This window comes from Macaca nemestrina, chromosome 13 (assembly GCF_043159975.1).
Source record: "Macaca nemestrina isolate mMacNem1 chromosome 13, mMacNem.hap1, whole genome shotgun sequence".
In the NCBI taxonomy this organism is placed as follows: Eukaryota; Metazoa; Chordata; class Mammalia; order Primates; family Cercopithecidae; genus Macaca; species Macaca nemestrina.
Window position 1 is genome coordinate 1940135 of NC_092137.1, and position 1098029 is coordinate 3038163.

Genomic DNA, 1098029 nt, shown 5'->3' on the forward strand with positions numbered 1-1098029 from the left:
TTGCACTCCAGCCTGGGCAATAGTGTGAGACTCCATCTCAAAAAATAAATAAATAAAATACAATCTGAACAGGAAACATTAGTCATCTATCGTCTCTAAGAGAAGTCACTAAAGACTTCAAAAAAACTTTGGTTTCCACAATCTTTATCTTAACTTGAACATTCCCTTTCTATCAATCCCAGGTCTTTAGACAAACTCAACCAATTGTCAACCAGAAAATATTTAAATTCACCGATAGCCTGGAAGCCCCCACTTTGAGTTGTCCCACCTTTCTGGACCAAACCAATGTATTTCTTAAATGTATTTGATTGATGTCTCGTGCCTCCCTAAAACGTATAAAATCAATCTGTGTCCCGACTGCCTTGGGCACATGTTCTTAGCACCTCCTGAGGGCCGTGTCATGGACCATGGTCACTCATATTTGGCTCAGAATAAATCTCTTCAAATATGTTACAGAGTCCAACTCTTTTTGTTGATAATGTGCCCCTTCATGCATTTGTAATTTTTTTCTGTACTCTTCACCTACTTTATCATAATCCCCTTATTAAAAGGTTTTTATAGCCATTATTTTAAGAGCTCTCTAGTACTCCATAAAGTTCATGGATCATGAATTGCTTAATCATTCCTCCGTAATAGGACTTTAGGGTTGTTTTTATTGATTTTGGTACATTTGTAATTGTTTTGGTATTTCTAGTATAGACTGAGATTGAGGCAAAATATAAATTTTCTAAGATTTTTGAAAATATTATTAAGTTGCTTTCTAAAATATTTACGCCAATTCTCAGGCATACTGATCCTACGGAAAAATAGCTTTTAATAATCCTAACAGACAGACCTGAGTCACCACATCATTAACTTGGCTTCCTCCTACAGACAGCCTTTGACAGAGCTTCTTCCACCCTGCGGGTCTAGAGAGGCAGAGATGCAGGGTCGCAGGAGTGAGTCGCCCCTCTCTTCTGTCAGCTCTGAGGACTCTACCAAGGACTGGAAGGGGATTCACTGCAATCACCAGCACTTCCAGGAGGCAGTGCTGTCACCAACGAGCCATCAGAACACACTAGCTTGTAAGAAGTGCTCAGGGGACCTTGAATCGTGAAGCAGCTGAAGGCACCACTGGGAATAAATTATGAAATTTAACCAAGGTTATCAGAGTCCCTTTCTCAAATTTTGTATTTTGGGCGATTGTGTCTATGAGAGGAGGGTAGTTTTGGAATTTTAAACCATGACAGTTACTAATACAGTTGATGTGAAAGTGGGTAATTCATTGTTAAATTATATTTGAAGGGCAATTAAGTTTTATGGGTGACTTGCTGCTGGGATCCTTGCCAACAGCACAGAAGTAACAAGACATCATCTTTCAACAACCAGGTAACCAACGATGGGCTGCCTGTCCTTCTGCTCCCCTGACCTGAAACTGGAGAAGGACACGTCTCCCAGTTAACCTGAATCAGTCAGGAGGTGGCAGCCAGTTGGGGACATTTTGTAAAACAACGGTCCTGGGCAGTTGAAAACTGTCTGTGATCTGGGAGACAGGCAGGCTGAGAAACTGCTCAGTAATAAGGTGACAGGGACAGAGACAGGGGCAGGGACGGACAGCTGGGAGCAGTGCACCTCCTCGACTGGATTCCAGAAGAAGAAAGCCTCTACGAAGGACGTGACTGCCCGGCCTGGGCGCGCTGAGATGTTGACCAAAGCACAATGGCAACGCCCCCAAGTGTGGTGGCTGCTGGGCTGCTGGCGGAGAATTCCCTGTCCAGGGGAGCCCTGTGCCAGGAGGCACCGTGTCCTCCATCCAGGCTGGCTCTCAGATGGCCTGGCCCAGTGAGGGGCAGGAGCAACAGCAAATGGGAAAAGGACGGCCCAGTGGGGATGCCGAGACACATAGTTTTCTAAAAGTCATTGACTCCTATATGCCTCAGAGTTGAGAACCAAACTGGTAAAAATGTTAAAAGCAACTAAGCTGGAGTGAAAGGCTTCGAGTGGATCCCACCGGGCCCCAGACAGCATTTCCCAGACTCAAGTGAAGACGCAGACCCGGGTTAGAGATCCTTCGTGCTACAAATGTGGCAACACCTTTTTTATTTAGAGTAAGATGTGTTAACATCCAGCATGACAAAATTTGTACAAAGTTCACAATTTAAAAATGAAGTATCACAGCAACTTGTGATTCCACACATTTATAGCAAAATTAAAGTGTCAACAAACCCATGCCGTGTAGTACAAAAATAAATCAAACTTCAGTTCCACAGAGAGCACAATAAATAGTTTATACAAAATTCTGTCTTAATAAATGATTACTTAAATTAACTTAGAAATGAATATGAACAATAAGTTATAATAAACTCTGATGACTCACAATAATTCCATATGAAAGGTCAGCATTCTAATATGTGACACTTTTGTGATCCCTATATAATAGTCACAGATAACTTTTGATTTGATATTATGTACCAACGTTAGATGAGCAGCAGGTTTGTGCTTAAAATCCCTTTCCATTGTACATAGGTGATAACAATAAGAATCCAAAACTGATACTATCTAGTACTCTACTAAAAGCATTACTATATTGGCAAAGAAGCTGCAGACACAACGCGGTGGGGAAATGCATATGCTGTTATGGACAATGGGGGCCCTAAAGGCGGCTGGGGCCCTGGGCCACACGGACGGCCTCAGGTGACTGCAAGCACCTTGCTTCAGCTCTCAAACGCATTCTGAGCATGGCAGCTGCAACCAATAGCACAACAGAAAGGGGGCGCTGTACAGAGAAGGTTCCGCAGAGCCCCGAAGTAATTACATCATCTTTTTCCCAGCTAGTTAGTAAAGTCCTTGTGGAAAACTGTAAGCTTTTGTACAGTGAACAGTATAAAGTGCCGCTGGGATATACATATATTTATACATATATATATATACCGAGGTTGAGTATTGTATCAGAATATTTGTCGTGAGATCCCTGTAGTCTCCCTTCGCAACATTATTGATCGGCCGTGAGGGCTCCTCTATCATCCATCCAGGTTCAGTGTCACAAGGCTACTGACACGAGGAATTGCACACCTCCGTACGGATATATAGGACAAGGTAAGTGCAAATAGTCGACTGGCACATTGTGGGGACAATGACCCTGTAAGTCCTGTTCTGCTAAAAATATTTTTTTTTTTATTTTTACAAAACCCATCTTTTTTTTTTATTTCATAACAAAAATTTAAAGTACGTCTGTACTTCCTGCATAACATCAAGACATGGAAGGAAGAGATGCTATTAAATGGAAATCAAGTCAACATCAGAAAACACAACACATCGTCAAAGGACTACTCAGAAGGGGGAACGCAGCGCTCAAAAGTGGTCTTATGCATACATATAGTGCAGTCATTGGGAGTAAAACAATCAAATCTGGAAGATATAAACAAGTCTAAGATGATCTAGTTTAAAGCAAAAAAGTGCTGAAGTATATTTAGTTACTTTTAAAATCTGATTGCATTCATTCTTAGAATAGTCACAAGAAATCAAACAACAAGGCTCTGCAAATGCTCTATGGTCAACTGGTCTCCAGCCAAGTGTAGAACAGAAACGTCGTGGTAAGAGTCCTCTGAATAGGACCAAATGCTTATTCAGAGTCAAAGTCGGGCAGGGGGAGCAGGAGAGAAACTTGACCGAGCTGCCTTCCCACCAGATCCAGCAGAAAACTCGGTCCAGTAACTAGAAGACTCACAAATCATTTGCCTTTATCCCTCAAATGTAAAATAAGAAGGTTCATAACAATAATAGGAATAATCATAATTTTTTAAAGTGAAAAGGGGAAATAAATGTTCTTAAATTATCTTTTAGCTTAAATCGAAAACACACAAATTCTGTTGATAAACTACATTGCAACAACAGACAGTTCAGAGGGGCACGAAACTCTAGGGGAGATACGAGAAGGTTGTTCCAAAGTTTATTGAAAATGGAAAAGGAAATCTTCACGTTGTCCACCTCTGATAAGATCCTGTCTTAACTGGAGTTTCCATAGTCACACCATGTAATGCTTAGGAGTTAATTTAAAAGTGCTGTTTAAGCTGCTTTGAATCTTCTGCCAAGTTTCCATGGCTTGATGTTGTCTTACAATAAATTACTTATTTCATTTCTTACAGTTAATCCATATGCCATTTCCTTGGAATGCAAAAAACCTCATTTATTGCCCCCACCATACACCATCCTCCTAAAACAAACAAACAAAAAAGTCACATAATATTTCCAAGCATTGTTCAAAAATAAAGCATTTTTGCAACCAATTCTTGCTATGAAACAATATGCACACAAAATGTATTTCTTAAATTCCATAAAGTCCTCCAACATGAGGCAAAATGATAACGTCTAAAAAGCGGCTGCTTGGCCACAACATGGTCATTCAAAGCTGTGTGTGTGTGTGTGTGTGTGTGTGTGTGTCCATTTCAGTTCAAAATACTAAAACATTTAATCACTAAAGCATTAAAAAGAATTTACACTCTATTTATTTTGATCAGCTTACCTCTTCAGAAATAGATATACCCCCAAATGTGCATACATCAGCAGCTATAAACATTACATGGCAGAACACTATGTCAGCTTACATGGAAACGTACAAAATGTGGGTGTATTCAAAAACTATTCTGCAGGTACTATCTTTAAAGCAAGACATAAAATCATTATGAAGTCTTGTAAGCATAACACTGTTTCAAACAGAAATCAATATAGAACACTTTCTGGAAAGTTACAGCAGCAAAAAACAAGAGGCATCCTTTTTAAGCAAGAGTTTCATCACTACAGCAGCTGTTCAGACCTGAATTCCTCTCACAGCCTGCTTTATATTTTCCAGTAGGGCTTTATTTTCTGGACTCTGATAACGATCTTGATTTGTATACATTTCCGTCAAAGTAGTCACGTAAGCATCAAAATTTTGTTCATTGATTGGATCCTACGAGATATTAAATAGTAGTTCATATACAACTTTTATTTTCTTAATAGTATATTTACAAAAGCATAAAATAGTATCATAGCATAGTGCCCTTGGTTTTATACTATTTCAAAGGCCGGCTCAGAGCACACTTAAGTTTATGGGGTCAGCCCCGCCCATGTTTCTAGCAGTTAACGGTATGGTTTCGGGGTGGTAACCACAAACATTTGCCAAAGGCTGAAGAACCATGAAAATAACAACAAAAACGGCATCTACTTTAGGCTGTGCGCTGTGAGGACTCCACATTCCTGCCTTGCGCGCTCAGTCACTTACCATGTGTGGCAGCTGGATGTTGGCCAGACTGTGGATCAGAGACTGGCTCAGGTTCGCCAGCTCGTGGAGGAGGGACTCGTTCTGCTGCTCAATCACTTTGTTCTCCTCTTCGATGGTCTTCAGGTTGCTCTCCATCGTGGTAATCTGAAACGCACAAGTGCATGTGACATGTAACACCAGGAGGACCTAGAAGCCCGTGGCCGTTGCCGGGGGCCACAGCCTACTGGGTGCCAAGAAGGGGCCTCTCGCTGAAGGAGAAAGCCTTCGGGCTGGGTGCTGTGGCTCACGCCTGGAATCCCAGCACTTTGGGAGGCCAAGACAGGCAGATCACTTGAGGTCAGGAATTTGAGATCAGCCTGGCCAACATGGTGAAACCCTGTCTCTACTAAAAATACAAAAATTAGCCGGGCGTGGTGGCGGGTGTCTGTAATCCCAGTTACTTGGGAGACTAAGACATGAGAACAGCTTGAACCAGAGAGGCGGAGGTTGCAGTGAGCTGAGATCACACCATTGCACTCCGGCCTGGGTGACAGAGCAAGATTCCGTCTCACAAAAAAAAAAAAAAAAAAAGAAAGAAAGAAAGAAAGAAAGAAAAAGGCTTCAGTGGTGAGCGCTTGCCGTTTAAGGACCTGCTGTCTATGCTTTGGATTCACTGCACTTGACAACTGGGGAAGTGGGACTGTTTCCTTGCGCCATCCTGTTCTCTCAGCTGGCCTGATGGGACTGCAGTGTGTGGGGGCTTAGTGTTTTACTGACTTGATGCGAATACTTCTCCTTTCTAGCCTGAATCAAATTCTGCCACAGCTAAGTCCTCCAATGCTCATTTCTGTGTGGGGGTGTCACTATCTCTTCAGATGGCACCGGGCTGGCACTGTGCCCACAGGGTGGTCTTCCTGCATTTCTCTAAGGAAAAAGGCCCACCGCGGACCCTTCCTTGCATATTCCAGAGATAATTTAAGTATCATCAAGGTCAAGGTCAGGGCCTCTAACGGCACAGGACTAACTTCACACGCAGCAGGCAGGGAGCTGCCCTGTCCGTGGGGGTGTCTGCCTCGGCCACCCAGGGGTGCCTCTGCCGTGCGTGATCTGGGGCTTCTCTCTGGAAGACCGAGCTGACCCGCAGAGTCCAGGGCTGGCCTGGCCTACCCGCTCCTCTCCGCTCCTTCCCCGACGTGTCATTCCCAAGTCCTCTCATGAGAGTCTCTCCTCCTCTCCCTCTTGGTCCTGTCTTCTCCTATGTTCTGGCCCTCCCTTGGCTGTACTGGGTCAAATCCCGGGTTCTCCCACCAGCCCCAGGCACAGACCCTCTGTTAGAAAACTGGTGCCCCTTGGAGATACCCTCCAGGATGAAGTGGGGAGGGTGGGCCTTCTCCTTGGAAGGAATCGCAGCCCCCACCATTCTTGCAGGGATGGTGCCCTGTGGAGAACCCACCGAAATCACACAGCTTTGTTTCCATGCACGTCCTTGGTGACCTTCTCATTTGTGTTCCTTGGGATTATTTATCAAATTACTGTTCCCCTCCCAGCTGCCCCCTTGCAGGCTCAGGAGTGGATGCCTGCCCTCCCACGACTCCTGGGTGGGCCCCGAAGGGCTGCGTGCCTCGTGCTCGTCTTCCAGAGCGTTCTGTAACCCTTCCTGGGCGGCCACGTGCCTGCACTCACAGCTGGTGGCAGCTGTGGCTGGGACCTCACTAGAGATGATGTCAGTGTAAAGAGACATAGGTTTTCTATGATGGAATCTAATCTCGGGTGAGGCGCCACTGCCCAGGTCCCAAGGTTGTTAAAGGGCCCACGCAGGGGGAAGGCCAGCAGCAGGATGGGCACCTCCCTGAGCAGATGGTGGCTCCTGCCCTGTGCACCCGGTGGCTTTCCTAGATGGCCGCTGCTCCAGGCCCCTCAGCCCCTTGTCTGTGCTCAGGGAACCCTGCAGAGGCCTCCCCATTGCCGGCCCTCAGCGGGCCCTCCTGGATGAGCCCAGCCCAGCTCACCTCTGGTTGAGTGTCTCAGAGGTGCTTCTGGCTATTCTTTCCTATCCTAGCCGGGCAAACTGTGGGCTCTTTTTCTGGAAAATGGGCATAATGCTCCTTGCATTACGAACTCACACTGGCAGGTGCGGTGTGTTTGCAGTGAGAAGACATTTGTTATTCCTGGGGCCTCTGACCTGGTCTTTGGGGCTCAGAGTAAAGGGAAGTCCAGCTGCTCCCCCGGCTTAGCAGAGAAGCAGCCTGTGGGGTGCCCAAGGCAGGGGTAGCACCCTGTCTCGTCGTCCCCAGCAAAATTCATGGGGACACATTTTAGATCCATTCCTTCTTCAACCTATGTTCCCTGCTGGAAAGTCTAGCCCCTTCTGCAGAGGCTGAGACATGTTCCTGTGCTCAGGACTCTCTGTGAGACTCAGGAGTTAGGCTGTTCCTTCCCATGTTACCCGGGTCTGTGGCTGGGGTGGGGGTGGGGGGGCTCCCGTGCTTATAAATGCTTTGATTTTCTCAAAATGGAACAAATCTCATTGTGTTGAATCCACTTAGCAGTGGAACAAAATATGCAGTTTGAACAAACATCCCATCAAAGCCCTGGCCAAAATGATCATCTGCTGAACCAGGCTGTGTGGTGAGCCCAGTCCAAGGTCAGAGGGGATGCCTGGAGACCCAAAACCAGAACTGATGGGTATCTGCCAGGTCTCACAGCCTTACCTCCCTCAAGCACACCCCCCGGCCCCTGAATCTCCTGCATCTCCAGCCCACACACACAGGGCCCCGGGCTTCTCGCACGGGACACGTTTGCTTGCCTGAGGCCTTCCTCCAGGGTGGCAAGAAGCTGTGTCTCAGGGTCACTGTTACCCGTTCCTTACTATCCTAGCCAGGCAAATTGTGGACTCTTTTTCTGGAAAATGGGAGTAATGCTCCTTGCCCACAACATACACTCACACTGAGATGTGAGGCATGTTTGCAGTGAGAAAACATTTGTTATTCCTGGGGCCTCTGACCCAGTCTTAGGGGCCCAGAGTAAAGGAGAGCCCTCTCAGAACATCTTGGAGCTGGCCAGCACGCTGTGGTGTCATGGGAGACAGCGCTGCCGAGCAAGGTGATGCAGGGGCTCCGCCCAGCCCCTCATACGCCAGGCCTCCTCTGAGGATGGGGCTGAGCAGGCTGGGGAGGGCCACAGAGGCCGGTGTCTCTCTTCCAAACCCAACCCACAGCAGCCACGGTACGTGGTTCCTGGCACTCGGAAGGCGTCCCTGATCACAGGTGCTTACACGGGGAGGGGCCTGTGTCACGAGTGGGTCTGGGGGCCTGGCTGGGAGCTGGGCCGGCCACCTCTGCCATCGTCAGCGATGTGCACTGGCGAATCTGAGTCTGCATTTCTAGAACCATCGAGTTGCCTGTGGTAAAGTGGGGAGCCCTCTGACGACCGTGGGTCCTGTTTTTGATTGTTTTAAGAAACACCAAAAGTTTTTCAGGCTGCTAGGAAGCAGTGCATTCCCGGATCTTCCCAAGAAAGTTCCCGCGTCAGCAGCAGCCTGATGGCCAGTCTAGGTCCAAACCCACATTTTTACAGACTTGGCCACACCCTCTGTCCTTCTGGACCTCAGCATTTCTTAGACTGCGCAGCCTCTGACCACACCTGGAGCAGAGAAAGGTCAAATCTAGCCCAGGGCCTGACATCGAAAGCTAAGACTGAGCTAAGAATGGCATTTGCGGTTTTTAGTGGTAAGAAAAAAACAAAAGAATAACAGCATTTTGTAACATAGAAGAGCTATTAAGTTCCAACTGCAGAACCATGTGACGCTGTGTTGAAACAGGGTCACACTCACACACGTGTTGTGAGGCTGTCACACTGCAACACAACTGCGTGGCCCAGAAGCCTAAAATATTTGCCATCTGGTCCTTTGTAGAAAATGTTTGCCAATACCTGGTCTAGACTAAGTACCTGGATGGCGTGATGTGTTTAGAAAACATTTCCGGAAGAAGAGTAAAATGGGTGGGAATCGCAAGGCGTTAGCAGTGGGGCGGTGGAAGGGCGTAACCCCAAGGAAAGTGTCCTCGTGCAGGGAGGACGGGCTCCTGCCCATGCCGGTGCTGACCAGGGAGGCTGGACCACAGAGAGGCTTAGCTCCAGGGAGAACAGCCATCATCTGAAAGTGGTGCAGGCTGTGGGATTAACTGAGCTGCCAACCTTAGAAGAAGTCAAGCTTCACAGGGCTGTTCATGCTGGTCCATCTGGGCCCTCGCACCAGGAGCTGGGGGGTTTCTTGTGAGAATAGCCTGGCCTGAAAACACGAGCTCCCTTTTATACTCAAATACCCCCGCCCCCACCTCCCTGACAAATGCCTGCACTGTTTGAGCCACGGGGGACAACATCCCAGCCTCCCAGCCAGCTCTGAGCCATTCTCCTCCTGCTCCTGCTGTTTCCTGTGCCGGGAGTGCTCTTTTCCCTTCTCCACCTCCCGTGTCTGCAGGACTCCCATCATCTCTCCTCGGTCTCCTTGCTCCAGTCCCCCACGGTGGGGTCTCGAACTCAGGCCCTCAGCAGTCATGTAGTTCACACAAACGCCGCTTGCCCGGGCCGCGCCCAGCACTTGAGTCCCCTGCTCTCTGTTCCTCAGTGGCAGTCTTCTTTTCTTCCGGATTCTGATAACAAGCAACTTCTGGGCGTCCCCTGGGGCCAAGGGCAAGCTTTTCTGGTCTCTGATCTGGGGTCTGGTGGGAACTGAGTTGAATCGGATGAGATGTATCTGGGGAATCTTGGAGTCCAGAACCAAGGCGTGGGTGTGCCCGGCGTGGGTGCCCCAGCCCCTGAAGCTGAGGCCACACTGAATCCAGTTGAATGGAGTTGGGGAAACAGCAGATCCCACAGACACCTCGGCCGTTCTGCTGGTGCTGGGCCACCCCGGGAGGAAGCCTGACCGGGTTCACGCCATTCTCCTGCCTCAGCCTTCCGAGCAGCTGGGACCACAGGCGCCGCCACCGCGCCCAGCTAATTTTTTTTTTGTATTTTTAGTAGAGACAGGGTTTCCCCCTGTTAGCCAGGATGGTCTCGGTCTCCTGACCTCGTGATCCGCCCGCCTCGGCCTCCCAAAGGGCTGGGATTACAGGCGGGAGCCACCGCGCCCGGCCGGTGTCGGGACTTCTGATTGCGTTTAACTCTTCAAGCTGCCAAGCATAGGAACGGATTTTTCAGCCACATAGGAATTGTGTTTGGTCGCACTAATTGGACCCCAAATAGTGTTTAAACACATTCCAAATTGGAAAACTAATCTTCTCAATGAAATAAAATTGCGTTTGTCCTAATTTGAATTCTCACAACTGAACAGTGAAAAAAACCTTTCCAAGTTTTAGTAAGAGCACTCCTGGGCTTGAGACGTAACACAAAACCCCTTCCGCAGAGAGTGGCAGGGGCGGCCTCCCCCTTATCCGGCCCAGGCGCGGGGGTCTCCCCCTTATCCGGCCCAGGCGCGAGGGTCTCCCCCTTATCCGGCCCAGGCGCGAGGGTCTCCTTCCATCCGGCACAGGCGCGGGGGTCTCCTTCCATCCGGCCCAGGCGCGGGGGTCTCCCCCTTATCCGGCCCAGGCGCGGGGGTCTCCCCCTTATCCGGCCCAGGCGCGAGGGTCTCCCCCTTATCCGGCCCAGGCGCGAGGGTCTCCTTCCATCCGGCCCAGGCGCGGGGGTCTCCCCCTTATCCGGCCCAGGCGCGGGGGTCTCCCCCTTATCCGGCCCAGGCGCCGGGGTCTCCCCCTTATCCGGCACAGGCGTGGGGGTCTCCCCTTATCCGGCACAGGCGCGGGGGTCTCCCCTTATCCGGCACAGGCGCGAGGGTCTCCTTCCATCCGGCACAGGCGCGAGGGTCTCCTTCCATCCGGCCCAGGCGCGGGGGTCTCCCCCTTATCCGGCCCAGGCGCGGGGGTCTCCCCCTTATCCGGCCCAGGCGCCGGGGTCTCCCCCTTATCCGACACAGGCGCGGGGGTCTCCCCTTATCCGGCACAGGCGCGGGGGTCTCCCCCTTATCCGGCACAGGCGCGGGGGTCTCCCCTTATCCGGCACAGGCGCGGGGGTCTCCCCCTTATCCGGCACAGGCGCGGGGGTCTCCCCCTTATCCGGCACAGGCGCGGGGGTCTCCCCTTATCCGGCACAGGCGCGGGGGTCTCCCCCTTATCCGGCACAGGCGCGGGGGTCTCCCCCTTATCCGGCCCAGGCGCGGGGGTCTCCCCCTTATCCGGCCCAGGCGCGGGGGTCTCCCCCTTATCCGGCCCAGGCGCCGGGGTCTCCCCTTATCCGGCACAGGCGCGGGGGTCTCCCCTTATCCGGCACAGGCGCGGGGGTCTCCCCTTATCCGGCACAGGCGCGGGGGTCTCCCCTTATCCGGCACAGGCGCGGGGGTCTCCCCCTTATCCGGCACAGGCGCGGGGGTCTCCCCTTATCCGGCACAGGCGCGGGGGTCTCCCCTTATCCGGCACAGGCGCGAGGGTCTCCCCCTTATCCGGCACAGGCGCGGGGGTCTCCCCTTATCCGGCACAGGCGCGGGGGTCTCCCCTTATCCGGCACAGGCGCGGGGGTCTCCCCTTTATCCGGCACAGCCGCGGGCATCTCCCCTTATCCGGCACAGCCGCGGGCATCTCCCCTTATCCGGCCCAGGCGCGGGGGTCTCCCCCTTATCCGGCACAGGCGCGGGGGTCTCCCCCTTATCCGGCACAGGCGCAGGGGTCTCCTTCCATCCGGCACAGCCGCGGGCATCTCCCCTTATCCGGCCCAGGCGCGGCGGTCTCCCCCTTATCCTGCACAGGCGCGGCGGTCTCCTTCCGTCCCGCACAGGCGCTGCGGTCTCCCCTTATCCGGCACAGGCGCTGCAGTCTCCCCCTTATCCGGCACAGGCGCTGCAGTCTCCCCACCATGGGGCACAGGACAGGTGTGGCGGTTTCTGCAGCATCCGGCACAGGCGCGGGGGTCTCCCCCGTCCGGCACAGGCGTGAAATTTAAAGGTTTGGACGGAGTCTCCTTTCTCCTTCTCTTGGATCTGTTCTTTACCAGATTAAAATCTAGACCCCTCCCTGTGCAGGACCCTCATCACCGGGCTGCAGGCCTGAGCACTGACTCTACCGTTTTTCCGTCTGTCCCCATTGCAGAGAGAACATCGGGCCGTGGCATCCACTTCTCATCTGTCTCATGGCTTGGGCTTGGGACAGGCCTACAGCCCTGTGTCATCTCTGGCATGGGCTCTGTGCACAGGCCTGCATCCCCGTGTCAGTGTGTCTTGAACATGTCATGGGGCAGTGGGAGAAGTCTGCCTTTCTCTTGGGTCAGAGTGGACAAGAAAACACGGGATCTGGGCCTGTTCCCCTTCCCGGCCATGCTCCCTGAGGGTGTGAGGGCCTGAGAGGCATGGGAAAGTCCGGACCTTCTAAAGGAAAATGCAAAGGGCGTGAAGGCTGCTGCAGGGAGGCCAAGGCCGTCAGGCAGGGCCGCGTTATGCCCTGGAGAGCTGGCCTGCCCCATGTTCCTCCTCCATACTCCCCGGGCAGTGGCCGTGGCACAGACAGCAAGGAGGGCTCCTGGCTGTGGGTGCACATTATTTTCTGGTTAAGTTTTGCCCCAGGTCTAACCCGTTTAAGGAGTATCAGGCTCTAAGCTGCCTGAGTCAGCAGCTGCCTGTCTCCGAGCTCAGGCCTGGTGCTCACAAAACAACTTGTGGACTGGAGCTCATCATCCGACGCTGAGAGCTGCAGAGCTGGGGGACTCTGGCTCAGCACATTCCTGTCTCTTCTAGAATAGAGGAAGGTCCATCCCTGGGCACATCTGGGAAGTCACCTCTCTCATCAGCCGAGTCAGTGAGAATACATGTGAACTCTACACATTCATTTTTGACATTAGGTCCAAATACATGCTGTTAGGAGCAACTACGCATCTCAGAGATAAAGAAAGGCACAAAGGAACCAGTGAGAAGGGACACAAACCTGAGTGCTTCCTGAGGGGGAGGCCACGCCCGTGCAGGTGCAGAGAGTGCTCTAAGCAGCCTGCGTAGGCACATGCGTTGTTTCCTAGGGCTCAGACCCAGGCGACATGACCTCTAAGCCTACTCAGCCCTCGGCTGAGCCCCAGCCCCAGTGCTTCATCCACAGCTGGCATCAGAGCTGCCGTCCGTCCCTCATGGACGGCCACGGAGCAGCAGGCCTTCACTGCGGAGGGAGGGGTTTTGGAAAGTGGGAAGAACCCGCTTCCTGAAGGGCATCCTGTTGGAATTGGGTTGCCCCAGTAGACCACGGACTCAACACCCTGGACAGGCAAGGACATTCTGCCTCATCAGAGAGTGCCCCGAGAGGTGCCATTCAAAGGAGGAAATAAATTAAGATTTTCGGCTTGTCGCCCTCATAAACAGAATACAACTGTGAGTCCATTAAACCCACTTCCTTTGTAAACTACCCAGTCTCAGGTTGTTTATTAGCAGTGTGAGAACGGAGTAATACTCAAGGGTGAATTGATCTGTCCCAGTTAAACAATCTTTGCTGACTAGGTCACCTCCTACTCTCTCCCAGAACCAGCAGCTCGTGGGTGCTCCGGTAGCCATGGAGTCTCCTATACAGTCCAAGATGCCGCTTCCATGGCCTCGGCTGGTCCCGGGGCTGAGAAATGCCACAGGCTGTTACTCTATTCCCCAAGCCCAACATTCGGGTAAGTCTTAAGGGAAATTCCAACCTGTGTTGGGTGAGCCCCAGCCAGGCCAATGTAAGATTCTAGGAAGGCCTGAACACAGCCCCTGGGGCTACCAGGTTGGTCAGATCAAGGCAGTGATGCCCTCTGGGGAAATAGGTTGGCATCAAAATGCCCAGGCAGCAGCCACATGGCCTTGTGGGGAGTTCCTGCCCTTGGCCTCATCCTTGGTACCCACAGGGGGGCCTGTAAATCCCTTTCGGTTGCTTGGTGGGGCCCCAGCCCCAGAGGATGTCTCCATCCTTGGGAAAGCTGTGTCCAGTGGGTGGAAACCACCTGTTGAGCAGAACAGAGCCATTGACCACACCTCGCTGACCACGGGAAAGGCCCTCAACCTTCCCCAGCCTCAGCCTCTTCATTTACGGAGGGGGGATAATAAGGGAGCCCCTCAGAGTTTGTTAGGAGGACAGCATCATCACGTAGGTGGCCGGTGGTGTCACCATCCTCATTTCCATCCAGTCCTCGGGCTCATTCCCAGCAAACTGAGCAACCTTCCTGGAGGCTGGTCAGCATCCTCTGAGAACCTCATCACACCACGGCCTGCTGGGGAGGGGCCGGAATGGAGACCTCATTTCTAAGAAGACAGGACACCTTGGCTCACCCTGTGGGCAATGTGAGGGTCGGGTGGTCAGCAAATAAATTCCACTCCCAGAGTGTACTTAGGCGACTGGGACCCTAACGCAGCAAGGTGGGGGATGCCAGGCACAAGGCTCACGGTCAGACAGGGTCCAGCCTGGCCTCTGTGGCCTCGGCTTGGCTGAGGAAGCTGCCTCTGTCTTAGAAGCTGTATGTTTAAGATGAGGCTGAGGATGTTTATCCTGTGGGCTGCTTGTGGGCACGGAGGGGGTTAGGTGACCACAGCTGCTCTGCCAGCTGCCACTTCTCTCTCTTCCCAACCCCAGGCTCTGCAGCCGCAAGTCACTGGGGCTGCTTCCCCAAACCCCAGACACCCAGGAGTCCTATGTGGCAGGCACTCCTTGTTTTAAATTCTGGGAACCTCGGCTGTCGCTATCCATTTAATATAGTGATTAAATAACACAAGGACCTGAAGTATCTTGGAAGGAAAACCCTCATTGTTTGCAGGAACAGGTGATCCTCTGGAAATGCCTATTCACAAATGCACTTTATTAAAAACACAGACACAGGTGCAGACTGAAAACGAGAGAACCATGGCCCCTGCTACAGCGAACACGGCCATGGAATGGTGTCCATGGAAGATCAACATCATAAGGTGGAAAAATAAAGGAAGTAAAAGAGCAAAGAAAGCGGAAATGACAGCTCTCCTAAAAGCCGATTTCATGCCATGTATCTCTGGTATAATAGCATGTGTTAGAGCTAAAATTGAGGGCTTCAAAAACTGTTACCTGAGTTCTGAGTTTAATCATATCGGCTTCCATCTGGGAATTGGATTCATTTAGCTCCTTGATTTCTTCATCTAACTGTTTGATTTCTTCATCATTTTCTATACCTGTAATAATGAATATTAGTATGTTAAAACTATTATATACAAAAATATTAGAGTTAAAATTTTGGGAGTTTTCTTTGTTCCTTTTACATTTGTAATTGAATTTGCTTGGAAAATAGACTCTTGAATTAGAAAGGAAAAAATCATCACAATCTTGAGTCTTTCTATTTCCTACCACTGCCCCTTCCCCAGCTAAGTCCCCCCACAAAAACAATCGAGACACACAGGAGACTCCCGGGCACTCTAAGGGTCGAGCTCCCTGGGACAGTTAACCTGGGTCTTACATATATCCCTGGGACACGAGGCAGAAACCACCTGGTCCTGGGTGCTGATCTGCTGAGCCTGGCCTATTTTCTCCTGCCTTTGTTCTCTCTCCCAACTCGCTCTCTGCATCAGACATTCTGCAAACACCCGAGGCTTGGGGCCAGGCTCTGCAGGCACATTCACCAACAAGGCCAGGCCCTCCCTGCCTTCACTCAGCTTAGGTTCTGGGTCGGAAAATGGGCAACAGACATGTAACCACAAATGCAGTCCAGCAAATGCTGAGGATGACCTCACCTCATCCACCAACAGGAAGCTGTGGGAAGTGGGAGAGGGACATGGGGACTGGCTGGAGGGAGATGGCCACAAAAGGGCTCTCTGAATATTCGACATTTAGCGAATAAAAAAATCTCATTCTGAATTATTAAAAAAATATGTATTAACTAACAGAATTCCCAATTTGTAAACTCTGCCAGAATGACGACCTCAGCCAGGTGTGTACCTGACCATCTGAGTGTCCCTGGTGGGTGACAGCTGCCCTGCTGAGGTCCACGGGGCACATGGATCAGTCCTGGCATAGCTGGGCACAGGGCCCAGATGCCCGTATTTACAAAGGACATTCTGGACACCTGCTTCCCTGACCGGCTGTGTCTGGTTACTGGCAACATTACACTGCCAACGCCAAAGAGATGGAGATTCCTCTCTGTTTGTGACCACCTGACCTCACACAATTGGGTGTACACAGAAGGAGAGCAGGAGTTTGGCAAACGCAATCACCCTAGAAAACTCAGGATTTGAGATTGCTGTTCTCACTGGTTCTACAGCACCACAATGGATCTTTACTCAAAACTAATGGAAAATGTATCCAGGCCTAGGAGGCTCCCAGTAGGTAGATGCTGTTTTCAAGCTTTGCAGACAGAAGGGAAGAAGGGGTGCAATCAACCAGAGTCTGAGGCCTGAAAGCACCCCGAACCCCTGCTGACATCAGCAGGACAGAGGTGGAGGCTCCTCTCTACCGAGACGTCAGAAAGATGAGAGCAAGAGAAAGTGACGCATCAGTGGGATTGGGCCTTAGATGCTGCTTTTAGTGAAATGAGAAAAAAAAAAAAAATTATACCCCCAAGATAAAAATACCCAATGCAAAAACATCCCAATTCATAAAGCAACTAAATTATGAATGAATGTATCATTTAAAAAGCATTCCCCATAAGCTTCTGTTAAACTGCAAGCATCCAAATGCCTTTAGAACCCCTCCGTGTGAAGGAGGCCCTCAGAACACTGGACCCGGTGACGCTTCCACTGACAGCCGTCACGGGCAAATTTCTCAAGCACGTTCCTAGGGATCCCATCTTGCAGAGGCCTTTCAATATGTTTCTATCAAAAACCTTGGACGGGGATGTTTAGTTTGAATAATTTATGAGAAATGTCAAACTAACTGGCCTATCAGGCTTGGTTATCTAACTGATCTGCCAGATCAGGTCAACTGTTCTGACAGAAGTCAGTGTCATTTTAAATCCAAACAAAAGTCTTGACACGGGTCCCATGACAACCTTTCATCTCTAGTTTTGTTCTGGGACTGATGGATGGGTGGATATTACTTCCATAGCTCTGCTCTGTCCTGGGGGACCACCCTCAGGCCCAAGTGGTCACCACCAGCCCTTTGTGGGAGCCTGGGAACATCTCAGTCCTGTGGCTGCCCACTGCGGCTCCACACAGCATGCCATTCCTTTGTGAGGGGGAGGAGGGAGACGGGGAAACGGTGCCAGGAAGAACCGGCAGGTCACAGAGGCATACCCGGCCCATAAGATTCTGGAGGATGAGGGAATGTGGAAGAGGAGGGCCTGCAAACTAATTCTGCAGAGCTGTCCACAGCCACATCCCTGGGACAGCCTACGAGCCCCCAGGCACGTGTGAAGTCCCCTCAGGGAGAGGAGAGCTCTGGGTTGGGTGGGAATTTCCCTTCCCCCTGCAGCGGGGCAGTGAGTGGCCCAGGAAGCAGTCCCTGGGGTTGATGGGGCCTCTGAGCTGAGCCTCACTTTGTGGATGGTTAGGCTGAAACTAGAATTTTGTTGTTGTTGTTGTTGTTGTTTGTTTGTTTTGAGATGGAGTTTGCTCTTGTTACCCAGGCTGGAGTGCAATGGCGTGACCTCGGCCTCCACCTCTTGGATTCAAGCGATTCTCCTGTCTCAGCCTCCTGAGTAGCTGGGATTACAGGCGCCTGCCACTACACCTGGCTAATTTTTGGTATTTTTAGTAGAGATGGGGTTTCACCATGTTGGCCAGGCTGGTCTCGAACTCCTGACCTCAGGTGATCTGCCTGCCTCAGCCTCCCAAAGTGCTGGGATTACAGGCGTAAGCCACTGTGCCCAGCCACAAACAGGGTTTTATAATACATTCCACCAGTTGGCCTGTAAGCCCTCAGGAAGAAACTGCTTTTGTAAAAAACTGGCCCGAGCAGGGAGGGCCCCAGCTGAAAAGCAGCATCTCAGAGCCAGAAAATCCACCCACTGGACACCACACCAAACAAGCAAAAAAATCCTACTCAAATTAGCACAACGTGGTCCTGGAAGATTCTGATTTATTTCAGGATCCTGGTAATGCTTGAGAGACCAGCGTCCCATGGTGAACCCGGCCAGCACTGGTCACTCTCACTAATGGCCTGGTGGAATTTCCAAGCCTCCTGGAATTTCGTTCTCCTTCCTTACAGCTGAAGTAGAAATGTGAGTTCCCACACTTTGGAGCTCTCAGGAATATTAAGCGAAATAAGTGGATGAAGTTCCTGACAAAGTGCTTCATGTTTTTGGGGCTCGATGGAGGTCAGAGCTCCTTTCCCTAGCTTGCTTTCTGCTGTGATAGTAAAAGGAAAGAAAAAGCATTATCTTATTTCCTTCTCTCCTAAACACTGCCCCTGCCCCCACTACCCCCCAAAAAGCCACTGATTGTACAACTTCAGCCAAGGTGCCAAGGCGCTAAGAGGCGTACGGCGAACTGCAAAAGGGTTCTGAAGGGAGATTCACTAACAGGGTCACCCCGGCTTCTCAGGCAGAGCTGAGTGCTAATGCGTGATGAGATCACTCCACGGATAAAGAAAATAAGGTGATCCTTGTCGGGGAGAGACACGAGAGTAGGCTCGTCCCTAAACTTAAAAAAGAAAGAAAGAAAAATACTTTAGAGCCAGAAGGGAACCTCAAGGACATCTGGAACAGCTACTTCCCTGTCAGACAAATGCTCAAGAGAAAGAACTAAAATCCGGTGCCAGGGGCCTCCCTGGCCGAGTCAGTGCCTCACGGTGGGTCCCAGTGGCTTCTCTGTCCCTGGGCCTCACACGCAGGGAAGCTGCTGAGCATCTCGTGAGAAAATGACCCCAGGAAAGGCTTTACACTCAGGATATGAAAGAAAAGAAGGCTGGGCATGGTGGCTCATGCCTGTAATCCCAGCACTTTGGGAGGCTGAGGTGGGCAGATTGCTTGAGCTCAGGAGGTCAAGAGCAACCTAGTGGGCAACATAGTGAGATCTCGTCTCTATTAAAATATTTAAGGCCAGGCACGGTGGCTCACGCCTGTAATCCTAGCACTTTGAGAGGCGGAGGCAGGTAGATTGCTTGAACTCAGGAGTTTGAGAGCAGCCTGGGCAACATGGCGAAGCCCCATCTCTACCAAAAATACAAAAATTAGCTGGGTGTGGTGGTGCACAGCTGCAGTCCCAGCTACTCAGGAGGCTGAGGTGGGAGGATCGCTTGACCCTGGGAGGCGGAGACTGCAGTAAGCCAAGATCGTGCTGCTGCTCTCCAGCCTGGGTGACAGAGTGAGATCCAGTCCAAAAAAAGAAAGAGAGGGATTGTCTTTTCCACATCTGTGGCAAAGGCAACAGGAACATAGAGCTTTGGACGCGAAGAATGGTACCACGGCAGCAGAAATTGGATGCTGTGCCTCTGTCCTCTGAAGAGCAGCAGGAAAGATCCCCTTTCCTGGATTAGCTACACATACACGGAAATGATGCCTGGGCACACAACTGTGCTCTGGGGGTCGGTAAGAACTCTCTCGGTTTGGTGCCAACAGTGTCAGGAATCAACAGCCCCAGGCGTCAGCACCCACCTGGACTTAGGAAGACCTGGGTGGGACCCACTTCCACCACCTGTTCTCCCAGTGACCTGCAGCTCCTCTTTTTCACCCGTGGACGTGCGTGCGTTAGGATCTGCAGAAGGGGAACTGTTTCTGTCCTGAAACTTAGCACTACACGAACTGTGTGTCCAGCAGCTCGGGTGAAATGCAGCGACCTGGCTGAAGGCTGGCCAGCAGCAGGAGCTGGGCCCAGCGGGTGGCCGGTGACCCTGGAGTGCCTGTGCCCTGGCTGCTTTCTGGTGGGATGAAGCCCAGTTGTTGGTTCCTCTAGTTTAGAGTCACAGACCAACTGCTTATCTTCATCCCTCCGAGTTAGCACCTGTTTTTGTGAATTAACTCCTTGTGTGCGGCAGTAATGGGAATGTCTAGTGCCCTAAATGTCGACTCAGGCCCGACAACGAAGAGATGGCCACCTCAGGGATCTGCCCACCGCTGCCCAGGTGGACTAGCCCAGGTGTGAATGGCTCCTCCTCTAGGGTCGGCAGATTTGTTCTCTCCATGCTTTCTTTCCTTTTCTGTTTTGAACTGGACTACCTAACCTAACCGCCACGTCCTTCATTAATGGGGAACAAAGGCACATGGACTCAGAACAATTGTCTAAGGATTTCCGCTTTAATCCAGGGTTATTCAGGGGTGAAATGCCCTCTAAGTATTTTGAAAAGCGCCTGGCATGTGGATGGAGCTCAGGGAATGTTTTCTTTCTGGCAAGGAACACTGCTCCATACTAACTGGGAAGCGAACGTTGGCTATCCTGGTATCTCAAAAGCAGGGTCCTTACACTGGCTGCTTGGGACTGCACCCGCAGGGAGAGGTTGTGCGGGTGGGTCAGGGTATTTGGAAGGTAGAAACTGACAGGAGCAGCCTGGGAGGCAGGATGCCTCCAGGAGCCCCAGACTCTGAGGACCAATATCAGGAAGCTGATGACCTTTCTGGTGAACAATGGGCCACGTGTTGAGGAATAGTTTGTGCTGGCTGCTGGCACAGGGAATCCTGCAGGCACACACGTGGGACATGCAGGCATCTCTCATGCTGTCCTCAGGACCACCAATAACAGATGAGAGGAGACCCCCATGGCTGTGGCCAGGGGCTTCGTGCCTGCATGCTTGGGAGCTGCTCAGGTGTGGCTCACTCGGTGGATTTGGGGAGGAGGTGCCCTTTGGTAAACGTACAGCAGGAGGTCCCAGGTTCTGCCCAGGGTCAGCTTTACAGGACGGATCTGTGCATCATAGGTCTGGGAGCCTTCAGCCCAGGGCATCCCGTGCTTTGTGGTGCTTGAAGAGCTTTGCAGGCTCCTTTTAGAAATACAAAATTAGGGGTGCATCTTGCAAGTGAGAGCTGAGAAGGGGAGGCTGGGCTTCTGCTGTGAAGGGGACCAGTCTGCTCAGTGGCTACAGGTTACAGCCGATCTCATTATTCCCAGGGGCCATGCGCTGTAAAGTTACCTGCACACAGGCTGAGAGCAGGATCACTGCTTCTGGAAACAAGGGGCCAAGCTCCTGCCAGCCTCTGGTCCCATTTTTGTCAGTTGAAAAATAAAAAAACCTGTTAATATTGTTTGGCTGTGTCCCCACCCAAATCTCATCTTGAATTATAGTTCCCATAACCTCCACATGTCTTGGGAGGGACCTGGTGGGAGGTAATTGAATCATGGGGGTGGTTACCTCCATGCTGTTCCTGATACTGAGTTTTCATGAGATCTGGAGGTTTTATTAGGGGCTTTTCCCACTTCTCTCTGAACTTCTTTCTCCTGCCGCCTTGTGAAGAAGGACATGTTTGCTTCCCTTTGTGCCATGATCGTAGGTTTCCTGAGACCTCCCCAGCCATGTGGAGCTCTGAGTCGATTAATCCTCTTTCCTTTATAAATTACCCAGTCTCGGGTATTTCTTCATAGCAGTATGAGAATGGACTAATACACCTGTTTTATGTGTGCTCCAATTTAAAGACAACTTATTTAATAGACACTGTGGATTCCTTAACATTGAACTCAGAGCCAACAGTCAAAACCATGACTCCTGTCCGAAGGGAGCCTGGCTAACGTGTGTGTTTTCTCTGTGAGGCACATCACAGCCCCCTGCACTTAGGAACACCAGACACTTCAGCTGCTCTGTGAATGCACAGGAGTAACTACAAAAGCACTGAGATCACTGCCTGTGTCTACAAATTAATTTTAGCAGGGAGGTGAACTCGCAAATAGAGTCCTCAGGTCGTGAGAGTGGACTGTGCATGTTTCTAAGGGTTTAAGTGGCTGTCCTCTCTCCTGCTCCTCCAGAGGCCCCCAATTTTCCTCTGCAGAACTCTCTACACACAAGAGACACCCTCAGAACAAAACAGATTTGCAGGTGGAATCAAGAAAATCAGGCACTAGACATGCGGAGAGTGAGGGCAACAGGGGAGGGGGTACCATCCTTGTTATCTGTGGCCTGGGGGGCCGCAAAGCTGCTCCTGGATGGAGAAACTGCAGATGAGGGCCTGAGGGACAGAGGCAGAAATGTGGGCACACTGGGGTTCCAGGGAGCAAATTGACCAGTGCTGGAGAGACCCTCAGGACTTGGGCTTGTGATTCCAGCGAGTAGTGAAGTTGGTGAAGGGGGGAGACGGTTTTGAGAAAGACTGCTTTTTTTCTCAAGATGCTTAGCTTTATAGATGAGAGGGCCAGAATTATCCCTGCCCCTGCTTTCTAAGAAAAGTGAGTCTGTTAAAGGACACAGAGCTGGCGTGGCCGTGCCCGCTGGGCCTTCCTGACCACGTGTGCCACGAGGGCCGGGGGTGCTCACCGTTGCTGGCCCGCTGTTTGATGGTCAGCATCTGCTCTCCAGAAAGCTTTGCCTTCTTCATTGCTGACGTGGCTCTCGGGCATCCTGACAGGCTGTGGACAAGACACAGGACGGCCATTAGTCAACTGTCTAGTGTCCCAGCCCCGCAGGGAAGCAGTGGTAAGCAAGCGGTAGACTAGCATTATTTTACTAGCTTGGTTGCCAGCGAAAGGCTGTCTGACAATGAGAAAAAGCAAAAAGACCAACGCGTACAGTATGACAGTTATGCACACGGGGTGCATGTGCGTGTGCATGCGTGTGTCCGTGTACTCATGCATGTGGTGAGCGCTGGTCATGGGCGCTCGGCTGGAGCTGCCTCTCAGGGGGGATCTTGGGAGCTGGGGCTCTGAGAGCAGAGGAAGTTTGCCCTTCATTGTATAACTTTCAGAGCTTTTTGAAACTTTTATAGAGCGATAATGTTGCTTAAAAATCTTCTTTATTATGGGAAGCATCAAGCTTATAGAAAGGTTGGGTTTAAAAGTTAATTTCAAATGTACAAAAGTAGAGAGAGCAGAATAATGAACTCACCCCAAACTTAGCTGTCTCTCCAGGCTAGTCACCTGTGCCCCTCCCGCTTCCCCAGTCTCAAGGGTGAAAACATAACCGCAATCTCCTTATCTCACCCACAGTTTTTAGACAGTTTTCTAATATCACCAGCTATTCAATCTGTTTTCAAACTTCCCGGTGTCTCTTCACTTTTCTCAGCCACTGGTTTGTCGACGTCAGGATGAGTCTCAGCTCTTCAGAGCACATGTGGCAGACGTGGCCGGTGGCCTCCGGGGCAGGAAGGCGCCTCTGCCTCCTTTTCTGTCCTGTTGGTTGTTTGCTGAAGATGGCACGTCCTGTGTGCGGAGCGCCTCTTCCATGCAGTCCCGTGCCTCGGCTTCCTCACAACTCCTCAGCCTCTGAGGGGCCTTCCCTCCCTCCCAGGGGCTCCTGGACATGCGGGTCAACCGGAGTCCTCACTGTGCTACAGGCCAGGGGCCGTCTGGCACTTAACTATGGGTGAGGTGAAAAACTTCTGTATATAATGTGTGTGTGTGTGTGTGTGTTTTTTTTTTTTGAGACAGAGTCTTGCTCTGTCACCCAGGCTGGAGTGCAGTGGTACGACGTTGGCTCACTGTAGCCTCCGCCTCCTGGGTTCCAGTGATTCTCCTGCCTCACCCTCCTGATTACAGTATTATGGCCTCTGGGATTACAGGTGTGTGCCACCATGCCTGGCTAATTTTTGTATTTTTAGTAGAGACAGGGTTTCACCATATTGGCCAGGCTGGTCTTCAACTCCTGACCTCAGGTGATCCACCCACCTCGGCCTCCCAAAGTGCTAGGATTACAGGCATGAGCCACTGCACCTGGCCTATAATGTTTTATATATGTATATAACATACATGTTTATTCTCTCTATATATAATATTGTATTCCACCTGTATATTAAGTGTTAGACAGACCCTGTCCTTAAGTGGTGTGATGGCCAGCAAAATAAGGTGGAGTTTGGCTGGGGTAGTCAGAGGAGCGCGCGCCCGACTCCAGGGGAAACCATCTCCCTTCTGGCTCCCCCATCTGCTGAGAGCAGATATGTGTTAGGGATATATCTAGAAACACTCTACTAGTGCAGGCAGATTACATAATTATTAGAAATATCTCTTTAATATCTGCACTAATATAATTAAGCTTTCTAGATATTGTTTTTGTAATACATGTTTTAAAATTTGTTTTGAAGAAAACGGGATAATTCATAGCAGAACTTGATCGTAATACGTTTTCAACTGGGGATATTAGTGGTTGTTTTTGGGGAAATCCTATCTCAGTATAAAAATATTTTCAGTATTCTTCATCAACACCACTGGTCTAAGTTATTATTTTTTTTGATGTGATGTTTGCATCTCATAATTATAACAGAATATTCATAAAATTCTAAATAATCATTGCTGTTGCCTGACCGTGTCCCCTGAAAACTCGTGCACTGAAATCCTGACCCTCACCGGGATGGTGTGAGGGGGAGGGGCATGTGGGAAGTGAGGAGGCCTCGTGATGGGATCCGTGCCCCTATAACAGGGACCCAGAGAGCTCCTTCACCCCTTCTCCCGTGTGAGGACAGAGTGAGAGGGCGCTGTCTACCAACCACAGTGCAGCCCTGGCCTGACGCCAAATCTGCTGGCGCCTTGGTCTCGGACTTCCAGTCTCCAGAACTTGAAGAAATAAGTTTCTGGTTTCTACGCTGCCCGAGGTATGGTATTTGTTTTTGTAGCCCTAGAACATCTAAGACAATCACCAGTAATTGTTGCTCATCCCAGAACTCTGTGGTTGTGAACTGCTGTGTTTGCTGATGATGTTCCTAGGTTCAGTGGGAGAAGGAGCAGCGGGGACTTTAACCCCGGCGTCATCAGCTCCAGCATCATCAGCTCCCGCGTCCTCTCCCATCCCAGGGCAAGCCGCACGGGAAGCCCCAGGAGCAGAGAGGCCTCTGGGAGCCAGGTGGCGTGACGGGGTGGGCACGGTGGGCACCCTGGCTTCTCCTGCTCGCCGTGACTGCATCCCCAGGAATCTGGATAGTCCCTGAGGGGGTCCTAGCTCATGGTTCCCTTTGCTGTTTTTTTGTTCATTTATTCGTTACTAGACGTTGGCACTGCTGCTTCTGATGGAGCCTCTCACCCTGCCTGCTGCTGTTTACACCAGAAATCCCCGTGCTCCTCAAGCTCTCTTTAGTGTGGGGCGTGAACGAACCCCTTGCGTTCCAGAGGGAACAGGCTCCTCTTCAGGCCTCCCTGATGGGGCCTGGGCAACAACCTGGCAGCCGCTCCCACTCCGGGGCACCCTCCTGGGTCTTCTCCTACCTCCCCATCAGATCCCAGCAGGACGCCCTGCAAATCCGGCTGGGGTGGGGGCTGACACTTCTGCTTCCCTAGCTCATCCGTTAATCTGCTTCCGACGACGAGCTGGATGTTTTCATTTGTAAAAATAAGAAGTTCTCAAAAGATCTGTTAAGGCTCTCCTAAAATAGGATGCTTGGATTTTAACGCCACTTTTCCCTTTCCCGCCACTGGACACACTGCCGCTGTTGCACACGTCTTCCTGCAGGTGTGCCTCCTCTTTGGCCCCCTCCATCCAGGTAGACTCTGCAGTCAGGTGACCACATCTGGCAAGTCCTTCGTGAGACCAGGAGGCCCATTGGACCTCACACCGCACCCCCCGATGCTCTAACGCACATAAGACGTGGAGCTGGCTAGGAAAGACTCATGCATTCCTGTTTGCTCACTTGTGAAATGAGAATAAAATATTGAATTGACTGTGTTTGTGAAGTTTAATGAAAAGAATGTGTATTCTTGAGGGCAAGGATTAAAATGCAATTTTTGTTAAAATCCCCAAGATGGGAGAGTGCTGGAGACAGAGCAGGTGCCTAGTGACGATTTCTGAAAGCATAAAATGTCTGGATGCATTTTGTGATGGCTCAGTGAGTGGAGGCCCAGGGTGAGTGTGAGTGCACCCAGGCCTTGGAAGGTGCAGGCGGAGTCCCGGAAGAGGCCTGTGGCAGGATTTTGCAGGACTTCCAAGTTGAAAGAAGACTCTTGGCCGGGCGCAGTGGCTCATGCTTGTAATCCCAGCACTTTGGGAGGCCGAGGTGGGGGGATCACGAGGTCAGGAGTTTGAGACCAGCCTGACGAACATGGTGAAACCCTGTCTCTACTAAAAATACAAAAATTAGCTGGGCATGGTGGCGGGCGCCTGTAATCCCAGCTACTTGGGAGTCTGAGGCAGGAGAATCTCTTGAACCCGGGAGGTAGAGGTTGCAGTGAGCCGAGATTGCACCACTGCACTCCAGCCTGGGCGACAGAGCAAGGCTCTGTCTCAGGAAAAAAAAAAGAAAAAAAGACGACTCTTGAGTGCGGCTGCCGCCCTGGGCTAAGATGAGAGGAAGGCTGGGGGGAAGGCCTCCTGCAGAGGTCCTGAGACTATGACTGTAGGACGAGGATGACGCCTGGTCGGTCCACGGTGCCTGTGGCCCAGCCCCGCTCAGTGTGACCCTCAGAAATGCAGGGAGCAGCTCCCATCTTCCGTCCTCTGAACCTCCCCAGCCCTTTCGACTTGCCCTGTGTCTGTGAATGGCATTTAGGGGCCAGGAGCTGCAGGTCGGGAGAGAGGGAGGGCCAGAGGCCTGCATCCTCCCCCTTGCCATCCTCTCAGGGAGCAGCCTCTGCTGTTTGCCCTGAAACCCCTCCCTTCTCTTCATCACTTCAGTCCAGGTCTGTGCTTCTCCCTCTGCGGGGTCCCTGGGCCTCAGCCTAGGTCCCAACCGTTCCATCCCAGAGCTGAGAAATGGCTCCAGGGGCTCAGCCGTGATTGCCCCCCGCCGCCAGGAGAGCTTCCAGCAGCCTCTCTGAGAGCAGCCGCAATGCTGGAACATCTCCTAGGGCAGGGGTCCCCAAACCCTGGGCCGCGGCCTGTTAGAACCTGGCCGCACAACCGGAGGTGAGCAGTGCCCGAGCTCTGCCTCCCGTCATGTCAGCGGCGGGATTCGATTCTCACGAGGACGCAAACGCTATTGAGAACTGCGCCTGCCAGGGGTCTAGGCTGCGGGCTCCTCAGGAGAAGCGAACCCTGGTGATCCCAGGTGGAACAGTTTCATCCGGAAACCATCCCACCCTTTTTCTGTGGAAAAATTACCTTCCATGAAACCGCTCCCTTGTGCCAAAAGGTTGGGGGCCGCTGTCCTAGAGTCCTTGGCGACGGGCTCGTCTCCCATGTGCTGCCTCCCACTGTCCACGCACAAATTCCCCAGGCCAGGGAGCTCCCCTGCCTCGGTGCACGCCCCTGGCCTCCCACGTGGGTTTCTGTCCCGCCCTGTCCCCGTCCAACTGGCCTCCCAACTCATTACTGCTTTGTCCACAAAGCGGGGCCCGGCCTGCAGCAGGAGGCCCTCCCGGCCCGGGCTGGGGCCCACCACAGCGTCGCCTTCCTCGAATCCCCGCGCCCCGGGGACGTGGACACGGGCGGTTCACATCCTTGGTTACTTTTCCTTTTCTGCTGGTCTAAGGGCGGGTCCCCGCAATGCCGAGCACATGGCCGTGCGTATCCCGGTGTCCAGGGGCCTTTGCAGATGGGACGCGTTTAGTAAAAATGCACAGCGTAGAAAATGGGAACAGACTGACATGTCAGTGATTTTTTCCTTTCGGATTCGGCTTCTGCAGACACTGCCCCGGTCTCCACCTCACTGGGGGTGCGGAGCTCCCCAGACTTTCTCTTTTATGGGTCTTGCTGCAGAATTTTTAAAGATCTGCTCAGGTAAGTCCTTCAGCGCAGATCTCACTTTCTTTGTCCCACAGTGGACCAAATGCTTGCAGAATCGTCGGTGCAGGCCTGGCGGAGAGCATTCACCCACGAACCAGCAGCTCCGCAGTGGCGGGCGGAGAGTGGGACCTCGTTTCCCTGGCTCTGCTCCAGCCTTGCTTCTGGGGGATTCTTGTTACCCACAACCTAGGAGCTCCAGGGAGAAGCCAAGGACGGGTTCGGAAGTCAGACTTTCTCGGCTAAGTCCTGCTTCCGCTGCTGACTCATTCTAGTGACCTCTCTAAGCCCAGGTGTTTTATTTGTAAAATGGGAATTTAAAAGCAAACAAAATTCTCTACCTCATAGGGATATTCTGAAGGTTGAATATAGAGAAAGGATATTAAGTGAGAACCACGAAAGGCAGATGTGAGGATAACCAGGCCTGGGAGAACAGGTGAGGTTCCGTCCTGTGGAAACAGCTCAGTGAGCTCCGGCCGCTGTAGGCCTGGCTCTCTGGGGGACACGGTTGACAGCCCGAGGCGAGGCCCCTCTGCGGCTGGGCTTGGTGACCCAGCTCCCAGAGCCTGGCGGTCTTGGTGCGGATGTCACTGCCGCCTTCGCTCGGCAGCACCAACAGGCCCCTTCCCTGTCCTCTCTGTCGCTGGCGTCCTTCCCTGCTCCCATCGTCATGATGGGGTGCATTTGCTTCTTCAGTGGCTCTTGTCTCATGACATTGTCAGCTCCACCCCAGCAGGGCCACCCCTGCGTCCTTTCCATCCCCTCCACTCAGAATCGTGGTTCGTGCCAGGGGCACCATGGGCCCTGGAGGAATGTCTGTTGTGTGAATAAAATAGGAAGGACAGTGTCCTGCCTACCAGTGGTCAGGAAGCAGGAGGGGCTGAGAGGCCGAGCTGCTTTCTGGCTCTGATTCGGAGGAGGGAGAATGTGGGGGTGCATTCCCCTGGGTGCACCTCCATGGAACCCTGACAGCCACCCCTTCCCCACGCCCTGCCTGGAACTCCCGGCCTCCAGGCACCAGACAGTCGGCCAGGCCAGTGTCCCAGGGCTGCCTGGCCCACCTCTCCTTTGTCCTGTATTTTATGTTTTCTAGTTTAGAATTTGTTTTTGTCTCTTCTTAACCATAGGTGGCTTTTCCTGCATTGAAACCCTTAGACTTGGCCGGGCGCGGTGGCTCAAGCCTGTAATCCCAGCACGTTGGGAGGCCGAGATGGGCGGATCACGAGGTCAGGAGATCGAGACCACCCTGGCTAACACGGTGAAACCCCGTCTCTACTAAGAAATACAAAAACTAGCTGGGCGAGGTGGCGGGCGCCTGTAGTCCCAGCTACTCGGGAGGCTGAGGCCGGAGAATGGCGTGAACCCGGGAGGCGGAGCTTGCAGTGAGCTGAGATCCGGCCACTGCACTCCAGCCTGGGCTACAGAGCGAGACTCCGTCTCAAAAAAAAAAAAAAAAAAAAAAAGAAACCCTTAGACTGGGGAGTGGCTCCAGGCACACAGGTGCCAGGTGTACAGGTGCCAGGCATACAGGTGCCAGGCATACAGGTGCCAGGCATACAGCACCACCCGAGAAACTGCGTGGCTCCCTGTGCATCAGAACGCTTCATCGCCAACAGAATGCCCCGTGGCACAGTTATCTCTTTTTTTTCTTTTAAAAATATTTTAATAGAAACTAGGTCTCACTATGTTGCCCAGGCTAGTCTTGAACTCTTGATCTCAAGCGACCCTCCTGCCTCAGCCTCCCAAAGTGCTAGGATTACAGGTATGAACCACCACATTCAGCCTTTTTGTTGTTGTTGTTAAGAAATAAAACAGAAATTTTCATGGCTTAAAGTCCCATGTTAAAAATTTTGTATGATCCATTGCTAACACATCACACAAGTACTTTCCAGCTCAGGTAGTGTTTGGGGACCCAAGGCAAGCGATCATTCTGAGCTACGCTGTACGGATTAGCAAATGAAGCAGAAGCACTTGGGAAAAGCGGACAGGCCCCGCGGACAGCAATTCTGTGGTGTCTGGCAATTCCTGGCTCAGGAGCAGAGCTCCCTGCCGGGTTCCCAGAAGCTCTGGGCCCTGGTGGGCACCCCCAGAGGAGAAAGGAAGGAGCGCTCAAGCCCCAGTGCCACTCATGATGCTTCCTCCCTCCTGTTTTAGATCCAGCAGAGAAACCAGCCTAACAGGGGGGAGGTGCCGCATGAGGAGCCAAGGACATTCCCAGCAAATACTTTCACAGCTTAAAAGCCGCAGCCAAAAGCAGCTGCTGAGGCTACGCCAAGACGAAGGCGCATAAAATGAGGACGGACATGGTGCACGGCTGGCTGCTTTGACTTGCTTCAGGGAAACCGCGTCACCCACATTCTCTCGCTGCAGGTGCTTCCTTCAAGGTCACTGAGTGAGCGTGGAGTGAGGAGTGACAGCTATGGGCCACCCTGGGGGTGGACCTGTCCCGTTCCCATGCCCCAGCGTATGGGGCCTCACTCTCTGGCTGGGGGGCTGGGGCCTGCATTGTAGGGTGAGAAGTAGACCAGAGGACGCTGGGGTCCTGCCAGTTGGTTCCATCCCAGGGTGGACCCCTGTTGTCAGCGGCACCCGGGACCCCGCAGATGCCGTACTCCAGAGGGGCTTCACATGGCCACCTTGTCCTCAGCTCCCCACGGGGGCCGGAGCTCCTGAAATCACCCAGTGTGGTCAGAAGGTGGCTCCTGCTGGGAGGTGAGCACTGGGATACTTGTCCACTCTCATGTCAAAAAGGCCCATTTTCTCATGACTTGATTAAAAACTTCCTTATTAAAGGTATTTAAATAGTCATATCTATTAGGGATCTCCCCATCCCGGCTTCTCCTACCTTGAAAATAAAGGAACAGAACTAAGTGGTGTGTGGCTAGTTAAGTGCATGGGCGAGAACCGCGCAGAGGACCCACCGCTCCGGGAAGCAGAGGCCGCCGGAGACAAGCCCCCCATGGACGGGGGGATGGGGGCACCACACTGCCGGAAACTGCAGAGTCCACATTCCTGGACCCACACTGAGGTTCAGCACCGGCTGTGCCCACAGTCTCATGCTGCTTCTCTTCACTCTCAGTTAATAAAACTGCCTGCTGGGAATGACACATAATGGTGTTATTTAAGGAGCAGGAGCCTTCAGCAAGAGTTTGGGAAACTAAATTAGGAAACAAAGACGGGCCTGAAGAATGAGGCATTCTGTCCAAACGCGGCTGTGTCGGTGCCGCCAATTCCAATCCAGTGACTGCACCGCCAGCTCAGGTCCAATTTGGAAGCGAACGCTGTGAGCCGGCCCAGCACAGCCCTGGGGGTGGTGGCCCCGGTGTGGGGACAGTGCCATCTAGCGGTGGCCTGGGGGCCTGGGGGTGGCGCTGGCCCAGGGCTCTTAGGGGAAAGTCCACACACCTGGTTCAGCCAGGGAGGTCAGCCCACGGCTGGTCTCGGGTGGTGAGAGGGTGCTTACCATTTCATTCACACATTGGTTCTGAACGTGAGACCCAGCAGCCTGTTACAGAAACGCTTCTCCAATTAAAGTCAAGTGCTGCTGAGGGTAGGTTTGAAAGTCACCAAGTTTCAGTGTGGGAAGTTCTGGGCAGCAAGTAGTTAAGTGGCTGCTCCACCCGCTTGCCCCAGGCCCCAGACGTCTGGCACCAGGCGTCAGCACCAGGAATTCCAGATGAAGGTTCCAGGGGAGGCCCCGACATTTTTATCAGGACATCAGCCTAGAAGGGCCTTTTTTTGGAGAACATTACAGTTGGAAATAACTAAAGAAGTGAAACTTTCAAAGGGGGATATGGTTAATAAGACACAGATTGGGAAGAAAAATAAGTAATTTGAGAGGAGGTGGGAGTGTGTGCAGCTTTGTTGCACCTGGAAAAATGCTGGGATGAGGAGAACTCGGGACAAAGAGCTCTGGGTGGGAAGAGCCCAGCCAGGTGCTGTCTGTGATTCAGTATCCTCTGAAAATCAGCTCCACCCAGCCATGGGCAAACAGTTTCCTTCACACTGAGTTTCACTCTAACAACATTTTATTTATTTTACTATTCACGATTCCACCACTACTATTATCATATTCTAACTGTATATAATTTATAGGAGACACCATCCACTCCGGGTGCATACATACACTATCACTGTAGATTTTAATCCTATTCTTGTCATTGATTGACTCATGATGACCGAGCGCATCTCCTCAGTAAGCAAACACGGATGTGGTGCGGCAGCCACAGCCTCTCCTGCGTTTGCCCCGGCCCCACGGGAGCAGCTTGTCTGTGCTTTGCTTCCAGGACTCTGGCCCCAGCACGTGTGAGGAAGGGCAGGAGGGTGCTTTTGGAGCCAGGTGACATTCCTGCCTCTGACTGTGTATCAGATCTGCTTCCATCTCAGTGGGAAGCAATGGCATGGTGGTCCCTTCTCAAGCCAAGATCCAGAATTTGGAGGTTTTCCCCTAAAAATATTCTGTGTCAAACAGGCTGCTCTCAAACCACGGAGCGAGGGGAGCGTTTCCAGAACCGTGGTCTCTGTGCCGGGTGGATGACTCGGCCACAGCCACACAGGCAGGTGGTACAGGAAGTGCAGCCCTGGGTGGCAGCGTGACCACCCAGAGGGCCCCCAGCTCCCAGCCCAGGTCCCTCCCACTGGGGTGCACGTCCACCTGCCTCAGGAAACAAAGCTCCCTCTCAAAGCCTGAGGATGGCAGCTACCCACACAGCTCATTCCTGCAGCCCAGGGAGTCCACCTACCTCCTGCCAAGGGATGGATTCTGGAGCCACTGCTATTCAGCAGTGACAATCAAAACACTGTTAGGAGAAGGAGGCCTGAAAAGAGACGTTTTGAAGAGCCACTTCCGTACAGTCCTAGCAGAAGGGTCATGACAGTGCTAACAGCAGTGGTGAGCTGCTGTAAATGCTTTACTTATCATGTGCCGGTAGGCTCTTCAGACTTGATCCACCACTCAAACAACCTATGACCATCCCATTTTACAGAGGAGAGAACTGAGCAGAATAGCTAACTTGCCCCAGACCATACAGTCAGAAAAGGCAGGGCTGAGTTTACACCCAGGTCATCCAGCACCGGCCTCACTCTCCACTCTTCCTCCTGCGGCCTCTCTCTATGCACCCGTGAGTGACAGATGCTACACCCGGGCCCTGCCAGTGCAGTACGGGCAGAGGTCCCTGTGAATACACATGCCATAGAGGAAGGCGCATGATCTGACGATATGATGCTCTGCACCATTACAGAGGGAGGTGGAGTCTGCATGGGTGTTTAAAGATAGACATTTGTTTGATGAGGACGAGGAACAGTGGAAGGGCCGAAGAAGCCTGAGCAGCATGTCTCCAGCTTTGGATTTAGGTCTGGGTGCAACCAAGGGGCAGAGAGACAGAGGGAGCTGGAGGAATGGGTAAGAGCTTATTAGGGAAGATCTCAAGTGCCTTATGGAGGAGAATGGATTTAGCTTCTAGGCAATGACAAAGGATTGGAAGCATGTAATCCTGGCAACCACACAGTAGAATTTGCTTGGTGGAGAGCTCACTGGCAGTAGCATGGAGGATGCTTGCGGAGAGCAGAGGGCAGTGGGGGGCCAGTGAGGAAGCTGGCAGAGGGGACTAGGGGAGGAATGAGGGAGTACAGCCTGAGGCAGCAATGGCAAGGGTACAGAAGAGAGCACCCACTCAAGAGGAGTAAGAAGGGCTGGGGCTTGGTCACCCACTGGATGCGGCTTGCTGCTTTTGCATTCCAAATTGATAGTTTGGTTGAGTACAGAATACTGAGTGTGCAAACATTTTCCTAAGAGTTTTGAAGGCATTGTTCTATTTGATTATTGTTTCCAACATTGCTGCTCAGTACATCTTTTATTAGCTTCCTTTTCTTTTGTCTCTCACTTTGTCTCTGTTTGTCTCTCTCGCTCTCTGCATCCCCATTCCAGGTTCTCAAAATTTCATGATGATGAACTTCCGTGTGGTTGGCTATGATAGTTTTATATGTCAACTTGGAGAGGATACAGCACCTGGTTGTTTAATCAAATACTCATCTAAGTGTTGCTGCGAAGGCATTTTGTAGAGTGACTAACATCTACCATCAGTTGGCTTATTTTTATTTTTATTTTTTTTGAGACAGGGTCTTGCTGTTACCTAGGCTGGAGTTCAGAGGGATGATCATACTCACTGCAGCCTCCAACTCTTGGGCTCAAGCAGTTCTCACTCCTCAGCCTCCCGAATAGCTATGACCACAGGGATGCATCACCATGCCTGGTTAATTTTGAAATTTTTTGTGGAGATGGTGTCTTGCCATGTTGCCCAGGTTGGTCTTAAACTCTTGGGCTCAAGTGATCCTCCTGCCTTCTCCTCCCCAAATACTGGGATTGCAGGTGTGAGCCACCACACTTGGCCTCGTTGACTTTAAGTAAGGAGATTATTCTCAATACTCTCAGTGGGCCTGACTCAAGCAGTAAAAAGACCTTAAGAACATAACTAAGGTTTCCCTGAAGAAGAAGAAATCCTCCCTGTGGAAGGGAACCTGTCCTGACCAAGAGTTTCTAGGCTGCCTGTCTGCCCTACAGATTTTGGACTTGCTGAGCCAGCCCCATATGGTGTCGGACAGTTCCTTGTGATGAACCCATCCGTATATAAATCCTATTGGTCCTGCTTCTTGGGTAGAGCCCTGGATGACACAGAACCATTTCATGATTGCATAGCTACTCAACGAGGCCTTTATATCTGAAAACTCAAGAGCTCTGTTATGGGGATTTTCTTTGTTTTCTTTCTTTGGGAATTTTCTTTCTTCCATTTTCTCTATTCTCTCTACTTCTTCAGAAACTCCTATTAGTTGATTATTAACTCTCCTGAATTCTTTCTCTATTTTTTTAAACAAAATCTTTTATCTTCTTTTCTCATCTCTTTATAATTTATGGGACATTACCTCAATTTTACATTTTAACTTTCTAAGTAAACTTTTTATTTATTTTTTAAAATAGGTATTCGTGTTCTCTGAATGTTTCTTGGGTTATGAATACAATATATTTTAATGTTCTTTCTGTTCTTTTCTGTCTGATGACAAATTATAGGTTTTTAAAAAGATTGCTCCTCTCTCCAGAAATGTTTCTGCTTCCTCTGAGCTTTTTTTGCCCCCTGGTAAGGCTGGTTTGTTTACCTGGTTTCTGGCATGTTGTTCACTGCTTGCCTTCAGTGGCCAGAGTCCTTGGCTGTTCACTCATACTTCCCAGACACTGGTGCCTGGAGGCCAGTTGGTTCTAGAGAAGAGGCCCCTGCTGTCTGGAGTGGCAGGGAGTGGGGAAGGCAGAGGAGCAGGAGCCACTGGATTCCCGGAGTCACACAGGACCAAGGCCTTGGGGCCTCTCCATGTCACTTGATGTTCCCATCTTCAGTACAACGGCTCATCCTGTTTCCAGCTCTTCTTACCACCAGCTCCAGAGCTTCTGTTCTAGCTTCTCCTTCCAGGGAGAAGGAGGCCTGTGGCAGGGCAGCCAGGAGTCGAACCCCTCTTAGAGAGCTCAACTGGTCCTCTGTTTTCCGACCGACTCTGAATCCCCACCCTCAAGGTCCCAGCCTCTTTTCTACGGAGGTTCTGCAAGCTCCTCACTCCTCTTTTTCTGGGTTCTTTCTTCCCTCTTTTTCTCCACCCCCACCCTCTCCCTCCCCTACCAGCTCCTCTGCAGGGAGCTGAGGCCTGAGCCCTGTGTGCTTGGGCTGGACAGCTCCCAGTGCTTTGTGGATGGGATGCTCTGCACTTCTCTTCCTTATTTAGTTATTTAGTTGCATTATATTTGTGGGTTTGTAAGAGGATAGTGGGTCAGTTTAGTGGTGTTTTAAGATTTAGTGGAGATAACTGATTTCAGTCTGTAGAGCTTGGCCAGGAGTCCCAACAGAGATGCCTAATAAACCCAGTATTGAGGAACACACATGCACCTTTCTACAAAGTGTCTGCCATCTTTGTGTGGGTTGGGTCTGTTTCCCGGAGAGCACAGGGTGTGTCCCCTGCCAGTCCCTCTTCCCTAGGGACGCTCCTGCGTGCTCAGCAGGCACCTGGCTGCCACACGATGGCGAGGGCTGGCCCTGGGACCACATGGGTCTGAGGATAGAGGCAGAAGTGTGGCCTGCAGCCTGAGTGTCCTTTGAGAGGGGCCCCTTCCTTCCTCCAGGGACAGGATGGCTGTTGTGGCAGCAAACTCACCCTGAGGTGGTCTCCAAGTGTCAGGGGCTGAGGTGCAGGACCCAGGCATCTGGGCCCCCGGCAGTCAGGAGCCAATGCCTCGCTGCGGCTGCCGTGTCCACGGTGAAGCCCTCCTCTGCTGTGAAGGCCCCTTTCGAGCTGCCTGCTGCTGAGGACTGAGTCTAATCCCAGCAGAAGAAGGGAAATGCTTGGTTTTGTTTCTCCTTTTGCTTGCCTCTCAGGAGGCTCGGTTGTTAACATGATCACTGCTGTGGTTTGGCTATGTCTCCCGAAGGGGTATGTTGATGACCTGGCCCCCACACCTGTGAAAGGGACCTTATTGCACCTCATTTTCTTTTTAACATGTGAACCATAACTCTTCTGCAAATGTGAGCTTTTGCCCTAAGCTCCTCAAATAGCCTCGACACGTGGGAGGAAAAGATCATCAATGTGGAGACACCTGTTCTGCTGCACAGCCCTGTGGCCTCCCCGGGCAGACCCAGCAGGGGTGCCCAGCTGGTGGTGCTGGCTGTTACAGTCGTGGTGGTTGTGGTGGTGAGGGCTGTTTGTGTAGCTTGTTGCTGTGGTTATGGTTGCAGCCGTCATTGTCATAGCTGTAGCTGTTGTAGCTGTAGTTGTCAGAGCTGCAGCTGTGCAGCTGTTGTGGCTGTGGTTGTGGTTGCAGCAGTCGTTGTCAGAGCTGTAGCTGTGGCAGCTGTAGTTGTAGCCTTTTCTCCACTCTGGGCACTCAGGTTCACCCTATCTGGCTCAGGGCTTCGGCTCCAGGGTCCTGGAGGAAGGAGCAGGCAGCGGCTGGAGTGGGTGTGGCTGGCGCTGGAGGGCAGCCTCTGAGCAGCCCCCCAGGAGGGAAGCGAAGGCTGCAGGGGGTGCTCAGGTCAGGCTTCTGGGAGGAGCAGCGACGAGGCTGGGTGCCTGCAGGAAGACCCTCAGCTGGCCGCACGTTCAGCCCTGCAGGTGGGTCCGGCTCCTGGCAGGAGGAGTGACGAGGCTGGGTGCCTGCAGAAAGACCCATGGCTGGCCGCATGTTCAGCCCTGCAGGTGGGTCCGGCTCCTGGCAGGAGGAGTGACGAGGCTGGGTGCCTGTAGGAAGACCCATGGCTGGCCGCATGTTCAGCCCTGCAGGTGGGTCCGGCTCCTGGCAGGAGGAGTGACGAGGCTGGGTGCCTGCAGAAAGACCCATGGCTGGCCGCATGTTCAGCCCTGCAGGTGGGTCTGGCTCCCGGCAGGAGGAGTGACGAGGCTGGGTGCCTGTAGGAAGACCCGTGGCTGGCCGCATGTTCAGCCCTGCAGGTGGGACTCGGGTCAGGCTCCTGGGAGGAGCAGCGATGAGGCCGGGTGCCTGTAGGAAGACCCGTGGTTGGCAGTGTGTTCAGTCCTGCACTGCCAGTGGTGGTGGCCCTCATCTCCTGTGGTCAAATTTACATTTATATTTACTGAAATCAAACAATTTTAAAAAGTCAGTTCTCTGTCACAGGGGCCAAACTTCAAGAGCTGAGTAGCCTCAGGTGTCCAGTGACCATCACGTAGCACAGTGTTGGCCTGGGCCTCGCTGTCCCTGGCACAACCCACAGGATGAGGCCACGCCTCCCCGCAGCGGGGCCACCGGACAGAGGTGATGTGGGAGGCTCAGAGGCTTTTCAGGGAAAGTGCCAAGCCCTCTCCATGGGGGTTGGGGAATGTCTTTAGTTTGGATTCTAAACAGACAGCAATTCTTGCTATAGAACAAATTTAAACAACAGCTAATAAAGCAGACTAGACTTACTAGACATACTCCTATGCTTAGAACCCTGCACTGAGCATTTTATATACATGACCCCAACTCGTTCTTCCAACAATCTGTGAAGTAGATTCAGTTTGTTATTTTCTCCATGTCTCTCCAGGGTTAGGTAATTTTGGGCCCAGCAGAGCAGGGCGGCGCTCCGTCCTCTGGGAAATACTGCCTTCCTGGAATGTTCCTTCCGACCCAGAGTGCTGCGAAGGCTGGCAGGATAGGGGTCACAATGTGTCGGACATCAACGCCAGCCTGGATGGAGAGCTCGGATCCCAGAGAAGGTTGAGCGCAGGGAGGAGAGGGGCATGGGCCTCTGCATCTGAGCTGCTCTCTCATCCTGAAGTTTGCGCTTTGGGCCCTGCGAGCCCTCGGAGGCCAGCCTGTGACACCCTGGCCAGGCTATGCAAGGGTGGCGCTGGAACACTGCCCTCTGCAGTTCCTCTGGGGAGCACTGACCAGCACTCAGGGGATGGATCCGTGCAGCGAGCTGTCGAGAGGAGAGAGTAGGGGAGGACTCCGCAGTATCCCAGTCAATGCATATTGAGTCGTCCAGAGGAGAGAGAGGGGGAGGACTCCGCAGTGTCCCGGCCGATGCATAATTTGTTCTTCTTATGCATTTTACCACCATTTTGGCTAGCATTTGGTACTTCAAGGAACAGTTGTTAGAGGCAAAAATCACAGAAAAGGCATTTGCGTTTCAAACGCTTCGCTTTGTGGATGCCAAATCCCAGAGACAGAAGGAACTCCTTGCAGCGGCCATAGATTTGGAAGGATGCATCCCCTTATTAGGATAAGATGCATCCTGCTACTTATCCTCAGGTAGCGGCTAAGGAATCTCCAGGGAGGAGACAGACAAGGGAGAGGAGAGGAGCAAAGGGGTTTAGATGCCTGGGGGTCCTCAGAGAGTGGCCTGAGAGCCAGACGTTCTCCCCCTCCCCTGAGAGCAGCATGGAGCGGTGGAAAGAGGCCTCAGACACACCACTCCCCTGCCTTCCTGATGGCGACAGACATAGGAGCTCTCAGGGCTGGAAGCTGGGAAGGTGGAGGAGCCGCCCATGAGGCTGGTGCTCGGGCAGGGACAGGGGCCCCCCGGGAGCTGCCACCTGCCCCAGAGGTACACCTGGGGTGAAGAGCGGGGGGAGGCACCACAGCCACCAGGTTATGGAGAGCAAGCTAAGCTCTCACCATACGGCGGAGGAGAAGACGGCAATTAGTTAAGTTACAGGAAACAGACACACTGGTAGAATTTACATGTTATAACATAATTCCATTAAACAGTTGGCATACTCCTGAAAACCTACCTACTCTTCCCTTAAGAATCAAGTAATATTATGTTTATTAGAAATTATTTGGAGAAATCAAAAGATCGGAATTACAGTCTTAGCTTCACACTAATTATGAGGACGTCAAAGTTTTTTGTTTGTTTGTTTAATTGAGACTAATTCACATATGGGAACTTGCTTTTATTTATTTATTTATTTATTTATTTATTTTTAATTTTTTTTGAGACGGAGTCTCGCTCTGTCGCCCAGGCTGGAGTGCAGTGGCCGGATCTCAGCTCACTGCAAGCTCCGCCTCCCGGGTTCACGCCATTCTCCTGCCTCAGCCTCCTGAGTAGCTGGGACTACAGGCGCCCGCCACCTCGCCCGGCTAGTTTTTTGTATTTTTTAGTAGAGACGGGGTTTCACCATGTTAGCCAGGATGGTCTCGATCTCCTGACCTTGTGATCCGCCCGTCTTGGCCTCCCAAAGTGCTGGGATTACAGGTTTGAGCCACCGCGCCCGGCCGGAACTTGCTTTTAAAATATCAGATTCTCCATCTCTTTATTGGATATAAGAATGATCCTGTTTGTTTGTTTTGTCAAGTTTTTGTTTGTATATTGGTTTTCCCTATAAAATTTTAACAGGCTAAGTTTCTTGCGACAGAGACTGTCTTGAAATCTTTATTTCTCTGAAGATCCTAGCACAGTAGCTGGATAGCCCCCTTCCAGTGGGTAGAATCCTAAGGTGGCCCCAAGGTCTCCCCGTGTGCACCTACCGTGCATGGGCCTCTGACCTTGAGTGTGGGTGGCCCTGTGAACACAGTATAGTCATTGCTCCCATGATGGGGGGACATCCTATGAGACCCCAGCCCGGCTGCCAAGTGGTGAGGCCACCAGCTGTGTGGCCAGGACCTGGGGACCTCATCCACGGAGGACGACTCTGCCCAACGTCCAGCAGGACAGTCGGGCCTGACGGCTACAAGCTCAGGAGCTGAGTTCTGCCAGGAACCCGAATGAGCTGTGAGTTGGACCATGAGCTCTGGGGGTGCCACCTGCAGAGGACCCCCTTAGGCCAGTCTGGGCTTCCACTGTGGGAAAATTGAGCTAATGACGGGGCCTGGGTATAAGCTGCTTTGTTTGTGCCACTTTGGAGAAGAAATTAGAAGACCAGCACGGTGCTCGGGCATGGAACACAGTTCAGCTTCCTGGACTAGTGCGGAGGGCCCTGCTGAAGCTCAGTGCTTTCATTCAGCGTCTGCTGAATGCTTCTCAGGCCCTGGGGAGGGCTGGGGGACGGGCGAATGTGGGAGTGCCTCAGGAGGAAATGTTCCTGCAAAAACAAAGCAGGGTCACGCTCCACCCCGGTCAGCGCTGGGCCAGAACACTGGCTTGTTTCAGGCAGAGGAGGACCAGATGTCACCTCTCACTCCTGCATTCACAGGGCTCTTTGGGATTCACAGTTTGAGACAGATGTTGAATCTGACTCTTCCCCTCCCAATTGCTTCCCGTCAAACACTAAAAGATGGAGATTAAAGTAAAAGAAGCAAAGGGTCTGAGGGGTTTTTGGGAGGCAGCACCGGGCACCGGGTCAATGCAGGGTAGGTGTCGGGGAAAGCGGAGGGCCCCTGATGCAAGGTCTCCCCTTGGAGGGCATCTGGGCCTGGGGCAGAGCAGGGAGCTGACTCCAAAGGTCAGAGAGGTCAAGTCCCTGAAGGCTTCATTGTAAAGTGATTCAGTAAAGGCCAGTTTTCCACAGGAGTGGCGTGGAGCAGGGGGAGCAGGCGTGGGGGCGGGGGGAGCAGGCGTGGGGGCGGGGGGAGCAGGCGTGGGGGCGGGGGGAGCACGCGTGGGGCAGGGGGAGCACGCGTGGGGGCAGGGGGAGCACGCGTGGGGCAGGGGGAGCACGCGTGGGGGCAGGGGGAGCACGCGTGGGGGCAGGGGGAGCACGCGTGGGGCAGGGGGAGCACGCGTGGGGCAGGGGAGCATGGGTGGGGGTCGGGAATGTAGTTCTCAGAAGCGAGGTTCCTCATGAGAGCAGGCGGTGGGGTGGGGGTGGTGCTCACTGAGTCCTGCTTTCTTCCCAGAGCAGATGCAGGAGGAGGCGCATCGTGGCGAGGATCTCACTTTAGCAATCCCCACCCCTGCTGGCGCCCCAGGCCCCTCCCCATCCTGCAGGGCTCTGGGTGGGTCAACCTGCCTGGCCTCCAGGACTAGAGATCACGGCCTGGACACAGCGCAGCGACATTTCCTCTCTTTTCCCTGAGGTGGTGACCTGGCCAGATGACTGAAGGGTTGATAGTAAGGGGCTGCCTGCCCGGAATGGGGGCATGGGGCTTCGCAGGAGCTGGGGCACAGCAGGGTTCAGCCCTGGATGGAAATGCTCTGTTTCCCTCCCTTGTGCTGCATTTACTCCTGGGCTGGGGCCACCCTCCCTTCCACCTCCTGCCGATCACAGAGGGACCCAGCGCTCAGGAGAACTTTCGTCCTGTGTTACAAAACAAGGTGCATCATTGAAACATGCCGCAGTCAAACAGAAAGCTCCCACTGGGCCTGGAGGAGCCCCTGGCACTGTGGTCCTCACTCCCACCACTCTGCCTAGAGGGGGGTCTCAGAGAGTTGAGGGGACCTCCCTGGTTGGGAAAAGGGGAGCATCCAGGGAGTGCCAGGAGAGTCCTGGAGGAGCATTTGGAGGTGACACAGTCCCAGGGCTCTGTCTATGGCAGGGATCAGCATTGCTGACACACCAAATCTTTATTCCCTGATGATGTGGAATTTGGAGTCAACATCAGAGACTTGAGCACAGAGTAACCAGAACCTCCTGAGTGTGCCCTGTCCATATATCTGGTCTCTGGACAGGGTGGCCGGTCCTCGTCCACGACAGGGAGAGCAAGCACCCCTCCCCTCCACACAACTGGCAGACAAGGAACCACCCTCCTGAGGATCCAGGGGCAGGGCACCCCCCAGAGAGGACAGCCGGGGAGGGTCCCCTCGCCGTACTTCCCCCAGAGGACAGCCGGGGAGGGTCCCCTCACTGTACTTCCCCCCCAGAGGACAGCTGGGGAGGGTCCGCTCGCCGTACTTCCCCCAGAGGACAGCCGGGGAGGGTCCCCTCACTGTACTTCCCCCCGAGAGGACAGCTGGGGAGGGTCCCCTCACTGTACTTCCCCCCCAGAGGACAGCTGGGGAGGGTCCCCTCACTGTACTTCCCCCATACCTCCAGACACCAGCGAGTGATCTGTCTTGAGATCAAAACCAGAATCCTAGTAGACGAGCTGCGTGCTCGCTGTGGACGCCCTGCGCCCTGAGAGTCTTGTCCTGGATCACACGGGTGTGTCCACAAACGAGGCCCAGCAGCCCCGGAGGAGCCCCACGTCTCTCCCTACCGGCCATGCATCCAGAAGAGCGGCTTGCCTCCCAGTCAGTTCCCTCATCTCTAAAATAGGACCACACAGATCTCAGGGCACATTGGTTGAACGTCAACCTGTGTGTCTGTAAAAACTATGGCTACTCAGCACCACAGAGAGGCAAGAGAGCATGAAGGTGTCCCTGTCTGGGCTCCCAGCTTCCCGGTACCAGGTGACACTGGGGGGCCTGTTTTACTTATGGAATTCCCAGCTTCCCTAATGTCAGATGACACCTTGGGGCAGGATTTACTTATGGAATTCCCAGCTTCACAGCGTTAGGTGACACTGTGGGGTGGGTTTTACAGATGGAATGAGAAAGAGGTAAGGTGTGTTCCTCCAGATCCAGACCCTAAACACCTCCCTCTTAGGGTCCTCCATGTTCTTTTCCTCTCTCTGGTTATGGAATAAAAACAGCCCTTGGAAAGTGTGTTGAAGGTGCCAGAGCCCTTCTCCCTGTTGCCTTGTGTGTAGACCTCAGCTCTGCTTAAGTAGTTTGAAGTGTGTTTGTCACGGCCGTCAGCCTATCCTCGCTAATCTTCCATTAAATGAGATGACTGATTTAAAAAATAGCTCACATAGTAAGTACTCAATATGGTGACTTATTTTTGCAACAATTCCCTTGAGATATATCAAGCAAGACAAACATTCTATAAAAGGTTATGTTCTCAATTATAATGGACTAGAGAGGAACCCAAAAATAAATAGAACACTTCACATATTCCAGACAGAAAAGGTTTAAAAAATGTATGTTGGTCAAGACTCTTAAGATATGAGCTACTTCTAAAAATATTTGTTTTTCAAAGTTAGAACTTTAAGTTTGGAGAATCTTCCTAAATTTAACTGAAGGGGAGTGAGAACTGAAGTGGTGGCAAAGAAGGATGCTCAGGGCACCGCACACGAGAGAGAAGGCTCAACAGCTGCAGAGGTCTCCCCTCCACTTCCCTCCCTCTTCCACCCCATCCTCCCTGCATCTGTGGGCTGCCCAGCGCTTGGTGAGGGTCTCCCATGAAGATGGCGTTGGGCCCCTCACCTCTGGGGTGCTCAGGCCTCGGCAGAGCACTCCCTGGTTCCCTCTCCCCCACCTTTACCTCCTGACTCCTTTTGCTTGACTAGAATCTCTCACCTTCCCACCTTCCCATACACCTGTGAACTGCACCTGTCTCCTGGCAGGCCCTCGGTTCCTCACATCCGCACCCAGTGAACACACGGCTGCTTCCTGTTTAAACACAGACTTAAATCTCCTCTCATAAAATGTATTGAGTCAATGGTGCATGAAAGCTTTTCTTAGGAGCTGTTGTGTGCAGCGCAGAATGAGGTGCCACGGATGTGCAGGAAGGAAACCAAAGGTCCCCACACATAGACATTGCAGTGGAGCGTGGCGGATGTTGCAGCTACTCAGTATCAGGCAGAAACGGAAGGGACAGTGTCTGCAGAGAGGAGGCTGGGGCAGTTTCACCAAGATCATCACAGGGATCAGAGTCAGGGAGATAGTGCAAAGCAGTCGCTCATTGGGGGTCAGGCAGCCTGGACCTGAGCCCTGGCTCAGTCACTCACAGGACCCCAGGGGAAGTTCTCTTCTCTTTGCCTCAATGTCCTGATCTTTAAAACACAGATAATTACAGAGCCCATTTCTTCAGGCTGCTGTGAGGATTAAGAAGGCTGGTATGCGGAGGTGCTTAGAGCTCTGTCGGCCCATAAGCCCTGAACAGCCTCCACTGACATTGTTTGGAAGATGAGGAGCCATCACATGACAGAAGGAGAAATAGAGGAAAGGGTGCCCTTGGCAGCCTGAAGGGCTCACCGGGAGATGGGGTAAAGGGTGTTCTCGGCACCCCGAATTGTTCACAGGTGTGAAACACCATGAGGATGAGGCAGCTCAGGATGGCTAGGAGGAGATGCTCCCAGAGCCAGGAGCAGGGCCAGGCCTGGGGGAACTGTGGAGCATGGCAGGAGTCCCTCCCTCAGGAGCCTCTTCGCTGGGCCTAGGGGAACTGCGGAGTGTGCCTCCTCGCTCTGTCCTCCCTGCCGGCCGGCCGCGGTCTCCCTCACGGAATCCTCCATAATCCATGGCCCCTTGGCGGCTGGTGACCTGGAGCTGCTCCCTCTGCACCTCCCGCATGCACCCGCATGTCACCGGGGCTGGAGTAAGGCTCCCACGCTGCTGTCTTCCCCGCAGCCTGACAGCTGAGCGTTGGGGACAAAAGTGTGCCCTCCCCTCCAGTGGCTGACACGTGGTCTCCAGTTCCCTGTGTGTCCTTGGCATGGCTGTGATTCCCTTGGAATCCCCTCTCCTGAAGGCATCCCAGACACCACCACGCCCTGCAGCCCCGCTCAGGTGTCCGACTCATGTGTGGACGACTCCATGAAGTCCCTGTCCAGATGGACCAGATGGAGCTCTGCTCCGAGGACCCCCGGCTCCCCAGTGCATTTACGTCCACATTTGTCCAGCTTGTCTGTGGCTTCCTGACCTCTGCCAAGATCTGTCTCCATCTGGTCCTCCTGCCGCCTTCTGTATCTTTAACCCATTTCTTCCTCCTGGCTTTTTCCTCTTCAGACAAAGGCCAGATCCACATTTCTCTGTGCCGGTGAGGTCCTGCCCACTCCCGCGCCTTTCCAGCTACTGCCAGCATTGTTCCTCTCCTCTCGTCCGGTCTGCGTTTCTAGAACCATTAGTCGTGTCCTCTATGACCCCCTGAACTTTCCATCCGACTCTTGTCCTATCTCATTCTGGTTTTGGTGCCTGATCTTTTCCCTAAACTCTCCACAAAGCGCCTCAGTTGCATTCCCACGACCAATACCCCAAATGAGTCCAGCATCATTTTGAACTCTGCACCACGCCGGCCTCTCGCCACTTTCCCTGTATTGTGCATGTTCTTTTCTTTGGAAGCTTCTGCACATCATGGCGCCCCTAACACCACCGTGAAGCTCCGTCTTCGTCACGGCCTCTCCGCCTCCACCTGTCACAAATGTGTGCATCTCCCGGGGTGTCTCTGCTGCTGCTCTTCTCCGTGGACCCCTGGTCCCAGGGCAAACCCACAGGGTCAAGTGTGACCTGAGTGCTGCCGATTCCCGATTCCTCCGCGGCTGTCCCTCAGACAGTTCCCGAGGCCCGTTCCCAGCTGCCGGGTGCGTATTCCCACCTAGTACTGCCGATTCCTGATTCCTACACGGCTCTCCCTCAGACACCTCCCGAGGCCCGTTCCCAGCTGTTGGGTGGATATTCCCACCTCAAAGTCCTACAGAATCTCAGAATCTCAAGCTCACGTATTTAAAATGAAATCACCATCTTTCCCCACTTTCATGGTGTGAGTATTTGTGTTCCTCGAGGTTCCTGTGTTGAAGTCCTAACCGCTGGGTGTGTTTGGAGCTGGGGCCTCTAAGGGAATAATTCACGTAAATGGTCTTGTAAGGGTGGGGACCTGATCTGACGGGATCAGAGTCCTGACGAGAGGAGACACCAGCGAGCCTGCTCTCTCCCTGCCTTGTGAGGACGCAGTGAGAAGGCCCCTGTCTGCTGACCGGGAAGAGAGGCCTCCCCAGAAACCAGATCAGCTGGAGCCTGATCTCCGACTTCCAGCCCAGGGACAGGGGATAGAGGTCAGTTGTTCAAGCCACCTGGCCCAGGGTATTCTTTTCGTGACAGCTGAGCAGACTAAGATCCCCATGGCAGTCAAGGCTTCATTCTTTCCATCTTCCCAACTGCCAGCATTGCCACCCGTGCAGCTGCTGAGGTTGGGGCCACCTCTCCCGCCAGGATTCACCCACCAGGCCCTGCTGGTTCAACTTCCTCGGCAGTCCTGTAATCTGTCCTTCCTTTCATGTCGGAGGTCCAGCCCTCATCATGCCTCACTTGGGTCCACGGGAATGGCTTGACGTGTCTGCCTGCCCATCCGCTCCAGGTCTCCTCCACAGCCACCAAGGTGGCACATTCGAAGCCCAGACTCCAAGAGTCACTTAAAGTCCTTGATGTAACTTCCTCCCTGTGGTGAGCTGCGCCTTTCCTCAAAATTCAGCTCCTATCTTGGCTCCTGAAGGGCCCTGGCCTGTTCGCCCCATCTGAACTAGACATTTCTCCTCTGTGCTGCTGATGGCTGGCCTGGCACTATGTTGCAGCATCTGTAATCTCCTTCACCCAAGTCCACAGCATTCTCTAAAACATGGTCTCTTCTCTCCTCTAAAGAGCAGGCCGTGGTACTCAACTTTGTAAACCAGACCTGGCCAGAGATCATCAATGCTGGTGGAGGCGTGTCTGTCTGTGTCGGCGGAATGAGATGAATGAATGACACATCCGTTGGGGGCTTAGGGGAGGGTGAGCTGCAGGTTGAGCTCTCCTCGGGCACAGACCCCAAGGGTCTCAAGTCCTAGGAGGCCTCCTCAGATTCCTCTGAGTCTAAAGCCAGTGTCCCCCACAGCGTGCACCGGTGGCACTGCATCCGTGGTTGGCCTCGCCCAGGTGCCCACATCCGAGGCTTTATGTGAGTCTGTTCCCTCACTGTGAGGTTCTGGGCTCAGGGAGTGAGTGTTAGGTCTCACTCACCATCACCACCCTAGGCTCTGCCGCTTCTGCTATGTGGCTCGGCCTTAGCACCTGTCCAGAATGCTTGCTGGGGGTCTGCATGGGCCGAATGGTCCCTGGTCATGGCCTGGTACTGTCCTCAGTCTGTGTTCACTGGGACTGAGGACACCCTCCCGTCCTGAGCCGTCCGCTCTGCCGCTTCCTCGTGTATAAAATCAGCATTTTCTACCCGACTTCTGTTGTGGTGGAATTGTCCCTGCCTCCTCCGTCCTGGGCTTCTCCATGTGCCTCCGGTTCTCCCCCTCATTTATGGGAGGGATTGGCCTTTACGCCTGACCTGAGGGTCTCGTCATAGCTGCTTTTACAACCACAACATGGCATCTGCCCCAAAGGTCATGGCACCACGTATGCACGCGCCCAGGAGCCAGGATGGGGCCTTGACTTTTAATCTTAGACATTGCTTTTCTAGAAAGACCTGGCCAACCCTAAAGATAAAACGTTTTCTATTTCTCTTACATCAGTTCTGCTTTTCTCAGACATGACTCAGCTCAGGGAACAGGCTCAGGCAAAGGAGCCTTCCTGCCTAACCCTCAACACAGAAAGAACAGCGGCCGTGCCAGGACCCACCGTGAAGTGAAGTGGAAACGATTTCACAGCAAATGGGGTGGGTGACCAGGGTCTCCTGTCAGGTCTGAGACCCAGGAGTGGGCTGGGCGTGTGAGCAGGGCCCCAAACCATGCACATTGGTTCCTGCTTCCTCTGCTGTTTATATTTTGGCACCTGCTTGAAAGCAGTTCTTCATCATCTGGCTAGACTGTCACAGTTTGGGGGAAAAGAGAAATAAAACAGGCAGCTTCTGTTTCAATCTTTTTTTGCTGCTGCTTCTAACCGCTGCTTCGTTTGCATAGCGGGTGGGACGTACAAGGGCCCTCCAAACTCCAATCTTGACGTGTCCGCGGGGGCTTTGTGGGACGCTTCTGCTAGCCCAAGCCCTGGAAGGTTTGGGAAAACCGCCAGGCAGTCCCGGCAGTCTGGGCAAGGCCAGGGCTTCCGAGGAAACAGAAATGTCTGAGGCTTTCTAATGCGTGTATTTCTGTGCGCTTAGCTGTGTTCTTGCTGGGTATTAATATTTTTACACTTTCAGAAAATAATATTCTGCCTGTCTAATAAAATTGATGAAGATTTGATCAACAGAGAAAAACCATGGTCAACACATGATGGAATATTATTCAGTCTTAAAAGGGAAGGAAGCTCGGACACGTGCTACAAGCCCTCAAGCCCATGTGCTTGAGGACATGGACTCCGTGAAATAAGACGGTCACAAAAAAGCAAACCCCGTGGGATTCTACTTATAGGAGGTCCCCAGAAGTGTCAGATTCATAGAGGCAGAAAGCGCAGTGTGGGTGCAGGGGCCAGGCAGCTGAGGAAGGGGGAGTCAGTGTTGAATGGAGACAGGGTTTCGATGGAGACGGAAGAGTTGGAGAGATCAGCTTCACAACAGTGTGAATACAGGTACTCCTCGACATACCACGGCGATGCATACAGGTACTCCTCGACATACCACGGGGATGGATACAGGTACTCCTCCACATACCACGGGGATGGACACAGGTACTCCTCCACATACCACGGGGATGGATACAGGTACTCCTCCACATACCACGGGGATGGATACAGGTACTCCTCCACATACCATGCGGATGGATACACGTACTCCTCGACATACCATGGGGATGGATACAGGTACTCCTCGAATACCATGGGGATGGACACAGGTACTCCTCCACATACCACGCGGATGGACACAGGTACTCCTCCACATACCACGGGGATGGACACAGGTACTCCTCCACATACCACGGGGATGGACACAGGTACTCCTCCACATACCACGGGGATGGACACAGGTACTCCTCCACATACCACGGGGATGGACACAGGTACTCCTCCACATACCACGGGGATGGACACAGGTACTCCTCCACATACCACGGGGATGGACACAGGTACTCCTCCACATACCACGGGGATGGACACAGGTACTCCTCCACATACCACGGGGATGGACACAGGTACTCCTCCACATACCACGGGGATGGACACAGGTACTCCTCCACATACCACGGGGATGGACACAGGTACTCCTCCACATACCACGGGGATGGACACAGGTACTCCTCCACATACCACGGGGATGGACACAGGTACTCCTCCACATACCACGGGGATGGACACAGGTACTCCTCCACATACCACGGGGATGGACACAGGTACTCCTCCACATACCACGGGGATGGACACAGGTACTCCTCCACATACCACGGGGATGGACACAGGTACTCCTCCACATACCACGGGGATGGACACAGGTACTCCTCCACATACCACGGGGATGGACACAGGTACTCCTCCACATACCACGGGGATGGACACAGGTACTCCTCCACATACCACGGGGATGGACACAGGTACTCCTCCACATACCACGGGGATGGACACAGGTACTCCTCCACATACCATGGGGATGATTACAGGTACTCCTCCACATACCACGGGGATAGATACAGGTACTCCTCCACATACCATGGGGATGGACACAGGTACTCCTCCACATACCATGGGGTCAGCATCCCCATATAGCCATCTTAAGTTGAAAATACTGTATCTTGAAAATATTTTAAGTCAAAAATGCATTTACTAATTGTACTGACTCAACATCATAGCTTAGCCTAGCCCACCTTAAACACACTCAGAACACTTACATCAGTCCACAGCTGAGCAGAGTCAACTTACACAAGCCCTAGTTATACAAAAGTTTTGAATATCTCATGTAATTTATTGAATACCGTATGCAAGTGAAAAAGAATGGTTGCGTGGATACTCAAAGTGCCATTTCTACCAAGTGTATATTGCTCTTGCACCATTGTAAGATCGAAAAATTGTAAGTCGAGGACCATCTGTATACCTAACACTACTGAACCATACACCTAAAGATGAGTGTGTTAATATTTTACCACAACTATAAAAACAGAACAGAACAGAACCCAGGTCCGCCGTGCTCAGGCCTGGACTGCCCCTTTTCCCCTTGTGCTGCTGCCCCGGGTTTTCCTTTGCTGCACAAACAGAGGTGCTGGTCCCCGGGCAGACACGCCCAGAGCCCTGTGACACCCAGGGAGGTCCCCTTTCCTCCTCGGAGGTGGCCGAAGCCAGCAGTTCAGAGAGTTCTGATGGTGCCTTTTAGTAAAATGGAGGAGTGTCAACATTTCCGTGCAGCTCAGCCAGCCCACGGCAGGGCTGTAGCAAGAGCTGCCTAGCACACTGGCATTTCCACCTCCACACCCTGCACGTGAATGCTGATACCTGGGCCTGGAGCCTGTGGCCTCTCCCATCAAGCTGTGGCCCTGCAGGGTAGGTGGGGCATGGGCAGCTGGAGTCATTTCTATCATGCCTGGACTTCTGTGGGCCCTCCAGGGACCTGGGATCCTGAAAGAGGAGGCTCTGAGCCCTGGGCAAGGGTGGGTGGCAACCAGGTGGGAGTGAAGTGAGAGGCATACAGCTTTCTAGAGATGGGAGCTTCCAGCATTGCAAATTCTCTGAGTAACATGAGCCTGTAAGCTGTGATTTTACTCACTAATGTGGCCTGGGCCCCAAGATTCCATCAGCCTGTACCCCAAGATTCCATCAGCTTGTACCCCCAAATTCTACCAGCCTGCACCCCAAGATTCCATCAACCTGCCACCAAGATTCCATCAGCCTGTGCCTCAAGATTCCATCAGCCTGAACCCCAAGATTCCATCAACCTGCCCCCAAGATTCCATCAGCCTGCACCCCAACATTCCATCAGCCTGTGCCCCCAAATTCCGCTCGCCTGCATCCCAACATTCCATCAGCCTGTGCCCCAACATTCCATCAGCCTGTACCCCAACGTTCCATCAGCCTGCACTCAATATTCCATCAGCTTGTACCCCAAGGTTCCATCAGGCTGCTCCCCAAGATTCCACCAGCCTGTTCCCCAAGATTCCATCAGCCTGCTCCCCAAGATTCCATCAGCTTGTCGAGGCCAGTGCATGCATCTCAACATGCTCTCACTCTGTGCCCGGGATCCTGGGGAAGAGGCTCCCTTTGGAGAAAAGAAACAGGGAAGGGTGGAAATTGAGGTGAGGCTGGCAACAGAGTAGACAGAGATGTGCGGGTGAGGTTCTAGCTGCAGAAATTCACGCCTGGCATTTGGGAAGGGGTGACCTGGGGCGGGGTCCTGCTTCCCACTTCAGTGGCTCCTGAGCTCTAAGCCTCCCCCATGGAACAAGCGGCAGCACAGAGTTCTTGGTGGAGGGCCGTCCTCTGGCCCTAACATGCAATGCAACCAGAGGCTGGGGAGTGGGAGGGAACAGCACTTATCTGGCACCTGGTATTTGCTGCTTAAATCAAATGGGCAAAGTCTCAGCAGGAGGAAAGCTAAAGCACCAGGCTCCGTAGAGGCAGCTCTGAACCAGTGCCATCCCCGGAGTGCAGAAATGCTCACGTGAGAGGATGGAACTGTTTTCGTCTGTGTCAGGCCAGCAAAACAGACAAGCCCTTACTCATAGGTCAAATGGGCAGGGTTTTTACAAAATTTTTAAACATTTTATTAATGGTGAAAGGTTTGGGAAAGTAGATACTTTTTTGGAGGGCATTTTGGCACAATCTGTCAAAATTTTAAAGCTAGCATTCTTGTTTCCAGGAATATATCCTGAAGATCTGCTTGCACAAGGACATGGAGTTGTGTGTGGAAGGACGTTCACGTGGAGTTCTTTGTAACAATCAAACCTGGACAGGACACCGGGCGGCACGCACGGCAGCAGGCTCACTGGGGGAGGGTGACGTGGCTCTGTGATACCCTGGGGTTCCGTGCACCTAACGAAGAATGCCCCGTCTTCTGGGCCCTGGGTGGTCCTGGTGAGCAGCCAAGGCCCCTGTCCTCATGCAGGGTTCTGGGAGACACTGAGATCCATGTGTATAAATAGGGGTGCTTTTCAGTTCCAGAGAAGACAGGAACTGCCTGCCTTTGAGAAGGGAGTTGAGAGGTCAGGTCCGGGAAAGAACATTCAATTTCTTTCTCTCTCTCAATTTTTTTTTGTATGAGACAGAGTCTTGCTCTGTTGCCCAGGCTGGAGTGCAGGGGTGCAATCTTGGCTCACTGCAACCTCCGTCTCCCGGGTTCAAGTGATTCTCCTGCCTCAGTCTCCCGAGTAGCTGGGATTACAGGTGCCAGCCACCAGGCCCAGTTAATTTTTGTATTTTTAGTAGAGACATGGTTTCACTATGCCAGCCAGGCTGTCTCAAACTCCTGACCTCAAGTGATCTGCCCGCCTCAGCCTCTCAAAGTGCTGGGATTACAGGCATGAGCCACTGTGCCCGGCCAATTTTTCTCTTTAAACCAATTTATATTGTTTGAATTTTCTACTTGAGCAGGCATTTCTTTAATAATTAAAAAAAATCTTCCTTAACATTTCTTTAAGGATCAGAGTCACCTATTACTGAACGTGCCATTATTCCTGTAATCTGCATACCCAGCTTTGTTCACGCTGTGTTTGAGATGGATTTGAGGCGCAGGTGTGATCTTCGTAAAAGTGGCACATAGGGCAGCAGAAAGGAAACCACTGCAAATCTCCCCAAAGGGCACGACCTTCACATCGTACGTGTGATGTTTGTATCTTCCCCTCCACCTCCTCAAGGAAGCTGAGGGACGCCGAGCGTAATGGGAGCCGTCAGCCGTGGAGACAGGTCCCACCCCGGTCTTCACTCCCCACAGAGGGACCGACTGCACCATCTGACTGCACAGAACGGGCCTCTCCTAAGATAATCTAACTGCTTGTATTTCTTTTTAAATGAAGCAAATAAAAATGAATGAGGTTGATTGGCTCTTTTGGGAATTTTCTCATGCATCTTTGGCGCAGGCATTCACCAGGAGCCACCGTGCCAAACGCCATCCTCTTTCCCCCAGTGAGGCCTGCCTGTGAATCTCAGGTGAAATAAGTAACTAAATCTTAAGATATTCATGTGCATGTCTAAAATGAAAATCTATATCTTACTGTGGATTCTAATTTTAAACATGGAAAACTGCTGTGGTCATCTATAGATGGGGCTGAAGGAGGCTGTGCTCCCTAATGTAAGTTTAAGGTGTTTCAACGCTGTCCCCAAACCTTTGAATTTCGTTAGGTTGGTACGATAGTTTTCAGCCTTTTTTTTCTAAACACAGGTGACGGGAGAAGCTGGTACCTGCTGCCATCGTAACCAGCCATGCCAGTTGGCTCTCGGCGGCACCATCCCAGCTAGGGTCCCACAGACGCAGCCACTCACCTGCGGTGTGTGAGGAAGCTGCCGCTAACGTGGCCTGAGCCGTCGCACCCTGGTGTGGGGCAGGACATGCCTTCTGTCTTGACCGACTTCCAGGAGAACTGGGAGCCATTCAAGTACCCGTCTTTCTGCCTCTTGGCCGCCAAGGGGCACCCGGAGGCGCTGCGATGGGACGCGTACTTCCCAGTGATGTGACCCTGGCCATCGCACCCGGGGACCGGACACCTGCAGGCAGGCAGAGGGGACACACTTTATTGCCTGGCCACCATCGGCTGGTGGTCTCTGTAACAAAGTCAGGATAACCCGGCATGAGGAGGAAAAGAACCATGCCCTCCTGGCTGAGCAAAAGGAAAAGAAAAATAGAAAGAAAAGTCACTAAAAGACACCACCTAGTGGAAGACTGAACTAGTTCACCTGCGCAGAAGGCCTGACCCACTGTGGAGGGAAGGATTTTCTGGAACAAAGTGTATGTGCCTTGTGGGGACTGATGGGCTCAGCACACAAAAGACCATGCAGCCGCTTGCAGCTATACAAGCGTGTATTTAAAAGGCACCACTTTGGGACAGAACCATGGCTTTTCGGGTGGAAAAAATGCAAAGTCAATAAGATGTCGTGGCATTATTTTTAAAGAGGCTGCTTCGTGCTTTTCTCAAGGGCTAGAAGACGTTTGTCTGGCTGTGTCTTCCGGAGGCCTTAAAATGCCCTTCCAGCTAGAGAAGATACTCAGCTGTAGAGACGTCTCAGGAAGTCTCCTGGAGTCAGGCTGGCACATGGACACGGGGCAGGTGTGTTCCTGGGAACTTGGGAATGGCAGGACCAAGACACACGCCAGGGCAGCAGAGGCGCCTGAAGGAGGCAGGGCCTGGCCTAAGCGCTCCTCATGTGTCCTGAGTGGTGAGTTTGCCTGCATTGTTTTTATTAACAGAAAAGTTCGCGTTCCCCAGAATTTGCATTACCTATTTATTTTGACAAATCTTAATTTATTTGAATAATGTACGCTTTTATTTTGATTCTGTTTTAATTAAAAATTTTTTTCTGAAGATGTGGAGTGAGGTTTACTGTGTGGGTGTTTGGGGCCCAGGCGTGGCTGACGTGGGATGGGGACAAACACCCCCTTGGGCAGCCCGTCGGTCGTCACAGGCCCCGAGCCCAGTGTCTGCTGTGGCCCCAAGCCCTGCTTTAGAGCAAGGCAGGTATAACTAAACTATTTTTACAAGCCAGAATACCAGTGAAGCATTCGCTTGTGGTGGTGTATTTAGTACTTTCAGGAGCGTTCACCAATCTGCTGTTCCCAATAATTCAGCTGCTTTCCCCACCAAGCAGAGAGGGAAGGTGTTTTTGAGGGTGATTTGGGTTACCTGGAACCTCAGATTGATGGATATCAGCTTACTGCTGGACAGCCCCTGTAACTTTTCAGCCAATCAGCAGATGTGCTTTGCTTGAATGACTCATCCCCACACGGCACCCCTGCTACGGTTCTCAGCCCCACTGGTGCTCGTACCTGATGGGCTCTTGATCTTCCTTATCTTCTTTGCTCTGTGCTATCCTGATACCGCTTTTCTTTGCTCTCGGGCAACCTGAAAGGCTAAATAAGAAACACGTTTCAGAAACCACCCCGCACCGTTGATTCCAGCAAGCTTTCTTAACGGATGAGGCTGTGACTCGATTCTTTCCGGAAACCTGTGCTTCTGGGTACACAGTCAAGATTCAAGAGCAGAGTTCTTTCCCTGTGTCCTCTCCAAGGCTTTAGGCACCGTCGGTCCCCTTTCAAGAAAGCCGGGAGACGGGTGGGCTAGGATGCTGTGAACGGGAGGGAAACTGGTTCACTGGGAGAGGGCAGAAGCAGTCAGGAGTCACCAGGAAAGATGCTGGAGGAGGTTTTGTTGACAGTGAGTGAGTGCACATGGACGTGTGCATGTCGGGGGTGAACATGACTGAGGAAAGCAGCCTCCCAGCCTCATTCTTGGGGGCTCTGTCTCTCACAGCAGCTTCCCAAGCACTTCCATCTCAGGTTCGTGTCTTGGGAGACAGTGACGGGCTAGTGACTTATTCCAGGCTTCGGGTTGTGCCTGCAGATGGGAGAGGAGGAGCTGGACACGCTTATTTTATTTAATTTTCAGCCTCGGGTACAGAAGCTTTGGACATGCTTGTAAAGGGAATTTTTTCAGCTGGAACAGAAAAATATACACACATACACACCACATACAATAATATATAAAGTAAGTCGGAATTTTGGAAAAAAATTGAAGAACCAGAAATTGGGTAATCTCCTGCCATGCCATTGGGTCCTGTGGAAATGGCAGCCCTGGTGCTGGCATATGGGTGGGTCCAGGTGGGAGGCCACTCTTCTCCCTGGCTTTCCTGAGCTCGGGGATAGTTTTCCTGGTCAGTTCTGATTCTTGGAAACATGCAGATTCCCAGGAGGAAGTGCTCACTCCCCTAAAGACAGGCTCCATCCCGCCTCCCAGGCCTTGGCCGTCCTCCTCCCTCTTCAGGTGGGGGCAGCCCCTCAGCACAGGCGGGTGGCGGAGGGTTTGGGGTTTGGGTCTGGGCAGGAAAGAGGTTGTCAGGCCCCACAGCGCCTTCACTCCAGGCCCCTGCTGCCCCAGCTCCTGGAGCCAGCGGGGAATCCCTCTGCTCCTTCCCCTGTCTCGCTCTTCACAGGAAGAGGAAGGAAGAGGCGAGGGCAGTTGAGCTCGCTGCCTGCTGGGGCCCTTCTTCTCCCCGCCTTCCTACAGGCAGAATCTGGAGAGAGGGGCCCGTCTGTGCTTCCCCGACCTTTCCCTGTTCCTACCGCGGCCTCCTCCGCCCCTGCCCCAGCCTCTGGCTCCTGACTTGCCTGCAGGTTGCTGGGGCTCTGAGGCCAGCGTAGGTTGACTTCAGGTCCACCCCTGCACCCCCCTGACACTGCAAAGCTGCTTGAATGCCCCAAAATTAGACTCATCGTCCACGTCACCAATCCAAAGCCCCAGGCCAGCAGACGGAGTGTGTCCTTGCTGGGTTTTGCTTCCCTCAGGTTCTGTTGATGTCACACCCAAGGCCTCTCCCCATCTGTCCAGCTTCCGCTTCCAGCAGTGCTAGTGCAGGCCCCCTGGCTGGGATCACCTCCAGGCCAGCCTTTAGCATCATCCGAGGCTCTTCACTTCCTCAGGGGGACCCGAGTTCCTCCACAAGGCTCGTTGGCTCCTCGAGGCCTGGCCCTGCAGCCATGTAGGCCCCTCTCCTGCCCACAGGCCCCGCTGTCCTTGCTGGGCTCTCCCTGCAACCCTTGCCTCCATCCTTCGGACTGACCGATGTCCCTGCCTTATCTGTGGCATGTTCCCAGCTGTGTGACTCTGCATCCTGCAAGAGGCCTGGGCCTGGCTGTCTTCACAATGCGACCGCTGCAGGCTCACACGGTTCTGTCCTCTACAGGCTCCTCTGAGAGGCGATTCCTGGGAGTATAAACCATGCAAGTGTTTGTCCGCGGTTCCCCAATTCCTAGCCCAAAGCCTTGCACGGAGTGGGTGAATCAATGCATGAATGAAGAAAAGAGGAAAGAAGGGGAGAATTACGGTATCCTATCCAGGGACAATTAAAGTGTCTTACCCAGGGAGAATTATGGAGTCCTACCCAGGATCCCATCTCCCCAGATGTAGGATTCCTGTGGGGCAAGCCCAGTCCCTGACCCCACCACAGAGGCTGGGCTCCCTTAGGCCCTACCTGCTGCCCTGTCCCTGAGTCACTCCCTGCAGACTTGAGGGCCAGGGACAGCTCTTGGCCACCATGGAGGCCTGGGCTGGGGGCAAAGCTAAACCAAACAGAACAAATCCTCAAAAACAACAAGATTTGGCTCCGACAATGCGGTGGCCTCCAGGAAGCCTTGGCCTTGGCACAGGGGCTGCTCTAGACTCCTAGAATGCCAGCTCTGGGGCTCAGGAGCCCGTATCGGAAAGCCATGTCTGTGGGTGAGAAGGGGCCCTGTGGTCTCTTTCTGGGGCGCTGGCCGAGGGCACCTGTGAGAAGCCTGCACATGGACAGGCGTGGTCTTTACCTGCCCCCGCTCACTTGATGGGTAGCTCAGTGCCTGTGCCCCACAAGGTCCTCTTCCACACACCATAGCCCAGGGCCTCTGTCCATCCCTAGGACAGCAGGACCTAGCCTCCCCTTCAGCACTGAACTCCCACAGGAGTCCAGGGCCCCCAGCGGCCCCCTGTTCTCACTGTAGCATCTTAATGCATGGCTGGAACCTTTATGCTGCTTACTTCTTGGTACTTTTCATGCGTGATGAAAACAAGGGAACGTTTCCCTACCCACCCACTAAGCACTAGAACTCTAGGAGCAATGGAATTAGAACTTGTTCAGTATTTAAAACTCCCCTTATCAGCTTACAACATAGGATGGAAAGTCAGTACTTGCTACGGACCCCAGAGTGGAGATTCTCTACAGAATGACTATTTGTGAGAAGGATCTCAGCGGCCACTTCTTCCAGGCGTTGCGCTGAGGGAGAGAAGGAAGACGCGATGCTATGTATGGGCTGTGCAGACGTAGCCCGAGTGTCTGTGCTTCAGCTTCCTTGTCTGTATTTTGGGGCAGAAATACCTGCGTCATCGGCTGTGAAAACTGAAAGTGATAACATGATACATACAATGCTTGGCACAGAGAAGGAGCTCTGTGATTTTACATCCTGACTTTCACCTTTGTCTGCACTTGTGATCCCTTCTTTAGGGCCCAGATTTGAACCTAACAAAACATCACTCCCCTCATCTTCTCCTTCCAAATTTTAGAAACATAGGGATTCACTTGCGGGCCCTTCGCAAGCCCTGGAGGGAGGGGTGCAGTCACTCCTTTCCTGGGCGTCAGAGCTACGGCTCCATGTTCTGCTCAGGGCTCACATCCACAGCTCTTTTCTTAGGATTTGGATCCATCTTCTTTTTTTTTTTTTTTTGAGACAGAGTCTCTTGCTCTGTTGCCCAGGCTGGAGTGGTGCAGGGGCATGATCTCAGCTCACTGAAGCTTCCGCCTCCCAGGTTCAAATGATTCTCCTGCCTCGGACTCCTGAGTAGCTGGGATTACGGACGTGCACTACTACACCTGGATACTTTTTGTATTTTTAGTAGAGACGAGGTTTTGTCATGTTGGCTGATCTTGAACTCCTGGCCTCAAGCGATCTGCCTGCCTCAGACTTCCGCAGTGCTGGGATTACAGGCGTGAGCTACCACTGCGCCCGGCCACCATCTTCCGTTTCTGAAAGTGTCGTTTTCTTTTCGTGCATGAGTTGGAACAGCTCATCTGCTGATGACCCTGAAAGCTGTTTTTCTCCTCTCATCCTTCCTCCTTTGCTTACCTGAATATATCATAAGAATCCCAAAGTTAATGTGTTTAGACAGAATCTAAGGCCCACTCCTCCTGGTGGACTTCTATATGTCAGATGATGATGTCCCCCGGGTGCTTGCTGCATCCCAGGCCCTCCCTCTTTAGTGCCTGCCTTCTTCCCCAGGGGCCCCTCCCACTCCTGACCCTGCTGGTCACAGCCCCATTGCTGCTCTCCTCACCTGCACCAGCTCTTCTCCCGGCTGTCACCATCACCACCCAAGTGTGCTCTTGGTACCTCCCATCTCTCAGCAGCCTGCTCTCTAGGCTAAAAGCTAAGCCTGCACTTGGGTGGATATCCATTTTCCAGCAAATAAAGTTTAACCCCCTCATACTGAATTCAACTGGACTCCTAAAGCAAGTTCCATTTGTAGCTGCTCCCATAGGCTTAGACCTGAAACTGTTGCCAAACTGAATTATTCACTGTCAAATGTGCATTAATGTTGGTGTCATAAGACGTTCTCTAATGCTGTTCCCTTGCTTGGAATATCCTTTTCTGCTCAACCTCCTAGAGACCCTCCCCATCCATCACGCCGTGGCTCAGCATCGCCTCCTCTGTCCTGGGCTCCGATTCACCCTGCCTCGTCAGAATTAAGACATGACTTACTCATTATCTTTAGGCTTTGATAAGTACAGACATGTTTGAAAAGTATCTTTCAGGTCGGATTCCCACCCTAGTGCCATCCTGGCCCGGAGGCCCCAAGGCCACTGCCCTGAGTGTGCGTCCTCTTGGAGCCCATCTTGGTTTCCCTTAAATGTGCAGGAATGTGCTGGAGTGCACCAGGCTGGTTAGCTTTTATGTCCTTCCTCGTAACTACCTGTACCTCGAGGCTAGGAACGCCTTAGTTATTGCTGTTCCTTTGCCTCGGGGACAGATTACATACTCAAACAGGTATTTACTAATTTACTAGGTTTCTGGAATTCCACACTGACATTTGGGATTATGTTTAAATGATTAACAATTTCCTAGACAGAAACTGTTTTCCACAATTCACAGGGGCTCATGCTATGTCCACATCTTTATCTGGAACTTTGTAAATGTTGGAAATGCTATAAACACTTCAGAGCCCTGTGTTCTCTGGGGGAGGGAAAGGCTGGGGGTACGCACACGGACAGCTCCAGCGTAAGCACACGGACAGCTCCAGCGTAAGCACACGGACAGAGCACACGGACAGCTCCAGCGAGCAAGGGCCAACAACAGGTGAGTGCAGGATTATGAGAAACTGGAGGATTTGGGATCCCGGGAGACATGTGGTCAAGGGCAGTGAACCTCGTGGCCTCCAGGCCAAAGTGGTGCTAGAGTGGCTGTCTGGCCCGGAGCCCGGGGCAGAACACAGACTTCACCGACCCTCTGGTGAAACGGCTCTGTGCCAGGCATGAGAGTGGATCCTGTGACCCTCCTGACCCTCTGACTAAACAGCTTTGCACCTGTGTGAGAGCAGATCCTGACAGGGTTGCACCAGCACCGCCTTCCAAGGTTCCCGAGGCTCCCTGGTGAGGAGCCGCCTCTCCGGATTTGGGCAGCAGGACTTGAGACCCTCCAAGGCAGACTTGCTCCTGGCTCTTCTGCATGACATCGAGCCTGTTTCTTCACTATCTTCTTCAGGACCTGGTGATGTCTTCATTTCACAGCAGGTAAGGCCTTTGGGGTCCCTGTTTAAAGTCCCCACAGCACACTGGGGTGGCATGGGCAGACACTGTCCGGCCATTTGACTGCCATGCTGGAGGCTTCCATTTTGCGCATTATGGTAAAAGAGCAGAGTGGAAGTGCTCCGGGTGAGTGCAGGCGCTGACAAGACGGGCAGCCGAGCATCTCCGTGCCCACGCACCTTCATTTGCAGTCAGGATACCAATGATCTCATAGGATGCTGAGATGATACATGTAAAATGCTCACTGTAATTTCTGGTATGTAGCAGGTGCCCAGTAAATGTTCTTTCGTGATTAGATGCCATTCAGGAACTGTAGAGGCCACAGGGTGCTCTAGTGGGAGTTGGATTCCTGGAGCATCATCATTTGTGGAAAATGTGGACTTGACTTCTGCGTTGGAACAACTTCAGGGCCTTTGGAGCTCTTGCTGCTTGCCTGATCCTATGAAAAAGGCATGTGGGATGGCTGGACAGAGAGAATGAGGAGCACCCCTGGGCAGGCCTGTCTGGCAGGACCCGGAGACTACCGGTGAAGGAGAGGGCCTGTGGGCGGTGGTCGGAGAAAAGAGCAAAGGTGTCTGGGAAACAGGATTTTGAGGACACACTTAAGAAACAGTCTGTTAGTTTGAAAACGAGAGTATAAAGAGGAGCCCCGTGGATGACTGTGAATGACGTGGAAGACTTTGTAGGCATATGGTCAACAGGGCCTCTGTTCACTGAGGACAGAGAGTCAGCAAAGCAGCGGATAGAGGATTGTTTGATAGAACATCATAGTCAATGAACATTTGTTGAAATGGACTTAGGGACATTTCGGATGCTATGTGGAGGCTGGAAAACACCACCGCTAAGAGGCAGGTACAACCCCGCCTTCTCCAGGTGGTTTAGGCACACACACTTTCTCCAGGGCCATCCTAGGCCCGTGGGGCTGCCTGGAGGTGGGACTTGGAGTCAGATGACATGGGCTCGAGTGCAGCTCTGCTACTGTATCTCCTGGCCCCTCAGTTTCCGCAAATTCAAAAGTTAATGAAATTGCTAATTCTCAGCGCATCCCTGGAGATGGTGGAGGACAGCTCCTTGCCTAAGTTCCCAGAACGGGCCCAGCAGAAGGCCAGGGCTTGGCCTCACTTTTCCCTCAGAAGGGAGCTGGGAATACTCTGCAACTGCAGACAGAATTGGAGTGTGTGCTTTTGTCCTGGGTGCCGGAGGGAGAATTCCAGACACCACAGATGCGCGAGGCAGATCTGTGCTCTGAACACGTTCAGGATCATTGTTTGGTGACTTTCCCTCTCACAACAGCCCACAGTGCGGGAAGAGGATGCCTTGAACTCACACAACTACCTTGAATTATGGCACGATTGAGGGAAAAAGGTGGCCAGGGAATCATCATCTAAGCGAAGTTTGCCTATACGTAACATTATCTTCCTGTTCCTGGGAAACAGACAATAGAAGATTAACATGAAAAGAAGTTCCTTCTACTTGCGTTTCTGGCCACCAAGAGCCAACAGACCTGGGAGAGTTTCCTTGTTGGCTTCTGTCTGTCTTCAGCAGCCAAATACACAGAACTGCACTTGTTTCGCTGGGGCCTCCATCTTCCTTGAGCGGGGACTTTTCTTCTGAGCAACGTGCTCAGCCCTGTTTAGATGTCTATGCCAGGGAAGCTGTTACTAGAACAAGTAATGTCACAAGGTGTTCCACCTTCAATACGCTAAAACCCCGAGAGGCCTCTGCCTAGGTCTCAGATTTTCCAAACACAAATCACACTTACTTTCCAACTCTATCGACTTACCCTGGGATTATTTATTCCAGGCATAGATGGTAGCTTAAATTTGAGCTTAGATTAGATTTTAATCATGGGTTTGTGCTATATTAATACTTAGCAGTCTAAGATATATGTAAAATGAATAAAATGTTTAAACAACATGATGACTAAATTTACATGATGACAACCCCCACCAAAAAAAATGAGAAGAAAAACAGACATTTGGACACGAAGTGACCAGGAAGTGTTCACCTTACGGGGCGCTGACATTATGCCACGCCAGAAGCTCTGGCCATGGGATAGGAACGAGTGCTGACACTATGCCACGCCGGAAGCTCTGGCCATGTGATAGGACCGAGACATCGCTTTTCTAAGATGAAATAAAGACCAGCATGGAATGTTCTTGTCTTTGTATATTTAATTGGAGTTTTACAAATTTTTATTTAATCTAAACCAGTGATTTAATTCTGGCAGTCTTGCTGGATGGCGTGACTCACTCTTGTTCTACCAAACGTGGTGGCTGTTTCTGTGCTGCCTGGTGAAGCTGCATCAGTGTAATAAGCCTCTGCTGCCCCTGGTCTGTGGCAGTCGTCCCCTCAGGGGACACTCAGCAATGACTGCAGGCATCTTTGGTTGTCATGAATGGGTGGATGCTCCTGGCATTTGGTGGGTGAGGACCAGGGATGCCGCACAGGTCCCGTGGTGTGGAGGACGGCCCCCATGGCAAACAGCCATCTGCCCCCACATGCCAGCACTGCAGAGGCTGAGGAATCTGGGTCAAGAGCGTGAGACATTGGCACTGAGTCTGAAGAATCCTCCCCCAAGTTGTAGACTTCATTTTTCCTTGGTGGCATTCACAATTTGTGCTTTTCGTAGACACGTGCTGTTTAAACATAGCTCTCAAATGACTGGGATGTGAGCACAGGAACAAATTACTTTCAGTGAGATTTTAATGACAAAAACAATCATTCTGTGAGTGCTGTTTCTAATCCAAAATGCCAGCCAAGTCAGGCGAGGGTCCCTTCCTCGGACCACCGGGATCTGGTCACTCAGGACAGACAGTGGGTTTCACTCAGCGACTCTGTGCAGACAACCTTGCCCTGGGGGGCGGGGGGGTCATTGTCCATGGCTGACACTCTCTTTAACTCTCCTAGCTTCCTTTCTCTCCCTGTCTCCCTCCCTTCCTTTCCATTCCCTTCCCTTCCCTTCCCTACCCTTCCCTTCCCTTCTCTCCCCCTCCCCTTCCCCCTCCCCCTGCCTTCCTGCCTTTCCTGCCTTTCCTGCCTTTTCTCTCTTTCTTTCTTTTTTCTTGCAAGCAGTATGTTAAAAGCAGGCCTCACCTGCTTCTAGACTGCCTACTTTATAATCTAAAATTTAGAGAGATGAAGGGGAGCAGATATCGTACAACTTAGTTTATTTATTTGATAGATGCAGCATTGTTTCCCATATGGGGAGACTTCACTTTAAATTGGTCTTATTTCAGAAACATTCTTGTCCTTACCTTGGCATTGGCTGTTGGTACATCTAAACGTGACTTAAACATTCATGGCATGTAGTGGATTTGCCTTCGTGTGGACAATATTTTCACAAAGGTTTTCTTCTTGACCAAAACTTTAGTTGAGCTCCTCTGGGTCCTTTACTAGAATGCACCCGACCTTGACTTCCCTCTCTGTCCTTGTAGGGTCCAGTTTGAGCAAGAATCCTTCTAAATCAGTTTAAGAACAATTCCCCACCACCTGTCTGAGCACTTGGAGGTCCTACCACCCTGGCCAGCCATCAGCAATGATCCCATCAAGTCCATTGGCCAGAAATCCCTTCTCCTTGATGCTTCCTGTGGGGAATTTTGCATCCACTGACCCCAACCTGCTCCCCACTTGTCCTCAATGGGGTTCCAGTTGAGTCCAGTCTCTCTGACTGCAGCAGCTCATTGCATGGCCCCTGGACCTCTTGCCCTGCCCACCCCTCCTTGAATGGTCTGATGTACCGTCTTTAACAAGTGGTGAACTTTTTCTCGAATAGTACCACATTTCTTTCCATTCTCGGCTAAATAGTGCCTGTCCTCAATTCCATGTTCATCCAGTGGTTACTGAATGTCCAGTAGCATAGAATTTTTGTTATCTCACATGACCAAATCTCTATATTATATTTTGGACACTATCCTCTCTTTGGGAGAGACAGTGCCTAGACTTTGTAACATTAAGTGCTTCTGTAGCACTTAGCTCTACTGAAGCCTGCTTAGAATAACTGTACAGCTTTGTGGTCCAATCTTAATATTTAAGAGACCAACTCTCAGTGGTATTAGAATGTGTGTCTCTTGATGGCTTTTCTCGGGAATCTTACAGTAGATACTGTTCTTTTTCCTTTACTCTTCCAATTTAGAAAGAAGTGCTGCTGGATGACTAGGAATGTTTCTCAGTGGGGCTACTTGGCACTGCACGTGAAATGTCCTGAGAGGAGACAGTGGCCCCGGAAAAGGAAGGTTTGCTTTCTAAGAGAAGCTCCAATGAGGACGTCACTGCTTTATGGTGCTAAGAGTCTCTAGATCCCTAATTTTGCCGATGGTGTCAAACTTTGCAAGGCTTGGAGCCTGAAGTGAGTGATATTCCCACCATTTCAGTGAGAAGGAGCATTTTGGAGAGAAGAGTAGCATCTCTACATACCTCCGATGAGAAGCATAATTGCCAGTGATATGTCCAGAACCGTCACAGCCAGGTGTGGGGCACCTACAATCAAAAACGCAAATTGTGTTACAATTGAAAGGAATAAAATTCCCTGAAAAATTAACTATTTTTTATCCAAAAAGCAAAGTAACTCTACTGCTTCACCTCCTACTTGAAAGAGGCTGAGTGGAGCTGGAAGTCACCGTGGCCACACGCACACCTTCCAGAGCACCGGGAGCTTCGTGGCCGCTCCGCTCCCCACAGTCTCTGGAGCAGATGCCGCACTTTTGGTCCCCAGGCTGCTCATTCTAGAATCTGTCTTCCCTCCTAACAGCCCACCTTTTCTCCCCTCATTCTTAAAGCTCAGGAGAGCCAGCAACCACGGGGCTTGTTATTGCACCAGCCAACGCGTGAAGCGAGGCTCACACATGAACAGACGTGCCCCGAGGTCTGAGAGAATGGTCTTAGTCTGAACTCAGACCCCAGCACTACAAAGTCTCCCCTTCCCTGGACTGACCAGGGCTGCGGCCAGCCTGGGTGGCCCCAGGGAGCAGTGAGGGTAGTAACCTGTATCTGGACCATGGGAATGCAGGCCGACCGTCTTTCCGACAACCACTGCACTCAGGCAGGTTTGATAGCCCTTAAAATAGTTGTTACTCTTGAGCAATATGAGTAGAACATAAATCAGTTCAGATCCACCAGGTCAGTCAGTGGAGAGCTCTGAACAGTTCACGGGGACACATGCTCATCTACTGAATTCTACCGAGGCGACCCCATCCTGTTTCTTAATTAAGGTCTTGCCATTTCTCTAATCAGAGACTTTTTAAAAAAGAGTTTTATAATTATATTGCCCTCCGTATAACTTCTTAACTGTGCTGTCTCAAGAATAATAAGATAGCACTGCAAACACACTTGCACTTTGGGCTATTTCAGTTGCATTTGCACCCACCATGAATGTAAAAATTAAGAAAAAATTCCCCTTTATTTCTATTACATTTGTAACTCTCCAAAAATGACAAGGATAAAGCAACTTAGTGAGCAATATTACCCCAGTAGGAAGCATCAAAGCGTACTCCATGCCCCTTCCTGCCTCAGTGAGTACCTGAATTCTTGTCAAGATCAAGAATCACAATTTAAAAACAGTTAATACATGTCTGCTGCTCCTAGAGATTTCAATTTGCTTTCCACTCAGAAAGTCACTGTGGATAGGATATTGGGGCTGAGACCAGGACAGCAAGGTGCTTACTTAAGGTGGGCTTTCTCAAGATCAGAGGAGAACGGCAGGGATTAGAGTGGAAATACATGAAATTGGCCGAATTTTAAGTGTATGAATGTCATATTTTGACACTTGGATGTGTAAATGGTTTTCAGTACTCTCCTTTAGTCCTAAGAAAGGGAACAGAACTCTAGATCTCAGGGTATAGAAATGGATGTTTTCCATATCATATTAGAGGAAAAGTCTAATTGAGGACCTGCTCCCGGGAGAATGAGGGTCACTGAGTGAAGCAGCAGTGGAGGGTTCTTCTGTGTGCTCCCATCACCGCCCTTCAGACTAAGGGTAATTGGGGTCTTTAAAAGAGGAATTTGAGGCAGAACAGTGATGAAGTATTTCAAACAGTCTCTGCATATCATGAACAACACTCCAAATCCAATTGTTAGACCTGATTTTTGTTCAAGTAACAGCTGTTTACATACACTTAAAGTTTGATCATAAGACTATTCAGTCAGTTGCTAAGTAATTATTGTCTAAAAATTAAATTAAATGACTGAACTTAACTAGCTGGTTTTTCAAATGACACCTTATGTAGGTAAACTCCAAACCCATAAGCTTACACAGGAAGGCATATTTGAAAGCAACAAAAATCATTCTATCCAAGAGAAGCTAATCTTGGTGCATGTATCTGTATTAAAAATGTACCAAGAAACAGTAATATATACTTGGCATTACTTTTTGCTTAAGAAAAGAAAAAGATTCTTAAACTTTCTAATTCAAGTACGTAGTGCACGTTTATTTAAAATTTATTCATTTTAACATGGCTAAACATTTTTGAGATGTTCTTTTTTGTTGGGGCAGAAGGAAGTTGACTCTTCTCAAATTTAAAGTGAGACATTATAGCCAAATAATTCAGTGAAAATCATATTTTTACTACCTATAAACGTTTTTGTGGTAGTTTTTATGTGTTTAAATGTCATTTATGAATGTATAATCCATTGTTTGATAAGAAAATAGGTGTTTTAACCAGTGATTGTGGTAACTTAATGTCCTGTCCAATACTTTTATTGCTTGGTTTATATGTCCTTCTTGTTATTGATAACGTGCCTTTTAAAAAAGTTTATTAATAACTCCCAATTTATATCTTAAAAAGCTAAAGAACACTGGATGTATACAATTTTGGGAGGGTAGAATAAAACGACTGATGGCTCTTGCTGCATTTCTGGGGTGGGATGGGTTGTGGGAGAACCTGAACTACTTTGAAAACAGTAGATTTCAGTATAAATACAACTCACAACCGCTAGCATTGAGGGTGGTGGGGGGACACTGTGTGGGTTTCGTTTTATTTAATTTATTAATTAGTCTTTAAATTAGGGCTTTTTTGAGATTACTGGACCATCATTAAATGTGATTATGTAAAGAGATTAATGATACATAGGGAGGGCTCCACCAAAGTCCACTAAATAAGCATTACTCAAGTGCAGACTGCAAGCTCAAATGTATCTGTGTTATGAGATTAATTGCAAAGAGCAAGTGTGGTGCTGAAGTCTACACCAGTGGGATTATGAGTGTTACGCCCTTAATTTTAAAATCAAACTAGGTTTCAGTAAAAAAGTTTTTAAAATGTCCTCTTTCATCATGAGAACAAACAAAACGAGATTGACTTAGCTTATTTTTAGAGCTTTCACCGTGTTGAGGAAGAAAAAAAATCACTGGAAAGAGGCCTTTCTCTCTGAAAAGGATTGTTCTCATTTCCAGGGTTTGGAGGTGGGTGTGTGGGGCGAGCATCCCAGGCATGCCACTTGCTAGTCGCCTGAATGAATGTGGGGAAACTCTTTGGCCTGACAAGGCTCACAGGCCTCCGGGGCCGGACGTCATCTCCTCCTGAGACGCCTCCACCCACCTGCACAGGCTCCTGTGAACGCCACAGTTCAGGCTGCCCTCAACGTCAATTCCCATCCCCAGCGCCCAGGGCAGAGACATGCTGGAAACACTGGCTGTGTCTCCCTGAGATAACCAGCCCCGGTTTTCGGGGTAGTAATTCAGCTTTTCCATCTTTAGGTGGTGCTTCTAGACCACAGAAGGCAGCCCTGACTGGCTTTTCAACGGTTCCTCCTTCTAACCGCTCTTGGTATCCATTTTTATGTTACTGTGCAAGAATTTAAGGCTCTTTAAAAACTCATAGATTTACATACAAATTTCCTAGCTTTAAGAAATCTCAACATTAAAAAAAAACCAATGTTCTGAAGTCGATGGATGGGGAAGTGACTGTTCATCTAACAAAAGGGATCTTCGCCTCTCAAACCCAGTCAGCTCCAGCATCCTCGACAATGGGCGTGGCGTGAAATTGATTTGCAAACATGCGATTTGCATCTGCCCATCTAGGAGCACGCCTTTTCCACGAAGGAAGCCCGGGTGGGACAATCGGCATCCCCCGTGGATAGAATCAGACGGCAGCCTGTGCTGCACAGCTTGGGTTTGGAAATGGCAGAAGAGATTGACTGGGTTTCCATGGAAACGGCCTCAGCTCCCTTGCAGGGAGGCTCCGGCTCTCAGCGCCGCAGCACTCAGGCTGCTGGGAGCCGAGCGGGGATGGAAAGAGCACCACTCACCCAGCGCCCCGCCTGCTCTCCTGACAGTTACACCAACAACAGCAGCAAGGCTGTTTTAAGTTCCTGTAGATGGTTAAGGTGTAAACTTGCATTAAATAAAACGCTGGGTTATATATACATATGTATATATTTTCTTTTCTCTTCCAAAGATACTATTGTAAAAACAACTGGAGAAAGAAAATGATGAACAAATAATCTCGAAACCCACACGAGCCGCCCCACGGATATTTTCAAGACACAAATATTCCTGATCTTGCTTCATCTCTGGTCATGGGTTTGCCTGAGATTAAGAATTTAAGAGAAAAGAAAAAAGAAAAAGAATTTAAGAGAAAATAACTTTTGGTTGTACATATTAAGAGAAAATAACTTTTAGTTGTACATATTACTATTATTTGTCTTGTATAGACATTTAAGAATGGTGATGGAAAAAATCATAATAAAATAAATAAAGTATTTTAAGCAGTATTTACATTAAAGCCGACATGCAAAATTCAGGCAAATTCTAAACAAAACAAAACAAAAGAAAAACACCCAAGCAACAACAAAAAAACAAAAAGTAAAAGACAGGGACACTCATAAGCATTTGGAACTCTGACTTTAGGGCAGGAGCCCTTCTCAGATAGAAACAGCTGCTCCTGTTGCTTTTGCAGATCTGAGGCATCAGAGAAACCCTTGGACTTGACCCCTTGCCCCTTTGTGCTCCTGGCCTTGTCTTTACTATCCACCACCAAAGAGAAAAGCTCTGTGAGCCTACGTAAAAAGCAGCATTGGCCACACGTCCATGGAGGTCATAGATGTGTCCCCTAACGTAAAAGAAGAACTCAATATCTAGGCATTAAAATACATCATCATAAAAAATCATATAGTTTTCCACTGGTGCACGCCACGCAGCTGGGACACCCACCAACTGGCTTTTCAGATGCCCTCTGATGCGTCCTTCCCAGGACATAAACCCACTGCTGTGCTAATTTCCTCCCATTTACAAAACCACAACCTGAAGCAGGGCGGTGTACACGAAACAGCTGTGTCCACCGACTGAAGCTGTTCTGTAGCCCAGTCATTCATACAAATGTCTTGAAAGTGCTCCCTCTGGAGTCTGTCATCCCATCCTCTCTCTTTCAAAAGGAAATAGAATGGAAATTAAATAAAAGCTTGCAGTTCTATTCAGCAAGGCACTGAAAGCAGGACATGCTCTTCAGGATGCGGCTACGTCGAGTTAAATGAATGCTCACAGCACAGCACATTCTACTGCCTAAACCCACTTTACATCAGTGCTATTAGAAAACAAGGCAGAGACTCCCGGAGACAGAGGCCAGAACAGAGCCCACAGCAGACATTCATCGGCCAGGGGTCGGGACAAGCTGCCACGTGCTTTTGTTGAATGCCCAGAGTCAGTGAGGACAACATCCGACCATCGCCTGCAGAGCAAGTGCATGTGGAGGCTCAGAGACCACAGGCCTGGGAGTCCTCCCAGCGTGACTCAGCATTTCACAGCAGCATGACCGCGGGGCGAGACCCAGCCGGTCAGCAGGGCCCGGGAGTCCTCCCAGCGTGACTCAGCGTTTCACAGCAGCATGACCACGGGGCGAGACCCAGCCGGTCAGCAGGGCCCGGGAGTCCTCCCAGCGTGACTCAGTGTCTTACAGGAGCATGACCGTGGGCCGAGACCCAGCCGGTCCACCACGATCTATCTCCAAATCGGTCTAAAGGGAGAACTATCTGGAAGAGACACAGAATCTCTCATCATGATAGAGTTAACTACTTATTATTATTATTTTTTAAAGTCTTCTGAATGAAGGCTAAAAGGATTCCCAGAATGTTTCAGCTCTGTCTGGATTAATGATTTGTGAGGCTGCCCTCATCTAATTGAGTCATTCCTCAAAGGCTCCCCTGATTTTGAGCTCAGCAGCTAAAATGTATGGAACAACATATCTGGAGTAATAATGTAAATGTCCGATGGAGAGACTTTGAGTTCTTCTAAGAATTTCTCAGAGAGCCAATTCATGTGTCTTTTTTCATTCCTTTGTTTTGCGGTAGCTCTATCATGGAGACTTAATTAGTAAAACGCAAAATACGAAAAAATGTATTTTTTTCTTTATCCTCTGAATTAAAAGAAAATAACAAAAATAAATAATTAGGCCTTACCTATTGGAGAAAAACATATTTGTAAATCAGAATGATTCTGGCCACATGAATAAGGCTTTGCCCCGCTTACACGAAAATTTCAATTTTAAAACTTGTTTTTTGCCTAAATAGATCTGGTCCTAAAAATATGTATTGCTCTGAAGCACCGGAGACATGGTAAAAAATTTTTTTTAAATATGTATTTTTTAAAAATTTGAGACAGAGTCTCACTCTGTTGCCCAGGCTGGAGTACAGTGGTACAATCTCGGCTCACTGCAACCTCCTCCTCCCGGGTTCAAGTGATTCTCCTGCCTCAGCCTTCCCAGCAGCTGGGAATACAGGCACGCGCCACCACACCCACCTAATCTTTTGTATTTTTGTAGAGACAGGGTTTTTGCCATGTGGGCCAGGCTGGTCTCGAACTTCTGACCTCAAGTAATCTGCCCGCCTTGGCCTCCCAAAGTGCTGGGATTATGGGTGTGAGCCACCACACTCAGTGTAAATATACATTTTAATTTTGATTCTTGTCATATAAATGGGAAACAATAAAGAAATGTAGAGAAAGGCAAAATGAAGACATTTCAAATGGGAGAAAAAGGCTCGATACTCATTTTTAGTCTGCACTGCTGCGGCTTTCTTTCCAAACGGAAAGAGACCAGGCTAGTTAGGAGCAAGCAGTTCGGAGCTGATCCTCCGTGTCCGACGGCTCCACATCCTTGTATTCAACCAACAAAAGATCAAAACTATTCAGAGAAAAATGATAAAAAGCAATAATAAAAATAATACAAATTTTAAAAATACACTATAACAACTCTGTCAATAGCGTTTACTTTGTATTAAGAATTGTATGTAATCCAGAGAAAGTTAAAATGCATGAGAGGATGTGCGCAGCTCGTAGCAGGGACTGGAGCCCCCTTGAATTTGGTATCCTCAGGGGTCCTGGAACCAATTCCCGGGGGACACTGGGAAACAACTACCCTGCATCACTTCTGGCCAGTTTCTTAAAGAGATTACCTGAAACTCAAGGAAAGGCAAATCCTGTAAGTCACTTTTCAATTTGTAAGATACTCAGCGGTTTCGTTTTCTTTTGGAATTCCATGCGAGGTATGCATATTTTGCACTTCTTCCCACGCTAATACAGCAGTGCAGGATCCCGCCGCACAGGGCTTTGATATTTTCCAAGCCACCTTTTGCTACCTTCTCCCGGGTGGAGTCTCCGCTGCCTCCCCCATAGGCACCTCAGCCTCCCTGCCCTGTGCCCTCTCCGAATTCCCTCTCCCAAAGCTTCTCATTAGGAAAGGGTGCGGCGGCACGCCTGCTACTTAGAAGTACCAGATACCGCAAGAGTGCTGCACACACACCCTGACAGCCTGGGGTAGGGTGCTCTTCTCACTAAGCTTCAGCCACTCTCGGTCTCCCCAGAGCCTTTGTCCCTGAGATTCTTAGAGGGTCTCCCATTCCGCTTGGTTTCCTTAAAGTCAGGTGAGGGTTTTTCACAACGTGATGTCTACGATATTCCAGTAGCAGGAAAACCTACACATTTCAAAGCGTGAAGTAGACTTGTCTCCATTAGGGGCATTTACGTGGAAGGTTTGCTTTCTGATGTATGTAAACTGTAAACACAAAACTCCTTTCTTTCTTTTGGTTCCCAGTACTTTTCTTTTTAAATTACACTCGAAAATAACAACAACAAATACATGGGGAAGAATTTTAAAAGCACCCTTATCATAATTTTTTAAAAATTTCTTTTTCATGATGCAGGAAAGATTTTGGAATGGGCTAGGCCCCAGGTTGCTGAGAACGTGCAAGGGTCATCATGCAAATGAAACTCCCAACGTTCTGGTCACAGGGCCTTGTGGCTGAGAGGGTACAAGAACTGTGAGGTTACGGCAGGCAAACTAGCAATGGGGCGGATGAGGAAGCATTATTAGTTCTATCATGCCCAATAACTGTAGTAACCAGAACACAGCCCTGGTCCATCTGGACGACATGCAGGTAGTATCACCCGTTGATCAGCAGGAATATTGGCCAGGGGATCTACACTGTGACGTACGGCTCCAGTGCCTACATTAGCACTGGGTCAGCCTCTCACCTGCACCACGTCCCATCCAGCCGCCCTGCCCCCTGGCCCTGGTGCCCCGATGCCCTGGAGGATGCACGCATGCTGCCCCAGCTTTGGGGACAGCGCGCTGGATGAGAGGGGCTCTGGGAAAGTGGACCGGGCAGCGCTGGTGACGGGTCTGGTCCCACTCCCGGGCTTGTTTTCGGGGGACTCTCGCGCTGCGGCTTGGCTGTCTGAGGAGCACCCAGGGGCCGCCGCGGCAGCGTCACTGTCCATGCTGCATGCAGTTTGTCTGTTTCCCGACCATGCTGCCTAGGAATCTTCACTCATCCCTCTGTGTTGATCATGCTGCCCTTGTTGCCAACACTGCGAACCGCTGCAGGGCCGAAAGGCGCCCCAAGTACATCCAGCAATAGGCTCCTGTCCAGTGCGGCAGAACGTACCTAGCACATCCTGACGTCCCATTCACTTAACGGGATGTGTCCATGGGAACTGCTGCCAGAGCACATGCACGTCCAGCAGCAGTGGAGCGGCTAAGCAAGAGGCTGGGGCAGCCGGAGCCAGTATTGGGGTTGGACTCGGAGGACCCATGCAAAAAAGAAATACAAAAGGTGACTGGTGCAGCTGACGCAAGGCAACAGAAACACCACCCCAGCCTCTCGCCCTCGCGTGGAAGAGTGAGTTTCATCCAGGGCCTGATGCATTCAACCACACGCTCGGGATGCAGGGGCCCCAATTCCACATGCAAAGGGACCTCACTCAGGGTTGGGACACTGGGGCCTGGGGTCACAAGAGAGGTACTCACCTTGAGTTGATTACATTCAGCTCTAAAGCAGATAATACCATTTATATGTAGTAAAAACACATTTCAAAATACACTTTATGCGGGTTGTTGCAGGGAATTCCTTTCTGGCAGTGGGATCCGGGATGAGATGTGTAAGACTGAGCATCTCTCCCTTACTCTCAACACAGCCATTATTAGATAGTCTGGAGATGCTTTCACAAACGGTCCTTTGTCCTTATCACTCTCAGAGGCAAGGACTGTTTGTCCCTTAAGGTAAGGAACCCCCTGTGGAATGAGTCACTCATCCTGGAGGGTTAATGGTGGGGGCTGGGAGGGGTTCTTTGCAAGGGCTACTGCCTTGACAACACCAATTTTCCAACACCAAGAACCCACTGGATTTCCTGTGAGACCGAGACGGATGATCCACCACCACTGTGGCGACCACGCTCACGGCCAGCACCACCACTGCTCACCACATGCACACACACTTGCGCACACACACTCACTCCCTAGCCCCAGAGGGCACAAAGCAAAGCGGCAACAACGGCCAAAAACCCAACACAGCTCAGACATTATTTGTTTAAATCTGAGGACCCCGAGGCCCTGAGAAACTGAAAGACCCATTCTGTGTGGGGTCAGACACTGACTCCGGTGTGGGCCTGGAGGGGTCCTGAGGGCAGCCACTTCTCCCACTGCTGACCCAGGCATGGGGATGGCCACTGCCTACCTCCCTCCTATCTCCCTCTGGGCATGGGGATGGCCACTGCCTATCTCCCTCCGGGGGGGTTTACACTCCTTTTCAGTTACATAAGGGAGGTTCAGAGAATTTAAAAGCAGATCAGTTTCCAAAAGCTGGTAGACTTCAGCTCGCCTTAGGAAAGGCAGGTCTTCCAGGACAGAAGGAAGGAAGGATTTCTAGAGCCACCTAGACAGGAGGGGATGTACATGTTTTTCCTCTTTAGCGGAAATGTTTATCCTCATCTTTAACATTCGTGTTATTTTTTGCTTTCTACTTTTTCTTGTTTGCCTGGTTTGTGGATCTTTTATTATTATTATTATTTTTGTAGCCCTTAACTTGTCTCATAGGGAAAAGTTTTTGTATTCTAATCGGGGTTTTGGGGGGTGTTAAAGACTCTGCTCTGCCTGCAGCCTGTGTAATCCTGGAATTCGCTGAGGTTTTTCACAATTGGGGGTCACTTGATGTTTTCTATTTCTTCCTCCCAAATTCTGCCTCGTGCCCCATCCTCATTTTTGTAAGTATGATTTTAAAACTTTTTTGGGGTTTATTTACTCCTCTTTCAGTCTCTTATTTTTTAAAAAATGGAACATATTCTTCCTTTCTACCACGGAATCTGTCTTTTCCCTCATTTCAAATCTTGTTTTATATGTCAAATTTACAAATTATTTCACAGACTTAATTTTTCAAGAGGTTTAAAAAAAAGATAATAAAAAAATCTTTATTTTGCAGGCAGGGAAACAGATGTAAAGAGTTAAGTACCTTTAAGATCAACAAGGAGCAACAAAGCTGAGATTACAGGAACCATCTCTTAAATTCTGGTGCATTTTTACTGCACTAAACTCTTCTTACATGTTCCCTTGTTATCAATAATGCCCACCCCCCAAATCTAGAATCTATCATGTGATCTATGGGGCGGGTTCATTTGTTTTTAAAGCTCAAAGGCTCATTCGTTCCTCTCTTTGTGCTTTTTATTGATGAGTTCACATGGACTTTCCAGGTCATATAAAATTGAGAAGATTGAAGCAGATTCTAGGAAAGAAAATGAAATTTATCTAGAGTTCTGAGTCAGGAAGTAGCCATCCATAGCAGTTGCTAAAAATTACACTGTCCTCTGCTTCTCATGTCTTCCCTCTGGTTACGAAGAGGGCCAAGGAGGGCAGAGAGGTCAGAGCACCTGCTGCAAATGCTGCAGGTATGTGGCCGTCTCATGTTCTGGCTCTGGAATCAGTGAGGTGTGATCCCCGGGGAAAGACGAGAATTGGCTGAGTGGACAGGGGAGAGGGAAAATCAAGAAGGAGAGAGGTGAGTGGAGAAGATGGGAGGAGAAGGAGAAAGGAGGAGGAAAGGAGAGGAGGAGCTGCTGCAGGTGTATTACGAATACACCACAGATCCTGGAGACTCCGGTGTCCAACAGGAGGCTCACAACAGTGGAGTGATCCAGGAGGCCAGGGATGCGGGGCTGGCCCCGATGGACGCTGGGAATGGTAGCGTGTCCAGATGTGAGGTGCTGGGCACCCCTGGAGATGGTGCTATCTTTGGGGCTCAATCCCTGCTCTGACCTCGGGGAGAGAAAAACAGGGCCTGATTCCTTGAGGCTCTTGACTTTCTATTGGGTGCCTTAACCAAAGATCCCTAACTCAGAACTGAGTGTGGAATGTGCTGTTTTCACGGATCCTGTGGTCTTTGGGAATCTGTTTCAAGAGCAAGTTAGGCAAAATGGGCTGGATGAAAAAAATGAAGATGTGCTTCCAAGAGCAAAATAACAAGAAAACTATGATCCACCCAGGGGTGAGAAGACTGAGCTCAGATGTGTTGAGATTCTGACATTCATCCCCATGGACTTCCTTTCACATGATGCCACAGCAACGTGAGAGCCACACTCGCAGAGTACTGTCCCGCTCCAGCACGACCCCCAGGAAGATAGAAACGGTATGTCCCACTCCGGCCCGACTCCAGGAGGATAGAAACGGTACGTCCCGCTCCGGCCCAACTCCAGGAGGATAGAAACCAAATGTCCCCCTCCAAGCCGACCCCTGGGAGGATAGAAACGGTATGTCCTGCTCTGGCCAACTCCAGGAGGATAGAAACCACATGTTCCCCTCCAGACTGACCCCCGGGAGGATAGAAACGGTATGTCCCGCCTCGGGCCAACTCCTGGAAGGACAGAAACAGTTATGTCCCACCTCGGGCCGACGCCCGCGAGGATGGAAATGGTATGTCCCGCTCTGGGCCGACCCCTGGAAGGATAGAAACATTATGTGCCAATTATATTCCAACACTGGTGGCGACGGTGGAAGGACTTGAAACATGTCACTTAAGAGACCAAAAAAAGGGGGACATTTGGGGGGATAGTTAGCTCAGAGAAGAGAAGACTCGAGGGAAACAGATGACTGCTTTAAAATGGATGGAAGGTAAATGTTATGAGGCAGAAAGAAATCTTGCTCTGAACATTCATAAGCGACTTGGCACTCCCTCTTGGGAGGCGCCTCTGACCATGGTTGACAGAGGAAAGAACGGCTGCCCTGGGCGGTGGAGCTAACCCTCCTGGGAGGAGCTCAAGGACAGCTGGGGTTCGATGAGAAGTGCGGGGAGCGTCACAAGGTGGCTGGATGGGCACCTGCCACGGCCTTCACAGCCCCCAGCACTGCAGCTACAGGTTTTCTTCACAGCCTGACATGGCCCAGGGGGACGGTGAGGGGTGGGGGCCATGCCTTCCCTCTGGGAAACAAAGATGCCTCTTCAGGGAATTCCAGGAGGCTGCCACGGCTCTCAGGGGACAGGATGCTCAGGAGAGGGCAACCCTAGTGTGAGGACCATGTGGTGTGATGTCCTCCCCAGTATGCGGAGAGAAAGCTCCCAGAAGACGGGGCAGGTCCGGGGCCTTCTGGAAACCCCCGCCTCGGGGCTGCGCCCTCCACGGAGTCTCCGCAGCCCTCTCTGCCATGGTGCGTCCAGTCTCCAGCAGGCCCTCCACAGTCTTGCTGCTCCCTCCCCGCCAGCTCCTGCCTTCCCAGCTTCAGCCGGGCATGTGCTGGCTTCGTGTCTCTGGCCCTGTCTGTCCTATTGCCTCCCATTTAACACGGGGCCCCACATAAGGTTTGCTGGACACTCCCCAGGGCAGAGCTGGCCCTGTCCCCCAGTCGCTGTCCCCAGGCTGAACTTCCGCTTTGCCCCCTGCACGGAGCTGTCTCTGTGTTCAAGCATCTCATTTATTCAGGGTCTGGGAGGGCAGGGCTGAGCTCTGATGGGCGGCACGGGTGCCCCTCCACACGTGAAACTCCCCTCCGCAACAGCTCTGCCCGCAACGTCTCCGGAACAAAAGGAGGCATGGGAGGTTCGTGGCCCCTGCTTGAAGCCCCCTCAGCAGCCACTTCGGGGCAGCCTTCATGCTCTACAGGTTCTGAGGAGCCAGCCATATGCCAGGCTCACAGAGCTGGTGAAGAATGGTGGCTGCTGCCAGAGGTGTCGGCCTGTTCCGACTGTCCTGGCTCTCAGCGGGGAGGCGGGGCTCAGCCTGGCGTAGCTGTGCCCGACTGCTGTGCTTCCACTCTATCCAGGCTCTGGCTTTTCCTGTCACCAGGCTGCTGCCAGAGGCTGCTGCTCCATGGGCCCCAGGGTACTGTCCCCACCAGGTGCTCTTGTGGGGAGGCAGAGGGGAAGGGCACCTGGTGGGTGTCAGCGTGCTAACCCGCCAGGCTAGTGCATCTGCCCTGGGCTATGGACTCCCTGGGCGTCTGTGTGGAGAACTGGGCTGGGGGCTGGAGGACTCAGCGCCTGCTTTGGGGAGGGTGCAGACAAAGGTGGGACCTGCACGGGGGGTGAGAGGGGGCAGGCGGGGGTGAGAGGGGGCAGGCGGGGCTGAGGGACACCCCCTCCAGCCCAGCGGCTTGCACACCTGGCCAGCAGCCCTGCTCCTGTGGCCCTGCAGGGTTCCTGCGGGCTTTGAGGCTGAGGCACTCAGGGGTGTGGCCAAAGGGCTCAGTGAGCCAGACATGGTGTGGCCCGAGGCTCTGCCATTCCCTTGGTGTGGCACATTTAGAACAAGTCCCTGCACCTTTCTGAGCCTGTTTCTGCATCTGTGAAATAGGAAAAATAATCCCCACCTGCATCATTAGGATCCTTGTTAGGACTAAAGAACTAAATTAAGTGCAGAAAATTTTAGCTCCCTGTCCTTTTTTCTCTTAGCAGCTAAGCCAGGCTACAGAGGTCTCGGATCTCCTGGAGGCTGGCAGCCTTCTTTTGCTGTGGTGGTGCAGGTGATCACATAAGGACTAGCGAACGTTCACAGGGTTAGCAAGAAGGCCTGTGAGCTCTGCAGGGGTGGGTAAGAAGAGCCAGCACTTAGTACATGCTCAGTACACAAGGCACGTGGTGGGTGAGACGACCCCATGAGAAGAGCCAACAGCACTGTGTTTACATCTTCCTCCCATCAGTCCCCGGAGCAAGAGACTACTGCCACTATCCCTGTTTCAGATGAAACAGGCACGGGCATTCAGGAATTTGTCCACTGCAAGGAGTGGGCTTTGAACCCAAGCTGTCCCACCTCACAGGCACTGGGTTTAGCCTCCGGGCTACAGTGTCTGAGGGCCGTCCGTCCATGACAATGCTGCAGCAGGTGCAGACTGAAAGGTGCGAAAGGAAGTTGTCTGCGATGGAGCAGCTTGGAGTGTGCATCCAGGAGATGGCCTGGAGGTGCCTCGTGGGGAGAAGGATGGGCCAGGTGGAAGCAGGTGGGTCAAGCCGAGGTGGGGACCATGGCCAAAGGGATCTTTTTATAAATAGGGAAGATCACCTACAACAGAGGTGAGAGCTAGGGAGAGTCAGGACCCGGGGTATTGTGACTACAGGGTATTGTGAGTGGACAAAGGATGAAGGCTCCACAGACACCTCTGGCCCCGTCACCTGCTGCCCACAGCTCCCATAGGTGCAGATCATGATGGCCTTATGAAGATGAGAGAGAGAGAGGCAGATGGAGGGGGGGGGAGGAGAGAGAGGCAGGCAGAGAGAGTGGGGGGAGAGAGAGAGAGGCACAGAGAGAGAGAGAGAGGGAGGGGAGAGCGGGGAGGAGAGAGGCAGGCAGAGAGAGAGGGGGAGAGAGAGAGAGTCGGGAGGACAGACAGAGGCAGGAGAGGCAGAGAGGGAAGTGGGAGAGAGGCCGACAGAGAGGGAAGGCAGAGAGAGAGAAGGGCAGAGAAAGAGGGAGGGAGAGAGAGAGAGGGAGAGGGTGAGAGAGAGAGAGGCAGGCAGAGAGTGAGAGGGTGGGGAAACGGAGGGAGAGAAAGAAAGAGAGGAAGAAGGAGAGAAAGAGGGAGGGGGAGAGAGAGGCAGAGAGAGGGAGAGGCAGAGAGAGAGAAGGAGAGGCAGAGAGAGGGGTGGGGGAGAGAGAGGCAGACAGAGAGGGAGGGCTGAGAGAGAGGGGCAGAGAAAGAGGGAGGGAGAGAGAGAGAGGGTGAGAGAGAGAGGCAGACAGAAAGTGAGAGGGTGGGGAAAGGGAGGGAGAGAGAGAGAGAAAGAGAGAGGGAGAGAGAGTGAAGCAGGCAGATAGAGAAGGAGAGGGGCAGCCAGGGAGAGAGAGGGTTGGGGGAGAGAGGGAGGGAGGAAGGGAGGGAGAGAGAGAGAAAGAGAGAGAGAGGGAGAGAGAGACAGTCTTGTTCACAGGACAGAGCGGAGAAACACTAGGGAAGCAGCTTCAGCCCCAGGAAGTCACTGAGTGGAGAGAAGGGTGTGGGTGAGAGGAGACCTTAGGCGAAGGTGTGGATGAAGGTGGGCCTTGCTGGGAAGTGAACCGAGGGTCACCCTTGCTGGGAAGTGAACCGAGGGTCGCCCTTGCTGGGAAGTGAACCGAGGGTCGCCCTTGCTGGGAGGTGAACCGAGGGTCGCACACAGCACTCAGGCTATGAGCATGTCCCAGAGGCCCCATTATCTTGGCTCTTACCCCCAGGCCCCACAGCCCCGTTTCCTCCTGCCTATCCCATTTCTAGTCCCTGGAGGTTGGGTTCAAATGTCTGGCAGGTTTTCCTGCACTACTAATCACCGAAGTCCAAAGTCCTCATCTTCAGTCTCAAGGGTATTTCTTGCCTCTGGCTGGGGAGAGGAAGCTCGTCTGTCAGAGGGAGGATTAGGAAGAAGTCAAGTCAGTGAATGGCAGATGCCAAGAGTGGCCCTGGCAGCCACATCCACAGGTTTTGGTGGGGCGGGGGACCTTGGGACACTCCCTGGCTCTCCTCCAGACAGGACATAGGCTGCGTATGGCTCCGTCTGCAATTCCCCGTCGTGGCAGTCTGGATGCAATGGAAGTTTGGTGATTAAATGTAGATATGCTCGTTAATGTGAATATGTAGATGAAGGCCATTGTTCACACATTACCTTCATTATATTAGCTATTCTCCATTAATTTGTATCCCCAAAACTGTGGCCAGAAGGCGGGGGAAGCTGCTGACTGTGGCAAATTTAATATTAGAAATAGCCTTCTTTATTTAGTAAACCTTCAGTGGGAAGCAACTTTGGCTCTGTGCTTTTTTTTTTTTTTTGACGGAGACTAGCTGTCGCCCAGGCTGGAGTGCAGTGGCGTGATCTCAGCTCACTGCAACCTCCGCCTCCCAGGTTCAAGTGATTCCCCTGCCTCAGTCTCCCAAGTAGCTGGGATTACAGGCATGTGCCACCATGCCTAGCTAATTTTTGTATTTTTGGTAGAGACGGGGTTTCACCAGGTTGGCCAGGCTGGTCTCGAACTCCTGACCTCAGGTGATCCAGCCTCCTTGACCTCCCAAAGTGCTAGGATTACAGGCGTGAGTCACCGTGCCCGGTCTTGCTTCTGATTTTTAAGAAAATCATTTAAAAATGTATCTGTCTCAGAGTGTATTTTAATAGAAACTGCACTTGCATAATATCAAAAATGTGTTTCTTAGGCAAAGAATCTCCTTTTAAAAAATGATCTGTTGTTATGTAAGCTATAAAGAAAGAATAGGAATGATTTTTCTAGAAGAGGAAGGAAGGAAGGAAGAAACCCTTGATAACTGGGAAGGATCTTAGAGGATGAGAGGCTTGTAGTCGTTTTTAATCTTCCTGTCTTATCAGCACTGGCAAGGAGCAGGTCTCCAGAGCCCCATCCCCCCGGCCCCGAAGGCAGGGCAGGCGTCACCAGCCAGGGAGGAAGGCTCTTTGAAGGCTTAGGAAGGGAAGGGGGTCCATTCCTCAGGCTGCCTTCTCTATGCCCCCACTCTCTGGCACTTGGGGGCCTGCCCTGGGGCTGAGAGGCAGGGGGGATGCAGGCCAGCGTTGCTATGGAGATATGGTTGCTAGACTCCCTCCTCCCCCTTTCTCTCTGCGGTGCAGGCTGGTTCTATTGTGTGCAGGAAACCTGAGAGCCTGGATCAGTCCCTTGGCTGCAGCGCTGCCAGGCACCTAGGAGCAAGGAGCAGGGGAGATGCCCTCAGGTGTGGCGGCCATGGGAGTGGGCTCCCGGGAGAGGGGAAGGCCTCCCAGTGACTCCGGGTTCAGCTTAACCAGCCCTCAGCCGGGATGAGGATGTGCAGCCCAGGAACCTTTGGAACACACACCAGCCGTCACTGAGCTTCCGCAGGCTATGGGTGCTGGAGCCTCAGCCAGGACTGCCTCCTGGCACAGCCACCAGGGCACGGTCTGTGCCTCACTGGTCCACACACAGTCAAAACAGAAACCAGAATCACGTGTTAGCTGCGCTCCTCTTTTCCACGTGCCGTCGTACCTCCACCAGCGACAAAGCACACAGTCCTGGACTGGGTTGTGTTGTCCGACTGCCCTGGACATTTCATCTAAGAAACTGGTTCAGGGACGATGACGCAGCCGGTTGGGAAGGGCACGGAGTTGGGGGGTCTCATGAGACCTGGCACTCCAAGCCCTCCCCTGTAGCCAGCCGCACTCCCTGGAGGCTCATTCTCCTGTGCACGGTGCCGGTGCTTGCATGTGTGTGAGCCTAAGTGTGTGCCTGCATGTGGCTGGTACAACAGAAACGGGACTCCGTGCCCTACACACTTCACAGGCTCTAAGACGATGGGAACACCCTGGCTTCAGGGAGAAGCATTTTGTTCTAAGGTGGAAGGAATGGTGATGAGGCAGGCAGGACCTCACGCTGCCTTTTCTCTCTGTTCTGGCCTGTGGTAAATAGTGATTACCTACGGTTTGCCAGACACGGTATCAGGCACTCACAGGCTAACTCATCTAAGTTAGTCCTCATCTTAGACTTGGAAGATGATTATTATTGTTATACCAGTTTCAGAGAGAAAAAGGCTGAGGTTCAAAGAAAACCAAGTACTAAGTTCAGGTTTCCCAGCAAGTGGCAAGCCAGGAGCTCCCCAGGCTGTTTGTATCTGGGGCTGGTGTCTGCTCACTACACCACACAGATCTCCCATTTCCATACCAGGAAACAAGCTAGTCACCTAATAAGTGCTTTAAATTCAAATGACATTAAAAACAATCAGCCTTCATCCGTTGCATCGAAAAATTGACCATTTGTAAGGCTGATGAGCTATTAAGGTTGTCAGATGGGTTTTCAGAGCTGAGAAGTTGGCATTATTCTCAGAGGGCATTATTCTTCTTCTCTGCCTGTTGCATGTCAGTTCTGATGGTGACTCATGAAGATGCTGACTCTAGTAATGAGAATTTCTTCGTTGAAACTATTCGTTGAAATCATTTCACAGTGCAGAGAAAGCTTGTTGCTTTGGCAGAAATCCAAAGTGCACCCAAGCTGCATGGGTTCGGGGAGTCATCAGGTTCTCTGTCCCATTACGCTGACACGAAGACTCAGTCCAGGACTTCTAGCCTGCTTGGTGCTGGGGGACAGGTCTCTCACTGGTGTTCTCCTTCCTCAGCTCCCTCCCTGTTCTGCGTGGCTATGGAAAGGTCATGAATGACTCTGCCCCAGAGAGCAGCAGTCCGGAAACTTCTCAAACACACAGCAGGACAGGACAGGGTGGAGGTGGCCGTGGAGGGTCGGTCTGCTGGCACCAGGAGCTTGTGGACACGACCCAGTCTTGCCTCGGTGGCCAGGGGTCTCTTTTCAGTTGGTGTTTTTGGGCCAGGGACCTCATTTGGAAGAATTTTCCTTTTCTCCTGTAGACAAGGCCTGGCCAGGCAAGTCCATCGTGAACTCTGAATCATGCTGCTCTAGGTAGAACTCCAAAAGGCACATTTTATGTGATCTGTGTTTTCTCTCTATGGGATTTGTCAGGCCCAATGGCACACTGAAAATGTTAATCAACATCGTTTGCTACTCCAGTTATGGAAGATTGGGTTGAAATCTCGTCTCTGTGAAAAGCAGCTTTGCAATTTTAACGGAAATACAATATTCATTTCTGCAAGTGACTGCCACAGAGCGTCCTATGTGTGGAAGCGGGCTGCAGTGCGTGGAGACCCAGCTCCGCGAGCCGGCCACTGGGCATTCGGACCGTCTGTTTGTCACTGGCCTTCTGCTTTCCTCGCCCTGCCCTAGGCTGGGGCTATGTGTTGGTGCACAGGATACACGAACAATTTTAAACGCCTCACAATTCCCCGCAGAGGGAGAGGAAAGGGACAGGAAAGGCAGGTGAGACAGAAGGAGCCGAGGAGGAGCAGCTGGGTCTGAGAGGTGGTCTGATCCATAGCCCTTCCTGGTTTCTAGAGTCTGCTAACACAGACAAGTCATTATTCTGATGGATTGAAAATCAAGTGACTTCAAAGTGTAAATTAAAATCTCCACTCTAAGGCAACTAATTTAACCCTTAAAGTGCTACGGACATCTCGGTGTGCCAAGATCACGTGCCTCCGTGCACTGATGGAGGGAACTCTGTGAGCAGATTTGCCTCCAGACGTGGCTGGAAGCCCCTGCTGCTGGAGAATTCAGGGAGGGCCCCTCCTATCTCAGCTCCTCAGTTCCCTGGCCTGGAGTACCGGGATACCCACCCATGCCCTGCAGCCACAGGCTTCTGCGGAGAGCTGGACAAAGCATGCCCCTGTGGGACCCCACGTGAGGCCAGTGAAGCCGGAGGGCAGAGGGCATGGTTGCTTTTTCTGGATAAGAAAACTGAAGCTCGGAAAGTGTAACTGACTTGCAGAGAAGCCCAGGGGGCTAGAGGGGTGAAGGGTCTGGATCGAGGGTTTCTGTGCCCTTCCCCTCATCTCACAGGGCCGATGCCTGGCCCAGCTACTCCCCAGGCTCTCAGGCCACCTCAGTCCTCAGCCTCTTCAGGGCCTGGCACAATGAGGATGGCTTAAATAAGTATGTATTGAAAAAAATCCTTGTGAAAGAAGTGAGGAGTCTGCAAGTATAAGATGCCACTAGCATGGACAAGAGAGCTCAGGATTTAAACCAAAGTAGTTATCACTGATAGTAAGAGGTGACCATCCAAGCCAGAGCCACAGTGGAGGTCATCACTGAGACATGAAATTCGGAAACACCACACAGAGTCTGGAGGAGGCGCCCTGTATGAACTGCATTATTTGTAGAGACAATGGAGCAGCAAGCATCGTACTTGACGGGGAACTGATCAAGGTGATGCTGGTGCAGCTGCATGAAGGTGGAGCTAGCGTAACTGGGGAAGTGGAGGTCTAATCTTTTGTAAAAGAGGCTGCCCGGGAAGCCTGGGACTGGTCTGGCTTGGAATCTACATGAACGGGAAACAGAAGGGAGGAGATTTCTGGATGTCTCCATCACTGTCTCGGAGAGTGATGTTCTGAACCCCAATCATGCACCAGGGCATGAAAAGTGCCTCCGTTTCCATCATGTTCTCACCCTCACACACATGTCATCCAAAGAAAAGGTAGAACTGAAGCCCAGAATTTAAGGCAGTTTGAAAAATAAAGAAATGACAGAGAATAAGACGACCAAAATATGCCTGCTAGGAAAATGGTTTAGAATTTGGAAAGTGGTGAGGACAGAGAGAAGGCAGTGGTGTGGACTAGATCAGCCACGGGCTTGGGGGCCGACTGATATTTTTATTTGATGATTTTCAACCTGATCTATAAGTCTGAGTATTTTTAAATTGTACCGTATTAGAATAAGGCAAAGACATATTAGAAAAATGGAATTCTTTTATCTTTTATGAAATATTTTGATCTTGGTGTTGGAATTTCAAGTATAACAAGTTTTATTTCATTCCTTGCTGGAAGTGGGATAAATTTTAGTTCGTTAACTATCTTTGTCCTTTTTCTGACATGCCCTCCCTCCTCCACAGAGTCTCAGAACTCCAGGCCATTCACGAGCTGGTTCTTACCTGTCTTTTCTGGGAGTTAATTCTTTTCTGTAATAAATGCCTATACAGCTTATTCTGGGCACCAGGTGTTATTCTGAACACCTTACAAACATGAGCCCATTTAATTTTATAATCATGGCCTCTCAGGTAGGGGCCAGCATGATCCTCACAGTGTAGATGGGGAAACCAGAGAGGTTAAGCAACTTGCTGAAGATCACACAGCCTGTGGGTGGCCAAGCCAGGGAGTGAAGCCAGCAGTCTGGCTTTGAAGGCTGTGCTCATAATCACTGCCCCAGCTCCTGCCTCCTGCCTTGGCCTTTGCAGAGGGGTCATAGAAGTCACAGGCGCTGCTGACGGGTGGAGAGAGGGTCTGCTCTCCAGGGTCATGGCCTCACAGCATGTTTTGAGACACTCCCAGGTTTTCAAGTGTTCCCAGGCCTTTGAGGAATCTTTATCAATGCAATTTAAATATTTGGACTATATTTTAAAATATATACATTTTTAAAGAAAATAGTGGATCTCAAATGTAATAAAACTAAAAACAAATGTTAAACTATTTTTATTTTACTTAAAGACTTACTCCATTTCATATCCCTGGGAATTAAAAGCTAAACGCAGACATTTTTCAATGACAAAATCTCTTGTCATGATATGAGAAAAAACATGTGAAATACTTAGAGAGATGCCAGTGCCTCTGAGGCTGTGTGTGGAGATGCCACAAGTCACTACCATGTTATCTGATAGGAAGAGCGGACTGAACCCGAACTCAGTCAGGCACATGGCATCCTAATTGGTGCAGCTGTCTCCCTGAAATGCCAGCATTAATAAGAATGACTGAGATTTCTGCTTCAATTAAATTCACTGATGATTATTTCCGTGTCTGGCAGGCATCAGGCACCATTCTGGGTGCCCCAATCCCAGATTCAGGGTGCTGGCTCTCAGAGAACTCTGACCCTCACCTGTGAGATTCTGCTGAAAACATGACATATTTAACGCAAAACAAACAAAGGATTAAGAATAGAAAATTCAACAAATAGATTTTGACTTCCTGAGAGTAGAAAAGATCTAAAGAATAGAATATACTCAAAGCTATTTGCCTGAAAATTCGGCGCCTGATGAGTTCTGAGGCTCAGTGTCTTCCACCTAATAAACACCACCCAGATGGAGAGGGGTGGAGAGGGATGGTCAAAGATACCAGACTATGAGGGATGGTCAAAGAGACCGAACTCTATGAGGGATGGTCAAAGATACCAGACTATGAGGGATGGTCAAAGAGACCGGACTCTATGAGGGATGGTCAAAGATATGGGACTCTATGGGACAGGGCACAAAGGAAGTGACAGGAAATCTACAGTCGGGGGAAGGACGGTGAGAGGGTGAGGAGAGAGCGGCCGGAACACGGACCCAGGGGTGCGCGCTGGCCTGAGGTGAATGCCCGTGTTTTTCAGCCACCCAATGTTCTTCTCCTTTCCCTCCACAAACGACCCAGGTGTGGAAAACAGGAAATCCTCTTTTTTTTTTCCAAGATGAGTTTTAAATGTGGGAGGTGAATATGAGTTTAAAAGGAAAGATCCAAGTAATTTCTCCACAAGAAGCCTCAGGCTCCCTGTCTGTGAAGTGGGCGCAGAAGGTCACCTGCTTTGTGAAGACAAGCTAACGTAACGGGGAATAGTGCTGTGTTTTCCTTATTTTATTAAGTGTTTTCACATTGGTTAAGATTGTCAAACTCTGCTGACTTCCTTTAGCACTGGCCAGACTTATTTCTCCGCTGCACCCTGGGCTCCTCTCCTCTGCGTGGGGAGGGCTGTGGACGGGCCACGTGGGCTCAGGGAATGGGGGGGGGGGGCAGCCAGGCGTACCTGATGGGCAACGACATGGCTTCCACCGACCTCTGGTTCAGTGGCTGGTCCAGATGTCCTTCATCACCTGCTCCCCCGTCCGAGGCCCTGCTGCAGGTGATGACGTGGTCTGCCCCGTGCTGTGCCGTTTATCACCTCCATGTGACGCTGCAACCTGATCCAACCTGCAGGCAACTCCAGCAGCTAGTCCCACGGCTGTCCTCATCGAAAGGTGACCTGCTGGCCTCAGCCGTACTCCTGCCCCATTTCCACCGAGGGCAACGGGATTTTCAGGCTCACGTGAACTTCCGACAATCTTGCTAGCTCCTCTCCTCACTAGGGAAGAGGCCAGAGCTCGGACAGGCAGCCTCCTTTCCAGGTCACCTGGCGGCCCGTCTGCTGGCCCATCTGTGGTCCTCCCTCCAGAATCCTTGCGTCCCTCACAGGGCTGTTTGGTGCAGATAAGTATATGCTCATTTATTCATTAGCTTTTTTACTTAAAGGCCTGGATTTTAAACAATGGGCAGCACATGCTGAGGGGCGACATCAAGGAGAGGCTCAGATCTGGAAGCCTGGCGTCCTACCCCAAGGCTTCTACGTTCTGGCGCAGGCGGAAGATACTGACTGAGCACAGAGCCACCCGTTCCGGCGCAGGCGGAAGATACTGATGAGCACAGAGCCACCGGAGTCAGTGCGATCGCTGCAGGGAGAGGTCGCAGTGGCTGGGCTGACACGTTCAAGGTCACACCCCGAGGTGGGAAACTGGACCCTCCATGAGTCGCACGTTGTGCTGGTGTTGGGCCTGGGTGAACAGGCTGGATTTCAGAAAACGGGGAGGCCAAGGAAGGCCATTTCAAGGGAGTGTGCCTGCCTCGCCAAGGGCCAAGAGGGAAGGGCGTGATGTGGTCCTTGTACCGAGAAATATGCACACATTTTAAATGGTTGTTTTAAGAAAATAGAACTACACATTTTCAGATTTCTTACGCTGTCTTTAAGCCTTGCAGTGAAATACTTTGCATAGCTCTGAATGTGTCCCATCCTTCCTGTTCAAGGTAGAATCAAAGCAGTTCTCTCAGGAGAAGGTGAGTGCCTCAGTTTCCCTCCTGGCCTCACTACTGTTCTGTCTCTGTCCCCAAGCACCAGGCCAGGTGGCAACCAGATTTTACTCAGGATGGATGTCTGGGGAGCGGCGAGCAGAAGCAGATCTGTTTGATAATCAGATTATTGCCAGGAAAGAAATCTCCTCTAGAAGACCTTCATTCTGGTTCTTTCTTGACCTAGTGGGGCCACGCCTAAGCCTCTGCCTTCTTTGTTCAAGGGTCCAGCGAGGAAGAATGAACTTGCTGCTCCCTCCCCTACCTCAGGGCTCTTCAGTCTTAGGGCAGCCGTGCAGGTGAACTTCTCTGCCCTTCAAAGTGGGGCCCTATCTCTCTGTTCATGTGTTACAGGAAAAACACATTATTTAATCTTATTTATATCAATATAATATAATATATAGTTATATCTTAACAAAGATGTGCACTTTGGATTTCTGAAGTACAGTTCTGTCCATGTGCACATCTGCGGTGAGGTTTGAGGGCTGGAGCGATAGTGAATGTCTCTTCGGCCACCTGATTCCCAGGGTATTTTCAGTAATGTGCGGGGGAACGCTGCACTCTCAGGTCAGCAGGACATTTGAAGAAGAAATCTTTGTGAAGGAATTTCCAAATTTTGTAGTTATTTTAATTCCCAGAAAATAATTGGATTCTGTGGGCCCCTCTCGCTGGGTGTGGAAACAGACTCAGGGTTTGGGCCTGAGCCCCAGAGTCTGGGAGAGTGAGAAGGGGTGGGTCTTGGCATCCTCATCAACACGCGCTGCCTGGTGATGCATCCATGCATGGCCTTCGTGCCATCCGTGCCCAGCACTCCACGTCCAGCCTGGGACAGGCCCCCAGAGCACCTACACACACGCGTGACATTCCTCTCCTCATCTCCACACAGCTCCTGCTGACCCTGACCCACCCGTCCATCTGGGGCTCCTGAGCCCACACCCACTGCTCACCCCAGCAACCTTTCCCCATGGCCGGTGGCCAGAGCGGGCCTCTGGGTGACTCTCCTGGATGCTCTCTGCCCCACACCGAGTTCCCCCAGCTGACCCTACATGTGCCGCCATCGAAACCTCAGCACCTGCTGCCTCCCACCCCAGCCCTGCACCCCACTGCCAGAGCTCCGGACTGGCCTCTAACTGCAAAAGGCATCCGGGGAGACTGGAGAAGTAACGTCTCACTCAGGACAGAACTAAGGTCCTGCCAAGACCAGTGGCCTCAGGTGATCTGACTCCTGTGCTGCTCTGCTCTTCTAGAACTTTCTCCCTGCCCCTCCTCTGCTGGCATCCTGGTGTCTTCTAAGCATGCTGGGACTGTGTGTCCGCCATCTCCCCAAATATCAGACCAAGGGAGGACAGAGACCCGGCTTGTTCTCCCAGCTGGAGACTCAAGCTGAGTCTCCTTAGGACCAGGGTCCCGCGGGAGGATCACAGCTCAGAGAGCGCCAAACAATCGGTCCCTGGTTCTATAGGATAAATTATACCCTGCAGCAGAAAAACACACTCCGCAAAGCCCTTCAGCATCTAAGCTCTGCCTATCGTCCTCGTAGCTCTGGGGAGACCCCCGTGGTTCCAGCTGCACAGGTGAGGAAGGAGCCCTCATGGAGAACACAGGCTTCAGAACGCCCAGATTCCTGGTGCTGGAGACTTTTATCACTTGACTATGATGGAAGCTGCAAAAACACATTTTCCCTGAAATATGATGCAGTGATTAAAAATAAGATTATATGACTTACATGCTAAGCAGAAAAGCAGGTTTCAATCACACGGTGATTGCACAAAAATGCAAACATATCTGTGAGAGAGGTGAGATTACACATAGTTTTTCTTTTTTCCAGTTCTTTTCTTTCTCAATTTTTTGAGCTTATATTAGGTTTACATCCAAAAAATCATTTAAAAACTTCCTTGCTCGACTGATGTTTTCTCCCCTTCGCTAGAGGATGCATTTGTGCCAGAAGCAGGTGCTTTTATATATCAGGTGGATTTTGTATCCTTGTTCAGTGAGCTTGCATGATGAACACCGTCAGCACTTGGCCAAAGGAGAGGGACATGAACGGTGAGAGCTGAGGAACGGGACCTGGCCGCTCGCACGCCTGTGCTGGGACAGGCAGGGGCTCCAGGCACGGCCATGGCTGTGGGCAGTTCTGCTGAGCTCTGCTTGCTCTCATTGACTCTGAGACCAAAAATTGCCTAAAATAGGTCACCTGTTTGTATCCTAAATCGTAAAAAAAATCCATGATAATGACACCTTCCTAATTCGACACGAAAACTAATTGGGACCAGGGAAGTGCTGGGGTCCCCCTCCGTGGAGTAAGCTCTTCTCTGCAGGCAGTGCTAATTAATGCATCAGCAAGCTTGGGAGATAAATATCGAAGATACAGGTGGAAACAGGCTTCCGACAACTTGAAGGCCCCAATTATTAGCGATTTATGTGTTAATTATATTGGGTTTATTTAGTCACTGAAGGAGGTGGCCTACAGACCTCTTTGATAACACCTGATTAACTAAATTTGAATTTCTGCCCATGCTTGAAAGTAATCCAGTTGCATGGTTTTTCACAATAGCGGAACTGAGTCTTTCCACTAACTTCTATTGAGTGCTGCCCCAACGCTCGTCCCAAAGAGTGAGGTTTGCACTCATTTCACTGTGCAACGTGCAGGTATTCCATTCTGAAAATGGTAACACTGACATTTACGTCACATTTAGTTTTAATCTGTCTACAAACTGCATTAAACAAAAAAAGATACCAGTATATTAATAAAAAATTATTAACCTATTTGTCAATGGCTAAATAGTATAAGCCAGATGCTTAAAAAATATGAACTGTTCAGCTTCAGAAATGAAATATTCCCACAGGTTTGTTAGAATGTAATTCTAATTAGAATTAGGACAATTTCTATTGTTCTTTGTGTAGTAAAAACCACACAAAGAACAATGTAAAATAAGTGTAAGGTTCTCTTGGGCACTGCCCAGTGTGTATACCTGCTTGGTGTATGTGGACATTTAGGTTTGAATTAATGAAGATGAAATACCATCAAGAATGCACTTCCTCAGCCACGGCAGCCTCATTCCAGCAGCTTGTGACTTCCGTGTGGGACACCACAGAACAGGCAACTTCATCCCAGAAGGCTCCATCAGGCATTTCAGGCTCTCATTTCCATAACCAAGTCACATTTTATTCTGATTATTAGAAAGCTTTTTCTTAAAAAACATCAGGTAAGTGTGGGATGTCCAACTTCTTTAAATTCTTATACTATTCTTTGGAGGCAGATGAGATGTCTCCATCTCTCATTCATGAATAGAAACATGTAATCACCTGTAGAACCTAGCGACTTTAAGAATGTCATTAAATGGAATTCACTAGTGCCAGAAACCTCTTTCTGTAAAAATGCAACAATAGAATATAACAGAAGAGAAGAGAAGAGAAGAGAAGAGAAGAGAAGAGAAGAGAAGAGAAGAGAAGTAATTTCCCTGAGTCATCACCCCTGGAAGGCCACAGATCACATGTAAGAGAGAGCACAGCGACAGGTTGAAATTGCAGACGTGACTGTGAGCTTTCCTGCTTCCCAGGCCCCTGTGCACTCAATGGCCCTTGAGTTCCTTCAAAGCCTTTCACTCAAGAAAGGGCCTGGGAGAGAATGAGTCTCGCTCCTGGACAGCCCAAATCCTTGTCAGTCATTTCCCAAAGGGAGCATCGACTTTATTTCCAATTTCATTCATTTTGCTCCAGGGAATTACAAATTAGCGAAGTGTTTACTACATTAAAACCTCAGAGGCACAATTAAAGGACATAACCTCCTCATTCTGACTCTACTCTCCCATCACAGAGTACTGGCTTCTCATCCTGCTGGCTGCCCGAAGTCAGATGTGGGGGCCCATGAAGTCTAAGAAAGCTCACTTCTCAGAGCCACTCCAGAGGAGCCCAGAATCCCCTCAAGTTAGAAGAGGCCAAATTTAATTAGACGTGAAATATGAAGAGACCTCAGACAATGTAACACGTCTCATGAAAGGAAATGTGTCCATCTTTGAAACCTAGACCAAAAAATAACAAAAAATGTGTGTGTAAAATAATAATATATGTTTATAGTTTAGTAATATATGTGTATATATATTTTAAAGAACTTTAAAACTTCAGTACTTAAAATTATAAGGACAATAAATTCTTCCTTCTGTTCATGTGTGACAGAAATACTGTACATGTTAAAAAGTCATCCAGAAGTTAAAAAATCAATGTATTTAAAAATTTTTGAAATAGATTGTATAAGATGCATTATTTTACATTTGATTTGATGACAAATGATTTTTGTTTGAAAGTATGCAATACAATTCAATAGTTTCTGATGTTTGTATTAAATGTTTCATATTCTTAAAATGAAAGAATGGAATGCTAAGAAATATTTCATTAAAAATCTTCCTCATGATTTTCTTCTGAATTTAAAATGCTCCAAAATTTGACACAAAAAAACCAAAAACCTCACAAAGCCAGCTTTGGTGAGCAGTTAGAAATTTACCTTAATTGCCTGAGAGATTCGAGCTCCCTATCTCTGAGTTCAACCAAGCCACCATCCTTGAAAACGGCCTTTTAAATGGCTTAAGGCAAACAGATCAATTTGGTCAAGAAGCCGGTAAATATGGCAAATTAAAGATAAAATAAAATGTCCATAGAAGCCACCCTCTCTTTAGCAAACAGTATGCTGATTCTGCCAAAGTGTGAGGCTGCAAAGGTAAAACCATTCTCGAACTGAGCAATGAATGAAGTAAGGTAAGATGGAGAAAGCTTTTTTTGTTTTTATTTTTTGAGACAGAGTCTCACTCTGTCACCCAGGCTGGAGTGCAGTGGCACGATCTTGGCTCACTGCAACCTCTGTCTCCTGGGTTCCCGTGATTCTTGTGCCTCAGCCTCTTGAGTAGCTAGAAAACTTTTAAATGAGACTTGAATTATTTTCTTAACTGACTGTAGATTGGGCAGTCAGGTCTACACGTAGCATGTTTCATTCAGTTTTCAGAAGAATGAATGATGAAATATAAATGAAAAATGGAAAAGTTTCATTTTGTGGGGATTTTTGTACATGGTTGTTGTCAATTGTAACAGGTATTGAATGTCAGGTGTGTGCTACCAGCACTGTCCCACTTCACAGGGAAGGAAACTGAGGCACAGGGAGATTGACAGTGCTCCCCAGTGACTGGAAAACCCATGCTCTGTGTTTTCTTTTGCACAGAGAACCTCTTCATGAAAAGCAGAGCACCTTGGCCACTGGCCTCAGATCCTGCCACCCCTTGCCTCCTTATATTACCTAAGTCTGAGATTTTACTCAGTGAATTTCAATATTTTCTTCATCAAAACCATGACAATGGCGAGGCATAAACAGACCTACACTACATTTCAAATATAGCTGGAGAACTTTAGGAACGTTTCATCAAGCCGTTTAAAAAGCTAAACACTAAAGATTCTCGACGTGGTTGTTGTTTTCTTTTTGGCTGGCCTGTGCGTCAGTATAGTTAGTTAAAATAAGTAAGATTCAGCCCAAACCCCAATGCGGGTCCCTCCCTTAATAATCCAGGTCTCAGGCTTACTGTGAGAAGAGGAGGAGGCAGGAAGAAAGATTTGCAGCAGGGACCCTCCCCACTTACAGCCCTATCCACTGGGCCAGGGAGGCTCCTGCTGCTGGGCTCGCCCTGACAGTGGACTTGAGAAATGGAAGGAAAGACCGAGGCACTTCTGGCTCATCCTCCCTCAACAAGAAACTCCGTGAACCAAGACCTGAGTGGTTTATTGTTGGTTTGCCGGTTCATTTGTGTGTGTGTGTGTGCGCGCGTGCCTGGAGTCATTGTGAAACATTCTGATTTTAGAAGTTTTACTTATTATGCTTAATTGTATTTCCTATATTTTAATTTCTCCTACTCATTATGATAAAATACAACTCCAATAGGCTGTATTTTGTAGGATATTTTCTGTAAATGCCATAGTGCAAACTTTATAAACCATTTACAGATGTGAAAATATAAATGGTAGAACTGGGTCCCTGGAGGAGCAAGTTCAAAATGCATTTAGCTGATTGTGAGGAGTGGGCGTGCCAGCGTTCCACCAGGGATGTGGCACAGTGCCGGGGAGGTGGCCACCGCCGGTGGGTCCCAGCTCAGCTCCCTGTGCGGGTCACAGGGAAACTGCACGAGGCCAAGTGTGGAAACAAAAATAAATTCTGTGTGTGTGTGTGCATGTGGAGGGCTGTAGTCATCACTAAATGTAAACCCTTAATTCTCAATCACAAAGCAGCACACTGAAGGTGATGTTATTAATGACCGAGGAGCAGGCATGAAGCGTGGGAAAGCTTCTGAGTCAGGCTTTGTCCTGATTTTGAGGAGCAAGCGTGAAGCGTGGGAAAGCTTCTGAGTCGGGCTCTGTCCTTGCAGTTGATAGTCTGTGCATCTCCACTGAGCAGTCCAACCACCCGTTCCTCAGTTCTCACATCCGTGAAATGGGTCTAAGCACCTCTTCCCCCTTTTCCTCACGAAGACGACAGTCTGTGCAGAAGCATTTTGTCCACTGTCGGGCACCCCACAAGCCTGCAGCGTTTCAGCACAAGCAGGGACCACCACAGATCTGGGGAAGGCTCTCGGGCAGGCACGCAATCCCTGTGGCCTGGGCGGCGCTTGCTGGAGTCCCAGCGGACCCTGTGCGCCGGAGGGACCCGCACCTGAGAAACCCCAGGCCATCGCTTCTTCTCCCCGAGATATTCCCACTCACGCACATCGCTGGTCACGTGCACCCAGGTGCTCTCGGGAGAGCCAAGTCAGCTGCTGAATGGTTCGATCTTTTATAACAGAAAGAAGGGTGCTACAAGAGCAATCTTGGAAGTGGGAGATCACACAGATCCCCTCCCAATGTGGAGGCTGAAATCACACAACTTTCTGTCCTAAAAGAGCTGAATTTACACAGAGGTCAGCTCGTTCCCCTGATAAGGAAATACGGCCTCCTGTTAAAGAAACTAGACCCCAGCCGAGGCCAGTTGTAATTCACAGAGTTCTGTGGATTGACTATTGTAAACTGTGAAAGCAAAAGATTACTGAAATGAGGATTATTCCTAAGAACGTGGTGAGCAGTCAAAGCGGGCGACCCTCCTGCACCCTAACAATGGAAGCTGTGGGGTGAGCAAAGCTCACATCTGTCTCCAGGAGAGCCTGGCGAATAATCTCCCTGTGCCTGTTATGTTTACAGCAGAGAATCCAAGCCCCAGGATGGGCTAGAAATAAGTAGCCTTAGCAAAAAGCAACATCTTGACCCACGTTCAAAATGCTAATTCTTTGACTTATGACGTATTTTAAAATGCATGTAACCAGGTTAAAAAGATGTGTTAGATGTGGCTAAAATTCCTGCATGCTCAAGCTGAAAAATGCCTAGGATACGAGCTTAGAGGTTACAGAGCGTACGAGACCGTCGCGAAGGCCGAGGGACCAAGAGTACAACCCGCTCACTTCCGGGATGACTCAGGCCAAGCTCAGACTCCAGGAAAACCAACAAGTAGCCCGAGGTTCTTTTTCCTACAAGGAGTTACATAATGTCGGGACTCCTGGTATTATAAGATAAAGGCAAGGATAGTAAGGAGGAATCTTAATTTGGCCAACCAAAGCATAAATGGAAGCCGATTTGTGGGCTCCTCTTCAGAGCCACTTCCCTGTGATCGAAATCAGTTTGTATTTGGCTTACTTTGGTTATACCTACACCATGCCCATGTCTACAATGGCACACACATCTGGAAGCAGAAAAAAATAATTCCTGGCTGGGAGAATACAGTTCCTAAAGACAATGAAAAAGAAAAAGAAAAGGCTGACCAGCTGCGATAGGTTTTGCAAGCGCTCTTTCCTGCTGTTTGTTTCAGGGAATCCTAGCAAATGAAATGTCACGAGAAGAAATCTTACAGGGAATCAGAGCTCATGGTGGGCAGAGTTCTCATCCCCCAAAAACTCTAATCTGCATTCTTTTTTGTTTTTTGGCCTGTGATCTCAGTGAATATCACAGCCAGGCAGGGCTCACGGCGACTCTGGGAGGTCGGCTCCTAGAAAGGGCATACAAGGTGACGGTGAATTCCACCTTGAAGCATCGATGCGCAAAAGTCTGCCAGGCACAGAGGCTTTCGGAACTGGGCGTCCCTCCTCCGTCTGCCTCCCCGAAGTGTCCCTTTTACCCTGGGGGCTTCCTTCCTGACTTCTGAGCCTCTGAGCTATGTCTTCAACACCAGATGGGCTACAGAGCAAAGAAAGCAACAGTCCCAGAGTTGGAGTAAGATTCAGGTGCACATTAAATTTTAATCCAGTTTCAGTTTACATGTTACACGTAATTGGACATGAGGTTATGAATTTTCTTTTCGAAACGTCCCACGTTTGCTGCTCTGGGTAAGAACCAGGCAAAGTGTTATCTCAGGAAGTTTAAGAGCTTAGAGGATCCAAGAGCGAGAGTTTATCTGGAAAATTTGCTTTGTCCATGATCAAGAATGTCCTGTTAAAGGCCAAATATCACAATTCAGCGTTGGAAGTGACAAGAAGAAAATTTCCAGAAAGTTCCATTTGTTAGCTGACACGTAGAGAAGAGTTTCAGAGGTAATTGGGGCCCACTTTCTACCATGTGTTTATGAATGATTAGAGGTTGTGGCAGGATACAGTGAATGGTTTAACGTCATGCTGTTAATCAGGGATGCTGCTGCTGCAGGACAAAATGACCAAACCCTTGAAAATATACACAAAGAATATTAAAAAGGACTCATGCGTGAATTATTCTAAAGAAAGTTGTTGCAAGTCATGAGGGGCTCAGTCCATGTTCCCGGGCTTGAGAAACCCACCCAACAGATCTTGCTGACCCAGATCCAACAGGTAACAGACAAAGGGTGTCACCAATTACAAGGTTAAAGAAAAGAAATTATAACCTATGGTTATACCATCAAGTAAAATTTGGTCATTGAAACATTAGTGTTTTTACAGAAGATGCTTGACTGAAATTCTTAGTTTTGAAGATCCATTCATAGAAAAGGACCATTTAAGAAAATCAGTCAAGTTCAGATTTCCCAGAAAGGCTCTATCAGAATAGGATTTACTTTTTGCAAAGATAAGTTTAGACACGAGTGTGGCTTTTTGAGCAACCACAATTAGGAAAAGGCCATCCACCTCCTGGAAGATACAGTCTCCCCTCCAAGACAAGGCAGGAAGGAGGGGCTGCCCATGCCCACCCTGCCCTGGAAGGCACGAAGAGCTAACCGGCTCCCTCGGAAAATGCTAAAGGTGGGGACCATCACACCGTCTTGCAAGATGAAGTTAAGAGAAGAAGAAAGTGCTGATGCTGGAGAAACAGCAAGCTGGCCCGGAATTTCAAACCAACATAAGCCACCAAGCCCAACGTGAAGGGATGCAAGCCAAAGAGAACGAATCCCTGCAGTCTCTGACCAGTTAGAGGCAACACTAGAAGCAACTTTTACAGCGGTTGTTTTCCTGTCTACAGCTGGCCTGTTGGAACTGGAGATGTGCCAATCTTTTGCAAAGTGTCCCTCATCAAGAAATTCAAAGGAATGTTGCCATGTTCTGATGTATTGGCCAAGTTCCCAGGGGAGTTAGTCATGTTTTGACCATGAGGGAAATGTGGTTTCCAGCCATACAAAAGATGCCTGAACAAAGCGGGTTGAATTGCTCTTGCTAATGCTGTCGTTTTGAGATCCTAAAGCTACTTTGTCCATGAGGAACTGTTTTGGATGAGGCTACAGACTTTACAGCCGTTAGGTAAGAGGAAGCCCTCCAGGCATTTACATTCCATGAAGAAAGTTCCAAGGGTCTTGTGGCGAAAGAGCTAGTTCAGGAAGTCACTGAACATAAGCAGGTGATCTATGGCCCTAGGGCCTTGGACAGGGATCCTGTAAAAGATGACATGGGTGTGAAACAGAAGCCTACACTTTGCAGTAGTCCTGGTCTATCGTCAGGGGTCTGGGATGCCAGTCCTGGTCTATCGTCAGGGGTCTGGGATGCCAGTCCTGGTCTATCGTCAGGGGTCTGGGATGCCAGTCCTGGTCTATCGTCAGGGGTCTGGGAGGTGGGGAGGGATGATTGGGAAAGAGATCAAATGTGGGTTGAAAAGCAGCATTCTCTTTGCGTGGATAACAATGCTTTTTCCAAACAAAAGGAAAACCAAGCAATTTGACATAATGATATGGCATGTCCAATAATTTAAAGGGATTATCTGGGGACTCTTGGCTCTTATCGCACTGTGAGCATCTCCCAGGTCTCGCCCTCTTTCCCTGTGTGCACCTGCACCTATGCTCTCCCTGGAGTGCGGAGGCTTTGGGACTCCCTCCGTGACTTCTACCCGCTTCTTCCAAACCTGTCTGGCCCTGCATCTAGAGATGTCTAGGCGAAGGAGGGAAACCTCAGGGTGGCAGTATAAATGTAGGTGTTTCACCCTTTTGCCAGATTTATGCTTAAAAATGGCAGGCATAGAGAAGAGGGAGGTAAAACTCTAGAATGAGGTGTGTCTGGTTGAATTCCACGACTCTCCGGATCCCTGAACCGCGAGCTGACACTGTCCTAAAGAGTATTCATGACTAAGACCACGGTGTATTTAAGAAAATAGCTATTATGATGGTAGATTTTGTCATGAGTGCTACTTAAGTATCCATATTGTAAATACTCCTATGAATTTATTTTAAAAATTAAATGTTGATTATTTAGTCATTTTCTAAAAATTTGAGTAACTGTAAAATTTCCCTTCCATATGCATGCATATCTGGAGAAAACACTCATGCTTTAGGAAATTCCAGATAGGAAGGATATGACATGAACAAGCTGGAGGTATGTCAGGGGAAAAGGCAGAATGGGTTGTGTGGAAAAGTGGCTGAAATTCCGAGGACTCAATCACGTTTCTATATCAAGGCACTGGGGTGCACAGGCCATGTTTTTTAACAGACATTTTTCTTTGCAAATGACACATCATTTTTTTTTCGTGAACTACTGAGTGCATGGATTTTTAAAAGAGAATTATTGTCATTAAATCTTACTTGAGTTCTTGGGAGCTGGTGGCCAGCATACTTCGAATGCTTTTGTCCGCCAGGGGGCAGCCAGATAGACTGTAAGACAGGCCGGGACAGGCAGGTCAGTCAACCGCGAAGCGCATAACTCCCGAACAAACACAACATAAAAACCAAAATTAAAGAGTTTAATGCAGAAAAGCAATGGGCAAGTGCTGTATATTGAATTTTTTTTTGCATAATTAATTCTGAATTGGTTCGAATATAAATTTAAGAAAATGTTTCTGTTAATAAGAAATTGTTTAAAAAATAAGATAAAACATTTGTGCTCTTTGGCTTCAATGCTTAAGAAGAATTTTGCAAATTTAGGTTGTTTATTTGAAGATAAAAGACATTATACAACACATAAATTAGCATGCTTTTGAAGGTCAACATATAGCACTTAAAGGGTTGACACAGAATTCAACATTTTTACTTTGACAGCATTGTTGAGGTAAGCTGAAAACAATAAATTGAAAAGACAGAATCCACCATGAGAAAAATGAAGTCACACCTTCTGTGTGAGGCGTAATTACCAGTCACATGACCACTCCCATCACACCCTGGAGTTGGACATCTGCCACCAAACAAAAACAAAAACAGCCAAAATAGTAAGTATGTTTTAAAAAAAAAACTTTTAAAAAAGTTTCATTGTTTCCAGTTTAGCTGCAATGTCTGCAAGGGGATTTAAGCACCCTGAAGAAAAGCGGCAAAATGCACGGGTTAAATGAAAATGACGCCCCCGTCCAACAGAGCGTCATTGGGAACAGGCAAGTGCACGGTGAGCTGCTCACTCTACTGACCCGGCAATCGGAAACATTTATATGCTGCGAATGTCGCATGCTCAAACGGCAAGGCATATACAGATCCGGTTTTTAAAAATCAGCCAAAGAATGGGAAGATTAAGAAGATTCATAATTTCACCTCACAGCATGCTTACGTTATTAAATCCTTTTTGCTCTCCTTGCACTGAGGGTACTTGGGTTTGGGACTTGGGATGGTCACCTCCCCGGGATACCGTCTTTCTTCTAGAGCCTCCTGGAATGGGTCCAAGTCTTCTGGCTGTGGGCAAAACACAGCTTCAGAGCCACACGGATGATCACATGGCGCACAGACTGAGGGAGGCGGTTCGTGGCTCTGGGGTGGCCTCTGATCTTACACCTCTTTCTGCTGTATCTTTAAGATCCTCTTTGTCCTGATAATGCCCCTTCTGAAAATGCATATTGAGCTTTTCTTCCACTGCTCTAAACTAAAATGATGGTCACCTGTCAGTGGTCAGGGCCCTTATTCAATATTCACCTGGCCGTGCTCACCACATGGACACACACACGGTCCGGCAGCCAGAGACTACGTTTAACTTGGTCTTCCTCATTCAGCATTCAGCACACACCTGCGGGTGGGCTGCTTTATCCAACACTTGCCTGCAAGATTCAACACTGGAACTACAGTGTGTGAGGGCTAAGCTTTCCCCCACCATTGGTCAGGATTTTGCAAGCACGTGCTTTAAGATTCGGGGTAATGGAGACCAATTTAGAGGAAAGTAACTGTGAATTTCCTTTTCGGTTGTGTGTTCACCTGCAGTAACGTGGATGTTTCTACAGGTGGCGATGCTCGGCAGACACATTTCCTAAGTCTAGCTACATGGGAAGGTTTGTTTTCCATGACGATCCAGGATGAAGACACGTCTGTCATTTTGTGGGCTTTTACTTTCAACTAAAATAAATTTGGAGATTCAACCACCATGTGCCTTATTTGGTAGTAACGATTCAACACTGCAGGAGAAAAAAATACTTAGACATTTAGCTTGCCACTCTGATTTGGTTCTTTTTCACGATGCCTGGATACTGAAATCAATTTGAACAATGCAGATAACAGGCTTATAAGCAGGTGCCCTCTCTGCCAATTTCTACATGGGGCTAATGTTTCTTTCTTTTTTTTTTTTTCTATTTCCTTGCTTCTGTAAGACACTAGTGCTTTGATGGTGGTCTCTCCATTGTACTAAAAATAAATTTCATTTTTCAGTGAATAAAGAGGATGTCATAGTTCTCAGAATCAAAGACTTTTAAGTCAGTACATAAAGAAAACATTTTTCTTTATTTCTTTTCAAAGCCTAAAGGGCATTATATCTATTTTAATAACCTGAATTTGAACACTGTAGCTACTTCAAAAATGTGTTCTTGACATAGATGTTTTAGTAATACAGTCATAAACAAAGATTTAGGTGATGGTACTAGAATAATTTATTCAAGGCTAGAGTAAACTCTTTTGAATACTTTAGGTTTCTTAGAGAAGGGACACTGTCCTTAGTTTTGAAGAGCTAGTTAATTAACAGCACACAGTTAACCATTTAAGTATCTAAGACTCCTATTAAAATTCTCTACCAGCAAGGAAAATCCAGTATTGTTCCAACAGGACACCCAGAAAAATGAAATCACATGCTATTTATATGTTTTCTTAAAGTAATCATTTGTAACAAAACATATTTGTTAGAAAATAAACTTTATCACTTACAAGAGTCAATAGTTAGTTTCACTCTAATCAGTGTTAGTCACAAATCTCTTCTGGGTCAACAAAAACTGTTTTCTAAGTCTCCTCAGTTAAAGGTCATATTTAAAGAGAAAATATATTTTCTCATAAGGTATGTGCAAATGGCACTTCTTTCAGCTGGGGCCCCATTTTAAAGTCTGGCAGTTAACACAGGCTCAATGAAAAGGACATACAGTAATGTCTTTGGACTCGTCCTCGTCTATCCTCCGGGGTTTCATTTTGGTGTAGTCTACGGGCAAGTCCCAGCAGTCACCCTCGCCCAGCTGGAAACACCGGTTGTTCATCACTGCCTGCTGCTGGGGGGACATGGGCTCCAGGGGGGTCAGGATGGGGCAGCAGCTGTCCCGCGGCCTCTGCTTGTTCATGCTGAGGTCCAGGGTCCCGTTCTCATCCACCTCCATGTCAGGGTTCTGTTGGTAGAAAGACATGGTGACTGTGCTTGGCCTGGCACCTTGTAACACCACGGGTCCTTCCTCCCAGACTGCAGTCTTGCCATCAGCCAGGGGAGCGTTCACACACGGAATTCCTCACTGCTGTTTCCTTGGCCTGAACTCCCAAGGTGAACAGTCCTGGTCTTTTGGTACATTCCTGCTATCCCATGCTTAGCTGCAAAATTGGTTGGAGAATCCAGGCATCGCTCCCACCCTCCCTCCCTCCCTCCATTTCCCTATTTATCTACTGTCTATCCTCTCTCTCTCCTTCCTTGTTGTCCTATTATATCTCTGATTTAGAGTTTGTTCAGAATAAAATTACAAAGTGTTTAGTTTTAATTTTATTACAGTTACAAATACCTAAGAGATAAAAATTTTGCGTGTATGCATGTGTGTATATACATGTATGTGCATGTATGTATGTATGTGTGTGTATAAACACATATATATATCAGCTTAAAAATTCTCTTTTAGTTTTATTGATGCTAATAGTTCAAGAATTAGGGAGTAGGATAACAAAAGAATTAGAAGGGTGAAGGAAAGAAAGAGAAGAAACTAAAATTTACCTTGTAACATAATTTTTTTTTTTGAGGGACAGAGTCTTGCTCTGTTACCCAGGCTGGAGTGCAGTGGCACGGCCTGGGCTCACTGCAACCTTCATCTCCCAGGTTCAAGCAATTCTCCTGTCTCAGTTTCCCAAGTAGCTGGGACTACAGGTTTGCGCCACCATGCCCAGTTAATTTTTGTATTTTTTAGTAGAGGTGGGGTTTCACTATATGTGGGCCAGGCTGGTCTCAAACTCCTGACCTCAAGTGATCCGGCCACCTCAGCCTACCAAAGTGCTGGGATTACAGGTGTGAGCCACTGGGCCTGGCTGTAATAAGAACTTTTATGATGAAAATAATTTTTCATTTTAAGAAAGGACATCTGCAGTTGCAGCTAAAAATACCTTTACTACAGTGATTACCATCTGATCTCCTCTAAATTTCAGCAAACCTGCAATTTAGTCTACTGGCTTAAACAACAACAACAACAACAACAACAACAACAACAACAACGAGGTCCAGGGTGAGGCTTTTTGGATTTTTTAAAGGATGCTTTGAAATGCATCAAGAATTCTGCAGCACTTGCCTCTCAGGGAGAAAGTGAGAAGAAGGGACACGTGGACAGAAAGTTAAAAAAAAAAAAAAATCAAAATACCCCTAACAATCCTGCATGTTTTTCCCCAAAGAGTAACACTCTTTTGAGCAAAATTTGATTTCAGAGCTGGTCTGAAAGCTGCTGCCTCCTCAAAGGTCTAGCAGCTCTCTCCTCTCAACGCAACAGTAGAAGGAAGATGCCTGGAATGAGACCACCATCCCTGGAGCTGTTACCTTGATAAATTATACAGTATCATTCTGCCTGAACTCTCTTTGTCAAAGTGCACTCTGATTTGAAGTTCTGATATTAATTTAAGCTTCATAATGTTGGATTTATTCTCTCAGTCTTAGTTTAATTTTAAGAAAGTGCAACCAAATTTGGAAAGGGTCTCTGCTTTTTTTTTTTTTTTTTTGTGGTTGCCACAGAATCTCTTCCATGCTAACCTTGCATTTTTGCAACCTTGGTCACCATGAAAACTGCAGGCCCCTGACGCTTCTCCAATATCTAGGACTAAATATACTGGTAGAAGAAAAAACCTCTGCAGAACGTAAGATTACTGACCTTTCTTCATTCATACCAACTACAAGTATTTACAAGAACCACTGTCAGTGCTGTGCACTCAGGTGCATGGTCAGGCAGCGGTAACAGTGGAGAGCCCTTTGTTTATCGGGAGAGGAGGTGAACGTGTCCGCTGCGCAGCGTCTCTGAGAACACAGACCGCTCCCTGCACCGCCCGGCCCGGTTCTCCCCGGCCAGTGGCCTCGGCGGGGCGGCTCTCCCAGGTCTGTGCTGCATCCTAAAGGCTCTCTCTCCCGCCCAGCAGAAGCATTGGTTCAATTGATAAGAAATTAAAAATAGACACTCTTCCTATGCCTTTCATAGCACTACAGCACCCATGCAAATGTGGAACTAACGAGTGCTGGCTGTAAATACACGGCTGATCCCTTGGTGTGAAGCCTGATTTTTACTTCCTTTGTTTCCCCGCTACCCAGGAATCCACGGGCAGATGCCTGCATTTCACTTGGCAACGGTGCTAGCAGAGCTTCCTGTCAAAGTTCAAGGGAGGTCCACGCTGCGTTGTGCATCCTCTGTGTGGTCACTGGAGACCACAGGAGGACCACGTGGCGTTCTTTGTTTACAGAAATGCTTCTGGATCCTGGAGAGAAGGATCCATTGACGCACATTAATTTACAAGATCTGACCCTTGCCTCTGATGGAGAAAATGGATGCGCTTCGGACAATGGTGCTGTTCAGGCTGCTTTAAGGGAAGCTGCACTGATTGTTCACAGTGGCAGGAATGGTTTAGGAGATCAGGGCGTTCGCACCATAAAGTAAGTTGCCTGAAAGCGCCGCGTGTCTCGGCGGCTGGGCCCGCGGCCCGCCTCCCCCACCCGCCAGGGGCCCCACCTGCCCAGGCGCGTGTACCCGCGTGGCGCACAGGTCCTGCGGCTTGGTGCTCAGGTTCTGCGGCATCTCGCGGCAGCGCGTGGACAGGTTGAGGATGGCGGTGGCCGCCATGTGGGCCGCCTCCATGTCGTGCGTGTAGTCGAAGCTGCTCTTGCTGCAGGTGCTGCTGGCGCTGCTGCCCCCGCCGCAGCTCAGGTTGCTGCTGCTGCTGGGCGCGTAGCTGCTGGTGCTGCTGCTGCTGGGGCTGGGGTCCTTGCAGTACCGCTTCGCTGGGGAGACAGGGACAGGGATGACTCAGGCCCCGGCCGCAGGGCACACGGCAGACAGCACATGGCAGGGCCTGCCCGCCCCGGCCTTAGCCACACACAGCCGCGTGGGACGGCCCTCAGGGTGCCGGGGCTTTGGTGTAAAGAAAACAAACAACAGGCAAACGAAAACAAAACAAAACCCTCTGGCTCCTTTCCTTTTTTTCTACTTTTTCCCCTTTTTCTTATTTTTTTTTGCCCTGGAGGAGCATTCATCACCTGTTGGAAAGGCTGCACCTCGCACCCAGCACAGACAGTTACCTGGTCCCTGGAAAGACAGACACAGGGCTGGCTAGCTTTCAGGAACCACAGGGTGTAGGCAAGTGACCAGGAATTCCAGCCCAGTCAAACCCCTGTGGAGGCCCTAAGAGTGGGTGGGGCTCCTCCCCCACACATGAGGGCTCGCGAGCACTTTTGGTGACCCGACCTGGATCCAGTCTCTCATCTGTCAAGAAGTGGGCTGTTCCTTTGAGCCAGAGGGGCTGTGGCAGCCTCCTGGGGCCCGGGTCCTCTGTGCAGGTGACCAGGATTCAAGGGGACCTGGGGGCCACCTGCTGGGCCTGTGGGGACCACGTGCTTTGGGAAGTGGATTTCTGGCTGGGCCTGCAGACCAGACAGGGTGAGTCCAACATTCTTCTTTTCTAGAATGCTGATGCCGGCCATGGGAGTGAAAGGGGGAAATGCACGTAGAGAATACGCTCAGGATAAATGTCGGAACACCTGAGTGGCCACTCGGTGGCGGGCAGACATGTGGGGCACGTGTGCAGCTGCCCCTTTCATAGCCACGGCCTCTCTGTTCCCTGCACTGACCCTCACTGACACGATTCCCCCTGCCCGGTAATCCTTTCTGAGCCACCACACTCACTAACAGCCAAACCGGCACTGAGGGGCAAGGGTTATTTGTTAGAGCTGTTAAAAATCTCCTTTAGTACATGAAAATGTTTCAGTCCAGGATTTATCTGATGGGTCCTTCTTTATTAATTGTTATCCCTGACAGTTAATGTCACAGGACATCATTTGTGCATGGCCAGACATTTCACTTGGAATCCAGCAGAGTGAAGAGTTACTCAGGGGTGGACCTGGTCTCTCTCATGTCCTAAATCCCTCTGTCAGTGAGTCCCTCCCTTTAGGAGGCAACTTCTTCCCCAAGACATTCCTGCCTGCTTCCCTGGGAGCAGCGTGAGTGCAGCTGGGAGGACTTGGTGATAGGCTAGAGACATTCCAGCCCGGGTTCTCCTGGTGCTTAGGGCTGCCCTACTCCTAATCAGCAAAGCTCCAGGCTGCCTAATTCCAACGGAAACTGTGGTTTTATCTGCTGCTACAAGGAAAGGGAGACCTCGCAGGCAGTCATGGCTCCCGCGGTGTCTTCCGTGCCATCAGCAGCAGCTCTGAACCTGGAACCAGGCTTCCCCAGGGACTCCTCCCCACAGAGGAGGAAGAGAACAAAGCTAAGTGAAGCAAAAAGCTTTCTCACATTGCTGATACGGTCATTATGAACTAATGCTAAGAAATTGCCCTGGATTCGGATACAGAGGAAAAAAAGAAGCGGTCATCATTGATAAGGTTTGGTTTGGGACTGAAAGCTCTCAGGACATGGGGAAGAGGTGTGTTATTGGTGATTCTGTAACGCACAGGCCCCTGCAGAGGAAGCACTGAGGACAGTACCCAGGGCGGGAGTTGGCCACACTGTCTTCGTCTCAGCCTCTGCCAAAAGCTACAGAGAATTCCCCAAGCAAGTGACCGCTTTACACCCAGATTCCCGTACATGAACCAGAGGCTCAAATCCACACCCACAAAACCCATGAAATACAACAGTCATCTGTTGATATTATGACTGTGCTTTGCTAATCTGAATGAGCAAAGCCACCCAGAGTGGTCCCACGGCTGGTGGGGCACAGCTGCCCCTGAGAAGCATGTCTGAGTGTCCATCAGTGTGCCCCTCCCTTCTCTCTCCTTTGGGAACGCCCCTCCTCTAAGGAGCCCAGCAGCACAGGGCGGGGTGGGTAGTGGCTGCTGGTCTGAGCAAGGCCCACGCCAGGGCTTTTGAGAGAGACCACCGTGGGGCTGCAAGGGAGTCAACCAGAGGCAGACAGCAGAGGTTGTGAGGACACCCCCCACTGGCCCTGTGCAGTGAGCACCCTGAGCCACCCTGAGCAACCATCAGTTTGCAGTTTGTGATACTCTGGATATGAACTAAAGGTTGTGATTTTACATCATTTACAATTTTGTTAAGAAATAGTAGAACAATTGTAGGAGAAATGAAATAATAATATGGGGTTTCGTTTTTACTGGTGAGGGCTAGCCACTGGTTTAGGGAAAAAAAATCATTGCCCACATAAATTTAAAAAAAATAATAATACTTTTGTTTTGAAATGAGGGAATTTCAATTCCTAAAAAAATTAAAGGAATAACACAAGTCAATGCAACAAACAACTGCAGCTGGCCTAGGCTGGCTGGCAACCTTGCCCTCAGCTTTGGTGAGGGCGATGCTCAGGAGTGTGGGCGCAGAGATGAGGCAGGAGCTTCCGTTCACGCCCAGAGACTTCTCGTCACAAGCTCCTCTCACCATGACTCTCGCTACACTGTGTTCACAGCATCCTCCAACAGAATTGCATCTAGACTTCCGCCACCCTGTAAGATGCTACCACATGCCCACCTCACAGATGTGGAGACTGAGGCTGCCCAATGTCCACAAAGAGCCTCGACTGCCATCAACGATGTGTTTGTCTGGGAGAGCTCAGCATCTTATCAATTAGAAAATGCTACCCCAGCATCTCTATATACCACTAACATCCAGGCTGACCGTCAATCAAGCAGATAATCCCATTCACAGGAGCCACAAACAAAAGGAAATACCTAGGAACACAGCTCACCAAGGAGATGAACGATCTCCACAAGGAGAACGATAAAACACTACTGAAAGGAATCAGAGATGACACAAATAAACGGAGAAATGTCCCATGTTCATGGATTGGAAGAATCAATATTGTTAAAATGGCCATACTGCCCAAAGCAATCTACAGATTCAATTCTATTCCTATCAAACTACCAATGTAATTCTTTACAGAGTTAGAAAAAAAATGACTCTAAAATTTCTATGGAATCAAAAAGGAGTCCAAATTGCCAAAGCAATCCTAAGCAAAATGAACAAAGCCAGAGGTTACACTCTACCTGACTTCAAAGTACACTATAAGGCTACAGTAACCAAAATAGCTTGGTACTGGTGTAAAAACAGACACACAGACCAGTGGAACACAATAGAAAACTCAGAAATACAGCCACACACCTACAACCATCTAATCTTTGACAAGGCCAATGCGAGCAAGCAATGGGGAAATGGTACTGGGATAACGGCTGAGCTATTCACAGAAGAATGAAACTAGACCCATACCTTTTGCCATATACAAAAATTAATGTAAGATGGATTAAAGATGTAAATGTAAGATGGCAAACTATAAAAATTTAAGAAGAAAACCTAGGAAATACCCTTTTCAACACTGACCTTGGCAAATATTTTTTTGGCTAGGTCTCCAAAAGCAATTGCAACAAAAACAAAAATAGACAAGCGGGACCTAATTGAAGTAAAGAGCTTCTGCACAGCAAAAGAAACCATCAATGGAGCAGACAGACAACCTACAGAATAGGAGAAGATATTCACAAACTATGTCAGATGACAAAGGCCTAATATCTGACATCTATAAGGAACAACTACATCCACAAGCACACCATAAAAACCCCATTAAAAATGGGTAAAGAACATGAACAGACACTTCTCAAAAGAAGACATACAAGTGGCCAACAATCATGTGACAAAATGCTCAACGTCACTAATCACCAGAGAACTGCAAATCAAAACCACAGTGAGACAGTTTCTCACACCCGTCTGAATGGCTACTATTAAAAAGCCAAAAACAGCAGATGCTGGAGAGGCTGTGGAGAAAAGGGAACACTTATATATTCTTGGTGGAAACGCAAATTAGTTCAGCCACTGGATAGTAGCTTGAAAGTTTCTCAAGGCACATTAAATAGAGCTACCATTAGACCCAACAGTCCCGTTACTGAGTATTTACCCAAATGAAAATAGATCGTTGTACCAGAAAGACACATGCACTCGTATGCTCATCACCATGCTCTTCACAGTAGCAGAGACACAGAATCAACTAGGCGCCCATCAGTGGTGGATTAGATAAAGAAAATGTGGTACACAGACACTGTGTAATACTATGCAGCCATAAAAAGAATAAAATCATGTCATTTGCAGTAACATGGATGGTGCTGGAGGCCACAAACCTGAATGAATTAATGCAGGGACAGAAAACTTTGTACCACATGTTCTCACTTGTGAGTGGGAGCTAAACATTGAGCACACAGGGACATAAACATGGGAACAATCGACACTGTGGACACTAGAGAGGGACGTGGGTTAGAGAACTACCTCTTGGGTACTGTGTTCACCACCTGGGTGCAGTATGCCGTGTAACGAACATGCACAGGTACCCGCTGTGTCTAAAATAAAAGTTGAAACAAGAAAGAAAGATGCTACCTCTATGTGGCAACATTTTACTTCAAAGAATTTTGAACTAAAACGACTCTCTGCATTTCTTCCTCTCATCTTATTTGAGTCACCTTAAATTATCCTGAAGTTATAAAATGTAGATGTGACGATGCGTTGACTTTTCCAGATATTTATTTCATAAGATGCTACAGCTAGATGATGCCAAGTGGACAGTACCAAATTTTAGTCGGTGACTGATTTATTCTTTTGATGCGCCTGTCGACTCACTACACTCAAATGGGCAGCGAAGACAGCATCTACTTTCACATGCATCCTTTATTGAATATTAAAAAATCATTTGAAAGTTTTAATTGAAACAAAAATAAAAATGAGTGCCTACAGTTGAAACTGCTCAGGAAAGGAAGGTCTTTGGTCCTAATAATTATCCCTATTTGTAAAATGTCAGCATAGCCCTTCATGCCAGTATCTTTTGGACCACAATCAGCATTGCTCTGCTCAGTGCCCTGACAGCAGGGGGCGCTGCAGAGCAGGGGCTTCCGATTGGGGGTGCTCTGTTCCCCCTCTTCCAGCACGGAGGATGCTTGGTCTGATGAGAGCAGTTTCACAACGACAGAATACACTTTCTTTCAGCAAACAAAGCTTTTTTTTTTTTTTTTTTTTGAGACAGAGTCTCACTCTGTCACCTAGGCTGGAGTGCAGTGGCGTGATCTCGACTCATTGCAATCTCCGCCTCTTGGGCTCAAGTGATTCTCTTGCCTCAGCCTCCCAAGTAGCTGGGATTGCAGGTGCCCACCACCACGCCTGGCTAATTTTTGTATTTTTAGTAGAGACAGGGTTTCACAATGTTAGCTAGGCTGATCTTGAACTCCGGACCTTGTGATCCACCCGCCTTAGACTCCCAAAGTGCTGGGATTACAGGCATGAGCCACCACGCCTGGCCCAAGGCTATTTTTGATCAAATTGCTTTTCAATTCATCAGCAGACAAGAATGTGTTAATGTTCTTCCAGGCGCCAAGAACATCACTGTATGTTACGAGCAATGCAGTAGCTTTAACTCTAGATGCCAGAGCTGCCTTGAAACAGGAGCAGCCGCTGGATCTTAAACCATCCTAAAAACACCTCTTCAACATTCCGTCTCCTCTACTGCAGGAAAAAAGGTAAAGCACACAGGATTTGTGTGATTAAATACAGCTGTTGACATAATAATAATAATAAACCAAAACAACAAGATATAAAACCTTCCAGGTAGGACTTTTTCATTTGCCTACTCTGCTCATGAAATTCTTACTAAATGTACATGCCTCATTCTCCTAGGAATGTCTATTGCCTTATGGATTCACCTTTTCTTGCAGAGAACAGATAAACATGTATCCACAGTATGAATTTCCATGAAAACCTAGACAAATGCAATCACAAGATGTCCATCATGAAGATGTCTCCACTAGCTGGGACCCAGTAATCTTTAGACCTAACTTGATTCAGGCCCTCGTCTGTGGCACTGAGTCTCATGGTCTTTACACACTTCCACCTAGAGTTTCAAGTAAGTTGAAATACAGACATCTAATCTTACATGGGAAAGAACAGAGCTTTCCAGCCTGTGGGATGACATCTCAAAGGCACACGATCTACTTGCTGGAGTTGAGCTGATGTCCAAGGGGCGTCGGGGTCTCGGTGTCAGGCTTTCTTTTCCTCAGTGTCCTTGGCACAGCTACTGCCTGCCTGGCCTGCCCAGGCCCTAGAGGGTGGAGCGAATCTGCAGACCCAACTGTGGCCCAGCAGGAGCTTGGGGCCCATGGGAAGACAGGCCGTCCCGGCAGGCAGTGCCCGAGAGGTGAGACGCAGCCATGCGGGGCAGAGTGTGGCATCGAGCTCCATGGATGCAGGCAGATGGAGAGTGGTAGGAAGGGCCTCGCACTGCCCACAGGAGGAGAGAACTTCACCAGGGAGTGGCCTCTGCTCAGGTAGAGAGGCCGTGGGGATGTCAGCCAGGTGGAGGGAAGAAGGGAGCCCTGCAGGTGGGCGTGATGGGACTGGAGACCGAGGGCCAGGGAGGTGCACTCCAGAGGGCTCGTGCAGGAGAGACGAGAGGAGCCTACAGGTGCCCAGGTAGTCAGGAGAGTCGTCCGTGCAGCCAGGAGGGCAGGGGGCAAACAAGAGGAAGTGCCAAGATGATGGGAAGGTCTGAGTGCTGGCGAATTTGGAAGCTGGGAATAATCAAAAGGAGAACACGGGCAGAGCCCACTCGGGGGCTGGGAGCCTGACAGGACTAGGCCCCCAAGGGTGGGGTGTGTTGCCTGGAGACAGAGCAAAGTGGAGACATATGAGGCCAGGGGGTGGCAACTTATTCTGGAGAGGATTTCGTAGCAAATGTTTAGGCTTTGGGAACTCTGCAATCGTTTTTGTGGCCACTTGGCTCTGCCCTGTACTATAGGAGCAACCGCAGCCTGCCCACCAAGCCCTGAGGGCAGCCAGGTGCCAATGACACTCTATCCATGACATGGCAACGGAATTTCACATAGCTTTTATATATCAGAAAATATTATTTGTCATTTGTGTTTTTCTCCAATTCTTTAAAAATGTCAAAGCCATTCTTAGCTCACCATACAAAACAGGGGGGGTGGGACTGTGGCTTGGAGCTCCTGGGAGAGGGCAGGGCCCAGATGCCCCAGTGGATGCTCCGTCCTCCTCCCTGCAGCCCCTCCGTCACCCTGCATGGATTTCTATTTCCTACAGACAACGTGAAGCCCCTTCCTCAGAAGCCCCCGCAGCTTTCCCTGTTCTTCCTTCTCATGGGTCTCCGTCCTGGCCTCCAGACCACTGGCTGTGCTCACCATCCTGTGTGTTTCTCTACCTTTGTATGATTTCTGCTCAAACTCTATGATCTCATCTAAAGTTTGCCACTTTGGTAAAGTACATGCTAATCCTGCAGGCAGAGGGACTCCTCACTTCACTGGGCACCAGTGTGTATTTCACTGTCTTGTGTATCCTGAGGGAAGGAATGATGGACTGACAGATGGGTAGGCATACACATGGACACACAGACAAACACATAAACACAGATGGTCAGGTGGACAGCAAGCACTGGTGTGCTATGTCTGGAAGGATGCAGCTGGTGAAGTGAAGATTTTGTGAGTGGTCTGATCACAGCTGGTATGATTTAAGGGATGATTCTCCAAGGCTGCAGAGAAGGTCCTATGCTGTATTTCATTCTGTATCTGCATGGCCTTGACCTTTGGTTGCTAAGAGCTGTACTTTTCTCCCTTACAACAGAACCATTTCTTTGTCTCTTTTTAGAAGCAACAAGTCAATTCTTTGTGCACCTGAAGCAAGTATTGGCCAAGATTCACTGGAGGGCACCTGCAGGCAGCAGTCACTCTGCGGTCAGAATCTGCCACCCGGTGCCCAGGAGTGGGGCTGGACCCCCTCGGATCACACCCCAACAACAACCCTACCAGCCAGTCTTGTCCTAGTGGGCACTTTCCAGGATGCTTTTAAAATCTGTCAGATGAGTCTAGTGAAATGGAAACAGAGTGTCACTAAAAGCCCAGACTTCACATCCACACGATACATCTGCGTAACACTTGTGCCTCTAAAATCTATACAAATAAGCAGAGGGTCGGCTCATTTTCTCACTACATTGTGGTAAGAGGCTGCATTTCCTCTGCTCTGTTTTCCCGAAGCCCTAACACTGAGCTTTCAGCCTGTCTGCTCAATAGACAGCTTGTTTCCAGGGGGTCGGCTGCAAAGCATGGCTCAGCCTTAGTGTCCACAGCAGGGCCTCTGCCGGGCATGTGATGGTCAATGCCAGTAACTAACATGTGACGGTGCCACCGAGCGCATCCTCGCACCCGTCCCATCTCGGCTGATCTTCACTGCAGCCTGGCGAGGTCAGCAGAGGACACTCCTGCTTCCTCTCTGCTCCCGAGGAAACCCATGCCGTGCTGGGCTAATTTGTCCAGTAGCATCTGGCTCCCAAGAACAGCACCGAGAATATGCTCAGTGGATTTGACTTCGGGTCCCCTCAAGGCACCGTGGCCCTGAGACTGCTCTGCTGCTCACAGCTTCACCCAGAAGCCCCCTTTCCTTCTCAGGCTGGAGTCTAACCTTAACAATGAAGCTCAAGAAAGAAATCAGCCCACACGGAACAAGAACAGCAAAAAACAGGTGCGTAAAAATGAACCTCTAATGAAAGAATGGATCAAATCCCGGCAAAATGTCAATGAACTGGAAATCATATAAACAGCCTTCAATTATGAGAACTTAATTTCTTTTGATTCTTCACTTGTAGATGAACAAATGAGATGATAAGAAACCTGAAATTATCACAAACCCAACAACAAACCAACAGAACTATTTCTGTTATACCCTACAGTCACTCCTTCTATCCATTTATGTCCGTGTTTCTGACCAATATATGATAGCTCCAAGAAATACTACATTTCATTCATTATACAAATAAATTGTTATTAAGGCAAGAAATACCATAGCTTAGAAAGATGTGCGGTCATTCCTGTAGAATGATAAAAATGGTTTCTGAACTCCCCAAGCATTCAGTTTAAATACTGTGTGTGCGTACTGTGATTTTAACTAAGTATCTTTTTCTTTGTTTTTGATCCAGTGTCTTGCTCTGTCCCCCAGGCTGGAGAGCAGCAGCACACTAGCTCAGCTCACTTCAACCTCTGCTTCCCAGGTTGAAGCGATTCTTGTGCCTCAACCTACTGAGCAGCTGGGGTTACAGGCATGAGCCACCATGCCTGGCTAATTTTTGTATTTTTAGTAGAAACGAGGTTTTGCCATGTTGGCCAGGCTGGTCTTGAACTCTTGACACCAAGTGATCCACCTGGCTCAGCCTCCCAAAGTGCTGGGATTACAGGCGTGAACCACTGCACCCTGCCCTAAATATCTTTTTCAAAGAAAAGCTTGATGACCTTTTTAAAAAAACTATTTCCTTCCCCTGTGCTAGAGAATATCATGACAAGATTTCTAAATCATCAGAACATTTACACCCCAAGTCCCAATTGGTAAAACTTGGCAATTACGTCTATACAGCCTAGAATTTAAAGCAGACACACAGTTAGATAAATAAAAAAAATTAAATAAATACAGTCTTCCCCTCTAATGAAAAACTACTTACCAACTAGCTTTGTAGTGAAATGGTAACTAGTTCACACTCTTGGTAGTGGTTCAAATAAGCATTAGTCAAAATAAACCACCCTTTTCCCGTGAAGCCCGTGGCCCTGCGTTTGCTGCATGAGCTCTATTTTGTTGGTGCCACGGCAGCCACCAGCCAGCAAGGAACAAAGCTCTGGCTCCGCCGGCAGCACCCCAGGCTGGGCCTTGTTTTGCTCCATCGTCCCCAGTTACAGGGGGACCCAGGTCCTGGTCTTGCTGCGAAGAGGCTGGGTGACAAGGAGGCCACTAGCTCTGGCTGCACGGGAATCACTGGTGAGCTTCTCAAAAATGTCATCGTGTCGTGCAGGGAGCCCTCCAGAGATTCTGATTTCACTGGTCATGAGGGCAGGTTGGGCATAAGAATTAAAAAAAAAAATCTCCCCGGATGGTTCTCATGTGCATGCGAGGCTGAGAACACCAAGGAGATGGGTGCAGAGCTCCTCAAAGCTCCCGGGAGCCGAGGGCTGCCTGCTGGCTCCCCCTGCACTGTCTGCCTCAGGCATTTATTTAAAGGAAGCGTATTAAGATAAGGGTACTGTCTTCCCAGTACCACAAAAGACAACGAGCCAGTCCATCGCTTCTCCCTCTCCACATTCCACAAGCAGCCGAGTGCGCTGCCTCAGAATGACTGCGGGGAAACCATCACCTTCCTTCCCCTGAAGGTTTGCTCTCCTACAGCTGTGTGGACCTGGGGGGCTTTCAGCTCCGGGGTGTGCTACGAACATCCTGTTCTTTTGGTACCCATCGAGTGACCACCACCGCTCAACTAACTTGTAGGACATTGATATACACAACAACATCATCATCAATGGCAACGTGTCTCTCATGTAGAAGAGTGTGCACCTCCTACCATCATCATATCCTTTGGGGGATATATCCCTGGTTTGCACCTTGGGAGCTATGGCTCGCTTGCCATAAGTATGGCTGTCGTAACTGTTGTATTCAAACGAGGTCTTGGAATATTTCTCGAGCTCCTTGGCCAGGTTGGAACGCGGCGTTGTTGTGGGGACATTGTTTCTGTAGCCATACTGAGGAATCTCCAGCTGCTTCACAAAGCACATTGGCCTGGAAGTGAACAAGACAACAAACAACAGCTTGCTTTCCTGTGGCTTTGCACACGACGAGCTTCACAGTAAAACTAGAATATCCTACCTTTTAAGATGGATTACCTTTCACTAAAACTACAACTTTTTTATTTTCTGAAGAAAAGACAAAGTGTGTTTTAATTACATAGCACCAGATAAAGTGCCTAAAAGTCAACTTTGGCAATAAAAAAGGACAAGAAATAAAATCTTTAAATATGTTCCCTTTTCCTTCTTTCCTGTAAGAGCTCTGGAGGCATGGTGATGACATGAAATATGAGGATGGGGACAATCTCAGTCCTGAATTTTCTTTGCAGTGGTTACAAAGAGTTGCTGAATTATACACAAAGACGTTGCGTCAATAAGAAATTCCGCTTAAAAAGTAAGAGGAAGTAAAGAAATACTCTTAGGGACAGACTGAGACAGAATCAGATCAAAGTGTACCTAACTGGACAATGAGGTAGGCTAGGTGGTAATGCACCTTGTCAAGTACTAGACTATGCATTCAGTATTTTTACCTAGTAGTCATTTCTTATTGTCTTTGGAATAAAATGTTTAAAAGGAAGGACAGGCTGGGTGCAGTGGCTCACGCTTGTAATCCCAGCACTTTGGGAGGACGAGGTGCACGGATCACGAGGTCAAGAGATCAAGACCATCCTGGCTAACACAGTGAAACCCCGCCTCTACTAAAACTACAAAAAATTAGCCAGGCGTGGTGGCAGGTGCCTGTAGACCCAGCTACTGGGGAGGCTGAGGCAGGAGAATGGCGGGAACCCGGGAGGCGGAGCTTGCAGTGAGCCAAGATCCAGTCACTGCCCTCCAGCCTGGGTGACAGAGCGAGACTCCGTCTCAAAATAAATAAATAAATAAATGAATAAATAAAAAAGGAAGGACACCAGGGCATTGCTCACTCATAGACACTGTGTCGCGCGCGCGCGTGTGTGTGTGTGTGTGTGTGTGTGTAGGTCCACCTCTTCATCTGTCTAGCTCATAAGTGAAGTTTTTAGACTTTATACTTAAAACAATTTTAGACTTGCAGAGAACTTGTGCAGAGGTTTTCTTTACACGCTGCCACCAACTTCCGCCAACGTGACCATCTTCATAACCATAAGACAAGAGCAAAGCCCGGCGATTAACATTAGCATGGAGTTCTTTCCTGAACTAGAGGCTGTATTTGGATCTGACCAGTTTTTCCACTAATGTCCTTTTTCTGACACAACCATGCAGGGTCCCACAGTGCACTAAGGGTCCTGCGTTCTGTCCTTCATACTGACAGCTCCTCAGTCTCACTGGGCTCAAGGCTTCATGGTATGGACACTGAAGAACTGCTCAGATATAGACATGTCCTTTTTTTTAATTCAGATAGTCTCGGTCTTGTGGCCTGGGCTGGAGTGCAGTGGTGTGATCTCGGCTCACTGCAACCTCCGCCTCCTGGGTTCAAGCGATTCTCCTGCCTCAGCCTCCCGAGTAGCTGGGACTACATGTGTGCACCACCACCACGCCCAGCTAATATTTTTGTATTTTCAGTGGAGATGGGGTTTCACCGTGTTGACCAGGCTGGTCTCAAACTCCTGACCTCAAGTTATTCACCCTCGTAGGCCTCCCAAAGTCCTGGGATTATAGGCATGAGCCACTGCGCCCGGCCATAGATGCATTCTTAATCATAACATCCTACAGTCTCATCGGCCATCTTTGTGTTTTTCTCAAGTGATTATCCTGCCTCAGCCTCCCAGGCAGCTGGGATTATATCATGAGCCACCACGCCTGGCTAATTTTTGTATTTTTAGTAGACACAGGGTTTTGCCAAGTTGGTCAGGCTGGTCTTGAACCCTTGGCATCAAGTGATCCATTTTCAAAAAAATAGAGACCTTTTCACATCAGCATCATTTTACACACTATAAAGCTAACAAAACAGTGAATTTTAAAGGCAGAGAGTTTACTGTTGAATTTTTGGCATTCTAAACTATGTAAAATGTATTCCAACTAAAGACCCAACCAAGCAGGAAGAAACAAAAGGTGGTGAATTCATGTATTAGTGTGAGGTTCACAGTCAGCTTAGGAAGGACAGTCATTTTTTTTAGATGTAGTTTCACTCTGTTGCCAGGTTGGAGTGCAATGGCACGGTCTCGGTTCAATGCAACCTCCACCTCCCGGGTTCAAGTGATTCTCCTGCCTCAGACTCCCAAGTAGTTGGGATTACAGGCTCCTGCCACCATGCCTAGCTAATTTTTCTATTTTTAGTAGAGACAGGGTTTCACCATGTTGGCCAGGCTGGTCTCCAATTCCTGACCTCAGGTGATCCACCCGCCTCGGCCTCTTGAAGTGCTGGGATTAGAGGCGTGAGCCACCACGCCTGGAGGAAGACAGTAATGTTTGAGTAAGATCCTATTTCTTGATTACTAGCATCAGTAAGATCTGCAAATATTGCCTGTACCTCTAGCGTGAATGTGAAATTTTAGCAGATGTATGAAAGCATGATATCAGCAAGTACAAATGTGTGCTGTTTAGGAAGGAAACTCTTTGGCAACAGACGTGCAGACGGTATATTCTGCTTGTTCTCCCTGGGGATGGAAACCTGAGGGGTTTTGATCTGTTCCTTTCCTAACTCATTTTCCACAAGTATTCTTGTGTGTCTGAATAAATATATTTTCTCTCGAGTCCTTACTCTCTTCCTAAAGGTGACGCACACAAGCACACCACGATCAGCTATACTTGCCTTACAGATAACAGGTTTAAAACTACTGTCTTGCTTTTTAATGATTATTTTCATGATTATGTTTTGGTTTTTTATGATTCACTGAAAAAAATATTTAGAAGACACAAAGGCTATTTTTTAAAAAATTGCCTGTAGATCTTCAAGAGACAAAAACTTTTAAGGTTTTCGTGTATTTTTTATGATTGACTTCATGCATTTTATATTTACTTAAATCGTTAGAATCTTACGCTTTTACATATTTTATGTTTCCATTTTACATGATATTTAATTTTCCTTTTTGTTTCTCAGGCTTTAAAACAGTTCTTAATAGCAGAGTGATATTGAAATCAATGAATATTGTACTATTTAACTATTTTCCAACTTTTTGATTTTGTTGCTGTTATAAATTCTGACTTAATAGGCATCCATGTAGATACTCTCTCTTTACTCATTATTTCATAAATTTATATTGGTTTTGGTGCAGTTACAAAGTTTTGATTACTGGATTTTTTAAGAAAAGAAAGTCAGAATTTAGACTGTTTGATAGCCATATCTATACTTTTATAACAGTATTGGATATATATCCAATTATATATATATATAAATTGGATATTGGTTAAAAATCCAATTTATTTACCAAATCACCAATACATTTATTGTGATTTCATTAATTTAGCCGATTTACTTCTTGTCAAATCAATAAAATCATGTAATAATTGATTGTCTATTGTTCTTGAGACATTTTCCCAGATAATATGACGGTGCATAAATGAATAAATCTTTAGGCCTTGCTTTAAAAGATGCTGGGGCAGGCCGGGCATGGTGGCTTATGCCTGTAATCCCAACACTTTGAGAGGCGGAGCCAGGAGGATCACTTAAGCCCAGGGGTTTGAGACTCACCAGAGCAATATAGGGAGACCCTATCTCTCCAAAAAACAAAAAAGTAAAAATAAAATTAAAAAAAAATTAGCCAGGCATGGTGGTGTGTGCCTATTATCCCAGCTACTCAGGAGGTTGAATGGGGAGGATCACTAGAGCCCAGGACATCAAGGCTGCAGTGAGCCATAATTGTGCCACTGTATTCCCGCCTGGGCAACAGAGTGAGACCCTATCTCTAAATTTTTTTTTTAATTAAAAAAACACAAAAGACCATGGGTGATGTGATCATATTTCAAGGGTTCAAATGCTATGAGAATTCCGGAGAAGAGAGAACACTCCAGGCTATGGAATTCAGTTACGTTTGAATGGAGAAAGGGATGTTTGAAGTCAGTTTTACAGAATGGGTTGATTTTTAAGGTTAAGATCCGCGGGGCGGGGCTTGGGGGGTGGTAAGAAAGCATTTCAGGAAGAGAAACTCAGCGTCCAAAGGTGAGGAGGCAAAACATCAGAGTGGAGGCTGTTTGGACAAGGTGGTGTTCACAATTACATGCATGCCTCGTCGGTCTCCAGCTGCTGTGAGCTTCTCCCTGAAATCCTCACTCCGTGCTGGCCCCCGGGAGCAGAGCAGCCCGTAGGTGGGCAGTGCAGTCACCTGGTGACTCAAGAACGGCCAGGTACTAGAGTTCTTCCAGATTCTTGGAGGTCTGGCCAAAGTAGGCTGAAGAAAATTATTGAAAGCCCTCAGCAAGAAATGTCTCCCTACCAACTTTCAAATTCTCCTTTGACTAATAACGATCCCTTCTTGGATTACACAGCCCCGCGGGTTGGTCTGTTTTATTGGGTGGGTGGGGGCGGTTTTCACGCTGCCAATGATTAGCTGTGGGCTGGTGGGGAGACGGAGGGTGGCCTATGGCTTGTTCAGCGTTTGGTCTTGCCATAGGGAAGATGGGTGCATTTCCCTGAAGGGGCGGTTCCCTGAGATGGGTGCTCTGGGGGCACTTCGGGCCGGGACCCCCAAACGCAGAAAACTCTGCACCACAATTTATTGGGGTGTTAACTCTTGATGGTCGTAGATGGTTTTGTTTTCTTATTTTTGCTTAAATATTTATAATTTTCTATAAAGATTTTAACTTTTCTATTTAAGGAGGAAGGGAGTTTAATGACTATGTTAGAAGCTTCTTGGGATGTTATGAAATAATACTCAAGAACAAAAAGTGTATTCATATTGTTTGCCCAGTGATTTGTTCCAAGATATTTATCCTAAAGAAATAATTTACTTTTTTATTTTTTTGAGACAGGGTCTTGCTCTGTCATCTAGGCTAGAGTTCAGTGGTGAAATCACAGCTCACTGCAGCCTTAACCTCCTGGGCTCAAAGCAATCCTCCCACCTCTCAGCCTTCTGAGTAGCCAAAGGAGTAACGGAGGCAAAGTGCTGTATATATGAAAGAAATTTTTATTATTGCGCTCTCTTTAATAGTAAAAGCGGGAAACAGCCTGAATGCCTCAAAGTTAGAACCTAGTTTTGGCACTGGGGGGTACGTCTGAACAGTAGAATATACGTACCTGTGAAGACGATAATTAGGATGATTACATGGAGACAAGGACGCGTGTTTCTGCAGTGATGTTGTGTGAAAAGGCAGGATAAGTGGCAATTGTCATAGTTTTCACGTGGATGAGAATGTGAAGCAACACGTAAGAATGAAGGATGTATAGAAGGGCTGTGTGCATGGGGAGCTTGTCCTCCCAAAACTTAAATAAAACAGTGGTTTCAGGCGGACGATCTGTAACACTGTAACACTGATTGACCCACGGTAACATTCGGGTCTTTTAACATCTCTGCACTCTGGGTTTTCTCACTTGCCAAACGGAGGTGACAATACCTACCCCCACCTACATCTCAGGGTGTTGGGCGTAACAGGAGGGAGCTCTGCCGGCTTTGCATGCGAGAGCTTCCACACGCATGCGCGGGGTGCTCATACCCCTAGCATTGTCAGAAACATCAGCACCCGCCTGCAGGTTGGTGCGAGGCCCTCTCCTCCAAATTATGAGAAAATTACCTTGGGCATCTCATTAATTTTCAAAGCTTCCCTTTCATCTAGCACTCAGACTCATGAAACACCAGGTCCAGAAACAAAATCAGAAACGATTTCCTCCAACTCTCTCATGTAAGTCATCACAATGAGTCCACAGACACCAGGGGGAGAATGACACCCTTGCCCTCATATAGCCTGGCCTGGAGTGAGGCGTCCCAGCCCCGGCTTTCAGCACGGCCCCACCCTCCCGTCCCAGTCCCTGCTGCTGTAAGGACATGCCCTGAGCAGGTGTCCCCAGCGCTCCGAGGTGTGGAGCGGACTGTGGATAGAGCTCACGGACGGACGGCGCACTCCTGCTGGGTACCTGAGCACGCGGTCCGAGGCCTGGCTGGACTTGGACACGTCACAGCTCTGGTGCTTTTCCTGTGCCTTGGCCAGTTTCTCTGCTGCAGCGATCGGGCATCCGGAGAGGCTGCAATCACAGAAAGCGGGTTGAATGGTCCCGCCTCAGACGCCTTCACAGGACACCAATCCTCCCTTAATACCAGGACCCTGATGCAGGTGGAGCTGTGGGGGAGGGGTGGTTTCCCAAGCCTGGCATGGGCAATCCTGATGGGTGGACTGGGAGAGGGGGAGGCAGTCATGTTTCTAGGTGCATGCTTTCTGCTTGTCTCCAGCAGAGAATGCTGGCGGCAGTGCTGTGTGAGGTGTACTCAGTCCTTCCCAGTGAGAGCGTCCCAGCTCCATGCATTCGGGAGGACATAGCTGGTGAAAACGGTAGACAGATTTCGTTCTGGAGAGCTCGCCATTTCTGGAGATGAAGAATTAATAGCTTGGGTAGGAGGAGTTTTTAAGCCCATGAATGGCAATGAACTGACTGTTACCAGAAGATGGAGCTCCAAGCTGATTTCCTAAATGCTACTGACTGTGGCCTCTGGGGGGCCTGTCTGACTTTAGCCCTTTGGTGTTCTCCACAAGCAGGGAAATGAAAGTGGAGAGGAAAGCAGAATGATTTCTAGGACTGCAATAAAATGTTTTGTGGAGCCAAATAGTTCAGGCTTCGTCTAGATGGAGGAGACAGCAGCTGGGCTCTTTTGTGTGCAGGCTCACTTTATGTGAAATCACTGTGCCTGCTCTGTGGGTGTCTCCACGCATATCTGCTCATATGCACAGACGCTCCCCCCATATATATGTCACACCCCAAAGACACGCCCGTGCTGAGGTTTGACGGAGGCCCTGACACTGTGGATGCTGCATCGAACAGCACACAGCCCACACCTCTCCAACCTGTCGATCATTTCCTGCTTCTGCAGATTAAACACCTGAATGTCTCTGGAGGGCACAGTGGTCATTTGTTTCATTATAAATTTAACACAAAGAACCAGGTTTGCCAGTCAGACAAACAAAAATTAGAGTGAAGCTTATAGTAGTTTCCTTCTTTTAGATATAATTTTATGTGAACTCATAAAACCATAGACTGTCAGACAAACTTCAAAAGAATCACTTTTCGGCCTCTGGAAATAAAAAGTTATCAGATAAGAACAGAATATTATGGGCAGCTGAGTAGTTCTTATCAAGTCTGAACAGAACAGGAAAAGAGAACTGAAATCGTTCACAAACAAAAGAGTGATTTCGAGTACATTTGTTAGCGGGAGTCCAGAGTCTATTTCTCCAGCACCCCAGCCTCCCACAGACCCCCACCCAGCCTGCTAAACATCTGTAGGTTTTCTGAAGATGTCGGTACTTGTGATCTGGGGTTTCCGCAGAATTCCAAGGGCAGTCAAGCCAAGCTACATGCTGTATAGGCTTGCTGCATTCCAGGCCATGTCCTGTCCAATGAGCACTAGGACAGCCCTGTCTTCACCCTGGAGGAGAGCAAAGGCTTGGCCTCCTTCCTTCCAGCCATTGTAAATGGTCACGGTTTCCACTCCTGATACTATACCCTGCTACCAGAAGGTGGGGGGGGGGCAACTAAAACCATCCAGTTTGCACCACAAGGGCGTGGAGTGCTTGCCACTCCTGCGCGTTATGTGGAGGTGCCTGTACTTGGGGAGCACCATGGGGAGCACCGTGTGGAGCACAGTCCGCCTCCCCGGGAAGGAGGAGGCATGGAGGGCAGCCGGCGCTCCGTCCCACACCAGTGCTGCATGTGGGTGCCTGCACTTGGGGAGCACTATGGGGAGCACCAAGTGGAGCAGGTGCCTGTATATGGGGAGCATCATGGGGAGCACCATGGGGAGCACCGTGTGGAGCACAGTCCGCCTCCCCGGGAAGAAGGAGGCATGGAGGGCAGCCGGCGCTCCGTCCCACACCAGTGCTGCACGTGGGTGCCTGCACTTGGGGAGCACTATGGGGAGCACCAAGTGGAGCAGGTGCCTGTATATGGGGAGCATCATGGGGAGCACCGTGTGGGGCACAGTCCGCCTCCCCGGGAAGAAGGAGGCATGGAGGGCAGCCGGCGCTCCCTCCCACACCAGTGCCGCACGCGTGGCTTACCTTCGGTGGGAGTTCCTGTTGCTGTTGACATGCCCGCGCCCCGTGCAGCCCGGAGTGGGGCACTTGAGGACACTTTCATGCATGGCAAGGACTTGACAGGGAGAGGCAAAGAGAAAATACAGTCAGGACACATGAAAATGCAGTCATTTAACAAAGGCCAGGTCGCTCATGACAGACAGTCCTACAAACGTTTGTGATGGGCATGGTCAGGAAAACACACGTGGGAGGAGAAAGAAGGTTGACTGGACCCTACAGACCCTACACGAAAGGCCAGAGAAAGAAGGTTGACTGGACCCTACGCTAAGGGCCTCACACGGCAGGGGCACTGGACCCGGGAGCCTGGGAGTTCAGAGAACACAGAACCGACTCTTTCCTGATGGGTTAGGGGAGCCAGGGCCTCGCAGACGTTACCCATGCATAAGCACAGAGTGTTGATTAGCCATAGAACAACACAGAGGCTGCGGATTTTAAAAACACCCCTGTGCTTTGGAAACACACAGCATTATGAATGTGTGGTGGGTAGATGAATACAGAACCACAAACCTCAATTTTAAATAAAATGAATTAAATAATCACGCTTCCTTTAGGAACCTAGTGCTTTATTATTCTTTAAATAGAATGAGCTAGAATGGTACGCGTTCTGCGTTTTTACGCTGTGAAATTAACAAGCGGGAGAGGCCGCACGGACTCCTCTTGTGGTGCAAGGGTGCTACTGGCCGGCTGGCTGAGGGGAGCTGCTTGAATTTTCCCCGCAGTGGTGTTAGACCTGACTTATTTGTGTCTTCCTTCTTTTCTGGTCCTTCGTGAACACTTCACTACTCTGGGTTCTGGGGGAAGGTTAGCAGGGACGAAGGGACCCCCACACGGACCCCGTCTGCATGATGCTCTGCTCCTCTGAGCCTGCTGTCTCCAAACTCCAGGGCAATGGGGTGGCGGCTTTCCCTGACAGCAAGGTTTACCTGAGGCCAGGTGAACATGGAAGGTCTATTCAAAACAGATCTGCCTACCCTAGTTACGTAATTGTATTTTCTACACTTTTCCTCCTTCTCTAGAACAACGTTTCTCTTTCCCCTGCAGCCTGCTGGGCACTGAATCCCACGTCCACATGGTGTTGCTGTTTTCTGAGTCCACACCCCGTCTTCTTCCTGCTGGGCAGTCCCTTCCAAAGATTCTGCTTTGGTGTTAGCTTTATCACTCCCACAGCTCCTGGCTTGCCCTGGATGTGGTAGGTGCCTAGTAAGTGCTGTCAGAAAAATGAATGATCAAAGTGAGTCCACCTTTGGCTCATCTTGTGCTGGGACCTGGCTGGAGGGGGTCACAGGGGGCTCCTTTCTGAGAGAATCCCAGCACAGTTCCCTGCCCGCTTCCTCACCTGTCCCAGAGGAAGAAGTGCTGCTCCTCCCTTTCAGGGAGGCCTCTCCAGGAAGCATGTGTGCAGTCTTCCTTCCTGCAGGACATCCATCTGCCTACTTCATTCATTCCTTCTTCTTTACCATTTGTCCACCACCATGCGACAACAGCACACAAATGCTTTCCTTCACACAGCTTTTCTCTGACATGCACCTGCACTTTCCTTTCCTTTTATGGTAAACTTTTCACACACAGTTTTCCCTGGGGATGGCGCACATGGGTCACTCTGACCTGAGGTCCCGGTGGCAAATGGACCTTACCCCTGTCTCCTGCTGCGTGGGGATGCACACTCCCAGCCTCGTCCCTGAATCGTCCTGAGGTGGACTGTGCTTGCCATCCTTGGTCCACACTCTGCTGCTACTTCATCCATCTCAATCACATTTCTCAAACTTCTGCAGCATGTGTAGCTCCTATCCCTCTCTCCTCTTCTCACATCCGTCTCTTGGGGTCAACAAGAGGCTTTTACTCAAGAAACCCTGCTGGGTGCAGTGGCTTACACCTGTAATCCCAGCACTGAGGGAGGCTGAGGCGGGTGGATCACGAGGTCAGGAGTTCGAGACCAGCCTGACCAATGTGGTGGAACCCCGTCTCTACTAAAAATGCAAAAATTAGCCAGCCATGTTGGCATGCGCCTGTAATCCCTGCTACTCAGGAGGCTGAGGCAGGAGAATCACTTAAACCCTGGAGGCAGAGGGTGCAGTAAGCTGAGATTGCGCCATTGTACTCTAGCCTGGGTGACACAGTGAGACTCCGTCTAAAACACACACACGCAAAAACAAAAAACAAAAACAAAAACAAAAAACCCTACGACCCCCCTAGTTCTTCCTCTTGGACCTTGGTGGCACCCTGGGTGTTGCCTTCCTACACGGGGCTTTATCAGAAACACCTTCCTCTCCTGGTTTTCTGTTTCTGATTTTCCTCTACCTGCCCTGTTTCTGTGCTTCATCTTACCATACATTCATGGCCAAACTTCCCATTTATGGGCCCTCCTTCATTCCCGCCTTATGCCTCCTCCCTAAGCAATTCCATTCTCAGTTTCCACGAATGCTGCTCCAAGGACAGTATCCAGGTAGCCACCTCTGCACCTGACCTCCCCAGGCCTCCAGAGCCACCTCCCCAAACCCTATGGAATATCATGCAGCTCCTCCAACTCAAGTGGGAAGAATACAAGTCCCAGTTTCTCCACCAAATGTGGCCCTGCTGCTCAGCTCTCTGTACGGATTATCGGCCCTGGCGTCCTTAAGTTCACCAATCCTTGGCTTCCTCTCGGTCTCCCCGCTTCTCTTAGTCCTCACGTGTGCTGTCCTCCACAGCCTGCCCGCCTATCTCCAGATGTTTTGTGAATCTGCCCCAGCATTTTTATTCCTACTACCACTGTCTTTTCCATGCCCTGATCTCTTGTGTGGACTTTTACAACAGCCTTTAGAAAATGCTGTGGGTTCCTCACCTCTCACACAGGACAGCTGGAGCATCACCTCAGGGCAGCCTTGGGGACTCTGGGAGTGCTTCTCCCTCCTGCCTAGACCATGCTGTGGAGTCCCCACTGTGCAGAGCCCCGGCATCATGCAGAGCCCCAGCCTCGTGCCCATGCCCTTCTCTCAGCTGGGCGGGGAGCTCTCTGCGGGCCAGTACGGTATCTCGGGCAATGGCGTGTCCTCGGTGGTCCTGACACAGTGTGCTGCTGGTTTCTTTATGGAATTTAGTTGGACAGAAATGATGATTAGGGGAAACTAGCCCAGAAAAAAAAAAAATTAAATTAAAAGCCTTCTATGGATGGAATTCTCTAATCATTTTAGTAAATGCTTGCAGTGTTATAAAGAATTGCACAGGAGCAAAGGCTGAGAAGCCTCCTCTGTATTGTCTGGCGTGCACCTGTGCGGCCCGTGGCAGAGCTGAGGCTCCCTGCCTCCGAGAGCGATCCGGCCCTGGGAGGCACCTGCAGCCGGCGTGATGGGCACCTTGCCAGTCCACACTCCACACTCCCGCTTCATTTAGGCCTGTACTGTGAAAACAGGGAGTCAGAAGAATTTTCCATCCATAAAAACGAGCTGATAATCTACCTTGAAGGTGAATATGTAGGTCTCAAAAACACATAAAGAAACTCTTTCTTCTTAAAACACTAGAGCTTGGTCCTCCTGCCTCACTTTACAGATGAGGAAGATGAGGTATAGAGAGCTGCAAAGTGCTGGGTGTCACATCACGTGTTCAAATGGAAACCGGAACACCAAACCCAGGTTTCAGAGGAGACAGAGAGGTTTGGAGGTCAGACAGATACGGATTTACATCTTAGCCTGGAGCTTACTTGAGCAAGTTAGTACCTGCTCAGATTGGTTTAACAACATGTCGCACATCCTCAATTTGCCAGGTGTTGGCTAACCTCTGGAAAGAGAGGGTGCCAGAGTCTCTGACTCTCATCTTCCTCATCCGAATGAAAGGGTGGGTGTTGCCCTACAGTGTTGATTGGGGACTAGGTGAACTTGTGTTTGCTGTGTGCGAGCTGCGCCCTGGCACCAAGTGTGTGCTGGGTACATGGAAGCTGTTGTCAAACCATGCTATCTTCCTGCTCATGTAACACACGGGATTGGAGCCACTTGCTCTGATTTGTTTATTTTTACGGCTCTTCAGGCTTGTTCACAAGATGGTTACAAAAAACACAGGTTTGCTATTTTGAGGAGCCATTTGAAAACCTGGAGCCATAATCACATCTAAAGATCTTTCACTGGAAAACGTTCAGCAAAAACTTCCTAAGTCCCAAATGCTCCTGAGAACGTTTCTTTGTGCTGACAGGTTTTGCTCTCAAGTATCTCAAAGTTACCCGTTTTAATGGGACAGTCCTCAAGAGGGCCTTGAAGTAATTAACTGGTCATCTTGTCGTCTCTCAAGCCATGTTATGACATGTTCCCCACTAGAAACTTGTCTTAGACAGTAAGGGAAACTCTTCCCATGCCACAGACTCAAAACCAGAACCTTAAACTCATATGCTAATTCCTGAGAATGTGCCTTTCCCTGAACCATCAATTCCAGCTGCAGTATTTAATTTATTGGCATACTTTACGTGCTGAAAGGATAAACAAAAAAAGATGTATGTCATTTCAATTCTAAAAAAATTTAGCTATATTCATGGATTTATCCCACATGATCAGAACCTAATTAAAAAGAATGCTTAAGATCAAAACCCATCTGATTTCAACCTCCTTCCTTATTGAAGAACCTAGAGTGTTGAAATGTCGAGACAACTATGACATGAGACAGACTTTACAGGTGAAATGCAATAAAACTTCAGATCTAAATATGCATTTGGATGATGTACAGAAATCCAGATATTTGGGCAAGAAATGTCTGTCTCAAGGCCTCTCTCCTCTGGGATTCCTGGCAGTTTCATACTGGAAGGGACGTCTTAGAGACCATCAGATTCAATTCTGTAATTATGAGAAAAGATGCCTGGAAGCCACCTGCCAGGGTCCCGGAGCAGGTCAGAGCTGAACTCGGGACTAGAACCCAGGCCTGTGCAGGAGCTCTGTTAGGGGAGGTGGGCTTCATGGTGCACCAGTCTCCTGGGGCTGTGCCATTGGCACACCCACGAATCCTGGATCAGTTGCCCATCAAGTTAACTAGGGGCCTAGTTAAGTCAGGTCGCACCGAGCTGTACGATGGAGATGACGTCAGGTAAGAGGGATGACAGAGACAGAGTCATGGGTGTTCGCACCCCCAAGGGTAGCAGTGAGATGTGGACTTACTTTCTGGAGGGACCCTATCTTTGTGCGGGCATCCGGACAGGCTGCGGTGATGTGGGTACAGCCCAGTTACGTGGCCGGTTCCATCACACCCGGGGGTTGGACACTTGCTCTCTTTCTTTTCTGTTCTTGAGGGATCTAAAAGCGACAACAGGTGCCAAGAGAATAAATGTTTACCAATCAAAGACAAATGTGATTATTTCACAATCTGAAGGAACCTTGCTAAAGAAAGAAATAAAGCAGGTGTCATGGGGACAGGCTGTGACATCAGACTTTTGCTTAGATAGTTCTTTGGTTTTGGGTGACTTTTTTCAACCTCACACAGTATAACCATGAATCATAAAGTATTTTAATTTTTATTCTAAAGAAAAGAAAAGCCTACCCCTCACCTTAACCCTGATTCATTATTTTCCCGTGTGTTACATGATAAGCTGTGTTGCTCAAAGGAATCAACGTAAATCGTGATGAGACAGTGACCTTCTTAGAGAACGAAATTCTGTGCCATCAGCATTCAGCAATTTTCCGTGAAATTCAACCAGAGAGTGTCATTCCGTTCAAAACCTCTGTAGCTGAATTTCTTTCTTATTGAGTGCTCTGATCGCATACACTAGAAGCTGCAGGATTTTACTGGCATTGAAATTTGCTCTCCGGAGGTCAGGTGACACCGTTTCGTAGCACACCAATTCGGCGCTTTTCTGACAATAAACTGAACTCTCAGAAGGCACTGCAAGCAAATGACCAAAACGGTGGAAAGCCCACCTGACAGAGGTGACGGGTAACCAACATGTTTCAGAAGCCACGGGAGCAGCCTTTTGTTTTGATTTCTTCATCTGTACTTGGAACCAGAGGAAGGCTCGTAGAATGCCGTGCATGCATACACAAAATTAAGAAGTAATGGGTTTCTACAGCCCTGTCGGCTTCTCTGCAAGTACCAGTCAAGGGCAAATTAGGGCAGAGCTTTGGTTAAAAGATAAATTCAATACTAGAGGCCAAAAATGTAATGATATTGCTCACAAAATTATTTCTATATCCGGAATTGACTACAGTTCATAAATATGCAATATAATAACTTCAGAAAATATTTCTAAAGTAAAGCTCAGACCAAACAGTAAATCTAAGTGTGTGAAACACTGTATTTTTAGCCAGTTTTTGAAAACCAGTTGCTCAGATCACCAACAGATAGTGATCATTATTAGTCCAGAAATGCAATAGTTAAATTTTCTTTAGGGATTAGTTCTTTTTGATATTCCATGAATCAGGCCAATCATGATTGCTAGAAAGTACATGTTTTACTTTTGGTTAAGAATTCACTTTATATCAATAAAAAGCTGGATTTAGAATTTTTTGAACTTTTATGGACTTTTCATTCATTCGGGTGAACTTGAAATAGACAAAGGACTAGCAGGAGTAGACAAATGCCATCATGTTCATATAAAAACACTCCCCTTTTCTTTTTTAGCTAACATTGTATTCTGCACAATGTGCCTCTCCTGTGCTGGAAACTCTCAAGTCAGTTCTGGTGTTGAGGGAAATACCGTTTGTACAATCATCAGCTACTTTCCTACCATTATTTCAAGAAGAACTTTGAGAACAAATCTAAAATTACGTGGTTGTGGCTTCAGTTTCTAATTACATTACTGGAACTTCTCTTACACCTGCAAACAAAAGGCTGGCACCTTACTGCCTTTTCAGTAATTTCATCATAACATTGGTATAAATTACTGTAAATACAAATCACTACAAATATAAAGTAGTAAGTGCACAGTAACAGTTTCAAAAGAAATACTGACAATCATAAACTAGAGATAAGAGATTTTGAACTAGATGTAAATGGCTAGTGGCCGGTGCAAAAAAGTGTAAGGTGTGTTATCTATTATTCATCCTTAAGTGATCCTATTTTATCACGACACTTACGACTACCTAACAAAATATATGACTTCCCAGATTTCAAAAGTGCTGTGAAATTAAGTAGGGATTTGCATGAAAACATTGTGGCTCCAAAGCATTTCAGGTTTTGGAAGACGACAAGGGTATAGTCTCCTCTCGATGCATGAGGTCCTGGTTGAGGTGGGGTCATGCTATTGGCCTTCACCGTTACCTCCCCTTGGTTTCTTTTCTCTTGCAATCTCAAAAGCAAACATACAAGCAAACACAAAATAACCAAGCAAGCAAAGGAACCAACACTTTAACCCAACACCTTGCAACAACTTATAGGAAAAAAAAAAAAGGGTGCTGTTTAGCCTGCTCCCTTCACTCTGCTGGAGCAGGCGATTGGGTAGAAGACAGAGGAGGTCCATGATCCAGGCCTTTTGCATTAGCTCAAGATTTTGGAAATGTTGCTCGTTGATACTTTAAATCAGTTTGAGAAGATTGTGTAGAAATGAGAATACAAGTGTTCTCTTCGTATTTAATAAAATAACAGAGTGTCTGAAAATAGAGCCTGTTGACACGCTAGTGGTTGCAGGAATTCTCTGTTGGCTGGGTTGGTGAGATAGTACCACAATTTTTATTTTTATTTTATTTATTTATTTTGAGATGGAGTCTCACTCTGTACCCCAGGCTGGAGTTCAGTGGCATAATTTTGGCTCACTGCAAGCTCCGCCTCCCAGGTTCATGCCATTCTCCTGCCGCAGCCTCCCGAGTAGCTGGGACTACAGGCGCCCGCCACCACGCCCGGCTGATTTTTTGTATTTTTAGTAGAGACGGGGTTTCACCATATTAGCCAGGATGGTCTCCATCTCCTGACCTCGTGATCCACCCACACTATTTTTTAAGGGAGCCTCTTTGCTCCACTTTGTTGGCCTTGCTTGGCTGTATGTATTTTGTTCTGAATATAACTACAGACATCTTTGAAGGACATTTGGAATAGTGTGGAAGACACTGACAGATACGGAAATGAGCTTTGGTCAAAGAGGAAGGCCTGGAGCAGCTGGGAGAGATGGGAGTCAAGGCCTTCTGCTTGCAGGAAAGTCCAAATCTGCAACCTTTCCTCACTTCAGGAAAAAAGCATGTCTCAGTTTTTACTGTTCATTCCCACCTGACCCCCATTTACACAGAGGAAGCAAGCAGTTTGAATTCCATTTTCTTGCAAACAAAACAAAACAAAACAAAACAACAACAAAACAAAGCGAGTCAAAATTTGCATAAAGCCGCTGAATTTAAAGAGACCAAGAAACCAAAGAAGCCACCGCAACATAGAATTTGCAAATCTCAATCAGCCTTCTCCTTTACACAGCATACCCTACATGACTTCATGCCAACACGCCATCCTCAGCTCTAGGATCCGGGATTCTAAAATGTAAGCCTAAAATATATTTGTCCAACTGAGCAATCACATGAAAAGAAGACACTGTTTCTTCCCCCAAAATTAAAATGTTTCCTTCCTGTATGATTCTCAAAAATTCAACTAAAAATTTCTAATAATTTTAGCCCATCTTGTTAACAATGATAGCACTGTAATTTTAAACATAGATGCTGTGTTCCATAGTCTTTAAAATGCCCAAATCAGGCCTGAAGCCCTACTGAACTAGAGAATCTACTGATTCTCTTTCCTCTAAAAAACAACCCCTTCGCTACATAACAACACTGCAACGGGCAAAGCTTCACCTTGCGACTGAAATGCTGTCTGTGCCCAGGCACCTGCTGAGAGCCCCTGAGCCTCTGGCTAAGGTACCTCTACAGTTTGCATTTGGCTGTAGTGATGTCCAGCTTGCCGCTTAAGGTAGGTGCACACATTGAGAGGAGAATACACGTCCGTGCCACAGTGGGAAAAAGTGCAGTTTTTCTGATTGTTTGAAGTTTATACAGCAACTGATTTTCAAGTAAATTCCTGAGCCTCACTACTGGGTTCACAGTGAGGAAACTCAGGATTTGTCATGAATAGAATGTAGTAAAAAACAGAAAAGGATCTTTGGGGTACTAACATAGAAGGATTTAATGAACTGCCAAATTTATGTTTTAAATTGCTTCTTACTGAGTTCTAAAAGAATATTGTGATGGAGATATCCACAAAGTCGAGGTTATGCATGAAGCTGAATTAGAACCTGCCTCATATTGAAAGTGGACACCGTCTTCTTTATAAACATGAAGACGATCATTCAGGTTGGAGATACATATATATACGATCTACTTACATACATATAGTATACATATATATATGTAAAGATAGCCAAATACATTGACATATGCAAACATGTGCCCACATATTTCATAAAAGAAAACTCAGCTCAAACTATCATATTGGATAGTTTTTGAGTGTTTTATAATAAACTAATATTTGAGAAAAGCGCCGTTTAACTGTTTCCACAACGGAATGGAATCAGTGAGGGGGGAATGAATATCCTAAAGAAATTGCTATTGATCTTAGCTGAGGCCACACCATGCCTTGCATAGCAAATGGTTTCCATTACCTTACTATCTTAAGATAATTAATGTGTAGTCACTGCCCTTATCTTACGTTATTGGTCATTCGGTTACTGTTCAATTTCTATCAGGGGTGTTTTCTATGAGGGCAGTTTCATCAATAACTGTCACCTGATGATAATTTTATAAATCATGATGCCGCCTACCCAATCCAATTTATAAAATATGTGCTTTATCTCGGATTGACTAATTGTTACATAAACCCTTGCCACTCAACATAGATTGTGGTTCATTTATAACAGCACAGGCTTACCCTAATATTTTCTATCACGTGATGTGTCTGTGCTTTAACCCTGTCTTCCCAGGAATGCATTTCCCACTGAAATATCCTACTCTTCATCTGCTCTAATAATATGACGTTGAGCTGCTTTATGTATTTCTCAGACAAATATTTTATTTGCTTGTCAGAAACGTAATCACAAAATATCCTTCTGGAATCAACTCTAAGAATGTGCAGTAGAGACATAATTCAGTGTGAGTCATACTTTAACTGGAGAGTACCACCAACATCCTTTACCCTAGCTCATGTTTTCATGAGGCAACTTACGTTAGGTAGAAATATTACCTTTACCATAGTATGGCTTTTTGACATGGCTGTCACTGGATTTAGGCTTTCTGTCCTCCCCGGGAAGTTGTCTCGGAGACTGGTCCTCATATGACCTCATATTGTCCCTCCTCCCGGCTTCCATGGCCATCTTCTCCCTCATGGCCTTTGCTCTTTCCGTTTCTAAAGCAATGGCTTTCTCCAGCAGGGTCAGGTTCCCCTTGGTCATGTCGAACACCTCTTCAGACCTGTCCGAATTCACGGAGGTGGTATCGTCGTCCCGCTCGTGACACCCGTCCTCCTTCGCACAGCTGGCAAACACTCTCGACCGAGGGCTCAACTGCTCCTCCAGCCGCATGAGGTTCAGCATGTCCGAGTAGTTTCTGTCCGGCGTCCTTCCTGGGAAGTCCTCTTCTTGCCGGACGTGCTGACGGATGTTCATGTTCTGCTGCGGGTTCCTCTCCTGCGGGTTGGTCTCGCTGAGCTTCCTGGCCAGGTCGAAGCACTGATTCCTCAGACACTCCAGACTGCTCAGACACACCTCCTCATCGCTCTCCTCCACCATCTTTTCCATGAGTCCATTGTTCATGGGCTTCCCCAACATGACGTAATTCATATTTCTGCTATCTTGCTGCGACATGCTGTCTGCGTAACTTCTGTCATTCATGTTATCTGAGAGCACAACACCGTGTCCTTGGGCTAATAATTTAAGGGAGTCCACTGTTTCTCTAACAACGTCACTGTCTAAGTCTAAACTCAACTCACTTTTCCGACCCAGGTTTTCGTTTTTGTCACTATCGTCTTCCAGACTATTGGAGGTATTGCTGTTCATTTCGGATTCAGTCCTGGCCCGGTAGGCTGCGTCCTCAGCGATTTTGCCGAGGTTTAACAACGACTTGGCCACCAGTTCATCGTAATTGTCATATTCGTCATTATTGTTATCATCCTTTTCTGTGTCTTGCATTATTCGAGTATTGTGACAATTCATTTGATGGTCTTCTGCAAAGAAAATAAAAAAGACAAAAAAGAAAAGAAAAGGAAAAAGTGGCTAGAACTGGAAGCTTAGTTGCAACAGCATGGATAGCACGTTACCTGCAAGTCAAACCGTCTATCATCTCATAGAACCGTAAGTCCCATTTGCGGCTGGGTTGAAAAAGTTGACATAAAGGAAACGGATGTTGCTAAAAAGCAGAAGGCCATTTAAAATACTTGTTGTGAATTATTAATTTCTTTAATGGATCTTAAGATAAACCAGTCAGTGTGGCAAATACGATTTTAAAATATTAATTCTGTATTTTTCATACATTTTAAGAATGACTTATTTTCTCCATTGGCTTGCTTTATCTACAGCCTCGCCAGATGTGTATTAACTGTGCTCCTCACATTACTAGGCTTTCTAAGAGTTCATGAACTTTACTTGTTGCCAATTCTGAAGCAGATGTTTGCAGCAATTGCTTTTAAATGGTCTATTTTCACAGTGGTGTGTAGGCAACACAGAGGACAGCCTCAGGTTCCTGAGAAGTCAGGCAGGGGTGCCGGCTGCATTGGGAGCTCAGAATCATAAGCACACGTTGGGGCTGAATTAAGAGTTCTTTTGAATCCAATACCTTCCAGACAATTTATCATGATACACAGTGAAGCAATAGAAATTCCACAGTAAAAGTTTAGAAAGTAAACCTGATTCCTCTGACTGTGTCTCCACAGGTTTGAAAGTGAGAGAGAGAGAAAGCGTGCAGCAGCCAAAGGCCTGTAAAAGGCGGGGTTGAGGTGAGTTGGTACAACCACTGCACAGTGTTTGACCGCACAGGCAGAGCTGGCACATTCCTCCATCTCACAGCCTCAGGAAAAGCTTGGTGAGCGGGTATAATGTGTGAGTAAGTGTCAGGCTTCATCTCAAAAAAGTATTTGGAAAAACTCTTTAAAAAAGACCATGTTAAAAATTACATAAAACCCTTATGTTTTATCTCAAACGTATTCTGTTTCACACTCAAAGAGTATCTGGGATTTGCACCTCTAATCACCATGCTAGGTCACTGCTCCTATGTACATTGCAAAATATGAGTAATAATCAAAGGGTTCCTAAACGCATCTGTACCCTTAGATTAGATGTCGTTAACCGCATGCCATTTTCCCATCTGTTCTTCGGTTTTGTGATAAAAAATCCAGAGTAAGAAGAATGCCTAAAGTTTATTAATGATTTAAAGAAATGAAGTATATTGACCTCTACAAAATACCAGTTCACTAAAAGCTGAGATGGGGGGCTCTGGTGCTTTCTCTACGGGTTTTATGCAGAAAAGGCTTTTGTTAGTGAAAAAAGACTTGGAGTTCAATGTCAATAACAGAAAACAGCATCTTTGTTATCCCTGCTGAAGGAACAAATATTTAAGATCTGACACACCTTTCTAAACTTCAGCAAATCACATTCACCTTTTATTAGACATAGAGAATCACTACACTAATTGTGTGAAACAAATATTGCCCTTCTTCTGGATAATTCCTATAAATCATCTTCTTTATTATAAGGATAAAAGTATTCCCCAAGAACAGCAAAAAGAGAGAAAATCGAACTAGTGAAAGTAATCAGAAACACTGTGGGAGTATTAATCTCCAACGTACCCCTTGCTATAGCCTAGTGTTTAAGCTTTTAGGACTTGAAGTCAATCCTGTTTTAATGAATATTTGGAAATATAAAAGTCATATTCTCCTCTCAATTTATGCACTTTGTTATATTCATGGGCTGTGATTAGAGACGTTTCCCCAGAATAACAAGCTGAGTTACCCTGCACAATAGCTACGTTTTAACAGCCAGAATCACTGTGTCTATGAAGGCCCAGCCATGAGATGAAAGATAAGCTATGATTTGAAAACAAAAAAGCACAGGCCACATGTTGGAGCATTTTGAAAGTTGAGTCAAAGAAGATACCACAGTCAAGCAAGACACTATTTTCATGATGATCTCCTACGTTTCCTTTATGGAACTCATTGTGTGGTCCTGAAGAATTTGGAAAAGAAGCAAGACCTTGAAAGTGGTGAACAAGAAAAGAAACAGCCTGTCTAATCCTCTTTGCTGCTTCTAAAGCCACAGAAAGCCTACAGGTGGAACGGGTCCCGGTTCGCATCTTATGAACTTCCTCACCTTCCTACAAATGTGTTATGTACAAGACTGGTCATTCTCCACATTCCAAATCTCAGGATTAGCGTCAATTTGTTTCCCTCTGCATTCTCCCTTCAGCAGCACATAGTTAAGAAGCACATCTCACCTTTTTGATAATCAGACACTTATCTGTTTCTCCACTCAATTCATAAGTTACCTTCCCCCAACAAAATTAAAACAAAAATGGACAAGCCTCTTCACGCAGGGTCTTAGCCGTGCTGATGTGTGAAGCTGAGAGCAGCCAAGGAGAAAGTCCCTGAACTGTCTGGAGGCCGGCAGAACGCAGACCACCTCCGATGCATCTCCAGCTTTATACTCTAATCACAAAGCACACTGAGGGCACGGTTCGTCCTCATACCAGACTGATATGGAGTTAGAAGTTCTACAGCCTGGCGCTCATCATGACTTGTGTGATGCTGAGGACCCAAGTCTCCAGGCCTTAATCTGCTCAGTGGGGATCGCAAAACTTCCTGGCCCTTTGTCGGATCTCCTACAAGAACCATGCCACAGGATATGCCTCCTAAAGACTGCAGTTTGCTCTCTTACCATTGGCCCCAGAGCCGACTCCTGGGGAGAGCAGCCCGTTGGTAGAAGAAATCTGGAAAAGGCAGTGGAAAGCGTATTGGCATCTGAGCACAGAGCCTGTCGTGTGCTTCCCCTCTTCTTCACCCCTTCTTCATCCTCCTGCTCAGTGTCATCTGAGCCTCTCCCAACAGCAGCAAATGTGGGGATGGCGGGTGAAGATGGCATGGGCAGCCTCAAAGCCTGGCAGGTGAATGGAACTTCTCAAGCTACCGGTCTTTAACTCTTTTAAAACATATGTGAAATGAAGTCAACTCCTAATTATGTGGGCTCGTGGAGGGGAACAGCCAGTCAATCATCAACAGGCAGGCTCTGAATCCCTGCTGGGCATCAGCCTCATCTGGAATTCAAAGTCGTTCACAATGAGCTTTTGGGATTCCCTCCCTGGGTGTGCACACTCCCTTTCAGGTATGCTTTTCTGAGGCTAATAATGAAATTAGTCACATGATGGGATGGGCTATGGGAACTAGATCAGAATTTTCTGCGCCAGTCTGGGGTTGAAAACGTGATGCAAATAATCCACAAAATGAACATTCCAACCTCAAAAATCAGGAGGCCATTTTACTAGGTTTTTTTTTTTTTGAGATGGAGTCTCGCTCTGTCATGCAGGCTAGAGTGCAGTGGTGTGATCTGAACTCACTGCCACCTTTGCCTCCCGGGTTCAAGCAATTCTCATGCTTCAGCCTGCTGAGTAGCTGAGATTACAGGTGCACACCACCATGTAGAGAGAAGGTTTCGCCATGTTGGCCAGGCTGGTCTTGAACTTCTGACCTCAAGTGATCCTCCCGCCTCGGCCTTCCAAAGTGTTGTGATTATAGGCATGAGCCACTGCTACCGGCCTCCATTTTACTAGTTTCTATGTAGTGACTATCGCTCTATCAAATAGGGAGAATGTATGTGTGATAAAAGAGCCCTTTATCAGGAAATTATTTTAAAGGACAAGTTTATGTTCTAAGTAAAAGCACGTATTTAGATGGAGATTTAAAGAGAAGAGCAAAGCATTCTCAGCTCCCTTTTTTGTGGTTTTCTATTTTAAATCTGTCATTCAGCAAAGCCGCACAGCAACGGACTCTGAGCAGGAGCCTCCCGTCAGCGAGGGCCAGCCCGGGGCTGCCCACACAGAGTTACTGCACTGGTTTGGAAATCAGAGAAGAGCTGGCCCAACTATTCCAGGTGAAAAAACTGAGCCCAGAAAACAGAACCCATTCAGTGGCTGATCTCATGGGCCCTTCTACCTTCCTATCAGCCAATTATTCTACAAACCTAACTTGTGTTGTGTTACACATGAGACCTCAACTCCCCTGTGAGTGAGCTTTATGAAACGTTTTAGGGCTGAATTTTCTCTCTTTTGAGTCAGGTTGTTATAAACAATTTATGCTCCATAGTTACAATTAGAAAATGAAAACATCTTCGTAAACAAAAGAAATGTGGTTGCTGTGGGCCATTTATCCTCCACCGTCCTCACTAAGGTCTGGTAGAGTTAGAACTCTGGATTATAACTTTATATACAAGCCTTGGCTTCTTAGTGGTCTGTCCCTAAGATACACAACTTTTGATTCCTTCAGCATCTAGTCCTGATTGAACTACTGTTCTTTCTGGTCACTGACACAGGCCCCAGGCAAGCAAACGTACAACGGAATAGAAAACACAGAAGAAGCTGCAGGTGGGGACTGTACTCCAAAGCGAAAATCACCCTAGACTTCCCCGGGTCGGAGGAGACCTGGTCTGCAGTGAGTTTCAAATAATGAAGGACCATTACTTTCCATGGCATTACAGAGGTGGTGTTTTGTTACATAAATAAATCAATATCAAAATATTATCTTGACTTGTAAATACTGAAATATGACAATGTATTCATTCTAATGAAAAGATGATGGTGTTTTAATAGAAATTGCAATGATAAGGGAAAAAAGCCACATAAACCATCTATATATTTCTGTTTGTTTGAGACAGGGTCTGGGTCTGTTGCCCAGGCTGGAGTGCAGTGGCACAATCACAACTCACTGCAGCCTCATTCCCCCTGGCTCAAGTGGCCTTCCTGCCTCAGCTTTTGAGTAGCTGGGACTACAGTCATGCCTCACCATGCCTGGCTAAATTTTGTATTTTTTGTAGAGACAGAGTTTCACTGTGTTGCCCAGGCTGGTCTCAAAGCGATCTGTCTGCCTGGGCCTCCCAAAGTGCTAGAATTACAGGTGTGAGCCACTGCACCTGGCCATAAATGTTTCATATACCACATCCTTCTGTGCAGAGGACATGAAGTTAGTGAGTACAGAATAGTCTGACTCACCTGAGTCTGGTTCCCCTGACGACCCCATGAGAGAGGCACTGGGGCACCCACTTCTCCCTCTGAAGGTGACAATACAGAACCACAGAGGCTGACAGTTTACGCCATCGCTCACTGTGAAACGGCAGAGCTGGAGCCACTGAGTTCTGGGTGCGGCACAGCCCTGAACGTTCTACAACGCTGCCTCCACTTCCAGAGCAAGCACCCTGCACAGTTCTCGCCCCACGGCCTCCCAGGAGGCACGTTCTACACCAGCCAGACATGCAGCGCTTCAACAGCAGCGAGGAACGCGGCTCCCTTCTGTCTCGCCATTCAGAATGTTTTTGTTCCTATTTTTGCATTTATCTCCTGACTTTTTTTCTCCTTGCAATACTCCACATTGATTTATGGACTGAAGACTTGGCTGTGTCACCAGCCACTCAGAGCTGTGCTGGAACTGCCAGCTTAGTGAACCTGCCAGTCACCAGGATCCTGATTAGTGGAGTTTGGGTCCATTCTGATGTGGAAAAGAGATTAGAAAATTAGGACAATCCGGGACTCCGTCCGGACTGATATTCAAGAAGGCGCTGGGTTTGCCACTCCAGGTGCCTGGGAAGCCTGAGGGATCTGCTTGGGTAGGAGGGCGGGAGACAGTTGAGAGCCAGGATAAGGATGTGGAGGGAGGGAACCGGGGGCGCAGGACAGGCCCAGACCCCCTGACTCTTGTGTGGGCAGGGGCCCGTGCTTACTGGAGCCCACTTACTGCCCTGGCCAGGACCAGGCGGAGCAGCATGAGTTCATTTTCTTCTCGCTTCAGATGCCCCAGGCACACGCTGAGACACTGCAGCTGAGACACTGTGGTCTCTTTCCTTTCATGAGATGGGAGAAGTCACCTTCCAAGCCCGGGTGGCCTTCAGGCAGGTACCTCTCCTAGGTGCGGTGCCAACCTCAGAGTCCCTCAGCTGCCCGCCACGCAGGACATGGCCTGGCTCCGGGAACAGCTATTCTCACTGCCAGCACGAGATCCCTGCACCCTCCTCTGTCTCCCTCACCCTCTACTGCCAGTGACAGAGCCCTGCAGTTCCACTCAGGTGAAAGGGGGACCTGGAGGGTGACGTGGCACTGACAGTGGGATGCACGTGTCTTCCCCGCCAGGCCACACCATCCCTGGCTCTGCTCTAGATGTCACCATCATGCTTTCCTACTACATCTAACTCAGGAGTGCTGCTGTGTGTCTTATTTCCAGTAGCGTGGGACATTTTCAGAATGGTCTGTCTGTATGCACAGTTCAAACAGTGATTTCTGAGTTAACAGAGGTTAAAATTCTCCCAGCAGAGGCTTGCTCTCACTACTCTTATTCATCTTGAGTACAGATTAACACAGACATTTTTTTCCAGTGCCGGCCATTGCTGTTTTCCTTGAATTTTAGTACTAGACAGAATTATAGAGATCGTGCATTCAAAATTTAATATGTGAAGAAACTTAGGTCCAGGGAGTCGAAATCACCTGCTTGCCATTCACACGCCCTCCACAGAATTGCCACCTTGGTTTTCCTGCATGTCAAGCCTTTCCTCTACCTTTCAAATCTGGTACATATTCAGAGGGTCACAAAGCAGTGTCATCTCAAAGATAATTTTCTGAGACATAGGAAGATCCGTGTTCAGCAGGCATTCATCTGCTTCAGGTTGGAAAGACAGATCTCAGCCTCAGGTCCTGCACGCTCCCTCAGCTGGAGAGACAAGGAGGCCCGCCCGAAGGCGGCTCCACTCAAGAAGAACCCTTCCTCAGACCCCTAATTTGAGTAAGCGCTCAGGAGGGACACAGAGCAGCGGCTGGGGATGGAACGGAGGGACTGAGTTTTGCACTAAGTGCTACATGACATGTTCCAGATCTCTTCCTAAATACCTGTCACCTGATTGGAGAGCCTACTTCTGGACGCCCCGATTCTTTCACTGAACTACTGGAGTGGCATGTCCTCTCGGAGCAGAGCAGCACACCTGCCTCTCAAGGCACCCCGTGGTCCCTGTGGGGCCCTCTCTTCTCTGATAACTCATTTGCCTCTTTTGCTCAATAGATGCAGACACAATCTGATTCTACCTTGATCTCCTTTTTTCTTTCTCTTCTAAACCACAGGGTGTTTTCCTACCATAACCATCTCCCTGCAATCACAAAGCTTCAAGTGCTGGTGACGTACCCACATCAGATCCTCCGTGATGGCAACACGCCTCACCCACGTCCTGCGGGCAGAAGCGTCGGGGCTGCTGGGCACAGGGAGGGCTCAGCGCCGGGCCGCTGGGAGCTGTGAGTATAGGTGAGGAGGTATCTGAATTTTGCTTTCAGATACTGATAAAATACTCAAAGTTGCTCTTAAGAGTTGTTTAAAATGAATGCTGTCTGGAATATGATTTCCCTATTGCTTATAAAAATATGTAGGATTGATCGGCATGTTTTTAAACTTTTAGGCTCGAGGGTCCATGTGCAGGTTTGTTTTATAGGTAAACTCGTGTTGCAGGGGTTTGCTGTACACATTAGTTTTTACCCAGGTCACAAGTACAATTCCCCAGGATTTTTTTTTTTAAACAAGGAAAAGTAGAAATACTACATCTTAGTCACCATCTTCCTGCACTGCATACACTCACTAGAGTGGCCGGAGGACCTGTGGTTTATGTGCTGCAGTTCGCCACTGTTTTTTCTCACTTTTGGCGATTGTGCAGGTCCATGGTCCTGTCTGCACATACCCTGCATGTGGGAAATGGCATGTCATGGCCTCGGGTCCTGCTGAGACAGCGTCTCACCACTCACCCCTTAGAGAGGAGAAGGGCGGGGCCGGCCTGGGGGGAATCTTGCCTCCCAGCTTGGGCCTTCCCTCTGCTCCTCATCTGCCGTGGCAGACGAAGAAGCAGACACACCTGGAGAGGTTGGTACCAGTGCCCAGTGCCGGGCGGGATGCCTCGCACGTATTCGAATACCTCACAGAGCCGCACGGGCACTTCCTCCACCCTCAGCGACGCCCACGTCTGCTGGGCCTTGCAGGGTCTGTGTGGTCGCTTCTTTGTTCTCTTCGGCTAATTACTGGGGAGCTGGTTTTGGTGCATTATATGCAAATTACCCAAAATACACTCCCAGCCATTTTGCATGTGTTGTTCTCTCTATGGTTATTTCTGGGCCTCCGTCTCGTTACCATAAATGTCTGCGCGTCGAGCAGCTCGACCTACTTATCCACCAATGGAAAGGATTCTCTGGACTGAGGTTTGTTTCCCTGTGCCTTTGCATCGGCTGCTGTCTTTTGCTTTCTGTCTCCGTACATCAATCTACTCTCTGCAGCAGGCGCAATGCCTTCCTCAACTCCAGGAAAGGAGCATGTATCACCTCACTCCTGTCCATGCCCTCATTGCAGGGCTCAGGGACCCTAGGAAGGCGCCTGTCTGCCCTTCACGCATATGTGAGGATGCCCCACTAAGTCACGTATTTCTAAAGTCATCTTGGTTCCTGTCACTGCCCGAAAGCCTTCTTGACGACTGAAAGGAAGCATGCAGGCCAGACACTGCCCACACTCCCACAGCCATTGACGGGGTAAGGTGATAGCAGCCCTAGAGAGGCACTGACTCAGATTTTGGAAGATCCCACATAGCTGATTAAGCTGCAACAACACATCTCTTAGAAGAATGATCCTACGCAGGAAATTGAGGCATGGAGGAAAGTGTCTATTTAAGATAGGAGGCATTTATGAAATTTCATGAGCCATGTGTTTACCTGGGTGAGATATTGAGGTGCTTAGATACTCTCATCAAACTGAAAACGGCAAAATCTTTGGAGAGGACGATGTAGCACAACCCTTTTATCAGATCCAAGAGAAGTGTAATTATCACAATTTTGCACAAGCAAGTTCTGCTGGGCATGGCAGTGGGGGGAGAAGGAGGGAACTAACAGAATAATAGCTATTCATTTAGCAGCTGTTTATTGTCACACTTAGAGATGAACAATGAACCAAAGGGACAGCATCCTTGTAGTCATGGCTGTTCCACTGCAGTTGGTGAAAGAGATTAAAATAGAGAGTAAATAAATACTATGATGTCAGATAGTGACGTATGTTCCACGAAAAATGCAGCAAAATCAAAAGACAATGGACAGTACGTGGGATGGGGGTCGGGCAAGTCCTCACTGAGAAGGTGCCACTTGAGAGAGATCTGAAGAGGCGGGAAAGTGAGCTGTGCCAGGGAGGGTGTTCCGGGGGAGGGGAGAGAGGGCGCCAAGGCCCAGGGTTGTGTGCCTGAAGCTCCAGGAGCAGTGGAGCCACGTGCTGGTGGAGTGTGCTGGAGGGGCAGGTGGAGGGAGGGCTGTGAGGTCGGGGCTGGGATACACCAATATGGCATCAAGACACCACCCTGAATGCCTTCTGCTGAAGCCAGGGAAGCCCGGGCCAACCACAAGCACAGTCTAAAGGAGAACAAAAGCGTCAGCAGGCGGAAGCCACGCCGGCCGTGTCAGTGTGCCGGGGACACTCCCTGGAGGCCCACAGAGGACCTCTGAGCGACACGCTCTTCACGCCTCACACCGCTCTCATCATCTTGTGGATGAAGGGATGGATCTGAGGAGGAGTTCAAGGTCAGGTGGCTACGACATACACCTAGGAATCCAAATCATGTTGGTCCAATGGACAAGGCAGCTTCCACAAGCCCCCGCTGGGCTGACAGGGCCCTTTCGCAGAGAACCCAGGTGAGAGTTCAGAGAGCCGCGGAAAGTACCCCCGGGTTCCCAGGTGATAGAGAAGACCTGGTCCCTGGGCATCCCTGTTTCCACTTGGAGGAAGTTCAGCCAGCACAGATTCCAGCCCCAAAGTGGAAGAAAGACCACGTAGGCTGAAGAAAACATAACTTGGGCCAGAAAAAAATGCTGAGGGGTGAGGATGCCTTGGCTTTAAGTTGTTAATGTTGCTTCACTTTGAACAGTGAACAAAACTTATTTTCTGAATTCTTCCGAAGAATGACATGTATTTTCTATAAACTGCCCACCAGCAGGGCAGCACGCATGTGGGACCATGCTTTCGTGTTCTTGCGTGCTACAGTGATTTCAATGTTGTCCTTTCTATGAGCTAAAAGGTGAATGCATGAAGTATCATTTATTTATAAAACTTTGAGGGTCTTTTTATTTGATGACATTTTAGGTATCTGGCTTACATAAAGTAAGAGATTAAATAATAAGATAGTCTATTCTTCTACCCAGAGAATGAGCTGTTTGGAGTCAACAGCTACTCAGATAGGGATAGACTGAAACATTCAAACCAATTACACCACTGCCTCTGTCTCTGTCTGTCTGTCTCATTCTCTCTCTCTCACTGTCTCTCTCCCTCCCTCCCTCCCTCCCTCTCTCATGCGCGCACACACACGCACACACAGGCACACGCGCACACACACGCACGCACACACGCGCGCACACGCACACACGCACCCACAGGCACACACACCCACAGGCGCATGCACACACACGCACACACACGCACACGCACACACACACACGCACACACACGCACACACATGCACACAAGCGTGCGTGCACACACATGCACGAACACACACGCACGCACCCACAGGCACACACACACCCACAGGCGCACGCACACACACACGCACACACACAGGCACAGACTTTCTGGATCAGCTGGACGACAGTGACGACTCCTTGTCCCCACAGTGATTGCTTTTATTGTCAGCGCTGGGAACCCAGGGAGTAGAGATAAGGCTGTGAAAATTCTGGTTCTTCTGTTTTCCAGAATGGGTTTGAGACACAGGTGGCTGCTCACATAAATGTACTCGATTGGAAGGAACTTGAGAGGCCCTCAGGGCCCCTTTTCTTTGTCTCTGGTATTCCATATTTCATCTGTGTCAGAGAGAAGACTGATCTGTTTCTGCAGAGCTTGCAGAGACAGCACGACCACTTTTCTTAACAATCTGAAGTTTAGTGAGCCTCAATATTCAGAAATGTATGTTCTTATTTTCAAATCAAATCCTTAAAGCCTCCACCTCAGTTTATTTAATTCTGCCCCCTGTAAAGAACCATGCTTTGTATTTTTTACATACATGCCTCTTCCATACTGTATTATGTATTTCTTCTGGAAAATGATGACTCTGTTTAGTTTTGTGTCCGCAAGCAACCCAGTGCCCTTCTGGGTACAGAGGAAAAAATACACACCGTGTTTTGAAACGAGCTGTCGTGATATTCAGAATCTTTTAAACTCTTGCAGCCTTAATATACATGATATATTTGCTGCGTGTGGGGAAGGGGTCATGGACGTTAGGTTCAGGGTTACAGAAGAGGGTGAATAAATGCGTGGGAGCGTAATATCATGCTGAAGTTGTCCTTAATCACAATTGTGATGTTACGGTTCTGAACTGCTTCACATCTCTCCAGTGTTTTCATATTCTGCAACCTCTTTAAGCTTCAAAACAAGACAGCAAAGTGAATGAAGGGCACATACTATTATCCTAATCTTAAGTGAAACTGAGGTCCAGTGAGGCTAGGTGACTTGCTTAGGACATGCGGTACAGCCAGAGCTGATTCCTCAACTCCATCTACCCGTGGATAAACTAGAACTTGCAGTGAAACCTAAATTCACAAGGCATAGCAGATAAACTCTTATTTTCTTAGTGTGGACCTTATAAGCACATTGAACAGAAACATATTCGACCTCACTGTCTTACATTTTCTGTTTTAAAAGGAATTTCCCCAGGACTTTATGCATCCACCTGCATCTTTTTGTTTTGTTTTGTTTTTTGAGATGGAGTTTCGCTCTTGTCGCCCAGGCTGGAGTGCAATGCTGCGATCTCAGCTCACTGCAACCTCTGCCTCCCGGGTTCAAGCAATTCTTCCGCCTCAGCCTCCCGAGTAGCTGGGACTACAGGCATGTGCCACCACAACTGGCTAATTTTTGTATTTTCAGTAGAGCCGGGGTTTTGCCCCATTAGCCAAGCTGGTCTCAAACTCCTGACCTCAGGTGATCTGTCCCCCTTGGCCTCCCAAAGTTCTGGGATTACAGGCGTGAGCCACCATGCCTAGCCTCTACCTGCATCGGAAATGTACATGGCATGATATTCGCAGCCAGATTTCTGCTTTGTATCAAAGTACCTGAAGGTTTTTGAAATGTAGGATAAAACTATATTTCTATAATTTTGCACAGTTTGCATGAAGAGAGTTTAGGTTTTTTAAAATCATATATTGACAGCTAAAAATGTCTAATTCTATGATTACTCATTCCCAAGACGTGGTGCCATGTACTTCAACGTAGCTGCTTATACCATGTCCTAAAAAAACGCCTCTGTGGATGCAGGGAAAGGTTTTTAAGATGATAACAAATCATCACATTCTTTCTCCCAACTGTGTTCACAGTCTTCCTCTGGTTGAAGCCTCACACACTAAACATATGATCTTTGTTTCTATGTTGGTCTCAGAGCTCACTGCCTTTTCTGCTGACTGCAGTGAAAACCGGTTGGCTAATTCTGCTTTTCACAGTCTGTCTGCATTTCAACTTGCTTTCCTCATCAGGGATATTTCCCTGAGAAAGACAGGAGAGGATAATTGGCTAATCAGTATGGAGAACGGCATCCTGCAGGGAAGCTGGGGAGTTCAGAGGCCACACACCCTCACTCCCTCACCCCTCTACGCTGTCCTCCTATGAAAACTCAAGCCTACGGAAATTGTCTTCCGCTTATTATCAGGATGCTCTAGCAACTTGGGGCCTAGCACCTCATCCTGTTTGAAAGAAAACACGCCCTGGGAACTTTACCATGAAAAAAGAAACGTTTCTGTGAGAATGAATTTATACAGCATGAACTCTGTCTTGAATTCCCTTTAAAAAAGGAGGTGGGGAGTGGAAACGCCCCGTCAGAAAATTGTCCCATGCACAGGACCGATTTACGATGAGGACAGAGCCTGATATTAGAACGGAACAGGCACGGATTACTGGCCATGCTGATTCCATGGCTGGCCAAAGAGTCACGGCACACTCCTCCAACAAAAGCAGCCCCTGCCTCCTTCCTGTTTGACTCCCCCGACCCCTACACCGACCCTGCCTCAGGGCGGCCTCCATGCCCTGCCCAGAGCAGCCGCGGCCATCAGATCGCACGTCGAGAAGGCCCTAACGTCTGTGGCCATCAGATCACACATTGAAAAGGCCTTAACATAACCAAACAGATTTCCTCTCAAGCAGCCCCTCCTCCTCAGACACCAGCAGCCCAGGACGCCATGGCACACCTTTGGGTCACTGATCTAGAGAACGTGATACAGGAAGCCAGGAAGAGTGCAGACAAGGAAGACATCTGCATCTCACCCGATTTAACCTGCATGTCACCTGATTTAACCTCGTGATCAAGTGGCAAGGCAGCCCTGAGGCTCAGTAAAGAGTCGTGAAGAAAGAACCTCATATATTCTCCGAGGTATTCCAGAAACAGAGCATTGAAAGCGACATCTAAGTGCTACAGGCAGCTGCACACACTGAAGCTTTCTTTAGTCTAGAAAGCACATTTCTAGGCTCTTCCTCATGAAATGTGATTCCTGTCTATGGGCAGATGCAATGTCTGCTATGAAGAATATACGTGTGTGTGTGTATACATTGATTTAGAGATATTTTAGTGGACTGGATGATGAATATAAACCATACCTTGCTAGGTATTATATATCTATTTACGATATATTTCTCAAATCACAGGAATCCAAAAAATATCATAACATAAAAAGATCTGATAATAGAAAAATCTATGACCATTGAACAATAACTTTCTTAACTTTAGCATAACAAGGGGATTTTTAATTAGTGTGAACTTAGTCTGTAATGATGTATTCTGAAAACAAAATTCTTCACGCAAAAGACCAGCCTATGTTAGGTCTACTGTATAATAAATATAAGTTTGCTTAATTAAATATGAACTTAATCTGAAATGAGTTTCTCAGGTATTATCCCCTGTTGTTCAAATAAGCAGAAGGTGATCAGGAGAACATGAGTTCCATTACAAGGAAAACCATGCAAAGTGTTTGATTATCTATCCACCACCTATAGAAAATAATATCATCTTAATTAGCCTCAGTTTCTAATTTGCATGATGAGAGAAAAAGAGCTTCTGCCCTATACGTCTTCTGCAATCAATGTGAAGACCAAACTCAGTAACGTGATTAAATATGCCTGTTGGAAACTGACGTTATTGGTACTATTTTGATTCACGTAAACAACAATGCTGGAGGATCCTTGAAATTAAAATAAATACTTAACCTTAAATTATAAATAATAGTCCTTCTATAACCTGTGGGTTCTTATTGTAATAATCTGGGAGTTTGTATACGTTTGTTTTATCTAAAACAAAACCTCTTAGTAAAGTCCACATTTCAGTTTATTATAGAAGTGAAAATGCTCGACTGGATGAACAAATAATGGCATCCAGCCGGGATAAGTCACCTGAGACTTTCTCTCTACTCGCGAGGCTGAGGCCAGCGTGAACTTGTCCCAGCAGCTCCATCACGATGCCCTGGTTTCTGCAGTCAGATGGGCACCTGTGTCACTCACACTAGGCTCCGTGCTCTGACCACGTGGCTTCCTTTTAACCTCAGGTCATTGTCTCTGCTGCTATGTGTTAGAAAAGGGGTACAATCAACTTTAGGGGAATCTGTTGCTGGCCCAGGGACATAGCAGTCACTGTGAGTGTCACCCAAGGAACACGAAAGGCCAGCCTCAGGATGCTGACTCAGAGCTCCAGCACTCAGACACAGAACGGGACCCCCAGCTTTTAGGGAATGCATGGTTTCTGCCAAGCCTCTGGAAGGGACAAAAGGACATCTCTGGTAGGCACCGTATAGAATCTCCTGTGCTTACACTGCACATCTCACATTAAAAATGCTGCTGTCATGGCAGACATTTACATTCGTTGATAGAGATTTTGGCACTACATTTAACAGTAAGGTAAAATATAACATGCTCAACAGCGAGAATATTCAAACAGGAGATGGGCTGATGTACGCCTTTCAAAGCCCTCAATACATTAAACTAGGAGTTTGATCACGTAAAATGACTGCTCTGACAACAGAGTTATCCTGTTCCTTTGATATAGAAGCTGCTTGGAGATTTCTGACCCTGACGGGGTATAAGAGACCAGAAGATATTCCATCCAGCTGGAGAACCTGCAGGTGACGTTGGCTAAATGTGGTGTTGAAACACCCAGGTGGGGCTCCCCCAGTGGAGGCATCTTTCTCCGAGAGAAAGGCTTCGTGAGTGTGTCTCCAGGAATCAGGCCTCTCAGGTGATTAATTCTTGGGAGAAATGCATTTGTTTGCCTTAGAAATCAAACAAGCCTTCGGTGTCCCTCCAGAGAAGCTGTGGCAATGGAAACCTGGTGGAAGGTCCCCACAGGGCATGCAAATGCTGTTGGTCCTAAGTGGCTGCCTGGGACCTGGGATTCTCATGAGAGGCTCTCTGAAAGGGAGTGGAGTATCACGCTCTACTGCCAGGATGCTCAGTAAACTGGGTGCACCTGTCTCACACCGCTAGCAGGTAGGTTATCTCACAACATCTCACTGTGGCTGCAGCCTTCCTGAGTAGTTCATTTGATTCCTTTAAAGGTCACGTCATAGGTGATAATAGAAGTTATTTCCTTGGGAGCCAACCGCTGAACATGAATTCTGAAACCAGACACCCCACAATTGACTACGAATTATTTCACGGTCCTGCTACCTCTCACAACTGTTTGCTTTCGGCACCTCCTGTCTTCCGTGCTCTGGACTCAGCACTTGCTGACCACCTGAGAGGTGACCACCTGAGACTGACCACCTGAAACTGACCACCTGAGAGGTGGTCACCACGCCAGGTCTGGCCACAGAGCTAGAAATCCTAGGTCCTGAGGCACAATCAGCCATTGTTCCTTTGCGGCGCTGTCACACATCCACTGGGTGCCCATTTACTCACATTATTCTGGCAAAAATGTCTTTAATTCTAGTTTGCTTTCTGGCTTTTAAAAACAATTACGTCCTAAGTGTTCAAGTCAGAATAAACAAAGCCTACGCAGTCACATTCTCAAACTGTTTCAATAAGGGCTTCTGACTACCTTTCAAAGTACATCACTTCGTACTTTTAAAGAAATATTTAAATTTGACCATACACTAAAACTGAATTTTAAATTCTAGAAAATGGAGAGCAAAACCTGGTTAAGGTCCCTGGTGTAAACGATACCTATTTACAGATTTCCTATCTTAATCGTCACACCAAACACGAATGCCTCCTGCTTTCCAAACGGCATGAGAACGTGAAACGGCCACACTGTAACCATCTTTCTGGTAAGCCCTGGTCAGGTTACAGATCATCAATCAGCCTCCACGATTAATGAGGTCCCTCAAAACCACACTCACTTAATACAGTGTTCAGAAATAATTTGCCAGGTTGATCTACTTTCCAAATATTTTACTATACAAATCTATCATTTTAATTCTTACCATCTCATTAATGACACTGGTGCCTCGTGTCCCCGGTAGATTTAATAGCAATGACGGAAAGTCTGTTGATATGTTCTGATAGGCTTCTCCGAGACCCAGCATTCTACCATAGACAGACAAAAAATCTTGGGAGACTAATTTTAATTTACATAATGCATGTGTGTGTGCATATGCATCTATGTGTATATATACATATCTAATATGTGTGTGTGCATATGCATCTATGTGTATATATACATATCTAATGTGTGTGTGTGCATATGCATCTATGTGTATATATATCTATGTGTGTGTACATATGCATCTATGTGTACATACACATATCTATCTTCTATATGTCTATCTGTGCCTGTGTATTTATGTACATGTAAGTGATGGATTCTTTGCATTAGAATCTTAAGCCACTGTCACAATCTAGGATTATTTCCTAAAATTCAGGTTTCCTAGTACAAACTCCTCTGACTTCTGAAGGAGGAGTGGTAATTTAAGCCTGCCCATGAGATTAGCAACAAGCAACTCACATCTCCCTGATGTATGGAGGGACCTGATGTACGGAGGGACCTGATGTATGGAGGGGACCTGATGTACGGAGGGACCTGATGTACGGAGGGACCTGATGTACGGAGGGACCTGATGTATGGAGGGACCTGATGTACGGAGGGACCTGATGTATGGAGGGGACCTGATGTATGGAGGGGACCTGATGTACGGACCCACTGGCTCAAACAACCACCCTTTGTGTCCAGAAATTAGTCCTCCTGGAAATCAGACTCTTGAAGAACTTTTGAGCCCAAGGGAGAAGGGCAAGAAAGAAAATTCCCTTCCCTTTCAACATGTTTGGGCATTTCTATGAGGAAAACCCTAAGCCAATAAAGATGATAGCTAGGCTTTGCAAAAAAACGAACAAGCAAGCAAACAAACAAACCACAAAACTCCCACCTCTTTCCTCAGAAGCAATGACTTCTATGAAAGCGTTAGTTTTGAAGTTGTATTGTGTGTCAGATAGTGACAGAACACTGGATATGAAAACCACGTCACCGTAAATGCACTGCCGGGAACATCCCCAACACCTAGCACGGCGGCCTTCTCCCCCACGTCTCAGGGCACCGGAAACCCCAGACCAGAAACACAGCTCTCACATATGGAAGCAGATGACGGGCTGATTGATTATCATATAGCAATAGTACTTCCTTTGATCCCAACTACGTGACCATCACTAAAGCAAAGCTTTGGCAATCTACAGACAAAACTCACTTTGCTGGTTGATGTACCAGTAGTTAGGCAGGAGTTCCAACTCCCCTAAGGAGGTACCTGGGCTAAGCCATTCCAACAACACTGTTTTGCCCAATCATTGTATCTCATGGATAGAGCATTCAAGAAAAAGTAAAATTAAAGACCAGGTCTGCTAACTTAACTTCCTTGATACATTTTGTTAAGATAATCAGAAAGGTACACCATAAATATCTCAGCAAATTACTGACAACCAACCTGAATAAAAATTAGACTGACATAAAATCTGAAGTGTAACAGAGAATCTGAAGAATTCTTCAATAGAAGTGTTCAGTTCACCTAAGAGGTTAATTTTCTCAGTATTGACCAAGCAGAATGATTTCTTTATATGCCAATCATTCATAGTAACAGCCGGCAATTCACCTTGAACAGTGGACCCAAATCACGACTTGTTATTTCGCTAATATTTTAAAGATTACCGTTTTCTTCTTCCTCCTCTTCCTCCTCCTCCTCCTCCTCCTCTTCCTCTTCTTCATCCTCCACATCTTCTCCATCCTCGTCATCGTCCTCATCCTCCTCCTCGATCTCCTCCTCCTCCTCCCGGTCCCCCTCCTCATCCTCCTCGTCCTCATCCCCTGGCTCCTCATTGTCCTCGGAGTACTCCTCCCCCTCATCCTCCTCCTTCTCGTCCATGTCCTCAGTCCCATCACTGTCATCACACTCGTCCACTGAGGAGCTGTCTGCTTTCACGGCAAATGGCTTTCGTTTAGGAGCAGGTTCCTGGGGCTGTTTATCTTGTGTTTTTCTTTTTTTCGCCAAGGGACAACCATATACACTAATAAAAAAAAAAAAGAGAGAAGGCAGGAGAGAGAGAGAAAAAAAAAAAAGATCTGTGTTACTGTCTTTTAAAATCAGACCAATGGGAGCCTTGATCAAGGTACTTAAAGGCTTATCATGAATGTCATCCATACAAACACCAGAGAGACATAAACACACACGTCCCCCGAAGTGTGCTGGAATCTGTTAATGAAGTGATGGTGTGAATAAATACAGCTCATATTTGTCTCGTTACCATTCACATTTAGTCCGAGTCTCCTAGTTCCTCATTCCTACAATTCCAGAGATTCTACGAAAATTCATGAGGTTGGTTTGCATAACGTACATAACATGCAATTGACAATACAAATTTAATTTATGAAACATTTTACCAAATATATACTATGTATAATATACATCTGAAGCAAGATTTATTTTAATCCCATTATATTTACATACATATTTATGTAAAATATAAAAATGTCTATGTCGTGAAAGAGCTTTGGATATATTTGGATTTGTATATTTTATGGATTAAATTAGATCTTTAGACTTGATAACCTCCTGAAACAAGATGAGCCATAGGGCTTGTCAACGTTATTATGAAAGCAACTGCATCATTCAAAGTTGTGCAGAACTTCCTCAGTCTTAGATGTTGTTAGTCCCACGCCAGCATTCCAGAAAACAACTTCAGTGTTAGCGGTAATCACCACTAAATCATGCTGAAATCAGGCTTGGACAAGACCCTTCCTTACAGCAGAAGCTTACAGTCTTTCCTTGAGAAAGAATGATTTTTTTTATTATTATTATACTTTAAGTTTGAGGGTACATGTGCACAACATGAGGTTTGTTACATATGTATACATGTGCTATGTTGGTGTGCTGCACCCATTAACTCATCATTTACAGTAGGTGTATCTCCTAATGCTGTCCCTCCCCCCTTCCCCCACCCCACGACAGGCCCTGGTGTGTGATGTTCGCCACCCTGTGTCCAAGTGTTCTCACTGAGAAAGAACGATTTTCAAAGCCACATTACAAATTCACTTTTGTTCTAGAAATAATATATATATTACAAAAAAAAATAGGTGTGATAGGGAAGACATAGAGGCAAACTACCACAAGCAAACACTCCTTTTATGCAGAACGAGATGTGTGGCCTCTCTCACTGGCCCGTGGTTCTGCAGGGTGAGACGTGTGGCCTCTCTCACTGGCCCATGGCTCTGCAGGGTGAGACGTGTGGCCTCTCTCACTGGCCCATGGCTCTGCAGGGTGAGACGTGTGGCCTCTCTCACTGGCCTGTGGTTCTGCAGGGTGAGATGTGTGGCCTCTCTCACTGGCCCATGGCTCTGCAGGGTGAGACGTGTGGCCTCTCTCACTGGCCTGTGGTTCTGCAGGGTGAGATGTGTGGCCTCTCTCACTGGCCCACGGTTCTGCAGGGTGAGATGTGTGGCCTCTCTCACTGGCCCGTGGTTCTGCAGGGTGGGATGTGTGGCCTCTCTCACTGGCCCGTGGTTCTGCAGGGCGAGATGTGTGGCCTCTCTCACTGGCCCACGGTTCTGCAGGGTGGGATGTGTGGCCTCTCTCACTGGCCCACGGTTCTGCAGGGTGAGATGTGTGGCCTCTCTCACTGGCCCGTGGTTCTGCAGGGTGGGATGTGTGGCCTCTCTCACTGGCCCGTGGTTTTGCACGGTGAGATGTGTGGCCTCTCTCACTGGCCCGTGGTTCTGCAGGGTGGGATGTGTGGCCTCTCTCACTGGCCCGTGGTTCTGCAGGGTGAGATGTGTGGCCTCTCTCACTGGTCCACTGTTCTGCAGGGTGAGATGTGTGGCCTCTCTCACTGGCCCGTGGTTCTGCAGGGGGGTCCTGCACACCCTGACTAGCTTGGCTTTGAATCTGGGATCGTGAATCATCATTCAGTCATGACCCCAACCAGTGTTTACTATTTGGGCGACTCCTCTATGGTGGGTCCTGGGCTATGCTGGAGTTTAGAGATGAGTGGCACAGATCCTCACACGAAGGCTTTATGCTCTAACGAGGGACTTAGACAAGTCAGAAATACCATTTTAGAACCACTCCCTTCTGTGTACACTGTGCGCCAAACACCCGGCATGTCAGAGACACTCCACAGGCATTTGCGGAATGAAGGGATGAACCGTGAGAAATCCCATGATGAAAATGTGCAGAGGGTTCTATGTCCTGTACACAGAGGGCAGGCATGCATGGGTGCTAGCAAGGCTGTCAGGAAGAGGTGAGGCTGCTGATGAGCTTTCACAGACACATAAAGGATGTCTGGGAGGGAAAGAAAGCATTTCAATACATCCCAATTAAAACAATCTGCAAAAGACATGAACATACGTAAGAACACCACAGGCTCACAAAACTGAAACACACACAAACCCCGAAGGCTGGGGCACAGAGTGTGTGCAGCGGGGCTGGGCCGGGGGTAGAGGTTAGAGTGGAGAGTCAGGTGGGGTCAGATCAACCTCATGGATGAATGATGGGACTCTGGATTCTGACCCACGAAACAGGGAGTGATTCGAGTTCTTTTAAGCATTCAATAATGCAATGAAAATGCATGTTGGATAGGTAATGGCAGGGTGCAAAGCGGACGACAGAGGAGAGGAGGTGCAGGCTAGAGATGCAGGGAGCAGAAGACAGCCAGTGCCATGTTCAGACGGGGACTGAGATGAGAAGGTGAGCTGAGGAGGGTGCCTAGATCATCAGACAGACGAGAGAGGCCAGGAGGACCAAGGGCCACGAGGGAGCTTCTTGGTGCAGTCAGACCCTGGGTAAGAAGGTGCTGGGAGAGAGTGTGGGAGGAGGACACGGTGCGTACGGGCCAGGAGGAGCTTGCGTTGCCCACGGCAGGTCTTGTTGACTGACTGACTTTGGACAGATGTTCAACCTTACACATGAATATCATCTGCTGTAAAGTCACACAAATGCTAATCTCACATGGCTGCATTAAGGATGAGATGAAGAAAAAAAAATTTATATATATGTAAAGAAGTTAGTAGTGTACCTGGCACCTACTAGGTACTCAATGAATGATAGGAACTGCTGTGTAATAGTGGTAATAATAAGAAACTTTTGCTATTTTTAAATTTTTATTCAGGTATCCGATTATCCAACAAATATGTCACCCCTGAAAGTTTTGGAAACTAATGATTGTCCTGTTTGTTTCTTCTATCAATACTTCTAAAACAGTTTAGACCAATTACACTAGTGAAAGTGAAGATAAACAGTTTTGTGTTTCTTAGGAAACCAGTTTTTCTTGATGCGTAGTGGTTCGTGGCCTGTTAGGAACTGGGCCACATAGCAGGAGGGGGCGGCAGGCAAGTGAGCAAAGCTTCTTCTGTATTTACAGCCACTCCCTATTGCTCACAAGAACACCTGAGCTCTGCCTCCTGTCAGATCAGTAGCCACATCAGATTCTCACAGGAGCTTGAACCCTGTTGAGAATGGTGCATGGGAGGGATCTAGGTTGCGGCTCCTTATGAGAATCTAATGCCTGATGATCTGTCACTGTCTCCCGTCACCCCAGATGGGACATCTAGTTGCAGAAAAACAAGCTCCCACTGGTTCTACATGATGGTGAGTTGTAAAATTATTTCATCATATATTACAATGTAGTAATAAAAATAAAGTGCACAAAAAATGTAATGCACTTGAATTACATCCTCTCCACCCCCAAACCGTGGAAAAGCTGTCTTCCATGAAACCGGTCCCTGGGGCCAGAAAGGATGGGGACCGCTGCCCTGGAAGACACAAGCATGGGGTACGGACTTCATTTCCACCTTGCTGCGTCACTCAGGGAGTCCCTTCATCAATTTGGATGTCACTTTTTAAATTTGTAAGATGAGGGCAGTTAGATGACTTCTAAGTCTCTGTCAGCCCTGAAACACTAGGGTGAAATGTTATCATCCCTTAAAAACATAATAAGCAAAACGAGAATAACAATTTTAATAACCAGATAATTCAAGAAAAAAATTCGATAGTCTACATAACATTTCAAACATGAAATACACAGATTTCTGAGATTCCTTTTATGCAAACATTTTCATTTGTGAAAGGATAATCTGAGATAATCATCTCAGAGCCAGCCATACCTTCATGCTGAATTACCACCGGACAACCTGTGAAGTCTAAGCCCAACACCAACCGACCTCCTCAGAGGGCCGCCTGTATCTGAGTGGACTGGTTCCGGTGGACACCTTCTGTGTTTGTCCAGATAGCAGATAGTAGATGCAGCTGTGCATGGATGGTTCCTCCAGAGCCTGCCCTCAGTGTCTCGGGTCATGACGACTGGGGCTCTTCCCAGTTTCCTTCTCCTTTGTCAGTGAGTCAATGCGTTTGTTTGACACTGTCTGTTCTGCATTGAGGCCACCTGCACAGCACCGTTCACTAAACAGGTAACTAGGCCTACCGGTGACCATCTATGAGTCCCGAGTGCTGGGAAATGACGTCACCCCACCTGGCTTGGAGGTGAGGTGACTGGAAGCTTCCTCCAAGGGTGTAAGCTGGGGCTCCTGTTTCATTTTCTCCTTGCTCATTCACACGCACAGCCGCCCTCCTTTTCAAGACGGCTCACTTGTGCTCAGACTGTGCGATGTTGGCGCTGTGAGGTTTCGAGCAGGGGAGTGGAGATTTTCCTTAAAACGGACGCTGCAGTTAGAAGTGAGCACACCTGGGCTTCACTCATGATCACCTGGGACCGCTGAGACTTTGGAGGACAGCGTGTCTGGCTAGGAGGACGTCTGGGAGGATGGGGTCCGGGCCGTAGCGCATTGCTGTGGTGGGTTTCTGAGTCCCAACCTTGGAGAGCGTGTCTGGGCCATCCAGGCGTGGGAGGCGGGCTGCCTCCTGCTCACGCGTCCTCTGAACTCCCCTGTACCCGCAGCGACTGGCTCCCTTGCAGGGGGCCCTGCCCACTTTCATTGCCTTTCCATCTCCTGGTAGCTGCCATGGCTCCTGCTCCATTTGAACTTGCTGGGCATGGGAAGGTGGTGGACGAAGAGGGACAATAAATAAGCAAGAGTAGAAAAAAAAAAAACGAGTTGCTCAAGACAGTTGGAGAAGGTGAGTGTGCATGGAAAGGCAAGCACACGTGGAAAAGAAAGTGAAGCATTCATCTGGTCTCCGCCAGGACAATATTGGTATAATCCTACCAAGCAGCGTTTGGTTTAATACACAAAACATTTCACAAACAGCCTGAGCGTAACCAGGGTGGTGATGTGGAGACCACACCACACGACCAGGGGCCTGAGCTCCAGGCTTGGTGAGCACCTCTTTGAGCACGTGGACTCTGGCTGGGCCTTGGTTTACCTATCAATGTAACAGAAGCAGCAGCAGTTCCTTTACTGCTCTAAAGCTTTACATGTTTTAAATTTCCTAAATGATTCCCTTCTCGTGGTGGGAACTTTCTGATGAAGTGTAGGTTTCAGTCCCTTCTAGTCTTCCATTTTTACTTGGATTGGTTTTACTTCCCTAGCCCTACATTTTGCAAACCCTTGGATTCAGCACTGCAACCTTTGGAATCATCTGGCCTCAAACTTCCAGTGCTTCCTGCCATTCGACATGGTTCATTGCTCAAGATTTGCTCTCTGTTAACGTAAAGTGTGAATACAATCATACCTCCAACTACAAACAAGTACCCTCCATCCCTTCTCTATCTGACCCATTCTCCTATGCAGTTCCTGGTATCTACTTCCACGGTGACAACACATTCAACTGCCAGGCACATTCCATGCCATCTGTGTTCAACTCCACGTGGCTCGAGGCCCTGCTCAAATCAACAGAGCCCTCTTGGTCTCCAAAGGCTTAGAATATTTCAAATGTCGATGGTCCAGACGTGCTCTCCAAGGTTGGGACTCAGAAACCCACCACAGCAATGCCCGGCGGCCTGGACCCCATCCTGGAACATGAGTTTGGGGAGCGTGGATCCCCCTACCCACGTATTCTGCAAACAGAGTGTCTGCTGACGGGGCGGTGATTTGGAAGGAGAGAGGATGTGGAGGCACTGGTGGTGCTGCCCAGCCACACCCATGAAGGGCTCAGCCCAGCACTGCGGCCTCGTCCAAGACCTCAGCTGACCGTGTCAGTGCCTCAGAGATGCTGTGCGGCTCCGGCCACCTCTGTGGCTACTGCAACCCCCAAGGCACAAAGGCGACCCTTCGTATTTGAACATCATTCTGAAAGACTGAGTTCAACATCTGCAATGCACGGACAGAATGATGTTTACTCACATATCCTCTCCTGGATTTATATCTCTTTTTAGGATAGATGATATTTTAAGATTCCAAAAATAATGAACTTTTTTCACACAGTTGATTGTAAATATGATCACTTATAAGATCACGGTAGCTCAATAGTTCTCGGTTGACAAAAAGTCCCTCCCGTCATTTTTCCGGAGTGTGTCCATAACATGATTCTCAATGCAGAAACAGGACAGGGAAGCCAGCAGTGGCCTCATCTCACAGAAAGCCACGCTGTCTTATCCTTGGACTTCTCACAATTCAGCAGCAGCCAGCGACAGGAGGGGAAGTCCAAAACGCTTTGGGTACAGTGAAAAGGCAAACGCATGCTGGATTAGAAACGAGAAAACCTGGGCTTTCGGTGTTTTCACCCTGTTCAGGTTACATCGGGTTACACATGGAGGCCTGGCATCCCGTTGCCCCCACCAGCTCCGAGCCGGCCTGGGCCGCGCCTCCTGGGCCCATGCTGATGCCTCACGCTGTCTTTTTGCTGTTGCAGCTTTCACGGTCCTTTTGTGGTTAACTCGGTGTCAACAACTTCTAGTCTTTCGCTTCTGGTTATTCTAGAAAACCAGTTGCTGGCCATGGCTTTCCCTCATAAACTCATACACACAAAACATTATGTAGTGAGTTCTCACGCTTCCATGTCATGTACAACTGTCTTTTATTGAATGTTTTGTTTATCCAATTTTAATATAAACAGGGATAAGTTCTCAAGTAACTGAAAACCAAACTTGGCAGCGTGTCCTCTGCTCCCAGCTGCTGTTATCACCGCCGTGGAGAGAGGAATGCAGTGAGGGTGGGAAGCATCCTGTGTGCGGGCCTTTCCCACCGGAGAGTGGGGCTCGGAACATCAGGGTGACCGACCAGTCGGCTCAGAGGCCCGACAGTGATTCCCCCACCACCGCCTCTTTTAGAGGTGGTATGTTTCTTGTCTTGCTTCAATGTTAAAACACTTATTTTGGAGTAATTTTTAACGTATTTAAAGTGCATTTGAATATAATTCCGGAGCGCTGGTTTTAAACCCGCTCAGTTAGTATCAGCACAGCTTAGAAAGCACTTCCTGTGTGTCTGGCATCTTCTAAAATCTCTCCATAAACAAATCCATTCAACCCTCTCGGTGACCTGCGAGGTAGATTCCGCTGTAATTCCTGACTTGGAGGGACAGAGATTTTTTGAGTCACTTGCTTGAAATCACAGAGCTGAGTAACGGTGGAGGCGGCAGGTGCAAACCCCTTCTCCATGTCCTGATTTTCTGATCTCTAAAGGGAGACATTAATCCGACCCTATTTCTTACTGGACCATGGTAAGGATCTCTCTAAATGAGAACATCTATTTTTCCCTAATGCCTGTTACATAGTAAGCAGGTGCCACATAAATATGTGCTGAGTGAACACATTGCATGATTGATTTATTCCTTTATTTGGAAAGCACGTCACTGAGCAATACAGACCTACTCCCAACCTCATGGGACACAGAGACACACACAGTTACCCTGCCAGAGAGGACAGAGGAGGCTTCACAGGGGACCAAGATGGGGGTGGGGTAGGGAGGAGACTGAGACAGAGACACAGCACAGAGAGATGCAGAGAGACCGAGGGACCCAGAGGGCGAGTTTCAGGGTGGCTGCATGGGCAGGAGGTGGTCAGAGGCCGGAGATGTGAGGGGGCAGGCAGTCAGGGCCTCCCAGGTGCTGTTCCTCCCAGGAGCCGTGGGAGCTCTGGACAGTGTAGACAGTGGGATTACCTCCACACAGTTGACTCAGGGCTGTGAAACCATCAGAGGAGGATAGGACAGCTCGATGGTGGAAGGCCATTTGAGGAGCAGTGTCAGGTCACAGGTTGGCCTGGGAAGGTACAGGCAGCATGTGCAGGAGTGAGGTGAGGGGAGAGGTGTGGGACGCAGCCTGGTTTCCAGCTCAGATCACTGGCAGGTGGAGGTGTGTGCACTGGTGCGGAAGACACAGGAGACTCAGGTCTTTGCTGGCTCGGGTTTGGTTGGGAAGAGAGGCTTACAGGTGCTTCTCTATAATCTCTTCTTTTACAGATGCACAAATACCATGTTTCTCTAGGGTTGCTAAATTGGAGGCGTCTCAGCTTAGGTGACCTCTAGAAGGGCTGAAGTGTTGGTTTGGGGCAGTCAGGGGGTGGCCGTTACAGACAAGATGGGGAAAGAGGCAGTTTCCTGGGAAGAGCGAGGGCTCCACCCTGAACCCTTAAGGACACAGGGGTTTGGGGACTGGGGACGGAAGAAGGGACCAGCAGAGGGGCAGAGATGAAGAGGTCGGGGGTGGGTCCAGGGAGCATGATGCTGGCCCAGGAGACACAACCCACAGACCCTCATTCACACCCACAGGAAACAGAGAACTTGGGGTAACCCAGGAGACACAACCTCAGACCCTTGGTCACATCCACAGGAAACAGAGAACTTGGGGTAACCCAGGAGACACAACCTCAGACCCTTGGTCACATCCACAGGAAACAGAGAAGGCTGGGGTCGCCACCCGGATCTGAGTGGTCCACGAACAGCAGCCAGAGCCACGTAAATGTCAGTAATATCTGCACAAGGTCTGTGTGCCTCGCCAAGTCGCTTGAGGGTCTGCACCTGTTTAACCCTGGGAGCTGTATTTGTCTCAGCCTCAGCCTATCCATCTGTGAGATGAAGGGTGGTGCCCATGTTACACACTTAGGGCAGCAAATGAAAAACAGTCCACGTGAAACACCCAACGACTAGCAAGCAGGGCTGCTTTCCAAATCTGAGTTCTCCTTTTCTTATTTCCTTTCTCCTCATGTCTTAAGAACAGCTGATATCCCTTCTTACCACTAGCCCTTTAGAGGGTTATTCTTATATGTTTCTAGAATATATAAAAGCACTTAAAAAGATATCAGAAATAGTTGAAATCATTGAACTATGCAATTAAATAGCTAGCATTTCCAACTTCTTCTAAAACGTATACACTAATAAAACCAATTCAGTTTTAACTACATATTCTTTCATTTTTAAATATTACTTTAAATATATTTTAGCATCTTTTAAAGTTATTTTTTTCTCTGTATTGTTACAAAGGTGTAGCTGATTTGAAAGCTATGTATTTTCTTAAACTTGATAGACATGTTCTATACATGAAAAACATTCACCAAATAATTGTTTAAAATGTTTACTTGACCCTCTTAGGGAATTTTTTAAAAAAATCTGTTTCTGGAATGCAGGGAGTTGTTTTTTTATCTTTTAAAAGTCACTTTAAATGATATAGCTGGTTATTAAATATTTATTATCTTGAATAGTAATTCAAGATTCAAATAAAGTTACAATAATCACTAAATTTAATCTCTTTCAACTCCAGAAAACGAGTTATTTTCAACTCAATAATGGGGGTAAAGGTACCTCTCGGGCTTTGACCATTTGTCAATGCATGCAGACGCACATCTCGGAGGTGGATAAAGGGCAAATGGGAGGCTCGCATGCACGTTTTCCAAACCAGCTTTCCAGGAGACATGGTTCTCTGACTGCTGGGATTGTTTCTTCTATGTTTATTTTTTTCTTCTTGAAATTCCAGTTCACACTTCCCAAAGTGTGTCTCTGTTCCTTTAAAGCTGAAAGACTTGAACTAATGTGAACCCTTGTATGCCGGGTCAACCCTCCCCCCCACTCCGCCCCAGTCATCCGCACCAACAATGCTCCTTCTTCCTCCTTCCTTCCTTTCTTTCCCTTCCCTCCTTCCTTCCCTTCCCTCCTTCTTTCCCTTACCTCCTTCCTTCCCTCCTTCCCTCCCTCTCTTCCCTTCCTTCCTTCCTCCCCTCCCTTCCCTTCCCTTACCTCTTTCCTTCCCTTCCCTCCTTCCTTCCCTTCCCTCCTTCTTTCCCTTTCCTCCTTTCCTCCCTCCCTCCCTCTCTCTCCCTTCCTTTCTCCCTCCCACCCTCTTTTCCTTCCTTCCTTCCTCCCTTCCCTTCTTCCCTCCCTTCCCTCCTTCCTTCCCTCCCTCCCTCTCCCTTTCTTCCTCCCTTCCTTCCTTATGTCCTTCCTTCCTTCCTCCCTTCCTTACATCCTTCCTTCTTTCCTCCCTCCTTCCCTTCCTTTCCATTCCCTTCCCTTTCCTCCCTCCCTCACTCCCTCCCTCCCTCTCTTCCCTCCCTTCTTCCCTTCCTCCCTTCCTTCCTTCTTTCCTCTTTCTTCTTTCCTTCCACCCACCTCCACAGGCTCAGGTGATCCTCTCACCTCAGCCTACCAAGTAGCTAGGACCACAGGGATATACTACCAAGCTCAGCTAATGTTTGTATTTTTGTAGAGATGGAGTTTTGCCATGTTGCCGGGGCTGGTCTTGAACTCCTGGGCTCAAGTGATCCACCTGCCTTGGCCTCCCAAAGTGCTGGGATTACAGGCATGAGCCACCACGCCCAGTCTCTACTTAATTGTTAAGAAGTTAAACTATTTGGTCACCCCTTTGCTGTACCATTTGAGATTCCACTGAGTGTCCACCTTCGCCCTTCCCGATTGCTGCCCATTTTCCATCATTCTCACCCCAGAGCTCTATGCTCATTATGATTCTTCTTGCTGGAATGTTCTCTCCTACTGATCCTTTAAGACTCATCTCAAGTCCCCTTCACCACGGTGTCATTCCTGCTCATCCTGGAATTCAGGGTCCTGTGGCATTAGCAACTCTGTGTCGCTGGACATTTACCATCTAAGTGTCAACCGCCTCCCGGTGCTCTTGATTTTCCATGTGTGCTTATCCTATTGCCTCAGTTTAGCTGTTTTCTTTTTGGTTTAGAGCCTTTGCCATCTAATTAATTCGTCCAAGTCCCATGGTGCGAAGCAAAGGTGTGGGTGTTCAGTACCTTGTTTCCACTGACTGAGTGGATTGACTGGTCTGCCAGTGCTTAGGTGTGTTTCTATCAGCACCTGCTTTTCAGGAAATCATACTGCCTCTTTCCTGTCAAAACAAAACTCACTGCCCTTGCCACCCGCAAGACTAGAATGTTGATAATGTTACCACAGAAGTATTCTAACCATCTACCTCGTGGCAGTGAGACTGGCGAACTCAGCTGCTGTATGAATATACTCGGGTTACCAGGGTGCTCCAAGTGATGTTCCATTTTAGTGAAAGACCTCAGAAGGTTGACGGGGCTCCCTGGAGTGTCCCGCTTGCTACAAGCTAGTGACTGGGACTCTACTTACTAGTGCAACACCCTCAGGACAGGAGAAATCTGGTGGAGGGATAAAGCTTGAAAATCACCTAATCCATCTTTTCACCTAGAAAATAAAGTGGCATGCACAAAGTCAAAGCCTCAGGTCGTGCCGAGCTGGACATTCCACCCTCTAAGCAAGCACCTCTCCTGCCAGGCCAACACAAACGCTGAAGTCACTGTGAGTCAGAAAACACACTGCAAATGGGAGCCTGAGCAGCCACTGCTGCTGGCACTCACTGCCCGTTAGACGCCACGGCCACGGCCACTGTCTGTTAGACATCCCAGCCACGGCCGCTGCCTGTTAGATGTCCTGGCCACGGCCACTGCCTGTTAGACGCCCCAGCCACGGTCACGTAGAGGAACGTGTCCAGAGAGGAAACTGCGGAAAACAAACACCACACCTGCAGTCAGTCTGTCCCAGTGACATTTTCAGTGTGGTCTTTGTGACCACGCATACGTCCACACCAGTGCTCTACGTCAGGAAGGCGCTAGGACACATCGAACGTTAGCATAGCAGTACAGATGATGAGACTGCACTTAGTGCACCCATGAAGAGATTCTCTGCTTCGTGTGCTGTGTTCACAGCAATCACTGTGACAACATCAGCAGCAAGTGGCTGCTCTACCTTCCACTGTCAGGAGTCCTCAAAGACGGCACAGGTGCCGTTCTCTTTTCCAGGGACCCCTGAAGTTACAGCAGTACCACCACCTTGAATGACAGTAATTACAATTGATTTGAAAAAGTGAGAAACAAGCTTTATAAACATGTATGATTCTGGCCGAGTGCAGTGGCTCATGCCTGTAATCCCAGCACTTTGGGAGTGGATCACCGGAGATCAGAAGTTTGAGGCCAGCCAGGCCAAACTTGGTCTCTACTTAATAAAAAAAGAAGGAAAGAAAGAGAGAGAGAGAGAAAAGAAATAAAGAAAGAAAGAAAAGGAAAGAAGGAAGGAAGGAAGGAAGGAAGGAAGAAAGGAAGGGAAGGAAGAAGGAAGGAAGGAAGGAAGGAAGGGAAGGAAGGAAATTAGCCGGGCACGGTGGTGTGCACCTGTAATCCCAGCTACTCAGGAGGCTGAGGCAGGAGAATCTCTTAAACCTAGGAGGCAGAGCCAAGATCAGGCCACTGCACTCCAGCTTGGGGTACAGACAGAGACTCCACCTCAAAAAAAAAAAAAAAGTATGATTCTACCTGCTATGTGTTTGCACCAGGGAAAAGTTATAAGAAAATACAGAAAAAAAAAAAAAAGGCTAAAGATGCCCCTTCTTTAGATGTTCAGGACAGAGGACTTTGTCTTGGTGTGGTTGGTAAGAAATTATTCAGTTGTGAAATATGTAAAATTCTGGTACTTGAATGATTAGATGTTTCTTTTTTTAGTTTGGTGATGGAGATATACATCTGAACACTCTTAGCTCAAAGAATTATGATCATGCCTACAATCATATATAAATATATTATATGTAAAATATTATATATACACACCACACTACACTCTATGCAGGCAAAATATGCCTCTCTAGAGAGATCATTAAGCTTATTAAATATGCATTTTCTAGCAAGTTATTGCAAGCAAAATACCAGCTGTTGCTCCACATAGATTTCCAAAGTTGCTCAACAGTTTAATGGGCATCAGGCTACAAATAATAAACCTTAAAACCTGGTTATTATAAAGAGGATTAAGAATGTTTGCTGCATGGTATCTCCCCAATTTTAATTTCTGTGGTAATGGACAGTTACAAGTTGTCGTGTCTGCACATTTTGTTGAAGCATAACCTTGTAACTGAACCCATCTGTCCTGGGGTGCCTATGTGGTGTTTGATAATATCTTGGCTGGACACAGCTATTCGTATCCTATTTATGCACTTTCCAAATGACCATTAGAAATACTTGTCCAAGGAAAGCTCATGAGATTTCTTAATTGTGCATGCTGCCCCACTGTAAAGTCACCATGTGTGGAAATATAGCTTGGGTTGTGTATTTAATAGAGCTTAATATGACCGCTTTTGTTATATTTGTCATGGAATACGATGTTCCAAGCTGTAGATCTTCATCATCCCTAGTACTTACTATCTATCTATCTATCTATCTATCTATCTATCTATCTATCTATCTATCTATCTATCTATCTATCATCTATCCATTTATCTTCGTATCTACCTATGATTTATCTACCTTTCTATCTACCTATCTATATATCTGATCTTTCTATCTATCTACCTATCTTACCATCTATCTATCTGCCTATCTACCTAGCTGTCTATCTACCTAACTATCTGACTATCTATCCTATTCTATCTATCTGTCCTATTCTATTCTATCTATCTTCTATCACCAATCATCTATCATCAATCATCCATCTATCTATCTATCTATCTATCTATCTATCTATCTATCTATCATCATCATCATCATTATCCATCTTCTTTCTAAACTCAGTTGACAAGAGATATAAGATTTTCTTGTGACAGGCAATACTGGTTTTGGACAGGCAATTCTTCTCACACAGTAATCTAGTGAAAAGAAAAAAAAACCCACGTTTCAAATGGAAATGGGGTAGAATCTTACAGGAAATGTGTCTTGAGGACAAGTTCAAAATATCCATTGTGCCTCCTCTTTCTAGAGTCTGTGTTCTCTAATTCAGTGTCTCCATCCCATCTGTCTGCAGCCCATGACTCTGTGGAAGCAGGAAGGGGTCTTCAGGGCCATGAGGACGCCTCATGTGACTGGGACACTGGTCATGCCCAGTCCAGCTTCTAACCAGAGGTGTATGGCAGAGCACGGGTCTCAGGGAGGGGTGCTGCATGTCACAGCAAGCACCTGCTCCATTGAGATAGGGTTCACTGGGCATGTGGCTTGAGTGTGAGGCCAAGAGATGTGGGTGCACATCTATTCATCTATCATCTATGCACCTATCATCTCATCTATCATCCATATACTCTGTCATCTTTTTTTGAAAGTTTTAAAAAAATTCAATAGTTCTTGGGGTACGAGTGGTTTTGGTTACAGGGATAAGTTCTTTCATGCTGATTTCTGGGATTTTAGTGGACCATTATCTAAGCAGTATATGCTGTACCCAATATGTAGCCTTTTATCCCTCCCCTCTCCCCCACTCTCCCAACCTCCTGCTCGGGGTTCCCAAAGGTCATTAGATCATCCTTATGCCTTTGCATCTTCATAGTTTAGCTCCCACTCACCTACCTCTGTCATCTTTCTATAAATCTTCCCCACTCTATCATCTCTCCCTCTCCCCATCTATCAATCACCTATCATCTATCTATCATCTATCTATCTATCTATCTATCTGATCATCTATCAGCTATCATCTGTCTATCGCTATCATCTATAATCTATCAATCTACCTGCCATCTATGAACTACAGAGGTGCAGCAGTGGGCAGCTCTTCCTACCTCCCTGGCACCAGCTTCTGAGATGAAGGTTGCTGAACATTTATTTCTCTCTGCTGATTCCTCAGAAGCCGCCCAGTCTCCAGGGAGCACAAGAGAAAACCATCCTGCAGTGCACACAATAGGTCCTCAGTGCGTCATTTATTGTTTGTTTTGTTTTAATGACCACATCACTCATTTAAGGTGAACGATGAGCTGTTTTGCTGAAAAGGCTCCAACCCATTTCCAGCCAGGCCCCAAGCAGGGAGTGTCTGATAAGGCAGAGGGAAGCTCACGCATGCCCCCAACGCTTCCCCTCCTCAACCACTGGAAAATGCATGCGTTTCTGCTGGAGTATCTTCAAATGCAGCTATGCCTGGTCACCGCACTTGTGTCTAAGATCTGAGTTGCAGAATACTTTATTTCTGTTTTAGAGAAACACAATATTGCTTCCTTCATGTCTGTGTAGAAAACTTGCTGAGGGAGCCAGAGGAAGAGGAGGTGGCCGCTGCAGACGGAACCTAGGTAGAGTCGCTTTGTCACTTCAGGTGTCAGGTGACTCATCTGTCATAGGAAGGGGCTCATCAGATCCTCAAGGGGCCTCAGCTATGTTTTCTGGAATTGTGGGGCCTTCAAGAGGTGTCTCACGGGACTCTGGGCAAGCCGGCCGGGGCTCCAGGAGCTGCCGCCCTCATCAGAGCCACTCTGTGCTGCCTGCTTTCCACACTCGTGATCCTCTTTCCACGGGGGCTGTTCACTGGGAGAGGTGGGGGCTCTGTCGGCCACCCGACTGCAGAGGCCCCTCATTCTAGAATTCTCTGTAGGATTCTCCGGGGTTTCCTTCAACAGCTCTTACTGTAAGAGGGTTCCTCATGGATTTCATTTGGAAATAGGTCAGTCTCATAAATTATAAAACATCAGACACAAAAAAGAGATGAGTAAGAAATGGTGGGGAGCTTGAGTCCCTCTGGGGATGCCAGCGTCTCAGTGTTTGATAGATGCGAATAGAAGGCATGATGACATCAACAATCAACAGGTGTCAGATCATCTCATAGCTGTGAAAAACACACAACGAAACCCGACACGAGAAGGCCGGACACTACGTTAAGGTGGAGAGTTGGAGAAGCTGTGCAGAGCTGCTCTCTCCAGATCGTGCTCCTGGGTTTCCTGGTCCACAGGCCGTAATATACAGCCAGGGATGAACATCTGCTCCTTCGGAGAAGACCAAACGCAGACCGTCTGGATCCGAAAGTCCCTCCTGGAGAGCGGAGACAGGCCTGTGACCTCTCAGACCGTCTGGATCTGAACGTCACTCTTGGAGACCAGAGACAGGCCTGTGACCTCTTAGACTGTCTGGATCCGAAAGTCCCTCCTGGAGAGCGGAGACAAGCCTATCACCTCCGGGGTCGCAGTCCAGCATCTGGTACATCTGAGTACTCAGGGAAGCTTCTGATGGACTGGCATGGATTTGTGGACATGGGGTGTTTTCTCACGCCTCCGTGTCTTCATGTAAGGTCCTCCCTCAGCCTGGAATCGCACAACCTCCTCCCAGTCAATTCTGCAGCTCCTTCAAATGTCAGTGGGAGGGTCTCCTCCCTTGGGAAGCCCCTGGTTACCTGCAGAGAATGGAACCACGCCTCCTCTCCATCCCTCTGATCCTCACACACCTCCTTTAGGGCTCTCAGAGCACCAAGACACATTTGTGCTCACATAAAGAGGCTGCACATTCTTTGAATCAGCTCCCTTCCCGCATGGGACATGGTCCTCTGTCTACAGTGCAGCCACGCGTGGTGTGGAGGCTGTGAATATGAGGATACAATCGAGAGGGCTTCCATGAAGGCAAAGCTGTCATATCTAATTATGAATTATACATTTAGATAGAACAAGACTGGGTGCCATCCATTGGCGTGTAGCAAGTGATCTTATTTACATCTTTTCAGTCATTTGCCCTATTACTTATTGCCTTTTTATTTCATAGGTAGTAACATTTTCCAGCAAGCATTTAAAGACTGGCCCCCGTGAGCTGTATTGTAAGATGGAGCATATGGGAGATGAAACCTCAGAGGATTTATCTGTCTTCTGAGGAGCTGGTGCAATCTACCTGGGAAGAAACTGTCTACACAGGCAGAAACTGTACAGCAGTGGAAAGACGACATACAGGGCGGTGCCTCACCAGCAACAGTAAAGATTAACCCAGCCCTGGGCTTTACATGCAGAAAAATAATCTGGCCTCTGAGGAAAAGTGATGATCCCTTGTGTAAAGTAAAACATCACATGGCAACTGAAGAATGCAGAATGTGGACTAGACCTGGAAGAATCCTGGTGCTCATCTGTACTTTACACATATGAAAATACCCAGGATAGGATGGGGGACGGTGAAGTGCCTTGTCCCAGGCCCTACTTCTAGCTAGGGCCAAAGCTGGGACTAAATAAATGTATTCTAACCTCCATTTTTTCAAAATATTGTCAAATTTGAAATTTTTATGTCCAAGCCATTTATTAAAGTCAACATGCTTAGTGTAATGCATTTATAAGTGGCATGAAGGAAAAGAAGACTGATATTGCCAACATTCTGTTTGCCATCCCAGACTCAAGTCTCTGTCTCCTGCTGAGTAACATTAGCAGAGGTTGCACGGGAAAACCTCACCTGCAGCTCAGGAGGCTTCTCCAGGATGCCCATGTACCTGGGACTTCTCCTGCAGTGCACCACCTCCCTGGACCCTTCCTTGCATGTCACCTACAGCTCAGGAGGCTTCTCTCGGGAGCTCATGTCCCTGGGGCTTCTCTCACAATGCACCTGCCTCCCTGGACCCTTCCTTGCATGTCACCTGCAGCTCAGGAGGCTTTTCTCGGGTGCTCATGTCCCTGGGGCTTCTCTCACAATGCACCGGCCTCCCTGGACCTTCCCTTCCATGTCACCTGCAGCTCAGGAGGCTTCTTTGGGTGCTCATGTCCCTGGGGCTTCTCCCGCAGTGCACCTGCCTCCCTGGACCCTCCGGTACATGTCACCTGCAGCTCAGGAGGCTTCTTTGAGTGCTCATGTCCCTGGGGCTTCTCTCACAATGCACCTGCCTCCCTGGACTCTTCCTTGCATGTCACCTGCAGCTCAGGAGGCTTTTCTCGGGTGCTCATGTCCCTGGGGCTTCTCTCACAATGCACCTGCCTCCCTGGACCCTTCCTTGCATGTCACCTGCAGCTCAGGAGGCTTTTCTTGGGTGCTCATGTCCCTGGGGCTTCTCTCACAATGCACCGGCCTCCCTGGACCTTCCCTTCCATGTCACCTGCAGCTCAGGAGGCTTCTTTGGGTGCTCATGTCCCTGGGGCTTCTCTCACAATGCACCTGCCTCCCTGGACTCTTCCTTGCATGTCACCTGCAGCTCAGGAGGCTTCTCCAGGTGCCCATGTCCCTGGGGCTTCTCCCGCAGTGCACCCGCCTCCCTGGACCCTCCTGTGCATGTCCCTGAACTTCCAGCGCATGTGTGCATCTGTGTCTGTCTATGTTGCACAGGTGACATCATACATGTTTCCAAGGCAGGGAACCATCTCCTTGTCCCTAAACATTGTGTCTGAAAGAGAGCTGTGCATGCAGTTAGCACTCAACAATTAGTATCACAGAATACACTTTTAGCAATCTGTAGCATCATATCATCTTCTACCTGAACACAGTAGCCTGTGATCATTTCAAACTCACTGTCTGTGATTCCCTAGCAAATACTGTAATTTCTGAGATGAAACAGCTGGATGAGTTACCTGACAGGTACAATGTACAATACGCGGGTGACGGTCACACTAAAAGCCCAGACTTCACCACCATGCAATATATTCATGTCACAAAACCACGCTTGTACCCCTCTATCTATAAAAATAAACAAAAATAAAAGTTTAAAAAAGGTATTGACTTTGAAGTCCAGCCCGACTATTTACTCACTCCTTCTTGGTCTCACTGAACATTCCCAGGCATGCAAGACCACCTGTGTCACAGTGAGCTGTGTCTGTCCCTGGTTAGCCCATGTGTCTCTAGAAAGCAGGGATGGTGTCTAAAGCAGTTCTCACTCAGAACTGGCAGCACCTTTGCCTGGCCGTGCACAAGACGTGTGTGCTGGGCCTCCGCCATCGGGCTTGGTGCACCCACACTGGCAGGTCAGAGGTAGGCAGAAGAGAATGAAAAGACTCCCAGGCTCTTGCCGCACAAACTCTAACAGCCCCTTCAGGCCTAAATTTCTATGATTTTAAAATTGAAAGGCACTTTTATACAATGATCCAGACCTAGAACTTGAGTACAGGCAGGCCTTGGAGACGTGGTTCCAGACAACTGCAATCAAGTGAACACGGCAATCAAGCAACTCACACAGATGTTTTGGTTTTTTCCCAGTGCAATATAAAAGCTGAGTAATGGGTACAAGTATACGGTTTGACAGAAGAAATACAAACTAAGGTTAGATAGGTCAGTAGGGTGACTGTAGTTTACAATAATGCATTGTGTATTTCAAAATAGCTAGAAGAGAATAATTTGGATGTTTCTAGCATAAAGACAAATATTTAAGGTGATGTATGTCCCAAGCACACTGATTCGATCTCCACAAATTACAAGAATATACTAAATTATCACATGTACCATGAAACTATATATATCTATTACACATCAATAAGAAATGAATTGCATTGTCCATTATATCCTGTTAATTTTTAGGACACAATGTTATAATGTACTAACACCTTGCATGCATTTTTCTATTGCTAGAATGTTAATCTAGAGTAGACTGTGTCTGTCACTAGCGTCTGCACAGCTCCTAACCCCAGGGAGGCACAAAAATCAATTGTTGAGTAGGTGTTTAAATAAACAAATAAATATTTGACAGAAAGTTATGGAATATTAAATGTGCAATAGTGTTATGTCTAAAAGTCAACGTATATACCTTAATTGAAAAGTATGTTATTGCTAAAAAATGAGAATGATCACCCTAGCCTTCAGGGCGTCATAATCTTTCTGCTGGCGGAGGGTCTCGCCTTGACGCCAATGGCTGCTGACTGATCTGCGTAGTGGTTGCTGAAGCCTTGGGTGGCTGTGGAAATTTCTTAAAATAAGACAAGGAAGTTTCTCACATCGATTGAGACTTCCTTTCAAGAAAGATTTCTCTGTAGCACATGGTGCGATTTGATAGCATTTTACCCACAGTAGAACTTCTTTCAAAATTGGAGTCAGTGCTCTCAAATCCTGCCACTGCTTTATCACCTAGGTTTATGGAATATTCTACATCCTATGTTGTCATTTCAACGACGTTCACAGCATCTTCCCCAGGAGTAGAATTCATCTCAAGAAACCACCTGCTTTGCTCAGTGCTAAGAAGCAACTCCTCATCCATTTGGGTTTCATCCCGAGATTGCAGCAATTCCGTTCCATATTCTGGCTCCACTTCTAATTCCAGGTTTCTTGCTATTTCCACCACATCTGCAGTGACTTCCTCCTCTGAAGTCTTGAACCGCTCAAAGTCGTCCACGAGGGTTGGAATCAATGTATTCCAGATTCTTGTTAATGTTGACATTCTGACCCCCTCCCATGAGTCACGAATGCACTTACTGGCACCTGGAACGGTGAATCTGTCCCAGAAGATTTTCAATTTATGATGCCCAGGTCCATCAGAGGAATCACTCTCTATGCCAGATGTAGCCTCATGAAATGTATTTCTTAAATAACAAGCCTTGAAAGTCAAAATTACTCCTGACCCATGGGCTGCAGAATGGACGCTGTGTCTGCAGGCATGAAGCCCACACTCACCTGCTTGTGCGTCTCCAGCAGTGCTCTTGGGTGAACAGGTGCATTGCCCATGAGCAGTAAGAAACGAAAGAGAAAAATGTTTCCCCCTCGGGAAGTAGGTCTCAACAGTGGGCTTAAAATATTTACTAAACCAGGCTGTAAACAAACGTGCTGTCAACCAGGCTTTGTTCTTTTATTTATAAAGTACAGGCAGAGTAGATTTAGCATAATTCTTGAGGGCCTTAGAATTTTCAGAATGTAAATGAGCATCAGCTTAAATTTAAAGTCACCAACTCAATTAGCTCAGAACAAGAGCGACAGCCCGTCCTTTGAAGCTTTGAACCCAGATATTGACTTCTCCTCTCCAGCTATGGAATTCCTAGATGCCATCTTCTTCCAATAGAAGGCTGTTTTGTCCACATTGAAGATCTGTGGTTTAGTGTAGCTACCTTCATTAACGATCTTAGCTAGAGGTTCTGGGTAACTTGCCACAGTCTCTCTATCAGCACTTGCTACTTTACCTTGTCCTTTTAAGTTATGGAGAGATTCTTCCCTGAAACCTCATAAACCCACCTCTGTTAGTTTTACACTTTTCTTCTGCATCTTCCTCGCCTCACCTTCACAGAACTGCAGAGTTACAGCCTTGTTCTGGAGAGCCTCTAGCTTTAGAGAAGGCTGTAGCTGGTTTGATCTTCCATCCAGACTGCTCAAACTTTCTCAGCAATAGGCTGTCTCACTTTCTTATCATTTGTGTGTTCCCTAGAGTAGCAATTTTATTTCCTCTAAGAACCTTCCCTTTGCATTCACAAGTCGGCTGTTTGGCACAAATGGCCTAACTTTTGGCCGGCGTTGGGTTTTGGCACGCCTTCCTCTCTAAGCTTAAACATTTCCAACTTTTGATTTAAAGTGAAAGATGTGTGACTCTTCTTTTCACTTGAACACTTAGAGGCCATTGTAGAGTTGTTATTCAATATTATTGTGTCTCAGGGAATAGGAAGGCCTGAGGAGCAGGGAGAGGTGGTGGGCTGGCCGGTTGGCAGAGCGGTCAGAACACACAGCAATTACAGATTAAGTTTACTGTCTTACACAGGCACGGTTCCTGGTGCCCCCAAACAATCACAGTAGTAACATCAAAGATTACTGATCACAGGCCGCCATAACAGACATAAAAATAATGAAAAGGTTTGAAATATTGCGAGCATTATTGAAACGTGGTACAGAGATGCTGAGTGAGTATGTGCTGTTAAAAAAATGGCACTGATGGACTTGCTTGGTCAGAGTTGCCACAAACCTTCAGTTTGTACACATCAGACCTTCACTGCAAACTGCGATAAGGCAACGTGCAACAAACAGGGTGTGCCTGTAATGGCGAAGGGTGCTCTAAGAAACCGCCTCCAAAATACTTTGAATTGTTTATTTTTATTCTCTGATCCAAAGAAAAACAAGGGTAAAATTTTCTACTTAAAAAAAAATCTTAACTAGATTTATTTCGTGTTATTATACATTTTTAGATAATATTTAAAAAACAACAGACTGCATTAAGGACCTAAGAATAAAATAAATTTCAGGGGTTTGGGTACGAAGACTGATCCTCAGAGCCCTCCTCATCTCCTTATCTCCAGCCCGCAGTTTCCCTGTCATGTCACTAAACAGGTGTCTGTGCTTCTGGAAAGGCTTCCGGAGGCGGGTCTGAGGTGTCTGGGACAAGGCTCCCGCTGGCAAGGAGCTCGGGTCACGGGCAAGGAAGACTGGCAGCCGTGGGTGCAGGAAATCGCCACAGGCAGCACTCACCAAGCAACCCTCACTGTTCTAGGAGAGCCATTCTCCATTTGCCTGGGGTGAAAATGGCTGTGAGAGCTCTCAAACCATCAGTGCCCAGAAAATTAAAATCACCAGAACATTCCGGTCGCCAGCAACACCACTATGCACAGAGCTGGGGACTGTTCCCAAGACCCAAGGATCAGGCAGGGAAGAGGAGGATGCAGACTCTGTGACCTACAGAAGATGAGCTCTTTGTTTGGAAGGACCTGGAGTTTATCGGGGACGGGGGAGGCTGGGCACAGAGGGGTCCCATCGCCCCCGCCCTGGAGTGTCCCTTTTTCACATGTGGGAAGCCAGAGAAGAGAGCAGACCATCCCTCTGCCTTTCGGCATCATAGCTGGTGACTGGGCAGATGAAGGCTCCCCCATCATCCCGACCTTAAATTCAAGGCCTCACGAATGCATGTGGGCACCACAGGCTGATTCAGGATTCAGGAGAGCTGGCTGGGGGGACGCACAAATGCCCAGAGCTTGCTGCTGCTTTTCAGTGGCCCTGTCTGGGCAGCAGACAAGGCACTCAAGGAAAGGCTTTGCCCGGCATGCAGGGCAACTGCTCACAGACCCGAGGCTGCCAAGCCCCCGTGTGAGACAGCTACGTGCCGGGTGGCCCCGCCAGGGCACCAGGACTGCCTGCTTCATGACGCCCTGGGGCCTGCACTGCGGCTCTGCCTGCTGGCTCTGGGGTCTGGCCACTCAGCTCCCCTTGCAGGCTCCTGTGCTGGGAACAAGAGGCCCTGACACCCCTCGAGGGGCACGAGATTAGTACTTTCTGCTTTCTGCCTGGTAGGAAGCATCACCTCTGCCTGGTGGCCCATTCCTTTATTCAGCTACAGCACACACCACTCCCGGGATGAGCCTGGGCGCTCCTCTAACGCTGAGTGAACGAGATCACTCGCAGGAAGAAACGGGCATCGCTCACCACTCTTTCTTCCAGAATTTTCTAGCAAAGGCATTGTCACATACAATGGTCACTCCTTTAAAAATGATCCTTTTAAAAACAAGACAATTCTGTGAGAGGCAGCAACTTGAAAATCATTATATTCCCTATGTTCTGTAGCAGGACACCAGGGACACCCCCTGGTTCTGCTGGTGGGGTGTAAACTGGTCTGATCTTCCCGGAGAGGCTCTGCTGGAAAGGGAACCCTCCGTGCCCTCCCCCCCTCACCCCAGCAATTCTCCTCCTGGTCATTCATCCCGGGGAAGAAGCACAAAGACTCAGACATTGCCTGCAAAGACGCTTTTCCCACTTTATGCGGAATATGGAGACGTTTTATGAAAACTAAATACATTTGAACAATAAGAGAAATGCATAAATAACATTACAGCCACAGGATGAAAGCCAGCCATGAAAATTAAAACTAAAACATTTAATGGCTATTTGGAAATAAGCTCATGTTATAATGTTAAGTGAAAAAAAAAGAATACAAAATACAAAAAAATTTACATCGATTATATGAGACTAATTCAGAAAAGAAGAGAAAAACTGTCTTAAAAAATCAGAGGAAGTTTCCAATGCCCTGGATGAATGGCACACTGTGACTCTGAAACAATAGATATATATTTTTTTCTCACTTTTTAGCTAGATGTGTTGATATTGGGAAGCAATGACCACCAGTAACTTTTTTTTCTTTCCCCCTTTTTTTTTTCCGAGACTAAGTCTTGCTCTGCAACCCAGGCTGGGTGCAGTGGGGGGATCTCAGCTCACTGCAACCTCCACCTCCCAGGTTCAAGCAATTCTCGTGCCTCAGCCTCCTGAGTAGCTGGGATTACAGGCACTCACCACTACGCCTGGCTAATTTTTGTATTTTTAGTAGAGATGGGGTTTCACCATGTTGGCCAGGCTGGTCTCGAACTCCTGATCTCAGACAATCCGCCCGCCTTGGCCTCCCAAAATGCTGGGATTACAGGCATGAGCCACCACGCCTGGACTTTCTTTTTAAAATTAATTTTATTTCTATGGTTTTGGGGATACGAGTGGCTTTTGGTTACCTGGATGAATTGTGACAGAACAGACACTAATAACAGGCTGTCATTTGTGTCACTTGCATTATGAGTTCTTTCATCATTTCCTTTTTAGTCCTCACTTTAATCCTCAGCAGTCCTTGAGACAATGTATTTCTTTTGGTTTCTATTGCCAGTAATACCCTCGGGGAGAATCAGTGAAGAACATTTAAGAAGCAAACTCTTTTTAGCTTTTCAGGTTCTAACATGTTTCAAATACTGGAAAGCCCCATGGTTGGTGCCCTCTTCCCTGTGAGGCCTGTGCTGTGAGTGGGGTTGCGTCCCCAGGGCAGTGCCCACCTGGCCTGTCTGGCCTTCAGGGTTCCCTGCGTTTGGGGATGCACCCAGATGCACCCTCTGGGAGGTGGCCCGGGGTGAACGTGTGCTAAAGGGCCCTGACTCACTGGTTGAGCCCCAGAATCTCCTTTGCCAGGCTTTCACATCCTCCCCCTTTCCTCCTTTATTAGAAATCAATTTGGGTTAATTTAAGAAGCTTCTCTGCCAAAACCATACTAGCCTCAGGGAAAGTTTAGTTCATTAGTCACTCAAAGCAGGTGCACCTTATTCTAATAATGCGATGAGTGCTTTCTGCGCAGCTGCAGCAGGGACCCTGGGCCTGATTGGAGCTGGAGGAAGAAAAGGTCACTCCAAGGTGGAAGAGGACAGGGTGGGGGGTCTGTGGTCAAAGGGGGGTAATAAAGGTCATTCCTGGGTGGAAGAGGACGGGGTGGGGGGTCTGTGGTCAAAGTGGGGTAATAAAGGTCATTCCTGGGTGGAAGAGGACAGGGTGGGGGGTCCGTGGTCAAAGAGGGGTAATAAAGGTCATTCCTGGGTGGAAGAGGACAGGGTGGGGGGTCCGTGGTCAAAGGGGGGTAATAAAGGTCATTCCTGGGTGGAAGAGGACAGGGTGGGGGGGTCCGTGGTCAAAGGGGGGTAATAAAGGTCATTCCTGGGTGGAAGAGGACAGGGTGGGGGGGTCCGTGGTCAAAGGGGGGTAATAAAGGTCATTCCTGGGTGGAAGAAAACAGGGTGGGGGGTCTGTGGTCAAAGGGGGGTTGTTTCGCTGCAGCAGGAGAGACGGGTGCAGCGAGGCAGAAGGCCCCGGGCCCTGCCTGGGAACAGCGAGCCCTTCTGGAATGTCGTTGTTGTTATTACCAGGATTAGGAGGCAGCAGCAGGGCTTCCTGTGGGGGAGGGCAGGAGCCTATACTCCACTTCTACAAAGCGTCCTGCTGGCTGTGTGTCCCCAGGGAGCCTGGGAGGAGAGGAGTTTTCTCAGGCCTCTGCACTGCTCCCTGCTCACTGCGCCCCAGGAGGGGAAGAGGGGGCAGAAAAGAGAGGAGAAGCCAACAATCTGCATTCCTGGACACAGTCAACTCCACCCACCTGACAAGGAGTGGCAAGGAGGCTGTGTCCAGGGTGCTCAGGGAAGCCCAGCCCCGGGGCCCGCAGCTGGGCCCCTCCAGCGGTGCCACACTCTCTGCTCCTCAGACCTCATCCCCGTTGAGGTTGGACTAAAGCTCTGGACTCCCCAGCCTTCCTGACGATAAATGCAGCCATTAGGATTCACTACCCTCTGCCCTCTCTGCGTGCCCGCTTCCCTGGCTCCCCAGAGAACACCCGCACTTTATTCAGAAGCATGAGAAGCTGCAGGATTGGTCGAGGGAATAACAAGGTGATCCAGGCATCGCCGAATCGCTATGCATTATTTATGAATAAAATTTCTTCCAAGACGTTCATTTTCCCCCTCCTCTCCTCCCTAGAGTTTCAGGAAATGCATCCACTTGTATAGGAAGCGTGTGTCTGGTGATGTCAAGTAGCGCATTAGATAATATTCACGGCCCTGTAGAGTGGCTACCGAATTACAAGGAACGGATCTTTTAAAATCTGTTGTATTATGTAGGGGGAGCTCAGCTTCCCTCAGCAGGAGACAGAGGGTGCGTTTATCTTAAGAATGCATCCAGAGGCTTGCGAAGGCTCATGGAGAGCCTGCCGGGCCCCCAGGCAGTCCTTTTTGAATAAGGGCCAAAGGGGGCCCTAGGATCCTACAGAGACTCTGGGTTGCATCCAGATTCCCTTCCAGCTGAGATGCCTTTGTGGTTGGCTCCTCACTGGGCTCTCTGTAGGCAGAGGCTGCAGGGCACACACAGCCAGGCAGCCACAGTGCCTTGCTCTCTCAGACCCCATCCTGTCCACTGAAGACATGTGGATGGCAGGTGGGCGGGGGGCAGCTCTGGGCCACCCAGAGCCTCTGGGCCCCTCCTGCGTGTGCAACAGAGGCCTGGCTCCCGAGGTGCTTCTGGGGCACCCCAGAGCAGGCCAGGCTGAGTCCAGAGAAGCTGCTGCCCCATGGTCCTGACCCCACTCCAAAGCGGCTGTCCCTTCCTTTCTCAGAAAACAGTCTGCTGCACTGTTCTTAAATACCGCCTTGCTTGCCAGCTACATCAATCCACGGTATAAGCCGAAGTGAAACGGAAGTCCCTGATTAGAAATCACCCTCCAGCACCACTGGTTTTGTTTTTCCCACCCTGTGAAGGCACTGGAAGCAGGACTACAGCGATGCTGGGCCCCCGCGGGGCATGCGGGTGAGCAGGAGGAGCTGTGGGAATGCCCCGCCACTGTTATGTGGACCCCAGGTCTGTGAGCTGCAGGCATAATGCATGCTGGTCTTCAGATTTGTCTGTGCCATCGGCTCTGTGTGTGAGTTGCTCACCCAGAATGAATTCCTCCTGTTCCCATTATCTAAACATGCTGTTTCATTAGGAGTCTGGGCCTGTTTGTTGGCTGTGATTCTCAAACTCAGGGAGCATCAGAATCATCCCTCTGGAGGGACAGCTAAAACCCAGATTGCCAGTCCCAGCCTTAGCTTCTCACTTCACTGGTCACAGGTGATGGTGATGTTCTGGATCAGGGAACTCCCCTTGGGGAACCCTGGCTCTGGGAAGGCGACCCCACCTCGCACTCCGGAGGAGGCTTAAGGGTTCTGAGGATGTCTGACTTGCTTGTCAGTGGCATTCGGGAATGGCTGTGGGATGCTGGTTGTTGGTATCTCTGCGAATCCTCTTTTCTTCAGGGAGCTTCTAGAAAGCCTTCCCGAAGCTCTCTCTGGACACTGGGGGCAGCTGTCCGGCCAGGAGTGGCCACAGCCTTGTCCCATGACAGAGGTGAACATGGTAGGAGATGTAGGAGGATGCAGCGGAAGGCCTGGGTTAAGTCATCCTCAGCACTTCCTCTCAACGCCCAGTTCAGGTAAGATAATGATTCGGTGTTTAGACCAGTTTGAGGTGGGTTTCCAGGTACTGCAGCCTGCAGCATCCTGAGTCACACAGAGTCTTTCAGATGAAACACCAGTACTTTATTGAAGCAACCTTATGACCAAGGGATTGTTCGTTTCCTCTAAATCTTTACTAATTTTGGCAGGAAGAGGATATGGAAATTGGCATTTCAGTCCTATTTTGGGGTCTAACCCTGAAAACACTGTTCTCACTGGGGCAGGTCGGAGCGGACAGAAGAGACACCCACTTCCCAGAGCTGGCCCTCAGGAGCGTCTTCATGATGACTGCCCGCTCTCCTCAAGCTGTGCCTGTGAGTGACACCGGCAATAAGAGCAGGTGGACAGCCCCAGACAGGGACTCGAAGAGCCGGGTCCCAGCGATGCTCATTACCTGGCTACTCCAGAAGTATTCCCCGTGAGTGCAGATTCCGGCCCTCACTGTACCCGGGATAGTCTTCCGAGCCAGCTTAGACGGGTGTGGTGAGAGGACTCCCACACTTTCAGCCCCGGCTCCCAGCCATCCTTGCTTCTCTAACGAGTGGGGCGCACACCCCTGAGTAGATGTACTGGACAGAGATCTCCAGCGAGGAACTCATGGTATCCATGAGAGGGACATCCTGTGGTCGGCAGAGGCTCCAGGCACACAGGGCGAAGGGCTGGCTCAGGGTTCCCGGGGGCTCTGTGGTTGTGCTCTTGTGGCTGCTGGGAGTTGCACGGCTGGACCACTGTCACATCAGGACTCCTCTCCACACTTCAAGATCTCCATAGTGTCTGCCCTGCCTTTTCTAGAACCCCCACATGGATGAGGATGGTGAGAACTGAACTGTGGTGTTTCGGTGGGTAAACCTCAGATAACAGCTGTACTGCACGTGAATTTCTGCTGTGTATTCTGTTGATGTTTGTAAGTGCCCAAATTGTATATATTTTTAATTATTAGTTCAAGAAATCAGAACAAGATTATCATTGTGAAATCTAGGCTTGACCAATACAGGTCATACACATTACAGATTGCCCATCAGCATACTTATTGCTTTCAGTGCGTTATCTGAAAATAACTCATGCCTTCTCCTTGAATTGGAATTATTTAAAAAATATATCTCCTTTTACCAAACATCAAAAATATGCTGTAAGCCCAGCACTCTGAGAGGCTGAGGTGGGAGGGTCACTTGAACCCAGGAGTTCTAGGCTGCAGTGAGCTCTGATCAGGCCACTGCACTCCAGCCTGGGGGACAGGGTGAGACTGTCCCTTTAAAAAAATTAAAATAAATAAAATCATGCTCTAAGATGCATTACATGCTTTGCATGTATTAAATCCACCGAATTAATCATGTTGCATTCACAATACAACACAGGCCATGCCCCAGAGGTGTGTCTCGGGGCTGACGCACTGTAGGCAGGCACCAGGCAAACTACTTTCTTTAGGATGATGACCAGGTGTTCATTCTGTACACAGAGGACTTACTGCAACAATAAAGCTGGACTGCAACCACCATCGAAAAGAGAAGGCTTTGGGCCGGGGGCGGTGGCTCAGGCCTGTAATCCCAGCACTTTGGGAGGCTGAGGCAGGTGGATCACCTGAGGTCAGGAGTTTGAGACCAACCTGGCCAACGTGGTGAAACCCTGTCTCTACTAGAAACACAAAAATTAGCCAGGTGTGGTGGCGGGCACCTGTAGTCCCAGCTACTTGGGAGGCTGAGGCAGGAGAATCGTTTGAATCTGGGAGGCGGAGGTTGCAGTGAGCTGAGATCACGCCACTGCACTCCAGCCTGGGCGACAGAGCGAGACTCCGTCTCAAAAAACAAAACAAAATGAAACAAAAACTAGAAGAGGAGGCCTGAATTTTGTGCCTGCAAATCTTGTGGGTACTCAGGTCTCTGAGCAACGGCAAGCCTGAACGTCACCTGTTTGATTCTCTTCTTTACCCAAGTAAGCCCTTAGATCTTAAAATCTTTGCTCCATGTGCAACTGTGCCATGTTATCAAACTAATGTTAAGATATGCATGCCCTACCTTCTGATTTATGATATCAGTGACGAACAGTAAAAGGACGGGCGTGCATAAAGCTTAAGTCGGGGTGGGGGGCGGTGTGAGGCGTACACAATGATGTCTCATAAAGAACGAAGGAGAGCTATTCATTCTCACGGATTCATGGAGTAAAGCAGATAGCCTGGTTTGGAGGCTGCGTGCACAGAATTTTTCATAAACATCCCACAGTGCACCCCGTTGTACAGCAGCCGCACGTTAATTAGAGCATTCAGCAGACACTGCAATGTATTCCACGCACCCAAGTGGATCTTCATTTTTCACATGCAGGGCCTCACTAATTAAAATCAGCTTTGCAATTAAATGTGGAAAATTGTGTTAAACTTTCAAGCGTGGTTAGAAAAAAAATGCAATTATTTTTAGGATATTTTATTTTAATGCAAATGAAATTTCTATCTATGTGAAACCGGTAAAGGGGAGACATAGGAATTCCTATTTTTCTCGCGTCTCCCTCTCTGTTTCTTCTTTTTTTATTTATTTTTGGATTATAGATGCTCCTCTCAGTTGCAAGTTGCAGTGCTCCACATCTCTCAGCCAGCACCTGGCTCTGTTCCAGGGCTTTCAGTGAGTGCTCTCTGTCAAGGCATGAATAATACAGCCCCTAGGCTGTTGGCAGACTCCAAATGAGGCGTGCATACATCAGGAAGCAAGCCCTCGACTTTAGCTCCAGAACAGCCTCCTGTGAAGACAGGCAATTATTCACCACGCTGTGCCACGGCACTCACACCGGCAGGCAAGAGGCGTGAGGAATGGAGAGGGGAGTCTGAGTGAGGGTGTGCGCCACAAGCCAGAGGGACCCCAGTCACGTTCTAATGAAAAGGAAAAGCCATCACTTGAAGATTTTAATTTTTAAGTTTCAAATGAAATGATCTGACTCAGTGTACCCGACATTGGGAAGGATTGGAACGTACTACCAATACCCGTCACCTAACTTTTGGGTGTTTCTTGAGTGTACAAAGACTCTGACGCTAAATTGCAGGGTCGGAACCCTAAGTTCAACAAACAAATAATTAAAACAGTCCAGTGAAGGCTAAATGGGAATAAAATCCATTAAATTTCAGAAATAAATCCAGAGGGATCACAAAACAGACGTGTGAAGAATGAGGCCTTCCTAGGAATTTCCTCTCTCTCTCTCTCTGGTGCGTTGGCACTTATACAAAAATCACCATTTGGAAATAAGTGTGTCCAATTCATTCTAAATGTCTTAGCATGTGTATCACTGTCGCAAGGAAGGCTAAAATTCAAATTTCTGTAATCAGTTAATATTAATCTGTAATAAATATTAACAAATTTTGATTATTCCTATTTTTAATTTTTATTGGGAAATTTTAGGAAAAGGGATTTCAGAACAGCAAGTTGACCAGTATTTTGATGATTAAATTTTGTTTCTATAGATAGATTCCATTCTAACCACCAAGTTGCACTTTGTTTTTAACACAAACAGCATTTTATATCAATATGGAAAGCCAAAAAAAAAAAGATGAATATAAGGCACTAGAATTTTTCATCTTAGTCAAATGTTCAAAAATAGATTATTGCAGACACGTTGACATGTGATATTTTAGCTGGAATACCAGCATCAGTTCATGAAATAATCTGGATGAATAACAACGTCTCTTTAGCAGGTACTTGAGCCCCACTAAACAATCACCTACACAGACAGAGAGGAAGGTGTGGTTTCTTTCAACATGTCCCTGCACTTCAAGAGATAGCAGGCTTTGGTGTGAGGATGCCGCCAGGAAATGCTGAGCCTCCAGGCCTAGCCCTGCGATGCTTCCCCTGCTCAGGTGTCCGCATTAAGCGATGAGCTCAGTAGCAGCAGGTGCAGCTCCCCAGGCCTCCCACACCGATGCAGTGTTGCTCAAACCATACACTTTGGGCAGATTCACCCTACCTATCTCCACAGGGCCTTCCCAGCCAGCAAACTGCTGCCAGGGTGAGGATAAGAATATGCAGCAGCTTCCCCAGGGTCAAGGTTGGTGAGTTCTTAGTAGGGCCATTGTTTTCCTACCATCTATCCACAAAACAATAGTGGATGGTACATTGGGACAGCTTCTGTCTTCCATGTTTCAAATGCCTGGAGGCCACACAGGCTGGCTTGCACAATTTGAAGACTGTAACACAGGGAATTACTCTCCCTTGATCTTGGGGACGGAAACGAAATCTTGGGAAACTCACTTAGGATGACTGAGGTTTGCTTTGTGAGCTTGCGGGTCGGACACCAGGTTTGAGGCACCTGTGCCCCCAGCCACCTCTGAGTGTGGTGTGGGGAACATGGAGGTGCTCGGAGCAGCTGAATGGACTGAGCCATGTGCGTAGCCACCTAACAGTGGGCACAGAAACAGGGGACCGTGCGCAGAAAAGACCACGCGAGCACGTTCACTCGCGATGTAAGAATTACTTCTAGCCCTGCTTATAAAATTCACCGTGTTTTTGTCATATTTATATGCTAATATCGTAACACAAAAACCTCAGTTGGGAAAAGCAAAAGGCAAATTCAGGTGTCTGGCCAATAATGACGTTTCTGAAGATAAGTATGTGTCATATTTGTTAGCTTCCTAGGAGGCCTGTCCCTGATGACTCAGGGTCCAAAAATGTTGACTAAGCTTGGATCCCTGCTGGGCAACGTGTGGACACTGAAACATTTTTCCTTCGGTGCCAAGAGTGTCTGAGTCTCTAAGGAGCTGACTGCTTTTATCAGATCCTGGAACTCTGTCCTTCGCCTTTCTCAGTTGGTGCCTTGGTAGCCAAGAGACCCAGAACAAAATGTAACACCACATTAAGACCCCCGATGTATCCTGGGTTTTCAGTAAAATTAGGTGATCATTTCCTTATGTTTCAAATTTATATTTTGATTTAAGGTTTACCTGTGTAGTTTGTACATAGGCTCATCAGTTATTTCAAATTCTTTATAAACTATTAACACCAGTAAATAACTATAGAGATTATCTTTTGTTCAAAGACATGATTTGGAAATTAATGTAGAACATCCAATAAAATAAATATTATAACCTTACTGCTACCAAAAAATTTTAACCAGAGTTTTAAATCATGCACTCCTTTTTAAAATTATTTTCTTTCCCAGGTATTAAGCACTGGTTGATTCTCCTCTATTCTCAATATCGTACAAGCCAACAACTATACAACCATCACACACACACACAAAATCCACTCCAGCCGCTTTCAAAGAGACCCAGCACACCACTGAGGAGGGGCTAACCAAGCAGAGACCGCCAGATCCCACCACCAGATCCCACCACCAGATCCCACCACCAGATTCCACGGCTTTCTGAGACCCACATCAGATCCTGCAGCTGTGGCAGAGAGGGTGATGCATGGCCCCCAGAAACTGCCACAGCATCTGTCCTACAAAGCAGTAATTGTAAACTACAATTGTGAGAAACATTTAATTTCCTTAAAAATCTTCTACATTGAAACTTAAAGACTAAATGGCAGGCTGGGCGTGGTGGCTCACACCTGTAATCCCAGCAATTTTCGAGGCCGAGGTGGGCAGATCACTTCAAGTCAGGAGTTCGAGACCATCCTAGCCAACATGGTGAAACTCCATCTCTACTAAAAATATAAAAATGAGCCAGCCATAGTGGCATGTGCCTGTGATCCCACCACTTTGGGAGGCTGAGGGAGGTGGATCACTTGAGGCCAGGAGTTCGAGAGCACCCTGGCCAACATGGTAAAACCTCACCTCTGCTAAAAATACAAAAATTAGCTGGGCATGGGGGTGCACACCTGTGATCCCAGCTACTTGGGAGGCTGAGGCAGGAGAATCACTTGAACCTGGGAGGCAGAGGTTTCAGTGAGCTTAGATTGTGTCACTGCACTCCAGCCTGAATGACAGAGTGAGTCTCTGTCTCAAAACAAAACAAAAACTAAACTAAAAAACCCTGAATGGCTGGCACCATTTTATTACTTGGTATTTCTTTCCTAAAAAGGAAAAACTGATTTTTTACGTTGCTGATGCCCCACATCTACCTCAAGTTGTTTTTGGCAAGTTCCAATACTTCAACACCTCGAAGTACTGAAATACAAGCTTTTTACTTGGCTATTGCTGATGCCCCGTATGAGCAAAATGAACTTGTAGCCTTAACATAAACACATTCATTGGAAACATTCATTGTTAAAAGACCAAAAAAAGACATGTGATTTCATCAGAACCAAAACGGAGGCTTCTACTCTTTTGTCCTATTTGGAAAAAGCCTGATGTCCTATTCCCACCAGGAACCTGACAGCAAATGTGAGCATCACGGCTGTGTTCACGGAGGGTATGCCGGCAGGAACGGGCAAGAAGAGCTGTCGGGAAGGGGTAGCTTTTGTAGTCAGTAAATCTTTCAAAACTAGTAAAAAAGCAATGCCAGGGTCAGGTGTGGCTCACGCCTGTAATCCCAGCACTTTCGAAGGCCAAGGTGGGCGGATCACCGGAGATCAGGAGTTCAAGACCAGCCTGGCCAATGTGGTGAAACCTTGTCTGTACTAAAAATGAAAAAATTAGCTGGGTGTGGTGGCAGGAGCCTGTAATCCCAGCTATTCAGGAGGCTGAGGCATGAAAATTGCTGGAACCCAGCAGACAGAGGTTGCAGTAAGCCAAGATGGCGCCGCCACACTCCAGCCTGGGCAACAGAGCGAGACTCCGTCTCAAAAAAAAAAAAAAAAAAAAAAAAAAAGGCAGATATAACAGAAAACTTCCAAATTTAAAATAGCAATAGTCATAGATGTTAACATATCCATGAGTCTTACCTAATTTATCAAGGGACATTTTTTAAGTTTAAGAAATTAAAATTTTATCCTTTAATTAAAAGTGACTGATAATAGACATCAAACAATAAGGCTTAGAAAATGCTCAGTGAGATTCCTCTCAAGAGAAGGCTCACACAGTGACAACATTTCTTTTCTTTTTTTTTTTTTTTTGAGATGGAGTCTCACTGTGTCGCCCAGGCTGGAGTGCAGTGGTGCGATCTCGGCTCACTGCAAGCACCGCCTCCCGGGTTCACGGCATTCTCCTGCCTCAGCCTCCCCAGCAGCTGGGACTACAGGCGCCCACCACCACGCCCAGCTACTTTTTTCTAGTTTTAGTAGAGACGGGGTTTCACAGTGTTAGGTAGGACGGTCTCAATCTCCTGACCTCGTGATCCACCCGCCTCAGCCTCCCAAAGTGCTGGGATTAGAGGCAACATTTTTGCACTGGTTTTACATAATAAAGTCTGCCAGTCTCTTACTTTAGAATGGAGGAAACTGAAGGCCGTAGACCTTATGTAAGTTGTCCAGAGCTCTTGGTCCATTAGTGATGCAGTGAAAGCCAGCATCGGGCCAAGGAACTGGGAAATAGTTCTTTTTCAACTCTACCACATTAGATCTCCTAGATAACTGCGTGTATTAAAATACTTAGTGTTCTAATAATTACATACCACATGAGTCATGGCAAAAATGATGACTTTTAAAAAATTAAACAAAAATTTACTGGAAAGAGCTCCTGGCCGGAGCATTTCCATGACTCCTCCCTATCATCCCAACTAATGGTTCCTCTACGGCTCAGGTGCTTCTGCACTAATGAGTCAGCGGCAAGTCTCCGAAAGAAGACAAAGCCCAACTTGTTTTCAAATCAAACTCTAGGGAGCACTTCTTAAGCAGGGAAAGAGGTCTCAGGAACAGATCCATACACATATTACATGGGACACATCCATTCATTTTGCAGTGGAATGCACCTTGGTTAAGGATAGGAATGTTTCAAATTATTTGGAAACATCATGATTTTTCCTGCAAAACGATGGCTATAAAATTAAATGTAGCTCACATCTCTTTACAACTTTTTATAATTGTACATTTAAAAATAAGTAACAGAGGATATTTGAATTGTTTGTAACACAAAGGATAAATGCTGGAGGGGATGAAGATTCCATCTTTCATGATGTGATTATTTCACATTGTTTGCCTGTATCAAAATATCTCATATACCCCCTAAGTATATACACCTATTATGTACACATAAAAATTAGAGTAAAAAATTTTAAAAAACTTTTTAGCCAAATTCAATTTTTTTTTTTTTTTTTTTTTTGAGACGGAGTCTCGCTCTGTCACCCAGGCTGGAGTGCAGTGGCCGGATCTTGGCTCACTGCAAGCTCCACTTCCCAGGTTCTCCTGCCTCAGCCTGCCGAGTAGCTGGGACTATAGGTGCCCGCCACCTTGCCTGGCTAGTTTTATTTTTGCCAAATTTAATTTTTATATAACAGTGTGATAAAGTTTAACTACTGACTAATGAACAGATGATTAGGGGAAAACGAATTTTTCTCATGGGTGACTAACTTCTTTTGAAAACATAAACAATGCAGTGTTTTAGACTTTTAGATTAAGTGCTGACATATATATTTCTTCATAAAATAATACTTTACTTATTTCAATTATGTAATTCAATAATTTACTATTTTATACAATAACAATCATAATATAATTGACTAAATTTAATCATTGAAATTGCAAAATTATCTGAAAAATAGCCCACAATTCCTTTGGTTTGTAACAGAGGAAGTCAGACAATCCTTTAATGAGGGGCGCTCATCAGACATTCCTGCCTCCACAAATGCTAGCATGGGGATTTGGGAGTAGTTTGTAATTTTTCTTTTGATTTTACTAAAGAACAATCAAAATAATTGCTTGATGTCACTCATAATGTTTCACTAAAAAGGAAACGAAATGCAAGGCCGTGAGGAGAGGCCTCCCAGATATGCTGCAGATGCACCTGCTTTAGAATCAGTTTTGTGACCTGGGTCTGCTCACTGAGGGTTTGTTAGGCTGGAATGACCTTGGTCTTTGCAACCCAATTTGTAAAAGTAAAGCTAAAAACATATTTTAGCCTGTGAACTCTTTTACCTCATCATAATTGAAACCTTTCTATTGAAAGACACGTCTTCATGAATAGCATGGGGAAAAAAACGCTTACCAGAAAAACATCTAAAGGACTGATGTGTACCTGAAAGTCAGCCACGGGCATGTAACATATAATTCTGTCATGATACATTTTGAGCAAAATCATCACCTTCCCCCTTAGTTTCTAAAGGTTTTCCACACCCATCCCTGTCGCAGACCTGAAATGCCAGTATTTACAAGATAAATGTAATCACTGCAGTCCCCAAGTCTTGCAAGCTTGATCTGCCCTGACCTTCACTTGACCTGACCTCACCCTGCAGCCGTCCAGATGTAAGAATGGGCTTAGTTTCCCAGGAGGAACCTCGTTAAATGGTGGAAATGGAGTCTACAGAGAGGTCAGAAGGTCACATTTTAATTGACCGTTCATTGTTTACCATCCTTCCCCTCCCAGATTGAGGAAGTGAGGAAGGAGAAACAGGGCTCCTCGGTAAGCAGTGGGAGGCTCTCAGGGGACCACGTGCTGAGCACCACAGATGCAGATGGGAAATGAGTTTAAGGCTGGCCTGAATTTGTGTCATCCTGAGGAAGGTCACCTATTCTGCCCACGAGATAGAACGGCTTATGTTTAACCGAGAACCCCTTCAAGAGACAAAGACTGAGTTCCAGTGAGAGAAGAGAAAGCAAGCATAACGTGTATTGCTTTCCAGCAACACCTGCCCACACATTTCATCATTAGGACGAGGTCCCCAAATAAGTCACTTTAGGCAGCACATTGTGGAAAAAAAATGCAGGCATTACCTTCTGTGTCTTGCATATTTGCCACTGACATGACCACTGCCGTCACAGCCAGGGGTGGGACAGCTGCAACAGGAAAGAATGGATTACACGGTGCCGCAGGCAGGCGGGTGAGACGGAAAGCTTCCGTGGCAGCAGAGAGGAGGGCAGCCCGGACAGAGGAGAGAAATCACACAATCCAAAGGAGGGGGCAATTCGGGGAGGCTTTTTACGAGCAAGTCTTGGGGGAATTAATTTCATCAGTGCAGCGGGGTGTGAGCAGGCCACCCATGAGCTCGAAAGTGCAGTGTGCCCATTAGAAGGCGTGAATTTTCCAAACTGCGAATGGGGATGCATTTTACCCACACGGCACTAACCTGAACAGCTCTTGTATGGCTGGTTCCACGGGAACTGCAGAGAGATGGAAATAGATAACAATTTACCATCCATCACAAGCAACCCTCTTCCACAGAAAATTACCAAAAGGGTGGCGTGAAAGTGGGGTCAGAGTGAATCGACCTCGGTTCCGCAGGACGAAGGTGACCCTGAGCTGGCCTCAGGAGGCAGGGAAGCGCGGACGTACCTCGAACCCCTTTGGACCGCGTGCGATGCCGCTTCTCCTCGGTGTCCACCTCCATCTGGGGATAGATTAGCAGCAGTCAATGTGCTTATCCGGCCTGTGCTGGCCAGCCCTGTAGGGGTGGCTCGCTCTCCCTGGCATTCTATTGATGGGGCTTTAATCCTGTTTCATTCCGTGAAGTGAAGCCCTCCACAAGGGCAGGGGGTGGGTAAGACCGGGGTCAGGCAATCTAAATATATTATTCAAACAATTATAAACAGAGGGATTCAATGTAGGGAACATTGAGTCAGGAGGCCCTTGCCCTCTATAATGGGGTAGATTTTGATGAATCTTGAAGTACCATCTATTTACTCTCTTTTCAAGAATTTGATGGAGGCATATCTGTGTGCTTCTGAGTTGTAATTTGTACCAAGAATATAACAGCCATTAGGTTTACAAGAAGGTAAATATATATATTATACATATGTATTTTTATGTATCTTATGTATATATAAAACATATATTTATATATAACATATATATTTTGTGTGTATATATATAAACCTTTCAGTTATAAGAATCTAAATATTATATAAACATTATATATAAGATATACATTACATTTATATATACACATGCATATTTTATATGTATATAATATTTAGATTCTCCTTGTAACTGAAAGGTTTAATCTGATTAAGCGGTTAAGACAAGAGGCTGTAGGTATAGTGGAAGAACATGTTTTACCATCAGGGATGCACTCTCAATATTGTTTAGTTCCTGGAATGCAACTATCCTCCACATTTATCTAAATTGCTAGGTTTCCTTTGAGGCATCTAGACCTTCCACTCATAGGAACTAACACATCTTATACTTGAGACATTACAGCTGCTTTTATATTACTTTGTGGGATCTTCACAACATTTTTTTAAGGAAAGTATTTTTATTATACCTATTTAATACACAAGAAAACTAAAATTCAGACCACCTGAGTTAAAACCAAGATCATGTGAGTAGAAGGTTTTGGAGTAGGAACCAAAAAATCACATGTCTGCCTATGCTCCCTCTAAGCCTCAGGAGCATGCTGTTGCATGGCAAATACATGTGAGTACATTAGTTCAGCAAATATTCCCACAGTACGCCAAGTGTCTGCACATGGCAAACTGGAGAGCAGAAGAACTCTACTCAAGCCGACGGGGAGTTAAGAAGAGACGAGCAGTAGAAGCTGGCCAGAGCCCCACTGAACGAACGGCCTCTACACCGGCTCACAGGGTACACCACAGCCACTTCCTCCATGGTTTAGAGGAAGAACATTGGAACTGAGTGAAGAAGACCCATTAGATGCCTGTGGCGCTATTCAATGCACACTCCAGAAAAGAACAGGGTAGACCTGCCGCTAAAATAAACTACAGCACTAGCAAGACACGACTCAACAGATACAATACGAACGGCATCAGAAATCCACATGGACAGTGCCTGATTTAATGTTTATATCAACTAACCAGCAGCTATTTATTGATGAATACTTTGGCTAAGTATTATGGTATCACGGGATAAAAACATACATATAATACAAACATAAGCTCATTTAATTAGCTTAAAAATCTCTTAATGGGCTGTATCTATGAACAGATATAACGATGTGCCAGATTTAACATCAAAACAAAAACTTCAGCAAAGGAGGAGCCAATGGGAAGTGGAAGCCGAGGAAAGATGCTCGGGGAAAGCTGTGATCCATGAGAATTGTTTGTGTAGGTGTGAAAGGAAGGAAAAGAGACTGTCTCTATGACTTGTATCTAGAGGCTTGACATCCAGTTATTGAGTGAATGAATGAATGAATGAATGAATGAGTCCATTTGCTGGGAATGCTGCAGGTCAAGGAGGTGCCTGAGGTGGAATGTTGGAAAGACAACACTGGATGGCGCACACGACAGGCCTGAGCCAGGGCCGTGTGCAGAGGTGACTGGATAGCGCACACGACAGGCCCGAGCCAGGGCCGTGTGCAGAGGTGACTGGATAGCGCACACGACAGGCCTGAGCCAGGGCCGTGTGCAGAGGTGACTGGAGAGTGCGCACGACAGGCCTGAGCCAGGGCCGTGTGCAGAGGTGGAAGGGATGTCCGGGGAGGCCCCGCTGGTCCAGCTGAATAGACAGCTGCTGGCCTTTCCTGAGCATGGGGAGGACAAGTTGCAAATATGTTTTAGGAAAAAACAAGTTAGTGGCAGCTTGAGAGAGGGCATGGAGGGGGCAGGCAGTGCAGTTGGGAGCAAGCTGGGAGGAGACCAGCAGTCGCCTAAGAAGAAAGGGCTTGGGCAGTGGCCTCAACAGCATCTGTGGCTTAGTCCCATTGTCAGTCAATTCGGGAACATAGTTGTCTGGGAAAGAAAGAAATGGGTTTAAAAAGCTTTCTGATGGAAGAATTCACACAACACAATGGCTCATCAGGCAGCTTTTGGGTTTTCTGTCCTTTCCTATGACTTGAAGATATGCCTGGGATATGAAACTCTGACTGTGGCCACATTACGTGGATTTGACATTTAAATAAATAGCACCCCGAGTAACACATCGATGCTCTGAAATTGCTATTCAACATGAAAATACTTCAAAACACCAGAAAATTCTAGCAAAGGGATGTAGGGCCAAAGTGACATGAGGCAGAGATGAACTAAGAGTCAAGAAGCCTAAAGTGATGGCGAAAACGCCATTCACATCCACGAGAAACGGTGTTTCCCGGGGTCCCCTGCCCTTGTCACAGGCCATTCACATCCACGAGAAAAGGCGTTTCCCAGGGTCCCCCGCCCTTGTCACAGGACTGGGGATGCAGAGATAATGGGGTAAAATCGTATTCTTTAAAGAATTCAAAATTGAATTAAAACCTTTAATGAAGGCCTACACGTTGAGAAACATTCTCCAGGGGCTGTGGTGGAAGCTTGGATGAGGCTTCCATTGGATTCCATGGATTCCATTCCATCATTCCATCAGACGAGGATTAGGAAGAAGAAAGAGAAATTTCCTGGAGAAACTGATATTTGGGCTGAATTTTAAAGGTTAATTGGATGTTTCATTCTGGTTTAGTCTTGGGAGGGTGTATGTGTCCAGGAATTTATCCATTTCTTCTAGATTTTCTAGTTTATTTGCATAGAAGTATTTATAGTATTATCTGATGGTAGTTTGTATTTCTATGGAATCGGTGGTGATATCCCCTTTATCATTTTTTATTGCATCTATTTGATTCTTCTCTCTTTTCTTCTTTATTAGTCTTGCTAGCAGTCTATCTATTGATCTTTTCAAAAAACCAGCTCCTGGATGAAGGTGAATCCCTGAATAGACCAATAACAGGCTCTAAAATTGAGGCAATAATTAATAGCCTACCAACCAAAAAAAGGCCAGGACCAGACAGATTCATAGCTGAATCAGAGGTACAAATGTCAGAGGTACAAAGAGGAGCTGGTACCATTCCTTCTGAAACTATTCCAAATAATAAAAAAGATGGAATCCTTTTCCCTAACTCATTTTATGAGGCCAGCATCATCCTGATACCACAGCCTGGCAGAGACACAACAAAAAAAGAGAATTTTAGACCAATATCCCTGATGAACATCGATGTGAAATCCTCAATAAAATACTGGCAAACCGAATCCAGCAGCACGTCACAAAGCTTATCCACCACGATCAAGTCGGCTTCATACCTGGGATGCAAGGCTGGTGCAACATACTCAAATCAATAAACATGATCCACCACATAAACAGAACCAAAGACAAAAACCACATGATTATCTCAATAGATGCAGAAAAGGCCTTTGACAAAATTCAACAGCACTTCATGCTAAAAGTTCTCAATAAACTAGGCATTGATGTGACGTATCTCAAAACAATGAGAGCTATTGATGACAAACCCACAGCCAATATCACACTGAATGGGCAAAAACTGGAAGCATTCCCTTTGAAAACTGGCATAAGACAGGGATGCCCTCACTCACCACTCCTATTAAACATAGTGTTGGAAGTTCTGGCTAGGGCAATCAGGCAAGAGAAAGAAATAAAGGGTATTCAATTAGGAAAAGAGGAAGTCAAATTGTCCCTGTTTGCAGATGACATGATTGTATATTTAGAAAACCCCATCGTCTCAGCCCAAACTCTCCTTAAGCTTATAAGCAACTTCAGTGAAGTCTCAGAATACAAAATCAATGTGCAAAAATCACAAGCATTCTTACACACCAATAACAGACAAACAGAGAGCCAAACCATGAGTGAACTCCCATTCACAACTGCTTCAAAGAGAATAAAATACCTAGGAATCCAGATTACAAGCGATGTGAAGGACCTCTTCAAGGAGAACTACAAACCACTGCTAATGAAATAAAAGAGGACACAAACAAATGGAAGAACATTCCATGCTCATGGATAGGAAGAATCAGTATCATGAAAATGGCCATACTGCCCAAGGTAATTTAAGATTCTATGCCATCCCCATCAAGCTACCAATGATTTTCTTAACAGAATTGGAAAAAACTACTTTAAAGTTCATATGGAACAAAAAAGAGCCCGCATTGCCAAGACAATCCTAAGCAAAAAGAACAAAGCTGGAGGCATCACGCTACCTGACTTCAAACTGTACTACAAGGCTACAGTAACCAACACAGCATGGTACTGGTACCAAAACAGAGATATAGACCAATGGAACAGAACAGAGTCCTCAGAAACAATACCACACATCTACAGCCATCTGATCTTTGACAAACCTGACAAAAAGAAGAAATGGGGAAAGGAATCCCTATTTAATAAATGGTGCTGGGGAAACTGGCTAACTATATGTACAAAGCTGAAACTGCATCCCTTCCTTACATTTTATACAAAAATTAATTCAAGATGGATTAAAGACTTAAATGTTAGGCCTAACCTAGGCGATACCATTCAGGACATAAGCATGGGCAAGGACTTCATGACTAAAACACCAAAAGAAATGGCAACAAAAGCCAAAATAGAAAAATGGGATCTAATTAAACTAAAGAGCTTCTGCACAGCAAAAGAAACTACCATCAGAGTGAACAGGCAACCTACAGAATGGAAGAAAATTTTTGCAATCTACCCATCTGGCAAAGGGCTAATATCCAGAACCTACAAAGAACTTAAACAAATTTACAAGAAAAAATCAAACAACCCCATCAAAAAGTGTACGAAGGATATGAAGAGACACTTCTCAAAGAAGACATTTATGCAACCAACAGACACATGAAAAAATGCTCATCATCACTGTCCATCAGAGAAATGCAAATCAAAACCACAATGAGATACCATCTCACACCAGTTAAAATGGCGATCATTAAAAAGTCAGGAAAAAACAGATGCTGGAGAGGATGTGAAGAAATAGGAACACTTTTACACTGTTAGTGGGAGTGTAAACTAGTTCAACCATTGTGGAAGACAGTGTGTTGATTCCTCAAGGATTTAGAGCTAGAAATACCATTTGACCCAGCCATCCCATTACTGGGTATATACCCAAGGGATTATAAATCTTGCTACTATAAAGACACATGCACACGTATATTTAATGTGGCACTATTCACAATAGCAAAGACTTGGAACCAACCCAAATATCCATCAATGATAGACTGGATTAAGAAAATGTGGCACATATACACCATGGAATATTATGCAGCCATAAAGAAGGATGAGTTCACATCCTTTGTAGGGACATGGATGAAGCTGGAAACCATCATTTTGAGCAAACTATTGCAAGGACAGAAAACCAAACATCACATGTTCTCACTCATAGGTGGGAAGTGAACAATGAGAACAGTTGGATACAGGGTGGGGAACATCACACACCAGGGCCTGTCATGGGGTGTGGGGAGCGGGGAGGGACAGCATTAAGAGAAATATCTAATGTAAATGACAAGTTAATGGGTGCGGCACACCAACATGGCACATGTATACATATGTAACAAACCTGCATGTTGTGCACATGTACCCGAGAACTTAAAGTTTGTATGTGTGTGTGTATATATATTGTGTGTATATATGTGTATATATATACACATATACACATACACACACACACACACACACAAAAATTGAATGTTTCAGGTTAAAAAGAAAAACTGTGGTGAGCGTGTTCCTCACAGTGGGAACAGGATGTGCAAAGACCCGAAGGCTTGGAGAGACTGGTGTGTTCCAGGAGAGACAAAGCTGGGGCTGAGGTGGGAGAGACACACTCTGAGCTTGGCTATGAGCTCCCTTCAGGAGGGCACAGACTTCTTAAAGCTTCTAGCAGAACAGGGGCCAGCCACACTCAGAGATCACCCGGCTTGCTTACCCTTATCCAGCATCTCGTGAATAAACCCGCATTTATGATTTCTCTGGCTGTAGTTTAGGGAAGAACCTGTGAGCAAAACTGCAGTAAAGCTAGTTTTCCTTTGTGGGCATTAAATCGAAAAACTTGGCCTTATTAGTTAACTGCTCACATGGTTGGATAAGGATAAGAATTGTTTTATTTTTATAATTAAATTCTTCATCCTTTCAGTATTTTTTATGCATATAGAGGCAACCTTATTTTTTTTCCAGTCAGATAGCAGTTTTTCCACTAATCAGTTATTAAATAAATCATATTCCCTCCCTACACTAAAATATTTCTCTTGCCGAATGTGAAATTCCTACCACAGTTGGGTCTGTGATCAGACTCTCTGTTCCCTCCTCTGTTGGTTTCTTCCAGCGTGAATGCTGTTTGGATTACGGTGGCTCTGCAGTGTGTTTTCCTCTGCTGAACAAGGCCCCTTGCTATGAGCATTACAGGAGATAATTTATGAAAGATGCCGAGCACAGCACCCCACATGGAGCAGACGCTAAACAGATGGGGGCTCCCCTTTCTTTCCCTTTCAGCCAATGAAACCCAAATCTGAAGAGTTTCAAAAACTGTTTTAAATTTTACGTTTACATAGCTGTTTAGTAAGTGCCAACTGCCAGCAAGGTTCAGATTAAGCAGAAAGCATAAAACACATAGTCTGAAATGCCAGGAGGTTTTCATTTTCTAATGCGTGCACCTGATGGTGTGTGGTCCTAAGGCAGCTGGCCCTTGCCAGTGCTCTCGCAATGTGTTGCTTCAGGACTCCCCAGCCCCGCCATCCTGCCCTTCCCGTCTCTCCTACCCTCCTGAAAAGAACGCTTGGGCTTGCTTCCACCCAGGGCCTGCCCACCCCTGGCGACTGTCATTGGCAGCCTCAGGTGTTTAAACTGTTCATTTGAATTCATTCTTCTGGTGGTCCCAGAGCCGGAAGTGCGAGCTTCACTTAGTGAACCTGTGAACAACTCAGTAGGGTTTTCTAAGACATCAGCTCTGATTTTCCTTGGAACTGGAGAAAGTTCACCTCAGTTATCACTGCTTGGGTTTCTGATTACCTCTCCAGTAATTTACATTTAGAAAATCACCCATAAAACTCCACCTAAGCAGTAGTTCTTTTATTTTGAAGTCTAATATTTATTTTTAAAATAAGGATGTTTTCTAAGCAGATTTAAAATGTTTTATATGTAAAGAAAAGTCTTGAATTTAAGGAATCTATTTTCAGGCAATAAAGCTTTCAGGAGGGATTCACGAAGCGAGAGCAGGTGAATTACTTCCTAATATGAAAACTTTACATTTGGACTCAGGATTTATTTTATTACTATGATCTTCCTTCTCTTCCTTCCAATAAAAGGGATGCTTTCTTCAAGTTGAGCCTCAGTGAAGAGATTATAATGTATATATATTTGATACCTATATTTAGGGACAGAGTATCACTTTGTCACCCAGGCTGGAGTACAGTGGCACAATCGTAGCTCGCTGCAGCCTTGGATTCCACTTCCACAGTGGCTGGACTGCAGGCGTGTGCCACCGTGCCTGGCTAATCTTTTCAATTATTTGTAGAGCCAGGGTTTCACTATGTTTCCCAGGCTGGTCTTGAACTCCTGGACTCAAGTGATCCTATTGCCTCTGACTTCCAAAGTTCTGGGATCCCTGGTGTGAGCCATGGTACCTGGCTAAGAACTAATATTTTAAGTGCATGAAAATTTCACAAATTCAGTAAAATTCCTTGGAGTCCTCATCTGCTGCTTTCTGATGTCAAGTACCACATCAGGCCACAACTGTGAATCCATGACGGGTTCACTTTGGGTCCCAGGCCTGCCAGAGACCAGCAAGGTCCCCCCCAGCCTGAGTCTCTAGCCGCAGGGACCTGATCTCCCCACCCCACAGAGTCCTCTTGCAGGAACGGGCATGGGCGCTTGGATTGCAGGCGGCTTCCACTTCGACACCAAACCTGAGCTCCAGGCCTCCCTCCCTGCCACAGTCACTCCTCCACTATCCAGGAAGCAATTTCCATTTTGCCAGCCAGCTGGACCCTGCTTTTCAGCTCCTGCTGCTCAATTCACTTGGTCAATTCTTTGCTTGTCAGCACCATCAAGAAGAGGAGATGGGAGGGAGGGCAGGAGCCAGAGGTCAGTCCTAGCCTCTGTGAGGGGTAAGGAAGGCTTGGGGAAGGAATGTTGAAGAGAAACTGGAAGTCCTGGCAGAAGGCAGTGCAGTTGTGCACGTCTAGCCATATCCAGGTGTTTTCCCAAGAGCACTTCTTCCCAGGAATTACTCTCTCCAAGGCAGCTGGGAGCTGGCCAGCCTTTTACAACCCTACGTCATAGAAAATACCTCCACGTCTCAATTTGGACTCCAGCAAATTTGGGCTCCTAAAAATACATCTATGAAGATTAGCAAGAATCAGAACATATTTTCTAGTCATCCTTGAAAAATGTTTGAATGGAGAATGACAACAATTAAAAATTGTTTTCCAAACTATGACGATATTTCCTGCTTTTCAGTGAAATTAATGTAGTGTAAATACATTAATATTTGGAATTCATATCTGATATTCATATTTTGAAAGGATAGCATTTTATCAAGTCACAAAAGAGTTAGAAAACATAAGTAGGTTTATAGTTCATTATATCATGGTTTATAATTTTTAAATTTCCATTGTTCAACTTCATAGGATACAAAGGAGAAAATTAGGCATATAAAACAGGAAAAAGAGGCTTGGTTTGTCTGCTCCTAATTTTTCCTTTTCCTTCTTTCCATTTTTTTATTGATGCAGATGGCAATTAGTGAAGCCATCGTCTTGAGGAAAGAGATCCGCATTCCTGGATCTGTCCCTTTCACCCCATCACTGTGTACAATGTGTGTGCCTGTTTTGTCCGGCAAGGTTGATGCCAACAAAGCCAAGAGAAATTAAAATGAGAAAATAAAAATTATCTTGGCGAAACAAGTGAAGATACAGCTAATACTTACATGGTACCTGCCACTCTGTGTGCTGACCCTCACAGTCTCCAGGGTGAGACAACGTAAAACTATTCCTCTGTACTCAGAAATCAAGATGATTTTGTAGGTTAGCACTTTTTAGAAAATGAAAGAAAACATTGGAAATAGCATATTTGAAGTTCACTTGAATGAGATTTGAAAGCTAATTGTTTTATGAACTGGTCAATGAGTATTTAGTAAGCTTTAAATAGGTGGCATACAAGAACGTTTTAGGAAGATATTCTAAAACATGACCTTGAGCTAAACTGAAACAGAAAAAGCATCCCTCCCCCATTCTTTGGTTACGAATTCCCTTAAAGTACTAAAGAGGTTTACAAATGTGTATAAAATCAAAATGAGTTTTGACTCTAACATGTCTTAGTCTTTCTCCTGATTCCAGTCACTAACGATCAGCCTCTGCTAATCGCTTCTCAGGTAGAAGTTCTGGAGGGCACCAGTTGGGAACTGATATTCAGCTACAAGTGAAGGAAACGTACAGCAGGTGTTAGAAACCTATGCGTGGCTGTGCTCTTGCTTTGGCCTGGAGGAACCTCTGGAAGACTCCTTCCCACCACTGGGAGGTTCTGGGCATGCCTCTCCACGGACAGGGAGTGGCTTGAGCCTGGTGGCCATGCCTTCAAAAGAATAGTTACAGATACGGAGCCTGCCAAATAATGTTTACACTGTTTCTTAGGGCAAGAAGCAGTCTGTGAGATACAGCTTTAAGGCCAAATTACTGGGACTTCTAGGACATTTGGGAAATGTCCTGGCATACATAGGATAGTTGAAATCAACACAGTCTTGGGAAATGTAGGCTGCAGGCTTCCTCTAATGGCTGGAGACGATAAAACTCAAGTGATACAGCAGCACACGTACTATCATGAAACCCTAAAAATAAATCCTTCTAAATGGCATCGTTTGAATGCTTAATAGACTTCTATGCCTAGTTTGAGACAAACACTTTAAAAATCATGCTACAAATCCTAAGAAAAGAGCAATCAAAATGATGACAGGTTGCAATAAAGATGTCCTGTAATAGGCTCCCTAGAGGGGAGCTCCATCATCTTGACAGAACCAACTTGTGAGAGTGCCACCACCTGGGTCAGCACTAATTCGAGCATGGCACCGAGGACACCACGCCAGCCTGCACCTCAGTGGGTGCCCCCAGCCTCTCCCCCAGATCTGTGTGTGCTGTGGGAGCGCACAGCTGGGAGCTGGACCCAACAGAGGTGGGAAGACAGCCATACGAAGTGCACTCAGCCACTAGCCTTTTGAATACAGGAAAAGCAAGTTGTCAAAATATAGGATCCTATCTGTCAGGCAGGTGGACATCCTGATAGAAAAGTGCCTGGCCCCTGGTAGACGCCTGTAAATTTCAGTTAAATAAGTGAATGGATAAACTAATTACAATGGACTAATGCATCTCTTGGTCAGCTACATTGTTAATAATTTTATTATAGTTTTTTAAAAATTCTCACAATACAAACAAAAAGTTTCAAAGAAATATCCACTCCACAGGCAGCCAGAGGATACCTATGCCTCTATTTCTACATAGATGGTGGGGATGCCGCGTTAATGGAATGCTGGTCAGGCTGCACGGGATCATTCAACGTTAAGCCGGAAGTCAGAAAGGGAACTTAAACACGGCAAGGAGCCTTTCACAGCTTCAAAGACAGCCACAGGGAATTTGCTCTGGGAAAGTCCTGGGATTGCCTGGCCCAAGAAGGGTTTCCTCAAAACCACGTTTGAGCCAGGCACCTAATGGACCATTTGAAACGTAACCAATCCTGAACCAAGCCTCAAAGGCTTCGAAGATGTTGACAGGTGAATCGAGGCAGTGGTGATGCTTTCACAACATAATTTACATTTGATTTTATTCAAAAATGGATGACCGAGCAGTTCTAAATCCATGAAAAACGAGTCACCCAAGTTATGTCACATACGATACCAGCAGAGAAGCCCAAAAACACCCACGAGAAGAACTTTCGGGGAAGTGCTACGGGCCAGGGACAGAGTGGCCTCACTTCACTTTGGAGGCCTCATCTCCGGCCAAGGGGGTGGTCAGCTGCTGTGCAGGTGGTGGTGACCACGAAACACGGGGCTACCGTGAAGCTTGGTTGTTCACGCTAAGAGCTGACATCTGATGAGCTGAAGTCTCTTTTGGGTGTAATGGTTGCATTTCCAGTCACAGCATGATATCTTCTTTTACATCAAGGAATGTCTGGGCAGGAAGGCACCCCTTCCAGAACTCCAGAGGAAACGTGAAGTCAGGTGCCCTTCGAGAATTTAACTATTTTTATTGTTGGTGGTAAATAGATGTTGTTTCAGTCCTGAGTGTAAAAACAAGATAATAAATCCTTATTTTCATTTTAAAATATGATCTTCTAAACTTGAATGTGTTTATGACTTCACCATTATTTTATCTTGCCAGGAAGCTCTGGGAGAAAATTCAAAGAATCAGAATTTTAGGACTGGGGGCACCTGAACGGTCTCACAGCCAGAGGCTCATACCCAGCCACAGAACTGTTCTATCGGGTTCTCAGTGTTGAACAAATTGGGCTAACATCTAAAAATCTCAAGGCTTTATCTCAAAACCTGGATTTCTGTGTTTTTTTTGTTTTCTGGAAAAATATGATGATCTGGAAGCGTTGCTCTAAATTTCTCTTGGCCTCAGATGGCCGGAGTGGAGGTGCAGTGTTCCCATGGGAGGGGCAGCCAGTGTCCCCGTGGGAGTGGCAGCGTTCCCGTGGGAGGGGCATGTGCTACCCCACACCACAGGGCCCTGGAAAGCACATGCCCATTATTTCCTGGGCTTGTGCCTCCTGCCCACCTGCTTCAGGGGTTCACTTCTGCTGCTCTCCATCTGTTCCAAGCTGATTCTGAAGCTGGACCTAGCAACAGTGAGCTGAGGCTGCGTGGGGAATGCGGGTGCACCCTGGGTCCCCTGCTCTCTGCCCATGAGATGACTGAGTCCAGGGAAAGAGCAGACATTGAAGTCCCAGGGCCTCTGGAGCATCCTGGGGAAGCCAGACCTTGGTGGATGCTTTTGGGTTACGTAACTGTTACAGGAATGACATTCCCATGCTGGGCCTCAAGACTCAGAAAATGGCTCATTGGGACGTTCGTGGGTCCTGGGTAGATACTGGAACTGCGTGTGGCAAAGGTTCGGGATGTACCAGCTCCCCCTGAAGCTGTCCTCTAGCACCTGAGCTTTTGCTCAATGTTTAATAATTTATTTGCATTTCATTTCTGCTCTTGGAGCAATTTGTTCTTTAATCTCCCTGAAAGTTGCTCCAAACAAATTTCCATAGACTTTGTACATGCCTTTAAAATAACTCTGGTCTTATCTTCATGTGCCCGTGAGGCCTCCACCCTCCCGCCAGCCCAGCTGCACCTCCGGGGTGTAGATATGCCACACTCCCACCTGTACCTCCCATTCCCGTGGAGTGCTGGGCACACAGCACGGCTGCCTGACCATGGTGGGCAGGTGGAAAGTGGGCCCTTGATGCTGTGTGGCTCCGAACATCTCTGCATGTGCTTTCTAGGGCCGTGTGGTGGGCAGCATCCTCCGCCTACTCTGCTGGTTCTCCAGATTTCAGTGCCTTCATATTCTCGAACTTCTCCTTGTCAGTGGCAGCCCCTTCACTGGATTGCTTCGGAGGACACTGTGGCCTGTGCACCGTGCGGGGCAGCAGCAGCATACATGGGCATGACAGGGGCGACGGCTTGCAGTGCCAGTGCTGGCTCCACACACAAACCTGCTTATGCCGACATAGTCACCTCTATGAATCTGAGTATTTTCCTGTGTAAAATCTCTACTTATCTCATTGGGCGGTGGAGAGGATTGAAAAAAAGAATCTTAGGCAAGAACCTTTTACAGAGCTTGGTGCATAGCAGATGCTGTCCAACTCTTGAGCTCAAGTGATCCACCCACACCAGCCTCCCAAAATGCAGTGATTACAGGCGTGAGCCACCATGCCTGGCTGGGTACACAGCAGATGCTGAGGAGACGCTTGGGGCTTTCTTCTCATTTCCATTTCTGGGTGTTGTAAGTTTTCCCAAAGGGATAAGAAACAAATGCTTGCAGAATCCATGTTACAGATAACTGCATAGTCCTTCTTAAGTAGGGTAAGATGAAGTCCTCTGGGTACTGCTGATTACCTTCTCACAATACCAAATATCATATCAGCCTTTCATGTCCCTGAACTAGCATGCTGGTACTTTGGCCCCAGAGTACAGTCTCCAGGACTCCTACAGCCAAACAGTTAGTTGCATTTTCAAAATCTAAAATGTGTGTGGGGCGGGGGGGTGTGGGATGAGGTGGGAATATAACTTTCTTTTCTAGATGAGAATATTTTTCTTGGACTCTTCACAGTCTCCTTAATTCAACTAACTCTTTATTTCTAACAGGATCTGGACTCCTAAATTCCCTGTGCCAGGCAAGGGAGCAGCTGAGAGTGTCTTCTCAGGAGCCGCAGTCCTGAAGCCTGGGGAACTGGATCACTCCTGAAGAGGCGGCTCTCTGCATGCCAGGAAAAACCCAGCCCAGGATCTGAGCCCGGCAATCTTGGGACAGAAGCAAGAGTGCATCGTGCATCTTCTCATTCTGCAGCCCCCAGCATGGCGCTGGGCACAGGGCAGTGGCTGGATAAATATTTGCTGAGTTGTACTAAATAAAAATACCAAGGTTTGATTAAGGATTGCATGAAGGTTGGACACACCTTCTTGACAATAAAGAAAGAATTTAGTTAAGAGTCACGGATGCTCTACGCAGGAAAGAAAAGGAGTAAAATAAAGGGAAGCATTTCCTACCTATAGGGGGAAACGTCATAAATATTAGGTAAGTAATGAAAATTCAAAAACCTTAGACTAGGGGCAGGGCGCGGTGGCTCAACCTGTAATCCCAACACTTTGGGAGGCCAAGGTAGGTGGATCACCTGAGGTCAGGAGTTTGAGACCAGCCAGGCTAACATGGTGAAACCCCATCTCTACTAAAAACACACAAAAATAAGCTGGGCATGGTGGCGGGTGCCTGTAATCCCAGCTACTCTGGAGGCTGAGACAGGAGAATCGCGCGAACCTGGGAGGCAGGGGTTGCAGTGATCTGACATCGTGCCTCCAGCCTGGGCAGCAGGAGTGAAACTCTGTCTCAAAAAACCCAACAACAACAACAACAACAAAAAACCACTTAGACTAAGGATAATTTTAAAGGCTGGTAGTTTGTGCTTTTTTCAGACAACTATAGTGTGAAATAAAAATCATTTCGGGTCTTTTAGCACCTGTAAAATCAGTGTCTTGCAGGATAAACGGTATGGTCAAGGGACACAGTCCTGATCTAGGAGGTGTGGCTGATGCTCCCCATTCCTGGGCAGACGCCGTCTCCTGTGGGAACTCACAGCTCTCCCTTGCAACCTGCATTTCCCATCTTGTCCCCTCTCAGGTAGCAACCTTGCCATTCTCTTTATAAGGAAGAGCAGAGGAGCCATTGAAGCCAGCCCCTCCGCTGGTCTCATCTACGTCTCTCATTCAATATCCCTTTCCAGCCTGCCTCCGAGTAAGAAGTTTCCATTCGAATCTCTGCTCGCTGCCAGGAATCATGGGACCAAATCACAGGGTGGATCCAGGGCTCCTGTTGGACCCCACCCATGCTTCCACATCAGCCCCTGCTGCTGCCGCCCCCTCTTGTGAGGGTCTTGCTATGTATTTTTCTTTTCCTTTTCTTTTTGGAGATGGGTTCTTGCTCTGCTACTCTGGCTGGAGTGCAGTGACATGATCATGGCTCACGGCAGCCTCGGACCTCCTAGACTCAAGTGACCTTTCCACCTCAGCCCCCGAGCACCTGGGATTACAGATGCTCACCATGTCTGGCTAATTTGTGTACTTTTTGTAGAGATGGGGTTTCACCATGTTGTCCATGCTGGTCTCAAACTCCTGGCCTCAAGAGATCCTCTGCCTCAGCCTCCAAAAGTTCTGGGATTACGGGTGTGAGCCACTGCGCCTGGCCTAGATCCTTTTCTTAAAGTGGACCTCTGAGGACCCACTCTCTCCCATCCTTCTTTCCTGCGTGTCTGTCCATCCCTCTCGCCTGGTCCTCCTCCTGCTTTCCTTCAGCTGGGTCCCTTCCAACCTCCAACCCCGTGGTTAAGGGAAAGCCCCTAAATGAACTCTCCTTGCGGCCTCTGTCACATCAAATTCATTTTATGGCTTTCCCTTAACCACGCCCCTAATTCCTATCTCACCGTTAGGCACTGCTCTCTCCCGTCTCCTTCCTCTGCGTTTTGCAAATTTATTGATTAGATATCAGTTTCTCTGCACAGTTCACTGGCTGTAAGAGCTCGTGAGGCGGGGCTCATGACACCCCAGCGTCTGTCCACCTTCTCCATAGTTAGTTCCTGAATGTATGAGGTGGTTGTTCTTCCCTTCCAAAGTTTTAAAATAATACTTGGCTAGTTTTTCCCCCTTTCCCCTGTCAAATAATTTATCACATTCTGGTTTTGGCTGTTGTCATTTTATCCCGTTTCCTCGCATCTGCCTGGACGCCACACTGGCCCATGCCGGATCCTACCAACAGGGAGCATTGCTGGAGTCCCCAGGGGTCCCCTCCTCCGCCTTCCTGTCCATCCCCGACTGCCCCCGCTGTGATGCCATCCGTCCAGGAATTCTCGGGCTTAAGAACCCAGAGTGGTTCTCTGCTGATTACCTCAAGTCTAGCAATAATGCCTCCTTTTCCTTACCTGCCTTTGCAAAATTTTGACTAAGACAGTGAAAGAGATCTGACTTAACCCACTCCACCTTGCTTCTAACATCCAAGCTGTCCTTGTTCATTCCTGGGCACAGGCTGAATTAACTTTGGGAGAAACTTAGTTTAAATAAAGAAGGTAACAGCCCTTTCCCAAAGCTGACCTCCTTCTTGCCTGGGGACTACACTGCCCTTGTAGAACTAACAGCAGCCATAGATTAAAAATTATGGTTTAGGAGTCATGCAGCTGGAGGCTACAAGATTCTGACCCTCCCTAAACTGCTCCTAAGATCAGTGCTTGGGATGTCTTGCAGACCCCGCACTGGGTGGATCAGCTGGCTCCACCCAGATCAATAAACTAGCCCATCTGTTCTTATGGCCCCACCCAGGAACTGACTGAGCTCAAGAAGACAGCTCCGCCTCCCTCTGATCTCATCGCTGACCAATCAGCACTCCTGGGTCACTGGCTTCCCCTACCAACCAAGTTATCCTTAAAAACTCTGCTCCTCCAATGCTCAGGGAGACTGATGGGAGTAATAATAAAACTCCAGCCTCCCGCAGAGACGCCCTGAGTGAATTACTCTTTCTCTATTGCAATTCCCCTGTCTTGGTGAATCAGCTCTGTCTGGGCAGCAGGCAAAGTGAACCCCTTGGGCAGTTATATCATCGGTTGAAGTACAAACAGGCACACAGAGGTCCACCAGGTGGGGACTGGGCAGCCGCTGCTGTCTCTCTTCCCACAGCCAATTTCCTTACTGGAGGAAACCAACCTTCACTCCACTCCACAATGGAATGAATAAACAGAGCAGACTCTCTGTGTATTTATTATTTACAAAATCAGGCTCTGTTCACAAAACTTTTTTGTAACTTGCTATCTTTCACTTACAAAAAAATCACAGCCATCTCTCTAGGCTAATGTCTATCCTTTGAACTCATCTTTTTGAATGGCTGCATAGTATTCCTCAAAATACACTTACTATAATTTATCCAGCCAGTCCCCTAAGTTCCTTTACTAACAAGGCTTATGTTGTTTTATTTCACTACAAAAATAATTTACAAACATGATTACAGGTATTTTGTACATATTTATAGAGTTTTCTAAAAAGATATTGTCACTTTACCATTAAAAAAGAAAACATTCTGGCCGGGTGAGGTGGCTTACGCCTGTAATCCCAGCACTTTGGGAGGCTGAGGCGGGCAGATCACAAGGTCAGGAAATCGAGACCATCCTGGTTAACACGGTGAAACCCTGACTCTACTAAAAACACAAAAAATTAGCCGGGCATGGTGGTGGGCACCTGTAGTCCCAGCTACTCAGGAGGCTGAGGCAGGAGAATGGAGTCAACTTAGGAGGCAAAGCTTGCAGTGAGCCGAGATCACGCCACTGCACTCCAGCCTGGGCAACAGTGCGAGACTCTGTCTCAAAAAAAAAAAAAAAAAAAAAAAAAAGAATCCATACCCTTTTTAGTAATGTGTGATCACGGGGCTTCTGGAAGCACTGGTCACCTTAAATTTTATTCCATCCTTGGCTTTGGTTGAGTAAAGCCATGTGTCTTGTCATTTCCCTGGCCCCCAGGGAGGCTAAGCATTCTCTCACGCCTTCCCCGTCTGCATCTCCTCTTCTGTGAAATTGTGATTCATATCCTTTCCCTGTTTTTCTTCCTTCTTTTCACGTTTTTCACATCGATTCGTAATAGCTCTCTGTACATTGCGGTGCTAATGCCTTCGCCCACCTTATCTGTTGCCAGTATTTTCTTCCAGCTTATTGTTGATACTGTTTTGTTATTTTTCCGTTTTGCTGATGGTATTTTTTCCCACGTATACATAAACGTTTTCGGTAATTCAGTCATTTGAAAAGAATCCCAGTCTCCATGGCCTGTCTGTGACTTTCTCACTGAGGCTTGCATTTTGGGGGGAGTGGCCGCATCCCCCCATGGGCCCGTTCCTTCCCATGCCCTCACCAGGCTCAGCCCTGGTCTCATGCCCTGCTCCCTCCTCCCAGCGAGTCCTCCTAGGGGCATCTGGCTTCCTCCCCATCCCGGCAGGCCGTGCTGCCTCCTGGTGATGTTCAGAGGTGTCCGGTCCCTCCCTAATGAATGCCTGTCCCAGAGGATGTGTGGTTACAGTGCAAGTGAAGAAACAAGCTATCTCTTTTCGATAGCTACAAAACACAAATGTAACGAAAGAGCTGCTTTTAATAAGTAACAGACAGTTTTCTGTACTGCTGACCTATAGGCCTGCTTCCCAGACTCCATCTGGTTTATATCCAGCATTTTCTGTCTCTACTTCTCCCAAATTCAGGTTTTAGAGATGTGGTAAAAAAATTTAAAATCAAAAATTCAAATATGTTTTGCCATAGAAAAATATAACTAGAACTTCCCATTTTTGCAGGTATTTGAAATTATCTTAAAGATTTTTCCAGTTTCCAAATTCTTTTTAATCCATTTTTTAAAATTACTCTACTTATTTTTTAGGGGGAGGAAAATACTAAAAGAATAAAGAACAGAAAACTTAGAGAATCCTGTGTCTACGAGTGATAGAATGTGGACTCTGTGACATACGTTAAATATTCACGGGGGTGGAAATATGTTGTTCCACAGAAAAGTGATAGAAATGAAAATGCTCTGAAGATTATTAAATGGGAAACATGAAGTTTAGAGACAGGGCATGGGCTTGGAATAGTTTTGTTTTTGTTTTTTCCTACTTACTGTGCCTCTTTAACTTTCAGGCCTCAATTTTATCATCTGCACGAACTATGTCACAGGAATGTCTTTCCCGTGTGTTCATGTGACAGTCGGTGGATGTGAACATTCTAGCACGTGTGGAAGAACCCGGAAAATGCACAGGGCTCCACACGCATAAGGGGGTGCTGCCATGTGCCTGGTGCGGTAGCTGTGAGTTCACCAGACTGTCGTCCTCACTGAGCTCTCTTTCCGGGAGTGCCCTTCTCCATGAGAGAAACGCACCACTAATATCACACTGCCCTCCAATCAAGGAGCAGGAATAGAAAAAAAAAAAAGCATCAACAAGAGCATTCTAAATAATAGGAGAAAACCCTTAAAAAACCCTGCCTGTTGCAGAAGGAAAGAGGAAGTTCTAGAAAGGGTGGAAGAGAAGAGGAAGGAGTATTATGTTGTCAGCACAGCCGCTGTAGGGGGAGGACCGAAGGAAGCGAGCGGGTGGTCTCTCGCTGACCACTGCTGGGTAGTGGCTGAGCGTGAGCGAGGCCATCCCGTGTGGGGTCGGACCACAGAGGCTTTGTCCCCGGGTGATGGGCGTGGGACCAGCTGAGGCCGAAATCCCCGTCCCAGCCAACACTGCCTGGGCTTGGTGCTCCTTTCTCAAGGGGAGTCCCAGGAGAATGCGGTAGGATTCTCAGAGCCGCTGCACTGGGCAGGTGCCAGGGAGGTGGGCAGTGCTTTGCCCAGGACCGCCCCAGGGGACAGAGGCAAGTGACAGCTACAAGAGGGAGGACGGAAGCTGCTCTCTTTGTTTCTTAGAATCCAAGATGGGGTCAATCCAGCCATCAGAAAAGAAGAAGTGACGGACATAAAAGAGGAGAGGGGGAAATCTGAAGGAATGGTTTAGAAGAAAAAGCCAAGATACCTTCTGAGGATGGAAAGTGGAAGAGGGAAGGGCCGGAGAGGCCGAGGTGGAGGAAGCGGTGTGCAGGCTGATTGTTTTGACCACATAAGGAAGTGGTTTGTGGACAATGTGGTCTGGAACAGGCTAGCAAACCCAGGCTAGATGTGAGTGCTGCTGTTTATTTAACTTTTTTCACACACGCAGAGAGCACACAACCTAACCGTCTACAGTGGGGGCCATCCTGCCTCAGTGTGGGCTGCACAGAACCGAGTGTAGACCGGCCGCCTTTACCTAGTGAGTGAGGGCCGCCCTGCCTCAGTGTGGGCTGCACAGAACCCAGTGTAGACGGGCCGCCTTTACCTAGTGAGTGAGGGCCGCCCTGCCTCAGTGTGGGCTGCACAGAACCCAGTGTAGACAGGCCGCCTTTACCTAGTGAGTGGGGGCCGCCCTGCCTCAGTGTGGGCTGCACAGAACCCAGTGTAGACGGGCCGCCTTTACCTAGTGAGTGAGGGCCGCCCTGCCTCAGTGTGGGCTGCACAGAACCCAGTGTAGACGGCCGCCTTCACCTAGTGAGTGGGGGCCATCCTGCCTCAGTGTGGGCTGCACAGAACCCAGTGTAGACGGGCCGCCTTTACCTAGTGAGTGAGGGCCGCCCTGCCTCAGTGCAGGCTGCACAGAACCGAGTGTAGACGGCCGCCTTCACCTAGTGAGTGGGGGCCATCCTGCCTCAGTGTGGGCTGCACAGAACCCAGTGTAGACGGGCCGCCTTTACCTAGTGAGTGAGGGCCGCCCTCCCTCAGTGCAGGCTGCACAGAACCCAGTGTAGACGGGCCGCCTTCACCTAGTGAGTGAGGGCCGCCCTGCCTCGGTGTGGGCTGCATAGAACCGAGTGTAGATGGGCCGCCCTGCCTCAGTGTGGGCTGCACAGAACCCAGTGTAGACGGGCCGCCTTTACCTAGTGAGTGAGGGCCGCCCTGCCTCAGTGCAGGCTGCACAGAACCCAGTGTAGACGGCCGCCTTCACCTAGTGAGTGAGGGCCGCCCTGCCTCAGTGTGGGCTGCACAGAACCGAGTGTAGACGGGCCGCCCTGCCTCAGTGTGGGCTGCACAGAACCCAGTGTAGACGGCCGCCTTTACCTAGTGAGTGAGGGCCGTCCTGCCTCAGTGCGGGCTGCACAGAACCCAGTGTAGACGGGCCGCCCTGCCTCAGTGTGGGCTACACAGAACCGAGTGTAGACGGGCCGCCCTGCCTCAGTGCGGGCTGCACAGAACCGAGTGTAGACGGGCCGCCCTGCCTCAGTGCGGGCTGCACAGAACCCAGTGTAGACGGCCGCCTTTACCTTACAGGAAGTCTTCTCTCCTAGGAATGGAGGCAGCGTGACTCCTGGCAGGACGCAGGCCCAGAGTCAGGGGCTCGCTCTAAGCTCTACTCCTGGTCCTCTCCAGCTTGTGACTATGGCAAAGTCACTTAATCTCTCTGTGCCTTGATTTCTCCATCTGCAAAATATGAAAAGCAACATGCAGCACCTCATGAATTCATCACCACCTTAGGAAGAGACATACACAGGGCGTCGTCCTCTTTGCAACTGTCAACACGCACACGTCAGCTTCCTCCAGGAAACAAAAGTTCTCTTTCATGTCCGTGAACAACGCATTCCCCTTTACAATTTATTCTCCTAGATTTGACGCCTGCTGTTTGGACTGTGACCCTTGCCCAGGCTCCTGTGGGAGCAAGCCCCGGCTGGGAAGGTTTGTTCTCTGCCAGCTACGTCAGCTCTGCGCTCTGTGCTCTGTGCTCTGCCTGAGACGGTTCCATGAGCTCCCAGTTCCTGTGGACCAGAAGCCCTGCGCGCAGCCATGTCCTCCCTCCTGCCCAGACTCGGGGTAGGCTCAGCCCGTGCGGCAGCATCGGAGGAGCTCCACACCAGGATTCCCACTGTCACCCTTATTCATTCTGTGATGTCTCCAGGGACTTCTGGGGTGAGAGGATCAGCCTAGTCTCCTTAAAATTGGTAGAACTTAAAACCTTACAAAACACTTTCTTACCCGTTATGTCATTTGGCCATCAATTGAACTTTATGTGAATTTTACGAATAAAGAAACTGATACTCAGAGAGGATGAAATACGTGCTCAGAACTCCCCAGTTAGTCAGAAGGAGAGAATAATTGAAACTGAATTATCTGTGTTAAGATCTAGTACAGTTCTTCCCACCGTGAATGAAGGCTGTCCCTACACATGCTCAGGAAGGACCCGCAGCGCTGAGATACGGGTCAGGGAATCTGAGTCTCGCCACTAGGTCCTAGGGGAGCCTTGGGTGGTGGCACTGGATAGCTGGCCCCTTATGATTTCCATTCCAAAGGATTCAGTGCTTCCTGCTCTCCAGGGTTGACAGGACTAAAACTCTCTGGGCTGTTTTGAACCTCAACAGGTCAAGTGAGCCGACAGCCCTGAGCCCCTGCAATGATGCAGCTTAATGCAGATAACCATCATGGAAGTGCCGTCCCACTTTCTATGCAATTCCTCATTTGAGCAACAGGAAACCAGAGAGTGGAGTTAAATAAGAAACACAGGGAGTCATAATAGGGCCATTTTCCCCAGAATTCGCCAATCTTTTCCTTCGACCTGGAAACTAGCCCACCTCATCCACTTCTGCTGACCATTAGGGACTGAGCCCCAAACCCTTCCCTGTGTACTTAATTTTCCCCAAAGAACAACTTCATCCACACAAACAGTTAATAAGGGATGGAGCATGTATATCTTGTCAAGAACATAATGGTGGATATGAACCTCAGAAGGTTAAAAGTCCTGATTAGTCCCTTGAAAGAGAAAGGAATTAGACCAAATTGATCTTTTTTGTCTACTACATTGTAGTTTAAAACAAAAGAACTTCTCTTACCCCTTTGGATATAATAACTCCCCTACACATTACCATGAACTCTGAACTATCTTACAGAATCCTCTGTTATGCGAGACCCCAGGGCCCACACAATTCCTACCCACCTTTGAATCTTATGTGCCTGCTCCTAGTGGTTAATATGGATTCACTGGAAAAACAAAAAAGAAAACGAAAGAAAAAGAGAAAGAAAATGTTTGCATTGCCCTGTGAAGATGGATTCTAACTGCTCAGACAACGCTGTACATGTGACTCAACCAACAAGCAAAATCTTTTTTTTTTTTGAGATGGAGTCTCACGCTGTTGCCCAGGCTGGAGTGCAGTGGCGCGATCTCGGCTCACTGCAAGCTCCGCCTCCCGGGTTCCCGCCATTCTCCTGCCTCAGCCTCCTGAGTAGCTGGGACTACAGGCGCCCGCCACCGCGCCCGGCTAATTTTTTGTATTTTTAGTAGAGACGGGGTTTCACTGTGGTCTCGATCTCCTGACCTTGTGATCCGCCCACCTCGGCCTCCCAAAGTGCTGGGATTACAGGCTTGAGCCACCGCGCCCGGCCGCAAAATCTTTAATGGTTCAACAATTTTCAATTAGACAGAATGGGGTTATAAAAGCACTACCACTTACTACTTCATGATTTGAGCATGTTGTTGTATAAGCATTAATTTCCTAGACTTTCAATGTCTGAATTAAATAATATATCAAAAATGTCTGGCTTATCATTAAATGCTCAATAAATGATAATGGGCAGTGATATTAATATCACTAGATACCGATTTATTAGTATGCATTTTCAGTTTCTAATTTCTAACTGTGATGATCTAGACAAGCAGCAAAGGTTACATACAGAAAACTCTGGCTCCCAACATGGGAGTGTGACCAGTGAGTCTGCCCACCCCTGACTGAGGGCTGAGTCTCTGGGACTCTGCTAGACACGGCTAACGCAGTAGAAAACAGATGGGTAAGACATCGCTACATAAACTCAATGGAAGGTGGAAAGAAAGAATAGACAGAAGCTGGAATGGACATCGTTGCAATCTTAAATATGTAGAAAAATAATTTACTTTGGGTGTAAAGACAAATGGAAAGTATGAAAGAACAGAAAATTTAAAAATATAAAAATGTATTTTTGGGTAAAAAAGAAATTCCATGGCCATCTTTAAATTTACCACCTTTGGGGTCAATAAATGAGAAAAATCTATTAAAAGAAAAAAATTAAAATGAGTTAATACATTGGCAACATGCTCAGTTTTCATGCTGTGTCATATGTGGAGTGTTTGTTTTTTTTAGTAAATTATTTTATAAAGCTATAGTTATTTTAAAAAGCATTTTGCAATCAGCTAATGTCAATGGAATATTGGTAATAATATCAAGAAACATACATATGACTAGCTCATATCTAAAAATTAAAGTTATTAATGAATGACAAGCAAACTATGCTACAATTCATATTCATAGTATAAATTGAAATGGGTGTGAGGTTTTATTAAAGTTGTCATACAAAGCACGCTCATTTGTGGGATTTTATGAACAATAACCTTATGCTAGACAATGCTCCTTGAAGAGCCAACAGAACAAGGAATAATGATGAGATGGAAGAAGTTCCCTGCCTGAAATCCGTCCACGTTATTCTCATCAGAAGGTGGCTGCACATGACTCCAGAACAAAGGACTGCACAAAACCCAAGCTCCCGTCCCTGGGCAGGAGCAGGGCAGCGAGTCTGTCCCCCCAGCCTCTGCGGCCACCACTGGTGCACAGAGTCCTGTCCCAGGGCGGGGGTTCGAGTCCATTCTCCAAGCCTCTGCGGCCACCACTGGTGCACAGAGTCCTGTCCCGGGGGGGTTCGAGTCCACACTCCAAGCCTCTGCGGCTACCACTGGTGCACGGAGTCCTGTCCCAGGGCAGGGGTTCGAGTCCATTCTCCAAGCCTCTGCAGCCACCACTGGTGCACAGAGTTCTGTCCCAGGGCAGGGGGGTTGAGAACCTACCAAAATCCCCCTTTTGTGGCTCCTAGTTCATTTTTAAAAAAATATTTAAAGTCAGAGGCAGAAATTTCCTCTGGACATCTATTTTAGGCAAGCAAGTTATCCGACCTATTTTGTTTCTGTGTATTTGATTTTGAAAACCAAGCATTCGTAAGTGGCCATCTCCAGAACTGGCCTGAGTGCCGGGCGCCCCGCCCTGGGCTGGGCAGGTCCCATCTCAGCGGGACCACAGGGTGGGCGTGGTGTGTAGGGGCTGTGCCGGCACCCCTCCCCACTGCCCCACCCTCCGGCTACAGCACTCCATGTGACCTGAGGGCAGGGGGTTGTTTATTTTGGGTTCCTTATGAATCCCATGGTTTGAGTGTCCTACACCATTCATTCTTGGATTTCTTCTCCAGTTTGTGGACACAGAGCCCCAGGCATTTTTCAGAATGGGGACCTCGAGGCAAGGGTTCCGAGGCCCTGCATGTTGGAAATGTCTATTTCACTAAGGGGATAATCATCTCTCAAGACTGCAAAGGCCTTGAGGCTATTTTATCCTACGCTATGCATGTATAGTGTTCAGGTTTATGAACGGCTCCACTCCATCGCCAGGCCAGTCTGCAGTCTGATCCTGGTTCCCCCGGGAAGCTCAGAAGCACGGGTTTTCTCTCTAAACAGCGCTACGGTCTTCTCTTTCTGTTGGTTTTCTGGAGTTTGATGAGTTTAGGTTTTTTTCATTCTTACTGCTTGACATGAGTGCCCCCACACAACCTGAAAACTGTTCACCTCTCAGAACTTTCTTCTTTCTTTATTAATTTTCCCCTCTTTATTTCCTTTATTATTATTAGTTTGTTTGAATTTCTACTACTAAATGGATTTGGATTGTTGGATTGTCTAAATTTATCTTCCATTGGTTTCAGCTGGTTTTTTTTTTTTTAATCTCTTTTTCTTCTCTACGTTCCGGGAGGGTTTCTAACATCTACCTTTGACTTCCTCAATTGCACTTTAAATTTTCAGTACTCCAATTTTAATTTTCAAAATTAGCTTTTGTCACAGTCATACATTTGCATTTATTTTGGTGAATTCTTGTCTTTACAAGAGGATAGAGATCAAGTTGCACTACTGTGTGATTAATATCTCACACAAGGTACCTTACATGTAAACAGCTGATCAATAATAGAGTGAGGAAATAAAGGGAGAAAGAAGTGAGTGAGGGCGTCTCTGCTCAGGGCCGGTGCTGCTGTGTCTCCGCTCCTCACAACTGTAGAAAGTGGGTGTTACCAGGCCCCATTGTGCAGATGGTGGACAGAAGCTGGAAAGGGTACACAATTTGGTCATTTTTGCACAGTTTATGGGTAAGTCATGAGAGTTTTTGAGTTTTCACAGGGTGTCCTGAAGCAATTCAGGCAAAAGTAAAATAGTGAACAATGTCAGGACCTCCTGGGTTCCCCTTGTTGGGCATGACCTCTTAGCACCTCAGAGTTCAGCTGAAAAAAAGGCCTGGTTCCAACCTGGTGCCCCGGGGATTCTTGGTTTACTTTCTCATTCCTTGAATGGGTCTTGTTACCTCCAGTTCCTCTTGCTCAGAGATGGGGGGTCACCTTCTTTCTACATGGAAACAGGATCGTGGCTGTCATGTTTTAACCCTGCTCCATGGTGAGAAGTAGATTTTACATCTTGATCCTGTGTGCACATCCTATGTATATTGTAGAGAGATTCGAAACCATGATAAAATCAAACATTTCATAGAACAACACATTCTTAGTATGTATGACATCTTCAAATACTTTCCATTTTACTTCTTTTTGTTGATATTAGTATTGCCTCCTCAGATTGATATCGCAACTCACAAATGAATTGTGGCCACAGTTGGAGAAACACCGGTGTAAGTTAGCTGGGGTGTATTTTCTCCATGGTCTCTCGACCATGAGACTTGGTGTGTGACCGCGTGGTTGGTTCTCTGCTGCTGCCGGAACAGTGGCGCCTGCCTTGACTTCTTCCAGCCCAATACCTCATCACCACTTATGATAATAAGATACTGAAAACATTATCTATGATACCGGTTGTCAAGTACAGTTGTGTATCTCTCAGTTTCATATAGAACTCAATTTCAAAAGCTTTCTGTGTCTGCCATATGCTTCAGTTGGTCTATCATTGGATGCCACTGGTAAGTGTCGGGCCACTGTTGTGCTCGAGGCTGCCTAAGAGACAATGAGGATGGAATGTATGAATTGACTCCAGAAGCATCCCAAGACCCTCAGGCCTTCAGTGGACCAAGCATTACACTAACTGCAAAAGGGTGTAATCATTTGTCCCTATTCACAGGGTAGGGTCAACGTTTTTCAGGGTAAATATTCAGCATGATAGTTTAGGCTTGTGATATGTGTCCCCACCCAAATCTCACCTTGAATTGTAATCCCCATAGTCCCCACATGTCAAGGGCAGGACCAGGAGGAGGTAACTGGATCAAGGGGGCAGGGTGGTTTCCCCCATGCTGTTCTCATGATAGGGAGTGAGTTTCAAGGGATCTGATGGTTTTAAAAGCATCTGGCATTTCCCCTGCTTGCGCTTCTCCTTCCTGCCGCCTTGTGAAGAAAGTGCCTTGCTTCCTGAGTTGATTAAACCTCTTTTCTTTATAAATTACTTAGTCTTCGACGTGTCCTTATAGTGGTGTGAGAATGGACTAATACATCTTGGGAATTACTAAGAACCAATCTGTGCCTCCACATCAACCCCAGGGTAAGCTTACAACTGCTATAAATATGCACCTGTTCTTCTTGAGTCCTCACCCCATTTCCCAGTTAGCCTTGCTCCATTCCCATGGCCTGCTCTGCACGGGGGGCATCTGTGCTTCTGGTGTGTGTGTCTCAACACAGCCTCACACTTCCTGCCAAAGGCCTTTTGGGCTTTTCCACGTGACGTTTCACACAAAGTACTGAAAAAGTCAGCAGGTAGGAGGGTCACTTATTAAAAACTCCTCCATGTTCCCTGTGACAGTGAACAGTAACTACCCAGGCCTGCAGCCCAGGCTCATCCACCATCATCCAGGTCCATGGCCTTGGCCTCTGGGTAGCTCCTCTCAGCCTCCCGGTGCCTCTCAGCAGAGCTCTTCTCTCCCTCCTGCTGTGTGGCTGGATTCCCGCTGACGGACCATGGCCTGGGGGCCTGCTGCTTCTTCCTCGGGCAGCCACAGGGGTTTCTCTCCTGCCCCTTCTCTATGTCTTTTGAGATGACCCCTTCCTGCAGCTGAGTCTTCAGTGCCACCCCATCACCTTCGAGGTAAGCCAGCACCCTGGTGTGGGGCCTGTGGGTGTTCAGGGCCACCGAGCCTCCTCCATGCCTGCACACCTCCCTGTGCGGACCCCCGCATTCCCTAAGTCTCCCCTCAGCCTCTGGGAGCAGCATCTGCTCTCATGGCCCCAGGCCTGGCTGCTTCAGACACCCCCACTCCACTCCCTCAGTGCACCATGCTTCCTTTTCCATCAAGAAGCATAATATATTGATTCATGCCTTTTGTGCATGTGTTCTTTCCTGCATGCGTTCTCTCCTGCATGTGTTCCCTCCTGCATGTGTTCTCTCCTGCATGCCTTCTTTCCTGCATGCATTCTATCCTGGATGCCTTCTCTCCTGCATGCATTGTTTCTTGCATGCCTTCTTTCCTGCATGCCTTCTTTCCTGCATGCATTCTCTCCTGCATGCCTTCTTTCCTGCATGCGTTCTATCCTGGATGCCTTCTTTCCTGCATGCATTCTCTCCTGCACGCCTTCCTTCCTGCATGTGTTCTCTCCTGCATGCCTTCTTTCCTGCATGCATTCTATCCTGGATGCCTTCTCTCCTGCATGCATTGTCTCTTGCATGCCTTCTTTCCTGCATGCCTTCTTTCCTGCATGCATTCTCTCCTGCATGCCTTCTTTCCTGCATGCGTTCTATCCTGGATGCCTTCTTTCCTGCATGCATTCTCTCCTGCACGCCTTCCTTCCTGCATGTGTTCTCTCCTGCATCCCTTCTTTCCTGCATGCATTCTCTCCTGCACGCCTTCTTTCCTGCATGGGTTCTCTCCTGCATGCGTTCTTTCCTGCATGGGTTCTCTCCTGCATGCGTTCTTTCCTGCATGCCTTCTTTCTTTCGCACCCTTTCCTACTTCAGACACAAAGCACATCATTATGTGGTACCCTAACAGTCTGCTTACAAGCCTAGTTTCTCCATTGAATTTAAAAAAATAAATTTTATCATGTATATTTAATGTTTACAACATGTTGATATGGGATACGCATACATCATAGAACGCTTACTATAGTGAAACAAATTAACTTATTTATCATTCCGGTTACTTTTTTGTGACAAGAGCAGCTAAAATCTACTTACTTAGCAAAGCCTCTAACACAGTATAATTCTATTAACTTTAGTTTTCATATTGGGCATTAGATCTCTAGACTTGATCATCCCACATATCTGCTATTTTGCATCATTTGACTTATATCTCCCCATCCCCCCACCTATAACCACCATTTCACTCTCACCTATGTGTATTTGAGCTTTTATTTTAATTTTCACTTTTTTGAGACAGGGTCTTACTCTGTCACCCAGGCTGGAGTACAGTGGCGTGATCTTGGCTCACTACAACCTCTGCCTCCCAGGCTGAAGTGATCCTCCCACCTCAGCCTCCGAAGTAGCTGAGACTACAAATGTACATCACCATAACTGCCTAATTTTTGTATTTTTAGTAGAGACGGGGTTTCACCATGTTGGCCAGACTGGTCTCCAACTCCTGGGCTCAAATGATCCACCCCCTTAAGCCTCCCAAAGTGCTGGGATTACAGGCCTGAGCCACCGTGCTCAGCCTGAGCTCTTTAGAAAAAAAAAAAAGAAAAAATATTGTATTATCTCACATTTAAGTGAGATAACTTATTTATCATCTCTCATTTAAGTGAGATAACACAATATTTTTCTTTCTGAATCTGACTTATTTTAGCATAATATTTTCTGCGTATATCTATATTGTGGCAAATAGCAGGACTGCATTCTTCTTAAGGCTGAATAATATTCCATTGAAGATATATATATCCCCCACATTTTTTCTATCCATTTGTCCATCAGGTTGCCTCTGTATCTTGGCTACTGTGAATCATGCTGCAATGAACATGGGCGTTGCAGGCATCCTTGCGAGGCATTGATTTTGTCTCCTTTGGGAATTTCCTCAGGAGGACTGGTGGGTCACATGGCTGTTCTATTTTTAATGTGCTCTTTTTCATAATGGCTGTACCAACCCACATTCCCATTACAGTGTGCAAGGCTTCCCTTTTGTCCACAACCTCACCAGCCCTTGTTATCTCTTGATTTTTGGATAATAGTTGTAAACCAAAAAGTATCTGAGATGGGTCTCAATCAGTTTAGAAGGTTATTTTGCCAAGGTTAAGGAAAAAAAAAAAAAAAAAGAACAGAATTACAGAAACAGTCTGTGCCTTTCTCCAAAGATGAATTTGAGAGCTTCAATACTCAACAGGGAAAATTGGCACTTTACATAAGATAAGGTGAATGAGGAGTTGCTGCCTGTGGAGATATTTAACCTTTTATCTGTAGCTATCTGCTTTGGAACAAAAGGAAAGGCAACTTCTTGCATGACTCAGCTTTCAGCTTAATTTTTTTTTTCTTTTGGCAGAAGGAATTGGGGTCCCAAGTTGTTATTTTCCACTCACACAGCTGTCCTTCCAGGTGTGAAGTGGTAACTTTTGATGAAATCAGCTTTGATAAATGGTTAACAGTGAGAAAATTCTGGGAGTGGAAGATCTGATCCAGCCAATGCCATTTTGCCTTCAGCCTCAAGCTGCCAAGTCAGCTTCGGGAGACATTTAGTTGACAGTTTAAATGATAATTAATAGGCCTTTCCCCCAGACCCAACTGCCTTTGTAAAGCTAATGAGAGACCACCCCGTGAGGGGAGAAGTGGAGCCTGAATTCTGTTAAGGTGTAGATATTCATGATGGCCAGCCATTATTTCAGAGGTCCTGCAGAGAGCATCACTATGGTAGTACCTAAGATCGGCTTTTTGAGGCATCTTTTCAGGGTTTTTTGCATGCCTGATACCCATGGCTCCACGTGGACCCCCCAGTAGATGACTCTTTCGCTCCTGTGGCCCCACCCAGAAACCACTCAGTGCACAGCGGGAACTTTCCCACACCGTGACTGTATCCCAGTCAGTTGGCAGCAAGCAGCCACTGCCTGGGCGCCCCACCCTTTCCTAAAACTGTCCTTGAAAATCCCTTAACCTACAAGCCTTCCATGAGATGGATTTGAGTAATAACTCCATCTGCCACGGCCGCGGCCAGCCTGGCATTAATTAGACCCTTGGTTTACTGCAATGCCCTGGTCTTCATTTGTGCAGTGGGCAGGGAGAACAGCCCAGGAGGTGACGATGATGGCTTCATTTTGCATTTCCCGTTTGAGGAGTGATGTTGAACACCTTCTCATTTGCCTGTTGGACATTTTTATTTACTGTTTTAAAAAATGTCTGTGTAGGACCTTCGCTCATTTGAGGATTATTTGCCTTATTTTTACTCTTGATTTGTAAGAGTTATTTATACATTTTGGATATTAACCCCTTATCAGCTGTGATTTGCAAACATTTTTTTCCCACTCTATAGGTTGCTTTTTCATTTTGATATTGTTTCTTTGTGCAGAAGCTTTTTAGTTTTGTGTAGTCCATTTATTCATTTTTGTTTTGTCATTTAAGCTTTTGGGTAACATTTTTAAAAGTATTGCTGTGACAAAGGTCAAGGAGATTTTTCCCAACATTTTCTTCTATGAGTTTTATGGTTTCAGGTTTTACATTTAGGGCTTGCATCCATTTTGAGTTTTTTTTTTTTTTAATGTATAAGAGAAGGATCCAGTTCTATTATCTTCCACGTGAAAATTCAGTTTTCCCAGCACTGTTTATTGAAGGGACTGTCCTTTCCCCATTGCGTCCTCTTGGTGACTTTGTCAAAAATTAGTTGCACATACGTGTTTGAATTTATTTTGGGGCTCTATGTTCTGTTCCATGGGTCTATGGTTGTGTTTTTATGCCAGTATCATACTGCTTCAATATCTATAGCTTTGTAATATAATTTAAAATCAAGAAGTATGATTCCTCCAACTTTGTTTTTCCTTCTCAGTGTTTTTTTTTTTTTTCTGGCTTCTTGGAGTTTTTTCTGGTTCTACAAACATTTTAGGATATTTTCCCAATGTTTGTGAAAATAGCTATTGTTGCTATTGAAGATTTTAATAGGGATTGTGTTAAATCTGTATATCACTTTGGGTAGTATGGACATTTTAACAATATTAATTCTTCCTAATGAACATGAAATAGCTTTTCATTTATTTGTACCTTTTTCCATTTCTTTCTTTAATGTTTTATAGTTTTCAGTGTACAAATCTTTTACCTCCTTTGTTAAATTTATTCCAAAATATCTTTTTTGATGCTATCATAAATGGGATTGTTTTATTGATTTATTTTCCAGCTAGGTTATTATTTGTCTATACAAATGCTACTGATTTTTATATGCTGATTTTGTATTCTGCAACTTCACTGAATTCATTCATAATTCTAACAGTATTTTTGTGTGTAATCTTTGGGATTTTCCACATATAGGATCATGTCATCTGCAAATAGAGAAACGTTACTTCTTCCTTCTGAAATGGATCCCTTTTGTTTCTTTTCTTTCATCTCTCATCTGACTGCTCGTTAGTACTTCTAATCCCATGCTGAACAGAAGTGGCAAGGGGGGCATCTCTGCTTTCTACTGGATCTTAGTGGGAAAGTTTCAGTTGCTCCCTGTTAGTTATGTTAGCTGCAGGTTTTACATAATAGCCTTCATAATGTTGAGGAACTTTTCTTCTATACTTAAACTGTTAAGAGGTGATTTTTGTTTTGTTTTGTTTTTGTTTTTGTTTTTTATCATGAAAGGGTGTTAAATTTTGTGAAAAGCTTTTTCTGTGTCAGTTGAGATGATCATGGGGTTTGAAAATCTTTCATTCTGTTAATGGGATGCATCACATTGATTTGCATATTTGAAACCAGCCTCCCATTGCATTTGAAAGATCATTCTCAAGCTGTGCAAAAGCTCTGCCTTTACATTTTGGGCATCTATGGGCTAAAATGGAGAGTACACCAAGGCAGTGCCCATCTGGCAGAACTTCAGAGTAGATTCTCCTGTTTCTCCTCCTGCTCAGCTGCTTTTCTGTGTAAAGAGTGAGGAAGGTGAGAAGCATAGGCAGCAGGGGATTAAGAAACAACTTGTTCCTAAATGACCCTTCAGGTCTGGGGAAGAACACTTTGAAGAATGGGAAGCCAAATATTTTTCCCCTAGACCTAGATGTTTGAAGCTGCAAGTCTGGAGGCTGACTATACGTTGTTAAGTTCTGCTTGGCTATGAACAAGCTGTGTAATGTGGGGACGGTTAGGTGCTGTCTGGGTGTAGACAGGGCCTGCTGCCAGTGACAGCAGTGTGTTAGGAAAAAAGGCACACAGGAGGTGCCGCTCTGCTGCTGTCTCTCCATCATACCCACAGATTCATTACACCGGGTCAAGTCTCAATATCTTCTGGATACACTCCCCATGGCTGCAACTACCCAATGATCGATCCGACACCCTTCTAGGAATGTTCTACCATTAAAAGACCAAAGATTAAATCCATGATCTTCTATACAATGGCTTTGTGAACTTTAAGATTGAGAAGCCACACCCACAGCTAACATCATACAGAACAAAGTAGGAGGGCAAACACTTCCCGACTTCAAAACTCACTACAAAGCAACAGCAATCAAGACAGAGTGGTGCCACTCTGTTCAGTGGAACAGAATCCATGCCAAGACGCATCTACTGTCAACAGACTCTTCACAGGGGTGCCGGGGCTAGTCGAAGGGGAGAGAATCATCTTTTTAACCAACCAGACATCCCCATGCAAACAGGAGTACTCATTTCTGAGAACTTCAGCCCAGCAAGATGGAGTTGGTGGCAGCCTGCCTCCAGCATGTCCCTATCTCACACTGTATACAATAATAAACCCAAAATGGATCCAAGACCCAAACTTGGATCCATATACGAACTAAAACTAGGCTTGGCATGGTGGCTCATGCCTGTAATCCCAGCACTTCGGGATGCCAAGGCGGGTGGATCACCTGAGGTCAGGAGTTCGAGACCAGCCTGCCAACATGGCGAAACCCTGTCTCTAGTAAAAATACAAAAAAATTAGCCAGGCATGATGGCGTGTGCCTGTAATCCTAACTACTAGGGAGGCTGAGGCAGGAGAATCACTTGAACCTGGGAGGCAGAGGTTGCAGTGAGCCGAGATTGCACCACTGTACACCAGCCAGGTTGACAGAGCAAGACTCCATCTCAGAAAAAAAAAAAAGAACTGTAACTATACAACTCTCAGATTTGGCAACATATTCTTAAATATGAGAACAAAAGCATGCGCAATAAAAAAGTAGATAAATTGAACGCTATAAAAATTTTGAAAACCAGACTTTTGTGTTGCAAATACACCACCATAAAAGTGGAAAAAAACAATCTACAGAAGGGGAGAAGATATTTAAAAATCATATACTGATAAGTGATTTCTACCCAGAATATATAAATAATTATTATAAATCAATAATAGAACGACAAATAACCGAATTAACAACTGGCAAAGGATCTGAACAGATATTTCTCCAAAGAAAATCTGCAAAAAACCCTAAACACGCAAAAAGATCGTCGATATCATTAGTCATCAGAAATGTATAAATCAAAACTACAGTGAGACCATGCTATGCCCACTGTGATGTCCAGAAGCAAACGTCAGATGCTGACAAGTGCTGGTCACTTGTCACTTGTATGTAGGGAGCCCTCATTGCACTTGAGGATGGCCCCAGGTGCTACAGCATGAGGAAATCAGAAGCTGCACGTTGATGGTAAGAATGTCAACAGTACAGTCACTTTAGAAAACAGTGAGGCAGCTCCTGAATGGATTGACCAGAGTCGAGTCACTATGTGACCCAGAAATTCCACTCCTAGAGAAGCAATAAGAATGTGTTCACACATTCATATAAAGACTGTATATGTTTACTGTCGCTTTATTTGTGACAGCCAAAATGTAATCTCAAATTTCCATCTACGGATGAATGGATAAACAGAATGGGGCTTATTATATAATAAAATTCACTAATGTGGGATATATATGAATTCATAGATAACGAAATATGTATCTACCATAAAAAGTTATGAAGCACTGATAGATGCTACCACATAAATGAAGGTTTAACACATTATGCTAAGTGAGAGAAGTCAGTCTCAAATGGCCACGTCTAATGATTCTGTTTACATAAAAAGTACAGAATAGAGAAAGTTGCAGAGGCAGAAGGTACATTAGTGGCCATTCGGGGCCAGACTCGGGGAATGTGGGAGTGATGTGGTTTCTTTCTGAGGTGATGAAAATGTTCTAAAGTTGACTGGGTGACACTTGTTCCATATCTGTGACTATCGTAGGCCCCGCTTACTTGTGGTTTTCCTTTTCATGGTTTCAGATACCCAAGGTCAACCATAGTCCAAAAATATTCAATGGAAAATTCCAGAAATAAACCATGATGAATTTTCCATTGTGTGCTCGTGATGAAATCTCCTGCCCTCCAGCTCCATCTGGCTGGGATGTGAATCATTTCTTTGTCCAGTGCGTCCGTCCACACCGCACATCCTACCCACCTGTCAGTCACTTGGGAGCCATCTCAGTCATGAGAGCCACTGCCATGGTACCTACCACAGTGTTGTATGCAGGGAGCCCTCACTGCACTTGAGGATGGCCCCAGGTGCTAGTGCACTGAGGCTGGCTTGTTGTCATCGCTTCACGTCATTAGTTATTATTGTTAACCTTTTCCTGGGCCGAAGTTTTAAACTAAACTTTACCGCAAATGTGTGTGCATGTGAAAAAACATAGTATATGGAGTTTTGGCACTATCCATGGTTTCAGGCACCCACTGGGGGTCTTGGAGTGTATCCCACAGATATGGGAGAAAATGCAATACTAGAATGCACTGAAGTGTACGCTTCCAATGGGTGAATTTTATGGCCTGTGAATTATAACTCAGAGTTGTTGATATATTCATGTGATGTCTCAAGGAACACTCAGGAAACACAAATGAAGCAACTAAGCCTCCTGAGCTACTCACTCCTGCCTCCACTTCCCACAGGCCCAGGGGTCACTTCCTCCCTGGACGCAGGTGCAAGGCTTCCCTCGAATGGCACATGGGAACCCCCTTTGTGCCCTTCTGCTCCAGACTAAGATCCTCAAGATCCTCACCCATCAGCAATGGGTCTGTGGGGCCTCTGACACCCTCCCATCCAGCCACTGGGCTCTGCCTCTTCACAGCCTCGCCTGGTGAGCCTGGACCTGAGGGCTAGAACCTGGAACATTAACACAAACTCATTGCCTGTGTGGCCCACTGGGGCCTGGAACCAGAGGCTCATGGAACCTGGAACCACAAGGGCACAAGGGCTCAGATACATGTTGCCATGCCCAGAATTCTGCTTCTGGCTGTAACTTTGGCTGCTGATCAGGGAATGTCTGGGGAGCCAGGCTTCAGATCACGTACTGCTCTGCAGGTCGGGAACCTGCTGGAGGCAGGCTGCCACCAACTCCATCTTGCTGGGCTGAAGTTCTCAGAAATGAGGGGCAATTCTCACCAGAAAGGCAAGAGCCCTGCTGCCCCAGGTGGGCTCCAAGAAGGGTGACTGAATTCTGCTAACACAAAGCACCCCTGCGGGTTCTGCAGTGCCATTCACGCATCCACGTGCTGCTGCGTGGAGGACTGTGCCCGCACCCGGGCGGTTTGGTTTAAGGTCACAAGTGTAGTCCTTCCCACATAAACCTTTTAAGGCACAGGTATGGCGAAGAAGTATTTGCTCCATGGATCACAGGATTTGATCTTGCTGGAACTCCATTCTTATGACCAGAAATGTGGATGCCCATGACTTTTCCTATGTAGCCAATTTGCCTAGTAAATAACAACTAACTGCTAAGGAAGAACCAGATCAAGAGTAGATCACCTCTTTGCACCTTTTAAATGAAAGAAACTTTTGAGAGTGAGTCCAGTGCATCTCGTTATCATTTCACTTTTTTCCCAAGGGTAGGATAGGCAGGAATCCTGTCTTTTCTGTTATCATTCCACTTTTTTCCCGGGGTAGGACAGGCAGGAATCCTGTTTTTTTCCTGAGCAGTCAGAGAGAGTTCAGCTGCCTCTATCTAGTGGCAACGTGGGGATTTAATGCCTTAATAACTAGCCCTTGTCCTTGTGAACCGCCTTTTGTGGGCGGTCTCCAAGTTCCTTCCAAACAGTGACTTAATTAATGCTCACAGCAGGCCTGTGCTCCGGCAAACGTGAGAATCCGCCCTTCACTACGGATGGTCCCGGGAAGGCCGGTCGTCCTGGGAGAGAACCATGCAGGGCAGAGCTCATCAGCAGCAGACCAGAGTCAAAGGAGTGGGTGGAAGGTCGTGTCTGCATGGAAGGTGAGGAGGTGTTTCTCCTCCTTCCTTTGCAGCAGGGAGCGCAGGCGTCTGCTGCTGGCAGCTTCTCAGGAGCTCCGGCATCTGTGTCTGGGCATCCCGGATGGGCACCCTGCCTGACTCTGATTCATAATCTGAGTGCTTAGCCCAGAGCCCAGAGCTCACAGAAGCAAAGAAATGAATGCAGATAAGATGTATTTAGGCCAAGAACAGCCAGCAAGGCAGGCAGCGAGTGCCAGCGCTGGGGCAAGCAAGAGGACTAGGTCCCAGGAGCTGAGGCGCAGCCGGCAGGTTTCCGGGGAAGAAGATTCACGGGAGTTCCCCTTAAGAGGGGTTAATTAAGCGGGCATCAGCCTAGCCCTGTGAGAAGCAGAAGCTAGAGAGTGTGCCGGAAAGAAAGGCTTTGGTGAGTCAGAGCGCAAGGCTTTTGAACTCTGAATTGAGATACTTTGATTTTTTTTCTCTTCTTACCTACAAAGGGCTATTGGATTTCTTGGAGTGACACAGTGTTAAAATCAAAATTGTGTTTTAGGTTGATCTTCTTGGCCCTAATTCAAAATGCAAATTTGCTAGCTTGGCCTGCACTTGTATCTGAGAACACCAGGTGTCCCGGTGTGGGATGAATCATCCAGTCGGCCACGTGGGTTTTACAAAGGGAGGCAGGGCCGCAAGGGCGCTGCAGTGCTGAAGAGAACGGTGCGAGGGCGGGGCCTTCAAGCACGCGGCCGCCAGGGGTCTCCGTTTCTGGGGACTTAATTTGGGCTCCATGATAATGACGGAAAGGAGACAGTGCAGGTGCAGCACGCAGGATGTTCGCCAGCAGCATCCTTATCACACTTGATCCTCACAAAAAGGCCACGTTCTTGCATGGTTGTTGCCACCGTGCTCTAAAGATAAGGAAGCCATGGCTATGGGAGGCCAGGAAGCTCCTCCCGCAGCTGGGCCACCTGGAAACTACCTCACCTCCAAGCCTGCACCTTCTGGGCTGTGAAAGGGATCCTAAAAGGGCTATCTTTGGGCTTTCCAAGCAAAACACACATCAGGACACCTCATTAAGTAGCAAGTGTGCAAAACATTATATGAGTTACAAAGTTCTCTGCAAACTCAAGAGACTCCTGGCTGCTCTGGCTTTGCAGCTGCTTTAAAGAAATGGAAAGCCACATGGGGAAACAAAGGTGGAAGGAGAAGCCTGGGAGGCAAGGGAAGGAGGGGGGCGGGAGGAACTTCCTGCCAGCATACCGGCTGTCCACTCTGTCCCGGGTTCCAGGACAGGTTCTGTCTTATATTTCACTTGTTCATTTCCTTCAACAATCCCGTGAAGGGGCAGCCCTTTGTCTACTGTGCAGGTGTTGTGTAACTCATACAAAGTGAGATTCTGGCAAGCAGTCCAACTGGGGTCCCTCCAGGAATATGGGTGGAATTCCCAAGTCAGGAGGCTCGCTGCGATCACGGTACAGCAGAACAAAGGAAACCTTCACAAAAAGTTCATGAGGGAGGGGCTGGAACCTAAAAGGATACACACCATCCACTGTTTCCTTTAATAAAATGTCAACTTAGGAAGGAAGATTTGCTTTCATCTTGGGTCAGCTAAAGCCTCGTAAGGATTCTCTCATCAATTAGGTGCTGGGAGCTTCGTCCATGTCCACTGTTTGGGTGCAGGGGACAACACTGCGGTGAAACCATACAAAGCCACTGCTCTCTGGGGCTTAGATGTCCAGGCAGGGAAGGCAAACAAATGCACAGACACATGATATGCCAGGAGAGAGAGGCACTCAGACACCAGAACACAGAGCAAGGAGATGGAGAGGGTCAGGAAGCGGCTGTTTCAGGAAGATTGGCCAGGAAGCTGTCTGAAAACTTGGACACCTGAGCAGAGAAATTCCTCCTCCCGCCTATGAAGCTGCCAAAGCAAAGCCCTTTGGAATTCAGGACGGGGAAGCACACCCTTAGCTCAAGAGTTCTCACAGACACCACAGCACTGTTTGCTTTTCTAAATGCTGCCGAGCCAGACAGTTCCTCAGAGGTCCAGGATGCTGTAGAAATAAGCAGGAATCCAACACCCTTCTCTATCACAGCACTCTGTGGCTGCTGATGCATGAGGTAGCTTCGGTGCGAACTGGGGAAACATATGTGAAAGAAGAGCTCCAAAGACAATAAAAGACAAAAATAATATTTAGAATCAAGAGGGAGAAAGAAGCTGGCATGCCGGATAAGAAAAGCAAAAAATATATAAATACATATGTGTGCACATGCATCTGTGATTATCCAGATCACACGAAGACACGAAACCACATAGAACCCACCAGTACATGCATTTAAGTCTGTGAATTTCCTGCCAACCTGGGCGATGGCATTCTGAAATCCATCAGCCAGCGCACAGCTAATGAAAGCAGACCCACATTTTCTTAGTATGGATTTCACTACACAGATGGCAATTTACAATCATCTACCTGCTTAAATTACAGTGTAAAGGAGGAGATATTAAAATCTTGCTAATAATTGAGTCCAAAGGCCCATCGATAGCTGTGCTGTCTCCGAAACACAGTCAGGTGGGGAGGCAGGCTGGGTCACCTAGGGCTTCACACATCGTTACAGGCTGGGGAGTGGCTTGGGCTATTGCCATATTCATGGACTCCTAGACTCTGCACTGAGAGTTGCCCTAGAGACCCACACTCCCTGCTCATCGCACTGGTGAGGCCAGAAGGCACCTGCGCTCACCTGACATCAACTAACCTCCTTCCTTTGCAGCACTCTGCATCTTCTCAGGTTTGCAAAAGTTATTCAGGAGAACAGACAATGGAACACAATCTAATTATCCGATGGCATGGGAAGAGCTCTGTGACTGACAACAAGTCCATGTCCCAGTATAGACGAGAGGACCTCTGATTTGAAAAAGGAAGCTGGCTTGAGAGATCGGCTTCCAGCCAGAGACTTCAACTACGGGTCTACCTGCTGTAAGTTGCAGGTTCCCTTCATACTGCGAGGGTCACAATACCTTGCTGTGTGGTGGCTGGATGAATTACACGACAAAATACTCAACATACAGCCAGGATCCAACAGACACAAAACCCTTTCGTCCCCAAGCAAGACAAGTATTATGAAGACTTTGTAGCAACGTTTAAGCACTTAAGATGTAATTTTGAAAAAGTACACATTAGGTTGCAAAATTATAAGTATAATCCTAGCTATCATCTGTCGATCTATCTATCCATCCATCCATCCATCCATCCATCCATCCCATAATCCAACAGACCACAGAAGGGATGTTATATGTTGACTTTCTTCCTGTATTTGAATGCTAGGTTTCTGGGGCAGAGACTGCATTTCAATTTCTTTCATATTTTTCAAAGTTTGCACCTTTAAAGATTTAATTTGTTGTTTTTATTTAAGTACCTATTTCACCTAAAAGTATTAATAACATGTTAATCTAGTGAAAGCAGGTATCTGTTTTGTACACAAGCACTACACTCTTAGAGTTTATTTCTCACTATTTGTGCCTTTATCCTACACACACACACAAATACTCACACACGTACATAATTGATTTTCCACATGGATTCCAAAGAGTAATGCCCGCATAAAGAAGGCAGTATAGACCCAAAGCATGTGGACTCTACTTTTAAAATCTCAGGTGACACTGAGCAGGTTTTATTTTTCTCTTTTCCTCACCTAAAAATATTCTAGGGCAGAGAGAATAAGACCTTCTTGCTTAGTGTCTGCTTCTCTGTCTGTTGTCTGCCCTCAGACACTAACTAGGGTCATGGCAGAAGATGCAGCTGGTCATCTCCTTGGATTGCAGGTCGAATGTGATGCATTCTAGAACCCTCCCACTGTCCCACTGGATGGTGGCCATGGAGAGACAGAGAAGCTGAGGGAAGGACAAAGGAACAGGGATGGAAGGACCTGCACTGGTCACTAGTAACTTAGCGACCCATGGGCCAATATGAGGAGCAAGAGTCTCACTGGGCCATGTGCTCCAGTGCTCCTTTTGTGGAGGAGGGAATCTTGAAAATACTGGGTCAGATCGAGGCCTGGACAGGCCGCTCATCAGATTCAGCCTTTCCTGCTCTCCACCGTTTATGGCATGGCGCAAAGCAATGCAAAGTTGAGGAGTGATTAGACCCTCAAATCTTCAGGAAGTAGCAGTGGATCCAGGGCCTGAACACTTAGACTGTGTCCTGCCCACCTGTCCTTGGTCAATGGATTCTCCTGTTTCACGCAGAGTTCAACTCCCCGAAAAAGGTGAGCCCAGTGTTTGTGTAGGAGGTCGGGAAAGAGGCCCTGCAGTTCCTCAACACCACCTACATTTTGAGTTCCAGAGAGAGAAGACCTCCTAGGGAGGGCTGCCTTCCACCTGTCTACACTCACAAGGGCATATTACATAGGGGAGTTGCTATGTAACTGGGGGGGTTGCTGATTTGTGAGTTGACAGATGGAGAGGATGGTTTTGACTTGGGTAAGAAATATCTTCCCACCTTAATATAATACTAGATGCTGGCTTCTGTCTAAGTTTAGCTTTATCTCCATTTCTCATAAAAAGAAGTTAATTTGGGGGACTTATGTAAGGTCAAGTAACATGCCTGATATGGTTTGGCTGTGTCCCCACCCAAATCTCATCTTGAATTGTAGCTCCCATAATTCTCACACGTTATGGGAGGGATCTGGTGGGAGGTAACTTAATCATGGTGGGCGGGTCTTTCCCATGCTGTTCTTGTGACAGTAAGTCTCATAAGATCTGATGGTTTTATAAAGGGGAGTTCCCCTGCACACACTCTCTTGCCTGCCACCATGTGAGATGTGACTTATTCCTCCTTGCCTTCTGCCATGATTGTGAGGCCTCCTCAGCCTTGTGGAACTGTGAGTCAATTAAATCTCTTTCTCTCATAATTACTCAGTCTTTGGTATGTCTTTATTAGCAGCATGAGGACAGACTAATACAATGTCCAAGGCCACTCAGACAAGAGAACAGATTTGGTATGCAAGCCTAGAGGCCCTAACCCCAAGTCCATTGATCTCAAGTGACACATAAATATATTCTCAGTGTGGGGGTTCAGACTTCGTGGATAACACTCAAGTTCCTTTAGATCCACGTCATTCTCTGCCATGCAGGCAAACACCTTTGTGAGTTTTTTCTGTATTTGCTGTACATACGTCTACATGCACGCATGCACACATGCAAACTCACACAAAGGCTGCCACACCCTTAGTCCTACTACATATGGAAATGCTAGAATTACTTCATTTTTTTACCATATTATACTGTAAATATTCTTCTGCTATTTTTTTTCAGTTTGAGTTGATAACATTTGCATGCCAGTGTAATTATTTTCTTTATTTTTTGATACAGTATGATCTGTCACCCAGGCTAGAGTGCAATGGTGGATTTCAACTTGCTACAGCCTCTGCCTCCTGGGCACAAGGGATCCTCCCAACTCAGCCTCCCAAGTAGGTGAAACTACAGGTGTGTGCCACCGCCCCCGGCTAATTTTTGTATTTTTTTGTAGAGACGAGGTTTCACCATGTCGTCTAGGCTGCTCTTGAACTCGTGAGCTCTAGCAATCTACCCAGCTCAGCCTCCCAAAGTGCTGGGATTACAGGCGTGAGCCACCGTGCCCAGCCGCCAGCCAGTGTAATTAGTGATACCTTGATTGTCAGGATTGGTGGGGGCTGTTATTCCATAGTATGGCTACAGTCAGTTTATAAAACTATCACGTGTTGTTATAAATTCAGGGTTTCTTTTCCTATTTTTCACCAAACGCTCAATACTGTAAAAAATTTTTGTATGTGTCTCTTTCTCATGCACACATACCTATATTTCTCAAGGGTAGAGATTTATTTAAAATTTCCACAGATGTCGACAAGTTGCCCTTCAAAGTGTTCTCATCAATTTTTCATCAGCACAGGAAAGTGCATGTTCGCTAACACATTTGCCATTGTGTGGTTTTATCTAACTTGATTGCTGATTTGATGGTGTATTTGTGTATTACAGATACTGGAGTCTGAATATGTAGTTCCTAGACACGTCTACCTCCTCTTCTGTGATGCAGCTATTTACTTCACCTTCTTTATTACATTGTGTATATGTACTCTGCATACTTAATCTTTTCGTATCATAGTTCCCCCGTTTACTGCTGGTCTTTTGGCTTTGTTTACAAACTTTTCTTGCTCCAAAGTTTTAAACTTTGATCTGTGTACATTCATCAGTCTTTTATAACATCTACATGGTGGCACCTAGAAAGCTTTTCCTATTCTAAGGGAAAAGCAGGCTCCAGGATTTACTCCTAATCCTCGCATATATTTGATTTTCAAAATGTAGATCTTTAATTAGCCAAAGTTTATTTGGGATTGATGTAAAACAGGAACCTGACCCAGTTAGCAGAGCTCCAGGGACCCCAGCTGCCTCTGAACGGCTCCTTCCAGAAGACCGAGGACCTTCCCTCCTGCGGCAGAAGGCTGTGACCTGCACAGGTGAGTCTGCGTCCTCATGGCGCCTCTCCGCATAGTAAGTGACGATGGGCAGATATCCGAGAAGAAAACCACTGGCGATGCTGGCTGGATGGTCTCCCGGGGGGACCACTTGAGAAGGGTGGGGAGCTTAGGAGGGTGAAAGGCTTTTCTAAGGAAGTGATAGTTGGGTTCCTACTGCCTGAGAAACCAGCTAACAAAGGCCCAGACTGAGGACACAGCAGGTGCACAGGCACAGGAGAAAGAGATTCAGATTCAAGGAGTAAACAGGAGGTCTGGGATTTGCAGAGAGCAGGGGTGGGGTAAGGTGGGAGGTGGGCAGGGGAAGGCTGACATAGGAGGCTGATGCCACAGACTGGTGTCAGCAGTGGCAGGAGGCTTTTACAGGGTTTATGTGGGGAGCAAATGACACAGCTTATGTTTAAACAGCCCTCTGGGGACTAGTCCTCTATGTTCTACCTGGAAACCAGGTGGCGAGGAGTGAGGGTCGATTGGAGCACATTTATGAGGACATGGGCGGTATTTTCACTTATCTGGGGCCCTTCTGATTTTAAGACACTTAGAGGCGGACAAGAAACATGACTTTTTACTTGCATTCATTAAATGTGTAAGTTTACCGAAATGCCTCTGTGACTGAGACATCATGCTCGCACAGCAGACGTCACTGACACGAGTGGCAGTTCCAAAATGTCCTGAGTGCAAGCCAGCACAAAAGGGGCTGAAAAATCTCAGGGTCGGGAGTCTGCGAGGATGACACCTCGCGTATGTCTGCACTTCCCTCGGGCGAGTGGGCGCAGCACTTTGTTTGTAAAAGGAATAACCTCAGAATGTTGGTTAAATATGGCCTCACTTTGCCATGGCAACCTCACAGGCGCACATCTACCGAGGCTATGCAGGATTCCTTCCAAATTGGGAGGGATTTCTGCCAGGGTACAAGTGGGATTCTTTTTCTCTCTGCACAGTTAGGAGCACATGTCCCAGAGAGCTCCAGTACCCACCTCCAAGTGGTCTGACAAGCTACAGTCTATGCTCTGTGCTGGTTAACATCTTCTCATGCAAATTTAAATGCCCTTATTTTGTGGAACAGTGTTTTCCTTGGCACGCTCAGAGTTCCACAGCATTAATTTTAGGTATTTTTTTTTAAAACAAAAGGATATACACATTCTACCTTTAAATAATGATACAACAAGTATTGAGAGAGATTTCAGCCTCTGCTGTTCCACCTGTTACCCTACCAGACCTTCTCTGGAGTTAGAAAGTTACACAATATGTGGATGTACAATGTCAGTCCTTTGTCTGTATTTATCTTTCCCAAAACAGTGATTTATCAGCCTGCAAATTGATATGGTCAATTCGGGCAAATGTGATGGAAGGCGGGTCACCTGCCTACCTGTGACCAAATATTGGCAGAGGCATTTCATCTTAAATAACTACTTTTCAGAACTGGCCACAGATACTCAGAGGCCAGCGTGTCAAATGTCAGTCACATTCAGGACTCACCTACATGGCCCAGGAGAAGGTAAATTTTCTTCACCATCTAGGAAAGAAAGCATCTTTCATGATACTTGTTGGGTTAGCCTGTGATACTGACAAAGGTGTGCTGCCCACGTCTTTGTCAATGAAACAGAGTAGACGTGAGTCTGACAATTTTAAACTGCGCCCCAGGGAAAGACACTGTGAGGTCATCTTGATGGGAAAGAAAAAAGGGGAGAGGTGGAAGGGACATCAGGGTGGGGGCCTGAGTCATCTTTATGGCCAGTGTGGGCACTTTACTGAATCCTGGACACCAGCTGCCTCCCTCAGAGGAATGCTGGGCTGGACTGCATAGACTCGTGCGTGTACTGTTCATCTCGGCTGTGCACAGAATATCCATTACAGAAGGGGTCAGCCTGTTTCCCAGCAGCTGCCTGGACGTTGCCTGTGGATGGTCCTCTGGCTGGCCTGTGTGTGTGCAGAGCTCAGCTGAGCTCCACCCAAAACTGTGTGGGCAATCTCTCTCTCTCTCTCTCCACTTCAGGGGGCTGGCATAAGCCTGCACCAACAAAGTGGGTGGCGCCTAATACCCAGCGGATGTGGATGGGAAGCTCCCAGCACGGGCTCCTGAAGGACCCCGCAGAGGTAGAACTCGGAGCAGTGCCTCTGCCCTGGTGGCACAATGCTTTTGCTTTGTATTGATTTTTTGTTTTTTTCTTCAGACAACACGGAGGACTGAATAGTTGGATGGGGAGGAACCTGAAAAGGCTGTCTAGTGAGTCTTCCTCTTGGACTAAGTGAATTCTTCTTTCTGAGAAACGTAGCCTGGGACCATGTGGCCCTCTGATACAGAAGAATGTTTGTCTGTGGGCACGAACTCTTTCAAGCATTAACGTGAAAATCAATGCAAAATCTGTTTTCTGGGGCGAGCTTTTCCTTTTGAGAGAACTATAATACAGTCATAAGATTGCATGGTGTTCACTGGAATAGGCACCTTTGAAATTACCCAATTTTAAAGTCCCTTAATTCAAACAAAAATTCAGGGCAGAATTACTTTGCCAGCTTGCTTTCTTTATATCTGGAAAACTTGGACTCTCTTCCGAGAAGATATTTTACGTTGATTTTTAAAATACTTCTCTCAAAACAAATGCCAATTTCAAATAATTCTGAAATTTTTTATCTTGACTATAATCTAAAAATTAACATATTTTATCTACCTTCTGCCACTACTCTTACTAAAATTAATTCTCAAAAGGCACCCATTCAAGATCCCTTTTCTAGGCGTCTTGGAATATATATACTACATTATTATTAGCTGGCGTCAGCCTGCAAGGTAATAGAACACCAGAACTTATTCTTACAATTACTATGTGTTGATTAGAAACAAAATTAATTAAAGAAACAAACAAAAAAAGTAACACGGCACCCAAACCTGCCTGGTGCAGGTACACACTCCCGTTCTGCCTTTTGCTCTTCCTGGCATTTGGCTGGCTTGGTCATTGCATTATTCTTGAAATTCCCTCCCCTTGTGGCTGATGGATTCACTTGATAATTTCCAAGCTGCTCTTTCTATTCCTTCCTCTGCCAAATTAAAATGTTCCCTAGATTCTGTGCTTGAGCCTCTACTTTCATCCTTGGCAACTTCATTCACTGCATGAATTTAACTTCTACCTCTAATTAAACAACTCATAAAGCTTCATCTCCAGGCCTGCTTTGTTGTTGCTGTTGGTTTTTTTTTTTTTTCCCACCAAAGCTTCTACTCCCAAATTTCCAGTGTCCGCCTACTTTCCCCATGCAGGCACCCAGTGACGGCTCATCCTAAGGTCCTTCCACAGCCAGCCTCAGTCCACCAATTCTGACTTCCCGCTGTTATCAATATCATCAAGGTGTTCCCAATCAGCTTCCTACAACCGGAAAATCACCTTTGAGCCTTCCCTCGATCCTTTTCATTTTCAACCCACTGCGGGCTTCTGCATCTTCTCAGCCTTAGCTCTGACTTAGCTCCCACCCATGGACGTGTTCTGCCTGTCCCACCACAGCTGCCCGTGCCCAGGCCTGACTGTGCCAGCCTGGACTATCTCACTGGTTCCTGTGGGTCTGTTTTTAGTGCCCCCACTGCATGTTGTACAGTGATTTTTTTTTTCACTGTGGGCATTTTCTGTGTTTTTAATTTTATAGGCACACCCAATACAGACAGAAGTTCAGAAACCCTGGGTGGAGGGTGGAGGCATGGGGCCCTGGCTGCCTGTTGTTCCTTCTTCCCTAGGTTGGCCACAGAGCAGCTGGAACTCACAACAGCGTGCCCCTGACTCAGTGTGCTCTCCTCAAGCTCCCGGCGTGAGCCCCTGAACAAACAGTTACACACAGCCTCATGGTCTGGGGATACCAGCTCCCTCTCAACTGTGATTCCCATTTATCAGTCTACAGGGTTCTCGAATGTGAGAGCTGTGCTGTGTTTATCTTGTCTAGTATTTCACACCAAACAGCAGCAAATGATACTTATTGAATCAAAGTCAATTTTAAAATTAGCATCTGTAAGAAACACAGAGTGATTTTTCCATAAAAAGGCAGATACGTTGGTAGACAAGTGGTGTGTGATACCCACCCCCCCCCACTGGAATAGTGTGGGGGAACTTCTGAGATCCTTTGAGAAAAGTAATCAGATTGTTTTAAGCTGGTACATCAATTCCCCCAAGTCTTCTTGAGCACGTATGGTGCACCCAGCTCCCTGGTGGACTCACCTGTGACAGTGTGAAAAGGGAACCGCTCACCGAAACACAATACCAGAACACAGGGACATTAGCATACTCATTTACATAAATTTACATATAACCATTCCTGTCACCCCAGCTCCCAAACCTGCACACTGGATAAATTTTTTAAAAAGGTAGTGTGACCTACTGCAGTTATACTCAAACTCAATATTCAGAACAAGATACATGAAGCAAAACAAAAATCTGAACTAATCAGTCACGCGCCTGATTGGGACAAAGACAGGCAGAGCTTCAGCAAGAAATAGAAAACCAAACATCCAGTGCCAAGTTCTCCTAATCCGTGCTTCAAAGTAGCAGGGCCAGCCCTGGTTTCCTGGTCCTGTTACTGTTCGTTTCACAGACTTTCCGTCAGTACCACCCTGTGCCATGCTCCAGTTAGGGGTATAGGGCTTGACTCTTTATTTAACAACTATAATAAAACTGTGGCCTAGGTGTTACTGTCTCCACTAAACACACTTCTTAAAACTTAAAAACACATTTTTACGGCTTCACCCTATGCCATACAGTCAGGTGAGGTGGCCCTAGTCTGTCCCCTCCACTGTGTGACAAGGGTGTACGAGGGACGTGGGTGAGAGATTTGGTGGGGCCGGCCCATCTCTGCCTGCACCAGAGGAGACTGAGGAGCAGGGTTCAGAGAGCCGGGTATCCCCAGGCCGTGCCCAGGAGGGAGACTGGAGGGCCTGGGTTGAGAGCTGTGGATCCTGGCAGCCCGGCGGGGATTCTAGCAGGGGTGGCCCGGGCCGAGGGAGGCCCAACTGTTCCACAGACAGAAAGCGGTCTCTCAGCTAAACACACAGCAACAATAGCAGCCAACCAGCTAATCGCTCACTTACCCACTCAGTGTGTTAGTAAGAGAGCGGCTTCTCAGGCCTCGCTGGCTTCCTGGGACAGGAAATGCCCATGGTAGAGGCTGTCCTGCAGGTCAAGGTTCGCTGCAGGAGAGCGGGGTGCCCAGTCCGGCCTCTGCCTGCCTCCCCGAGGCCCGGGAGGCACAGGGAACCTCTCCGTCCAGGGCGGGGCCCTGGTGGCGCCCACTCCTCAGAGACTCCAGTCAGCCACCCCACCCTGCTCTGGTGGAATGTTCTTGAACACCGGCATGGCCCTGTGCGGGGTCCCTCAACACCAGGAGGGCAGGTCCTGAGAAAACCTGCCCCTCTCCTCGGGAGTGCAAGGCTCGCCTCTGTGGGGTTATCTGGGGGCCACGGGGTGCTTTTCTCTGAGTGTGGGGCCGCGTCACGACCAGCGGAGCCCACAGGACAAAGCTCGGGAGCCCCAGGTGAGGGCGAGAGAAGGGCACTGTCCGGGGGGTGGGGGGCACATCGGATCACTCTACCTGGACCCGTCGCCACCTCCAGCAAAGGGGAGAGAAAGAGAGATGGGCCGTGCACGCCTGCCTCAGTGTGAACCCGCCACCGCCGCTGCCGCCACGGACTGCGCCGCCTCTGAGAAAGGCGAGCGCAGCCGCCTCATCCGGGGATCCGGATCCGGAGCTGGCCGGAAGTCGGGAGGGCTCATCCGGAGATCCGGATCCGGAGCTCGCCGGAAGTCGGGAGGTCTCCACCCTGGGAGACAGAGCACCCTCCTGGTGGGCGGGTGCTTCCAGACCCCGCTCTGCCCAGCTCAGCAGCAGCTGCATGCGGGCCACCCTACTCTGTGCTGTAGCCCACAACAGGCTTAAACTCAGGCATCAGCTGGGTCCGTCCATGTTCTGGACAAGGTACCAGAGGTCTCCGAAAGGGAGATTCGGTTGGAGAAAGGCACAGACGCTGCCTGATGACCCCCGGCCACTCTTGGATTAATAGAGAGGATGTACTGACCGGATTCTGGGAAATAAGCCAACGTGTAGAATAGCGTTGTCAAGATTACACAAGAAAATTAGCTGTCAAATATGAATTGATTATTCTAATATATCACAGAAATGCAAATTAAGAAATGATGTCGTGTACAGAAAGATGCACTATAATGACCAAAGAATACCCACTAAGAGGCTGGTTAGAGGGTATTTGGCAAAGCTAACAAAGGGTTTACATTCATTAACCTAGTGCTTCCATTAGTGGGCGATACTGGGCCACCTGGGTGACATCTCTGGGTCTTATCTGCCTGAGTGATCAAGGGAGGAAGGTCAGACCAGCCTGGCTTGATGGAGCCCAATTTAGAAAGGGTGTCAGTGGCCAAGGGCTGCTGCAGAGAAGGCTCATTATACATGGCAGCTAAGATGATTTTACTGTAGAGCTCAGGAGCCATAAGCAAATGTAAAACCGAAGAATGTCATTGTGTTATTATTGTTTCTGCTTGGATGCTTCCTCATATACAATGTTGCCATCTTGTAGAGGTAAGTTCTATCATACGTGGGGTCATAATGCTGAGTTACCTAGAACAATGCTTACTTGAATACTTTGCAATGCTTAGCCAATAAGCTTTTGACTCATGCTTTGCCCTGCTCCTTCAGGCAAGCACAGAGCAGATGCTGGAGGAATGAAGGGCGTGGGCCCCTCGGTCTAGTGTCTGGGTCTGGCACAGTGCTTGGTGCCAGCACCAATCGCCTAGGTCGGGGAGTGAGCACGTGCTCATGGCCCAAACCAGGCTCAGGTTCTGCAGGAGGGGCCTGGTGTGGAAGGAGCAGGAGGCTGTGGGAGTGTGGGGTTCATGCCCAGGGACCTCTGGCACTTATGCCTGAAGCAGTGACAGGATTGAAACTTTGGGGGCAGGATTGAAGGGACTGAATATTAGATCCACAGTCCCATCATTTTGAAGGTCAGATAGTGACAAGAGGGATGCTAGGAATCCATGTAATGACAGAGTAGGAAAAGAGAATGAAGGTTCTGCAGGACACTGAAATGAGGCTTTGTCCAAGTTCTGCACTTGAAGGGAGAGTTTTAGAGGGAATTTAAAACAAATAAAGGAATATTTTGTTTAGGGCGACAAAGATTAGCATCATAGTTCTGAAATAGGCCCTTGTCAGGAGTATACTATAAGACAAAGATCAGACTTGGTATTGGAGACATGACCACGAACCTTGATTTGTCAATAAAACCATCTTTCATTGATTCAACAGACTTTTCCTGGGAACCACCCTGTGTGCCAGGAACTAGGGACATCAGGACAAAGCACTTTATGTCTTCAAGGATCTTACCATCCAATGGGAGACACGAAGGGAAAAACATTCATTAACTCGTTTTTAAGAGGCCCAGAAGGGGAACATCATAACCAGGAAAATGAGGGGGACACATCAGGGGGTCTTCTGAGAGGAGGGGATGGTTAAAGGACGCCTTTTTTGAGACAATCACTTGGTCTCTCTAAGCCTCGGTATCCTTACTATAAACTAGGTCCTAGGATGAATGCTTTTTAAAATTCTTTTCAACTCAAGTATTACAGAACTTTTAAAAAAGCTTTAGTTTAGCATCTTGGTATTAATAACTCAGAATAAAGAATCTGACTAAATGTACCAAAAACAGAAAGGTAGTATTTTATGGAACTATAATTACACAAGGCAAATATCTGGGCTAAAATGACCAGTGAATGACACTTGTGACCGTCTGACATATTCATGTCCATACACATATGCGTATACCTATGTGTATTCATCCATTCTCATGCTGCTAATAAAGACATACCCAAGACTGAGTAATTTATAAAGGAAAGAGGTTTAATGGACTCACAGTTCCACATGTCTGGGGAGGCCTCATAATCATGGCAGAAAGGGAAGAAAGAGCAAAGTCACGTCTTACATGAAGGCAGGCAATAGAGCTTGTGCAGGGGAATTCCCATCTATAAAACCATCAGATCTCATGAGAGTTATTCGCTACCACGAGAACAGTATGGGAGAAACCACTCCCATGATTCACTTATCGCCACCTGGTCCCGCCCTTGACACGTAGGGGTTATTACAATTTAAGGTGAGACTTGGGTGGGGACACAGCCAAACCATATCGATGTGCATATGACAGCTCCATACAGACATCTGCAAGCACGTGCGCACACACACACACACACACACACACACACACACTATGGCTTTCCACACATGAAATGGCTTGGATTTAATATTATGTTTATGTACATACAATAATCCAGGTTGTATTTCATTCAAAATATATTTAATAAATCAACTTCAAAATTACTAACTGAAAAGTCTGTATATAATTTAGAAAGTTATTGGCATTTTATCATTGCTTGCGTATCATTCTATATGGATCAAAACCATATTTGTCAAAGTCAAAAAATCATAGCTAATATTTAACCATTTTTATTTGCATATCTTATAATTTGTATAACTTCTTTACCTGTAATGTAAGGGCTCCCAAGAATAATTTACCTTCTTGTAGAGTTCCAGTTACAGCCACAACTGGCTAATGTACAATTTAGTGTATTTTAAAGTATGAGACCAGAGACCAAGGAAGGAGGGATGTCCTGTAGAGCCTGGTGATGGGCACTAGGAATTGTGTTTTTTTTTTTTTTTTTTTTTTTTTGGAGATGGAGTCTCACTCTGTCACCCAGGCTGGAGTGCAATGGTGCAATCTTAGCTCACTGCAACCTCTTCCGCCTCCTGGGTTCAAGTGATTCTCCTGACTCAGCCTTCCAAGTAGCTGGGACTACAGGCGCCCGCCACCACGCCTGGCTAATTTTTTGTATTTTTAGTAGAGACGGGTTTTCACCGTGTTAGCCAGGATGGTCTCGATCTCCTGAACTCGTGATCCGCCCACCTCAGCCTCCCAAAGTGCTGGGATTACAGGCAGGAGTTTTAAATTTAAGTGCAGTTTCAAATTTAGATTCCTGTTTTGTCTCTAAAGCATTTGATTCTTAACTATCATTCATTCGTTTGTTATGTGTGTATTCTTTTATTCTCTAAATAAAATTGAATGCCTATTATTTGCCAGCTGTTGTAATGAGTGATGAAGATTTTTTAAAAATAAGTAAGAGAAAGCAGTTGACTTCATTATAATTTAAACATGTCAATTTTAGATACTTTATTTTTGGTTTTACTAGAAATGTATTTGTAAGCTGAATGTGTATCCTTAGAAATTATGAAAGAGTGACAAATGCAGTTTTCTTCAATAGTTTACTGAGACTAAATTTGTTAATTTGATAAAACTTCCCTGTAAGTACAATACAGGTGACAAGGAATTACGTCTCAGCCCACACTGATATGATATGTAATCATTTTAGTTGTGCAGTCACTGGCCCTTAAAATATGCATTTGACTTCTAACTAGAATGACTGTAAAATTTGGTGCTCATATATACTCAGTCTAATTGTTTTTCACTTCTTAAAATTGATCTAGGTTTTAATAAAGCCCATATTAAACTTTGTTGAAAGCATTAGTTTCTGGTTTCTCACATTGTGAGGACATCCTTACTTTGTGTTTGTATTAAGCGTGTGCATGACAGCTTTCTGAAATTACGCACCCTTCATCACCAGCTCCAAGAAAGAGCATGTCTACTCTAATTTCAACAAAACAACTCTTCTTTAACTTCAGAAGTTAAAATTTATTTCTCTGTACACTTTAGAGATGTGGCATGTCAACATCACTGGGATTCAGGGCACCTTGGATGCTCAGAGCTGTCCAAAATCTTCCTGACTTCACAGTGGCTGTGATATGGAAATGAAGCCACAGGCAAGCTTGCACGAATGAGGGCTGGGAGAGGTGCTCAGGATGGAGTGTCAAATAAGGTCTAGTCAACTCCAGAGATTAAGTGGGTTTTCCCACGGTCAAACAGCAAAGCATCCAGAGCAGATTCTAGAAGGAGGGCCTTCTACACACCCCCTCGCCAGTGCCTCTCATCATGTGGCAATGAGGCAGGACTCAGGATGTGACCTGGGGGCACGCCAGGTCAGTCTACTTACAATGCTACTCCCTGAAAAGAACTTTGACTTTAAGGGGAAAATCATCTCATTCTTCAATATTTGAAGGTGAAATTAGGAACCAACATTAAAAAAAAATCTAGGTTTCACCTTGCTAAAGAAATTTGAAGTCATTACATTCTAATAGAGGTGGATGTAGTAAGAGAATCTATTAAATCAACTCTCCGGGGAAGATGATTGGCAACCCCCAGCTGTTTTGTCCCCATTCAGATATGTCTGAAGGACACAGTGCCTGGAGGAGCCCCAGCGGCCCCTGGGGACAGGATGGCACCGTGCCTTGGCTGTGCCCTTGTCAGGAGCTTCTGCTGTGGAGCAGAGATGCCACATACTGTCCCAGTTGCATTTCAGTCTAGAGTCAAGTCATGGTAACGAGAAGGGGTGCATTACAGAGAGTATCGGCTCAATTCCAACAAGTAAATGCACTTGAATTTCCAGAACCTAAGTAGTGAAAACATGCCAGAGTGGGAGTCAGGAGCCTGGGTTCTGTCCCGACTCCAGCCTAAGTAGCTTCATCACTGCAGACGAGTCACTTCATTTTTCTCATTAAATCCCTATTGATTAAGAAGTTGGTTAGTAAGTTGTAGGGACACCAAAGGGAAAGGAGCTAAGAAGAAAACATCGGTATCAACACAATTCAGGCATATCCCCAAAGTTATGTCCAGCCCACTCGGCATCTCCATGAACACCCACAACTTCATGCGGGTGCAGAAGAGAGCTCCTAACTTCTCCCCACAATCTCCACCCTCCAATGCAGGTGGAGAAGAGAGCTCCTAACTTCTCCCCACAATCTTCACCCTCCAATGCAGGTGGAGAAGAGAGCTCCTAACTTCTCCCCCATAATCTCCACCCTCCAATGTCTTCTTTTCTAGGCAATAGAATCCCATCCACACGGCTGTTCGTGGCAGAAACTCGGCAGCCACACATAAGTCTTCCTTCCTCTCAGTCTCCCATATCACTGAGTCTTTATGATTTTATCTTCAAAACACACCTTGAATTATTTTTTGTTGATCAATGCAATGACCACAGTCCAAGCTACATCATTGCCCACACCTGACTAATGCAGCTGCTTTCTAATTGGTTTCTCCATTGTCATTCCAGTCCCTTATTCAAATCTCCAACTGTTTAAGCACCAAACTTAAGACATAAACACGTCCCTGGCAGTCTTTTGTGTTGCAGTCACCAGTGGCTTCCACTGCACTTCAATTTAAGACTCATTGTGACTGTCACCAGGCCCTACAGGACATGGCTCCTTCCTTGGTCTCGGGTCTCATTTTGTTCCCTGATGCCAGCCAGTGAGTGATGCAACAACAGAGGCATCCCTGGGTTCTCCCAATACGCCTGGCTCAGCAGTGTCCAAGGTCCTTCCTGTTCCCTCTGCCTGAAATAGTCCCCCTCAACTTAGGGCCAACTCCTTTACTTTAAGCCTCAGCCTAGCTGTGGTTTTCCTTGGAAAAGCTTCCAAATCACTCTACTTAGACTAAATTTGCCATCTTGTTTGTTCCTCACCACACTATTTGCTGCCTGCACAATATTCTTATTGCAACACGCAATTGTTTTACGTGTCTGTCTGTTTCTGCCGACCTTTCTAAGTTCTGTGGTAACTGGGATAGTGCCCACGTTATTTCCCACTGAATCTCTATCACCCAACACAGAGCCCAGCTGAGATGCCCTGTGGGGTATTACTGTTGCTACTGACGCTTGAAAGCATTTCTTTCTCCAGTTACGATGGCTCTTGTCCAGGAAAATAAGTAATTAGATTCAGTTGATTTTTTTTTTTTTTTAACTGTAGTTTTAGGCCGGCCAGAGTGGCTCATGCCTGTAATTCCAGCACTATAGGAAGCCGAGGTGGGCAGATCATATGAGGTCAGGAGTTCGAGACCAGCCTGACAACATGGCGAAACCCCGTCTCTACTAAAAATACAAAAACTAGCTGGGTGTGCTGGCACATGAGTATAATCTCAGCTACTCGGGAGGCTGAGGCAGGAGAATCGCTTGGACCCAGGAGGTGGAGGCTGCAGTGAGCCAAGACTGCACCACTTGTACTCCAGCTGGGCAACAGAGTGAGACTCCGTATCAAAGCAAAACAAAAAACAAAACCAACCAACCAACAAACAAACAAAAACACTCCCCCCTCCACACACAAACTGTAGATTCAAAACTAAAGTTTTTCAAAATATACAGTTTTCAAAACTATACATTCAAAACTATAGTTTTGAATCCTCAAATCACTTTGTAACCTCCCCTAACTGCCAGCACCGATTCTGCACAGCCTTGATGAACACTTATTTTGTGTCCATGTCTTGCTTTTCTTACTAGGTTAAAAACTCTTTGAGAGGCGGAGCTATGTCTTGGTGAACTTTGTGTTCCATGCAGGCACAGCATGGGTTCATTCAGACAGAAACCTGAGCAACAGGAACCGGACTACGGCATGTGCTTGCTGAATCAAACGGCATTATTTCATGACGTGTCCCTCTCCCGGGAATATTAGAACGGCCTGCACTGTTTAAGATTGACTTTGTTAGAAACCATGCCCCTTTGTATCACTATCATTCTATTATAGCTGGATTCCATAGCTAGAGTTTGGGGATGTCTTTTAAATCCAAGATCACATAATTTTAAGTGTGTCTTTGGTTGAGTATAATCTCACCCTGTTTGCAGGTGACCCCATTATCTTATCCTTCTCCCCACGTCGGTGAATGACACCATCAGACCTAACATCAAGTCAGGTGCTTGGATTCCCCTGACTTCTCCTTCCCGGCCATCACCACCCTCCTTCAAACATTACTCGATGGTTGGCCAACACTGCCTCCCTGGCGTCTCTTCACCGGCCCAGTTAGGCTCATCTTGTCTGGACGCCATACTTATCTGTCTATATTTCTGTAGCATATCCCAGTTGCTGCTCCTGCCACCAAACACCTCCCCTTCAAATCGATTTTTCATGTGTAGTCATCAGTCAGAAGTAATGTGACATTGCTTGTTTGCTTAGAATGTTTTTTAGTGGGTTCCAGTAGGCTCTGGAACCCAATCCGAACTCCCTGGCATGTGGAAAGGTCACAGGTGGTGAGGCCCCTGTTGATGTGTCCAGCATCCCCTCACACAACCTCTTCCCCGCTGGACATTAGCCATCCTGAACCCATACCCCAGCTCCCCATATGTGCAGCTCCCTCACCCTTCTCTGAACTCACTCCTTCTTATGTTCAGGCATCACTCTTTCCAGGGCCTCCCCTGGTGTCTGGTCCCTCCTCCTCGGTGTTCATGGCTCCTTTCGCCACAGCTCTGGCACACTGGGTTGTGACTGTTTAGCCACCGACCACCCCCTCTGCCAATGAGGCACTGTCACCTCCAGCTCCTTGTGTTATGTGGCAGATTTCCTGGTACGTGGAACAGCACTGGCACATGGAACGCAGTCAGCAAGCACTGCAGGAATGAACAGAATCTCTCCCAGAGCGTTTTCCCGAATACTTATAAGGAATAATTACAGTGGCATTATGGTTCACACCACTCTCTCACATGTATTGTGGTATTTGACCCTCACAATCTCACCATGACTATTTTATAAACATTCTACATATGTCTAGGCATGGTGACTGGCACCTGTAGTCTCAGCTACTCAGGAGGCTCTGGTGGGAGGATCGCTTGAGCCCGGGAGTTTGAGGCTACAGTGTGCTATGATTGCACCACTGTATTCCAGCCAGGGCAACCGAATGAGACCCACTTTCAAAAACAAAACAAAACAAAACAAAACAAATCTACAAATGACCTTGATGTGTCCTATGGACAAATCTTCAGTTCAATAAATTAGTCAATTAGTCAGAACCTCTGTTTCCTGACTGTCAGGGAAGTTTCCCATTTGCAGGAATGTTAAAAGGTGAATTTATGAAGGTGAAAAGGTGTGAATTGTTCAGGAAAAACATGATAGATGATACAGAATGGATATGATTTTGGGTGTCACAGGTTCTCCACCCATCAACAAAAGCAAAGACAGACAACTTTAACAGATGGGTTTTGATGAGGAATAGGATGAGTTCATTTGGGCATAGAAGTTGAGCTCACACGGCATGCCTGGGTCAGCCTGCTCATGCTTCCTCCATTTAAGAGTTACTCAGCAGAGTGTGACTAGGGACGTGACACTCGGGAAGGAGGCAGGAAGGCTGTTCCAGGTGGAATGGCTGCAGGTGTAACTGTGGGAGATGGATCAAACCAGGAGACCCTTGTTTATGCGTGGCTGCAAGAAGGGAGGTGGCTAAGGGACACAGGCATGACAAACAGGCAGAGACAACGCGTGATAGAGTCATAGAAAGGGCGTGCCCACAGGTGTGTGCGTGAGTGCCTGCAGAAGGGAAACGAAGCCAGGAATGGACTTTTGCACCACATCCCCTCCGCATTTAGGACTCCATCTTAATACGTGCTGATCACAGCTGGCGATGTGTGTCAGGGCTACTATTTCAGTCTCATTTCATTTGTCCTGGTGTTCTGGTTTAATCATCCTCCTAGGGCTGTATATTTGGAAACTAGTGATGTGTCCTCAGCACTTGACACTGTGCTGACCACACATGTAGTCTGGATTCCTGATAAGTTACTGAACTTCTAGGTGTGCCCAACACATTCTTGTACATGCAATGTGCACGTCCAACCTGTCCTTGTCACAAGTTTCCTTGGCTACAGGACGGAAAATTTGGAACGAAGGAGGGACAGAAATCATCCAAGCAGATGAATCTTTAACACTCGATTCTGACAATGTCTGTGCTTGTGGAGTCGGTGTGAGGCTCTGTCTGGTGCAGGCGACCCCCTGACCAAACCCTGGGTGTCCCCCGTTCCAGAAGCTCCCTCCTAGAGCAATGTGTATTTATCATATGCAGCTGGAAATTAATTTTCAGGCAGGAAAATTAATTATAAGTAAATTTGTTATCCACATTTTTAAGTTCTGGATGGAAATTGAAATATGCCCTTATAATTAGACACTTGGCCTCTCTTCAGGGAAAATTAGGAACATGTGATATTTTGGAAAAAGCATCAATATTTAATTTTTTGTCAATTCCTGAAGAATGGATCATTGTTGGGGGCTGGTTATTTTGGGGATATATATTTAAAAGTTTGAAGTAAAAGTAGTTTTATTAAGTGTGAATTTAAAAAAAAATTTCATTTAGTATTATATCAATTTGAGGTTTAAAAGCTATAAATAATTAACTGGTTTCTACTTTTCTACTTGCATTTGTTGAAATTGCTAATTCCGACACCATCTCCATAGTAACAAATGTGCTTAGAAAGCAGAAAAATAGGAACACTCAAATAAGGCAAAAAGAGAAGCAGGACGACTCATGGTGAAAAATAATTTTTTTTATTACACTGCCTTTTCTGGAAAGATACGTTTGTTTATAAAAATGTGTTTATGTAAAATTGCAAACTACCTGAGGTTTTTTCCAGAAAAATGTTATTTAGCAGATAAATATAAAAATATATTACTGATGCATTAATAATTTTGCTTCAGGTAACTTGAACTTTTGAGTTAAGTTACAGCTTTGGGGAAAGGCAGAAGTTAAATTATATGACATAAATGTACTATTAATGAAAGTTGATGAAGACTGTGAAATCGCCACATTTGAGTCCTGTCAAGGTCAACTGAGAATCCAACATAAAGTGTTTTACTTGAAGGAAGTTGCCTTCTTTCCCTTGAAAATGTTCACCTTCTTGATGGGAAGCTACCGGGGGAGGGAGAAGTTGGAATCCTGCTGGGTCTCGGTCTACTCAGAGGTGCCCCGCAAGAGCTGCTCAGGACTTTGGAAGGTGAATTGGAATTAATTGCAGTTTGGGTCATGCTATAATTACGTTTTGTTTTACAAAGATATTCGTTGTCTCTTATCAAATGACCAAACATCAGAAAAATGTTCTGTTCCAGCTCCTCATGCTTCTGGAGCAGAGAGTTTGGAGGTGTCTCCTTCCCTGCAGGAGGAGGCCGTCCCCCATGGCCGGCCCCAGGAGGACCTTTGCCTCTGCTCACTCACTGGAGGTGAATTTCTCTGGTTTCATTATGGATTTTCTGGACAGAAGGGAAGGGCCTGGTACCTCTATCTTGCAGCCTAAGTAGATGGTTTTAAAGTCAGACATCTGCAGCTGTATCTAGCCAAATCTTTAATAACAACCATCTTCCTACTTTAACCATCATACACAGAACCTTTGAACTCAAAGATTCTCTGTAGAAAAGTTTCTTTCTTCCAGTGAGATTGGACCATACATCTGTCTAAGTCCCATAAAGAAAAAGTTCTGGGGAGAATCTCTCCACACCCCTAGCTTTCTTACCAAAAAAATCACCTTTAAGTTAATCTTACAAGTAGAGTTTTGTTTTCAAGATGGTAGATAGCACAGAGTGTCTCCTGCTTCTAAGTCTGTTTAAAGCAAGAGATATTCAGTAGCAAGGGAAGGGCACCCTCTTGAGGGGCTGGGCAGCTGACAGGCAGCCCCACAACCCTGAGGGTGAACCCTGGATGCCCTATGATGACTTTGTCTCCAGATGATTCTGCCCATCTGTAGGCTGATATGAATCTTTTGGGCATGTTTAAGTCAGGTGAGACTAAGCTATCATGTTTGGCAGGTTATGTGGATTAAATGCATTTTCAACTATGAGGTTTTTGACTTCTGCTGGGTTTGTTAGGAAGTTGTACCACCATAAATTGAAGAGCATCTGTCTTGCATCTTTGGGTGGATCTCTGAAGAACCCTGACAATTGCAAACAATTTCAAATAAGCCTTGTGATATGGAGCATATTTATTAATCCTAAGCAATTATATTATTTCCACGCTCAAAGTCGCAATGCTATGTGTATTAAATTCAGTCACACTAATTTACTTATTTTCTAGAAACCTTGTTCTAATATATTACCTTCAATTAATAGTAAATTACAATGGGAATGCCATGACATTTCTTGTCATGTTGTTATCAGTTCTCACCATTGGCAGAAATTAAAAGGGGCCTCAGAACCACATAAAGGCCCTGTCCCTGTACCAACAGTCCCGGGCTCCCTGTCACCCCCCCGAGGTTGGAGCCGCTGCATGGTTTTTTCTCTGCTCTACCTGTTCCCACGGCAAGGCATCTGCCCTCTGTCTCTAAGCGTCAAATGCTCAGTATGCATCCAGCTATCACCACACCTGTCCCCATTCTTGATGTCATGACAGTGGGCGACAGCCTCCCAGGCCCATGTCCTCTCCCCTCTCCCCTTCCCCGCTGCTCTTCCCTGCGAGCAGGGTCTTCCCAACACTGGCTCCGGCAGCCCTCACCTGGTGCCCACGGCGCTGACCCAGGGGCGGCATGTGTGCTCTTGGACTCTGGACAGGTCTTCCTCTGTTTCCCTAAAACTCATTCGTTGTGAAACTCAGTTCATCTAAGACTCAAGCGACACCCTGATGTGGCCCCAAGCCCGGGGACCTCATTCACCTTCCTTGAGGTTTTCAGCCCCCGGTTGACAGCTATCATGTCCAAAATCACTCTGCAAAGATTCCTAATGGCTTCTATGCCCTGTGGATGATTCCTCCAAAAATGCGGAATTCAATCCCTGACCCCTGCCTCAGCCACCTAGTCCCTTGTATTAAATTTAGTCACACAAATTCATTTATTTTCCAGAAACCTTGTTCTAATATATTACTTCGATTAACAGCAAATTACAATGGGAATGCCGTGAAATTTCTTGTTATGTTGTTATCAGTTCTTACCACTGGCAGAAATTAAAAGGGGCCTCAGCACCGGACAAAGTCATTTACATTGTAGCCACACCCTACAACGTGTTTGTTAACTTAATTATATTATTCCAAGTTCATAAACGCAGTGACTTCTCCCCTGGGACAGTCCCAGCCCCAACTGCCTCCAGCTCCCCTTCCATTCTTTCCTGGACACTCCTGCGAGTCATCTTGAAACAGTTGTGCCCGCTGTCTGTGTGGCCCCTCCCCTGATGGGTCCATGCCTTACTCATGGGTGACTGGCTCCCTTCACCTGCTTCCTTGCCCTGAGCTCAGGGGAGGCATTTTGTTCTACTTCCCTCAGTGCTGCCCACATCAGGAGCAGTGCCTGCTACCCCAGAGGAAGCCAGGAATATCTGTTGAATGAGTGAATGAATGCATGAATATGGTACACAAAAACTTCTCAAATTGTTCATACCATGACTAAAAGAAATATTAATTTAAAAATAATCTCCACTAAACATAAGGCTAAATTTTGACTGACGGAGAATTTGATGGATTAGAGAGCAGACACGATTTTTATCATTTTGTCTGACAGAGATGAACTCAATCAAACAGATATTTGTTTTTTGGAAAAAATGAATACGGAAAGAGTTCAAAAGTACTTTTCTTTCATTTTTAATTTAACTGATTAAAGGATTAGCTTTCCGGGTGAATGTTTTACAGTGCTTGTGTTCTTATATCTCTTTTCCTATTAATGTATACACATGTTCTGTTAACCTACCTTGTTAACCTTACTCAGATACGGGTCCCTGTGCACTCCCATGTTGGCCATACACAAATGGATATACACAATGGCAAGACAGTACCCACTGTTAATACTTGTCTATAAATCATTGCACAATTTTAGTTACAATTAAAGTCTTTCTGTCACGATACACCATACTCATCACTTCAGTCAGAGCTATCTATACCTGAAGTTATCAAGGTAAACTTTTATCAGCCGTTACATAAGCATAAAGTTGCAAATGCAGATATGGTGTGCCCACAGAGTATCAAACTCCCTTACCAACACCTCCTGCGTCCCAGCAACAGACACCCAGAAGTTGTGATTGTGATATAATGGGATGAGAAAATGCCATGCATTCAAACCACAGCACAAAACTCTGCAACGGACTTTTGGAAATGCTAGACTCTCATCTTAGATGCAGCATGAGACGAAGCCTTTTTAGAATCTTAGACGTCTTCTTTGAAATGACTCTAGGTCTTTCTAAATATTTGCGTTGATAGTATAAATGGACCCATGATTAACCGTTTTGGGGAGAGATGGTGATTGGGTGATGGGGGCCATGGCTAGCCTTCTTCCCCCCAAAACCCAACCCTGGCTTCGTATACAGGACGGCACTTTAAAGGCGATTGGTATCTGTAGTCACTTTAAAAATAATTCAGCTCACAACAAGGACTCTGTGTTCCCGATGCCTCAACCCCTACCTCTATTTTGGGATGCAAGCCCTGTTATCACTGAACAGAATGACATTCACAGCAGGTACAACTGACACATGGAAATTTGTTGGATCAGTTGCACTAATTGGATATCTGTGCTTGCAAGGATGATGGCGCAAGTAGGAGGTGTTTAAACATGTGAGTTCAGAACCCTGTTTAGGGTCCATTTCCATGGAAATGAGGAGCAATGGCAGTTTAAGTGCAAGGCGCCTGATAATACACCGAAAGGCAGCCCCAGACTGAAGGAATGAAGCCTCGAACAGAAAATCTATGAGGAATAAAAGAAAACTCTGTTTTTCTCACCTTCTTGCATGTAAGATTTATGCAAGCAACTCCCATTAGCACTAATGAGAGTTATGTCTGTAAATCTCCCATGAAATGACAAGGATATGAGCCTCATCCATCACTGTGCAGATATCACAGTTTCTGGGGCAGGCTTTTCGCAGGCAGGCTGCAGCACTATGATTGCTTTTACCTGCCCTTCCTTAAGGTGCTGAAACAGCAAGCCTCCTGCAGTGGGCCTGGTAGGAGAGGCTCTGGTAGGGGTGTCCCTGCAGAGCCATGCAGGGGGCCAAAACTCCTGTCTGCAAGTGCTTTGAATAATTCAGAGAGCATCATCAAAACCACCCACCTGCTCACGAAACTTCATTAGAAAAATAAAATGAATAACCTCATAGTCTGTGGATGGGATCCTCTTTTGCTCACCCCTCACTCTCATATTTTATTTTTTCTTAAGAGAGCATGCAAAGCATTTTAAATAAGTTCCCGGCAATGAAATGTCCCAATTTCCCTATCCTCTGCTCATGTAGTTGTACTGTGAATGCATCAGAAATTAGACAAATTGCCTTTTTCTCAAACAGGACCTATATTTTTCGCCTCAATGCCTTTGCTCAGCTGGTGGAAGATTCTCTCCCCACTATTCTCTCAAATTCAACAGAACTATTTGGATCTCCAGGCCAACTTTCTTCTTTCCAAGGACCCGGTGTCCCTATGTTTGGCACCAATGATATGGCTCTATCTCTCCCTCCCCGTGGTCCTCCGTGGGTCTGTCTTACCGACATCCCCAGGGTGCACATCCTGACCTGCTGCAGGGTCCTCAGCTCCTCCAGGGCCACTGTCGCCTTCTGTATCTTTGGGACCCTTTTCAGATTCAACACATTGACTTGCACATGGTTTCTCCATGAAATGTGGTGAATATAAACATGAATAATTTATTTTAAAAGAAATGCACATATGCATGGTACAGCATTCTTAAGGATTCAAGAGATATACTATGAAAAGTAATTTTTCTCCCCCAGGCACCCAATTCCTTCCCTCTGGGACAACCTGTCCTGTGGTCTTTCTCTGAAGTTCAATGCATTGACAAGCATCTATGCTTGTCATGCTTTTTAACACACACAAATCATAACATTACACGCGTGGTTTTTTCACCCTGCAAATTTTGTTTAATATTATAACTTGGGCTAGGTTTATATAATCTCCTTCATTAAAAAATAAATGTATCATGCTCCATTACATGAATGAAGCATGATTTATTTCACCCATCTCCTATGGATGAATATTTAAGTCGTTTCAGAATCTTATTCTCATAAACAAGACTTATAATGAATGCAACAAAAATAGCCAACATTTCTAATACAAAAATGCTTGCTATGCAACAAGTGCCATTTTGACTCATTCCATCAATGTTTACCATGACTCTCTCAGGTATAAATACTGTGATTATTCCTGGCATACACAAAAAGAAACCACAGCAGGTAGAGACCAGTAGCTTGTCCAGGGTGAAGCCACACTTGGTTCCTGTAGGTGTGGTCAGAGGTCTTGCTCTTGGCTTCTGCACTGGCTGTCTATTTATAAATGCAACTTTGCTCTCCTGTGTGTGAATATTTGTACACTAAATATCTAGAAGTGGAATTACCAGTACAGAGGATACACCCTTTCTGAGCTTCACTGATATTACTAATTATCATCTATAACCCATACTCTCCAATACTTTGCTATCAGCATGCCTGACTACTGTCCACTGAGAGGGAAAGAGAGCCATGACTTAGTGACTCCACTTGGAAGTCATAGTGTCATGAGTTTGAGCAGCTTTTCTAATGTCAAATTCATTTTTATCTCCTCTGAATTGTCTTCCATATCCTTTGCTCATTTTTAGTTAATATTTTTATTTGTTAAATTTAATATGCTAATAAGTCACTAATTTTACCCATTTATGCTATATTTTAGTGAAGTAATTTCTTATTTATTTATTGGTCTGATATTAAAATAATACCTGCACTAAAATTTCCACCTTTCTACATTGTCTTGAAAGTTCTTTTGACTCAACAAGATTTATTCATTTCATTTCTGCAGTATCTACGTTTAAGTTTAATGTCTTATGTGGGACCTAAATATGATCTTCATTTCACTTGGTCAGATGCTATTAATTCCCACCCACAGATTTTACACTGGATTTTTTTATTTATGAAAGATACCTATGATATTAACGCTAACATGATTTTTATCCTGGTCAAATTAGAATATATCCACAAGACTAACGAAAATGATATATCTGAGAAGAATTGCTTCCCCTAACAAAGTCTACCCCCAATGGCCATTCTAGAACCTTCTATGGAATGTGGGTACATGAAAATTCTCCTTCACAAGTGAAAAGAAAGATTATGTGTTACTAAACATTAATATTCTCTGGGAGATACATTGTTCGAGGCTTAGCATATTGAATAAAGTCACACATTTCTATTTTTGGAAGAAAATTTAAAAGCTCAACACTGATTTTTCATGATAAAAATTTGGCTAACTACATTTAAGAAGGATTATTGACTTAAGCAGACAACGAAGTCTACATACAAGCTTAAATGGAAGATGCTGCTAGTTATTTAAATACGATATGCTTCTCCAAACATACTAACAATAGTAAATTTTTATGAATACTATGGTATATAATCGTTTTAAAATTAGAACTCAAGGAAATAATGTAAACTACTACTAAGAAGAAAATATGAAAACAGTGAACAAAGTATCCAGCTTAAACCACCACAGTACCATTTCCCAGCAAAGGCTGCAGAACACAAATTTCTTTCCAGGTTTCTAGAAGAAAGATTGTCTCCAGGGAATTTGTAGAGGTACCTCCTTCAAGACATGGGGCTGTCCCCAGTAAACTGTGGAGTGTGTCAGACCTTGGACTGTGAGCCTGTTGGAGGCACAGACCTGGCCTTAATGCAGATACCGTGCACCAAGCACCTGCTCTATCCGTGTGTCTGCTTCTCATTTTGTGAAGGGGGGATAGAGCCTGATTAGTCTGATGTTCAAAACCATTAGTGCCAGTAATCTGAGGAACCACTTTAGCCCACTCCACAGTCTTCCAATCCCTTCTGCCCTGACCAGAAAAGAAAAAAAATAACACTTATAAAAGAATTCTGATGAGGTCAGAAACTGATACCTCTTCCTGAGATTTATGTGACTTTGTGTAGCTCCAGCAAAATGTTGTGCTTGCTTGGCAACTTCAGGCTTAGAAAGTTTCCTACTTCTGTTCCAAGGGGAAACAGGAACAAGGGCATTCAAGCTTAGAAACTCTCGTGTGGAAAATCCCTTTGTGTGAAGCTTCCATGAACTTGTGGGGCACCGGACACTGCTGGGACATCTCAGCTCACACAGCCCCAGAAGGAGCGATAAGGTTGTGCCACACACCAGAGGTAGGTGGTTCATGTGCTGACTCCACCAACTACAGCCCGACTCTCAGAAAAGCAAAGAGAAACTCATCTCTGGCAATCCCCTGCCTCCCATCCTCCTAGATGGACCTGTGGTGTCTAAATCCCTTGACGATACCTGACTGCCCCTTAGATCTGAATCCCCCTAAGTGGTCCATGGTCCTGAACCACATATCCTCCTTTCCAACTTTGCTTCCATCAAAGTGTCCCCTGATTTCAGGCAATTGTCCTCAGTTCGGAGGAAGGAGGTGCCATGATTTGCAGTTTCCACCACACTCCGGAATAGGAGGACAGGGATCAGTAGTTTGGCATCCTACTCTCCTACAGGGTGGTGGTCCGTGACTTTGATAATACCAGTCATGAGAAATGCAAATTTCTACTATTTCCTAAACTATGTTCCAGAAAAATAAAAGCTCATACAATTTTATTTTTAACGATCCATAATATTTTATAACATCGCATTGCAATAAACATTGTTTTAATGAAATCATAACAATTATGATAGAAGCAACACAAATGAATCACTTGGAAAACAATTGAAAAGAATTCTTCCATGACTTAGGGAGGATTTTCTTTTCTTTTCTTTTCTTTTGAGACAGAGTCTTGCTCTGTCACCCAGGCTGGAGTACAGTGGTGTGATCTCAGCTCACTGCAAGCTCCACCTCCCGGGTTCACACCATTCTCCTGCCTCAGCTTCCCGAGTAGCTGGGACTACAGGCGCCTGCCACCTCGCCCGGCTAGTTTTTTGTATTTTTAGTAGAGACGGGGTTATACTGTGTTAGCCAGGATGGTCTCGATCTCCTGACGTTGTTATCCGCCCGCCTCGGCCTCCCAAAGTGCTGGGATTATAGGCTTGAGTCACTGCGCCCGGCCGAGTTAGGGAGGATCTTGACAAAGCATGACTCAAAATTATTTGATTGCTTTCTGGGGAAACATGTATGAGGATGATGACTATAAAGTTATATTAATGGCACTGCACCACTAAAGCAAAACAATTTGATTTGGCAGCAACCTAGCAGTTCCACAAGTTCTTTGTGTAAATATACACACAGTACATTATCTACACACACAAGTGCATAGATATATTATATATATATGTATAATATATATGTTACATATAGTTGTGAAATAGACACAAGAATAATAATGTGTAATATCTGCATATGGCTTTGTAGAGATAGTAGAAAGTTAGTTCACAGTAGTTAACAACACGGGCTTGGAAGTTAAAATGCCTACATAAATTTGAATCCCATCTGTGTCATTTATTAACTGTGTAACGTTAGACAAATTATTTAACTTCTCTCTACATTTTTTCCTAATATAAATTATGAATATAGACAGATCGATAGGTAAATAGACAGACAGACAGACATGGTTTGGGTCTGTGTCCCCATCCAAATCTCATCTTGAACTGTAGCTCCCACAAGTCCCACATGTTGTGGGAGGGACCCAGTAGGAGACAACTGAATCATGGGGGTGGATTTCCCCACACTGTTCTCATGGTAGTCAATAAGTCTCACGAGATCTGATGGTTTTATAAGAGGTTTCCCCTTTCACTTGGCCCTCATTTCTCTCTTGCCTTGCACCAGTTAAGACATGGCTTTCGCCTTCTGCCATGATTGTGAGGCCTCCCCAGCCATGTGGAACTGAGTCCATTAAACCTCTTCTTCTTCATAAGTTGCTCTGTCCCAGGCATGTCTTTATTAGTATTGTGAAAATAAACTTATATATATGTAAATAAACATATATATATATATATATATAGAGAGAGAGAGAGAGAGAGAGTACTAGCTTCATAGGGTTTTTTTTTTGTTTTTTTTTTTTTGAGGATGAAATGAGACATGGTGAATGGTACTTTTAGAACCAAGCTTGGTACAGAGTGATGCGTAATAAATGGTTAGCAACTATTGTCATCTTTTGTAGTTTACATTAGGTTCATGATATCCATCTCATTTGACCATTTACTTCTGTTTTACAAAAAAAGGAACAATTTTTTTTGTAGAGATTTGCCCAAAAACAAGTGATCGTTGGCAGTTACAGGACTACCTTGTGACATTTGTTCACTGTTTTAAATATATTTCTCTCAAAGGGTCAAAGAATATAGATTTACAGAGTTGGAGCTATTTCAGCAGATTTCTCCTTCTGGACACATGATACGCTTTTCTTTAAAATAGTCACCATTCAGAACACAATTCATGTAGTTTTTTGGGAAACAGATACTGATTTTATTTTAAGGAAAGTCTTTAGCATGGAAATTGGATGCAGAGTGTGATTTTCTCTTTGGGCTCTGGTTCAGGGGAAATTGGATTTCCTAGAGCACCAGCTGCGGAGGCGCCACAGGTGTTCACGGCTCAGCAATCACAGTGGCTAATTGGGACACACGAGGACAGAAAAATGCCCTAAATCTGAATCTTGTTCTATGGCATTTTTATTTCTCCCATAAGATCAAGCCCCAAAGTCCTTCTTAAGTGGAGATGCTAAAGGAAGCTAGCTGCTGCAGACAGAAAAGATGACACATGGTAGGGGGAGCACTGCAGGGGAGGGAAGAGCTGAGAGCCGCGAAAGGTAGCAGGACTTGGGGTTGTGTGCAACAGCTGCTGCATTGCAGTGGCGGTGGTGCTAAGGCCCCTTCCATCTGAGTGTTTCTGATTCTGAGTTGTAATCCAAGGGTAGGACTAGCAGAACAATTCCTGGAGTCTACAGTTGGACAAACTACACAACAGCTACTAAAATTGAATTCAGAAAGTTGAATACAGTAACACCAGACTTTGGGGGTAGAAAGGATGGCAGGCAGATGAGTGAAAGAAAGTAGTCATCAATTTCAAGGACTGAGAGGAGGTTTGCAGCTTCTTACAGAGGACCATTCTGTTCTACGTTCCATCCGATATGGGAGAAATAGAACCACATCCCATTCTGTCTCCGGTGGACCACAGAATGCAGACAGTACCCATACTCATTTTATAAACACCAAACCTAAGCCATGGGGAGCTAAGCCCTTTGTCCTAACATGCAGCTGTACATGAAAACTGAATAGTATTCCATGTCCATTACTTGATGCTTCCCATCTCTGAGTTTTGTATTTTCTTCTGTCAAGCCAGCCACTTCCAGATTTATTCATCTAATAAACTAATCTTTAAAAATCCACTTTTGGGGGTGATCTCCTCTCCAAAGTCCTCTTTGATTCCTCTGCTCCTAGTTAAGATCTCTTCTGTGTCCTCCTCAACAGCTTGCACAGACCTCTGTGGATTCATTGAGATGTGACTAAGTACCTAATATGGCCCAGGAAACATGCCCAGCTCAGGAACGCAGAAAGGAATAAGACACATTTTGCACCAAAGGAAAGACTAGTCCTTTTCATGCCTTATGTTTGTTCAATGTGTGAAGTCTTTGAGGGCAAGGACTGCATCTCATTTATTTGTATACATCCAGACACAAGAGTTCCTGGCACAAAATAGGTACTCAGCACTGTTGAAAGAATGAGAGAATGATGAAAGAATGAGAAATACCCACTCAGTACTGGTGACAGAAAAGGGTAGTGGTAAACAAAGTCTGTTCTTGAGTGAAACTTTCATCAGGTCATTTCTAATGCTAATTTTAAAATATTTTTCTTAGACTTGAATATAGACTTGAATTAAGGAGTGAAATTAAAGGCTCTTGGAGTTCGTGATTTGTGCTAAGTCTAGATCCTCAAACATCATTCCTTCCCACCACATTGTACACTAGCCTTCTTTCCAGGACACATGGGCATGGTTCAGGTGCTGTCTTGGCTACTTATTAATTATGTTATCTTAGGTTAGTCACCTAAGCTCTCTGATCTTCCCTTTACTGACCTCTGAAGAGGGAATAACAGTCACACCTTCTTGCAGGAGAAATTCGTGGTTGCCAGTGCTGGTACTTATGGGGTAGGGCTCTAAGAGTGATAAGTTTTATAATCTATTAATGGACATAGTTGGGGTATTAAGCATGTGCTCCGAGCCTCTATACATTGTTAGTATTCATGGTAGTCTTGGATGATGCCCACCACATCTAAGTATCTAAGCTTGGTTATCTTCTAGTCTCTTGTCATGAGCAATGAACCTCTGGACGCCAGGGTATCTTCAATCACTGAGATTAAGTGGAACATCCCATGCCATTGTTGACTTTCTACCTAAGAAATTCCTGCTAGAGAACAAAGCCTTCAAAATTACTGCTAGATAATTAAGCCTTAAAAACAAAGCTGAGTTTTTAAGAAACTAAACAGACACAACATCTTCATCTTTGGGGAAGATTTTAGAAAACTTTTTATTTGATATTCTTATGTAATTGCTCATTACTAATCAAACCAGGCTCAGAAAAACTAGGTAAAAATCTGAACTTTTTTTTCCAAACAGAAATAATTATTTAAGGTCATGGTACATGCTTAAATTGCATATAGAAATTCATTACCAGAAAATACAAGAAACCCTATTTCTATCTCATTAAGAAACTTAGCCATATGATCTACAAATTCAGTGCAATCCCTCTCAAAATCTTAAGGTCATTTTTTTTTTTCAGAAATAAATCTATTCCAAGATTCATATGAAATCTTAAGAGATCCCCAAATAACCAAAACTATATTGAAAAAGAACACAGTCAGACATTTCATACTTCCTGATTTGAAAACTTACAACAAAGCTACAGTAATCAAAACAGTGTGGTACTGGCATAAAGACAGAGATACAGACCAGTGGAACAGAATAGAGAACCCGGAAATAAACTCCTGCATATATGGTCAAATGATTTTTGACAAGGGTTCCATAACCATTTAATGGAGCAAGGACAGTCTTTTCAACACACAGAGGATACCCACATGCAAAAGAATAAAGTTAGAATCTTACCTTAAACCTGTAAAAAGAAAATTAACTCCAAATGGGTTAGCAACCTAAACACAGAGGCTAAAGCTATAAAACTCTTAGAAGAAAATAGGAAGGATCGGCTTCCTGACATTGGATTTGGCAATGATTGATTGGATATGATACTCAAAGCATAGGTTAAAAAAAATAGCTAAATTGGACAACATCAAAACTTAAAAAAAAACAACGAAATGCTTGTGTGTCAAGGGACACTACCAACAAAGTGAAAGGCAACCCATGAAACAGCAGAAGATATTTGCAAATCATATATATGATAAGGAGATAATATCTGTAATATATAAGAATTCCTACAACTCAATAACAAATAACCGATTAAGGCAAAAGACTTAGACATTTCTCCAAAAAAGACACGCAAATTTCCCGTAAACACATGGAAAGATGCTCAACATCACCAATTGTGAGGGAAATGCAAATCAAAACCACAATAGGATGCCACTTCACATCCATCAGGGTATCTATTATTTAAAAAAAATAAAACCATAGAAAAGAATAAGTGTTGGCCTGGATATGGAGAAATTGGAACCCTTGTAAACTGTGGTGATAATGCACCACTTTATGGTTCAGCCACTATGGAAAAGAGTGGCATTTCCTTAACAAATTAAAATGCAATATGATCCACATGATCCAGCAATTTCCTTAACAAATTCAAATGCAATATGATCCACATGATCTAGCAATTCCACTTCTGGGTTGATGCTCAGGAAACGTGAAATCAGGGACTCAGATATATATTTCTACACCCAAGCTAATAGGAGGACAATTCACAGTAGCTGAAAGACGGAGGCAGCACACGTGTCCACTGACAGATGTACAGTGGACTATTATTCAGCCTTAGAAAGGAAGGATGTTCTGACCCATTCTACGACATGGCTGGACCTTGAGGGCATTACGCTAAGTGAAAGAGAGCAGTCACAAAAGAACAGATACTGTACCATGCCACTCACACGAGGTAAGTCTAGTGGTCATATTCACAGAGACAGAAAGCAGAATGCTGGGACCCAGGGAGTGTGGGGGAGGCCTGGGGAGTTAGTGTTTAATGGAGACAGGGCTTCAGTTAGGGAACGAAAAAGTTCTGAAGACGGCAGGTGGTGACCATTGCACCACTATGTGAATACATTTGATATCACTAATTACACATTTGAAAACTGTAAAAATGGTAAACTTCATGTTACAGGTATTTTACTACAATTATTTTGAAAACAAAAGGCTGTAACCTGAAGTTTTTCAAGAAGCATGACTCCCAGAGCCCACAGTGGCAGCAAGCGAGGTTTGTCAACAGTAACTGACACCTACAGGAACCCTGGGCAACGCAAAAGAGGCCCCAATTAATGACCTTCTTAATTTCCTCAAATATGAAATATCCCAAAATAGAACTAATAACGGACACAGGGATCTGATTTTAAAGAGGCTTTGTACAAAGGAGCTTCTCTATGACTGCTGAAGGGTGAACAAGGCCTATTAGTATGCTTATAAATTCTTCTTTTGGGTGATGTAACTAGATAACAGAAGGCTACTTGAGTCTATGTTTACCAAGAGATTACACATTCTGACTTTATATTGAATTGCTTATTAAAAGCAAGAGGTGTTGTATTCTTTATCAAATAAAATGCTGCTTCATTCACAAACGTATATTTATGCTTTTTCAAAGTAACATATTTTAAGGTAAATATGCAAAATGCCTGTCTGCATGTAAAGCTTAAAATATTAATACCACATAGAATTCCTCACCTTTAGGTGGCTCCTCGGATATCCATATGTCTGTGAGACCAACTGGAACCTTTCTTGATGGAATTTTGTTGATAGTTTGAAAGATGCAAACACTTGATTGAATTCAATAACTACATTTTTTTCATCTTCCACCAGATGTGGCCACTCTAGAGAAGAACAAAAAGGCAGAATAATGAGGCTGATATTCATAATAAAAGCGAAACCCTAACTGAGGGATGTGATTGTCAGGTCTTTAATGCGTTTGCTGCAAGAAGGCAATGAGGGCAGGCTGGGTGCACAGACACATGGAGATGATGAGACACACAGGGATGAGATGCATGCGGATGATGACACACATGGAGATGATGAGATGCACGGAGATGAAACACTAGGAGATGAGACACATGGAGAAGATGAGATCATAGAGACACATGGGGATGATGAGACACGTGGAGACACATGGAGATAATGAGACACACAGGAAGAGATCCATGGGGATGATGAGACACAACGAGATGAGACAGATGGAGATGAGACACATGGAGATGAGACACAAGAGATGATGAGACACATGGAGATGAGACACAAGAGATGATGAGATGCATGGAGATGAGAAGCACAGACATGAGATGCATAGAGATGAGACATATGGAGATGGAACACACAGAGATGATGAGAGGCATGGAGGTGAGATGCATGAAGATGATGAGACACATGGAGATGATGAGATGCATGGAGATGATGAGATGCATGGAGATGACAAGACACGTGATGAGCACATGGAGATGAGATATGTGGAAATGAGATGCATGGAGATGAGACATAAGAGATGATGAGATGCATGGAGATAAGATGAGAGGGATAGTGGCGACAATAACCTTGTATCACACTCAATTAATTTCCAATAAAACATTCCTTATAGAAAAACCTTTTAGAAAATTAATGAAATTACTCTTTGTAATATAAAAAATACACAAAACTATAAATATATTCTTATAAAACTAAGAGAAAGAGTCATTTTTATGATTGAGTCTACAAAGTATTAAGATTATAAAATGTGTAGAGACAAATTACAGAAGCATACGTGATGTATCTGCACATGTATTTCATAGCTAATATCATCAGCAGGTTGTCATGTGTGTTTGTATTTTTGTCCTCAGTTCAAAGGATAGCAAATAAGTTGTGATTTCCACATAAAAGATTTTACAAGAGCATGCTATCGATTAAAAAGCAAAACAAAATGCAACATCTTGGGTAATAATTTAAACTTTTTTATTTGTTATGGCTATAAAGCAACATCCAAATAGTGTTTAAAATGGGGCTTATGTATAAACCTCTATGATTAATGTTTATACAGTAGGCACAGTTATTTCCAACACATTCTGAGATATTACTTACTACACTGACTAAGAAAGGTTGGGATGGTATTCAATACAGTGGCTTTATAAAAATGCAAGTTAATTTTCACCATTTGAAAGACACCAAATAGACAAATTTAAATAAATATTATAAACAAACCAACATAAAGCAAAACGAGTGATTGAGAAATAGTAGAATTGGACATTAATAATCGAAGCCACTCTAATATATTGTCAGTACTATGCGTAAAACAATCATATTTTACTTTCATAAAATATTATTACGTTAATTTACACAATGACTTACTCTACTGGTAATCCTAAAAATTCATCTCTATCAGTTTAAGCTTTTTAGCATGTTCTATAGATTCATCGCGTTGTCCATCGTTGTTTTGGGAAAAGTGTTTTTTCTATTCTTCAATGTTCACAAAGGGTAGAAAGGAGGAAGACCTGGAGACCATCAGGCCACTCCTGTGGGAGCAACCGCAGTCCCAGTCCCTCAACAGCAGATATGACTGACCATTGTCAGGAGAGGGACAGATTTTTCATTAAAGTGATAAGTATCTACAAAACAGAATTTCGTGGACAAAACGAAAGGTTTTATTTGGAGTGTGCTCTCTTCTCCATGCACACATTCACAAATCATGGAGTCAGAAGTGTCCTTCCCATTCCCAGGTGAAACAGCAAAGCATCTTCAGCCTCTCATCAGGGCTGCTTGTCCAAATATTCCAGTTTGGGTGCCCCTGGTTCCTTCCCTGGGTCCCTCGGGCTTTCCGGAGTGAGGAGACACCCTCACAAACATGAGAACCCCTCTTGGAGGAACGAGAGTTAGAGTAATTGCTGGAAGTGAGACTACCTTTGTTCCAAGATGCATTCCCATCTGGGAGTCATTTACCAGATGTAGATTTAAAAGCTACTGACAAATGGACTATAGGCTAAATGCCCTTGCAGGGTGTATGATGCTGCTTACTAAATGTGTGTGTGCACATCCATCCATCCATCCATTCATCTATCATCTATCTGTCTATCTATCTATCTACCTACCTACCTACCTACCTACCTACCTACCTATCGATCTATGTATGTATGTATGTATGTATGTATGTATGTATCTATCTATCTATCTATCTATCTATCTATCTATCTATCTATCTATCTATCTATCTATCTATCTATCATCTATCTATCTACAGTGTGCTTTTAACAACAGGCCCTCACTAGGTAAAGATTCACAGAACAATCAGCTAATGAGTGAGTGAGTCAGTGACCTCCTTTTCCCATTTCTTCAGGTGCGGTAGGAAGGAATATGCACCTACAGTTCTGGCTGCTCACAGTTCCCTGTCCCAGATGCCGCTTGTGATCACTGGTAATGGAATTCCTAGGATGAGCTCTTAAACGGCATGTTTAGCAGGCAGCTTAGCTGCAAAACAAAAATAACACCAGCCAGGCGAGAGCTCCTTGGGGTTCTCAGGCACACTCTGTCCTCAGCCAAAGCTTTGCTGGCCTTTCTCCTCATCCACCCTTCCTCTAATCTCCCAAATGAGAATGAGTGGGGGTTTTTCTTTATGGCATTTGTCATTATCTGGGATTATATTACACAGATTTTGGTTTTAAACTGTTTTGAGGTAACTGTAGATTCACATGCAGCTGGAAGAAAGAATACAGAGATCCCATGCACCCGTGTTTCAGTGTCCCCCAATAATAACATTTTGCAGAACCATAGCACATACAGGCAGAATGACATTGATTCGTCCCACCGATGTGCAGATTTCCTACTTCTCTTGTGTTCATGTATGCATGTGCGATTTTAGCACCAGTGTAGGTTTCTGTGTCTGTGACCACAGTCAACATGCAGACAACTATCACTGAAGGAGCAAGGGTTCCTCTGTGTCCTTTTATAGCCCTGCCCACATCCTGCCCCTTTCATCACCGAGTCCACCCTCTTCCCTTTCATAGCCACGCCCAGCCTTTTCCTGTTCACCACGCCCACTCCCTTCCCTTTCATAGCCACGCCCAGTCTTTTCCTGTTCATCATCACGCCCACTCCCTGACTTTTCATAGCCACGCCCAGCTTCTTCCTGTTCATCACCACGCCCACTCCCTGCCCTTTCATAGCCACGCCCATCATTTTCCTTTCATAATCATGACCACCCCATTGTCTTTCATTGCTACATCCATCCCCCTTCCAATTAATAGCCACGCCCACTTCTGCCCTTTCATAGCTACTCCCACCTTCTTCACCTTCTTCATTTTCATAGCCAAACCCAGCCTCTTTCCTTTTAGAGCCACACGGATGTCCCTTCCCTTTCAGAGCCAACTCTCCTACCCTGAACCCCTGGCAACCACTCATCAGTGTTTCTGTCATTTTGTTATTTCAAGAACGTTCTATAAATGAAGTCATACACTGTGCAAAGCTTGCAGATTGGCTCTTCTTATTCAGCATAATTCTCTGGAGCTTCCATCTGGGTTGTATCAATAGTTTATTCTTTCTAATGGCTGAGTAGTATTCCACGGCGCGGCTGTACACAGTTTAACTCTTCATGCTCGGGAGGCCATCTGGGTTATTTCCAGTTTTTGGCTGCCATGAATAAAGCTTCTGTAAAGATGTGTGTGTAGGTTTTACTGTGAATGTACATTTCCCTCTCTCTGGGGTTAATGCCCAAGAGTGGGATAGCTGGGTCATATGGCAATTACATGGCTAGCTTTAAAAGAAAACGCCCAACTGGTTTGAATAGCTGTACCATTTCACTTTGCCTCAATTAATGTACCAGTGATTCAGTTTCTCTGCATCTTAGTCAAAATTTGGTGTGTTGTTGTTTTATGTCAGTCATTGCAGGTATGTAGTGACAGCTCATCGTGGTTTTAACTTGCATTTGCCTAATAGTTGATGGAATTAAATATCTTTTCATGTACATTTAAATTTCATCTTTAGTGAACTATCTGCCCATGTCTTTTGCCCATTTTCTTACTACATTGTTTTAAATCGTTAAATTTGAGATTTCATTGTATATTCTAGATACTAGTTCTTTGATGAATATTTGATTTCCAAGTATTTTTGCAACTTTATTGCTTGTCTTTTCATTGTCTTAACAGGGTGTTTTGTAAAGTAAAATTTTAATTTTAGTGACATCCAATTCATCAATTTTCCCTTGTGGATTATGTGTGTGTAAGTATCTGTTTATGCATTTATGTTCTATCTTCCCCCGTGGAAAACTACACTCCATTGTGGTAGACACTTTGCTATCTAACTTCTTTCTAAATCACAAGAGTCTAGAATTTTGCCTGGCACACACTAATGATCAACAAATTCATGTTGAATGAACAAATAAATGAATAAACACTAATTTATTAGGTAAAAACCATTTAAAGTAAGTCTTTTTTCTAACACTGGGGAATGATAACAATAGTAAGAGTAGTATATTAACATTCTGCAAAATGATTTTAAATCCATTATTCTCTTGGGTTTTCATCACCCCCTGTGGGGAGGACTGTTCAGGTATGATTCTCTTACTTCAGAAATCAGCCCAGGGATGTGAGGCTCCTTCTCAGTGACATCTGCACCTTGTTTCCACTCTAGTATGTTTCTGCCCAGGATTCCCTCAATATTTAGAAGTGATTGAGGATGATTAAAGAAAGAATTAATTCACATGGGAGCAACAACACTATAGACCTTACTACCTTAAAGTGGAATATGAATTGAAACCATATCTAAGTGTGATTGCAGTTTATATAAACTCAAGGACAATTGGGTCATGTCTGCTGTTTGAGGGAAGGAAGAGTTCACTCAATGGTATAGACACAGTGGTCTTGTTATTTCTCAAAAGGTCTGTGTGTCACCCACACTGGTGGGAACTGAATGGCCGTCCCCATTTCTCTGAACAAAGGGTGCCTGGCTGAGTGGGCCTGCAGCAGCCATAGCATGCCCGCTTCTTACTCTGGGTGAGGGCATTAACGGGGTTGCAACTGCTTTTCGCAGGATTGTTTTACTATTTCCAGTGGCTTTCCATGAAAGCACATGCCATCTTGTCCCATGCAACACAAAACAGTCATGCAGGGCACCAGAGTTAGCACCCAACGGTCTCATGGCCCCACGGTGAGCACCCAACGGTCTCACGGCCCCACGGTGAGCACCCAACGGTCTCACGGCCCCACGGTGAGCACCCAACGGTCTCATGGCACCGCGGTGAGCACCCAATGGTCTCATGGCACTGCGGTAAGCACCCAATGGTCTCATGGCACCGCGGTAAGCACCCAATGGTCTCACAGCACCGCGGTAAGCACCCAACGGTCTCATGGCCCCACAGTAAGTACCCAACAGTCTCATGGCACTGCGGTAAGCACCCAATGGTCTCGCGGCACCATGGTAAGCACCCAATGGTCTCACTTTCCATTTGTGTTGATGAGCAGAGCCCTCCGGAACCAGGTGCACTGGTCAGTGCTGGCAGCACTTCATCCCCGCTGAGGGTGGACATGTGTGCTGTGAGTTCTCCACACAGTCCTGGCCAAAGGCCTTGTACCAAAGCATGAAGGGACGCAGGGCTGCAGCTCGGCAGGGGGCACATAATGCATGGGTGACATTTCTATGAATAATTTATCGCTCAAAGTCCTTAATAATGTCTGTGTCTTCTTAGGCTCTTTACCTTTCAGAATCATTGCAGTTAAAAAAAGAAAGAATAAGGAAAGGTCTCAGTACAGATAAAAATTGTTCTATAGATCAATAATTATAAATGGATGATTGTCACTGAAAATGTGGTGGGTTTCCTAGAAAGAGTTTTGTAGGAAGCTTTGGAGGCTGCAACACATCTTGTGTTATGGTTTTCTCTTGACTCTGTCACAGAATTTAGCATACCATGCTGTAACTGTAGGTCTCCTAAGCAGCACCCCAACCCCACCACGAGCTCATCAGGGCAGGGGAGAGAGCCCATTAGACTCTAAACCCCAGAACTGGATCCACTGCAGACATAGAACATGTGTGCAACCGAAGTTTGCTCAGTTTCATGAGTGAATCAAAGATGAACTAAATTAACAAACCTCTATCTGTCATCTCACGGCCAGCCACAACACCTGGGCACACAGCGTGCAGCAAGGAAGGACTGCAGCTTCAGGGTGACACTCTCCCTGTTCTTTAGTTTGGGGCCGTAGGGTCCCTTTCTCAGGAACTTGGGCCATTTCTTCATTGTCATATCATATAGGACAAACAAGTGACTGTAAAAACTCAGTTGTAGATCAATGAATTATTCATAGCTGTATTATAAAATTCATTTTAACTTTATTATTATTAATATTCATGATATATGAAAAATGTTTTTACTTTCCCCCTTTAACAAGGGTACTTGGTGTTTAATTTATTTTAAGTTAATTATGTAGTGAATAAAAAATCATTATTTGTCCAAAAATTCAAGAATGATCTATTACTTTATGTTTAGTTATTTAGACAGATTATATATTAAGAGACAGATTGAAATTTAATGATATATCCTGTAATGAAAAGTAGGCATAAAATGACCTTCTGTTTGAAATTTTTGCATTTGAGGCTAAAGAAAGCCAAACTTGTTTATTCACTTTTTCTCTCCTTTCTTCCCTCACTGTCTCTCTCCCTCCCTGTTTCCCTCCTCTCCTCTCCCCTCCCCTCCCCTTCTCTTCCCTCCTTTCCTTTTTCCCTCCCTCCCTTCCTTGCCCACTTCCTGTCTACCTCCCTCTATTCTTCTCTTCCTTTCCTTTCCTCTTTTCTCTCTCTCTCTCCTTCCTTTCTCCTTTGTTTTTTGGTTTTTAAGTTTATTGCCAAATGATGAGGTAGAAGGCAGCATTCCAGTCTGACATTTGTAAGCACTTCTCCATATATAATATATTATAAACAGTTATTTTTATTCTTAATATATAAAAAAGCTAATTTGGTTGTACATTTTACTGTAAATTGTTTTTCCTTTTAACATTTAAAGAATCAGAGAGAGAGTGATCGGCAGTGGGAGGGTTTTGATTAATAGATGTGACTTAGAGAGTGGGTACAGGTCATTTTGAGGCACATTTGGTCCTTGCTAGTTTGTATTTTATTCTCAGGGTTCCTTACACTTCTTGTTTTCACTAGTGGCTCATTGTGAATGTGTGGCTTAACTCCTCCACGGCCCAGCATTAGGGAGCTGTGGACCCTGCAGCCTGGCTGAGGGGGCCACAGTGACTGAGGGGTGCAGAGCTGAGTCACAGGGTTGCCAGCACAGGGGCTTAACCTCCGGTGACTGCCAGAGCTGCTGGCAAGCTAGAGTCCCATTTGGAGCCCCTCTAAGCGGTTCTATTTGTAATGAAAACTATATTTATGCTATTCAGTTTTAAATATAGAAGTTGAAACAGCTGTGTTTAGCGCCTTTGTTCACACAGACCCCCTTGCAACAACCTTGAGAACCCCAGGGAATTTGTCAATGTCAGGAAAGGAGCATTTTGTCAGTTACCAAATCTGTTTATTACCAGAGGGAGAGAGGGATGAAGGATGCTGAAGAACTTTGATGTCGTCTTTCCTAAGATGAAACACATAACTGCGCTGTCTTTCGCTTCAGCTCCCTGTCACCCAATGCACCTGAGATATCTGGATTCCGGGAAATTCTTCATCCTAGACCCTGAGAGATTGTGCAGACCAGCTCCAGATTGCTTGTGGTCTGACAGGCTGCAACTGTGAGCCATCACAATGAACAACAGGAAGAAAAGGTCTTTGAAAAGGTGACGTGTGTTCTCATCAACCTCATACACACGCATGGTTTAGGGGTAAAATACCTTTACATGGCTCATTACAAAAACAGTGTTCCCCACATACCACCCCTGTCTTACTTCCAGCTCCCCAGAGGGAAAACTTTCAATGCTTCTAGCCATTTCTTTTGGCATTTGCCTTCAGACCCTACATGAATACGTCTCTACCACGGGCGGCTGCGTGGTTTCCCACCGTGAACCACTAAACTTCCACGTCCTGTCTAGGGGAACTGGGAGGTATGCTAACGCACTCCACGCCCAAGCTCTTCTCACAGTTTCTGCCCCCAGCATTGTTGTACTAGGCAAGGCATGAGATTATTAGGCAATGCTTTACTGTCATAACTACAGAGAGACTATTGCCAGATGAACCACACGTTAATGCTATGTTCCTTATCAGCACAATATTTCTACCCTGCAATTGATATAATTGTGTCCGTACACACACATGGTCTCCTATGTACCTTTCATGACTCTATCCTAAATTCTCAATTACATCATATCTTCTTCTTAGGGAAGAACAGCTTAGTTATCAATTTGGTGTCCTGCGTAAAGTCTCAGGGAGTCATCTGTGTCCTCTCATCTGGCCTGGTCCACACTGGTTCTCTTGAAAGCTGGGGCTGTAATGATGCCCCTTGGCCATCACCAGGTCCCTGCCCCATCTCTTGTAATCTCTCTCTCTTTGCTGCATCCCTGTCTTCCTCTGTCTTGATTTACTTGTTGGTTTTTTGTTTGTTTGTTTTTGGTGGAAGACGTAATCCCATAGTTTCCTATGGAAAGGTTGTTGGGAGATTTTTAATGATTCCTAAATGTTAAAATGTCTATTTTTGTCTTGACACCCAACTAATATTTGTCTGAGTAATACAGTCTAGATGAGAAATAACTTCTCTGGAGGTCTGATGGTGTTCCTCCCTCATCTTCTTACCTCTTGAAGATTCTTCGAATCCTTTCCCCTAGACCCCCATGCCCAGAGTCATGATTTTCTCTTTGCTTCTAGTGTTTTAGTATTTCCCCAGAATGAGGGGGTGTGTAGATCTGTTTTCTCCCATGTGATGTATCCTGCAGCTTTTCCAGGGTCATTGTCTTCCCTGCTTTCTTCAGTGGTTGTTTTCTCTCCATTTTCTCTGATCTCTTTCTGGAACTTACATGATTCAACCACTGGTCCTGTGGGAGCTGGACAGACCCTCTAATCTTATTTTCCATCCCTTCGCCATTTTGTTGTAATCAGATTTCCTCTACTGTACCTTCTCATCTCTCTTGTGAGACTTTTTAAAATTTCAACACTCATCTTTAAATTTCTAAGTGATCTCTTAGTTATTCAACTCATCATCTTCTTCTTTTTCTACTTAAAATTAAATGTGTTCCCGTTCAGCAAACCCAATGTAGTTTCCCTCCTGTGACTCAGACAAAGGCAGTGATAGCTTCTTTGTTTCTCTTGAACAGTCTTTATTTTCTTCTTTTTTGTTTGTTTGTTTGGGTCCTCTTTATATTAGAGGGCTTGCATGAACATCTAGAGATCTTCATTAGCTGTTCATATTTAACAGGGCAGCATTAGAAAGCCTCTTGGAAACACTTTTCACATGGGCAGGGTCTTCTGACCTGTGGGGGGCTTTGTGTGCTTTGCCTGGGCTCCTGACTGGGGGTGTCCGTGCCCCGAGAGCATGGAAAGAACTGGATTCTGAGCCAGATGACGTGAACCTGGATTTAAAAAAAAAGAACACGACCAGGCACAGTGGCTCATGCCTGTAATCCCAGAACTTTGAAAGGCCAAAGCTGCTGGATCACCTGCAGCCAGGAGTTTGAGACCAGCCTGGCCAACATGATGAAATGCTCTCTACTAAAAAATATAAGAATTAGCTGGAGGTGGTGACACGCGCCTGCAATCCCAGCTACTCAGGAGGCTGAGGCAGGAGAATCGCTTGAACCTGGGAGGTGGAGGTTGCAGTGAGCTGAGATTGTGCCATTGCACTCCAGTCTGGGTGACAAGAGCTAAACTCCGTCTCAAAAAAACAAAACAAAACAAACAAAAAATCCACATTTGCTTGATAATTCCTCACATATCTCTACAGGTCTCCTTGCTTGAGGCTATCTACACTAAAGATGTTAACACTAGATACTCATGCCATGAGATCAGGCACATAAGAATCTCTAAAAATTTAACGTAGAGAGCCTTCACCAAACAGTTGTTTAATACCCATTATTTAAAACTAAGCTCTTTAGACGCACAAGTGATATCTGGGTTCTTTAAGTGTTGACAGCAGAACTGAGGAGGGGAGAAGCCCAGAAAAAGGGGCTATAGAATATGGCAAGTCTGAAACCACCTATGATGGGCAGACTTCACATTATTCCTCTTCATTCTCAGAAGCTACTCGGGGCAAACATAAGGTCAGTGCCTAGACTTGGTGAGTTGGGGCCAGCTCAAGTCCTAGCTTCAGACCCCCTGAGTCCCCTGCTTGGGAGCCGGTGTCCTCACAGCAGGTGAAATGGAGTTCACAGCAGGTGAAATGGAGTCCACACCATCACAGCAAGGTTTGATGATTTCCAGTTGTTAACAGGATAGAAGTTGTCCAGGAGAACGTGGGGAAGTGAAATTTTCAAGAAGATCAGATGGAGGGAAGCACTCTGACATCCTGAAATGTAGATACGGTGTAGGTTTCCCAGGATGAACACGTCAAGGACATAATTATCATCACCTCCTTCAGGGAGACTAAAAGTATCTGTTTACAGAGAGGAGACTTTAAGATATTGCTCGGGGAGTTTTTTGTGTTTTTTTTCAGGGCAATAATCTATAAAATTCTGAATTACAGACAATATAAGTTCTTAACAATCTTAAATTGTTTAGACGAAATCATTGACAATATTATGAAACATATAACATATCTAATAGGATTAATGTAGAAAAAGATATCTCTACTTTAGTGAAATAAATACATTTCAGAGAAGCTTGTTGGAAAGTAAAATTTTCAATGAAATAACTTTTCCTCATTTATTTTCATTATGAAATATGAAATGGTTCCTGATTAAAGTATTTTGGTGTTTAGATGCAATAAAGCCAAAATTAAGAAATGAGTGTATGACCAGGTGCAGTGACTCTTATGCCTGTCTGAAATCCCAGGATTTTGAGAGGCTAAGTTGGGAAGATCACTTGAGACCAAGAGTTGGAGATCAGCCTGGGAAACATAGGGAGAGGCCATCCTTAGAAAAATAAAAATGGTAGCCAGGCTTGTTGGCACACGCCTGTGGTCCCAGCTACTTAAGACACTGAGGTAGGAGTGTAGCTTGGGCCCAGAAGATTTTTGAGGCTGCAGTGAGCCATGATAGTGCCACTGCACTCCAGCCTGGGCTACAGGGCAAGACCCTGTTTCAAAAAAAGAAAAAAAAAAAACAAAAAAAATCAAGTGTACTCCTAAAACTTCATCACATTATAGTTGTATAGTCATAGCTATACTATTCAAATCAAACATTAACAAAAATTTTAAAATAGTTATAATACCCAAAATTAATGGCTACAAAGTCACAAATATATTCAAAGTTAGAATTTATAGCAATATAAAAACCTTGACAGCACATCTCCTCCCTCACCTTGCTGTATGCATTAATCCTTTGAAAGAGGCAGTCCTTCCCAAAGCAATTGCACTTTGATTAAATTGATCACCTGCCTCAAACTCCTCATCATTTTAAACTCTTCATCCCGAGTAGCCATTTTAATCACCCTCCCTTAACTTGAAATTACCAGCCTCAGTAACCCGGCATGGTGTCCTGTAAGATTCTACAAAGGGAGCTCATGTCCACCCCGCACCTCTCAGCGAGCGTCTTGCTTCCTTGCAATGAGTTTGCACCTAGAACAGCAGAGTGTCTCCATGCTGCCTCCCATTCCAATATATCATGAGAGAATGCCTCCCATTCCAATATGATCCTGTGCATTTTTTACCTACTCAGAGCAGATGACACTTTTTAATTAACTTATAAAAATGCTGCTAATTTTGGAACGTAATAATTTCCTAGGGCATATCGGTCTCTCTCTTACACACACACACACACACACACACAAACACACACACACACACACGCACACACACACACACACACAGCATCTAGAACCAAAGTTGGAAGTTAAAGCAGAAAGAAGAAATTAGGCATAAAATAACAGTAAGAAAACTAAAATTCTGATGTTTTCCAGGAATGATTTATCTTTTTGCAAAAAAAAAGTGTGTCTTCCTGTCTCCTTGCCTCATGATGTTTTTCACACCAGCCCTTCCCACTAAATGTTTAAATTTTATTCATTTAAAAAAGCCCAGCTCAAATACCTTCTTTCAATTTCCAAAAAAGGTGATCTATCATCTTTACATATCAAACACTTTAAACTTCTTCTAATGCGGCACCAGAATTAAATCTCATGTTAGGTTAGATCCACATCCTACTTCTCTTATTAAACAAGAGCTGCACAAACGGTAATGATAACGGAAAAGTTCATATGTTCTTGCTGTGCACCAGGTGTGTTCCAAGAACTTTATAAAGATTAATTCTTGTAAACCTCAGCACAACTTCCAGTGAGGCAGGAACCCCTGGCATGTCCATCTCAGGAACACAGACCCTCAAGAACAGCCCCCTTCCCCGCAGTGTGATCACAGACACTCGCTTGGCCTTTGTGAACCTCACTTTCCTCGTCATTAAAATAGCATGGCTCATAAATATTCTCTGTACATTTTCTGTGAATTTAAATATTATTTGTTTCTCATTCTCACCAAAGCTCTGACCTACAAACTACTTACTCTACAGCAAGACCAATTCCAGGAGAGGCTATGGGGGCAATGCCAAGAAATGAAGAAAACAAGGGTGGGGCATGGAGAGGAATGAGAGGTGACCTGGTCAGGGGCAGGTGGCTGCCCCTTGCAAGCATGGGGGAAAGGAGAAAAGTTGCCACTGTCCAGTCCTTGCTTTTCTCCATCATGTCCTCAGAAGAACTGACCAAGAAATATCTGGACCAGATGGTGGAGCTCAGGAAGCCTTGGCAGTCAGGGTGAGTCAGTGTCATTGCAGAGGAGCCATTCAGAAAAGCATTTACATCCGTTCAGAAAATACAAAGCCAGTAATACATTAAGAAAAGATGTGTGATGCCTCTACAGGGAAAGTCACAAAACTTTATTAAGAAATGTTAAAGGAGGCCTGAATCAACAGAGAGATAAATCACATCGTGATTAGGAAAACTTAATGCGGTAACGGTCTCAATTCTTCTCCAAATTAATAGTGCGATTTCAATCAAAATATCAAATGAGATTTATAAGGAACTTGATAAGTATACATGGAGAAGTAAAGGGTTGGGAATATCTCCAACATTTGTAAAAAGGAGAATCAGGAAAGGGGGGTTGTTCTACCTGACCTTAAGAATTATTCTGAAGCTATAGTAATTAAATCCATGTGGTATTGGCTTGGGATACAGAAATCAATCTATAAAATAGAATAAAAAATCTGTCAACAGGCCTATGAATATTGCATGAGGAGACTTTGGAATAGAGAAGGTATGCCACAAGTTAAAAAATATATATATTCCTTAACAAATTGAATGAAAAAATGATTACCGACAAAAGATGAAGCTGTATTCTCACATCATATGCAAAGAAAACTTAAGATGGATTAAGGAGTTAAATATCAAAAACTAAGCCTCAAGTCTAGGCACAGTGGCTCAAGCCTGTAATTCCAGCCCTTTGGGAGGCCAAGGCAGAAGGATTGTTTGAGCCCAGGAGTTTGATACCAACCTGGGTAATGTAGTGAGATCCTGTCTGTACAAAAACAAAAACATAAAACTAAAGTCAGACTCTTCCTAAAAAACATAGATTAATATGTACTTAGGCGTTGGAGTAAGGAAAAATAAACAGGACCCCCATAGCATTGATTATAAAAGATGAATTAATTAAAAAATATTAATATTACAAATTTGTTCATCAAAAGACATCTTAAGGAAAGTGGAAGGTCAAGTTATAATCTGGGAGAAGATATATTTTTGATTTATGTGAAGAACATATAAAGCATTAAAAATAAATAAAAGCATACTCAACACAATAAAAGATAGTGCAGAAAATGTTAAGCATTTCACAAGAGGGAACACGTACACCACGAGTGTATGGAAAAATAATCAACAGTTATTTGTCAGATAAATGGAAAGTAAGTCCGGATAAGATACTGTTCCCCTACCATTCAATTACAATATTTTTGAAATCTGACAATACCAAATGTTGGAGATATAAAAAGTGACAACATCTTAGATGTTTAATTTCCTATCAAGATAATGGTGTTGGTGCCTGCTGACAGGTGAAGGAACCTGAGGAATCTTCTGGTCCAGTGAACTTTACATGGTGATTGCTGATGTCCCAGGGGTTTGGAGGAGACACTTTAGAAGCCACCCAGGGAGAATGTGGGGGTGAGCTGAGCACATGAGGAGCTGCTACCCCAGCCAGCAGAGCCCCACTTGCACACATTTCCACAGAGGGCTTCCCCCAGCAGAAAGGAGAGTCCGAGGTTGCAGTGGCTGAAGGGTTCTCCAGGAAAGCACAGTCAGTGCATAGACAAACTGGGATGAGGTCACAGAGCAGGTCAGCCAAGGTAAGACGAGACCCCAGGCCCTCCCTGTCCTGACACCCAGGCCAGGTACCTTCCAGTTCACAACTGGCTTCTTGCAAAGAATTCATGGGAAGAGAGTAAACCACCTTTCCTGCATATTTCACATTAGCTAAAATTCTGAAATGCCATCATTTAAATCCTCAATAAATATAGATGTAATGTATTGCTCACTTTGTAAATAGACATATTGCTAAACAATTTACCTTAAGGAAAATATCTGAAAGATAATAGTATTTCCCTCACCTATAATGACATAAAATCATATGAAAATAATCTAAAGATAAAAATTATGATTTTATTTTAATTATCCAATAGTAATACTGGCTTTTTTTTAAAAATGTGTATACTTGCAAGTGTGTGGGGGAGAAAGGGAGGGGAAAGTTACAGTTACTTAACTATTATTACCTTTCCTTGGTAACTAGGATAAGGACATTTCTCTCTATGAATCTGAATTTAAAATTCATCTTATCTGAGGCCACAGGTGTCTGGAGTCTGTGGCTATTGGGGTTAGCCTGGGATTGTGGCAGATTTAAGCCTGGGACTGCAGAGTAAAACTTTTAGAAAAACACATAAGGAGAAAACTCCTTGACATTTGTCTGGGCAATAATTTTTTTTTTCTTTTATTATGCTTTAAGTTTTGGGGGTACATGTGCAGAATGTACAGGTTTGTTACATAGGCATACATGTGCCATGGTGGTTTGCTGCACCCGTCAACCCATCATCTACATTAGGTATTTCTCCTAATGCTATCCCTCCCCTAGCCCCCACACCCCAACAGGCCTTGGTGTGTGATGTTCTCCTCTCTGTGTCCATGTGTTCTCATTGTTCAACTCCCACTTGTGAGTAAGAACATGCAGTGATTGATTTTCTGTTCTTGTGTTAGTTTGCTGAGAATGATGGTTTCCAGCTTCATCAATGTCCCTTCAAAGGACATGAACTCATCCTTTTTTATGGCTGCACAGTATTCCATGGTGTATATGTGCCACATTTTCTTCCCCCAGTCTATCACTGATGGGCATCTGGGTTGGTGCCAAGTCTTTGCTATTGTGAATAGTGCCACAATAAACGTAGGTATGCATGTGTCTTTATAGTAGAATACAGAGATTTAGTAGATACAGAGATTATAATCCTTTGGGTATATACCCAATAATGGGATTGCTGGCTCAAATGGTATTTCTAGTTCTAGATCCTTGAGGAATCACCACACTGTCTTCCATAATGGTTGAACTAATTTACACTCCCATCAACGGTGTAAAAGCATTCCTGTTTCTCCACATCCTCTCTAGCATCTGTGGTTTCCTGACCTTTTACTGATCATCATTCTAACTGGCTTAAGATAGTATCTCATTGTGGTTTTGATTTGCCTTTTTCTAATGACCAGTGATGATGAGCTTTATTTTCATATGTTCGTTGGATGCATAAATGTCTTCTTTTGAAAAGTGTCTGTTCATATCCTTCATCCACTTTTTGATGGGGTTGGTTTTTTCTTGTAAATTTTTTTAAAGTTATTTTCAAAAGAAGTCACTTATATAGCCAACAAACATATGAAAAAAAGCTCATCATCACTGGTCATTAGAGAAAGGCAAATCAAAACCACAATGAGATACCACCACATTGTACATCATAAATGTATTCAGTTTTTATTTGTCATTAAGCTGAGGGAAAATAAAACAAAAATCGACCTGATCCTTTTTTGCTGTTCCATCTCTACTACACCCCCAAAACATAGGAAAAACCTAATTTGAGTAAGAGAGATTAGCTGTAATAGTAAATTTATCATTCTTACCCACTTTTTTGCAAAAGGAAAGTTCACATTTCCTGTTAAGGTGATCTACCCCACATTTCCATTTTGCCATCAGCCTGCCGTTTGTCTGTCCATCCAACTGTCTAACCTGTGTTACAACACCACCTCTCACCCCACGTGGAGGCTCTGTGCTGTGGGGTCACTCGGGGTGGAGGAAGCTAATCTTGCCCCTCAGCTCACAGCCTGACTGCAGATGATTGAGTGTCCAAAGCAATGACAGGACACGGAAGAACTTCTAAACAAGTTCCTTCCAGCTTGATACTGAGATTTCACTTTTGCTGCAATCTCTTTTTGAGAGTTGATGTTGACCCAACTCGCTTTACCCTGGTGAGCAAGATGAACTGACAACTGTGTTTGTCTGGACATATGTTTATTGTGTCATGTACACCAAGCATTCAACAAATCCTGACATGTCTGTCAAACTCAAAATATTAAAGCAGGCAACATCAGTTATAAAAATTTATTCACTTGATAATAAGTAAAAAGATTACTGATGTAAATATTCATTTTAAGAAAAAGACAAAGGGCTGTGACTGGACTGAGCCCAGGACATCAATATTGGCTCCATGTGAATCATTACTTATTTGAGTGTCCTTGGAAAAGTCATTTAATATCCATTTGAATATTTGTAGGTAGGAAGTGGCTATACACCTGCATTCCTAATGACCAATTTTGAAGATAAAATGAGACAAAAATTATGAAAATACCTTAGAAAGAATGAAATGATACAAATACAAAGTAAGAATGATTATCCTAGTAGTTGTGTTAAAAATAGTGGGGAAAGAGGATATGGGGTGAAGTCTAAAAAACAAAAGGGAATGGTGCTGTAGAATGCAATGTACAGATAAATCCTGGCCCGCTGGGGGGCTTTCTGATTTATGCCATGGAAGTAAAAAATGTTAATATGTAATAAAGCCTCATAAATCCTGACTAATTGGGGAAAAGCCAATTTGGAGTTCTGAAAGGTTATAAAGAAATGTAGTTCTATTATCTTAAAATGACCATAGTAATATGAGCTATTGGTTAATAAAAATGTGCAGACCTCCATTAATAATTAGATTAGGATAATGTTTAATCATCACTGATTCATTAATTTGGTCAAATATCCACCAAATATTTGTGTGTTCTACTACGAGCTCAGCACGGGGGGAAGAAAGAGGAAACAAAGTGTGACTCTGTACTCACCAAGTTTACTGTCTGGGGTGTGATATTGACAAACAAATGGATAAGTACCATACAATATGACAAACATCCTAACAATACAGGTAAGCTCAGGATCATGGACCTGCCTTGGAAAGACAGAGTTCTCAGTTTGAGGGGGCACTGATGAGAGGAATATGGACATATGTTTATTGTGTCATGTACACCATGCATTCAACAAATCCTGACATGTCTCTCATAAAAATTAACACTGACACTGAGACATAAGAGGAAAGTAGGAATAGCCAAAAATAAATTGGTGGGAAGGAACACTTGAACTTTGTCCTAATGAAAGTCAGGCCATGACAGATTTTAAAGTATGGAAGGATAGGTAATATAATTTGCATTTAAAAAAAATAACTTTGGCTGGAATGGGGGAATTGATAAGGGGAATGATGTCTAGAAGAAGGCAAACTAATTACGAGGCTACTGCAGCCACCCAGCCATGAGGTGATAGTGATCTAAAACCAGGCTCGGGCCTGAGAACAGAGGTGTACAGAGACCAGAGGCATTGAAGAGCTGCGGGCAAGGAGGGAGAGTGGATTTTAGTTTGGCACAATTTGATTTTGAGATAAATCTGGAACATCCAGGTGGAGACTTGTGGCAGGAAGATAAATATATGGAATTGTAAATATAGATTTTTAACATTTAGGTTCTATGTCATGACATCATCCTCAAAAAAGACTCCGTGTCAAGCTTCCCTTAAAAGAGGAGCCCAGTGATTCAAATGACCCAGGCTTTGAAAGCTGCCCGCTGCTGACCCCTAAGGCAGAGCCCTTGTCTTTATGTCTTTGGTGGGCTCTTGAAAGCTGTTGTTCTCCGACGTTTTACTGTCTTTCTAAGCCACTATCAGTCTCTCTTGGAAACAGTACCACTTTGTGGGATTTTGCCTACCACCTATGTGCTGGAAATTCTTAAATGTATGCTGAACACTTCAATGAATTTCATATTTGTGAACCCAAATGTCTAAAATAATCTACTAGAAAGTCTTACAGCCACCTCAGAGGTTCCATGTTTAGACCTGAGCAAATCATTACCCACTGCCCCATCACTCAGAATCATCTTCCTGTCCTCAATTCTGCCAGGAAAAATGCAGGAGATGTTTGTCTTAGTCCATTCAGGTTGCTATAACAAAATAGCATTAACCTTGGTAGCTTACAAATAACAGAGTTTATTTCTCACAGTTCTGGAGGCTGGAAGTCTCATATGGTTTGGCTCTGCATCCCCGTGCAAATCCAGTCTCCAATTGTAATCCCTAGGTGTTGAGGGAGGAACCTGGGGGGAAGCGGTGGATCATGGGGACGGTGTCCCCAGTGTTGTTCTCATGCTAGCGAGTGAGTTCTTGCAAGATCGGATGGTTTTATAAGTGTTTGTAAGTTCCTACTCATCCTTCTCTCTCCTACTGGCCTGTGAAGAAGGTGCTTGCTGCCCTTTACCATCTGCCATGATTGTAAGTTTGCTGAAGCTTCCTCAGCCATGTGGAACTGTGAGTCAATTAAAACCTCTTTCCTTTATAAATTATCCAGTCTCAGGAAGTGTGAAAATGGACTAACGCAAACTCCAAGACCAAGGTTTGGGCAGGTTTGGTGTCTGCTGAGGGCCTGTTTTGGTTTGTAGACAGTGTCTTCCCACAACAGAAGCAGGGAGGGAGCTCTTTGGGGCACTAATGACATTCATAAGGGCATTACTCTCATGCCTTAATCATTTCAAACGCCCAACTTCCTAATACCATTACCTTACAGGTTAGGATATTAACATAAGGATTTTTAGAGGACGTTGAGTCCATGGCAACATTCCAGATGAATCTTTCTTCCCCGTCCCTCACTCTCCTATTTATATTTCTACACCGTCTCATCTCCCATCCCCCCATCACTGCCTTAGTCCTGCTCCCCAGTTTCTCTCAACTAGAAGAAGGGCCACCTAATCGCTCCCCGGCCTGCTGTATCTCTCACTGTAAGAGCAGTGCAGTAAGATGACTTCATCCTAATGAAGAGACTTCATCCTGATGTTGATCCTAATGGAGAGACTTCATCCTAACGCTGGTGGAACTACAGAAGCTCTCCTGTCTCTCCTACAGGGAAGGGAGAGGCATCAACATTAGGATGAAATCTCTCCTCACTTACAGACCGTTACCAGGTTCCCACTGACTGCAGAAGAAATAAATTTAAGGTCCTCGGCTCCTAGTCCAAGTTTCTCGCTGTGTGACTGCAGGCATTCTCCCACCTCCATGTCCTGCCAGGGCGTATCTTGGGTGCTGTATGTGGGTGGCTCCCACTTGTAAGGAGCCCCTGCATGTTCTGTGTTGTGATGCTCCCTTCGCCCTCATGTCCACGTTTGACTTCCTCTTGGAGTGTTCGTTCTCCCTCCCGATATCTGACATATTCTTCAACACTTAGCTTAGGTGTCCGTCCATTTCCAAGGAAGGCCATCTAACTTTCTCCCTGTTCCTCATGGGCTGCGGGCAAGAACCTCAGCTCTTGCTTTTCTCCACCTTCAGCACTCTGGCCTCCTGGCTTACTGTACACCTGCCTTCTGCAGGAATTGCCTGTCTCACTGACAAGACTCTCGAGGCCCTGTATATGGTCACTTTACATTCTCCACAGGAGGCACAAGGCCTAGCAAGAGGAAATCACTCAATGAATGTTTATTGAGCTGTGTTCTATTGAAAATGTTAATAAAAACGTAAATAAAATAAATCAATTGTTTAATAATTTCACTTGTGTGGATTATTAGAAAATGTTTCTATGGGCAGTGATAGAGAAATTTCTACCTTCTAGAGCCTGGGTCAGTTAAAGATCCTTTTTCTAACCTATTTTTAAAAAACATGCCACTCTTATTTTTGGTTTCACACAAAAGTTGTATTTGTCCCTTTAAAGTGTGCCTAGTCAGTCTTAATCAATAGAAAAGACACTCTACTGAAGTTTTCTAACCAAACTGACTGGCTGCCTTAACACACCTGCTGCGAGTCTGAGCTTAGTGTGACACACGTTAGACATGCTTGTACCTTTACCAAAGTAGTGCATTACAAAAGGAGTGGTAAGTACAATAAATTGTAGGTAACTCCAGAGAAAAAGATACCAATTTACAGAATTGAAACACCAGTTAAATGAAGACCATTTGGGAGATTAAAAAAATATGAGTTAAGGCTTGAAGAAATTCACACCCAATGGGATATGGTTAAAAGCAAAAAATAAATATGGTGTCAATACAGCAAGAAAGAGTACACTGAACAAGGCTAGAGAGGTGGAAATGAGCTAAAATGACCATAGATTAAACAATCCAGTCTTCTAGACTGAGATGAAAACAGCCCAAAAGAATAAGAGATGGTTTTGATGGACAAAAAATACTCAGTTGAAGAAGAACATTAGGAGTCAGTCTGTTAACTTTTGATCGCATGCAGGGGTTTGTTCAGGACATTCGGAGACCTGAGCACTGAAACGATGTAATAATAAAAGCTCACATTTACTGAGGGCTCATTTTGTGATAGGTACTATCTTATGTAATCTTTACAACAACCCCTTTGAAGCACCAGTAGTTACTATCCTTATAGATGAATCACAACCAATCACAAGCTTACACATACATACATAAGGCACTCTGAAGTGAAGAAACACATTCACAATCCCACAGGTAGTAAGTGGCAGAGCTGGGTTTCAAACCCGGGAGTCAAGTCACACTCTCAACCACTCCACTGGACAGAGAGCATTTCAGGAGAGAAGCCTTAATGCAAAGTGCAGAAAGAAGCAGAGGGAACGGAGAACGCAGGCAACAGGCTGTTTATCAGATGACATGGTGATCGGTCTTTTTGGGGCAGAGGAAATATAAAGAAAGGATTATTTTTCCTTGCGATAGAAGTTCTTAGAGAGTACTCTACCCTTTTGTGGGTCTGTCTTTTTTCTGAAAATGTGACGAAGCTATGATTCCTCTTGATGAGGGGAAGACGTACCACACACATCTGACACCCTCACCATGTGCATGTCCTCCAGCAAATTCACACTCATCAGGGGGCCCTAGGTTAAGAGTTGTCATCTGAGGCTGTGGAAGTAAGAAAAGACTCTAAGATGAACCAGAGGTTTTGAGGAATGTTCATTCTGGTAGGGAGATGGAAGACTGAGGTCTATCACAATTTGACAGGTATGTAAGGCCACATGTCATCTTAAGTACTGAACTGTGAGTTTCAAACTGTAAGAATCACTGGAGGAGGGATGAACAAAGCTTGGCTGAATAAGATTATGCTATTCAACTACATATGGTTTAAAGGCGGCTGAAGTATATTATGAATTACATTGTTAAAAGTCATGAAAATCTGGAGCATTAAAAAAGCTTATGGGTTGGCAAAACAATAAAATCAATGACTTCAGAATATGACAATTAACTGAAGCCACAGATTAAAATGAAAATTATTCACCCAAGAGAAACTGGAAAGTACTGGATTTTGAGATAATGATGAGTGTGACTTTTTAATTTGGGGCCATTCCCATCCCCCTCTTCATCCCAGCTAAAAGCCGGTGACATTGAAAACAAGAAAAAGAATTGACGGGTTTTGGAGTTCCATTAAAAGCACTGTCCTCAGAGCACAGTCAATATTTTATCTGAAATTGCAGCTCTTAGGAAATCTTGACTCTGTGGGCACAGTAGTGAGGGAGAAACTTACCTTCAGGGAATCATGGAGACAATGGCAAACTGCTGGCAGCATCCCAGCTGCCCAGGGCTGTGATTTCAGCTGGGACAAAAGAAGCCTGGCTGGAAGTTGAATAAAGAAATCCTAGATAATATAGACAACCACAGGGAACTTTGGAAAGCTCTGTCATACTCTTGGGAATCTACAGGGCTGTGTGCATGTCCAGGAAAGACAGGAAAAGAAAGTCATCATGCATTCATTCCTGGGTGACCCCAAGGCTCTTTACAAGCATGGATTAAAAGTTAAGGCCTCCTAGAAAGGGCCAGGAGTTTAAGGCAATGCCTTCTCACATAGATCCCCTTGGCAGATGGTAGAAGCTGTTCAGGAAAGGCATTTAATAAAATCCTCTGGCTATTCATTGGCTGACCACTAACTTATCCTGACCCAGGCATAATACTTACAAAGCCAGGCCTTAAAAACTAACCAATAAACAGACAAACTACAAGCTCCAAGAACTTGAAAGAAAAAGAAAAAGGTAGCAGAGGAATCAGTAGCCAAACAATGCACAATAGTCAAAATCTCCAGAATTATACCAGGAAAGTTACTAAACAAATAAGAAGCAACAAGGAAAATAAAACTAAACTAGTAGCAATAAAAATCTAGCAACAACAGCAAGTCTTGGGGGATGTAAGAATCTGATACCAGAATTGCTATATTACCTAAAAATTTCCAGTTGCCATTACAAAAATTATAAGAGATATAAAGAAACAGGAAAGTATGACACACATACAAGAGAAAAAAGTTAACAGAAAATGTCCCTGAAAGGGCTCAGATTTGGGACTTGGTGAAGACTTTAAACCAATTATTATAAATATATTTAAATAACTAAAGAAAATTGTTTGAAAAATTCAAGGGAATTGTGACAATTTTGTCTCGCCAAGTAGAGGATTTCAATACAGAAATAGATATTGTAAAATAAATAACCAAATAAATATTCTGGAGTTGAAATATTCCGTAACTGAAATAATAATTACATTAGAGAAGCTCAATAACAAATTTGACCCTTAAGAAAAAATAATTCAAAACTTAAAAATAGGCTAATAGAGACTATTTAGTCTCAGAGACAGAGAAAACAAAAGAATAGAAATGAAGATAGCCTTACAGATCTCTGGGGCACCACTAATTCTATCAATATACACAGAATGAGAAATTCAGAAGAGAAGAAAAAGGGGGACAAAAATATTTGAAGAAATATTGGCTGAAAGCTTTCCAAATTGATGAAATATATTAACACATAATTAAAGAGTTCAATGAATTCAACATAAAATACACATAAATGGATCTACACGTAGATATATCAGGATCAAATTAACAAAAGTCAAAGGTAAAAAATTTTTTGAAAGCTGCAAAATAAAAAGACAGAGAATAGATTTGAAACAAACAGGCATGATTCAATTAAATGGTCTCTACAAAATGCACTTTGAATTCAAAGCCACAAATAATTCGAAAGTGAAAACGTGGAAAAATATTCCATGCAAGCAATAACTAAAAGAGAGCTGAAGTGACTACAAGGCAGAGTCAATAAAATTACTACTTGACTTTTCATCAGCAACTATGGAGAATAGAAAGCAATGTGATGACATCTTCAAAGAGTTGAAAGGCTATCAATAAAGTTCTCTATTTAGCTAAACTCTTAAAAATATTAAAACATTCCAAGATAAACAAAAACAGAGAATGTATTGCTAGAAGACCTGTCGTATATGAAATACTAAAGGGAGCCCGTCATGCTGAAATGAAAGGACACACAAAACCACATGAAGAAATACAGAGCAACGGTGAAGATAACTGCATAGATGTTATAAAAGATGGTATAAGCATATCATTTGTAACGTTTTTGTTCTTCTATACATTTTAAAAGACATCAACAGAAATCAATAATTATAAAACTGTGCTAACAGCTTATAAGGTATAAATAAAAAGTTTTATAGCAATAATAGCACAAAATTGGTGGAAGAAATGGAAGAATATGGTAACTAAGTTTTTATCTATGTTTGAAACAAAGTTAGTATTAGTCTGAACTAGATTGCTTCAAGTTAACAGCTAATTGTAATTTCCAGGGAAATTGAGAGAAAACAATTAAAATTATTAAAAGAAACAACAAAGGAACTAAAAAAGTATACTGGGAAAAATATTTTTAACAAGAATATGGCAAAAATAGGGAAATAGAGGAATAAAAAAGACAAGATATATAGAAAATAAATTGCATAACTGTAGGTGTAAAATTACCATATCAATAATTACATTAAATAGAAATTGATTAAACATCCCAATCAAAAGGCAGAGAATAGATTTGAAACAAACAAACAAACAAACATGATTCAATTAAATGGTCTCTAAAAAATGCACTTTGAATTTGAAGCCACAAATAATTTGAAAGTAAAAGCATGGAAAAATATTCCATGCAAGCAATAACCAAAAGAGAGCTGAAGTGACTGTACTAATATCAGACACAAAAGACTGAAGACAATGTTTAAAAATTAGGTGCAAAAAAGGACATTTTATGATGAGAAGAGGTTCAATGAGTCAAGAAGACATAACAATTATAAACATATATGCATCTAACAGTACAGCTCCAAAATACTTGAAACAAATTCTGATAAAATTAAGGGGATAGACAGTCAATAAAAATAACTGGAGACGTGCAGCACACCAACATGGCACAAGTATACATATGTAACAAACCTGCACGTTATGCACATGTACCCTACAACTTAAAGTATAATAATAATAAATAAATTAAAAAAAAATTAGAAAGGCCAAACCCATAAAAAAAAAAAAAACTGGAGACATCAATATCCCACATGCATTAATAGATAAAACTATTAGAACTAACAAATTAGTTCAGCCCATTTGCAGGGTAAAATATCGGTACAGCATAATCAATTGTATTTTGCATATTAATTATATGATTTAAATGTTTGTGTTTCCCCAAATTCGTATGTTGAAATTCTAACCCCCAAGGTAATGGTATTATGGGTTGGGGTCCTTGGAAGGTGATTATGTCATGAGGGTGGAGCCCATATAAAGTAGCCTTAGAAAGCTTGCTTGCCCCTTCCACCACGTAAGGATGCAGCAAGAAGACAAATGCCTGCCTATGAGAAAATGAGCCTTCACCACACACCCAATAATCTGGTGTCTTGATCTTGGACTTCCAGCCTCCAGAACTGTGCAAAATACCTTTCTGTTTTTCATAAGCCACGCAGTTTATGACGTTTTGCTCTAGTATGTCAAATGGACTAAAACAACTAGAACAAAAAATACGAAAATAAAAAATAGAAAACAAGCTCATTAATAAAATTGACATAAAGAATAAAACACCTGGAAATAAATTTAACAAAAGAGGTTCAAGACATGTATACTAAAAGCTATATAATATTGTTTTAAGAAATTAAAGATTGAAATAAATGGAAAGACGTGTTCACAGATCAGAATATTTAACGTTATTAAGGTAGCGACACTTCTCAAATTGATCCACAGATCCAAATTCTAAGTAGTATATTTCAATGAAATTTTTAAGTTGATTTTAAAATTTACATGGCAATGAAAGGACCCAATATAAGAAAACAAATCTTGAATAAAAAAATAGTTTTAGGAATTAGTCTTCTGGATTTTAAAAATCTACTACAAATAAACAAATAAGAGAATAAATAAATAAACAAACTACAGTAACTGAGAGAAGATAGTACCAGCATAAGGATGGATACTGATCAATGAAATAGAATGGGGAGTCTAAAAATAAACCATCTCACTATTGACAACTGATTTTTGACAAGGGTTTCAGAACAATTTAATGGGGGAAATCAAGTCTTTTTAATGAATGGTGTTGGAACAACTGGGTATCCACATACAAATGGGTAAAGTTGGACATGTATCACACCATAAACAAAAATGGACTCAAAATGTATCAAAGGCCTAAAGATAGAAGTTAAAACTATGTAACCTCTAGAAGAAAACCTATCAGTAAGTCTTTGTGTCCTTGGGTTAGGTGATGGCATCCTAAATACACCACCAAAAATGCAAGGGATAAAAGAAAAAAACCCATAAGTTTAGCTTCATCAAAACTAAAAAGTTGATCTGACAAAGGCCATCATCATGAAAGTGGAGAAACAACAAAAAGAACAAGAACAAATATTTACAAATTACATATATTACTTGGGACTTGCATGCATAATATGCAAATAATCCTTACTATGCAATAAGAAAAGACAATACAATTTAATAATGTCCAAATGATTTGGATAGACATTTTCCCAAAGAAAATCTACAAATGGACAATAATCTCATGAAAAGATGCTGAACATCATTTGCCAGTGTGTCATCTGGGAAGTGCAAATAAAAACCACAATAGGTACCTCTTCATATTTACTAGGGTGGCTATTGCAAAAAAGGAAAATAAAAGAAGAAAGAAAAGAAAGGAACAAATGTTGATGAGGATGTGGAGAAACTGGAACTTTCATACACTGCAAGTAGGAATATAAAATATTGCAGGTACTTTGACAAAAATTTTGGCAATTTCTCAAAATGCAAAACAAAACTTTAACATGTGACGTAGCAACTTCACTCCTATCTAAGATAATGAAGATATGTCTACAGGGACATTTTGCTAAATGAAAGAAGCCAGTCACAACAAAACCCCTCATATTGTTTGATTCTATTTATGTAAAATGTCCAGAACAGGCAAATTCACAGAGACAGAAAGTGGATTGTAACTGTCAAGGGCTGCTGGGAGGGCAGAATCAAGGATGACCACTAATGGGTCCATGGTCTCTTTTTGGAGTGTTGAAGAGGTTCTAAAATTGGAATAGGGTGATAGCCACATAGATAAAAGGATATACCAAAAATCATTGAATTATGAACTTTAAACGGGTGAATTTTATAATATGTAAGATAATTCTCAATCAAGGGTAAAAATATGGACTTCTACTATAGAAAGAGCAAAGGGAAAATAGGCCCTCTCTCCTGTTAGTTGCGTCTTCAGTTTTAGTTTGTAAAATTTATTAATGGCTGTATAAATGTTCCAGGAGTGGGTGGCAGTTCTGGATTCCTACTTCCCTCTCGGCAAATGCTCCTCCCTGAGAAATCCTGCATGCCTGACCAAATTGCTTTCTCAATGGTACTGATAGGACTACTAAGGGACTCAGCATGGACTCTCCCATGGTGGAACTTGAGGGCCAAATGGTGCTCAAATTAAATTAATGTACTCTATTCTGTTGCTTCCTGCTAGCCATTTGCTAGAACATCTATTCATTAAGTTGCCAACTCATTCATCATGTCATTCAATTGTTTACAAGCGTGTATTGAAAATCTGTCCTGCTTCATTTGCAAAGATCTCTGGAAAAAAATGCAGGAAACTGCAAGTCAAGTCCCAGAGGTTATTCTTGTTAATCTCTTCATTCCTTAGTTTGTTTATTTATATTTATTTATCTATTTAGAGATGGAGTCTCACTCTATCGCCCAGGCTGGAGTATAGTGGTGCAATCTTGGCTCACTGCAACCTCCGCCTCCCGGGTTCAAGCTATTCTCCTGCCTCAGTCTCCTGAGTAGCTGGGATTACAGGTGTGTGATGCCACATTTGGCTATTTTTATATGTTTTTTAGTAGAGACAGGGTTTCACCACGTTGGTCAGGCTGGTCTCGAACTCCTGACGTGATCTGTCTGCCTCAGCCTCCCAAAGTGCTGGGATTACAGGCGTGAGCCACCACACCTGGTTACCTTAGTTTGTTTTAAAGCATAACTGGAATGAGGATCAAAAAGGCTGATAGAATGACAGCATCCATCAACAGGGCTGTTGAAAGGATCTACCGCTGTCTACACCATACTATATACATACACAAAGAGCTCATGGGTGTACAGCATAAGGCGGCATTACAGAGAATGCTACGGAAACACTTGGGCCAGTTTTACAAACGAAGAAACTGAGATGTACAGGCTTGGTTCAGTCACTCAAGCTTTCAAAGGAAATGTCGATGTGGGGACTGAACTAACATTGAAGTTATGGAGAACTTTAGTACCATAAAAGTTAAGTCAAATTCATTTGTTAATTTTTTTCACAGTCACTGAAAAAGTGTCTCGTTTCTTCAAGTTTTACGTGAGCAAGTGATGCAGTTGTAGGTGACAAGGGCAGTTGTCACATGCCTTAAGCCAAGCCACACATCAGAGGCTCTGACTGGCATTCCATGGCCATGAGTTGAGAATGTTTGTTTTTTTCTCCAAATGTGGCGTATAACTTTGTAACATTTATAATAATAGAACCATCATGTGAAAATGCTTTATGGGAACTCAAAAATCAGTAGCCACATTAGTGAGGGGACAGAGTTCCAGAAGTAATGCACTGGAATTTTATCAGAATGCTGTTCACATAGCACAGCTTCTTACTGGGGAGATATATATATTATATATATAAAAAATATATAATATAGAAATATATAATATATTATTATACATAAAAATATATTTTATATATACATAAATATATATATTTATATTTATACATAAATATATATTTATATATGTTATATATTATATATTGTATATAATATATAAATATACATATAAATATAAATATATAATATATAAATATACATATAAATATATATAAATATACATATATAAAAATATAAATATATAAAAATATACATATAAATATATATAAATATATTAAAAATATATAAATATATGTATACACACACACACACACACACACAAACCCTTCAGAAAACAAGACAACCTCTTTGAAGTTTCCCCAGTAGTAAAGGGAAGACTATTGCATGATTAGGAATAAAATCAGTGGCTTTCAGATATGCTGGCCAGCACAAACACCATAGCCCACCTCCCTAAGCAATTTCCTCATCGCCCAAACCTCATGGCTGACTAGAGCAGAAGAACATCAGGCGGAAGCTGGCATCTTGTCAGCCAACCCCACTCTCTCTCCCCAATCAAGAGGCAGCTCAAGGGGCCGGAAATGAATGGGAGGGATACTGTGATTCCTCAGCATGGTCCCTGAAACGTGAGTCATCATGAGAACCCAGAGACCGGCGCACACAAGCTGTGAGCTTGACACACCTAGAAAGCTGCCAATGTCACTGCTGGGGACTATGTGGAAGGTGTCTTCACTGGTTTTAAATGCAATGCACTCTAAGCCAGTTGGAATACTTTTGCTTTGAAGAAATACCTGCCCTTCTTAAGTGCTGTGGCTTTTCTCAATGCTTTACACCTGTGCTCACTCGTGGATACAAATCCCCCACTCAGCTCTTGCCCTGGGTAGCAATCAGGTGGTTGATGAGTGGTGCCAATCAGTTACATTTCCTGATACACAATACGGCTGGCAGCAGGATGCCCTGCACATGCACAGGAATGGCCCCGATGAGCAGAGATCCGACAGTCCCACCATCACAGCTGTCTTCACCTTTATCCAGGTGGGACCAACACAGGCCTGCAGGGCCGAGGAGCTCATCTACGGCACAGTCTGAAGTGACTGAATTAATCAGGTCACAGTGGCCAAAAGCCTATCCACTGCCACTGCAAGCCACCTTTCCTGCAAGGTGGTTCACTCTATAGGAAACTGGTTTAACCAGAATCCGGAATCTCACAATTTTTTTCAGACCAGCAACAAGGAAAAGGACTGGGAAATTCGACATTTTGGAGAGGAGCAGGACTGATCGGAAGAGAAAAAATAATTGGCACTGGGGCCAGGGATGTGCGCAGGAAACTGGGGAAATAAAAGAGCTTGGAGGGGAGGGAGACCACTCCATCAATAAACTGATGTGCTGATGACTTCCTATACTCATTTTAGTATAGATTGAGAAGGCTAACAAGGAACGGAAAATTCAGCTCCCTAAAGAAGGGAGCAGGCAGCTCTTCCAGAGTTCCTGCTCACGCCACCTCCTGGTCATGCCTCTCTTCGGTGTAACTGGACGACTGCCTTGTGTGTGAAAAACAGGATACACCAACAAGCGATGGGATGTCCCTCCCATGATCAGGTTAGAAAACACTGAGAGCTCCCCTGCAGGTCCTCACCCCACTACCCCTTGTGTTTGCTTTGACTGGCCCTGGGCTAGGAGTGGAGAGGGCTCCTCAGCCAGCGGCCAGCAAGGGGCAGCACCTACGTTCACAGTCTCAGAGGAACCGAGTCCTGGCAACAGTCGCTGCAGAAACCAGGAGGCGATCGGCCTGCTGGAACCCCGAGAGGACTGAGGTCCCAAGTGACCATGGGCTGTAGCCTGTGGGAGACCCTGCAAGGGAGGATCCAGCCCAGCCAGGCCTGAATCCCAAACCCACAGACACTGTGAGATACTAAATGAGATATTTTAGGCAACTGAGTACTGGTATAATTTGTTACACAGAAATAGATGATGAATACAAGGGTTTAATTGGGAAAGGAATTAATTAGTAAAATAATCATCTACAGTATAACCTGGTGTAAATGTTGGAGGAACAAGCGCTGGTTATTATCTGACAGATGAGCTCTCAGCGCAGCCGTGTGACGAAGCCCATCAGAGGCAACCAGGCCAAGGCCGCATCCCCTGGCCAGCCCTCCTCACCCTCCCATTCTCTAAGCAGCTCTGCCCACCCTGTGGTCATCAGGCTTTGTGGTCATGAAGCTTCTCTGACCACAGCTTCTCCTTGTGCCTCTGCCCTCCCATGGTGAAACTCTGCAGGCCCTTCTATCGGCACAGTTTCTTCTCTCTGTCAGCTGTCTCTACCTTCTCCAGGAACGTATTTTTAAATGATGGCACCAGAGCTGTCTGCATGTCTTGTGGCTTTCTGATTATTCTGCACATGTGCTCAGTCAAGCCCCTTGAACTCAGCTCTGGCTGTGTGACTCCCCTGCCCCAAATCCTCTAGACAGCCCCACTGTCTAAGCAGTTGAGTGCACCTGTCCCCGTTTGGCACCAATATTTCCATCTTGTATGTGTTCACGGGCACGTTACTGGGAATTTGCCTATACCCTTCCGTCTCTCCAACTCCTGTTCAACTCTAAGACTTGCCTCAAATGCACCCTTCTGCATCAAGCCCATGCTGCTCCCTTTCCCACCCTGAGAACAGTTTATCCTTCTTTGAATCCTTATCACCCTGTGGGATACCTCCCAAAGGCTTGTCATGCTCTGCCATTTGTCATGGTTGTTTATGTTCCTGTCCTTCAGCCGTATACATTTCTCAAAGTTCCAAGCAGAATGAGCCTTATTCATAATAGTATCCCTAGTGCTTCATTCATTGCCTGGAACATAATGAGCACTCAATAATGTTGGCAAAATTGAATTTGATCCACAGAGTCCTACTGTTTTATGCCCTAGCTGGAGCCCAGATCGTAAGACGCTGAAGCAGCTCGGCATCCACACAGGGTGCTGGAATCGACCCACACAGGCCTCCCTCGGAGACGCCACACTCTCAGGCCCCTCTGCCCCCGCTCGGTTTCCTGATCCACAGACTCCCACCTTTTCATGAAGAATGCGTCTGGGTGTTCCCTTCTCTCCCGGCCCCTCCATAGGTGGGCGTGATCCAGGGAGAAGGGAATGGATCTCAACCTACCGCATTTCTTATAAAACTTCTGTAAACAATTGTTATTGTTTCTGTTGGATCTCATTCTGATTTCTAAGAAAAATGAAGGAATACGTCACCGTGATCTTACTTCTTAGGGTCTTGCCTGCTTTTAACATGCCTCTGTCTTGATAAAGAAGTAAAGATTGAAATTGAGGGAACAGTGTGTGTGGAGTCCCAGACCTCACAGTTTACTGTTTAGTAAGGTGACACGCTATGTTAGGAAGAGATGCGCTAAAAATCTAGATAATATAGCACCAAAGATCGACACTGTGTCAACAGAGCACTCCGTCAAAGCACGGAGCTGTTAAACAACTCTGCATAATAAGGGATATGCATTTAAACTGAAATTATTTGTATAATTTTTTTTGTTTGTTTTTTGTATTTTTTTGAGACGGAGTCTCAATCTGTCGCCAAGGCTGGAGTGCAGTGGCGCAATCTCGGCTCACTGCAAGCTCCGGTTCCCGGGTTCACACCATTCTCCTGCCTCAGTCTCCCGAGTAGCTGGGACTACAGGCGCCGCCACCACACCCGGCTAATTTTTTGTATTTTTTAGTAGAGACGGGGTTTCACCATGTTAGCCAGGATGGTCTTGATCTCCTGACCTCATAATCTGTCCACCTCGGCCTCCCAAAGTGCTGGGATTACAGGCGTGAGCCACCGCACCCGGCCAATTATATTATGTTAAACATTATTTTAAATATTACTCATTTTATACTTGTACACAGTAGTTATGGAAGGCGGTGGTGAAACGCTAAAGCCAACAGTTGAAAAATAGGCAGTTAATCTCAGAGCAGAAAAAAGCCTGCAGCTTGCCATCATACCCATTTGTCCTATCGTTTTAATTTGTACTCATTTTGTAGTTAATAAAACCTGAGATATTTCCCATATAGAATCACTCTGCAATCATGACAGTGGCTTATCACCCCCTTCGCTGAAGGTCCCTGGCTTCTGCCTGCCCTGCTGTGGGTTCTGAGGCTAGGAAAGGAGCCCAGGTGGCTGAACCCCAGGCCTCCGCTCTCTCAGCCGCTCTCTGCTGATTGGATCTCACACAAAGGGCGTGCTTATGTAGTTTCTTGGAACCTTCCCCTTAGGAAGATTCTTTCTTTCTTTGTTAGACACCTTTGGCTTTTTTTTTTTTTTTTTTTTTTTTTTTTTTGTTTAAAAAGATAGGTTTGCAATGCCAAATAAGCTGAAAGGCTTGATATGCACGTTTTACAAAACTCTTAATGCCATTAATGTTCTTCCCTTTTCTTTGTTTGGGAAATTTCTCATCACTGGAGATAGTCTAGGGTGCCACAGGTAACAGGCAAGATGAAGCTTTAGGGTCAGGCTTCTGAGGTCAGCCCTGAAAGGACACCCAGGAGGGGACCTGCAGGTTCATCTATGCTGCTGAGGGGATCACACAGCATTTGGCGAACTGGCGGGCTCCATTAATTAACAGAAACATCTCATACAGCTTAGGCAAAGGTGGTTTTCAAAAGTATTTTTGAATCTGTTAAATAAGAGCTTGGTCCTAAATAAAATATGATTTGTGCTTATTAGCCTTGGTTTTTCACAACTGCCATGTGCCCTGTCCATGAACTGAATGTAGTTCCTATTATCCAAACATGACTCATTGACAAGGGACTAACCCAGTGCTTCTCCAGGAAGAGCTACTACAAATAGATCAAGTCAAAAGAAAAAGGAAACGAAAGACCATGACATTCAAAACCAATCTATAATGGCTTTTAAGCATGGAATGGGCCGGTGACAGCTTGCTAACGTGTGAACCATTTGCTATAAAGACGACACATGGTCTACTGGGGCTCCACAGCCTTGCCTTGACCACGCATCCACTTTGTGACCACAGCTGAGTTGGTCAGACTCTCTGAGCATGTTTCTCCCTCTATAACACACGAGTGTAAATCTCTAATTTGCAGGATGGTTAGGAGGGGTCAACAAGAGGTCACGTAGCTAACAGCACAGAGAAGAGTGCCCAGCACGTGGTGAGTGGCACATGAGTGTGGCTCGTTACAGCAGTAGAGGTGAGCCACATACAGTGCGATAGCTGCCTGGCCATGGGGGAAAGGCCATGTGTGAAGGGGACTTGTTTGCCCTGGCATGGGCATCACAGAAGAAAAGGTGATGACTGACTCACTTTCTCTAAAAGACAGAAAATAAAATGCTTTGGGAGAGCAGCACTGCCACCAGTGAGAAACGCAGTAGGAAACCATGAACCCTTCTCCACGGAAATATCACACACAGAACCAGGAGCTCGAGGAATTCAGCGAGGATTCCTATCTCAGGAGACGGAGTTCTCTGAGGTGTGTGCAGTCCTGGTGGTGAGGCCTGTGCTTGTGACCCTAAACTCACAGTAGGTTGTCGGCCTGGGCATCACTAGGGTGATCAGTGGATCCAGCCTTTCCCCTGGGCCGTGAAGTGAGAAAATCCCAGGCGCTGGTGGTGGATGAGGCTGATGGAGCCTGTGGGAGTGGGGCCAGCTGCATCCAACCTGCGCTAACAGGAGGTCTGATTCAAAGGGGTTGATTTACTGGAATAAAAGGATAGCCAGTGGTAAGTACTAGTATAAAAAATATGTAATTTTCCTCTACTTGAGCTCCAATACAGACTAGTGTACTCAAAGAGACGCCAGGCTTCTAATCTGAATAATACTTTTAAAGAAAGAATGTAGTCAGCAATTTGAACGAACAATTACGACCAGTTTTATGAGGTTTGTATCCTATTAAAAGCAAAAGCATAGAGCCTGTCTCATTTTTAAAAATCAAACCATAAGAAAACAGCATTCTCAAGTATCCTACAAATACAGACTGAATCCTACCAAAAAACATTTTCCTGCTCTTTGCATTTTTAAAAAGTAAATTTGTTGAAAAGAAGTAGTTTAATCATTTCTGTTAAGTTTTCAAAGACATTTACCAAATAACGAATATGATAAACAGTGGGATACTAATACTGTTAGATACATCAGTAGAACAGATCTACAAAAACTGATTTCACAAAAAAGAAAGGAGCCCTCTGGCTTTATATGTGGAGGAAAATATGAAATGTGCTGTTATTTGGAATTTACAATAAGAGGGTCAGGTCTAAAGTAACTTTGAGCAATTTTGGGGGATCTATTTGCTCTATTGTTAAGGCAATGTCAATCTCATTTTAAACACACCAGTTACAATCAGGCTCGCAAATGAAAATAGACAGCCACCCTTCAGGAAGAACTGCAGAAGGCTTTACAAAGCGTTTGTTATTGTACCTAAAACTGCTGTAAGCACTGAATGCCTGGGGTAGGGAATGGCTGGAGGAGCAGAGCCTCAGGAGATCCATCTCTCCTTTCTTCTTAGGTCTTTCCTAATAAAGCCACACACATGAAAGAAATAGAAATCTCGATAGTGTTTCATGAAGGACTGTTGAGAACTGGGATCTAGAGAGGACTTGGAAAATGACTGTCATTTATATGGGGAATGCAGAAAGTTTTAAACATCAGCAGAGATTCAGGAATATGAGAGCTGGAAGGACTTTGTGTAATCATTTGGTCCAATTTTCCCATTATACAGATGGACAGAGGTTTGGTCCAATCTTCCCATTATACAGATGGACAGAGGTTAATAGCAGAGTAGGAGGAGGAAATTGAGCTGGAAGGTACAGACCTGGTTCAGTTATTATCTTCCTTTCTCTGTCTCTGTCTCTCTCTCTCTCTCCTTTTCATCCACTCCTCTCCTCTCTCCCCTCTCTATCTCTTCCTCTCCTCTACTGATACATTAAATGGCCTTGGACAAGTCACTTGACCTTTTCCTGGCAGTGAAATATGTAATAATACACTTACACTCAGTTCCTGTGAACTAAAATACATACCACACCAGACATAGCAATTCCTGTCCTTCAAACATTAAATGAGACAGGTAGGAGAGTCTGAGTTAGAATCTACATTGAGTTCAAACTTGTCCCCCTCTCATGCTTCTGCAGTTATCATACACAGTCTGCTGCCATTATTCATGGGAGTCACATCCTATAAAATCAGAGCAAACAGAAAATAAGGATTCTGAGCCATTGCTCCTGGAGGAAATGCAGGGTTAGTTTCCCGAGAGTGCCCTGCTCACAACATATTTGTCAACAAATCAAAACGTAAACTTGCTTTATGGTGTTTCTGTTTAAACACGCCCTGTTTAATACAGGCGTACCTCAGAGATACTGCAGGCTCACGCCAGACCATCACAATAAAGGGAATACTATAATAAAGGAAGCTACACAATTTTTTCATTCCAAAAAAGTGCATATAAATGATATGTTTACACTATACTGTAGTCTATTAAGTGTGCAATAGCATTATGTCTAAAAATGTATATATTTTAATTTCAAATTGCTCTATTGCTGAAGATTTCTAAGGATCACCTGAGCCTTCAGGGAGTCATCATCTCTTTGCTGGTGGAGGGTTTTGCCTCAATGTTGATGGCTGCTGATGGATCAGGATCAGGGTGGCAGTTGTTGAAGGTTGGGTGGCTGTGGCAATTTCTTTAAATAAGGCAACAATGAAGTTTTCCGTATCTATTGGAAAACTTATATTGGAAAACTATATCCACATCTTCCTGTCAGTAAAGATTTCTCTGTGGCACATGATGCTGTTTGATAGGACTTTAACCACCACAGAAATTCTTTAAACATCGGAGTCCATCCTCTTAAACCCTGCTGCTGCTTTATCAACTGGGCTTATGTAATATTCTAAATTCTTTCTTGTTGATTCAACAATGTTTACAGCATCTTCACCAAGAGTAGATTCTGTCTCAAGAAACTACTTGCTTTGCTCATCCTTAAGAAGCAACTTCTCATCCATTCAAGACTGATCATGAGATTGCAGCAATTCAGTTGCATCTTTAGACTCCACTTCTAATTTTAGTTCTCTTGCTATTTCCACCACATCTGCAGTGATAGCCTCCACTGAAGTCCTGGGTGAACTTAAAATCATCCATGAGGGTTGGAATCAAATTCTCCAACCTTCTGTTAACGTTGTTATTTGGACCTCCTCTCATGAATCACCAATAGTGAATGCTTTCCAGAAAGTTTTCAATTGACTTTGCCCAGATCCGTCAGAGAAATCACTATCCATGGCAGTTATTGCCTTCAAAATGCTATTTCTTAAATAATAAGACTTGACAATTGAAATTACTCCTGATCCATGATCTGTAGAATGGATGTTGTGTTAGCAGGCATGAAAACAACATTCATCTCCTTGCACATCCCCATCAGAGCTCTTGGGTGGCCAGGCACACTGTCAATAAGCAGTAATGTTTTGAAAGAAATCTTTTTTTTCCTGAGCAGTAGGTCTCAACAGTAGTCTTGAAATATTTAGTAAACCATGCTGTAAACAGATGTACTGTCATCCAGGCTTTGTTGATCCATTTATAGAGCCAGAAGAGAGTAGGTTTAGCATAACAACTAAGGGCCCTAGGATTTTTGAAATGATTTATAAGCATTGGCTTCACCTTAAAGTCACCAGCTGTGTTGGCCCCTAAGAAGAGATCAACCTGTCTTTAGAAGCTTTGAAGCCAGGCATTGATTTCTCCTCTCCAGCTCTGAAAGTCCTAGATGGCTTATATTCTTCCAATATAAGGCTGTTTCATCTACATTGAAAATCTGTTGTTAGTGTAACCAGCTTCATCAATGATCTTAGCTGGATCTTCTGGAGAACTTGCTGCAGCTTCTCCATCAACACCTGCTGCTTCTCCTTGCACTTTTATGTTACAGAGATGACTTATTTCCTTGAACCTCATAAGCCAACCTCTGCCAGCTTCAAACTTTTCTTCTGCAGCTTCCTTATCTCTCTCAGCCTTTGTAGTTAAAGGAGAGTTAGGGCCTTGCTCTGGCTGAAGCTTTGGCTGAAGGGAATATTGTGGCTGCTTTAATCTTCTATCCAGACTACTACAACTTTCCCCATGTCAGCAATAAGACTGGTTCCATTTATTATTCTTATGTTCACTGAAATAGCACCTTTAATTTCATTCAAGAATATTTTCTTTGCATTCAAAATTGGCTGTTTAGCACAAGAAATCTAGCTTTTGAACTATCTTAGGTTTCAACATGCCTTCGTCACTAAGCTTAATCATTTCTAGCTTTAAATTGAATGTGAGGGACATGCCACTCTTGCTTTACTTGAATATTTGGAGGTCACTGTAGGGTTGTTCGTTGGCCTAATTTCAATATGCTTCTGTCTTAGGGAATAGGGAGGTCAGTTTAGAAGGGGGGAGACAGAGGAATGGCTGGTGGGTGGAGCAGTCAGAACACACATTTGTCAATCAAGTTTGCCATCTCAAATGGGTGCTGTTTGTGGTGCCCTTCAGAAATTGCAATAGTAACATCAAAGATGACTGATCACAGATAACCAAAGCAGATATGATGATAATAAAAAAGTCTGGAATTTCCAAAATGTGACACAGACACTACATGAGCAAGTGCTGTTGGAAAAAATGGTATCAGTAGACTTGACTGACGCAGGGTTGCCACAAACCTGCAATTATAAAACATACACTCTCCGTGAAGCACAGTAAAGGGAAGTGCAATCAAACAAGGTACGTATGTTTGATTCATCACCACTGAACTCACGGCCACAGCCCTGCAGCTCTGTCTGAAGGAAGGGTCTCTGTCATAACACACGTATTTTTCTCTGTGTGGCACATTGCAGCCTCCTTGCACTTAGAAGCACTAGACAGAACCTCAGCACTGCACTTGGGGGCTGTTGTAAGCAGCAAAATCACCAAAAAGTGATGAACACAGCAGTAACCAGACCTTGAAAAGGACCCTTGTTTATGGTAGGGAGCTGAAGTCAGGAGACTGGGCATCGCCCTGCCCTTTAGCAGCTGAAGGTGTGCTCTGGGCAGCTCAAGCTTTTGCCTCTCCGCATGGGTGTGTGTGTAACTGTGAATGCACCACAAGCATCGATGTTCAGGTTACAATACAGTTTGTAAGTAAGCAAATTCACAGACATAAAGTCTGTAAATGAAGAGGATGAACTGACAATAAAAGCATAATGAAAATATTTTATTTTTGCTACCTGCTTAAAGAGCGTTTTCATTAGGGTGTGTCTCCCTCAAATGTATCATCCCCAATCTTTTTAAAAAGATTATCAGAAACTGGGAACTTCTCATGTCTAGCGTTCAGCCCCGTTGTCACCCGCTGCTCTTCCAGGTGAGCCGGGTCTCCAGGGAACCCAGTCCGGCAGGAGTCTCAAATTTGCTTTGATATGTAATCAAAAAAATGATCAGACAATGTAAATGTCACAAAACCTCCTAGACTTTAGTAGAGACAAAAACAGAGACCAAGAGGTGGAGAGGGAGAAGCGCTGCATCCCAGGGGGTGCCCCCGAGTTGTGACAGAAACCAGGTGTGAGTTTCCCTTTAGTCTCTGGGGGGAGCTTTCTGGGACACAGCCGCGCAGGCAACAGAGAGGACAGTGTCCAGGCCACCTAGTCCCACCTCTACCAACTCTCCTCTCTCTCTCTAGGTGAGGCTGAGTTTATCTGGAGAGCCAGCAAGGGCCTGGTGTCATCAATGCTCCTCAGGACGGGCACCGTTGTGATACGAGTTCTATGAAAAGGGTCCTGTAGACCCTGAATACACAAGGACTGTGGCCTCAAGAGAAACTGAGCTTGTGCTATCTGACAAGACCCTGCTTGGCTCTGGAGACACCCCAGAAGCAGTGTCAGCACCTCACAACAGGGGAGCTGTCCTGCGAGCCCTGACCTGTGGCCGCCAGGGGTCACTACACCAAAGAGTGCTTGGTCTTTACTGTGTCTAAGTCAGTAAGGAGGAGAGGAGAGCAGCCTCTTTCCATCTGTGAGCGTCTGCCTGTGGCTTCTCTCTGCAATCTATGGTCCAAGGGGGTTTTGACAGGACACCAGCATCCTCACCTGAATAAAGACATGAGTGTGGGGTCTGTGTGGTGACTCCGTGGCTCTCCTCATCGTCCTGGGCACCCCCTGACGATTAGCACTCAGCACTTTATTCTGTGCAGCTGTCACACTTGGGTTGGAACTGTGATCAGACACGGCGTCCTCTGACTATCATGCCTGGGGAATTGCACAGGGAGGCGGAGCAGAGTTTTGCTTTGCGAGTCGGCCCCAGCTGCTGCTGAGGAGGAGCCCTGGTGAACGTGGACACGCATAGGACATTCATGGGTGGGTGTGTGGCTGCCACCTGTGGTTTTACACATGGTTCACGCATGCTTAATAATTGAGTTTGTAATTTAAAAATTTTATTAACAATTATCATTGCGCTTTCTTCATCACGAAAGAATGACCACAGTGAATATTTAAAAAGTGATTTTTATTTTTATAATATCAGAAGTAAAAGACATTGAACCAGGATTTCTATTCTTCTCTCATCATTTTTCTATTCACTGAGTCACCCAAGGCAGGTCTGTCCAGGGCACCACAAAGCTCTCACTTGCAGCTCACAACGCTCCTGCTGCGCAAGGGATGTCCACGCGGACAGCTGTGGGTGCCACTATGCTCAGCAAGGGATGTCCACGCGGACAGCTGTGGGTGCCACTGTGCTCAGCAAGGGATGTCCACGCGGACAGCTGTGGGTGCCACTGTGCTCAGCAGCCTTGGAGGGCACAGGAGGCCCCCCTCTGCTCCCTTTCAGAGGCAGTAGTCTGGCCTTGCCTCCGCTTTCTTCTTTCTCATGGCTGGTCCACATTCAACATGAGTTCATTCTTTTCAGGTTGTTGAGGTTCCTAGACATGCTATTTACTAATGTCTCCCGTATCCAAGTCAACTCAGGGGAGATTTCCCAAATAACCAAAATGCCTCATTCTGTGCACTCTAACTTTAGATACTGCCACCTAGAAAACCAAAACAAAATGCAGTAAACACACCCGTATCTCTTTATTCTGACATGAGGAGCCTTGTAGAAAGGCCGTCTGAAGACGACAGAACCAGAGCAGGTATCTCTGCTTTTGTTCCTTTCAGGGGTGGGTCTGCATTTCAGGTGTGGACAGTGTGGAGTGATCCTACCCCCAGCTCACCTTCCTGAGGACGGACTGTGTGCCAGGCACTCTGAGAATGCCAAGCCCATGCTCCCAGGCAGAAGCCCTGGGGTTCTCTTCTTGAACAAGTCTGCAGTGTTAATTTCTTTTGAGAACCTTCTCCTTTTAGAGCCATTTGCTCCATGCTGCTTTGGGGCCCTGTGAGACTGACAGGGGAGCATCGGGATCAAGTGTTGTCTTCAGGGGCTGTGGGCTGGGCTGCCCAGCTCCTCTCATGTCAGTGGCAGCCAAGCTGCAACGTTCCTCATCCTCATGGTCCCAGTCTCCCTTAACCTCTGTTCTGCCACCTCATCCAATCTCCCTGCAACCTCAGGGAGCACCATCTCCTCCAGCCTCCTTCCCCAGCCTCCTTCCCCAGCCTCCTTCTCATTGCTATAAACCCAGTGTTCATTGCGCCACGGCACCTTCTCTATTCCGTGGGATTCTCAGGTGGCTGAGGCGCTGCAGCAGTACCTCCCTCTGCTTCTCCACTCTGATTCCTGCTTTGTCACGTGGCAGTGAGGCTGGAGTGAGTTTTCTCATGTCTGTGGCTACCAACAGGACTACTGCAGTCCCTGGAACCCACGTGTTCAGCCTGGTCCCACCCTGGCCCTCAGGCATGTGCTCAGCAGGCTCTTCCTGTGGGGTCTTTGGGTCATTTAACTCCTTTAGTTTCCTCCTCCTGTCAACACATGGTCTTCTCAAGTGGAGGCCAGGCTTATCCGGGGCACACAGGCACTCATGCATCTTCTCATCTTGTTAGGCCACACACAAGATTAGCAAAAGTAACACAACACACAGTGGCTAATTGTACAGAGCTGTGGAGTTGACAGAGGGTTTTTACACAGTGGAAACTGCACCTCACAATGACCCAAAGAGGCGGATGGAGATGCATAGTGAAAATTTGCATCTCTGTGACCATGTGCCTTGCCTAAGTTCACAAAGATCGAGAAGAGGGCAAGGATGTGCAGGGAACATCCTAGTTGCACAGTGTCATGGTCGCCAGTACTCATCGGGTATGTGATGAGTCATCGGCGCTCATCGGGTATGTGATGAGTCATGGGTGCTCATCGGGTATGTGATGAGTCATCGGCGCTCATCGGGTATGTGATGAGTCATGGGTGCTCATCGGGTATGTGATGTGGTGTGCATGTGTATCTCCTCCACATCTCATGTTGAAATGTGATTCCCAGTAGTGGAGGTGATGTCTGGTGGGAGGTGATTATATCACTGGGGCAGAATTCTCATGAATGACAGTACCATCCCCTTGTTGATGAGTGAGTTCCTGTTCTGAGTTCATGTAAGATCTGGTTGCGTAAAAGTGTGGCACCTCCCCCCTTGCTCTCTTGCTCCCACTCTTGCCATATAGAAATGCCTGTTTCTTCACCTTCCACCATGATTGGAAGCTTCCTGAGGCCCTTACCAGGAGCATATGGTGCCATGCTTGTGCAACCTGCAGAACCATGAGCCAATTAAACCTCCTTTCTTTATAAATTGCCCAGCCTCAGATATTCCTTTGTAGTGATGCAAACACACACACACAGTGTAGATCATACTGCAGCACATTAACAGATGACTTAGGCGTTCCCGTAGGCTTCTTTCCTCATGGCTGTTATAAGTCAATTTATTTTTCAGAAGACAGATGTCTTTTCAACACCACCAACAATTTATGCTTTTTAAATGGTCTGAGCATTGAATAATATCATGTGGAGATTAAACCCTGTACCACCTGTCTGAAGTAACACAGTGTTGGTTCTTAACATTATATGTTCAACAAACTCAAAGCAGAGTTTAAATAATTTGTTGCATTAGATTATCCTGAGCCATGAGTTTGGCTGTATTCTAGACCAGTAGGAGATGGTGCCTCCCAGAGAGGATTTGACAATGTCCGGACACATTTTTGGTGTCACCCTGGGGAGAAGGGTGATCTGGTATCCAGCAGGTGGAGGCCAGGGGTTCTGCTAAATGCCCAGCAGATGCAGGGCAGCGGGCAGCTCCACAGCAAAGAATTGCCTGGCCCATCCACTTCCCAGTTAACCTTTGTAAAAGCAAACAAAAGAAAGAAAGAAACACAAACATTGATGCGACAGACTAGTTTGCTATGGTTGAGATATTCGGTCATGTCAGAAGCACCAGCCAGCAAAGAAAACAGGGTCTGTAAATCATTTGTGTTTGTGCCACACCCTACGGTGAAATTAAGTGCAGTCTGGAGCTTCTAAAGACAGGTGGCGGGGTCTGCAGTGACCATCCTGGGAGCTGGACAACCTGCCAACACCTTTATCCCCTGCACCTCCCGAAAGGTGTAGGGAGAGACAGACAGAAATAGGTTTTGGATCTGCAGGAAGCAAGCCCAGCCCAGCACGGAGAACAGAATTTAGCACAAGCACCACTAGGCAGCCCATTAAAAGCATTAGGGAAGTGGAAACAAAGACAAATGCATTGCAGATCGGCCCTGCCTGCTTCTTCCAAAGGTCTCAAATGTAGTTCTTTTGTTCATTTCTTTTCTTTTTCTTTTTTTTTACAACACGATTTCTTTGGCTGAGATGATCAGTCCCAGAATGTAAGTTACTGCTGCTACATGGCTGACACATGTACTGATTTTATTTTCTCAGATTCTCAGCAAATCATCTCTGTGTGTGCAACAAAATAAAAGAGAACATGTAGCTTTCAGTCTTCCCAGGGGACTTTATGCTTCAATTTTTAAATGTCATTTTTTTCTCATTTAAAAAAATATGGCTAATAGAAAAGTAGGAAACTAAGGGCTAATTCATAAAAGTTTCTGAAAGGCTCACGGCAAACAGGTCTCCTAATGGAATGCCCTTAAGAGAGACAGCACAGAGACTAACAGGCTTCCCGGAGAAAATTCTCAGCACTTGCCATTCGGGTTCCTTCTTCGGGAAATGTTATTACCACACTTATTTACATTGGGTCTCAAAACCTAATTGCTATTTAATGTGGTGAGAAGGTAGAGGTGCACATATTTACTTAGCAAAATCCATTTTGTTTCATTTTAAGCTCTGGTTAAAATGTCCTAACACAGAGTGAAAACAGTATAGCTGTTATCCATAACCAACCCCAAGATCACCAGATACCCTGAAGATGTGAAAAGATACTTCTGCTGCAAGTCAAATAGTATAGCTATACATTTCAAGTTATGAATTCCGTTATCTTCACAGAATCACATTAAGACTAAGAAGTGTAGCTTAATTTATACTGTTTTGTTTTCTTCCAGTAACTCTGAGTGGGGAGGCTTGCCAATTATTAACATAGAGCCTAGGCTATTCTGAAAGACCTACAATTGACAGAGAGAGCAGAATCTGTTGGGTGGGAATGGGCGCCGTAGGCCTTGTCCATCCTCACCTTGTCCATCCTCAATATATTGTTTTATATTGTCTGTGTGTGGTTGCATTTATGTTTTCCTTGTCAATTACCTAAAGTGTGGCAGGTATATTAAAGTTAGGTCAACATTTAATCCAATCTTAGGTTCAATATGGAGACAGAAGGATGTATGTTATTTAGACATCTCTGGCAGGAGTTTTGAGCCAGGGCTTTTAAAAAGAGAGTACTGAGTATGGTTTGGTTGTGAAGAAGCAGGAGCAAACTTCAAGGACAGAAGAGGGGCGCCAGTGAGGGTGGGATCATCAGATATAATCACCGTTGACTCTAGAGAATAACCAAAGATGGGGATCCAACTGACTTTTTTGTTCGTGCAAGTATAGTAACTTTTTTCTAAACTTTACCTTAAATTTTATTTTGGTCTCCCAATCCACTGAGCCCTCCTTTTTTCCCAGATTTGTGTCTGAGTTCCCAGAGGCCCACATATTACTGATGTGTATTTCTGTGGGTAGGAAGAAGTGATAACCTTTCTTGGGAACCTAGTCCTTGATGTCATCAGAAATAACACTGAAACCCACTGAGCTGCCCATCATCCATGGACAGTGGTCTCCAAGGAGAATCTTGTTCTTGAGTTATTAATATTTCTTCCAGTTTTGTGAAGTCTTCTCTGTTTCCCTAGGTGGTTTAAATTCAAAATCCTGGAAGAAAAAATTCTCCTTTCTTCTGCTAGTCCCCTGGGTAATGGTGAGACCTCATCCTGCTTCTTCTCAACCAAGCCATACTCATTGGTCTCTTTAATAAAGTTCGGGCTCAAAACTCATGGCAGGGGTGCATATGTAACAGTCATCCTTCTATCTCCACATTGAAACTAAAACTGGATTTAATATTGGCCTCATTTAATAATATATTTTCCACACTTTGATGGTAAAAATAAGTAGAATAGCACATAGATAATATAAAACAATATTCAGAATTTATTCACACCTGTAGCAGAGTTCTCACTCCTCAAATAAGCAGTTTGTTTCTAGATCAGATAGTGGCAAGGATTCCTCTCTTTCAACCTTGTTGCCTGACAGTATTTACCCATTGCGCTTTGATTGAATTTGACCTAGAATTATTGCAATCTTAAAAAATTCTGATTAAATTTGATGGATTTTTATGTTATATACATATTTCCTGATAAGTTTTGAGATAAAGTGAATTTTATATCATATATATATATGTTTAAAAAAACACGTATTTGTAGTACTTTTTCTCACCAATTGGCAGATCTCACCAGCACCAACTCTTAAGTGGTGAGGCATGAAACCTTCAGCATCATGGACCCAGTCCTTCCTCTCTCATGTGCCATTCACATGACTGTATGCTGGTTGCTTAACCCTTTTGAACCCCATTAAAATATATGCAAAATAAAGTTTTAATAATAAAATAGCTGTGACTTATTTCAGGCATTAAATCCACTCATCCATCTACCACCCACCCACCCACAAATCTATCCATTTATGCATGTATCCATCCATCCATCCACCCAACAACCCAGCCACCCATCCATCAACCCATCCCTCCATCAACTCACCTACCCAACCACCTATCCATCCATCTACCCACCCTTCTACCCATCCATCCAACCATCCACTCATCTACCAATTTATCCACCATCCACTCATCCACTCATCCACCAATTCATCCATGCATTAATCCGTCCACCCATCCATCCATCCACTCACCCATCCATCCACCTATCCATCCATCTATCCATTTATCCATTGATACAGGTGTTGTAAAGATTGAAGAGAAAATGCATTTGAAGTACTTCATAAAATGTGCTTGGAATAGCATCTGTTCTATAAATTGTAAAATGGCGGCTATTACTGTTTTACCCTATGTGAAAGCGATCACCAGTCATAACCTATCTTGAAAAGCAGGACCTATGATTAGGTTTCTCCATTGCAAACACTTCAGTGGTTTCTGATTGCCGAACAAATTAAGCATACATTTTTCATCTTGCTAGCATGCCCTTTCCTGAATACATTATCTCAGAAACCTTCCTTATCACCTCCGTGGCTGTCACCTTGTCTTCCTCCAAATCCCTGCAGTCCCCTGTTTATACCACCGGGGGAAACTGTTTTAGAGTGATTTTTAAGCTTCTTGTGGCCTCCTGAGCTTTTTTTTTTGTAAGAAATTATATGTGTTTTGTCAAGATAGTGGGCAAACTGCCATGTGCATAGTTGGTGCTTAATAAATGTTTGAATATCACCTCCAAACTGTTGTGAGAATTATAGTTTACTAATTAGTTCAAGAGCCGCTAATGGAATATAGGTAAATATTCTTTTCAAATGTTTACAGGTAAGTTGTTTACATGGTTTAAAACTATAACATATGTAGGGATCCACTAGGGAAAGACTTTTTTCCTTTCTAATTTCATCTGCCTAATTCCAAGCCCTCTTAAACATACCAATATTGTTCTTTGTTGTTTACAGATCCTTCCCAAGATTTTCAACATATGGAAACAAAGAAGATTCCCATTCTACCTTTTTATTACAGAAAAGGTTTTCTGCTACACCGTTCTACTGTTTACATTCTCCATTTGGCAATGCCTCTTGGGAATGTGTGTGTGTGTGTGTGTGTGTGTGTGTGTAAAGTTAATTAGATCTCTATATTGCATAAAAACATGATAGAGATCTAATTAACTCGATCCGTGAAGCACTGAGTCCTGGATGGGTGGAATCAATGGTCTGAAGTCACTATGGAGCCTGGATTTCCTGCATCTCGGTAGCACTCGCATCCCTATCTGGTCTCTAACTGCAGCCTACACCTAGTTAGAATATCCAATATATTGCTCCACTGGAATATTGATCTATATAAAAATTTTGGGCTTAATAAATATAAGCAGTTTAAAAACAAATTATATTAAAATACAATGTCATAACACTTAAAAAAAAAGCCTTGAAATCCCTGTGAAAGTGAGTGCTCTGTGCAGGGAAGTAGGAGACGCAGCATGCGTGTGTTTAGCGCTAATTGAGAATTCCTTCACAGAACAGCCTTCTGTTGCCATGGACACCGTCCTCAAGAGGAGGTTGAGAAAATTCCTCCACATGTTCACATGTGCCAGAGAAAGCCTTCATGTTTCCCTCTAATTTTCAAAGAAATCTCTGCACGTGGGTGAAAAAAAAATTATTCAGCACCGCAACCATCCAGCAATGAAACAAATACACTTACAATGGCCTCTACACAGGCCCAACTTTGAAAAATTAATCAACCTTGGTCACATACAATGAGGTTATCTCAGCCTCTGCCAGGGCTCCTCTGAAGTGCTTAATCCTGGGGCTTGTCTACAGAGCCGTGCAGCAGGACCACCATGAGATTCTAGATCAACGGAGCCAACTCCCCCACGGCAACACATCCTCATCTTCCCTAAATACAGAATCAGCCCCAGATGCCAGCCAGTCAGTGGCAGCGTGTCTGCGGGGCTCAGTGGAGGCGGCCATTCAATGACCAGCTCGGTCATTGGACAGCGAGAGTGCAAAGATGCTGTCTGATGCACTGAGTGCCACAGCGCCAGGTTAAATGGGGCACTCATAGGTAACCCAGCATCCCAGCACATCCCTCATGACACCACTGTGTAGAGGTGGGCTCCACAGGTGCGCAGGGCATGTTCCCCACATTATAGCAGGGGCCTCTGCCTCCTGGCCCATCCCCAGTGCAGCTGCTTCTTTTCTCACTTATGCCCTGGGATGCTCTACAGACAGCGTACTTTCTCCTTCAAGAGAAACAACTGCAAGATCTCACGGTGGTGGTGACAAGCAGGTGTCATCATGTCAGATTTGGGTGACATACATGGCATTGTGAGGGGTATATTAACAAGAAACTTCAACAGAGCAGATGCTGTGAGTATGGAAAATGGTTTCTCCACGGCTCAGTCGAAGGCAAGCGCTACTTAGCTCTCTCAGAAGCTGACTCTAAGCCTCCCATGACAGGCCCACCTCTGAGCCACATTTCTCTATCAGGGGCTCTCAGTAGCATTTGTGAGAATTGTTTGAAGAGAGTTCAGGATATTTAACACTAATACAGCCCGAAAGTCACTAATGTGGTATAAGACTTTTGTTACCTTCATGAACATGAGAACAATTTGTGCCATTCAAGTTACATTAATACCACAGTATGTCCTCAAAATAGGTACTAGGCAGCTGGGAGAAGTCACTGATATGCTCAAAATGTAGGAAATAACAAGAAAAAGGGAGTCAACTAGCAACAAACAAACAAAATCAATGCAATAATTCTGTAACACATTTCACAGAGGTGTTAGTCTCAATTAATGGTGATAAAATACTTCAAAGTTGGAAAGAACTACATTCTGAGTAATATCATGGTACTGTAGTCAACCACATATTAAAAATGGAATCAGACAAAATGTTAAGTGGCAATTGAATAACAATTTCAGGGCAAAAAACTAGAAGAAAAATTGCACACACTGGCCCTTTAGTAAGTGGGTGAGCACTGCATGCTTTTCAGGCAGGCAGAATGGCTGGAGAACGGTGCAAGGCGGTGGCCACCTGGCAACAGTGACTCCAAGGCTGGCTCAGCAGGGGACAGAGGGGCATCCCTGACCCTTAAGGTCTCTGCGTCCAGTTACATATTTGGTACCAAGTGCTTTCTGTGGCCTTTGTCTGGCTCATTGGCCATCCCTCTCCAGTTGTAACAACAAAGTCTCTGAATGTTACCTTAGGAAACACTCGCCCTTGCCTTATTCCACCAGCATCCTTCTCTCAGGCACCGGGGGACTCTGAGGGTTCCGCATGGTTGCAGGAGGGAGGAGGGAATTTTTCCACGCTGCTTCCGGCCTTTGCTGCTAGAAAGATTCCTGTTCTCATCCGAAGTTCTGAAGCATTAACAGCTGTTACTCTTCTTTAAGGAGAGGTCGCATCATTCTAGAGGAATCTTAGGTCACTCAGCCCAGTGAGCAAATACTCCAGTTGGACACATTACATTACTATTGAAAATAATAGATTGGAACATAGCAGTAACCTTTTTAAGATTGGAAAACAAGCTACTTATTTGCTTGTGTTCTGTACTATCATCTACTTTTATTTATTGATGATTATATTTCATATCTAAGACAAGAGTAACTCCATTAATCTTCAGAGAATGCAATTTTGCAGTTTAGTTTTGTAAAGGCTCCGTGTGATGCTAACTAAACAGAGTAAGCCTTTTGCCCTGGAATGCGATGGATCCCCGGCAGCGTGGGCACCCCTCTCTGTGCTCCGTGGACCACATGAAATGTGCTTGTGGGACACTACAGACCAGGGAACCAGAGATACTACGAGGAGGATGTGCTTTCCACACTAGCAACTGCCATGACTGCATTATGGCATGAGAAGAGTATAATACATAAGTCCCAGACTGTCCCAGAATGAGTGATATCTGCTGCCCCTTCTTTCATTATTGTGGACTTTGTAGGAATAATAAAATTCTGTCTATACTGTGTTTTTCTCCTCTTTATTTCTGCTCATGACATAAGAACAATTGCTTTCTCTCCATGCTTAATACGTTCTTTCTTAATGACAAAATGCTAATTTTAAAATGGATGTGTATCAGTGGGGCTGGGTTACTAGTGATTAGAGACAATATTGTCCTTGCAGAGGTTTCAAACATGTTTAAAAAGTAAGGCATCATACAGTCACAAAAATTTCTTATAAATCACTTGTGTGCATTTTTATATTTGCAAATGAATAGAAGTTGGGGTTCCCCAATGAACCTAAATGTATCAAGTGTTCAGAGACTCTTGCCAGATCTGAGTGTCTGAACAAATTACCTTATGAAACAGCATGGAATCAAAATGGGGTTTATGTGTATGTCTTTTGTGGTTCATTTTAGAAGGCAGGGACTCAATGCATTTCAATACAAATATTAGGCTAAATATGTGTGATGCATTTTTATACCCAGGACAGGGTGATTCATTAGGATAACCAGGGACTGTGCATTTCTTTAAAGCCAAGTGTAAGTTGAAAACAAAGTCAAACACCTTCAAATTAGAAACCAATTCTGATTTGTACCATTTGACCAACTCAAAGACACCTTCAAATTAGAAGCCAACTCTGATTTCTACCCTATTTGACCAACTCAAAGGAACGTAACACTGCAGTGTGGAGCACCACGTGGCCAGGTCAGGGAGGAAACGTGGCTCACCTGGGACCTGACGACCAGAAGCCCCAAGCAAAGACAGGGTGAGCTTCCTTTGGAAGCCTTTCAACTTTTATAAAAACAAGGATAACATGCTAGAGAAAGAGAGGTAAAGTGTTTATTGTAATTGGTTGCATTCTTTTCTTTAAATGAGGCTAGACATTTAGTACAGCTTTAATAAAGAGAGCCCTGATTAAAATGAAATTTGGCCAGGTGTGATGGCTCTTGCTTGTAATCCCAGCACTGTAGGAGGCCAAGGCAGGCAGATCACTTGAGGTCAGGAGTTCAAGACCAGTCTGACCAACATGGTGAAACGCCGTCTTGACTAAAAATACAAAAATTAGCCAGGTGTGGTGGCATGTGACTGTAGAACCAGCTATTCAGGAGGTTGAGGCAGGAGAAGCACTTGAACCTGGGAGGCGGAGGTTGCAGTGAGCTGAGATCATGCCACTGCACTTCAGCCTGGGCAACAGAGCGAGACTCCATCTCAAAAAAAAAAAAAAATTAATCTCCATGAGGGAAGTCTATCACGTTCCTAACACCATGACTTGAACACCACACACAGAGGCATTCAGGACACGCCCTCTCGGTTTCTTGAAAAATGAAATTTGAAAAATGTAAGCATTAGATGCATCCAGTATTTTAGAGGCGTTTTCAAATTCAGTATGTCCAACGTGGAGGTTACTATCTGCCCCCAAACCTGTCCCCAGAGCAGACATCCAGTGTCCAGGGGTGTCTACTAATGTCTGGAGACAGCTTCCACGGCCAGACTAACTGTGGTGGGAGCAGGCAGAGCAGGTGAGATTCTCAGCGGAGCTAGACCCATTGTGGCCTTTGTGGGGTTAGTTAACCTTGCAGAGCTGGAGGCACCTCATCTATAAAGTGGAGATCAACACATCTGTCTCCCACAGCTGTTGCAAGAGTATGCCATATTGAACAATGCTTACAGAGACCAGCCCAGGACCTGGAACACAGTTCAGGAGCAGTCAGCGGTGGCAACAAAGAAGCAAATGATAATTACCTTCGAGAATCTAAGACCGGGAAGCAGGTTTGGGCAGGGAGGACTATCACCACAAAGTCCTGCCGGTGACATCAAGCACAATCTCCCTCCTCTGTGCTTGGGCAGGATTCAGCAGAAGATGGTCCACTGGCCAAACCTGGCCCGCAGCCTACCTTTGTGAATAAAGTTTTATTGGAACACTGCCACATCTGTTCATGTGCATGTTGGCTGTGTCTGCTTTTGTGCTACAACAGCAGAGGCCAGAAGTTGTCAGAAGCCACCTGACTGTGAATCCTAAAACACTGGCTCTCTGACCCATTACAGAAAGCATTTGCCAGCCTCCGGTAAAGAATTAAGTGTCCAAAATACTCAAGAATGGATTCTCAGAACCATTGATCCCAAAAGGTAGGAGCTAATGCCGAAAGCATTTGGCCAGGTAATTTTTACAGAGTTTTTTTTTCTGTTACTTCTTCTCAGCAGTTCTTGCCTCCATTGTACTTGGCAATAATGACAACAACAAAATATTTTAAACCAAATCAGGATTGTGCACTAGTTTTCAAAGAGAATGATGGGCTGTGTTTAATCTGTTGCTAGTTTAGAGGGAGGAGGATTCTCAGAATAGACGGTTAAGCCGCGAATGAGCGAGGACAGGAAGTGAGGACAGGAAGTGAGGACAGGAAGTGAGGACAGGAAGTTGCAGCGCCGGAGAACAGGCGTGCGCACCCGGAAGGGCAGAAGCCCGGCCGCTGCTCTGCATTTGCCCCAGAGACACAGCTGCGGTACACAACGAGCTGCCTGTTCTGAAACACGGTGCTCGGAACCCAGCGCTCAGCTCTTTCTTGAATAATATCTGTTTAATCTAGAAGTTGATTAGAGTCAATGTCTAAGAGATTGGGGCATATGCTTAAATCAACCTCACTACCTAAGCAATGAAATTTATTTTTACCCACAGAAACGAACACATTGGTTTGGCTTTCCAGATGCTGAGTACGTGGATAAATGTAAAGTTTTACAGGGTCTCAGCAGGAGATGGGCAGAAAATCAAAGCCCCCTTATTCGCAGGATGCCCGTGCTGCGAACGCCTCGCCTAAGTGGCCTTCTAGACTGACCCGCTGCTGGAGTCCCTCCACATGCGTCGCGGTGTGCCAACCCTACCCAGTGTGCTGTGCAAGGCAGAGGAACAGAGGGAGCTGTGGCCATACTGCGTATGCTTTAGTTTCTCCGGAACATGCATCCAATGGGTTCTTAGGAATGGATTCAGCAGCCAGGCTCCTCCCCACAGCTTACCCTTCATACAGGGGCATGATTAACCAAGGCCCAACTCTATTCTACGGGAGTTCTTCCTTTCAGCTTCATCCTACCATCTTGTCTGCTGTCATATTTATGCAGGTTCTTCTTAAAGCAGGAGGATCTTCCCTCACACTGAATGCAGGTTTCCCAGTGAGTTTTTGAGACAATTCAGAGACCTTCGAATATCTCTGAATTCTCCTATCACACCAAATGATGTCAAAGCCAGTAGAAGGCATTTCTTAGCAAAGGCATTAGAAATCAGCATTGCTTCAAAGCTGGTTAACTGTAAGCATCTTATGATCCACATGCCTGCAGAGATCACAGTATACATTCAACACATTTTTTCTTAAGACTTCTCACTCGTGCATATTATTATTTTTATTTTGTTTTATTCAGAAATATACGGTGTTTGATCTTGGCAGTATTTTTTTTTTCTTTTTAGGTGTGGAATATCTATTGGTTACTTAGCTCTATGCAATATATTTTCTACACCTCCTGCACTTTTGGTGACGTTGTACATTACAAGTCACTGCAGCTGAGCTGCCAACCGTCAGGTGCCTGCATTGTCTGGCTGTAGCCAGATGCAGCCTTCTGCTTCTGCTCCTCTCCTGTCCTGACAGCAGCCTGGCCACTCCCTGTCTATACCCCAGCCTGATTCCAACAAGGCCAAAGGGACACAGCACGCATTGGCCAATCCTTAGTTGCTAAAAGTCTGTGGATTCCTCTTCACTGAGGTCAAAACTGCCCTCACAGATCATTCCAATAATGATGGATCCGTACGGGGGCACCTTGATTGTGGACAGTCATGATTATAAAGATTTCTCCTCAACACCTGTGAGTGTTTGCCGGGTATGGTCCTGTTTGCAACAGTCTTTGGAATGTTCGCTACAGAAGAAAAACATGGCAGTGTGTCCCAGGAGTAGCAGGAACACATGTGGCTGAGAAGTCCCACTCCCTGACGGCAGATCCAGCCCCCTCCAGATTCCTGTGGTAATTCTGGAAAACCTAGAGCTTCTGTTAGAGAACAGCCTGGGGAGGGGAGCAGGATGGGTGCCAGAGGTAGCAGGTGAATTGAGATGAACCAGGAAAGGGATGGGATGTCACAGCACAAGGCACCTGCCGGGCCTCAGAATCTCAAACTACAAAGAGAAAGAGGCTGTGGAGCTCGCCCTTTCTTTAGTTTCCTTAGAAACTAAAAAAAAAAAAAAAAAAAAAAAAGAAATTTTAAGTTATGTCCCAGTCAATACCACTTATTGTAGTACTTGGGGTTTTGGGGAAGGATGGAGTGGAGAGAGAGACAGAAAGTTAAAGAAGTCTCTCTCTAGAACAAATATTTGGATTTTATTAAAAGAAGTTTTCAATTAAGAATTTAATAGATGGCCACTTGATGATGTAAATGAAAAATAGTTTGTAAGATTTCTGTCTCACACACACATGCACATGCACACAAAGAAGAACCTAGCCATGTGTGGAAATATTATTTCAGGGAGGAAGATTCACGAAAGTGCTGAGATATATATATATATATATATATATATCTCCCTTTCAGAATAAATTCATAGCTAAGAGATTCTAAATCAATGCATGCTTAACAGTTCTATATCCATGGAAACAAACAGTGAAACACGGCGTGTGCACGCACGGCGTGAAGTGACACAGGGAGTACTGTGCTAGCAGTCCGCACAGCGTGGAGTGATGCAGGGAGTACTCTGCTGGGCAGTCCGGTTGGATGTGCCTCCACAGTGCCAAGTCCAGGGGTCCAAGCCTCTGAGGACCTTTGTCCCATTTGATGCCAGGAGATACCTGAGGTCATGCCATAACCAGTCATTGTACAGAGGTGCTACTGGTCAGAGAAGAAGTCGATTCTAAAACCTGCCCCTATTGAATGACTTATTCTTATCCACGTACAGCGTTCTAGTACCTCCTACTATAATATAATACAGAATATAATAAAGGTCTTCTTTTAACCTTATTATTTAATTCTAGCTCCATTTATCTGTTCCCCTTTACAGGAAATCTAAAACCTCAGAAGAATTGTCTGTAGCAGCCTGTAGCCCACTTCCCTCCTCATATTTACCCTCCAAGCCATGTTAGCTTCTGGTTTTACCACTTCAGAATAAGCTCCAAGTTTCCCAAAGACAGGGGTCCGTTTTCTGCTCTCACTCTGCTTGGCTCTTCTCGATTAGCCTCGCCCATCCCTCCCTGTTTCCCTGTCTCCCTCCCTCCCTCTTTCCCTCTCTCCCTCCCTCCCTCTCTCCTTCTCTTCCTCCCTCCCTCCATTTCCTCCTCCCCTCTCCCTCCCCCTCCCCTCATTCCTTCCTTCCTCTGCCACCCGGTCTGGTACTTTTCCATCTCCTTTCTTGCTCCTGTGTCTCGTTCAGTCTTTCATGGGCAAACTCTCTGACACCTTCTGCACTTTTCTGGCTCTGTCATGGGCGCCCCATGGAGATGGAGGTCCCCTGCAGGAGGGGTGTGAGCATGCTGTGTAGACGCTCATGGGGGGCACTATGGAGGTGGAAGTGGGCGCTGGTGTGAAGAGCAATGTGACCACAACTGTCTCAGGGCACCCCGCGATGGGCCCTGGAGCTGAGCTCATCCTTCACAGTTGTCCCCATGGAGCACACGGGGTGGCCCTTCCATCCCAGCACAGCCAGCGACGGGGCATGGACTCCTCCTGGGAGGGGCACAGCCCTGGAGCCATTTCCCTTGGCCAGGAGCTATTCCCTTTGAGGGACGCAGCAGTGGGCCCTGGGCAGCCCATGTTCTTAGACGCTGGACATGAGGGTGTCAGCTCTAAAAAGGAGGCCTGGGAGCGTACCCAGTGTCAGCACAGCCTAGCCCTGCTCACTGGTCCCTGTAACAGGAAGAAGACCCTGAGCTGTCACCTCAAGCCCCGCCTCTCTCACTGAGCTCCAGACGTTCATGGACAAAGATGCCCTCAGCATCCCCACCTGGTGTCTCACAGGCATCTTGATTTAACAGAGCACAAGTCCTAGGAGCGTCCTCCCATCCTCCCCCCGACGGCACTCACACACGTGCTGCTCCTCCAGAGGTGGACGGGAAGGGAGTGGGAACGGCAGACGAGATTTTAGCAAACCTGATGAATTCGAAGAACAGGGACTAGCAACCAGCATTACAAGGTGGTTAAGAAACTGGGAGTCATTTTCACATACTAATTTTGAGAATTTAGGGAATAAGAAGGGAATTCTTGAAAACAGAGGCTAGAGATGTGAAGGATCTTTCTAACGAAGAGGAATTGTCTATAGTGAATAGGGCAGTTAGTATAACACACAGAAAGACAGGGGAACAGATCATCAAATGATACATTTGCAATCACCAGGAACCAGGTGAAGACCGGAGGAGAAGCCTACTAGAGTACTTGGATCGTGTGTGAATGTTTTCTCTCTTTTTTTTTTTTAATCTCAAAATGTGCAGGAAAAAAAGGACGAAGCCAAGAGCAAGTGAATTTGCCTTGGGTGTTGAAAGTCGAGGCTGGGGGTCCTGGCCTGTGCCCCGTCTCCTCCATTGGCTGCCACGGTGGGCGTCACGCCCCGGCAGTGTATTGTTGACTTGCTTTTGCATCAGTCCTGTGAAACACCAGGGTGAAACGATCTGCATCAGGTAAAAGCCTGTTCTACATTGTTCTTTGAAGTGTGCAAATTTGGGACCACTATTTTTTTGCCGGCTTCCTGAGGAGTCTCACAAGAAACAAACCCCAGCTTGTAACGAATGAGTGGGAAGAGCCCAGAGCCCCCTCCCGTGTTTGCCCTGTCCGGGACCTTGTGCTCCTCAGCCTGATTAAGATTCTCAGTGTTTCATGCTCCAGTCCTGCTTTCCTGAGACGAAAATATTCTGCACCCCCTTTAAAACAAGGCATCTCTCTATCGAAGCTCACAGCAGATTTCTGGGGCCAGAATTTCAAATGAAGTAAGAACATGTTCATTTACTTATATGCAAAACCAAGAAATAGTTTTAACAATTTTTATAAAAAGCAGTGCTTAAATGTATCACCCCAAAATTTACTGGTCAAAGGAAAGTATTGTACATGTGAAACACTTTAAAAATGTTTCCTTAACCATTTGCCTAAAACTATAAATTCAAAGGAAAAGAGTTCACCCAATTGTACTGCTGACTTCTTTCTGCAAAGAGCTCATGCCCTTGATGCAGTGTGCGGTGGGGCATTGAGACTGCAGCCACGTGGTGCCCGGGTCCCAGGCCATCCGCAGTAGAGCTGTGTCATCTGATGCCTGGAGTCTTGATACAATGCAGATTCTGGGGAAAGGCCTGGCTTCTGTGTTTTTCTCAGCACTCAGGCAACACTGATGCTGATGGCCGCGGATCATACTGAGGATGCTCATTAGGAGAAGAACTAACAGCAGGAGCACTCGCAGAACTAAGGAAGCATTGGCCACTCTGCTGACCACTGCATGCCCTCTCCAGCCTGTGGCTGAGAAAAAAGAATTCATTATGAACCTTAATACCATGGCTCCAACATGAGCTCTGAAGCACGCGGCCTCCAGGAAGTCGCACAATGGTGCTTGGGTTAGGTTTCATCATCTGCAAAATGCCTGTGATATGCTGATCTACTCTGCAGAGTTGGCTTCACAATCACGGGACAATGGAGGTAAACTGCCTAATACAGTGCTTGGAAGGCAGCAAATGCTCAGCCACTGTGTGCTGCTGCGGCCGTGACGAGGAGCACAATGAGGGTGCTGATGACCATGGGGCCCTGCCAGCTTCACCATCTCCTGGCTGGGAGAAGAAGCAGATTCCTAATAACTTTGTCTCCCACCTCCTGAACGGGGAACTAAATGAAAAGTAAAAGTGAAACAGATGGATGAAAATCAACTAGTGCTTCATGTTTCATAGAACAGAACTGGAGAGTGACTTGGGATTCCTGATAAACAAGTTTCCTGATACACGAAAAATTAAACTTTGGCCCTCCAAGCTGCAAAACTTCCATGCAGGGGAAAAACCTGCCCCAGTAAGCCTGCTGTACGATCCAGGTGCAAAAATGCAGCAGACAGAGCAGGGCTCCTCCACAACACAGAGGGAGAATGAAGTGACGGGCATGCTCTCTGTCCAGCAGCTCCACCAGCCAGCCAGGCCACTCCTGCACCCGGAGGCGCTTTCTGGGGAGACTCCTACATGCTCCCACTTTATCATCGCATGCAGGAATTTCCAGATGGAAATGTAAAGTGGGGCCGGCAGGCTTCCCCAGCCTGGCCCATCTCACGCTCCTCATTCTTCTGTTGTATGTGCTGCTGAAAATGGGGCCACTTTAAGTGGAAAACTTGCTCAAAGTTCTGTTTTAACTGCCAGCTGCTGCCTCAGGTGATTTCAAAGTCATTGTTTCATTTAACCTTCAAAAAGTTATGAAAACATGACTGCCTCCATTACATAGATAGAAAAATAGACTCAGAGATTTTATGGGTCAGATCCCAGCATAAGAATGTGAGCTGGAGCGCAGCAAATGCTGCCCGGTCATGCGGTGGGTTGTAAGGAGGCAAATGATCATCTGACCTTCCAGATACGGTGCTGTTTCCTGGTACAGACCAGAAACAGAAAACCAGTATTTTGACTTTCAATGCAAGTATTTTACTTATAGCACCCTCTTAGTTCCCTCGTGTCCAGGAAAAACAAGTCCCACGGTTGCCATGAAGTCTGTGTCTTTCTGTTCGTTTGTTTTGGGGAGTCTGTCCTATGTTGACAAATGAAAGACCTTGAACATTTTTGTCTTTCCTACCTTCAGGCTTTAGATAAAAAGCAACCTCCTCAGAGAGTCCCCTTATGATCACCCAATTTAAAATAGGCGTCCTGCAGCTCTGTCACGAACACCTTCCTTTCCTTCATGACATGTGCCACACTTTGTAATTAGATAGTTATTGACTTTCCAGGTGTTTAATATCTGCTTCTCTCAGGAGATGATACATACTTTTTTAAAAGCAGGAGCCATGCTTTTAGTTTACTGTGATATACCCATTCTGAAATATAAGATGTACCCAATAATGATTGTCAAACAAATGAATGGATGAGTGGATGAATGAATCGAGAGTTGGCCAATGAGTGGATGAATGAATCAAGAGTTGGCCAATGAGTCAATGACACAGGTGGCCAGACCCAGGGTCTTCATAAACAATGCAAGGAATAGAGATCATTGAAATGCAGCTCAGCTGTTGCTTCAAGTCTGGGCTTTTCAGGTTTCCGTCATCATGTGCATAAATCACAGTGATTTTCACTCAGTGTCCTGCCTGCCTGGAAGCCCAGCCCCTTGCTGTGTGTTGTTCAATCAGAAGATCCGCCCACTCTTCCAGGTCCAAAAGTCCCACCTCCGTAGCGTCTCACAGACTGTTTTCTGTTCCTCACACACAGCAGGGAATTCAAGGGCTTTACCCTGGATCTTCCCTCTGCCTGGCATGCACATCCCCACAAGTCATGGTGCTTAGTCTTCCCCACAGTGAGCCCCTCACTGCCCGGCTGTTAACACTTCAACCTGCTCCTCCTGACAGTTGATCTGTTGGTCACTCTCCATCTGCTTTAGTTTCCTCCCTTGCATTGAAATCTTTGTAAAATACAGTAAAGTGTGTTCACTTGAAATGCTATCATGTGAGTGTCTCTACTAGATGTAAGTGCCACAAAGCCAGTGTTTTTACCAGTTTGTCCCCTGCTATATCCCCAGCACCTAATACAGAGAGCACATAGTAGGTGTTAAATAGATTTGCTTTTGAATAAATGAATTTATAGAACCCCCACAATAAAACTTTCAACAGGGATTAAGAGTTCTCTCATGGTTTTATAAATCCATGAGACAGTGACAGGCCTAGGAAGGTTCTTGTGCTTTTGTATTGACTCTATTTAGAGAAACAGAAACATTAGAAAGTAAAGTGACAATGCACAGAATGCAACTTTTGCTAAATGTGTAAACTTAAACTATAAAGGTCAATTGCATTTACTCTGCCAAATGTTTGTGGCGTGTGTAGCACATGCCAGGGCCTGGGTGACATGCTGAATAAACTAGTGGTGAGTGAGATGCCCCTGCCTTTCTGTGGCTCAGTCTTGTGTGGCATCTAGACTAGGTGGGCACTGCCAAGGCAAGGCCCCCACGGGAGTGTTGGGGTTGGGACAGCGGGAGAGCCGTGCTGTGCAGATGAGGAAACTGAGGCTGAGGAGTAGGATGCATCATGTCGAGCTGATGAAAACAGGACGAGCCTCAAGGTTCCTGATTCCCAAATGACCACTTGATGTTCATTGAACACATTCTGTCCTCATGAGGCCCATGCTGAGGGCCAGGCACAAAACCATGAGGAAGAAAGGGCCATCCAGGGACGCGAACACTGCGGAGGAGATGCCTTTGTCTTTGTTCACCTTCTGGAAGCTCACTGGACTCCCGTGACAAAGAAGCCTCCTGATTCCATGTTACATTCTTGAAGAAAATGTCTGTATTTCATTCCCTTCACTGACCACCATGCTGATTTGTCAAATACAGATGTTCTTCCAAACCTGCATTCTTGCCCCTCTTCTCCGTTCTCTGCCCTTGGTCCCAGGAGATCTCAGTCACAGTGATGACTTGAATTCTCAGGCTAGCAATCCTTGGAATCATGAGCAAACAAACCTCCTTCCACCTTCCACATTTAGCTTATCGACACACCATGGAACTTGTCTCCAGAGTGGGTCCCCAGTGAGCCCTGCCTTGTGAAACGCACAGCCTTGTGCCATGCCTTCTCTGGAATCTCTGCCCATCCTATGACTCTTTTGATCAACGCAATGCAGTGCAATTGATGCCATCTGACTTGCAGGACTGGGTTAGAAGATGCCTCTAGGATTCCACATAGGTCTCCTGGAAGATCTGCCCCCGGGACAGCCAGGCCATGTAAGACCACTGGCCACCTTAGGACCACCAGGCTTGGAGGAAGCCAAGACACCCACGTGGAGAGGCTGTGCAGGGAGCGGGGGAGGTGCAGCTAACCCTTGCCTGACTCCACTTCCAGGCCCAGGGGCCAGACCTGAGCACCAGAGCCATCTGGGGCATTACCCCAGCCGTTGTCACAAGACTCCAGACACATCTGGCATTTGTCACCAACCACATGAAAACTGTGAGTAGACCCACCCAGTGAGGGCAGTGGGAGAGCGATGAGAAAGAAGCTAAAGTGGTTTCTGGAGGCCACTAGGTTTTGGGTGGGTTTCTACAGGGCAACAGCTCCTGGACCTCTCCCCCTGCAGAGCCCCCACAGCTGCCCACCCTTGCGTTCCCTCCACCCCTGCCTTCAGTAAGCCCTCAGGGTCTCTTGCCAGAGCCAAGGAAACAATTTCCTGTTTTCCCTTCATTGATGTCTTCTACTCCTATACCAAGATAAATACAGCAGCTATCTTAAAAAATATAGATGGGATCTTCTCATTACTTTAAAATAATTTTTTTTTGAATAAAATGCAGTAGTAAAGAGTCATGAAAAATAAACCAGAGAAAATGTGTTGCAGTAGAGAAGGAAGGAATTTGCGGACTCTGTCTGCATGTTGTCCTGGGCGTCTCCACCCTCAGGGATCCTGAGGGTCTCTGCAGAATCCCCAGGACTTCAGTGGGCATCATTGGGTCAGTAGGTGGACCACACTTGTAGGGTCTGTGATGGAAGATGTGTGTCACTCCCAAGGAAGCCTGGATACAAAAAGCATCTGTGCCAAGACCCAGCCCTCACTCTGGTATTGGGCAGAACACAATTGATGTCATAAGATGCATGAACAACACGTGACAGAGACTCGCTTTAGGATGCAAATGTTTCCCTAACCCTTATATTCTAACAGCATAATTCCTTCGTTAATTATAGTAACTTAATGGAATAAGAAAATCACTACTGGGGTAGGATCATCACAATAAAAAGTAACAAAAAATTAAGAAACATACTAGAAATAAGAGCTGCGTCTCCACTAGATAGCAATGAGGAAGCTGCTGAGAGAGGAAGAAACTGGAGACAATCCCCAAAATAATGAGACAGAGCCAGAGTCAGTAACAGGCAGAACATGGAAAGTGAAAATCTTCAAATATTTCTCATTTTTTAATGCATATCATGATTCTTTTGCTTATGTTTGGGGTGTAAAGTTGATAGAATGACAAAATATTATATTATATATGTACAAGAACACACATATACTCATATGCCCACACTATATAATGGATCTATTTGCTAGTTGTCAGGTTTTTGTTCTATATTTATATTCAGTCAATAATAATTTTTGAGCATCTATGTCAAACGAAGGCTAAGTGGAGAGTTACCATAATAGGATGGAATCAAATGCAGGTGGGAAACTGACAGGCTTCTCCAGTCTGTGTGCTCCAAACCATCTTAGACATTTAATATGAAGAATTGCTTAAAAATTTTCAAGCATAAGTTCAAATGTATTAATCAATAAAACAACTAAGATAATCATATCCTAACTGAAGTCCTAATTGAAGATAACATAAGCAAAATAATTGATGCATAAACACTGATATTAATGATTTCTCCAATAATATTATATGGCTATAACTAAGGTTGAGATATCAAAATCAGTGATTCCAGAAATTCCCAGAGAAACTCTACTCAGATATCCCATTGCCATAAAATCAAGTACAAGGATGACTGTTACAAACATAGAAGGGTTATAAATGTGGTTATGCCTTGCACTAGCCAAAATATTTGAAAATTCCTCAAATTTTAAAATCAACAACAAAACAACAAATTCTGTTGAGGATAGTGCCTTGGATACTACCAATCAATATTAAAGAATTCCAATTATTTTCTTGTTTTTTTTTTTAGTGAAACTTGAATTATTATTTATAAAAGTCTAAATTTAACAATTATCAATCAAACACCACTTCCTCCCTCCCAAAATAAATGACCACAAGAAAACATCAAGTACATTCTACTTTCTCAACAATGGTTTTATCGAGTTTGGAACACTGACATTTTCATAATGAGAGGTACATAGAACAAGGCACCATCTCCTAGGAGAACGGTGACGGAATTCAGAGCTCTCTGTGTAAATGACAGCGTGCACCAGGGCGCAGAGATGCTTCCAGTTTTCCTACCACCATATTCATTAGGTTAAATATTCCACCATGTGGTTAAGACAAACATTTGAAGATGCAGAATATCTCTAGCTACTGGCTGGGTTTGCATTTATACTGAAACCTTTCGTTAACTCTGAATCACGGCTTCATGCTAACAGGACATTTTTATGTACATTTTTCAATGGTGTGAAAATATGTTTGACCTGGCCTATATATATATATATACATATATATATGGTGAGAGGACAACCTGATAGGCAATTTGCTAGGAATAAAGAACACTTGTAATAATATATTGCCTTAAAAATTACAGAGTGCTTTTATCTACATAAATAGGCACTTAAGAATTCATGCTTACAGTAAATAAATAGTAATCTATGAAAAATGTAGTCTAAGGTAAAAACTCATAAATATCTCATCTTATTTGGGAGTCATTACCCAAAAGTAATTACAGGAAACTAAAAATTCAGTTTTTGTGTAATGAATATATTAAAAATTTATCTCAATGCAGACGACTGAATTAAGTATTTGAATTCAAAAACAAGTTTTAAGAATTAAATGATCATATTTCCATTTTCCATAAGAAAAAACTCATTTTAAAAACTGGAGTAGGAACCATGCTGGCTAACACAGTGAAACCCCGTCTCTACTAAAAAATACAAAAAACTAGCCGGGCGAGGTGGCGGCACCTGTAGTCCCAGCTACTCGGGAGGCTGAGGCAGGAGAATGGCGGGAACCCGGGAGGCGGAGCTTGTAGTGAGCCGAGATCCTGCCACTGCACTCCAGCCTGGGCGGCAGAGCCAGACTCCGTCTCAAACAAACAAACAAACAAAACAAAACAAAACAAACAAACAAAACTGGAGTAGGAGAAGCACGACATGCATTTTAGGGCACATCTGTCAGTGAAGGTCAGCCCAGGTTTAACCTCAGCTCCTTGCTTATTCTTCCCTTGCTAGTGACAACAGTTAGCATCATAATTAGCATTAATACAAGACAAAATCATATTAATTTCAGAGTGTTAGAAATACTTGAGTATACAAAATTGCATGTATGCATTTTCTAATTATAAATTATTATTTCAAATGTCCAAACTGAAATATATATTACCTTTTATACACACTGACTGTAAAGTGAAAGTATTTTTTAAATCATAGCTATCTTAGGTAACTTACAAGGAAATTTGGTTTGCGGAAATATGACTGAGAGAAGAAATACGTGTGTGTGCGAGAGAGGGTGTGTGTCCGTTTAAGAGAATAAAGGGGACTTAGATGATTAAAAACACCTAATATTTACAAATGAGGGAAATGGAGATCAATCTTAGGAGATTTGCCCAGCTCATTACAAAATCTGGGTTAGGATGCCGTTCTTCGCCCCCCATGATAACAGAGTTTTAGTCTAGATCACCGGCATGCCTCACTACAATATGATTGTGTTAATCGTCAAATTAGCTCAATTAGCTGAGTTTTCTATGAGGAATGGAGGCTGGTTCCTGTGCATCTACATTCACAGCGTTGGGAGGGGTGGTCCCTGCCCTTGCAAGCTCGACTTAGGGTAAATCACAAGTCAAACATGTACTCCTTAAAGCTGGGGATGAACTACATCTGCCTGGGCCTCTGTTTTCTCATAAGTCACGTGCTGCTTGTAAATTGCATAATGTGATGACCATAGCCTGTTTCAAAAATAGTACTTACCTCTCTGCTCGTCTCTTCTTTCCACTACATTAAGCTTCCTATTAAGGCCTTTAAAATTTATTTTTATTTAAAAAAAATCATTGTAAAGTCAATGCAGGGCTTGTTCTCCATCTCATTCTCTTAAACCTAAATTACTGTGCCCTGAAGTCCGGCTCCTTACGCTGGTACACTGTGAGTGAGGGATGGATGTGAAGCTAAGGGGAGTCGCGCCCTTACAAAAGTCAAGCCGCTGGTGAAACCTGAACAAGAGAAGCTAGAAATCTATGATTAAGGTAACTCTTAAGGTATTGCTTGTTCCTACAAAGCAGGTTGTACATTACAAACGATGATCCCGTGCTCCCCACTCCGCACTGTGGAGACGAATGTGCGCACTGCACACACGTGCGCGTGTGTTACCCTCGCCTCCGAACCCCGGAACCTCGCTCCCAGCGAGCTCTGAAGACTCCCACCAGCTGCCGGCACCGAGCGCGCGCCCCGTGGGGGTGTTTGAATCTCAGGAACCCTGCAGACTCCCGCGAGGTCCGTTTCCAGGGAAGCTGCACGTTAGGCCCACAGCCACCAGGTGGCGATGGCGGTCGCCGCGAGGCCGGCGCGCAGGAACCGGCGCCCGCAGAGCCGTGTTGGGCCGGAGTCAAGACGGTGCCTCCCAGCCCGTGGCTCGAACGATTTTTATTTACAGTGCAACTCTTAAACATGATTCGGTTAAAAATAATTGTGCTTGTACGTTTTTTAAACTCGCTCTCCTTGAATCCTATTGCAGAGGAGAACGTTTTCTAATGTGTAGCCCAGGCTGGAGTGCAATGGCGCGATCGTGGCTCACTGCAGCCTCCGCCTCCCGGGTTCCGGTGCAAGCGAGTCTCCTGCCTCAGCCTCCTGAGTGGCTGGGATGACAGGCGCCGCCACCACGCCCGGCTAACTTTGTATTTTTAGTAGAGACGGGGTTTCGCCATGTGGGTCAGGCTGGTTTCGAACTCCTGACCTCATGATCCGCCGGCCTCGGCCTTCCACAGTGCTGGGATTACAGGTGAGCCACCGCGGTTTTTCAAGCTTTCGGGAATTCTCTATTATGAATGCAGCCCTCATCCTCCCGCTTTGCTACTGTAGCCCAGGAGTGGGTGGTGGTCGCCTGTGATCTCAGTTCCTTCTTGCTGTATCAATGATTCTTTCTGCCACATGAGACCACCCGGGAAGGAAAGGGTTGCTTGGCCGATGCCGGCCCTGATGGCAGGGAAGCACTGCTGCTCCCTGCACCCCTGACCAGGAGAAGGTGAGGTCTTCCTACACTCTTGTTAAACTGTGCGCCTTTCAGCAGGGCGGCATTGTCATCCGGCCATGTGCACGTGGACCTGCTTATGGCACTGGTGAGATCCCACTCTTCAATGTGACTAGCAATGCCTCGCAGTCAACTGCCTGTATCTCCCACTCACTTTAAGAGTGTGGGCACCAGCTCCAGACTGTCTGGCTTGGAGTCTCAGCGCTACTTCTTCCTGTATATGCTATCTTAGATGATGTATTTGACCTTTCTGTACCTCAGTTTCCTCATCTGTCATGGGAACACTGCATCCCTCTCTCATGGGGACTCTGCAGGTGGAATGCACGGATGGACACGAGGTGCTCAGAGCAGTGCCTGGAACACGGGAGCACCCAGGGCATTGCAGCCACCATCATCACAGAATGTCTGCCTGTGTCTGGCATTAGACTACACAAAGCGGTAGGAAAAAGCCCACCTTCCTCCCTGTAATGGCCGGAGTAGGCACGAAACACATGTGTAACACGCTGTCACATACAAAATGATTCATGTACAGGGTCCAAGTTCTTAAAGGATTCAAGTCATCCAAACAAAATAGACTATTTAAAGCTAACAGCCATTACTTGGACATTGTTGTATAGTCTTGGGCCATGGACAAAATTTACCAATGTGTAAGAGTTTAAAGTTGTTCCTCTTCTCTTCTCTGTCACAGAGAATGCTGGGTTGGCATACAACTTACTGTCCTTCCCCATCAGCTGAGGGTTCTGTCTCTGCCAGGCTGGGTCCTGGTGTTCTGTACAGAATTGTGGAACTGGGAGGGAGGATAGGAGAGAGAGGGGGGAGAGAGAGAGAGAGAGAGGGGGAGAGAGAGAGAGAGAGAGGGAGAGAGAGAGGGAGTGTGTGTGTGTGTGTGTGTGTGTGTGTGTGTGTGTTTGAGAGAGAGAGACCAATGAGTAGAAGACAGAACTGGATCCACACGGACAGGGATTTCTGTGGGGAGGAGCAGACAGGGACAGAAGGAGAGAGAGCTTGGGTGCAGTCACATAGGGCACAGGGTGAGGGAATGAACGCAAACCGAGAGAAGCCAGGAGACCGAGGGGTTTTCAGGGCACGCTGGCTCGCCTGACCTTGTGTTTCCTCCCTGAAGTTCTGGCACAGTGGGGGATCCCGCTGTGATTCCCATTTCTTTGGGCATGGTGCCACTGCTGGATGAAACTCTGGAGGCTCAGGCTATGTTGGGTTACCCTGTTTTTCTGTAATCCTAGGATTTAAAGAATTTGATTTGTTTGGGAATATTTCAGCATCTTAGAGCCTGTGGGAGGCAGAATAATGCTCTTCTTCCCAGAAAAGAAATCCCTAAAGCGAATTCCTAGAACCTGGGGATAAAGTATGTGAGTATCTTACATCACACAGGAGACTTCGCAAGTGTCGTTAAGTTCAAGTCTGCAGATGGGAAGTGCTGTGGTTTGGATCTGTGTCCCACCCAAATCTCATGTTCAATTGTCATGCCCAGTGTTGGAGGAGGGTTGACTTTTCTGGAGAACAAGGGGTGGTCCCGAGACAAAGGTTGAAGTTGTTTGGAGTTTGGCCAGACACTTCGCTGAGGCACAGTCGTGTCCACCTGTGGCACAGGTGGGGCTGCCTAGAAGCCTCCTTGACTTAGGTCGGCGCCAGACTCTCCCAGCCACAGTTTTACATCACATCATCCAGTATTTTTTTCAACAAATACAATTTACCGCTTTGCTTGTGAGTGACTTTCCGTAGAATTTAAACATTAAAGGGAAACCTTTATCCACAGTTAGCTGGGGTTTTCTTAACTGAATAAGCAAATGTATAACTACTAGAGAAACACAGAAGAAAGTCTAAAATATCACATAAAAATCTCAGGGCCTCCTGAATAAGCAATGTATAACTATTAGAGAAACACAGAAGAAAGTCTAAAATATCACATAAAAATCTCAGGGCCGCTCACCCTGCTTTTCTCTTCACCTTCCTGTCTCTTACTGCCCTTTTACTAAACTACCCAGGGGCAGTTTGACACCTTGATGTCTCACACACACCTGCCAATCTTCCTCACTGCCAGGGTGGTCCAGGCCTCAGTGAGTGGGGGTCTACTCACCACAGGCTCCCGTCTCGCCTTCCCACGTCTGGATCCAAGTTTTATTCTGTCACAAAGATGAGCTATTCAAGATGTATTTCTGATTCTACTTAAAACCTTTAACAATGCTACAAATCAATGAATAATTTCTGGAGATTATTTCTAGAAAAAACCATAATATGATGATTTGACTCACGTATGTATCCTTTACTAAACTGTAAGCTCCGCAAAGCAGGAAACAGGTACATTCTGCTCACCTGTTTATTGTTGGGGCTAGGTATTAAGCACATCAACCTTAATAAGCATTTGTTGAATGTGTGAATGGGGCATGAAAACATACACACTCAGGTGTATGAAGACATGGTCCTTGAACACCCAAGGTTAATTTTAAAAAGGTGAATTAGGGAATAATTAGAAATAATACAAAATATTCTAGTTTTGGAAAAGAATCATTATGAGTATAGTGCAATGGCATTCTTTTCTGGCACCCTTTTGGGTTGCAGAGGACTATAGGAAAAAAAATGAAAGGGAAGAGTAGAGAATGAAAATGCTTAAAACCATTAATATCATCAACCTAAATAACCTCGAATAGTATAAAGTAAGCCCATAGAAGAACTGTATTTCCATTAACTTTTCAAACGTACCAAGAGATGTAGCCATTCTAGCAACAATGCCTCAATGCAAGAATCAATACTAAGAACAGACGGCTTCCGTGTAGCTTCAGAGCATTTCCCTGTGGAGTGCACTGTTTCATTCTCATTATGACCCAGATCATGGCGGACACAACATTCCCCTCGTGGGTCATGGCTAACCCAGGCTCCAGGCCTTGCATTTGGGAAGGGGAGAGTAGGGGTGGGATAAGAGCTCTCTTCCCTTTCCCAGATCTCTAACCGTGCCACCAGCTTCAGGGTCCCTGTGTTTACCTGGGAGGGAAGTTGCTTACATGTCTTTCTGGTCAAGCTGCTCTAAGACCACGATTGCCTTTTTAGGGGATTATTTTGAGATTTAGAGATGGGATGTCCATGCTCAATAAACAATGATCCTCATTATCATAGCAAATGCATTTTAACGTTTGCACTAGAATTGTTCCAAATTAAAGCAATCCCATAGCTCCAACTGTAAAGAATGCTTCTATAATTAAAAAAATGCTCCTTGAAGTAAGCTTTGGGAATCCCCCATGTGTTCACCACCAACCCTGCTGTTTCATAGCAATGGGATCTGGGGCCCAGAAAGAAGAGGGTCCTGACTGTGTTGTGCTTATCAAGATAACCTCAGCCCCTTGCCATAGGGTGGGTAGGGATTGGCGAGCCTGAGACCATCAACACAGGTGTTCTGATCTGAGGAACGAGTTCAGAACGGGGTTTGTAACCTCAACTGAGACAAGGAGGGAAAAACGGAAGTTTGCTGCAGGACTCTCGCTCTGATGAGCTCCTTTCCAAAACTGACCTTCTCCTCTACTGGGCATGGTCATCTGAGAGGCAAGGGCTGGGCATGCTGCCGCAGAAGTGCCCCAAGTGCCAAGGTTCCATCTGCACATGTTATCACCAATTCCTGTTTGTGTATGAAGATTTCTTAGAGCATGGACCACTCAGATAAACACTGCTTTTTGAGTACCAAAATTTTCGTTCCTTGAGTTTCAGAGGATTTATAACCAGCATACACTGCTGCTCCATTTCACACGCATTACAGATGTGTCCATGTATTTCAGAGCAGCAACTGTCTTTCTTCATAAGGGAAGCCTCCAGGGCTTTTCTAGCCCACTCAATTCTCTGGGTTTATGCGTTTCTAAAGAGCTGAATTGCCTTATAATAGTAACTAAACTAGTCAATCCATCTTTAAATTCTAAATGCATTTTTTAAACTTTTATTTTAAGTTCAGGGGCATATGTGCAGGTTTTTACATATGTAAACTTGTGCCATGGGGGTTTGTTGTACAAATTATTTCATCACCCAGGTATTAAGCCCTAGTACCCATTAGTTATTTTTCTTGATCCTCTCCCTCCTCGCAGCCTCCACCCTATATGTATTTTAGAATTAGACTTTGCTGCAGGTACACGAGTATAATTATGCACATACACTGCAGAAGCAGCTCTCGCAACTAGCCAAAGAGCCTCCTCGGTAAAGACAACACCTTTTATTTAAATATAAACAAAAGGCTCTCTTAAAACCTGTTTTGGCCTCGACAGAGCATCCATGTTGTCCAGGACATAAAGTGACCTAATGTTAATTTTGTAACTCTATGAAGCTCTCTAGGTGCATAAACCCATACATGATCTCAATCCAGAGATTGTGCCACCAAACGGAGCCTTGTCAGAACTCCGGAATGTTCCCCTACACGCCTCCCGGTAAGCAGCTGCTCCTCTGACTTGCACTAGCATCCCTTCGTTTCTCTCAGTCCTGAGCGTTGCGTGAATGAACCACGCAGCAGGTGCAAGTCTGTGTCTGGACTGAGTTCGGGAGCTCCCTTGCCGTGCTCCACCAAGCCGCTGGACACTGAGCAAAGATGAGGAAGGAGGCACAAAGGCTCCTCCCAGAGTCACATGTCCCTGCATCCACACAGCACCACCTCCTTGCCGAATAATGTAATCAGAAGATTAGGGACTTCTGAGTCAAAGAATAGGGTTTGAATTCAGTTTGCCATTTCCCAGCTGCCTGAAATTAAGTCACTGATCCTATCTTAGTCTCTCCAAAATAAATGTATTAATAATGTTACCTAACAGATTTGCTGTGATCACTGAATGAAATAATGTATGTGAAATTACTTTAAATTGGAAAGTATCATAACAATGCTAATTATGAAAAACAACAACTGTCCTTTCCTGATGTTAAGAAAGATAGTGATGTAAACCAGAAAGGTCACCAGATCTGAGATCCCTTCTAAACCTTGAACTTCTTCTTCTTCTTTTTTTTTTTTTTTGGCATCCGAGTCTTGCTTTGTGGCCCAGGCTGAAGTACAGTAGTGTGATTTTGGCTCAGTGCAATCTCTGCCTCCCATTAGCAAGTGATTCTCCTGCTTCAGCCTCCCGAATAGCTGGAATTACAGGTGCCCACGACCATGCCTGCTAATTTTTTGTATTTTTCGTAGAGACGGATGGCATTTCACCATATTAGCCAAGTTGGTCTCGAACTCCTGACCTCAAGTGATCCGCCTGGCTCAGCTTCCCAAATTGGTAGGATTACAGGCGTGAGCCACTACGCCCAGCCTTAAACCTTGAACTTCTAAATGAGAAGAGTATTATCTACAGTGCCTAACATTATGGGATGCACAAGAATCAAGAGAGGCATGATTCATACATTCACTGGTGAAAGGTAGAGTTGGTGGCAATGGGGACTATTGTATGTAAAAACATAGTCTAATATACGTTAACTACATATATACACTTATTTGTATTTAATTAAAATTTATAATGGTTTTTATACCAACAAATTAAAGGAAATAGAAAAACAATAGGAAACATTGTATACCCATTTGAAATAAAGAGTGTACATAAATTCCCACCATAATTCAACAGCATAGGTCATATTAAATGGTGAAATGTTAATAACACTGAGTTGAGATCAGGAAAAAGAAATGTCCTTCATCATCCCTTCCAGCCAACATTATTTAGGAGGCTCCAGTTAACATAGTAAGTTAATTGCCCAACATTATTTGCATAAATATTAAAAGAGAAGATGCTTTGTTTGCAGATGAAATGATTTCATGCCAAGGAAACAGAAGAGAGACTCTTCCAAGGAATATTAAAATTAGTAGAGGACTCAATACAGTGGTTGGAGACAAGAAAACATACCAAAATTAATGGCTTTTCTTTCTATTATGAGTCACCACATTGACACAGAAATGGTAAAGAAACCCTCGTCCACTGAGAAGACAGACGCAAATCCACCAGCCCAGAGCAAGACCTGAGTGAATGTGGTGTTGCAGCAGACCCTGGAGGAGAAGGTGGTCGGGAAGACATTACATCCACAAGCACAGTTTCACAGGTCTCTAGTCAGTCTCCAGATATGTTAATTTGGGGAATGGGGGTTGTCTGAATAAATTTATTTTGAAGATCACTTGGAAAAATAAAGATATGATAATTGCTGAACAATTAGGCAAATATCATGCTCTTCTGGATATTGAGGACTTACTATAAAGCTAATGCTATCAAACCAGTATGGTATTGACTTAGAAATGGGAAAAAACAGATCAATTGAAAAGAATGAAGAATTTAGAAAAAGTTCCAAATGGCAACATGTGTGTGACAAAGAAGACACTGCCCTAGAGTGGAAGGCAGCTGTCCCCCCAGAGCGCCTGTCAGGCTGGAGACCACGCGGGAGAGAACACAGCCAGCTGGATGAGTGACTGCAGCCACAAACACCAACTGCATATTGAGTCAAGAATTAACTTCTTTAGGCCGGACACGGTGGCTCATGCCTGTAATCCCAGCACTTTGGGAGGCCGAGGCAGGCGGATCACAAGGTCAGGAGATCGAGACCATCCCGGCTAACACGATGAAACCCTGTCTCTACTAAAAGTACAAAAAATTAGCCAGGCGTGGTGGTGGCGCCTGTAGTCCCAGCTACTTGGGAGGCTGAGGCGGGAGAATGATGTGAACCCGGAAGGCGGAGCTTGCAGTGAGCGAAGATTGCGCCACTGCTCTCCAGCCTGGGTGACAGAGCAAGACTCTGAAAAAAAAAAAAAAAAAGAATTAACTTCTTAAGGAACGTAAGAAACAAACAGGCCACAGAACTGACCAGATTTGACTACATAAAATTTTAGTTTTCTACATAGGAAAAGGCACCATAGGTATTCATAAATATTATCAGCAATCTAATGGTAGATTGAGAGAAACATTGGCATTATAGGACAGAAAAATAATCTATATTCCCCAAATATTAAGATAGCCTTAAATTTGAAAAGAGAAAGACAACTCGGTATAAAAGGGGTTCAGAATAGGGATGGCAAGTCACAGAGGCAGCAGCACGAGGAGCTGAAGTAATGCCTAGCCTCCTTAGCAGCTGGAAAAATGCATATTAATGTAACAGAACAGTTTCACCAAGAACAACTCGCCAAAACTCCAAAGATTGATCACATCCACCACTGGTGGTAAAATAACCAATTGCTATAACATTGTCTGCAGAAATCTGGCATTACTGATGAAAACTTTGAATGGTATTCCCCTGGATCCAATTATCCAACACACAGGCATCCCTCCTACAGAAGTAAAGGCACAGGTGTCCAGGTGCGTGCACACAAACACGTCTGCAGCAGTGGTCTCGAGTGGAAAAGCCTGGGAACCCACATTCTTGTTGATGGCAGAGGAATGGTGGAGTCAGTTCAGGCTAAAAAGCACCATGGAATACTCTGCTGCTATTTTTAAAAAGTGAGGTAGGGCAGGTCATTTTGACCCAGAGAGGCTTCTGTGTACATAATGGACGGAGTAAGAACAGGTTGATGATGAGAACTTCACAGTGCAACCCCAGAGTTTGCAGGAAGGAAAGAAATGCTTTGTGTCAACAGAGATGCTTTTGTGAGTGGATACAAATGAACGTGAACTTTTGGATAAAATGAGGGGAATAATATTAGCTTTTTCTTTGTGTGCTCTTGTTTGCTTAGTTTATGACAATTTTACTTGTCGTAAACAATTTTATTCTTGAAATTTCAACAAGAAACCCAGGCAAGAAAAACATCTTTAAAGCTCTTTTCATAAGTGTGTTTATAAATCCAGTTAGAAATTTCCACATTAAAAATTCTAAGGCCGGGTGCGGTGGCTCATGCCTGTAATCCCAGCACTTTGGGAGGCTGAGGCGGGCGGATCATGAGGTCAGGAGATCGAGACCATCCTAGGTGACACGGCGAAACTCCATCTCTACTAAAAATAGAAAAAAATTAGCTGAGCATGGTGGTGGGCACCTGTAGTCTCAGCTACTCAGGAGGCTGAGCCAGGAGAATGGTGTGAACCTGGGAGGTGGAGCTTGCAGTGAGCCGGGATTGTGCCACTGCACTCCAACCTGGGCAACAGAGCAAGACTCTGTCTCAAAAAAAAAAAAAAAAAAAAAAAAAAGAAAAAAGAAAAAAATTCTAAAAAGGAGCACTTAATATTTAAAGGAAAAATGCGTATGACCCCTAAATAGTTTTTAAAGTTGAAAGAGAGGGAATTTGTGTTGCGATGCCTTATGGAAGTAGAGACGAGATGGTCTTTAACAGCAGTGAGCTGTCCCTGGGCAAAGCTACTCTGGGTTACTCTGGGTTCTCCTTTCCCTAACTATAAAAATCTGTAGGAACCAAAGCAAGGAGCCCCACTGAGATGGGGCAGCAGCAGCCCACCAGGTCCACAGGGGTCACCTCATGCAGCTTGGAGGAAAAGACAGGAAGGAGTCACTCCATCCGCATGAGGATGCACGATACTTAGGGCACCTGGAGGAAACACCACTCAGTGCACAGACGCACACAAATCCAACAGCCTATGATGCAACAGTTATGGCAAAATTATGCTTGTGGCTCCTAGTTTACAAAAAGGCAACAGAAGTATCTTCATCATTTCCAGTGCAGATGTCACCTTCTCTTTTCAAAGTTGCTTTTTCAATTTTAAAATGTCATTTTATTGGTGAAAGGGGCTGCATGGAGAGTTTACTTACTTACTGATTAGATTAATAAATGTGATGCCCACCATTAGCCTTTGGGCATATGGTTACAGAGATGACGAAGCACATTAGTAACTAAATGAGAGGCTAGCAGCTTGGCTAATAGCAGACTTTAGCCTGTAATGCGGGGGTGAGGTGGGGGCATGGACACAATATATTCATGACAAGCTGTCCCCTCGCAAACGGGCCACGGGGGAGGACTTGCAAGAGCAGTGATTGTGAGACATAACCATGAGGTTCTGGTGCTTCTGACAGCTCCTCCCAAGTGAGAACTCAGCCATGTACCCTCATGTACTGCAGAGAGACTGCACTCTCGGGCGTCCCCTTCTCTGCGGGAGGTACGTGGCCTCTAATTCTGGGAGAGGACGTGCAAGACAGTTCATCTTTTTTTTTTTTTTTTTTTTTTTTTGAGATGGAGTCTCGCTCTGTTGTCAGGCTGGAGTGCAGTGTCTCGGTTCACTGCAACCTCCAACTTGCTGGTTCAAGCAATTCTCCCACCTCAGCCTCCCGAGTAGCTGGGATTACAGCACGTGCCAACATGCCCAGCTAATTTTTGAATTTTAGTAGAAATGGGGGTTTCACCATGTTGGCCAGGATGGTCTCGATCTCCTGATCTCGTGATCTGCCTACCTTGGCCTCCCAAAGTGCTGGGATTACAGGCGTGAGCCACCACGCCCGGCTGAAAGTTCATCATTTTTGGCAGAGCTTGAGGGTCTCTTAAGAAATCGTTCTACTATAAAGACACATGCACACATATGTTTATTGCAGTACAATTTACAATATCAAAGACTTAGAACCAACCGAATGTTCATCAGTGATAGACTGGATAAAGAAAATGTGGTCCATATACACTATGGAATACTATGCAGTCATAAAAGAGAATGAGTTTATGTCCTTTGCAGAGACATGGATGAAGCTGGAAACCATCATTCTCAGCAAACTAACACAGGAACAGAAAACCAAACACCACATGTTCTCACTCATAAGTGGGAGTTGAACAATGAGAACACATGGACACAGGGAGGGGAACATCACACACTGGGGCCTGTCGGGATGTTGCGGGGGAAGGGGAGGGAGAGCATTAGAACAAATACCTAATGCATGCGGGGCTTAAAACAGAGATAACGGGTTGATGGGTGCAGCAAACCACCGTGGCACATGTATACCTATGCAACAAACCTGCATGTTCTACACATGTATCCCAGAACTTAATGTAAAATTTAAAAAAGAGAGAGAAAGAGAATCTACGCGACATGAAGAGACTAAGTCTACAGAAATATATGAACTAAAAAGTTAAGTCCTTTCAAGACATCTATGGAATCAGATATGTTCACAGTGGCCTGCTGGAAATTTATCAGGTTTCCGGTAACTCAGCCTTAAAAGCAGTCCCCGTCCTGTCCTTAAAAACTCCAGCCCCTCTTCTTTGCTGGAGTCATCTCTTTTCCTATTCACTGACAATTGCTAAGTTTTGAAAGATGTCATAACAAGGAGGAGAGGTATGCTTCTCTCCTTATGTTCCTCCTGTGCACACTGTCTTCTTTGAGGGGGACGAACACAGCTAGGAGACGGCACTTTTTGAATGTTTAGGATAACGGCTCGCATGCCAGCATTACCCACGTTGTGCTTATCTCCAAATATACTTTTAAAAGTTTCGGAAGATCACAGCACGGTACTGTAAAGCAATGATCTATACAAGCACAAAAACCGAGAGACTGCTCCTCCTACACACAGTTAGTGTCAATCAAGCGCAACTTCTCCCAACATTTGCAAATTAGGGACATGCAGAACAAGGCACAACACAAAACAGTGAACTTAGCAAGAAAGGACAGCAAATTCAGTGAAAACAATCCAAGTCATTCCCCCTCATGCCTCTCAAGCATGCTTATCTCTTACGTTGTTTTATTATTATTATTATTACTATTATATTATTATTTTTTGAGACGGAGTCTCACTCTGCCGCCCAGGCTGGAGGTGCAGAGGCGCGATCTCGACTCACTGCAAGCTCCGCCTCCCAGGTTCACGCCATTCTCCTATACGTTGTTATTTTTAAGTCACTGCTATTTATGGAGATTGATACCACAGCAGTTAATTTCCTCATATTCACCCAGTGTAAACTCAAAAGCATAAAAACACACGACAGCATGGCACACCTTTTCTTGGGAAGTTGATATGAAGGCAAAAGCTTTTTATTTTTATCTTTAATATGCTTAATTTTTAAAAGGGGATAAATAGCTGATTAATTTTTTTCAGTTTGTCTCCAAATCACAACACCCTTCCTGCTTTCTGAACAGTCCTTGGTGCTGATCTGATTCAGTGGCCGACATGTCCCCATCTAAAGGCAGTGCCCACCCTCACACAGAAGGGAAAAGTTTGTGGTGAGGTCATGCGCCCTCCTTCCCCAGGCTACTTTCCCTGACTCTCCACTATGCCCGGGTGCTTAGGGACATACCACATGCTCTAATTGTACAAACAAAGCAGATGCTTTCAGAGAAAAAAAAAGAAAAGGACACAGGAATAATTTCTTTAAACTTAACAGCACACACCACTGCACTCCAGCCTGGGCGACAGAGCAAGGAAAAAAAAAAAACCAAAACAAAACGAAACAAAAACAACTTCACAGCACAGTGTTCATCTGCGGATGGTGGAAGAGAATGTTGATTCTCTTTAGAAACTGCCACTTGATCCTCCAGCCATGGCACTTCTTCTAGTTCCCTGTTCCAAACAGCTGAAAGTCTCCTGATAGTGGTGTGGTGATCAAACACAATTCAACGTTTCCAAAACTAAACTCACCACCTCTCACCAGAAATCCACTTGCCCTTGAGTGCACCCAGCCCGGTACACTGTTTGTGCCCATGGCTTCAGCTCTCATGCTGGCACCTGGGAATCTCACCTCCCTCCTGGCTTCCACATCAGGTTCATTTTTTCTTACGTCTCCCTGCCAGCAGATGGCTTCTCTATCCTCATTGCTACCATGCCATCAAGATGCCAAACGAGTAGTCAAACTTTGTTCTTATTACTAGAAATCTCCTGAGAGATCTTATCCCTCCAGTCTGGCTCCCTGAAATCCACTTTTACAGAGAGAAGCTGGATCATTATTGCTAGAAAACAAATGTGACTATGTATGTCCCTTGCTGAAAATCATACATGCTACTACTGACAGAATGTCTGTGTCCTCCCCAAATTCATATGTTGATGCCTTAACCGCAGTGTGATGGCTCTTGGAGGAGAGGCATTGGATGATGAGGTCGTGAAGGTGAAGCCTTCAGATGGGATTAGTGCCCTGGTAAGAAGAGAGAGACCAGAGCTCTCTCTCCACCACATGAGGACACGGTGAGGAAGTGACTGTCTGCAGGTCAGGAAATGGGCGCTCACCAGACAGACAACAGATTTGCCAGCACTTTGATCCCGGACTTCCAGAGTCCATAACTGTGAGAAATGAATGTTGTTTTCTAAGCTACCCAGTTCGTGGTATTTTGTTATAACCCAAAGGAACTAAGATGTATCTCTTTCCTTATCTGGGGCTAACAGTCCAAACTCCTTAACATGTATTGCAAAGGAGGGCACCTCCCACCTCCTATCTCAATTTCTCCTCATCACAGGTAGCTGCCTGCCCAGGTGAAACTCTTGCACCTCCTCAAAGGTACCATCTGCCTTCTTGCTTTCAAGTCTCCACACATTCCATTCTGGCCGCCTTTGGTCCTAGCTATTTCTGTCTAATCCACTCCACCAAATTTAGTTCCCTCCTCTGCACCTTTCCAGCTCCCTGCTCCCTCACTGGTGCAGAATTTCTGAGTTCATTCTGATTGATAATTGAGCTGTCTGTGTGATATTGTTTGGCTGTGTCCCCACCCAAATCTCATCTTGAATTGTAGCTCTCATAATTCCCACATGTCATGGGAGGGGCCTGGTGGGGGGTAATTGAATCATGGGGGTGGGTCTTTCTTGTGCTGTTCTCCTGATAGCGAATAAGTCTCATGAGACCTGATGGTTTTATAAAGGGGATTTTCCCTGCACATGCTCTGTCCTGCCTGCTGCCATGTAAGACATGACTTTGCTCCTCCCTTTGCCTTCCACCATGATTATGAGGCCTCCCCAGCCATGGGGAACTGTGAGTCCATTAAACTTCTTTCCTTTATAAATTACCTAGTTTCAGGTGACGTCTTTATTAGCAGCATGAGAAAAGGCTAATACACTGTGTAAGCTACTAACTTCTTACCTGAGCAGGGCGAGAAGTTTCCTGGCTCTTTGACCATTCTGTCTCAAAGTATGACATGTTCTGAAATATGTTTGTTGATAGAATACAGAAATGCATACATGAATGAATGCACAAAAGAAAGGAAGAAAGGCAGAGTGGATGGATAAAGAGAGAAATCAGCAGAAAAGGAGGCTGGGTCTTATACTCTATGGAAAAAGCCATAATCCTGCCATGTGGTGGTGACAGCACGCCATCACCAATGAGTGACCAAAGGGCCAGAGAATGTGCTAAGATGGCCAGAAAAAGGGGAATGCACTTTCTTTCAGTCTATCCCCCGACTCTGGACCTGGGCCTGCCAGGCCTGGCCTTCAACCCCAGTCCTCTCTCGGGTCTCTTAAGAAATTGTTCTACTATAAAGACACATGCACACATATGTTTATTGCAGCACTATTTACAATATCAAAGACTTGGAACCCACCCAAGTATTCATCAGTGATGGACTGGATAAAGAAAATGTGGTACATATATACCATGGAATACTATGCAGCTATAAAAGAGAATGAGTTTATGTCCTTTGCAAGGACATGGATGAAGCTGGAAACCATTATTCTCAGCAAACTAACACTGGAACAGAAAACCAAACACCATAGCTCTTGCTTTTTATGTTCCTCCAATCTGCGATTCTGCTGGGAAACAGAATCTTGAGCAAAGGAGAGACAACGGTTCAACTCAGGGTGGCCAATTTGTTCTTTCTGTCACTTAGCAATCCTTTCAGAAACCGCATATTCCAGCGTCCAGATGCCTTTGTGGTTTGAAAGAGTTAATATGTCAGCAAAGAGTGAGGATTTTAAATTCTTCTGCTCCTCACCGACAAGATCAGGTCTGATATCCAGGAAACTGTTAAATTCTTCAAACCAAGGCTGAGAATCTTCTTGACAAGCAAACACATTTCTCAGCTCTGAGTAACAGTTGCTGAGAGATGTAGATATGAGAGATTATTTCTCTCCTTTTCCCGCCCTCAAGAAGAGGGAGCAAGTCAATCACGGACACGTCCCAGCCTGTTGGCAGAGTCTAATTTCTTTGTTGGTTTAAAATCAATGTATGTTCTTTCTCTATTTACTTTTCATCATGAAACCTTCAATTTTAGTAAATCTATATTATTCTTACTGTTTAGATTTTCTTGTCTTCAAAGAAATCAGTAATCTATCACACATCCTTATGAGGCTTGTGAGAAATAAGGACCGCCCTGAAAGCCTGGTGTGGTTTCCTGCGTGGGCCACGGTGAAGCTGGGCAGGCCACTCGCCCTGGGCAGGGCACCATGCTAGCTGGGCAGGCCACTCGCCACACCATTTTGTCCTCTAGGAACTGCACTACCAACAGCACATGCAAAACAATCACGTTCCTTCTTATGAAGGGGTTGGGTTCTAACAGGGCCCCGTGTCAGGTACAGGGATAGGATGAGGACACCGAGACCAGCATCTGGTCTACCAAAGGTGTGAATCCGAGAGGACGTCCTGCAACAGAGCACGCAGAAGATGCGCATGGCATCTCCCCCTCCCAAACACGTCCCCTGACTGCTGGAATGCCATCCACTGGAAGGGGAGACGTGGTCTCCAGAAACCCAAATTCAGCCATGAAATTTCATCTTCTTTATTAAAACTGTAGCTGCCAGAGTGAAGAATGCAGGTGAATTACAAAAGAATGTAATGTCCAGGCATGTCCAGGCCAGGCACGGTGGCTCATGCCTGTAATCCTGGCACTTTGGAAGGCCGAGGTGGGCGGATCCCCTGAGGTCAGGAGTTTGAGACTAGCTTGGCCAACATGATGAAACCCCGTTTCTACTAAAAAAAAAAAAAAAAAAAAAAAAACAAAAATTAGCCAGGTGTGGTGGTGCACGCCTATAATCCCAGCTACTCAGGAGGCTGAGAGAGGAGAATCACTTGAACTCGGGAGGCGGAGGTTGCAGTGAGCCGAGATTGCACCATTGCACTCCAGTCTGGGTGACAGAGCGAGACTCCATCTCAATAAATAAATACATAAATAAATAAATAAATAAATAAAGTGCATGTCCAGGCACCGGGACACGTCTGCACTGCACAAGAGACAGTTCTGTTCCTCATGTTATGGCTGAAGACTGAGTAGAACAGAAACATTGGAAAGTGCTGCTTACTCTTCCCTGGTTGTAGCAAACAAAACTATCATTTTGAGAAAAATTTTTTCTTTGTTAAAGTTCCTCATATTCTTGTAAAATAAAAGTGTGTTTTAATTTCCTCAGGTATGTTGGTTTATTCTTGTTTGTTCTATTTTTAAGAATGGCATTTCAGATTAGGGAGCCAGGATCAGTCAAAACTTTTGCATCATGTATTAAAAATTATAAAGCACAACATGATATATCACATAAACTAAATTAGAAAGAGCTTTCTCACAGCAGAAATAAAATATGTTGCTTATTTCTTTCTTGTATTTAATCATCTGCCATAACACATGTATATCGGCAGATTGAAATTCCTAATTTAAGAGAGTCCTATAAAGCCTATCAAAACAAGAAAGTTGTTGACATACATTGATGAGCATTACTGTTAAATGTAAAATCATCTCGACTTAGATTAAATAAAATGTTTTTAAAATGTGCCATAGCGAATTTAAAATTTTATACACATTAAAAGTCAGGAACCAATAAGAATGTTATGAAAGGCAATTTAATCCAATTTTTTTTTTTCAAAAAGCTGTTAAACAGTGCGCTTATTCTATTTTGTAGAAATTTGCTCTTTTTGCAAGATAATGGATCAATGTCTTTTTCTTTTCTTTTCTCTTTTCTTTCTTTTTTTCTTTTTCTTTTTCTTTCTTTCTTTCTTTTTTTTTTTTTGAGACAGTCTCACTCTGTTGCCCAGGCTGGAGTGCAGTGGCATGATCCTGGATCACTACAACCTCCACCTCCTTAGTTCAAGCGATTCTCATGCCTTGGCCTCCCAAGGAGTTTGAATTACAGGTGCCTACCACCATGCCCAGCTAAATTTTGTATTTTTAATAGAGATGGGGTTTCACCATATTGGCCAGGTTGGTCTCAAACTCCTGACCTCAGTTGATCCACCTGCGTCAGCCTCCCAAAATGTTGGGATTATAGGTGTGTGCCACTGTGCCTGGCCTGGATCAATGTCTTCAAATATAATTTTTTGATTGTTCAGAATTGGTCAACTGCATACTGAAATTATCAAATACATTTTTTTAAAGTAACTAAAAATTATATAATCATAGAAATTTCACTGTCTTTAAAAATGTCTCAGAAAGCTGCTTATTAATTCCAATACCACTTGTTTTCATTGTAAACATTATGCATGCTCTTGTAAGATATTCAAATCCTATGTATGGATGGTGTGAGAATCAGTGGACATTTCATCCACAAAGAGATAACTACTTTTTAAAAATTAAATTGATATCCTTTTATTTATTCCTTCTGTATAATTAATGTACACACAGATATGCATAATCATGAAAATACATGGTTGTGTGTAAATGGGATCCCACAGGTAAGCCCTTTATAATCTGCCTTTCCACTAATAAACATATGGATTTTTTTATGTCAATAAATTTAAATTTATATTACCATTTCAAGGCTGCTTAGGAGTTCCTGTGGCTGCAACACGTTTCATAAGACTTTTAGGATGCCCCACCCACCTGTTTAAACCAAGACAGAGAATACATTCCCTTTTTCCATCTCTATCTATGTATCGCATTATCCCGTGAGATACGTTTCAGAAGTTGGATTTCTGGGCCTGGGTTCTGCTTGAGCACTCCTCTTCCTACTGCTGATAGACATAGCTAAGCTTCCCATCAGAAGAGGTGCACTGATTAAACCTCTAATATCAGGAGAAGAGATAGTCCACTTAAAATCCATTTTGGAAAAGTCAGTCCGCCAGGGCCAATAATAGTTTCTGGCGTATCACGAATGCTCACTCTTTGAGGATATGTTTGGATTTTACAAGTAGTCCTAAGTCATGGGGCCAGGACAGAGGAATACGTTGTAGAGGAAGCTGAGTGCTAGAATGAAGAACAAGACTCAGCCAAACGCAGAGAGCTGGAGTAAAACCTTAGTCCAGGAGCCTCCTTTTAAGGTCGCAGAAAAACTTTAAACATTGAGAAACTTCTCTGTAGGGAGACCAACTCAGTTAATGAATTTTGGAAATTTAAAAAATGATAATTAAAAACCCAAGCACATCCTCATCTGTTATTTTGAAACTCTCCTTCCCCCACATGGGAAAGCGTAATGTTTTCTTTTTAGTCAATATAAGAAAATAACAGCTTTCCTTTAAAAATAATTACTTCTGTCTACCTTTTCTTGAAAGATCAAATTCATATCAAGTTTATGCTTTCTCTCACATGACACAAAATTACGTGGCTGTTGTTCCCCTTTCTTGCCTGCTTGAGCCCTGTTCAGGATGCACATGAATCCTTTCCTAGACTCAGCAAACATCTTGTGTTATGAGTTGCAATCATCTGCTGTAGAGTACCAGAGCAGCGACCTTTCCAAATGCTTATGGACACAGTGGATGTTTAGAAGACAGCGGCGTGAATTGTCATGGCATTTTTCCTCCTACCATCTTTTACACTAATTTTCCCATAATTTCAATATCCCACATGTCCTATGCATCCTACCAACTTTGCAGATATTTTAGTAGAACTTTTGCTCAAACAGGGGTGACTGATTTTTTTGTTACACGAATACCACCAGGATCTCTGCATAAGACCAACTCACCAGGCGTGAAGCGCCAATTCCCTGGGCTGTGTTGTACATGTTCCCATCTGGAGAGGGAGCCCAACATCCATGCACAGTAACCATTCAGAGGTACATTTCTGTGCAGTGAACATTAACAAAGGGTTAGAGATTCTGTTCCCACTGCCTTGTGAGCTGATGTATATAGACAAGGAAACCCAAACTCTGATACCTGTTTTTTTTTTTTTTTTTTTTTTTTTTTTGAGATGGAGTCTTGCTCTGTTGCCCAGGCTGGAGTGCAATGGCATGATCTCGGCCCACTGCAACCTCTGCCTCCTGGGTTCAAGTGATTCTCCTGCCTCAGACTCCCTAGTAGCTGGGATTACAGGCACGCACCACCACACCTGGCTAATGTTTGTATTTTTAGCAGAGCGAGGATTTCGCCATGTTGGCCAGCCTGGTCTCAAACTCCTGACCTCAGGTGATCTGCCCACTTCAGCCTCCCAAATTGTTAGGCTTATACGTGTGAGCCACCATGCCCGGCCATAACTTTTTTAAAAAGTTGTAGATTCTGAAGTTTAAAAGCAAAGAGAGAATGTCCTAGAAAAACACGAGCTGATGGAGGAGGCTGTGCCTGGGGCCGAGGTGGTCAGTCACTCTATCCACACAGCCTGCCTTCACCCCACATGGCCACACTTCCTGCAATTCTACTGGTCAGGGATTCCCCTGGAAGCCAACATTTATCTTAGACTCTCAAGTCCTCTCAGCAGGTAGGAGCCTCACTTACTCACCACTGAGCCTTTGCTTAAGAGATTGTCCTTCTCCTGCTGTCTGTGTTTGGTGCTAAGAATGATGTGGAGGGCAGAGGTGGGTCATTTGGGAGGCCTGGGTGTTAGAGTGGACAGAAGCCTGAGACATGGGGTGGTATTTGTGCTCAGGAGATGGGCACAGCTAAAGGAAAGAGGAACTTACCCTGCACAAACTTGGTCTGATTTAAACTGCATGCTGCCATGGAATACTATGCAGCCGTCAAAAGAACAAAATCATGTCCTTTGCAGCAACATGGAGGCAGCTGAAGGCCATTATCCTAAGTGAACTAACACAGGAACAGAAAACCAAACACCGTGTGTTCTCACTCATAAGTGGGAGCTAAACACTGCGTACTCGTCGACATAAAGATGGGAGCAATAGGCGCTGGGGACTACTAGAGGGGGAGGGAGGGAGGGACGCAAGGGAGGAGAAACTGTTGGGTACTATGCTCAGTACCTGGATCAACCGTACCCCAAACCTCAGCATCACACGATATACCCAGCTAACAAGCCTGCATATGTACCCCCTAAAATCTAAAATAAAAGTTGCAGCTATGGTTCAAAAAGTCCTAAAAACAGAAAACCAATGAGCATTGGTTGGACCTGCACCTGGGAGGTGAGGCCGTCAGGAGGGGTTGGGGAGGCTTTGTCCCCCTCCCTCCTGCTCTGCCCTCAGCCTCCCAGGACTACGGCCGCTCACAGTCATGGCTCCCCAGCCACCCCCGCGCCTGGGCCACCTTTGGGAGGAAGAAGCTGCTGATGGAGGTCACCAGTCAGCTTCCTCATCTCACGTTTCCACCTGGTGGGCTTGGCCATCTGTATGGCTCACAGGTTGAGTTCCTCCATATTGTGTGCTGGAAAACTAGGCATACATGGAATTGTTCCCAGTAACTTCTTGTTCCTTGTGTAATCAAATCCATGGTCTGTGCAGAATCCTTGCCCCGAATCTCTAATACTATGGTTTCTCTACGCTGTGAGTGAAGTGGAAAGCAAAATGTTATGGGCTAGTGTGGGAACCGGCAGATACTTCAGGTGCCGAATCCAAAGGAAAGCTCCTTTGCATCCTCCAGCTATGTGGTCAACCATGAAAATCCGGCTACATGGTCATCGGATGGGCCCTGGGTAGATACACTTACATGTAATGGAATTGTTTGTCAAGGACTAAAGGAGCTAGAACACGTACAATGTGCTTTAAATGTTATTTTTAATAGACTTTCACAGGCTGGCCGGCATCTTTCTGTGGCTCTCACCACGTAAAATCTCGTTCACAACTTCCACACTGCACCACCCTTCTCTTGCCCTGCAAACCTCGAAGAATATTGCAGTGAATTATACCTTTAATTATATCATTATTCTTATGCACCTTCTCTGGAAAAAAATAAAATGGGCTGAAGTGCAGAGGCACGATCTCCGCTCACTGCAAGCTCCACCTCCTGGCTTCATGCCATTCTCCTGCCTCAGCCTCCCAAATAGCTGGGACTACAGGCGCCCGCCACCACGCCTGGCTAATTTTTTGTATTTTTAGTGGAGACAGGGTTTCACCGTGTTAGCCAGGATGATCTCGATCTCCTGACCTCGTTATCTGCCTGCCTCGGCCTCCCAAAGTGCTGGGATTACAGGTGTGAGTCACTGTGCCCAGCCTATAAAATGTAATTTTACTTGTAAAAATATCTCTGATCATGAAGACTATCTTAATATTTGCTTTGTTGAAAGTATGTATGTTTGTGTGTGTATGCATGTTGAAAAGTATGTGTGTTTGTGTGTGTGTGTGCATGTTGAAAAGTATGTATTTGTGTGTGTGTGTGCATGTTGAAAAGTATGTGTGTTTGTGTGTGTGTGTGCATGTTGAAAAGTATGTGTCTGTGTGTGTGTGCATGTTGAAAAGTATGTGTGTTTGTGTGTGTGTGTGCATGTTGAAAAGTATGTGTCTGTGTGTGTGTGTGCATGTTGAAAAGTATGTGTGTTTGTGTGTGTGTGTGTGTGCATGCTGAAAAGTATGTGTCTGTGTGTGTGTGTGCATGTTGAAAAGTATGTGTGTTTGTGTGTGTGTGTGCATGTTGAAAAGTATGTGTCTGTGTGTGTGTGTGCATGTTGAAAAGTATGTGTGTTTGTGTGTGTGTGTGCATGCACAAAAATATACACACGTCTTTTACAAGGGCAAGAACCTGTGAGACGCCTTACAGGGCCATTGGACAGAAGGAGTCCACGCCTTAAGAAGCTCCTGGCAGGTGACTTCATGGGACTGGCTCTGAAGGTGTGGCCTCATTGCCTGTGTACGACCTGAGCAAATGGCCTGTGGGGAGCTGATTCTGGAGAAAGAAAGGGAGATGATCCCATGGCCGTCTGGGGCACAGGGGTGCTGCTGAATTTGTGAAATGGAATCAGCAACGCATTTCCTCCGACACCTCCTGAACATGCTGTCCAGTGCTCTAGCCTGTCTGTGTCTGAGACAGAGACCTCAGTGGCACTACAGATAAAAGACATATTATAAAAATAGTCCTCTCTTCATGTCTTCCTTCCTGGCATTTCTAAACCTGCCACACCATGATATCCTGGTGGGATACGAAGGGTGTCCACAAGGCCAGATTTAAATTGGAAAGTTAGGAAGGAGAGCACATTCTAAAGTAAAAAGAGTAGAAGATGATGTGGGAAAGAAGGGAAGAACACCTTTCAGTATCCACTGAAAGAAAAATACACACACACAGACACACACACACACACACACAGACACACACACACAGACACACACACACAGACACACACAGACACACACACACACACAGACACACACACAGACACACACACAGACACACACACCCACAGACACACACACAAAGACACACACACACATTGCCAGAAAAAGATACCTGTAATGGTGGCTTATCGCAGACTTAAAAAAATTAGTTTGTTATAAATGTATAGAGTTTAATATAATGTTTTGATAAATATATGTTAATTATATAAATTAATTTGGTTTTAAACTGAAAGCAATTTAGAAAGGGTCAAATAGGCAGAAAATGCCCATGCAACCGTTTTATAAAATGATCATTTCAAAAAATGATGTAATGTTCAGAGGACTTCTATCCTTTCTGTTTAGAACGTGAAGAAACGGAAGTGATCCCCCGATCTCCTGCCGATGCTGACGATCTGGAACACTGTGGGTGCATTTTCCTATCTTAACAAAGGGAATTATTAGTACCATTGTCTAAGGACTGTGTGGTGCCCAAGGCTGATTCCAATGGCCATTATGCAAGTTGCACAGAAGTACATAAATCTATAACACTAACTCAGCATATCAGGATAGAGTTTTATGTTTTTTTCAAATAATGTTTACAAAATATTAATATTACGCAATTTGACTTAGTCATAAATGCAACTTTTTATTTTAAAAATGAAGAAAACAGGTATATAGATTTGTAGGCATTACAATGAAATAACTGTTCTGTCATGGAGACCACAGAAAGGCCTGGAGAGTGTGGCTGGGCAGAGGTGCCTGGGACGATAGGAGTGAGTGTGGCACAAAGGCCTGGAGAGTGTGGCTGGGCAGAGGTGCCTGGGACGATAGGAGTGAGTGCAGGTGTTGAGCATCGTCCTCCTAAGGTAAGGGCTGTGGAGGACAGAGCACATGCAGGGTTCCTGCCTCCCTTCCTGGGCTCAGTGCTGCTGTCTGCTTCTCAGCCCACCCCTAGAGACAGATATGACCCCTAGATCTAAATGAATGAAAAGATGCAGCCTAAAGGGCCAAGCCACTGTCCCCTGTGTCCAAAGGAGGGCCAGCTTATCCAGCAGCCATTGTCGAGATCCATGAATAACAAATAACTCCAGAATTAACAAGTGCATCTACACACAGTGAACATTTTCCTATTGTTTCCACGCTTTCTCCTAATTTTCTTGGTGCAATTTTCCTTGATTAATCAATGAGCTGACACCCTATTAAATAGGGGCCACCTTAGATATGCAATCACTTTACAATGAATGCATCTCCTTTGGTGCTTCTGCAGCAAAACTGCAGGCAGTGTCATGTGTGACCTTGAACATCCTCCACAGCCACCACACTAAATATAAGGCTTTTTGTCCATTTGTTCCATAGAGCAGAAAGGAAAGGGGTCTGGAGTATTTGTTACTTCTCATCTGAGATCATCTCTTAGCTTAGTAGTTGCCTCATGATGGCATTTCTCAGCAATAAGACTCAGTGACAATTGGGTTGCCGCAGTTATTAGCATTCAAAAGCCATGCAAAGCTGCAGCTGAACTCCAGCTGCTAGCAGGCTTGAAAAGACCCAGTGCCTTGCAAATCTCTCAGACAGAGGCATTTGGAGACCAGCACTCCATGACCAAATCACCCTCCCCATGTAAACCTCACGTCTACTGATAATGAACAGCACAATCAGACAGCCTCCTCAGCCGGGATGCTTGCAAATCTGCATCAGAGCGTCGGTGTCAAACAAAACCGGGAAGGACTCAGGATGTATCCACAAATATGCCACTATGCATGGCTGAGAGGGTGCGAGCACACGGCGGGCACGCTGCCTGCTGGCGATGTGGGCTCCAAGGCCCTGGGCAGAGGCGTTCTGTTGGAGTTAGCACTCAGGCAGGACTCCAGGAAGGACTGTTCCCTCCATCAGACACCATTCGGCTCTGTCCCAAGCGCGGTTTGTCCTTGCGGAACTCCAAGGGTAAATGAGGCACGAGAACCCACAGCTGACTGACTGTTCAGGCACAAGGCAGAAGCCACATATTCCACCACCGACACATCAGCTCGCGGCCTCACAAGTGACTCCAAAGGAGCCTGAGTCCTCTGCACCCGCAGGACGGGGGGTGGGTGGGTGGCTCAGAGGCTGACAGTGTGCGACAAGCTGCCAACCTGCTCATGAGAGCTGAAATGGCAGCCAAAGGCACAAGAAGGCAGGGTGTCTGCGTCCCAGACGAGGACAGCTGGGGCACATAGCAAGCAGCCCGTCCACCTGGGAACCCCGCAGCAGACGGCAGATCACTGTCACTTAAAGACACAGGTCCATCTGGTACCGTGTCTCCTGGTTACCAGGATTTCCAATTTTGAATTTTAATATACTTTGTCTTTCACTTTCCTGCTCAAGAAAGAGCTACAGACACCCCCGACTTTAAACTGAAGCTGAATCTGTAGTTCTAGGAGCCAGATAGAGAATGCTGTTGGGGGAGATTGGCGAGAGGCCGCCTGAGGAGAGCCTGCACCTCTAATTTAAGCAGGATGCAGGATCACACCGCTCATCCTCCGGGGCTCACCAGTTCCCTTTCCCTGGTGCCTGCATGACCTATCTGGATATCAAGGAGACTGGCAGAGATATCTAGCAATGATCTCTTCACTAACGGCATAAAGCAGCGCTCCCCAAACTTTTTGGCACCAAGGACCAGTTTCTTGGAAGATCATTTTTCCACGGACAGTGTGGGGGTGGAGATGGATGGTTTCGGGATGAAACTGTCCCATCAGGCATTAGATTCTCATAGAGGGCACACAACCACATCCCTCCTATGTGCAGTTCACAATAGCGTTCGAGCTCCCGTGAGAATCCGATGCTACCTGCTGATCTGACGGGGGGTGAAGCTCAGGTTGCAATGCCACAGGCCCGCCACTCACCTCCTGCCATGAGGCTGGGTTCCTAACAGGCCACGGATAGGTAGTGGTCTGCAGTTTGGGGACAGGGGACACCTAGCATAAAGAAAAGATGTGAGTATAATAGGTGTTCCCTTTAGATCCTAAGTGAAACCACAGAAAGGAGCCGAGGGCTGGAGGGGCACCTGGGATTAGAGAATACGGTTGTCTCCAGGGCATGGCTTCCCCGTCTGTATTCTTCAGAGCACGAGGTATGAACAGACATCCACAGAAAGAGAGTCCAATAAGGTTGGAAGCTTGGGGTAAACAACATGAACAGGTTTCTCCACTAAGGGATTTTTTAACACTTTTAGTAAGTTAGTGCGCAGTGTGAGCCTCCAAAAGGCAGATATTGTCTTTGATGCACCCGGATTATTTTATTACGGAATTCTTCTTATGTGGCATGTAGGTTGCTCAAGAACAAAATGCTGTGTCCTTGTTGTGAAGTCACAGTACCGTAAGGAGCCTTGCCTCCCCCTAGTCCAGTAAGATTCCTATCAGGCTGTTATAAGCCTTGCTCTCATTTGTGATATGATATGTTCTGGAGACGGTTGTCACCCAGAGGGAAAAATCCCATAGACAATATCGCTCTTAGTTTTGCTTTATGCAGGTTTTTCCATTTTTCCTTCCTTCCTTTCCTTTCCTTTCCCTTCCCCCCTTCCTTCCTTCCTTCCTTCCTTCCTTCCTTCCTTCCTTCCTTCCTTCCTTCCTTCCTTCCCTCCCTCCCTCCCTCCCTCCCTCCCTCCCTCCCTCCTTCCCTTCCTCCCTTCCCTCCCTCCATCCCTCCTGTCCTTCCTTCCTTCCTTCCTTCCCTCCCGTTCTCCCTTCCTTCCTTCCTTCCTTCCTTTCCTCCCTCCCTCCCATCCTCCCTTCCTCCCTCCCTCCCATCCTCCCTCCCTCCCTCCCTCCCTCCCTTCCTTCCTTCCTTCCTTCCTTCCTTCCTTCCTTCCTTCCTTCCTTCCTTCCTTCCTTCCTTCCTTCCTTCCTTCCTTATTTCTTCCTTCCTTCACTTCTCTCTTTTGTTCTTTTTTCCCTCCCTTGGTTTCTCAATTATGTTCTTTGGCAGAGCAAGTTCAACAACATATAAAAATCATGGAAAATTATCCTTACAGATTGTTGTAAGCAATAAGAGACTTTAATGGAAAAGTGTCTTTAAAAAACAGTGGGAAAGAATGATGAATTCAGTAACTAGTGCTGCAGATACAAACACCAAGTGGGAAGGCAATCGCAAGGCCAGCTAGCATGCACTGCATATGTGTGCTGTGTTAGACGCTGCACGGAGATCATCAGTAATTGCATGAGGCACAAATGAGGAAAGCAATGGCAACTGACTTGCCCAAAGCCACCTCGGCCAAGTGGCTAATTCATTATTTCAACTCTGAGCGCAACCTCATTGTTCTCAAACCATATGCGGAGCTGGGTTTACCAAGTCTCTGTTCCCTCACTCAAAGCCTGCCACAGCCAAAGGAGGAGAATTCAATCATGTTTGGCTCAGTGGCTACACTACCTGTCAGGCCACGCAGGGTTCTTTCCAGGGCTGTTTCATGTCAGCATTGCAAGCATTCTGCTGAGAACACATTGTTACCCTCATTGGCAGAAGAAGGAACAGAAGTTCCCCAGAGTGCATTATTAGGCTGCAGGCAAGTTGGTCTCAAATTAGGCTGCCACCCCAGGTCTCCAGTTCCAAAACTCAACTGCCTTTTCCCTCTCCAAGTGCATGTGTGGGTCCTGGAGTCCTGTCTCTCATCTGGACCACAGCTTCCTACCTCCACTCTCCATGCCCCGACCCAGTCACCATATGGTCAACATAGTGATCACATCCAAATTCACATCCCAATACCCACCTAAAAAGTGCTTTTCCTCTCTCACCTCGCCTCTCTCTTTGGGCTCTGCAGTCTTCCACCTCCCTTTACACTGGTGGGACGGGTTATCTTAGAGTCAGCCTCCAGAAGCCCAGAGGCTTTGAATGGAGGGAGAGGAAGCCGTGGTGCCTGGCGTTAACCTGTCTTGAGAAGACAGCCTTTGAAGCCATGTGAATGCAGGACACCCTATGGCTCTCCGAGGTGGACTTGCTCTGGGCCTTGCTTATTCTATACCTTCAAGAAGATAAAAAAGCACTAAAATAACATCATGTCCTCACATGTGTGGTCAATCTATGTTTCATCTTAATTTTTTGAGATTTTTAAAACCAAGCAAAGACAATCATTACTAATATTAGTAAGAAAATTCCATGTAGATTTCAGTTTTCCATCCACTGCAGTAAGTTACATAACTTGAAAAAAAATAAGTCCGTATTTAACTTGCAAAGTATAGTTTGAAGGCCAGGGTTAAAGCAGTTTCTCTCTTCACCCTGGCTGTGCTGGTCTCTTTCCATCCAAGCCCAATTGCTACTAGTTTTGATAAAATCACAATTTTTCTTAGAAATTACAGCATAGATCATGATAATAATTTATTTTAATCTCAAACCGAAAAGCATCATTTGCCCCTCCTTACACCTTAGATTCCCTGCCTTATCATCCTAACGGCTCAACACTTTGGTTCCTATTTTTCTACAAAGATTCAAAATGTACAACTAGGCTTTTGATGTGAAGTGTATACTCTTAAAGAAGAAAGCAGGGAGGAAAGAAGGAAAAGAGAAAGAGAGGGATTGAATAAGAAAGGAAGGGAAGGGAAGGGAAGGGAAGGGAAAAGAAGGGAAGGGAAGAAGGAAGGAAGGAACGAAGGAAGGAAGGAAGGAAGAAAGGAAGGGAGGGAGGGAGGGAGATGGGGAGGAGGGAGGGAGACAGAGGGAAGAAGAAAGAATGGAAAAAGACAATGTGAGAAATTTCAAGGCTGGCTCTGAGGAAAACTGTCAGTCAGGATGTAAAAGTTTAGGAGAGAAGAAAATGCTATATTAAGCACCTCTTTACAGTCTTGAAGTAAGTAAAATGAAAGTAAAACTTTGGGTCTGTGCCAAGAAAACTGGTAGAAATCACTCTTTGGAGATGTTAAAAGGAAGGAGTTATAACTTGACCAGCTTTAGAGTCTCTTAGGAAAAACTCAGTGCCTAAAACACTGCAGCTTAAAAAACATTAAGATTTTTTCTGTGGAGCTATAGAGTACTGTGAGAAGAAACCATTGCTTTTATGAATATTGGACACCTCTCTTGAGTAGGACAGGAGGAGGAAAACAAAATCTATAGTCAGTCAGTAAGTACATGCAGCTTACCCAGAAGAAAAACAGCTGGGGAGGGAACTACTCCCTCCCGATGTCCACACCATGAGTACTTTCAGGACTACTGAGTACCGACCATGTGGCACACTCACAGATGTCAGGGGCCAAAGCAAAACAGAAGATTCATTCCACACTATAAGCTTTGAGTCCAGCATTGAAAAATAGCCAGTGAAAATACTATAGGAAGTGCAATATGACATTTGAAATCCACGAGCTCCTCTTGTTCATGGGGGTACATTCCAAGACCCCCAGTGGATGCATAAAATCTCGGATAGTACCACACTGTATCTACGCTGTGTTTCCTATACATACATACCTAGGATAAAGTTCAATTTATAAATTAGGCATAGTAAAAGATTAACAACAGTAACTAACAAAAAAGTAGCTAATAAAAATAGTGCAACTATAGGCCGGGCGCAGTGGCTCACGCCTGTAATCCCAGCACTTTGGGAGGCCAAGGTGGGTGGATCACCTGAGGTCAGGAATTTGAGACCAGCCTGGCCAACATAATGAAACCCAGTCTCTACTAAAAATGCAAAAAATTAGCCGGGTGAGGTGGCGAACGCCTGTAATCCCAGCTACTTGGGAGGCTGAGGTGGGAGAATCGCTTGAACCCGGGAGGCGGAGGTTGCAGTGAGCTGAGATCACTCCACCGCACTCCAGCCTGGGTGACACAGCGAGACTCCATCTCAATCAATCAATCAATCAATCAATCAATATTAGAAATTAAAATAGCACAAGTATAATAATATGCTAGCATCACCATTCTTGTGCTTCAGGGTCATTATAAAGTCAAATAAGGATGATTTGAACACAAGTGCTGTGACACTGTGACCACTGACCTGATCCCTGATCACCTGGATGGCCACTAGGGACTAACTGCCGGGTAGCCCACAGGGTGTGGACATACTGGGCAAGGAAACGATTCGGGTCTGGAGCAGGATGGAACGAGAAGGTGTGAGACTTTATCAGGCTACTCAGAATAAAACTTATGAATTGTTTATTTCTGGAATTTTCCATTTGACATTCTCAAACTGGGGTTGACTATGGTGAGCAGTTGAAACCTCAGAAAGGAACCAGAAACAAGGGGCGAATACTGTAGGTGCCACATCAGTTATGCTGATCCCCAAACTCAGTCTAGGGGAGGGGAAGGGTCAGATGCACAGATGTTGAGGGCTGCAGGAGACGACTGATGATTACATGGTTAACGGCAGAGTGAATGGAACAATGTCATTCTGTGCAGAGGACAGAAAGCAGGTGCAGGGGCCTGGCGATCAGAACGTCCTAAGTGGATGAGCCCCATGCGTGGTGTCACGTTGCAGCAGAGGGGAGCCAGATAATCACAGCCCTTGAACATGTTAAATAATTTGATTTCATCAGTGATGGGAAGGCAGTGGAAGAGTTTAGCAGAGGGGTGGCCTGGATAAGTTAAGATTTATGTAGATTATTAAACAAGCTATCTTAGTTAGGAGTTCCTTGGAGGGGTCCGCACCAGGGATGAGGGTGTGAATGTCAGGGCTGGTGGGAGGTGTTTGGGAATTGATTTCAGAAGCTCATGGCCATCTACTGAACAAGGGGAAGACACTCCTGTGAGCCTGGCTTTTATAACAGTCGAGATATTGATGCCACTGAGCTAAAAAATGCAAGAGGGTCAGGCATCATGGCTCGTGCCTGTGATCTCAGCACTTTGGGAGACTGAGGTGGGAGGGTTGCTTGAGGTCAGGTGTTCAAGACCAGCCTAGGCAACATAGTGAGACCCTATCTGTACTAAGGATTTAAACAATTAGCTAGATGTGGTGGTGAGCGCCTATAGTCCCAGCTGCTCAGGAAGCTGAGATGGGAGGATGGCTTGTGACCAGGGGAAGGAGGCTGCGGCTAAGAATGAAACCCTGTCTCAAAAAAAAAAAAAAAAAAAAAAAAAAAAAAAAAGAATGCAAGAAGAAGGGCAGCCATCAGAAGAAAGGTGATGGCCAAGCTCAGGTGCCGCCTTTGAGATGTCTCAGGATGTCAGCGTTAAGATCCTGGGGAACAGATACCACCTGGAGCTTCGCCCAAGCTGTCAGAACTGGAAGTGCTGGGCCAGAGTCCCTCTCCTCACACGCAGGCGGTCGTTTAGACCTGAGACTGGATGAGAATCCCGGGAGGGCTCACGCAGGGGTGCAGGGGCTCATGCGGGGAGAGGAGGAAGGCAGGGGCTGGGGGTGGGCCAGAGAGTGAGGAAGAGGAAAATCTTTACTCAGGGATGGATGGTGTCAGGTGTGGTTTGGAAGCCCATCAAAATTAATTTTAAAATGTTGATTGGATTTGGAAATTAGAAGCTCAACTAGTGATGCTAGCGAGTTCAGTTTATACTGAGTTTGTATTCCGGCAAGTCAGCTGACTGGAGACAGCGTGCAGAGAGGAGAGGAAGACTCTCCGAGTGAGTTTCTGTGAGAGAGCGTGGTGGGCTCACCAGCAGCCAGCATCTGGGTGGCGCCTGCAGGGGCAGGAGGCTGGGGAGGGAGGGAACAGCAGAACGAACCCTGAGGAACCCCCGGGTGCAGCGTGTTTGAAGTGCTGAGAAGTGTCCGATGAGCGTGCTGGTGGACTAGTGCCAGGGAGGGACAGGGCCAGATGGGAGGGCAAGTGCAGAAGTGGCAGGCGGTGCTGCCCGAGGGGCTGGCTCTGGAGCCTTAGTCGACTGTAAATGTTTTGTCCTCCTAAGGACCTCAGTGGGCGTTTTGAAGATTGGTGACTCTTCTACCTGAGGTGTACGTCCCTGCTCTTTACTCCTGTTTGCACTGGGAGGGCTGATGCCTAATAAGGCTGGGGAGGAAGAAGAAACCTTCCTAACTCATAGGTTTCTTAGTCCCAGGGTTTGAAACCCACTTACCATCTGTTGGGTGAATGACTTTACCTACTTGATACCGAGATTAATGAAGATTTAGTAACTCAATAGCTAGGAAACGTAAAACTAACCTGTGGTGACACCTACAATTAATGAGGCATTGACTGAATAAAGAATAGATACTAGAGTCTATTCATTGCAGCAGCACTGTTCACAACAGCAAAGACATGGAATCAACCTAAATGCCCATCAGTGGGTAGACTAGATAAAGAAAACGTGGTACACATACATCATGGAATACTATGCAGCCATAAAAAAGAATGAGATCATGTTCTTTGCAGAAACATGGATGGAGCTGGAGGCTATATCCTTAGCAAACTAATGCAAGAACAGAAAACCAAATACTGCATGTTCTCACTCATAAGTGGGACTTGAATGAAGAGAATACATGAACACATGCCTGGGTGATGAAATAATCTGTACAACAAACCCCCATGACACGAGTTTACCTATGGAACACACCTGCACATGTACCCCTGAAATTAAAAGTTAAAAAAAAAAAATGTGGCCGGGCACAGTGGCTCATGCCTGTAATCCCAACAATTTGGGAGGCTGAGGCGGGTGAATCACCTGAGGTCGGGAGTTCAAGACCAGCCTGACCAACATGGAGAGACCTCATCTCTACTAAAAATACAAAATTAGCCGGGCATGGTGGTGCATGCCTGTAATCCCAGCTACTTGGGAGGCTGAGGCAGGAGAATAACTTGAACCTGGGAGGCAGAGGTTGCAGTGAGCCAAGATCGTGCCATTGCGCTCCAGCCTGGGCGACGAGAGCAAAACTCCATCTCAATCAATCAATCAGTCAATGCTACAGTTAAATTCATAGAAGTTACCACAGAAAAACTTTTCTCCTAAAAGTGTTGGAATGAATTGTTATAATTGGTAAATTTAAAAACTTCTGTGTTGTAATTGCCACATATCTAAAGTATCCAAAGTGGTTCTTGGGTAGCACAGATGGGACTCGTGGAAACGAGAGCAAAGTCTCCGCCTTTCCGAACCTTAAGGCGGGAGCCAACCATCTTCTTGAAATCTTGTTTTTTTAATATAAGCCATGTAAGATGAAAGTATTTTTCTATCTATTAATACCTATAATTTCCTGGTGGTCTATTATGTGTCAGACACCAAACCAGGACTACAATGTATGTCATCTCAGCTATTCTCAGCACAATCCTTCATTTATTCATGAAATCAAACTTGCTCAAACCAGCGTGTCTTGCAGTCAAGATCTGAACCCAGATCTTGCTAAATTTAAAACCCTCAATCTCCCCACTGCGATATGTTGCCTTCAATTTACAAGCTTTATTGCATGCTAAATGGGATGTCTCAGACACCAGGTTACTTTCTGTGGATGACTCAAGGCATTGTAATGCCCACTGTGTCGGGGGGAGGCTGGACGTCCTCACGGAGCAGTCTGGAGCCACTGACACCAACTTTTTAAATGTCTACATCATCTTTCACCACAGAGCCATCCACATCACTCCTTACTCCTGTCATGAGTGTGGGTTCCAGGCATCTGGAAGTTCAAAACCATGTTCCATGATTTGCTGTGTGTGCAACTCCAACCCTGTGACTCACCTCACTAAGCCCTACTCCGTCACATATGAAAACGAGATGGGATCTAATTCTAGGGTCTTCCCTATAGTGACCCATAGTGACAAAAATCGCGAAGCACTCTCTGCTGCAGAATAGACAGGTATGTAGGTGGATAAATAAATTTTAAAAAGCTATTATTACCTCAAATGTGTTCTTCTTTAGTATAAAGTGAGTCTGTAAACTACATATTAAAACCTATTAATCTTGTAAAAATAACTTAAAATTTGAAATAGGCTGGCTGGGAAGCTGTGCTAGGAAGAGGTTGAATTAGAGCTCGTAGACTCAGGGACGTTTACTTGTTTATCAGAAACCTATTTATATTCCAGTGACCTCTTACACTTTCAGTTCCAACCTGAAGGCAAAGCCGCTGAGGAGTTCTGTTCTCCGAGAAGCTGTGACTGTATTAAACAATCACACAGGTTGCAGCCTCCAACAGGGGAGAGAACTGAGCATGCAGTCTTAAAGTCAACGTAGCTGTCGGCTGTATCCTCAAATGGCAAGACAGCGCAAGGCACTGATTGACCAAATCATGTAAAATATGTTTACTAAATCTCAGCTTATTCCTTTCTCATATGCAAATGTGAAAAAAGTCCAGTTTAAAAATTAAATGTAAGTTAGAGGTTTATTGTGCTCAGTTCATTGGTGCCATTAAAGTGTTTTTGCCCTCACCAGAGGAGAAGACTGACTTTCTGCTTTTTGATATCTGTGCTTATGTTGGCAAAGGTGAAGGCTGGAAGGAGGTGGCACTCTCTGCTGAACCTCAGACTACACTGTATAGGGGCAATGGCCTCCAGGGCCCCAGGAATGCCTGACACCACAAGGGGGGGCCCTCCCAGTGCGGAGCAAGAGCTGCCATCTTGGGAACAGAGCAAAGCCGCCGTTGGAGAGCCCTGCTGAGACAGCAGGATCACTGGGGAGGTCTGAGGAAAAACGCACATGTTTTAATTGGACCTTGTCAAGGTTTCTTCAGAAAACAAAACTGTTTTTGTTTTCCATTTGTTTCCATCAGTTTGGGGGAAAATCTCAGGATTTCACTCAAGCCCATTTAGGCACAATGGAGTTTTGATTATGTTACAAAGGTTTGGCAAAATAAGTGTCCTGCTGAAATGCTGATGATGTCACAGTCAGAATGGCTTATTATTCATTTAGAAGCACAGAGTATATTTTTATAAAATAAAACAATCGAGCAGATCAGTGAATCTACTGTCTAAAATTGTAAGAATAATTACTAGTTTTGTTTTTAAGTTTTATCTCAGCCTCTAAAATATAATGAAATCACATAATCCATGTGAAAGCACTGTAAAAATGGTGTATATAGATATAAGGCATTATTATTATTCATAACTTTGCTTCGTTAGTTTAACAAGGACATATCAGGCACTTCATAATTTTACCAAGTAATTAAGCAAACTTAATATGTCCATGGACTAGACTTTTGTAAAATAACCACTTAATAATTTCTTTATTATTCTGGAGATTTTTTGTTACTTTTATGGGAAAAGCAGAGGTGGGAGGGAGCTGCCATTAGTTCAGGTTCAATGGTTACTATTTTAATTTCATTACAATTTTCACAAAGTGCAGTAACTTGTAGTATCTTTTTATCTTTGTTCTTGGTAATGTCAGAGGCCAGTGAGAAATTCAGATGATACATGTGCTGAGCATATGAGGAAAGGCAGGAGATGAAATATTGAGACACGCCTCCTGGGCCTTCCACTGGAGCAAAACTGCCATTGTTTCCCTTCCTATACATTCATCTGCTTCTTTTATAGGATATGCATGGTTTGCTTTGTTCTCATTTAATTTTAAAAGAAAATGTCTGTTGCCATAGAAATATTTTTCCACATTGAGATTGCATCACACCAGCAGGTCTTTAGGCCTTTGGGTGCAGCAGGCAGCACCTCTCAAAGGGTAGATCTAATCTTATGTCCCTACATTTTCACAGCAGACAACGGATCCACAGAGCCAGACTCTGCAGAGGCCTCACACCAGAGAGACCTCATACCTAGGTCAGGCTTCAGTTCTGCAGGGAGCTTCTCTCCTGGCTCCTTTCTCCATTCCTAGATCTCTTGCCCTTTCCACTATTTTTTTCAGTAACATTCCTTCTGGAGACTCAGTTTACCTTCCGTATGGGTCCAAGCCTCATTTTGTCTGCGCTTGTCTACAGTCACACAGCCCTGCCAGCCAGGGGCCATGTGCAGACACACCGAGACCGCACAGTGTTTGCAGCAAGTGGGCTGTGAAGGAATATCCATTGGACTAACTCTATACCTGCCTTGGCCCTCGCTAGGCAGATTTTATTTTGAAAGAAGAAGAAGGAAAAAAAAAAAAAAAACCCACTTCTGATTCCCTGCCATTGTTTCCTAGAAAAAAATCTGCATGAAAAGGTTTGGCAGACTCCCGGGGAGCTGTGAAACAGTGTGTTTGGCATGCAGTCACCTCGCAGTAATTTGCATGTTCCGGGCTGTCATTCCTGGGCTGCGCCTGACAAAGCCTGCAGGGGCCTATCACAAACGCGCACCATGAGATCGCTCCTTTCTTCTCTGCATTAAAGTGACTAAAAGCAGAAACCTTAGCTAGGGTTGGTCACTGTCTTGGATCAAAATGCAATTCATATCAGTTCATATCAGCAATGGCTCTTTATTCAGTCATAGCTCTGCTTCTCTCTCTCCTCCCATGGCATACACACACACACACACACACACACGTGGACATGGGTGCACACATTGCACATATGGATGCACAAACATTCAAGTACACACACACACACACACATATGCATAGGTGGACATGGGTGCACACATTGCACATATGGATGCACAAACATTCAAGTACACACACACACACACTTGAAATTGGATATAAAGAACTTAATATCAACATGGAGGATTAGGCAAGCAGAAGCAACGGTCCATGATGACATGTGTCTTTCACCGACAGGCAGATAGCGCAGGCGGACCCAGAGCCTCTGCTCCAGGGAAGGGGTGATGGGGTGGGGGAATGTTGGTATTTCCTGCTGAAGGGCTCCAGGGCCTCATGCCATTTGTACCCTTACCTATAGGGCATTTTGTTGTGTACCTCGTCTCAGGATTGGTGTTCCAGCACATATGCAGCATTTGGAGGAGAAGAAGTCTAACCTGACATCTAAAACACCCGTTACACCTTGACAAGTTTCCACCTGCCTACATCTCACATCCACAATCCGCAGGTTGCTGTAGCAATCGGCCAGCATGGGGACATGTGAAGAGCTCCCGAGACTCCCAGGAGAATACTTGGTGAAGCAGAGGGCTGTCAGGGTGACGGTGACAGACTTGCTTTTCAGCCTGTGCTAAAAAGGAAGGGAGGTAGCATGCTAGGCAATCCTTATTGAGTCCATATGAGAATCACTGACTTGGAAATAGGGTCAAGGGTACAGTATTCATGGTCTCTTCAGGGTCCTCAAAACTCTTAGGTGTTGACGCTGAATAGACCCTCCTCTACACTGCAAATGCATGTTTTAATTAGGTGCACAGCTGTGCTTTAAATGGAGGTGAGAGGTGCTCAACCAAAAGCTCTGGAAACTCCCTAAATTTACACACACCAGGTGTGGTGTGGGATCTCACCTGGCTTTCCTGCCCCACCCCCAGATGCTGGGGTGCTCCTCACTGCCAAGTGCGGGCTGCCTTCAGACCAGCACTCTCTTCACCCACAGGCCTGTGTTGAGATTGCCAACTAGGGGGTGGCCAATGCCAACCTGGGAGCTGCCTTAGCGAGGGGGTGTGGATCCCCCTGGATACCCCTGGAGAATTAAAGATCTCTTCAAAGGACAGAAAGGCCATTAGCAACTTCTGGCCATTAAAGCCTTCGGCAGCCTTCAGCCCAGTTAACCAAGCAGATGACCTTGAAAAGGCTTGTGCTATTACCTTGTCTAGTACCTTTACATTAAATTGTTGATCACTTGCATTTCCTCTGGGGGGCTCTTCTGTTTGCTACTTTTTCTTCTTTCTCTCCTTACCCTCATAAACATGCAGCAGGCTGTGAGTGAATTCAAAAGCCTAAAGTGCTCAGATGCTGGGCCAGAGCTCCAGGTTGGACACCATGCAACAGCACCCAGGTCTGTCATGTAACAGCTATGTGGCCATGGGTGAGTGGCAATCCACTTCTCTCTGTGCCTCAGTTTCCTCATCTGCAGATGAGGATGATCATAGCATCAACCTCATGGGGTGTTGAGAAGTTTAACGAGGTAATATGTGTGCCTCCCACATAGCGCATGACAATCTTCAAAACTCAATAAATGTTAGTTCTGACTTTCATCATCGTGAGTAGTATGTGCACAAGAAAGACCATGTAGGCTTTGCAAACAAAAACAAAACCTCAGGAGGTACCAAATGTTTGCTTCAGTACATGTCTGTTCACATTTTAGTGTTGGTATTTCTCATTGGAAGAGAAAAAATACTATTATTTGAAAAAGTGGTAAAGCAAGAAAAACATTTACTTTGATTTTTATACAATAGAAACCAAATGGTTGATGAGGGAATGTTTTCTGTAGAGAAGTCCTCCAAATCGTAAATTAAGAATGATAGAATATCATCCGTAACCCTGGAGAAATGGTGGATCTAGGCCATGGGTGTCACTGACTGCCAAAGCCACAACGGAGAAGGTTGAGGGGAGACTTCCTAATAGGTTGGTCAGGCTGACAGCCTGGGCAACATGGGTACCTATCTGCCAACTGTAAGGCTACAGAATGGGAGGCAACCAGACATTGCATGCCACCTTCTCAAGAAGATACCACTAGATCAAAGCTGTGGTGGCTTAGGTCTCTGCATTAACCACCAGTTTGCAGGAAACTCAGAGGTGAGAGGAACATGTTAAATGGCTCCAAAGAAGTGAGTTCAGAAAAACACAGACTGGGGGAACCTCTGCCCAACTTATTCAAGAAATAAGTCACAAGAGGTAAGGCAGGGAGGAGAAGGAAGGAAAGGCTATGTAGAACTCAAAAGAGGATTCGAGACACATGTCAGTAAGATGCCACTGCAGATCTTATGAGATTCCAATTCAAAAACAAACAAAGTGGGCCGGGCACGGCGGCTCACACCTGTAATCCCAGCTCTTTGGGAGGCCACGGCAGGTGGATCACTTGAGGTCAGGAGTTTGAGACCAGCCTGCCCAACATGGCGAAATTCCATCTCTACTAAAAAAAAAAAAAAAAAAAAAAAAATACAAAAATTAGCCAGGCATGGTGGCGCGTGCTACTTGGGAGGCTGAGTTATGAGAATTGCTTGAACCCAGGAGGCAGAGGTTGCAGTGAGCTGAGATTGTGCCACTGCACTCCAGCCTGGGCAATGGAGCGAGACTCCGTCTCAAACAAAACAAAACAAAACAAAAACCAAAGTGTAGTAGTACATTTGTGAGACCATATGTGAAATGTGAATCCTGCTTGGATATTTGATAACAAGACCTTTTTGTAAGGTTTAATGGGTGGTTATGTTTTTATAAAAAGAACTATTATTTTTAGGAATTTATGATAAATTATTTCTAGCTAAAATTACACACTCACTTGGATTTGCTTCAGAGTGACCCACGCCTGCGCGAGGAAGAACGGGCGGGATAAGCGAGGCCACTCTGGGAGCTTGAAGATGTACATTTGGGGCTCAGTCCCACTTGTGCCTATGTTGAATCCTTCTATTGTAAAATGGTAAACAGTAAACAATAATAAAAAGAACTTGAAATGAGAAGCATGTGTCATTAGATTTCCCAGGTCTCAGTTGACAAAATTAAATGAAGAAACAAAGACAAAGAACCCTACTCCCTGGGTATGAGGCAATAGAGCAGGATGGTGCTGGGACGCCAGCTCCCAGGAGCCTCCGAGGTGGTGCATCAGCTCAGTGACTGTGCTGTCACTCTGGGCAGGAGCTGTGCATTAATGTGCATATGAATTTGTGGGGTATTTATTAAATTTTTTTATATACAGGCCCTATACTAGAAATTCTGATACCTTAGGTCTCGAATGGAGATCAGAGCTCCATGGAGAACGAAAAGCAAAGTTGGGGGTTCTAATGGAAGTGTTTTTTGAACACTGGTTTAGGGCCAGGTGATCCTCCCGGTAGTTTCGGAAGCAGGCATACTTGGTGGCGTTTATGCTTAGGATAGACTCGCTTAGCCAACGTCCAATTTCACAGACCAGTGTTTCTGGCTAGAAGTCAGTCTGTGCATCTCTGCAGGAAACACGAATTAATTTGGACCCCAAACTCAGCTGGGACCAGCAAGTTCACCAGAGTCCTCCTTGAAGGCAGACCTGTGTTGGGTGCCAGATGATATAGCAACAAAACCAAGTTAGAACACGGGAAACAGGGTGGGTAGGTAGGGAATGTGGACAGTGCCCCTGGTCCACAGAGAAAGGCGTCGGGTGGGAATGCAGGTGGTGCCTGGGGTCTATAGAGAAAGGCGTCGGGTGGGAATGCAGGTGGTGTCTGGGGTCCATAGAGAAAGGCATCGGGTGGGAATGCAGGTGGTGTCTGGGGTCCACAGAGAAGGTCAGGTGGGAATGCAGGTGGTATCTGGGGTCCACAGAGAAAGGGGTTGGGTGGGAATGTAGGTGGTGTCTGGGGTCCACAGAGAAAGGCGTCGGGTGGGAATGCAGGTGGTGTCTGGGGTCCACAGAGAAAGGTGTTGGGTGGGAATGCAGGTGGTGTCTGGGGTCCACAGAGAAAGGGGTTGGGTGGGAATGCAGGTGGTGTCTGGGGTCCATAGAGAAGGTTGGGTGGGAATGCAGGTGGTGTCTGGGGTCCATAGAGAAGGTTGGGTGGGAATGCAGGTGGTGTCTGGGGTCCACAGAGAAAGGCGTCAGGTGGGAATGCAGGTGGTGTCTGGGGTCCACAGAGAAAGGGGTTCGGTGGGAATGCAGGTGGTGTCTGGGGTCCACAGAGAAAGGCATCGGGTGGGAATGCAGGTGGTGTCTGGGGTCCACAGAGAAAGGTGTCGGGTGGGAATGCAGGTGGTGCCTATGGTCCACAGAGAAGGAGGTCGCGCAGGAATGCAGGCGGTGCCCGTGGTCCACAGCAGCTGAGCCCTCCTGACTCACCCCTTGGAAAGCAGCAGGTCTGAGGCTCTGCTCATGTCCATGTCACCCCTCTTCCTAGGCACACAGGATGCCTGCACCTCCAAGTTTCCTGGGCAGTGGATTGGGGTCTGAATCTGACTCTGACTAACGGAACACTGTGGTCTGGCCCAAAGTGTCCTGCACAGTTTTCATGGCCACGCTAATTTCTGGAAGACTCAGATTCCACAGGGCAGGGCCACGCACTGAAGGGGCTGCCCAGCTGGCAGTAAGCTGTGACATGAGCAAAGAATAAACTTTAATCAGGGTTCTGCTTTCTGAGTTCATTTCTGAATTCATGTTTTAAACAGCCTAGTCTATTCCAACTAGTTCAGATCATGGCCGTATTTACAGGCGTCGGAAACGTTCTCTTGCTCTCAGGTGGCGGTTTGCACTGCTACTTTTATCAGTGCTCACAGTAACCTGACTTGCCACCCTGCAACCCCTTGATTTGTAACCCCGTGACCTTGGAAAGGTGGCAAATAAATTTACTGCAGGCACTGATAAAAGTAGAAGTGGGGGCCTTCATTACCACCCCATTATGTCTTCAATGGAGATCAGAGCTCCAGGTAGAATATAGAAATAAGATCTTGGCTAAGTGGGTCTATCCACAGAATAAACCCCACCTACCAAGTGCACCTGTTTCTGAAACTACCAGCAGGACCAACTGACCCTAAATGAGTGATGTTTAAAGAACGGTTCTGGGACCACCTCCATTAGAACCCCCAACCTTGCTTTTCTTTCTACATGGGGCTCTGAGGATCTCCGTTTGAGACCTAAGGTGGGGGCCTTCATCACCACCCCGGTAGCTAAGATGCCATCTCTTATTCTACCTGCCTCAGTTATACTTATTCATATTTTCTGCAAGAGCAAATCATCAGTTGCAAATCTGTGACAAGGTATTTTGAAGACTTATCACTGAAATAGAATTTATGTTGCCTGACGGTAGTTGTATTAAGAGACAAAACAACACAAACAAAAGGACTTTGACCTCCTATGCTGTCATAAGTTCTGAATGGATTCTTTGCCTCAGCACACCCAGGAAAGTGTTAGTGGTCCGTGACGAAGACGAAATGGGAACAGGTATAAATTTTATGTCTATCAGAAAAGAGCAAAGTTCTTGCTTCTCTTTTTCACTGAGAGAAATAATTTTTTTCCTCATAATTCTTATTCATGCATGTTTCATGTAGCGAAAAATGACCTCAATATCATCCCCTATAGCAATACACATATTTTTTTAATTTAAAAGAATACATATAATTTATATAAATTTAATTTCTTATGGATATTAAACAAAAATAGTGTACGTAATTTAGCTCTTTTTAATGAACTTGGCTAATTCAGATTATTTGATTGTGGTGATGCAGTCAAGCTGTTGGAGTGTTTAAGGTCATGTAGGTGAATAGGCGTTTGTTTTTTGTTTTTCATTGTGTTTTTTTCTTATAGTTATGTCCATATTATTTGTCTTTTGCACCCTCTTCCTCTTTCCTTCATTTCTTCCTTCCTGTGGTTTTGCTTTTTTAGGTCTTTTAAGTATTCCCTTGGAACTTATCATTTCCTGCTGCCACTTGTGTTTCATTTTGTTTTTATCTAACGCCTGTTCCACGCATCCTGTTTGGATGAGGCTGGCTTGCACGACTATGAACAAAACACGTGGGCATCATGACATCTCTTTGCTGCTTCATCCATGTGGGTCCAAGCCGACCAAGTTTGCTAAACACCTGACTTCCGAGCCACCGAGGGCGTCAACACTGGCTCTTATCTTTTGGTTGCTTTTCAAGACCTAGCACAATGCCTCACATAGAGTAGCCACCCCAGATTGTCGGTTGACCAACTATCCTTTTTATTTTCTGTGTGGGACTGAATGAGAAGAAATACCATCTGCATAAACCTGTGACATTCTGCAATGTGCTTTCAGGGCATGTGAAAGAAAGACGTGTGCTGGCAACAGATGATAGACGTGGCTTTCAGGAGCACACACACGCCGCTGTTCAAAGACGGCTTCCCTGTAGCCCCCGCCTGTAGGACTGCACTCCATGTACACGAGTTCCCAAACAGAGTGTCCTGCTAGAGCAGTTTATTTTCATGAATCGGACACAGGACACATAAACGCACTGTGATGGAAGGAAAGAACGGCACTCACAGTTCACCTGCAGCTTCACCAATAAACACTTTGGCTTAGAAAACTCTCCATTTGGCGGGACTCTTTCCTCCTAACCTGTAAATAAGGGGCAGTCAAGGTCTGCCAGCTGCTTTCCCGGACGAGTCTCTGCTGGAAAGGGGACCTGCGCCAGCTCTCCAGGGACACCAGAAGCGAAGCTCGCGGACCCCCCAGTCAGAGACAATTCGTCTTTCCTTAAGTTGGAAAGGAGATTTCGAGTTCTATGATCTACCTCTGATGGTCTAAAGTACTTCTCTAAGGAAATGGATGCAGTAAGGTTACTTGGTAACTTTGTCCATGTTAGACACCAAGTACAGGTGGGGTACATGAACCAGTCACACACACACACACACACACGTGCACACACACACATACACACACGTGCACACAGGTGACCACAGACATCCACATGCCACACACACATTTCCTGAACCTCACAGACATCGTGGCAAGCTCACGCCTAAATATGTCAACATTTACCTTCTAAGAAAAAAACCACATTCTCCCACATAATCGATGTGTAATTTCAACAGAAAAGGAAGTTAATATTATTTAAATCATATCATAAAATATACAGAATATTGGGAATATTCACATTTCCCCAACTGTCCATATGTCCTTTATAGCTGTTTTAATGTATAAAACATAACTAGGATATAAAATTACGTTTTCCTTTATTATTCTAAGGAATTTCTTCCACAATTGCTGCTGTTTTCTCACATTGTCACCTCATAGCTCTTTCTTGAATGTTGTGTTCAAAAATACTTTTTAAAAATAACTTTGAGATTCTGACCTTTATTATTGAAGAAGTAAATAAGTAATAATAAAATATTTTATTTTTCTACTTTGTGAAGCAAATTTTAAAGTAGCGAATTTTAGAAAGAAGAGCATGTATGAAATATTACGAGAGCTATGGGAAAAACTGAAGTTATTAAAAGGTAATTGTGTTTATTAGGCATACACTGTTAACTAGAGAATCTGATGGGAGAATTTCTCCCTCTTCTTTTATTTATTTCCTTCCTCATCTCCTTATTTCCTTTCTTAATTATCTAGCCTGCCTGCCTCTTTTCCTCCCTCCCTCCTTCCCTCTCTCCCTTCCTCCCTCCCACTGTTATAAACTCATGAACACGCGAGACTGTTTTGTCTACAGGTCACTCAGATAAGTCCTCATGAAACAGGAAGCCCTCTTCAAACACTCTCCTATGGCCTCCCTCCCAGCCTCCACCACCAGCACTGCCATCTTCTTTATCTACTCCTGTCACTTAGCTCTGATCCCAATCATTTAGATTGATACATCTCTATATTAGCCATAAATGCTGAATAAGACTCCACAAGCATAACTGTATATTGTAATGAGGGGAAAGGGGGTGGCAATGCACGGGTTTCAGAGTCAGAATTGAAATCCAGAGCTGTCATTCACTGGCTGCGACCTCCGTCAAGTCATTTAAGCTATGGATCCTCAGTCTCCTTAGTTGTAAAATCGTATGAATAATCCCTTTCTACCTAAAATGAAGGGCCGGTGAGGATACATTAGATTGGTTATGGGAAAGTATTCTTTCATGTTTCTTTTAAATTTTATTTTTTGAATATGAGATACATTTGCATCATTCAAAAATAAAGAAACAAATTAATGAATGAACAAGAACAATGAAAACATTTCCCTCTCAACCTGCCTTTTCCCTTAGTAACCCCCATACATATTTTTTAGTGTTTTTGTCTATCCTAGATTTTTTATGCAAATACAAGCAAATACATATGTGTGTGTGAAGTCATAGTTTTGCTTCTCTTCTGTATCTTGCTTTTTTCTTTAACAAAATCTTCCTAAAATCTTTCTGCATCGGTTCAGAGTGCGTCTTCACTCTCCACATAGCTGCATAGTAAGTGAAGGCACTTCGACTGAATACCATAAAGCATAACACAGATGTAAATCAGGTCACTTCCGCCTTAGTCTTTTATGGCGAGGCAAGTGTGCCTTGGGTTCTTTATGAATAATAATGAGGGTGGCCCTGGTTTGAAGGGCTGGTGCTTCTTGCCAGCCGCTGCACTGCAGATTTTACAAGCATTAGCGTCTATAATCCTCAACAACCCTATGACGTGGGAAACACTCCCACTGTTTTACAGATGAAAACCCCAGGTTTTGAGGGGTGAGTGTAGAATTTGTGTATGTTTTCAAAGTTGTACTGTGAAGCCCTTTCACTCTTCTTCCCTGTTGGGCGCGATGATGTCCGAATCCCACCTTGATCTGCACAGCGTTGCTGCACTGTATGCCCACCACATGCACCTTCACCTTCTTCAAACCAGATACCCCTGTCCTCCTGGAGACCCTCAACAACTTCTCCTGGACTCTGTCAACAGCCCCCTGTCCTCCAGGCACTGGCGTTAGCTCCTCCAATCCACATTTCACACTGGGAAATCAGACCCTGTCTCCTCTTTGCTCAAACTCACCCGTAGTCTCTCACCATCTACAGAGCTCAACCGAAACTCACCAGGCCCACCCTGCCCTCCCTCCCACTTCCCACTCCCAAACCTCCGGCCTTTCCTGATGCTGGTACCACATCTGGACTATCCTTGTCTAAGTCAAAAGATGTCCTTGGAGCCAGCCTGGGAGGTAACTCTGCAGCCCTCCGTGCCTTCTCCAGGAACACACAGATTCCCCCTTTGGGGTGGTTTTGTCTGCATGACTTTGCAGCTCCTCCTCCAGCTATTCTCTTGTTGTGGCTGCTGTTATGCCCTCACCCTTATTAAACGGCTCAACAAGAACAGCTTTTCTGCAGAATTCTCTGATTCCATTTCTATATAACATCTGGCATGTAGTAGTTGACTCAAACATGTTATACAAATGCACACAAGAAAATATTTTTTTTTTGCATATGGATGGGGTATTTGAAATAATTCACTTATAATGCATTTTATTTAAAAAGATAGGCATTTACTTCATTTAGATGTGTGTTAAATTTTATCTCTTCACTTGCACCCACAAACAACAACAAATGAGAAACTCAAAAAAACAGGTGACTTCACATCGGTGGGATGTGTGTGTAGACTCATGAGGCACCTGTAGATCTATGAATAACTTTGCAGAACGGTGTGGGCTCAACAGGAGGAGGAAGCATCTCAGAGGCTCCAGGTCGGAGGGGCGTGCGGTAAAAAAGATGGAAGGTTGCATGATGAGGGTGTGCATTGTATTTCATTTAAAAGAGAACTACATGTGCATGCTAGGCAGTCAAGTGCCAAGTCAGAGCCGAACATAAAAAGTAATTCTTTCTGCTACTTTTGACCTTCAGTTAAAAGCACTCCTTAGGTGTGTTGGGGTGCATATGGCAAGTTCTGGATCTTACTTTCACACTTTATAACACTTACTGCAGGTCCTTGCACATCAGCTGTTTCTAAATTATGAACAAATGAAAACGAGGCTTTACACGGGAAGGTAATGGACCCACCCATTGTTGAGACTGACATTTTTCGGGTGCCTACACAATAGACATAGCAAGTGATGTGATGAGAGCGGGGTACACAAATAAGCCACACTCCGCCTTCAGGGCCCCAAGCTCTCCGAATGCTTCAGATGGCCCTGAAGTGCTTTGGATAAAAGATGCTGACATGGAGACTGGTCAGCCCTGAGCGTGTTTTACTTCAAACACAGAATCAGTGTTCCAGGCTGTTTGTGCCTCTGCTACCTGAGAGCGACTCTCCCTTTTCCAGGAGTTTTTACTTCCAAGAAATAACGGAGGCCGAACCCACTCCAACCTTTCTAATGCTCAGCCCCAAGGCCCCAGAGCCAGGTGATGCAGTTGGTGGTCTTCACTGGGGAGCTGCCATCTGGAGGGGAACCGGGCACCTCTGTCCACTTCTCATTTCAAAAACAATACAGCTCTGGGAAATTCTAAAACATCTTCTGTGTTTCAAGGACTAAATTTAGTGTTTTAGACACTTATAACATGTAATCCTTGTAACAGTTCTGTTAAGAAGCAATTATTATGGCCATTTTACTGATGGGGAAACTGAAACTCAGGTTCAAGGAGCCAAGTAACTTCTCTGCAGATGATGGGGTAGAATCAGGATTTGTTCTCCAATCTGACATCCTATAACTTTCTAGGAAATTTCTGCTGGACGCTGAACTACTTACGGGACCAGCAGACCTTTTCTCTTTCAGCTCCTTGGGCAGTGCGGTAGGAGCACACTCGGCAGGTTGTGTTCCTGCTGTTTCTCTCTCGATCACCTCTTTTGGCTTGTTCTGTAATAACGTATTATCATGTAGGATGCTACGTTAAAGATACACCGATTCCAGCAAGTCATCTCAGTGGACAATGTCAACTAGTGCTCTGTTTTGGCTAAATCACGTATGACACAGATTCACATGCCAAATAAGATTTCTGAAGTCCGAGGCAAACATAAGGAGCCTTTAAAAACATCTATGGCATCGTTAAGGTCTTTCTCAGCATTAACCTTTTTATCAAGCTGGTAGCGTACAGTCCCCTGCAACCGGAAATTGTTCTCTTTTGTGTTTGGTATTTTATTCTCCATGTTCGCTATTTTTTTTTTTTAATGTGTCAAATTCATATGTTTATGTTTTTGTTTTGTAGTCGCAGAGGATGTGGGAAAACAGGCCAAATGGAATCCCACCCCAAGCAGTCGTGTGGTCTGGTCCTGTCTCGTGGCCACGCCTGGCTCTGCCCCACAGACTGCTGACCGGCATCCCTCACCCTTCAGGGAAAATGTTTTCTTTTGGCGTAGGTGCGGTTTTACGGACAGAACTCCCTCTGTATCCAGGCGTGGAAACACCCCTTCCAGTTGGATTTGGTTTGGTTTCACATCCCACACAGTTTTCAGGATGATATTTCTAGTCAGACAGGGTGATACAGGCACAAACACACTAGGAACGTTTCCTCCGCTTGAAATCTTTCGAGTCTCTTGAATTCTGCTCTGATTTCCACAGAGGTGACAACCTTGCTCTCTTCATCCTTCTTTCAGACTCTGTGGAAGCTTCTGCTAGCTCCACCTTGGGTACCAGGCTCAAGTATCAGTGAAGGGCTTTCCTGGGAGCAGCACGTCTGTGGACGGTAACTTTAGACTGTCCTGCGAGTTTGCAAGGGACTGTTCACCCAGGGAGGAGTCAGTGACCGTCTCTCTGCCAAAAGTGACTGCGGCTATTTCAGAACTGGGAACTTAAGTCTTCACCATGAGTTGACAAACTCAGGCCCGCAGGCCAAATCTGTTCTCTACTGATGCTGTAAATAAAGTTTTATTGTCAGGTGGCAATGTCATTTGCTCGCTGTTGCCTATGGCTCATTTCAGACAGTGGTGGCAGTGGTGAGCAGTTGCACGGAGACCACTCCCTCCCCAAAGTCTAAAATAGTATCTGGCTCTACAAAAAATGTTGGCCCACCAGGTCTATGTAACACAATGATTTACAAATTGCCATTTTATAGCTTATTATGTGAAGATGTATTCTCATTAATTTAGCAATGTATTCCCATTCTATAATGCTAAATCTATTTATTTCTAGGTACTGTTTTATATATATTTCATTGTATCACCCATTTACTAAATTACTTATGACATACATAGAGAAAATAGATATTGACCATCCCCTGAGAGTCAAATATTAATCTTTAAAAAATAAGAACATGGATAACAAATCCCAGAAGTCAGAGGCTCTGCGTCTGCATACTTCACGGTGTGTGGCTGTCACGGTGACCTTTATGCCTTGCTACCAGAGCCCTGAAAGTGAGGAATGATTGGTGAGGACTGAATGAAGACAATGAGGACTGAGTGGAAAGACTGACGTGAAATGCAAGCATTGGTTGTGTGTCTTGCTCTTATTATCTAATTGGATCTGGAGGCCCCTGGAGACCTTTGGGTGCTAAGCTTGTCTTACACCCAGAAGGGTTTGCTCACTCAGGCCCTGGCTAGAGGGATCCCGGTGTACACGCCACTGAGCATGGCAGTCTCCAGGGCAAAGCAGGACAGGATTTCAGCTGCTAGAACCTCGAGATCTCTTTTTCCCCTAACCAAGTTCAACTTGCTCTCCCACTCTGAAAATGGACACCTCTCAAAATCAAAGGTGATACCTCAGCTGAGAACCCTACTGAAAGCCAAGTATGAACATGGCTGTTGCTTGCACATCCAGCTCACTGTTTTTCCTTGTGATTTCATGTAATTCCGGGTGAGATTGGTATGTGAATGCTTTATATCCAACTACACTGAGCACGCTCATTGAAATGCGAACATCTAACTCAACGCCAGAATCCAATTCAATGAAGCCACATGTAAACATTACACCCTTATAAAATATTTCATTAAACGTCCTTAACTTATTACTAAAATTCAATGAGATGAGATAAAACAAGACAGCCTAGACATTTGAAACACCTACAGTTCAGAAACTTTAACTGCTTCTGAAGCCAAGTGTGCATGAACACTCAGTGTGAATAGGTTCTTTTGTTTTTTCTTTTTGTTGTTGTTGTTGTTTTAACCTCGGGGAAATGTACGATTAAACATAATGCCTTCCCAAAACTGGAGCAACGAGTGCAGTGAGTTTCTTCAGGAAAATGAATAGGGTACAGATGAGAAAATGATTAGAACAATTGTGACCTATTACAGCAGTTCATAAAGCTCTCGAAGCTTGCAGCACCACAAGCTTGCGGCATATGGAAGACAATCCCAGCCTCTAATTTCTGTGCAGTGGTAAGTAGTTCTATTATCAGACAGGCAAATGGGGCGGTCGGCAGACAAATAAATCACAATTGCACAGTGAACCTTAAAATGCACGCCACAGCTTTCCTTATAGAGCATGCTGAGAAATTGCCATTTTTACCAGAATTTTCTTCTTTTCTTCATCAGAGTGACATATATAAAAGTACTTCGAAATGTGAGTATTGAGAAGATAACACCAGAGTTCCCATTCCACTCACTCGTTCAGAACCAGAGACTTTGCAGGATCTGAGATTTGGGCCATATTTCAGTCCTGTCGACCTCCAGCCCTAAAAATATGTGCTGCCAGGCAGCAGCCACTGGGTATGTGCCAATCTCATCCCTCCCCAGTCCTCCAAATCAGACCCCAAGTGCTTTACTAAGCAATTCCTTCTGCTGCAAGTGTGGATTCTGTGTGCAGTGATTCTACACGAGCCATTTCCACGTGAGGGTCATGGGCACCCTTCCCTCCCCACTGGCCACGCCGAGGCATCCTCTCAGCACCCACAAAGGAGGCTCACATCATTCCTGCCCGATATAACGTCAGCAGTGAGGACAAGCTATGCCTCATCTAATTTAACTGCAAAGGGCTCTTTTTGGCAGGAATTGCCTCTTTGGAGAGGATGCGCAATGCAACTTTTAACTGCCTCCCGGAAGCCATGAAGCACCAGGCAGCTAAGATGAAAGTATTTACTCAAAGCAGCAAATGGGACAAGCACCAGAGGAGGGGCTGCGTGCAGCAATCCCGGGAGCCCCGTGCTGGGCACAGGTACCTGTACTCTGTCGCCAGGAGCCCCGTGCTGGGCAGGGGTACCTGCACTGTCGCCAGGAGCCCCGTGCTGGGCAGAGGTACCTGCACTGTCGCCAGGAGCCCCGTGCTGGGCAGAGGTACCTGCACTGTCGCCGCGCTGGGTGGGTGATCCCTGGACCTGATATTCTTCTGCCGTCCACCAGGGTTCGAAGATGCCCACTGGATAGGAATTCACCAATTCTCCTCTGAGTTCATTTTCTAAAGGATAGAGCGACAACACAAAATACCTTAAGTAAGAGAAGGGAGGAGGGTGTAAGGAGGGTTTGCTCCCCTGTGCTGTGACACTCACAACAGCTACGTTTCAAGATACGTAACTGCACCTTGAGAAGATGTGTAAATAATTTTACTCAGAAACCTTGTTATAAACTCTAATAATGGCTAACTAGAAGTACTTTTTAACATTTAGTTAATTTACTTTGAAACCTAAGATATTGAGGAGTTTTAAATACATGTCCTAGGTTTGAAGGTAAAATCAAATGCACTTAATATTTAGATTGAGCCATTACTGGCCCATTTCTCAGATGATTGCCTCCTTTAACACTTTGATGTAATTAGAAAACAATTTAGTACGGGAGAAATATTTTGTATGTTTATTTTTTGGAAATAAGAGAATTTAATTCATAAGAAAATATAGTTTGCTGATGACAAGGCCACTTCCAAATGTCAGCTCAATTTTATCTTACTGTAACAACAACAAAAGAAATTACCTTCATTAATGGAAATGTAGAAATTGTTAACTTTCTATCATGTTTTTCTGCAATGTTATCTCAGTATTAGAAACCATTGACTGTTCTAATTTGAAGAAGAAATATCCATAGTATTTCAAAGTCTACTACCAAAGAGAGAATTTATTTTGTTAAACAAAATGATGAGCTAGAAAATCAGAAAGTGAGAGGATGATGCCTCAGTTAGGGAAGCCATTGTTTCTGGTGCAAACCTCCTAATTCCAAGAGGCTCATTAAAGTGCGTCTATGGCAATAACAGACAAGTGTTAATGGGCCTCAGTGAAGTGTGTCAGGAGAATGAAGAGACCCTGAGGGGCTCCCCATGCTGTTTATGATCAGCTAGATGCAGCAGCATTACCATAAATCCTCTAACAGATACTGTACTTCCCGCCTGTAATAAGATGATAGCCAGAGTGCTTAGCAAGTGGAACTTGAAATAAGATAACACAAGATTTCCTAGGAAACACAAAGGCAGCCGATAAAATGCAACCGTAACAGGTATTATTATTTCCCCTAATTAGAATTTACTAAAACAAACACGTAAAGAACAAAATAATTCCAAAATAGATATGTGGAGCTAGAGAGGTTTTAAAATTACCCTGAAAAATCAAGATTCAAAACTTGAATGAGAGTTAGTGTATTCATTTTGTTGCAAAGTCTACAGGTATCAGTTTGGAGTTATTTTGTAATATTTAAAAATATATACTTAGTTTTTAACACAAATTATAATTTGGGGTCTTATTTATAGCAGTACACAGCTATCTACACTGGAAAATCTCTGATAACAGTGGTGTGTTTTATGGCTTTTTCTCAACCCACATAGTATAAATGCAAGGAATTCTTGCAGTTTCTTCCTGAGGCAAACGCCCCTGCATCAGACATACCACCTTGAAATCATCTACAAAGATTCAGGAGCATTCACCCTGGACAAACAACGCCTTCTTCTAGCTCAGGTTTGCACTCTGATCATTAATGCTCGGAATTCAGACCCACGTCCTTTCGAGGCAGAGACAGAGGCAGACGTGAAAGCACATGTGGAGATTCCCTTCTGGACAGTTTGATGAGGATGAATGTCCACTTGGTGGATACTCCCTGTGAACTGACCTCTTTGATTTTAACTGTTTGAACTGGGTCCCTACTTCCTCAATCAGATTATACTAAGGCAATTAGCATATAAACTTGATATTATTAATATTGAAATAATATGATTTAAAAATATAACTATTCGTTTCTTCAAGTGTTACTGATTATATGGACGGTCATTACTCCTGGGTGAGCAAGACCCATCTCAGCCAATCTTGGTGTGAACGTTTGTTGAGTGAATAAAACTCTCTGAAGTTCAGGTTCTGCATCTGACAATAGCAGGGCTGGGCTAAAAGTTTAAATACGTTTTTTAGCACCGAATGCTTTAAGCAAGAATCCCACTGCTGTGGTACTTGATATGAATCCCCAGGCAGCAAGTGAGCCATGAGTAGAGAAGTGTGGTGCTCTCCTTGTGAGGCTCACTCAGACTTCCTTTCTACGTGTGTTGTGTGTTGAGTGTGAATGTGTAGCTTTGAGTCTTGGCTCAGTGGTTTCGGGAATTATCGTGCAAATCTCCTTCTCTCGGAGAAGTGCCTCCACCATGGGGCACTGCTGAGGAAAGGAAGAACCAAGCCAGTCTTCCTCCATCCTCTCTTGCCAGGGTGGTGCCCACCACCCCTGTGGGACACAGATGGAAAGAAGTCAGCTCCTGGTGACTTTTCCTGCAGGTGTCAGCCTCTGAGGCACACGTATTCATTCCTGCCATCGTTGCTTTTCTAAGATTTCTTGTCAAGAAGACCTTTTGTTTAGCTGAGTGTTGCTGAAATGGCAGTGCTTGTGCCTGTCTGGTAACCCAAATCACACCTGCAGGCTTAGCTACTAGTGGAAATGGGTCATGCTCTTGGTTTTTCACCCTAAAAGCTCCGTGTGAGATTGGTTAAAAGATGAGAGCTATATGTTGATAGTGCTTCTTTCTCAGACATATAACACTGAACAGCAAGAACCAGACAATTGCCTGACAAAAGCCCACCTCAGACACCACCATAAGGAGAAGGCGAAACCATCCTTCGTGAACTGAGCCAGTTTCAGAGGAGCCTCTGAAAGGCATGCAAGGACGCCTGAGCCTGGTTTTGCGTACTTTCCTGGACCCTTGCCTCGACACTGTCTGAACAGGAAAACTGCTTTAAGAATGTTTTCTGTGCCCTTCAGTGGTCAAATTTGGAATCCATAATGGCCGGAGAGGACAGTGCATCATAGCAGCCGGGCTGGAGGGCAGTCCTGGCCGCCTGTCTGCATTGTGATTGGCAGGTGCATCTCCAGCTCTTCCACCTGTTTCTGTAGCTCATCTCTACTGACTAACAGCCATGCGATCTCCTTGCTCAGGGGCTGGGTTGAGATGAATAAGCTGCCTGTACTATGGAGTACATAGCAGGTTCCCCGTTAGCCTTTCCTGGCTGAATAAGGAACTTGTTTCCTTTGTACCAAGTTAAACGGATTTCACTTAGCTCACTGCGTTGCTCACAGCCTTTGTGTTAGGATGTGCTCATCAGACAGTCACTCAGCTTCTAGTTGGAGATGAGATTTAGAATATGTCCACTTTCAGTTTTTCAGAGAAAAGAAAGAAATGGTCATTTTCAGAAGATAATGATGACCATATAGACAAGGAAAAGGAAATATATAATAAGTAAATAAATGGGGACATCTTAAAAAGAAAAAATAGGAAATCAGGAAAAGAATGTACAGCCAGGTTTAATATCACCCTTCTCATTTTTAAACACTCATGTGCGCTTTGCTTTAAGTCTAGGTCAGTTAAGTTTTTGTGGGATGACTTCAATTATTTGCAATATTGGAATGTATTTTTGGCATTTAAAAAGGTTTGGGTTTACCTCCCATACGCGGACATTCCCATCTCAGTTCTTCCCGTAGATCACCTGTACAATATCAATATTTAGAACATAACTTATTATTATTTTTTTTTGAGATGGAGTTTTGCTCTTGTCGCCCAGGCTGGAGTGCAGTGGCGCGATCTTGGCTCACTGCAACCTCCACCTCCTGTGTTCAAGCGATTTTCCTGCCTCAACCTCCCTAGTAGCTGAGACTACAGGTGCCCACCACCACAACCAGGTAATTTTTGTAGTTTTAGTAGAGATGGGGTTTCACCATGTTGGCCAGGCTGGTCTTGAACTCCTGACATTAAGTGATCTGCCCGCCTTGGCCTCCCAAAGTGCTGAGATTACAGGCATGAACCACCATACCTGGCCTAAAATATAATCTTAATCTCAACTTCTAAGTAACAGACCACTGATTTCAACATGTCAACTAACCACATAAAAGGACACCAGCAAATGCAATTTGTAACCTGGAAGTATTTATAGATAAAGACATCATATGAATATTCTATCCTCTAATTTACTAGCTCTTCTTAAACTTAGACGTGAACTTAAAGCCACAATTGCATTGTTTCACACAATTAACACCGAAGTGGAAACAGGTTTGTCTCCCACTGTGGCTCAGAGAGGGCCGGTAGCACTCCCACTGCCAAGGAAGGGGATGAGAGCCTTCCCTGTCTTCTGTGTAGCGGGGACGATGTCGTCAACAGGACTCTTACGCAGGTTTGCGTGGATGCAAATGGAACAACCTTGTTGTGTCGGGAATTTGGCAGCATGAATGAAAATTTTAAATGTGCATATGCTAGCCTGACAATTCCAGTTCCTGGTATCTACCAAATATATATTTAGTCACACATATGCATAGATACCTGCATAAAATGTTTCAATGTGATATTGTGTATAATCAAAACTCCTCAGTGATAGAATGGTTAGATTATTTGTGGTAAATACGCAATCTAAGACTGGCCTGTAAACACTGACAAGGCAGAATCCGCAAGATGTGTAGCAAAGTGATTGGAGGATGGTGCAGAGAAGCATGCACAGTGTAACACGTTCACATACAACAAACTAGAACCTAGGATGTATTCCTCTCTCCTCACACTGCTAGAAAGAACTGCCTGAGACTCCGCAATTTACACAGGAAAGAGGTTTAAATGACTCACAGTTCCACATGGCTGGGAAGGCCTCAGGAAACTTAACAATCATGACAGAGGTGAAGCAGGCACATGGCACATGGTGGCAGGCGAAAGAGATAATTTGACAGAATCCAGGGAAAACTTCCTTATAAAACCATCAGATCTTACGAGAACTCACTCAGTATCATGAGAACAGAATGGGGTAAACCACCCCCATGATCCAATCACCTCCCACCAGGTTCCTCCCCAAACCCTGGGGCTTCCAATTCAGGATGAGATTTGGGTGGGGACGCAAAGTCTAACTATGTAATAGGAGCATGTCTTATTTTACACGTGCATGTCTGTAAACACAGAGGATGACGCCAGCGTGGACACAGACCCAGGGGGTAGCTGAGATGATCTTTGGAGATAGGAGTGGGGTTGTGACAACTAAGAAAAACTTTCACTTTTTACTGCAAATACTTCTAATTGTTTATTTCACATAAATACAGTTCATTTATAAATACATAAAATATTTATTTTATATAAACAGACTGTAACGATTTGACTGCCAAAGAAAATTCATGTAACATTTATGTAACAAAATAAACTGAAAAATTGAATGATTTATCTATTAGTATTTTCAAAAGATATGTGCCAATTATTGTAAAAAATGACTAACAAATTTAGGTTAGAAATGTACACTCCCAAAGTCATGTAATACTTGCCAGCAACTTGCACTCCCCAGACACCCAGGCCATTTGCTGCTTAACAATATAGTTTAAGACAAGCCCTGGGATGCACTGGCTGTCTACAAACCAATAAACAATGTGGCAAGGACATCACATTTGTGCCTGACTAGATCATTCTAGCTCATTAAAACACGTTCTTCCATGTTAAGCAAAATGATCTAGAAGAGCAAGGAAAATGGAGGCAATTAGAACAAAGGCAGATGAGTGCCGTGTCAGAACAGAGAAGGTGGTCTGGCGCCCATGCCCTCCTTCCTTCTGCAGGAAGGTGCTGTTGAGGTGGGCCTTTGGGGCTGTCTCTGTCCCTCAGGGTCTGCTGTTTGCCTGCAGCCCACTCATGGACAGTGAGGGCTTACCACTAAGGCAGACCCAGCAAGAGATACACATGGTAGAATGGCTTTTGGCATAGTTGAATATCGGCAGTGAAAGCAATCGTAAGGATAGTGCAGCCTGCCTCCTCATTTTTAGATTTGGTCACTGAAGTCCAGAAACCCTAAAGAACCTACACAGGGTCACCAGAAAAGTGAGCAGAAGGTCCAGGACAAAGTGACAGGCATGCAGTCCCCATCACTCCTTTCTCAACGAAGTGAAAAGTAGTTTAAGGAAATCTAAGATTTAATTGCTGTGAATTTTATTAATAACAAGCTTTAGTTTTCAGTGCACATGGGAGAAGACGTTTCCATGGGGCATGGAAAAAGTGAGGAATAGCATTAACCAAAGAGCAGTAACTGGGTTCGTTCTGCCATTCACATCCTACAGGCAATACCTGGTCTGGGAGCCCTTGAATGCAGGAACCTGGGGTGCTGGGAATGAACACCGATGCCTCCACACACATCCCTGGCCATCAGCTGTAGGACATGGCCCAGGAAGTAGTTCATCCATCCACAGAGGTTTCAGGCTCGCGGGCGCCCTCTGAAGTTTGGAGAACCCCGTGGTTCTGCATCTCATTGAATCCAAAGCTTCCCAAGAGGCAAGTGCCCAAATAAATCCGAATCAGAGGACTCAGGCATAGCCCTGCCTTCCTTTCTTTCCTGGGAAGGCCCTAGGCTCAGATGCTAATGAGTTCTGAGTTAGCTTAGCAGAGTTCACTTCACCCTTCCTACCAGCCCCCCAAACCTGTTCCTCCTCCCTTCACGCTGAGAGTGGAGTCTCTAAGAACATGCCTCTGTTATAGATGCCTCTGACCAAGAATAAGTCCACACAGTGACCATGATTTGTATGATTATCGTTATCATGACAGCACCTTACATGTGTATCCCAATTTAAAGTTAAAAGTTATTTCACACACAATCATGTAAAGGAGGTAGAATTATGTGTTTTATAGATGAGGAATCCGAAGTTCCGCAAGCATTGCTTTAGTGAGTGAGGAACAGTAGGAATCGGAGCCGGAACTAAAAGCGCACACTCTAGCCCAGTTCCCAGGGCTCCTGAAGCTTGGTGACATGTCATTTCTCAATTCCTAAGACTTACCACCGCCTTATGTGACCTTTAGTTTAAGCTGTTTTGTCCTCTCCATGTCCCTCAAATATAAACTATACTTCCTCACTTTGGTTCACACCATTCCTCTCTTTATGCACATCTCAAAGATGTATCAGTCTTCACATCAAATCTCACCATTTCTCTACTCAAAACTTTTAGATCATTCCAGCCCTCAGGAGGAGGCTGTTCCTCTGGATGATGAATGAGGTCATCCTCTTGCTGATCTGTTCATACATTCACACACCGTTTCACATAGCCAGCCACTCATTCCACTGTTTGCTCACTTCTGCTAATGCTACTGTTGTTATCAAAGAAACTAGGGTGCTTGAAGACGAGGATTGCACCTGTTCATTTTTGTATTACCAGGGCCCAGAGAAGAGAGAACCCATTAAATGAGTGAATTGAATAACAACAATGATAAGAAAGTAGAGTTCACTTCACCCTCCTTCCCAGGCCCCCAAGGAACTCATGGTTCCTTGAGAGTACAGAAGATGTTTATTACTTGGTGAATTCTTCATTTGTCTAGCATAGCACATAATATGGACTCTCAAATAATTACTAATCAAATGAAAAAATATAAGCTCTTTCTTTAAAAACAACAACAACAACAACAACCTGTATCAGGAAAGAAGAGGAGAGAGCAAGTGATCATTTGAATCAGTGGTGCTACCTTAGGAGTGAATGCAAGTGGCAGAGAGACAACTCGAAGTGGGTGTGTGTAAACTGTGCCTGAAGGTGTGTGTGAACCTGTGTACCTGTGTGTGCACCTGTATCCGTACCTGTGTGTGTGCTTGTGTATGTACCTGTGTGTGTACCTGTATCTGTACCTGTGTATGCCTGTGTGTGCACCTGTATCCATATCTGTGTGCTTGTGTATGTACCTGTGTGTGTACCTGTATCTGTACCTGTGTGTGCCTGTGTGTGTACCTGTGTGTGCACCTATGTGTGTACCTGTGTGAGTGCTTGTGTATGTACCTGTGAGTGCCTGTGTGTGCACCTGTGTGTGCCTGTGTGTGTGCCTGTGTGCTTGTGTATGTACCTGTGTGTGCACCTGCATCTGTGTATCTTTACCTGTGTGTGCCTGTGTGTGCACCTGTATCCATAAGTGTGTGTACCTGTGTGTGTGCTTGTGTATGTACCTGTGTACCTGTGTGTGCACCTGCATCTGTGTATCTTTACCTGTGTGTGCCTGTGTGTGCACCTGTGTGTGTGCCTGTGTGTGTGCCTGTGTGCTTGTGTATGTACCTGTGTGTGCACCTGCATCTGTGTATCTTTACCTGTGTGTGCCTGTGTGTGCACCTGTATCCATACGTGTGTGTACCTGTGTGTGTGCTTGTGTATGTACCTGTGTACCTGTGTGTGCACATGTATCTGTACCTATGTGTGCCTGTGTACCTGTGTACCTGTGTACCTGTGTGTACCTGTGTGTACCTGTGTGTGCACATGTATCTGTACCTATGACCTATGTGTGCCTGTGTGTGTACCTGCATGTGTGCCTGTGTATGTACTTCTGTGTGCCTGTGTGTGTGCCTGTGTGTATACCTGTGTGTGCACATGTATCTGTACCTGTGTGTACCTGTGTGCGTGCACCTGTGTGTGTACCTTTGTGTACCTATGTGTTGTGAAGTGAGATTGAAAACACTCATGAGAGTACTTGGCTCTCTGTTGTCTCTGAGACACAGAAACTTCATGAATGAAATCATGTTACCGATTGCTAGCTGAACTCTCAATTTTCAGAGAATCCTTGGAAAGAAAATCAGAATTCTAGCAGCAAGCTCTGCTCTTAGAATATATAGAAATTACTGTCTGTCAGAGGCTGTGAGTGCAGAGTGTGATTTAAATGTGCTATGAGTTTAACTTAAAGCACAGCCACACATTTCAACTAGGAAATCCTAATGGTGGGGGCATGAGTGTACTTAAGGCCCTTCATCTGTGACAGAGTCGAGCACGTGGAAGGGCTTTGTCCTCCTGGATGCAGTGCCAAGGACTGGGGGCTGCTCCCCGCTCTCTAAACCTGCAGCCTTTTCCTTCCCACAGCAACTGCAGGGGGTGCATGGCGAGAAGTGAGATTCCTCCAACTAACTGCTTCCAAGTGAGAAAAAAAGGACTTTCCACATTCCAGCACTTCCATGCTTGTTCTTTCATTTGATCCTCAAAACAACCCTGAGAATAGGCAAGCGAGCTATTATTGGCTCTATTTCGGAGAGAAACTGAGGTTCAGAAAGGTAGCTTGCCTGAGGTCACAGAGCTGGGATGGGGACCCAGGTTTCCGGGCTGGACATTGACAAGTGTCCACCCTGGCAGTCACCTCCCAACTCCCATATGTAACAAGCTTCAGAGCAAAAACGAACGGCATGCCCCACTCTGACTGCACTGTGTCTGGGAACTGTGGCCATGGAGAGGTGACCTCCCCTCTGCAGGATCTGATTTCAGTGGCTTAGGAAGGGCTTGTCCTTCTGATTGTCAGACCAGTACCCATGCCAACCAGTGAAACCCTTCCATTAGAAATCCATTTATTTGAACATTTTTAAAAAGAATTTACCTTTATAAGTGCAAATGATTCTGGGCTAGCTGATATTTTGAGTCACTATTGATTCAAAAGATATTAATTTTTCATGGAACAAGGAAGATGTTTGCATTAGTATGGCCAGCATCTATCCTCATTCTCTGTCCCTCTCTCACACCCATGCACCCCCTACACTCTTTCTCTCTCATTTTCAGTCTGTATTTCACAAGGAAGAAAGGCAGAGAGTAGCAATTGCCTGGATTTGGATGGAGGATTTAGGGAGGGCTGGAGGCTTAGAAACAGGCATTGCCTCGGTTTATCAAAGCACAGCATGCGCTTTGCAGCTAACCAGAAAGGCATGCTCTGTTTTTCATCTGGCCATTGTTTGTTGTGGATCTCTCCCTTTGGGTTTTGGGGAAGGAGGAGTGGTTTGGGAATTGCTGGCTTCCTACCAAACACCACCAAAGAGCAGTGCAGTCCCAGTTTGGCCCACAGTGGCAGCGACTGAGATGGATAAACGTAACAGGAGTTAAAGAGACCCACAGCCTGGGCCTCTAGGCAGGACAGACTTGCAGAGGAGAGAAGGAGGGCGTCATCGCTTCTCCTCTAAGTCAGGAAGGCTGCAATAGGGATGCTCACAGTGCTCAGGGTTACGCAGAGGTGAGCTGACTCTGCCATAGAGGTGGGGAGGTTTTCTGAGGAGCAGCAGCCGAGCTTTGAGAAGGGCACGTCATCAGGCTATGGATAAGTCACAAGGGGAGATCTCCTGGACAGGAAACAGTAACACAAAAAGCACAGATCAGTTGGAGGGAAGGGTGTGCTTGGATGGTAAGTCCTGGGGGAGCCTGAATTTTATCCCGCAGGACACAGGGAACCTCCTGGGCCTCCCCTACAGAATAGTGAGGAGCCAAGTTGCTGTTTTAGAACAGAGAGGAGGGGAATAGACAGGGAGGAACGAACCTGGGGGAAGCTGACCAGGAGAGAGCTGCTGAGGTGAAGCCTGGTCACAGAGAGGCTGCCCACCTCTGTGCAGAGACAGGAAGTTCCCCGGGGAGGGGAGGAGAGAAGGGGCGGGGCCAGGCGCTGGGAGGAGAGAAGCAGCCTGGAACCAAGCCATCCTGTGTCCTAAGCTTCCTTTGTTTCCATGACTCTAGAAGCAGGATAAAAGAAACGTCCCTCCAGTGCACAAAGCTTGCAAGAGAGTAATATTATGAATGTTTGAAATCATGCTGTACTTGATGGCCCTGTAAAGTAATGATGAGGTTCTCAGTGTGGTGAGGTAGAGATCCATATTTTAGCACATATTCTTCATAGTTGCGGCTCTCTGTAAAAGTTATCAGCATATGACAATTCAGAATCCCACATGTAGTTTCTTGCAAAATATGTACTAGAAAAAATAGTTTGGAGATATAACTAAAATAAGGAATGAGGGAAGGAAGGAAGGAAGGAGAGAGAGGAAGGAAGGAAGGAAAGAAGGAAGGAAGGAAGGAAGGAAAGAAGGAGAGAGAGGAAGGAAGAAAAAAGGAAGGAAGGAAGGAGGGAGGGAGGGAAGGAGGGAAGAAAAGAAAAGGAAGAGAAAGAAAGAAAGACAGAAAGAAAGAGATAAAGAAAAAAGAAAAAGGAAGGAAGAAAGAAAGGGGGAGAGAGAGAAGGAAAGGAAGAGAGAGAGAAAGAAAGGAAAGAAAGAGAGAGAGAAAGAAAGAGTAAAAAGAAAGAAAGAGAGAAAGGGGGAGAGAGAGAGAAAGAGAGAGAGGGAAGCAGGGAGAGAAAAGAGGAAGGGAACAAGGTAGATAGCTTGAATAATGTGGGTCACGTTGAGGCTGTTCACAATTTTAAACGTCTAAAAAACACGGCTAATATTTACCTAGAAGGAATCACTAATAAATCATACAGTTTCAATATTATCAAAATATATTCTTATTAATGACATAGAAAGTAATAAATACATTACAGTGTTAATGCACGTGTGTGTTCAAAAGAAACAAGTAGAAAGTAAACACAAGACAGTGTCCGCGTAGACTCCGCAGTGAAACGTGCAGTGCTGCCCATAAAGGTCGGGACAGAACAGACGAAGGGCTTCCACTCCACTGATGTTTATTTTCAGGCAAAGACACATTTTACGTACTTTATATAAATGTTAAAATGAGTTTAAGGTGTCAGAGTAGCATGCCTTTAAAAATTGGGGATTTTTTCATGGGATGATTTTATCAATTAAAAACTCCAGGCAAAAATATCCTATGCTCCAAACTGCCCAACCTCGTGTGTCCAAACAAAGGAATAACACTCATCTGAGCAAGACCTCCTCTTCCCGCCTAAGCCTCCCGACAGCGCACGCCCACAGTGGGCTGGCGGCCTCTCCAGCAGAGCAGGCAGATCTCCCCAGCTTGGGGAGCAAAGCTCTGTTCTCCTTCTGTGATGATATAAACCTCTCCTCCTCCATCAGCTTCAGGTGCAGGAGAGACTCCTGCCTAAATCCGTGGCTGGGGTTGGCTTCAGCTTTCCAGCCCCAACCTGGCAGTACCTGGAAAGGGACCTGCCAAGAGAGGCCGCAGCTCAGCACTTTAGCTAGAAACTGTGCAAAGCCCCACCCCATGAGTAGCTGGATTATTTCGGTCAGTTTTGCCACCTCTCTGGCCCTTGCTTTTGTCACCTCTGAAATGCAAATGGTGTTAGTAATTGCGGCTACTTTAGAAGGCTTGTCAGAGGATCCACTGAGCTAGCGCAGCTCCTGCATTTGGAAAATGCCCTCATGTTCCAAACCTTCCAGTCACCAGCCAGCAGCTCTTCCATAGCCATCCAATAACTCTCTATTCTGCACCTAATAAGCATTCCACTCTTATATACAAGCCTCCTTATAAAAGGTCCAGACTTAAAAATAATAATCATAATAGCAAACACATTGAAGGTAAATGGGAATTAGGGCACTTTCAACACAAAGCTTATATAACATATTTGTGCTGTTTAATTAAAATGTAACTAGTCATTCAGTCCTCTGTGTGGTTTTTGTTACTTCCTTGTATTTTAATAGCTCTGCTCAAATATGAGTAACTCACCACAAAGTGCATGGTGTGCAAACTAATATATTGATCTGATTAGCCTCCACACATGAGGGGGATGCAGCCAGGCCTTCCTGAGTCCCACGTTCCTTACTGGTTAACTGCAGTCCCGCATTGTTACATTTTTCATTTTTTGAAGCCAAAATAGCATGCGCACCACAAAAGAAATATGAACCTCAATGAACAGATAATAGGGAGAACCTCATGCACCCATCCTGGAATTACATTCTTAGCTCTGCCCCCATCACTATCATTGGAGGGAAGCAGCTTCTGTGAGAGGCATCTGTAAAGTCTCCGTGTGTCCCCAGGAAGTCATGTTCTGCAGACCTATCAATCACCCCATGTCCCGCCACTCCCTCTAGCAAATAAAGATCCTTGGGTTTTTTCTGGATGCGTACACTTACTAACACTTGACCCAAAGTCTGCATAAGCATCACAGAATCGAAAATCTATAATTAACAGATTGTTATAAAATTCTACTATGAATAAACTCTTAAATTCCAATTCAATAATATTGTAAATTTTGCGTTTTAAATTAACATGAGTGCCTGTAGCAAGGTTAAGATCAATTTACAATGTAACCTAGTCTTCATCTTGGTCTTCATTAGCACTGATTTTAAAAGATCTGTAACTTAAAAGAAGCCAGGCCAACCTACAGCAATGGTCTTTCTACCAAAATGGCATAGAAAAATGCCCATTCTGCCCATTTACCCCCTACCGCTGCAGTGCTTAGACTGGTTAAAATACTTAGAAATTGCTTCTGGGGCAGCGGGAGGAGGCAGGTACTTGAAATGCGGTTTTTATCAACTCACAGGCAAATCAATAGAAAACAACACAAAATGACCTTCCCAAAGTAGCCAACCTCGACCGTTCTGACATGAAACAAAAAGGAAGAAACACCCACGAAAGAAAGTTTATTGGATGAACAGCTAAATGTGTAAAGCATAACCAGGCCCTGGAAGCCACACTCCATCAAGGGGGCAAGTTGACTTCACCCTCAGCCCGAGAGTCTGGACATGGACGGCCGGGGCCCACCCTCAGGTGGTATGACAGGCAGGAGAAGGGATGGAAAGGGGCTTTGAGGAGCTGCCACTGGGCTGTCCAGTAACAATATTCACTTAGTTCCTCCTACAGTCAATTTATTTGAGCAGGGAGCTGGACGAACGGGCCTCACAACTGCTTTCTACACGTTAGTCCAGCTCCTGCAGCCCATTCTCCCAGGTCTCCCTGTGAAGGTAAGAGGGACTGTGGACAGTCACCTTTAGAGTATTAGACTCCATCCTGGCATTCTTTTTGTTGAAAAAGAAGCCTGTGTGAATTAATGTCTTATGCTTGCATGGAATTATTTTTAAATTCCTTGTATATAATAAAGCCTGATTAAAAATGTAGACATTTTGAAAAAATGTGTAAGAATATTACCAAATAAATAATGACTGTCCTATCCTATACTTAACATTTCTTTCTTTGGAAAACACTGAAAGTGAAAGACAGTGAGTGAAACAGACAAAGCCAAATGATGGGGTGACCCCGTCTTTGCCCTGAGGTTGTTCCACGGCCCTGTCCAGCAGGCCCGGGGAGGGTTTGTTAACAGTGGAAGTGAACTGTTAAGTTCAGGTGTGGTTGTGATTCTCTGTGCATGATGATATGCATATGTAAGAAACTTCCGCCTAAGACCAGGGACGATGGTCTACACGGCACCAGGATCCACCCAACACTGTTCTTGATGAAGCCTTTGGAAGGTGCAGGTCTGGTCTGACTCTGTTCCTTTCGGACTTTATGACCGTGGACAAATCTTCCACCTCCATGGGCATCTCTTTTCATGTGTAATTACCAAGTCCAACTCGGTGACCCCTCTGACCATGACTAGCTCCAAATTACAGAAGTCTGCTTAAAATGTTCTTTAAAGAAAGTACAAAAAAATTAGCCAGGCATGGTGGTGTGTGCCTGTCACCCCAGCTACTCAGGAGGCTGAGGCAGGAGAACCGCATGGACCCAGGAGGCGGAGGTTGCAGTGAGCTGAGATCACGTCTTTGCACTGCAGCCTGGGCAAGAGTGGGATTCCATCTCAAAAAACACGAATAAAAACATGTTCCTTTAAAGAGTGAGTTCTACTACTTTATGCATGATGGAATTTGCACCCACATTTTAAAGTTGTACACACATTTTAAACAATGCACTTCATAGACAACATAAAGGGTGCAATATCATCTTCTGAAGATAAGTTGCTTTCATTTATTTCTACCTGCTCTGATCTTCCTTTCGGAAAACAAAATAAAGATTTTTTTCTAAAAAAGGTATGATCGAAACTTGGCCTTAATGAACTGAAACAGCAATTCATCCTCACACAATCCAGTCTTTATGGATTGCAGGCCTAGGGTAAGCAGGTTGCAGGCACAGTGAGTGACGGACGAGCAAATGTCAGAGGAGATGCTCTGCTATTTGGTCGTGGGCTCCCTCTTGCACCGAGGCCTTTCCTAAATCTGCCTTTGATGAGATTCCCCAGCGATCAGCTCTGTCCGTTCCCTCTGGAGCTGCAGAGTGAGCTTCATGGAAATGTCATCTGCCAGGACGGCAATTACTGGCACTCCAGCAATCACGGGCACAATGCAGAGTGGGTCGAATTCAGGTGAGAGCGAGAACCCACAATCAAGCCCGGGGAAGGAGAACAAAGCCATTTTCTTTCATTCGCCGTCAACACAACCATCAGGCCTTAATTACACGGCGCGTGCGGGGCTGGCTGCTGAAAGGCATGTTATTACCCAGCTTAGTTCCAAATCAGCTCAGTATTGATGAGCGGCAGAGGGAGGAAGCCAGCCTCGCCCCCCGTGGAAAGGAACAGGCACCAAACAAGCAGATGAGTGGCAGAGGGGGGCGCACTCCAGGGAATTAAAAAATAATTTTAGAAGGGAGGGAGGGACCCGGTACCTAAACGCTGGCTAAAAATACGTTTCCAGAGGCCTATCGCATTCATGGTTGAACTCAACACAGGTATACCTACTTCAGCCAGGGCTGTTGAGCCCGCCAATATTTGCTGTTTATCTTACCGGATAAGTTCTTGAAGCTGTTATTCTCTGCTCACAACATTTCCCAAAGGCTCCAGCAAATCTCAATACACCTCTGAGTACATTCTTTGTCCTTATCCCCACTTCTTTTTAAGCAATTTAAGAACATTCTTAAAAAAAGTTCTCAAATTATCTCTCTCTCTCCATGTATATAATAGACATGTATGCATCTATCACTTATATTCTCACTTGTATTAAATAAAAATGCATATTTGCCTCTGTCTACGTTAAAATAACGAATGTTCAGCGCAAAATATTTTTTAGAGATTGGTATAATAACACTTAATGGCAAGCTCTAACATCTTTGACTAAAGCTTCTACAGTAAAAATAAATGGTTCATTTACTACTAAAAATTACACACATACATGCACGCACACACAAGTACACTTCCTTCCCATGGCAAAACACCGTATTTGTGTATGAACCTAACACAAAAAGGCATATTCCTCAGTATCACTGAAAGTTAATGGTAATATTGACAAACCCAAAGCAGAACATGAGTTTGGAACTGTTTCGTTTAGAAGTCTAAAACGAATTCTGCTATTTGGTGCTATGCACCTGGACGTGGATTAGGGGGTGCATCTCCTTTCAAGCTGGGGGAACCCACACTGCCAATCTCCCATGCTGACCTTTGATGGATGCATGAACTTACCAGCAGGCACACGCTCACGCCCGCCGATAGGAGCCGTGCACAAGCGTGTGCAGTGCTTAATGCCAAATTATGTCATTTAAGGGACCTTTACATTTCCTAATCTATTTAAAATGGCCTAGAAAATAAGCCCTGATCTGTGTGCCTGGGCTAGGTCTATTAAGAGTCAGACAGACGGCGTAATGAAAGCCAGGGCGCAGCCCTAATAGGAAATCCAATGTTCTGTGTACTCCCTTCCTCTCCCTTTTTTGCCCAGGCTTTAGACTTCCTGGGGATCTGTCTTGGGCAGATGCTCATGTTTTCCAAGCTTATTGCTTATGGGAAGTGGTAGGAGTTTAAGAAAATCAGAGAGAAGAAGCTGTCATCTTGCTGACAAGCTGGCCAAATACAGGTGGGTCAGAGTTTTGAGTGATGTGAGTTTTGAAATCCGCCTCCAAGGCAAAATTAAAATACAAAAGCTTTGTCCTGCCACACATGGCCCTGTGATTTCCCTAGGATGGTTGGTTGCTGAAGACCTGGGAAACACACCTCTCCTCTGACGCTCTGACACACGCTTCAAGTGAGTGCGCTTACTCTCCGAGACGAGACTACGGGGAGAGGAAATTAATTTGAGCTGCTGCCGCCTTCCTCCCCAGCGTAGCCATGAACACAGCCTCTTAACCAGCCTCCCTAATCCATTGCTTCCCCTCCAGTGCATTCTCCACACAGCAGCAGGACCATCGTTCTAAAAATGAAATTGCATCATACTATATAAGAGCTTCTGATTGCGTTCGGGGCTTCCAAAACCTGAACTCCTGGCCATGCCCCCAAGGTGGCAAAGAGGCGGCTCCTCCTTGGCCCTCCTGACTCCTGTGTTGCTCAAAATGTTCTCCTGGAGCAGTTCTCAAAGTGGGGTTCATGAGCCTCGGGGGTGCCCTCCACTGTTTCATGGGGTTTCTGGGGTCTCCCCTCATGCAACTACATCATCTGTGGGGTTGGATTATCTTCAAAGGCTTCCGCCAAAACAACTTATGCAATATGTTAAGTGCAGAGGCAGATGAGAATTCAGCTGCTCTATTAACACACGCATGAAAGACATTTGCTAAATGTGAAACAATGATGCTCTTTCAATAAATGTCTTCTTTATGGAAAATATTATTTTTCATAAATATATAATTACATATTAACAGGTAATGGGTTTTTAAATTATTTTTAATAACTAAAAAGCAAATAATGTTTTAAAATATCTTAGTTTTAATTGTTAATGTGGCAGCTCTAACTCTCGTAAACAAAATCTCTGTGAGGGCTTCAGACTGTGAAGCTTCGGAAGAGCCCTCAAAACGGAATTCGGTGAGAAGCAGCGTTCCCAGGACCGCACGGAGAGAAGCAGCGTTCCCAGGACCGCACGGAGAGAAGCAGCGTTCCCAGGACCGCACGGTTCCTTGCCTATGTGCACACACAGAGTTCTCCCTTCCTCAGGGCCATTGCACAGCTGGTTTTTCTGAGAGGAGGCCCACGCCACACCTCAGTGTCTCTCCTGTCTTCCGTAGGGCTCATCCTTCACTTTCTGTATTGACCCTGCTGTTTTCCCATGTTTAGGACCCTGATTTTTAATGCTTTCTTAATTATTTATTTAAGTTTTCTCTTATTGGAAGCAGGACGGGCACAGTGGCTCATGCCTGTAGTCCCAGCACTCTGGGAGGATGAGGCAGGCCGATTGCTTGAGCTCAGGGATTTGAGACCAGCCAGGGTAACATGGCAAAACCCTGTCTCTACAAAAAATACAAAAATTAGGCAGGCAGTGGCACACGTCTGTAGTCCCAGCTACTCAGGAGGCCGAGGAAGGAGGATCACTTGAGCCTGGGAGGTCGAGGTTGCAGTGAGCTGAGATCACGCCAGATGGTGTAACGAGAGCCAAGGCACAGCCCTAGGAAGAAATCCAATGTCTCTATACGCCTTTTTTTTTGCCTTTACACTTGCTGGGGATCTGTCTCGGGCAGATGAAAGAAGAAAGCTCACAGAAGAAAGAACTTGTGTACTGGATTCCTTCAGTATCACCACAGTGCCTAGTGCAAGGGGCACTTTTTAAACATATAAAGAAGTGAATGGATGAATGAATGAGGTAAATAAGCTGCTCATACTCAGAATAGGTGATTGTAATAAATGTTCTGACTCTTCTGCCATGATCAAGCGTATGGCAGGTTCTTATGTGTCCAGGGTGGTGTTTCTGAGACAGTTTCACTCTTGTTGCCCAGGCTGCAGTGCAATGGCACAATCTTGGCTCACAGCAACCTCCACCTCCCAGGTTCAAGTGATTCTCCTGCCTCAGCCTCCCAAGTAGCTGGGATGACAGGCATGCACCACCACACCCAGCTAATGTTGTATTTTTAGTAGAGACAGGGTTTCTCCATGTTGGTCAGGCGGGACTCAAACCCCCAACCTCAGGTGATCCGCCCGCCTCAGCCTCCCAAAGTGCTGGGATTACAGGTGTGAGCCACTGTGTCCAGGGTGTTTTAAGTGAGGTCTTGCTTGAAGACGGGAGGGCGCACTGGTTGTGTGTCAGGCAGTGGGAACTTCCAGAAGCCACCCCTAGGCATGGATGGAACGGCTCCGTTCCTGGCACAGGATGGAGGATGGAGGAGGGATGGGAATGGCGATGGGATGGCTCCGTTCCTGGCACAGGATGGAGGGATGGGAATGGCGGTGGAATGGCTCCGTTCCTGGCGCAGGATGGAGGGATGGGAATGGCGAGGGAATGGCTCCGTTCCTGGCGCAGGATGGAGGGATGGGAATGGCGAGGGAATGGCTCCGTTCCTGGAACAGGATGGAGGGATGGGAATGGCGATGGAATGGCTCCGTTCCTGGAACAGGATGGAGGGATGGGAATGGCGATGGAATGGCTCCGTTCCTGGCGCAGGATAGAGGGATGGGAATGGCGATGGGATGGCTCCATTCCTGGAACAGGATGGAGGGATGGGAATGGCGAGGGAATGGCTCCGTTCCTGGCGCAGGATGGAGGGATGGGAATGGCGAGGGAATGGCTCCGTTCCCAGTACAGGATGGAGGGATGGGAATGGCAGTGGAATGGCTCCGTTCCTGGAACAGGATGGAGGGATGGGAATGGCGAGGGAATGGCTCCGTTCCTGGCGCAGGATGGAGGAGCGATGGGAATGGCTGAGTCTGGGAAGGCTTTGCCTGCTGGGATCCCTCTTAGGGCCGATGGCGAAGAGCCAGGCCACAGAAGAGGATAACACTGGCAGGTCAGATCGGAGTTTTGCAAGTAAATACCATCTGCTTTTCATCAGGATTAGAGACTTGGGGAAAATGTCAGAACCATATCCATTATGAAGAATATGTGAGAGCACTCTGGGATGCATTTTTAAAAATCGAACTTGGAGTGAACACAGAGAGTACCAACCTGAAGCCGCCCAACCTTACTGTTCTACAGCGGGGGCCTCAGTATCTTACAGGAAGCAGAGCCTTTCGCGTCCCCAGGGGAAGAAAATGCTGGGAAAGTGCAGTAATGCCAGGAGTCCGGGGCTGGGGTGCATGCGGACAGTGGGGTCAGGACCCCTGCAGGTGACAGGGCTTCAGTAAACATGTATTAAAGCCAGCTACATGTCAGTAAACCACAGCAGAATCAACCCTTTGAATATGTAGATGCAAAGTATAGAGCCTGTGTGGGAATCGATTTATTTCCAACTCAAATTTTTCCTAAATCCCATTTACCATTTCTCATCCTTTTAAGCAGAAGGTAGCATGGAGGAAGAATCTTCAGGACATAGATTAGCCCAGGTTTTATGAATTCAGCATTGCGGCACAACCTTCAGCATAGTTGGTTAATATTTTCCTAAATATTTTTCAAAGTTGTACTCTGTAGCAGACACTATGTCATCCATACAGATGAGATGACAGACTACAGACGGCATCCTTGTCTGGAGGAAAGTAAGAGCCAATTAGTCCCATTGAAACCTGGCAGGAATCTCTCTCTTTCTAGAGACCTCTCTGTGTTGGGACACGTCCTGGCCTGGGAGCTGGAAGATTTGTCTTTAAATCTAGTTCTGGTATGTACTTTGCCACAACTTTCCCATAGATTGTGAATTTCTGAAATAGAAGGCTGACCTGAATCATCTTATATACTGTAAATATAGTTCAGAGAAAACATCCAATGATGATGTACTCGGAGTGTCGTCTGGCAGAACACTGTCTAGAATTCCACTCCCCCCCCCCACGTTACAGAGTAGTTGTAAGGGACAGTAAGGTAACATGTAAAGTTTCTAGGATAATGACTCAAATGCCCAGTTACAGCTTTGCTTCTTTTTTCTTCATCCTTTTATTCAGTGTTTCATGTTAGTTTCATTTTTTTTTCATATAGGATGCTGCTTTCTAGCTTATCTCTCTGAAAAGAAGTCTCATTATGAAAACATGCGGCAGAATATCTTAAACCTCCCGGTGCGTACAATACGGAGAGCGTCTGTTGGTCCTGGCAGTGGGTGGATATCGTCACATACTTAATTTTCATTCAGTGGCTGGCTCTGTTTTCTTTCTTCTCAAATGTCTGGCTGTTCATCTCTTCTGTCTCACCCAAATTTGAATTGATCCTGGCAGAGCACAAAGCCTCATCCAAGTGTTTCCACAGTCCCTCATTGTGAAGGAGGAGCTACCCTCTGTAGCTGGGAGGACTGCACCTGGGGACAGTGACAGGAGCAGAGGCTGGGATTTGCCACAGAATGGCTGCTCCTTTAGGGGAGGAGGCTGCAGTTGCCTTGCGAATCTAGCCAACAAGTCCAGGCTTGAGGACCTGTCTGCTAAACCTAACAGGCTGGGGATTCTGCTTTTTAAAGTCAGAACTACCAGTTCCATACTAAGGAATGTAAACTCCCTGGCTCTTCAGGTTTTGAGACGGAGTCTCATTCTGTCACCCAGGCTGGAGTGCAATGGCACGATCTCAGCTCACTGCAAGCTCTGCCTCCTGCGTTCAAGTGATTCTCCTGCCTCAGCCTCCCGAGTAGCTGGGATTATAGGTGCCCACTCCCACGCCTGGTTATTTTTTGTATTTTTAGTAGAGATAGGGTTTCACCATGTTGGCCAGGCTGGTCTCGATCTCCTGACCTCAGGTGATCTACCCACCTTGGCCTCCCAGAGTTCTGGGATTACAGGCGTGAGCCACCATGTCCGGTGACTCTTCAGATATTAAGTCAGTGTCTGGATTAGAAAATCATATTGTCTTTCTGGACTGTGAAGATGAAAACAACACTTTTGTCAAAAAGATTTGCTAGTTGAGAATCACAGAAACGCTTAAGTGCTTGAAAACACAGCAAAGTCATGTGCGCTGGAGTCAGACTGTCCTGCAGCTGCACACGGTCAGTCGTCTCCCCAGGTTTTGGGATTTTTGGCTTCAGTAAATGAGGCAAATGTGTAGGGTTTGTTTTCCCCAGTCCTGTCTGTAAAGCTGTGGAATACGTTATTGATCCATTTTGGGTCTGGAACTTCATCCATACAATCTATAATCTCATCTTTGGTATGCCACTTATATCTGGCAAATTCTAAGAAAAGACAAAAGAGTGAGAATTGAAAATAACTGAGCAGTCGTCTGCTGCCTCATTACGTAATTCTGTGATTTTGATCAGATTTGGACAGCTAAGCAGGACTGAGTAGAATACTACGTATATCAGGAAACAGTGAACCCCACGTTTTATGGGGGAAGTTTTAGACATCTAGGGGTGAATCAGCTCCTTCTGTATTATTTTAGAGCTGGAGAAATTTCTTGAATATGAAACAGTCCAAGGCTTCATTTTATAGTTAAGATTCAAAATAAAATACTGGAACAACGTCTGTGTATAAAATTATTTTTAATAAAAATTATATTTTTTCTCTAATTATAGTGATTTAATTTTTTTGATATTTTATTCATTAATAATGTTTCCTCAATGATCTATCTGTAAGATTATTCACCTGATGGTTGTTATTTTATAGCTATTATTCATATATATATCTATTTTTGAGATGGTGTCTCACCCCATCCCCTAGGCTGAAGTGCAGTGGTGTGGTCACGGTTCGCTGCAGCCTTGACTACCTGGGCTCAAGTGATTTTCCCACCTCAGCCTCCTAAGTAGGTGAGACCACAGGCGCAAGCCACTATGCCTGGCCAGGTTTTAAGTTATTTGTAAAGACGAGGTCTTGCTGTGTTGCCCAGGCTGGTCTTGAACTCCTGGGCTGAAGCAGCCTCCCAAAGTGCTGGGATTATAGGAGTGAGCCACTGCACCCAGCCTGTAGTTATTCATATTTTATCTCCCTTTAGAACATGACAGAAACTTGTTAATTCCAAGAGCTTTTGTGTGATATTGAGATATAAAACGTATAGCTATATTCCTTTAGAAATGTTACATACAGGATGGGGAGAAAGGTGTGACATTCCTCTGCTGGGACCACCTTGCTGCCATTTGGAAGCTTTGGGCTGTGTGTACATGGACACTTTGAGAGGCCAGTGGGGAGACTTGTCCTGCTCCTTTTTTCAGAAGCAGTGGAGTGTCTGTCACTCCAGGAAACTGACGCTTGTCTGGCTGCTCAAGAAGTTTCCTAGCTGGCTGTGAGACCTTCCACCCTCATCAGATCCTTTCATTAACCTTGCACCAACAACGCTAAAGCCAAGAACCTTAAAGAACAACTTTAAGAACAACTCTAAGAACAACTCTTAAGCCAAGAACCAAGATGATGGCTTAAAACTTGGATAAATGTATACCGTCAAATGAAGTTATTACTGTCACTTTACTAATATGGAACGCTAAGGATACATGCTAGAAAGAGTCTTGGACAACATCTACTCCAGTGAATGATCTTCAGACTTAACTACCTGAGGTAGTCACTTGTGGATTAGAGAAGGAAGTGGCACTGCTTTTGCAAAGACAAACCATCTTGTTTCAGAATAATCCCCCTGCTGCTAACAATTAGAAATGTAAGACTCTACACAACCCATTGTAAGGCATTGGGAATCCGTCATCATGTGCACAGTCAACATTTCATGCAGAGAGAAATCTAGAGAGTAAGACCTAGGTTTAGCACATCTTTCCTGCTTGAGGCATTTATTGATACCAAAGAGTCCCATGATGATCTGAGTATCTGAACAGAAGGTTTGTCAAAATTGCATCATGCAGGTCATAAGCTTAAGATTCATGGCCTCCTGAGAGGGAAGCTCCTTGGTAAACACCACAGGCTTCCAGTTGGAATCCCACAGGATTGCATGCTAGGAAGAAGGATAAACTGAAAATAGCTCAGCTCTCACAGGTAATAAACCACGGCTTTGAATCATCAATTCATGATTGGATTGAGGTGTTTTTCTATGATTTAGATGCCTAGAAGAAGCAAATCTTTTCTGCAAGAAGATAATATAATACAGAGGCTGAGAGTAAAGCTACAATCTTCCATCTACAGTGTCTGAAATTCAAGCAAAATGAAACACGGAGTATGACATGATAGATTTGACCAAACCTCAGGAGAAAATAACAACCAATAGAAACAAATACACTGAGACTCACAGAAATTTAAATTCATTATGATGACAATGCTAACACATTTAACAAGAAGTTAAATTTCAGGAGGTAAATAAAAATTACCTTAAAAATCAAATGGAAATTTTAGAATTAAAAACTATAATAATCGAAGTTAGGGTATCAGTTGATGAGATTAACAACAGAATATGACAGGCCATAGAGAGAATTAGTGAACTGGAAAATGGGCTAGCAGAAAATACCAATATTAATATATAGAGAGATAAAATGGTAGAAAATACATAAAATAATATAAGATATATATAAGACACAGTGTAAAACCCTATCACATGTAAAATACGAGTCCCATAAAGAGAGGAAAGAGGAGCAAAAGAAATATTTGTAAAGATAAAATGTAAGAACTTTTCAAACATGATAAAAGGCATTAACCTATTAGTTCAACAAGCAATAGAAATTTCAAGGGGGATAAATACAAAGCAAATAACACTTGGGCATATCATATTAAAACTTCTGGAAATCAAATATCAGAAAAAAATATTTAAAAATGCCAGCAGTTACTGACAGCTAATTTCTCAGCAAAAAATGATGGTATTCAGATGACAATGGGATTCTATACTAAAAATGTTTAAAGAAAGTGATTGTCTATGTAGGTGAAAAAAAAATCCTTCAAAAATGAAGGTAGAGGATTTTAGATACATTAAAAATAGCATTTGTAATCAGCAGATCTGCATTAAGCGAAATGCTGAAAAATTAGTCAGAAGTAAAATTATCTGCTTGTAATCCAGAGATACTTGTAGGAATGAACAACAAATACTGTAAATATGTGCGTAAAATGAAATAATCATTAACTGTATAAAATAATCTCTTATGATTTAGTGTATTTATAATAAAATTACATTCAATATAGGTTCATATATCAAATTATAATATGTGGTTTGTATTATATAACATATAACACATATTTAATATCATAAAACCTCACCTACAGTAACACACAAATAGGGGGATGTAGTTGGAGTTAAAGCATTTGTAATTTCATTGTGTTTTTGTAAAATGGTAAAACTACCCTTGATATTAAATTTTAGTAAGTCAAGAACGCAGGCTGTAATCTCAGAATAATCAATAAAACCTAGTAAAAAATCTATTACTATCAAAGTTATGGACAGAATAAAGGAATAATATAAAATACTAAACGCAAATAAGATTAAGAAGAAAGTCATAAAAAGGAGGGAAATTAGAAAACAGTAAATTGGAGAATGCAACCCATTAATAATTACATTGCGATGTAAAAGTAGTACACAGGACCCTCAATAGTGAAAGATTATCACACCAGATTAAAAATCAAACTCAACTAAATGCTGCTTTCAAGAGTCAGATTTGAAATGTAAGGACACAAAAAGGTTGAACATTAAAAAAGAAGAAATATATTATAGTGCAAATGTTAAGGAAAAGTATTATAAATTTTTAAAAATATTGATTTGTAGGCCCATCATTGGCTATTACGAATTTTTGAATCTTGGTTAGAGCATAGGCAACTGTATTATTACAACCGTCTCTGGTAATTTCTGATGAAAAAATATGGCTGAGAAATAGGTATTTAGTCTGAATTGTTTTTTTTTTTAGAGGAAACAGGTCAGAAAAGGAAGTGATTTACCACAGTCCTTTCAGTCATTATTAATTCAATATTTAAGGGACATCTACTATGAGATAAATATTAAATAAGGTGGGTTTCCTTGATTTATAATTTTAAAATTTATGTATATATGTAGAAGTATCTCCAAAACAAGACAGAAAAGGAAAAGGCCTTACCCAAGGGACAGAATAAAATACCATTGATTGTGTCCAACCACAGATGAGCACATAAAAACATGGTACATCTATCTATCTGTCTGCATGTGTATATACACACATGCACACACACACATACAATGAATGTGTAGAGATGCATGTAACATATACACACATATACACACATGTACACACACGCATACAATGAATGTGCAGAGACGCATATACCATATACACACATATATACACACATGCACACACACACGCACACAAATGTGTAGAGATGTATATAACATCTACACACATGCATACACACGCACACAACAAATGTGTAGAGACTCATATAACATATACACAGATGCACACACACGCATACAATGAATGTGTAGAGATGCATATACCATATACACACATATATACACACATGCACACACAGATGCATACAACAAAGAGATGTATATAACATATACACACATATACACACATGCACACACACATGCACACAATGTATAGAGATGTATATAACACATACACACATATCTACACACATGCACACACACGCACACAACGAATGTGTAGAGATGTATATAACATACACACACATATATACACATATGCACACATGCATACAATGAATGTGTAGAGACGCATATAACGTATACACACATACATACACACATGCACACACATGCACACAAATGTGTACAGAAGTATATAACATATACACATATATACACATGCACACATATGCATACAATGAATATGTATAGGTATAAATAACATACACACATATATGTATACATGCACACATGCACACAATAAATATGTGTATATATTATATATATGATATATACACATGCATGTACACAATTGAACACTACCCAGCAATAAAAAAAGAAGGAAATTCTGTTATTTGTGGCAACATGGATGAACCTGGAGGTCATAATGTTAAGTGAAATAAGCCGGACACAGAAAGACACACGCTGCATGATTTCATTCATGCGTGGAGACTAAAACAGTTGATTTCATAGAGAGCGAAGAATAGAACAGTGGTTACCAGAGCCTAGGAAGGGGCAGGGGTATGGGCCCCAGGAGTGGTTGGCCAACCAGTACCACGTTACAGTTAGCTAAGAGGAACAAGCTCTGGTGTTCTATTACACAATAGGATAACCAGAGCAGATAACAAGGTACTGCGTATTTCAAGATAGCCAGAAGAGAAGATTTAGAATATTATCACCACAAAGATAAATAGTAAATGTTTAAAGTGATGGACATGGTAACTTCCCCAATTTCATCATGATACTATGTATATATGCATTGACATATCACACTGTATTCCATAAACACATACAATTACCACGTGTCAATTAGAAATACAAATCAGGCCGGGCACGGTGGCTCATGCCTGTAATCCCAGCACTTTGGGAGGCCTAGGTGGGTGGATCACAAGGTCAGGATTTCGAGATCAGCCTGACCAACATGGTGAAACCCCATCTCTACTAAAAAATACAAAAATTAGCCAGGCGTAGTGGTGTGTGCCTGTAATCCCAGCTACTCAGGAGGCTGAGGCAGGAGAATCGCTTGAACCCAAGAGGCAGAGGTTGCAGTGAGCCCTGCACTCCAGCCTGGGTGACAGAGCGAGACTCTATCTCATAAATAAATAAATTTAAAATTAACTAATAAAAATACCACACAATTTCATGATACTATGTATATATGCATTGAAACATCATACTGCATTCCATAAACATGTGCAATTACCATGTGTCAATTATAAATAAAAATTAATTAATACAAATACCATAGACCAAAGGAGTGAAAGATCAATTCCAGAGAGAGGACCTGAGTCAATGGGAGAGGGAGGACCCCCAGGAGAGAAGTGGGAGGGTCTCAGTACCAGGACGGCTGCGGGGCAGAACTCTGTCCTTGCATTTGATGGCTCACAGGACTTGAGTGAGGGACACAGTGTGTGAGAAGCCACCGACTTTACAAGGCTGCGTGTTCCTCAGTTAGTCTCCTCTGTCTTTAGGGTTGGCGCCTCCTCACCTTGGGTCTTACTGATGGAGCTGTATTCTCTGGCCCAGCTACCTGCTTCTCTCTGAAGCACTTCTTCCTCTTTCCTCCCAGGAGCCGTTCAACAGAAGCGTCACCTGCCTGCCCAGTCCTCATGCGGACGCACAAACTTTCTTCCTACTGCACACAGTACCCCTCACGGAGGCAGGCAGGCAGCACCGAGACCACTGGGGAGGAACTTCCGAAAACCAAATGCAGCTCACAGTGTTCTAACATTTCATCCAGGATTTCAACACACAGTGCTCGGATTTAGCCAAGGGAGCAGCATGCAATGCCATTCCTTCCTCCGGGTAAGCCTCATTAGGCCGTGCCCTCACACACATGCTGGGCCTCACAGTTTAGAAAGTGCATGTCTATCAATATGTCACGTGCTTCCCGCTGTGGCACTACAGGAAGCCGAGGCAGGTTTCGTGACAAGTGAATTTTTGGTGTAGGCTGCTTGAGTGGTCCATGATTTGCAGGTTTCATGACAAATAAATTTAGGTACTTGGTGGTGGCTGCTCAAGAGGTCATGGTTTTGGCTCAAGCCTGTAATCCCAGCACTTTGGGAGGCCGAGACGGGTGGATCACGAGGTCAGGAGATCGAGACCATCCTGGTGAACACAGTGAAACCCCGTCTCTACTAAAACTACAAAAAACTAGCCAGGCGAGGTGGCGGGCGCCTGTAGTCCCAGCTACTCGGGAGGCTGAGGCAGGAGAATGGCGTGAACCCGGGAGGCGGAGCTTGCAGTGAGCTGAGATCAGGCCACTGCACTCCAGCCTGGGCGACAGAGCAAGACTCCGTCTCAAAAAAAAAAAAAAAAAAAAAAAAAAAAAAAAAAAGAGGTCATGGTTTGCCATTGTATTAGGAAACTAATGCAACGTAATTCCTACAATAAATTAGCTTAATGATTGAAAATAACACACGATCACTAGGTTGGAGGGCAAAAATAAAGAAATCAAGGTGTCAGCAGAACTGCCTTCCTTGTGAATGCTCCGAGGAACCTCCGTGTCCACGCCTTTTTCGGCTTCTAGAGGCCACTGGCATTCTGTGGCTCCCAGCCCCTTCCGCACATCACCTGAACATCTCTCTCCATGACCACGTCTCCTCCTGCACTACCCCTGGGATGCCCCTGGGCCTGTCCCTGATCCAGAATAACCTTTCTCTCTTACTGTCCTGAACTTAATCCCCTCTGCAAAATCCCTGTGTCCTGTCAGGTGACATATTCACCGGTTCCAGGAAGGTGGACACGGGCCAGGGGTGCCAGCACTTTGCCTACCACACCCACAGAGAGAGAGAGAGAGAGAGAGAGAGAGAGAGAGAGAGAGTTGAGGAGGAAAGTCGGAGCCTTCCAAGGCCATATCTTTCTACTCTTCTGAAAAGGGAGTTTCTCCAATGCCAGCAATGGCTGAGAAGCCCAGGGGGTTGTGCACGTGGCTGTTCAGGCTCCGGTGCGTTGCTGAAGCACTCATGCGGGAGCCCTAAGGGAAAATCACCCCCCAAGGTAAGCAAATGCGCCCGGGAGTACCATGGTGCTCACCCTCCTTCCTGAGACATGCAGGTTGTATTCCTACAAGTATATGATCCACTTCAAATAAATGAGCTTTTGGAGAAGTTAACAAAGCACATTAATTTTTACTCAGTAAGATACGATGAGTTGTGTATGACGCACAAATGCCGTAACTCATTGTGAGAGAACCGCAGTTGGTTCTACACCAGGCCCGATACGTTGCCATACCAACTACTGACGTGGAAAAAATAAATCCTAATTCTGAAAAGACCTAACCGTTGAAACAGACAACAAAGTGTGTACGTTCAGAACCAGGATGTGAACATGTGAACTAAACAGTTCTATCAGCTGCATTTTGACAATGGTGCCCAAAGTCAATTACTGGAGACTGTTTTTCATGACCTGGTGACCTGGCTTACACAACTGCCCCAGAATGGACTTAGCTGAAATCTGCACTCCTCATGGTCCAGCCAGTTGTTCCAATTTGAACAAGATCTAACCAATTGTTCAATAACCTTCCATTTTTGTCATTAATGGTTAGGTTCTTTAAAAATCGTAAATGTTGGCCGGGTGCGGTGGCTCACGCTTGTAATCCCAGCACTTTGGGAGGTGGAGGCGGGCGGATCACGAGGTCAGGAGTTCGAGACCAGCCCGGCCAATACAGTGAAACCCTGTCTCTACTAAAAATACAAAAATTAGCTGGGCATGGTGGTAGGCGCCTGTAATACCAGCTACTCGGGAGGCTGAGGCAGGAGAATCACTTGAACCCAGGAGGCGCAGGTTGCAGTTAGTTGAGATTGCACCACTGCACTCCAGCCTGGGCAACAGAGCAAGACTCTGTCTCAAAAAAAAAAAAAAATTGTAAGTGTTTTACAGTTTAGCCTTTTGAGTGGTATTTTCAGCTAAAGTCCCTAATCTGTAGTTTACCAACAATGATATATTAACTTCTGGGTTTTCAAAACACTAAAACTTTTCTAAACAATATTTCCAAACCTTATATTTAACAGCATTTAATCATTACTTGAGCAGCAAGAAATACAGACTTTTATTGGGAGCTAATGAAGAAAAATAAACATTATTATAAATGAAGTACAGAAAACAGTTATTATATAATAGTTTTTCCTGTTTTAAATGGTCTTTTATTCATTTTTTACTATGTGAAGCTTAAACAATTCTTAAAATGCCCCTGGCCCTTTTGATTCTAGTAGGATGTATGTTAGTAATGTTCCCTAAATTCAGTCATTTATGTTTTTGATTTGAAAAAAACAAAAAAGGAAGACTGAACTATAAATGTAATAATGCATATAACGTAGCCAGGGGAACATCCAAACTCAATCATACTCATTCCTAGATTCTCATGCCCTTTTCCTTAGGCTTTATCTACTTTTAAATTGTCTCTCCCTCTCTGCACTGCTGCCAATCTCCCTTGAACAATGACAAGAGCCATTTTTCTGGTGTCTAGAACTCGCAAATGCTTCCATCCAGGTAACCTCTCTCCTCAATGCTACCAGGGTTGATATCAACCTCGAGTACATTTCTAGTGATGTTTCCATCCCTCCTTCTCTTCACATATGGGTTAAAGTCCAAAATCTTTACATGGTCAACCAAGGCCCTTTCAATGTGGTTCTCACCAGTCTTTCCAGTATCAGCTCCTTTGCTCTCACATAACGTTTTATGTTATGGCAATATCAATGTCCTCACAATTTTCCAATGCACTAACTTGTTCCATAATTTCTTTTCTTTTTTTTTTCAGACAGGGTCTCACTCTTGCCCAGGCTGGAGTGCAGTGCAGTGGCATGATGTCGGCTCACTGCAACCTCCACCTCCTAGTTTCAAGTGATTCTCCTGCCTCAGCCTCCCAAGCAACTGGGATTACAGTTGCACACCACTACATCCAGCTTTTTTTTTTTTTAGTAGAGACGGGGTTTCACCTTGTTGACCAGGTTGGTCTCGAACTCCCGACCTCAGATGATCCACCCGCCTCTGCCTCCCAAAGTGCTGGGATTATAGGCATGAGCCACTGTGCCTGGCCAAGCTGTACCATACTTTCATGTCTTTGAACATCTATTTGCACCATTCACCTTGTTCTTTTATTGCTGTTTACCTAATGAAGTCTTAGTTATCCTTTCAAAACCAGCCCACTTGGAAGTCCTTTTGATAAAACTTCCATGATATTAGAAAGAAAACTTGGGTGTTACTTTGTCCACACTTCTATATTGTACTGAATTTGGTTATGTCTGTCTCCCCACCTGATCAATAAGCAATTGGGGTGGGGTAAAACTGTGCCTTACAGATCTTTCTTTCCTCATTACCTCATGCAATCTCTGGAATACCTCAGGATCTCAAAAATCAAATTAAAACATGGAAATGCATAAGAGAAAAGAGGAGCATTTCTTAGTTTGTCCTTTAATACAGACAAAATCCAGTTAGGTGAGATGCTACGTTGCCACTGTGAAAGTCATCCTCCATAAAGCCCCCAAAGCGAATCCACAGTTCATCCTCCCGTTTGCAGATTCTGTGATTGCCCATTTGCCTACTTACTCTCCTGCTGTAGACCAGTGTGTTTTCCATAACCTGTTTAGAGCCACATTTTTCATTTATGTCCTTTTTTCTTCAGTTTAAAATAGCCCCCAAGCATAGTACTGAAGGGCTATGTAGTGTCCCTACATGTAAGAAGGCTGCACTGTAGGAGTCCACTGGGAAGACTCCATTTCCTATGGAGAAAGCGCTCCTGCTAGAGAAGTTTCCTTCAGGAATGAGTTATGGTGCTGTTGGTGGTGAGTTCAGTGTTAATGAATCAACAATATGGTTTACATAAGGTGTCTTTAAACAGAAACACAAATAAAACAAGGTAATGTATTGATCAGTTGTTGAAAATGTTGTGGCCAGAGGTTGACAGGAGCCCAACCTTCTCTTTTCCCCAGGTACAATGGTTTAGGATTTGTTCATTCTAATTTGTTAAGTGTGCAGAGCCACTTTGGAAAGCATGATTACTATGAATTAAAAAATTGATTGTATTATATATTATTATATATCTATACTACACATATACAATGTGCACTTTCCTGCTTGAAACCCAACACACTGATTAGAAGCTGCCTTTATGCCTCCCTTCTCCATCATTGTCCTTTGTCAAGGACAGAAGCATCTGGAAACGTCCTGAGGAACTGGCAGCCTGAACCCAGGCCAGCCTCACACTGTGTTGAGCTTGTGTAGTACCATACACTGTCTAGCACAATGTCCTGACATCTGTTTTAAGTGCACCATCACCAAACAAGTTAAATTCATCAAACGCTGTATCTTCTGGAAGAGAGAATGGGGGAAAGCCTCTTTCTATTTGGTCCACTACTGAGCCTGGAACACTGAAAAATCTGATGCAGGCTGTGGGCTCTCTCTTTCAGAAAATACACAAATGCAGAAACCCACACATTTACACAAATCTTCCAAAGGATTATAAAATCCTTGAAACACACCCATGTATGGTTGGGTGATAATTAACTCAGATTAAGAACCCTTAGGACGGACGCCATGGAAGCATCTACACCAGGAGCCTGGGCATGATGCGTGGTGTCTTTCAGCCCTGCCCACCCTGAAGCGCGTCTCTCTCTGCAATTCCCTTCCTCTGGGGGCCTCCTATCATCCGCTCCGGGAGGTTGGGTTCAATTCACCCCATGCCCCACTCAGTGGCAAACCCTCCTATTCATTAGGATACAACCAGTTTCATTATCCATGTACACTACAGTGACTCAGGCGCTCTAACCTGAGGATGCAGATACCGGAAATGTCAACAATCCAAGCAACAATCCAAGCTGTCTCAGGGGAAGCCCACCATTCATTCACTGAGGAACAACTAGGGTCACAGAGCATGAGCTCTGCTGTAAAAGGACATTGGGTTTGATTGAATTCGAGTTCTCCACCCCCAGTGAATGTGGGCTCAGGCTTGCGATACCCTGTTTTAAAAGTCACTTTTTAAAAAGTTCGCCATGAAATGTGGTGGTAAAAGTGTCTGGTTTGTAGACCTGTTGCAACCACTACCTGACATAACGCAGGCAGAGTGCCTGTCACAGCCAGGAGTTCAGCAGGACATCCAAATTGTCAGAGTCCCACCCTCAAGTGCAAGCGGGTGCAGTGCCATCCATGCAGGTAGATTGGGCATTCCTTCAGTAAAAAAAAGGGACTGAGCCTCCTTTGTATATATGTATGTAGGCTTGTATTCTCATATACTGACATACTGTATTAACTATGAATCATATACAACAATAACAATGAAAAACTTAAAAAACCTTTAATTATAAATAAACTTTTTTCTTCTGAAAGGTATGAAGAATGTTTTAAAAGTGAGAGATATATCTTTAAATATGACATTACTTTTTAAAATTTTGCCTGACATTTTATGATAGAGCAATTTTCATCTCTATTTTTAAGTTTAATTTATCTTGATATTTGCTTTTAGGTCCTGTCATAATGGAAATGATACCTCATGAAGACACATTTACCTAAAATAGAAAAACAATAAACCTATACACTGGTTACCATAACTAGATCATGATACTTATTTTTCTTTACTATATATGGGCTATCCCAAATTTTTATCAAAATTTAGCTAATCACTTTCCATCATTCTCAAATGTCATAGGTTGCTTTTGAAATTAAATAGGGAGGCATTTACACACACAGACACACACACACACATACAAACACATACACACACACACACCAAATAGACTCAAAGTCACTGAAATGATTCATCTTGCCAGTTTTTAAAATTGCTTATGCTTTAAAAAAATTTTGTGTTTTTAATTTTTGTGGGCACATAGTAGGTGTAAATATTTATGGATTACATAATTTTTGTACAGAAATGCAGTGCATAATAATCACAGCATAGTACATGGGGCCTCCATCCCCTCAAGCATTCATCCTTTGTTTCACAAAAAAACCCAATTATACTCTTTTAGTTATTTTTTAAGTAAGCAGTTAAATTGTTATTGACTATAGTCCCCCTGTTGTGCTATCAAATATTAAACCTTATTCATTCTTTCTATTTTTGTAACCATTAACCATCTAATACCCCTACCCCCTGCCCCACCACCCTTCCCAGCCTCTGGTGACCATCCTTCTATTCTCTATCTCCATGAGTTCAATTGTTTTGACTTTTAGCTTCCACAAATAAATGAGAATATGTGAAGTTTGTCTTTTCATGCCTGGTTTATTTAACTTAACATAATAACCTCCAGTTCTAACCATGTTCTTGTAAATGACAGAATCTCATTCTTTTTTATGGCTGAATAGTATTCCATTGTGTACATACATAAATTTTTTAAATTTTAATTAAAAACATATATGTATGATGTGTATGCCACATTTTTTTAATCCACTCATCTGTTGATGGACACTTAGGTTGCTTCCAAATGTTGGCTCTTGTGAATAGTCCTTCAGTGAACATGGGAGAGCAGATATCTCGTTGATATGCACATTTCTTTTCTTTTGGGTATACACTCAGCTGTGAGATTGCTGGATCATATGCTAGTTCTATGTTTAGTAGTTTTTTGAGGAAGCTCCAACCTGTTCTCCATAGTGGTTGTACTAATTTACACTCCCACCAATAGTCTTCTTTTTCTCCATATTCTCTCCAGCATTTGTTATTGCCTTCCTTTTGGATATAAGTCATTTTAAGTGGGGTGAGATGAGATCTCACTATGGGTTTGATTTGCATTTCTCTGATGATCAGTGATGTTGAACACATTTTCGTAATCCTGCTTGCCATTCGTATGTCTTCTTTTGAGAAAGGTCCATTCAGATCTTTTGCCCATTTTTTAATTGGTGTTTTAGATTATTTTCTATAGATTTGTTTGATCTCCTTCTATATTCTGATTGTTAATCCCTTGTCAGATAGGTTGGTTGTTTCCTTTGCTGTGCAGAGGCTGTTTTAGCTTGATATGATCCCATTTGTCCATGTTTGCTTTGGTTGCCTGTGCTTCTGGGGCATTACTCAAGAAACTTTGACCAGACTCATATCTTAGAGAGTTTTCCCAATGCTTTCTTGTAGGCATTTCATAGTTTGAGATTTTAAATTCAAGTTTTTAATTCGCTTTAGTTTGATTTTTGTATAAGGCAAGAGACAGGTGTCAAGTCTGATTCTTCTGCACATGACTATCCAGTTTTCCCAGCACCATTTATTGAAGAGACTGTCTTTTCCCAGTGTCTATCCTTGGCTCCTTTGTCAAAAATGAGTTCACTGTAGGCATAAGGATTTGCTTCTGGATTCTTTATTCTGTTCCATCCGTCCACATGTCTGTTTTTATGCCAGCTCCATGCTGTTTTGATTCTGTATAGTTCTGTAGTATAATTTGAAGTCAGGTAATTTGATTCCTCCAGTTTTATTCTTTTTGCTAGGCATAGCTTAGGCTATTCAAGGTCTTTTGTGGTTACATATTAATTTTAGGATTTTTTTCTATTCATGTGAAAAATGCCATTGGTATTTTGATAGGAATTGCATTAAATCTGTAGATTTCTTTGGGTTGTATGGACGTTTTAACAATATTGATTCTTCCAATCCATGAACATGGAATATCTTTCCATTTTTTTATTTCTTCAATTTTTTTAAATCAGTGTTTTATAGTTTTCATCGTAAAGATATTTTACTTCTTTGGTTAATTCCTATGTATTTAATTTTACGTATGGCTGTTATAAATAGGATTGCTCCTTTGATTTCTTTCTCACATTGTTCAGTGTTGGTTTATGGAAATGCTACTGATTTGTATTTTGATTTTATATCCCACAACTTTACTGAATTTATCAGTTCTAATAGCTTTTTGGTGAAGTCTTCTTTAGACTTTTTCAAATATGAAATCATATCATCTGCAAACAAGGATAATTGCTTATGCATGTTTGATTCGAAATTTGAGAGTTTTTAACTCTGAAAGTTTTTAAGAGTTTAAATATCACTTATAGCCAAATTTTTTTAAATCACATAACAATGACCACGTTCGTAAACATCCATTTTCAAAATGTTCTTTCTGTAGGATGAGGTTCTTTTTAAAGTAATTCTTTCTCACTAATTGTTTTAACATTAATTTTGTTTTGAAGCATGATTAAATGTATCTTTTTTTGAAAAAAAAATCTGTTAGTGTGATATTCCTTTAGCCACTGGCATCCACTAATAGCAAATTTGAAGCACGTGTCTTTATTACAAGAAAAAAATAACTCATCTTTAAGACTGACAACTCTGGCCAGGCACTGTGGCTCACACCTGTAATCCCAGCACTTTGGGAGGCCGAGGTGGGTGGATCACGAGGTCAGGAGTTCAAGACCAGCCTGGCCAACATGGTGAAACCGCATCTCTACGAAAAATACAAAAATTAGCCGGGCGTAGTGGCAGGTGCTTCTAGTCCCAGCTCCTCAGGAGGCTGAGGCAGGAGAATCGCTTGAACCCAGAAGGCAGATTGTAGTGAGCCAAAATTGCATCACTGCACTCCAGCCTGCGGACAGAGCGAGACTCCATCTCAAAAAAAAAATAAATAAATAAATAAAAGCCCCCAAAAAACAAAAAAGACGGACAGTGCTTCTAGAACAAGCAGAACTGTTTGTGGTACAAATGATTTTCATAGTAGTCCCGTGTCCCATTACAACGTGTTATAAAATAGTATAACATTACCCATAACACCATTCACTGAGGCCCTCATAAACTGCAATACAGAGCAGGGTGCCAAATGCCAGTGGAAGAGTCAGGGTGCCGGTGTCAGGCCTCTGCATTTCAGACCCATCCCATTACAAAGTGTTATAAAATAGTATAATATTACTCATAACTCCATTCACTGAGGCCCTCATAAACTGCAATACAGAGCAGGGTGCCAAATGCCAGTGGAAGAGTCAGGGTGCCAGTGTCAGGCCTCTGCATTTCAGGCTGTCCATGGTCTGCAAGACCCCGTGCTGGACACATGACTGACACTGGGAAAATGGTGGTGCCTATAGGCATATATGAGCTGTATACTTGGAAACAACACATTTATTAACTTGAATACAAATAGATTTATATTTTTCTTATACCCTGATACCTTTGAATCCCCTGAAATATGGGCATTTAACTTGGAACATCGATATCTTAGAGTCCCACATCGATGTTCAAACATGTTCATGTTCCCATAACAAAGGAGCAGGTGAAATTTTAGGAAGACTGAGTGGTGCTTAGCTGAGGCTCAAACATAATTTGTAAATCCCAGTACTTTTAAATTTGTTAACAAAAAGCATGAATAACTAAATTAACAAACACATACTGTTTTGCAACAACAAATGTTATATATGTAACACTGATATTCATAATTTATTAATCTAATAATATATTTTTGTTAATTTGGTACACATACAAACACACTTTGATTTCAATTTCCGTAAATGCTCCGCTATGTGATAAGTATAAATGGTATTTAAGTTGTATAGATGGGATTAGTACTAACTAGTAATATTGTTTCATGACTAAATTAGATGTCTATCTGTTTCCTCCTCACTTTTTACTTCCCCATCATCTATCATTAGCCTTAATAGTTAAAATTTCTCTGGTATCATGTAGTATATTCTCACAGTTGTAGTCATTGTCACGTACAGATCAACACATTTTAAAACAAATATCTTGAATTAGGCCACCAAATAACTGGTATTACTTTACTCTCCCAAGTTCGTCATTCCACCTCGCTCTGTTCTCAACCTTGACACAGCGACGGAGTGCCCTGTGCCCACAGCCTGGTCCCCAGTGTCCATCTTCTCTGAGGGCCACAGCAAGCTGGCCATCTGTCTTTCATGAGGGGAAGAAGGAAGAAGGCAAATAAGCGGAGGGGAGAGGTGCAGAGTGGACTTTATTCTCATCAGCCAGAGACTTTGGGATGGAAGAACTGGAACAGAGGAACTAAGGAAAACAGGACTTCTGCGTCCCACCAGGATGCAGGAACAGCTACCAACTTAGCTTCTCACCAGAACAACCGACCAAGCAAAAATGCAAACAGACAAATTATACAAAACAATTGTTTCAAGGCACCAGACACAAGATATTGAAGGAGAGTGATCCCTGGGAGATAGAAAACAAACATGCTTGTCCTGGGTTACTGCCTCGAGTTTCTGGAATGTGCTGTCAGGAGGGGAAACCCAGGGAGAGCCAGTGAACTCAGTGAGTTGAGGAGACAGAGCTTAGTGTCCAGGGAGACCAATATAGCTAGAGGTTTCAGGACAGAGCACTGGAGAGAAGGCAGCTGCAGAGAGACAATCCTGGAGGTACACAGAGGGTCCCCCAAGAGTATCCAACATAATATTGACCAGCACAAGTCTATGAGGAGACTGCCTGAGGCCAACCGATAAACCACCTGAAAATCCTTGCAGGAGGGGTGTGCAGTGCTGACCCAGGGCAGCGGACAAAGCCTGTTCCCATCAGCCAGGTGCTAAACCTTATATTCAGTGCCTTCAGCAGAGCACTCAGAAGGCCTCAACCTAATAGCAGAGAATAATTAGTAATAGATTGAATATTACTCAGTTACTGCCTAACAAATGTTAAAAGCTAGACCATATCATACTATTTCTGAGTAACTTAACTGCTTCCAAGAGAAAAGCTCAAAAGGATTTCTAGAAATGCGAACATATCCGGCACCCAGAAGGTAAAACTTACAATGTCTGAGATTACACTAAAATTTTCCCGGCATGAGAAGCAGCAGAAAAATAAAATCCACAGTGAGGAGAAAAATCAATCAATCTAACCATTGTAGAACTGACACCACTGTTAGAATTATAAGTACAATACAAATAATTATTATAATTGTATTTTATATATTCAAAGAGTTAAGTGGAGACAGGAGATATTTTTAAAAATTAAATCAAATTCTTACAAATGAAAGCTATAATATCTGAGATGAAAATGCACTGTACCTGATTAATGACATATTAGACCTTGCAGAAAGAAATACTAGTGAATTTGAAGACATAACAATTGAAATTATCTAAATGAAACAGAGAGAAAAAAAGAATTATAAATGAACAAAATATCAGTGAGTCATGGGACAACTTCTAGTGGTCTCATATACATGTAATCAGAATAACCAAAAGAAAAAAGAAACAAGAGACAAATTTATCTATCTATCTATCTATCTATCTATCTATCTATCTATCTATCTATCTATCTATATGTTTGAAGTTGCTGGCAGAACTATCTCCAAATTTAATGAAACCTCAAACCCACGGATCTAAAATAATTAACAAAACCCAAGCACAAGAACACACAGAAAATTACATACCGCTCAAAACAATCAAATTTCTCAAAACCACTGACAAACAGGAAATCTTAAAGGCAGATAATGGGGAAAAAAGGTGTGAAGGGTAAAAGATAATAAATATAACACATATCATCAGAAACATAAATGCAAATAGAAAGATAGAACACCATCTTTAAAGTACTTAAGAGGAAAAGAAATTCCCTTACCCTAAAGTTCTTTGTCTACAAAAATGTCATTCAAAAATGAAGTAAGACAAAAACTTCTTCAGATATAGAGAAGCTGAAAGAATATCTATCAGCAGCAGACTGGGCCTTACAGAAATATGAAACGAAGTCTCCACACAGAAGGAACATAGGACCGGATTGGGATAGCCACACGGTAACAAAGAGTATCAGAGGTAGTAACTGTATGGATAAATGCTTCATATACTTTTCTCATTAGCTAAATCTCTTTAAAAATAAGCAATAGTTTAAAAATAAACTATTTTTAACATCATTTAACATTTAACGTCATTTGTAACATATATAAAAGTAAAATGTATGATAATAGCACAAATGCTAAGAGGGAAAAAATGGAAGAACGACATTGTAAGATTCTTGTACTATATGTGAAGTGGTATAATACAATTTGATGGTAAAAAATTAAAGATGCATTTTACACATCCAAAGCAATGACTAAAATAGCAATTACAAGCATTATACATAATAAGCCTAAGAAAGAAATAACAGTATCATAGACAAATAATCTAAAGCAAGGCAAAAACAAGAAAAAGGAAATAAAGAACAGATGGGATAAATGTGGAAAGATGGCCGACTTAGAATTAACTATATTAATACATTAGATGTAAGTTATCTAAACACAGTAATAAAAATGCAGAAGTTGTTGAATTAGATACAATGTAAGATCCAACTCTATCGCCTACAGAAACACATATTTAAAGACAAAAGTAGGTTAAACATAAAAAGATGAAAAAGATACATCATGCTTGCACTAGTCGAAAGAAAGCTAGAGTGACTCTATTAATAACAGACAAGGAAGCTTTCAAAGCAAAGCATATTACCAGGGTAAAGAAGGTCATTTAAAACAATAAATTAATCAAAAGAAGATGACAATCTTAAATATGCACGTAATAACTGAGCTTAAAGGACATGAAGCAAAAACTGAAAGCACTACAAGGATAAATAGACAAATCCACAACTATAGTCGGAGATTTTAACGCTCCTATTCTGATAATTGATAGAACAAGTAGACAGGAAATTAGTAAGGATATAAGAGGTTTGAACACTATCAACGAACTAAACCTAACTGATGTTTATAAAACACTGCCTCCCACAAACAAGATAAATCATATTATTTTCAAGTCAACAGTGAACATTTACCAAGTGATATAGTTTGGATAGTCGTCCCTGCCCAAATCTCATGTTGAATGGCAATCCCCAATGTTGGAGGTGGAACCTGGTAGAAGGTGTTTGGGTCATAGGGGTGAATCCCTCATGGCATGGTGCTGTCTTCATATTAGTGAATTCTCCTGAGATCTGGTCATTTAAAAGTGTGACACCCTCTCCCTCAACCTTCTCTCCTCTCTCTCTCTTTTGTGTTTCTCTCTCTCTCTCTCTCTCTCTGTTTCACTTTCAGCATGTAAAATGCTTTCCGTTCCGCCTCCTACCATTTAAGCTTCCTGAGACCTCCCCGGAAGCAGATGCTGGTGCCATGATTCCTGTGCAGCCTGCAGAACTGTGAGCCAATTACATCTCTTTTCTTTATAAATTACCCAGTCTCAGGTATTTCTTTATAGCAATGCAAGAACAGCCTAATACGCCAAGGTAGACTATCTTCTGGGGTATAACACAAGTCTCAATAAATTTAAAGGGATTTAAGTCATACAAGTATATGTTTTGACCACAGTGGAATTAGATAAGATAATAATGAAAGTTTTTAGAAAATTACCCCCAAATATTCAAAAACTAAACAACACATTTCTAAATAACCCATGGGTCAAAGGAGGAATACAAAGAGAAATTTGAAAGTATTTTCAATTGGATGAAAATGAAAAAGAAGTTCCACTAGTTATCAATTTGTGGGAGGTTGCTGAAGCATTGCTCTGGGCATTTAATTTACAACATTAAATGCATGTATCAGAAAAGAACAAGTATCAATGACTTCAGCTTCCGCCTTAAGCAACTAGAAAGAGAAAAGCAAATTAAACCCAAAGTAAATAGAAGAAAATAAATTATAAAGATCAGGACAAAAATCAATGAAATAAAAAAAACCCAGAAAACAATAGAGAAAAATCAACAGAGTCACTTGCTTGTTCTTTAAGAAGATCAATCAGAGTGGGAAATCCCTGGTCAGGCTGGTCAGGAGAGAGAGAGAGAGAGAACACAATTACCAATGCCAGGAATGAGAGAGAAAACGTCAATAGTGAGCCTACACGTACTAAAAAGATAATGAACAAAAATTATGAACAACTTTAATGAATAAATTCGACAACTTAGGGAAAATAGAAAATCTGATTTGAAAGACACAAAGTACCAAGCTCACTCAATAAGAAACAGGTATCTTGGAAAGCCTTCTGTCTACCAAAGAAATCCAAATTGTAGTTAATAACCTTTCCACAAAGAAAACTTCGGGTCTCGGTACTTTAGGTATGAATTGCATCAAACATTCAATAAATAAATAATACAAATTCTTTCAGAAAATTTAAAAGAAAGAAATACTTGTCAACTCATTCTATGATGCCACCATTTCTTGGATAACTAAATCAAACACAAGATAAGAAAATCACAGATGAATATCCATAATGAACATAGATGAAAAATTCTAAACAAAATTTTAACAGTGAATCCAACAGCATATAAGAAGTACAGTGCATCATGACCCAGTGGAGTTTAATCAAGGTTAATTTAGAATTTGAAAGTCAACCAATGTAACTTGTGACAAAAAAATTAAAAAGAAAGAAAATCTAGCCAGGCGCGGTGGCTCATGCCTGTAATCCCAGCACTTGGGAGGCTGAAGCGGACAGATCACTTGAGGTCAGAAATTCAAGACAAGCCTGGCCAACATGGTGAAACCCCATCTCTACTAAAAATATGAAAATAAGGTAGCCATGCTGGCAGCCACTCATAATCCCAGGTACTTGAGAAGCTGAAGGCAGGAGAATTGCTTGAACTTAGGAGGCGGAGGTGGCAGTAAACTGAGATCGCACCATTGCGCTCCAGCCTGGGGGACAGAGCAAAACTCCATCTCAACAATAACAACAACAACCAAAAAAAAAAAAAAAAAAAAAAAAGAAAAAAAGAAAAGCCACATTACCATCTCAATAGATGCTGAAAATTCATTTAACACTATTCAACATCCATTTCTGATTTGCAAATCATATAAAGAGCTTGAATCTAGAATACAAAAAGAGCTCTCGAAACTTAATGATAACAAGATAAGCACCACATTTTAAAAAATGGGCAAAAATCTGAACAGACCTTTTACTAAAGCAGATATATGGATAGGAAATAAACACATAAAAAAATGCTTAGCATCAGTAGACATTAGGGAAATGCCAACTAAAATCACATTACGACATCCTACATAACTGTTAGAATGCTAATAATAAAAAGACTGACCATACATGTTCTTGATGAAGAAGTTGGAGGAATAAGAGAGCTCGCATACTGCAGGTGGAAATGTAAAATGGTAGACTTTCGAGAAAGTTTGGCAGTTTGTTATAAAAGTAAGCTTACTCCTACTCTATGAACTTATCATTTCACTGCCAGGTATTTACCCCAAAGAAATGAGAGCCTATGTCCATACAGAAACCTTTACATTAACATTTCATAGCAACTTAATTTGAAAAAGCCATAAATTGGAAATGATCCAAATATCCATCAATAGTTGATTGATAAACAAATTGTGTAATATACAGGCAATGGAATACTAATCGACAATAGAAAGGAATGCACTATTGATACACACAGCAACATGGATGCATGGATGAATCTCAAAATACCGTGTTGAGTGAAAGAATACAGAAAAAACTACATGCTATGCAACACAATTCATACCAAATTCTGAAAAATGCAAACTCATCTGTGGTGAGAGAAAGCAGTTCCATGGCTATGTGGGGATGGAGCTCAGAGAGGAACCGGAGGGAGAGGCTGCAAAGGAGCATGGGGAAACCTTGGCATGAAGTTTACCACTTGACTGTGGGGATACCTGGGTATCTACACACTTCACAACTTACAAAGTTACACACTTTAAATATATGTATGTCATGTCAATTGTCATTCAGTAGAGCTGTTAAAACAGCATAAATGAGAGGGTTTGGTAAAGCAGAGGAAACTGCCAGCCACACCCTCACTTCTCGTCCGGATTCTATCCTCTTTTCCTTTCGAAGACCTGAAAGAAGCAGGAGTCTGAGCTGAGGGCAGAGACTGGGCATGTGGGTTGGGTTCCCAGCACCCCTCATGTTACCACCACTGCTGGCTATGAAATGCCAAGTAACTTTTGAGACCAAAAGACAGAGCCTTTCATTCCGTCATTTGAAAGAAGAAGCATAAAGATTTGAATAGCTGAGGGATACACTGGCATGGATAAGTTTGGCTAAAATGAGAATGTTTTCTATTTTAGTGGAAAGGAGGAATTTTGAGTCAAGAGGATGTTGTCTTGCCATCACATTGCTAAGAGTGGCTGGTAGAAGGAGAGTCTGAGGACAGTGGAAAATGATTTTACAGGTTTGCCATATTTCTTTGCATCTTTCTGTTTTTCGGGTCCTACAGAGAAGCGCTGAGTGGAGGTGCTCCGTTTAGTCAACAGCTAATCCTACAGCCGCTTAGTGCAGGACCCAGGATATGGGAAAAAGACTCACAACTGCAGATTGAGAGGGTTTAGAATTGGCTTTCTGTGTAATTTAAGGTGAGACACTGCTGTAAAAAGTAGAGGTTCCTCTTCAAAGACTTTCCTCCCCATCTAATTAGGAATAAATAGTAACTTCTCTTAGAAGCAAAATTTATTCAAAGACCTGTGCTAACATTCTTAAATATCTGCTAGCCATAATAAAGAAATCAATGTACTTTATGTTCTTAGCTCCCACAATTTAGCCTAAATATCCACCCTGGCATGCTTATACTGGTCCAAGCAAGCATTAGGTCATAGCCTGTTCCTCTTCCTTATTTGAAGGTGTTTTTACCTTTCTCAGTATTTCACAAGTTACTTCCTCTTTCCTTTGTTCTCCTCTGCCTTTGCCTCTTTTAAAAAGTTCCAAGTTCCTGGCCAGTCAGGACAAACACAGAATGTAAGGTCCTGTTCTGGCCAATGGAAACCGGACACAGTAGTAAGGTGGATGCATCAGGTTATAAATGACCCTGTCTCCTTTGTTTGGTGTACTCTTGTGGCAAAACTGCTGGTGAGTGTATCCTTTCTGCAGAAAGTAAAAATGGCCTTGCTGAGGAAATTAAATTTATGTTCAAGTGCTATTTCTTTGTGGCATGAAGGAACAAGCATTTCTAACACAGCCATCTCTCCCTTGCAGAGCTTTGAGCTAATAACACCACTCCAGGTCAGTCAAGAAGGGACACAGGACACACATTTGCACAGTGAGTGGAGAAGAGGGGAGGACAGAAAACTGGAAAGGAAAGGGTTAAATTTCTGTCAACGAAAAGAGTCAAACTCTGTAAAATATTTGAAGAATTATTCTGAGCCAAATATGAGTGACCATGGCCCGTGACACAGCCCTCAGGGGGTCCTGAGAACATGTGCCCAAGGCGGTTGGGGTGCAGCTTGGTTTTACACATTTCAGGAAGACATGAGACATCAAATACATTTAAAGAAAACATGGGTTTGGTTCAGAAAGGTGGGACAACTCAAAGGGGGTTTGGTGGGAGTCCTTCCAGGATACAGGTAAATTTGATCATTTTCTGATTGACAAGTGGCTGAGTTTGTCTAAAGACCTGGGATCAATAAAAGGGAAATGTTCAGGTTAAGATAAAAGATTGTGGAGGCCAAGGTTCTTTTGAAGTCTCATAGTGGCTGCCCTTAGAGACAACAGATGACAAATGTTTCATATTCAGACCTTTAAAAAGGTGCTGTACTCTTAACCTCTTCAGGATTGGGAATGCCTGGAAGAAAAAGATCTTGCTATGTTAATAGAGATTCTTTACAGAGGCACATTTTCCCCCACAAAGGACACTTTTGCAGGGTCATTTCAAGGTATGGCAAAGCAGCATGTTTTTGGGTAAACTATTTTGATTTTCTTCCTTGTCTTGTCATGTTATGCCAGAGTCAGGTTGGAAAGCAAGTCATGATATATATATATATACACACATATATATACACACACACACACACATATATATATGTGTGTATATATATATGGTTAAATAAAACCCACCTGATGAGAATTTATGGTTTCTAGGGCATGAGTCCCCAGATCCCTTAGATAGGAATGTGGGCAAGATAAAAAAAAAAAATCAAAGCTTAGTCCTCACTTCCAATACCGAGAATTGTACATGTTATCAATGATGATGATTTGAACAATTATGGTGACAGTTTAAAAAAGAGAGGGAAAGAAAGAAAGTGAGTTTAAAGAAGAAAATAATGATAAAAACAAGAAGTGACTGGATAAAATCCTATTAGCAGGGTCAACAATGGAAAAAACTTGTGCACCTTGGAATATTTGTTTTTGGTAAGCTTCTCGCTATATGTATTTTTCTTCTCCTAAATTGTGCTTCTTTCCAATAGTGATGTTTTTCATGGGGACTTTGAAAGGTTTGGATCCTAAGAGCGCAGCGTTACTTCAAAATGCTTCCTGAAGAACTTGGGGGCTTAGCCTTCTTGCTCCCTGAGGAGGGTGAACTGGAAGCTGCTGGCATGGATTGAGTCTATGCACCTCCTTGAGGGTGGACTGGGAGCCATTGGCATGGATTGAGTCTGTGCACCTCCTTGAGGGTGGACTGGGAGCCATTGGCATGGATTGAGTCTGTGCATCTCTTGGATTATTAGTCTGAGTCTGCTGGCCTTTGCTAGGTAAACAGAAATCTGGTCCTGTTGGAGGTGAAGTCTGCTCAGAGCTTGCAATGGGCACAGAACACATCTGAGGCCCCTGTTTGGGGACTGGGATGTCTCAAAGTAATCCTTGGGTGGCCACACTGTAGTGGACTGGGATGTCTCAAAGTAATCCTTGGGTGGCCACACTGTAGTCTCAATTTAAGAGAAAAAAAAAGTAACCAAGTAGGAAAAAGTAAAACAAAATAGAATTACTGAATAGGAGAGAGAGAAAGAGAAAGAAGGGTGAAGGGAACAGACAATGACCACTGATTCCTTGCACAGCAGGACATGCTGCCCGGGCTCCCTCAGGTCCATTACCATGTGGCAGGAACTGGGCTTTTGAAGTCCAAGTTGCAGACTGTCTAGCCTGTTCTCTTTGCTCTAAACTACAGTAAGGTCTCGTCTGATGAAAACAACAAACAAACCTTAAAGTATGAAGAGCCTTAGAGTAACTGCATTTTGGAAAGAGAACTTTTAAAGATAGAAAAGCTTTTAATTTTCGAAGGCGCGGAGATCTACAGATAAATTATTAGGTCCAGGCACCAGCCCCTCTGTGAGGCTTCGCGGCACTTCCTGCCGAAGCCGCCTTCCTGGTTCCCACGCAAAAGCCAGGACAATGGGACAGTGACGGCTGACATCGCTCACAGGCTCACGCCTGCCTCCCTCAGCCAGGTAAACACCATGGGTTGTCTTCTCTCACTTGATGGCAGTTAATTGATAAATCCATTTTTCTACACTTTCATAGGTAGAACTATTTTTTCTTTTGTACTTCAAGGACTATTGGATGTTAGAGCTCTGAAAAATATAATATATATTCTAAAGGATTGAAACTCAGTGAAAAGAGTTCAATATCCTTTTAGAAATATTTTTGGGCTGGGCGTGGTGGCTCAGGCCTGTAATCCCAGCACTCTGGGAGGCTGAGGCAGGTGGACCACCTGAGGTTAGGAGTTGGAGACCAGCCTGGCCAACATGGCGAAACCCCATCTCTACTAAAAATACAATAATTAGCCAGGCGTGGTGGTGGGCACCTGTGATCCCAGCTACTTGGGAGGCTGAGGCAGGAGAATCACTTGAACCTGAGAGGCGGAGGTTGCAGTGAGCCAAGATTGTGCCACTGCACTCCAGTATGGGTGACAGAGCGAAACTTCATCTTAAAAAAAAAAAAAGGTATTTTATATTTTAATTAAATTGTGAATGATTTTGAACATATATAGGAGTTAAGTGTTTTAAAATATATGTTTGTAAATAAAAATTATGATGTTGCCTGGTTCCCTTTTTTGGCCATATTATCTCAATCCTAAGGAGGGCTAAGACATAAGATGGACTCCAGACTAGACTACACATAGACTAAAGACTTTAAAATATTCTCTTGTCTTCTTGAGGAGAAGGAATCCTAAACTGTGGGATATCTACTTGTATTTTAAAATAAAAATACAAGTTTGTCATAACAAAGTATTAACGTGATGAAGTGGCAAGAAAAAGTAAATCATCAAATAAAAAATAAATTCTTATAACTACCTCCTTAAAATGACATTGAAAATTATAAAATACACATCAGTAGCTACCATAATGAAATCCAAAATTTAGAATAATTTTTATTAACTCCAAGAATAAAAATTCTTCCTATCTTCTGAATGATGCCACAAATACATATAATAACAAGCACTGTTTGAATGTCCTTCTAAGCCCCACACACTAAGCAATGAACTTCCTAGGCACTGCCACCTGCTCAGCTTCCAACAGCAAGTGAACCGCAGAGCTGAGATTCAAGCCTTGAATGACAACTGAGCTGGACTGTCGACCACAGACATCCTGCCTCGAAATGTGAGTCATGTCTGAAAATCAAATCAGACCTGAGTTAACTCCTTTCTGAACAAGACAAGCTAAATATAAAAAAGTATGAAAATATTAGAATATAAAAAAATTGAACAAGACCAACTAGTCTGTCCCTTAATATTTTTTCATACTAAAGAGAGAGTATCTTTGCTAGGCTCGTCATAGGTAAAGTTTCTCTATTAAAGATTATTTGAAAAAGTAACTGAAGTGCATTGATTTATTCTAGAATTGAATTGGTCAAAAATGAAGTCAGATTTATAGACTTCACAAACTTTCTGTTTTATAAAAAGTGCCCAACTTTTTTTTTGTTTTAAAGCTAAAATGTAATTCTTGATTGGTTCTGTACTGACATGTGGTATTAGGTACTTCTAAAAATACCTGATTTGTCACATTGCAAGGAAATTTAATTGTTGAATAATTTTCTCCATATATTTGACTATTTGCCCTCATTTTTTTTTTTTTTTTACAAGACTTTATAGGCCAATTTTTGTCTTTACAAGATTGGATTCAAAAAGATAAGTAGAAGTTGAATGCCCAAGGCTATTTCGTCATTAGCATTCAAACAAGAAAAATATCTACCCAGCATATTTTATGTTTTCGTTTTCATTTTGGAATGTTTGAAACTTTTTCTTCTAAAAGTAACTGAGAAGTTTTTAGCAAAAGCTGTGCAAACACAGGAGGGTTGCCTGTGAAAATGGACCTCAGCTGGAGGCACTCCACCACCAAGCCTCCTCCAGGTGGGTCAGTGAAGCGAGACAAAGGAAACACGAATTCAAACTGCTGCTGAGGTCAGTGGGCCCTTTGGATTGCTCTGACTGAGTTGACAGGTGGGGTGTGTATGTTGTGTGAGGTGCCTTCAAGGTGTCCATCTAAATGCAAGGCTCGCCTAAGCATCTGAAAGACAAAATGATGAATTGGTGGGGAGTCATTTAAGGAGGACAAGCCTGTCTGAGGGCATAACCGCACTTCCAGTGAGCCTTTGGTCACTTTGTATGTGAACAGGATCTTCTGCTTTTCTTAGAGGGAAGAATTCTGGGATGAGTTGGCCCCTCCTTGCCCATCTGAGAGCCTATTGTGCACTCCCTCATTTAAAATAGCAGGGTGTGACAGCAACAGACGGCGCCCAGAAAGGAGGCGTGGCGAGAGCTTCCAGCAGACAGCAAAGGAGAAGGTCCACGGGCTCGTGTCCCTCAAAACTAACACCCCTAAAAAGACAAGAAAGTCAGCGAGGTGGCAGCCATGCTGCTCTTTCTAATTGCAAACATTTGCCAGTGAGAAAAAAGGAATCAGAATAGGTTCAGCCTCATCCCACCCCGGGCCATAACTGTTTTTCCCATTGGGAGTTATACCTGATGTAAATGACGAGTTGATGGGTGCAGCACACCAACATGGCACAAGTATACATATGTAACAAACCTGCACGTTATGCACATGTACCCTAGAACTTAAAGTATAATAATAATAATAATAATAAAGAAAATAAATGTTTCAAGCCAGGCACGGTGGCTCACGCCTGTAATCCCAGCACTTTGGGAGGCCGAGGCGGGCGGATCATGAGGTCAGGAGATCGAGACCATCCTGGCTAACATGGTGAAACTCTGTCTGTACTGAAAATACAAAAAAATTAGCCAGGTGTGGTGGGGGGCGCCTGTAGTCCCAGCTACTCGGGAGGCTGAGGCAGGAGAATGGCATGAAACAGGGAGGCAAAGCTTACAGGGAGCTGAGATTGCGCCACTGCACTCCAGCCTGGGTGACAGAAAGAGACTCTGTCTCAAAAGGAAAAAAGAAAGAAAGAAAGAAAGAAAATAAATGTTTCAAATCCTTGAAAAAGGTCTTAAGCAGGGCCAGCCTCATGCTTGTGTGCTGGGCAGTCATGCGAGCCCGGCTTGCTGGGCTCCATGCTGGGTTTGAGGTTCTCCTGTCACTGTCTTGGAAGCTTTAATATGCTTGAAGAACAGGCCGTGCATTTATATTTTGCACTGGGTCCCACACATTGTGCCGCCAGTCCTGTCTGAGACGTCCACCTTTAGAGATGGCGCCTCTTTGGAAACTATTTAAAGTTTTTTTTCTGTCTCCTTGCCTCAAATCAGATCTGCCCCAGCTGTGAGTGGACACAGCCCCAACACATAGCACTCTGTTCCTGCCTTAATCCTCTCCTCACTCCCCTGTACCAATCCCCAGGCCTCTTGCAGTTTCTACAACACTGCAAATTCAGGGGTTGCCCACTAGGGCCGGGGGTTGTAGTTGGCCTCTCGCTGTCCCCTTCAGTGCCCAGGTCATTGGCAGGAGTGGGGATTGGACATCACCAGTTTTTGAAAGCTCCCAAGGCAGCACCTGCCTACGTACACCCCAACTGCAAACCACCTCCCTGTCCATCTCCAATCTTGTCTCTGCCCAGACTCCACCCAGGTAACCCTAGTCTGGGACACAGACATTGCTGGTCAGGAGTGGTCTAAGAACCGTAAGGCTGGTCTCATTGACTCGAGCTTTGCTTTCCTCCGTTCATGTTCCATAATTCCAGCACAGATGTTACTACAGTGTGGTCCTGGGCTGTCCCTCACCAGCCTCTCCAGCAGGCAACTCCCCACCCTGCTTGCCTCCTGCTCTTCCAACGTCATAATTAATGAGGAAGGAAACATATTTATTCTATAAATATGGTTAATATAAAACAGGTTAATATAAAATTAGATGGATGGAATATAATTTTCACACCATAAAATCCACCCATGGGAGCATTTGTCTTATGAGTTTCAGAACATCCAGAGTCATGGCCATGGACACCGCTCTACCGGATCCCATCCACCCCGGCGATGCGCTGTCCCAGGCTGCTTTTCTCCTTCTCGCTTCGGCATGTTTCACCTCCCATCTGCCTGTTCTCCCAAAGACAGCACACACCCAGACCATTCTGCCTACAACCTCTCCAACTCAGTGGCCCCCACATGCAGGGCAATGTGCAGCCTCCAAGGTTGGGTTTCCAAACCTCCGACCACATGACCTCTATCGACTCATCCAGGCTCATCTGCTGCTGCATCCCGGGACCTGCCCTGAGACCCAGCCCAGTGTTCCTCAGCTATGGTACCTCCTCTCCCACCGTCTGCCTGTAATTGGGCCTCATTTTCTGGAATGACTTTCCCAACAGCGTTTCTAGGCCAGGGTGGACTTCATGGTCCTTCTTCAACCCTGGGCTTCTGTCCAGATAGCACGAAGTAGATAAGCTCTTTCTAATGTGTCTCCCTTCCGTATTAACAAGTACGCTGGCAATACCCTTATTCTCTTATTTAGACTATGCTTTGCTTTAGAATGATGATTTCTCAACAACAGGGAATTCTTACATTTCCTGCGAGCAGGGCTCAACTCAGCAGATCCTTCATTTCTCCTTGAAATGTGTGCTTCTGATTTCCGGGACACCACTCCCCTGGATCCCTTCCACCCTGGGGATGCGCTGTCCCAGCCTGCTTTTCCCCTTTTCCCTTTGGCTCTGACCATAGAGTGTTGCAGGGCTCAGACCTCAGACTTTGACTTTTGTGTCTCTGTTGCATTCTTTGTTGATATCATCTGGTCCCATGGGATTAAATAGCATCTCTACACGGATGACTCCCAAAGCATATTTCTAGACTGAGACTCACCTCTGAACCTCAGACTCATAGATTCAGCGACCCATTTGACATCTCGACTGAGATATCTAATGGGCAGCTCAAGCTTCCCTGTCCACAGTGGAATTCTGGGTGTTTCCCATAAGCTCACAACCCTTAGACCAGCTGGCAAACCAGAAAGGTGTTGGACTGTGAGGAGTGCATCGAGGGACCACAGGATGGTGCCCGGGATGAGGCTTCCAGGTGGAACCCATAAGGACCTCATCTCTTCCCACCTGGTCACACCCAGCCCTGCACTGCTCCTGTCCTGGGCACAGACTCACATGGAAAGCTGACCGCACTGTCTGCTAAGAAGCTCCTGGTCTTCTGTCCTTTTCTTGTTGGAGCTAGCAAAAAACTCTTTGTTTTTGGGGATAGTGGTTCAAATGTGTTCACTACCATTGTTTTAGAGCTAGGCGAATTAATGTTCATGATGGTACCCATGAAGTTAAAACCCTTGTGTCATGTACTTCTTAGAAAGGCCTTTTTCACTAAATTTTCAAAAACTGCCACAGTTTAACCGATATTTTGCCCTGATTTATATTCTCCAGAAAAATAATTCAAAGGGAATTAACATGACCTTCTAGCATTTGTCAGAAGTTGTGCTCTGTGATTTACATATTAGCTTGTTCAATTCTTCAGATATTCTGAAAGGCATATACTATTAACTCCATCTTGCAGTTGAGAAAATAGATACTCATAGACATTAATTAAGTTACCCAATGTCAAGTAGCTCATAATGGCTAGTAAATGCCTAGGGTTGAATATAAGTTTGTTGATGTTCAGACCATGTATATGGTCTACGCAAGGATTACAGATAATATAATCATCATCACTATCATCAGTATAATCATTACCTACATAAAAGACAGGGCAAGGGGGTGATTCTGTAATATACATTCGGTATCAGGTTTGAATATATGATAAAGTCATTTAGCCTCATAATTACCTTGAGAGCACAACGATGCAAAAGTCCATCATACGACTTTCAAATTGGCAAAGGTGATATTAAAAACCTGTGCAACAGGATTATAATAATAATTTAGCTAGCCACATGGTTACTCACCACTGCGTTAGATTTTGAATACTGTAGTGAATGAATGTCTTATCTAAAAGATAGCAAACATTTTTGAATATTGTTATCTAATTAATTAGCTAAGATTTTTGCTGAAATCAGCAAGACAAATGGAACTTTAGAACTGGAAGTTTAGAATTTTTTTCCAACCTTTTTGATTTTATAGAAAAAGTATATAAATTCTTGAGTTGAAAGATTAAAAACAAAATTTTTAAGCTAATAACATAAATTGCAGTCTAGAAACCCATTTTGTCTATAAAACATTAAAATAGACCCATTTATATAATTTAGCAGGTATAAAAAGGTTTCACCCTTAATATTACAGAGAGGAGCTGTAAATATATTATTTCATGTTCCCCCAAACACCTTAAAACTTATGAAAAATTACGTTATTTAGGTTGCTTCTTTTCAAGGTAATAGGGAAGTATTGAATATTTGCCCAGCCAATGATAAATTTGTGCTCAATATTAGCACATATTAACAATATTTTTTAAAAATATAGGACAAGGACAAGTTAATAAGAAGAAACATAAGCAGTAGAGAAGGGTATGAAGTGAAACACAGGAGTCTTCCAAAGTATCCAGCTGAGCTCCTGGCTCTGATTTCTCAGCAGCTGGTTGAGGACTCAGCCAGGTATTCTCTGTGCCTTTACAAACGTATCACTCTATGTATACACCTACATACATAAATATACAGAGAGATGTTTATATTTATATTAGACATTTTACATATCTAATTACATATTTAACATAACTTTCTTCTCTATACAAATAGAATCACATTATTCCATACATTTGAAATGAGTTCTTCATATATATAAATGATATCTTTATTTACGTTTCTAGATCTGTTTCATTCTTTTTTTAAAAAAAGCACAGGATCCCTATATATAAAAATAAATATTTACTCATTCTTTACCCTACATTTGAAATTTTGGTGGTTTCCATGATTTTATTATTACAAAGTTAGCTAGCACAATGAGTATCTCTATCCACATATTCTTGAACACTTATAAAGAGAGTCCGATAGGATTGCTTGCTTGCTTTCTTTCTTTCTTTCTCCTTTCTTCTTTCTCTCTCTCTTTCTTTCTTTCCTTCCTTCCTTTCTTTCTTTCTTTTACTCTTTCTTTCTCTTTCTTTTTCTTTTTGATAGAGAGTCTCACTCTGCTGCCCAGGCCGGAGTGCAGAGATGTGATCATGGCTCACTACAGCCTCAACCTCCTGGGTTCAAGTGATCCTCCCACCTCAGCCTCCTGAGCAGCTGGGAACACAGGTACAGATTTTTTTTTTTTTTTTGTAGATTTTTGCACAGATGTGGGCCTCACTGTGTTGGCCAGGCTGGTCTTGAACTCCTGGGCTCCAGTGTGCACTCACTATAGGCAAGGCGCTGTGTTAAGAATTCTACGTATATGTATGTATATGTACATATTGTCTCTAAACCTTATGCCAACCCAAGCAGGCACACAACATAGCCGCTCCCATGATGTACTAAACCGCACAGCTAGTGAGGACTGGAGCCACCGTCCGAATCACTGTGGATCTGCCTTCCAAGTCTTTGTCTTCTCCACCAAAACAGAAAACCACATTTACGATTTTATTATTTATAAATTCTTCTGGTGAAAAAACATTTGTTTTAAATTCCTTGCATTATTAAGCAGGGGATTTTGCTTGAAATCTCCTTTACCTTTAGTTTTAACTGTTTACTTGCCTAACATAGATTTGACTTCAAAACAATTCCTCTTTTCCTTCATTTAAATCACATTTCAGATTCTCCAGTGACTTGTCAGTAGAGGGAGCCTTAAGATGCATTTGACAACCCTTTTATATGGTGAACAGTGATTTCTCAACATGAAAAAATCAGCCAGTTGAATTTGTTTTATAATAGAACATATTTATAGAAAGGATAAGGAAAAGGCAGGCAGCTGCTGGGTTCAGTCTGTGGGAGAAAACAACCTACAAAGTGCTCAATGAACTCATCCCTCAGCTGCAGCGTCTTTCTGTTTCCCCGGCACTTTCAAGATACAGTTTCCTTTTGCTGGGATTCAACTTCAAGCTTGAATTTTGAAAGTAATTCATTAGGATGTATGCTAAGAAATGTGCGCTGCCTGTTCCCTGCGAGTTTATTGACAAGCTCAGTTCAGGACTATGAATCGCCAATGTACTTGGAACACAGAATCTTGGTCGGTGACTATTAACGGGTCTTGCTGAGTTAGGATGGTGGCCCCGGACAGCTCCCTGAGCTCTGCCATCGCCACTGGCAACCTGCATGCCTGCAAGGTGACACGTGACAGTGGCAGCCCACTCCCTACCCAGACGCCACGCTGTGGAAAACCCACTTCTAGCAGCAGCATCTGGGCTGTCGGTGGGCTCCACGGGCACCAAAGCTGACAGCCCTGACATTGCCAGGGGCTCTGTCTCAAGTGGGCTCCACACCACGCTGAAAGATTCCACTCCAAGCCATTTGCGTGGCCTTACCTTTGATCCCCAGCTCTGCATATTTTTATAAGATTAGGTGGAGCAAAAAGCACCTGTTCAAATACCTTCAAGATCTTTCTGTCTTTACATTCCTATGGTGGAAAACGAGGTACCCTGAGCCTGGACAGGAATCAGGAGCACTACTGTGAGGCCACGCCACTGTCCCGGGTAGACCCACCACACGACCATCAGGGAACTTACCCAGGCCACCCCCACCCAGCCTCAGGGCATAGCAAAGGTGCTTCGCAAATACTTCAAAATGGGAATCACATCATCCAAGTTATTACCCTTTCCAGTCCTTTTCAACTGCAAACACAGCTTTCATTTCCTGCTTTTTATTTCACTGGTTCCCAGACTATTGAGCTGGATTGGGAAAAAATATTAACAGCTGAATATTCAAGCCTGAGAGAATTAAGCCCCACTGTAGGATGATAGAAGGGAGATACTAGTTATTCTGCCCTCCTCATATTCACCCATTCGTCTTCCGTCTGTCCGTCTGTCATTTACTAATTAACAAAGCTTTGTAGGTTGACTGTAGTCTGTCAATTACTAATTAACAAACATTTGTAGGTTGACTGCATTACTGCCTAAGATTTTCAAGTCTTGTTAGGCAAAAATGGTTTTGTTTACTTTTTTATTTTTTATTTTTTTGAGATAGGGTCTGGCTTTGTCGCCCAGGCTAGAGTGCAGTGGCACAAACACAGCTCACTGCAACTTCCTGCAACCTCCACCCCCCAGGCTCAAGCAATCCTCCCGCCTCAGCCTCCCAAGTAGCTGGGACTTCAGGCATGCAACACAATGCCCAGCTAATTTTTGTATTTTTTTTAAAGATGGGGTCTTGCCATGTTGCTCAGGCTGGTCTTGAACTCCTGAGCTCAAGCAATCCACCTGCCTCAGCCTCCCAAAATACAGGGATTTACAGGCATGGGACACCTTGCCTAGTCAAAAATCAATTTTTTATATATATAAAAAAAGTACAGAACAATGACAACTTAAGGACTCTAACAATTGGATTTCCATGATAACTCTTCCCTGATAGCTCCTCTAGTCTTATATTTAGTCTTTGTTCATTTGTTTTGTTCTTTAGATTCTTGTTTGGTTTGATCTTAAAAGTCATCAGAACAGGCAAAGGATTATTGTGGTTCTTCTCAGAGATAGGCACAAGTTCTGTCTGAACTCAAAATACCTAAAATTTGATACTGCAAAACCACTTAACAGTAAAGGAAAGTTTCATTCCACAATTATGCAAAGGCTTCTTTTGCAAATATCCCTGGGACAGAGAACACAATGACAAATAGGCAAGAAAATGTAACTTGCTGATGACTGAATTTCTTCATGAAAGAGTGAAGAAAGGATGTGTTCAGCGGTGCAGATGGCTGAGTGCATAACAGGTAGGTCTGGTGAAGAGGGGACAGTCAGCATCTCCGCCCAGGGAGGCTTGGGTCCACCTGCAGTTACTGTGGCAAACACAACAAGACCTCAAGTGTGCCAGCTTCCTGCCTAGGCAGGTTCTCCGGGGGCAGCTGCCAGCTATGGGCCTTACTTTGTAAGTCAGCATTCCATGGTGAAAAAGGCACTGGACTTGAAGTCTGTTCTTCTACCCGCTTCATTGGTTTCTCTTGGCCCAAGTAGGTGTCTCTGTAGCATGGGGATGACAATTACTTCTCAAGGCTTCTGTGAGTTTTCTGAACTATGGACAACATGTGAATGCTGCATGTTATTCCTGTGTCCAGAGTGGTACAGTCCCATCCATATGAGGAAGGAAAACTCACTCATTTCTTCACACAACTCTTGGACAAAGGACTCTTTCTGGGAGCTACGACAGGCTTTAGGGATGGTTGAGCACTTTTATTTAAGTTTAAGGGTGATGATATACATTTGAAACAGGAAGGCAGTGTGGAGCAATGATGAGGTGACTACAGCCAGGGCAGGCAAGAAGAGGTGGACTTCAGTTCTTTGGCTGCTGACTGCGCTGTGACCTGCCCTCAGGCCCTGCGTCCTCACGGCTCCCTTCTCTCTGATCGTACTGCCTCTGGGTTGATATTTCCACCTAAGTTGTATTTCTTATCACTCTGGACCTTCAGAGGTCTCCATGAACAGAGGACAGCTGTAGAATTTAGCTTCTAAAATCACTGGGCCAATTGGATGCAAAAACGTTCATGAATCCCCTGACTCAGGGCCCAGCCTGCATGAAGCACTGCTCAGCATCACGCAGGCATCCCCTGGAGGTAGCAGGTGCTCAACGTATGTTTTCTGAGTGAATGAATGAATATATACATTTGTTTAAGTCACACATTTCACATCTTGGAAATCTTGGAGAAATGATTTTACAGACCTGAGCTTTCCGAGGTCAGATGATCAGTGAATGACAGAACCAGGAGGGTCCAAAGAGAAAACAGAGCAAGGGGTGCCAGGACGACAGGGTCCAAAGAGGAGGCAGAGCACGGGGTGCCAGGATGTCAGGGCTGAGATGCAGGGTTGCAGCCTGCCATGTCTCACCTCGGTCCTGGAGACCGAAGGGCTGCGGGAGGCCTAGGGTTACGTTGTGATGCTCATGAGCTGACATACCCAGCGCCCCTGCGGACCTCGCCTGTGTCTTGGAGGCTGCCTGCTCTGGCTCCTGAGGGGTCTGCACATCTCACAGACCCTGGGGTTGGACAGGGTGGCCTCTGGTGTCTCAGGACACTCGTGTGTCCCTGGCACAGAAGGAAGAAGAGGAAGTGGCCATCCAGTGCACACGATACAACGAGCACTGGGAATCATGACTCAGCGTCGCCTATGAGTGTGGTTGTAACAAGAGGGCAGAACCAGCCACACCAGCATCACTGTCAGACAGGAAATGAACCCAAGGTGGGCAGCTGCCTGGGAGAGTCAGCAATCCATCTGAGTGACTACCATGTTGAAGCCAGACATCCCCCGTGGGCTGCAAGGGAGTCCAGATTCTCACCCTGCACTGGCCTGCCAGCTCGTGGCCTTTAACAGTCCAGCAACAGTCCGAAATACAGGAGAAACAGTCACTGCTCAAGGGTCTATTTTCTTTTTGTTTGTTTTTGTGTTTTTCTTTGTAAGGCCACGTCAGGATTGCGGGTACACCCGGCACTGATCTTATAACCAGGCTTGTAGCTCTTAGATAAGTCCATGCTTGTTTTGTATAATAAAATGTAAAATCAATCTGCTATGAAAGTCTATTCAGTGTGTTTTAAATGGCAACTCACATTTATTGGGTCAAGAAGTGACATTTGTGAAATGCACAGTCTATTTGTCTCTTTAATGTACACTCATTATTCTACTCCTTAAAAATTGGAATTAAGCATGAAATAGGGAATGAGAATAAAATTCATACATGTTGCCCTTTTCTAGATCATTTTCAATTTAAAAGAATAGTGTTAGATGAGCTTATAATTTCACACTTGTCTTGGCTTTCTTGCTCTGAAGATTGTAAAAAAGAAAGGCCCTGATTATAGTCTCTGCAGAATAAAGACGGTGAAGACAGACGCACACATTCGTATGGTGCTGAATTCAGAAGTTTCTGCAATTGTACAAAAGTGCTTCAAACAATGCACTTAAATCAAGGACAGATCCACAAAGTTTCAGAGACTGTCTTTGGATACGTAATATATACATTTGCTGTTTATTAATGCTTGAACCAAGAAGATTACAAAGAGAAAGCGGTGTGGTGTGGAGCCCCTGCAGCTCAAGTTGGCATCGCTGCTTTGCCTACAAAGTCAACAGTGCCTCTCAGAGGGTCTACTTCACCTAAAACTGTAGTCCTTCCCCACGACAATCTTTAAGAGGCGGTGCATTAAAAGGGCTATAGAATGCCCTGACTGGAATTACTGAGTAATTCTCTGGTTCAAACCTCAGCATGAGAATATGAAGTTCTACTCACTGAGCTGGGTGAGTTGGGAGCTTGGAGAACTCCAGCAAAATAATGTAGACTATTATTCAAACAGGCTCTGATTGCACTGTGTTCGTATGTTGAAATAGATGAGCGCTCAGGACTCACTGCACTCACCCAATGCTCACGCCTCTGGTCATCTTTCCAAACCCAGCTTCCAGCTCCCCTTGGCCTGCGGTCCTGTCCATCTCTGCTGGCTCCTCACCCTGGACCTCCCCCTTTTCACTTTCCCTTTCTCTCTGCCTCTTCCATTGTCTCTTGTCTGCCTGCCAATGCATTTGTCATAACCCACCAATTTCTCTTCTGTTCCAAGCTAGATTTGTTGTGGCAACCACAGGTTCTTCTTAGAGGGGTGTCTGCTAGCTGGTTAGCATCTCCCTCACATCTTCCCTTAGAGGGGTGTGTGTAGCTGGTTAGCTGGTTAGCATCTTCCTCATAGCTTCTTGGAGGGGTGTGTGTTAGCTGGTTAGCATCTTCCTCACAGCTTCTCCTTAGAAGGGTGTGTGTTAGTTGGTTAGCTGGTTGGTGTCTTCCTCACAACTTCCCCTTAGAGGGGTGGGTGTTAGCTGGTTAGTGTCACCCTCACAGTGTCCCTTAGTGGGGTCCCTGTTAGCTGGATGGTGTCTCCCTTGCTCCTGGGTCTCTCACCTCCAGCCCTGTGTTTACTGGCACTAACTCTTGACCTGGGTTTCCCACAGAGGTTGTATTTCCTGGTTCCTCCGGCCCTCACATTGCATGAATTTGGTTTCTCACTATTCTGCCACATTCCAATTGGTAAGAGTGAGCTTGCAGCCCCTCCCCAGTTCCACACACTGTACACTGAATATGTCACCACCTTGGTTATGTACTAACCCCGGCTGACTGACACAGTGTAAGTTGTGAATTCATAGTGTTTTACTTCTATATTTTTATAAGGTGCACCCTCCCTCATGTACTCTTCATTTCTAATTAAAATATTTCTCCAGCATCAAGAAAATGTGGTTGTGAATGGCTTTTACTACTAGTAGGCTGAGGGGCAGCTAATCTATTGTTTATTGAAAATCCAATAGTTTTATTTACATTGCATCTGAATTTTTGAGACACACAGATAATAGCGTATCATTACCCGTCATATTCTTAAAGGAGCCCAAGAATGAACAGATTACAAAACAACCCATTACATCCCAATCCCACCCAGCACATCCCAACCCAACCCAGCACATCCCAACCCAACCCAGTACATCCCAACCCAACCCAGCACATCCCAACCCAACCCAGCACATCCCAACCCAACACGGCACATTCGATATTCTCTCAGCCTGCCTCAAAAACTGGTAAAGACTCATTGGTTGTCCTTTCTTCTTTCTTTTTCTTTTTTTTTAAGATGGAGTTTCGCTCTTGTTGCCTAGGCTGGAGTGCAGTGGTGTGATCTCAGCTCACCGTAACCTCTGCCTCCCGGGTTCAAGCAATTCTTGTGCCTCAGCCTCCCAAGTAGCTGGGATTACTGGCATGTGCCACAACACCCAGCTAATTTATGTATTATTAGTAGAGATGCGGTTTCTCCATGTTGGTTAGGTTGGTCTTGAACTCCCGACCTCAGGTGATCTACCCATCTCAGCCTCCCGAAGTGTTGGGAGTATAAGTGTGAGCCACCACACCCAACCTGATTGCCCTTTCTTTAAATCAGGTAGATGGTTTTGAAGGAGATGGTCATATTTTCCCATCTTACTCTTCCCTTTCTGGATCCTTCTTTGCTCCTCCTCCTCCCTTCCCACCTCATTCCATCTGAAGCATTTCAACTACCCGCAACTAACCAGTAACTGGCACTTTTCACACAACCACAGCAACCTGTGAGGAGCATGAACGTGAAGCATCTTTACCTTGCACAAGCCAAGTTGAAACCAGGGCGGGAGAAAAGACCCATCCTTTACCAGAGAGCACTAACGTCTCCTCATCACGGGGAGCACTAATGTCTCCTCGCATCACCGTGCTGGTGGTTTGGATAGAGAATGGCAGCATGGGGGATGTGGTTTTGTATCCTGAAGTGCCAAACGTCATTCTCTTTCCTAACAAAAAGCATTTTTTGTAAGTGTTTTAAGTTGCTTAAAATGCATAATTGAACAGACTTTACCCTCATGGCCTCTTTATCCAAAATCCCCCAGAACCTCAGTGAGAAGCAGCCTCCCTTCCGAATGTCGGGGGTGCCTCGCCTAGAGCACTCAGTGGGCGCCAGGCCCCTCCACATAAACCACCTAAGTCCCCTAAGCCCCTGGATTGGGAACGTCCTTCCTCCAAAGAGGGGGCCAGGCAGCTTAAGTCATTGCTCAGGGCTACGCGGGCTGCATGTCCGTGACTGGCAGAGATGGCATCTGCACCTGGGTTCTACCTCATTGGGCAGCTGGGGTCTCCTGTGAACCCCACAGACAGAGGCAACCTGGGCCGGCGATCACCTGCACCTCCCCTTTCTACCCCTTGGTACGTGTGTAAGGTAAAGTCAGGATGTTTAAAGAGTGGGGCACAGCTGCAAACGCCACAGGCTCTTGCTTTCCATGTTTAAGATCCTTCTGAAAGAAAGGCGTGCTATGATTCCTCCATAATGGAAAGACAAGGTCATGACATGTTCAAAGAAGAGAAAATGTTTTAAGGTTTCTTAGTGGAATATTTTTTAGGATATTGAATCCAGATTTTTCTCAGAATCAGAGAACATGGGGGCAGGGGGCGACATCTGAATCACTGTATTAACGTATTGTAAGGAAGGTAAATCAAGGTCATTATCTGCTGTTAGGAAGTCAGTCCTTACTGGGAAACCCATGAGCTGTGTCTCTGTGCAAGGTACCCTGCTCTCCGGGCCTCAACTCTTTAAATCTAGAAAATGAAGATTCTGGACTAGATCAATAATGTTCCCACTGGATTCCCAGAGAGTGATTCATTTCTGTGGCTACAAAGGCAGGGTGGGGTCACTGGGTGCAGTTTCAGAGGTATCTGTAGTGCGAATGAGGCTTTGGTAAATATGCAGTTGGAGAAACACTTCCTCCTTTTACAAAGTGTATGGAGATTGTCATTTGTCACTTGTTTGAGATCCACTGTGCTGGGTGACACCCGAGGACAGGTGTTCTTCATTGTTTGGGGAACAGGGAACACTAAGGGCTCAGCCTCCACCAGCAGAATCACAGCTGAGAGGCGAAACTTGTGTGCAGTGTATACCTGGGAGCTCCTGCATTACAATCTCTGCGTAGGAGCTCTGCTACTAAAGCTCTCTTAGAGATCAACTTGTGATAAAAACACTTTGTGCAATGCAACGATTGAAAGTACAATAAATACATCTCTACATGTTCCACATAAGCAGAAACCAAGCCCTCTTTGACTAAAAGCTGCCCTTTCCCTTAGCAGCCCCTATAGCTGTACGCGACAGTCTCTGGGTAGCTGATTGTTCTGTTTATCTTGGTCTCTGGTGATGTGGAATAGTAGCAGGTGCCAGGGTGGGTGGGGCATTGCCAAGACCCTGCACAAAGAGTAAGAATTGGTTAAGTGTCAGCTCTCCACATGCCAGCTCCTTGGGGACCTGGACCCAGCCTCCTGGCCACACTGATCCTGGCTCCTGATCTCTAAAAATGAAGATAACAGTAATTCTCACGTAGACAGTCTCTTACCTGATAATGCATATACAAAAGCAACGGCAATTTGAAACTAGCACACTAATGGACACTACCATTTCTAGCTTAGAGCCACCCCCAGCTCCTCGCTATGGCCTTTGCAGCCACCATTACATAACATAGAATGCCCAGTGGAAACATGTCAAATGTATGCATATGTGCACATGCACAGACAGACAGGGCAAAGGAAGGAAAAAGTGACTCTCAATGAGACCTAAAGTTAGTCCACGATAAGTTGCCTAGTGAGCGTTTTTATAGACTGATAATGTTTCCTTCACATTCTTCATTATGGTCACAGTGCACATGGGTGACAGGTAACACTTTCAGTTTCACATGCAGGGAAATTAGTGAAACGAATTCGAGGAAAGTTAAAGCATTAGAGACATATAAGCAGTTACTGGTCTCTTACAGGTGAGCTATGAGCTCGTTTGAAAGGAATAGCTTCAAACTCTGAGGTCAGGATGGGCAGCGTCCTTCGGGGTTTACACTGGGGATAGGCTCAGTGATGCCATGCTGTTGACCTAAGACTGGCTTGATTATATCCGGTTCCAAAACCTGCTCTCATCACTGCTGATACGGTCCAAAAATATTTCCCTCTTTCTCCCCAGTGGGCTGGTTTGGCTCTCCAAACTATAGCAAACCAACAAAAATAAATGACAGGCAACATCAACGGAAAAGGCAGGTGGGCAATCTGCAAATTTGATATTTCATGAATGGAACTGAGAGGTGAAGTCTCCCAGACAGAGCGGAGAGCTGCTGCGGGGAGCTCTTTCTTCCCTGCCTCCGGCATCCCCGTGCACTCGTCTCTTTTTGCTCTGAGTTTCTGTTCCTTTTGTGCCATTCTTTTGTCCATTCCTTTTCCTCCTTTGTCTCTATTTCTCCTTGTCTCTTACTCTAATAACTGATAACCTTATTAAATAAAAGGTAGGCCAGGCACAGTGGCTCACACCTGTAATCCCAGCACTTCTGGAGGCCGAGGTGGGCAGATCACCTGAGGTCAGGAGTTTGAGACCAGCCTGGCCAACATGGTGAAACCCCGTCTCTACTAAGAATATAAAAAATTAGCCAGGCGTGGTGGCACACACCTGTAATCCCAGCTACTTGAGAGGCAGAGGAGGAGAATCACTTGAACAGGGAGGCAGAGGCTGCAGTGAGCTGAGATCATGCCGTTGCGCTCCAGCCTGGGCAAAAAGAGCAAAACTTCGTCTCTAATAAATGGTAAAGTTACTATGTGATATATTTCCCAAGTAAAATATTTTATCCTCTACTTTAAAAACTATGGTAATACAGACTCATTTTTTTTTTAAAGAAATGTAAATGCTTAAGAAAATACGGGATCAATGGATAACAACATGGTGATGGGGTCGTTTTTAGATGGAGGGAATTTGGATCATTCGATTTTTACTCTTTGTTTATCGCTATTTTGAAACAGGACACAATTAAATCTATTTTTTATAGTAGCACAAATTAAAATATATGTATCTAACCTTTGTCTAAGTCTCTCTAAAGCAAATGAGAAAACGATAGTGCAGGTCTTAGTTCCAGATGGACTTGAATTATATTATTTGAAGGTGACAGTTAGGGTTGCTGACATAGCAGTGTCCACATTTTCCAAATACATCCTAGCTTTCTTCCCACAGAGGCAGCCCTGGGGTAAAACACGGGGTCACTCTCCCCGCCAGCCCCACGCGTGTGGATGCCCCCGGCCTTAGTCAGAGGTTAAGGAGCATATTTCTATTCCTACCACTGTCATGGAGTTGGAAAAAGGGTTCCAATGTTAATAACTTCGATATTTAGGTCAAAAGTCATGTTGTTCAGAACCACAATCAGAATAACGCCCTGATTTTCCTTTCACAGATGTGTCCCTGTGATTTGGGGTTTAGCTTGTGAGTGAACAGTAGCTGCCACTTCACGTACTGGGGAGAGAGAGAGGGAAAAACTAGAGACAAAAAAGTATCATGCTGCAACATGTGAACCCCTTTTATTTATTACTGACACTGGATGCTGTCATGCTACCAAGAATTTTTTTGAAATTTCTGAATTTTGTGTATTAGTGAATGTGTTAATAAAGTAATAAACTCACAGGTGCTATAACAGCACACTTCCTGCTATATCCAATGGATTAAAAATGTGTGCCCTTAAAAGGGACTTTTAAACCTATATCGGTTTCTTGTAAAATATATCTTTTATTTTTGTGGTGCATCCACCACAAAACACAAATAATCAGAAAAGACGGAAGAACAGGAAGGCAGTGGGGAAGCCCCACGAAGTGAATTTGCCTTTCTTCTGTCCCCGAGCCCAGCACGGCACGTGCTCCTCTCTCCTCAGTTCTCAGCACCCAGCACGGCGCGTGCTCCTCTCTCCTCAGTTCTCAGCATTGCTCTGGGCTGCCTGTCCACACGCAGCTTTATGAGGCCAGGAACTCACTGGGGCCCTGCAGAAAAGTAGCCGGGAGGACACAGGTTGCACTCCAGCCATGTTGCTTTTATTTATAGGAACACATAAGACTCATATGGTAGCATACATGGGCATCCAAATGCATGTCTTTCTTATATTTTTGTTTGTTGGTTGGTTTTGGATTTTGGTGGGAGCTGAAAGCAAGATGTGTGTGTGTGTGAGTGTCTGTGTGTGTGTGTGTGTGAGAGAGAGGAAAAGGAAGAGAAAGGGAGGAGGAGGAGGAAGGCAGGAAGGAAGGAGGAAAGGCAGGAAGGAAAAGGAAAAAGAAAAAATGTCAGAAGTATGAGCTTGCTTCACTTAAGTAACTGGAAGATCAGAGTTCATTATTAGGAAACTTAAAAGGTAAAACATTCCTAAAAATGAGTCCATGAGCACAGAGACCAGATACAGGTTTTTTCCTCTGCCAATCTCTGCAAAGGAGCACAGGCCCAGTAAATATCTCCCAAATGGAAAAATGAGAAAAACATGTTACTTAATCCAATATTAATTTTGCTACAATGTAACTGAGTGATGGTTAACACCACTTAAAGTGCATTCCAGGGGCTTAGTATAAACTAAGTTTTCACCATATATTACGAAAATAACTTGCTGCTTTAGCTAGAAGAAAATGTCCTGCCCTGAGTCTTTTCTCCCTCATCTTTTACTCAGAATTTGGTCTCATGAAGACAATGCCTGCCACATAAGAGAGGCTGTATCAACAAACATGGCAAAAATAAATGTAGTCTTCCATTCATCCACTCAGCTTCCATTTATCAAGCACTGGACACTTGGAATACTGTGGGCATTTCAGAAAGAAGCAGGCAGGGTCCCCAATTCCATGAGACTGTGTATGCCTCATAAGGTGCAATAGCTGTCACCCAGGAGGAAGGCCCATTTCAAGGAGCATTAGCAGGGCCACAAATAGTTTTTGGTCTAGTGAGTGGGCATACACCTAAATCACAATATAAAGTCGAATATGGCTAAGGAGAGTTTATGGCAGAAAATCCCAAGAAAATGAAGAACATTCCTCTACACAAGATGTGCCCAAGTTTTAGCAACGAAGAGGATGGAAACAAGAGAGACCAGCTGTCTAGGAAGGATGCAGGGTTCAGCAAGGTGTCTGTAGAATAGGTTTTAGCAATGAGGAGGATGGAAACGAGAGACCAGCTGTCTAGGAAGGGTGCAGGGTTCAGCAAGGTGCCCATGGAATAGAAGGATGGATGGCTGTCTGTTGACCAAGGGGCAATGTCAGTGGGAGCAGGGGAGAATGAAGGAAGGGCCCCACGTAGAGAGAAGTACCAAGGGAGAGGCTGCCCTGAAGTTGGAAAACCAAAGGAAAAATCAGAAGTGTTGAAGTTGAGGAATCGAAATTGTCTTAAGTAAAAATATACTTTATTACAGTTTCCTAAACAACAAATTAAAATCAAGGTTTGGACAGGCGTGCCCTCTTTTAAAAGCCCTAAGAAAGTTTACCATTCAAAGGTATTTTTGGTGAATTCTTTTGCAAAGAGAACAAAATAATTTATGTAAAATAAATAATCTTCTATACAAACTTATCTCTCAAGGTTTACTTCCATCGGGCTATACCTTCACTTGGCATCTCCCTTAATTGGGATGGGGGATTTAAGGTCCCCCGACAAAAGAGGGGTACAAACTAATAGACTTCATAATTTTTTAAGCTAGTTGTGAAGAAGTATCATGCCAAATGACAAACTTCCATGGTACCTAGTTGTGTATAATGTAAAATAGAGTAGACATTTGACTTTGCATGTGGCATGCCTTAAACACCAGGGGCCCTGCAGAAAAGGAGCTGGGAGGCCACATGTTGCACTCAATCCACATTGCTTTTATTTATAGAAACACTAAGACTCATATGGTAGCACATGCAGGAATCCAAATGCGTGTCTGTCTCATATTTTTGTCTTTTGTTTTTGGATTCTGGTGGGAGCTGCGAGCAAAGTAGTGGAGTCACTTTTGGCATCTGATTGTTAGATGACACATTTCAGTATATGAGGCAACAAGGAGGCTCGAAGTTAGCTTCCAGTGGAAAGACGCTCACATCATCGAAAAATGTTCACCCTAATTGGCAACCTTGTTAGCAGCCATTCCAGCAGAAAGACCACATGCAGCATTGGCAGCGCACACTGACGGGGAAGTTTTTAAATGACTAAATTCCAGACACATCCAAAAGGCAATTAAATACAGATTCCATAATAAAATACTCACACAATCCTGGAGACCATAACTCCAAATACATTTCTATTTCGATCATGCATACTCAGTCCCATAGGAAAATACTCAAACTTATCAAAAGATTTTTACATATCTAACTACATATACCTGCTTTTATGAAAAGTCACAACCTGGGAAAATGCTGACCAGTTTTTGTTGGTCCCTAGTCTTTGTCAGAAAAGCGTAGTTTTCCCAAAGACCAGTCAATGTGGGTTTTTGTGTGTGTCCATTTGCAAAATTAAACAGTAAACTTTTGCAAGATTCTTGGTTGATGGACTTATGAGAAGGGAAAAATAATAATCTCATAAATAAAAAAGGATAAAAGTGTGCCTTCCACAGTGCTTTATGGTATGCAAAACACTTCTGACCAATTATCTTACTTTATTCTTGCAACATTCTGCACAGTGGACGGGGCACATAATATCCTCATATTCTAAATGAGGAAGTTGAGTCTCGAAGACTGGGCATCCCAAGTTTTGCATATCGGTGATGAGGCCTGAAGTCCTTGGGAGAAGAGAAGCTTGCGCCAACTCAACGTAAGCTGAGCCATCACAGATGAGAGGGGCTCTTTCTGCTACTCAGACTGCAGGTTGCAGGAACAGAGCCAGCTCAGAGGGCAGGTGTGGGGAAGAGGGGAAATGGTGGCAGGAACACAGACTGACTTGATAATATGTGGCCTTTGGCAAGACATGATACTGCCATAGGGCAACTGAATGGGCTGCCCTGCAGCCTGCCTGCTCCAGCCAGCAGTCCAGGTTCTCCCTGCAAACCGAAGGCTAGAGATTCTTCTAGCTCTCTAGCCAGCCCCATCACCTGGGAGAGCTGAGATGGCTACCATATTATTTTGAGGTCCTTATTAGAATAAATATATGGAGAAAAGCTATTTTCCCTTTAGAAGCTATGTGCAACATTGTATCCTGTTGTACATTCTAAATGAAGTATACTTAACAGGAATGGACAATTGGTGTCTAGCACACCACTTGAGTGCTCAGATTAACACAGCATACTCGTATTAGTTTGAGAACAGCTCCCCAGTGTACAGATTATGTTAGCAAGGCTAACTGTTGCAACCAGAATGATTTTTTTTTTTTAAGTAGGCATAGGTGATGGAAAAAGAATCTTGAAAAACAGAGAAAAGGTTGGACGTATGGATAGGAATTATGGAGCGAGATGATTAACGATCTTCAGCAGGCTTCATCGTCTATGTCAAAGCATGCACTGGGCCAGCTGAGGCTGGATGGTGCTGAGCCCTGTAGAGTCCAGGAGAAGCAGGTAGACCGTCCTGAGCTCTAGGCCTACTCCAAGTCACGCGCTTGGTAACTCCTTGAGCCTTGTGTTTCTTTCTTCAGGAGAAGAAAAGACTAGATAAGCTGATCAAGCTTTGAGGCTTGGCAACATTTAAACCAGGAATTCAGCAGTTGGTATTTTATCTTAATGCTGCTTCTACAGCTCATTCAACGTGTAATGTCGGACAAAACCCTGAACTCTCCTGTAAGAGATTAGGTAAACAGATGCTGCGTATCTTAATTCAAGGCAGTACAGAGCCACTCCTGGCTTTGGGATCCTTTGAAGCACTTTGGTATCCGAAGTGTTTCTCTGTTTTCCATGTTAAAGGGTTTTGTAACTCTTATAATAAAATTATGAATGTGAATCCTTAACGCCATACCTGGAGATAGGGTGGAAAATGTTTTCGCTATTGTGACTGTTACAGTAACATCAGCAAGGAACTGTGTTGGGCAAACTACAGGTATGTTAATCAATTTCCACAATTCCAATCATCCATCCATTTCCCACTCACAGACATCTTAGAAACAAATTTTAATCAGAAGAGTATTAAATATGAGGATGCAAAGTACTCATTCTTATAAGATTAGATGCCTATAGATTTCAAATAATCAGAGGAAAGCCCAGAAAGATGAACCATATCCGTTTATATCAATTTATTCATATGGGATATAAGATTTGGCTGTGACATTGTCACCCCCTGGATCACCAGGTTGATTGGCTAATGTGACTGGCTAGGCAGGTGTCCTCTTCCTCCCTCAGCACTCCATGTGCGTCCCTCCCGAAGCTGTGTGCTCAGTCGAAGAGGACGACCATCCCCGACAGAGGAGGACCAGTCTCTGGTCAAGGGTATACAAGTAGCTGCGCTCCCCTGCTAGCACCCCCAAACAAGCTCTCACTTTATTCATTATGGAAGGACTGTCAAATGCCATCACTTTATGTAGATGAACTTGGATGTTTCATGTTAAAAAAACATTCCTGAAACAGTCAGCGAAGATAGAGATCCAACTAAGGTAAATATAAAAAGCTTCTATAATGGAATAACAATTTAACTTTGAGCCCTTAGTTCAAATTAGTTGATGTCATTTTCTAATTTGATGAAAACATCTTTTTAATATACACCACATTTGTAAGGTCACAAAGTTCTGCAACAATGACAGATCTGGGTAGGCACAATAAGAGCCCCCCAAGATGTCTATACCCTCATCCCCAGAACCTGTGAATATGATCCCTTAGGGGACATGTGATTAAGGATCCTGAAATGGGGGATTTTTAAAGTATTATTACCCAGCTGTGCACAATGGAATCATAAAGGTCTTTACAAGTCAAAGAAGAAAGCAAGCTAGCAGAGAGGTGACAATGACAATCACTTAGTAGGTTCTGTGAAATATACTAGCAGCCCCCAGGAATGGAGGCTCAAGGAGTTACCAAGCTCATGTCTTAGAGTAGGCCTAGAGCTTAGGACAGTCTACCTCCTTCTCCAGGACTCTACAGGGCTCAGCACCATCCACTCTCAGTCGGCCCAGTGTGTGCTTTGATACAGGCGATGGAGCCTGCTGAAGGTCGTTAATCATCCTCCTCCATCATTCCGATCCACACTTCTAACATTTTCTCTGTTTTTCAAGTCAGAGAGGGATTTGGAGATGCTGGGCTGCTGGCTGTGAACGTGGAGGCTGGGCCCAGGAGCTGGAGCACACGGGTGGCCTCTAGAAGCTATAAGGCAAGGACAGGGATTCTCCTCTGGAGCCTTCCAAGGAAATGCAGCCCTGCCAGCTTTGATTTTAGCACAGCAAGACCCATTTTACACTTCTGCCCAGAGAACTGTAAGATAACAAATTTGCATTATTTCAACCACTGTGTTTGTGGGAATTGGTTGCAACTGCCAATAGGAAACTAATACAGGCTCACTGACTGCCCTAGGTCAGTCTCCTCCACCTGAGGCACTTGGTGTGTTTTCCGGCAACTGGTGTACCGAAGGAGAGCTAACAGAGAGGTGACAATGTCAATCACACAGTAGGTTCTGTGAAATACACTAGCAGCCCCCAGGAATGGAGAACTTCACCTGCCACAAAAGAGTGAGGTATTTCTGGGTCTTCAATGCTTTTCACCTGAAGAAGTTCCTCATGTTGCATATTTACGCTTCAGACTTTTTCCTCTTACCTTTTTAACAGGTAGCTGGGCTGGGATAGGGAGACAGTGTGGCTGAAATGAGCTGCGTGTGCAGCAACTGAACACCATGAGATGGGTACCGAACAAACCTTTTATAAACCTCAAAAGGGAAAAAGAAAGGAAGCTCATCAGCATGAGACAGGGGTCTCTGTACTTGTGAGGGGGCCTTTTCTTGTCCTTCCTTCAGACAGCTCTGGAGTTAACTAAATCAAAGCAACAGAGACTTACTGAGTGCCTACTGCGTATGAGCGATTGTGCTGTTATTTTTATATGCAAGGTAATTCACAATGCCCACATGAAAATAATCCAGAAGAAGGCATGTGATTCTGTGTAAGAGAAGGCTAGAGGGACTTTAAAAAATTGTAAACCTTGATTTACTTCTGAAGATGAGTGCTAATTAATTTTATCGATCACTTACTTATTAGGAGCTAAAGAATCTTAGCTTTAGTGAATTAAATTACATCTCAAGTTTATGAACATGTTCAATACTTTTTAAGAAGACCATGGGGTGAGAATCCTAGCACACAGTCCACAGAGCATGGGGGCTGAGTGTCGAAATCACTGGTGAGCACTGTTGTGATTTGGACAATTCCATAGACTTCATAATGAGAATGTGATTGGGTGGTATGACCTTTGAAAAAAAATCAGTCAGTCACGAGTAACTTCCTACTTATTAATAATAACAATGAGTGGAAATGGATTAAACTCTCCAGTCAAAAGATAAAGAGTGGCTGGATGGATGAAAAAAAAAAGACCCAATACCTGTAAAGATACACATAGTGTGAAAATAAAGGGATAAAAAAGATATTTCATTCAATGGAAATGAAAAAAGAGCAGGAGTAGCTATACTTACACCAGACAAAATATATTTCAAGACAAAACTGTAAGATACAAAGAAGATCATTATATAATGATAAAGGGGTCAATTCAGCAAGATGATATGAGAATTGAACATATATATGCTCCCAACACTGGAGTATCCCCATATATAAAGCAAATATTATTAGAGCTAAAGAGACAGATAGACCTCAGTACAATAATAGCTGGAGACTTCAACAGCCCACTTTCAGCATTGGACAGATCTCCCAGGCAGAAAATCAACAAAGCAACATTTGACTTAATCTGCATTATAGAACAAAATGGACCTAACAGATATTTAAAGAACATTTCATTCAATGGCTACAGAACATTGATTCTTCTCTTCAGCACATGGATCATTCTCAAGGACAGATTATATGTTAGGTCAAAAAATAAGTCTTAAAACATTCAGAAAATTGGAAATAATATCAAGCATCTTCTCTGATCACAATGGAATAAAACTAAAAATCATTAACATGAATAATTTTAGAATTTAATGAATTTTACAAAATACATAGAAATTAAACAACATGTTCCTGAATGACCAGTGGGTCAGTGAAGAAATTAAGCATAAAATTGGAAACTTTCTTGAAACAAATGATAACGGAAACAAAACATACCAAAAACTATGGAATACAGTGAAAGCAGTACTAAGAGGGAAATTCACAGCTGTAAGTGCCTACGTCAGAAAAGAAAAACTTCAAATAAACAACCTAAAAATGTATCTTAAAGAACTAAAGAAGAAACAGCAAAGCAACCCAAAACTGAGAAGAAAATAAGTAATAAAGATAAGAGCAGAAATAAATGAATTTGAAATGAAGAAAACAATACAAAAGATCAATGAAACACTTTTTTTCCAAAAAGTAAACAAATCTGACCATTAGCCAGATTAACTAAGCAAAAAAGAGAGAAGATTCAAATAAATAAATTAAAAAAAAAAACAGATGAAAAAGGAGACATTAAAACTGATATCACAGAAATTCAAAGCATCATTAGTGGCTAATATGAGCACCTATATGCCAATAAATTGGAAAATCTAGAAGAAATTGATAAATTCCTAGACAAATGCAACCTACCAAGATAGAACCATGAAGAAATCCAAAACCTAAACCCATAACAAGTAATGATATCAAAGCCATAGTAAAAAGTCCAGTAAAGAAAAGCCCAGGACCCAATGGCTTCACTGCTGAATTCTACCAAGCATTTAAAGAAGAACCAATACCAATCCTACTCAAACTGTTTCAAAAAATAGAGGAGAAGAGAATACTTCCCAACTCTTTCTATGAGGCCAGTATTACCCTGACACCAAAACCAAAGACACATCAAATAAAGAAAAATACAGGCCAATATGTCTGACAAACACTGATGCAAAAATCCTCAACAAAATATTAGCACACTGAATTCAACAATACATTCAGAAGATCATTAATTATGACCAAGTGAAATTTATCCCAGGATTGCAAGGATGGTTCAACATTTACAAATCAATCAATGTCATACACAATATCCACAGAATGAAGGACAAAAACCATGTAACCATTTCAATTGATGCTGAAAAAGCATGTGATAAAGTTCAACATAGCTTTATGATAAAATCCCTCAAAAAACTGGGTATAGAAATAACATACCTCAACATAAGAAAAGCCATATATGACAGACCTACAGCTAGTATCATACTGAGTGAAAAGCTAAAGACTTTTGTCTTAGATCTGAACATGACAAAGATGCCCACTCTCACTACTGTTATTCAAGATAGGACTGAAAGTCCCAGCCAGATCAACCAGACAAGAGGAAGAAATAAAGGGCATTCAAATTGGAAAGGAAGAAGTAAAGTAGTTCTTCTTTGCAGATGATATGATCTTATATTTGGAAAAAACTAAAGATTCCACCAAAAAATGATTAGAACTTATAAATTCAGTAAAGTTGCAGGATACAAAATTAACATACACAAATAAGTTGCATTTCTATATGTCAATGCTAAACAATCCGATAAAAAAATAAGAAAAGTTTACTCTAGCCACAAATAAAAATAAACACCTAGGAATTAACTGAACCAAAGAAGTGAAATATCTCTACAATGAAGACCATAAAATAATGAAATAAATTAAAGAGGACATAAAAAATAAAAAGATATTCAATGTTCATGAATTGGAAGAACAAATATTGTTATAATGTTGATGTTACCCAAAGCAATCTACAGATTCGATGCAATCTCTATTAAAATACCAATGATATTCTTCACCAAAATAGAAAAAAAAAAAATCAAAATGAATTAAAGCCTTAAATGTAAGACCTCAAACGATGAAACTACTACAGGAAAACATTGGATAAACTCTCCAGGACATCGATCTGGACAGATTTCTTGAGTAATACCCCACAAGCACAAGCAACCAAAGCAAAAACGGACAAATGGGATCACACCAAGTAAAAAAGCTTCTTCACAGCAAAGGAAACATCAACAAAGTGAAGAGACAACCCACAGAATGGGAGAAAATATTTGCAAACTACCCATCTGACAAAGGATCAATAACCAGAACATATAAAAAGCTCAAACAACTTTATAAAAAATCTAATAGTTTGATTAAAAATAGGCAAAATATTTGAATAGACATTTCTCAAAAGAAGACATACACATATCAAACAAGCATATGAAAAGGTGTTCAACGTTACTGATTATCAGAGAAATGCAAATCAAAACTGCAATGAGATATCATCTCAGCCCAGTTACAACGGCTTCTATCCAAAAGATAGGCAATAACAAATGCTGGATAGAACGCTGAGGAAAGGGAACCCTTATAAACTCTTAGTGGAAATGTAAATGAGTACAACCACTACAGAGAACAGTTTGAAAGTTTCTCAGAAAACTAAAAATACAGTGACCATAAAATTCAGCAATCCCATTGCTAGTTATATACTTAAACAGAGGAAATCAGGTAATTGAAGAGATCTCTGCACTCCCATGTTTGTTGAAGGTCTGTTCACAGCAGCCAATGTTTGGAAGTAAACTAAGTGTCCATCAGGAGATGAATGGATAAGAAAAATGTGGTGCATATACACAATGAACTACTATTCAGCCATAAAAAATGAGATTCTGTCATTTGCAACAAAATGGATGGAACTGGAAATCATTATGTTAAGAGCAATAAGCCAGGCACAGAAAGGCAAACATTACATATTCTCACTTATTTGTCGGATCTAAGAATCAAAACAATTGAACTCATGAAGATAGAAAATAGAAGGAATGTCACCAGAGGCTGGGAGAGTAGTAAGGGGCCAGGCAGGGAAGTGGGGATGGTGAATGGGTACAAAACACAAACAAAACCAAATAAGGCCTAGTACTTGATGGCACAACAGAGAGACTATAGTCAATAATAATTTAATTGTACACATAAAAATAACTAAAAGAGTGTAGTTGGATTATTTGTAACACAAAGAATGCTTGAGGGGATGGATACCCAATTCTCCATGATGTGATTATTGTACATTGCATGCCTGTACCAAAATATCTCTTGTACATCATAAATATATATACCTATCATGTACCCATAGGAACTAAAAAGGAAATTAGAAAAAAGAAAAATCCAGTCAGCATAATTTATCCATTGCATATTTTCTAGTTATTCTCTTTAAAGATCCCACTCTTTAAATATCTAAAGAAAAACATTAATTATAGCATGATTTATACTTAAAAATGTTTAAAATTAGAAAATGTTAAATACATTATGATCAGTTCTGCAAACAAAATATTTTGCTGACTTAATGTTTACCTGGAACTTTTATGACATGAAAAATGTTCATAATGTAAGGTGAAGTACAAAATCTTATTAAATGTTAATGTATATGATAAAAGCTATTACCTCTAATCGTGGAATTAGATCATTCTGTCCTTCAGGATACATTTTTAAGGCACATACCCTGAATCCTCATTTACAGGTACGTTGTGAAATTAGAGGTGATTTATTTTTCTCTTATAATTTTCTTTACTTTCTTTAATTTGCTTACAATGAGCCTATATTCCTTTGATTAGTGAGATAACAAGAAAAACTACTGTATAATGACCTAGACATGGAGATATGTCCGCTGCAGCTCAGGCTTCACTCTCCTGCCCTGGGCAAGCGGTATCACTCCACCAGCTCTTTCAGGGTTTCCGCCCGTGAATGCCATCACCAATGCTGTCTGCCCACACCACGCTTCCAGCTAGAGAAGCCTGGCATGACAGGACTGTACCTCCCCACCTCCTGCCCCACTCCAGCTGACTTGCACCCTCACATTCTGTTTTTATGAAGCGCTGTTAGTCCAAGGAATGCACCCAGTAGGCACCTGGACATTGAGGAAGTACATAAGCCAGCAAACCAAGTGCACTGTTTTTATTAATACCAGGTAAATTCAGTTTTCACTAGGTTATTCCAAGCTACTAGATCCAATGACAATAGATCTATTATAGGATCTGAAAGCTCTAATATACCTGTTTTCAAAAATGCCTTATTCTCACAGAAAATTTACCCATGACTAATACAAGAGCATCATTTGAGCATCTAATAAGGGCCAGGTTCAATATGGAAACAGAAAAAAAGAAAAAAGGAAGGAGGGAGGGAGGGAGGGAGGGAGGGAGGGAGGGAGAGAGGGAGAGAGGGAGGGAGGGAGGGAGGGAGGGAGGGAGGGAGGGAAGGAAGGAAGGAAGGAAGGAGGGAGGGAGGAAGGGAAGGAAGGAAGGAGGGAGGAAGGGAAGGAAGGAGGGAGGAAGGGAAGGAAGGAGGGAGGAAGGGAAGGAAGGAAGGAGGGAAGGAAAGGGAGGGAGGGAGGAAGGGAAGGAAGGAAAGGGAGGGAGAAAGAAGAGAAGAGAGGAGAGGAGAAAAAAGAAAAAAGAAAACACAGGGAATGGCAAGGCAAGGCAGGCAATGGGGACCACAGCAGGCATCTAAAAACTATAACAGATGAAATGAGATTTACCTGAAGTTACCTAAATTTTGACCAGGGGAAAACGTAAACTAAATTCAGCTGTCCTTGTTACCAAATTCTCCATTCCTCCTCTCAGGTGTTCCAGTGGTGAAGAGAAGCCAGGCTCTCTGTTACCCTGTCTCAGCCGACTTTCCTGGCTTCTCTCTCAAAGAGGGTGTCCAAATGGTCTGCCCCAAGCTCCTCTCTCCTGCCTGCCTCCGCTTACCTCTCTTTGTCCTGACTGCCCTTTTAACTTAAAAATTCCCCCTGAATACCAGCGCATGCTTCAGGTTCCCGGCTAAGATTCAGCCCTCCCATGGTCTCTTTCTGAACCCAGGAAACCTCTCGGGATCTCAGCTCCAGCCCTGGTCTGTGTCTGGGCATGAGTCCACACTGCCCGCCACAAGCTGGTCTTCCTATTGACGTGCACGGACGGAAGCTGGTCCCTCCATTCTACAATCCAGGAGAGACTCAGGGATGGCTCCCCAGAGGGATCAGTGCAGAAACTACTCTTGCATCCAGCAGAATTCTTGTTTTAATTCTATAACAGATTTCTAAATTCTTGAATATAAAAGCAACAATGACACCACAGGTGTGTTGCTGGTGGATGGGCGGGGTGTTGAAGGGGGAAGACAGCAGCAGGGAGGGCCCTGGCACACAAAGCTCCCCTGTCCTCACCATCAAAGACCACATCTCCAAGGCTAAAGGAAAGAGGCCCTCGTCTTCATCTGTCCTCACTTCCCCAATGAAAAGCATCCCTGGGTGTGCTCAGTGGGGTGCTCTATGTCTTCCAAAATGCCTTCCCCTCTTTCTTCCTACCGCTATGTGAATCTTTCTAGAACATTCTGGGGCCTATAACATTGTAAACAAGATCATTCTCTCCTTCAGGACACCTTTTTAGGGCACATATCCTGAATCCTCATTTACATCTACAGTCAAGGAAGTAAAATTTTTTTAAAAAACTAAAACAAATTTCTATCCCTCACCTGAAAGCTTTTATTTTCAGTAAAGGTCTTAGACAACTTTTTTCTGCAAAATTTTAGAGCCAATCAAAGAGAAGAATATATAAAAATAATGTGGCTTTTGCTATTGTGGCACCTTTGAAAAAGGAAAAAAAGAATTTAAAAAAAAGAAAGAAAAGAGAAAGAAACAGCATTGCTCACCAGGACACCTGTGAGCCGGAACAGGCTCCACTGTCCAGCCTGGTATCCATTCCAGCTGCAGCTTTTGCTACCCCCCTCCCAGGAGCCTCCCTTCTCTGAGAACAGGGCTCACTGGCTTCCACACAACGACTTTGCCTTGAAGGTGCTGAGGAGAGCGTTAACGCACTTTCTCTACTCTACCACCTTTGGCTGAGTCAGCATATGAAATTTCTGGATAATAGTCCACACAGAGCATTGCTCAGCGGGAAATCTCGGTAATGGCACGGCCCAGAGTCACAGACTGATAATGTCTTCACTTCTAATGCTCTATAGGGGAAAGGGGAATGCAGTTAAAAGGAAGGATTGGGAACGCGTTTGTAAAAATGAGTGCCAAGAAGGGCATGCAAAGTAAAACACAGGATCACAGAAGAGAAATGCACCAAGGAGGCTGAGAGCTGAGAAGAGAAAGAACTCCCAGTTCATGCACAGGAAGCAGGGAAGGAGAGCAAGTCTGAAACAGGAAGCCGGGCAGCAGAGGAAGTTGGAAACAGGAAGCGGGGCAGGAGGGCAAGTCGGAATTTCCTGGAAACAATCATTCCAGCCACTGCCACTCTCCTAACTTCTGCCTTCAGTGAGACTGTGAGTTAACTTTCATCTTAAGCTTAAAACGTGTTTTATTTGAAAAAATTACATAGTCTGGGAAAAATGCTCCAAAATATAAAGACACACATATATGTACCCCCAGCACACTATGTATAAAAAAATAACCGAAATTGAAGGCTCCCTATGATAAGTATGAAAGGAATGTTGTGCACCATGGCCATGGTTTTACTCACAGAATTCTGCATTGTTTATTGTGTATCCCAAATAGTATGTGCTACCTTTTGCAGATTTGCAACATACAAGATTTTGCATAAGAGTTTGCATATATTTGTCCAATGCACATATAACTAAGCAAATAATCTACTTTTATATGAGATTCAATCAATGCCATTCATGGGGAAAATCTTCAACAACGACTGCAGATCAGACCTGGATTTGGGCTTTAGAGTTGAACTCCATCAATCCATGGATAAGGAAGCAGAGGCCCTGGGAGGTGAACAACTCAACAGCTGCTGGATCTCTGGGAGGCCTCCGGGCTGGGCTGCACCTCAGGAGACTGTGGTAAGACACTGATGTGGGCATTTTCCAGAGGGGTCAGAGCTGCTGAGAGCAGGCACTCTGGAGCCACGTTGCCGGAGTGGCCTCCATGCCCCCATTTCCTTATCAGCACAATGGTGGTTGTGAAGATTAGACAGATTCATACATGAATCTTACATACAGTGCGCTTCTTAGAGCACTGGCTGCCACATAGATCAATAAATCTTAGCTATTATTAGTACTTAGTATTTTGTTTTAAACACCCTGAAAATGCCCCATAGATACAGAATGGCAAGATTACACAGAAAGATGCAAAATGTTCATTTTTTTTTCCTAATGAAAGTGCTTATTGTCATCTCCTCTTTCCATTTTTACTTAAACTTTAATTTTCATCACAAGAATCACAGTTTGTCCTTCTGACCAAGAAAATTGTCCTCCAACTGGTCTGCCATACAGCCCCAACCACTCCTCATTTTTTATTTTATTTTCCTCTTCCCCAAACTTTTTCTACAAGGAAATGATCTATATTTTTTCTCTACTTCTATAATATACATGTGCCATATTCTTTCCTGCATAAATATTTCCAGTTTATTTTTTGTTTTTATAATATTTAGCCCATCTGCCTCCAGGAAAGATTTGAAGTGATTTAAAAGACATGTGAATGTTTAATAATTAATAACAATAGGCCAAAGGGAAGGGCCTATGGAAAGAAATAATTTTATAGAAAATAAATAGTCTTGTGATTTTTAAATGTTTTGTTTTCCTAAATGTAGGAAGTGATCCTCTTTCTCCACTGAACACCATTTATGGTTCATCCTGCAGCTCCCCATCCTGACAGCCTTTCTGGGCTGCCCAATTACAGGGTGATTTCTTACCCCACTAAATTTCCAACACACACTCATTACCCTTCCATCCATGCCATGCAATATATCAGGAGAATATTTGTGGAGGGGGCGGGGGTTGTTAGTTTTTAAGCACAAGTCTTATCTTCCTGCTCAGCCCTAAGCCTCCTCACATACAACTCTTTGCTCCAGACAAGGGTAATGGCTGCCCTCAGAGCATCAGAGCAGCTGCAAACCCACCTAGAAAGGAAGGGAGAAAGGAGCCACACGGCGAAATCATTCTGCGATTTTCACTGGAAATTCAAATTACTCTGGAAACGTTATCTACATCAGCCCTCATTTGCAACTGGATTTTCAAAATATTTGAATAATTTTGTTTTCTAAAAATATGAATCACTTGAACATAAAACATTTACAGAACGAAGGCTGGGCCGTCATCCTGTTTTTAGCTATTTGTCACACATACCCATGTGGATGCCTGCAGTGACAGGTACAGAAGCCGTCTTCATCCTCGTCACACCCGTGACCATATTAGGGTGGCTGTTGTGAAACAAAGCAAGCTCTGGAGGCCGTTTCTAGTCCCACTGCTTTCTGCACCATCACGGATATTGTCTTTCATCTGGGATGAGAGCAGTAACAACTTATATCTGTTAGGGGGCCTGTTGAAGTGATGAAAATTGTGAACACCTTACCCTTTACTGAGGCTGAATTAACTCATGGCAATAGCCTTGCTTTGCTCCCTGGTACTTTTCTGCAGCTGCTGGGTCTCATTAAATAGGGAGCCATTGCGGGGTAAAAGGACAGCTTGTTTTCTAAAGAGAAGGTCCACCTGGCCTTGCCACAGATGGAGATTACTGTTAATCACCTCTGTAACCGTCTTCACTCACCTCAGGCCAAAACAAGACCTCAGGTGAATAGACAGAGGCTCCAGGCTGTAGATGTGAGCGCAGTGTTCTCAGTGCTGACATGGTGCATTGCTCAAAGAGGTGTGAGGCCAAATTGGCCCTCAGGCCGAGGCCGGCGTGGGTACCATCAGCAACTTGAAGGGCCACACCTGAAAGTTTAAATGATTACTCCAGTGAGCGGCTTAGGCTTTCTTAGGAAAGTGAATGAGGGTTTCAGATCAGCGGTTGCCCAACTGTGGCCACAGGTCTAATTCAGGTGCCACCTATTTTTATAAATAAGGGGTTTTAAAACACAGCCATAGCCTCACATTTCCATATTATCTGTGCTGCTTAATGCTACAGCAGCAGAATGGAGTAGTGGCAACAAGAACCATCTGGCTCTAAGGTCAAACATATTTACTATCTACCTTTTAAGGATAAAGTTTGTCAACTACTGTTTTCCACCATTTCTCTGCAAACAGAAATCCAAAGAGATGCTATAACCTTTAGAACCTTGTGCAGAGGGCGTATGAAGAAACTGAGCACAGGACAATAAGCAGCATTTAGGAATTGTGTGAGAGTACAAAATGCTCCTTTTTTAAAGGAGAGATCACTGATTGCGCCATATGGCCAGGTAATGCTGACATAAACATCCAAAGCCGTCATAAGAAGCAAAGGCATAGCAGTCACTATGTCAGCAGTGACAAATGGGCTGAGGATTGATACAGGGGAAGTGCAAAGCAAATGTCTGCTATTCATGTCTGTTCACATGTATGTGAGTGTGCATGTGTGTGCAAATGCCATTTGTATATCCACACAGACACACATGCACTTATAAACATATGTGTAGTCATACATACATAGGTTGCTGCCTCCCTGATGTTACCAAAAAACAGATTTTCAACGTTCACCTTGCTTCACCTGGAGAGCTTAGTGAACTATGCATTCCTGGGCCCCGCCCCCAGAGTTTCCGATTCTGTGGAATTGGAATGGGGCCCAGAACTTCCTTTTCTAAGAAGCCCAGTTGATGCTCCTGTGGCTGATCAGGGCACCCCACTGAGAACACTGCTTAAGAGAATCATCACTGTTCCCGGAGTAGTAGGACCTCTGGATATCTCCTATGGAGTGAAAATTAATTCAGGCGAAATGCAGCCCCTGCAATTTGTCATTATGACTTTGAACTTGGGGCTCATATTGGAAATGACTGACAGTTTTCTCTAGCAATGTTGTCTTAATGCCCTGGGATTGTTTATCCGGGTTGGAGCCATAAGGATCTTGAAAGAGCCAATCTTGGCCGCGGTGGCTCATGCCTGTAATCCCAGCACTTCGGGAGGCCGAGGTGGGTGGATCAGGAGGTCAAGAGGTTGAGACAATGCTGGCCAACATGGTGAAACTCCGTCTCTACTAAAATTACAAAAATTAGCCAGATGTGGTGGCACATGCCTGTAGTCCCAGCTACTTGAGAGGCTGAGGAAGGAGAATCGCTTGAACCCAGGAGGTAGAGGTTACAGTGAGCTGAGATCACACCACTGCACTCCAGCCTGGGTGACAGGGTAGGACTCCATCTAAAAAAAAAAAAAAAAAAAAATTCCTATCTCTTTTTCATACTCAAGAGTCCAGTGAAAAATACCTGCAAGTTCTCCACAAAGGCCTTCCTCTTTAATAATACAGAGCCTGTATTATTAAAGATTATTAAAGATGACAGATTAATAATACAGAACCTGTATTATTTAAAGAGGAAGGCCTTTGTGGAGAACTTTCAGGCATTTTTCACTGGGTTCTCGAGTATGAAAAAGAGATTGGATTTTTTATTTTTATTTTTATTTTTATTTTTGAGACTGAGTCTTGCTCTGTCATCTGGCTGGAGTGAAGTGGTGTGATCTCAGCTCACTGCAACCTCCACCTCCCAGATTCAAGCGATTCTTCTGTCTCAGCCTCCTGAGTAGCTGTGGTCATTAGAGAAATCCAAATCAAAACCACAATGAGATACCATCTCTCGCCAGTTAGAATTGTGATCATTAAAGAGTCAGGAAACAAGATGCTGGAGAGGATGTGGAGAAATAGAAATGCTTTTACACTGTTGGTGGGAGTGTAAATTAATTCAACCATTGTGGAAGACAGTGTGGCAATTCCTCAAGGATCTAGAACCAGAAATACCATTTGACCCAGCCATCCCATTACTGGGTATATACCCAAAGGATTATAAGTCATACTACTATAAAGACACATGCACATGTATGTTTATTGCAGCACTGTTCACAATAGCAAAGACTTGGAACCAACCCAAATGCCCATCAATGATAGACTGGATAAAGAAATGTGGCACATATACAACATGGAATATTATGCAGCCATAAAAAAGGATGAGTTCATGTCCTTTGTAGGGACATGGTTGAAGCTGGAAGCCATCATCCTCAGCAAACTAACACAGGAACAGAATACCATACACACCATGTTTTCACTCATAAATGTGAGTTGAACAATGAGAACACATGGACACAGGGAGGGGAACATCACACACCAGGCCCTGTCAGGAGGTGGGGTCTGAGAGAGGGATAGCATTAGGAGAAATACCTAATGTAGATGACAGGTTGATGGGTGCAGCAAACCACCATGGCACATGTATACCTATGTAACAAACCTTCACGTTCTGCACATGTATCCCAGAACTTAAAGTATAACAATAAAAAGAAAATACAGAGTCTGTCTTTCTAATTGAAAACAATTCATCATAGCAGACCTTTGAATTGGGAAAAGCAATCTATGAAAAGGAATATTGCCCTCCTGTACAGTGACCTTTCTTCCTTCTATTCATTTTGCACTAAAATTAGGAGAGTACCACCTTCCGAACTTCCAGGCTTCTGTAAGCCTCTTGGGTATGAAAGACCCATCAATTACTCTTTTCTTGATGGGCAAATTCAGAAGGAGAAAAGAAAAAGGAAATTCCAGCAAAAAACAAAAACCAACCAACCAACCAAACAAAAAACAATAAAAACAAAGAATAAGTCCTGGAAAGAAATATCAAAGAGACATCAGGAGTCCTTTAACCCTTAGGTCTAATGTTGTGAGAATTATTTAATCTCATTATCTGATGGTTCACTCTCAGGTGTTATATTCAAAGACTAAGAATGAGCAAGACATACCCTTAGGTTGTGCATATCACCTGGCATCCTGGGACAACATAGATGTCCATCAGCAGGTAGATGGACAAAGAAGGTGTTAGTGTATACGAATAATGGAATGGCATTCAGCCTTACAAATGAAGGGAATCCTGTCATTTGCCACAATGTGGATGAACCTAGAGGACATCACGTTTAATGAGATAAGCAGACACAGAAAGAAAAACACTCGATGATCTCACTCACATGTGGAATCTAAAAAAGTCCACTCAAAGAAACAGAGTAGATGGTGGCTGCCGGGTGCTCGAGGGGGTGGGGGATGCAGAGAGATGCCATTCAAGGAAGAGAAAACCTTATCAGACAGGAGAAGTATGTCCTGGAGCTCTAACGCACAGCATGGTGACTATGGTAAATAGCACTGTATCGTATATTTGGAATTTGCTAAGAGAGTAGCCTCAAGGGTTCTCTTCACTAATTTTTAAAAAATGGAACTGTGTGAAGTGATAGATGTATTAGTCAGCTAGATTGTCGTATCCTTTCCCAATGTGTGTGTGTGTGTGTGTGTGTGTGTGTGTGTATCACATCATCACGTTGTGTATCTTAAAGATATATAATTTTTATTTGTCAATTATATTTTAAAAGAGCTGAAAAAAATATCAGGAATATGTTCCCAAAGTGAAAATTGTGACCTGAAAATCTACAAACTTTTAGGATTAATGGGAAAATTAAAATCACATTCTGACTGACCCTCTCCTTATAGAAAATGTGGCTAGTATTGATCCATTCCAGAGAGTGCTAATCCCCCTGGGATGGAAGGCAAGGTACAAGTCATCCCGACAGCAGACGGGCTGCAGAGTTGGGAATCCTGGGTTTGAGCCCTGTCAATGTGTGTCACTGGTTTGAGCCCTGTCAATGTGTGTCACTGGTTTGAGCCCTGTCAATGTGTGTCACTGGCCAGGTTTGCTAGGTCACGTTGTTTAACCTTCCTGAGCTCTAGTTTGTTTCACATAGAAAGAAAAAGAAAAAGCAGTGGCCAGGGATTTTGTGAAGACACAATAGCCTAATGTATGTGAAAAATGTTTCAGAAACAGTCAAGCTCCTTCACATGCCTCCTCCGCCACAGCCTCCGCAGCCCAGGCTCTGACAACGAGCAGGGGATCATATCACACATGTCATGACATCAGCACGGCCTGGCTCCTTCTAAACAAGATCAGAGTATCCATGCCATTCCTTCGTGTTTTCAGGTCCACTCACCAAGCATGGAGACGACATTACAGAGAGAAACAGGATTCACGATGCGTGACGAGATTTTACACCTGGCTTCCCGCGACTGACATGTGATGCTGAAAAGTTATTGGCTAAAGTTGTCTGCGCCTCCGTGACCCCATCTGTGAAGTGGGTACTGGAGTAAAAAAACTTGACAAAATTTTCCTGAGGATCAGACGAGAAAAGGTTTGTGAATAGAACTTTGAAATTGTAAAGGCACACACAGACTTCAGTGCCTATTATTGCATAACACCTCTAAGAATTTTTACTGTATCTCAAGTGAAAATGACAGGTTTGATTGAAGAATCATAGAGACAAACCAGAAACTGAATGCCGTGCTTGTGAGTTACGATTTCACAACTTCTAGAACCATTCACACTTCTAATTTTGCAAGGCTGATAGCAGAACTACTTCAGCCCCTAAGTCATCTGTATCCTGCTGGAGGGACTTTGGAATTTCTTTCTTTCTACCTTTCTGTTTTACATACTTTTTTCTATCTCACAGAAGCTTACTTTGCTGGCGATTTATTAATTTTTGTTATATTATACCAAGCCTCTGCTTTATTAAAATTCCCTAAAAGAATTTTCCCTAGATTTCCTTTAGTTTTATTATTTTTCTCTTTGCAGTGGAAATATATTTCCCAGCCCATGTGGCACAATCATCTGCAGGGTGTCTTCAGAATCGGACACTCAGCGGGCTGCTCATGGGTGAGGTGAGGAGGGGATGATTTGTCTGTTTTGTTGTCACGGTAATATCTTCCAGGACAATGCTCCTAGCATTTCTCTTGGGAAATCTGCCAGATTCTAAAACATACTACTCTCAGGAGCCTTTCCTTGATCCTTGTTACGGTGTTACTTATCAGATTACTCAGAGATTGGGCACCACCAAATCCTGTCTCAGGAAGTCTTGGTTAGGCAACATTTGCCTCAGTCCATTGCCCCACACTCAACTCACCCTACAGCCTTTCCTTCCTGTTGGGGTGTGTGTGTGTGTGTGTGTGTGTGTGTGTGTTTCCACAATGTGTCTACAATAGAATCTCCAACTTTTTTGTTTCACAATTTCTTTGCATTTGGTTGTTCTTACCATCAAGTCAAAACAGAAAACTACATTTCTATTGCACTTATACACTATGTCTTTTGATATTGTAGTTCATTTGCATCATAAATCTGATTACAGTCTTTTAGACAAATCGGAAATGAAGAAAGAATATTATAAACTAGGAACATAACTGTATCATCTACTAATGTTAAATAGACACAAAATTATTTGAATGGAACTAAGAAGATAATTAACAAACCCCTGAGAGAGCCACAGCATTAGTCCTCCCACCGTTAGGTAGGAAACAGAATTATCTTCCATTGCCAAGTCCTCAAAACTCCTGTCAATAGGGAGTTGGCTGGTGAGATGTTAAGATTTGGCTAATGAGGCAAATAGCAGAATTTGGCAAAAAACACGTTTATGTTAGAAGTTAAAAAGAAGTAAGTAAGAGAGTTGTGCAGATACAAAAACAACTTCTACAATTGAAAATAATGGATTTGTGGAGATCTTCAGACCATTAAAATATTAGGCAGTGGCTTAATGATTATGTGCTTCTGGTAAATGAAGACTGAAAGTAAAACCTAAGTCAGGGAATTTATGCTCTTGATTATTACAACGTTTTCTGGAGCCAGTCAGGAAGAAGGACATGCACTAGGAACATCCTTCATTTCTTAAAAGAATAAAAATAAATTGAAAACATACACAGGGAAACAAATTGTTGGAATGAGATAAAACTTTAATGCTTAATGTTTCCCAAAAGGGTACTATTAAATTTAAAAAGTACATGATAAAATGAACCCAACTCAAAGTTGGGTCACGGACATTCTATGATCCATGGATGCAGTCAGACACGCCTTAACACAGCTTCTGGAGTCTGGAGTTTTGTGTATTTTTAAAGTTTTTCCACTGTTGAATCCCAACAGCTAGAATAGTGTCTGACATAATACAGGCACTGAATAAATATTTGTGAAATAAGTAAATAATCAACTTTGGGGGAAGAATAATGAAGGAATGAATGTGTGTTTTATCTATTTCCTCAGTTTTCTTTCTGGGATTATTTATAAAATATCCAATTTTGCTGTAATATCCTGTCAAGCAAAATACTTTCACAAATAATTATGATTCCTGAAGCCACAACATCTGACCTGTCTTTGCAGCTGGTTGGAGCTTTTCTAGCCCACCCAAAGTTCAAATGACTTCTGTACAATTCCAAATAAAGGCATGTGTTTCAATGCACAGCATTTTTCCTTCATAGATTATGTTATGAACAGTGATTTATTGGAAAAGAATTTTGATGTTTTTACCCCAGGTGATAGGCACAAATATATATGTGTGTGTGTGTGTGTATATACATATATAATTTATATATGTAATTTTTGTGTGTATATATATATACACACACACACAAATTACATATATATTTATATATATACAAATTATATATATAAATTATATATATATATATCACAGGTAATAAACATCTAGGTCTTCAATGAAGGAAACACAATAGCATAAAGTGAACATATAAAATATTTTTCCCAAAAGGCAGGGCAAAAGACACAAGCAAAATTTCCAGATATAAAACACACTGAAACTAATAACTTTTAAATGAGAACTATCATTGCCCTTGGAGAAAGTAGTCAAATTTAATTCTTCCCTGAATGACAACATGCAACTTCCTTTTTTGATGAATTAATTGATTAGGATTCCTGTGAACAGTCTTGTTTCAGCGTTTGTGAAAGTCGTGCATTTATAATCACTTTGAAAATGGAACAGAAGGAGAACCCTACTGGGAGGAGTGAGGAGAGCCAATCACCTCCCAGCTCCAGGGTAAACGACGCCCTCTACTTACATCCCAGAAACAAGGGGTGCTGCACATATGCAAAACCCGGTCACAGAGTGTACTGCCTGATGACAGAAACCATTCCGACGCATAAATCAATAAATGCCTGAACCGTGTGGCGCAGATGACCTTTCGGATGTGAGTGCGAACTATATTCCTAAAAAGGCCCTTTGCACACAGATACCAAGCAAAGCAAGGGACTAACAGAGCATAACTGGTGCTGGGGTTTGCAGGAGAGCCTGTTGCTAGTGCCCTCCTCTGCCTTTACTTACAGCACCTGTCAGCTGATGCAGCTTGTGCCCCCAGGATCCTGGCAGGTGGCACAGAAGAGGCCCTTTTCCCCTCTGGCCGAGTTCATCCCCATATGACTTTGGCCTCTTGTTCATGACTAGACCTTTCAGGACCCTGACTGTACCTGTTTGCTGTATGCCAAGCATGATGTTTACATCTTGGGTTCCCTATGTGATTTCATCCTTGCAGCAATTTTACAAGGTGACTTTTATATATGTGTTTCTCACTTTAAAAAATTGGGGCTTAGGAAAGTTAACTTGCTGGGCCAGACATCCATGGCAGCAGGGTTAGAATTTGAACCTAGACTCAACTGACCCTGAAGCCCAGGTTCCTTCCAGCACAACATCTGAATTAGGCCTGGCAGTTTTAACACCATTCACTTGTTCTGCATTTCTGGGTCTCTAGCTCATGCTGCCAAGGACTGTGCATCTCCTGAGACCCAGAGTCTCTGCTTTCCACTAATCCGCAGCCCAGCCTGGAGCCCTAAAAGGCCCTGGGTCTGATGCCTTTTTCTTTATTCGTGTGTGTACAGTACCTCATAACAGCAGTAGAAATAGCATGCTCTGATTACTCCCCAAACCCTAACCCCCAAAAAAATCCCAGACTGCTACCCAAATTCACAAAGAATCATACTTCATAGGTTACTTTATATAGGAATGAAAGTTAAAAAATAGGTCATAGTGAAGTATTCATACAACCTAATAATCTTAATCAACTGAGCAGAGCAGTAAGGTACTAATTCTGGTGGGGTTGCCTTCGATGGACTTAACTTGAGGTTCTGTGCAATGCTGGCCCAAGCTGCTCAGGGCCATGGTGCTTGGCTGAGTGTGCCCACTCCTGTGGGCTGAGGACGCACACAGTCCCAGCACAGCGGGCTACACACCGTGAAACTAAGACTGGAACGTCAATGAAAGGTCAGTGCTGAAGTTGAGTCCAAGCGATAATGAATCATACAAATATCTAGAGGAATTCAGCACTCCTCTAGGAGAATTACGCAACAGCAAAATCCAGGGGACCCAAATCCATTCAGCAACTTTTTTTTAAAGCACTTCTCATGACAAAATACCAGAACGAATGTTAAAGGGGATGCAAAGCCGAGAAAAGGAATGAGTAAGTAAAAGCACAATATTTGGAGGCAGCCAGATTTGGGTTCAAATTCCTGCTCTATAACTTACTGGTGAGAACATCTTGGGCAACTAAAATTCAGTCTTTTTAAACTTTTTTTTTTTTTGAGACGGAGTTTTGCTCTTGTCACCCAGCCTGGAGTGCAGTGGTGTGATATTGGCTCACTGCAACCTCTGCCTCATGGGTTAAAACAATTTTCCTGCCTCAGTGTCCCAAGTAGCTGGGATTACAGGTGGGCACCACCACGCCTGGCTAATTTTTGTAATTTTAGTAGAGACGGGGTTGGCCAGGCTGGTCTCGAACACCTAACCTCAGGTGATCCACCGGCTTCGGCCTCCCAAAGTGCTGGGATTACAGGCTTGAGTCACCGCGCCTGGCCCATCTTTTGTTTTTTATTTTCGTAAATGATAATAATGACATCTACATTTTAAGGTTGTCATTCGAGTTAAATAAGATTATGTAAATGAAACACTTGGTACATAGCCTGATACAAACAAATATTTAATAAATGGTAACTTTATTATTTTAATAAGTGCGAGTTCTTGAGCTCAAAAAGCTGCAGCCAGTGGCATATGAAAGAGAACACAGTGCGAGCTAGACGATGAGTACAGAGGGGACCCAGGCAGGCCTTCCTCCCAAGTCTAACTGGGATTCTGGATGATGCTGGATGGTGCACCCGCCACATGGGAAGAACTTCATTGTTTAAGAGTATGGGTTGAGGCTGTGACCATGAGAAAAAGCATTTAATCTTTTGGTAATGTTTCCTTGTCTATAAAATATGGATATTTTATTTTATATGGTTGTGGTAAGCGTGAAATTCAATAATCCAAATACATAAAGATCAGTTCATGGTACGTAGCAAGTAATGGAGACATTTACGTTTGACAATGACAACGATGGAAACAAAGAGCAGAGCCTTGAGGCTGGTGGGATCTGGGGCCCTAAGGAGGCATGGATGGAGGGAGGAAAACACTGAAGGCTGTGAGCTGTGAAGTTGCTGCCTGGGGAGAGGTTTTCTAAGCAATGCTGAGAGGGCCTGGAGGTGGCTCAGCCTCCCATAGAGGCTAGAAACAGAACAGCTCCAGGTGCAGTCTGCGTGGGCAGCCAGCAGCAGGGCAAATGCAGCGCAGCCCTCCACAGCCTGCGGATGCCCCAGGAGACACTCTGAGAGTTTCACAAGTAGGACCTCATTCAGCCTTCACAATGGCTCTGCAAGGCAGGCTCTAGTATTGTCTCCATTTTATAGGTTAATAAGGTGATTCTCAAGGAAGTCAAGTAACTCCATGCAGCTCCAGATTCACTCATGGCACAGCAAGGCTTTTAGCTAAGATCTACCAGGCTTCACTGCCCCTGCCTTTCCCAAAATGTAACACTGCTCCCCTTGGGAACATTCATTCCACGTGCAATAGAAACGGATGGCATTTGCATCAGGAGCAGTGGCTGGTTTCACATGATAAGACCTCAATATTTACACAAACTATGCAGTGAGGATGGGAGTGCCGAAGTCCCAAAAGGGCTTTTCTGGGTTTGTCTGGAAGACACAAAGGTCCAAAGTAGTAAAGATATTGATGGGGATGGGGTGGGGTAAGGGACCACAGCATTTCGCAGTGGCTCTATGAGCTACCGTTACCCTGGCTGGAACCAGTTAGGATATTTAGGATGGCACAGGAACAGGGAGTGGGCCAGGGTATGGTTAAAGGAAGGAGGGAAAATGGTGATATGGTTTGGCTGTGTCCCCACCCAAATCTCATCTTGAATTGTAGCTCCCATCATTCCCACATGTTGCGGGAGGGACCCAGTGGGAGATACTTGAATCATGGGGACGGATTCCCCCATACTGTTCTCATGGTCGTGAATACGTCTCACGAGATCTCACGGTTTTATAAGGGCTTTCCGCTTTTGCTTGCCTTTCCTTCTCTCTTGTCTGCTGCCATATAAGATGTGACTTTGCTTCTCCCTTGCTTTCCACCATGATTGTGAGGCCTCCAACGTGGAGCTGTGAGTCCATTAAACCTCTTTCCTTTATAAATTACTCAGTCTTGAGTGTCTTCGTTAGCAGCACAAGAACAGACTAATACAGCCAGCAAGCCAGGGAGTACATGGAGAGTGCTTCAGCATAGGAGGATGGGTCCTATGGCCATGGTGAACCAGAATGAGCCAGGTGGGGAAACTGAGCCAAGGAAGGAAGCAAATAGAAAGTATGCAGATGCCCAAGGGGCAGGGCCCGCCTGCAAGCAGCTGATGTCTGGGCAAATGGTACCCCGAAACACGAAGTCTGAGACGAGTGTTTGAGAAGAGGAGCAACGGCCCTGCACTAGCTGCTGCCTCACAGATGGCACATGGGGCAGGCTTTTGCCTCACAGTCCCCCTTGCCCTCACAGGAGGTTCATGCACAGGGGCCTCACCCTTACTTCCATGGGGAAACTGAAACTCAGAGAGGTTGAGTGAATTCCAAAGACCCCCAAACAGGTAAAAAGCGGAGCTGAGTGAAACCCACATGAAGGAGTCAAAGTGCATGCTTTAGTCTGTTCTAGAAAGAAAATTGGAAGCTGTATAAGAAGCAGATGTGGGGATAGACCATATTGGGGGAAACGAGGAGGATGAAACCTAATAAAGGAATGGACAGAAAAAAAATGCCCCAGATGGAAGCAACAGGATTTCCTAAATGGCTGGATTTTAGGAGAAGGGGACAGGGGAGGCCGAGGTTGCCCTGCAGTTTACCTCTTGGTGGGCTGAAGGGGGAAGGTGCAACCCAGCTAGCATGAACTCAGGCAAAAGAAGAGACCCAGTGTGGTCAGGGTGTGCTGAGCTCAAGGAGCCCAGGGCATCGAAGGAGAAATATCTGGCAAGGAGGTGCCTGGATTCTGTCAAGCTACAGTCAGGGATGTGAAATTTGGCTGTGAAAATGAGAGTTAAAATCATGGAATGGACACCACTCTTAAGGCAAGTATGTCAAATAAGAAAAAAACCAAGGACAGAGGCTTCAGAACCACATCCGAAGCTCCCACATCATTCAAGTTCCTTTAAGGTCATGCATCCAATACCCACTTTGCATGTCTAACTTCAACATTCATTGAAGATTTACTCTCTAATCAGTATTAATAAACGATGAGATTTGGGGAGATAGCAGATGGGAATTCCAAAATGCTAGAAAGAGACTTATAAGATAAGATAGAGTTTAAAACAAGGCTGTTTTCCAATTCCACGCAAGCCCACATCCATTTGATGCATGTATTTGTCGACTTTGGCTAGAAGGACTTATTTCCTGAGTCGTAAATAATCAATAAGGTTTTCTGTCATTGTTAACTAGGCATGAGGACTAATAAAAAGTATGGAAATAATAAAGTAATTTACCTCTATAGTACAGAAGTTTACTTTTCACACATTTTACTCTTAAGAATCAGTGAGATGAGTGGCGTCATTCTTTGTAAATTTGCACATCAATATGGGGGAATGTAGTGGAAAAGAGAGAAGACATGTAAAGTGGGAAACAGCTATGATGAAAACGCAAAATATTTTATTTTAAGGTCAATTTTTCCACATTTAGACCACAAATAGCCTATGAAAATTATTCATAAATTTCTTATCCTAAAAATAGTAATACGTATAATAAAAGTTGCTGTTTAACATTAAACAATCAGAATAAACGTTTGAAAACTTTTTTGTCCTGAGTAATAAACTCACAAATGGAAATCAATGGTAAGAAAGTTCAACCGGAAAACCATGCCAGGAAATCGGCAAGAGGAACTCCCTTTTTCGTTAATTTCCAACATGTAACAAGCTGCTCTCACTGGTGTGTGTTTCCGGCTTGGAGATCACCTGCGGCAGTTGTTAACCCTGGGCTGCCTTCCGTTTGCAGAACCTTAACATCCCTGCCTCGAAATCAAGAATTATATGTTTAGGGAATTCAAACTCATTTAGTTATTAGCCTAAGTAAAATATTATTATGAAGATAAATCTGTAGGGAAGAGGGAAAAACCCCAAATTACCCATTCACAAGGCAAATAGAAATGCCACTTTGATTAACTCGTGTTTTAGTGCACACCTGAGCAGGTGTCTCTTTGCGGACATTATTCTGTGGTGCACCCAAGCATTCGGGGCAGTGTGTAGATTTGTAGCCGTATGTCTCTTTCACCAGCCCAGTCTCCTGCGTGTGGGGCGCACACAGGCCCGGGCTGGAGCTCAGTGATCAGGGCCTCCCAAGGCCATCTATCGCTCAACACTTTCTAAATTATCTGGAGGTAAAGGGTGAGGATTTTTAAAGATTCCCACACACTTATTTTAGACTAATTGTTTTATAAGATACCTTACAATGCTTTTTTGAAATGACCATGCCCTTGAATTTATATTAAGGTCAAATTGTTACAGAAGCTTCTGTATTATCAGACTGTGCGCTTATCTGGACATGGTGGGTTACAAAGAGCTTGTGGCCCTGCTCGGCTGCAGCCCACATTCTGAGCAGCACTGCAATAGCACCTCTCAGTGTCTTTGCTCTCTTACAAAACAGGGGCACACTTCCCATCTCATGAAGGTTGTGAAGGTTACAGGAGGTAACCTGTGCTTTATATGCAGGCAGCTTTCAGGTCATTGCTGCTAGCCTCGTTCCCTTCACTCCCATCCTACTTCTGCCTTGCATTCTCTCCACATGCTCTTCCCTCCAAGCTGCCATAGAGATTCCCAACAGATTCAACTTCGGAAGCCAAGTGCCATCTGCCATCCGTGAGCCCAGTGATCTCCAGTAGCCCCTGGATTTGTGCACCCCGGCAAGCCCTCACAGCTCAGCCTGGTATCAAGGCTCTCACGTCTTGCTTAACATCTTGATCCTTTTCTTCTCTGTAGTGCCTTCTGCCTGAACGTCTTTCCTCCAATCAAGAAGGCAGAATCACTGTGGGTCCATTTGCATAAATTCAATCCTCTTTGATTCTCCCAGCCAGAATTATCTCTTGCTATGCCCAAATCATACAGTCCTTTATCTCTGCCTCCAAAGCTCTTCGTGACTTCTGATCTAATATTAGAAATCACATACACAACATAGGCACATGGGCTGTGGACTAATGATTGTGTCTCTCCACAGTTCATGTCTTGAGCCCTGATGTGATGGTGTCAGGAGGTGGGGCATGTGGGGAGTCATTAGGTCACGAGGGTGGAGTCTTCATGAAGGGACTGGAGTCCTTTGAAGAAGGAAGAGGAAGAGGGAGGCAGCTCTGCGTCTTCACCTTGTGAGGATGCAGCCAGAGGAGATTGTCTGCAACCCAGGAAGGGAGCCCTCACCAGATACCAGATGTGGAGACACCTTAATCTGGACTTCCGAGCCTCCAGAACTATGAGAAATGATGCCTGTTGTTTAAGCCATCTGGTCATTGGTGCCTTGTTGCAGCAGCCTGGGCAGCCTCACACAATGTTTGTAGACAGCAATGGACTGAGAGCTGCCTGCATCTGCCTCATCACATTCCTTTAGTTATTAGCTTGGTGTCTTGTACATTCACATGAAATAATTTATCCCCATTGCAAATCTATCTGTGGGTCTCTACCATGTGCCAGATAGAGGGATGGATGAAGAGGGAGAGAAGGGAATGATCTGTCACTTAATCAGAGGTCTGTTACACTTGAGATTTGCCCAAAAAAATGACACACAAGCAATGAAAAAATTACAGCCAATCTCCCTAATTGGTACTCCATGTATTCAGGGATTCTTTAAGTATAGCCATAAAAGGACATTAAGGACAATACATAATCAAGCGAAAGTAGTTAATAAAGAAAGTACAGCACAGTCTCTGCCTGCCCTGGTGCTCCTGCCCCAGCTCAGTCCAGACGCCGCACCCCCTCCCAGCCAGTTTGAGGCTGCAGAGATGTCACCGAGAATGAGCCAAGCAGTGCCAAGCATCCTGCTCATCATGACCTTCCTCTTTAAAAATCAACTGACACTGACTCCTATTTCATTTCTCTTCCCTTCCTGGTCATGTTGTGGAGTTTATTATGTCAGAATGTACAAACTCCTTACCCGTGTCAAGGATGTGGCTGCGTGTTCCTCGCTTCCTGCCTCCAGGGAGCACACCGCGGCCTGTGCTGGCTCGAGAGGTCCCGTGTCTGCACGTGTACACCTGTGGTTATGGATTCTCACCATGAATCACATCTGCAGTGAAGGGTTCTGACATATAGCAAGGAATTGACAAGTGACCCTTTTGTTTTTCTCTGGTTCAACAGTCTGGGCAGGTCACAAATGGACACAATGCCAACAATATGGATTTTTAAATTAGAATTTGAGGAGCTCCCCCCCATCCCAGGCGTAATAGCTCAGTTACCCACATAGTCCAAGAACACCCACTTGAGGAAGGCTCTATGGAGCTCTCTCGTTTTGTTTATTCCATGAAATAAAATGAAAGACAATTCTTGCATTCTTAAAACAACGTTCACACACGTCAGCCATGATGTGATTGATACAGGATGGCTTAAAAAGCTCCCACCCCACTCGAATGGGAGGAATTTATGCTGCAGGTCTCAGTTTGTCTTTAAAGGCAGAACTGTCTTCACGTCTCCTAGAGGGAACTAACAGGAGTTCCCTGTCGGCCGGATGGCCTCTCTGAGCCAAGGCGCTGAGGTCATCTGGTGGTTCTGGGAGTCAGCTGGGGCTGCCATACAAAGTGCCCTAGGCCGGGCGTTTAAACAACAGAAATCATTTCCTCACAGTTTTAGAAGGAGGAAGCGCAACATCAAGAAGCCAGAAAGTTTGGTTTCTAGCGAGGGCCTGCGTCCTGGCTGTCAAATGGCCACACTCACCCTGTCCTCACTCTGGCTTCGCTCACAAAAACGCCAGCTCCCTGGGCACGGATCCATGCCCATGACCTCACTCCACCCCCAACCGCCTGCTTGGGTTTGAGGTTTCAGCGTACGAATTCTGGAGGGACTCAGAGTTCAGCCCATAGCTGCAGTGTTTTTACTAAGTGGGTGGATCAATGGCAGATCTTCAAAGGGAGAATCAGAATTCAAAGAAATTTAGAGGCTGAGAAAAGTGTCTCCGTGATTCATTCTGCCTGTTGATCTTAGGCACTCACAGGCTGCATGGCCGCCTGAACTCTGGATCCTGGCGAGGCCTCGCCTCACCCAGCACTCCCGCCAGCTGCAGTAATGCCCTGCTGCCCTGCCTGAAGCCGAAGATGACAGGCACCCTTATTGCCCAGCTCTCTTCCCAATGCTTACTGGGTTCCAGCCCTGTCATCGTCCACTCCTGGCAGCACCTGACCTCCCATGTTCTCTGGGCCTCTAGGACACCCACGGCAGGCTCTCCCCGGCCTCACCTTCCCCCAGACCTCGCTGGGCCCTGGTGCTCTCAGAGGTGCCACCTGCCCAAGGGGTGGGCGTCTTCCCTTTACTGCTACTTCTCCATCTCATTTCTTTGCTTAAAAATGTAATGGTCAGATCCCAAACTATAGGAAAAGAGTAGAAAACAAAACAAACTGGCCTCGCAGGGGAATACACTTTAGTGTGTGCATGTTGGTGAGTTTGGACAGGAACAAAATCAACAGCTTCTGCCTCCCCTCCTTGAGCAACATCATCTCCAGCACAGGCCTCTTCCCTGAACTCCCGAAGCCCACATTCAACTACGGATTTCTCCATTAGATGAAAAGCAGGCGTCTTGGCTTAACCCGTCTAACCTGATCTCTGGGTGTCCCTCCAAGGGCTTCCCGCCAGTCTTTCTAGTTGAGCAAATGACGCTTTCATTCCACTGGCTGCTCAGAGGAGCTCTTGGAAGTCACCCTTGATGTTTCTTTCTCACACCCCATGACCATTGGGTCAGGAAATCCCACTGGCCCTGCACCTCCAGCGCTTCCAGGCACCTCCCATCTGCACCCCTGGTGCCCCAGCTCCTTGCCTGTACCCCTGCAGCCCCTGGCTCCCTCCTCTCCACTCTAGCTCCTTCTCCACCTGCAGTGGAGGGATCCTGGGACAGTGTCAGTCCCAGGAGCTCTCAGGGGCCTGTGCCTTCTGGGCCCCTTGCTGTCTCTCAGGGAAGCCAAAGCCGGCCTTGTGTCCACATACCCTCAGCGGGCTGTATCCTATCCCTGCCACAATTCTGGACTCTTCCCTGACAACGGTCCTCCTCATTCCTCTGCTGGGACACTAATGGCTTATTTAATCTTGCAGGACCTTTTGGGCCTGGTCCTGCCTTCAGTCAGTGAGAAAAATGCTAAATAGTGAGTGAGAAGAAAAACAAAATGAGTAAGAACAGGGATTTTCCTTAAGGATTAAAACACATCTAGAAATGACCCCTGATAAATGAGACATTTGGAAACAACAGAGACCAATACGGGAAGTGGGTGCCAGGGAGAGTCTCAAATCCCATCATGTTCCTGTAGGATTGGGGCTACGGTTTTGGTAGCTTTTTAAATGGATCATGCCAGGAAGATTTAAACATTCTACCTCCTCAGATAGGAATCCTCCTAAGGACCAGTCTTTGGCCTGGTCGTCCAGCCAGAGCCAGTGTCTGGACGGGGTGGGAAGCTACTCGGAGCATAGCGCAGTCAGGGCCTGTAGGCAGTGCCTGGACCTGCAGTGAGTGCCGGAGGCAGCTGCCCCAGGGCAGGGGGGCTGTGCACAGGACCACGCGCCTCAGAGTGGCTGCAGAAGCAGGCAGTACTCAGCTGCGAGGGCTGCAGTGCTGCACATCTGAGAGGTTACTAAGGAGGGAATTTGGGTTACAAGAAGGAAACACACTGGAAAAGTCAATTGCCATTTGCACGTCCGAAGGTGACGCAGTGACGTAAACGTGTTGCTTTTATCCACCCACATAAAACTTTACTGTGGGTGAAATTAGAATTCGTATTCTTTTTGGTATTTTTAAATATTTTCTCTCCATTATTAAAATACAAAAGAAAAAATGCTATAAAGACCTTACAGAACACTAACGAAATACTTTTCAAATGAGCTTAGAGAACTGATACTCAATTATCTATATGATACATTTGTACGAAAAGAAACAAAAAGGAGAAAGGTAGGCGCAAAGAAGGAAGGAAAGGCATCATAGAGAAATTATAATTAACAATAATTACTATATGTTTCAAAATAGCTAGAAAAAAAGAATTGTAGTGTTTGTAATACAGAAAAGATAAATATTTGAAGTGATGGTTAGCCAATATCCTGATACAATCATTACACATTGTGTACATGTATTAAAACATCACATGTAATGTACATGCATGAAAACATCACATGTAATGTACACGCATGAAAACATCACATGTAACATACATGCATGAAAACATCACATGTAACGTACATGCATGAAAACATCACATGTAACGTACATGTAGGAAAACGTCACATGTAACGTACATGTATGAAAATGTCACATGTAATGTACATGTATGAAAACATCACACGTAACTCCACAATATTTACGACTATTACATATCAGTTGAAACTTTTGAAAAGAAAGAAACGGAAGGATGGAAGGAAGGAAGGAAGGAAGGGAGGGTGGGAGGGAAAGAGGGAAGGGAAGGAGGGAGGGGAGGGAGTGCATTCAAAGCACTCAAATGTCACTGGAATTTACTTACAACATAAACTGATTTTTTTTTCCTAAAACATTTAGGAAAACAGATAAAGGGACATTCTTAATCACTCATACTATGTGAACACTCTTAGCTTCTCTTACTAGTATTAGAAGCATTTTGTTTCAGGAGATTTGGACTTGTTTTTATCTAAAGCAATTTCTTGGACTAAGGGGAGTAGGCTGAGAAGGAAGAAATAGTGTACTTAAAACATATTTCTTATATAAGCAGTATTCACTCCAGCTATACAGTTGCAATGAACTATGTTTCTAATAACATCACTTGGCATAGGAATCTTAATTGTAGACCTTGTAAAATGTCTCCTTACACTCACTGTTTCAGAGCACTTTTAAAGCATGCCATGGTAAGATAGAGGAGAAGTGGTGTTGAAGCCCTCCCAAAGCATGGGCAGAGCCTGGCTCAAGCCAGCCTGTAACCTGGTCCAGGGGTCATTCCATGAGACCCCCAGAGCCTCCAGTCGGAGAGCCGTGAGGCTCAGCAAACACGTATTGATCCCTGTGTAGTGCTGTGAGGGGGCTGGAACAAGGAAAGCTGATGGCCACACACTGAGACAAGGCCAGGGTTGCACCTGGAGCATGAGCAGGTGAGGTAGAGTCAGCCGGAGCCGGAGCGCTGGCTTGGGTGGGGATCACAGCTGAAGAGTGCTGGTGGTTGGATGTCACCTTGGGCAGCCGTTGAGCCAGGCCTTGGGGGATAAATGGATAGACGTGTTTGGAAACAAATTTCAAGAAAATGTAATAATAAAATGGTGTGTGTGTGTGTGTGTGTGTGCACGCGCGCGCACGTGCCTGTTACAGCAGTCATGTGAAAACAAACTGCATGTGAGACTATCACATCGCTGGGGCCATTCTGGGCAGGAACTTCATCTAAAAGCATTGGTCGAACCGGAAAGGAGGAAGCTACTACCTTAAAATCCATTCTGTGTTCTGTGGTTTCAGCACTAGGAGCTACTTCTGGTCATAGGATGTCAGAAATCATCCTACCTATGTATGACGCACCGAGCCCCAGTGCCCCCAGCTGGGCCATTTGGATGCTGTTGAATGAGAAGAACAAAACCGGGAGAGGGAAAGTGGTTTCCTGGAGGTCTTATCGCACCGGGTGTGAGCTCAGGCCAGTGCGCTGCATCCTGCCCTAAGTTGCCCCTTTAAAACACCAGCTCCTGCTCTGAGAGATCTCCTCTACCTTGTCCATGGAATGTGAGCATTACTTTCTTTTCATTTCAATATGTACCATGAAAACTTTCCACATATCCACGGAGCATGCTTCCTGTTGCTGCCAAGATACGCTTCAGTGAACTTTGCATGGGATGATGTCTTCCCAGCCTCATCTCAGCCCATCTTTCCACCTTAACCTTCCACACATAACCAACCTATTCTTTCACACCTCCACGCCTTGTTCTTGTCCTCAAGAGAAAGTCCCAGCCAACCTCCTCCGCCTGGGAAAGACCTACATATTTTTCAGTGCCATTCCCAAATGAGGTCGAACCCCACCTTGCCCCAGCGGGTCCCTCCTCTCTGCCTGGAAAACTACCCTGCCTTGTGTTTGTTGCTTTATGGAGTTGTGTTTTTTATTTGTCTGTTTTTATTTGGTGGAATGTGAGCATTCAGAGCTCTGTGCCTGGCCCACCATACACAGTGGTGTGTGAGTAATAGGTCTTCAGGATCCCTGTGACGTGAAGCAATGTTTCAGGCTTCCTTTCAAAAGAGTGAATCTTTTTGCTAGGTAAGGTCTGTTGTAATCCATGTCCGATGTCCACATACTGCAGAGACTATGCTCTGAAAGCCGGTTGTGTACCTTTGCGTGCCTGTGTGGTACCTTCACACATTTCTCAGGGCCTACCCCCGACACAACCCGGAGTGGACAGGTCCTCATTCAACCAGGACCATGATAACTTGTTACGGGATACTGAGGTGTCTCGATTCCGCCTATCAGAATTATTTAACTCATTGGGATGTGGATCAGACAGTTCTTTAAAATCTTACAAATATGTCAGTTAATTGATAAAGTCCTTTTACAATCACACAGAGAAATGGTTTCAGGAATCCAAGGTTGGGGGATGGGGAGAGCTATAGAGAACCAGGAAGACCCTAGTTATCTGTCTGAGTTTGTTAGTTTCCCTTCACCCTGGTCCTCCTGACATCTTCCTGCTCTGCAAGCTCTAAGGCTGTTCGTCATGTGCAATGATGGTGTCAGCAGCCAAGCCACCAAAAAGCAGCTTGGGAAGGCCGAATTCAAGTTATGATGCCTTCATTTTAGACGGAGGGCTCCTTGAATCTCACCCTCTGCAGGTGCATACAAGACTATTGCTTCCACTTTCCATTTGCCCGCTTTCTACCTCCTCCTCATGATTCTCTCTTGCCTCCATATCAGATGCTGGAGCCTGTTACTCCACACTCCCTGGGAAGCCCTCCTGGGCCTGTGCATCCAAACGAACACTCCTGCCCCCAGAGCCTATGGTGCTTGACCACGGCACCACGCATGTGTGATTTCTGTTTGCCTTTACTTCACCTGCAGAATTCCGATTGATTCTTTTCTGTTTTGTTTTGTTTTGTTTTTTTCTTTTTTTGAGATGGAGTCCCACTCCTGCCTCCTTCTGATCTTCTTCTTTTTTTTTTTTTCTTTTTGAGACAGAGTCTTGCTCTGTCGCCCAGGCTGGAATGCATGGTGTGATCTCAGCTCACTGCAAGCTCTGCCTCCCAGGTTCACGCCATTCTCCTGCCTCAGCCTCCCCAGTAGCTGGGACTACAGGCACCTGCCACCATGCCCAGCTAAATTTTTGTATTTTTTGGTAGAGGCAGGGTTTCACTGTGTTAGCCAGGATGGTCTCGATCTCCTGACCTCATGATCCACCCGCCTCAGCCTCCCAAAGTGCTGGGATTACAGGGGCGGGCCACCACGCCTGGCCCCGATTGATTCTTGATTTTCCAAAATGCTCAATCTTTACTCATGTTTTCACCCTTCATACCCAAGGGTGATTTGTACAAAGCATTTGCTCAAGGGTGACCTTGTGGGAACCACTTCTGTTGCCTCCCGTCAAGTAAAGGATGACGGGGTTCCACGGGTGGACCGGCTGTCCCATACGGGAGTGAAGGGAACACAGATTGCACACAGGTGCACCATGGCCAGAACGGAGGGAACAGTCAACACCCGCAGTTGCATACACGCTCATGTTTCCACAGCCTTCACTGTTTATCAGTGAAAGTGGATTCTTTAGAAAATAAAGTTGTCCAGAGTCCCGCAACTGGTTCCTTTCCTATAACAGGGATGAGTTAGAATTTAAACAGTGCAGAAAAGAAAGAATTACAGGATTAGGCAGCTATAAAGTTACTGCCCTTCAGGTGTTATGTAAAGGTAAACTACAAATGGTCATATAACAATTGTAATTATAGAAAAAAATGGAGTTTTCTACCCTTTGCAATAGAATAAAAAAGAAAGAAAAATCCACGATACAACCAGTGTTATGGCTAAGCTACCTAATCAATTAGCCTACCCTAATTTGAAGGAAAAAGAACTATAGTCTATTCTAGCAAAATTTAAAACAATAATGTCTTTGAATATCTTTAGAAATCCATCCAATGTTACCAGTGACAGAAAAGTCATTATTAAGTTATTTCTGCTTTTGGTTGCAAAATAGAAAAGGTAATTATTAATTCCAAAATACTTTTCATATACAAAATTAGACTTTTTTTCCTATATGACAATTATCAATCTAAGAAATTTAAAGCGGAAAGTAAAAACAAACTTTTTTACTTTTATGAGTTAATGGTAGTGGCCATATATGTGCTATGCACAAGGCACTAATGTGGCCTACATGTGTTGTGTACATGTTACATGTGACACACAGCAACTCATGTGATCTCCACAATGATTCCAAGAGGTCCTGGCTAGTATTATCCTCATTTTGCAGAAAATGAAACTGAGAAGCAGAGAGGAAAATTTACCCTCAGACTTACAGTGGTAGAAAGCTGGATTTATTTCCTGCCATTCTGGTATAGGGATCCCTCTTCTGCCACTGTTATGCAACTTTGCATTTATTGAAGCTTTTTAAGTATGGAGATTTTTAAAGAGACACAAAATTTTAAAGCGAACAGTTTAATAAGCCCATATACCTATCATTTACAAAAATGTAGTTTGGCCACTGTCACTTATCTAGACCCCATTTGATAACCATTTCTATATTATCTTGAAGAAAATTCCAGAAATCATATGATTTTGCCTACCAATGTTTCAGTGTGCATATCTAACATATTAGAACTTTATTTTTAAACACACGCAGGACACTATTAACATATTTAAATAAACAGTAATTTTGTGATATCATGTAGACATTTTAAATAGTCGATGCTTTAAACTTCAGTGGTAAATCTAATGTATCAAGTTATATTTTTCCTGACTATATTTTAATGCCATGTATTTCTTCTTAAGGGAAACAGTAGGACAGTGGTGACTATGAAGGGACAAAGTGTTCCCTTGAGCCCAAGGCCACATCACCTAAAGGGGAGACGAACACAACACAGGAACTTACCAAGAACAAAAGGCCCCTCTCCTTCTCTTGTTCTAACTTCTTCACCACGCTCTCCCTCGCCCAGATCTGGGAGGTACCTGTGCTAGGGCTCTGTACTCCCTGCCCCATGAGCCTGTGTCTCTGAGATGCAAGCGGCATCTGGGAGGCCGTGGACCAGCTCTGTTGTTATCTTTCACCCCACACTACTTAAGAGGATTCTTAAAATAAAAGGAGAGCTCTCCTCAATGGAGCTTTGTTTCAGCTGTTTACCATTTCTCAATGTCTTAACAATTGTGATGCTGTAAGGCCACTATGAAGTTCTGGGTACAGAGGACAAAACTCCCTTGGTTTTATGGTTTAAGATTATATACAGGCTAATAGTATCTACTTTTCCTATATTTCAAGGCTATGTCTGATTGTGATGATAGTTCAAAGTATGGAGGACAACAATGCCTTCTTACATAGCAAAGAATTATTATAATGATTCAGCCATTCAACATGGAAGAGGAAGAAGGAGAAGAAGAAGAGGAGGAGAAGGAGGAAGAGGGAAAGGTGGAGGAGGGAAGGGAAGGGGAGGGGAGGAAAAAGAGAGGTAGAGTCCAGGAGGAAGGAAGAAAAAAGTGGAGTAAGAAGAGAGAAACAGGGAGGGAAGGAGGAAGGGAGAGAGAGAAGGAGAGAAGAAGAAAGGAAGGAAGGAAAGAAGGAAGGAAGGAAAGAAGGAAGGAAGGAATCAATATTATTCCTCAAATGTCAACCAGCACCTGTTCCATACCCAGGTTGCTTTTCCCTCTCAGTTCAACTTTACCTTCAAGTTTGTTGGCTGGGTAGTTTTGGGTTGAGTGCCAGCCTTCAAGGTATTTCCATTTTGCCATTCTATGTTTATAAGGGTTTTTAATATATACCCTGGGCAACACTGCACACTGCGATTTTCTTTCACTAGCTGCTTATAATCAAAGAATGTAAACTAGGAAAGGTAGGAAGCTCTTTTCAGCAGACAGTACTTATGTGATTTATCTATTTAAGAAGCAGGACAAGTACATGGCATAAAGTCAAGGATGGGGTAAGAGGTAAATGAAATGAAAGCTTTGATATAGAAAAATTATCTGGGATTTCAAATAGATGGATATAAGAAGTAGTAAAATCAGGTATTGGAAAAGGAGGAAATAAAGAAATAAACAATAAGTGTCATCAGTCAGAAAACATTAAAGTAAAAATTAAGAAAACATGTATGAACGACTAAATTCATTTGTGGACTAAAGTAGAAAGTGTTAGATTTTCTGAGAAGTTTTTCTTCCTATAAGGAGGATTTCAAGCATATACTATTCCTGCTTATATGATGTCAAATTAGGTCATTTTAGTGAATCCACCACGAAACACTAGTTAGACATTGCATACATACCCTGGTTGTATGGTTCACAGCTTTATGCATTGTTGATTTGTTGCTATTGCTTTATTTTCTGCATATCAAAGTTGCTTTGGTAATACGCATCATCTCCAAGACAACCAAGTGAACCAACTCCAAGGAACTATTTGGAGTTAAAAATCTGGAGGAGTAAAGGCGTTCACCTGCCCATTCCATATAAGACAGAAATCAGGAGCTGAGGCTATGGGGTGCCTTTTAAACCAAACTAAACTTCTTCTATCTGCCCTTGTGCACATTACATAACGCTCTGCCTCAGGTCTCTCCTGCTCAAAATGGGGATGATAATGTTTCCTTCCCTAGTGTTATTTTAAGGAGGAAGTCAGGTCACATACGTCAACTTCGTAGGACAAGGCTGCAGCGCGGAAGTGTGTGCAGGGTGACCACGTGCGTGCAGCATTGCAGCAGGGTTAGACCCCATCCGGAGGTGGAAAGGAAGCTTCAGCCAAACAAACCATAACGTGAGAGGAATCCAGACATTTTGTGATCTAAAGCCCAGAACCCCAAACACAAAATTTCATCATAAAATATTGTAATTTAAGTCTCCTCAAAGACTTCTAATTCCTTCATTTAATTGATGAAGTGTCCGAGGTTTAGAGAAGGCTGGTGGCTTTCCCGGGTGCAGCCATAGGGGACACACTAGGTTTTCCAGATTTTGATGTGGGTTGTTTTACACCAAATGTACACAACCATGGTGATATGGTTTGGCTGTGTCCCCACCCAAATCTCCTCTTGAATTGTAGTTCCCATAATCCCTACATGTCATGGGATGGACCTGGTGGGAGGTAATTGAATCATGGGGGTGGTTACCCCATGCTCTTCTCATGTTAGTGAGTAAATTCTCATGATATCGGGTGGTTTTATTAGGGGCTTTTCCCCCTTTGCTCAGCACTTCTCCTTCCTGTGAAGAAGATGCCATTCTTCGGCTTTGCCTTCCGCCATGATTGTAAGTTTCCTGAGGCCTCCCCAGCCATGCATAACTGTGAGTCAACGAAACCTCCTTTCTTTATAAATTATCAGGTATTTCTTCACGGCAGTGCGAGAATGAACTAATACACGTGGCATGATTTTTCATGTCATAACTAGTAATAGTGTAGGGACAAATGACTTTTGCTTTCTTTTTAATAAAATTGTTGGTAATATGTACAGAAGTGGGAGGAGTAAATGCCTGTGTCTTCCTGATTGATTATAAAATTCTTTCCAACTAGCTCGTGCAAGTGGTCAACAACTGAGGCCAAAATGTATTGCTTTATAGAGATTTAGCAGACTTATATTAATGATCCAATTTCCTTGAATGGGGTGAACTTGTTAACTTGCATATTTAGAAAAACTATAATCAAATATTGAAAATACTGTCATAGGAAATAGAAATTAACCCATAGAACCTAGAACATGTTCTGAACATAGTAGATCCTTAACATATATCCATTACATTGAATTGAATTAGACGTAGTCTGTATCTGTCCAGAGGCTGAAAGTAAGAACAACAGGTGCCTATTATAAAACTGAATAATATTCAAACCCTTGACACAATCCAACAATGGAATGAGTTGCCTTGTTGAGTTGTAAGCTATCCATTCCTGGAAATATTCAAGAAGCAATAAAAAGGCTTCTTTTTAGGGGTAGGTGGCATGGGGCAGAAATGCTTCTGTAGTGCACTCTGGAGTTTAGTATAATGGACATAATCCTAGCTTTCTTTAATGGTAGTGGATCTCGAAATTCTCAGAGTTACACATCAGAAACAATAATAGTCACTATATTAAATTGCTCATACTGAGATTTCATTTTTAAAGTAAATATATTATAATACTTTTCATATCATGTGTCAGAGACTCAATATAAGCGTGGATTCTGCAACTAAAAGGTGGACTTCTAAAAAGCTGGGTCATGTTCTATCATTTGCATATCACCACTGCCTCACACAGTGTATTGCACATAGTAGGTACTTCATACAATGATTTTATATACGAACAAAAGAACAAAAAAGTGTCAGATTTTTAGCTGAGTTTATGAGAATTTAGAAGATATTTTGAAATACATATATAGCCTTTACAAAACTAAATTTGTGCTATGAGATTAGTTTTTTCTTAAGGTTGAATTTATGACACTTCTATGTGTAATGGCAGACCATTCAAACATTGGATGGTTAGCTGTGTTTTCAATAGCAGAGGACATGCAGTGATATGACCACACATAAAATGCAGCAGGATTGTAAAGATATTGCCCTTCTCAAAAGTATCAAAATGTACATAGTCTTGAATCAAGAAATTCTACTGTAAATTTATCTTAAGAAAATAATTAACAGTGTGAAAGGTTTTAGGTGAAGAATGGTTATTAAAACCGTGTTTATAAGGTAAAAGTTTAAAAATCCAACTTATGAAATTACAATACAGAATTGATGAAGTATATTTCAGTATATCCATAATATTGTAGAATTGTGTATATCCATATAATCCATTATTCCATAATCCATTATTATGTATATCCATAATAATAGTAGAATGCTAGACAAGGTAACAGAACAAAATAAGGTAACAGAAAAGTAGTTCTTCAGGCTATGTGCAGTGGTTCACACCTGTAATCCCAGCATTTTGGGAAACCAAGGCGGGTGGATCACTTGAGGTCATAAGTTCGAGACCAGAATAGAAAAATAGAAAAATTAGCCAGGTGTGGTGGCATGTGCCAGTTACCCTAGCTACTTGGGAGGCTGAGGCAGGAGAATACCTTGAACCTGGAAGGCAGAGGTTGTGGTGAACTGATTGTGCCACTGCACTCCAGCCTGGGTGACAGAGCCAGACTCCACCACCCTCCCCCCAAAAAAGTAGTTTTTCTTACAAAAAGATACATGTGATGCATAAAGGGAAAAAGGAGTAAAGAACAAATGGTAGTTTGACTCACATTAATTTAAAATCTTATTGAAGACTGTCAAAGAAATCAGTCTTGAATTTTAAATCAACATACTAATGGTGGTTGTCACTGAATTTTTGAATTTCCAGTGCTTTAAAAAATTATATTATCTATTATTCTAATATTCCAATTTTTCTACAATGGACATACGCTAATTATGTAAAGAAAATAGAAGTTTAAAAACTTGGTCTCTCTGGCAGTTTGATGTTAATGCAAAGAATGACATTGAGAGGATAGGTTGCTAAAGATACTGATACCAAAAGTAAGAGAGTACAGAGATGATGCCTTGAAAAGGATAATTTTTGAACCATTAAAAATTAGTTGTGTAGCAAATAGAGAACATTGGGTCCAACAGATTGGTTTATTTCTCAGTCTTGCTGGAAATTAAATTTGTAGCATTTGTCAATTCCACCCACTCTTAATTGGAAGAGAAAGCGAAGGTCACAGAAGCTGAGAGTCCCCCTCAACGTCCCCCTCAACGTCCCCCTCAACGTCCCCAGGCAGTCAGGGCTGCCCAGACCTCGAACCTACATGTGGTCAGTCTCAACGTCCCCAGCAGTCAGGGCTGCCCAGACCTCGAACCTACACGTGGTCAGTCAATGCCACTCTTTCATGCAGCTGAAAATTTACACAATTACGTCCAAGATAGATTTCAAATGATTCCCAAAGATGTGTGTCCATGGAAAAAGGAAACTACATCCTCAAAATGGGGCTTTGATTGGAGGTAAGCTCTGAAGTCCGTGCACCCCTGGCTACCCGTCCGACCTCCCTCTGCCTAGGTTTCCTCATGTCTAAAAGGGATGGTGGCAACTTTCTTACAGGGTACTCGAGGGCTTAAAGAGAGCCAGCCGTGTCTACAATGTGGCCTCACTCAGGCTCAAGTGAGAGAGTAGGAGTGGAAGGACTTTGAAATTCAGAAAACACCACATAAGTCTAACAAGAGAAGAATTAGGAAATTAAACATAACTACATTTTTTGGATCAAGTTCTCTGCTTGGTTCAGTTCATTTATGAAATATTTAGATTATAGGCAATGCTCTCCTCAGTATAAGGGTATAAGAAAAAGTAATAGTTGATGTATGAATTTAACAAGTATATGTAATTGACTAGACAAGGGCATACAACGGAAGCATGTAAGCATTAAAAACAGCAAGAAATAACTGGTACAAAAGAACCCAATTGCCCAAATTCTGTATCAGTCATTGCCTTGTGAGTTCTGTTTGTTTTCAGGTACCTCCTTTACATTCCTAATACAGTGGTAAAGTCCCATTGCAGTTCACATACCACACGCTGTGATTCCTCAAATGTCGATGTGGATTGGACAAAGGTCCAGGCAACAGCCGCACACACCTCGTCCTTGGCTACAGCCTCCGCATGACCCGCCCTGCATGTAAGAGAGGAGGAAGAGACAGTAAATGGAACTGAGACTCTTTTCTCTTGAGTTAATGGGAATGGATAGTTTCCCTACATCTTGGGCTAGTCTCATTAAAGTATTGAAGGCCCTACACACACACAGAGCCACACTTGCTAAAATTTATCTAAGGAATGGCCTTAGATAAATTAGATACACTCCTACTGTTTCTCCTCAAAGTTGTAATTTTTTTTTTTTTTTTGCTTTGAGATGGAGTCTTGCTGTGTCACCAGGCTGGAGTCACGGCATCTTGGTTCACTGGAACTTCTGCCTCCTGGATTCAAGTGATTCTTCTGCCTCAGTCTCCCGAGTAGCTGGGACTATGGGCATGGGCCAGCACACCCTGCTAATTTTTTGTATTTTAGTGGAGATGGGGTTTCACCATGTGCCATGTTGGCCAGGGGCCAGGGTGGTCTTGATCTCCTGACCTCGTGACCTGCCCACTTCAGCCTCCCAAAGTACTAGGATTACAGACAACAGCCACCGCACCCGGCCAAATTTGTACTTCTTTTAAAATAAAGGTCTGTCCTTTAATAAAAATGAAAGAACAAGTTCAGTTGTGTGAAACTTGAGAGAGTCCCTAAGTCTCCATCCTCCCTACAAAGACTCCTAACCCAGGGAGATGAGCTGGAGGTGAGCTCCAGGGACAAAAGGCTGCTTGTCAGGCAGTGATTGAAGTTGTAAGAGAAGGTTCTGGACTTAGGGGTGCACCGCGAATTGCATTATGGCAACGTATGCAAGTTCAATAAGGACCTCAAACACAGCTTGCCTGTCTAAGGCCGTATCAGGACTAATGCCACAATGAAAACCAATAGGTGTTTAAAAAATAGAAGTAAAGAACCATGCGCAGACCAGGAAGTTTCCCGTATTTCCTATTTTCTAGGTTCACATGGAAAACTGGGGTGGTGGAAGAAAAGGACAATAATTCCTTTGGAACATTAATTCAACTTTTTCTACCCACTAACCATATTCGTTCCAATTTTAGCAGTTCTGTGGGAGGAAAAATGAAACATGAAATTCTTCTATGCTTTCAACTTTGCATATTTCTTTACCTCTACCTGGAATGCCCTCCCCTTTCTGGGTCTTCCCAATCCTGCCTAGAAGCCATACTTTCTATTCTGTGACACGTTCCTGATGAGAGAGAAGCAGGGATCTTCATGGTAAGAGCAGCACACATGTCAACCACTCCCATTACCGACTATCTAGCTGAGAAGCTACACGCTAGGTCAGACACTGCAGGTTCAGTATCTCTCTTAATCCTCAAAGTTGGCATTATTATTTCCCTGCACGTCGGTTCAAGATGCTGCCTAACTCCTGGAGACACAGAGCTGGAGCTCCCCTAGCAGGGGTTCAAAACCAGCTCTTCCCAACTCAAGGGTGCTTTCTGCTGCTCCAGGCTGACCTCCAGTTTCTCAGGCCCTCCAATACTCCAATTCTTTGTTCTTTCTTCATTCTCCTTCTTCTTCTTCTTCTTCAAGATGGACTCTCACTCTGTCACCCAGGCTGGAGTGCAGTGGTGTGATCTCATCTCACTGCAACTTCTGCCTCCCAGATTCGAGTGATACTCCTGCCTCAGCCTCAAGAGTAGCTGGGACTACAGGCACCTGCCACCACATCCGGCTAATTTTTGTATTTTTAGTAGAGATGGGGTTTTACTATGTTGGTCAGGCTGGTCTCAAACTCCTGATCTCGTGATCCACCCACCTCGACCTCCCAAAGTGCTGGGATTACAGGTGTGGGATTACTGTGCCTGGCCTGTTCTTCATTCTTCTAAAAGGAAACATTTAGCATTTGTGACATGCTTTTGCTCACACACAGAAACTTTCTCTTTTGTGGATAGAATTGATGACTCTCCCAGGACAATGTCATTCATTACTAAAATGTGGAGAGCATCTTAGATCATTTAAAATCAAACGAAATATATGTACGCTTTTAAAAGAAGTAATGCAGATATCAAGTTTCCAATGATTTCTAACAAATTGAAAAAAATAAAACATAGAACCCATTAGAAAACTTTTATGAGAATGTCTGGTCTTGGGATTTTACTTTACGACTGAAAATGACAATAAATTTAGTTTCTACTTGGGTTAAAGTGTGCTTGCCTATTGTGAGTCAAGAATAAATGGTCTAATGGGTTTAAGTGGCCCCACATAGTTTGCTACACTTGGGCACAGCAGGAGAGATCATCTGTGGCCAAGAGTGCCAGCAACACATCTACCTAAAGTGCCAGGCATTGGCTTTGGAGAACTATGCCAGGCCATGGCAGGCTTCCCTCCCCACCCACCTGCACTTGGAAGGCCACCTGCAGAAGGCGGGAAGGGTGCACAAAATCCCGAAGGCAGGGAGTGGAAGAGACTTAGTGTCAAAGCAATGTCGCTAAGTTCTATTTCCCATTCTGTTATCATCACCTAAGAGAGGGAGACACAGATACATACACACACACACACACACACACACACACACACACATAGATTTCATCTAAAATTGCCATTGCTTTGAGGCCGAGGCGGGCGGATCACCTGAGGTCGGGAGTTCAAGACCAGCCTGACCAACATGGAGAAACCCTGTCTCTGCTAAAAATGGAAAATTAGCCAGGCGTGGTGGTGATGCCTGTAATCCCAGATACTCCGGATGCTGAGGCAGGAGAATCACTTGAATCTGGGAGGCAGAGGTTGCAGTGAGCGGAGATTGTGCCTTTGCACTCCAACCTGGGCAACAAGAGCGAAACTCCATCTAGAAAAAAGAAGAAGAGAAACAAAAAAACATCCTTTTTAAAAATTCAGATAATCCTCAAGTAGCTTATAAGACTTTAGGTATTAAATTTTTAAGTGTTGAAAAAACTGACTGTACAAAGTTATTTAACATCAGGACCATCATCTTTTTAACATTTTGTTAAGCATCACCAGCATTCTGGTGCAAAATTCTGGACGTAAGACCTGTTCAAATACTCCAAAGTAAGTGATTTACAGAAAATTAACTAGCATGAGTCAGTCCCAGTCTTTTTTAAAAAATAAATCATTGAAAAAATATAAATACTGTGTTTACTGAAGATGGGCAAGTGGCAATTTCAGGAGCACAGAGTGACTTTCTCATTTGCAAAATGAGGATAATGGATTAGATCATCTTTAAGAGTCTCCTTTTGACCTCTGAAATCCAGCTTTATTTCTCAGTAAGAGCTGGGTCTTTTAAATTCATATGGATACTCTAGTTAATTAATAGTTATTTCACATAGTCTTTTAGATAAAGTTGTAGTTATTTCTGTGTGGATATCACCACATTTTTGGCAGAAGAGAAGCACTCGCCTTTCCATGGAAATTGTAATAGCAATGAAACTCAAACTCTATTAAGCCCGACTAACTTTACAGCTCAGTCTGAAATTTGGAATTTAACCTACTGGAGATTTAAATAGAGTAATAGCTAAACACAAGGGCTGACATTAGGAACTCTCTGGTGGGGTACACAGATCATTCTAGAATATTTACTTGTCCCCTTTTTTGGCTTCTTCAAACAGACATCAGATTTATCCCTAGATAGATCATCTGGTCTCATTTGCTGACACCCTATAGTTCATTTCTAGAGACAGGGAAGATATATTTATAATGACCTAAACACACAGACTATGCGCTAAGTACTAAATATGAATTGTCATTTAATTCTCACGACCAGGTAGATACATGACAACATCAGTTTCACAGATCACAGAAATGAGGCCCTGGGAAGGTACGTCACTGGCCTAACATCACCTAGTTTGTCAATAGTAGGGTTTGATTGGAATCCTGACCATCTAATTTCTCAGCAAGCACTCTCAAATACCACACTCAAACCTCAATGCAATTAAAATGAACTTTTAAAAAATTAGACCATCATATGCCTAGACAGAGCAAAGTATTGGGAAGAATTGAGCAAAGTGTTTCTCTTATCTGGGTCCTCCACACCCATGAGAAGAGCAGGGCGTGCACCAGCCTTGTGTGCAGTTTACCTGGAAATGTGCCATAAATGTAAAATACACACAAGATTTGATCACAGCATGAACACAATATAAAACGTCTCATTAATCATTACGTATGGATTGCCTGTTGATATAATATTTAGGTTAGATAGCTATATTATTAAAATTAATTCCATCTGGTTCTTTAAATTACGTTTAACATTTACTGGAAAATGTAATATCACATATGTAATTCTTCCACTTGCATTATATTGATACTAGACAGTGCTGATCTAGACTATCAGTTATCAGGTTAATTTTACAATGAGTTACACTTTGGATTTTTATCAGACTAGAGCCACATACACATGTTCAGCTTGAACACCTCCTTGCTAGAGAACAATATAACCCATTCAGTTCAGTCTCAGGAATGCCAGGCTTATATTCTTCGATAGCTTCTTAACTCAAAGCTACTTAATAATAAAAGTTATTTTCTCCAAGATAATTATCGTTTTAAAAATGTTCTACCCTTCAATATAAGCCACAGGCTTGCATATTAAGTAGCTTTTCTCCAGGCTTCTGTGGCTCATGATGTCAGCGGTAGGTCAAGATTCCTTATCACCAAACAGAGCCCATGATGACACTTGTCTGGGCAGACAGAAATTTCCGCTGACGGCAGAGTAAGACTGAAGACCACAGAGGGTGATGCCTGTCTCTTAACCCTGAGAAAATCCCAATAGGTGGTTCTGTCTGGCTAAGGGGGGACTGTCCTCTATTAATCACACTGCCATATACTTTGAAGCTCTATTGCATGTTGGCCAGAAAGCTTTATTTAAATGCACTCAAGCTTCCTTATTTACCATTTTTAGGCTTTTACTATTTTACCCCATACTTCAAGCATGGTAGTAGTATAGTGGTTCATACTCTTAATTAAAAACAATTTTTAATTAGCTGATTATCATTTTTTCAGGCCTGTCGAGTTTCATATAGTGAGCTAAGTTTTACAAATATCTTATAGAAAAGTTGGGCTTACATAAAAATATCTGCAAATATGTAAGCATAGAGCAACAGCCTATGGTAACAATCATGGAAAAACATAACAACCTGCCAATTGCTGTGTTAACTTGAACAGTCTTCCTTCTGTAAGACTGAAATAAGAAGAGCCCTTGTACCACTGCCTGATGTTCTGCAAACAAGTGTAACTCCCCCTCACTGGTACCACCCATGCAATAAAAACAGGCTAAGTGGAATAGAACCAAAATCCTCTCTAAATGGGGTGAGTGCATGACTGATACTTTAAAGCATTTGATATCTGAGACATTAGGTGAGTTTCTTAGTATTGTCTGAAGAGATTATTTTAAGTGATTTAGATGTGGATCCAGTTAATAGCCACAGTCAGAAATCCCCAAACTCCAGCTCACCTGTGTCACGGTATAAACAGGGCTTCACTTCAGCCCTGACAGCAAGGGCAGGTTCCCGGGAGGCAGATCCCAGGAGGTGGAGGAAGGAGAGGAGTGTGTGCTGAGAGGAAATGTGCTCCCTGGGGAAGACCTCCCCATAGCAGGGCTGGGATCCCCAGTGGGAGTCCGGGTATTTACGTTCTGACACTGGCCTTGGCAACTCGGCATCACAACGCTGCCACACGAGCTCATGATGTCAGCCACACAGCCACAAATTGCAGGACACGGGCAGAGAAGCCGTAGAGAAAGTCAGAATTTCTAGTTTCACGTCTAGAACCTTGTCTTGGAACTGTGCTCTGTATATCTGAGGGCCCCATGGTCACCCCCAGCCTCTGATGGAGCAAGTGTTTATCTGCAAGGAGAGGGAGCTGGAAAAGGCCCAGAGCCCTGGCTTCCACTTCCATCTGAGGAGCGAGGCCTTTGTCTGCTTTCGTTTTTAAAAAGGTTCTTTATTTGGGCAAGTCTGAAGTCGCTGGGTGACCTCATCTCGAAAGCTAGGGTGCTGTGTGCTTTATCACATGCTATGTAATAGCAAGAACATGTTACACTCATGCAGTCTGTATAATTAAAGGACTTACATTTTAAGGAAATACAACACTGGTGTGGGCATAAAGATAACAATGAAGAGAGTCATTAAAACTTAATTGCTCATCACATGTGCCAGCCAAGTGGAAGAACTACAGGCTAAAACGACAGCGTTTTGTTAGCGTCCATGCTCCCAGTCCACACACGCCCACATGCTCTGACACAGAGGCAGGAAAAGAACATGGTTTAAAGATGCCTGGACCTGGTTGCATATTCCAGTTACCTGGGGCCTCTGAAAAAGCACTGACCCCTGCCTGCAGAGACACTGATCCAATGGGTCTGGGGTGAGGCTCAGGCATCAGTAGTTTTTTGAAGGCCCCCTGGTGATCCTGATGTGCAGCCAGGGCTGAGAAACACTGGCTCAAAAGAAATGCCCAGAACTAGCAAAAGAATGTCCAGATTTAAATTACTATTCTGCTAGTTCTTAGCTGTATGAACTTCACAGCACAACCACTTCCTCCATTAGAGAAAGAGGAAAAAGATAAAACATTGACAACACCAGCCCACTCGCCTTCTAGGGCCGTTAAAAGAATCAATTTAGATAATGTAAGGAGAAGGCTAGGCAAAAAATGAAACTCAGTACAAACTATGCTTTTACCTAAGGAAGAACCCAGAGCCACATGAAACTCTCCTAGGCTGAGAACCCTGAGACAAGGCACAGAAGCAGGGTAAGAAGCGAGAATGATGAAAAAAATCAGAAAAAAAAGGGTTGTGATTCTGGGTTTTAGCTACAAGGCCACGGTACAGCCTTTCTGCCTCCTGACTATGAAATCAGTGATTTGTGATTTGAGCTTAAATCTCTTTATGATATAAAATGAACATGTTCTGGGTTCAGGACAATTAGCTAGATAAGCCCATGATTTTACAGGTTGGAGCTGGAACTGAAGCCCCATGCCCATGACTTCAGAAGAAGATTTAATCTAGAGGCCTTTACTCCCCGCGGAAATGGAAGAGGTGACTCTTGGGGATGGGAGGCAGGAGACTGACCAACAGGAAAGTGTTCCGGTCTTTGTCCTGAGGAAGCTCATCACACAAACTGGAAGGTGAAAATCAAAAGCGACATATTTGCTAAGGAGACAAACCAGAGGAAGCCGCTCCGTTCTGAGGAGACGGGGTGCGTGACGGGTTCTGAGTCCCGGTAGCCCGGCCTGTGTGCAAGGTCAGATTCTGCACCGCGGAGGCTGGGTGCCCTTGCAGGTGGACAGCAGTCTCCATCGCCACGTGCAGCCACGGAGCCAGCCTGGCTCCCCGACCCACGGACCCTGTGCCCCCAGGCACCAGCTCTTGCACTAGAAGAGCCCACATGACCAGGTCTGAAAAGAATCTAAAAGTCACTGTCTCACAGAGTATTTGATAATTTTTAGTATTTCTATTCGCAGCCTAGCTTTCTCCGGAGCATCTCACGAGATGTGAGAGTGTGATTCTAAGAGTGCAGAGAAGGGCTGGATAGCCCGCAGGTGCAGGGCGGGGCGGGTGGCTGTGCCCCGGGCTGAAAGGAGTGGGTGGGGCTGCCCATCCAGGGCGCTGCTCTCTGAGCCCGAGCCTCAGCTGTGTGGGCTCTGCTTCCCTCTGTTGGTGTGCAGCGGGAAGGAATCTTCCCAGGCAAAAGGGGCAGCGAGTAGGGCAGGTGGAAGCTCTGCTGTCCTCAGATGTGAGAATTCCTGCAGAGTGACTGGGGGCAGGTGCAGGGGCCTGCAGCTCTGGGGACAGTGGCTTAGGAAAGACTGAAGGCTGCCCTGCACAGCCTTTCCTGAAGCTGAGTCGGTGCCGCTCAGGCTGGCCTGCTGCCTCCTTGGTTTGGGATAGCAATTCTACTCCCAAACCTTACATGAAAACAAACCTGAAACGAGAAAAAGTCCTTGTGAAATGCACAAAAGACGTAACGCTTGGCTATGGAAAGAAATGTTGGGAAAATTCCCCACTTTGATTTCCTTTGCTATCTTTTATTTTCTTGTGGATGTAAGGACTCCATGTTGCCCTCAGCAGTGACACGGTTTCTGGACAGGACACTGCAAACCCAGAGGCGGTTCGCCAGCACGCGGTTACAGCCTCCCAACCCTGTCGGGGCTCAGCTCGGGGCCCTCCGGGACAGGTGCACAGACACAGCCGTCTGTGTGGCCCTCATGGTCCAGCCTCGGGAAGCCACACTGAGAACACTGTGCTCAAGTCACACACAGAGCAAAGTGTATGTTTGTAAATTTAAAACAGACAAAGTGGTTCTACATCCCGATATCACAAGCAAGTTTGCTTCCATGAAATCAGACGTATTGGATAAATTGTATCTGACAAACTATTCTCCCTAATTTATTTTAACCCCAAGACTATACACAGAGCAATCAGAAAGACATTTGGGATAAGGAGAGTGGGATAGGAGAGGAACGGATCTGTGGGAATCAGTGAGATAGGGAACCAGGGCACGCTCTTTTCCCTGAAACACACTCTGCAAAAGAACATTTTCCTCTGTCTTGCATGTTTCTGTTTCATTTGCAAATTCTGCTTACAGAGTAAATCTGAAGTCATAGAGGCAGGATCGAGAAGATAGAGGCTCTAGATTTGGGGCCAAGACAGCCACCCTGGAGGCATCCAGAGCTGGAGGATCCCAACTTAGCAGCTCCAGGAGCCAGAGGATCCCAGCTTAGTGGCTCCGGGAGGTGAAGCCTCAAAAGCGCCATTGACATCAGGTGCCACTGCCTCATGGGGCATTTACTATGGCAGCTGTGTCCGTCTTCTCTGTAATCCAAAGGGCTGAGGAATAAGAAAAAGAACAAGAACAGCACTGAGGAGGGAACGAAAATGCCTGTGTGTTCTTAGGGGAGCCTGCCAAGTGCACTAAGGAGAAAGGAAGGGTGAGGGTTGCAGAGCTCTGTCCCCAGCGCCCAGGTACTGCAGGTAGAGAGAAGACCTCATTCCCCATTCCCCCCGAGACTGTGCTCCTGTGAGGACAGAGCGCCCTCGGTTAGAGGCAGGTCTGCAGGAGCAGGGCGTGGAGGGTGACGGTGAGCACTGCTCCTACACAGGTGGAGCTGGGCTTCCTTCGGAGCTAAGGAGGTGGAGCTTAGAAGGACGAAGCTTCCAGGTGAGGGGCCTGAGGGGGTCCCCGGGGAACAAAACACACCCTTGAGGAAGTAGTAACTGGTATAAGATGGTGTGTCTGTGTCCCTTAGGTGGGCAGGGCCAAAGCTTCCGCCTGAGGCTGCCCTGGCCCTTCCGGGAAGCATCTGCCCCTCGGCCTGGGGCAGGAGGTGGACACAACCCCCAGGCACAAGACCGGCCCTCTCCCTCCTTCCGGCTCCTCTGGAGTCAGACGGTTTTGAAAATGCACAAAGCAGAAGGAAAGATGTGGGACGAGATCCTTGGAAGGAACTCAGGCTTGTTCATGCCCAGTTCCAAGAATGCCCGCCTGCTCCGTGCTTGGCATGCCTCTGAGGGACGCTTCTGGATCGCATCGGCCATGGGAAGGCAACGGTCACCAGCATGGGGGGCAGGACAGGGCCCCCCGCTTTCAGTGTAATTGGATGGTCATGCTTTAAAAAGTAGTGGCATGAATACAGAGAAGAGTAAAGAGGAAGAGAAAAAAAAAAAAAAACCAATCTGGGTTCTATAAGATACCTTCTTCTGTCAGTGGAAAATATTAAATTATAGTGACAGCTCAGACCCCGAGGAATGAGGAAGATGAGAACGGCCGAGAGACAAGCATGGTTGGGCACTGGTGACGGTGAGCGACTCACGGGTGGTGCCCCAGTCACTTGACTAGACTTAGAAAGCAACTGGCCATCTGAGGGGAGCCCTGTGGTAAGGGGAGCCCCTGGCATCCTCTCAGCTTATGCCAGGCCCCCAGCACAACAAAAGCCTGGTTGTCCTTGTTGCATATCTTAGGATGGTTTCAATTTAGAAAGAATGGGGGAAGAGAGTTGGCAGGGACTGAGATCAGATGAATTTTGACTTGAGCTCAGCACAGCATCACCCAGAAGCCGTGTCTGATGCCCATGCCTGATGCAGTTCATCTGAGGCCAGGCAGCCCAGCAAGGCTCAGCTGAAGCCACTGAACACACGCTGGAGACTGCATTGCCATTCGAGACGTGAACGGAAGGAGGAAAGAGAAGCGAGACGGCGAAGTCGAAATTACCTCATTCTACACGAGACCAAAACCAAGTTAAATCTGTTTCACTTTCTGCCTGTTCTTTTTACTGGGGAGGCTGAGGGTATCTAAGTCACATGTCACTAGGAATAAACATTCAGCCCATTAATACTCAAGTGTCATCTGATGTTCATTTTACTGTTTATCTTGTAGAAGAAATCAATTAAGTATCTGTTGAAAGCAATAGTGTGTGCAGAGCCTCGGGCAGGGTACTGCAGAAGACATTATATTACATTATATTATACAATAGTCCCTGTCCTCAAGAAGCTAACATTCCGGACAGAGAAGCATTCAGTGTGTATAAATGAGATCAATAACGTGCACTTAAAAGTGATGTTCTTTTCTTTTAGGCGGTGATCTCTGCTTCAATCTAGGTATTCAGGCAGAGACCATCAGCAGGTGAACACCAGGAAAGATTTCCGGAGAATCCCTGAATTAGGAGAGATGCTGGATGGTGTGAAATCTATGATCCGTCTTTTCCTGATCACAGTCTGTGATACTAAAGCGTGCTGAGGCTTCGGAGCAGATGTGATAGGAGCTCAGGAAAGAGGAAGCTGAGACAGAGGAGCCAGGAGCAGAGCTCTGAAGCCCGAGTATGATCCGGTGGGAAGAGATGGATGAGGAAGGGCATTCCAGGCAGAGGAAACTGGTCTCATGCTGCATTGAAGCCAGGGACACGGAACAAGGGCAATATACCTGGAACAAGAGGTCTCCTGAGAACCATTGGCTCTGCTGGGTGCTGTCCACTCAGTAAATTCTATGCTGTGAGGCCACAGAGCCAGACAGCTTCTTCTGCCACCCAGCTGTTGCAAGAGATTCTCCCAGAGCATCAGCGCTTTGCATTATGGGGGACGGAAACCTAACCCAAAGGCAATGTGGAGAGTGTGGCGGCTGGATGGGGGTGGGGGGCAGAGGAGGTGCAGGGAGAGACAGGGACAGAGACAGAGAGAGAGACGGAGGACACAGACAGAGAGAGAGGGGATGGGAGGTAGCAGAGAGAGACAGAGGGAGAGAGGCAGAGGATGTAGACAGAGAGAGAGGGGACAGGAGGTAGCAGAGAGAGACAGACAGACGGAGAGAGGCAGAGGAATAAAGGCAGAGAAAGAGAGAGAATAAAAAAGCTAGAGAGAGAGAGGTTGGGGACGGAGGAGGAGAGAGAGGCAGAGAAAGAGGGAGAATAATAAAGCCAGAGAGAGAGAGAGAGATTCCAAAGGCTGGCAACCCAAATACATACAATCAAGCAACTCAAAAGCAGAGTTACATTTTAAAAACTCAGCAGGATAAATATAGAAAATATAGACAATTTTATTCTATTTTTCAAGGAGGTGCCTATAAACCAAGCCAGAGCCAGTCAAATGGAAGCCCTGGGTGGTTGAGAAGCTTTGCTATAAAAGTCACCTGAGGTGCAGCTAAACTTCCTCCTGTCACTGCTCCTGAAACAAAAGCTATTTAAGAGGCAAGAGGAAAGAGTGCCTTTTAAAACAAGTGGAAGAAGAAATTGATTCCAAATAGGCTGATTCTCTATTAAACAATGCTTGGCCTTCTTGGTAAAGGGTCACTAGTCCCATTTAGATCATTTTTTTTAACAGAAAAAAAGTGATTCACAGTGACAACTATTTCCATTTTGAAGGTTTTCCTTTTATTCAAGAAATTAAAAAACATAAACAGAAGCTTTGTAATTAGTATCAAGATATTCTTGTATATGGGCATGGTATATTCCATCTTAGTATTTGAGCAGTGGAGCAGATGTTTGGTTTTTTTCTAGAAATGCTGTCTGGCTAATGTCATTAACTCCTGGAGAAGACAGAGGGGGAGTGAGAGTGAGAAAGGGGTGTGTGGGACTCTGTCCGTGGTACCTCGGGGTCAGTGGGGACACAGGGAGGAGCGACACTTCAGGAACGGGTGCTGCCTCCTGCTGCCCCAGGGCACCACGCATCCCTCTAGTGAAGAGAAGCTGGTGGGCGGCCTCGGCCTGGAGACGCCACACAGCACGCTGCGTCAGGAGCGAGCCTTGCCTCTTTGTGGCAGGTCATCACAGGGCCTCACCGGTGTGTGCAGGGCTGGCCAGCACCCCAGAGGCTCCTCATGGCAACGCCCCTGGTGCACAGAAAACAAATGATGCTCGCTTTAGTCCCAGGGCAGTGCCAACAGCAGCTGGGCCAACACCTCCTTCCCAGGTTTCTCTGCAGGAAGCTGGAGGACCCTTCAGGGCCAATTGGAACCACCTGCAACGTCCCTGCTTCAAGGGCGGGCCAGTAACAACGCAAGTATCAGGGGACCTCCCGTCTTAGCGACGCAGAACGCACACAACCCTTACCCATGGCTCTGCTCTGAGTCTCTGCTTCCAAGGCTTCTCAGTGAAGTCGTGACCGTTGGAGGTTTTGAAAATGATTTCTGATCTGAGTCATTTCTTCCTGCTCAGCTCAAGTAGGAAGCATCATGAAATTGCATTTGAACATTCCTAACCACAGGATGGCATGACGGGGGACCGTGTGTGGGGCAGAAGTTCAAGTGGATGGGACACCTGCACAGGGGCGTAAGCCAGGCCCATCCCAGGCCCACCAGGAGGAGGCCCTGGGGTTAGTGCTTCGAAATTCGGCAGAAATCTGCTATTACCAGTACACAAGATTCCCACCAAATACATGCTATTCTGCAGATGGATCATGGAGTTCATACTTATTTCCCCCCAGAGACAGGTTTTAAGATTCCTACCATTCCAATGCTTCACGCCTGTCTCCACTCTCCCCTTGGCCGTGCCAACAGCTGCATGTGCCACTCATGATGCTCAAAGGCATTCACTCCAGAAGGTTCCAGGGACTGCTCAAGGAAGAACAAATGTGTCCTTTCTACAGCATGAAGCACTGCCCTCCTCCTTCTGCTCTCCCAAGGAGGGAAGACGGCCAGGAAAGTAAAGGGAATGTCTTTGGGAGCCATCTGAGGAAAGAAACAGGGGCTCCAAATTTTGGTAAAGCAAAACCACTCTGCTCTCTCCCTCTCCGCCACAAAAAGGGATATTGAGGATGCCTGTGCCCTTCATTCTTGCTCACATCGGCTTCATTCTCTGCGTCCACGCCACTTAGTTACGCAACGAGGACCCGAGAAGAAAGCCAATTTCACAGCTGGGGTTAATTCTAGCAGGAAACTAGGAGAAGCAAACATCCACAAAACATCCTTAACTTGCTCACCCCCTAGTGCCCTAACGAAGCTCGGCTGTGAGGACCAGTTTGTTCTCTGATTAAGCCTGGCTTTTAATTTGGGGCTGAAATAAACACAGAAACACTTGATTTGCAAACCACTGGCATGAACACATTTCCCAGGAGCCTCGATCACGGGCCTCTGAGGACCACATACGTGGGAGATTCTGGGAGGATTTGGACCTGATACTCAGGACCATATCCTTTCTGAAGAGACACGATAGAAAAACGAAAACTTAAACAGTGAAAACTTATGTGATAAGCAAGGCGACGAGAGACCATTCAATGAAGCCTCAAGTCTGAACATCCTTCTGGCGTGGATCTGTCAGCGAAATATTCCAGCACGAGGAATGTTTGAGTTTAACAAATGGCTTACAATAATAATCTACCAGATGCCACAACAGCATAAACTTTGACAAATTTTCATTCAAAGGGAACTTTTCTTTGATAACATAAACACGTAATGTGACAAATAATACCTTGAAAAACAGATACCTGAGATCCTTTTTTTTGTTTTTTTTTTCTGTTTTTTTGAAACGGAGTCTCGCTCTGTCGCCCAGGCTGGAGTGCAGTGACCGGATCTCAGCTCACTGCAAGCTCCGCCTCCTGGGTTTACGCCATTCTCCTGCCTCAGCCTCCCAAGTAGCTGGGACTACAGGTGCCCGCCACCTCGCCAGGCTAGTTTTTTTTTTTTTTTTTTTTTTGTATTTTTAGTAGAGACGGGGTTTCACCGTGTCAGTCAGGATGATCTCGATCTCCTGACCTCGTGATCCGCCCATCTCGGCCTCCCAAAGTGCGGGGATTACAGGCTTGAGTCACCGCGCCCAGCCGAGATTCTGTTATCCATGTTCACACACCTGTGTTCTGGGAGGAGTAAAATAAGATAATCTGTGTTCAGGGAAACATGAGCTTCCACAAGTCCCTGTGCCACCAGCAGCTTCCTGGTCCCAGTGTCAAGAAGCACAAGACACTGCATGTTCTCGTGGGAGGTGGCAGCCTCACTGAAGTTAGCCAGGGCTGCCACATGCCCTGCAGTGCGCGGGAACAGTCCTCTCACTCTCTCTACGGTAACTCTCTGTTTATTTATTTTATTATTATTATTATTTTGAGACAGAGTCTTGCTGTGTTCCCAGGCTGGAGTGCAGTGGCACGATCTCGGCTCACCGCAACCTCTGCCTCCCAGGCTCAAGTGATTCTCCTGCCTCAGCTTCCCGAGTAGCTGGGATTACAGGCACCTGCCACCACACCTGGCTAATTTTTTGTATTTTTAGTAGAGATGGAGTTTCACCATGTTAGCCAGGTTGGTCTTGATCTCCTGACCTCATGATCCAACCGCCTCGGCCTCCCAAAGTGCTGGGATTACAGGCGTGAGCCACTGTGCCCGGCTAACTCGGTGTTTATTAAACAGGGGCATGACTTGTTAATGAAAGCAAAAGGCTTGGGTTCCTCTCCAGGGGCTTGGCACTAAGAATTTCTCTAAGACGGAGCACCCATCAATGTGTGGAGATCCTGACTCTACCTGACAGCAGCCTGGGCCATGATCTCCCCCAGATGCATCGTGGCCCATGTGAGCCGCCAGTGGGGACCCGTGTCAGAGGCCACTGGAGAGCCCCATGGATGCCTGTAGACTGGCAAGCCAGTACTCCAGTTTGAACTGGTGTGGGCAGGAGGCCATGGTTGTGACTAGGAAGCCTAAGTGTGCACCAGTCAGTTCAGGATGGTGATGTGTGCAGGCAGGGGTGGGAGTTGGGGTTCGTGTTTGGAAAGGAAGATTTGCTCCTTCACTCAAGATACGCAACTAGAGGATGCTGCCATTCTTACAGTCTTTCTCAGTGCTTGCTAGTGTGAGGCACTCCTGGATGTCTTTCTAGTGAAATTGCAAGTATTCAGGACATTGCAAACCTCGAGCATCTGAACTATTAATCCCGTGTTTTTCTTCAGCTCTGCTTAGTGCTGACTGATCCATCGTTAAAAATGACAGAGAGACTCTTACTCACAAAGGAGAGGAGAGTTTCATCCAAAATGATTTTTTAAAACATCCAGTCCCATTACAAACTTTTTCCATGTCATCATAATCTTTCACTTGTCAGATTCCCAAATCTTACTTTGGCACTAGATCATTTTCCACCAGCCTGCTGATGTCTTGTGTCCTTTTAATTAGCTTTAAAGCAAACGAGAAAACATCAATACTGTTTGGTGTATCAATGACTTAGAAGTCATTCCCAAGCCGTTTAACCTGGCCTCAAGTCCACATATTATTGTGAAACACTAGAATGGAGTAGTAAGGCTTTATATCAGGAAAACACAAAACAAGATTCCATCAACACATAAACTCAAAATTCTTCTGTGAAAACGTGTCTCCTTTGTGCCTAATGATGACTTATATGTTACTGGAAGTAAAACTGATGTGTTTCAACCTAAAGACATTCAAATAAATATGTGTTTATGAAAACACATGTAATTGGATATATGTGAGTAGAGACATTTGACTTCTGATTGCCTCTGGAGTTCCTTTTACTTACTATGGAGAAGATCCCAAGCTCATGTAACCTGAATAATCTCTTTGTTTCCTAAAAAACGGAGGAAGGAAAGCAGTATATTATTTCTAATACTCAGCTTTCAGACTTTTATAATCAGTTTTAGGTGACTCACAATTGTTCACAAACTGATCCTATCAAAGTCCAACAAAATGTGAACATTGCGAGAATCTCTCTCTTTACATCTCATTAGTGTGGGGCACACATTTCTTGAGGTAATTTACATAGTCACATTCTCCCAGCTTGAACAATACCCCATAAATGAAGCACAGTTTTCCAAATGATAATAGTAGCACTGAAGTATCGTTTTTCTCAGCAAGGTAATGCTTTAAAAGAACTTTGTCCCATGCGTATTTTGAGTTGTCTAACCTCTAGTAGCATGGCGGGGAGGGGAAGCGGATGTTCTCAAATCCGTGCAATTATTCTTAGTGGATTCATAGAGTTGGCTGTGAAAGCTTTCTTTGATTCACACACTCACAGAGCCGCCTGGAGCTGGGCATCTCTCTTCCCATCTTAGTGGTCATCAGAGCAGGGACCCAGAAGGCTGTGTGCCCATCTTCTACTCCACCAGGAAAACTAAGTCCTGATTTTTGCTGTGCCCTAAAACGCCCACTCTCCTGCAGGAGCGACTGGTCACAGCAAGCACACTTGGCTGTGCCCCATTCTCTGTTCCAGTCCTCAGCAGACAACATGGAAGCCTACATTTACATTAGTCCAACGAGTGTTCTGTAAGCCCACACCTTTCGCTTGGTGCCAGCCTCGCCCTTTTCTCTTCGCCCTGTGCAGCTTAGTGTTTCACCCTCCCCTGCCTTCTCTCTTTCCTTTGTTTCCAAGCCTCTCCCTGCCTCTGTCTCTGTCTTTTTTCCTGTCTCTGTGTTTCATTTCCTCTCTATATAAGAAAACTTTATTTGAAACAGACATGGTGAAAACTCTCTTTGCTCTCCTATATACCCCAGTTCACGTACGTAGGTGGACACATTCATTTTTTCATCACTTTATTAGAAAGCATTCAACTCACCTTTTTCAGCCTTACTAAGTGTCAGGCACTGCCGTCAGCATTTCATTATAAGAGAAAATAAAACAAAAATGGAAGGATTGGTCAATATAGTCATTCTAAAAGTTTTCTTTAATTAAAAATTTAAATATGGGCCTGGCACAATGGCTCATGCTTGTAGTCCTAGCACTTTGGGAGGCTGAGGCAGTAGGATCACTTGAGGCCAGGAGTTTGAGACCAGCCTGGGCATTATAGTGAGACCCCATCTCTACAAAAAAATTAAAAAAGTTAGCCAGGTATGATGGCACCTGCCTGTAGTCCCAGCTACTCAGGAAGCTGAGGCTGATTGCTTGAGCCCAGGAGATCAAGGCCGCAGTGAGCTACGATTGCATCACTGCATTCCAGCCTGAGCAACAGAGACCCTGTCTGTCTAAAAGAGAAAAAGAAGAAAATTTAAATATGGAAATATCAGAGATTCACTACTGTGACCAAATATTAAGTTCATGTGAATTTGATGAAACACAACATTTTAGCTATATAATATGTGTCAGGCACTAAGTTAGAGCTTGTTGATACAACTATAAAGAAAGCATGATTCAACCTCTATAGAGGACGGCAGGCTCATCAATGGCCCTCTTTCTATTCCAAAATTTATATCCACAATGGGCTAACATTGCCATGATCAATTACCTTTAAAATGCATTAAAATAAGTCCACTTTACCACTGGCGCAGAAAACGCGCACACAGAGAAAAAAAATAAACTGATATCCATTATCTATCCATGATTTCCTCAAATGTGAAACATGGCAGAATATTGAAACAGAAATTCATTCTGCAAACAGGTGCTCAAATTCTGGACTAAAATTTTAGTAGATCGATGAGTAATTATCTAGCTTATTAGTCAGTGAGTGCTGTCTAAATATTCAGAAATTTTTGGACCAATCGATTTAAAAATGCACGCAGTGATCGTATGATTTTGGTTTCTTCCTTTATGTGAGTTTGTTCATCTATATAAGGTGAACTTTGAAAATGTGGGGCCACTTTTCCTTGGAAATGGTGAGGAGGAGGGGTTGCTATACTTCTATTTTTGCCAGATCTCAAGAAAAACTTGACTGAGATGTCAAATTGCAATGACTATGCCTGCCACTAAATATGCTGATATATGCACATTCCTGTGGCGGATGTCTGCTTACAATGAACAATGAGTTCTTTCCGTCCCTAGAAAGATAGACAGCTTTGTGTGCTCAAATGGCTGGGATCGAACAAAAAGTGGAAACCTGATCAAATTCTTGTAACTCTTAGAGAATTTAAATGGGCTCTTTTGTCTCATTTAAAACTTTGCTGAAACCCAAATTATTAATTAGATTGTAGACGTGGTAATATGCAATAATGGTTTGATGCATGAACAAAGTCCTTGAGAGGGGCCAGTTGACTGTGGTAAGGAGTAGTACTTTTGTTATAATGAAGAAGCAAAGGCACTTCTGGCTTTTAGTACTATTTGTGAATAGCTTTTGATCATAATCAACATTGAGTCCCTTTTGCATAAATTCTTGTATTTATTTTTAGTCATTCAATAAATTACTCAACTTACATTTACTCATCATCTACTATTTGCCAGGGAGTAGTCAATCAGGCTCCATTTTTAATTCTAGGTTAAAAATGGGAAAACAACAATAAGAAAATAGTAGTCAAGATAGTGATAGTTTGCAGATACTCTCTATGTTTCACAAACATTATCCTGTTGTATCCTGGCGATCGCCTTGATCAACATCATGTTCAGCTTCACAGGTGGAGATGCAATGTCCAGTATCAAAGGACTTGTTGAAAAAGCAGATAAGCTCAACTTTGAGTGGCTGTGGTCCCACGATATGCTCGGCTTGCCTGGCCGAGCCCTGTAAGTGTCGTCTTCCACGGGGGCACCTTTACTTCTTACTGAGGCCATGCCCCCTTCTTCCTTTATACCCCAAAGACACCCAGCGCCATTATCAGTACAGACCAGGAGTCAGCCAATTCCTACCAACTGATGCTTATTTTCCAAACAGTGTAAAAAGACAATGTAGTCAAAACGTCTTAAAATCACATGTCACTGTTTGTTACAGAGTCTCCCTGCTCTCTTAATCAGGTTTGGGTCAGAATGAGGGATCCAGTCATTAGGGCCGAGATGTATTTTAGCGGCAGGAGTGCACTTAGGCAGTGTATGGACTGCGTTCTGGCAGTTCTCAACAGGCCTCTCTGTATAGCGCACACATCCTAGAGGACACCACGTTAAGAACAATTCATTTACCCATAGAAACCAAGAGGAGACGTTTAACACCAAACAAACCAAAGGCCGGGGGAGGGAAGCAGCTTGTCTGAAAACGACCACAGTTCATAGCAGTGTTAGTAACAGAAACCATTGCCAAGGATAGCCACCTTCCTTCTCAGAGAACAACGTATGCAACGCGACATTCAAGGAAGAATCCTTCCCCGAGTTCTGCTGCCCACATTGAAAAACATCGAGCAACAAGTCACATCAAAGTGTCCTGACTTAACCACAGTTGTCCCAACTGCGGGCAGTTGTCAGCAATCCCACGGTTTCTGTTTTATATTTCTCATTAGAAGTGTTTCTTGAAGACCCCTTTATTCCAGAACAAATATTTGAATGAGGATTATGTGGAAACAAGAAACAAAAAAGACACTGAAAAATAAAGTGAGACGCTATAGCTGTACAGGATTTAACAAAATATTAACAAAATGCACTATTTAAATTCCAAATCTATCAAAAATTAAATATCTACAGATCACCAGAAAAATCCATATGGTAGAAGGTAACACACTTAACTCATGATACACATTTTCCAGGGGATACAGTCTGGTGGTGGGTAGAAAAGTAATACACTCATTAGCAAGTAGCCTGACAAGTTATGTGACTATGTTAGGTAAGTGAGTGGTGTAGGTAAGACTGGCTATTGGGATAAGAAGAGGCAGACCTCGAAAGGAGAGGTAGGGCTTAGCAGGGGAAGAGTAACATCAGCTGGACTCTGAAGTGAGGACGATGACTTAAACCTCTCTGTATAGTCCACACCAAGTGTCTTGTCTGTGCTAATGATCCTTGTCATCCTCTTCACTTTTATTTAATAATAAGCACTAGGTAACTTTTCTTTTCTTCCTTAATCTTTTAATCCTTTTTAGCTTGCTCCTGCTGAAGTTTCAGGGAGCAGGTTGCTGCTCTCTGTCTGTATCACTGGAAGTCTAATAGCCTTGGAAATACATATTCTGCAACTCAAGCCCAGTCATAGGCAACACACAAATGAATGGCCATGGCTGCTTCAGAAAAACTTTACAGAAACAGGAAGTGGTCTGGATTTGGCATACAGACCGTAGTTTGCCAACCCTGGAAAATCCATCTCACTGACGTATTTATATGGGTACCCTCTAGAGCAGATACTGAAAGAGCAGGCATGGCATCAGGAAGAAACAATCACTAAGAATGAACTGTCCTGTGGGTGCCACTAGCCACATGGGCTCTTGAGCCCTGGAATGTGGTCAGTTTGAGTTGAGATGTACTTTCAGTGTACAATACATACTTGGATTTGAAGTTTGCATAAAAGTGTAAGATATCTCACTAAAATTATTCTGTACTGTTTATATATTAAAATGATTATTATTTACTATATTGGGCTAACTAAAACATTTTTTAAGTTTATTTCTGTGATACTGGGAATTTGGACTTGCATTGGAGATCAGGTAAAATTGATTATGAAGGTTGCACACTTATGTTACAAATCTTTGCAGAGCCTGTATAACTCATCACAACTGAAGAAAAGCCCAGGCATTTAATATAAAGGATACTACAAATCCCAGGTAAAAACTTCAGGCAGTGCATGTAAAGAACATTTCACAGTGGAATATATTGGACCAAGGTGATTATATTCATTCCTACAGTTGATGGTTGAAATGTATCCCCTGAACCAACACTTGGTTTAAAATACACAGAAATGAAGTGCAACATCTAAATATCTGTTTTCCCTAAAATAGTTAACTCAGCATAGCCATAATGTATTAAATACTAAAGTAACTTTTAGTTTTAAAATTATCATTAAATAGGGAGGATTCCTTATTACTTCAGAAGCAGGCACTTCATTGAGACTGCCCTGCTACTAAGATCACTGTTGCAGAAAGAACTAGCAAAAATCTTGTATTAGTCCATTCTCACACTGCTATAAAGAACTACCTGAGACTGGGTAATTTATAAAGAAAAGAGGTTTAATTGAACCATAGTTCCACAGGCTGTACAGGATGCATGACTGGGGAGGGCTCAAGAAACTTACTATCATGGTGGAAGAGTGAAGGGGAAGCAGGTACATCTTCACGTGGTGGAAGGAGAGAGAGAGAAGGGGGAAGTGCTGCCCACTTTCAAAAAACCAGATCTCATGAGAACTCACTTACAATAACAGCAAGCGAGAGACTGCCCCCATGATCCAATCACCTCCCTCTCCAACACTGAGGATTCCAATTCAACATGAGAGTTGGGTAGGGACACAGAGCCCAACCATTTCAGATACCAAGTGGCTGCCTATTTCTGGACAGTGGCGTCTTCGGGAGCCAGTGTTCATCTGTCCCACTTAACGTCAATGACCCCTTCATTTTAAAATCTGAATGGTGACATTTCTGATCCTGGAACAGGAGCAAGGTCAAAGGCTTCTTTCTCTGCCATGAACCCAAGTGTGAAGACTCCTGGAATTTTGTGCCCGGACTCTTTTCCTTATCCCAGGTTTTGCCTTGGTGGGAGAACGTATTGAGAAAGGGAAGACTTCCTCTCCAGTATTTCAGTTCAGCTTCCACTCTCATCATTAACATTGGCCACTGTGATAAGCTGCAGGAGTTTGCATTTTCAAGTGTCCCTCTCAGTTGCTTGAACTCGAGAGGCAGATACACAACTGTTGATTTTTTAAGTGGTATCAAATGGTCCAAAGGAAATAGAATGAGACAGAACACACGTAAGTAGATAAAGTAAAATGCTATGTGTAGAAGCCAAAGGTTTTCAAATAGGAGTCTGGACGTCTGGTTCCTGGAATCTTTATTCCACACCATTGTCACAGTAAGTCTCCCAGAAATGCAGCAAAACAGCTGGTCACATGCATTCATGTGTCCTAAGTGCCTTGGGAATATCTTTCCATGCAATGCAACATGCCTATTTCCACATACCGAGGCACCCTACGTAACACAAACCAAAGAGAGGTGATCACCACTTTCAGAAGAGGTAACCTCACTGTGAATCAGAAGGCCTGGAAATCCCAGGACAGAAGGTCCCTCAAATGATGGTGCTCTGGTCACAGCAACAGCACTAAAGAGAGTTCCACATTCAATCTTGACCCCATTCTCTCTTCACACCAACGAGGATTTACTGAGAACCAACTATGTCCAACATTTCTGACAGGAACATACATCTATGAAGAACAGTGTTTCACAGCCTCATAGAGTAGGTTACATCATTATATAAATAGCTATCGATGCAAGGTAGACAATGATAAGGATCATAAAAGTATACCTTGCTAAAGTTCAAAAGAAAAGGGCTAGAATTCACCTGGAAGGAACAGACAGGGCTATGTGGAAAAGTGGCATTTTAACCAGACTTTGAAGAGTGAATAGGGTGTGTTTGCATAGACACCAGAGAAAGACATTACAGAAGTAATAGTGTGAGTCATCTAAGCACAGACAATGAATAGTGTTTGGCCCAGTCCTCATTGCAATATTTGAAATAGATGAGCATAATGCAGGGATAGAAAGCATACTTGAGAATGGGCGGGGAGTTACCTCAAAGAGTGGGGTAAGGTGTTGGGTTTATTTCTGTATGAAATAGAAAGACTCTGGTATTGTTTGAGCAGAAAAATGCCAAAGCTGTATTTTGCAATAATTGATCTGAAAACAGAATGTAGAATTCATTTATAAGAGTGTGGGTGACAGTGGGGGTGTGTGGCGTGATGGCTACTATTAAAAGTCCAGAACGAAGATAATGACAGGCTACTCTAAAGTAATGATGGAAGAAATGGCAGGGATAAAACATTTGGGAGGACAATTTTAGAGATAGAATTGGCAGGAAGTAGCCGCTGATTGGCTGCCAGACTAATTATCCCAAAGAAGAGCTCTGACCTTGCCATTCAACTATACAAAAACCTTCAGTAATTTCACATTATTGAGAGAACAAAGTCATAAACTTATCTCATAGAGACTATTGTAAGTATGACACTCACGATCTCCATGACCTACACTTCAGTACACTCTACCTATACTCCACCTATGCTTCAAAATACTGTTATCTATACTCCACCCATGTTTCAGTACACTCTATCTATACCTTACCTACACTTCAGTATACTCTCTCTATACTCCACCTATGCTTCAGTATACTCTATCTATACTCCACCCATGTTTCAGTACACTCTATCTATACTTCACTTATATTTTATATACACTTCAGTACACTCTACCTATACTCCACCTATGCTTCAGTACACTCTACCTATACTCCACCTATGCTTCAGTACACTCTACCTATACTCCACCTATGCCTCAGTATACTCTATATTCCACCTATGCTTCATCCACGCTTCAGTACACTCCACCTATACTCCACCTATGCTTCAGTACACTCTACCTATACTCCACCTATGCTTCAGTATACTACCTATACTCCACCTATGCCTCAGTATACTCTATATTCCACCTATGCTTCATCCACGCTTCAGTACACTCTACCTATACTCCACCTATGCTTCAGTACACTCTACCTATACTCCACCTACGCTTCAGTATACTACCTATACTCTACCTATGCCTCAGTATACTCTATATTCCACCTATGCTTCATCTACACTTCAGTACACTCTACCTATACTCTACCTACACTTCAGTATATTCTACCTATACTTTACCTACACTTCAGCACATTCTACCCATACTCCATCTACACTTCACTATAATCTGTCTATACTTCACCTACACTTCAGTACACTCTACCCATACCTTCAGTACATTGTATCCCTACTTCACCTACACTTTACTATATTCTACCTATACTCCACCTATACTTCAGTACATTCGGCCTATACCCCACCTACACTTCAGCAAACTCTATCTATACTCTACCTGTGCTTCAGGATACTCTACCTGTACCTCACCTATACTTCAGTACATTCTATCCATACTCCACCTACACTTTAGTGTATTCTACCTATACTCCATCTAGACTTCAGTACACTCTACCTATACTACCCCGGTCCTTCAGTACATTCTATGTAGACCTCACCTACACATTACTTTTCTCTACCTGTACTCCATCTACACTTCAGTGTACTCTACTCATACTCTACCCACTTCAATATACTGTAACCATATTCTGCCTACACTTCAGCATACTCTATCCATACTCCACCTGCACTTCAGTACATTCTATGCCACCTAAACTTTACTGTTCTCTATCTATAGTCCATCCACACTTCAGTATACTCTACCTATACTGCACCTACACTTCAGTATACTCTACCATCTACACTCCACCTACACTCTGGTATACTCTACCCATACTCCGCCTGCACTTCAGTACATTCTACTCCACCTAAACTTTACTGTTCTGTATCTATGCTCCATCTACACTTCAGTATACTCTACCTATACTCCACCTACACTTCAGTATATTCCATCTATACTCTATCTACACTTCAGTATACTCTATCTATACTCCAACTGCACTTCAGTATACTCTGTCTGTACTCCACCTACACTTTAGTATACCCTATCTATGCTCCATCTGCACTTTGGTATACTCTACATAGACTACGCCTACACTTTACTGTTCTCTACCTATACTCCACCTACACTTTAGTACACTCTACTCATACTCCACTTATACTTCATTAAACTCTACCTATACTCCACCTACACTTCAGTATACTTTATCTATACTCCACCTACACTTCGGTACACCCTATCTATACTCCATCTACACATTGGTATATTTTATCTATACTCCACCTACCCTTCAGTATACTCTATCATCTACATTCCACCTACATTTTGGTATACTCTACCCATACTCCACTGAACTTCAGTACATTCTACTTCACCTAAACTTTACTTTTCTCTACCTGTACTCCATCTACACTTCAGTATACTCTATCTATACTCTACATACACTTCAGTATACTGTCTATACTCCACCCAAACTTTAGTATACCCTATCTATGCTCCACCTGCACTTCAGCATACTTTACACAGACTCCACCTATGCTTTACTGTTCTCTACCTATACTCCACCTACACTTTAGTACACTCTACCCATACTCCACTTACACTTCAGTATACTCTATACTCCACCAACACATTGGTATACTGTACCCATACTCCACTCACACTTCAGTATACTCTATCTATACTTCACGGGCACATTGGTACACTCTACATAGACTCCACCTACACTTTTCTGTTCTCTACCTATACTCCACTTACACTTTAGTACAGTCTATACTCCACTTACACTTCAGTTTACTTTATCTATACTCTACCTACACTTCAGTATACTTTATCTATACTCCATCTACACTTCAGTATGCTTTATCTCTACTCCACCTACACTTCAGTATACTCTATCTATACTCCACCTACACATTGGTATACTGTATCCATACTTCACTCACACTTCAGTATACTCTATCTGTACTTCACCAGCACGTTGGTACACTCTACATAGACTCCACCTACACTTTTCTGTTCTCTACCTATACTCCATTTACACTTTAGTACACTCTATCTATTCTCCACTTACACTTCAGTATGCTTTATCTCTACTCCACCTACACTTCAGTATACTCTATCTATACTTCACCTATGCATTGGTATACTGTACTCATATTCCAGTTACACTTCAGTATACTCTGCCTATACTTCACTGGCACATCAGAACACTCTATGTAGACTCCACCTACGCTTTTCTGCTCTCTATCTATACTTCACTTACACTTTAGTACACTGTATCTATACTCCACTTGCACTTCAGTATACTCTATCTAAACTCCACCTACACTTCAGTATACTTTATCTATACTCCACCTACGCTTCAGTACACTATACTACTCTCTACTACATCTCTATTGATGCTCTGTTGTCTCATCAAAAACTTCCTCTAAATCATTCCCTAGAGAAGCCATGTGTATTCTCTTCTATGGGCTTTTGTACTGTAATTAGCTTCTAGAACCCTAAGTTTTCTTCACAGATTATTTTAAACAATACCTTTTCTATGTTATCCCCACTCCAGCCTGGCTTGACATTGTGTCTCCCTCCTTTCAGAAAATTTTAACACTTAACTTATATTTACCACTTCTATCAAAGTCCAAGCCATTATATAGTTATCTGTAAATTTGTCTTCCCTTCCCTGTTGGTCTATAAAATATCTGAGACCCACGGGCAGTTGTGACTCATTTTCTTATAACCCTTAGCATCTAACAAGGTGAAGAATTGATTGAAAAAATAAATGAAAGAAAAATTCTATAAATATCTTTAAGCAGAAAGAGGGCTCGCAACAACATTCCTTTATCCAACTATCCAACCAGAGAAAATATAAAACAAATAAACAAATAGAAAAATGAAGAAATACTCCGCTTCAAGGATCTGTGACAGCATTTCCCCAATTGGGTCAACCCTAAAGTGCTGGCATTTGATCCTGTACCTCTCCCCCATACCCCAAGGTCCCAGCTGTTGCTTGTGGTCCCTCCAGACCCCGGATCTGAACACAGCCAAAGATTTGATTTCAAAACTATAAATGACATGTGAGAAACTTGAGGGTTTGATAACCAAGACCACATAAGAGTCAGAAAAGGAGGCTGATGTCAAATCCGAGCTGACAATGCATGAGAATGAAGACACGAACCACATTGTACCTTCCTCCAGACCAAATCACACAGATATGTGTGTCCAACCTGGATATTCTATGCTGATGTATCTAGACAAGAATGTGGCTGAGTGGCCCAGATCAGGCTACTGCTCTGCCTTATCTAATAAACATTCTCCGGTTCTCCTTATCTAACTTGGAAAGAGATCACAAGATATGATATGCACAATAATGTTGGTCTCAGATGGGTATATAAGCTGAGAGCCCTGGAGCTGCCTTCCTGTTATTAAATGAAGCACCGGATGCTGCGATCTGAAGAATGAGAATGATCTCCTCTGTCACACCACTTTGGGGGTCACCATTCAGGTTGGCATCGGTGTGAACAGGAGTGTTGTGCATGCTTGGAGAGAAAGGCGGGCCTCCCCCCATCTCTCTTCTCAAGCTAGAGCTGGCTCTTGGACAGCTGTACATTACTGCCAGATAGGGGAGCAAAAACAAATAGGGAAGCATGCGAGGCCTCTGTTTCCACCCACACCAGGCCCTTGTTTTACCCCAAAACCTTGTATATTTGGCCTATGGTGACTTGAGTCAGTTACTTCAGCTGTCTGGAACATAAATGAGGTAGTGTGCTTCAATGTATTAACAAGTTATGCACAAACAGTTTGGGATTCCAATACATTTCTTTGCCACATTTAGGTCCTCCACCTACCTCACAGAGTGCAAATGAATCATAACACTCAATGACAAGTACTGTAGGTCACATTGTGTGTGCAGCAATGCTGCTGTGGGGGAAACAAGCCTAGATTTGTGGGTGACAGTGAGGAGAGACTGCAGTTGTAGACTTTACACAGCACCTCTAGCTACTGGGGTTTGGAAAGGGGACTTGCGGAAAGGAGAACCAAGTCGCCTGTGTCATGCTCCTCATGCTCCCTTGGCCACCCCTCCCCATTCTGTTCCACTTATGTTTGATACCAGACTGTTCACCTCCCTTCCCAGTGTCTCTATCTTTGGCTTCTGATGAGGTTGTTTCCTTTCCTTAGTGACTGAGAAACAGAACCACAATTTATGCTCTATCTCTCCCTTTCTCTTTCACCTACATGCACTTCTATGGCCCAGGGCAGTGGCTCATGACTGTAATCCCAGCATTTTGGGAGGCCAAGGCAGGTGGATTGCTCGAGCTCAGGAGTTCAAGACCAGCCTGGGCAACATGGTGAAACCCCATCTCTACAAAAAAAAAAAATCAAAAATTAGCCAGATGGGGTGACATGCACCTGCAGTCCCAGCTACTCTGGAGGCTGAGGTGGGAGGATTACCTGAACCCGGAAGGAAGAGCTTGCAGTGAGCTGTGATTGCACCATGGCACTTCAGCCTGGGTGACAGAGTGAGAAAAAAAAGAATATAACACTTCTGAGGTTTACTAAGTATTTTCATCACCAGTAGCTTTTTTGATAGTTTCATTCTATGCTTTCTACCCCATTCCCACTCTTCTTATGTTTGGATCCCACAGAGATAGAGACAAAGTCCGCATTAGGCTAACCAAGGACAGAGGAGAACATATTCATTGCTGCATCAAGGACATTTCACTCAAAAGCGGTGGTAGAAGACTATTGTAGGCTGGGGTGTGGAGAAATAGGAAGAAAGGGGGCTTCTGGCCAGAAGCAAGCAGAGAGGAAGAACAGCAGGCTGTCACAGAGAGAGAGGAACATGTCTTTGGCTACTTGGTGAATTAGCTGGTGGTTGAGTGGCTATTGTTTGAAGAATGAGTGAAGCAGAGGATTCACAGATTGTCAGTGTCCTGGGCAGAGGAGAAGAAAAGAATGAAAATAGCAATGAACTTAGAGCTGAAGAAATTACAATTTGTGTTCCTTTCAGAATATATATGACTTAAGGGTTCATATGGTGTATTCACTACCTTCAATATATCAATTAAGACAGGGTGAAAGAAGGAGATTTTTCTCCATGTCCTTGGCATAGTAACAGCATCTTTATAAAAAGCAAAGCTGATAAAATTCAGTACATTGCTTTCTGAAGATCTCAGCTGATATAAAAAAAAATTGGGAAATCAAGGGCAATCAGTGGTTTGCTGGCCCTGAAAATGTGCTGTCTCCACTACTGGTTGTCTTAACCTATGCTCAGAGGTGGGTATAGCAAGGGTTTCAGGAGTCAGTCTCTGGAGAGGGACTGGGGCTCAGTAGAGATAACGCCTGGTTAATTCAAGTGAGATCTGAAAGTAGATAACAAATCTCACATTCTCAATAGGCTTTACTTAGTCTGAAATTAGTTAAAAATACCTGTTTTTTTTTTTAAATGGAAATGGTATAAGGAGGAAGATAGAACATTTCTCTTCAAAGACTCAATATAGGGAAAGACCCTACTTGATATCACACAGGAAATGGGGGATGAATTCGCTGCTATAGTAAAGTGCCAAGGGTGTGGCAATATAATACTATCTTGGTCTTCTTCTAAAAAATTTAAGTAAAATATGATTTGTACTCTTACTTTTAGAGATATTATACATTCTGCAAGTCATGTTTAAATTTGATCTTAGTTTAGAAGCAGGAGCTCCTACTAATTCCAAAGCCATGTTGAAACCTGAATTAAATAGTTTACTTATCTCGATACATAAGTTTATAAACAACGCTGGGGCCCAACCCTCACTCTAGTTTAGAGACCATTATATGTTTATTTTTCTAAGGTATCTCTCTGTGAAGAAGAAAGAAAAAATATTCTTATTTGGACATAGTGATTTTCATAGCAAAGGAGAAATAACTATTCTCATTATTTTCTAAAATGTTTTTAGTTGTTTTATGACAATTCTTATAGTTATTTTTGCATATCACAAGATCAAGTAACTCTTTAATCATCTTGTAAATCATTCAATAAGAAACAAAACTCCACCAACTAGTAAACTTCTAGACTGTCATGTTTAGATCATAGAATGAAATGATATGCATTTTCAGAAACTTTTTAAAGAGCAAACCATTAATAGTTTTCAAAGTGAAACTGCCTCCCATATATATTTATGTATAACTCCCCCCCTTGTCACTCTGAATCGTATACAAATCATGGGTAATATAACAGAATGAATACTTAATTACACACTATCAAATATCATTAAATAATGACCATTCAGAACACTACATCTATTTACCACACATACCATGTTCATAGTTATATAGAAGGCCTGGTCCTTTTTCCCCATGTATCCAAATTACTCTGGTTTTCAGGGCTGATCCCAGATTCCACCTGTTCACCAGTTCTATTGGCCACTGCCCCTGATAAATGGCTTGCCCTTCTGTGATTTCTTTTTTTAAAATTTAATTTAATTTAATTTGAAGTTCTGGCACACATGTGCAGGAGGTGCAGATTTGTTACATAGGTAAACATGTGCCATGATGGTTTGTTGCACCTATCAACCCATAACCTAAGTATTAAGCTCCATACACAGTAGCTGTTTATCACAATGTTCTCCCTCCCCCAAGACAATCCTAAGCAAAAAGAACAAAGCTGGAGGTATCATGCTACCCAACTTCAAACTATATTACAAGGCTACAATAATGAAAACAGCATGGTACTAGTACGAAAAAAGACACATAGAACAATAGAACAGAATAGAGATCTCAGAAATAAGACTGCACATCTACAACCATCTGATCTTCAACAAACCTGACAAAAACAAGCAATGGAGAAAGGATTCCCTATTTAGTAAATGGTGCTAGGAAAACTGGCTAGCCATATGCAGAAAATTGAAACTGGACCCCTTCCTTAAATCTTATTCAAAAATTGACTCAATATGGATTAAAGACTTGAATGTAAAGCTTCTCTGTGCTTTCTATCTCAGGGACACTTCAGAAACTCACATGGGGAACTCCAGAGGGCACAGCACATTTCTGTTAGTGTGTCAATTGTCCCTGAAAACTTTTGGGGAGATTGTTGACATTATAACGTTTTCTCTGGTTATGTCTTGGGTCCTCAGCTGGATTTTCAGTTCTTAAGGGCAAGGACTATGCCTTACACTGGCTTAAGATTTGCACCTACAGACATTCAGTAAATAAGTGTTTGGTCTATTGAAAATCATTGTTGGCAGTCAAAGCAAGCATTAAATTGAGGATGTAGAAAATCATCAATATTTTCTCTGTCTATGAAAAGTTTGTATTGGGGGTTTGGTTTCCTAAACAGTATATATCCTAGATAACCTGAACTCTTTAATAAATATGTTTACTTATTTTATGATTATGAAGATAATAGTAGTGCCTACAGCAATCCTATAGATTTTTGTGGGCTTTGGCTGATATAACCCATGAGGAAAGCACTCAATTTACTGTACATACTAAGTATTAGCCATTGTTATTATTGCTTTCAGGGTGCCTTCCTGATAGTCTGTTTTTATTAGCTTCTCAATATAATTTATCAACAGTTTGAATTTATATACAAGAGAGTATATGTCCTTGGCACTTAACTTTACTCATTTTATGATCTTCCAAAAGTATGAGTCTTCTAGTCGGTCTAGGTTTACAACATCTCACTCTTAAGTAAGAATTGGGAATAGCCAAACAGTATGTCTGAAGCATATTTCTATTGCCTGTAAATTTTTTACTATTTTTAATTTCAAATGGATAAAAATGTTTCTGCGTTTGTTTTCTTTCCAGCCCCATTCATTCTACACATAGTTACCTTCCTTTTGTTACACCTCTTCGTTTATTTTCATATGAGAAGCATTTCCCAATACTTAAAGTTCTACATGTAGAAATACGCACTTTTGAAAGAGTGGATTGCTTTGTTAAATAAAACATATCCGTGTTTGAATTTTCCCAATGGAGCTTCCTTGGTAATAGTGACCTGGAAAGGCTCCTTTGACTCAGGAGTCTGAGATTCAGGTGTGGAGAGAGACAACTGCCCAACCTCGACCTGAGCTTGATTTCTCAGACTCCTTTCCTTTTCCCACTGTGGGCCTGATGTTCTTCTCTATGTCGCCGGGATATTTTGGGGACAATATTCAGGCCCACTCTTTTGAGTTGGTGAGAACATGCCATCGGCTACCATGGTAAAAACCTAGTGTTTATTTGTACCCACGAGTTCTTGCTTGTCATTTTGGGTGCCTTCTGCTCTAGGAGACCAGAAGTAGGACATGGATTGTATAATAGATTTTAGCTGCTAAAAATGCATTCCTGCTTAACCTGTGCATACCCCAAATACTGCTTTTAAAAAGAAAAGTAATACATAAAGTTGATGGGGCTATTTCCTTAAGTATTATGTCAAGTCATGTTAATGACATATATCTCCCTGGCCTACATCATGAGAAGTTAGGAAGACTCATGTAGTCACCAGAGTGGCTTGAGAGAAACCAAGTAGTAACTGCAGCGCTGCCATGGCATGTACGTTTCTGTGAATTGTCAGGGCAACCCACCGCCTACAGCTGGCATTATTTGTGTAAAGTAAGATAAAATTCTGGTTACAAAATGTATAAAATTAATAGAGAAAATAACTTAAGGCAAAGTTAGGTTTCAGTTACATGTCTGAGTGTCACATGGTCCAGTGACTTTTCTTTTCTTTCTTTCTTTCTGTTTTTTTTTTTTTTTTCTTTTTCAAGACAGAGTCTCGCTCTGTCACCCAGGATGGAGTACAGTGGCGCGATCTTGGCTCACTGCAACCTCCGCCTCCCGGGTTCCAGCGATTCTCCTGCCTCAGCCTCCTGAGTAGATGGGACTACAGGTGTCCATCACCATGTCCAGCCAATTTTTATTTTTATTTTTATTTTTGTATTTTTAGTAGAGATAGAATTTCACCGTGTTAGCCAGGATGGCCTCGATCTCCTGATCTTGTGATCCGCCCGTCTTGGCCTCCCAAAGTCCTGGGGTTACAGGCATGAGCCACCTCGCCCAGCTGGTCCAGTGATTTTTCTAGATGACCAAGAAGCATTTGATGAGATTAATTTCTTGTCAACCTGCCTGACTTTGGTAGTCCCAGATTAGACTCATCAATCAAGCAATAGCACCTACTCTAAATACTGCAGGTTTCTGGTGTTGGGTTTGCATTTGCACTTCTCTGCAAAGTGGTGATAAACAAGGGGTCCGTCGGTGTGGCCCTGCTGATAGCATGATGCCCACTGTTACACAGGAATGCCTTTGAAATTGCCTTTGAAATTGCTGTCCGTGTGAGGATGCCAAACATGCAGTCATCAAGCCTTAGAACTGGGACTCTCTCACTTTAAACAAGGGTCCTTAGAGGCAGAAAGCTGCAGTCATTTGTTTCAAGTCATCTCTGAATTCTATGGAGAGCTGACCTAGGAGGAAGCTCTTCCCAACACAGGGCTCCTTCACAGGGACTTTACGTCACTGTCTAGGTTGACTATGGGTGCAAAATCTCACTTAGAAATTTTAAAAAAGACAAAAAATAAAAATGAAAAAATGTTTAATATTAGGTAAAAATAGCCTCCTGGAAAGTAATGGAAAAATGAAGTTACCCTGTGTCATGGGTCATTGCTCCTATTTTGGAGAATTAGTCAGAAGCTTATAACACATGTGCAGCCTTAGCCGATATAACCAGACCAGGCAGAGTAAAGTCTTCCTGACTCTTGGAAGAGACCAAAATAATCAATCAAGGGATTTTGTAATTATCCTCCTGACCGTGCCCTTAGTTAAAAGCTCCAGGAGCAGGAGCCAGGAGGGGCGCTAAGGCAAGCCAAACAGTTGGAGCCCATGGTGTTGTAAGGGCCGGAGCCACACGCTCCCCAGTCACAGAGGAAGGGAAAGAGACTCGATCTCGTTGGAGGAAGGATGAGATGTGTGAAAATCGCTTACTGATTTTTTTATTGAAAGAGGCCATTTTTGCAATGCTGACTGCCCAATCAGCAAGCCTCACGCTTCAGTTATGCCTTTGAGGCTAAAACACGTGATTCAATTTGCGTATGTTGGATTGTGAAAATGTGAAGCATGAAATGTACTCTATCATTGACTCTACTACTCCTTATACAACTTCTGCACCTAATCCGTGGAATGTTGATATTTAACATTTGGAATATTTATCATAGGCTTAGTGTGTTTTCTAACTAATTCCACATTTAATATACATACATTGAAATGTTAGGTAATAAAAATGAGATGTTACCTGTTGTCTCACAAATTTGCCTTTCCACTCTTACTAACCCCTAGGATCAGATACTGTTTTGATCATTAACTTTAAAACTAGATGAACAGGTGGCTTTGCCCATTTGTAAACAGGTGTGTTAACTTGTCCCTGGAGAACAGATACCTCATTTCTTGGCTGGCACTATGGGTGTGGGTCTCTTAGGGAAAAGGATTGTTTTTGAGCTAATATAATCCCAGTAACAGCATATTAGCTAAAAAAAAAAAAAAAACAAAAAAAAACAAAACAAAAAAAAAACACTTGGGCAGCAAAACTACCTCCATTCTTGTTCTCAGGACTATGAAAAGAATTGTAAAACGTCTTGGCAGATTCAGAAATTCAGTGGAAAATTTCATACGTTAATTCCGTACCTAATGTGCCACATTAAACAAAGGACAAGTAAGAGATTGATCTGAAATGTATCTGAGCAGATTATTAAGATTTTATTTCCTATTATATACAAGAACCTAGCATCAACCAACCCTCCTCACTTTATATAATCGCAGAATTCCATTTTTAAGCAAAGACATGTGGCTTTTTGATGCTTGAGCTCCTTAAATTTCCATATCCTGAGAGAATGTAAAATGCGAATTCTAACCCAACCTGTCTTTTACAGGGTATAATGGCAAAATTCTTAATTCTAAATAGGCAGGTATGTGCAATCAGGTCTGACTCAAGGGAAATGTGGCAAATAGTCATTGGAATTGTCTGAAATACATGACCAGTTTCTAATTTGAATTCTCCTCTCCTCTTTGTTTTGATGTTTCTGCAGCCAATGGTGAGCCGGTGGATAACCAGGTTGGCCGCCCCTTTCAGCTGTCTGCACTGTGACAGGACTGCTTATGTCACTGAGAAGGCAGAGACAAGTGAATATGACACAAGGGATCTTCCTGTTTGCTTGGAAGGTTGGCCCTCAGTCAATAACCTAGGGCTTCACCATGCCAAATCCAAAATGTTCTGTTGTTGATCTCTGGTATCAACAGCTCAGAAACTGCAAAACAGACCCCTGACAGTTACCAACACCCTCCTCCAAAGAGCATTCTGTTTACTGTTTCGTGTTTTCTCAGGTAAGCGAAGGCTTGCTGTGATTGTAACTCTGCAAAATGGAAGGGGACAGGGAACGTGTACTTAGAAACCATGATGGATGAGGGCTGACTATCCAGAACCTTCAACAATGTGTAACTCTTGATTCTGTAAGCAGTCAGTACACTGAAATCATACGTGCCATCGAACAGAGAATATGGTGATTCAATGCCATGCTGTTGAGTGATCAGTTTTGGAATGGTCACCTGGATTCCTGAAGTACTGATTACCCAGGAAAGGGGCCTCAAGGTTCACCCAACTCTTCTTCTTAAGTCATAAGAATGCTTTAATCTATTTCAAAATGCATTCCAGAAAAGTAAACCTAGAAGTATTTATGATTACCCTTTATCAGAAATATGCATATGTATACATACACACACACACACACACACACACGTACACACATTACCTGACATTTGTGGGGCAGAAATTTGTTACTCAGTCTGTCTCATTTGGCTCTGCACATAGTAGGTGCTCAATATATGCACATTGTATTAATTATTCAGTTACAGTGCTAAGAGGGAAGGGAGGTGCTGACCTTAAGGAGTCTTGCCTTTTGTCTTCAGCATTGACTTTGATATTTTCTTTCTAGAACAGGACAGTGAGGAGAGCCCCTGCCTGCCCACCATTGTTGCTAACTCCAGCTGGTCTATCACTGAAAACTTTAAAATGCAGAATCTAAAACTAATTAATATATGTACAAGTAGGTTTGGAGGGAAGGAGAACAAAAGGGAGAACTGCTACCCCAGCGGCTGAAAAGTCCCACTGGGGTGCAGACATAGTCCCCTGATCTTGAGCACTGAGCATCTTCCCAGAGTGATGTGTAACAGCCCCAGAGCCTCTGCCCTGGGCATGAGGGTCTTGGTGTTGGCAGCATGTCAAGCCTCATCCATGGCTGTCTTTTCACTGCTTTCTTTAGTATGCTTGGTCTTGGGAAAGTGCTCATACAATAAGAGGGTGAGAGGGATGGACAGGGTTAAATTCATAACGTGGTGCTCATTCACACCACATTAGCCATAGGGACACTACAATTAGGCATAAAATTTTATTTCTGTGAAATATACTCTAAGTCCTAAAAAAAAAAAAAAAAAAGAAAGAAAGCCAGCAAAGAAAGGAATTTCCCTTGGGGGGTGGGGGAAACAACCAAAAGCCAAACCAGGTACTCTTGAAGGCAAACAGCCAAGCAGCATTAGAACAACTACCATCATTGACACCAACCTACAGGACACGAGGCCAAAAACAGGTTTGAATCCAGAAAATACAAGTCATTATGACTTATCCTATTGATCACTGAAAAATCAGAACCACGGAATAATACACCGAGTTTCTAAATTTCCAAGTTATTTCCAAGTACGAGTGGTCTCTGTCTCATGAAGGAAGTCGGTAAGTCTATCTGCAGGAAAACCTGGTTCAGATGAAGCCACAATCAGCTGCCATTAGCACGGACAGCAGAACAGTTTCATTCTTGCCATCCCTTATAATCATTTCCCCCTCGTTCCTGCAACTGGTGATGAGCAACGCTTTCCACGACCCAGACAACAAACAGCTGGATGGATGCCAGGAGACCATACATCCGTGGTCTACCATGCCCTTTTTAATCAACTTCCTAATTAAAAAATGCCATGCTGGCATGAGGTATGAAGGGAGTAGGCTTGGAATATATTTTACAAAATAGCATCCCCTAATCCTGGGGTTGTTGAAAATCTGTGTTCTTACAGATGTTGATGAGTTTTTCTGGTGCAGAGATAGAATCAATTTGCTTGTGCCTGGCCCTCAAGACGTATTAAATTTATCCTGGAGGAAACTGGATTCTGAAAAGCTCTTGCCCAGATGCATTAGGGCAGGTGGGAGTTTCAGAGAAGCACAGGGTCCACCGGCAGATGCGGCACTGATTTCCGAATGTTCACAAGCTACCAGACAGCTCCAGAGCAGACTCGGTTTGATGGCTCTCTATGGGGTGCCCTGCAGACTCGATTATTTCTACAACCAGTCTGGCTAGCATTGTTTCATGGCGACAAAGCTCTGTGCTTTCAGCTTCTGTTCAGATGGCACAGGCTGGTGGAATACGTGCACCAGGGAGGGGAGGTTGGGCCAAATTTAAAGTCAGCCTCTAAGAATGGTCCATTGCTTTTAGGGTTCAGTGGTGTGGTAGCCCCTGGAATCAAGAGGTGATGCTAACTTTTGAAAAATCTTTCTGTTGAGGGCCATTAAAACACACTGTGCATTTAGGTTGAGATAACGGCATGAAGGCACCACTCAGAACAGTGTTTGAGCTAGAAATCCTATAATGAAAATCTTTGTCAATGTACTAAAAAATAAAGACCCCCATAAATTATTAATTCATGAGTTGTTTGCTTTAGAGTCCTAAACCTGACATTCCACACTTGAAAATTTCTCAAGCAAATGCCCAATATCCTTGAGGTAATTTTCTTTGAAGCAATTGGAGTGTTCTATGTAAACAGTCAGACTTCAGTAAAAAGCAGTCAGTATGCAATATTGAGTCCTAAAGTTCTTTCAACTATATTAATGAGTGCACAAACACATCTAAAGCAGGCTTACATGGCACACATACTAACCCTATGGCTCAAATATTGTCAGCTTACACACATTTTCACACTGGCATTTTAAAAATACACACATGCATGCACTCACAAAACCATGGAAGAGAGGAATTATAGTATCCCAAGAGTGCAAAAATACACAACAGTACTGAATTTTTACAGGGAATACAGTCAAATAACCTTTTTAATAAAAAATATTTACCTGTTTGTTTTTTTTTTTTCATTCACAATCAATGGAAACCCCACCAAAGCAATGCCCTCTGTGGCTTCGGTGAGCAGAGCAGGCCCACTGAGACAGCAGACGCCCCACACTGACCAGCATTGCCTACACAGGGCATTTAAGTAAAGGAGGGCTTCCTCTTTGGACTCACACCTTGGAATCACATCAATTGATTAAAAATTTTGCCATAAAAGGCTGCTTTTCTTTCCAAAGTTGACACTCAACCTTAGAGTCCAACTAGACAGGGAAAAATTCCCTCAGAAATCACCTTTTCAGACAGGTGCACATCAGCCTGTTTCCAGTCCTGGGACCTTTCCGTGTCTTTGCCTGTGAGCCTGCTCCACGGCCTGAGAACAAACGTGACAGAGAGTGGCACATGAGGCTCCGTGGAGTGGAGACTAATATGACACAATTTTGACCCTAAGAAAAAAACAAAACAAACAAACAAAAAACAGCTGGGCTCCACCTTTGAAGGCAGCCAGGCACAAAGAGCGTCGGAGAAGCGGCTTTCAGGTATCTCCGCATAGAAATGCACAAGGTGAGGTTAAAAAGTAAATGCTGATTTTTGCCCCAAGAAAGTTATAAACCATCATCATAAAGCTAAAAGCAGCTACATTAATCATATAAAGCTTGGTTCAACTCTAACATGAAATGTAGCCATGAGACAATAATGGAACTATGACTTCATGACTTTTCTCTAGGTAAGATTTCATGAATCTGCTTGAAAACAATTTGATATTTAAAACTGCTTGAGTTACATTTTTAAAAACTCAATTTTTTCCTCATTCTAGTTTACCAGCAAATTTAAAAATGAAATAGAAAAAGAAATGTGTCTGTGTGTATAAACACACACACATTGAAAAAAACAATAGATAATTTACCTATTATGCAGAAAAAGCTCAATGTGAGTACTAAGAAACTTGCAGGATGAGAGGGAAAATGATGAAAGCCAAGTTTCAGCAGCTTCACATGAAGGGTTAATATGTTTTTCAATACCTTGTGTTTGAGGTTTAGATTCGTTAAAGGTGGTTTCCTTATTTTTTGAAAAGGTATATTTTTTTAAACAGAAAATATTTTCCCCTCCCCCCAAAAGTTGTATTTTCTGTCAAATATTCACTGTTATTGTTTAAAGCAAACAGCTAAAGTAAAGCAACTCTTTAGAAAAAAAAAGCTTAAAATAAAAGCAAAATAAGATCAAGTGATCTAAAATATTCAGGAATCTATAAAAAGACAGTTAAAGAATAACAATTTCTACTTGAGTTCTACCTAAAAAGCAGGTGAAATAATTAGGTCAGTTAAAACGAAAAACCTTGCCTTTTAGGGAGAATCGGAATTATTAAAACAGGATAGAACTATTTTTCTGTGAATTCCCCCAGATGGAAGTATATTTAACTAAATATTAAAACACCCATATTGCAGTAGTACAGTCACAGAATTATATAAGAAATGTGTCACTGATGACAATAGAAAATTAGGATTCCAGCAGGCTCTTTATTCTTACTTCTCAACTCAGAAGACTGATTTGCAAAAATGATCTCCATTTTTCTGAAAAGAACTGAGAGTATCACTGTGTGCTAATTTCTACATTTCCTAGTTGTAGATTCTACAGATCAATAGAAACTTCAGTTCAATTTTCACAATCTCCAGTAAGTTGCTGGTTAAATTAGCTAAAATCATCTTCCAGCTAGGAAAAATACATACTAGTCAAAACTAATTATGTCTGGGCTTTAATTGAAACAACATTTGCTAATTTTGCTGGTCTCGATGCACGGTTTCAGAAAATATTAATTAAACACATTGAATAATGGCTGCTGTAAGTTTCTAAAAACAATCACATCTAAACAGTTAATTTCCACTTCAGACACATGCACACGAAGACGGATGAAGCCGCTACCCCACACCAGCAGCAAATGACTATTCTTTTGTTACTGACCATCAGGAGTTGAACTTTGCTCCACTTTGGGAAGCGGAACAAACGCTCTGGAGAAGACAGGGAGCACAGGACATATTTACCTGGAGGGGATATCAAAGAGCAGCCTCAAGACTTGCAAAACAAAGTCGTCCCAGTGAATTATCTGTGCCTGCAGCCGCACTTGGCACCTTCGGCTAAGCCAGTGTCTGACAAGCAGTTGTTCCCACGGCAGCCACCCCTGCCTTCCATCTTAGGGACTCACCCAGAAAATTCTCCAACCTGCTCCACGACTACAAAACTCTTCTAATGCTTTTGAACGCCCACCATTTGTTCTCCATTCATCCAATCAACTTTCCACTGCACATCTTCTCTCTCTACCGGCGCCCAGGCAAGGGGCCACTTCTCATCTGTATGCTAATTATTTTGCCACATGGACAAAAGTAATAATGCTTTCAGACAGGAAACTAACAGGCCTGAAGTCGAAGATGGAAATTAATAAGTTGACACCACTAAACGACAGGGAAGACGGGCATGCGTACAGCGCTCTGCCGGGCGGGTGAAGCGCAGCCTCCATCAAAAGGCAGCAGACAGACAGCGCCGGGCTGCGAGTCCCGCCTGGGCTGCGTGCACCAGGCTCAGGCTCCCTCAGAGACCACATCGCTGCAGCAGAAGAGCCTCGGAAGCATCCTGCTGACTTACCCTGTCTCAGGCTGCCTCCTTGAAGCAACACAAAACATATCCACTTCCCCAAACCCTAAGGTGGGAGGGAACTTCACTGCTGATCTAGATATTTTTCAAACTACAGCTGTGGATTAAACCAGCAGTTTCTAACCTTCCTGTGTATCAACCTTGCAACACAGGCAGACACGAGTGGAGATGTGTGCTGTATGCTGCCTGCCTTGTACCCACAGGCCCCTAAATCTCTAGAGCAGAATGTGTATCATGAGCAGTGCTGTATTTAATGTAATAGATGAGAACTGTAAATACTGGAGTCAGGCTGTTAGCAGCTACCAGCTAGGCAGTCTATCTAAAAATATCTCCCCTATCATTGATGTTATGGTAAATTCATGCTGTGGCCAAAGAAACCTCACAGAAATAAGCTGAACCTACAGCATTTTAAATGGCATTGCCGGTTAACATCCAAGCAAAACAAAAAGAGGTTCCAAAACCTGTCACTTCTTAAAATGAAAGAATGGTGACACAAGAGTTAACTCTAACTGATTCTTAAAATCTTTTTTGGGTTGCCAACCACACTATATTATTCTGTTTCAGTATGAGCTTCGTGTATCATTTTCTTTTAAAACAAAAGACATGAAACTTCTTGTCTAAGAAAGTTAAAACATTTTTCACCTTTTAGTATTGTTTGAAGAAAAAAATATAGACAAAGTTTTCTTTGAAAAGACAAGACCTTATAAGGTTTTTAAAATAACTAAGGGAACATAGATACCTGATGTTCATTAGCATTTTTTTCTGGCTTAAAAAAGTGCTGATTTTATAAATGGCTTCTTGAATTAAGTCATAGATGTTTTACTCTGGTGGTGACTATACCGTTTCACTCTCTGCAAACCTCTCTCCTATAACACTCACCGTTATGAAAGGCTACATTAAATCATAAAGGCAACTTTAGCACCTCCCACCCTCGCCCCTGGAAACTAGCCTTGAATACACAGACTCATGTTTAACAACAACTCCAGGCAGCATGCAGACATATCGGTGCCCACAATGGCATTACACTGAAGGAGAAGCTCTTTTGAGAGACGGTCCATTGTCGGCGTGTTCACATGCCAAACCAAGAGACTTTAGGAAGTGTTGTGTATGCAATCAAATGAGAGCTGGAGCTAGGCAGGCAGGTAGAGAAACAACTATTTTTGAAGTACTTAAGAGAAGAACTGGGAACTGCAACCACCAGGAAAAAAAAAAAAAAATCCTATGTAACCTTTACAATAAAAGGAAAGAAGTACCTTTTTGTGGAAGAGCTGGTGGCCATCAAGCCAAATCCTGTTCCGCAGTCTGCTTCTCACCCACGCAGGGCTCTGTCTGCCGTGGAGAGACCATCGCACGTGCTGGTCACAGTTCCCTCTGTGTTTCCATTCCATTCACCCCTACCCTCTGGCGCCCGCACTTCACCAGCCCACTATCCACAGTGAGTGAGAGTCGAGAGCAGAACAGCACGAGGGAGCAGCCACTGCAGGCTTTCCACAGAGCACAGTGCTGACTGTGGTTTCCGTGGGGAGACTGACAGAGAAGCCCCAAGTTACCAGGAACACCCTCTTCCAGCTCTCAGAGATAATTCCTCTGAAGACCAAGCTCTTCCCTGATGTGTCGGGACCAGACTTACTGGTTACTACAGAGACTGCAATTCCCTTCCTGTCGAGCCCTGCTAGACACCACTGCAGTCTGAAAGCAAGGAAAGCTTTAAGAGAATGTCCTGTATCATTCCATCTTCTCACAACACAATACTCCTTACACTGAGACTAAAATATTCACCCCCCCACTTTTCCGATAATCACCACGTGGGGAGCAGAGATTATTTTAAAAGAGGTACATGGTTGGAAAATTTTCCTAGCAGAATAGCTTAATACAGCAATGTTTATCAGTCTTTCTCTATCTAATAAATAAGCATTTATGCATTCTTTCTAGTTTTATAACACCTGGCTTACATTTTCTCTGCCATCTCTGATTACTTCTACAGATACCCTGAGGACTCATTATGATGTCAAAGCCAAAAACACTTCCATTGTGGAAACATGCATAGAAAAATCATTGTGTATGCTGGAACAATGCAGGTGTGAAAGAAACACAGAGAGAAGAGAGGGTGGCAAAACAGACAAACAGGGACCGAGTTAAAGAGAGAGAGGGCAGAAGAGAGAGAAAGGAAAGTGGAGAGAAAGAGAGAGAAGAGACAAGACACAAAGATATTACAAACTGAACCACATTGCATTGAAATAGCCCACTGATGGAAAAAATGGATAGCTGTTGCCTTTAAATAATCTAATATCAGAAAAAAATCATACAACAAATTACTGTAAAAGTAGAATATTTGTATTATTTCATATGAGTTATGGTCACTACAGGCAATATTTTAATTATGGGGATGGCATGCCAATTTAAAATATCTTTTTCATACCAGCAACCATGATATGTAGATATGACACTAACCCCAACCACACACACACAAACACAAACCTACATCTAATTTCTTCTTCAAGTTTGTGGTATCTTTTATCTTCAGTTTAGTTTGGAAGAAATGCAGATCCATGTCAGGTGTTGTGTAGAATACAGCATGATGAAACTTAGCTTGGTGAAAAATATGTTATTCACAAGTTTTTGTTCAAGTTTATCCTCAGTTACTCCTTTCTAAAGGATACTACACAACTTTTCAAATAAAAAAGAAGATATTCATAAAAAGAACTCTTAAAAACTTGAAAATAGGAAAGTGCATAATGTCATTGCAATCAAATTATGCAATGGAGTAGTTTGATTATAAGAATTTAGCAAAACTGTCGGTCTCTCTTTCTGAGTCTACCATTCATTTGCCTCCTGAACAGAGTTCTGGAAAGACTGTGCCTCAAGGTAGACTTCCTGGCAAAGGACAACACACATTGGAAAAACTGATTATTGATTGAAAATTATAGCCCTGGTCTAAAAGGGACACCCAGCCAAACCAAACTGTAAGTGCAGGGCAGAGTGGTCATTACCAAAAAGTGTCTGACTAGTCCCCCTAATTCCACAGAGGAGATTTTTAATATAATACATTTAAGAGTAGATAGGCCTTTAAGCTGTTTGAAGTTAAAATGTGTCCACCAAAATATACAAGTAAACAAAGTCTTTCAGATTATATATTATGTATTTTTAAAATAATATCTGTCCCTCAAATTAGATTGGCTTACAGGTAGAGTTGAAAATCTAGTTTATGCATGTGACTTTGAAAACATTATTTACTTGACAAAATTAATTTTTCACAGAGAAGTTATTGGCTTTTAAAAATTATACCTGTAAAGCATTTATAAAAGCAGTTGAACAGATTATGAACTCAATATTTTTAATTTTAAGTATAATTGTAACAAATAGAAAAACTTTACAAATCTTTGAAATTGCATAATCACTTATTTCTTTTCCCTAGTCTCTTAAACATTGACACAGAAAGCAGACAGAAAACATCAGACAGTGAAATAATTGGGTATATTCAAGAGTAATGGACAAAATAGAAACATTTTCAAGAGAGTAAAAATTAAACAAACAAATTAGGTGAAAAACATAACAGGGACAGTGAAAACAGCATATTAAAGAAGTCTCATTCTCTGAAAGTATCCACATAGTCCTAAGGTCATGCTTTGACAGCCTTTATAACCCCAAAGAGGACTATGTACTCATATTCCTTTAGGAATTTTTGTACACCACTCATATGTGGTCACAAATTATTGGGCCTTTACCTTGATCTCAGCTTCTAACACAAATTTGTGAAATTGGCATAAGTTCTGCAGCTGGCTACAAGTCTAACTAAAGAAAAGTTGAAATTTGTGTGTCATGCATACTTTTTGCCTGTGACACCAGATAGTCCTGGTACATCTTTTCAAAGATGAATTTTATTAATAATTACATGTATTTGGAGAAAATTTTACAGTTGAAAAGTAATAATGTTTATAATTTTTCAACCCACAACTATGCATATATACAAGTAATTTTTAACGTATTGATAAGTTTGAGTATTTGGAAATAGAGTACAATGTGTGTGTAATGGCAGATGGAAAGTCTTTACTAAATAAAAATCTTCAAGTATAGATATCTTTGCTGCCACCATCTTCAAAACATCCAAATGTGACCATGAAGGCTTCTCCTACTTCTACCTCAACTAGCACAATCATTAAGGTGATGAAAGTGAGCCATTTTCACATTGCCAATAAACTAGGAGGAAGTCAGTCACTGTTGAATGCAATCGCTATCAGCTGCGGACAGCTCCTGGTGCTGAAAGGGAAGGCAGAGAAGCCTGCTCACAATAGCTCACTCCACCAGCCTTTGAAAAATCACAGCAAAACTGAATGAGGTGGCAAGTGCTCAGCCTGAATAGCACTGTCTACAGAACAATGGCAGCCAACTCTAAATCCTACTATAATCACATTAATGAGATTAATCAGTGAATTAGCAGCAGTCAAATGTCAGGGAGGCAAGGAAGAATCCAACCAAGATTGGTAATTAACTTTTTGGGGGTGGGGGTGGGGAGGAAGCAAAAATCAATTGTGCGACTTCAGAGGTTTTTTTTAGATGTTGACAATTTTGATTCACAAATCTGAAGACTATATGTACAGATCAAAAGGCACTAACTTAATCCTTCATATTATAATATAGATCCAGATCTCATATTACTGATGCTTAAACTATAGTCCTCTGAGAAAGCTGATGTCACTTTAAATAATATTCTTAATCTACCAGAATTTTATTGTTTTAAATTCTTTAAATGCACGATTAATGTTTAAAATAAACTTATTTCTCTGAAACTCAAGCTAAAATATAAAGAAATATGGCTGATTAAAACCAGAAGGATTATATAACAACTGTTATTGCTTATGAAAAGTGTATGATAGTATGGTAAGAGTTTTCAAAGTGCAATCAGGTAAAGTACCATCACAAAAACACATCAGCAGTGGTCTATTTTGGTTAATAAAGAAAATTTGTCACTCAAGTATAACTTTAAGGAGACTTTTAAGCAATTGACTTACTGCATTTGAGGTGACAGAATCATACATGTTCTTTTAGGTCAATCAGAAAAAACAAACTTCCTTTTTTCTGGAATGTGTCTCTTAGTAGCATTTATAACTTACCATCAACACTTTGGATTCAAAGTTCTTGAGAGGTGAAAACTTATAGGAATGCAATGCTATTGTGTTTTTGAAAAGGAATATTGTATAAAATACTTTTCTTTTAAAAATAATTACATTTTTATCTGTATGGGAGACATGACTTTATTAGTTTTAAAGCTACATGACACTTAGGAAGTTGAACAATTAGAAAGACCCTCATATGCCTATAAGGGTGGTTTTGGGATGCTTTTGTCTATGATGTTAATTTTGTTTAGTAAAAAATATAAACATTTGAACAAAAAGACTCTTATATAAAATACGTTTACTCTAAGTAACTTAGAAATTATTTAGCTTACATAGCTTTGATGGTACAAGAAATTGTCATGGTTAATGCTAAATTCAAAATCTGTTCTCTCTATTTTATATAACTAACTTTCATATAAATATTTACATATACATTTTTGCTTTATTCAGATCTATCTTAAAACTAAAGTGTACCATTTAAACTTTTAGTTTATTAATTTAGGTGTTACAAAAAGACATATTTCTGTTATAAATTACATTTTGTTTCATTATTATTAACTTCAAACATTTAAGTTAAATTTAAAAATCTTTATTTGAGTTTCTCCACTTAAACAATATAAATCAACTCTCTTCTTATCATTAGGTAAATTCATCAAAAATATCTAACATTTTAATTGCCTTTGTATAAAATGATGTGCTTCATTTGTAATGTAAAGTAATCCAGTCAAGTCTCTGGGAACTTTTTGTTTCAGTATCCTCTTATCCTCCAAGCACTATACATGCATCATGTTTTGTTTTTGTATCTTTTTCCTTAATAAACAACATCACAGTTAAGTCATGCAACCTAATACCCATTTTAGTTTAAAGACAGATTTTCTGTGGATTACAAAGCCTCCAGTCCAGGAACATTTCAGCTACCAGCCATGCTATAAAAATAACTTTAAAAAGGAGCAGACAATGGAACAGCAGCCTCAGCCCTTGAGCTACGGTAAAACACATCCTGCTCACTAAGTCCCCCAAAAATTAACCTAACGAGCATCACGTACCTCACAATGACCACAACCGCTCACAAGCGAAAGACAAGTTCAATTTTGGTAACTGTGCTGGCTCAAAACACACAGACAGGGAAGAGAACCCTGTTCCACCACAAGTTTGAAAGGATGATGAGACACATGCAAGCCACCGAGCTGTAGAAAAGGTGGCTTTTTGTCTTCAGTGAATATTGATATCATAACCCATAGTCCAGGGAATGAAAAAATTAAAATACACCCACCAACAATGAGTAAAAAAACCAGGGGGGCTTCAAGAAGACTGCAGGGAAAAGCTCGCTCACTCTGTTTAGTGTGCAGTAGCTTAGGAAAAAAAATGTCGCCCGGGCAGGAATGACAAATGCAGCGCGATAGGCTCGCAGGCCTCAGGGATCTGTTTGACTTCCACACACCCCCCATGCACACACTCCCACTCATCCTCTCCTAGGCTTTTTTTTTTTTTTTCCACATTTTTTTTTCACAAGCTCCAAATCCCCGGCATATGACCTTCTGTTAAATAGATAAAAAAAAAATTGCTTATCAGTCATGCAAATGAGGCTGAATTCATTTTCCACAACAGATGGCCTCATAGATAATGATGATGGAAGAGAGAAAATTGAATGTCTCTCACAAGGTGGCCATGGCAACCGAGAGCAGAATAATATCAATAATAAACTCACTGCATAATAAGGTTGTCAGTCCTACAAATCAAAGTCTCCAGCTAAATCAGGTATACCACCCCAGCTAGTTACCAGGTAAATAGTACACACACACACACACACACACACACACACACACACATACACACACACACTTCCCCAGAGTGGCTTGAAATCTTTCATGGTCACTGTAAAATGTGTACGTGTGTGTGTGTGTGTTGGTGGCAGGAAGGGGTTGGGGGAGAGAATAGTCGGATAATGAAACGACAATGTGACTTTTTTCTTTTCTTTTCCTTTCATTATGTTTTCTGCAATAGACTCGGTTTCATGCAGGACCTTCTAACTAGCCATATTGAAATCTGGATGCGGTGCTGAAGGCTTTCTCTTCTCCCTCTGCCTCCGCGCTCTCGCTCTGATGTGCTGCATTGATGCAATAGCAGCTCGCCTCAGGCTTCCACCTTGGCTCCCAGGGGGACATCCTGCAAAATGAATCAGCAGCCATCCTGAGCAGGCTGATTAAAATGAAAATGGCAAGGCACATGTCTGGGCGGAACTGGAGCTCAGCTTTGCTGCTTGTCTGGCAAGCATGCTCAATATAGCTCTTGCTAATAATGGCTTACTGCCTTTCATTTTTTAAAAAGGTATCACCCTTTTTCCCCTTCACTGACTGGTGTTGTGTGTGTGTGTGTGTGTGTGTGTGTGCGCGCGCGCGAAAGAGAGAGAGTGTGCATGTATGTGTGCGTGCGTGTCGTGGGGGGAAACGAGAATGGATGGTTCTATTCTTCTAATTTTCTGCTGCTCACATGCAGACTGCCTGCCTGACATCACCATTATTTTAATGCTGAACTTACTTCCGTTTTTCTTTTGGGACGGGGTGGGGGGCGGTTGATAAGTCTTGGGGCGGAAGGGCTAGTTTTGAAATCAAGCTGCCTAAAAGGCCCAGACAGGGTTTTTACACTCCAGATTCAATAATTTCTAACCAAATCCGAGGCAACAGACCTCGAGAGAACTCCGATGCTTTGCTTCACAGGCTCACAGTTGGACATGCTGAAACGCAGCCTAAGAAGAAACCTATTTCTGTTTCAAGCATTTGCAACCAGCCTGTTACCGTATCCTAGATATTATGCAACACAAAGAATTAAAATAGAGAAAGCTACTAGCTAATAAGATAATCGAACGCAATTTAAAAAATAAATCTTGGATATTTTGTTGTTTAAAATTCTCAGGCATAGCTTCAAGATTGCCCTCAGATAAGCTTGACTTTGCAGTATCTCTGCCAAGTATTTCAGGGTTTTTCAAGGCATTCTGGAAATTAGACCATTATCACCTCTCATAAAAATCTGTTGAAAAATTAGAACGAATAATTTTTTCTGAACTCATTTTACTCTACTTCTCCTGTGCACCTGATTCTATGTTATAAACAGTCTTTACATTTTGCTAAATTGTCACTTTTGGTTTCCTTCGGTAACAGATGCTTGATTTTTGTGTAAAACTATCATCTACTTATTTGTGTCTTTGTAATTCCTGTTTCTGAGATGTGAGGTTTTGTCTTCTGCACTCTAGCCCTGTTGCTGCAGTGTGAATCAGAAATCAATAGCGCTGCCCTAATGGAGACTCCACTCGGCACGCGGCAAGGCAGCTGCAGTCTCCTCTCTCTCTTTCTCTTTCACACACACACACGCACACACATTCGCACACACACACACAGGACTAATGACGTCTGTGCAGCTTTTTCAGCTGATTGGGCACCACATCGGATGTTCTGTGGAGCAAAGAATAGGAGTCATTTACAGTCGGCGGAAAAAAAATGGGAGCGTATACCCCTCAGTGTGTGAGACACTGAGCTCCCCAGGCAAGCAGCACGTGGGTAAGGACAGTTCTCCGTGTTGTGTGGTCACCGTGGGGTAAAGAGAGACTCCAAAAATGATGATAGAACTGGAACTGTGGTACAGTGGGAGTATTTGTCCATTTTGTAAAGGACAAAGCATTCCTCTAAAAAGAAAATAAGCACAATAAAATTCCCATGCAAATGTGAGTGTTTAGGTCAAATCATGACCTTCTGGGTAGTATTTGGGCATTTAAATATATATATTATATTATTACTTCAAAATCATTCCAAATGTACTTTAAAAATAAAGTTCAAATTAAATGAATATATATGTATGTACACAAACATACATACACACATATTCATGTAATCATTCCCTATGAGTTTATCATAGTTGTGTTAATAATAAATTCGGTTTTCTTAGTTAAAATTTGCCCCCAAATACCTTATCTTACATTAAGAAGAAAGAAATCTGTAAATAATACTGTCACAATATTTTAAATCACAGATTTATACACGTATATGTGTTTCTTACACATTTGTGCATGTCTATGAAAATGCAATGTATATTTGATATGGGGCACCTGCACACACACACACAGGCACAATATTGTTTCAACAGCTTTGGTTACCTTAAGCTGTAGGTGTAACTCACTGCAATGACAGCCTGCTGTGTTGATAAGCATAGTGTCTAATGTTTTACCCTTAAGGTAAGGCATCCCTGGACCCAATAGCAATAAAGAATACGTCTTCCCTTACCACACTGTCACTGCATTTCATTCAACCTCATCGTGTTGACAACAACTGCCCCAGCCTGAATCTGGCTCCAGTGAAGCATTTGTATTCCTTCCACCCATTCTCTGCATGACTTTTAGAGCTGAGATACCAGCCCTCAAATGGCTTAAGAGAAGAGGAAAAATGAATGAATCATGAAGCCACAGAGCCACAGCAGAGCAACACTGCAGTCTGCATTTTGCAGTTACATTGTAGCTCAGTTGATACAGTATGATTTCTTCAAAAACGATATCAAGTACTCTGCAGTAAGGTACCATAAAATCCTTCAGGATGTAGAAGGACTGGGGGACACTCAAACGACCATTTAGATTAAAAATCTCTCTGTAGTTTGCAATTACACCATATAACCAAATGTTTTGCCGCTAAGTTAATCTGTCACCTGCCTCCTTAAATTATTTCTAATATATTTTATACTTCGTGTATTAGTTTATTCCCCATGTTAAAGCCTTTGGTATTAGGAAATACATATGTCATTAATTTTGTTTATTTATGTATGTATTTGTTTATTTGTAAGAGAAAAGAAATGGGAACATTTTGCCACTTCTAATGGGTATGTCCTCCAATGTAGTACAACGAAAAAAAGTCCAGATAATGTTATGTGTTGAAATACACAGAGGTTATAACCTATGATGTATTTCCAACTGTAGCGTATATATTCTGATCACTTTAACAAACTGTAGATTGATGTCTCATAGTATAGGAAGTGCAGTCTCTCTCCTTTCTGTTCTCTGGACTCTGGTCTCAACATGAGACCAGAAAAGGAAAGGAGCCTAGATGTTTATTCAGGGGCCATGTTGCACACCAGGTGAGGAGCCGGGAACTAGACCTTCATGGAAAGCATGATGATGACTTATATGACTTTCACTACAGGAAGCTCATGACCTTTTCTTCAGAATTATGTCTCCACCAGTGATGGAGAGCTGTGACATCTAAATGGAGTCTGATATTAATTTAGGTCTGGAGCAAACAGCATAGAATTGCTATAGTTGGGTAGTAAATTGGTAAAACCTGGAATCCAGATATTATTATATCAGAATGTACACTAGGTAAAATCAGGCACTAACATAGCCCTCCCCTACTGTATTGGGAAACAATTTTCCAATTTAGGTATATATCAGAGAAGGGGTGGTTATTAATTTATCAATGATAAAGATGGGGAACCCATTTTCATTACAGGGAATTAGCTTCAACTAATCAAAACATCTACAGAGTGACTCAACAGCAAATGGATAAAAGAAATAAGGTGTAGGTGGTTAACTTGATAAATAGAATAATGAGAAAGAAATTTAGGAGCCATGTCATGAAGAAGAGCTGAGGTATCAAGAAGAGTTGTGGCCAGATAAAATTTGGTTGTGTAATCTCGGTGAAATGACTGGATCAAAAAGGGTAGACCATAAACCTCAGAGCTCATGCCTTATTTCTGCAGCTATCCCAGGTTGACCATTCCATTGAATATAAACCCATATTAGGGGAGTCTGGAGCAGGTAGAGTTGAAAACATCTGTGTTCAGACCACTTGGCCTGATTTTATAGAACTGGTTATTTGTTGGCAAAATATATAGATATAAATATGAAATATAATTTTGAGCTCTAAAAGAGAATTGAAAAATTAAGGTGTAGGTAAGGGGTGCCCAACCCCAGTCCGTGCCTCTTAGGAACTGGGTCACAGGAGGTGAATGGTGGGTAAGCGAGCATTACTGCCTGAGCTCCTTCAAATCAGTGGCAACATCAGGTTCTCGTGAGAGTGTGAACCCTCTAGTGAACTGTGTGTGTGAGGGATCTAGGTTGTGTGCTCCTTATGAAAATCTAATGCCTGATGATCTGAGGTGAAACTCCTCCCTCCCACATGTTCTGTGGAAAAATTGTCTTCCATGAATGAAACTTGTCCTTGGTGCCAAAAAGGTTGGGGACTGATGGTTTAGATGATTATAACCAGCGCAAACTAAGATAATCTATAAAGGGCATTTATCCTACTCAAAGTCCATAATTTTAAAACAATCTATGATTTCATGAAAGTAAATACCTTTCATTTCACTCGTAGTGGCCCAATAAATTCACAAATACCCATATTCCAACAAGACTTTCCACACTACCTGTATACCTTCGAGACTCAGTCTCTGAACTATTTTGCATCTGGGGTTTTTATATCGCATTTTATTTGTTTATGCCATCAGGTTAGTATCTCTGCAATGATTCAAGCTACTTGAAGAAAGGGACATATGCCTTTTAGCTTATAAGTACATAGGAATAGTGCTGGTCTAAATCAGGTTCTTAATAAGAGTACTTTTATTGATTTTTGTAATTAGCTTATGGGTCTCATCCCTGAAGTTAAAAAAAAAGACTACTTACTTTATTCAAAATTACATTTTTCTTCACTGTACTGAAAATAGTAATAATTATCATGCATATTTAGAAGAGTTTTGGTGATGAAAATCATTCAGAAAAGAGAATCTAGAAAAAACATAGAGGCAGAGAAGATGATGGAGTTCAACAAAAGGAGAAAGACATACACCCCAGTCCGTGCTGCAGTAAATGTTTCACTCTTCTGAATTTCCAGCATCAGAACCTCCTTCCTACATCCCAACCCTCCCCAACATTTGAGCCTCCTTAGCAGGTAAGGACTGCCTCTCACTCTAGATACTAAAATAACAAGCTATTTATTTTTCCAACTTCTCTTTCAGCAAAGACATGGACACGTGGCTTACGACTCACCATTATGACATTCCCAATTTAGATTTTGAATTGTGTGTTGATCCCACAGAAAACCATAGTCCTTAAAGATTCTCCTATGGCAATAATGGCTGTGTAGTGTAATTGAGAAACAGTGGCAGTGTGTAGGGTTTATGGTGATTGTAACAGTGTCCTGAGAAAACCAGCTGTACTTTTAGGTATTATCACTAACGTGCTACTCTCCAAGTTTGAGATTTCAACCTTCCTAGTAGTTCTGATTTTTGTGCTGAATTCAGTCAGAATATTTACTTGTAGCTAAGTACACTAAATGAGGCACATATGTGTACTAAGAATGCAGACAACTCAATCTCTGAGAAATAGCAGTTTTGTTATCTTTCCTGGTAGAAAACACCTCATAAGATAGGAATTCGCCAGCTCACAGTACATGGTAGAAAACCAATTAAATGGCCAGCCCTGGCCATATGGAATAATTTGCTGAAATAGATGGGTGGTCTACAAAGTTCCTACTTGATTTACGGAACTGAAGAAACTTGGTATCTGTGCACAGGTGTCCGACCCGAGCTCTACCATGAAGATTTGAGGATCCTCACCCAATCTCAGAAATACGTTGGCTTCTAGACTCAGGATATCTAGAATGAAGAGATGCCTTTAAAGAAAGATCTTGCAGTAACATTGTGAACATAAATGTCCTTTCCCAGGTGGCCCTACAGCCGTTTGTCAGTGTGATTCTGTATTTGAGAACAGAAATGCCCTACCTCATGGACTCCATTGGAATTTGGCTTGCCTTAACTTCTGGGAACCCAGAATACCAAGTGGTCCACTTGAGAGAGATGTACAGGGAGCAAGGCTGGAGATGCATGCTCAGTGGGGCCTTAAACCCTCCCTGCATTTCCCCAAAATTCCTATGGGCAGAGATGAAAACCGTGTATTCAATAAACTGGGTATAATGGTGCCCACGTATAGTCCTAGCTACTCAGGAGGCTGAGATAGGTGTGTCACTGGAGCCCAAGAGTTCAAGGCTGCAGGGAGCTATGATCGTGCCACTGCACTCCAGACTAAGTGACATATGGGACTCAGTTTCAAAAAATATATATATATATTTTCAATAGCTGGCAGAATCCTCTCCCTAGATCCCTAATAAATGGAATATCAAAATAGTAAATCGAAAGCACTGTGACATTGCTGGGGAAATGATTGCTGTAAAGTTGCCAGTGGTGATAATGGCAGGCATGCTTGTCTTATCTTCTTTCATTCACTGGTGGGGCTAGCACAGAAGACGGAAGTCTGGAGAACCGTGGTGAGCTACCATGAGCTGACAGAGGACGACGTTCCAAATGTAGCTTCTCTACTCCAGCAAATCCTCACAGCTCCAATCACAAGGAAATGGATGTTATCCCAATGAAAGGATAAGACCAAGATTAGTATTTCTTCATATTTTAGGAACAAGAGCACATCTTCACTGTCTTATCCTAGGTTACATTAATTCTTTATCTTTGCAGAAAATACAATTTCTCTCTGCCCAGAGGACATAAGGGTGGCCCCACTACAGCAATGACAGAACACTGTGAGAACCTGGAGAGGAGGGGCCAGTATTCACGCTACGTTTCTTGATAAAATAGAGACTTACTAGAGACCAGAAGGTGAATTCAACAAAAATATAGGGGTCTGCACCTTATAAAGTTACCAGAATCTGATTGTCTGGGGAATAGCCAGGTTATGTTTGTAAACAGAAAGGCAAGAAGCTTTGCCTTCCACTCCTGGCTTTCTCTCTTTGGAGGCTCAGGCTACTGTGGGAGAAGCCTGCATAGGGGTTAGGTGTTCAGTAAAAGGATTGACCCAGATTATCAAAGGAACACAGGGACCGCTACATGGGGAGGGCCTTGCTCTGATTTTAGGGCCATGAACTGAAAGCCCCTCCTTTTGTCATCTTAAATAAGACATCTTGGTGCACTAATGACTACCCTGAAAGCAAAAAGAGGATTCTTGGGGCATCTTTCAATAATGCCAGGTTCAGTCCTAACAGTCAAAGGAAGACTAGAGCTGCCAACACTAAGAACTCATCTCTCTCTGTGAAGATGCCATCCTACAAGGTGAGCACCTCTGACCAGCTGAGGAGCTGGCTGGAGGCAGAGGGCCCAGGATAGAGCCGGGAAGATGCTGATGCTCACCTTGTAGACAAAAGGCTTAGAATATTTGACTGCATTTATCTTCCTTCCTGGGTCGTGTACATCTTTACACAACTGAATTAATTTTCTGCTTTTCTCTCTTTCCCCTGTCATTTTAAGGTGATAGTGGCCTACAGTACGAAGCATATTGACATGGAATTATGGCAGAATAGAGAAGTGGAGACAGGCTTGGAATCCTGGACTGGGAGCTGAGCACAGAGAATCAAGCCCTTCCTTTCTAAGAATGGGGGGAGCGTTCTCAGTCAGGAGAGGATTGCATTTAGACGCCTAAGTGCTTTTAGGGATGTGTGCTGATGCGGGGCGGCACGGGATGGAAATAGCAGACACTTACTCCGTGTCGATGCTTCATGGAGGAAGGTGGCACCCTGAGAGCCTGGGCGGGTGGAGAAGGCTTCTCCGGTGAGTGCAAGAACGGAGGAGGTGCTGGAACTGTTCTGAGTGAATTCCCTCAGCTGTGCGGCCTGGACATTGGAAATGGCCACAGCCCTCTCTCCTCATCTTCCACTCCTGGGCATTTGGCAAGATGCCAGTATCTTGTTAATAAATGGCCTTTTCTGCTGAAATGAGCCCATTGGTTTCCTTTGCTTGTATCTCAGAGCTTTCACTGATACAATACACAGACACAGAATACAAAGGCACACACACGCACAAACACCTAAACCCTGGGTCTTTCAAGGTTAAGAGCCCAAGCTCCGGCACAGTCTCTCGTTTTCTACCTCTCATCATGGATCTGCTGCCGCCCTTCACCCCAAACCCTGGCCTGCTTGCTTTCTGAAAAGTAGTCTCATCCATTCATTCACATCTTCTGAGCTTTTGTGCGAGTGGCCCTGCTCCACACAAATCCGATGGAGTTCTGGCTCCAAAACTTCTTTCTCTCTCAGCTGCAAATGCGAAATCCCTTAGACTCCAGAAAGGAAATAAATTGTGCCATAGTCCAAATTCTATCAGAAATGAAACAAGTAAGTAGGCTAAACAAACCCCACAAACTTTAGGGCACAGTTAGTCACCAACCCTTTTGTGAGATCAAGCTGGAAGAAACTTTGCAAGGAGAAATATCTTAACAATGTTTCGTTGATGTGTGGTCTTATTAATTCGTAATAAAGGACGATTCCTGTTTTTTCGTTTAATACACTACACAGCAGGTGTTCTGGTTCCCAATGATGGACTAAAAGTGCCTTTGTTTTCTATCTCATCTTATTCTTGGGATAGATGTAGGAGCCATGGGTGTCTCTGGAGACCTTGTTGAAAATGCAGCTTCTTGGGCCTCTCTTGGACCCACTGACTCAGGATCTGCACTTTAACCTAATTCTTCGGTGAACTGTATGTACAGTGAAGTTTGAGAAACATTGGACTAGATCAGTGCCTTCCAAAAGATATACACTGTAAGCCTCATGTTTAATTAAATTTATTCTAATAGCTACATATTTCAAAACAGAAACAGGCGAAATAAGCTTTGATAATTCATTTTACTTAATACATATAGAATATTATTAACCAGAATTCAATTTATTAATGAGATATTTTACTTTTTTTTTTTAGAAGGAGTTTTGCTCTTGTTACCCAGGTGGGAGTGCAGCAGAGCAATTTTGGCTTACCGCAACCTCCACCTCCCAGGTTCAAGTGATTCTCCTGCCTCAGCCTCCTTAGTAGCTGGGATTACAGGCATGCACCACCATGCCCGGCTAATTTTGTATTTTTGGTGGAGACGTCGTTTCTCCATGTTGGCCAGGCTGGTCTTGAACTCCTAACCTCAGGTGATCTGCCCGCCTCTGCCTCCCAAAGTGCTAGGATTACAGGCATGAGCCATGGTGCCTATCTTTTTTTTTTTTTTTTTTTTTTTTGAGACGAGGTCTCACTCTGTTGCCCAGGCTGGAGTGCAATGTCACAATCTCGGCTCACCACAACCTCGCTTCCAGGGTTCAAGTGATTCTCCTGCCTCAGCCTCCCGGGTAGCTGGGATTGCAGATGCTTGCCAACATGCCGGGCTAATTTTTGTAGTTTTAGTAAAGACGGGGTTTCACTATGTTGGCCAGGCTGGTCTGAGATCCTGGTCTCGTGATCTGCCTGCCTTAGCCTCCCAAAGCATTGGGATGACAGGCATGAGCCACTATGCCTGGCCTATTTTACATTTTTAAAAACAATCTGGTGTGTGTTCTGTACTTAAGGCCCATCAGAATTCGTACCAGCAGCATTTCAAGGGTTCAATTGCCACACTTTAAGCCGGTGACTGCCATATTGAATTCTCGGATAGAACCTGCCAGCTTTCTCCTCTAGTTTCACACTGGGACAGGTCCGCTGGGCTTCCCCTGGTCTACAGAAAGGAGAGAAGGGCCGTATGGAGGAATATGGAGCAATGTGAAATACTGCCGATAACCAAAGACCCAGCACTTTTTCACACATAGACATAAATATTAATAAACATTCGTTGACTGACTGAATGCATGGATGTTTGCTCAACACTGGGACACGTGCTTGGACTCCTGTCCCGGACCTTAAAAACGTCTTTGTGGATCCTTCCCTTCTGCCTGCCTCAGTGTTGGCAGCTGGTCGTTATTGTATGATCTTGGAACTTTTGTTCTGTTTAGATTCCTCTACTTGTATGTAACAAAAAAGAAAGGCACGGGATATTCTGCAGCTTTGGAGTTTGAGAACTCGGTCAGTGCTGTTTATTCTAGATCTGCTCTTCCTGCCTTATGCTTCCCTGGGTCCCCAGGGTCAGCCCGTCTGTCCTGTTACTGCCACAGGCCCCTCCCAGGAAGCCTGTCCATTCCCCAGGGCTCTGGACCTGCGTTTCTGTTTGGCTTTCTCTGCTATTCATTCCCTAACCTTTCTGGAAGTCCAGTGTGGACAACAACATATATTGTATTGGCTTTTAGATCTTTTACCAATGTAAATTTCAGAGGCCTCTCCTGACAACATTCTGTGATTGATGGCAAGTTTTACACCGGGGTGGCCGAGACATGCTTCTTCAGCACTATTTCTGAATGTATGCATTCATGAGCTGTGCTGTTTTTCCTTGAACCTACTTTCACCCTCATCTGAAAAGAATTTCAAAGGCTGGAGTTGAATTCCATGTTATTTTATGGAGGCCATGAGAAGCGGTGTTTGGAACCTCACTCTTTATCTTAAATAGTTGCCTAATGCAGACAATCTACTTTAGTTTGTAGAATTGGAATCTCATTTTCCAAATTCACTTATAATAAAAACACAAGCAGATGTTAGAATTATAGGAAATTAGAAGTGAAAAGGCTACCTTAGAGATGATCTATGTTATAGTTTAGAAAGCTGAAGTCTAGAAGGTGGTGACTGGTCCAAAATCATTGATGAGAGAAAAAGTGAGAGAGAGACAGAGAGAAAACAGAGATAGAGACAGAGAGACAAAGACAGAGATAGAGACAGAGGGAGACAGAGAGACAGAGACAGAGAGAGAGACAGGCAGACAGAGACAGAAAGAGATCCTTTAAGCTGCCACAGTCACTCACTCAGGATGGAGTACTAGCCTGCATGAATAAATCTGGTGGTTTGTCCATTAGAATTATACTGCCTTAAAGACATCTAAGAATGTTTGGTTAGCAGGAAATTAAAAATTCTTTTCTAGGCCACTAGAGCTCAAATTGGGACATTAGCTCAAATGTGAATACGTGTATCTGCACCGTGGATTTCAAGCTAAGTCTCACTGAATTTGCTGTGTTCCTTTAACCAGATCTAAGTGAGAGAGGGACTTCACAAAATATCTTCCATATATTATTTTACTTAATTTGAAAGTCAGAAGATATACTTATAAAGTAATATGAGTGATTTAAAAAATACTCAAACTTAAGATATTCAAAATACTCTCTTCTCTTTCATGAGGATCATATTTATTCCAGAGCTTTCTATTGTTTAAGACAAGGCTTAAGTTATTTGAGATAAGTTTGGGATACCTTCAGGTTACCTGGCATATCTTATGTAATTTCTTCATTGCAGAAAAATCTTTATTCTTGGAAGATGAATGTCTAGAAAGAGCCAAAATTGTTAAAATATCAATTCTAGTAAATAAAATAGATTCTCCATTTGTTAATACTCTTCAGACAAAAAAGTCGATGTGTTTAAAAGGTAACAAGGCAAATTTTTACATGTATGCCTTAAAAGCTGGGTCTGAAAGATGGGTCTCAAATAAAAACCTGTATTTGTCTCAGTCTCAAAATCTCAGTCACATGAAACCCTGATTAGAATCTGCTTCTGAGGCCTCCTGGCTTCTTTGGCCCTTGATGTTGTGAAGAACACCAAAGGCAGATTGAGCACATTTAATAATGCAAAAAAGAGTCAGAGATCTGCAAGTATCCAGCAAAGCCAACATGCAGGCAAAAAGCTAGTAACAGTTGTTCTAACAGGAGCACGGGCGTTAGTAATGGGTGGGGAGTTAGACCCTCGGGTAGGTGAAGGGTCAACTTGCAGCATGACCTCCAGCAGGGGCTGAGCATCAAAACGAGACACGCAGAGAACGGTCAGGTCAATTCTTGCACGGCGAGACCTGTGTGTGTTCAGTGGGGACACTTAGTAGGTCCTCAGCAGAAAACCCCTGCCACCTACCACTCCTACCGAGGAGCACTGTGAGATCAGGAAGAGACAGACAGCGAAGGGAGAGAAGGGCCACAGAAACTGGAAGGGGCTAAGTGGAAGGGCAGAGTAAAGAGCCAGGGCGAGGTTCCGAGGAGAGCGCAGAACAGCAGGCCTGAGTTCACAGGCGTGGTAATTAGGGAGGAAAAAGGCACATATATTAAAATATAGTGTATATACTTCAAGCATCTTGGATTTGTTCTCATTTTATTTTTCGAGTTTCATGTTTATTGTCATCAATTAGAAAATGCAAATAAAGAATAAGAAAAAAAAAAGCATAGAGTTCCACTGCCAGATTTAATGCAATTAATGTTATGTTATGCTCAGACATTTTTTAAACATTGTTTTCTACTTGTTACACTAATCATAAAATAATAAAATCCATTCATCTGGTCTTTCCTCAGCAGCTTCTTTAAAAAATATAAGACATCTATCTTTATATTTTGAATATCCCTATTTTATAATGAGAACTGAATGGTCACTTACGCAATACAACAATAACTGCAAAAATTGAAGATAAGAGAAAAACTTAGAAATATGGTAGACTCACTTGTCTTTATAGTTGAGAAAACAGGCCTCAAGATATGAAGAATGTTACCTCCACTAAGACCTTTTTATTTGTTGTGACTGCCAGCCAGTACATTCAATGATTTAATTATTTAATGGAGTCCGAAAATCACAAAAGAGGTAAGACAGTCTCCAAACATGTGACCTTTCGACCAGGATTTTATATTCAACTTAATGCTAGAGGTCCTAACTAATATAATTTCAATGCAGACAATATAATATAACCATAAGGAGGTAAGGTGCAATTTCTGCTTGCAAGATCATCACTCCATTATCATGCCCACTCCATGCAGCCATGCTGGCCCTGGTGGTTCTGTGGACAGACACCCTGAACCCACACAGCCACCTGCCTGGGTCTGGACACTGGCTTTGTGGCTTCCCAGCTCTGAGGTCGTCAGCAAGTGACCCTTGTGCCTGTGTTTTCTCCTGTGCAAAATGAGAAAAACAGCAGCACCTGCTTCATGAGGTTGTCCTGACAATTCCAAGAGTTGATTCCTATAAAGTGAGCAAAGTGTGTCCACACCTAATATGTTCAACTAATACTGGAGGCTACATTGTTACTGTTTTTGTGACTATAAACCATGGCGTTGGTTCCCTCTAGGGAGGAATGTTGGGGAATAAAGGGAATGAGAATTTGGGTGAAAATAAGAGGACCTAACTTATATTCAGGGTTGCATTTATTTTTTTAAGCATGAAACAAAAATGACAACATGTTAACATTAGGTAATTTATGTTGTATACTTGGTATTATATATTTCCCATATTTTTCTACATATCTGAAAATGCTTATATTTTAAAACATATATAATGTTTGCCAGCATAGCCTAAGACCATTTTATCTCTATCTTAATCTCCTCCAAACATAACAGTATAGATACATAGGCCTTTTCTATTTTGTCTCTCAACCTTTTTAAGTTATAAAATAAAAAAAATACAGGAATATGACACAGAACAGATGCAGAGAAAATAAATTCTTCTGAAGGAAACCACTCTGTTGACCTCCACTCAGGTCAAAAAACAGGCCTCTTCCAGCCCCCCACACCAGGCCTCTTCACATGCTGAATCCTGAACACAGTGGCCTTCTTCCTCCTCAAATTCACCTGGATCATGGAGTTTCCTGCGTTTTTCTTAACTTCATGTGCATGGTGCAGTTCAACGTGTTCTTCTGTCCTCTGCGTTTCCTGCCTAGGGCATCCTGGACTCCAGTCTTTAGGAGGATTGCATTCCACACCTGAGGCCTGCCTTTCATGGGGCCAAGTGTTTCCATCAGGAAACATGTCATGTTTGGGATATTTTGGTGATGTTATCAGTGGTTGCTCCTCAGTGACTAATAAATAGATTCTGTGGAGATTGCAAAATGGTGATGTTCTAATTCAATCATTTAATTTTTCCTTATTAGATGTAATCTTTTTATAAGGAGAAGCTTCCCTCACCTGCATGATTTGGTCTCTGGTAGACTTCTTGTGGGAAAGGCAGAATAAGTACTTGGTTCTTTCCTTTCTTTACTGTTATCAAGATAATTAGTTTCCTATCATCTTTCAAAGGTGACCGTTTAAATTTTTAAAAAGTTTGCTATGAGGTGGATTTAAACATATTCATTAGGTTTCTATGCATCATCATTATCTTCCTCATTGAAGCTCGGGCTGTTCCATCTGTGGGCGGTGGGGCCTCTTCACAGTGAACCTTGTGTCTTCGAGATGATGCCAGCAGTCTTTGATAGCCTTCTCTCCATGTGGTATGTCATGATGTCCCAGGCTTAGTTTGTACCCTGCCGTTCCAGTTTCCTGAGAAGTTCTCATTTCTTTTCCTGAGGAATGATATTTCTGGACCACTGTCTGGGGCTAGGCATGAATGTTGCCACTGCACTCACATTGTTTCTAGGCTTTTTTGGTGAATGCAGCCAGGAGATCAAACAAGTTATAAGTTCCTATTTATACTTCCCACCAAATTCAGGACCACAGGTTTTTCATGTAGTCTCTTACTGTACTAGCCTGTTCTCATGCTGCTAATAGAGACATCTGTAAGACTGGGCAATTTATAAAGGAAAAAAGGTTTAATTGACTCACAGTTCCACATGGCTGGGGAGGCCTCACAATTATGGCTGAAGGTGAGTAAGGAGCAAAGTCACGTTTTACATGGCAGCAGGCAAAAGAATGTGTGCAAGGGGAAGTCCTTGTCCACTATTCACCATCACGAGAACAGCACAGGAAAATCCTGCCCTCATGATTCAATTACCTCCTACTGGGTCCCTCCCATGACATGTGGCAATTATGCAAGCTACAATTCAAGAAGAAATTTGGCTGAGGACACAGCCAAACCATATCACTTATATAGCTCACATCTACCTTCTTCTGTTTAAAAAACCTATCAAGGACTGTGCAGATGATTTATTTAAAATATCCTATAATTACTTTCTTTTTGCTTTAGCCCTAAAAAGTGTATTAGTCTCAGCATGACAGTACTAAGTATTACCACCATCAATATGATTACTGAGAAGTTTCAGAATTGTTTTTCCAATTGGTTGTCTGGTTCTTCCTCAGTTTTTATGGTTGAACTATAGTTATATTGTCAAAGGATATAACCATTAAATATGATACTTTCTACCTTTTACCCATACGTAGTGTAATGTCTATGTGGAGCTGTCTGTTTAATGATGATACAGTCTTTCCATTCAAATCTGCTTCATGATTTTGGTTCACAGAAGCTCACTGCCTAGAAGGCTTCTCAAGAAAAACTTATGGGAACACATTCCCTGAGGCTTGAGGGTGTTTTTTGTCTGGATATAAAAATCCTTGGTTCACTTTTCTTTCAGGATCTTATAAAGCTCACTCCATTTTTATGTACAAATTTCCACCAAGCAAGGCTATCCGGGTTTCCTTCAGCTCGCTCCTCCGAACCGCCGTGTCATGGACCCACCTGCCTGCCCTCCTTTCCAGGTCTATCTGGACGAACCCATCTCCCAAATTCCCCACATTTTCTTTGAGTGTTCCCACTCTCCTTGCCTTGACTAATACCTGACACATTCTGTGGCTCTCCTCCATCCTCCCGCGGTCTCTCACAGGGACTTGTCTCTTTGCTCACAGAACCAATGAGGTGAGGAACCACCCTGCTTTGCTCACTCATGTTACACTAACACTCAGCAGCATGTGTGGCAATAGTCAGCTGCCTACTGAATGTGTTAAGTGAATGAAGGGGGAGTGAATGAATGAATGAGGACGTTCGACAAGCAAAATCTAAGAAAAACTAAAGCAGTTTCAAAAGAGGGAAAGAAAGAAAAAATAATGTCAGAGCAATCCCTGGAATTAAGAACTAAGGGTTACCTCACAAGTGAGCAGTCTGCGTGGTGCCGTATACTGATAGAAGCTGATGCCAGAAAGGGAGGAACCTGAAGAAATACTGTTAAGAAAATAAGTAGATTTTATAACCCTAAATTTCATTCCAATTCATCTTAATTACTTCACCTTTTTTCACCTCTGGCTCTGTCTTCAAAGAAAACAAGGAGGAAAGTGAAATCTCTATTAAAAGACTACTTACCCACCACCCTTCAAGAACTGGGTGAATTTCAGGAGGGTTTCCCATAGACCCCCTCCTCTTCTGTCACCTTATTTGGGTTTTCCTCTGGTTTAACCCTCACCATGAAATACTTTATTTTGTAATGATTTGACTTATGGCCGATTTGCCCCAGAAAGAATGAATTATTTATCTTTCTATGCTTTATACACCCAAGAATAACACATTATATAAAATGAGCACTCAAAGTATATTGAGTCGAAGAACGTTGAATCCTAATAATTGTTCATATTGTCATTAGAAAAATGGAGTATATTTGAAGAAGCAGAGGAAGCATAGACCAGAAGATCTGATAATCTGGCTCCTTACATTTGTATTTTAAAAAGTAGATACATCGAGACTCTATTTAGACACTCACCAGCTCGGAAACGAGAGGAATTTTTTCATGATTAAACAATTTAAATGGGGATTTGAGAAAAATATATTACTCTTTGGAACACAGAAAGGTCACTATCAATCCTCTAAACTCCACTTGGGCATATTTAATTAATGATCTCTGGAGGGTTAACTTATTTGAAGAGAAGATTGAAAAATTTTATAAAAAATAAAACTAAGCCAATTTAGAGTACCAAAGAAACAATTTAAAGAATATAAAGAGAAGAAAGTCCTCATACTAACCAGTCAAGACTGATGTCTTGAACAATATAATTCTTTTGCTAATGTTGACCTATAGTGAATTATTATTTGTTATGGTTATTTCACCAATAATAGGACAGAGGAATAAATATATACAATATGTCAAAAATACATTTTTAAAATTTTAATAATTTTAAAATTATTAAAATTAAGAATAAAATGTGATTATCCTATGCTCAAGTTTAACTTTTTGTTCAACTCTAAAACTAAAACATTTTAAATACAAGCATCCACTGCCCTTTAATGTTTATTTTATATTTTGTGTGTTAACATACACATACCATTTTTTATTTTCCATAATTCTCTTCAATAGATTTTATCAATTTTTGGTGGAGAAAGGGAACAGAGAAGGAACTCATCTGTGAATATCGGATATTTTTAAAGTAGATTTTCTCTCTTATCAGCAATTTTTACTGAGATTTAGTCCTTAAGTTTTCTAGTTAAATGATCATTCGATTCTATTCCAAGTGTGCTTTGTACTAATTTTTCTCTAATTCTTAATTCCTGTCCTGTTCAGCATTGAGGACAAATTTGGTTTTCCTTGTTTGTTTTTATTTTTGCAATAACTTCCACTTATGTTCAGTAAATTTTCTGAACAATATTGATGAATATTTACCTTCATATAAGCATTAAAACTATTTTTATGTTATGTTTATAGCCACTATACAGTTTATTTCATATAGATGTAGCCTCCTGCGGGACATGAAGAGAGTTCCCTAAATATTTCATGCTTGATGGCTTTATAAACCTGTGTTAATCACTTTCCTATTTCTTAAACTTTGGCTAGAGTCTGTCTGACAGCAACATGAATGGGACAGCGTGCCTTTATTATTAACTACAATTTCTTCTTCTGATGTCTGTAACTCTTTTCTCTTTTCCTCATTTACTCTGGACTAGAACAAAATGAAATTTTCTTGTTGCCACAATATCCTCTCCATTAATAAATTCCCGCGGGTGCCTCTGATGCCTTCGTTGTTCCTTCTGTGCCTCTGAGGTCTTCACCGCCAGCCTGCACCTGAGCTTGGACTATCACCATCAGTAACCTCTCCCGAAATCCTCCTCTCAGGCTTACTTTTAGCTTTTTCCTTTTTTTGGCATTATTACACCTTCTTAGCTTCTCTCTCTACCAGAAAGTTTACTTCATGCATCTTTTCTTGCTTTTTTATATTTACTTTGTCCACTGCATTGTGTCATTTCGACTTTCTTGTTTAGTTACAGAAAGCTTAACTTCCAAGCGTGCGTCGCTTCCTTTAAAGAATATTAGGAAAGAAAGTATAATACAAGTTTTCTTTCTTCCTTACACATAATTTGATTTTTATTCCTCGATAGACACCTGACACCCGAATTTCCCACATGTGGCACTGTCTTCTGCTATGAAAGTGGGGCCCTGCGGACAGGGACAGACTGCCTGTCTCTGACAGGTTTTGGGAGCAGGTCACAGGAACCACCTCTGTGGGTTAGTGGGAAGGCAGAGCGGTGCCTTCATCCATGCCTCTAGGTACTCTGCAGATGGGCACCTTCTCCTCTGAACTACTTTCCTTCAATGGTCAATCACAACTGTAATCATTTGGGGTCAAACATGTTAGGCAAAATCATCCTGTCTTACTGCACGTAAGCAACTCAGAATCCAATTGTGAAACCCGTAACTCTGCTTTCACAACTTCTAACCTCACTGCCAACTGTTCCCAAAGCTGTGGCTCATTGAATGCTCATGTTCCCATGTTTCAACAGTAAGAATAAATATCACATATACAAGACAGCTCAGTCCCTCCATCGCTTTTACATGATCCGTTCCTGTGTCTGCAAGAATCATTATTTGATGTCAACTGGAGTCCTACAGAGAGAAAGTTCTGGTATTGCAAATGAGAACTCCCCCAGGCACTAGTGACCATAAGAAAAGCCAGAAGATAAAACATAGGCCACACTGAAGATAATAAAGTATTGCTTAATTTATATCAATTCTTAGGTAAATATAAAAGCACAAAATTGTTTTATCCCAGCTGGGCACTTCTAACTAACTTACTTTACAGTATTGATTTATTGAGCCCCTGTAATACACCAGATATTTAGAGATAAAAAAGTCTGGAAAAACAGTAGTAACAACCATTTATGGAATAGTTTTAAGTGCTATATATTGTGGTAGGCACTTTGCATCTATTAATTATCTCATTTTCTCCTCACATAAGAGCTGCAAGTTATGTCGTGTAGGCTGCCATATAACGGTTGAGAAAATGGAAATAAAGAGGAATTTTAAAACACAAACAAGTTATTTCTCCGCATCCTCTCCAGCACCTGTTGTTTCCTGTCTTTTTGATGATCACCATTCTAACTGGCATGAGAGTATCTCATTGTGGTTTTGATTTTTGCATTTCTCTAATGACCAGTAATAATGAACTTTTTTTCATATGTTTCTTGGGCACATAAATGTCTTCTTTTGAGGAGCGTCTCTTCATGTTTGGTGGGGTTATTTGTTTTTTTTCTTGCAAATTTGTTTAAGTTCCTTGTAGATTCTGGATATTAGTCCTTTTTCAGATGGATAGATCGTAAAAATTTTCTCCCATTCTGTAGGTTGCCTGTTCACTCTGATGATAGTTCCTTTTGCTGTGCAGAGTCGATGGGTGCAGCAAACCGCCACGGCACGTGTATACCTATGTAACAAACCTGCACATTCTGCGCATGTATCCCAGAACTTAAAGTGTAATGAAAAAAAAGCAAGTTAATTGACTGATAATTTAGTTTAAAACCAAACCCATTTAGATTTTATTCATTGGATAGATATTTCTCTAAGACAAGATCTATGAAATAAACTTTGTGTATGGTATTTTAAATATTTTCCTGAATATACAATTATACAAGTAAAAATCAGGTCTCTATCAAATTATTCAACCCAAAGAACGACATGAGTTTATTTACAAAGTAATTTTCTAAACAGTTATATTTTTATTTAAAAAAACTAATTATAACTGCAGCAAAAAGAGACAGTGCATACCGTCATGTTGAATTTTGTTTTTAATTCATTGTCATAATTGTCACAAAAAAATTGGAGTTCTCTCTCTCTCTCCATGTATTTGAAAACTACAGCTTATTTTTCTAACTTAGAATATTATTTATCACAGATTGCGCCCATAATCCCAGCTACTCCGGAGGCTGAGAGAGGAGAATCACTTGAACCCAAGAGGTGGAGGTTGTAGTGAGCTGAGTTCGTGCCACTGTACCTGGGCAACAGAGTGAGACTCCGTCCAAAAAAAAAAAAAAAAAAAAAAAGACATTGTTTCAATTGAGATATGAATTACATTTCAATATACCACAACCAATTCCAAATGCATTTCTGTCCTATAGGCTCCTTTTCTCCCCTTCAGTTTTGTTGTGGTTTAATCGAAAAAATCTGTATGTGTGTCTATGTATAACAAAATTTCTTAATTTAGTATCTACATTGTATTATGCCAGGTTCCATCAACATGTATACTATTCATATCACTGAAAATATAAACAATTTTTTCAATGTTTAACCTCTTCACCAAATTTATCTATTTTTTGCTTTCTCTACTTGAGGCATCTATGACACTGAAATAAAACTGGCTTCCTGCAGCTGTTTGCAAAGCGTTTCTTCAGCTAATGAAACTGGAACAATGGCAGTGATTGCTTCACTTCTCATACATGCACAGGTAAGCCTGGAATCGGAGAGATTAATTTATAACACTTTTTTGATCTAAAAGAAATGTTTTGCTTCGCTGAGTGACATGTAACACACTTTCTGCAATCACACATCGTACGTTATTGTCTTTAGGCACAGATTTCATTTTCATCAAGTTCATGGAAGACAAAGAAAAAGTGAAGAATTGTCACAGATTAGAGGAGACATGGGAGACATGAAAAGTATACACAATGTATATGGGACATTAGAACAAGACAAGGGCTGTAGGGAAAACTGGGAAATCACAAATAAAGTCTGTTAGTAGTATTAAACCATGTGAATTTCCTGGTGTGGATAATGGACTCATGATTACACAAGTTGTTAATATTAGGGACAGATGAGCAAAGGGCATAAGGTCACTCTCAAGTTTTGCAATTTTCTTGTAAATCGAAATTTATTTCAAATAAAAAGCTACTAAAACATCTGAGTATTTCAAGGAGATACAAATGTTTTCTTAGAAGATGTGTGCCTTATGAATTTTATATGCTTAGTGACATCACTAAGGTACCTTTATTAGAAAGAAATTTTGGCAAACAAAGTGTAAAAGTTACACATTGGTCATTGAGCTTCTTGAGAAAAATATTTATGTTTTCATTAAACACGCTCTTTTGTAATATATAATACATTTCACCCTCTCTCTTTTCTTTTTTCCTTCCTTCCTTCCTTCCTTCCTTCCTTCCTTCCTTCCTTCCTCCCTCCCTCCCTCCCTCTCTCCCTTCCTCCCTCCCTCCCTCCCTTTCTTCCTTCTTTATTTTTTTTCTTCTTTCTTCTATCCTCTGGTTAAAGATAACTGCATAATAGGTCTATTGCAAAATTTTAAAATTATTATTAAATATGAAATAAATGGCTAAATATTTACATAACAAGATGAATGCCCGAACAATTGTAGTAAAGGTATCCAGACCACCCTCTAAATTAACTACAGAGGACTACAGCAGTACTTTTATTTTTTATGCATACTCCACATTTACCCAACCATAATCCAATCTCCCCCCACTTAGTCTGTAATAGGCATTGGGTGTTTTAGGGCCTCCCACTGCCAGGATGCTAGCTGGAACAGGAGATGGTCAGCAAGGGCTGCAGCTCTGACCACGTCTTCAACCACCACCCAGACCAAAGGGCCAGCTTTCCCCAGCTTCTCGCATCTAAAAACACTTGGTTTTATTCATGGGCTGACCTTGAAAAAGAGCTGTTACTTCTATCATATTAGAGAGTGTTGAACAAAGAGAATGGGTTATAGCTGGTCATCTGTCAGTTTTAGCCACATGTGAACATAGAAACTCTATCCATCTTGCATGCACTACAGACATTTCCTCGTGAGACCAGGGTGGTAGCTGTAGCTACAAAGTGGATGGCCACCCCATCCATCCTGCTTATATTCAGGTAAGAAGAATAACACCTCACTACAACGAAAGTTTCCAGGAAGCTGGATAAAGCAACAAGATATTGAGAAAACAGGACATGATCCAACTCTCATGTTCTACTTACAGAAAACTCACCTTATCCATAAAGACACATATGGACTGAAAGTAAGGGAAAAGAAAAATATATTCCACACAAATAGAAACCAAAAGTGAGTGGGACCACCTATACTAATATCAGATAAAAGAGACTTTAAATCAACAACATTAAAAGAAAGCAAAGAAGGTCATTACATAAATATATGAATATCAATTCAGCAAGACAATATAACATTCCTAAATATGCGTGCACCCAAAATGAAAGCACCCAGATTCATAAAACAAATATTACAACATCTAAATAATGAGATCAACAGCAACACAACAATAGTGGGTAATAGTGGGGGACTTCAACACCCCACTCACAGGACTAGACAGACCATTGAAACAGAAAGTTGACAAAGAAACACTTTGACTTAAATTGGACTTTTGAGCAAGTGGACTTAACAGACATTGACAGAACGTTCTACCCAACAACTGCAGAACATACATTCTCCTCATCAGCCCATGGAAGTTTTTGTTTTTTTATTTCTTCCAAAAACAAAAACAAACAAACAAACAAAACTGGGATACATGTGCAGAACATGCAGGTTTTTTACATAGGTAAACGGGTGCCATGGCACTTTGCTGCACCCATTGACCTGTCCTCTAAGTTCCCTCCCCTCACTCTGCACCCCTCAACAGGCCCTGGTGTGTGCTGTTTCCCTCTCTGTGTCCATGTGTTCTCAATGTCTATGGAACATTTTTTAAGACACCATATGTTAGGCCACAGAACAAATATCAATACATTTTTAAAAATCAAAATTAAAACAGGTATCTTCTCAAAAAACTGGTTTTATTCCACTGTGAAATAAAACTAGAAATCAAGACCAACAGAAATGTCAGAAACTATACAAATACATGGAAATTTAACCACATGCTACTGAATGATCGCTGGGTCAACAAAAAAATTAGGAGGTAATTAAATGTGTTTAAAGACAAAAATGGAAAGACAACATACTAAACCTGTGGGACACAGAAAAAGCAGTGCTGAGAGGGAAGTTTACAGTATCAAATGCGTACATCGATAAGGTAGAAAGATCACAAATTAACAACCCAATTTCTCACCTTGGGGAACTAGAAAAACAAGAGCAAACTAAACTCAAAGTTAGCAGAGGAAAATAAATAATAAAGATCAGAAAAGAATTAAATGAAATAGAGACCAAAAAAAAAAAATACAAAATATCAACAAAGTGAAAAGTTAATATTGATAAACCACTTGGCAGACTAAACAAGAAAAACAAAGAGAAAATCCAAATAAACAAATCAGGAATGAAAAAGAAGACATTGCAACTGATACTATGAAATACAAAAGATCATCAGATACTATTATGAAAAATTATAAACTCACAAACTAGAAAATCTTGAAGAAATGGATAAGTTTATGGAAACTTACAATCTTTCAAGAGTGAACCGGAAAGAACTAAAAATTCAGAACTGACCAGGAACAAGAGTAACAAGTAGCATGATTGATCAGTAATAAAAAGTCTCCCCTAAACACCAACGAAAATATCCCAGGACCAGATAAATTCATAACCCAATTCTACCAAACGTAAAAAGAAGAAATCATCCTGAAACAGTTCCAAAAAAATTGAGAACGGAAGGAATCTTTCTAACTCATTCTATGAAGCCAGTATCACCTTGATACTAAAACCAGACAAGAACACGACAACAACAAAAAAAGAAAATGACGGACCAATATCCCTGATGAGCATAGATGAAAAAGTCCTCAACAAAATATTAGCAAACTGAGTACAACAGCATGTCAAAATGATAATACACCATGATTAAGTGGGTTTTATTCCAGGTATGCAGGGATGGTCCAAAATACACAAATAAATAAAAGGGATACATGATATATATAGAATTAAGAAAGAAATAAAATCATCTCAAAGATGTAGGAAAAACATTTGATAAAATTCAACATTTTTTTCCAGATAAAAACCCTCAACAAACTAGGTATAGAAGGAACATACCTCAAAATAATAAAGGCCATCTTTGACAAATCCTCATCTAACATCCTACCATGGGGAAAAGTTGAAAGTATTCCCTCTAAAAGTGGAACAAAACGAGTATGCCTACTTTCATCATGCCTATTCAACACAGTACTGGAAGTCCTAGCCAAAGCAATCAGGCAAGAGAAAGAAAGAAAAGGCATCCAAATTGGAAAAGAGCAATTTGAATTATCAATTTTCTGATGATATGCCCTTATATCTAAAAAACCCTAAACATGCTACCAAAAATCTCTTAAATTTAATAAATAAATTTAAAGAAGTTTCAGAATACAAAATAAAGTACAAAATCAGTAATATTCCTATATACCAGTAATTATTAAGCTGGGAACTAAGTGAAGAAGGTAATTCCATTTACAGTAGCTGAAAACGGAAACAAAATACCTAGAAATACGTTTAACCAAGGCAGTGAAAGATCTCTATAAGAAAAACAATAGAAGATTATTGAAGGAAATTGTTGATGACACAAACAAATAGAAAAACATCCGCAAATCTACAGATTCAATGTAATCCTTATCAATCAAAATACCAACATAATTTTTCACAGAATTAGAGAAAGACTATTCTAAAATTCATATGAAACCAAAAACGAGCCTGAATAGTCAAAGTAATCCCAAGCAAAAAGAACAAAGTTGGAAGTATCACATTACTTGACTTCAAATTATACTAAAAGGTTATAGTAAACAAAACAGTATAGTACTGGTATAAAAATAGACATATATATGAATGAAATAAGATAGAGAACCCAGAAATAAGGCCACATATCTACAATCAACTGATCTTTGACAAAGTTGATAAGAACATGCAATGGGGAAATAACACTCTTTAATAAATGGTGCTGGGAAAATTGGATTGTTATATGCAGAACAATAAAACTGGATTTATCTCTCACCATATACAAAAATCACCCCAAGATGGATTAAAGGTTTAAATATAAGACCTGAATCTATGGAAATACCAGAAGAAAATCTATGGAAAACTTTTGTGGACATTGGTCTAGGTGAAGAATTCATGACTAACACCTCAAAAGCACAAGCAAAAACAATCGCCAAACAAACAAACAAAGACAAATAGGACTTGATTACACTCAAAAGCTTCTGCACAACAAAAGAAATAATCAACAGAGTGAACAGACAGTCTGCAAAGTAGGAGAAAATATTTGCAAACTATGCATCTAATAGGAAAGAAATCCAGAATTTAAAAGGAAATAAAACAACTCAACAAAACCCTCCAAATAATCCCATTAAAAAGATAGCAAAGGACACGAATAGATGTTTTTCAAAAGAAGACTCTTGAGTGGCCAAGAAGCATATGAAACAACGTTCAACATCACTTATCACATGGGAAATGCAAATCAAAACCACAATGAAATATCATTTTACATCAGTCAGAATGACCAGTCAGAATGGCTATTATTAAGAAGACAAGAAACAATAGATGTTGGGGAGGATGCAGACAAAAGGGAACACTTAAACATTATTGATGGGAATGTAAATTAGTACCACCTCTATGGAAAATTGTATAGAAATTTCTCAGAGAACTGAAAACAGAACTACCATTTGATATAGTGATCCCACTACCGGGTATCTAGCCAGAAAAAAGCAACAATTATATCAGAAAGATACCTGCACTTGTACATTTATTGCAGCAGTAATCACAATAGCAAAGATATTGAATCAACCCAAGGGTGTATCAATGAATTATTGAATAAAAATGTGATATATATACGCAATGGAATATATATCAATGGAATACTATTGAGCATTAAATATATAAATATATATATAATATATAAAATCATGCCTTTTGCAGCAACATAGGACTGGAGGCCAGTCCTATTCTGAGTACAACTCAGAAACAGAAAGACAAATACAAATGTTCTTGCTTATAAGTGGGAGCTAAATAATTTGTACAAATGAACATATAGTGTGGACTGATAAACACTAGAGAATTGGAAGGTCATGGGGTAGAAGGAGGGTAGACGATGAGAGATGATTTAGTGTATATAATGTACATTATTTGGGTGATGGATACACAAAAATCTCAGACTTCACAAATGAGATGTCATTTTACATGAGTCAGAATGACCAGTCAGACTGGCTATTAATAATATATACATACAACACAAATGCACTTGTACCCCATACATTTATAAAAATAAAAATGAATATACAAAATAAATAGTTCTTGTTAATAAATTGACTTTTTACCACTCTTTCTTGCTTGAAATAAAAAGAAATAAACCAGGACTGTTCCAGGCAAATGGGGATATTGTATTGGGGCTCTTTAAGGTGCAACAAACTCTCTGACCTTGCAGGAGCTTGCAGGGTCACTGTCTTCTGAGCATTTGCCATTAATGGGCAAATAGCAGATTGAGTGAACTCATGCCACAGATTATAAAGAAAACCAGGGAATTGTGGAATGATTAAAGACAGATTACAGAGACAACAAAGAGCCTGTTTGCTGCTTTTGTTGGCTCAGTCTGCGAGTACTTTTACTCCTCAAAATCTGGTCAGAGAAATTCCAGCCAGTGGCATAGAAGCTTCTAGTTCACTCATGTCCCAGATTCATGGAGTTGCTCCCTTGGCCAGCTCTAACTCTGGGCCACACCTGGAAGGGGAATTTGCAAAATCTGTTCCCAGACTTAGAAGAGACAGTTGAAGTGCCAAGTTAACAGGTAACCCAGTGAAAGCCTGCATTTGAATCTCTGACAGCATGCATGTTCATCCAGTAAGAGTTAAACAGGGGCTCTTCCTCCAATATTTACATTTTACCACTCCAAGTCATCCACTCCGTTGAGTAACTATGATCAAAATATTGGAGAGATAGGTGCTGAATGTACTACCTGTAACACTGTTGTTTCTCCTAATTAAAGGATTAATTTAGCTAAAGGAATATTTCGGTTATCTCAAATTATCAGGGAAGGAAGGGTATTTTGAGTTGAGGAAGTCGAGTTTTCTAGTTAAAGGTCCTCACTTCCCTGTTTGTATCATGAAGCCTCATTATTAAAATGACTGCAGCATTTCTAACCTTCAACCTTGAATGTTATGCCTCCCACACCACCATCTAGCTCTCCAGCCCACATGCAGTGGACTATCTACCAGAAAAACAATCACAGCCTGTGAAGACCTCCGACACTTTGTCCCCACATATGCAACGCCTACTGCCCACTTCTCTCTCTACAGTGCTTAAATGGGTCCATTTTTCATTTAACACATTGGATGGGACTTTCTATAATCACTTTTCTGTGTTCTTGATAAAGTTATTCTATATGTAATCTCACCTTTTACAAAAATCTTAGACCATTATTGTGAACATTAGTGTATCGTGCTTTAATATTTTATAATAATAGCTAACATTTATCGAATGATCTTTATCTTCCAGGAATGGTGCTAAGAACTGTATATTAATTAATAATTTATTGTTCATAAAGCTCTATGATGTAAATACTATGATTATTTCAGTTTTCCAGATGACAAAACTGAGTCTCAGCAAAGGCTAAGTCCTTGCCAAAAAAATGTAGGGTTAGAAAGTGTTTACCCAGAAACCGAACTCAGATGTATCAGTCTGTAAAAAATAGGTTTTTCTGCTTTTATACTCCACTGTATTGTATAAATTTGGCTGCATGTATAGTAAATTACTTCAATCTGGCAATACTTGGAGTTCTATTGCCTTTTATTTTTAAAAATATGTTTTAGTAAAGAGAATTTCTGTATACCCTTTATCCAGTTTCTTCTTCATTCAGTTTCTACTTTATATTAAAGCAATTAAAGAACCAATATTGATAGGTTATTATCAACCAAAGTCCATGTTTTGTTTGTGTTTCATTCATTTTTACTTAAAGTTATCTTTTTGGTTCCAAAATTGCATCCAGAATCCCATATTTCATTTGGTCATCATGTCTGTCTCCCTCGGTTCCTCTTGCTGTGGCAGTTTCTCAGACTTTCCTTGCTCTTGATGACCTTGACAGATTTGATCTGGTCAGGTATTTAGGAGAAGGTCTCTCAATTTGGATTTGTCTGACATTTCTCTCAAGGCTAGATTGGAGGGCTATGTTTTGGAGAGGAAGACCATAGAGGTAAATTTCAACACTCATCACATCCTAGCAAGGGTATGTGCCATCAACATGATTTAGGGCTACTGATGTTGGCCTTGATCACCTGACTGAGGTAGTGTTGGCCAAGTTTCTCCTCTATAAGGGTCTTTCCCCTCATCCCTTTCCATACTGTACTCTTTAGAAGGAAGTCAGTGTTCCAAGCCCATACTTAAGTGGTGGTATTTTATGCTCTAACTCCTTGAAGGTAGAGTTGTCTACATAATTTATCTGAAATTCTTCTGTGAGGGAGATTTGTTCCTTCTCTCACTGCTCTGGGCTGAGTATCCTCTCCAAAACCCATGCTGAGGTTCAGTTTTCATTGTAACAGTATGAAGAGGGGGAACCTTTACAAGAGAATCAAGTCATTAGGGCTGCACTCTCATGAGGTAATTACTGCCATTTTCTGGAGAATGGGATAGTAATTTCAGGAGTGGTCTCCTAATGTTTGCCCCCCTTCCTCACTGTCTCCCATGCTCACTCCTGCCTGGTTTCTTACCATGGGATGACTGTCACCACATGCTGGTGTCTTGCTCTTGGACTTTCCAGCCTCCAGAACTGTGAGAAATATATATTTATCCTTTTATAAATTACCTAGTCTGTGGTATTCAGTAATGGCATCAGAAAACAGGCTAAGAAATCTTTTTTATTTACATATTCAATCATTTATTTATATCAGTGTGAACTCATGAATATTTATTTTATACTTTGGGTTTTAATCCAATACTCTGTTATTTATTTTGCTGCTCAAATTTTTTCAGCTTTCATCATTGGGAGCTCTAGCAGGTTGGCACCTGTGTCCTTTAACGTGTCCCCATAGTTGTGTTGTGTCAGCAGTTCCTTTCCTTCTGGAACTCAAAGATGCTTTGGGGTCATGTTATCTATTTCTTGCAAAGCCCTGGAATTGGTAATTTATCCAAGGATCCCTGGGATTCTTTTATAGGAGAATAGTATTAGAAACCAAGATCTGCATTTGGGGTGAGCTTATTGCTGCTGGGTGTCACTGCTACTATCTTAGCAGACAGAGCTAGGAAATATATGTATGTATACTAACTGATAAATGCACACATATATACACTTATTTCTGTATCTATCCATCTGTTTCTATATTAAGTTAAACACGAGATCATACTGATGTCTCTAAATCTAACTCAGTACCACATGGTTCATTCTATTTCTCAGTTTCATTTTAGAATATATTTTCTGTCTTCTATCTTGCTAGCTATTTAGTTTTCTCTCATTAGAATACTTACCTATATCAGTTCACTTTTCGTCTTTCCAACATACAGCTTTAGAATAAGACAATAATTTTTGTTTGAATTTTGTGCAAAATAAATTTGACCCCAAGTGAGAGTTGGAAAAACCTTCTTATGATTACAAGTTTAAAGATAAAAGAGTTTTAGAGTCTCATGGGGCCATTTGGAGAGCTTTGATGTTTGCATTTATGTCCTCAGCTGAATTCCAAATAGGTGAAGTTGGTAGGAGCTGGCTATAGTCAAATGGACTACTACTGCTGCTGGGAGCTTTGGTTTAACTGATAGGGAGTTCCTTACTACTAGAGGTTTTACTGCGTTTCCCAGGTTTTCTGTTTAAATATGAGATTATCACTCCTCAATAAATTATTTGCCACTCCTTGAAATGATTTCTACAGAACCTGTAGACATACATGAATATTAATCAGTCTTTAAAATTTTTATTTATTGTATATGTTATGGAAAATATTAAGACTGTAAAGGTTCTTTGTCTAAGGCTTGAGACACCCATCATTATTTATATGCAATTTTCAAAACTCTATCAAAAATGTGTGAATAGTTTCTAGATGACTGTTAGGTGAAAAATACTTCATGGAACCATAGTATGAGCAAGTATCTGAAGCCAGGTATATCTAGAACGATGGGAGTTGGGACACAGTGCGAACAAAGAAGGAGAGCGGGTGGGTTTTTTCCAGTCAGGGGCACAGATAGCTGTAGCAATTTGTTTGCTTTTGTTTTTTAATTTTTTTTAATTTTACTTTAATTTCTAGGATACACATGCAGAAGGTGCAGGTTTGTTACACAGGTATACATGTGCCGTGGTGGTTTGCTGCACCTGTCAGCCCATCAACTAGGTTTTAAGCCCCGCGTGCAATAGGTATTTGTCCTAATGCTCTCCCTCCCCTTACCTCCCTGCCCGCTACAGGCCCTGGTGTGTGATGTTCCCCTCCCCGAGTCAATTGTAGCAACTTTAATGTGGTTTCCATGGGTGAGGTTAGGGCAGAGTCTGAAGGACTCCAATACACAGCCTGGAAAAGTACCCCTTTCTTGAATTCCTAGGTCAGGATATCACTAGTCAGACTGTCATAAATAAAGTTTTAGGTGAGCTATATTTTAAGTATTCAGCACAATTTCCCTGTATACTTGTCAGGCAACATATCCTGATTTGGGGTCTGAAGTGAATACTGTAAGCTGATCTCATACATAGACTTCCTGGATACATTTTGAATTGGAAGAAATATTGTTTCTTATTTCTTACTTCAGGAAGTTCTAAATATTTGTTCTTCCACTGGTTGAGTGGGCAGGTTTGCTAAGAGGACTAGAGAAAGGAAACAATAAGAAATGTGTATTTTAGAGATGACAATTAACTTTGCCATCCTCATAAATATGGTAGATTTCTGGTTACTCTCGAAGCTCACAAAGTGACAATAAAGGGATCAAATGAAGGCCAAAGCCTAGGGAAGTATGACCAACCCAACAGAATCAAGGATTATAGCAACAATATTTTGGAAGCAGGAAATCTTAAACTTAGCTTTTGAGGGCCAAGGATTTTCAGGCATATGAGAATAACCCCTAATATTAAAAAAAAAGAGATGAAACCAAACAAAAGACAAACTGAGAAACTTGGAGAGAATAAAAGTTATAGAAAAAAAAATTGAAAAACCTGGTATTTTCAGGACAATAAGAGAAGATAAGGATGAGAGTTTACATGAAAAGGAAGGAGATTCAGAGCCAAAATATCTCTTCATATTAAAATGGGATGAGAGGTACAAACATTCCAATAGAAGGATTCAGACATAATCTTGTGAAAATTTCCTAGAAAGTAAAACAACAATAAAGAAAAACAGATGGAAAAGAAAAATGGGTAAGAATATAAGAGGATCCATCCAGTAGACCAACATCCGAATAATAGGAGACCCACAGAAGGAGAATGGGGACATTATCACGGAACTAGAGCTAGAGTCCATCCACAGCAGCAGGACGTGGACCCACAGATGGAGCAGCCTCCGTGAGAGCCCGCACCGGTGGTCACAAAGGAACACTTAATCCTGAAACTACAAAACACAGGAGACGGTGTGCGGGGAGGTTACATCAATAGTGTAAGAAACCAGAAGCCTGGTGAGCTTTTACATAGCAGCAGTCTCTGAGAGAACACAATAGGGAATGCTTTCAAATTCTGAGGAAAAGTAGTTTCCAACCCAGAACTCTATGTTCTCTATGTTCAGTTAAACAAATAATAAAGTATGAGAGCATAAATAGAAAAAAAAGATAGATAGATAGATAGATAGATAGATAGATAGAGATAGATGATAGATAGATATAGATGATAGATAGATGATAGACAGACAGACATGCATGGTGTGATGGATTCCACTAAAATTGCATGCTACTAGCTACTCCCTCATCTTCCTTATTAACAACATCACAATGTTGCTTATCACAGAAGAGTTCTCAGAAAGTAAGCATAACGACATGTAGGATTATTTATGTTACAAAAATCTAGTCAATATGATATATGTGGAATTCTGCGGAAAGGTTTTCTTTCTCTTATATAAAAATACAGGTATGTAAGGAGCAGCTTTTGTTCCCCTCTTTCTGCTTGGAGCACAGATGTGAATTTGGACGTAACACCAAGGATGACGTAAAGCAGGAATGGAATGGACTTGAGACCTTGGTGACATAGCAGACCCCACACCAGACCTGAATTTCCTGCCTTCATGCTTCTTGCCGTGTGGAAGCAAAAACAAAAGCCAAACTCTTTGGCTATGCCACAAAGGTTAGATTATGAGTTATAATCAGCCTAGTGCGACCCTAATGCAGATGTCTCAATAATTTACCTGCTACTTGGCGTTCTTTCTTATAAAGCTACTAAGGGACAGGCTCTACCACAATTTAAGTGGTAAACCAACATAGAAATGGTTTCAGGGATTTAACTCAGGTTGCAAGAGAAGGGACCTGCCAGCACAATAATGAGTGGGACTCCCTGGATAAGTGCAATGAATCAGGATGAGGGGGAAACTGGCCCATGTAGGATCAGTGGGGCCAAGGGCTCTAGAAGCGATGTTTCAAGCAAAGGAGGGCATGCAGACATTGCATGATGGAGACTGCCCTTCTAATAGAGTTTGAACCTAGATTAGAAATTGAAATAAATTATGTAGTAACCAAATAAGACAACAGAGAAAACCAACAAAAATATTGTACAAGAAGGGGATGCAATCATTATACCTGTAAGTCTCCATTGTGATTATCACTTGTGTGATCACAATTAAGGAAACACTGAGTATTTTCTCTCAAAACTGTCATATAACTGGGTTTGGAGTTTGCGTGTAGGAGAATTGCTGGTGTGTGTAGAATGGGGGCAACAAATCTAAATTCTGAACTTACAAAATGGAAAGTCACTAGACACTATCCCAACCAGAAACAAAGAGAAACAATAATACACAAATCTTATTCAGAGATACAGAAGCAACTGTCAGAATAATAACTAAATATCAGAATCAATATTTGAAAGTGGCTGCTTCTAAAGATGGACCACATGATGGAGAACTGCTATTTTTCTCCCTTGTAGAATGGTTTGACTTTTTAATCTAAGTGAATGTGTAATTTTCATAAAGCCAAAAATAAATTAAAGAAATATATTTTGCAAGTGATAAAGTTAGATTTATATTAATACCCTGAGTAGTTTTTTTAAAAAACATGTAAGGGTTGTTTTCCTCTCCATGGTTTAGATCAATCTCTAATTTCCCATTTCCTTCATTCTAGCATAATATTTCTAGCCTAGTGATAAATAATAAGAATGAAATTAAAGAACACAGAAAGATAATATTAGATTTCAATAGTGTGGTCTTTCTGACCTAAAATATTTGCCATTTTTGAAGCATAATAAATATGTGCAATTATGAAATACGCACCTTTATGGAAACTGACTACAGGATTGCTTGCTTACTTGTAGGAAACAGTCCCACTGAGATGCATGCAAACAACAAAATTCATATGCATTATTATCAATATAAAATATTGCAGGAATGACGTTCATGTTATTTTTTCCAAATTTCTCCATTTTAAACATACTTTATTAATTCTGCTTGTTGCACAGTTGGGGTGTCCACAGGGCTGCATTCATTTCTGGGGACTCGGATGAGTTTGTTTCCAACCTCCTTGCTGGCTGAATGAATGCGCTTGCCATTCCAAGGCTGAGGCTCCTGTCTCTGCATCGGGTCCATCTCTGCTTCTAGAGGTTTCCAGACTCCATAGGCTTTTTGTTGGACTCCCGCTTGATGCTTCACTCGGGCCACATGCTCATTGGGACCAATGACTGGCTGAGGTGCTTACATTATTCAAATTAGTTCCTGTCTCTCTCTTTTATTAAGTAGTGGATGATACATGAAAGCCTGTAAGTTAATCATGCATATGATATGAATCTACTATATAGATAAAAACAATCTAGAAGTATGAGACCCTCTTACAGCTGCCTACAGGACATCACTAAAGCAAAGTGATATTAAATATCTTTCTCTATTTCCCAATAATTGAATATTCTAATTACAAGTAATTACACAAATATAAAGGAATTCCTTAAATATGTTCAAACTGGATTAAGGATACCATTTTCAAACCTCATAATCCTAATCCAAAACTCTTCTTTGCATTTGTGTACTTGTTGCCATTTCATTCTCTAAAGTCATCGTCATCCCACAGATTTGCGATGGCTCTCCAGCTTGTCAGTGAACCCTGGCACTGGGTTGGACCACAGCTATTACTATACAGATGGCAAACTGCTAGCATGTGAAGACAAATGAAAATGAATATTAAAAGTGACAGAAATCAAATATTCACCTGGACCACCATTACATACCTCCTCTTCCTCTAATTATGTAACTTAGAAGTAGCACAAATGCAGGCCTTCTGTGGAAGATGATTTTCAGAATAATGTTTTAACCTTGGGAGAGAGCCCCTGTCCAATCTCCTATACCCTAGATTTCAGGGCCAATTAAATTCTGCTGTAAGCCCCCTTTTTTTTTTTTTCACCGATTCCATCTTATGAAAGTATGGCCTATTGGAAAGTGAAAACAAATCAGGAGAAGTCAGGCCTGTATCCAGAACAGAGGAGGGCAACTGAGTGGCCAGTGGAGGCAAACCGCCTAGCAGGTTCATCTGAAGGCTTGTCAGACGTAAGTTCCTTCCTGTGTGCCCATCCTAACTTTGGTCATTCCACAATTCTAGATTCATTCTTTGACTGCTTCATTTTTAAAATCCAGGTGCCAACTTTTGCAGCGTAAATGTCCCTAGATGGAACCTCACCCTATGATGACGTCATTAGAAGATGAACCTCAGGGGTGATTCGTCACCAGCTAAGAAATATTAAATTACTCTGGGAGCAGGACGGGGCTTCGGAGGCTTGCTGGGACAAGTACCTTGGAGTAGTGATCAAAGTGAATTATTTCCCCTTCAGAGTTTCACATAGGGCTGGCCCTACATATGTCATCCTGAAACAACGATCAAGTAGAACTTTGAACACTTGGGCAAATGTTTTCCTCTTCATTTTCCCACTCGGAATGCTCAGTTATTTCTGGAATGACACCAAACATTGTCTAATGTGAATGTAGTTCCAATTATCAATTAAAGACAAAGCTCTGATTTGTGGGGGAAATACTATTAAGTGAATATTTAATTATTTTAGAATGTCCCAATTCCTGAAATCGTTTAACGCTTTTTGAAATGGTGAAAAACTAAGGTCAGGGTTTTATCATAGCTCAAGAAATGATTTTGGCCTTAGCTCAATTTTTACAATTCACCATTTATACTGAAACTAGTGAAACAAACAGTATCACAGCCCAGAAAATCCCAAATTCAATTTTACTTCAAAATACAGACTTATAAACCCTTGCCCCAAACCCTTTGTATCAGATGTGTGTCAAATTCACTTATTTTTCAGATCTTAGAAAAGTTATAGGGTACGTGTTCTGTACATTATGACACCCTTGAAGGTCTAGGACAGCTTCCGGTAATCAAACACCCCCTACTGCTGCCCTAAAGTGTGTGGATAGCCAGAAGCAGAAGCTTAAATAAAGACAGTGGTGCTCCGTCCGTCGGGCGGGCCTGTCTGTCTCATAACTTTAGGGCAGGAAAGATTTGCCTCCAAATGAGTAACTAAACAAATACGCAAAACATGGGTTTTCAGGTGTTTTGGACTTCTGAATCACAGATGGCAGATTGCAGACCTACACTTTTATTACCACTATGTATGGGAGAGCACTTAAAAATTAAAGTAATGTGTGTATTCATGAGTTTCCCAAACAGTTCTAAAGGAGAGGAGAACGCAGAGCAGATGAAATCAAGCACATGCGCGCACACACACACACACACACACAACATTGGTCCTATAAGACTATTACTCAAAGGACAATGACTAACGCAACCTAGGAGAAGCACGTGAGTTCATTGAGTGAGAATAATTACAAGATGTAAAAAAATCAACTAAATACACTCTACTTTAGTTGTGCCAGTTTATACAGGAAATAAAACAAGAGTAACTTTGTGAAAACCACCTTAGAAAAATAAAGTATATTTAAGAAGAATATTCACAATTATTGACCAAAATTAATGGAACCATAACAAAAGAAAACTAGTAAAATGGTCAGTCTATAAATAGGAAGGCTGTAATGGGGCGTAGTCACGTAAATCATTTGACGCTAGAGTTGTGTTGGTGTGTCCCAGAACCTGCTGTTTCTAGATCACACCAGTATAGACAAAAGCAAATCAAATGAACAAATAAACAAAAACAGGGCTTTTAGATCATGTAGTTTTTTGTTTATAGAAAAATGAAAAAAATTATTGGGAAGAAGTAATTATAGAGGAAGAGAGGGAAGCAAAACTAAACTACTGTTTGTGAATAAATTGTCAATTTCTACATCAAATTATTTGTTAACTATCAGCTGACTTGGTGATCACAGACCATAGGAAATAAGAAAACAAACAAAAAATTTCCTAAGTAATTACAAACAAAAAGTTATGGACGGGACGTCTGGGCTGCGATGGACCTTTCAGATTTTAGGCTCAAGAGTGAATGAAGCTTACCAGGTTTATGCACCAAGATCTATCCTGCGCTCATTATCAGGGGGTTCAACTCGAGACTTGCCATTTCACAGAGGTCTGAGTCATATTCAAACACGAACATCAAAATTTAAAGCAACAACTGAGCTCCCGTGAGTTTAGAGGCGTTGGCTTTGGTCCAATCCTGTGGCTTCTACTCCGCTTTTAAATTATTTTTAACTCTGTTATAAAAGACAGTGCACTAGGAAGCAATGCTGCAAGCGAGGGTCCGCTTAAAATACTAAAGGAAGTGCTAGACATGCCATCTGGAAAATCCAAAGGGCAAAAAGAAAAGAAAGAACGACAAAGGAATGGGAAGTGGGTAGTAGACCTGCAGCACGGAGATGGGACAGGTGGCCAGGGGAATATGGGATGATAAACACCTTCAATCATTGAACTTCTCATCAAGAAAGACACTGTGCTAATAATACATGCAAAAGGAAGTCAGACAAAAGAGAACTCTCTCTCTCTCTTTCTCTGTCTCTCTGTCTTTCTCTCTCTCTCATACACACACATAACAATACTGTATGTGGCTCGACTTTATGTAGGATAGTAGGTACTCACTGGCAAAGAATTTCTTATTACTGCCATAACTAAATTTTCATTCTTCTGAGATGTATGTGATTCAGACTAGTCTGCAAATTACTTAAATAATTTTACTTATCAATGTTGAAGTCTGTCACTCATATAAAGGGAAAGCAAAACCATATCATTTGGTGCACTTTACAGCTCAGTGTCACCTGCCATATTTTTAATCATCTTGCATGCACAATTGGCAGTAGGCTATAAGAAGCAACCCTCCAAAAAGACATCCCATTTTTTTTTTATTTAAAAAAACTTTATTTTTTAGAGTAGTTTTAGGTTCACGGCAAAATTGAGATGCAGATACAGATATATCCCTTATAATCCCATCCCCTCCCCATTTTCAATATATCCCACCACCAAGGCACACTTGTTGCTATCGATGAACCCAAATTGACAGACTCCCAAGTTCACATTAGGGTTCATTCTTGGTGTTGTACATTCTGTGGGTTTAGACAAATGTATGGTGACATGTATTGACATGTTTGATTGTGTCCCTACCCAAATTTCATATTGAATTGTAGCTCCCATAATTCCCACGTGTCATGGAAGGGACCCAGTGGGAGGTAATTGAATCACGGGGGCAGGTCTGTCCCAGGATGTTTTTGTGATAGTGAATAAGTCTCACAAGATCTGATGGTTTTATAAAGGGGAGTCTCCCTGCACACGCCTGCCGCCATGTAAGAGATCTTTGCTCCTCATTCGCCTCCCACCATGATTGTGAGGCCTCCCCAACCATGTGGAACTGTGAGTCCATTAAACCTCTTTCCTTTATAAATTACCTAGTCTTGGGTATGTCTTTGTTAGCAGCATGAGAACAGACTAATACATGTATCCACCATTGTAGCGTCATACTGAATATTTTCACTGCCCTAAAAATTCTTAGCCATTAACCCAACCCAAAACAAACACTGAGTGTTTTACTGTCTCCATAGTTTTGCCTTTCCCACAGTGTTCTATAGTTGGAATCACATAGTATTGTAGCTTTCTTAGTTGGGCTTCTATCACTTGGTAATATGCATCTTAGGATACTCCATGTTTTTTCATGGCTCGACAGCTCATTTCTTTTTACTGCTGAATGATATTGCCTTGTCGGGATGCACCATAGTTTGTTTATCCATTCACCTACTGAAGGACGTCTTGGTTACTTCTATGTTTTAGAAATTATGAACAAAGCTGCCATAAATGTCCATGTGCAGGTTTTGTGGAAACATATCCTATTGTATGTTAATTTCACTTTCCTTTGATTTGGGTAAAGTCCTAAGCAAGTAACAAGGCTTTTCACTAGTCCTGAAGTTTAAAGTAAGCCTCATGTCAACAGTTGTCTTCTGATTACTAGGCAAACAGCATCACAACCTCCTGATTTTTGACAGGTGGTGAAAACTCAGATGGGTAGCACAAATCTTTTCAAGTCTTTCAGAATTTTTTTCATATTTCACTGTATTAGAACTTGGATCAAATGAAAGAACTGTTTGCAATATCAGAAATCAAATATGATTAATTAGAAGGATTCTAGCATTACAATCAATACTTCAGGTGAACCATAGACTCAGACAAAATATCAGATATAAAAAGATAAAAATCAGTACCAATAAAGCCATTAAAGCCGAAGTAGTATTTTATGTTATTTTGCACACACATGTGAATATATATTACTGAAATGATAAATATTAAGGTAAAATGTTAGTTTTTTGTAACACTTTTGACATTAGATGTTGGAGCCACTGAAAATAGGTAGGGTTGACAACAGGAGGCTGAACTCCTGTGCTGCTCTTCAAATGCGGATAATTCCAAGGCAGTATTATATTCTAGAACTGAATGAGAACATTTTGTTCTTTTTTTTTTAAATTATACTTTAAGTTCTGGAGTACATGTGCAGAATGTGCAGGTTTGTTACATAGGTATACACGTGCCATGGTGGTTTGCCACGCCCATCAACCCGTCATCTACATTAGATATTTCTCCTAAGGCTATCCCTCTCCTAGTCCCCCACCCCACAACAGGTCCCAGTGTGTGATGCTCCCCTCCCTGTGTCCATGTGTTCTCATTGTTCAATTCCCACATATGGGTGAGAACATGTAGTGTTTGGGTTTCTGTTCCTGTGTTAGTTTGCTGAGAATGCCAGTTTGCTAGTTTGCTGAAAAGCTGAGTGGTTTCCATCTTCATCCGTGACTCTGCAAAGGACATGAACTCATCCTTTTTTATGGCTGCATAGTATTCCCTGGTGTATATGTGCCACATTTTCTTTATCCAGTCTATCCTTGATGGACATTTAGGTTGGGCATAGTCTTTGCTATTGTGAACAGTGCTGCAATAAACATATGTGTACATGTGTCTTTATAGTAGAATGATTTATAATCCTCTGGGTATATACCAGTGATGAGATTGATGGGTCAAATGGTATTTCCACTTCTAGATCCTTGAGGAATCACCACACTGTCTTCCACAGTGGTTGAACTAATTTACACTCCCACCAACAGTGTAAAAGCATTCTTATTTCTCCACATCCTCTCCAGCATTTGTTGTTTCGTGACTTTTTAATGATCACCATCCTAACTGGCGTGAGATAGTATCTCATTGCAGTTTTGATGTGCATTTCTCTAATGACCAGTGATGATGAGCTTTTTTTCATATGTTTGTTTTGAGAAGTGTCTGTTCATATCCTTCACCCACTTTTTGATGTTTTTTTTTCTTGTAAATTTGTTTAAGTTCTTTGTAGATTCTGGATGTTAGCCCTTTGTCAGACAGATAGATTGCAAACATTTTCTCCCATTCTGTAGGTTGCCTGTTCATTCTGATGATAGTTTCTTTTGCTGTGCAGAAACTCTTTTAATTAGATCCCATTTGTCAATTTTGGCTTTTGTAGCCATTGTTTTTGGTATTTTAGTTATGAAGTCCTTGCCCATACCTATGTCCTGAATGGTATTGCCTAGGTTTTCTTCTAGAGTTTCTACGGTTTTGGCTCTTACATTTAAGTCTTTAATCTATCTTGAGTTAATTTTTGTATAAAGTATAAGGAAGGGGTCCAGTTTCAGTTTTCTGCATATGGGCTAGCCAGTTTTCTCAACACTATTTATTAAATAGGGATTCCTTTCCCCATTGCTTGCTTTTGTCAGGTTTCTCAAAAATCAGCTGGTTGTAGATGTGTGGCGTTATTTCTGAGACCTTTGTCCTGTTCCATTGATTTATATATCTGTTTTGGTACCAGTAACATGCTGCTTTGGTTACTGTAGCCTTTTAGTATAGTTTGAAGTCAGGTAGCATATTGCCTGCAGCTTTGTTCTATTTACTTTGGATTGTGTTGGCTATGCGGGCTCTTTTTTGGTTCCATATAAAATTTAAAGTAGTTTTATCTAATTCTGTGAAGAAATTCAATGGTAGTTTGATGGGGATATCATTGAATCTATAAATTACTTTGGACAATATGGCCATTTTCATGATATTGATTCTTCCCACCCATGAGCATGGAATGTTTTTCCATTTGTTTGTGTCCTCTCTTGTTTCCTCGAGCAGTGGTTTGTAGTTCTCCTTGAAGAGGTCCTTCACATCCCTTGTTATTTGTATTCCTAGGTATTTTATTCTCTTTGTAGCAATTGGGAGAGTTTACTCATGATTTGGTTCTCTGTTTGTCTATTATTGGTGTATAGGAATGCTTGTGATTTTTGCACATTGATTTTGTATCCTGAGACTTTGCTGAAGTTGCTTATCAGCTTAAGGAGATTTTGGGCTGAGACAATGGGGTTTTCTAAATATACAATCATGTCATCTGCAAACAGAGACAATTTGACTTCCTGTCTTCCTATTTGAATACGCTTTATTCCTTTCTCTTGCCTCATTGCCCTGGCCAGAACTTCCAAAACTATGTTGAATAGGAATGGTGAGAGAGGGCATCCTTGTCTTGGGTCTATTTTCAAAGGGAATACTTTCAGTTTTTGCTCATTCAGTATGATACTGGCTGTGGGTTTGTCATAAATAGCTCTTATTATTTTGAGATACGTTCCATAAGTACTTAGTTTATTGAGAGTTTTTAGCATGAAGCAGTGTTGGATTTTATCGAAGGCCTTTTCTGCATCTATTGAGATAATCACGTGGTTTTTGTCATTGGTTCTGTTTATGTGATGAATTACATTTATTGATTTGTGTATGTTGAACCAGCCTTGCATCTCAGGGATGAAACCGACTTGATCACGGTGGATAAGCTTTTTGATGTGCTGCTGGATTTGGTTTGCTGGTATTTTACTGAGGATTTTCACATCAACGTTCATCATAGATATTGTCCAGAAATTTTCTTTTTTTCTTGTTTCTCTGCCATATTTTGGTATCAGGATGATGCTGGCCTCATAAAATGAGTTAGGGAGGATTCCCTCTTTTTCCATTGTTTGGAATAGTTGCAGAAGGAATGGTACCAGCTCCTCTTTGTACCTCTGGTAGAATTCAGCTGTGAATCCATTTGGTCCCGGACTTTTTTTGGTTGGGAGGCTATTAATTACTGCCTCAATTTCAGAACTTGTTATTGGTCTATTCAGGGATTCGAATTATTCCTTGTTTAGACTTGGGAGGGTGTATGTGTCCAGGAATGTATCAATTTCTTCTAGATTTTCTAGTTTGTCTACACAAATAAAAATAGGTGTTTATAGTATTCTCTGACGGTAGTTTGTATTTCTGTGGGATTGCTGGTGATATCCCCTTTATCATTTTTTATTGCATCTATTTGATTCTTCTTTCTTTCCTTCTTTATTAGTCTTGCTAGTGGTCTATCTATTTTGTTGATCTTTTCAAAAAACCAGCTTCTGGATTCATTGATTTTTTGAAGGTTTTCTCTGTCTCTATCTCCTTCAGTTCTACTCTGATCTTAGTTATTTCTTGCCTTCTGCTAGCTTTTGAATTTGTTTGCACTGTGGGATCAGTGGTGATATACCCTTTATCATTTTTATTGCATCTATTTGATGCTTCTCTCTTTTCTTCTTTATTAGTTTGGCTAGGAGTCTACCTATTTTGTTGATATTTTCCAAAAATCAGCTCCTAGATTCATTGATTTTTGAAGGGTTCTTTTGTGTCTCTATCTCCTCCAGTTTTGCTCTAATCTTAGTTATTTCTTGTCTTTTGCTAGCTATTGAATTTGTTTGCTCTTGCTTCTCTAGTTCTTTTAATTGTGATGGTAAGATTTCAATTTTAGATCTTTCCTGCTTTCTCTTGTGGGCATTCAGTGCTATAATTTTCTCTCTAAATACTGCTTTAGCTGTGTCCCAGAGATTCTGGTATGTTGTGTCTTTGTTGTCATTGGTTTCAAAGAACTTATTTATTTCTGCCTTACTTTCATTATTTACCCAGTAGTCATTCAGGAGCAGGTTGTTCAGTTTCCATGTAGTTGTGCAGTTTTTAGTGAGTTTCTTAATCCTGAGTTCTAATTTGATTGCACTGTGGTCTGAGAGACTGTTTGTTATGATTTCCATTCTTTTGCATTTTCTGAGGAGTGCTTTACTTCCAATTATATGGTCAATCTTAGGATAAGTGCGATGTGGTCCTGAGAAAAATGTATATTCTGTTGATTTGGGGTGGAGAGTTCTGTAGATGTCTATTAGGTCTGCTTGGTTCAGAGCTGAGTTCAATTCCTGAATATCCTTGTTAATTTTGTCTTGTTGATCTGTCTAATATTGACTGTGGGGTGTTAAAGTCTCCCACTATTATTGTGTGGGAGTCTAAGTCTCTTTGTAGGTCTCTAAGAACTTGCTTTATGAATGTGGGTACTCCTGAATTGGGTGCATATATATTTAGGACAGTTAGCTCTTCTTGTTGCACTGACCCCCTTACCATTACATAATGTCCTTCTTTGTCTTTTTTGATCTTTGTTGGTTTAAAGTCTGTTTTATCAGAGACTAGGATTACAACCCCTGCTTTTTGTTTTTTCTTTCCCTTTCCATTTGCTTGGTAAATATTCCTCCATCTCTTTATTTTGAGCCTATGTGTGTCTTTGCATGTGAGATGGGTCTCCTGAATACTCAATGGGTCTTGACTCTTTATCCAATTTGCCAGTCTTTGTCTTGTAATTGGGGCATTTAGCCCATTTACATTTAAGGTTAATACTGTTATGTGTGAATTTGATCCTGTCATTATGATGCTAGCTTTTTATTTTGTCCATTAGTTGCAGTTTCTTCATAGTGTCGATAGTCTTTACAATTTCATATGTTTTTGCAGTGGCTGGTACCAGTTGTTCCTTTTCATGTTTAGCGCTTCCTTCAGGAGCCCTTCTAAGGCAGGCCTGGAGTGACAAAATCTCTCAGCATTTGCTTGTCTGTAAAGGATTTTATTTCTCCTTTGCTTATGAAGCTTAGTTTGGCTGGATATGCAATTCTGGGTTGAAAATTCTTTTCTTTAAGAATGTTGACTATTGACCCCCACTCTTCTCTGGCTTGTAGAGTTTCTACAGAGAGATCACTGTTAGCCTGATGGGTTTCCCTCTGTGGGTAACCCAACCTTTCTCTCTAGCTGCCCTTAAGAATTTTTTTATTCATTTCAACTTTGGTGAATCTGACAATTATGTGTCTTGGGCTTGCTCTTCTCGAGGAGTATCTTTATGGTGTTCTCTGTCTTTCCTGAATTTCAATTTCGGCCTGTCTTGCTTGTTTGGGGAAGTTCTCCTGGATAATATCCTGAAGAGCATTTTCCAACTTGGTTCCATTCTCCCCGTCACTTTCAGGTACACCAATCAAAGGTAGGTTTGGTCTTTTCACATAGTCCCATATTTCTTGGAGGCCTTGTTGATTCCTTTTCATTATTTTCTCTCTAATCTTGTCTGCATGCTTCATTTCATTCAGCTGATCTTCAATCTCTGATATCCTTTCTTCCACTTAATTGATTCGGCTGTTGATACTTTTGTACGTTTCACGAAGTTCTCGTGCTGTGTTTTTCAGCTCCATCAGGTCATTTATCTTCTTCTCTAAACTGGTTATTCTAGTTAGCAATTCCTGTAACTTTCTTTCAGGAAGCAAGGTTCTTAGCTTCCTTGCATTGGGTTAGAACACGCTCTTTTAGCTTTGAGGAGTTTGTTATTACCCACCTTCTGAAGCCTACTTCAGTCAATTAATCAAACTCATTCTCCATCCAGTTTTGTTCCCTTGCTAGAGAGGAGTTGTGATCCTTTGGAGAAGAGGCATTCTGGTTTTGGAATTTTCAGACTGTTCGTGCTGGTTTCTCCCCATCTTTGTGGATTTGTCTACCTTTGGTCTTTGATGTTGGTGAGCTTTGGATGGGGTTTTTGTGTGGATGTCTTTTTTGTTGATGTTGATGCTATTCCTTTCTGTTTGTTCGTTCTCCTTCTAACAGTTAGGCCCCTCTGCCGCAGGTCCGCTGGAGTTTGCTGGAGGTCCACTCCAGACCCTGTCTGCCTGGGTATCACCAGTGGAGACGGCAGAACAACAAAGATTGCTGCCTGCTCCTTCCTCTGGAAGCTTTGTCCCAGATGGTAACCCACCAGATGCCAGCCAGAGCTCTCCTGTATGAGGTGTCTTTCAGCCCCTGCTGGGAGGTGTCTCCCAGTCAGGAGACATGGGGGTCAAAGACCTGCTTGAGGAGGCAGTCTGACCCTTAGCAGAGCTTGAGCACTGCGCTGGGACATCCACTGCAGAGAGCCAGCAGGCAGGGACATTTAAGTCTGCTAGATAACATTTTGTTCTTTAAAGCCTAGAGAAGGACTGGAAATGAAGAAATGGGAACATGAACTAAATGCATTAAGAGACTTTACGTTTAGGTAAATGAAATTAATATTTGTTGACCAATCCCCTAAAATGAGCAAAGCCTGAGCCAGCTCCACCTGTGGACAGGCATGAGTACACTGCCTGTAGGAGGCTTCCACACTGGAATATGCAGGTAATTCTGTGATGCACAACAGAGGCTAGCAGGCATGCAATGCTATTCACCCTCTGGCAGAGAAGATAGACAGATGGTAACCAATATTTACAGTGAACTTTCCAGTACACTTTCCCTTATACACATTGTCCTCCCTCTGCCCCACAGCAACCCTGTTAGGTAAATACCTTGGGTATAGGCATTTTACAGATTAAAAACTGACATTTATGAAGGTTATATAACTAGTGTAAAGTCACCCTGAGAGAAACTAAAAGAGCTGATATTAGAGCTCAGGCTTCAGTCTCAGTGTTGAGTTGGTCCTTGGTAACAGGCTCACTGGTGCCAGCAAGCAGCCATTCTGTTAGGATTAGAGGGAGTGCACTGGGTGGGAAGGAGCGTGGGACACAACAGCAGCCAGACGCCCACTACCAAGTCCACCTGGCAAGGGCTCTCCTTACCACGCACCATGTACTTTCCACTAAAAACGTCGCCTCTCCCAAAGGGGAAACAGAAGGGGTGGGAGGTGCCCACCGATTTCAGAGTAAAACCAGGGGGAGAGGAGTATAATTATATTACACTTCACATGACTAGAATGGAACTTGAGATTTTTCTCTTAAAAGCTGGTCCTCTTCTGCAGTGCTGCTCAAAATCTGGTTGTCAGGCCAGCAACTCAGTGTCACTGGAATGCATTGGAAATTCAGGCTTCCAGGCCCATCCAAGTGCCATGTAGGCCACACCCACCGAGTCAAATAGGGTGGGTGGGGGAACATCTGTTGTTTCAGAAGCCGTCAGTGGTACTTGTGCCCTAATCTGCCCATTCTTTAACTCAAAGGACAGCTTCACCGTCATCAGTTGTGTGAGGCAGAAAACTAGGTGTCTTTCCTGAATCCTCTTTTCCTCAGTCCCTATAACCTTCTCAAACATTTTTCCAGCAAAATGTTTCTCCATCTATTTTTCCTCTATCCCCACTGCCACTCCCTAGCTAAAGTCTTTCACTGGGACACCTGCAAAAGCCTTCCCAAGGGCTCCAATGTCCTTCAAGCCATTTTGCACATGAAAATCAAAATCATATTTGAATGCGCATTGACATGCAGTCCAATCCAAAGCCTTTGGTGACTTCTTGTTGTTCGCTTTTAGGATAAAGACTGAATCCTTATCATGGTTGATTGGGCAGTGGCCGTCTGTCTGCTATGTGTTCCCTGCTCCATCCTTCAAAGTGCACCACCTCCAATCACAGTGGAATGATTGTGGAATGACACAGTGGAATAATTGTGGAATGACACAGTGGAATGACACAGTGGAATGACAATATCTCACCAGATAGCCCATTATCAGAAAGCAACTTAACAATGAGACTATGTCCACTGCTATGACCATAGACAAACAGAAACCATGTGCGTCAAACTATGATATAAAAAGGTCCCAGGTGATTTGCTGTATAGAAAAGTGAACAAGATTCAGGTCTCTGAAAGTCATCTTTGGTGTTTAGTAGCTGTATGATCTTGGAAAAGTCACTTCATGTCTCTATTCTTGTTTTTGTTTGTTTGTTTTCCTTTACAACCTATTAATAATATTAACTCCCGATTTCCTCAGAGTTGTCCTAAAAATGGAGACTTTTGAAAGCACATTCATAACCTTAAAGTGCTCATAAACTCTCTGAGCCCTTCTTTAAAAAGCAAAAGGTATCTCCTTCCTCGTGTTGAGAAAAATAGCTGTACGTATGCTGATATGGTTTGGCTCTGTGTCCCCACCCAAATCTTATCTTGAAGTGTAATCTCCATAATCCACTAGTGTCATGGGCAGGAATAGGTGGAAGTAATTGAATCATAGGGGCAGTTTTCCCAGACTAATATAGTAAATTGGTACCAAGAGTGGGGTGCTGCTATAAAGATACCTGAAAATACAGATGCAACTTTAGAACTGGGTAACAGGTAGAATTTGAAACAGTTTGGAGGACTCAGAAGAAGACAGGAAGATGTGGGAACGTTTGGAACTTCCTATAAACTTGTTGAATGGTGTTGACTGAAATGCTGATAGTGATATAGACAACGAAGCCCAGGCTGGGGTGGTCTCAGAGGGAGATGAGGAACTTGTTGGGAACCAGAGCAAAGGTGTTCATGAGGCAGATTCCTTAAAAAAAATTCAAACCTTGTCCACTCTGGGGCTTTTATCATGGTAAGTTATATCTAACCGGGGTCACTGGTGAGCACCGAGAACCACGACTGCAGAGTTACAGAAGTCTTCTTGGCTTATTGGCCAACCTATCATTGAATGTTGACTTGATAACAAATTCTGAGGCAGAAATTTATAATCATGCCAGGGTCCCTGAAAACATCCTGGCTCAAACACTTAAAATTCATGTTTGAAATAAATTAAGTGATATTGCAGGTTCAAAAATTAAACAAACAAACAAACAAAAAAACAAAAAACAAGAGAGAGAGAGAGAATGAGAGAAGGCCCTTCTCCTTTTCCCATGAAAGCAGAACACCAAGTGGGTCCAGCTTCCCGAACAGCAAAGGTGCAGGCAGAAGACCAGCCTCAGTGACAATGTGGCTGCAGCCCTGACCGGCCGGACCACCACTGCAATCAACCAAAAACCTCAAATATACGTTTTAAAGCTCTTCTTTCACTTGTCCATGAGCTGGCAAACAAGTAAGAAATACACAGAAACTAAAAACTCAGGAAACGGGCCTGTAACTCAGAGGCAGACTTTCTTACATGCTGAGAGGCTGGCCTGGGGTTTTGGTTTTCATGGCCTCACAGGACACAGAGGCTGTCCAGGGATTGCAGGCCAAGCAGTGTTTATGGGGAAAGTTGTAGCCTTAAATGCTAATGTTGGAAAAGAAGAAAGACTTAAGATTGATGAGCTAAGCTTCTAAATTAAAGTAAAAACAATAGGGTGAAAACACAAAGGATAAAGAAAGGAACTAAAGGTATGAACAAATATTAACACCATTTTTAAAAATCTGTAATAGAGATTATTATGATCCAAAAGCTAAAAAATAAAAAAAGATACTTTTTTGGTTAAGAAAAAAGAAATAGGGCACAGACAAATAGAACTAGGAGTGATAAAATGTGCATAACATCTAAATCTAAAGAGAATCAGAGGTGGGAATCATTATGAACAACTATGCCAACAAATTTAAGAACTTCAATGCAATATTTAAACTCCTAGAGAAATATAATTTCCCAAAATTGGTTCAAATAGAAGCAGAAAACTAAAATAGTCCTATAACCATTACAAAATTGAATCACTAAATATCTTTCTAAAAAGAAATTCTGGGGTCAAATATTTTACAGGCAAGTTATACTCAGCTTGCAAGTAAATAATCTCAAATTTAACCAAACTATTCCAGAGCATATAAAAGGAGAGAATTACTTCAGATCACTTTTGAAGCTCTCAAATCCTTGATTAAAAACAACATAAAATAACAATAACAATAACACCACCACCACCACCACCACCTTGGAAAGAGCAGTAGGAAAAGATCCAATTTTGCTAAGGATAATAGGTAACAAATTTTAAATAAAATGTTAGCAAAAGATCCAGCAACATCCTCCTGTGCATATGTTTATGTGTCAGAAACAGTGATGGTTAATATTGAATGTCAACTTGACTGGATTGAAGGACACAAAGTATTGTTCCTGGGTGTGTCTGTGAGGGTGTTGTCAAAGGAGATTAACATTTGAGTCGCTGGACTGGGAGAGGCAGACCCACCTCAATCTGGGTGGGCACCATCTAATCAGCTGCCAGCATGGCCAGAATAAAAGCAGGTAGAGGAACGTGGAAGGACTAGACTGGCTGAGTCTTCCAGCCTCCATTATTTCTCCTGTGCTGAATGCTTCCTGCCCTCAAACATTAGACCCCAAGTTCTTCAGCTTTTGGTCTCTTGGACCTACACCAGGGGTTTACCAGGGGCTCTGAGGCCTTCGGCCACGGACTGAAGGCTGCACTGTTGGCTTCCTTACTTTTCAGGTTTTGGGACTCGGGCTGGCTTTCTGGCTCCTCAGCTTGCAGATGGTCTATTGTAGGACCCCGCCTTGCGATCAAGAGTCAATTCTCCTAATAAACTCCCCTTCATAGATTCATCCATTTTATTAGTTCTGTCCCTCTAGAGAACCCTGACTCATACAGAAACTAACGTCAAGTTGGCTGTTTCCTAGGGAGATGATCCTTATATAAACATTTACAAATCAAATAAAATAATTAACCAAAATAATTTTTAAATTAAAAAAGTCATATGATGAAGAAAATTTAATATTAATCATCTTTCAAAAACTTAAAACAACAGAATACTCTTAGCAGAGTGAGCAAGTAAATCAATCAAGTATATTCATTTTTTGCTTCTGCCTAAAATACCGCAAAATAATCCTAAAGGGTCTTTTTTTATCGGCATAAACACAAAGTTCCAGGGACAGCAGGAGAGGAGACCACAGTTCGTGATCATCTGCCCCACTCTGCCTGGGACTGCACACAGTTACCAATCGCTGTCCACTTCACCATCACTGGGCCTTTAGCCTGCATAATAAACTACTGCATTATCCCTAGGCAAAACAAAACTGTGTTCGCTGTTCACAGGTTATGAGGATTAGGGAAAATAAATGTATTCACTGGAAAGCAGATTTAAGGTAAGTAAGTGAAGAATCTTATCTGAGAAAACTAACTTCCAAGCAGCAATAAGGAAGAAGGAAAATTAACTTAATTTATGTCTCTGAGTCTCCAGGGTCTCAGGCAATGGCAGCATCAGCTTCCTGTAAAAAGCAGCAGTGAGATGATTAAACTTTTAGAAATCAGTCACTTCTCCACTTGTACCAAGCCAACAGAGCTGCAGCATCCTCCGCTCTGGAACGTCACCTGGCTTCCAAATCAGTCGCCCGCTTCACTTCCGCTAGAGTCCATGCTCAGCGCAGAATTGACCGTGATCTTCACAGCATGTTGGTAAAAGCATGCCCCTCATCTTCTGAAAAATCTGGAAATGTTTCTTTATTTCACTTAGAGGAAGACCTCAAATCCTTGCAGTGACCTCTTGGGCCCTATGTGATCCATGTAGCTACATACACATGCACTTTGACCCCTCTTAACCTTAACTTCAGTCCAAATACACTGGCCACCTTCCGTTGTTGACACTCCAGCCATGCTCTCACCCCAGAGTCTTCACAAAAGATGTTCTGTCTGCTTAGCATGCTCTTTCCCCAGAATCCAAACACAAACCTCACTCCCTTACTTCACTCAAGAGTTTACTCAAATGTCACCCTCTCAATTGGTCATGCTCTGACCACCCTACCTACAACACCTGATCCCCATTCCCCTGCTGATGCTCCTTTCCCTGCTGTCCTCTGTTGTCCTGTACTTAAAACCTGATTCCCTATATGTCACTTATTTTTAAAAATATGTTTATAATTTGTGATCCGTCTCCCTTGGTCATGGTGTAAGTTCTGAGATTGCTGGGATCTCTGTTTTGCTCACTGCCATATTTCAAGAGTTTGTAATAATGCCTGATATTTAGTAAACACGCAGTAAATATTTCAAACATATGTTTGGAATGAATTAAATTTAAACAAGAAGTAGGCAAATCTTCCCCTCCTCCCACATTGCCAGAATCCTTCCCAAACGCTGCCCACCTTCAACTCCAGCAAAAATTGAAAGTCAATATTCTGGTGAGAGCCAAGTAGAGGTTTTCACATAGAGTCTCCACAGCTGTTTAGCAAATTACCAAAAGTTAGCAGCTTAAACAACATAACCGTATTATCTTGCAGCCGTCCTGGGTTAGGATTCTGGGCTTGATTTAGTTGGGTCTTCTCTTGAGGGTCTCATCAGGCCAAAGTTGCATTCTCACGTGAGGCTTGGAGTCTTCTTTAAAGAGTTAGAGATAGAGGTGGAAACACACAGAGTATAATAAGCTTCCAGCCCTTGTTACAGATTTTGGTCCTTATGTAAGAGCAAAGAGAAGTCCTAACAGTTGAAGTAAGGAATAGAACAATAGGACTTTCATCTTACTGAGACTGCTCTGGCTTTAGTGTAGAGATTGGACTGGAGAAGCCGCCACGAGCCTGGTTCAGTGGCCCAGGTGACAGATGACAGTCCCTGCCTAGAATAGAGGTTGTTCAAATAGAGAGAAGGAGATATGAAGAGACACACAAAGGAAGTGAAATTAACAGAATGTGAAGACTGAATCAATACAGCAGGAAAGAGACCTCAAAGGTGACACCTAAATTTCCAGCCTGTGCAATTGCGGAGATGGAGCAAACACTCCCTGAAGGTGGCAAACGTGGCAGGAAGAACTGTTCAAGAGGGAAAACCACGTGGTCAGTTTTGGGTTTCAGTTTGAAGCAACTCTGGGACACTGAAATAGAGATGCTGAATTGCTAATTGGTCAGAAAATGAGGACAGGATCAGAAGACGCTCACATTTAAATACCTGGGAGGGGCGGTTGAGTAGACAAAAGTCGTTGACAAAGTGTGGCTAACAATTTAAGTAGACAATTCGTGTTTTGCCTGAGCTTCCCCCAGTAGAGATTAAGTAGAAAAATGGCCATGAGATGAGGAGAGTGAGGAAAACGGAAATGGGCAAATAGGAGAGCAGGAAAAATAGGCAAAAAATCCTGAAGAAGCCAAAACAAGGACAGCAAGCTCTTCAGTGACCAGCCTGGCATGTTGGTTTCTAGCAAGTCATTCAACATTCCCAGCCTCAAGGAGATGGGCTGCAAATTAATTTACCACTTGAAATCATTGAGATGTCTCAGCAATAAATGATTTTTATTATTGTTACTGTGATACCTAAAGGCCATGCCAAGAGAATCTGAAACATCCAGGAAAAGAAGACAAAAAAGAAAAAATAACAATAATATTGTGCCTGGGACCTAGTATTGTGAGGAAAAGGATGAGCACTGATGGTCTTTAAGGTTACAGGTGAAGATATCCAGCATTCCCTTAATGCAGGTGGAACTTAAGACACCTTGGATCTCTTCTACAGGGAGCCTCCAGTTGACTTCCTTGGAATTTTAATGGAATTTACATTGAAAGACTTTTGACTGGTGCAGAATTTTGGCTGGTCATGGTGAGGTCTTTTTTTTTTTCCTTGGAAAGTCTTTACAACTTCAGTTTGGAATTCCTTGTGTGCCTATCTCTCCCGTTTAGAAAATCATTATTCCATGATGCCAGGAAGGAAAGTGCTCCAGCAAACATCAGAGATAACTTCCTGATTGCCAAGTCCAGCAAAGGCCCTGCACTTCTCATCTCACACGAGCTTCTGAACACTCTTCCTTCCCTCATTCAATGATGACACACTCATTTGATTCTCCTGGGACCTCTCTGACCATTCTGTTCAGTCTCTTACTGGAAAACTATTCTCCTTCCAAATGCAAAGTATTATTGTGCCAGACGGTTGAACTCTTATTGTTTTGTTTTGTTTTTAATCCTCACTTGAAAATATTGCTCTGGGATTTCCAGCAGGACATGCTCTGGCAGCACCAGCATATGACAATAACCAGCAAAGAACAATACAGATGAAAGGTGATTCAATGTCTTAAAAATTACAGAATTACACCATCTGCGGAATGAAGAGCCCTCAATGTAACAAGAGCGTCTGAAGACCTCCTACACTTCAGATGTAGATAATGAAAACCTTGAGTCATCATGAAAAAGGTAGAACATCATGGACACTCTCTATTTGGAAGGGCTGGAACAAGTGCATTGGACTTTAAAGAGATTTTTGTATCAATTGATTACATTTAGTATCCACATTTCCCAATAGCCAGAATGACACCTCGAATTGGATGTCTAGCAGACATGACATTAACACATCCAAAGTGAACTCTGTCTTTTTCCACAGTCTGCCCCTTCTGCAGCCCTCTACACGTCTGTAAATGGCAACTCCATGTTTTCTTATTTCAGAGGCAAAACTCCTTTTTTTCTTATAATACATATCAATAAACATACTGTCAAAAATAAATCCACAACCCAATGCCTTCCTTCCTTTCTTTCTTTCTTTTTTTTTAAAATTTACTTTAAGTTCTGGGACACATGTGCTGAACGTGCAGGTTTGTTACATAGGTATACATGTGCCATGGTGGTTTGCTGCACCTATCCACCCGTTATCTAGGTTTTAAGCCCCACATGCATTAGGTATTTGTCCTAATACTCTCCCTCCCCTTTCTCCCTGCCCCCCAACAAGCCCCGGTGTGTGATGTTCCCCTCCCTGTGTCCATGTGTTCTCATTGTTCAACTCCCACTTATGAGTGAGAACATGCAGTGTTTGGTTTCTGTTCCTGTGTTAGTTTGCTGAGGATAATGGTTTCCAGCTTTATCGATGTCCCTGCAAAGGACATGAACTCTTTCTTTGTCATGGCTGCATAGTATTCCATGGTGTATATGTGCCACAGTTTCTTTATCCTTTCACAGCTACTACCAGCCTAGAAAAACTACTGTAATTTTTCACCTGATTATTCCAGTTGCTTTGTAAAGGGTCTCCCACCTTTGTTGGTTTGATTGACAAAGTCTACTCTCAACAAAACACCCAAAGCTATCCTTTTAAGATCTTACATCATATCATGTTACACTCTGTTCAAGATCATAAAATGCTTCTCTCTTTATTACAAATAAAGAAGTTGATCCCACATGACCTGGCTTCATTTTCCCTGTCTGATTTCACATCCACATATTCTTGCGCACACTCTGCTCACTACTGCGCTACAGTCTCCTTGATGTTCCTCCAGCAGCGAGTCATTGACACAACTGAGTCTTGTGGAATGGGAGCTTGTGTTCCCTCTTACTGAAATGCTCTTCCTGCTGATATCCACATACCTGTGTACACGTGGCATGACCCTTCCTTCATGTCTGTATTAGGCCTTTCTCTTATTGTTATAAAGAGATACACAAGACTGAGTAATTTATAAAGAAAATGGTTTAACTGGTTCATGGTTTTGCAGGCTGTACAGGAAGCATGGTGCTGTCATCTGCTTGGCTCCCAGGGAGGCCTCAGGAATCTTATAATCCTGCAGAAAGTGAAGGGGGAGTAGGCATATCACATGGCCAGAGCAGGAGCAAGAGAGGAGGAGAAGGTGCCACACACTATTAAACAGTCAGATCTTGTGAGAATCCACTCACTATCATGACAGCACCACGAGGATGGGGCTAAGCCGTTCATGAGAAATCCAATCACCCTCCCACCAGGCCCCACCTCCAGTACAATTCTACATGAGATTTCGGCTTGGACACAGACCCTAACTATATCATTCTGCCCCAGTCCCTCCCAAATCTCATGTCCTTCTCACATTGTAACATACAATCACATCTTCCCAACAGTCCCCCAAAGTCTTAACTCCTTCAAGCATTAAATCAACAGTCCAAAGCACAAAGTTTCATTGGAGACATTGCAAGTCTCTTCCATCTATGAAATGCAAAACAAGTTAGTACTCCCAAGATGCAATGGGAGTAAACATTCCCATTCCAAAAGGGAGAAATCGGCGAAAGTAAAGGGCTACAGGCCCCATGCATGGTTGAAACTCAGCAGGGCAGTCATTAAATTCTAAAACTCCAAAATAACCTCCTTTGACTCCATGTCCCAAATCCAGGCACTCCAGTGTAAAGGATGGGCTCCCAAGGCCTTGGGCAGCTCTTCCCCGTGGCTTTGCAGGGTTCAGCCCCCATGGCTGCTCTCACAGGCTGGAGCTGAGTCTTTGAAGGTTTTCCAGGTGCAGGGTGCAAGCTATCCATAGGTATACCATTCTGGGGTCTGTAGGAAGATAGCCCCCTTCTTACAGCTTCACTAGGCAGTGCCCCAGTGGGAACTCTCTGTGGAGGCTCCACCCCACATTTCCCTTCTTCACTGCCCTAGTAGAGTTTCTCCATAAGGGCTCTGTCCCTGCAACAGGCTTCTGCCTGGACACCCAGGCTTTTCCAAATACCCTGTGAAATCTAGGTGGAGGCTCCCAGGCCTCATTTACTCTTGTATTATGTGCACCTGCAGCCTTAACACCATGTGGATGTTTCCAAGACTTATAGTTTGTACCCTCTGAAGCAGCAGCTCAAGCTGTAACTGGGCCCTTTCAGTTCCCTCTGAGGCCTCTGGGTCTATGATGGGAGGGGGTGTTGTGAAAGTCTCAGAAATGCCTTTGAGACTTTCTTCCCATTTTTTGGCTATCAGCACTTGGCCTCTTCTTTGTTATTCAAGTATCCCTAACATGTTGTTGCTCCGTAATCTGCTTGAATTCCTCTCCTGAAAAAGCTTTTTCTTTCTCTGTCACATGGCTAGGCTGCAAATCTTTCAAAGCTTTACACTGTGCTTTCCTTTTTAAATATAAGTTCCAACTTATTTCTTTGCTCCTGCATCTGAGCTAGGCTGTTAGAAGCAGCCATGACACTTCTTCAACACTTGCTGCTTAGAAATTTCTTCCATCAGATCCCCTAGGTCATCACCCTCAAGTTAAACCTTCCACAGATTCTTATCACATGAACAAAATGAAGACAAGCTTTTTGCTGAGGCAAACATGCATGACCTTTGCTGCAGTTCCTAAAAATTTTCTAATTTCCATCTGAGACCTCATCAGTTTAGCCTTCACTATCCATAGTTTTATCAGCATTTTCGTCACAACCACATAACAAGGCTCTAAGGAGTTCCAAACTTTCCCTCATCTTCCTGTTTTCTGAGTTCTCCAGACTCTTCCAACCTCTGCACATTACCCAATTCCAAAGCTGCTTCCACATTTTCAGATATCTTTATAGCAAGGCCTCTCTTCGCAGTACCAGTTTTCTCTATTAGCCTATTCTGGCATTGCTATAAAGAAATACCTGAAGCTGGGTAATGTATAAAGAAAAGAGGCTCAATTTGCTTATGGTTCTGCAGGCTGCACAGGAGGCATAGTGCTGGCATCTCTCAGCTTCTGGGGAGGCCTCAGGAAACACAATCATGGTGGAAGGTGAAGGGAGTAGGCATGTCACATGGCAAGAGCAGGAGCAAGAGAGAGGGAAGGTGCCACACACTTTTAACCAATCAGGTCTTGTGAGAATGCATTATTGCAAGGACAGCACCAAGGGGATGGGGCTAAACTACTCCTGAGAACTGAGAACTCCACCCCAATGATCCAGTCACCTCCCACCAGGCTCCATCCCCAACACTGGGGATTTCTCCTCCCTCCCTCCCTCCCTCCCTCCTTCCCTTCCTCCCTCCTTCCTTTCCTCCCTTCCTCCCTTCCCTCCTGATGGAGTCGCACTCTGTTGCCCAGGCTGGAGTGCACTGGTGTGATCTAGGCTCACCACAACCTCCACCTCCCAGCATCAAGCAATTCTCCTGCCTCAGCCTCCTGAGTAGTTGTGATTACAGGTGCCCACCACCACGCCTGGCTAATGTTTTTTTTTTTTTTTTGTATTTTTAGTAGAGATGGTGTTTCACAATTTTGGTCAGGCTGGTCTCAAACTCCTGACCTCATGATCTGCCCACCTCAGCCTCCCAAAGTGCTGGGATTACAGGTGTGAGCCACCACACCTGGCTGGGGATTTCAATTCTACATGAGATCTGAGTGGGGACACAGATCCAAGACATATCCAAGCCATTGCTCAGACGCCTTCACAGTGATGGATGTCTCCATCATCCATCCACCCCAGTGATGGATGCTCTTCATCTGATTTACAATTATACTTTCTGCTTTGTGAGTTCATCGGTGTCGCTTCTCCCGTTTTACCTTCCTCACAACACTTTTCACATTCTAACATATGATGTAATTTAGTTTTGCTTCTGCTCATTTACATTAGAATGGAACATCAACGAAGGCAGGTATTTTGGCCTCTTTTGTTCACTGCTGCATCCCAGTACCCAGATGAGTGACCACCACATAATAGGTACTCAAAACATTTCTGTGGAATGAATGAACACAGCTTAAAATGTATTTTAGAACTAGTAAATCTTTGGCTCTCTGGAAAGTCCAATTCTTCAGAATAACATGTCCCACAGGGTCCTGCTGATCACATCTTCCTGCACCGCAGCCTGTCTGTGCTACTCTGGCCACATTACAGCCTAAATTAGCTTCTGTAGATGAACTTGGAGGAATGTATTTTCCATTTTCAACATGGTGCTTATGGGATAATACATTTGTAAGTACCAAGTCATGAGCTTCCAAACAAATTTGTGGGACAAATTCTCCCTGCATGATGGGGTTCCCTCACAGTGAACCCAAGGCAGCACTTATTTTGGATACCTCAGGGAGCTATAAGTCAGGTGTCTTTAGTTCCAGCTCTCTTCTCTCTCAGGTCAGCTGTGTAAACTAGAGCAAGTACATTGAACTCAGTATTTAGTTTCTTCTTCTATAAAGAGAGAGGTTTAGATTGTGTGATCTTTAACATTTCTTTCAGCATGAAGATTGTGTTTTCAAAAGGCAATAAACTATGAACAGAATTAGAAGTCATCTCAGTAACCCTTGGCTTTCATAGAACTTACTGGGTTATTTTATAAAAGCTGAAGTCCACAAGGGCACCATTGAGAACTGCCCACAAACAAATAGCTGAGCATACGCTAATTCATCTGTCTTTCAAGGAGGTCTCTGAAGAACAAGCCACGCCAGGGCTTCTTTTTATAATTCAATCGTGGCTGATCAGGAACCTTTATTAGTCAGTGAACTTGCCCTGAACCACATCATACACTTTTTATCAGCCGATTTTCACAGAGATTGAAATCCAAAGTAAAGTGGCAGATGTTGGGTCTGGCCTCCTTGTGACTAACATTTTTATTTCCTTCGAATAAACTGACTCGCTGATTCTTTCCCCGGATCTCTAGCTGTCTGAATGGAGGAACATTGCTAGACTGCTTGTGGTTTCCATGAGGCAGGTAAGAAGGAGGAAGCGGCTAAGATTTATCAGTTGCTCACTAAACGCTCAATGCTCCCCATCCGGGCACATCACAGTGCATGCCTGGTTTGTATTAATACTGACCTTTCTCAGTTTTTCTACAAATGCTTCTTCACAGAAGAAAATCGAACTGGCTGAATGTTCTAGAAAGTTGGAAATATTTTCTTAGTTTTTAAGGCCAATAGTGTGAGTTGTCAGAGAATAATAATTACACTATATGTGTCCAGAAATCATAATCCAGTGTTCATGAAATCTCTTATTTAGAATATGTTTCAAGGAAAGAAGAATTATATGGGGACCCCGACATAGATGTCTTACAGTGAGAGGAGCCTTTCTATCATCCTGCAAAGATTCTGCAACTGAAAGACTGCTGTCAGCTACCAGGGAGCATGCAGTCTACTGTAGCAATGCACTTTATGTAATGATGTTGAAGGAGGAAGAGTGATAGGAGAAAAGGATTAGTTTCCATGGAGACAACAAATTTATCTTTAATGAATGACAATTCTCTAGATTTCTGGACGTACCAATTCATGCATTCAACAAATATTTTTTACATCTCCCATGGGTCATAGTAGGTAGGTTTTGAGGTACTAATGGTGAGTATAATCTGGGAACCTGCTCTCAAGGAGTTTATAGTGTAGGGATGGAGGCAAATATTGTCAATAATAATGCAGCTCTTAGCAAAGTGGCTTTTTTCCCATCCCAAACCTTTCTTAACTTCTCACCTGCTTTTCTCCTCATGGATTCCAGGCTTATGTTAAATAGAATGCAAAAAGGAGAAGTGACTGGTAAGAAGAAGACCATATTTACAGACTTGTTTAATTATGCACCAGATGGACTGGGCACGGTGGCTGACGCCTGTGATCCCAACACTTTTGGAGGCTGAGGCGGGCGGATCACCCAAGGTCAGGTGTTCAAGATCAGCCTGGCCAACATGGTGAAATTCTGTCTTTACCAAAAAAACAAAAATTAGCTGGGCGTAGTGGTGGGCACCTTTAATCCCAGCTACTCAGGAGGCTGAGGCAGGAGAATCGCTTGAACCCAGGAAGTGGAGGTTGCAGTGAGCTGAGATCACACCACTGCACTCCAGCCTGGGCAACAGAGTGAGACTCCATCTCAAAAATAAACAGACAGATAATACACTAGATTGTGCTACCTAGCACACAATGAGTGTTTCTAGTTTCACAGATATTTTAACTAGAAGTAGGTTGAAAAGAAGAATTTTTCTCTACTCCCTCCTTTAAAGAAGAGTGAATTGAGCTTGATTAATACCAAAGATGCTCTGGGTATTACAGACCTAGTGGTAAGGGTGGTTTGGGTAATAACATGTAATTGCATGACCAAGTTGTGTCAACCAATGTATTCAGGAACATGCTTCGTAGATGGAGTACCCTAGGAACTCAGGGCTGTGGCAGGGACTTTCTCTCCGTGTTCTGTGTTAGCTGCCTCGGTGAAAGCTTGGGGAGTTAGAGAATCAACCAAGATTACTGATAAAGACCAAAGCGGAGATAATTTGTTGGGGTTTCCTAAAACACTTCTAAACTTCAGGGCATGCGATTTTGACCAAAATTAAGATAGTTGGGATGCTCTATGTTATTAATGTCAATTTGGAGAAAAGAGGGTGAAAGTTCAAACTGTAAAAAACAGTCTTCTTGAAAAGACCTAAGTCAGCAACAGAAACATCACTGCTCACGCTGAGACAAGCAACTGAATGAGAAAAACAGCCTGTGAGGGGCAGCACTGTGGTTTGGATGAGGGTTTTCCCTGTCAAAACTCTTTTTGAATTTTAATTGTTTTAGGAGGTTGAGGCAAGAGGATTGCTTGAGTCCAGAAGTTCAAGACCAGCCTGGGCAACATAGAAAGGCCCTGTCTCTGCAAAAAAAATTAAGAGAGAGCCAGCTGTGGTGGTGTGCCCCTGTAGTCCCAGCTACTCAGGAGGCTGAGGCAGGAGGATCACTTGAGTCCAGGAGGTCAAGGATGCAGTGAGCCATGATCATGCCACTGCACTCCAGCTTGGGCAATGGAGTGAGAACCCCCCCCCCCATCTTAAAACAAAAACATAAACAAAACAGAGGTTTTCTTAAAAATAGATTTTTTAAAGAAATTTAATTGTCAATGTAACCAATCATGGTTCCTGTAAGGGGTGACTGAGTCATTAAGATAGATTAATGTCTTTCTCCAGAGACTGGGTTAGTTCCGGTGGGAATGGACTAGCCCCCACAAGAGCAGGTTGTTAGAAAGCAAGGCTGCCTCTCATGTTTGATTCCTTCCCACACATGCCCGCTTCCCCTTCCCCTTCTCTGTGAAGCAGCCTGAAGCCCTCACCAAAGGCTGAGCAGATGGCAGCGCCATGCTTCTTTGACTTCCCAGCCTTTAGAATCATCAACCTAATAAACCAATTTTCTTCATAAATTTCCCAGTTGTGGGTAGTCTGTTGTAGCAATACAAAACAGATGAGGACACTTTCTTGTGCTGAAAATTTAGCATCTTGGTAGAAGTTGTAGAAGGGTGGTGGAGACAGACCTTCAAACCCAGATTAAGGCATCTGGGAGAACACGCAGCATAGACAGGTGATGGAATGTGTGCATGGTGGTCTCATCTTAGAAGTGCTGAGGAAGAATGACATCGAGGCTGGCTTTGCCCCTGCTGTGGACTGGATGCTGGCTCTAAAGCAAAGCTGCAGAGGAAGTAGCGCTGTGTTCTTAGATGTCAAGCCGTGGTTGACTGAGAGACTATTAAATGTCTTTCCACTTGGAGATGAAATTTCAAATAATAATTTGGTTAATGCATAGGGAAGACAGAACAGAGAGGCAGGGGAAGGAGAAGCAACTTCTGGAGGAACCACATTTATGACTGAGCTCTGCTTGCCAATTTCAGGCTGCTCCACATTCTGAAGGCTGTTGGGATGCTCTATGTTGTTAATGTGAATTTGGAGAAAAGAGGGTGAAAGTCCAAACTGTAGGAAACTCAGCACACCCACAAACAAAAGAAGAATGGAGTGGCTATTCTGGGGTGTTGTCTAAGGGAAAGTGTACATCCTCTTAGGTGCAAACTGTCAAAGAGACACTGGTCGGTGTGGTGGCTACCACACTAAGGCAGTGTAAGCTGGAAACATGCCAACCTTACATTTAGGGGCAGTGGAGAATGTGTAGAGAAAGTGGCTGGTTGAGTTTACAAGGTCCTCTTTCACAACAGTTCTCACGTTCATTACCTCTGTGGGGAGGTTGGATATGTAATTACAGACTATATCTAACTGAGGAGAAACTCCCTCATACGGCAAAAGACAGGAAAATGTGGGGTGATGTGTAATTGGAGGTAGGCCCCCAGCAGGACTCGGGAACTTAGGGCTGCTCTGTGCGTCCTCTAGAGCAAAGGATATACTGAAAGTCTGGATACCATCAGTGTCTCAGCACTATTTGAGATCATCTCGAATGTCACTTGGATATTTGCCAACTACTGTCAGTCAATGGCCAACAGTATTTGGCCAAGCCCTCAACTTATGCTCAACAGATGTAAGCAATCCCATCAAAGCCCAAGGCATCTAGTCAGAGATCTCAGTTAACAATAACTTCAGAGCTTCCTAGGAGCCAGAAGAAATGTAAGCAAGGAAGCTGCAAATGAAGATTGAGCTGATCTCCCTCCTTAAATGAAAATCGGCTTATTTCAAAAGATATACAGCACCAAATAAAGTCACAGGATGTGAGAACTTTTCGTTGGGGGGTGGTGGGTATTCTGGAAAGATGGTCCTCTCAGTGATTAATGATTAAAGGGACTATATTAGAAACTCTATGTTAATGGTAGCAATTATATTTGTCCATTTTGGAGCCCCTATGTATCCTAGATTTTGTGGTTAACTAGAAAATCTGTGAATAAGATACATAGGAGAATTACAGAGCATGGAATAAATAGGCTAAAATTAGTAACAAAATATATCCCAAGTTAATTCTACTACAGTTACTATATGCATTAAATAGGACTTTTATAAAATAGGAGTGAGCTATCATGTAATAGCTCAACATATCATATGTTTTGGTGAACATTCCACAAGCACTTAAAGATCATGTGCATTCTACAATTGCTCTATGTGGTAATTTTCTAAATTCCTACTAGTCTTACCTCAGGCTGCTATAACAAAATATCACAGACTGGCTGATTTTAAACAACAGACACTCATTTCTAACAGTTCTGGAGGGAAGCCTAGACATCCAAGATCAAGGTGCCCGCAGACTCAGTGTTTGGAGATGGCCCACTTCCCACTTTCTGGCTTGCAGGGAGCTGTCTTCTTGGATCGTCCTCCCATGGTGAAGAGAGGGCTCCGCTGTCTTGTCTTCTTCTTATGATCCCATCTTGAGAGCAGTACCCTCAAGACCTACTTTAACCTTAATTGCCTCTTAAAGACTCCATCTCCAAATACTGCCCACTTGGAGTTAGGGCTTCAACATAAACATTTGACATGGGGGAGCACATAAACACTGAATCTGTAACACTGCTTTAAAAAATGTTCTTGTTCAGTTAGAATGGAACCAAAAGTGTGATTAAATATTCCATTGTGACTGGGAATTTGTCTCTAACTGTTTTCAGGAAGTTTTGTTTTCAGTAGTTAGCTTGATGGTGTTCTCTTAACTTCTAAATCTGTGGTTTGGTGTCCATAATTGTTTTTGAACATTTTCAACCGTTTCTTCTGAAAATATGTCTTTTGTCCCATTATCATTCTCTCCTTACACTGGGATTTCAGTTATGCATATGTGGCCCTTTTGATGGCATCTTGCAGTTCTCAGCCATTCTGCTCTCCTTGGTCATGTCTTTCTCTCTCTGTATTTTGGTTGGGAGATTGCTACTTACTTACACTCGAGTTCACTGATTCTTTCCTCAGTCTCTCAAGTCTGCAGCCTGTCCATTGGGAAGGAAGCATTCCTCATTGCTCTTACTGCATTTTCATGTGTATGTCTAGGATTTTTGCTGGATTCTTTCTTATTTTGTTGGTTTCCTGCTAAAATTCAACCACATGATCTTGCATATTGTCCACCCTTTAGACTAGAGACAGAAGCACAATTATTGTACATTCCTGGTCTGATGACTGTAGCACCTGCATCATCTCTGTGCATGATTCTGATGCTCGTTTCGATTCTTTGCAGAATGAATATTTTCCTGGCCGTTTTTATGCTCCATATTTTTTGTTGAATTACAGATATCTTGTGTAAAACTGCAGAGCCTGAGGTGAATAGGTTGTTTTACCTGCAAATGGGCATGAGTTTCCTTCTTTTAGAAGGCGGTGGTTTAAGGCTGTCTAGCTGGAAGCTGAATTTCTCTGGGGAAACACTTTTTTGTAACACTAACTGGTGAATCAACAAAAGCTTTATTTTTTAATCTAATGTAATGTAGTTTTTTTTTTTTTTTTTTTTTTTTTTTTTTTTTTTTTTTTTTTTTTTTTGAGATGGAGTCTCACTCTGTTGCCCAAGCTGGAGTGCAATGGCACGATCTCGGCTCACTGCAACCTCCACCTCCCAGGTTCAAGCAATTATTTTACCTCAGCCGCCTGAGTAGCTGAGATTATAGGCACACACCACCAAGCCCTGCTAATTTTTGTACTTTTAGTAGAGATGGGGTTTCACCATGTTGGCCAGGCTGGTCTTGAACTCCTGACCTCATCAGATCTGCCTGCCTTGGCTTCCCAAAGTGCTGGGATTACAGGTGTGAGCCACCATGCCCAGCCTGAAAGCTTTACATTTTAGATTAGAAATTAGATTTTTTTTTTCTGCTTATCACCACGTCTTTTTAACATCTTATTGGAAATTCTAGCCCAGGATAGTAAATTAAGAAAAACAAATAGAAGGTATTTATATGAACAAAATCCAAAACATGACTATTTACGGCTGACTTTATGCATATAAAGTCTCAACGATTCTATTCGGTTTAGAACAATTAAAATGTTAGGTGAGCAAGTTGCTGAAATAAAATTCCATATATAAAAATCAATTACATTTTAGTCAGAAAAATATATTAAATTGTAAAAAAAAAAAAAAAGCCTCTTTTTAAAATAGCAAAAACACTAACCAAGTTCTGTCAACCACCACTGTGCAACCTGTACCCAGGATGTGTCTGGCCCCAGAGCCATCCTTCCCCAAGGCGAATCTGCAGAGCCCGCGTGGCTCAGTCTCAAATTCCAACAGAAGTCGCAAAGAGCCTGTCCGTCTCACTGTTCCTTTTAATTCCGCAAACCTGGGAGGAGGCCTCTGAGCCTCGCTGGGCTTTTCTTTCTTCCCCAGGCGTGAGGACAAACCCTGTCCCAGACCCCGCAGGTAAAGTACTCACGGTGTTCTGTGGGGTCCGTCCTACGCCAGTGGTTTCCCTGGTTCAGAAAGCTGGACTCTTCCTCTTGACTTCGGGCCACCCACCCCGTTTCTTGGGTCACATTTCCAATAATTGACTCCGTAACTGAACCGTTTCTCTCCCGCCGTATTTCCCTGCCTGGGCGTCCCACGCCGTCTCCACAGCGGAGGGTGGCTCCAGGCCTCGGGCTCAGGGGCTGTAATCCTGCCCCTCCTCCCCGCCTTCCTCAGCTCCAAAGGGGCATCAGCTGCGCTCTCACCGGTAACTCCTTGCCCAAATCAAGATTGAAAGTTTTAGCACACACACACACACACCCACACACACACACACACACACACCCACACACACCCACACACACCCACACACACACACCCACACACACACAACCTCATGAAGTGCCTCTATCAGATGGAGAAAGTAATAATTACAATTAAATGTCATATATTTCGCATTAAAAAAGAGGCTGGGCCAGGGTCTACAGGGCAGGAGATTTTGTCTATTTTTTTTTACAGTTTTTCCCGGTGCCTAAGATGGCTCTTGGCAGGTAGTGAGCAGGCCTCAGGGAGCCTCTGTGGACAAGTGAGCTCACACGTACAGCCCAAGACAGACTGGCCATTGGGCTTCAGAAAATTAATACGAAATTCAGATTCATCATCGCTATGTACAGCGCCCATATGTCCCAGATTGTCTAGGACAGACCTGATATCAAATATTCTGTCCCATTTTCAGAGCATGTTTCAGACCATATGTCCACATTTATGTTTAAGAAAATACAGTATTCATTTCTTTAACGAGAAAGTAGGCCCAAATCTCGAAGAACCACTCCTGAATCTAAATGGCTCCTCCTCGCCACACGAAAGGTCTAATGTAAATTCTCAGTGTTCTCCTGGGGCCCACACAGAGAGCAGCATCTCCAGAGCGGGGGCCAACGTCATGCAGAGGCTACACTCAGGCACGTGCTCAGGCGTGGAATTAGGAGGCTGTGACCGTGCATCAGCCCTTCTGGGAGCCAGACCAAAATAATTCTAATCACTGTCACCATTTCCTGAATATTCTTCTGTGATTCATGTAACCAACTCTGAAATTTTTCTTAACTTGTAGCAAAGTAGACACATTTAATCGCTCTTAAAGCACAATTATCTGAGTATCTCCTATCATTTCCTGCTTTTTGGAATGGTTTAGACACATGGGTGCCCGTTATGGCACAGTAACACAAATAAAAAACAAGGAATGATAATTGATCCTTGTCCTAGTTTATTATATATGTATTTCATGCTGTTTTCTGTAAGGAATTATTCCCTTACAGCAAGAAACCACTCTTTGGAAATGCCATAAATGACATAGCATAGCATACATGGTACGGTTCCATAAATTTTCCTCTGAATTCTGAAGGTCAAAATTTAATACCATGAGATAGTTATGTCACTTAACAAAGGTTCCAAAATACCACTAGAACACATTGACCACCTAGAAAATAGGTATTCATATAAAAACAAAAATACCATGCCATGATTAGGTTATTATTTATTTCAAAACAAGATTTATAACCCAGTTCAAATGATGTGTTATAATTTAATAAATTTATATCCGTATTTATTGAACAGTTTCTTATTAAAGGAAGTTGAAAATCTGATAGAGATAACCTAATTATAATATCTAATTACAGAATGAAATAAATCACTAAAACCAGCGTAATGAGCCTTAAATACTAATTAATATTCAGACAAGAAGCTGGAATTTTGACATTCCAGTCATGCAGTAAAATCCAGGAGCACGAGGGAGCGTGCGGGGTGTTTTGTCATTTTGAATTTGAAATTCCTCACACCTTCTGCATTGTTCAAATGAGTGCTGCGTTCTTCGAAGCTTTTGTTAATAATGGTCTAGACCTGTCACTAAAATGCTGTTAATGCCACTCGCCATGTGGAAAGTCTTAGAGATAATTTTGCTAAAATCAGTTAAGGAGGGAAACCTAGAGAAGGTTTTAATCAGTGTTGTTGTTAAAAAAAAGCAATGACTTTTATCAGAAGCGGGTGGAAATGAAGGGTCTCCAGAGAGGCCAGTGATCTGGTAACAAGTATCTGAATGGAATTAAAATACCCCAGTGGAGCGTGTGCACCTCCACGCTCCTTCTCATGCTGAGAGTGGCGCTGGTACCGAGGCTCAGAGGCCAGACTCCAGTGAGCCTGCCAGGCACAATTCTCACGTCCACCCTCACTGGCAGACGTGGGGACATGGTCACGGCTCTGCTAGCTGGGTCAGCTCCTGTGGGAGCCAGGGACAATAGTGCCACACACAGCGTGTAAGTCACTTTTGGAAATGTTTTTACATATTGTGCTGCAGATACTTCCTCTGAGGGAGGCCCCGGCCACTCCTCCCTCCCTCTTGTGGGCCAGGGTTGTACTCAGCCACCTCCAGGATCACAGTGACCAGAAACAACAACAAATAACAAGACACCCAGCTTAACAATGGTTGCCTATGGAATAGCAGAAGACAGTCATGGAAAAAGTAGCAAAAAATAAAAAAGTGAGGGACTCATACATGAGTGAATCTAAGTGAAGGACGAGTCTTGAAAGGAACGAGGCTGTGGGGACCTCATGCAAAGGAAAGCGGAAAACGCCACCCGGTCAGCACTGTTTCTCCTGGAGACTATGCTGACACCGTCAGAAGCACTGTTGCCAAGACAGTGATCCAGAAGCAAAGAGCTGCTGAAGTTTTCTCCAGCTTGTCAAGAACGTTAGGAAAGTAGCTTCTTTTAAAACTTACCTAAAACTGAATTTAGGCCATGCCTGGAAGCAACCACAACACGGCTTCTTTTCAATCCCCAGGCACCCACTGGCAGCCTCAGGAGCTGACCTCCAAACCACAGACTGGAAGGTGCCCCGGAGGCATAGCTGATCCACAAGATGCTGTAGGATCTGATGGAAGAACTCTGGTACCAAGACAATCTTTTCCAATCATATATGGTTACTCTAATCTGGTTGCATTTTGTTGATAAAGTACAATTGTAATAAGTGAATATATGATGAATTTCAGGAAGCAGTATTCTCAAGCATTCTAATCAGAAGGAGAAACCCAGTAGCAAGTAAGCAGGCAGAGGACATGAAGCTGAGCCTTCCACCTGTATAATCTTGGGCAGGTCACTTTATACTGCTGAAACTTAATGTTTGTTTTAATAGAGGCAAGGTGACCAGATGGGTCACAAACTCCTTTCTGATTCTCCTGTTCTATTTGTTTTTTTTTTGTTATTAAAAAATGTCCAAGTGGCTTAATATTAAATTAAAAACATTTCACGAAATTTACTCCCCCTAGTCACAGATAACTTAAGTAATGCTATATTAGTCCATTCCCTCATTGCTAAAAGGAACTACCTGAGATTGGTTAATTTATATAGAAAACAGGTTTAACTGACTCACAATTCCACAGGCTGTATGGGAAGCATGAGTGGGAGGCCTCAGGAAACTTACTCTTATGGCAGAAGGGGAAATAGGCACATCTTACATGGCTGGAGCAGCTGCAAGAGAGAGAAGGGGGAGCTGCTATACAGACTTTTAAACAACCAGATCTCATGAGAGCTCACTCACTATCATGAGAGCAGCAAGAAGGAAATCTACCCCCATGATCCAATCACCTCTCACTAGGCCCACCCCCAACACTGGGGATTGCAATCCAACATGAGATTTGGGGGGACACAGATCCAAACCATGTTAGACACTGAGCCCATTGGTAGCTGGCCACACCTTCCTTCCAGAAGGGTCCTTCTCCTTGGATTTTCTCTTTCCCTCTTTCTTGGTGTCCTTTTCCTCCCAAGTCCTAATTCTCATTGGATGTCTGTTTTCCTCCATGTTTCTTCACATCCCCCCACGTGGGAAGTAATTGCTGATATCCTCAGGATTTCTTATGAGTTCCCATGTTTTCTCACAGTGTATATATATATCTTATGTGATTTTATTTATCCATAGCTTCAACCACCATCTACAGGCTGCAATTCCCAAATATTTATTTTCATTCCAACTTGTTATGTTAACATTTTAGACCTCCTTCATAGCTATTTACAATAAAACTCCACCTGGATATATGCTATATGTATTAAGATTAAGCACATTAAAATGTTAACTAGTATTTTCCTGCATCTTATCTCCTGCATATAAATATAAACATCCCTGTCTAAATTGTCACTAGTATCAGAAATCCAGGAGTAAGTCCTAGACCTTCTCTCCTTCTTCCTATAAGCTGTTTTCTAATCCTTCCACCATCAAGCCCTGCCCGCTGCACTGCTTAACTGTTTATGAAATATTTCCCTCCTCTCAATCTGCACTGCTGTGAATTCCTGCCTTATCGTTTCTCACCCTGACTGCCGTGATACTTTACAAAGTGCTCTCCTGTCCCTTGTCTGCCTGCTTTCCAATTCATCCTCACAGAGGCTCAAAGTGACCTTTTAGAATGTATATTTAATCATGCAACTTCAAATCCCTCAACCACCCTCAACTATCACCCAGTGCAGTGCACACTCCATTCGGAAGACGCTCCCTGATCTGGGGCATGTGACTCCTACCCTCCTGCCACATTCCAGTCAACAGCCCTATACCAGCAAGGCTTCATGACTTGGGCTTTCCAACAAGCTGTGCTTTTCAGCCCCTCTCTCTACATGCATTTGCATACAGACCAAGCTTCTTCTCCCCTGACCCCTTCCCTGGACCCCTCTGGTATCACCCCCACTTGACTGCAACCTCTTTGACAGTGACAGTGAGGATCAGCCACTCATGTCAGTTCATCCCCTGTGTAGGGCCTGGCTGCAGGTGCCCAGTTGGTGCTGACTGAATAAAAGAATATAAATAAAGTATATTTTAGAATAAGAATAGAATGTATGTCCTTCATTCAAAACAGATTTATTGAGCATCTGTCCTGTGTCAAGAACTGTTGTAGGTGCTCAGAGTTATCAGTGATTGAAATAAAGATATCTGTCCTCATGGAGGTCACCTTCTGGTATGGAGAGGCAATAATTATAAATAGGCATAATAAACAAGTTATATCATGCATTTGAATATGATGACTGCTATGGAAAAAGACAAGTCAAGCAGGGCAGAAGGAGGGTAAGAGCACTGAGCCAGAGGTTGGAGTGGCTGGGGTAGACTTCGTCCGGATGGTGATGTGTGAGCAAAGATGGGGGAAGGGGATGGTGGGACTCCACGGTGAGGGTGTCTGGAGGGTCAGTGTGCTGGTGGAGAAAACAGCCATTCCAAAGGCCAGAGATTGTGGCTCAGGTTCTACAAATAGCAAGGGGACCCATTGTAACAGCTGCTTAAAAGATGCTGGTAGAAATTGTATACAGCTCCAAAATCAAATCAGTATTTCTGACATAGAATGTAGTGGTCAGTTAGTTAGAAAGACTTTAGATCTTAGAAAGAAAAAACCAACAATATATTGTTTTTCTTTCCTAGTAAACAGAGAGGGAAAAAAGTTATTTCACAAGTATCCAAGAACCACAAGCTAAGAGGAGGAATGGTTTTAGAACTGGAAATAGAAAGCTTAAAGTTTGCATAATATCCAGTGCTGGCAAACTATATAAAGAAATAAATTTTGATATATCTATACGATTAAATACTGTTAAGCAATTACAAATCATACTACAAAAAGTTAATGCAATAAGAAACTGTTCACTATATAATGTTAAGTGACTGAAGAAGTTTGCCTAATAACATAAACAAGCTCCTATTTTAAGCTTAAATTATGCACATATGCTTTATAATACTTGAAGAAATAAACAGTGCAGGGGGGAGATGGTAGTTTGTATATTCATGTTGTAGTTTTATATATTTTGCAAATTTTCTAAAATGAATAAGTATAATTTTAATATCAAAGAAAACAATGCTATTAAAAAGGAAACAGAGAAAGCTCTGTAACAGAACTCAACATATATTTTAAGAACTTAAGAGAAGCCTCACATATCTTTGGAAAAGTATTCAATAATTGTTATTGAATAAGTGTTATTCAATAATTGCTGCTGGTAAAATTGGAGTTATTGAACAATACGTAAGTCCTTCTCTCACACCATTCACTAAAACACATTCCAGTTGTGTTAAATCATTTACAGAAAATTCTTGAGGAACATCAAGATTAAAACCCTAAATTGTCTTCTGGTCAATGACGACAGATTGACCACATATATTTACGTATTTTCTTTCTATAATAGTGGGGAATTTAAAAAAAATACTTAAATCTATAGCAACCAAAATGATACAAAATATGGATGGAGAAGTCACATTTTTTAAGGAGGGAGGATGAAGCTACAAATAAAATATCTGTATAGGCTGATATCAAAGAGGAGAAAACTGATTTGCCAAGCAAATCATGTGAAAAATCTCAGAAATTGTTGGTATCGGTATCAGTGAAGTGAGGAGATGATGTGTAGAGATGGAAACAGGTGCACCAACTGCACATCTGTGAATGGAGATGCCACATTTTCCTGACTGTGTGTATTCAGAATAATACTAATCAGCCTCCATGTAATCCCCATGCACACAGCTAGAAAATTGAATGTAGGTTTATTTTATAGAAAAAGAAAGTAAAATGTGGGGCTGAGAAAATAGTGGTCTTTTAAATATGATTTTAAAGACAGCCCCTAAAAGAATTAACAATTCAGCTCCTAGAACATATACCCCCAGTCATAATATCCAAACAAGAGATTAGATAATTATTCTCTGGAGAAACTAAATAGTCCCGATTTTACCCAAGTACATTCAGAGTCCTAAAAGTAAATGCTTGCCTTGCAGGCTGATCAATCTGCAATGATGCTAAGCAATGAATAAGTCTTACCCACACATTCAGAGCTCCTAATCAGCTTGTCACTATACTATGTGCAAATCTAAACAGTCAGATATCTCTTTACACTTGCAATCAGTTTTCAACACACACACACAAAAAATGCAGTTAAGACAAGTGCAATGAGTGGGTATGAAGAGAACAGAGATAATGCATTAAGGAAAAGAAAATTTTTAAGGTTATAAAGTTTAGAATACTAAGAAAAGACATTGTATCTATAAAATAAGAGCAGTATGTTATGAAAATAGAACAATCAGGAGACAAGAAAAAACATTAAAATTAGGAATATAGAAAGTCAATTACATATATATTAAATACCTATGTCTATGAATGGGAACAGTATAAGAGGATTAACTTTTAAGACTACCATAAAGACAGAGAGGAAAGCATTCAATTCCATCCAAGAGATCAAGAATTAGAAAGACATTGGCCTTTTTAAGGAAGATATATTATGCTAGATAATAAACAAAGCCTTACCTTCAAATTTTGAAGAAAAAATATTTGCAATTTTATACCTAGCTAAGCTATACAATGACTATGGAAATAGAATAATAGGAGAATTTTTAAAAATTTAAGGATTCAGAAAATTTGACCATCATGTCTTGTTTCTTAGTAACATAAGGAAGAATACATTTCAATGAAAGGTGAAAGTAAGTTATGAAAGAGCAAGATATAGAAAACAGGAAACATTAACTCTAACACAAAAGAATTGTGAACTAAGTTTCTGTATGACAGCTATATAGTAGGTCTAGACAAAAAAAAAGTAAAAATTGGAAAAGAATACAAAGCTCTGGAAAGGAAGTATTCAGGACATGAAGTGACCGATTATTTGCTACAATGGATTATTTGGAGTAAAGTGATTAAAAGTACTGCATATCTGATGGATCACTGGAAAAACGATTTTTAAAAATATGTAGAGTGATATAGGCAAAGATTTCTACTGCTATTGCCATGAACACTATTTACATAATACCGTGTCATGAATTGAATTATGTCCTCACAAAAGATATGTTAAAATCCTAACCTTGAAAATACATCAGAATGTGACTGTATTTGGAAACAGGGTCTTTAGAGCTATAATCATGTGAAGATAAGGTCATGAGGATGGGCCCTAATCCAATGTGATGGGTGTCTTTACAAAACGAGTGGAAAGAGAGACACAGAGAGAACACCATGTGATGAAGAACGCAGTGATTGGAGTTACATAACTGCAAGCCAAGAAATGCCAAGGATTGCCAGTAATCAAGCAGTGTGTAAGAGATCTTAGACAGAGCACCGCCCTGCTGACAACTTGATTTTGGAACTGTAGCCCCCAGAATTATGAGTTAATACATTTCTGTTGCTTGAAGCCATGCAGTTTGTGGTACTTTGCTACAGCAAATATCCCTAGAAAAACAAATACATGATGTAATTAATATTTATTAATTTAAACAAAGATTATGACATAACCATGCTGGCAGAGATACGTGGGATGTAAAACTGCTACATCTTTATCTATTATAAAATACATTTTGTAGATAATGACTGAACTTGATAAATTAAGAAAGCAGTATAATCATATTAAGTAAGCATTTATTATGCATCTTTATAATGTCCACTATATTTATATAGAGACACATATCAGAAAAATAGAACATTTAACTTCGTATTTAACATACAATTTATAATATGCCAAGTAGTATTCTAAATGTCTTACAGGTATTAATTCATTTGTTGATTTAGTAATTCTATAAGGTATTTTTGTTATCATCATTTCCATTTTTCATATGGAGAGACAGAGGGAAGTGCTAAAAAACTAAGTGATTCCACATATGAGTGAGAACATACAGTGTTTATCTTTCTGGTCCTGGCTTATTTCACTCTACATAATGTCCTCCAGGCTCATCATGCTGTTGTGAAGGACAGGATTTCATTCTCTTCTGTGCTACATTTTCTTTATTCACTCATCCACCCATGGGCACGTCAGTTGATTCCATATCTTGACAATTGTGAATAGTGCTGCAATACTATAGTATTTAGTATTCGGTATTCAGTATTTATTTGCATACTGGTTTCATTTTTTGGGGATATAAACTCCATCGTGAGATTGCTGGATCCTATGGTAAGTGGCAAAACTTGAATTCAACTCAAGTACTCTAGGCCCAAAGTCTATCATGGTAACCACAACAGTAGGCTGCATCTAAGACAATTGTTGAAGATCTGTGACAATGGATTGAAAATAAATTGTCTCCAAGAAAGTTTGTAAGGGACAATTGAACACTCTCATACACAGTGTTGTACAGCTATTCTAGAATACTGTTGGTGTGATCTATTAAATTTGTGTATGTGCATGTGTGTGTTTGTATAAAATGATTGTACATGGGCACAAAAAAACATGAAAAGTAGAATTCATAGATACTAGGTAATGGCAAAAAACGCAATTGCTTTTGCACCAACCTAATATATCCATGGAATATTATATGATAAAAAACTGTACAACAAATAAAATAAACTACCATTACATTGGTGTAGTTTGAAAACTCTTTGAAAATTAGCAATCTCTACTTTAAACTGTGCATGTATATATTCAGCAATTTTACTTCCCAACAGAAATGGGCAAGTGGATTTATAAAAGGAAAAACATAGAATGCTCATAGGAGGACTGAATGTATTAAGCCCCAACTCATTTTATGAAATGTCCTTCCAAAATCGAGCAGACACATAAATTGTGGCATGCTGACACAACAGAGGACTGTCTGGTGAATATACGTAGGATCATGGATAAATCTTACAAACAAAATTTTTAGCAAATGAAGCCAAACCAAAAGAAAATAATTGATGCTGTATCATTCTATATATACTTAAAAATTTTTAAAAGAAATATCATCTATGATTTTAGAAGTTAGAATAGTGGGTACTTTCTAGGAGACGGGAAATAAGACAATATGGGAGATTTTGGTGTACTAATAATGTTCTATTTCTTGACCTTGGTGGTAGTTTAGTGCGTGTAATAACTTGGATATTATTTCTTGAATTGTGTACTTAGGAGTTGTCTACTTTTTACAGAAGAATATTAAACTGAAGTTCAAAATAGTGTGATTAATCAATACTTCTTCTCTGTCATCCCAAAAGAGAAGAGTTTTATGCAATAGATAAATACAGAGAGGCTGAGTGCAGTGGCTTACATCTGTAATCCCAGCATTTGGGGAGGCCAAGGTGAGAGCATCACTTGAGGCCAGGAGTTCGAGGCCAGCCTGGGTAATATGGGGAAACCCCAACTCTACTAAAAATACAAAAATTAGTTGGGCATGGTGGTGCATGCTGGCAGTCCCAGCTACTCAGGAGGCTGAGGTGGATCACTTGAGCCCTGGAAATTGAGGCCTGGACAATAGAGTGAGATCCTGTCTCAAAATAAACAAACAAATACAGAAAAATAAATACAGGTATATTTGTAAACAACAAAACCTCCTGAAAGGAAAAAGTGTGGTTAAGGATAGAGTGTTCCTTTGAAGAATGGGATGAAGATTTGCATCTTGGTTCTGCTGCTTGATATTGCAACCCCTCAGTCAAGTAGGAGTCGTCAGTTTCCTCGTCTGTAACATGGGGCAGATAATCTTTCCTGGGGCTTTTGTGGGTGTTGAGTGAGCTATCCAATGCGATGTGCTGAGCAAGAACCTGATATAGCACAGGTGCTCAGCCGACGCCTCCCTCGTCCTCTAGGCCACCGACACACCAAGCCAGCTGGTGACCACCATTTCCCTTAGAACCATACTCCTCATACTCCTCTTTCTCTGTTGTTGCTGTAAGCCATTTATTGACTTGTGATATTCTTTGATTTTATTTTTAATGTTTTTAAGTTCTTTGCTGTTTCCAACTGAAGCTAGACATTTTCCTCCTCCCATGAGTATAAGTTTCTTTCTCTAAAATTAAATTAGTAAAAGGTTTTTTCTTAATGTTACACTTCCTAAGTGTAACACGTTGACAAAGTATAAAAATTTATTAGTGTACTTTTGTATGTTTTTGACCACACCTGAAACGTTGCCTTAGGATGGTGTCCAATGTGGTTTACCTAATTCCGTTTTTAGTCCAGCCCGTCTGTTCTTCCTCCCGCTGCTTCTCCTGTAGCCTTGCCCACATAACCTTTATTCTTGGTCTTCTCTGCTTTCTGTCCCACCCTAGTTCCCTCCAGAATGACCCAGCGCCCCTACTTCTTGTGGGGAGCATTCACAAAGAATCAGCAGCTGGCACAATTCATTTGTTGCTTCAGATCTTAGACCTGAATCTTCTGTTTCATTCCATCTTGCTCTCTGCTTCCACTTTTCTACTTTCCTGGACTCCTTATCTCCTGCTTTGCACCTGATATTCTTCTTCTGGCCCCTTGTTTTGGAAATCCAAACATACTGCTCCCCTGGTATTCACACTGGAATTCTTGTCTTGATTTCCATTTGACTCTACATGGAAAAGGAGAAAAATAAACTTTAATTGATGACCTTCTAAATAGGATGTGTTCTGATTATTTATTTTTGTTTGTTTTGCTTGGAGGATGTGGGAGATGGAAAAATAAATGGGAGAGGTTACAGAAAAGGATAGATCCAGAAACCCGAAGAAGGCACAGACTACTTACAGCTGTGGTTCTTAATCAGGGGTGATTTGTCCTCAGATCCTCTTTGGAAACCCCTATCTTGTACCAGTCTGTGTGGCAGCTACTCCAATCTCACTCTGCTGGCAAGCAATTAAAGCCTATAAGGACCTAGCCCACCACCTGCTGTTTGCTGAAAGTTCACCATCTCCTCACTCTCTCCCCACTTGCCCCTGTAATTCTCCAGTCTGGGTTTCTCAACATGAGTGCTGCTGACACGTGTCACCAGAGGATTCTGAGAATTTGGCAATTTCAGAGAATTTGGCAATATACCCTGGACTTTTTGGGTCTGCATTTTGCCTGCACTTTTGGTAAATGTTATTTGTGTGTAGTGGGTAAAGGCCATAGAAGCTCATTACCCTTCTACAATGAAGACAGCCCCTGACAATGAAGAATTCTCTGGTGACACGTGTCAGCAGCACTCATGTTGAGAAACCCAGACTGGAGAATTGCAGGGGCAAGTGGGGAGAGAGTGAGGAGATGGTGAGCAAACAGCAGGTGGTGGGCTAGGTCCTTACAGGTTTTAACTGCTTGCCAGCAGAGTGAGATTGGAGCAGCTATCACACAGACCGGAACAAGACAGGGTTTTCCAAAGAGGATCTGAATGAAGTCTTTCATGTTAGTCAATGTTATTTTTTCTGCCAATTCACTACTTAAGGCGTATTACTTTTCAAGTGTTTGGAAGTCAAATTTGAGTCTTTGCAGCTGTGACGTCGTATTGAGACAGATTTGAGAGAGGATCAAGAAGACCTCACTGATGGGGCCACCAAAACTATTTCCCATCCTCATTGCTCCATCTAAGCCAGTCCTAACCCTTGAGAAGGGGGTGGGGAATAATGTCAGCCCAACGATATGACTGGTGTTTCGATGGACATGTTCCAGTCTCTCTGAACAAGACCCAGGTATACTTCTTGCATCCTTTCTTGTATACAGTGATGGCACTCTACTAACTTCTCCTCTTGTAGTGGCCTCCTTATTTGAAGAGGTTTCCGCCCTGCGCACATGAACTCATTTACCCATTTCACGAGACTGTTTATGTTGATCCTAATGGCTGCAGCTAAGCTGTTTGCAATCTTGTCAGAAAAAGGCAAGCTCAATTCCGGCAGCTGAAATTTCATGTTTAATGCAGGCATAATACGAAAAACAACTGCTGCAATCAGAAAAGGCCCCAGGGGGGACGTGTGGAAAGAGGAGTTTAGATAGCAGTCACACACGTTAACTGAGAATCGAATCCAGAGATGAAATTACTCTGATTACAAAGCTCCAGTTCGTTATGGTGCCGCCATTATTCTCCCCAAGGCTTCTGTCATCCTTATCTCCAAGGGTCAGAAAAATCCTAAATCAAAGTTAAACTTACAGGTAAGAAGAAAACACATTGAAAATATTACATCACTATTTATCGTTTGGGAGAAAAGAAAAAGACATTCATTTAAGCAGAGAACCGTAACATTACTGCAGATGTGTCTGCCCGACATCCTTCCCCTTCTTTCCTGCGAGCAGAGCCCTGATGTCGCTAAGCATGTCTCTACCTCCTCCAGTTAAGGCACTCATGAGAGTTCTCAGTCCCCTTGGTAGTGATGGGTTTAGGCTGGAGCATCTGACACAATCCTGGCCAATCAGATGGCCTGATGGGTGTTTCCAATAAAGAAGACAGGTAAACTCAGTGGGAGGCCGGTGCCTGGGGAAGGCCAAGTAGACATGTGGAAACCCAGGTTCTAATGATATGGTTGGAACATTGACATAACCATCCTACCTCTGGATTTGTGAAAATAATGTTTAAGTTGCTTTGTGTTGGGGTTTGTATTTGCTTGCAGTAAAAACATCAAACTAATAAAATAACTTTTTATTTGCCACAGAAGGTACACCATCTTCTTTTCCAAAGGAAATAGTACACTTAGCAACTGTATATTAGCAAATCAGGAAAATTGGCAATCCACCATTTTTTGCACAAAGGAAGGAACATTTCAAGTGGTTCAATCACCACCACTTACTTTGTTTCCCTGAGCAACTCGAACTTTAATGTCCTTAAGTCTATGAGGTGCTTGTATGACTCTCTACACTCAACCTGAGTAGTGTTTTTTGTTAATTTCACACTTCATTTCAAACTTGTTCTGAATAGGGCTCATAGAGCATAGTGTTTCTCCTCAGAACAAGTACATAAAAAGTCTCACTGACGATATGAGTCTTCACTGTCGCTAATATTCTATATCAATTATGTCTACATGCAGTGGCTCATGGCTTGTAATCACAGAAATCTGGGATACCAAAGTGGGAGGACTGCTTGAGCACAGGAGTTTGAGACCAGCCTGGGCAACGTAGTGGGACCCCATCTCAACAAAAAATAAAAACCAAAAAATTTAGCCAGGCATGGTGGCATGTGTCTAGAGTTCTAGCTACTGAGGAGGCTAAGGTGGGAACATTACTTGTTGATCAAGTGAGGTCAAGGTGCCCTGAGCCATAATCACACTGCAGCTTGGGTAACACAGATAAACCTTGCCTCAATAAATAAATAAATAAATAAAAATACATTCTACTTGTGCTTTTACCTGTTACCTGGTATTTCTAGATCAACGGACATTTAAATGTCTTGTTTAGACTTCATCATGATCTTCAAAAGATGATTAAGAACCCAATTTTATATTATATTGTGTGTACTAACATGACTTTGATTATAAGATAATCTAGAACTATAATGCCATTAAATTTAATACATATTTACTGCATTCTTATCACTATATTCTTAATTATTGACATCTCATATTTGTATGGTATTTTATAAGTTATAGAAGTAATTTTATATTCATTCTTTAATTTTAATCAGATTAACATATACCCAGCATTGTACCAGATGCTGAGGGAATTTAAGAGAAATATAAAAGTGGCTTGGCTAACTGAAATAATGCCAAACAGAAGTTTTATCAAGAAGTTTTAATTAAAGCCGAGTATCAGTAATGCTATAACGTATTCCATCCACTCTTCACATACTAGCTTGATACTCAATAGATAAGAAAGAAAGATATTTTGATATGTGGCTCCACGGCACTGTTTTTTCCCCCAGCTTTATTAAGGCATAAATGACAAATTAAAAATCACATATATTGAAGATGTACAAGTGGGGTGTTGCTATATGTATACATTGTGAAATGATTACACAATCAAGCTAGTCAACATGTTTATCACCTCACACAGTTACCATTTTGTGGGTGTGTCTGTGTGTGGAGTAAGAAACACATAAAATCTACTTTCTTAGCAAATTTCAATACATAATACAGTATTACTAACTACAGTCACCATGCTGTACATTGGCACTATTTGTAAACCCAAAGGTAACAGATATATGATAATTCATGAAATCAAAGTGGCCTTTTTAAAATGTAGAAACATTTATTTTATTTGCAAGACTTAAACATCTATCGGTCCTGAGTGACATGCCTATGTAACTTGCACATCTCAAATTGTTAATTGTCCACTGGGAATCTGAAATTAAACCTGAAAAACTCCAAAAAGAATTCTCTATAAGACTATGGGGTAGATCCCTCTTTATTATGGTACAGATAATTATTTAATTTATTTTCTTATATAGCTTTGTCATTTTCACCTATGGAGAGCTAGGCAGAAGGCTTGATTGATATTTTTAGCATTTAGAGCTTTTTTGTTTTTTAAACAATCTGACTTTTTTCTTTTTTAAGGAAGGCAGTTGAGAAAATGGTCTTTCTTTGGGGGAGTACTAAATCCTCATGAGGTCACAATAATAAACAGCGTTCTTCTTCTAATCTGGAATTCCTAGTTTTAGTAGCTAAATATGTCACCTAAACTGAAAGTCGTCATTGCAACTAATCTCAGGCTTGAATCTTGCTCCTTCATTTTCTACCTGCATGAGCTTGGAAATGTGCTGAACTTCCGGAAGTCTCCCTTTGCATCAATTATAGAATAAAAACAAATCCTATCTACACTATAGATGCAAAAATCATCAACAGAATAATAGAAAACTAAATCTAGAAACATTTAAAAAAGGATTATATGCAATGGGCAAGTGGGATTTATCCCAAGAATAAAAGATTGTTTTAACCATGTGAAAATCTAATGATGTAATTCATCATGTTAATAGAATAAATAACAAAAATATGGTATTATCTCAATAGATGAAGAATAAAACAAATGACAAAATCTACTACCCCTTAATAATAACTTTTAAAAACCTGTAAAACTAAGAGTAGAAGAAAACTTAACTTGGTGAAGGGGGCAGCCATGGAAACCCCACAGCACACATCAGATTGTGCTGTGAAAAAATTAAACGCTTTCCCCTAACATCAGGAACAACTCAGTGATTTCCGCTTTCAGCCGCTCCATTTACCATGGTGCTGGAGGTTCTGGCCAGGGCAGTTAGGCAGGATAGAGAAATAGAAAGCATCTAGATTGGAAAGAAAGGAGTAAAACTACCTTTATTTGTAGACAACATCATCTTATGTATGTAAAATCCTGAGGAAACTTCTGAAAACTGTTAGAGCTAATAAAGAATTTTGTGAACATCAACATCCAAAATCAATCGTATTTTTTGCCCTAGTAATGAAAAGCCCAAAAATTAAATAAAAAACCATTCCATTTGCAAAAGCATCAACATGAATAAAACGATTTGACAAAACGAAATTAATCAAATCAAAATTAATTTAACAAAATAAATGTAAAGCTTTACTCTGAAAACCATAAAATATTGTTGAAAAATTTTAACAAGATTTAAATAAATAAAAATATATCATTTGAACTAAGATATGAAGATTTAATATTATTGAGATGATATTTCCCAAATTGATCTAAAGATTCAACACAATATTCGTCATGATCCCAGCCATTAGTTTTGCAGAAACTGACAAGACAAAAATTAATATGGAATTCAAGGGATCCAGAATAGTCAAAACCATCTTAAAACAGAAGAACAGAGCTGAAGGACTCGGGCTTCCCAATGTCAAAGCTTCCTACACAGCTGCAGTAATCACAAAAGCATGGCACTGGCAGTCGGCACTGGTGTAAGGAGAGACACACAGATTAATAGAATCCAACTCAGCGCCCATAAGTAAATCTTCACATTAATTGTCAATTCGTTTTTGACAACAGTGCCACAACAATTAAATAGGGGAGGGAACAGTCTTCTCAACCACTGATGCTGGAATAATTGCATATTCACCTCAAACTATATATAAAAAGTTAACTAAAAGTGTATCAAAGCCCTGACTATAAGAGCTAAAACTATAAAACTCTTAGAAGAAAACCAGTGCCTTTCTTTGAGATCCTGAAATAGACTACAGTTTCTTAGATATGACACTAAAAATGCAAACAAACAAAGAAAGAAAATGATGAAACAGACTTCTTCAATATTAAAAATTTGTGTGCTTTGAAGAATCCATTAAGAAAATAAGAGACAACCACAGAATGAAAGAAAATATTAGGAAACCATATCTTAGGGACTAACATAATTAACCCTTTAACAATGCCCCTACACAGTCAAAAATCTGCATAAAATCTTTGACTCCCCAAAAACTTAACTATTAATATCCTACTGTTGACTGACAGCCTTACTGATAGAGTCAATTAACACTATTTTATTTTTATTTATTTATTTTTTTGAGACGGAGTCTCGCTCTGTCTCCCAGGCTGGAGTGCAGTGGCCGGATCTCAGCTCACTGCAAGCTCCGCCTCCCGGGTTCCCGCCATTCTCCTGCCTCAGCCTCCCCAGTAGCTGGGACTACAGGCGCCCGCCACCGCGCCCGGCTAATTTTTTTTTTTGTATTTTTAGTAGAGACGGGGTTTCACCGTGGTCTCGATCTCCTGACCTTGTGATCCGCCCGCCTCGGCCTCCCAAAGTGCTGGGATTACAGGCTTGAGCCACCGCGCCCGGCCAATTAACACTATTTTATATGTTATACATTATGTACTGTATTTTCACAATAAAGTAACCTAGAGAAAAGAAAATGTTTAGAAATTCCTAAGAGAGAATACTATTTATTATTTATTAAGTTGAACTTATTAAGAGAGAATATTATTTATCAAGTGGAATTGGATCTTCATAAAGGCGTTCATCTCCCTCATCTTCACGCTGAGTAGGCTGAGGAGGAGGAGTAAGGGGACGGGTTGGTCTTGCTGTCTCAGGGGTTGCAGAGGTAGAAGAAAATTCATGTATAAGTGAACCCATACAGTTTAAACCATATTGTTCAAGGGTCAATTGTATAAAAAGTAATAGAAATAAAATAACACAATTAAAAATGGGAAAATACATATGAATAAACATTCCCCAAATAAGATATACAAATAGCCAAGAAATACAAGAAAACATGCTCAACATCATTAGTCATCAGGAAGTGCAAATCAAAACCGTAATGAAATAAAGCTTCACATCCACTAGGATGGCTAGTATCAAAACTATGATAACAAAGGTTGACAAAAATACAGAGAAATCAGAACCCTCACCCATTATTGGAAGGAATGTAGAAAGGTGCAGCCACCTTGTAAACAACTTGGCCGTTCTACAGAAGGTTAAACACAGAGATGCCATATGACCCTGCTTTTGAACTCCTTGGGACATACCTAAGAGAAATGAAAACACATTTTTACACAAAAGTCTGTACATGAATGTCCATATAAACTGTGTTTGTAAAAACAAATGAATAGAAACAATTCAAGTGTCAATACATTGTTTCATAGATAGATAAAATGTCGTATATGCACTTGATTCCACATGGAATATTGTTTAGTAGATGTATTTTAAACATCACATAGAATCAAAGAAGCCAGTCACACACAAAAAAGCATCAGTGGCAGACTAAGGCTGGCGACACTGAGGGGAGTGAGGAGTGACTTAAAATTAACTGTGGTGATGGTTGTGCAACTCTGTGTATTTGAAAGAAATAAATGAAATTGCATGTTTTAAATGAATACATTGCATGATATAAATTGTATCTGCTATGGACTAGTTTTTTTGTACCCACAAAATGTATATGATGAAAATCAAACCCCCAGTGTTACAGCGTTAGGAAATGGAGCCTCTGCAGGGTATGTAGGTCATGAAGGCAGAGTCCTCATGAATGGATTTAGTGCTCTTATTAAAGAGTCCCCAGGGAAACCCCTTTCCCCTTTTACCCTGTGAGGACGCAGGGAGAAGAGGATAGCCTGCAACCTGGAGGAGGACCCTCACCAGACCCTGAGTCTGCTGGTTCTTTGATCTTGGACTTCTCAGCCTCCAGAACTGTAAGAAAGAAACTGCTGTTGCTTGTAAGCCACCCAGCATATGACACCATGTGATGGCAACTTAACTAAGACAATATCTTGGGTAAAGCTGGATTTTGTGTGTGTGTGTGTGTGTATGTATATGTGTATGTATGTGTGCATATTTTACACATATATATAGTACACACATATATACAAAATAGATAATTTAATACAAAAAAGGTGAAATAAAGAAAAATAGACAAATTTACAAATGCCAATTATAAAAGAAAAATTGGTTAATTGGAATAGAAGAGCTTCTGATCATCACATTGTAAATATGTACATACACATACATACATATTATTTATGTCTTGACAGAAAAGTTCTATCCAGAACATAAAAAGAATTTCAAAAAAATCAATAAGAAAAATCAACAAGAACAAGACAAATAATTCAAATAAAAAGCAAAATACTTGACTAGCTGCTTTGGCAAAAATAGCCAATAAATATTTCTAAAGGTTTTCAAGGTAAGTTTTTTAACTTAAAAAACACTTTGTGGGTACATAGTAGGTGTACATATTTATGGGGTATTTGAGATATTTTGATATAGGCATGTAATGTGTAATAATCATATCATGAAAGAAACTATGCCTCTATGAATTTTCATAGTTCCTAAAATTCCTCTGGTTGTTTAATTCTAGTTCTATTCCATTGTGGTCAGAGAGGATGCTTGACATTATTTCAATCTTTTTGAGTGTTTTAAGACTAATTTTGTTACCTAACATATGCTGTATCCTTGAGAATGATTCATGCGCTGAGGAAAAGAATGTGTATCCTGTGGCCATTGGATGAAATGTTCTGTAACATCTAGATCCATTTCATCTACAGTGTGGAAGTTTGATGTTTCTTCGATCCATTTGGTCTATAGTGGTCTCATTAGATCCATTTGGTCTATAGTACAGATGAAGTCTGATGTTTCTTAGATCTATTTCCTCTTTAGTGGTCTCATTAGATCCATTGGTCTATAGTGCAGATTAAGTCTGATATTTCTTTGCTGATTTTCTGTCTGAAAGATCTGTTCAATGCTGAAAGTGGAGTGTTGAAGTCTCGAGCTATTATTGTATTGGAGTCTATATCTTTCTTGAGCCCCAACAATATTGGCTTATATATCTGGCTACTCCAGTGTTGGGTACATATATATTTAAAATTGTTTTATTGTCTTGCTGAATTCACCCCTTTATCATTACATAGTGACTTTCTTTGTTTCTTCTCATAGTTTTTCTCTTGAAATCTACTCTATTTTGTCTCATGTATGTATAGCTACTCCTGCTGTTTTTTGGTTTCTGTTGGTATGGAATATCTTTTTACATCCTTTTATTTTCATTCTATGTGTGTCTTTATAGGTGAAATGTGTTTCTTGTAGGCAATAGGTTAATGGTCCTTTGTTTCAATCCATTCAGCCAGTTTATGATTTTCATTGGAGAGTTTAGTCCATTTACATTCAATATTATTATTGATAAGTAAGGACTTACTCCTATGATTTTGTTATTTGTTTTCTGATTGTTTTGTGGTCTTCTCTTCCTTTCCTTCCTGTCTTCTTTTTAGTAAAGGTGATTTTCTCTGATGATATAATTTACTTTCTTGCTTTTTATCTTTTGTCTATCCTTTGCATGTTTTTCGTTTGTTTGTTTGAGGATACCATGAGGCTTGCACATACTATCCTATAACCCATTATTTTAAACTGATAACAACATAGCACTGTTTGCATAAAAAACAAATAAGCAATAAGAAAACTGATAAAGACTCTATGCCTTAATTTCCCCCCCTTTTTTAGCAGTTTGTTGTTGCTATTTCTCTTACTGTGCTACCTACGTCTTAAAAAGTTGCTGTAGTTAATATTTTTGACTTGTTCATTTAGTTTTTCTACTTAAGTAAGAGTAATTTACATACCACAGTTACAGTGTGATAATATTCTGTTTTTCTGTGTACTTAGTATTACCAGTGAGTTTTGTACCTTTAGATGATTGTTTTCTTAATTGTGCATTAATGTCCTTTTCATTCTGATTGAAGTACTCCCTTTAGCATTTCTTGTAGGAAAGGTCTGGTGTTGATAAAATCCTTCAGCTTTTGTTTGTCTGGGAAAGTCTTTATTTTGCCTTCATGTTGAAGTACATTTTCACCAAACACACTACCTTGAGGTAACAGTTTTTTTCCTCCTGCCCTTTCGATCTATCATACCACTCTCTTCTGGCCTTTAAGGTGTTCACTGAAAAGTCTGCTGCTAGATGTATTGGAGCTCCATTGCATGTTGTTTGTTTATTTTCTCTTGCTGCTTTTAGGATTCTTTCTTTACCATTCACCTTTGGGAGTTTGATTATTAAATGTCTTGAGGTCATCTTCCTTGGGTAAATCTACTTGATGTTCTATGATGATTTTGTACTTGGATGTTGATCCCTTTCTCTAAATTTCAGGAGTTCTTTGTTAGTATCCTGTTGAATAAACTCTCTATTTCTGTCTCTCTACTTCCTCTTTGATGCCAAAACTCTTACATTTGCCATTTGAGGCAGTTTTCTGGATCTTGTAGGTGTGCTTGTTGTTTTTTATTATTTTCTTAATTCCCTCTGATTTTGTATTTTCAAATAGGCTGTCTTCAAGCTTACTAACCCTTTCTTCTACTTGATTAATTTTGCTACTTAAAGTCTCCAATGGGCCGGGCACGGTGGCTCACACTTGTAATCCCAGAACTTTGGGAGGCCAGGGCAGGTGGATCACCTGAGGCCAGGAGTTTGTGAACAGCAAATAGCATGGCCAACATGCTGTGTCTACTGAAAATACAAACAAACAAACAAAATTAGCTGGGCATGGTGGCAGGCACCTGTAATCCCAGATACTCAGGAGGCTGAGGCAGGAGAATTGCTTGAACCCCAAGAGGCGGAGGTTACAATGAGCCAAGATCGTGCCACTGCACTCCAGCCTAGGCAACAAGAGTGAAATTCTGTCTCAAAAACAAAAACAAAAACAAAACAAAAACCAAAAAGTCTCAGTTGCATTTTCCAACTCTAAAGTTTCTGCTTGATTATTTTTAATTATTTTAGAATCTTTTGTTAAATTTATCTGAAACAATTCTGAATTCCTTCTCTGTGTTATCTTGAATTTCAGTTTCCTCATAGCAGCTCTTTTGAATTCTCTGAAAGGTCACATATCTCCGTTTCTCCAGGATAGGTTCCTGGTGCCTTATTTAGTTCGTTTGGTGAGGTCATGTTTTCCTGGTCTGTCTTGATACTCATAGATGTTTGTCTGTATTGGGGCATTGAAGAGTTAAGTATTTATTGTAGCCTTTGAAGTCTGGACTTGTTTGTATCGTCCTTCTTGAAAAGGCTTTCCAAATATTCGAAAAGACTCGGGTGTTGTGATCTACGCCATATCTGCCTCAGAGGGAATCCTAACTCCAGTAGTGCTGTGGTTCTTACAGACCCTTAGAGGTACCACTGTGACGGTCTCGGACAAGGTTCAGAAGAACTAATTATCTGGATTCCCAGGTACAGACATTTGTCTTCCACTCTTGTTTTTGCCCAAACAAACAAAGTATCTGTCTCTGCCTGCACTGAGCCTCCTGGAGCTAGGGGTGGGGTGACACAAGGAACCCTGAGGCCATCAACCCTAGGACGGTGCTGCATCAGACCTGAAGCCAGGACAGCACGGGTCTCACCCAAGGCCTGCTGTAATCACTCCCTGGCTACCACCTTTGTTTGCCCAAAGCCCTGGGGCTCAACAATCAGCAGGTGACAGACTCAGGGAGGCCTATGGCCTTCCCTTCATGATGGCAAGTTTCTCCAGGCCTTTGGTGGATACAGAGTTGCCATCCAGGGGCCAGGGACTAGAGTTAAAAAGTTGGAAGTCCACCTTGTGTTCTATTGTCCTGTGGCTCCGCTGGCAATCAAATCACAAGACACAATCCTTTCCACTCTTCCCTCCCCTTTGCAAAGGCAGAGGAGTGTCACCCTAGGGCCACTGCCACCTCAGGCCCACAAGGAGTACTGCCACACTCTCCCAAGGTTCCCTTAAGGCCCAAGGGCTCTTCAGTCTGCTTGTGGTGAATGCTGTCTGGCCCTGAACTCACCCCTCAGGGGAGTGCTCCCCATGCCAGCCCAGGGCAGGTTCAGAAAGGCCATCCAAGAGCCAAGTCCTGGAATCGAGGACTCCAAAATCTCGCCTTGTGCTCTACCCCACTGTGGCTGAGGTAGTACCTAAGGTGCAAGACAAAGTCCCCTTTACTTTTCCCTCCACTTTTAACAAGCAAAAGGAGCCTTGCCCCTTAGCCATCATGGCTGGGAATGTGCTGAGTCTCACCTGAAGCCAGCAAGTATCAGCATAGTACCTGGGTATTGCTGCTGATTATTTAGGGCTTAAGGGCTCTTTAGTTAGCAGGTAATGAATCCTTCCAGGACTGGGTCATTCGTTTCAAGACAGTTGGTTTCCTTCCAGCCCACCGTGTATCTAAAAATGTCTGGGGGCCCTAACCAACATGTAGAAACCTTGTCTCTACTAAGAATACAAAATTAGCCAGGCATGGTGGTGCATGCCTGTAATTCTAGCTACTCGGGAGGCTGAGGCAGGAGAATTGCTTGAACCCGGGAAGCAGAGGTTGAGGTAAACCGAGATCGCACCACTGCACTCCAGCCTGGGTAATAACAGCAAAACTCCGTCTCAAAAAAAAAAAATGTCTGGGGGCTAGGAAAAAATGTCGGGGGTGGGGGGGTGCTAAGGCCTGGAAAGGGGGCCTCATAACTCTGACTGGTGCCCTGTCCTGCTGTGGCTGAGCTGGTATCCAAGATGCAAGACAAAGTGCTCCCTACTCTTCCCTCTCTTCTCCTCAAGTGGAAGGAAGTGTCTCTTTTGGAGCCACAAGCTGTATAGCCTGTGGTTAGAGGAAGGGTGCCAGCACTTTCTTAGCCACCCTGGCTGGTGTCTCTGTGGGTCGCATGCCCTCGTAGTCTACTGTCTCTGGGCCCAGTTGAGCCCTAGGACTCACCTAGGTATTGAAGTCCTTGTGGCCTACAATACCTTTCTTTGGAGCCCCAGAGCACTTTAGCCCATGGTGGCGAGGCTTGTGGGAACTCAAGTTCTGACAGCTGGAGGTGGTGACTCCCTTCTGGCTAGGGCTGGTTTAAAAACTCTTTCCATGGGTGGGTGTCAGTTGAGTTTGACCCAGTTTTGCTTTGTGCTATAACAAGGGCAGCACTGAGCTCTATGCCTCACAATTGCTGGCTCTCCCTCTTCCCAGGGCACAGAAACACTCTCTGCACCATGAGGCTGCTTCCAGGGTAAGGAGGAGTGGTGGCATCAGTGACTCAAGACTGCTTTTCCTACCTCTTCAGTGCCTCGTTCAGTGAAATGAAGTAAAAACCAGATCCTGTGAGTCCTCGCCTGATTTCAAGCTCTTACAGAGGTTCTTTTTTCATGTAAATAGTTCTTGAATTGGTATCCTTGTGGAGGGGAGGTGGTAATTGGTGGAGACTTCTAGTCCATTATCTTGCCCCACCACTTTCCTTCAATGTAATTTTTCACTAGGAAAACACACACAAAAAATACAACCTAATATTATTTACATTCCTTTGCTAAATCGATTAAAAATAGAGACAGGACAAGAGAATGAAATATTAAGTGTTGGTGATGATACAGAAGAACTGAATTTGCTCACCCTACTTACGGGAGTATAGATTGATGCAGGAACTGTGGAAAGCACATTAGTAGTATTTACCAAAGGTAAACATTCATCTTCCAGAAATTCACATCCCAGAATTCCTCTCCTGGGCACATCACCGAGAGAAACATGTGCATCTGGTCACCAAATGGCGTGTACAAACAGATTCCCAGAACTGGAGTCTCATCAAATGATGACCAACACCAGAATGGAGAAGTATAGCATGCCATATTCCCACAATGGAATCTTGTGTAACGATGAGAGTGTGTGCGCGACCACATGAAACAACATGGAGAGATCTCACAAACAGAGTGTTGAATGACATAACTAAGGCGCAGAGAGTGCACACTCAGTAAATGAGAGTAGTCTGTGGTGCTAGAAGTTCAGATAATGGCTCCCCTTGGGGACCGGATGATGAAAAGGGGCTTCACAGATGCTTCTAGGCATGACTGATGCTTTGTTTCTCGGACCGATCTGGGTTGTAGACACAAAGCTGTGCTCATTTGTGAAATGTTTTTGAGCTGTACACTTATGGTTATAACATCCTTTTCTTATGTATGTTATAATTCAATAAAACGTCTACAAAATCAATCAAATTGATATATAGTTTAGGTATATTACCTAGTCATAAAACAACTCCTTAAAATTCAGAAAAGGATATAATTTAGACGGCATTTACTGTGTGGGGAAGGCTACAAGAGGAGACAATTGAGAATGGTGTTTACTGTGTGGGGAAGGCTACAGAATGAGTTTAGGGAAGGGTTGCTCAGCTACATTCTTCAATATTAGTAATAATATGAGGTTTGGTGCTGGGTTCATGGGTGTTGGTGTTGTGATTATGCTTCCCATGTTGCATATGTTTCCAATCGACTAGGAGCATGGGAATGAAAAGAAGCCTGATGCAGAAAGCCGGGCAAGATGTGATGGGGAATGAACCACTGTGATGGCAGTGAAAGCATCAAGATATATTATTTTAAAGGAGAATCTATGTTAAGTGCCATTTGACAGCCTATGCAGGTGAGACGCAGGCTTCTGGTCTGAACAGCTGGGTGGACAGTGGTGCTGAGAAGAAGCCAGGGAAGAAGCAGATTTGCAGAGCACATGGAGAACACTGTTCTGAGCATGTTTAAATTCAGACATAGAAGGAAGTTATCAGTGAAATGTCAGGTAAGCAGCTGGATGTATATAAATGTGATTCTCCAAGGAGATGTCTGAGTGGGCAATATAAATTTGAAAGTCGTCAGCATAAAAATGACATGAAAAGCATATTAGAATGGATGCAATATCTAGGAGAAGAGTGCATGGAGAGGTAAACACAGAGTCCAAGTTCAAATCCTCAGTGATTTTAAGAGGTAGGTTTGGATGGAAAGGAAGAGCAGCAAAGAAAAATAGAAATTAGTCAACTGAGTAGAAAGACATCCAAGAGAGCTGGTGTCAGGAAACAAAAAAAAGTGTTTCAAAAAATTTCAGCTAAGAACAGACTAAAAAGGTGAGCAAGACTGAAACAGAAAAATCACCACTGAATTGGGAGACATGCAAATCATCAGAGACTTTTTCAAGAAAGTATCAATGGAGTGATGGGTAAGGAAGACAGGAATGAGTTGAAGAGTGGATTGGGAGGTAAGGAGGGGAGACAGTAACAAATAACATTGCTGTTATTATGACACTGTAAATAATCTAAGGTCTGGAACATAATAGGTGCTAAATAAATATTTTTGAGCACACAAATAAGTGAACAGGAATGACCTTATACTTTGTTTTACCCAAAAGTAACTAAAAACACTTATTTATATGTCTTTATCTCTTTATTTTAATTTTTTAAACGCCAGACAAAGCCAGTGAGATATATGGTAAATTGCACATGAAAACACAGATTTAGCCGGTGGTAGGACTGACATGTGTCCAATATCTTGGCTAATAAATGTCTCCTCTTGAGACAAAGAATATAAATTTATGAACATAAACAATGAAGAGTTATTGCATGTTTACTATGTGAAAGATCAGTAGACATTGCAAAGTGCATTCAAAAATTTTAAACCATTTAATATTTTATTCTGCTATACTCAAAACAGCATGAAAAACATATGAACATAAGAGGTTTTCGAAAATGGATCTTTCCCCATAAGCTTGAAGTACTCTACTAAACACAGTACTATATACTACTATCCCACTAGTAATACATTTTGAGGTTGTATTCATTGAAATATATTCCAGTGGGTCTATCCGGGGGTCATGCTGGTTGTGAGTGTGTCTGTGAAATTTGATTACCCGTTTCACTTGCTAAAAATATCAAGGCCTGCAGAATTCACTTAACTTTCTTAATTGAGGTCCCTATGGTTACAGCATAGATAAATATCAACATAGAGGAAAAGTTTTTAAAAATATCCTAGAAGCATCCAGCATTTAATTATAATTTACAAGGGCCATGTCTTCATTTTATTTGTGGGGGAAAATAAAGACAAGTACCTTTATTTATCTGTAGTCTCCAAGTTTTGTGTTAAAAGTGGAGAATTATACGCTAAAAATTGCAAGCCAGAAGTTTTAGTTGGGTACATTTTGGATACTTTTTGTTTATTTATTTTATATTATTTTATTTTTTTGAGTCGGGATCTCACTGTGTCAGCCAGGCCGGAATGCAGTTGTGCGATCACGGCTCACGGCAGCATCAACCAATTGGATTCAGGCGATCCTCCCACCTCAGCCTCCTGAGTGGCTGGGACTACAGGCTCTCACCACCACGCCTGGATAAATCTTGCATTTTTTGTAGAGATAGGGTTATACACTTTGTTAGAAAACCAAAACTTTGAGCAAAACATAAAAATTCCTCACAATAAGATTTGCCAAACTGAATGAAGAAAATAATGGATTATCAGAATAATTTTAATAATTAAAAAATTAAATATATTTTTTAACAAAGAAGCCTCCAAGCCCACATGGCTTTATAGGAGAATTTTTAAAACAATTTGTAAAAGAAATAACACTAAACATTCAAAAATTTTCAGATAAAAATGTATAAAATATTTCTTAAGTAGTTTGTGTTAAATGAAGCCTACCTAAATTTTATATTTAAAAAATTGCTGCTGATGTTAAGGTAAGTACCTTCATCTCTTACGAATGTGATGCAAACATTTTAAGCAATCTATTACAGTTGGAAAAACAAAAATTTTAAACGAATTATTAACAAGTTGAACCCAGTGATTTACATTAACAAGTCGAACCCAGTGTTATCAATGACATATTATCATTAATGAATATAATTATAATCATATGATTATTATTATAATTAATGATGATAACATTATTGTACATATAAAGTTGATCTAGTTCATATGTAAATAAATTTCATATATATTTTATAAATTTATATATGAAACCTACCAACTGTATGTATGATGGTAATGTATATATTTCACATATATGTGTTTATGTATGATTATATATACATATGCTATATGGGTTTATATATGATAATATATGTTTATATATTTCATCTATATGTTTATATAGAGGTGAATATAGATGTGAAATATATATGTGAATATATTAATCATATCATAAAATTTTAACAAAATTCATTTATGTCAGTAACAGGAAAAGGAATAACATGTATCATTACTTCAATATACTCATTAGAAGCATTTTAAATAAAAATTCTCAGCAAATATGGATAGAAGGATATCTTCTTAATCTGATAAAGAATATCAAACAAAAAACAGAACAGAACTTGCAGTAAAATGATCAGTGGTAAAATACAGAAAGTGTTTCCCTTTTCAGGACAAGGATGCCTACTCATAGCATTTCCATTCAAAGTTAGACCGATCCAATACTGTACCTGAACAATCAAGCAAGAAAAATTAAAAAGGCATAAGAATGGAAATGAATAAGTACTATTTTCAAATGACATGATTATATAGCTAGGAAATCTAAATTAATCAAAGGCAAATTTTTAGAATTAATAAGTGAATTTAATAAAGATGGGATCCAATATCAATATAAATTCAATGAACTGTATATTTGCATATCAGCCACAAACAAGTAAGAAATGAAATTAACAGTAAAATGCTACTTAAAATAGCATTCATAAATATCCGATGCCAAGAAATAAGTTTAACAAAAGGGATACAAGACTTCTGTACTGATAAATACAAACCATTTATATTAGCCCGTTTTCATGCTGCTGATAAAGACATACTTGAGACTGGGCAATTTACAAAAGAAAGAGGTTTATTGGGCTTACAGTTCCACGTGACTGGGGAGTCCTCATGGAAGAAGGCAAGGAGGAGCGAGTCACATCTTATGTGGATGGCAGCAGGCAAAAAAAAGAGAGCTTGTGCAGGGAAACTCCCGTTTGCAAAACCATCAGATCTCGTGAGACCCATTCACTGTCACTAGAACAGCATGGGGAAAGACCAACCCCATGACTCAATCACCTCCCACCAGGTCCTTCCACAACACGTGGGAATTATGGGAGCTACAAAATGAGATTTGGGTGGGGACACAGAGCCAAACCATATCACCATTATTGAGAAAAAATAAAGAAACCTAAAAATGGCTATCTGTATCATATTAGAGGGTTGCAAGATCAATATTTTAGATAAGTCAATCCCCTAAAATGTATCTATTAATTCAGTACTGTTTCACCCCCCGCAGGATTTATGTTTGTGTGAGTGAGTTTTTTAGTGTGCATATCCACAAGCTGATTCCAAAGTGGATATGGCCATGCAGTTTGCTAAGAAGAGCTAAGATAATATTGAAGAACAAAGCTAGAGGACTTACAATTCACATATTGGGACCTATAAGGGTAATAGAAATCATTACAATGTGATTTGGTAAACAAGATGAATGTTTAACAGTGGAACAGTGTCCAGAAATAGACTCATACATACACATACATGAACCCGAGTAATGACAGAGATCATACTTACTAGGAGGCCATTTCAGTAAGTGGTGCTGGGCTCCTTGGATTTTCTATACGTAAAACCAGTTTGCATCCTTACTTTAAAGTATTTACAAAAATTAACTTCAGATACAGTGCAGGTCTACATATGACAGGTAAACCATAAAGATTTAGAAGAACATATCTTCAAAGGCATTGAAGTTTTTAATTTTTTGTATATCCTTAAAATAGACAAAAAATAATAGTGAGCAATACTAAGATTAAAAACTTTGATCATCAAAAGGTACTATTAAAGTGAAGAAGCAGCTTCAGAAAAGCGGGAAATACTGCCACATATATATCCTACAAAGGACATGTATTCGGTATGTATAAAGAAATTCTACATGCCAATAAGAAAAATGAGTAAAATATTTGAACAGACACTTTACACAAGAGGATATACAAAAACGGCCAATAAATCCTTCCAAATGAAGAAGACAGAGTGTTTAACTTTCAAACTGGCAGAAGTTAGAGTGATAAAAATTAACCAGTTTTATAGAAGTTTCAAAAGGAGAAAACAGATATAAAGACATGGTTGAAAGCAAAAGTATAATCAGTCATTAAAATTACCTTTAAAAAGGCTAAATATTTAATTAAAAAGTTTAGAATAATGAATTAAAAACTATATGATGTTTATGAGAAATATTTATAACTCAGGAATACACGGCTATTGAAAATAAAAGCATTGAACTATGTATGTGTATAATTGAAATGTTAAAGGAAAGTCTGGCTGGGTCAGTAAATACAAAAGTGACTGAGGTATCTTGCATTAGGAGATAAGCAGGATAACTTAATAATAATTGAATTCTCTATTATTTAGAAACATATAAAAAATACATACTCCAGTATAAAGTCATATACATGCATCCTAGAATACATGTACGAATGAGGTCTGTAGCAGCATTGCTCATAATGGCCCCAAATCAGAAATAATCCAAATGTCCACCAAAAGTTTTAAGCCACAATGGATCACAACTAATGCACATCACATTAACAACAGAAACAGAAACTGAGTAAAAGAAACCAACCACAAAAGAATGCAGAGTATTATACTATTTTTTTTAAAGCTCAATGCCTGGAGAAACTATTTCTTATTATTCAACAAACATATAAACTCTATGTAGGTTGAAAGCTATAAATTTATAAAAGGGAATATCAATTACAAACATCATCAGTTATGGAAATGCAAATGAAAATAAGATAATCTACACACCTACCAGAAGATCTAAAATGAAATTTAAAATATTAAGTATTGGTGAGAAATTGGAACCATCATGTGCTGCTGGTGGGAATGTAAATTGGTGCAACCTACCAAACTTTGGAAAATATTTTGGCAATATTACTAAAACAGCATGTGCAATTCCACTTGTAGATATATACTCAACAAAAATGTATACATTTGTTCACCAATAAATAAATTGTTATTCATAACAGAAATATTTCTAGTAGCCCTAAACTGGAAAGTAACCACATACCCACCAATAATGGAATGAATGAATGAATTGTGAAATAGTTCCACAATGGACTACTATACAGCATTGATAAGGAAAAATGTATAAGATTGAATCAACCAATGAAAGCCTGATTTTATTCCTAATGTTAATGAGAATGCTTCTATTATTCTACTACTTTTTATAATGTTGACTTCGATTTCTGGTACATATCCTTTATCAAGTTAAAGACATTTTTTATACCTTAGTTTCATAAGAGCTTTTATTACAGTGTTGAATTGTATCAAATGTTTATAACATTAAGATAATTGTATTGTTTTAATCCATTAATTTCCTGAGATAGATTTTCTAGTATTGAACAAAAGGTGATTTTTTAAATTTGAAGCTCCTTTAATATCAAAACAAACATTACAGTTACAATGTCATATTCTATTAGTACACTTTTGTAGTCTCTTTGCAAATATTTTATTTCATATTTTGTGCCAATGTCCGTAAGTGGAAATGTCCTATAATTTACCCGTTTTATCACTGTCTAGTTTTGGCATCAAGATTTTTAGTTCCTTAAATTACTTTTGAAGGTTTTTGGTTTTCTTATTCTCCAGAATAGTTTACATAGAATATACATTTTCTGGTCTTTGAAGTTCTGAAAAATTATTTCAGCCTAGAAATTTTCAGGTTAGGATAGTGATTCAGATGACGATGATGATGATGATGGTGATGATTCACTTACAATTTTATTTTTCCCCATGATACATAATTTACTTGTATTTGTCACTCATTCTTGAGTTAGTTTTGGCAATGTATCTTTTCTCATAAAATCATTTTTCTCTTCTAAATTGTTAAGTTGTCATTAAGGTATGTATTTTATTTTTATAAGTATGTATCAATTCCATAATTATAGTTCTAATTTCTTTGATGGTATTCTTAATATTTTCTAGTTATTTTTCTAAACCTTTTTAAAAATTAGATTTGTAAAATATTTCTCTATTTTTAATAATTTTAAGAAAATATGGTTTTGATTTTATTGATTGAATTTACTGAGTTTTAACACTTTTGATTTTACATTGTATTTAATGTATGCTTATATTTTTATTCAGGCACTATCTCTACTTTTGTCCTACCTCATGAAAATGAACGTATAGTTCATGCTGGAAGGGACTAGGGTGGAACAGAAAGCAGAGAAAACCAAGAATAGAGGTTATGTGGGCAAGGCTGCAGGAGAAGCAGCTGGAGGAAGAGCAGGCTGGCTGGACTAAAAATTTAATCGGGTAAAATGCACTGGACACCGCCATAAGGCAATGTTTTGGGTGTGGTCAAAAATATACAAAAGTATACTAATAATTCTTTTACTTTGGAGATATGTCACATTTAAGAAGTATAACAGAAAAAAAACAGTTTTAATAATTTAATTTTAGAGACAGAGAACTTGTACTCCTAGGAGTAGGAAAGTGTCTAGCTTCCAGAGGGGCAACTGCTAATTCAGTTGGAAACAGCAAATAAAGAACTTAAAATCAGCATATAAAAAGCAGTGTATTTCTGAAGACTAACAGTGAACAAGTTGAAAATTAAATTTAGAACCCAACCCCATTTATTGTACAATTAAAAAGAATAAAATTCTCAGAAACAATCTTACCTAAGAAGATGAAAAAACGTGTATTCTGAAAACTACAGACATTGATTAATTAAATTAACATACACACAAATAAATAGAAAAACATCCCATGTTCATGAATAGGAAGACTTAATATTGTGAAAATGTCTCTACTACCTAAAGCAATCTACAGATTTAATATAATTTCTATTGAAATCCCACTAACATTTTTAACAAAAATAGAAAAAAAATACCAAAATTCATATGGAACCTGAAAGGACTCCAAATAGCAAAAGCATTTTTGAGAAAGAAGAACAGGGCTGTAGTCATCACACTTCCTGATTCCAACCTACATTACAACACTACTGTAATTAAGCAGTATGGTAGTGGTATAATGTTTTATTTGGTATTAGAATAAAAAGCTCCTTATATACTTTCTGCCTTTACGATTTCTCGAGGCTTATGTCTTGCCCTGTGGTGTTAAGAAATGTTCAGATTCTGAAAATGTGCTCTTAAATAATTCTTCAGCTTAATCTATTGTTTATGATTTTGTTCTCCAGCTGCAATGATTCTAATTTTATCTATAGGCTGTCCTATCTTGATAATCATGTTTCTAATTTCTTCAAGAGCTCTGTTTTGTAAAAATTATTATACCCTATTCTTGTGTTATGGATGCAATGTCTTCTCCTGTCCCTATATTTTCCACCCTGTCATCTCAGGGGTATGTTTTGCTGTGTGTTTACTTTGTGTTGCTTGCTAACTTCTGTTGCTAACTTTTATGAAATACTTGGCGATCTTGTTTTTTGCTTAGATTATCTTCCTAATTCCCTGTTCCTCTGTCTATGGAGTTTGTCTTTATCATTACTGGCATTTTATGATTGAAGAGGCAGAACAAAACACCCTGTAGTCGGGATGGATGAGCTTGCTAGTCCCAGGTCTTCCGGGCATAGGCGTTCAACATTATTTTTATAGTTTTTCAAGATTTGAAGTAAGTGAGGAAGGAAGTAATGTTTCCATCCTAATCCAATCTCCACCTTTATCCTTTTTTCGTCCTATAAGATCAATAAGTGTAAGAACCCTGAGAAACTCAGACAAAGGTTACATTTTTAGGTTAATCAAAGAAGAAAAATAAAAGCTTAAATTACCTAACAAACAAAATGTGCCAACAAGATCAGCATCCAAGGGTAAAAATGTACTTTAATTCACAAACTTTAATGGCAAAGTAACGTCTTAATATTAAAAAATCAGTATTTTAATATTCCATAACAAAAAGTAATATACAGATGTGATATAGATTGCACTATGCCTCCTCCATTAACAAAGAAGACTACATATAGTTTAACATTTTATTCCAAGTTTAAACATCTCCAGATAGGAAAGAAAAATTCCTAGAATTTCTTTTCATAAAAATCACATTGCTTTTAATTTAATTTAACCAATCCTGTGCCTTAAAATCAAAGATAAAATACTGTGAGCAGAGTCTCCTCATCCCTAGACCTCCAAAGTGAACGTTACGCAGTAGTGACCATAGCTGGAGAAAATGTGGGTTAAAATCAAGTGTGCTTGTCTCTGCATACGTAGCTAAGTACTAGGTTAAGACTTTTCCTATCCCTCTTAGGCATGTAAGGCAGACCCAGAAGACTACAGAAGTGGTAACACCAGTAATTATTAATAGAACAGAATCTAGGATTAGAAGTTTGGGATTTAGACAACATCTTATCTCTCAGATTTATGTATGAAAAAGTCTACTCTATTTTACCTTCTAGACTTTGTGTGCATTATCTGTCATTACCAGGGTCCCCAAGTCAGAAAGTAGATCATCCCGTCTTTGAGAACTGCTAATCATTGTGTGTGTGTGTGTGTGTGTGTGTGTCTGCGTGCGCACGCACGCATCTCTCTCAACAAACCTTATGTAGACTCTGAAGTTGCAATCTAGGATAGCAGGATAGCACTATTAGGTCATGAATTGTCACCTAAATACTTTGATTCCAGCACTGTTGCTGAATAGGGGTTTATCCAATTATTTTTTTATCAACTGACATCCTTGAAGCCAAAGGTTGACATTAAGCAATTAATACTAACTCACTTAGTTTCAGATATTATTCTGCTAGAATATTATTTTAAAATAAAATAAAATTATTTTTATTTTTATTTGGTGGCTGGTCCAGGGTGGAAGCATGTGGTACTAACATTGGCTCTTAATATGCTTTATGGAATTTAATTCATCAACATTAACTAGTTAAATTGTCTTAATCTATAAAATGCCAAGTTATTAGATACTAATATTGCATAGTATGTTGAAAGAATGCAATTGTCAAAAAGTCCTGTTTTTCAGATAGATACATATGAGGTTAAACATGTGATAGGGAAAGGGGAAGGGATTAAATTCAAATGTTGGAATGCTACTGGAGAAAGTAGATTTTTATATGCTTCAAGAAATAGAGATCAAAAAATATTAGAGACTAATGAGTAAATGGTGAAAAGGTCTTTCTAAAAGCAAAGGGACTGAGTGCGGTGGCTCACACCTGTAATCCCAGCACTTTGGGAGGCTGAGGCAGGCGGAACACTTGAGGTCAGGAGTTTGAGACCAGTCTGGACAACTTGGTGAAACTCTGTCTCTACTAAAAACACAAAAATCAGCTGGGCATGGTGCGTGCACCTGTAGTCCCAGCTACTCTACTCGGGAGGCTGAGGCAGGAGAATTGCTTGAACCCAAGAGGTGGAGGCTGCAGTGAGCCGAGATTGCACCACTGCATTCCAGCCTGGGCGACGGAGACAGACTCTGTCCCAATAAATAAATAAATTAAATAAAACAAAATAAAATAAAAATAAAAGGAAGTATAGAGAGTAGAAGGGAGTAGCCAGGCTCACCTTTTCAAAGAGTAAGAGGCATGTACCTCACGGTTCCTCCCAGGACCAGCTATGTCCCTCAGATTTAATCAGCTGCACCATGGAGTACTCATATTAGATTCCTAGGGTGGCCATAACAAAGTACCATGAACTAGGTGACTTAAAACAACAGAAATCCACTGTCTCTCGGTTCTAGAGTCTGGGAAGTCAATCACCCTGTTACCAGCAGAGGCTCCTTCCTCTGAAATCTGTAGGGGAGGATCCTTTTTTGCCTCCTGCAGCTTCTGGTGGCAAATGAGAATCCTTGGCATTCTTGAGCTGTATCGTTGTTCCAATCTCATCTCCACTGTCGCCTGTGCGTCTGCCCATATGTCTCTTTCCTCTCCTTAAAGGACACCAGTAACACCAAAGTAGGGGTCCATCCCAGTCCGGTGTGACCTCATCTTAACTAATTACATCCGCAACTGCTCTATTTCCAAGTAAGGTGCCCTCCTCAGGCACTGGGGGTTAGGAGTTTAACACGTCTTCTTCTTGGGTGGAGAGGACCATAATTTAACGCGTAGAGGCTGCCAATGACTCAATGTGAAGGCCAGGAACCACTGTCTGTCCTTTCTCCTTACCCCCCAGGTCAGTATTTCCTCTTAAATAAATAAAAAGCCCATTTTACATGGTTCCTAAGTTCGCTTGTAAATCTGAAGTGTCAGTTTTCTCTTATGCACTTTTTGTGTGCCAAAATTAAATCCAACAAATATTTATTGAAAGCCTACAATCTGTAATTTCTTAAAGAATTAGATCAAGAGCCTCCAGTCGCCAGGTGTATCTAAAGAGCAAAATAATCATATTAGTAACCTAACTTAGAAAAGGCATAAAAAAGACAGAACAAAATGACCATTAGCACATATGCATCTGAGAGAAATAAGAATATTGCATATTTTAGAAATAATGTGATCAATAAACAAAATTATATGAGACACTTAGCATGTATTGGTTTTCAATAAATACTTGATATTGTTATTTGAATCAACTAGAGAGTTTATTTGATTTAGTGAAAGATGAGTTGGGGAACAGAAAAGTAACAATGGCCCCAAAATATAAGAACCTTCAAAGAAAACAGTAGCACCAACCGTTTTAAGGAAAGGGAAAGAGAATAAAATATAAGAATCTCAACAAAGAACATTAAAACACAAAAAGTCTTTCACTGAGCCAACACATTACTGGAAATAATAAAGTGTCACGTTTTCCCAGCTATGTTTTAAACGTGAACACTGGAGTGTAAGGATTTCAAATGTGAATTAAGAGGAAACAACGGTCAGGAAATGCTCTTGTGTGAAGAAAAGGAATGCCCTAAAAGCATCAAGGTGGTGCTCCACTGGCCACTTCTGATGCCTCTGCCCTCCCCCATGAACAGTCCAGCAAGGATGACAGTGACTCATTACTGTTGTCGCCTTGTAGCTCTTTGCTGTGGTGAGGGGCACTGTGAGCGGATGGCCTGACCGAGAAGATGGGGGCTTGCAGGTCCTCGCCACACCCAGCCTGGTCTGCTCTCCTGGCTACAGTCGCCTACAGCCCACAGTGCTCCCACCAGCCATCCCTGTGTCTCGGTTTCCGATGTCAAAGGAAATCACTGGGCCTGTGCAGACAGCAGACCAGCCTGCCCGGTCCTCTGCCACTAGGTCTTTAGTAGGACAGACATCTTTGGGACTGCTGTGTGACGCGGTATACTTTAGAGTCTTTCTCCTGGTCATCTTGCTTGGAACCTCCCTTCTTCAACCAATGAAACGGAAGTTGTCAAACAGGAAAGGACAGTCATCTTGAAACCCTGTGAACTGGTTTTCCAGACCCTTTAGACCAAGCGCAAGCCTGCCTTGAATCAAACCCAAAGGGCTCACTATGGGTCCCAGTGGCGTCTAATGGACAAAAGGGAATGTGAACCTCCGCAGAGTCCGCCCTGACCTCCCCTTGCATCTGGCATCCAGGGAGGGTTTCAGCAGCAAGGTGGTTTGAGCTGCCCCCCTATTCCAGGGTCTGAGGCCGGTGAGGGTCGTACAGTGACCGTCCTTGTCAGATGCAAGGTCCAGCGAAGCATTCTCAGGTAAAACTCGGAGCCCTGAAGCTGGCCCGGGGACCGTCTGCCTGTTCACCGCTATGCTGCATCCTTGCAGGCTACAATCCGGCTGCTCGAGTGATTTGGGGGGCCTCTAAGGCTCATAGCTGCATTCTAGATCCAGCACCTCCTTTCAGATTCACATGTTCACTCAGCAAACATGAATTTGATGCCCAGTATGTGTACCAGGACCTGTGGAGGTGCTGCAAATGGGCCGGTGAATGAGAGGCAGGGTTTGTGGAGTTGAAGGACCTCTGACTCTTGAAAGAGGTCAGAGAAGGGTTCCCAGAGGACGGAACTGGAGTCCAGGCTGAAGCTAAAGGTTGACTCTGGAGCAGAGAGAAGAGGAGAGCATTGCTGGAGGGAACAAAGGGAGGAAAGTGACCCCTTTGAGGGATTCCAGGTGGGTCAGTGAGATTGCAGGGATATTGGAAAAAGTGGAGGAGGAGCGTGCAAAGAGTTCCTCAAATACAACCATATAAGCCAGAGTAAAATCACTTTTATGTTTGGGCTTGTGGTAATTGAGATTGTGGCTGGGGGTCATTTTAGAAGGCTGTGGCTGTAATGAGAGGTGCCCTTCGTCTCTACACTACACAACACGATGGAGTGTGTCTGTTGTTCACATTTTTTCTCATTTTTATTATAATTTTTATTTGATTTATAAATGCTTTTACATGTGTTTTAAAATTTACAAATGCATGGGAAGAATTTTAACTATTTTTTTTTTTGCAATTGATCTCCAATTTCATTAGATTTTGGTGCATGAATGTGGTCAATAATATTAATTTCTTGGGTATTCGTTAAAACTTTCTTTGTAGTTAAATATTTTTAGATGACTGTTCCATGCGTCCTTAGAATGGATGTGTGTTCTTTTAGTGTCGAGTATATCCATGAGGCCAATGTCAGATTAAGCTTATTAAATTTGCACAAAACATTTTTTCCCAGTTTGCCAGATCTATTTCTTTTCTAAGAATAATATAATAAGAATATCTAGCTAAGGTTCTAAATTTTTTCCACTTTACCGACATATTTGTCTACTTTTTTTAAAAGAATTTTTGAGTTTATATGGTTAGGAATATATAAGTTTAAGCTTTTCATGACTTTTTACAGCTATTTTCATACTTAATGGAGCTGGATTTGTGTCATGGGTTCTACTTTTCTCTGATATTACTGTACTTGTTTTCCTTGTTGATATTTGCTGTGCATACCTTTTTCTATCTCCTTACTTTTAACATTTCTGTTAAAAGTTTTAGGTGTGTCTCTTATAAAACACACATAGCAAATATTTTTTAAATTTATCTTCAAACCCTTTAGATATAGAATGTCGTTATTAGATATTAATATTGTATAATATGTCAAAAATAGGCAATTGTCAAAAAGTCTTATTTTCAGATAGATACATATGAGGTTTAAAAAAGTGATAGGGAATGGGGAAGGGATTAAATTCAAATGTTGGAATACTATTTGGAGAAAGTAGGTTTTTATGTGCTTCAAGAAACAGAAACCAAAATGTATTAGATGGACACTTCTATTTAAACATAGAAGATGTGAAGAAAAGAGAATGCTAAAAATAAATTTCTTAAAATCTATTTTGATTAACAGAAAAATTTAAAATATATTTATCTTGATATTTAATATATTTTGGTATATTTTTACCACTTTATTTTCTAATTATTATTATTATTATTATTATTATTTCACTTTTCTCCTTGGTTTCTTCTATATAGACAGAGATTGTTCTATTTTTATTTCTGCTTTTAAAATTTTGTGGGTTTATTAAACATTCTACTTCTATACTTTATAGTTCTCTTCATTAAATATTTATTGCATAGTTAACAGAGTCAAAACATAGGAGATATCTCAGTCTCCTTACCAAGGAAAAGAGTTACTTTTGAACTATTTCGTTTTAAACCTGTTTACTGCTCCTTCCATTTTAAAAAATTTTCAATACTTTGTAAAAGTGTTTTTGAACTTTCAAATATTTGTCTTCTATTTGACTAACTTACTATTTAGCAAAATAATGAAACTGGACCCTTATTTTACACCATACACAAAAATCAACTCAAAATGGATTAACAAGCATAACATCTAAAGTTGTGAAAATACTACAAAAAAGACACAGAGAAAGCTTCTTAATATTGACCTTGGCAATGACTGTTTGAATGTCACACCAAAAACTCAGGCAACAAAAACAGAAATAAACAAATGGGACCACATCAAGGGAAAAAAAAAAAAAAAAAAAAAAAAAAAAAACCTCTGCCTAGCAAATTAAACAGACAACGAAGAGAAAAGGCAATCTACATACTGGGAGAAAATATTAGAAAATCATGTATCTGACAAGGAGTTAATGTCCAAAATATACAAAGAACTCATACAACTCAACAGCAACAGCAGCATCACACAAAACAACCTGATTTTTAAAATGTACAAAGTATCTAAACAGATATTTCTCAAAAGAAGACATGCAAATGGCCAACAGATATGTGAAAAGTGCTCAAAATACTAATTATCAGAGAAATGCAAGACAAAATTACAATGAGATTTACCTCACTGTATATCTCATATATTCAGGATGGTTATTAAAAAAGACAAGTGATAACAAGTACTGCTGAAGGTATGGAGAGCTCATACATTGTATACTGTTGGTGGCAATGTAAATGGAAACAGCCATTATGGAAACAATATGGAGCTTCCTTAAAAAATTTTAAAAATTGAGCTACTATATAATCCAGCCATTCTGTTGCTGAGTATATATGTCCAAAGGAAAGGAAATTAATGTCCCAAAGAAATGTCTGCACTCCCATTGTTGATTGCATCATTATTCACAACAGCTAAGTTATAAAAACAATCTGTGTCCGTTGTAGAATAAACGAGAAAATGTCAAATATGTGTGTACATCACACACACACACAGATACACACTATGATATTATTCAGGCTTACGCAAAAGAGGAGGTGCTGCTGTGCTGCCATTTGTGACAACATGGCTACACCTGGAGAGCAACGTGCTCAGTGAAATAAGCCAGGCACAGAAAGACAAGTATCTCATCATCTCATTTATATATGGAATTTCAAACGGAAAAAATGGTTGAATACACAGGAACAGAGGGTAGAACAGGGGTCAGCAGGGTAGGGAGGGAGAGGAAATGGGAAGGTATAGGAAGGGTGTAAACTTGCAGTCACACAGGCTGTATAAGTCTATAGAAAGTCCAGCAGGGGGACGGTAGTTAATATTGTATTGCATATTGAAAATATGCTGAAAGAGTAAATTTTAGGTGCTCTCACCACAAAAACATTGAAAAGGTAACTATTGAAGATGATGAATATGTTAAATTGCCTACTCGTAATAAGCATTGCACCATAGATATGCATCTCAAAACATCAACTTTTACTCCTAAAACTTATAAAATAAAAAATTCATTGTTTAGTCATTTGTTTGTTCATCACTGCTCCTTTCCGCCTACTCTTTCCTCAAGGGTTCAAAATTTTCTTCTTCTTTTCAAATTATATCCTTGAGAAGCAACTTCTGTTGATATTTATGTAAAAAAAGCCTTTAATGCATTTTTACTTCTGAATGATGAAAGTTTAAAGTCAATAGTAATTTTTCCTAGTATTTTGAACATATTCTCCCATTGTATTCAGAAGTCTAGATCTTGCTAATGAGGTTGATTAAAAAGACCTTTGCATAACCCCATCTTTGTAGATGGAAAATTCCTTATAATAACAAAACATTCAGTCTTAGATGCAGCACGATGGACACAGAGAGGCGCCTCTTCTGTCCCCAATACTGAGCTGTGGGCAGATACCCATTGCTAGTCAGGCCCTCCCAGAGGTTTCCTGTGCAGCAGAGAGCCACACTGGCCTAGGTCACCCCCCTGGGAAGGGTAGGAGAAGAGGAGGCCTAATCCATAGCTAGTTCAGGTGGTAATATAGGACCACAAAGGCTTTTCCAGACCAACATGGGTCAACTTCATGCCCCCCCCATAGTGTTGGCTGAGTCTGTTCAGGCTGAATTGTGCCTTGACTTTGGCCTTGGCCAGTCCTTGTTCCTTCCCTCCCTTCTGGCACCCCTCCCAAGGTTACTCAGTAAACCTTCATGCCTGTGGAACTCCATCTCACAGGCTGCCTACCAGGAACCCGACCTTGGCACTTTGATTCCAGAAATAATTACAAAGAACAGATAAGTTTAGAGGGAGTCTGGGAGCGGAATTATCTTTGCATGGGGTAATGAGGACTCCATCACTGGTTATAGATGGATTAAAGGCAACCTCCAAGAACAAGGTCGAAGCCCAATTACTGAAACTCTCCCTGATGGTGAATCGGGATGGGTACCCCTGAAATGATCCAGTAGCCAGTGGCAGGGTTCAGGCATTTTACAAATGAGGGAGAAATGTAACAATCAGGACAATGGACTTGGGAGTCACTGTTTAAGCCAGTGAAAGCATTAGGTAAACAGAGACTGAGATCCATCGACAGGAAGCTAAGAGCCAGGGATGAAACACAGAGGGAATCATACACAGAAGCTCTTCTGCTCTGTAGGTGAAGGCTGAGAAAGCTGAGATAGAGACTGTATTAGTTTTTTATGGATGCTGTAACAAATACACACAGACTTGCTGGCTTAAACAGTACAGATTATTATCTTATGGATCTGGTGGTCAGAACTACAAAATGGGCCTCACTGAGTGAAAACCATCTGCTTTGTTCTTTCTGGAGGCTCTGGTGGAGAAACCAGGTCCTTTACCTTGTCCAGAGGCCTTATTCTAGAGGCCACCCACATTCTGGGTCTCCTTGACCACTTCCTCCTCCTTCAAAGCCAGCAGCATTGTATCTCTGATCAACCTTCCATAGTCACATCTCTCTCTGACTCTCCTGTTCTGCCTCCCTCTTTCAATTTTAAGGACCCTGCTATTATATCAGGAGCACTACAAAATTCAAGATAATCTCCTTACTTTAAGGTCAGTTGGTTAACAACCTTGATTTGATTGTAGCCTTAATTTCTATTTAGCGTGGAACCCAACATATTCACAGGTTCTGGATCAGGATACGGATCTCTGTGTGGGGAGAAGGAGGCATTATTCTGCCTGCCACACAGGCACTAGACTTAATATTCAAAGTAGCCAAACCCAGAAGAAGGTCAAGCTTCTCACCAAGGCAGCTCTGCAATGCACAATTCTGTTTACAAAAGAATAGAACCATGATACATGGGATGCAGACACTTTGATTGGCGTGTCTCAAAATCTTGAAGTTCCATGTTCCCACATGTCTTGTTTTCCAGAATTGTTTCACCCCTCCCTGTTAAGAGCAAGCACTCTCTCTTACTTAAAATGAAGAGGCTGCCCCCCATAAGACATCTCCTAGCTGTTAGAACATAATTAAGCTTATGTCACAGCTGGGATGACCTGGGTCTGATAAATAGTTACAAGATCCAGCCAATGTGCACTGGCAGAGCCAGAGAAGTACATACAGGATTGGATTTTGAGAATTCTTCAGCAAAGGGCTCTGCACAAAAAGGAGAGTTTATTGCTTTGGAAGCAATTTGGAGATACAGGATTTAGCATCCTGACAAAGCCTTTGGAGATGGGGTAAAATTGCTACCATGATGCTTCCTGAAGAATGGAAAAACTCAATGGTCCATACTAAGTGAGCTGGAATGCCAGGATTGCATGGCAGACAGTGGAAGGGGGCATGGGGAGACTCAGGGAGGTGGGCATGCTGGGATGGTTGCACTACGTAAGGCCAGCAGACCCACTAGAAGGTTCACAGAGACAGGGGGTTCTGGCAGACTCTATTTCCTAGAAGAAGAAGGAGTGCACAAGAAAAGAAAAGAAGGACCAGCCTCCCAAAGACTGTTGGCATTTGCTCTCCTGTAGAGGCAGGGCCAATGGTGGAAGACACCTTTACAGAATTAGGCTTGCTATAAATACAGGATGACAGAACTCTGCAGAAATACAGACCAGGTGGCAGTACTTCAAGATGAGAAGCCAAGTGGATGCAATTGTCATTATGACTGGCAAGGTTGGAGTGGCCGCCAACAGGGCCTGACCTTCAGAAGTATGAAGAAGGTTTGTAGAACACAGCACCCTGGGGGCAAAATGGACAGGCAGCCAATCAGGGCACTGCTCACATCATCAGAAAAAATCAAGGATGATGATCAAGAGGCTGAGAGCAGTAGCTTCCTGGTGCAGTTTTAAAGTGAGCCAGTGTTTGGACCTAAGACCTATTGATTGAAGAAGAGACCATGTTCCCAGGAGGAAGGACCGTGAAACACCATGGAAAGTATGCATGGCAATGATTTCCCCAGCCCTTCCACAAAATGATGTATGTAATTTCCTTGGGTCACTGTACACAAGGGAAAGAAAAATATCCAAGTGTTTCTAGGATTGTTGGACAGAGATTTAGAGTTGACAGTAACACCTGGAGCCCTGCAGAGTCATTTTCACTCCTCTGTTAGAGTTCGAATCTATGGGATCAGTGATGAATAGAATTTTGGCTGATGTCCTGCTTGAAATAGATTCATTGATTCTACAGACCCACTAAGTGCCTAGTATATATTTGGGAAAGACATACTAGACCACTGGTGCAAACCCCACATTGGGTCTTTTGCATGTATGGTCAGAGATATAATAGCAGAAAAGCCAAATGGGAGACTGTAAAACTACTCCACCCTCATCTCAGACAAGATATAAATTTATATAATTGGGATATATTTATCTATCTATCAATATCTGTATCTATATCTATAGATATAGATATATCTCACCCAAGGATGGCAGGAATTAGCAGCACACTTAAGGAGTTAAATGCCACGGTAGTGATCCTACCTTGTCTGTGTTTACTTAGCTTTCTGGGCCTAAAGAAAATTCAGATTATTTTGGAAAGACAATAGTAGTACCTTGCAAGCTTAATGCAGTATGACCCCAAGTGCTGTGCCCTGCCCATACCCAAGCAGGTTAACATGGCTGCAGGTGCATCATAAAAGATCATCCATCTAATGATCTAAAAGATCATTCCCATCTTGATCAGAAAACTAGATCATTGTCTTAGTCCATTTTATGTTACTTTAACAGAGTATTTGAGACTAGATAATTCATAATGAACAGAATTTTATTGGCTCACAGTTCTGGAGGCTGAGAAGTCAAAGGTTGAGGGGTGGGCATCTGGTGAGGGCCTTCTTGCTGCATTATCACCTGGAGGAAGACAAGAGGGTAAGAGAGAGCAAGTGGTGGCCAGACTTGCCCTTGTAGAACAGCACCAATTCCACCCATGAGGGCAGAGCCCTCACAGCATAATAACCTCTTCATACCATCACAATGGCCAATTGAATTTCAACATGGGTTTTGGAGGGGACAAATGTGGAAACCATAGCAATCAGAAAGTTTGCATGCACATGAAACTGACAATAGCACATATTTACAGTTTCTTCTCAGGGCAATATTATGTCTTCTGCCTTCTGGACAGAAGAGATCTGGGCCATCTGGACATCGTAAAGGTCAGCTCTCTATGACATTGTGTTAATCAGGCCAACACGAAGAGACTACAGTGTTGGATGCCTTGGGAATCCACACACACTCCAGAGTGTGGCAGACAAGCCCTAGATAAATCCAGAGGCATGCCACTTTAGTGAAACTTTTAGGAGTCTAGGGGTCAGGACATGTTATCCAAAATAAAGGACAAGTTGTGGCATCTCATTTTTCTACGATAAGAAAGTGCACCACCTGGCAGACCTGTTTATCTTTTGAAACAGCATGTGCTGTACTTGAGAATACTCCTTCAGCTCACATTTCAGGCAATGCAAAAGGATTCCTGCTTCTAGTGGGGCCGCAAAATGAAAAGGTACTGCAGTGGTTCAGGCTATGGTGCAGTCAAGACTTGGGCCAGATTATCCAACAGACTAAACAGTATTAGAAATATTAGAAGTGGGAGCCAGGTGCGGTGGCGCATGCCTGTAATCTCAGCACTTTGGGAGGCTGAGGTGGGTGGATCACCTGAGGCCGGGAGTTCGAGACCAGCCTGACCAACATGGAGAAACCCCATCTCTACTAAAAAATACAAAATTAGCCAGGCATGGTGGCACATGCCTGTAATCCCAGCTACTCGGGAGGCTGAGGCAGGAGAATTACTTGAACCTGAGAGGCAGAGGTTGCCTTGAGCCAAGATCATGCCATTGCACTCCAGCCTGGGCAACAAGAGCGAAACTCTGTCTCAAAAAAAAAAAAAAAAAATTAGAAGTGGGAGCAGACACCATGTTAATTTCATGGCTAACACCATAGTAAAATAAAGTAGGCCTCCGGGGTTCTGGAACAGGAACAACCCTATTTATCATTACTCCCAAGACCCGCACAGGAGAGGCATGTTACCATTTTCTCGCTCCGAGCTGTGCATGAATAAAGATCCTGGTTCCAAAGGAAGATTACATCCAAGAAGGGAAGAGTAAACATTCCACTGAACTCATATAAGTGATGGCTGCTGTCTGGGCACTTTAGGTCTGGTTCTTCATTTCCAGGGACCAGCAGCCTAAAAGAGGATTTGCCATCCCATCCAGGGCAATTGCTCCTGATCATCAGGAGGGGATTCAACTGCTCCATTGGTGAGATAGGATGTGGTTAAAATCCAGGTGACCCATACTTGTGCTTCCTGGTTCTCCCTGGCCTGATAGCAATGATAAAATAGACAGTTACACCAGTCCCAGGCTCAGAAGACCAGAGTGACCAAGTGTTCATATTCTCAGGACTGAAGATCTGCTCATTCTCCCAGGAAAGTCACTAGGACCAGAAGAAGTGCTGGCTGCAGGTGAGGGGGGATCCAGAACAGGTGGTGGGGCAGGGACATATTGAGCATCCGTGGCAGCCTCAAGGCCAGCTGCAGGGGCAGGTGCTTGGTGCCATCCTACTAATTGTCATGACATGTGTTTTCCCAGGAAAAGTGGCCCACCAGGATTGCAGAGGAGCTACTCCTGAATGTGTGTGAAAAAGGGATCCAAACAGGGGAAGGAGTGGACTGTGGGGCATGAGGATGCTCTTCAGAGCTGCACCCAGGAAGCTCTTGTTTCCAGCTGCGGGAGGCTGACAGCTCTTAGTCCATCAGGCAGTGCCACCTGCAGTGGCAGAGAGACACTTGCCCAGCCATGGCTTCTGCAGTGGCTCCCATGGAATGATTGCTGCAAAAGCCCAACCATTTTGCCTCAATGGGAACCAACTCTGAGGACCCATGGTCGCTCCAGAATGCCCCCATAAAGTTGGCTAGTGCTGGTCTTTGGGTTTTTCTTGGCTCAGTGCCACGGCCTTCGTCTTCCTTCCCTAGGCGTTGATCCCAGCAGCACTCTGTGAAAGGCTTCCTGCATCTGGGCTGGCATTGGGTGATCCAAGCTGCCATACCCATGGTCTTTCTAATGGGAAGACACTGGAAGCACGTTTAGTAAAATCAAAAGCAAGAATGGACACTATCCCTTCTAGTCTATTCTGAGGTCGGGAGTTCGAGACCAGCCTGACCAACATGGAGAAACCCCGTCTCTACTAAAAAATACAAAATTAGCCAGGCGTGGTGGCACATGCCTGTAATCCCAGCTACTCGCGAGCTGGGATTTTTATGTGACGATATTACGTGATTTTATGTGAAGATATTAGCCAATCTAATTGGAATTGAGGGGAGGGACTTAAAAAATAGACCAAAAAAAAGATAAAAGTGAAAGAAAGAAGAAAGATTATGTTTATTTGATAATGATCTTATCAGAAAAACTAGAGACCAATAGGACAAATGTTTTAAATAATGAGAAATGTCAAGGGGGCTAAATAAAAAGTTAGCTTACAGATATGAATATACTTTATGTATTCAAACAATTGTTCAGACAATGTATAAAAAAACTCTGTGACTTTCAGGGTACTAACAAGAAGCAGAGGACACATCAGCTGAGGTTTCAGAGAGAATGTAATGAAGGAGTGATTCAGAGAGCAAAAATAAACCAACAAGGAACATTAAGATATAAGAAGGAGAAGTTGTTCCACCCTGGACCCGAGGGAGCAGGAGGAGAGAATGTCCTTGGAGCGTGGGTCAAGGAAAAGGGCTGCCCAGCAGGGAGCTCTAGTCACAGCCGTGCTCAGTCACTTCCCTAATCTTCGCACCAGGTCACTGCAGGGGAAATACAGGGACCCGCAGTCACCTGTCAGTGACACTCCTCCTTATGCAAAGCCAAATACAAACCAGGCCGTGAGGAAGGCAGGTGACAGAGCCCTGGGGAGGGCCAGGAGGGGTGGGAGGTTAGGCTGGCCCACAGAGCAGTGCGCAGAAAGGCACTGGGCAGCCATCACGATGCACACTCTGCTTCTCTTGGTAACAGGAAACTGTAACGTCGAGGAATGAAATTCAGGCGGCCAATACAATTTCAATACGTGGAAATCTAGAAAGCCCTCTTGAGAGACTGTGGAAGATATAGCACATACTTGGCCAGAAATTATCATTGTCAGAAACATTTCAATTTTTCCCATGTTAATTCAAAAACAACAGGATTTAATAACATAGCATCAGGATTTGTTTTTTGTTAGCAGGCTTGTTTTAAAGGATGTGGAAAAATAGACAAGTAGCAATGTCCATGAGCGTTTTGCAGAAGAAAACAATGGGGGAGGCAGTTACTTGTTATGATCAATGTAGAGTTCACTTCAAAGCTACAATAAGTTAAATAATGTGATACAAGTTCATGACTAGTGATCATGATCAATAAAAGAGACTAAAAAGTCCAAAACTTAATATAAAGCTATTATTTGCTATTAATAGCACAACAAATTAAGTGGGGAGAGATGGATAACACAATTAACTCATTAACTCAATTAATAGAAATATTAGTTAATGTTCATTGAATGTTTATATGCCTGGGCACTGTTCTGTGTATCTGAACTGATGTACGTGAACTAATTTAATCATTAAAACAACCCTCAAAAGTAGATACTATTATTATCCCCACTTTCCAGTTAACAAGAAGCACAGAGCCGTTAAGTGATGGCCTAGAGCTCCAGAGCTAGAGATTGGCAGAGTTAGAATTCAAACCAGGCAATGGATTTCCAAAATGCATTATGTTCCTTAATACTCTGCTGATCTTGGGAAAAAAACTCAGATTGTTTTCTCAAAACTTTATACCAAAAATACATTATAAATAAAACAATGATTTAAGTTTTAAGGAAGAACAAATTGCAAGAGTACTACAGGAAAACATTGTGTTTTCAAGTTATTATTGGTATTATTTTTAATAATGATCTTTGAGTGGTAAAGCCCTTCTTAAGTTTAGTCCCAGAAAAAATGTAGCTATAGCTAAAATCACAGACCATGTTTAATTCCCTTAATATGCAATGGGCATGCCCAAATATGTAAGGAAAACATATTGATGAATCAATAGAAAAAAAATGGGCATGGGTATGCAGACAGTTGATGGAGAAGGATCTGCAGATGGCTCTCAAATATGTGAAAAGAAGATAAATCCTACCCCTAATACAAGAAATGTAAATTAAAACTGCCTTCAGCTATTGCTGTTCCTCATCAAATGAACAAATATTTAACATCTGGAGAGCCCATTGTGCAGAGGATGATGTGGAGAAGTTGCAGATTCTAGGAACAGCAGTTTAGCAATATGCATCAAAATTTGAAATGCACACACTCTTCACCTTACCCTATTCTCTCATCCCAACCCACAGTATATTTTTATCACATCAGCCAGCATGATCATTATAACAAATATAAATCAGAGCATGTCTCTCCTCTAATCAAGGCTCTCCAATGGCTCCCATTTTTCTCAGAGCAAAAAGCAAAAGTTCTCCAAATGGCTCATCGTACCTGGATCCTTCTGAACCTCTGTGCCCTGGTCTCACTGTAACCTTTTCTATTAATTATCTCATTCATTTTTTTAAACATTGTTAAACCGAAGTGAGTATATCATAAGCCATAAGTAGAAGTGAACAGATCATAAATGTACAGCTTGGTGAGTTAAAGGAATAATCATAAATGACCTCCCCTGGAAACAGTCGTCCAAGTCATGAAATCTAACATTGCCAGCATTCCTGTGTGTCCGTGCCCAATGACTGCAAGAGGAAATAACTTTTCTGCTTTCTCATTCACAGTCTTGTGGTGCCCAGTTTTGAACTTTATATAAGTAAAACAGTGTGTGCTCCTTTGTATCTGGTTTCTGTTGCTGAACATCATGCTTTTGAGATTCTTCCATGTAAATGGAGCTGGAGTGTGACATGTTACAGCATTCATATCACATAATATCAGGGCATGTCATACATTATGTCATATAATCACGTCATGCCATGCACATGGATACGCAGCAAGGCACCTGCCCATTCTAGTGTTGATGGACACTTGGACGCTTCCAGTTTGGGGTTATGAATTATGGAGCAATAGACATTGTTGTGCATGTCTTTTAGTGTATTTCTGTTGGACATAAATGTAAGAATAAAATTGTCGATTATGATATAGATAGATTATAGATAGATAGATAGACAGACAGACAGATAGGAACAATATAAGTCCATAATGCTAAAGAACTGTTCAAAGTGGTTGAACTCACACCAGGTAGGACTGTATTAGTGTTTCATTTATTCCATTTTTTCCCCAAAATAAGTATTATCATAGTCCATTGAGTGTTGCTATAAAGGAATACTTAAGACTGGGTAGTTTATAAATCAAAGAGGTTTATTTGGTTTGCAATTCTGCTTGATAGAAGGGCTCAAGACTGGGCATCTGCTGAGGATCTCAAGTGGCTTACAGTTCCGGCAGAGTGCAGGGGAGCCAGTGTGCAGAGATCACAGAGTGAGAGGAAGCAGGTGGGAGTACCAGGCTCATTTTAACAACCAGGTCTCCTGGGAACCAATGGAGGGAGAACTCACCCTCCAGTAAAGGTGTAAATCTATTTTTGACAAATCCGCCCCCCTGACCCAAATGCCTCCCATTAAGCACCACCTCCAAGGTTGAGGATCAGATTTTTAAATTATTATTGTTATACTTTAAGTTTTGGGATACATGTACAGAATGTGCAGGTTTGTTACATAGATATACACCTGCCATGGTGGTTTGCTGCACCTATCAACCCATCATCTAATTTAGGTATTTCTCCTAATGCCATCCCTCCCCTTGCCCCCCACCCCACAACAGGCCCCAGTGTGTGATGTTCTCCTTCCTGTGTCCATGCGTTCTCATTGTTCAACTCCCACTTATGAGTGAGAATATGGGGTGTTTGGTTTTCTGTTCCCGTGTTAGTTTGCTGAGAATGATGGTTTCTAGCTTCATTCATGTCTCTGCAAAGGACATGAACTCATCCTTTTTTATGGCTGCATCATATTCTATGGTGTATATGTGTCATATTTTCTTTATCCAGTCTGTCATTGAGGGACATTTGGGTTGGTTCCAAGTCTTTGTTATTGTGAATAGTGCTGCAATAAACATACATGTGCATGTGTCTTTATAGTAGAATGTTTTATAATCCTTTGGGTATATACTCTGTAATGAGATGGCTGGGTCAAATGGTATTTCTGGATCTAGATCCTTGAGGAATTGCTACACTGTCTTCCACGATGGTCGAACTAATTTACACTCCCACCAACAGTGTAAAAGTGTTCCTATTTCTCCACATCCTCTCCAGCATCTGTTGTTTTCTGACTTTTAATGATCACCATTCTAACTGGCATGAGATGATATCTCATTATGGTTTTTATTTGCATTTCTCCAATGACGAGTGATGATGAGCTTTTTTTCATGTTTTTTGGCCACATAAATGTCTTCCTTGAGAAGTGTCTGTTCATATCCTTCACCCATTTTTTGACGGGGTTGTTTTTTTCTTGTAAATTTGTTTAAGTTCCTTGTAGATTCTGGATATTAGTCCTTTGTCAGATGGATAGACTGCAAAAATTTTCTCCTATTCTGTAGGTTGCCTGTTCACTCTAATGATAGTTCCTTTTGCTGTGCAGAAGCCCTTTAGTTTAATTAGATACCATTTTTCAAATATAGCTTTTGTTGCCTTTGCTTTTGGTGTTTTAGTCATATGCTTGATGATTATGTGTCTTGAGGTTGCTCTTCTTGAGGACTATCTTTGTGGGGTTCTCTATATTTTCTGAATTTGAATGTTGGCCTGTCTTGCTAGGATGGGGAAGCTATCCTGGATAATATCCTAAAGAGTGTTTTCCATCTTGGTCCCATTCTCCCTGTCATTTTCAGGTACACCCATTAAATGTAGTTTGTTCTTTTCACATAGTCCCATATTTCTTGGAGGCTTTGTTTATTCCTTTTTATTCTTTTTTCTCTAATCTTGTCTTCATGCTTTATTTCATCATGTTGATCTTTAATCTCTGATATCCTTTCTTCTGCTTGATCAATTCAGCTTGATACCTGTGTATGCTTCACGAAGTTCTCGTGCTGTGTTTTTCAACTCCACCAGGTCATTTGTATTCTTCTCTAGACTGGTTATTCTAGTTAGCAATTCCTCTAACCTTTCTTCAAGGTTCTTAGCTTCCTGGCATTGGGTCAGAACATGCTCCTTTAGCTTGGAGGAGTTTGTTATTACCCACCTTCTGAAGCCCACTTCTGTCCATTGTCACACTCATTCTCTGTCCAGTGTTGTTCCCTTGCTGGTGGGGAGTTGTGGTCCTTTGGAGGAGAAGAGGTGTTCTGGTTTTCGGAATTTTCAGGCTTTTTGCCCTAATTTTTCCTCATCTTCCTGGATTTATCTATCTTTTGTCTTTCACGTTGGTGACCTTCAGATGGGGTTTTTGTGTGGACGTCCTTTTTGTTGATGTTGATGCTATTCCTTCCTGTTTGTTAGTTTTCCTTCTAACAGTCAGGCCCCTCTGCTGCAGGTCTGCTGGAGTTTGCTAGAGGTCCACTCCAGACCCTGTTTGCCTGGGTATCACCAGTGGAGGCTGCAGAACAGCAAAGTTTGCTGCCTGTTCCTTCCTCTGGAAATTTCGTTCCAGAGGGGCACCCGCCAGATGCCAGCCAGAGTTCTCCTGTGTAAGGTGTCTGTCGGCCCCTGGTGGAAGGTGTCACCCAGTCAGGAGGCACAGGTGTCAAGGACCCACTTGAAAAGGCAGTCTATCCCTTAGCAGAGCTCCATTGCTGGGCTGGGAAATCTGCTGCTCTTTTCAGAACCAGCAGGCAGGAACATGTAAGTCAACCGAAGCTGTCCCCACAACCGCCCCTTCCCCCAGGTGCCCTTTCCAAGAAAGATGGGGGTTTTATCTATAAGCACCTGACTGGGACTGCTGCCTTTCTTTCAGAGATGCCCTGCCCAGAGAAGAGGGATCTAGAGAGGCAGTCTGGCTGCAGCAGCTTTGCGGAGCTGCGATGGGCTCTGCCCAGTTTGAACTTCTGGGTGGCTTTGTTTACACCGTGAGGGGAAAACTGCCTACTCAAGCCTCAGTAATGGCAGAGGCCCCTCCCCCAACCAAGCTTGAGTGTCCCAGGTCGACTTCAGACTGCTGTGCTGGCAGCAAGAATTTCAAGGCTGGGCTCCGAGGGGTGGGATCTGCTGAGCTAGACCACTTGGCTCCCTGGCTTCAGCCTCCTTTCCAGGGGAGTAAATGGTTCTGTCTCGCTGGTGTTCCAGGCACCACTGGAGTATGAAAAAAACCTCCTGCAGCTCGCTCTGTGTCTGCCCAAACAGCCGCCCCCTTTTGTGCTTGAAACCCAGGGTCCTGGTGGTGTCCGTACCTGAGGGAATCTCCTGGTCTGCGGATTGCAAAGACCATGGGAAAATGTAGTGTCTGGGTCGGTAATGCACCGTTCTTCAGGGCACAGTCCCTCACAGCTCCCCTTGGCCAGGGGAGGGAGTTTCCCACCCCGTGCACTTCCTGAGTGAGGGAACGCCCCACCCTGATTCTGCTCGCCCTTCGTGGGCTGCACCCACTGTCTAACCAGTCTCAGCAAGATGAGCTGGGTGCCTCCGTTGGAGATGTAGAAATCACCCGCCTTCTGTGTTGATCTCTCTGGGAGCTGCAGACTGGAGCTGTTCCTATTCGGCCATCTTGCCAGCCACCATCAAGGATTAGATTTTAACATGAGAATTGGTGGGAACAAACCATGTCCAAACTATGGCAGATGTAATGTCTAAAAATGAAAATATGTGTAATCTTCAAGAAAAAAGCGTATAACATACCTTACAATTTTTTTCCTTTTAAAAAGCATTAAGAATAGCTGAAAATTAAAGCTTCTCATTAATACTAATTTAATGAGAAAATTTGATAAACATAAACACCAAGAAGTTTTCCACTAATTATGGTTGTGCTATATACTAATCTTCTTAAGAAGTTCTCAACAGATTCCGCACTTGGCAAACTCCCTTCACTAATTTATTTTTTGGGGTTTCAAGGCCTATTGGTGCAGCAGGCTCATTACTTTCAGGGTGTAGCCTTTCCAACCCTGGCCTTTTAAATTGGGGTCAGTATGTACATTTCCACACAATTTAGGTTTTCGTCTTTCATATCTCTAGTTAAACTCTTTATTAAAGAAGAGTTTCAGCACACATAATTTAAAATTCTTCTGATTTGTCCTCAGACCACTGTGTAGCCTCTTACAAGACAGTATTTAGCCTTAATCTTTTATTTGATTTACTAGAAGTGTAATCTACACCTATTTCTTCTTAAGATCATAACTTGCAAACATGAGAAAACTAACCTAGAGCAATAGGAGTGTTGCACACCTGAGAATTGTAGCTCCCTATCTGTCTGCACCAACAAATTCTAATTAATAGCTGCTTTCTTTGGAGATGTGGTCCTGAGGTTAGTGATTTTGCTACACAGTCAGGCTGATGGGTGTAATTAAGACTTTCTCGGAGTTTCTTCCTATCAACTCATGAGGAGGAGGAAGGCCCATTACCAAAGTCATCCTAGGAGTACAAAGACGTCTAGCCAGAGACCTATTCTTCCTAAATATGTGTTGATGAATTGATCGAGAGAGAACAAAGAAGTAAGAACACAATGACAGACGAATTTTTTCCCTGGGTTGTGAAAATTCCATGGAGTTTGACAGGGACTTATCCATGTTGAAGGAAGCCGAGGTATTTGGTGATGTAAAACCTAGTCCAATATTCAGCTACCGTCCTCTAATACTCTTTGGCTTAAACGTCTAACATGCTTTTATTCTCCATCAAGTATTTTAGTTAGTGGGTTTTTTGTTTTGTTTTGTTTTGTTTTGTTTTAATGCTAGTATCACAGGACAGCCTTCTGCCCCCAAAACTGGAAAGACAGAAAAGGGGACACAGAATTAAAGCTCACTGGAGGACAAACCTGTGAGCAGAATCTCAAAGAAAACTAGTACAGATTGGGATAACCTGAGCCATAATTCACAGATTTCTACAACAGTGTGGACAAGTCTGATAGTTAGAAACACAGGGGGATGCAGTCGCGGGGGCCCCCACGCTTTTGTGAGCTTTATCTCTGGGAGCCTACCAGGCCTTCACAGGGATTGTCAGAGACAAATCCCTCGGCTCCCAACAAGGGGAAGTGGAAAGCAGCCTCTTGGAATATGTCAGAGCCCTCTGATCTTCACAGGGGCTGCCTCAGGGAAACTATTTTACCAGCACCTAAACTATCAGGGTTTTGTTTTTTTTTTTTGAGATGGATTCTCGCTCTGTCACCCAGGCTGGAGTGCAGTGGCGTGGTCTCAGCTCACTGCAAGCTCCGCCTCCCAGGTTCACGCCATTCTCCTGCCTCAGCCTCCCCAAGTAGCTGGGACTACAGGCGCCCACCACCACGCCCAGCTATTTTTTTTTGTATTTTAGTAGAGACGGGGTTTCACCGTGTTAGCCAGGATGGTCTCGATCTCCTGACCTCGTGATCCGCCCGTCTCGGCCTCCCAAAGTGCTAGGATTACAGGCTTGAGCCACTGCGCCTGGCCTCCTAACTATCAGGGTTTTATCAGAACCTAGCAGGCCTGGGCCTGGGAGAAGGCAAATAGCCAATTCCAGGCATCTATAGCCATCACATCACACCTGAGGAGAGGGGACGAGAAGCACAGGTGAATGTCATAGTCCAGGTCACAGAATCAGCAAACACCAAGACCAGCTCTGAGGCCGGTGAGACGCTTCCCTCCACCACACCTCACCTCCACTTCACTAAAGATTGATGTAAAGCATTTCCTTTCACCAAGTATGTCATGTCCAGCTTTCAACAGAAAATTACAAGGCACACTAAAAGGCAAAAAAATAGAGAAAAAGTAAACAGTGTGAACATCGAAACCAGAGTCAGATGCAGCAAGAATGTTGGAATGATCAGACCAGGAATTTAAAATAATCATGATTAATATGCTAAGTGCTCTAGTGGAAAACGTTGACAACATGCAAAAACACAGGTAATCTAAGTAGAGAGATCTAAGAAAGAATAAGAAAGAAATGCTAGAAATCAAAAACACTGCAACAAATGAAGAATGCCTTTGGTGGACTCGCTAGCAGACTGGACTTGTCTGGAGGGAGCCTCTGAGCTTAAGGAAATGTCAATAGAAGCACAAACCTGACCAGAATTACAGTGGATTTTTTGGTAGAAACCAACAAGTTGATGATAAAATTTACAAGAAATTCCAAGGATCCTAGAATGGCCAAAATATTTTTGAAAAAGAGGAACAAAGTAGAATGAACACTTCATGGTTTGAAAACTTATTACAAAGTAATAGTGATGAAGACAGTGGGATACTGTAGAAGGACAGCAGTGTAGATCAATGGAATCAAATTGAGAACCTAGAAATAAACCTTTATCTATGGCCAACTAGACTTCAACCAGGGTGCCAAGACCATTTGATTGGGAAAGAATAGTCCTCTCAACAACTGAGGCTGGGACAACTGGACAGCCACATGCAAAAGAATGGAACTGGACTCTTACCTTACACCATAAACAAAAATTAACTCAGTATGGATCAAAGGTCTACATGTAAGAAATATAAAATTATTAGGCAAAAACATAGGAGTAAATCTCCATAACTCTGTATTTGGCAAATAATTCTTACATGTGACATTAAAATCACAAACAACAAAAGAAAATATAGATACATTGGACTTTATCAAAATTAAAATCTACACTTTAAAGAGCCATGAAGAAAGAGAAAAGACAGCCCACGGGATGAAAGAAAGCTTTTACTGATCATGTATTAGATGAGGCACTGGTGTAAGAATATATAAAGAATACTTGCAACTCAATAATAAGAAAATAAATAACCCAGCTAAAAAGTTGACAGAAGATTATAATACACATTTCTGCCAAGAAGGTATACAAGTGGCCAATATGCACATGTAAAGATGCTGAACTTTCTAGTCATCAGATTAAATTAAAGCCAATCAAAGTGTAATGAGATACCACCGCCATCCAATAGGATGTCTGGAATTAAAAAGTTGACTAATAGCAAGTGCTGGTAAGTATAATACATGAGAAGTTAGAATTCTCACACACTACTGGTGGAAATGGTCCAGCTGCTTTGAAAACCAGGCTGGCAGTGCCTCAAATGATTCAACATAGAGTTGCCTTGTGATCCAGCAATTCTGTTCCTAGATATATACCTAAGAGAAACAAAAACATATGTTTATACGTAAAGTTGAACACAAATGTTTATAGTAGCATTGTTCATAAAAGTTAACAAGTGTACACAGTCCAAAAGGTCATCATTTGACAAATGAAGAAAAAATATGGAATATCCACACAATATAATATTATTTGGCCGTAAAAAGGAATGAAGTCCTGATACATGCGTCAACATAGATGAACTTGACACAAGACCACATATTGTGTAATTCCATTCATATCAATTGTCCAGAACAGGAAATCTATATAGACACAAAGTATATTCATTCTTGCTTAGGGCTCGGGGCAGTCTAGAGATTGGAAGATAGGGAAATTACGGTTAAAATGTATGGGGATTGTTTTTTGTTTTTTTGTTTTTTGTTTTTTTTTTTGGAGACCGAGTCTCGCTCTGTCGCCCAGGCTGGAGTGCAGTGGCGCGATCTCGGCTCACTGCAAGCTCCACCTCCCGGGTTCACGCCGTTCTCCTGCCTCAGCCTCCCGAGTAGCTGGGACTACAGGCACCTGCCACCACGCCTGGCTAATTTTTTGTATTTTTATAGAGACGGGATTTCACTGTATTAGCGAGGATGGTCTCGATCTCCTGACCTCGTGATCTGCCCGCCTCAGCCTCCCAAAGTGCTGGGATCACAGGCATGAGCCACCACGCCTGGCCATATGGGGTTTTTTTCTTGAGGTGATGAAAATCTTTAAAATTGATGATGGTGCTGGTTACACCTATCTATGGATATATTAAAAACCATTGAAATAAACACTTTAAATGGGTGAATTTGTATGTTGTGTGGTGTGTGACTTGTATCTCAATTACATTTTTTTTTTAAAGAATGCTCCACATACATATCCCCCCACCTCGAACACATGTCTCGTGCAGACAGAGATGCTCTCACACACAGTCCCTATCACAAAGAGAAGCAAGTTACATACACACCTGCCCACCAAGTCAAATGTTTCCTACTTGAAATAAATAAGTGGGGGAGGGATTTTCTCCTTGATGGTTGCCATCCCTGATTGATTCAAAATAGATAAAATGTGAACAGTCTGATAAAGTTCCTCTTAACTAATTGAATCAAAACAATTTTTGGGAATTTTGTTGTCTTAACTCCTTTCATTTAAATGGATAACCTAGATTAGAGACTAATCATTTGATTTTTTAAATTCCATTGAATCTACTTGAAACAGGCAACCATCCTCACAGTTCATTAAAATTAATCTAAATTTTCTAAATGAACCTATTCAAAACTAATCAGCTCAATGTAAGTCTAACTAAGGTGATGGTTCTTGGGGTAATAGGTGATAAACTCAAAAACCAAAATCATTTAAATTACATTAAACACATCATTCCCAACAGGCTCACGTCAGTGACATAGGACTTACTCATTTCACAGTTTGATCATCTGCATGGTGTACTCGGTCCATGCTCTGCCCAGTTAAGACACATGTTAGATTTTAAATTCATGTAGTAAAGTTGTGGCTTAACTGTGTCCTGAATCAAGAACTTAGTGTTCATATTTGTGTACCACAGTTATTTATACAGCCCTGCCATGCTTTGGGTCATTTTCTAGGTGCTGAGTACAAAGGAGTGAATGGGACTGCTCTAGGAAATTATCCTGGAGTAGATAGGCGACAATGGCAAGCGCATAACTAAAAGTTACTGGAGTGTCACATGCTGTGAGTATGAAACAATAAGGTGAGAGCTTGGAGAGTGCCTTGGGGAGAAGTGGCTATTTGAGATGAGAGACGGGAGAAGGCCTCTCCAAAGAACTGATATTTGCACATGACAGACAGGTGAGAAATAAATTGTTATCCACTCATTCTGCATGTTTTCCGGAGTACATTCCCAGGTATTACTGCATCTGGTTAGGATATGATCCAATTCACAGTTGGAATTGGGGAAATCATAAGAATAATTAGTGATTTACCTTATACCCTGTACTCTGCTTTTATTTAGGGTGATATAAGAGAGATTTTTTTTGTTGTTTTTATTTTGTTTGTTTTTTGTTTTTTCCATGAGTCATAACCAGACTTGTTACAGTGAAGTCTTGCTCCCTTCAAATAACAGAGCAGCACTGCCTACACCTTTAACTGCAGCCGGCCTGGAAAACTGTCTGTTTCCTCACCAAACAAATTAACAAATAATGCAAAAAGTAACATTTTATAAAGAGCATTCCTTGGAAGACTAGATCCAAGGAACATTAATACGTTTTTAAGTAAAACAGATCAAAAAAATTTGTAAAACCCTGGCTTAAACAGAGTCGGACTGGGGTTTTGTTGTTGTTGTTGTTGTTATTGTTGTTATTTTGTTTTTCCCCAGATGGACATTTTGGAACCTTTACTACACCAATTGCTTTTGAAATGTACCCTCCAAGTCAGACTGTTCTGGTGATGGAAATACTGGTCTCTGCCGCTTGGGCACATCACATATTTTGATAACCGGGGTGTTGATTTTCCTTGATTTTTTTCTTTCTCTGTTTTAAATTTACACCAACTTAGACAGAATGGTATTAGAAAATTACTATGAACCAAAAAGAAGAGCTTCTGGGCTGGGGAAAAAAATTAATAATTTTTTCTAATTTATGAAATGAACAAAGAGCCACCTGCCAGGCCTAATGCACAAGGTGGGTAGTAGAATCAAACAGAAATGTTCAGTACTGTTATTACTATAATATTCTCCAAAACCAACATACAGAAATTGCCTGTGCCAAACACATGCTTGATAAGCCCATAAAAGGAATTTGACAAAGTAGCTTGCACACTGGTGACTCAGTATTTATCAAGCGCTAGCAAGCCTGCTGTCCCAGGCAGAGGCGCTCCCCACCCTCTCAGAGAAGATGTTTCCCAGAAGAGTCAGACACCAAGCAGGCCGGCAGAAAAACCACAGGGCTTTTGAGCATCCGAGGTGACAAGAAAGGTGAAAAGCAGAGAGAAGGGCCAGAGGGAGGGAAAACAGGAAGAATTTTATGTATGATTACTCAGGAAAGGTTCTTTGAGGAAACAGTATGTTATAGTATCTCAGCAGACATCTGGGTAAGAGGCAAGGAGCCCCACAGCTGTGTAAGCGAAGCACTGTGCAAAACTCCGTTTGCTGAGACCAGCGATTGTGATGGTCTTGAAACAACACGGGGCTGTAAATAATAAAACATAATGCCCAGTATGTAACAGTTCAAGGCCAAAACACAGGACGGCCATACAATCCAGGTTTAAACTGAGAAAATAATACATCATTTTTATTATGACTTTATTGATATATTACTACTAACCCAGTCCTCAACCAATGAGCTGTGCTGAAGCACAAAACTGATGCAAATCAATAATTTCTAAACACAAGTTATTTTTCTTTAGCTCACAGGACACAAGGCATTGGATGGCAAAGGCAAAAACAAGAGTGTGACTGCTCTTTCTGCCAAAATAGCTACTTAATACTAACAAGCACAATAATAATGATAACAACAAAAATAACATAATATGAATCTATAAAAACGACAAAAGAACTTTAACGTATAATTAGAGATGACTTTGTCACTTTTAAAAATTACATGCATATTTGTATATTTCCAACCCTGTACAAATTAACATAAATTCAGATAATAACACTGAAGAAAATTCTTTTCAAATCGAACAAACCATATAAAAATGCACTATGACAAATTCCATGTAAAAGCACAATCCATGAAAAAAAGAGAAGTTGGACTTCACTAAAATTAAAAACTTCTGCTCTGCAAAAGACACTGTTAAGAACATGAAAAGGCAAGCCACAGACTGGGAGAAAATCTTTGCAAAACACATATCTGATCATGGGCATCCAAGTTACACAAAGAACTTTTAAGATTCAACAATAAGAAAACACAACAGCCTAATCAGAAAGTGGCCAAAAAGTCTCAACCGACACCTCACCAAAGAAAATGTAAAATCCAGCACACTGGCAACGCCATATGCTGGCGAGGACGTGAAGCCACAGGAACTCTCATTCATGCTGCTGGGAATGCAAAATGGTGCAGCCACTTTAGAAGACAGTTTGGCATTTTCTTATAAAATTAAATATACTCTTACCATATGATCCAGCATTCGTATTCCTTGGTATTTACCCAAATGAATTGAAAACTTATCTACACAAAAATCTGCACACTGATGTTTATAGCAGCCGTATTCATAACTGCCAAAACTGGAAACAACCAAGATGTCCTTCAGCAGGTGAATGGATAAACTAGTCCATCCAGACAATGAAATAATATTCAGTGTTAAAAAGAAATGAGCTATCCCGTCATGAAAAGACATGGAGGAGCCTTAAATGCATATTACTAAGTGAAAGAATACCAATCTGTAAAGGCTACATATGGTATGATTCCAACTATAGGACATTCTGGAAAAACAAAACTATGGAGACGTAAAAAGCTCAGTGGTTGCCAAGGGCTGGTGAGGGGAGGGCTGAACTAGGAGAGAACAGGGAATTTTTAGGGCAGTGGAATTATTCCGTATGGTATAATAATGGTAGTTACATGACATTTGTCAAAACCCATAGAATTCCACAACAAGAAGAGTAAACTCTCAGGCAAACTAGGGACTTCAGTTAATAATAATGTTTCAATATGAGTTCCTCTGTTGTAATAATGCACCACACCAATGCAGCATGTTAACAATAGTGGAAACTGTGAGGGCGAGGTGGAGAGGGGGACATGCCAGAACTCTGTTCTCCTCACTTTTTCTGTAAACCTAAAGCTACTCTTGAAAATCAAGTTTATTCATTAAAAATAAATAAATAATGCAATGATAATGTCAAAACGACCCCATTAACTTGTTCTTAGTATTAGAATGCTGGAATTAGAGCTGACATTTCAAAATATCATAGCTTTTTAATTCCTTGATATTCTTTCTTGCAGTAAAAAGGAAACAAACATAGAACATATGTATTCTTACGAGGTTACGCCAGTGACTTTAACACAGGTCTACAATATGCATGACTTCCATTTGGTAACTTTTTACCCATTTTGCAGTTTACTGTTGATTTTGTCATTGTTAATGTCATGGGAAGTCAACAAACCACAGTCTCCGAATAAAAGCCATGCCATATTTTGCAGTCTGAGATGTGAAGCCTCAGAGGGTTCCTCTACCACCACCCAAAATTACATCTCCTGGATGATCCTATGCCCTCTGCTGTGCCTCCTGCCGGGCCCCAAGTCAGGCTTTTCTTCCCAGATTGTTCTGCATTTCCTGTGCCAGATCCAGCCTCACACCACGCTCCTTCCATGACTGCATCTCCATTTTCTGTACAGCTACTCTTCACCTCCTCACACTCAAACTTCAACATAAAGCTGACTTCCTCCCTTGTATGAAAATCAACCCCAAGACTGGAGCCATCCCCTTTCTCCTTGGAGAAATGACTGAATGAACCCCTGCTTACCTGGTCTCCCAGCACCTTAGCTCCCACAGTCAATTTCCATTTTTCAGTGACAATAATGGTCACCTTTGTCAAAGCAAACTAAGACATACTCCTATGTGAAATCTTTCAGTGGCCTCCAACTGGCTTTCAGATAAAGAACAAATCTTTGACCTGTCCTCAATTGTTTGGCGTGGCCCCACCCTCTTTCCTTCACCAGCCTCATTTGCTAGATTCTCTGACTCCTCTTCTTGCCCTACGCCCCTGGTCTCTTTCAGTCCTTCCTATGTGCTGAACGCAAGTCCCTCTCAGACCCCAGGCATTATCTCTCTGAGACTTCTTCCCCCTTTTGAGTTTCTGTAGCCTGAGGCTCCTCTCCTGCAAAGCTCCTTACCATAATTTACGCAGTGATTGTATTCATGTCTCTTCCACAAGCTTTCTAAAAGGATACTATCCTCCCCTCTCATCATGTGGTCCCCAAGCACTTAGAATAATAATGCCTGGTAATTAGTGATAATTGAGTGACACCTCCAGAATCTGCCCATTTGTCTTCACCCCATGGACACTCCTGGGACTTGTGGCCCCTCAGGTCTGACACAGACAGCCAAGCCAGTTACTCACCTGGGGTCTTGACACCCTCCATCCATGCTCCACACTGTGGCCAGAAGGTCCCGCTAAAGCGCAAATCTGATCATTTTTAAATTCTCGTCTCCCACTACTCTCAAGATACATCGCAAACTCTTTAGTGTAGTCTACAATAAATCTTCTGACTTATACTCAGCTTTATCTGTGCAGCTATATAGGGATATATATGTAAAAATAGATCATATATACATATCTCAAGACATACTGAATTACTTATACGTTACCAAAACAGACCACGTCAGATGATGGGTGACAAGCCCGGTGGAAACAAGGGATTGGACCTTCCAGCTGTTTCTAGGTTCTAGCTTTCAGGGAAATGTCAGAATATCCCCTGAATGATGAAGACACCTTGTGCACCTGCTACTACTTACCACAATAAAACACAAACTCTTCAGAGTCTCTTTGGATTTTGGAGACAAAATAGACCCACTTTTGGGTTCCCTGCGAGCCACGCTAAGGCTGTCCATTTTGAGTCGGATCCAGATGAGATGTAGCAGATTCCAGCTGCTCTGCCAGTGCCACCGTGTTGATAGTGCTCCAGTGAATAGTGCCCGTGCCACCGTGTCATAGCACTCCCGTCCACAGTGCCCGTGCCACCGTGTCATAGCCCTCCAGTCCACAGTGCCAGTGCCACCTTCTCATAGCGCTCCAGTCCACAGTGCCAGTGCCACCTTCTCATAGCGCTCCTGTCCACAGTGCCCATGCCACTGTGTCATAGCACTCCCGTCCACAGTGCCAGTGCCACCCTGTCATAGTGCTCTAGTCCACAGTGCCAGTGCCACCTTCTCATAGCACTCCTACCTACAGTGCCAGTGCCACCATGTTCATAGTGAATACAGTCTTCAGAATGTCTCAAAAACTATCACTCTATCCTCCCACTCAACGCTTCTCCTAACCAGGGAAGCCACTTCAGCACAATAGAGCAGCAGTGGGTGTCTGCCCTTTCACAGATAACACCGCACACTCCATCACCCAGAAGTTCCTGCAGAAACCATGTGATGTCTTGACAAAACTCAGTCACATACAGCTATAGGGCACCGCTCCCTGTGAGTCCAGGGTGCCGTCCTACAGATTGGGGTACAGGCTTGGAACCAACAGGTGGTTCTGTCTCTCCCAAACCCAGAACACAGAATCTGCAGGCTTTGATCTGTGGAGTCAAAGACAAGAAGTTGGAGGGATCCTTCTCACGACCACTCCCAATAAGCTACTAGAAATATTTTTTTTTCTGTGCATCTCTGGATCTCTGGATATCCTGGTATGGAATTCCAATTCCCAAGAGCAAAAGTGGAAACAACAATGATTCCTCCACGCTGAAAGCTGACACAACCACATTGTCATTTGGGGCTCGTCACAGTTTTGAATTGTCCAGCAAAGAAAGGAGTCCAGCAAAGAATGGGTTGTCTGGGGGATTTCTCCAAATTATCAAGCAAAAATAGAGTTGTTGCTCCACAATGGGGCCAAGGAGGAATATGCATAGACCTCGATAAACTCTCTGCAGTGTCTCAAACACACCTGCCAGGAAAAGTAGTTATGTACAGCAAGTCAAAAACAACCAAGACAGTAAGGACTCGGATTATTTACAAATAAGGTTTAGGTCACTTTCCTCCCCCAGGGTAAAGAACGACAACCAGTTAAATACCATCTGAGGGCAACAAGATAATGTAATCGGTAATGCAACAAAGAAAATACAAATACAATAATTGCAACCTCAAGACGAATTGCTGAAACGAGGACTGCTGTACCTATGCATATTTTCTTTTTTGCTTTCTAGATAGACATATAGCTGTAGATATAGACATAGGTAGATATGTATTTATATATACCTATGTGTATCTGCATGTATATGTGTTTACATATTTATATTCATAAGCATATATATCCCTATAGGTTATATCCTAACAGATCACTTTCTGTTTCTTTCCCCTTCATCACCTTCTCCCACAATTTTATCTAAGGGCTGGCGGATTTGGCTAACTTTGCAAGTGAGACTTTTCGATAGAAAATATGGGCTGGGCACGGTGGCTCACGCCTGTAATCCTAGCACTTTGGGAGGCCGAAGCGGGCAGATCACGAGGTCAGGAGATTGAGACCATCCTGGCCAACACAGTGAAATCCCGTCTCTGCTAAAAAATACAAAACATTAGCCAGGCGAGGTGGCAGGCGCCTGTAGTCCCAGCTACTCGCAAGGCTGAGACAGGAGAATGGTGTGAACCCGGGAGGCGGAGCTTGCAGTGAGCAGAGCCACTGCACTCCAGCCTGGGCGATGAGCAAGACTCCATCTCAAAAAAAAAAAAAGAAAGAAAGAAAGAAAACATGCAGGTGGGATTTTGATTTGAATTCATGCCACCCAGAGATGGAGATGCTGACAGGTAGAAACTCATGTCTCCTTATTTTAGAGAACAGTGGTCGTGGGCAACAGCTGCACAGTGTTAGGCAGAGGCAAGAGGTCATGCTCACTGATGATGCCTGGAAGAACATCTCTGGGTCGACGATGTTTGTAGATGGGGAGAAGCCATGAGAGCAGACTGGTCGCTCTTCTGCTGGGACCAGCCCTTTCCCACTTTCCTGGCCTCCCTTCTAGATGAGGGGGGGACTGGAAACCTATAGACCTGACTCTCACACTGTCTGGCTTCTGGGAAGACGTAGGGTGGGAGATATTGGATGAAGGGTAGGAAGATGGAGGACAGCATTTTTTTTCTGCTTGAGGCCGGCTATTCAGCAGCCACAGTAGCAGATGGCTTGGCTCTAACCATGGCCGTAGCCGATGTCAGTGCGGGCAGCCTTGGTGACATTTTCCAGAACAACAGTGTGATGTGGCTCCTGGGTTCCTCCCACAGAAGTGATGCGGCTTCAGCAGGGTGGCTGTCGTGATTCCAGACACGAAGGGCGAGTGCAGAGGAGAAGGCTTCAGCCCTGGGTTGGTAGCAGTTTAGTAACCTCTGGGCAAGAAGAGATCCTCTCCCTACTCCTCCAAAAGTACTGTTCCTCCCTTTTGCTCTCTCAGTCCCATCCACAGCTGTCGGCTTCTGTTTTCCTGACGGATGTGTGACTGATAGACTCACGATCCTCTTCTTTTCTACCAGCAAACTCTTCTTTTGCCCACCCAGTGAAGTTTGGGGCCCTGTCTTTATCCCTAAAGCTGCCTTAGACTGTGAGCTGCTGGAAGGCAGGGATAGTATTTACTCATCTTGGAATGTGGTCATTTTGTGCCTCTGACTGTAGAATACAGCGCAGGTGCTTCATATATAGCAACTTCTCACTAAACGTTGAATGAATGACCTCATTTCTTGTTATGACCTAAATCGCATCTGCCTGGTGGTGAGTCTCATGTCCCCGTCTGCAGTTTTGACCTCTCTCCTGAATTCCACATTGGTCACCTGCAGCTTTACCTGATTGTCTCAAAGATGCTCCAATTCATCACAAACCAGATCACATCTGCTCTCAGGCCATGTCACAACTGCTGTGTCTGTTTGTTTAAGGGCATTGCCAGCTGCCCTATTAGATCTCCTATTAGACCCCTTTGCATTGTTTCCAAGCTCAGCCCAGCTCTATTCCTGAGGAACGGCACCACAGCTGACACGGAAGCCAGCCACGGCAGCAGCCCCAGGTCCTGGCTCGGGTCCCTCCCTTCTGGCTCATCTTCTCGCTCTGATTCTGGCTCCAGGACCTCCCTCTCGATTCGTGCCCCTGGCCTTTTGGTTCTGAGTATCCATTTAGACTTTGCTTCGTAGCTTACCAAATGGCTTCTTTTTTTTTTTTTTTCCTTTTTTTTGAGACGGAGTCTCGCTCTGTTTTCCAGGCTGGAGTGCAAGTGCAGTGGCTCCATCTGGGCTCACTGCAATCTCTGCTTCCCGGGTTCACACCATTCTCCTGCCTCAGCCTCCTGAGTAGCTGGGACTACAGGTGTCCCCCACCACGCCCGGCTAATTTTTTGTATACTTGGTAGAGACGGGGTTTCACCGTGTTAGCCAGGATGGTCTCGATCTCCTGACCTTGTGATCCACCCGCCTCGGCCTCCCAAAGTGCTGGGATTACAGGCGTGAGCCACCGCGCCCGGTTTCAGATGGCTTCTATTCGGGGTTCAGCTCTCCATGTTTTTCAAATTTTGTCATTCCCAATTTCTCTTACCAGTTAACCCTTCCCTTAACACCTTTTGGGAAGAAGTTTGGGAAATGGAGAAAGGGCCACCAAATCCAGGCAGCTGTCCCCAGGGATGGCTCTGTGTTCCCCCACTACATCTCTAGGGCTGCTCTTAGAGTTCCTAGCTAGCACTGTCCGTCTGTATTACAGAAATGACGATGACCTGATCTTCCTTCCCTCCCACTCCAATGGATTCCCAAACTGCTGTCAGAATTATTATTTATTTTAGTGAAAAATTAATCTGATTGTTTAATCCATTCGCTTTTCCATGGAGGGAAATAAAATAAAAGTTCTTCCCATTACAAACGTGCCGTGATCCGGCCGGAGACCCCTGCTGCGGCTGCAGCTGGACAACGATAGAAGCCCCTGCTTCTGTCCAGCGGTGCCAGGCCTCCTCCTCAATCTCGGGATGCCACACTCTGTCATGCCTTTCCGTCTCTGCGAAAGTGGATCTCTTTGCCTGGAAAGTCTGTCTCCCTCTTCTCTGCCTAGCAAATGTTATTTCTCTCTCACACTGGCCTCAAACACCGCTGCCTCTAAGAAGCCATTTCCATTTCCTCTCAGAAAGGCGGTCACTCCCTCTTCTGCACATGGACGGCTGATTACATGGCTAGATCCTCAGGCTTCAAAACCACATCTTCCTTCATTTATCATCCTTTTCGTTTGCGTCAGAGCCTCATCTAGTAAGTTCTGATTACCCCGTGCAATAGACACTGATGATCACTTTATTACTGTTATTGTTGTTATTAAGTGCTACACTAGATGTTGATACAGGAATGTGTAAGAACCGGATTTGGAATCAGAATGCTGAAGATAGCATCCTGCCTTTGTCACCACAAAGCACGTATGTTTTACATAATATAAAATCCAACTTGCATTTATTTTATTACCCCACATAATTGGAAATGAAAATAGGGAGCGGACTTCGAGTTTGCCTGGTTGGCATCGATAATGGAGCTAAGGATGCATGTTCCCTCTGCTCTGTCTTCCTCCATCAGCCCCTGCAGGAGGCTGGCAGCCCAGCCAGGAAGGGCGGGCCAGGTGGTGATGAGGCCCCAGCCTCCTCGCTCCCACTCGGTGGAGAGAGAACAAGGTTCTATTCCAGGTTTCCAAGCCAGACGTGCAAGTACCTTGGTCAGGCTGCTTAACAAGCTTTCCCACTCCTGACTGTGTTGTGGAAAACAGCGGTGAGACCTCACTAGTCCAGCCAGGCGCAGCACAGAAGCAGGGGCCTTGCCATGACATGCCTGGGCAGTGTGGTGAAGGGCTGGGATCCTTGGGCAAAAATCTAGGAATTTTTATTTTTCAGTTAGGTTTTCTTTCAGCTGCACATCAAAAGAAGTTAACCACAGAAACACAGCTAAAGCACTGGCTTTTTTTTCTTACGTAAGTCTACAGAGAAGGGCCCTTTTCTGGGGAAGTGATTCTACGGTGTCCCTGAGCAACCAAGCTTTCTCAGACTCTGCTTTGCCTCTCAGCGTGCTGCCTCCTTGCCCACTGACATACCTGCTGCCCTTCACACATGCCCTTCCGAGTCCAGGCAGAAGGAAGACAGGGACCAAGAGCAGCAGCTCTGCACGTAACCCCCATGCACCTGTGCAGCTCCCAGGTGATCACCATTTAGGCTGTGCAGAACTGAGTCATGGGGTCACCCAGCTTTAAAAAAAAGGTGGGAAGTGGAAATAGAGAGGACTCTTCTTCTCATTTTTTGAACTCAACACCCCTTAAATACCATGGGTCTCATGTGATAAGCTATAATTCTTTCTCATTGTGGGGAAACTACTTTCATGTCTAGAAAGTTTGCTTATGGCTATTTCAAAATAAGTCTGGTATTTTCCCCACAAAAATGAATCAAAAAGTCATACCTATTACTCCCTTATTTCCATTCTGAAAAGGCAAACCCGGAAATCCTTGATGCAAACTGTAACAAGGAAATAAATTAAAGAATTCCAATTTGATTGGACACATTTATATGCAAACACTGTGCCAGTTAGAGGGAGCGACATAAATAAGAATAAGACATGGTCTCCGCTCTCTAAGGTCCCCAGTCTACTTGGGGGAAAATTGTCAGCTGGAATACCTGGACCATTACATTTTACGTGACATTGTCTCACATCTCAATTTTATTTCATTGAGGAAAATTTAATGTTCTCAGTATTTTTGCAAAGTCCATGATAAGGATGAGTGGCAGAAATTTACACTCACACATTCACCTTCGGTTAGTTTCCTGCCTCGACTGAATGCCTGACCACTGCTCAGTAGACACTACCCATGAATGCATCTCCTTCTCGGAGGCACCCACATGAACTCACACGTACATACGCAAACTCACACTCAGAAACTCACTAACACATACACATACAAACTCACATGCATGCAAACCTACGCTGGCATGCTCACTCACACACTCACAACAAGGCCTTTCCGTGATAGCTCACTTTAAAAGAGGTTTAAAAATAGGAAGTGCACTCACATTTGAAGCAGATTCACAATCCAGATTCTGCAGCCCACGAGCCCCTCTGGCGGGTTCCAGGCCAGCCTCCTGCAACGCGGTTGCTCTCTCAATGCTGTTGAGCCCACGGGCCCCTCCAGCGGGTTCCAGGTCAGCCTCCCACAGCACAGTTGCTCTCTTGATGCTGCTCTTACCGCCACTTGCTCTTGGAAACTTCAAAATTAAAAATACCCCACACTCCATTTAAAAAGTGGCTCCAATTTTCCCAACTCCAACAAAACACTTAGATCTGATTTATCTTTAAATACACGTTTACATTTATTTTTAATTTAATAAACAGATGTTTTATTAGTACCTCCTAAGGTTCATACACACCTCAAGGCACTGTGGAGATGAGGGTGAGCCCTAGCAGGCACATCCTCCTGCTCATGGACCAGAGAGGACAGATTAGGAGATTGTGGAGGCGGTGGTTGTGAACCTAAGACTCACAGAATACTTATGAAGTCCTAGTTGCAACAAGTTCTACAAGCTAGAGAGACATGGCTTGATGAAAGCATATAAGGAAGCACTTGACTTCTTCCAGGAATTCAGGGAATAATGTCCTGTAGACTTGAGGATGATGCATGCTGAGCTCTGAAGGATGTGCCAGGGCCAACCAAGAGAAGAATTGAGAGAGAAAGAAATCAGGCAGAGGGTCTAGCATGTGGAAGCCTGGGGGCCAGAGTGGAGGCACGTCAGAGGAAGTTCGAGACCAGCATAACTGGGTACACAAAAAAGAGGTGTTGCACGGTGTCACATGAGGCTGTAACAGAGACGGTGGCCAGACCCACACAGCTACTGTGGATTTATGCATGATTTTGGTCTTTTCCTAGGAGGAACAAAGAAGCATGCTTGGGAGTTTGCAATAGAGGCTTGGTATGACCAGAGGAGGGTTTGCACTGCATATCAGAGAAGGTACCAAAGGACAAAGCAAGCACACTGGTCAGCAGGCTACATTGAGGCAGACAAGACTGGGGCTGACCTCTGCTTGATCTAGGTGGGGGCCAGTGGAGGAGATCAGTACGGAGAACATTTCAAAGGTGTTTACGGGGTAAAAAGTACAGGACTTGGTGAGCTGTTATCGGAGAAGCAGTGGAGAAAAAACGATGCCCCCGATGATTCCTAGAATTATGCTCCCAATGATTTCAGAGTAGCTGATCATTCCAACAATATAGACACAAACAGCAATACGCTTGTTAAAGATCCTTAGCAGCACTGATCATCAGGCAAATGCCAATGGAGATCACAATGAAACACCGTCAACCTGCTGCAACAGCTAACATGTAAAATCTGCTAATACCAAGCAAAGGCAAACACGGGGAGTCACCGTAATTCTAACACATCGCTGGCGAGAATATAAAATGCATCCACCCATTGGAAACCGGTTTGAGTTACACATGAGAGTGAGGACGCTGTGTGGAGTCTCCCTTCTGGGCCTCCACACTCAGCAACTTCTTGCTTCTCTCACCCCTTCCAACCTCACCTCCATGAATGGCTAGTTATCCTTTCAACTCAGCAGCGTTTCAACTCACACCTCACAGGTGCTCATTCCGCTTTCAGACAGGCCAGGTAAAGTGCACTGTGAAAACGCTCTCATCGCATCTTTCCATTCTTTCTTTGTAGGCTTTCCAAAAAGGGAGTTAAAAGTCCAGTTATTTAATTTCCGATTTATCTACAGGAACGTAAGCTCCGTGAGCAGGGCTGGTGTCTGTCTCTCTCACTGCTTCGCGCCAGTGCCTGGTTTGCTTAAATCTTTATGGAATGAAGGAATAAATAAATGCATGAATTCACATAAAAAACACGGAGTAGGAGGTAGGAAGGAAACAACATTCATGTGTTTGGTTTTGTAGACCATGAGCTTAGGATGCATGTGGGACTACTTAAGAGGTTTCTTCTCAGAGATAAATGCATATCTGGCTTGAATTGATAAAACTATCCTGCTCTTTTGAGGGAAAGTAAGAAGAGATGGTTATGTTTGAGTCACACCTTGCAAGTGGAATATGACCGTAATAGAAAGATAAAATCTATGAGTGTGGTGAGCAAGATTGCAGTGGGCATTAGAACTGTGCAGCAACTTATATTTTATTTATTTATTTTCATCTTTCTAATTACAAAATTAAAGTTCTTCATTGTTTCTTTAACAGAAACAATTATTATTTCCATAATTTTGACTACTTGATTGGAAATATAGTCATTATTGTAAAGTAAGGATAATTTGACCACAGTTTTGTGTTTAATTTCAGATGTAAACAAAAATTGATTAATTGAGCTCAGATTAAAAAAAAAAAAGTTTATTGTGTTTCCAAAGTTTCTGCTTAAAAGAATGTGCCTGATAAAAGCCACAAAAAAAAAGTTTATTATTTTTGGAGTCAAGGGTGGATAAAGCTAATTTCCAACATGTAGTAATTTTGAGACATTTATATTAATAAAAGTCTAACATTACTTCAAAATGAAAGTTTAAAAATTATTTTTCAAAAACTGTATAGACAATTTGAAACTTACTTCAAATTGTCTTCCCCTAAATATTCCTACCAATTCTCAACCTCTTTTAGCCCTGAATCTGTTTTTTAATTTTCTTTTTTATGAATTGCTTCTTGATTCATGATTTTCTCTCATTTGTGTTGAGTTCTCCCCTTCCTACATTTATTTTCTACCCCCTTCTTTCCGTGGCGTTTATTATCTGTTATGCACAGAACACAGTGCTGGTAACTACACATACAAGATTTTAAAAGAACACACACTTTTTGATCTGAAGTCATGCAGATTGCAGTTGGGGAGTGATATTCTAGAAAAGCAACTGTAATGCAATATGATGAATGTGAAGATGGAGTACAGAAATTGCCACAGTCTCCCAGCGGGAGAAGCTGACTTGAGAGCAAAAGCAGAGCCTGGGTCTGCAGAGTCCAGACCTCCAGCTCCACCTCCTACATGGTCTCATCATGACTCAGAGCAGCACCAGGGCTGCCTGGGATGGCCTGATGAAGTCACTGCATGAATGAGTTAAGGCTTTCTGATTAACAAGGTGATATGGTTTGGCTGTGATCCCACCCAAATCTCACCTTGAATTGTACTAATCCCCACCTGTCAAGGGTGGGACCAGGTGGGGCTAATTGAATCACGGGGGCGGTTTAACCCATACTTTTCTCACCGTAGTGAATAAGTCTCATGAGATCTCATGGTTTTATAAATGGGAGTTCCCCTGCACAAGCTCTTGCCTGTCGCCGTGTAAGATGTGACTTTGCTCCTCATTCACCTTCCACCATGATTGTGAGGCCACCCCAGTCATGTGGAACTACGAGTTCATTAAACCTCCTTCCTTTATAAATTACCCAGTCTAGGGTACGTCTTTATTAGCAGGGTGAAAACAGACTAATACACCAAGCAAGTCTAGAAACAAAAGCTACCATGTAAAAGCTATATCCCAAAGACAGGAGTTTGTATCATTAAGTTTCAGTCTTCTTTTAAACCACTTCCTTTTACCTGCAGTAAGTCTCAGTCCACGGATGACAATTTTAAACCAGTCTCCAAAAGACGTTCAAAGGCATTTATGTCTCCCTTCACTAAAGACCTCCTGTGCTCATAAGTGGTTCTACGCAGAGATAACTTAATGATAATAAGTGTTTCTATGCAGAGAGAACCTAATTGTACTCAGATTATTCATGTTATGCCTGCTTTTGTCTTAACTAGGTTGTTAGCTCCACAAGGACAAAACCCAAGCCTTTAATAGTATATTACCAATGTATTATAATAATATATAATAGTATAATACCAATTATATTACCAATAATTATAACAATATATATTTAGAACGTTTCTTTTGTAATTTTTGAAACACTTTCTGTTATGTTGTCTTCCTTAATGCCAAAGACAGATGGGGGAGGCTGAAAGGCATCGTCAGGCTTTTCACAGGTAAGGAGACAGAGCCTTCGTGGGTCTTTGCTCCCTGAGAAGCACGGAGATTGAATGTCTCCTCCTTCTCTCTCAGAGGTCTCCCTCCCTCCTACTTCACCTCTTCTGCAAGAGTTCAGGCCAGGTGACGCTTAAGAAATTCACTTACAATGTGTCCCTGGCTTGATGGAGCTGCCTGCAAATACTGAGCCCAACATTCGATAGGGGAAAGTTCCTCATTTTTCTGAATAAGGAAAAGAGATTGTGAAAGCTCTGACTGACAGCCTCTTTCAAAAATGTGAAGTTGGTGCGGCTTGGGAAAGAAGAGCAGAAGGGCAGACAGAACGCTCTACAGCACATAGAAACCACCGAGGCCAATACCCCCTGCACTTTCCAGTCCAGTGCCAAGACCACTAAAGCTGGCTGTGACAGATGCACTCAGCCGCAGCCCAGGAGGCCATGATGCTCAGGAGTGGACGGTGGCAGCAGCCTCCCTTCTCCAGGCTCAGCACCTGGGAGTGCACGGCACACTCAGTTGGCCTCTCTCCTCTGTCGATGAGAGGATCTATTGATGCGCAGACAGCCTGTGGGGGAGGAGGTGCTGAAGCTGCAGTTTGAAGACCATTTCCATAACTTTTGAGAGAACTGGCAGGTCGGAAATGAGTCGATAGTTCAGATAGATTGTCAGGTAATAAGGAGAGTCGTTAGAACAGGGGAATAACTGCAGCTGCTTTAAGTTGAGCAGGAATTCAGCCAGATGTCAAGGTGGGAGCGATGCAGCTATCTATAACAGAAACCCCATCTTCCACCCATGCCTAAAGAGCCACGTGGGCCATGGGTTCAAACAAGAGGTTGACAGCTGCAGCTCCCAAATTGCCTTCATCTCTCATGCAAGGGCACCCACAATGCAGTCAAGAAAGACAGATTGATCTCGTGTTCAAAGACTCACAGTGCTGAAAAACGCCAGTGCCCGGGCTCCACGGCCTCAGTTACTCGTACGAAATGAACTGGAAAAATTAGGCAAGGCAAGAAATTAAGGGATACAAAAGCTGGTTCCACATTTACTCTGCTATTAAGAGATCACAGTGAATACACCAATTCTCCTCAGTGTTCGATGCAGTTCAGGCACACAATGCTCAGCTCTCAGGTTCCTCCCTTTCGGGGCTACAAAGGGTCTCAAGTGTCCAGAGAACGTGAAAGAATGAGAGTCTTCCCTCGTGGGCCCAGAATTCAGCCATCTCCTGAGGCTCTCACCTGCTTTATGCTCATCCACACAAAGCAAGCTCCGGATGAAAGCCTGTCAGCCGCGACTTGCGATTTGAATGCTGGTGCACACACACATCACACTAGAAATGCCGGCTGATCCCTGGGCAAGCGGAAGGGGTCATAGGATGCTGGTGGCCTCCAGGGCTCAGCACAGAGATTATCCCAGGGCACTTCGGCCTCTGTCTGAACAAACCACAGTCATTTTTACCATGAATTACGAAGGCAAACACTACACGTAATTTCATGCTTTCATTTCTTTGTTCATGTGTTTCCTCCTCCCCAGAAAGCTTTGTCCTCACTCTTCTTCATCCATTAAGGTCCAGATCAAACACCACTTCCTACGAGAATCCACTCCCTGCCATCAGCTGCACTCCACCAACAGTTTATTGATTTATAACTTGATTAGTGCAAGCATTATACATTTTTATAATGGTCAATTGCCTATGTGGCCTTCCCCTAATAAATTATGAGCATGGACTATGACTTATTTATTTTGTATCCCCAGTGCCTAGTACTGTGTTGGGTGCATAGTCAGAGATCAATAAATAATTGTTGACTTAATAGTCTCTGCTTTCCAGGAAGGTCAAGGATGCTTAATGAGTGAAATGTCAATAGGTATAGCAGCAACGAGCTGGAAAGGACGGGAACTGACACCATGGGTAGGCTGTCACAAATTTGCAAAAGTCTAGGCAAAGCCATAGGTAAGTGGAGGTCCACTTGACTTAGCATCCACATCAGCACTGTTGTCCTTCCTGCAGTATCTGGACTCAACCCTAAACAAGAGGATGGATTGCAAGAACAAAGGCCAAACATAAATTTCAATTGTTCAACACAGACTTGTAGATGTCAAGGTATGTGAGGAGACATCATCTTTAAATGAGTTTCTTCTCAGAGACCACATTCATGCCTTTCAGTATAATTTATTATTTTTTTTCTCTTTTTGAGATGGAGTCTTGGTCTATCATCCAGGTTGGAGTACAGTGATGTGATCTTGGCTCACTGCAACCTCTGCCCCCCAGTTGAAGCAATTCTCCCATCTCAGTATCCAAGTAGCTGGGGCTACGGGCATGTACCACCATGCCCAGCTAATTTTTCTTTTCTTTCTTTTTATTTTTTATTTTTAGTAGAGATGGGGTTTCGCCATGTTGGCCAGGCTGGTCTCAAACTTCTGACCTCAACCAAAGGGCTGGGATTACAGGTGTGAGCCACTGTGTCCAGCTGAAATTGATCACTCTAAAATATAGTTCACTCTCTTTCCCTGGAAGTTCTCAACCCTTATATTCCATATCCAACTATAATGTCCAGTTGTAAAATTCACTGTAAATCTCAGTCTCAGTAGCTGACAGGACACTCTGCTGCTTCCTCCGAAGTCCACTTCCCAAGCTCCTCCCCTGTATTCTTGTGCTGGCCTCTGTGGTTCTGGGACTCACATTTGAGTCCTGCTAGAGTGCACCCGGTTCTCTTGCTCTCCCTACGTCACCTCTCAATCCCATCCTCCCCTGAGACCTTCTAATTGTTTAAAAAGAAAAAAAGAATCTTGATATTTCTCCTATCTTTCCCTATTTTCCCATTTCAACTATTCTTTCCTCTGTTACCACCTGGATCGAAGCCTGAATCATTCTCTACTTCTGTATCGCATGCTAACGCTTCATCCTCAAAGCCTTCAGAATCACCTTTGTAGGCCCTTGCTTTCCTCCTCCAACATCCAGAATTTCCTTCAGGGCAAAGTCTCGGTTCTCTTGCTCAGTGCTCTGTACATCTGCATGTTCTCCCGCCTCCCAGGGCTCTCCCACCCCTGCCCCCACGCTCAGGTTCAGCCAGGCCTGTCTACTCATCCTGGCACATCTCCACATCTGAACCCCAGCACAGGTCCAACTCCAAAGCCTCTCCATCCACTCTGGGTCAATTGCATCTATCTTTGAAGATTCAGCTCAGGTTCTAATTTCACAGAGAAAATTTTCCTGACCACTCCAGCCCAAAGTGAGCTTCCCCTCCCTCCTCTCCTGTAAGCTCAGAACCAAATAAAGACAGCATGTACACAGCGTTCAGTTCATATGGTAAATCACGAGTGACGTTTAGTTGTGTAGTATGCTCTACAGGTGTTCTTTTGAATTCTAGAAGAAAAGATCCTAACATTTTTTCTTCTGTGTGACCTCCGCACCTAGTTTAGAGCCAGGGCTATGGAAAGCACGTGCAGCGTGTTGACGAGTGCATACGCATACATGTATGTGTTAGGCACCTTCTACTGAGTGCCTAAAAGCCTTATAGTTTTGGATTCAGAAGCTGGGGACTCTGTCTAGATCCAGGCTTCACTTCTCAAGTGGACTATAGAGGATTCCCTAGACCTGGTTCTAGAAGTGAGCAGAGAAGGGGAACAGCCTCACCTTGGCAGACTCAGGAGATTTATTCTGATTCCTGGAGTTGTGTGGGGGGCGGTAGACAACCAACCAACCAACCAACCAACCAACCAACCAACCAACCAACCAACCAACCAACAAAACCTGTGCTTAAAAATACCCCAAACCAGCATCTACAGATTGGAGAGACTTTCTCCATACTTCTCATCTGTCCTTAGGGAGTTCTTGCAATTTCTACCCTATTAAAGAAGTAGCCATTCCACCCCACCAAGACCTTAGGACTTTCCTGCCACCTTCATCATATTTCAGATCGGTTGCTTTTTTCCAGATGGGAAACACTCACAAGATAGATATTGGGTATGTGGGCATTTATCTAAACCAGCAAGATCCTCTAGGGTAGATTTTAAAGCCCCAAAGGCTTCAGAGCTGGCCCTGTACCCTGGGAGAGGGCTCACTCGATGGCTTGGGAACAGCACTTATGAAGCAATATGGGTAGTGAAGTGGGAGACAGTTGAAGGTTCCCTTTATCACCTCACGAACAATCACCCTGTACAAAATGTGCCCAATTCAAGCACAGGGGAGAGTCACATGTCCTCTTCAAGGCAGACTGTGTCCTGTGTATTTCCAATTGTTCACTGATGGTCCTCATTCCCCAGCTCAGTGATAAACACTTCATAAAAGGTAAGGGATGAGAAAGTACCTAAGGGACACGATGTCCACTCTTTGGGTGATGGTTATACTAGAAACCCCAATTTCACCACTGCAAAATAAATCCAGGTAACAAAACTGCACTCTACTTCCAAAATCAATTAAAATGCTTTAAAAGCTTAAAAATCACAAAATAATTATAACAAATAAAAAAGCTGCTATGAACACGTGTGTACTGATCTTTGTGTGAACAAATGTGTTCATTGCTGTTGAATAAACGCCTCGTAGTGAAACCTCTGGGTTCCATGGGAAGAGCATACTAAACTTAGAAGACACTGCTAAACTATTTCCAAAGTGGCTCTACAATCTCGCCTTCTCACTAGCAATGCATCAGGGCTCCAGGGTCCACACACTTGCCCACTCTTGGAATTCAGTCCTTTCAAGTTTAGTCATTCTAAAATATGTGTACTGGTATAAATGTTACCTCACTGGTCAATGATATTAAAAGGCTTTTCATGTGCTGACTGGCCATTTGTATACATTCGTTTGTGAAATATCTGTTGAAATCTTATGTCCCCTCCCACCTTTTTTATAATTGTTTTCTTGTTACTTAAATTTAGCAAGTATTTATATATTGTGTATGCAACCCTTTGCCAGATTTATGTGTTGAAAATATTATATATTCCTGTAGAGTGTGGCTTCCCTTTTTATGTCTTCATGATGTCTCTTGAAGAGTTGTCTAATTTATCAGCATTTTTTTTCCCTTTCTCTTTTCTTCTTCTTCTTCTTTTTTTTTTTTTTTTTCAGATGGAGTCTCACTCTGTTGCTCAGGCTGGAGTGCAGTGACATGATCTCGGCTCACTGCAAACTCAGCCTTCCGGGTTCAAGTAATTCTCCTGCCTTAGCCTCTCGAGTCACTGGGACTACAGGTGCCCACCACCACGCCAGGCTAATTTTTGTGTTTTTAATAGAGGCGGGGTTTCACCACATTGTCCAGGCAGGTCTCGAACCCCTGATCTTGTGATCCACCCACCTCGGCCTCCCAAAGTGCTGGGATTACAGGCACAAGCTACCGCTCCTGGCCTTTTTTTTTTTTTTTTCCCCTTAAGTCTTGTTTTTTTTTGTTTCCTACTTAGGAAACCTCTGTCTCCAGATTACAAAACTTTTTGTGTATGTTTTCTATAATATTCAGAGTTGTAGTTATAAAGTTTAGACCTTTGGTCCATTTGAAGTCATTTTCATCTGATGTGTGAGGAATGGGTCAAGGTTCCTTTTATTTTCATACAGATATCTAGATATTTTAGCACTATTTATTAAAAAGGCAATTATTTTATCTGAAAATAATCTAAGTACATTTTTCAAAAATCAATTGAACTCATAAATTTGATTCATTTCTGGACTCTCAATTCTCGCTTATTGATCTATATGTCTATCCTTGTGCTAATATCTTTTGTCTAAAATATGAAACATTTAAAGAAATCTTAAAATCAGTGCAGGTCTCTGAACTTTGGTCACTTACAGTTGTTTTGACTATTCTAGGCATTTTGCATTCCTGTATACATTGTAGAATGAACTTACAAATTTTTACAGAAGCACTTTCATAGATTTTAGTAGGCATTACATTAAATTTCCAGGTCAATTCACGGAATATTTTCATCTTAGCCATATTGAGTCTTGCAATCAGGGGACAAAGTATATCCCTCCATTTATTTTAGTATTCTTTAATTCCTCTGTTTACAGTAATCAGTGCGTATTTATATTTAAATTTATTGTTAAGTATTTTACTTTTTATGGGAATGGAACTTTTTGGATTGTTCACTATTAGTATAAAAAATAGGTTTTGTATTTGCATAATCTGAAAATTTGCAAAATTTATGTTGTAGGTTATTTTGGAGTTTCCTTAAGATTTTCTAGGTTCATAGTCATATCATCTGTGAATGAATACAATTCTTTTTTTTCCCAAGGATATGCTCTTTTTTTCTTGTCATATTTGTACCATGACTTCAACACAAAGTTGAATAACATTGGTGAAAGCAGACATTTTGCCTTGTTCCTGACTATAAACAGAAAATATTCAGGTATTTCTCGTTAAAATGTGCTGTTAGATGTAGGTATTTGCAGATGCTTTCTACGGGTTGAAGAAGTTTTCTTTTATTCCTTGTGTGCTGAGAGTTTCAGCATGAATCTTTGTTGCATTTAATCAAATGATTTTTCTGCATCTATTAAGATGATTTGACTTTTCACTTTTCTTCCAACATAGCATTACATTAAATGATTTTCAGATGTTAAATGAAAATGAAACTTGAAATTTGTGTGTATACCCAACCTAATTTTTGGATAGTGTCCTTTCCATGTGTTGTTCTATTTGGTTTGCATATTTTTATAAGAATTTTTGAATCAGTGTGTTTTGGAAATATGAACGTTTTCTTTTGATTTATTTTTCCTGTTCTGGTATTGATGTAATACTGGCCTCTAAAAATAGGTTGGAAGATATTCTTTCTTCCTCTTTTTACTGCAAGAGTATTTTTATAAATATTTGAGATAATTCAGTAGTGGAAATATATAGGCCTAGTGTGTGTGTGTTTGTGTGTGACGTTACGTGTATAAGTGCAAAAGGTTTGATTTGTATTTTAATTTCGTTAGTAAACATCAGGGTTGCCCAGATTTTCTATTTTTTCCTTGAGACATATGATATAATTTATATCTTTCAAATAATTTGTCTACTTCATCTAAATCACCAAATTTGCTGATATAACTTTTTCATGTAATTCCTTTTTTTGTTCCTTTAATAACTGTAGGACTCGTACTGATGTCCGACAAAGTCTTACGTAATTTTCTTTATCTAGTTTGAAAATTCTTGCCTTTTATTAATATTAGTCAAATTTTCAGCAAATATTTTCTATAAAGACCACCCACAATCTCTGCTGTGCCACCTTCCTCCTCCTCTTCTCTGTTTCTTATCATCGTTATCATCTTCCCCATCTTTGTCTTCATTTTTGTGTGTGCTTTTATCTTTCTCTTCCCTTAACAGTCTTTTGAATAGATAAAAGCCATTCTTAGCTCACGAACACACTGCAGGCCATATTTTCCTCAAGATCCACAGTAGGATGAAGCCTGGCTTAGGGTGAGTCTACTCGAGTCTAATAGAACCACTGAGAGGGCTGGGTCCAGATCTAGTCTGCTGCCCTTTGTTTTTTATTGGTCTCCTTTCTTCTTTTATTCCTCTCTTCTTAAGTTAATGGTTGTTTTTGTGTGTGTTGAATAAATGTATTTTAGTTATTATATTGAATGTTTAACTAGTTTTCTTTGTGTTTTTATTCTAGGTAACATAATACAATATTCATTTTTAACTTCAAGTCAATATTGACATATATTCAATATAATATAAAAACTTCATATCAGTGTGTTCCCATTTCCTTCCACTCCATTGTTCTTTTGCTGTTATTTATATTACATCAATATATGTTATAAACCTTAAAATACATTTTTATAAATTTCACTTTAAGCAGTCATATGTTTTTAATAAAGTCAACAAAACCAAAGAAACATATATATATAATTAAAACATAATAATCTATAATTGTCCCATTATATATGGAATATATATAATAAACCAATATTTTATTTTAAAATCAGTAAACAGTATTTTATATCTAACATTTCTTGTGTTCTTTACTTGCTTCATGGATCTGAGGTTTCATCCGAAACCTTCAGGTGAAAGACATTCCTTAGTATTTTTATAGTGCAGGTCACTAGCAAAGAATTCTGTCAGGGTTTGTTTATCAAAAATGCCCTTGTTCTGCTTTCATTTTTAAAGGGTAGTTTGATTATACATAGAAGGCATTTTTTTTTCATTCAATTGTTTTGAACATTTTATTTCAAATCCTGTGGATTCCACTGCTTTGGATGAAAAGTCATCTATAAATTACATCCTTCCTTTTCATATTGTCTTTTTTTTTTCTTCACTGCTTTCAGGACTTTTGCTTTGCTCTGGGTTTTTAGTGGTTTGAATATAGAGTTTTTAGGTGCATTTCTCTTTGTATATATCTTACTTGGGACTTTTTGAGCTTTGTGGATTTGAAAACCAATGTTTTCATCAAATTTGGGGAATTTTTAGGCATTACTACCCTAAATATTTTTTGTGATTTGTATTTTCCTTCTATCTTTCTAGAACTCCAATTATACATATGTTGAAATGTTTGACAATGTTTAATCAATCTCTGTGTCTCTCTTCCCTTTAATTCTTTTTTTTCTGTGCTTTTCAAATTGGATACTTTTTAATTTATCTAATTTTTAAAATCTCAGTTCTTTCTTCTGCCAAGTCAGTGCTACTGATTAACCCATTCAATGAATTTTAGCTGTATTTTTCAGCCTTAGAATTTTGATTTTTTTTTAAAAAACTTTTCCCTTCTCCACTGAAATGTCCTGTTTACTCACTAATAGTATACTTTCTTTAAATTATTAGATCGTAATTGTTCTCTAATTGTTTGAACATATTTATAATAGCTTCTTTTAAGTTAATGACTGCTAATTCAAACTCAAGACCCACTCAAAGTTATTTTTCCTGATTGTGGTCATACTGTCCCATTTATATTTGTGGCTAATAAGTGTTGGCTGAAAACAAGACATTGTAGATCATAGCAACCCTGGATTCTGTTTGTTCCTTAGATTTTTGTTTATTCATTTTGTTTTGTTAGGCAATTAATGTGCTTGCACACAAACTGTGAAATATTTCTTCCTCCTAGTTTAATTTTTTTTTTAACCTGCCTATGTAGGTGCCTCCCTTGGTCCTGTTTATTTTAATTCTCAGCCAGGGATTTAGTCAGAGGTTATGCTCAGTTTTCTCAAACCAATTTGTCTTCAGGCATGTGGTTAAGCTTTCTGTAGTTTAAGGATGCATTTTAAAATGCAGCAGGTTTGAAAGCACCCTTGCTGTTTAGGGGCTTTCTGTAATTTTCCACACAAATGCATAGTCTAACCATCAGTCAGGGACTTGTGCGGACTTTGTTATCCCAGACTTTCTCCAACTATCACCCCTATTATTATAACTTTTCCCTTAAATTTTTGGCTGTTCTGCCACCCAAACCAAATATACCACAGCTGGCTACTTCTTCTTCTTTTTTTTTTCTTCCTGAAAAACCTGGGGAAATGAGAAGCCCTCCAGGAAAGAAAATCACAAGCATCATTCTGACTCAAAGTAGTAATAAGGTTTTGCAGGCTGTTTTAGAAGCCTAGCAAGAAACATGTGAAGATGCGTGGTCTCCTCATGTTTCGGGAAGAGGTCTGCATGGCACTAACGTGTATGTGGCATGTACTTTCCAAAGGCGCCCGTATCCACAGATGTCCCCACACCACTGTTCGGGCTGCCTTTGTCCTTCTGTTCGGGTATGGAATGTGTATTCAGTTATACTGTTTTCTATCAGCTGTTTTCAGCCTTCTCTCTTTAGAAAGAAACTTTAAAATAAGTTAATACCATAAGATAAATTGGACTCAATAAGAACATCAGGCACATTAAAAATATTATCATAATTATTCTTGATGTGGTGTTAACCTGAATTTCTGAATTACAATATTTAGAACAATATGGGGCCACACAAGGAAGGCAAAAGTAAAACTAGATTTCCTTAAAGACTTTCTTACATCTTTGTTTCTTTTTTTCTTTCCGTTTAATAATGCAAATATCTGCATCAGAATCACCCAAGGTGATAGTTAAAATTCAGGTTTCTAGACTCCACCTCCATTTACCTGTTTCATCATATCCCTAGGTAAAACCCTGAAAACCTGTGTTTTTAAATAAGTTTCCAGAACAATTCTTTTATATGTTGAAATTTGCTAATGAAGGCATTAAAAATATCAAAGTATCTATTTAAGAAAATACTATCAGACATTTGCTGTTTTTACTCTTTGACCTAATAATTGCTTTCAAGATTATTTTAAGGAGATAATTAAGATAATTTGAAATGCTACAAGGCCTGAAGATGTACATCATCTCATTATTTATAAATAAAGCTTTAGAAGTAAGTATCCAGCAATTAGAGAATGGCTATAAATATATGATTAAGTAACTCAATGATATATTATAAGCACTAATAGTATATTTATAAAAAAAGCACTATAAAAATAATAAAACAACATAAAATTGTATGTGTATCATTATTAAATCTATGTAAAAACGTGGATTGATATAGTTAGACTAGAAAGGAACTGAAAAAATAAACTATGTCAAGGTGATGACATTATAGATCGTTAACAACATTTTTTAATGTTTTGATACTGAAATACTTCAAAAAGAGAAGTTTAGCAAAACATACTAATAAGTAAATTAGATAATATTGATATTTTAGATTGTATTTAGCCCAAACATGTTTCTGTAATGCTTACTAAGTATCATCTTTTTTTTCCCTGAACTCCTGTAGAATCTATTAAATGTGATATTTCATCAGCACTTGCAGAAGGAAAAAGTCTGGGAATGGCCTTCTGTGGAGGGGAGCAGAGCTTCAGTCTGAGAGCACTGCAAGTGTCTGCCTCCAGAACAAAGAATTCTCAGATCCCTGTGGGTGTGCAGTCAGGTGGTGGGTTGGGTCCAATAGTTACGGGTCTTTGTCTGCCAGGCTAAGGAGTTTGTTTTTTCTCTTAGAGGCCACAAGTTGAAGATGCTTTCCTAAGCAGGGAAATATTTGCACTGGTTTTAAGCACAGTGTGAAGAAGCAATTGAGAGGCAGAGACTGCGACTTTGAATAGGAGGGAGTTGACTCAGTGTCACTGGTTTTTCCTTTACAGCAAAGCCCTGCCATTGCAATATGCAAATATGAGCATGAGTTATTTAAACCATCCCTGCAGAATACTCAGAATACTACTTTCTAAATAGTCAGTTGCGCCAAGGAAGTTGCTATCCCTGTGCCAATTTGGACTTCCTTTCAGATTAGAAATTTCTTGGAAGAAATACCACTTGGGAAGTAAGACTTTGGTTATAAAAAGGAATAAGAAAGCAAACATCAGCATTTGGTCATGAAGTGGTACTACTTATTACATGTGAACAGAATTGATTATTTCCAGAATTTCCAGAATTAGACCTGGCATGTGTCCTGAATTTACGGGTATAACTTTAAAACACCCTTCTGAATTAAACCTTTGTGTAGTTAGTGCAACTGGACCTGCCTCTGTAGTATCTGTTTGTCCACAGTATTGCAGCCCCAAAGTTACGAACTACGTATTGCTGATACCAAGCACCTGAAACATCGGAATTTGAGATCCATCTTCATTCCGTTTTCCACTCAAAGAGGGGAAAACCTGAATTCTATCCTCAGGCAATCTATAAATACTTACTGAGCAAGTACTATGTGCAAAGAACTGTGCTAGCTGCTATATACAAAGAACTGTGCTAGCTGCTATATACAAAGAACTGTGCTAGCTGCTATATGCAAAGAAGATGCAGATTCTCGGAATCACCCAGACCCAAATATCAGCAAATCTACGTAGCAATCTAGTTGCTTACTAACACTATAAAATCTTATAAATCTTCGATAAGGAAAACAACACAAACTCTACATAGGTAAAATCCATACGGATGATCTAGTTCAAAAATAAACTATTAAATGTGTCTAAGTGGTCTTTGGAAAGATTATTGCAACTCTGCAGCAAATTCAGTGGGTTTTGTCCCTCTTTTCTGTCTGAATTTTCTTCCCATGTTGCCTTGTTTTCTTCTCTTAAAGCCGGTATTGTGCTTTCTTTTTTATGCACTGCCTAACTCAGACCCAATTGCCGGCTTTCTTTTCTCCTTAATAAAGCGTCAACCCCTCCCTCAGCCATTGTGCTCAGGGTGCCCCACACCCACACGCTCCAGGCAAGTCCTGAACTGTGTCACTTAAGTGTCTACGTTTTAAGTCCCCTCCTGGGGGCTGGAAGTGTGTTCTTTGTTCAGCACCATTTAATCTATTGCTCTGCACAATGTACATTCACTGAGCAACATAAATCATAAATAATAACAGTCAATATCCTTAGGGCAAAGCACAGGCAAACAGCTTGCCTCTAGTAGCCTGCCCCCAGCGGGGGCTTTGACAACGGCTATCACCTGGACACGAGGGTAGCATTTAGCCCACCTGTGTTTCCCATTATGTGAAGTCATTGAAGGAGACTTATTTTTTTAATAGCAAAATGAGACAACTGAATATTTATCCTTTAAAGCATCTTTTAAAAATCAAAATTACTCTTTAATCCCAATTATGGTTATTAACCAATTAGTTCCTCCACATCTCACTTAAATAATTTATTGCAGAACACACTCAAGGACAATTCTCAAATCCAAGTACTGCTTTAAGTTCACCTAATTACTACAGCATCAGAGCAACACGCGTTCCAGAATAAGAGGCCATCCGTGGATGTGTCTCGGTGCTCTGTGGCTTGGCAGACGCCCTCTTTGCCAGGGCGGTTGCATACATAGCTAATACTCATACATGTCTGAGTAAAAAGACAATTCCACAATTCAGGTACAAGAAACATAACACCAAACTAGACTGTAAAAAATGCCAAGTGTAAGTGCCAGAAAAAAATCTCAATAATAGAAATGCTTATCACATGATTCGGGGTAGGAGCTGTGTGAGAGTGTGTGTGTGTGTGTGTGCGTGTGCGTGTGTGTGTGAATGAACATAGGTTGATGTGGGAGAACTGGCAAGAGTGGGTAAAAAGATCAACACTATTAAAGAAACAAGGACAAGCAGAAAAAAAGGGAGATTTGAAGGACATAGTTATTCACTGTTTCAGCAGTCAAATCATCTTACAGAATAGGAAAATAGATCACCTCTGTATGCTTGCCATCATGTTTTTGATGCATGATCAGAACAAGATATTCATAGATAATAAGGCCATTGTAAACCAGAAGCATCTAACCCTTTCAGAGTGTCAAGGAGGGGAATTTATATTTTCCGAAATGTCTTGGAATCCATTTAAAAACATCGGAGAGAGGGACTGAGGAAAGGTGATATGATAACATGTGGCGGGCCCTCGTAATATGTTTTGCAAATAAGAAAATTCACCCCTTGCATGGAGCAGAGGTATCCCACACCAAGGCAGCGGGCAGCCTGGACCCAGGTCCCTTTCACCTCCTGACCACTTGACAGGGAATGTGGGGTGTGTGGTGCCGACTGCACACCTCTCCTGGAGAGGCTGGAGGGAGGGAGAGCATGATGTTGTGTCATGGAATAAAAGTAGATTCATACCCATTGAGGGAAAGTACCCTTTTTAGAAAACTTTCCGATTTCCTCAGGAGTTGATTAGTTTTCCTTTTTTTTTTTTTTCTGGAGACGGAGTCTCACTCTGTCACCCAGGCTGGAGTGCGGTGGCGCAATCTCGGCTCACTGCAACCTCCGCCTCCCAGGTTCAAGCAATTCTCCTGCCTCAGCCTCCTGAGTAGTAGAGACTACAGGCGCACGCTGCCACGCCCGGCTAATTTTTTTGTAATTTTAGTAGAGATGGGGTTTCACTGTGTTGCCCAGGCTGGTTTCGAACTCCTGAGCTCAGGCAATCCACCTGCCTCGGCCTCCCAAAGTGCTATGATTGGAGGCCTGAGCCACCGCGCCCAGCCTAGTTTCACTTTTCTAAAATGGTACTGATGAACTTCCTTGTTCATTACTGTCTATACAATTGACCTAAAAAGACCCAAGTGTAACCATATTTACATAAATGTAGCACAGTCTGCATTTCATTTTGAGAGATGATGTAGACACAAGCTTTCACATAAAAATGCCTCTTGTCACAGAGGAAGGTATGCCAAAATTTATTGAGACCTTGAAAGTTGTGTATTTAAAAAAGTGTGTGAATGTGTGAATTTTACACTGAATACTCTCTAGGAATCAGAATGAATATTGCTTGTCTAAACTGATTCACGTGAGCAAGGTTATCACGCAAAGTCAAGAATTCTGAACTCCAGTAAGCCCAAAAACATTGGTTTTAGAAATCAAAGTTTTGGGAGGATTATTAAATTCATCAAATTATTTTGTTTTATATGAACTTAGTTTGGGGGATCTTTTATTTAAAAATTACCTCTGTAAGCGAAACTGTAAAACCCTAAGTGTACAGCATATGGTGCAATCGATTTTCACAAACAGAGCACACCTGTATTCACCAGAACCCTAATCAAGAAGCAGAGGACAGCCAGGATCCGGGAAGCCACCCTCCGTGGTATAGTCTCTTCAGTTCCTACCTCCTCCAAGAGTAACCACTGTCCTGACCACAAGACTGTAGGTAAATTTTGCCAGTTTCTGGAATTCGTAGAATAAACTGAGGCCGTGCACTCTCCTGTCGGACATTTGCTGCTGAGATGCATCCACATCGTTGCAGGAAGTTGTGGTCCATTCATCATCATTGCTTGAGATGTGTGGCTCTGTCATAATTTCTGGACCCACCGTACAGGTGTTGGGTACTTGGATAGTTTGCAGTTTTGAGCTATGATAAAGAGTGCTGCTAACAATATTGTGGACACTGACGTAGCTCTTTTCCAAAGTTTTAACAATTTGTACTCCCACTAGAAATGAACCAGAGCTCTGGTGGTTCCATGCCTTCTACATAACGCAGCATGGAAAGGCTTGCTTCATCTTAGCTGGGCATACAGCAATGCCACACCAAAAATGTAATTTGCATGTTCCTGGTGACAAGGGAAGTTCAACATCTTTGAATATATTTATTGGCCATCTTCACATGCTTTTATGAAATAGCTATTTAACTTGCTTCGCTATTTTTTATTGGGTTTTGTTTGCTTTTTTTTGTATTGATTCGTTCAAGTTCTTTATGTATCTGTGTGTGAATCTTTTGTTGGATGGATGCATTGCAAATATCTAACTCTGTGGCTTGTCTTTTCACTCTTTTAATGCCTATTGATAAAAAGAAGTACTTAATCTTATTATAGTCAAAATGTATTAATATTTTGTTCATAGCTTTGTTCTATTTAAGAAATGTTTGCTTACTCCAAAGCATAGGGATGATCTATGTATTCTAAAAGCTTTATTGTTTCATTTTTTACATTTAGATCTGCAGCTCATCTGGTTTGTTTCTGTGAATTGGTGCAGTGAATTTTCCGCTTTTTGCTGTTTACTCAGCCCAATTTATTAAAATGACTCCTGCCTGTCCACATTCTGCAGTTCACAGTTCTCATCAACCAGGTGACTTTTGTGTGTGGGATGATTCTACACTCTGTTCTATTCTATTGGTCTGTTTCTCTATCTGACTCTTCTGTCTTAATTACTGCAGCTTTAGATCGGATCTGAATATCTGGTAGCTTCAGTAACTTAGCTCTATTCTTGTTCTTCAAGATTGCCTTGACCATTTGCATTGCCACAGGAATTTTAGGAACAATTTTTCAACAGTCTGTAAAAAAGCCTGCTAGCATTTTAATTGTAATTGCATCATATGTACAGATTGTTGGGAGAAAAATTGAAATAATATAGTATTTATTTTTAAGCTATAAGCATAATATACCTCTCTGTATATTTAGGTATTTAATTTCTTTTTTTCTTATTTATTTATTTATTTAAATTATTTTTTTCAAGACGGAGTCTCGCTCTATTGCTCAGGCTATAGTACAGTGGCACAATCTTTGTTCACTGCAATCTTTGCCTCCTGGGTTCAAGTGCTTCTCCTGCCTCAGCCTCCTGAGTAGCTGGGACTACAGGTGTGCACCACCACACCTAGCTAATTTTTGTATTTTTAGTAGAGAAGGAATTTTACCATGTTGAGCAGTCTGGTCCTGAACTCTCAACCTCAGATGATCCAGCAGCCTCGGCCTCCCAAAGTGCTGGGATTATAGGCATGAGCCACCGCACCTGGCCAATTTTTAAAAATAAGAATTATATACATGTGAGATGTACAACATGATGTTTGAAAATATGTAGATACTGTGTAATTGCTAAATGAAGCTATTAACGTATGCATTACCTCACATATTTATTATTTTTTTGTGCTGAGAACACTTAATCTTCTCTCAGCAATTTTCAAGTGCACAATACACTGTTATTAAGTAGAATCACCATGCTGTACAATAGGTCTCTTGAACTTACCTCTCCTGTCTAACAGAAACTTGACACCCCTTGACCAACATCTCCCCAATCCCCTTCCCACCAGCTCCTGACAACCACATTCTCCTGCCTGTTTCTAGGAGTTCACCTTTTTTAGCTTCCACATATAAGTGACCTTACCTCGTACTGGTCTTTCTGCACCTGGCATATTTAACCTAACATAATGCCCTCCAGGTTTCTGTAGCTATAAATGACAGGATTTCCTTCTCTTTTAAGGCTGAATGTTGCTTTTATGCCACATTTTCCTTATCTATTCATCCATCGATGAACTCTTGGATTTTCCATATCTATTAATCCGTCAATGAACCCTTGGATTGATTCCATATCTTGGGTGTTGTGAATAGTGCTTCCATGGGCACAGGACTGCAGATATCTCTTTGTCTTACTGACTGAATTTCCTTTGGTTATATACCCAGCAGTGGAACTGCTTTCATTAATGTTGCATAGTTTTCAGTGTAGAGGTCTTACACACTTTTGTTTGATTTATTTTTTATATATTCTATGTGTGTTGTTTTGCTACTATAAATGTTTTTTAATTTTTATTTTGTTACATGGAAATTTGACTTTTTAATTGTAATAGCTTACAGAAACGTTTGGAATTTCTAAACATATAATGATGTCATTTGCAGAGTAATGTCATTTCAATACAATAAATATACCACCTTTATTCTAGTTATAGAATGTTAAAAAATATAAGACATGTTGAGTTCACTCCCCCACCCCTCTATATTTCCTTTGAGAAACTCTTCTTTCTGCTGAAAATACAGAGAATACACAGGGGATCAAAACTCTAAGTATATATGGCGTAGAAGAGAACAACAGAAAATAAACAAAATAGGTAATTATTTATTATGTGAAAACAGGACTTTCCCTTTCTATTGACAATCTATGAATATGGTTAATTACAAATGTAGTAAGTGTTTATAGGTGAAATCAACGATGCGTAACTTGACTGAGAATTGCACGTTATCAATTTTTGCCTTTGTAAATTACTTTGGATATCCATAAAATGATTATTTAAGGAATTTATTGCATGTAAAACCTGTCCTGTTTCTCATATATGAACAAAGTCACTAATAACTTCACAGTCATTCTTCTTATTAATTAAAATGTCATTTAGGTCTTTTCGAGGTGAGGCAATGTGAAGAGGAACCCATGGGAATAAAAGATATATTATGTTGCACTTTTCTCAGAAAATGGTTTAATATAGCTCATATTTGGAGCCTATGAATGCATTATGGTACTATAGTCACAGTAAACATAAGCAGAAAATGTTGAATTTAAATAAAAAATCACTACTTTCAAGTATCTCTTAAGCCTCCGATTTTTGTCACCAAACGAGAATATTTAAATGGGCTGGCACCTCTGGATTATTTTGGCTAGTGATGTGTATGACAATCACTCTGTTCTGCGTTTCATGCAAGGACACCCTTCGGTGGAGAACGTGAGCCTCGTGCCCCAGGGCCTTTACTCCTTGCACAGGACGGAGGGTTCCGGGCGGGGCAAAATGATGTAGAGGAGCCGCTCGTCCTGGCTCCTTTATAAAACCATCAGATGTTGCTTTTTATAAAACTATGAGATCTCTTGAGGCATATTCGCTGTCATGAGAACAGCACGGGAAAGACCCGCCCCCGTGATTCAGTCACTTCCCGCAGGTCCCGTTCATGACACGGTGGAGAGTGGCCCCTCGTCCTGTGCCTCTATCTAGAATTCTGACAAGCCTTTTTCAAGGAAAGCTGGTAGCTAGAAAGGAGGAGGAAAGAGACAGAAAAGGCAAAGAATGTTGGAGGCAGAAACAGGGATACTAAGGGAAAATTAGAATTAAACTTATAAGTAGGTGAATAGAATGGTGATGCCTTCAAACGAATGAGGCATATTTTTTTCTTCCCTCTTTCCTATAGTTTTACCAACTTCATGCTGAAGTATATTCCAACACCACAGCTAGCCACGTGTGGGCAAATGGTAGAAAACAAGGTCAGTCAAAAACAAAGAGAACAATAATTTGGACAAATAAAACAAAAGAAATAAAAAGTAGTCAAATTTGTCACAACAGGTAAGGCCCTACCATGCCTCACCTCCGGGCTCAGAGTCGCCTTCTTTGGCATTTTCCAGGGGCTGCCTCTGGGAGGGTTGTTGTAAAAGGCTGTGAACTTCAAAATAAAATACATTCGGGAAAAATATAAAATGTTATTTTTGTGTCCATAAAAATAACTGGACCTGTGAGACATAAGGGAAATTCCCTGTTTTCCAGAGAGAATATCAAAACAAGGATTATTTATTGGCTATGAGTCAATGAACGATGGCTCTCCCATCCACTTTGAGCTAATATCTGGTGTCAGTCTTCATCCGATGAGATGTCAATGGGAGACCCAATAGCAAGGCATGGGATGGTCACAAAAAGAAGAGGAGGACTAGAACCTGGAGGAGGGTGGACACAGGGAAGTGTGGCATCGTGAGGAAAAGGACTGGACTGATCTGTGTAACCCTGGAGGAGAGAATCAGGATGTGTTAGTCTGTTCTCATGCTGCAAATAAAGACATACCCCCGAGTGGGTAATTTAGAAAGAAAAGAGGTTTAATGGACTCACAATTCCACATGGCTGGGGAGGCCTCACAATCATGGTGGAAGGCAAATGAGGAGCAAGTCTTACATGGCGGAAGGCAAGAGGGCATGTGCAGGGGAACTATTCTTTATAAAACCATCAGATCTTGTGAGGCCTTTCACTATCATGGGAACAGCTCGGGAAAGACCAGCCGCCATGATTCAGTTACCACCCTCAGATCCCTCCCAGCACACTTGGGGATTATGGGAGTTGCAATTCAAGATGAGATTTGGGTGGAGACACAGTCAAACCATGTCGTGGGACAAATTGCCATAGGACAGCAGCATGTACCTCAAGAAAGGAGCAGCATAATTTAATCAAAGGCTTGCAAAGTGGGAGTGAGAAGTCATGCGGGGAGATGAGCACAGAGGTGCATGAAGTTACAATAACAATCAAAGTACCAAATAGACACTGGAATAGGTCGGTGTTGAGGTCCTGCAGAACCAAGACCCCAGGACTCCTGGGGCACCAGCGAAGAGGGTTTAGATGGGCTTTGCTGTCCTAACCCTGGAAACTCTTCTAGGCTGTTTTATAAATGCACAGAATGTGCCTAGATGGTCAGGTTCACGTTTACTTATAAGTTTTCTTCTGTTCTAAATTATAACGCAACATATGTGCTAAAACGATCACTATAAAAATTATACCTATTTTTCCATCAGTTACCATTACTGGCCTGAAAGTTTCCATGCTTTAGTGTCTTCTGTCATTTTGGATACATTTCTTTAAAACTTGAAAAAAACACTATGTATTTTGTCACCTCAAAATTTAGAAACACACAACCCAAAGACACATGCATCCTCCCACACCTCAATTTCTGGTGTAATTGCTGTTGGTTCACAGACCTCTAGAGCAGTGTGAATCTAAATTTCACTACTCTGCATCAGAGTATTTTATATTTTACTTATAAATATGAGTTACTTGACTAGAGGTGAGAGGAAAAGAAAGGTAAAGTCAAAGAGCTACTGGACACCACCAAACGACCAGAGCCCCAGTGAAAGGCCCATAAGCAATTGCATTTCACAGGACTTCTCTGAGGCCCCGATTTTGTACAAGGTGACATTCGAATTTGCTTCTTTTCTGGTTTAGTCAAAACGTTTGTTTTTACACTGTGTCTAAGCAACCCTGACTTTTTGTGGGGTATTGAAAAGAGCACTAGGCAGGGAGGCAGGAGGCCAGCTCCCATTCCAGATCTAATGCTGCCCACCTGTGTGACCGTCCCCTGTGAAGCTGTGAGCCAGTCAATGGTAAATGATCTGGGGGCTTGGTTCTAGCTCCAGGTCTCACGCTGTCCACCTCTGAACCTGAGCGAGTTCCTTCCCTGTAAAGTGATGAGTGAGTAAGTTGCCTTTGAGACATGTTCCATGTTGGAAGTCAGAAGAACTCATGCCCTTCTGCTAGGTTTCCTCCAGGTTGAATATAAGGGCTTCCAAAGCTCCAGCTCAACATGTTTTCTGTCCACAGTAGTTTCTTCTTGTATGTTACTATAGAAAACTGTTTAATCTCAGGTGAACTTCTTCATTGTCCTCAACTAGTACAAGAGGAGAACTTCCTTCCAGCATTTGATGTGATGGTTAACTAAGAAAATAAATGTAAAGTATTGATCACAGTGTCTGTCATGTACAAAACTCTCAGCAGACAGATTTTAAGACTGGACTTTTTTCTTGTAGGAGGAATGTTCAGAAAGGAAAAGAATTTATCAGAAACACCTTTCTTTTAGCATATGTCATCTTATATGTTCTAAGATGCTAAGGAGATTGGAGGAATGTGCATATGAATATCATATGCTTGTATATTTTGAATATAAACACGTATTTGCATGTATGTGTGTCCATGTCTAGATGCATGTGTATTATGTGTGTATTTATGTGTGCATATAGGTATTTATATACTTTTTCCACACCCATTGTTCTTGGCCTCTATTGTTTTGTAATCTGCACTTTTGAATTCTGGGCAACTGGGCCTTTCTCACTTCTGCCTGTTGCCCATCCAAACAATAAACAAATAAAATGACTTAAAGCTCTTAAGCTGAACTTCACTTATTTCATGAAGCCGGTCATCTAGATGTGATATCAGCCTAGGGCATCTCAGTGGAGTTTCTCTCCATCCCACCTTCCACAAAGCAGTAGCACCCGCCTGCGCACCAGCTAACACAATGGCATCATTCTTAGCTGGAAATTTTGATAGCTCCTGGCTGTCACAAAGAAAATCAAGTTGAAACATCTTGGCAGGGAATGTCAGGCCATCCATGACTCAACCTCTCTGTGAAGGTTAATTTTTGTGTCAACTTGACTGGGCCGTGGGTGCCCAGATGTTTGCTCAAACATTATTCTGGTTGTTTCTGTGAAGATGTTTTCTGATGAAATTAACATTTGAATCAGTAGACTTGGAAACACTGATTTCCCTCTCTATCATAGGTGGGCCTCATCCAATCCATTGAAGGCCCGAATAGGACAAAAAGACCCTCTCTGGAGTAGGAGATAATTTTTCCTGCTTGTCAACTTTCCAAACTGGGACATTGGCTCTTTTCTTTTCTTTTTTCTTTTCTTTTTTCTTTTCCTTTCCTTTCCTTTCTTTTCCTTTCCTTTCCTTTCCTTTCCTTTCCTTTCCTTTCCTTTCCTTTCCTTTCCTTTTCTTTCCTTTCCTTTCCTTTCTTTTCCTTTTCTCTTCTCTTCTTCTTTTCTCTTCTTTTCTTTATCTTTCTTTATCTTTATCTTTATCTTTATCTTTTTCTTTTTCTTTTGGACTCAAACTAAAGCATTTGGTCTTCCTGGGTTGGTACTACACATCAGATCTCCTGGGTCTCCAACGTGCTGACTCACCCTGTGGATCCTAGGACTTGCCAGTCGTGATAATCATGTGAGCCAATTACATATAATAAATCTCCTTATTCAACACACACACACACACACACACACACACACGTTTCTTTCTGCAGAACCCTGGCTGACACACCCTTCACTCTCATTAGTCAGCACCTCTGCCCTGAACTCCTCATTGCAGTCAACCACATATAAGCAGATTCTGGAAGATACCTTGTGGCCCCTTCTTTGCTCACCCTTGGCTTTGCCCCAAGATGGCCAGATTAGCTTCTGAATCCAGCTCAGACTGTCCTCTGCCTTGTGAAGTCGCCTTGGAATCCACCCCACTCCCACTGCTCTGTGCCTTGACCATACCTTTACTGATGCACCTTCCAACTCCAATGATTTTTGTATGACTATTGCTTTCATTAGGCTATCCACTGAACGTAGTGCCCAGAACCTAGTGGGCATTTCATTTGTGAGATGAATCCCTAAAAGACAGCTCCTTGGGAGACATACTCCTGTCTGATTTATCTTTGTATGGTTTGATATCTTTTAGTACGTGCACAATTTACATCTAATGACATCGTGCTATAATTTAGAATGATCTGTCCCACAAAAGGCAATGACTTATTTAATTATTATTATTATTATTATTATTATTTTGAGATGGAGTCTGTCTCTGTTGCCCAGGCTAGAGTGCAGTGGTGCAATCTGGGCTGACTGAAGCCTCTGCCTCCTGGGTTCAATAAATTCTCCTGCCTTCGCCTCCTGAGTACTGGGGACTACAGGAACATGCTGCCATGCCCAGCTAACTTTTTGTGTTTTTAGTAGAGACAGGTTTCACTATGTTGGCCAGGTTGGTCTTGATCTCCTGACCTTGTGATCTGCCCGCCTCAGCCTCCCAAAGTGCTGGGATTACAGGCATGAGCCACTGTGCCCGGCTTAATTATTTTTAAGATACATATCTTATATCTTCTTGTTAATTGTAACCCCACTGGCAGCATAAACCCTATGACCAAAGTACCCCACACAGTTGACTCAGTGTTAGCCCTATGATGGGACTAAATATGTGTTGGTTGATTGATTTGGGCTCTTTGAGAAATTGTTCTGCAATGATTTTGATGAGTCAGTGTAAGTAGTTAACGTCAGCTACCAATTCAATCATTTCTAAATTCCTACTAGCCTTAGAAGCCTCCTAATTTCTGTTGTTTAAAAACATCAAGCTTTATACTCACCTCTAAAAATATTAAGTTATGGAAACACTCGACATATTTACCAAATATGTGAAATAAAATGTCTTTTATTTATTTGTGGACTCTCTTTTGGTTTCAAATGTGAGAAAATACGCACAGGGGAGATGATGGATGAGTTTATGTCAGGTGTTAGGATTCTGATGGTTTATCTACACAATTTCCTCCATAATTTCCTGAAACTGTAAAAACTAGTACTTTCCCTCAACATTCTAGGTATTGTTATTATCTTGAAGGACAGAAGGTGAATAAAATATCAGTTCTGCTCTGCTCTGCTCTTGCTCTAAGACTGGAAAGGTAATTCTGATTCAAAATATCTAGACAAGAGGATTTGCTTGGCAACTTACAGTGGCAGCAAAAGCAAGGACCCACTGATACACATGAACTCATCATTTATAAGTAAAATATCCTTCCTACGTGGCAAAAAGCATTTCTAACTGAATAAGATGACCTTTTCTCAGGAAGCTTTCTACAGTTTTGCTCCTAAGTGAGGAGATACAGGACATTCCCCTTCATTAGCATCTTGGGGATGAAAAATGATTTTTTTTCTTATTCCTTTTTATTGTTCTGGCTGGTACTAAGGTAATTCTGCAGAAATCCCAATGCCAAATAACTAGTATTGTCAGGTGCCCCAAAAGAATGCTTTTTAGGTTTGTCGGTATCTCAATCCCATGGCACAGTTGCTGCTCCTGGGATGGGGGCACTCTGCAAGCACAGCTGCAGGGCGGACCCTCTGGATCCAGCTCCATGGAGTCTCATCCTTCTGGAAAACCTGGCTGAAGAGTAAGTGGGAACAGGAACATAGAGAAAATCATTTTGCCTGTCTTGTAACTCCCCATCTAATTCTAGCTAGAGATGATTGAGAGAATAGACTATATCCAAACATTAATCAACTCTGAAGATTAATTCCTGTGGTTGGATATAAAGGGCTCTATTGCGGCATTAAAACCTAATGCCTCCACAAACCTTCAAGCAGTTAGACATCTGCACAATTCTTTCAACCTCATGACCATTTATGTGAAAATGATGCAACAAAATGGTGAAAGGAGAAAATGCAGTTACTTCCCACATATTTCCTCAACTGAGACAAGGAAAATTGTCAGACATGTTCATTGAAGTGTTAATCACACACCTTGCATAGAGGAGGGGATCATTATGGGTTAAGGTATAAATCTGTAAAAGAGTCATATGATGCTAGGTTACCTCAGTCATTGCAAGACAGTTTTGGGAGTCCATGCAGTCCATTCATTTCTTCATTCATTTGATGAGAAAATATTATGTGTTTCCATTGTGTGTCAGGCATCATCATAGGTACTAGAGTCACACATGCAAATAAAACATAATCTCCGGGTAACAGTATTTAAAGTACCAAAGGAAAACAGAGATGCATACACAGATATGCATAACCAAAGTGTTGCAGTAAAAGACCATACAGGATGGAATGAGAACACAGAAGAACTAGAGGGAGGAGGCGGGGCTTCCGGGGAAAGATTTATCAGATGTCCTAGTCAGGTGGGAGGAGAGACACACGTCCAAGCAGAGTAGGTGGGGTAGCAAAGGCATGAACATGTTACATGCTTTTCTTGGATTCTTTCTGCAGTTTCAAATGCTTTCTGAATTACCTGCAGAAAGGGACCTATTTTTGCTGGGTGAGATCCAATAACTTGATCAGTGCAAACTTTTAAAAATGTGAATGAGTTTCAGATAACTAAATTTAATTTCTATGTTTTCAGGTCAATAGTGTCTAGAGTGCTTGCATGTACTATGACCAACGGAACAGGCTTATATTCTGAAATACCATAAATTATTAATACTATTAGATACTTTAAAAGTAATTTGAATTTATTAGATGGTTTGGCTGTAGCATAGCCTACCTGACACAGTTTAATATAACTCTCAGCCGTAAATTCTGTACTGTTAATTGGGATTTGGATCCATGTGAAAAAGTGGTTTGCTAACTTGTGCTGATCAAAATGTTTTCCACTGGAGAGGGTATGTACTGCATTCTCGATGTTCTAAGAGGATTGAGTATTAACTTGAGAAAAAGATTGCCAACAAGGGCTGTGACTGGTACACAGCATAAGGCATACCTGGCTGGAGCAGATGCAGTTACCAGACTTCTTGACTCTTCAGAAAAGAACAAGGACTTCTTTACCAGTTACACAAATTTTATTCTATGAATACTTGTCCTTCACAGATAAGCTCTCAATGTCTCTATATGATTCAGCATTTTCAGGCTAAGTATAATCATGAAACCACAGATATATTGATTACCATGAAAATATGTCCAATGTTTACAACAGCATCATGGTGACCACGAGATCCCTAAGGCAACATCCAGAGTTCTCTCCTTCATCTTATGGTGATTCCAAGTCTAAATGCTCTTTCCAACAGGCCATGAAGATTTCCAATGGAAGTTTCTGTTCAAGAAGTACAATGTGTTACACATTGAACAGAACCAGTAAGTTCTGAAGAGATTTCAAGAATGAGCTTCTGAAATCTATAGAAAATTCTAAACATTTGGCTTAAAATTTTTCTCCATATTTAATTTACAGTTTGTGCCATTCCAATGACAAGGTGTGCTTTCTAAAAACAGGTGTCATAGATACTTCTTGATATTCTCTTCATTGCTGATTACTGTTCTGGGGTCTTGGTAGACAATAATTATCTGCTAGGTCGATGAATGAATAAAATATATCCATGCTCATTGGAGAATGAGTGATGTTAATAGACCATGAAATTTGATTGACATGTGACCATTCTCCTTCAAAATGAGAAGTGGATTCACTTGATGAGGACAAGGAGGATCAGAGGAAGACATCTTATGACATGCAGGTAACTAGAAAGTAATCCTGTAGCAATCCTGTGGCTAAGGGACCAAAGAAGGTAACCCTAGGGATATTAATTTCACAGTTCTCTTCTTTCTTTCAGATGACCAGTGAATAGAAAACATATGGAATTTTGTTACTTTTGTTTTGAGTAAATCCTTGGTAGGAGAAAGCATCAAAATAAGTAACACGTCTGAGTTTTGACTAGTCAGCTATTCACAGAACATGGGTATGGGAGAGGTAACATGAGGGTTCCCTGAGGCTCTTAGCTCCATGAGTGTTGAATGTTTCACCCACAATTACCAATTGTTCACGAGTTTGAATAGAGAAGGTGATATGGTCAGGCTCTGTGTCCCCACTGAAATCTCATCTTGACTTGTAATCTGAATTGTAATAATCCCCACATATTGGGGGAGAGATCTTGTGGGAGGTGATTAGATTATAGGGGCAGTTCTGCTGTGCTGTTCTCATGGTAGTGAGTGAGTTCTCACGAGATCTGATGGTTTTATAAGGATTTTTCCCTCACTTCACTCGGCACTTTTTCTTGCTGCCACCATGTAAAGGACATGTTTGCTTCCCTTTCAGCCATGATTGTAAGTTTCCTGGGGCCTCCCCAGTCCTGCAGAACTGTGAGTCAATTAAACCTCTTTCCTTTATAAATCACCCAGTCTCAGGCAGTTCTTTACAGCAGCATGAGAACTGACTAAGACAGTAGGTTTGTGAGACAATTCTCAACAAATACAAGCAAGGTGTCAGCTTTCATCATGGATGTATGTTAGTTTCCTAGGACTGTCATAATAAGCACCAGTTGGGTGGCTTGACAGGACAAATGTTTATTCTTCCACCTTACTGGAGGTCAGAAGTCAAAAATCAAGGTTGTATTTGTTCGTTTTCATGCTACTGCTGAAGACATACCTGAGACTGGGAACAGAAAGAGGTTTAATTGGACTTACAGTTCCACATGGCTGGGGAGGCCTCAGAATCATGGTGGGAGGTGAAAGGCACTTCTTACATGGCAGCAGTAAGAGAAAAATGAGGAGGGAGAGAAAGTGGAAACCCCTGATATACCTATTAGATCTCAAGTGACTAACTCACTATCACGAGACTAGCACGTGGAAGACCAGCCCGCATGATTCAATCACCTCCCCCTGGGTCCCTCGCACACGTGAAAATTCTGCGAGACACAACTTGAGTTGAGATTTGGGGGTGGGGGAACACAGCCAAACAATCATTCCACCCCTGCCCCCTCCAAATCTCATGTCCTCACATTTCAAAACCAATCATGCCTTCCCAATAGTCCCCCAAAGTCTTAACTCATTTCAGCATTAACCCAAAAGTCCACAGTCCAAAGTCTCATCCGAGACAAGGCAAGTCCCTTCCACCTATGAGCCTGTAAATCAAAAGTAAGCTAGTTACTTCCTAGATACAATTCGGGTACAGGTATTGGGTAAACACAGCCATTACAAATGTGATAAATTGGTCAAGACAAAGGGGGTTACAGGGCCCATGAGAGTCCAAAATCCAGGGGACAGTCAAATTCTGAAGCTCCAAAATGATCCTCTTCGACTCCATGTTTCACATCCAGGTCATGCTGATGAAAAGGTAGGTTCTCACGGTCTTGGGCAGCTCCGCCCCTATGGCTTTGCAGGGTACGGCCTTACTCACGGCTGCTTTCACTGTCTGGTGTTGAGTGTCTACAGCTTTTCCAGGCACACGGTGCAAGCTGTTGGTGGATCTACCATTCTGGGGTCTGGAGGGTGGTGGCCCTCTTCTCACAGCTCCACTGGGCAGTGCCCCAGTACAGACTCTGTGTGGGGGCTCCAACCCCACATATCCCTTCCAAACTGCCCTAGCAGAGGTTCTCCATGAGGGCCCCGCTCCTGCAGCTAACTTTTGCCTGGGTATCCAGGCATTTCCATACATCTTCTGAAATCTAGGCAGAGATTCTCAGACCTCAATTCTTGACTTCTGTGTTCTGGCAGGCTCAATACCACGTGGAAGATACCAAGGCTTGGGGCTTCCTCCATTTGGAGCCACGGCTCGAGCTCTACCTTGGCACCTTTTAACCAATGGTTGTAGTGGCTGGGATGCAGGACACCAAGTCCCTAGGCTGCACACAGCATGAGGACCCTGGGCCCAGCCCATGAAACCACTTTTTCCTCCTGGGCCTTGGGCCTATGATGGGAGGAGCTGCTGTGAAGGTCTTAGTTATGGCCTGGAGATATTTTTCCCATGGTCTTGGGGATTAATATTAGGCTCCTTGCAACTTATACAAATTTCTACAGCTGGCTTGAATTTCTCCTCAAAAATGTTTTTTTTCCTTTTCTACTGCATTGTCAGGCTGCAAATTTTCTGAATTTTTATACTCTGTTTCCCTTTTAAAATGTAATGCTTTTAACAGCACCCAAGTCGCCTTTTGAATGCCTTGCTACTTAGAAATTTCTTCCACCAGATACCCTAAATCATTTCTCTCAAGTTCAAAGTTCCACAAATCTCTAGAGCAGGGGCAAAATGCTGCCAATATCTTTTCTAAAACATAACAAGAGTCAGCTTTGCTCCAGTTCTCAACAAGTTCTTCATCTACATCTGAGACCACCTCAGCCTGGACCTTATTGTCTGTATCACTATCAGCATTTTGGGCAAAACCATTCGACAAGTCTCTAGGAAGTTCCAAACTTTCCCACATTTTTCTGTCTTCTTCTGAGCCCTCCAAACTGTGCCAACCTCTGCCTGCTACCCAGTTCCAAAATCGCTTCCACATTTTCGGATATCTTTTCAGCAGCGCCCACTCTACTGTATTGGTTCATTTTCACACTCCTGGTAAAGACATACTTGAAACAGGGAACAAAAAGAGGTTTAATGGGACTTACAGTTCCAAATGGCTGGGGAGGCCTCAGAATCATGGCAGGAGGTGAAAGGCACTTCTTGCATGGCAACAGCAAGAGAAAAATGAGGAAACAAAAGTGGAAACCCCTGATAAACCCATGAGATCTTGTGAGACTTATTCACTATCGAGAGAATGGCAGGGGAAAGACTGGCCCTCATCATTCAATTACCTCTCCCTGGGTCGCTCCCACAACATGTGGGAATTCTGGGAGATACAGTTCAAGTTGAGGTTTGGGTGGAGACACAGCCAAGCCACACAAAAGGTGCCTGCAGTTCAGGTCCTTTGGAAGGCTCTGAGGGAGAACCTGTTTCCTGTCCCTCTCCTGGCTCCTCGTGGTGGCAGACAGCCCCCCACTTCCCTTGGCTTGCAGATGCATCACTCCGGTCTCTGCCTCCATCTTCCCATGGTGATCCCCCTTTGGTGTCTGGGTCTCTTCTCTTCTTATAAGGACACTAGTTACATGGGATTAGGGACTAGCCTAACCACCTCATCTTAACTTGATTATACCTGCAAAGACCCTATTTCCAAATAAGGTCACATTAAAAAATACTGGGGGTTAGGACTTCAACATGTCATTTCTGGGACACAGATTCACTGGTAGTCTTGTCCACCGGGCATTGGGATTCAGGGTGAGATACAAACAGGTCTCACTGCTCGCCAGCCTCAACTGGGCTGGGCTTTCCTTCAGAATGATAGTCCGTGATTGCTAGAAGCAGTGCCCTGGAGTGGTTCTCTGATGAAGCAGCACACTGTGTTCTCTCTTTTATTGGTGGGGGACGTGTCCTGCATCTCATCTGGTGGTGGCTACACGTGTAAAACTTCAACAAGCTGTACACTTATGGTTTGGTATTTTACTCCACATCACTGACACCTCAAAGATGTTTATAAAATGATGCAGGGCCTACACTAGCACATATTTTCTGTGGCGTTTATACTACAGGAATCTGTACATGCCCTGATCTGACAGTAAGCCACATCACTTTCTGACTTACACAATATCTTGTGTTCATATGTAGTAATCATATCCTTGAATTAATTATATACATACCAGCAATGTTCTTTTTTCCCTGCATTATTCATATAGTAATTTTATTTACTTCATTTGTTCATTATTTGATTCATTATATGAGAGCTTACTATGCCCCAGATATTGTAGAAATTGCTGCAGAGGCAAAGATGACTCATACCTAGTGCCTGCCTTTGAAACACTCTGTAGTCACAGAGTCAGAGGAGAAGCAGACAGTTATGTAACAAGTACAAGGCCACATCTGCAGGGCTGCTGGGCATCAGCAGGGCCCCAGGATGGGAGTCCTTAGCAGGCAGAACTTGGTCAAGGCAGCAAAGGGAGCGATGTTTGAGTGAGGGCTGGAGACAGAGAAATCTAATAATGGATATAGGGGTCAGGGAAATCAGTGAAGAATACAAAGGACAGATCATGGGACAAAGATATATACACGTGTGTGTGTGCGTGTGTTTGAGTGTGTGTGTGCATGTGTGCATGTGCATGTGGGCATGTGGGTGCGTGCGTGTGTGCATGAGTACATGTGTGCATGTGTGTGCATATGCACATGTGTTCACGTGTTCGTGTATGTGTGTGCACGTGTGTACGTGTGCATGTGCGTGTGTGCATGTGCGTGTTTGCACATGTGTGCATGTGTGTGCATGTGTGCGTGTGTGCATATGCACATGTGTTCACATGTTCGTGTATGTGTGTGCATGTGTGCACGTGTGTACATGTGCATGTGCATGTGCGTGCATGTGCGTGTTTGCACATGTGTGCATGTGTGTGTGCATGCGTACATGTGTGCGTGTGCATATGCACATGTGTTCACGTGTTCATGTATGTGTGTGCATGTGTGTGTGTACGTATATCTGGATGTGTAATAAACACAGGTGTGCATCTACACATGCCTGTATGCATTTGCAGTGAGCGTCCCCACCTCGGCTCTTGGAGGAAAGATCCTTTGCCTGCTTGGTCAGCATCAGGTCCCGAGCTAGTTGTGCTGGGTGGATGAGGCATGAAAAGCAGCTGCAGATGGGCAGATGAAAACAGACCAAGAGGTTTCATCCGAGGCCTGATGTGCAAGGGAGTGACACAGGGGCAGACATGTTTTAGGAGTGCCAGCCTAAAATGTGGTGGTGAACAGCCATGGTGAGCCGCAGCATTCAGGAAGAGGACCAGGTGATGGGAGCGTAAGGGTCCTTCCTGCACGTGGTGCACGCTGGCCTGCGCCTCTTCCTCGCTCCCCCAGAGAGCAGGCAGTACAGGTTCACATTCCTCTCTCACTTTCTGGGGCTGTGTTTGGCTCCTAGTAGATGCCACCCCGTGGAGCCAAGCCCTCAGGCTGGAGCAGAGTACTGCGTTGATTCTGGTTACAATAATAACGGGTATTTTTTTTTATATCTAGTGCTCTTCGGGAGTCAGATCCTGTACAGACGTTATCTCTAATTTTCAAAATAAGCTTGTGAAACTGACTTAAACATTCAGGAAATGCAGAAGTGCCGGCTTGCCCAGGCTGCCACTGATTTGCCTGGTGTCAAAACCACCATCCTACCTTTCCAAACTCAAACTCGCTGGCTTTTTGGGGTCCTCACACAAGGCTCATACCCAGGTGTCTGTGTCTTTATATTCTTCATTGTACACAACATAAGAGTTCAAGGCAAAGCAAGAAAATGGCATGACAGTCCCTCACTGACAGGCTGAATCTCAGGGTGACAGTCCACATCTCCTCTGCACCCCCACCCCAGTCCTACAGCTTAGCTTGGAGCCAGGCACACAAGAGCAGTGGGCTTCCACTCTCCAACCCCTCCACAGTGCGTGCAGCCCCCTGAGTAACATGGGCTCTGCTGACGGCTTTCATACACGCTGTCTCAGGCAATTCTCAGAATAACTCTGTCTTCTGGAAAAAGCTCCCCCCACCTTCCCAGTGTGGAAGTGGAGATTCTGGGCGGTAGAGCCTTTCGCTCAGTTCCACCCAGTCCTTAACTCTGTGGTGGACTCAGGCCTGGTGAGTGCCTCTGTCCTGCTCCATACACTCAGCTCTCCACACTCAGCTCCCATCTGCTGAGACTGTCCGAGGCCTTTCCCCAGGGACCTCTGTGTGGGGAGTCCATATCCACTCATTTCCAGGACCTGGAGGATGGACAAACACCTTCTGCACTCTTCCAACAGTAAGCGCTTCTCTGCACTTAATGTTCACCGCAAATTCAGTGCTCCCTGAGCACTTTAGTTCCATTCTCTGAGAACAGCCCTGTAAGAAAGGCGCCGTTGCCCCCATTCACAGGAGAGGAGACCCTGGCCTGGAAGGACGGTGTGGTTACACGTCTTCATCCAGCTGGGAGGCATCAGTGCTGGGAGCCTGCAGGGACTCCTGCCTTCACACACTGCACTCATGGACCATGTAGGTTTCTTCCCAAAGAAGAGAGTAATTTATGTTCAGCTTAGTTCCAGCTTTAATTTCTATTCTATTGATTAATTTTAATGTGATGTATCTCACTGTGGGAAAACTACTGGTTCTTTCAAAAGATCGATCATCCACTCAGAGAATATAGGTCCTGGATTAGGACTAGGGGTTATCTGTACAATGAGGTTATACAAATCCTGAGGACACTTGCTTGGTATTCCTGGGATTCGATCCCATCTGGGCCTCTGGTTTCAAATTCCACCCATCATTTTTGACCATCTGACCAGCAAAGTGCTGAGGCTCTGCCAGGTGGACCTTGCCATTCCTCAAATCTCCTCAGTAGGGTTTCGGCAGACAGGTCAGAGACCACTAATGAACTCAAACTCAGAGTGCTTGGACAGGGGTGTCTGGGGCAGGTGTGGCAGTGGAACCACAGAAACAGAGGCAAATCCTGCTGACCTGGTGTGGGAGCCACAGCCAGCCCTGCCCATCTGGAGCAAGCCACAGCTTTCGCTTAGCTGTGATGTTCTGCATAGCAGGCACAGGCCTCCCTGCCCAGGGCTCTGCTGCATCATTAACCAGGTGCAAGAGGAAAGTCACTGTGCCTGGGAGAAGCTGCAGAGATCCCAAGCTTCAGGATGTCGCCACGTGGTGCTGTGATGAGACTAAAAACGTCTTCCCCCAGACTGGACATGCCTGAGAAGGACTCTCAGCAAAGCTGCCAGGGTGAGCCCTCACTGAGGACCGGGCTTCGGTACCACGTCTCCTGCTTGCCAGTGGGGCCCCTACAGAGAGAATTTCAGTTCTACAATTGAAGTGAAAATGAACTTTCAAAAACAGCTTTGCAAGTTTATATTGAGTGTTAAATGTGCAACTAGCTTAAAAATAAGTGCATTCACCTTCAGAGAAGTCTAACATCTAGGAATTAGACACTTAGAAGTGGCATCCTTTTTCTTTCTGTAGAAAACCATATCAGATTTTAGTGTAAATTGCAAGAAAAATGCAGAAATTAATTTGTTTTTCTCCAGCTTTTTGTGAATATATGATTTTAAGCCTGTACTGCACTAATTTTATAAGTCTCATATATTGCTTATATATAAATCCTTTTATGAAGACTTTTAAAAATCATAAACATTGTGCAGCTTGAGGTATAATAAACAAAATATTTCCTGTACTGAATGACAAGCTATTCACTGAAAATGTGTCTGTACCATGGTAGTGGAAGGGAGATCACCCTCTTCTCTTACGTCTGTATCAGAACAGCCTTCTTTTTTTTTTTTTTTTTTTTTTTTTGAGATGGAGTCTCACTCTGTCACCCAGGCTGGAGTGCAGTGGCATGATCTCAGCTCACTGCAAGTTCTGCCTGCTGGATTCATGCCATTGTCTTTCCTCAGCCTCCCTAGTAGCTGAGACTACAGGTGCCCACCACCACACCTGGCTAATTTTTTGTGTTTTTAGTAGAGACGGGGTTTCACCATGTTAGCCAGGATCGTCTCGATCTCCTGACCTGGTGATCCACCCACCTCGGCCTCCCAAAGTGCTGGGATTACAGGTGTGAGCCACTGCCCAGCCAGAACAGCCCTTCTCTTATTTTCAATGCTTTCAACTAAACACATGACTATTATTCCACTAAATAAAATATGAAGTTGCTCTGCAGTTTTAAAGTAATAATTATAGGGAGTTTAGTTTGAACTAAAAACAAGTTACCCAGCAATTTCAATTACTGAAGCGAATTTTTTCTGGGCACAGATTCAAGGGGCCACAACCTGGGGCCCCACCCTGGATGGGCCTCCCAGCATCCACTCTCCCTTCCTGACTTGACTGAGGCTGGTGGGGCCTAACCCAGAAGTTCAGTGAAGAGATGTGTCTCAGGACCAGAGCCTGCCTCTCTGGTTACTTCCTCCATAGCTCCCAGCCTGGTTTCCCAGCCGTGCTCCATATTCAGCCCTTGGAGCCATCGTCAGGCATTACTTCTCTGATTCTGACTCTATTCCCTTATTCAGCTACAATTTATGGTCATCACTGGGGAAATGTCAGTCTTTAGTTCTGGTAAACAACCCAACAAGCTTAACACCCACCATCCAGGGTCCAGCTCCTCCACAGCCCTGCTCACGGATAGTGTTACCAAAGGGGAAACCAAACTAAGGCCGGAGAGAGAAGCGACAGTTTTGCCAGTGCACAGGGTTCCCAGCAGCCTGGGGGAAGTGTCAGGAGATGTTCCTCCCCTCCACAATGATTTTGGCCACAGAGAGTCAGATAAGGGTGAGAGCAGAAGAGACAGGAAGATAGAGAATAACACAAGTCACTGACTGACACCTGCACTGGGCCAGGCTTGGCACACATAACCCTCATCCATGAACGGTCCTGTTGGTGAGGTCAAACAAGTCCCTGAACTTGCATGGTTAGCAGGGACCAGAGGGGAGGTTTGGACCCAGGATTTCTGATGCTAAAAACCCCTCTCATTGCAGTCAGCCTCCACAAGGGGCCCTTGATCTTGTACTTTTGTTCTTAATCCCTTTCATAATTAGTTTTTCTCCCTGTTTCTCCTACTTCACCTTGACAATGAAGTCTTATTTCTTTTTATTGCTAGCTGGCTTGCATGGCTAGCAATAAAAAGACATTCCCTGAAAGGCCCTTTGACCATTCTGGGACTAGAGGTTTCTCTGTAGGTCATCTCAGGGACATTCACATTCGCACAGGAGGTGCAGACCAGGATCCTGTGTAAGCACTACAGACAGGCCAGCCCTGGAAGCCCCTTCCCAAGAAGCCAAAGTTCCATGTGAGATCCACACCACTCAGGTAGGGCAGGTGCAGGCAGTCAGGAAAGAACAGGAAGGCCTTCCCATAGAGCTAAAGAAAGAGGAAAGAAACATGAAAAGCGGCTCAACAGTCAGACAGGTTTATTTTGGAGAATATACCTGAGAGGGGCTTCTGGCCAATTTCCATCAGGAGCATTCTCTCTTACAGTCTAAGGGTATTTAAGGGTTTAGGAAGGCAGAGTTTATCTCACAGACTTGGAATATTTCTGTGAGAGGGAAAGTTTATTGAGGGGCTGGCATGTCTCTTGTCAGAGGGTAGGTTATCTTGGGGTTGGCATGTTTCTGGCTGGACAGGGGTTTATCTCAGGGTTGGAATGTTTCTGGTCATGCTGACATTAACCATTAGGCTAACGTTTTGGGGTTGGATTTAGGCAGTTTTTAATCAAGGGAACTTAAAGTGGCAGTATGTGTCCAAGACGGCGGTGTGTGTCCAAGATGGTGGTGTGTGTCCAAGATGGTGGTGTGTGTCCAAGATGGCAGTGCTACAGCTCTGTGGCTTCCCTCCACAGGGCCCCAGCCCAGAACTGGCTCCCATTGGAGACAGCTGAGTGGGGAGGGGAAATGAGCTGAGAAAAGAGAAGGTGGGCACTTATACGATGTAGGATACGGATATGAACCCTCCCCACCCACCCCTTTTAAATGAGCATCTCTGCAGATACTGTTCAAAACCCATAACACCTCACACTGGCTGGGAGCCCTGACTTCATCCTATTTTACAGGAGGACCACAGGAGGTGGTGTGCTCTGTGACCACATACCAAGTCCCAAGCAGCCGGGGCTCCAGACTCCCAATTTGCTGCTCCACACCCTGCCCAACTCTCACTGCTCCCTTCTTCCCTTCCCTTGCCCGTTGGGAGAGAAAGTTTGCATCATTCTTCATTTCCTTTGATTTCCTATTTTCCTCCCTTCCTGGTGTGGAGAGATTAAATGAATTACACACAGACATAAAGAAAAGGGGGTCTTCCCCTAAACCAGGAGACTGTCTGGGCAGGCATTTGCTGCAATTGAAGTCTGACAATGGGGCGAGAGATCAGACGCCGAAAAAGCCTGTGGCACCTCCTGCAGGGGCTGAGAGGCCCCTGCCTTGCTGTTCCAGGAATCCGCTCCAGGAAAAAGCTAAAAGCCTCTGCACCACCGCCGAGTTCATTAAATGGCTTCTGCCGTATTAATCTTTTGTTTCTACTTAATGGAGGTTACAGTGAATGGGAGGGGACGAGAGCCCAGGGTGTGTGGGCTTGATGGGAAATCACCATGGGAACGGCAGCCTGATCACCAATTGGTGATTAGCTGCCGGGTGCCCACCCCCGGAATTCCATCTTGGAAGAGCATCAGGTCCAGGTGGCGGCTCGGCAGACCGCAGACCCGGAGTGACGGGTGGCCAATGGCCCCACAGGTCACCCAGCGCCTCCTCCGTGGCTGGCCTGGCCACGGCCTGCCCTCCCCATCCCGGGGGACGCTGCCAGCATCGGCGAGAACCAGCTGAGTCAGGAGCTTTCTGTGTGAGCAGAGAGTGTGCCTGCCAGTGCCGTTTTCACAGCCCACATTTTCAGAGGACAGGGAGGGAGCACCCCCCCGACAGAGCCACGGGGCTCCATGCCCGGCCTGGGAGGTCGGTGCAGACCCGGGCCTGGCGCAGGAGGCTGCAGCCTGCTGCAATTGCAAATCCTCCCCTGCAGAGAGCTCAGGGTGGTCCAGCCGCTGGGTGTTCAGAGCCCCTGGGGGCTACGAGGGCTGCCCCGGGTTGGGAAGCCCTGAATGGTCTTCGCAGAGGAGGGGGTTCTGCTGAAAGTCAGGCGGTGCAGCCCAGAGCAGGCTGGGTGGGGCATCCAGGAAGGGGGGACTAGGCAGTGTGGAAAAGGCCGCTGTTCCAGCCTCCAGTTCACACCTACCCTCCAGAAATTTCTTTCCACGGAATTATAGGGCTAGAACACGATGAAGGATCATCATTCTGATTGCTTCTAGACATTTTCTTATCTATAAAACTTTTTAATATGAAATTTTACATGTGGTCCCAATACACATGAGAACAAGTGGACATGTAGCTGTTTTACTTATGATGGGGCAGAGGCAGAAAAGAAAGAAGCCAGCCCCACTTGAAGGACCCTGGGGTATGTTCATGGACCTCCAGGATTCCAAAATGCAGAGTTTTTAAACTACCAAGTAATTGTAATCTCATTTTTATTGTTGGAATTATTCTTTACAGCATACCTAAAATAATCAAAAATGATTATTTTAAGCACTTGGTAGGAAAATGGCCAGACTTCCCTAACAAAATATATTTTTATCCTCTATTTCTAAAAGAAACTCCTACTTTTGATGTAAATAATCATTACACAATTTAGGGAAAATTACTATCAGTGATGGGGAACTCACTACCAGTCAAGCTATTTCTGTATTTGAATTAACTTATGATAGTGTGACATTCAGAAAGCTACTTCCCCTTTATGAACCTTAATTTTTGTGTGCAAAATAAAAATAATAATGATACCAACCTCATCAGGTTACTGAAATACTTGAATGAGATAATTAACTTAAAGCCTGGCACGTGATAAATGCTCAATGAAAGTTATATATCATTACTGGAAACAATTGTCATTATTCAGATGCTCTTATTATTGAACTGAAACCTGCATAGCTAAATTTTCCCCAATGCCTCTTAGCTATATCCCTGAGAGCCACCCAGAATGAATAAATTGAACTCCCTCAGACTTCAGAGAAAATAGAATCCTTCAGTCAAGACCCACTTAGCTTTCAGGCCACCAAACTGAAAAACTGACTTGAAACTTCATCCTTCCTTTGTCTGCTGTCTATTTTGTTTTGCTTACTATTTTAGGGTTCTCCATAGAAACAAAACCAATATAACATATATCTATCTATGGGAATAGATATATTTGTCATGGGGAATTATTGGCTCACGTAATTATTGAGGCTAAGAAGACCCACAATCTACATCTGCTAGCTGCGACCCCAGGGAAGCTGGTAGTGTTGCTCCAGTCCAAACCCGGAGGCCTGAGAACCAGTGGAGTCACTAGCGTAAGTCCAAGCCCAAGTCCAGAAAAGAACCAGGAACACAAATGCCCATGAGCAGGAGAGGATGGATGCCTCAGCTCAAGCAGAGAGAGTGAATCTGCTCTTCCTCTGTTGTTTTGTTTCATTTGGGCCCTCAGTGAATTGGATGATGCCCTCTTACACTGGTGAGGGCCGTCTTCTTCTTTACTCAGTTTACTAGTTCAAATGTTAGTCTCTTCTGGACGCACCCTCATAGAAACATCCAAAAATCATGCTTTACCAACTGTCTTAGTTTGTTTTACATTGCTAAAAGGAACACCTGGGGCTGGGTAATTTATAAAGAAAAGAGGTTTATTTGGCTCACAGTTCTACAGGCTATACAGAAAAGCACGGTACCAGCATCTGTGTCTGGTGAGGCCTCCAGGGGATTCTACTCATGGTGGAAGGCGTAGGGGAGAAGGCATCACACAGTGGGACAGGAAGGATGAGAAGGGGAGGAGCTGCAAGGCGATTTTTAACAATCAAATCTTGCAAGAACTCATATAATGAGAACTCATTAATAAGAGGAGAACACCAATTCATGAGGCATCCATCTCCATGACCCAAACACCCCCACTAGGTCCCACCTCCAACACTGGAGGCTTTTAAATCTCATGTTAAAAAAATTTTAACATGATATTTGGAGGGGATGAATATTCAAGCCAACTGCCTGCGCACCCCATGTCCCAGTCAAGTTGAAACCAGTTGACCGCAGTCAAGCCTGCCTTCTTGGGAACCTCCTTCTATCAGCATTTGACCTCTTCTCTCCCTTCTGGCGTCCACCCTGTACGAGCCCACACCAGTATGCACACCTGCTCTTGGATCATCCCAACAGCAAAATGAAAAAAAAAAATCTCTCTACCCTCATTCACTTCTGGCCACAGTCCTGTGTTATGCCTTCTGTCCACCCTGACTTTGCAAGAAACTTGACCTCCACGGCATCTGCGTTTCCCCACTTCCCATGAATTCTTCATGACTTTTCCCCTAGAAACACTCTCTTTGAGGACATCAGTGACTTCTGATGATAAAACTCAATGGAAGGTTTTCAGATTTTGTCTCCTTGTTTGTTGTTTGTTTGTTTTTAAGAATCATTTAGCAACATGATAATATTGATTACTATGTTGTTTATTGAAAAGTATTCTCCAGATTTTTTGGTGTCAGATGCCCTGGATTTTGCTTTAGCCAGTGTATTAGTCACTCTGGGCTTCCACAATAAAATCTCACAGACTGGGCAGCCTGAACGTCCGGAATCCATTTGCCCAGCTTCAGTTCTGGAAGCTGAAAGTCTGTGACCAAAGAGCTGTCAGGGCGTGTTCTCCTGAGACTGATCTCTGCATGTGCTGGACACAGCACCTCCATGTCACCCAGGCCTCGTGAACACAGCATTCTCAACACTGATGTGGTCATCATTCCCAGAACGGGTGTCTGCTCTTCACTCTGTGTTCCACATCTCAGTGAACTCATTTATGTATTCACCTGCCCACCCATCTTTCCATCCCAAATATATGTCCTGAACACTGTACTTGAACTGTCTCTACACTCACAGAGCTTACAGCAGAAGGAGAATGTCAAATTTTAATTAAATAATTTCATAAACCCATGGAAAATTTAATGTACAGTAAGAGATATGCAGACACATGACAGCAGGTGCCAGGGATGTTGCCCAGTTCATGAAGAAGGGGGTGCTTTCTGAAGGGAGAGGACCCTCAAGCTAACACTGAAAAGATAGAGGGAGTAAGTGGGCACAGGAGAACAGTGTTCTACCCCAGGGAAGAGTGTGCAAGGGTGGGGACAGGGTGGTGTGAGTGATGGATTCAGGGCTGAGGAGCAGGGGAGGCCAGACCCTGTCAGGCACTGTGGGAAGTTACGAGCGCATCTTTTTGTTTCTGTGAAAAGTAATGGAAATCCACCGCCGGCATTAAGTAATGGGGTGACAGTGTCAGATTTTCATTTTAAACAATATATCACTTTGATTATCTTATGGTGAGTGCATTAGAGGAGAGATGCAGGTAAACAATGAGATTATTGCAATGGTCCCAGCAGCTTTGGCCCGAATAGTGGTGGGGAAAATGCAGAGATGAATTTATGTTTAAGACACATATGGGGAAATAAAACCACATGTCATGGTGATAGATTGAACTTGAGAAGTAAGAAAGGGAAAGGTGTTGCTATGGTTTGAATATGTCCCCCACGGTTGATGTGTTGGGAACCATCCCCCTGCAGCAGTGCTGACAGGCGGCATCTTTAAGAGGTAACTGGGTCGGGGGCACCGTCCTCATAAATGGATCAATACCATTGCCAGAGAAGTGGGTTCCTGCTAAAACGGATGAGTTTGGCTTCCTCTGTTCCCTCCCACCTCCCTTTCCTCCTTTTCTTCCCCGCTTCCCTAACCCCCATCTGCCTTTTGCTGTGGGATGAGACAGAAGGAAGACCCTTGTCAGACACGGACCCTTCAAACTTGGACTTTCCAGGCTCCAGAACAGTATGAAATAAATCTCTGTTCCGTACGAATTACCCATACTCATTACTATTTTGTTATAGGAGAACAAAATGGACTAAGACAGGTGTCATAATGGTTCTTGGTTTCCGGGCTTGTACAACTGAATGGGCAGTGATAGCCTCCGAGAGCAGAGGGGCTCTGGAAAGGGTTTGGGGAAAGGGCCAGTGTGTATTTGAGATAGACTAGCGGGGAAGCCAGGGAAGAGGAATGTCAGGGGAGGTGCTGGGTCTGGGTCGGAGGTCTCAGCTAGTGAGCAAATGTGTGCAGGGAGCGTTTTTAGTCGTGGGTACAGGGACTGTCTGGGGAGAGAGCACAGAGCAGGGAGGGGCGAAGATGGAGACCAGAGCCAAGACCCCAAGGCTTTCTGACTTGTAGGGGAGGATGAAGCACCAAACAGGACTGCGAGTGCCCCGCTAAGTTATGGGGCAAAACAGTAGGAGTCTGGGGTCACAGAAACCTAGAGATGTGAAGGACTTTGCCGAGGAAGGAAGCTCTTTGCTGTGTTTAGAACCCTGGAGGTCGTTGTTTATTTAGACAAAAGTGGTTACTGACTCACAATGCAGGCAGAGACCAGACTGGACCCTGCTGAGGAGTGAATGGGAAGGAGGAACTGGACATCATGTCCTGAGACCTTGCTCAGGGAGCACGCACTTGAAGGAAGACGCAGGAGTAAAACAGAAGCAAGAGGCGGATGCGGGGTCAAGAAAGAAACGTCTTGGCTATTTCATGTATCTGCTTTTAAGCGTGTGTTACGGAATGGAGAAAATGTTATAGGACTTACCCAGTTCAGGGTTAAACACCCATCACCCCTCTTGCTGAGTGTTGGTGGCTGAAGTCTCGCCTGAGTCCCTCTCCAGCCAGTGCCCATGGCTAAAGGGAGCTGTCCTGTCCAACCGCACCCGCTTTTCTGGGGGCAGCCTCATCAGTGACTGGTCATTGCGGGGCTATAAAGGCCCAGTCACCTCACCGCAATAAGGAAAGCTCCTAAGGGCTGTTGCAGCTGCAGAGGACTGGCTGAGTGATTGATCTGATGATTGGCTGATTGACTGGCTGGGACAGAACTGCAGTGCAGCTTCTGCCTTGCCTCCCCTGCTCATTTTATTCCCCAAGGGGTTGGTCCTGGGTCCTTCCATGTCAACAACCCTTTCTCAGGTAGTCAGGACCATGGCACTGTATTAGGAGGTGGTGTCTGTCATGAGCACTCTAGTCCTGTTTTGTTTTAAGACCCGGCAGAGCGTTTGCTGCTGCAAGGAAGCTGGCAGAGGAAAGGCTGGAGGTAGAGCTCCTTCAATGTGCTCCCTCTGCCCCCGTGCTCCGTGCTCCCTCTGCTCCCCCCGCTCCCATGCTCCCCCGCTCCCGTGCTCCCCCCGCTCCCGTGCTCCCTCCACTCCCTCGCTCCCTCCGCTCCCGTGCTCCCCCCGCTCCCTTGCTCCCCCAGCTCCCGTGCTCCCTCCGCTCCCTCGCTCCCCCCGCTCCCATGCTCCCCCCGCTCCCGTGCTCCCCCCGCTCCCATGCTCCCTCCGCTCCCTCGCTCCCCCCGCTCCCATGCTCCCCCCGCTCCCGTGCTCCCCCCACTCCCTTGCTCCCTCCACTCCCTCGCTCCCTCCGCTCCCGTGCTCCCCCCACTCCCATGCTCCCTCAGCATAGCAGTCATCCCTCCTGGATGTGAAGAGCTTCCTTTATGGCCACCGTGCTGCACTGAGTCTTTAAAAATACACATTGTTGCTGAAATATGTGCCCCTGCAGCACACACACATTTCATCCATTCTCTCAATTATATCACGAAGTGAGGGCATCCTGTGACCATACACTGCATCCTCCACTTCTGTTATTTATTTTGCATTAGGTTGAGCAGTTTTGATCCATAATAACTGAAAAAAATAATTTTTTGAATTCACCAAAATGAAATAAAGAAAGATTATTAGGCTGTATGATAAAATTTCAGCTTTATAACTTGAGGTGTCTTCAAGTGAATGATCTAAGAGTGAAGAATAGAGTAATCAGTAAGCAATTAAGCATTGGTAAAAGTCCATTAATAATATGAAGAGCACCATAAACATCTCTCAGCCTGGGAGTATCGAACAACAATTATATAATGCAATGCTATCTGGATAAAACTGTGGTCTCAGAAAATTTTTAATGATTGGGAATCTGAGACAAACAAAGGAAAAAGTTATGGCCGTCATCACAATGTATTATTAGAACTACTTTTCCCAGGAAAGTTATTTCCTTGCTACATAGTCCGTGTGTACTTTTGTGGTATTTTAACATTATTTCCCTCCTCAGTGGCCAGGTTAATACTGGAGGGCCAGGATTACCCCTGTCTTGTGAATGGAATATCGTCCACCACCTGGAAGACAACCTGGAGCATGCAGGCACCCAATAAACACTGGAAGGGTGGGTGGATGGAGAGAAGAATATGTAAATGCATATTTACCCCTTAAATTTTGAAGAGTGTCAGTGAGCCTAGTTGTTAATATCTGGCACACACATATCCAAGTTAATTAAGCATGTTCTAGAGATTTGGGGGGCACTAAACGTCTACGAAGACAGGCAGTATATGATCACTGTTGTATGCTAAGACCTTGACTCATGGAGAGCCTCATCCTGGATGGTATCCTATTCCAAATCAACCAGTTTCCAGAACTATTGATTTATTTCTTCACTCATTCATTCAAAAAGCCATTATGTGTTTGCTGCGAGTTTGACATCAGAGTATATAAGATCTTATTCCTGCTCTCATGAAACTCTGACCACTGTTAAAAGATTATCTTACGTATCAGTTCCACAACTGATTTGAATTTATTTGCTTCATTTTGTCTCATCTTTTATTTTTCATTGTTTTTATTTTAGGGGCATGGTTACTCTCCTTCAGGTAATAATTGTGTGGTTTGCCGACATTATACATCCTGCATGTCTAACATTGTAAAGCTCATTATTGCTATTACTAACACTTATTTTTATCTACCCTCACAGAACATTTCTTATGCTAAACATTTTGCTAGACACATTATATACGTGAACACATCCTCATAACTATGACAGAATATTATCTCCACACACTAGCTGTGAAAATCATGGCTTCGATATACAAATGTTTTGTAGATAGACACACATAGGCAAAGAATGTGAATCCAGGTCGGTCTGATGCCAAGGCTGAGGTTCTCGTAAGCTTTGCTGTACCTACCATTGGCCAGGTAAACCAGATGTTCATTCATTAGGCAGTTGCATTATTAAATCAAAGCAAACAAAAGTTGTTAAACACAAAGTCGTGTTCGTTAAATTTAGTTTTGGAACCTGGTGGCGTAAGTGACATATGGAAACTATGCAAGACATCATTAGTAATTCTGCTCCAATACCCAAAAGAGTAGTCAAAGTGCCTGTTCTCTGACAGAGTGTGGGTCTAATGCAGGTTCCTCCCCCGGGTTTTCCTTTTTCTTCCAAGCTGTATTTGCTCCTGGGAATACACTGCCTGTCTTGTTGCTCCAGTCGCTGTTTCCCAGAACCCACCCGATCAGAACAGCCTCTGTGAGAGCATAGCCACCATTTTCACTGTGGACAGAACTTCCTTTCTTGTTTTATGTTTTCATTTTTTTTTAAGAGTTTCGCTCTGTTGCCCAAGCTGGAGTGCAGTGGCGCCATCTCAGCTCCCTGCACCCTCCACCTCCCGGGTTCAAGCAATTCTCCTGCCTCAGTCTCCCTAGTAGCTGGGACTACAGGCACCTGCCACCATGCCCCACTAACTTTTGTGTTTTTCATAGAGATGGGGTTTCACAATGTTGGCCAAGCTGGTCTCGAACTCCTGGCTTCAGGTGATCTGCCTGCTTTGGTCCCCAGAACTTCCTTTCTACTGCAGCCACTGCCCTGAGACTCAGGACTCCATGATGTGGCACCTGCCCCTCATGTGTATTCAGTAGGAGAGAGCTCGTAGGATTTTTCATGAGGAGCAGGTGCAGCACAGCCCATTGTCAGCAGTTTGGGAAATCTGAGCGACCTCCCATTATCTCAATTTCATCGTCTACTAAAGGAAGAGGTTAGACCGTCCACTGGGAGAGGTTGCTGCGACCATGACATGGAATCCTATAGTTAAAATTGCTTTAAGAATTCTAGAATCCAAAAACAAGATGCAGCTATTGTTACCTTCTCTCTGCAGCACTGTTAGAATTTCCCCAGCTGGTCACTGAGAGCACAAAATACCCTCATTTCAGGTGGGGATTATGTATCAATTAATGAAATAGAGGATTTCGTCTGTGCCAGTGTCTCACAGCCTAACTTGTCTGCTGTTTCATTCCAATCCCTCTAAACTGAGCTGCCATGGCCCCAGATCACTTTCTCAGGTGAAGGCCAGACCTTCTCTCATGGCTTTCTGGAGCTCTTTTTTAAAGGTCGTCCCCAAATTAGGTCAGAGTGCACCCTCCGCCTTTAGTATATCTGACCAAGAACTAGCCTCGCCCTGCTGCCCGATTCCCCAGCCCTTGAGCTTCCCTCCAGGGTCTGCCCTGCTCCTGGGCAGCCTCCTCCTTCACTAGGATCAAAACAGGAACAGGTCATATCTTCCTTATTCTGCCTCCACCCGCCAGCCCTTCATCCTTAAAAACTGGCACAATCCAGCCCCATTCTCCAATCCCGTTTAAGAAAACTTTTAAATGCAAATACAAATGGGATATCCACAGAACTGGAGGTGACTGTTCATCCGTTCTGCCCGAGGATGAAGAGGATGTGACTTTGCAGCAGGGCAAGGTAAAACTCCAGTGCCGGCTTCTGCCCACTCCCGGGTTGGGATTTTTTTCACAGCTATTTTAAAGCTGCTTCCTTCTCCATAATTAGCCCCTTCTGGCCACAGTCGCTTTATCTTCCCTGGATTTTTGTCCTGAATATAGTGTCTATAGCCATTTGTTTGTGTAAAAATAGTTATTGCTGTTAACAACAGGATCCCATTTCGCACAGACCGGAGCTGCCCAGGAGGGTGCCAGGCAGGCAGGAGAGCCCGTGGGGGCGCAAAGCTCCGAAGCAGCAGGAAGGAGCCACAGAGAGAAGCGGATCCGTGGCGGAGCAGAGCCGTGGGAGCCACGTGGCCTTGACGCCGTCTGGCTTGAGCTCTGCCTTCTGTCTGCTCATCCCTAAAATGGAGGTGCCGCACCGATTCCTCCCGGTGATCCTTAAATCCCTGACATTGCGGGGTTGCCGGCAGCCTCCTGGGGAGTGCCCACTGAGAGCTGTCTCCCAACATCTTAGAAATTACATTCCTAAAAATCATGCAGGCCAACCTAAGCAAAACACACCCACTGGAGAATAATAGCACTTAAATGTTTCCACAAAATTTTACGTGGCTACCTGCTTCTATCACTGTCCTTATCTCATTTGATCCTAAGAATCTCCATTCTATAAACTAGGAAACTGAGATACAGACATTGAGTGGGTTTTCCGAGGGCTCTGTGCAGAGCCAGGTTAAAATCCAGGCCCAGGGCCACCGGTGGCTCCAGCAACCTGTTTTTCAAAGCGGTTTTATCCTTTCTCCTTGTTCTGAACTTGGAGGGGCTCAGAGGGCCCGGGCTGCAGAGACAGTACTGAGTGACCAGCTCCACTTCTGAAAGGGATGGAGGTCAGGCCAGGAGTGAGACCACAGGGAGTGAGCAGCCCACGGGCACCCACTGTGCCAGCTGGGGCCAGGAGGGGCTGAGGGCACAGGCTGCCTGTCCCGGTTGCTGCAGGCGCTGTTCCCCTCCCTGCTTGTCTGCTCCTGCAGCCTCGGGCCATCGGGAGCCGTCAGCATTCCGAGGGGAGAGACACCTGATTGTCTTTGATTGTTCTGAGACTTTAATTAAAATTCATTCACTTTGCCTTGGTGATTGCTCAGGAGGCTTCTGGAAGGACAGTTACTTTCCAGCCTGTGAAGTGTCCATGTCCCTCTTGATCCATGCTTGGAAAAAACACAGAAAGACCCCTCCTGGTCACCCAGGGGGAGGCTCCTCTAGTGGCAGCTGCTGCCTCTGCCTGCACCAGGGAGCAAGACAGGCGCTGCCTGTGTCCACACCTCTCTGGGTTGCAGTGCCCAGCTCTGTAGGACCCGGGGACTGTATGCCACTGTGTCTGGTGACCACCACGCTGAGCCCAGTTCTGGGGTCTTGCAGGATGCAGAACCAAGTACTTGGCTGCAACAGCTGAAAGGTATATTTGGTTTTCTATGTGTTTGTGAGTTTACCTTTGTGTAATGAGGAACCTACAATTGGACGGTGACTGGCCTTGGTCCCCACATTTAAGGACATTAGGGTGACATTTCTGAAATGAGTCCCTAGTTCCTTCTCTCATGGTACCAACATGACCCTGGGGCTCCAGCCATTATGCCCATGTTCCCCCAGGAGGGAGGGAGATGGGAGGAGAGGAGGCCAAACCAGAGGCTCTTCCTTGCATCTCACTGCAAGTCTTTCTTCTGGGAGAGGCTGGGAACATCCATTCACAGCAGGGCACATCCCCCTCCTAATTGCAGGGGCTCTGTTGACTGGGAGGTGGGAGCTGGGGACTGGACAGCAGATTTTTGCCCCTTATGCAGAGACACAGGTGTCCTCCGCTGGCTCTGCTACCAACTAGAGGGTATTAGTGAGCTAATCACTTAGTAACTGTGTGTCTTCATTGCTTTTAAATATGGAAAAAGGCAGCAAGGCCCACACTTCTGCCTGTGGAGGTAAAATGAAACCGTGCATAGCATGATGATAATGTATAAGAGCCACACTTGACCTGAACCTTTAGAAGTGCTGCCACATGCATTAGTAGCTACTAATTTTCCGATTTGAGTTGATGCTACTCAGAGCTGCAGACATCTGTCAGATGTCTTTTGGGTATGAGATACGACACCGTGGGCAAACTGGAGAAGCCCCATCAGAGCCGAGGATTCTGGGAGCGCGTGATCAATGCGCCGTTCGGCTTCTGCAACCTCATGTGTGGGCCGCATCCCACAGCATGTCATTTCTAGAACCAGATTCAAGGAAAGAATTCACCCCACAGTGTGAGTGGCCAGTCACACGTTAAGTGAGCTCTTAGACCAAGGTGTTCAAACCATTAGAACGAACTCACAATGGTGACTGTCAGGGGAAGAAAGGAGGCTGGGTTCCTGCTGCAGACTCCATCAGAGCAAGTCCAAGATTTGAAGCTGAGAAACCTGAAGTCAAATTTTGCCTTTTCTCCTTGCTGGTGGTGACTTTCTTAGTCTGCAAGAGGGTGTGAAAAGTCCAGGACTGTCTCAGGTGTGGTGATGGCACAAGGCAACACGGGTGGGAGCAGCCTGCAGGTCCCCAGATGAGAATGGGTGTGCTGTGTCCTGGAAAGGGAGTGTAATTAATGCTTGTTCAAGTCCCAGCTCTGCCACTGCTGAGGAACTGGCTCTTAAGAAAGTCAATGAAACTTCAGCTTCGTGAAGTTCACATGGAAAACAGAAATAGCCACATTTATTGCTGTAAGGCTGCTGTGAAAGTTTAAGCCTGTGGTGCGTACAGTGGCCCTTGGCATGCACCAAAGCTGCAGGTGGAAACAGAGTGAAGCCAGCCAGCCACCACCTTTACCTGGTTTCGGAGTCGTTTTTGTTGGTGCATAGACTTGAACATCATACTCTTGCCTTGCACCCTCCAGTTTCAATGCCCAGAGTCTCGGAGAAAGAATCTCATTCAGGGGACAGAAGATACCGATTGCTGATTTTCATGTTTCTGAAGATGTGGCATTCAGCCAGGAACTAATATTTTTCCTCTTCCTTCCCTTTCAGGATCCTGGAACAGAGATTCTCAGAGAGAAAATAAAATGTAGACGAACATTTTCTTTAGTGACAGAATTCCATGCCCATGGGGTTTTCCTAGGAGCTCACAGTCACTCATGATGGAAGCTCTTATCAAGATGACTTGGGACAGAATCCCTCTGAAAATTATTGGGAAAAGAATTGGAAATCTTGTGTCTAAGCTAGAATGAAAGGGCCCAGCTGGGTCCTCCACCTATGACATCACAGATGGGTGAGGCCCTGGGACTGGGTCCCAGATAGTTCCTCTCGTTCCTGGGTCTCAGCCCAGCACCACCAGCCAAGGGTGAACATGAGGCTCTGTGGACATTCAGATTGTTAATTCAGATGATTTACTCAGGAAAGGAGCTGTGACCTAGGGCCTGACTTCTCCAGTGATCAATTCCCCATGATATTTTCTGCAGGACTCAGAACAAGAATAGCCCCAGCTGTCACGGTCTGCTAAGACTCTCCTCCTAGAGAGTGGTGGGGGCTGCATGGGGAGTCAGAAGAACTCAGACCCTTACCTAGAGGCCCCAGGAGCTCCCCGGGCTGCAGGGTCTACTCTGGGAAGGCCCTTTCCTGGAAGGAACACATGAACTCCATGTGCCAGTGACTAGTGGTGGCCGGCAGGTGCCCATCGGGGTTGCTTTTTGGAGAGAGAGCTGCTCCCCTTAACCACGGGACAGCTGGAGCTTGAAGGATAGCTGCCCTGAAGCTGTGCAGAGAGAAGTTGTCCCAAAAGAAGGTGGCCTCCTTGCAACCCAACATGACTCAGGACGAGCAATGGGGTCAACTGAAAGGTTTTTAGAAATGCAAAATCCGAGGTTTCACCCCAGAACTTCCCGGAATCAGAATCTGCATTTTGATAAGATCCCAGGAGCATCCCCACCCCTGCTCAGTGTATACCTGTAAGTCTGGGAATCCTTGCCCTGAAGGAGGTACTGCTGCCCTCTCCTTGGCCAGGGCTGGGTTGCCTGGGAATTTCATTTGCCTTTTCATTTCTTCAGTTCTCTGTCCAGTCTTTACAAAAATTAGTGCCATTTTTCTATTTTAAACCAATGTCACCTTGATCAAAAGTTCACCCTGTACTGCCCTGGATTCTGAGGGCAGCGTGGGAGGAGGCGGTGAAGGCATCTATATTTTCCCTCCACTCAGATATTACAAGCACCTCAGGTGTCTGAAATATCTCAGCTCCCCCTGTGCAAATTGCAGGCACTGAGCCACATAAGCCGGCGCGGAGCTGGCCCTTCATCCCGGCAGGCGCTCAGCCTGTAGACACAGGGAGCTTTCCAGACAACGGGAGAGGCAGCCACTCTTTGTCCTTGGAGACGAGGGTGGGTCTGGGCTGCTGCCCCCTGTCAGCCCAGCTCTCCTCCTGCCCGATCTAGGACCAAGGGCAGGGCACCCAGAGGATAATGAGTAAGTAGGCTGGACTGTCTGGGGTGGGGCAGCTGAGGATTGCACCCAGACAGACAGGAACAGCTTTTCTTTCTAGAAGGAGGGCCAGGGGCAGTTTTGCAGCAGACTTCAGGGACTTCACCCTTTCAATCCCCACAGCCAGGGACAGACTCAATCTCAATGCTTGCCACCCTGGAGGCACCCCTGTTTTATCAATACCACCTGCCTGCTTCCCATAAAGCCAGCCCTGTTGTCCTCACCAGTAAGCATGTCCTGTGAGGGGCACGTGCCTGGCCACTAGTGTCTGCTTCCCAGAGGCCATGCCCTTTGACTGAGTATCCACGGCCTTGGGAGACTCAGTCATCAGTTTGAATTCCAGGAAAAAAAAAAAAGTGAGAGCACACACTGCTGTGTGCTCTCAAAGAAGTTGTTCAACCCCTCTGAGGCTTTGCTGTGCCCCTCCTACTTCACTTGTGTTAAAAATAGAAGAGGAAGAATGATAAAAGAGTACCTGTAATTTGCTGGGGAGAACTGACGGAGATAACATTTAGAATATGTGCAGCAGAGAGTCCTTTAACGTATGTATGAAAGGGAGTGTTGCCCTCAGTATCTTCCTTTTGCATCCTTTCTCCTGTTCCCCAGGCTCCTATTGTATTGCCCCTCCCTTCATTCCTTATTCTTCTACAAATAACTCTCTGAACCTCAAACTGCACTTCATTGTTAATAATTGCCTGAATGCCCTCCTTGGAAACCCTTTGCTAGATTACAACCAAAAATGACATCCTCCATTATTTTTGCATTTTAATAAATCAAAGTTAAAGCACCATTTTTCTGGTTATCATTCATTCATTCACCCATCTACCCATCCACACATCCATCAATCCACCTTCCTATGCATTCATCCAGCTGACCCTTCATCCATTCATTCACCTGTTTACCCACCCATTAATTTATCCATCCATTTATTTGCCCATCAATCCATCCATCATTATTCATCCTTCTATCCATCCACCTACCCATCTATCAATCTACCTATTCATTCATTTACTCATTCCTCCATCCCTCCATCCAGCTGCCCATCTGCCCACCCACCCATCCACCCATCCACCCTCGCATGCAGTCATCCACCCAGTCATGCATTCATCCATTCATCTACCCACCCAGCCATCCATAATTTATACATCCATCCTTCCATCCCTCCATCCATTTACCTACCCATCAATTAATCTACCTACCTACTCATGCCTCCATCCATCCACCTACTTATTCATCAACCTACTTATCCATGCGTCCATCCATCCATCCATCCATCCATCCATCCATCCGCCAATCCATTCATCCATACACCATCCACCTGCCCACCCCCCAACTGCCCATCCATCCACCCACCCATCCATTCATTCATCTATTCATTAATTCACCCATCCATCCCTTCATCCATTCATCTACCTATACACCCATTCATCTACCCATTCGTTCATTTATTCACTCACACATTCATCCATCATTTATCCTCCATCCATCCACCCATTCATCCATCCATAATCAGTCGTCCATACATCCATCTAGCCTGTGTTCCATCTATCTATCTATGCGTTCATCTATCCCTTCACCCATTCACCTGCCCACCCATTTGTTCTTCCATCAGTCTTGTACTAAGAAGCATTTAAATACCCAGCTCTGTGTCACCCGTTAAGAAGAACTCAAAGTTGAATAGAACAAATCATGAAACCTCTCAGTCCCCTTGTTCTTCATCTGTAGGAAAAAAAAAAAAAAAAAAGCTTTGATTGGTAAGCTCTAAGGCCACTTTTAGCTCGAACATTCTATAACACTTTTATCATCCTCATCAAAAAGCATACATAAAGAGACCCCATAACACAGGGAGCTGGGCTCTGCCCATAGAGAGCTCTGTACGCCCAAGGAGAGCTTTAAATGGGAAACAAATGTGTAGCCCTCACAAGTAGACAAATTCTAAATGATGTATGAATCATAGAACTTTAAGGAATCACACTAGATGAAGACCTAAACATCATTTAGCAGCAACACTAAGGTAGTCCTGGCTGTGTGTTCCTACTCTAACACAGCTAATTTATCATCACTTTGCTTCCTCACAACAACCTTGTCAGAAAGGTGCTTCTGTTATCCACCACTTATAGATGAGGAAACTGAGAAATAGGCCAAAAACTTGCCTAAATCCACTCAGCCAGAATGCGAGCCGGAGTTCAGCACCAGACAGCCAGGTAGCCCCCTGCCCTGCCTTTGCAGCTGTGGACCTGCCTTCTGACCCCTCGCTTGGCGGAAGAGCACTGCACAGTGAAGCACGGTGCATTTTGCTTGACAAAGGCGAGTCCAAAGTGAGGCATGTGCTAGAGACAAGCCACAGGGCCCATTATTTTCAAAAGTCCTCTATTTTCCTGAGTTAATTATCATGAGAATAAGAAAACTATTTTATTAGTTTACTCGAATCCCCAGTGAACAAGTGAATGAATGAATTTACAGAGCTTCGGTAAGGGACAGTGGTGCGACAAAGATACAGATGGGTCAACGTCCCCTTAGAATCCTAAGCCCTAAGGACCTAGAGCCACTCTCATTCCTCATGAAAAGTCCTCCTGTCACAGGAGAATAAAAGACATGGTGTTATGCTGGCCTCCTTAGCCTTTCTAGTTCCACAGAAACTCACTTTCTCCTGCACCTCTTTATTTTAAACTTTGTAAATATAATTACTCATTTGAACTGTATTGCAGTCACTTATGTACACTTCCTGCCCTCAGCGCCTCACCCACTCCTTAGATTGAGAGATTCCTGAGCACTAAGTTTACAAACCCGTTATTGTTTCTAAGGAGCCTCTTCCACATGCACATGCTTGCAGACACACTGCACACATACACACATGCAAGTGCACACACACACATGCGCACACGCACACATACATATACACACATGCATGCACACGCACACATACATGCACATACACACGCACACTTGCAGACACGCTGCACACACATGTGCGCACACATGCACACACATGTACATACATACATGCACACACGCATACATGCACACAAATGTGCACGCACACACACATGCACACATGAGCACACACTTGCAGGGACACCACACACATGCACACACATATGCACACATGCGTGCACACATGCACACACGTGTGCACACACGTGCACATGCTTGCAGACACACTGCACACATGCACACACGCTTGCAGGCACACTGCACACACACACGCACATGCTTGCAGATACACTGCACACACACGCACACGCTTGACACACTGCACACACACGCACACACTTGCAGACACACTGCACACACACGCACATGCACATGCTTGAAGACTCACTGCACACACACGCACACACGCTTGCAGACACACCGCACACACACGCACATGCTTGCAGACACACCGCACACACACACGCACACGCTTGAAGACACACTGCACACACACGCACACACTTGCAGACACACTGCACACACACACGCACACGCTTGCAGACACACTGCACACACACACGCTTGCAGACACACTGCACACACTGCACACATACACTCAGACACACTGCACACACACACACATACACACGGCCCCTAACATGCAGGGTAACACATAGCAGGTGTCTTATGCATGTTTATGGGTTGGAAGATAGATTTCTACCCCTAAAGAAGCAAGTTGTCATCTGAAAAGTTACTATTTATAGCAGGAACAGAAGAGAAGGGAGCCTGCTGGATGTGATCCATGAACTGAGTGTGGAAGGGAGTAGGGAGGTGCAGACGACAGAGACAGGGAAAGGGGAGGGGGTAGATTTTCTAGGGGTTGCAGACATGAAGAAAAAAAGACCATGCTACGGAATCTTGATTTATGGCAAAGTGCAATTTTAAAAGATAAATGCACAGGCTGAAGTCAAGAAGGTAGAGCTGCCATTTCAGGTTACATAAGAGAAAAATGAGTACTTGCATTCCCTGTCAGGTCAGGCTGCACCTACCTTGCTTGCTCTCCCTATCCCTCCTGGAGTCTGTCTCTCTTTCTCTTTCTCTGTCTCACACACACATGCACACACGCACACACATGCCTTCCCTGCTCCCACTTCGAGCACTCTCACAGCTCTGCTCTCTACATCCCTCCTGGCCCTGGCTCTGCAGTGGGTGCAGGGGCGAGATTTATAGCTGCTGCATCTCTGCTCCTGCCTCCCAGACACGGGATCATCCCACGCAAAGCTTCTTTATATGTGGTTGTTAGCTCTGCTCTGCTGACTTGGGAGGGTACATATTTTTAATCTTTATTATTTTAATGCCATACTTCATCCCTGGGCTTCTGGCTGCAACCTCATTCGGATCGCAGAACACCAACTTCAGTAAAGCCACTGCCATTTGTCACCCCACACTGATTGCCTGGGATCCTGAAATGAAAAAGTGTGGGAGGGAACACATCTTGAAGCTGCCGCGTGTCAGCCCCACGGACGGTCTGTGAATGCAGGGACACGGGCACACCCCGGCCTCCGGCTGAACGGTGCACACTGCACATGGCGTCGTGGGCTTTAACTAAAGGGAAAGTCTGACCTGAGCTGGGGGCAGCATCAGTGGGTAGGACCAGAATGTGCTTAAATGCTTCTGTTCTCTAAGAGAACCAGATACACGGAGGGCAAAGAGCCAGTGATGGAGCGGAGGGAGGCCCCACGGCAGCCGCAGCTCTGTGAGTCCATTGGAACTGGGCAACCATCGTGCCTTGCAGCCCTCACAGCCATGTGTCACCAGACCAGAGAAGGCCGTCACAGATGTATTCTTCAGGGCCACTCCATATCCTGTCTCTGCTTGCAGTCTCCCTGCTCCTGCTGGGCCTCATTTCCTCTTACCGCTAACTCCTCTGTGATGTGAAGGCTGAGAAGGCATAAGGAAGGGAGGATTTAGAGACCTGAAGCTTGCAGAAGGAAGTGCTCCATCCACAGCTGAGGAACCTTAACACGTGGGGTGCCCTCCTGGAGCATGCTGGTGCCGTCAGCCCTCTGCACCCTACCACCGTGTTGTGGATCGGATTTGCAGACAGAATTAACCCCGTTTTGGACATGAGAAAAAAAGCCCAGAGACATTTTATGGTTCCCCATCGTCACACACTAGAGGGTTGGCGGTTAAGGTGTCTCAGTGTCTCACCTCAACACCCCCGTGTTCCTTGGCACCCCGTCCCAGCCAGGGTGTCAGGCCTGGAAAGAAACCCCAGACCCACCACTCACTGTCTAGTGACATTTACCCATGGGACAGGGATTTCCCTTCTGGAGAACACAAAGGTGAAGGTGTGTGTATTGTGTGACACTGATGCAGCAGTAGAAAACGTGTGCTGCTCGCCCCAAATTCTGCGATCTCATAACAGATCAGAAGAAGGCCCGTTGCTGACCTGGTATGTAGGACAGAGCCTAGTTCCAGGGGCAGTGGAAGCTGCCCTGTTTGGATGGATTTTACGAATTCAAGCAGAGCTCTACTTCTCTGCCAAAATCTTCCCCATCAGCTTCCCTAATTGAAATTAATTTTCATTTATCCATTAGAATTAAAATTTTAAAACACAGAGGCTACTGGTGAGAGGTGAACCCAGGAAAGTGAATCCATACCCGTATGCATGGCTCGGAGCTCAACCTTCCTGAAGACAGTTTCTGTAAGGAAGGAGGAGGGTATCTGAAACTAGTGTCCAGACATGCAGTACGATTTCCCACCTCACCATGGTACTTGGGGCAGAAGTGATTTTTATCATAACCCAAGTTGAAACATGGGCTTCTAAATATTGTTCTGGACATTTTGGTTTTGCTTTACTGTTTCAGTTCATAATTAAAGAGGGTTCTTCTATTAATGACTTTTACATGGTAACCTTCTCATCAGTCCATGACAGCATCTATTAGACCTCTCACGATTAGACATCTTCAGAAGGCAGCTTAATGTGCACAGCTTCACCCAGGGGCCACACCTGCTGAGAAATTCCAGACCCTGCCTGATAACAGAATACTGCAGGTGGTGATGCACAGTGATTCTCTGAGCCATTGGCAAAGCCTTTTCAGATGGTATGAAACCTTCATCTTCATGCAACCTGAAAATCTGACTGGGTAGTTTCATGTTTTAAATTTCCTGATGAGGATTCATTGGTATTAATTTTTGTTTTAATTTTTCTAGGCCAGTAATGTAACTAGGATACAGAAAAAAATTTTAAAGTTTTAAAAATGTAGCCTCCTAAGAATTAATCAATTGATGGACCTTTTGGGAACGTGTGATCAGGACAAGTCCTGGGGATGTGGGAGGCTGTGTGTCCCCACAATGCACGCTCTCCCATGGCTCCCATGTGGCCTTCTAGCAGAGCACCAAGAACGTCGTATTGCTAAATCAAAAGGTCTTGTTCTTGGCCCTCATTCTTTTGGTTCTTGACATCTTCTCTGCGTCACTTTTTACCATGTTCCCTCCTGGAGAACTTGTCTTCTTGGGGTTTTTAGGGACTTACGCTACCTTCATTTGCATCTGACATTTTTAGCGGCTGGTTTGCTCCTCGGATGATGGGTCTTTGCCTCCTGTTTGCTAAGTGTGGGCATTGGCCAGGGGCAGCTCTTGGTTCTGTGCACTTCATTTCCTATGCACTCCCTGCTCGGTGGTCCCTTCCCGTTCCTGCTTTTGCAGAATGAAAACAGAAGGCTCTGCAGCCTTGCATGGCCTTCCCCTGACCTCCCAGCTCCTCCACTGCTCTCCACCCACAGCCCATCCTCCCACCTGACAGGGCAGGCCCTGAGCAAAACAGCAAAGCCAGTCTCCCTCCCAGACTTTCCTGTTCCTCATCCTACGTGTGTGCTGGGCACAGATCATTAAAAATAAACAATCACAGTATTTAATGATGTCAACACTGGAGCCATCAGAAATACCATTTGCAGTATACAAAATGTTCTCATGCATATTACTTCATTTGATTTTTGGGAAGCAGAGGGCTGATCATGTTTCTGTTTTACAAATGAGAACATTAATGCCCAGAGAGGTAAGAATCTTGGCCAAGGATGGAGATGTAATAAGTGATTGATCAGAAATTAAAACATAGCTCCTCTCCCCTCAAGCTTAGTGCCCCTTCTAGAATTCCCTACAAGATCAGAGGAGGGTTCTATGACAGATGCCCTCTGGCTCGCTGAGCCCTCTTCCTCAGCTCCTCTGAAAAGGTTATGTCTAGAATTCCTAAGATAAGTGTTAGTAATGAAGTGTATGACTTAGCCCATTGTATCATGGGTGACTCAGCTGCGGCAGTGCGTGACATCACCAACCCTAGTCAGCAAGAGGCCATTTCCTGCATGTCAGCTGAAACACTCATTCCTAACGAGGCAATGCCGTGACACCTATTGTTGGCAGAACTGCATGTCTCTGGACTACATGGCCGAGGTCACTATCTATCTATGGACCCTGTTTATTGAGGTAGAAATTATTCTTCAGGTAAGGACTTTAGCCTCATCTACCTTTGAGCTTTGCTCACTGGTGTTCACTTCTTCTCCAATTTTGTTACCTCTGAAGTGTGTCTGGGACTCCCACTTGCACAATTCAGTGGTACATTTGGTCCTGCTGATGCTGTGAAACTGGATGGAGATGTGAAAGTCATTCACTCTGACCCTCTTCACCCTCTGCCAGCCCTGCCTGCTGTGCCAGGCTTCCATGTTCTCACATTTTCTCCTTGTTCAATAGCACCAGCATGAGGAGGTACAGAGAGCTTGGAGAACACAAGGACTCTGATGCTCTCTGCGGGTTCCTGTGCATGCCCCTTAAGTTTCAGGGCCTCAGTTTCCTTAACTCTGTAGTGAAAGTTGTGAAATCAGAGTTAATATATGCATTCATATGTTATAGGTTCTAAATGAGCACCAAACATTATCGCTGTTATCACCATTATTATCATCTATGAGGTGAATACACCAAAAATGTGGGCTCCAGAGCACCTATGATTCCAGGCTGGCTTGCTTGTTTCATATTTAAAGCTTGTTTGAAACCTCAGGATGTTATCGGGGATGAGTTTAATAAAAACGAAAGAAAAAGGGCTGCTTCCCTGTGACATGTATAAGGAGTAACTAAAAGCAGCCTTGAACTTCATCACTTCTCAGTGGTTTTCCATACATACATCTGGTCATCTTCACCACAATCCTGTAAGAAGCTATTAACATGATGTTCGTTCCACAGGAAGTGGAACATCGGAAAGCTTGTCACCTGCTCAGGGTCAGGGAAGGAGCTTTGCCAAGTTGCATACCTGATGTGGAGAGTCTTAAGTTGCAAGTAACAGAAGCTGACATGGTCTAACTTGAGCATGAAAAAAAAAGAACAATAAAGAAATCGATGAAAAATGAAGGTTTCTAGGAAGAATTATGGGATAACTCACAGAACCAAAGGGAAGTATTCCCAGCGATGTTTGGGAAGGTCAGGGCCCATCCCAGGAGCTTTAATGCAGGCCACGCTCATCTCACAAGAAAGTTCTCCTGCCTCCTTCCATCTCTGTGCATCTTTTCTGGCTTTGAATTCCCAGGAGAGGGATTGTCATCAGTCAGGCATCTGGGTCTGTGTCCAAAGCACATCACAGTCCAAGTGCACAGGTCACGGGGGAGCCAACTGCTGAGAGCCCACAGCCAGCTAGAGTGACCAGTGAGGCTGGGCAGAGGTGAACTTGGGCTTGCTGTCAGGGCGTCTTTCAGTTCAAACTCTGTGTTGCTCAAGGTTCTAAGGTAAGATTTTCTGTGTTAATTTACTCTATTTGGTTAGGCACTGTCATCAAGACTTGCTCTTTATTAACCAGACTTGAAAGTCTTTCAACCATAAACGAAGGTGATAGATTTGGAGAGCTTAGAGCTGGATCTCAGGGGAGTCGTTTCCCAGAGCAGGTGCCGTGTCTGTGGCCTCCTTCCCATGGATTGCAAAGGAACGGTGCTAAGTTTCGGACTCTGGCCCAGGAGCTCAGCATTCACGGGCATCTTGCCATTCAGGAATGTGGCAAGGAGAATGCACACAGAGTATCCTGTCTAAAAGGTCCCAAAGTACTGATGCCTCCGGGCCTGCCACATTGTCTGAAATTCCACCTCAATTACTCTAATCTGCTTAGGATAGGGTCCGGTTTCTTGTGAATAAGTGTCACCTCCTTGTGAAGGCTGTTCCATCAAGCCGTATCGGCTGTAACCCCCCAACCAGGTAGCGTTGTTCCTTTTCCACCTGACAGGCAGCAGAGGTGAGGTTTGGCTACTGAAAGCAGCAGGACTGGGGTCCTAACACAGCCTGGCCATCATGGCCCTCATCTCCGGAAAACAGAGAAAAATGGGGACAAAACAGTAAGGAATCACGACGCTGAGTATGTTCAGCTTGAACAGTTTTCTCCATGTTGACGTGATGCAGTCCTACGTTGGGTGTGAGTAAGATGTTCCTTTTATAAAGTAATGACAATAAATAAGGTAATATTTTTAAAGCAGCAACTAAACTTCAGCCTCCCCCCACGTTATATTTTTATAAGATCCAATGAGTCCATTTAGCACTAAATTAGGTACTACTGGCTAAGGGCACAGCTAAGGAGAGATGAGATGTGGTCTATGCGGCTGCTCTGCTGGCAGCAGGGGTGACAGGTCCCTCAGGAGGGACCAAGAAGGGTAGGCCATGGAGGGGTCACCTTTGTCCTCAATAGTTTGGTTGGGATGAGATCAGGGTGGGAGAGTGAGGCCCATCCGTGCTCATTTTGTCATATTCGCCAACCCTAACTTCACATGCACTGTTCTTGCAGAGTATTCTTTTCTATTTCTTTTTTTTTTCCCCCACTGGGTATTTGCAAAAGTACACTTTCCTCCCTCCAAGCTGTCACTAAAGATGGACCCTGGGAGCAGCGGAGCAGTGAGGTGCCAGCGGAGCAGTGAGGTGCCAGCCTCCGCCCCAGGACGCTAATGATACCAGCCCCGGGGCTTCTGGAAATCTTCTCCCAACAAAGAAATGCTAAGTCCATAGTCTGGCTGCTTTCAGGTGGGGTCAAACTGGCCTCTGCCCCAGCCAGCACCGGCCAGGAAGGCGAGGGGCTCGGCCACCGTGTCAGCACTGGGGTCTGCTATCCACCCAGAAGGTCAAAGTGGAACTTGCAGAGCCGTCTCTACTCAGCCCTCCGCTGCAGGCAGACAGAATAGTCTCCTCCCTCTGGCAGGTGCCACAGACACTCTCTCCTTCCAGGGCACAGGCAGCTGCACACGTGGAGCCGTTACGAGCCTCGAAGACAGTGTGCGTGTGTGTGTGGGCATGGACGTGTGAGCGCACGCACCAGTCTGTGTGTCTCATATGGAAGAAACTTGATGTGGAAGGAGAATCTAAGGTCATTCCGCAAGAGAGTGTCCTTCGAGTCACATTTAGCCAGGGCGCCTTTTGCAGCCTCCTCCAGCCTGGCACAGACACAGATGGCCACATGGCGGCCACAGCTGGTGGAGAGCGGAGCTGCCGGCCTACTAGTGGGAGCTGGCTGCCCACTCCTCTTCTCGGGAGTGCTTGGCTATCTCCTCTGGCTGCCGACGCAGCCTGGGAGGGGCCTGAGCGTCTTCGGCGCTGACTAACCTCCTAATTCATTTTGCATATGCTCCTTTTGGCTGGCACTGCCACCAACTGCTCCCAGACCTGACCTGGTTAGAAGTGGAGTGGGGCACTCCAAGGTTGTTCTCACACACCAGCAGTTCCTGCTGCGTGGACTGGTTTGACGGCTCTGCCTCAAGAGTGAAGTTAAATTTGTTCAACTCTGCACACAGTTGCTTCTGGTATTACCAGTTGATTACATCTTCAGGTTGACTGTTTTTATTTAAATTAATTTAGTTTGTTGCATAATAAACACTTGGGAAAAGGTAAAATAATTGGTTCGGTGACCCCCGGCACACCTTAGTTTTTCTAGAGCTCCTTATTGTTATTTTCTAATTGAGAAATGGGAGACAAGGGACTAATTTTCTCCACATTATGTTATCAAATGAAAATATCAATCAACTATTTATTTATTAATATTTTTGAGACAGGATCTCACTCTGTCGCCCGGGCTGGAGTGCCGTGGCACAATCATGACTCACTGCAACTTCTACCTCAGCCTCCCAAGTGGCTGGGACTACAAGCACATGCCACCACACCCAGCTAATTAAAAAAAAAAAAAAAAATTTGTAGAGATGGAGTTTTCCTATGTTGCCCAGGCTACTCTTGAATTCCTGAGCTCCAGTGATCTTCCCACCTCGACTGCCCAAGGTGCTGGGATTACAGGTGTGAGTCACCGTGCCCAGCCTAATCAACTTTTCAAAAACAGTGAAAGGATACTTGATACCAGGCAATGAATAGATATCCAACCTCTATTGGCTCAATTAGGAAAAATTTACTGACTTAAGGAATAAGGCAGAGAATGGAATAGACATGGCGACATTCCAGTCTCAACGAGTCTGTGAAGGTCTTTGTGATTTGAACTTACTCTCTCCCACTACAATCACAATCAAACCATACGGTAGTGGGAACTATTACTCGATGTTCCTACAACAAACAATCACAAGGTAAGAGAAAGTGATCCCCCACACCACAGATTGGAAAATTCTGAGGAGAGACTGATTGGCCCTGTTTGGGTCACCTGCCAACTCTGACTTGATGGGTCAGCCCAGTGCTGTGGCCCAGCCAGAGACAGACACAATTTCCAGGGGACAGGGACACACACAGGTTATACTCCACCAGAGTCAGGTGGAGCAGCTACCAGGTGGGTGATATGGTTTGGCTGTGTCCTCACCCAAACCTCATCTTGAATCGTAGCTCCTATAATCCCCACATGTCATGGGAGGGACCCAGTGGCAGGTAATTGAATCATGGGGGCAGGTATTTCCTGTGCTGTTCTCATGACAGTGAGTAAGTCTCACAAGATCTGATGGTTTTATAAAGGGCAGTTCCCCTGCACACGCTCTCTTGCCTGCCGCCATGTAAGATGTGCCTTTGCTCCTCCTTTGCCTTCTGCCATGATTGTGAGGCCTCCCCAGCCATGTGGAACTGTGAGTCCATTCAACCTCTTTTTCTTCATAAATTACCAGTCTCTGGTATTTTTTCATAACAGTATGAAAATGGACTAACACAGTGGGGCTTTCTTGATTAGAAAGGCAACCCAGGCAAACAAAAGAGCCTGTGGGTTACAGATGTAAAAAGGCAGTTCATAGGTCAGAAATATTCACCAAACTAATGCTCAAAGAAAAAAGCACTACAGCAATGATTAAATCCATTTTAGCTCATCAGGTCACAGAGGTCAGTGCATTTGGTAATTTTTACTGTTGGCAGGATGAGTAGGGACAGGTTGCTGGAGTAAATGTGCACTAGAGCAGAATTTTTTTGAGACCAAATACATATTGGTTCTTGAAATTATATAGCTTGATTCAGAAGTTCTGCTTCTTAGAATTTATTCTACACAATAAATTGGAGAATTCTCACAAGTGAAAAATATATGCATTTGGAAGTTTACTGCTGTATTATTCAATTTTTTTAGAAAATTGGGAAAAATCTAAAGGGTCTTCAATTGATGGCATGTTAAATTACTTGAAGTATATACATTAAAGTCATGAAAAAAACAAGTTAATTGTTTACTTACTGACATGGAAATAAACACAAGATACATTATAGATGAACATGCTGCACAATCATGTGTAAAAATAATCCAATTTGTGCTTTTTATTTTCAAAAATCTTTATGTTTGTGTGTGAGAGAGAGACACACACACAAACACACACAGAGAGAGAGAGAGCATTTGTGTTGAGAAAGACAGAGAGAATACACAATTCACAGTCCAAATTTATTTAACTACTTCCTCAGTGTTGGGCTTTGGGTTACTTTTTCACTTATCGCTGTTTTAAATAACATTTGGATATTATCAAAAATACATACATGGGTGTGTCTCTAGAGGATACATTCTAGTGGGTTCCTAGCTGATCTAAGGTTATAACCACTTGTAAGGCTCTGGGTGCACATTGAGAAACTGCCCTCCAGATCAACTGGACCATTTCACACTTTTCCTAGGTGTGTATGAGAATGCCATGTCTTTTCCACCTCAAAATGTTCAATATCACGACTAAAAAGTAAAAACCTTTAATTGCACAATGTCATCCTGTGAGTGGACTGGAACCACAGGTTACTGTTCTTGGTTTATGGCAGTAGGAATCTCCCTTTAAAAAAATTAAACATCTTAATAAGGGATAACTGATATAGAATGAAAACACACATTCAAAGTGTATAATCTGATCATTTTTAACATACGTATACATTTATGAAACCATTACCACAATGAAGGCAGTGAACATGTTCACCTCCAATGCTCCCTTTTGCTCCATTTGTTAACCCTCTCTGCTATTCTTCCTAATCTCTTTATCCCCAACCAATTGCTGATCTGTCCTCAGTTAATATAGATTAATTTGCATTTCTTAAAGCTTGATATACAGCGAATGTTTTTGTTTGGCTTCTTTTATGCAGCGTGCTGAGTTAGAGATACAGCCATGCTGTTCTGTATGTCAATAGGCCATTTCTTATCATCACTGGGCAGTATTCCATTCTAAGCACAGACCACAATCTGAGTATCCATTTGGCTGTTCACGATACTTGGGTTGCTTCCAGTCTTGGTCTATTACAATTAACATTACTAAGAAGATTCATGTGCAAGTCTTTGTATGAATATATTTTTCTCTCTCTTTGGAAAATATCTAGGAATGGAATGGCTGGATCACATATATGGTAAATATATGTTTAATTTTTTAAGAAACTGACAAGCTTTTTTCTAAGGTGGCTGCACCATTTTACATTCCCACCAGCAGCGAAAGGAAGTTCTAGTTCTTCCACACCCTCACCAACACTTGGTGTGGTTAGTCTTTTTAATTTTACACATTCTAAGAAGTAGGTACATATTAGAATTGTGGCGTATGGAAAGTCTATTATTAATTCACATTCATAGTTAATCGGATGTCAATTGTTTATGAAAATGTAGTGTACACTAAAGTGTATCAAACACTTTAGTGAAGTCATTTAAGTATCCACTGTATTCCCTTTTGTCACAGAGTTTGGTAATCCTCTTGGAAAGAGCTCTAAAATCTGTAGGGCATGTGTTTTATAAATTTTTTAACTTGTTTTAGATAATGCCTTCAAGGTTATGCTATATCTTCCATTGTTCCATGGGTTCAATTATGAATTGTTTCTATTACATTTATGAGAAATAAACTTTCTAATAAATTTATGAGAAATATTGCAACATTTATAAACTTTATTAAAATATCAGAATTTATATGCAATCTTTATTGAAACAGATGGTATTATATGTGGAAAGATAATATTCTGTGAGATGGACTTTTTTATTTCAGGGAATTTGCAATGGATTGCATCCATATTTGGAAAAAATGTTGCATAATCAGATATTTTGAGTTTTATATTACAGGTATCTGGAAGTTTAAAATTTATTTCTGCTGTACATATTGTTAGGTGCATACAATATACAGTTTTTTTGTTTTTGTTTTTGTTCGATACAGAATCTTGCTGTGTCACCCAGGCTGCAGTGCAATGACATGACCTCAGCTCACTACAACCTACGCCTCACAGTTCAAGTGATTCCCCTGCCTCAGCCTCCCAAGTAGCTGGGACTGTAGGTGTGCACCACCACACCCAGCCAATTTTTGTATTTTTTAGTAGAGACAGGGTTGCATCATGTTGCCCAGGGTGGTCTTGAACCCTTGGCATCAGGTGATCCACCTGCCTCGGCCTCCCAATGTGCTGGGATTACAGGCACGAGCCACTGTGCCCAGCCAGTATACAGATATTTTGAGTTTTATATTGCAGGTGTCTGGAAATTTAAAATTTATTTCTGCTATACTTATTGTTAGGTGCATACGCACAAGCATGTGCACACGTGTGTTCAATAAAAGGGGGAGGCTCCCAGTAACCCAACAATGCTATATGTATTGTTAGGTGCATACACACACACGCATGTGTACAGAATTTAATAAAAGGGGGATGCTCACAGCTGAGGAGGGACGGAGCGGGCTTTCCTAAAAAGACAGTCAGGAGCAGGTAGTGGCAGGGGTGGAGAAGGATGAGCCTAGGAGACTAACCCAGTGCTACCTGCTGAGCCACCTCTGGGAGTTCTCAGTCCAGGTATGTCTGATCACAAGGTCTGTGCCTTACCCAGGCTGGGTACTGCTCTCACATATTGAGAATATTCCATATTAGCCAACTCCTGTAAATATATTAATACAAACAGAACCAAAATAGTATTGATATTAATTGGACTGGCTGCTGAATGGGCCTGGTTTTTGTGTGATAAATGCGTCCACATTAGCAAAATCAAGCTAATATAGATCGTTGCTGATATGTGGAGGTGAGTAAGTGCCATCTTCATATCCAGGAAGGCAAAATCCCAGGACTTTTCCCCATGCCAGCTATGGTTCCTGTACATTCTTTCGCGGGTTTTCAGAAATGGTGGCCAGCAATTCTGAAAATTAATGGATGATTTCAGCCCTGTGGGATAGTCAAAGTCTGTACATCTCCAGCATCTTCTAAGGATTTACTTGTTTCAAGTGGCAGCCTTCCTCCCTGCTTTCTTCTTGTAATTTTGTGGATGATACAAAGCGGGATGCCCCGCACTGCTCAGAACCACGGCAGGCGGGTGCCGCTCGGCCAGCTGACCTGTGGACGCTCACATTTTGGATGGGAACGCCCTTTACGTCTGCAGAGTACTTGGCAGCTCATGGTGCTTATGTATCCAGAACTGCCTTTGAGATGTGGTCACCCCACGAAGCAAGCAGGGCAGACAGCATCAAGAGTCCTCCAGCCTGGAAAATGGGTTCAGGGCGTGAACTAAGAAAAGTTTTGTCCTCCTCCCATCTGGTATCTTAAATGCAATGAGTTTCACGCCACCACCCTTCCAAAACAAGAAGACTTTATTCCAGGAACAGGATGCTCAGTTCCCTGGATCTCTCCCCTTATGGCAGGGTGTGGAGACCTCTCAGAGCCGTCCTTGCACCAGCTCAGGTATGTTCATCTCCTGAGTGTGGTACCCAGAACGGGGACTAATGACCGAGGGGCGGCCCCATCCATTCCGAGAACAGAAGAGCCACCGTCTCTTCTTGCTCTGGAGCTGCCACACATCACAGCACCCTGGAAAGCCCGCAGCCCTTTCAACGGGTATTTTTTGATGGGATGAGGAGCGAGTTTGGGAGGGGCACGTGGAAGGCTTCATCTTTCTTTTAAATTTCAGGCTCAGGGGCGAGGTGACCAAAAATCTTCTGGTCAGCAAGGGACAAGCCCAAAGACAGTGGCCTGGGTCTGTGTGCTGTGCGAGTTCCACTAGACAGGCTTCCAGCCTGCCCAGACTAATGCCACTGAGCCCCACTCCGTTGCTCTCCCTGCCCCCTCTGCCTGACTTCCTAACATAGAAATTATTACACTGCTTCCTCCCCCAGGTGATTCCTAATCAAACCAGAGCCTCAGAAGCACCGATGTTTTAGAGCCAGCCTCTGTCATCCCTGACGTGGCGGACTTTCGCTCTTTCATCTGAAGCGCGTCTTTCCTCTGGTGTATTTGCAAAAGTGCCTTTTGATTCCTTTTGTCTCATTTTCTTTGAATGAATGTGCTGTGCATGCTCTTTGTACTGTTGGCAAAGGTGTGGCGACGTGTGTGGGTCTGGGGAGGGAAGCACATTGACCTGCAGAGCAGGCGGCAGCAAACAGGCAGGAGGGTCTCCTGTGTGTCTGTCTGTCTGTCCTTCCCGGGGCAGGAGGGTCTCCTGTGTGTCTGTCTGTCTGTCTTTCCCAGGGCAGGAGGGTCTCCTGTGTGTCTGTCTGTCCTTCCCGGGGCAGGAGGGTCTCCTGTGTGTCTGTCTGTCCTTCCCCAGGCAGGAGGGTCTCCTGTCTGTCTGTCCATCTGTCTGTTCTTCTCTGAGCAGCTGTCTGCCCATCCTTCCTGGGGGTCAAGAGGATCTCCTGTCTGTCTGTCTGTCCTTCCCTGAGCAGCTGTCTGTCCTTCTCTGGGGCAGCAGGATCTCCTGTCTGTCTGTCCTTCCCCGGTCAGGAGGGTCTCCTATCTATCTGTCCTTCCCCGGTCAGGAGGGTCTCCTGTCTGTCTGTCCTTCCCCGGTCAGAAGGGTCTCCTGTCTGTCCTTCCCCGGTCAGGAGGGTCTCCTGTCTGTCTGTCCTTCCCCGGTCAGGAGGGTCTCCTGTCTGTCGGTCCTTCCCTGGTCAGGAGGGTCTCCTGTCTGTCTGTCCTTCCTGGTACTGAGTCGCAATCCTCCCACCAGCGGTGGCCGGGCTCTGTTTTCATCAGCCATTTGTGTCTGCTCTGTCAGCTGATGAAGGGTGCATAATGGATTTAAGTGTTAATTCCTCTATGGGTTATTTGCTTTTTTAAAACAACAACAACATTAAGGGCCTGTCTTTGTTAGGCACGACGTTTGCATTGTTGAGAGAGGATATGTGCGTAGTGTCCCTTGTTCATTTGGCGATAACCCTGAGAGATTGGCATGATGCAGAACGTTTTGTGGCTATGATAACCAGGGCCAAAGATGTTAATTTTGAAAGGTTGCTCAGCTGTGCAGGCCCCAGCGCTCCACTGCAGCATTGCCATGCCCAGAGCTCACCTTCCAAGCAACTGGCTTTGAATCTTCAAATGTCTGCAAAGCTTAAAAGAGTGACAGGTGAACTACAGCACTGCATCTATTCACAAGCATGATTTACCACTTGCTGCTGGTCAGGCTGAGTGCTGTGGGATGAGGCTATGAGGTCCAGGATCTAGAGCAACGCCTCCCCAAGTGTGGGCCATGGAGCCAGCCCCTCAAAACAACCCAGTGTCTTCATTTAAAATGCAGATTTCCTAAATCTCTGAGATCTCCTGAATGAACATCTCTATTAATGGGGCCCAGAAATCTGCATTTTTAACAAGTGTGCTCCAGGTGACTTCTGTGCACACTGAAATTAAAAATAAAAAACAAATATAAAAATTTTAGGAAGATATGGTGAGATTTAGCAATTATGGAACTGATAGTCTTAGACCTTGAGTATCCCTCACCTCCTTTATCTGGCTGGACTCATTCCCAGAGTTACAGTATAACCGCTAAGATGGAACTGAGGCTGAAGTCTGAAAGAAGGAGCTGATTTGGGCTCAATTAGAGAAGAGCTTATTAAAAAGGAGGCTTAGGGCTGGGAACCAAAGAATACAGAAGGGTGCTAATGGCCGAACCACCTATCTTTCATGCTACACAGCTGTGGGTGAGACTACGGGCCCACACACCAAGCGGAGGCTTTCATTACAGAACGTACTTTTCACGTGGGATGGCCTGCTGGTCCTCGGGGTGCCAAACAGACCTAGAATGACCAGAGAATTCTACTGTTGGAACGGGGGTAGTTTGAGAGTGAAATGGGGATGCTGGTAACGACTGCACCGGACTACAGGCTTTCTTTGGGACCATACCCAGCCAGTGTGTTCTACGGCATCCCTGGTTCCAGAAAAGCCAATTTGTTCCAACAGGATTGAAATGTTAGGGAAGAGCTTCGGCCAAATGTGGATTTCACGTTAGCGTCTGCGTGGACTCATCCGAAAGAAAGACTGGGTGGCCCAAAGAACCAAACCAGGTAAGAGCTAGAAATGCATAACACGCCTCAGACACCACTGTTACCTCAGCTCCTCGTGGGGTGCAGGGCCACCCACACACATCAGGCGTTACTGTTTTCCCTTCTCACTTCAGGGAACCTGCCTTCCACCACGCGCGACAACCCCCAAGCGGCAGACCCTCTCACAGCCACTTCCACAAGCTCACGGCAGGTCTCTCTCAAGGCAAAGAGGTGCATTTACGACAAGATTCTGATTCTTAACCATTTACATGTGGAAGGGCTGTGCTGACATTTTTATTAGGTTCTTCTCTCTCTGTCTCTCTCTTTCTCCTCTAAACGTGTCACTGATTCAGATTTTGAGTGTTTTGTCTTCAATCTCATACACCCTGGGGTTTTTATTGCAGGATTTTGAATAGCATGGTAATTTTCAGAAGCACATATGTTGTTTTCTAGTAAAACTCTCCCTGGAGTTTTTCTAGACGGAAGCTCTGGCCCACTCATACCTCCAGTTTGCTTCCCCTCGAGGCTTGGGAGCAGAGACAATAGGAAAGGTCACCATGTCTGTAAAACCTAAACATGAACCTAGAGTTTCCTCAGGGTCCAAATGACCCTGCAAAAGAATGGACAAACTCGATGATTTATTTCCCTCTTCCCTGCAGGGGAAGCTCATGGTGAGAATAATTTAGGGCGTGCTGAAAGTAGGAGTGGGAGGAGACGGTGGGTCTGAACACTAGCAGATTTCTATTTTTAGTAGAGCCGGCTGTGCCCCTCCCAGCTCTCCTGGGAACGTTTCCCCAGGTTCCTCCTCAGCAGTGAGGGCTTCGGGGACAGATGTGTGTGGTTATATTGCACCTCCCGTGTGCAGCACAGGGGCTGTGAGGCAAAAGTGTGCGATGGATATGTGCATGAATTCTTTCATTCAAATGAATATTTGTTGAATCAAATAAATCAGATCCACCAGTTGACAACAGGTGACAGGCACAGCTTCGCCGACCCCTGCCCTGTCCTCACCAAACTCCCAGGGTAAGGTTGCTTGCAGAGGAAGGTTTGCAGCCACCCGCCATAGCCTGCCAAGTCTCCAGAAAGATGTGAAGTGGAGACTGGCTGGCGTCACCCACAGTTGGGGTACAGCCTAGGAGCCCCCAGGAAAACCAGCTGCAGTGGGTTTCCAGGGGCCACGTGGAAGCTGGGAGAAGAAAAAGCGCTAAACTTTTCTGCCTGCACTCAGGCCTCTCTTCCTCCTCCCTTTAAAAAAAAATGTTTAACTTCCCATCCCAGGCCCCTTCCTTTTCTTCTTTCTTCCTCTCTTTTTCCAGCTCTGGCTCGATTTTTTAAATCCTTTATGACATCCTCAAGAAAACTCACTGCCTTTACCTACTAGAATTTCCAGTGAATTGCCAATGAATCCATTGACAGAAAACTCCCAGTGCCAATTAGGAGAGTGGGAAGAAAGGAGCAGAGAAAGAGGAAAAGGGAAGGGGGAAAACCCCAGGTGCAGGAGAGAAGAAAGAAAGTGTGGAAATCACTTGCCAGGCATGACCACTGACGCGCACGGTACTGGGGACTTAGCAATACTTCGTTTAATGCTTAGAGTCCTTCAAACATGTATGATTACCTGCAATCTATAGTTGAGGATATTTGAGCAGTAAAATATAAATAATTTACTTAAGATCATAAATATTGCATAGGGGACCCATCTAATCAGGTTGGATGCCTTCCTCCTCAACCCATGCTCCGCTGCCTGGCAAGAGAGGGCCTGGGAAGATAGAGAGGCGACCTCTGAGTGTAATAGCTTCTGTTCAGGGCTGAAGCCAGCCTGGTGTGCGTCCTGCACCATCCAGCCCAGTGGAGACTGACCGTATAGAAACTTGAGGTGCAAAGAGCTGGACACCCCAGTTTCCCGGGACATGGTCTGTTTGGCTCCTCCAGAGCCAAGGGATCTCTGGGTACCTTCTGATGCGTTCATCTCAGCTGTTCAGAAAACCACCACGATGATTCCACCACGGTCCCTCTTGGATGACAACAGCCCTTTCAGAAACTCGATGTAATGTTTTAGATTTAGCTCTAAGCGTGGACAGGAAATGTGCTGTGGTCAGGCAAACACTTTCAGGGTGTGGGAAACTAAATCCAAAATGCCTGTGTCTCCCAAGCCAGCTCCTCATGCCTGACATTCTCATATAATAAATGGATGCCTTTGAGTTGAAGAGTTGCCTAGTGCAAATATCCTTGATCTGTAGCTATTATTAACATACTAATTCAGCCAGAGTTATTCTGATATCTTTTCCAGGAGAATGACTTGCTGAGATGTAGCCTGAATAGGTATGGAGACAGAAAGAGAATTCAGAGGGGCAAAGTTTTAAGACCACTGAAGGGTGGGGAGGCAGGCTGATGCTCCAGTGGGTGACAGCACAGGGCTTTGTATAAATGGTGGGGACAAAGGGAGATGATCACATAGGCTGAGAAGAGGGGGAGGCTGTAAGTGGTCTTTAGAAAAGAGAGTTGCCTTTAGATCATTTAATAGTTGTCAAGTCCAAAGAGAGAGAGGATGCAGGCAGCAGAGAACAATTAACGATGCTTTCAAACCCTTCGTTTCACCACCCACCGGGGCCCTGTCAGAAGCACGGGGATTTGGGGGAAAGGCAAAATTATGTGTCCTCTGAGCTCTCGCCTGAGTTCTGGGTCCACAAAGCTCAGGACTCAGGGTCTGGAGAGCATCTAGGAAAGTCACTGGTCTGAGGCATCGCCCTTCATCTCAACTCTTGTGAGGGGCATACACTGATCATTGCAGTTGTGTGTGATGGAAATGTCAGCATTATAATGACTAAACAAAGCAGAAGGTCACATCCCCATCGAAAGCTCCCAGAACCAGGCAGTCCAGGGTTCGCTGGCATCCTTAGCAGTGGGGTTCAAGTCTTCCCAGTGTGCTGCTGGGCCACAGTGCTGTGTAGGGTCCTGAGCCTGCCCTCACCCATCCTACCCACTTCCCAAAGCACAGGAGGAGGGAGGGAAACGGGGGTATCCCCAGTTTAGAAGAACATTTCCCAAGCATCAGACACAGCTCCTTTGCCTACATCTCCTTGGCCTGAGCCTAGTCACTGGGACACACCTGAGCTGCAAACATTGCAGACAGAGGTCTTTCCCCCAGGGAGCATTGTGCTTAGCTGAAATTTTACCTCTAGTAGGTTCATTTTAATTAAGAAAAAAAAATGGAGACGTTCTACAGGGAAAACACCAACATTCCTTGCAACAAAAGATGCTTCACATGACCCTAAAGACCAGCAAACAGGCCACTAAATATAGACATGCAATTTCCAGCCTTTGTGTTCAAGTTCTGCCATTAGCTAAAACATCTGTACAACATTCACCAGTGTTAAGAAAACAGACCAAAGAAATACAAAAGAGCAGAGGGTCCTGAACGTTAATGCCACTGGATTTTGAGAGTTTACAACGAGAAACAATGCCGTGTCATCATGAGGTGGAGGAAACTGATGTCAGAAAAATATGTATTAGAATTCTAGCTCTGCCTGTTGGTATTCAGTGACTTTGGGAAGGTTATTATCTATTTAGAGAAAAACCTGTCCCCAGCACCCAACACTCCCATCCCTGCATGTCTGTCTCCAGCAGTTCCCCTACGTTGTGGGAGATGGTGGGTGTAGCCCCAAGCACTTTCTGGAGACAGCCTGGCCTGCGGGGAAGCGTGGAAGGCTCCACAGCCTACCCTGCTGAGCCCATCTGTCTCAGAGGGCAGGGAGCACAGCTGCCACAAGACAAGAGTGACGGGGAGGCAACCCACTGCCCAGTCCAAATGCCCAGGAGGCGGCCTGGCACTTAGCAGAACCCAGGGGTGTTAGGCCTTTCTTGTGTTGCTGTAAAAAACTACCAGACCAGCACTTTGGGAGGCTGAGGCAGGTGGATCACCTGAGGTCAGGAGTTCTCGAGACCAGCCTGGCCAATCTGATGACACCCCGTGTCTACTAAAAATACAAAAATTAGCTGGTTGTGGTGGCGGGTGCCTCTAATCCCAGCTACTTGGGAAGCTGAGGCAGGAGAATATCTTGAACTCGGGGGGTGGAGGTTGCAGTGAGTCGAGATCATGCCATTGCACTCCAGCCTAGGGGGTGGCAAGAGCGAGACTCTGTCTCAAATAAAACAAAAAAGAAAGAAAGAAAGAAAAAAAAAAAAAAAAAAGAGCAGGGCCCTAAGAAGGGCCCTCAGAGTCTGTGGGCACACAGGCTCCCGGGTGTCTGTGATGAGAGTGGACCGGGAGCGGGAGGGATCACAGAGGCCACCTGTGCCTGAGGTCAGTGAGAAGAGGTGGGAAGTGGGGCCTGCGGGACCCCAGAGCTCTCCTTGAAGACACCTTCGCGTTGCCTGAGGTGGTCCAGTTGCAGAAGACAGAACAAATCAGTCCTGCCAGAGGATCGCAGTGTCCCTTCTCTGGGCCTTTCCCCTAGGCCTGGAGTCTACCTTTAGCTGTAAGGAGCCCAAGCCCAGGCGGCCTCCGGTTCTGGGGAGGCCCCCACGGCCCCTCCGAGGTGGAGCACGGAGCTCGCCAGCGTCTGGGGAAGCTGCCGCCGGCGCTTCTTTCCCCGGTGCAGGAAGATGGCGCGGGGCTCTGCAGCGGCCCGGCCTCCCCTGGCCGTTAGATGTCTGTGCAATCAGTCGAGCCTCAGCCTGTCACCCGCGTGGGGCTTTGCCGCTTTTCTCCTCAGAGGGAGAGCACCGTTTCCGCCCACAGCAAATTAAAATTAAGTGCAGAGCTATGTCCGGGTCAGTGAAGCACAGCAGGTCACTAGCTCTCCGTTGCTCTCAGAGCACAGAGCAAACATCCCTCAGCTGCATGTGCTGGGATCCTGTGAAACGCTCACGGAAGGTGCAATACCTACGTTTGTGTGTCTGTATTTTAAAAGTACTGCATAATGTGGTTCAGACCACGGATTGCAGCAAAGGAGGTACCGAATATCTCAATAAAATCCATTTATAAATGACAAATATGAAAATCAGCCTCTACCTTCGTTGACATGGATTAATAAGTTGTCTGCTTCTCCAACTTTATAATAGGCACACAAATCTCCCGGGTCTCTTGTTAAAATGCAAATTCTGCTTCAGTAGAGGTAGGCAAAGGCTTGTGATTCCACATTTCTAACCGCCTCCTAGGTCAGGACTCCACCAACTGCCACCCACCCAAGGACCAGCCCCAGCTCCTAGCCTGTGTGTGTACACAGCAAGCTAAGAATGGCTTTTTACAGTTTTAAAGGGTTGAAGAAAAAAAAAAAAAAAGGGAGACCAAACAACAGAGACCTTGTGTGGCCCAGAAAGGCTGAAATATCCACGACGGAGTCCTTCACAGGGAGTGTCTCTGACCTGCATCCCAGCAATGCCGATACTTGCTGTCCATGGGCCACATCTGGGGCAGTGAACTTTTAGGATCAGCTCTAAGCTACATTCTCTTTCATGCCCCAAACCAAGGAAACATCAAGTTGGAAAAAGATTACACAGGGCAGGGTGTGGTGAATCACGCCTGTAATCCCAGCACTTTGGGAGGCTGAAGCAGGCAGATCACCTGAGATCAGGAGTTGGAGACCAGCCTGACCAACATGGAGAAACCCCATCTCTACTAAAAAAATAAAATAAAATAACTGCAAAATTAGCTAGGCATGGTGGTGCATGCCCGTAATCCCAGTTACTTGGGAGGCTGCGGCAAGAGAATCGCTTGAACCCAGGAAGCAGAGGTTGCAGTAAGCCGAGATCACACCATTACCTTCCAGCCTGGGCGACAAGAACAAAACATCGTCTCAAAAAAAAAAAAAAAAAAAAAAAGATTATATATTGGAAATGACTAGACAGGCACAAATACTATATCTATATGTGTGGGTATGTGTGTACATATGCATGTATGATAAATAGATGATAGACAACAGAGACTAGATAGGTGACAGACAGAGGTTAGATGAACAGATAGATGATAAGTTGGTAGGTAGGTAGGTAGATAGACACACAGATAAACAACAGAGATTAGATAGATAAATGATGGACGGCTACCCAACCATCAGGTCCAACCCCTAGCCTATTTGTCTACATGGTAAGCTAAGAGCTAATTAGACAGATGATAGATAGACAATAGGTAGATAGGTGGATGATAGAGATTAGACAGATATAGATATAAATGCAGCTATAGATGTTGACGAAGTTTCAAACTGCTCAAGTCAGGAGATAATGTCCTTAGCTTACTGCAATAGGGGGAGCTCCCCAGATCCAATTCACGTCTCAGCAGCGTGGCTCTGCCGCACTTTCATAGGGAGGCACAGGCGGGTCGCCGCTGAGTGATTTGCTCTTGAGATTGTTCTGCAGTCGGCGAGGTCTCCGTCAGCTGATGGGGAAACGTTTGTCTCTGTGTAGCCGGTTTCAGGGGACAAGCGATCGTAATCTCTGGCAACACAGAAGTGAAGGTGGGGCCTGGGTCTGGCCTGTCAGCAAGTTCAGGAAAAGGGGAAAGTGTGGTCACTTGTCACAGCACAGTAGGGGTCCCCTGTGGGTCTCACAGGAGTCACAGGGAAGCATGGACGGTGCCTCTAAGTCATACAGGAGATGGTGCCTCACTCACATCTTCAGATGTGCGCACCTGCAGTTTACAGACGTGCCTTTACGTAGATCATCTGTGACTCCCAGAAACTCCTTAGGCAGCAGTGTTCACATTTTACAGAAGAGAAAACCAAGGTCAGTCACCCAGCAGACCTGAGAGCTGACCGTGAAGCTGATCCTTCTCATGACACCAGTTTCATCTTCCGCCGAGGAGTCTGTCCTCACGGACATGGATGGGGTGGACATGGATTCTAAGAGTATTTAACGTCTTTAACTTAACTTGAAAAAACGCTGCTTCTAAAGCACTGCACCCTCCAAAAACTATCACTGATGCTTTCAGCCTGGGGCAATGTTTCTCCTTCTTGATGGGGTGATTTATTGGGGATGCAGTAGCGGGGGGACATATACCATTTGTATGGCTTGTAAGTAGTTTTAGGTACAAGGGCACTCGGTTAATAATGTACATTCCTGAAAGGAGGATTTGCAAAGATGCAGATGATCGTATTTCTCTAAAACTGAACTGCGTGAAGTGCACAAGCCCCCACTTCTCTCAGCAGCAGAAAAATCATGAACTTCCCAGCAATGCAAGGTGACTCGACTCCTTCAAACTTGAACCTCACTTTTTCAGGGTGAATGCTCTCCCCATCACTCTTCTCCTCTGTCCCCCTCAGTGATTCATGCCCTGGCATTGTCCTGGGTTGGGGAGGTAGGCACCAGGATCGTGGGCTACCTTCTCTACGCTGTGGACTCAAGCTCAGGGGCGCATGTTACCAGGATTGCGGTCTTGGCGCTCAGGCAACCACTGTGGAGATACTCGGTCCTGCTGTGGCCTCCAGTCCCAAGGCCAGTCCATTCTGTCTCCTTCAGCTCGGGTTCTCTCCCATTCTCCCCGTTGGCTTGGGTACTCCACTCCTTTTGTGGTGGAGGGGTGGGCCCTGGCCACTTTCTGCTTTCCTCCACTATGGAATGTGCAGTACTTTGAGGAGTTTGCAAATGGTCCAGCCCCCAAACCCAACTTGCTCAGCCATCACTACCCTACGCTCTCTGGTACCACGCTGGATAAAGGTCTTTTCCTTGAGGGTCACAGTTCCTAGGTTATTCATTAAGTGGTGAGCAAAAGTTCACTCCCCTCGAGTGGTTCTGCTCTTAATCGATGCTTCTGCCAGAGTTTCTGTAGAACCTTCCCATGTGCCCATAGGGACATCTCCAGGAGGGGCCTCCAGGCCCTTTGTCATGGACCCACGAGGTGTCTGGAGCTCCAGCTGTGCCTGCTGGTGAAACTCTTACATCCCTTTCAGTGAGAGTGCAGCTCACAGGACATCAACCATTTCTCCCTACCTTGTGGCTTATGATATAAAAATCTATGTCCAGTTCTCTAAGGCCTAACGTGTTAGAATCCATAAATCCGTTTTTTATCAGAAAATAAAATCTGGCTTCTATAAAGGAAAGTGTTACTTTCAAGACAATTGTGTTTTCATAGATTTCCAAAGGTCTGTCCAGCACATCCATCAGCTTCTCTCTCCTGCAGGCATTGGTGGTCCCTTTGTGGTTCCTCATGTGGACAGATCTCAGGCCGCGCGAGGAGGGGGAGGATGGGACAAAGGGCTGAACAGGCACCTTAAGACCAAATGCCATTCCTCTGCACAGGCGTTTAAGCTCACCCTTGACTCTAAATCACAATTCCAGGCTTAAGCTGCCCTGGCATCACCGAGGAGCTTGTTGAAAATGCACATTCCTGAGCTTTCCCCAGATTTTCTCATCCGGGTAGTGTGTTTTTACAGAGGTCATGTTTAGGTGCTTTTGATGAGGGCTGACTGAGAACTGCCTCTCAGAAAAGCTCTGAGGCATCAGGCTTTAAAGGAGAGGTTCTTCTTGCCTCAGCATTGCTTGTGGCACTGAGATAAGGGGTGGGCAAGGGCAGCTATTTAAAGGAGAACTTGCTCATCCAAACCCGCGGGACATATGTTGTTGTTTTTTATTTTATTTTTTTTCCTGCTCTGTAGGCATTAAAACAAGCATTTTCAGACCCTATGTGGTGAAACCCAAGAACCATGGGTGAGCCAGACACGTTAGTAAGGAACCGCAAAAATGGACTTTAAATACTTTTAAATGACTTTATTTAACCTTTAAATAACATTAAAGAGATGCAGTCATGATCCTGGGCTGAAGATAACAATTTCATAACAAAAGTGATCTTTGCTCCAGTTTCAGTAAGTTCCTCATTTCCCTGAGACCTCCTCAGTCTGGACTTCGTTGTCCATATCACTATCAGCCTTTGGGTCACAACAATTTAACAAGTCTCTGGGAACTTTCAAATGTTCCCTCCTCTTCCTGTCTTCTTCTGTGGCCTTCACACTCTTCCAACGTCTGCCTACTACCCAGTTCCAAAGCTGCTCCCACACTTCCAGGTGTCTTCATAGCAATGCCCCACTGCTCAGTACCAATTTTCTGTATTAGTCCATCCTGACATTGCTTTAAAGAAATCCCTGAGACTGGGTAATTGATTAAAAAGAAGAGGTTTAATTGGCTCACCATTCTGCAGGCTGTACAGACAGCATATCAGCTTCCACTTCCCGGGAGGCCAAAGGATACTTTCAGTGATGGTAGAAGGTGAAGCGGGAGCAGGCATGTCACACGGCTGAAGCAGAAAAAAAGACAGAGAAGGAGGTGCCACACGCTTTTAAACAACCTTATCTCATGAGAACTCTGTCACAAGAACGGCACCAGAGGGGGAATTATACCCCCACGATGCAATCATCTCCCACCAGACCCCACCTTCAACATTGGGGATTACAATTTGACATGATATTTGAGCAATGGCACAGATACAAACTATATCACAAGGTCTGTCTCGGTTGGTGAGCTGACTTCACTTGGAGGTATTTGGATCACTAGCACATTTGGAGTTGTCTCTATCATCTTACCATTTTGCATTCTGTCTGCTCTGGACTTTTTTGTCTCCTTTTTTTTTTTTCTTTTTCTTTCTTTAGGCTGAGATTTTTACTCTGCCCTATTTTCTGATTTTCTCTCTACTGATATAAAATTTGTACAATCTATTTTTATTTTGACTAAACTTGGTAATTGCTATGCAAATTCAATCTAATATCTAGAATTAAAAAACTACAGAATGTGGCAAAATAACCTAGGCAATGCCATTCTGGACATAGGAACAGGCAAAGATTTCATGACAAAGACGCCAAAAGCTATTGCATCAAAAGTAAAAATTGACAAATGAAATCTAGTTAAAGAGCTTCTGCACGGCAAAAGAAACTATCAACAGAGTAAACAGACAATCTCAAGAATGGGAAAAAAATTTGCAAACTATGGATCTGACAAAGGACAAATATTCAGCATCTATAAGGAGTTTAAGCAAATTTGTAAGAACAAAACAAATAACTTGAAAAGTGGGCAAAGGACAGAAACAGACTGTTTTCAAAAGAAGACATGTATGCTACCAACAAGCATATGAAAGAAAGCTCAACATCACTGATCATTAGAGAAATGCAATTTAAAACTTCAGAGAGATACCATCACACACCAGTCAGAATGGCTATTATTAAAAAGTCAAAAAGTAACAGGTGATGCTGTTGTGGCAGGGAAAAATGAACACTTATACACTGTTGGTGGGAGTGTAAATTAATTCAACTATTGTGGAAAACAGTCTGGCAATTCCTTAAAGACCTAGAAACAGAACTACCATTTAACTCAGCAGTGTCGTGATTGGGTATATACCTAAAGAAATCTAAATCATTCCATCATAAAGATATATGCTTGTTTATGTTCATTTCAGCACTATTCACAATAGCAAAGACATGGAATCAACCTAAATGTCTATCAATGGTAGACTGGGTAAAGAAAATGTAGTACAGATACACCATGGAATACCGTGCAGCCATTAAAATGAACAAGATCGTGTCCTTTGCAGAAACATGGATGCAGCCATAGGCTATTATCCTTAGCAAACTAACACAGAAACAGAAAACCAAATACTGCATGATCTTACTTTTAAGTGGGAGCTACATGATTTGAACACATGGACACATAGAGGGCAATAACAGACACTGGGGCCTATCAGAGGGTGGAGGGTGGGAGAAAAGAGAGGATCTAGAGAAATAAGTAACGGATACTAGACTTGATGTCTGGGCGACAAAATGATCTGTACAACAGATTTTCACCACACTAGTTTACCTATATAACAAACATGCACATGTACTCCTATACTTAAAAGTTAAAAAACAAAAAGGAAAATAAATGAAAAAGAATATCTTAACATTCTTCCAGAAAAAAAAAATTATCTATAATTACCATCACTTTGCTCACATGATCTTTCTCAATAATTTCAAGGTTATCTCCTCTTCTTAACACTTATGTTAATCATTGTTCTTATTCTTAATTTATAGGGGCAGAATTTGAGTTACATATTTGTTTTCCATTTTATAGACTTACCATTTGTTTTTATTTTAGATGCTTCTTTGGGGATCATTTTTCTTTTCTCAGAAGTGTATCCTTCAGAAAGTTCTTCAGTTTAGAACTCTTGGTGAAATATCCCTCTTATTTATTTAACAGCATTTTTTTCTTGTACTGAAAAGACAGTGTAGCTGAATAAAAATGCTTTTCCATCAACGTTTTGAAGATATTGTTTCATTGTCTTTCGTGGTTGCTCTTGAGGGGTCTTCTAGCTTTCTAATTGTCATTCCTTTCTTTCTCCTTCACATCTTCTCCTTGCCTTTAATGTTTTGCAGTTTTGCTAAAACAAGAGAAGGCAAAGATTTCAGTAAGTCTTCCCACAGAGGATATGTGGTGCATCCTGAAACAGGCCTGTGTCATGCTTTTTATCATTTCTAGAAAATTTTTAGGCATTAGTTCTTCAGATTGCTTTTCTTCCATTTTTCTCTCTCCTCTTTTCTGGACCTTGACGGTATGTGAGGCCTTCTCTCCTTTTTTGTCCTTTATGTCTCAAATTACAAATCACATCTTCTTTCTATAAACCTTTTTTGACATATCTTTAATTTCTTTCATTTTTTTATAATCATGACTCACTGGACATTTAATTCATCCACTGAGTTATTTATAATTTTTAGTTCAATAAATCACATAGACTTAATTATATTATATATAAAATAAATCCATTTTATTATGTAAATATTTATTACAAATAAAAAATAGAGTTTTTTTAATTTTTAGGAGTTCCTTTCGTATGTTTTTCAGTTTTTTGAGGTATAATTGATAAATAAAAACCAAATATATCCAACATCTACAACATGACACATAGATATAAGTATACATTGTGAAATGATTATGATAATCAAGTTAATTAACACACTCATCTTACATAGCTATCAGTGTGTGTGTGTGTGTGTGTGTGTGTGTGTGTGTGTATTGAGAACACTTAAGATCTATGCTCCTGGCAAATTTCAAGTATACAATGTAGTATGATGTTGGTGATGGTGATGATAATCTTGCTCTGTCACTCAGGCTGGAATGCAACGGCCATCTTAGCTCACTACAGTCTCCAACACTTGATCTCAAACAATCCTCCTGCCTCAGCCTCCCAAAGCACTGGTATTACACACAGGAGCTGCTGCCTGGCCTACACAATAGTGCATTATTAACTGTAGTCACCACACTGTGCATTAGGCCCCAGAACTGACATCTTATATCACCTGACCAACATTTCCCCACTCCCAGTCTCTAGAAACCACGGTCCCCCTCTCTGCCTCTATGAGTTCAATGTTTTTAGATTCCACATGTTTTTAGATTCCACATGTGAGTGAGATCATGTAGTATTTGCCCTTCTGTGTCTGGCATATTCCACTTAGCAGAATATCCTCCAGCTTCATCCATATTGTCATAAATGGCAGAGTTTCCTTTTCTGTGGCCGAGTGATATTCCATTCTATGTGTGCTGTATTTTCTTTGTCCTTTCATTTGTTGATGGACATGGAGGTTGTTTACACCTCTTCTACATAATAATATTAATGCTGCAATGAACATGAGGGTACGGCTATCACTTTCAGACACTGGTTTCATTTCCTTTGGTTATATACGCAGAGGTGGGATCACATGGTAGCTCTATTTTTAAATTTTTGTATTTATTTTCAAATTTATCCACAAGCCTCTTGTTGCCTGCTCATTTTTATAATTATACCTTCTATTTCTCTGAATATCTATGCATTCCTCTACTGTATGCTGTCTGAAAATTCTGGTGTTTGCAAATTTTGGGAATATACGTTTTCCTTGTAGTTTCCCCTGATTTCTATGTGTCGTCACTTTCTTGGTGGACATTGTTGTAACTTTGCCTGGGATGGTCCTGTGGCCCTAAATTAGGACTGTTTTTCTCTAAGAAGATTTTCTTCTTCTAGCAGCCAGGGGGAGGCAGGGGGACCTGCCTAGGACCACGTCAACCCGGAATGTGGTTTTGTACTTCATCACTATTCTGCTGTGAACATCACCCCTGGGAGCCCCCTCCTGACTGCTCTGTGTCTGGGTCATAGTTTTGTGATTTTTTCACAGGGGTTGGCGGGGGGAGGTGGCTCATTAGGAGCTCTGAGGGCAGCACAGTGATGAATTATTGTTGCATTGGAATCATCCCATATTCCTGAGTTGTCTAGGGAAAGAATATACGCATGCTTCCTACGGACCACAAGCAGCCACGCACAAGGCCAAGCCGTTCTGGGATCACTGTAGCTCCGGTGCAAGAAGATGTGATAGAAAGATGGAGACTCCATCGAGCCCCAGGCTGGGAGACAACGGACCAGTCAGATGGGAGAGCTACTCACCTAGACTGAAGACACTGCAGGCAAGGGTGATGCTTCAGCACCAGAAGGATGAAACACATGCACTTTGCGTGGTGAGGGAGGAAAAGAAGAGTTTGATGGAAAGAAGAGGAAAAGAACCGTGCCCCTCTAAGCTGGCAACCACTCAGCTCCAACGCGTATCACCTGGGGAAGGAGAGCAGCCTGCCCTTCAAGTCAAATTTGGAGTAACGGAGACAGGAAATGTGGCTGGGGTGGCTTCCAGGAGTTATGGCAGGGGAAGGAAGATTAAGTCACATTTTTCCAGTTCAACCAACCCATGGGCATCTTTTACTAACTTTCCTAAAATGATAATTATAAAAGAAGGAGTAGTTCGCCATATCATAATGATAAAACACATGCACACACAATAGATCCCTACTATCAAGAACCATGTATAGTGTTTAAAAGCAGGAAAATATGTCATTCACCGGCAGCCTTAACTTTTCTCTCTCCTCCTGTCTTTTTGCAAAAGCAGAACTTTTGGTAGTTGGCCATGGCTGCCCTGCACAAAATTAGTAAGTTCACAAGGGAGACAATCATTTAATTGCAAATCATGTCCATGCTGGTCGAAGTCAAACCATCTTCCCTTCACATCATCCCACTCATTTTCTTTTCTTTCCCCAATGAGCAGATGTGCAGTGGCCGGGCCGAGCTATGAAAGAACGGCAGGGGGATCTGGACACCACTGTGGCTGCACTAATGTTCTGGGCTGCTGTAACGCAGGACCACAAGCTGCCAGTTTCATAACAAGAAAAATGTGTTCTTTCCCAGTTCTGGAGGCCAGAAGTCTGAGATCGAGGTGCTGGCAGGGCCATGCTCTCTCTGAAGGCCCTAGAGGAGGATCCTTCTGATATGGACTAAATTGTATCTACCCAAAATTTCTAGGTCGAAGCCCTACCGCCACGTGACACTATTTGGAGGTGGGCTGTTCATGGAGGTAATTAAAGTGAAGTCATAAGCGTGGGGTCCTAATCCAATAGGACTGTGACCTTACAAGAAGAGGGAGGGACACCAGAGCTGTGTGCCCCCAGGCACACACACACCGTGTGAGCACATGGCAAGAGGGCACCGTCTCCAAGCCAGGAGAGGGAGGGACACCAGAGCTGTGTGCCCCCAGGCACACACACACCGTGTGAGCACACACAAGAGGGCACCGTCTCCAAGCCAGGAGAGGGAGGGACACCAGAGCTGTGTGCCCCCAGGCACACACACACCGTGTGAGTACACACAAGAGGGCACCGTCTCCAAGCCAGGAGAGGGAGGGACACCAGAGCTGTGTGCCCCCAGGCACACACACAACGTGTGAGCACATGGCAAGAAGGCACCGTCTCCAAGCCAGGAGAGGGAGGGACACCAGAGCTGTGTGCCCCCAGGCACATACACACCGTGTGAGCACACACAAGAGGGCACCGTCTCCAAGCCAGGAGAGGGAGGGACACCAGAGCTGTGTGACCCCAGGCACACACACACCGTGCGAGCACACACAAGAGGGCACCGTCTCCAAGCCAGGAGAGGGAGGGACACCAGAGCTGTGTGCCCCCAGGCACACACACACCGTGTGAGCACATGGCAAGAGGGCACCGTCTCCAAGCCAGGAGAGGGAGGGACACCAGAGCTGTGTGCCCCCAGGCACACACACACCGTGTGAGCACATGGCAAGAGGGCACCGTCTCCAAGCCAGGAGAGGGAGGGACACCAGAGCTGTGTGCCCCCAGGCACACACACACCGTGTGAGCACACACAAGAGGGCACCGTCTCCAAGCCGGGAAGTAGGCTTCACTGGAAAACACCCCTGACAGCACCTTGGCCTTGGACTTCCCAGGCTCCTGGATGGTGGGAAATACATGTCTGTTGTTGAAGCTGCCCAGTCGGCAGCATTTTGTTACAGCAGCCTGAGCTGCCTAATCCACCTCCTGCCTCCTCCAGCTCCTGGGGACCCCGGGAACACCTTGGCTGTAGCCCTACGGCTCCAATCTCTGCCGCCATCTTCACATGGCCTCCTCTTCTGTCTCTAAGAACACGTCTTATATTTAAGGCCCACCCAGTTTGTCAGGAATGATCTCATCTACAGATCCCTAATCCACAGAGACCCTTTTCCCAAAAGGTCATGTTTGTGGGTTTCAGAAGAGAGGACACAGGCCCGCTTCAGTGGAATCCATTCATGTCCCTGTTTGCTTACCGGTGCATGTGCAGGACATTCACCGAGAGCCTTCTGGGTGCGGATTGCTGCTCTCAGTGTTGGCTGCGGCTGCTTCTGTCCGAGTGCCCCTTCCAGGAGCGTCTGATCTCCAGCAGCACGTGGGGTGGCATAAATTCACTCTATGTGATTTAGGGAAACCTGGGTTTTGTTCTAAACCTGAGCCTTCGAATTTATTTTCATCTCTTTGGCTCCCAGGTTTGTGAACTCTGTAATGAGTAGGGAGCCTTCAGTGATTCCTGAGATCCTTTCTAGTTTCATAACATTATACGATTCCTCACCCCATCCCCAGACACCAGGATTTCATTCCATTTCTCTAACAGGACAACACATAGCTGGAAAGCAGGGACCCGGGACACATCTTCTCCAGCGGGTCCCCCATCTCTGTCGCAGAGCTGGGGACTGGGCCCTCCAACCGAGCACCGCTGCACACCTGGTGGGGTGCAGGTCACGCTGGAGTCTGTCAGCCTCCAAATACACAGCCTTGGTGCGTTGGGAGCCTGGTATTCATTTGCAAGTTCCGGACGTCTGACATGCTGGCTGGCACAAAATAGACACTCAACAAAGCCCAGGGAAAGAGAGTACAAGCAGCTTTCTGCCCTCTGCAATAGAAGCTGCCAAGTCTCACGAAGTCTGTTAGCCTGGCTTTGAGCTGATAACTGGACTGTGGGTACAGAGTGAATAAAGCACTGAGGGGAAGCTACTGTGGCAGGATTTGCCTCCGTATTTATGGCAGAGTGTGTGCTGTGCACAGCGGCAGAACACACAGAACGAGCCCGGCTTGCACTGCACGTGGCTGAGCTCCTCTGCTCCCTACCACCCTCCCCACTGCCACTTTGGGGCTGGCGCAGGGTCTGATTCCTCCTCTGTTACCCTCCCTGGGTCCTGCCTCTATTCCCAAATGCTGTGCTTTCCCTGATAAACTTTCTGAAGAAAAAGGTGTGGCCTCTGCAACCCTCCAAAGTGCTGGACTTCCTTGCTAGCTCAGCAGAGCCTGACAGGGAGACCAGCCGTGGGATGTGGGTGCCCATATGAGTCATGGGGAGCTGGGTACTGAAGCTGGCTTTACATCCATCTGTGAGTGGGCACCAGCCCATGGGGACAGATGGACGCCAGTCTAGGCCCCTCCCAGGGATGACGTGACCTCCGTGTCTAAGGTTTTAAACGTTGCTCTTGACTCTGGGCAGCGCTTGCAAACCACTGTCTATGTGGAGCCTCAGCCAGCCCACTCAGTGCTCTCCTTAAGAAAGGGGCATTTTCATAATGTATCAAGCATGTCCAGTGTGTGCATCTTGGCATGGCTGGAGGCTGCTGCATCTCCCTTGCCCATCAGGACTAGCTTCCCTGGGCTGCTGTAACAGGTCACCACAGACTGAGGTGGAGTCTGGCCCAGAGGAGCCTGACCCCACTTGACTCAGGAGGCCGGAGCTGCCTGAGCTGTGGGAGGAGCCCATTGCTGAGGATGGGGAATAAGCCGAAGCAGAGGCCCGATGTTCGGGTGAGGAAGATCCCCTTTCTCCTAGGCCACTTCTGTGCCAATTTCTTTTTTTTCCGGGAGCTCTCAGTAGCCAACCGGTTATGATGCACGCAATCACAGCACATCCTTATCCCAACACATTTCTCAACATTCAATAGATTCTTCTTAGATAGAACTGCAAGAGCAAAAGACGACTTCAGCCTTTTCTCTCTATGATCTCATTTAATCTCGTAAGAGCCATGCGAGGCATCAATGACTTTCTGATGCAATGCGTGGTGTGGCAGGTCACATTCTGTCCTCCAACTGATGTGTTCACATCCTGACTGCTAGAACCTGTGGATGTTTGCTAATTTGGAAGCAGGTTCTTTGCAGGAATAATCAAGTTAAGATGAGCTTGCGTTGGATTGCTGGGCCCTACTCTGACGCTAAGTGTCTTCACAGGAATAGAGAAATGTGGACACAGACACCCAGAATATGCCACGTGAAGACACAGCTGCACAGAGGAGGACCGTGTGAGGAGGGAGGCAGGGATGGGAGTGATACAGCCACAAGCCAAGGAGCACCTGGGGCCTCCAGAAGCTGGAGAGGCAGAAAGGGTCCTCCCCTAGGACCTTGGGAGGGACATGGCCCTTAGATGTCTTGATCTTGGACTTCTTACCCCTCAGTCTGTGGTGACCTGTTACAGCAGCACAGGGAAGCTAGTCCTGATGGACAAGGGAGATGCAGCAACCTCCAGCCATGCCAAGATGCACACAGCAGGCAGGGGCGGAGCTGGAGCCGAGGCCGAGCTCCCCATGCCTCCAGGGTGGCGTCCTTCCCTTTCGTGTTGCGGCAAAAACCCCTTGTGGGATCCTCTTTTGAGTGTATCCACTTTGACTCCCTTAAATACACAGAAGTGATGTATTTAAAGGCAGGAACACCAACTCCTAGATTTCTTCATCTATGAAATATGAATACCAGTAACTACCCAGATGGTGTTCATGTGGATTTGTGAGGAAATGCGCAGGAAGCTCTGGGTGCAGGGCCGGGCATGCAGGAAATGCTCAGCAGATGCTGTTAGTGGGCGCCATCAATGCTGTGTCCCAGCACAGAGCGAGCTGCCCCTGTCCATCATCTCCTTCATGAACACCAGCCACCTGGGAGGGAAACATTCATCTCTCCTTGAGAAAATGGGCACCAGGGATGAGACCTATCTTGCACCATGTCCCAGACCCAGTGGTGGTGGCAGCAGAATTACACCCAGAGCCCTCGGACCCCAGAGCCCACCTGTCCCCAGCAGGTGACACTGCCTACCCTCGTCTGTCCCTCTGAGGATCCAGCACATTCCCCAGGTGAATGGTGGACACTCACTGCATGCACCGTGTTTGAGATTGCCATGGTCAGAATGGTGGTTAGGAAACAAAGTCCTCTTTCTATTCCCCAAAGCCCACATTGATTAAACCCATTTCTTATGGAATGGCTGAGTAGCTTTTTCTCCATTTCGCTCTAAACTAAGCAGGGATGTCCACATGGGGGAGAGGCTGTGATGTCTGAGCATGGCACAGAGTCAAGCCACACAGCTCAGGTGAGTTTCTTGTTTTTGGTTTTGTTTTTCTGGATGGAGTTTTTGCTCTTGTTGCCCAGGCTGGAGTGCAATGGCGCAACCTCTGCCTCCTGGATTCAAGCGATGCTCCTGCCTCGGGCTCCCAAGTAGCTGGGATTACAGGCATGCCCCACCCTGCCTAGCTGATTGTTTTTGTAGTTAGTAGAGATAGGGTTTCACTACGTTGGTTAGGCTGGTCTCGAACTCCTGACCTCAGGTGATCCGCCCGCCTCGGCCTCCCCAGATGTTGCGATTGCAGGCGTGAGCCACCACGCCCAGTTTGAGGTGGGTTTTGCTTCAGCTCGGTCAGCGTGGGTCTGTGACTTCCTCAAGTCTCGAGATCATGGAAGGGCCTTGGGAGGGGCAGAGGCTCAGTTCGGAGCGGGTGTGAAGTAGCATGTGCAGCGGAAGGTCTTGGTTCTGCTACAGCCCGCGCCGTCTGTGGTGGTGGGACCCGGGACACGGGAACGACTGTCTTAGCTCTCACCTGCAGGGGGCGGTGGTGCTAATGGCATCTGCCCCTGAACTCTCGGGGAGCCTCCACGGGCCTCTGGGGTGGGCTCCTGTGAAGGGCTGCCTGGCTACCAGGTAGAAGTCCTGGGTCCTTGGGCTCTAGAGCTCATCACACCCTGTCTGCATCCTCTCTGCAACACCTAGTGTGTGCCTTCTCCTCACACATCTGAGCAGCCCAGCCCCTCGCACCCACCTGTCCCTTGAAGCCCCTCTCTGTCACTTGGAGGCAGTATGGGGGATCCCCACCCCCAGCCTACGAGAGGCAGGTTCCCTTGGTTTTTGGGCACTGAACGGATTATGCCCACAGCTTTGCCCTTCCAGGAGATCTCGCTTATGAGGAGTTCTCCCAGTGTGAGGGGTGTGAAAATGCCACCCTTGGCAGGTGAGGCAGGTGGGTAGATGCGGCAGGTGGGCACGTGAAGCAAGTGAGGCAGGTGGCATAGATGGGCAGGTGGGACAGGTGATACAGGTGGGCAGGCGAGGCACATGGGAAGGTGAAGCATGTGAGGCAGGTGAGGTAGGTGGGCAGGTGGGACAGGTGATACAGGTGGGCAGGCGAGGCACATGGGAAGGTGAAGCATGTGGGGCAGGTGACATAGGTGGGCAGGTGGGACAGGTGATACAGGTGGGCAGGCGAGGCACATGGGAAGGTGAAGCATGTGGGGCAGGTGAGGTAGGTGGGCAGGTGGGACAGGTGATATAGGTGGGCAGGCGAGGCATATGGGAAGGTGAAGCATGTGGGGCAGGTGAGGTAGGTGGGCAGGTGGGACAGGTGATACAGGTGGGCAAGTGAGGCAGGTGAGATAGGTGGGCAGGTGAGACTGTACCTGACACCACTCAGGCCTCCTCCCCAAAAGTGGCACCAGCCTGGACTTAGGAGCCAAGATACCCGTAGAGAGAAGAATTTGTGGAGACAGTGGGAATGAGACGTGTTGTCTTGGCAGAATCTTCAGAGATGTGGCCTTTCCAGTGGGCCGCGGGTGGCTGCAGTGGCTCTTGGGGGCCAGAAACGCTGTTTCTGGATCTCTATAAGGTGAGTCAGGACAAGGGCTGGGGGAGCCACACAGTGGGGATAAGCAGGGCAGCTTCGTCCCCACACTGTCGGGCACCGTGACCGCTGCCTGCCAAGTAAGACCCCAGTGGGTAGTGGGGACGTGATATGTCTCCAAATCCATAGCCCTCAGATCAGTCACCCTGAGAACACAAAGAGGACGGCACCCACTGGAGCCCTTCCTCCAGCACTCCCTTGAGATGTGACCTCAGGCCTTTAGAGAAAAGTGGCGAAGCCTCAGCCCATGTCTGTAAACCCAGGGCGATGCTCTCACCTCGTTATCAGGGTTGCCTGTAAAGTTCGCATGAAAAAAGATACCGTAATGTCTGGGACACCAGGAGACCTAGAAATGCAGCTATTACTGTTAGCATTTTTATTATTATTTAGGAGAAGCACAGACCCCCACGTCTCAAAGGCAGTGCCACCCAGTGTCATGCACATTATCTTTTGCACCCTCAGGAGAGCCTTTGCAGACAGGCCCTGGGGTACACTGTTCTTCCCTCCCCCTCTTCGGAGCTGGAGACAATGGGTTCAAAGAGGGGAGCGACTCCCCAAGGCCACGGAGGTCTCCGAGTTCCCTGAGGCTCCATCCTGAGCACAAGAGCTCCCGTAATCTAAGAAGACAGATGCCCTCTTATTTGCTTAGGAGTAATTCCTCCTCTTCAGCAGCATCTATTATGACTTTTGTGGATTCAGTCCTTCCTCCCTCTTGCTGCCTTTATTGCCTTCCTTGCCATAGCAGAAATGTCTCCCACATGGAACAAGCAGGAATTATCTAGCCAAATAGGGTGCTTATTTGTGCATATGCACTGCCATCTCTTCGTTAACTAGGGTAAGGGGAGAGAAGCACAAGCAGACCCAGATGAGTCCACAGCACAGTCAAAACACAGCGGCAGGCAGCCCTCCACGTTTCGAGAGCTGATTAGGCGCGGAGGAGCTGCTGAGCTGCAGCCCGGCACCTGGAACTTAATCAGGTCCCCAGGGGCTGGCGCAGTCAGGGCAGCTCCACTTAGGGATTGGTGCTAATAGGTGCCCCTTGTTCACCCTCTCCCAGATCACTCCCCAAGCCAGGGTGCAAGTAGTTAGAACTCTCACATCCCTAATAAGATACCTTTCCTGCCCTGGGAACGCTCCCCACCTACGAGAGGAGGAGGTAGACATTAAGCAAATGTGTGCGGGCTCACACACACACAGACAGACACAAAAATACATCGACACACAACACACACACTCATAGAGACATGCAGACAAAACCATATACACAAACATTGTTGCACACTCGATACACACACACTCACACACCAGACACACACACCCCAGAGGTTCCTGTGTTGTCAGATGGTGGGTGTCATGGATTGAATTGTGTGCCCTTAAATTCATATGCTGAAGCCCTCACTCCAGTGTGACTGTGTTGGAGACAAAGCCCTCACGGAGGTAACTAAGGTTAGATGAGGTCGTCAGGGTGGGCCCTGACCCAACAGGACTGGTGTCCCTATAAGAAGAGGAAGGGACACGGGGGGCGTGCGTGCACAGAGGAAACCCCACGTGAGGACACAGTGAGAAGACGCCACTTACGAGCCCAGAGAAACAAGTCAGTTGGAACCTTGATCTTGCACTTCCACCTCCAGTCTTGAGGAATAAAGGTCTGGCGTACGTGCCCGGCCCATGGCCTCCATTAGGGCAGCCCCAGCCGACTGAGACAGGGCGTCTGCACACTCTGCTGTGGAGGCAGAGACTGGAGTCACCGCGTTACCGGGGCACTTGAGAGGTGGGTGGAGCTGACACTTTCGGGGAGGAAAGGAGTCTATCTGACAGACGGGCCGTCGCTCCCCCGAGGACAACGTTTGCTAAGGTGAAGGTCCGGACAGCGCTGACCCTGGCAAGCAATGAACTCAGGCTGCAGCTTGGGGGATGCTGGACGTGGCCTTGCTGCAGGCAGGCAGCCATACGTAGCCATTTGTGGGCAGAGGGAGCCACTGCTGTCTTCCAGGGCATACTTCAGTCACCTGGTAGAGGGTGCGCTGCAGAGTTTGGCTGGCGGGGGTCACGCAGGACTTGCTCCCGCCTTGGGTTGGTGCGAAGGGTCTACCGTGACCTGTGCGCACCCCAGGCTGCCACTGTGCCAAAGGAAACTCCGTGAAGAAGGAATGACACCCACTCATGGCTTTTCATGAGAATTTTTAAATGCTTATAATTTACGGTAGGGAAAAAATTAGTTGCAAAAATTGAGTTCTCACAGAATTAAGATAATGAAACTGTCTATTCTTAACACATCTGTGTTTTTATTCAGATGCATTGTATTGTTGGAAGTCACTATTTCAACATTAAGGTTATTTTAATAACGTTTCTTGAACCCCTGAACTATCCTATGACGGACACACCGAAGGGAGGAGCAGGTTGTTTTGTTTACGCACAGCTGTCAGCCTGGAGTGTGCATCAGGCCTCCTCTCCTGCCAGTTCGCAGCTGGAAAATCAACTGGCCTGAGTATGCTTCATACGCGGCTTCATGCTGGTCACTGACCACACTCTGTGACTGATCTCAGAGGGCCTGTGGGGTTGACGGCAGGGCAGGGGAGAAGTGTGGGGCTGAGAGTGGGGGGCGTTCAGAGCCACTGAAGCCACCCAGGTGACCTGGAGCCAGTCCCTTCCCATCGTGAGCTTCCGTTCCCCGGGCTGTAAAGCATCACAGGGTCCAGCACCAAGCTCCCTCAGGAGCCTGCAGAGTCTTCAGAAGTTCAGACTCTCAGGCCTGGCCCCATAGACCCAGTGACATCCCCCGCATTCCCAGTGAGAGACAGTCACACCTAATGTGGGAAACCGGGTTGGGGGATGTCCAGAGCACATCCGGCCTGAAGGTGCACGGACACCGGCCTGGGTCTAGATGGGAAGGGCCGGATCTTCTCAGGAGAGGTAGAATATTGTTGTAGGCACCTGGCACTAAGCTGTCCACAACATTAACGTTTTCAGTGAGCTGGCCATTCTTTGCCCATCTTCAGAGTCACCTTTATGGGTGTAAACTGGGCCATTCAAGCCCAATACTCAGGCATGGAGGAAGTCACAGGGGTAGCAGCAGAGAATTAGGTGCAACATCCCACAAATGCTGGACACCTGGCACCATCACTGTTGACTCAATGACCCTCGGCAGTGGGCACAAGTCCTCGAGCCTCGGCTCCTCCAGACGCTCACCGAGAAACTGAGCCTGACAGAGCTGGAAGGCCACTCTGGCCTTTAGAGAGTATGGGTCCAGGTACATGAGCTGATTCTGCAGTGACCTCAGAGGCTCTTTCAAACCGCCTTCATGGGATACGCTGAAATCCTGTATATGTTCTATTTCTGCTTCTTGCCTAAATACATAATGGGGAAAAATAGCATCTGGGTTTAATTTTCCCGTAAGTTGGATGTGTTTTCACTCTTATGAATCTGTTGCAGTGTCACTGACTTAATAAACATTTGTTTAATGAATTTCATCTCATCTGTTTTGTACTGTTGAGGCTTATTCCAAATGACCCCCTTGCAGAAGTTAACTAAATGTCATTAAGGTGGGTATGAGGCACCACATCACTGTGACCTGTGACGAGGAACTCCATCCCTTTTCAAACGGAAATTTTTCAAACGTCTGCTCTGTACAAGAAGACGACTTAGTGCCTTTGAGCCGAACTCTCCGTGTGAGCTCTCGCTACTCGGGAATCACATTTCCATCTTGACCTGCGATAACAGCTGTTTCTCTGCCTGTGTCTTGCTGAATGAACACCTGCGAAATGGGGCAACTGATGGGGCGAGTCTTATTCCCGAACAGCAAGCTCACGGCGGAGGAAACAGCCCGGGCCGAAGGGAGCACAATACTAGGTGAGGAATATTAGAGCATCCAACACCAGCAAGCAGGCTCTGGGGCCAGGACCAACACAGAACATCAAAGCATGCAGAGCCTCGATCGTAAGACGCAGAAGTTCAGTGGAGTCTGGACTCTGTCTCTCCATTAGAAAAGTGATGGCCGGGTGCGGGGGCTCACGCCTGTAATTCCAGCACTTTGGGAGGCCAAGGCGGGTGGATCACGAGGTCAGGAGATGGAGACCATCCTGGCTAACACGGTGAAACCCCGTCTCTACTAAAAATGCAAAACATTAGCCAGGCGTGGCGGCCGTCACCTGTAGTCCCAGCTACTTGGGAGGCTGAGGCAGGAGAATGGCGTGAACCCGGGAGGCGGAGCTTGCAGTGAGCCGAGATCATGCCACTGCACTCCAGCCTGGGTGACTGAGCGAGACTCCGCCTCAAAAAAAGAAAAAAAAAAAAAAAGAAAAGTGATAGGATGACCTCGTGCTGCTGGGTGGCGCGTAGCCCTTCCCTGCCCTGTCCTCAGTCCAGGTCGCCTGTTCAGTGATGCTCACAGGAGCTCCCTGCACAGAGCTCAGTCCTCTGCTGCCACAGTCCCCTCTGTATATTGAGTGCCCCAGCACGTGAGGCAGCTGCATGGCAATGGAGTCGATTCCAACAAAACTGGAATGGAAGCTCCTTCTCTCGTCCTCTGCTCATGGACCCTACAAATACCCCTGAAAGTGTCCACCATGTGCCTGCTGTGTTCTACACACTCACGATTCAGTCAGTGCCGAACTAGACAAGATTCCACGAGGTTCACTTCCTAACAGGGGTTACAGATGGAATACACATCTACTTAAAATACAATGCTCACTTCTAATAAGTGCTATGATGAAAATAAACGACAAATAAAGTGAAGTCCTTTGTTTAGATTGGGAGGCAAAGTCATCCCTCTCAGGGTGCGTTCCTTGAGCTGGCAGCAGACTGCCTTGAAGAGAAGACCTGGACAAAGCTACCTGGGTGGGGAGAGCTGATGGGCAAAGTTTTCATGCTAGAAACAACCAGGTCAGTTCCGAGTGGAGGCCCATGCAGCTGGAGCTAAGAGGCAGGTGATGGGATCAGGCAGGTGGAATGAGCACCTGTCAGTGTGCAGCTGTCCAGGCGGGGCGATGGAGAAGGCCACACTCAGCGTGCAGCTGTCCAGGTGGGCAATGGAGAAGGCCACACCCGGGTTGGTGGTGGTGAGACAATCCAGTTCCAAGCATGCTCTCATGGGAGAACGAACAGGAACTTCTGAAGGTAGAGAACTATTTCCATCTTCCTTTCCTCAGTTTCTCAGGGAACCCTTGGCTAGAACCTGAGCTTCTTTAGCCATTAGAGCAGAGCAATGGGATGGTACCATCCTCTCTTGATGGGCTGGCCCAGCCCTGGGAATTTAAATGTCTAGGAAGGAGAACACCAGGGCAAGGTCCACATGACACCTACAAAATGAACATCTTAGGGGAGCATTTCAGGTAACTCTAGACCAAGACGGAGGAGGTTGAAGAACTTTTTCCAGACTGGGTGGCTGACCTCCTACTGGATACAGCATAATGCTCGCTGGGGCTAGAAGAGGGCTGCATTTTTCTCATTGCTGTCTGTTGTAAGAGCATGCCTTTGAGGCATTTATTTTGTACCACCTACAGGTTGCATCATGGGTGAAAACAGAGCCCTCAAGACATAAACACCATAAACCTTCAGTGGATGTCATAATACGATACAAGGGGCTGGACTGACTCTATTTTTCGGAGTTCACCTGTGATAGGTGCCTGCTGTAAATGGGGAACCTTGCATTGGAAACCTACAGCGTATTGGGGGAATGCCCACCAGGGGCCCTGCACTGCGTGTCCTGAGACGGGATCCCCCAGGACAGCTGCACATCCTCAGCTGCAGTGAGGGGTGAGCAATTGTGTCCAGAGGCTCCCTGGGAGGCAGCATGGGGCAGAACCAGGTAGTGCAGGGACACAGGGATGACGAGGAAGGCAGGCATGGATCTGTGGGCAGTGGCGGCAGGACGTGCATGTCCCAGGCTGTGGAAGCAGCTGTCATCCCTGGCCAGGCACGGCCGTATCTGTGAATTATGATGTTTTACCGGCAGGCTTCATGTCAAGCCCTCTCCCTAGATCTGAGCTCAACCTTTAGAAATCCCCTTTGACTGCCTAGCTGTGGAACAGTGGGCTGGGGAGGGGACACTGAGGCACTGTGACCCGTGAAGGCCAACAGAGATCACAGGGGTAATTGTCACTCTCTGACACCATCACTGGAGTCTTCTGGGTCATTCCATGGTCTCAAATGGAAAGTTTCAATCTGAAAGTAAGACCTTATGTGAGCTTATTAGAGTGAGCAATTCAGAAAGCTCTCCAGGGAAGCAGCGTGCGGGAAGCATCTCTGGCCTCCACCGGCACGCGCATGTTAGGACGCTGGCTGTTTTCCTGGGAGGAGGAAGGTGGTCTGGGGCAGACAGGCATGGGCTGGATTCAGAACCGTGCTGTCGGCGACGAGGTCCCAGGAGGTTTGGCTGCTGCTGTGGGCGGGCTCCATCCAGCAGGCCTGGGGACAGCTAGTCCAGCTCTGCCTTCCCAGACAACACAAGTAATTACAGAGGAAGGCTTTGAATTGTGGTCATGACATTATTACCAAAATGTTCTAGGGACCAGTAGATGGAGAAGCAATCATAATTAATAGGAATTTTACAGGCAATAGCATTAGGATTCAGATGTGGTCTCAAAATCTCCAGTGTCGTTGCCTCCGTGTCAGGACAGCTGAGGGCAGGCTCATGGGTTTCCCGCAGTGTGCACAGATTCTGGGATTTGAATGTTGAGATTCTAACCTCACATTACAAAAAGGAGGAGGGCCTCACGAATGTGGTGAGAACCAGGAGGCTCCAGCAGCCTCACATAGACCACTCAGTTCGGGCAGTGAGGCTCGGTGGGGCAGGGGCAGAACCACAGACACCCCAGGGTGGCACCACGGACGCTCTTCAGGAGGGAGTCCCTCCCCCGTGGCCAAGTGGTGCTGGTGGTAAAGTTCAGGTTGGAATTTGAAGAGAAGAAGGCATCACTGGCTGACCTAAGGAACCTGGAAGTGACCAAGAGCTGCAGTGTGGGTAGCGGGGCAGACATGGTGGGGGTGAGCGGGGTGGAGATGAGGCAGACATGGCTGAGCCCCTGAGACAGATGGCGTGAGCACAGCGCCAAGGGCATGGGTGGCTGCTCTGGTCTGGTCAGATGGGTCACTTGAGGAGCTAGAGACACGGCCAGAGAGCCCAACCTGGCTCTCAGCGTGCAGCTTTGTTTCTGGTCAAGGTTTCTGCGGTCACCTGGGTATCCCCACAGCCACTCAGCAATTCAGTGTCCAGTCTACCTGGGACAGATTCCGCACATTCCAGTGACTGCCCAGGTCTCTGGGAAGGAAGGCACACAGCCCATCCAGGTGCACCTAGCAGGGATGTGAGGGGCTGGCTTGAAGACCCCTGACAGGTTTCACACTGGCCCCCCTTAACTCAGACCCCCAAGCAGGCTTCAGACTCTCCTCTGTTCCCAGCAAAGCAGAAGCAGGCCCCAGGGAAGCCTTGTCCCTCTCCGCTGGCCCACAGGAGGGACAGTGACCAGGCACTGGCCACAGGGATCACAGCCTGCGGCAGAAGTTTCCACTGAGCTCAGAGGTCCGTGCAGACTTCCTGGGCTCTTCTTGCTGTTGGAGAGGAGGTCCCAGGAGGTTTGGCTGCTGCTGTGGGCGGGCTCCATCCAGCCGGCCTGGGGACAAATAGTCCAGCCCTGCCTCCCAGACAACACAAGTAATTAAAGAGGAAGGGGTGCAGGCAAGGGTGCCCATGGCCGCCAGAAACCTGGGCTTGACCCGGGTCCCCTCAGAAAGGAAGGCCTTGCTGCACAATCCCCGGCCTCGCGTAACCCCTTTCCCAGGTTCAGTTCCAGCCCAGCAGTCCAGGGTCATAGCTTCTGGGGCTGGCAAGGACCTGGTGACATAAAGGGTCCCTCCCAAAAGCAGACCTGACCTTGGCCCTCAGGTCAAGTGGCCTCAGGGGTCGTGAGCCCCCATCGTGTCTGCGAAGGGTAGCTTGTGGGGACAGCAGCCTCTCCTACGGCAGGAAACGCAGCTGGAGAAGGGTCTTGTCACCCCTGTGGGGCGCCCGTGGAGGGTATCTGGAGTCCGGCAGATGGTGGGGCCAGCCCCTGAGATACCCCATGCCCCTGCTGGGCTGGAGAGACGGCCATAGTATAAGGTGGGGGGCTTCACACTGCCCCCGGCCCTGATCTAGGAGGCCCTTCCAGGCCGAGGCAGTTTCCGGCTTCCCCTTCCCGCTGCCCCTCTCCCTCCCCATGCCGCCTCCTCCTCCCTTCCTCCTGGATGCCTCCTTGCCTCCAGGCCACAGTTTCTGTAGCTGGGTCTTCAGACTTCGGAAGTGTCCTTTTATTCTAGAGACTTCAGTGGTTTCCTAGAAAGCACCGGATTTTCAAGCTTTCTTCCTGGCGGGGTTGCTTTGTCCTGCGCTCGGGCAGGAGTTGTGGGCGGCAGCTGCAAGGCCCGCTCTGGCCCCGTCTCCCTTCACAGGTGTTGAACCAGGAGTCACCTCTGGGTCTGCACAGCAGTGGGCCTGGGAGAGGAGCTCTGTCCACACCTTCTCCTCCTCCGCCTCCTCCGCGGATGGGGGACGGAGAAACAGGGGTCCCGACAAGCGTGCACAGCAAATTAGATGAACGCCGTCGCTAAGAGCAGGGAGCTTCCTTCTGATTCGCCCTCCTTCCAAAATAACAGAAAGATTCAGTGATGGCTTCAAAGACACTTAAATGGCACATTTCTATAAAGGACACAAAAGGCTTCTAAGTAATTGGATTGCCAGGCTTTTCCCATAGACGGAGAAAAGAAACCACGCGTCACTGGGCACAGGCACACACACCACACACAACACACAACACACACTCCACACACCCCACATCACACACACCACACACTCCACACACCACACATTCCACACACACCACACAACACACATTCCACACACACCACACAACACACACCACACACAACACACACCCCACACCCCACACATTCCACACACACCACACCACACACAACACACACTCCACACACCTCACACACCCCACACATTCCACACACACCACACCACACACAACACACACAACACACACTCCACACACCCCAACCACACATACCACACACTCCACACACCACACATTCCACACACACCACACAACACACACCACACACACCACACACACCCCACACCCCACACATTCCACACACACCACACCACACACAACACACACTCCACACACCTCACACACCCCACACATTCCACACACACCACACCACACACAACACACACTCCACACACAACACACACTCCACACACCCCACACCACACACCCCACACACCCCACACACCCCACACACCCCACACACCCCACACCACACACAACACACACTCCACACACCTCACACACCCCACACATTCCACACACACCACACCACACACAACACACACTCCACACACAACACACACTCCACACACCCCACACCACACACTCCACACACCTCACACACCCCACACATTCCACACACACCACACCACACACAACACACACTCCACACACAACACACACTCCACACACCCCACACCACACACCCCACACACCCCACACACCCCACACACCCCACACACCCCACACATTCCACACACACCACACCACACACAACACACACACACCACACACTCCACACACCCCACATCACACACACCACACACTCCACACACCGCACACCACACACACCACACACTCCACACACCACACATTCCACACCCAACACCCAACACACACCACACACACACCCCACACACCACACACTCCACACACCCCACATCACACACACCACACACTCCACACACCCCACACCACACACACACCACACACTCCACACACCCCACACACCCCACACACCCCACACATTCCACACACACCACACCACACACAACACACACACCACACACTCCACACACCCCACACACCCCACACACCCCACACCACACACCCCACACACCCCACACACCCCACACCACACACACCACACCACACATACAACACACCCCACACACCACACATTCCACACACAACACACACACCACACACTCCACACACCCCACATCACACACACCACACACTCCACACACCGCACACCACACACACCACACACTCCACACACCACACATTCCACACACACCACACAACACACACCACACACACCCCACACACCACACACCCCACATCACACACACCACACACTCCACACACCCCACACCACACACACCACACACTCCACACACCACACATTCCACACACACCACACAACACACACCACACACCCCCCACACACCACACACCCCACACATCCACACACACCACACAACACACACCACACACTCCACACACCCCACACACCCCACACACCCCACTCCACACACACCACACCACACACAACCCACACACCACACACTCCACACACCCCACACACCCCACACACCCCACACATTCCACACACACCACACAACACACACCACACACACCACACACCCTACACACCCCACACATTCCACACACACCACACCACACACAACACACACACCACACACTCCACACACCCATCACACACACCACACACTCCACACACCCCACACCACACACTCCACACACCCCACACATTCCACACACACCACACCACACACACCACACACACCACACACCCCACACACCCCACACATTCCACACACACCACACCACACACAACACACACACCACACACTCCACACACCCCACACCACACAAACCACACACTCCACACACCCCACACACCCCACACCACACACCACACACCACACACACCACACATTCCACACCCACCACACACCCCACACCACACACACCACACACCACACACACCACACACCCCACACACCCCACACCACACACACCACACACACCACACATTCCACACCCACCACACAACACACACCCCACACACCAAACACACCCCACACACCACAAATACCACACACTCCACATACCCCACACAACCCACACACCACACACCACATACACCACAGACCACACACCACACACCACATAAACCACACACCACACACACACCCCACACACCCCACACACCCCACACTCCATACACACCACACACCCCACACACCCCACACTCTACACACACCCCACACCCCACACACCCCACACACCCCACACACCACACACCCCACACACCCCACACCACACACACCACACACACCACACACTCCACACACCCCACACACCCCACACCACACACACCACACACCACACACACCACACATTCCACACACACCACACAACACACACCACACACACCACACACACCACACATTCCACACACACCACACACACCACACAACACACACCACACACACCCCACACACCACACACCCCACACACCACAAATACCACACACTCCACATACCCCACACAACCCATACACCACACACCACATACACCACAGACCACACACCACACACCACATACACCACACACCACACACACACCCCACACACCCCACACACCCCACACTCCATACACACCACACAACCCACACACCCCACACTCCACACACACTCCACACCCCACATACCCCACACAACCCACACACCACACACCACACACACCACACATCACACACCACATACACCACACACACCACACACCCCACACACCCCACACATCCCACACTCCGCACACACCACACACCCCACACACCCCACACTCCACACACACCCCACACCCCACACACCCCACACACCCCACACTCCACACACCTTACACACACACCACACACACACCACACACACCACACACCCCACACTCCACACACCCTACACACACACCACACACACACCACATATACCACACACCACACACCACACACCTCACACACCACACACTCCACACACACCACACACACCACGCACCACACACCCCACACACCACACACACCACACACCACACACCTCACACACACCACATACAGATAAAACACACAGGCGCACACACCACACACATGCCTTGCACACACAGGCACAGGCACAAACGAGGAGAAAACATACAGGCACACACACCACACATGCCATACACACAACACACACAGAGAAAACACACGGACAGGTACATGTACCACACATGCCACACACACACCACACAGAGAAAACACACACACACACACTACATACACCACACACACGCCTCATACACACAGGCACAGGCACACCCGTGCAGAAAACACACAGACAGGCACACAAACCACACACACCACACACACGCCTCATACACATAGGCACACACACCACACACACCTCGCACACACAGGCATAGGCACACACATGGAGAAAACACACAGGCACACACACCACACATGCCACACACACACCACACACAGAAAATACACAGACAGGCAGACACACCACACACATGCCACACACACAGTTGCATGCACAGAGAAAACTCTCAGACAGGCACACACAACACACACATGCCACACACACAGGTGCAGGCACAAACGGAGAAAACATGAATACAGGTACACACACCTCTCATGTCCCCCCACACACAGGTGCAGGCACACACATGGAGAAAACAGGCAAACAGTCACACACACCACATACATGCCACACACACAGGAGCAGGCACACACAGGGAGAAACCATGCAGACAGGCACACACAGCACATACACACCACACACACACCACACACACAGGGGCATGCACACACACAGGGAAAACATGCAGATAGGCACACACACCACACACATGCCTGGCGCTGTCATGGTGATGTGGCAATGTGGTGCTGTTGTGGTGATGTAGTGATGTGGTGGTGTCATGGTGATGTAATGGTGATGTGATGTGTGGTCAGTGATGTCATGGTGATGCGGTAATGTCATGGTGATGTGGTGATATCATGGTGAAGTGGTGGTGTCATATTGATGTGGTTGCATTGTAGTGATGTGGTGATGTCATGGTGATGTGGTGATGTCATGGATGGTGATGTCATGGTAATGCAGTAATGTCATGGTGATGTGGTGACGTCATGGTGATGTGGTGATGTCATGGTGATATGGTGATGTCATGGTGATATGGTGATGTGGTCATGTCATGGTGATGTGGTGATGTGATGTGATGATGTTGTGGTGATTTGGTGATGTCGTGGTGATGTTGTGGTGATGCAGTGGTAATGTCATGGTGATATGGTGATGTCATGGTGATGTAATGGTGATGTGGTGATGCATGGATGGTGATGTCATGGTAATGCAGTAGTGTCATGGTGATGTGGTCATGTCATGGTGATATGGTAATGTGATGTGATGATGTGGTGATTTGGTGATATCGTGGTGATGTTGTGGTGATGCAGTGGTAATGTCATGGTGATATGGTGATGTCATGGTGATGTGGTGATGTCGTGGTGATGTGGTGATGTCATAGTGATGTGATGTGGAGGTATTATGGTGATGTCATGGTGATGTGGTGATGTCATGGTGATGTGGTGATGTCACTGGAAAGCAGGTTCAGTGGGAAGGTGAGGAGTCTTGCGTGGGACTGAACACCCTAGGGTATCGTGAGCCTCACCGTGATGATCACCTGCCCAGGGCTGGTGGACTGTAGTGCTGGCCCTGTGGCTGGACCTTCCCCTGTGTGGCACTGGCTGCATGGACCTAGGCACCATGTCCTGCCTGGGACCATGAGCTGTCGGGGAGCCATCCTGGAGCAGGGGATAAAGAGTAGCTCAGCCTTCAGCCCATGCTTAGAATCCCTGGCTGGGAGCTGAGGCCGCAGCCGGTGAGCCTGGCTATCAGAATGAGGCTCAGGAAAATCTGAGGTCAGGAGCCCACAACCAACACAGGGAACAGGATATTAACCCAGGTAAACAGCTGGGGTGGAAGATTCTTCCAGAAACTCTTCTGTCCTGTTTTCCTCTGAGCTGGCTATTGCCTAAGCTCTCTGTTAGAGATGATACCCGTAGGGAGGCCCCTGTCTCTGGAGCAGGGTCCAGCCGTCCCATCTGCATCTCTGTACCCACCCTGGAGGCTCTGCGGGGCTGCCCTACCCCTCCTGCTGGCCTCCAATCCTGCTGTCTCCTGGGAGCCCGCCGCAGGCCACCGGCTCCGCTGGCCCTCATTGCATGTTTATCAGACTTGGGGGCCAGGCAGCCCCACTCTCCCTGGGCCCCCACAGCTCCAGACCCTACCTGGCATGAAGTTCTGGTTATTTGTCCTCAGGATATTGTAGTTTTGAAAGAGGAGACTCCTTGCATCAGAGAACAGCTTTAAGGACCAGTGAAACTGATTCCATTCTAAACACAACTGCAGCAGGGATGGTCTGCAATACAGTGAGTGGTAGCAGAATCAAAGGGTAAGAGCTGAGTTCTACTTGTGAGGTGCTTCTGGTCTAGCAGAGCAGCCAGAAAGGGTCCACCAGACAGGTGTTCAAGCTACGCTTTCCTGAGTATGACCCTGTATCCGTAGCCAGCTGATCAGCTACGCTTTCCTGAGTATGACCCTGTATCCATAGCCAGTTGATCAGCTATGCTTTCCTGAGTATGACCCTGTATCCGTAGCCAGCTGATCAGCTATGCTTTCCTGCGTATGACCCTGTATCTGTAGCATATGTGCCTGACCATCTCAGTGCATGGGATGATGGATAGATGTCCAGTGGCTTCCTCTGGCTGATGGTACTGCTTGGTGAGAACCAACTGTTAAATTTTCAGGAACTTTGTGAGCCAGTTGATGTCACATGAGTAGCTTGAAATCAGCCAAGTGGGAGTATTTATATCACAGAAATTGGCAAATGCTATAATTTTTTTAGAGTCAGTTATTAAGCATCTACTAACATACCACTTATTAAACCCATCTATTAATTTGATTATTTAAGAGCAATTGTTTATCAAGCAATAATCATGAGCAAGGCACTGAGATATGCATAAGATAAATAGGAGAAAATAGGATTTTCCTAAGTAATTTCCCCTTTAGCTTCGGAGTCCTAAAAATTGAACTATGTGCCTGGAGAAGTGCCTGCGTGCTGGGTGTGCCAACGTCCTCTACCTAATGGAGATGGCAGGTGTCTGTCTGTGAGCCCTCCTTGCCCTCCACCACTGCCCCAGTACAGACCATGCTAGAAGCATGTACTGATAATGCTTTATAGGGAGGGTATGCTGTATTAGAGTTTTCGGTTTGCTTCTCAGGCTTCAAACACCAAATCAGTTGACATCAGTGACCCTAACACTGGAGTGACTGGTGGGAGCTGTGACACCACCAGGGATGTTTGACCAGAGGCGCAGCCCAAGAGAGTGACAGCGTGCACTCCCTGCAGTGCGGGGCTCACAGCCGGAGATCTGCCAGACTCTCTCTCTTCCAAACCAGCAGTTCCCAGTCCTTGGGGAGCTCCCTGACAAGTGCAGAGTGGGATGAGCGTGCAGAGGCAGTGCCTGGCTTCAGGGGTGGCTCACCTGACTATCTGACTTGCTCACAGGCCTGGGCCTCCATGAGGGTTGCCTGTGCGGTTTTTCATCCTTGTCTCCCTGGAAACCAGGACAGAGTGAAAACAATATAGGAGTCAATAATTTCTTGTTTAAGCAATGAATGAATAACAGAAAGATCCAGTTAATAGGTCCAGTTGACAGCTGCAGTCATGTAAGAATGACCTATCCTATAGAAAATACTCATCAGATGTCCTATGTTCCACCTAAGCATGGGAGAATGAAGAACAGAGAGGAGTTGGGGAAAAGGAGGAAGGGTAGGAGAGGGAAGGGGAGAAGTGGGAATGGGAGGGGAGGGGATAAATTTATTTTAGATGAGACAAGAAAGATTTAAGATAGAGACTAGTAATACATTTCTTTCTCTAAAGTTTGTTTTTAAGGAACATTATGGAATATGGTCTCTTAAATAGTACAGAAGTTAGAACTATATTTGAGAAAAATCTCTGAAAAATTATCATCTGGAAAACAAGTAATTTATTTGAGGCTAAAGAGAATAAAATATTGAACTTTTTATAGAAAGTAGAGATTATCTCTCTCTCTTAGTCTTTGTGACACACACACACACACACACACACACTCTCTCACAGCTGACTTCCATATTCCCCTACTCATTAACCGTGTGGTAGATTCAGATATCCAGCAAATGTCCAACAAACGTCCTTAGATCTTGACCAAGACACCCAGGAAGGTGCCCTCAGCATCCCAAGTCACCAACCATAAAAACACTGAAACGATGGGGCTTAGATCCAGCCGTCTTTTATTTCAGAATGTACCGGGAACAGGATTCCTGGAGTCATAGAGACAATAAAAGCTGTTACTGGTTTACAGTACGTGCATTAAAGCCCATTTGCCTTTTCCATCAGCTGCAAAGGGCAGGACAGTCACACGGGAAAATACACACCTGCTTAAACTGAACTCATTCTGGAAAACTGCTTGAAATATCCCTAGGCTAGAATTAATGAAATTATTAACACTAAAGGTATGTTCAGAAAAAGAAAAAAAAGTGGAGATTTTCAAGATGTGAATTACAGAAACCATTATACTATTTAAAAAATCAACATCCACACGGCATATTAAACTGCTTTGTCTCACGCATTAGGTCACATACATCGCAGAGCACTGAAATATCACCATTGTTTGCAGGAACACAGCATAGCAGCCCTGAGTGTACATGGGGAAGCCTTTAAATCAATGTGGGCAAACAGCTCTGTCGCACACCACGTGGGTGTTCTGGCAGCTGGCGAAGCACAGCCCAAAATGTGCACTTGGAAGCCAGCGGCAGGGCCTTGGCCTTGGTCTTTGTGGCTTTCGTTTGCTCTACCCTGGGATTTGCGAATCCAGGGTGGAGGCTGTGGCATTTCACTGAGATCATTTGGAAGCCACTTCATTTTCTTCTGTGACACAAGATTCCAAGCTTAATCTATCAGATCTAAAGGCGCTATTTTTTCTTCAATGCCCAAGGCAAGAAGCCAGAGGTATCGCTGCATGTAATTAACATCGCGTCCAACACAGACTGACCTGGACCCGGCTCGTGCAACGCTTTTCTTTCGGGGGTATATATTGATGGGTAACTTGATTTAACAATAATTCGGAAATACCACATTTTAAGCTACAAGTCCCTAAATTGTGTGTACATGCATTCAAAATAGTTAATAATTTGTCTTTTTAAAAATAATGTGTGTTAATTCAAGTTAAGTGTTTCTGAACACTAAAATATTTCCCTTTAAAGATTTAAAACAATCTCAGCAGTTGGGGTGAAGGGGGTTTTTAATAATTTTAATAAGTTTAAATATGTGACTACAATATATACAAGTATATATATATACATATTCATGCACACCTATGTGCACATATGTGCACACACATGCACACAAATATGTCACATTGCACAGGGTCAGTCTGCTGCTGGGTGCCCTGTGAACCTGTCTTCTTCATCTCGGCCACTGAGCCTGCTCCCTCTGTCACCCACTTACTGGTTCCTCCACCTCCAGGCACAGCCTCTTCCAATCCATCCCTGCACACTGGAGTGACCCTTGGAAATGAAAATCCTCATACTCTTCACACAAAAATTAACTGAAACAGTATGGTAGATTTAAATATAAAACTAGAAAACTTTTCCAAAAGAAAACATGAGAGAAATCTATGTGGTCAAGGATCAGTCTGACACAGCATCCAAAGGCAAGAGCCACAGGAAAAATTTGATTATTTGGACTTTACAGAAATTAAAAATGTTTTTTTGTCTATGAAAGTCTCTGTTAAGCAGATGAAAAGACAAGCTACAGACTTGAAAAAAATATTTTCAAATCACAAATCCAACAAAGGACTTGTATCCAGAACATACAAAGAATTCTCAGCTACACTGAATAACAGTTTGGCAGTTTTTCACAGAATTAAATACGAACTTACCATACGATCTAGCAAGACAGAACTTGAGTATAGAGCCCAGAGAAATAAAAAATTAATGTTAACAAGAAAAATATCTGGAAATGAAAGTTTATAGAAGTCGTGGTCATAATCACCAAGGCCCAGGGGAGAAAATGAGCGTCCATCATCCTTTGATAGGCGAGTGGATAAAATGCGGCACATTCGTGCAATGGAGCCCAACTCAGCAGTGAAAGGGAATGGAACATTGATGCCCAAGGCAACTTGAGCAGCTCTCCAAGACCCCTTTGGTGGATTTCAAACCCAATCTCAAAAGGCTACAAGTCCGATGATTCTATTTGCGTGATATTCTAAAAATAACAACATTTTTCTATTTCTTTTTTTTTTTTTTTTTTGAGACAGAGTCTCGCTCTGTTGCCCAGGCTGGAGTGCAGTGGCACAATCTTGGCTCACTGCAACCTCTGCCTCCCAGGATCAAGCGATTCTCCTGCCTCAGCCTCCCTGAGTAGCTGGGACTACAGGCGCCTGCCACCACGCCCAGCTGATTTTTGTATTTCTAGTAGAGATGGGGTTTCACCATGTTGGCCAGGCTGGTCTTGAACTCCTGACCTCAGGTGATCCTCCCGCCTCGGCCTCCCAAAGTGCTGGAGTTACAGGCATGAGCCACCGCACCCAGCTGACGCTTTTCTGATGGAGAATGGGTCCATGGTCCTCAGGGGTGCATGCTATGTTGTGGCCGTGACTGTGTCGGGGCAGGATGAGGGGCAGGGATCTTTCTGCACGGTTCCTACATGAATGTTTATGTGTGACAAAATGTCAGAGAACTGAACCCTTCTCCTTTCCCGGGGGAGCCGGAAACAGAGCGCATCTAAAGCCTGGTAAATCTGAACGAGTCTGCGGTTTCCTTGATAGCACTGTACCCATGTCAATTTCTTGGGGCTGACGCTTTTTTTGTTATGTAAGATGTCATCTCGGGAAGCTTGGTGAAGGATATTTAAGGACTCTGCACTATTTTTAGAACCTCTATGTGACCCTAAATTTATTTTAAAATAAAGATTTCTGAAAGTTCTTAGTAGATTACCACCGTGATTAAAACGCCCCAAAAATATCACAGCATTCTCAGTCTAAAGACCAAGTGGCTTCCCAAGGCGTTTTAATCACAGAAAGGCCTGTGGGATCCTGTCACTCTCTCCCCTCCTTCTCACTTCCACCTGCTCTCCTATCTCTGAGGCTTCAGCCAATCCCTGAGGTCTGTTTTCTCTGCATCTTGTGGCCTTGCTGATGCCAACAGACTTCCCCACCTGTAGGCTGAAGATGTCGCTGACCCCCCAGGCCCAGGCCGAATCAGGCATCCTCTCTCCACTGGGGCACCAGGCATGGTCTGGCGACAGCTGATGCACTCGTCTGAGTCTGAGTCCACCTGGGCACAAGCAGAGAAAGGACCGTGGCTTTCATCTGTGCAATAACGGGCACAACGTGGCTTCCTAAGCAAAGTGCAAGGAGGTCGTATGTCCGGGAGGCGCACTGTGCATGTCTGTCGAGGGTGTGTGTCTGGGGACTGCGCTGTGGGTGTCTGTCAAGGGCGTATGTTTGGGAGGTGCACCGTGGACATCTGTTGAGGGCGTGTGTCAAGAGGGTGCACTGTGCATGTCTGTCAACGGTGTGTGTTGCGGGGGGTGCACTGTGCAAGTCTGTCGAGGGCATATGTCTGGGGACCACACTGTGCATGTCTGTCTAGGGCGTGTGTCTGGGGGGTGCACTGTGCATGTCTGTCAATGGTGTGTGTCTGGGGGGTGCACTGTGCAAGTCTGTCGTGGGTATATGTCTGGGGGTGCACTGTGCATGTCTGTCGAGGGTATGTGTCCATGAGGTGCACTGTGCATGTTTGTCAAGGGCATGTGTCTGGGGGGTGCACTGTGCATGTCTGTCGAGGGTATGTGTCCATGAGGTGCACTGTGCATGTTTGTCAAGGGCATGTGTCTGGGGGGTGCACTGTGCATGTCTGTCGAATGAGCAGATCAACAGTACAAAGCAGGATGCTGACGCAGGCGCACAGACATGCTCAGCTTCGACAGATACTCTCTAAGGAGCAGCCTGCACTGCCTCGGGGCTCATCCCTCCGGAGGGCCACAGACGTGGGACCCGGAGTCCTCAAAGAGACCCCCAAAAGAGCCCGTTTTCCTCTGCTTCCTTCCCTCTGCCTTATTTTATCTGCCTTTCAAAAAACTATGTTTCGAGTGCCCGCTCCCTGCCGTGTCTCACTAATGCCCTGGAATAGATGTGAAACTAAGACACTGAGAATCCAGCAAGCATGCTTAAGGAGACAGTCACCCCACAGAACAGTAAACTCTGGCTGTGACACAAACAGGAGCTCAAGGTGCCACGGGAAGGGGACCACCCGCCTCACGGGCACAGCACAGCTGCCTGGAGCCCTCACCAGGAGCAGAGCTGGGAGACCGGCCCAGCTGGGGAGCAGCTCCCAATACCTAGGGAGACTGGCCATTAAAACTGTCCCAGCTGGGGAGCAGCTCCCAGTATCTGGCTGAGTGAGTCCCACATCCCTCTCATTGTTTCTTTCTTCTCTTGCTGTCATCACCTGCTTATTTGAGAATCATTAAAAAGCTTAAATATCTGGGGCATTTTGATTAAAATCCTATTTCACTATAAAATTATTTAGGAAAGACTGATGTCATTCTAATCTTAAATATGATTATAAGAACATATTTGGGAAAACTTCCACCTTTCAAAGTTAATTATCAACTTAAATGACTGACGAATTGAAAAGTGAAGGAGAAACAGCCCCCACTGGGAACACTGGCAGCCAAGGCAGGCCTGGCTTTACTGGAATGACCCGGATTTACGGCCAGCTGGACAAGGTAGCTTCAGGGTGCCCTTGAGTCCTCACAGCAACCCCACAGCTCCCAAATGCTGCACGCTGGACTCATTCGGGATCTTTAATAAGTGCTGATGATGTCCCCCATATTTTCACATGGTCAAAATGTGGTTCTTCCCAGACTCCAGATTTTTAAAAGCTCCTCAGCTAGTTCTAAAGCATCACAAAATTCTTCATCACCAGTTTGATCACATCCATGTTAGAGATGAGAAAACGGAACGTGACTAACACACAGGGAAGTCCTTGTACCTAACGCAGTTTGTTAAGTTGGAGAGACGGGATTCAGTCCAGGATTTCTGATATCCAAGCATGTGCCCTTGGCCATAACGCCTCCAAAGGCAGAGACCACAGCCCACTTCTCAGGCAGAGCACCTCTCAGTGTGCTGATCAATGAAAACAGCATGGAGGCAGAAAGGGGTTCAGCCCCTTGGCCTGGCATTGGTAAAGCCGGAGTAAATGCAGATGTTTTATTACCATGGGCTCTGGCTGCGTTTGCCAAACCTCAGCTCTTCCCCGGTTTGAATTAACTGGTCCTTTGCCACTAAACTGACGATTCTGGTTGTTCAGACAATGAGCATTTCGCCTCGTATTTAATTCCCTGGTGTGATTTTGGAATCGTTTATACCTAAAATCATTTTGCCAGAAAGAGGAAAGGAAGAAAAAAGGAATGAGGAGTTGCCTATGATTGAGAGAAATGACAGCTTAGAAGCACGACAGGCCGCGTCGCAGCTGGTGTAAGTCCTTCAGTGGCAGCAGGGTGGACGCAGAGCAATGTCCTCACAGCGCTGGGGTCTCCCGAAAGCCCTGGATACATGTTCCGGAGGAAAGGAAGGCGGCGGTCCTTTGGATTCTCCAGTCAGAGCCATCTCATCTGAGGAAGGCAACTGCGGAAGATTGGTGTGAAGAGGCCAGGCTGCAGCTTTCCGGGGGACACAGGCTGTTCTCAGGGCGTGGAGCTCAGGAGGTCTTCCCCGTGTCGCTCATACAGCAGGGCTGGGGGCCAGCGCTTCTGCCACCGCTGGGCCTGTGCTCCTCCCAGGGAGAGATGAGGACGCCTTAGAGGGGAATGAATGATCTTCCTCGGCAGGAGCGACGGGGAGAGACTGGAAAGCAGGATGGGATGAGAGGTGCTTATGGTAAAATCTGTTACAAAGAAAATAAGAGTCACCAGGTGTACAGGGCAGTGCTTCTGCCTAAAGGCAGGCATGCAACCTGGCAACCTAAACCAAACCTCGGTCATCTTCTTTGTACCACGGACCCAGCTGGCATGGCAGGGGAGCTCCCGCTAAACGAGATATTTCCTAAACCTTGGGAACTAAAAACAAAATCCTAAGCCCTCCTACCCCACTGAAGGAACCCCCTCTTAGCCAAGGAGAGCCTAGGAAAACCTTAAAAACTGAATTCTGGGCCATGAAGGGATGGGAAGTCAGACACGCCTCCTTATATCATATCCCCTTCCTTTTGGAATTTAGACACAACTGACCAGCACTGAGGCTGAAGTAGAGATGGGAGGACTGACAGAAGGGACTCCTGTGGCCATACGATCCCAAATTACAAACAGGACTTAAGGCCATGTGGGGCAAGGGTTAAGTCACCCACCCCTACAGGTCAGTCTGACCCAGCGTATTGGTTGACAGACTTCCTTAACTTAAATCATTTCTTTCTAAATCTAGGCAATACCATTCAGGACATAGGCATGGGCAAAGATTCTATGATGAAATTGCCAGAAACAATTGCAACAAAAGCCAAAATTGACAAATGGGACCTAATTAAACTAAAGAGCTTCTGCACAGCAAAAGTAACTATCATCAGAATGAACAGGCAACCTACAGAATGGGAGAAAATCTTTGCAATCTACCCATCTGACAAAGGTCTAATATGCAGAATATACAAGGAACTTAAGCAAATTTACAAGGAAAAAAAAAACCATCAAAAAGTGGGAAAGGACATGAAAAGATACTTTTCAAAAGAAGACATTTATGCAGCCAACAAACTTATGAAAAAAATCTCAACAGCACTGATCATTAGAGAAATGCAAATCGAAACCACAATGAAATACCATTTCATGCCAGTCAGAATGGTGATTATTAAAAAGTCAAGAGACAACAGATGCTGGTGAGGCTGTGGAGAAATAGGAATGCTTTTACACTGTTGGTGGGAGTGTAAATTAGTTCAACCATTGTGGAAGACAATGTGGCAATTCCTCAAGAATCTAGAACCAGAAATACCATTTGACCCAACAATCCAATTACCGGGTATATACACAAAGGAATATGAATCATTCTATTATAAAGTTACATGCACGTGTATATTTACTGCAGCACTACTCACAATAGCAAAGACATGGAATCAATCCAAATGCTCATCGATAATAGACTGGATAAAGAAAATGTGGTACATATACACCATGGAATACTATGCAGCCATAAAAAAGAATGAGATCATGTTCTTTGCAGGGAAATGGATGGAGCTGGAAGCCATCATCCTCATCAAACTAATACAGGAACAGAAAACCAAACACTGCATGTTCTCACTCATAAGTGGGAGCTGAACAATGAGAATACTTAGACATCACACCAGGGCCTGTCAGGCAGGCAAGGGGAGGGAGAGAATCAGGATAACTAGCTAATGCATGCTGGGCTTAATATCTAGGTGATAAGTTGATAGGTGCAGCAAACTACCATGGCACACATTACCAATGTAACACACCTACACATCCTGCACATGTATCCCAGAACTTAAAATGAAATAAAATTTAAAAATATATATTTCTTTCTGCTGATGCCAGATTTTTAGGCAGAGCCTTAATGCTTTAACCAGTTGCAAATTATTGAATCCACCTGTAACCTATAAGCCCTACTTCAAGATATCCTGCCTTTTCTGGCTGAACCAATGTTTACCTTCCATGTGTTGATTTATGTATTTGCCTGTAGCTCTTGCTTCCCTAAAATATTTAAAACTAAACTGTAAATGGTGACTGCTCCAGTCGTACTTTCTATGGACCTCTTGAAACCGTTCTTCTGTTGAGCTGTGGTCACACATGTTGGCTCAGAATAAACCTCTTTACAATTGTTTACAGAATTTGGATTTACTATTAATAAGCTTCTAGAAGATTCATCCACTAGAGGAAACTTGTTCAGAATTCTCTCCAATACGACACTGAATGTAATAGATATGTAAGAAGGACAAGCATTACTATAGCTGGGAAACTAATAACCCTGGTCAGTGCGTTCCTCAACTATTTAGGTAGCTATTATATCAGACACCTGCAAAATGACGCTTCTTATTCAGTGTCTTTATAATTTATGCTATACTTTCAGCCCAATAAAATCAGGTATATTGGGCTTCAACATCTGGTGATAAGTCAGCATCTGGCGTTACTAAGTATACATGCATCCACAGACATCCGCATACTCATCATATCCGTGTGTGTGGTTATATCAGTACCTATACATATGTATAACCTTATTTCCTGTCGGCATCTGGCAACAACTTGACTGACGGTCTGTACTTGGGCCTTGTGATATTGGTCTACGCACATCATGTGTGCATCATGAAGAATGTGATCTACTTTCCCTTTTTTTCTAAGCATCAGTTGCAGTTCATTTCATAATCCTAAAATTAATAACCACAATAAGCCCTTGTCTTGCTAAGTGATGTAGACATTCACTTTTAAGCCGTCTGCACCACTCAGGCCCCGCGGTCTGAAATTGCATTCTCACATAGAAAAGTCTAGTTTCACAGCGATAACGGGAGCTCAGGAGAGGGAGGTATTTCTTGCTAGAAGAAGCAGGAGCCTGAGTAGAAAGCATCAGGAGCCCATTCCGGACCAGCCATTTCCACGGGCCATGTGGAGGAAACCCAGCTGAGAAGCGATCTGGGGAATTAGAGGGGAGAGTCTCAGGTGGGGGTCAAAGCAACAGTGTTCATGCTGATGAAACAAAGGTGTGGCTCGGACGCAAGCTCCCGGAAAGAGGGTGTGGATTAAGGCAAACTCTGAAGATCTGAGTTACGGAGCGAACTGATGGGACTCATCACAATGGCCGTACTTGGAGCTGGAGCCAGAGTTACATTGTACCCAAGAAAACATGCCTTTTCACACTAAACTCCTTTTCCACTTTGAAAACTAAAGCAAATTAATCACCAGCAGAGGACGGAATTGGTCACACGGTGTCCATGCCTTTGTCACCAAACGTACAGGCACAGCGGCAGGAGCTGGAGGAGCGGGGAGAACACGGAGCTGCGGGCCCCCGTGGCGCACCAGCTGCCCTTCTCACCTCCAGGCAAGTTCCTTTGCATCTTTGATTCTCAGATTTTTTGTTTTGTTTTTTTTATTTCGCTGTGAGCAAGGATTTGGATTGAATTTAGAAAAAAAAAACAAAAAAACCTTTTTGCTCTAAAATATTGATTATATAAAGTTATCTACAATTACGCTTGTGAAAGTTATAGTCACACCTTTTCTGTCATTCACAACTCTGCTGTCGAACTGCTTGGGTCACATGGATCTGGTTATCAATTCCCTTTCAGCGTATCCCCTTAGCACAGCTACACACGTGGCTGCGAATCAAAATCACTATTAAATGCAGATGCATGGGTCCATCTCTAGAGCTTCTGATTAAGTTAGTCTGAGATACATCCCAGCCTCCTGCACAGCTTCACATTTTATTCCAAATCATTAAAGAAGGTGTTTTCTCAGCAGGGAAAGATGATGGCAGCGCAGGGAGGGACAAAAGAACCCAGACAATGAATCCGGCCGGACTGTCCACCTCCTGGCAACATGGACTAGGCTGGGCCCTTGAGACTCTCTGGCTCTCTGTGTCTTCACTGGAGAACAAGGGTGATGAAGGCTGCTTTCAGAGCAAGACGAGGACTGGTAATAATGCATGAGATGCATCTGGCCACAGTGAATGCTCGGTATTTTTAGTGATTATTTTTCTAGTACTGACTCTTTCCTCATCTCTGAGGGCAGATGTTCCTGCCTTTTACTGGCTACTTAAATCATAATAACCTGATTTTATTTGGGATATTTTCAGAAGGTGAGAGAAGAGACATTTAGAATGCAGACTCTATGCTCAATCCTTTTTATTCTTTGCTCAAAGCTGCCCACAAAATCCCTGCTTGATCTTTGAATCATTTACAACAGAGGCTTAAAAGGAGATGATCATAATCCGACGAGGGGCAGGAGGAGAGCACAGCTGAGAAAGTGCAGTACGATGGCTGGCATTTAAAAAAGGCTGCACGATCTTTTGTTGCATAGTGTGTGTGTGTCTGTGTGTGTGTGTGTGTGCTTGAGTGTGTTTGCACAAGAAGCATGAGCTTCAGCTTTATAACGCTTGAATTCAAACCCTGACCCCACCTCTCCCTAGCAGCGTGAAATAGAGCAGACAGCACACCTGTCTGGGCTCCAGCTAGACAGGATTAGCTAAGATAATGAGTAGGAGAGTGCCTCTCACAAACCAGGCCCACATAAGCTCGGCACATTTAATTTTACTTCATTAAAAATTAAAGGGCAGGGTGCGGTGGCTCATGCCTGTAATCCCAGCATTTTGGGATGTTGAGAAGGGCAGAGTGCTTGGACCCAGGAATTCAAGACCAGCCTGAGGAACATGGCAAAACCCCATCTGCAAACAAAAAAAAATGCAAAATAATTAGCCAGGCGTGGTGGCACGTGCCTGTAGTCCCAGCTGCTTCAGAGACTGAGGCGGGAGGATCTCTTGAGCCCAGGAAGTTGAGGCTGCAGTGAGCTATGACTGTGCCACTGCACTCCAGCCTGGGTGACAAAGAAAGACCCTGTTTCAGAAATTAACAACAGAAAAAGTCAGCCCATGGAGGGTCTCTTTATAGCCTAAGCATCACGTTTGTTACGTAGATTTTAATTTTTTAAGGCACCAGGAAGAGAATCTTCCGCCAAAGCACTCCAGGTTCTTGGCTATTGGGGTCTGCCGCGGGCCCCAGGTCAGACAAGAACTCTTGGCTACAGCTCTCATTAGGTACTGGGCCCATCCCAGCGGTATCCACATCAGGAAGAGACTCTTGGGCCTCAGGATTCACCCAAGTGCAGTCTTTTAACTACTGGGGGTCCCCAGGCTACTCCCCCATTTCTCAGGGTCTCTCTTACCCCACCTCACCACAGCTGAGGCTGCCAACCCATTAATCAGGAAGATGTCTGGGGGAAACTGGGGTCCAGCTCTTCTTGTCCCCTTGAAGATTTGAATCTTGTCCTAAGATTTCAGTCTGAACTAGCTGCTTGCTAGCTGTGTAATCTCACATCTGCCAGAGAAGGGCTGAGACGCACAGGACCTGGCCAATCTGCAGACCCGTGATTCTTAAAGAGGGACTCGTCGATGGGTGACTGCTGTCCAGGGTCACCCAGGAATTTTGTTGTAACTTTGTGGATAAAATGCAGCCTGTGGGTATCAGCCTGAAGGTCACAGCATTGCATTACTGTCATTCTGTCTGGACGTTATGTGCTCATGGCTTGAGCCTGTAACATTTCCTGCATCCATCTGGAGTTTCCACACTACCTTGGACCCCAGTTTCCAGCCTGAGATTCACCGGTGGTGGTAAACCCTCATCATGAGATGCTGTGAAGGCCAAAGCGACTCCATCTTGGACATGAGGCCAAAGCGACTCCATCTTGAATGGGAGGCTAAAGCAACTCCATCTTTGAAGCTAATCTGCCATGTTGACTTCTGATTAACCCCAGTTCTGGGAAGGCCTTTGAGATTTCCAGTTGATCTGTGGTCCCTTGTGGAAGGGCTAATACTTAAATCCTGCCCTTGAGGCAAATTCTTACCCATTCCTGCTAAAGAACACGTGTCTGCATCCCTCCTCTGAGGTATATGATCTCAGGGTCTGGGTGATGATGGTGTGAGGATCCACCATCTTGTCTCATCCTGCCCAGGACACACACATGGCTTCTGTTTGTACGTCTCCATTAAATGTTTCTTTCTGAGAAACTGGATTGGCAGCCTCTTTCTTTGAGCTCTCACCTTTCTTGGACTTTGGGGCTGGTCTCCATGGGCCCACCTTTTCCATCTTTCAATGAGAACCAGGGTGGGCCATAGCAAGTTTGCCTCAGCAGACCTGGTTTTAACTTTCCTAACTTTTCCACAAACATATTTTCATCTCTAATAGAGATGTGTGCATTTCATCATTTTAATAATTTAGTTCTGAAATGATTTATGGCCGGCATGTTAATTATGAATACATATATTACCATTTTTATAGCATATTTGGATATGGATCAGCAGAGAAGGAACTGTTACCCTATTGTTTTCATTTATCACTCATGCTCAGTTCTGCACATTTGTGTAACAGAAGCTGGTTCCAAACAGGGAGGATTAACCCAAACATTCCTCAAAACCGCTTTGATTTCATCGATTGTGCAGAATGTCAGGCTTCCGTCTAAAACTCGTAGCTTGCTAATAAACCTTGACAGAGCCATCCCCAATTTCCCTCCAAAATGTTATGAAAACAGAGGAAAAAAGTAACAAATCACCCATAGGTTGCCAAGGAAGCCTTACAACCCCACCTAGTTCCGTAGGTGGAGAGGGATTTGCAATTATTAAAAAGACAGTGGAAATTTAGTAGAAAAAAAAATAAAGGAAATATTTCAAATAGTAACAATTCCATCTCATTTCAGCCCCTTTCCCTGCTCCCAACCGCACCCCTGCCCCGTTTTTGCCATCCAACACCCAAGGCTCTTTCAAAGTGACACTCAAATGCCTTCATTCCTGGAGCAGCCCAGCATCCACCCACTGGCTGTGGCCTTGCCTCCCTCCAAACTCCTGAATCTGCCCCTCTCTTAGTCCCGTTAGCCCTGCTCCTGGACTATAGTGATGTCTACAGAGAATGATTGCCCTGCCTTGGCTTACATTCAGCCATGTGCTTCCTCCTACATGGCCTTGCACCCTGGTGTCCCCCTCATCAGCCTCATCTGCACAGCGGTGATAGTGACTGCTGACCTGCAGGTTGGCTCCAGAGATTAGAGGTGGTTAGTGAAGTGCTAGCACAATGGCTATCAAATTATAAGTGTTTGTGAAGTATTTGTCAAAAGAATGTTTGTTGAAAAACAAAAAATACTGAGAAGGCAGAGCCCCCTCCCACCTTTCATGGGGCTCTTGGGCCTTTGTGGTGTTGGTTTGGGAAATGAGTGAAGCAGAGCTGGAAAAGCCAGAGATTGCCCTGCCTGAGAGAGCCTGAGCAGATACATGGGAAAGAGGGTCCTGTGGAGATCTCTCTCTCTCTCTCTTTCTCTCTTTCTGTCTCTGTCTCTGTCTCTCTCTCTGTCTCTCCCCTCCTCCCTCTGTGTCAGATTTTCAAAACATTTTTCTATGAGCAGAATCTATTTTGCCTTTTGAGACTACAGTAGGGGCTTGGTGGAGCAAGATGGCCGAATAGAAGCCTACACTGTTTGTCCCCCTCACTGGAACACCAAATTTTAACAACTATCTGCACGTAGAAAAGCACCATCACAAGAACCACAAATCATGTGAGCAATGACAGTACCTGGTTTTATCTTCATGTCACTGAAATAGGCATTGAGGAGGGCAGGATGGAGAGAGTATGGAATCACCAGTGCCACACCCCCCCCATCTCCTGGAGGTGGCCTTGCAGCACAGAAGGTCTGTGCACTTTGGAGAGGGAGAGCACTGGGGGACTTTACGTTGAACTCAGTGTTGCCCTGTCACAGCAGAGAATAAAACCATGCTGGGCTCAGCCAGCACCAGCACATGGAGGGGGCATTTGGACCATCTCTAGCCAGAGGGGACTCACCCATCCCAGTGGTCAGAACTTGAGTTTGTAGGCAAGCCTTACCGTTACCGGCTGAAGTGCTCTGGGGTCCTAGGTAAACTTGAAAGGCAGTCTAGGAAACAAGGACTGCAATCCCTAGGCAACTCCTAGTGGTAAGCTGGGCTCAGAGCCAGAGGACTAGGATGGCATGTGTTCTAGAAAAACACCAGCTGGGGTGGCTAGGGAAGGCTCATCCCATTCCTCCTCCAGCCCCAGGCAGTGCAGCTCAAAGCAATGAAAGTGTCTCCTTCCTTCTGCTTAAGGAGAGTAGAGTAAAAAGTAAGGATGGTTTTGCCTTGCATCTTGAACACCAGCTCAGCCACAGAAGGAAAGAGCAGCAGGCACAGTCATGAGCCCCAGGTCCAGGCCCTAGCTCCCAGATAACATTTCTAGACACACCCTGGACCAAATAAGAGCCCACTGCCTTGACGGTGAGAACCAAGTCCTGGCAACATTCATCACCTGCTGAGTAAAGAGCCATTGGGCCCGGAATAGCCAGCAGCAATACCCAGGGAGTACACTCCACGGACCTTGGGCTCTGAGATGTGCTTGCTTCAGGGGCAACCCTGCACATTCTCAGCTGTGGTGCATCTGGTGAAAGACTCCTTCTGTTTGAAAAGAGCAGAGGGCAAATAAAGGGGATTTTGTCTTGTGCTTCAGGCACCAACTCAGCCACAGTGGGGTAGAACACTAAGTGGGCTTTTGGAGGTCACCATTCCAGGACTTGGCTCTTGGGGTGCCCGAGTCCAGGCCTAGGACCTTGGACAGCATTTCTGGACCTCCCCTAAGCCAGAGGGGATCCTTCTGTTATGAAGGGTGAGTTCCAGGCCTGGCGGCAATCACCACAAGCTAACAGAAGAGGCGTCGCCAGCAGTCAACATTGGTAGTGGCCAGGCAAAAACTCCTGGGGACGAGTGGTAGTGGTGGCCACAAGGATAGGCTCCTCTGCCTACAGAAAGGGGAGAGAAGAGCCAGAAGGACTTTGTATTGTATTGTGCTTTTAGTGCCAGCTTTGTAGAAGTAGAATAGAACATGAGGTACATTCCCAAGGCTTTTTACTCTAATCCCTGGCTCACAGACCACATCTTTGGACACTCATGGAGCCTGGGGGAACTCACCACCCTGAAGAGAAGGGCCTTGGTCAAGGCCCAGGGCTGTGCTGGCTTTAGGTCTGACCCAGTGCAGTTCCAGGTGGTGGTCACAGGGGTGCTGGCGACACCACAGCCCCAGTTCCAGGTGGCTCAACACAGAGAGACACTTTGGGAGAAAGAAAGGGAAAAGAACAAGATCCTCTGCTTGGTAATCCAGAGAATTCTTCTGGATCTTATCCAAGACCACCAAGGTGGGATCTCTAGGAGTCTTCAAAAAGCATAGTGTTATTGGGCTTGGGGCTCAATCCCTTCCAATACCTGGAAAGCATTCCCAAGAAGGACAGCCACAAATAAGTCCAGACTGCAAATACCATAAATTTCTAACTCTTCAATGCCCAGAAATCAGCAAACACCTGCAAGCATCAACACCATGCAGGAAAACAGGACCTCACCAAATGAATTAAATAAGGCACCAGAGACTAATCATGAGAAACAGATATGTGACCAATTAGACAGAGAAGTCAAAATAGCTATTTTGAGGAAACTAAAAAAATTCAAGGTAACACAGAGAAGGAATTTAGGATTCTATAAGATTTAACAAAGAGATTAAAATAATTAAGAAGAATCAAGCAGAAATTCTAGAGCTAAAAAATGCAATTGACATGCTGAAGAATGCATCAGAGTCTCTTATTAATTAGCACAATTGATCAAGCACAATAAAGAATTAGAGAGCTTGTAAGCCAGGCACGGTGACTCACACTTGTAATCCCAGCACTTTGGGAAGCCGAGGTAGGTGGATCATGAGGTCAGGAGATCGAGACCATCCTGGCTAACATGGCAAAACCCCATCTCTACTAAAAAATACAAAAAATTAGCCGGGCGTGGTGGTGGGTGCCTGTAGTCCCAGCTTCTTGGGAGGCTGAGGCAGGAGAATGGTGTGAACCCGGGAACCAGAGCTTGCAGTGAGCCAAGATTGTGCCACAGCACTCCAGTCTGGGCGACCGAGCAAGATTGCGTCTCAAAAAAAAAAAAAATTAGAGAGCTTGAAAACAGACTATTTTAAAGTCCACAGTCAGAGGGGACAAAATAATGAGAAACAATGAAGCACAACTACAAGATTTAGAAAATTGCCTCAAAAGGGCAAATCTAAGAGTTATTGGCCTTAAAAAGGAGGTAGAGAAAAACACAGGGGTAGAAAATTTATTCAAATAAATAGTAACAGAGGACTTCCCAAACCTAGAGAATGATATTGGCATTCAAGTACAAGAAGGTTTTAGAATGCCAAGTAGATTTAATCCAAAGAAGCCTACTTAAAGGTATTTAAAAACCTAACTCCCAAAAGTAAAGAATAAAGAAAGAATCCTAAAAACAGCAAGAGAAAATAATTGAATAACATAAAATGGAGCTTCAATCCATCTGGCAGCAGACTTTTCAGTGAACACCTTACAGGCCAGGAGAGAGTGGCTTCAAATATTTAAATTGCTGAAGGAAAAAAATCAAACTTTTACCCAAGAATAGTATATCCAGGGAAAATATCATTTAAGCATAAAGGAGAAATAAAGACCTTCCCAAACAAAAGCTGGGAGATTTCATCAACACCAGACCTACAAGACATGCTAAAGGAAAGTTTTCAATCTGAAAGAAAAGGATGTTAATGAGCTATGATAAATCATCTGAAGGTACAAAACTCAATGGTAATTGTAATCACACAGAAAACCACAGAAAAGTATAACACTGTAATTGTGGTGTAAAACCTAATCTTTTCTTAAGTAGGACTAAATAATAAACCAATAAAAAAAACTACAATAACTTTTCAAGACTTACACAATACAGTAAGACATAAAGATAACAACTAAAAGTTTAAAAGCAGGGGGATGAAGTTAAACTGTAGAGTCTATTAGTTTTATTTTTGTGAGTTTGTGCAATCAGTGTTAAGTTGTCATCAGTTTAAAATAATGGGTTATGGCAGTATTTGCAAACCTCATGATAACCTCAAATCAAAAAATATATATATAACAGACACACAAAAATACAAAGCAAGAAATTAAAGTATGCCATCAGACAAAATTACTGTCACGAAAAGGAAGACAGGAAGGAAGAAATGGGCCATTGAATGTAAATGGACTAAATTCTCTTATCAAAAGCTATAGAGTGGCTGAATGAATGAAAAATCAAGACCCAACGTTCTGTTGCCTGCACAAAACACACTTCACCTATAGAGATAAACATAGACCAAAAATAAAGGGATGGAAAAAGATATTCCATGCCAGTAAAACCAGAAAAAAGCAGGAGTAGCTACACTTGTATCAGACAAAATAGATTTCAAGACAAAAACTGTAAGAAGAGACAAAGCCATTATATAATGATCAAATAATCAGTTCAGCAACAGGATATAATGATTGTAAATATATATGTACCCCAACACTGGAGCACCCAGATATATAAAGCAAATATTATTAGAGCTAGAGAGAGAGAGAGACTCCAACAGAATAATAGCTGGAGACTTCAACACCCCATTTTCAACATTGAACAGATCTCCCAAATTAATTACAATGTTTCTTGATATTCTGACTGGGAGATCTGTATACCAATAAATTAGAAAATCTAGAAGAAATTGGTAATTTCTAGATACATACAATCTACCAAGACTGAACCATGAAGAAATCCAAAACCTGAACAGACCCATAAGAAGTAATAAGATTGAAGCCATAAAAAAAAAAAAAAAAAAATAAGTCTCTCAGTAAAGGAAAGCCCAGGACCTGATGACTTCACTGCTGATTTCTACCAAACCTTAAAAGAATAATTAATACTGGCCAGACGTGGTGGCTCATGCCTGTAATCCCAGCACTTTGGGAGGCTGAGGCGTGTGGATCACCTGAGGTCAGCAGCTCAAGAGCAGCCTGGCCAACATGGTGAAATCCCATCTCTACTAAAAATACAAAAATTAGGCAGGCCTGGTGGCAGGTGCCTGTAATCCCAGCTACTTGGGAGACTGAGGCTTGAGAATTGCTTGAACCCAGAGGCAGAGGTTGTAGTGAGTGGAGATCGTGCCATTGCACTCCATCCTGGGCAACAAGAGTGAAACTCCATCTAAAAAAAAAAAAAGAAAAGAAAAAAAACTAATACCAATCTGACTCATGTGTTCCAAAAATTAGAGGAGGAAGAAATACTTCCAAACTCACTCTATGAGGCCAGTAATACCCTGACTCCAAAACCAGACAAAGGCGCATCAAAGAAAGAAAACTTCAGGTCAATATCTCTGATGAATATTGATGCAAAAATCCTCAACAAAATGCTAACAAACCAAATTCAATAATACATTAGAAAGATCATTTATCATGACTAAGTGGGATTTATCTCAGGGATGCAAAGATGGTTCAACCTCAATCAATCAATATGATACAACATATCAATGGAATGAAGAGCAAAAACAATATGATCAAATCAATTGATGCTGAAAAAACATTTGGTAATATCCAACATCCCTTTATGATAAAAACCCTTTAAATACTGGGGATAAGGAGCATACCTCAAAATAATAAAACCCATATATGACAGACCCACAGCTAGTGATTCCTGGAAACAAGAAAACATTGGAAAAACTCTCCAGGACATTAATCTTGGCAAAAATTTCTTGAGTAATACCCCAGGAGCACAGCAACCAAAGCAAAAACGGACAACTGAAATAATATTGGGTTAAAAAGCTTCTTCCCCTAAAAAAGTGTCACCCAATAGTAAAGAGACAACCTACTGAATTATTTGCAAATAACTCATCTGGCAAGGGCTTAATAACCAGAATATATAAAGAGTTTAAACAACTCTATAGGAAAAACATCTAATAATCCAATTTAAAAATGGGGAAAAGATTTGAATAGACTTTTCCCAAAATGGTAAACAGGCATATGCAAAGGTATTTGACATCAGTGATCGTTAGAGAAATGCAAATCAAAATTACAAGGAGATGTCATCTCATCACAATTAAAATGTTTTTTTATCCAAAAGTCAGACAATACCAAATGCTGGTGAGGATGTGGAGGAAAAAAAGAGAGAAAAAAAAGGGAATGTAAATAAGTACTACCCTGAGACAATGCCTTCCTGACTCACAGCTTGATCACAGCCCCATGGGAGACCCTGACTCAGAACCACCCTGAACCACACCTGGATTTCTGAGCCTCAGAAACCGTGTAAAGTGATTGAAGCCTTGGATTGTGGGTTTTGTGGGTTTTTTTGGTTTTTTTTTTTTTTTTTTTTTTTTTTTTTTTTTTTTTTTTGAGACAGAGTCTTGCTCTGTCACCCAGGCTGGGCTGGAGTGCGATGGTACGATCTCGGCTCACTGCAACCTGCGCCACCTGGGTTCCAGTGATTCTCTTGCCTCAGCCTCCTGAGTAGCTGGGATTACAGGCATGTGCCACCGTGCCTGTCTAATTTTTGTATTTTTAGTAGAGACAGGGTTTCACCATGTTGGTCAGACTGGTCTCGAACTCCTGACCTCATGATCCACAGCCTTGGCCTCCCAAAGTGCTGGGATTACAGACATGAGCCACCGCACCCGGCCAGACTTGTGTTGTTTCAAGCTGCTTAATTTTGGATTACATTGTTATGCAGCAATAGATAGCTCTAACAGCAGTAGATGATGGAAAGGACCTGGACTGGAAGTTCGACTGGCACTGAGCTACACTCACTGTACCGCTGACCAGCATGGTGACACTGTACCGCTGACCAGCACGATGACACCGTACCACTGACCAGCACGGTGACACCGTACCGCTGACCAGCATGGTGACACTGTACCACTGACCAGCATGGTGACACTGAGAAGTCACTGATTCTCTGTGAGCCTCAGTTACATCATTTTTTAAATGAAAATGGTCACTGACATCTGAGTTTTACTGTAAGGACTAAATGTGAATTTGCATGATGGTACCAGCACACAGTAAGCAATTTGTAAATACTCAACAAATCAACGCATATCTCTCGACCCATCCTTATATATTGATTTATGGTGTAATTAAAATGCTAAAAAGGAATGATGCATTTTAAAAGTCCTTAGTACTCTACAGCTTTGAGTGATGGTCACTGCTTTCCCTGAGTTACTAAATCCAGAGCATTGAGCTTCCTTAGATGCACATGATTGTTCCACGTAGTGGGAATGCCCCTTGCCCCATCAGTCCACACCAATTGCCTTGACAGTCAGTGTTACCTGGCCTCTGTGGTGAGTCTTTCTAGGGAAAGTTGGCCTTGGATGCTTGGCTCATGCTGTGGTCTGGTTGGGCTCAGTATCAACCTAGTAGCAACCACCCCAAACACAGCAGGAAGCAGGAAAGTATACACTGGCAAAAGGCATTTCCTGTCAACAAAAATAGCAGAGATGTTGAAGACATAGTCTTGCACCTTGCAGGAAGGACGGTACAGTGGGAAAACCCCAGAGATGGACATCAGGGAGGCTGGAGTGTCTCTCCTCTTACTGCAGCTAACAAAGTGCATGGTTTTAGACATGTCGACATCCCAACTGGATCTTACTTTTACTTTTTTATCTAAAGCAAAGCAATGGAAGTTGGGTTTTTTGGAGCATTGACTTCACTCTAAGAATGGTCTTCTAGTTCTAATATACACCAGCACATGTTTAGATCAGAGTGGGAAGGATGGAAGAAATAATTCAGATGGGAAAGTGTTGAAGAAACTAGACTCATGAAGATCTCAGTAGTTTTCCCCAAATTACTGAAAGACTGCCATAAAAAGAGGACAGATTTGCTCTGTGTGGCCTTGTAGATTGTAGCTAAGATACGTAACAAGAAGACCCAATTTTCCAATTGCATAAGTGAAAATGTCTTTGTGATCCTAGTTAGTCATAAGCAGGATGATCTCCACGAGAAGCAGAGGGTTCTCTGTTACAAGGAGCGTTCAAACATATTGCATTTCCATTTGGAAGGGATTTAAATTCAGCTGGGCCGGGCCTTGAGAGCCATTTACAGGGACACTGGCCATGGCCACACTGTGCACTCAAAAGGCAGGGGAACCACTCCCGAAGTCAGCCCCGTAATGGTGCCCCCGGAAGCTGTGGAAGGTGGCTGCCCTGGCCATCAGGCCTCCTCCAGGCTTGAGCATCTCTGAGCTAATCATGACATCACCTGCAGATCTCTCAGCCACTTCAGAGCCCTCTCATTCTGTGAATCTATGAAAACACCACTGCCGCCAGAAACTTGTGTTGCTTCATCTTAGTGTTTATTAAAATATTGTGTTTTGTTAAACCTGTCTTTATACTTAGACCAGTAAAATCTGATAGTAAAATCTTACTGATTCTAAAAGGAGTTCAATGCTCTTTTCTCTAATGAAAGTTAACAGATACTATCACTGAGGCCCTAATGTATGTATGTGGGTGTGCCCTTGTGTGTACTGAGCAAGCATAACTCACTTCGTAATCAACTAGAACACAGCTCGATGGTTAGCATTTGGTCCTTTAAGAGTTTTTCAGTGAAAATAGTTTTCCCCAAAAAATCTCTCTTTGTCTATTTTATTCACTTTTAGGTACTAGACAATGTTAGGGTCACTTAAATCACAGAGTCTCAATTCAAAAGTTAGCATGTTAAGAGCAAATATTAATCAAAACTGTGGGTCTGATTTCACAGCACAATCTCCTGTGCTGCTGTGGCTTGGCCTGGAGTGGAAAAGAAGGCTGCATTTAGCTTCCCTGTTTCTCTTCCAGCCCTTCTCCCTCCTCCTACACCAGCTTTTAGTTTGCTGGGCCCTCTCCCATGTTGGAGCCGGGAGAAGGAAGATGAAGGACAGAACCATTCTTGTTACACTCACGCTGTTATAAGCTGGCTTTCCACTCTCTGCGGCAGATTTTTGAAACAGATTCTTTCTCTCACGGACACGTCTGAGTGTTTTTTGAAAATGAGCTTTGCTGTGGCTTCTCTCCTGCCATGCCTCTGACCTGGCAGAGGAATCTCTCTTGTGGGAGGCTGTGGGACTCCTCCCACAGTTCCCAGTGAGTGGGTGTCCTCCTCCAACTTCTTGGCGCTGGGTCCCTCTGCCCCCCTTGGCAGAACTTCTGGAGAGATCTGTCGGCAACCTGCTCCAGCTCTCTCTTCCCCACACAGCATGTTAAACTTTTATCCAATCCTTACTTCAATAAACTCCAGGAGCGTGCAGACCCCTCTCAATACAGCTGCAAGAGGCTGAATAGCGTCCTCCAGCAGAGGCAGGCACCAGGAGACTCTCTTGTCAACTGCAGGGGACACAGACTTTGAAGTTCCCTCTCACCAGGACTGGAGACACAAAATAATGCTAAAACATTTCTTCACACCTTTACCTTTCCCCCCCGGCCCAGCAGTTGTGTATTCCGAGTGGGTGAGGAAGTTTGGGAGTGGAGGAGTTATTCTGAGTGATTTCCTTTGTTGAGTCTGCTTAGAGGGCTTCCCCCTCTCCTCGATGTCTGATAGCTGCCAGATGGATGCTTCCATTGACGTCGAGGCAGGAAGATTTCCATTTGACATCCTACTTCACATACAAGACATAATTTCCTATAAAACGTATTTAACATAATATATAACATATTTAATAGCACCCTACTAAGGTAGGCTTAATTGTCTCCGTTTACACAGAAAGAAGCTCAGACTGGAAGAAGTGGAGTAATCTGGCGGCGCACACAGGCAACAAGAGGCAGAGTTGAGATTCTGCCCGACACCAGGAGCCCTTTGCACGAGACCTGTGATTTCTACGCTTGAACATGTACCGTAATCACCTGGAGGGCCTGGGGAGCAGACTGCTGAGCCGCACCCCAAGAGCTTCTGATTCAGGTATGAGGTGGGGCCTGATCCTTTCTAACTCCTTTCCAGGTGAGGCCGTCGTGGCTGCTGGTCTGAAGGCCCTGCATTCACGACCCTGACCCAGCTTCGCTAAATCAACACGCTCCTCTCTTCTCTTCCCTTTCCAAGCACCGACACAGTAGTCTTTCTCAACCTGTTTCTTGTCAGGGAATGCCTAATTGGGCTTTCTTGTTACTTGACTGGGCAGATCTGCATGAGAACAAGAGCACTGTGGGTCGCAGGTGCACTCGGGGCACAGCCGACTGGAGACACGTAATTGCTCTCCGTGGTCGGGAGAAACTTCTTAAGGTTTCCTCAAGAGAGAACGGGGAGCGTTACATGTGGTTAAAAAGGCCATGTTGGAAATAAGATACGGCCGTCTCAACACAATTTCACCTAAACAAGTGCTCATCTGAGGAATGCGCGCCCAGCACCACGTGCTCTGTGGGGCTTGTGAGACGATGACCAGGTAACGCAATTTCATTGAGCACAGTACTCCGCTTTAGTAAGCCTTAAGGCATACACACGTGCACGGGAAACTCACTTTTATGCTTTTGCCCACTGGCTGGTAGATTTAAGGAGCCACATAAATAGGTGGGAGAAGAAAAATACGTAAATAAATAAAAAGGGAATTTAATTTTGAAAACTGAGTTTTCATTTGGAATACACCAATTTATAAAGCTGGAAGTGACAAGCTAAAATTAAACGTACTTTCCCTTTATTACTGTTTCTCGACACCCTCATCAGCCAATTACACTCTCAAATCATTTAGTAGAAGGATCATCTTTACTCTCTTTTGAAGGAGAAACATTCTTCTTAAAAACCCATTTTAATATCTGATTGACAGCTAATTTACATTTTTATTTGTCATGTTCCCTAAATTTTCTCGGTAAGAATATGTCCATTCAGAATCTGTGCATCTGGATCTGGGTCAAGCCTGATAGAAGATATCTGAGCATCGTGAAAAACTGAGAAGTCCCACACGATTTCTGAAATCTGTCCCCACAGCTTAGACTTAAGCTTGTGAAGCTTTATTGAATATCTTCACATTCAATAAAGCTTTTACATTTAAGAATATTGCAAATGAGTGATGTGTTCTGTCTTCAAAGATATCTATACGTAAGCAATGTGATTGTAGGTCAATGTGAATGCCAAATCTGGCCAAATGTTTATTTCTTGGTCTAGGGACTGGCTGCTTAAGCAAGATTTGTTTTATACAATAGTCCAGCCAGCTTTCATTTCCTGTTTACATCAAAGCCATCAGCTGTAATTTTAAATGTAAAATTTCAATTGGATTAAATGTGCCTTCTACTTCTGTTATTTCATTCATTCTGGAATACTGCTAAAAGACACCAAATCAAGAACGTCGTCAGGGACCACCAATCCATGCACCACGGGCCGCATCAGCCCATCACATTCTGGATGTTTGAAGGACAATTTTTCTAATACATTTGTACAGATGCTCCTCGATTTATGGAAAGGTTATGTCCTGATAAACTCACTGTAAGTTGAAAATATCATTAGTGGAAAATATATTTTATGCAGCAAACTTACTGAACATCAGAGTTTAGCCTAGTCTGCCTTAGTTCTCAGAACATACACATTCACCTAGAGATGGGAAAAATCAACTAACACAAAACCTATTTTGTAATACCTGTTGAGTATCTCATGTAATTCATTGAACACTGCACTGAAACTAAAAAATACAGTGGCTGCATGGGTGTGTGGGCACTCACAGCATGGTTTTTACTGAAAGGGCAGCGCCTTCACCCCATCCTGAAATCAAAAAGCCGTCAGGTGAAGCCACCGTAAGCCAGAGACCATCTGCACATGTAGCCCACCCTCAGTATCCATGGGGTATTGGTTCTAGGAACCCCTCTAGAAAACCAAAATCCACAGATGCACAAGCCCCTGATCTAAAATGGTATAGTATTTTTGTATTACCTACACACACCATCCTGCATACTTTTGTTGTTGTTGAGACAAAGTCTCACTGTAGCACTCAGGCTGAAGTGCAGTGATGCGATCACAGCCTCAACCTGCTGGGCTCCAGTGATTCTCCCATCTCAGGCTCCTGACTAGCTGGGACTACAGGCATGCGGCACTATGCCTGGCTAGGCTAATGTTTTGTATTGTTTGAAGAGATGGAGTCTCACCATGTTGCCAAGGCTGGTCTCGAAATCCTGAGCTCAAGCAATCTGCCGGCCCCCGCCTACCAAAGTGCTAGGATTACAGGTGTGATCCACTGCACCTGGCCACCTCTTGTATACTTTAAGTCATTTCTAGAGACCTTATAATATTTAATACAATGTAAATGCTATGTAAATATATGTTATCCTGTATTGTTTAGAGAATAATAACAGACAAAACAGTCTGTACATGCTCACTGCAGACACAATCATCTGTTCTTTTCCAAATGTCTTTAATCTGTGGTTGGTTGCATCCACAGATGCTGACCATACAGAGAGGGCACACACACAGAGAATCATCCACTGCATAATAACATCACACACACACACAGAATCATGCACCACATAATGACATTACACACACACACAGAATCATCAGCTGCATAATGACATCACTCACACACACACACACACACACAGAATCATGCACCCCTTGATGACATCACACACACACAGAATCATGCACCCCATGATGACATCACACACACACACACACAGTCATGCACCGCATAGTGACATTTTGGTCAATGCTGGAGCACATATGTGACAGTTTTCTCATATGATTATAATACCATATTTCCACTGTAGCATTTCTGTGTTGGGGTGTGTGATGTGTTTAGATACACAAATCTCTACCTTTGTGTTATAATTGCCTTCAGTATTCAGTACGATAACTTGCTGTACGGGTTGGTAACCTAGGAGCAATAGGCTGCACTGTATAGTCTAGATGTGTGGGAGGCTATACCACCTAGGTGTACACACTCTAGGATGTTTGCACAGGAACAAAATCACCTAAGACGCGTTTCTCAGGATGTATTCCCATCCCTGTGTGATGCCTGCCTGTATATAGAGATGTTCTAGCTGCTTGGCGTTCACTTCCCTGGATGTGTTTCTTGCCACCATGTATCTGTCAATACACTGACTTCATTTTTGAGAGACCCCTTAACCATGAGGCACTGCCAGGACGCAGCTCCCAGCAGATGTCATGGAAGTTCCAGCAACTCTGGAGCCCCTGAGGGGAGGGCTCCGCAGCTCTACCCACGGGCCATAGGTGAGAGAGCTCACAGCTGGCAGGGGCCCAGCAAGGACATGGTGGATCTCCCTCTGAACTCGGAGCTGCAAGGAGCCTTCCAGCCAACCCCAGCCTTGAGACCCTCTCTGAACCCTTACCCAAATCGTTCACCATATCTATCCTTCTACCCTGGGCTCTGCCTCTTTCATTAACTTTCTGGGTTACCATAATCGATGTATCACCCCTCTAGAGGTCTGATTCCTATAGAGAGGGGTGATAAAACTTATCCTATGCAATTATTAGGAATAAAAATCCTGTGCACAGCAAGTAGTGGTACATTGACAGCAGCAATCAGTCATTTATTATTAACTCCTCCTCCTCCTACCCCAGCTTCCCACCCACAGTCAAACCTGCCAGGCCACTGTTCCACATGTAGGTCCTTCTCCCTTCCGTTCAAGGTATGCCGATTTCTAAGTCAGGTTAATAATGAACAAATGGGCTGCTCCTGCAAAACACATTTGCCTTTTAGCAGCAGTCTCCTGGAGACAGGTTCCCCTGATTAAAATATGAGTTCGGAAGCGCAGGACTCAGCCGTGGTGGTCAAGCTGCTGAAGGCACAGTCTGAAAATTTGTCTACTTTGGACATTCCATTGCAGGCCATCTGTCCACTCAAATGGCAAAACATAATATACAAAAGATAAATAAGTAACTAAAAGTACAAGAGGTACATAACCCAAGAGATATCCCAAGACAAAATTGGGAAACAGGTTTCATCTTGATAGGTTAGCCGTGGAGGAGAACCGTGGGCTGCCTGGCTCCTGTGGGGAGAGTCCTGCTCAGGCACCGTGGATAAAGGCCTTGGAGAGAAACAGGAGACTCACACAGATAAGCGCTGTGGTCAGGGGCTGCCCCAGTCTTTTGCAGAACCAATAGCAAAGAATCTGACACAAGTGATCATGCATCAATCTCAGATGAAAGGGAAGTCACTGGCGTTGACACTAGATTTCCACTGTCTGAGTTAGAACTGGCAGGATTACAGAATATGGATAAAAATCATAATAAGGAGCTGTCTCCAGCTGAAGGCAGTCACTAAGGCAAAGTGGGGGAGAAAAAAATAGAAAAGGTGATTTGCACAGTAAGGGGGTTCATTTGTCTGGGGTGGAACTGTGTAATGGGTGAGCTGTAAAGTGCACATGGGACAGAGATACGCTTTAAATGAACCAACTTTAGGTCAGGCTGAGTGCTTTTGGAACTGTTTCTGTTATAGATCTTGAGTTTGCATTTTAAAAGTTATTTCGTGACCATAGCGTCTCTAAAATGAATGAGATCTTTAAACAGCAAGAAACACACCAAACACCAAAGCTCATCTTTGAGCTCGGAGTTTAGCTTAGAGTGAGGCATTCCAGGGCTGACTCCCTGGGGAGACAGGGTCAGACTCAGTCCTTGGAGACACAGGCATGCAACAGGGACAGCCCCCCAGAAGCAGAAAGCACCTCACTGGGTACACTCCTGTGCTTACCAGGAAGCAGGTCGATGAGCTCCGGGGACGGAGCGGGGAGCCCCCTTGCTCTCATTCCTGGGTCTGGGCCGCTGCTTGCGGCATCCAACCCTGCAGTTGTCGGTCCGTGGAGACCCTGTGTGCCTGGCCCAGGTCCGTGGAGACCCTGTGTGCCTGGCCCAGCACAGAAACACGTCTGATATGGTTTGGATCTGTGTCCCTGCACAAATCTCATGTTAAACTGCAGTCCCCAGTGTGGACAGTGAGGCCTGGGAGAGGTGTTGGATCACAGGGGTGGGTTTCTCATGAATAGTTTTGCACCATCCCCTCGGTGCTGTTCTCCTGATAGCGAGTGAGTTCTCCTGAGACCTGGTCATTTAAAAGTGGGTGGCACCTCCCTCCCTCTCTGTTGCTCCTGCTCCTGCCACGTAAGATGCCTGCTTCCCCTTCCCCTTCCTCTGTGAGTGGAAACTTTCTGAGGCCTCTCCAGAAGCAGAAGCCGCTATGCTTCCTGCACAGCCTGCAGAGCCGTGAGCCAATTAAACCTCTTTTCTTTGTAAGTTGCTCAGTCACAGGTATTTCTTTACACCAATGCAAGAATGGAGTAACAATGTCCCACCTACTCGTGACCCACACGGCCTGAACCTGCTCCCCTCCCAGCTCTTCTGACCCACAGCTTCCTGACTCCTGTTATCCCCCAGGGCGTGGTGTCCGTCTTCATCCTTTCAGCTGAGTGTGCCTATTTTACTGACCCTGGCTCTTCCCGCCTTCACGTTTCTGTTGTCCCACCAGGGGTGAAGCTGACCCCAGCTCATTTGCTCCTCTCCCCGCCCTGACTCCCAGAACCCCCTCTAGAAATCTCCTGATTCACATGCTCATGGGCCCATCTGGAGCAGACCCCAGTTGTGTGGGCATCACTATTGATATGGTTTGAAGCTGCACCTTCCCTTTTCTGATCTGCTTTAGCTGCTGCTTCTGAAGAAATGAAGTCTCTGCCTCCTTCATTTGAATGAAACAAAAGGCCACCAAGTGTGCTCAGTGTCTTGGGACTCCACGGGAACCAGCTCGTTAATGTTCTCCTGCTCCTCAGAGGCGGGTGTCAAGGGGCCCCTCTGTGCCTGCAGCCTTAAATACACTCCTCAGAATGATGAGAAAACCACGGCCATCCCTGCAGGATGAGTCTGGAAAACGGTGTCAACAACCGCCTGTGATATGTGGCCAGAAGCTGCTTCTGTGAAGCAGAGCCCAGCCCTGTGTGTTTGCTAGACGAGATATGTGCTGCTGTGTGTTAATCCATAGACCCCCATCACCACAGCCATCACCACTGCCCCCAGCTAAGGTCCCACTGTGTGTCAGCCACCTGCCAGCCGCTTGCCATGCATTATTGAAATTCTCACAGTAACCTCACAAGGCAGACGCTAACGGCTGCATTTTTTTTTTTTTTTTTTTTTTGAGATGGAGTTACGCTCTTGTTGCCCAGGCTGGAATGCAATGGCACAATCTCAGCTCACTGCAACCTCCGCCTCCCGGGTTCAAGCTATTCTCCTGCCTCAGCCTCCCAAGTAGCTAGGATTATAGACATGCGCCACCACGCACGGCTAATTTTCTATTTTTAGTAGAGACGGGGTTTCTCCATGTTTGTCAGGCTGGTCTCGAACTCCCGACCTCAGGTGATCCGCCCACCTCGGCCTCCCAAAGTGCTGGGATTACAGGCGTGAGCCACCGCGCCGGCACAACTGCACTTCATGCATGAACATGAACCATTTCACGGTGTAGAGAGGCAAGTATTTTTCCAAGGTCCCAAAGCTTGTAAATGGCAGACCCAGAATCCAAACACAAAGCAGCCCATGTTCTCAGGGAGACAGTCCCACTTGGAGAATCTACCAACGAATTGGCCTCTACAATAAGAACGCACAGGTTATGCAGATCCGGAGGAAGTCCTCAGGAGCAATGAGTGAATTCTAGGTGGGCCACTTAACCATCAAAATCACAGTGATGCACAGATGAAACTATGTATAGCTCATTGAACTCGAGCCTGATATTTCTCCCAGAAGCACATCAGGGGAAGGGTGTGTCTGATACTCTGTCTCCCAAGCAAGCAGTCGTCCATCATTCGCTGAGCCCTCATCATGCTGGGGATGCTTTATTGGATAAGAGGGATAGGACATCATGCACCATTCCAGTCCTGAGAGAACCCTCAAAGTTCTCGCCAGCCACTGGCAAACAGCAACCGACAGCTGCAGGCCCAGGAAGCCACTGCACACAGACAACCTCTGTGATTTGACTGTTTCTTCTAATTGTCTCTTCCTGTGAGCCTTGCTTGTTAAACTACCTTGGAAATAGATGCCTTATGCTCCCTTGCATCCTTCACAGAACCTTGTATGCTTCTGAGCCCACTGAACATGCAAACCCTGCCAACTGCCCCTCCTGTGAAGCCTTCTCATCCCATATCCTGTCCCTGCTGTAAGAAATACCTTCCTCCCCTGGACCCCAGAGTACATGGTTCCTGTCTCAGCCTCAGTCACCAACACCCTGTGGCCACAGCTTCCCAGGCCTGTCTCAGACAGAGGACCCCAAAGGCATTAGATGGAATCACAGACAAGACGTAAATTGGGAATTGGAGGAGACTCTACATCTAACTGTGCCTTGACCAGAATGAGAATTACAATCACCCGAGAAGGGAGCAATGCAGGTCCAAGCCCGGGGCCTCTCTGGGGACCCATGAGAATGGCAGAGGGTCGGGACACAAAGCGAACACCCAAAGTGAACACCAGGTGCTTCTGTTCAGTTCTTTCTAAACTGGTGGTCTTTTCTTTATTTTTAAAAGAAACAGATATCCTACAAAATGTTTCCAATTAAGATACACAAAAATAAAAGTATCACTCTTGGTCTCACACCAAAGATGATCAATTGTATATTTTTGTATATTTTCCGTCTAGGAATTTTCCCAAGGATAGATATTTCTTAGTGATACTAAACTGGACTTCTGAAACTGGTGGTAAATTCTAATTTTTGGAAAGGCTTTTCTGGAAAGATTTATTGTATTCACTGAAAGGGATTTGTTTTCAACTTCTTAGGAAATTATTTTATTTATCATCTAGAAATATATTTTTCTCTTCACCACTTGCAATGCAGATTTTAATTTTGCTGTTTTATTTTTCATGTTAAAACCATCTTCCTTGCTCTAATCAGCTCTGTTGTTATCTTTGCTTATTGATTTTGCAACACATCGGTCTAGTGTTAGGAACCTGAGCCCTGGTAATGGCATGGATTCAGATCGGTGGTTCTCATTGGCCACAAACCTTGGGGAAAATCACTTCCCCTCACTGTTCTTCAGCTTCCTTGTCTGCACCTCAGGGAAGATAACAGTACTTGCCTCAGCGGGCTGCTTGTGAGAACTGAGTGGGTTAATATATTAATATGTCTAATATCTAGAAACTATTTGCCGTAATCACTCAGTACATGTGAGGTATTTGCCATGGTTTGAATGTGTGTGGACCTGCAAAATTCATGTGTTGAAACAGGAACTCCCAGGTGATGGTATGAAGAGATGAGGCCTTTGGGGCAGTGATTAGGTCATGAGGGCTTCACCTTTGTTAATGGGATTAAAGCCTTTATTAAAGAGCTTCAGAAAGGAGGCTTCAGAGAGCTGCCTGGCACTTCTGTTGCTTCTGCCCTGTAAGGGCACCACGAGAACACACCATCTTGGAAGCAGAAAGCAGCCGTCACCAGACACAAAATCTCCCAGTGTCTTGATCTTGGATTTTCCAGCCTCCAGAGCTGTGAGCAATAAATTTACATTCTTTTTACGTTACCCAGTCTCAGATGTTTTGTTATAGCTGCACAACCGAACTAAAAAGCATTATTATTTCCATTACTAACATATGCAGAATGAAATTCTCCCCATATATTAATTTTATTGAGGACAATAAACAGAAATACAGTTCATAAGAATAAACAAATAATAAGAGACTATTATAAACAATTATATACCAATAAATTGCATAACCTAGAATAAATGGATATATTGCCACCATGCAGTGTATCACATTTATTTACACATACTCCCTACCAAGACTGAATCACGAAGAAGTGAAAAATCTGAACAGACTAGTCATGCACAAAGATATTGAATCAATAATCATAACTGTCCATCAAAGAAAAGCCCAGTACTTGATGAGTTAATGGATGAATTCTATCAAAGATTTAAGTTACTAAAAACAAGCCTTCTCAATCTCTGAAAAAAATTAAGACAATGACATGCTTACAAACTAATTTTAGAAGACCAGCATTACTCTTATAGCAAAGCCAGATAAATAAAATACAAGAAAATTAATTACGCCAATATCCCTGGTGAGCATAAATGCAAAAATTACCAAGAAAATACTAGCAAATTGAATTCAACAGCACATTAAAAGGACCAGTCACCTTAATCAAGTGAGATTTATCCATGGGGTGCAGGAATGTTTCAACATATGCAAGTCAATACATATGATACACTGGATTAACAGAATGAAGAAGAAAAAAATATGATAATCTCAACAGATGCACAAAAAAGTAGTTGGCAAAACTCAACAGTCTTTTATGATAAAAACTCTTAACAAATTAGATATAGAAGGAATGTACCTCAGCACAATAAAGGCCATATATGACAAACCCATATCTAACATATTATACTCAACAATGAAAAGTTGAAAGCTTTTCCTCTGAGATCAAGAACAAGACGAGGATGCCCACTCTCACCACTTCCATTCAAAGGAATTCACATCAGAAATCAGGAAGTTAAATTATCTTTGAGTTCAGATGACATGATCTTATAAATAGAAAACCACAAAGATTTCACCACAATGACTATTCAAAGTGTTGAAAAAGAGAAAACAACAAAAGTAAAAAGATTCCACCACAAAATTGTAAGAAATAAAAAACAAAATTAGTAAAGCTATATGATACAAAATAAATATAAAAAATCAGTAATGCTTCTATAAATCAATAACAAACTATTCAAAAAAGAAATCAAGAAAACAATCCCATTTATAATAAATAAAAAATAGAAGAAAACACTTATGAATAAATTTAACCAAGGCAGTAAAAGATCTGCACATTGAACACTAGGAAAGATTGATGAAAGAAATCAAAGAAGACACAGATGGAAAGGAAGATATCTTGTGTTCTTGGAATGGGAAAATTAATAATGTTAAGATGCCTACACTACTCAAAGCAATCTGTAGGTTCCATGCAATCCTTAGCAAAATCTCAATGACATTTTTCTAGAACTAGAAAAAAAATTCCTAGAATTCACATGGAATCACAAAAGACCTCTAATCACCAAAACATTCTGAGCAAAAAGAATGAAGCTGGAGGCATTATGCTACCTGATCTCAAAATCTACCCCAAAGCTATAATAATTAAAAGAATATGATATGGGCACAAAAACAGACACATCAACCAATGGAACAGACTAGAGAGCCCATAAATAAATCTGTGCACTTATGGTCAAATAATATTTGACAAAGGTGACCAGAACCCACATTGGGGAAAGGACAGTCTCTTCAATAAATGATGTTAGAAAAACTGAACACCCATATGCAGAAGAATGAAAGTGGACTCTGATTTCACCTTACAGACAAAAATTAATTCTAAATGGATTAAAGACTAAACTGTAAGACCAAAAACGGCAAAACTACTAGAAAAAAATTTGAGATAAGCTTTCTGGCATTGGTCTGGGTAAAGATCTTTTGGGTTTGATCCCAAAAGCACAGACAACAAAGCAAAAATAGACAAATGTGTTTACATTAAATTAAAATCTTCTGCACAGCAAAGGAAACAATCAACAGAGTGAAGAGACAGACTGCAGAATGGAAGAAAGTATTTGTGGAACCATACCTCTGATAAAGAATTAATATTTAAAATACACAAGAAACTCAAAAAAAAATTCATACTAAGGAAACAATCCACCTGATTAAAAAATAGGCAAAGAACCTGAAAAGGCATTTCTCAAAATAAGGCTACAAATGGCCAACAAGTATATGAGAAAATGCTCAGCATCACTAATCATCAGGGAAATGCAAATTAAGACCACAATAAAACATCACCCCATACCTGTGGTTAGGATGCCTATTATCAAAAGGGCAAGAGGTAACAAGTATGTGGGAGGGTGTGAGGAAAGAGAATCTTGCATTGTTGATGGAAATGTAAATTTGTGCAGCAGCCATTATGGAATGCAGTATGGAAGCTCCTCAAAAAGTTAAAGTAGAGCTACCATATGATCCAGCAATTCACCTTCTGGTTATATATACAAACGAAATGGAATCAGTATGTCAAAGACAGATTGAACTCCCACGCTCCCTGCAGAATTATTTACAACAGCTAAGATAAGGAATCCACCCAAGTGCCTATCAACAGGTGAATGGATAAAGAATATGTAGCATATACACACAATGGAATACTATTCAGCGTTAACACAATGGGGAAATCCTGTCATTTGTGACAATGTGGATGACCTAGGAGGACATTAAGCTAAGTAAAATAAGCCAGAAACAGAAAGACAAATCCCGCATGACCCGTTTCATAGAGAATCCAAAAAAGTCAAACTCATAGAAGAGAGTAGAATGGTGGTTATCAGGGCAAAGGGAAATGCAGGGATGCATGGGGAGAGACGGGTCAAAGCATACAAAATTGTCATTGGGAGGAATAGCTGAGGAGATCTATTGTGCAACATGGTGATTATAGTTAATCATTAACTATATTAATTATATTAATATATTAACATGTATGGTATACTTGAAAATTACTAAGAGTACATTTTCAGTGTTCCCAAGGTACACACACAAAGTATGTGAGGTAGTGGATATGGATTAGCCTGATTTATTCATTCCACAATGTATACATATATTAAAACGTCATTTTGCACACCATACATATATTTCATTTTCATTTGTCAATAATTAAAACTAAAATTATTCTTTTTTTTAAAGAAAGATCCTAAACAATTTTCTAAATATCTTTATTTCAGGTTCAGAAGTAGTTTTCAGAGGCCTGCTGTTCCTCTGGGTCTTCTGCCTGATGGGCTGTCTTCCTTGTTCAGCGACGTCCTTTAGGCCCCATGCTAGTTATTTTTATTCGTGTTGTTTTCCTTTTTGAGAGTTTTTATTTTGCTTTAATTCTTCTTCAGGGAGAACTCAGTTGTCCAGGACTAGTGCCTGCCAGCTGCTGCGTGGTTACATGAATGAGCCTTGGGTAGACTTGCTTCCCAGTCCTTAGCTAGGGCACAGTGTGGTACGGAAGCGCCGGGCTCAGCCTCTGATTTAAGCCGCTGTGCGCACTGAGGACACCGCCCCAAACCCCGGGACTCTACCCAGAATCCAGGCAAGATGGTGCCAGGGCGCACTCAATCCCCAGCATGCACTGCGACTGCCCGTAGTAGGAAGCGTAAACTACAATCCCCAGCATGCACTGCCCCAGGGCTGCGCCTGCCTGGCGCCACGGGCGTGAATGACAATCCCCAGCATGCACCGGAGTAGTGGGCGTGATCAACAACCCCCTGCATGCCGCGCGCGGCCTCCAGCCCTCACCTGTGCTCTGCTTGTTCTATGCATAGACAGCTCTTGAGGGTGCAGAGGGGCCTCTGAGGGGCGGGGGTGGGAGAGGCGGTGGGAGAAGACTATTCTGGCCACTAAAACAGCAGCACCGCTTCAAGAGAAAAGATGCCTGCTTCTTTGGAGGGTAATGACGATGCTCTGAAGCTGACTGTGCTGCTGCAGGCATGCAAACCCTCTGACAGTTTTAAAGAGAGCACGGCACGCATTTTAAGACATGGCTCCACCAGCCTTATGGCAAGTGGAATTCTTATATAATGCGGCAGTGTATGGACAGTCAATTTTTGTTTTAGGGGGAGTCACAGATTGTGTTCACTTTGCATCCAGAACAACTAGCCAGCGTCATTTCAATCTCTGGACGCCTTAAATTTGGGATGTGCGCATATGCATCTGTAATCTTGTGTATGTAAATGCAAGTGTGCGAGTACTTGCATTAAAAAAAAAAGCGGGGGGGATTTCAAGACGGTGACAGCAGAGACTGAAGCCAAGCATAGGACCCTCCTGGCTGGAGCCCAGGTCAGTGACCAGGAGGTGGCTATGGTGCACGGCAAGGGCTACAAGCCCTTGTATATGCAAGCGTGTGTGAATACGAGTGCTCAAGCGTGTGCATGTATGCATATCCCCTTCTCCGGGAGAGAATCTCCTCCCAGTGGTGACATTTTTTACAGAGAAGGTTTTTACACTAGCTAGCTGAGAGGCTGTGACTGCATCCACCCCCAGGCCTGAATGTCTGAACTACTAATCAGTATCCTCAGCCTGGCTCCTGCCTTCTGAGGATTTCCTCAGCCCACAGGCAGTTGCTCAAGCTGGGACTCAGTGCTGTCTCTGTTAAGTCTCTCCAAGCCCTGCAGAAAACTCCTGAGACCACCCAGAACACGGAGCCTGTGCTAGTCAGGAAGGCTTGGGCTTTAGGGAACTGCTGTACCCCAAACAGAGACAGCCTTCAGCTGCTTCTCTGAGACAGGCTGAGGCTCTGCACAGCTGGGAGTTGCCTGGAGGAGCAAGGGACAAGGTCGACCTGTTCTTCCTCCTTGCTCCCCAGGGTTCAGCAGGGCCACGGCATGCTTCCTGAGCTGTGTTCCTGTGGGTGCCTCCTCGGGGGTTATGTTTTTGCCCTTGATTTCAGTTTGTGTGTAAGGACAGAAGATGGAGTGCAGCAAACCTACGAAACCATCAAATCTGAAATGAGCTCTAAGTAAAGCAGAACTACAAGGAGACAAGGGGAGCAGACAGCCAACAATTCTATCCGATGACGGAGAACAGCCCCAGTTTACCATGATCAGAACTAGACTTGTAGCCCTTGCCGTGCACCACAGCCACCTCCTGGTCACTGACCTGGGCCCCAGCCTGGAGGGTCCTATGGTTGGCTTCTGTCTCTGCTGTCACCATCTTGAAATCCCTCTTTTTTTTTTTTTTTTTTTTCTTTTTTGACACGGAGCTTCACTCTTGTCGCCCAGGCTGGAGTGCAATGGCGTGATCTCAGCTCATTGCAACCTCGGCCTCCCACGTTCAAGTGATTCTCCTGCCTCAGCCGCCTCCTGAGTAGCTCGGATTACAGGTGTGCACCACCACGCCTGGTTAATTTTTTGTATTTTTAGTAGAGATGGGGTTTCACCATGTTGGCCAGGCTGGTCTTGAACTCCTGACCTCAGGTGATCCGCGTGCCTTCACTTCCCAAAGTGCTGGGATTACAGGCGTGAGCCACTGTGCCCGGCCCTTCACATTTTTGAGCAAGGGGCCACACATTTTTATTTTGCACTGATTCTTACAAATTTTGTAGCTACCAGCTGTCCTGACAGAAACTTCCTCCTGTGGGCCTCAGTGTTCTTCTTTGTAAGATGGGAAGATTGGAATAAAAAGTTTTCAAAGATATTTTTGCTTTTAAACTTTTTTGTCAAAAAAATATATATTTAGAACTTGAGACATAACCCATGTAACAGGGTAATATTTCACATCCTTTCTTTTCTTTTTCCTTACGTTACTGCTTCTTTTTCTTCACCTTTCTTGCTCTTTCTGCAGTGTCTCTGGGTCTCTGGAGGTGGGATAGGGGTTGTCTGGGGAATCTACCATCCTAATTATCTGTAGGGATTGTTTTGTCGCCCGGTAGGTCAAAGGGAAGGTGATTCCAATGCTTGGCATTTATCCGGGGGAATCCCTATTCTTCTTCCTATGCCCTCCTCGTCTGTGAAATGGTGATAGCAGTAGCACTACCTTAGAGGATGGTTATTAATGAGAAGCAAAAGTGAACACTTAACACAGGTTAGCTACTTATATTTTCATACATATTATTATTCGTATGTTTAGCTGCATCCCACTTCTTAAAGTCGTTACACACAGAGAGGCACATAGAGAGAAATCAAAGTAAAACACACACAACACACACATACATAATGGTACCATGGCCTTCTGCCTGGGGGCACATTTTAGACGATGGTGCAGGAAAGAGGATCCCAGTGAGGGCAGGGTTCTTGCTAAGCTTTGGACACAGAGATCACGGTCAGGGAGGTAGAGGCAGCTGTGAGTGCCCAGGCACAGTCCACAAAGGTGGGAACAATGCAGAAAGAGAAAGTTCTAGAAACGACTCGTTAAGTCTTTGAGCAAACACTTATCTGAACATGTCTAGAGCGAAATTCCAGGACACAAAGCAAAACAACTGCCTGAGAGCTGTGAGGTGAAAGATTCCCCAAGCTCATAGGGAAGGGAGGCATTTGAATTTTATTCAGTCCCAGGACATGGACCTCATGCTCATGGGACCATCAGGATTATCAGCGAAGACACAAGAATATCAAATATTTCCTCCAGTGTGGCTACATTAGATCTAGAGTAAGGACTGCTATCTTCCCACCATAATAAAGATTAAAAAACAAACTTAGAATTGATTAACCGTACCTAAAAGTAACATAACTGTCTATTAGAACAAACTTCAACATTCTTGAAAGGAAGAAGACCAAAGCCAACTCTCAATACTGTGGCTTTCACAGCATCTGGCAGTCAATCGAATAGTACTAGGCAGGTAGAGAAGCTGAAACTGTTAAGCAGATCCAGGAGGAAAGTGGGTCAATAAAAACAGACCAAGAAATAACAGATATAGTGGAATTAGCAGACACAGACATTGAAACAGCTATTATAAACCATAAATCTTGCTCTGGTATAAAAAAAAAAAACATGATGAGCAAAGAAATGTAAGTCCTAAAAATGACCATCTGTACATCAAAGGATGCTACGAACACAGTGAAAACACAACCCACAGAATGGAAAGCTACGTGCAAATCCTATATCTGATTTAGGATTAATATCCATAATATATAAAGAACTTTACAACTCAACAACAACAACAAAAGACACAACCCATTTGAAAAATGAGGAGAGAACTTTAATAGACATTTCTCCAAAGAAGATGTATGAATGGCCAATAATCACATAAAAAGATGCTCCATGTCACTCATTATTAAAGAAATGCAAAGTAAAACTACAATGAGATCCCACTTGACACTAATTAGGATGGTTACAATTTTTTTAAGTGTCAGCAAAGATATGGAGAAACTGAATCACTTGTGAATTTCTGCTGGGAATATAAAGTTGTGCAGCCACAGTGAAAACCAGTATGGTGGTTTCTCAAAAAGTTAAACATAGAATCCTGTGATCCAGTAATTCCCCTCTTAGCAATGCACCCAAAAGAATTGAAAGAAGAGATACAAACAGATATTTGTACACCCATGTTAACAGCAACAATATTCACAATAGCCAAAAGGTGAAATCAACAAAAGTGTCTGTCAACAAACGAGAGAATAAAGGGAATGCTATCTGTACATAACAATACGATATGATTTAGCCTGAAGAAGGAAGGAAATTCTGACACCTGCCACAATATACATGAATAATGAAGACGTTATGCTAAGTGAAATAGGTCAGACAAAATTGACAGATACTGTGTAATTCAGTCATATGAGGTATCTTGAGTAATCAAATCCATAGAGACGGAAAGTGAAATCGTGGTCACCAGAGGCTGAGGGCCGCAGGAAGGGGGAATTACTGCTGAACAAGTACAGAGTTATAGTAAGACAAGACTATAACTGTCCTGGAAATGGATGGTGACGTACTATATGCTTAAAAATGGTGAAAATGGTAAATTTTACATTATCTATACTTTACCATAATAAAACAACTGCAGGAAAAAATCTAATGGAACTTCTAGCGATGAACATGACAATGTCTGATTAAAAACAACAACAATAACCTGCGATTAACAGCCGATTAGACAATGCAGAAGAAAACAGTAGTGCATTTAGGATGTAAGAATGGAAACAACAAAATAAAGCTGAGAGAGAGAGAAAGAAAACCCGGGGCAAAAAAGAGAGGAGTCTAAGAGTCAGCATAGATAAATTATTTCAAAAAGTTATGGCCAGAAATTTTACAAATGTGATGCAGGAAGCTCACTGGACCATGAAGTTGGAAAACACAAACAGAGGCAAACCAAAGAGCATCACAACGAGACGTTTGAAAACTACTAATAAACTGAAAATCGTTAAAATAGCCAGAACAAAAGCCACATTACTTAGAGAGGAACAACAACAGAAAAGACAACAGGCTGCTCAGAAACCAAGAAAGCCAGAAAACAGCTGGACAGCCTCTTTAACAAACTGAGAAAATAAATTCCATGTAAAATTCTGTATCGAGTATAGAAGTATCCTTTTCAAAATGAACAAGAGAAAAAGAATTTTATCAGCTGAAGAGAAAGTAAAAGAATTCATTGCAAGTAGGCCTGTACTACAAGAAATTATACAGTAGGAGTTTGGTGTGGGAGAAAATGACATCAGTTGGAAAATTGGACAGAGAGATATAAAATACATAAGAATAAAATGAACAAGATGAGGAGAAACTGTATGAAGAAAACCACTAAACTAAGGAAGATGAAAGAACACAACTAAATTGAACAACGTTCTATGTTCTCTAACAGTAATACAAAGCACTATAAAATTATTATTTCTCTTCAAATTAATTTATAAATTTAAATATCTTTAGTGAAAGATTACAATTGGGTTAAAAATTCAAACTATGCCTAAAATTCACTAGAAAAAAATGAATGACTATATTATAGAAAATATTTTTCTTAACATTATAAAAAATGTATAAAGCTACAATAATTAAAGAAGTATTTTACTGGAGCCAGAAAACTGCCTCATAATGGAAAAGAGTGGAAAGTACAAGAACAGAGCTAATTTATGTTACAGTGTAGCACATGGGTAGAGTGGTCCTAACCTTAAAAATCAGCAGGGAATGATGGCTTAATATGTCAAAATTAATGAATGGCCACATGTAAGAGTAATTATCTCAAAAGCTTTCAGAGACCAGTTATACAACAGATATCAGGAGCCTTCAAATGTATATATGCTATGGCTCATAAACTCTACTTCTAGAAGTTTACCCATGTAGAAATGTCAAATAAGAGATTCAATCTGCCCATATAAGAAAGCTATGAACTTTACGTTCATAATCATGAAAAATGGGAACAACATAAGTGGTGGGGGGCTGGTTGAATAATTCTGGTACAATAGAGTGTTAAGTATAGGGTTTTTGTATTTATCATGTATAAACCATGAACATATTTTATTTAATTTTATTTATTATTTATTATTTATTTATTTATTTATTTATTTATTTATTTATTTATTTAGAGATAGCATCTCACTCTGTTTCCCAGGCTGGAGTGCAGTGGTTCAATCACAGCTCACTGCAGCCTTGACCTCCTGGGCTCCAATGATCCTCCCATTTCAGCCTCCCCAGTAGCTAGTACTACAGGAGTACACCACCATGGCTGGCTAATTTTTTGTTGTTTGTTTGTTTGTTTTGTAGATACTGGGTTTCGCCATATTGCCCAGGCTGGTCTCAAACTCCTGAGCTCAAGCAATCCACCTGCTTTAGCTTCCCAAAGTACTAGGATTACAGGTGTGAGCCACCACACCTGGCCACGACCGTAATTTCATACCATCAAATATACATATACAATATATTTTTTGAAAACCTGTGACTCGGTTTGTTGAGCAAGTCCTCCGTGCCAAGCAATAAGCCAAGTGCCAAAAATGCTCATAAATAAGAGGAGGTGTTTATGACATATGCTTGAAAAACTCTCGTGGTGAAAGGGCAGTCACAGGGAGATGAAGTATGTTATGGCAAGTGCCATCGTGTGGATAGGGTGAGAGCACTGTGACCATCCCTGAAGACATGAGGAGCTACTGTGGACTGAACGTCTACTGCAGCCAGGCACCGTACCTGCATCACCTTTGTTAATCATACAGGTCCACAAGGGCACAGCAGGCAAGTTCACGGGGATAAACGGGGCTGTGGGGCATGTCCAGTGTCCAACCGGAGGAGCTGGAGGAGGAGAGGCTGAGGTTTCCATAACACTGATGGCCCTCTGTCCTCTCTCCTCCTCCTGGCACAGCGCTCTGCCTCCCCTGCTGCTCCTGGGATTTCCCTGCTTCAAACGCGGAATAATGCCTGGAAACATTATAAGTCATCATCTTGGATTTGTTTTTGTTTGTTTGTTTGTTTGTTTGCTTTTGTCTGTTGTCCCCTTTCAATAGATGTGAAAGACGCTAAATTCTAAACAATTGTATTTCAAGGTACATCTCTTTCATACTTGGGCTGTGTCACCATTACCAGGGAAGAGGACATGCTGACATCCTGGAATTGCCTGGAGTACTTGGACCATCGACTCTGAGACCCTTGTGCTTAAGGAACTGATCTCCTTTGAGGGAATGCAAGGATGACAAATGGGTGTCCAGTTGACAGGGACATTCCTAGTTTCAAAGCTTTGTCCCCAGGGACAAGTCATGCTCACGGAACTTTCTGAGAACATCCTTGCTGTCTATACAAGTTCTTCCAATGCAAGTAGACTCAACCACAAGGCACCCGAAACAGGCTCCTTTTGTGGGTCCCTGTGTGTTGTTCTATGCTCCTGTGCTCTGGTGTGTATGTTTGCTTTGTTGCCAAGGAAATTACACATTGAAGTATAAATGTTTGGAAGTCATTATGCTCAGGAATTTAGACACACTGAAATCAGTTTTCCAAAGGATCTTTCATAGAACAAAAGTAGCATAACATCATACCTCTAAACAAACAGATAAACAATGCATAATAATTTTTTCATAGTTATTCACATATAGTTTGTATGGATATTACCAGAGTTGTAAACTTCTTCAGGCCAGTATATAGAGTCCTCGTCTTTTTTTTTTTTTTAATTTTTTGACTGTAAAATAATGTTTAAAAAAAAAAGAAATTGGCTAGGTGTCATAGGGGCACTACCTATTAAATGCTATGTGGTTTTTTTGCAACGATCTTCATAGCTATGAGTCCTCTTTTTTCTGTAAAATGAAAAGAAGAAGCTATAGCTCAGAGGGTTTAGTGAGATATATGTGGAGCATTTGGGCCAATATTTTCAATAATGGTACAACATGCTGAAGATGGTTTGTACCAGCTCACGAGAACTGATTTTCAGACATTTTTGTGAGCTATTCTTTCTTTTTTAAGAGGGAGTCTCGCTAATGTTGCCCAGGTTGGAGTGCAATGGCACAATCTCAGCTCACTGCAACCTCTGCCTCCCAGGCTCAAATGATTCTCCTGCCTCAGCCTCCCTAGTAGCGGGGATTACTGGTGCACGCCACCATGCCTAGCTAATATTTGTATTTTTAGTAGAGACAGGGGTTTCACCATGTTGGTCAGGCTGATCTTGAACTCCTGACCTCAGGCGATCCGCCCACCTCAGCCTCCCAAAGTGCTGGAATTACAGGTGTGAGCCACCGTGGCCAGCCTTGAGCTGTTCTTAAATATTGTCATTACTAAAAATTAAGTTATAAAAACTTACAATCAAATAAATTAGAGTTAAAGCAAAAATAGTAAAAATGAGAACTACCTGGGCTTTTGCTTCCTGATTATTGCACTGTACTGTACTGTGCCCCATCCCTTTGAGGTCACTTTGCACCTGCTGCATCTGCACAGTGGGACCCTGCAGCACAGTGAGCTGGTGCAGAGGCCTCTCCAGTGCTCATCCAGTGACGCCCGGCAGCACAGTGAGCTGGTGCAGGCCTCTCCAGTGGTCATCCAGTGACACCCTGCAGCACAGTGAGCTGGTGCAGAGGCCTCTCCAGTGCTCATCCAGTGACGCCCGGCAGCACAGTGAGCTGGCGCGGGCCTCTCCAGTGCTAATCCAGTGACGCCCTGCAGCACAGTGAGCTGGTGCAGAGGCCTCTCCAGTGCTCATCCAGTGACGCCCGGCAGCACAGTGAGCTGGTGCAGAGGCCTCTCCAGTGCTCATCCAGTGACGCCCTGCAGCACAGTGAGCTGGCGCGGGCCTCTCCAGTGCTCATCCAGGGACGCCATGTTGGCAACTTGGAACTGGACACAGTGAGAGAAATTTCACCATAGACATTGACATGCTCATGTATCAGGGTTTGATACGGTGTTTTGTTGATTGCCCAGATTTATGATGGAGAAAAATATTAGTAATGCAGATTACACTTAAACCTATGGGATATCTGCAGCCATCACATTGTGAACAGCACAAAAACCGAGGAAGTATTCTTCCAGTATCCAAAAACTATTATCTGATTCAGCAAAGAAGCCACACATACCACTGACGAATGTGTGAAGTTCTGGCACGCATCTCCACCAACCCCCTCCATCTGACTGGGTATCCATTATATCAAGGAGAATGTTAACCAGCATTGATGTTTCAACTGCATCAGTTTACAAATGGGAAACCATAATTTGGCTATAGTTCAAGAGTTGTTTTTTCAGTAGACTCTGTTGTTTTAGAGAACTTTTAAGTTTACAGCAAAATTGAGTAGATACGAAATTTTTCCTTAGAGTATCCTCACCCCTATACCTGCAAAGCCTCCAGCATTATTAACATTCCCCATCAGAGTAGTACATTTGTTACAACTGATGAGGAGTTTTGAAAAAAAAAATTTTAAACATTTAATGAAAATCACTTTTGTACAAAATTTATAAAAGAGAGTACTGTGTATTTATTATTATTTGTAAATATGATGTATCACATCCTTATTATCATTAAAACTAATAATAACTATGTTCATGTGCATTGGCACATAGGCATTAATACATTAATACATTAATGTTTTTGTGGACATCCAGTTGTTCAGCAATCACCAGCACACCATCCTATCTGACGGCACCTCTGGGAGTGGGAGAGCAGAAGGTCCTAGGCTACTCTGAGCCAGTTCTCCAGGCCTGGAAGTGATACCAAAGGCATCCAAGCAGTAATTGATCTTATGGTAAAGTTGAGGCCAATGGAAATCTCTACAAGCATATGGAACTACTTTAAATCATCCTTTGAGTCCTGGAAAGACCTAGCTTTCCTGGGTTTGGTGGTGGTGGTAGTGGTTGGTTGGCTGGTTGGTTGGTTGGATGGCTGGTTGGTTTTAGCAAAGTTGTAACACATGTCACCATTGTTCATCTCCAGCAATAAAGGAGCAGAAAGTCCCCACAAGACATTAATCTGTTTCATGCCAACCATGCATTTGCTCATGCATTTCTCACTCCCTAGAATGCTCTGCCACTTGCTCCTTCCCTGTACAGTATTTCCTTACTTAGTAAGACTCAGCCCAGTCACCAAATTCTTCAGGAAGTTATCACTGGTCAGATTTCTCTTCTCTTTACTCTCTTGGTACTTGAATGTAACACTTACCATGTTGTATTTTATTTAGTAGATTCCAAAATTGACTACACTATCCTTAGGGACAGGAAAAGAGAATTGCTCATCTCTGCTAATAGCTAACTAATAGCAGTTTCCTATTGAATTGAGTATGGGATGTACAGAAGATCATCCCAAGGCTGTACCCTTCCTTAGCAATTCAATGCCGATGTCATGGCCCCACTGAATGAGTCACATAGAGAAAACAGTCTGGATGCTTTGCTGCACAAGTGAAAATGTAGGAGTCATACTTAAGTTGAGATTCTTACAGCCAGGGCAGTATATGGGATTAAGCTGGGTTCCTCCATGGTCTCTGGAATCTGGAATCGAGATATATCTGAAAATCAGTGTCAGAAATACTTCAGACACTGAGAACCAAAATATCCAAAAAATTGTTCAGCCTTATAGTTTGAAATGAAGTCTAGTATAAAAGAAACCCAGTGTGCACATGAAAGTAAAAAATCTAGCTTGTAGAAATTTCCTGAGGCAGATGTGAGTGTCACCCGTGGGAAGTGAGGCAGCACTTATGGTCACTAAGCTACACAACCAGAGTAAGAGATCCACTGCTGTAAAAATAACCTTTTATTCCTGTTTGATGAAGGATAACGTAGACAAAAACAGGCACAAATGACCAAGTGCACAGCTTCCTAAGCTCTTACAACATTGAGCACACCCAATGTTGAGTGTATCTACCCACTCAAGATACAGGAAAATACCAATGTCCAAGAAACCTCCGCTGTGCCCCTTCCAAGTCAGTTGCATGTCAACGGAGGCACCATCCTGCCATTCATCACTGTGGATTAGCTGTGGGCTCTGCTGTGCCTGGTTGCTTTCACACAATCGTGTTTGTGACATTCATTGATGTTTTTGCATGCAGCCTCAGTTTGGTATTACTCCCTGCTCTGTAGCATTTGTGAACCCAAAATATCTGAGACAGGTCTCAATTATTTTGAAAGTTTATTTTGCCAAGGTTAAAGCATGCCTGTGACACAGCCTCCAGAGGTCCTGACAACATGTGCCCAAGGTGGTTGGGGCACAGCTTTCGTTTATACATTTTAGGGAGACATGAGACATCAATCAATATGTGTATGATGTACATTGATTCGGTCCAGAAAGGCAGACGTAGAGTCAGGGGATTCCGGTTCCTAAGTAGATAAGAGACAAAAGGTTGCATTCATTTGAGTCCTTGATCAGCCTTTCACTAAATACACAATTTGGTCTGGCTCGGTGAATCTGAATTTTTACATAAACAATAGGGCAGAGGAAGCCATCAGATATGCATTAGTCTCAGGTGAGTGGAGGATACCTTTCTGTCCTGCACCTGTGAAGATAAGCTGTCAGGTTACATTGCCAGGGTGAAATTCAACAGAACCGTTTTAAGTAAGGATCTGGAGGACCACAGGGAATTTCCTTGTTGGCAAATTGTGAGGGAGGTATGTAGCTTTTTAAATCTTTGTAGTTACCATATTTAGAAATAAAATGGAAGGCAGGTTTGCCTGACATAATTCCCAGTTTGACTTAGTGATCTGGGGGTCCCCACATTTATTTTCATTTCACGCATTTCACTATATAACTATATAACCAGCTCTCATCCATGCTACCCTTGATGGACACTTGATAGGCTGTTTTTAATTCGGGGCTATTAGGAATGGTATTGCCATGACTATTCTTGCACAGATCTTTTGGAGCACATATTTTGGAATAGATATTTAGAAGTGGAATTACTAGGTCAAAAGGTAAGTGTGTATTCCACTATAGTAGGTGCTGCTAATCCATGTTCCAAAGGAGTTGTCCCAACTTTAATTCCACCTTCCATACATGAGAACTCCTGTGGCTCCACATCCTTGTGAGCACTTAGTACTGTCAAGTTTTTAGCCCATTCTAGTGCACACATGCAAGTAATGATGCTGAGCATACACTTTATAAGTTTATAGGCCATTGGATACCATCTTTTGTGAAGTGACTTATCAAGAATTTACCCATTATTATTGTAGAAGTTATTTAAACATTCTGGTTTGTGAGTAGATATATGTATCGTAAAACCTTATCCTACTCTGTGGCTTGCATTTTAACTCTCCTAATGGTATGTTTTGATGAGCAGAAGTTCTTCCACTTAGTAAAATAATTTTTTTTAGCCTTAAAGTTAATGCTGCTTGGCTTCGTTTAAGGACTATTTCTAATACTACAACTTCATAAAGATATTTTTCCACTGTGTCTAGTAGAAGTTTCGGTGCTTTATGATTTACTTTTAAGTTTATGGCCCATTTGAAACTGAGTTTCTTGTGTATGCTATGAAGTGGGAATCAAGGTTAACTTCATTTCCATATGAATGTTCAATTAATCTGGTGCAATTTTTTTAAAGCCCATTTTACCCATGCAGAAGAATGGTAATTTTGTTGTGAATTCGTTGATCATACTATGTCAGTTTGTCTCTGGACTCTCTATACTGCTTTTTCAAAATTTATTTTTATATGCGTCTGTCACTATCACACTGTTTATATTACTGTAGTTTTATAATAAGTCCTGAAATCTAAGTCACCAAATGTTTTTTTCTTTTTGAAATTGTTTCAGCTATTTATTACCCTTGGCATTTCCATAGATATTTAAGTATCAGGTTGTTGGTTTCCACAAAAAATTGTTGAGGTTTTGATGAGAATTGCATTGAATTCATTGACAAATTGACGGGGAACTGACACTATTATAACATTGAGTGTTCCAGTCAAAGAACATGGTGTATTTCTCCTTAGGTTTGAAGAAGCTAGCCTGGTACCCAGCCTTGCATTTCTTGAATAACCCCAACTTGGTCATCATTGCATTGTTTTTATACATCACTAGATTCAACATTCTAATATTTTTGTTACACATTTTACAAAAATGCTCATGAGAAAGAGTGATCTGTAATTTTCCTTATTTGTATTGTTATTATCAGGTTTGGTATCAAGGTTATGCTGGTCTCATACAATAAATTTGGAAGTCCTCCCGTTTTTTGTATTCTTTGGAAGATCTTGTGCAAAACTGGCATATTTTCCCTTAAATTGTTACAAAACATAATTACCCAAATTATTTGAGGCTAGAGACTTATTTGTGTAAAAGTTCTACATTGCAGATTTAATTTTGTTATAGACATAGGACAATTTAGATTTCCTGTTTTGTCTGGTGTCAATGTTGGTAAGTAGTGTTTTGGTAGAAATTTTTCTATTTTTATACCATTTACATTTATTGGCATAAAGTTGCTCTTAGTCATTATAATATCCTAGGATTTAAGATGTATTTTTTCTAAGCAGCATAGAAAGCATTTACCCATTTTTTGTAGTCTTACCCTGTAAGTTAAGAGTATGTAACCCACTTGTGCATAATGTAATTAATCATTCATGTGGGATCTTTATCAGTCTCAGCCCTCAGTCAACCTAGAAAGAGAAACCATGTAGTAAGTTGAAGAAGGAAGTTTAATATAAATTATGATTAACTACAACAGAGGATGGTGGTAACAAGTAACAAGAATGCTAAGGAATGTAGAAATAGAGCAGCCATTACCTTGAGGGCTGAGTGTCCCAGAAAGGTCTCTGCCCCTCACCTGCCCCAGGGTGAGATCCAGAGCCTATGGATGCCAATGGGACTCACTGGATGTCAGAGGGGTGACTGCAGTGCTGTAGTGGAAATCTGCCTCCTGGGTCTTGCTAGAAATCCTGGGGTGCTGGGGAAAGCTGTTGCATGAGAGGTGTCTCTCCAAAGGCCTTCTTCTGTGAAACCATCTGATATAGGGTGCTGTGTGGAACCACTGGCTTTTGCATGAACCACCATGGAGCCTGGGGCTGGGGAAGCTGACATCTGCAGGAGCTGAGTCCCAGAGGAACTGCATAGCTGGAAAAACCTGGTGTCCGAGGAGCTCCCATCTCGATGAACCTAGAGCCCAAGAGGCTACACATCCGCAGGAGCCTGATGTCAGAGATACCACACATCTAGAGGGACCTGCTGCCGCAGAACCTGCACCTCTCGAGGGGTCCGCCAAGTGAGCACACCAGAACCAGGAAGCGACACTCTTTTCTCCTGCAGTGTCTCTGCAGCCATCTATTTGCAAAACCTGACTTCGTGCCAGACGGCAAGGTAAAAAAATCTTTAAAAGGCCCAGATCCTTTTTCACAAACCAGGCTAAAAACCTGGATTTAGAGCCCAAAAGTAATAAACGGATAACAGCACAGAATCACTTATATCTGTTCTGATAATATTATTCCGTTAATAAATATGCTCTTTTGCATTTAATATAATTAATAATTCATTTGGGACTCATAGCTACCATCTTACTTTTTAAAAAAATTTTACTTTAAGTTCTGGGATACACGTGCAGAACACGCAGGTTTGTTGCGTAGGTATACACGTGCCATGGTGGTTTGCTGCACCCATCAACCCGTCATCTACATTTAAACCCCGCATGCATTAGGTATTTGTCCTAATGATCTCCCTCCCCTGACTGCCCCCTGACAGGCCCCAGTGTGTGATGTTCCCCTCTCTGTGTCCATGTGTTCTCATTGTTCAGCTCCCACTTTGTGAGAATATGCGGTGTTTGGTTTTCTGTTCTTGTGTTAGTTTGCTGAGAATGATGGTTTCCAGCTTCATCCATGTCCCTATAAAGGGTATGTTGTTCTATATTTTTATCTGCTTAATGTTTCTTTTCTCTACTTGTTACCTACTTTTGATTGAAGCAAGTGTTTTCAAACTTTTTATCTGTATTATTTTATTAACTATAAACAGTTCTGATTCTGATTAGGATTACAAACTCAATATTATAAAATGTACCCTTTATGAATTATAGTGTAATGCAAATTAATACTATTTATTCCTCAATCAAACAACCTTAGAAGATATAATTTCTGTTATCACTGTTATTATTGTTATGCATTTTTAATCTCCATGTATTTTAGACTACAGCAGGTATTATTACTATTGTGCTGTGAATATTTATATTTACATATATATTTCTTATTTACCATTTTTCTCACTTTATTCCTGGATTTCTGTGTTTCTCTCTGGGATCATTTTCTTTCTTCTTAAGCAATTTTCCTTTTAATATTTATTTTTGTGTATCTTCTGGCAATACAAGCTTTCAGCTTTTGCTTGGGGTGGAAGTGTATTCTGACTTCACTTGTGAAGGACGTTTTCTTCAGGCAGAACTCTAGGTTGCCAGTTACTTTCTTCCAGAGCTTTAAGGAGTCATTCTGTTGTCTTCCAGCTCCCGTTGCTTCTGCTGAAATGTCAACTACTAGAATCTGTGTTCCTCCATTGAAGGTAGTAGTTACTTTGTTCTCCTCATCTTGGGATTTCAGCAGTTGTCCTTACCATGTGTCATCATAATGGCTCTTAGTCGTGCTGCTTGGGGTTCCTAGTTCTTTGTGCATCAGTGACTTGAGTTTGACCATCAGTTTAAGAAAATTCTCTGCATTATCTCTCCTTTTCTTTTTTCTTGAACAGAGCCTCACTCTAACAGCCAGGTTGGAGTGCAGTGGCGCAATCTCAGCTCGTTGCAACCTATGCCTCCCGGGTTCAAGAGATTCTCGTGCCTCAGCCTCACGAGTAGCTGAGATTACAGGTGCCCACCACTATGCCCAGCTAATTTTTGTATTTTTAGTACAGACAGGGTTTCCCCGTGTTGGCCAGGCTGATCTAGAACTCCTGGCCTCAAGGGATCCGCCTGCCTCAGCCTCCCAAAGTGCTGGGATTACAGGCGTGAGGCACCACGCCCAGCTCAGCATTATCTCTTTAATTCTCCTTTCCACCTCTGTCTTACTTCCCGTGCAGGTATTCCAACCACAGCTAAACCTTCCACCTGTTCCACACGCCTGGCGCTTGTCCTGTGTTTTCCTTCCCTCTGCTTAGGCCGAGTTGTTTTCTATGAACTCATTATCCCATAATCCAATCCTGTCTTCCAGGTTGCTTTTAAACTTAACAATTAAGTTCTTAGTTTCAATGACTGAAAGTTTACTGATGAAATCATTAGTTGACTTCCTTTGTAGATCTACGTTTTCTGATAAAATTTCTCATCTGTGCTTGACGGTATTAATCAGAGCTACTTAAGTCCACGGGTGTGACCCCGACAGAGGGATCACACTGGGAGGCTGAGGCAGGAGAATCTGAAGCTCTTTTTCTATTTTCCGCTTTCTCGGTTGCATCTGGCGATCCTCTGTAAAATGCTGCGTGTTTTGCATGGAATCTTCGGCGGCTCTGCATGATGCTGTCTGCTCTGGATAAGGCTGCACCCTTCCTCTGACACCCACGCTGAGGGAGGGTCCTCCTTAGTCTATCACAGGCCGAGTTCCTGTGGCTACCATGCGGTTCTTGTTTATTTGCGTGTTTTGTTTTCTCGGTGCCGTTTTTTGCAAGGCTTTCTATTAGTCTCATTTTCCTTTCTAGGACGCCCCCTCAAGGTCCTAACCTAAAGCGCGGACTATTTGCTAACGCCTACATGGCCTTTAAACTCTAACTCGGCCCCATCAAATAAAAAGTTCCAAACACCAGGGCTTTGTGCTTATTTTCTTAGAATCTTCCCCCCTTCACCCTAATAATGTAGTAAATGCTTTAACGGGGAAATCAAAGGTTTATGACAGAGCACTCTTATTGTGGACTCAATGCTTATTTCTCCCCAAAAGTTATACGTTGAATTTTTTTTCATTTCTTTTTTTTTTTTTTTTTTTTTAAGACAGAATTTCACTCTTGTCGCCCAGGCTGGAGTGCAATGGCGTGATCTCGGCTCACTGCAACCTCTGCCTCCCAGGTTCAAGCGATTCTCCCGCCTCAGCCACCGGAGTAGCTGAGATTACAGGTATCCACCACCACGCCGGGCTAATGTTTTGTATTTTTAGTAGAGACAGGGTTTCTCTATTTTGGTCAGGCTAGTCTCGAACTCCTGACCTCAGGCGATCCACTCTCCTCTGCCTCCCAAAGTGCTGGGATTACAGGCCTAAGCTATGCGCCCGGACTATACGTTGAAGTTTTAACCCCCAATATAATTGTATTTGGAGATGGAATCTTCGGGAGATAAATGGGTTTAAATAAGATGGTGAGGGTGGGGTCCCTATGATAGGATTAGTGCCCTTATAAGAAGAGGAACAGACACCAGGGCTCTCTCTGCTTGGCGAGGTCGCAACAAGACAGAGGACATCTGTGAGCCAAGGAGATGCCCTCGCCAGGAACCAACCACGCTGCACCCTGATCTCGGACTCCCAGCCTCCATACTGTGACAAAGCAGATGTCTGTTGCTTAAAGGCCACTAGTCTATGGTATTTGGTTATGGCATCCTGAGATGCCTAAGACACCCCTGTACCTCCCTTTTCTCTGGGATCCTCGTTCCTTAAGTCTCATCACATGCATGGGATTAGCAAACTCCTTGCTGGCTTCACTGACTCCCAGTCAGTGCCTGGCAGGTTTCTTGGGCTCTCTCCCAGCACAGAGGAAGGCAACATCTCACTTCTAGGTGGCTCCTTCTGTCTGGGATCCTGACTTCTCCAGTCTTGACTGCTTGGGCAGCTTGCTGATGTCTTCAAACACACTTTTTAAAAATCTGACCTTTCTGCATGTTCTCAATGAAGCATTAATGTATGTCTGGCTTCTCCATCTTAGTGGGAAACTAGGCGGTCCCACTGCCCCAGTATTGATCCAAATAAGGGGGAAAATATGAAACCTGTGATTCACCAGTTGCCTGCTCCCAGTCCTTAAATGACGCTCCTGGTGCTACCAGTCCTTGGATGACGCTCCCAGTGCCCCTAGTCCATGGATGACGCTCTCAGTGCTCTCAGTCCATGGATGGCACTCCTAGTGCTCCCAGTCCATGAATGATGCTCCTAGTGCTCCCAGTCCATGGATGATACTCTTAGTGCTCCCAGTCATTGGACGGCATTCTAGTGCTCCCAGCCTTTGTATGACACTCCTAGTGCCCCCAGTCCTAAGATGATGCTCCTAGTGCTCCTAGTCCTTGGATAACGTTCCTGGTGCTCCAAGTCTGTGGATGACACTCCTAGTGCTCCCAGTCCTTGGATGACACTCCTAGTGCTCCCAGTCCATGGATGATGCTCCTAGTGCTCCCAGTCCATGGATGATGCTCCTAGTGCTCCCAGTCCTTGGATAATGTTCCTGGAGCTCCCAGTCTTTAGGTGAGACTCCTAGTGGTCTCAGTCCATGGATGATGCTTTTAGTGCTCCCAGTCCTTGGATAACACTCCTGGTGCTCCCAGTCTGTGGATGACACTCCCAGTGCTCCCAGTCCTTGGATAATGTTCCTGGTGCTCCCAGTCTTTGGATGAGACTCCTAGTGGTTTCAGTCCATGGATGATGCTTTTAGTGCTCCCAGTCCTTGGATAATGTTCCTGGTGCTCCCAGTCCTTGGATAATGTTCCTGGTGCTCCCAGTCTTTGGATGAAACTCTTAGTGCTCCCAGCCCATGGATGATGCTCCCAGCCCATGGATGATGCTCCTAGTGCTCCCAGTCCTTGGATGATGTTTCTAGCTGACCCTTGTTCTATTCTTTGAATCCATGATGTAATCTCAGGAATTTTGTCAACACATAGCTCTAGAGGTTCACATAGTATTAAACCTATCTGCCTGACCCATTTGAGGTTTCTCACGGAGTTACTGAATCATTTTGGTCAAACACTTGCCAATCTCAAGCAAAAAGTGAGTCTGCAGTTGTCTGAATTCAATAGTTTTTCATAGCATTATGGTTTTCTTGGCTAAATTCAGACTGACTTCATGTGTTGGAACAGTTTGCATCTCTTACTTTATCCGCTTAAGAAATGAAAAGAATAATACTCGTGACTGAAAAACAGGGTCATGAAGACTATGCAAATATTTGGAAAGCAGCATCGTTTGAACACTTGAAAGAAAAGTGCAATATAAATGATTATTTTTTAAAGCACCATATGTAGGAAATGCAATCCAGCTTTTTAAAGAAGAAGTGTTTTGGCGTTTCATCCCAATTTACTGATGAATGGTAACTAATGAAATGTTTGTCTGGGATTCTGAAGAGGCAATTCGATTGCTGCATGTGGATAAAGAATGCCAGTTGCTTTTGATCCTGCCGACCAAGGCATCTTATATAATGATAAATTATACCAGGTTTCAAAATCCTCTGAATGATGCTATCTGCAATACCATTGCTTCTCCTTACTATCTCCCATTTTTACTTCCTCCCAGTGAAAGAAATAACAGTTTGTAAAGGCTTATAAATTCCAACTCTTATCTTTTAAAATGGTTGTTCTCTTCCTCATCTTAACATGCAAATAGACTGCCTTTCTTAAGGCTTTGATAAAGAGCCAGAAGAAAAGTTCACAAGGTTTCGATAAACCGTCCTGAGAAGCCCAGCCAGCGAACAAAGATCCACGAGGAATTGACTATCTCCTAATGTCGCTGTAATAAGCAGACCCTCACCTGACATCCTCAAAGGAAGCCGGGTGAACATTGTAAGCGATGCTCAGAAAAGGTAAAGGAAAACCTACGCATAAATCTGGTGAGGAGTTTGGAATCATCTATTCACAAAAGAAATTTACTTAATTGTCTTCAGCACTGCTCCCAGCAGTGGGGCTGTAGGAAAAGCAGAGTCCCCCAGAGGTGGCTGCAGGGAGGTGACCTTCCAGGGCCCTGCGAACTTCCGTTCTGTGTTCTCGTCCTGACGCAGCCACTAATTTGCTGCATGACCTTGGCAGGACCCACTGGGCTTACAGGATCTTTTCTCTGTGCACTGATGGGATGAGGCTGGATCTCTGTTGCCTTCAGCCGTGCTGTTTATAACAACAGGGTTTGGAGTTTTAGTTCAGGAGGGGGCACCACGGAGTGCGGGGCCCCTCTCCATGTCATGGCAGTCAAATTCCCCACACTCAGGCCCCAGGACTCTAACCCAGACACCTGAAGCTCTTCCTCGCCCTCATTTCCTGTTCCTTCTCCTCATCCCAACGATCCCAAAGGATCTGCAAACTTCCTTTCCAAACCTACTTTTCTGAGTTGTTGGTATCATGTTACATTTCTCTTTAAAAGCTCTCATTCTGTGGCCCGGACCTAATCTTTTGTTGTCATTGTTTCTAAGAAAGTCACTTTTTAAAATATTTTTGCATATTTAATGTACAAATAAAATTGTGTATACACAAGGTGTACAATGTGACGATTTGATTTATTCATCCATTATGTAATGATGATCACAACTTACCATGTCCGTCATCACTCGTGCTGTGCAGGAGATCCCCAGAACTTTGTCATCTTATAACCGCAAGTTTGTGCCCTTTGACCAACATCTCCCCACTTCACCTCCCAGCTCCTGGTAACCACTCTCTGCTTCTGTGATTTCAACTTGTTTAGACCCCACGTACGTAAGTGAGATCATGCACTCTTTGTCTTTCTGTGCCTGGCCCATTTCACTCAGCACCAGAGCCTCCAGTTTATCCATGTTTTTGTGAATGGCAAGATGTCCTCCTTTATCAAGGCGGAGTAATAATCCACTGTGTGTGTGTGTGTGTGTGTGTGTGTGTGTGTGTGTGTGTGTGACGTTGTCTTCATCTATTCATTTGTTATGGGTGCTTAGGCTGCAGCATATCTTGGCTTTGGTGAACAGACTGCAATGAGCCTGGGGACTGTGTTTTGGCTCCTGGATGCCTCTCGGTGCTGTGGTGAGCAGGCTGCAGTGAGCCTGGGGACTGTGTTTTGACACCTGGACGCCTCTCGGTGCTGTGGTGAACAGGCTGCAGTGAGCCTGGGGACTGTGTTTTGACACCTGGACGCCTCTCGGTGCTGTGGTGAACAGGCTGCAGTGAGCCTGGGGACTGTGTTTTGACACCTGGACGCCTCTCGGTGCTGTGGTGAGCAGGCTGCAGTGAGCCTGGGACTGTATTTTGGCTCCCGGACGCCTCTCGGTGCTGTGGTAAACAGGCTGCAGTGAGCCTGGGACTGTATTTTGGCTCCCGGACGCCTCTCGGTGCTGTGGTGAGCAGGCTGCAGTGAGCCTGGGGACTGTGTTTTGACACCTGGACGCCTCTCGGTGCTGTGGTGAACAGGCTGCAGTGAGCCTGGGGACTGTGTTTTGACACCTGGACGCCTCTCGGTGCTGTGGTGAACAGGCTGCAGTGAGCCTGGGGACTGTGTTTTGGCTCCTGGACGCCTCTCGGTGCTGTGGTGAGCAGGCTGCAGTGAGCCTGGGGACTGTGTTTTGGCTCCCGGACGCCTCTCGGTTTTACCTCTCATGCCCCTTTATTGGTGATTCTCTTCTCCAGCTTTAAGCAAACTTCCTCGGCATTGACCTGGGTCCTCACATTCTTTCTTAAGGGTTCTGGACGGCGGTGTTGTTTCTATCCCATGTCTTCCTCTGCATCTCCACCTACCAATAATCAAAATCTTCTTCTCATTTTAAAGGCAGCCTCTGCCTATTTTGTAACTGCTGATCCTACTATTGTCTTTAATGTACATTTTTTTGTGTTTTATTGTCTCCTGTCCACAAGCCCTGAGTTTTTGCTTTCAGAGGAGACTTTTATACCCCCAAAATGTAAAAAAGTAGGAGTAGCTTAATGGCATCACCTTCGTTTTACAATGAAAACTAGTTTTCACAGCCTCAAAGAGGTCATCAGGCCTGACACTCTCCCCAGTAGGGTTTTTATGTCTCCATCCGCACTGGAGAAGAATTCCATGGTCTGTGGCCATGCCGTTATTGGAGTTGGGGTGAGTTAGTTAGTTAGTTGGAGTTGGAGTGAGTGAGTTAGTTGGAGTTGGAGTGAGTTAGTTAGTTGGAGTTGGGGTAAGTTAGTTAGTTGGAGTTGGGGTGAGACTGTGGCCTTCAGCCCATTTTTAGAGGTGAGACTAAGAAAAAGCTCATGCCAGCCTCTGCTTTTCTAACAATGTCAAATTCAGGAGGTAGTGGGTGTGTTCTGAGGGTTGTTAGGATTGCCATTGTTAGGACAATGGAAAATGGATGTCACAAAGCAGGAATATGCCTTAAAGAGTGCGCTGGTTATCAACTGCTGTGTGACAAATTACACAAACTCAGTGGCTTAGAACAACAGGTAGTCTTCACTCCACAGCTCCCCGTATCAACACATGGCCATGGTTCAGCTGTGTCCTCCGCTCCAAGTCCTCCTTGGTTGAGCTGTGTCTTCTGCTCCGAGTCCTCCATGGTTGATCTGTGTCCTCCGCTCCGAGTCCTCCATGGTTGAGCTGTGTCCTCCGCTCCGAGTCCTCCATGGTTGAGCTGTGTCCTCCGCTCCGAGTCCTCCATGGTTGAGCTGTGTCTTCTGCTCCGAATCCTCCATGGTTCAGCTGTGTCCTCCGCTCTGAGTCCTCCATGGTTGAGCTGTGTCCTCTGCTCCGAGTCCTCCATGGTTCAGCTGTGTCCTCCGCTCTGTGTCCTCCATGGTTCAGCTGTGTCCTCCGCTCTGAGTCCTCCATGGTTGAGCTGTGTCCTCCGCTCCAAGTCCTCCATGGTTCAGCTGTGTCCTCCGCTCTGAGTCCTCCATGGTTGAGCTGTGTCCTCTGCTCTGAGTCCTCCATGGCAGCTGTGTCCTCCACTCCGAGTCCTCCATGGTTGAGCTGTGTCCTCCACTCCGAGTCCTCCATGGTTGAGCTGTGTCCTCCGCTCCGAGTCCTCCATGGTTGAGCAGTGTCCTCCACTCTGAGTCCTCTATGGTTCAGCTGTGTCCTCTGCTCCGAGTCCTCCATGGTTGAGCTGTGTCCTCCGCTCCAAGTCCTCCATGGTTGAGCTGTGTCCTTTGCTCCAAGTCCTCCAAGGTCACAGTCAAGGTGTCAGCTGGGCTGCATGCCTCTCTGGACACCTAGTCCTCCTGGAAGTGCACGCGTTTGTTGTTGGAACTTAGTTTTTTGTGATTGTAGGGATGAGGTCCCTGTTCTCTTGTGGGCAGTCAGCCAAGGGTTGCTCTCAGCTCCCAGGGCTGCCAGCAGCTCCCTGCCTCAGGAATCTCTCTGGAGATGGCAGCTGAGCCCTTCAAGGCCAGCAGGTGACTCTGCTGCTCCCCATCCCTGAGCTTGGAGGAGAACAACATCTTCCATTGAAGGGTTTGCCTGATTAGGCCAGACCCACCCAGGGTCATCTTTGTGTTTACTTAAAGTTAAGCTGATTTGGGGCCTTACTTAGATCTGGAAAATTCCTTCATCTTTGTCCTAAAATGTGGCCTGACTCCCAATTCCATCTCCTTTGCAGGTGAGAAGCCAGTCACAGGGGCTGCCCTCACTACAGCCTGGCTCAGGGGGCTGTCCGGTGTGTTTTCATGACGAGAAATTACTCGAAGAGACGAGCAGTCCCGCAGTGTGGGTCGAATATGTTAATTAGCATTGCAGGATTAAAAATGTTAAATCAGAAGCGTGGAGGTTAAAGAAAAAGCTCGTATCCAGGGGGCGACTTCTGAACCTGTCTCCCCGCGTGCATGGCTTTCTGTAAGGAGATCACTTCAGCTGGGAGTCAGCCCTGGCCCCAGGAGACCTTGTCCTTATTTCACAGACAAAGAAACTGGGTCTCAGCACAAATAAGAAACATGCTGGAGGCTAGAAGCCCTGCCAGTGCTGGGGGCTGGCGCTGGAGCTCAGGCCGCATGCCCCGACAACGGCTGTATTTAGGTCTCTGATGTTTAGGCAGAGGGGGCATCGCTGCCCTTGGATCCTCTGTGTCAGAGCTTGAGCATGGGCCCACCTCTTCCATGTGGAGAATGAGAGGTTTGGAAGCCTGCCACAGAGAAGGCCCTGCTCCCTTGCCCCCACCCTTCAGTCGGGTCCAAGCCTCTGATTTCCAGCCCTCACCAGCCCCTGGGCACCCATCTACCTGTCTATCTCCTCGTGCCCATAAAGACCAGGTGACACTTCTTTTTTTTTTTTTGAGACGGAGTCTCGCTGTGTCCCCCAGGTTGGAGTCTAATGGCGCAATCTCGGCTCGCTGCAACCTCCACCTCCCAGGTTAAAGAGATTATCCTGCCTCAGCCTCCCAAGTAGCTGGGACTACAAGCGCGCAACCACCACGCCCAGCTAATTTTTGTATTTTTAGTAAGGATGGGGTTTCACCATGTCGGCCAGGCTTGTCTCGAACCCTTGGCCTCAAGAGATCTGCCTGCCTCAGCCTCTCAAAGTGCTGGGATTACAGGCATGAGCCACTGCGCCCAGACAACCAGGTGACACTGCTAATCCAGCCACCTGATCTCTCACCCTCATGGCTTGTCACACATTCCCTGACCCAGTCCTGCCCATCAGCTAAGCCAGCCTCCACTCCGGGCACTCAGAAGGTCTTCCCAGGCTCACCTCTGGTCACATTCCTCCTGCGCTCATGCCCACTAAGGCTCAGCTTTCCTTCCTGGCGATTGAGGCCTTTCTTGCTCAAATGCTCTGGGTGACTTCTCCCTTCCAGCCCCGTGTGACAGTCCTGCCTCCCTGTCATCTTCCCTCCTTCCACTGACACCTCCTATTTGTCCTCCAGGGTCTGGGGTCCTCCCAGAGGAGGCCCAGCAGTCTCAGGTGTTATAGGCTCCCACGTCCACTGGACACTCTCCACAGCCGAGCTTGTCACTCATCCGGAGTCCACCTGCTCCTCTGATGCCGCAGCTGCCCCGGAAGCTCCTATTGCCCCAGTAGAGTCGTGCGTCAGGCTGGGCATGCAGTAGGCGCTTGATACATAAAGTCTGCTCAGTGAAGATGGGCCAGGAAAGACAGTGCTCCATCCCTAACCTACACCTCAGTGGCTCTCCGTCAGGACTGCACTGATAGTCTATGGGGTGGGACTGAGTGCCCAGGGGCCTGGAGGAATGCCAGCGGCATGCAAGTTCACACCACGTCCTATCACCGCGTGGACTCTCACAGGGCAAGAGCAGGTTCCCGGCAGCTCACCCTTCTGGGGCTCTCAGGAAATCCTGCCTTTAAAGCTCCTTTGAGAGTAAGTGGATCTCGCTAGAACCCCCTTGATCAGATCCAGTGGGACTTGGGGTATTTCTTCGTCTTTGCCCGGAGCCCCACCCTGCTCAGGAACTTGCATAGCTTGTCCCCTCCTGAAGGCTCTGGAAGGTCCCGCCTCTGCGAGCAGGACAGAGCCGCACTTCCCGGCTGTGTAGGCTGAGCTGTTAGGACTCAGAATCTGCCCGCCGTGTAGACTGAGCTGTGAGGACTCAGAATCGCTGACAGCCCAGCTGCTCAGATGGGGAGGGGCAGTGGAGCACTGGAGGGCCTGCGAGACCCTTCCCACAGCAGCTGATGCCTGTTAATTGTAGAATCATAAAATGATAAAGGGGCCTTGGAGATCAATGCATTTTATCTGGCATTGCTGCAAACTGCAGCTGTTGGCGTTCATTTTCTCAGCCCCCAGCCTGGACAAATAAACACGTTATCCAAAAAGTGCAGCAAAGACGGTGCTGCTCTTAGCCCCCAGCCCTCTGTTTTTGAGATTTTGGCCTCTTTCAAATTCTAACCTTTGCCCAAAGGAATAGGAGAGTGTGGGGGCAGGGGCGGGATGATGGAGACAAGAACTGGATTCTAACCCGGGAGACAGACTCTGAAAGAGCAACAGGATCTGGGGTGTGGCCTCGGTTTCCCCATCTGAGGAATGAGGGAATTGACGAAGATGACCTCTGAGGTTCTAGACAGCCTGAAAGATTTTAAGATTTTAGAGGACTGCTTTATATGATGGGGAACAAAGGCAAACTCCACATGACATAAAATTAACCCTTTTCAGGTGAGCAATTCTGTGGCATTGGTCCAGTCACAAAGTGTGCAACCAGGTGGGCCACTGATAGGTTGATCTGTTTTTGTATAGACAGAACAGAGATCAAGCAGAGGCCTGGGAAACTAAAGGAGGGGGTCTTGGCTCTCATCCTGTACCCCATGGACATAACTGTCCCCACACTGACAGGGACACATTCCGGAGACTGCCCGTGGGCAGGAATGCAGCAGGAGCCTGTGATGTGTCCTCACCTCCACCTGCCACCTGAGAAGGCGTCATCAACCTGCTGGGGCCCCAGGTGTTCAGGCCACAGCCCCTTAACCCTCCCTTGGGTCTGCGTTTATGCAGATGCTCTTGTCACCAGTCAACAACTGTGACATAAGGAGAGCTTAAGACAGCACCAGGTCCAGGTCCTGAGGGGACCAGAAGAAAGGAGGCAGCCTAGGCCTGATGGAAGAGGAGTCCCAGGACCCAGCTCTGTGTAGCTCTGGCCAGGTGGGAGGCAGGAACAGGGCCACAGAGGACCCACACGGTGAGAGATCCCCGTGTGTCCTAGGGCAGCTAGAGCTGCCTCCCAGCTCATACACAGCCCACCTGCTCACTGTGGAGCCACATCCTTCATTTCTGCAGAGAAGCTGGGCTTTGGGGAGAATAGAAATGAGAAGCCAGTGCTGCAGCTGAGGAGGGGGATACAGTCACACTGGATCTGTCATGTTCAGAAAGCAAAAGACAGAGCAAGAAGCCAGCACTGACCTCGCACATTCCTCAAGGTGCTTTGTCTTCATTGCATTTCAGCATCTAAAACTGGATGCTGCTGCCTTTCTTTTATTTTTCTTTATGTTTATCTCCACCCCTTTAGTGTGGATGGTGTTCGTGAGGATCTGCTCATTTGCTTTCTCAGTGCTATGTTTTCTGGAGAAATCTGCACTTCTGCACTTACATTCTCTGAAGACATAAAAGCTATGCTTTTTTATGAGAGCTATGAAGATGGAGATAAATATGCGTGTGAGATGTATTCTTGTCTCCATGTGCTAGGGGCAGTACATGCACTGTTTTTCATTCCTAAAACAACAGGAGATAGGCATGCATCATCTACTGAGATGATTTGGGGGAGCAGTAAGTTACTCCCAGGGGGTCATGGGAGGAGCAGGGAGAGTGGAGGAGGGTGCACTTGTGGACACCGGTGACTCATTTCCCAGGGAGAAAGCTGAGGCTGCAGAGGTCATGCAGGTGACCGGGGACGGCTTCCCAGCGTGGGGTCTCCAAGCGCTTTTCTGAAAGGCCTGGACCGCCTCCATCTCCTCGGCCCCTTGCTTCATCTGTGTGAGCTTTCTGCCATGACCCCTGGCTTCAGCAAGGGAAAGGTAATTTTTCCTGAAGCACACAGAACGTAGTTTATGGTTACTGCAGCGTGCGCTTCGAGAAACTCTAAATTACTGTGATTGCCGAGACCTACGTGCATGAATAATGGATCCAGCCCAGTGCAGCAGCCTTGTGTGCGACTTCTCAAGGCGCCTCGATAGTCTCTCAAGGGTGCTCACCGAGGTCACAGCCTACTTGAGCTATTCTGGGAGGGGAGCAGCAGAAATCTGCAGGTGGAGAGGAAACACCATTCCTCACCAGCGTCAGCCTCCCGCAGAAGCTGCCAGAGGCGAGCTCTGAAGAGCGCAGGTCTGCCGGAGGGAAGGAGCTGGCATCTGTTCAGCTCTGCTCAAGAAACAAGGGGCACCATGGCTGTGGCTCTGCAGGCACTGTCCCATTTAATCCTCCCAAATGACCACCGCCAGCAGGGCAGGCATGGGATCAAAACGCAGAGCGTTCTACCAGCCCAGAGCCGTATTCTTTCCACTATTACATGTCACGTCAGGGGAAGGTCACTTAAAAATTTAAGAGCAGCCTGGCCCACATGGTGAAATGCCGTCTCTACTAAAAATACCAAAAATTAGCCAGGGGTAGTGGCAGGCGACTGTAATCCCAGCTACTCAGGAAGCTGAGGCAGGAGAATCACTTGAACCTGGGAAGCGGAGGTTGCAGGGAGGTTGCAGTGAGCTGAGATTGCACTGTTGCACTCTAGCCTAGGCAACAAGAGCAAAACTCCTTCAAAAAAAATTTTTGAGCGCAAAATGCATGAGGCTTTGATGACTGTGGCCCCCCTGGGAAGCAGGGAGCCTCACTTTCAGTCTCTTGCTGGGCTTGGTGACCTTGAACTCGTCACTGACGTTCCTGAGGTACACGGTGTGTCACAATGCAGACGCTGCGCCTCAGTGCCTGTCTGCCATGTGGGCAATACACAGCACTGTAAATGGAGCGAGATGTCACTGGGGGAAGGGCAAAGGCTCTGCCCCAATGGTGGCACCATGGGTCCTTCTCTCGCTCTAATTCTTGCAGACACGAGGTTGGCCAATGTCTTGGCTTGGTGTGCTGTGTCATCAGTGCGTAACCTACTTCGTTCTTCCCTGTTAGTGTAAATTCAGTGACAATTTGGCAAAGAAAAAGGTGGTTGGCACTGTGTTCACAGTGTTGGTGAATAAGCAGGTGCGTTGCTCTGTGCATTCCGTGTTTGTCGTCAGAGTTGCTTCACACACAGCCCTGGAGGCAGAGTAATGACCCTCAATGACACCCAGCTCCTAATCCCTGGAAACCGCAAATATGTCACATCTTGTGACAAAGGGGCCTTTGCAGACATGCTTATGCTACAGTCTTGAGATGGGAGATGGTTGTGGATCAGCCAGGTGGCCCGAAGCAATCACCAGAGGCAGGAGGGTCAGTGGCAGGGGAGGAGAAGCGAGAGCAGAAGCAGAGGCAGGAGGGATGTGGGGTAGGAACTGGAAGAGTGGAAGCCCTTCCCACACCACCCGGGAGCACAATGCACGTCCCGGCTCGACCCAAGCTTTGTTTCTCAAGCACACCCCATATTTCATAGGTGTGGTTATTTGCTTCTCTCTGCCTGGAAAACATGTCCTTGAAGGCTCAGCTCAAACCCCTGCTCCCTGGGGAAGCTTCCCCTCACGGCTCCCCTTGCAGAGCTGGGCCCCCCACCCTGCAGCAGCCTCAACAGCCCCTGACCACACACCTGCTCTCACCGTCCCTCCAGTGGACACGGAGGCAGCCCTACCCGTCTCTCTCAGGGTCCCACAGCCTGGCTGGCCGAGGGGTGCCTCGTGCTGTTGAGAGTGTGCAGCCCTGCACACACACTAGACCTCTTCTCTTGCACACTCCTCTCTGGAGGCAGACGGCTATGGAGGTCGGTCAGGAGAGAGCCAGGGGCCACCTGAAGATCTCATCTCAGAGGGGAGGAGAGCTCTGTCCAGACTGCTGGGGACAAGGACAGTCGCTCTTCATGGTCACAAGGTTCAACGTCTGCTCGCATACCTGAGTCCTTTGGGAGTTCCCAGTGACCGGGATTTCTCGGCAGGGCTGCTGTTGCAGGTGAGACTGTCTCACCCTCGGCTGTCCTCTGGGGTAAGTTATTCCAACAGCAGAGCCTGCCCTCCATTTCCCACAGTCCTGGGTGCAACGCTGTTCAGAATCTGGGCAGTGGAGGAGCTTTGAGAAAAGCTGCTGTCAGGCCGCTGTGGGTGGGGGTCAGAGGCTCTCAGCCCAGGCTGCTGTCAGGAAATAGGGGACATGGAGGGATGGCCATCTTAACCAGGAGGCATGACTAATGGGTGAGGTTAAAGATTTCTTTGTAGGAGAACATCAGTCACTCATATTGCCCGGGAACGGGGGCATTTGGCACTTCTGGGCTCTGAATGTGGTCTTGTTTGTCTGTGCTGAGACATGATCGCAAAAGCCGCCTCTCTTCAGCCTTGATGTGCGGTGAGACCGGCTTTGGCTGAGCTGGTGTCCTGTTCACTGTTTCTGTGGCACAGAAACATGCTGGGGCCCAGGTGCGAGCGGCAGGTGGGGTCGGAGCTGCGTTTGCCCCCAGAAATGCAGGTAACACTCCTGCTCTCAGCTTCCTCGGGAGCTCTGGTGTGCGGCCTGCCCCCAGGTTCATGGCAAGGCTCGTTTGGCTGGTTTGGCTGCAGTCCCTGCACTCCGTGGTCCTTGAAAGGGACAGGCAGCCTTCAGAGGCCGGCAACACCAGAGCGGACCTCCACAGCTGTCATGTCTCAAGTGGGTCAATGTTATCATTATCAGGGTTCAGCCACAGGCTTGCGTCTCAGCCTTAAGCAAGTAATGGTATCCAGAGAGAAACCAGCCATCGAGAAAATCTAGGAAAACATATGAGGAAAGCTTGGTTTGTTGAAAAAAATTATTTCAACGAGAAGAGAAGTAGAGAGAGAGTCAGAGAGAGGAAAAGTCAGGGAGAGAGACCCAGAGAGAGAGGGAGAGAGAGACCACAGTATATTAATTTCTGATGTAGTGCCTTAAAAGCAAGGTTTAACTAAAGAAAATTCTAAATTAAAATATTTTCTGTAGAGTTACAGAGAGTAAATCTTACTACTTATTATGTTTTATTTATCCTCATTTCAGCATTTTAATTTATAGGCTATTTAAGCCCAGCCAGTAATAAGAGTCAGAAGAATGTTACCTCTTAAGACAACCTTGCGTGCAGATTGTTTTATAGGAGCCTAGGGAATTAAAACATTTTTGTAGCACTTTTTCTTTTGCTCAAATCTGTAAACTGTATTAGGAAGTATATGAAACATAGTACACATTTTTAGAATACCATGAAACAAAGTGACAGGATGCTGTTGACTGCATTTGAACACCGTCTGATACCAACTTACCATCTTTCCAGTGTCTGCCTGCCGTCGTGGGGAGGTGCAGGCGGCACAGCTTTCTGAGTAGCTGGAGCTTCCGAGTGCCAGGCCCGGCCAGAGGTGGCAGCCCCATGGGCTTGGGAAGCCCCAGCTAGGGGACGGACGGCCAGAGACAGAGCTGAGAGGCCACCAGGCAGACACAGGACTCACAGTCCTGGGGGAATGAGGGCAGCCCAGGATGCAGGAAACCGGCGGCACACAGAGGCCAAACCTCAACCCCTCAGCGCTGGGAAATGGGCTCCTATGTAGCTGCGCCTTGATTGCAGAGGGCTCACAAGCAGGGCAAGACTCAGCCACGTGGTGTGAAATTTGATTGCCATGGTGCTGAGCAGGCGTAGGACTGGCACAGCGCTGGGGCTCTCTGCTGTCACATTTCCATACACTGAGCAGCTCAGCTTCTGGCAGAGGAGGCACTTTGGCCTTAAGAGGCTGAGTCCTGGCTTGCCAGCCCTGGATGCCCACCAGCCGCTATGTCTGTGCCAGATGTTCTCTGACCCCTGCCAGAGGCTGGCTGTGCTCTGGGGTTTGGTCCCTCTTTCTGTCACTGGGAAGGGACCCAGGGGTCCATCTAGCCCCTTCTTGGGCATAGGCATCAGGGAATGTCAGGTCACTCTGCTGCATGCCCAGGAAGCTTAGGCCACAGTAGCCAAGGCAGGCTGGACGACCTCACTGGGGTCAGCGTCAGCCCACGTTGGCCACCAGCCGTCCTGGAGCACCAGGGTTTCAGCAGCTGGACCGCGGTCCTCCTCCAGCCTGTGGGCCCCTGGGCTGTCTCCCGTGGTCTGACTCGGTGCCAATCTCAGAGAATCTGGTCCCAGCAGAGGGACTGCGGGAGGCCCAGCCTAGGCACAGGGGGTGCTGCCAGCCCCTACCCAGTTGAGGCCCCAGCAAGCCTTGAAGCAGAACCTGTCCAGGTGGCATCCTTAACTTCTTGCCTTAATATTATATTCCCGCCAGTGACAGAGCACACAACACCACAACCACTATACAACAACCACACAACCACACAACCACACTACACACCACAACACATCACAACACAACATCACAACACAACCACACCACACTCCACCACATTACATTCCCGCCAGTGACAGAGCACACACCACCACAACCACTATACAACAACCACACAACCACACAACCACACTACACACCACAACACATCACAACACAACCACACCACACACCACCACCACCACAACAACATATCACAACACAACCACACCACACACCACCACAACACATCACAACACAACCACACCACACACTACCACCACCACAACACATCACAACCACACCACACACCACCACCACCACCACAACACAGCACAACACAGCCACACCACACACCACCACCACCACCACATCACATCACAACACAACCACACCACACACCACCATATTACATTCTCGCCAGTGAAGCACACAACCAACCACACTACACACCACCACCACAACAACATATCACAACACAACCACACCACACACCACCACCACCACAACACATCACAACACAACCACACCACACACCACCACCACCACAACACATCACAACACAACCACACCACACACCACAACACATGACAACACAACCACACCACACACCACCACCACCACAACACAGCACAACACAACCACACCACACACCACCATATTACATTCCCACCAGTGACAGCACACAACCACACACCACACAACCACACTATACACCACAATAACACATCACAACACAACCACACCATACACCACCACCACCATATTACATTCCCGCCAGTGACAGAGCACATGACAATACAACCACTACACAACCACACAACCACACAACCACACTACACACCACCACAACACATCACAACACAACCACACCATACACCACCACCACATTATTTTATTCCCACTAGTGACAGAGCACACAACAACACAACCACTATACAACAACCACACAACTGCACAACCACACTACACACCACCACCACCACCACAACACATCACAACACAACCACACCACACACCACCACCACCACCACAACACAACATCACAACACAACCACACCACACACCACCACATTACATTTCCGTCAGTGACAGAGCACACAACAACCATTATACAACAACCACACAATCACACTACACACCACCACAACACATCACAATACAACACCACACACCACCACATTACATTCCTGCCAGTGACAGAGCACATGACAACACAACAACCACAAAACAACCACACAGCCACACCACACACCACCACATCACAACACAACCACACAGCAGAACCACACAACCATACCACACCACCACCAGTGACAGAGCACACAACACAACCACACAACAACCACACAACCTTATCACACACCACCACAACACAACATCACAATACAACCACACAATGACAGAACAAAACACAATCACAGAACCACACAATATCACAACACAACTGTACAACAACAGAAAAACAATGACACAACAACACAACACTACACAACACAACACCACCACAACAACAGCGGCAGCAGAGCGTCCCGGAGTCTCCTGGCCTGCTCCGGAGGCTGCCGCCTGGCCGTGCAAGCTCTTCCCCTCCTCAGTCTTCCACAGGGACTCCCTCCTGGTCAGGCCTCTCCTCGGAGACTTGGTGAAGTAGAAGCAGGCAGAGATAGGCAGGAGGTGCAAGCTAAAGCCACCGATGGCCAGGCTGGAGGAGAACCTGGGGTGGGAGGTGGCTGAGCTGAGCTCAGGAGGAGGTGTGGCTTGAGAGAAGCAGGTGGCTGCACCCTGCCCTCTTGGCTCAGAGCCCCTGGGACTGGTCCTGTGAAAGCACCTCTTGCCACCACCTCCCCCCCACCTCTGGGCACCCTGTCCACCATTCCAGCCACCACCTCCCCCCAACCACTGGGCACCCTGTCCACCATTCCAGCCACCACCTTCCCCCAACCACTGGGCACCCTGTCCACTGTTCCAGCCACCACCTCCCCTCCACCTCTGGGCACCCTGTCCACCATTCCAGCCACCACCTCCCCCCAACCACTGGGCACCCTGTCCACCGTTCCAGCCACCACCTCCCCCCAACCACTGGGCACCCTGTCCACCGTTCCAGCCACCAACTCCCCCCAACCACTGGGCACCCTGTCCACCGTTCCAGCCACAAACTCCCCCCAACCACTGGGCACCCTGTCCACCATTCCAGCCACAAACTCCCCCCAACCACTGGGCACCCTGTCCACCATTCCAGCCACCACCTCCCCCCAACCACTGGGCACCCTGTCCACCGTTCCAGCCACCACCTCCCCCCAACCACTGGGCACCCTGTCCACCGTTCCAGCCACCAACTCCCCCCAACCACTGGGCACCCTGTCCACCGTTCCAGCCACAAACTCCCCCCAACCACTGGGCACCCTGTCCACCGTTCCAGCCACAAACTCCCCCCAACCACTGGGCACCCTGTCCACCATTCCAGCCACCACCTCCCCCCAACCACTGGGCACCCTGTCCACCATTCCAGCCACAAACTCCCCCCAACCACTGGGCACCCTGTCCACCATTCCAGCCACCACCTCCCCCCAACCACTGGGCACCCTGTCCACCATTCCAGCCACCACCTCCTCTCCACCTCTGGGCACCCTGTCCACCATTCCAGCCACCACCTCCTCTCCACCTCTGGGCACCCTGTCCACCGTTCCAGCCACTGCCTTCAGAAAACCTGGCCTCCTCTGCTGCCTGCACCCTGTGTGCTCCCAAATCTCTTTGTGGCTCCCACACAGCCCTCGGCCGTTCTTCCTGACAGGGAAAGGACGAGGGCTGAGCACAGGAGCAGCACCTGCACGGCACAGGCTGTGGAGTTGACAGAATTCTTCCACACATTGTCTAAGTGGCTCCTGTACAACCTTGTGAGAAAGGACACCTATCAGAGGCCATGGGGCTTGCCAGCATCCATGCCCTCCCCTCCTTCCTGGGCACACAGCTGGGCTCGTATCTCCAGCCCCCTTGGGCTGCAAGGTGGAGCTCTGGTCACCAGAATGTGAGTCGAGAGCCCAGCCCCACTTCCAGTTATGAACCTGAGAGGCTCCTATGAGCCTGAATTTCCTTCCCAGTGGGCCGACGGGGTAACCCTTTGAGGACCAGCAGGAGGAGCCACCAAATGGAAGGGCCTGGGGTGGCCCAGAGCCCTGCTGATGACCATTCTCCTGCGATGTGAGACAGCTGGGGCAGGGGTGAAGGAGGCCTCCAGGGGCACACGGTGAGCAGGAGCCCTCTCTGGGCCCCGCAGGGCCGGGTGGTCTCACCTTCATTCTGCACCCACGGCACCTGCTCGCCTCTGTTGGGTCTGGCCATGGTGAGAAACAGACCTCAGTGTTGCTAAGCTGCTGAAATCAGGTTTCCTATAGGAATTAAAGGAACTCAGGTCTATAGGAGTTATACCCGTGCTAACTAATGCAAGTGGATGGGTATTTTGTGTTTCCTTATTCACAAGTGAGGAAACCATGGCTTTGAAGCTCTATGATTTACTGAAGTCACACAGCAGAAAACTGAGCAGAACTGTTAGCATACAAGTTGCCAGTGCAGAGCATCTGGTGGGTTTATTCTGCTGCTTCGCACACCTGGCACCGACCCCCTCGCATCCAGGGCACATGTGAGTGCAGCCTGGGAGTTCTTCTATCATTTGCCCCACACGACCCTCGCACAGAACCTCGCATGGCATAGATGGTGCTCAAGAAACTGTTGAATGGATAATCCCTGGGTTAATGTGGAATGCAAGTTTTCTGTAAGTTTAGTTTATTTAACTCAACTTCAAGTTGGATAATTATTGTTTACTTTGGGAAAAAATTGTTGAATTTCAATTGTTGAAGACTATGAATGACCCTTGAGTTTAAAAGTTATGGAAGGATGAGCACGAAGAGCTTAATTAATGCACTGAAGAAGGATGTGACAGAAAGCTTTGTGCTCGTCACACCTCCGCGTCTTGTCTCCAGGAGGTAACGGGGAGGGTGCGGGGGAGGCTGCTGAGTGGTTTTGAAATTATACAGAGCTGGATTTGAACCCCTTTCAGCAACATGCTTTCTGTGGGACTTCTCTAAGACTCATTTTTCTTTTCTGTAAAACAATGTTAAAAAGTCCTATTTCTAGGGTTGTTAATAAAAAAACATTTATTAATCATTTACTATGTGTCACAAACTGTGTTATGCACGTATAGACATGGTCTTATTTCATCAAGTACTGTGGCTGGTGAGTGGCAGAACAGAAACTGAAGTCTGGGCATCTCTGACTGCAGAGCCCACGTGTTTACCCCGTTTCTGGCACCTCCTCCGGAGCGCAATGTGAGTTCAGATTAAAGGAGACCACTGCGGTGAAATGGAAAGCAAGGCCCTTTGATCTGGCAGCTCTCAGACTGCTGGCGCCTCCCTCCCAGCCCTCCTTCCTCTCCCTGCGCCTCTCAGTGCCCGCAGGTGGGATCGTCACCCCTTCCATCTGGGCCGTCCCCGACTCCTCATGTCTTAGCTGTCCTACTCCGAGTAGCCCCAAGAGGAGATGCCACTCAGAAAACTCTTTGGGGACTCAAAAAAATTGAGGTATAATTCGCACACCATTCTGGAGATGTTAAAATCTAGACAGAGAAACTGTTCTCTTGCTGGTCACGAAGATTCCAGTTTCAGAGCAGGAAGTGGCCAGAGGCCACGGCCCCAGCCTCTTGGAGGAGCTGATTTGAGAGAAGAAGCCTGGACCCTGAGAAGACCAATGAGAAGGAAGCGCTGAGGCCACCTGCCCTGGGCTCTGCACCCCCAGTGTGTGCCACTCCTGCAAGCTGGTTATGTGGGCCAAGTGTTCCTCTCAGAGGGTGCACAGCTTAAGCTGGCTTTTGCCTCTTGCAAGCGTTCGCTTATCCTCAGAGGTACATATTATTATGTTTTACTGACAGAAATCCTGACAACTGTAATCCATGCGGTGACTCATGTGCAATCGCAGGAAACAAGCCATCCCCTCTGCCTGGAATTCTCTCCCTTCCACCCTCGTAGCTTTCACTCCTTTTCTTTTTACGCTCTCATCTTAACGAAGTCTTCCCTGACAAGCTTTTCTGAGGGATGCCCTCCCTCCCTCCCATTCCGTCCAAATTACTGCATGATGTTCATTGCCACCAGATCATTTCTTTCAAGTTATAATAACATACTTGTTTATATGATTATTTTCTGTCTACCCACATTATTTGGGAGAATCTCAGCTGTGTGAGTAATAGGACCCTGAAAATAACTTGGTCTTAAATAAGACAGAGGTTTATTTTTACCTCAAATAAAATAAGTTCAGAGATAAGCAGTCTGGGGCTGGTGTGACAGCTCCACAAACAACAGAGACTCTGGTTCCCTCAATTCCGCTCCCCAGCCATCCCCACACATGACATGACCCGTGTTCCAAGAAGGCTGCTTGAGCTCCTGCCCTCACATTCCTATTCCAGCCAGCAGGAAGTGGAAGGGACTAAAACAGAGATGCCTTCTCCCTTGTATACGCACCTTCTGGAATTTTAACCCTACTCTTCTGCTCCTGCCTTTTGGAGCAGAGTCCATTCTCATGGCCACACTTGTCTACAGAGGAAATGGGGGAGTCTAATCTCATATTTGATGGCCACATGCCTCACTAAGAATTTGAAATTTTATAATTAAGAAGGGATAAAGGATTATTGGGGGTGGGGGGAATCTCTGTCCTTCTCCACTCACAGGCAGTGACACACAGGAAGGAAGGTGCGTGTCTTTGTGGCTGACCAACAGGGACCCAGCATTGTGCACAGTCAGCATCCAGGGCACAGTTGTGAAAAAAATGTATGTATGGAACAAATGAACTCCTGCCCTGACCTAGACTATTCAGAGAATCAGATGACAGCTAGAGTGTTTGAAAAGCTGCTCTTTCCAACTGGGTGTGGTGGCTCATGCCTGTAACCCCAGCACTGTGGGAGGCCAAGGCAGGTGGATCACTTGAGGTCAGGAGTTCGAGACCAGCCTGGTCAACACGGTGAAACCCCATCTCCACTAAAAATACAAAAATGAGCCAGGTGTAGTGGTGCACACCTGTAATCCCAGCTACTGGAGAAGCTGAAGCAGGTGACTCACTTGAACCTGGGAGGCGGAGGTTGCAGTGAGCTGAGATCATGCTACTGCACTCCAGCCTGGGCAACAGAGTGAGACTCTGTCTCAAAAAAAAAAAAAAAAAAACCAAGAAGAAGAACTCTTCTTTCCCATGTATTATTATACAGAGAATTAGCAAATCACTAGGCAAGAAAAACAAGAAAAATGATGCTAATAATTTCTCTCACTCTGTGCCCAGGCCCGCTCATCTGGTAGTTTGCATTCCCACACCTTCCCCTTCCTGTCTTCTGCTCCTGTCCAAAGGGAATGGGGAATGTACCCGGCCCTCTGGTGGTCTGCTCCCATGTTCCCTCCGCTGCTTCACCTTTGGCCTCCGCGTCCTTCCTTTTCCTTAGGGCTGGAGCATGTTCAGTGCCTTGCACCCGGACCCCACTTGGTTAATGGCAGAACACAAAGTCAGGACCTCCTCTGGCCGCACGTCCTTCTCCTGCTTCAGGCTGTGCTTCTCCCGGTCCTTCTGCAGCCCCATCTCCTCTCTGGACAGGCAGCGTTTTCCTCCCTCACTTCTGTGGCCGGGATCCAGCCCCCGCGGGCTGCTGAGATTGGCAGAGCTGCTGGAACACCTCTGTCCAGATGCCCAGACTGACGATGTGGACCTGCACTCTGGCTGCCTCCCTCCTGGGTGGCGGGACGTGGGACTCTGCTCCTCCCCACTCACCTCATCTGGTTTCCAGGCAGCCTCTTTCCTGAGCTTCCCGCCTCTGCAGCCACCTCCCAGCATCTCCTTGGCAGTCCCTGCGTCCTCCTGCCCCACGTGCAGTGATGTTCCCAGGCTGCTGTGGTCCTTCAGTTCTCACTCCCAGGAAAGCCTCGTCCCAGCTGGCGGCTGTCACTGCCCATCCATGGCACTCGCCATGTCACGCCGCCAGTGTGGACGGAGACACAGCTCCCCACGGAGTTATCCTTAGGGGCCTCATCAGAACCCAAAGCTCAAGTTCCTCAAGGGTTCCCAGCCATGCGCCTCTCTCTCTCTCTCTCTCTCTCTCTCTCTCTCTCTCTCTAGATCCGGGCTCTGGTTGTCCAGGGCAGCCCCGGTTTCCTCTCCCATCCCCTCACATCCCACTTAGCACTAAGTGCTGTTGGTTTCCCTCTCAGGCGCTTCCTGTATCGGCCTCGGCCTCGGCCTCAGCCTCTGCCCTCTATGGGCGCTGACCTAACCCTCTCCCCGTGGCCTCCCCAGGCTCTGCCCGAAGGTCCACACCGGCTCCACACTTCCACCCGAGGTGGGCCCAGGAACATTTCCCACAGAACCCTGGGGACACACGCGCCCTCTCCGAGCGGAAGCCTCCCCTGTTACCCCAGACCCAGCCGTGGGTGCTGATGGTGATGTTCCTGATACTTGTCTAGTCCAGCACCCCGGGGTACCCAACACATGCCTCCTGTGGCCGTCTGAGTCCCCTGGACCCCCGGAAACACAGTGCCCTCCCCGCGACCTCCCCTGCCTGTGAGCTCCTTCCCCGACCTGCTTATGGCCCGGCTAATCACTTTCATCTCCCCGCTCAGCTCCGACATCGCCAAGACGCTTTTGTCACCTGTTCATCTTGGTGCTCGTTGTAACTGCACCGAATTACTTGTGTAGAAATGGGATTCAGTGTCACCACAGGGCTCCAGGCCCTGTGAGCAGAACGGGGGTCAGAGGCCACGTCTAATTTGTTCACTGCTGCGTCCCTGAGACACACCCAGGGCCCTGCACACAGGACAGTTTCAAGCATTATGGGCACATTTGCCTCCTGCCTGTCTCCTCCTCAGATGCAGGATGTCAGCACCAGGGCCTGGAATCATCAGATCCTCTGTCCCAAGCTGGAGAGCCCAGCGGAGGGGATTCAACCTGTATTCCATGGAGTAAATGATGGGGCATTCCTGTTGCTCAGGCTTGGACACTCTATTTGATACACAGCATTTCTGCAGTTAGGCAGGTTCCACACAGCCATCAGAGAAATGTTATTCCTACTTGGACAAAATGTGCATACTTTTTATTAACAGGTTGTTTGGGGAAAGATGTGGGTCCTATTTGAGTTTTTAAAATTCCAATGCCAAAGGGAGGATCCTGGGAGGCCAGGGCATAACATAGCGGGGGTCCCAAGAGGTGAGCCTGGTGCCTCTCCAGTGCCTCAGCCAGGCTTCCCTGGGCTCCCCGCATCTCTGAGGGGTCAGGTGGCTTCCCAGGTTCTGAACCCCTTTGCAACACAGTCTTGGGGTAACCCACCTGAGCTGCACTGCACACCCTGTCTCACACTCCTGAAGTTCTCCAGGGGTCCCCATGGTCTTCAGCAGAAACAGCCCTTTGCCCAGCACAGACCTCTATCAGGTCCAAGCAGCAGGCGTGCTCCATCCACATCTCGCACGGTGCCCAGCATGGTGCTCGCACAGGGACAAGTTCTCAGAGGGCCCTCGGGTACCAGTGATGTTACAGAATGTTTCACGGGTCTTCATCAGGTCCTCAATCTGTTGCTTGTGTTTTCACTGTTAGGAAGAATTGGCCTATGCTGATATACTAGTCATTTTATTGCTGTCTAGACATGATTTCCTGCACACAGACCTCTATAGGAAATGAGGCAGGTGCAAAAATTTGCAGCAGCAGGTGCCATGAGGCCAGAGAAAGACTCAGACACAGAGAATAGCAGGGAGGGAAAAGCGCCCTGTGCTGGGCAAACAGGAGTGGGGGACACAGACCTGGCTGGAGGGTGGGGCCAGTTAGGAGAGTCACAGCGGGAAAGCAGGGAGGCAGGCTGGGAAGAAAAACAATTTTTACAGTCCCTAGAAGGAATTCAAAGGAGTTTTCCTCATCCATTTGGATGAATCCTGATGCTTAAACAAAACCAGACTGTAGATTATACACACTATGTATGTGTATGCTATATGTGCATTTGCGTGTGTACCTAAATACTGTGTGTGTGCTTGCCACGTGTTTCTGTGTATATGCTATGGGTATGCATGTGTGTGCATGTTATGTGTGTGTGCATGTTTTGTGTTGTGTATGTGTGTGTATACTACATTTGCACTTATGCAGTGTACTCTGTTGTGAAATGTACAGTGTTGTGAATGAACTCTGCTCCAAAAGGCAGGAGCAGAAGAGTAGGGTTAAAATTCCAGAAGGTGCGTATACAAGGGAGAAGGCGTCTCTGTTTTAGTCCCTTCCACTTCCTGCTGGCTGGAATAGGAATGCGAGGGCAGGAGCTCAAGCAGCCTTCTTGGAACATGGGTCATGTCATGTGTGGGGATGGCTGAGGAGCGGAATTGAGGGAACCAGAGTCTCTGTTGTTTGTGGAGCTGTCACACCAGCCCCAGACTGCCTATCTCTGAACTTATTTTATTTGAGGTAAAAATAAACCTCTGTCTTATTTAAGACCAAGTTATTTTCAGGGTCCTATTACTCACACAGCTGAAATTCTCCCAAATAATGTAGGTAGACAGAAAATAATCATGTAAATTATTAATATAAATAAGCATATGGGGATATGCTATGTTTGTGAATGTACTTGTAGATTATGTGTATATTTGGGTGTGTGCACATGTGTTCTGAAGGTGTTGTGTGTGTGTATGTTTATGTATGCTATGTGTCTGTATGCTGTATGTGTGCCTGTGTCTACATATGTGCATGCACAATGTGTGTGAATGCATATGTGCATGAGGTGTGTGTATATGTTGCAATGTGCTTGTGTGTACATGTGTGTTTGTGTGAATTTATGCTATATGTATGTGTGTGCTATGTGTGTGCTAGTGTGTGTGCCTACATACTAGATGTGTGCGCATAGTGTGCGTGGACTCTATGTGCATGCGTGTATGCTATATATGTGTGCTATATGTGTTTGGGTGTGCTGTGTGTGCATATGTGTATGCTGCATGCATGTTTGTGTGTGCTGTGTATGCACATGTGTGTACTCTATACATGTATTTGTGTGTATGTTGTGTGTGGGCATGAGTGTATGTTAAATTTGTGTGTATGCTTGAATGCTATGTATGTGGGCATGTGTGTGTGTGTGTGTATACTTTGTGTGTATGCATTTATACTGTGGGTGTGTGTGCACATGCACTGCCTTCTGTTCAGTGTACAAGACACACAGTTCTCCACAGGGCCACACATACAAGCCAGGGAGCCCAGGTCTGTGGCATGTCTGCCTCCCGCCCTCCAGATACAAGCCAAGCAGAACCAGCTTCTCTCCCCACATGCTGAGGACACCAGGGACTTTGCCAGATTGCAACTCACTGTCTGTCTCCACAGCCTGAACCTTAGCTTCCACTGCAAAGTGCCTACCTAACTTTAAACCGCTGCCCCAAATAGATTACACACCTGGTATCAGTGTCTACAGACAAATGCCTCACTGTTGTCCAATAAATACTGTCCAATAAATACTGACGACATTGGCGAAGTTACGGCCTTGGCCCCGCATTGCTCATTGAAGTGATAAACCAGCAGCTTTGACACCTAAACTCATTCCAAAAGCAGTTTAAAAAAACAAACGAAGCAAGATAATTCAATGACACTTCATAACTTAAATTTTAGAGAGACAGGTAGGTGATGGGCTCCCTGATTATGACTTCCCAGCTCCTGACAGTACGGATGATGCTTACTTCCTCTGATACCAAATTAGAAAACTCAAGTCTCTGTCTCCTGAAACAGAAGAACCGTCGACAGAGCCTCAGTGCCACGAAACCCGTCTGCCCACGAGTCTTGGCTCAGCCCAGCACGTGCTGCCCTCTTCCGATCAGGGCATCGGGCCATTTGGTTTAAATAAAAGACTCCAAGACACTGAAGGCAGCTTTGGAGAAACCTGACAAGGGCTGGGTGAGACGTGAATGGCCGACGAGGAGCAGGGAAGCTGCATTTCTCCTCCCCTCTGCGAGAAGCTCAGTAAGTCGCACGGAAAGGTCTCCCTTTCGATGCCCGTGAGTGATCTCCCATTAGAGTTAATGGGACTTACCCTGTGCACGGAACACTGAGAGCGGGTGATTGCAATCTCAGCTCTAAATAGCCTGTTCTTATTCGAGACCCTCTGGAGTCCTCTGCCTTTATGGCCTTTCTGTGTTCTCTCCCGGAGTTTCATTTCCTACTGAGTCAAATCACTAGTTCAGATTTTTGAAAATTTCCAAGTCTTGTCAGAGTGAGACTTGGCTAAGATATAAATTTGGTGAAGACAGAGTCCATTGGAAGATATCTCTTTTTATTTCGCCTGCATAAAATAATGAGGGTTTTAAAAATTGCTCTAATTTTCTTGACAAATAATAGAGTTTGAGGTGATATCAGTAGAGGGATTAATAAGGACAATAAAGCATATTTTGTAGACCAGAGCAAAGAAATAAAAGAGTTGTGATGAAAGCTGAGAGATCTGGGCAGGAGTGACTGCACACTGAAGGTAATGAACATATGGAATAAATGAGGAGACAAGGCAAATGTAGCAAAAAATTAATTCAAGCCCCTGACTTATTTCAAGGGAGGGAAGGCATGTCGACAGATGGGAAAACATCAGGAATGCAGGATTAAGATAAATTTTAAGAGGACAGGTGTGCAGGACAGAATGGCCTTTTCTGCTCTGAAATGCTCTTCCCTTTTTAATATTTCATTGCTGGTTGGATCCCAAGGCACAGCCCGCATTAGGTGCCCATTGCAATATGCCCTTACAAAAGGGCTATACGTCTTGTCTCTGCTACGAGGCTGAACTTTAATCCACTCTGAGAGATGTATGGCTCATTCTCCCTCTGCAGGGATGCTGGAGAGCCTAAACTCAGGAAGGAACTCTCTTTCAACAGGAGATCCTGCTACTACAGCCGGGCTCTAATTTAAAATTACCACAAGGTTTCTGTGCACAAAATACTAGAAGTCCTAAAGACATAAATGTGTTTGACTATATGCAAGAGTAATATTTTATGTATCGAAACACTATACCCGCGTTAAATGACAAGCGGCAAATGAAAAATAGTTGCTACATGTGACAGATCAATATCCTTAAAATATAAAGAAACCTAACCAAAAATTAAAAATAACACTGTCAAGAAAATGAACAGGCAATTGAAAATATAAATCAAGAATAAATATGTGAAAATATTCTAATTCATTAGAATTCAAATCAAGATAAAATCTGTCTACCGTTCATACCTATCAAATTGGTAGGGATGAAAATATTCATAAATGCCAATGAGTATTTTGGAATAAGTGAAAAAATAGAGTTATCTGATATGTTGGTAAGAATACGAGTTAGGGAAGAATTTCTGGATGATAATTTGTTGATTTTTATTAAAAGCCAACTAAATGTCCATACTTTTTGACCTGGAAAGGTCGCGTTGAAGATTTGCCTTAACAGCAAAAAGATTTACATACAATGTAATTTGTTGTGTAGTCACTTCAAGTGTCTACCAGTGGACAACTGGTTAAAACCATTCATGTGTCCAGCAAATATTTGTGGACCGTCTGCCATGTGTCACTTATTATTCTGTGTTCTTTTAATACAGCAGTGGACACATCCAGCAAAGACCCTATCCTGCTAAAGCTTTTATTTTAGCTGAGGACACAGACAAGAAACCACTAAATACATCATAAAATGGCAGATGGCAATGCATGCCGTGAAAGAAAATTTGAAAAGCAAAGAAATGGAGAGTGATCAAGGGCTGCTGGAAGACCAGCAGAAACGCTTAAAGCCACGAAAACAATGTCATAGAGAATACTTGATAAATTGTGAAAAAGTCTAGGATGTTTTGAAAAACAAAAGGATATTATAAACCAATAAGTACAACACAATACTATTAATATCATGTAGAAACTAATTACATGCACTGGAAGAAATGGATATGTGCCCCATGGATATATCATGTAGAAACTAATCACATGCACTGGAAGAAATGGATATGTGCCCCATGGATATATCATGCAGAAACTAATCACATGCACTGGAAGAAATGGATATGTGCCCCGTGGATATATCATGTAGAAACTAATCACATGCACTGGAAGAAATGGATATGTGCCCCGTGGATATATCATGTAGAAACTAATCACATGCACTGGAAGAAATGGATATGTGCCCCGTGGATATATCATGTAGAAACTAATCACATGCACTGGAAGAAATGGATATGTGCCCCGTGGATATATCATGTAGAAACTAATCACATGCACTGGAAGAAATGGATATGTGCCCCGTGGATATATCATGTAGAAACTAATCACATGCACTGGAAGAAATGGATATGTGCCCCGTGGATATATCATGTAGAAACTAATCACATGCACTGGAAGAAATGGATATGTGCCCCGTGGATATATCATGTAGAAACTAATCACATGCACTGGAAGAAATGGATATGTGCCCCGTGGATATATCATGTAGAAACTAATCACATGCACTGGAAGAAATGGATATGTGCCCCGTGGATATATCATGTAGAAACTAATCACATGCACTGGAAGAAATGGATATGTGCCCCGTGGATATATCATGTAGAAACTAATCACATGCACTGGAAGAAATGGATATGTGCCCCGAAATGTTCCCAGTAGTTTTCTCTGGCCTACGAGATTATATATGATTATTTTTAAAGCTATTTCTTCTATTTTCCAAAACTTCTACTCAATTGTGTACTTTTACAAAAATAGAAATACAGAAGGGTTCGGGCCTTTTTAAAATATATATAGCAATAAGTCTCTCTCCTCAGCAACTTGTTTTATGCGTGCAATGATTTGACATGGGCTTAACAGGAGTGTGCGACAAGGCCAGAGGTGATGAGAAGCTTGGGGGATGCCGCTGCTGCGTCCTCATCTATCTGAAGAGTGCTCACAGCCCAGGGGTTCAGCCTCTCCCTGCAGTGTCAAGGGCAAGACCGAGGGCTGCAGGTGGCAGACGGTGAGAAACGTTTGAGCCACAGGTGCCCAGCAGTGTGGGGGTAGCAGTCAGTGTAAGTGTGGCCTCCAAGATCATGCACAAATTAGAGGATCCACGAGGGTTCTCCCTAGTGTTTCACCCTTGTCTTTCTAGCTCTGCCTCAGCTCAAAACAGCCTCATCCCAACAGCACACAGGCTTTGGTTAACAAGAGCAAGCATTCTTCAAAAATAGCCGGACTGCACCAGCACATAGGAGAAACATTTCCAGGCTATGAAAAAATAAAACCATGAAAATATGTTGATGGAGACAAGGCTAGCTTCGAAAGAAACACAATATGCAGCAACCATCTTGTTCCAGGGGGAGATTCTGTACCCAAATGTGCAGCGTTCATAATGCCTCCACTGCTCAGATTGCTTAAATTTACCAAACATACTCCCATTCACCATTGTGTTTGTTTTCCAGATTGCACTCTGTTGAGTAGAGGGGCTCTTATCTGCCCTTGACAGAGAAGGAAAGTGACCTACGGAGAGACAACCCCCACGGGAATCCTGACTTCTGCCTCGGAGCAGCCATAAGCAGGTCAGCACAGAGCCCTCACACGTGGCTGTCGGCGCTGGGTTAACAGCCAGGGCAGACAATGAAGATGGTGGCGGGCTGCTCAGATTCCAGAACAGAGAGCTGTTTGTCTTGTGCTTTTGTGTCCCAAAGGGTTGGATTTGGCATTTTTAAACCTTCAGATGATAGCCTCTCAGGTGCTCAGTCTGAGGTTTATGAGAAAATGGATGTGAAGCAGGGCAGCCTGTGCCTGGGAGGAACCCATCCGGAAGGGCTCGCCTCTTACCCTGTGTGTCCATCGACCAGGACTGCGAACGCCTCCCCTGGTGGGGCCAGCCAGCCTGCCCACGGCCTCCGTGTCTTGGAAAACCGCCAGCGTCTCACTGTCACTTAACACTTTGTGGGAAGTCACTCCCACACTGGCTGCAGACACTTTGGAAGAAAAGAAAGGATCGATAGACTTGCAAAGCCGGGAGGGGAAATGCAATATGCATTTGGTGTTACTGGCAAGGAAAGGTTCATTTTGAGGGTATGCATAATACCCTGAGCAGCACAGTTCAACTGCTCTGTCCGGCTCTTCCCCACATTGCTGGCAGCTTTCTCTCAGACTGCAGTAGTCTCCGACTCCTCCCTGAGTTGTTGGTTCTGTCAGTTCTGTCTGTGTTTGCCGTTCAGACTCAGGCCTTAGCTTCTTACTGTTTTATTTCTGCATAAACTACTGGAGGAGCTCATTCACTATTGGATGTCTATGGAAAGTCCAGTGAGACGGTACCTGGACCTTTGAAAGCAGGCCTGACTTCCCTGCCACCTGGGCTCTGTGCATGGAACACCTTCACCTGGATTCCTTCAAACGCAGCACACCTGAGCCAGGTGTAGTCTATTTTTTTCTTCCCAGCCCTCTTTCCCAGTTGCTGCTGCACTCCATGTGTCAGCCCATCACCCAGACTCCAACTCAACCGTGTTTCCCTCGAGCAATCGCTGCACCCGTGGAGCTGTCTTTTGGTCCTCATAGCAACCCCACTGAGGAAGGAAGTGTAGCTCAGAGAGGCAGACACTGGACCCAGCTATTAGAGCGCATCAGAGGCAAGGTCTGCATTTGGTGCAGCTTCTCATGCTCCCCATGGCTCCATTGCTGCTCCTTGTACATGCTTGGCCCCCACGCACCAGCAAACCCCACCAGCACCTCTGTTGAGAGGTACCCACATGTTCTTCTGCATGTTCACTTCACAAAGGATCGTGCAGCCTCCTCGCCCCTGGCTGTGCACACCAGCCCCACCTCCCGTCGGTGGCGGGCTCCACCCAGTGCTGTTCAGAACTAAGGACCTCTCTGATGTTTTCTGCCAGAGGAGCCCCCGCCTGCACTCAGCAGGGCAGACCCACACCAAGGTAAATCTATGAGTGCAGTTTGAGGACAGACAGACCTGACTTCAGGCCAGACACACCCACAGCTAGCTAATGGTTCCCATTTGCTGAACTGCTCTGCCTCATCTCAGATGAAAATAACAATTGCCCCTGCCCTAGAGGGTCATTTAGAGGTGACTGTGGTCACGTGCTAGGAAACTCATTTGGTGATATTCACAGTTACTCTATTGTCAAAATAAACACCTGTACCCAGGTGGTCTCTACCCTCCTTCATGCTCTTCCTCTCCTGCCCATCATTGCAAATTCTCTGTTCCCTCACGGTTAAAACATTCCTGAGGATGCCTCTCTTGCTTCCTGGAAATGTCCAGTGACCTGTCCATAAAAATTCCGCCATCTGCTAGGTGAGACCTAAGGCCTGGGGAAAACCCTCTGGGGGAGGTGATTTTTATCAACATTGCAAGATAGAGAAACACAACTCAAGCTCTAGAGTCAGGCTGCAGAAATGTCATCTGATCTCCCAGTCACAGTTGTTCAAAATCAGTTTCCTCATCTGTGCAGTGGGCGTAGTGATTGAACTAACTCCTTGTGTAGACTGTGGAATGGCAAGGGTTTTAAACAAAATTTTCTAAAGTGGGGATAATATTATTGAATTCCTTGTAGAATCATTATGAGATTGGTCACTTGAAAATAGATAGAATTAACAATCTGCAAGTACACAGGCTTGCACCAGAACAAAAAGCAGAACCAAAAATACAAAGATGGTGGGGATAAATAAAGCAGGCCAGATTAACATCATCTGGTGTCTTTAAAATAGAGTAGGCAAGAGATGACCACTGTAGTAGTCAAATCTCACACTGCTATAAAGAGCTACCTGAGACTGGGTAGTTTAGGAAGAAAACAGGTTTAATTAATTCAGTTCCACAGGCTTTACAGGAAGCATAGCTGAGAAGACCTCAGGAAACTTACAATCATGGCAGAAGGTGAAGGGGAAGCAAGCACATGTTCATGTAGCCAGCAGGAGAGAGAGAGAGTAAAAGGGTAAGTGCTACACACTTTCAAACAACCAGATCTCATGAGAGCTCATTCACTTATCATAACAACAACAAAGGGGATGTTCACCTCCATGATCCAATCACCTTCATTTTATTTCATGGGGAATGCAATTCAACAATAGCTTTGGGTAGGGGCACCATCAAACCATATCATTCTACCTCTGGCCCCCCCAAAATCTCATGTCCTGCTCATATTTCAAAACACAATCATGCCTTCCCAATAGTCCCTCAAAGTCTTAACTCATTCCAGCATTAACTCAAAAGTCCAAGTCCAATGTCTCATCTCAAAATAAGGCAAGTCCCTTCAACCTATGAGTCTGTAAAATCAAAAACAGGTTAGTTACTTCCAAGTTACAGGCACTGGATAAATGCTCCTATTCCAAATGGGATAATTGGCCAAAACAAAGGGTCTACGTGCCCCATACATGTTCAAAACCCAACAGGGAAGTAATTAGATGTTAAAGCTCAAAGTAATCTCCTTTGACTCCATGTCTTACATTCAGGCCACATTGATACAAGGGGTGGTCTCCCAAGGCCTTGGACACCTCTGTCCTTGTGTCTGTGTAGAGCTCAACTCCCACAGCTTCTCTCAAGGTTTGGCATTGAGTGTCTGCAGCTTTTACAAGGGCACAGTGCAAGCTGTCTGTGAATCTACCATTCTGGGGGCTGGAGGATGGCGGCCCTCTTCTCACAGTTCCACTAGGCAGTGCCCCAGTGGAGACCCCCTACATTCCCCTAGTAGAGAACTCCACACTGCTCTAGTAGAGGTTCTCTATGAGGGCTCCACCCCTGAAGCAGACTTCCCCCTGGACATCCTGGCATTTCCCTACATTCTCTGAAATCTAGGTGGGGGCTCCCAAGCCTCAACTCTTGCCCTCTGTACACCCAATGGCTTAATACCATGTGGAAGCCACCAAGGTTTCTTATGGCTTGCAACCGCTGAAGCAGTGGCCTGGGACATATCTAGGGCCCTTTTAACCATGGCTGGAGCTGTAGTGACTGGGAAGCAGGGTGTCATGTCCAAAAGCTGCACAGAGCAGTGGGGCCCTGGGCCTGGCCTGGCCCACAAAACCATTTTTCCCTCTTAGGCCTCCAGGGAGGCCTCCTGTGATGGGAGGGGCTGCTGTGAAGGTCTCTGAAATGTCTTGGAAGTATTTTCCCCATCGTCTTGGCTATTAACAGTTGGATTTTTTTACTTATGCGAATTTCTGAAGCTGGCTGGGATTCCCCCCTCCGAAAGTGAGTTTTTCTTTTCTATCATATGACCAGGCTGAAAATTTTTCAAACTTTTTTTGCTTATGAATATAAGCACACCCTGTTAGAAGCAACCAGGCCAAATCTTGAACACATTGCTGCTTAGAAATTTCATTCGCCAGATACCCTAAATTGTCTCTCTCAAGTTCAGAGTTCCACAGATCCCTCAAGCAGGGGCACAATGCTGCCAGGCTTTTCGCTAAAGCATAGCAAGAGTGACCTTTCCTCCAATTCCCAATAATTTCCTAATCTCCATCGGAGACCACCTCAGTCTGGACTTCACTGTCCATATCATTATCAGCATTTCGGTCACAACCATTCAACAAGTCTCCAGGAAGTTTCAAACTTTCCCACATCTTCCTGTCTTCTGAGCCCTCTAAACTGTTCCAACCTCTACCCATTACCCATTTCCAAAGTCACTTCCACGTTTTCAGGTATCTTTACAGCAATGCCCCAGTTCTCTTGTACCAATTTCCTGTATTGGTTTGTTCTCACACTGCTATCAAGATATATCTGAGACTGGGTAATTTATAAAGAAAAGAGGTTTAATAGGCTCACGGTTCTGTGGGCTGTGCAAGCTTCTTCTTCTGGGGAGGCCTCAGGAAACTTACAATCATGATGGAAGGTGAAAGGGAAGCAGGCAGGTCTTCACATGGTCAGAGAGAGAAAGAGAATGACAGGGGAAGTGTTACGTACTTTTAAACAACCATATCTCATCAGAACTCACTATCATGAGAACAGCAAGGTAGAAATCTGGCCCCATGATCTGATCATCTTTCACTAGGTCTCTCCCTCAACACTGGGGATTACAATTCAACATGAGATTTTGGTGGGCACACAGAACCACACTATCTCATGCACATCTGGATCACAGAGGCGCAGTGCAGTACCTGCCGGAGACAAGAGCTAGAGGCATGGGCAAGTCAGCTCTGGAATCTTACCACGTTGCCTGGGAATCCATTGCTGGGGTTGAGCTGTGGAAGCAGGAGGTGAAGGACATGCAGCAGGGACCCCATGAGGGCACCAGACGGAAGCAGGGTCAGCCTTAGGAAGGACAGAGTAGGAGAAACTCAGGAGAGTGCGTCCTGAACTAAGATAAGGTGGGTGCCATCCCCACAGCAGAGCCCAGGGGATGACAGCTCCAGCTTGCTATCCAGGCTGCGGGGAGGGCCAGACAGCAGGTATGACATCACTCTCCAGACGTTTCTGGTGCAGGAGGGCTCAGGAAGCCACCCAAATTTTACTTTGTTGCTGTTTTTATCATTTGTCTATTTGTTTTAGCTCTGCCTTCCTGGTTTTCTTTCCAGAATCTCCATTCCTTGCCCAAATTAACTCCCCTTTGGATAGAGCTTAGCCAGTGCTGTGTGCCAATTGTGTCCCCAAAAGGACAAATCCAAGTGCTAACCTTGGTGCCTGTGAGTGTGACCTTGTTTGGAATAGGGAGTGTGCAGATGTCATCGCGGGAGGACTTAAGGTAGACCCCATGTGCAGTCACTGGCTTCTTGATGGAAGAGGTGAGGTCGCAGAGCCTCACGCAGAGGGAGGACGGCCCGATGGTGATACAGGCAGAGACTGCAGCAATGCGGCCATGGACTGGAGAAGGCCTGGAGCCACCAGGGGCCAGAAGAGTCAAGGAGGGACTCTCCCCCAGAGCTTGTGGAGGAAGCGTGGCCCTGCCAACACCTGCGTTTGGCTTCCAGCCCAGAACTGAGAGAATAACTGTCTGTTGTTTGAAGCCACCACGTGTGTGGACGTGTCACAGCAGCCCTAGGTAGGCCAGACAGCCAGACGCTGCGGCTTGCTCCAGTGAGGGCGCACACTCTGCTGACATCTTGTTTTGCAGCCCTGCTGAGCTGGCTGCCCTGGGGTCCCTGCTTTCCAGCCTGAAGCTTCCATGACCTACGGTTTAGAAGAGACCTAGTGCTCACTGTCCAGAAGACTTAATGCCAAGGCCTGGTCCAGAGGCTGCCTGGCCAGCTTTCGAATGAGTCAGGAAGTGCAGGGCCCAGTAATGAGCCTCTCCTGAGTTGTCTGTGGGAGTCAAGGCAGGCCAGGCAGCCCTTGTCATCCACACGAGCTCCCCCAGGCAGCCCACGTCAGTCCCGGCAACCGAAATGGATGCACAAACTCTTGTTTATATTGAACCAAGCTCTTACCCCTTCCCCATTCCCCACCAGCACGCACACAGCTGCACACCACCCGCCTGCCCCTGGCGCTCTCAGCTTGTGCTGTCCTGGGGTGCATTTGCAACCCAGAGCCACAGCCGTGGCTGCCCCTCCCCAGCCTCCCAGCCTCAGCGGCCACACAGAGGTGCAAGGAGATCACTCGCGGAGGAATGACTAGAGGAGAGCACTGCACTGGACGCTTGGTGCCGTGCATCTGATTTAACTCTCGCAGTAACTGTAAGGAAGGAGTCACACTCCTTGTTTCTAAAACAGAAAGACTGAGACTCACAGAGAATAAGTTATTTGCCCTGCATCTCCCAGCTAGAAAGTGGTCAAAGTGGATGAGACCTGTGTCGGATGCACAGCTCTCGTTCTTGGCAGGAGAGACTCCCGTGTCTGGTGGGTAAGGAGGCCGCTCTCCCTGGAAGACAATTCCCCATGAGTGCTGCAGGGCAGAGCCAGCTGTGGTGACATCCTGCAGGGGGTGCAGGCTTATAGGACACCTGCCCCACCTGCCCGCACAGCGGGGAAAGGCAGCTCATGGCCCCAAAAGGAACATCGGGGGCAGATGGGGACCAGCTTCCCCACGCCCATCTTCCCCTTGGTCCTGAGCTCCCAGGGTATCCGTTCTGATGTCCCAGACCCCTGGGAGGCCTTGAGCCCCCGCCTGCCCTAGCAGGGTACAAACCCTCTTCTCTGTGTCTCCTGTGGGCAGAAGCTGAGCAAACACGGGAGTCTCTCCTGCCAAGAATGACAGCTGTGCACCCGACAGAGGTCTCTTCCAATTCGACCACTTTCTAGCTGGGAGATGCAGGGCAAATAACTTATCCTCTGTCTCAGTCTTTCTGTTTTAGGAACGAGGAGTATGATTCCTACCTTAGAGAGTTACTGCGAGAATTAAATAAAACACACTGCACCAAGCGCCCAGTGTGGCGCTCTCCACGAGTGATCCCTCCGAAGGCGCAGTTCCTCCCCTTGCCAACCTTTCCAGTAAACAATGCACACCACTTACCATTTATTTCTGAGGATTTTTCCTGGCAAATTATTTCACAGTGGGAAGCAGAACTATTACAATGCACCTAGCGTCTTCAAAAAAAGTACAAAAGTGGGCCAAAAAAGGTCACCTTAGTTATGTCTCAGCAAACGTCAAAACTGCATTGGTCTCTCAAGCCCCTGTTCTGCCTAAGGGTTCTTCCAGGTAAGATGGGGCGCTTCTGCGGGACCTCGGGGGCTGAGAAGGCAGCCACCCACGCCTGAGGACCCCCGCCCCTTGGAGTGGCGTCTGTGTGGTGAGGGTCCCGCAGGGTTGCCGGGAGTTGTGGGGACGGGTGTCGGGCGTAGTGCCTGCCTCCGGCATCTGCCAGTGTCTGCCTTTTGGTTACCGGCCTCTGAGCCTCTGCCCCTCAGCAGGCTGGGCTTGTACACGGCCACTGACGGGTAAATCTACGAAAGCCCTACTGTCCTCATGATCTCAGCCACCGCACCTGGCCACATCCAGCGTGCGCTCTCACAGAGCCACTGCGCACCGTGGGCAGCCCCTCCTTCTCCATGCAGCTGCCCAGAGCCCTGTACCTCGCTGTGGGGCCGGGAGACGAAGGCTGTACTTGGGAATCACTGCACTCATGACTCAGTCAGGCACTGACGTGTCCCCAGAAAGGGTCCCAGGACTCCTGCTCAGGGAGGGAGCACTTTTCACCCCAGCTCCCAGTAAAACTCAGTGTGCGAGTGTGTGGGTGTCCTGGGACCTCTCTGTGTGCGAGCGTGTGAGGGCGTCACACAGGACACACTCACAAGCAGAGATAAGGAATACACTCACACACACACAGAGGACACAGGACACCCTAACACACACGCACATGCAGAGAAGACACGGGATACCCTCTCCATACTCAGACACACACAGGGCACAGGACACACACAGAGAGAAAGGACACAGGACCCTCTCACACTCACACATGCAGACAGGACATGGGACACTCACACATTTACACACGCACACAGGACACCCTCAGACACACACACAGAGGACATGGGACACTCACACACTCATACACAGAGAGGACACGGGATACACTCTCCATACTCAGACACACACAGGGCATGGGACACTCACATACACACACAGAGAAAGGACACAGGACCCTCTCACACTCACACATGCAGACAGGACACCCCCCCCACACACACAGAGGACATGGGACACTTTCACACACATGAAGAGGACACGGGACATTCTCACACACACACACAGAGGACACAGGACACACACTCACAGAGGACACGGGACACTCTCACACACACTCATACACAGAGAGGACACAGGACACCCTCACACATTCACACACGGAGAGAACATGGGACACACACACTCATGTGCAGAGAGGACGTGGGACACTCTCACACACACAGAGAGGACACGGGATACTCTCCATACTCACACACACACAGAGGACATGGGACACTCACACACACTCACAGAGGACACGGGACACTCACACACACAGAGAGAGGACATGGGATACTCTCCATACTCAGACACAGAGGGCATGGGACACTCTCATATACTCACACACACACACAGGCTACACACTGACATTTTCCCACGCACGTGAATGGGACCCTCTCTCACACACACAGACACAGAAGACACAGGACATTCTCACACAGAGAACACAGGAGGCACTCATGTACTCACACATAGTCACACACAGAAGACACAGGACACATTCTCATACACACACATACAGACAACACACACACAGGATGTGGGACTTGCTCTCACATACACACATGCACACAGAAAACATGGGGCACACTCACAGCCTCCCACACAGGGGGCCACACTCATATGCTCACACAGACAACACACAGTCACACACCCCTAGCAGCACGCATCTGCTTTGCAGGCATCTGTACACACACCCCACATGTGTGCACACACCATACCCCCACACATGTGCACTCCCAACACATGAGCACACACCCCACACATGTGCACACACACACATGCACGCACCCCACACACCTGCACACTCACTCTCATCTCTGCTTGTCTGAAGCCATCACCCAGTGGTCCACCTGAGGCTGCCTTTGTCTCCATGGGAGGATTTCCTGGCTTCCACCTCTCAGGTCCCACTGCTGTGCTGTCTAGCATGAGTGGCTGCCTCTGGCCCTGTGAGGACCGTTGTCTGCTCTCTGGGTCGGTCATAGGCTGCCTGGTCCACCGGCTGCGCCCCTGTAGGTTCTCGTGAGCCCTGCAGAGCCCTGGGCCCTGGCCTGCCCACCCACCCACCCACCCGGGAGCTCCTCGGCTCAGACTCACAGGTTCCAAGGCCTCTGAGTGACTCGGGCTGTGCACAGGCCACCAGCTCACTCACACAGACTGAGGCCCCGGCTCACTCACACAGACTGAGGCCCCGGCTCACTCACACGGACGGAGGCCACCAGCTCACTCACACAGACTGAGGCCCCGGCTCACCCACACGGACGGAGGCCACCAGCTCACTCACACAGACTGAGGCCCCGGCTCACTCACACGGACGGAGGCCACCAGTTCACTCACACGGACGGAGGCCCCCGACTCATCCAGGCAGAGGCCCCGGCTCACTCACACAGATGGAGGTCCTGGGCTCACCACACAGACAGAGGACACAGGGCTCCAGGTTTCCCTCCTGTCAACAGCTGGAGTGACCAAAGCAGGCCTCACCTTCATGGGAAGGGGAGTCAGGCACCCCTCCACAGCAGGAAGGACTAGACACAGCCCTGCCTCACGGACCCCAGCCCCAGCTCACCTCCTTCCCCAAGGCCTCACTGTGCCCAGCCCCATTCCCAGCACACGGAGGCCCTCGAGGGTGCTCTGCTCTCAGGGACATGTGCCCTCTGCACCAGGTCAGCTTGGCTACACCCAAACCTTCTTTCTCTATCCAGGCCCAGTGAGGCCTTCTCCTCGAGTCCTCCTCGACTCCCAGTAGGTGCCAGCTTCCCCCTGCATCCTGACTGCTGCCTACCACTCCCCTCACCTCGCTACTGAATGCACTCATTTTCCTGGGCTCACGGCTACTGCACTGAAGTTGGCCCTTTTCGTCAGTCTTCCCACTGCCCCCTTCCTCTCCACACCATGCTCTCCTTTCCGGGATCTCACACGTGCGTTTGATAAGTTACAAGTGCTTGTTGCGAAATGCTGGTGTCCTGTCCCATCTCCGTGAAGGCCGAGGCAGGCCCCTGGGTGCCTGCGTGCGGAAGGCCCTCTAGATCCTTACAAAGCAGGTCACTCTCTGCATTCCCAGAATGTAGCAGTGCCTGGGATAAAGCACGGGCCTCAGACGTGCCCGTCCACTGAAACTGGAAATGGTGAAGCGCCCAGTTTAACAGCACGTAGATATCACGCATAGCAGTATAGAGGTGTTAGAGTTTTATATTTTTTCATACTTTAAAGTGTATGTGCTACATTTCACTTACCTTCTCCGTTTTTCCCTGCATTGATTGGCCTCAAATGGTGAAAACATCGCTGCAAATTTTAGACACAGCAAAGCCTCAAAGAGGTTCCTATTACTTATAAGAAATTAGCTCCAAGCGCTCCCCAAAGCCAGGTGTAGGATATATTTACAGCACATTTAACTGTTTGAATTTCAAATGGTAACACATGGACGGAGCAATCATGCAAAGTCATTCCTCTTCCTGGGCCTGGGACGATGCTGTTTGTTTGTTTGTTTGTTTGTTTGTTTGTTTGTTTGTTTTGAGACAGTCTCACTCTGTCTCCCAGGCTGGAGTGCAGTAGTGCGATCTCAGCTCACTGCAACCTCCACCTCCAGGGTTCGAGCAATTCTTATGCCTCAGCCACCCAAGTAGCTGGGATTACAGGCATGTAACACCACACCCAGCTAATTTTTGTATTTTTAAATAGAGACAGGGTTTCACCATGTTGGCCAGGCTGGTCTGGAACTCCTGGCCTCAAGTGATCTGCCTGCCTCGGCCTCCCAAAGTGCTGGAATGACAGGTGTGAGCCACCGTGTCTGGCCATGCTGCTGTCTTTGTGGAGAGAGCTTCGGTCCCATGCCAGACCTAGAGAGCCACAGCCACTGTTCTGAACTTGGGCACTTCAGCTCACTCTTTGACTTTTGTAATAGCCCTTATTCTTCACTGACCCCCGCCTGCTGCAGTGAAAGCTGAATGTACACCATGCCCTCTGTTGAGCAGTTACTACTATCTGAAGGCTACCTGGGAACAGGTGCAAAGCTTTGAGGGGTCTTTGCCCATAAACCCCCACACCTTCCAGCAAGGATACTGTTCTAGTACGGCAGTGGGTTGCCTTGAGACTCGAGTTCACGACCAGGCTAGGAGATGAGGACCCCCAAGCTCTCCATTCAGAACCTCCAGATGGGACAGGAGCCCAGACGTGTATTCTGCAGGCCCGTGCTGAGATTTATTATCAAATGCAAGGGAGGGTCGGTATACAGGTCCCCCAGGTGATATGGAGAGCACCAGTCACAGTGACCACCTGTCAAATGGAGGTGATGATTGAATGCAGCAGACGTGTTGTGGAACCGCAGAGATCTCCGATACACATTCCCGGCCAGCAGTAGCTGCTCAAGAAACATCACCCCCATTTTGTAACATTGCAGCCTATGTGTAGGGAGATAACTGTTCCATGGGAAACAGGAGCCCTGGAGGAGGACTCGGGTTTGAAATGTGGTTGACATCTCCCAGGTGATACAGCTTAATCTCTCTGAACCTCAGATGTCCTATCTGTAAGTAGTGAAGACAAGCGCCTCGCAGGGTTGCTGTCAAGATTAACCGCGAGGTGCTACACAGCAGAATTCCCGTCAGCGCCCAATTCTTCCCCTGCACAGAGAGCTCAGGTGCACATTGACCTGGTGAAGGACATCAGTCTCGGCTCTCCCAGGCTGGAGGCCAGCCTCAGTCTCAGAGCTCAGGCATCTCCCAAGTTCCTTCCCCTCCCACTTGGCCACTTGCCACCAGACAGCTCCCTCTAACTTCTCCCCACACGGCCCAGCTGTGAGCCCTGGTCAGGCCACCTGGCTGTGGTCTGGTGATCACATGGTCCACCGCTGTGTGGTGCACAAGAGGCTGGACATCCAGTACATCGAGGGTGTGTGTCCACTCCGCCTAAGTCAACCTCTCCCTGGCAATGCTGAAAGCTTCAGTGAAGTTAAAAAAACAAAACAGGGTGCAAGGTTCATGTTATCTTGGGGTCACTTTGTGGAAGTGGTACTGGAAGCTGGTACTGGAGTCTCCTCTGGAAGAGAGGACGGTCAGTTCTGAGCGCTGTGCATGTCACTGAAATGGAAACTAGAGTCACGATTGATCCCTCTCTCTTCAGTGCATCTGAAGACTTGGATGAGTGCCCCTGATTCCAGGTCATCTTCACAATGCAACTGAAGCACCCTTTGAACTCTGTCTGTTCCTGATTAAAACTGTCACCTGGAGAGATGCCACATGATTGCGGAGGCCAGAGCAGCTGAGTAGGGCTGCCTGGAGTCATTGTGCCTCCACAAGAACGGCCTCCCTCGTGCAGAGGACCAGCCCTGCAGACTGCTGGCCATAGTGAACCACACCTGCCGTTCACTCAGAGGAATCTGGATTTGTTCAAAAGAATGGCACCCTTGCCTCTGTGACTGCAAAAGAACTCTTGGCCAATGCCCAGTGGTCCCAACAGGCCCAGAGGAACTCAGCCAACCCCTCCGTGCCAGGTAGCCAGGGGCCCCACGCCCATGGCCTCCAGTGCAGAGCCTGCCTGCCTGTGGGCTGTGCTCCCTCTTCCCCCACACCACACACTCCCGGCTCATTCCTGCCTTGGTTTTTTTACGTGGGAAATGCAAACCCTCTGTCCTTCACTCTCCTGCAGGAAAGCCTGCTTCCCGAGGTCTCGGCAGTGTCTCTGGCCAGGAAGCCCTGAGCACTCCCTTGGTGTGGGACTCGAGGACAGGCCTGCAAACCGCCGATGGTCTCGCCCAGGATGATGCTTGTGGTTCCGGCGGCATGGGAGGGGTCGGGATGATTCACAGAAGGGCCCCGAGGATCAGGGAGGTGTCCGAGGGGCTGCTGCCAGCCGAAGCTCAAAGGGTGAAGCTGCATTCACGGAACCCGGGGAAGCGGCAGGAGCTCACTCGAGGTGAAGGCTGGTCCAGGTGCAGCCACAGCGGGTTTGCCTTGTCTCTGTGCGGAGCGTCCACAGCTCAGGTTCTGTTCTCCCTACGCGCCTTCTCGGGCTCCAGTCAAGCCCTGGCACACACATGGCCCAGTGGTGGGACACAGGTGTCAGGTGGCTGCTGCAGGGCAGGGATGAGCAAACACAATGTGCCTGCCCCTGGCTCGGGTGGGCTCAGGCCCCTTCACCCAGTGAGGAGTTGGTGCCCCCGAATCTCTGGGAGGACACATCCTAGGGGATTTCCTCCATGGTGTTGGAATTGAGGGACTCAATGACATCCCTTCCCAGGAGCACCGAGTGCCACAGCGTCCCTGGCACGTGCCTCAGCCTCACACACCAGGGCCCAGGGCTGCCCTGCGAGGTGGGAGGGAGACCCAGGTGAGGACCTGGAGCCGTGGGCTTCCCCACCCGTGAATTCGCAGGTGAGGACCTGGAGCCAAGGGCCAGTTCTTACTGCTCCAAGCACCCATGAGCCAACGTTGGCAGTGGCCTCCATGCCCGGAGCCTCATAGCCCCTCATCAGCATGACTGGTGATGGTGTCCAGGTGGACCCCGCCTGGCCAAGTAGCCTGGGGTAGCCAGCCCATTGAGTCTCTTTCCTAGTCATCAGAAACTAGACATCGAGTTTCTTTCCTAGTCACCAGAAACTAGAACGCAGCCTGGGAGGGCCAGCCCATCGAGTTTCTTTCCTGGTCACCAGGAGCTGGACATCGAGTTTCTTTCCTGGTCACCAGGAGCTGGACATGGAGTTTCTTTCCTGGTCACCAGGAACACAGAGGTGTGGGCTGGCTTCTCTGGACGCTTGAACTGAGAAAAGTTAGAAATCAGAAGGGACCTGGAGAGGGTGGGGCATTTTTGAGCTACAAAAATGAGAGAACAGGACAGAGCAGAGAGGCAGCAGTGGAAGGCGGGAGTCCGAGAAGAGGAACAGAGTCACAGAGGGAGAGCAGGACCCCTGGAGCCCCATACCCCGGCCCCTCATCCCAGCCTGAGAGGGGTTTTGGGCTGCTCCCACCCCTGGAGCCCCTGAGCTGGGACTGAGTCCCCCGACCCCTGGAGACCCTGAGCTGGGACTGAGTCCCCCGACCGGAGACCCTGAGCTGGGACTGAGTCCCCTGACCCCTGGAGACCCTGAGCTGGGACTGAGTCCCCGACCCCTGGAGACCCTGAGCTGGGACCGCATCCCCCGACCCCTGGAGACCCTGAGCTGGGACTGAGTCCCCGACCCCTGGAGACCCTGAGCTGGGACCGCATCCCCCGACCCCTGGAGACCCTGAGCTGGGACCACATCCCCCGACCCCTGGAGACCCTGAGCTGGGACCACATCCCCCGACCCCTGCAGCCCCTGAGCTGGGACTGAGTCCCCCGACCCCTGGAGCCCCCAAGACTGCATCCTTCAGTGATCTCAGCTTCATGTTCCTGAGCTAATGGCAGCACGTTCTGACTCCATGATTGCCGAGATCGTGTTCATCCCTGAGCTTTATCGAGTGTTCTCCATGGGCCAGTTACCCCCCATTCATTCTATGTGCCACTTCAAGGAAGATTCATATCTTGCCTACCATGAGAGTACTACTTAATCTTGTCCCCATCATACACATTTTAAAATCAGAAAACAAAAATGTGAGACAGAGAGAAAACAGATGGTGTGCATGAGACGGCAGGACCAGAAGGCCGCAGAGACTGCCTGGCCCATGCAAGAGGGAGAAGCCCAGTGCCCTGCACTGTCCCACCGAGATGGAGATGCCCAAATGGAGCAGGGCACCCTGACACTGAGCCAGTCTCTCCTTCTCTAATTCTTACTTAATTGCCTTGCCGTGAAGCCAGGTGTGCGAGGCAAAATGCCTTTGCTGGGCTGCCTTTTGAAAAGTTCTTGCTCAGTTCGTCTCCCGCTCTCCACCTTGGTTCAGCCCAGGCTCCCAGCTCCCATCCCCTCACCACTGCAGCCAGGCACCTCTCTAGAGTCAAGTCCAACGATGCTGGTCCTCACTTTACTGTCTTTATGGGTTTCCCAGAATCGACCTCCAGTCTATTTCTGTATTTTCAGGACTGTTTATCACCTGACCTCTACCTGAGTTTACTTCTTCACCCCATCACCCCAAATCCAACTTCACAACCCAACCCCAGCGTCAGTACGATCTTGTTTGCTGATGATACTGACGTAAATGCAACAGGAATTCCTGCCTGGTGGAGTCTGCAGTGTCCTGGGGGAGACAGACAAAGAAGAGCGAACCGAACGAATGAGAAAGCATAGAGTTCGTTACAGGTTAAATGTGCTGCGAAAGAAAGAGGAAGCAGAGGGGTCCAGGAGGCCCAGAAAGGCGAGCGTGGGGGACGAGCAGAGTCAGCCAGGGTGGCCATGTCACCCCTACTGAGAAGGCGGTGGTGTTTGAGGGAAAGCTTGCAAGGGTGGGGGGAAATCCAACAGGCTCTGGAGGAAAGATTCGAGGCAGAGAGAGGAGCCACGAGAAGGACCTTAAGGTGGAGGTGCACTGTACACACGAGGGGAACGAGGGAGGCCAGCGCGGCCAGGGGGAGCACAGGAGCTGAGGTCAGAAGAGTGGTGGGAACCAGAACATGGGCGGGCACCGGGGGCCGTTATTGGAAATTTGGGCCTCCCTCGGTAAGGCAGTGACCTCCTGAGGATTCCAAACAGAGGAGTGAAATGACCGAGAGAGCTTTGGATGCTGTGTCCAGGACACATTGCAGGCTGGCCAAGGCTGTGGGTGCAGCGGAGACGGAGGAGTGGTCAGGCTGCCGCCCTGACACAGCCCAGAGAGGACAGCGCTGGACCAGGCTGAACCTGGAAAGGAGATGGGGAGTAATCAGATTTGGGTCATGTTTGGCCATGGGGCCAACAGATTCCCTCATTGTCTGGGTCTGCAACGTGAGGTAAAGAGAAGGGTCAAAAATGACCTCACAGTTTTTTTTTACCTGAACAAACATAAGGATAAATAAAAGCAGCCATCCACTGAGTTGGGGGCTCTGGAGGAAGCACTTCACAGGGGGAAGATCAGACTTTCAGTTTGGGATGGGTGAAGCTGGAAAAGCCTGTTTGACATTCCAGCTGGGATGTGAGGTAGACAGAGCAGGAATGGGTGTGAGCTGGAGACACCTACCCACTGATGAGTCCTCATCAGACAGACATCGTTTAAAATAGAGGGAAACGCTACGAAGACCAAACATTGAGCCCTGAGTCAAAAGGGCCACAGTTAAAAGGTCTTCAGGATGTGTAAGGACCAGCAGGGAGTCCGAGAATGAGCAGTGGGTTCGAGGGAAGATCGAGATGGCACCGTGTCCTTCAAGCCGGTAAGTCCTGCTGTCCAGGGAGCACAGACCATGACCACGTTGGGGGAGTTCCAGCAGGGCAGCCGCACGGGACCGTCACCATCGTGGGGCCTGGAGGAGGCAGAAGTCCAGCTGGAGTGAGTTTAAGATGGAAAAGAAGGGGAGAAATGGGAATTCACAGGATGACCCAAGGGTTTTACTGCAAAGAGGCACAGATCTCTGGAGCAGCAGCTGGAAGGGCGAATTGGGTGAAACACATTGCTAACTTAAAAAAAAAAAAAAAAAAAAAAAAAAAAAAAAAGATGGATACAGAGGCCAAAGGAAACAGCATTGATATGAGGAAAAAAGAGTTGCCATTTGAATATACTGCATCGGGACAGCCATGAATAGCGTCTTGCGAGGCAAGTGCATGAGAGGGTTTTTGTAGGGGATTTTCACAAAGAGCTGGTTTTGGAGGCCACTCCTTGATGAGGCCCTGAGTCCTACTCAGCCCCGCCATCCCCAGGTCCTGACCATGGCCTGGTAATCACATGGCCCATCACCGTGTGGTGGACAAGAAGCTGCACAGCCAGAGAGTTGAGCAACTGTGCCAGCGCTGCCCATGTCAGCCGCTCCATGGCAATGCCAAAAATCTCAGGGACGTTGAAAAAGCAAAACCTTTAAGGGAGCCAGGTTCATATTATCTTAGGGTCACTCTATGAGTCCTGCAGCTGGGAATGGACATGGATACTCATGTATCCTCCGGAAGAGATGACGGTCAGTTCTGAGGACTGTGCACGTCTCCAACATGGCCATTTGCTGTCTGGGCAGCGATCCTAAATTGCAAACCTGTTCTGGTTGGTGAGTTAATTAGTGTGGTCCTAGTGAAGAGTTGTTGAAGGCTGGGGGACGGTGACTTCAATTGCTTCCTCAAGTCTATCGGAGCATCTAGCAGGTATGGGAGCAAAGCTGTCACCATCTTCCAACCCCTCTTTAGAAAGCCTTAGTTACCTCAACTTCCACATGTTGCCCTTTTGATCAAGATCTTTATCCAGAAGGCATCTCAGATTAACTGGTGAGTCTGACTTTGTTCTTTGTCGCTGGGATACACCTGTGCCAGGGAGTCACGTTCCTTACTGGAGGGTCTCTAGGCCTATGGGAATATAAGACTAGACTGTGTTACATTTGAGTAACAGGGGATTTTGAAAGGAAAGCTCTCAAGCCTGCTTACATCCCTAGAATTGTCAGATCAGATGTGTTTTCCACATCGTAGCCTTGATTAATCATATCATGTTCTAAGGACTGTTACTTTGGTTAAACTGATTTCTGAGCACGCATGGATAAGGAGAAGTGACTTAAGTTTTGCAACAATAACAACAATAGTCACAATAGTAAGTAACATAAGCTGAAGACTGGATTTTAGCCACCTTCTATTTCCAACTCAGTTTCTGCTTTGCTAGATGTATTTATCCAGTATAACATGAGGAATTCACTACAGTGGTTGGGCAAGATATAATTTAAAGGAATTCTGTTGTGTAAGGGAGTGAAAGACAAAAAGCTGGAGTATAGGGAAAGCAACACACACAAAACCAAATATTTCCCGGAGCTTAATGATATCCAGGCCTGGCCTGGGGGTCTTGGGTGCGCAGTCAACTTTAGCTATTCTCTGCTCCACTCCTAGGTCAATTTTAGCTTCAGACCTCTGACTGTTTCTGAATTCCAGCAGGGGTAGGAGCCTCCTTTAAATAAGAAGTGTGAATCCAAGAGTGAACCTTTTAGTTTGGCAGCACAGAGATGGTCAAGGAGCACCTGACATGGACCTTTCTATTGAGGTTGAAGCAATGATTTTGTAAATTTTTCTCCCAATAGGCAAAATCACCAGGAGGCAGGTTGTTCTGTTCGGTGTCTTTATCTCCTGGAAGCACGCTATGGAAAGATGGTTCTACCAGGGTATAACTTGTGTCTAAAGCCTTCATTATTCCTTTACAATGTTGGAAACTGTCTCCTTTGATGAGTTGGATTTTAAAAGCAGAGTGGGCTAAATGCATTGGCCACCCAGTAATAATTTCAAAAGGCGACGAGTTATGTTTTCCAAAAGTTGCAGACCTTAGACTCAAAAGGACCAGAGCAAGTGTCTTTGTCCAGGGCAACTTTAATGCCTCCTCAAATTTCACCAGTTGAGTTTTGATAGTGCCATTTGTTCTTTCTGCCAATATGGAAGATTGGAGATAGGCACAAGGAAAGGGTTGTAATATGGGCCAAGCTTGGCAAATTTACTCTTTCTCATGACCAGTTAGGTGTATTCCTCAGTCACCATATAAGTCTGAGGGTTTGCCCTTTGCTAACAACAGCTTTGTAGCTGCTGAGGTAGTAGCCTGTCAGCAAGAGAGTGCATCTACCCAAGGGAAAACACACAAACCATGGTTTATAACCTTGAGAGGGAGGTAGCTGGATGAAACTCACTGGCCAGATCTCAAAGGGTCCATTAGGCTGATCAAAGGGACCTGGAATTGTCTAAATAATCTCTGCTGGGTTGAATTCTGGACAAACAGTATGAGACAGCTGTGCCTCTTCAGTGGCCCCTGAAATGTTTCTCTAACAATACTTTCTCATAGAATATAAGTTTACCAGTTTCCCAGCGAACGATCTCAAGTCTCACTTTCCATAGGGGATCTTCATAGATCGTGGTGATACTGGTTTATTAGTGGGACCACACCGTAGGTCTGTCTTTGGGCCAAAAATGCAACCACTAGTCCAATAAGATTTTTCTCTATGTGCCCAAGACTGAACATCTTTTAAACCCTTTAAAAAGAACACCGCTTAAATCCTTTTTGGAGAATAACCAACACTAACTACAGGGTTTTCAGTCTTTGTGGAGCTGGAGGCAGCCGCCCTCACTGCATGATCTGACACGTGGTCTCCTTTCCCCTCATCAGACTCCAGTTTTGAATGGCCAGGAATTTTGATTACAGCTGAGGCAAAAAGAGGTTGAATTAAACTGAATGAATTATGGCAAAAGTTCCATTTGTAATTTGGTTTCCTCTAGAGGTTAAAAATTCTCCTTGTTTCCACAGCAGACAAAAAGCACAACCACAGAGTCATACGGACTGATGGTGTAAATATTTGCAGTTTGACCATTCACCAGAAGACAAGTCCTGTGATCAAGGCATAAAGTTCTGCATGTTGGGCTGAAGTGGCCGTTAGCAGTGGGTGCTTCCACTACTTCACAGAGTGTGGAAATAGCATATGCAGCACACTCTTTTCCTGCATTATCTGTTCTAGATGATTGATTAGTAAACCAGGAAATTCTGTCTGGCATTGGAGTTTCCTATAAATTGACTCTAGGTTTTAGTCGTTGGTCAGTTACACGATGATGAGGTTTCTCATCATCAAGTAGGAAAGGCGGGCTTCTGGATTCAGATTACTGCAGCAGGAAAGAATAATATGCGGAGAGGCCAATGGCGAAGCCTAATAAGCAGTTAGTCTACTTGCAGAAAGATGTTGGGTATCATGAGAGTGGAGGAAAGCTTTCAGGGCATGAGGAGTATAGATGAGAGAGGAGAGCCCACAACCATCTTCTCCATACCTCTAAAGCCATAGTGGCTAGCACAGCTCTCATGCAGGGAGGGAATCTCTTTACTCCTGATTCTAATTGCTGCTATAATAGCCAAGGGGTCTGTCAGTCTCCATTTCTTCGGGTAAGGATCCCTAACATATTCACTTCTCTTTCGTGCACAAAAAGGAAGAAGGAGAGATAATAATTGAGGTACCCTAAGGCAGGAGAACTTAGAAGTCCTTCTTTTAACTGATGGAATACTGTGTGGGCATTCCTTTCCAGTTTAAGGAACTGGTCTGTTAACTTTCAGAAGGGTTGAGCTATCAGAGACAAAGCTCTTCCCTCATCCGTGAGGCTTCTTTGCAGGCAGGTGGTATTATTACAGGGGTTAGTGCAAGACACCGTTACATTATTGGCTTTATGTTCTGCTGTAATTGGTTTAATTTCTGCCAGAGCTTCAGGGTTAGGGGGTATTACCTGATTTTAGAAGGGGGCTTGTTTGAGTTCATTTGAAATTTTTTGGGGGGAGCTGAATGGATTCATCCAATGTCTGTTGTGGATTTAGCCCAAAGTTCCTCAGGAACCTTTTTTTTTTTTTTTTTTTTTTTTTTTTTTTTTTTTTTTTTTTTTTTGAGACGGAGTCTTGCTCTGTCACCCAGGCTGGAGTGCAGAGGCACGGTGTCGGCTCACTGCAAGCTCCGCCTCCCGGGTTCACTGCATTCTCCCGCCTCAGCCTCCCCAGTAGCTGGGACTACAGGCACCCGCCACTACACCCGGCTAATTTTTTTATATTTTTAGTAGAGACGGGGTTTCACCTGTGTAGTCAGGATGGTCTCGATCTCCTGACCTCGTGATCCACCCACCTCGGCCTCCCAAAGTGCTGGGATTACAGGCGTGAGCCACCGCGCCCGGATCTCAGGAACCTTTTTAAAAAGAGTTAATCTCTCTGCATTTTTGTTATTTAGGTTAAGGGCCAAAATCGGCAAGAGTATTGAAGAATTCTTACTGCTGTCAGTTAACGCAGGGGTTGACTCAATTTTTAAAACTATAGGAAAGGAAGTTTTCGGGAAAAGGAAATAGTCACAGGTGTTTTACTAAGAAGTCCTTTCCAAGGAAGTGAACCGGGGCCGAGATCACTCATAAAAATGAATGACTGCCCCGGAGATGACCTCGTTGGAAAAGTGGGGTAAGGATTTGCAAATTGTTAAAGGTGCATTAGAAACTCCCAACATTTGAATTTGTTCAGTGCACCAAGGAAAAGGCTACTTGAAGCCAGTGACGTCAGTCCCAGCAAGGCCTGCTTCCCGTCTACGACGACAGTGAGAACTTCCTGTCCAGTCAGGAGGGTGGTCTTGTCCAAATGATTAAGAGGCAAGACCTGTTTCCTCAGAGCACCTGCAGTCCCTAAGGGCTATAGAGGGCAGTTTATTAAGGGGTCTTTTAGCACACTTTAGCTGTGTGTATATATAATATATATGTGTGTGTTTATTAATATATATGTATATATATAATATTTGTGTATATTATGTAATATTGTATATTATGTAATATGTGTATATTATGTAATATGCACATATATATGTGTATTGTATATATACATGTGTATTATGTATATATGTGTATTATGAATACATACATATTAATATATATGTGTATATATATGTGTGTGTGTATATATATATTTTAATTTCCAGGCTTTTTGCAGTAGCAGTAGGTCTCTTTAAGATTTAGTTTTGTGGTATTTGATCACCGTGTTTTATTATGAGGAATAGAAGCTGCTGAAGCTGTAGATTCATTATTTTCTTTGCCCTCACTTTATTGGTCTTAAAAACTGAGCAGGCTAATTTGTTGGCCTAACAAATCAGAGATGAACATTGTTGTGATGGTTAATACTGAGTGTTAACTTGATTGGCTTGAGGGATACAAAGTATTAATCCTGGGTGTGTCTGTGTGGGTGTTGCCAAAAGAGATTAACATTTGAGTCAGTGGGCTGGGGAAGGCAGATCCACCCTTAATCTGATGGGCATGATCTAATCAGCTTCCAGTGAATATAAAGCAGGAAGAAAAACATGAAAAGAAGAGATGGGCCTAGCCTCCCAGCCTACATCTTTCTCTGGTGCTGGATGCTTCCTGCCCTAGAACACCGGACTCTAAGTTCTTCTGTTTTGGGACTTGGTCTGGCTCTCCTTGCTCCTTAGCTTGCAGACAGCCTATTGTGGGACCTTATGATTGTGTAAGTTAATACTTAATAAACTACTATATGTAGATTTTGGTACCAGGAGTGGTTCTGAAGAACAGAATATTAAGGATGGAGTTATTTCGTTGGTTTTGGGGTTTCTGAAGTTGGCTGCTTAATATGATTAGACCCCAAAATGCTAAGGACTCTACTTCTAATAATATGGAGAGCACTGACCATCCTTGGCAGAAACTGTTTAGAGAGTTATGCAAAATAAATGCGTTTGACACTCCTGATTCACTGCTTGTACGGGGCAAGGAGTTTAGTGACTCTATACATAATACCTTTGACCATATGTGGAGAACCAAGGAACATAATGAAGCTGGTTGGTTGCTCCTAAGTCCAGTGGACAAAGTGATGAAAGAAAATGATGAACTCATGGATTCTGTCTCCTGGCTTCAAAAGCAGATACTAAGCCTCAAATCTGCTAAGGTTGCCCTGGGTGAGAGTCTTATCTCCTGTAGAGAAGGAGCTGAAATTGTGGAAAAACAGACACAAGCTCTTATCATGTGAGTGGCTGACCTGCAACAAAACGTGCATGGACAGTCTCGCCAGGTGTCTACTGTTAAAGTGAGGGCATTGATTGGAAGAGAGTGGGACCCTGCAACTTGGAATGGGGACATGTGGGAGGACCCTGATGAAGCTGAAGACACTGAGTTTGCAAACTCTGATGAACCTGTTTGCCAGAAGGAATGGCTTCCTTATCCCCAGTAGTGGCAACATATCCTCTCCGACCCATGCTGCCATCAGCCTTTCTACCTTTGTCTGAGGAGACAAACCCTGCACTGACTGAGGCAACAGTGATGACCTCCCCTGGGGCAGTTCCCAGGCAAGATAATGTTAATTCTCTTCAGAAGCCACCCCTAACACCTCTGTTTACTTCTAGACCTTTAACTGGACTAAAGTCCCAGTGGGCCCCTAGCACTGAAGTTGAGAGTGTGACCCATGAGGTGTGCTACACTAAAAAAGAAAAGAAAAGTTTGAGTTTTCTAATTTACATAAATGGCAATCTGGAGAACAGACATGGAAATGGATATTAAGGGTGTATGATAATGGTGGAAGGAACATAGAGTTGGATCCAGCTGAATTTATTGATCTGGGCCCACTAAGTAGGGACTCTGCATTTAATGTTTCAGCTCAGGCAGTTAAAAAAGGTTCTAATAGTTTATTTGCTTGGTTAGCTGAACTATGGATTAAAAGATGGCCCACTGTGAATAAGCTGGAAATGCCTGATCTCCCTTGGTTTAATGTAGAGGAAGAGGTGCAAAGGCTTAGGGAGACTGGGATGGTGAAGTGGATTAGCCACTTGAGACCTACTTGTCCCAGCTAAGAGGGTCCAGAAGTTATACCCTTGACCAGTGCCTTACAAAATAGATTTGTGAGGGCAGCACCTGCATCTTTGAAGAGCTCTGTAATTGCTCTTCTCTGTATGCCAGATCCAATGTTGGGAACAGCAGTCGCTCAACTACAAAATTTAAATACAATGGGAATAATTAGATCCTGAGGTGGCAAGGGCCAAGTGGCCTCACTCAACCGTCAAGATGGGCATAGCTACTGTAATGGACAGCAGAGACAAAGTGGCAATCATAATAGCCTGACTTGAGTAGAGTTCTGTCACTGGCTAATTAATCACTGTGCTCCTATCCTAGAAGTAAGATTGATAGGAAACCTACTGCATTCCTACTTAAATTATACATATAGAAAACTTCTAGGTTGAATGGACAAAAGACTAATTTGAATTATAAAAACAGAGAATCACAGCATCTCAATCAATTTCCAGACTTGAGCCACTTTACAGACCCAGAATCCCTTGAATGAAGGGGAGGCTGGGTCCCCTTGAGGAAGGACCCACTACATTACTGAAATTTTATGCAGTGAATCTTTCTTCCATCCATCCATCCCCAAGGACACCTCCAGCTTTTTACCAGGGTAATTGTGCATTGGGGAAAGGGAAATGATCAGACATTTTGGGGACTACTGGACCCTGGCTCTGAGCTGATGTTGATTCCAGGGGACCCAAAACGTCATTGTGGTCCTCCAGCTAAAGTATGGTCTTATGGAGGTCAGGTAATTAATGGAGTTAGCTCAGGTCTGACTTACAGTGGGTCCAGTGGGTCCACGGACTCATTCTGTGGTCATTTCCCCAGCACTAGAATGTATAATTGGTATAGACACACTTAGCAGCTGGCAGAACCCCTACATTGGCTCCCTGACTGGCATGGGGATGGCTGTTATAGTAGAAAAGGCCAAATGGAAGCCTTTAGAGCTGGATCTATCTAGAAAAACAGTAAATCAAAAACAATATCACATCCCTGGAGGGTATGTGGAGATTAGTGCCACCATCAAGGACTTGAAAGATGCAGGAGTGGTAATTCCCACCACATCCCTGTTCAACTCTCCCATTTGGCCTGTGCAGAAGACAGATGGATCTTGGAAAAGGACAGTAGATTATTGTAAGTTTAACAAAGTGGTGACTCCAACTCAGCTGCTGCACCAGATGTGGTTTCATTGCTTGAGCAAATTAACTCATCTCCTGGTACCTGGTGTGCAGCCACTGACTTGGCAAATGCCTTTCTCTCCATTCCTGTCCATAAGGCCCACCAGAAGCAATTTTCCTTCAGCTGGCAAGGCAAGCAATATACCTTTACTGTCCTACCTCAGGGGTGTATCAACTCCCCGGCTTTGTGTCAGAATCTTATTCAGAGAGACCTTGATCGCTTTTCACTTTTGTAAGATACCACACTCGTCCATTACACTGATGACATTACGCTGATTGGACCCAGTGAACAAGCAGTGGCAAACACACTGGACTTATTGGTGAGACATTTGCATATAGAAGATGGGAAATAAATCCAACTAAAATTCAAGGACCTTCTACCTCAGTAAAATTTCTAGGGGTTCAGTGGTGTGGGGCTGCTGATATATTCCTTCTAAGGTGAAGGATAAGTTGTTGCATTTGGTGTCTCCTACAACCACAAAAGAGGCACAATGCCTAGTGGGCCCATTTGGATTTTGGAGGCAACACATTCCTCATTTGTGTATGTTAATCCTGCCCTTTCATTAAGTGACCCAAAAGGCTCCCAGTTTTGAGTGGGTCCAGAACAGGAGAAGGCTCTGCAACTGGTCCAGGCTGCTGTGCAAGCTGCTCTGCCACTTGGGCCATATGATCCAGAAGATCCAATGGTGCTTGAGGTGTCAGTGGCAGACCAGCATGCTGTTTGGAGCCTTGGCAGGCTTCCATAGGTGAATAACAGTGGGAGTTTCTAGTATTTTGGGGCAAGGCCCTGTGCCATCTTCTGCAGATAACTAATCTTCTTTTGAGAGACAGCACTTGGCCTGTTACTGGGCTTTGGTGGAAGCTGAACGTTAGACTATGGGTCATCAAGTCACCATGTGACCTGAACTGCCTATCATGAACTGAGTGCCTTCTGACTCATCTAGCCATAAAGTGGGTCATGCACAGCAGCATTCCATCATCAAATGGAAGTAGAATATATGTGATCAGGCTCAAGTAGGTCCTGAAGGCACAAGTAAGTTACATGAGCAAGTGGGTCAAATGCCCCTGGTCTCCACTCCTGCCACCTGCCTTCTCTCCCCGCAACCTGTGCCAGTGGCGAGTTTCCTATGATCAGTTGACAGAGAAAGAGAAGACTAGGCCTGGTTCACAGATGGTTTTGCACAATATGCAGGCACCACCCAAAAGTAGAGGGTTGAAGCACTGCAGCCCATTTCTAGGACAGCCCTGAAGGACAGTGGTGAAGGGAAATCTTCCCAGTGGGCAGAACTTGAAGCAGTGCACCTGGTTGTGCACTTTGCATGGAAGGAGAAATGGCCAGATGTGCGATTACTGATTCATGGGCTGTAGCCAATGGTTTGGCTGGATGGTCAGGGATTAGAAGAAGCATGATCGGAAAATTGGTGACAAAGAAATTTGGGGAAGAGTTTTGTAGATGGACCTCTCTGAGTGGTCAAAAACTGAAGATATTTGTATCCATGGGAGTGTGCACCAACAGGTAACCTCAGCAGAGGAGGAGTTTCATAATCAAGTGGATAGGATGACCTGTTCTGTGGACACTACTCAGCCTCTTTCCCCAGCCACCCCTGTCATCACCCAATGGGCCCATGAACAAAGTGGGCCTGGTGGCTGGGATGGAGGGTACACATGGGCTCAGCAACATGGACTTCCACTTACCACGGCTGACCTGGCTACGGCCACTGCTGAGTGCCCAATTTGCCAGCATCAGAGACCAACACTGAGCCCTCAATATGGCACCATTCCTGGGGGTGATCAGCCAGCACCCTGGTGGCAGGTTGATTATATTGAACCTCTTCCATCATGGAAACGGCAGAGGTTTGTCCTCACTGGAATGGATACTTACTTCAGATATGGGTTTGCCTACCCTGCTTGCAGTGCTGCTGCCAAGACTACCATCCGTGAACTCGCAGAATGTCTTATCCACCATCAAATATTCCACACAGCATTGCCTCTGACCAAGGCACTCACTTTATGGCTGACAGTGCAGCAGAGGGATCATGCTCATGGAATTCACTGGTCTTACCATGTTCTCCATCATCCTGAAGCAGCTGGATTGACAGAATGTTGGAATGGCCTTTTGAAGTCACAATTACAACACAACCAGGTAACAACACTTTGCAGGGCTGGGGCAAAGTTCTCCAGAAGGCCATGTATGCTCTGAATCAGCGTCCAATATATGGTCCTGTTTCTCCCATAGCCAGGATTCATGGGTCCAGGAATCAAGGGATGGAAGTGGAAGTGGCACCACTCACTATCACCCCTAGTGATCCACTAGCAAAAGTTTTGCTTTCTGTTCCCACGACTTTATGTTCTGCTGGCCTAGATGTCTTAGTTCCAGGGGGAGGAATGCTGCCACCAGGAGACACAAGGGCAATTCCATTAAACTGGAAGTTAAGATTGCCACCTGGACACTTTGGGCTCCTCCTACCTTTAAGTCAACAGGCTAAGAAGGGAATTACAGTGTTAGCTGGGATGATTGACCCAGACTAAGATGCAATCAGTCTACTACTCCACAACGGAGGTAAGGAAGAGTATGCAAGGATTACAGGAGCTCCATTAGGGCATCTCTTAGTATTACCATGCCCTGTGATTAAGGTCAATAGGAAACTACAACAGCCCAATCCAGGCAAGACTACAAATGGGCCAGACCCTTCAGCGATGAAGGCTTTGGTCACTCCACCAGGAAAAAAAAAAAAAAAAAAAAAAAAACACGACCTGCTGAGGTGCTTGCTGAAGGCAAAGGGAATACAGAATGGGTAGTAGAAGAATGTAGTCATCAATACCAGCTACAACCATGGGACCAGCTGTAGAAATGAAGACTGTAATTGTCATGAGTATTTCCTCCTTTTTTAAAAAACATGCTTGTTCATGTATACACTTGAACTAAGAAAATATCTTCATTTTATTTCATTTTCCTTTATTATGTGACATAAGATTTATTGACTTCATACCAGCATTTAAGTATTGTTAACTTTACGTAATAGTATTTGGACTGGGGATTGGTGTGTTTCCAGTTGTACGAAGGATAGTTGTATTATGTTGGGTGTAATTATAACCTCATTATTGTCTTATGTGAAGATAATGTATGATCTCAGGAGATGTGTATGAGTTCAAGTTGACAAGCAGTGGACTCGTGGTGGTTAATACTGAGTGTCAACTTGATTGGATTGAGGGACACAAAGTGTTAATCATGGGTGTGTCTGTGTGGGTGTTGCCAAAAGAGATTAACATTTGACTCAATGGGCTGGGGACAGCAGATCCACCCTTAACCTGGTGGGCACAATCTAATCAGCTTTCAGCAAATATAAAGCAGGCAGAAAAATATGAAAAGGGTGAGTCGGGCCTAGCCTGCCAGCCTCCATCTTTCTCCTGTGCTCTCCTGTGCTGGATGCTTTCTGCCCTTGAACATTGGACTCCAAGTTCTTCAGTGTTGGGACTCGGACTGGTTCTCCTTACTCCTCAGCTGCTTGCAGACAGCCTATAGTGGGACCTTGTGATTTGTGTAAGTTAATGCTTAATAAACTCATATATATATGTGATAAACTCATATATATATATACACACACACATATATATACACACACATACATATACACACACACACACACACATATATATCTCCTATTAGTTCTGTCCCCCTAAAAGAACCCTGACTAATGCAATTGTTTACCTTAACAAATTGTTAAGTTGAGCCTATTTAACTGGAATTGTAAGATTTTCATCTCAGCCATTTCTGAAGAGAGGGTTAAAAACCACTCTGGTAGATTCAGCATTCTGAAAGGAGTTCCGAGTTTTTCTTGAAAGTGATTTCAAGTCTGTTGTAATAATCACTGCCTCACCTTCCTTCTGAGAGCAGGCATGAATCTTGTCCCAAGCTACTTATTTGGGGATGCTAAGGGAACGGCTCGGCATAACGTTTTAGCTCCTTCTTGAGCTTTTTGTCTGCTGGGAAGCATGGGAAGCATATAGCATTGGAGGTCTGCTAGAAGATTGCCCCTGCCTGCTTTTGCCATCCAACGTTTTACCCGGCCTTCTCCAGTGAGCCTGTGTATTAATTGATAAAGATCAGAGGAACAAGGTTCATCAATGTGGGCAACAATTTGAAATTCTTCAGGAAATTTATGAGGGTGTTCAAGAACTTTGGGGAAGTCGGGTTATAGCCATAAGCTCAGCTTTGGTTCAGGATGTATAGCAAATGTTTGAGAGAGGGCCCTTCTTATTTGGATGAAGCTGGAAAGGGAGAAATTGAACAGGTTTGGTAGAAACAGGGAGATCAAGAGAAGCTTTGGGGTCAGAAGATTAGAAGGGAAGTTGAGCATGTGTGGGGATATCGAGGCAGCGAGCAGCAGGAGTGGGGGAAGGAGGGTGAGGGGAGAAACCTGAACCTCAAAGACTTTTTCTTTCTCCTTCAATTATTTAATAGTCTCTGTGAGTTCAGAGGGTATATTTTGAAGAGAGACCATTTTAGAGCCCTGAATATGTTTGGATGACTCTAAATGCCAATCGAAACCCACACCCCATTCAGGTTGTTTTGTTTTCAAATCAAGGTATTCTATGAATGATTCAGTCTGGAGAAAACCTAGCTTTGATATGACAAAGGAACCTCAGTTTGGCCATTGTAAAAGCATCCACAGTTCCAGATAAGTACGGGTGAAGACCCCATAATTTTTTTTACATATAACTAGTTTGAGTCCCAGAAGATGGACCAACATTACTTGGTTTGGAATTAAAGAATCCCATACTCAGGGCCAGGCACAGTGGCTCACACCTGTAATCCCAGCACTTTGGGAGGTTGAGGTGGGCGGATCACCTGAGGTCAAGAGTTCAAGACCAGCCTGGCCAACATGGTAAAATCTCATTTCTACTAAAAATACAAAATCAGCCGGGCTTGGTAGCGGGTGCCTGTAAGGCAGCTACTCAGGAGGCTGAGGCAGGAGAATTGCTTGAACCCAGGAGGCGGAGGTTGCAACGAGCCGAGATCAAGCCATTGTACTCCAGCCTGGGCAAAAATAGCAAAATTCCGTATTACCGAAAAAAAAAAAAAAAAAGGCGGGGGGGGGGGAATCCGATACTCATAATAATTATTATAATCCTAATAATACTCACCAAGAGGAAAACTTCTAGTAAATTAGGAAAACTTCCTCACAATTAGAAGCCTTTGTTGGCACAAATGGAACAATCTGCTTTAAATTCCCAAATAGAGATATGAACCTCAACCAGGGGGATAGAGGTCAGGGCCCCGGAGGCCTTCAGAGCCCGGGTGCCAGCAGTCTGGGAAGGTGAGGAGAGGCGACCTCACTCGACTCCAGAGAACACGAGGCCCTGCAAGGGAAGGTCACTTTGGGCCCTACTTCTGACATCAGTTATGTTAACTTGGAAAAAACAAAAAAGATTTACATCAAGATGAAAGAAATACATTTGTCTGGAGAACAAAGAATTGCCATTTGAATACACTGAATGGGGCTGCCCCGCAATGTCCTGGAAGGCAAGGGCAGCAGAGGGTTTTTGTAGGGGATTTTCACAAAACGTTGTTTTTGGAGGCAGTTCACTGTCTGGACAGCAATCCTAAATTGCAAACCTGTTCTGATTGGTTAACTCATTAGGGTACTGCTAGCTGAGAGGCACTGAAGAGCGGGTAGCAGATCCATCTTTGCGTTGTTTATCCACATCCCTCGGAGCATCCTGGAGTTCGACCTTCAGCAGGCGTGAATGGAATCGCTCTGCAACCTCATACTCCACGTGAGAAAGCCTTAGCCTTGGTTACTTATTTCCCAGCATACACACAAATGCACACGCACATCCACATATGCGGCATGCACAGTGGAAATGTCGGCATGTCCACTCACCGATGGGGATGACTTAGCAAGGGCACAATTAATAACTGAGAAGGAAGAGACGCGTACTTCGGTGACAGTTTTCCCAGACTGCGAGGGGACGTGTCCAGTGAGATTTGGAGTCACTGGCTCTGGATGGACCCGTGGACGGCACATCTCTAGTCGAAGTCAGCCACAGGCAGGAAGGCGGAGGGCAGGGTGCAGAGGCTGGGGCGGAAGTGCAGTGGAAAGGCCTGGCAGGTTCCCTATTTTAATCTTCTCAGTGAGGCAGGAAGCAAGGTCATCAGCTGAGATGAGCATCGTGGAGGAGGTAATGGCGTGCGGTGGGTAGGAGACGTGAGAGGGGGATGCACTAGATGGAGGAAGCTGCAGGTGTCATATAAAGTTCCCCGCAGGCTCACGGCCATGAATTCAAAAGGAGCCAGTGAGGGCACTTTGTTTTTTATTCAGACACAATCAGTTGAACAGATGCAGGCAAAGTGTTGATAGAAAATTGGGTTTGCCCAGGGTTGTGGCTCTGCCAAGACAGTTGTAGGAAGCGACAGAACCATGAGGAAACGGAGCAGGTGTGAGAGGGATGAGAGCCCCTGATGAGGGAAGAGGTCAGGTCAGAGCAGAGAAGACGGAGGGAAGTATAGGCCGCAGCGCGGTTTGGAGCTGTGGTAAAGACAAGTGGTCCTGGAGTTAAATGCTACAGGGAGGGAGGCAGGGAGGGAGGGAGAGAGGGAGGGAGGGAGGGAGGGAGAGAGGGAGGGAGGGAGGGAGGGAGGGAGGGAGGGAGGCAGGGAGGGAGGCAGGGAGGGAGGGAGAGAGGGAGGGAGAGAGGGAGGGAGGGAGGGAGGGAGGCAGGGAGGGAGGTATTCAGCTAGAAGGACAGGAGACAGCAATGCGAAAGCTGGGACTCACGACACTGAGTCTACAGAGGAATGAAGATAGAGTCTGTGGCCAACACAGGATGGAGGACACAGCCATTGGAGGAGGTGTGTTCAAGGAGTCCAGTCCAGATTATTAGTGATGCCATCGACACCAGCACCGAATCCCCAGGAATCAAGGTGGCAGGGGTGCAGGGCAGACGGGCTGTGAGTCAGGAGCCAGGAACCTCCAGAAACAAGGAGCAGCCACAGCTGGGGACCCAGGGTCACACCTGGGGACAGAAGAGGCCACACTGGGGAATTTAGGAAGAAGGCCTGAAATGCATGCCGGACACGGCAATGAGAAACAGAGTCATGTGTTCTGCTCCCAAGCTCAGGCCTGGTGGTGAGGAGGCACCAAGGACGTCAGGCAGAGACACACAGGAAAACCCACCGCCCCCAGGGAAAGCTGCAGGTACAGCAGATCTGGGGAGAGAACCAGGTTTCTGCTAACACGGGAAGGTGAAGGGAACATTCAGGGAGAAGCAGAGGGAGTTGGACTGCGAATTTCAGAGGGCCCCGGTAGATGTCAAAGCCGTGTAGAGAGAACGGCACGGATGAGGAGGGAGGCCCAGCAAGGCGTTCTGGGGATAGCAGGCAGAGAGTGGTGGGAGGCTGCGAACGCCAGGGCTGGGAGGAAGCGCGGGTGGCCTCCAGGAGGTGCAGTTTGCTCCCAAGTCCCCTGACAACAAGCCCCTGTGGTTCTTGGTAAGATTGAGAACATCCGGGGAAGTCAGGGATTCCTTCCCGAGTGTGTGTGTGGTGGGGACAGGGTAGAGTAATGGAAGTTTGAGAATGTGTAACCAACCTGCTGCTTGAGGCCCTTTCTGTACTTGCTAGAGTCAGCTTTCCTGGGTGCTTCAATCTTCCCTTCACTTGGCCACGTCCTCCTCTAAGGTTCCACATTCACCCCGCAGGAAGCCCTCTGTTCCCTCCCAAACGTGCAGTCAGGCGCCCACATCACGGTGACCCTTAGACCCGGGAATATTCCCCTCCTCGTCACCAAGGGTACTTGCCTCTCCACGTTCCATTCATCTTAGTGTTCAGGAACCTAGCATCATCTTGGTGCTTAGCAGGGGAGCAGAAACATGACGCAAGAGTAACCATACAACGTGACAGCTTGCAAGGACCTCAGTTACAACCGGTCCAGCCCCTTCCTTGGATAACTGAGGAGAACTGAGCCAAAAAGGGGCAGAGGCACTTGGCTGCACTAACAGCCCAGAGCCGGGGCTCCAGACCACTGAGTCACGGCTTTGGCCTCAGCCTCACAGCCAGACAGCTCTGATTTATGGTCCCTTGGTTTTCAACGCTGACTTCCCACTTTCCACTGTGCAGGGTTCTTGAAAGAAAATCCCACCTGCTGGTTCCCTGGGAGACTGGGGACCACTTCAGACCCAACCATTTCTCTGGCTCAAGAGTTTGGTGCCTTCTAAGCCCCCCGACTTCATCATCTGTTTTCTTCTTTGTCAAATAGGATCCATGCCACCAGTCCTGCAGACCCTCTAGCAGAGGGGTGAGAATTGTCAGAGACCAGGCCTGGCTCATTTATTTGTATACGTACGGTGCAAACATTTTTGAACTGTCTTCTATTCTCCATCTGCTTTATCTGTGTTTACTCCATATGCTTCTTGGCAGCAAGCTAGCTGCCTTCTTGTTCGTTTTTAACTTACAAGAGGTCTTCTTCCTCCCTCTCCCTGTGTTGCCTCTGTGGATGCTATTATCTTTTCAACAATCAATGTTTGGCAATAGCCCAGGTACAGAACGGCTAGGTCTAGAGACCATTCCTCAACTGAGAGCCCAGAATACTATTTTAAATAAATGTGCAGATTCAGAAAAAGGACAAATATCAAGTAAATCTTGTCTATGATGTCCCATCAAGTAATATTCCTGAAGATTAGCTGCTAGAACCTATGAATCTCAGGACCCATAAATAACCCTGCTTTTGACAAGCAACACATATACATTTTCTTTAAGAGCTAAATGTCAGGAAATTCATTCCTGGAGATCTACACGGAGACATGCACATCGACATGCTGCTACCTCTGTAATAAATTTGGAGATGTAAAATACAGATCATATCGCCGAATTTTTCACATCCTCATCAGCCACCTCAAAGAATCAAAGATTAGGAAGTCCTCACTGAAATCAACCATTGCAACTTTCTCTAGAGGCAATTTCCATTCTGATGTTTTTTCTCCCAGACCCAGACTATTAAAATTGGAAGAGGAATACGGAATGAAAAAAATCAGGCTCAAACCTTTCACAGATGAACGTACAACAAGAATAGAGGTGGATTGCAGTTTTACATTGATTATGAACAGCAGTATCTATAGACATATTGATGAATCCCACGGGGAGAAGCAATCGAGGTCTGTGAACATGGTTATACGAGTATTTTTAAGCCTACAATGTTATCAAGAGCACATAAGGTGAATGGCCTAAGAAAATGCAGAGTGTGAATCGTTTCATTCAACACTAGTTTAATTTGCAAGTCCAGATTTGAATCTAAATCCATAGGGATAAAAATAAACCTCAACTTAAAAATTTGGATAATTTCTAATTCTTTTTATTTTAAAGCTCGAAAATCTCTAACATCTGCCACCCGAAGACTTGACACCCTCCCCCTGCCATCTTTTTTAGGGCAGAGGAAATGATAGAGATCTTCAGAAAGGCTTTTGAAGGTGTCTTCGTCCATTTTGTGCTGCTGTAACATGATATTACAGACTGGGTAATTTATAAATAAAAATAATTGCTTGCTCACAGTTCTGGAGGCTGGAAAGTTCAAGGACAAGGTACCAGCATTTGGTGTGGGTCTTCTTGTTGTGTCATCCCAGGGCGGAAGGCAGAAGGGCAAAAGAGCACTCGGAGAATAAGAGTGGGGAAGAGGGGCTGACCTCACTTCTGTCAGGACCACACCCCTGCCGTGTAGACACTGATCCCCTCATGAGGCCTAATCACCTCTTGATAGTCCCACCTCTAATACATCACAAGGGCAATCAAATTTCAGCTTGAGTTTTGGAGGCACTGTTCAAACCACAGCAGCAGGGATCCCTAATGAGTTAATATAAGACACTTTTACTTTCAATACAGAGACATGTTTAAGAGTTGCTATTGTGTGGCTTATGTCAGAACAGAAGGAAGTTAAATGGATTGGTTGGGTGGATGGCTGCTTTTTGATTTGTTTGTTTACCTACTTTGCTTTGCTTCTTTCCTGTCCTAAGGAATTTCTTCATATAATTATTCATTTAAGAAATATTCTTACCTCCTATTCCTAACGATAATAACAGCAGTTGCTGTGTTTACTGAATTCTTATAATGCACCAGACATTATGTTAGTAATTCTGTGCGTGTGCTATCTCATCATTACATTAGACCTAAAAATGGGTATTATATTTCCATTTTGCACCTAAGGAAATAGAGGGTAACGTGTGGGCAGGTGCTGTCTCTAGGAGTAGATTGTGGGGCAGATATTCTGTCCTTTTAAATGTCGTTAGATTTTTACGTAGGACCACAAAGATGAATACATCTTCCACTGCCTCTGAGAAGCTTATACGGATGAAAATATGTAAAACAACGTTAAAAGTGACAGATGACGTAAGAAAGTCTGATAGAAAGGTGAAGAAAATTCAGAGAAGAAAGGCTCATTCTCTACTGGGGGGATTAGGGAAGGTTTCCTAGAAAGAGGATTCAGAGAAGAGGGAAAGCGGCGAGAAGCAGAGGCTGGAAAGCACAGAGAATCCAGGCAAGTTCATTCTGATGAGATCATCGAGACGCAAACAAAGATTTGATGTTTTACATTAGCAAAATTATATTATAACAACAGAATTGTCTAATTACACAAGAACAGTTATAAAAACTGTGGCAGATGTATGTAGAGAGATCACAGGAAATGGTCACATGAGGAGCCAAAGCCTGCGAAGGAAACAGCCGCAGCAGCCAGGAGGGGCGGGAAGCAGAGGAGCAGCCAGGAGGTCTGAGAAAAGGGCAGGTCAAGCTCTCCTGTGTCCAGTGCAGAGATGGACCCAGCAAAACCAAGGCTGGGCTGTACCTGCTTCCTTTACCATCAAAGAGGGCATCACTGAGCTCAGGGAAATGTGTGGTGAAGGAGGAACGGAAGAGGAAGGCAGAGAGGATGGCCGGGACTCCATCTGAGGGGAGGTAGCAGATGAAGAGGAGGAAGATGGATGATTCTTTCAGGAAGGAAGGATGTGAAGAGAAGAAGTAAGCAGCATTTGGAGCGGGCAAGGGAACCAAGAAATGTTCTTACTTTACTGTTTCTTTTTTTGTATTTTTTTTGGAAGAGACGGGTTTCACCATGTTGCCCAGGCTGGTCTCGAACTCCTGAGCTCAGGGTATCCACCCGTCTCAGCCTCCCAAAGTGCTGGGATTACAGGCATGAGCTACCACACATGGCCCTGTTCTTACTTTTTAACGTGCTGTGAACATGGGAGAGACGTAAGCACATGACGTACCTACAGGAAGGGGCCCAGGGTGACCGAGGTGAAGGATACAGGAGCCAGCCTGGTGAAGGATACAGGAGCCAGCATGGTGGAGGATACAGCAGCCAGCATGGTGAAGGATACAGGAGCCAGCATGGTGGAGGATACAGGAGCCAGCGTGGTGAAGGACACAGGAGCCAGTGTGGTGAAGGATACAGGAACCAGCGTGGTGGAGGATACAGCAGCCAGCGTGGGCCCTGGAGAAGGCAGGAGCCAGGAATGAGAAGAGCTGCAAGCAGGAACCTGGCCATGGGAAGAGGCCTCCGCCTGTCACAAGGAAGCCTTGCTAGAGAGAAGGAAATCATCCTTATAAACACACACCACGGCCTACCAGGGGGTGGGGGGCAAGGGGAGGGAACTTCGAGGACAGGTCAATGGGTGTAGCAAACCACCATGCACACGTTTACCTATATAACAAAACTGCATGTTCTGCAGATGTATCCTGAAACTTAAACTAAAAAATAAATAAACATAAACTAGCTTTGTGCATCCTTTTTCACCTGCATTTCTGATGACATAATTAGATAAATGACCCACAGTTTGATGTATCCGTCTCAGGCCTCCCACCCTCCGCATTCTGCCAACAACTCAAGCCCACAGGCCTGCCTCCCTCTTCAGCAGGCCCTTGACAGTCCCCACCTACCTCCCTGCCTTGGAGACAGAGGCAGGATCCTGGGGGGAATAAACAGCTCCTTGATGTCCTCTCAACCCCAGTTGATCAGGAGCTTATGGCAGAGAGAGTCCTCTTCAAAAAATTGTCTTAACATGGTCCATGAAAAAATGCTATTAGACAAATTTTAGTAGACAAAACTAACAATTAACAGGAAAAATTGTTTAGAGTAAAAGAGGTTATTCAGTTTTTTTAGGAGTAAAACCCAAGAGAAGCTCGATATTTTGAAATATATTATTGCAACTCAAAACCTAACCATGGGAGTTAGAATTGCGTGTCCCAAGGATGGACATTTTGTCAGAATTGGAGCCCAGTCTCCAAGGGGGGTCCTAGGAGTCCCCTCCTGGCACGGTCACCCTGGCAGCCTCTCCTCCCTTGTGAGGGTGGATGGGACCTGCAGCTGGTTTCTACTCAGCAGAATGTGCCAATTGCAGGGTACAGGGATACCATGACTGTGATTACGCTGCACTACCCTGGACGCTGCCTCTCCAGGAGACTCACACTGGAGGTTCTCCTTGCTGGCTTGATGAAGTGAGAAAGCCTTGTCAGCAAGGATCTGTGGATGACCTCTAGGAGTTGAGAATGACCTTGAGGAACTGAGGGTTCCTCAAATGATGGAATGTTCCTCCAAATGATGTTTGGAATGTTCCTCCAAATGTTCCTCCAAATGATGGCCAGCAAGGACCTGGGGTCAGTGATCCTGCAAACACTAGGAGATGGATTCCACAACCACCTACGTGAGCATGGAGGTGGATTCTTTCACAATCGAGCTTCCAGAGGGGAATGCGCCCTGGTCAGCATCTTAATAGCAGCCTTGTGGGACCCAAACCAAAGCCCCTGCTAACCTGGGCTCTGACTCCTGACCCACAGGAACTATGAGATCTTAAATACTGTTTATGCCACTGCATGGTGGTCATTTGTTACCAGCCATGGATGACTGACAGGCGACAGGGAGCCACCTGGCAGCTCCTCTCACCTGCTTCCTCCCTATGTAGGGCCTCTCTTGACATCCCTGGGCACGGACGCATGCCTCTTCCCAGCCCCACCACACTCACAGGGCTGATGAACTTTAGGCCGCCTGCTGGTTTCAGACAATTTCTCTCATTCTTCCCATTGGTGATTTGATATCCTACTTTCTCTCGGTTTCTCAGTGTGAGGGAGACCCAGACGCATCACAGGTCTGTCCTTAGTGAACCGGGGCACACAATTGGGGCCTGTTTCTTAGACCCCTTGCACACTCCACACTGTATGTCTCAGTGTGACGTCGAGTTTGTAGTTTGGTTCCTCCTGATAATATTCATGTTCAAATTGAGATGCTTCACCTCTTAGAGTAGCAAGGATACAATGCACTTTGTCATATGTTTGTTGTTGCATGTTTGTTGTTGAATCAAATGGTCTTCTAGGGGGACGGCTTTTTGAAATCCTTGAAAAGAGTGAATGGGAACTCAGTGGTTAACAGAACAAGGTGTCCTGGTCAACACGGCACAGGAAAAATTGAGGGACCACCCTGAGTCTCCTCACAGCATAATTTCCCCATTCCCTTTCTAGGCCATATCTTCTGTCTCTCTGTTGCTGGGCACCTCGTCATTAAATCAGAGACAGGAGAGGCATTCGATCATCGGGATCATTTCTTTGCCAAGGCAGAATTGATCCCCGGAGGATATTATGTCTTTGCCTCGTCTAATCTTCCGCATCTCGGGAAACTCCGCCGCTCCTCCAGGGACATCTTCCCGCGGAGCAAGAGAGCTCATCTCCTGTTCTTCCTAATCATTCTACCAACTTTTTCCTCCTCCAATTTGCCCCATTACTTCAAGTCAAACCTCCTGTATCAGGTCTAACGAACCCTCACAGCCTCCCATTAACTAGTGCTGCTGGCTCTTATGACCTCATTCTGTTGTCAGCCAAATTGTCATTTAATATTATTTATTCCCACAGTTCTTCTTGACAGCCTGAATGCTGTTGCACTGAGCCATGCGGGTAGTCAGGTGTTCCTAATCCTCAGACAATGCTTGTTTTCTGAACCCTTTCTGAAGAAGGGGTGTGCTTGTGACAATGCTAGCTGCGTTTACGCCCTGCACAGTGATAGTTTGCAGGGAGCAGGCATCTAACGGCTCCGCCCTCCCTGGGCAGGGACATTGTCCAGAGCTCCTCTGTGCTCTTCGAAGAGCAGAGGGCTTACCCAAAACCCTCCTGGCCCATCTCAGCAGGTGCATTTGGAGATTAGAACTCCCCCAGAGCCTGCCTGATGCAAAACTAATGACTTCGAAGTTTCAGAGCCAGGGATGGGGCTGTGGGGACAGGAATGACCAGGACACACAGGGGTATTTCCAGGGCTTTCTGTGTCCATCATTCCAGGGCACCAGCCTCAGACAGAGCCCTCTTGACTAGTTCTGTGGCCAGGGACACAGAGCTCACGAGGGACCAGGTGTCTTCCTCTCAGTCAGGTGCCCTGGGGCGACGTCAGCTAGGAAGACCTCCAAGGCCCCCCATCTGTGGAGAAAGCCTGAGTGCCTGATGTGGCTCACAAGCCGCTTCCAAGACACTGTTGTGGCTGCTCGGGTGCGGGTTCCAGCTGTCCTGCCCATTCAAGGTTCCAGCCCCACCTGGCCTAGGTACTGCTAGAAAGGTGGGAGGGTCTCATCAGGCCACTGTGCCGGGTGACACTCGGGGGCTGCAGTGTGGGAAGGAGCCATGGAGTGCGGTGGGCGTCCCTGGCCACTGCTTGGTGGGCCTGTCCCCACTCCCCCACCCTCTATTCATGGGCTGCTGCTGTCTGGGTGGGATCCTCCAGGGTGTATCACCCATGGGAGCTGAGTCTGATACATTCTCTGGTTCTGTTCTTGCCTTCTGCTTCTCATCTGCTGCCTACTCTCCTACGTCCTCTTCCCTGAGCTCACACCACCCTCTCCGCCCTCCTCACACGGTTCCTGTTTGGCCCCAATCTCCACAAGCTGGCTTCTGACAAGGGGATGACCCCAGACCAGGTCCCTGTCCACAGCCACCTTGCTGAACTCAAGTCCCAGGAACCAGCAGCTAGGCAAAGCCTGGTCATGTAAAGCAAAGAGTGGCTCTTGAAGGCCCGTGTCCAGGACTACAGGCTCCAGGCGGTCTGCCTGCGTGAGACCACACCTCAAATAACACCTGAGGGGCTTGAGCAGGGACAGATGGGAATGGCTCACTGGTCACACCCTCGACTCTCACACAGTCACCTGTCACACACATTTGTCACTCACACCCTCGGTTCTCAAAAGCTCACGCCATTCACCTCTCACACATATTCATATCTCACACCCTCACCTCCCACACCCTAACCACCCACACACATTCACCTCTCACACCCTCCCCTCTCACTCCCTCCTTCTCACTCCCTCCCCTCTCACTCCCTCCCCTCTCACATCCTCTCCTCTCACTCCCTCCCCTCTCACACCCTCCCCTCTCACATCCTCTCCTCTCACAGCCTCCCCTCTCACTCCCTCCTTCTCACTCCCTCCCCTCTCACTCCCTCCCCTCTCACATCCTCTCCTCTCACTCCCTCCCCTCTCACACCCTCCCCTCTCACATCCTCTCCTCTCACACCCTCCCCTCTCACTCCCTCCTTCTCACTCCCTCCCCTCTCACTCACTCCCCTCTCACATCCTCTCCTCTCACCCCCTCCCCTCTCACTCCCTCCTTCTCACTCCCTCCCCTCTCACTCCCTCCCCTCTCACACCCTCTCCTCTCACTCCCTCCCCTCTCACTCCCTCTCCTCTCACTCCCTCCTTCTCACTCCCTCCCCTCTCACTCCCTCCCCTCTCACTCCCTCCCCTCTCACTCCCTCCCCTCTCACTCCCTCCTTCTCACTCCCTCCCCTCTCACACCCTCTCCTCTCACTCCCTCCTTCTCACCCCCTCCCCTCTCACTCCCTCCCCTCTCACTCCCTCCCCTCTCACCCCCTCCCCTCTCACTCCCTCCCCTCTCACTCCCTCCTTCTCACTCCCTCCCCTTTCACACCCTCCCCTCTCACTCCCTCCTTCTCACTCCCTCCCCTCTCACACCCTCCCCTCTCACTCCCTCCCCTCTCACTCCCTCCCCTCTCACACCCCCCTTCTCACTCCCTCCCCTCTCACACCCTCTCCTCTCACTCCCTCCCCTCTCACTCCCTCCCCTCTCACTCCCTCCCCTCTCACACCCTCCTTCTCACTCCCTCCCCTCTCACATCCTCTCCTCTCACTCCCTCCCCTCTCACTCCCTCCCCTCTCACTCCCTCCCCTCTCACACCCTCCTTCTCACTCCCTCCCCTCTCACATCCTCTCCTCTCACTCCCTCCCCTCTCACTCCCTCCCCTCTCACTCCCTCCTTCTCACTCCCTCCCCTCTCACTCCCTCTCCTCTCACCCCCTCCCCTCTCACCCCCTCCCCTCTCACCCCCTCCCCTCTCACACCCTCTCCTCTCACTCCCTCCCCTCTCACTCCCTCCCCTCTCACTCCCTCCCCTCTCACTCCCTCCTTCTCACTCCCTCCCCTCTCACTCCCTCCCCTCTCACACCCTCCCCTCTCACCCCCTCCCCTCTCACTCCCTCCCCTCTCACACCCTCTCCTCTCACTCCCTCCCCTCTCACTCCCTCTCCTCTCACTCCCTCCCCTCTCACACCCTCTCCTCTCCCTCCCCTCTCACTCCCTCCCCTCTCACACCCTCCCCTCTCAATCCCTCCCCTCTCACTCCCTCCTTCTCACCCCCTCTCCTCTCACCCCCTCTCCTCTCACTCCCTCCCCTCTCACTCCCTCCCCTCTCACTCCCTCTCCTCTCACTCCCTCTCCTCTCACTCCCCTCTCACTCCTTCTCCTCTCCCTCCCCTCTCACTCCCTCCCCTCTCACTCCCTCACAAAGGTAACTAAGGCATTACTGCCTCCCATCTGGAGAGCTCCAGCACCGGCCCAGGTCTGCCACTGTCATGTCCTGATTGATATGGTTTGGCTGTGTCCCCATCCAAACCTCATCTTGAATTGTAGTTCCCTAATTCCCACGTGTTGTGGGAGGGACCTGGTGGGAGATAATTGAATCGTGGGGGCGGTTTTCTCCATACTGCTCTCATGGTAGTGGATAAGTCTCATGGGATCTGATGGTTTTGCAAGGGGTTTCTCCTCTCACTTGGCTCTCCTTCTCTCATCTGCCACCAATTAGGACACGCCTTTTGCCTTCTGCCACAATGGTGAGGCTTCCCCAGCCACATGGAACTGTGAGTCCATTAAATCTCTTTTTTCTTTATAAATTACCCGGTCTTAGGTAGGTCTTTATCAACAGCATGAAAACGGACCAATACACTGAGATTGAGCGAGACACGGCGCCCATGAGCCCCCTCTACCCGTAAGAATCAGGGATTGGGCTCTGTAAGGGCGACCATGCTCTGTAGACATTAAGATTTCCCGGAGTTACCTCAGGGCCTTGAGAGGTTGGGCTTAGACCAGAGGGCAGGGCTCTGGAGCCCCAACCCTTTTCTGTAAGTGGCCTAATCTTCCTACTTAATTTTTTTTTTTTTTTTTTTTTTTTTTTTTTTTTTTTTTTGAGACGGAGTCTCCCTCTGTCGCCCAGGCTGGAGTGCAGTGGCCGGATCTCAGCTCACTGCAAGCTCCGCCTCCCAGGTTCACACCATTCTCCTGCCTCAGCCTCCCGAGTAGCTGGGACTACACGCGCCCACCACCATGCCCAGCTAATTTTTTGTATTTTTAGTAGAGATGGGGTTTCACCGTGTTAGCCAGGATGGTCTCAATCTCCTGACCTCATGATCCACCTGCCTCGGCCTCCCAAAGTGCTGGGATTACAGGCGTGAGCCACTGCACCCGGCTATCTTCTCAATTTTTTATGTTGGACTTCATGGTTTATAATTCATGTTTGAGCGCCATGGGACCAGACTTTTCTGAGGTTCCTCCAAGGGTAGCCCTCCAGGACAGCTCCAAGTCAACACATGGGTTCCTTCTCCTTCTGCAAAATCATTCCAGGACACAGATACTTCCCTGCTCCCCGTGGCCAAGTCTGACTCCTTCTTCCCAACTCAGCTCAGGTGTGGGCTTCTCCATGAAGCCTCCTGACAGCCGCACACTCTTCTTATCCTGGGACCCTCCCACCCCATGTCCACGCCCAGGATCCTCCTGCAGAGATGTGTCTGTCACAGAGTGGGCACCCCGCAAACCTCTGTAGATGAATTGCTGGGACGGCAGCCCAGAATGCTGCTCTCGGCGATCTTTGAGTTCTTTTCAGTCTCTGACCCAGATGGGAGTATGGAGGCATCACAGCAGTTGCCAAGGGACCCACCTCATACACCTCCGTAAAATACCTTTTCTGTTATAGGTCTCAGCAAATATCTGCCAGACTGAATAGGGAATGGTCCTGTGTTTCACCAGCTCTGACCCCAGCTCCTTTGCTTGCTGGACACAGATCTGTGGCATAGAACCCTCAGTGAGCCTCCGGAGGGGCCACCCACAGTCTGTCTTTCTGGTTCTGGAGCACCTGCTACCTCATCTCAAAAATGCCACTGGACGGATTAACTGGACCCTGCGGCCCTTCTGATGTATCATTAGAGAAAACAAGTGAACTAGAAATCCACTGGCTTTAACCTTCCTTCCCAAACACAGGCCTATCCATTGGGGAAATCTCTCAGCTGCTGGGTTTGTATTTCTTTTCTAACAAAGCAAAACAGTTACCTTCCTCTCCCAGGCACGGTGAAGAGAAAGATGACAACTTGGAGTGACTGGCTTATATCTCTCTGATCGTGCTCCTTGGACCAGGGCTGCTGAGGGAGATAGACCAATACAGTCCCAATCTAGCCAGATGCACCAGAAAGACCATGTGTTCAGACTCAATTCTGCACGCATCCCTGGGGTGGCTGCTCTGCACAGCCACAGGCTCTCTGGAGACCCCACCTGCCAGGTCCACTGTGCTCAAGTCTTCCTTCAACCTGGCTTCTCATCCCCAGAGCAGGACCTCTTCACTGCTTCCCACACTTTCTCCCCAGAAGGAGAGAATACGCAACAGAAAACAAAGGAGAAATAGGGAAAACAGCGGAACTCAGAAAAGAGCGGAAAATGTAAGTGAGGGATCCCAGGAAATTCCATCTGAAGCCTGAGTCAGCATCTTCCTTGTGGACTGTCCGCCATTCCCCACCGCTTTCAGGGAAGGTTGTCTCCATGGCAACGGGGACCATCTAGTTAGTTCCCAACTCAGTCTATCCCAGGAGACCCTGAGCAACAGTCTCTCTTCGCCGTCACTCCTGCTGGCTTCCTGACTACTGGTCCTCATGGGTGCTTTCCAGACACCCACACCTTCTTGGCAAGCCAGTGCCATCAGCTGCCAGAAGGAAGACACGGAGTTTCCATTTCTAACTTGCTCCTGCCTGTACCCCACCAGCCTTACGCCATTAGTAATGGCGACCCCCACCCCAGCATACACGTCTGCACGAGCACAGCTGGCCCTGGGCGAACTTGGCTTCACTCACTGAGCAAAACTGAAGCAAGACAATTGCAACAGGACCTTCCATTCCCCTCCCTTGCAAAAAGCAAAGTTTCTCTCATCTACTTTGGGAAGTCTGAGTGTCTCTTCTTATTCCAGGTTTGCTGTCCCACCATAGTCCTGCCCAGCACACCAGGAAAATTTAGCAACAGCAGAAATCCACCTTGGACAAATTTTGACCATGTTTCTGCTTTTGTGAAAACTTCCTGCAAAATCATTGCCCTCCTCAAAACCAACCATCCCCCAGACAGTCTTCACCGTCAGGCTAGACACATTTCCCGCCTGGAATATCCGCTTTTAGACAGACTGAGGCGGGAACGAGGCAAGAGGACCGTCCAGCTCACAAAGCACAGGCCGGCAATGGCTGCAGTGAAGGCCGCCTTCTGGGGCTGCTGCCTCTTCACACTGATTTTATTTTTCCGATGCTCTATGATGAAGTATACCAATTAAAATATGCCGGTGTCATCATGTTTTGCCTCAAAAATAAGTCTCTTTTCTCATACAAAAGAAAAATAGCATTTATAAAATAAAAGCAATCTTCCCGCTTACTTCCCGGTAAACAGTCAGTGCACTTTTCCGGTGGACAGTTTAACGTGACTCGCCGCGTGAAATACGCACGGCTTTTGACCCAGCAATTCCTCTTCTAGAAAGGTGTCATTAAGCAGATAACAGGGACTTCTGGTTAAACACGGTGGGCCTCACACCGTTTCATTCCTTCTCTCTCCTAATCCTCTCTAAAATGAAAACTAAAGGAATAAAATGTTGTAAATACACAAAAACAAAAACAAAAAAAAAATCAGGTAAAGTTGCCAACGTAGTTCTGAAAGATGGTGCGTGGAGCTGAAGGCTGAAGTCCAAGCACCTGGGGAAACGGGGGCTGTTGGAAATCAAGCTCTACTCTCTGAAGAACCTGGAGAGGCTCCCAAACTTGGGCACCAGCAGCCGTGGGAGGTGGGGAGGCCGTGGGCTGAAAAGGAAGAGTGGGGACAAGATGTGCATGAGAGGCGTAGATGCCTGTCCCCATCCCTCCCCTCCCCACATACCTCCCTTGCCCTGGCTACTGCTGAGGACATAAGACATACAGAATGACATGGAAGCTGTTAACAAAAGACCGGTGATATCTGTGGAGGCAATAGGAGAACCTTATTTTCTAAAAGCAAATACATTTTGCTTTTAGAAAAACCTGTGATTGTGGACACGCAGCCTTTGGTGTAAGATGCAGGTGGAGGGGTGGAGGATTGAGAGATGATGAAGGCAAATCGTTCAGAATAAGAGTTTGGGGGGCGTCCGTTGCAGGATCCAGACTGAAAGGCCTTTAAGCAAGACATTGCCAGTCTCTCTGCATCAGCCTCAGGTGGCCTGTGGGTGGTCAATAGGGAATTTTAAGCCAAGGTCTAGCTCAGCACCAACGACAGGAGCTGGTCAGGCCTGACTGGAGAAAGGGAGGTGACACTTTCACAGCATCTTCCCGAGGACACGGAGTGGGTGGCCGCTTCCTCACCCTGCCATGACCGACCGCTTCTGTTTTAACTCTGAGTGCCTCGGGTGGCCACAGGGAGTCCCTTTTGTCTGTGGGCTGGGAGCACACTCAACAAAGCTTGCTTTCAGAAACACATGCCCGGTAGAGGTCGGCGGGGTGCGAGGTTGGAAAGGAGATTAAATAAATGTCTACGTAATATTCACGGAGACCCCGGCTCTCTCCTGAAGCTCAGCTCCAGGAACGGTGGTGGTCAGGGCATGGCCACACAGTCTTACCTTGACTGCTGGGGAAAAGGCCTGGCTGCTGCCAAACACAAGATGTATAGAAAACCACAACAAAGCTGCCGGCTTCCAGCCCCGTCATGCTGCAGAGACCTCACCGCGGGCGGCCCCCTGCACACGTGGAAGCCCCCAGTCAGGGCCAGTGCCTCTCTCCTCAATGCAGGCCGAAAGGCGTCTGGAGTGGGGAGAGCATGGCCAGCAATAGACGCTGCAGATTTAGTGGCAAAGACGGGGGCAGAGCTGGAAAAGTGAAAGAAAGAGAGAATAAAATGAGAACAAGAATCGGGGTATGAGCTGTCAGGAAGACGCCGAGGAGAAAAGCCTGTCACAATCTTCTCATCCATTCTTCTGCTTTATTCAGACCGTCGGGTCCTCGTCTGGCCTCAAGAAGGAACAAGAGGCGGGGTATCTCAAAATTCTGCTAGGTGTTAACATAGTGTCTTCTTGGCCTTGTCGCTTTCTGCATTTTTATGACGTCCCAGTAAAATTCAGCATTCAGGGAGGGAAGGCAGGGAGAGTGGGAAGTGGGAGAACCCGGGACTGGCATTGGTGAGGGGGCTGTGCTGAGGTCAGATCTCTGGCCCAGTAGAGATCTAGAGATCTAGAGCCTCTTGACAGTCAGGCCCAGGTGAGTGAAATGAGGGTCAAAGCCAGGGCAGAGGGGCGTTGCAGCCTCCAGGGAGCTGGAAACAGGTACTGGTGGGAGGGAGGAGGAGGAGGGGCACAGGGAGAAAGGGAAAGAGCTTCTATTTTAAGGTCCTGATGTTGAAAATTCTGATGAGCTCCCAGTAAAATAAGTGGAGATAAGACAATGGTCCTCAAGGCTGAGATGGAAAAAAGGTGGCCATGGAGGTGACGACAGCCTCCTCCCTTCCCAGCAGACAGGGAAGAGCGGCACGGTGAGCCACAGGCAGATTCTGCCTCCCACTGCCTTTGGACTCAACATCGACCTTACCTGAGTTTCCAGCCTGCTGGTCTTCAGACTTCAGATCTCCCAGCCCCACGAGGGAGTGAAATAACTCCCTGAAATCAATCTCTCTCTCTCTCTCTCTCTCTCTCAGTTTCTCTGGAGAACTCAGACTCAGGTAGATTTTGGTCTGAGGAAGGTGAGAGCGAGTCATTCAGCAAGGGTGCCTTGAGCTTGGACTTCCCTGAGCCTGCACACACAAGGATCCACACTGGAGGGCTCCTCCATCTAGAGGAGTCACCATGGAAGCAGAGAGTAAAAATACAACTGAGAGGGGTGGCCGTGGAAATGTGTATGACTCACGCAGGAGCACCAGGATGTGCACAGGAGCACTGAGAATGCACACAGCAGCATGGGGATGCACACAGGAGTACTGGGGATGCACATAGGAGCACCAGACATGCACACAGGAGCACTGAAGATGTGCACAGGAGCACCAGGGATGTGCACAGCAGCACCAATAATGCACACAGGAGCACCGGGCATGTGCACAGGAGCACCAGGGATGTGAACAGGAGCACCAAGAATGCACACAAGAGCACTGGGGATGTGAACAGGAGCACTAAAGATACACACAGGAGCACCAGCGATGCCCACAGGAGCACTGAAGATATGCACAGGAGCACCAGGGATGTATGCCCCACCCAGAGCCAGGAGGAGTCTGGATGGCTCCCTGAGAGTCATGACGCTTGGGTGAGTCGGTGAAACGGAGGGAACATTGGCACCTGAGTCCAGATGGCCACACTCACCAATTCCAGAGGCAGGTGCTGCACAGCAGGAGTGTGTGTGTGAAGGTGGCTGGGTGCAGGGGCAGAGGCTCAGTAGACACAGGCAGCAAAGGTGCTCAGGCACCTGGCATCAAGGGCTCACGCATCAAGTTGGAGTTTGGGTCTTACCCTGTGGGCTGCAGAGTGCCTCTGAATATTCTAAATAGAGAAGTGACTTGGTCAAGATTTTCACTAGGAATATATGTTATTATTTATTAAAGTCACCATATTGTGCAATAGGTCACCAGAGCTGATTCCTGCTACCTATCTGAAACTGTTCCCTTTGACCGGCATACCCTAAGAGAGGATTTAAATATGTTCTTCCATAAAGAAATGGCAAACATTTGAGGTGACAGGTACTTTAATCAGCTGGATTTGTTCATTCCACAATGTGTATATATACATATGCTGAAACACATTGTACCCCATACATATATAGAGCTATCATTTATTAATAAAAATATAACAAATTTGAAAACAAAAAAATTAAAGCATCTCCCCCAGGAAGATCTCTCTGTGATGGATTTGAGGGAGTGAAACCAGAAGGGTCCTCCTAGGAGGCTGTGGTGCTCCAGGCCAGAGACAAAGGTGTCCTAAGCAGCTGAGGCTGCAGGAGGGTAAGTGAAGGAGACAGAGTAACAGGACTTGCTGCTAAATAGCCCACCATGGTCAAGAAGGGAACTCAGGATGTGTGGACGTTCTGGTTTGAGAATTGCACAGTCTTTGACGATGCACAAGGAGGAGTGGGTTTGGGTCCAGCGAGGGTGGTGATGGGTTTCGGGAGAGGTGTGGGATAGTGAGGTGCCTGGATGGCCACACCACCGTGACCAATTTGCTTATGCAGGTCATACCCAACAGCGACAGAATCACAGGCTGAAGTAGCCACCAGAGCCTGGATGTGGCAAAGACGAGCCCATGAGATAATCCACACTGTGCACTGGTGGAAGATGACGGGGACGGGGCATCCTCTGTAAAAAGCAGGAAGGAGGAGGAGGTCCTCAATAGCATGGGGCTAATGACCTAGAATTCTACAGTCGTAGAACTCTATCATTTTCCAGGGTAAGAATGAAGGCTTTAAGGGGCTTTACTCCCATTTTACAAAGAGGGAAACTATTACAGAGGGATAGCTTCCGCTCTAGCTCCAGTTCTGTGGATATGATACTAGCTCTTGGAAGTGACGTCCTGAACCTGACCCGATGAGCCTGAGGGCGTGCCCTGTGATACCCAGGACCTTGGCATGATCAAGGACACTTTCAGGGGGCAGCCGGGACCAGGAACCCTGAGCTCCAGGTCTGGTCTCCTCTCCCGCAGCCCCGCTGAGCCGGCACTGCCAGGTGTGCACCAGGACCAGGAACCCTGAGCTCCAACCTGGGCTCCTCTCCCGCAGCCCCCCAGAGCTGGCACTGCCAGGCATGCACCTAATGGCTGCTCACATTCTCTGTGACTTCCGCTGTGGGTGACGGGAAAAGGGTGCTACATTCCCTGGGCTGGTGGCTCAAGCCCAGAGTCAGCATCCGTTTTTAAATGATATACACATGACAGTTTTTATGGCATCCTTTCTGATATCAAATCCTCTCTCTTCACTTCCAACTCAGAATTAATTGAGAACGTTTCTTCCTTAGATTTGATGCTCCTTATGGTTATTGAGGCCCATCTGCACAGGTAAGAAGCTTTGTACAAGTAACCATAATACCTTGCATTTTTCCAGTGCATTTTTTCTTGAGAGATCAAAAGACTATGGCATCGCCCTCCTGTGCCTGAAAGGAAACATTTGCTCATGTGCCGTGGATGCACTGTGGGTGAGGTCGCACTTGCCTGCATGTGGAAGCTGCCACCTGACGCACACTTGCATACCTTGCAGGGAACCAGCAGGGCAAACACCTCCTCCTCCTGAAGCTGAGTGGCTTGGACAGGCACGACGTGGCACCAGGAGCCCAAGGGGAGATCAGGGCTGCAAGAACCAGCATGACCACAGCCTTCCAGTCCAGAGGCCCGGGGTGGAAGGAGGGATTTGACCACACCATAGGCATCAGGAAACAGTCACGTTGCCTGCGATAGACTCACTGAAGATGCTCCAGCCTTGTCTGTGTGGAGGGACACAGGCTTCAGGGCAGGAGCACAGAAGGAGGTGGGCGCTGCACCACCCGCAGGAGCCAGTGGTGAGGAACGAGGATGGGCAGAAGATTCAGGGACGTGACCTTGGCTTCAAGGGCATCTGGGCTGTGAGGAAGGAGAGATGCTCTGGCTGGAGGCCTCGTCACCTAGGACACCAGGCCTGGAATGCAGGTCTCCATTCAGCCCCCACTCACTGCCAAGCCTCCTGCTTGGAACAAATAACTCCCAGAGGAGGAAATAAAGATGGCGCACAGAGCTGGGAGCGCTGTCCCGCTGCGCCACGGATCCAAGTGATGAGGGAGAAAGGAGAGGCTTTGTTTCCCTTCGGCAATCAAAGTTTAAAAGATGAATAATCCAGGTTGTTACTAGTGCGTGAGAGAGCGTGCTACATATATTGCCGTACGCTGATGGTAAAAGTCAACGTGGAATAAAATGATACTGGAAGCAATAGCCATCAAGGAACTTTGGGGAACTTTTCCTAATTAAATAATCTAAAACAAGAATAAAACTGTATTTACCAGGATGTTCACTATATTGCTATTTATGGTATTAAAAATAAAAACAATACAGTGCCCACAGTTAGGGAAATGGTTCATGATAACACTTCTCTGCAATGTAAAGTGGACGTAAGAGCAAACGGGAGTTCACACACCGAGAACGAGGAAATGGCAATGAATTGACATGAGAAGGACTGAACCAGCAATGACCTGCGCAGTGTGGTTCCTGGGAGAGGCCCAGGCCAGTGCGGAATCTCACAGCCGGAGTCAGAGCCACAGTGGAGCCTCCCAGAGCCTCCCTGAGCTCTACCTTCCTGCTCTGTAAAGCAAAGATAGAAATGCTGGTCTCAGGCCCGGCGCAGTGGCTCTCACCTGTAATCCCAGCACTTTGGGAGACCGAGGTGGGCGGATCACTTGAGGTCAGGAGTTCATGACCAGCCTGGCCAACATGGTGAGACTTCGTCTCTACTAAAAATGCAAAAATTACCTGGGTGTGGAGGCGCATGCCTGTAATCCCAGCTTCCCGGGAAGCTGAGGCAGGAGAATCGTTTGAACCCAGGAGGCAGAGGTTGCAGAGAGCCAAGATGATACCACGGCTCTCCAGTGTGGGTAACAGAGTGGGACTACGTCTCAAAAAGAGAAAAAAGAAAAGAAATAAAAAGAACGCTTGTCTCACGTGACTGGAGTGGGGATGAAAATCAGATAATGTATCAGAGGCATGGTGATCACATAATTACCATTAAGCACTTTAGATAGAAACCCAGATTTCCTACCTTGTGTTCTGGGTAGATAACACAAACCAAGTGTAGACACAGCGAAGACACCTGGAGTCCCCTCAAAGCCAGCTGGGGTTCTGTACGCAGGTCTGTGACAGAGGCAGCGGCCTGAGACCTCAACGCCGAACGAAACGAGCTGGATGAGAGACGGCCTCTGCAGACCTGAGCCCCTCCTGACTGGGCCCCCAGCGCCTGGGAGGGCGGGATGATAAAACACCAGCTAAGGCTCTTTAATTGGTTATCTGCATGCCTGCCTTTAAGCCTACGGTTTTGTGAGTAATAAATAATCCATTTCAGAGTTTAGGATCATTCTCTCAGCTGATTTTGTGGCAGCCTGCCCTGTTATTTGAGGCTTTGAGGTCTGGAGCAAGACACTTTCCTTTTTGAACTCAGTTTTACTATCTGGCGAAATATGTGGGAAGACCCTGAGATGCAGGGTCCTTGCCGGGCAACTTTTTTTCCTCCTTCAGGCCTAGACCTAGGCTGGTCCTTGTCTTCACAGTCAGGCTGTGCCAAGGTCACAGTTGGGAGGACGCTCCAGCCCTGTCTGGTTCCTCTCCGTCCCCCCTTCCCCTCTAGAGCAGACTCTAACAATAATGGCGATCACGGTGAACCCTCCCCTGTGTCTTGGAAGGAGACAATTTAAACTAAGTGCAACTAAGGCAAAAGATTTCTCTTTTCTTTTTCCTCTTCTTATTTTTTAATTCTACCTCTCCAGTATAAGGAACACATTAGGAAGATAACAGGGGAATACACATGGGAAGCAAAGGATTCTGGTTCTCTCAGAAGAGGGTGACCCCCACCAGCCTTCATTGTCCTCGGAGGGCCCGCATGTCCCACAGAGCTACTGGGGCCCTCGGTGGGTGTGGGCGTGGGGGGCTTGGAGTCGCTGGCTGGCAGTAGAGAGGGCTGCTGAGAAGAACAGCAGACATGGGCAAAATCCCCAGAACGTGTGCAGGGAGAGTGACTTTCGCACCCCACGGCTGACAGGGACGTCACCTGCAGGTCCCACGCGGGGCTGGCTCTTTACCTTCTCCAGAGTCCACAGCACAGGTGGCTCGGGTGAGGCTGGGCTCAGAGACAAAGGCTCTTTCCAGAGCCAGCCTCCTGCTCTGTCCCAGTAGAGACAGCCCCCTCCCACCGTGCACTTGGAAATTTTGCCTCCCCACACCCGTACGTGCAAACCCACACTCAGGGTGGAGAGGCTCTCTGTCGCATGTCCCAGGTCTGAGGACATGACCGGAGCGGAGTCGGGGAAGTCCCTCAGGGGCAAGCACGGGGGCAGCTCTGTCTGCTGATCCTTCCAGTCTCCCTCTCTTCCGCCTCAGAGCTCGTCTCTTTGCTGTCCTTAGAAATGCAAAAAGTACAATTAATAATTAATGGAGTGAGAGCCTCTTGTCTGCGTTATTCAGTGCCCAAATGCTAGGACAGACCAACCCCGAGAGTGGCTTGAACCACACGGATCCTGAGCTGCACTTAGAGGCATGTTGATTTCCTCCCATCTCCCTTCCCTGGAAACAAGGGCAGGCCCAGATGCAGCAGCACGGGGCCAGGCCAGACAAGGGCCCAGATGTAGAGCATGGGGCTGGGCCAGACAAGGGCCAACATGCAGCACATGGGGCCAGGTCAGACAAGGGCCCAGATGCAGCACGCGGGGCCAGGCTAGACAAGGGCCCAGATGCAGCGCATGGGGCTGGGCCAGACAAGGGCCCAGATGCAGCACAAGGGGCCAGGCGAGACAAGGGCCAAGAGGCAGCACATGGGGCCAGGCCAGACAACGACCAACATGCAGTGCGTGGGGCCAGGCCAGACAAGGATGAACATGCAGCGCATGGGGCCAGGCCAGACAAGGCTCAGATGCAGCACGTGGGGCCAGGTCGGACGAGAGCAAGTGCTTGCCATGTGATGGTGCACCTCGAAGGACCATCCTGATTCCAAGGGCCTGTCCATCTGCTGGATGATGGCAGGAGGGCCAAAGTGAGGCCCCGGGCTTTTTTTAGCGAAAGGTACTTTTGCAGGGTTCACAAACCAAGGTCATCATCACTGGACACCACGTCTCTCAACTTGTAGGGTGGCATTGTCTTTCCCATGTCACAGATGACTAAATGGAGGCACAGCAGAGTTTGCCTGAAAAGCACACTGCTACTAAGCTGTTCCATCAATTCTAAGGTACTCATCAAAAAATATATTTTAACATCAATGGCATGTCAAATGTAGTTGATGCCATCTTTTTAGAGGTACATAAATATCTTATAGTTGATGGGATTTACTAAAGCAAATCTGGGATTAGCACACTCCCCTTCCGTTCAGCTACTACTCTGGTGCTCTGTTTGTTGGGAAGATAAGGAAACAAGAAGATGTGCACCTAGCAGGCTGTCCCCACCTGTCCCTGTGTGCACCATCTCTTCTCCTGCCTGGAGGAAGCACCTTCCTTAAATGAAGAGGAAAGGTCCACGGTGGTGGGTGGTGGGGGAAGACAGGATGCAAACCCTGCAGCCTGTGGAATCCAGCTGACTCAGCCTCTGCTGCTCCCTCTGTGACTGTGGGCAGGTTTCTGGGCAGTGGGATTAGCAATGGTGCTCCCAGGTGGGCCTCCAAGTGCCCATCCCATCTCTCCATGCAGTCATCTGGCCATCCCTGGGAGTGGCCAGTCCTCCTCCCTCTCTGCTCTCTGAGCCCTGTCCTGTGCACTAGCAGCAGAGGCAGGGGCTCTGGATGGGCTTCCCAGCTGTGAGCACCTTAAAGGCGGGGGCTTTGTCATATTCATCCCTCACTAAGCCTGCAAGATGCTAAGAACACGTCCATCCTTGCAATTTGAAAAACGGAGGAAGCATACCTGACTTCATTCCCTTGCTAATTTCTCATGATTAACTAGGCTGATACGAGTATTGTGTTTCGCTGTGAAGAAAGAAGACCCGTATTATAGTTTGGCTATTTCAGAGTACACCAGGCACATTCGGCCAAGGCTTTTACTGAAAAATCTCAGCAGCCCTCTGTAGGAGCTGGTGCCTGCTCTTGCAGCCAAGCTTGGTTCTCTGCAGCCTTCTGAGCGCAGTCTGGCCAGGTTGGTTATGGCTGTTCCCCAGGCTGCTGTGGAAGGCTCTTGTTGGCTCAGGCACCAAACCCTCTTTAAAGTCACAGTGGTCAGGGTCACAAAACTGGTTTTGGAGAAAATGATATAAAACTGACTGACGTAATCCCCACCCCTTTTGCCTCAAAAGGAGCAGGGTAAGCAGCAGGCACTAGGGGGCTGCAGCCTCAACCCACAAGGGTGAGATCTTGTCACACAACAACCTCATCTTTGGAAGGGTAGCAGGTGCAACGTTAGACTTCACAAGCCACACATGGCACTCAGCACATGGGAGCCCAGGGCCCCTGTGGCCTTCCCCTGTGTTGCCTGCGGGCAGAGCTCCCACCTCTGCCACTGCAGTCAGGAGATGGCAAACCCCAGCTCTGTCCTCAGGACAGCGCCTCACCCATGCTTTTCACGAGGAGGAGGATAAAATCCACCCTTCAGGGTTGTTGGGAAACTAAATGAGACACCGTGCAGGGGCACGGCAAGGTCCATGGAGGCCCTGGAGTTGCTGCTGGTTCATTCCTTTGTGTCTTCAAGATCCGGGCAAAACAAGCAAGCATGGGATGGGATGGGACGGGAGCAGCCGTGGGGTGCGGCAGGCTGCCCACTTCCCCAGCCTGGGTCTCTGCCCAATACCTCAGACTCCATCCTGCCTGGCAGCTAAAGTGGCTCTGCTGGCTCCTTCCAAGAGCTCTCAGCCTGAGCCGCTATCGATTATAGACACTTTGCACGAGGCCGGTAAGATAGGAGGGAGAGAACGCAGCAGCCATCCAGAAATAATTAGAAGAGAAAAGGACTCCCCAGATCCACCTCCTTTCTGAAAAGCCTGAGACCAATGCTCCCTCGTCCTAGATCTACCCTCTCTCCATCTCATACACACACACACTGATCGCCAGAAAATGTGTGCTGAAAAATCAGGTTGGCGATTGTGTTTGATCCCGGCTTCCAGCTGTCTTTCGGAAGGGTCTGCGGTCAAGGACATTCCTTTTTTTTTTTTTTTGAGACGGAGTCTCACTCTGTCTCCCAGACTGGAGTGCAGTGGCGCCATCTCAGCTCACTGCAAGCTCTGCCTCCCGGGTTCACGCTATTCTCCTTTCTCAGCCGCCCGAGTAGCTGGGACTACAGGCGCCCGCCACCTCGCCCGGCTAATTTTTTTTGTATTTTTTTTCAGTGGATATGGAGTTTCACCGTGTTAGCCTGGATGGTCTCGATCTCCTGACCTCATGATCCGCCCACCTCGGCCTCCCAAAGTGCTGGGGTTAAAGGCGTGAGCCACCGTGCCCGGCATTGTCAAGGACATTCCTGAGTGATGTCTTGGCCACACAGGCTGCCGTTCACTCCTCCCCTCATTCCTCCTTCCCTCCCTAGGATCCCACTTCTTCTTTGTGGATAACTCTGTCCTAGGAACAAGACTGAAGCGAGACACTAGGGAAAAGGAAGCAATCCACATTGTTGAGTAAGGACTGCACGCCGGGCGCTGTCCTGAGCATCCTTCCCATGAAAACCTTGCGAGTTGGGTATGAATAACCACGTTACAGATGAGGAAACTGGAGGACAGAGAAGGCAAGTGAAGTGCTGGGGTGACTGTTCATCCACGACCAGCAGATTCCAGCAAGGCTGGGCTCTTCCCGTGACCCTGTCAGACCCCTCCAGCTGGGTGGAAACGGGGCTCTCAGACTTGCTGGGGTCTTTGCATCCTTGTGAGAAGTGGTAGGCTGGGAGGGATCTGGACCATTGGAACCCACACCGTGCACTCCGGCCTCATGCTCCACCTGAGCCCACTGAGGCCTGGAGGGAGGAGGCGGATGCAGGGAGTTCTGACCGTGGAGTCAGACAGAGCCTGACAGTGGGGACCGGCCTGTTACTTTCAGATTTTATTTGCTTTGGGCCTGAAATTCTTCCATTTACAGTCCAGGTCTTTATGTTGAAAATTTCCCTCTTTCTTTCTTTTTCTTTTCAAGTACAAAGCTTGTCCTCACTGGCTGTGAGCTGCTGGTTTCTTAGCTGGGTGCCCCATTTCTCCATAATCAGAGGGCTGTGGCAGCAGAACAGGCCCTGAGGGCAGAGGAGGAGGGAAGAGGCCCATGTGGAGAAACGCCCTGGAGGAATGGTGCTTTCACAACGTTGGGGGTCAACCCAGCCACCTTTGTGCCCTCCCCTGGCCTCCTCAGCAGCCACTGGGGGCACCTCCCAGGCCTGCTGCACACACCTCCTGGTCTGAGGAGAGAGAACTTGGTACACAGATACCATAGTAGAAAATGCAGCAATGGCTAAATAAATAATTTCATCAAAATGCAATGAGAGCCACAAAAAAGGAGGCTCAGGGAATGCCTGGTGTGAGCCTCACCAGTAGGTGTCGACTTCAGCACCGGCTCAGTGCAGGGCACAGGGGATACAAGGTGGGCCAGCCGAGGGCCTGCTGTCCACAGCCTGCAGAGCTGCTGGAGGAAACTGGTCTGAGTGGGCGATGGTTTGCAGCACAGAGAGCACATGTGCAGGTTAGAGTTGCACGGCCTATGGGCAGCAGAGAGCTGAGGGGACATTCTCCTTCCCTGCCGGGTCCATCCGCCAGCAGGGATATCCGTATCACCCTCCCACTCTCAACAGCAGTCTTGTTGGATGGGAAAAAGGAGAAGGGGTGCAGGCAGCTCAGGGCTGTTGACCTGAGCTCAGAGAAGGAGATGCCAATGTGGGGAGCCCAGATGGGCCATGCAGAGGAGCCAGCAGAAACACGTCGCTGGAGGGTGTCTCTCTGTCTCTCTGAAGGCTCAGCAGAGAGCAGGAAGCCACAGAGCAGTGAGGCACCCACCAGCAGCAACCCTGGAGGGAGGGAGCCTGGGCAGACAGAACCATCGACGCCAGTGGTGTCCATGACCTGCCCAGGGACCCGTCATGTGTCACCTCACTGGCAAAGAGACTCGCAGATGCGATTAAAGTAAGAATTTGGGGATTGAGGAGATTATCCTGGATTATCCAGGGGACCCAAGGCAATCACTCGGGTCCCTGTAGGAGTCAGAGCAGGAGTGAGAGGGCAAAGGCTGAAGCCAGAGAGGCTGAGGTGCTCCTGGCGAGCTGTCAAGCGGGAGGAAGGGGTCTGGGCCGAGGACTCTGGCTGGTGCCTCAGATCGGAAAAAGGTGAAGAATCCCCCAGAGGCTCTGAAGGAGCACGGCCCTGCTGACACAGACGCCTGGCCACCAGGACTCCTCCCATCCCAGCGGTGACTATCGGCATAGGTGGCTCTGCGCCCACTGAGATCGTGGGAATCTGTTACAGCAGCTGTGGCAAATTGACAAGGAACTTTATCAGGAACTCGGCTGAGGAGCTGGGGCCACCGGTGAAGGACCCCATCCTCTTGTGGAAACTCGGCACAGGGGCAGGAGGCACAAACGCCACCCACACAGCCTCCGAGCTGTGATCTCACAGTGCTGCCCACTCGTTCAACCAGGTCAGACACCAGAAGGCAAGGAGTTCGTGGTCACCGAGGAGGGCAGAGAGGGAGAGCTGGTCTTGGGGCAGGCATGTGAGGGCACAAGAGAGCCACCCAGCTGTGCAGAGGAGAGAGCAGATTCCCACACAAATCCCAGCTCAGGAGATGGTGCTCGAGTGGGGCCCTCATGGCGTGGGGGCAGCATGGGCTTGGAGACTGTGCCTGAGTGTCTGGGTGAAATGCTCAGCCTCTCCTCCTCCCCAGTGTGGGCAGTGTTGTCCTTGTCCTCAGTGACCAGCCTCCTGGGAGCCCTTGCTCTACGTCGAGGGACCACACACAGACACTGAGAACTCAGACTGTGCTGCCCCTGCCTGTGGCTCCTGCTTTCAGAATAATAGGAAGCAGACTCTTCCTGTGCCTCCCACCATCGCTGAGATGGCTCAGGCAGTCCAGGGATCGATGCATGCTTCCTGTGAAACCATCAGCGACTAGATTTGAGAGCTCAGGGTAGACGAGAAAAGTCTGCAGACGGGTAAGGTGTCCGTCGCACCCCACACCGGGGGCCCTGGGATGGGATGGGCCCACCAACTCGGTCAGCACTTGAAAAAACAGCTCCCAGGGACTTTTCCCAACCGCAGTCCCTATGAGATCGGAAGACCTGGATTCCAAGCTCGTCTCTGCCTCGAGGGGACCCTGGCCCATCTCTGAGTCTTAAATCTCTGGTAACCTCTTGTAGACCCCCTACTTGGGCCACGTTCTTCGGGAGAGAACACATGGGTAGAACTTCAGTGGAGAGAAGAGGCTCTTCGAGGCTGCAGTGCCGGAAGGAAAGACGTTAGCTGGAATCGCACAGCACACGTGTGCGCACCGCCCTAGGTGGTGGGCTTCCTCCACGGCATCAGCCGCCCGCCCTCGTTGCTGCCAGCATCCCCCTCAATTACTTATGTTCACAGACATGAGCTCAGTAAACTCACCCTTTATTTGTCCTGCGGAGAGAAGGGCTGAGGGAGCCCAGGCGGCTCAGCAGGACACAGGGACGCTTTTAGAACAGCTCATTTGCATGAGGCAGAGCACGTCCCTGTGTCTTTGCGGAAGATGAAAGTCTGCCTGTCTCTTCTTATGCTTCCCCCGTTCAGGCATCAGACCAGGCACTCTCTCTTATCAAAAAGGAAAAAGACTACATCAGCAAACTCTCTCTCTCCCCCTCTCTCTTGCTCTTGCCCAAAGATTCTTTGCATAATTGAAACCAAGGGAACAAAAATGCACAAAAGCAAGTGGCACAGATGTTTTCATCACAGGTACCTCAAATAACTCCAAAGGGCCTTCACCAAGCAGCGCCTGTGAATATATTTCATGCCCGGCTCGCTGAGAATTAGCATTGGAAGTCATCGCTGTGAACGCAGGGAGCTGGATGCATTTCAATCCAGCACAGAAACCAGCCGCTGCCGTTGCGGGATGTCAGCTGCAGTCACATCACTGCAGAGCTCTTTTGCAAGACCAGCAGAAGCCGGCGTGTCACTTTTGACATAGCAGCTTGTCCCTTCTCACTGCTCAGCTGACAGCACGCCCAGTGCCTGCCTGTTGCTCGGCGTCGAACAGGCCCAGGTGCCCAGGCGTGAGTCTGTGGGGTTCTCTGGGGGATGTCGCCTCAGCTCTGTGTCTTGGATGGCAGAGCTGTGGGACCAATTGATTTGCTTGCCAGCAGCGCCCACACCCAGGAGAGGAGATTGCTGGAAAACTGAAGCATCCTTCATGGGACTGTCACACTGATTCTGGGAAGAAAGTCATGTTGGCCTTGCCAACACTGAGACGGTGCCCTTCCGGGGAGGCCTTCTTTCCACTCAGCCTGGAGTGGCAGGTACACCTGGAAACCTGGAACACTGTAACTATGGCTGTGACCTCCTGCAGGGCCATTTTCACCCTTGCTACATATTTTCATATGCTAATTTATTTGCCATTTTTTAATCGTGTGGAGGTAGAAAAACCTCAGCATGGAGGGAGAAAAAGTATGTGGATAAGAGCACATTTGTCCCTCCTCTTCCTGTAAGTTCTCACAGTCAGGCAGAAGATTTCCTCCTCTTCCTGGACCAGGCTCTGGAGAAAATGCTGCACTGGCCCACACGTGGGCTGAGCCCTGACTGCCCCTGCTGGAGGCGAAGGTGCATCAGGCACAAGGCCTGCCCTCCGGGGGTTGCTGTACCTGTGGGGAGGCTGAGCATAGACACACACGCCTAGGCTCTGTGTGTGTCAAGTGCATGCATTAGCATAGGCAGATATGCAGCTTCCTCAGGCTGCGTGCAGGCACACATGTGCACGGCAGATACACAGAATCTGGAATCAGATCCAGGACTGACGGCTGCACCGCAGGTAACAAGCCATGCGGCCTTGGGCACATCGCCCAGCCTTTGTGAGCCTCAGGAGCTCTGTCTGCACCATTCAGGCAACGCACCTTCTCCAGCGGCCTCACGGCATCAATGTGCCATTCAGTTGAAAGTGCTCTTGGGACCCTGAAGAGCTGTTTGCATTTAAGGGGTAGGAAATGTGCCCTTGTTCCCTCCCATGTCCTTTGTTCACCCTCGTCCCTCGCTCCTAGGAAGTTCGCGCGGCCGCTTTACCACCCGGGCCAGTCTCTGGGAAGGTGAGGCCCCAGGTGCTGGGTCTGCAACCCAGGGGGAGGCTGAGGTGCGCACGGCGGCCGAGCCCTTGCTGCGTGTTAGCTGCCGTGCGCGTGTTACTTCGTTGGCCCTAAAGGAAGCCCCGTGGAGGAGCTGCAGTTTTATCTCCACTTTACAGGTGCGGCGTTTAAAGCATAGAGAGAAGAGGTGGCTTGTTCAGACTCACGCGGTGAGAGCAGCGCCCAGAGTCCCCCCAGTGTGCGCCAGTGCCGGCTGCGCGATCTCAGGGGTGGGCTGAGCAGGGTCGGCTTCTCTCCCAGGCTGGGCCACCCACCGCTCCACCTGGCCATGCTGCGAGGTTGTGGCGTGGACGCAGACAGTGTCCATGGCTTCTTGCTCTCCTCCTTCTGGTTGGCTCTGGCCAATAGGAGCCCTGGAAGGAGAGCGGGGAGAAAAGAGAGTGAGGAGAGGTAGTCATGCCCCTGGGTCCATCACACCAAGGTCTCTGTTTCTCATGTCAAGGTCACTGCTCCACTCAAGGCAGCCCCCACTCACGAAACTCTGGTCCTGATACCCGGTCCCTCTGGCTATGCCCCGGGCCAGGCAGCGGAGACCAGTGCCTGCCCACTAGCCCGGTGGTTGGTGAACCACGATCGCCATTACCTGAGGCTCCCTCCACCTGCCTCAGCATTGTAAATAGACTCTGGATGAAACATGCCCCTTAAGAGTCATAACCTCCATGTTGTCTGTGGCCCTTAGGCCCTGCTGGACACAAGGAGGAGCTTAGCACAGAGCAGGCAACTGGATGTGGGAAACACGAGGTGGGCTGTGACTCCTGGGCAGGTCCCGTCCCCTTTGAGAGCCTCGGTGTCACCCTCAGGGTGATGAGGGTTGACAAGACACCAGAACAGGACACCCTGAGACCCTCAGACGAGCCAACAAGTATCTGGGCTTCCTCTCGGTACAGCAGCATCTTCCTTGTCTCTTCATTGCCTCCCGAGGTCCCCCCATTGCAGGACGTGCTCAGTCAGGAACAGGCACCCTTAGCACTGGGGCTCCATGAGGTCCCCCCACTCAGGACATGCACAGTCAGGAACAGGCACCCTCAGCACTGGGGCTCCATTTCTTTATCCACTTCCTGCAGCATTTGGCCAGAGCAGCCTTGAGTCCACTGTGAAGTGAAGGACACGACTCTGCTGCCGGCTCTGGAGGCAAACATCCCTCCGTGTGGCTGAGCCGATGCACCCACAGCCTGCTCGTCTGCACACCCGTGTGCTTGTCTAGGGATCTGCGCGGCTCCTCTGCCCCCAGGAGTGGCCCAGAGACCTTCTCTTTCCTGCCTGTCTCTCCTGTGTCCCTGGTGGGAGCAGGGAGCGGCTCAGGCACCGTCTGGTGGGGGAGGCCTTGGGTGTTCTCTGCCACCATGGCGGACTTTGCTTGACACGCAGGCATCTCAAATCCGGAGGCTGGTGTAGAACAGGATTTGCTGTGGGTTCCCCCTCCTGGCTGGAAGAAACTGTACCTTTCCCCAGAGTCATGCTGGAGATACTCAAATAGAATTTGGGAACAAGCAGAGGGCTGCTATTGGAAGATGATCCGATCTGTCTTGTTAGTCAGTGAAGACAGTACCGGCAGGGACCAAAGAGGAGAGGGATTGGGAAAGGGCTTGTTCCCTCTGATGTAAACGCCTCTATCCTTGAGGCACTCCACCCGTTCACCCACATAAGGAAGTTCTATCAGAATAAAATTCCCCATCAGCAAATGGCCACCACCTCCTTGGGAGAGGGAAAGAGAAGACCGCTCTTATCAAATAATTTCGGTTGTTGAGACACAGTCTTGCTCTGTCGGCCAGGCTGGAGTACAGTGGTGCGATCTCAGTTCACTGCAACCTCTGCCTCCTGGGCTCAAGCGATTCTCCTGCCTCAGCCTCCTGAGTAGCTGGGATTACAGGGGTATACCACCATGCCTGGCTAATTTTTGTATCTTTAGTAGAGATGGGGTTTCACCATGTTGGCCTAAGATGGCCTCTGGAATCGGAAAGAATTGGGAAGTTGGGAACGGAAATCCTAGGGAGTGTTTGATGGGTTATAAATGCGTCCTGTTGCTCTGGAAAACTCGGATACAGACTCTGAGTAGTTTCAAATGACTTTCTATGATTAGATCATTCTCTAGCGCTTGTCATCTCTTTGAGACTGGGATTTGTGGGTCTCCTCACCTGCAAGCCTCCCATGATGGAAGATCTTAGCTTCTACCCCTTCACCTTAGACAGCCACAGCCTTCTCCTCCTCCAGACCCATCTTCCTTCTTCCCACTTCACGTTTGACCTCGGAATACCAGATCACTGGTGAAATCCTGCGTATGACACACTTCACCATCATTTCCCGCTGTCCAGAGCACCGGCTCCTGCCTTCCTCCTGGGCTAAACCCTGTTCTTTATGGGCTTAGTTCAAGTGTTCACCCTTCTAGGAGGCTTTCCTAGAACACCAGACGGGCCCCTCTTCTCCACCTCCAAAGCGCCTGTGCCTGGTGCCCAGTCCGTAAACAACACTTCCCGGCCATCCCCATGTCCAGTTCTCTCTCCCCACCTCACACACACACCTCACACACACACACACCTCACACACACACACACACCTCACACACACACACACACACACCTCACACACACACACACACCTCACACACACACACACCTCACACACACACACCCCACACACACACACCTCACACACACACCTCACACACACACCTCACACACACACACACACACACGGTGCTCTGAGCTCTATTCCACCACCAAGACCCTTCCTCTCCCCATCTTTCAGGAGGATGCTAGCCTGTTCCTCGATTAGTACTTATTTCATTTAAAATAAATATTTTCCAATAATAATATGAGTGTGAACTATGTATTTTTTCATTTAAGAAATCACAAAAGTAGAAAGAAGAAAAAAAATCACCCACAAACCTACCTTGCAAAAACTGCCAATGGCTTCTCACGAGAGAAGAGCGATAAACCCCATTGAAACTCAAAGATCGTAAGATTCCAGGACATTTAGAGAAGGGAAAATGCCCTAACCCAGTTGCAGAGCTATTAAGGGTATCGCTGGTTTATAGGATAGAATGATTGATATTTATGAGATCATCAATGAATGGCTAAACAACATTTATCAATCTGCCTGTGGGTGGCAGAGCCCGGCACTTCCCCTGTGTGGGATGGATACTTGGAGAACTGAGCCGGGATAGAGGATCAGGGAATGGGAGGACCCTTGCCCAGAGAACCTTGCAGACACACAGCACGGACTGCTGTGGAGCAGAAACTTGGAGAATGACGAGAAAGGGGGGACCTGCATCTCCCTGTCAGGGAGGTGTCTCTGACACTCACCAACTGGATGGAGACCAGGGGAGAGCTGAATCTGGAGAGGACCCAGAAGCAAACAGCAGGGTGACCTCCTGGGTGCTCTTACCCCGGGGCCCCACGACCTGGGCAGTGGGCTCCACAAACTAGTTCTCAAGTCCGATTTCTAGAAGACCCACTCTGCACGCACACGTGCTACACACCCACGCTACACACCCACGCTACACACCCACGCTACACACCCACGCTACACACCCATGCTACACACCCACGGCATCTGTGGCCAGATCAGGATCTAGAGCCAGGGAGACAGAGGCGCCATTCAAAACAGATGCACGGTTAATTGGCCACCAGGTCCGCGGAGAATCTGGGAATCCTCAACACTCCATGCACAAATGGTATCCAGTTTCCAGAAATAAATACAACAAACCCAGGTTGCTCCAAAGACTTTAATAACGAGAACATGGCAGAGGCAGGGAAGCCAACGGGAGCTGTTGAAACACGGAGACTCACAGCAGCAGGGCTCCACTCTTCAGATCCGAAGGCAAAAGCAAGGTCTGTGCAGCTGGAGCCTTGGGGAGGCCCACCTGGTGGGGAGCTGCAGGCATGGAGGCATCCGCCCAACCAGGAGGAGACAATGAAGAAACAGCAAGACCCCGCTTCTCCCATCCCCAATCCTCCTGTGGTGTTGACCATTGGCTGAACCCAACTGGGTAGCCGTGGAAGCCTGGGGAAGGGGCCCTGGGGAAAGGGCCCTGGGGAAGGGGCCCTGGGGAAGGTGTTCTGTCGAGTAGAGTAGCCCTTAGGCTGTCAAAGCAGGGAAAACACGGGAAACCTGGGGAGAGCAGTGTTGCCGCAGAACAGACATGGCCAGCAGAGAATACGTCTTCAGATGGGATTTGCCAAAATTTCCTTGCCACTGCCATTGGCATAAGAAGCTGTCCTGCAGCGTTACTCCAAGCCCACTGTCCAACTCTGAAAACCGACAGTGACCACAGATTTCCACGCTGGTGTGTTTGTTTATTGCACAATCCATCTGCTCATTGACCAAATATCAATGATGTGCCAGGGACTGTGCTTGGAATTATGTGAGGCATGGAGGTTGAATTCACAAGATCCCTGTTCCCAAGGTGCTCATAATCTAATGAGAAGGTAATAGCTCTGATATGGTTCCATGAAATAACCACTACAATCTGAACATTAGCCTGAAGGAACGGAAGGAAACAAGGAATCATTAATTCAGGAGAAAGTATTTTATCTCAGCCTTTGAAGATGAACAGCAGAATCAGATTTTCATTTGTGTTTGGAGTGGGACAGTCTTCCCCGGAAAATGAGAATTAAATACCATCCTTACCCAAACACACACACACACACACACACACACACACACACACAGAGAGAGAGAGAGAGAGAGAGAGAGAGAGAGAGAGAGAGAGAGAGAGTTCAGGTGTTAACCCCAGTCCAGGTAAGACTTTAAGATTTCTGTAAACCTCCATATTGTCATCACTGCCATCCCCACCTCTCTGTTAAGGCGGCCCCAGCAGCGGGAGCAGCCTCAGGGTGCAGTGGGTCTGGTTGCTGTGTCTGTACCTGTGACCCTCCCTCACTGCAGATGCCCACTGAGGAGGGAGGAGTGGGGATGCACTGTGGGGACCTCTGTACACAGCATGTCCCTTTCAGCCCCCGGCTTGTTGACCCAGAAAGCCGGGGCCTCTGGCAGAGAGACAGCCCCTCTCTCAGGGCACAGGCAGGCTTCGGAGGCCTAGGGGAGAATTTCCTGGTTGTGGCTGAGCTTTGGGAATCCTCTTTGTTCCACACTTCAGATGTCTCTAATGAAAGTTTTCCACAAGGGACTCCTGACATCCCTCCATGACCCTCCTCCTCCTTCAGCATCTGCCCCTTGGGGGTGATGTCCCCAGTTGTTCAGGAGGCATGGGGCCTTCTTGGTTTTCACACTCCATGTCACAGTTGGTCAGGAACCCCTGTGCCCCCCCAACTGACTGTGCCAATGTAGGGTCACTTCCTTCCACCTCCACACCACGCCCCTTTCCCAGTCTCCCCACCCGGAGGTCCCGGGAGCTCCTAGCAGGGTGTGGACATCAGTCATCCTCTCCTGCAGCCGGTTCCCCACGTGGACTAAGGGAGCCACGTCCCAGAAAATCACCCTCAATTCCCCAACAGCCCCAGTTCACTGTGGATAAAAGGCCGAGTGTCCACCACACACTGCAGGGTTCTATTTGACCCATCCCTGATGCCGCCCTGACCGCCGCCATCTCCTCCCTGGCCACCTTTCCCTACTCAGGCCCCAGAGGACTGCCTTCTGTGCCTTCTCCCTGCGACACTCTCTCCATATTCCTAAATGCCCCTTCGCTCAAGTAACTCCTACACCATTGCACTTACTCTTTCTGGCCTGTGCAATACAGACGACTCCTGGGTACCCCATGGCGCTTCCAAACCCTGCACCAGGTTCTACCCTCTATTTTGATTTCCCCCAAACTTAAATTCTAATGCTTTTTAGCTAACTTAAATATCATCATTTTCTGTCTTTCCTCAATGGATTGCAAACCAATGTGACTATCTCTTTTTTTTCACCCGAACTTATGTACCCCAGTCACCAAGATCATTGCCTGAAGTGCTCAGCAAACGCTCTTTTGAATGTTAAGTGAACCTGGGGCTCTGTGGTTGGCATCTACTTGGGGAGAGCCCTGGAGTCAGTGCAGGCCCCTCTGTGGGAGGGGTGCACCATTAGCCTGAAGCCCCCATGTGAAGACTTTCACAATTCCACTTTCCCCGCTGAGAAATATTTTCACCTGATGAATCCCTCCTTATTGCTGCAGTGACGGACCTGAAATTGGGAAAGTTAGAAGCGCACGATGCTGGCGCTGGTGGGAATCATTTGTGAACCGGGTGCTTCTCTTGGGTCAGAAGCTGGAAGCAAGAGTAAGAATCTGGGAAGATCTCACTGGAGGGGGGAAGAGAAAAACATCAGGTTGAATTGATGATGAGGCCATCCCAGGAGGAGGGAGGCCGAGAGGACAATTTGGCAGCCATGGGTGATGCCACATGTGTATGAGAGTCCAGTCAGAAGCAGACACCACACAGGGCTTGGAAGGCTGAGGGGACTCTATGAAGGGTGCTAGTGTCAGGAGGGATGGAGAGGCTGAGAAGCCAGAGCCAAAGGGCGGCCAGGAGGAGCCACTGCCCTGAGGGATGAGCGGCAAGGACCACGTCGAGGCAAGGGAGAAAGAAGAGGGGGTGACGAGCACCCCATGAGACCTGAGTGACAGGCAGGCACAGGGAGGAGCAGCAGCAGCTGTCAGTCACCGTCCAGGGCAGGAGAATAGGGGGGATGCCAGCTTCCCTCACCTCCCCCTCTCCACCTCCAGCCAGCGCCTCTCTCTGTGGGGCCAAGCAGACGTGGGCAGCCTGGGTTCCTGCGGAATTTGTCCCCAAGAAGGGGGAGTCCACCGCCCAGAAATGCCAGGAAGGCCTGGACAGGTAGGGAGTGGAAGGCAAGGAGTCCAGTTTCCACAGAAAGCAGGGGTACAAGAGGCCAGGGACCCCCTGGGACAGCCGCCAGGAGCTACAGCAGCCTTTGGCATTGCAGTCAGCGGAGGGCAAAAGCCCCAGCACTGTGGAAACATGGCTATTTTTAACCTATAGTCTTTCCCTCCTAGTGTCTCTTTAGGATTTGTGAAGGATTTTTAAAATGTCACCCTGTCACCTCTATGATACGGGAGAACCAAGAACATGGGATTTCAAGAGAGCAGCGGGGCCCTCCTTGGGTGTGCGTGGTGGTAACCGTGGGAACTGGCAGAACTCCCCTGGGAGGGGAGACTCTGCAGCTTCCACCCTCCTCTGCAAGACGTCTCTTTTTGCCTGGAGTTTCCTGACCTGCCAGTTCTTTTTCTTCTATGCTTCCACGTGGCAGCGTCTGGTATCCGGCTGCTCTTCATGCCCGTCACTGCGGGCCTTTTCCAAAGGCCGGGTGGTCTTCCCCCAGCCCGTGCAATGCCCTTCTCTGATGGAAGAGCTGCTGCTCTGTGGGGACTCTGAGCCCGGAATGCCAGCCCTGACCTACAACCTTGTCAAATACAAGAGTGATGTTTGCAACGGGAATGTAATGAGTAGGTTAGACATAAATGCCTTCGTGAAGAGAACGTCTCCTTCTCTGGTCACCGGACATATGAAAAGTTATACCTTTGACATCTTAAGGGCTCAAGGAAACAAAATAAAGGATCCTCCAGCCTCAACGTCACATGCACCTGCAGTATTCCTGAGCCTTAAAACAATCTGAGTTTGCAGGTAACTCCTAGGAAACGTGCTGTAATGAAAATGTGCCAGGTCATCAGGTCTCTCATGAAAGAGTCCTGAATAACTGAGGCCCTTTCCTTTCTCCGATCTGGTGCGGCCTCACCGCGGCATGAGGAGCCTGTCAGTGTTGGCTGCAATTTACAAACGAGACAGGTGGGTCCTGCCCAAGGGCATGCAACTGCTAGGCAGAGCCAGGGTTGGGACTTTTGTCTTCTGGGACACACTGAACGTGGCCCAGCAGCTTGAATCACATTATTCCTCTTAGAGGAATTCACCCCTGGATTTTTCATCTATCAACATTGTTACCATCTTTTAAGGGATGACTTCTCTAAAGAAGTTAGTCCTGACCCACGCCTCTCCCCAGAGGCCCTCTATCCCAGCACCAAAATAATAATTCGTCTCGCTGTTTTCCAGAAGTATGACATTGGTACTTCTCTCAGAACTCATTTCACTTAAAATAAATATTTCCCACTAAATAAATGAGAGTTAACTCTATATTTTTATTTAAAATTCAGAAAAAAAATTAGAAAGAAGAAAATAAACCACCCATCAACCTATCTTGCAAAAACTGCCAACCGCTTGCCATAAGAGAAGAAAAATAAACTCCAGTGAAACTCAGAAATCATTAGATGTTTAGGTCATTTAGTGCAGGGAGAAACAGTGTAATACAGCTCCACAGCTACCAAGAGTAACTCTGTTTTATAGGATGGAATAATTGATATATATGTGATATCATCAATAACTAATTACATTACGTTTCTCATATAACGTAGGTGAGACAGTGTGCTATCCATTTTAGAAATATTTTAATTCGACCTTCAAAATTATTTTTGTGTGTTTAAGTTTTGCCGATCGAATTGATAAGCTGTAGTTACCTGTAAAATTTGTGTGGGTTTGAGTAAAGCGCCTTCCCATGCCTGGGGCTGGATAAATGAAGTATCCCCCAAACAGCATTAAGCAAAGGGATAACAACAAGTGAACGCAGACTCTCATGAAGGGTCAGTTACAGGATGTTTCAGAGTTTCCCTGAAGCTGAGTGTAATTGTGTTTAAAACCACCTCCGTGTCAGGCATGCTGAACTGGAACTGGCCGTGGTGCTGGAAGCGGACGTCATGGTCCTACGGAAACGGCAATGATATTGGGGCAGGCAAGCTACACTGACCATTTTATTTATTATTTGGAAGAAAGAGCAATGACACAATTGATTTAAAACCTATATTTCTAGATGACTCAAGAGGCCGAAACACTCAGGTGATGAACCCTTACACTGTAGAGAATGCGTAATGTGACTGTGTGCCTTTCATCCTCTTCCTGCCTCCCTCTGTGAGGAAGGAAGGACAATGCCAGGCGTGGAGATGACAGGGATTTTCCTGAGGCCAGCAACGAGGCTAGACCTCACTCCTTAGACCCTTCACTATGGGCTTGTTCCACTCCACAGAGAGAAATAACACATGGGTAAAAGATAACCTTTTGCCTCCCACTGGGGAAGGACGTAGGCAGCTGGCATTTGATGAACAATTGCTATGTGGCTGTCTGACTTGCCTATCTGAGGTTACTTTACAAACGTAATTTATTTCAAATATCATAACAACTCTATGAGACAGGTATTACTGTCTTGTTTTTAAAATGAGAACAGAGAAGCCTAGTGATGTTAAATAACTTTCTCAAGTAAACAGCTAAATTTATACACTGTAATTAAGTAATGCATTTAATTCAATTAAAACTTCTTATTCTACCAGGGAGGAGGCACTACACTAGGCACTGGAGATACGAGGAGGAGTGATGTTTCTGATCACCTTCTTCATGGAGCAGGAGTGATACACAGGCAGTTAAAATGCAGAGCCAGGGAGAACATCGTCCAGGCAGGGTCAACAGCGTGAGCCACAACTTGGACGTGAGAGGGAAGATGGCTCATTCAAGAATTCAGAGCAACTGGCTATGCTTCAGCAGTCTATGTGGGTCTGATGGCACCAAGTTGAAAGGCATTTCTCTGAGGAGCATGAAGGTTCAAGTCAAGGAGGGGCATCACCTCAGCCCCAAGAGACACTGGGGGCTTCTCCCAAGGGCAGTGCAGTGGGGTTAAGCTGCTGAGCGACACTACGGAGGGACTGCTGTGCTGTCAGGTGCAGAAAGGCTTGAATGACAGTAAGAGTGGAGACGGAAATGGAGGATCACAGCGCCAGCGATCACGAGACAGACTGGGGCACAGAGCAGGCGCCCACCACATCCCAATGGAGGATCACAGCGCTGGTGATCATGAGACAGATGGGATTCTGCAGAGGTGCTTAGGCCACTTCCCACAGGGTCCCTGCAAATGACTTTGCATTTACATTTCATGAACACGTGGAGAAGAACTTATCGTTCTAAGTCCCATTTCCAAAAAGACTTGAACTAGTAGCATCCAAAGGCTGCTGATGGGATAGGAAAAGCATCAGAATTTGTAAAGTTGGGTGAGCCTGGGTTCAGATCTCAGAGTCACATTGTCACTTACCCTCCCCAAGTTTCACAGCTTCTCATCTGCAAAGCAGAGGGATGAAAGCGCACCACTGCATTTGACCTTCACGGTAGACCAGCACGTGTGTCCTGCATTCCTGTCCACACTGTCGGGAAGCACATTTATGGAGACGATTAAATGTGAAAATACAGCTGTAACCAGAGGTCAGGGGTCAGAATCTAGTTCATTCTGCCTCCACAGCCCATGCTCTTCCAACCACACTCTCAAGCATAGCCAACATGTCCCTGGATGACAGGCCCTCTTTCCAGCCTCTCCAAAAGTCTCAAAAGGCTGAGCCTGTCATCTCTGAACAACAGCAGCCTGGCCAGGTTAAAGGGCATCCCCTGGTCCAATGCCTGACCTTCAGCCAGAGCTCTAACCACTAACCAGGACTCAGAGTCAAACACAATGGCCTGGAAGTTTCCTCATGGAATGAGATACACCCAAACCTCAGACAAGACAACGGTTGGTGCACGTGGGTACTCCAGATCCCATCTGACCTTGGGAAGACTGCCCCTCATCAAGCCACAGCTTCTCCCCTCTCAGTCCCTCCACATCTCGGGAACTCCCCTTGGTCCTCACATCCTCTCCCTTCCACGGCAGGAAGCCCACCTCCATGTGTACCAGAGACGCCAGAGCTTCACGTGCTCATGGCCAGTCCTCTCTCCGTCCATCTTGCCACCACCCTCCCAGCGCTGTCTGCATGTCTGCAGTGCGTGAATGCCCATTCTAAGAAGGACGTTGTCTTGGGCCACGTAGGCTGCTATAACAAGATACCTTGGACTCAGTAACTTATAAACAACAGAAGCGTATTGCTTACAGTTCTGGGAGCTGGAAGTCCAATACCAAAGTGCCAGCAGATGTGGCATCTGACCAGGGCTCTTTCTGCTTCATAGATGTTACCTCGTTTCTGGGTTTTCACACGGCAGTAGCAGAGAACAAGCCCCTGAGATGTCTTCTCTGAGGACATTGATCCCGTTCATGAGGGCTTTGCCTCGGGAACTAACCATCGTCTCAGGGCCCCACTTCCCAACACGGCTGCACTGGGGATTAGGGATCCACGTTTTAACTTGGGGTGGGGACCTCAACATTCAAACCATAGCAGCCGCTGCCATTAGACATAATTGCCCCATGTCTTACAGACCAAAAGCGAAACTAGTTACTTCTAATTCAAAAACCAAGCCTTCCCACTGTTAACTTATTGTCATCACCCAAAGCTGTGACCTCCCACTCACATGCATCGTCTCTTCCCATTCAACACATTTTCCCAGTCCCAGTCACCCCTTCTCTCTGCCCTCTCACGGGCACAGACTGTCAACCACACATCCCCACACCCTCCCTAAGTCTTCCATCCATTGCCCTCTCCGACTGAAGTGTGGATCTCCCTTAAGATTACCAAGTCCTCTTTTCAGTCATGCTCTTTTATCTCCCACCCCCAAGGCACCACTGGGATAGAGGTGGTGTGGGCACCTCCCCTGCTTGACCTTCCCCAGCCATTGCTGTTTCCTTCTCCTTCACAACCCCACCCCTACCTTGCAAGCACATTCCATCATATTATGCTGCATGCTACCCTGCTTTTTGCTGTCATTCGCCAGCTCAGGGGCACCCCACTGGCTTCTTTTTAGCACCTGGTTCACTAACGACAGCTCCCGTCACCACTCCTGTCTTTGGGCCAACTCCATCCTCCATGCTCACACCCCTCAACCATATCCAATGGTGTCGCCACCTGAATGAGCCTCTCACTGCAGAGCCACGCCCTCCTCGATTTTTGTATTACCAATCATGTGTATCCTCCAGTGTCTGGTTTTAAAAGCCTACCATTGAGCCGTCCATATTTCCAGATCATTTCCAGATCACTCATTGTAGAACTTCCAAGATAGCTCATGTTTAGCCCCATTGCAACCTCCAATCCACTCACCCTACCATGCTTCTACTGCCCACAAACCCATGGCCTCACTTCCATCATGAATAGATCAGAGAACATAGCTCATCAATGTCAGCACTGCTTGTGTACCTTGGCAAGTCTTTCTCCACGCTTCTTCCAAGATACTCATTCACCTGGAAAAATTCAAGCTCTGCTTCTCCGTGGATAAACAAAAGCGTTACACACTCACATCCACACATCCACAGACACACAACTATGCTGACCATTCTCATTTTAAATTTAAATGTAGAACATAGACCTTAATGACGCCTCAATGTTGCCTAGAAATCCAGCCACTCAAGGAACCTACTGCTACTCTCACCCTCTCCCCCTTCCGCATCAGCATCTCCCTGTATTGTGCCATTTTCCACCAGATTATAACCGTGCTGTGATAGTTATCATCTTAATAAAACAGGGAAAGAAACCCGTAGTTTCCATGTCCCTAATTTTACCCCATTTTCTTACAAAATTGTCATCTGTTGTTCTTTCTCCACTTCACCTTCCATTCTCACCTCACCACACCCTGATCACCTCCACCTATGGTCACTTTTATCAAGGGTAACAGAAAGCTCCCTCTAGCTGAATCCAAAAAGAATTCTTAGTCTCCAGCTTTCTTGAATGACAGCAGTATTCGGCACATTTGAACACTGACATGTGTTTGACACATTTGAACGCTGCTTCCTAGACATGTCTCTTCCCTTGGCCTCCATGACCCTGGCCTCCCCTCACCTCACTGCTGACTGCTTCTCAGGTTCCTTCCCTGATGGCTCCTCATATTCCGACCTTCAAGTTCGCTGTCCATCCTCATCTCTGCCCTTCCCCACTTCCCAGCACTGTCATACTGAGCACCTCTCACCTCAACAAGCTCCTGACCCAGGGCTGTGGATCCAGCTCCCAAGTGGACATCTCTGCATTTGGGCTGATAGATGCCCCAAACTTAATGTTTCTAAGGCAGAGCCCTACTCTCCATTCTCCTAATGCCACCTTCGTCCAGTCTTTCCCACGTCGGCAAACGGCAGCACAGCTCCTGACACCTTAACAGAAACCCAGTCATTCTTCAGTTTTCCCTTTCCCTCCCAGGCGGCATCCTGTCTACCAGTGAGATCTCCGAAATCTGTGTGTCACCCCCTCTTCACCTCTGCCGCTTAAATCCTCAGCCATCTCCTGCCACCTGGATTATAACCATAACTCCCCTCCCAACATCCCCTCTGCCCCTCGACATCTGACCTGTGTGCCGCTTGGTTCTCAAATGTACTTAGATTACGTCACTGATGCACTTACTGCTTTAGAAGCTGCCATTTTAGGCATGAAATCTGCACTGCTGCCTGCACCTGCAGGGCCCCACTCGGGGGTCTGCAACCCTCAGACCCTCGCGTTCACCGCACCCCTTCTTCCTCACCTCGTGGCTATCTGCTACTTAGACAAAGCCCACCCCACCTCACCGTGACCGCACCCACTGCTCCGAATTCCAGGGCACTCTTCTTCCAAATCTCCTCACATCCCACACCTTTATTTCCCTCTCTGATCAGATATTGCCTCCTCCAAGACGGTTTTCTGGCTGTCTGACCCGCGCCCGTCACCTCTATCCCTCCCCTTGCTGATTTCCCCACCTCCGCATCACATCACACCACAGGTGCGCGTTGCTTGCTTTGTGTCCACTCCCTGGAATGCCAGCTCCCTTGCATGTCTGCCTTTGATGCCTTCTGCTCTGGCCTGGCTACTGCACTGGACTGCACACACCACCCACATGCCGGGTAGAGGAACTCATCCTCATCCCGCACACTTGGCATTTCCCATTCTGCATATCATGGCATTTCCATGCTAAGGTGAGTCCTTAATGATGCACCTAAAGGAAAAGCAAACGGTCGTTTTGAAATGAGGGGAGGGGCTAGGAAAGGGATGGCGTCCACACTGCCTGAACTGGCACGGATCCCCCCGCTGCAGGGCAGCAAAACAAGCCTGTGCTGGGCCCAAGGCTCCTCTCCCAACCTGCTTCCCATCTCCACAGGCCGTCTGACCTGACCGCAGTGAGGCTTTGCTCTGCTAGCTATGAAATGTTAGTGGCCCTTAGTCCCCCACATTCCCCCACAACTTGCTCCCCCGCCATCTTGAGGTGAGGAGCTGTGGCAAAGGCCACTACCTGGAGTCTGGGGGCCCTTGGATGGGGGTCCGACTGGCCCCCCTCACCTTGGATGGGAGGTCCGACTGGCCCCCCTCACGCACATCTGCTCAGGGCACCTGCCTGCCTCCCGGCCCTGTCTCCTTCCTCCCAGTCCTGCAGCCCCCACTCAGCCCAGGCTGCTCACTGGGTCTCTCCACACACTGTGGAAGGTTCTTCCCATCTAAGGCATGAATTGTGCCCTCAGGTGCTTTCTGGAGTTTTTCCTGACCCCCTTCCCTGCCTCCCTGGGGCCCAGCCTACGTCTCAGCCGTGCCCACACTGCTGTTAGAGTGGGTTCTGTTGTTACTCAGGTGTCCCGGGAGGGTGGGCACCTCCCACCTGCACCCCCAGGCTACCAGTTCTATCCTGAGCCAGGCCCCTACTCGCTTTCCCTACAGAGTGACCCCCAGATCCACTCCCCAAGGTGGGGCTGCAGCAGGGGTGCAGACTCAGGAGCCCAGCCCGGTGCTCCCACAGGGCACAGCCTGGAGGAGGGAGCCAGGTGGGCTGTTTCACAGAGTCCTCCATGGCTCTCAGGGACCCAGAGCTCTTAAAGCTTCAGCTTTTAAATCTCTGCTCCCTGGGTAGCTGTGAATTGGTGACAAAGCTGCTGTCCCCACAACCAGCACTCCTGGCCACACTGACCCCCACACACTGCTGACAACACACAGCACGAAGCGTACACAGCACAAACGTGCACACGCGTCCAGAAGCACGCACTTACACCAGACACACAGACCACATATAACTACACACAACGCATCACACACCAGATACACACCACACATAAGCACACGCATAACACCCATGCACTGCATGACAACAACACACATGTGCACACAAGCACAGACACACACACACTGGAGCCACACACCAGACACACAGACCACACCACACACACACACTGACCACCCATAAATACACATCACACACACACATACACCACCCGCAAACACACACACACAGGCTGCACACAGGACTCACACCACACACGGATCGAGTGGGGCTTCTCTGCCGGCAGCTGGCCTCTCCCTTCTCCACCCATTTCCGCCTCTTTATTGTGCTGCATTTAATCCTGTTCTCTGTACCTGCCAGGCTTTGTCTCGACAGGGTCTATTTGGGATCGCAACAGCCCCTCTCAATGGTAAACACGCAGCCCAGGCGGGGCACAGTGGCTCATGCCTGTAATCCCAGCACTTTGGGAGGCCGAGATGGGTGGATCACCAGGTAAGGAGTTCAAGACCAGCCTGGCCAATACGGTAAAACTCTATCTTTACTAAAAATACAAATATTAGCTGGGCATGGTGGTGCATGCCTGTAGTCTCAGCTGCTCGGGAGGCTGAGGTAGGAGGATCACTTGAACCCCAGGTGGAGGTTGCAGTGAGCCAAGATCGCACCACTGCACTCTAGTCTCGGCGACAAAACGAGACTCTGTCTCAAAGAAAGAAAGAAAGAAAGAAAACAGCCCATAGACCTGTTGCCTGCTGGCAGGGAGTCCGCAGCAGAGAGGAGGGGCCCTCACGGTCACTGGGGCACAGGGCAGGCACATGCCGCGGGAGGGTCACAGCCCCGGGTGATGCCGACCTTCCTTCCGTCCCTCCTGCATGCAGATGTGCTCACTGTGGCCCTTTTGCCGACGTGTGTTAAATTCCTAAGCCAGTGAAATGCTGCACTTGGCCGGGGAGTACGTTTCCTAAAGAGTTTATAGAATCTAGGGCCTGGAGTCAAAAGCTCAGGGTTAAAGTCCTGACCATGCCACCTACTATGTGCTTTGGGCAGGTAAATTAGCTACTATCAGCGTCCATTTCCTCCTCTGGGAAACAGGCCTGATGGTACTTGAAAGCTTTACCTGAACTTTTCCCCCAGTTGCCGTAAGGATAGAATGAGGCCTTGTGTGAGGCCTGTGTGACTGCAGATGGCCACGAGTCTTGTCCCCGAGTAGACACTCCAAACATGAATGTGGCTGGGCTACGTGCTTGTGACCTGCTTGTCACTTTGCTTGTGAAGGATGCGCAGGAAATAAGGAAGGTCTCTCCCCTCCAAGAGCTTGTTTTCTTAATCCAGGATGCAGCCACATGCCCTGCACAGAGTGGTGAGTCCACCGAATGTTTAACAGTAACAGAAGCGCAGCCTCCTGGGGGCAGGGAGGGTCTGGCTGTGTCCAAGCTCTGGAGGAAATGACACCTGGACCAACTGTCCCCAGCTAGGGAGGGAGGAGCCCGCAGCCCAGAGAGGAGACAGGAGGACCCAGCTAGGGAGGGAGAAGCCCGCAGCCCAGAGAGGAGACAGGAGGACCCAGCTAGGGAGGGAGGAGCCCGCAGCCCAGAGAGGAGACAGGAGGACCCAGCTAGGGAGGGAGGAGCCCGCAGCCCAGAGAGGAGACAGGAGGACCCAGCTAGGGAGGGAGGAGCCCGCAGCCCAGAGAGGAGACAGGAGGACCCAGCTAGGGAGGGAGGAGCCCGCAGGGCAGAGAGGAGACAGGAGGACCCAGCTAGGGAGGGAGGAGCCCGCAGCCCAGAGAGGAGACAGGAGGATAGCGGGCACCAGCAGGAAACAGAGCAGCTGAGTGACGGTGGACACTGGACTCCTTTCCCCTCCCTGAGCTGCCACGTGCAGATGGCCACGGTGCCCACTGCCTTCTTCATCGCACTGGGCAGGAGCTCTGTGCAGGGCACTGAGTCTAGTGCCATTGGGTATCTGGGTCTCAGAGCCTTCATTGCTGCAGCATTTCTAAAGTCACCAAAGGCCTGCAGTCACGTCTGCCCAAAGCAAATGAACGAGACCCAAGAAATACCAGCCTCTGTGTTGAGGTGGGGCCCACAAAAGAGCCCAGAAGAAAGCCTGAGTGGGAGGAGAGAAAACAAGAGTAGTCCAGAGGGACGGAGGGAGTGACAGTGACCAGCCATCAGAGTCAGAGAGAAGAGGTTGGTGGAGTGAGGAGGTGGTTGGGCTACTGGAGATTGGGTAGCAGACAGCAGGGAGGCCAGGAGAGAACACAGGGAGGGAGGGAGGATGCTGCAATGGTGCCTTGGTCAAGAATTCTAGGTGAACCACAGGATGCAGTCCTGTGCCTAGTGATGCAGCCACGGCTGGAGGGTCATTTCTCACATAAGAAGATCCAGCTTCTCATCTCTTCATTCCAGACTGGAGGGAAAGAGTGAGGGGAGACATCAGGGTGCAGGGGTGAGGAGGCACAGCCGCCCAGGGCTGCAGCAAGAGTCTCGGTCCTTGGCGTGCTCCAGGCTGGGGAAGGAGGCAGCAGGGGTGGAGAGGGCTTAGTCTCTGTCCCCAGCCACATCTCAGCAGGGCAGAGAGGGCAGCTTTGCCTATGAGCCCCAGCCCCTCCCTCTGTGGAGTGAGAGCACAGTGCCTGCTTGCTGGAGGCATCGTGAACATGAACAAGTCTCATGTGCACGGACCACCTGCCACGTGAATGCTCAGGGGGCTTTTTCCAGCCCTCTCCACCCACCACACCCCCCACGCACACTCGATTTTTTTAATGGACTGTGGAGGAGGCGCTGGCTGCGGCTGCTCACAGGGCCTGCGCTCATCTACGCTGCTCCCTCAGTCAACGAGAAGCGGCTCCCTCGGCTCGCAGGTCATGGCCTGTGGGGACAGACACTCATCGCTCGTCCCGAGGTCTCACAGTCAGTGCCCTCAGCTACGCGGGACACAGCTGAGACCCAGAATATGAGCAGAGGCGGCTCCAGGCTGTCAGAGAAAATTAATGCCAGAGAGAGATTCCGACGCCTGCCTGAGACTCTCAGGGATGCTCACTTCCACAGTCCTCACACACGTGTGTCCCGCTCCCCTGGGAGGCCATGCGAGACGATATGCAGTAAGACACACAGCAATGTGAAGGTGACTGGCCGATCCCAGCAAGACGCAGCCCCTCACAGTGGGAGGAGAACAAGAAATGGCAGGAACGAAAGCCAGGGCTCAGAGAGAAAGCAGTCTACTCCAACAGCAAAGGAACACATTCTCTTCAACAACAGGGTCCTGTGGGTATCGCAGACGCCCACAGCACCTCGGGTCTCTAGGATGACCTCAGACAGCAAGGACAGCAAGCAATGCCTCCATGCACCCGCTGTGAGATGACAGGGAAGTGAATGAGCAGATGTGGACATCACTGAGGGTGATGAAGATAAAAGCATGTCATACATGTGACTACGTGTGGCAGAGACAGCCGTGGGTGGCCGAAGATGGAGCAAGCTCAGCTCGCCATGGCTCCCCATGTCTAAAACTCTCTTCCAGGAGATGTGGTCCTGGAGGAGCCCCAAGTCCCGGGTCCAGGAACAGGGGTTTGAGTCCCGGTTCTGCCAGAGCTTAGCTTCATCACTTCCGAGACACAATTTCATTTATCAAAAAATATATATATAAATAAATAAAAGAAAAATCAAAATAAACATAGTAATATTCCTTTGTCTACCAATTCCTAAGTTTATTTGTGAATCAAATGAAACACTACCTTTGAATGTATTTTGTTCAGTACAAATTGCTTTGCAAAGGGAAGAGCTTTTTATAATCATACAAATAAATGCAACCAACATATCCACCCCGGCAGCAGAGGACAACTGTGCAGCCATCAGAACTGGGAAGGGCAGAGGAGCTGACTCCGCATCTTCCTCTCCTGAGGCCCCCACTCCTGCCCCACACCATGATTCTATTAAACCCATGCATAATTAACCCGCTATTCTGCCAGCCATTCCCGCAGTGAAATACAGGGGCATTATCATGATATATTGTGAGATTCTGCTGATTGGAGGTTACAAAGTATGTAATTAGCTCATGTCACTCCACATAGTTACCTGAGAGTAAGTGGTGCCATTCATTACAGCGTACAAGGAAACATAAAAATGATGAAAGGGAAACAAAATTCTCAATTCCTTCATTACTGAGTTCAGTGACAATAAGAAGCTAATTGCAACATTCTGTTTACCTTAGATAGCTTGATGAATATTGTTTTTTTTTTTTTAAATAAACCCAAGTACTAAAGTCAGAACTGTCCTTGGATACTATCCTTTAGCCCAAGATCTTGCATAGGATGAAAGCGAGGCCCCAAGAGACTGCATCACACTTTCAGTGTTGTAAGCAAGTGCACAGAGTGTGGATGGAAAGAGGAAGACTCAGGAATGGGCGGCTGAGAACCGCTGCACACCCATGTGCAGGCACCACACCACCCGCAACTGCCGCCCGCTGCTGAGAACCGCCGCACACGTGTGCAGGCACCACACCACCCGCAACTGCCGCCCGCTGCTGAGAACTGCCGCACACGTGTGCAGGCACCACACCACCCGCAACTGCCGCCCGCTGCTGAGAACTGCCACACACGTGTGCAGGCACCACACCACCCGCAACTGCCACCCGCTGCTGAGAACTGCCGCACACGTGTGCAGGCACCACACCACCTGCAACTGCCGCCCGCTGCTGAGAACTGCCGCACACACGTGTGCAGGCACCGTGGCACCCGCTGCTGAGAATGACTGCACATGTGTGTGCAGGTACTGCCCACTGCTGAGAACCGCCACACACGTGTGTGCAGGTACCGTGCTGCCCGCTGCTGAGAACCTCCACACACGCATGTGCAGGCACCGCACTGCCCACTGCTGAGAACCGCCACACACATGTTTGCAGGTACCATGCTGCCTGCTGCTGAGAACCTCCACACACGCATGTGCAGGCCCTGTGCCTCCCGCTGCTGAGAACCTACACACACACATGTGCAGGTACCGTGCCGCCCGCTGCTGAGAACCGCTGCACACGCAGGCACCGGGCCGCCCGCTTCCGGAGTCCAGTCTCACTCAGTCTCTTGAGTCAGCTGGAAGTGTGTGTGGCATTGAGGGGTTCACCTCCTGGGTGTGGAAACTGGGATTGATGGGGGTCAATTCACTGGTCCAGGGTTCTACAAATGGGTCATGTCAGAGCTGAGAGAAGCATCTGCAGACCGTTAGCCCCATTTCCAACATAGAGAGTGACTGTGAGCAAGGCTGCCTTCTCTGGCCCGGGGCACCACCACGTCCCCATCTTAGACAGGAGGGAGCTGTGTCTCACTGAGAGCCTGTTCCTCCCTCAGTCCTCCAGCTGCTCCACGGCAAACCACAGGGGACTCTCTCCAAGACCCCAGGGGCAACACTCGGCAGCCCGCACCCAGGATGACACCACAGCCTGGCCTGGCCGGCGTGTCCACTCGGCCCGAGAGCTCAGTGCATCCATCCTCGTTTCTCCACCCCGGAGGCCCTAAGGAGGCTGAGCGGGCAGAGGCCCCCGGGCCCCAGGGTGAAGGAGGCCAGGGTGAGGCTGGTCTGCCGACTGCCTCTCTGCACTTCGCAGACACACACAGGGTGCCACTATCCAGCTTAGTCTGGGGTCTCTGCCCAGGGAAAAAGGGGCCCTGGCTGTTGAAAGGCTCCATTCAAGGAGACTCAGGCTGAGTGTGAGAAGTGGCCTTGCTCTGAAGAGACAGGCAGTGGGGGACTGTGGGGAGTCAAGTCTCAGCTACTAATGAGTGTGTGAACGGCGTGGAGCAGAGACAAGCATCGCTGGCCACGGCTTGTCCCTCACATCAGCCTGCAGGGCATGTCATGAGCCACAGGACTGAGCCCCACACTCACGGGCCCAGGTGCAAGACTGGCCAGATTCTGTCCACAAACCTGCTCCCACATTGGCCTTTCCTGTCCGAGTGGGTGATCCCAATGCCCCGAACTGGTAAGAGGCCCTCGAAGGCACATCACACCTGTTAGGATGGCTGCCACCAAAGAGACAGAAAATAACAAGGGCTGGAAAGGATAGAGAGAACTGCATCAGAAAATTCTGCCACATGCCACAACATTCATTAACCTTGACATTATGCTAAGGAGTCAGTCTCTCTCACACACACACACACACACACACAATCACACACTGCGTGAGTCCATTTATATGAAATGTCTAGAGTAGCCAGGTTCATGAGGACAGAAAGTAGCAAGGCAGCTGCCAGGAGCTGAGGGAAAGGGGACAAGTTATTCTTTAATGGGGAGAGTTTAAGTTTTTTCAAGATAAAAATGTTCTGAATATTGATTGTACGACAATGTGAATATACCTAACACTACTGAACAGTACACTTAGACATACTCCAAGTGGTAAAATTTATGCTATGTGTATTTTACCACAATTTAAGAAAAAAAGGGGCCATCCTGTGTAAGGTTTGGAAATAAACGCCTGCTAGGCAATCGTTTTGGAAAATGCCTGGAACATAATAGGTGTTCAACAAATTGTTGCCTTTGTAATTCGTAATGACCATGGAGCACAGCCACCCAGCAGAGCCTGGGAGTGTTAAGGCAACAATCGTAAATCGAAAGTGCCTGGATGGCTCATCATCGGGGAAAGGGTGCCGGGAAGGAACCTGTTCTGAGGTATAACAGGAGGTGGGTTCCTGGGAAATTACTGGTTGGGATGAGGAAACCACAGTTGAAGTTTGAGCAGCAGACACACAGCCCGTCATGGGGCAGCTTTTCTCCATTCGTATCCTGAGCCAACATTTGAGAAGTGGTGCACGAAGACTGTGAAGAGGTTCCCGAAACCCACCTGTGAGCTGGTTGGGGCGGAATCAGCCCTGAGGGATGGTGACAGGGAGGTTCAGAGAAAGCAGAGCCCAGGAAAGACGGACACAGGCTCAGAGAAAGCAGAGCCCGGGAAAGACGGACACAGGTTCAGAGAAAGCAGAGCCCAGGAAAGACGGACACAGGTTCAGAGAAAGCAGAGCCCGGGAAAGACGGACACAGGTTCAGAGAAAGCAGAGCCCAGGAAAGACGGACACAGGTTCAGAGAAAGCAGAGCCCGGGAAAGACGGACACAGGCTCAGAGAAAGCAGAGCCCGGGAAAGACGGACACAGGCTCAGAGAAAGCAGAGCCCGGGAAAGACGGACACAGGCTCAGAGAAAGCAGAGCCCGGGAAAGACGGACACAGGCTCAGAGAAAGCAGAGCCCGGGAAAGAAGGACAGAGGCTCAGAGAAAGCAGAGCCCAGGAAAGACGGACACAGGTTCAAGAAAGCAGAGCCCAGGAAAGACGGACACAGGCTCAGAGAAAGCAGAGCCCGGGAAAGACGGACACATTGGCAAGGGCATTTGTAGGGCACAGCCCTGAAACCATGGAAAGCCATGCTGATCTCATCTTAGAAACAAAGCCCATATACGAGATAAAGTAGCACATATCACATTCCCAGCTCACAGACATCAGATCAAGACAGCATTTCGCCACAGTGGACAACTAACCCCAGGGGCTTCATGACAAAAATTTTCCAGGAAAGTCACTAATAATCCTAGAGAAAACAGGATTTGAGCCAGGAGAAAGTCATTAAGACAAGAACTACCTGAGACAGCACGTTTTTCCTTTTTGCTTTTCTTTTCCTTTTGGAGAATTGTTAACTCCTTGCAGTGGTATCAGCAGTAGGAGCAGGAGGGGGATGCGGCGGCAACTTGTGTAATCACTGAGTACAATCCCACCTCCTCTGGCCCTGAATGCATGGATGTGCATAGTATTCATGTGCATGTGTGTGTGTGTGTGCATGTAAGTGAGTGTGTGAGTGTGTATGTGTGTGTGAGAGAGAGAGAGCGCGCCCTGGCAGGCCCCTCCTGTGTAGCTGTGACTGATTGCTCCTTCCCACATCTCAGGTGGCCACTGGTTTCAAGAGTCCCTTTATATTAAGGTCAGATGAAGAAATTAACAATTGAACTAAAACACAAATGACCAAAGAAAAGAAAGGTCCAAGACAAAAAAAAAGGGAGGGGCAGTGGGCTAGAGTTTCTAGGCCAAGAAGTAGATTCTTAGCCCCAAAATACTCAGTGTATTCCCCAAGAAGAATTTTGTACCAGAAAGCATTTAATCCAATTCTATTCAGCTGACGCTTGATACTATTAGATTGGTTCAGAAATAATCACGGTGTTAGCCATGGAAAGTAATGGCAAAAACTGCAGTACTTCTGCATCAACCTAATGGTTTAGATTCTCGACAGCAGGCAACAGAGCCTGGCTCTGTCCAACTAAAACAAGAGAGAATGGATTCAAGGCACATCGGAGGCCTCTGCAGGTTAGTGGGTAGCTCTGTGCCAATGGCAGCGCCTGTGCTGGGGACTCATTCTAGAGTCATATGAGACCCTGGCATTATGGGCTCCTCCACCAGGCCTAGAACGGTGCTCAGAGCTGGGCAGAGGGTCAGTCAAGTCCTGTTGATCAATTGCTGTTTAAAATAACTGGATGAGTCCACAGCCACACCACCCTGAACGCACCCGGTCTCATCTGAAACAATCTGATGTGCAGGTTGACTTTAACTATAAGCAGGTTGACTCGCTCTTGTGGGATCTAAACATTACTTGATGGAACCAGCTATAGGATATGGATTTTACTGGTTTTGATTTGCCAATAAGAAGCCTGCCATGTCATGGATTTTTCTCCCAGCCCCACCCTAGTTAATATGCAAACTTTAATCAACGCCCTTCACATCTCTGAATCGGTTTCTTATCTGTAAACATGCAGATGTGGTGGAGAAAATACCTTCCACCCTAACAGCCCACTGTCTGTGAAGCCAGCAGAAGGCTGTGCACAATGAGAGGAGGCAAGGCCTGGCGCTCGGGGATTCGTGCCACCAAGGGCTCTCGTTCAGAGCAGGGTCCCCTCTCACGGCCTTCGGTGCATCCAAGAGACACAGAAGAACCCTTGTGCAACTGGCCAGAAGCCTCCCATCCCACCCGTCTCCTGACAAGGACCAGGCTGGACGTTCTCTGACAGGGAGGCTGCTTCTCAAAGGGCAGAGAGACAAATCAGAGACGATTGTCAGGAGCAGTTAATGGTGATTTGCTCCAATTTTCCCCCGGTAATAGTTAGTCAGCAGTGCACCTCTAGCTCCAGCAATGAATATTTAACAAGAGAATATGTCATCAGAACAAGCCCCCACAGCCAACGAATTAATATTAATGGGGCGAAAATTGAGCCGCCTACTGAACCCTTGGAGAAGTCTGTAAAGGCGGTGATTACGGACGAACTCAGATGATCTCAGAGCTGACCTTACCCTGGGCAGCTCTCAGCAGCAACCACGTGAAAAACAATTAAATATTCAACGTGGCTCTCCCACCAGCCTGGAATTTGGGGCTTAGGTGCTCCTGACAACGTGCATTTCAAAGCTGAACTGCAGAGCAACTGACAGGTCAGGCAGAGTCCTGGGAAGAAGCCTTGGAAAAGAGCAGGGCGCCAACGAGGCCAGCGGGGGATGGAGCATTGGCTTAGGACCAGACAGAGCTGGAGGCTCAGCCCAGGGCCCCGTGATGCAGATGAGGAGCCCAGGACAGAGGGGCTGCTGACTTCCTAGAGCTGACGTCTCACTGGGAGCAGGGACCCCATTACCCAACAGCAGCCCCGACCTCTACCCGGTGTCTAAGTAGTCCCTGGCACAAGGGGAAGTTTCAGTCGAGATGAGCTTGCTCCTCCCAGGCCTCAGCACCACGCAGGAGGGAGGCCCGGCCTCTGGGCTCACCTCGGCGGGAACATCCCACACATTTTCCGCAGGGTGTTTGGGCAAAGTCCATTCCCACGCAGGGCCGTGGGTGCCGACACGCCCAGCACTGGCGCAGGTTGGTTCAGGCAAGGAGAGTCTCTGGCAAGTCTGATCCTGTCATGTCCTAATACTCGGCACATTTCTGTGTATTCGTCCAGTTATTCGTTCATCCTATCAACATTTACTGAGGACTGAAAAGCATCATGACTGATCTGGCCTTGAAAACAGCAAAATCATTCTCCCCACGGCTCAGGCCTAGTGTAGGGGACAATGAACAAGAGAAATATGTAAAGTATGTAAAATGTTGGAAGTATCCTAAAAGGAAAAAAAGTAGATGCCAAGCACAGGAAGTGTGTGGGGTAAAAATTAAGAAATGAGGTTGAGAGAGAGGCCTCAGTGAGATGGGTACTTTAAAAAAAGAAACAAGTGAGAGAGGAGGCTGATGGAGGAGCACCTGCTGGACTGAGGTAGGAGGCTGATGGAGGAGCACCTGCTGGAGTGAGGGAGGAGGTTGATGGTGGAGGACCTGCTAGACTGAGGGTGGAGGCTGATGGAGGAGGATCTGCAAGAGTGAGGAGGAGGCTGATGGAGGACCACCTGCTGGACTGAGGGAGGAGGCTGATGGAGGAGCACCTGCTGGACTGAGGGAGGAGGCTGATGGTGGAGGAGCACCCGCAGGACTGAGGGAGGAGGCTGATGGTGGAGGACCTGCTAGACTGAGGGTGGAGGCTGATGGAGGAGGATCTGCAAGAGTGAGGAGGAGGCTGATGGAGGAGCATCTTCTGGAGTGAGGGTGGAGGCTGTTAGAGGAGCACCTGCTGGACTGAGGGTGGAGGCTGATGGAGGAGCACCTGCTGGACTGAGGGTAGAGGCTGATGGAGGAGCACCTGCTGGACTGAGGATGGAGGCTGATGGAGGAGCACCTGTGGAGTGAGGAGGAGGCTGATGGAGGAACACCTGCTGGAGTGAGGGTGGAGGCTGTTAGAGGAGCACCTGCTAGACTAAGGGTGGAGGCTGATGGAGGAGGATCTGCTGGAGTGAGGAGGAGGCTGATGGAGGAGTACCTGCTGGAGTGAGGAGGAGGCTGATGGAGGAGCACCTGCTGGAGTGAGGAGGAGGCTGATGGAGGAGAACCTGCTGGACTGAGGGAGGAGGCTGATGGAGGAGCACCTGTGGAGTGAGGAAAAGGCTGATGGAAGAGTACCTGCTGGAATGAGGGAGGAGGCTGATGGAGGAGAACCTGCTGGAGTGAAGGAGGAGGCTGTTATAGGAGCACCTGCTGGAGTGAGGAGGAGGCTGATGGAGGAGCACCTGCTGGAATTAGAATGAGATGGAAGGAGTAGCTGCTGCTGGACTGAAGGAGGAGGCTGATGGAGGAGCACCTGTGGAGTGAGGAAAAGGTTGATGGAAGAGCACTTGCTGGAATGAGGAGGAGGGTGATTGAGGAGCTCCCGCTGAACTGAGGGAGGAGGCTGATTGACAACCATCTGCTGGAATGAGGAGATGAAAGGAGTAGTACTTGCTGGACTGAGGGAGGAGGCTGTTGTTGGAGGAGCACCTACTGGAGTGAGGGAGGAGACTGATGGAAGAGGACCTGCTGGAGTGAGAGAGGTGGCTGATGGAGGAGCATCTGCTGGAGTGAGGTGGAGGCTGATGGAGGAGTACCTGCTTGAGTGAGGGAGGAGGCTGACAGAGGAGAACCTGCTGCACTGAGGGTGGAGGCTGATGGAGGAGCACCAACTGGACTGAGGGAGGAGGCTGATAGATGATCGCCTGCTGGTGTGAGGAGGAGGCTGATGGAGAAGCTCCTGCTGGCATGAGGATCAGGCTGATGGCAGAGCACTACAATAAATGGGAAGATCAATGCTACAGCTCTTAGGACTGAGCCTGTCTAGTTTCTTTAAAGACCAGGAGGTGTCTAGCATGGGTAACATGGAATGAGCACAAGTGACTATGGAATCCAGTGGTCAGAGTCCTGATGGTGGTAAAATCATGTAGGACTCTATCCCACAGGCTTCAATTTAGGTTTACTCTGAGTACACAGCAAATCTTATTAGTATCTTGCTTTTAATCAGCGGAGTGGTCATGTATCATTTGTGTTTTACAGTGGTGTTGGTTCCTGTGTTGAGCATTGACTCTAAGGTTCAAGGTGAGTGCAGGGAGAGTGGGTTGGGGCCATTTTTATACCCAGACAGAAGACACTGTTGAGCAGTGGTCACTGATGTTTGTGTTTTGTTGGCACACTCAACAGGATTTGATGATGGATTGGTAATGTATTGAGAGAATTAAAAAAAAAACCATAAAAGTCATTCTTATGTATTTGGGCTGAGTAACTGGAAGGATGTGACGATCATTAGCTGACTTGGGAAGAAAGCAAGAGAAGCAGGCTTTGAGTTCACATGGGACCTCTTGCAGTTATTCAACACTTAAGCAGAACACAGTTTTATGGATGACTGTGGAGTCTGTGGAGAGAATGGGGCTGGACATGTGCAATGGGACTCATCAACATCCAGAGGGTGTTTAGAGCTATGACTCTGAATGGAATCACTAAAGCATAAACGTGACCATAATAAAAACTTTTCAAAGACTAAACCCTGATGTTCCAGCTTTAAGTTATCTGCAAAGGAGACTGAGAAGAAGAAGACAGAGCAGCAGGAGAAACACAAGGCTGGTGATGTCCTGAAGGCCACATAGAGAAATGGCTTCAAGGAGGAAAGAGCGAGGCCTGATCTCTTGATGTGGATGAGAAGAGTTGTGCTGGAGGATGCAGAGAAGACTGATGGCCACTGTGAGAGCACAGCAGGGGAGAAGTGGAGGAGGTGCAGGTAGGTGATCTTTCAGGGAGTTTGTCTATCAGGTGAATTAGACACACAGGGTGATACCTTGAGGACAAAGAAAAGTGGAGAGGATTTACTAAGGAATGAAGAAATAAATCATGTGCATCTGCTCTTGGAAATGAAACAATAGAGAGAAGAAAGGGACAATGCAGGATTTAGAGTGAAGAATGTCTAGCAAATAAGGTCTTTATGGACGTGAGGATGTTGAGACCTAAGGAACAATGGAGGTATTATACTTAGCTAGACAGGTGCAAAGGTCACCCTCCATCAAAGGAGGAAAGAGAGGATGGATGGACGGGGCGATGGAAGGAGTAACGAATGTCAGGGTGGGTGGGCAGATGGGTGGATGCAAAGGTATGTGGGTGGCTGGCTGGTGTTGTACATGGAATGGATTAGTGAATATTCATTTATTGTCACCAGCTCTCTGGTGGAATCTGTGGCCATAGTGAATGGTTGTAGCCTCTCACTCAGCGCTGCCTTAATGCTCATGGATTTAAGACCCAGAGAGATTGATAAAATTTAGCTAATGAACATGATAGCAGGTAACAAAAACAGAGGTCAGACTTTGTTTCCTAGAGCCATACTGGTGATGTCGTTTGTGAATGAGAACCTCCCACACAGCTGCTGTTCTCTGACTGCTCAGAAAATTGTCTCTCTAGAATGCCAACTTAATCATATCACTTCCCTGCAAAAAAAAAAAAAAAAAAAGAAAAAGAAAAGAAGAAAAGAAAAGAAAAACACTTCACTAGCTTGCCTTTGGGATAAAATAAAAAATTCTTAACGTGACCTACAGTTCTCACCATCCCTACTTCTTTCCTGTGTGGATGAAATGGCTATTGCAGCCTAACGCGCCACTCCAAAATTCAGTAGTTTAAAATTACAGCTATTTCTTAGTTCTCACTGAGTCTATGAGTCAGCTTGGCGGCCCTTCTCATGGGGGCTGGATCTGCTGATCTCAGCTGGGCTCGTGCTTGAGTCTGTCGTTGACGGGTGAGCTGGAGCTGGCTGGCCTAGGATGGCGTTGGCTTGTGTCACTGGCCTCTGCCTGGGTGGAATTGAGAGAAACAGACAGAGACGGAGTGGGAAACACACAGGCCTTTTGAGGCTGACGCTCAAAAGGGCTTGTGCTCACCATATCCTTTTAGTCAAAGCAAGGCCGGCCTGGTTTAGGTGGCAGGGTGGCTGGAGGGGTTTAGACTCCAACTCCTGAAGGCAGAAGCTGCAGGTTCAGAGTGAGAAGGCCATGAGTCCCAGGAGGGTGCAGAGACGGGCACGTTTGCAATCCACCTGTCTTACCATGCACAGCGCATGCTCCTTCATTCCTCCAGCGCTGCCCTCTGCCCAGCGTCTCCGCTCCCTCCCCACCTTGTGATCCTTGTGCATGTCGTTGTGTGTCTGTAAGATTTCTTTTGGAATTCCCGTCTCTTCCTGTCCGATTAACTCTCCTTCAACCTGCAGGCCATCCAGTGACAATCACCTCCTCAAGGAAGCCTCCTTGGCTGCCCTGGAGCTGAATGAGTCCTCGCTGCTCCTCAGAGGCCAACATACCGCTTTCCTTCACAGAACTCGCCAGAATTCCATTCAAATACTGACCTGCTTAGTTGTGTGTCTGGTGTCTGTCTCCTCTACCAGAATGCAAACGCAGTGAGGGAAGGCACTGGGCACTTTTTGCATATGTGTGCATATGTGTTCTGACCTATAATAAGAGCTGAGGAAGTGTGTGTGCTGGAACAACCTGAATTAATAAGGGACACTGCTTAGCACAGGTACACAGTAAACCTTGCTCTTTTTTTTTTTTCAGTCTGTGGCCCACCACTTTTATCTTTGCTTTCCTAAGTCAGTTCTCCTTAGAGGAAGTGAAGTGTTTCACCAGGATCTATTTTATAGAAGAGGTTATGCAAAGCGACTCTATTAGGGTGTGCATAAGTCTAGACACCCCACTGGACTAAAGCCATTCAGATACAGATCACGTGCCAGGATCATATCTGGAATCTACGTACCTGGGCTTAAATTCAGCCTGTGCCAGTCACTGTTTGTGTGAATGTTGGAGAAGGACTAACCTCATTAAGCCTCAGTTTCCCCTCTAAAGGAGAATAAAAATGGCTGCCTCTCAGGGTTTGGTTATTATTCATTTTTCCATGTGTTTACAAAGCCTGCCACATGGCCGACACTCCATCAATGTTAGTCCCCTTCTCCCCGTGCATGTTTTCTTTCCTTTGTCTTGGCTGTCTGGAAGACAACCCGGCACACAGTAAGCTCTCTATTTAAGAGTGGAAAATTAAACTGACAACAGTTTGCTTTTAGTCAAAGCAGAAGAGCCAAAGGGCACACGTTTGGAGAGAATGAAGGTCAGTTCAGCTTCTGCGGCAGACGAGACGTTAGGTAGAGCAGTGCCGGGACAGTGGGAAGCACAGGACTGCGATGTGGGGCGAGGTGAAAAGGTTTGAGAGGAATCTACCCAGTGCCGACAGCCCGGTAGGGGCCTGGAGCCAAAAAGGACAGTGCTAGAATTTTCTCACTGTGGTTTTTCTCTTAGCAAAGAAGGGGAGAAAAACTTATGGGAAGCACATAGGTGGACTCTCTGGCCAACTCAGGCCAGTATCTCTGAGGAAATCTGGGAGCCTCTGAGGCTGCCTTTGCAGCTTCCGAAGTGAGTTCACAATTCCCCAAGTGGTAGACGAACCCCCAGTTTACAGACTTGGGACTGCAAGCAAACTACATCTGCATGGAGACTTCCTTGACGGCTTTTGGTTCAGGATTGGGGAGTAGATGCCCGTCGATGTAGACCAAGGGATGGAGTGCAGAGGGCAGACAGGGTGCAGCCTTGGGCCTCTGGCTCATCCCAACTGGAATGGAGATGAGGGTCATGAATGTCAGTTTCCCAGAAGCTCAAGTATCAGGGATTCCCAGTGCTGCAGGCTGTGGCACCCAAAGAAAGAACACACCTCTCACGCCTTTATTCTGTGAGTTGTTCTGAAGAATTCTACTGGGTTCCAGCTTTGGTTTTCATCTCTGTATTGTTTGACTCCCATGTCTGGGGCCCGAAGCTACATCACAGCCTGGCAATGGACACTCAGGGGCTATAGAACTGTGTTTGTTTTATAACAGACTCTCTATCCATCAGTGAAATTTCTCACATTCCTCTCAGCCTCAGAAGCCACATGTGTGATCCTAATCCTACAGACTAAGTACGGGGCCAGGTGGCTCCTCCTAGAAGAGCAGGTGCTCTCACTGGACCACACCACCATGTCTGTCTTCCAGCTGTGGCAACTCTAGGGTGCTTGAGGATTTTCAGTAGGAAGTCTGATCTACCCCATATTGGAGCCCTTGCCAACACACACCATTGGTAATGGCCATAGCCCTCAGCTTCACGGCTTGTATGGGTAGATCCTCTTATTGGCATTATCTTATTTAAATACTTGCAGATCCTACATCACTTATAGCCCCAAAATCTTAAACCTCAAGAAAAGCAAAAATAATTTCTGCTAAGGAGCACAGTGTGGCCCCTTGGTGATGGAAGTCCTGTAGCACGCTGTGTTAGGCCATTCTCGCACTGCTACAAAGAACTACTTGAGAGACTGGGTAATTATAAAGAAAAGAGGCTTAATCAGCTTACGGTTCTGCAGGCTTTACAGGAAACACGGCTGGGAGGCCTCAGGAAACTCTCAATTATGGTGGAAGGCAAAGGGGAACCAGGCATGCCTTACATGGCCAGAGCAAGAGGAAGATAGAGAGAGGGAGGAGCTGCCGTACACTTTCAAACAATCAGATCTCTCAGCATTCACAATCACGAGAAGAGCAAGGGGGAAATTTGCCCCATGATCCAATCACCTCCCACCAGGCCCCACCTCCAACACTGCAGATTACAGTTCGACATGAGATTTGGGTGGGGACACAGATCCAAAACACACACACGCCAACCTCTCAGCTTGATGGACGGTTATGGGCTTACTTTCTTATGTGAGCTATCAATAAACTATGTGAAAGTCAGGTTTCTTTAAAAGTTCACTTAGTTAGTTTTGTTTGCTTTAACAATCTTTTTATCTTTGAATAGTTTTAGATTTACAGAAAAGTTGTGAAGATCAGACCGAGTGCCCACGTGCCCACCTCTCTCTACTAACACCTAACGTACGTCTAGCTCACTTATCACAATTGATAAGTTAATATTTCTACATTATGACTTAAAGCCTGTAATTTATTCAGGTGGACATAGTTGTTACCTGACACCTTTTTTGACGCAGGATCCCACAGGACATTGAGCCACTGTGTCTCCTTGGGCTCCACCTGGCTGAGACAGCTTCTGGGATTTCCCTAGTTTTTCTTAACGGTTGTGAGGAGTGCTGGCCGGGTGTGTTTTGTAGGATGCCCCCTTAAGTGGGGTTTGCTGAGGTTTATCCTGATGGTTAGACTTGGGTTCTGCGTTTGGGGAGGAAGAGGCAGAGGTAAGTGTCTTCCCATCACGTCCTGTCACAGGCACCTGCCACCAGCATGACTTGCCTCTGCTGCTGCTGGACGTAGTCACCTGGCTGAGGAAGGGTTTGTGAGGCTTCTCACTAACAATTACTCTCCCCATCTCCCCATTGCGGGCTGCCCCTGTGGAGAAGTCACCATGCACAGCCCACGATGTAGGGGTGGGATCTAAGCCGCGCCTGCACAAGGTTGCCGTATCTTCATAAATTAGAATTTCTCTGCATGAGAGATTTGTCTATTCTCCTCCACGTATTTACTCAATTATATGTTTATATTTGTATAAAAGCACTGGCATGCATTTTACACTTTGGGTTATAATTCAATGCCACATTATTTATTTTGTTGCTCAAATTGCCCCAGCTTCAGCCACTGGAGAGTCCTTGCAGTCGGCTCCTGTCTCCCCTCGACCTTGCCTCCCATTATATTTGGATTTTGTTTCTAATTTGTGTTTTGAGCACTTCCTTGCTTTCTGGCTCTGCAAGACGCTCTGGGCTCATCTTGTACATTTACTGCTTCTGTCCTAGAATCAACCATTTCTCCAAGGACTTTACTTCCCTTTCAAAATACAAATTTCCTTGAGATTCTCTAAGGGGAAATAAACTCAGAAAATGCATGCTGTGACTGGCAAGCAAAGGAGGGAGCCCTAGTTTCATGAGCGGGGCAGCTCTGCTTGGAACATCTTTAAGCACAGCTCTTCCCAGAGATGGCCTTTCCCTCTTCTGATTCCTATGGCCATACTTCCAAGGCAATAGAACATTTGAAAGAAAATATTGGAACTATTATATATCAGCAAAAATACATAGTTTGTATATATTCTACTTGAGGATATAACACCAACTTTTGGAAAAATCAATAAGGAAATAAGCTGACCAGTAATTATTTTTTCTTTCAGTAAAACAGATGCTGTTTTGAATTATGACTCTGCCATTCACCAGTGATGCGATTTGTCAAATCACCAAACATCCCTAAACTGCAATTTCCTCATCTAAAAATAGGACCAGGCATGCCTGTACCAAGGGTATTATGAGGAATACATTAGGACATATGACCTGAGCACCTAGAGGGCCTCACACTCGTGGTTTCTCTTTGTTTCCCACTGAACATGACTGTTATTCAATACCATTCTCAGGATCTAAACTGGAAGCTCTGCCCTCCAGGAAGGGCCAGGGAGCAACTGTGTAAGAGGAGCCTGGGTTTCCCACTGACCCCTGAGATTTCCATGCGGCCTGGTCTTACCAGAGGGCCCCTGGGCTTTCCACAGGCACGCCCAGATTTGCCGAGAATGCTGTGTGCACACTCATCTCAGCAGGGCAGGCCCATCGGGGAACACGGCCACATTTAATAACCCTGGGATGGGAGGTGGGACAATTAACAAGCCTGCCTGTTGCATCTGGTTGGGCCTGGGTCCATGCTTCTCATGAGAGGTGGCCGGGGCACGTGGAGAGACCAGGCGTAGGGGCCCACAGCCTGCAGCCCACCCTGGCAGTGCCGGTCCTCAGCCCAGCAACTCTGGTCAGCCTGCGCAGTCTCTCTGCACGTCCGTTTCCTCATTTGTAAATGGAGCAGTCAATGGGCTTTGTGTTGAAGTTGAATAAGATGGTGTGTGGTGTGTGTGGCCAAGAGCTGAGCCCTCTCACCGTGGGCGGGTGGGTGTTGGTGCCTTTCTCACTGTCGTGCACACCTGGAACTCCTGCCTTCTTCATTCAGAGCCAGGGCCTCTGTGGTCCCCTGAGAGCCTCATCATACCTGAGCTTGATGACCTGCCCTGCCTTTGCTCTCCGATGACAGCATGAGGCCACCACGTGACCAGCCACGTCACGAGCGCCCCTGTGTGCCAATCAGCTGGAGCTGGCAGACGCCAGGCCTACGTTGCCATAGGCAGGGCCATTTGGCGAGTCTTTCTCCTTCCAGTAAATCCCTCAAGGGCAGTGAGTCTGCTTATGCTTAACCAGAGACACACCCCACCTGGCCCTGGGGCTGGGCAGCAGGCAAGGCTCTGGCTGGAGGGGGAGCTGGGCAGCCACATGCTGGAGAGATGAGGCCCACCTGGGAGGGGAGGCTCAGGAAGACCTTCACTCCAGGAGGCTCCACTCCCGTGTGAGGACTGCAGCAGGGCCCGGAGCCAGCTCTCAGAACCAGGGGCAGGCCAGGGAAAGGCAGTGCATGGACACTGGGCAGAGTGGCCCCTTGCTACTCAAGTCTCCTGGGCTCCAATCAGCCACGCAGGCTCAGGAGGGCAGAGTTCCAGCACCAGCGATGGAATTCACGCCCTGCTCTCTGGTTTCATTTGCTTCTGTGCTCAAGGCTGTTTCCCATTGTAGCATCAGGACAGCACCTCCTGAGAGGAGTGAGGATTGAGTGGGATACTCTGTGTACAGTCTCAGTTTCCCTGGCACATGGTAAATACTCAGTAAAGATGAGTTAGCCTTACCACAGCTTGCTTTTTAGACAACATGGGGCGTTCAGGGGATCTGAAACTTCAAAAGTGGGGTATGAGCTGTCTTAGCAGTCAAGCACATGGCCTCCTTCACACCACAGGCTGAGCGGACAGTGACCATGACCACGGTCGGTCACACCACAGGCTGAGCGGACGGTGACCATGACCACGGTCGGTCACACCACAGGCTGAGAGTGGACAGTGACCATGACCACGGTCGGTCACACCACAGGCTGAGCAGACAGTGACCATGACCACGGTCGGTCACACCACAGGCTGAGCGGACGGTGATCATGACCATGGTCGGTCACACCACAGGCTGAGCGGACGGTGACCATGACCATGGTCGGTCACACCACAGGCTGAGCGGACGGTGACCATGACCACGGTCGGTCACACCACAGGCTGAATGGACGGTGACCATGACCACGGTCAGGCGACAAAGGGCCAGGAGCCCACAGGTGTTGCTGGTGACTGAGGCGGTGGGGATCCCTGGGAGTCTGCTCTCCAGCCACGCTGCCTGCCGCTCCGAGTGCCTGCGAACTGACTGGGCCACCAGCCCTTGTTCCCGAACCTTGGAGAGGAGCGGGGGATATACCTTCAGGCTCCCCCCAGCTCCAAAAGTCCAGGAGCTTGGAACATCTTTTCCTAAAACTGGTACAGCGTCATAAACTCTACTTCCGGCAGCTTAATAGGCTTTTGACTTGGTGGTTCTTCACTAGTGAAGTGTGTGTGGGTGGGGAGGGGTGTGAGTGTGCGCATGTGTAGGTGGGTGGTGGTGCGGGGGGGTGGTATGTGGATGTATAGGGGGCATGTGTAGTTTGTGGGTATGTGTCTGTGGTGTGTATATGTGTAAGTGTGTGTATGTGTGGTGTGTGTATGTGTGGTTTGTGGGGTGGTGGTGTGTGTGGGGGTGATGGTGTGTGTATATATGTGTGTGGTGTGTGTATATATGTGTGTGGTGTTTGTATATATGTGTGTGGTGTGTGAGGGGTGGGATGTGTATGATGTGTGTATATATGTGTGATGTGTGTGGGGTGGTATGTGTATGGTGTGTGTGTATATATGCGTGTGGTTTGGGGGTGGTGCTGTGTGTGTGGTGTGTGTAGACATGTATGATGTGTGTGAGGTGGTATGTGTATGGCACGTGTAGATATATGTGGTGTGTGTGGGGTGGTGTGTGTATGTTGTGTGTAGATATGTGTGTGGTGTGTGTGGGGTGGTGTGTGTGGGGTGGTGTGTATGGCATGTGTATATATGTGTGGTGTGTGTGAGGTGGTGTGTGTATGGTGTGTGTATATAGTATATATGTGTGTGGTTTGGGGGGGTGGTGTGTGTATCGTGTGTGTAGACATGTGTGGTGTGTGAGGTGGTGTGTGTATGGTACATGTAGATACGTGTGGTGTGTGTGGGGTGGTGTGTGTATGGTATGTGTATATATGTGTATGGTGTGTGTATATAGTATATATGTGTGTGGTTTAGGGGGTGGTGGTGTGTGTATGGTGTGTGTAGACACGTGTGGTGTGTGTGAGGTGGTGTGTGTGTACATGTGTGTGGTGTGTTTGGGCTGGTGTGTGTATGGTTTGTGGGTTGGGGTGTGTATGGCATGTGTATATGTGTGTGTGGGGGTAGGGTGTGTATGGCGTGTGGGGTGGGGTGTGTATGGCGTGTGTATATGTGTGGGGGGTGTGTATGGTGTGTGTATATGTGTGCGGGGGGTGTGTATGGCGTCTGTATATGTGTGTGGGGGTGGGGTGTGTATGGAGTGTGTCTATATGTGTGGTGTGTGGGGGGTGGAGGGTGTGTGTATATGTGTGTGTTGGGGGGACATGTTAATTATGGAGGGAATGGAGCATGAGCAGGTGAAGGTAGGAAGTCAATGGAAATTCTCTATACTCTGGGCTGTTTTTCTGTAAATTTAAAACTCCTTTAGAAAAAAAGTCTATTAATTTGTAAAAATTACGTTTGGTAAAATTTAATTTTATTGATCATTTAAATGACTTCTGGAAAACACCGCCTTTTCCTTCAGTCACTCTGACCGCACCCAGGGTCCCTGGTGCCCCCCCCCCCGACCCCCGGGGGAGCGGAGCTTCTGTCCCTCCCCGGGTTTGCTTCCCGCGCGCTAAACCGCAGCGACCAGGGCCCGTTTCCCCACCGGTGCCTCTCCCGGGAAACGCTGCTCCTTACACGGACGAATCCTCACTTGGTACCCAGCACAGCTAAAGCATACTGGACGAGTTAACTTCCTTAATTTCCACATTTGCCGGAGAACCAGCTGGTTCAGAGTGCACAGCAAAGGGGAGAAGTTAAACCAGGTTCCGCGACCCAGAGCCCAGGGGTGGCCCCGGGGACCCCACCAGATTCCACAAGCCCGACGAGGGTGGAGGATCCCTGCAGACCTCACCCTTGCTGGCAACGCTGCAGCCCCGCAGGCTTTTTCTGGTCTGAGCGTCCTGGCCCTCCTGCTGTGTTTGCCACAGCGCCGCCTCATCCTCCCTCTGGCATGGTCTGGCTCCTGAGTCCCCTCCTCCCTCCAGAGCCCTCTCACTCAGCCGTGGGACCCCCTCTGCCCCGCCTCGGTTTCCTGCCTCTCCTGTCTTGCCACCTGCTTTCCCTTGGAACACTCCTGCTTTCCGCAAACCCTCCTCTGTCCAGCCCGAGCCTCCCTGCAGCAGCGCGTCCTGCTGTCCCGCACACAGCTGGGCTGGGACTCCCTGTCCATCGCCCACCTGCCCACAGTCACCCCAGACACTAGCTCCCTGTGAAAAAGGACTCGCCGGGTGCGTGAAGGATAAAAATGAATGATATTCCTCCCCCGTGACCAGAGTAGAGACCTTTGCGGACACCCTGCGGGCGCAGCAGCAGGGTCACTGCGGGGAGGCGACACGGTGGCCCGGCGGCCGTCTCCAGCACCCATTTCCGAGCCCTCCAAGACACCACTCCCAGAACACCGGGAATCTGCCAGGAGGGCCATGTTGGCATCCAACCCGCACCAAACATCGCTCGGCCGACTTCGCTGGTTGCCCCATTTATCAATTGCTCATAGCAAATTACCCCAAAACTTAGTGTATTAAAAATTATCTCATTTTATTATATCTCACAGTTGTGTGGGTCAGCAACTCGTGCAAAGCTCGGCGGGCCATTCTCCACGTGATGCCAGCGGGGTCACTCAGAGGTCAGCCTGGCCACAGGGAGGTGCTGGGCTACTCCCTTCACCACCAAGGGGCCTTGGCCAGAGCTGAGGGAGCCTCCCCTCTCCTTGCCCATGGAGGCCCCACCCTGTCCAGGCAGCCTCCCCAGCAGGTGCTAGGAATTCTCCCCGGTGTCCAGGGATGCCACAGGTGGTGTTTCAAGAGGCCACTTCCAGCTCCTCCTGAGTGAGCCTCAGGCTTCCAAAGGTGCGTTCTGTGTTCTATAGAAGAGACAAGTTGCTGAGGCCAGTCTAGGTCGGGTGGAAGAGATCAAGATGCCACCTCGCAGAGGGAAAGCAGCAGGCTCAGGATGCAGCCCTGAGAACATGGCCCTGGAGCACCCTGACTCCTGTGAGTGAACAGAAGTGGAGGAGCAGCGTGGAGCCCTCCATGGCCCTCCTCGGCCACCAGCACTGTGTCCTCTGTCCTGTGTCCTCTCCTGTCCTGGGCTGCCCCTCGGGATGTGGACTTAAAGGTGGTTTACTACAAAGACTCTTGGGATAGACTCCTGTGGGCAGGGAGGGAGGGACGCAGAGGAAAGCGAACCCTTGCTGTGGGGCATCCTCTGCAGGACGTCGGCAACCCCGCGGGCGATATGGTTTGGCTGTGTTCCCACCCAAGTCTCATCTCGAATTGTAGTTCCCATAATCCCCACACGTCATGGGAGAGACCCAGAGGGAGGTAATTGAATCATGGGGATGATGGTTTTATAAGGGGCTTTTCCCCCTTTGCTCAGCTCTCATTCTGTCTCCTGCCAACCTGTGAAGCAGTGCCTTCCACCATGATTGTTAGTTTTCCTGAGGCCACCCCAGCCATGCAGAACTGTGAGTCTTCTTTTCTTTATAAATTACCCATTCTCAGATACTCCCTCATAGGAGCATGAGGACAGACTAACACAGTAAATTGAGACTGGGTAGTGGGCACTGCTATAAAGACACCCAAAAACGTGGAAATGACTGGAACTGGGTGACAGGCAGAGGTTGGAACAGCTTGCAGGGCTCAGAAGAAGACACGAAAATAGAAAAAAGTTTGGAAATTCCTAGAGACCTGTTGAACGGCTTTGACCAAAATGCTGATAGTGATATAGAAAACAAGTTTCAGACTGAGGTGGTCTTAGATAGAGATGAGGAACTTGTTGGGAACTGGAATAAAGGTGACTCTTGCTATGTTTTAGCAAAGAGACTGGTGGCATTTTGCCCCTGCCCTAAAAATCTGTGGAACTTCGAACTTGAGAGAGATGATGTAGGGTATCTGATAGAAAAAATTCCAAACAGCAAAGTGTTCAAGAGATGACTTGAGCAATGTTAAAAACATTCAGCTTTATGTAGTCACAAAAATACGTGAAGGGAAGCAGAGCATAAAAGTTCAGAAGATTTGCAGCCTGACAATGTGATAGAAAAGAAAAACCCATTTTCTGAGGAGAAATTCAAGCTGGCTGCAGAAATTTGCATAAGTAGCAAGGAGCCAAACATTAAATCACCAAGACAAGGAGGAAAATGTCTCCAAGGCATGTCAGAGGTCTTCATAGCAGCCCCTCCCATCAAAGATTGGGAGGCCTAGGAGAGAAAGATGGTTTCCTGTGCCAGGCCCATGGTCTTGCTGCTTTGTGCAATCTCAGGACTTGGTGCCCTGTGTCCAACCTGTGGTCAAAAGGGGCCAACACACAGCTTAGGCCATTGCTTCAGAGGGTGCAAGTCCCAAGCCTTGGTGGCTTACCTGTGGTGTTGGGCCTGTGGGTGCACAGAAGTCAAGAATTGAGGTTTGGGAACCTCCGCCTAGATTTAAGAGAATGTATATCAACGCCTGGATGTCCAGGCAGAAGTTTGCTCCAGGGGCAGAGCCCTCATGAAAAACCTTTTCTAGGGCAGTGTGGAAGGGAAATATGGAGTCAGAGCCCCACCATGGAGTCCACGCTGGGGCATTGCCTAGGGGAGCTCTGAGAAGAAGTCCACCTTACTCCAGATCCCAGAATTTAGATCCCCCGACAGCTTGCACTGGAAAAGCCACAGAAACTCAATCCCAGCCCATGAAAGCAGCCAGGAGGGGGACTGTACCCTGCAAACCCACAGGGACAGAGCTGCCCAAAGCCATGGGAACCCACCTCTTGCATCAGCATGACCTTGATGTGAGACTTGGAGTCAAAGGAGATCATTCTGAAACTTTAAGATTTGACTGCCCTGCTGGATTTCAGACTTGCATGGGGCTTCTAACCCCTTCATTTTGGACCATTTCTCCCATTTTGAACCAGTGTATTTACCCAATGCCTGCACTCCCATTTTATCTAGGAAGTAATTAACTTGCTTTTGATTTTATAGTCTCAGAGGTAGAAGGGACTTGCCTTATCTCAGATGAGACTCTTGGCTTGTACATTTGAGTTAATGCTGGAATGAGCTAAGAATCTGGAGAACTGTTGGAAAGACATGATTGTGTGTTGAAATGTGAGGATGTGAGATTTGGGAAGGATGATATGGTTTTGCTGTGTCCCCATCCAAGTCTCATCTTGAATTTGTAGTTCTTATAATCCCCATGTGTTGTGGGAGGGACCCAGTGGGAGGTAATTAAATCATGGGGGTGATGGTTTTATAAGGGGCTTCCTCCCTTTGTTGGGCTCTCATTCTTTCACCTGCTACCCTGTGAAGAGGTGCCTTCCACCATGATTGTACATTTCCTGAGGCCTCCCCAGCCATGGGGAACTGTGAGCCAATTAAACTCCTTTATTTATAAATTACCCAGTCTCAGGTATTTCTTAATAGCCTGAGAACAGACTAATACAGCAAGTCTGAGGCTGGATGTCCCTTCAGAACCTGCTGAGTGGTCAGCCAATCTTTGGAGGCAGACCACCCTGAGAGGAGATGTGACCTTGAGCAAAGAGGCCCCCATCCACCAGGTACTCGCAGGTGCTGACAGCTCATAGGTCCTCCTTTGCCTCAGGGGACCTGGGAGGTCCATTTCCAGGGCCAGTGCCACTGGTCACACCCTGGCAGCTCCTCCAGGACTCCACTCTTCCTGGAGGACTTTGGAAGAGAAGATGAGTAGGAGGAACATCAGCTTCTGCCACTGTTGCTGGTCTGAGGCTGCAACTGTGTCAAGTCCTGCCAGCATGTCCCAGATTCCTTTGATGGGGATCAGCTGTACTTTCAGGCCCATGCTGGCCACCCACCCGCACTGCCCTGGGACCACCATGTTCTTTTGAGCCTCTCCATGAATATCTGGGACATGAGGGTCTCCCAATGCCCCTCCCTCCTCCCAGCTCACGGCAATTGTGTCCACTGGCTCCTGACACCTGGCCCCTGTCTTTCTAACCTCCAACACCCAAATTGCTCTGGGTGGTCCCAGTTCTGTAATAGCCCCTTCTACAGCCAGTCTGACCTACAGAGTAAGTCCACACTGCCTGCCTCCATCATGCAGGGAGCTTTGGGGACTGGTGTGTCTCCTGAGCCCTCATATGGATGGCAGCTCTCTGCAGGTCTCCAGCCTCACGCTGAATGCCTTCTGCGATGTGCCCCCTGCTTCTCCATGCCTCTCACAAGCCGTCCACCATCTGCTATGTGAATGCTGGTATTGCCACCACACACATGTCACCGAATGTTCCTTGCTCCCCAGAGACATCCTAGGGGCATTCCACACCACCGCCGAGGGGCCCTGCAAAGCTGAGCCCTGTGGTCGGGGTAGCACTCCCAAGTCCATCCCCTCCCTTCCACCACACTGTGCTCTGTCTCCCTTGCCCTCCTGCGGAAATACCTTCCCCATCCAGCACTCTGCTTCCTCCCCCACTCCTCCCGGCGGGACTGGCTGGGCCCTACAGCCCTCTTCCTCCTTCGCCAGAGCTAGCTTACCCCACCTGGATATACTGGCACCAGGAGGGGCCCTGGGGCAAGTCCCGGGGACTAGTGCTGCTGTGCAGTGTCAGGCCTCTGCATCACCCCAATCAGAGAGGCAGTGCTGGCTCCCATTGTTAAAGAGGTGTCCCTTCACTGGGCTCAGAGGGTTTTGGAGAACCAGGGAGCTCCAGATTTGCAAAAGTGCCAACCCCTTCACACATCAAAGCTGAGTCCTGCCACCCTCAGCTTCTGCCTGGGCACCACCAGCCTGCCTGGACTGAGAGTTCAGCCTTGTTTAGATACAGCAACTCCTGTGAGTCAGACCTAGAACTGATCCTTTGGCTTCCTTGGTCCTCCCTAGAGGCTGAGTCCTTCTCCCTACCTCACCAACCATACAGTTCTTCAGGCCAGCTCAGCCCCTGCCATGTTTCACAGTAGCCCAACAGGTGTCCACACTGCCCACTGTCTACTCTACCCCTTCCCTGTCCCTCAACCACAGTCACTCCCAACAGGGTCGCCTCTGACACTGAGCGAAGCTGAGGCTCTCGTGCTGCAGCTTCTCGTTTCACCCACCTCCAGCGACAGGGTTCTCACTGCCTCTGCAAGGTCAGCCTGTGCATCCTCCAGCCACTGCTGGCCAATGTGTCCCAGGGCTGGGGGCCTAGAAAGCATGCCCTGAGAGAGAGGTCAGTGTGGGAGGCCTCCAGGAGCCCCCAAAAAGTCAGGCAGGGAGGCAGGGTGGACAGAGTCATGAGCAGAGACAGAGTCTCAGTGCAGACTCTGGCCCACCCTAGGGCAGCACTGAGGCCCAGGAGACCTTCAGAGTTAGAGATGAGGCAAGGTCAGTGACCTGGGTCTTTGCAACCCCACCACACCAGTCACTGGGACTGGGCTGCACACAAGAGGGGTATGTCTCTGACCTGCCTGGGAAGGGGCTGAGAGCCGGGGATTTCTGTGGGAAACTGGGTGGAGGCGCACAGGAATTCTGCCTTATTTTTGCAACATCTTATAAATCTCAAACTAATTTCAAAATAAAAAGCTATTTTTAAAATGATGGCTTGGTGACTATTACAGATGCAGCAACATGGATGGGAACAGAGGGCTCTTGCATGTGTCCCCATGAAGGACCTAGAGCTGGGGCAGCTTGGACCAGGGGCCTGGCGCCCGCGCAGCTGTGGGCAGAGTTCAGAGCAGGCCCAAGTCTGCAGAGGCAACTTTATGCCCCGGGGGTGGGACCGCCCTCGGAGTCCATTCACACTCTTGCTTAGGTGTGGCTGACAGTAATTTCAGTCCAACATTGCTCCTTCATATCCCAAAGTGAGGTTAAGATCAGAGGCAAGGTTCCTAGGAGACCTAAAGCACCTACCTTTCCTCAAACAGGTGCCACTCTCATTTCCTTTAGGGCTTGTCCCCTGCACACCCTACCCTCCAGGAGGCCAAGGCTGCAGGTGTCAGATTCCAAACCACAGCAGACCTATTTCTCCAGAGGGCAGAAGAAGGAAAAATCGAAAGTTTCTGCCTCTTTAGGGTCATGTCTTTAAAGTTTCTCTCATGAAATATACACAGCAAGCATCACAACTAATGAGGCTACAGGTTCCCATCTTCCCTCATCAACATGGAAATGTTTAAGGACAGTGATACTTGTGTATGTTCCTCTCAGGCAATTCCATTCCTCTTCTTTCTGCTTCTTCCTCTCTGTGGACAAAACAGGGGAAGGACAGAGAAGAGACACTCCGGTTGCCAAGAGCAGAGACTTAGAAGAGAAGGGCAGAATCTCATTGTGCTGCATAATAGTTATATGACTCTGCACACCTTGGGAGCCTCAGTTTCTCCTTTTGTAAGATGGGGGTGATGATGCACACCACACAGGGATGGTTATGAATGCCCACAAGTAGTAAACATCCACACCAAAGTATTCAGGAAAAGATGGATTTATCGATGGCTGCAGCCAGGAAGGACACCAGAGTAGCTCACAGCACTGGAGAACCTGGGTTCTAAATCCCCCCAGTTCCCCACAGGGACCCACAACTCTTGGCTTCACTTCACAGTAGGCTCCACGAGCAACTCTGACTCATTTCTCACACTTAGAGACAGAGAAAATAGAACTCCCCACTCCTGGCCTCCATTTATCAATCCCACAGAAGGGTCCTAGTGAGCCCTGTGTTATGACTTGGCTCTGTGTCTCCACCCAAATTTTAGTCTCCAAAATTGGGAGAGAAACCTGGTAAGAGGTGAGTGGATCACGTGGGCAGATTTCCCCCTTGCTGTTTTCGTGATGTGAGTGAGTTCTCATGAGATCTGATGGCTTCAAAGTGTGTGGTGCTTCCCCCTTCATTCTCGCTCTCTCCTGTCATCATGTGAAGATGTAATTGCTTCCCCTTCACCTTCTACCATGATTGTAGTTTCCTGAGGCCTCCCCAGCCATGCCCCCTGTACAGCCTATGGAACTGTGAGTCAATTAAATATCTTTTCTTCATACATTACCCAGTCTCAGGTAGTCCTTTATACCAGTGTAAGAGTGGACTAATACATGCCATAAGGGTCACTGTCACCTAGAGGTGGAGCTGAGACTGGCAGATGCAGATGAAAGTAGACAGGGGCTGTTCTCCTAAGAGAAAGGGCATTGTAAATCTGCTGAATGAATCCCAAACTGGAACCGCCCTCCTCTGCTCAAATTTGAATTTGATGAACTTGGACATGTGAAACAGACCCAGGCTGTTGGGATATGTGTGGGACTAGTGGGCCTGGAGCTGGGTCAGGTTGGTAGTCAAAGGGGTTCCAGATGCCCAGGAGCACCCCCCAGCATGGACACCAGAGTGGGGATGCACACCTGGGCACAGGAGCCTGTGCCAAACATGCAGGGGCAAAACATGCACAGGCAGAAAATGGTGCCAAGGCAAGCCAGGCCAGAGAGGATGAGATGATATTGGGGTGATTCCAGGTGAAGCCCAGCACTGGCAGAAGATAGCAGAAGGCACAGAGAGGAGAACAGCCTCGGGGCCAGACAGAGTTTAGGGACAGGTGGCCGGAGATGGGGGCAGCCATCCAGGCATCTCCTGGTCCTGATTTCTCTCTCTACCAGCCTCTGACCCAGATCTTGAAGAGGCACCAAAGGGGCTCCCATGCATGATGCCAGGCACATGAGAGTGCTCAGCAAAACACCTGCAGTCACATCCCCTGAGCACTCAGGAAGAGGGTGTGCACACAGGGACAGGGCATCGTGTGCGTCTGTACTGATGATGGAATCCCAGCAGGACAGCTTACTCACTTCCCACAACCAGCAGCAAATGCCATGCATCTTTGAAGGAGCAGGAGAAAAAGCTGCACGTTAACTCTGTCATTTTCCAAAATCACCAGACCAAAGATGAGCATGAAATATCTTTTCTCTAAGATAATAAAAGTGGACAAAAATGAATACCAAGCCTGTGTTATTACTATTTACCCATCTGACACTACGGAAACCTATTTTAAATGGCAAATATTGATCAAATATATATGAAGATACCTAGCAAGTGATTCACTGTCTAAAAGGCTACACTGCTTGAATTTGATCCAATCTATCACATTGTATTAATTAGACATATACCATTAAATATTAAATCATCTCTGCCTACATAATTTGTAATGCATTGTTTGAAATTGTATTTGTAATATATCCACAAACTTATTTGCTGCAAAATAAAGTCTATCAAATTTTATCATATAGGTAATATAGATGGTTCACTGGAAAAGAATGAGAAAATATGGCTGACTTTATTTTCCACAAACTAAAATACACGCTTGCACTCATTAAGAAAAAAATATGTATTGTTCCCAATGTGAAATCAGTTTCTTTGAGATGCACCACATGTAGTCATTTGCCAGGAGGCCTGGACCATGTGATGTCTCATTTTCCTCACAATTATTATTATGTAGTTGTTGCCAGTGCCAACATTCCCCAGGAAAGTCGCTTTATTTAATACTAGAATTACATCACATTAATAGTAAATTTAAATTTACAAACAACATAAAATTTGCTTATTTCAGCATTTTACCTGTTTTTAAGACAGACAAAAGAGCTTGTCTTTCCAGCTACCAAGTACTTGGATTTTTGTATGCTATTGGGGTAAGAGCCCTGAGCTGGGAATTAAGAGAACTGCCTTTGTTTCCATTTGTGTCTGTTTTATTGTCTGTGCACAATATTCACTAACTCACAGTATGACCTTGAATGAATCTTTTCCTCTCTCTGAGACCTACTTTCCTCATCTGTAAAGGAGGTCAGTTTAGGTGGTCATGAAGTACCCTTCTGATTATCACATTTTGTATCCCTATTTGAGGAAAGGAATGGCTATTAAATGAGATTACAGCAAAAGTAAAGTGACCATGGGACCCCAGTGCTGTATCTGCAAAGTGGAAACATTTTGGATTTTGTTAATCAAAGTGCTTCTCTCTTTGTCTGTCACTTGTCTTTGGAATCAATAAAACAGTGCTTCATGAAGGAAGCATTCATGCAATGCCCACCACGGGATGGGAACTGCCTTACACACTGGCAATATAGCAAAGCAGACATAGCCATTGAGCCTACATTGTAAGGAAACAAGAAAAATAAATAAGTGAGATGCAGAGAATGTTTTTATTGCTGTGAAGCAAATTATCACAAACTCAGCAGCTGGAAACAGCCACCTCATGAACTCATTGTCCTGCCGTCAGGAGTCTGGTCATGCTGAGCTGGGTTTTCTGCCTAGACTTATATGAAACAGCATCCAGATGCCATTCGGGCTGTGTTCTCATCTGGAAGCTTGACTGGGGAAGAATCCCCTTCCAAGCCCACTCAGGCTGTTGGCAGAATTTCCTTCTAATTGCAGATAACTTGGTTATTCAAAGTTATTCATGATGTTATGAAAGACTCTGTTTTTCCAGCCAACTTGCTCCAGGTGGTCGCTTCCTAGAGTGAGTCTGCTGGGAAAACGCAGTCTTTCATGACATCATGCCCTCACAAGTGAGGCACCGCACTGCAGCCAGCCCACTCTATAGGGTGGAAGCGAGACACAGGCCATGTCACACCAGAGGGCTGGGTTACACCAGGATCTGAACACAGGAGGCAGGGGCCATGGGGACCCCCACCCCAGAGTGTCCACCAGAGACCAGGAAGGTGACACTGCATCCAAGACTGGAAGGAGGTAGTGGCATCATTACAATTGTTGGGCATCTCCATGGCTAAATCAGCCACTGCAGTGTCCCCAAGGGAGGAGCTGGTGCAGTTTGTCTGGGAACAGCTGGGGCTGTTGCTGCTGAAGAGAGGCCAGAGGTCAGGAATGGGACATGGGAGTGGGGGTGGCAGGGCCCGTGGGGCAGGACTGGTGTACCTCAGGACCTCATTTTTTGACTTTACGGTAAATGAGGTGGGGCCCTTGGAGGGTGCCAAGCTGCAGGATAGCACAGCTGTCTTGGCTTTCCAAGGGCCCCGCTGAGCTGCAGGAGGGGCAGGGCCAGAGCAGAAAGGCCAGATGGACACTGTACACACATTCCACAGTGGATACTGGCCCTGACAGGACCATGACCAGTGTGAGGCCAAGGGATGTCGTGCTCAGCTTGATTTGGGAGGTGGCACTGACAGGGTTTGCAGATGGATTAGAAGTGAGTTTCCCCAACAGTCAAGACCCTATGACCCTGCAGCCCTTCTCTGCCTCTGTGATGGTGCCTAAAGAGACCCATCTAATGGTGTCCTGCCATATCCTGGTGTGGGCACCTGGCCCCAGTCCTCCACAGCCCCACACTCTGTCTCACCTTGGGGTTCCTGTTGCTGAATAACCCTCACCCCACTCCCTCATCCTGCATCCCACAGGCCTCTGACGGGCATGTGTCATTCATAGGGTGCTCCTCCCAGGATGCTGCCAGGCAGCTAGAACTGCCTGAGATGCTTTCCTCAACACCTCTAGGTAGAAGTGAGTGTGTTCTGCCCACACTCATACCACACACTCTTTTTCATTTGACACGGCTACCTGATGGCTCGTCTTCCCTATTCCTAAGCCTCTGCCCCTAGTACAGTGCCTGACATGGACACTCACTAAATACGATTATGGAGTGTTAGGCAGAAAGGTCCACATAGCCTCTCGATGGCCAACCCAGCAAACTCAAGAGCTGGGCTTTAGCAGGAAGCCCAGTGGAAGAAGGAAGGTTTTCAGGCTACTAATTGGAGGCAGCAAGTGTTAGAGCCTGAGCTTCAGTACCAACGCCAGAGGTCTGCTCAGAACTTGCAGAGGGCAGGGCAGCCCAGTGCAGTGAATCTCAGACAGCAAAGACAGCAAGAAGGATTGGGCCCCCCTCAGCGCAGTCTGGGAGCTTGCAGTGCTCCTGGCAGTTGCAAGAACAGATACACCGGTAGAAGAGAGACCTGGGGAGAAACCAGACAACCCCTGCCTAAGCCATGCCATCAGAAAGATCAGAGCAAGCCCCTGGGCCACCTGAGCAGAGCTGCAGCCAGAGCCCAGGGTGAGCTCAGGGACACAGCCTCTCTGAGAGCCCCCAGCGAACGTGACAGGAGGCCCAGCAGCCTGGGTTTGAGGCCCTGTCCGCTGCCTTGTGTATAGTTCCTCATTTTCTCAATAGTGGTTTTACCCACTGGGTTGTGTGAGGGGGTCTGGTTTCACTGAGCCAAGTAGCAGTGAACTCTGGAGCCTGCTTCCCCAAGCACCCCTGTCATACTCTGGGACCCTGGTCCCAGAGCCATAGGAGGAGGGGTGCCCCAAAGCCCCAAAGGCAGATCAGGTGCCCCTGGGGTCCCAGCAGGCCTGGCCTGAGTGGGGACCTCTGGCATTGCTGCCTCAGCCCCAGAGAAGAACAACGGCCCCGCAGCTCACACCTGGTCACCAGCAGTCACCTACAGCCTCTCTGCGCCCCACCTGAGACCTTCCTGGAGAGGGGTACAGGCAGCACGCCCACCTCCTGCCCAGATCCAGGGCCGGAGAGGGGCTCCCGGAAGGGTGAGGCCAGTGGTCCCCGTTCATCCTTCCGACAATCAAAGCTGGAGCTCACTCTCAGAGGCCTTTCCTGTCTTCCTCTCCTCTATGAGAATGCCAATACCTGGGTGAGATGATGCATTAACCTATTTCTCATTGAGGCATGGGTCATTCATCAGATCCCCTTTCCCCATGCGGGGGGCGCCCGGCTGCCAAGTACACGCTGCTCCCCTCAAGTCAGCCAAGGGCTGGCCGGGCTGCAGCTTCAGCGGGCCCTGTGTGTCTGGGCGTGTCTCCCACTCTGAGCGTCAGGGCCCTGCGGGGACTCCCAAGGGGGTGGACCCTGAGCGCAGTGCCCCCTCCCCCCATAAAAGTTCAGTTATGGGAAGGAAGGCACTCTTGCCTTTGCCTTTCCCAGAGACAAACCTCAGGCTGAGATTTTGTGTTTGATGCGAAATGAATGCCAGCCAGACAAGAAGCTGCCAGCTGCTGCGTGGGGCTTTTCCACTCATGGCTTCTGTTCTGCAGCTCTGAGAATCCTTTCCTTTAAACCAAAACCATGAGCACGAAGAAAATCAAATAAGCTGTGGCCTGGGACACCAGCACAGTCAAAGGTGGTGCGGCTCCCTCCAGACCTCGTCTTCTGGAAGGCTGGGCAGGGGGCGGTGGCAGCAGAAGGGCCCAGAGCTCAGCTGAGGCTGCTGCTGTGTCCGCGTACTGAGAGAGGAAGGGGGTGCCTCTTGACCAGCACAGCCAGGTGACAGCCCCTGGGGGGTGCTAAGAATCAGACTCAGGGTCACCCTGGCAGAGGGTCCGGCTGGGTGCACCGCGGGTGACTCCACCGAGGGACAGACCCAGACACGTGGGGCTGGCTCAGGAAGGAATGCGCAGTTGCATGGTGGGGGCGGCTGGGAAGCCGGGCATGTCTGCGCCTGGAACAGGCTGGGAACACCGGCCCCACAGACGCCCAAGGCGCAGCTGCAGGTTCTCCATGGTCACGCCCCTGCCCTCCGCAGGAAGCCGCCTCCCACCTATGAATGCTCAGTTGGAGAAGGCTTCGGAAGGGCTCACAAGTCCCCTCATGCCTGGGGTCAGGGCCTCCCTCCAGCTGTGCTCAGGAGGGCTGCTGAGCCTGTGGCTGCTGGAACCCCCACTTACCAAGTGCCCTCCATTAGCACTTCCCACTCTTGCCTGAAAGGAACCCTGAAAAGTGGCAAAGCATCAAATTTCCCCCACTCAGCTTCCAGGAGCTCACCCCATTCTCTACAGGAGGGTGGCCAGCTTCGGAATCAGGACACCAAGAACCACTGTCCAGAGACTCAGTCACCTGGGCTCACCCTGAGAGTTGGCATAGGCCCAGGCCCACCTAGCCTCTGGCCCTGCAAGGGGCAGGGATTCGGAACCAGGGCAGGTATGCTTCCAGCATACTCCGGGACCCGTAGGCCACCAGAGTGGGCCCCGACCTCCCACACGATGGGCTAGGCCAACAAGTATGGATCCACTCCAGAGGTTTTGGCTGTCAGCACAGTGAGCCTTGGGAGCCACACAGGACTTGAGACCCCTTCAACCTGGAAGGCCTCGAAGAGCAGTGGAGAGCTCTCAGCCTTCCTGAGATTAACTGGGCCTCTTCTGACCTGTGAACAGATAAAAACGAGAAATGGTCACTTCTGGCCAGCTCTGTCTACGGAAAGGACTTCTCACAAGAAAGGACTCAAAGTGACCTTTGGAATTCATTTTTCTCAAAATAAATAAAGCCAGTGAGGTCGGGCAGAGGACGAAGTCGCAGAGGGAACCTGGAAGGAGGGAAGGAGGGAGGAAGAATTCTTCATATTCTGACCTTGAGAACACTTTTGGAAACTCAGCCATGCACCACATAACAATCTTTCAGTCAATAATGAGTTGCGTATATGATGGTGGTCCCATAAGATGATAACACCATATTTTTGCTGTAATGTTTCTAAGTTTAGACACATAAACAGTGGCCATCGTGTTAGAGTTGCCTACATTATTCAATGTGGCACCATGTTGTTCAGATTTGTGGCCTAGGAGCCATAGGCTGCAACACGTGGCCCCGGTGTGCTGTGAGCTGTCCCATCTGGGTGTGGGTAAGTGCACTCCATGATGTTTGCACAATGAGGTGCATTTCGCAGAAGGCTCCCCCGCTGTTAGGAACCGCATGCCTATGAGCACCAGAAAAGTGGACCTTCTAACCAGCCGTCGGGGCGGCTGGTGATAACCGCATGAAGACACCCTCCCCGACATTCCTGTGGCCAAAGAGAAATGTAGAAGACAAAGCCTCCTCCCGGGGGGACTCTGTGCATGTAGGACACAGGGAGAGAGAGGCTGGAATGTCCCTAGCAGAGGCCTGCGTTGGAGGTGACACCCGCACAGTCCTTCCCACAAGCACCTTGCTGCTTCTGACAAGCCTGTGCCCCTCCACACACAGGGCACCCAGGTGAAACCTGCTAAAGCGACACCACATCCCATCCCAAGAGGCACTTCGGACCCTGCAAGGCTGCTCCCCACGGTGCAGGCTGAGCCGGGCAGTCCTCTCCCTGATGGCCAGCTAGGGGCGTTTCCATGGTGACCTGGTTCCCGGGCTGCCTCCACTCCTCTCCTAAGGGACACTGCTACCCTCTTCTCCCCACAGATACAGGAGGGACCTGTAGAGGGGCTGCCTGGGAGGGTCCCAAAGACTTCCCTAGAGAACAAGCACCTGTCACAGAAAGGAGCCACAGCGGGTGGGGAGGGCGGAACAATGAGCTTGCTCCCATGGGGTCCTGGGGGCTGTGCTGAAGACCTCGCAGGTGGCCAGGCCTGGGCAGCAGCTGCCACGCGTACTGGGCATGGCCTTCCCTGGAGGGAACCTCAATGGGCGCAGCTCCAGCTCCCCAAGTCTAATGGGCATCTGCACAGCCCGCCTTGAATTTCTGAGACCCCTCACACCTAAGGCATCCAGATCAAAGTTCTCCACATCTCCCCAGTCTTGCCATCCCAGTGAAGGACACCCCACCTCACCAGGTTCTCAGGTCAGAAGCAGAGGGCGGCCCCTGTCCCCTCCCTTCCCCACGCCCACGAGGCCCAGGAACTGCGAGAGACAGGCGAGCCCTGCATGAAGATCAGATCCCCTGAGGGAGGCCTCCCCGGTCTGCGGCTACCCCGTGGGTGTCGTGAGCTGGCCCCAAAGTGGAGTCCCTCAGTCAATTCCTGGCACCTGAGCAGGGAAAGGGAGCACAGAGGAGGAGGAGATGCAGGGGAGCCACTGCAAGGGCGGCCTCTAAAGCCTTTCTCGGTCCCTGATGTCACCATGAGTCGCTGGTGCCATTGGATAACAAGGGTTCCACGTTCAAAGACCGCCCCTCTGGTCCTGGTGGAATCAGCAGTCGTGGCTGTCTGCCCTGCGCAGTGAAGGGTGGGACCTGCCGTCCAGCCGCCCAGCATGGAGTGGGGCACTGGCACACCGCCCGGCAACCTCCAGATGGCGTCACCACGAGGCCAGCCCGCTGCCACCAGGCCCTGCCCTTTGAGGACTCAGTAGCTTCTAGGGTTCAGTGTTGATCAAACTTCAGGCTGGTGGAAGTGCCCACACAGCACAGTTAGGAAGCAGCCGCAATCATCTTAAGGCCTGAGAGTGTCTGATGCTCCTAGGAGGAGACTCCTGAGTGCACACCGCCCCTTCCCCTTGTGAGTGGATGCTCCCAGCTCCCCCTAGGCCTCCTGCTGAGCAGAGCTGCAACCCAAACCCAGATTCTTCTAGAAAGAAAAGGATGTGATCCCTTGTTCTTGAGCTGCCATTTTCACTGTGTCCAGCCTATCTCACCCTGTCCTTCTTCACCCACCGCATGGCAGCCCTGGAGGTGTATCAGTGCTGGAGATGCATCAGTGATGGTTCCAATGAACTTCTTGAATTCCTTCCTCAAAATGGACTTTTTTCTAAGAAAGTCAGGGTGGTGCAGAGGAGGCAGCGTTTCCTTACTGATGTGTTGGCCGGACAGGAAGGCCATTGACTTAAAATACTTTCCATCCGGAAGCAGAAATCCACCCATAGCAAGCCCTCCGTTGAACTGAGGTTTCATTTTTCCTCCAAACCACTCCTTTACCGATAAGAACAGGTCAGGGCACCACAGGACGTATGGATCTCGCCTGCAGCCACCGTGGTGGAGGCAACCTGAGAAGTGGATGGGCCCCGGGGGCCCGCACATCCCGGATGGGGTCTCCCCCACACCCCTGCTTGCCCCCTGGGTGAACCCACTGCACTGCTGCTGAATCGTGGCCTCACCGCATGCGGCTCCCCAGTGTTTCAGCTTCACCGTTCTGTGCTGCGTTCTGAGCTCCCTGCAGTGAGGGACCTGGTCTCCCTCACAACTCCTCCCCCCGACCCCATTTCCCTCCTTTCTGATTAGGGACAAGGGATCCCCATGCAGCCTGGACACCAGAACCAGCAGAAGCCTATGAGTGCCCAGGTCCTGTTGCTGTGTCTGTGCGACCTGCGCTAATAAAGGGCAACTGGTGATCTGTGCCCCACGGGATATCCACGGGGTGCCCCACACTCTCAGGGAGGCCACAGACCCCGCGGGGTTCCTAAGCTCCGATGCCCAAGTGCTGACCACGCCCAGCCCCTCTCCTGGGCTCCTCCCAGGCTCTGCTCCAGGAATGCCGTTCCATCTCCTGCAGGACCCAGGCCTCCCCCGGGCCAGGCTCCCACTCGACGCCAGCCCCTGCTCCCCAAGACAGACCCCCAGACTGAACCGTCTCAACAGGTGAGGTTTCTCGTTGGAACCCTGGGGTCTAGCTCTGCTGCTTCTGAGGCACCGTGCTTCCTCCTGGGCCCTCAGGCAGAGGACAATTCCCTGGTTGATGGCTTAGCTGCATACAGGACCTGATGCAAGACCTCTCTTGCTCTGAGCCTCAGTTTCCCCATGGGGGTGAGCGCTGCTCTAGCAGGAATCATGTGAGGACTAATGGGGAAATGAGGAGCATAGGACACTGTACCTGGCCTGTGGGAATATTGGGTTCCTTGGCCTCGTGACCCACCTGGCCTGGTCTCCCAGGAGCTCCAGCACCCAGACTCATCCGTGCAAGTCCCACGCCAGTCCCAACACCCGTGCCAGGCTGTCCACAAGGTGAGGCCACACTTGCCAGGATGTGGCACTCCGCAGCCTCTGACAGGCTCTGCCTGGCTCACCCTGTGCCCTAGCCCCTCGTCGCCTGTGCCTGTCCTGCCAGCCCTGCCCAGTGGGTTTGTCCAGGCTGCTCTGCAGCTCAGGCTGTGCATCTCTTTTGGCTGCTTGGGGTCTGACTCCTTCCCCTAGAAGCCATTCTTTTCTCCATCCCTCTCCTCCCAGCATCCTTCACCCTCATGCCAGATGGACACCTCCACTACAAGATGGTCCTTGGCGCAGGTATCACCTGCTCACACTTCTGTCTTCTCCCTCAGTGCCACGTCTGCGGGGCGTGTGACTCCTCCTCTCGAGGGCTCTGAGCTCCGTACACCATGTGACAGGAGGACCATGATAAACAGATGTTTGTGGAGTGGATGAATGGGGAAAATATTGTAATGGTGGAAACTTCCAATCTCTGGGAAGGGTGATGGGGTGGTATTTTGAGTTTCTTATGATCTTACCACACAGGCAGGTGACCTTGAGGGCAAAATGGAGGGCTGACCCTGGGGTCCCTGGGCCTCCTCCAGATCCACATGTGAGAGGATTGGGAGACACCCATCTGCCCCAAGCAGGGTTCCCAGGTGTGGCTGCACATGGCATCACCAGGACAGGGTTACCCATGACCTTGCTGGGTGCTGCCACAACGCCCCGAAGGGCTCAGGACTGAGTGTCGCCTGGACAAGGGGACCAGGAGCTCTGCAGGGCCCGACACACGGTCAGATTCAAGAGCCACTGCTCCAAGGTGACCTCACCCAGGGTGTTCCGTGGCTGTGAAAGAAGAGCCTGCGCGCCTCCCTTGGGGTCAGAGCTTCCTCCAGGTATCCCTCCCCCTCCAGGTCCCCTTTCCCTCCAGGTCCCCCTCCCCTGCACACCTCCCTCCCCCTCCAGCTCCCCTTTCCCTCCAGGTCCCCACACCACCACCTCCAGAACCCCCTCCCCTGGACACCTCCCTCCCCCTCCAGGCCCGTTTCCCTCCAGGTCCCTCCCCACTTCCAGAATCCCTTCCCTTGGACACCTCCCCTCCCCCTCCAGGTCCCCTTTCCCTCCAGGTCCCTCCCCACCTCCAGAACCTTCGTCCCCTGCACACCTCCCCTCCCCCTCCAGCTCCCCTTTCCCTCCAGGTCCCTCCCCACCTCCAGAACCTTCCTCCCCTGCACACCTCCCCTCCCCCTCCAGCTCCCCTTTCCCTCCAGGTCCCTCCCCACCTCCAGAACCTTCCTCCCCTCCACCTCCAGGCCCCTTTCCCTCCATGTGTCCCCCAACCTCCAGAATCACCCTCCCCTGCACACCTCCCCTCCCCCTCCAGGTCCCCTTTCCCTCCAGGTCCCCCTCCAGTTATGTCCCCAGTCCTCCTACACTCCCCTCCCCTATTTACACTACCCCTACACCTCCTTCCTCCTAGTCCCTCAGCTCCTAAGCCCCCTCTATATGCAGAGAAACCCCTACCCCGGCTCACTGCCCCCACCACCATGGGAAAGAAACAGGAAAAATGGCTGTAGTCAGGGGCCCTGCAGAGCTGGAGGGAATGCCACATCGGAGCCCACAGGCCAGTGGCGAGGGGTCAGGGTGGCAAGGAGGGTGACGGCGTTCTCTCAGCCTGGCCTCTGCCTCCGTCCCTCAGGGCACCCCAGTTTCTCAGATCTGCTCTGACAATGAATCCGTGCCTTCCAGTCTTGGCTCCCAGCCACGTCCATGACACTGGGAATACAGCGCTCTAATTAACGGCCCTCATTAATCAGGGCTCAAACGGGGCAGAACTCAGATCCGGCCCGGAGGGGAGATGAGTGCTGGCTGCCAGACAAAGGCCAGCTTCTGTCTCCACCAAGCATCCCCGCTGAGCACCAGACCCTGGGCCAGCTGAGACCTGGGACCTGATCGGAAGGCACAGGAGGCACAGACCCCTGCCTGGGAGAAGCTGTGGAACCAGCACTCTAGGAAGGCTGGAAGGCTGCAGAACGTCATTATTTTCTGTTTGCTTCATTGCCTGGAACCTCTCAGCAGTGATCCCACTGCCAACAGACTAAAACCCATGCTCCCAGCTAAATATGGAAAGCCCAGTGATCTGACCCAGGGTAACCCAAGCCCCCCTCCCATCACTGGTAGCTCCACAGACTGTCTGGTGACAAGCCCAGATAGGCACTCTCGCCTGCCTATGGACGTCTCGTGATGTCCCTACAAGGCCAGTTACACCTCCCCACGCCGGCCACATGCGACCCACACAGACCCGGTCATTCCAGAGGACACCACCCTGTGGCCACTGCTCTAGCAAGGGCAGTGGCGCTGGGCACAGGCTGCCCTGCAGGCCTTCCCTCCTCTGCCCAGGTCAGGTACAGATTTTGCAGATTCAACCTTGTCCTTTGGAATTTGACTTCAGCCAGGCACAGAGGCATCCATGTAGCTCTGCCCTGGGCCTCTGGCACCAGCACCCACTCCCCGCCCGATCCTCACTGCACAGCACCCATGCGCCCTCCGACGCTCTGCTAGGCCAAGCCTTCTTTGAGCTCCTGGCATCTGAGCACTTTCTCCATGGACTTACACAGCAATGTATTAAAGCATCAGTACAGCGCATCTCACAGTCTGCCAGTTACTATTCAAAACAATCATTTGTCTCTCCCAGATTTTAACTACCTTGAAGACAGGGCTTTAATGAGCCCCACCCTCTCTGCCAGTGTCCAACACCATCTCCCTAACAAACAGACACAGGTAAAATATACCAGAAATGTCCTTATTTTTTTTAAAAAAGTCAAGGATTGGATTTAGGACTACATTACCCCATGCTCTGACTTATTTTTAGATGTTAAAGGAAAGGAAACACTTTTTAAAATTTATTTATTTATTTTGAGACAGAGTCTCTTCTGTTACCCAGGCTAGAAATTCTCCTGCCTCAGTCTGAGATTACAGGCATGCACCACCGCGCCCGGCTAATTTTGTATTTTTAGTAAAGGCAGGGTTTCACTATGTTGTACAGGCTGGTCTTGAACTCCTGACCTCAAGTGATCCACCAGCCTCAGCCTCCTAAAATGCTGAGATTATAGGTGTGAGCCACTGCACCTGGCCACGTTTTTCAAGATAATTCACCCTTACCTTGGCATCTGAATGCATCCATAACAGGTAAATCTTATAGGTAACCAAAGATGTGACAGAATTATCCTTTTGACTTTGTTATCTTACAGATCATTTTCAAAGTCATGGTGATTGTTCCAAGCCAGTGCAGCCAGGACATCTGTTGACAAAGGCACCTGACATGGGGTAGAGCCACTGTTCCAAAGGCCCCAGGCCTTGGGTGAGGCGGACAATGGGATTCATCCAGCTCCCAAGGTTGCCGCTGGGACAAAATTAATTTGGGCCTCAATATTAATTCATGCTCACCTGATGTATCTCTTTCTCCTACAAGCAGAGCACAGCCTACAGTGCAGGGCAGTGAAGCTGCCCCTTATTTCCAAATGACAGGCACTCGCTCTAACTCCAGCAGACATGGATTACCCGACAACATCAGCTGAACCTGCACTGAGCACGACAAAACGCAGGTAGCACACAGCTCTTCGCAGGATCGTTTCAACTGTGGAATCACAGAAAATCATGAAACGTGCAGTCAGCTATCCACGTGAGTCCTGGCTCTGTCATTTGATTAGTTGAAAGACCTTGGTGGAAACTGAATCTCTTTGAATCTCACTTTCCCTATCTGTAAATTGGATTTAAAGACACCCAACCTACTTATGCCAGACTTGCTTCAAATGTCAAGATAACAATAGAGAAAGCACAAAGACGCCTCCCTCTGCAGTAAAGAGAAAATATCTACCCAAAGACCAGGCGGTGTGTCACGGGTTCTTGGGAATGCCAGCCTCTTCTCCCCACCTCATTCCCATGGAAACCTGTGTGAGGCTGGCTGCAGGCGGGAAAAGGAGAACAGTGGAGCCTCAGACCTGGCAGAGTCCCTGGGTGAACGCAGGGCTGGGAGGACGTAAGAAGCCAGTTACCTCCAGAAGGCACGGCTCCTGGTAGGCTGACTGCTGAAGTGGAAACAAGATTTCTGTGGGCAGAAGGGACAACTGAGAACCAAGAGAGCAGCATCCTGAGTCACAGAAAGAAACAAAGGAGATGCAGGCACAGGGAGGACCAGGCAGAAGCCTTCTGGGTGGTGCCAGCCCTGCCTCTGCCATAGCCCTGCCCACAACAAGCATCCCTGCCCATGGCAAGTATCCCTTCTCCACGGTGAGTGTCCCCACCCTATGCCATCTCTCCAGAGCCAGGCGACTCCCAGCAAAGGCTGCAGAGATGGGAGAGTACAGGTATTGCACCTGCCATCATGAGTCTCTGCTTCTATGAGATGGTCCAGGAGGCCTCCCCTCCATGCCCATTTTTGTGCTAATTCCAGGGTGATTGGCTTATGCTTGTCGCCACATCAAAAATACAAACACTGCGAGCTGTCAATCACCTTTCGGTCTCCCGTAAGCTCTGGGGCTACTACTTCTTTAATCGGGAATAATGAGTGTTTTGCTTTTTTTTTGCTTTTTTTTTTTTTCTTTTTAAGCTCCAAATGGTTGTTTTAATCCCCCAGTCACTGGTTCAGGTATTTTCTAAACTTTATTTGCTGCCTCCAGCCAAACTCAGACCAGGGCTCTAAGTCAGAAATCTAGTCGACAATCTGTTTCCTTTATCATGGCCCTCCTGTGACACAATAAAAATATATTAGGTATTTGTCCCTGGTTCCTGGCATGGCACTCTTAAGCACTTGGAATTTTCTGAATGGTAGGAGTGTCTTTGGTTACTCATAGAGACTCCCTCTAACATACATGAGTTTAGGCTAATGTGGTGACGTGCTGTGAGGGCCTGGAGGGCTTCAGGAAGGGAGCTGCCCACCAGAAGAACAAGCATGTGCCCGCTAGTGGAGGGTTAGAACTTTCACCCCAGCCCCATCTTCCCTGAAGGGAAGAAACACTGCAGGTTGAGCTCCATCACCAACGGCCAGTGATTGAATCTACCATGTCTCAGCAATGAAACTCCATATAAAACTATTGAAACAAGGAGGCTTGAGGAACTTCTGGGCTGTTGAACACAGGCAGACGCAGGGGCATTGAATTGGTCTGTTTTCACACTGCTGATAAAGACATACCTGAGACTGGGTAATTTATAAAGAAAAAGAGGTTTAACGGACTCAAAGTTCCACGTGGCTGGGGAGGCCGCACAACCATGGCAGAAGGCAAAAGTCACGTCCTACATGGTGGCAGCAAGAGAGAATGAGAAGCAAGTGAAAGGAGTTTCCCTGATAAAACCATCAGATCTCATGAGACTTATTCACTACCATGAGAACAGTATGGGGGAAACCACCCCCATGACTCAATTATCTCCCGCCAGGTCCCTCCCACCACACATGGGAATTATGGGAACTACAATTCAAGATGAGATTTGGGTGGGGACACAGCCAAACCCCACTGGACATGGAGCACCCAGTGAGGGCACGGAGCTCCTGCGCCCTCCCCAGACCTTGCCTCATGTGCCTTCTCATCTGGCTATTCATTCCTGTCCTTTCGGATAAACCACTAATCGTAAGCATAAAGGTTTCCTGAGTTTTCCTGCTCTCGAAATTTTCCTGCTCTCGAAAATGATCAAACCTGTTGAGGGCCATAGGAATCCTCAAATGTACAGCTGCTTGACCAGAAGTGCAAGTGACCCCAGGACTTGGAGCTGGCATCTGGAGTGAGAGCATTCTTGTGTGTCTGAGCCCTTAAACCTGTGGGTTCAACATTAACTCCAAGTGGTTAGCCTCAGAATTCATTGAATCACTGGACACATGACTGGTGTCAGAGGATCACTGCTGGAAAATGGGCCTCCACATCTGCTTCAGAGCCACACCTCACCCACACAGCCATTAGCACCTCCCCAGCGCCACCCAGGAAAGGCCCTCCTCATCCTCCTGCTAAGGGAGCACCACACCACACCACTGTCCTGCTGGACTTACCCACATTCCTCTGCTTACAACAGTTTAGTGGGTTCCCATCACCATCATCGTGAAACATGGTGGTCAGAAAAATACTCCTTATAATTCACCATGGGGCAGATTTTGCCACTCTCACCCGGGGAAGATACAAGTGGAATGCTTTGTCACTCAACTGAGCAGGTCTTGGCTGCCATAGGCTGTCTGGGGAAATGGAGGCTTCCATTCCTCTCCCCATGCACATTCTTCTCCCCATTTCACGGCCAAACCAGTGAAACCTTCCAGAAAGGCCCAAGTCACCATATGCTGAGATTTCCCAGGATAAAATCCAAACCACGCATATTGCATATGTGTGCAGGGGGAAATGGCACGGAAGACCACTGGAGAATGTGCCCTGAGCCTGGCTGCCTTGCCCCAGTGCATCCCAGGCTGGCAGGATGAGGGGAACGCATTGCTGAAATCATCCATGTTTCTCAAAGCTTGCTTTGGTTCCCCTTTTATTGTTCTTTGATGTCTTAAAAACGAGAACGAAAAAGACATCTCACATGGAGAGGATCAGTTTCTTTCTTCTTTTTTGCTATAACCCTTACTGCTTCATATTGGACTACTATATCCAAAATTAAAGCTGCATCTAGGCCTTTTCTGACCTTAAGGTACGTGACAGCGCCAACATTTGGTGACAGTTCTGGAAAGAACAACTCCAATTGTTAGCCCCCACCACTGTGGCATTCCCCCAAGACATGACAGGGTAGGTGGGACTGGGATGGGTAACCTTGCCCGGAAGTCCCCTGTGCTCAGGCTCTGGCCCCTGCCCAGCCCTGGTTCTCAGCCTTTGCCTTGCTCCCCTGGGACTCCTTCCCTAGTCATTCAGGCAGAGCTCATCCCAGCCTCTACACCCCTCTGCTCTTCCTTGTGCTATATATTTAGGCCAACGCTCATCAAATATGCCATTTATCTTTTTAATTGCAAGTTTTCACTCTTGGCTGTAGCTCCTTGAGGACAGAGACCACATTCTATTTATGTTAACAACAATAAACTTTAACTGCCTTTACCCTAAGTGAGATTTACCACTAAGATTTTAATATGTATTCTCATTGAAACCTCACAACCATCCTCATTTTACAGATTAGGGGCCTAAGAAAGAGAAAGAAAGAATCCTGCCCAGGGGCAAACAGCCAGAAAGTGACTCAGCCAGAGCTTGAACTCAGGCAGAATCTTGACCCTGGCAGCAGCAAGTGGAGCACCTGGCCTCGGTGCTGAAAGACCATAGAGCAATGATGACCAAAATGCTGACGGTATTGGCACTCCATCATCAGAGCTAATGTCTGAGAAGAGAGCTTTCTCACACACGTGGGCTGTTTGGCTCAGGCAATGTCATCGTATATCATATTCTCAAATGGGACTTGTGGCATATTCACAAGTATCTTTGAGGTGATGACTAATGCAGGTCCAGCCCTTGAAGCCAGCCTGGACATGGAGTAAGACGTACCCAGAGAGCTAATCCCCAGACAGTGTATGGAATAGAAACAGCTTGGGATTTGGAGTGAAGACAGGCAAACAATAAAATATAATTTAAAATCTGGTTCTGGAGGCCACAGAACAAACCATGCCTGCATTTGTGAGTAATGAAGAAGTGGTCATCCTAGATCAGGTTGATTCAACAAGCTTTCCTTGTTATAGATGTGTAGGGGAAGTGGTGTGGGGGGAGGGCGGATGCAGGCATGGAATGACCACTTGTGATTTTTAAAGTTACTTTTTCATTGGTTTATTTTTTCATGCAAGCAAAATCACCTGTGTATGAAGTCAAGATGTATGGATCAGTCATGATTGCCTGGAAGTTATACTGCTTGGAAGCCATAATACCTGAATATTATGACACACAGAACACTCATGATGCATGGAACCCTGCTGCATGGTCGTCATGATGCATCAGTCACAACACATGCAGATGGAAATCATCCTGCATGAAAAACATGAGGCATGGTAGCCATAATGCATGGAAGTCATGAGGCCTGGAAGACATGATGAGTGGAAGCAATAATGCATGGAAGACGTGATGCATGGAAGCCATCATGCATGGAAGTCAAGAGGCATGGAAGCCATCATGCATGGAAGTTACGAAGTATGGAAGCCATCATGCATGGAAGTTACGAAGTATGGAAGCCATCATGCATGGAAGTTACGAAGTATGGAAGCCATCATGCATGGAAGTTATGAAGTATGGAAGCCATCATGCATGGAAGTCAAGAGGCATGGACGCCATCATGCATGGAAGTTACGAAGTATGGACGCCATCATGCATGGAAGTTACGAAGTATGGAACCCATCATGCATGGAAGTTACGAAGTATGGAAGCCATCATGCATGGAAGTTACGAAGTATGGAAGCCATCATGCATGGAAGTTACGAAGTATGGAACCCATCATGCATGGAAGTTACGAAGTATGGAAGCCATCAGGCATGGAAGTTACGAAGTATGGAAGCCATCATGCATGGAAGTCAAGAGGCATGGAAGCCATCATGCATGGAAGTTACAAAGTATGGAAGCCATCATGCATGGAAGTTACGAAGTATGGAAGCCATCATGCATGGAAGTTACGAAGTATGGAAGCCATCATGCATGGAAGTCAAGAGGCATGGAAGCCATCATGCATGGAAGTTACGAAGTATGGAAGCCATCATGCATGGAAGTTACGAAGTATGGAAGCCATCATGCATGGAAGTTATGAAGTATGGAAGCCATCATGCATGGAAGTTACGAAGTATGGAAGCCATCATGCATGGAAGTCAAGAGGCATGGAAGCCATCATGCATGGAAGTTACAAAGTATGGAAGCCATCATGCATGGAAGTTACGAAGTATGGAAGCCATCATGCATGGAAGTTACGAAGTATGGAAGCCATCACACATGGAAGTCAAGAGGCATGGAAGCCATCATGCATAAAAGTCGTGATGCACGGAAGCTGTAATGCATGGGCCAGTCATGATGCACAGAAGTTATCATGCATGGAGGCCATAATGCATAGAGGTCATGAGGCATGAGCCAGCCACAATGCATGGGAATTTTGATGCATGGAAGCCATGATGCATGGGCCATAACTCATAGAAGATATGATGCATGGAAGTCATGATGAATGGAGGCCATAATGTGTGAAAGCCATGATGCATGGACCAGTCATGATGTATGGACTAGTCATGAGGAATGAATGTCATCATCTGGCCCTACCTTTCTCTTCAGAGCCACCTTACTGAGTCCCAAGCCTTTCATTGTCCCTGGGCCCTTTAATGTTATTGTCCAACAATACTGAATGGATGAGGTCCTTCAAACACATCATGTTTTATGTCTTTTAACCTTTTCACTTTTTCTCTGCCAGAATTTCCCCGCCCTCCTTCTATAACCTGTAATCTTGTTCACTTTCCAGGTTATGCTAGAACTTCAGAGTCATTCTCTGGTCTCCCCCCAGACCTATTCCTTTGTCCTCCCAAAGCACCTTGAGCTTACTTCCTACGTCATACCTACAGGGCTTGGGAACAGAGTTAGCTCTTCCCCCATGTTACATTGCTGCAGGAATATGAGATTCCTGAGAACAAGACATAGGGCTTCATGATCTGAAAACACATGCCTGTGTCAATCATGTGACAGGAAACCTATAAACACATCAGAATAAAATAAATAAATGATCAAGCAAGCAAACTCCTTACTTACCTCCTAGGCTCATGGGTCAGGATCTGGGCATTGGGCTTAGTTTGCAATGTTTGCTGAACCCTCTTCTTTTTCATTAATAATCATTGTTCTCTTAAACTACAAAAAGCTTTTTATCCCTCTTAAAATAGGCCTAGGTGATATCAAAGTGAACTCTGGTCTGAAAGATGCCCAGAAGACATGAATGTCACTTTGTCTCATGGTAACTTTTTCTGAGAAAGACCATAGAAAAACTGGGCTCTGAGAATCTCCAAGCATGCCCCCATTGGGGTATCCAGGTTTTGCTCCAGGAAGCATTGCAGGGGGAAAAAAAAGGCATAAGAAAGATGGGGAGATGGGCAAGCTTTGAAGACCAGAATTGTAAGCTCAAAGTGTGCATTTAAAGCTGAGTGAGGTGAGGCATATAAATGGAAACTAATTAATCTGAAGGAGTGATGTTCTGGTGGATATTCGAGTTTGCCTGGGTGCCATCTGGCCAAGTGCTCACAAAAGAGCTAACTGTAAACAGAGACACCCAGAAAAGCATCTTAGAGACGGGAAGCTGCCTGTGAGCACCGCCAACCAGGCCAGGACAGCCCAGAGTCTGCTGCTCCTGAGGCCTCACCCCCGGCTTGCCTTCAGTTGCAAAGTAAAGTGCAGGGAGTGGACCAGGAGACCTGGGGTCAGGGACCTGGGTTCAAGTCCTGGCAGGGCACCTGCTGACAAGGTGACCTGGAGAAAGTCACACAGCCTCACTGAAGCTCCATCTCCTTCTTAGTCATCCGCCACACAGAAACATTGTGGATTGCAGCCGCCTCTGTGACACTGCTTGGAAGATTGCAAAGGGCTCTGCAAACAGGAGCTACCATTATGTGAATTGAGTCCCTGCAAGAGTTCAGAAATGCTGCTGGTAAGATAACCATGTCTTCTGGCTCCAAAATCATTTACGCCTTGGTTCATGGACTCAGGCATCTGGTCATCCAATATTGAATGAGAACGTGAAGTGCTGACAGCAGTATGTGAAATGCAGTGCCCTCAGGCTCACTGCTACTCTCCAGCGTGGGAGGAGGCAGTGGAGGCCCCATGGAGACTGTGGGCTTTGGGGCTGAGCAGGCCCCTGAGTGAACCACCTCTGCTGTTGCATGATGATTCCTGAAAAGGGAGAATCTCACCTGACCTTGCTGGTGTCCCATGCTCAGCACAGCACCTGATACACAGCGACCCTGAGGCCATGACATGCTGATCCTCCTGCCCTTCTTATCTTAGACCCTGGTAGCCAGTGATCATCCAGAAAAACCCTGGGAAACACAACATCAGCAATAGATCTGGAGACCTGGCGCTGAGAAGGCTCAATGAAAAAAGCCTATGGAAACCACAAAGGTCTACATTTGGGGTCATGAGACAGAGGACAAACAGGGAGAAGAAATGGTTGTCAGAGACTCAGCACCCCTGCCGTGGTCCAACAGGACCATGGTGACCCTTGGGTGCCAGAATCACTGAGGGCTATACGGGCCTGTATTAGCCTGTTCTCACACTGCTAATAAAGATCAATTATAATAATAGTTTATAAAGGAAAAGGTTGAATGAACTCACAGTTCCACATGAGTGGGGAGGCCTCTCAATCATGGTGGAAGGTGAAGGAGGAGCAAAGGCACATCTTACATGGTGGCAGGCAAGAGAGAGCATGTGCAGGGGAACTGCTCTTTATAAAACCATCAGATCTCATGAGACTTATTCACTATCAAGAGAACAGCACAAGAAAAGCCCACCTCCATTATTCGACGACCTCCCACCAGGTCCCTCCAATGACACGTGGGAATTATGCAAGCTACAATTCAAGATGAAATTTGGGTGGAGGGCACAGCCAGACCACATCAAGCCCTCTCTGCCACAAGCTCTGTGCTCTGTGGGCTCCATGGTGCAAACTCTCCCTGCCCACCTCAGCCCTCTGGCCTCCATATCTTAGTCCTGGTCATGGGTTCTTCTCTTCCATGGCCTCCTTACTTTGTCCTGGAATACTGCACATCTCACCCTAAGAGCACTGGTCCTACAAGTGCTTGTAGTTTAAACTTTCCTTCTGGCTTATGGCTTCCAGACCTAGAGATCAGCCCCAAACTCTGCCCTAACATTTAAAGCAGCCTGTTCATTGCTTGTTAGTCAGCTGGGTGTCCCGCAGGACTTTAAATTTACATCCAAAACTAAACTCATTCTTCCTCCAAATCAGCTTCTCTCATTACCTTCCAGTCGCCTGAGCCCAAGCCTGGAGCCAGCACAATCTCTGTGTCCTCCCTTCGCATCCTCTCATCCCCTCCATCCCTCACACATTCCTTAAGTCCCACATCCAGCTGATTTTAACCCCCATATATGTCTTGCCTCCTTTGTCTTCCTAAGCCGACCACCAATGGCCTGGTTCAGAAGTCTGTCACACCCAGGCAGACTGTCTCAAGAGCCACACGGTCTTCCCACATCCAGTTCCACCTGCTTAGGTCCCCTCTGCACACAGCAGCCAGGGTGGGCTGCTGATACCGTAGTCTCTGCAGATCTCTTGTTGACAAAGCACCAGCTCCGTTCACATCATGCACAAGGTGAACCATAACCTACCTTCCTCCTTCCCTCCTTCCCTCCTTCCCTCCTTCCCTCCTTCCCTCCTCCCTCCTTCCCTCCTTCCCTCCTTCCTTCCTTCCTGGATCACAGAACCCTGGAGTGGACTGCTTTCCATCCACTTGAGCCTCTGCTCCTGCCACACCCACCCTGCTGCTCATTCCCTGGTCACCAGGAGTCTCAGGACCCCTGCCTCCTGCTTGCACAGGCTCCTCTCCCTTGGTCACCACCCCTGACTCCCTTCCCACCCTGGCTTATCCTCCCTGACTTTCACACCTGGCACCTCAGGCGTCACACTCTGCACCCTCCGAGACTTCACACCCTGCTCTCTCCCAGCCTTCACACCCAGCACTTCCCCAGGCTTCACACCCTGCACCTTCCCAGAGTTTACACCCAACACCTCCCCAGGCTTCACACCCTACACTCTCCCAGGCTTCACACCCTGCACCCTCCCAGGCTTCACACCCTGTACCCTCCCAGGTTTCACACCCTGCACCCTCCCAGGATTCATGCCCTGCACCCTCCCAGGCTTCACACTGTGCACCCTCCCAGGTTTCACATCTTGCACCCTCCCAGGATTCACACACTGCACCCTCCCAAGCTTCACACCCTGCACTCTCAGAGACTTCACACCCTGCACCCTTGTGAGCTTCACACCCTGCACCTCCCAGAGTTCACACCCTGCACCCTCCAAGGCTTCACACTCTACACCCACCCAGGATTCATGCCCTACACCCTCCCAGGTTTCACTCCCGGCAACCTCGCAGGATTCACACTCTACACCTTCCCAGGCTTCACATGCTGCACCTTTCCAGAGTTCACACCCAACACCTCCCCAGGATTCACACCCTGCACCCTCCCAGGCTTCACACTCTACACCATCAGATTCATGCCCTACACCCTCCCAGGCTTCACACCCTGCACCCTCCCCCATCTTCACACCCTGCACTACCCCAGGCTTCACACCTGACACCCTCCCACGTGTCACACATGCACCATCCCAGGCTTCACACCCAGCACTTCCCCAGGCTTCATACCCTGCACCCTCCCAGACTTTACCCCCTATGCCCTCCCAGACTTTATACCCAGCCCCATCCCAGGTGTCACACCTGTACCCTTCCAGGCTTCACACCCTGCACCCTCCCAGGCTTCATACCCTGCACCCTCCCTGGCCCCAGAAAGCTTTTCCTGAATGGGCCAGGGGGCCTGGTGTCCTGCCAAGCTCTCATACATCTGTGCCCAGCTCGGAGGTAGAACCTGCCTAACTCGCCTGTCACCTTAGGAAACACAGGGCTCTCTTTGACGACTGCGCTCTCTTAGGAGAGGCTGCATCAAAACCCACACCCATCTGTTTATCTTCAGTGCCTGGCACACCGAAGAACAAATGACGAACGTCCCATAAAGGTTTGCTGAACTCAGCCTGGAGTAAACAAGAACTCAAAGAAGGTCAAGAACTAGAGCTGTTGCCAAATCTCAATAAGTGCAACCACCACAGGGCAGTCACTAACTTTGTGACATTGATTCAGAGCCTTCTGTACTCCACCACATAGCTGCTACAAACCGCTACCTGCTCTGGGGGCTGTTATCACATACCTGCCTCCCCAGACTAGAAACTTTCTGAGATCAACACCTGCCTTATGGATCTCTGCATCTCTGCACCTCCAGGCCCCTGCCCTACACCTGGCCTAGAGCACCCGCACGTGCATGCTCACAGACTCAGAGCCACGATGACTGGTGCATCCCAAAGTTGCCCTTTCTCTTTGCATCTTCGTGCAGACAAGAGGAGGAATCACTTCCGTCATCAGTGACACTTGGTATGGGAGCTGCCCTGGGTCTATTAGCAGGATTGACATTTATGCCACCTCCCTCATGGGTGACTTGGATCAGGCACCGGCATTTCCTGAGCGGTGACCTCAGGGTTCTAATTGCCGCCACCTTCAACCCACCCCGACTCCATCACAGCCCGGCAGGTGCCATGCTCACAGCTCAGGAGTGACAGCCACGTTTGACATGGAGGCCTGGAAACTTCTCTGCACCGCATTCCACCCGTGATTACATAATTAATATCCGACACAGTTCACTCACTGACACACAATCTGCTGCAACTCCAGACGTTGCTACTTACGGCTCAATCTTTGCAGGATTCATTAGGTTTGGTTGTTCATAGAATCTGCTTAATTTCCAGCTATGCCCTGTCCTGTTAGAAAAAAATTATAATCTGTAACAATTACACAGTTCAGTTGTTTAATGGAAAGTAGATTTGTCATAATTCTCTTGCGAAAAATGGCTTCCCCTCCAGAGAATGCATTGTGTTCCTGCAGTCCCTGCAGTGGCCCCGAGGCTCCCACGGCTCCCAGCTCTGTAGGGTCCAGCCCCACATCACTCACCACACCCACTTTCTTCCTCCACCAGGGGAGTCTATCCCTGAACAAGCGCTGGTGGAGCATTTTATGTGGAAAGTCACTTACGATGAACATTAAATGAGCTGTGGTCAGGAAGGACTCCATGCCCAAGAAGGTTGGAGAGAGATTCAATTTTAAAAGGAAATATATATATTTAGGGTAATGCTTATCAAAGATTTACCATGCAAAGTCTCAATATTTGGGACTCTCTGAGAGGGGAGTACAGGATGCAGTGCTGAGCAAACCTGCCTGTCTCCAGAAGCCTCCTTCCCTTTGCCTTAGGATAGCTGGTGGGATCGGCTCTGGGCATCTCTCAAGACCCGACACTGAACTCTCTCCACTCACGTTCAGAGGGAGACACAACATATAAGCAACAACGGTGCATCTTCCTCCATCATGGATGGTTCTTTTAACAAAAAGAAGTATCTAATTCATTCATTTGTCCATGTGGCACTTCCTGAGCCACTTCTTTTTTTTTTTTTGAGACGGAGTCTCGCTCTGTCACCCAGGCTGGAGTGCAGTGGCCGGATCTCAGCTCACTGCAAGCTCCGCCTCCCGGGTTTACGCCATTCTCCTGCCTCAGCCTCCCGAGTAGCTGGGACTACAGGCGCCCGCCACCTCGCCCGGCTAGTTTTTTGTATTTCTTAATAGAGACGGGGTTTCACCGTGTTAGCCAGGATGGTCTCGATCTCCTGACCTCGTGATCCGCCCGTCTCGGCCTCCCAAAGTGCTGGGATTACAGGCTTGAGCCACCGCGCCCGGCCACCTGAGCCACTTCTAAATGCCCATGGGAGATGTTTTAGGACAGGTTCTCTGGAGGCTCTCTGAAGCAGAGGTCTGTGTGCAAGCGTTTATCAAGGAAGTGCTTCCTGAGGAAGCCTGTGAGACAGCAGAGGACACAGTCGGAGGTGGAGAAGGCCAAATGCAAGGTGACCTAGGCAGAGCCCCACGGAGGGCGGCTCCAACTAAACCAGCCAGGCCCTAGCAGGCCAGGCATATGTCATTCCTCTGAGGCCTGGGATGGGCTCTTGTACCTCTGTAGGAAGGTCTGAAAGTCAGAAGCCAAAAGGAAAGTTTAAACTACAAGCACTTGGAGGACCAGTGCTCTTAGGATGAGAAACACAGTGTCCCCAGGGCATGGGGTGCAGGCTTCCAAGGGTTCTCGGCTCTGTACTGGAGAAGCAGCAGGCCCAGGAGCCCCAGAAGGTCTCTGAGAATGACCTGCAGCCCCAGTAGCAGCTGGGAGACATGGACCATGGTGGATGCCTTCACCCTGCCCTGCCTCTCTCAGCTGCTCTGCTCAGAAACTGGGTTCATCTTCTCACCCCAGTCAGTCTTCAAGTTGGCCTTAGCACAGCATCTGGCATAGAGTAAGTAAGTGACCGGGATTTTGAGGGAATGAATGAAGGAATGAATGAATGATGATGGAATGGATAGACATGCCCATCGTGTTACACCTGTGGCAAATGCCTCCCACCGCTCCCTACTGGGAGAGGCAACAGAGCGGCTTTGCATTGGGAGCAGTCTCTGAAGGCAGACTACCAGCCGATGGCATGTTCTCATTCCCCACGTGACCTTGAGCAAGGGCCTTAGCGTCTGCGTCTGTTCTCTCACCTATGAAGGAGGCATTCGATGAGTCACCCCTGGAAAGTACTCAGAAGAGCAGACACTCAGCAGACACCAGCACAACCATCACCTCCCCCCATCCAAACGAACACAGAGCAGCTGTCACAGGCAGCCTCTGAGGCTTTCTGCTGTCACCTTTGGCTCCTCTGCCCCCATCCCCTTCCCATACACAGTGGACTTCCCCACTGGACAGCTCATGGCTTCCTGGACAAATCCTGGGTGTGCTAACAGCCCTGACCTCATGCCATACTCTTTCTGTCCTCAATTTTGAATTATTTCTGTCCCCTCTCCCTATACAGCCTCCTTCCCAAACTTGGCCCTTCCCAACTGCAACTCATCTGTTCCCCTTCCAGGTCAGCATGATCTGACCCTCTCTCATGTCACAAGTCACATTTGTATGCAACTGCTGTGCTCATCTTCTCTTCAAGTACTCCATGCCTTCCATCCAGGTGCCTCACACATTCCAGACTCAGGAATGGGGCAGCAGCAGGCAGAAGGGGTCTGTGGCTGTACATGGCATATTTGCAGGGATGGTTGTATGGGGGTGAGGGTGATCACACTGCATCCAATAACTAGCCGTGGCGTATATTTGCAGGGATGGTTGTATGGGGGTGAGGGTGATCACACTGCATCCAATAACTAGCCGTGGCGCATATTTGCAGGGATGGTTGTATGGGGGTGGGGGTGATCACACTGCATCCAATAACTAGCTGTGGCGTATATTTGCAGGGATGGTTGTATGGGGGTGGGGGTGATCACACTGCATCCAATAACTAGCCGTGGCGTATATTTGCAGGGATGGTTGTATGGGGGTGAGGGTGATCACACTGCATCCAATAACTAGCCGTGGCGTATATTTGCAGGGATGGTTGTATGGGGGTGGGGGTGATCACACTGCATCCAATAACTAGCCGTGGCGTATATTTGCAGGGATGGTTGTATGGGGGTGAGGGTGATCACACTGCATCCAATAACTAGCCGTGACGTATATTTGCAGGGATGGTTGTATGGGGGTGAGGGTGATCACACTGCATCCAATAACTAGCCGTGGCGTATATTTGCAGGGATGGTTGTATGGGGGTGAGGGTGATCACACTGCATCCAATAACTAGCCGTGGCGTATATTTGCAGGGATGGTTGTATGGGGGTGAGGGTGATCACACTGCATCCAATAACTAGCCGTGGCGTATATTTGCAGGGATGGTTGTATGGGGGTGAGGGTGATCACACTGCATCCAATAACTAGCCGTGGCATATATTTGCAGGGATGGTTGTATGGGGGTGAGGGTGATCACACTGCATCCAATAACTAGCCGTGGCGTATATTTGCAGGGATGGTTGTATGGGGGTGGGGACTATCACACACATCTAATGAAGAGCTTCCTCCATCCTCGTGGAACCACAGGAGCAGACACAAGCAAGGGACCTGTCTTAGTGACACTTTGCCAGTCTGTGAAACTCAAGCTCCAACATAACCACATTCCCACAGCTCTATGGTCATCAGAAGAACAGATTCAGTTGCTCAGCTGGGGACCTCGGAGTTGCTTGGGAGCCAATATGAACTCATTTAATTTCATTAGCCTTTCTCAGAAACTTGCAGAACATGACCAGAGTATGTCAGGACAATGCAGGCTGTGAGGGGGAGGTGGTGTTCTTGAATCCACGTTGTTATTTTTGTTTTACAGACACAACCATCCATGACTCTGTTCCAGACAGGAGACAACCAAGAAACCAAATCCCTGCCCACAAGAGCACTTCCCAAAAGAAGCCGGGGGAAATTTTCCAGCCATGATCACAGCCCCAGCGAGTTCTCTGCAGACCTGAGTGACAGGGAGGAGACGAAGCTGAACCTGCTCAGTGGCTGTGACCTGCGGGACTCTGGGTGCCTCCTCCCTCCCCGCCCCTCGGTGCAGCCTGGCTTTAGGGGAAGATATGCAAGAACACAAGCCAACGAAAGGGACAAAAACAGGAAGCCCCGCATGTGTGCTGAGGCTGCCTGGACCTTTCTGGAGACACCTCATCGGTGGCATTAAAAGAACTCACAGTGGGGCAAGATCAGGCACAAAATTCAATATGCATTCACATTTCCACACAACATGTGAGGCCGACGTCAGGCACCAGGTCCCAGGAGCACAGAGATGAATGGGACGGTAAGGACAGGAGAAAGTGGGCCAGGCCAGGAGTGAAGGCAACAAACAAATCTGCAGACGCAAAATCTCTGTTGGTGGATGCTTTGAGAACGGGATGAACAGCTGGCAGACATGCAGAGAAGCCTCACGCTTGAGCTGAGACCTGAATCACAGAGATCCAGGGCCAGGTCCGGGAGAAAAGCCGCTACAGAGGTGAGAGTGGTGGGAGGGCATGGAGGGAGTATCTGCTTTGTTTAAGAAACAAGAAAATGACTTGGGGCTTTGTAAGTTAGGAAGAGAACTTTAGGTCTAATTTAAGGTAAAATTAAAACCTTTAAGTGCTTTAAGCAGAAAAGCAGCATGGACTGGTTTGTGCTTTTGAGCAGCTTCCAGGCACCATGGGACAAGGGCTGTGGGGAGACACAGTGTGAAAGAAGAAAGGGGGAATTCTTTGGGGGAGGGCTCGGTCAGACAGTGGAGGGCAGTCCCTGGAGGGCTCAGTCAGATGGTGGAGGGCAGTCCCGGGGGCTCCGTCAGACAGTGGCTATGGTGGTTTAGGCAAAAGGTGGCTGTGGAGATAGAAGATGAGAGGATGACCTAGAATACTGGGGGCAGGTGTGACAGGAATGGCGGATGCATTTTAACCTGAGGGTGACAAGTTTTCAGTTCACACAGCTGAGAGGATGCTGAGACCTGTTAGAGCTGAGGAAGCATACGGAGGAGAGGAAATTTTATTTATGTCGGGGAGCGGGAGGAAAGATCCACTGAAGCCTGACAGCCACTCATCCATTTTCAGGACAGTGTAAGAGGCAGCATGGCCTGGTGTGTGTGACTGGGAGCAAACAGCAGCTCCAGGCTCTACTCTGCCCCTCAGTGGAAGACCCTGAGCAACTGCCCAATGTGTGTGCTCGGTGGCCCTGTCTGGGGAGGTGCATCCCATGCAGAAGCTCAGTGGCCCTGTCTGGGGTGGTGCATCCCACGTAGATGCTCGGTGGCCCTGTCTGGGGTGGCGCATCCCACGCAGGAGCTCAGTGGCCCTGTCTGGAGTGGTGCATCCCACACAGATGCTCAGTGGCCCTGTCTGGGGTGGCACATCCCACGCAGAAGCTCAGTGGCCCTGTCTCGGTGGTGCATCCCATGCAGATGCTCAGCGGCCCTGTCTGGGGTGGTGCATCCCATGCAGAGATGACACTCCTCTTCCATGAGATCACCGTCAGTGCCTGAAACATCACAGTTCAATAGTTGAGTGCAGTATAGAGTGGAAACATTGAGGCAGAGCTCAAGCTTCATAAGTGGGTTGCATTCATCACGTTTTACACAAAGACTCGCACTGGAGACCTTTGATTGGGATGAGAAGGGCGATGTGGCTCCACTAAGGAGAAGCTTCCTGTGAGAAGCAACGAGGCATCAGGAAGGGGAAAAATGCACGGATTGCAGTGGAACTCAACAGCTAAGGAGACAGGGAGGAAAGAGCCATGAAACCACAAGGAGATGGACTGATTGAGCAAATGGCACGGAGAGAGTCATCTAAATGGGAAAAAGCCAAATTACAGTTGTACTTCATACCAAAAATTAAATTCCAATAAATTAAATAGAAAAATATAGAAGCAAAATATGGCCGGGCGCAGTGGCTCACACCTGTAATCCCAGCACTTTGGGAGGCTGAGGAGGGCAGATCACTTGAGGTCAGCAGTTCAAGACCAGCCTGGCCAACATGGCGAAAACCCATCTCTACTAAACATATAAAAATTAGCCAGGTGTGGTGGCGCACACCTGTAGTCCCAGCTACGTGGGAGGCTGAGGCAGGAAACTTGCTTGAACACCTGAGGAGGAGGCTGCAGCGAGCCGAGATTGCGCCACTGCACTCCATCCAGCCTGGGCAACAGAGCAAGACTCCATCTCAAAATAAATAAATAAATAAATAAAAATTCAGGTAGTTTCCGTGTGTCTCCTAAACAGCCTGTGAGGTAAAGAGTGAGGTAAGAGGGTAGAGTTCAGGGATCAGATAAATTTAAGGTCAATTCTAGGACCCAGCATACATGGTGTTAGACAAGTTACTTAACCTCTTCAGGTCTTGGTTTTGCCACAAAAATAAAAAGAAGAAATTCCACGAAGACTAAATTTGACAGTGCGTGCATAGCATCCAGCCTAGCAGATGACAAGTTCCACATTATGTGAGCTAGTTTACCGTATTCATGTGTATTTTATAAAAATTTTCAATAATAGCAAAAAATGCATTTTTTTTCTTTTACTGGCAATGCTTAGACCTTCAAAACATTCTGCTTCTCAGAATGTTCATTGAATTGCAGTCAACCAAACTTCTATGCACCCTAATTTCACTTCAGGATCCCCCAGAAGCAGGCCCCCTCATGACCAGGGTGCTTTGGAGGCCTGCATGGTGGGTGTACACAGCAGACATGAGTTCTGGGTTCCAATCCCGGCTTGGCATGAACACAGAGGATGTCCCAGGATGCACGGCTTGGTCACAGGAGTGATAAGAGCCAGCTCTGACGATGGCCCGTGACCGGCCCATGCACCGGGATATACAGAGGACACAAAGCTGATCCCCATCACAGCCCGTGATCTCTGTTTTGCAGATGAGGAAGCCGAGATTAAATTAGGTGACTTATGCAGAGTTGGAATTCAGGATGTGGCAGAGCTGAGGCTTGAGTCAGTGAGATCGGCCAGGCTCTGCAAGGAGTTCTCTTCAGTTTGACACATTCAGCTTTCATCTGTCTGTGGAACTCACACTCTGGCAGGCACAGTGCCAGATGACATGGCAGCTCCCTCACAGAGCCCGGACTCCAGCAAGAGACAGGCAGCTCGGCCAGCACCATCCGGACGTTTGATAAGTGACAAGTGACAGTCAGGGAAGGCTCAGCAGTAAGAATTGAAACAGAGTAGCGAGGTTCAGGGAAGACTTCCTTTCTAAGAGGATGTTTCTGAAAACCTAAGAGTCTTTACAAAATTGAATAGTGCATGCAAAGGGCCCTTGAAACCATATACCTTCCTCAGCTTCCTCAGGTGCAGAACACAGGAACACAGACCTCCAAGGTATGTGCCTGAGTCTAGGACCAAGCTGAAAATAAAACGAATCAGAATCCACTCAGGGTGAATGTGAGATCTCTCCTCTCACGACTCTTACGAGCAGTTGTCAAGGGGCGAAAAGAAAAACTCCACGAGCACTTAATTCCCCAGCTGGGAGCCCTGGGGACACACTGCAGGCAGCAGTGGGAACGGGCCTGCCCAGGCCCTCCTGCCACCACCCTAACCCTTTAAATTAGAAAGAAAGCGTGTAGCCTGAGAGGAACGGCAATTGCCCCAGTCTCTGAGCCTCCAGAATACTCAGACTTGCAGGCCGGCGTCAGCATCCGTGCTGGGACCCTCAGGCAGATTTCAGAGTCTCCGTGTGAAGCAGGAAGCCAGAGGGAGGTGGCTCGCAAGTCCCCACCGAGGCCCCAGATGATGACCTGGGCCTTAACCTGTTTTCCAAATTCCATTTGTGGGAGTTCCAGTGAGCGACTCTCTCTCTTACGGGGGTAACTTATCAGCCTCCCATCCTCCTGTGACAGTTCCAGGGTTTCAGAGCTGCCTCCCGCTGCTGACCCGAACTGCCCACATAATCTCCCAACAGGAGTGACCTTATTTAGGTGATAGAATCTTATAACTTAAATAACTGGAGGATGGCCTATCTGAACATGACAGATAGCATATTTTCTGTCAACTACACCATGAACCAGTTTTCTACCCATTTTTTTTTTAGATCAGAAATAAATGGAAAATAGAAGATCTTCTAAGATATTCCTATAAGTGGTGACTGAGCGTCTACTCCATTGGAGGCACAGCGGCTTCTGAGTGCTGTCCGAGGGTGCAGGAGCCCATGACCTACAGGAGAAGGAAACTCAGGGCAGAACCAACACAGTACATGGTACAGGGCGCTCCCAGGTCTGGAGAGAGGCCCAGCGCAACCCTGACTCGTGAAGAGGATGAGAAATCTCATTCCTGACCAGAGAATCAGGACAGGCCCGCAGCAGGCACTCACGGCCCTGTGACAACTGTCCTCTGGAATTACGTGAACTCAACTGAATTTCCCTGGAAGTCTCACCTCCGGAAGAGCGCGACGATCTCCGGCCAGTTAATGAAGAACACGCCCTTACATTTGCAGATGTCTAAAGAAAATGTGCTTGGGAAACAACTTGCATCCGAAACCCAAATCTCATGAAAACTCACAGGGCCTTTTGTTAACGGTCCCCACAGGAAATCAAAGGCTCTTTTCACCGAACAACTTGTTTTTGGGCTGCCACCACATTGTCACGCTGTTGGACTAGCACACCCCCATGGAAGCAAAGAATAAACAGTGATCTTCTGGTCTGAATGTAACGACCTTGCGCCTGGGTTACTGAGACGACGCCAAGTTCCAGCTGGTGCTCACAGGCGGGGAAGGGCTCTGCACCGGGACAGGTCTCCTACAAGCGGCTTGGGAGGAATTAAAATGACCCCGAGAAGTACAGTGTGGAAGAGCTGACTGAGGACAGGTTTTCAGGAGGCTCACTGGCTCCTCATGCTTCCAGAGGACGAAGCGTTTGTTTTGTGGCATTTGTGTGCCGGGGGAAGGACATGGATCATTTCCACCCAGAGCACAGCTGGCAGGAGCCTTTCCCTTTCCCGGGTTTGGGTGCAAAGAGGCTCCTCCTTGCTTAGAGGAACCATCTTTGCAGCCCCAACTCCTCTCCCACATGCTCGGAACAGGCCTCCTCTTCACACTGCGGGTGCCCAGCCACCACCCCGGGGCTCCCTCGAGGAGTTCTGTCTTTCCTCTCTCTTCTCGCTGTGAACAAACATGACCTGACCATGAATTTCTAGCCAGACTCGCCTGCTCCTGAAGACTTTGCTGGCAAAAGCAGCCCTCAGGATTCACTCTGCCCAGAACCTGGAGCGCTCAAGCCCTGCCTTTCTGGCTGTACGTGCCAGGTGCAGCCACCTCTGCCTCATGGCATCGAGAGATGTCCTGTGCTTCCTGTCTGATTCCGGCTGCCAGACCAGCTGGAACATCATCTCCTGATAAGACTCCCAGCCCCTACACCCTGCAACACAGCGCCCCGTCCTTCCTGCCACACAGCGCCCCGCCCTTCCTCCTCCCTGGATTCTGCAGCTCAGCTCTCCTGTGTTGCATCTCACACCATGAGTCACGACATAACGTGACCCACATTCATCCATCTCCTGGAGCACAGGGAGCTTGTCCTGCTCTCTGGGGGCTGCCCTGTGTGCCTGATACACAGCAGATTCTCAGTAAATGCCAGCGAGCCCATGCTGATGGAAGAGCCTTTGCATTCGAGCAGCAGCAGCAAGTCACGGTCCACACACCTTAGTTAGAAGCCCTGTGTGTTCCTGGAGTGTGAAAGGGATGGAAATGCACCATCTGAGGGTCATGGCAGGATCCACGAGTGGGAAGTGCCTGCAGCTCGGGCCTGTGAGGGAAGAGCCACGCCTCCCACAGGGCTTCCGTAAGAAACACACAACGGTGAGCCGAGCCCATCCCACGAGCCTGGTGTTTCATGGACCCAAACGAGATCGAGTTGTAAGCATGTGGTTTGCTGGAGTTGCGGTGACCAGAAGAACACTCATCTTTCAACAGTCATGAAGATTTTCCCCGAACTCACAGAGTCCCGGAGTTTTTCTACACGACCATGGACACCACTTAAAGTCTCTGACATTTTCTACCTAAAAGATAAAATTAAGAGGCGATGGAGGGGTGGACTGTGTTACCACGTGGCCAGTTCCCCAGCGCCTTGCCCTGCCCATGAGAGGGGAGCACTTCCCCGCACCGGGGACCCTGAGCTCAGCCATGGCTGCGCTTGCACAGATGGGACCGAAGCAAATACACCCCGGGCTGCATCCCAGCAGTGGTGTGGCTGAGCCTGTTGTCCAGTGCTCCCCCACGGAAAACACACACGGGGCTGAGCCCAGAGTCCAGAGCAGAGGCGCCAGAACCTGCGGAAACCCCAAATGGTGCTAGATCCGTGTTGGGCGGCTCCCGAGCGTGAGCACCGCCACGAGGGAGCAGAGCACAGGGAGAGCTAAGGTTTGGCATCGGGCAGTGAACCCGGAGGAGGCCCGCAGAGCAGACATAAGGCGTCACATCTGGGGGCAGGCGCGCCGTGACTCACTGACTCGCAGCAATGCCCCTGGCTGCGGAACTCCCAGAAGCACAGCCGTGTGGACACGGCAGACCTAGGTGCAAGCCACTGTCTTTGCAACGGCCAGAGTAAATGCTGACAATTAAGTTCACACATTTAACCAAACAGGATCCAAGATAAGTCACTCATCTCAAAGACTAGGATCTATTCATCTGAGAGCCCTGTCTCTGTCTGATCATTAGACCAATTGGCCCCTTCATGCTTCCAGAAGACGGTGCAGTCAGAGATGCCATCTTCAGGTCCTGTGTAGGTGGCCGAGTCTGCCTGCCCCCTCTTCCCTTCTCCTGCAAGGGCTGTGAGCAGCAGGACCTAGTCATCGTGCTGTACTTTGCAGAGCGCTCCGGCTCCAGGTGGGGAACACAGTGGGGCGGGCACGCCGCTCAGCATCAGGCTCACACTCGGGTGGGCTTCTGAGGCCATCCCCAGGAGTGGACAGGTGGCATGAGAGGTGGCGCCAGAGACCAGCAGCCTCAGACTCTCAGATACACCCCGTGAGGCCAGGGTGTGACTCCAGCCTCGCTGCCACTGGCCAGTCATGTTAGACGTCACCACACAGCATCTTTCTCTGTTACACTTTGTCACATGATGTGCTGATTGGACTCCAAACAACGGCTGATTTGTAATGGAAACCCTCTTGTATTTTTAGATGAAATAATATTAATTGGGACAGTGAGCATCTGATCAGAATTCCTTGTAAATATTTACATCAAGTGCCTGGGGAAGAGAGAGACCTGGTCAGTTGTAATTAATCATTGATAATTCATTACTTACAGTGTCCAGCACAGCTGGGGCTCCACTGGGCTCAGGAACCTAAAAGCCTGCAGACTCCAAACCGAACCTAACGTGGTGAAGGTGGCATCACCTTGAGTGCTGCCCAACAATGACAAAAGGGAGCAGGGGTGGGCACAGCCTCCCGTGCCAGTCACCCTTATGGGTGTGATTCATTCTGAGACACCACAGGGTCCAGGACCCAGAGGGGAGCAGCGGGTCAGGACGCAGTTGCCAGGATGCCCCTAGAGACCTCGCCTCGTGCTGAGTCCCTGGAAGGGGGGCTTCTCCAGGGACCTCCGTCCTCTCTGCCCCTGTCTGAGGAGCTGGGGCAGAAACAGGGCTGAGCATCCTCATCTTCCGTGCAGAGGAATCTAATTTACTAATGCAGGAGTGGTTGGCCTGAGAGGAAGAGCACAGTAGCTGCAAGGGCCTGGATGGACATGGACAGCGGAACTGACAGGGGCAGAGGAAAGAAAACTGCAGCCACTTAGCAGGAGGATACAGGCCACACTCCATGGGAGAGAGCCTCAGGGATCAGCAGCCACTCAGGCGGGAGGACACAGGCCACCGTCCACGGGGGAGAGCGTCAGGGATCAGGGGGTGCCTGGAGAAGTCTGGGAAGAGGAGGGAAACATGGCTGGTGCCTTGGGCATGGGGAACAATGGTTGGAAGGTGGAAGACAGAGCTTGTTTCAGGGAATGCAATCGAAAACCTGGAAGGCAAACCAAAACCTTTCCTCCTCCCTGTCCTCGCTCAGCCATGTTCCTGCTGCCCTCCTGGCACTCATAGCACCCACGACCTCTATCCATCCTCCCACGGCTGCCGTGCTTAGAACGGCACCACCTCCTGCCTGCAATCCCATGACAGCCCTTGGACGGCTCCCAGCTCCAGCGTCTCCTCCCTCAGTCCCGTGGTGTCACCGCCACTCATCCAGAGTGCCCATCTGATCACTGCTCACTTTAAAAACTCTTCAGTGGCTTCCCATTTCCTTTCATGAAAAAGGCAGACTCCCAGCCAGGCTCACCATGGAAGTCACCTGACATTGCTCCTCTCTCTGGCTTGAAGGCCTCAGTTCTTGTCACCAGGACCACCTCCTGGCCGCTCACCAAAGCACACCTCATACACGGCCATCCCCGCAATTGGCAGATTTGGTTCCTACAAATCTACCTACTTGTAAAATCCACTCGTAGCCTCCGTTTGAGGTGCACTTGCACCCGTTTGTGGACATGAACAGAGCAGGATTAATACTTGAGTTGCCTGAGGCACAGCTTCCTTTCTCATGCTTCTTACTTCAGCTCTCAGACTGTAACAAGGGTTCTTTCCGAGGTATAGTTAGTGACGTGTTTTTTGCATTTCTGTGGGTGATTTCACAGTTTAAAATGGCCCGCAGGTGCGGTCTCTAGTGCTGTCTAGGGATCCTGAGGGCAAGAGGCCATGACGTGCCTCATGCAGAAAATATGGTTAGAGTTACCATGTGCAGGCATGAGGCACGGTGCTAGCGGCCAGGGCTGCCCCGCTGATGAGTGAAGAGCACGTATTACACAGGCATCTTTAAACAGGAACACACATCACACTATGTCATGTGCTGGTCATTGATGAAAGGGTTGTGACCAGAATCTTGCAGGAATCTAACTGTGATGGTTAATTTTCTGTGTCGAGTTGGCTGAGCCACGGTACCCAGGTATTTGGTCAAACATTACTCTGAGTGTTTCTGTGAGGCTGTTCTTGGATGCAATTAAGATTTAAGCCAGCAGACTCTGGGTAAAGCAGACCCTCCCTGCCATGCATGGGCCTCATCCAGGCTGCTGAAGGCCTAAAAGAACAAGGACGGAGGCCCCAGAGCTGGGGGTTCTCCTGCAGATGCTCTCTGCCCCAAACGGAAGCACCAGCTCTTCCGCCGGCCTACCCTGGGCACTTTGGACTTGCCAGCCCCCATAATCTCATGAGCCAATTTCTTAAAATCTCTGTCCATACACACACACACAAACACACACACACACACTTTTGTTTCTGCTTCTCTGGAGAACCCTGACTGATAAACTTCCTGTATTTCCCCTGAGAGCAAAGGTTCAGGAGTCACTAATTGGTGTTTGTGACGACTTTACAGAACAGAACCTCCTCGAGTGACAGGAACAGCTGCCTTGGACTCCCTCGAGTGACCGGAAGGGCTGCCTTGGACTCCCTCGAGTGACCAGAAGGGCTGCCTTGGATTCCCTATACTGACTGGAAGGGCTGCCTTGCGCTCCCTTGAGTGACAGGAGTGGCTGCCTTGTGATCCCTCAGTGACCGGAAGGGCTGCCTTCCCCACCTGCCACTACGACTCATGTCCTGAGGTTTTCCTGAGACCGTCTGCACCCCCCACCTCATGAAGGCATCTCTCTGCCTCCCTAGACTTCTCCCTCGTGCCCCCCAGTACCTGGTCTCACCCCTCTTCTCACACCTGGTGCAGAAATGGCATGCAGTGTTTGTGGAGCTGCCCTCTCACCTTTGGCACAGGGCCAGCTGTGTTCCTGGCACACAGGAGATGCCAAATGCCATTTGACACCGGAGCCATCGATGAGAGCTCCCACTTGGGCAGGCAAGGGCTCCAGATTTGGAATCACAGCCTTTTCCACGGTCAATGGAGGCATAGCCCGTGGTGCAGGTGTGCATGGAGGACACCCAATGATCCTTCTACAGAAACGCCCGACACACCGGGATGGTGTGGGCAGCTCCTGCACTCAGTCTCTTCCCCTCGAGGACTTAATGGCTACAGCTAAAGCAGAGGCCTGCTGGGGGTAGCAGGGGGAGACGGGCAGTGCGGTGGCCTCCCAGGAGCACTTGGCTCTTCCAGTTGGTAGGGTCTGAAGGAGGGGGGCTCAGGGAAGCTCTGTTTCTGTGGGCTCTGCTCCAGAAGACATTTGAAACTGACCGGTGTGCATGCGAAAGTAGCCAAAGACTCAGCGCATTAAGGAGGACCCTGGCGTGGGGTTGGCAGGGAGTGCATGTGGGCAGCCTCCTACCAGGCGGTCTGGGAGCGTCCTGGCCTCAGGCGGCGCCTGCACTCTCCCTCCTCTGCTTATCTGTCTTGCCATGGAGCCCTAGCAGAGAGAGAGCTGGTGGCATTTTGTATTACTCTGGAGAAAATATCTAGAATCAGCGAGTTGTGAAAGCTTCAAGGAAAGTGAGATAGCAGTTAAGTGAGAACGTCAAGGAAGCATATTTGTGTTCAATAGCTCATTAAAAACAGCAAAGCTCTTCCACAGTTCCAGCTGTCCCCATGCAGCTGTGTGTCTGGAGTGGTGGTGAGCGTCCCCGCAGTGGGGAGGTGCAGGGATGGATGGGGCTTCAGGGACTCGCTGGAGAGGAGATTGCTAAGTTCCTGGAGGCCTTTCCAATCTCGAGGGCCCCAGAAGGGACCTGAGTGGTTTCCCGACTTGAGAACCATCCACATCAGCCCAACTTCCTGCACAGTGTCTGCACCGGTGCTCACCTTAGAGGGGAGCTGCGCCATCAGATGAGCCAGGACCCTAGCGGAGGGAGGGGGTGCCGGCAGGGCTCCCATGGCACCTGCTGCCGGTGGCTGAGGGGAACATGGCAGGGCACCAGCCTCGCCCACCCCGGCAGAGAACCCCTTGCACAGAGAACACAAACAAACAATACAACCACAGCTGGAATCCCATGCACAGCTCATGATTCACCTTCCCGCTCACTGCAGTCCACTGGCTTCAACCTTCTGTTGACACTGATGACAATTTTACATGGACGGTAGCCAGGTCTGACAGAGTTAAAAGCGAGAAATTTGCTGTCCCAACACTTAGGCTCAAATACTGGGCTGAGAACTTAAGGACTACTTGAATGCATGTGACTCAATTTTTTCTCTGTACCTCAGTTTCCCTCGGTCAGATACATGGATGTGGGGTTGGCTGTGAGGCAAAATGAACTCCTACTTTGCACCACAAAGCTCTGGGCAGCTCTCCACTCATTAATGGTGCCAGGAAACGTGGAACCACGCTGCCTGCCAGCAGAGCATGTCCACAGGAGCCTTGCAGTGCTCTGTGGGTCCACCCCACCTGAACCATGCACAGGGCTTTCCTTTCTGCCACGATCTCCATCCACTGTGGCAGGTGCAATCACATTTTCACATGGTGACCAGCATGTGTCATTCACCGAATTGGCTCAAATCACATGTGATCAAAAGAACAATTATGTTGAGAGTTATTTTTTAGCATCCTGTTCTTTGACACTTTTGAGGAGATCAAATGTCAGAGACTTTTTTTCCTTTTTGCATTTGCTCAGTGCATTATCTCTAAGGCTAAGTGGGTTTTGAAAAAAAATCTTAAGAGCATCCTATCCATTTTTTAAAAATTTTTCCTCTGTCAATGAATGAGATCCAAAATGGGGGTGTGACTCATCTTCAAGCTGTGGCATTCGTAGCAATGCTTTCTGATGTCACAGTGTATAACTCCACTAGAAATAACCAACTTCTGAATGATATTGGCGAAAATAAAAATCATAAAGATGAGCAAGGTCGTTGATTTAAGACACGAATAGCTATTGTCAACATAAACACCAAATAGTCTTCAATGATGTACAATTAAAACTCCACTCGGCTCTGATCAGTTTTAACAAGTGGGCGTACTCTGCAGAGAGGCAGCCCAGAGAAAATTCTCATCCCGGAGAAGCCGAGCTTCAGGCTGGCCGTCTACCTGCATCTTTCACGAAGAACACGACTTCGGAAGTATCACTTGACCACTCTGAGCCTGCTTCCTTCCTGAAAAAATGGGCTTAGGGACATCTGGAGAGGTGGTTGAGCACTAAGGATTCAGTAAAGGTAGGGTAGCTGTGACTGGCACATTCTGGCTCACACAGTAATTATCAATACTCTTCCCCACGCCACATGCAGAGCAATCCTTACAGAAATAAAGTGACTATATCCATTGCTTTAGAGCCCCAAAGAAGAGAAAGGTCCTCTGCATACTGACAGCAACCTGAGCCTTCCAGCAGTCCACAACCAGGACACCAGCAAAAATGAAGGGGCCTCCCAGGTCCTGCACTGGACGGAGCTTCCCCCGAACCACCTGCATAAGAACGAGCAGCTCAGAGGCACCGGCACATCTCGATGAGTGCAGCAGATGGAAGCATCATGCCCAGGTTCCAGCACTAGTTCTACCACTAACTAGCTGAAAACCTTGGGCAGTTTACTTAACTATGCCTGTGCCTGAATATTCTCAAAGGATTGTGAAAGCGTTAAGTAAATGTATACCTGGGAAGCATTTAGAACACAGTCTAAGTGCTCAATTAAAATCAGCCATTCCTTTAGATCAAGAGTCAGTAAACTACAACCCCGTCTATTCACGTAAATAAAGTTTTATTGGAAGACAGTTTTCTCATTCATTTACTTGTTGTCAATTGCAGTTTTCATGAAGGCTTGAGCAACTAAAATGGACCACGCACTGCGCAAGCCTAGAATATTTACAGTCTAGCCCCTTACTGGAAAAGCTGACCCTGTTCTACGTTTACCACACTATTCATTTCCATTCACAGGAATAACTCAGGATGTCTGGATGTGGCCATGAGCTTGTCTCTTTTAGGTCTGCTAGTACACAGGCAGCCTAAGGAGACATCTGGCCATCCCAACCTCAGGGCAGGAACCCACACAGACCTTTGTACCTTGTGCCAGGGGGCAGGCTGCTGACCGTCCCCATGTGGCTGAATAACAAGGACACCAGGCCCCTCACATCCCCTTTTCCATCTTTCCCAGGGACTAGGAACTGAAACTCCAGTTCCTGAACATTCTTAATGAGTGAGTTTAATTATCACATTAACACTTACCACTTAAAAAATGTCATCATCTTGATGCTGCTATTCCAATTAATTGTGTTGGAAAACACAGAGCCTGAGCTTCAAAGAATAAGGTGCTGGTTTTTGAAGTGTGATGCTGTTTGATAACGGAATCATCACGGAGGCTTCAGCATCTGGAAATGGGCTGGAATATTGCGTAACATTTTACATCTATGCGTGCCAGCAGTATAGATCTATACGCCCAAGCCAATGGAGAGACCTCCTACATGGTATCGTTGTATTCCCAGTTAGCATCTAGAAATAGCCACTGACGCACGTTTCTGCATTTCTGTTCATTCAGTTGGCCTCTAAGCACTATTGACAAATGTACATTAGAGTATGACCTTTTGTCATTTATTTTTACCAGAAATCATAAGGTTGGGGTTTCCCTGGGGTCTCCTTCAGCAACCTCTTGGCATCACGGCATGAAGAGAGGAACTACTTAACTGGACAAGGTGGCCACTTTCACATCACGGTTGTGACATTTGTGTTTGCACCAAGTCCTCTTTTATTGCAAATGGCTGGCAGTCATGGCCATCACCGTGAACAGAGTGGCGGTGGACAGGAGGATTGTTCGTGCCCATCTCCGGCGCCCAGCACTGGCCAGGCCGGGCTGCGGGACAGAGGGCTCTGCACAGGGGAGAAGTGCAGTTAAACTGAGGCTGAGGCTGGGCCCCAGACAGGCACCTCAGTTATTACCCCAGTCACACATGTGACAGAGCAGGTGGCTACTGGTCATTGCCTCGGCGACAGGGACAAAGCGGGCCTAGTGAGTGGCTGTCCCAACAGGAGATGAGCAAAGCCCAAGTAGGTTTCCTGATGGAGGAGAAAACCCAGATCCAAATCTCAAAAACCCACCTGCAAACCTCAAATCCTGGGCTAGGAGTCCTTCCTCTGTGTTCACGGTGCCCTCTGCACCTGCCTTACCTCCTGCTGTGGAGGTTGTTAGTCTCACTTGCTATTTCTCCCCTCAAAACACTATGAGTTACTTGAGGACAACAGCTATGCATTGTATTAATTATATATGTCCTCCTCATCCCACAATTATTTAAGGTGACTTGCAGGTCTCCACACAGCTGAGAATTCTCTAAATAAATTTAAGTGAAGAAAAAGAAAGGTAAGAAAATTAAAAGCCAGAGGTAACATCAATACACAAACTCATTTGAAGATGAATGATATTAAACTGTCAATATGTGACCATTCTTTAAACCTATGAATGTGGTATTTTCCTATGCTCCAATCCAGTGCTTTGCTTCTGCTTCCTCCAGGTCTGATGCCCTATCTCACATCCATCAGGCACTCAGTGAAATTGGAAGGAAAGGAGGGAGGGAGGGAAGGGAGGAGGGAGAGAATGAGGGAGAGAAGAAAGGAAAGAGAGAAAGGTAAGAAGGGCAGAAGGAGGGAAGGGGGAAGAAAGGAGGAAGGAAAGAAGGGAGCAAGGGAGGGAGGGAGGGATGGAGGAAGGAAGGAAGGAAGGAAGGAAGGAAGGAAGGAAGGAAGGAAGGAAGGAAGGAAGGAAGGAAAAGAGGGAGGGAGGGAGGGAAGGAAGGGAGAAGAAAGATAGTGATGAACGACATGGTTTCCTATGCTGACAGAGAGAGTGACTCTACTCAGCTGAGTCCTCGTGTGGCTCCCCTCACTGTGATGTGGCAAGAAAGGGCGCTGTGATCAGGGAAAAGCCGGTTTTATCTATTCCTCACCAAGAGGAAGAGCTACACGTACAAAGGAAAGATATAAGGAAACAGTAAATTCAGCCAGTCAGGTTCTTACAGACATTATATAAAAATCAAGTAAAAATGATTACAGCGTAATACAGAAATAAGAACAAACACTTGGCATATTTACTATACGATGTAGGGAAGGCATGCTTGCTGTTTTAACAAATAAATCTCCAGAAAGATAATGGCTCAAGCACAGTGGAAGGATTTTCCTCACCCATGTAACAGAACCTGGAGGCTCAACAGGCCAGTAGGACACAGGCCCTCCGGAACTCAGGCCGAGGGGAATCTGCCACTTTCAACAGCGGGCTTCGGATGTGGGCCAGGGGCCTGTCACAGGTCAGCGGGGAATGGGGGACAGGATGGGACATTCCCAGATGTGGCCCATGGTGCGTGTGTGCATTTTCCACGAGCCAGCATGACGCCACGCAGTCCCACCTCATTGCATAGGAGGCTGGAGCACTGTTGTGTGTCCCAGAAGAAGAAATCATGAATTGGAGTGAATGGCCAGAAATCTCTGCCCAATTGGCTGTTGCTCAGCCCAACAGGAGAGACAGAAGTCCTCCTTTGATCACAGGTGGTGATAGGGTTTGGCTGTGTCCCCGCCCAAATCTCAAATTATAGCTCTCATAGTTCCGATGTGTCCTGAGAGGGACCCAGTGAGACATAACTGAATCACGAGGGTGGGTCTTTCCCGTGCTGTTCTCGTGATAGTGAATAAGTGTCACAGGATCTGATGGTTTTATAATGGGGAGTTTCCCTGCACAAACCCTGTCTAGCCTGCCACCATGTAAGATGTGCCTTTCTCCTCCTTTGCCTTCCACCATGATTGTGAGGCCTCCCCAGCCATGTGGAACTGTGAGTCCATCAAACCTCTTTTTCTTTTTAAATTGCCCAGTCTCAGGTATGTCTTTATTCACAGTGTGACAACAGACTAATACGAGTGGCCAAGGAAATGTTTTCATGATGTGGAGTAAAAATTAATGAACATTCAAACAGCCTTATGAGAAAGACAAATTGATACTAGTATTTTGCCAGTGGTACAATGGAGACTCCCAATAAATAAATGTGGGAGCTCTACGACACATGGTGGCACTGCTACAGAACGCAATGAGATGAAAAGCTCCAGATTAAATTCATTTCCTTACTCATTTAAATAAGGACTAGCATCTTCTGTGTTTGGCACCGTTCTACATAGTAAGGACAGAGAGAACCAACTGGAAGTGGAGAAGAGCTTGGGTGATGTTGGCTGGCAGCCCAACAGCAAGACCATGTGCACGTGAATGCCAGCACAGGCAGACCTCAGAGGCACTGCAGATTCAGTCAATCCTGAATACCAACATAAAGTGAGTCACACAAATATTTTTATTTCCCAGTGCATATAAAAGTTATGTTTACACTACATTGGAGTCTATTAAGTGTGTAATAGCATTATGTCTAAAAAATCTACATAACTTAGGTAGAAAATATGTCATTGCTAAAAAAAAAAAAATACTAACAATCACCTGAGCCTTCAACAAGTCACCTTTTTGCTGGTAGAGGGTTTTGCCTTGATGCTTCTGACTGCTGATGGAGCAGGGTGGTGGTTGCTGAAGGCTGGGGTGGCTGTGGCAATGTCCGAAAATAAGACAATGAAGTTTGTTACATTGATTGAGTCTTCCTTTCACAAAAGATTTATCTGTAAGAGTGATGCTGTTTGACAGCATTTTATCCACAGTAGAATTTCTTTCAAAATTGGAGTCGATACTCTCAAACCCTGCCACAGTTTTATCAACTAAGTTTATGGAATATTCTAAATCCTTTGTTGCAACTTAACAATGTTCACAGCATCTTTAACAGCAGTAGATTCCATCTCAAGAAGCCACTTGCTTTGTTCATTCATAAAAAGCAACTTCTTATCCATTCAGGTTTTATCACGAAACTGCAGCAACTCAGTCCTGTCTTTGGGCTTCACTTCTAATCTAGCTCTCTCTCTACTCCTACCACATCTGCAGTGATTTCCTCCACTGAAGTTTTCGGTTCTTCAGTCATCCAGGAGGGTTGAAATCAGCTTCTTCCAAATTCCTGCTCATGTTGATATTTTGACGTCCTTCCTTCCATGAATCACAAATGTGCTTAAAACCACCTAAAATGATACATTTTTTCCAGAAGGTTTGCAATTGACTTTGCCCAGATCCATTAGAGGCATCACTATCTGTGGCAACTAATGTCTTCTGAAATATATTTCTTAAATAAGACTTCAAAGTCGACGACACTCCTTGATCCATGAGCAGTAGAATGGATGTTGTGTTAGCAGAAATGAAAGCAATATTCATCTCCTTGTTTTTCCCCGTCAGAGCTCTTGGGTGACTAGATGTATTGCCAATGAGCAGTAATTTTTTTTTTTTTTTTTTTTTTTTTTTTTTTTTTTTTTTTTTGAGACGGGGTCTCGCTCTGTCACCCAGGCTGGAGTGCAGTGGCCGGATCTCAGCTCACTGCAAGCTCCGCCTCCCGGGTTCCCGCCATTCTCCTGCCTCAGCCTCCCGAGTAGCTGGGACTACAGGCGCCCGCCACCTCGCCCGGCTAGTTTTTTGTATATTTTAGTAGAGACGGGGTTTCACCGGGTTAGCCAGGATGGTCTCGATCTCCTGACCTTGTGATCCACCCGTTTCGGCCTCCCAAAGTGCTGGGATTACAGGCTTGAGCCACCGCGCCCGGCCGAGCAGTAATATTTTGAAGAGAATCTTTTGTTTTCTGAGCAGTAGGTCTCAACAGTCGGCTTAAAATATTCAGGAAACCGTGCTGTAAACAGACATGCTGACATCCGGGAATTGCTGTTCTCTTTACAGTGCACAGGGAGGGTAGAGCTAGCGTCGCTCTTGAGGCCCTAGGATTTTCATAATGGTCGATGACCACTGACTTGGACTCAAAGTCACCAGCTGCCTTAGCCTTTAACAAGAGGGTCAGCTGGTCCTTTGATGCTGTGAAGCTGGGCATTGACTTTCCTCTCTAGCTCTGAAAGTCCTAGATGGCATCTTCTTCCAATAGAAGGCTGTTTCATCTGCATGGAAAATCTGTTGTTTAGTGTAGCCACCTTCTTCAATGATCTTACCTGGATCTTCTGGATAAGTTCCTGCAGCTTCTCATCACCACGTGCTGCTTCACCTTGAACTTCTACGTTACAGGGAGGTTTCTTTCCTTAAACCTCATGAACAAACCTCTGCTAGTTTCATACTTTTCTTGTGCAGCTTCCTCACATCTCTCAGCCTTCAGAGAATTGAAAATAATTAGAGGCCTTGCTCTGGATTAGGTTTTAGCTTGAAGGAATGTCGTGGCTGTTTTGACCTCCTATCCAGACCACTCAGACTTTCTCAATAACAGCAATAAGGCTTTTTTATCATTTGTGTATGGACTCGCTGTCCATACAGTGAGTATGGACACATTCACTGGAATAGCACTTTTAATTCCTTCAAGAACTTTTCCTTTGCACTCACAAGCTGATTAACTCTTTGGTATAAGAGGCCTGGCTTTCAGCCTGTCTCAGCTTTGGACATGCCTTCCTCACTTAGCTCGATCATGTCTAGTTTCTGATTCAGAGTGAGAAGTGTGAAACTCTTCCTTTCACGTGAACACCTAGAGGCCATCATAGGGTTAGAATTGGCCTGAGTGCAGTACTTCTGGGTCTCAGGGAACAGGGAAGCCCAAGGAGAGGGAAGTACATGCCAGTGCCAGGGGACTGCTGGGACATGGGAAGGGAGCTTCCCAGGGCCACACCCGAGTCTCAGTACTCAGCCGTCTTTGATACAGTCCACTCTGACCCCCCAGTCACTGCAGCCAGTGAATCCCCGTTTTCCTCAAGCTACGTCAAGGGGAGCTTGTAATCTGCAAGAAAGAGGGGAAGGGGGAGAGGGGAAGGGCAGGCAGCTGAGGGCAGGGAAGGCCCCAGGGATGACGTGGCCTTGGGGAGGTGACATCTCTGGGGACTTACACAGGCTCTGGGGCATAAAAATAATAAATAATGAAACAGTCCTGCAACTAACTGGTAAAAGAAAATCCCTAGAAGGAGCAATAGAGGCAAAGGCGAAAGCTGGGAGAGAGCTGGGGACATTTGGGGAACAGCTTGGCATCCTGAGGAGGCGAAGCAAACAGGCTGGTGGGGGTGAAACAGACTTGAGTCAGGGGAGCCAGACGACGCAGGTGTAAGAGCTCATCCATGGTCCAGGGCAGCGGAGAGTCCCACGCACACACAAGGGGAAAGATACAGATGACTGTGTGTCCTGGAGAGCATACACAGGGCACTGGTGGGTGTGTCCTGGAGAGCATCCACAGGGCACTGGTGGGTAGGATCCAGACTCTGCCAGCCCTGCATCCTTCCTTCAATCTCACCATTTTTTAATTTTAGGGAGAGGAGGGACACGATCTCCTTTATGGTATTAAAGATCCTTTACTACCTGCTTCACTCTGACACATAGAAGCAGAAAGACTTCTAAGACTACAGCAGCAGCTGGAGCAAGGACTGATCCGGAGTTGGTGAGGCTGAGACCGAAAGCAGAAAGGAGTTGGGTGGACTCAAGGAATCTGGAGGTAGAGCCACAGTGGACTCTACTGCGGCCTTGATGGGTAGGCATGGAACCGAGGGGATGCCGCATCTCCAGTTGCGGAAGCTGGGAAGCCGGCAGGGTCGCTGGCTGAGACGGATGCTGTGTTTACGGTGCACCCAGCGGGTCGGCCTCCGAGACTTATGATCTGTCCATGCCATGGGATTTACTCCTCAGTCTATAAATGTGATGACTTATTAATCCCTCAGAATCCTGTTTCCCCCAAGATAAAAATATAGACGTTCTTGTGAGAATAAGGGAGAGATAGAAGATATAAACACAAGGAAACCACAGAGCTGATGCTCCATGAAGCTCTAGTTGACCTTGGGTTTGAATGTGACACGTGACTCACAGGAGAGCAGGCCACACTCAGACTCACGTCAACCCCAGGGTCAGAGACCACACGCACACGATGCAGAGCCAGGGTGTGTGGAAGTCACTTTGGCCCCTGGGATTCAGACACACCTGGGCATGTTTAGTGACCAGGTGGGGTGGGCCTGCCTAACTCTGTCTGCATGAAGGGCTGAGCGGCCTCCTGGGGGAGAATGAGAATTCATGCTAAGGGAAGAGGGAGCTGAGACAGACACCTTATATGATGCTGTTGCTTAAATTGATCTCCAGGGACAGAGGCTCATCAACCAAAATATCAAAATATGAGTCCTATGGTGGGAAGAGAAAATACCAGCAACAGTTACGAAAAGTGAGGCTGCTAACATCTCTGTAAGATCTAGATGAATGCCCCTGCCCCAAGGTCATCCCCAAGCACCCCTGTTCTCGCAGCACAGAGCCCCTAGCATTGGCAGGCACCAGCCAGCCCTGCAGCAGTACTCAGCCGGCACCAGCCAGCCCTGCAGCAGTACTCAGCCGGCACCAGCCAGCCCTGCAGCAGCACTCAGCCGGCACCAGCCAGCCCTGCAGCAGCACTCAGCGGGCACCAGCCAGCCCTGCAGCAGCACTCAGCGGGCACCAGCCAGCCCTGCAGCAGCACTCAGCCGGCAGGTGCCTGGCAGGTCCATGGAATCAAGGAGAAGGAGCAGGTGTGGCTGGGAAACGTGCAGATGTCTGGGAGTAACCAGGATAATTGGAGGGTGCTCCTGAGTGCAGGGCCGACACCACAGGGTCAGAGGAGGTCGGGAAGGAGAGAGTTGCCAACACGTGTTTCCTGGAAGACCTGTTATCTCAGCTGAGACACTCCTGGGAACTCCAAAAATAAAAATAAAATGCACAGGGAAATTTTGTACGGAACAGAGTTCCTATCCAAGAGATGAGGCTGGAGCCAGAGACACTGAGGCCACAGACAACAGCGATATCCCACAATCAAGTTACATCATCTCCCAGGAACCCGCCAACAACACTGGCCCAGACCCAGTCCCGGGACCCCAGGGGTATTGTCACCTCTCCCTGCTGCACAGTCCTCTCTTTTAAAAAAGTTCTTCTCTCTCAATTTGTGCTGACTTCTTTCCTGATGGTTTTGTTAGGGGCCATTGTTCTCAATCAATAATTTAACATCTAATTCCAAAAACAAAGTAATAAACATGTGCCGACAGCTTTGCGGAAGGATATAATTAACCGCTTTTGCAAGTGTCTTCCTTTCACATATTTCTTAAAACTTTCAGAGATCTTTTGAAGTTCTTTTTTAATAAAGAAGCTATTTTTAACCAAATGTGAATACCGGTCATTTCATGGGTTGGAATAGAGTATTTTTAAACAAGTCCTAATGTCTTCCCCATACAGATGCCTTGGCCGGGTGCTGCAGCCGAGATGGAGCCTGATGATGGCAACAGGCCCCCAGCCCCCCGCACACGGCCGGGCCGCCCCCCAGTACCTCCCACAGGACCCGTGAAGGTTACAGGTCTGGTGCTGGTGTCTCTGAAGCATCAGCTCCTGAAACTTCTCAAGGAGGTGTCACAGAAAGAAGCTAGATCCAAAGAAGTGCCTTGATAAAGTTCTATTTTTATAAAAGCCATGTTTCTCATGGCAGAAAAGTCGGGAAATAAAGAAAAAAGTATAAAGAAGAAAACACAAATTACCTATGACATCAACATCTCAAAATAGTAATATGCTTTTCTGAGTTCCAGTTTCCCTCACTCAACATGGGAATAGTGTAGGTGAGGAGGGTTGCGGGTGGAGTCACAGTGAATGTCGTTAGCACACTTTGTGTGGGGTGTGGGCCTGGCTCACAAGGTGAGCTGTTCACAAGAGCTGCTCTTCCCCTTGTGGAGGGATGCCGCTCCGTGGATTTCTGTTCTAGGGACTCATGGCCCCAGCCCTGCTCTCTGGACCTCAGCAGGATGAAGCTGACCCAGGAAGGACCACATCAGGCTCTCTATCTCTAACGTGACTTTTATAGGGGCCTGGAGCCTTCAGGGCCAGGGGCATCCTCTTGCCATGCACACAGAGCACCAGAGAGAGCCAGGCTCCCAGGAGGCACCATGCAGGCACCAAAAGAGGCAGGACCTGAGGGTAGTGCAGCTGGGAGGCCAGGCCCAGGCCTCCTGGAGCCATCCCAGGTCCAGCTCCGTATTTGCTGCCCCTGGGGAAACTCATTCACACTGACATCAACTAGAGTTGGCTTTTCTTAAGACTCTTCCCAGCCAAGAGAAGGTTAATCTATGCACCGGGCAGTATGTCCAGCTCTGTGATGCAGCTGACCATCACTGAGAACTTCTATGTGCTCACCATTCATCCAAGCTCTGCGTGCAGCACCAGGAATCCTGACAGCAATGTTATATGTGTTCTGTTTTCTCCATTTCTCCACACATGAGAAACCCAAGTCCAAGCTCAATGAAGGCACTTGCCCAGGATCATAAATCTGGAAAGTAGCTGGTTTGGGATTCAAACTCCAACCATGTTATCCCAGAGCCAGTCCTCAAAGCTGTGCACCCAACTGCTGATAGGGCAGTGATCTCGCAAAGGGAGAGCATGGGAAGACGCCTTCATTCTGAATTATTCCCCCTCTTCTCCCTTTTCTAGAGTTGGATAGGTTGCAGATTCTCTGCCCAATCGAAAGCTTTCAGTGACAACAACTCTGTGCCAGGCCCCTTTCTAGACTCAGATAATTAGAGATAAAATCAGGCAAACTCTGCCCAGAGAGCAAGCCTGGGGGGTGGCCGTGCCCGTACGTACTTGCAATGTCAGGCGCTGGGAGTGGGGGCTGCAGGTGGGAAGCCCAGGGGACAAAGGGTGGAGGTCGAAGTGCCCTCCAACTTATCCTGTGAACCCTTGAAGCCCACCCTCCTGGAAGCCCACCAACAGGTAACTGAGCCGTCCCTTCCTTCACAATTTGTGTCACTGCTCACCCACACCCTGGGTCCAAGGAAACACCCACCAGCCCATGGGGATGCCAGCTGGCCTCGTGAGGATGTTTTCCTCCCAAATGCTGCAAATCGAGGCCTCACTACATGCCCTTCACCTCCTGTCCCAGCCAGATGCTGCTGGAGTCCTCAATCTATCAACACATCCCAATGTCAAAAGGGAGACTCTTCAAACTCCCTCAGTGACACCCCAGAAAATCCCGGAGGAATGATCACTCTAGCAGCTTTTTTTTCATCATGTCAATATTTTCAATAAACAGCCCTTTTGCTTGAGTGCTCTTAGGAATATGATTAACATAATTTCCTTCACTTTTTCAAAATTTGATATTTCCAGGCTATTTTGGCAGGAGGATAACGCAGGCTGACTGGGGTGTGGTGCTGACATGATGCTCTTGTTTATTTTTCACATGAATATCACTACTGGAGCAGAGCTGCGGCACTCAGCATGCTATCCCCAGGCAACCCATCCCCAGCCGATCCCTAGCCATTTCTCTGGGGCATTTTGATGAGAAATGCAGACATTTCCTGGAAAGAAAGGAGACCATAAACTCTGGAGCTGTCAGCTGAGTTGATCCTGTGCATAGCTTGATGCCAGTAGCCTCCTTCCAGGACTGGGGCTGCATTACCTATTTTTCAAATGTCAGTTCATATTCCGTCTCCTCCAGGAAGCTTCCCCGGCTTCTCTTCCCCACTCTTTGACAACAGAGTTGAGTCATTCTTTCTTCTAGCTAATATGAAATTTTAAAATATCTTTAGTATTGAGCTTATAATAAATACTGTACCCAAAGTTATGTGTTGCTCTCTCTGCTCCTCATAATCAATGTCACTAAATTCCTTGAGGCTGGACACAAGCCCTGCTCATCTTTGCAGCCATGGCTGCCAGCACAGGGCCTGGCACGGAGCAGGGGCTTGGCATTCGTATCCTGCAGAATCCCCTCGACTGCACTGCAGGCTGGGCCTCGGGACTGTTTTCTAATACATGGAACCCAACAAAAGTGACTGCATGGCACTTCTGAGATTACGCCACAAAAAGGCAAGGACTTTGGCCTTTCCTGTGCATTGACGTCTCTCAGGGCCTGCGCTCTGGGGAAGCCACTGTGGTCCTGTGAGCAGCCTTGCAAAGAGGGTCACGTGGTGAGGGGCTCAGGACTCCCACCAGCAGCCAGCTGGGACCTGGGGCCAGCCAAGCGTCCACGGTGAGCCTGAGGGAGGACCCTCCCTCTAGAGGGTCCCTGAGATGGCTGCACCCCGACTGCAGCCCATGGGACCCTGATCCAGAGAACACAGCTGGGCCGTGCTGGGTCCCTGTCCATACAGTGCTCAATTGCTAAAGGGAACAGAATTACATAGATGGAATCCATGCCTCATGTGAGGGTCTCAAGATTCCTCTGCAGATAGAGTGACAGGGAATGTGTTCAAGTTGATCGAACTACCAGGACCATAGAGACACAGGAACATCAGTCTCTTGGAAACCCAAATGAGATTGTTTCAGGACAAACAAAACCAGGTTCCAATTATACCTAGAACAGCACAATGTGTTGAAAATATCATAACCTACGGAAAAACATTTCTGAGTTCAGATCCAAGTCCTTTCATACACAGGCATTGTGGCCCTATGAAAGGGGTTTGTTCAAATTCTCTGAGCTTTTAGAGGCATCTGTAAAATCCGGAACCTATTATAGTAATAATTACTTCAGCCAATATTGAAGAAATATTTACTCATAACCCCTAATGACAGATCCTCTATTAGGAGTTGAGGATATAAAAACAGACATACACTATCTCTGTCCTCCAAGATCTCAAAATGATCAGAATGACAAAGATGTTCCACGGTCTCTAAGACCCAGAAATGATCGATAAATCTCAGCTCACCTTATATTCCCATTTCAGCACACAATACTCACAAGAGATTATATGGCCCAAAAATTAAAAAAAAAGAAAAAAAAGAAGATAAGCTTCTGTTTTCAATGGTTTTGATAAATTTGAGGATGAGAGACCTAAACAGTGTTATTAACTACTTAACCTTTGAAAACATGTGAATGGAGAGACCTGTATTCTCTTGATCCTGCCCTCAGAGACAACAAAGTGAACTAAGAATACCATGCATTTGATTTAGAGCAGAATTTCAAGGGGTTCTGTTTGTACACATTTCAAGGTTACAAGGGACACTGGAAAATGCCTGGCCAAACGTCCCTGCTGAGATTTGCTGCTGCTGTGGTGGCTTGAAGGGCAGCCTTCAACTCCCAGCCACATACCCCTGGGACTGTCCATTCTCGTCGGCAGCCCTGGCAGCTAAAGCGCCCCTCCTACTGGGCCACCAGCCCCCCCATACACCCCCTCCTTGGCCTCAGCCGTCCCCTGGAAGATGCCAATAAGCCATGCTCCTTCTTCAGGTGGTCTTCGAGAAAGACCACGTCCAGGACCTCAGGCTGTGCCTAATCTTCACATGAAACATCTTTCTTCCCAATGCTTTGACTAATGTAAATATCAGAAATGGAGCTGCACACCCCAGTGAAGAACTGAGTCGGTTTTAGTAATTCTTCAGCTCAACTAACTGAACCATCTTGGTCTAACGGAAGATTTGGATACTGCTGCTTTCACAGAACAGTGAAATTTACCTGCCCCAGGTCTTCAGATGTCCTTTTGTTACATTCAATTTCAATTGTGTATTGAATTTTATACCTAAGGAGACTTGATATTTCATCTAAGATCATACGATTAACTTTGAAAACAAATGCCCTTCTCTTTTCCATCCAAGTAAGAATTGAGCCAACTTCAGATCTAAGTTCTAAGCCAAGTGAAGGGTACTCAGGAGACCTAAATGGATTGACACCTCCCCACGCTGTAGGAGCAAGATCACTCGCCACACAGAGCTCAGCATGGTGGCAAAGTGGCTTCTCCATCCTTTTCATGTTAGCTGTCAGCAAAGTTCCATTTGATGTAGATTCCTAGTCCAACCACAACCCTATGTCAAGATGGGGGATGAGCAGGCACAGAGCTCTGTAGAGGGCAGTAGCGATGCCGCACTCTCACCAGGCTGGCCTCGCTCCTGCTGCACGTGCGATCTTCCTGGGGGCCTTGGGAAGCAACGTGCAGGCTGGGCTGCCTCCCTCCTGCGAGCAGCCTGCTTGGAAGGAACGTGAAGAACAAAGGTGTGGGCTCTCTCTAAGACAGAACTGAGAGCCAGCTGTACCAGCGAGTGGAGAATGGGAGAGATCTCCTCCTCAGGAGTCCCAGGCAAAGCCTCCCAACGCTCCAGATTCTATCCTCAGGGGTCCCAGGCAGTGCCTCCCAACACTCCAGATTCTAAAGCAAGGTCGCTGGGGAGCATTGGGAGAGTCATCCAGCAAGCAGTTGGCTAGCTGGCCCATGTCCCCAGTGCCAGTGCACCCCACTATGTTTCTGAACAATCGGGGTAATACATAGACTGATGCTAGATTTCCAAAACAAAGTCTTTGGGAGTGAAAACTCACTCTTCCAATACTTCCCTAAAGCCTGCAAGCACAGTTCATAGTTGAATTGTAACAATCATGCTTCAATATCTTCTAAGCACATCTGACCACAGTGCTCATTTTCACAAAGCAAGTGAGTGGGAGAGCCAGGACTTGAGAGTGTGAGAAGGGGCATGGGAAGGGCTGCTGCTGGATGCCTCATGGGCTGCTCCCACCCTCCCAGGGTCCACCACATCACTACACGGCCACCGAGGGTAACAGCTTTCCCTGGAGGCAGGCATTACTGGCTGTACTGGGCAATGAATCCCATGACGTCCACAGCCTCCAGCAGTGTGTGTGACACAGGAGTCTCTAGATCAGGATCTGCCCCTATGGTTGGAGCATAGGACAGTGCTCAGGGATAAGTCCAGGACTAGGGACCCGAGACCTGTCCTCCTCTGGCCATGTGACTTTGGGGTCTTCACTTCATGCCTCTAAACCTCTGTTTTCTGCTGCATTAAACAAAATGGTTAGGATTCTGGTTCGACAAGAAACAGGGTCATGCCCTTTTATCTCCTGTCTTTCTCAAACCCCCACTGAACCCATAAAGAAAATTTTTAAAAAGTAGAAAACTATAACACAAAGGAAAGGGAGGAAGAGAGACACATCAGTGGATGAGAGATTTCCAGGAATTTCTGGAAGACACAGACAAGTGGAGGAGGATTAGGAGATAGAACACTGAGCACCTCTAGACAGGTAGACATGCAAAGCGAGTCACATGCCCATCTGCCTCCAGGAAGGCCACGGGGGTTGAGCTCTTGGAGGCACAAGGTGCAAGCACAGCAGGCATGAGGCACGGGTGGAAAGTAGAGGGATTGCTGCGGAAGCCACATCTGCTGTCCTCCAGGAGATGTTCTCTCAACTAACGATGCCATGGCGAACACAGAAACTTCCCTGTGATGGCCAAGCTTAAACCCAAGGTGGAAAATTAGACAATAAACAAGGAAATAAATACAGAAATAAGACTATGAAAACCAAAGATTGTGCTAAAGTGCTGAGTAAAGAATTTAGAGAGAGGGCTTCGAGTGGAAACCAGAGGTTTAGAGGCAGAGCAGGACTGGGCCTCAGGTCTTAATGAGAGCACCTTGGTGCTTGAAGTACTTAGGTTAGGTCAGTGGTAATGAAAGCTTTCTTGGAAGAGGTGATGTTCAGGCCAGTGTCTGCTGGAAGGAAGAACCAGCTGTGTGGAAGTCAGGCAAAATAACAATGCAGGGAGCTGGTACATAAAGCAAAGACTCAAAAGTTAGGATGTGCTCAGTACATTCGAGGGGCCTGATGCAGGGCCCAGCACCCACTAGGATCTCAACATATTTTTGTTAAAGTGAAGAAATAACTTTCAAGAATGTTCAAGGAGGCAAGTGTGGCTTCAGTGCTGTGGGTGAGACCAGGCCATGCAGGGCTGTAAGCTAAAGTAAGTAAGCTAAAGTTTACTCTAAATGGGAGAGGAAAATGGTGATGATGAATTCCCAGCATGTTCTGGACAGACCCCTTTGACTGTCATCTACGAATGGAGTGTTAGGGATAAGAGTGCAAACTGAAGCACCAGGATCACTCAGGGTTCCCCGTGGCAAACAACCTCAGACAACTCCAGCTACTGCAATCTGAGAAAGTATTCACGGAAAGGATAATGGTAGCTAATTATCACCTGCAGGCCTCAAGCATATGTGCCCGCTGAACCTAAAATAAGTGTTGAAAAAGAAGAATAAAGACTCAGAAGCAACAAAACCCAGAATGATACTGCCAATCATGCCCAGGCCTGATTGAGTAGAATTCCTGCCACATGCAGCTGAACACCAGACTGGCTGTGCCTCTAAAACTCCACTTTGCTGCTCCCACCACCCACAGCAGGAAGGGTCCCTCTCCCTCACCCTTGGTCCTGCTCTGAGCAATGCCTCTGACTGAGGGGACCCTTGTTCTACCTTCCAGGGGGATGCCATGAGTCACTGTCATTCTTAGTCTCTGGGGTGTGAGGCAGGGTCCTATGAGGGGTGTCATGTCAGTCAGAAGTGTAAAAAAGAAAAAAAATAGAGTGAAGAAAACTTAAGGAACGTACGGAATATCATGGAGGGGATCCGTATGTGCATTATGGAAGCTCCACAAGGAGGAGAGAGCCAAAAAGCTTATTCAAAGAGATAACAACTGATGACTTTTCAAATCTGGGGAAGGAAATGGATATCCAGATCCAAGAAGATCCCAGCAGCCCCCTCCAAAAAAAAAATTAGATAAATCCAATGAAATACACATCGAGACATACTATTATCAAAATGTCAAAAGACAAAGAGATAATTTGAAAAGCAGTAAAAGAAAAGCACCTTGTCACATACAAAGGAACTTCCACAAGAGCATCAGAGGATTTTTCGGTAGAAATTTTGTAGGCCAGAAGGGGTGGGATGACATAGTGAAAGTGCTGAAAGAAAAAAATTGGCAACCTAGAATACTAAATACAGCAAAATTCTTCTTTTAAAATGCAGGACAGATAATGACTTTCTCAGATAAACAAAAGCTGAGGGAGTTCATCACCATTAGACCTGACTTAAAGGGAATTATTCAAGCTGGAATAAAAGGATGCCAAACAGTAACATGATAACATAAAAAAGTATGAAACTCATTAATAAAGTTATACATGCACACACACACACACACACACAGAGCAGTACACTACTGCAATGGTAGTGAGTAAATCACTGTTAATTCTAATATAAAAGTTAAAAGACAAGTATATTAAAAATAATTATAACTTTAAAGTATGTTAAAAGAAACAATAGATGTAAATTATGATAATAACAGAAAATGTGGAGGTGGGAAGAACCTAAAATGGAGAGATTTTGTGTGCAACTGAACTTATTATCAGCTTAAATGAACTTCTATAATTATAGGATATTTTATGTAAGCTCCAAGTTGACCATACAAAAAAAAATACCTATAGAAGACACCCAAAAGAGAAAGAGAAAGAAATCAAAGCACATAATACAAAAATCAACAAAACATATAGGAAGACTCCACAAGAAGAAAAGACAGACAAAATAACTATAAGACTAACAGAAAACAAATATCAGAGGGGCAATTGTAAATCCTTTCCTATCAATAATTACTTTAAATTACAATGGATTAAACATACAATTGCTGAATGGATTTTTAAAAGACAATAAATAAAAAACAGAGTGGCTGAACAACTTTTTTAAAAAGAAGAACCAATTATATGCTATTTACAAGAAACTCACTTTAGATTTAAGGACACACAGAAACTGAAAGTGAAGGAATGGAAAAATATGTTTCATTCAAATGCTAACCAAAAGAGAGCACAGATGGCTATATGTATATCAGACAAAATCAACTTTACATCAAAAATTGTCGCAAGAGGCAAAGAATGACACTGAATAATAATAAATGGGTCAATCCACCAGAAACATAGAACAATCGCAAATATGTATGCACCCAACATCAGAACACCTCAATATATAAAGCAAAACTTAACAAAACTGAAAGGAGAAATACAAAATACAAAGAAAGACAAAAATACAATAATACTGAGACTTTTATGCCCTACTTTCAATAATGGACTGAACATTCAGACAGAAGACCAATAAAGCAATAGAGGACTTGAATAACACTATAGACCAAAAGGAACTATAAAACTTTGACAGAACCTTCCACCCAACAGCAGCAGAGTGCACATTCTTCTCAACTGTACATGGACCTTTCTCCAGGATAGATTACATGTTAGGTCACAAAACAAGTCTTAACAAATTTAAGAAGGTTGTAATCATGCCAAATACTTTTTTCTGCAATGGAGTAGGACTAGAAATCAGTAGCAGAAGAAAACTTTGAAAACTTACAAATATATAGAAATTAAACAACACATTTTTGAATGACCATTGAGTTAAAAAAAATCAAAGGGAAATCAAAATGTATTGAAAAAATAAAAATGAGAACACAACATATCAAAACGTATGGAATGCAGCAAAAGCAGTTCTGAGAGAAGTGAATAGTAATAAATAACTGCATTGAGAAAGAACAAAGATCTCAAATAAACAACTCACCTTTACACCTCAAAACATCAGAAAAACAACAAACTGACCCCAAAGTTCACAGAAGGAAAAAGTAACAAAGATTAGTACAGAAATAATTGAAATAGTAAAATAAAACAACAATAGAGAAAAACAGATAAATCTAAGAAAGGTTTTTAAAAAAAATAAAATTGACAAACCTTTAGCTAGATTACAGAAAAAAGAGGGAGGACTCACATAACTAAAAGCAGAAAGAGACATTACAACTGATACCACAGAATTAAAAAGTATCATACGAGACTACTATGAATAATTATACAACAACAAACTGGATAATCTGGAAGAAATTGATAAATTCCTAGAAACATGCAACCTATGAAGACTAAATAATGAAGAAATAGAAAGTCAGATCTATAACTAGTATGGAGATTGAATTAATAATCAAAAACCTTCCAACAAGAAAAACCCAGGACCAGATGGACTCTCTAGTGAATTCCACCAAACATTTACAAAATTAATTCCAATCTTTCCCAAACTCTTACAAAAAAAAGTCAAGAAAGGAAATACTTCCAAACCCATTTTATGAGGCCAAAGATACCACAGATAAGAAAACAGAAGGCCCAGTACACTGGCTAACACCTATAATCCCAACACTTTGGGAGGCCAAGGCAGGAGGATCACTTGAGATCAGAAGTTCAAGACCAGTCTGGGCAACATAGCACCCAGAGGTGGATTCCTTGAGCCCAAGAGTTTGAGGTTGCAGTGAGCTATGCTCACCCCATTGCATTCCAGACTGGATGATGGAGTGAGACCCTGTCTCAATTTTAAAAAAAGAAAGGAAGGAAGGAAGGAAGGAAGAAAGGAAGGAAGGAAGGAAGGAAGGAAGGAAGGAAGGGAGGGAGGGAGGGAGGGAGGGAGGGAAGGAGGGAGGGAGAGAGGGGGAGGAGAAGAAGAGGAGGAGGGAGAAGAAGAAACAACTACAAGCCAATATCCCTAATGAAGATAGATGAAAAAAATTCTCAGAAAATGCTAGCAAACTGAATCCAAGTGCATACCACAAGGACTATAGACGGTGAGCAGGTGGGATTGATCTTTGAGATGCAAAGATTGTTAACCATATGAAAATCAATTATTGAGATACATTGCATTAATTAAAGGATAAAAATTACATAATGATCTCAGCAGATGCAGAAAAGTGTTTTAAAAATTCAATACTCTTTCATGATAAAAACTCTCAACAAACTAGAAATGGAAGAAAATTATCTCAACATAATAAAGGCTATATATAAAAATCCCACAGCTAACATCATCCTCAGTAATGAAAAATGAAAGTTTTTCCTCAAAGATCAGAAACAAGGCAACAGTATTCACTCTCATCTCTTCAATTCAACAAAATATGAAAGTTTTCCCCAGATAATTAAGCAATAAATAAATAAATAAATAAATAAATAAAAGGTATCCAAATCAGAATGAAGTAAAATTGTTCCCGGTTGCAGAAAATGTGATCCCACAGACACAAACACCTAAACACTCTGTTAGAACTAAAAAACCAAGTCAATAAAGTTGCAGGATACAAAATCAACACATAAAACTCAGTATACACTACCAACAAAATATCTGAATAGAAAATTAGGAAAATATTTTATTTACAAAAGCATCATAAAAATGAAATACCTATATAAAAACATAACTTCAGGAGGTAAAAGACTTGTCTACTGAAAACTATAAAACATTGATGAGGGAAACTCAACAGGACACAAATAAATGGAAAATGTCTGTGTTCATGAATTAGAAAACTTAATATTGTCAAAATTTCCATACTACTGAAAGTGATTTACAGAGTTAATGCAATCCCAATCAAAATACCAATGCATTTTTTTCAAAAATAGAAAAAGAAAACACAAACCGTAAAATCGATCTTGATAAAGAAGAACAAAGTTGAAGACATCATACTTCCTGGTTTTAGAATCTACTACAAAGCTACACTAATCAAAACAGTATGGTGTTGACATAAAAACAGACGTATGCAGAAATCGAACAAAATAGAGAGCTTAGAAATAAATCTGCACATATATAGTCAACAGACCTTTTACAAGAGTACCAAGAGCATACAATGGGGAAAGGACAGTCTCTTCAACAAATGGTCTTGGAAAAAAATGAATATCTATGTGCAAAGAAATAAAATTAGACTTTTATCTTACACCATACACAGAAGTAAACTCAAAATGGTTTAAATGTGAGACCTAAAACTATAACACTACATTTAAGTCTTACATATGTTTTCAAGGAGAAAACATAGGGGAAAGGCTTCATAACAATGGTCTTAGACATTATCAAATGGATATAACACAACAAAAAAAAGATGAATGGGACAGCTTCGAATTAAAAAGTTTTTGCACAACAATGTAAATCACCAATAGAGTGAAAAGTCAACTTATGAAAAGGGAGGACATCTTTGCAAACCATACATTTGGAAATAAGTTATTCTCCAAAATATTTATGGAACTCCTACAATTCAATATTTTTTTTAATCTAATAACCTGATATAAAAATTGGCTAAGGGTGTGAATAGACATATCTCAATAAGATATGCAAATAACCAACAAGTATATGAAAAAGTTCTCAACATCACTAACGATCAGGGAAATGCAAATCAAAACCACAACCAGATATCACCCTATACCTATCTGGATGGTTATTATTTTTAAAAAGCAACAAGTGTCAGTAAGTACATGGAGAAAAGAGAACCCTTGCACACTATTGGTAAGAATGCAAAATGGTGCAGCCACTATGGAAACCAGTATGGACAGTCCTCAAAAAACTAAAAATAGGACTATCATATGACTCAGCAATCCTATTTCTCAGTATTCATCCAAAAGAATTGAAATCAGGATCTCAAAAAGATATTAGCACTTCTATATACATTGTAATACTATTCACAAAAGCCGAGATGTAGAAGCAACTGAAATGTCAATTGACAGATGAATGGATAAAGAAATATGGTAAATATATGCAACCGAATCCTATTCAGTCTTAAAAGAAGGAAATTCTGCAGTATGTGACAACATGGATAAACTTTGAGGAGATTATGTTAAGTGAAATAAGACAGTCACAGGAAGACAAACACTGTATGGTTCCGCTGAAAACGGGCTATCTAAAACAGTCAAGTTCATAGATGCAAAGAGAGAAATGGTGGTTGTCAGAGACTGGAGAAAATGAAGGGGAAAATGGAGAGTAAAAAATCAACAGGCACAAGGATTCAGTCAAGCAAACTGAGTCTCCCCTTGAGGTCTGCTGTAAAACAGTGTACCTGTAGTGAACAATAATCTACTGTACACTTAAAAAATTGTCAAGTGGGTATATTTCATGTTAAGTGTTCTTATCATAAAAAATGAAAAATTTTAAAAAGTATACAAAGATCATCTAAATTATGTATGAGTGAGACTCAAGGCATAATTCATTCTGAGGCAAAAATGCTCTGCAGCTGTGAACCTGGGAAACCAGGTAAGTGTGATGTGCTTCCAAAATACAATGATGGGAAGGGATAAGATAGAGAGGCCCATTCCAAGAGGGAAAAATAGGAAAGGAAAAACTGGTGCTGGGTCTTAAGCAAGCCCGAAACCTGCAAGGCAAACTTCATCAGCTCTCAAGGCTCAGAACAATCCTCTTTGGCTCTGCTCTCTGGGCCCCTTGGAGGCACCACCCCAACACCCTAGATGGTGGACTTACCCCCTCATATCTGTGAGGGCCCCACCCCATGGTTCTGCAGGAGCCTTCCCCCTAAGGAAATGATATCCTGGTCATGGAAGCTGAGGAGGAAACAGTCTTGCCCCCACACCCATGATGGGAGGGGCACCCCAGTGAGCTCTGAATTGTCTTTGTGGTCATTCTTCTCTTTTCTTGAAGGATAAGGCTTGATTGAAGCTAGCGAGTTCTACTGTCTCATCCCAGAAGTCAGACAGCCTTCTTTCATCCTATCCCACCTTCTCTGTTCTCTTTAGTGCAAATGAACAGTGTTTCTGCCAGCACAACCCCATCTCTGTTCCTGGATTCTGCTGAGATGGCTGATTAAACCCATGGGTAATCTTGATACGGAGTGACTGTCCAGCCATACTCATCGTTCTCTCCAGAACATGTTTTCTCATTTTTTGTAATATGGATAGGCTGAGAATTTCCCAAATCTTTACGTTTTAGGGTTTTTTTTCTTTTAACTTTTGTTTTAGGTTCAGGGGTACATGTACAGGTTTGTTACACAGGTACACTCATGTCACAGGGGTTTAATGTACAGATTATTTCATCATGCAGGCACTAAACATAGTACCCAATAGATATTTTTTCTCATCCTCTACCTCCTCCCACCCTCCACCTTCAAGTAGACCCCCAATGTCTGTTGTCCCCCTCTTTGGGTCCATGTGCTCTTGTTATTTAGCTCTCACTTTTAAGTGAGAGCATATGATACTTGGTTTTCTGTCACAGGGTTAGTTTTGCTAAGGATAATGGCCTCCGGCTCCATCCAGGTCCCTACAAAAGACATGATCTCATTCTTTTCCATGGCTGCATAGTATATGTATATATATATATACATATACAGTGTATATGGACCACATTTTCTTTATCCAGTCTATGGTTTCTTTTTTGCTCAACAATTCCTTCAACATATCTCTCTCCTCTCACATTTAACAAGCAGTGAAAAATCAGGTCACACCTTCAACGTTTTGATTAGAAATCTCCTCTGCTAAATATCCAAAATTGTAACTCCCAATTTCTTCCTTCCACAAGACGCTAGAGCACAATCCAGCCAAGTTCTTTGGCACTTTATAATAAGGCTAGCCTTTGTCCAATAACCTGTTCCGTATTTCCTTCTGAGACCTTACCAGAAGCTTCTTTCACATTCATGTTTCTATCAACATCCTGTTTATAATTATTTATATATCCTCTAAGACAACAGAATATTTCTCTACAGCTCTACCGACTCCTTTCAAAGGCTTCCCTAGAATTACCTTTAACATCCATACTTCTACCAATAGTCCCTTAAGGCAATCTCAGTTTCTTCTAGCTCCAAGTGAAACTCTTCCAGCATATACGCAGTTCCAAGGCCACTTGTACATTTTTAGGTGTTTGCTACAGTAGCACCCCACTTGCAGTACCAAAATCTGTACTTGTCTTCCAGGCTGCTTGTAACAAAACACCATAGACTGGATAACTTACACAGCAGAAATTAATTTTCTCACAGTTCTGCAGGCTGGAAGTCTGAGATCAAGGTGTCAGCTGGTTGGCGACGGGGCCTCTTTTCCTGACTTGCAGATGGTTCTTCTGTGTCCTCACATGGCCTTTCCTCCCTGCACACACACTCCTGGCACCTCCTCCTCCTCTTATGAGGACATCAGTCCTATGGGATCAGGGCCCACCCTTATGGCCTCACTTAACCTTAGTCACCTCCTTAAGAGACCTTCCTTCAAATACAGTCACATTGGGGTTATGACTTCAATATATGAAGTTGGGGGAAATACAATTCAGCCCATAACAGTGTTCAACTAAAAGTGTATGTGTGCCTGTGTGTCTGTGTGTGTGCCTTGTGTGCATGCATGTGTGTGTGCACATGAGTGCATGTGTGTCTGCATTTGTGTGCATGTATGTCTATGTCTGTATCTGTGTGCGTGTGTGTGCACATGTATGCATATGTGTGTATGTGTCCACATGTGTGCAAGTGTGTGCATGTGCATGGGCCCATGTATGTGACTGCGTGTATTTTATGAATAGGGGATGGTGTAGAACTGTCAGGTCAGAGCGAAGAGATGGGCACTGAGGCTAATAGCATGGAGGCACATAGGGCCGAGACAGTATCAGCCTCAGTGGAGACCAGGGGCCAGAAGCCCTAAGGAGTTGGATTGAGAGAAGAACATGGGATGAGGAAGTAGAAATAGTGCGGACAGAACAGGAACCTTGACTCCTCAAGTCCTCCCAGTTCAACCAGAAAACTGCTTCTCCCCTCACACCTCTCTTGGCCTATACCTCATGCTTAGAGGCAGGCTTCAGCAGACTCTGAAGACACTGGGCTGGAGGAGCTCTGGCCTCCAAAACACAGAGTGGATGGCTAGTGTGTGTGAGGCTCAGGCAGGAAAAGGCAGGAACAGGTCAAACTGCACACTGAATAGCCTTCTGCCCTGCAACCCCTGAGGGCTCTTCCCAAAGCCAACCAGAAGTGGAGGCTCCACTACATCATCCGAGGACAGGAGGGGTCCATTCTGGACAAATCAGATGTTTTCAAGTGTCCCCCAAGACCACCAGCTCACCAGCAGACCCACCTCCAGTAAAGTCAACCTGTCCACAGCACAGCCCAGTAGGGCCCCATGCAGGAAGGGATCGTGCTCCAAGAGCTCCGCTGCTCACAAAGGAACAGCAGTCACCGGGGGGCAGGGGCAGCACGGACACCTGACAATGTTTTCACTTAACTGCCTATCACTGCATCGATAGGGCGGAGAGAGCAAGGAGGACTGTGAAGAGCGAAGCCTGATCTGCCATGTGGTGAGTCCAGAGATCGTATCTCATTGATAAGGGCTAATTACAACAGCATATTATTAGGAACATAAAGATAAATATGAAGAAAAAAGCCTAAAAGAGTTGCAAGTGGTTGGCTGTGAGGCATGGCACCAGAGGCTGAGACATGTGGCACAGGGCATGGGAATCCCCTGGCACCACAGAGGCCGCTTAGGAATCCTGAAAATCGGCGCCTCTCCTTCCGCAGGAGCTCCAGAACCAACGGGGAGCCAGGCAGACACGCAGCAGGCTGGGGGAGAGGAGCCCGCAGCAGCAGCAATGGGCCTCTGAGGCTGACCCCCGACCCAGACACGAGCCAGCCCCCAGGCCTCCCCTCACCAGACCCTGCAGGATTCACGGCATGGGGACACCAACCAGAATGCAAACTCCCTGTAGGAGACTGGCTCCCAGTGGGGAAAAGGAGGGCAGGGCGGAGGCACATGGGCCCCAGCCTCATCTCAACTCATTAAGATAATCTATCATCCCTTCGGAGAGGAGCAGACTAGCATGACCCAAGCCTGGGAAAGGCCCCAGATACCCCCACAGGTAGTGCCGGGACTGGAGAAGTACTGTTTCTCCCAACACACACAGCTTGACTTTCTAAACTATGTGTCTGTGTTTCTTTGCTTAAAATAAATATTGGCTTGAAAATGACTGAAAGTAAGAAGAAGTTCAGCCCGCCTCGCCCTGTTGCTCCACCTCTGGCCTCTGAGCAGCAGGGGAGACACAAGTGGAGGAGTCCGGGATTCACCTGCAAGAAACTCAGGCAGTGGCACCCGAGGGGTGGGGCTGGGGTGCCACTGGGTCCAAGCACCATCAGGCACGCCATGGCCCTGGCCCAGACTCCACCTCCAGGGAGACCAATCTCATGCCACTCGTGGTTGTTCAACTCTTTTCTGAATGGTTCTGAGACTTAGCATGCCAGGCAGTGGGGAAAACTCAGACTTTGAAATCAGTGAGTTTCTGTCCCTAACACACAAAATCAGGGGATGAACCTACATCATGGGGACCCGGTGATCACTGGGAAGATGTAAAATGGTACCCGGCCCACAGTGGCTGTCAGGGGCCATGCACAGCTCCCGCACCTTCTTCCTACTCTCACATTCACAGAGACGGACATCCACAGCACAGAAAACTGAGATTGATGAGCAATGAATGCGAAAACCTTGGAGGAATCTCCACTGGCTAAAAAGCAAATGGAGTTGTTAAAAAACAAAACAAAAAACCAAAAAAACCCTACCCAGGCTCCAGGCTTCAGATTATTACAGACTCGGATTATTGCATGGCACAGAGGCAGCTTGATGCAGATGACATCTTCTGTGAAATAAGAAGCACAGAGCACTTCCCAGGGCACACATGAGGAGGCACCCAGCGCACACGCTGCGTTGTCCTCTGTCCCTGCTCCCTGCAGCTCCCAGACACTGAGCCTCGATGGGACCCTGCAGACATGCAAATGGGTCTGGTCTGATGCCTCTGGTTCTGGGGCAGCTCCTAACACGAGCAGAAACCACTGAAGCAAGGCTTTGCTGGGGCAGCCCCCAGGCCTGGGAAGGCTCCCCTGGAATGCTCAGATTTCAAGCATATTTCAGCTGCATATTAAAGATAACCTTCTAAAAATAAAGATGGCCACCCATGAAGATGCTGCCTCACAATTAACTAGTCCCTTCTCAGAACCATCGCAGGGTGAATCCCGAGTTGGCTGAGAGGGAGGCAAAGATGTCCCAAGGTTGGTCCCCATGAGGAGACTCCGTACTCTGTGTCTGCAGATCAGGAATCTCCTCTTGTCATAACATCCCACATTCTGGGGTTGTCTTTTTCCTCAATAAGGCCTACATTTTATCCCTGGAGGCCACCTCCGGCATGGGGAACATTCATCTGAGCTTTTGGTCCAGCCACCAGTGACACTTTTCTGGGCTCTCATGCCTGAGAGGTGAGCAGAGCGGGCCCAAGCACCCAGACCTTCCCGCAGGTCCCCGGCACCCAGCCCCAAGGGGAGAGTGGAACCAGATCTGCCCCATCCTGAGAATGAGGTGGGGGAGACTGGTCACAGGGTGAAGCGTGAGGTGTCTCCAAGTATCCACGGTGCTGTCAGGTCAGAGAAGGAAAAGCATTTTTCCGTGGAGCCCAAATGAGTAGAACTAGGAATGGAAGTGGAAAGTGCAACAAGCCAATGTGGGAGTCAACAATAGTGGCTGTTGAACACATGAAGGCCGTTCAGTCACAGGACAGTCGCCATGAGGGACACTGAGCTCCCAGGGGTGGTTTATGAGCCTTGAGTGACCATAGCGAGGGGGGACAGGCAAGCAGGATGGAGCCCAGACCTCAGTCACCACTCCGGGGCCCTGCAATCTCTGTTTCGATTATTCTTTCCCCTTTCATTCCAGCCCCTTCCTGTAACAAAGACTGCTCCATGAGGAGTACCTGTAATGCTCTTTGAACAGACCATCTGCACATTTTAATAAGTTCTCAGTGGAACACTTACTGATGGGCCCCTAAATGAATTAGGGTGAGCAGAAGTCCTTAGAAGTCCTGGGTTTCCTAACATTGTATGGAGCCCTTACTCTCTTCTCAGGGTGAGATCGATGATGGGCCTGCCCTGTCATTTCAACAAGGCCCCTCAGTAAATCTGACCTGAATTCAAACCAGTGGTGCAGGAGGACCCCCTTAACGCACATAAAAGGCCTCCCTAACAGCGAGTCGCCCTCCAGTCGGAAGCCCCAGGTTGCGATGCCACCCCCCATCTCCTGTTAACCAGCTGTGCACCATTCACCAAGTCACTTTGCCCCTCTGTTTCTGTTTTCTCTTCTGCAACATCAGGCAGACCAGAGGGAGACAGGACGCAGGGTATTTCAAGAGCCCCCATGTGACCATGATGGGCTTGTATCAAGTGCTGGCCTGAAATCAGGGCTGCTGTTCCTCCTCTCCTTCCAGCCCTGCTGCCTACAGACAGCCGCGCCCACGCTTCTCCTGTGGAGATTGCCACATCCTGGCCCCCTTTCCCCGGTTGCCATGGAAAGATGAGAGCGGAAAGACAAGCTCAGCACGCAGGCGGATTCACGGCTCAGTCCCTGCAGAGAACTCCAGAGTCCCTGGGATGAACCTGTCAGTGCTGCAGGCTCTGCGGCTCATTAGCAGAGGGAGCAGCAGGCAGGGCTTCCTACAACTTCTCAGCACACGCCTGGCCCTCCCTCCTCACTCGGAGGTCTCCTGGATACCCTGGGTGGGCTTGCAATCATCGCATGTTCCATTTTTCTACGTAAGCCTCCCTGCAAAAGATTCCAGCCTACGGTTGATGTGAGACACTGCTAGACAAGCTGGGTCAGCTCTGGGGAGTGACACAAGGGGACCTCTCCAATCCCTTAGGTACCAGCCAAGGAGAAGAAAGGGAACTGATCTCTATCTGGGCTTTTGTGTATGTCAGGCACTGTCCCAAATACTTTGCACATATGATCTCATCAAACCCAAGCAACAGTCCTGAGAATGAGCGTGGCATTATCCCCACTTTGTGGATAAACACATTGAGGTCCGGAAACCAAGAAATAGGCCTGTGGTCAGACAACTAGGAATATGCCTAGCCCAACTCCATTTGTCTAGAAATGCAATTCCAAGATTGCACTCTCACCCCAAGTTCAAGCTTTCGATATTGAAGTACTGCCTCTTCAAACCTTTAGTATGAAGTGGGCTGGACAATGGTCCCCAATTAGCAGACCCTAATCCCTGGAAACTGTGAAAAAGGTCTCCGCAGAAGAGACAAGGAAAGATTATTGTGGATTATCTGAGTGGGCCCTAAATCCGATCACGAGTATCCTTAGAAAAGAGGGCAGAGGGAGATTCAATACACAGGGGAGGCCATGTGGCCACAGAGGAGAGATTAGAGCCATGTGGCGCCAAGAACACCAGGAGACCCCAGAAGCTAGAAGAGGCAGGAAGTTCTCTTTGCTAGAGCCTTCAGGGAGAGCACAGCTCAGCAGGTCCTCCGGATTTTGCCCCCTGAAACTGATTTTGGACTTTCAGCCTCCGTTACTATAAAGAACAAATTTTGACTATTTTAAGCCATCAAGTCTGTGGACATCTGTTATGGCATCCATAGGACACGGAGCCCAGGATGAGGGCTCTGACAAGTAGTGTGGGGCATCCATGGGTCCTTGTCACCTCTCCCCAAACGATGGTCATCCTCTACACATTCTAACACCACCCTAAGCAAATGGCATCCATGTTTCTCCAGGTTAGTATTGTGCTTCTGAGCTCCAGAAGCAAACATCCCAAGGCCAACTTTCTATTCCCATGAAGACATCTCAGGAAGCTCACGCATTACACAAAGAGGAGCCCTTCACTTTCCCCACACCTCAGAAACCACATGACTGCCTTGGGTTTCTCCATTTATCACGTGGTGGGGGCCATTCTTAATTCCTCTACTCCCCTCACACCCAGTAGGGCTTCCAGGAACAGGTTGTGATGATCCCCCTCTTCTCCCCACTGTGGTCCAGCCACTGTCATCTCTGAGTGGGTCATGGCAGTACCCTAATAACACCCCCAGCACCATTTCTGGCTGCATTGTTCACATGGCAGCAGGAAGGATCACCCCAAAACAGATCTGAGTATGCCACTCCTTTCACTCAAAATAATACCCACATTCTTTACCAGGGACAGAGACCCTGCCTGGTCCTGCCTGAGCCAATCTCCCACTCCCTGTGACCAGCACCTGCTCCCTGGTCTCAAAGTCCTCAAGCTTTTCAGGGCTCCAGGCTTGCTCCATTTCTCCCTCAACTGAGACGCTTTTTCCCAGATCCCCAAGTCCGGCCCCTTCTCATCAGCCCAGGTCTCTGCCTGCACAGGGGTTTTCCCTGTATGTGCCACTTCCAGAGGCCTGTTCACCCTCCTACCACTCCCCAAACCCACCCCTGTCTTTTCATTTTTGTTAACAACTCAATCAGTTAGTGTGCACTATTCATTTATTTACACTAATCCCCATGCCTGGCTTGAATTTGCCCCCCCAAAAGTTCTTGTGTTGTAAACTCAATCACAATGCAACTTTGTTGGGAGGTGATTGGGTCATGAGGTCAGGTTAGTTATTGTGAGAGTGGGTTGTTGCAAAGTGAGTCTGGCACCTGGTGCTCTTCTTAGTCTCTGCCCTTCCACCATGGGATGACCCAGATGCCAATGCCATGCTCTTGGACTTCCCAGCCTCTTCAACTGCAAGAGGTAAATTTATCTGCTTTATCAACTGCCCAGTCTGTGGTATTCTGTTTTAGCAGAAAATAGACTGAGACATCCCACTAGAATGCAAAACCCAGGCATGCTTGCTGGTCTCATGGCCGTTGTCTTAGCAATGCTGGAGACAGCACCCAGCACTCAGTAGGAACCCAATGCATGTTTGTTCAATGAAGAGCTGTCAGACAAACTGTAAATTGGACAGGGCAGGTATTATTATGATAACTATTGTTAAATAAGGGAGCCAAAGCCCAGAGTAGTTAAGCGCCCTGTCTGACATCACGTAACTTATAAATAGAAGAACAGAAAAGGTGAAGTGAGGTATTAGATACGAGGGAGTTGCACATGGTAAGGTGCCACAAGAGATGGGATGATTGTAGATCTTCTCTTGATAGCCAGCCAAAATCAGGAACAGGAAGATACAGAGGACAGTGACAGGGAGCAGTCAGGCAAGGAGAGAAAAGCTCTAATTTGGCAATGGAAAATCCGCTGGGCAAAGCCTCAGTCAGCAGTCTGGGAGGACACAGAGCTGAGGCAGGGTCAGGCAAGAGTCATAAGAATAAGAGCGCCGGCTGAGAAGGCAGGCGGCTAATGAGAGGAGTGGGGAGATCTGAGGGTGGAGCCAGCCACACAGGTTTCAGCCAGTCTGATTGCTGCAGAGTGGGCTAAGGGTCGAAAGGGACTCAGCAGGCTGTTGCCAACCCCTCAGTGATGTGAGCAGAGCACTGGAGGAGCCTAGAGGGAGGGGGGGACCCCAGCATCATCTCCCACACAGACTGTGCATTAGGAATTCTGTGAGATACCGTGGCCAGAAGATCCCAGGCACGTGGCTCTCGGAGATCAGACAACCCTGCCGCCTTGTGTTATAGGTCACAGCACACAGTTTTGCAACCCCAACTCCTTGCACAACATGGCAAATATTATTTTTCTCAATAAAAGATTTCTGGATGAATAACGATGAGATCCATCAAGGTGAGTCAGGGCTCTAGTTATCCATAGCTGAATAACAAACCACCCTGAAGAAAGCAGAGAGAAACCACCACCAATGTATTAAGCTCGTGGATCCCATAGGTCAAGGATTTGGACTGGGCACAACAGTGGTTGTCAGCCTCGGTTCCTCAGTGTCCAAAACTCTCATGAGAACTCAGATGGCCAGAAGCTGGAATTTTCTGGTGTTTCTTGACTCATGTCTAGTGGCTGAGCCAAGATGACTCAAGAGTGAGGTTCCATGAGCCTGTTGACCATGTGTGTCTATGTTGCCTTTCTCTGTTCCCAGCCTTCTCCCAACACAGCAACTGGGTCCAAGGAGAGAAGGTTCCTCAAGTGGGATGTGACCATGCCCAGAGCCTGGGCACAGAACACGGCCCCTTATGACCCAGCTCAGAAAGTCACCTGGTATCGCCTACCCATCTCTGTTGGTTCAAGTGGCCATGGGCCCACCTGGATGCAAGTCAAGAGGCCACAGACCCCCACCCCTGGAAGAACCCACGGCCAATAGTTTTAAACTGCCATTGTCAGGAACTCAGAGGTTCCTGATGCCTGTCTTGTCTGTTTTCTGTTGTATAATGGAATAGCTGACATTGGGTGGTTTGTAAAGTAAAGGAAGTTATTTCCTACAGTGCTGGAAGCTGGAAATCCAAGGTCCAGGGGCCACATCTGGTGAGGCCCTTCTTGCTGGTGGGGACTTTCAGCAGAGTCCCGAGGGGGTGCAGGGCTTCATATGGTCAAGGGGCTCATGAGAGAGAAGCAACCTGGCTTTTACTACCAACCCATTCTAGTAATAACTAACCCCACCCCTCCCTAACCCATCAGTCCAATAATCCGGTAATCAATGGATGGGTTAATCCATTCATGAGAGCAGAATCCTCATGACCTAATCACCTCCCAAAGATCCCACCTCTCAGCACTGCTCATGTTGGGGGTCAAATTTCCAACACATGGACTTTTGGGGACACATTCAAACTACAGAAATGGCCGTATTCGTCATCTCCATTTGCCGTACCCAGTGACCACAGACTAAAGGACCTAAAGAATCGCAGCTTACTTCCTCGCAGGCTCAGAGGCTGGAAGTTGGCATCAAGTGACAGCAGAGCTGATTCCTTCTGAGGCCTCTCTCCTCACTTTCCAGGTGCCATCTTCCCGGGGATCCTCAGGGGCTCGTCCCTCTGTGTGGCTGTGTCCTAATCCCTCATAAGGACACCAGTCACACTGGATCAGGGGCCACCCTAATAACCTCGTTTTACCTAAATCACCTCTTTAAAGTCCTTAGATTCACACAATTCAGCCTGATGAGGTGACTTGATACTCAGGTGAGGTCCTTCGTGGTTCTCTCAGGCTGCTCAACTGTTTTCACGAGGGCAGAAGCTGATCCCAAAGGCCCTGCCCCCTGACTCCACAGAGACAACAGTGGCTGGAAAGGCCGGGAAAGGTCCAGGAGTTAGAGACGTCCACCTGATTTCAAAGCACCTCGTAAAAGTAAACTGTCCTCCCAAATGGAACCCAGAAACATGCTGGCTCCTGCCAAGAGCTCTCCCCATTGGACCAGAGCTACAGTCTCTCCCGTGATATCCTGGCATCCTCCGTGGAAGTGCAGATTCTGGGCAGGACTAAATCTGTTCCTTCTTTCTTCTCTCATTTCCTCTACTGAATGCATGGAGCCATTACAACAGTTTCTATCTCCATATATACATATTTTTAGTGCAGAAAGATAGTAGTGGGATCCCATATTGGCAGGAACTATCAGGAAGCAACAGGATGTTCGCTCCGTCATCCTCACCTGGTGTCCTTTGCTTTTCCAACCTGTTTGTCACTTAAACTGCTCCACACCTCCAGCGTCCCAAAGCCACACACAATGGGCTGCAAATCAGCACGCAGCCCCGGGGAAATCTTTGGCCCATGAGCATGGAATTTTTTTAAATATACATCCCCACTACTTTGAAGTGCAGGCTCCTTCTAACAGACATAAAAGCAGCCTGGGTTTCTTTTTTTTAAATCCACAGGCACATGGCAGATTCCCGTTCTGCCCACATCTGAGAACAAGAGCTATGGGCAGCCGGTCTCCACCATGTGCGGCTGGCAGGGGCTGGGCAGGAGGCAGGGGCCAGGCCCAGCGTGGATGTCACAGTCCCCAGAGCTTATGCTTATGGAGAGGCAGATTCTGCTCCATGGCAGGGGAGCTACAGACATGGCCCCCAGTCCCACATCTTTCCAGGTCATGAGCCTCCTCTGTGAGACCCAGGCATTCCCCTTCACAGCTCTCCATTCCAAACGGCATCAACGACCCTGGGCTGTGGAAATCAATCCTGTTCTTAGAATCTCCATCATTTATGGAATCCATTGTTGCTTGCCAGAATTACAGTGGTCATTTCTAAAATGTCAGTTTAAAGCTCTAAAATTATTATCTGCTAAATTCACACACAATCCCAATGAGGAATTTCTCACTCAGAATGCCCTCAGCTGCAGCAGGGAGAGGATGCAGCAGGCGGGCCAGCTCCTGCAGCTGTGCTGCATTCACGGGAGCTGCTAACGGGAGCAGGGGCAGGATCTATGTCTGCCTTTCCTTATCATATTACTCTTATTTCGGTTTTAATTGATGCCCCCACCAATGGACATTGCATGGCAATGATGAGATGACTTAATTTTTTAGACTTACTGAAAAGAAGACTGGATGGGGGTGTCGACCGTGGAAGGGCAGTCACTTTCTTGGCTTTGGGGAGCTGGGTGGCCACGGAGCCATGAGGCTGCCCAGAAGGGCACAGGCTATGGAGGGGACCCGTGCTGGCACAGGGCCCACAGCACAGCAGGCTGGCCTGCCTAGAGGGGCTCTGGACCACCTGCCATCCCTTCTGCCTGCTGCCCACCAGCAGCACATCCAAAGGAAACCCTCAAACCAGCTAGTATTGATGGACACTGATAAGGGAGACTGGGCTCCCGGACAGGTAGAGACATTGTGGCCAGCACTCCTGGGAAGAGAGACAAAATGGCAGCAAGAATCGGCTTGGGGCTCTTCCTGGCAGCAGTGGCTCAAACAGGGTTGGCTAAGGGTGACCTGGGTGTTTGGAGCTCTCAGAGACAGAGGCAAAGCCCAGTTCTCCCTTGTCACTGTCTTGGGAAGGGGAAAGTGGGGTGCAAGACCTCTCAGTCCACAGAAGTCAGCATTCGGAAGATACCAGCCAGCCAGAGAAGATGACACCGAACTTACAAGTCCAAACACACAAGCCAGCACCAGCAGTAGGCGCCCACATTAGAGAAGCCAGTCAGGTGGTTAACGTCCCTCAGGAAAATCTGGTCACAGCCTCCACTGCTCTTTCCTCCTCTCTGCCTCTGTTTTTCTCTCTCTCCCTTCGGTCTTCCTCTTTCTCTTCTTAAATACAAAAAAAAAAAAAAAAAAAAAAACCCTGCGTGTCCCCTACCCACCCCTGCATGATCTGGCTGTAGTGCACACGCAGGGTCCGTCCCACCCCAGCCCACCCCACTCCACCCTTGCAGCCACACAGGCCACTGTGGGTCCTGGAAATGGGGTGCTGTTTGTACAAGGCCCGTGGAGGCAGCCCCTCTGTGAGTCGCTCTTACTGCTTCTGATAAACCAACTGGCTCAAATCTGTCCTGTGGCTTTCAGTTCCATGACCCTGGCTCAGAGCCTGGCATGACCTCCATGGCCCACAGAACCCATGTGTATCCTTCCTAGAACAGTGTGGGTAGCACCTCCGTGTGACCATGTGATCACTGGCCACTCCCCACATGCACTGATCATGTCCATTACCACAGGGGCCACATCTGAGAGGATCCAGGACCACTGCTTGGTGCTAAGCAGATGCTGTTGACAAATGACCCAATGAGGACACAATGGCAAGGGTGGAAAGGGGGGAAGCTGGAAAGGTGGCCCCATAGAGCCAAGGGTGAAACTGGAGGTGTCTAGGAGGATGACCCCATAGAGCCAAGGATGGAACAGGAGGCAGCTGGGAAGATGGTCCCATAGAGTCAAGGACAAAACAGGGGGCAGCTGGGAAGATGGCCCCATAGAGCAAAGGATGGAACTGGAAGCAGCTGGGAAGATGGCCCCATAGAGCCAAGGGTGGAATGGGATACCGGGGAAGATGGCCACCATAGAGCCGGGGTAGAACTCGAGGCAGCTGGGAAGATGGCCCCATAGAGCCAAGGACAAAACAGGAGGCAGCTGGACAGATGGTGCCATAGAGCAAAGGATGGAACTGGAAGCAGCTGGGAAGATGGCCCCATAGAGCCAAGGATGGAACAGGAGGCAGCTGGGAAGATGGCCCCATAGAGCCAAGGATAGAATGGGAGGCAGCTGGGAAGATGGCCTCATAGAGCTAAGGACAAAACAGGAGGCAGCTGGAAAAATGGCGCCACAGACCAAAGGATGGAACTGGAGACAGCTGGGAAGATGACCTCATAAAGCGAAAGTGGAACAGGAGGCAGCTGGGAAGATGGCCCTCATAAAACCAAGGATAAAATGGAAGGCAGCTGGGAAGATTACCCCATGGATCCAATGGGCCACACAAACAAAGAAGCAGGGCTGCCCCAGATAGATGAGCCCCAGATGCCAGCAGCTGCTCGGTGCTAGCCTTCACTGCCCCGATGCACACACACAAACACACAGACACACAAGACACACATACACACACTCACAGAGCAGAGGCTGGAAGTCCGCTGCCGTCAGTCTTCCTCACCTTCCTGAGTGGGCAGAGCAGCAGCTTCAGGGACTGAAAAGCCCAGTCTGAGGGCAGAAAGAAAAGGAAAGCAGGGTTCATCTCCTCCCTCAGAGGACCTCCAGGTTCAAAACCCAGACTCACACTCTCCCTCACTGATCCCCGGGCTCACACTCTCCCTCAGTAAAACCCCAGGTTCACACCCTCCCTCAGTATAACCCAAGACTCACACCCTCCCTCAGTGAAGCCCAGACTCACACCCTCCCTCAGTATAAGCTCAGCTTCACGCCCTCCCCCAGTGAACCCCCAGGATCACACCCTCACTCAGTATAAGCTCAGCTTCACGCCCTCCCCCAGTGAACCCCCAGGATCACACCCTCACTCAGTAAGACCCCAGGTTCACACCCTTCCTCAGTGAACCCCAGGCTCACCCCCTCCCTCAGTTAACCCCAGATTCACACCCTTCCTCAGTATAACCCCAGACCACTGTTCTCTGTGTGCTGTAGGAGCTGTGCTGCTGACTCACTGAATAGCTAGACTGGCTCTCCAGGAGGGACTCTGTCATCTCCTCTTTAACTGCTGTGGGAACAGGGGCTCTGTGAGACGAGGCTCTAGGTTTACACAGCTCTCAGGCAGGAGACCTGAGGCCAAAGTCTGACTCTTCAAAACCTCCAGCACAGCCAGCAGGTGGGCAGCACATGGAGTCAGATGGTAAAGGCTGGTGCGCCCACCGTGCAATTTGTTGTAAGAAGGCATGCAGAGCCCTGGTGCGTGTTCAGCAGGGGAAAGAATGAGTCCTATTGGCTCAAGGAGAAGGGGCCTTGTGGCAGTTTGGGGAATGGACTTGAAGCAGGTTAGAGGGAAGGGGAGCTGCATGATGGGCCTCATGGCAGGGCTGAGTGGTCAGTGGGGGCTTCAGAACAGCAAGACCAGAGCTGAGCAAATCCTGAGCTACAGCTGGAGTGCAGTGGGAGGCACACTAGGATGCACTGCTGGATGGGACCCCGAGCAGGTGACGGGCAGTCACCAAGAAGGACTTCCAGGTACCTGGTTTAGACAATGGTTGGGTAGTGGAGTCTTCTCAAGACAGGGGATGAAGCAATCATCAGGTTTGCGGTGAAAGTCAGGACAAACTGGCTTCACGTTGGTTGGTTTTGAAGAACCTGTGAGTCTTCCAAGTAGATAGAGCCAAACACAGGCCTGGAACTCTGTAGAGAAGGCAGGGGCTAAAAATAGGTGTGGAGCCCTTGTAAGGGTGCAGCACCATCAGGGACTGTGTGCAGGTGCAAAGAGGAACTCCAGGGAGCAGAGAGAGAGAGAGAGAGAGAGAGAGAGAGAAGAGGTCAGGGAAGATAGGGCCGAACTGGATGAAAGTGATCATGGGGAGACCACAGGGACCAATTGCCCCACAGGGCGTGTGGACAGTGATACCTAATACTATAGAAAGCTGTCCTAGGATGCAACACTCAGTGGTGTGGGGACTGGGTCACTTTTGCAGCTCCTTCCTACCTGGGCACTCTTCATCCTCTGAGTGCGAACAACACACCTCTCCTATTCATCTTCTCCCGCATCCCCACAGTCTGGAGATCTGACTCACAGAAGGTCATGCTAGAGAATCATGAGGATTGATGGATGGATGGATATGTGCACTGCATCTTGCCAGCAGCTGAGGACTCCAGAGCGAGGGTCGCCTCTGCCTCCAGGCACTGGCTGGGCTACAGCTCTAGCTGTGCAGACTCCAATGTGACAGGCACAGCTCCCCTGGGCCGTGGTGAGCAGCAGAGCCTCAAACCGACTATACATGCCAAGGCTGAGGCAGAGACACCTGAGACAGCCAGAGACTACCTGATGCCACCTTGAGCTCTTTCTCTGCCACACCAGAATGTGTACATGCAGGCACATGTGCACACACATGCACAAATGCATATTCATGCACCCACACATGCATGCTCACACAAACACATGCCAGAGCTTAGTGTCTCCCTCAGGGGCAGGGCATACCTCTCCTCCACACCTCCTTTGCAGCCTGAGGAAAGCTTCTGGCTTCCCCGACCCCCTGTTAAGCACGCTCTGCACACGGGGACTTCCCAGCCCTCTCCCAGCTGTGTGCTGCTCTCTTGTGATCTGGCCACAGAGGCTGACAAGCATAGGCAGGTCTCCAACTTGGCCCCAGCTCCACTTGGAGGCTGGACTGGCAGATAAATTGGTCCTGGAGGGAGGTGAGGAGGGGAAACAGAAAGAGGGGGGCCTAGAGGGAAGATTTCAAATGCATTTCTCTGCTAAACCAAACTCCAGCTTTCCAAGGCTCATAGCTGTGTTGCAAAGGCTGACAGAGCGCCAGCCCAGGCTCAGGCAGATGGTGCCAGGAGGGGCACAGGCCAAGCAGGGTGGGCTGGGATCCATCAGAATTCGATGAAGCAGCGGCTCCAGGAGGAATGGTCTGGCCTGCCGACCTCAGAGCATCTCTAGAGGCCATTCCGGCTCATTCCGGTTCTGTGAGAGCCAGAAGCCAGTCAAATCCAGCCTGAGAAGCACCAGTATTTGTCCTAAGAGTGCGTTGAAAGAGGACTTGGTGTGCAGCCACACTCAGCAGGTGCCACTGACCTTCAGCCCTTCGCAGACCAATGGCTGATACCAGTATGGCTGTTTTTAAGTCCAGAGGAGGAGGCTGCACAGCACAAGAGAATGCAACTTCAAAACATACTTTCTTGTTGTTGTTGACCAATTCTTCTCAGAGGCTCCAACCAGAGGCCTGCAAAATGGAGGCCAGCGAGACCCCCCACGTTCCAGTCCACATTCAGTAAAAAGCATGTGGAAGGCGGTGCCATCATTCCTGCTCATTCTGCTGTCATTTCCCTGAAGTCTTACCATAAAAGGCACAGTGCTCGCAGGAATTGCTGCTTCCAGGTATTGGAATGTGGAGGGCATCACCTGACCATGGCTGGCTGCAGGTCCTGCGTGTGGAGTCGGTGAACCAGGCAGACAGCACTCAGCCTGCAGAGCGGGCATCCTGGATTTCCGTCTCCCCGAGAGACAGTGGCTGCACCAGAGCTGCCATGGAACCACAGGCTGTGGGCAGCTGGGATGGAGCACACCCCTTAGAAATAGACCGGGAGGTCTCCCACAGACAGTGTCATCCGGGGCCTGCCTACACGGTCTGTGTTGAGTCGGCCGGTGCAGCCGCGCCTACCTGAAACCTGAGTCAGACTCACCAGATGCCCACAGAGAAGGCATATGGAAGAGGGAAGTCCCCCGCAGAAGTGAGGAAAAGTCTGCATCATATACGTAACAATATGTGGAATGCTATCTGTCTCAGGCTTAAACCAGTATTGCCTGTTCTGAAATCCCAACTGTGTCTGTTCTTAGCATGACACGCTGTGAAATGTAAAAGCCTGAAGCCCTTCAGTGGCTTTCTGGATGTCAGACAATTCTTGCAAATAGCAATTTAGTGAACACAACCTAACCAAATAAAATCATGCCAACTGGATTCCCTTTGATCCGGACATACCACTCTGATGTATGGAGGCCAGTATTTAACATCAGGTATGACAAGTCTGCTTCAGCAAAACCATTTGAAAATTGGTATTATGACATACCAAGGCCACACTACTACAGCTGACAGCCCACACCTCTCCAGCAGCCTGACTGCACTGAGAAATTAAGTGCTTACAGGGCACTGACAATTGTAAATCAAATTCATTCCTGAGAAAATGAATAAAGTGAATTTTTAAGAAATGCCTTGACTAGAATGTACTTGGAGGCATGGGTATGTTGTGGAGGAGAAGGACGCCAACCCAAGACCAACTTGCCTACAAAAGTGGTTTCTCCAGTCTACAAGCTTGTGCCTGTCTCCTAAATTTCCATGTTAAAATCCTAACCCCAAGGTGACGGCATTTGGAAGACTTGGGAAGCTGATTAGGTCACAAAAGCAGAGCCCTCATGAGTAAGGTTAGTGACGTCAAAAAAAGAGGTCCAAGAAACCTCCCTTCCCCTTGGCTGGGGAACCAAATCTCCACGAAGTGGGTTTTAAAGGTGATTCCAATGAAGGCTCAGGACAGAGGAGAGCTGCAGAGACAGCCTCTGCCTTACGAAATATCTGAGTGGTCATGAACAGAATGTTGGTAGACATATGGATGGTAAAGGCCTTTCTGGTGAGCTCTCAAATGGAAATGAGGAACGTTTGAGGATGAAATACAAATGAGGATGACAGAGGAAAGGCCATCCTTGTTATAAAATGGTGAAGAACTTGGCTGGATTATGTTTGTGTCAGGTGTTTTATGGAAGGTGAAGCTCACAAACAATGGAGGTGGATATTTGGCTGAGCAGAGGGCTACAGGAGCAGCCGGTTCCTCTTGACTCCTCATAGTGAGATGGGAGAAGAGTGAAGAAATTTGAAGACAGAGATGGTAATCCAAAAGGAAGCAAAGCTTAAAAATTAGGAAAATTATCAGCCTATCCATATCGGGAAACACAAAAAAGCCCGTTTGGGAAAGAGCAAGGGTATGGCCAAGAGACCTTTGATATGGAAATTAGCATGAATCTGCCATCTCAGCAGAAGACAGGTGCCATTCATTAAGACAATGGGGAGATTAGCCAGAACCTAGTGTCCATGGCCATGGAAGAATGACCCCAAAGGAGTTTCAGAGCCTGAAGTGTGGCATGGCATCAAAGGAGAGGCCACAGCCACCTAGCCCTGTTCTACTCCCCGCACTCAGACACCAAACTGCTCAGTGGCCCCAGGTGTGGCTCTGGTGCACTGGAGGGGAATGCATTCTGTGCAGAAAGGCTATGAGAGCATGACTACCTCCACCTAGATTGTTCTAGAGGGTTCTAGATAGTAACATGACCCAGGCAGAGGGGTGCCCAGGACAGGGTAACTGCAGGGAGCCCCCACTAGGGCAACGCCCAGTGAGGCCATGGGCGTAAGGCTGCTCAAAGCCATGGGAGTGGGGCTGCCTGGAGCTTTGGGCACCCAAATCCTATGTGACAAAACTGTGGATTGTGCCCTCCACCCCAGGGTGCCTGGAAGGTGGGATCCCAGCCCCAATGGGCCTGGAGGGCAGAGCATTCAGCCGATGTTGGTTCTTGATCTTTAAGGCCTTTCTCCTTCCCTGTTTTCCCCCGTGGAATACAAATGTCTTTTCTACACGTGCCCCACAACAGTATTTTGAAAGCACATAAAACATTTCATTTCACCAGCTCATAGATGATGAATTTGCCTCAAGATGAATCCCACCTTTGAGTGTCATGATATCTGATTCAGATGAGACTTTAGACTTTTGCATTGCCGCTGAAATTAATGAAAACTTTTAAGGATATTGAGATGGAACGAACGTATTTTGTACGTGAAGAAACGAATTAGGAGGGGTCAGGGCAGAATGCTATAGTTTGAATGTACGTGTATCTTCAAAATTTATATGTTGAAAATTAAACCCCAATTTGATGGTATTAAGAGGTGTGTCCTTAGGGAGGTGATTAGGCCCTGAGGGCTCCACCGGCAAGAATGAGACTAATGCCCTATGAAAGATGCTTCAGAGAACGTCCTAGTCCTTTTGCCTCTTCTGCCCTGTGAGTGCACAATGTGCAGCCATTCTTCCATTGCGCCATCGCGCCTTAAGCCATGGGAAGACACTGCAACAAGGTGTCATCTTGGAAGCAAAGAGGAGTCTCACTGGACACCAAAGCTTCAAGCACCTTGATCTTGAACTTTCCAGCCTCCAGAATTGTGAGAAATGAATTTCTTATTTACAAATTACCTGGTCTAAGATATTTTGTTATAGCAGCATGATCAGAATAAGAGAGTTATTTTATGTATTTATAAAAATACAATGTTCCGTCGAGCTCCCTAAGGCTTGTGGTGGGATTTGGGAAGTGGGTCATTTTACACCAAAAGTGGGAAGAGACAGACATGCAGATGTCTCCCTGAGCTTTTCAAGAAGCCTGAAGTCTGGTCATTGTTATCCTGGTTAGTCTAGTTAAGACTCTGACTAAAATCACAGGCTAAGGAGAACATGCCAAGAGTCACTCCCTCCTTAAGGGCTGTGTTCCAAGGGGAAAAAATCACTCTATATAGATGCGTCCTCAGATCAAAGAAGATGTGGCCTTGGGTCTATACAGATGTGGCCTCAAATACTAGAGCAGGGAGGGAGCCACCTTAGTCTTTACTTAGTCTGCCCCCTTAGTCTTTGCTTAAAATGCAGCAGAATATTCTAGTTAGTTTAGGAAACTTCAAAGACCCAATAAGGCCACCAACACTTCCACACCCAGGGCAGGAGTCTCTGGGAAATGGAGTTCTCCAAGTTGCCACAGGTGCAGTGTGTGAGCTCAGTGTGTGCATGTGTACACAGGGGAAAGCACAGCAAGCACTTGTTTGCATAGAGCCTCTCTGCATGCTCACAGACACACAGAGAAAAGTGCAAAGAGCCACTGCACCTTCAGGAAACTTCCAGAGGCCCTTCCAAGTAGACCACTGGGTCTTCACCCACAGACTATGCATGAAGGTTTCAGGAAGTACCCCATCCTCAATGTCAAATATAGTGGTTCACCTGGTTGAAACCTTCCACCAGGGGACAAAATTTTCCATTCCACAGTGAGAACCCAGGCCCAATCCTGCTACAAGGAGACCCATCATGCCTTTACCTTCTATGGAGATGTAATGGTGGCAAGGCAGATTCTCTCCTCGACTGGAACAAAGAGATGGGGAAGTAAAGGAAGAAGAGTCCCATGAGGAGCAAAAAGAGACGTGAGGGAAGAGGCTGGACAAGGCAGAGTATGAGGACTGAAGCCCAAATCAAGCCTCTTGGGCCTCAATAGCTGTCAAGGTCTTGTCTTGGCTACCAATAAAATATTGCATTTTGAACCCCCAAATATGTCGAGACTATCCTCTGCCTCTCTGTCCCTAACCTTTCCAGATTGAGCTCTAGGATGCCAGGGAAGAGCAGCAGGGCAGTTAATTCCTGCATTCCTTCCACCTACAGCAGGCTCTGGGAGTCCAGTACATGCAGGGCCTGGGGGACACAGCAGAGCCCCAACTGAGACAGAGGCGAAGCTCAGCAGCCAGTCAAACCCAGCCTGGTTCTGCTTCCAGATGAAAATGACTCTGTATTAGTGTGTTTCTACACTGCTATGAAGAAATACCCAAGAATGGTAATTTGTAAAGAAAAGAGGTTTTTACGGTTTTGGGTCTAACATTTAAGTATTTAATCCATCTTGAATTAATTTTTGTATAAGATGTAAGGAAGGGATCCAGTTTCAACTTTCTATATATGGCTAGCCAGTTTTCCCAGCACCATTTATTAAATAGAGAATCATTTCCCCTTTTCTTATTTTTGTCAGGTTTGTCAAAGATCAGATGGTTGTACATGTGTGGTATTATTTCTGAGGGCTCTGTTCTGTTCCATTGGTCTACATCTCTGTTTTGGGAGCAGTGCCATGCTGTTTTGGTTACTATAGCCTTGTAGTATAGTTTGAAGTCAGGTAGCGTGATGCCTCCAGCTTTGTTCTTTTGGCTTAGGATTGTCTTGGCTATGTGGGCTCTTTTTTGGTTCCATATGAACTTTAAAGTAGTTTTTTCCAATTCTGTGAAGAAAGTCATTAGTAGCTTGATGGGGATGACATTGAATCTATAAATTACCTTGGGCAGTATGGCCATTTTCACAATATTGATTCTTCCTATCCATGAGCATGGAATGTTCTTCCATTTGTTTGTGTCCTCTTTTATTTCATTGAGCAGTGGTTTGTAGTTCTCCTTGAAGAGGTCCTTCACATCCCTTGCAAGTTGGATTCCTAGGTATTTTATTCTCTTTGAAGCAATTATGAATGGGAGTCCACTCATGATTTGGCTCTCTGTTTGTCTGTTATTGTTGTATAGGAATGCTTGTGATTTTTGCACATTGATTTGGTATCCTGAGACTTAGCTGAACTTGCTTATCAGCTTAAGGAGATTTGGGGCTGAGATGATGGGATTTTCTAAATATACAATCATGTCATCTGCAAACAGGGACAATTTGACTTCCTCTTTTCCTAATTGAATACCCTTTATTTCTCCTGCCTGCTTGCCCTGGCCAGAACTTCCAACACTATGTCGAATAGGAGTGGTGAGAGAGGACATCCCTGTCTTGTGCCAGTTTTCAAAGGGAATGCTTCCAGTTTTTGAACATTCAGTATGATATTGGCTGTGGGTTTGTCATACATAACTCTTATTACTTTGAGATATGTCCCATCAATACCTAATTTATTGAGAGTTTTTAGTATGAAGGGCTGTTGAATTTTGTCAAAGGCCTTTTCTACATCTATTGAAATAATCATGTGGTTTTTGTCTTTGGTTCTGTTTATATGCTGGATTACATTTATTGATTTGCATATATTGAACCAGCCTTGCATCCCAGGGATGAAGCCCACTTGATCATGGTGGATTAGCTTTTTGATGTACTGCTGGATTCGGTTTGACAGTATTTTATTGAGGATTTTTGCACTGATGTTCATCAGGGATATTGGTCTAAAATTCTCTTTTTTTGTTGTATCTCTGCCAGGCTTTGGTATCAGGATGATGCTGGCCTAGGATTCCCTCTTTTTCTATTGATTGGAATAGTTTAAGAAGGAATGGAACCAGTTCCTCCTTGTACCTCTGGTAGAATTCAGCTGTGAATCTGTCTGGTCCTGGACTTTTTTTGGTTGGTAGGCTATTAATTATTGCCTCAACTTCAGAGCCTGTTATTGGTCTATTCAGGGATTCAGCTTCTTCCTGGTTTAGTCTTGGGAGGGTGTATGTGTCCAGGAATTTATCCATTTCTTCTAGATTTTCTAGTTTATTTGCGTAGAGGTGTTTATAGTATTCTCTGATGGTAGTTTGTATTTCTGTGGGATCGGTGGTGATATCCTCTTTATCATATTTTATTGCATCTATTTGATTCTTCTTTCTTTTCTCCTTTATTAGTCTTGCTAGTGGTCTACTAATTTTGTGGATCTTTTCAACAAAACAGCTCCGGGATTCACTGATTTTTTTAAGGGTTTTTTTGTGTCTCTATGTCCTTCAGTTCTGCTCTCATCAAGGACTTCATGTCTGAAACACCAAAAGCAATGGCAACAAAAGCCAAAATTGACAAATGGGATCTGGTTAAACTAAAGAGCTTCTGCACAGCAAAAGAAACTACCATCAGAGTGAACAGGCAACCTACAGAATGGGAGAAAATTTTGCAATCTACTCATCTGACGAAGGGCTAATATCCAGAATCTACAAAGAACTCAAACAAATTTACAAAAAAAAAACAAACAACCCCATCAAAAAGTGGGCGAAGGATATGAACAGACACTTCTCAAAAGAAGACATTTATGCAGCTAACAGACACATGAAAAAGTGCTCATCATCACTGGCCATCAGAGAAATGCAAATCAAAACCATAATGAGATACCATCTCACACCAGTTAGAATGGCGATCATTAAAAAGTCAGGAAACAACGGGTGCTGGAGAGGATGTGGAGAAATAGGAACACTTTTACACTGTTGGTGAGACTGTAAACTAGTTCAACCATTGTGGAAGACAGTGTGGCGATTCCTCAAGGATGTAGAACTAGAAATAGCATTTGACCCAGCCAACCCATTACTGGGTATATACCCAAAGGATTATAAATCATGCTGCTATAAAGACACATGCACATGTATGTTTATTGCAGCACTATTCACAGTAGCAAAGACTTGGAACCAACCCTAATGTCCATCAATGATAGACTGGATTAAGAAAATGTGGCACATATACACCATGGAATACTATGCAATCATAAAAAAGAATGAGTTCATTTCCTTTGTGGTGACATGGATGAAGCTGGAAACCATCATTCTCAGCAAACTGTCACAAGGACAAAAAACCAAACACCACATGTTCTCACTCATAGGTGGGAACTGAACAATGAGATCACTTGGACACAGGGCGGGGAACATCACACCTGGGCCTGTTGTGGTGTGGGGGCAGTGGGGAAGGATAGCACTAGGAGATATACCTAATGTAAATGATGAGTTAATGGGTACAGCACACCAACATGGCACACGTATACATATGTAACAAACCTGTACATTGTGCACGTGTACCCTAGAAGTTATAGTTTAAAAATGTAAAAAAAAAGAAAAGAATAAGTTTACTTGACTCACAGTTCCACATGGCTGAGAGACCTCAGGAAACTTACAATCATGGAGGAAGGCACCTCTTCACAGGATAGCAGGAGAGAGGATTAGAGCCAGCAGGGAAAATGCTAGACGCTTATAAAACCATCAGATCTCGTGAGAACTCACTCACTATCATGAAAACAGCATGGGGGGAACCACCACCATGATTGAATTCCCTCCACCTGGTCCCACCCTTTGACACTAGGGGATTATTATAATTCAAGGTGAGATTTGGGTGGGGACACAGAGCCAAACCATATCAACCTCAGACCACCGCAATCAACAGTGCAGCCAATGTTTCCTGGAATCGTTGAGTAGACATCAAATGGAGTAGCTGCCCTCTGTGTAGAGGCTGTGGTATGGATGTCTCTATGTTGGACCCACACTTGACATCATGCAAGTCACACCTATCAGACACACGACAGAGATGAAGCCAGCTGGGCCCGAGCACGCCCATGCCTGTCCATGTCTGTGCTGCCTCGCTGCAGGCATGTACTCTCCTGCCGTGAACTGAGGTGGACGCTGCATGGCTGGGACATTCTCTCTACCTGTCTCTGCCTCTGCGTCTGTCTGCCCCACACACACACGTGCGTACACACGCGATATCGCTGGCCCCTGCCCATTAGAATGCACTCCATGTGACCACCGTGGATCCCACCATGACCAGCACCAGAAAAGAGGCGTTCTTCAGCACAGCTCAGGAGGGGAACTCACCCAGCTTTTGAAAGCTTTGATCCATCGTCCTCACTTTGAGTACAATTCAAATAAAAACCTCCAGAGGCCATCCCTTTTTAAAATTCATTTCTCATTGCCTTTCTTTTTTCTCTCTTTTTCCTCTCTAGATGGTGGCAGCAAAATTCAAAGCAAGAGAATCCCCAGGGAAAGGACAAGATGGCAAGACCCGGCCTGGGGTGTCCACAGCCCTCCCCTCCGACAGTCCCTGCTGGGGGCCTTTGCTCCCCACCATCTAAGTCTCGGAGGACGTCAGCTTTTTTCCCAAGAGGATCCATCCCTTAGAGGTTTTCTCTCAACTTCTGCACCCAGAACCGTCTCCAAAACGGGAAGCGTGTTAGCTGGGAATGACTCGTTCCTAGCAAGCCCACTCCATCTGCATGGGCTCAGTGCTGCTGGGATCTGGGATCCGTCCTAACTTGTGATTCTGATGCTGTTCCCTTGGGATTCTCGCTGAAATGCCAGCCACTACGTTGGCTCCCTTATAATCACCTCTGGCCCACTAGGGAAGGTAAAATAGCATCGAATCAGGAGGAGGAGGAATCGGAAGCACTGTGGTGGGATATGGTTAGGTTTTCTTCCTCCCAGCCCTGAACAGGAGCCTCTAAATTTTTCAACAGCTGTCTTTGCCCCTCTTGGAGAAAGCCCCATCTGTTCCCCCTTCCTCACTGCGTAATCCTTGCCATACGCCCCTGCTCGCTGCCATTTCTGAAGGACACAGGGGGCTTCTGTTACCTGAGCCCTTTTTCCCTCACAGATGCCTGCAGGCTGAAGCTTGCTGGGGAGGCCTCTTCAAGGGACGCCTAGCCCCTGGACATCATCCAAGTTGGCAGCTTCACCGCAGAGCTGCTGAGAGAAAGGCGCGGGGGGCAGCCTGGGCTGGCCTGCTGAGCCAAGATAAAGCTGCAGGAACCTGCTGCTGCCAGAGGGGATGTTTGCTGGCTTCCCACAGGTGACCAATGTGGGCAGAGACCAGGCAGGACTCCAGCTCGGGGACAGTGATGGGCACAGGGTCACGCAGGGCTCTGGGCTGGGCCCAGGTTTTGAACCAACACCACCAGCTGCCGGGTGGTGGGAACAAACACAAGCACCAGGCTCAGTTTTCAAACCTCTCCTCCTCCGTCTCCTGTTATTTAAGGTCACACCACATTGGAAGTGAGTCAGGCAGGTGGAGCCCTTTATGTCCATGAGGCAGGTGCAGCAGCCCAGGGAAGCAGGGTAGCCTGTCCCAGGAATAGCCAATGTCACCTGGAAGCAGAGTCAGACGCGGGCTGTGTGGGTGGCTCCCAGTCATGTGGACAGCAGGCCTGACTGTCCCTGTCCCCGTGAGCCACATGAAGGTGCTGCGGATCCGTCCAGGCGTGGGTGTTGTTCTCTTCCGGCCCAGCCTTCTCCCTCTTTCCACACGCACGGTTGGGGCAGCATCTCCTGTCTGCTGCCATCTCCTCTGACGGCGGGGGTGCGTCAGCTGACCCTGTGCCCTCTGGCCTCATTTTTCATGGGTGTTGCCACTGTCTGGCTGTCTGCCCCTCCCCGCATTAATTCTCCCCCTCTGGTGGCAGAGACCTTGCCTTGACCATCTCTGTATCTGCAGCCCCCAGTGGCCCTCAGTGCACGTTTGTCAAGGGAAATATATGCAAAAAGTACATTTGCATATCACAGCCCTGAGCAGACACACCCGGAATCGTTGTTGCTGCTTTGCAGAGAGGGTCTGTCCCTGGACACCCCTGTCTCTGACTGCCAGGGCCTGAGGGTGTGGGAGGACAACGAGACACATCAGAAGGAAACAGAGAAGGGAGAGTGAGAGCCTGTCTTTCGTCCAGCTCCCTCCCTGCAGGGCCACCCCTGGCCAGCCTTAGGCCAAAGGACACAGATGCCTGCAAACGTCTCTGCCGGCCCCCAGGGCTTGATATTCATCCACAATGTGCCTTTCAGGCCTGGGTTGGGGAGGCCTGGACTCCACAGCAGCCCACACCTTGTGCTCGAGTCTCACCTGACTCCAACAACAGGCTGGATCCCAGGCTCAGTCCCTGCATGAGCTGCCTCCTGCTCAACGCTGGAATTCTGATGGACACAAGTACCACATCACTTGATTTCTTTATTTTACACATTGAACATGAGATCCTAAAAACGGTAAAAGGGTTTACTCAATGTCCCAAAGCCAGACAGTGGCAGGGCAGCCCCCATCCTCAGCATGGTCTGGGCTCTTTTTCGTGCAGAGGAAATCCGTGCCCACTCTCAGCTCTCCACATTGCTGAGATAGTGCCTCGTGTGTGTGTGTGTGTGTGTGTGTGTGTGTGTGTTTGTGTTTGTGCTTGCATGTGCATATGCTGCATCTGTGCACATATACTTATGATTACGTGTGGACATGTGTGGGATTGTGTACATGTGAGTATGTGGTATCTGTGTGCATATGTGTATGATCATGTGTGGGCGTGTGTGCACATGTGTGTGCCTGTGTGTATTTGTGCATGCACATGTGTTTGTATGTGGTATCTGTGCACATATGTTTGTGATTGTATGTGGACATATGTGTGCACACACCTGTGCCTGTTAGGGTTAGGGTTAGGGTTTGTTCATGTGCCTGCATATATGGGCATGTGTGTACATGTGGGTATGTGTCTCTGTGTGCTTGTGCATGGGTACATATGTGTGTTGAGTACATGTGTGCACACAACTGCATTTGTGCATGCATGTGTGCGTGTGAATCGGAGGAGGCAGAGTGCTGAGCCAGGCTTGTCCAGGAACAGGAAATCTGGGCCGAGAGTGAGGGAGCGTCTCAGGGCCCCAGCCAGGGAGAGGATGGGAATCCACACGGGAGCAAACGTCTCCCAGCTGTGGGACCTTCACAGCCTGCCCAAGCTGCATGTCTGTCGTTTTCAGCTCACATGATACTCAGTCAAAGTCCCCAAAGGTACGAATAGGAAATGTTCCCTCCACCACGTTAAAGATGATGAGACGGAGGCCCAGGGAGCATTTGCCTGGTATCATCCAGCACATGAAATTTAAAATGAGGAAGAGAATCGTGCTGACTCTCACCTCTGCCCTGGACTGACTAGTGTGCGGTGGTCTGGCCCTCTTGGGCATCTGGGTCTGTGTGACAGGGCGGCTGCCAGGGACCCCCTCAGGTCCTCGGTTTCCTTGTGTGTCACAGGAAGGGATCAGATTCCCTCCAAGGCCTCTTCTGCCTCACAGGCAATTCCCGAGCCAACCTAGCAGGAAGTGATGGGCTAGAGAGGGAACAAAAACTCCCAGGGGTCGTCCCTGTGAACATCTGTCTTTGTCGCACACAGGAAGGCCAGAGCTCAGCTCCCACCACACCCTCCTCTGCCCGGACCAGGCTCGCGGGGAAGCGAGTTACTCTACATGCCCTTCAGGTGCAGTTCCCATGGCTCCTTGGACACAGCCCCATTGCGGTCTCCTCTAGGATATGCTGTCTCCAAAATGCGGTACATGTGCTTTGGATTTCTCTCCTTACCCCTATGGTAAAGCACAGAAACACCACGCGGAATCTATCAGTCAAGTGATCTGTGAAATGGCCTCTCCTCACTTTCCCGTGGAGATTTCAGAGGAGCAGAAGGCATTCAAAACCTCACATGAAGTGATAAACCAAGGCAGATAAAATCCCAGGGTCTAAGGTAAGAACTCTGTCTTACTTTTGTCTCTGTCCATAGCCACCCTGACCACTCCCATCCACACGGCTAACTCCAGTGGCTTCTGCAAGGCTCAGGCCCCCCCACAGACCAGCAGAACTGAGGTGGAAAAATAGTCAAGGAAAGACACAGAGGAAAACCATCAAAAGTGATACCTCAAGGTGTCTCTGAGCCATTCAAAAGCAACAAAGAAACAAACAAACAAAACGCCAGCGAACTCCATTAAGATCTTAAAAGCGGAAGTCATCTCCAAGTTAAGCACCCTTTATCTCGTAAACAGAGGCTGCAAATTTCATAATTCCAAACATTCAAGCTCGTCTTCCAGAAAAGCATCTGCAGAGCTGGGTGCTGTGAGTTCAGAACAGGCCATCCCATAAAGCCAGGTGGGTGAGCCTAGCTGCTGAGCCTAGCTGCTGAGCCTCTCCTGCCTGTCCCTAGGCTTGGCGAGCCTGCTGAGGGTACAGACAGTTGGTGTGGGTGACAGCTCCCAGGCCTCCTCCCGAGGTTTCTCTCCTCTCCTCCCTTCTGTTTCAGCAACAAGTCATTGGTCTTCAGCTACCCTGGCACACTTGCTCTATGGAAATGTGTATCACAGCAGTGCTGGCATCATGACTGTGAGGACGGCACAGGCCAGGGCTTGGTGGACGGGACATTGTTATGGCAGCTCTGCTTCTTTTTACCATCACCGGCAAGAGGAGGAAGATAATGCAATCATGGTGTGAGGTGCACAGGCGATGCTGTGTGTCCCCCTCTGTGATCACCCCCTAGAATTCCAAAGGAATTTCGTAACGTGCATTGCGGTCTTTGTGGTTGAGCACCTCAAGGGGGACCCTCCACAGGCTTAGGGACTCCCAAGGTGCTGTTGCAACCCCGTGTGGACCCTTACTCCGCGCTCACGACCCGCTGGACGCTTGGCATCACTGTGGCCCTCCTCCCTCACCAGGATCATAACATGATGCCCATTTTACAGGTGAAAGCAGGGAGGGACAGAGAGGTCCAGGAACCTCCCCCAGCTCCCACATCCGTGATCCAGCCGGCCCGCTTCCCAGCCCTGAGGCCAGAGCTCCTAATCGGAGGATTTGCACTTCCCTGGGAAAAGGTTCCATGACTCGTGTTTCCCTCCGAGCCCCAACTGCAAACTTCGAATCAAGAGGGACTCTTAGGTGCAGCCCACACGCCGGGCGCCCTCGTTCCAAAATAAGCCCAACAACAAGCAGCAGCATGCGGGGCGCTGAGAACCTGGGAGCTGCTGCTACACACGAATTATTCACCCACGAGGAAGCACCAGCCCAGGCGCTGAGAACCTGGGAGCTGCTGCTACACATGAATTGTTCACCCACGAGGAAGCACCAGCCCAGCCGTGGAGACACCGATGCTGCTGACAAAATCAATTGCATTTTTATACAAAAATAAAAAATAAGAACGGAAGGGGAAAAGCGAAAAAGAAAAAGACCTTCCCTTTTAACCATGTTAACTCCAAGATGGTTTTCTTTTAAAGCATGCAGAGCCCATGGGTATTTCCTCCTCAGCCGGGCGTTTCCTTCCTGGCAGGGCAAGCGGCTGGGGGGAGTGGGGCCCAGCTCCGGCAGCTCCGTGGGCCCGGGTGGTGCTGTGCCCTCCCGCACAGCCACACTAAAGCCTGCCAGCCTCGGGAAATTCCACTCACTGCCCACAGCAGGTGGCCTGGGAAGAAAGCGGAACCACTCACCACAGTGAGTGCCGTTCTCTTGGGGACCCCACCCTGACTGCTGGAGAGAAAACGCCAGGGGCATCTGTCACCCCGGACGCCACCCCAGAGCCGGGGGCATCTGTCACCCCTGACGCCACCCCAGAGCTGGGGGCATCTGTCACCCCGGACGCCACCCCAGAGCCGGGGACATCTGTCACCCCGGACGCCACCCCAGAGCCGAGATCCTCGGAAGCAGGCAGGTGGCCTCCCTCCCAGCCACACTCAGACGCCATGGCTGTGATTACAAGGAACACAGGGACCAGGGCACTCAGGCTCTGTGTGTGGCAACCCTGTGCAGCTGGGGACACACACACCACAGCATGCCACAAATCCATACACCACACACACACCCCACAGCATGCCACATATACATACACCACACACACACACACCCCCCACAGCATGCCACATATACATACACACCACACACACACACACACCACAGCATGCCACATATACATACACCACACACACACACACACCCCACAGCATGCCACATATACATACACACCGCACACACACACACCCACAGCATGCCACATATACATACACCACACACACACACACACACACCACAGCATGCCACATATACATACACCACACACACACACACCACAGCATGCCACATATACATACACACCACACACACACACACACCACAGCATGGCACATTTACATACACACCACACACACACACCACAGCATGCCACATATACATACACACCACACACACACACCACAGCATGCCACATATACATACACACCACACACACACCACAGCATGGCACATTTACATACACACCACACACACACACCACAGCATGCCACATATACATACACACCACACACACACACCACAGCATGTCACATATACATACACACCACACACACATCACAGCATGGCACATTTACATACACACCACACACACACACCACAGCATGCCACATATACATACACACACACACACACACACCACAGCATGCCACATATACATACACACACACACACACACACCACAGCATGCCACATATACATACACCACACACACACACCACAGCATGCCACATTTACATACACACCGCACACACACACACCACAGCATGCCACATATACATACACACCGCACACACACACCACAGCATGCCACATATACATACACACCACACACACACCACAGCATGGCACATATACATACACCACACACACACACACACACACCACAGCATGCCACATATACATACACACTGCACACACACACACACCACAGCATGGCACATATACATACACACCACACACACACACCACAGCATGCCACATATACATACACCACACACACACCACAGCATGTCACATATACATACACACCGCACACACACACACACCACAGCATGCCACATATACATACACACCACACACACACCACAGCATGGCACATATACATACACACCACACACACACCACAGCATGGCACATATACATACACCACACACACACACACACACACACCACAGCATGCCACATATACATACACACCGCACACACACACACACCACAGCATGGCACATATACATACACACCACACACACACACCACAGCATGCCACATATACATACACCACACACACACACACACACCACAGCATGTCACATATACATACACACCGCACACACACACACACCACAGCATGCCACATATACATACACACCACACACACACCACAGCATGCCACATATACATACACACCGCACACACACACCACAGCATGGCACATATACATACACACCACACACACACCACAGCATGCCACATATACATACACACCACACACACACCACAGCATGGCACATATACATACACCACACACACACACACACACCACAGCATGCCACATATACATACACACCGCACACACACACACACCACAGCATGGCACATATACATACACACCACACACACACACCACAGCATGCCACATATACATACACACCGCACACACACACACACCCCACAGCATGCCACATATACATACACCACACACACACACACACCACAGCATGGCACATATACATACATGGCACATATACATACACCACACACACACACACCCCCCCCACAGCATGGCACATATACATACACCACACACACACACACCACAGCATGGCACATATACATACACCACACACACACACACCATACACACCACAGCACAGCACACACAAAAACACAAACCATACATACCACAGCACACTCACACACACAAACACAAACCATACACACCACAGCACAGCACACACACAAACACAAACCATACACACCACAGCACACACACACACAAACACAAACTATACACACCACAGCATGCACACACAGAAACACACCACACCACAGCATGCACACACACACAAACACAAACCCTACACACCACAGCACACACACACACAAACACAAACCATACACACCACAGCAAACACACACAAACCATACACACCATAGCACAGCACACACACACACACCATACACACCACAGCAAACACACAAACACACACAAACCATACACACCACAGCAAACACACACAAAAACACAAACCATACACACCACAGCACAGTACACCACACACACACACCATACACACCACAGCGAACACACAAACACACACAAACCATACACACCACAGCAAACACACACAAAAACACGAACTATACACACCACAGCATAGCACACACAAACAGACCATACACACCACAGCAAACACACACAAACCATACACACCACAGCACAGTACACACACAAAAAAACACAAACTATACACACAACAGTACAGTACACACACAAACACAAACCATACACACCACAGCACAGTACACACACACACCATACACACCACAGCACAGCACACCACACACACACCATACAGACACCACAGACACCACACACTACACACATATCACACATACCACACGAGTGCACGCCACAAGCATGCACCCCGCATGCACACACGCTGCACACACATAGACACACACACCACCTTTCCCACCAGCACAGCCGCCCTGGGGTTGGAGGAGGCTGGGTGTGGTCTTTGTTGTTCTTTGCTTAGGAAGCTGTGAGCCCAGCACAATTCCATGGGTCCCCTCCCCTGCGGCACACTTAATCTCCCCTGGCCCCCACCTCCCTCCCCATCCCCTCTCTCTCTCCCCGCTGTGGTCCTGGGCTCAGGCTGACAGGAATCCTAGGAGGCAGGGAAAATGGAAAAGAGATGGACTGCAGGGGCCGCTGGGTGGACACCAGGTGCTCACAGGAGACTAGCAGTCAGGTACCCGGCCTCACCAGGAGCTGGGAAAGGCCAAGGAGGGAGGCAGGAGGGACAGGGAGGGCCTCGGGGGGATGGGGAGCCAGGAAGGGAGGGAAGACTGTTGGGAGGGCCTGGGTTGGGGAAGGAAGCCAGGGAGGGAGGGTAGGGAGGGAGGATGTGGGGAGGGCCTGGTGGGGAAGGGGAAGCCGGAGAGGGAAAGCAGGAGAGGGAGGACTGTAGGGATGCACTGGGGGGAAGGGGATCCAGGGAGGGAGGTGGGGGAGGCAGGACTAGGGGAGGGCCTGTAGGGGAAGGGAAGTCAGGAAGGGAGGGAAGGGAGAGAGAACTGCGGGAAGCCTCCAAGACTCCGCCCTTTCAAGCAGGGGCTTCCTGACCTGGTCAAGGCAGGCTCCACCCTTTCACTCCCCAAACTCCCCAAAGCCGTCCCACCCAGGGTGGAGGAGGTCAGTGAAGGCTGGTGGTCTGGTGTCTGCAGCTGTGCAACTACCATCTGCCTGCCCCCTCCACAGCAAGCAGGCCACAGCGAACCCGACACGGATGTTCCTTCACTGACCTCCTCCACCCTGGGTGGGACGGCTTTGGGGAGTGAAAGGGCAGAGCCTGCCTTGACCAGGTCAGGAAGCCCCTGCTTGAAAGGGCGGAGTCTTGGAGGCTTCCCGCAGTTCTCTCTCCCTTCCCTCCCTTCCTGACTTCCCTTCCCCTACAGGCCCTCCCCTAGTCCTGCCTCCCCCACCTCCCTCCCTGAATCTCCTTCCCCCCAGTGCATGTGACTGCACCCCAATGCCGTGGAGCTCTGCCAGAGCCTGGGTCGTGCTCATCTAGGGAGCCTGTGGTCATGCCTGGACCCTCAGAGCCACAGGGGTCAGCAGCTCTGGAATGAATGGAAGAGTCCATCCGTGTCGTGAGGATCCAGTCCTCATGCTGATCCCCGGTCCACCTACTCGCCTAGGGCAGCCCAGCCATGGTCCAGCTGCCGTGAGAAGGCCCTGGTCCTGCTGTGGAGCAGCTGCCCTGGCCTGGAGCCTGGACGGCCCCAGCTCCCTCCTGCAGCTTCCCTCCCTCCAGCCGCTGGGGCAGGTAGTGGGGTCCACTTGTCAATCATCGTGTATTGGATCTTCAGTGGCGTTTCCCTCTATAACGTTTCTGGGCCAGAGCCTCCTAAGTGGAAGCGTGAGGCAGGGGCCTTGCTGACAGGGCTGCAGAGTCCGGGACTCTCAGCAGGCAGCCCCACCTTCACAGGTGAGGAAATCACCCCAAATCACAGGTGAGTGGGAATCTGCGGCCACCAGGGCTGCACAGCGCACGAGGGGCGTCTCGGGGCAGGGTCCTCCCGGCCCAGCCCGGCCTTTCCCACCCCAGCATGGCTGCCCTTCCTGGAACTCCTAGGGCGTCCACGCTGCACAGCTCCCGCGCTCTGGCAGCGCCCTGGCTCCGGAAGGCTGGTCCAGCTGGGCTGACACTGTGGGAGCCCCACTTCGGAACAAGTGTCAGCAGCAGAGGCCGGCCCCCGAGAATGCACAGACACCCTTCCTGCTCCCAGTCACCGGGGAAGCTTTTCTCAGGGTTTCTGCAGAGGCCCTGCCCACTGCCCCCCGCAGAGAGCCATCCTGCCATGGAGATGCGCCCCAGACACATCCTGGATGGATGAAGACACTGCGTGTCTGGGAACGGCTCCTCTGCTGCTCCTGATGCCTGGCCACCCTTCCCGGTCCGCCCCTTGCCAGGAAGGCCAGGCCTCCACTCCTCTGCGAAGCCTTTAGGGAACACAAGGCCACCTGTGTCAGTTGTCAGTGGGGACCCACCGGCGCTGCTTGTCCACCTGCCGCCCCCACCCGCCACTCACTCCTGGCACAAGCAGGTGCCCAGTGAATCCCGCGGAATGAGTTATTTCAGCATCCGCGGAACACACAGAACCAGAACCCCCTGTTTGTTGTTTTGGGGGAGATTGGAGATATGCAGGGCCCTCTAAGAACAAAATTATGAAGCCAGTGGGTGCCTTTTGAGGACCTCTGCCCCTCCTCGCTCAGCCGGCCTGCTCCCGTCACTCGGCCTAAATCACTGCTAACAGCCACTGCGGGGACATGCGTGCTTCAGAGCCAAGCCTTTCCCGGTAGTAAGGCTTCATTTGCCTGAGGGCTTCACAGCTTCAAGGGCAAAATTACCGTCATTATGTAGCATGGGGGGTTGTGAAGGCGGCAGCCTCCCCGAGAGTCCCTGCTAGGGAGGATGCCAACCATTGTGAAGGCTCAGGCTCCCTTTCTAAAGGCAGTTTATCACTGTAACCAGACGACACCCACCACGCACACCCGCTTGCTCTCCTGCATGGGGGGCACGTGTCTGGGGCCGTCTGTGAGGGTCAGGGGACGAAAGGCACCCTGGGCCCCAAGCCCCCATCAGACTGAAGGTAGAATGGAGGGCCTGCCTCAGGTCCAACCATGTCTCCTGCCAACAGGGGCCAGCAGAATTATTTTTAAATACAGACCCCATTACATGACTCTCTGCTCCAGGCCCCTCGGTGACTCCCCTGGCTCAGCCTCTGCCCCTCGCATGCACAGCCTCTGGAGACAGCTTCCCTCCTGGGTTTCAGCCTCCTTTCCTCTCCCTCCCAGCTGTCCTTCCCTCCCCTCAGTGGTCACAGGGATGCTGCATAAGGAACTGCCCCAAGACGCAGGAGTGTACACAGGCCCTGGGCGGGTTCACAGGGCAGCTCTGCTTCAGGCTGCAGGCAGCTCCCTCAGCGCCCCCCGCCCCACCTGCTTGAACCAGGGGCCAGCCATTATGGGTCAAAGAATGTTCCCCAAAACGATATGTCAAAGCCCTACCCCCAAGTACCTGTGAACCTGCCTTTGTTTGGAAATACGATGTTTGCAGGTGTCATCAAGTTAGGAGGTCACTAGGGCAGACCCTGGTCCAAAAAGACTGATGTCCTCAGAAGAGGAGAGAGACGGACACTCGGGGAGGAGAGCACCCTGTAAGGACGCAGGTGGAGATGGGACTGACACCAGAAGGCCAGAACCCAGAGAACGGTGCCCGCCTCAGTGAGCGACCAGGCCCTGCGGATGCCTTGATTCGAACTTCTTGTGTCCAGGACCGGGAGGGAGCATACTCCTGCTGTTTTAAGTTACTCAGTTAACAGTGCTTTGTTCCACAGGGCAAGGCAAAGGCTCTGGAGAACAGAGATGCAGGAGCCTGCAGGCTGAAGCGTGCTCCGAGCATGGCCACTTCCACCCATTCGCCTCCGGGCCAAGGCAAGGACTGGGACACACATTCTGTTCCCACGAGCAAGGTAAAAAGCTGCAGCCACTCATTTTACAGTCACTTTCCATGGCTTTTCCTGGCTGCATGTGACCATGTTAGAGCTGTTCACATTATGATGGCCTCAGTTCTCACTTCTTCCCCGCATACCGCATCAGCACAAACACATACTATACATGAGCACGTACCACATAGATACACAAATGCACTGAAGCACATGAACACACACACACTACATGCACACATATCCGTATATACACACACCAGCACATACATACATACACAAACACCACACACACACACAGATGCATCCACCACACATACACACAGAAACACGTGCACAAACATACACCACATACACACATGCACATATATACAAACACATGCATGCATACAGAAACACCACACATATACACATGGACACACACACAGAAGTACATGCATAAATGCATACCACATGCACATACATATACACACAAACACAGAGAAACACACATATGCATGTACAAGCACACACCACACACACATACACATACACTACACACATACACACAAACATGCACCATATACATGCATACAAACACATATACACAAGCACACACGCAAACACACACCACAAACACTTATGTACATGCAAACACACACACATGCATACATGCACAAACACCACACACATGCATACACATACATATACACATGAACACAAACACACACCACACACATGCATACACACATATGCATACACAAAGATATACCACACACACATACAGATATATGCATACACTGTAGATACACAGAGCGACACAAAAACACACAAATACATATACAATCACATACGTACACACAAACATACACATATGAACAAATACACAAAACACACAAATACATATACAATCACATACATACACACAAACATACACATATGAACAAATACACAAACATGTGCACACCCATACAGACACACATGACATACACATGGACATACAAACACACACCACACATCTGCATACACATATGCACATATGTATACACATATACACAATATACACACACATTGCATACACAGAAAGACAAACACGTGCACACATGTACAGACACACTACATGCATGCATGCACACACAGATGCCATACATGAGCACATACAAACACACACACACATATATACACACCACATTCACAAATGCAAACTACACATATGCATACACACACACATATATTCACACACAAACACAAACACACCACACACTGACAAACACATGCACACTTAGGCTTCAGTTACACAGAAAAGAGATTGTTCCATGTGCTTCACGACCCTTCAGGCTCTGTGCCTTCTCTATGCAGAGTTCTCCTAGGCCACCTGGAATGGGGCCAGGGTAGCTCCTCATCCTTTCTACCTTATTTCAAAGCTCTGTTTCCAAAGCTTTTACCACTCTCCATCTTTGACCTTTCTGCTTAACTCCAGAATTACTGCTGCCAGTCTCCTGAATTATTACAACACTTATATTCCATTATAATTCCATGTGTAACGTGCATCTCCCCAGCTACAAAACGACCCCAACAGCCATAGGCTGTGTTTTCTCATGTTGTATTCTCAGTTCATAACATCTGAGAGTCCCCCAAAATATATTTAGTCAATGAAAACTGGATAAATAAAATAAAGAATGGATAAATGGACAAATAAATGAATTAAATCCAAAATGAGACCATATTATCGACAAGTAAAATAAGCCTTAGTAAGTTAAGGAATTTTAGAAATAGATCATCTAAAATAGATCTAGAAATAGATCTTCAGAAAGGGGAACGTTTTGCAGGAAGAGAAGGAGATAAATGAGCTCTAGGAGGAGCACCTCGTCCATGAGGATGTGGGGAGACACGGAGCGGACCGGATTCTGCAGCCTGAGTGCGGCACCTATCAGCTGTCAGTGTGGACACGGCGTACAGGAAGGCCTGGAGAGGGCCACTGGGGAACAGGAGGACGTCGCAGAGCCCACGCCTCAAAGGCTGATTAGCTTGCGTTCATAGCTGGACATGTACGCAACTTTGACTCTTTATCCCTCCCGGTCTTGGGTTCCTTATCGACAACACCGGTATATTCACACCCCTCTAGAGTTGTTACAAGAAGAAATGGAACAACAGTTGAAAGCCCTGAGCCCATGCCTGTCTCTGAGTAGATCTCAATATTGATAGTTTCCTTCCTCCCCTGCCCACCTGCACATTCCTGATGGCTCAAAAGCCTGGCTCAGTAGCACACTGGCTGTGCCCCATGGCTGACTGACGAAGGGAAGGAACAAAGGGATGACCCCAGTCGCACCTTCCACGTCCTGCTCACGAGACCAGCCCCAGACATGGAAAGTTGAACTGGATGAATCTTACAGCCGACGATCTGATTCTTTTTTTATGTGCAGTTTATACTTCTATAACTTCATCCAAAACTCCATCCATGGGGTAGACTGTATGATATTTTGTCAAACAATCCAAAGAGGTTTTTGAGAATCTCAACTCCGTAGCAGCTACAACTGAAGACAGGATAAAGGGTTAAGATCAACAATAGGGAGGTATACAGGTGGGTTCTGAGACCCTCAGACTTCATATTTAATCTTTAATTTTCCTGTTTTCTGAGCTACGGCTGTGACAGTGACCCTGAAAACTATGAGCCCTCAAGAAAGCCACATGCTTGTCTCTGCATGAAGACTCTGCTATGATAATTCTCAACCTCCTCCACTTTCACGTGAAAAATAAACAATTTCCAATCATTTTAAGCAAACAATTTGCGCTATTGCTAACACTGATGTAATTACAATGGGCACATTCAACTTTCGCCCTATCACTGTCAGTGAAGTTCTGGATGCATTTATCTGTAATAAGCAGACAGCAATTCCCATGTTACTGTCACTGTTTTGTAAAGTGATTGTGCAACATTCTGGGAGGTGTAACGCATTTGTCCCATGTGAAAACATAAGTGTGGGACAAGAAGGCCGTGACATGACTTAGGAAGACACAAAGAAGAGGTGGAGGGGCTGGGCAGAACCGCTTCACCCATTTACTGGTTGTCTGACCTAAAATCCTCTGAACTTTAGTTTCCTCATCTGTGAAACGATAAAAATCTTCATAAGCTAGCAGTGGGCAGTGCGTGCAATAATGCTTTGCACATTGTCCAACTTTAGAAAGATATCAGTGATTATTACAAGACTTTGGTGAAGACAGTCATCTTATTTTTAATCTCAGTAATTCAGTGAGTCCCATAATGGACCCTCCCACCACAGTGAATTCTGAATCAGACCTAACCTTCTACATGCCCTCCCTGACTGATCTCATCGGCACTCATGGTTTTCATTTCCATATCCACGCGGTAGATGAGCAGTTCTGCACCTGAAGTCCTGTCGCTGCCTAAGCTGGAGACTTGTTCCCAGACCTGACTGTTGACTTGCCAAGTCACTTGAATGTTCCATAAACACTTCAAGTTCTACAAGTCCCAAACATAAGTCACTCTCTTTTCCACAAAACCTGGCCCTTTATGTTTTATTCCTGCTCCAAATCAATGGCATCACTGTTGACTCATCCAAGCCAACCACGAAGGGGTCCACAATAAGCTTCTCCCCTTCTCACATCTTCCCTGCCGATCCCATCCATTTGATCACTACGTCCTGGTAATTCTACGTCCAAAATATACGTTAAACGTATCCTGTCTCTCCATTTCCACCGCCTGGGACCAGGCCCCTATCAGCTTTCATCAGGATTTCTAGTTTCCATGGCTCCAGTCCTGTCCCACTTAATCCCAGCTTTCTCTGAAGCTGGAGATATTTGCAGGAAAATCTAAATCTTGTCTTCATGTGTCTGTCCGTGCAGTTCAATCTGCTTTCTGGATATGTAAGTACAGCCCCATATCAAAGGCCCAGACGTAAAAAAACAATAATACATATCAAAGGCCCAGACGTGAAAAAACAGTAATAAAAATAAAAACCTCGAGTCAAACTCTACACTTCCAGGAAGTTGTCGGGTTGAGCAAGAGAGTCTTTCAGGTTCCGTGCCCTCTCCGCACATTTCTCTCAGCAATTCGTTTCCACTGAATCACCTCCAAGTCACAGAACTGTGCTGAATGCTGTCGTGTGACAGTGATACCCCGTATTCCCATGCTTCACAGACTCCCTGACAGGCAGAGGTCCGACGAAAGTCATTCCCATAAAATTTAGGATGCAGGAAAGGAAAAACAAAATAGTTCTCATCGGCAATCGCAGGCTGGTGTGTATTTGTCAGCGGTCGGCTGGCAGAGGTAGGATTTTTCCATCAGCTTCCAGGCATCTTCATTAAAATCACCCACTCTGGGCTTTGGAGCAGGTGATGTGCGCCGTCCCTGCAATACCTACAGCCTCCTCATCTGCGTGTAGGCTTCCCATTAACTCACACCTGTCTGGATATCCTGAGAGCAAGCGGTGGCCTTCCTGGCCATCATTCCCCAAGGACTTATTATAGATATATATATTTCCCTATATTATTTCCTTACTGCTTGAGATACTTAGAGGGGCTTCTGTTTTTCTGGTATCCAGTATTAGAATACTCCTTCCACTTGTGCTTATGAGTGACACAACAGTGTCTCTACCAGAGGAGGTATCTAGTAGTATTTCTTAACCTGAACTGAAACTGCCCACATCCATCCACCTCCTCAGAACTCTCCAGGAAGGTAAGCAGGCAGCCAGTTCCTCCTTGTCCTCTGCTATTTCTGCCCATATTTAGGCACAAGAACAAAATGGAATTGATCACCGTGGGAACAGGCCTGAGCTCTGATAGGATCATTGCCAGGACTTAACTGAACTCCATGTTGGAAGCTGCTTTGGGGCCCCCACCAGTTGCCTAGCATCCCAAAGGGGTGGTGTGCTTCTACAGTGCTGCCCAGGAAGGCTTTGGGGGAGGACATTTCATGAAATGTGCCTAATGCATGGTCCAGAGGGCTCTCCCTCATGGGGCCTGGCACATTAAGTGCTCGGTCATGTTACTTAGCTGTTATTAGTAATGCCCTCACTCACCTACAACCTAACCCAGCCACCTACAGCTGCCAATAATGTGGCATGTTTCTGCTCATTACCAGCTGTTGAAACGTACCCTTCATAACAGAGGAAATACAAATGTTTAATCAATATATACAAAATGGCCACCTCCATTGATTAAAAAAATTTAAAAGATCTGCTTTCATACGTCATTGCCAATGTTGGAAAGTCGTTATAGAAACGAACTTTACCAAATGCTCTGTTAGATACTTCCAGAAGATCATGCTTTTTTAACCTTTCTAGAGAGCAATTTCCTTGTGCTTATTAAGAATTTTTTAAACATTCATATTATTTGATAAAAAGAAAGAATGTAAAATACTAACAGAAGTTTTGACCCAAAGTTGTGTGGTGCGATCGATGTATTGGAAGCCATGGACAGCATGCCGCAAACAGAAAGCTGCTTTACTCCTTACTCCATTGTCTCATTGTCTTACAAAACTGCGTTCTTAACTACTTTCTCCTGACTCTCAACGACGACGTGGGCAGGACCCAGAACTCTTCCAGACCCTCTTGGGTCATAAGAAGTTATCTTGTCAATTGCAGATAATAGGAAATCCAATCAAATATATTATCAAAATTACAGGCTCTTACCCAGTTTAAAATTGGTCTGTTCCCAGAGTATAAGCTTCCTCTGTCCAGGACACTTTCAGCGACAAAAGTGTGGAATAGAAGGATGGGTCACTGGTGGCAGGACGGAGAAAGCTCTTATTTGACTGGTTCTGTTATAACTGGTTGTTTTTGCCATCAAATTACAAATGCTAATCCTTTCTCTGGGGAAAACATCGAAGTCTAACAGCAGGAAATTTTCTAAGCAAGATACTACGTGATGTAATTTAATTTGATGCAATATTATATTACCTTCAAAAATGTTACTTCTTTAAAAAGTTTTCAATTACCTAGAAAAACACTCATGATAATGTGTGATGCATAAGATAGTATACAAAATTATATCTACCATTTGAGGGAAAGAAAATTTCCATACGAGAAAGACTTGAATAAAGTATAGGAGAAGATAATAGTATTTATCTCTGCGTGGATGGTTAAAGGATGATTTTTTACCTTTTTATAATTTTCTGCAATATTCAAATGTTTTCCAATGAAGGTATACTATTTGGGTAATCATCAAATAGAATCACGTTTAAAAACTAAAGAGGAAGCATGAGCATTGCTTTTTCAGGCCTGAGTGCCCTGCAGCCTTTCTCTCCTTCACCTTTCTCTGATTTGTTCATGGGTTTACAGGTGAAGTCGTTCCCTCCAAGGAGGCAAGATTTAACCCTTAATTCAGTCAGGCAACATCTAAACGCTGCAATGGGAAGCAGGCCAAAGATAGGGGAGTGATTCTTGGCCTCTGACCATCCCTCAGAAAGTCCCTTCCTGCTAAGAGAGAGCTTCATCCAGTGGAAGGTTAAGAGAGCTCCCGCCTGTGTGAAGTGAGTGAGGGGACCAAAGATCTCCAAAGGGCCTCCTCCTTGGACATCCCCATCCCAGAGCTCCTCAGCCCTCAGCCCTCCTCTCTCATCCCCACGTGCTCTCTTTGTGATGCGATTCAATCCTATGGTTTTAAATTTCACTACAGCTGACAAATCCCCAATTTATATTTCCAGTCATCTCTCCTGTCATAAGCCCTAGACTCTTCACGCAACGCCTTCCAACCTCTACAATCAGAATTTTACACATATCTCAAAATTCAATTTTAAAATTTAAATCTTGATTTCCCCCAAATCCATCTCCCTGTCAGTCTTCCCCCAGCTCAGAACACTTCCTGTCTGATATCCCCATTGATAAAGAGATCATATCCCCATTTTTACCCAGGCCACAAGAATTAAGAATTCATTCCTGATTTTCTGTCCTTTGCATCCTATATCTGCTCTGCTGGCAAATCCTCTGGACCCAACCTCCAAACATGGGGCTCCCCCTACTCTAGCTCTGGGCCTTACACTAGTAACACCCAGCCTTGATGGGGATCTGAGCCCTTCACATAGGAATCACCTCTCCAGTCTTAGAGATCGATGCTGAGGCACAAGATAGTTAGGCAGCCTGCTCCAGAGCACACAGGCAGGCTGGCTCGGTGACGGCACAGACACACGAGAGGGCAAACAAGTGATGGAGTGAACAAGTGATACACCGAACAAATGACAGAGGGAACGCATGGCAGAGAAAGTGTGACAGAGTTAGGGCACGATATTGAACACATGCATGATACAGTGGATGTATGACAGCAAATACATGATATGCTGAACACATGATAGAGGAAAAGTGTGATAGTGGACACGTGATAGAGTAAACCTGTGATAGAGTAAACACGTGATAGAGTGTGTGACAGAGTGAAGGCATGATACACTGAACATGTGATAGAGTGAACACATGAGAGTGAATGCATGAGAGTGAACGTGTGATAGAGTGAATATGTGATAGAGTGAACACATGAGAGTGAACGTGTGATAGAGTGAATATGTGATAGAGTGAACACATGAGAGTGAATGCATGACAGTGAACGTGTGATAGAGTGAATATGTGATACAGTGAACACATGAGAGTGAATGCATGACAGTGAACATGTGATGCAGTGAACATGTGAGAGTGAATGCATGAGAGTGAACATGTGATAGTGAACACATGATAGCACGACTGTGTGATAGAATGTATGTGTAATCGAGTGAACATGTGATAGAGCAAACGCATGAGAGAGGGTGCATAGTAGCAAACATGTGGTCCAGTGAATATGTGATAGTCCATGCATGATAGCGAACATGTGATAGTGAACTCATGGTAGAGTAAACGTGATAGAGCAAACATGTGACAGAGTGAACACATGATAGAGTTAATGCATGATAGAGAAGGTGTGATAGTGAACATGTGATAGAGTGAACATGTGATCATGTGGTAGAGTGAACATGTAATGATGAACACATGATAACATGAATGTGTGATAGAGTGTACACATTATAGAGTGAACGCAGGATACTGAATGCCTGAGAGTGAACATGAGATGATGAACTCATGATAACATGAATGTGTGATAGAGTGTACATATTATAGAGTGAACACGGGATAGTGAGCACATGAGAGTGAACGTGTAATGATGAACACATGATAACATGAAGGTGTGATGAGTGTACATATTATAGAGTGAACACGGGATAGTGAACACATGAGAGTGAACATGTATTGATGAACACATGATAACATGAATGTGTGATGAGTGTACACATTATAGAGTGAACACAGGATAGTGAATGCATGAGAGTGAACATGAGATGGAGTGAATGTGTGATAGTCAATGTGTGAGTGTGAGCATGAGATAGAGTGAAGGTGTGACAGAGTGAATGTGTGAGAGTGATTGTGAGATGGACTGAACATCAGAGTGAATGTGTGATAGAGTGAACACATGATAGAGCGAGCATGTGACAGTAAACATGAACTAGAGTGAACATGTGAAGGTGAACGTGAGGTGGACTGAATGTGAGATCGTCAATGCGTGAGAGTGAGTGTGTGATATATAACGTGTGGCAGAGTGTACACATGATAGAGTGAGCACTGACAGGGAACGCGTGATAGTGATTGAGGGGAGCAAGGTGGAGGAGGAGGGAGACCTGGAAGGGTGGTCTCATCAGGGCCCATGGTCTGCCCAGAAGAGGCTCTCCCCAGTGTCCTGGGAAAGGGATAGGGCCAGGGAATGTGAGCCAGGCAGCCTCAAGAAGGCAGGGGCTGCAGGGTCCCTGGCAGCCTCTCCCGAGATGTCCATGATCGTGTCCCCTGCTCAGCGGAGTGGGCCTTTGGGATACCTGGGCCCCTCGCAGGGGAAGGTGCAGCCTGGCCACAGGCTCTGGCCCCAAACCGTGCTCAGGACGGGGCTCAGGACAGGGTTTGAGACAGCGCGTGAATGGGCTCACCAGGGGAGGAGAAGGATGGCATTCATCTTACTCCAGATGCCTGTTCTGGATAAGGCTCAGATATAAAAGAGAAGAAAGCGACACCAGCCTTTCTCCCACTTCGCGTCTTGATTTTCTCCCTGCACATACTTCCTGGGAGTCCATTCTGGCTCTGCTTGTGGTTTCTCTGCAACCTCTCGGTCTTGGGTCATTTAGGGGCATCAGTGGATCAGAAACCCCAGGAGAGGTCAACCATGGACATCTGGGGAGAGGCTGACTGGCTCACACTCCCTGGCCTCACCCCTTTCCCAGGACACTGGGGAGAGCCCCTTCTGGGCAGACCATGGGCCCTGATGGGACCACACTTCCAGGCCTTTAAAAAATCTTTCTCCAACCACACGTTTCCTCCTAGTGTGCTGTGAGTGACAAAAGGACAACAGGAAACCACTGTGGTTATGCAGACAGAGGCACAACGTCTCGCAGATTTTCACAGGAGATGGTGACAGTACAGCTACAGGCCTTCTGCTTCTTCCCACTGTGCGCATGGCGGGGCCTCCAGCCGTCTCTGTCTCCTTGCAGCCCTTTGCCTCCTAGGCTGTTCCCTCATCTGCTCCCCACACCCAGGCTTCCCATCTCACACTTCCCAGCTTGTGGATGCAGAGGCACCGATGATGCAGGCAGCGGTCAGGGGCTGGGGCCATGAGCAGATGCCCTAGCCCCAGAGGAAGTCAGTGGTGACCTCAAACTCCATGGTGACCAGCGGAAGAGGGCAAGGCCAAGGCCACTGATGGCCGGGCTCCAGAGGGGCAGGGCTGTCACAGAAGGGTGCGAAGCAGTGACCCAGAGTGGCAGAGGGAGCACAGCTCACCAGGGGAGAGCCAGGCTGGGGCCCCACTGGGATGTGAGCCCAGGAGTGCCCACTGCATGATGAGGGACAGCAGGAGCCACCACAGAAGGACAGGAGCTGCCCCGAGGGAGCTCACCGAGGGCAGCATGACCTCAGGACGCTTCTATGAGGGGGACACGCAGCACCCCACCTTCTTCCTACTGTGACAGTTTCTGTCACCTTCAGCCAAAAGCTTTCACACTGTAAAAAGCGTTTAATTGTAAGAGCTACTTCAGTTAAAAATAGATGTAAAAACCCTGTGTAGGACCAACCTCAGGCATTCCAGATGCTCCGTGCTCCAAAGTAGAAAGAAAAATGGCACCAAGAAATCAGATGTCCCACCTGTCTCTGAGCCATGCCATCAGGACAGCACTTCCCCCCAGACTTCAGGAAGCTGACCTCTGAGTCCAGGGGCCTGCACCCAGGGCACATGGAAGCCATGTGCTCTGAGTCCGGGGGCCTGTACCCAGCGTCCGTCAGATCCAGCACCATATCCCAGTAGATTATCATATGTGCTATCGTGGGTGGCGCCCCGCTATGCAGGGAGGGCTACACACCAAACAACCTGACAGAAATTCCAACTCTTGCATCCCCACAGAATCCACATTATACAAACACACACAACTCATCAGTGAGCACTGGGGCCACACAGACTGCCTGGAGCCCCACGACGGACACAGGTGGACATCTAACACTCTGGTCCTTTGATGAAAGACCAAGCTGAGACCTAGTGGTTTGGACCCTCAGGGGACAACACGGCTCGCAGGCACAGCGGACACGGCCTCTCAGAGCTGTATCTCCGCAGCTCCAGCTGCGTTACCCAACCCAGAGGAGGAGCTTAAATGTCCAAATAAGATGAGACCATCACAGCTGAGGATGATCAAAGGGTTGTCATTTTTGAAAGAGACACCATCGGTGCTGGTCACCTACCAAGTCACCACCTCTTAAACGTGTCTGGGCAGCTTGAGAAGCAAAGATCACACCCGCTCAGAAAGGAACACCAGCACCCCACCAATCCTGCACTTTCTGTAAAACCCTCTGGTGTAGGTGCCCATGGGCTGGTAAACTGATCCACAATGTTGAAAAATATCATAATACAATTTATAAAGTCAGACAGCAAAATAAAATCAAAGAGTCAATAGCCCAAGAGGCAGTGAAGAATGGCGCCATCCTCCCAAGACAGGGTGAAGCCGTTACCATCTGATGAAAGTCACGCCAGGAAGCATGGCCACGTCTGCACAGGCCAGCGGGGAAGAGAAACTGCAGGATCCACTCTTGGTAAAAACATCCTCAAACCAAGCAAGTGGACGTATTTTTCTTGAGAAAATCAATGCAAATTTCATCTCTGTTTGCTCAACCAATGGAGACATAAGAAAAGTATGCTAATAAAAGATGCAAAGTTGATGTAGTGACATCTTTAGGTCGCAAGGGAAACTTTCCTGCTTTAAACCACTTTTCCCTTAGAATAGAATTCTGTACAGAGAATGATAAAAATCACAGGACTTTTCAACCAAAAGAACCTGGAAATCGATCTGGTACAAACCTCTCGTCTCATAGATAAGGAAACTCAGATCCAGGGAGACTGATTTGCCCGTGACTACATGAATGACCTGAGGTGTGGCTCCAACACAGCCCTGAGTTCAGCTCACCAGGAGTGGACACTGAGAGAGGATGGAATTTGTTGGTGGGTCGCGGAGCACATGAATGGGAAGCAGAGGATGTTTATGTTTCTTAAGAACATTCATATCTATAATAATCAACACACACTAATTACTTCCTAATTACCTCATTGAATGCCCAGCAACCCCACAAAGGGAGGCGCCGTCACTCACATCATTGTACAGAAGGAGGAAAGGAGCTTGCAACAGTTGGGCCACTTGCCCAGGGCCACGCAGATGAAAATGGCTGAGCTCAGTTCAGACCTACCTCCAAGTCTGCACTCCCGAAGATGATGCTGTCTGTGAAATTGAACACCGGTGTCTGGATAGATGGGACAAGCACCAGGGCCTGCAATTATGGTGTTTTTTTGTTTTGTTTTTGTTTTTGAGATGGAGTCATACTCTGTCACCAGGCTGGAGTGCAATGGAGCTATCTCAGCTCATCACAACCTCAGTCTCCCAGGTTCACGTGATTCTCCTGCCTCAGCCTCCCAAGTAGCTGGGATTACAGGTACGCGCCACCAGGCCTAGCTAATTTTTGTATTTTTAGTAGAGACGGGGTTTCACCATGTTGGCCAGGCTGGTCTTGAACTCCTGACCTCGTGATCCGCCCGCCTCAGCCTCCCAAAGTGCTAGGATTACAGGCGTGACCCCACCGCACCTGGCCCAATTACGGATTATTTGCCAGCCTGGGTTCTGAGCCTAAGCACAGCCACGGTGGGGTCACTCCCCGCTGCAGCCCGCCACAGGCGGCCACACAGGAGAAGCACGCTCACCACCTCTCCTTAGCTCAGAATAGCACCGTGTCTGTGAAAGGAAAAGAAACCTCAGGACCCCAGAATCACTCAGCCGAGGGAAAAGACAGGCTGGGAACTGCGTCAGGCAAACCTGCTGCCCATTCTCCTCCTAAATAAGGCAGCTGCGAGGTAAGAAGCTGCAGACCTCCCTCACAATGTGCCCATAAGGAAACTCCTCATGGACAAAGGACAGACAGAACTCAAAGTCATCCCTCTGAGGCTCTCCTGAGGCAAATGTGTATCTGATGGCTTCCTCTGCCCTATTGTTTATGTAAAAATGCAGATTCACTGGGCCAGACTAAATTGTGTATTCAGTGGAAAGCTGATCAAGGACTCAGAAGAATGTAACCTCTGTCTCTTCTCTACTTATGACTGGAAGCCCCACTTGGAGTTGTCCCACCTTAGCCAGCGGAACCAGTGGACATCTTACACGTATTGATCAATGTATCCAAGCAGGCTGCACCCCGACCATCCCGGGCACATGTCATCGGGACGTCCTGAGGCTGTGCCACAGGCGCACCCTTAACCTTGGCAAAATAAGCTTTCTAAATTAACTAAGACCTGTCTCAGATATTTTGGGTTCTAAAGGGACTGTGTTGGCTGCCTGGGAGTAGCACAGCAGACGAGGGCTTATTTCCCACGGCTCGAGAAAACCCGGGGTCATCTGCCTGGGGTGGTGTGGCGTCCCCTGTCTGTCTGGGATGGTGTGGGGTCTCCCATCTGGGGTGGTGTGGGGTCCCCTGTCTGTCTGGGGTGGTGTGGGACCCCCTGTCTGGGGTGGTGTGGGGTCTCCCATCTGGGGTGGTGTGGGGTCCCCTGTCTATCTGGGGTGGTGTGGGGTCCCCTGTCTGTCTGGGGTGGTGTGGGACCCCCTGTCTGGGGTGGTGTGGGGTCCCCCTGTCTGTCTGGGGTGGTGTGGGGTCCCCTGTCTGTCTGGGGTGGTGTGGGACCCCCTGTCTGGGGTGGTGTGGGGTCCCCTGTCTGTCTGGGGTGGTGTGGGACCCCCTGTCTGGGGTGGTGTGGGGTCCCCTGTCTGTCTGGGGTGGTGTGGGACCCCCTGTCTGGGGTGGTGTGGGGTCCCCTGTCTGTCTGGGGTGGTGTGGGACCCCCTGTCTGGGGTGGTGTGGGGTCCCCTGTCTGTCTGGGGTGGTGTGGGACCCCCTGTCTGGGGTGGTGTGGGGTCTCCCGTCTGTCTGGCGTAGCGTGGGACCCCCTGTCTGGGGTGGTGTGGGGGCCCCCTGACACCTCGATGTCCCAGGCTTTTCCCCTTCTCCTCTCCCAATAGATTCCATCTCCACGGTCACCTCATGGCTGCGAGACAGCTGCCTCACCTCCAGCCTCGTGTTTTAATTCCAGTCCAGAAGAGGAAAGCGGAAGCTTCAAGACGAGAAGATGACACCCTGATTCTCTTCCTGGGCTGGGAAATGGTGCCTAAAACTCATGCGTGCACAGAGAACAAAATCAGGGCTTTATTAGGAAAAGAATGGGAGGAATCATTGCTGGGGAAGCAACGCGGGGCATGCGCCATGGTCAGCTGGCCTTAAGCCACGCGTGTCCCTGGGTGCTTTGCTGTGCTTTTGAGCATGTCCCCACAAAGCTGTGAAAAACATGATCAAAGAGTCAGCTTTCCCGGAAGCCTTGTAGAGAGTGTGCCAGGTGGCGGCCCCAACGCACTCCCATTCCACACGTCTTCTCGGGAGGGAGCAGTTACGTCCCCAAGGCTTGCACGCCACTGGTGTTGCCTGGAGAAGGGGCCGTGGCTCTACGGCACTCACTCTGCATTGCAGTATCTAGTAGAGCCCCTAACGAGGATGGAAAGTGTTAGCGTTTGCTGCACCAACGGATTAATTAGTTACTCCACAACCAATCTGTCAATGACCAGCCAGTCCATCGAGCATTGCATGAATTCACCTGAATGTTTGGTGGAAGAGAAAATGCTAAAGGGCTTTAGCACCCAATAGAGCACAATGTGCCAAAACCAGCATCCATGCTACCAAAAACTGCTTCGATGAAATGCCCAATGTCTGCAACCTGGCCAGCCCCAGCCCCTCAAGCATCCCGGCAGACTCCAGGCTCAGCACGGCTGACAGTAGATGCTTCCAGGGCTGGGGAGAGGGAGGAAAAAGAAGAGCACCACTTATAAGGAGTTGCTGACCGGAGTGATCTTACCAGCTCTAATAGATGTCTCACAGATAACATGGTTTATGTCACACCAGGTACCACCTTCAGAACTTTTCTAGAAACCCAAGGCAGCTGCAGCCGTGGCCACATCCTCAGGCACCTGGCCTCCTGCGCTCAGGCTGAGTGAGGCTAAGAGGCAGAGCCGAGGTGGAGACTGCAGGGACCCCCAGCCCTCGTCTGGCCTCATCGTCTGCTGCTGCAGCTCCTCAGAGCCTGTGCTGACCCCTGCCCTTGGAGTGAGTGGTCGGATCGCTCAGCCTCATGGCCTCAGCTTAGTCTGACCACAGCCTGCAACCTGCAAGGCCGCCTTTTTCCGCTAACATGAATGCAGCACTTTGATCTGCTAGGAAGTCTGGGATGCCACGGGAGGACGCCCCAAAGCAGGACCTGCAGTCAGCCGGTATAGCTGCCTCTGGGGCACAGATGGCGCCCCCTCCCCACGTTCCCTGCCCACCCGCAAGGATCCACAGCTGTTCACCTGGAAGCAGCTCTGGACACCCAAGTTGCCATCACTCTTTCCGAGGATGAAACACTCCCAGCCAGACATTCATTTTACCCTGAGACGTGTCCAAGGTTTCATACAGACCCTGCCAAACGTACATTAGGTGTCCTGGAACTCACAGAAAAGAGCTCGAGCTCTGCCTGCTCTAGTTCGGCAGAATAATAAAGTGAAGAGGGTTTCCTTGCTGGGGCACAAGTTGGAGGTGGGGGAAATAATTTTATGCCAGAAACAAAGAAGTGCAAGTTCCTCAGCTCATCCGAAGTTGAGCAAACTGAGTTCCTGTTTCTTTGTTGGTTTTGGAGAGAATCTATTGTTGGACCTCGGTGAAGTTCATGTTTATTTTGATCCACCCAGAATGAAAACGCTTTGCCACTCAGCATGAAGCCGTTTGGAGCCTGGTGAGTGTTCCCCACTGGCTGCCCCCGCCTCCCGTGCCTCACCGAGTGCACTTAGCAGTCCTCGTCGTGTGCATTGAGCACCTCACCGTGTGTACTGAGCACCTCACCGTGTGTACTGAGCGCCTCGCCGTGTGTACTGAGCGCCTCGCCGTGTGTACTGAGCGCCTCGCCGTGTGTACTGAGCACCTCACCATGTGCACTGAGCAGTCCTTGCCATGTGCATTGAGCACCTCGCCGTGTGTACTGAGCATCTCACCGTGTGTACTGAGCACCTCACCGTGTGTACTGAGCGTCTCACCGTGTGAACTGAGCGTCTCGCCATGTGTACTGAGCACCTCACTGTGTGTACTGAGCGTCTCACCGTGTGTACTGAGCACCTCGCCGTGTGTACTGAGCGCCTCGCCATGTGCCCTGAGCAGTCCTCACCATGTGCACTGAGCACATCGCCGTATGCACTGAGCAGTCCTCATCCACGGGGCTGATGGCCCTGGAACCCTGGTTTGCATCTGGTCCATGGGGAAAGGGGATGCAGGACACTCTCATCACAGGTACCCCAGGGACAGCAGTCATGCGGCCTCAGGGCTGGGCTGGAAGGAGCGATGGACAGGCTGTTGCCAGGCAACCACTGGGGCAGCAGTGGCCCTGCGGGAGCTCTCCAGAGTCAACCCCAGTCCTCCTCATCAGACCGCAGGCTTGGCTCTGTCAGCCTCCTGCTCCCCACTCCTGGCATCAGCCACATCAGTCCCAATCCAGGGAAAAGGATGCCACATGCCACATGCCAGCAGCTCTCCCTGAGAGAAGACTTGATGCCAAGAGTGGAGCTGTGCGGAGTGCAAAGTTCCATGCAAACACCACCTTTTAAAATTTTGACTGAGAATTCCCACTTTACAGAGCAGTAAGTTCAGTCCTAGAAAGTTCCAACAGTAACAAAACGTCTACAGACAGCTCGAGGCAGTTCTCAGTGCATCCACTCATCAGCCCTGTTTAAGTTCCACCATGAAACCTGCAAGTCGGCACCATTATTATCACTAATTTGCAGATGAGGAAGCGGAAACACAGAGAGGTTAAGTAACTTGTCCAAGGTCACACAGTAAGTGACAGGTGCAGACAAGGCTGGTGGCAGTGTCTGAGCCCTTCCCCATTGCCTCTCACTAGTAGCTAACCCGGATGCTGCACCCCCATGTGTCAGAAACGAGTCCATGTGCTTTATAATATATATTAACTCATAACAGCAACCCCGGGAGACAGGGGCCAGTTGGCCAGGATAGGACAAAAGGAGCACAGGCATCAGAGGGCATCTGGTCAAGGTGACCGGTAAGTTTCTGTCTATGCAGACACTGGGAACAATGCAAATGCACATGAGCTGGTGAATGGGAAAACGTCGTCGTGTGTCTGTGCAGTGGAACACGCTCAACAGTAAAAGGAACATACTTCCGATACACGCAACACAACAGATGGCTGCTCAGTGAGGTCAGACACACGCACGCACACTGGGCTCCCACCCACGTGACCTTCTGGAAAAGCCAGCCCTCAGGGAGGGAATGGAGATCAGCAGTGCCAGGGGCTGGTGTGGAGTGGGGGCTGACAGGGAGGGGCTCAGGCCAGACTTTGGTCAACGGAAAGACTCTACATTGTGATCGTGGTAGTGGCTGCACAACTGTGTGTGTTGATGAGAACACAGCTGTCTACTTTAAAGGTGAACTTTACTCTGTAAATCATACCTCAATAAACCTGAGGTCAAAAAGAGCCCATTTGGCCCTAAGACACTGTTGGTCTACAGAAGGTTGAGGTCCCAGGCCCAGGACCCGGCGTCACCAAGAGCAGCCGGGGAAGGGCTCTGTGAGCCAGCCCAGAACCTTACCCCAGGCTCTGGTTTGAGCATTCTCAGCCGCTCCATGGGTCTCCCAAAGCCTTTGCATTTGTTCATCAGTTATCTGTTAACATGCTTTATAGACTCCTGGTCAACAAAACTGCAAACGGTAAGACCTTTTCCCACTTCAAACTCAAACGCTGCAGTGGGTCAGAGCAGGCGTATGGGTCAATAACAGACACACATGGACATCAGCTGGCCTTTCTGGAGAGGACAGAGATTGATGGATGTGCAGACTTCCCACAGGATCCTCATTCACATTCTCATCGCCTCCTCCATATGGATTAGCGGGGGTTCAGTGGCATGAGAAAATGGTAGGAGAAATGTATCCCCATTAGGGACCTGCTCCTGTTTAAGGAGGCAAAGTCTGTCTGTTTCAGTTGTTCTCTGCTGAATTCAGAATTAACTCAATCTTCCAACCGCGTGTCTCCACAGCATTAGCCATTTACACTCTGCTTCCCGCCCAGTTTCAAGGCAGAACCTGCATTCCAGAGAACTCCTGGCGATGAAATATTGTAATTCTTGTGCTCTGCCGCACTCTCAGAAAGGCAAATGCAACTCCTCCCCCAAATACAAGTTTCTGTTCATTTTTCCACATCAGACATTGGAAAAGACAGACAGACACAAGGAAACGACCACACGCATCTAGTTAGAGGGCACAGCTAACAAAGAGAGGCTGGAATTGCTGACAGACGCCCTCCTCTCAGCCCCAGGCTGCAGCGGGTGCCCTGCCAGCCTGTGGCTCAGGCATCCCCGAGTCCCATTGCTGCTACTTTCACCGTGACAGCAGGGCTGCTCGGGAGCACCGATTTTACAGCAGGTGCTTTCCTTATATTACGTCATTTCATCCCGAAAGCAATCCTTTAAGATAGATCATACCCTCCTCATTTTTACACAGAGGGAAACTGAATTTGGAGGAGATTATAAAACTTAATTCTAAATGATGCATTCATAAACGACATAGACAGAATGTAACTTAACTAAATAACAGCATTTATCCTGCACTGCAGGGCACCCCATGGTTAATGCTTCACATGTGTTATAATATTCAACCTTCACAACCACCCAACAAGCTATGGTATGTGGCAGAGGTGGCTGCCTGTTCACCAAAGCCGTGGGCTCATCCTTCCAGGCAGCAGAGCTGGTCCTAATGTTGCTGCCCATCAGGAACGGCATCTCCCACCCACTTTGTTCCCGGAATGGCTGCAGGCCTAAGTTTTGCCAGTGGAAAATGAGAAGTGATGTGTGTAAATTCAAGGCGGGGGCTTTAAGAAGCAGGCAGGGCTTCTCCACACTGTCTCTCTTGAGGCCTCCAGGCCCCTGGGTGCGGCAGAGCCACTGGATGGAAGCCTCTGTCCTCAGGTCCCCGTGTGAGAGAAGACCATTCACCAACCAGGGACACTTGTGTGGACTCCTGGGGAGCAAAACACGGGTTTATGAAATTCAAGGGCTTTTGTAGCAGCTAATTTTGCATAACAAATCTAACATTATTGTTTCCATTTCACACACAACAAAACTGAAGTTCAAAGACGTGAGTTCCACAGGAGTACAGGGCACCCCAAGTCATTCAGAGGTCTGCCCTTCTTCCAAGCCCACTCTCTCTCTGCCCTGCGACCTGCTTGGTGAAGGGCAAGGTCTCCAATGTGTTCCCCCATTCTAGAACCCTAAAGTAAGGGAGGAACCCCCCCATTCAGACGGAATTGTGCTTCCATTATACCCAGTGACTGGCGGGACCCATGGATTGAATAAAATGACCACCGATGATGGGATCAATGGCACTGCATGAATGTCCCCACATGGCAGGAATGGACTCTCCCCAGCCCTGTAGCCACAAAAATGAGCTGAGGCAAGAAGAACACCAATGCAACCTGGGCTTCCCTGAAGTTCCCCAAATCTAAAATCAGTCGGGTAGCTGGAACCCGACTCACTCTTGGAAGACTCCTTTTATCATCCAAAACAGTATTCATATATTTCTATCTGACCACAGAATTTTGTACTCAGAAAGTCAGTCAAACCAACATAATCTGACTATTATCAGCATGTCCTGTTTACAAGAGCTCAGACGAGGAGGCCGCAAGCCACAGGCAGCAGTGCTGGGGTCATTGTGAAACCAGAGTCTAGAATTGCACCTGGCATGTCACGGGCTTTCAGTATTTGTTACAGGAGTTGTTGTTTGTAACTGAGGAGCTACGTGGTGCTGCCAATGATTTTATCACTAAATAAGAGCATTAAAAAAGTGTATCCACCATCATAATCGTTTCATGAAAAAGCACACGTTATACTGAAAAAAAACTAGGAAGGTATAATCTGTACATATCCCTGAGATGCCTGCCTTTGCTTTTCTGAGAAACACATACGTTGGCCGTGTCTTCTACTGCATACTGAAGAGCCATCGACGGTGGCCCTGCCGTGCCGCTAGTGTCTGCAACACTCTATGGTGATGGGAAGAGTCTGTCGGACATCAGTTTGGGTCCTGGTTTTGCCTGTCATTAGCCAGTGACACCTTGGAGCTCCAGTTCCTTCGTTTGCAAAATGGGATCCTCAGAGACACCCACCTGGCCCCTTTCACCGTGGGTTGTGGTTGGCACTGTCGGGGCACGATGCAGGGGAACTTGCTGTGGCCCTGGTGTTAGGTCTCAAGAGAAATCCTAGGGGCCAGGAGGTTCTCTCAGCTCCTGACGGTAGGGCAGTGGGAGGCAGAGGAGACCTGCTTCGCATGGAGAACTTGTTTTCCCGCTTATGCCTCGTCCCCTCCCCTTCCCCAGGCAGCAGCCAGCGTGTTCCTGATACGGCAGACAACGCCGTGTGCAATACATCGTCTCCTCGTCTGGACACGCGACAGCGCTGCCCCCAGCCTCCCTCACAGTGAGCCTGGCCATGTGACGCTCTCCCCAGCGCACCTCACACGGAAGCAATGCGCCACTTCTAGTCCGAGGCACAGAGAGTGCCCCCGGACCCACCTCTCTTCTCTGGTTGCAGTTATTCTGAGGCCTCTGATTCCGGCCTCAGGCAGTCTGGATTCCTGCACTGGCTGGTAGGAGGCCCATCCAGAGGGCCTCTTATCAGACTGTGACATGTGAGCAAAAAAGAGACTGTTTTACTAAGCCACGGAGACAGTACCAATGACTCTGAATAAGACGCCTAATAAAACAAAAGTCAAATCAAGTCATCCCCCGTCCATCTCCCTGGGGTAAAAGCCAAAGTCCTTAAAATACCCGAGAGCCCTGCATGACCCAGCCTCCCAACACTTTCTGCCTTCACCTGTCACTGCTGGCTCTCACCTCCCTGTGGCAGCACTGCTTCCCCACACGCACCAGCATGTTCTGCCTCAGGACCTTTGCACCTGCTGCACATCCTGCCCTCAGTGATGAGCCCAGCTAACTCACCCACCTTTGTAAGGTCTTCATTCAAATGTTAGTTTCCATTAAAGCCACTGTTGGCCATACTCCTTATCCCCTTTCCTTGTTTAAAATGTCCCTTAATACTTTTCACCATCTAATATACAGTTTACTTATAGATTTTTATCTTATGTCTTCCTCTAATAAAATGTCTCCATGAGGGCAAGTAAGTGGGAGTGAGTGTGTGAGTGTGTGTGTGTGTGTGTGTGTGTGTTGTTCACTCCTATATTCTTAGTGCCTAGAACAGTCTCTGGGGCATAAAAGAGGTTCAATCATCATTTGTTGAATAAATAACCTAGGATACATGAACAAATGTTACAGAGGAGATGGAAAATACAAAGGAAAACAGGAAACTGTTACAAAACAGGCCGTGCTTGAGCTGACCCTGTGACCCGGTGAAGGCCCAGCAGAGCACGTGGCATTCTGGGTGCAGAAGAGGCACCAGGTGGTGACACTCCAGGGGACAGGATGTGAGGCTGACATGAGGTTTCCACCAAAGCCAATGAGGAATCGTGACAGTGGCTGCGATCAAGACACAACTCAAGCAACATCGGTCAGCGCTAGGCACGCTCCAGGGTCCCCACGTTCTGTCAGCTCCCCATAAGGATTATCTTACCCTACAAAGACAGGGGTACGAGGACTGAGAAGCCGCCTCCCAGAGGCATAACTGGGAGAGGGTTTCACAGCCGCTGGAGGGCAGGCTGGACTCCGAGAGCTGCTCCAGCTCTGGGCCTGGGGCCTGGGGATTGCTAAGCCACGCAGCCTGAGGCCTGAGGCCTTCCAGGATGTCTGAACGGTGGGGCTCAGGAGTTCCACCCGCCTCACGTGCTCTGGAATCTCCAGGCAAAGCATTGATGAGGTTGTCAGCAATCAGAGGGGAAAACCCACATCCACAGTCATCGTCCTGTGGGGTCGTGTTCGGGCCCTTAATTGTGTGATTTTCGAGTCTTGTCTGGGTTAAATTGCTTCCATATTCTTGTTCCCCTGTTACGATGCCACGCCACATTTCAGGATGCCAGCGTCAAATCTGCAGTATTTACCTTGCCACAAGGACTAGAGTGGGTTTTCTTTTTCCTTTGTTTTGTTTTCTTTCTTTCTTTCTTTCTTTTTCAACTGACTTTGCAGACTTTTGAATGCAGGGAAGAGAAAGCAGGAATGAGGAGAGGGGTAACCACTGCTTTGAGTACCTGCTGTGATTTTCACACGGAGCCAACTTCATATTGGAATGTCTGGCTCCGCAGACCCTGCCAGCTGGAAGGGAGCTGCAAAATGCATGATGATATTCCCTGGTTAAGCCCAAACCTTCCCAACCATGGGGCATCTGGGCCCTAAAGTCTCCCTCCAGGGCCTGGGGCTCCTGAGCATCTCAGATACGTGGGACCTGCTGTGCCTGGCGCTGCCCACAGCAAGGTTCTCACTGAGATCTGCGTCCAGGTGTGCAGGAGTGACGTGTGCTGCAACAGCTTCAGAAATGCCTGTGCCAGGCCACAGTCCCACAGTGGGTGCAAGGCCCAGTGAGGTCTAGGTCCAGGGTCTCTCCACTCCTGTCAGATTTCTTCCACCAGCCCTCACCATGTCATCTGCAGGACTTAAACCCAAATGTCACCAGCTCCCCAGAAACAGAGCCACCTTTCACCAACTGTTGTTGGTGAATGACCGCAGAACCATATTTCTGAGAAATGTTGATGGAGGAGAAGTGGAAACTAGCTTCGTGTGTCTGGGAAGCTGCTGCTAAAAGCAGCTCAGATCCCTGAACCTGCGGAGATCACCTGGGCAGCGAGCCCCTGAGCACCTCCGCCCACAGCCAGAGCCAGAGCCAGCCCTAGTCAGTGTCTGCCCAGCTCAGGGTGAGGCCCAGGGAGGAAGGCCTGGCCACAGTGTCACCTGCAGCCTGGCCCTGGCATCTCCCCCTGTGCCAGGCAATCCCTGCCCTCCCACTGTACCCTAAGCATGAGCTCACTGGCCCCTGAACCTGGGGGTCCCTCTCTCACTATGTCCCTAGGCCCTGGCCCCAGTGTGAATGGGCCACACTTCACCCCTTTGAAAGCTTCCAGAAAATCACTGAGCCACAGGCCGCCTGGGTGCAGGCAGCTCCGCCATCCCTCAGTGCTGCCGCACAGCCTCCACAGCCTAAGGATCTCAGCTCTCGCAGGGCCCCAGGCAGTTCTGCATGCCCCCAGCAGCCCTGCCACCTTGGCCACATAGGCCAGGCACCTAGGCACTGAGCCAGGAGCACGCAGAGTCACCTGGGTTGATAACACTGCCCAGGGACACTTTCCCAAGGCAGGTCAGGGAGGCCCTGCTGGGCTTGCTGCACACGGCTTATGGGTGTCTCCAGCTCGGCCTCAGGGTGGCCCAGGTCACCTCCCTGGACCCAGGGTCTGGCAGGCTTGAGCCCCTTGGCTGCCACTGCCCATGCACAGCAGGCAGCTGCCAGGCTGCTCACTGGGCACCCCCACTGAGTCAGCCTGGTGTGCTCGCAGCTATTTTGTAAAACGCAAACCTTCCTGTTACCACCATCACCCTACTGTGCAGTAGGAGCCCAGCATTTACAGGAGATTTCTGTGTCTTAACGTGGAATAAGGCTGCTAGGTGAAGAAGGGATGGGGAGCTCCTGGCAGAGGCAGGAAGGAGTGAAGCACCAGGCCTAACCCGTAGGAGAAATGTGGGGGTTCTGGAAGACCCTGTGAGTAATCGACAATTACTCCTGGTCTAGGTAGACAACAGGCACACTCTGGAGATGTAAACTTGGTCACAGAGCAGCCAAAGGTGCAGGTGTGGCCTGGGCAGGAGAGCAGCACCTGCACCTAGCGAGGGCCCCAGTACCAAGGACACCTGGGTGCACACCCCAACCACCAAGAATCCAGTGGGGTGGCAAGGGCTGGTGGGCATGACCCACAAAGCGGCTGGGTCCTGGATACAGGCTGGGTGTCCCCACGCTGTCTGTGCCCCTTGCTGTGCTGAGGTGAGCCAGTGAAGGGCTTGAGGCAGCCCGGGCCTTTGCTCTTGCGTGTGTTTCCTCGGCTGCTGACAGGGCTGCTATAAAAGTCTAAGGATCCTTCGAAACCTCATACCCCAGGGTATCCTGCCTTTTTCTCTGGGGAGGCAGGAGGGAGAGAAAGGGTTCCTCATGCCTGGAAGGGGGGCTGGACAGTAGAGGTGGGGGAAGGGGAGAAGCCCTTTTCCCTCCCAACTTGAGTCCTGAAAAAATATATTGGCTTGAGATCTTCGCAACATGGTGTTTAAAGACCCTAAAAATTCCAATAAAATGTAGCTTTCCCTAGAGAGGGAGCCTGCCAGAGGCCGCTGGCCTCACCTTTGTCGAAAGCCAGACAGGAACAGTGTGACCCCTCCATGGGCTGACCTGCCCGGACAGCCCCATCATGGGTCTGAGCCGAAGCCCTAGTGTCCTTGCCTGGCCCTTCTCCCAGCCGCTCTCCCTGAACAGGAATTAAAGTCGTCCCTTGACTGGCTATGGAATTGGCTTCTTTCTGTGATTTTTTTCCTTTTTCTACCAAAAGGAGTTCAAAAGTTGAGAGTTGATTTGTATTCCAAGCACCAGGCGAATTGCTGCAAGCCCAGCTCACTGGGGGACGGCGATGGGAGCATCAGCTGTGCCCTCCAGCCCCGAGTGACAGCCTGTGCCTCCGGCCTCAGCTGTGCCCTCCAGCCCTCAATGAGAGCCTGCTCCCCTGGCCGGAAGAGCTTCCTGGGTGTTGCTGCTGCTCTCCCCTCCCCCAACTCCACCCCACTTCTGTAATAACCATGTCCCTGCTGTGTGCAGCTCCTCTTTGTGATAAGAACGGCCAATCCGCATGCAGTGATGGAATTCAGGGGGGATCTCCAAGGAATTCCATTCTGAGGCCGTTCCAGAGAGCAGCAGGCACATCATTTGCATGCATTTGTATAAGTTATGCATCGGTATACACTTCTCTTTAACATTGCAACCTAATGAAATCACTCAGACGGGCACATTAAAAACACGATTTACGCTGGGAAGTCTGACCCTTCTCCTGTTAAATCATTTGAATGATCATTTGAATATATTTGCACAAGTGGCACATTAAAGGGCTCTCACCCATGTTTTCAGAATTAATGAAACAATCCAGCTGCCTTCAAGGAGAGGGTGGAGGGACGTATCTACGGTTTGCCTGGAACCGTCCAAGGCACAAGCGCCTGCTCCAGCCACAAGACAGCCCAACAAGGACACCCAGTCACCATGCCAGGGTGTCCTCAGGCATCAGAAAATCAGCCCACAAATTCTCAAACACAAAGTCATTCCACTAGCCCTCAGTTTAGAAAAACAGAATTGTCCCTTTGTGGAGAAATGAAGGTGTCAGGAAAAGTTAAAGCAAGCAGAACAAGAGGGCGCCAGCTCCTCAGCTGTGGGGAGTCCGGGATAAAAGAGTAGCATGGGAGCCACGCTCACACGGCTGGGCGCGCCCGCCCGACAGGGGCTCCCACTCAGCGCTGACAGCAAGGCTGCGGGAACCCCTCTCCCCGCAAGGGTTAACGTGCACTCTGCGAGATTGGCAGGGATGCTGGAGCTCATTATGCAGCAAAGACTTGAAAGCCAGCTCAGAGAAGCCCTCCCTGGAATGATTTAGGTGCAGCTGCACCAGCCTGGAGGCGGGTGGCTTCTCAAGGTCAGGCGGCTCTGGCTCGGTCCCGGCTCCCACGGAGCAGACAGCATTTGAAATGTGCTGTGAGGGGCGGTGAGGCAGACATGAGGTCTTGGCAGGAGGGCCCAGGCCAAAGGGTCCTAAAACACACCTTCCTACTTAACATTTTACAAAGTGCATCTTTCACATGCAACGTTTTCCCATCTGCTCTTGATGAAAACCTTTAATTAATAGATAAAGAAACTCTTCCAAGACGTGTGTGGCTTGCTCCAGGTTGCTCAGCTGTCACAGGGCAGCACAGAAGTTGACTTTCTCCCTCCCACCCGAAATCCCAGAGCCCCGGATGTTAGTCATGCAGGATTTTTCTCAACCACTTCCTCGGACTTGCAACAGGGGTGCCCTGTTTGCTTGGCCCACCTTGCTCAGCTCCTTGCAGGAGGAAGCACATGAGCCAGCAAGTGTGGGATCTGGTTGGCTGCTTTGGGCGCTGGCGGGATCATGCTCCAGGCAGGCTCCCCAGTGGCACCCAGATGGGGGTGCCTGTGACCCCTGAAGCCCCAGAGGATGTGTCACAATGCTCTTAGCTCAGCTGTCTGACAGTGATGTGCTACCAGCTCAACAGGCCCCTTGCCTGGTCATGTGAGTCAGCTGCCCTCTGCCAGGGAGGGCAAAAGTCCAGCGTTCCAGCCTTTTTTGGGTACCCGCACTCGGTAGGCTCCAAGCTCTTCTCACATCCAAGAAGAATGAGGTCACGCCGACACTTGAAGGATGGTGAAGGCGGAGAGTTTTATTAAGCAATGGAAATGGCTCTCACCGGAGAGGGAAGCTGGAGAGGGGATGAGACGCAGAGGTAGTCTTCCCTGAAGGCTAGTCATCTCTGGCTGGCTCTTCTCTGAAGTGAAGCCCATCTCTCCTCCAAAGTCCAGCCATCCCTCTGAAGTCAAGTTGCCTCTCTCCAGTCAAGCCACTTCTCTCACCTCTACCGACTGAGTCTGGGGTCTTTACAGGCACAGGATGAGGGGGTGGGGTGGGCCATAGGCAGTTTTGGAAAAGGCAATATTCAATTGGTAAAAAGACATTTTTCAGAAAGAACCAATCAGGAGACAGCAGGTGAATGGGGATAGAAGTTCTTACTTTGGGCAGCGGGTTTCTGACTTTTTGGCTTGAAGGTGGGGTTTTGCCAGGGACCCACTCCTGTCTTCCTGGAATTTCTCTGCCTCTTGCCTCTCTCATTAGGACCCCATCCCCTGCCCCAGCGTGCACTCCAGGCAGCTTTTTGGCTAGAAGCTCATCGTCTCCATAGTGGGAGTTGCGTGGTGTGGACTCAGCACCCAGTGAGGATAATTCCCTCCTGGTGAGCATGACTGAGAATTGGCCCCAAAGAATGTCACCTCCTCAGAACACCTGGCCTCTCGGACCCCAGTCCCCCACCTCCACCTCCATGTGGAACCAGCTCTAATCCCAGGGCACAGCAGGCATCTCCACCTGCCAAGCTCAAAGAGGCTCCAGGGACCCCCCACCCCAGAATGGATATAAAAGGACAGCAAGCCAACAACCTGTGTCTGCCCAGAGTTAGAATGAATCTCACAGGCTTCTGACTTCCCCAGCCTGGGGCCTGGATGGACCAATCTCAGACCAGTCTCCTGTTCCTTTCTAGAACCGTCAGTCTCCCCAGGTCTTTGCGGATATGCCAACTTCTCTGGAAGGAGCAGTCTCACTGTCTCATCCCAGCATCTGCCCAGCTCCCGCTCAGCTCAGCAAAGGTTTATGGATTCCTGTGGCATGCAAGGCACCATCAGACCCTGGTGCCACGATGAACTAGGTGATGATGGTGCAGGCTGTAGGTGTGCAGCCTTTCTGGGATCAGCTGGAATTCGTCCTCACTAGGCTTTCTGCCCTGATGGGCAGATATTTTTCAGCAACTGCAGCCACGAGTATTTCCTTTGGCAAAAAATCTTCTCACTGCTGCTCTGTCACCCAGGCAAGGCTGGTTTCAAAGAAGAACATGAAAATTTTTCCTTTCATTCTCAGCTCACCTGTCAATGAACATTTCATGTCACCTTTTCGAACACAAAGTGACAACATGGTTCGGTTTAAAATCATTTATTCTCTTTTTCAAACAAAAGATCTGAGTGTGGGGGAGATGAGGTCAGAGGCTGCCGGGAGTGTCTTGTCCCTCCGTCTACACAGAGTCACTGTCCCAGAGACGCACACTTCCTGCCTGTGCTCTCTCGTCCTCCACAGGAGTCAGGTGAGGCTGTGGGGAGTCCCCTGCTGCGGGATGTGCAGCTTTGCAAATCTGCAGGGCTCTTTGATTCCTGCCCCCATCCCAACCAAGAACACAAGCCTCTCGAAAGCGAACCCATAGTTCCTTGTGCAATTAAGTGCTTGTATTTACCATGTGGGAATGCAACCATCCAGCCAATCTTAGCTGCTCCACGGTCGTGACTGGAGTATAGAATCAAAGCACTTTTTGCAAGAGTGGCAAATACCAGGGCATTGTATAGAGAAGTAGCACTGGTTGCAAATAAAATGATAATAACCAATTTTTACTATTGGGATGGAAGTGTATTTCCTCCATATAAACTGAGTTGCAATTCCACTTGAGTGAATTCTTTTGATGAGGTCTTTACCAAACATGGGCTGTTTACCACTCCCTTCTCTGCAGGTGCCGTTCAGAGGTGAGAAAAAATCACCATCTGACGTGGGGGAAAGAGCACGGGGTCAGATGAGCTGGCCCAGCCCAGGCTGAATGCTGGGACAATCTCTCCATGTGACCTCATGACCTTCCTACTTGCTGGGCCTCATCCCTGGGCAGAGCCCTGTGTCCAAGGTGCCCAGGCTCACAGGGACCTACCCTCATCCTCCCCCTGCTTCCCAGGGCAGCTCCCCCTGCTAACTCTGGCTTCCCTGCTAACTCTGGGGCTGTGCAATTTCCATGCAGGATTTCATTTGAAAGGACTGATTTTAAATTATTTCAGAAGAACCTCTCACTACATAAGGTTCTTCTCAGCTCTGACAAGATAGGATATATTCACACCACCTTTTTTTCAGGTAGAGCACCATTAAATTCTCACCCCTACCATTCAGTATTTGGTTACAAGCAAGGAACTCCCAATGAGGAAAGAGATTTAAACAAAAGACAGCTCTTTCCTTTCCCTCAACCCCCATGTTTAATCATTGAATATGCAAAGGCTGGCTGCAGAATGTCTCTTGCAGACAGCCCCAAACGCTTCATTCCAGCCACCTCTGCACCATCTAGACTTCCTTCCCACTTAAGTTACCCACACCATCCTCTCTATTTTCCTGCCCCTTCCATCTGTGCCCTTGCTGCCCTGCCCTCTTGCTTCTGGGCCAGTCTTTATGACCCCAACAAGGCCATTTTCCTAAAAAGCAGGCAAATCACACTATTGCACTGCTCCGCCACCAGATGCCTCCCACCCCACCCTCTGCCTGAAAAGCACAGTTAGGGCACCTTTGCCTGGCATCCAAGGTCTCCTCAAACTGTCTTTGCAGCCTCACTGCCACTGAAGTTCTGTGCTTCTGTTTGCCAACTCACTGTCTCTTCCTATGCTGGCACAGCTTTGCCCACACCCTTCTCTCCATAGGAAATGCCTTTCAAAATCCTATTGTAACCCACCCAAAGCCCACGTTAACATCCTACCCAGCATAGAGATGAGTGACCTCTGCTTCTGTGTTCCCTCCCACGACTTGAACTTCTCTTGATCACTCAGGTTTTTGTTTTGTTTCTTTCTGCTTTCTTTACAGTGTAATCTAACATCTGGTTTCATGGAAAAATGATGAATTTGGGAACCCATCGACCCTGAATTCAAATCCAGTCCCTCTTGCATGTAGCACAGTGGGCTTGTCAGCCACAGGGAAGCAGGCGCCATGACTCTCTCATCACAGATCCATACCCAGCATTCAGCTGTGCTTCTCACTGTTCCAAGTGATTTACAGGAATTATTTTATCCCGTGCACACAGCAACCATCACGGAGCTATGCGACCAGTGCAAAGATGACACGCAAATTCAGGAAGCTTTCCGTATTTTTTTTTTTCTTTCGAGACCGAGTTTCGCTCTATCGCCTAGGCTGGAGTGCAGTGGAGTGATCTCGGCTCACTGCAAGCTCCGCCTTCTGGGTTCATGCCATTCTCCTGCCTCGGCCTCCCGAGTAGTGGGACTACAGGTGCCCACTGCCACGTCCGGCTGATTTTTTTGTATTTTTTGGTAAAGACAGGGTATCACCATGTTAGCCAGGATGGGCTTGATCTCCTGACCTCGTGATCTGCTCACCTCGGCCTCCCAAAGTCCATATTTTTAAAATAGAAATGTCCAAACACCTTGTTTTGTTTTACTTTATTTTTATGTATTTTCAGTTCATCACCTGTGTCTACTTTTAAGTCATTTCCCCACTCCAGAGAGCCACTTCCTGTGAGTGGCATCTGTCTTTAAATACGCTTGTATGCATGAAGAATGTACAGAATGGTTTGCCTCCTTTTTTTTTTTTTTTTTTTTTTTTTTGAGATGGAGTTTCACTCTTATTGCCCAGGCTAGAGTATAATGGCATGATCTCGGCTCACTGCAACCTCCACCTCCTGGGTTCCAGCGATTCTTCTGCCTCAGCCTCCCGAGTAGCTGGGATTACAGGCACCCACCACCACGCCCAGCTAATTTTGTGTTTTTAGTAGAGATAGGGTTTCTCCATGTTAGTCAGGCTGGTCTCGAACTCCCAACCTCAGGGGATCCGCCCACCTCAGCCTCCCAAAGTGCTGGGATTACAGGACTGAGCCACTGCCCCCAGCCTACTTACATTTTTAAATGACTAAGAGTGTTGGGCTAGGCCCTCACTGGCTTCTCATCAGTGCCTGTGTTTCTACCACAGGATAGGGGCTGGTCTCGTTTGCTGATGATGCCTTGCCCCACAGTGAGCCTCCGCCTGGTTCAGACACCATTCTTCTCAGCCACACCTCTTGGGCCTGTGTCTCTGAGCTACACAAACTCTGCCCAACGCAGTGTTGAACATTATCTTCTACGTCACTGCATCTTTGTATTAATCCACGTCCTAGGGTACGTCAGTCAGTAATTTTCACTAGGTACGACCAGACTGCTGTCAAAGCAGAGGCCCCAGTTTATTCCTACCCCACCGCTGTGCGTTTGATTTCTGTTTCCACCCATCCTTAGCCAACACTTGGATTTATTAGGCTTTTTGAACCTAGAGAATCCCAGGGGTATGAAATGAAAGAATAATGTAGTTAATTTGGCATTTCTCTGATTACACATGCATTGAGTATCTCTTCATATTATTTTAAGCACCCAGACTCGTCCTTTTCTGAACTGCCTGTTCATTTTATTTACACATTTTTGGGTTTCTTTTTTTTTTTCATTCTTAATTTGAAGATATATTATCTTGTATATTCTGCATAACAATCTCTTGTCAGTTTCAGGTCTTCTCTTAGGCAATCATTCATCTCTTCACTGCACGGTATCCTCTGCTGAACAGAAAAACAACATCTTGAGTCATCAAATCTATTTCTTTCCTCTATGAGTTGTACTTCTGAGGTACTGCTTAAGAATTCCTTCCTCACCCCCAAATTATGAAGACATCCTCCATTCTCTTCAATTATCTTTACAGCTTTGTCTTTCACAGTGAGATCTTCGTGCCTTCCAGAGGTTGCCCTTGCTTGGTGCGAGGCAGCGATACAACCACACTTTCTCCATAGACTGAGCGTGTTACCTCAATGCTGGTTACAAACCCATTCATCTCTCCTCACCGATGTGCGGTGCCCCCCACTATCATGTACTGGACTCCCAAAGATATAAACCTGTCCTTGAAATCTGTTATCTATTTCTTCTGTCTACAGGTCAGTTCTTTGACCAGACACACAATCTTTCTTAATGTCCCTTTCTAGCCCGTCTTAATATCTGACAGACTAATTCCTACCCTTTTCTCATTTTCAAAATTGTCTCCTCTTATTCCGGACACTTGTCATTTCATAAATTTAGAAATTCTTGTTGTTGTTTTGATACAAGGTCTTACTCTGACACTCAGGCTGGAGCACAGTGGCATGATCTCAGCTCACTATAGCCTCAAACTCCTGGGCTCAAGTGATCCTCCCACCTCAGCTTCCTGGGTAGCTGGGACTACAGGAGAGAGTCACCACACCTGGCTAATTTACTGTACTTTTTGTAGAGAAGAGGTTTTGCCGTGTTGCCCAGGCTGGTCTGGAACTTCTGAGTTCATGCAATCTGCCTGCCTTGGCCTCCTATGGTGATTACAGTCGTGAGCCACCACACCCAGTCAATGGTTTGATTTTAACCAGTGGTGAAATTGCTGGATAATATGGTAGTTTTATTTCTAATTGAGGAAACTTACTGTTTTTCATAATGACTGTTCTAATTACATTCTCATCAACAGTATACAAAAGTTATTTTCTGCACATCCTTACCAGCACTTGCTGTTGTTTGTCTTTTTTAGTAGCCAGTCTAACAGGTGTGAGGTGATATTTCATTGTGGTTATAATTTCACTATACCATGTATGTTTAAAGGAGATAAAATCAGTATATCAAAGATGTATCTACACTTTCATGTTTCTTGTAGCATTATTTACAGTAAGCAAAATATGGAAACAATCTAAATGTCCATCAACTAATAAATGGATAAAGAAAATGTGGCATATATATAAATATATATGTGATATAAATAAATACTATATATATATATATAATGGGATTTTTTTTTTAAGTTCTGTCATTCGTGACAAATGAATGAATCTGGGAAACATTATACTAAGTGAAATAAGCTAGGCACAGACAGACAAATACCGCATAATTTCACTTGTGTGTGGAAGCTAAGAAAGTCAACCTCATAGAAGTAGAGAGTAGAATGTTCGTTACTAGGGGCTGGGGGATTGTGTAGGAGTTGGTGAGATGTTGGTCCAAGGATACAAAATTTCAATTAGATAGGAAGAGTAAGTTCAAGAGATCTTTGTACAACATGGTGACTATAGTTAGTAAGAAGGCATTGTACTTTGAAAATTGCTAAGAGAGTAGATTTTAAATGTTGTCATCACAAAAACAGATAATTATGTGAGGGAATGCATATGTTAATTAGCTCAATTGAGCCATTCTACAGTTCTTTTTAAAAAGTACTAGTTTGATTTTAAAAATAATTGCACTTGAATTTTTATTAGAAGGGCATTACATTGGTAGATTTATTGAGGGGAAATAAATTTCTTCACAATGCCAAGTTGCCTAATCCATGAATTTGGTATATATCTAAGCTTTTTAAACATATAATTTCATATCATTTAATAGATTTTTTAAAGCATTTTCATAAAACTCTTACATATTTAATGTTAAGCTAATTGTTTTATCATTTGTAGCTATTGTTGTAGTAAACAATGAGAAAATTGCAATGATTACATTCTACCATTTAATAACTACACAGCATGTCAGGCATGGTGGCTCACGTCTGTAACCACAGCATATATTTTTGGCCAAGGCAGGTGAACCACTTGAAGCCAGGAGTTCCAGACCAGCCTGGCCAACATAGTAAAACTCCATCTTTACTAAAACTACAAAACTTAGCTGGCTGCACTGGTATGTGCCTGTAATCCCAGCTACTTGAGCGGCTGAGACATGAGAATCACTTGAACCTGCAGAGGCTGCAGTGAGTCAAGACTGTGCCACTGCACTCCAGCCTGGGCAACAAAGCAAGACTCTGTCTCCAAATAACAACAACAACAATAATAATAATAATAACTATACAGTAGACAGTATCACATTACAGTTAAGAATCCAGAGCTTATACTTGGACTATCTGAGCTACCCTACCTATAGTTGTGTCTCCTTGGGAAAGCTATTTCTGTTTCTGAGCTTCAGTTTCCCACTGTGTAAACTGGGAACACTAGTAAAATCTCGCATCACTTGACAGTAAGACTGCATCCTGAGAAATACATCATTAGGTGCTTTTGTTGCTGTACAAACATCACAGAGTGCACTTCACAAACGTACAGGTTGTAGTCTACCTCACATCCAGGCCATGTGGTCTAGTCTGCAGCTCTCAGGATGCAAACCTGTACAATATGTTGCTTTACTGAATATTATTGGCAACTGTAGCACAACGGTAAGAATTTGTGTATTTAACATACCTAAGGATAGAAAAATGTACCGTACACATACAATATTTTAATCTTACGGAACAAACATTGTATGTGCAGTCCATCATGGACTGAAATGTCATTATGTGGCACTTGATGGTAGAATACGTCCCACAGGGCTAATTCGATGATTAAAGAAAATTGTACATATCAAGTATTTAATAGTGCCCGGCGTATGATCAGTTATCAGCAAGTGTCAACTTTGCTATCATTAGATATGGGTCCACAGAGAAATTATTCAATCACTTTGGACTTCAAGGTTTTTCATTAAAAAAATTGAATACCCTTTGCTTGTTTACTTCAAGGCATTTTTGCGATGATGGAATGAGAGAATGGGGAAATTACTTTGTAATCTGTAACATGCTCCAAGCATCTAAGGCACTATTATGATAACCATCGATACCCCTACTTCCCATTTTTCTTTTTCTCCATGACCATTTTCTTCATTATGCTTTTGTGTACACTTGTCCATTAACTCAGTAAATAATAATTCAAAGAAAACATAGCAGAGGGCCTACCACGTGCCCTACACTATGTTAAGTGGTTCTGAATTCATAAATATCCTTTGTATCTGTCTTAACATCCTGCAAGAAGTATTACAGGGAATATTTCAACAGAATCTTGGATCATCAGCGGACCAAGGCCCACTCGACTTGATTCTCTGAACAGAGTCACTAAGAAAATGAATCACCCAGGAAAATAGATTTTCTTCTGAACAAGAAAGAATACTTTGAAGAATTATGACACTGCGGCTAAAAGTTCCCAGGACTGATTTTATACGCCTACTGGAGATTAGACATGTTGAGAAAAAAACATGATTCAAAGGAAGAAAAAGGGATATTAAGGAAGAAACACCAAGGGGGAGAAACATCCTTCGCGTATTCCTTCCTGAGGGCCGCCGTAACACAGGTCCACAAACTAGATGGTTTCAAATGACAGCAATTCACTGCCTCGCGGGCCTGGAGGCTGTGAGTCTGAGATCAAGGCATCCGCAGTGTTGGCTCCTTCTGAGGGCTGTGCAGGACAAACTGCTTTACGGTGACCTTCTGGCTTTGGGAGAGACCATAATTCTCCCTGTTCCTTAGCGTGTGGCTGAATCGCTCGTCTCTGCCTCCATCTTCCCGTGGTGTTCTCACATGTATCTTTACCTCATCCTTCTCTGTGCATCTCTATCCAAATTTTCCCTTTGTATGAGGACACCAGTTACTTGGATTAGGGACTCACCCTACTCCAGTGTGACCGCGACAGAATTCCTTATATCTTCAAGAACCCTGTTCTCAAATAAGCTCATATTTTGAGTTACCAGGGGTTAGAACTTCAACATAACTTTTTGGGGGACACGACTCATCCCACAGCACTCAGGAAGCACTATCCATGAATATTGTCTTGAAGTACTTCCATTGGTACAAATTGTCGTAAATCCATTCAGGTTGTTTCTTAAAGGACACTCTTTCTGGGGCTAGTTCTCAGGTTCCCAGCTATTCTTTGGATATCTAAAACAGGCAACTTTTGCGTAAACATGAAGTTACGTTAAAACGTTATTAACAGAAAACTACATAAAATCCCTTCTCGTTACCTAATGCTTGTTTTTCTCCAGCCATTGTGTGAGATGCTTAGCATGTATTATTTTATTTTCATCCTCATGATCATCCTGCGATGTGGCTGCTGACATCTGTCTGTTATTGGCAGAACCTGAGGCCGAGGTAGGCTGGTAACTTGCTGAAAGTGACAGGGCTCATGAAGTCGAGGAACTACATTTCAGACACAGGTCTGCCTGCCGCTGTGGGCTGCATCCTTCCCACCTGGCTGCATCAGAATATAGACACCAAGGCTCCTGCACCCCTACTGTCTCCGCCCCCCGCCAGGCCCTTTGCTTCAAGGCTGCCCCTCCCAGGGCCTTAAAGCCCCTCACCTATGTCTGGACCCAGGGAGTAGACAGGAGTCCTCACACCTGCCTTAGTCAAACCACAATACTAGCCACAAACCTGCCTTCTTGCCACAAGTCATTATGACCTTTTTGGATCTTGTTGCAGTGAAGTAAACCTAACCTAATTTGCAATTGTCATCGTTTTTTTTTTCTACATCAGAAATCCTCTTCTGCCCCCGCTAGGCCCTTAGAGAGCTTTTCTGCCACTATTTCTCCCAACCACGGCCTCTCAGCATCCCAAGCCTGCATCAGAGAGGCGTTGGAATTTGAAAGCAGCACGTGAGTGAGCACAGGAAATACGAGACAACTGTCATCAGCTCTGCCCCTAAAGACCAATTAACTTCGAGATGGAGGGAATATATTTTAGGACTGCACAGGGGCCAGGTGACACTGAGGCCTGTCAATTTCCTTCTCCCTTTACACAAAAACTCCAAGTATTGGGTGAGTTTATGAATGGCATTTAGAGGTGATACATAGCTTGAATCACAGCAGGCAGAGAATATCTACTGATTTTACCTTCTGTTTTTGTTTAAAAAGTTGACAGAGACTCTAACCCTACTCGATGCAGCTCAACCCCAGCATCTAGAAAGACACCCTCTTTTGTGCTACTCTCCTGATGAGCACAGGGGTGTAACAGGCCTTTATGAAAAGGGGCATGTAAGAGAAGTGAAAAAAAAAACCATTTTGAAAGGTGCTTTTAGAAATACTTATGCTAATTTTATAGGTTATTTAGGACAGTAATTACAGAAATAATTTTTACAAATTAAAATTCAAATAAAGTAAAAATTACATAAAGTACATTCTCAGCATAGCAAAATGAGTGAGTCCAAAGCCTGTGGGCGGTGTAATGTGTCTCCTGTAATTGTGGGACAGGTTTTGATTTATGCAGTTAAAATGTGATCATCGTGCCAAAGAGGGAAACTGGTAATTGCATTTTTTAGTCTTTGGAATCAAGTGCGCAAGGTGTAAAAGTGCCTTTCTTTCATTGCATTTCAATGACCTACTCTATTATTGACAACAGGCACCTCAACCATGGCTTTTTTCTTTTTTCCACGGCACAGATCTGAGAGAAAGGTGAAGGTTTGCATGGCAAAGGTGCTTTACCAAATGGTCCCCACGGGAAAGGAGAAAGCCAAGTGTTTCCATTTTTAGGTTTCATTACAAAGAATACTGGAGAGAGGGGATTAAAAACACAGCAACTCCCTGAGTATATTATCGAATCTTTATACAGTGATTTACAGTGCATAGAACTGATTAGGCATCCCGCGTTTCATTCCATCCTCACAACCACCTTGAGAACAGGACGACGGTGAAGTCAGGATTCAAACCCGAGTCTTCCAGTGTTTCCTTCCTCCGCAATTTAGTGCCCGATGTCTTCTTCATTTTACCACCTGTCAGCGCCCATCTCAGAGATGCTTTGTCTTCACTCACAGCAAACTCATTCTTTTAAAAAGCAAAACAGAATGCAATCCAAATGACAGAATTCCATTTTAAAAATTGAATATATATTGCCTGTGCTGCCAAATACTCAACCTTTTCTGCTTTCCCCCTGAAGCCATGATGTATGCACTGTGCAGAGAAGCGAGGGACTGGAGCTCAGAAAGGAGGCGCTTTGGACAAAACCCCAGAAAACGTGGCTCAGAGCAGGCAGGAGCCCCCGTGGAGCTGCCAGGACCCTGCGGAGCCGGCCGCTGGAACAGTTCTCCCTCTGACGCCGATTGCCATCAGGGTTGGTGGATAATGCTGATCAGAAAGAATGTTCTCCGATCTGATCATAATGGATGCAGTGTGCTGTGTCAAATCACGTCCTGTTTCCTGATTGCGGATAAGAAGAATGTGACTCAATCAGAGCATTTGAGCAGCTCAGAGCTGAGCAGCCTAAGCAGGCGCAGCACCCCTGGCCTGTGGCCTCCTGCACAGTCCGGCAGAAACGCCACTGCCAGTCCAGGGCCAGTCCTGGCTCTCACCCACAGCAGAAACAGCTGCAGACGGGTCTAGGAAGAAATTAACAACAACTCCATGGCAAACACCCAGCCTGTCAGAGAAAGCTCATCAAATCGCCGGTTTCTAAAGACACTGGACTAGACCCTTCCTGTATGGAGACTAGTTATGTCGACCTGTAGTTTCTAACAAGGCACCCTCTTCTTGAGCCCCTGCTCGCCTAACACATCCCGTCCACCTTTTCACCGCTGCTCACAAACATTCGTCCTCTATCCATCCTCATTTACTTAAAATCACGTGTTAGCCAGCTTCTTACACACACTCAATGTCTCCCCACTTCCCACATACATAGAATGAGACTCGGAGAGGAGAGGTGAATGAGAAGTTGCACAGCTCAGAACCTCAGACCAGCCCAGAAACCCATCTGCAATCCATATGCCAGCCTCTCACAGCCCAGCCCCACTGCTGGGGCCACAGAGTGGCTTCAAGATGACGTGAACACTGGGAGCAGGTCCCTCGCCCTAAAAGCCCTTTCCTGAGAAACTTGAGTGCCCTCCGTGTTTTGTAAAGTATTCACCAAGTCCCCATATGTTCTGGGCATCGTGACAAGTGCTGTAGATAACAGCAGATTTTTTAAAGGAGGAACAAAATCTCTGCCTTTATACAACTTACATGCGAGAGAACAGAAAGAAGCATAAAAAATAAACAAACAGCTAAGGTGTATGAGGCAGAAGAGAAGTGGCGTGAATGAACTGGGGAGTGTGAAGAGAGAGACGGGGTGTGAAGGACCCCCAGACAGGCCAGGCAGGTGAGCAGGGACCTGTGGAGACACCTGGAGAGGACCTGGGCAGGAGAGAAGAACCCGGAGAGGGTTCCGCAGGAGGGCAGGTGCAGCCAGCAAGGGAGCTCAGGGGCAG

General features: G+C 45.7%; 1 protein-coding gene and 4 long non-coding RNA genes across 43 annotated transcripts; 1 reads left to right on the plus strand and 4 right to left on the minus strand.

The window, feature by feature from the left end:
• Positions 1–2062: 2062 nt before the first annotated feature.
• Positions 2063–535188, minus strand: LOC105497564 (myelin transcription factor 1 like). Of its 31 annotated transcripts, XM_071076134.1 has the most exons (27): positions 534823–535186; positions 529916–529991; positions 488225–488324; positions 379095–379211; positions 264813–264958; positions 212707–212863; positions 191749–191803; positions 191543–191576; positions 191190–191252; positions 153468–153823; positions 134315–135292; positions 129331–129465; positions 124184–124274; positions 122052–122159; positions 115849–116063; positions 105006–105274; positions 102201–102437; positions 100421–100542; positions 99995–100057; positions 99472–99540; positions 64779–64841; positions 54862–54945; positions 53364–53585; positions 22561–22652; positions 15298–15407; positions 5240–5383; positions 2063–4927 (listed from the first exon to the last, which is right to left on the minus strand). In XM_071076134.1, the coding sequence occupies exons 7-27, from the start codon at positions 191801–191803 to the stop codon at positions 4787–4789; spliced, it is 3651 nt and encodes a 1216-aa protein (XP_070932235.1). In that variant the 5' UTR covers positions 212707–212863; positions 264813–264958; positions 379095–379211; positions 488225–488324; positions 529916–529991; positions 534823–535186; the 3' UTR covers positions 2063–4786. The 31 variants fall into 31 exon arrangements, with proteins under 31 accessions (XP_070932235.1, XP_070932258.1, XP_070932240.1 ...); XM_071076157.1 differs by lacking the exon at positions 529916–529991 and having other exon boundaries at positions 2063–4192; positions 534823–535188; XM_071076139.1 differs by lacking the exon at positions 529916–529991 and having other exon boundaries at positions 535050–535186.
• LOC105497562 (uncharacterized) lies at positions 232842–238289 on the plus strand. Of its 4 annotated transcripts, XR_011611391.1 has the most exons (6): positions 232842–232980; positions 234086–234199; positions 235098–235206; positions 236524–236722; positions 237221–237321; positions 237399–238289. It is a non-coding gene; the product is annotated as an uncharacterized lncRNA (long non-coding RNA). The 4 variants fall into 4 exon arrangements; XR_011611390.1 differs by having other exon boundaries at positions 237221–238289; XR_011611392.1 differs by lacking the exon at positions 237221–237321.
• Positions 535189–607949: 72761 nt separating the features above from the next.
• Positions 607950–660681, minus strand: LOC139358005 (uncharacterized). 2 transcript variants are annotated; one of them, XR_011612185.1, is made up of 5 exons: positions 660429–660681; positions 643960–644030; positions 623579–623775; positions 617471–617587; positions 607950–610820 (listed from the first exon to the last, which is right to left on the minus strand). It is a non-coding gene; the product is annotated as an uncharacterized lncRNA (long non-coding RNA). The 2 variants fall into 2 exon arrangements; XR_011612186.1 differs by lacking the exons at positions 623579–623775; positions 643960–644030; positions 660429–660681 and adding an exon at positions 623241–623359.
• Positions 660682–887469: 226788 nt separating this feature from the next.
• LOC139357753 (uncharacterized) lies at positions 887470–897518 on the minus strand. Its single transcript, XR_011611394.1, has 4 exons — positions 894186–897518; positions 893516–893739; positions 889039–889276; positions 887470–888789 (listed from the first exon to the last, which is right to left on the minus strand). It is a non-coding gene; the product is annotated as an uncharacterized lncRNA (long non-coding RNA).
• A 1585-nt stretch (positions 897519–899103) lies between these two features.
• Positions 899104–1040706, minus strand: LOC105497566 (uncharacterized). Of its 5 annotated transcripts, none has more exons than XR_011611398.1 (6): positions 1039018–1040706; positions 1038064–1038224; positions 1036997–1037084; positions 908575–918129; positions 903450–907409; positions 899104–902661 (listed from the first exon to the last, which is right to left on the minus strand). It is a non-coding gene; the product is annotated as an uncharacterized lncRNA (long non-coding RNA). The 5 variants fall into 5 exon arrangements; XR_011611397.1 differs by having other exon boundaries at positions 903450–905348; positions 907044–918129; XR_011611396.1 differs by having other exon boundaries at positions 903450–903695; positions 904411–918129.
• Positions 1040707–1098029: the final 57323 nt, after the last annotated feature.

Bases quoted from the DNA above. Each gene is read 5' to 3' on its own strand.
- LOC105497564 (XM_071076139.1), bottom strand. From the start codon at position 191,803: ATGGAGGTGGACACCGAGGAGAAGCGGCATCGCACGCGGTCCAAAGGG. The intron at 191,577-191,748 runs GTACGTCCGCGC...ATCTCTCTGCAG, and splicing joins GCGGTCCAAAGGGGTTCGAG to TTCCCGTGGAACCAGCCATA. The intron at 15,408-22,560 runs GTGAGCACCCCC...TCATTATTACAG, and splicing joins CAAACAGCGGGCCAGCAACG to GTATAGAAAATGATGAAGAA.